General features: G+C 43.5%; 3 protein-coding genes across 7 annotated transcripts in view; 1 reads left to right on the forward strand and 2 right to left on the reverse strand.

Moving 5' to 3' along the window:
• Positions 1-157,885: 157,885 nt before the first annotated feature.
• TLK1 (tousled like kinase 1) lies at positions 157,886-652,061 on the forward strand. Of its 3 annotated transcripts, XM_082260299.1 has the most exons (23): positions 157,886-158,272; positions 331,716-331,804; positions 414,886-414,961; positions 502,229-502,347; positions 528,564-528,635; positions 553,887-553,962; positions 555,728-555,774; positions 560,405-560,500; positions 571,334-571,423; positions 576,250-576,342; positions 579,362-579,472; positions 598,438-598,574; positions 602,448-602,636; positions 605,860-605,926; positions 607,873-607,970; positions 613,451-613,532; positions 627,796-627,887; positions 627,966-628,055; positions 642,092-642,261; positions 643,523-643,658; positions 644,495-644,606; positions 644,690-644,797; positions 650,015-652,061. In XM_082260299.1, the coding sequence occupies exons 3-23, from the start codon at positions 414,904-414,906 to the stop codon at positions 650,189-650,191; spliced, it is 2,220 nt and encodes a 739-aa protein (XP_082116425.1). In that variant the 5' UTR covers positions 157,886-158,272; positions 331,716-331,804; positions 414,886-414,903; the 3' UTR covers positions 650,192-652,061. The 3 variants fall into 3 exon arrangements, with proteins under 3 accessions (XP_082116425.1, XP_082116426.1, XP_082116427.1); XM_082260300.1 differs by lacking the exons at positions 157,886-158,272; positions 331,716-331,804; positions 414,886-414,961 and adding an exon at positions 493,816-493,960; XM_082260301.1 differs by lacking the exons at positions 157,886-158,272; positions 331,716-331,804; positions 414,886-414,961 and adding an exon at positions 493,825-493,843.
• Positions 652,062-692,417: 40,356 nt separating this feature from the next.
• GORASP2 (golgi reassembly stacking protein 2) lies at positions 692,418-731,098 on the reverse strand. Its single transcript, XM_082260305.1, has 10 exons — positions 730,921-731,098; positions 717,105-717,185; positions 713,154-713,357; positions 712,041-712,127; positions 710,975-711,105; positions 709,672-709,807; positions 708,513-708,636; positions 705,058-705,141; positions 701,812-701,919; positions 692,418-693,164 (listed from the first exon to the last, which is right to left on the reverse strand). Exons 1-10 carry the CDS (start codon positions 730,981-730,983, stop codon positions 692,905-692,907), a joined length of 1,278 nt encoding a protein of 425 aa, XP_082116431.1. The 5' UTR covers positions 730,984-731,098; the 3' UTR covers positions 692,418-692,904.
• Positions 731,099-759,356: 28,258 nt separating this feature from the next.
• Positions 759,357-827,500, reverse strand: part of GAD1 (glutamate decarboxylase 1) — a 178,203-nt gene continuing 110,059 nt past the window's right edge. For all 3 annotated transcript variants that reach the window (XM_082261329.1, XM_082261327.1, XM_082261328.1), the window contains 13 exons: positions 825,661-825,903; positions 801,475-801,565; positions 793,157-793,269; positions 791,164-791,279; positions 786,616-786,695; positions 783,106-783,160; positions 779,518-779,634; positions 779,356-779,420; positions 774,415-774,493; positions 771,636-771,785; positions 766,021-766,128; positions 765,193-765,282; positions 759,357-761,572 (listed from right to left, as the gene is read on the reverse strand). In XM_082261329.1, coding sequence (XP_082117455.1) covers positions 761,399-761,572; positions 765,193-765,282; positions 766,021-766,128; positions 771,636-771,785; positions 774,415-774,493; positions 779,356-779,420; positions 779,518-779,634; positions 783,106-783,160; positions 786,616-786,695; positions 791,164-791,279; positions 793,157-793,269; positions 801,475-801,565; positions 825,661-825,903 — 1,481 coding nt within the window. In that variant the 3' untranslated portion in view covers positions 759,357-761,398. The remainder of the gene's footprint in view (positions 761,573-765,192; positions 765,283-766,020; positions 766,129-771,635; positions 771,786-774,414; positions 774,494-779,355; positions 779,421-779,517; positions 779,635-783,105; positions 783,161-786,615; positions 786,696-791,163; positions 791,280-793,156; positions 793,270-801,474; positions 801,566-825,660; positions 825,904-827,500) is intronic.

Raw genomic sequence — 827,500 nt, forward strand, 5'->3', positions numbered from 1 at the left:
GGAAATCCTACTACACATACAAAATATAATTAACTGCTAAGGCCTCATACACACAGACACTTACTATGAGACTCTCCAGGAATATGAAAGCACCAGGCATGTTATGCTTTAGCACAAAGGAGCTAGTAAATGTCCATGTGCATGAGACCTTTCACACAGGCGGACTGATCAGGTCCACCTGTCAGTTTTCTAGGACCCGATCGGACAATCCATTGCCCTCAATGGAGCATCAGATGTAAACAGACGTGTCTGTTTACTACCGCCGACATCTGATCCTGTCCACTAAAAACAGACGGATGGGGGATCCATTCACCATCTGTCTGGTGGATCGGATCGTATGACAGATGTAAATGGACAGATGGTCTGTTTACATCCGACCGCCCATAGAGGAGAGCGGCCTGCGTTCATGTCTGCTCTGCATAAGTGGAGCGGACACAGACTAGGGTTACCACCTCTTCTCTTTAACCGCCTTAGCGGTAAACCCGAGCGTGACTCGGGGTAGGAATTTTCTGCTATTAGCGGTATCCCCGAGTCACGCTCGGGGTCAATGGGCAGAGCGTGCAGACAGCGCAGCGGAGCTTCTCTTACCTTATCCTGGCGATCCAGCGATGAGCTCTCATTGCTGTGACCGCCAGTGAGATCTCCGCCGCTCGTCTGTCGGTATGAGGACTTCCTAGTTCCGTTCCCTGCAGCAGCAATGCTGCATGGGAGCGGAACTAGGGAGGGAAATTCAAAAAAAAAAAAAAAAAAACGTTGCACAAAACACATAACACATTTTATATTATATATATGCATATACAGTAAAACCTTGGATTGCGAGCATAATTCGTTCCGGAAACATGCTTGTAATCCAAAGCACTCTTATATCAAAGCAAATTTCCCCATAAGAAATAATGGAAACTCAGATGATTCGTTCCACAACCATTTATTCATAAATCCTTCAGTTTATAGTCCATATAAAAAGATTATAGCATTGTGATAGGTTATATAACCATAAAATGTCCATCCACAAATAGCCACTTCCACAAGGGGATTAGAAGCAAAATCCAGCAGGAGCTACAGAGTATCAAAGAGAAGAGAGGCGCCTCTAAGTGTAGCAATATGGTTACATTTAATGAAGGTACAACATTTAGCAACTCACATGGTTGATGAATAAAACAGGCACATCTAAGTATGCAGGCATCCGGGGTAAAGCGGTCCACATAGACTATCTTCTGCACCACCGGCTGCCAGTCTAATCCTGACCGGGAAGACCACCCTGCAGTAAAGCGATCTGAAAGCGAGGGGCAGCATGGAAGGGATGACGTAGATGGCGGTGAGGAGGACGGTCTATGTGGACAGCTTTAGCCTGGATGCCTGCATACTTAGATGTGCCTGTTCCAATCATTAACCATGTGAGTTGCTAAATGTTGTACCTTCATTAAATTTAACCATATTGCTACACTTAGAGGCGCCTCTCTTCTCTTTTATACTCAGCTGTGACTTGAGGCTACTTGTATATCAAGACATCGCTTGTATATCAAGTCAAAATTTATTTGAAAATGTTGCTTGTCTTGCAAAGCGCTCTTAAACCAAGTTACTCTCAAACCAAGGTTTTACTGTGTATATATATATATATATATATATATATATATATATATGCAAATATATATATATATATATACATATATATATATGTATATATATATATATATATATATATATATATATATATATATATATATATACCTATATACACACACACACACATATATATATATATATATATATATATATATAAAATTATATTATTGATTAGATTATAATTCATGCGTTATATATATATATACACACACACGTATATATATATATATATCTATATACACACATATATATATATATAATATATAGCGCATGAATTATAATCTAATCAATAATATAATTTTATTATATATATTATATATTAAATAATAAAATAATATTATTGATTCAATTATAATTCACTTGTTTGTGTTTCAAATTTATCACATCTGGGATGTCTACTAGACTCTTGTTTTGGTCAGGTTTAAGTCAGTAATTACTAAGAATTGTAGGCCTATAATACATAACGCCAAATTTCCATGAAAAGAATTGTACCGCTTTTGGAACAGAATTCCTGACAGAATCATACCGCCAGGGAGGTTAATCCAGGACACATAATTATTACACAGGTTCTGAGGCTAATGCTGGCCATACACTATACGAAAAATCGTTAGAACTCATTTTCGAAAAACGAACACTTGGCCGTGAGAGCAGACGATCGTGCCATCATGTAATGACCGAATTATGATCGATAAATCGTTCAATGGACATACATGAATCCGTTTTTCGTTCATTTTGTCACATATACCTAGTGCAAACAGTTCGGGCGTCTGTTTTCAGCGTCTGATTTGCCCCCTTAATGACCAGGCCACTTTTTTCAACTTGGCACTGTGTGACTTTAACTGACAACTGCGCAGTCTGTTTTCAGCGGATCTTGTCAGATCGGATGACAGGGAGGTGTCAGCGGACACATCTCTGCTGACATTCGCTTTGCCATAGAGGAGAATGGGTGGCCCGATCAAGTCCGCCTGAAAAATGGACAGCCGGACCTGATCGGTCCCATCGTGTGAAAGGGCCGGCCTTATATGTTTTGTTTTTTTTTTAGGCTCTGTTCTCATCACTGTGTTACTAATCTTTTCACAGCTGTATGCATTGTTCCATAGACAACAATGGACCTGTGTTCAGATCAGTAAAAAATGTGGCATTTTATTTATTTATTTTCTTACTCCCATATGCAAGAGGCCTAACTATGCTGCGTCATGGCTCTGCACCTGCCAGGAGAGGGCTCAAGCACTCTGTGACACTTTTTTATTTTTTCAGACATGTCTTCTATATGCCATCACTTGTGTATATATGGCCTAATACCAGAATGTTTGTGTGTCTATGCTCACTGCTTGCGAGGTTTGGAACTTTTCCCTTGCAGCATAATTCACAGGAGAATGAAGCGTGTATCTCTATGTGCCAGTGCAGTTAAAATAATATATCTGTCTGTGTACCTTCCTGGGAAAACATACGGCACTTTTATTGCAAATAGAAATTGCTGTGTGCTTGTAATATGGGAGGCTGTGCAGGGAGCCACAGGGAATTAGTGAGGGGCGCTGAGCTAGCACTGAATAACATCTACTTAGTCAAAATAAATAATGGTAATACATGTCTAGTGCAGACAAAGGATGCAAATAGAATCCAGAAGTAGCTGCTGCCCATTGTTCTGTCCACATCTTTCAAGGACATTTCCCGACTTCTCTCCTGCTTGAAATACAGATTCATGGCCGCTGTGTGTCTTCTGCAGCAGGCACTAAATAAAACCCATAAAATGACGAGAAGAATACAAAAAACATAAACAGTGCCCACAATTTCGGGCCTGATATTTAAATGGGAGTCACACAACAGCCCCTGTTGCTTCGTTAATTATTAGGAGTTTCATATTAGAATGTTTGCTGATGCCAAGTTAGTTAGGCTGAGTTATTACTTTGAAAACTGTTTATTTTTTATGGTTTTTGTTGCTCAATAAAAGACAAGAGCACCCATGTGTTTGTGTCATTCATTATTATTTGCTTTGACTTTTGTTTTTCTGAAGAGGTATTGTTTTCTGTTGGCAGGATTTGTATTACAGTTTACAGCATAGCTAAGCACGTTGTTGGTGCTTTTCTATTGCTGTCTATGATCTCATTTGTGAAAGTGAACCTTTAATAAAATGTAATGATCTAAAGGTACCTATGGACATTCAGACGTGCCCAGCTATGCAAGCATGATCCAACCACTGAATAACCTTTCTTATAACGTCTAAATAAAAAAAAAAAAAGAATTGTGAGCAGTCTCTTTAGACGGCCCTATAGAAGTCTTTAGGGTTGTAATGTACAGGTGCAGCCAGGAAAGGGAGTCTTTAACTGCTGAATGTAGACAACTGTAGAAATAGACAACAGAGGCCACAGCTGTCAGATATTGCTAAGGATAAATAATTAAAAATAAGAGTCACATGGATGATGAAAGAGGAGTAAACTGACCGCACTGGACAAAGCCTCTTGTCCGGGCAAAGAAATAAGTCCACCTGAAAGCCTGACTTATCTGTAGTAGATGCTTACCTTTGCAGTGCTCCCCTGACACTCTTTTTTCTAATCAGAGCCTTCTTTCTCACTGTCTTGTTTTTTTATTGCTGAGTTAAGTTTGGACAGGTATGGGGGGATAGCATAGGATACCCCAAAAGAACTGAAACAACTGAGGACATGTCTCTTCTCACTGTCCTGACAGAGACCTTCCACACTATTCACTACTTGCAGGGAAAATGCCCAGGACTTGCTTCTTTGTAGTACTGAGAACTGCACAGTCTCTGAGGCACAGGATTTAGTTCAGTACTCACAATGCAACATGATCATCAGTTGCCTTCTTCTGATATCTACAAGGCACTCTGCAGTGAGGGAGACTCTTCCCTTCAGTCTCCACTGGGTATCCTCTAATGAGCTTCTCCAGACAGGGATAAATCACTTACTTTAGAAAATAGCCCCCCCCCCCCCCAGTTTTACACAATAGCTGAAACTTAGATAACCTTCAAACACCATCTCCAGCAGACTGCTCAGAGGGGCATAATCCCTTAGACAGGGGACCCATCTGACAGGGCTGAATCCAAGTTCCAAAAACAACCGTCAGCTCCAAGCCTCAGCCTATTTATAGGTTCTCCAGCTACCTACTGGGCACACCTCCCCAGGGATTGGCTGGATCCCCATAAATATTCAAGCTGCCTCTTTATTCTTCATGCCACTATGTTTCTAGGATATTTTAGAAGGCAGAAGGAAGTAATCAGATCAGCAGCCTGTGAGACACTGAACAGACTAGAGCAATCAACCCCTGACTACAAACTAAATATACCTTGCAACCTACACTAACTAGTAGAGTGCTACTCCAGGCATAAACTGCAATGTGAATAATAATAATAATAGCATAGGCAATAGGTTAAGGTCTCTGTGTAGCAGCTGTAACGGTGCAGTCTTCAGCCCTTACTCTTCAGGCAGCTAATGTTGGGGCCAAGTTGTACCATTGGTGCACAGCACATAAAGTAATCCCAGTCAAGCCTGCATGCAGCAATAAAGCTACTGGATGGCTGTACAGTCAGTTCCCAAAGAGCTTAGTCTCTCTAGCAGCGGTTGGTAAATCCCCACAGCAGCAGCACAGCAGTGCCAGCGATATTGCAGCTCACTATTCAGTCATGCACAGTGATTAGCTCAGTCTCTGCTCTGCACCCAGGTGACTCTGGCTGTGGACACTCCTAAACTCAGGATCCAGCTCAGGCCGCTGACTTAGCAGTAATGGTGCATACTGAACAGCAATGTGCACTCCTTCATGACAAAAGGAAGCTGTGCCCTGTAAAACTTGAGAAGATGTAGCTCTTTCCTCTCCTCCTGCCAATCTCTCCCTGGGAAATGTTGTTCAAAAGCTTTTGATTACATAATAGAGCCTCTTCTTAGGAATGCAGTTCCCACAATGCATTGTTGCCTGACTCAGACTATTACCTTCCTGCTCAGATGCTCTCTCCTCTTGCTGATGTAACTGTTAAGCAGTTCAGCACCACAGGGCAGCAGCTGCAGCCAGTTTTTCTCTAACTCTCCATTCTTAGCCAAGCACCTGGCTACAGTAAGTTGTTCAAATTATTAAGAGTAGGCTAGAAATAACTGAAATAGAATGTGGAAATTAATATGTGATTTTACATTTTGACCTTAGATACAACTTATGTGATTATCACCCTTTTTATGGTGAATGTCAGGGCAAAAAAAAATGTAGTACACTTCTGCAATATATGCACTTTCACAATATTTTATCCATTTCGAGACCATGCAAGTAGAGAAAAAGACTTTAACAATGCTGATATGAATTCAGGTCCTATTTTTTGGTTTTAGGCTGACACAACATTTTTGTGGACTAAATAGTGTCTGTCCTTACAGGTTTTACTTTTGCAAAATTACTAAATCCCTCCCACTGTTCTCATCCCCACAATATAAAGTCTTTATTTTTCTGTAGTCCAAGATAAAAACTGGGAGGGCAAACCAACCTCCTTGAGAAATCATGTGAAGTGTGCAAAAAACAAAGGATAGTTTAGAATTTCTGAGATCAACGGGAATTTTTTTGCCTTTATCAAATATATAACAAAATATTTTTAGTGGTACATTTATTAGACCAAAAGGGTGCAAATAAGAGATGTTTTTTGTTATGGTTAACATACACTTTAAGTTCTGTTAATTTTTTAACTAATAAAAAACTGGAAAAGCAGAGAAGTTCCAGTATTAAAATATGCTTTCCTGACAGACTCCATGGCAGCATACGTTTGGGTAGCCCCGCCTCCACTCCTACCCCATAGGACCCCACTCCCATAAATCCTTGCTCCCTTTCAGCATCAGTGTTCTTTTTTTGTCCTCCTCCTGCACCGTTTTGGTGCTATATTCCCTACCTTTCTGAAGATCATTAATCGCAGGGATGGCGAGAGTCGGCAGGATATGATTCCCCGATAAGCCCTTGCTGCTGCAGGTTATGGGGCGGGCAAGTTGAAGAGGAGCCTATATGCCTGACTAAATGGCCGATGAGCCCAGCTTCTGCGGGTGGCCTCATTGTATTGCCCCATCGCTGGACTGTATTCCTGGTATGCTGGCTCTGCTGTTTCCCTGGTGATCTAGTGGTAAGCGTGGGGAGAGTAAAGTCTTTCTCCCTTATTAATGTCCCCTTACTTGCCTGGTGGTCTAGTGGTTATTATCATCTTTCCCTGGTGGTCTAGCGTGTTGTTCTGTGGCTCCTCGCCTCTCTGTTCTCCTTCCTGGTGGTCTGGGAGGATCCATGGATGCCGTGGAACGCTCTGCATTCCATCTCGGCGTACTTGGCCGCTCTGTGCATGCGCGCCGGCCGGCCGAGAACGAGGCTTGGTTCCCGCATGCGCAGTAGCAGCGGTTGTGACGTCACGGCCGGCGCCAAATTTAAACAGCTGTCAGTCCCACAGCCCGTTGGACTGACTGTAGAACACGGTGTTCACGGGACTAAGCACTGCAGTCATCAGGTAAGTGAGTCTGCTTTCTCTAAGGGGGTGTTGCTATGTAGGTTGATCTCCTATGTCTAACCCCTCATTGGTGCTTGTTATATTATTCCTCACAGTGTGCATTGTGCCATTATTATGGATCTGTCACTGCCACCCTGTGACCAGCCCTCTCTTAGGTAAGCATAGGGCTGGAATGGGGGGGGGGGGAGTGGGGATGCCGAGCGGTTCGATTACCTTTTGTCCCTCCATTTTTTTGCCTTTTCAGCGCCCCTTCCAGGTCTGAGCACCCTCAAGACACGCGGGAAGATCGCCATGCTAAATCGCAGCATCAACGCTCTTCCTCAAGACATGGCTCCTCAGTCCAGATACCGCAGTAGAGACCGGTCACCTCCTAGGTCTTCACGCCAATCCAGCGAGGCAAAATGCAGGGGCTGTGGTGTCTGAATGCTGGACGGAAAATCACTATGCGACTCCTGTTATTCCCGTACAGCGGGTGAAAGGGGAAATTCTGACCAACAACTTGAGTCTATGGTCAAACGCATAGTCAAGGACTCCCTGGCTGATCTTAACATGCGGCAGTCTCCAGCACTAGAGCCATCTGTCTCTCCTGTTGTCCTTGAGTCATCTGAGCCTAGCCATCCTTCGGTGTTCGAGTCTGAGAGCGATTCAGACCAAGATGAGCCCAGTTTGGGATTTTCTTTTAATCTACTGTAGTTCCACCCTTGGTGAAGGCTGTCAGAGAGACTTTAAACTGGGAAGACCCAGTGATCTCTGCTCCCAAACAGAGCAAATATTTCAAACAGCTAAACAGAGAGCGGCTGAATTTTCCATTCCTCCCAGAATTGGGAGAAGTCATTACGGATGAATGGAGCAAGGTGGAGAGGAAGAACTCCATGCTCTCAAAATTGGCTAAACTGTATCCATTTAAGGAAGAGGAAGTCAAACATCTGGAACCCCCTCCTTTGGGGGATGCGGCTGTTATGAGGCTGGTGAAACATGTAACTTTGCCTCTTGAAGATACTGTATGCCGAGCGGTTCGATTACCTTTTGTCCCTCCATTTTTTTGCCTTTTCAGCGCCCCTTCCAGGTCTGAGCACCCTCAAGACACGCGGGAAGATCGCCATGCTAAATCGCAGCATCACCGCTCTTCCTCAAGACATGGCTCCTCAGTCCAGATACCGCAGTAGAGACCGGTCACCTCCTAGGTCTTCACGCCAATCCAGCGAGGCAAAATGCTGGGGCTGTGGTGTCTGAATGCTGGACGGAAAATCACTATGCGACTCCTGTTATTCCCGTACAGCGGGTGAAAGGGGAAATTCTGACCAACAACTTGAGTCTATGGTCAAACGCATAGTCAAGGACTCCCTGGCTGATCTTAACATGCGGCAGTCTCCAGCACTAGAGCCATCTGTCTCTCCTGTTGTCCTTGAGTCATCTGAGCCTAGCCATCCTTCGGTGTTCGAGTCTGAGAGCGATTCAGACCAAGATGAGCCCAGTTTGGGATTTTCTTTTAATCTACTGTAGTTCCACCCTTGGTGAAGGCTGTCAGAGAGACTTTAAACTGGGAAGACCCAGTGATCTCTGCTCCCAAACAGAGCAAATATTTCAAACAGCTAAACAGAGAGCGGCTGAATTTTCCATTCCTCCCAGAATTGGGAGAAGTCATTACGGATGAATGGAGCAAGGTGGAGAGTAAGAACTCCATGCTCTCAAAATTGGCTAAACTGTATCCATTTAAGGAAGAGGAAGTCAAACATCTGGAACCCCCTCCTTTGGGGGATGCGGCTGTTATGAGGCTGGTGAAACATGTAACTTTGCCTCTTGAAGATACTGTATCCTTCAAAGATCCCCTTGATAGAAGAATCGACACGGATCTGAAGCGAGTCTATCTATCAGCAGGGGCTGCTTGCAAACCAGCACTAGCCCTGGCAACCCTGTCCAAAGCCATGGAAGTTTGGGTGGACAATGTGGACGACACCCTCAGAAGCTTTTCTGAAGAAGCAGCCAAGAATTCCCCTATTCAGGAAATGAAACTGGCTTCAGCCTTCCTGGGGGAGGTGTCTATTGATATTATCCGCCTATTGGCATGGGGGGATGCTGTCCTCTGTTACGGCAAAGCGTGCACTATGGTTGCGCCCTTGGTTGGCTGATCCTGCTTCTAAGCAGGTGTGGTGCCGCATTCCCTTTGAGGGTTCCTCCCTTTTCGGGTACAAGTTAGACAGCGCCATCTCCCGGGCTACTGTTGGTAAATCTGGCTTTCTCCCTCAGGACAGGCATCTTCTTGGTCAGAAGAGACTACCTCCTAGGAAGCAAAACACTGACCGTGCCAGGGAGGAACGTAGTTATAGGCCAGGAAGGGAGTTTGGAATAAACTGGAGGTCTAGACAGACTTCTTTCCGGAAAGGCCCCAAGAGCAATCCGTCTGGGGATAGAGACGCGACAAAGTCATTTTGAGATTGGGCTCGCTCAGTCAGGACGGGTGGGGGGTCGTCTCTTCCACTTTCGGCATGTCTGGGCGGCCTCAATCGGGGACTCTTGGGTCATCAGCACGGTCTCTGCAGGACATTCCTGGACCTTCACAAGTATTCCCGGAGACAGATTTGTTCCTACCTCCCTTCCTCGGTCAGGCGCAAAAAGAGAGATTCTGCTATCTTACGTCAACTCTCTAGTCACTCAAGGAGCAGCGGTTCCAGTGCCAGAGTCCGAAAGAAGGCTCGGAGTGTACTCACCTCTTTTCATGCTGTGCAAGAAGAGCGGCGCCTGGAGGCCAGTGATAGATCTGACGCATTTAAATCGCTTTATCAAAGGGGAGAAGTTCAAGATGGAAACCTTGTTCTCCATTCAGCAGGCTGTTCAATCGGGGCATTGGATGGTCTCCATAGACCTGAAGGACGCATACTTCCACGTGCCAGTGGCAGCGGAGTTCCACCAATTCCTAAGATTCTTGGTCGGCCAGATTCATCTGCAGTTTGTGAGTCTCCCCTTCAGGCTTTCCACATCGCCTCGTACCTTTTCGAAGGTCTTATTAGCGGTGGTAAGGTTGAGAGAGGTCCGTCTTTATCATTATCTGGACGACCTCCTTCTACTGGCCCAAGACAAGTCTGTCATCCTAGATCACCTGTCTCTGGTAATCTCGTCTCTGAAGAAGTTCGGGTGGGTCCTGAACAGGGAAAAGAGTCACCTAATCCCTACACAGTCCCTGATCTTTCTGGGTGCTCTGTTCAACACCAAGGACAGTACCATCTCTCTTCCAGAAGAAAAGATCCCGATAATTCAGAACAGAGTGTCTCTGGCCTTGTCGGCTTCCCATCTCACAGCCAAACAATGCCTGAGGATAATTGGCACGATGGTGTCAACAGGCCCTATGGTGAAGTGGGCTCTTTGGAAAATTAGACCTTTTCAGAGGGTTTTCTTCAACAGTGGAAGGGAACCAGCAATTCTCAGCGAATATTCATATCCGCAGCCATGAAGAGCTGGCTTCCTTGGTGGTTACAGCAGAAGAATTTGCGCAATTGTCACTCCATAGCCCCCATATCATGGGTGATAGTGACATCGAACGCCAGCAGCATCGGTTGGGGCGGTCACTGTGGAACAGAGATTGCACAAGGAAAATGGGATTTCCAGTCTCGGCAGGTAGTTTCCAACATCCTGGAGCTTCAGGCTGCCTTTCAAGTACTACTAGCCTTCAGTCACCTTATTCAAGACACCTCAGTTATGCTGAGGCTAGACAATATGACCGCAGTAGCCTATGTGAGGAGGCAAGGCGGACCTCGCAGTGCATCCCTGGAAAGTAGAGTAGAGCCAATAATGACCAGAGCTCAGAGAAACCTGGTCAATCTGTCGGCAGTGTACATACCAGGAGATCAGAGCACTGTAACGCTCCTGCGTTTTATGTATAATGTGGATTTACAGCTGCAGAAATATTCCACTTCAGTAGTCATGTAGAGAAACGCTGAGACACCAATCCCAACTCCCAAGACTCATCATGTGTGGATAGTCTCAATTCAGCAAGTAGATACACACACTCAATAAGATGTTCCTAGAGTGACTTATATGTATAGTAATATAGTGATGATAGGCTGAAGAGACAGGTTGGGTAGAGATGGTAGATGACAGACACTTGAAAGGAATGTTCTTGAAAGTAAGATAGTAGCAGATGGGATGCAGATAGGTTTAGCAATCATGTATGGTAGCAGATGATAGAGTAGCAGGTGAACATACAGGATAGACCAACCCAGTGCAAGAGCAGATGGTATTAGGCTCAAGAGCTAGCAATCTTAGTTAATGCAGATGTAGTAATAGTCCTTAGTATGCAGAGCTAGATAGTGTAAGCTTTAGTATGAAGGTTATAGAGGTTTCCCCTGTGGGGTACTTATCACTAGTAGCAATGTAGTAGAGGAGAGGTTCGGCAAGAGCGGATGATCCGGTAACGGGATACAGGGATCAGCAGCGTGGTTCCGATAGCGAGGTATGCTTGCAAGCATGAGAGCTTCAAGGCAGATTATGCGGCGTTGAACAAACATGTGAGTGAGACCGCCGGAGGTTGAAATAGCCGCTCCAGCGGCGCTCAGTGATGACAGCATCGGTCTTAAAGGTGTATGCGCACCTTACCAAAAGAGAATGGTGGGGCGCATACACTTAGGAAAAGTGGAATTAGGGTACCAAAGGTACCAGAACATTACAAGCACACAAGCGGATCCAGAACACAGCTCAACAACGAGGGGTCTCTCCACCAGGTGTTCAATTGGATCCTGTCCTTAGAGTTCATCCCAGAGGTAGATCTCTTTGCCTCCTTACACAACAGGAAATTGGAGAAGTACTATTCGAGGGACAGGGATCCCAGAGCTTTCAGGGTGGATGGCCTTACAGATCGCTGGAAATTCCGCAAGGCCTATGCCTTTCCCCCAGTACCAGTCATCTTCCAATTCCTGTGGAGAGTCAAGATGGAATCAGTGAAGGTGGTTGCAGTTATTCCCTTCTGGCCCCACAGACCGTGGTTTCCTCTGCAATTTCCGCTCAGCTATCGCGACCCAGTACCTCTTCCTCTCAGACCGGATCTGATGTCTCAGGGCTCCATACTTCACCCGTGTCCAGCCCGGCTGCACCTTCAGGTCTGGTTTTTAAAAGGGGAAGGCTGGAGGCGTTAGGTTGTCTGGAGGTTGCCATACCAACTCTCTTGAGTGCTAGGAGACAGAGCCTATGACAACCTATGAAAGAATTTGGTCTAGGTTTACTTCTTTCCTGGAAACAAATGGAAAGTCTTGGTCATCACCATCTGTGCAAGATATACTGTCTTTCCTACAGTCAGGATTGGAATTACCCCTTTCAGTGAGCGCCCTGCGAGTGCAGGTTTCAGCTATCTCCGCTTTCACCGGTGTTTCATGGGCTGTCCATCCTCTGATCCGGCAGTTCTTCAAAGGGGCAGTAAGGCTGAGGCCACAGAAGAAGTTGAGATTCCCCATTGGTCCTTGACTTCCTTTCCTTTTGCAAAAAATGGAGACTGGTGGGTGGAAGCATGAATTGTGTTATTGTAGGCAAACTCTGCACACGGGAGTAAGGATACCCATTTGTCTTGCGAAAATGTGGAAGAGCAGCGGAGATATTGCTCAAGGGTTTGGTTGGTTCTCTCTGTTTGACCATTACTTTGGGGGTGATATGCTGAAGATAAGCAGACTTCAATATTCAAGGCTTTACAGAGAGACCTCCAAAATCTGGAAGTAAATTGTACTCCACGGTCGGATACAATGCTGCCGGGTAGACCATGTAGCCTCACTATTTCCTTGACAAAGGTATGTGCCGTGTCCACGGCCGAAGGAGTGCCAACCATGGGAATAAAATGGGCCATTTTGGACAAGCGGTCTACTATCACCATAATTGTGGAGAATCCCTCTGAAGAAGGTAGGTCCACTATAAAATCCATGGACAACATCTCCCATGGTTGTCTTGGGACCGGAAGTGGTTTCAACAGACCCCAGGCTTGGACGTGACTGCCTTTACTCCGAAGGCAGGTGGTACAGGAACTCACATAGTCCTTACAGTCCTTTCTTAGGTTTGGCCACCAATAGGATCGCTGAATTAGCTCTAAGGTCTTTCGGACCCCAAAGTGACCAGCAAGTTGATGGTCATGAAGAGCTTTAAGGACCATGAGTCTGGCTTCCTGGGGTACAAAGAACTTGTCTTCATGCAAAAAAAATTTCCCTGTCTTTTGAGAGTAGCAGTCTCAGGAGCAGTACAGCGGGCAGAGGCCAGTTCAAGGGTGGTCCTAAGATCAGGCTGGAGTAAAAGAAAGTTTTGAGAGGACAGAATTGTACTGGGGGTGACATCCACAGGGGTTTCAGGGAACATCCGCGAGAGGGCATCTGCCTTCCCATTCTTAGAGCCTGGCCGGTATGTGAGATGGAAGTTAAACCTCGAAAAGAATAGTGCCCATCTGGCCTGCCGAGGTCTTAGGCGTTTGGCTGATCTGAGATATTCGAGGTTCTTGTGGTCCGTGAATATCATTATTGGGTGGGCTGCGCCCTCCAGCAAATATCACCATTCTTCTAATGCGGCCTTGATGGCCAATAGTTCTCGGTCCCCTACATCGTAGTTCTTCTCGGGCTGACTGAGTTTTCTAGAAAAAAACGCTACTGGGTGAAGCAATGCCTTGGGTCCCTGGCGTTGCGATAGGACTGCTCCCGTGGCCACTTCTGAAGCATCAACTTCAAGGACGTAGGGTAAGGCTGGGTCTGGGTGTTGTAGCACCGGAGCACTGGTGAATACAGCCTTGAGCTTGTCAAATGCACTTTGGGCCTCTGGGGACCATTGGAACCGAGTGTTTTGCCGAGTCATTTGCGTAATGGGGGCAATGATGCGGGAAAAGTCCTTAATAAACCTTCGGTAAAAGTTTGCGAAACCCACAAACCTTTGGATGCCCTTTTTGTCAGAGGGGGCAGGCCACTCCAGGATGGCAGACACTTTCTGAGGGTCCATTGCTATTCCATCAGTGGAGATAATCAGACCCAGAAATTGTATGGATGACTTCTCGAATTCACATTTTTCTGCTTTAGCATAAAGCCCGTGTTTTCTGAGAATGGCCAATACTTTTTGTACATGTATTCTGTGCAACTCCAGGGTAGTAGAAAAAATAAGGATGTCGTCTAAATAAACGATGAGGAAATTGTCCAGGAATTCTCGGAAAATATCATTTACAAGGTGCTGGAAAGTGGCGGGGGCATTACACAGCCCGAAGGGCATAACCAAGTATTCGAAATGCCCGAAACGGGTTCGAAAGGCAGTCTTCCACTCATCGCCCTCGCGGATCCGCACCAAATTATAGGCACCTCGTAAGTCTAATTTAGTAAAGACTTGAGCAGAACGAAACCTCTGGAAGAGTTCAGGAACGAGAGGGAGTGGGTACCGGTTCTTTATAGTTATTTTATTCAAGTCCCTGTAGTCCACACATGGCCTGAGAGTGTGGTCTTTTTTCTCCACGAAGAAGATTCCGGCTCCGGCCGGAGAGGAAGAAGGACGAATGAAGCCCTTGCTGAGGTTTTCATCGATGTATTGCCGTAGGGCTTCAAGTTCCGTCTCTGAAAGTGGGAAAATAAGGCCAAAAGGGATCTCAGCACCAGGCAACAATTATATTGGGCAATCATAGGGACGGTGAGGTGGTAGAGAGTCCGCCTTCTTCTTATCAAATACGTCCAGAAAACTATGATAGGCGGAAGGAACGTCTTGGCTGGCATTGGAAACAGGCTGAATGGCAAGACAGCTGGCAGGAGGAGGTATCTCAGGAGTCATACAATGTTGGAGGCAGTACACTGATTTGAAGGATACTTCCCCTTTGGACCAGTCTATCAACGGGTTATGGGCCCGTAGCCACGGAATTCCCAGAATTACAGGAAACATAGGTGAAGGAAGGACGTCAAAGTGAAGAAGTTCCTTATGGCCAGGGCCAGTAGTGGCAAGTATGGGTAAGGTCTCCTGAATGACGGGCCCGGACCTGGGAGTGGTGCCGTCTGCAAGGTGGATTTCCAGTTTATGGCGCTTGGTCTGGAGTGGAATGTGAAGGTTTCTTGCCACAGAGATATCCAGGAAACAGCTGCAGGCTCCGGAATCAATGATTGCTGGCAGCTTGATCTCTCCTTCTGCCACCTGTAATGAAACAAGGACTAGGTGAGCGGGAGAGGGTCCTGGAATTTGGAGATGCAGATGGTTGAAAGCAGCGGGCTTACTTGGTCTCACTGGGCAGTCACGGAGAAAGTGTCCATCTTCCCCACAGTAAAGACATAAGTTCAATTGCCTGCGACGAAGCCTTTCAGCAGGGGTTAAGGCTGAGCGGACCACTCCGATCTGCATAGGCTCTTCAGGAGACATTGGGCTGGTAGCAGTGGGTAGAGGAGCAGGAGATGGTGGCACCTTGGGTAACATCCAAGTAGGCTGATAAGACTGAGCTCGTTCAGACCTGCGTTCCCGCAAACGTCTGTCCAATTGGATGGCGAGTTGAATGAGCTCCTCTAATGAGGTGGGGGTCTCTACTCGTGCCAACTCATCTTTCAGGGTTTCAGACAGACCTAACCGATATTGGTATTTGGGGGCGGCCTCATTCCACCCTGTGTCTGCGGCCCACCTACGAAAGTCCACTGTGTAATCCTCTACAGGGCGTCGGCCTTGCTGTAGCTTATGGAGCGTAGCCTCGGCAGTGGCCATACGTTGTGGGTCATCGTACAGCTGTGCCATAGCCTCGAAGAAAACCTCAACGGAACTGGCAGCAGGATCCTTCTGTTCCAGTAACTGATGGGCCCAGGACTGGGGTTCATCAGACAACAGGGAAATAATAAACCCCACTTTAACTGTCTCTAAAGAAAAAGTTCTGGGTTGCAGGGCCAGGTATAACAGGCAGGCATTTTTGAATGACTTGCGGCGATCCCCCGAGAAGCGTTCAGGTATAGGTACTCTTGGTTCTGGAGGCGGAGCCATCATCGTAGGAGTTGGAGCTGACTGTCCTGAAGTTGCAGGAGCGGAGGTGGAGACTGCAGCGGGTGGATTTGGAGTCACTGCCAGAGATGGTGTAGTCAGGTACTGTAAGCGACCTTCCAGTTGGAAGTACCCATCCTGAAGATTCTTCACCGCCTGGGTTAATGCTGTCACTTGCTGGCACAGGGCTTCCAGCGGGGAGGCACCTCTCTCGGCTTCTGACATGGCTGGATGATACTGTCACGTACCTGATCCAAAGCCGGAGTGTAGAGAGGGCTCCCCTTGCGGCTAGGTGCAGAGTACCCCTGGAAGTGGGGCAGGGAGTGCTGTGCCCGAAGTAGCACGGGTTGCCGGTTGGGATGACCAGGATGGAAGCAGGAACCAACTTGTTGAGAAGTCCCAAGCAGGTCTGGAACACTTTGGCAAGCCAGGCAGTTACAAGGTGCAGACAGGAACAGACTGGGAGAAATACTGGAGCGAAGTCAGGAGCCAAGCTGAGGTCAAGTATTGGAGAAGACAACAGGAATCCGAGAGCAAGCCAAGGGGTCAGGAGCCAGGAGAAGCAAAGTCAGACAGTCCGGGTCGGCAACGAGAAGGCAAGATCAGCAGATAAACAAGGCACAGGGAACACGGGAGGCTGTTGATCATCCAGCAACTAGATGTTGTGGCTGCTGGCTTTAAATAGGCCGTTTGGCGCCAAGCGCCATTACGCATGGCGTACGCGCGTGCGCATTGGCGCACGCAAATTCCTAACTGCGTTTGCCCGTGTTTGGGCGCGCATGCGCATTCGCGCCAATGCGCGAATTCGCTGATTCGCCAGGATATTGGTAGTTCCCTGACAAGTGGGCTTATTGAGAGAAGGGCTTGGTTCCTCCTAAAGCGGTGACTGTGCATTCAACTCGTGGTGTCGCTACTTCATGGGCAGTTTCAAGACATGTCGCTCTGGAAGTGGTCTGCAGAGCAGCATCTTGGTCGTCCATTCACATGTTTATGTTGCATTATTGTGTTGAGCCAGCGGCTCTTTCCTCTATTAGTTTTGGTACTCAAGTGTTATCAGTTGCAGGTGTTAATTACATTTTTCAGCATCTGCCACCCTATTGTGTTTTAGCGAGTTATTTCCCAAACATATGCTGCCATGGAGTCTGTCAGGAAAATGGAAAATTGTTATTAAATACTTACCGCAATTTTCCTTTCCTGATGGACTCCATGGCAGCAGGAGTCCCCTCCCAGTTCCTGAGTAGGCTAGTTACAGAACACTGATACTGAAAGGGAGCAAGGATTTATGGGAGTGGGGTCCTATGGGGTAGGAGTGGAGGCGGGGCTACCCAAACGTATGCTGCCAAGGAGTCCATCAGGAAAGGAAAATTACGGTAAGTATTTGATAACAATTTTCCATTATTTATTTAGTACCTTATGGAGCCTACTTAGTGGTGTAGCTTTGGGAGTTATTTTGGTTGCAAAGATGATATAATACCAAAAGTGGACTACTGAAAAGTTTCAGACTGAGACTAAAATATGCACTATTGAAGGGAACTTAGTGGTTTTATTTAACATGTTTTTTTTTTTGTATTATTTTTTGTTGTTTATGAGCTCCAAAAATGTTGTTTCTGTATGTTTATGCTTGATACATTCCCAGATGTATTGGGATACCTAAAGGATGGGAAGGAGTCATCACTCTGACTTATTTACGTGTGTAAATATTATCTTGAGCTACTGAGATACAAGAAAATATGTAAAATGGACTCGAAAGGTCTACCTGCTGGCCCCATATTAGAATACATAATATTCATAAATAATATACTGTATTTGCTGGCGTATAAGATGACTTTTAACCATAAAAACATCCCCCAAAAATAGGAGAGGGGTCGTCTTATACGAGGAGTATAAAATGTGAAGACTACTTTACATGGCCCAAAACAAACGTCCCTATTAATCTCCAAGCAGGGTAAGTACACAAACAACCCTATTAATCTCCAAGGGTGTAATCTCTCAAAGTGCTGGCTGGATGTGAGGGAATACTTTACCGGTATGTACCGTAGCTTCGGCTACATACAGTATACCACACTGAGCCAATCAATTATTAAATACTAAGGATGCACCGAAATTTCGGCCACCAAAATTTTCGGCCGAAAATGGGCCTATCCCATTTCGGCCGAAAATGGGTTGAAAATGCCAAAATGAATGGCCGCCGTGAGGAAGGAGGAGGGCGCAGCGCAGGTTTGAAAAGTCCCGCCTCTTGCCGGCCGCCCGCCCGCCTCTCAATGATGTCCCTACTACGATCTGTGCATGCTTGAACTGACACGCTGGGCGGGAGGGCGGGCGAGCGGCCGCTAATAGCTATAACTATGTGAGCGCTTCACTTCCCTCTCATGCGGGTATCTCCTCTGTCAGGGAAGTGAAGCGCTCACATAGTTATAGCTATTAGCGGCCGCTCGTCCGCCCTCCCGCCCGGTGTGTTAGTTCATTCATACACAGATCGTAGTAGTAGTGACATCACAGGGAGGCGGGCCGCCGGCCAGAGGCACGTCTTTTGAAACTGGAAGGACACCGGAGGAGCAGAGAGAGTAAGGAGATTGCATCCTTGGGATGGGGAGGGACGCTGAGGCAGGGGGGGGGGAGGGTGTACTGCCGAGGGGGACGCTGAGGCAGTGTGGGGGGGGGGAAGCTGAGGCGAGCTTACCAATGGTATTAGTATTATGCTGCATGAGGGGGTTAATATATTGCCACTGCAGGTCACTGATGCATTAGTGACCGACCAGTGGCAGTTAATTAACCCCTTTGTGCTGCATTAGTGCAACCAGTGTTAATTAACACTGATACTGGTTGCACTAATGCAGCACAAAGGGGTTAATTAACTGCCACTGGTCGGTCACTAATGCATCAGTGACCAGCAGGGGCAATACATTAACCCCCTCATGCTGCATTATACAAATACCATTGGTAATTAAATTAACCTCTTGCCAACCCGTCACAGTACATATACTGTGACAGGGTGGCAGCGACAGGTGTATGTCGCTGCCTGTTTTTGGTGTATGCCCCTCTTCTATCTATTTTAAAATGATTTGGGGGAAAAAGTAATTTTCGGTTTCGGTTTTCGGCCAAGGGCATCCTGCATTTTCGGTTTCGCCCAGAATTTTCATTTCGATGCATCCCTATTAAATACAAAGCCAGCTCAGATTGGCTTAGTCAGAGAGAGTAACATTATCAACCTGCCTCTCTGACTCTGCCAATCCGAGTGGGCTTTGTATTCAATAACGGAATACATCGCTCACTGTGGTAGGCTCAGTGCGGTATACTGTATGTAGCTACGGTACATACCGGTACAGTATTCCAGCACATCGAGACAGCGCTTTGAGAGATTACACCCTCTGTACTTACCTTGGAAATTAATAGGGACATTTGTGTACTTACCCTGCTTGGAGATTAATAGGAAAGTTTGTGTACTTACCCTGCTTGGAGAATAACAGGGACGTTTTTGTACTTACCCTGCTTGGAGATTAATAGGGACGTTGACGTTTGTGTACTTACCCTGCTTGGAGATTAATAGGGACGTTTGTGTACTTACCCTGCTTGGAGATTAATAGGGACGTTTGTGTACTTACCCTGCTTGGAGAATAACAGGGACGTTTGTGTACTTACCCTGCTTGGAGATTAATAGGGACGTTTGTGTACTTACCCTGCTTGGAGAATAACAGGGACGTTTGTGTACTTACTCTGCTTGGAGATTAATAGGGACGGTTGTGTACTTACCCTGCTTGGAGATTAATAGGGACGTTTGTTTTGGGCCATGTAAAGTAGTCCTTACATTTTATACTCTGCTACGGTACAGAAGGGGGGTAGTTTTATACGGCGAGTATAGCCCAAAACCTATGTTTTAACTTGAAAAGTAGGGGGGGCCGTCTTATACGTCGGCAAATACGGTATTATACTTACCTGACTAGACAAAAATATATATATATAGATTTTTTTACATTTATTTATTGTAAAAAAAAAAAATGTATTACACATTAGAAAAAGGAGTCCAAAGTTTTTACTACAATCATACATCAAATATCAATCACAGTATGTTATATTTTACACCAATATTAAAAGAAAACAAAAAAAAAACCTGCTTTTTAATAATAAAGATTATCCTGATCCATTACTGACTCCTTCTCTCTCTAACCCTTCACCCAACAGACTCTATCCCCAAAATTCCTACATATTTCATTTGCCATTCATTTTCTTCTCACTGTCACAACTCTCTCCTAATAAATCAACATTTTTCATAGATTAAATGTTGATTAAATATAAAGTGTACGACTGCCAATCATATTCTAGTTTTGAGGCTTGAATACACCAAAATAGATGATAGTGTATCTTTTTCCTGTGCCGTTAAAGATTTCTCCATATTTAGTGCCCATCATCGATTCATTTTCTGCAAATATCGCTCCCTCCTTCACCTATTTTCATTGATTTTTTTTTTTAATTCTTCACCATAATAAATACATAAATGACATAGAAAACCACTATGCATTCTTTTTAAAAGCTTGGTAGATCTCTACTGAAAATGCTGCTGACAGCAACTAGCAGTCTATGTAATTATGTCCCGGTGTTAACTTGTTTACAAGTTGTTCCATCCTGTGGGGACTATCACTTTAAGGTGATGTGCAATCCTCTCGCTGGTTGCTTGGTCTCCTGTGGTTTATGTTATGCCAGCAGAAGCAACCCTCAATGTCATTTGCAGTTATTATTATGTACCAAGGAGGATATCGTTACTCTCTCTTATCTTTCATGCTAATGCAATTTCACTAATGATTTACACTGAATGAAACAGACTGTTTAATCAGCCGTTCTGTGCCTTCATTATGCATTAACTCAGTGTGTTCACAAATTCATAGGCCTGTATGCTCCTCCTTAATGTACATCTGTGGAAGGATTGTACCCACTTCACAAGCAGCCAACGAAGAACGTGTAGCCAGCATTTTAACTGCTATTTAAAGAACAGTAAACCCAAAACAGAAGCAGGTTTAAAGAAAGAGTACAGATATTTTATGCATTGAAAAAGCACAGTGGCTTGGATTGGATATCACTATAGCACAGGGGCCTGGGTTTACACTGAAGTTTCTACAACGTTGTCTTCGTTAAGTTTTTAATTTCCCTTTAACCCGCCCAAAAAATAAATAAGGAGGTCAGTTGGCTTCCAGCCGAAACTGACTTGGCCATTGTGTTTGATTGTAGGGCTAGGCATATATTCAGGAGTAGATATGAATCACTTACATACACTGAAGAGTCATAAAATATTATGAACCTAAGTAGGGACTCCATCAGCCAATATTTTGCCGAGGCAAAAACTTAATTAAGCTGCACTGGTAAAATTTGTCTGGAAAATAAACTGTGCTTTACTTACTAGAGGGTGTTTTTTCTTGGTGGTGGTGGTGGGAAGGGGGGATTATTTAAGGAAGTTCAGTTTGGTTCACTTTTTCCCACTTTTTGACTATTTGGTTGTCATTTTGTATTGTCATTTTATTTTTTTTGGTGTATTAGACTTATGCGCTAAACAGAGGTAAACGACACCAAGGAAACTGCAAACAGAAACCGAAATCAAACGTGGAACTCCTCCGAGCAAGCAGCTAATTTGATAGTGTCCCCACTTATCACAATAATAGTAAAAGCAAAAAAATCAGCGCTTAACTCTAAATGAGGTGGACCACTCTATGTGTCTTCAGTACTAACTACTCAAAAACCTTAAATGTCACATGAATCCAAAAATACATATAATTATGCAATTGAACTTCTAAAGGCGGATGTGAAGATGTGTAAAATCCCAGTAAACGTGATAATAAAAAACAATAAAAGAATATTTCTCAAAGTGATGTGTGCTAAATCCAAATGTATGTGATGTTTAAGAAACGGCTGACAGGTGGAAAATAAATAATACCTGACAGGTGAAGGGTAAAATACACAAAAAAATGTCTACTCAATATGGTGACAATGAGCAAAATAATTCATGTAAGAATAAATAAATAATATTGTTCAAATAACAGTAAAAGTGATCTCAATCCAAACAAAGGAAATATCGACCGCCGGACTGAATCTTTAAAAGTGCAACTGTGCTAAACATAAGGTGCATGTGTGTCCATACATAAGGCTTCAATCAGTCCAAGCCGGTCATTAAAGTGCAAGGTGCCTTGAAATAAAGTGATCAATACGAGTGCAAACAATGAGTGAAGTCCAAAACACAGCAAAGTGGATGTGACCCGGTGAGCTCGCAATCCAAACCCAGGTGCAGTGGCCGCTCACCTCCACAACACTCAACAAGAGCGTTTAAGTATTGTTATCCCAGCTTCTGATATTTTCCGGACACACGTTAATTTCCCTCCAGCTGTTTATGGATCTATGTCTCAGAATGGGTCCCCACGAATTTGTCTCAGTCCGTTTATCTAACTCTTAGACATGAGAGGCTCTCATGGTGTAGTATCTTTAGGTATATCTTTATTCAAACAAGTTTCAAACTACTTACATCAGTGCAGTTACAATCGTGCAGAAACAATCTCCAATACATCCGCCGATGCGGTGAGCTCCGAAGCTTCCGGTCTCGGCCGAAGACCGAAAGTGACGTCAAAGCGGCTTTGTCTCTGACGCGTTGCGCTACAAACACCCGTAGCTTTTTCAAAGGGGGGGCTTTTTTGAAAAGCTACGGGTGTTCGTAGCGCAACGCGTCAGGGACAAAGCTGCTTTGACGTCACTTCCGGTCTTCGGCCGAGACCGGAAGCTTCGGAGCTCACCGCATCGGCGGATGTATTGGAGATTGTTTCTGCACGATTGTAACTGCACTGATGTAAGTAGTTTGAAACTTGTTTGAATAAAGATATACCTAAAGATACTACACCATGAGAGCCTCTCTTGTCTAAGAGTTAGATAAACGGACTGAGACAAATTCGTGGGGACCCATTCTGAGACATAGATCCATAAACAGCTGGAGGGAAATTAACGTGTGTCCGGAAAATATCAGAAGCTGGGATAACAATACTTAAACGCTCTTGTTGAGTGTTGTGGAGGTGAGCGGCCACTGCACCTGGGTTTGGATTGCGAGCTCACCGGGTCACATCCACTTTGCTGTGTTTTGGACTTCACTCATTGTTTGCACTCGTATTGATCACTTTATTTCAAGGCACCTTGCACTTTAATGACCGGATTGGACTGATTGAAGCCTTATGTATGGACACACATGCACCTTATGTATAGCACAGTTGCACTTTTAAAGATTCAGTCAGGCGGTCGATATTTCCTTTGTTTGGATTGAGATCACTTTTAATGTTATTTGAACAATATTATTTATTTATTCTTACATGAATTATTTTGCTCATTGTCACCATATTGAGTAGACATTTTTTTGTGTATTTTACCCTTCACCTGTCAGGTATTATGTATTTTCCACCTGTCAGCCATTTCTTAAACATCACATACATTTGGATTTAGCACACATCACTTTGAGAAATATTCTTTTATTGTTTTTTATTATCACGTTTACTGGGATTTTACACATCTTCACATCCGCCTTTAGAAGTTCAATTGCATAATTATATGGTTTTTTGGATTCATGTGACATTTAAGGTTTTTGAGTAGTTAGTACTTAAGACACATAGAGTGGTCCACCTCATTTAGAGTAAAGCGCTGATTTTTTTGCTTTTACTATTAATTTTATTTTTTTTAACTTCTGCAGTCTGTTGTTTTTGTAAAAAAGTAAAATAATTAGGCTAATCAGGGGCCATTGTGGGGCATGAAAACATGTCTAGTATAGTTGAAAGCAGCTTTTGTGACCCTCGGGAGCTATTTAAAAGAGAGGGCAGGATATTAAAAATAAACATTCATACTTATCTAGGTGGATGCAGCGTCGGTCTGATGCTGCATCTGTCCCCCGCTGCCTCTACACTGAGAGCTGAGCAAACTAAGACCATTGATTGCTTAGTTTTCAGTCTTTAGTGAGCAGAAAGCTGGTGACTGTTAGTCACCAGCTCTTTGTTCTGCCCCTCCAGTGCTCACTAGAGAGCATGGCTGTGGGGGTGGCTGAGTTGCTGGCTCAGGCACATTAAAGTCGCGGTCTCTGAGGAGCTTTGACCATACGGCTGAAAAGGAGTCACAGGAGTGCAGAACAAAGTGACTCCTGTGATCCCCAAGAGAAGTAGGGCCAAAAGAGCTTTGGCCCTATTTCTCCTTTAAAGCCCACTGAAAACTTTAAGTTCTACTACAGGAGACTTCTCCCTTGCAGTGGGGCTGGTCCTGCGTTACAGCACTTTTGGGATTTCGGATTATTATGGACTCACTTATGAATTATATATACATATTGTACTTTTAGGGACCTTTTCAGTTTATGTGATTATCCTGCAATATTGGGATTTTGCATTTTTTCTTTTTTACATTACACATTGTGTTTCACATTTATTTGCACTGTTTAGAGTATACCTAGGAACAAGGGTTTGAATTTATGATATTGATATATGATCCACTTATATTTGTGTATTCACCAATACTATTTAGAAAGGACACTAAGGAGTAAGGTTTCAGACTTTGGTTACACTTGTTCTTGGTAATACTTTGGATTCAATTAAGAATTGCACGTACATGTTGCATTTTTAAGGATTTTTTTTGTTTTTGCAATTATATTGCGATATTGTGATTTAGTGATTACGCCATTCAGTTGCAATTTTTTTTTTCCGCAGTACATATTTGTGTTTCACATTTATAATCACTGTATTAGAGTTTACCTAGGAACCAGTGTTTGATTTTATGATATCGATATTTATATATGACCCTTTTACTATTTACCAAGTACACTAAGTAAGAAGATTTTAGACTTTGTTTGCACTTTACAACACAATTCGTTTACTGACACTACTAAGGGCATTTGGCGTAACAACACACACTCTCATTTATTTATTCACATTGTGGGAACACAATTAGGTTGTATGCAGCCACCCATCACAAGACAAGCGATATATTATTACCTGTAAGGTAGCGTGGGATATCCCACACTTTTTTTTCTGCTCCTGCACTGCAAGAGTTAACTGCTCATTTAGGTCTTGGAGAAATAGAAAAGAAAATTGACTTACCTACTGTATTCTCAGTTTCTCTGCACTGCTAGAATGGTATCCGCGGCATATTTTCTCTCATGATCCAGCCCTCTACGTTTTTGGCATAATTAAGACCTATGCAGACTCCATAGCCATTAAGACGTCAAGGGACAGTGTACCACCGGAAGATGGAGGAGTGCCACCTGATTGGGTAAGTAAAAGTTATTTTACTTGCCTCTAGACCTAAACAAGCAGGTAACTCTTGCAGTGTGGGCACAGTCTCACTGCAAGAGAAAGTTTTCAAGTTTCCTGGAGTAATAGAAAATACCTTCCAATGCTGGAGACGTGCTATAGACGTAGGCACTTTCTTCCACATTTGGTGGTCTTGCCCCTTACTTCAAAAAATCTGGCACCAAGTCCACGATGTAACGACACAAGTCACTATGTACCCATTGAAGTCCGCCCCAGCCCCTCTCCTTCTTCATCACTCCTCCAGGTCTGCTTACTCGTACCGTAAATCTCTAACTAAATCTCGAATTCATTTTCTAAATTCTGCTAAACTCTGTATCCCAATACATTGGGGGTCTCCCTCTCCCCTGAAGATCTCTGAATGGCTCTTACGTGTTAACAAAATTGCAGAAAATGGAGGAGCTAATTAGTATAGTGAATGACACCCCCACCAAATTCTCGCACACACATGGGCTTGTTGGACGCACTTTCAATCCATGGAGAGATAGAAATCAGAATCACATAACCCACCGCATTAACTTTGGCCTCTATTCGCACACCCCTCCATTCAAATTAATTTACTCACTTAATTACTGATGATGGTTCTCCCTCCCCTAAATAAAGCCTCGTACACATGTACCGATTGTCGGCCATAAATATTCGGCCGGCGACCGATCGGCCGATTGTAGGCTTGTTAGTATGATGCTTCCGACAGCTGACAGCGCATTTTCTGCCGAACAGAATCTGTCGTGCAGGCATTAAAATTTTTGTTGGCCAACACCAGAACGGCCGATTGTTCGCCAGTCAGTACAGATTTCGGCCGACAGACAGCCGATTAGCAAGACTGGGCATGCTCAGAAAAGAAAAAAGACAAGGAAAGTTAACCATCACATGACATCACTTCTGCAGTCGGCTGTTGTTGGCCGACAAAATTCGTGTGCAGTCTTTTGCAGTTTTCAACAGACACGACAGCCCTGAACAAAAGACGGCCGATCGTTCGGCCGACGATCGTTACGTGTGTACGAGGCTTAAGGGATGAAGTTGGGAGAGTTCCACATCAGAACAATGCGCACTCAAATAGGATCATACCCCCCCTTAAAAAAAGTAATTTAAGATCAGGACTACATTTCCCACATAAACAGGATGCTTATGTACGCAAACTCTCAACAAGCAGATGACAGCACATCTAAAGTGGAGACCAATGAGGTATGCACACAAATATGGACTCGTATCACTTCACTTCCCTTCCCCCTCCCCCTTTTTTTTTCTCTCTCCCTTTTCTTACACCCCCCCCCTTTCATTCCTGTTTAACCCCATATCTCCCCCTTTACACCCCACACCCCTCCCTGACCCAGTCCCTTATATAATTATGCAATGGACTCGTTTAGAGCTCCACTTCAAACTTACTTTATACTTCTTTAGTTCACACTAAATAAAACCCTAGTTACTAAATTCACATGAGAATATAGCTATTTGATGGCTATACCCGACCCCTTGGACATACTGAATCCATGAGATAGCGACCCCCAAGCATGGCTTTTCCACTTTGCTTTCTGAATGATGTTATCGGTAGTTTTTACCTTTCATGACAAAGCCAGAATTGTATTTGGAAATCGGGGTTGATGTTTCTACGTTTACCTACCTGGATGTTTTTATGTTTACTTACCAGGCAAGATACCTACTGGAAACTAGATAGGTATTCTTTCTTCTTCTTTCTACTTGTAACCCTAACATGATATAACAGTTAATTGTTTTGGACTAAAGTTGACATTTTGTATCGCTCTTTGTTATTTGGCAATAACATTTTTGTGGAATAAAAAAACAAAGAAAATACCAAAAACAGCCCTAATTTTGCCCTTTTCATATGACTCCAATGCAGTTCGCTAAAAGGATGACATTTTGTCTAAATTTCAAGGTTTTCATCAAAATTTTAAAACTCTTATCCCTAGTGCTAAATAACTGCATAAAATATATGATCAGCAGATTATCAGAAATTGAGGTAATGCTCCAACAATTCACTGTTCGCTCAACTAGGTGCTTCTTATCTAGTATACTTACTGAAAGATGAAGGAATCATACATCAGAATCAGAGCTGGATTTATCTTAAAGGCTAAGTTCATCTTTAAGAAAAAAAATAGTAAATGCACATGTTTTTGGAGGTAAAAAAAAAGTATATTTATAGTTTTTGACACAAAAGCCTGCAAAGTATTGTATCCGCGATCAGTAGATTGTAAGTGCAATGTCTGGCTCCTGCAGACACTTCTACAACTCTCTGCCCGTACCTCTGTATGGGTTTACAGTTACTTAGCTGCAGGAAGAGGCAGTGGACTATGAATGCCCAGATCAACACACTCGTAGTCTATTCAGAACTAAAACTTCATCTGCCACAGTGGCAGCAGAAATTTTTTACTTTATTCATTCATTCACAGATCTCTGTAAATGAATAATGTGACTGTGTGGGTAGTGCAGGATTACCAACAGAATAAAATAATATATCTGTTCTGAGATATTTACTTATACCTGAATAAAGCAGCCACCATGCAATTGTGATACCAATAGACTATAAACAAAGAATACTAAAAAGCAGTGCTAAATCTACAACTCAAATCCACAATTCTGTAGATCAATAAGTAGCAGAAATTAATAAATAAATAGCAAACTCAAAATACTGCAGCTGTGCAATTGTGCAAAAAGAAAAAAAAGCATATAAGTGTAGTGCAAATAATTACAATAAAAATTATTCAAATTGTCTTTGATCATTTATAGTAAACCACAACTTTTATAAATAATATAAGTGCAAAACTAAGCAAGGTGAAGAAAAAAGTCCAATAATAATCTGTAAGGCCCTGTTCACACCTGAGCGTATTTCAGCTCGTAAAACGCTCATCTCTGAAGTCTCAAAACGCCCAAAAAGCAAAATCCCTTTAATTTCAATAGCCCCTGTTCACATCTGAGCGTTTTATAACCTGAAGCAAAACGCCCGAAGCTCAAAAAAGTACTTGAGCTTCTTTTTTTGGCAGATTATCAGCGTTTTTGTTAGATGTCAATGCCTGCCTCCAAACACCTGCAAAAAACGCCTGAAAAAAGCCCAAATAAATGCCTGAAAATGATGCGCTCAGGTGTGAATGGAGCCTAATAGAGAACAGCTTATGTGTAGCAACTGTTATGTTGCTGGAAGTGTCCCCACACTCCTACTTCACGGTAAAGAATGCGTGCATCCATCCCTGAGCCTCTTACCGGACAGTGTGGACCATTAAGTTATAAATGATAAAATAGGATTAACATTCGTCCTCCATTCAGATCTCTCCACCACCACCATTAGATGTTCACTATTAGAAAAAAAATGGTACAATCCCATGGTGAAGTATGAAAAAGATTCTGCTTTATTAAATTACACCACTTGCACAAAACAATTCTGTAAAATACATGCAAATGAGCCAAAACTACTAGTAAAACTTTGCATATAGCAGATTAAAAAAGCCCCACATCCTAGATAAGAAGAATTGTTAATAAATCTTCCATTGTAGCAGGCTAAATCAAATGCATCGGGTTTCAAGCTTCGGTCGATGAGCGTGTGTAATGACATCATGATGTAGCCACGCCCTATGCGTTTTGTTGGCAAATGACATGTAACGGAACCTCCGACCCGCACTGTACTTGTGGTCTTCCGTCAGTATACAGCTTCCTTGCAGTTTGGATGTCCCAGACTGCAGTAAGCATCCCACCGCTTGCCACCAATGTAACGGAACCTCCAACCCACACTGTACTTGTGGTCTTCCGTCAGTATACGGCTTCCTTGCAGTCATGAACATATATATCCCAGATTTTCCCAGCCGTCCTCATACAAAGCTAGCCAACAACTTCGCAGTCCCATCCACTACCACAGGAACATTTGTATGTTGAGGGCAGAGGCCAGCCACACTCTTCTCTGTTGCCAGCTCTTCTGCTGGGTTGGTGTAATCATTCTGGGGCACCAACTGCTGCTGGGAAGGGGAGCCAAGCTGCTCCATCTTCCTTACCCTATTCTGGCAGTTGGAACAACCTTTCTCTGGTACTATCTCCCAGATGTACAGAAGATTCTGGCTGGGGAGGGAAGACAGTCACCAATTGTTGCAGGCAGAGGTCAGCAGAAATAGGCTTGGATGCCCGCTCTTCTGCTGTAGGCTCACTGGGACGTTCCTCCTCAGCAGAAAAATCTATTAAATCCCCAGTCTCTGGAATTGCTGAATGTCCGGGGCATGGGCTGGTGGCACTCTTGCCCAGTGCTAACACTTTGGCAGGTGACTTATCATCCATAACATCCTCTGATGAAAAGTCAATTAAATATGTGATCCGTGGTTGGGGAATGAAGATGGCTTCCTCTTCTCCCATACCTTTATCCAGTGGCTGGACAGATGTATTCCTCCATCCAAGATCGTCCTGTGCAGAAATAGGTTCGTCAAGGTGAGTCAGCACTTGCTGCATCCGCCATAAGACCTCTGCATCCAAGATCGTGGGTGCAGGTGAGCAAAGCACACTATTACTGTGCCATATTGTCGATACTTCAGCCTGAATTTCCAGACAGTCATCTGGTACTTCTGGATATTCCCAGGCAAGGGGAGCCCAGCCCTGGCGCAACCGTCTGTAGGTGATCTCCAGCTCCCATTCCTGAATGGCCAGAAACTCCATATTTTCCAGTGCCCAGAACACTTCCAAGATGTTCAGAATCCTTTCTCTGTAATCCATAATTTCCTCTAACCACCACTCCAAATCGCTCCCAAAGTTAGGGTCCCCTGACAGCTTATCGTACAACAGTACCCGGCCGCCATAGCCAAAGCCTTCCGTTGGGCTGTCATCCGCTATCCACGGGCATGTTTGGGATACATGCCACCGGAGGGCTCTATAGCTCTCTTCCAACCGCATCTCTGCCCAGACAAGCCTGCTTAACTCAGCTGTCTGCTCCTTGTGTGGTGTATCTCCCACAAACAAGTCCCGCAATCCATACTGCGACCAGTACCTTTTCTGGATGGAGGGGATGATTTTTCCCTGGTGGCACTGCCTATGAGCTAGCGTTTCCTTCCAGATATCCAAGCTCACAGAATCATGCCATCCTAGCAGGACCTGCTCTGACACTGGTCCCCTGTGCTGTATCCGCATCTCTCGCAACCTCCTTCCGAATTGCTCTTCCATGGTGGCTGATATCTATACCTCTCCTCTTCTGCTATCTGGACCTTGAATCCCAGTGGAGGTTTGGATGTCCCAGACTGTAGGAATCCCACCACTTGCCACCAATGTAACGGAACCTCCGACCCACACTGTACTTGTGGTCTTCCGTCAGTATACAGCTTCCTTGCAGTCATGAACATATATCCCAGATTTTCCCATCCGTCCTCATACAAAGCTAGCCAACAACTTAGCTCGTACAAGTTTTGGAACCTTCTCCTTTATTGAACAGTTTCACACTCAACACTGTTTAGTTTACACACAACTCATTTATGTGTATAAACACACATGAGCACATCCCCCTCCTGATCAAATTACCACACACAGGTCAGTGGTTGCCTGATTACATTATCCTATGCAGAGGAAATTGTATACAGAAACAGAATTAACCTGAACTGATTATCTGGTCATCTGGACAGAACAATGTGAGGTCATTAACATTTAACAATGGGACAGGCAGACTTAACACAATCCACATTCCATCTCTATAGATAGACAATAGTACAAGACTGCCAATGACAGTCTGTCCATCTAAATTGAAACACATGGAATACACATCTAGGTGTCACAGACTCCATGGCAACAGGCCACATGTCCCACAGTGCAAAGTGGGATCAAATCTCCTCATTTCTTGAGAGACACCGTTGACAAATATCACTCTCCCATCTGAAGCCCTCTAAACCATTCTCTCAGTATCCTCCAAGTATCTGTCCCTCACTCCCAGTGACGGTGAACACTGTCACATGATGTAGTTAGGGGACTGTGCTGGATTACCAGCGAGATAGAGTAGACACCAGCCTATGGCCCCACGACATTTAAGGGCCAAGGATCAAAATTACAATGATTTTATCTTGAAAAGAAAATTACATTAAATCTTTCTTAAATTATTTGCAAAAAATAGAAAAAAATCAACTCAAAGAAACGAAAACTTTACATTAAAGACTATAGAGAAAATATTGTATTAAAGGAGAAGTAGGGCCAAAACTCTTTTGGCCCAGGAGTGCACTTCCTTCTGCACTCCTGTGACCTGTTTTCAGCCTACTGCGGGCTAATGTTCGCTGTCAGCTGACGTTACTACAGTACAGTAGTAATGGTGATTGCCATCTAGCGGCTAACATGCTCACTACTTAATTCAGGCCTCGTGCACACTAGACGTTTCTCTATCTCTCATAGACGCCTTTCCTCCTGGCAGCAGCAATTTGGCAGAAAAATGCACTTGACACTTCTAGTTTGGGCGTTAATTAATTTCATTGGGCAGAATAATAATTTATTCTCATCATCGAAATGAATTAATGCTCAAGCGCAAAACGTGCCTAGCCTTAAAGCACATTTGGACACATTTACACGCATCAAGCATTTGTTCTGCTAAAACCCTGCTGCTCCTAAACTCCTCTAAAAGCCTATCTTTGGATGGACACATAGGCTAACATGCAGGGGCGTTTAGAAGTAGGAAAATCAAATGCCAGGCGCCCATAGGAGCAGCTGAAAAATCATCCAGTGTGCATGAGGGCTTCATGTTGTACCACTAGAGTGCATGCACAAGAAATCTCTAGAAACCTGTGAGGGTGGCCCCAAGGTTTTGCCTGCCTTGGGGCTTCCTCAAAGTTTACTGTGTGTGGGTAAAGCCTAACACAGCTGCGCTGCTTTTCAAAGTGACAGCAGTTTCAGGGGAGAGGAACCCTCGCCAGTTGTCATTGGGGGTCAGGGTACTTAGCAACATGCTGCATGTCACACCCTAAATTCAGGTGTAAAATATAACTTGGCAAAAAGTGGAGATAGCCTTTAGGTCACAGTAGGCTTGTGAGGTGTAGACTTGGCTTTTCCTAGTACTGTTTTTGATCACATAGTATTTCCAGTCAAAACCAAAAATTATTAGAAGTAGAATTTTGGGGCTCACACGGCAATGACGATCTGCCGCTACTTCGTACCTGGAAGCTGCCAGATTTAAACATCTGCCCAGATAGAATTGAGAGATTGTTGCATCTCTGCGGCCATTGGCACCTCAGCAGAGATCAGAACAGGAAATGGTACTGAAGGATGGCGGCCAAATACTGTGAAAAAGGGACACTCACCAGTGCTGGCATTAGCATGGTTATTGAGGGCAAATTCTGCCCAGGGTAAAAGATCTACCCAATCATCCTGATGGGCAGAAATGAAGGCACAAAGTTGCCGTTCCACATTTTGGTTAACCCTTTCCATTTGACTGCGGATGAAAAGCTGAGGAGAAGTCCAACTTGATTCCAAATGATGTGGCCAGGGCTCTCCAGAAGCGGGCTGTAAACTGAACTCCTCTATCAGAGACAATGTGTGAGGGCATACCATGGAGAAGAAAGATTTCCCTAATGAAGATGGAAGCCAAAGTGACAGCAGAGGGTAGCCCTGGAAGTGGAGTTAAGTGACAGATTTTAGAAAACCTGTCCACCACCCAGATAATGGTGGAGCTCACTGAGGGGGATAGTTTAGAGATAAAATCCATAGAGAAGCAGCGCCAAGGTACATCTGGAACAGAAAAAGGTAAAAGGAGACCTGCTGGAGTTGACATAGAGGACTTAGACTGCACACAAATGGAGCAAGCCTGGACATATTCTTCAACATCCTTCCCGAGTGAGGGCCACCAGTAGAAACGCTGCAGGAAGGCACAGGTGCGTAGCACACCAGGATGTCCAGAGAGTATAGAGTCATGTGCCCATTTGAGAAGCTTGGGGCGAAGGGAGGGCACCACAAAGGTCTTACCGGTAGGGATACATGGAGACTGAAGATGAGTGGAGGCCAGGAAACAATTGGCAGGAATAATAGGTTCAGGTTCAATATGACACTCTGAGTCAGCAACGTCAAATGATCTGGACAAGGCATCAGCACGATCATTCTTGGAGCCAGGCCGGAAGGTGATGTCACAATTGAACCTGGCAAAGAAGAGAGCCCATAGTGCTTGCCTGGGATTCAAACGTCGAGCGGACTGTAGATACTGGAGGTTCTTATGATCAGTATAGACCAGAATACGATGAGGAGACGCCGCCAGTAGATGTCGCCATTCTTGTGTCTACTTGATAGCCAGAAGCTCCTGATCCCTGATGGTGTAATTTTTTTCTGCATCAAAAAACTTCTTAGAGAAGAAGGCACAGGGGTGGGGCTTACTGTCATACATTTGGAGAAGGAGGGCCCCCACTCCCAAGGACAAAGCATTTACTTCCAAGAAGAAAGGCTGAAGAATGTCAGGACGTGTGAGAATAGATGCAGTCAGAAAGGCTGTCTTGAGCTTGTGGAAAGCCTCAACAGTTTCAGGAGGCCAGGTTCTGGCATTAGCGCCCTTCGGGGTCAAAGAGGTAATGGGCACCACCAGAGAGGAGTAATCAGGGATGAATTGGCGAACCCCAAGAACCGTTGCGTAGCCTTTAGACCAGAAGGCTGAGGCCAGTTAGAGATGGCCTGAAGTTTGGCAGGATCCATAAGCTGCCCTTTATCCGTGACTATGTAGCCTAGGAAAAATTTGGGTTTGCTCGAGGAGGCACTTCTCCAACTTTGCATACAAGCAGTGGTCCCGAAGACGTAGAAGCACCGTACAAGCATGCTGGCGATGAGTGTTCAAATCTGGAGAGAAGATGAGTATATCATCCAGATGCACAATGACACACATGTATAGGAGATCAGAAAAAATGGCATTAACAAAGTTCTGGAAGACAGCTGGGGCATAGTTACATAGTAGATGAGGTTGAATAAAGACAATAGTCCATCCAGTTCAACCTGTGTAGGTGTGTGTGGCTGTAATCATCTCACATAGCCCTGAATGTTCTGATCCTTGAGATGTACGTCTAAGAGTCTTTTGAAAGCCACCATACTTCCCGCAGAAACCACCTCTTGTGGTAGAGAATTCCACAATCTTGTAGCCCTCACAGTAAAGAACCCCGAACCCCCCACGTTGCCTGAGGTTAACCACTTACCGCATACTAACGTAGGTCTACGTCAGTAAACTTTGCGGTAGTGTACCGGGATGATGCCTCTAGCTAGAGGCATCATTCCGGTACCGTGGTTTGAAGCCGACGGTTGGCTTTCCGTCGGTACTGACCGATGCGGCTCGGGAGCCGCTCGATCGGTACCCGGGGGGGGCGGGAGGGGACGTCCCCCCCCCCTCCCGCCGCCTTCCGTGGCTTTGCTCGGGGCTCCCGTCCCACCGGGAGCCCCGAGCACCCAGCCGGCGCGTCCGCCGGCTGGATGGAGTCCCGATGAATGCCGGAAACAGCATCGATCGGGGCTCCGTTGACGTAACCCGGAGGCGGCGTCCATGACGTCACTTCCGGGTTACTGTGCCGCAAAAGGCGGCAAATTTGAAAATCGGCTGTATGCAAAAACGCCGTTTTTGGCATTTTGCATACAGGGAAGTGTAGTGGAGGGGTCTAGGGTCTTTTAGACCCTCGATCCCTCCATAAAGTGTACCTGTCACGACATATTGCTGTCACAAGGGATGTTTACATTGCTTGTGACAGCAATAAAAGTGATCAGATTTTTTTTTTTTTTTTAAAACTGTAATAAAGTTAAAAAAATAAATAAAATAAATGGGAAAAAAAAAAAAAAAAAAATTTAGCCGCCCCCGTCACCGTTAGCTCGCGCACAAAAAAAAACGTATACGCAAGTCGAGCCGCAAATGAAATCGCTGTTCAAACCACACATGTGAGGTATCGCCGCGATCGCCAGAGTGTGAGCAATAATTTAAAAAAAAGAGCTACACTCTACCTCTAAACTGGTAACCGTTAAATAAATTTAAAGCGTCGCAGATTGAGATCTCTATTGACCGTAGTTTGTCGACATCCCACGGGGGGGGCGCAATTTTAAACCGTAACATGTTGGGTATCTATTTACTCGGCGTGACATGTTCTTTCACAATATACAAAAAAAATGGGCTAACTTTACTGTTTAGTATTTTTTAAATGCAGTGAAATGTGATTTTTCAAAATTTTTCCAAAAAAATGGCGCTTTATAGACCGCTGCGCAAATACCGCGTGACAAAAATGATTGCAATGACCGACATTTTATTCTCCAGAGTCTTTTCTAAAATAATATATATAATGTTTGGGGGTTCTAAGTTGTTTTCTAGGAAAAAATACTGATTTTAACTTGTGAACAAAATGTGTCAAAAATAGGCTCGGTCCTTAAGTGGTTAAAACGCTTCTCCTCTAATCGCATTGTATGCCCTCGAGTCCTCGTGCAATCCCTTCGCTTGAACAGCTTTTTTTCTAAGCTGAGATCCCCATTGAGATATTTGTAAATTGCTATCATGTCCCCCCTCAGGCGTCTCTTCTCCAGGGAGAATAAATCAAGCGATTGCAGACGCTCTTCATAATTAAGGTCCTCCAATCAGTTTAGTTGCCATTCTCTGGACTCTCTCCAGCTCCAACACATCCCTCCTGAGGACTGGTGACCAGAACTGGACAGAATACTCCAGATGCGGTCGGACCAGAGTTTTATAAAGTGGAAGGATTATAGTCTTATCTGTGGAATACATCCCTTTCTTTATGCATGCTAATATTCTGCTGGCTTTGGCAGCTGCTGCTTGACATTGCATGCTATTGCCTAATCTATCATCAACCAAGACTACCAGATCTTTCTCCATTTTTGATTCCCCCAAGGGTTCCCCTCCTAACGTGTATTGTGATTTTATGTTTTTAGTCCCCAAGTGCAAAACCTTACACTTCTCAACATTAAACCTCATTTGCCATGTCGTTGCCCACTCCGTTATTTTGTCCAGGTCATTCTGTAGGATATCTGCTTCATGCTGTGAAGTTATTGCCCTGGCCAATTTTGTGTCATCTGCAAAAACTGATATCAAACTACTGACCCCGACCTCAATGCTGTTTATGAATAAATTGAACAAGGTTGGTCTCAGGACGGAGCCTTGGGAGACCCCGCTTACTACCTCAGACCAGTCTGAGTATGCGCTGTTTATTACCACCCTTTGGACACACCCTTTTAGCCAGTTCCGTATCCAAGAGCAAACCCTGCTGTCGATACCTGCCGACCTTATTTTATAAATTAAGCACTTGTGGGGAACTGTATCAAATGCCTTTGCGAAATCCAGGTACACCACATCCACTGGTCTGCCCCTATCTAGCTCACAGCTACCCTCCTCGTAGAATGTTAAGAGATTGGTTTGACAAGAACGCCCATTTGTAAACCCGTGCTGATTACTGCTGATGATGTTGTTGTCTTTAGCAAACTGTACGATATAGTCCCTTATCATCCCCTCCAGAAGTTTACATACTATTGATGTCAAACTGACAGGCCTATAATTTCCCGGGATATGCCTCTGCCCCTTTTTGAATATCGGAATCACGTTGGCTTTCCTCCAATCCCCTGGTACATCTCCTGTCCTAATACTGTCAGCAAAGATCAGGAACAGTGGTCTAGATATAACCTTACTGAGTTCCTTGAGTACTCTCGGATGTACGCCATCCGGGCCTGGTGATTTGTTTGTGTTAATTTTATCCAGCCTTTCCCTGATTACACCCTCTGTAAGCCATAGTGGCAAGTCCTGTGTATTACTACTAACCATATAGTCATGGTCAGTGTACCCCTCCTTTTCCTGTGTAAAGATTGACGAGAAAAAAGCATTCAGCACGGTTGCTTTTTCAGTGTCCTCTGTAACCATCCTCCCATCGTTAACTATGTGTGCAATATGCTCTGCCCTAGTTTTTTTGCTGTTGATATATTTAAAGAATTTCTTTGGGTTTTTTTTACTATCCTCTGCTATTTGTCTCTCAAAGTTGATTTTAGCCATCTTGATTTCGTGTTTACTTTTCTTATTTGCCTCTTTGTATTGTATGAAAGCCAATACTGTGCCCTCTGCTTTATATTTCTTGAAGCCAATTTTTTTCCCCTAATAAGTTTTTTAACACTACGGTTTAGCCAGCCAGGTTTGGCTTTGTCTCTTCTAAATTTCTTTCCCATAGGAATGCACTGCAAGATGCATTTGGTTAATGTGGTCCTAAAGCATTCCCATTTTTCCTCTGTGGTCAGGGATCCCAGGGTTTGGTCCCAGTTTACCCTTTCCATCAATGAGTACAATTTTGGAAAGTCTGCCCTTCTGAAGTTTAGGGTTCTTATGTTCCCCACTTGCCTTGTTATATTGTTATTTATACTAAATGCGATCATCCTGTGATCGCTAAAGCCCAGGTTGTCCTGGACTCCTACCTCCGAGATTAGGTCTGGATCATTAGTGATCAATAGATCCAGGATTGTTTTTTCTCTAGTCGGAGAATCCACCAACTGAGACATGTAATTATCCTGTAAGGTTTCCGTGAATAGACGGGCCTTCTGTGAGTGTGTAGTCCCCTCTTCCCAGTCAATGTCAGGATAATTGAAGTCCCCCAATATGATGACTGATCCCAGTTTTGCCACTTTACCCATTAGTGCTAAAAATTCCAGCTCTACCTCCTCCCCTTGTTTAGGTGGCCTATAGCAAACCCCCACAATTACTTTTCCCTTTTCTCCTTCCCTATGGAGTTCTACCCACACAGATTCTAACTCCATACTCATCCCTTCCGTAATGTCACTCCTCTCTATCACCTTTATATTGTTCTTGACATAGAGACATACCCCACCCCCTCTTTTTCCTACCCTGTCCTTCCGGTACACCGAATACCCTTGGATATTGGCCAGCCAGTCATGGCATTACACAAGCCAAAGGGCATTACGAGATATTCATAATGCCCCTCTCTGGTGTTAAAAGCGATTTTTCATTCATCTCATCTCCCTCTCGAATCCTAATCAAATTGTATGCTCCACAGGGATCTAACTTGGTGAAAATTCGAGCATCTCGTAGTATGTCAAAAAGTTCAGAAAACAAGGGTAAACGGTACTGATTCCCAATGATGATGGCATTGAGACCTCTATAATCAATGCAGGCGATGGAGTGTACCATCCTTTTTCTCCACAAAGAAGAAACCAGCCCCAGCGGGGGAATTGGATTTACGTATAAATCCTTAATGCAAGCTTTTCTTTGATGTACTTGGACATGGCTAGAGTCTCAGGGATGGAGAGGGTAGACTCGACCTCGGGGTGGTGAAGTCTCGGGTTGGAGGTCAATCGCACAGTCGTAGGTTCGATGAGAAGGCAAACTGTCAGCAGCTTTTTTGCAAAAAACGTCTTGGAAGGCCAGATAATGCAGAGGGAGCATTGGAGAGGTAGTGACCTCAGCCGCAGGTACACGGAGAGGTGGAGATACCTTAGGGAGACAAGTCTGATGGCATTGCGACCCCCAAGATAACACTTGGCCAGAGTTCCAATCCAGATAGAGTCCACATATGCAGAAACTTGATAAGAGTTCATGGCCCAATGAATAGAGACTGGTATGACAAATTGAGGGTAAGTGGCAGAGTTCAGATTCCAGTCTAGACGGCAGAGTTCAGATTCCAGTCTAGACCGCCTCCTTTTAAAGCGACCTAGACCTGAGAGGACAGGGCAGGATTTTATTTTATGACCACCAGCTCCGAAGTAAAGACACAGGCCGAGTCTCAGGCGAAGTGACCTCTCTTGTGGAGTAAGGCGTGATCTGGAGGCACGCTATGTTTCTGATCCTTCTGATTTTATATATCAATAGTGGAAACATGCTGAAAGATCATATGCCATAGCTCTGACCGACAAAATGCAAAAGAAATTATTGTACTCTGCTCAACACATATTCAAACAAGGAAAAAGCAATGGTAAATAGTTAGCTTTCCTGTCTAAACCGATACATAAACCTTTTACCATTCCTAGAGTGTTAGATTGTGGGGGGTGCCTGCAGGACACCACCGATCTTATCATGGATGCCTTTTCACACTTCTATACTGATTTATACACCTCCAGGGCACATTACACTACTGAGGATTTACAGGGATACCTGCATGCTATTACTCTTCCATCTATCTCTGTAGAACACAGGGCATATTTGGATGATCCAATAACATTGTAAGAGCTGGAACACACTTTGAATTATTTCTCCAAACATAAAACCACAGGCGCAGATGGTATACCCATTGAGTGGTATCTGGAACATAAAGAATTGGTACTCCCATGCCTTTTGTCTCTTTATAAATATGTCCTTGAAATGAAGGCCCTCCCCACCTCTATGAAGGAGGCCCTTTATGTCCTTATACCCAAACAGAATAAGGATCCTCACTACTGTGAATCCTTTCACCCGATTTCCCTGATTTACACGGACCTTAAGATTCTATCCAAACTTCTAGCGACCCGATTGAACTCCATTGTGCCCAAACTAATTCATGCAGACCAAACTGGGTTCATATCTGGTAGATCTACTTATATAAGTTTTTATGGCGCTGGATACACACAAGGCATTTGACTCAATTGAATGGCCCTATCTATTTCAGATTTTGGAGAAATTTGGCTTTGGTGATATATTTACAGTATCTTCTGGATTAAAATGATATATAGTGACCAACAGGCCCGCATAAGAGCCAACGCCTGTATATTTGACCCATTCTCTATTCTAAGGGGGAACAGGCAGGGATGCCCACTATCAGCCCTGCTGTTCGCTTTAGCAATTGAGCCATTAGCAGAAATTCCTAGGCGTTCCCCTCTTCCTGGGGGCATACTGAATGGTACCTTAGAGGAACGGGTATCTTTATACACAGGCGACATGTTATTATATCTATCTGATCCTGCTAACAGTGTCCCAGCAGCCATGGACATTATACAACAGTTTGGATCTTACTTTGGATTCAAAGTCAATTGGCTTAAATCCTGTATATTCCTACTAGATGCTGATTCACCTTTATGTTTACCCCCTTCATGCCCATTGCAGGTCACCCATAAATTTAAGTATCTGGGTATTGAGATACAACTCACTCTAACAACTTTTCTTGAAAATAACTTAATACCCTGTATATCCTCCCTCTGTACCAAAACGAATCAGTGGCTTAAACTATCCTTGCTGGGCAGGATTAATTTGTTTAAAATGGTGTTCCTTCCAAAATGTATTTACATTTTTGCAAATGCTCTGATTTATCTGCCAAAGCGACTTTTCAAGAAATGTACTCCCTTCTTTCTGTATTCCTTTGGTCCCGGAGGTACCTATACTCTCGATGGAGACCTTGCCACTCCCCACCAATAGAGGGAGTTTGGCCCTCCCTAACCTTCACCTCTATTACTATGCTGCCCAATTAGTGAATATCCACTGGTGGATGTTTCCGCTACTTAATAAAGCTGCTACCGCGGCAGAGGCAGCAGTGGCTCTATCCTATGAAATGCTGGTTAATCTAATATATAGACGTATATTTAATACATCTTCTGGCAACAGGTCACTAAGGGCCTATTTTTGAATTTATGACCATTGCTTGAATCTGCTGGCTGAGGCGGATCATATAAACTCGTCGGTGTAATGTGAATATATACCTATTTTGATCTTTGATAACCAAACATTTCATGGCCAAATGGGAATTATGGGTGATCAACAGTTCCTAGATTATGATGTGTTCACTATAGTTATGTATCCCATAAGTTTACGGATATACGGGTTGGTTTTGTTTATCTGTATTTCTTGTGTATCTTTAGCAATATACTACTGACTGGTACCAGATGGACTTGTAGACTGTCAATTCTGTGAAATGTATTCTGGTGTTATATGTCCATTTTATAATAAACAATATGAACATATAATAAATAAGAGTTTAAAAAAAAGAAGAAAGCGAGGGAAAGAAAACGAGAAAGGAAAGATTGAAAACTCACCCCAAAAAACACCAAGAGGATGGAACAAAAGGGGTAGTGGCCATGCAACATGAATCTCAGAGAGTAAGACAAGGCTTACAGGATTTAGGAGAGTGAAACTTGATGTTGGGAGGCTAGAAGGGACTGCTCTTTATAAAAATATTTCCAATATTTCTCACCCGGTTCTTTCATTATCAAGGTAAGTTCTTCCATCAAATTAATTTTCTGAATCCTGGCTAGCCAGTGAGATCTACTGAGAGGGTCAGTACTCTTCCACAATGCAGGAATACATGCTTCAGCAGCTGTGAGTACTGTAGGTGTTTCAGCAATGAGTTGTTATATTTTTAAATAGATATGGGGATGTCGTGTAACAGGTAAGTTAACGGACTTCTCTTCAGAACTGTAAGAACTTCAATGGTTTGTTCAACCATTTCCCAAAAGTCTTTCAGCCTTAGGCATTCCCAAAAGATGTGAAGGAAAGTACCCTCAGAATCCCGACAGCAGCAGTAAATCTTTGGTACTTGAGGGAACATACGGTATAGTACCACTGGTGTCCTATGCCATCTTTTTAGGAGTTTATAGTCGCCCTCCTGATGCTAGGGTAAGAATATTAACAAATAGTTTACCAAGGAATGTTCATTTTGTTGTACTCAATGTTTTAAGCTGAGGGGTTTAGACCAAAACAAGATAATAAAACATGGTTGCCATCCATCCCAGTTTGTCAAGGGCTGTCCCCATTTTCAAGCATCAGTCCCTGTCCAACAAATGCCCTCAGCAGTTTAGTCCTCTCCTACCTTGCACTGCTGGGTAGTATTGAACTGCAGTTGTCTCTCGGGCCAGATTTTCTACTCTGTGCAGCCATTTTTTCAGATGGCACCATATGCAAACACAAACTATCCCTATGGTCAGAAAGCTGCAGCCCCCCCCCCCCCCCCATGTCAAAGGGATGAGAAACAAGATTTCCATTGAATTAAAGAAATACCTGGGAAAGTTAGAGGGGCATGGACAAATATGTATAATAAATCATGCCAGGGAAGCTATCTTGCTTCAGTTTCTTGATGGTAATGACTTGACCGTACCCCAGTAACTAATAATTGTAATGTACTCTGCTTTACTGTACATTTCATTGTTTCTTGTTTGTATAAAAAAAAGGCTCTGCAATCAATTTTATTTGAATTGTTCTGCTCTCCCATATGCCAACATTCCTTGTGGAAAAGATAATTTATGCTCTCATGCAGATCTTGGTGCCTCTTATTTGAAATCTATTTATTTTTTCTTTATACTTTGAATGTCTGCCTCTTGTTCCAAAAGTCTGGGACCAATTGTTGCCATCAGTCTAATGGCCAGCATCATTCATCCCACTTTCTCTGAGCCCAGACTGTCCTGAACCTACCCTTGCCTGTGACTGGACAATGAAAGAAGAAGCAGCACAGTAAGGCATTCATCTCCCTGTCATTCTGCTTCCTCCTCTTCTCCTTGTTAAAGATTGGCCACTTCTGCTGATGATACACGGTGAAAATGTGCAGCGTTGGAGTTCGCAGAAACCTACATTTTTTTTCCCTTGCGAACATTTTAATGCAATTTCAAAAATACAGGCTTGTGGGGAGATTATTTTGAAGCTATAATCTTCTTTGCTTGTACACTATTTTTATGTTATTAGTGTCTTCTCAGAGCGGTGATGCTGAACATCTCCAGTAATCCAGTAGCATGGGAATATTCTCCGAACTTGGAGGAGACCTAAGGGGACCAAATTCAGAAATAGAAACATTTATTTTGCTTTTTTTAAGCCACGCTAGTAAAAATAAAGCATATGTGAAAAAAAAAAAAAAAATAAGCCAATTTATTTTAAATATCTTCTGTGGAGTATGAAAGAAAAAAGCATATTTTCAAATTACAGTTTGATAACTAAGGTGATTTGAGGAAATTGATGGAAACTCTGTGTTACCCTGAACAGCCAATAAAATTCCGACTGCCATTTTTTTGAGCATGATGGATAGTGAAAGCTGCACTCTTCCTGGCTGCTATAGGCAATGTTTCCTTTTGTACTTCTTTGAAAGAAAAACTAGAGTGGCTTTAGGTACATTTTACTTATTATTTATTATTATTTGCAAAATGTTTGTAAGTTTATAAATTATAAAAATAACCTCAGCAGCACTCCATCACGCAACATCACTAAATTGCATGGATGTGTACTGGTCATTGGAAGTTCAACATGGCACCTCATGGCAAAAAAACTCTCTAAGGATCTGAAAACGGGAATTGCTGCTCTACATAAAGATGGCCTAGACTAAGAAGATTGCCAAGACCCTGAGCTGCAGCAGGGTGGCCAAGACCATACAGTGGTTTAACAGGACAGGTTCCACTCAGAACAGGCCTTGCCATGATTGACCAAAGAGGTTGAGTGCACGTGCTCAGCGTCATATCCAGAGGTTGTCTTTGGGAAATAGATGTATGAGTACTGCCAGCATTGCTGCAGAGGTTGAAGAGGTGGGGGTCAGCCTGTCAGTGCTCAGACCATACGCCGCACACTGCATCAAATTGGTCTGCATGGCTGTCATCCCAGAAGGAAGCCTTTTCTAAAGATAATGCACAATAAAGCCCGCAAAAAGTTTGCTGAAGACAAGCAGACTAAGGACATGGATTACTGGAACCATGTTGTCAGAGAACTACCAGCATTGTGGCCAATCAACGGAATCGCGCATTGGCGCGAATGCGCATGCGTCCAATGCCGGGCAAACACAGTTGGGAAAGTGCGGGTGCCAGTGCAAGGGGGAGCCCTCTCTACACTCCGGCTTCGGATCAGGTACGTGACACATGTCCTGTGGTTTGACGAGACTAAGATAAACTTATTTGGTTCAGATGGTGTCAAGTGGGTGTGGCGGCATCCAGGTGAGGAGTACAAAGAGAAGTGTGTCTTGCCTACAATCAAGCATGGTGGTGGGAGTGTCGTGGTCTGTGGCTTCATGAGTGCTGCCAGCACTGGGGAGCTACAGTTCATTGAGGGAACCATGAATGCCAACATGTATTGTGACATACTGAAGCAGAGCATGATACCCTCCCTTCAGAGACTGGGCCGCAGGGCAGTATTCCAACATGATAACGACCCCCAAACACACCTCCAAGATGACCACTGCCTTGCTAAAGAAGGGTAAAGGTGATGGACTGGCCAAGCATGTCTCCAGGCTTAAACCCTATTGAGCATCTATGGGGCATCTTAAAATGGAAGGTGGAGGAGCGTAAGGTCTCTTACATCCACCAGCTCCGTGATGTCATCATGGAGGAGTGGAAGAGGACTCCAGTGGCAACCTGTGAAGCTCTGGTGAACTCCATGCCCAAGAGGGTTAGGGCAGTGCTAGAAAATATTGGTGGCCACAAAAAATATTGACACTTTGGGCCGAATTTGGACTTTTTCCCTCAGGGGTGCACTCACTTTTGTTGCCAGTGGTTTAGACATTAATGGCTGTGTGTTGATTTATTTTGAGGGGACAGCAAATTGACACAGTTATACAAGCTGTACACTCACTACTTTACATTGTAGCAAAGTGTCATTTGTTCAGTGTTGTTCTTTGACCAGTGGCATTCCATATATAGTGGAGGGTGTGGGTTTGGGGGCTCTGTGAAGGAACATAGCTGTTCAAAGTACAAAGTAGGAAACTGTTAAAACCCTGTCAATTATTTTCTTCTTCTTTTTTTTTTTTTTTTGCTGGCTGTGCCCCATTGAGGAAATTTTCCTTCACTTTCTGATATAAAAAACACAACTGAATGTGAGAAGAAATATTTCCAAAACTGAGGAAAAAACCTCCACTGACACAGTGTTCATTAGAACAGGTGTTTCCCTTGAAAGATTTCCTTCCTCCTTTTATTGCAGCGGCAACTATAAAAATTTGCATTTCACATCCTTTTTTAGTTCTAGTAACATTGGGCATTACAAATAGAGAGGTAATAAATATAGCTAATAAAAACTTGACAGGGGTTATAATTATTACCCATTTTAGTTGGCCTAAGGTCTAAAAGTAAACATGCATTGTTAAAGCTGGTTTCCGGGAAATAAAAAACATTACCCCTGCAGTGGGTGCCCCTTCGCACTCCAAGGGTTAGGTGCTCACTTTGCCTAGGGAATGACACTGTTGGTCCTACATTATATTAGAGGACCTCAGCATGCTGAGATGGTTGGGCAGCACAGGGAAGCTGCTTTGGGGGAGCTGATTGTACAGCACAGAAGAAGCCCGAAGAATATGGTAACCTTATTCATCATAGGCAAAATAATCAGTTAATTTTTGCAGTGCAGATGGGGACCCACTGTAAAGGCTCGTAAACACTAGAAGAAAATCGGGTGAACATTTTCGTCTGAGGAACTTTTGTACGATTTTGGTATAGTGTGTACACAACTTTCTACAGCCGATTCCGACCTTCTGATTGAAAATTTTAGAAGGGACTAGCTCTAAAAAATTTTCTCGTAAAGAAAAATCAGAAATGAAAGACTGCGCATGATCAGAAACAATAAACAACAACAAAAAAAAATATTTTTCGTACGAGAATTTTCGTACTAATTTTCTTTCATCGGTTCCAATTTGCTGTGAAACAACGAGGAAAATCGGACAATAGTTCGCCCGATTTTCTTCTAGTGTGTCAACCACTTTAGGGTAAAGTTTTCTTTTCCCTGGAGTTTAGTTCTGAGAGGAGAAAGCTTAATGACATCAATCTTTCATCATACATATGGAAGGCACCCTGTGATAAGGAAGTGTTTCTTTTGCACAGTTGATTTATTTTTAAAATATGTTTTGGTGCTAACTATGGGACCATGTTAAGTTTACTTTTTAAAGTGTTCTTTATGATGGTCTTTGACAAGGGGCAGAGGGGTCATGTACCTTATAGATTGGTATGGGGCCTTCATAGTGGCTGGAGCTGCTTCCTGGAAGGTTCCCTACAAGTTAATGAGGTCTCAGGGAATTCTCTGTAGGAGATAATTATCTTAGGAAAAGAAAACAATGCAGAAGATGCTGCTTTGCTACAGAGGTTAGTAAGAAGCTAAATAACGTGTTAATGTAAGTTAGTTTAGATGGGGTGGGTGGACTTGAGCAAAACTGGTCACAATGGCAGACATGAAATGTGTTGGCTTTTTGTCTGAATTATGTCTATGACCTATTTTTCTCTCTATGGTTTGTACCTTTATGTTTCATAAAAACAGTTGATTTAAAAATCAAAACTGTCCTTTAAGTGTTTTAAAGTGGCCCATGCTGTCTGCTTGGATGATCATATTAGCATCTTGGAATCCTCAAATCTCGGTATACCCTGTTATGTGCGTAAATGCAATCCAGTTTTAGTGGTTGGGCTCTGGGACACCTCCTCCTGCCCTCTTCCTATTTATCATGAGTAAGAACCTTTTTTGGCCAATAGAGGTCCCAAGTCAGGATGACACATGCCAGCAAACAACCATGCTATGGTTGATACCAAAGACAGTCAGTGCTTAGTCATATTCCTCTGCCAACTGATCTGCTACAAGACTGCTTAGGAAATGATCAGTACTTCCTAGTTCAGAGGAACACGTGACACTGAACCAATCTAATACTTAGGGATCTGTTTATAAAAAAAAAAGTTGGACAAATGTCACTAATTCCGACCAATTTGGCTTAATACAGTGATTTTCTATGAGTGTCTGCTTCATCTAGTAGCCATAATGTGTTATTTTCCTGACTGAAGTATTTCAGAAATAGTTTAGTGTTTAGGTGGCCTATTGCTATGCTTGTGCACTGTGAGGTGGGGGTGCACATCCCTTAGAAAACTTTGACTTGCTCAAAAAGACCAATATCACATCTGTGTTCTGTCACATCAGAGCAGCATAAAAACAGAAGGAAGGTAAGAACTGACTGGTTATTGTCCCTCCTGTAGGGCAGACCTGTAACTTTGGAAAACATGGATGAAGTACAGGTTCACTTTAATTTTGAAAAAATTGATTTATGCAAACTTCAAAATAAATTAAACATTCTGCGTAGATCAATTTCCATATATATTGAGCTTAGGCAGTTCCAATACTTCATCATGTCTTTAAAAAGATATGAAGTTATACAATTCTTGTTATTAATCCTTTTAAATTAAAAATACTGTATAATGTACAATGTAATATTACCATAATCAAGTCTAGTATTATGAAATGTATTTGTTAAGCCTCAATTATACTCTATGTTTTCCTTGGATTGAGAACTAAGAACTGATATGTTGCTTTCCGAGTGTTGGGTGATTAGAGAAAGTTGAGTGTAAAATTATACCTCCTTCTAGAAATCAGCTGTAAAGATCCACTACTATTATAGGCTAACTTTTTGCTAAAACTTTTTTTCTTGGTTTCAGATAGAGTGTGGAAGGGTTAGAACCTCTGACGAATTTTAAAGCAGAACTAAACTGTATCTGATCACCACAAACTGAAAATGTAATTTAATTGATTTTTAATATTCACAGCAAACTCACCCATCAATCCATGTGTCTGTGAACTCACTTAAAAAAAAAAAAGCCCTTAGAATTTCTAGCTGTGGCCATCTTGAGTAAGGGAAGATGATTCATGTAGCATTTACTTCCTACTGTGTTTCTCCAAAAATAAGACCTACCCTGAAAATAAGACCTACTGTGATTTTCAGGGAGGGCTGCAATATAAGACCTACCCCAAAAAATAAGCCCTAGTTTAAAGTGTTTGTAAAATCCTAGAATCCACTCTATTACTGTTTTATATAGTGCCCAATGTGTGTGTTTCTGTATTATAATTGTGTCAAATACCTTTGGTACAGCGCCGCTCGGCGCTCAGCTCTCCTCCTCTTCTCCCAGCGGAGGATCTCAGCCCCTCCCCTCTGCAGTGCTCAGAGCGGGGAAGAGAGCTCTGGCGGGTCACAGAAGCTCTGAGCGGCGTTGTAACAAATTTATTGGGAAAATTATAATACAGGAACACACACATTGGACATTATATAATACTAAGAGAATAGAGCTCCAGGGGGTCACGGAAGCGCCGAGTGGCGCTCTAAGGAAGGTGTTTGGCACAATTATAATACAGGAACACACACATTGGACATTATATAATACTAATAGTAGAGTGGATTCTAGGAGTTTACAAACACTTTTATTTGGTTCACACAGGGGATTCATGACAGGCAGGGAGAGAAGGGAGAGAAGATTCATGAGAGAGGGAGAGAAGACAGCACATTACACAATAAGACCTACCCTGAAAATAAGCCCTACTGTATCTTTTGGTGCCAAAATTAATATAGGACCCGGTCTTATTTTGGGGGAAACACGGTATAATCCATCTGCTCTTAGCTCAGGCATGCAGACAGGAAAGTGTGCTTATCTGAGAAAGCCCTTTCTCCCCACCTCCGAGTGAAAGATGAAATGCCCACAAAGACTCCTGGGATATATGAATTTTTTTTAGTCTATGCCAGTAACCAGGAAGCAACTGAAGAAATGTACAAAAAAAGTTAAAACTAGTAAATATATATATATATATATATATATATATATATATATATACCTTCTAGCAACTTTGATGAGAAATGTTGATTGAGAGAGTTTAGTTCCACTTTAAATGCTTTGAATTTATATATTGGAGGTGATGGATTTGACTTATCAGTAGTTTATAGTTGGAGAAAGTCAATTCACCTGGAGCACAGTAGCTTTGGTGAGGGTGCCCCTTTTATAGGAGACCCAAAGTTTAAGATCCACAAAACCAGTCCAAAATCTTATAATATTATTGCTTGCTCATAAAAAAAAAAAGAAAACATAAAACAGCCAATGCGTTTTGAAGGCACTGACACTCCCCCCCCCCCCCCATCAGTGTCTAAAATATTTTGTGAGTTTGAAAACAGAACTCGGTTTGGGTTTATTAATAAAAGAAGTAAGCAGAATAACACAGTGGTTTCAATCATGTTTCATCCAAATTATTTGTTTTGGGATTGAGTGCTTTGTTAAAGGGCACCTATCACAGTAGTAACAAAGTAGCTGTTGCCAACTTTAAAACCTGCAAGTTCCAGGCAATCAATGGTCCTCTGACTTCGTCACATAGCGTGTCCACTGGAACAGGTATGCTGACAGCTTAGGACTTCTTGCCTATATACTTGTTTCAAGTCAGTGACTCACTAAAAGGTGAAGCTTCAGTTAACGGATGACAGGAACTTGCAGCCTATTGAGAACTGGAAATAGCTGCTTGCAAATTTATATTATCATCATGTACAATATGGAGATAATTACATTTTAAAGCTGTATTAAACCTAAAATCAAAAATTTAATATATTGTACCTTACCAATCCTTAGATGTGGTGGCTGCATTAGATTTCTTTTTTTTTTAGTAGATTTTCTTCTTCCTGTTTTCACATGGTGATCTGGCCAGGAGAACATCTCCCGTATTAGAGTGCATCCATTTCTCTTTTAACATTCAATTTTGGTGTGAATGGACTTTCAATGAACAAAAATCACAATAGCTGTGGAGAAAAAAATTCTATCCTGCTCCTTCGAATTTTCTCTGCATCCACTGCATCTGAAAATGAACGTCAATTTGACCCCACTAACAATTAGAAAATCGAAACATTCTTAAACCTTAAAACTTTTCAGCAAAATTCTACTAGTGTATGACCATTTTTAGACTAGGGTCTAAAATTAAAGCGGTTCTAAAGTCTAAACATTTTTTCCTTAATGCACTCCCTTCTTTAAAGTAGAAAAAACATCCTAGTAGTTGTTGAGCTCCCCTGACTCCTCCACTGATCCAAAAATGTCCCGTCTGCAACACTGCTCCTCTCACTTTCTGGTCTCACTGGACATACTGAGATCAGTTGGAGCCATAGGTTCCTGCTGCTGCCAGTCAAATCCTGTAAATAGGAAGCAGTGGATGTGACTGATCCATGCTGTGTGTGTCTATAGACGCACACAGCCCGGCACAGGAGAGCGCCCACGCGAATGCCACCATAGTACAGGGCTGGCTATCAGGGGACAAGCAAGAAGGAGTGGACAGCACCAGTGCAGGACTCCAGAAGAAGTGCAGGACTCCAGAAGAGGATGTAGAGCAGGCATTTCTAACATCTTTTTTATTTGAATGAAATGAAAAATGAATAAATCTTTTACAATTACTTTAAATGTCTGGGGTGAAATATAAAGTAGTATACATAGAAGAACAAAAAAAAGCACACTGGCCTTGTGCATTAACCAAGACAGGGCTCTGATTTAGAGGGAGCACCCTCAAAACGCATTCGAGTCTGCAGAACTGTGGGACATTGTTTTGTTTCATCTGGAGGTTTTCTACCAGTTCTTGTTCATTTGATGGACATTTGGTTGGGCTTGATGCTCTACGTGTACTGTGAGTACCATACTTTTTATCTTTAAATAAAAGGCGTCTTGGTTAATGCATAAGACCAGCATGCCCTCTTTTTTTTTTGAATCAAAAACCGAGTTTATTAAACTGTGAAAAAGTACAACAAGTACCATAAAATAGGAGCATATAAAGGTACAAAACTACATGTACAGTAATAAACAGGCAAAGCCTCAAAATACAAGAAATAAACCCAGAGGGAAAAATAAACACATCCCACACCACCCTCCCTGACAAATAACAAAAATAAAAATAAAAATAAAAAACCCCCCAAAAAGGAGAGGATCCCCCAGAGTCCAAAAAGCATCAGTCCAACAGCACAGAGAACATAAAACAAAGAAAACGTACACATGCATAACCCATCAAGTGGAACACGTTAAGGACGACTGCAGCCACTTATCCCAGATCTTATGGTATCTAGCGGGACAGCCCCGGTTAACGTAAATAATCTTTTTATAAGGCAGAGTAGCATTCACCTCGGCAATCCAGGCATTTAGTGTAGGAGGCGAGGGTTGCATCCAGCTACGCGCCAATAGCTTCCGGGCACTGAACAGTGTTTCGTGCATAAATTTCAAAGTGCTCTTAGGTACCTCCAAATCAGGGAATAAACCCAATAAGCATTGCCGCGGATCCAGTGAGACCGGAGAGCCCATCTGATCGTGCAGAAACCGAACCACTTGCTGCCAGAAACAATTAACGCGGGGACACTGCCAGATCAGGTGCTCAAAGGTACCAGCGGATAGCGAACATTTGGGACAGTCCGGGCTGCGGGAGGGGTCAAACTTTGCCATACGGATAGGAGTAAGATACACTCTGTGTAAAATATAGGTTTGCGTCAGCCTGTCAGACATCTTAGGAGACACCAGCCTACCCACCTCCAGCACATCACTCCAGTCCTCGTCATCCAACTCCCCAGCCCATTCCTCCCAGGCAGGTTTCAGAGAATACACCAACTTCGTAGCCGACGGGGTAAGAAGCAAGTCGTAAAACAACGAGATCAATTGCTTAGGTTCGTCTCCCCGAAGGATCAGAACAACATCCAACGGTTGCAACTGGGGGTAAGTACCACCAAACTGCGCACGCAAAGCGTGACGCAGCTGGAGAAACCGGAAAAACATAGAGTTAGGCAGTTGGAATTCGGCCTTTAGTTGATCAAATTGTTTAAGGCGGCCACCGCGGAGAACATGGGAGAGCAGGTATATGCCGTGTCGTATCCAGACCTGCGGATCCGGAATCAGCAGAAGCTCCCTAAGGCTTCTATTAAACCACAAGGGAGTATCGTCGTGAAGGGGAGGGCAGCCCAGTTTCGCCGCCGCCAAGTCCCAGATCCGCTTAATGTGGAACGCATATGTGTGCCTTCCAGGGCTACCAAGCGCACCCGGAAGGCCTCGCAGGATATCACAAAAGGGATGAGGGAATTGGCCGGGGGAACCAGTGCTAACCAAGGACTCAAAGCGATGCCTATCTACCTTATCGAAATAAAAGAAATGGGACAACTGCGCCGCTATATAATACAGGCTAAGATCGGGGACCGCTAGGCCACCAAGCTTGGTAGGGCACTTCAGGGCTTACCAGGACAGCTTGTGCCTGGAGGAACCCCAAACAAAAGACTTCAAGATAGACTCCAGAACCCGGAAGAATTTCAACTGAATGTAAACTGGCGCATGCCAGAGGACGTATAGGATCTTAGGCAGCAAAATCATTTTAATCAAGCCGATGCGGCCCATGACGCCCAACGGTAGCCTAGACCAAACCTGTGTCTTACTCTTAGTCAGCGCTACGAGGGGCTCAACATTTAGGGGTACGTAGTCCGCCAAGTCCCGAGAGACCTGAATCCCCAGGTATCTAATGGAACTAACTCTCTGCAATGGCAAAGAGGCCTGGTCCAGCGGGGGGGGGGGGGAAGAGATCAATAGGGAGGATCTGAGATTTGTCCCAATTGATTTTCAATCCAGAGAAGACCCCAAAGCTCTCAATGAGGCGGAGGGCAGTAGCGAGGGAAGGCCCAGAGTCAGCAAGATACAGAACCATATCATCGGCATATAAGCCCACCTTTTCATCCAACGTTCCCGAAGACAAACCAGCAATACCGGGTGGTCTCGCAGCGCCATCGCCGAAGGCTCTACCGCCAAGGCGTATAGCAGGGGGGAAATGGGGCACCCCTGCCGCGTCCCCCTAGAGAGGGGGAAGGCGACGGAGGTCCACCCATTCGCCACGACCCGCGCTCTTGGGGAGGTATAGAGTATGGAAAGCCATTTGATAAAATTGGGGCCAAAGCCAAAGCAACGCAAGCATTGCCACAGATATGGCCATTCAACGGAATCAAATGCCTTGGCCGCATCTAAGGAAACCACCACCCTGGTACCAATCTGCGAGTGAGAAGCCTGGATATTCATATGCAACCGTCTGGTGTTGAACGCAGTGTTCTTAGCAGGCATAAATCCGGTCTGGTCCGCATGGACCAACGAGAGAATCACCTTGTTCAGACGCAGGGCTAAGATTTTAGCCAGGATTTTGACATCCGTTTGCAATAGAGATATAGGCCTATATGAACTCGGCTGACTCGGGTCCTAGCCCGGTTTAGGAATGAGCACAATAAGCGCCTCTCGCATAGAGTCCGGTAATGTATTAGCCTTAAAGGCCGCCTGGTATAATTCAAGAAGTCTGGGGACCAACGTCTCAGAAAACGATTGGTAGAACTCAATTGGAAGTCCGTCAGATCCAGGGGATTTAGAACGAGCAAATAGGGACAACGCAGTCACGATTTCGGTTTCCGTTATAGGGGCCTCCAGAGCCCGGAGCTGTGGGTCCGTCAGAGTAGGGAACGTGAACTGATCTAGAAACGAGGAGAGCTCCTGAGCAGAATAGTCCGCCCTAGTCGCATAAACCTCCCGGAAAAAGGCAACGAATTCGGCCGCTACAGCAGCCGGCTCCGTCACGTGCTCCCCCGAGGGGGAAAGCAAGGAGATAACAACCGGGGGCCTAGAGTCAAGGTGGGCCAAATATGCCAATAATCGACCAGGCCGTTCGCCCTGTTCAAATATTCGCTGTCTGGCAAAAAACATACGGCGTTTAGCCCTCTCAAAACAAAGTTGGTCAGTCACCCGGGATTGCAGTTTAAGATCGGCCAAGCCAGCAGGAGTGGGGGCCTCAGCATATCCAGCCTCCAACTCTTGCAGCCGGGCAAGAGCCTGAGTGTAGGACAAGTCAGAGTTGCGCTTGTGACGATTAATATGCTCGCTCAGCAAGCGACGACAGTGCTTCTTAAACACGTCCCAGACAATTAAGGGGGAGGCAGTGCCCGCGTTAGAACTGAAGTAGAATTGCCATTCGGCCGCTAGCTTAGCAAGATCCGTCAAAACAGTCAGCCAGAAGGGGTTCAGTTTCCAGGTCGGGGAAGGAGTCACCACCGTCCTACGTACAGTGATGCAGTATGGAGCATGATCAGACAAAATGCGAGGGCAGAAGCTTGCCCCCATCAATCTGGGAAGAAGATGCCGGGAAATCAGTATGAAGTCTATACGAGACATAGAGGAATGGGAGGAGGAGAAACACGAATAAGCTCTACAGGTGGGGTACAGATGTCTCCAAGTATCCACAAGGGCAAAGTCTGCCAGAAGGCGGGCAAAGCGAGTATCACGGGAGGGGTAGGCAAAGCCTCCGGACTGTCCCAACCTATCTAGAGCTGTATTCAATACGGTATTAAAATCCCCCAACCACATGGCCGGAAAGGTCGGGTGTCTAGACATGAAGGCAAAACCCTCTGCCAGGACACCCGAACAATAGGGGGGAGGCATATACCAGGCCAGTAGCAGTAGAGGGGAGTTATCAATAATAGCTTTAAGGAATACATACCGGCCCTGAGGGTCCAATTCGACCAAATGAACAGCAAAATTAACAGATTTAGCCACCAGAACCGACACGCCCCTGGAGGAAGTAGTGTGGGTAGAGTGAAACGCCCAGCCAACCCAAGGGCGTTTAAGCGCCCGCTGCAGAGAGCCAGCAGCATGGGTTTCAACCAGCACAGTAACATCGGCTCGACGGCGCTTCAAATAGGAGAACACTGCGGAGCGCTTCACTCTATCCCCAAGGCCACGGACATTCCACGTCAAAAAGGTCAGGGACGCCATATGGAGACAAAAAACATATAAAAAACAGCCGCCTCCGGTGGCAAACAGGGACCCCCAGAGCCGGCAGAGCATCCATGGGCAGTTGCGTAACATAAAACAAAGAAATGGTGGTGGACAAGTGCTGTAGAACCATATAGAAGACAAATAGACAGATAGAGGGGGGGGACCTCTCAATAAAAGATAAAAAACATCACATTGCAAACATAAAACCCATTCCCACCCGGCTCTGCACAAACCCCAACTCGTGCGAGCATAAACCCTAAACAGAGTAAAAAAAGAGCACAGGCATATAGCAGCACGTCCTCCAGCCCCACACCTGGGCCCCAAAAAGGGGGGAGCAGGCAAGGACTGGGGGACAATACTGAACACACCGCAAAAAAATAAAACAGTTATATGAGCAGAAAATATAAAGCAGAGCGGGAAAAACAGAAAAAAAGAAACAGTAGAATGCATCCGTGCAATCTGGGGGCGATCAACTCGCTGAGTAACGTGGAGAGAGAGCAAATCCCATTCCTTAGGAACAGGATCACCGCACAGTTCTAGGTAGACTACCCAGTATACAACAAGATCGTGCGACAGTCAGTAGTCCCAAATACCCCAAGAACAGCAAGCAGGAGAAAATAAAAAAAGAGTCAGAAAAACCTCCAGGCATAGCAGCTATAGGGCAGATGAAACATATAAGGACTCCGGACCGTAAGGGGAGGGGGGGAGGCCCTCTGCAGAAGACAGAAAAAACAGGGCTCACAGTCAGGATAGTAGGAAGCCCCCCCAAACCCCCCCCCCATAAAAAAAAAAAAAAAAAAGGGAAAAGGTAATGCCAAAAAAAGGAAAAAAAACCCCCCCTGAAGAAAATCAAACAGTCACCAAGGATAGCAAGGGACCTCAGGCAGGTGCAACATTGCGACGGTCGAGCCAGTCCATGGCCAGTGCAGGATCCTCAAAGAATTGGACGCGGTCATCCACCTCCACCCGAAGGCGAGCAGGGTACAGCATAGCATACTTTAGGTGTAATGCCCTCATGCGGCGTTTAACCTCCTGGAACCGGGCCCGTTGACGCTGAACTTCACTGGAGAAATCCGGAAAGATAGCCACATGTCCATTCTGATAGGGAATATTACCCTTTTCTCTGGAAAGGCGAAGGATTTTATCCCTGTCCCGGAAATTAAGGAATTTGGCAATAAATGTGCGGGCCGGGGCTCCAGATGGGGGAGGCCGCGCCGGAATACGATGGGCCCTCTCCACCGCAAACATAACAGAGAAGGAATCGCGGCCGTAGGTGGTAAGAAGTAGATCCTCAAGGAAGCCAGCCGGATCATTTCCCTCAGCTCTCTCAGGCAGGCCGATGAACCGGAGGTTGCATCTGCGGAGACGATTCTCCATGTCATCCTGTTTAGAATGAAGCTGCTGCACTTGGCGACGGAGCTCCTCGGCGGAGTGCTGCAGGGGATGCAGGATGTCCTCACTGGCACTGATGCGTGTCTCTGCCTCTGTGACCCGGTCCCTCAGCTGAGACATGTCTTGCCAAATTAGAGAAATGTCGACTTTGACTTCCTCTATTTTCGAGGTGAGGGTGCTCTGGCAGAGGGAGATGGCATCCAAGACCTTAGCGGTGTCTGCCGCGGGCTTCTCAGGGGTGGAGGAAGGGCCAGCGCCATCTTGGGCCTGTGGAGAAGGCTCCTGCCGGCGGAACTTGGCGAGCTGTGCACCGGCGTCCGTGCCGCGCTTCGGAGGAGACATGATGCCCGGAGGTTCAGCGGGACTCAGGGCACCCAAAGAGGTAAGTAAATAGCGGAGATATTGCCACAGGATAGCTAAACCGGAGATCGGGTAGACGGAGCTCTCACCACATGCGACCTATCCCATCACGCTCCAGGCCACGCCCCTCGCCCTCTTTTTTTTTACTATGTATAGTGCTCATGGATCCCCCAGCTAGAGGTGGTCAGTAAGGCCAAGTGGATGCTAGAAGACCATGACCTGGGTTGTGTGTTTGAAAAGCCTGGAATATACAGAGAGCCTCCCCATATGGATTGGTGTCCTACCTTGACACAGAAGTTTTTTGTTACATTTTTTTGCTTTTTAGCTAAGATTTAGGGAAGAACTGTGGGCAAACTATGAACATTCAAAAATGTAGATATTCTTAATGAGCAGTAAATATGGCCAATTGGCAGTGGTGCAGCAAGTATCTTGCATAAAACTGCAGGCAGGAGCCCAGGTCTGTGCAATGTTCAGAAGGAACTGATTACCTGAGCTAAGGGACAGAGGATCACAAGCTGCCTGGTTGTACAACCACTGGATCACTTTTTCATGTTACAGAGTTTATTCCACCCCCTTTACCAGTTCTTGGGCTCAAATAATGCCTTTGTGAAGCCTAGAATTTGCTGGAGGGTTCAGGATAGCTCATCGTCTTCAGGTTGCCAAGTGGTGGAGATCAAGGAACATGCTTCATCTACTCTGTTGAGAACAAACCTAGAAGACCTCACCTCTAGGTACTTCCAAGCAAAATGATTAGGGGCCCTAAGCAAGGTAACTGTTTTGACCCTCTCCCTCATCCCTGCTAATGACATTGTTAAGGATTGCAGTAGGCTGTCTGTATGTACAGTACTAGACTCATCAAGTACTAAATGCATCCTCCCTTGTGAAGTAAAAGGCAGTTTTACAGCTTTGACCCATTGTCACAGAATAATCAATTCAAATATAAAAAACAAAAATATTTTATTACAAACATAAAATTTGAAAAACATATAAATGACCATCATTATTTCACATAGTCTTATCCCAGTTAGCAGACAGTATTATAATCATGTGGCATTTCATAGATATACATGTTTAGCAATCACATTGCTTCCTGAGGATCTGCGCCAACGCCTGAATATGTGTCACAGGTGATACAGAAACAAATCAAAAGAATAAATACAAATTGGCCAAATAAGTATAAGATATACAACTAATAATTAAATAACTAACCAACCCCTGCATATTGGAAAAACTGCATGGGACCCCATCTAATCTTCAATAATTCACTATTTTTATTGTACTGTATATCTGTAGATTTTATGGCACTGCTGATGTTTTCTGTAATTTGCTGAGGGGACAGGGCTCAACTAATTTATTGGTAAGCTTATTTATAGGTGATATTATTTATATCTTGTGTAGTATTTTATTGATGGTTTTACTTATTCTATATGATCTATATAGTGCCTTGAAAAAGTATTCATACCCCTGGAGATTTTCCACATTTTGTCATTTTACAACCAAAAACATAAATGTATTTTATTGGGATTTTTGTGATAGACCAACACAAAGTGGCACATAATTGTGAAGTGGAAAGAAAATGATAAATGATTTTCAAAAAGTTTTACAAATAAATATCTGAAAAGTATGGCATGCATTTGTATTCAGCCCAATTTACTCTGATACCCCTAACTTGTGTGTAATTTATCCCCAGTATAAATACAGCTGTTCTGTGAAGCCCTCAGAGAGTTTGAGAACCTCAGTGAACAAACAGCACCATGAAGGCCAAGGAACACACCAGACAGGTCAGGAATGGAAAAGTTTAAAGCAGGGTTAGGTTATGAAAAAATATCCCAAGCTTAAAACATCTTACGGAGCACTATGCAACCCATCATACGAAAATGGAAAGAGTATTGCACAACTGCAAACCTACCAAGACATGACCGTCCACCTAAACTGACAGGCCGGGCAGGAGAGCATTAATCAGAGAAGCAGCCAAAAGGCCCATGGTAACTCTGGAGGAGCTGCAGAGATCCACAGGTCAGGTGGGAGAATCTGTCCACAGAACAACTATTAGTCGTGCACTCCACAAATCTGGCCTTTTATGGAAGAATGGCAAGACAAGAGCCATTGTTGAAAGAAAGCCATAAGAAGTCCGGTTTGCAGTTTGCAAGAAGCTACATGGGGACACAGAAAACATGTGGAAGAAGGTGCTCTGGTCAGATGAGACCAAAATTAAGCTTTTTGGCCTGAAAACAAAATGCAACTAACACTGCACATCACCCTAAATACACCATCCCCACCGTAAAACATGTTGGCGGTAGCATCATGTTGTAGGGATGCTTTTCTTTAGCAGGGACAGGGAAGCTGGTCAGACTTGATGAGAAGATAGATGGAGCCAAATACAGGGAAATCTTAGAGGAAAACCTGTTAGAAAGTTCACCTTCCAGCAGCACGACCCTAAACATACAGCCAGAGCTACAATGGAATAGCTTGGATCAAAGCATATTCATGTGTTAGAATGGCCCAGTCAAAGTCCAGACCGAAATCCAATTGAGAATATGTGGCAAGACTTGAAGATTGCTGTTCATAGACGCTCTCCATCAAGTCTGACAGAGCTTGAGCTATTTTTCAAAGAAGAATGGGCAAAAATGTCACTCTCAAGATGTGCAAAGCTGGTAGAGACATACCCAAAAAGACTTGCAGAAAATGGTGGTTCTACAATTATTGACTCGTAGGGACTGAATACAAATGCATGCAACACTTTTCACATATTTATTTGTAAAAAAATTAAAATAATTTATCATTTTCCTTCCACTTCACAATTATGTGCCACTTTGTGCTGGTCTATCGAAATATAATATACTTACGTTTTTGGTTGTAACATGGCAAAATGTGGATGATTTCAAGGGGTATGAATACTTTTTCAAAGCACTGTATGTTAGGGAAACTGAAACACGGATGACCACCCACCATAATATTTTGACCACCTACCTAATATTGAGTAGGTCCCCCTTTTGCCACCAAAGCAGCCCCATGCACTTCAGTAGACAAAGCATCACACTGCCTCCACTGGCTTGCTTTCTCCCATAGTGCACCTCTTCTCCAAATAAGTGACGCACTTGCACCCAGCCATCCACATGATGTAAAAGAAAAAGCGTTATTCAGACCAGGGAACCTTCTTCCATTGTACTGTCCAATCTATTGTCCAATTCTTATGGTAACATGACGATTGTAGGCACTTTTGGCTGTGGGCATTGGTCAGCATGGGCATTCTGACCAATCTGCGGCTACGCAGCCACAAATGCAACAAACTGTCATGAACTGTGTGCACCTTTCTGTCGGGACCAGCATTAACTTTTTCAGTTGCTTGCTCTACAGTAGCTTTATTTGATCAGACTGTCTAGCCTTTGCTCCCCATGTGCTTAAATTAGCCACATGACCCTATTGCTTTACTACCTTGGACCAGTTTTGATAGGTCCTGACTATTGCAGACTGGGAACATCAAACAAGAGCTAGAGTTTTGGAGTTGCTCTGACCCAGTTATCTAGCCATTACAATTTGTCCCTTGTCAAAATTGTTCAAATCCTTATGCTTGCCCATTTTTTCTGCTTTTAACACCACAAGTTCAGAGACAACATGTTTACTTGCTGCCTAATATATCCCAAACACTTTCAGGTATCATGGTCACAAGATAATCAGTGCTATTGGTCACAATGTTATGTCTGATCAGTGCATATGCAGAATATTTTTTAAAAATAAATGACTAAAAAAGGGCCCATATGTGCTACACAATCAGTGTGAAAATCATTTTAGTATGCCATGTACATAAAAAGTTGTTTGTTTAACAGATGCATACCTGAAATTTAAAAATTTGGTCTGGTCATGGAGGTTTAATTACCTTAGGACGTTAAGTTTTAACCAGTTACCAACCACCCACTGCAGTTTTACTGCGGGAAAGGTGGCTTTGCTGCGCGAACGGACATAACTGTACGTTGGTCCCGCGCAGGGCTAGGGGGCGAGCACTCCCGCCGTCCCCGGGATGTGCTGATTCGCTTCAGAACCAATCAGTCAACAGGTCCAGGCCAATGATTTTTGGCCAGGACCTGGTGATCGGTTCTGACCAACTGCAGAACGTCCTGTGCCTGTGTAATGTAAACACAGGCACATGAAATGATGCAACCTTCTCTCCCTTTTTGGTTCCGGCGTGAGAGAAGAGAACATCAACTGTGAGTACACAAGCACTACACCGACACCAGTACACATAGGCACATATTTAATCCCCTGATCACCCCCCCCCCCAGTTAACTCTTTCACTCCCTGTCACAGTGTCACTATATACAGTATACAGATAATTTACTGATCACTGTATTAGTGCCACTTGTGACTTCAGTTAGTGTGAAAGACAGTTAGTGGAAGTTAGTGTCTGTCCCAGATAGGTTTAGGGTACCCGCCGTACATCCCCGAATAAAGATTTAATACAATAATAAAATATGCCCTGATGCACCCCGTGACGCACTTCCATCCCTCAATAACATAGAAAGTTGCAAAGATTTGCCCTTGGGACTTTAAATGAGGTGCGACGCGCCCAATGATACAATGTAAAAAGCAAGTTTATTGGAACATACAATGTCAGCAAGTAAACACAGACAACAGGTACCATATTATGAAACAGATTTGTGATGTTATACATAGTATATTAATATTCATAGTCAAGTTCAGTATTCCATAGAGCAATCCATGGTAGGTATTGAAATGCATCCTGATAACCCGACATGTTTCATGAACAACCGTTCACTTTCTCAGGGGTTGATGCGATACACGGTTTATAAGAAATAAACAATTTGTAGCATGTAATAAAGATAGTAGATAACGTTATGCTGATGTGAAACACTAAGGGGTCACCAAGGGGCCCATACTTACAAATCTGTTAAAAGAAATCGCATGCTCATGATCCATTGGCTGCTGCTGGGAATGTCTATCCTGGGAGCTGAGGGCCTGGGATCCACGAGGGCCCGGCAGGACAAACAGGGCCAAACACAAGCACAGACCAACATGGTGTGGCATTAACTGGTAACACTGAGAGTGAGCCTGAGTTCAAAAAGTATGTATCTGATGCTCAGATTAAATTCTAAAAGTGAGCAATAAAGCAAAAGAGTATCAATGACGTGCGATTAAAGTTGAATGGAATGACAAAACAAGAAGTAAACCAAATATCCCCAGAGGCCTCAAAAAGGAAAGGATAGTGAATTGAAGTGACCTATCTTAGTGGGAATATGTAGCAACAATGTACTATATTGTGCAATCAAAGTGAAATGAACATGGCTCCCTAAGTGCATAGGATATCACATGTAATGTAAGGGTGAAGGAGAGTTGGAGAGAGAGTGAGGATGAAAATTAAATCCTAGTGCATGTGATAAGGAAGAAAGAAAAAGGAGGATACACAGCCATCAAATCCCCAGTCTGAAAGGCAAAAAAAGGTGATAAATGTGACCTACCATATTGAAGCAATACTCAGGCAAATGGTTGTATGCGTCATCACCGAACATTGTGGAGCCACTGAAGGCAAGTGCAGGGCTGGGCTCTCTTATCTGTACCTGTAACGAGCCCCCTTAGACTCCACTCAACGTCAGGTGGGTGCGGCTGGGTGGGGAAGAATGATCCCGAGCAATGGTCGCCAACATATGTGGAGGACAGCACAAAGTGCACATCCAACCACACCATGGTGCGACATGGCCGCACGGACTGGTGCGATGACAACACTCGATCTCACAATTTTGTTCAAAAGATATAGAATCCAGAACTCCAATTCACTGCACGGCTAATATTTTCTGAGAATTCTCCCGAGAGGCAGCCTGGAAGTGAGCAAGCCTGGCCTGGTTATAGAGGCCTTGTTGTTTGAAAAACTCCACCAGAGCCCGGTGCATCCTGCTCTGCAGTACCAAGAGGTCTACTTAGAGGTCTAAGGAATCAGGCAGGCAGATGTCCAGCATCTCAGGTGGCTCTGCAAGAAGAGATACTGCCAAACACAGCAGAGGTTGCAGGTTCAGATCTGGGTCCATACAATACCAGATCTCGGTACTGCAGAGCAGGATGCACTGGGCTCTGGTGCAGTTTTTCAAACAACGAGGCCTCTATAACCAGGCTGGGCTGGCTCACTTCCAGGCTGCATCTCAGGAGAATTCTCAGAAAATATTAGCTGTGCAGTAAATTGGAGTTCTGGATTCTACAATATATCTTTTGAACAACATTGTGAGATCGAGTGAAAATAACAGGAAGTAGAGGAGGTTTCAGCTTTTCTCTGGAAGTGTGTGTTGCAGTGCAGAGCAGATACCTGGCCTGTATTCTTAAAGGCGCAGTGTACAAAGTTCTTTTAGTGAGTGTGTATTACCTAAGGGGGATCAGGAAAGGTGTGGTGAAGGATAAGGACTGCACATTAAAAGAACCGTATAGAACTATTAATCCTTCAAAAGCCTCAGTGGTGAAGGCGCATGATGTGAATAACCAATACACGTGTGAAGGATAAGGACTACATATTAAAAGAATTGTATAGAACTGTTAACCCTTCAAAAATTTCTGTTTGAGACAATAAGGACAATTAATAGTGCTGCTAATGTGTTCTCTTCCAATGGTTTTTATTCCTTTATTTGGGCAGGGTAACACATGTGGTATTGAATATTAATTTTGAGTGTATAGCAGCAGCCTCTCCATAGGTAAATCATTATTATTATATTATTCTATTATAATATAGGAACAATTTCTTGGAGCGCTGGGTGAGTGTTTGGAAGTGTTAGCACATTCCTATCACTCCTTGTTTTGAATATTTAGTAATATATTTTAACCCTTTGATTGCCAGTGACACACACACACATTAAACACCTCCATTACTAGTATAGTCAAAAAGTGTAAAGATCTATCAGCGCAATAAATGTACAGAAAATAAATCTGTGATAAAGCTGCAAACACTAAATTGTGATCCCACAGCACAAAAAAGCAAACAAATCCAAGGTAAATGTGTTGCGCTAAATCATAAATAAATACATGTGATAATATGGTTCAACAATATAAAAAAATGTGAAAAAAGTCCATAAATTCCAAATAAGTGATGATAGTGCTAAATATCCCCTTAGGGTAAATATTATAAAGTCCACGTGTAAAAACAAATAGTAGTGCTGTGATCAATTCATTCCAAAAGACACCTCCGTGATTATAAGGATCCGCCACCAGATATACAAGCCTCTCACCTCAGTATCTGACCCAGGAGCCACCCAGGGTCAGAAACAGCAGTCCCCTGCAGGGGTGATATAAAGCCAGCAAAACGATATCTCAGGCGAGTCCAGGATCATGAAGCCCATAAATCCATAAAACTGGATGAATATGAGGACAGAAAACAAACACAATCTAGTGCTCTCTGTCTATAAATCAATCAGCAAACGTTTATTTGAAGAAAGGGGTACTCACAATACACTCAATGGAGTCAGGCAAGGCAAACAAACAAGTCTCCAAGCGAGAGAGGAAAGGGAGGGATGTCCGCAGCACGGCTCCGCCCCCCTCCACACGTTACATTGGCGCTAAGGGCTTTGACTTCTTCAGCAAGATGGGGGAGAGAGCCTGCTTGAAGTGTAATAAATTGCTTACAGTGAAGTGGAGGGACACACGGAATGTTTTCGTTCTGTCCTCCATTCACGCAGATACGTGAGCCCAAATTGCAACAGCGACTGGTGTTGTTAAGAAGCCCCTCTGTGTCCACAAGTACAACCTTAATGTGGGAGGGGTGGACTTCAATGACCAGATGATGGCACCGTACTTAATTGCCCGTAAGGCAAGACGCTGGTACAAAAAGTGTCTATATAATTATTCCACTTGGCTCTGCTGAATGCTTATGTGCTATACAAAGTGTCAGAAAGAAGTGGATCCTTCCTAAAATTCCAGGAAGAGATCATCACAGCCCTTCTGTATCCAGAAGGTGCTGTGGCCCAAATTCACAATCCAGAAGCAAGGAGATGGCTGCATGAGAGCCATTTTCCTGGATGTCCTACCTGGTACCTGTATCCAAACAGAACCTCAAAGAAGATGTGTCTGTAGAAAACGCGAATATAGTCATGACACCCACTTTTTTGTCCCTCCTGTCCTGGCCAACCCGGTCTCTGCATCAGGAACTGTTTCCGTTGCTACCACACACTAGTAGAGTATTAGTATGGGGTACAGCATGGCACATTCAAGGGCACACTTACACAGGGTCTCAAAAAATGTTAGATGGCTATCGTATTTTGAGAGACCCTAGCCTGGAACGTTTAAAGTTTCTGTAATTTTTTATTATTACTGTTTTTCATTGTTAACCATAGTTTTCTTTGCAGATACCACCATTCTACTGTACTGTACTTATAAAGGAATGTTTTATTGTTGCTGTGTTTTTCATGGTTAACCATAGTTTTCTTTTCAGATACCACAGTTCTACTGTTTTACTGCACTGTATACTATTATATTGTAATGATTTATTGTTACTGTGTTTTATTGTTAACCATTGTTTGCTTTGCAGGTACGCCCATCAGCTGCAGCACTGACTTGTTTAGTCTGACATCAACAGTGTTTGCCCTCAGCATATACGTAAATTAATGATTGCAGCGCTGTAGGAGGTGATTTCACCACCGCAGTTAAAAAAAAGAGCATATATAGCGAAGCCTAGGGGATGGGGTGGAAACAGAGGGCGGATCTCCCCTATGCTTCGCCATATATTTTTTTTAAACTTTTCTTGGCAGAGATTTCTTCATCCACATCGATAGATGCAAATGCAGGAATCTGCTATGTTCTTTTTTTTCCTTCAGCCCATAGGCTGAAGGAAAAAAAGAACATTGCATGTATGCCCATCATTGGAAGCAGGTGGATGCTGGGAGGTCTAATGGTGGGCATACCACACACTCTCTGGCAGAGATTTCTTCATCCACATCGATCAATGTGAATAGAGGCATCTATAAGGTTCTCTTTTTTCATTCAGCCCACAGGCTGCATGAAAAAAAAAGAACCTTACAATATATGCCCAACAAGGACCAGCAACGTACTGGTACGTCGCTGGACTTTGAGTGGTCATACCAGGATGATGCCTGCAGATTTAGGCATCATCTTGGTATCATTTTGTACAACCAGCATTTGGCTTTCATGTAAAAGCAATCCTAGCAGATAATTAGCTGCTAGACTGCTTTTACAAGCAGTGGGAGGTGACTCCCCCCCACCACCTTCCACAGTTTTCTCGGGCTCTCCTGTCCCAACGGGTAACTCAAGACTGCAGCCGGTGGTCCCATCAGCTCACCCTAGAGCTGATTGGAGACCAGAATGGCTCCAATCATTTCTATGGCCTAAGATATCGGAAGCTACAAGCATTTCATGACTTTGGTTTCGCCAGATATAAACAGTGCCATTGGGAAACTTGGAAAGCATCTTATCACACCAATCTTGGTGTGGTCAGATGCTTTAAGGGCAGAGGAGAGATCTAATAGAATAGAATCTAATAGACCCCAATTTTTTTTAAAAAAGAGTACCTGTCACTACCTATTGCTATCATAGGGGATATCTAAATTCCCTGTGATAACAAAAAAAAAAAAATTAAAGGAAAGGTGTCAAAATAAAATAAAAAAGCAAACTAAATAATACTAAAAAAAAGAAAAAAATCAAAAGCCCCTGTCTCCCCCGCCCCCCCCCCCCCCGTTTGCGTGCAAAGGCGAACGCAAGCATCAGTCTGGTGTCATATGTACAGTAACAGCAATTGCAGCATGCATGTGAGGTATCGCCGCAAATGTCAGATCGAGGGCAGTAATTCTTGCAGTAGACCTCCTCTGTAAATCTAAAGTTGTAACCTGTAAAGGCTTTTAAAGGCTTTTAAAAATGTACATAGTTTGTTGCCACTGCACAGGCATGCGCAATTTTAAAGCATGTCATGTTTGGTATCTATGTACTCAGCATAAGATCATCTTTTATATTTTACCAAACAATTTGGCAATTTATAGTGTATTTGTGCATTACATTTAAAAAAAATGTTTTTTTCCCAAAAATTGCGTTTAAAAAATCTCTGCGCAAATACTGTGGGCAAAATAAAAATTGCAACACCCATTTTGTTCTGTAGGGCCTCTACTTTAAAAAAAATATATATATATTTGAGGAATCAAAGTAATTTTATAGTAAAAAATAATAGTTTTTTTTTTCATGTAAACAAAAAGTGTCAGAAAAGGCTTGGTCTTCAAGTGGTTAGAAGAATGGGTGATGTGTGGCATAAGCTTCTAATATTGGGCATAAAATGCCAGGACAGTTCAAACACCCCCCAAATGATCCCTTTTGGGAAAGTATACAGCCCAAGCTATTTTCTGAGAGGCATGTTGAGTCCAAGGAATATTTTATATTTTGGCACAAGTTTCAGGAAATTTACAATTTATTTTTTTTACACAAAGTTGTCACTTGAATGATATATTGATCAAACATGCCATGGCTATATGTGAAATGACACCCCAAAATACATTCTGCTGCTTCTCCTGAGTACAGGCATACCACATGTGTGAGACTTTTTGGGAGCCTAGCGGTGTACTGGACCCCAAAAACCAATCACCACCTTCAGGTTTTCTAAGGGCGTGAATTGTTGATTTCACTCCTCACTACCTATCAAAATTTCAGAGGCCATGAAATGCCAAGAGAGCACAACCCCCCCTCCCTTTTTGGAAAGTAGACACCCCGCTAAGAGGCATGATAAGTATTTTGCAGCTCTCATTTCTTTGGAAAATGAAGACAGAAAAGAAAAAATGAATTTTTTTCTCTTTTTTAAATTTTTCAAAACTTTCAATGTGACAAAAAGCGAGATCTGAAAAATACTCAACATGCCTCTCAGCAAATAGCTTAGGGTGTCTACTTTCCGAACAGGGGTCATTTGAGCCGATTTGGTGCTGTCTTGGCATTTCATGGCCTCCAAAACTGTGATAATTAGTGAGGAGAGAAATCAACAATTTACGCCCTTAGAAAGCCTGAAGGCAGTGGTTGGATTTCAGGGTCCTGTACACGGCTAGACTGCCAAAAGTGTCACACATGTGGTATCTCCATACTCAGGAGAAGCAGCAGAATGTATTTTTGGGTGTCATTTCACATATAACCATGGCATGTGTGATCAATATATAATTTAAATGACAACTTTGTGTGAAAAAAAATTTAATTTTCCCAAAACTCGTGGCAAAATATAAATTATTCCATGGACTCAACATGCCTCTCAGAAAATAGCTTAGGGTGTCCACTTTCCGAAAAGGGGAAATTTGGGGGGTTTTGTGCTCTCTTGGCATTGAATGGCCTCCGAAACTGTGATAGGTAGTAAGGAGTGAAATCAACAATTTTCTCCCTTAGAAAGTCTGAAGGCAGTGATTGGTTTTCGGGGTCCAGTACGTGGTTAGACTGCCAAAAAGTCTCACACATGTGGTATCCCCATACTCAGGAGGAGCATCAGAATGTATTCTGGGGTGTAACTCCACATACACCCATGGCATCCGTGAGCAATATATCATTTCAACTTTTTTTTGTCATTTTTCAAACACCTGTGACAAAAAGATCAAATAATCAATGGGCTCAACATGCCTCTCAGGAAATTCCTTGGGGTGTCTACTTTCCAAAAAGGGTTAATGGGGGGGGGGGGTTGTACTGCCCTGCCATTGTAGCAGTTCAAGAAATGAGGTAGGCAGTCAGAAAGTAAAAGCTGTGTAAATTTCAGTATATACACTATAGTTCGTAGAGGCTATAACTTTTGCGCAAACCAATATATATATATATATATATATATATATATATATATACGCTTATTGAGATTTTTTTATCCAAGACATGTAGTTAAATACATTTTGTCATAAATGTAAGACAAAACTTGAGTGTATTGGATATTTTTTATAAGAAAAAGTAGAAAATTTAATTTTTTCTCAAAATTTTGTTATATTTTAGTTTATTTCGCAAAAAATTAAAACCACAGAGGTGATCAAATACCACCAAAAGAAAGCTCTATTTGTGGGTAAAAAAAAAAAAATACATTTTGTTTGGGTACAGCATTGTATGACTGCACAATTACCAGTTAAAGTCACGTAGTGCCAAATTGCAAGAAAAGGGCCTCGTCATTAAGGGGGTAAAATCTTACGGTCCAGAAGTGGTTAAAATAGACACACAGAAGGCCGTGAGGACTGGAAGGGTTAAGAAATAAATAAAGCTGGAATTAGGCTTTACATACCACTTTTTGTTAAAGCAGCAGACGGGCATGATGGGCAGAGAAGCTCAAAGTATATTTTTGCACAGGAAGGTGTCCGGTATATAACAAAGGAGTTACTTTGTTGTAAATGCAAAGTTGGCAGGTTTGCGTTAATTCCAAACCCTTAAGGCCCATTTCACACCTGTCCGCTCCGTCAGCGGACTCCATTTTTCTCAGCGGGGATCGATCTGCCAATCCCTGCTGAGCAGGCGGATGACAGCTCCGTCTACGCTCTGTGTGGAGAGATGGAGGTGTCAGATATCCCTGCTGTCCTCTATGGGGGGAATCGGATGAGAACAGACCGGCTGTCCGTTCTCATCCGATCTGCCAAACGGATGGAAAATAGGGTTTCCATCTGTCCGAATTTGACGGACAGGATCGGATCGGATGTCAGCGGACATGTCTCCGCTGACATCCGATGCCCCATAGATGCCCCCATGTCAGTTTTTCAGGCGGATCTGAACGGTCCGCATGTGTGAAAGGGGCCTTAACCTCCAAATATTGTCTCTTGCCTTATCCTTGTCTAGCATATGGTCATAATTAGGCTGGCCGTCACACTTAACCTTACTGAAGATATAATTTACCCAACCCCTACAATTAGCACCTAACCTAGCAGATAATCCTCAAAGACAAGCTCCAATTCGCTATAGAAAACAATTTAGTCCAGTTGTGCATTTATTAAAAATAAATATATGATTTTACATAAAACAAATTAATGACCCCTATGAGTGTAGTGCATCCTCTTCATTATTTAATCAGCTGGCTGGAGACATTGATCAAGCTGTTTTGGAAAAATAGTGTGGTCACAGACATGGTTATGCTGTATGGATCACAAAACTGGTTAAACAAAATTATAAATCCTTTAGCAGGCAAGACAGTTTAATTCTTGTATTTTAACTAATGCATTGTAACTGTGTATTTAGCTGTTTTTCCAAGAGCTAGCTTTATTTTTTACAGATATTTCATTTATACTATATACTATATACATTGCTATTATCATTGTGTTTCTTTTTTGTTTTGTTTTTTTTTTACAGTTGCTAATTTTATTTTATTTTTTAAATAATATATCTTAAATGATATATCTATTCTTAGTGACAATCAAATCAGACAGGCTATCAGGCCTGGTTTTACAATTCTATTAAGATTTTGTTTTTCTTTGTTACACGCTGAATCCAGGAGCACGGAAGACCATTGCGTTGATATGTATAATGTAGCCCATCTTATGTCAACCAGAGACTGAGATTTTCAAGGAAATCAGACAGTGAATTAAGCATTCCCAGTCTGCCTGTTCACAAACATAGAGCTCCCTTCGGCTGTCACCTCCCTACAGAGCTGCAGAAAAAAAATGCTTTGTATCTTCTGGCTCTAGACAAGGTATGTTGGAATATATTTATATGGATTCCTGCGGTATTCTTAAACAAAGTCTCGTATGAGTGTAACAGGAAATTATACAGCCAAAATTCTTTAAAAAAAAAAAAAGAGATTTTTTTCAAATAGGTTAAATATAATATTACAAGTATTTACATTTAAATGATAGCTTGAAAGTAGGTGAAATGTAAGAATAATGTTTTAATTGATAATCAGATCCTGTATGTAAAATTGTTCATGGTAAGTCTGTAGATATTTGTCTGTTAACATTATATTCACACATTTTGCACAGGTTTTCAGTTTGTCCCTGATTTCACCACATCACAATGTAAACTCATAAATATGTATTGCTGTACCCAGAATCCTTTGCACAACCTTTTCATTCAGCACAATGCTTTTACTTCGTAGAAAATATTCTCTGCCCTCTTTTTTTTTGTTTTTTTTTTACACTGTTCTTAGTGTTGATATTCAAGGAATTAAGTGTTCAAAAGATTATTTTGTATTGTAAAGGTTGTATTTTTAATTGTCTCTGTAGAACATTTTGCATGTAGTATAATTAATATTGTGTGGATAACAGATAATTTGCACATCAGTTATCACTAACTCTACATCTAATTGACACAAGCAATGATATACAGTTTTAAACGGCAGCGGTATTTAGATCTCTAAATATAACCTTTTACCAATTGTGCCTTATCTCCAAAAACTGAATAGGCAGCTGATATGCAAAATAACTGGTCATTTCAAGCAGCCTTTCTAATCCTTCTTAAACCTCACGGGGAACCCTTAAAAGAATTTTCAAGTGCCAGGAAGCTCAAAATGATTACATACACAGCTCATTAAAAAAATATTTTGATCAGTTAGTTGTAGCGAATAATAAGTAAAAGAAGAATGTGAATCGTACCTGTAAAATATGGCGTACCCAGCATATTTGACAACCTCTAAATATCATTTTTAACAGCCCATTCCCATGTATGACATAAATTTTTTTTCAGTTTTAACCATGAATTGAAACAAATCATTTTAATGCCTAGAAAAGAAATTGCAAATTATAATGCATTCACTACATTAACTACAATAATGTTCAGTGTATAAATGTCCCCTTTCAATGGTTAATACCACATTTTGTCTAGGGGTTAATAAAGGTGAAATGCCTACCTGATTTTCTCTGCTTTTTGATGTGCCTGGTATGTCGGCAGGCTCTCAACGTTCTCAATGTAAAGACGTCTGAGAACTACAACTGGGGAAGAGAACTGTCCAAAGCGTCTTCAGGGAACTGGTCGTATGGCATGGAGAAGGCCCATGGAAGCGAGAAATATGGTAAGTATTTCGCCAAATGTATTACTCCCTAGACAAAATGAATCAAGAGAAAACTGTAGGAAATATACTGCCGGGATAAGTACCACATCCCATACATACCTAAAACATGAAAAAATTCCCAAATACGGGAAAAGACAGGAACTTTACTGGTACCAAGGGAAGACACATTTAGTTTAAATACACGTAGCTTTATTTACAAAATAAAAATAAAAAAACACAATATTAAAATTGGGGAGGGGGGTCATGTGTTGCCCCATTATACAAGAACATCTTCCAAAGACAAAGGGGTATAACAAACTGTTTACACGTATCTTCATAACAAGCACATAGATAGGTTGATGTGTTTTGCAAAATTGCTTCCTCGAGAACCTTCACATGCTTTAAGGAAGAGCAACTTACCTGAGGAAACAAATATTAGATATAACATACCAAAATCTTTATACAATTATTAGGTCACAGTTGTCAATACACTCACATGCCCCCCGCAGACAGGGAAGACAACAGCCGGCTGCGATCCACAGGCCCAAGCAAGATTGGGTTACTGTACAATACAAATGATGTTTATCTAGGATCAGCAGTAGAAAGAGGCATAAAGACAGTCATGCCGATTCATAAAGTGACTTACTTATCACATTGTCAAGGTGCGGGAATATTCCAAAAGCACCTCTAATGAGGGGGACGTATCAGTTCTGAAATTACTAGACAACTGTCAATGCAATCATTAGGTCGCTAATATCTGGAAAACCATATACAGTATGTCAGCTTATAAGAGGTTAAGGAACCCAGACTAAGTAATAATATAGATGAGTTTACATTCAAGATAATGGGTGTCAAACCCATATCCCCATATGCAAAACTAATTTCATAGACTTAGTCCTACATCACATATTTAGCACAATATACTTTTGACTTAATTCTGCATAATTATATTTATAATATATAGTACAATATACTTGTGTAAAGTACAAGAAGCAATATCTATGTGCTTGTTCTGAAGATATGTGTAAATAGTTTGCAATTCTCCTTTTTTTTTTTTTTTTTGGAAGATGTAATTGTATAAAGGGGCAACACATGACACCCAATTTTAATATTGTGTTTTTTCGGGGGGTTTTTTGTAAATAAAGCTACTTATATTTTAACTAAATGTGTCTTCCCTAGGTATCAAGAAGTCCCTTTTTTCCCCATATTTGGGAATTTGTTTGTAGTTTAAAAATGAAACAAAAATGAATCTTTGGAATGTGGAGGAGTGGGGGTCCCACTGCAAGGTGGTCAAACCCCCTTTCATTGTCTGTTGGAGATGGACCTGCTTAGATTGGTGGTCAGTAGGAGAAGGGCCTCCTTTCAATGGTGAAAGGGTGCCCTTACACTAATGATCAGTGGAAATAATTTCCTGTACATTAAAGGTCAGTGGGAAAAACTACACTTACATTGGTGGTAAATGCAAATAGTGTTCGGTACAGATAGTTAAAAAATTATTTAAGTAATGATGAGAGTAGAGGTTCCACTGGCCCAATGTTCCTGGCTCTGCTAAGGGAACATTGGTGCCAGAAGTATACAGGCACTATTAGGCAGGAGATCAATTTGCCACTGATTTAGGAAACCATGGCAAATTATAAAGCAACCATTGTTGAGAAAGGCTATTAAAAACAGTACATTAAACAACTGGATTTTATACCTGTTCTGCTATCAGAATAAGTAGGACAGGTATAAAGGATAAGCACCTTTTTTATTTTTTTTTTTATTTCTTCAGTTGCTTTCTGTTTTCTGACCTAGGCCAAAATGATGTCATATATACCTCATGGGCATTTTTATTTCTTTCATCTGGAAGAGGGCCTTTCTCAGTTAAGCACATGTTTCCATCTGCATGCCTAACCTAAGTGCAGATTGATTCCAAGAAGTAAATGCTATGTGAATCACTGACCCTTTTCTTAAAATGGTCACAGCTAGAAATGCTGAGGGTGCTTTTCAAATTAATTTCTCAACAAAATTAAGCATGGCTGCTGCTGAAAAAAAAAATATATATGTAACTCTGTCCCTGTAGGGCTTTCTGTATGGACCTCCTATGATTACCAGCAGACAGTCACTTAGGGTACAGTTCATACATTCATCCTTACTCCCAATGGTTCGTTACTCAATAAACAGTCAAGGGGTGTTGGTTTTTAGTATTTATTGTGGAACTTAGATGGGAGAAGGGAATAATAGGATACTCCAACTGGAACTACGTATATACACTTGATAAGGATGACTCTCACTTGTCCTCACCAAGTTGCTTGTGGAATCAATCTCGTCCACTGACTCTCTAGCTACAGGGATGGCCCCCCTCAGGTCAGGCCCTTTGACACAGATCTGTACTAACTGTGCGCAGAATCAGATCCTTCCAGTGTCTCCCTCCTAGTCAGCTTTACAGGACCTCCGGGTTCAGCTCCTCTTTGACTCTCAGGCCCTCAGGTCAACTACCTGAGGCCGCATTGTAACTTCAACAGAGGAGAAGGCAGCCGCCCCTCCCCCAGGGTCTCCGCTCTCCAGCTGAAAGACCCCGAGCACATGTTTTCCTTGCATTTATACAGTATCCCAGCATCCACAGAGGCACTTTTCTCTTCCAATCACCAGGGCTGTACTAAATGCCTGTGCACTCATTTGTCAGGTTTCCTCCCACTATCCAATATGCCTACCTATTGGACATTGGATATATATATACATATATATACACACACACACACACACAGTATCTCACAAAAGTGAGTACACCCCTCACTTTTTCGTAAATATTTTTTTATATCTTTGTACGTGACAACACTGAAGAAATTACACTTTGCTACAATATAAAGTAGTGAGTGTACAGCTTGTATAACAGTGTAAATTTGCTGTCTTCTCAAAATAACTCAACATTCAGCCATTAATGTCTAAACCACTGGCAATACAAGTACAGAGTACACCCCTAAGCAAAAATGTAGAAATTGGGCCCAATTAGCCATTTTCCCTCCCCAGTGTCATGTGACTCAGTGTTACAAGGTCTCAGGTGTGAATAGGGAGTGGGTGTGTTTAATTTGGTGTTATCGCTCTCACTCTCTCATATTGGTCACTGGAAGTTTAATATGGCACCTCATGGCAAAGAACTCTCTGAGGATCTAAAACAAAAAAAAAAAAATTGTTGCTCTACATTAAGATGGCCTAGGCTATCAGAAGAGGGCCAGGACCCTGAAATTGAGCTGCAGCACGGTGGCCAAGACCATTCAGCGGTTTAAAAGGACAGGTTCCATTCAGAACAGGCCTCGGCATGGTCGACCAAATAAGTTGAGTGCACATGCTCAGCGTCATTTTCAGAGGTTGTCTTTGGGAAATAGACATATGAGTGCTGCCAGCATTGCTGCAGAGGTTGAGAGGGTAGGGGGTCAGCCTGTCAGTGTACAGACCATACGCTGCATACTGCATCCCATTGATCTACATGGCTGTCGTCCCAGAAGGAAGCCTCTTCTAAAGATGATGCACAAGAAAGCCCACAAACAGTTTGCTGAAGACAAGCAGACTAAGGACATGGATTACTGGAACCATGTCCTGTGGTCTGATGAGACCAAGATAAACTTATTTGGTTCAGATGGTGTCAAGCGTGTGTGGCGGCAACCAGGTGAGGAGTACAAAGACAAGTGTGTCTTGCCTACAGTCAAGCATGGTGGAGGGAGTGTCATGGTCTGGGGCTGCATGAGTGCTGCCATCACTGGGGAGCTACAGTTCATTGAGGGAACCATGAATGCCAACATGTACTGTGACATACTGAAGCAGAGCATGAGTATTTTAACATGATAACGACCCCAAACACACCTCCAAGACGACCACTGCCTTGCTAAACAAGCTGAGGGTAAAGGTGATGGACTGGCCAAGCATGTCTCTAGATCTAAACCCTATTGAGCATATGTGGAGCATCCTCAAACGGAAGGTGGAGTGCAAGGTCTCTAACATCCACCAGCTCTGTGATGTCGTCATGGAAGAGTAGAAGAGGACTCCAGTGGAATCCTGTGAAGCTCTGGTGAAGTCCATGCCCAAGAGGGTTAAGGCGGTGCTGGAAAATAATGGTGGCCACACAAAATATTGACACTTTGGGGCTAATTTAGACATTTCCACTTAGAGGTGTACTCACTTTTTTTTGCCAGTGGTTTAGACATTAATTGCTGTGTGTTGAATTATTTTGAAGGGACAGCAAATTTACACTGCTATACAAGCTGTACACTCACTACTTTACATTGTGGCAAAGTGTCATTTCTTCAGTGTTGTCACATGAAAAGATATAATAAAATATTTACAAAAATGGGAGGCGTTTACTCACTTTTGTGAGATACTGTATATATATATATACATACTGTACACACATATATATATATATATATATATATATATATATATATATATATATATATATACATATTATATATATATATATATATATATATATATATATATATATATATATATATATATATATATATATACAGTATAGTGAGTTTAGAAAAGAATCACCCCCCTGTAAAATAATCATATTTTGTTGCTTTGCAGCCTGAAATGAAGACAGACACAGTTTTTGTTTTATCCAGCTGCATTTACTAGTGTAACTTGTAACATTCAAGTAAAAGATATAACACCAACATGTCATAAAAAAATTCAAAAACACAATCACTTAGTTGAAAAAAGAATCAACCCACTTATGTAAGTGTTTTGTTGGACCGCAATCTGCTTTAATTACAGCCTTTAGTCTGTTGGGACATGTTTCTACTAACTTTGCACATCAAGAGTTAGCAATATTTGCCCGCTCTTCTTTGCAGTACTGCTTAATTTCAGTTAAATTTGATGTTGACCGTTTGTGGACTGCAGTCTTCAAGTCAAGTATATATACTGCTTCTATGTGATATATTTTACTATTGCTGTTTGATATACTGTATGCTTTTGATAGCCGATATACTATTGCTGGGTGATATATAGTAATATTGCAGTGTGATATCATCTATCGTTGTAAGGTAAACTCTGCATAAGCAGTGGTTCCTTCCATGAACCATGTGCCAAAATGATCAGTAGATCCAGAGATACTGGCATATGAATGTATATGAAAATATTGGCTTTTCTTTTAAAGGGTAACTCCACTTTCATGGGAAAAAATTAGAAAATGAAAAAAAAAAAAATATAGCGTATACAATTGCGACACAAGTCATATTGTAATAGAATGTTTTTAGAAATGACCTTTCCTTTTCAATCTGCAGCTCTGTAATTTTATGTAAAATGCAATCCAATATGGCAGCCTGGAGGTGTTCTGTACACAGAATGTGTACAGAACGTCCCTCAGAAACATAATTTCCTGCTTGTGTGATTGGCTAACTGATTTTCCCAGAAGTCTGCACTAAGATATAAGTCTGATATCAGGCATACCCTGCAACAAAAATTTCATTTTTTGGGAGATATTTCCATTAGGAAATTACCTCTAAAGGGATGCAGACCCTGCAATGTTCCTCATTAGAGCCCTGCAGGTGCAGCAGCTGATGATTGATAATTATGAAACCACTCCCATTAGATTCACTTACCACATGGATATAGACAAACACACAGGGATTTCTTCAGAATAACAAAAGGTAGGAATCTGCAACAAAGTTTGTTAAAATACTTGTAATAGATATAGATCACCCAGGGGGAATGATTTTTGCTCAACAAAAGTGGAGTTACTCTTTAACCACTTGCCGACCAGCCACTGTAGCTGTACTGCTGTAGGTCGGCTCTCCCAGGCAAAACCCCGTACATGTACAGAGCTTGCCTGGGAGGAGCTAGGGGGCGAGCGCGCGCTGCCAGCGGCACGCTCCCGCCCCCTCTCATCAGTGGGGAAGCCAGTGCGGGTGTCAGGCGGCTCCGATGGCCATCTGACACCGGTGATCTCCCGCTGCTGACAGAGAAGGACGGATGGCTGATGTAAACACAGCCATCCGTACTTCTCCCTGAAGTGATCACAGATGTCATGTGATCCTGCTATATAGGATCACATGTCTCTGTGATGACTTCACAAGCCACGCCTCCCACAGTTAAAATCACGCCCCTAGGGTCACATTTAACCCCTTGATCACCAATACTCTCAACCCCTTCCCTGCCAGTGTCATTATTACAGTAACTGCATATTTGTTAGCACTGATTACTGTAGTAATGTCACTAGTACCCCCAAAAGTGTAAAAAATGTCAGTTAGGGGTCCGATCTGTCCGCCGCAGTCCCGCAAAAAATCGCAGATCGCCACCATTACTAGTAAAAAAAAAAAAACAATAAAAATGGCATAAATGTTTCCCTTAGTTAGTAAACACAATAACTTTTGTGGAAACTGATCAAAATACACTTATTGCAATTTTTTTTTTTACCAAAAATATGTAGCAGAAAACAAATTGGCCTAAAATGTTAAAAAATTTAGATTTTTACATTTTATTTTTTGAGAATTTCATATAAAAGAATGTGAAAAATATTGTTTTTTTTTTTTCAAAATTGTCGCTCTTTTTTTGTTTATAGTGCAAAAAATAAAAATTGCACAGATGATTAAATACCACCAAAATAAAAAAAGGACATCAATTTCGTTTATGTACAGCGTCGCACGACTGCGCAATTGTCCATTAAAATCACGAAGTGCCAAATCGCAAAAAAGGGCCTGGTCATTAAGCAGCAAAATCTTCCAGTCTTAAAGTGGTTAAGGAGGAAGTGAAGCGATAAGGTTTCATTTTAGGAGTTAGGCTAAGTTTTCGGGTTTGGGTGAGGAAAAAGCTAAAGTGGAACTTTCATTTGCTTTACAAGCCTGCATGAATAGGTTCATTAAATGTCACAATATACAGTGCCTTAAAAAGTATTCATACCCCTTGAAATTTTCCATATTTTGTCATGTTAAAACCAAAAATGTAAATGTATTTTTTGGGGATTTTATATGATAGACCAACACAATGTGGCACATAATTGTGAAGTGGAAGTATAATGATAAATGGTTTTAAATATTCTTTATAACTAAATATCTGAAAAGTGTGGAGTGCATTTGTTTTCAGCCCCCCTAAGTCAATACTCCGAAGAACCACCTTTTGCTGCAATTACAGCTGCAAGTCTTTTTGGGGATGTCTCTACCAGCTTTGCACATCTAGAGAGTAACATTTTTGACCATTGTTCTTTGCAAAATAGCTCAAGCTCTGTCAGATAGGATGGAGAGCGTTTGTGAACAGCAAATTTCAAGTCTCGCCACATATTATCAATTGGATTTAGGTCTGGACTTTGACTGGTCCATTCTAACACATGAATATGCTTTGATCTAAACCATTCCATTGTAGCTCTGGCTGTATGTTTAGGATCGTTGTCCTGCTGGAAGGTGAACCTCCCCCTAGTCTCAAGTCTTTTGCAGACTCTAACAGGTTTTCTTCTATGAATGCCCTATATTTGGCTCCATCCATCTTACCAACAACTCTGACTAGCGTCCCTGTCCCTGCTGAAGAAAAGCATCCCCATAACATGATGTTGCCACCACCATGTTTCACGTTGTGGATGGTGTGTTTAGAGTGGTGTGCAGTGCTAGCACCTTCTTCCACATGTTTGCTGTGTCCCCCACATGGCTTCTCGCAAATTGCATACGGGACTTCTTATGGCTTTCTTTTAACAATGGCTTTCTTCTTGCCACGTTTCCATAAAGGCCAGATTTGTGGAGTGTACAACTAATAGTTATCCTGTGGACAGATTCTCCCACCTGAGCTGTGGATCTCTGCAGCTCCTCCAGAGTTACCATGGGCCTCTTGGCTGCTTCTCTGATTAATGCTCTCCTTGCCCGGCCTGTCAGGTTAGGTGGGCACACTGGGCAGCCATGTCTTGATAGGTTTGCAAGTGTGCCATACTCTTTCCATTTTTGGATGATGGATTGAATAGTGCTCCGTGAGATGATCAAAGCCTTGGATATTTTTTATAACCTAACCCTGCTTTAAACTTCTCCACAACTTTATCCCTGACCTGTCTGGTATGTTCCTTGGCCTTTATGATGCTGTTTGTTCACTAAGGTTCTCTAAAAAACCTCTGAAGGCTTCACAAAACAGCTGTATTTTTACTGAGAATAAATTACACACAGGTGGACTCTATTTACTAATTAGGTGACTTATGAAGGCAATTGGTTTCACTAGATTTTAGTTAGGGGTATCAGAGTAAAGGGGGGCTGAATACAAATGCACGCCACACTTTTCAGATATTTATTTGTAAAAAAATTTGAAAAGCATTTATCATTTTCTTTCCACTTCACAATTATGTGCCACTTTGTGTTGGCCTATCATATAAAGTCCCCCAAAAAATAAATTTACGTGTTTGGTTGTAACTTGACAAAATGTGGAAAATTTCAAGGGGTATGAATACTCTTTCAAGGCACTGCACATCAGCAATATAATATTTTTTTTTCCATTGACTAGGGTGATGAGATGATATAAGTCTGTTGCAGGCAGGAGGGAGCATTTCCTTAGTCTTCTTTCCCCCAGTAATCAAATTTCAATTTTAAAACTTTGTAGCAAATTACAATTTAAAAAGGCAACAGCATGGGCTGATCTGTATCAAACATTTTTAACACAGCCAAGAACTGTGCTGGAACCAGGATCTACATGATTGTCCTCAGCATAAGCAATCATCCCTTGAAGGGTGCACTAAGGAACACTGGGCAGTTCCTGTGCCTCAACCCTCTTTAGGGGCCTACAATACATTCACCTAGCAACACAAAAGGTTCACTACTGACATAGAAGTCTGCTTTAGGGTTGGTGAATATAAGAATTGTTATTACCCAAAAATGTGGGCGAAAATTGGGAGATATTGCAATTAAACACTTGTATTGTAAAAAAAAAATTGAGAGATATTGAGGAAATTTTGTGATTTAGCAAAAATCATTTGTGATGTCAAAATTACGATTTTAATTTTTTTTAGGATTCGGTCTTTTACCAATACATTGCTAGTCTTATTGTTTCACATTTTTTTATTAAAACAACAACAAAAAATGTTAAAAAAGTAAAAGAATTTAAAACAATAGTACACTAATAATAAGGCGCAGATGTGCAGTTGCCTGTTTGCCTGTGAATACCCATTCCCGAATGCACATGCGCATGCACAAATGTGTATGTTGGCGCCAATAGCACTATTAAAAACTGGAGAAGTTCTATTACCCAGTGCTGTCTGATCTACAGCTATTACCCGTGCTCCCGTATCTGTTCCTGTGCTGACTTCTGTTATTGACCTGGCTTGCCCTGACCTTGCATGAATGCTACCTGCTCTGACTCTGGCCTGTTTTTGGATTTCCTCTACCTTCTGCTCATCTGCCTAAACTCTACGTTGTTAACTTCTGCGTGTGTCCTGACCGTTCTCGGCCTGCCGTTTATGCCTGTATCTGGCCATCTGTTGCTGACCTGGCTTGTCTGACCTTGCATCCAGTTATCCACCCATCCAGCTCTCCGTGCTACCTGTTCCCTGCTGGTCTTGCACCTGCTTCCTGCTATTGCCCAACCTGGGGTCTGTTGTTTCTGCTGCCATCTGCAGTGGCATCACTAGGGGGATGCAGGCCGCACCCAAGTGACACCCACCAGAGGGGTGACACCTGTGGGCAGTGGCACCGCACCCCTACACTGATCGGCTTCTCTCGCTGGCTCACACAGCAGAGTGGACTGAAGCCGCCTCCCTCTCCTAGAAGTTTACACCTACATAGGATGAGGGACACCGTTGTGCATGTTCTGCGCAGATCTGAGGTATGTACATTGTAATGTAGATGGACAGAGGAGGGGGACAGTGACCAGGAAGGGGGGAAAGTAAAAAAAAAGATAGGGGAGTGATTGGGGGTGGGGGGGGGGAGTGTAGGAGGACATGTGCTGAGGGGCACTATGGGAGTGGAGGGGAAGGTCATATGCTAGAAATGGGGGTTGGATTTGACATCCAACCCTCCAAAAGAGCACAGGCCCTCTCCCCTCCTATAGTGCCCCTCCCCCCAGCACATATCCAAACCCTCACCTCCCTACTAGCACAAGTGGAGAGGGGGGGTCTGCACTGAGGGGGGTCTATACTGATGAAAGGGGGTCTGCACTGAGGGGAGGGGGGTCTGCATTGATGGAGAGGGGTCTATGCTGATGGAAGGGGGGTCTATACTGAGGGCCTACTGATGGAGTGGGGGCTGTAGAGAGGGGAGGGGGGGGTCTGCACTGAAGGGGGTCTGTACTGATGGAGGAGGGTGTATACTGATGGAAGGGTGTGTCTATACCAAGGGGGTCTTCACTGATGGAGGCGGTCTATACTGATGGAGAGGGGTCTATACTGATGGAAGGGGGGGTCTGCACTGATGGAGGGAAGTCTGCACTAACGGAGTAGGGTCTGTTCGGAGGGGGGTCTGCACTGATAGAGGGGGGTCTTTACTGAGGGGGGGGGGTCTGCGCTGATGGAGGGGGGTCTGTACTGATGGAAGGGGGGGTCTGCACTGATGGAGAGGGGTCTGTACTGATGGAAAGGGGTCTATACTGGGGGGGTCTGTACTGAGGGTGGGTCTATACTGATGGAGGGGGGTCTGTACTGAGAAGGGGGTCTATACTGATGGAGGGGGTCTATACTGTGGGAGGGGGTCTGTACTTAGTGGGGGAGTCTATACTGAGGGAGGTCTGTACTTAGTGGAGGGGGGTGTGTACTTAGTGGGGGAGGGGGGGTTTACACTGAGTGAGGAGGGTCTATACTGATGGAAGGGGGGGGGTCTGTACAGAGGTGGGGTCTGCACTAATGGGGAGGTCTGTACTTATGGAGGGGGGTCTGCACTGAGGGAGGAAGGTTTGCACTGAGGGCAGGGGGGGCTGTTCTGATCGAGAGGGGTCTATTCTGATTGAAGGGGGGAGGTGTGCTCTGATGGAGGGGGTTTGCACTGAGGGGGTCTTTACTGAGGGGAGGGGGGTCTGTACTGATAGTGAGGGGTCTGTACTGATGGAAAGGAGAGTCTATACTGAGGAAGGGTCTGCACTGATGGAGGGAGGTCTGCACTGAGGGGGGTCTGCACTGATGAAGGTCTGCACTGAGGGGGGGGTCTATACTGATGAAGTGGGATCTGCACTGATGGAGGGGGGTCTGCACTGATGAAGGGGGGTCTGTACTGATGGAGTGGGGTCTACACTGATGTAGAGGGGTCTGTACTGAGGGAGAGGGGTCTATAGTGCAGGAGGGGGGTCTGTACTTAGTGAGGTGGGTCTGTACCGAGGGAGGGGGACTATACTGTAGGAGGGGGGTCTGTACTTGGTAGGGGGGTCTATACTGAGGGAGGGGGGTCTGTACTGAGGGGGGGGTCTGCACTGAAGGAGGGAGGTCTGCACTGAGGGGGGTCTGCACTTAAGGAGGGGGGTCTGTACTGATGGAGAGAGGTCTATACTGATAGAAGGGGGGTCTGCACTTAGTGGGAGGGGGGTCTATACTGAGGGAGGGGGTCTGTACTTAGTGGAGGAGGGTCTGTACTGAGGGGAGACTATAGTTGGTGGAGGGGTGACACAATGTTTTTTCCGCACTGGGTGACACCAACCCTAGTGCCTTCTTCTACTACAGCAGGATTTAAAAAAAAAGTTTCAGGGGACGTGGCTATCAGCATTTTTACTGCTGAGTCAGAAGACCTGTCAATCAGCACTTGACCACACCTAGTTCAGCCCCCTGCTTTCTGGATTGACAGAACTGCCCCTGTTGCTGAAACCCTCCCACTGTGAGCTGCAATGTCTGGGAGGGGGGAACGCATGAGATGAATAAAAGATGATTTGGCTTAGCAATGTTTGAAAAAGGAAGTTCTTTGTTTAATTTATGGGGCTTGGCATCAAATAGGAACCAGATTTGGTACTTGTTTACACTGTCATACCGTAGCCTTTAGTTATATTTGTTTTTGTTTTGTTTTTTGGCTTATAACCCCCTCCCACCCCAAAATAACTGTTGCTGTGTACAAAATGTTAGCTAGAGTTGAAATTTATTTTGATGCTTGCTTATAGTCCACTTTACATGTCCATCTAAGGTTACCCTCTCCAGGGTGACACCACAGCAGTGACCTAACTGCAGAATGTGCCGCATTGTCACCTTTTAGAAAAAATTGAATAATCCCAAATCTACTGGCAGGATAAACAAGTATAACATTTTATTATGACTGCTGGCATAATGCCAGTGACAGACTGCAGCACATATGTAATTTTTAACCACTTGCGGACCCCACCATGCACATATACGGCGACAGTGTGGCCGCACTGTGCTGGATCACGTGCATGTACATGATTCGACATTTCCGGGGTAGGGGGCGCGCATCGTGGTGATGTCAGTTCCAGTCAGTTCCCAACCAGTGTCATTTAGTGTCAGTTTATCTGCCGCACTCATAGTCCCACTATAAGTCGCTGATTACTGCCATTACTAGTAAAATAAAAAAAAATAAAGTATATAATTTGTACCATCATTTGTAGACAATATAACTGTCATGCAAACCAATCAATATACACTTTTTGGCTAAGATCAAGTGTAGTATCTGTTCTTATCAGTGTTGGAATGGAACCTGAAGGTTAGTATCGGTGGTGGCCGAAGTTAACCGGGGCGCTCTGGGCGTAACTGGAGGACCGGAGTAGGCCAAACCAGAGAAAGCCGGATGGTTCCAATGCCTTCCTGATTTGAATGGGTCCGCCCCTACCAGTTTGAAGGGAGCGAGAAAACTGGATCTGCGGCCAGTTAGTACTGCTCCTGGATGTGATTGGTAAGGAACGGCGGATGGCGGTGGGAGGGCCTTTCCTCCTGGGTTGAATCTGGCCTTGCAAAAGGCTTGTCCCCAGTTGAAGGCAGGCTCACCCTAAGCTGTCTAAAGTTCTGATGCCTCCTGGTAGGTTAGGGCTACACTCGGTCTGGCCTCAGGGCCGGGGTAGAGAAAGCCCGTAGTGTATGTGCCCCTGGGGTGGCAGCCCAGGGGTGCCTTAATTCTCACTGGTGAGGGGCAGCTCGCCTTGAGTTTTTCGGCACCCTGGTCACTGCACCTACGCACACTTTTTTAAGCACCTGCCTCTTGGGCAAGGCCTTTTGGCTTCGACCAGAGGAATTCTTATTCCGGCCGGAAGGCCTGCCTTTGTATTTTCACAAAGGCACTAATTCACTTCCCCACTTCCCCTTCCCCACCTTTTTGTTTGTGTGTGCTTTTTCTTTGTAGTGTTTTGTCACTTCACTATCACCTTTTTCTTCCTCTGCACGACGAGTACGGTGTGGGTCTCTGGGCCTACCTTGAAAGTCTTGGGAGGGGGTGGACATGGCCTTTTGGCTTCGTTCGCCCTCTCTAAAGGGGTCTCCCTTCGGGGGAGCCCCACCCAGTACTTGGGGTGGGCTGTTTCGGCAGTCCCCCTGGAGAACGGGGTTTGCCAGGTTTCGGCCAGGCAAACCATAGGAAGTACCTCAGTCCCTGTCAGGAGTCTTGCGCCCCGCGGGATCAAGGTATAGGTCCAACCTCTTCGGAGGCCAGACCATTTTCGCACACCCTGTGCAGTTTTTGTGTGTTCACGTTTGCGTGTGTGCACTTTTTATGCACCGGGTGAAGTCTTTTGAGTGTGTTTCACACGCTACGGGAAAAAAAAAAAAAAAAAATCAATATACACTTTTTTTTTTAACCAAAGGCATTCAGCAGAGTACATTTTGCCCTAAATTTATGAAGATATTTCATTTTTTAGTTGGATATGTTTATAGCAAAAGGTAAAAAATAGTTGTTGTTTTTTTTTGTAATTTTCGGTCTTTTTACATTTATATAATAAAAACTAAAAATCCCAGTGGTGATCAAATACCACCAAAGGAAAAAGCTATATTTGTGTGACAAAAATTACATAAATTTAATTTGTGTACAGTGTTGCATGACCGCAGAATTTCCAGTTTAAAATAGCGCAGTGCCAAATAGCCATAAAAATGCCCTGGTCATGAAGAGGGTAAAATCTTCCAAGATGAAGTGGTTAAGGTCTATTTTACTTTTCCCCTAGTTTATGTTAATGTTTAGTTATCAGGGTAACTACACTAAAAATGTTGCCTTACTTATTGTTCACACATTTATTTCTGATCCCACTACAAAATACCAAAGCACACTGAATTAGGCGGTCTACTTGCCTCTCTACAGGCATCAAGAGAGAACTTTTTATATTAATGCAATGTAAACACTAATCAGATGATCAAAGTCAACTGACAGCAATCAATGGCAGGCAACCAGTATTCCTAATTCCTACCCTCTCTTTAGTGATTAAAACTGACAACCCAGTCACTTCAGAGTGAAGCATGAGAGTGCCGGCGGCCTTTTCTGAACAAGATGTACATAGAGTCGCTGTTATGAAAATGTACATCTCCCAGTCGGGGATATTTACATCTTTCTATGCCAAGGGGTTAAACACCTTTAACATCATTTCTATACAGTATTGCACAAGCTGATTATTCTTTCCGCATGCCTATGCTTGCCCATCTGTATTCCAGGCTGCTCTAACCTGGTCTTTCACTTGCCCCTATGCAATAAAATGACTTCTGTTGATTTCTATTTCATAACAGACAGAAGAACTGTAGAGATGATAGGGAATTTTGCAGAAGTCTCTAACACTGCCATGGAAACAGGTCTGACTAACACTCTTGGCCTAAATTTTAGACGTAAAAATACATAATAATGCACTCATGCTGCATATCTTGGTACTTGTAGAAAACTGTCTTTATTTTTCATAGTATGGCTAATAGAAGGTTTATGAATCCTCCCCTAGGCAGAACGCTGAGTAAGGATTTAAGAAGTAAATAATTTAAAATATACCTTAAGCTTATTTTATTTTTTTTGGCATAATATGTTATTGCTCAGCAATTTAGGGATTATTTCATAATAATGCATACAATGCTTAACACTTACCAGCGTGCGCTCAGATTTAAAGTGTTACTAAACTCTCTCAATTAATAGGAACTATTTTTAATCCTTATGCTGCTAGCTTTAGTAAATAGGCAGGAAAGTATATTATATTTACTTGTTTTAAACAATTTGTACTTTTCTTAGTTTGCTTCCTGGTTTCATAGTCTGATGGCTATGATTACGTTTTTTACCGAAACACATAAGCTGCTGAAACTTGCACACTGTACCATTTATCAATAAAGTACTTTTATCGGCAGAACAAGTTGCCGACTCTTCACTTTATACTCGCATGCTGTTTTAAAAGAGAAATATGGGGATTTTTTTGGGGGGAATCATGCCTACCTAGTTAGATGCAGGATAAGACTAAGGCCCCTTTCACACAGGCGGACCATTCAAATCCGCCTGTCCGTTTTTTTGGCGGATCTGAACGGTCCCCCCCCCCCCCGCATTCCTATGGGGCATCGGATGACAGCGGAGAAATGTCCGCTGACATCCGACCCAATCCGATCCGATCTGGACGGATGAAAACCCTATTTTCCATCCGTCCAGCGGAGCGGATCGGATGAGAATGGACCGACGGTCCGTTCCCATCCGATTTCCCCCATAGAGAGGCATGGGGAACTGACAGCTGTGTCTCCGCACACAGCGCGGAGACACAGCTGTCATCCTGCTGCTCAGCGGGGGACCGGCTGAGAAAAACGGAATCCGTCCGACGGACCGATAGTGTGAAAGGGGCCTAAGGTTCTCAGAGCACCCTGAGCAGAGAGCTGGTTACTGTCAATCAGCAGCTCTCTGCTCTGCCCCTCCCCCTTTAAGCACTCACTGGAGTGGTGGGCTGAGGAGGGGGCAGCAGTCTCATCAGCTCGCTGAGAGGCTAAACCAGGTGCCGGTCCAGGCATGTGGGTGGTTCCTGGCCATATGGTCACAATCTTTTCTAAGCCTGGATCGGCTCTGTGACATCAGCCAACAGCAGGCTTCAGCCCGCTGTCTGCTGAAAATGCACTCTTTGCTTTGGCTGTACTTCTCCTTTAAGTGCTAGGAAGACACGTTTGGAGCACTGTTGGTCTACCTCCAGGGGGGGAATAACCTAAGCGTATATATTTCTTTCTGGTTTCTGGCCTCGGCTAAAATGATGTCATGCATCCAAGGAGTCTTCATTGGAATTTTTTTTCTTTCATCTGGAGGAGAGGCTTTCTCAGCTAAGCACACCCCCCGTGCTTGCATGCCTAAGCTAAGGGCAGATGGATTCCAGGAAGTAAATACTACATGAATCATCTGCCATTACTGAAGTTTTTTTAATTGAAAGTTTAGGTGGGAGGGTGCAACAGGGACACCCATAAAGCAGTTTTCCGCTGGTTTATCAGGAACAGTCTGAAAATTCGCTCAGCGTATGGCCAGCTTAAAGCAGTATTAAACCCAAATGCAAACATGTATATTGCAGTTTAAAAATCCTTAGATGTGATTTTCTTTTTTAGGCATTATTTCCACCTAGTGATCCTGCCATTAAGTCTGTTTCTTTTTAAAAGAACAAGCTCTCTTGCAGATGTAGCAGTTAAAGGGATGAGACAAACCATTTAACATTGACAGGGGTACTTACAATGATCAGCTTTTATTAATTTATGCAAAAACCTTGATCCCAAAAGGAAAAATAAATGTTGCTGAAACAGCTTATAAAGTGTGAGCTGGAATTTGGCTTCAATTAGGTAGTGTAATCTGCTAGTACATCTAAAGCCTGGTACACACAGGGAGAATATCGGCCAGTATCGGCAGGTGCAATAGAAACCGGCCGACATTTGGTCTATGTACATTAGCTTGGCTGACAAAAGCCAGCTGAAAAGGCATGATGAAAAACCAGCATCCGATCAGCGCTGACCGATGCGTGTTCTGGCGGGGGGGATGGGGGGCTGTCCCACTGTCAGAACATAATCGTTTAACGGGGGGGGGGGGGGAGACTCGCTGTACCAACATTGCATAGTTAGTACAGCAAGCGCCTCAGTTTTTTTTTAGTAAAGAGCGTGTGATCTGAATCTACCATCAGAGTGGTGTACCTCCCCATATTAAGTACAATATAGCTAAATTTGCCCGGGGGACTTTGTGTGAGGCACAGCCCTCATAAATGACATAGTACAAATATATACCACATGAATAAAATAGTTTTATTGGACAAATGACAAAAAAATAATAATAAAATCCAGTGAAAGCATACTCGACTGATAAGTGATGACACATACATATAAAGTTCCAACATTGGCATACATATAAAACATAATTAAATCCTGCATCCTATGAACTCAACGTGTTTGTTCAGCCCGCTGGGTTCAATGAAAAAAAAAGCTTGAAGTGTGTACCAGCCTTAACACTCCTCTCCCCCTAGACTGACTGTTGCTGTTCAAAGGTGGCCCTGTGGTCCTTCATCCAGAGTGTAGGCACTCTAATACAGGAGGTGGGTTACTGGCCAGATCGCCAGGAGAAAACAGAGGGTTAAAAAAAGAAAACTAATGAAGCCACCACATCTAAGGATTGGCAAGCTGCAATACTGTATATTACATTTTGGTTTAAAGTGGAACTTTAGGCAAAAAATAAAAATGGAATTTTTAATGCAAAGAGACATGCTTTCCCTTTTCCGCACTAGGGTCCATGCACACTGGCTTAGAAAAACACTGCTTCTAGAAGACTTTAGCATTTTGCCTGTAGAAGCAACTAATGTTATCCTATGTGTCCATGCACATTAGGTCGTTTAGAGGCATATTTTATGCTTAGCGTTTAGAGGTAGAGAAAAAAATTCTTTGTTTTTCATTTTTGAGAGTGGTTTTCTGTCACAAAAAACTCTAAACGCTCCTAAATGCTTTTAACGCTGCTAAACTATCCTAAACGATAGTACAAAAAAGTCCCAAAATTAGCTTTTTTTTTTTTTTCTGCCAAGAGCACTGCTGTTTTTTTAAGCCAGTGTGCATTGACCGTTAAACTTACCTTTCTGTCTGCCCTTGTACAGTTAGCCATGCACAGGCAGCTTACAGTACAGATTCGGCAATGCTGAACTTGACTGAACTCCTATGCATGCACGGAGTGACATCGTTCCCCGTTAACCAATGAAAGCGGCCAGCGTTCGAGATTCAGAAGCCAGTCGCCCGAAGACGTCAGGGATAACTCCAGGACGCTGCATCTCTAGAGCCGAAGTGAGTATAGTTCCGCTTTAAGGTGCTCCAGCCAACTGTCACACTATGACATCATCACATACAATGCAGTCACACTATGACATCATCACATACAATGCTGTTACACTATGACATCATCACATACAATGCAGTCACACTATGACATCATCACATACAATGCTGTCACACTATGACATCATCACATACAATGCTGTCACACTATGACATCATCACATACAATGCTGTCATGCTATGACATCATCACATACAATGCTGTCAAAGTGAACCAGTTCTAAATGGCTGCTATATGCCCTTATTAAGCGCTGCTCAAACTGTTGCTGCTATATAAATCCTGTAAAATAATAATAATAATTATACCCAATTGCTCTTTGTTGTGTTGTGCAGCATTTATTTAAGCCACTCATTTGTGTAATTTTTACAGCTCAGCTGGTTGGGGCTTGACCTTCCTATAAATAAATTTGTTTGTAACTATAAAAAATGTTCATCTTGTACTAAAATGTTTTTCCAATCTCTTCTAAATGATAAAAAAAAAAAAGGAGTAGTGAGAAAAAAAGCAAATAAATCATTATTTGCTTATGAATTCATCATGGTCTCATGATCTGTGTTACTTTAGTTATTATGTTTAAGAAAGGGGCAAATACATATCTTTTATAAATAAGCCAGCACAGTTATATTATGTTTATATTACTATATAAATCCAGTTCTGTAATGAAAAAGAGAATCTCAATTAGGAAAAAGGTAGTAGTCTGCAATTCAATGCGGCAACTCATAAGGATTGACAGAGATTTAGGGGCACAAAAAAAGTAGACCCTGTAAATAATGAACATAAGTAGGCAGTTATACACAAAAATAAGTACCTGGCGATATGAAATATCTGCAGATAGAAAGAAAACTGTACCCAGAACAATACAGAGATTTCTATCAGTGACCTCCTGTTACTTTTTTTTTATTTGTGTGGTTGTCTCTGGCTTTAATATTTTCACAGTCACTGATTTGAAACTATCATGCAGTTAGTGAAGTTGGAGGAAAGTCAGAGCCCCTTATCTGCATATGGTATTCAGGTCAGTGAATGTATTGAAACCTTTAGAGAAGCGGTCCCCACCCATTTTGGCACCAGTTTCATGGCAGCCAATTTTTCCAGGGACCAGAAAGTGTGTGTGGGGGGGTGTGTTTGGGGGGTCAGTGGATGGGATATTCATGGAGTCTGTCCTCAGTTCCCCTTCACTTTACAGCCCCCCTACATTGTACATTACAGTGGTACCCCTTACAGTGCAACCCCCTGTACAGTGCATCCGGAAAGTATTCACAGTGCTTCACTTTTTCCACATTTTGTTATGTTACAACCTAATTCCAAAAAGGATTAAAATCATTTTTTTCCTCAAAATTCTACAAACAATGCCCCATAACGACAACGTGAAATAAGTTTGTTGTTAAAAATATAAAACAAACTGTGGAGGGATTACTTCCTCCCCATGTTCTACTGTTTGCATACAACCTTGTTTTTTTTTTTTTATCTTACGCTGACATATTGTTGACCATGTAGTCTGCTCTCAGGTCCTACGTTTGCTGGCCCACCGTAGTGGGACCCACGTTAGATGTTCTTCTCCTATCCAACAAATAACTCAGTTATGTGGTTGTTTGCCTAATGGTGTTGTATCTTCTACCATTTTGCCTAACTTTATGGAAAAACTGTCTACTATGGTTGTGCTATATGTACCATGTTGTTATTTCTTTCTTGTCTATTTCAATAAAATTTCATATTTGAAAAAAAAAAAAAATATATATATAAAACAAAAAGAAAATCACACGTACATTAATATTTCACAGCCTTTGCTCAATACTTTTTTGAAGCACCTTTGGCACCAATTACATCCTTAAGTTTTTTTGAGTATCATGCTACAAGCTTGGCAAACACATTTTTTTTTTGGGGCGGTTTCTCCCATTCTTTGCAGGACCTCTCAAGCTCCATCAGGTTGGATGGGGAGTGCCGATGGACAGCCATTTTCACATCCAGACATGACGCTTGTCCTTCAGGCCAAAGAGTTCAATCTTTGTTTCATTAGACTAGAGAATTTTGTTTCTCATGGTCTGAGAGTCCTTCAGGTGCCTTTTGGCAAACTCCAGGCAGGCTGTCATGTGCCTTTTACTGAGGAGTGGCTTCCCTCTGGCCACTCTACTAGCCTAGCTGGTGGAGTGCTGCAGAGATTATTGTTCTTCTGGAAGGTTCTCCTCTCTCCACAGAGAAATGCTGGAGCTCTGTCAGAGTGACCACCAGGTTCTTGGTCACCTCCCTGACTAAGGCCCTTGTCCCCCAATTGCTCAGTTTGGCCACTTTGGGTTACCACTGTGCTCATTGGGACTTTCAATGCTGCAGAAATATTTATGTACCCCTCTCCAGATCTGTGCCTCAAAGCAATCCTGTCTTGGAGGTTTACAGACAATTCCTTGGACTTCCTAGCTTGGTTTGCGCTCTGACATGTACTGTTAACTGTGGGACCTTATATACACAGGTGTGTGCCTTTCCAAAATCATGTCCAATCAACTGAATTCACCACAGGTGGACTCCAATCAGGTTGAAGAAACATCTCACGGATGATCAGTGAAAAAAGGATGCACCTGAGCTCAGTTTTGAGTGTCAGGTCAAAGGCTGTGAATACTTACAGTATGTACATGTGATTTTTTTATTTTTATTAGATTTGCAAAGATTTAAAAAAAACATCACGTTGTCATTATGGGGTATTGTTTGTAGAATGTTGAGGAAAATAATTAATTTAATCTGTTTTGGGATAAGGCTGTAACAGCAAAATGTGGAAAAAGTGAAGCGCTGTGAATACTTTCCTGGATGCACTGTACATCACAGTGCCCCTTTACATTCATGTAACAGGGACTGCTCTGTAAAGGGGCACTGTATTGTAAAGGGGAGCTGTGATGTAAAGAGGACTGCACTGTAAATGGGGGCATTGTAATGTAAAAGAGGGCTGTGATGTAAAGGGGGCACTGTAATGTAAAGGTGGCACTGTGATGTAAAGGGGCACTGTAGTGTAAATGGAAGCTGTGATGTAAAAGGTACTGCACTGTAAAGGGGGCACTGAGCTGTGAAAGGGACAGCTCTGTAAACGGGGGCACTGTAATGTAAAGGGGACTGCTCTGTAAAGGGGGGCACTGTATTGTAAAGGGGGACTTCAATGTAAAGGGGCACTGTAATGATTACAATGCACCCTTTATAGAGCAGTCCCGTTTATATTACAGTGCCCCCAGCAATCTGTAACGCTCCTGCGTTTCTTATATGGTGTGGATTTTCAGCTGCAGAAATAGTTCCACGTCAGTAGCCATGTAAGAGATATGCTGAGATACCATTCCCAACCTCAATGACTCATCATGTGTGGAAGGTCTTATTTCAGCCAGTAAATACACACAATTAGCAAGCTGGTTCCTAGAATGACTTTATGTATGTGGTAACACAATGATGAAGGTTGAGGGATAGGTTGAGTGGAGGTGATAGGTGATAGACACTTGAAGGTGAGACAGTAGCAGATGGATGCAGGAAGGTTTAGCAATGCTGTATGATAGCAGATGATAGAATAGCAGGTGGACATACAAAAGAGATCAACCCAGTGCAGAAAAGTAGCAGTAGTCTCAAGAGCTAGCAATCTAGTTTATGCAGATGTAATAAACAGCCTTTACTATGCAGAGCTAGATAGTGTAAGCTTAGTATAAGTTTATAGAGAATTCCCCTGCGGGGTACTTAGCACTATTAGCGATACAGCCGAAGGGTGGTTCAGGAGAGGCGGATGATCCAGTAGCGGGATAAAGGGATCAGCGCAGCGAGGTTCCGTCAGCGAAGTAAGCTTGCAAGCATGGAAGCTTCAAGCAAGGTTAGCATCCAGATAAGGGTGTTTGAACGAACACATGTGAGTGAGAACCGACGCCTTAAATAGCCATCTAGTCCGGCGCTGAGTGATGACAGCTCCAGTCTTAAAGGTGTATGCGCACCTTTCCAAAAGTAAATGGTAGGGCGCATACACTTGTGGAAAGTGTAATTTAGGGTACCAAAGGTACCGGAACATTACACAATCACAGCTTCCTCCATCACAGTGCCCCTGAAGTCTGCCCCCTCCTCCTTTTCCTTTCTAGCATCATACTTCCCCTTTCTAATCTCTGCCTTCCATGCACAAGACTCCCAACTTTTGCAGGGCAGTGGATGTGATCAGTCTTTGCATCCTCTCCCAGCTCCCCCGCCAGCCTGACAACGTCATTCTATCAGCAGTGCAGGGGGTGGGAGGAGCTCTCTATTCCGATCCGCAGCTCCTCCCACCCCTTTCCCTGCTGAGAGGATGACATCATTGGCTGGGCAGGTGGAGGACCCAGGAGAAGACACACAGGCATGACCAAACAGCAGGAGGTGTGCAGCAAATATGGCCTGTTACCTTGTGCGGACCGCGGTCACTGCTTATCTCCTGCTGTGTGGCCTGGTCATCAACAGCCCGTGGACCAGTGGTGTTTTCGGGTGCTTGGATTCGTATGCGTTCATGGACATATCCCCAGAATAAACATATAAGTGGTGTCCTTTTTATTCATCAATATACCAAAGGATGTATCATCCCTAAATATATAAAAAAAAAAAAAAAAAAAAAATTAGACATTAATAGTAAGTAATAACATCAATCTTTATTGTATGCAAAAATTTAAGACAATGATTGTTACACACAAGATATAAACACATTTCATTTAATTTATACAAGGTCAACAGATTACAATATCAACCTATCTCCAAAACATCCTGGTTGCAAAGCTTATATAGTTTGCAAGAAAGTGTCATCATGTTTTGTGGGAACCCCCGGTTCCTCAGGACCTCTCAGACCTCTTTTGTGTCCACATATGATAACAATTAGGGATAGACCGATATGTTTTTTTCAGGACCGATACCGATATTTTGGTCACAATGTATTGGTATCGGCTGATATTTTGTACATTTAAAGTTTTGAAAAATAAAGACAATTTTGAAACAAATCTGGTACTGAACATGTTAATTTTTGTTTAATGCTTAATGGCTGGCTTGCTGGCACCCTGTGGTGGGTGGCTGGCTGGCTGGCACCCTGTGGTGGGTGGCTGGCTGTCACAGGGGCTGTGGGTGGCTGGCTGGTACAGTGCCTGTGGCTGGCTGTTACAGGCCCTGTGGGTGGCTGGCTGTATGGCACCCTGTCTGTGGGTGGCTGGCTGTGTGGCACCCTGTGGTGGGTGGCTGGCTGTCTGGCACCCTATAGTGGGTGGGTGGGTGGCTGGCACAGGCCCTGTGGGTGGCTGGCTGGTACAGGGCCTGTGGGTGGCTGGCTGGTACAGGGCCTGCGGCTGACAGGTACAGGGCCTGTGGCTGGCTGGCTGGTACAGGGCCTGTGGGTGGCTGGCTGGTACAGGGCCTGCGGCTGGCAGGTACAGTGGCTGTGGCTGGCTGGCTGGTACAGGGCCTGTGGTTGTGGGTGACTGGCTGGCACCGGGCAGCTGTGGGTGGGTGTATGGCTGTGATACACTCCCACAAGACTAGTCCCGACTCTAGATGAGACTGTACAAGGCGAGGGATATCGGCAATATCGGCCAGTTCCGGGGCCTATATTGATATATTGGGGAAAGTGCATATCGGCCTTGCCGATAATCGGTCTATCCCTAATAACAATGTACAATTAAAAGCAAAAACTGAACAAATTATGGCCAGAACACAGAAATTCTGCTTTTGAGACATAAATTCCTGAAACCATATGGCTCTAAACTACCGGTATAGTGCCCAGCCCCTGCAAATTTCAGCCTGTTATTGGTTTTGACAGGGTGGTGGCAGCTGCATCTGTGCCTCTCGGGTATCTGAAATTGCCAGGATTATATTTAAAAGAGTTTTATTCTGTTTAATGAGTGCAAAAAAATACATGTTGATCCTGCCAGAAAACATATGTGCTGATAACATCCTGTGTTTTCTGACCGTAATCATTCAACATTGTTTTAATCTCACTCTTTGGAGTACAGAACCCCTCCCCCTTGCATTATGAAGAAGAGGAGAGGGGAGGTGTTCTGTAGTCCCGTACTAGGGTGACAATGCTGCTCCACTATAGATACAGTACATTGTATTAACATGGTTAGCTGGGGACAGGAAGCCACTGGCAGAAACATCAGTAATGAAAATAAAGGAAAAAAATAAATAAATGAAGAAATATGACGAATGCAGCCACATCATCTAATTACTATTAAACTACAATATATCAAATTTTAGGTCTTGGATTTAGATGCACTTTAATTTCTCCTTTGGTGACTATACCAGGGTATTTAAAGATATGCTTTGTCAACAACCCCCATAATGGACCCCATATTTAACTAGTACTGTGTCTATGGTGTCACGCCAACACTAATAGATCCACAAATCTCTAGAGAAGTTAAATATTTCTTATTTGAAAGAAACAGTAATTTTTTAAAGAGATGAGTTAAAAGCAGCACAAATTTTCAGCAGTGACAGCATAATCACACAGAGCAAGAACAGGTCACGCTTCCAATTGCTGGTGTCAAAATTAATAGATTCATAAAGCTTTTTGACAAGGTTAATTTCTTCAGAATGAGGTGTTTAACCCTTACTACTCCTACCATATCTCCCTATGATCCTGAGATTAAGAACCACAAATAATGACACAGGGGTGATTCGCTAAAAAGTATAATATTTTTCATTTAGCCATGTGAACCTGTGTTTGACTTGAATGCCCAATCATGTTCGGAGTAATTTAAAAAAAAAAAATTCAGATGTAAATCAAAGGAATTCTATGAGATTTTTTTGTCTCACATCCAACTTTTTCCAATTACAATATTATACTGTATGCACCTACATTGATAAAAAAAAGTACTTTTTTTTTTTTTTTTTTTTTACATAAAAGCCTGCAAAGTATTGCAACTGCAATCATGCTCCTGCAGACTATTCTTCCAGCGCAGGTCAATACCAAAGTATAGATCTTCAGTTAGGTTGGGGGGTGATAAAAACAGCCTGTTGAGCTGTCCTCCCAAAGCCTAAAAATACAGCCAGAGAGGGCTGTTTACACGCCAAGAGATCTTCCCTTAGCTTAGTAAAGCCCCGTACACACGCACCGATTGTTGGCTGTAAATTTTCGGCTAACGTCCGATCGGCCGATTGTCAGCTTGTTAGTATGATGCTTCCGACAACCGACTGCGACTTTTCGGCCGAACAAAATCTGGTGTGCATGCTATAAAATTTTTGTTGGCCGTCAACAGAACAGCCGATTGTTCCTCAGTCAGTACAGATTTCGGCAGACAAAAATCAGATGAGCAAGACTGGGCATGCTCAGAGAAGAAAAAACACACGGTAAGTAAACCAGAACATGACATCACTTCTGAAGTTGGTTGTTGTTGGCCGACAAAATTCATGTGCAGTCTAGAGCACATTTCAACCAACACAACAACACTGGACAAAAGACGGCCGATCGGTCGGCCAACAATCGGTGCGTGTGTACGGGGCTTTAATGAACTTTCTGTTGACTTTCATCGTCCAAGAAAAAATACAGCTTTTTAATTTATTGTTCTTGTGCATCATTAGGTATTTATTCACAAAACTAAGGGAAAATTCCCTTGCAAAGTGAACAGCCTATTTGCCTCTAGTAAATCAATCCCATAATGTTAAATGTAACAGAGCTACAGTATGTATTCTCCCAAGGCAATTCTATGTATAATACATGTCAATAAATGGCAGGAACATTAAAGTGTCCCTAGATATTCATTTAAAGGGAACCTGAGGTCAGATTTACTTTGAAAAAACACAGCTGTCATGCAACAGCAGGCTCCTCCAAGTGCCTGTGTGATTTTTCTATTGAGTGTCTCAAGAACACTAAATCTAGAGCTGCTCTTGCATGCAAATTTTGATCAGCTCTACAAGTCGATAACTAGCCCTTCCACTCTTCAAAATGTCACATTTAGACCATAACTATGGCAGCCAAATAAACTGTATTTTTTTAAAATAACAAACATGTTATTCATACCTGCTCTGTGCTATTATTTTACACAGGGCATCCTTGATCCTCCTCTTCTTGGGTCACCCACCGGTGCTCCTGGCCCCTCTTTCCCACGAGTGCTCTCATAGAATGTCATTTGCTATAGCGGCACTCGTGTGTGCTCACTCCTGAGCCCCATTCTGTATGTCCATAAGACACACAGAGCAGGGCTCGGCCCCACTTTCCTCCTCACAGGCTGTGATTGACAGCAGTGAGAGCCAATGGCTCCCGCTGCTGTCTCTGAGCCAATGAGCAAACAAGCCGCTAATGAGCCAACAAGCAGCTACTCTCATGCACATTGCTGGATTGAGATTGGGCTCAGGTAAGTATTGAGGGTCTGGGGGAGCTGCCTGCTAGAGGGGTTTTATATTCATGCAAAGAAAGCATGACCTGTAGCCTTCACAACCACTTTAAAGCTGGAAAGCAAGCACTGTTAAAATATATATGTTACTATTTAAGCTGCCTAAAAATATATATTTCTACCCAACCAGTAGATATACACAACTCTGCCAGACAGCACAGCCAGGATGGTGACCTGACTTTTATTCTAGTGCAGCAATAATATACAGCCTGGTCATTTCCCAACTAGCCTCCTCCCTCCTTCTAAAAGCATATCCTTCTCAGCTCATGTATACAGCATTACACTTGATTAGTTATTAGTGCTGTCACTTCCTCTGCCAGTCATGCATCAATTTAGACACCTATACAGTTACATAGGTTGAAAAAACACACAAAATCCATATACAGAAATCTATACCCATAGTTGATCCAGAGAAAGGCATCAAACCCCATTAAAACATGGTCCAATTGGCTTCAGTAGGGTAAAAATTCTTAAAGTGTTACTAAACCCACAACAGTAAAATCAGTCTGTATATGCAGCAAAGCATGCATGGTGCACTCATTGTGGAACCTAAGGGGATGATTCTGCGCATTGTGTAAAAAAAAAAGTCTGATCCTTCCCTTCTTCCACTGTCCCCAATTCATCTCCTGATAGTACAGAGCCTTGGGGGCACTCCGCACATGCTCAGTAGCCAGATAATTTTTTATTTTTTAGGGATGGTGCATGTGATCAGCACAGGGTCAATCAGCACTGTCCATGCAGCCTCATAGAACAGTCAGAAGAAAATGAAAACTTCTCCTACAAGATTTAACCAGCGCTCGGCCGAACACAGATAGAAGTCACAAGGCTGCTATATACTGCTGATAAGAAAAGGTATTTAATATTTACCTAAAAAATGCATTTCCATGTTCTGTGTACTATGGGAGACCAGATATAGTGAATGCAGAGTCCTGGGTTTAGGAACGCTTTAGTCCCGGTTCACACTAAGGCGACCTGTGAGGCGACCTGGTCGCCTCACAGGTCGCCGTAGGTCGCCTCCCATAGGGAAGCTGCGGACCCGTTCTAATAGGAGCGACACAAGTCGCTCCGACTTAGAAAAAGGGTCCGGAGCTTCTTTGGGGCGACCGCCATAGACTTCAATGTTATGAAGTCTGTGGCGGCCGCTCCGAGGTCGCGGCGCGCTGCTCGCACCGCGACCTCGGAGGTCGCCACCCGAAGTCGGATCGCCCCTATGTGAACGGGGCCTTACGCTAGCGGCATTTATTAATACATTTAATTAGTCATAAATAAATACATAATTGCATTAATTACTGTTGTTTTAAAGCTGCCTGAAGTTCAGCAAATTGCAACACATCTGCCAGCATATTTCTGGATTTTAGAAGGTAACCAGATCCTTGGAATATATGTAAAAACTCCATGCAGACATGGAGGGTCCTGAAGGAATTGAAACCTAGTATTCCAGATCTTAAAACTAATACTCCAGTTCTGAAATACATCAGTTTATCCTGGTGCAATTTCTGTGCGCTAATCAATATCATGTATTGAAACAAAAAAGTAAAAAAAATGTTCTGTTTTGTCAATTTTTCTGTGAGGCTGAAAACTCTAACAAAAATGTTACATTCCCTGTTGTCTATTAAACTGGGCAGGAAAATAATTCATCATTGCTTTGCTGTGTCTACAAAGTCATCTTCAGAACCCTCCAGTGGATTACGGGTTAACAATTCATAAATCTAAAATCCACCTTTGAAAAAAAAAAAAAAATTAAAACGCCACATGTACATCACTAGCAATGGCTGGCTTCTCTCCTGTAGCAAAATGGGGGAAGAAAAAGACAAAAATATTAAACACATAGATCAAATTGCAATAAGATTGGAGTATTGAGCTGTTTATTGTTTATAGGCAGAAAATGTATTTCTGTGAGACGGTGAATCGGTTTCTTCTGCCGCTGAATCTCCAGGTGAAATCTTTAGCAGAGTGGAAAATGAATCATAAGGTAGACATTTGGGTTAAGCTCTTGGGCTGTATTTTTCCTACAGAATGAATAACTGGCTAGCCCCACACATGATAAAGCAGACACAATGAGCTATTTAAAGGTCCTAACTGATATTTTGGTATTATTTATTGATAAATGTGTGGTTGCAGTCACATAAATTGGTAACAGAGCAGTAGAAAAAAAATGGCAGTAAAAGGGTTATATTGTAGCCATTAAAGGACAGGGAAGACAGCATAGGAGCTCATGCATATTGGGAGGAAAGATTCACATTTGTTTATTCTGTATTTTTTGCAGATTTCCATGAATTTTACTAAATCTGATAGATTTATGCAGTAGGCAAATGTGTCATAATCAAGACTCAATTAAAGAACACCTGTCGGCAATCAAAAGCTAGTTGACTAGATAGAGGAAACAATACAAGCACCAAATGTGCTAGCTAGGGTTGTCACCTCATCCCTTTAATCCAGGACAGTTCTTAATTACACAGGTTCTGAGACTGATATAATGCACATAAGGCACCAAGTGAGTTTAATTACCACTTTAATCAGCCACAGAACCTGTGTAATTAATGTGTGTCCTGGTTTAAAGGGATGAGGTGACAACCCTAGTGCCAGCACATTTCAAAGGTGCTCTTATATACAAATAGCAATACTTCTGGCTCCTCCCCTCCTGCATCTCCCTATTGGCCAGTCACTTGATGGACAGCCTTTTGGGTTAACTAGGGTTGCCACCTTATCCCTTTAAACCTGAACACATATTAATTACACAGATTGTGTGGCTGATTAGGGTAGTAATAATTAACCACTTTAAGACCGGAAGGATTTGCCCCCTTCCTGACCAGGCCAGATTTCGCGAAATCGGCACTGCATTATTTTAACGGACAATTGCGCGGGCGTGCGACGCTGTACCCAAATAAAATGGATGTCTTTTTTTCCCCACAAATAGAGCTTTCTTTTGGTGGTATTTGATCACCTGTGAGATTTTTATTTTTTGCACTATCAACAAAAATAGCCACAATTTTGAAAAAACAAAAACAATATTTTTTACATTCTGCTATATGACATTCTCAAAAAAAAAATAAAATGTAAAAATCTAAATTTTTTAACATTTTAGGCCAGTTTGTTTTCTGCTACATATTTTAGGTTAAAAAAAAATCGCAATAAGCGTATTTTGATTGGTTTGCACAAAAGTTATTGCGTCTACTAGCTACGGGAAAGATTTATGTAATTTCTATTGATTTGTACTAGTATGGTGGCGATCTGCGGTCTTATTGGTGGACTGCGACATTGCGGCGGACAGATCGAACCCCTAACTAACATTTTTGACACTTTTGGGAGTACCAGTGACATTACTGCAATAATCAGTGCTAAAAATATGCACTGTTACTGTAATAATGCCATTGGCAGGGAAGGGGTTAACCTTGTGGGTGATCAAGGAGTTAAATGTGAGCCTAGGGGAGGGATTCTAACTGTGGGGGGGGGGGCGTGGCTACTGAAATGACCATAGAGACCTGTGATCCTATATAGAAGGATCACAGGGGCTCTATGATCATTCCAGGGAGAAGAACGGTCAGCTGTGTTTACAACAGCTGCATATCATTCTCTCTCAGCGGGGAGCTGACAATAACAATTCCATAAAAATATCCCATAGTTTTTAGACGCTATAAATTTTGCACAAACCAATCAATATATGCTTATTGGGATTTTTTTTTTAACCAAAAATATGTAGCAGAATACATATTGGCCTAAAATGATGAAGAAATTAAATTTTTTACATTTTTTTTTTTGGATGTGTTTTATAGCAGAAATTAGGAAATATTGTTTATATTTTCAAAATTGTCTGTTTTTTTGTTTATAGCGCAAAAAAACAAAAAAACTGCAGAGGTGATCAAATACCACCAAAAGAAAGCTCTATTTGTGGGAAAAAAGGATATCAATTTTTTTGGGTACAGCGTCGCAGGACCACACAATTGTCAGTTAAAGTAACGCAGTGCCGTATCGCAAAAAATGGCCTGATCATGCAGGGGGTAAAACCTTCTGGGGCTGAAGTGGTTAAGTTAGCCCCAGAACCTGTGTAATTAAAGTGTGTTCAGGTTTAAAGGGATGAGGTGGCAACCCTAGGGTCAACAGAAGCAGACCAGCTATTGACACTACCAGGAAGTGTTGCTATTTGGTACATTGCCCGAGCATGCAGTGGTGTTCAAGAAGTTAAAGGGATATTAAAGTCTTGTTTTCTTTTTCTTTAAAATCACAAAAATGTTATACTTACCTGCTCCGTGCAATGGTTTTGCATAGAGTAGCCCGGATCCTCCTATTTTAGGGTCCCACGCTGGCCCTCCTGGCCCCTCCCTCCAGCCAGGTATCCCCACAGCAAGCAGCTTGCTGTGGGGGCACCCAAGCAGGCGTGCTCCTGACCCGCGGCTCTGAGTGTCCATTCATACACAGAGCCGCAACTTGGCCCCACCTCTCTGTCTCCTGATTGGCTCATTAGCCGTGATTGACAGCAGCTGAAGACAGTGGCTCCTGCTGCTGTCAAAAGCCAATCAGGAGTGCGAGTCCCTGATGAGACAAGGCTCTCGTTTGACGTCGCTGGATTGAGAGGTGGCTCAGGTAAATATTAGGGGAGCGGGGGGCTGCTGCACACATGAAGGTAAACTTCATGCATAAAATGCATGAAGGTAAAAAACCTTGTGCCTTTAGAACCACTTTAAAGTGTTACTAAATCCCAGACCCAGCATTCACTATCTCTGGTCTCCCACAGTACACAGAACATGGAAATGCAATTATTTTAGTAAATAAACTGCCAAATACCTTTTCTTGTCAGCAGTATATAGCAGTCTTGTGACTTCTATCAGTGTCTGGTTAAAACTTGTAGGATGAGCTTTCATTCTACACTGACTGTCCTATGAGACTGCAAGACCCCTGACACTCTGTCTGGACAGTGCTGATTGGCCCTGTACTGACTACATGCACCCTACCAAGAACAAAAAAACAAACTCTCCAGCAATACACATTAAACTGAGCATGTGCAGAGCCCCCCCAAGGCTCTGTCTTATCAGGAGATCGATTGGGGACAGTAGAAAAAGGGAAGGATCGGAGAAGACAGGATCAATCAGTCTTTTACACAATGTGGAGGATTAACCTCTTAGGTTCCACAATGAGTATAACAAGCAAGTACCACTTTAAAGGTTGCATACACACTGTTGTGCACATATATATGCGCATTCATTAAAGTGTCAGTAAATTTGATTTTTTTTACATCAATAGTTCTAAAACATTAAGTATACCATAGCTGTTTGTTTTTTTTTTTTGTTTTTTTTTTTAAGTCTCGCATTGTTTTTGGGCTACTTTTTGTCCTGTGCATGCTGTACATTCTACTTATATTTAAACATAAAGCATGTATTTTTTTTTTAATACAAAAAATGTGAGATTAGTGTGACTTTAACCCATGGTACAACAGCACATTTTTTGTTGTGGTGCATTGTTATTCATGCTCAATGCTACACCCCATAAAAGAAAAAAATGATGGAGGTATGATTTTGGGCAAAAAGCATGTGTCAACATGCATGTGAAATTGCACAAATAGTGCTGTTAGAAACCACGGGGCCCCATACAGCTTACCTGACAGCCGCCCACCCATCCCACCCCCCCACCTCCCCCCCCCGGCCTAAAGGGACTAAGAACATAGATTTTTCAGTCCCCCTCTCTGCAGCATCAGCTGCACAGATAAATGAAAAGGAAATACTCTGAGGCTTCCTGCTCATTCACAAACTGAAGCATAGTAAATACAGTTTACTGTGCTTCAGTGATAATTGGACACAGGAGTGTTTAGTTCCAATCACTCACTGTGTTCATTCAGGAAAAGAAGGGTCCAGTAAATTACATATTTACCGGCCCCTTACCCCACTCTCTATCCTGAAACATCCCCCTGTGTACCCGCAGCAGCTGCCAACAGGAGAGATGGAAGCCAGAAGCGCTGCAGGGGAAAGGGGCACAAAGAGGGGGCCGGACAGCAGACGGAAGGGGCGCATGTGCTAGGACCAATCCCCTTGCACTACAGCCAGAGGGCAAAATTATGAGGAGAAGCTGACAGCGCGGGGGGGGGGGGGGGCAGGAGAGGATCAGTGTCTGCTAAAAGACCGTACAGCCAGCTGCATTATCAGCGGCCCTGCTTATGAGCCCTAAAGGCATGTGCAGACTCTGTTGAAAGCTGGCTTCATTGTCCTGTAGCATGCTTAAAAATTTTGTTGCTGACCAGGAAACTTTGAAAATGTAAATTGTTTAAAATTTTATAGCTTTTCCAGCTAGGGAAACTGTATCTTGAGGAATACAATGGAAACAGAGGTTAGGCCAACACCTGCTTAGTGTAACAGAATAGCACTTTCTATTCCATCTGCTAATATTTGTATTCTGTGAGAAATAAAGCAGATGCTGTATCGGTTGTGGGATAAGCTTGTGTTAAAAGGAACCTGCTGAGAGAAACAGGTACAAATTTGTAGGCTGCCATTGATTAACTTCTTCTGGAAATTTTAAGTGACTGGCCATCTTACTGTTCCAGTGGCTTCAACAGTTTACGAGTTACTGACCTGAAACATTTAGAGAAGGATGTTCAGTTGCCCTTGCTTCATGCTTGTTCCCCCAACATATTTTACACAGGCTTCTTCAAACAAATTCAGACAAATTGTGAGCCCAAAAAAACAGGCATCATCTTTTACCCCTTGTAGGGGTAGGAAGGAAGGCACAAGACGCTTGGCCTTGGGGAATAGGACATAAATATTTGGCTGTGGACAGAGATGTGCTGTCCTCCTTAAAATGCTTATTGTCTGGCTGTTACACTGACCTACTGGCTTCAGTACTTAGAGACAATAACCTGGGAAAGGTATGCAGATCAGGAAAGATAGAAGTCCTATGCAAACTTGTTCTAGGTCACTGTCCCAAATTATTACAGCTACGTTAAATTGACACTTTACTATTTAGGGCCCTCAGGAGCTCTTACCATAATTTGCAGGTATGTACAGACTATTTATATTTTATGGCAAACTCAGGCCAGGCTCACACTGCTCTGACATGAAAGTCCCATGACTTTTGATCCAACTTTGCCCTGCAAAATCGGTTAGACTTTAATGAACAGGCTCCGACTTGAGATGGGTGCATGGATGGATATTTTTTTTTTCAATACATTATGCAGTGCTAACATTGACCTCTGAGCACAATTTGCATGTCACAAGTCGAATCAGTTAAGATGCTGATCCGACTTGGATACAACTTCAATGATATTCAATGGGATGTAATCAGACAAAAGTAGTGCAGGAACCTTTTCCAAAGTCAGACCAGTTAAGAAAGCTCTCATAGGGACTCATTGATTCATACATATCATGAGACTCGTGCTCTCAAATTTGGAGCGTATGTCGCACCAGTAGGAACCGGGTCTCACTGTGCCTCTCAAAGTGCTCTCTTCCAGAGATATTTTGTCCAGGCCACCCTTCCCATTCACTCCATCAGTACCACTGCCATCTTATTTTGGTGTTCTTCGGGGTCTGAAACCTACTTCTTTCTATATCGGCCAGTCAAGGATGATGTAACACATGGCATTTACTTCAGGCCTCTGTAAAATGCCTGGATTACATACTGAGCATGCGTGCATGGCTGTTGTGTAAAATTAGGATAACATTTTTAGCAAGCAGAGAAAAGCATTTATGGCAGAAGAGATTCTCTTCTAATATATTAAAAGCTTCTACTCAACCTGCTACCAACTCTTCAAATATAAAAGTAGAACTAGAAGCAAACCCCCCCCCCCCATTTTGGATAGAGTAAGGGAGGGTTATAACCCCTGTAAGGTTTAATTTCGTCATCTTTGTCCCATTGGGGAGAGATTTACCTTCACTTCCTTTTCCATAACCAAACAGGAAGTGAGTGGAGATTGCTGAAAATTAAGATCATCTCTTGGAGGTCCCCCAAGTCAACAGAACTAGTGTCCCCAGTGGAAGATTTTCTCTTTATTACTTTTCTGGGGACAACACAAAATGTGGGATATTTGTAAATTAAGTTGCGCTAAGTATGATAAATGGAGATGTAAAGTCCATAAAGTCCCAATAATAAATGATGATGACAAAATCCTAGATGTAATCCTGGACCAGACTCCCTTAAGGGTATAGGCTTACCAGATTCAGGTAAGAGAAAAGCAGATGCTCTATGAATCTTGTCACCTTGATAGAAGATCCAGGCCCACGTGAGCGGTAGACTCAATGGTCATTGGATCATGAAAGAAATGTAAAATACGCAATAGCGTAAAACCCAACAACTAGATAAATATCACCAATGTGACTTGAGGATATCGTGTGTATAAATTAGACCACCACCAAAGATCTCTATTAACAGTGGACAAGTGTAAATTAAAGAAATTAGTATGTGTTAAATACCCCTTACCAAATATAAATAAGGGTAGGTGTATATAAACCAATTGATAAATTCCAGCTGAAGTTGCCTCTTACCAGACGACAATAATATATGTGCCAAAGTGAAAAACAATGATGAAAGGTAGGTGTAGAACCATCACCAGCTAGATGAGCCTCTTACCATGTGAATGAAATCAAAGTGTGTAAAAATCAGATTCCAATGAGACACCAAGATTCAGTACCGAAAAGGAACCAGTAGGGGTCGCCTCTTACCAGATCTTTAGATCAACCACGCTTGTATGATAATAAATGGTTGGGGGTCCGACAATAGACTTGAGCAACTGATCCTCAGATGTTCCCAATGTTCACCATTCAAAAAGAGAGAGAGAGGCTCCCATAGCGTAAAACAGTAAAATTTATTCCAAAAATAAAAGCAAGAACACTCACAGAAACCAGGATGGAATGAGCAATTGTATGCAGCCGCCGGCCGAACGGCTTCGCTCGCCCGCACTCTCTGGTCGCGATCGGATGACGTCAGTACGCCGTGCCCTGACGACGTTTCGTCACAGATGACGTTTTCAAAGGTGCGGACGGCGTACTGACGCCATCTATTTATGCGGAGAGGTAAGCAGAGACCGGAAGCGAACGAGCACCGCTCCGCCATCTTGGATGGGGGAAACCAAGAACGGGACGGAAACTCATTCAATATCCAGAGATTGATACCTAAAAACTATGTATGAAAACAACATTGAAAGTTTCACATAGCCCGCAAATTAATTATACTGAACAAATGCTAGTTAACATAATCAAATGTCGAATGATATACATAAATAACCACATAAATGGATCGAGTGTGCCGCCATCTAGAGGTTATGGATAAGTATTACCAAATTAAACATCATAGTCACAATATAGTCACAATATCACAATATAGTCACAATAGGACAGCACCCTATTTAACCCTCACGATATTATAAAGTTATGGAGGGAAAAAATTTTTTTCGATATTGGTGAGATTTCATCTTAAGTCCATTTTTAAGTACAGTAAAACTCAAACATCTGTTGGTTAAAAAACCAAATCTGTATGACTATCAATTGGATAAACCAGAAATGTGTAGGGCAATCAAGATCCCTCAGATATTAACACTTACATGCTAATTACATAAATTTGGTAATGTTCTCTGACTGTAACAATAAAATAAATGAAATAAGGGGAAAAACTAATTAGTTAAGAAAAGAAAAAAAGAGAACCCTAATGGAAATGGATTGACTAAGCATTATTTATAAACGCGTTTACCTCAATATCGACATTGAGTCCAAACGGTACATAAGTTTTGACCCGGTGAATCCAGGTCATCTCTAGCTTTGAGATTCCTCTAACTAGAGGTTCACCTCTCCAATGGGGTACAAATTTATCTATCCCAAGGAATAAGGTGTTTCTGGGATTTTTATTGTGGACAAGGGCATAATGTTTGGACACTGAATGCTTAGGAAAACCTTTGAGTATATTTGATATATGTTCATTCAGTCTTACTTGTAGCGGTCTTTTGGTACGTCCTATGTATTGAAGCCCGCATGGGCACTGGAGTAGGTAAACAACGCCAGTGCTCATGCAGGAAATAAATGGCTTAATGGCATGAACTCTGCCTGTACTGGTAGATTTGAATTCTTTAACTGTTCTACATTTGTTGGAACTGAAAGAACAGACTCGGCATCTGTTGCATTTGTAGAATCCAGTTAGCTGGCTTAAAAAGGTGGGTTTGGGAGCAGGTGGTTCTAAAATATTAGGTGCCACTTTATCCCTCAAAGTAGGAGCCCCTTTAAATACCACACGTGGTTTGTCAGGCAGGGTACTGCCCAAAATTAGGTCATTGCCAAGAATATGCCAATGACGACCAACTATATTTTTGACACTCATATGTTGGGTTGAGAAAGGGGTAACAAAAGGTAAATCAAATGAGGGGTCTTTGTTATCAACTTTGGACACATTGTTCAATAGTTGCGTTCTATTCAATCTGCTAACCTCCAAAAGGGTTGCATCAAGAAACGTTTTACTATATCCCTTGTCCAGGAACCTTTTAGTGAGAACAAGAGCCTGAGATTGGAACTCTTGAAAATCGCTACAATTACGCCTAATACGTAGGTATTGGCCTTTGGGTATAGCCCTCAGCCATGGTGCGTAATGGCAACTATCGACAGGAATATATGAATTCCTGTCGGTTGTTTTAAAATATGTACATGTCGAGAATTGACCATCCTTGATGTTGATGGTGAGGTCAAGGAAATTGACAGAAGACTGGCTGCATTCATAATTTAACTGAATACCCCGATCATTAGAGTTTAAGTGTTCCAAAAAAGATATTAAGTCACTGTGGTGGCCATCCCAGAGGAGGAGCACATCATCTATATACCTAGCCCAAAGCAGTATCTGCGGCCTGCGATGGGAATAGATGACGTGCTCCTCCCACTGGGCCATAAATAAGTTGGCAAGTGACGGGGCATATTTAGCGCCCATGGCCACCCCAGTGACCTGTTGGTAAAATTGCCCATTGTACCAAAAGTAATTATGGTGAGTGGCGAACTCCAGTAGCTCCATAATAAAGGATATCTGAATTGTTGGTAAGTCAGAATCCCTATTCAGGTACATGTTGACTGCATTTAACCCCACATTGTGTGGAATAATTGTATAAAGAGAGGAGACATCGGCAGTGACCATCCAAAGATGGTCAGTGGGAGTCAAACCCATTAGGGGGCTAATGACGTGTCTCGTATCTTTAATATATGAAGGTGTAGTTTGCACCAATGGCTGCAAATAAGAGTCAATGTACTTCCCCACCCGGGACGTCACAGAGTCAATACCACTGACAATGGGACGACCTGGGGGGGAAGTCAGACTCTTATGCAATTTAGGTAAGTAATAAATAACCGGAGTGCGAGGGCACTTAGGGATCAAGAATGCTTTTTCTTTTTTGTTTATTATATTTTGATTATATCCTCTCTCCACAATGCCCTCCAAAGTCTTTTTATAAGAAATCTTGGGGTCCTTGGAGAGTGGAACATAAGTTTGATTATCACCCAAGATACGTTGCATTTCTCGGTTATAATCACTGCGATCAAGTACAACGATCCCACCCCCCTTGTCTGCTGGTCTGATGACCAAATCCTTATTTTCACACAAGGAATCTAATCCTGTTTGTAGACCAGCAGACAAAGAGGTATTGTGCGGTTTGATCTTATCAAGATCTCTTAGTACAACATCCCTAAAAACTTTTAATGCTGGAGCTAGGGATCCCGGAGGATTAAATAGTGAAGCATTTGAGAGCCCGGAGTGTTGAATTTCTGAGCTAGTCAAACGATTCTCTTTGATAGGGTTGCTTAATATATATCTTTTAATATTAAGCTTCCTCACAAACTTGTGGACATCCATGTAAGTGTGGAATTTGTCCAGGCGTTTCGGAGGAGCATATTTCAAACCCTTATCTAATAAAAGTTTTTCAGATTCTGTTAAGACTACCTTACTAAGGTTAAAAACCCCTGCCCCAGCTATGTTTTTACTTTTTTTAGATTGGATGCGCCTGCCTCCTCTACTTCCTCTTGAGGTTCGGCGGGGCGCTTGGTTCCTTGTGTGGCCCTGGGAAAACCCCAACCTGGCTAGCTTTGGCCAGTGGAACTGTGGGGGGTTATGTTATCTGAAACAATCTCCCTAGGGGGCTGAGGTGCACCCTGATTGGGGAGGGGTTGGTTATCATTGGGACCCTCATTATCTTTTAAAGGGTAAAATCTATTTTGCAGTGGGACATTATACTGATAACTGTCCTGTCTATTATCGGATCTGTTCTGCCAGTTAGACTCTCTAATTGGACCCCTGCCTCAACCTGCAGGTGGATCATACCAATGCACATCTGATCTGGAAGGGCTATGGTCATACCCGCCATAAGGAGGACGTTGATAACCATAATCCGAACCATGATCCCTATAATGATGAGGAGGTTCTGGGTAGTTATAAGGCCCCCTTCTCCACTGAGGAGTATTAGGGTAACCGGATGGATGGATATAATCTCCTTGATGGTAATTTGGAGTATTACATTGATTTCGCCCACCATGTTGCCAGTTGGTGTTATGACCTTGATTATTAAACATATTGGTAGGCTTAGGTTGATTGTGAGGTTGTTTACCCTTTTTGGGGTTCGGTCCCCTGTGGGGTGATTTGTAAGAAGGGCGTCTAGTATTCTGATGGGGACCCTTCTTTTGTGATTTTTTGTGTTATTTGCTGTTTGTAAGGGGATAGATATGGCTCTATTGGTTTGAGCCGTAGAAATCTCCATAACCTCTTCATCAGGATTTAGTTCCGCCATCAGCCATTTTTGCCATTCAAAAACGCTACTCGAGTGATAATCCTGGAGATCCCTATTGAACTTCTTGCGTTTTTTAATTTTCTGATCCCTTTCTTCTTTTTCAAGATTTTTCAAGAGATCAGCTGAGGAAGATTTGTACTCCTCACTTTCCTTATAGGGTGCTAATTTCTCTTTGACTAGTTTGATTTCGTCATCGAGTCTGGAAAGTTTGGCACTCTTTCTACCTGATAAAAAACGCAAGAAGTTCACCCCTGCCTCATTGAAGTATTTATACCAGTCCTCCAACTCGACCTCTCCAAGTTGGGGACTTACTTCCCACCTGAGGCTCCTGGGAACCATAGTCTTCTTGATATAAGTATCCAAGAAGGCTATGTCCCATTGAGTATGGATTTCTGTTACGAGTAAATTCTTAAGCCTCATGAAGAGCCCACTCACATCAGTTTCCTCAGTAGAGAGGACCTCGAAGACTCCATCTGTATTGAGTGACCTGGAGGCTCGGTATTCAAAAATATCCATTGTTATATGAATATAACTAAAAGCTGCAGTTAAAGGTCAAAAGAAAGAATAGTATATAGAGGGGGATTAACCGCGCTTAAAGAAAATAATTTTGAACAGCAGCAACTTCAAGTGTGACCACACCCTGTAGAATATTTGTAAATTAAGTTGCGCTAAGTATGATAAATGGAGATGCAAAGTCCATAAAGTCCCAATAATAAATGATGATGACAAAATCCTAGATGTAATCCTGGACCAGACTCCCTTAAGGGTATAGGCTTACCAGATTCAGGTAAGAGAAAAGCAGATGCTCTATGAATCTTGTCACCTTGATAGAAGATCCAGGCCCACGTGAGCGGTAGACTCAATGGTCATTGGATCATGAAAGAAATGTAAAATACGCAATAGCGTAAAACCCAACAACTAGATAAATATCACCAATGTGACTTGAGGATATCGTGTGTATAAATTAGACCACCACCAAAGATCTCTATTAACAGTGGACAAGTGTAAATTAAAGAAATTAGTATGTGTTAAATACCCCTTACCAAATATAAATAAGGGTAGGCCTGTATCTTCTATCAAGGTGACAAGATTCATAGAGCAGCCGCTTGGAAGCCGTTTGTGGGCTCTAGAGAGAGTCTGTGACCGGGGAGAGAGAGTGGTGAGAAGACTGACTTGTCTGGCAGCGTTCTAAAGAACATCGTGGGGGGTATACTCTACTCACCCTAAGGAATAGGAGACATACGGTGGCTTGTACAGAGGGAAGAAAGTGGGAACGATCCTATCCATCCATTGTGTTAAGGAAGCATCCTCATGCCCAAGATATTTAGAGGCTTGATTGTCTCTTACATCTGGTAAGAGGCTTGTATGTACTTATCACCCGGGTGACCGTGCACGTGTGCAGGTGGAATTAGGACACTGGCTTTATCCACATGTGAATTATTATTATTATCAGGCACTTACCTTCTTTCCGCCGGGTAAGGAGGCATTTCACCAGGTGGAGGGAACACCTTATCATCACTTTGATTTATATTTGGATTCTCTTTCACCATTCCCACAACTTTGGACCACATTATTTAATGGACTTTCATTTTAGTGGTTTATTTGTTGGAGTCACATTGAAAGTTTTTTAAGACTTCATTGATTGATTTAACACTTCATTCACTCAACACTGTGATATTTGGGTTTTCATCCTTTATATTTTTTATATATTGTTTAATATATGATTTTTTCACCAATTTAGAAAAGCGCACCATCACTTTTTAACATTTACACTATATATCATCTGGTTGCAGCCTTTCACTCAATCAGCGCACCCCTTTCTTTCAACAAGTTATATTCATATAACAATGGATATTTTTGAATACCGAGCCTCCAGGTCACTCAATACAGATGGAGTCTTCGAGGTCCTCTCTACTGAGGAAACTGATGTGAGTGGGCTCTTCATGAGGCTTAAGAATTTACTCGTAACAGAAATCCATACTCAATGGGACATAGCCTTCTTGGATACTTATATCAAGAAGACTATGGTTCCCAGGAGCCTCAGGTGGGAAGTAAGTCCCCAACTTGGAGAGGTCGAGTTGGAGGACTGGTATAAATACTTCAATGAGGCAGGGGTGAACTTCTTGCGTTTTTTATCAGGTAGAAAGAGTGCCAAACTTTCCAGACTCGATGACGAAATCAAACTAGTCAAAGAGAAATTAGCACCCTATAAGGAAAGTGAGGAGTACAAATCTTCCTCAGCTGATCTCTTGAAAAATCTTGAAAAAGAAGAAAGGGATCAGAAAATTAAAAAACGCAAGAAGTTCAATAGGGATCTCCAGGATTATCACTCGAGTAGCGTTTTTGAATGGCAAAAACGGCTGATGGCGGAACTAATCCTGATGAAGAGGTTATGGAGATTTCTACGGCTCAAACCAATAGAGCCATATCTATCCCCTTACAAACAGCAAATAACACAAAAAAATCACAAAAGAAGGGTCCCCATCAGAATACTAGACGCCCTTCTTACAAATCACCCAACAGGGGACCGAACCCCAAAAAGGGTAAACAACCTCACAATCAACCTAAGCCTACCAATATGTTTAATAATCAAGGTCATAACACCAACTGGCAACATGGTGGGCGAAATCAATGTAATACTCCAAATTACCATCAAGGAGATTATATCCATCCATCCGGTTACCCTAATACTCCTCAGTGGAGAAGGGGGCCTTATAACTACCCAGAACCTCCTCATCATTATAGGGATCATGGTTCGGATTATGGTTATCAACGTCCTCCTTATGGCGGGTATGACCATAGCCCTTCCAGATCAGATGTGTATTGGTATGATCCACCTGCAGGTCGAGGTAGGGGTCCAATTAGAGAGTCTAACTGGCAGAACAGATCCGATAATAGACAGGACAGTTATCAGTATAATGTCCCACTGCAAAATAGATTTTACCCTTTAAAAGATAATGAGGGTCCCAATGATAACCAACCCCTCCCCAATCAGGGTGCACCTCAGCCCCCTAGGGAGATTGTTTCAGATAACATAACCCCCCACAGTTCCACTGGCCAAAGCTATCCAGGTTGGGGTTTTCCCAGGGCCACACAAGGAACCAAGCGCCCCGCCGAACCTCAAGAGGAAGTAGAGGAGGCAGGCGCATCCAATCTAAAAAAAGTAAAAACATAGCTGGGGCAGGGGTTTTTAACCATAGTAAGGTAGTCTTAACAGAATCTGAAAAACTTTTATTAGATAAGGGTTTGAAATATGCTCCTCCGAAACGCCTGGACAAATTCCACACTTACATGGATGTCCACAAGTTTGTGAGGAAGCTTAATATTAAAAGATATATATTAAGCAACCCTATCAAAGAGAATCGTTTGACTAGCTCAGAAATTCAACACTCCGGGCTCTCAAATGCTTCACTATTTAATCCTCCGGGATCCCTAGCTCCAGCATTAAAAGTTTTTAGGGATGTTGTACTAAGAGATCTTGATAAGATCAAACCGCACAATACCTCTTTGTCTGCTGGTCTACAAACAGGATTAGATTCCTTGTGTGAAAATAAGGATTTGGTCATCAGACCAGCAGACAAGGGGGGTGGGATCGTTGTACTTGATCGCAGTGATTATAACCGAGAAATGCAACGTATCTTGGGTGATAATCAAACTTATGTTCCACTCTCCAAGGACCCCAAGATTTCTTATAAAAAGACTTTGGAGGGCATTGTGGAGAGAGGATATAATCAAAATATAATAAACAAAAAAGAAAAAGCATTCTTGATCCCTAAGTGCCCTCGCACTCCGGTTATTTATTACTTACCTAAATTGCATAAGAGTCTGACTTCCCCCCCGGGTCGTCCCATTGTCAGTGGTATTGACTCTGTGACGTCCCGGGTGGGGAAGTACATTGACTCTTATTTGCAGCCATTGGTGCAAACTACACCTTCATATATTAAAGATACGAGACACGTCATTAGCCTCCTAATGGGTTTGACTCCCACTGACCATCTTTGGATGGTCACTGCCGATGTCTCCTCTCTTTATACAATTATTCCACACAATGTGGGGTTAAATGCAGTCAACATGTACCTGAATAGGGATTCTGACTTACCAACAATTCAGATATCCTTTATTATGGAGCTACTGGAGTTCGCCACTCACCATAATTACTTTTGGTACAATGGGCAATTTTACCAACAGGTCACTGGGGTGGCCATGGGCGCTAAATATGCCCCGTCACTTGCCAACTTATTTATGGCCCAGTGGGAGGAGCACGTCATCTATTCCCATCGCAGGCCGCAGATACTGCTTTGGGCTAGGTATATAGATGATGTGCTCCTCCTCTGGGATGGCCACCACAGTGACTTAATATCTTTTTTGGAACACTTAAACTCTAATGATCGGGGTATTCAGTTAAATTATGAATGCAGCCAGTCTTCTGTCAATTTCCTTGACCTCACCATCAACATCAAGGATGGTCAATTCTCGACATGTACATATTTTAAAACAACCGACAGGAATTCATATATTCCTGTCGATAGTTGCCATTACGCACCATGGCTGAGGGCTATACCCAAAGGCCAATACCTACGTATTAGGCGTAATTGTAGCGATTTTCAAGAGTTCCAATCTCAGGCTCTTGTTCTCACTAAAAGGTTCCTGGACAAGGGATATAGTAAAACGTTTCTTGATGCAACCCTTTTGGAGGTTAGCAGATTGAATAGAACGCAACTATTGAACAATGTGTCCAAAGTTGATAACAAAGACCCCTCATTTGATTTACCTTTTGTTACCCCTTTCTCAACCCAACATATGAGTGTCAAAAATATAGTTGGTCGTCATTGGCATATTCTTGGCAATGACCCAATTTTGGGCAGTACCCTGCCTGACAAACCACGTGTGGTATTTAAAGGGGCTCCTACTTTGAGGGATAAAGTGGCACCTAATATTTTAGAACCACCTGCTCCCAAACCCACCTTTTTAAGCCAGCTAACTGGATTCTACAAATGCAACAGATGCCGAGTCTGTTCTTTCAGTTCCAACAAATGTAGAACAGTTAAAGAATTCAAATCTACCAGTACAGGCAGAGTTCATGCCATTAAGCCATTTATTTCCTGCATGAGCACTGGCATTGTTTACCTACTCCAGTGCCCATGCGGGCTTCAATACATAGGACGTACCAAAAGACCGCTACAAGTAAGACTGAATGAACATATATCAAATATACTCAAAGGTTTTCCTAAGCATTCAGTGTCCAAACATTATGCCCTTGTCCACAATAAAAATCCCAGAAACACCTTATTCCTTGGGATAGATAAATTTGTACCCCATTGGAGAGGTGAACCTCTAGTTAGAGGAATCTCAAAGCTAGAGATGACCTGGATTCACCGGGTCAAAACTTATGTACCGTTTGGACTCAATGTCGATATTGAGGTAAACGCGTTTATAAATAATGCTTAGTCAATCCATTTCCATTAGGGTTCTCTTTTTTTCTTTTCTTAACTAATTAGTTTTTCCCCTTATTTCATTTATTTTATTGTTACAGTCAGAGAACATTACCAAATTTATGTAATTAGCATGTAAGTGTTAATATCTGAGGGATCTTGATTGCCCTACACATTTCTGGTTTATCCAATTGATAGTCATACAGATTTGGTTTTTTAACCAACAGATGTTTGAGTTTTACTGTACTTAAAAATGGACTTAAGATGAAATCTCACCAATATCAAAAAAAAATTTTTCCCTCCATAACTTTATAATATCGTGAGGGTTAAATAGGGTGCTGTCCTATTGTGACTATATTGTGATATTGTGACTATATTGTGACTATGATGTTTAATTTGGTAATACTTATCCATAACCTCTAGATGGCGGCACACTCGATCCATTTATGTGGTTATTTATGTATATCATTCGACATTTGATTATGTTAACTAGCATTTGTTCAGTATAATTAATTTGCGGGCTATGTGAAACTTTCAATGTTGTTTTCATACATAGTTTTTAGGTATCAATCTCTGGATATTGAATGAGTTTCCGTCCCGTTCTTGGTTTCCCCCATCCAAGATGGCGGAGCGGTGCTCGTTCGCTTCCGGTCTCTGCTTACCTCTCCGCATAAATAGATGGCGTCAGTACGCCGTCCGCACCTTTGAAAACGTCATCTGTGACGAAACGTCGTCAGGGCACGGCGTACTGACGTCATCCGATCGCGACCAGAGAGTGCGGGCGAGCGAAGCCGTTCGGCCGGCGGCTGCATACAATTGCTCATTCCAACCTGGTTTCTGTGAGTGTTCTTGCTTTTATTTTTGGAATAAATTTTACTGTTTTACGCTATGGGAGCCTCTCTCTCTCTTTTTGAATGGTGAACATTGGGAACATCTGAGGATCAGTTGCTCAAGTCTATTGTCGGACCCCCAACCATTTATTATCATACAAGCGTGGTTGATCTAAAGATCTGGTAAGAGGCGACCCCTACTGGTTCCTTTTCGGTACTGAATCTTGGTGTCTCATTGGAATCTGATTTTTACACACTTTGATTTCATTCACATGGTAAGAGGCTCATCTAGCTGGTGATGGTTCTACACCTACCTTTCATCATTGTTTTTCACTTTGGCACATATATTATTGTCGTCTGGTAAGAGGCAACTTCAGCTGGAATTTATCAATTGGTTTATATACACCTACCCTTATTTATATTTGGTAAGGGGTATTTAACACATACTAATTTCTTTAATTTACACTTGTCCACTGTTAATAGAGATCTTTGGTGGTGGTCTAATTTATACACACGATATCCTCAAGTCACATTGGTGATATTTATCTAGTTGTTGGGTTTTACGCTATTGCGTATTTTACATTTCTTTCATGATCCAATGACCATTGAGTCTACCGCTCACGTGGGCCTGGATCTTCTATCAAGGTGACAAGATTCATAGAGCATCTGCTTTTCTCTTACCTGAATCTGGTAAGCCTATACCCTTAAGGGAGTCTGGTCCAGGATTACATCTAGGATTTTGTCATCATCATTTATTATTGGGACTTTATGGACTTTACATCTCCATTTATCATACTTAGCGCAACTTAATTTACAAATATTCTACAGGGTGTGGTCACACTTGAAGTTGCTGCTGTTCAAAATTATTTTCTTTAAGCGTGGTTAATCCCCCTCTATATACAAAATGTGGGATATTCTTTGATTTTCAATGAAAATTGTAAACAGGACAAATAGAGAGGATGAATCTCCCTAATGAGGACACAGACATCAATAAAAACTGGCAGGTGTTCTAACCCAGCTCCCCTCTATCCAAAACTAAAAAAAAAGTTTTGCCTTTAGTTATACTTTAAAGTGGTTGTAAAGCATCATGGTTTTTCACCTTAATGCATTTTATGCAATAAATGTATAAAACCTTCTGTGCTGTAGCTCCCCCCAGAGCCCCCTTTTCCTTACTTGAGCCTGATTCAATCCAGAGATGTGCAGGAGCCCAGCGGCTCCAGCCCCTGTCTCTCTCATCATTGGACAGACTGATAGCGACTGATAGCGAGCCCGCACATGTGCTCCCAGGGAAAGCGGCTTTCCATGGGGGCACCCAATAAAGAGGGGCATGGAGCACCAACAGGGCACCCCAAAAGAAGAAGACCAGGGTTGTTCTGTGCAAAACGATTGCACAGAGTATTTAAGTATTGGCAAATTTTTTCTATTTATTTTTTTGAATAATTAAAAGTCCTGCATCTAAAGCTCAACTGTAGAGGGTTAAACACTTGTGAACTCTATGGAATGAGGGATAAGATGTGAAATTTACCTTACTCCTAGCTCCAATGCTGTCCTTCACTTTAGGTTTGTAGGTGGTCACTCACTCTCCTCATGTACAATGCAGGGCCTTCAGCCATCATCATGAGACTGCCTTCCAAAAGGTCTAAGAGTTGAGGGTTCGGGGGATCAGTTGCACAAGTGTAAGGAGCCTGCTGGAGCAAGGAATAATGTAGATATTACATATTGTTTCTCTACCCGAGAGTTAAAGTATAACTAAAGGCATGAGAAGACATGGGAGGAGGTGGTTGGATCCCAACTTTCTGGAGTCATAGCGGCAGGAGACAAAGTGATACAATTTAACTACCTACACAGAATCTACTACACACCTCATAGACTATTTAAAATGGGAAAAGCCCAGTCCCCAGATTGCAAGAGATGTCACGTGGCTGTTGGGGACTTCTTCCATATGGTCCAGAATTGTCCTAAGATGTATGACTTTTGGAGGGAAGTGTGCACATTTATTGAAGAGAAATTAGTAGGGATGCACCGAAATGAAATTCTTGGCCGAAGCTGAAGCCGAATAATAATAAAATGTTTGGCCGAAGGCCGAATACCGAACGCGGTGTTTCACATTTTTTCCATTTATTTCGCCAATTTTTTGTCCTCTCTCTTGTCCTCTCGTGTCTCTCTCTCTCTCTCTCTTGTCCTCTCATGTCTCTCTCTCTTGTCCTCTCTCTCTCTCTCTTGTCCTCTCATGTCTCTCTCTCTCCCTAAATGTTACTGTAGGGAATGGGATTCAGTGCACACTGCAGCCTTGTACCATAGGGTTAATGTTAGTGACACTGTAGGGATTGGGAAGGATGCTGGGAATGGAAATCAGGAAGCATGCAGGCAGCCTTGTAAATTTTAATTGCAGATACAGGGCACTGGGCAGGTCAGGGTTAATGTGGTAACATCAATTACTCAGTGACAGTCAGTCAGTGTCAGTGTGGACTCGATCAGATTATACAGTCTCTCATAGTGGTGGTAGTAGGAGGCTGGAGGTGGACTAGTAGTAGCCTGGAAAGGAGCACAGCCGCATACATACATTACTCACTCGTGCACTGCAGCCCGCCCCACACATTCAGTGAATCTTACTCTCCTCCCTAGTTTTTTCAATGGCACATTCAGGAAGCCAATCACGCCGTGAGTAGCGGCACAGCGGAACCAATCAGGTGTGCAGGCGTAATGTAATGTATGCTCACCGCTGAAGTGTCCCGGCTTCACAGAAGTCTGTGAGTCCTCCTGTCCTCCTCCGAGTCCCTTCCCCCTGTAAATATCGTGACCTCGGCGATATGAATATCGCCTACGGCCACAGAACGATAGTCGATATCATATCGACTATCGTTCAGCCCTATTATTCGGCACAAAATTATTCGGCCTTTTGACTTATTCGGCCGAACACCGAAAGTGCTATTTTTTCTATTTTCGGCCGAATAATGTTCGGCCGCCGAACATTCGGTGCATCCCTAGAAATTAGCACTTCCTAACATTTGCACTGCCGATAGATGTTTATTAGCTAATTAGCTAGGACATAGTATGCTCCTTTTAGAGGTCTTCTTTGCCTGCAAGAATTTTATTGATATACTTTGTTATAAAGAGTTGAACGAATCACCAGTAGATCACTGTATGTCCTTAGTTTTGTTCACTTTTTTGGGGAAAAAAAAACAACATAATGAAGAAGTATAATCCTATCTTGAACCTGAACGAGTTGATGTACTACTGTACTGTGTTTATGAACTAAAATATGTTATGTCATACATGTTTCTCTGTATCTATTCCAACACATAAATAAACTTACCTTTAGGGTCCATTCACACTAGCGCGACTTGTCAGGCGACTGACAAGTCGCAGTGGGTCGCTCGCCATTGAATAGTACAGGACCCGTTCTAATAGGAGCGACACAAGTCGCTCCGACTTAGAAAAAGGGTCCTGTACTACTTTGGGGCGACCTGGAGGCGACTTGCATTGACTTCAATTATATGAAGTCCGTGCAAGTCGCGCCGAGGCCGCGGTGCACAGCGTCGCCCCACCAAGTCGTGTCGCCCCAGTCTGAATGGGGTCTTAAAGGAAAAAGAAGTATAAATAAAAAGGCACAAAACTTTTATTTTAATTTTGGATAGAGTGGAGAGGGATTAGAACCCATGTTAGGGAATTTCACCCTCTCTATTTATCCTGTTTACCATTTTAATTGAAAGTAAAAGAAAATCCCAAATGTTGGTTGTCCCCAGAAAAGTAATAGAGGGGAAATCTTCCAATGGAGGGCACTAGTTCTGGTGACCTGGGGGTCCCCAAAGAATTCCCTTAATTTGCAGGGATTTACTCTCACTTACTGTTTACCTCTGGGACAGGAAGTAAAGGTAAATCTCTGCAGTGGGAAACAGATGGCAAAAAACTGACAGGGGTTATAACCCTCCCTTAGTCTATCCAAAATGAAAAAAATAAAGTTTTGCCTATAGTTCTACTTTATTGCGCATCCAACCCTTGAATTGTAGAGTCTCCACTTCAAGGGTAGTTTTTTTTTTTTTTTTGTAATTCCCAGAGTTGATCTTCTGGGCAAACAGCTAAAATTCCTTTCAAAGATCGGTTATACAAAGTATTTGTATATCTAGTCTGGCGATTTACACAACTCCCTCATGGAGCACAGAAATACATTGGGGTCCTCTCCCAACCTTCTGACTGGATAGTGAAAAAACATCAGTAAATTGATGAGGTAATTCCACTGCTCACTTCTACTAACAGAATGTTCCTTATCAACACATTTGCATGCAGCACACCAGATTGTCCCTCAGTCCTGTCCCACCCTTTCCTAGTCTATCCGATGCTCTACAGGGGATTGGAAGAGCCGCAGGTGGAAGGAAAACTTTATTTTTCTTTTCCTGATGCATAAGCATGATAGCATACATGTATGGGTATAGGCTCTGCCCCTCGCCCAATCAGGACTGGTTATACTATATAATAAAGTCGCCTCCTCCAAGGCAGCATTTTCATAACTAGACTTAAATGCGAAGCCCCCAAGGGAGGGACCTGTATGCTGTCATGCTTATGCATCAGGTAAGTATAAAACTTTCTGTTTTCCTGACACAAGCATGACAGCTTACATGTATGTGATGTAGAACGCCAAAACAAAACAAAAAAGGGAGGGTATGCTGAAGTATTTTATTCATTGTTAACTCTGGTCAGTACAGAATGACCAAACTCTACAGTAGTTAAGGCTGCCAGATCTACTTTATAGTGAGTCAAAAATGTGCTATATGTAGACCATGTTGCAGCTCTACATATTTCTGGAGATACACCCTTAAATTCTGCCCAGGATGCCGCTAGGCTGCTCATTGAGTGAGCCCTCATAATCCCTTTGATGGTCTTGACCAGCCACAACGCCAGTGTTCTGGTAGATGCTGCTAGCCCTTTTCTTGTCCCACCTGGGATGATGAACAGGTTTTCTGTTCTTCTGAAAGATTGTGTTCTCTGTATGTATACTTCCAAGATAGACCTGACATCTAACTCGTGCGTCTGGTTAGATGTGTCTCTCCGCATTGTTGGCACAACAATGTCTTGTTTCTGATTAAATGGTTTGTTTTCCTTCGGCAGATGTTGTAGCAGAGTTCTTAACATCACTCTATCCAGTAAGTGGCAACAATAAGGAGGTTGGTATCCTAAGGCTTGAATATCCGATATTCTTCTCTAATGTAATGGCAGTGAGGAAAACTGCTTTCTGCGTTATATTCCACAACGAGGTTGCTTGATCACCTGAAAAAGGAGGTTGGAACAACATCTGTAATACCACCTGTAAGTCCCATGGAGGAACAAATTACCTTCTTTGAGGACGAACTCTACTGCAAGCCTTCAAGAATTGACGTACTAACTGCTGGGTAGCCCATCTTACCCCTAACAAGGCCAAAAGGGCTGAGACTTGGACTTTGAATGTGTTTGCCTGTAGGCCTACTTCAAAGCCTGTTTAAAGGAATTCTAGCACTTGTGATTCCCGTGGCACTAATGGATCAAATCCTCTGGACTCTACGAAGGTAGCAAACTTTTCCCATATCCTCGAGTAGGTACTGTTCGTCATTGCCGCTCTTGGTTTCAGCAAGGTTTTGATAACTGAGGCCGAGCAACCTGCTACCCCTAGCCTTCTCCTCTCAATCTCCATGCCGCAAGATGGAGTCTAGTAGGATTTGCGTGACTCAAATGACCTATTCTGTAGAGTAACCTGGGAATTATAGGTGTTGGTGGGAATATGTATGCTAGGGCACCCTTTCTCAACTAGTGTGCCACAAGAGGTCCTCAGGTTTGCCGCGGGATCATGGCAGAGAAGGGCTGTCAGATGAGCCTGATCTTTCTATCCCCTGCTCAACTGTATATCGGCACTGATACAGAGCTCGGTTAGCCTCAAAAGTAAAAGTATTTCTCATTGAAAATTTGGTATAATTGGACTAGTTATGCTGCCCTATAATAGCGCATAAAATGAGGAACTCCCAGCCCCCCTCTCCATATAGATCTATACAAAGTAGACCGGGCTACTGGACATCCACCCTTATTCCAAAAAAATTTATAGATGACAGATTGTAACTGTCAGAAAAAAGCGGGTGACACCGGAATCAGGAGAGATCTGAAGTAGTACAGAATACATGGAAGAACCGTCATCTTAACTGCTGCAATTCTACCCATCCAGGAAAGACCATAGGTCTGCGAGGTCTTCAGGTCACGTTCTGTAGAGTCATATAAAGGTGTGTAGTTTGCGCGGAACAGTTTGGCATTGTCGGATGTCAATCTAACGCCCAGAGATGTATAGTAACGAAGTAGAACTACTTAAGTACTGTACTTAAGTACCGAAATGCGGTATCTGTACTTTCCTAGAGTAGAATTTTTTTTCTCCTACTTCTACTTTTACTTCACTACATTTTTTCGATGATTTCGATACTTCTACTCCGATATTTTTTTTTGTGCTGCATCGTTACTCGTTACTTTTCTCTGCCTTTCCCTTTTTCTTTTTTGTTTGGTTTCCCTCCTTACTGCTCTCTCCTACTCTTTCAATTATCCTCCCTATTCTGCCTTCCCCCCTCCCCTCCCCTTTTCTATAGGAAGGCAAAGGTAAAGATACCCCCCTTTTTCATGGGTACCTGGTCTCTGGCCATTTGGGTAGCGTTGTTCCGCTCCAGGCTTCCGCTGGGCTGGCGTGGAGTGCTCCCACATGCGCCTCTCGGCGCTCTGACATGTGTGGCGGCCTTCGGCCACTCCGCTCCTCCCCTCCTTGTCTCCATTCGCTGACGTCTCAGCGCTGGGAGGCGGGGATTCTGGCGGCCGCGCAGTAGAGGCACGTGCGCATGCGCAGTGCGATCGAGGCACTGGCGGCCATCTTGGTTAAGGGAAACATGGAGGGGTCTCTGATGTAAGGGGGGGCTTTGTGTGGGCGGTCTCTGATGTAAGGGGGCTCTGTGTGGGGGGTCTCTGATGTAAGGGGGGGTCTCTGATGTAAGGGGGGCTCTGTGTGGGAGGGCTCTGATGTAAGGGGAGCTCTGTGTGGAGGGGCTCTGATGTAGGGGGAGCTCTGTGGGGGGCTCTATGGGGGGGCTCTGATGTAAGGGGGGCTCTGTGGGGATGGTCTCTGATGTAAGGGGGCTCTGTGTTGGGGTCTCTGGATGTAAGGGGGGCTTTGTGTGAGGGGTCTCTAAAGTAAGGGGGCTTTGTGTGGGGGGTCTCTGATGTAAGGGGGGCTCTGTGTGGGGGTCTCTAATGTAAAGGGGGCTTTGTGTGGGGGGTCTTTGATGTAAGGGGGCTCTGTGTGGGGGGTCTCTGATGTAAGGGGGCGCTGTGTGGGGGGTCTTTGATGTAAGGGGGCTCTGTGTGGGGGGTCTCTGGTGTAAGGGGGCTCTGTGTGGGGGGTCTCTGATGTAAGGGGGCTCTGTGTGGGGGTCTCTGATGTAAGGGGTCTCTGTGTGGGGGGTCTCTGATGTGTGGGGGTCTCTGATGTAAGGGGGCTCTGTGTGGGGGGGTCTCTGATGTAAGGGGGACTCTGTGTGGGAGGGCTCTGATGTGGGGGGCTCTGATGTAATAGGAGCTCTGTGTGGAGGGGCTCTGATGTAAGGGGAGCTCTGTGGGGGGCTCTATGGGGGGCTCTGATGTAAGGGGGGCTCTGTGGGGATGGTCTCTGATGTAAGGGGGCTCTGTGTTGGGGTCTCTGATGTAAGGGGGGCTTTGTGTGAGGGGTCTCTAAAGTAAGGGGGCTTTGTGTGGGGATGGTCTCTGATGTAAGGGGGCTCTGTGTTGGGGTCTCTGTAAGGGGGGCTTTGTGTGGGGGGCTCTGTGGGGGGGGTCTCTGATGTAAGGGGAGCTCTGTGTGGGGGGGTCTCTGATGTAAAAGGGGCTCTGTATGGGGGTCTCTGATGTAAGGGGGCTCTGTGTGGGGGTCTTTGATGTAAGGGGGGCTCTGTGTGGGGGGTCTCTGATGTAAAGAGGGCTCTTTGTGGGGGCTGGGGGGTCTCTGCTGTAAGGGTGCTCTGTGTGGGGGGTCTCTGATGTAAGTGGGGCCTCTGTGGGGGGTTTCTGTTGTAAGGAGGCTCCGTTGGGGGGTTTCTGTTGTAAGGGGGGCTCCGTTGGGGGGTCTCTGATGTAAGGGGGGTCTCTAATGTAAGGGGGGCTAAGTTTGTAGTGATCATAAAAAAGAAAAGTCAAATGAAGTGCAAAAAAAGTGCAAGAAAAAATGTGCAGGGCGCTGGTGGGGGCACCATAGGATCAGCTCGCACAGGGCACTTGAACACCTAAGGCCGGCCCTGGTTGGGAGGTTCTTTCCCATTAACAGCAGATATGAAATTATATTCATCTTGTTTTGTCACATATATATATTTGAAGATTCACAATATTTTGAACTTTTTATTGACTTAGATTTCATACACTCTTCCTTTATTTCATTATTGGAATATATTGTTGTATATCACATTGGTTTTTATATGATTTTGCGCACCAATAAGCTGTGGAGAAAAAAAAACATGCAGGGAAGAGGAGGGATGCTTTAAAAGGGGAAGGGAGAGACATACTTTATCTGTTTTTTGTTTACAAAAAGTTACAGCCTAAGGAATTGTGATTGTCCTTTAGGTTAATCATTTGAATAAATCATTTGAAATAAATTCAAACAATAAAAAACAATATGATGTTCAAACTTTTGACTTCTTTCTTTAATAACTACATAACACAGTACTTCTACTTCTACTTTCAGTACTTGAGTAGAATTTTTTTTTCAAAACTACTGGTACTTTTTACTTTTAGTACTTAAGTAGCAATTTTTTTGAAAAAACTACTTGCAATACTTAAGTAAAAAAAATGTTGAATACTTTAGTACTTCCACTTAATTAACTTTTTCTGCGAGCACTTCCACTTCTACTTAAGTCACTTTTTGATCGAGCACTTGTACTTTTACTCAAGTAGAAATTTTGAGTACTTTATACAAGTCTGCTTGTATATAAGTGTCTGCTTGCACCATCTAAAGAAAAAGGATGGCCGTATAGAATTTAGAATTATATCTGGAAGATTTACGTTTAACACCTCAGATTTAGGTTGATTAACCTTCAGCCCAGAAACCGCTCCGAAATTGGTCAATAAGGCAAATAAGTTGGGCAGGGTCGTAACAGGGTCCGCTATAAATAGCAGCATGTCATCGGCAAACAAGCCACTTTTATGGGTTCTGCCTTCACTTTCCACTCCGTGTATGTTGGGGTTAGAGCTAACAGCTAATCGCCAGCGTTTTGATAGCTATCACGAAGAGGAGCGGCGTGAGAGGACATCCCTGCCTAGTTCCTCTACAGATTTGCAGCGGATCCGAGATACGCCCATGTCCCACAATGTTAGCTGACGGGTTGGGTACAGAGCTTTTATAAGATTAAGAAATTTCGGTCCACCGTTCCACTTTCTCAGTATATGAAAAAGGAAAGGCCAGGATAGAGAATCAAAGGCCTTATGTAAGTCTAGTGATAAAAGCATACCCTGCCAAGCTTGGACTCTCGCCATCCCAGTTAGATAGTAACACAGTAATTAAATCTATTGCTCGCCTTATCTGATCTGCGGCCTGTCTCCCCAGGACAAATCTGACCCGATTTGTATGAATATATTGTGTCAGGAAGGTATTCAACCTGTTTGCATGATTTGGTTAGAAATTTCAAGTCATTATTGATCAGGGATAGTGGGTGATAATTGGCCACGTAGGTATGATCCTTATCCGATTTAGGTATTAAGCATATATTAGCTCTGTTAGAGTCTACATCAAGGGCCGCGCCGTCACATATCGCCCTAAAAAATTTCTCCAAAACCTCCCGATGAGAAGCCGAGAGAGAAGGGAGAGCGAGATCTTTAAGAAAGCCATCCATGGCCTTAGGTGGCGGGTCCCCTTGGGCGCCATGCAGGGAAGAATAATAGGCATGAAACAAATCCATGACCATCTGTGGATTTTGGGTCAGGGTACCATTCGCTTGTCTAATCTTGGGGAGTCCTGTTTGCCGAAAGTGAGGCATCAGTTTACTGGCCAGCATGGTACCTGGTTTATCCTTTAATGTGTAAAAGGAGGCTTTTGTCCATCCAAGACTCTTTTCCGCCCTGGTTGTAAGGCAAAGATTCAGTTCCAGCCGGACGAAATCAATCTTGTCTCTGAGGTCTAAATTTGTGTTTTGTTTATGTCGGGTCAGTAGGTAAGACAACTCCTTTTCTTTGTCGCGTATAAGAGAATTGGAGTTATTTTTGAGACGTGACGCTATTTGGGTCAAATAGCCTCTGATCGTGGCTTTGTGTGCCGCCCAGTAAGTCGCTGGGGAAGTGCCCTCTGGAACATTTGCAGTGAAATATTCCTTGTTGTTCTATATCAAAACAGATCAAGGGGTTGCTTAGAAGGGGTTCATTTAGTCTCCACGGGGTCAGACTTTTTTCACTGTTAAAGTATCGCACGATGTCCAGAGCAAGTAATGATCTGACCAAGCTACGTCTACTATTTTGCTCTCCCGAAAGAGGGGCATGATACTCGGGTCTGTCAGAAAATGATCAATCCTGGAATAGGGGTGGGGAACATGGGAAAAAAAATGTATAGTCCTTCCTGGAGGTAATAAGTTCTCGCCAAACGTCAATCAAGTTGTGATAGTGTAACATTTTAGCCAGTTTTGAACCAATTTTTGGATAATGTCTAGAGGAGGACAACGGCTTCCTGGTTTTGTCAAAAATAGAGTCCAGTGCCACGTTAGAGTCCCCCCCGAAGAGGACCACCCCCCTCAACTCACATGTCACCGTGTGCAGCATGGCTCCAAAAAAAGCAAGTTGGCCTGAGTCAGGAGCAAATTAAGAGAATAATGAGACCAAGGAGCCCTCCAGGTGTCCCACTAGAATCAAATAATGTCCCTTTGCGTCACAAACGAGAAGAATACTCATGTAGAAAAGAAAATCGCAACACCTTCTGTCTTTTCCGGCCCATTTGCCAAGTAAAAATTAGGATAATAACGATGCAAAAAGTTTGGATTGGAATTCGGTGGAAAGTGCGTCTCCTGTAGGAGAAGCATGTCCACATGTAGTGATTTGTAATGTTGGAAGGCCGTCCTCCTCTTCACCGGGGAGTTCAGGCCTTTCACATTGTGGGTAACAAATTTGAAGGGGAACCTAGTAGACCTGTCTGTCATGGTGCACTGAGGGATATAAAAGTAAACTCACCACCTTCCCCTGGAAAGACGATCACAGTTCCTGGTTCGCTAAAACGTTCAATGGACCTAAGCCCAGCACCAAGAGGATTTGAGGCAACTGAAGTGTAGAAGTAGAGAAAAAGAGGAAAGGAAGCTCACAGAAGAATCAGAGATTTAGAAAGTCATCAATAGGAGCACCAACCTACAAATAGAGAGTAAAAAAAGTTAGTCTCTACTAAAACAGTAGTTTAAACAGTAATTTGAGCAAAATTTGCAGTATTCCAAGGATCAAAACCCTGGTCAGCCCCAAATGGTACACTGGGTCTCCCTCACTAGGAGAGGGAAACAAAAACAAATTTCAATCTAAAGGGGAGGGCCCAGTAGTATTTGATATTTTTAGCTAAAAGTGTCTGTAACAGCACTTTCATAGCTCTGCATTTCTAGATGGTAGTCAGTGAAATGTCCACAAAGATCTGGATCTTGTGATCCCTTAGCTGCAAATCAGCTATTTCTCTGGCTCTGGACATAACTTGCTCCTTGACAGTATAGTAGTGGGGCTTTGCAATAATGTCTCTTGGGAGACCATCATCGCTGGAATCCATCAAGGCCCTGTGTGCTCTGTCCAGTTCCACTTTGTGAGAAGGTATGTCCAGGATGAGGTGTAGAATAAGTTCCTTTATGATAGCTGCAGAGTCAGTAAAAGACTCAGGTATGCCGCAAACTCTAAAATTGTATCGGCGAGACCTGTTTTCCAAGTCATCAATTTTGTTTTGCGCTTCAACCAGTCTCCTATGTAAATTCTCAATACATTCAGTATTCTGGTTGGTTCTGGCAATGGTAGTTTCCAGTGTATTTTCTATTGTTCCAATATGGGAACCTAGAGCCTGTAATTCAAAATAGCGGTTTCCAATTTGCTGCCAAACAAGGCTGTACCGTCAAAGGGGATACGGCATCAGTTGGATTTTGGCAACCTGTCAGCCGTCCATGGCTTGAGTAATAATGCTCTTCTCGCCAATACTGAGGATAGCATTACTCTGGCTGAACACCGCAGTGTGTCGATCGCCGCTTCACCTACAAAATCGCCCCCAGTTTGATTTCGCTCAGTATTTTCGGTACTGAGGCACTTCCTGCCTCTGTGGATAACTCTGCTTCTGAGCTCTCTGTCCATGTTGTTATTGCCTTGGCTACAGATGTCAGTGCCAATGAAGGCTTGCAGGCACTTCATGCAGATGCACATATTTTCTTTAGCTTTATATCTACCTTTCTGAAACATCCTTAAAGGAAACTGCATCATTCATAGGTAATGTAACATTACATCACTAGTGGGGGCACCTCCAGTGCATGGACCTCTTCTTTCTTGAAGGGATACATCTTCCCAAACCTGTTGGATCAGGACAATTTTCTGTCAGTCTTCTTTCATTCATCATAGATAATATCCTTCCTCTCCTCAATCAATGGAAATAATAGTACTGACCTTTTTAAATTGTGGATAATATTTTCTAGTTTTTGCAGGTTGTGTGGATTTCCCCCTGCCATTCAAGAGCTTTTCTTATAGCTCTTACTAGGGGTTGCACTAAGGCGAAGTTGAATCTGGCAAACAACTCCTCTTCTAAGGGGGGGAACTCATCTCCCGAGCCCAACACTGGTGATGGTTCCCTTAAGGGGCTTCTCTGAGCTAATGGGGGGCTGGTCCCTGCTGCCTCTGGTTGGCTGGTTTTGACCGCAATTTCTTGTAAGGAATCTTTAACTGTTTGTTTAATTAGGGAGATCATATCTGCCTTTTCAGCTTCCTTATCTGTTGCTGCTTCTAGCAGACAAGACCGACATAATATCTTCCTAGGTAATGCCTTTAGGCCACAGCCCAAACATTGATCCTCCGCCCCTTCCTCAGCCTGTGTCTCCACCATTGCTTGCCAGCCTTCTTGGCGAGCTTTTGAATGGCTTGCAGCCATTTAAGGGCTTCTGTCTGCGCGTCTTGAGGATTGGTGCTGGTGGTGGGGGCTAGAAAGATTTACATTTCATTAGCTATGTGCTCTTTTAATAAACTGAATACCTACTTACCTGACCCTCGCCTTATATTGTGTGGCTGGTCCCAGGGAGAGCTCATGGTATGCCTTTAAGAACCTGCAACAAAAGGTTGTACTAAGCATACTATCTCCACTCCTGCATGTAATCAATAGGAAATGTCTTCTCTCCACAGGAGCTCTGAAAATGAACGGCACAAAACAGGCACAATTGGTTCAAACAAGGAAGATTCTTACAAAGTGCATACCACACATTTCATACTACCCAGCAACCCTGGATCCTCTCCCCTTACCTGGCCTCTGCTGCTGCACTTTCTCCTGTCTTGTGCACCTGGTTTGTCTCGTACTCCTTGCTATAAGGAGGGGGAGAGGGGGGTCCTGCCCCCTCTCCAGGTGTCCCCCAATTGCTGCCTGAGTGTCTCCCAGAGCTTCCCGGCCACCAACAGCAAACCAGAATTCACCCGGCACTATTTTGGTGCACCTCCGCCCACCGGAAGTCTGCCGGGCGCAATTTTGGATAGGGTAGTCTGCAACACAGCCGCTGGAAGTCACTGGACGCCATCTTGAAACTGGTCAGCCGCCCTGTTTGTCGTCTCTCTGCTGTTTGCCCGGAATTTCACCCCAAAATAGCACATCCGTGATCCCAGCAGCCTGAGGGAACCTTGCAGCTATTGAGAGCCAGGACAAAGAGAGAAGCCCATGTCACTGGAGGAGTTACTTACCTGTCCCCAGAGACCAGTATCCTACCCCCAGTGCCTTCCCTCGTATAGGTGGTTTACACTCGAACGTTGGGAACTTCGACACAGGAGAGGCTGAACCTGTGCGGCTGGCCATATGAACCCAGCAAGGTAAGGGCAAAAAAAAAAAAATCTTCTTTCCATATTAATAACCGGTTGAGCATTTGAGGAACAAAAAGAATGCCGTCTTGGGGGGATGAGATTTATTTATATAGTATAAACAGTCCTGATTGGGTGAGGGGCGGAGCCTATACCCATACGTGTATACTGTCATGCTTGTGTCAGGAAAGAAAATTGCATGATTCCCTCATCAACACAGTCAGTGTTGATGGGAGAATCCCTCCAGCAGCACTATTGGTGGGAGCCTTCCCTGCCAGCAGAACACAACGATCCCTACTGGCAGCTATACCTACCGGCAGTAATTACATTAAATTTGCATTAACTAATCTCTCAAGATGTCATATTTCAGATCAACGCTAAATTCTTGATTCTCTGTTTGTACTTTGATACTAGACTGCTGTTTCTTCTTTGTAACTGCTGTTGCCTTATTGTATGCCTTCATGTTTCATTCAATAAAGAATTTATAAAAAAAAAAAAAATTTGCATGGATCGGCTTCAGTACAATCAGCTTGCCCATAGATGGATCAAATATCAGTTGGTCCCTGCTGATCCACCTACAGTATGGCCAGCTTTACACTAGATGCTTTTTAAAAAAAGATCGTTCACACCACAATGCACGCTATAAGGTATGCCCTAGCATGCATTACAACGCGTTATGTTGGTAAACATCAGCACTCCAACGCACATCTACTATGTGCTGCAATATATCTGCTCTACAGCACACTACAATACACAGATGAAAATGCTCTGACTGTGGTGATACACTGCTGTTTAAAGAGGAACTTCACCACTACATCAATCCCCTTTTCCCACCCCTCTTGCCCTCCGCCATTTTCAGAAATCAGGTGTACGTGAAGAGGAGTTGCAGAATGCCAGTCTCTGGCATTCTGCAGAGGAACAAAAAGAGAAAAATGTTGCTGAAATGGGTCAAGTTCTTCTTTAAAAAAATTAAGCAGGACCTAATTTTTGAGGATTATAAATAATTAACCTAATGCAATGCATCTACGAAAATGCATGCAGAAAACATTTTTTGTGGGTTGACACCCCATTAAAAAATAGATGGGCTCCCTAATGCATGAAATGCATAATTGCTGGAATTTGTGTTTTTTATATCTTCCTGGAGATCATCTGTTTCACGTGTAAACCTGAGAAAAAAAAAACAATTCTCGCAATAGAAAAGACTTCACTTCCCCTTTACATATCTGAAAAAAAAAAAATTAACTTACAGTCTATATATTGTATAAGTCGCGCTAAATTAAAAAATAAACAAATGAATGTCCAACTGTTTAGAGTCCCAAATAACATAAAGTGACTGGTGATGTATGAAATCTTGTGCTGCTTCCAAAAGATCCCGTAGGAATTGTGCTTACCAGAACGGCAATTTTAAATTGCAGAATTCATGTGATGAGATGAGTTCACGAGCCCAGGTGATCCAATGGAATTCTAGCGCAAGGAACTCCCAATATTGTGGTCGTGTATCATGTGAAGGAAAAATAATAATCCATAGCGTGATACCGTACAAAATTGTCAATAATATAACTGTGTAGGACTACAAATACTGTGAATCCTTCACCAATTGTGCAGCCGCTTACCAAAATGACTAGTGAAAAAGCATGTAATCAAATCAAAAGAAAGGACCGCCACCAGACGTAGAGCCTCTTACCAGATAGATCTTTATAGATGTGTTCTATCCAAGTATAGAAAAGGTGAACCACCACCAGACATAAGGCCTCTTACCAGATGGAAATGAAAAGCCAGCAGAATATTGAATCCACATGCACCAATATCAGCAAGCCACCCAAGAGCACTTAAAGCCTCTTACCAGACCACAAGAAAAATGCTCGATAACACTTGGTATATTTTCCCAATGGAGAGGTAACTTCAAGGTCCCAATGATAATCCGGGCAAATCACTGATAAGTACCACGATGTACCGCTTAATGTGCCTAGGTGGCCTCCCAGACCCCCTATGCCACAAGCTGAGCCACTGTGTTTCTCAGGGTTGCAACGCCAGACCAGCCGATAAAGGAAAGAGAAGGCGCCAATAGTGTAAAAAACTTCCAACAGATTTATTCACATAAGGTAGTGTACTTACAAACAAAGAAGAAAAATTAGCGAAGGATGTAGAGCCGCCGGCCGGACAAAGGTGTTTGATAACGTCTCCTCGGACGAAACGCCGTTAGGTCACGGCGTGCTGACGTCATCTCCGGAAGCTTATCGAGGGAACGGATGCGCCTTGCCGTCCGGCCGGCGGCTCTACATCCTTCGCTAATTTTTCTTCTTTGTTTGTAAGTACACTACCTTATGTGAATAAATCTGTTGGAAGTTTTTTACACTATTGGCGCCTTCTCTTTCCTTTATCGGCTGGTCTGGCGTTGCAACCCTGAGAAACACAGTGGCTCAGCTTGTGGCATAGGGGGTCTGGGAGGCCACCTAGGCACATTAAGCGGTACATCGTGGTACTTATCAGTGATTTGCCCGGATTATCATTGGGACCTTGAAGTTACCTCTCCATTGGGAAAATATACCAAGTGTTATCGAGCATTTTTCTTGTGGTCTGGTAAGAGGCTTTAAGTGCTCTTGGGTGGCTTGCTGATATTGGTGCATGTGGATTCAATATTCTGCTGGCTTTTCATTTCCATCTGGTAAGAGGCCTTATGTCTGGTGGTGGTTCACCTTTTCTATACTTGGATAGAACACATCTATAAAGATCTATCTAGTAAGAGGCTCTACGTCTGGTGGCGGTCCTTTCTTTTGATTTGATTACATGCTTTTTCACTAGTCATTTTGGTAAGCGGCTGCACAATTGGTGAAGGATTCACAGTATTTGTAGTCCTACACAGTTATATTATTGACAATTTTGTACGGTATCACGCTATGGATTATTATTTTTCCTTCACATGATACACGACCACAATATTGGGAGTTCCTTGCGCTAGAATTCCATTGGATCACCTGGGCTCGTGAACTCATCTCATCACATGAATTCTGCAATTTAAAATTGCCGTTCTGGTAAGCACAATTCCTACGGGATCTTTTGGAAGCAGCACAAGATTTCATACATCACCAGTCACTTTATGTTATTTGGGACTCTAAACAGTTGGACATTCATTTGTTTATTTTTTAATTTAGCGCGACTTATACAATATATAATTTTTAAGGGTGTGGTCACACTTGAAGTCGCAGCTCACTATTTGTTGCCTTTAGCGCGGTTATAACCTTCTTCTTTTTAACTTACAGTCTATGCATAAATAATAATGGATTTTGATTTGAGAAAACATCTAGCTTTTCTGACTTAAATTAAAAATACACATCCAGGAGATTAAACAGCAACAAGGTAATAGAGAGACAAGTCTTATTTGTTATAGTCAATGTGGAGCTCCTTCTCCTCCATCCTGTGCGCTGTCCTCCGAGACTTCACCTCCTCCAGTCAGATCAGAGAGCTGTAATAGCTACCCTGGGGAAATCACTTGTTCCTTGGGGTGATGGGATTGCAGGCCTGCACACAGACATCACAGTCTATAGATCAGAATGTTTACCAGGGAATTTGGCTTTGCTTTAGTGTGTTTGAATAGGGACTGTATTTGATGTGACATGTCCCACGCTGAGACACAGATCGTAATTAGGTCTTTATAATAATATTTTGCAAATAAAAGCGTAAGGCAATAGAAGGAATTGTTTATTTTAGAAATGGTTCCAGGACACTACATTGAGTATGTACTTTTGTATTTTTAATTTTTTTTAAATAATCACCAACCTTTCATCACATTTTTGCAAAATTATACCATAGAAATGCAAGCATAGGAGTGATGATGATGATGAAGTCCCATAACAATCAGAATTCAGATTCCTGGACACACATCGGAGGTGATCTTGGCTTGTTATCGGTTACTATATTGAGTGCTTCATCCATAATCCTTGTATGTAATAACATAAAGTAGTGCCTATTTATCCAAAAGAAGTCCTCGCAGTGGAATAATGATGATCCCACATTCACAGCCATGTATGGAAACATAAGACAAAAGAAGGATGTGCAGCTTTTGAAGTCAGTTTAAATTTGCAGAATTCCAATTTTTGCACAGTCAGACCAACGTAAGCATGCATGCGTCATATCTGGAAAATCCCCTTGTAAATCACTGTAGTAGGCTTCCAGGTCCATTGCCAAGCAGTTGCCCTGCTACATAGTAAACACAAGAGGTTGCCCACTTGGCACAGACGCCAATCAAAAAACATCTTGCATTTCCTCAATGTATGCAAAGTGCTCTCCTATTGGATGAAGTGGGATGGTGATGTCACTGCTTCTCACTTTTTAAAGGTCCAGCCATATTTCCACTCCTGTTCTCCTCACTCCTTTGATTGCGATACCTGTTGTGAAGTAAATACCTTAGGGATGGTCACGCTTGCCATATTTATTATAGCAATTATGGCACAATACTTGTGCCATCAATGATAAATTACCCCCATATTGTTCATACAGGGAGTCAAGCACCCACCTCCCTAGGTGACACCCTGCACTCACAGTGTAATGATGAAGATTTGAAGAGGACCCTATGTATCATAGGACTGGTCCAAAAAAAGAAAATAAAAAAAAAATCATAAAGCATAAAACAATATTGAAGGGACCTCTGAGGAGGTGGAGAGCCTGGAGCTGAGAGGGCTCAAGTGATTTCATGTGCAGCTTGCTGACATCTGTGCGACTTCATTTACACCGATGTCAATGCAAGTCGCACATGAAATCACACAGAAATAGTGCAGGAACATTTTTTAAAGTTGCTGTGATTTGAACTACTGTATTTCATTACGGCAAATGGGGTACAACTTGTCATGTGACTTTGAACTGTCAAGTCGCACTGGTGTGAACCAGTGCTAACTGAAGTAGAGGAAAGTTAGGTCAACAGTTCAGCTGTGAAAATCTCTGGACCAAATAAATGTAAAAGTAAATCAGTTTTCAGGGTATAACAGTTCCGATATTTTCGACTAATAGAAGTTAGACACATTAAACTGGACCTGTTCTGCACCACTGAAGATGTTTTGTAGTTTCTCCAAGCCACTTCTATAGTTCCGAGTTTCGGGACCATACTGTATACTGGTAAGCCATACCTTTATAACCAATGACATGTTAAGTAACATTGATTATCTTGTTACAATGGCATCTGAAGGTCAGTGAGATATATTAAGCAGTAGAGTTGGACGAGCAGTTTGAGCCGAGGAAAAAGTTTGGCCCGAACATCGCCTGTTGGGTGAACACCCGAATTTGCGGGGTAAACTTGCACTGTGCAGTGCTTGCCACAATGCACTGCACAGTGCAATCTAGGGCCCTAATTGGATGAAGTAATTTACCTGACTGCTGGTAAAGTGCAAGGCTTTGCCCAATCAGGGCACAGAACACTGAGTCATAATTGGACAAAGTCATGATGACTTTGCCCAATCATGGCTCAGTGCTCATCGTACTGTAAGATTCTGGTACCTCTGGTACCCTTATTTACCACTTTTCTTTCAAATATGCGTCCCACCTTTCTAATTAGGTGGTACGCATACACCTTTAAGACGGATGACGTCATCGCCGAGCGCCGCAGAGCGGCTATTTCAACCGCCGGCGTTCTCTCTCACATCGTTCGTTCAACCTGCCGTGTGTCCACATGCTTACAAGCTTGCCTTGCTACCGGAACCTCCAGCTATTCTCTTTTACTTGGAAACAGACCGGAACCTCGCTACCGATCCCTGTATCTCGCTACTGGATCACTCCCTTACTACTGGACCCTGCTACTACTAACTTTACTAGTGATAAGTACCCCACAGGGGAATCCCCTATAACCTTACTTACACTATCTACCTCTGCACATAAGGACTGTTACTATCTATGCATACTAATTCTATCATCTGCACTGTTACATAGATTGCTAGCTCTTGAGTCTACTACCATCTATCCTTGCACTGGGTTAGTCTATCCTGTATTTGTCATCTGCTGTCCTTACCACCTGTTACTCGATTACTAACCTATCTGCATTCTACCTAATACCATCTAATACTCTCCTGAACATTTCTATCAAGTGCTTGCCATCTCTGTCACTGTTCACACCTGTCCCTTCAGCACATCATCTTCATACTGTTATATACATCCTATCACTCCAGGAACATCTTATTGAGTGTGTATATCTGTATGCTGAAGCTGACAGGCCCACAGTGATGAGTCTGGAGAGTTGGATCTGGTTATTCATCACATCTCTACATGACTACTGAGTGGAGATTCTGCAGCTGCAAATCCAGCCTACTACAAAAACGCAGGAGCGTTACAGATTGAACAAACCTAAAAAATGGATTCAGCAGAATTACCCACTCAAGTGACACAATTAACACAACAAGTAAATGCATTAATGCTTGCTCTTACTGAAGTAAAAGAAGAAAATCAGACTCTGATACAGCAGGTAACCCGTCTTTCACGGCTCACTGCTGCTCAACCCCCTGAACCTAAAATAAACCCTCCTCTAGTGTTTACAGGTGATCGGAAAAAATTTAGTGAATTCAAAAACACATGTCAATTACTTTTTTTGTTAAAACCTCGTACATACCCTACTGATCAAATTAAAGTCTGTACCGTTATCTCATACTTAACGGGTGATCCACGGGCCTGGGCAGACTCTCTCTTTGAGAAAAATGATCAGCTTCTGAACTCCTATTCTTTATTCCTAGCGGAACTCGCTAGTTTATATGATGACCCCAACAGGCAGAGTACTGCTGATATTCAATTGAGGGCTTTAAAACAAGGAAGGAGACCTGTAGAAGACTTTGTAGCTGAGTTCAAAAGATGGACCCTTGATTCAGGGTGGAATGATACATCTCTGCGAACTCAATTCAGACTCGGGTTGTCAGAAGCTGTTAAAGACGAGCTCGCCCGAGCGGATTTACCTGGCACCTTGGATGCCTTAATACAACTCAGTATCAACATCGACAGGCGACTGCGTGAAAGAAGGGCTGAGAAAATGGGAATGCCATTGTCTAGTCCTTCTCAGATTTCGGCCGTTGACCCTACTCCCATGGAGGTAGGAACCATACGCCCACCTTTATCAACTACTGAACGAGCCAGAAGAAGATCCAGAAACCTCTGCATGTACTGCGCATCCCCGGATCATTTGATAAGCGTCTGTCCCCTTGTCCGCAAAAAAGAGGGTGAGTGTTCACATGTTTTGCTAGGAGGATTACCGACTTCCTTTTCTAATCCCTATCTCTTTGTTCATTTGACATTACAGTGGGACCAGACTAGGATTACCACCAAGGCTATGATCGACACCGGATCTTGTGGAAACTATATTGATACATGTTTTGTTACCTTAAATAAAATACCTATTATTTCAAAACCTAAACCTGTTTCTGTTAGTTTCATTAACGGTATCCCACTATCTTCTGGTCCAATCACCAACCAGACACAAGCACTCCTCATCACTACTAACGAGTCTCATATGGAGACCACCACTTTTGATATACTATATTCACCCCATTTTTCTATTATTTTGGGACTCCCCTGGTTACACACACATCAACCAATCATAGATTGGAAAAAACGGACTTTGTCTTTCCCTTCTCACTATTGTGAGATTACGTGTAACCTCCCATCTTATGGAAAGATCCTGTCTGTGGTGTCAGATGAGATTGCACCACTATGCTATCAGGATCCGTCCGAAGTATTCCTTGAAAAAAATGCTCAAATGTTGCCTCCCCATAGGGATTATGATTGCACTATCGATCTACTCCCTAACAGCAAATTGCCTTTCGGTCATGTTTATCCTCTTTCACAGGATGAACTTTCTCATCTCAAGGAATACTTGGATGGGAATTTGACAAAAGGGTTCATCAGACCCTCTACTTCTTCCACAGCTGCAGGACTTTTTTTTGTCCGCAATAAGGATTCAAGTCTTAGGCCTATTATCGATTATAGGCAATTAAATACGATTACAATAAAGGATCGATATCCTTTACCGCTCATCCCTGAACTCATTGAACAAGTGCGTGGGGCTACTTACTTCTCTACATTAGACCTGAAAGGGGCATACAACCTAATCCGAATCCGTGACGGAGATGAGTGGAAAACAGCATTCAGAACCAGATACGGATTATTCGAATATCTTGTGATGCCATTCGGGTTGTGTAATGCTCCCGCAGCCTTCCAAAGGTTCATAAACGACATCTTTAGAGACTTACTTGATGTCTGTGTTGTAGTATATCTGGACGATATACTTATCTATTCTCGATCTCTCTCTGAACATATAAAACATGTAAGACTTGTGTCATCCAGATTACTCGCACACAATCTATACGTGAAATTAAAAAAATGCCTATTTCATAAAGAAGAAATATTATTCCTGGGATACATCATATTCAAAACCGGAATTAAGATGGATATGAGCAAGATATCCTGTATTCTGGACTGGCCTATACCAACAACTCGTAAGGCATTACAGCGATTCCTTGGATTTTCAAACTTCTATAGGAAGTTCATCAAGAACTTTTCTGCCATTGTGAGACCTCTCACACAACTGACAAGTATAAAGAAACCATTCAAATGGTCAGAAGAAGCAAATCGAGCTTTCTGCTTGTTAAAATCAAGCTTTACTTCTGCTCCCATACTACGCCATCCAGACCCATCCCTCCAATATATTCTGGAGGTAGATGCGTCAAATATGGCAGTAGGAGCAGTTCTCTCCCAACGACCAACAAATACTTCACCACTCCTTCCAGTTGCTTTCTTTTCAAAATCATTAAGCAGCCCAGAGGTGAATTACCCAGTGGGTGAAAAGGAGTTGCTTGCCATAAAACTGGCACTGGAGAATTGGTGACATCTACTTGAGGGTACCCGGTTACCAATACTAATATATACAGATCACAAAAACCTTCAATACCTCCAGACTAACAAAACTCTCTCCCACCGGCAGGTACGATGGTCATTATTTTTCCTAAGATTCAACTTCTTAGTGACCTACACGCCTGCAGACAAAAATAAAAAAGCGGATGCGCTATCACGATTAACCGAAGATAACTGCGCTGAAATCCCTTCTATTCCTATAATACCCTATGAACGTATTATTGGGGTTGTTCGTTCCCTGAAGGAAGAGATTTTGCACAGTATAAGATTGGATTCACCTCCACCACAACTAAGTACTGATGCAGAAGGCTTCCTCTACTACAACGACAAACTCTACATACCCCCTACTATGCGTACCAAGATCTTGGAGTTATCACATGATGTACCCATGGCAGGACATATGGGTATGACGAAAACCCTTAATTTGCTTACTAGGCAGTTTTGGTGGCCTGATATGAAGACGTCTGTACAAAAATTTGTATCTTCATGTGACATCTGTGCAAGGTCCAAAATTGACACTACAAAACCATCTGGTCTACTCTGCAGTCTGCCAATACCCCAGGTTCCATGGGAGGTTGTATCCTTAGACTTTATAGTAGAACTACCACCTTCTAAAGGATTTAATACCATTCTAGTGTCAGTGGACCACCTGACAAAGATGGCACATTTCATCGCTATCCGTAGACTACCTTCATCCAAACAAACAGCGGAACTACTGATGAAACATGTGTTCAAGTTACACGGAATACCAAAGACTCTTTTATCCGACCGTGGTTCACAGTTCATCTCCAAATTTTGGCAAGCTCTTTGTCAAATATTACGGATTGAGCGAAAGCTCACTTCTCCCTACCACCCTCAGACCAACGGACAGACTGAAAGAGTCAACCAGTGTATAGAACAATATCTGCGTTGCTACACATCATATCTACAGGATGATTGGGTGGACCTTCTCCCTCTGGCGGAATTTGCTTATAACAACGCAACCCACAGTACTACTAAGCAAAGTCCGTTCTACTTGAACTATGGGTTTTTTTTTGGCTGCGTTTTTTGTTTTTGTCTTGTGCCTGCCCTATTTTTTTAAAATTATCAGCCACAGTTTTTCTGACTGCGAGGCTGTTGTTTCCCCTTTTTTATTTTTGTTATAATTTTTATTTTTCTGTCAGCAACAGTCCTCAGTTTAAAGTTCACCAAACACCACCATTTAATTGAATAAAGTGCATTCAATTACACATTTCTCAGTATCTATTAAATTTGGGTAATACCGCCCCCCCCATGATTTCTGGGAGGCCAACAAGGAGAGGCAGACTATCCCATGCGCAGTGTCTGCGTCCACAGGCAATGGTGGATCTGTTCTGTCCTCAGGCAGGGCACGTTTTTCTCAGTTTAATGATGTTGCCCATGCTATCCAGCCTTAGCATGCAGAGGAGATGGTGGACTGGCTTACTAAACCCTCCTCATCCTCTATCACCCAAGCTGAGACTAATGCACAGTCCACTGTAGTGCCAGAGTGGCCTATTCTGCCTCCTTGTCCAAGCTTCTCCTGCTATAACCCCAGCATCATGCATGGAAGAGTCAGCTGAACTATTTGAACACAGCGTCAGCCACTTGCTTCTTGATGATGCACAGGCATTACTTGATTCTGATGTTGGTTCTGAGGTTGAGGAAGGGAGTAACATAAGCCTACAGAGAGGGGAGAACAGATAGTGCAGAGTAGGAAAGTGAGAGGGAGGCACAACCCCAACGAGGCAGGATGTCCTCTGGAGGCAGCCATCGTGGAACAGTAGAAAACAGCCACCCTATTCCATCAGATTGTGGAGTGGTTCTCTCCCAGCCCCCTTCCCACAGCTCAGCTGTGTGGGCCTTTTTTTTAGCACATGTGCAGCTGATCGCACTGTTGCAATTTGCAACAAAAAACACCAGCCATTTGGGTACCACATGCTTGCAAAGGCCACACAAAAGGGACATGATTCCTCTCCTCCTCACCTTTCATGTCTACCCCACTATATCTCATGACTTCTCAACAGCCTCCACTGACAGGAATGATGGTATAGCAAAGGGTGTCACAGGTCCTTGCAACATGTCTGCCAGCAGCACACCACCATCTGTAGAGTATAGCATGCAAATTTCTCTGCCCCAGTTGCTGCATCAAAAAAAATAAATAAATAAATAATATTTACACTCCCTGACACCCACATGCTCAGGGTCTAAATTCCAGCTTGTCCAAATTGCTGGCTTTACAACTCCTACCTTTCCGTATGGTGAATTCTTTCTCCTTCCATGAATTTTCAGAATGTGCTGTACCACAATGGCAGGTTCCCAGTCGCTATTTCTTCGCATGTAAGGCCATTCCAGCTCTGTACCATCACATGGAAGTCTGTGTTTTGGCATTGTTGGGCAAGGCAGTCGCAGCAAGGTCCCCCTTTCTGTTAACACGTGGTCCAGAAAGCATGGTCAGGGATGATATATTTCATTCACACTGGGAATCCTAGGAAGGATGCAGGTCAGGGCTTAGTGTTGTAACTTCTTTTGCCGCCACGTCTCAATACTGCTGGTGGTGATGATGCTCCAACCCTTTCTCTGCTGAACTGTCCTATGAACCACCAGTACTCCCTAAGCATTCAAGGGGCTATTCAACCAGTCAGACTAAATGATGCCATGCAGTGCTTGAGCTGGTCTGTTTTGAGGACAGAAGCCACTCCAGAGCAGAAATTCTCTTTCAGTTCTTCAGGGGCAGGCCCAGAGGTGGTTCATGCCACAGAAGCTCAAACCAGGAATGGTGGTGTGCGATAATGACACTAACCTTCTATCTGCCCTTTGACAGGGAAAGTTGACACATGTGCCATACCTTTTAAACCGGTACCCAGGTTTCCAAGATCTTCTGAGGCAGGCCAAAATAATGCGTGTAGCTATTTGAGGCAGTTGTGTGGTTGGCTGTAATTCAACAGGAATTCCACCTGCCAAAAAAAAATCGCCTGATTTGTGACATGCCCACTAGGTGGAGCTCAACTTTGGCAATGCTGCAGCGGCTGCACATGCAGCAGAGGGCCATCAACAAGAACTTCTGTGATTATGGCACAAGGACTGCCTCAGGGGAGCTTGGCTTTTTTTACCTCCACGCCAATGGCTGCTAATAAAGGATGCATGTACTGTTCTGTCACCATTTGGAGACAGTATGTGATGGTGAGCCATGACAATGCATGCATCAGTGACAATCCCTGTTGTGTTCCTGCTGGAGCATACTCTATGTGGCATTATGGACAGGGCACTCGAGGCAGAGCAGCGGGAGGAAGAGAAGGAGGACTTCCTTTTCTCTCAAGGCCTGCTTTATGCAGACACCATTCTTAGAAGGAGGAAGGAGGAGGAGGATTCTTGACATCAACCTTAAGATTTGGTTTTCATTCCCCAGAAACTTTGGGAGTAATACATGGCTGGGATGAGGCAGTTCCAGATAGTGTAATCCTCAGTGACCCAGAGGACACTGCTTCTCATGCCTCCGCAAACTTGGGGTGCATGGGCTCTTTTATTCTTCAAAGCCTGCTGTCAGGGAAATGGCCATAGGAGAACTGGCAACATTGCCAGTAATAGCAATGGACGCTCCTGACACAACTGACGCAGCCCTCTGTTGGCCTGTCAGGAAAATGGCCTATAAAAGGTGGCCATAGGATCAGACTGGATTATCTCTCAGCTTCCTGTGCTTCCTGTTTGGATTTCCTGTTGTGACTTGGCTTGTTCCTGATTCCATTTGATCTCCTGCTCCTGGTTTGACCCTTGGCCTCTCCCACTGACCTTGCTTCCTTTACCTACCGTGTATGCCCCCTGTTGCTTCAAGACCTTGGCTATTCTGGTTGTCTCCTGTGCATGACCTCGGCTTGTACCACGGTTCCCGCAGCCTGCTCCAGTCCCAGACCTCCGCCAGTTCCTGTCTCCGCTACTAGAGACTATTCCTCAGCACAAGGTAGCCCGGCTGCTTCAGAGCCCTTGAAGACTCATACCCTGCTGTGATTCCAGCCTGTTCCAGTTCGCTCTCAGGTTGCTCCTGGTTCTACCTACCTGCCTGCAGCTGGTAACCTGTGCCACTTTGGGCGCCACACGCCCTCTGTACCATCTCCAGGGGTGTGTCGCACTGAGCCGCAAGGGGAGCCCTCTCAGCACCTTGGCCTCGGATCAGGTAACCTGGACCTAAGAGATCGTGGCATCAAGGAGAAGGATCATTATTGGTTGGCAAACCTCCTTGACCACCGTTAGAAGGGGAAAGTCTCAGAACTCATTTTGCCCTCACAGAAAGAGCATAGGACACCTTAAAGAGAAGTTTATGTAACACCTTTCCAGATTCTGGTAGGTTACAGTCTAATGGAAAAGATAGTTTTGAGGCTTCTGTTGGTCAAAAGGAGAATGGGGCCGTCTATGTGATTAATTTAAAACATTTTTTAGTCCTCAGCACCCAGGGCTGGCAGCTTCCACATCCCATGAGCAGCGTCTGCATCATATAGTGGAAGATTATCTAGGGGCGAAAACAGACATGGAGAGCTTTCCAGTAGACAATCTACTGGGTGAGAATAAAACTTGGCCAGTATGCAAGTGACCTGCTGGACTGCCCTGCATCCAGCGTGCTTTCCAAATGGGCATTCAGTGCTGCTGGAGGTGACAGATAAAGAGCGGGTCTGTCCACAGACTCCGTTGACTTGCTGACATTTGTAAAAATAAACAGTCCTGGATTAGCAGCAGCTATCAAGCCCCTGATGCTGATGAATAAATATTTTTTGGATCTGGAATCTCTGCAAGACTGTCTAGGCTGCCTAGCTTTGTGGGTGTTGATTTTACTTGGAAGTCATTTTTTGGTATAGGTTTAATGGAATTAATTAACACCCAGTTTTTCTGCACCTGTTTGACAGGTGCATATACAGTGCCTTGCGAAAGTGTTTGGCCCCTTGACCTTTTCGACCTTTTGCCACATTTCAGACTTCAAACATAAAGATATAAAACTGTAATTTTTTGTAAAGAATCAGAAACAAGTGGGACACAATCATGAAGTGGAACGAATCCATAGATTCTCGATTGGATTCAGGTCTGGACTTTGACTTGGCCATTCTAACACCTGGATATGTTTATTTGTGAACCATTCCATTGTAGATTTTGCTTTATGTTTTGGATCATTGTCTTGTTGGAAGACAAATCTCCGTCCCAGTCTCAGGTCTTTTGCAGACTCCATCAGGTTTACTTCCAGAATGGTCCTGTATTTGGCTCCATCCATCTTTCCATCAATTTTAACCATCTTCCCTGTCCCTAAAGAAGAAAAGCAGGCCCAAACCATGATGCTGCCACCACCATGTTTGACAGTGGGGATGGTGTGTTCAGGGTGATGAGCTGTGTTGCTTTTACGTTAAACATAACGTTTTGCATTGTTGCCAAAAAGTTTGAAGATGTTTAAAGCTTGGGAAATCTTTTTGTATCCAAATCTGGCTTTAAACTTCTCCACAACAGCATTTCGGACCTGCCTGGTGTGTTCCTTGTTCTTTATGATGCTCTCTGCGCTTTAAACAGACATCTGAGACTATCACAGTGCAGGTGCATTTATACGGAGACTTGATTACACACAGTTGGATTCTATTTATCTTCATTAGTCATTTAGGTCAACATTGGATCATTCAGAGATCCTCACTGAACTTCTGGAGAGAGTTTGCTGCACTGAAAGTAAAGGGGCTGAATAATTTTGCACGCCCAATTTTTCAGTTTTTTATTTGTTAACAAAGTTTGAAATATCCAATAAATTTCGTTCCACTTCATGATTGTGTCCCACTTGTTGATTCTTCACAAAAAAGTACAGTTTTATATCTATGTTTGAAGCCTGAAATGTAGCAAAAGGTCGCAAAGTTCAAGGGGGCCAAATACTTTCGCAACGCACTGTATTTTATATTTACATTTTTTACAGCAAGGTCAATTCTTGCTTTCATCAAATGTACCTCTATAGGGTTATGGTGTGAAGGCACCACCAACACTTAACCACTTAAGCCCCGGAGGATTTTCCTGCTAAACGACCAGGGGGTATTTTGCGATTCGGCACTGCGTGAATTTAACGGACAATTGCACGGTCATGCGACGCTGTACCTAAACGAATTTGACGTCCTTTTTTTCCCACAAACAGAGCTTTCTTTTGGTGGTATTTGATCACCCGTGCGATTTTTACTTTTTGCGCTATAAACAAAAAAAGAGCGTACATTTTGCAAAAATAACAATATTTTTCACATTTTTTTATATGAAATTCCCCAAAAAAAAATGTAAAAATCTAAATTTTTTTAAATTTTCAGCCAATTTGCTTTATGCTACCTATGTTTGGTAAAAAAAAATCGCAAAAAGCGTATTTTGATTGGTTTGTGCAAAAGTTATCGCGTTTACTAACAAAGGGAAAGATTTTTGTCATTTTTGTTGTTTTTTTTTATAACGTGTAATGGCGGCGATCTGCGATTTTTTTTGCGGTACTGCGACATTGGGGCGGACAGATCGGACCCTTGACTGACATTTTTGACACTTTTGGGGTTACCAGTGACATTTCTACAGTAATCAGTGCTATATATATGCACTGTTACTGTAAAAATACACTGGTAGTGAAGGGGTTAACTTTATTTGGGAGGGAGGGGCTGTGTGTGTCCCTAGGGGCGTGCTTTCTACTGTGATTGGCTGTGGCTTGAGCTGTAAGGACACTGATCAACGGATCTACATAGTAGATCCGTGTGATCAGTGTCTTTACACCGAGGAGAATGACAGGTGGCTTGTTTACACAAGCTGCCTGACATTCTCCCTCTCCCCCGCCGATCGCCGAGTGACCGGCGGACATCGGGTCCGCTGGTCACACGCGCGGGGGGTCCGTGACCGCGCGGGAGCGGGAGCGCGCCTCCGCGGGCGCGCGCTCGCTCCCCAGAGCCTCACAGGCGAGCGACGTAGACCTACATCACTCTGCCTGTGAGGGGCTGACTGCCGCAGTAAATATACTGTGAGCAGTCGGCAAGTGGTTAAAGCCAAATTTTTCCAAACCTGTTTGACAGGTGCATATTCATTAATTATATAAAGGCCATTTCTTGCTTTCATCAAGAGTACCTCTATCCATTTCCTGCTGTCTTCGGTGGTGTGTTCTCGGAGCATTCCGCTGGAAAAATTTTTCTTCCAGAATGAGTTTGCCAGTAAACCCAAACTCTTTTAGGCAGCATGTAAACCAATTGGGAATATACAGTCATTTTTAGCAATACCACTGGGTATACCATTATGCTAAACTGTTTTTGATGTCTTTTATATAAAGATATGAGCCTCATGGAGTTTTATTTTTTACTTTTTTAAATATTTAAATTTTTTTATGCAAATATGCTTTTTTGATTATATTGGTTGCCATGTTATAGTCCAACAAAGAGGTATACCGAAATGTATTTGTGAAAGCAGAAGAAATGGGCATCATGCTTTGTTGTGTATGGGGCTGTGTAGCCGCAGGCCAGGGTGCAAGGGGCATGTTAGCATCAGAACTGGACCGCAGAGAAATGGAAGATGGTGTCCTGGTCTGATGAATCATATTTTCTTTTACATCATGTAGATGGCCGGATGTGTATGCATTTCTTAGCTGGGAAGCAGTATGGAAAGAAGGCAAGTTGGCTGAGGCAGTGTAATGCTTTGGGCAAAATCCTGCTTGGAAACCTTGGGTCCTGCCATTCATGTGGATGTTACTTTGACACATAGAGTAAAGGCCCGTACACACGTACCGATCGTCGGCATACAAACGTCGGTGGACGAAGGATCTGCCGATTGTACGCGTGTTAGTATGGTGCCTCCGACAGATGTCTGCGCACAATCCGCGGACAAAAGTCTTTCGTGCAAACATGAAAATATTTGTATGCCGACACCAGAACGGACGATTGTTCGCCTGTCAGTACACAATTCGTCCGACAGACCGCAGATTTGCAAGACTGGGCATGCTCAGAAAATAGAAAACACAGGGAAAGTTAACCATTACATGACATCACTTCTGCAGTCGGCGGACAAAATTCTTGTGCTGTCCTTGTGCTGTCTTTGCACTTTTCAGCAGACACCGACATCCCGGGGAGAAAAGAGGAACATTTGTAAGCCGACCATCGGTACGTGTGTACGGGGCTTAAGTGATGAGTGGAGGAGCAGGATAAGGGAGGAATTATACACTCCTCAAAAAAATGAAAGGAACACTTTTTAATCAGAGTACAGCATCAAGTCAAATAAACTCCTGGGATATTGATCTTATCAGGTAGCAGAGGGGGTTGTTAATCAGTTTCAGCTGCTTTGGTGGTAATGAAATTAACAGGTTAAGTAGATGGGCAACAATGAGACAACCCCCAAAACAGGAATGGTTTTACAGGTGGAGGTCACTAAAATCCCCCCCCCTCCCATTCATTCATTTTTCTAATGTTCTTTCACTAGTTTTGCATTTGGCTAGGGTCAGGTGTCACTACTGGTAGCATAAGGCAATACTTGGGACCCTATAGAGGTTGCGCAGGCAGTCCAACTCTTCCAGGATGACACATCAATACGTGCCATTGCCAGAAGGTTTGCTGTGTCTCCCAGCAGTCTCAAGAGCATGGAGCAAATTCCAGGAGACAGGCAGTTACTCTAGGAGTGCTAACAGGGCCATAGAAGGTCCTTAATCCATCAGCAGGACGGGTATCTTCTCCTTTTGTGCAAGGAGGAACAGGATGAGCACTACCAGAGCCCTACAAAATGACCTCCAGCAGGCCACTGGTGTGAATGTCTCTGACCAAACAATCAAAAAGATTTCATGGAGGGTGGCCTGAAGTCCTCTAGTGGACCCTGTGCTCACTGTCTGGCACCGTAGATGAGAGCAGGTTCACCCTGAGCATATGTGACAGACATGAAAGGGTCTGGTGAAGCCGCGGAGAACCTTATGCTGCCTGTAAACATTGTTCAGCAAGACTGGTTTGGTGGTGGGTCAGTGATGGTCTGTGGAGGCATATTAATGGAGGGACACACAGACCTCTACAGGCTAGACAATGACACCCTAAATGCCTTTAGGAATCAGTATCAAACCCTGCACTGGTGCACAACAATGCCCAGCCTTATGCAGGGAGAGTATGCAGCCAATTCCAGGAGAATGGAGGAATTGATACCATTGTATGGCCCTCACTTTCGCCTGACCTAAATCCAATAGAACACCACTGGGACATTATGTTTCGGTCCATCCGATGCTGCCAGGTTGCAACTCAGTCTGTTTAGGAGCGCAGTGATGCCCTGGTCAAGATCTGGGAGGAAATACCCCAGAACACCATCCGTCGTCTTATTAGGAGCATGCCCCGACGTTGGCAGGCAGGCATGCATACAAGCATGTGGGGGCCATACAAACTACTGAGTACCATCGTGAGTTGCTGCAATTAAATTTCAGCGAAATGGACTAGCCTGCTGCATCATTATTTCACATTGATTTTGGGGGGGTCGTTGTCTTTAAATTCAGCCCTCTGTAGGTTGATAATTTTAATTTCTTTGAATGTGGCATCCTTTTATTCCTATTCAGCATGATATTTTTCCATATTGAGATCTGTTGTGTTTTCAAAGTGTTCCTTTAACCACTTCCCGCCCGCCCTATTACAGATTGACGGCGGGAATGTGGTTGTGTTATTCTGACCGGACGTCATATGACGGCGGCAGGATAACACAGCTCTGGGCGCCCCCCGGGGGCGCGCAGAGCGGCGATCGGTGATGCGAGGTGTCAGTCTGACACCCTGCATCTCCGATCTCGGTAAAGAGCCTCTGACGGAGGCTCTTTACCATGTGATCAGCCGTGTCCAATCACGGCTGGTCACATAGTAAAACAGGAACAGCCGTTGATCGGCTTTCCTTAGTTAGTGCCTGACAGGCACGAGCAAAGGAGCGCCGATCGGCGGCTCCCATGACAGGGGGGGGGGGGTCGGCACTGGTAATCAGATCATTAATTACCAGTGCAGACCCTCGGGGGGGGGGGGGGATGCCACTAGATCCACCAGGGATGCCCACTATGACCCAAGGGATGCCCACTATGACCCCAGGGATGCCCACTATGGCCACCAGGGATGGCAATCAGGGCTCAGGGAGCCCCCCATTGCCCTCTCCATCAGTGATGCCCACCAGTGTCCTCCCTATCAGTGCTGCCCACAAGTGCCCATCATTGCCATCCTTTAATGTCGCCCACCAGTGCCCATTATTGCCCACCAGTGCCGCCTATCAGTGCCCATTAGTGCCCGTCAGTGCCACCTATCAGTGCCCGTCAGTGCCACCTATCAGTGTTCATCAATGCCGCCTATCAGTGCCCAGCAGTGCTGCCTATCAGTGCCCACCAATGCTGCATATCTGTGCTACCTATCAGTGCCACATATCAGTGCCGCCTATCAGTGCCACCCCATCAGTGCCTCCTCATCAGTGCCTGTCAGTGCAGTCTCATCAGTGCAGGAAAAAACTTATTTATTTACAAAATTGTATAACATAAACAAAAAAACTTTTTTTTTTTTTCAAACTTTTCGGTCTTTTTTTATTTGTTTAGCAAAAAGTAAAAATCGCACAGGTGATCAAATACCACCAAAAGAAAGCTCTATTTGTGGGGGGAAAATGACATAAATTTGGTGTAGGTACAGTGTTGCATGACCGCGCAATTGTCATTCAAAATGCAACAGCACTAAAAGGGAAAAATTGGCCTGGGCAGGAAGGGAGGGAAGTGCCCTGTATTAAAGTGGTTAATTTCTTTGAGCAGTGTATATATTTTTTTTCTTGAGCTAAATTTACAGTGGTGAACTTATGTGTAAAAAAATGCAGCATGCAGTATTTTATTTAAGCATGCATGAAAGCACTGCAATGGTGTAAACTAGGCACACTCAAATGCATGTTTAAAATTCATTTGTCTGCACCTGTTGTAAAAGAGCCCTAGGACAGCTTAGTTGTTTCCCAAGTAGTAGTAGTAAAATTACACTACTTGTTCCCTCAGATTTCCCCCTCCTGTGCCATAAATGGAGCTGTTAATGGGTCAGTAAACTCACATCAGAAAAAATCTATCAATAAATGGCGTATTACATGCTGTTCATACTCACTCTGTCACTATCAGATTTGTTTTCTGTATTCTGCAAAAAAAAAAAAAACTGGTTGATCTTGCTATTCAATATCTCCACCTTCTGTCCATGTCCCCATTTCAGCTAGGGATTTTGCACCTATAGTGGCAACTCTGCACATGCTCACATTTTAGTGAGTTTCAATGCTAAGCATTTCCTCCTTATCACATCTGAGCAGCCCATGTGACTTCAGAGTCACACAAGTGGGCGTATACACAGTGGTAAATGACAGCCCTCTCCCTCCTTCATGCCCACTAACTAGCTAAACATAATGATGGTGGGATATTACATGTAGAATAATGGAGGCTTCACCTCCCTCTTATTCTAGGACAGGCTGGAGGGATGTGACTAGTAGAAATCTGTCCAGACCATGTTATTGCCAAAAAACAAAGATTTTTGATTTTTATTTTAAATATGTATTTATATAACCATTTAAAATAGTTTCTTGATATTATTTATTTTTAATTTGTATTCCAAAGGTTGTCAAATTTTGAACATAGGACCAGCAGCAGAGGACTAGAAGCTCCTTCTCCTTCCCTGCAGACAGGTCATGGGACAGCTGTATATCAATTAGGAAAAAAATACTTAGATGTATTTTTTTTACTTAACCACTAACCGAAAAGTGACGTAGGGGTACGTTGGGTAACTTTGCGGGGTTATACCGGGATGATGCTAGAGGCACCATCCCGGTACCGTGGTTTAGTGCCAACGGTCGGCTTTCCGTCGGTAACGACCGATGCGGCTCGGGAGCCGCTTGATCGTTACCTGGGTGAGCGGGAGGGGACACCCCCCCTCCCGCCGCCTTCCGTGACTTTTAATGGGCCTCCCGTCCCACCAGGAGACCCGAGCACCCAGCCGGCACTTCCGCCGGCTGGATGGAGTCCCGATCAAAGCCGGAAACGGTTTCGATCGGGTCTCCGATGACGTAACCCGGAGGCGGCGTCCATGACGTCACTTCCGAGTTACTGTGCTGCAAAAGGCGGCACATTTAAAAAACGGCTGTATGCAAAAACGCAGTTTTCTGCGTTTTGCATACATGAAAGTGTAGTGGAGGGGTCTAGGGTCTTTTAGACCCTCGATTCCTCCATAAAGAGTACCTGTCACTGCATATTGGTGTCACAAGGGATGTTTACATTGCTTGTAATAGCAATAAAAGTGATCAGAATTTTTTTTTTTTTAAAAAAACCTGTAATAAAGTTAAAAAAAATAAATAAATAGGAAAAAAAAAAATTTTAGCCGCCGCCGCCACCGTTAGCTCGCGCACAAAAAAAAACGTATACGGAAGTCGAGCCGCGAATGAAATCGCTGTTCAAACCACACATGTGAGGTATCGCCGCGATCGCCAGAGCGTGGGAAATAATTAAAAAAAAGAGCTACACTCTAACTCTAAACTGGTAACCGTTAAAAAAATTGAAAGCGTCACCTATTGAGATTTCTATTGACCGTAGTTTGTCGCCATTCCACGGGTGCGTGCAATTTTAAACTGTAACATGTTGGGTATCTATTTACTCGGCGTGACATCATCTTTCACAATATACAAAAAAAAGGGATAACTTTACTGTTTAGAATTTATTAAATGCAGTGAAATGTGATTTTTCAAAATTTTTCCAAAAAAATGGCGTTTTAAAGACCGCTGCGCAAATACCGCGTGACAAAAAATATTGCAATGACCGCCATTTGATTCTCCAGAGTCTTTGCTAAAATAATATATATAATGTTTGGGAGTTCTAAGTAGTACTGATTTTAACTTGTAAACAAAAAGTGTCCGAAATAGGGCTGGGGCTTAAGTGGTTAAAATAGTTATAGTGCCATCATCCAAATACAGAAATTGAAGGGACAATGTAAATGGAAGTGTGTGTTTAGTATCACTTTAAGATTGGATATGACCTCAGCATAGCAACAGTTCATGTTCTCACAAGTCCCAGCATTGGTGGAGCAGTTAGAAATCTCTTTACAAGTGACTTTTCCCACACTGGGATACTCCCTGACTGTACTTCATAGCACACAATCCTTACATGCTGTCCTGAGAATATCACCAGGAAGGTTAAAAAAAAAAAACAAAAACAAAAAAAAAGCATTAGTATGTGATAGAGTTGCTTCAGTTGGGGCATCTTTTGATGCACTATTAAAAATAGCTTTTTGTTTGAATCTGAACTATTTTTTTGAATCCATGGTAACAGTAGTCGGGGTTCCCACTTTCCTTCTTCTCCTGTAATCGGCCCACAGAGAGGTAGAAGTCTGGAGATTTCTGTAGAGACCACCTGATACTCTTATAGCATGGGGACAGGCTAAAAAAGAATAGCAGATTAGCATTACTGGGGTATCTTTATCTTCTGCTCTCCTATATAATCAATATGCTTCTGATCCTATAGATATTGTAGGGGGATCAGACTCAATGCAGAGACATGCTCACAATTTCTTTAGAAGAACTTCATATTTAATCCACAGGAAAATTCATAATAAAAGTAACAGGCTCCTTACCATGAAACAAACAAAAGTAAACTTTGTTCTGCTGAGCCTTAGTGCCGGTTCACATTTGTGCGATGCGGGAACGCTGCGAATATGCATTGTGATCCCGCATCGCATTCACACTGCCATATGCGATACGCAGGGGGTGTCAAATAAAAGTTAACGACACTCCCAGTTGCGATCGCATATCACAGTTCGATCTGACAGTTCGCACAGAATCGGATCGCACTAGTGTGAACCACTATGCAATCCGATTCTGCTGCGGATAAAAAAAGCCTCATGTGCGAGTTTAGTGCGGATGCGGTGCGAATTCAGCCATAGAAAGTGTATGGCTGAAATTTGCACAGCACATGAGATCGCATGTAATTTAGGAGCAGTGCGCTCCGAATTACATGCGATCTCTGTGATCGCACTAATGTGAACCGGGGCTTACTGTGTCCGTAGTCTGATAAAGTCCTTGTTCTTTGGTAAGTGCCCTTTACAGAGCAAACATTTGTATCCAAGTTTGAGGGATACACAGCCATGCTCCCATTTGCTTCCTCGCATGGAGTCATCCACACTCACATTGAGCTCTAGGACCAGCTGCCTTAATCAAGACCTAGACAGAGACCATAAAACTGTGGTCCACGGAATTGGGAATCTGTCCCATCCAGAGCACTATCAGACTTCCAGTAAAACCAGCCCCAGAAAAAACTTTACTAATAAAGGGTAAAGAACTATCTCTCTTTACCATTAAGTATTTGCTGGTATTACCTTAGATTGAAAATCTAGGGATCTGTGGAGGAACATATATCCCATCAATGACTTTTCCTTCCATTTTAACCTATCTCCTAGGCACCCCACTACAGTATAAACATTCATTTGCTTTTTCTTTCTTTTCATGATACACTTCATAATCTTCAGGTTGATTCTCGCTTATTGGCCATGGGTGCATGCGCACCCTTTTCTTGTCTTACTATAATTACTTGCCAGCTTAAGAGAGCTTTCTACAATATAGTAGGCCAATTGTTTAGTAGTAATTTGTGAAGAATTTGTGCGTAGTATTACCGAGCCTCAGTCCAATATAGTGCTATCACTGGCTTCCTTGAGAAGAAAAAAGACCCTGAGTCTCTCTCAGAGGAAGCCAATAACTTCTTGGGGGTCCAGCAGATAAGTCTGTGCCCAAGGAAGGTGGCTCTAAAAAAGATCCTCCTTAAAACGAAGGCCAAATTGATTTTCTATTTGGGATTGAGGGCCCCTCATGGTCTACCTACTTACCTTTTGTGTGTTCATGTAACTTTGGGATGTACAATATTTTAATAAGAGAAGAATTTGGAGAAAGTTGATTGTGGAGAGGAGGCACCATTAAAAGTTGTATCTACAGGCAGCTGATTTGTACATATAGACAAGATATAGACTATATTACCAAAAATATTTTAGTTTACACGCACATCACCTTTAATGGCATCCCAGTCTAATGCCTCGTACACACGCATCGTGAATTTTCGGCCAACGTCAGATCGGCCGATTTTCGGCTTGTTAGTATGATGCTTTTGACAACCGACTCCGACTTTTCGGCCGAACAAAATCTGGTGTGCAGGCTATAAAATTTTTGTTGGCCGTCAACAGAACGGCCGATTTTCCGTCAGTCAGTACAGATTTCGTCAGACAAAAATCTGATGAGCAAGACTGGGCATGCTCAGAGAAGAAAAAACACACGGAAAGTAAACCAGAACATGACATCACTTCTGAAGTTGGTTTTTGTTGGCCGAGAAAATTTGTGTGCAGTCTAGAGCACATTTCAACCAACACAACAACACTGGACAAAAGACGGCCCATAATCGTTGCGTGTGTACGAGGCATAAGACTGTAGGGTATAATATTGAGTTGGCCCACTCTTTGCAGCTATACCAGCTTCAACTCTCCTGGTAAGGCTGTCCACAAGGTTTAGGAGTGTGTCTATGGGAATGTTTGACCATTTTTATAGAAGCACATTTATGAGGTCAGGCACTGATGGTCAAACATTCCCATAGACACACTCCTAAACCTTGTGGACAGCCTTACCAGGAGAGTTGAAGCTGTTATAGATGCAAAGGGTGGGCCAACTTAATATTGAACCCTACAGACTGGGATGACATTACAGTTTGTGTGTGTTAAGCCCCGTACACACGTACCGATCGTCGGCATACAAACGTTCGTCTTTTCTCCCCGGGATGTCGGTGTCTGTTGAAAAGTGCAAAGACTGCCCAAGAATTTTGTCCGCCGACTACAGCCGACTGCAGAAGTGATGTCATGTAATGGTTAACTTTCCCTGTGTTTTTTCTTTCCTGAGCATGCCCAGTCTTGCAAATCTGCGGTCTGTCGGCAGAATTCTGTACTGACAGGCGAACAATCGTCCGTTCTGGTGTCGGCATACAAAAATTTAAATGCTTGCAAGAAAGACTCTTGTCCGCAGAATGTGCGCAGACAGCTGTCGGAGGCACCATACTAACAAGCGTACAATCGGCAGATCTTTCGTCCGCCGACGTTTGTATGCCGACGATCGGTACGGGTGTACGGGCCTTTAAGGCAGGCGTCCCAATACTTTTGGTAATATAGTGTATATACAAAAGGGAAATTCTCTCACAACATGAGGGCCCTTAGTGATATTCAGATGCATCTCATAAAATTAGATAATCATCAAAATGTTCATTTATTTATATTTTGTCAGAGTGATATATTTCAAGCATTTCTTTCAATTTTGATAATTATGGCTTACAGCTAGTAAAAACCCAAAATTCAGTATCTCAGAAAATGAGAATATTACACCAAAAAAAAAAAAAAAAAAGGATTTTTAATACAGAAATGTTGGCTTCTGTGGGCACTCAATCCTTGGTCGGGGCTCTTTTTGCATGAATTACTGCATCAATGCGACATGGCATGGAGGCGATCAGCCTGTGCACTACTGGGGTGTTCTGGAAGCCCAGGTTGCTTTGATAGCGGCTTTCAGCTGATCTGATACCATGATCATTAATGTCTGTTATCCCATACTGCTCGCCCGACCCCCTCCCTCCATCCATCCACCTGGCTGCATTCCCCCTCCTCCATCCACCTGGCTCTAGCCCCCCCCCTATCCTCTACCCACCTGGCTCAGTCTCCCGCCCCCCCATCCACCTGGCTCTGTCCCCCCCCCTCCATCCACCTCGCCCTGTCTCCCTCCCCCTCCATCCACCTGGCTCTGCCCCCCCCCCTACATCCACCTGGCTCTGTCCCCCCCCATCCACCTGGCTCTGTCCCCCCCCTCCATCCACACGGCTCAGTCTCCCCCCCCCCCTCCATCCACACGGCTCTGTCTCCCTCCCCTTCCATCCACCTGGCTCTGTCTTCCCCCCCTCCATCCACCTGGCTCTGTCCTCCCCCCTCCATCTACCTGGCTCTGCCCCCCCTCCATCCACCTGGCTCTGTCTCCCCCCCCCTCCATCCACCTGGCTCTGTCTCCCCCCCCTCCATCCACCTGGCTCTGTCTCCCCCCCCCTCCATCCACCTGGCTCTGTCCCCCCCCCATCCACCTGGCTCTGCCCCCCCTCCATCCACCTGGCAGTGGCTCTGTTCTCCCCCCTCCTCCTGGCCTCTGCCCCCCCCTCCTCCATACACCTGGCTGTCTCCACCCCCCCTCCTCCATCCACCTGGCCTCTGCCCCCCTCCTCCATCCACCTGGCTCTGTCTCCACCCCCCCTCCTCCATCCACCTGGCTCTGTCTCCACCCCCCTCCTCCATCCACCTGGCCTCTGCCCCCCCCTCCTCCATCCACCTGGCTCTGTCTCCACCCCCCCTCCTCCATCCACCTGGCTCTACCCCCCCTCCACCTGGCAGTGGCTCTGTTCTCCCCCCTCCTCCTGGCTCTGTCTCCACCCCCCCTCCTCCATCCACCTGGCTCTACCCCCCCCTCCACCTGGCAGTGGCTCTGTTCTCCCCCCTCCTCCTGGCCTCTGCCCCCCCTCCTCCATCCACCTGGCTCTGTCTCCACCCCCCCTCCTCCATCCCTCTGCCCCCCCCCTCCTCCATACACCTGGCTCTGTCCCCCCTTCCTCCATCCAACTGGCTCTACCCCTCCACCTGGCAGTGGCTCTGTTCTCCCCCCTCCTCCTGGCCTCTGCCCCCCCCTCCTCCATCCACCTGGCTCTGTCTCCACCCCCCCTCCTCCATCCACCTGGCCTCTGCCCCCCCCTCCATACACCTAGCTCTGTCTCCACCCCCCCCTCCTCCATCCCTCTGCCCCCCCCTCCTCCATACACCTGGCTCTGTCCCCCCCTCCATCCACCTGGCTCTACCCCTCCACCTGGCAGTGGCTCTGTTCTCCCCCCTCCTCCTGGCCTCTGCCCCCCCCTCCTCCATACACCTGGCTCTGTCTCCACCCCCCCTCCTCCATACACCTGGCCTCTGCCCCCCCCTCCTCCATACACCTGGCTCTGTTCTCCCATCCATCCACCTGGCTCTATCCCCCTGTTGCATTACATAGAGAATAGATGAAGCGCCCAGACTGGGTATCATACAATCCTGGTAGTGACAACCTTCCACTGACAGGACTGTAGGTAGTCTCCCTATGTGGGTGGTCACAGCGGGTCCCCTTGTCACCGCACACCCCGGCACACGTGCTGCCCCCTCCTCCCCCCGTACACCTGTACGATGAGGCTTCCATGCCAGTCACTGATGAGCTCAGTCTATATCGGCGTGCTCCTCTCCTGCCGTCAGAATAAAGGTCACATGACCGGGGAGTCAGGTCCTCCCAGAGCTGAGCGGAGGAGAAGAGTTGAAGTGCGGGGGACCATGTCACATCTTCCCGGAGAGCGCCACTGAGAGGAGCCCCGGCCGCCTCCCATTCCCACACAGCGCCCCCTAGAGGAGGCGGGCGCCTCTCCCCGGCACCCCGGACTGCTCCTCTCTGCACACCCGCGGTCAGGTGCGCCACCCGGGCAACACCAGCAGCCGGAGCAGCGTGCATGGAAGCCTGAGCTGGGCGGCGAGAGCGAGGCTGAGGGGCGGGGCCCAGACACTACACACAGTGAGTACTGTGCCTGACATTACCGGGGGAGGGGCAGGGGGCGCACAACTTTATATACACCGCATGAGGATGGAGGGCAGGCACCCCCTGTACTCTGAGACACTGGAGGGGGTCCCCACTGCTCAGAGACACTGAAGGGGGGATCCCCTGTACTCTGAGACACTAGAGGGGGGTCCCCTGTACTCAGAACCACTGGAGGGGGGTCCCCTGTACTCGGAACCACTGGAGGGGGGATCCCCTGTACTCAGAGACACTGAAGGGGGGGTCCCCTGTACTCAGAGACACTGGAGGGGGGATCCCCTGTACTCGGAACCACTGGAGGGGGTCCCCACTGATCAGAGACTTTGGAGGGGGGATCCCCTATTCTCTGAGACACTGAAGGGGGGTCCCCTGTACTCAGAGACACTGGAGGGGGGATCCTCTGTACTCAGAACCACTGGAGGGGGGATCCTCTGTATTTAGAACCACTGGAGGGGGGATCCCCTGTACTCTGAGACACTGGATGGGTCCCCACTGCTCAGAGACACTAGAAGGGGGTCCTCTGTACTTGGAGACTTTGGAGGGGTCCCCACTGATCAGAGACTTTAGAGGGGGGATCCCCTGTACTCTGAGACACTGGAGGGGGGATCCCCTGTACTCAGAGACACAGGAGGGGAGTTCCCTGTACTCGGAGACACTGGAGGGGTCCCCACTGCTTGGAGACACTAGAAGGGGGTTCCCTGTACTCGGAGACACTGGAGGGGGTTTCCGATGTACTTGGAGACACTGGAGGGGTCCCCTGTACTCAAAGCCACTGCTTTGGGTGTTCTTCCTTCTATACATTGTATCTGTAAATTATATTCTAAATGTATACATTGTATCTGTACATTCTGTATCCTTACAGGTGAACACAAAGCTATAGCAATTCCTAATAGTTGTCTCAGGACATTTTAAACGCAGTACTGACACAAAGAGTTGGAAGAACAATGAATGTTTTTCAATGTGCTTAGTTTATAATATTGCAATACTTTCATGTGTCTTAAAAAAAAAAAAAAAGAGCAAAACTTGCATTTTTTTCACACCGGAATGCACCTGCAAACATATAAATGCAACCCTGGAAAAAAAAAAGAGAATACAATGCCAAAAACGCACAAGACAAGCACTTGGCAACCGCTTACTTACTGGGATAATTCTAACATTTCTCAAATACATGTTAAAGTCAGCATTTATTTTTTTGCTAGAAAATGACTTAGAACCCCCAATCCTGATATTTTCTGAAACCAGAGTCCCTGGAGAATAAAATGGTGACTGTTGCAATTTTTTTATGTCACCGGATATTTCCACAGCCGTTTATCAAACATAAAGTTTCAGGAAACATACACTTAAAGGGGAACTCCAGATGACTTCCTCACCCCGCTTACCTGATGGTGGTATCTGGACATTTCAGATACTCACCTATCCAGTGGATCCAGCGTTGACCCGCTGAGATAATCTCATGCCCAGCCACTGCTCTGTCCCACGCCGCCATGTTTTCTCTGAGGTCATCGAGAGGCCCGCTGGCTCTTCCAGGTTTAGCGGGCGGGCCTCTTGATGATGCACCAATACGTCCACCCCTTTTTCCTGCTCTTGATTGAAAGGCTATGCCTCTTGGGATATGTGACAAACTTATCCTGGGAGGCACAGCAGGCAGTGTGCATGTCATTAGCCTAAGGTAAGTGACATGCATGGGGAGGCGAGGCAGACTTTACATTAAAAAAAAAAACCCGATGTCCTTTTACTGCAAAGGTGGGGTGGAGCTGCGGGATCGTCCTTGGGAGGTTGAAGATCCACTTTAAAGTGTAGCTAAAGGTAAAACTTTTTCTTGTTTGTTTTGGAGAGGGATTAGAACAGCTACGTTTTGCCTATAGTTTAAATGAATTGAAAACAAATATTTAACACTTTTTGTTGGCGCACAAACACAATAGAATACCCAATTTATGGTAAATAATAAAAGACGTGTTGAGTAAATAGATACCAAACATGTCAAGACTTAAAATTTCACACCCTTGTGAAATTGCGACAAACTGCTGTGCATAAAATTGCCCATGCTTATAAAAAGCCTTTATAGGTTATCACTTTAACCACTTAAAGCGTTCCACCCTAAATTTATACTTACCTCCATCTTCTCGCTCCGGGTCACCTGAAAAACAAATGGATAATCGCAATTTTTTTTTTTTTTCTTACCTCGTATAGAAGAAAATATACTTACCTTACTTCCTACTTCCTCCCCTCGGCGGCCACGGCGATTCGTCACTTCCTGGCTTTGCAATGATTCCCGGGAGCTGAACGTCATCGCTCCCAGGAATCAATGCTTCTGCCATGGCCCCGACGTCAGTTCCGGTGCACGCGCGTCATTCCCTTCTAAACAGCTTCTGGGCATGCCCAGAAGCTGTGGAGGGATGATGCGTGCGCACCGGAAGTGACGGCGGGGCCGGTGCAGTGCATCGTGGGACCGAAGAAGACGGAAGAGGACGCAGAAGAGGATCGCACTGGCTTCAAGCTGCCCACACCTGAGATGGCAGCGCTGGACAATACTTTTGCAAGGTAAGTATTTCTCCTAACAGGTAAGTGCAACCCGGGACAGATCAGAGGCTAGATATTGTGGAATGTACTAGCCCTGACTGTCCCGGGGGTATTTTTATTAAAAAAATAATGTCCCAGGGTGGAACTCTGACACTTGTTGCTTACTAAGTAAAATCAGTATTTTTTGCTAGAAAATTACTTAGAACGCCCAAACATTAAATTTTTTTTCAGCAGAGACCCTAGAGAATAAAATGGAGATCATTGCAATTCTTTGTCACACCGTATTTGCACAGCAGTCTTACAAACACAATTTTTTTAAATAAAAAAAAAAAATAAGAAAACAGTAAAGTTAGCCCAATTTTTTTTCTATAATGTGAAAGATAATGTTACGCCAAGTAAATAGATACCCAACATGTCATGCTTCAAATTGCGCACGCTCGTGGAATGGCGACAAACATTTAAACATCTCCATAGACGATGCTTTAGTAATTTCTACAGGTTACCAGTTTATAGTTACAGAGGACGTCTAGGGTGAGAATTATTGCTCTCACTCTTAACGATCGCGGCTATACCTCATATGTGTGGTTTGAACACTGTTTACGTTTGTGAGCATGACTTGCGTATGCATTCGCTTCTGCGCATAAGCTCGGAGGGACTGGGCGCTTTAAATTTTTTTATTTTACTTTTTTTCTACAATGTCCCTTTTTTAAAAAGAAAAATAAATGGCACTTTTATTCCTAATAAAAGGAATGTAAACATCAGGACAGGTCCTCTTTATTGTGAGATCTGGGGTCAAAAAGACCTCAGATCTCACATCTACACTTAAAAGCAAGTGTTTTTTTTTTTTTTTCAGCATGAAAAAAAATGGGCCCTTTAAGGCCATTAGGAGGAAGCAACGTATGACGTCGCTTCGGTCCTCCAAGGCCATAGAGTAGAGTGGGGGACAGCTTGCCCTCACTCGACTTCCTGACTAGGACCCGAAAGGACCAGATCGTTTTCCCCGCTACCGACGACTCCGGTAAGCGGGGAGGGGAGCACCTCTCCCACCACCCATAAGTGATCCAGAGGCAAATCTGCTACTGGGACCACTTTTATGTAAAAGAGGACCGCCCGCCCTGTAAGAAAATACCAGGGTTATGGCAGCTATCGGGAAAAAATCTCATGCTGGATATCTATACTCATATGGATGCGTAATGTGTTAGAAACAAAAGGATGCCACCTCTTTTGATGGAAATGAAAATTATCAACCTACAAATGGCTGAATTCAAAGACCCCCCAAAAATCAAAGTGAAAACATGATGCAGCAGAATAGACAGTTTTGCTGAAATTTTATTGCAGCAACTCAAAATGGTACTCAGTAGTTTGTATGCATGCCTGACAATGTCGGGGCATGCTCCTAATGAGATGACAGAAGGTGTCCGGTGTCCTGGGATATCTCCTCCCAGATCTGAATCGGGGCATCACTGAGCTACTAAACAGACGGAGGTGCAACCTGGTGGCGTCAGATGGACCGAAGCCTAATGTCCCAGAGGTGTTCTATTGGATTTTGGTCACATTAACGTGGGGAGCCATTCAATGGTATCAATTCCTTCATTCTTCCCCTACATGCTGGGCATTGTCATGCACCAGGAGGACCCACTGCATAATGGTAGGGTCAGACAATGGGTCCAAGGATTTCATCCCGATACCTAATGACAGTCAGGGTGCCATTGCCTAGCCTGTAGAGGTCTGTGTGTCTCTACATGGATAAGCCTCCCAAAACCGTCACTGACCCACCACCAAACCAGTCATGCTGAACGGTGTTACAGGCAACATAACGTTCTCCACTGCTTCTCCAGACCCTTTTACCTCTGTAACATGTGCTCAGGATGAACCTGCTCTAATCTGTGAAAAGCACAGGGTGCCAGAGACAGACCTGCCAATTCTGGTGTTCAATGACAAAGCCAATCCAGCTCCAGAACTTGATCCCCTCCCTCTGGAGACTGGGCCGCAGGGCAGTATTCCAACATAACGACCCCAAACACACCTCCAAGACAACCCTTGCCTTGCTAAAGAAGCTGAGGGTAAAGGTGATGGACTGGCCAAGCATGTCTCTAGACCTAAACCCTATTGAGCATCTTACATAGTTACATAGTAGTTGAGGTTGAATAAAGACAATAGTCCATCCAGTTCAACCTGTGTAGGTGTGTGTGGCCGTAATTATTTCTCATAACCCTTAATGTTCTGATCCTTGAGATGTATGTCCAAGAGTCTTTTGAAAATAGCCATACTTCCCGCAGAAACCACCTCTTGTGGTAGAGAATTCAACAATCTTGTAGACCTAACAGTAAAGAACCCCCTGCGTTGCCTGAGGTTAAAACGCTTCTCTTCTTATCGCTTGTATGTCCTCGCGTCCTCATGCAATCCTTGTGACTGAATCATTTTTTTTTTCTATGCTGAGATCACCATTAAGGGATTTGTAAATTGCTATCATGTCCCCTCTCAGGCGTCTCTTCTCCAGGGAGAATAAATCGAGCGATTGTAAACGATCTTTATAATTAGGGTCCTCCAATACCCTAATTAGTTTAGTTGCCCTTCTCTGGACTCTCTCCAGCTCCAACACATCCCGCCTGAGTACTGGCGACCAGAATTGGATAGAATACTCCAGATGTGGTCGGACCAGAGTTTTATAAAGTGGTAGGATTATAGTTTTATCTCTGGAATACATCACCTTTTTTATGCATGCTAATATTCTGCCGGCTTTGGCAGCTGCCGCTTGACATTGCATGCTATTGCCTAGTCTATCCTCTACTAAGACTCCCAGATCTTTCTCCATTTTTGATTCCCCCAAAGTTCCCCCCCCCCTAAAGTGTAGTGTGCTTTTATGTTTTTAGCCCCCAAGTGCAAAACCTTACACTTCTCCACATTTAACCTCATTTGCCATGTCGTTGCCCACTCTGTTATTTTGTTCAGGTCATTCTGTAAGATATCTGCCTCATGTTGTGAAGTTATTGCCCTGCCCAATTTTGTGTCATCTGCAAAAACTGATATCGAGCTACTGATCCCGTCCTCAATGCTGTTTTATGAATAAATTGAACAAGGTTGGTCCCAGGACTGAGCCTTGGGGGACCCCACTTGCCACCCCAGACCAGTCTGAGTATGCGCTATTTATTACCACCCTTTGGACATGCTCCTTTTAACCAGTTCCGTATCCAAGAGCAAACCTTGTGGTTGATGCCTGCAGACCTTATTTTATAAATTAAGCGCTTGTGGGGAACTGTATCAAACGCCTTCAAAATCCAGGTACACCACATCCACTGGTCTCCCCCTGTCTAGCTCACAGCTCACCTCCTTGTAGAATGTTAACAGATTGGTTTGACAAGAACACCCATTTGTAAACCCGTGCTAATTACTGCTGATGATGTTGTTGTGTTTAGCAAACTCTTGGATATAGTCCCTTCTCATCCCCTCCAGAAGTTTACATACTATTGACGTCAGGCTGACCGGCCTATAATTTCCCAGGACATGCCTCTGCCCTTTTTTGAATATCGGTATCACGTTCGCTTTCCTCCAATCACCTGGTACATTTCCTGTCATATTACTGTCAGCAAAGATCAGGAACAGTGGTCTAAATAGATATAGTTTTACTAAGTTCTTTGAGTACTCTCGGATGTACACCATCCGGGCCTGGAGATTTGTTTTAATTTTATCCAGCCTTTTCCTAAATTCACCCTCTGTTAGCCATAGCGGCAAGTCCAGTGAAGTACTGCTAACCATACAGTCATGGTCAGTGTACCCTCCTTTTCCTGTGTAAAGACTGAGGAGAAAAAAGCATTCAGCACGGTTGCCTTTTCAGTGTCCTCTGTAACCATCCTCCCATCATCATTAATTATGTGTGCAACATGCTCTGCCTTGGTTCTTTTGCTGTTGATGTATTTAAAGAATTTTGTAGGGTTCCCTTTACTATCCTCCGCTATTTGTCTCTTGAAGTTGATTTTAGCCATTTTGATTTTGTATTTACATTTCTTATTTGCTTCCTTGGATTGCTGGAAAGCCGATACTGTGCCCTCTGATTTATATTTCTTGAAGGCCATTTTTTTTCCCCTAATAAGTTTTTTAACATTACGGTCTAGCCAGCCAGGTTTGGCTTTGTCTCTTCTAAATTTATAGGAATGCACTGCGAGATGCATTTTGTTAAAAATGTTCCTAAAGCATTCCTATTTTTCCTCTGTCGTCAGTGATCATAGGGTTTGGTCCCAGTTCACCTTCTCCATCATTGAGCACAATTTGGGAAAGTTTGCCCTTCTTAAGTTTAGGGTTCTTATGTTCCCCTCTTGCCTTGTTATATTGTTATTTATGCTAAATGTGATCATCCTGTGATCGCTAGAGCGCAGGTTGTCCTGGACTCCTACCTCCGAGATTAGGTCTTGGTCATTAGTGATCAATAGATCCAGGACTGCGTTTTCTCTAGTAGAAGAATCCACCAACTGAGACATGAAGTTGTCCTGTAATGTTTCCATGAATAGATGGGCCTTCTGTGAGTGTGTAGTCCTCTCTTCCCAGTTAATGTTGGGATAATTGAAGTCCCCTAATATGAGGACTAAATCCAGCTTTGCCACTTTACCCAACAGTGATATAAATTCCTGCTCTACCTCCTCCCTTTGGTTGGGTGGCCTATAACAAACCCCCACAACTACTTTTACTTCTTCCCTATGGAATTCTACCCACACTGAACCCACACCTGTGGGGCATCCTCAAACGGAAGGTGGAGAAGTGCAAGGTCTCTAACATCCACCAGCTCTGTGATGTCATCCTGGAGGAGTGGAAGGGAATTTCAGTGGCAACCTGTAAAGCTCTGGTGAACTCCATGCCCAAGAGGGCTACGGCAGTTCTGGAAAATAATGGTGGCCACACAAAATATTGACACTTTGAGCCCAATGTGGACATTTTCACTTAGGGGTGTACTCACTTTTGTTGCCAGCGGTTTAGACATTAATGGCTATGTGTTGAGTTATTGTGAGGGGACAGCAAATTTATTCCATTATACAAGCTGCACACTCACTACTTTACATTGTAGCAAAGTGTCATTTCTTCAGTGAGATACTGTGTGTGTGTGTGTGTGTATATGTGTGTGTGATATATATATTCAGTGGGGATCGAAAGTTTGGGCACCCCAGGTAAAAATTTGTATTAATGTGCATAAAGAAGCCAAGGAAAGATGGAAAAATCTCCAAAAGGCATCAAATTACAGATTAGACATTCTTCTAATATGTCTACAAAAGTTAGATTTTATTTTTTATTTCCATCATTGACACTTTCAAAATTACAGAAAACAAAAAAATGGCGTCTGCAAAAGTTTGGGCACCCTGCAGAATTTATAGCATGCACTGCCCCCTTAGCAAGGCTGAGACCTGCCAGTGTCATGGATTGTTCTCAGTCATCGTCTGAGAAGACCAGGTGATGTCAATCTCAAAGGTTTTAAATGCCCAGACTCATCTGACCTTGCCCCAACAATCAGCACCATGGGATCTTCTAAGCAGTTGTCTAGAACAGGGCTTCCCAAACTTTTTTGGGCCGAGACCCACTTCTGAATACAGTTATTTTTCGGGACCCACTTGCAGCCATTTTCACATCATAGTGCTCCTTAACACATTGCAGAGTCCCATTACACTGTAGCCATTTTCACGTCATAGTGCCCCTTTACACTTCACAGTGTTATACTAGTGCGATATGACTTAACTGGTTCCCTAACGCCCGTCACAGTTTTTATTTGTAAATTACTTTACTACGGCTTTAGGCCTGGTTCACATGTATGCGGGCTGATGGCCCACATTTGCACAGGCATAGCAGCCCATTGATTTGAACGGGCTGCTATGCCCTCGTTTTCCGCAGAAAAAAGGAGCATGTAGCATTTCAAAAAATACAGTAGCTTTGAAATCCGTCCTGCTTTTGCACCATGCAACTTACCTGCAGTTCCTGCACTGGCAAGCTTTCTGCGTTTTTATATATACGTGGGCCCAGCATTTAAAAACACAGTTTGCGTGTGCAGGAACTGCAGGTAAGGCGCATGGTGCAAAAGCAGGATGGATTTCATGGCCACTGCATTTTTTTGTAATTCTGCATGCACCTTTTTTCAGCGGAAAATGCAGTCATAGCAGCCCAAACCCATTCGAATCAATGGGCTGCTATGCCTGTGCAAATGTGGGTCACCAACCGGGCCTAAAATAAGCCATCAAGCAGTGTCTGGCCTACCCGGTGACTGATCCGGTGACTGATCCTGGCACTCAGCTCCGATCCGATGCATTGCACTCTGATAACAGCTCCACTCAGTCCGACTCCTACCCTGAGGCGCCGCCTCCCTTACAGGACACAGCACGCACGGCAAGGGGTGGGGTCGGAGCGTCAGTGGAGTTCAAGGCCCCCTCCTGCTCGTAACACAGTGCGCTGCCGATGCCTGGGCAGCTCTCAGTAAAATCTGCCGGTGACCCACTCAAATGCCACAGTTTGGGAACTCCTGGTCTAGAAAACTGAAACTGAAAATAGTTGATGCTCCCAAAGCTGGAGAAGGCTATAAGAAGATAGCAAAGCGTTTTCAGATGTCAATATCCTCTGTTCGGAATGTAATTAAGAAATGGCAGTCATCAGGAACAGTGGAAGTTAAAGCAAGATCTGGAAGACCAAGAAAAATATCAGACAGAACAGCTTGCAGGATTGTGAGAAAAACAATTCAAAACCCACGTTTGACTGAACGATCCCTACAGAAAGATCTGGCAGACACCAGAGTTGTGGTACACTATTCCACTATAAAGAGATACTTGTACAAATATGGTCTTCATGGAAGAGTCATTAGAAGAAAACCTCTTCTACGTCCTCACCACAAAAATCAGCGTTTGAACTTTGCAAATAAACATATAGACAAGCCTGATGCATTTTGGAAACAAGTTCTGTGGACCGATGAGGTTAAAATTGAACTTTTTTGGCCGGAATGAGCAAAGGTACGTTTGGAGAAGAAGGGGCACAGAATTTAATGAAAAGAACCTCTGTCCAACTGTTAAGCATGGGGGTTGATCAATCATGCTTTGGGGTTGTATTGCAGCCAGTGGCACAGGGAACATCTCACGAGTAGAAGGTAAAATGGAATTAATAAAATTTCAGCAAATTTTGGATGGTAACTTGATGCCATCTGTGAAAAAGCTGAAGTTAAAGACAGGATGGCTTCTACAAATGGATAATGATCCTAAACACACCTCAAAATCCATGGGGGATTACATCAAGAGGCGTAAACTGAAGGTTTTGCCATGGCCTTCACAATCTCCAGACCTCAACATAATTGAAAATCTATGGATAGACCTTAAAAGAGCAGTGCATGACAGACAGCCCAGAAATCTCAAATAACTGGAAGACTTTTGTAAGGAAGAATGGGCAAAGATGCCTCAAACAAGAATTGAAAGACTCTTGGCTGCCTACAAAAAGCGTTTACAAGCTGTGATACTTGCCAAAGGGGGCAGTACAAGATATTAACTATGCAGGGTGCCCAAACTTTTGCAGACACCATTTTTTTGTTTTCTGTTATTTTGAAAGTGTAAATGATGTAAATAAAATCTAACTTTTGTTGACATATTATAAGAATGTCTAATCCGTAATTTGATGCCTTTTCTAGATTTTTCCATCTTTCCTTGGCTTCTTTATGCACATTAATACAAATTTTTACCTGGGGTGCCCAAACTTTCCATCCCCACTGTATATATAATTACATTATTGTTGTGTAAAGGAGTTCTAAAGCGGACCTCCAGCCTTCTCTTCAGTCTTTCCCCAGTTTGACAGGTTCCTGCCCTGTATTAAAATAGCTTACTCTGATTTCACTGCATACTGTAAGATTCTTATGGGCCATACACACTATAAGATTTTCTGAAGACTTTTTCCTTTAGACTTACCAAAACCATATAATATGAGGTCAAACCTAAACACTTTCAATTTGTGTGTAATCTGGCAGGCCCTTGCACTACATAGAAAAGGTAAATCTGAAGGAAATCTAACCACAAAAGTTGTATAGTGTGTATCCAGCTTTAGTGTGCATTAGAAGCAGCAGCAAGTCAGAGCCCATCTCATTTCCTGGCTGGAGGATGCCCAGCATCATCTAGCGCTTTCCTCACTGTCCTGTCCACCCTTTTCATTTATTGGATTTGAGTTCCTTTTTTGTGCATCACATGTGGTCATTACTGATTGTGGTCTTCATGCTAATACAGTCTTTCTTGGAATGTCCACTACTCCAGACTGACATCTATCCATCAAGGCATTTTGAAATATGCTTAACTCTTACCAAGAGCCAGCCCACTGCTTACATCACAGCTGAGAACTCCTTGAGATGAATACTGAGGCCAGGGTGCTGTAATGTATTCAGGAAGCTATATACAGAATGTTGCCGGTGCCTCTCAGAAGCCGCGATTTGCCTGCAGTTCATAGAGAAACCCAGTGATGATGTCACTGGATCTAAAATAAGGTATGTAATGAAAATGGGAAGTTTGTATTTCAATATGCTATTAGCATTTTGATAAGATGGGGCAGAAGGAGCCAAGGAAGGCAAAATATAAGCAGATTAAACTTCAGTGCGTGTGAATTTTCAAAGGATATGTGAATCCTGTTTGAACAATGTAAAATACTAACCTAAAGCAAACCTTTGTATTGAAAACCGCATGTAATTACCTTCTTTTTCCGGTCTTGTGATAGCAGCAGTCCAACCACAGGACTTCATGCAGCTTCCAGGCAGAAGGCAGGAACTGACCACACTAGGACGGATCTGCTTCCATGCCTAGCGTGGTCAGAGGGAAACAAGGTTTTAAGGACTCTTAAAGTGGAGTCCCCTTTAAAAATACTTTTACCAATGGAAACTATTTTTCTCTTACGTCCTCCGACAGTCGCCGCCATCTTCATATTCGTCACAATGGGTATTAGACTTTGCTCCGTAGGAGTAGCTAGGCAACAGAATATGTCAATATTAAAGCTTTTAACATATCCCCACCCCAGGGGGTGGTCCCCTCAGTCTATACCCTCCTGCTTCCTGTTTCCTGCTTCAGTTTCAAAGTCTAGCTTGTAAGGAGTAGCTGGATGTCTCTGCTGGGGCATTTTGTCTCAGCCTTCTCTCTTTTTTGATTTTATTTGCGTTTTTTCTCTCTTTCTTTATTTAGCTGTTATTTTTACCAGCAATAGTTAGATCTTCGGATGAAGAGGATAATGCGGGCTGCGTCTCGGGCTGACTCCCCTGGTCGCAGGTTGTGGGTCAGTGGCTTCTCAGCCCGCCATTGAGCGTTCAGTCAGGTACCGCTCCTGAGTTTTCTGAACGACCCATCCCTGTTCCGTGCAGGGAGGCTAGGGTGAGGTGGCTACCTCACTGGACGCTGTGCGGTTTCTCAACCCACCTTCTGCTGCGTCCTGGATGCGACTCTCCCTGTCTCATGTACAGCGGCTTGTTCGCCTGTGCGGGTCCCCCACGCCATGTAAGAGGTAAGTGTATTCATGTGGGGACCTGTCTGTCTGGGGGGTGTCAGTCTGGGACTGTGTTACCTTGCCCTGTGTTCACACTATTGATGTTTCCCTATCTCTCACACTGCATGCTGTGGGCTGCAAGGAGGGGGGGCTGTGCTGCACTTCTGTGTCAGTCTGAGTGTGTGAACGGCTGTGTGCTGTGGAACTTGATGCTATCATGTTTGGGGCACATTACAGCGCCGCTGCGGCGGTCCACCATGTTCTTTATAACTGTGTGGTGTATTTTTATTCCACCTTCATGAGGTGGGGGAGCGGCGGTTTCGGCGCCAAACGGCGCCATTTTGGCTGTACTCGCTCCGGCCGCATGGTACACATGCATGGCGGCCATTTTCTTGTAGCCTCCCATAGGCTTTAATGGAGCGCCCTGAATATCAGCAATCCCTTTTCTACAGGAGCACCGATCTGGCCAGCAGCAGCAGCGGTCTCTCCAGGTTTTTTCCCTCTATTCTCTGTATCCTTGCCTGAGTATAACTTCTCCCTGTGGGGGTCCCTGGTGTGGGTGTGCTTGTGTGGCGGTGGGCTACGTTCGCAGCGCCTTATTTAAAGGGGCGGTCACCCATTTTATTTTACTCATTTTGGGGCATGGATTCTCAGGAAAGCAAATTTCCTGTCACATTGGTGGGAAGCCAGGGGACTGCGGTTTTCCCCCCTGGGGGGGGGGGGATTTGGCTGCGATTGTGGCTAGCCTTGCGACTCAGGTGCAATTGCTGATGGCTGCTCAATCCTCAAAAAGGCCCAGAGTTTTCAATTTCCTCTGATTCAGAGGGTGTTGGTGATGTGGCTGCTGTTGCTGGGGTCTCCTTGTCGGGGTCCCGTTCCTCCCTGGACCTTGTAGGGTCAGAAATGGAGGCTGAGGTTGAGGGGGTTGATATTTCTCCCCCTGGCTCGTCTGAAGAGCTTGCACTCATGGATGAATTGGTTGCTTCTATCAAGCAAACACTGCGTTTACAGGATGAACCTTGTCCTCCTGCTGCCTTGGCGGCTTATGGGACGCAGAAAAGACGCAAAACATCGCAGGTATTTCCCTGCACTGATGATTTTCAATGCGCTGTAAAGGAACATTGGCGTAATATACGCAAGCCTTTTGCTATACCAAGTAGGTTTAAGCTGCGCTATCCTTCTACGCCCGCTACTGATGAGCGTTGGTGTGTCCCACCTCCGGTGGATCACGCGATAGCGGTTCTGAATGAGCCCACTGCGATTCCTGCTGAGGATATCCCGGTGTTCCGGGATGCCACGGACAAACGGACGTCCCTTGCCTGTCATGCCTATTCTATTATGGGTTCTATGCTGAAAGCTTTATTTGCTTCACTTATGGCGGCCCAGGCTGTCGCGAGCTGGACGCAGGTGCTTAATCGCGTCCTGGTGGCTGATTCTGCCCTCCAGGCGACTTTGAATATGGTGGATCAAATCCACCAGGGTGTCATGTATTTGTGTGATGCGGACCTGGATGTGGTTCCGTTGGCTGCACGTGTACATGGGGTGGCAGTATTGTCTCGCCGTTTTGGTTTGGTTGAAGTGTTGGTCGGTGGACCAATCTTCGCGTAAGACCTTGGCTAATCTGCCCTATGATGGTTCTCGCCTTTTTTGGTGAGTCCCTAGATACGTTAATTAGGGGGATCACGGGTGGTAAGAGCACGCTCTTACCCTAATCCCACAAGGCGAAGACGGCTCCTGGTAAGAAGCCGTGGACTGGTAAGCAAAAGTCCGGCCAGTCCGGTTCAGCGGCCCACAACAGTGCGGCCTGAAGGGGCGCCCTCACCCGACTCTGGGGTGGGGGGACGCTTGCTCGGTTTCCTTCAGCCATGGCTGTCCCGGGTTCGGGACAGGTGGGTTCAGGAAATCGTTCGATCTGGCTACGAGATCGAGTTTTCTCTATAGGCCGGAGCGCTGATTTTTTTCCCTCAAATCTTCTACTGTCCCCGGAGCGTTTGCGGGATCTGCATCTAGCGGTGCAGGACCTGAGGGCTCAGGGAGTGGTGGTCCCGGTGCCTCATCGGGACAGGTTTCGGGGGTTCTATTCCGATCTGTTCACCGTGCCCGGGAAGGAGGGCAAGGTACGTCCGATTCTGGACTTAAAGGCGCTGAACCGCTTTGTGCGGGTGCGCAAGTTCCGCATGGAATCTCTGCGGTCGGTGGTGGCTGCCCTGGTTCCGGGGGAGTTCATGGCTTCCATCGACTTGAAGCATGCGTATCTTCACATCCCGAATTTCGAGGGTCACCAGAGGTACCTTCGATTCGCCATAGCGGAGGATCACTACCAATTTGTGGCGTTGCCCTTTGGTCTCGCCTCGGCTCCACGGGTGTTCACCAAGGTGCGGTCACCGGTTTTGGCTTTGTTGAGAGCCCAGGGCGTCTCTGTCCTAGGGTATCTGGACGATATTCTGGTTCGGTCTGCGACCAGCCAGGGTCTGGAGAAGGCTCTGTCCGTTACGATGCAGTCTCTGCAGGAGTTTGGTTGGACGATAACTTTTCCAAAGTCAGCACTGTGCCCATCGGTTCGTCTCCCTTACCTGGGAATGGTTCTGGACTCTGTCCAGGCGAGGGTCTTCCTACCGGACGACAAACTCAGGACTCTTCAGGAAGGAAGTCAGGTCCCTCAGGGACGCTTCGTCCTCGTCCACTCGGACGTGCATGAGATGTCTGGGATTGATGGTCTCGGCTTTCGAGGCGATTCCCTTCGCCCAGTTTCACACGCGGGGTCTCCAAGCGGAGATCCTGTCCAGGTGGGACGGGTGACCGCGATCTCTGGATCCGGATTTCGTTGGGCCATCGCACCAGAAGGGTTCTTCTGTGGTGGCTCCTGTCCCCGCCGGTGTCAGGGGGCAAGTCTTTTCGTCCTCTCTCATGGACGGTGGTCACCACGGATGCCAGCCTATCGGGCTGGGGTGGTGTTCTGGGCGTTCTGTCCACCCAGGGAACTTGGTCGGAGGGGGAATCCTCCCTTCCGGTCAGCATTCTGGAATTGCGTGCGATGATTCTCTGCCTTCAACGTTGGCCGGACAGGCTGCAGGGCTGTCCATTCGGGTGCAGACGGACATTGCCACGGCGGTGGCTTACGTCATTCGCCAAGGGGACACCAAGAGGGCCCGGGTGGCTCGGGAAGTGGCCGACATTCTGTCTTGGGCCGAGACGCATGTCCCGGCGATATCGGCGGTTCACATTCCAGGGGTTGGAGAACTGGCGGGCGGATTATCTGATGCTGCCAGTCCCTGGACCAGGGGGAATGGCCCCTCTGTCCGGGTGTTCTCCAGATGTTGTGCGCGACGGGGGGTCTTCCGGAGGTGGACCTGTTCGCGTCTCGTCTGTACAGCAAGGTGTACAGGTTCGTGGCAAGGCCACGCGATCCTCGGGCAGACGCGTCAGACGCGTTGGTAGCTCCGTGGCATCAGTACCGACTGGTCCGGCGGCCTATAGGTGATTATGTCACTAGGTGATTCGCAAGGGCTGCCGGGATGTATCCGAGCAGCTCTTGCGAATCGCCTAGTGATGACATCTCGCATTATTACACCGGCACCAGCTGTACTCGGATGTATTGCATTGAGTTCGTGCTCCGCCCCCCCTCCTCTTGGTGAGTTTTACGGGATGCAATGCTTTCAGTCCGTGCTCACTGAGAGGAGGCGGGGCGGAGCGGAGCGCGGACTCAAAGCAATACATCCCGTAGAGCTCACTGAGAGGAGGCGGGGCGGAGCACGGACTCAATGCAATACATCCGAATACAGCTGGTGCCGGTGTAATAATGCGAGATTTCATCACTAGGCTATTCACAAGGGCTGCTGGGATACATCCCAGCAGCCCTTGCGAATCGCAGAGTGATGTAATCGCCTATAGGCGGCCGGACCCAGAAGTGTGGATGAATAAAGAAGAAAAAAAAGAAATTTCCTTGCAAAAAAATATAAAGGGGATTACCTACATCTAAATTTATTAAAATGGGTGGAACTCCACTTTAAGGATCACCCGGTAATGTAGTTTAAAGCTTCCTTTGAAAATCGACCTCGTTCACACAGGCACTGGGACTCCTACAACGTGATTGTAATGATTTTTTCCTCCGGCATCCTTAAACTCCAGGTGCTGTGCGCAGGCAGCCCATTGATGTCTATTAGGACAAAGTGGCTGCACAGTTACAGCCTTCCATCCTAATGTGACCGATGCGGGTGAGTGGCCCTGAATTGAATACCATAGTTGTTAGTGATTTTTCAAAGGTGTGCACAATTTTAATGCTTGACATGTTTGATATCTATGTGCTCGATACAACACCATCTTTTATATTTTACCAAAAAGTTAAATATAACATACCTCCCAACTTTTTTGCCAAAGGAATATGGGACACCTATTAGCAAAGTACGTATGCACCCTTAATGGAGAATTATATAAAAAAAAAAAATGAAACCCACAAGTGTTCTTTTAACCACTACTTTTCTTTTATGCTGACTTTTGAAATTTACCAATGCAGAATTTTAGAAACTGGATGAGAGGTTTAGCACTGGGAAACACTTTTTGTAAGATAAATAGTGCATTTTATATACAACTATATAGATCAGACCAAAATAAGGGACAAATGAGGAGGAAAGAGGGACAGAGAGACTTTGTTCCAAATCAGGGACAGTCCCTCCAAATCATGGACAGTTTTGATTGGATGAAGTGGCAAGGTGGGGCAGTGACATCACAATATCCACTTTGTCCAATCAGAAAATTTGTTTTCTTCTTGAGTTCTGTGTTATGTAAAAAGACCCTTATGTGGCAGTATTAAAAAATTAATTTTCCTGCATTCCACTGCCTGTCTTTCTCATTCAGGAAACTATGCTGTACACGCATGCATGGGTAAGCGTAGAAAAGCCATTGGAGTTTATATTATAATCCAAGTGTACAACTATTAACTTGTATTAGCAGCTGTATGTGGCGTTTGCAATTGCTTAGGAGTTAACGTTTGAGGGCATAAATGTCTGTGTGCATGAGGTCTTAAGCTGACCCTAGATGGATCGAATCTCAGCTGGTTCAGAAGGGACTGGCCGAGATTCGATCCATCTATGGGTAGGCTGGTTGATCCATCATCGACTTCAGTACAACCAGCCTGTCAGATTTTTTTGCATGCGATCACTGCTGCCAGCTATAGCCGGTAGCAATGATCATTGTGTTTTGTCGGCAGGGAAGGCTCCCTGCTGGCGGAACAAAATTGCGAAGCTGGAGAGATTCCCCCATCAACACTGACTGTTCTTAAGTGCCGGTTCACACTATTGCGATGCAGGAACTTTGCGTTCCCGCATGGCATCTGCAGCACAGGCAGTTCACACTGCCATATGCGATACGCTGGGGGTGTCAATTCAAAGTTAACGACACCCCCAGATCAGATCGCATATCGCAGTGCGATCTGACCGTTTGCACAGAAATCAGATCGCACTGGTGTGAGCCACCATGCAAACCGATTCTGCTGCGGACCAAAAAAAGGGTCCTGTGCGTGTTCACTGCAATTGCGGTGTGAATTCAGCCATACAAACTCTATGGCTGAACTCGCACCGCACAGACATCGCATGTGATTTTAGGAGCAGTGCGCTCCGAATCATATGCGATGTCTGTGATCGCATTAGTGTGAACCGGCACTTACTCTCTTCTTTAGAGGCAAGGTTTTTTGTAATTTTATCTGGTGACAGTAACTTTGAAACCATGTATCAATTCTTCTGCCTTGCTAATGAAGATCTGAATGTTTCCGTGCAGTTATAGAACAGCCTTATCCAGTATGTAAATATGAGTGTTAACATCCGGTATGCTGAATAGACATGCTAAAAATCTTCAGGTGATTTGACTTCATCTCTGCAGATTAAGTAGAGATAAGAGAGCGCTGTAAGTACTGATTAGTGGGGATCTTATGCAATAAGTTGCAAAATGCAATGCATAGAGCTGCAATCCCATAATGTCTATAAAGTTTTCTGGCATTTTCTAGTAGGAATCGATCATGCATGGTGACTTTGCCTACTTACTACTTTGTGCACAGCCATAGTGTTTTCAGTGGACCAGCACTGGAGAGCTTTGGAAGTGGAGTGGAGGCCCTACTGCATCCTTTGGTATAGGAGCCTGGTTATGACTTTACCCCACTACTGGGCACTTTTACCCCCTTCCTGCTCAGCTAATTTTCAGCTTTCCGCTCTGTCACACTTTGAATGACAATCGCGCGGTCATGCTACACTGTACCAACATTAAATGTTTATAATTTTTTTCACACAAATGTGCTTTCTTTTGGTGCATTTAATCACCACTGGGATAGTTTTTTCTAAACAAACAAAACCCCCCCCCAAAATTTTGAAAAAAATCCCCAGAAAATGCACCTATATTAAATAAATCTGCATTTATTTGTTTTTTTTGCATTTGAGCTTCAAGGCATTGCAGCTGCGATCAGTGGAGCACGGATGCTCTAAATTGGCTTCTGCAGACTATTCCTCCAGCCCCAGGTCCTATAGTTATGGCTCTAGTCTAGAGAAAGTATCAGTGGACTACGAGTGCATTGAGTTCACTACACTTGTGCTCCATAGAGAACTACTTTAATAACTTCCCTTGGGATTAATAAAGTATTCTGAATCTGAATATGAACTTCGATTCTCTTCAAAGTCTTCAAAGAGCTTCAAAATTCCTTTGGCATAGGTTTCCTTTAAAGTATAACTAAATGCAAAACTTTTTCTTTTTTTTTTTTTTAAGTTTTGCATAGATTGGAGATGGATTAAAACACTTCAGATTTTTTTTGCGGTCTTTTCCCCTATAAGGCTCTTTTCACATGGAGCAGATTCCGTTCCGATTAGCAGGGAATCCACTCACAGATCCCCCTGCTGACATTTACACCCATTTGTCCATAGGAATTCATGGACCTTGCGATCAGGTCCAACTAATTTTAAGCCCGTAGCGTGTGAAACACACTCAAAAGACTTCACCCGGTGCATAAAAAAGTGCACACACACAAACGTGAGGAACACAAAAAGTGCACAGGGTGTGCGAACAAAGTGGTCTTCCCTCCGAAGAGGTAGGACCCGAACCTCGATCCCCCGGGGCGCAAGACTCCTGACAGGGATTTGAGGTACTCATGGTCTGTCTGGCCAGGACCAGACTGACCCCGTTCTTCAGGGGGACTGCCGAAACAGCCCCCACCGAGTACTAAGTGGGGCTCCCCCGAAGGGAGACCCCATGAGAGAGGGCGGACCAAGCCAAAAGGCCATATCCACCCCCTCCCAAGACTCAAGGTAGGGCCCGAGGACCCACACCCTACAAGTCGTGCAAAGTGAAAAAAGGTGATAGAAAGGTGACAAACCACAAAGAAAAGGCACACACAAACAAAAAGGTGGGGGAGGGGAAGTGGAGAGGTGAATTAGTGCCCTTGTGAAAATACAAAGGCAGGCCTTCCGGCCGGAATAAAAATTCCTCTGGTCGAAGCCAAAAGGCCTTGCCCAAGAGGCAGGTGCTTAAAAAAGTGTGCGTAGGTGCAGTGACCATGGTGCCGAAAAACTCAAGGCGAGCTGCCCCTCACCAGTGAGAATTAAGGCACCCCTGGGCTGCCACCCCAGGGGCACATACACTACGGGCTTTTTCTACCCCGGCCCAATAGCCAGACCGAGTGTAGCCCTTACCTACCAGGAGGTTTGGAACGTGGACAGCTTAGGGTGAGCCTGCCTTCAACTGGGGACAAGCCTTTTGCAAGGCCAGATTCAACCCAGGAGGAAAGGCCCTCCCACCGCCATCCTAATTCCTCACCAATTACATCCAGGAGCAATACAGACCGGCCTCCATGACGAACCAGCCCTCTTGCTCCCTTCAAACTGGTAGGGGCGGACCCATTCAAATCAGAAGGCAACGGACCCATCCGGCTTTCTCTGACAGTGCCTACTTCCCGGTCCCCCAGTGACGTCTGGAGCGCCCCGGTTCATTTCAGCCCCTGCCGATACTAACCATCAGGGTCCATACCAACTGATAAGAACAGATACTACACTTGATCTTAGCCAAAAGGCCGAGAAGCCAAAACTGACAGGCGGACCTGATCGGATTTCCTGTGTGAAAGGGGTCTTAGGGAGATTCACCCTTGCACTTTGTCCTGTTTACCATAGTCATTGAGAGTGAAAGTAAAAGAAAAAACGCAACTTGTGAGTTGACATCAGAAAAGGAGCAGAGGTGAAAATTTCTAAAGGGGACACTAGTTTTGGTGACCCTGGTGCTTCCCTCACTTTGCAGGGATTTCATCTTGCTTCTTGTTTTGGCTATGGGACAGGAAGTGAGGGAAAGTCTCCCCAGTGGGACACAGATGGCAAAATAAACTGACAGGGATTTTAACTAGGGATCGACCGATTATCGACAAAGCCGATATATCGGGGGCCGTTATGCACTTTCCCCGATATATCAAAATCGGCCCCTGAGGTTACCAATATTGCTGATCTTCCAGGAAAGTGCTGTACCGGAGTGATGCCTGCAGATAGAGACATCACCCCGGTACCGGTGTCCATAGCCAACGGTCGGCTGTCTTATAATGACAACCGATGCGGCTGAGAAGCCGCTCAGCTGTCATTACAAGGAACGGGAGGGTACATTTCCCCCCCCCCCCTCCTGCCGCCTTCCGCGGCTCGTCTGGGTCTCCCGTCCCACCGGGAGACCCGGGCAGCCTACCTCCACAGCCGCCGAAGAGAAGACTCGATCAAAACCACCTAGAAGTGATGTCATGACATGGTATTCGGCGCCAGATTCAAAAAAATGACAGCATTCAAAACAGCCAAACTTAAGTGCAGAGAAGCGGTTTGGGGTCTTTTAGACCCAGAGATCCCTCCACAACAGTACCTGTGACAAAAAATAAAAATGTTTAAATGTCTGAAAATATCGGCCGGTACCGATATCCGATGACCAAAATATCGGTATCGGCACTTAAAAAATTATATCAGTCGATCACTAATTTTAACCCTCCTTTTACTCTTATCCAAAATGGAAAGAATAGGTTTGCCTTTAGTTACACTTAAATATTCTAATCCCACAACAGTAAAATCAGTCTGTATATGTAGTAAAGTATGCTTGTTCTACTCAAGGAGTTAATCCTCTGCATTGTGTGAAAAGGCTGTTCGATCCTGTATGCACAGATCCCCCCCCCCCCCTTCCACTGTCCCCAATCCATCTCCTGAAAGTATAGAGCCTTGGGGGCCCTCTGCACATGCTCAATTTGGTGTGTATTTTTTTTTATTTTCTTGGGAGAGTGCATGTGATCAGCACAGGACCAATCAGCACTGTCCAGACAGAGGGTTGGGGGGCCTACAGTCTTATAGGACAGTCAAAGTAGAATGACAATTCCTACAAGTTTTAACCAGACCCTCTTAGAAATCATAAAACTGCTATTTCCTGCTGTTGAGAAAAGGTATTTAGCAGTTTATATTTACTAAAATAATTGCATTTCCATGTTCTGTGTACTGTGGGAGACCAGATATAGTGAATGCAGGGTCCTGGGTTTAGTAACACTTTAATCTTTAATCATTCTGATCCAGAGATGTATAGTAACTAAGTAGAACTACTTCACTACTGTACTTAAGTAACGAAAGGCGGTATCTGTACTTTCCTGGAGTAGAATTTTTTTCTCCTACTTCCACTTTTACTTCACTACATTTTTTCGATGATTTCAATACTTCTACTCCGATATTTTTTTTTTTTTTTTGTGCTGCATAGTTACTCGTTACAATTATAAAAATTACCACTGCCAGAACAGTAGATGGCAGGTTTCATGAAGTTCAATAAAATTGGTATAATGTCACGTGTATTATCAGCGCATACGAAAATAAATGCTACTGTATGTATAACTAAAATGGTCTACATATCTGCTGTTAAGGGGAAAGAGAACCTCCCCCCAACCAAGGAGAGTCACAAGCGTACATAGACCTTTTTGCTGGTAAGAGGCTGATTTTGCTTTTTTCACTGGAAGTTGAGAGTACAGGTTTTGCAGTTTTTGTTTCACTGGAAGAGTCTATTTGGATATTATTTTGCACTTACCTTCATCCGCCGGGTAAGGGGGAAATCCACAAGGTGGAGGGAGTCTGCACCTATTATTTGGAATAGCACCTGTTTGATTCCTGCACCTTTGAAAATATATTCATCTTGTTTTGTCACATACATATGGTATTATGGCATGATATACTGTATATGCACTTTTTATTGACTTTGACTTCATACACTCTTCCTTTATTTCAATATTGGAATATATTGTTGTATATCACATTGGTTTATATATGATTTTGCGCACCAATAAGCTGTGGAGAAAAAAAAACCATGCAGGGAAGAGAAGGAGGGATGCTTTAAAGGGGGAAGGGAAAGACATTCTTTATCTGTTTTTGTTTACAAAAAGTTACAGCCAAAGGAATTGTGATTGTCATTTAGGTTAATCATTTGAAATAATAAAAAACAATATGATGTTCAAACTTTCTTTAATAACTACATAACACAGTACTTGTACTTTTACTTTCAGTACTTGAGTAGCAACATTTAAAAAAAAAATACTTGCAATACTTAAGTACAAAAATGTTGAATACTTTAGTACTTCTACTCAAGTCACTTTTTGATTGAGCACTTCCACTTCTACTCAAGTCACTTTTTGATAGAGCACTTCCACTTCTACTCAAGTATGGGTTTTGAGTACTTTATACAAGTGTGTTCTGATCCCTGGCTTGCTCCCTTTAAAGCCAAACTCCAGGTTTGATTAAGCTTTAAATAGTGGTTTGGACCAAGCTGGTCCAAATGAACTATTCCTTTTTTTTTTTTTTTTAAGTGCTGTTTAAACTGTGTGTATCCTTAACTGCATACAGTATACAGCTCTGTGTTCTGACAATGGGATAGGGGACTTCCTAGCCGTAACAGCAAAATTCAGTTGGACTGAGCACTGTTTAGCCCTTTTAGGAATCTTTGTATTTTCTGAATGAAAACAAGGCATCTTCTGATTGGCTGAGTTGAACAGGGGGCAGATGATATCATACTCCACCTCAACTAATCAAAAGGAGCCTTGTATTCATTCAGAAAAAAACAAAGCTTCCTCTGAATGGTTGAATAGTGCTCAGCCCAACTTGATTTTGTTCCAGGCGTGGGACAGGAAGTCCTGCTCGCTACACCATGAAAACACATGTAAGGGTTCAATGGTAACATACCTAAAACGCATGTCAAATGCACACACTGATATGAACCCAAAACAAGGGTTTTAGCCATTCCAGTAATAGGGGTAAATACCCATCAGGATCCTGGACAGAGTTAGTCTGCAGAACTCAACTCTGCCTGCCATTCCTAAAATAGAGAAATCATTTGTAGATGAAGCTGCTAGGGCTGCATGTCTGTTTCATCTAATTACATGTACATACAGAAATAAATGTGGTTTTTGTTTTCAGGCTGTGTGTATTCCTTCATCTTATTTCCTGTCTCTGTTTTTTATCTTATTGTTAAAAAATATATTTTGGTCTGAGCACTTTTTTCAACCTACATTGCTGAGCCAGTCTAGCTGTTTTGAAGTTTGTTTACTATGCCCAAGGGGTTTGCTACGCGGCGATTCTCTTGCTGTGTCACCGCTCCCCCATGACTGACTAGGGTCCTTTTTGATGGAGCAGTCAGTCTGATTTTCTACACAGGTCCATTGGAGAGGTGATTCCTGCGGATGATCACACAGCCCTGCAGCTGTCTGAAACTGACACTGAAAAGAGGGATGTATTTATTTTTGTATTATGTGAGAATCTCAGTGTGTAGTGAAATCAGGGTGAGTAATTTCAGTATCTGTACAATATGAGAGGGAGAAGCAGTACAAGGAGCCAATAAGTTCATGTGCTGACAAGAAGCACGCTGATAGGAAGTGAAAGCAGAGATATGAGCTTATTGCTGTGCTGCTTCTCCTTTGGGGCTCCGTTCACATATTGGCGCCCCGGATCCCAGACAGAATTGCCACAATTTTGCCCGTAATTCCGAATCACGGCAAATCGCAGGAGGCCTGCGATTTGGCACCCCAAAAGCGCCGTGATTTTGCCACAATTTTTGCCCAATGAATCGCAGTAAAATCACGCACACAGAATCGCGGGACGCCTGTCGGCCAAAAAAAGTACAAGAACTTCTTTTGAGCGACCGGCATCCTGCGATTTGTCGGGCGACAATCGTGGCAGAATCATGCCGTGTTTGGGGTGCCATTGGAAGTGACGTGAATCGCACGGACGTCCCGCGATTTGCTGTGATTCGGAATCGCGGGCAGAATCGCTGCGATTCTGCCTGCGAACCGGGATGCCAATAACATAGCCTTATTGTCCAGTCACAGGCTGTACCTGGGGGGGGGGGGGGGCAAATCTCTGGATTGAAGATAAATGTTAAGAAATTCTAGGGTGGTTTTTTTTTTTTTCATGGGCTATTCATTTTGTCTTGGTACTTTTGGCTGGAGTGTTTCTTTAAAATATTATTGTCACAATGTTTCCGGTAGTTCCTTCGTAGATTTTCTATGATCAGTGCATAATGTGCAATTAACAAAAACATTTTTTTTTTTTTTCAATAAATCTACCTTATTAACTCTGATAAACATATTTGTTCCCTTTTTGCTCTATGGCTATTATTGTTTCTCTGTCTTAATTACTGTTTTTTTTTATCATTCATATGTAAACTTCTTTTTTCTTTTTGTTCATTTTGTTTGTTCCTATTTGTAGCATTGCCTTAAAATAATCTTGATTTCATTTGTAAATGACAAAAGCTGGCCATACACTAGCCAAAAAATCGTTCAAACTCATTTTCGAAAAACGAAAAATCGGCCATGAGAGCAGACGATTGTGCCATCATTTAATGACCGTATTTTGAACAATAAATCGTTCAATGGACGTTTTTAGTTCAGTTTGTCACATATACCTAGTGCAAACAGTTTGGCCGAGAAACACATTAACCATGCAATTTATTGTCTGAATTTTCCAAACTGTTGCTTTGATTTTTTTTGGCTCTGAAAAGTTAAAAATGATTTTCTATTTGTGCCCATTAACTGGACGAAAAACGAACGATCGGACCAAATGACAGATATTCGAACTATTTTTCGGCTAGTGTATGGCCAGCATTAGTGATACCAAAGTGTTTTATTTTTTTTGTAATAAGAGGTTATACTTACCTGCTCCAAAAAAGAACTGTGACCAGGTGCCTAGCGTATCATGCCTCCCATCCCCATATATAACATACACACAACCAATATTCGTCCATGGGACTTTAAAGTAATTATAGTCTTTTTTTTTTTTTTTTTTTTAAATAACAAACATGTCATACTTGCCTCCTCTGTGCAGTTAGTTTTGCACAAGGCAGCCTGGATCCTCCTATTCTCGGGTCCCTCATTCCTGCTCCTGGCCCCTTCCTCCTATCGAGTGCCCCCATAGCAAGCAGCTTGCTATGGGGGCCCCCGAGCCAAGCTGCAGCTCTGTGTGTCCATCAGGGCCGATCCTAGGGTAACAGACGCCTGGGTGCAGAAATATTTATGGCGCCCCCTGTGTGGGCGTGGTCATCTTACTAACTCCTCCCCTTTCCTAATGGGACCTGGAGGGGGTCTCTCCAAGGAACACAGAGAGGGCCTCTGTTAGAAAGAGCCTCCACCAGGCCCCATTAGAGACTACAATGGGGTTGTATCATGGGACCTGGAGGGGGGTCTCTCGAACAGAGGTCATCTCTGTGTGCATTTTAAAGTCTATGTTAGAAAGACCCCCCACCAGGCCCCATTAGAGACTACAACGGAGTCTAATGGGACCTGGAGGGGGGTTTATCTTACAGAGGCCCTCTCTGTGCCTATTGGAGAGTCTCTGATAGAAAGAGTCCCCTCCATCCCCGATGAGAGACTACATTAGAGTGTCACCGAACAATAGAAAAATAAACAATATTATATTAATAAATAGCACTTTGATGCCCAGGCCCAAGACTAGAAGACTTCACTTACCTTAAATAATGGGTACTGGGGCTGGCTGCTGGTCCTGGGGCCTGGCTTCTGGGACTGGGTCCTGGCTTCTGGGGCTTTGCTGCTGGTCCTAAGGTCTGGCTGCTGGGGCTGGCCTGCTGGTCCTGGGGTCTGGCTGCTGGTCCTCCTGATTCCTGGCTGCTGGTCCTGGTTTTTGGGGCTAGACTGCTGGTCCTGTATTCCGGCTGCTGGTCCTGGGGTCTGGCTGCTGGGGCCTTGGGGCTGGCTTCTGGTCCTGATTCTTGGCTGCTGGTCCTGATTCTTGGCTGCCTGTCCTGATTCCTGGCTCCTCTGTGGTGTGCCGGTCTCTGTGGTATGCTGGGCCTTTGGTGCCAGTCTCTGTGGTATGCTGACTCTGTGGTGCCGGGCTCTGTGGTGTGCTGGGCTCTGTGGTGTGTTGGGCTCTGTGGTGTGCTGGGCTCTGTGGGCTCTGTGGTGTAAAGCTCTTGTGTGATATCTCAGCGGGGCTGCGGCTGTCACTGTGAGAACGGCGCCTCCATAGTCCCGGCTCACAGGCGAAGTGATATCAAATGCACTCCGCCTGTGAGAGGATGAGCCGTACAGAGAAAGCAGGCGGCTGCAGTAGAGAGCAAAGCCGCTGCTTCCTCTGTACGGCTCCTCCTCTCCAGGGCTGGTGCAAGGATTTTTGGCGCCCTAGGCAAAATAGAAATTGCCGCCCCCCACCCCCCCCCCCCATATGCTCGTGAATGTGCGGCACAATGCGCATTATTAGTACACATACACTTCCATAAGCCTAAAATATTTTACTATGCATTAAACTTCAGTCTAAGTTACAGTCAGAGCATGTAATGTACACTACACATACACTTCCATAATTGTAATGTGACATCACCATCATGTTTTGGAAGTGTATGTGTAGTGTACTACATAAGAGGCAACATAATGCCTCCTAAGTTACCTATAATAAGGGATATTACACTTTACTTATAACACCCCTACCCCTTAGCAGAGTCCTGTGAATTTGTGTGTTTGGGAAAAAGGGGGGCTAGGTCTGATTAGTGAACTATAAGCCCTTTACTGCCAACCTCTCCCTGAGAATGCTAGTTAGATGGCTTTATGCTGACCCACTATCTAATACATTCTGACCTCAAACATGTCATGTATGTCAGGAAAGTCTGCTAGAATTCACATACCACAATCTGTATACCTCCACTGAATCAGAACAATGCAGTCAGCATCCCAACCAAGCAACTAGCATTTTCAGAAAAAAAACAGCAATGACAGCCTCCCTGGTTCATGTTAGGTTTCCTATAACTTGCCTATTGTTAACTTGAATTGGTAATAAAAGAGCATTTTTTGTTGCACTGAAGAAGCTTTTTAGGAATAATGTATTTTTCCCTATCTCTGTGTAACACATAACTGACACCCTGTCCCTGCATTTCCACCCCCCCCCCCCTTCTAAAAATCCATGCTATCAGTCTGTATGAAGCAAGCTCTCCTCTGCTACAATACCATCACCCACATATCGGCTGTAGGACTCTGAAGCTGTTTCCTCCCACCTTTCAGTAATAGAGGGCAGTAGCTCAGCTTGGGTCCTCCATGCTGCTAGTCACTTCTAGGGATTCTGCCAGTCAGTTCTCAGCAGCTCTGTCCCTCCATAGGACACACATGGCTGACTGTAGAGGTTAGCAGGAGGCTGGCATGTGGGGAGGGGGCGGGGGAGCAGGGATTGCACACACTTTTTTTTTTCATCCTTTCATAGCCAATATACTGAATTTCTCTGCCCTTTGGAAACAAACTACAGGAGGCTCTGCCCTCACTCTGCAGTCTGCACACACTCACTTCTGTACTCATGAGCTGTTCTCTATGGCTGTCCTCCTCTCTTCCGCCCACAGGATGCTATCAGGGGAGGAGAGAGCATTCTCCTCCCTTGGGCAGAGCTGGGAACTCCGTAGCTGCTGGACAATAATGACATTTCTGTAAGGGAGGAAGCTTCAGAACAGAGCGGCTCCAGTGCGCCCCTCCCCCTTCATGTAATTCTCCGCCCACCACACCGGCCCTGCCTGTCTTCCTCCCCCACTGTCGCCCCTCCCTTCAGCTCACAACTACAAAAGATATAGCAGGCAGCTCCGAGACTGCAGTGAGAGACTTGCGGCCGGGAGAGGATAGTGCGCCCCCCATCAGGCGGCGCCTGGGCGCACTGCACCCTAAGCACCCGCCTCGGACCGGCCCTGGTGTCCATTCAGACACGGAGCTGCCGTTCGGCCCCGCCCCCTCTCTCTCCAGATTGGCTCACTGAGTTTGACATCCGCGGGAGCCAATGGCGGCGCGGCTTTATCTCAGCCAATCAGGAGGGAGAGTCCCAGGATGGCTTAGAGACTCGTTGACATCGCTGGACAGAGGGGGGGCACAGGTAAGTATTAGGGGGTGCTGGGGGGGTTGCTACACACAGAAGGCTTTTTATCTTAATGCATAGAATGCATTAAGATAAAAAACCTTCCTGACTTTACAACTCGTTTAAACGAGGCAGAATGGATGGTGACATGTAGCAATGGTGACACGGAGCAATGGATGGTGACATGTAAGGGTCGCAGTGGCGGAACTTCCTGGGTTGCAGCAGTCGCATTTTCAACGGGTGCTGGAATTCCGCCACTGTAGGGGGGGCCACGGCCACCCTGAAGATGGTACACTGGTCATTAACGTGCACTCTCACAGGCACACAGTCCCCACCTCGCCCATCCTCTCCGTCCACCCATTGAGTTCATTAGGTAGGGAGATGCCATGTTGGGAGACTGAAAGAGAAAATTAGCTGACCTAGGCCGGGCCAGTAGAGTGAAGAAAGAGGAGCTTTGGACCGTGCGTATGAGGAGACTCCATGTCGGGATAGGAGTTACTGGAGATACAGGAAGGAAGCCAAAGATTTACTGAGACCTAGCAAGGAGGGGGAACTGAGTGATCTGCAAGTGAGTGACACTGATCCCATTCCCTCAATATGGGCACTGCCACTGATTCCATCTCTCAATATGGGCACTGCCACTGATTCCATCCCTCAATATTGGCACTGCCACTGATTCCATCCCTCAATATCGGCACTGCCACTGATACAATCCCCCCCCCACATAGCATTTCCACTTCTGCCACTGATCCCACACCACCACCCCACACTACCACTGCTGCCGCTGTTCCCATCCCCCCCCTCACACCACCACCACTGCTGCCACCGATCCCACCCCTCCCCCCACCACCACCACTACCACTGCTGCCATTGACCCCATCCTCCACCATCACCACTGCCACTCATCCCAGGGTCATAACTACAGGGGTTGCAATTGAAATGGCCCATGTGTTGCCCCTGTACACCTGGATAGGGCCAGAGGCATAAATAGAAACAAATCCCCTCCATTTTTCTCCTGCAGCCACTAAAGGCCAGCTTCTCCTTCCCATAGGCATTCAGCAGGAGGGAACAGGGGGGGGGGGGGGGGGGATTTGTTCCTCTATATGCCGCTGCCCCTCCTATCCAGGTCCTGCTGCCCTCCAGCCCCAGGATCAGTGGGAAGGGCCCTGGCTAGGGGTCCTTCATGGTTTCTTGCACCAGGCCTCTGAAGGGTCATCTTTTTATAAAAAAAATATACACACACACACACACACACACACACACACACACACACACACACACACACCTATAAATTGATATTTTATGACACTTGTATTATGCCTCATTTTAAAGTCCCATTGAGGAATATTGGTTGTGTGCCACATATGGGTGCCTCTCGTAGCAAGTTGGGAGCTAAGGAGGTACCCATGCCTGTCCGCACGAATAGCCTGGGAGGTTTGTGTCCAAAGGCACACAGCACCAGTGAGCCACGTCCTTGCACCCTCTTCACAGGAATTTGGCTAAAGACAGCAGGAGTATAGGGCCCCTTTCACACAGGCTTTCCGATCAGGTCCGCCTGTCAGTTTTCAGGCGGACCTGATTGGACCCTCCATTCACCCCTATGGAGCAGCGGAAGCATGTCTTACACCCGCTGCGATCTGATCCGATCCTGTCCGTGAAATCCAGAAGGATGGTAACCCTATTTTCCATATATCTAGGGGATCTGATGGGATTGGATGAAAACACACAGGCAGTCCGTTTTCATCCGATCTCCCCATAGAGGAGAGCGGGACTCTGACAGACCTGCCATCCGCCTGTTCAGTGGAGGAGGGGGTTCACCATTCTCCGTTTCTCCTGTGAATACCAGGAAGTGAGGGGGGAGTGGTGCTGAAGCCAGAGGTAGCACTGGAGAGATGACATGGAGCCACATGTTGAGGGGGGGAGTGGTAGGTACAGACACTGGGGTGTTTTTTTTTTACCTTAATGCAGAGAATGCATTAAGTTGAAAAAAAAAAACAAAACAAATGCTTAGACTTTAGTACCACTGTAATTTTAGTTTTGTTCTAAATGGGATAAAAAAATAATTTTTTTTCTTTGCCGCGGTCATCTTTGTTTTGGAAAACTGACTATACATGTGATTTGCATTGCTTGTACAAACCTCTACCGATTTGTAAGTGCATCCAATTTTATTAAATATCGTCTTATCTATGGTTTTACGCTATGGAGGGTGGCTTTCTTCTTTTATGATATCTTGCCTGTGTGATGTGCATGTTGATTGGTGGGATACATCAAAGTGTAATGACCTGTCAAGACCCTTGAAGCATGTTGGAGGTTTTGTGGAGAAGTATAAGCTTTTGAGACCTCTCCTTAGTGAAGGTCATCAGAATCTGGTAAGCCTCCACTTTTTTGCACACTGTGGTGGTCTGCATGGTGGTTCCATTGCCGAAGAGCTTGGAGGACCTTTTGGGATTCACAATCTTCTATTCTTTCTACTATACACACTAAGGTCTTTTCAATCACTTTTGGTTTTTCAATGGGGCTTTTATTCTCAGTTTTTATATGCACACTTGTGTGATTATTTTTGGTTTCATATGGTGAATATTTATATGTTATGTTTTATGTGGTTTTTATATATGCGCTGCACTATACTTTCCAATTTTAGTTTAGTTCTAAATGAGATAAATAAAAAAAATTTACTTTTTTTGGTAACGCTGGATCTAAAAGTCTTACTGGCCAAACTATAAAAAATTTAATTTTTCGCTTTACATCTTTGTCTTTAAAATAAGTGATATTTGCAAGATAATATTGTCAATAGAAAGCCCTGTTTGTCTTGGGGGAAAAAAAAATTACAGTAATCCCCCGCTACATCGCGGTTCAGTTTTTGCGGTCCCGGTAATTTGCGTTTTTTTTTGTAATGTTATTTTACTATATAAATCATTAAAAATGAAATTTTTTTGTGTTTTTCATAGCTCTTGCTCTGTCTCTAAGTATCTTTTATGTGTTTAAATGAGTTTCTATTGTTTTAAAAGTGTGTTTAAAGACCTTGAAATGCTTCTACACGTACAGTGACAGTAAAAAAAATCATGCCTACAATGCATTTTAATAGGGTTTTTCTATTTCGCGGAATTTCACTTTTCGCGGATGGGTCCGGAACGTAACCCCCGCAATGGAGGGGGGTTTACTGTATATACTGTATATGTTGCTTTGGGCTCATAAATAATGACAAAATCATTGCCAAATCAATCATTGCCAAAGCCAAAATGTAAACATTTACTCTGGCCCAGGGGGTTATTTTGTAAGGGTTTACAAAATCATTGTGGTTGTGTTGATCATAGTGTTTTTCATTAGCAGATCAGAATGGGCTGCTATGTATTTTGTCTTCAATAGTTTTCATTATTATTAAAGCTTTCAATAATAACATGAGAATATAGTACAGCATAATGACCATTCATTGGTCCATCTCTGCATACAGTACCAATTACAGACAAAAAGGAAAAAGATTTAACCGTCCATGAACTATCAATCGTGGGTGTAACTGCCTTTTATTTATTCAGGAAGTTGAACCATGGATAACTTCTAATCTATACAGTATACAAGAATCCCATAAACTCTGTGAAAATATAAGACAGGACAATGTTTGTTCAACTTGTATTAAGTATAAATTGCATGAAAAACAATGTAAAAATTATTACGCTAATGTCCTAATAAAACACAGCTGCTAGCACTATAATCCAACAAAATACTGTGTAACAATCAAAAGAAATTTAAAAAGTACAGCGCTAAATATGAAGCATAATAGATCTGTAAACCAATATGCATGAATACAAATAATAACATATATCACAGAATAAAGTGCAATGTGCAATAAATAAAATATGTGCTCTATACATATATAGACGGTAATATTACCATGTGACAATGGAAAGTGCAATATGCAAATGATTGCAAAAAATTCAAGTACCATCTATGGCCCGGCCTTACTGTGTGTATTGAGCCATTGAGAAAGAACCTGATAAGCAAGTGAAGCGCAAGCATGGTTCCTGATGCCAATGTCTATAAGGCCTCTATGTTGTACATGAAGGCCTTCCATGGAAGAGAGAGAGTATTATTGGTTTTCAGTTTGTGGGAAAATCTTACTGTGGATTCTCTAGTAAAACTGCAAATTCAAGCTTGCTAAAAATACTTGTATTGCAGGAAACTGCCCACCCTAATCTTGTCACCAAAACATTCCCACAGCTTTATGAGGTTTCTTTGTCAGAAGATAGGTGTGTCTTCATTATTCCAGACAGCTATGAACAAGGATTTTTTTTATAGGAAATAAACACAAACATCATATATGAATATATTCTGCAACAATATAGAAGAGGCTAGATGTGTAATGAAATCTAGAGTGCTTATCTCACACATTTAGTAGAGGCAGTCATTCTGTTTACTGAATCAAAGTGCAGCCTATTAAGTTTCTAGGAAACTGGAACAGTATTGCGACTTGCGGTCCCAGAGATTCCTATATAATCTACTACTTCATCATATAGTGTGTTTGTATAGTAAAAAAAATATATATAATATAAATATATATTCGCACGAAAGTGAGCACACCCCTCAAACTTTTGTAAATACAAACCCAATTCCAAAAAATGAAAAAGAACAGAGATCTCACTGCATAATTACTTGGGACCAAAAGGTAACAGTGGATCTGACAATATTGGACTTTAATGGGTAATGGTCTAGCTTATTAGAGAGCACACATGGAATGTAAAACATTCAAAATGTTATTATAATTTTGGATAAAAGCATATCACAAACTGTCATATAAAATACATTGCGACTTGTACACATCAAAAGAGAGAAAGGAAAAAAGGACATTCTATGGTTCATATGGTTTGATGCGTTTCGCAGATAGATGAGAAGTAGCTTCCTCAGGAACCATTATGATTGATTAGTGTCCTTTGTAGTTTTTAGAATTTTTAGAAAATATATACATAGAAGGAAAAGAAAAAAAAACAAAAATAAGAATATTTCACATAACAGATTGAAAATACATATATTTATATATTTCATCAAATATTGGTTACACAGAAACTCCAGTGCTCACCCATTGAAATAGGCAATCTACCTTGATATGTGTTGCTCCAGTTAGACCATACAGCCTGCACAAAGAGACCTCCAAAATTACCCTCAGGTGGGTCAAAGGAGCCACGAGGGTGTTGCGGATCGGACCAAACCTCTGTTCTTTTTCGTCTTCTAAATTTATATGGATGTGGGTATGGCAGGGCTTTACAAATTTGTTTGGACTCTAGGAGCCAGCTAAAAAAGTTAGGAGCCAGCTTTTTTTTTTTTTTACAACAAAGCTTTATTTTCAATGACAAAAATTACCGATCCTAAATTTACACATTAAGTCCCCGTTCACACTGGGGCGACCTGTCAGGCGACCTGGTCGCCTGACAGGTCGCCTTCTATAGAGAAGCTGCGGACCCGTTCTAATAGGAGCGACACAAGTCGCTCCGACTTAGAAAAAGGGTCCGGAGCTTCTTTGGGGCGACCCAGAGCGACCTGCATAGACTTCAATGTTATGAAGTCAGTGCCGGCCGCTCCGAGGTCGCGGTGCGAGCAGCGCGTCGCGACCTATGAGGTCGCCCCGGCAAGTAGCGTCGCCCCAGTGTGAACGGGGCCAAAGACGACTAGAACCGAACATCATAGGCATTTACCTTGTGTAGATAATGAATATATTCTGATGTGACACACCAGGTGTTTAATGCAATGTCATTTTTTCTTCACTTGGCTTTTTGTGGCCATGAATATGCCTTGTACTTTTGCTTGTGATGGGCAGCGGTTCACTAGGGAAGGACAATGCAGCAAGGTGGGGGCTCGTGGGGTTGCTAGGAGATTCAATGACGAAGAGTAACATATGCCACCGTAGGCTCCTTTAACACAGCCACGTCCGCTCAGCAGATCTCTCTGCTGATCCCTGCTGAGTAGGCGGATCCTGTCCACTCTATGCAGACACAGCCCATTCTCCTCTATGGGGCAATCGGATGGAAACGGACCGCCTGACCGTTTCCATCCGATGCCATCCAATCCGATTCATTGGGCGGATGGAAAATAGAACCACCATCCATCTGTTTTTAACGAACCGGATCGGATGGCGGTAGGTTGCCACTCCATAGAGTAGACTGAAGGGTCTGATCAGGTCCGCCTGAAAAACTGACAGGAGGACCTGATCAGACAGCCTGTGTGAAAGGAGCCTTCGGTTGTGTGACTGTGGCAGGGCAAGGAGATGATGAAAAATAATGAATTATTTTTTTTTAAAATAATGTAAAAAAAAAAAAACACTCTCTTTCCACTTGCCTTTTAAGCAAAGGGTGCCAGATGAAGCCTGCAACAACTTCTGTCTCTTCTCCTCTTGGAAAGGAGATGGGCGGGGGGAAACAGTCTTGTTAGTGACTGCTTGTCATACTCCCGGCCACCACAAGAGGGTGCCAGTTCCCCATTGGAAGTGTCTCACTCAAGAAGGCCGAGAAGCCGCGGCCTTAATTATCGGACGGCGCAGTAGTCCGCGCACTCGCGCGGGGGGGGGCGCAAAGGGACAGTACACCTGCACTGCACCCCAGGCACCAGGTTGCTAATTCTAATCGCCAATGCGACCTGGTGCCCAGGGATTGTCGAGCCCTGGGGTATGGGACTTGCATTTGTTGGTTATCTGCAGTTCCTCATATCTTTAAATACCAATTCCAAAAAAGTTGGGACACTGTACAATTTGTGAGTAAGAAAGGAATGGACTAATTTACAAATCTCATAAACTTCTATTTTATTCACAATATAATATAGATAACATATCAAATGTTGAAAGTGAGACATTTTGAAATGTCATGCCAAATATTGGCTCATTTTGGATTTCATGAGAGCTACACATTTCAAAAAAGTTGGGACAGGTAGCAATAAGAGGCTGGAAAAGTTAAATGTACATATAAGGAACAGCTGGAGGACCAATTTGTAACTTATTAGGTCAATTGGCAACATGATTGCGTATAAAAGGAGCCTCTCAGAGTGGCAGTGTCTCTCAGAAGTCGATGGGCAGAGGATCACCAATTCCCCCATTGCTGCGGCGAAAAATAGTGGAGCAATATCGGAAAGGAGTTTCTCAGAGAAAAATTGCAAACAGTTTGAAGTTATCATCTTCTACAGTGCATAATATCATCCAAAGATTCATAGAATCAGGAACAATTTCTGTGCGTAAGGGTCAAGGCCGGAAAACCATACTCGATCTTTGGGCCCTTAGACGGCACTGCATCACTGTAATGGAAATCACAACATGGGCTCAGGAATACTTCCAGAAAACATTGTCGGTGAACACAATCCACTGTGCCATTCGCCGTTGCCGGCTAAAAAACTCTATAGGCCAAAAAAGAAGCCATATCTAAACATGATCCAGAAGCGCAGGCATTTTCTCTGGGCCAAGGCTCATTTAAAATGGACTGTGGCAAAATGGAAAACCTATTCTGTGGTCAGATGAATGATAATTTTTAGTTATTTTTTAAAAACTGGGACGCCATGTCACCCGGACTAAAGAGGACAAGGACAACCCAAGTTATCAGTGCTCTGTTCAGAAGCCTGCATCTCTGATGGTATGGGGTTGCATGAGTGCGTGTGGCATGGGCAGCTTACACATCTGGAAAGGCACCATCAATGCTGAAAGGTATATCCAAGTTCTAGAACAACATATGCTCCCATCCAGACTTCGTCTCTTTCAGGGAAGACCTTGCATTTTCCAACATGACAATGCCAGACCACATACTGCATCAATTACAACATCATGGCTGCGTAGAAGGAAGCGGGTACTGAAATGGCCAGCCTTGTCCCATCATTTTTGAGATGTGTTGATGCCATGAAATTTAAAATCATTCTCTATCGTTCATTGACGGACGCAGTCCTCTGATGCATATCAATAGGGTAATACCGCCTCCTACAGGAGTTGGACACTAGGCAGAAAGAATTTCTGGCTACGCCTATGGGCAGTCCCTGGGGGTATACCCTCTCTCTTCCTGCATAGGATGTCCGTTTTAATTTGCCTAGTCAGGAGTGAGGACCTAGTTCCTTGCTGGGATCTTTGGTCCTGAGATGGGAGTACTTTTTTTTTTTTAATGTAGATTTTTTTTTAGCTAGTCTTCTTTTTTTTTTTCGTTTTTCCTGTGAGATCTTCAAGCACTTATGCCGGGCTGGGCAACAGACTGAACCCCCCATATCCAGTGGTCACCCCAGTCTGGCCATCGAGCGCGTGCAGGCCTTAGCTCCGTGCTGGGTCGGCCGTGACATAGTCCAACTGGACGGGGACTGGCCCCACGAGTTAAATGTCTCACCAGGACGCAAATGACAGGGTCTAGGCTTATGTCGCAGCATTCCTATTTGGTCGACAGTCCCCCTACTCCGGTGGCATGGGGTCCTGTCATGAGATGGCACCCGCCTGTGTTCCCGGTAAGTTGAGCACACATCCCCCCCCCCCTTCCCTGGCGGATTTTGGGGTGGATGTGGGCCCTTTCTCTGGGATGGTCGGACCCTCAAACTCCTGGGTTTCCCTCTGTTCTGTTGTGACCCCCCCTCCTTACCCCCCCATCCCCGCGTGGGGGACTGTTCTGGGCCTATCTGTGGCCAGGGGGTGCGGCGCTCGGTTGCTGGTGCGGTGGGGGGGCCTCGGTCTGGCCCTCCAGGGCTGGACGAGGTAGTAGGGCTGGCTTGGGGTCTCCGTGGGGGGTCCATTTTGTTGTAGCCTTTGTCTTCAGTTGTCTGCCATTTAACTTGCAAGACCCGTGGGTGTGCCTGGAGGTGTTTTTTTGGGGGGAGGAGCCCCTCTCTTCAGCCCGGGAAGCTTCTGGCTCAGATTTCCTTTGCTGAGCAACCACTGACACGTGCAGAACTCCTGAAGATTGTTCCTTTCCAAGGACATTGAGTCGCTGGGGGCTTATTCTCTCTCTCTCTCTGCGGGGGTCCGTATCGCGGGCCTGACCTCCGGGTGGCGCTGTAGCGCTGTGGACACGTTCCCTTTTCATACAAAAAAAAAATTTTTTCTGTCATTTTTCTCAAAGTTTGCTGACGGGTCCTATTAGTGCAACATGGACCCCTCAGACCATGTCTCCCCACCTGATCCCCTCACAGAGGCCGCGGGGTTCTCCGGGTCGCAACTGTCCACTGATGCGATTTCAGCGGTCCTGGAAGTTTTTGTGTCCCGGGTGTGTCCCGGATGGAGACTCCCTCTCAGGGAGGATCTGCTCTCTCAGGGGCCAATCTTCCATCCTGCTTTAGTCGCTGGCTTTGACGGCTTGGCTGTTGAAAGCCAGGTGCTGAAGGACAGGGGTTTATCTGCTTCAGTGATTCCCACTCTGCTAAAAGCGAGGAAGGCGACTTCCAGGAAGAATTATCATCATACGTGGAAATCGTACATTGCGTGGTGTGAGTCCCTTGGGACCCACCCTCGCTCCTATTCGGTGGCTCTGATCTTGGCTTTCCTTCAACAGGGAGTTGATCAAAAATTGGCCTTGAGTACTATCAAGGGTCAGGTCTCAGCCTTGGCTATTTTCTTCCAGAGGCCATTGGCCGCCCATTCCCTGGTGCGTAGTTTCATTCAGGAGGTGCGACACTTGGTACCTCCGGTGCGACCTCCGCTACCGCCATGGGAACTTAATTTGGTGCTGTCGGTTCTCCAGAGGCCTCCCTTTGAGGGGAGGTACCCCTGCTTACCTTGTCTCAGAAGGTGGCCTTCTTGGTGGCTATCACTTCTGCACACAGGATGTCGGAACTGGCGGCGTTGTCCTGTCGTTCTCCCTATCTGGTAGTTTACAGGGACAAGGTGGTACTTTGGCCGGATCCGGCCTTCCTGCCAAAGGTGGTTTCCAGTTTTCACTTAAATGAGGACATCGTGTTACCTTCCTTATGTCCTAAGCCAAAACATCATAAGGAATTTGCCCTGCATACCTTGGATGTTGTTCAGGTGCTCAAGGTGTATTTGGCATCTACTGAGTCTTTTCACAAGTCTGACTCGCTCTTTGTGCTCACGGATGGCCCAAAAGAAAGGGCTGCCTGCGTCTGCTGCGACTATTTCCAGATGGATCAGACAGACAGTGGTGCAGGCTTATTCCATTAGAGGTCTGGTTCCGCCCTTCCCTGTCTTCCCTGTACTCGGGCGCTTAGTGCTTCTTGGGCTTTTCACCATCAAGAGTCTGTGCTTGAGGTGTGCAAGGCAGCGACTTGGTCGTCTGTTCACACCTTTACCAAATTTTATAAGGTGGATGTGATGGCTTCTGCGGATGCCTCCTTTGGCCAGAAGGTTTTGCAGGTTGCGGTTTAGGGGGCCTCTTGGCCTTCCTTGAGGGTGTTTTTTCTGTTTGTTTTCAGGTGGACCTCATCTGGTTGTTCTGAGGTGTTCTGTGTTGCCTGGTTGGCCTTGGGGGACTGTTTTCTCTTTGTTCTGGTTCCCACCCCTCATTTTGGTACTGCTTTGGGACATACCTACTGATATGCATCAGAGGACTTCTTCCGTCAATGAACGATAGAGAAAACCGGATTTTTGACTTACTGTAAAATCCTTTTCTCTTAGGTTCATTGATGGACAGAGTACCCGCCCCTCTAATTTTTGGAGTGGGTTGGTGTGGTTTTCTGACACTGCTTTAATACATTACCGACATCCTATGCAGGAAGAGAGAGGGTATACCCCCAGGGACTGCCCATAGGCGTAGCCAGAAATTCTTATTGTCTAGTGTCCTACTCCTATAGGGGGCGGTATTACCCTACTGATATGCATCAGAGGACTGCGTCTGTCAATGAACCTAAGAGAAAAGGATTTTACAGTAAGTCAAAAATCCAGTTATTTTTCCCTTAAAATCTATATTTCTCTTACGTCCTCCGACAGTCGCCGCCTCTTCATATTCGTCACATATGGGGAATTAGACTTTGCTCCGAAGGAGTAGCTAGGCAACAGAATATGTTAACATTAAAGCTTTTAACATATCCCACCCTCAAGGGGTGGTCCCCTCAGTCAATACCCTCCTACTTCCTGCAACCATATCTCAGTTTTAATGTCTAGCTTGTCAGGAGTGGCTGGCTTTTCCTGTGCTGCGGCTTTCTGCCCCAGACTCTTTCTTCTTTTTGAAATTTTGTTTGAGTTTTCTCTCTACCTTTACTTAGCTGTTATTTTTGTCAGCGTTAGTTCTTCTGATGAAGAGGATCATGCGGGCTGGGTCTCGGGCTGATCCCCCTGGTCGCAGGTCGTGGGTCAGTGGCTTCCCAGCCTGCCATCGAGCGTTCAGCCAGGTAACGCTCCTGGCACAGTGAACGACCCATCCCTGTTCGGTGCAGGGATGATTGGTGAGGTGGCTACCTCACTGGACGCTGTGCGGTTTCTTAACCCCCATTTTGTGCGTCTTGAATTGCGACTCTCCCTGCCTCATGTGCAGCGGCTTGTTCTCCTGTGCGGGTCCCCCACGCCATTGAGAGGTAAGTGTATCTATGTGGGGACCTGTCTGTCTGGGGGGGTGTCAGTCTGGGACTGTGTAACCTGCCTCTATTCACACTGCTTGTCTCCCTATCTCTCGGCTGCATGCTGTGGGCTGCAAAGGGGGGGGGAGCTGTGTGACACTGTGTGTGTCAGTCTGGTCAGTGTGAGAAGCTGTGTGCTGTGGGGCATGTTTTTTTGGCATGTTTGGGCATATACAGCGATCGCTGCGGCGATCTGACATGTATTCCTATACAGGGATGTCACGTGTGCATTACTGCACTGTGGAGCGGCGCTTTCGGCGCCAAACGGCGCCATTTTGCCTACACTCGCTCCGGCCGCATGTTTTACATGCATGGCGGCCATTTTCTTGTAGCCTCCATAGGCTTTCATAGAGCGCCCTGGCAGCATCACTTCCTCTTTCCAGGTACACCGATCGAGGCAGCAGCAGCGGCGAGGGTCTCCTCAGGTTTTATCCTTCTGTTCTTGCTATCCATTGCCTGTATTCAGTTTGCATATTCCCTGTGGGGGTCTCATTGTGCTTGAGTGTGGTGCGGTGGGCTGCGCTTGCCGCGCTTGCTTAAAGGGGCAGTTAACCCTTTATTGTCTGGCATTACAGGGGCAATGGATTCTCAGGAGGGCAAATTTCCTACCGCCTTGGTGGAAAGCCAGGGGACCGCTGTTTCACTATTGTGGCTGGCCTTGCTGCTCAGGTGCAGATGCTGGTGGCTGCTCAATCTACTAAAAGACCCAGAATTGCTCTTTCCTCTGATTCTGAGGGTGAAGGTGATGGGGTTGTTATGGCGGGGGCCTCCTTATTGGGGTCCCGCTCCTCCCTAGATCTAGTGGGGTCCGAGGTGGAGGCTGAAGTTGAGGGGGTTGATAATTCTCCCCCTGGCTCGCCTGAAGAGCTTGCAATCATGGATGAATTGATTGCTTCCATAAAGCAAACACTGCGTTTGCAGGATGAAGTGTGTCCCCCCGCTGCCTTGGCGGCCTATGGGACGCAGAGAAAACGCAGGACGCCGCAGGTTTTTCCCTGCAATGATGATTTTCAGCGCGCTGTTAAGGAACAATGGCGCAATCTGTGCAAACCTTTTGCTGTACCAAGTAGGTTCAAGCTGCGTTATCCTTTCTCGCCTTCCACTGATGAAAGGTGGTGTGTGCCTCCCCCAGTGGATCACGCAATTGCGGTTTTAAACAAGGCCACTGCGATTCCTGCAGAGGATTCCCCTGTGTTCCGTGATGCCACGGATAGGAGATTGGAGTCTCTTGCCCGTCATACTTATTCTGTTACGGGTTCTATGCTTAAAGCTCTGTTTGCTTCTCTCATGGCGGCCCAGGCGATCGCAAGTTGGACGCAGATGCTTAGGCGCGTCCTAGTGGCCGACTCGGCCTCGCCGGCGACCCTGGATATGGTGGATCAAATCCACCAGGGTGTCATGTATCTGTGTGATGTGGACCTGGACCTGGTTCCATTGGCTGCACGTGTGCACAGCGTGGCGGTGTTGTCTCGCCGCCTGGTTTGGTTAAAATGTTGGTCGGTGGACCAATCTTCACGTAAGACCTTAGCCAATCTGCCTTATGATGGGTCTCGCCTTTTTGGGGAGTCCTTGGATGTGTTGATTAAGGGGATCACCGGGGGTAAGAGCACTCTCTTGCCCCATTTCCCCAAGGCTAAGGGGGCTTCTGGGAAGAAGCATGCTAATTTTCGGCCCCCTCAGGGGTCCTTTCGTGCCTTTCGGCCGCACTACAAGGGCAAGCCGTTCAAAGGTCAAGGCTCTCAGAAGAAGCCCTGGTCTGGGAAACAGAAGTCCGGCCAATCCGGATCCATAACAGTTTGGCCTGAAGGGGCGCCCTCACCCAGTTTTGGGGTGAGGGGACGCTTGCTCGGTTTTCTTCAACCCTGGTTGGCCCGTGTGCGGGACAGATGGGTTCAGGAGATCGTTCGATCTGGTTACAAGATCGAGTTTCTCTCTCGGCCGGAGAGCAGATTTTTTCCCTCAAATCGTCCACTGTCTCCAGAGCGTTTGCGGGACCTGCACCTGGCGGTGCGGGACCTGAGGGCTCAGGGAGTGGTGGTTCCGGTGCCTCATCGGGACAGATTTCGGGGGTTTTATTCCACTCTGTTCACCGTGCCCAGAAAGGAGGGCAAGGTTCGTCCAATTCTGGACTTGAAGGCTCTGAACCGCTCTGTGCGGGTTCGCAAGTTCCGCATGGAATCCCTGCGGTCGGTGGTGGCTGCCCTGGTTCCGGGGGAATTCATGGCCTCCATCGATCTGAGGGATGCGTATCTTCACATCCCCATTTTCGAGGGTCACCAGAGGTTCCTTCGAATTGCCATTGCGGAGGATCACTACCAGTTCGTGGCGTTGCCTTTTGGTCTCGCCTCGGCTCCGCGGGTCTTCACCAAGGTGCTTGCACCGGTTCTGGCATTATTGAGGGCCCAGGGCATTTCTGTCCTGGGGTATCTGGACGACATTCTGGTTCGGTCTGCGACCAGCCAGGGTCTGGAGAAGGACCTGTCTGTCACGATGCAAACTCTGCAGGAGTTTGGTTGGACGATAAATTTTCCAAAGTCGACACTGAGTCCGTCGGTTCGTCTTCCCTACCTGGGAATGATTCTGGACTCGGTGCAGGCGAAGGTCTTCCTGCCGGAAGACAAACTCAGAACTCTTCAGGAGGAAGTCAGGTCCCTCAGGGACGTTCCGCACTCGTCTCTGCGGACGTGCATGAGATGTCTGGGATTGATGGTCTCGGCCTTCGAGGCGATTCCCTTCGCCCAGTTTCCCACGCGGGGTCTCCAAGCGGAGATCCTGTCCAGGTGGGACGGTTGACCTCAATCTCTGGATCTTCAAATCTCGTTGAGTCATCGCACCAGAAGAAACCTTCTGTGGTGGCTCCAGTCCCCGATGGTGTCCGGGGGCAAGTCGTTTCGTCCTGTCTCGTGGACGGTGATCACCACGGATGCCAGCCTGTCGGGCTGGGGTGGTGTTCTGGGCGTTCTATCCGCCCAGGGAACTTGGTCGGAGGGGGAGTCTTCCCTTCCGATCAACATTCTGGAATTGCGTGCGATAAGTCTCTGTCTTCATCGCTGGACGGACCGGCTGCAGGGCTGCCCGGTTCGGGTGCAGACGGACAATGCCACGGCGGTGGCCTACATCAACCACCAAGGGGGCACCAGGAGTGCCCGAGCAGCTCGAGAAGTGGCCGACATTCTGTCTTGGGCCGAGACTCATGTCCCGGCGATAACGGCGGTTCACATTCCGGGGGTGGAGAACTGGCAGGCGGACTATCTGAGTCGCCAGACCCTGGATCAGGGGGAAAATGTCTCTCCACCCGGCTGTCTTCCAGATGTTGTGCGCGAAGTGGGGTCTTCCAGATGTGGACCTGTTCGCGTCTCGTCTCAACAACAAGGTGAAAAGGTTCGTGGCAAGGACGCGCGACCCTCGGGCAGACGCGTCGGACGCGTTAGTGGCCCCGTGGCATCAGTACAGGCTGATGTACGCGTTTCCACCGATTCAGTTGCTGTCCAGGTTCCTTCGCAGGTTACACTCGGAACGCAGCACGGTGATTCTTGTGGCACTGGACTGGCCTCGCCGGTCCTGGTACGCAGACCTTGTGAATCTGGCGGTCGACGCTCCGTGGCGTCTGCCTATTCGAGACGATCTACTGTCTCAAGGACCGATATACCATCCTGCTTTACAGTCGCTGGCTTTGACGGCCTGGCTGTTGAGACCGAGGTCCTGAAGGAGAGGGGTCTCTCTCCAGAGGTCGTTCATACTTTGATCAACGCGAAGAAGTCTTCCTCGGGGAAGGTTTATTACCGTACTTGGAAGGCCTATTTTGCCTGGTGTGAGTCCAGGGGGTTTTCACCCCGCACGTACTCGGTTTCCCGTGTGCTGTCTTTCCTTCAAACGGGTGTTGATCAGCGTTTGGCGCTGGCTACGATAAAGGGTCAGGTGTCTGCTCTGGCTGTTCTGTTTCAACGTCCCGTGGCTTCCAACTCCTTGGTTGGCACTTTTGTTCAGGGTGTGCGGCATCTGGTTCCTCCTAGGAGGGATCCTTTGCCCCCTTGGGACTTGAATCTCGTTCTGTCTGTGTTGCAACGTGCTCCTTTTGAACAGATCAGGGAGATCTCGTTGTCTATGTTGTCCAAAAAGGTTGCCTTTTTGGTGGCGATCACTTCGGCTCGCAGAGTGTCGGAGCTGGCAGCTTTGTCCTGCAAGTCTCCGTACCTGGTTGTTCATTTGGATAAGGTGGTCTTGCGAACTAATCCTTCTTTTCTTCCGAAACGAGTTTCGGAATTCCATCTTAATGAGGATATTGTCTTACCTTCGCTGTGCGCGAAGCCTAAACATCCAAAGGAGGTGAGATTGCATTCTCTGGATGTTGTTCGGGCAATAAGGGTTTACCTTAAATCGACTGAGTCTTTTCGAAAGACGGACTCCTTGTTTGTTCTTCCAGAGGGTCCTCGGAAGGGCATGGCGGCTTCGGCCTCTACCATCGCCAAATGGATCAGGCAGACCATTGAACAGGCCTATGCTTTGCAGGGGAAGGTTCCCCCTGTGCCTGTGAAGGCGCACTATACTAGATCTTTGAGTACGTCTTGGGCCTGTCGTCATGGGGCTTCTGTAGCCCAGGTGTGTAAGGCGGCGACCTGGTCGACCGTACACACGTTCACAAGATTCTACAAAGTAGATGTTCAGGCATCGGCGGATGCTTCCTTTGGCCGCAAGGTTCTTAGTGCGGCAGTTCCCTAGGGTCCCTTGTTGGGGATCTCTGGCTTTTGTCTTTTCCTGGGTTGTTGCTCCTGTTGAGCACTTGTTTTTTTCTGTTGCCCAGCTGGTTTCCTTCCTTTGGTAAGGTTCCTTTCTTTGATGCGGAGACTGCGTTGCCTTTTAGGCGCTGATGCGTTTCCCACCCCTCATGTTTGCACTGCTTTGGGACGTCCCCATATGTGACGAATATGAAGAGGCGGCGACTGTCGGAGGACGTAAGAGAAAACGGAATTTTTGTAAAATCTTACCTGTAAAATTCCTTTCTCTGAGTCCTCCGACAGTCGCCGCCCCCGCCCCTCTTTTGGGGTTTGGTTGTATACTCTACTGCTATTCCACTAAAACTGAGATATGGTTGCAGGAAGTAGGAGGGTATTGACTGAGGGGACCACCCCTTGAGGGTGGAATATGTTAAAAGCTTTAATGTTAACATATTTTGTTGCTCCTTCGGAGCAAAGTCTAATACCCCATATGTGACGAATATGAAGAGGCGGCGACTGTCGGAGGACTCAGAGAAAGGAATTTTACAGGTAAGATTTTACAAAAATTCCGTTATTCTCTCAGCTTAAACATTTGATATGTCCTCCATGTTGTATTCTGAATAAAATATTGAAATCTGAAACTTCCACATCATTGCATTCTGTTTTCATTCACAATTTGTACAGTGTCCCAACTTTTTTGGAATCGGGTTTGTATTTTATTATATCTTTTCATGTGACAACACTGAAGAAATGACACTTTGCTACAATGTAAAGTAGTGAGAATACAGCTTGTATAACAGTGAAAATTTGCTGTCCCCTCAAAATAACTCAAAACACAGCCATTAATGTCTAAACCGCTGGCAACAAAAGTGGAAATGTCCAAAGTGTCAATATTTTGTGTGACCACCATTATTTTCTAGCACCGCCTTAACCCTCTTGAGCATGGAGTTCACCAGAGCTTCACAGGTTGCCACTGGAGTCCTCTTCCACTCCTCCATGACGACATCACAGGGCTGATGGGTGTTAGAAAGTTTGCGTTTCTCGACCTTCCATTTGAGGATGCCCCACAGATGCTCAATAAGGTTTAGGTCTGGAGAGATGCTTTGGCCAGTCCATCACCTTTACCCTCGGCTTCTTTAGCAAGGCAGCGGTCGTCTTGGAGGTGTGTTTCGGGTCGTTATGTTGGAATACTGCCCTGTGGCCCAGTCCCTGAAGGGAGGGGATCATGCTCTGCTTCAGTATGTCACAGTACATGTTGGTATTCATGGTTCCCTCAATGAACTGTAGCTCCCAGTGCCGGCAGCACTCATGCAGCCCCAGACCACGACACTCCCACCACCATGCTTGACTGTAGGCAAGACACACTTGTCTTTGTACTCCTCACCTGGTTGCCACCACACATTCTTGACACAATCTGAACCAAATAAATTTATCTTGGTCTCCTCAGACCACAGGACATAGTTCCAGTAATCCATGTCTTTGGTCTACTTGTCTTCAGTAAACTGAATGCAGGCTTTCTTGTGCATCATCTTTAGAATGAATCTTCCTTCTGGGATGACAGCCAATGCAGACCAATTTGATGTAGTGTGCGGTGTTTGGTCTTAGCACTGTCAGGGTGATCGCCCACCCCTTCAACCATTGCAGCAATGCTGGCAGCACTCATACGTCTATTTCCCAAAGACAACCTCTGGATATGACACTGAGCATGTGCACATAACTTCCTTGGTTGACCATGGCGAGGCCTGTTCTGAGTGGAACGAGGCCTGTTCTGAGTGGAACCTGTCCTGCTAAAGCGCTGTATGGTCTCGGCCACCATGCTGCAGCTCAGTTTCAGGGTCTTACCAATCTTCTTATAGTCTAGGCCATAGACAATTTTTTTTTTCAGATCCTCAGAGTTCTTTGCCATGAGGTGCCATGTTGAACTACCAGTATGAAAGAGTGAGAGCGATAACACCAAATTTAACACCCCTGCTCCCCATTCACACCTGAGACCTAGTAACACTAACGAGTTACATGACACTGGGGTGGTAAAATGGGCGAGAGCGAGAGACACCCCTCTACTGCAACTGTCTTCAGTTCCTACTTGTTCTTGGGGCATTTTCCCTTCAGCTTTGTCTTCAGCAAGTGAAATGCATGCTCAATCGGATTCAGGTCAGGTGATTGACTTGGCCAATGCATAACATTCCACTTCTTTCCCTTAAAACACTCTTTGGTTGCATTCGCAGTATGCTTCCGGTCATTGTCCATCTGCACTGTGAAGCGCCGTTCAATGAGTTCTGAAGCATTTGGCTGAATATGAGCAGATAATATTGCCCAAAATACTTCAAAATTCATCCTGCTGCTTTTGTCAGCAGTCACATCAATAAAGAGAACCAGTTCCATTGGCAGCCATACATGCCAACGCCATGACACTACCACCACCATGCTTCACTGATGAGGTGCTATGCTTTGGATCATGAGCAGTTCCTTTCCTTCTCCACACTCTTCTCTTCCCATCACTCTGGTACAAGTTCATCTTGGTCTCATCTGTCCATAGGATGTCGTTCCAGAACTGTGAAGGCTTTTTTAGATGTTGTTTGGCAAACTCTAATCTGGCTTTCCTGTTTTTGAGGCTCACTAATGGTTTAGATCTTGTGGTGAACCCTCTGTATTCACTCTGGGGAAGTCTTCTCTTGATTGTTGACTTTGACACACATACACCTACCTCCTGGGGAGTGTTCTTGATCTGGCCAACTGTTGTGAAGGGTGTTTTCTTCACCAGGGAAAGAATTCTTCGGTCATCCACCACAGTTGTTTTCCGTGGTCTTCTGCGTCTTTTGGTGTTGCTTAGCTCACCGGTGCATTCTTTCTTTTTTAAGGATGTTCCAAACAGTTGATTTGCCCACACCTAATGTTTTTGCTATCTCTCTGATGGGTTTGTTTTTGTTTTCAGCCTAATGATGGCTTGCTTCACTGATAGTAACAGCACTTTGGATCTCATATGGAGAGTTGACAGCAACAGATTCCAAATGCAAATGGCACACTTGAAATTAACTCTGGACCTTTTTATCTGCTCCTTGAATATGGGATAATGAGGGAATAACACACACCTGGCCATGGAACAACTGAGCAGCCAATTGTCCCATTACTTTTGGTCCCTTAAAAAGTGGGAGGCACATATACAAACTGTTGTAATTCCTACACCTTTCACCTGATTTGGATGTAAATACCCTCAAATTAAAGCTGAAACTCTGCAGTTAAAGCACACCTTGTTTGTTTCATTTCAAATCCATGGTGGTGGTGTATAGAGCCAAAAATATTAGAATTGTGTCAATGTTCCAATATTTATGGACCTGACTGTAAATAGTGTGTGTATGTAGATGTATGTATATATATATGTGTGTGTGTGTTTGTGTATATGTGTGTGTATGTATGTATGTATGTGTATATATATATATATATATATATATATATATATATATATATATATATATATATATATATATATATATATATATATATATATATAATTAGTGTGTATGTACACATAATGTATGTATGGGGGTTATTTGGATTCCCACCCAGGGCTTTTGGCTTTACACAGCAACAATGTAACGAAAAATACAGAACCACCTGGCTTTCTGGTCAGCACTCAGGCTTTGACCTCGGGCCTCCTGACCCCCCGTAACAGTGTCCCTGTTTGATACACACTCTGTACTTGCACTGCTGGCACTTTCTTTTACATGTTTCCTGCTGCTCCAGCACACAAGCTTGGACCCTCCATCTGCTCTGTCAGACTGTCCGCTTGCAGACACACACGCTTCCCCCCTGCACACCAGGACTACTCGGGAGGATGGAGCCCAGAACCTTGGTCCTGTCTCTACTAAGAGACCCACACATCTGAACAATCGGTGTGCTGGCTATCCCTAAATCCTGGTCCCAGGACTGAAGATTTCCTCCCACCCAGATCACAGTGATCACAGAGGAAACCGACAAAACAGATTGCTCCACATGGTGCGCAGTCATGTTGGAACAGGAAGGGGCCATCTCCAAACCGCTCCTACAAAGTTGGCAGCATTAGATTATACAAAATGTCTTGGTATGCTGATGCCTTAAGAGTTCCCTTCACTGGAACTAAAGGGCCAAGCCCAACTCCACACCATAATCACCCCCCTACATCAAGTGATTAACAAACAAACTGTGCAGTTAGGACCAAAGTTTATTAATGCCCTTGCTATAGGTACATACCTCCTGTAGGCTTATGCCTCGTACACACGTGCAGATTGTCGGCCGAAAAGATTTGGCCGACGACCGATCGGCTGATTTTCGGCTTGTTAGTATGATGCTTCCGACAGCGCACTTTCGGCCGAAAAGAATCTGTCGTGCAAGCATTAAAATTTTTGTATGCCGACACCAGAGCGGCCGATTGTTCGCCAGTCAATACAGAATTCGGCCGACAGACAGCAGATTTGCTAGACTGGGCATGCTCAGAAAAGAAAAAACACAGGGAAAGTTAACCATCACATGACATCACTTCTGTAGTGGGCGGACAAAATTCTTGTGCAGTCTTTTGCACTTTTCAACAGACACGACAGCCCGGGGACAAAAGACGGCCGATCGTTCGGCCGACGATCTGCACGTGTGTACGGGGCATAACTGGAAAACTTCTGGTAATTTGCTAAGGACATTGCTAAGAGAAACTTTGCTGCTACCATTCACCTTTACTGTTACAGAAGGGAGCTCTCAAAACTCTAAGCTCAGAACTACTGCATCAGCAGATAGAAAGCGCACGTGAGAGGGTTTGAATTGGAGAAAGAGCTTGCTCCTGTGATGGTGAAGTAAACCGTAACATCTAGGCTTCTCTTAGCAACATCTTAGAAGTGCTCCAGTGTCATGGTCTTACCTTCTTGCTGTTCTCCTTCGTTTGACATGTGCTGGCGGCCATCTTGGTTTCTGGGTTTCTTGTAGCCTCCCACCCTGCGGCTCCTCCTTCCCACTGGGAGGAGCTGGATGCCTAGCTCATATATATAGGAGGTCTGTGGCTTCAGTTCCCTGCTTGGTCCTCCTGTGTTCACATGCTTCTAAGACTGCTGCTGCTTCTGGTTCCTGTTCCTGGCTTCGTCTGACTACCCTGCTGGTTCCTGATCCTGGCTTCGTCTGACTACCCTGCTGGTTCCTGATCCTGGCTTCGTCTGACTACCCTGCTGGTTCCTGACCCCTGGCTTCGCAAAAGACTCTGCATCAGTTTCGCCATCCGTTTGGACTTTTGCTTTACAGCTTGTTTTTCAATAAAGCTTTCTTATTTTCACTTATCTGTTGTTGTACGTCTGGTTCATGGTTCCGTGACATTAGGACCAAGCCATGAATTCTGACGGTACAGGGCCATCCTCGCTACCCACGCTGGTTGCCAGACTTGATCAGCAGGATCACCTTTTGGGTCGGTTCGCCGTGGCGTCGCAAACCCTGCTTGAACGCACGGTACCACAGGCCATGAATTCTGACGGTACAGGGCCATCCTCACTACCCTCGCTGGTTGCCAGACTTGATCAGCAGGATCACCTGTTGGGTCAGTTCGCCGTGGCGTTGCAAACCCTGCTTGAACGCACGGCTCATTTCGCTCCCGTTGCCGATGGGTCGGTTGTCGCTCCTGGGCCCGCTCCTACTGCCGCTCCGGTTGTTGCGCCAGAGTCTACCCCGACACCTGTTGTTGCGCCTGCGGTGTTTCGGGGTATGTCCGGTTCTGCCCCCCTTCCACAGCGCTTTGGGGGAGAGCCAACTCAGTGCCGAGGTTTCCTTAACCAGGTGGGCATTTATTTCGAGTTGCTGCCACATGCCTTTCCTACTGAGAGATCAAAGGTGGGCTTCTTAATCTCGCTGCTCTCGGACAAGGCCTTGGCCTGGGCCAGCCCTTTATGGGAGAACAACAATCCGGTGGTTGCCGAGTTTTCCGGTTTTGTTGCTTCTCTTCGGGAGGTATTCGATGTGCCGGCTCGTGCTGCCTCTGCTGCGAAGCTCCTTATGTCCATCAGACAGGGTTCACGATCCGTAGCTGAATACGCCATTGAGTTTCGTACCCTGGCAGCAGAGGTGGGCTGGAATAATGAGGCTCTGGTCGCTGCTTTCTCTCATGGTCTCTCGGATGCCTTGAAGGATGAGGTTGCAGCTAAGGACCTACCAGTGGAGCTCGAGTCTCTTATTTCTTTCCTGATTTTGATTGACACCAGACTCAGGGAGAGACCTTCCTTTAAGGAGAGTCTGCGGAGGCCTCCTAACAGATTGGCGCCTACCTTTGTTGTCCCACCCGTGCCTCCCTCTCCTCCCACGCCTCCTGGGGATGACTTGTCTGGGGGTGAACCCATGCAGCTGGGGTTTGCTCGCCTGTCCGAGGGGGAGAGGGTACTCCGGAGACGCGAGGGCCGATGCATGTACTGTGGTCTTGGTGGGCATTTTCGGTTGGCATGTCCGAACCGTCCGGGAAACGCTCGCACCTGAGATCCTGTCGGGGGCAGATCTTGGGTGGAGTCTCCTCGTCCCCGGTTTCCCGTGTTGACAAACCACTGATCACTGTTGTCCTCTCCTGGGTCGGGGGCTCGGTGACGACCCAGGCGTTGGTGGACTCTGGTGCTGGTGGTTTGTTCATTGATAGTGTGTTCGCTGCCGCCAATTCCATTCCTCTGCAGGCTCGAGGTTCTCCTCTGGCTCTTGAGGCGATAGACGGCAGACGCCTTCTGCCGCCACACGTGACTCATGAGACCCTTCCAGTGGGGTTAGCCATTGGTGCCGTCCACAGAGAGTCGGTCTGCTTCCAGGTTATTTCGTCTCCACACTACTCGGTGGTCTTGGGGTACCCCTGGCTCCAGAAGCATAATCCGATTTTCGATTGGAGATCGGCCGAGATCCTCTCGTGGTCACCGCAGTGTGGGGCTAGTTGCATCCATGGGCCTGTCAAGTTGCTGTGTACTTCCTCGGACTCTCTGTTGCCCCCTGAATACGAGGAGTACCGGGATGTATTCGATAAGGTGCGCGCGGTTGCCCCACCTCCGCACCGCCCATACGATTGTGCCATCGAGTTACAATCTGGTGCCGTTCCTCCTCGTGGCAAAGTCTATCCACTGTCGGTAGCGGAGAATGAGGCCATGGAGGAGTACGTGAGGGAGGCGCTTTCACGCGGACACATTCGCAAATCCTCGTCCCCGGAAGGGGCTGGATTTTTCTTTGTGAAAAAGAAGGGCGGTGAGTTGAGGCCTTGCATCGATTACAGGGGTCTCAATCGCATCACGATCAAGAACGCTTACCCGATACCCTTGATTTCCGAGCTGTTCGATCGCCTTAAAGGGGCCACGGTCTTTACCAAACTCGACCTGAGGCCGGCATATAACCTCGTAAGGATCAAGGCGGGCGATGAGTGGAAGACCGCGTTTAACACCAGGACCGGTCATTATGAATCCTTGGTTATGCCCTTTGGGCTGTGCAATGCGCCCGCAGTCTTTCAGGAATTCATCAACGATGTTTTCCGTGACCTGTTGCAGCAGTGTGTGGTGGTCTATTTGGATGACATCTTGGTATATTCTGAGTCCATGGAGACCCACGTTCTGGATGTCAAACGAGTGTTGCAACGGTTACGAGAGAACAAGCTGTTCGGTAAGCTTGAGAAATGCGAATTTCACCGATCCCAGGTAACCTTCTTAGGTTACATCATTTCCGCTGAGGGGTTCTCCATGGATCCTGAGAAGGTTTCGGCTGTCTTACAGTGGCCCCAGCCCAGTGGTCTTCGCTCCCTGCAGCGCTTTTTGGGCTTCGCCAATTATTATCGGAAGTTCATCAGGGACTTTTCCATGCTAGCCAAGCCTCTCACGGATCTGACCAGGAAGGGCAGTAATTCCCAGGTCTGGCCGCCCGAGGCCATCCGAGCTTTTGAGGCTCTAAAGTCCGCCTTTGTGTCAGCTCCGATTCTGTCGCATCCCAACCCTGGGTTGCCCTTTGTCCTCGAGGTGGACGCGTCTGAGACGGGAGTAGGCGCCCTTCTGTCTCAGCGTAGAACACCAGAGGGTCCTCTGCTTCCTTGTGGGTTTTACTCCCGGAAACTGTCTTCCGCGGAGTGCAACTATCAGATTGGTGACAGGGAGTTATTGGCCATCGTGCAGGCCCTTAAAGAATGGAGGCACTTGCTCGAGGGTTCGGTGGTTTCCGGTCCTCATCCTGACGGACCACAAGAATCTGACCTACCTCTCTGAGGCCAAGAGATTGACACCACGTCAGGCCAGATGGGCTCTGTTCTTGTCACGTTTTAATTACGTGGTCTCCTACCTACCCGGTTCCAAGAACATCAGGGCGGATGCCTTATCACGGCAGTACTCCGACCTGTCCAGGGAGGAGTCGATTCCGACTTCGGTCATACCTCCGAATCAGATCCTGGCCGCCATTCGCACCAGCCTGACCTCTCCCCTGGGTGAGCAGATTTTGGCGGCTCAATCTGGTGCTCCCTCTGGGAGACCCAATGGCAGATGTTTTGTGCCTGAGGAGTTGCGCACTCGGTTGTTGCGAACCTACCATAACGCCAAGACCGCGGGGCATCCTGGAAAGAATCAGCTGTCCTGGGCTGTTTCATGTCTGTTCTGGTGGCCTTCCCTACGTTCCGACATCGCCGCATATGTAGCGGCATGCTCCGTTTGTGCCCAGAGTAAGTCTCCTCGGCACCTTCCGTTGGGCCTTCTGCAACCCTTAGCCACCGGGGAGCGCCCATGGTCACACCTGGGGATGGATTTCATTGTGGACCTCCCTGCATCCCGAGGCCATACGGTCATTCTCATGATTGTGGATCGGTTTTCCAAAATGTGCCACTGTGTTCCTCTCAAGAAGTTACCCTCTGCACGGGAGTTGGCCACGATTTTTGCCAGGGAGGTCTTCCGGTTGCACGGTTTGCCCAAGGAGATTGTGTCGGATCGGGGGAGTCAGTTTGTGTCCAGGTTCTGGCGCGCCTTTTGCTCCCAGTTGGGGATTCATCTCTCCTTCTCCTCGGCCTACCACCCTCAGTCCAATGGGGCCGCAGAACGATCCAATCAGGCCTTGGAGCAATTCCTTCGTTGCTATGTCTCCGATCACCAAGACAATTGGGTTGACCTCCTGCCTTGGGCTGAGTTTGCCAGGAACACGGCGGTGAACTCTTCCTCTGGGACGTCTCCCTTCATGGCCAACTATGGGTTCCAACCTGCCGTGTTACCGGAGGTATTCTCTCCCCAGGATATTCCGGCTGTGGAGGATCACCTTTCCGTCCTACGTGCTTCTTGGGTACAGATCCAGAGGTCCCTTGAGGTCTCTGCGCAGCGCCAGAGACTCCAGGCTGATCGCAGACGAGCGCCTGCTCCTTCCTATCAGGCCGGAGACCGTGTATGGTTGTCCACCCGCAACCTCAACCTTCGAGTGCCCACTCCCAAGCTGGCGCCTCGCTTTGGTCCCTTCCGAGTGCTTCGCAGGGTAAACCCGGTAGCCTATGCCCTTGCGCTTCCTCCTGGCATGCGGATCTCCAACGTGTTTCATGTCTCCCTGTTGAAGCCACTGGTGTGTAATCGTTTCACTTCCTCGGTTCCTCGGCCTCGTCCGGTCCGAGTGGGCAATCGTGAGGAGTATGAGGTGAGCAATATCCTGGACTCACGCCTGGTCCGCGGTCGGGTGCAGTTTTTGGTTCATTGGCGTGGTTATGGTCCAGAGGAGCGTTCCTGGGTTCCCTCCGCAGATGTCCATGCTCCTGCCTTGCTCCGAGCCTTCCACGCACGCTTCCCTCAGAAACCGTTCTTTACTCCGCGGAGGAGGGGCCCTTGAGGGGGAGGTACTGTCATGGTCTTACCTTCTTGCTGTTCTCCTTCGTTTGACATGTGCTGGCGGCCATCTTGGTTTCTGGGTTTCTTGTAGCCTCCCACCCTGCGGCTCCTCCTTCCCACTGGGAGGAGCTGGATGCCTAGCTCATATATATAGGAGGTCTGTGGCTTCAGTTCCCTGCTTGGTCCTCCTGTGTTCACATGCTTCTAAGACTGCTGCTGCTTCTGGTTCCTGATCCTGGCTTCGTCTGACTACCCTGCTGGTTCCTGATCCTGGCTTCGTCTGACTACCCTGCTGGTTCCTGATCCTGGCTTCATCTGACTACCCTGCTGGTTCCTGACCCCTGGCTTCGCAAAAGACTCTGCATCAGTTTCGCCATCCGTTTGGACTTTTGCTTTACAGCTTGTTTTTCAATAAAGCTTTCTTATTTTCACTTATCTGTTGTTGTACGTCTGGTTCATGGTTCCGTGACATCCAGTCAGGGGTCATAAGGTACTTTTAAATGGCCTGCACCTAGAGCAAGGGCATTATTCAACTTTGATCAAAGCTGAACAGTTTGTTTTTATCCACAGATGCTCCTTATCTGCATAAGCAGTTTTTTGGTAAATGTGAATTTAACCCTTTTAAGCATTACTAAAGCCACAACAGTAAAAATCAGTCTGTATATGCAGTAAAGCATGCTTTGTTATACTCACTGTGGAACCTAAGGGGTTAACCATTTGCTGATATTTACAGAGCCAGGGGATGGGCTGCACATGCTCAGCTTGGTGTGTATTGTTAGAGAGTTTTTTTTTTCTTGGGAGAGTGCATGTGATCAGCGCAGGGCCAATCAGCACTGTCCAGACATGTTCAGACAGAGGATCAGGGGAGAATGAAAACTCCTCCTACAAGCTTTATTAGGAACTGATACAAGTCACAAGGTTTCTATATATACTGCTGATGAGAAAATGTATTTATCTGCTTATATTTACTAATATGATTGCTTTTCTATGTTCTGTGTACTGTGGGAGACCATATATTGTAAATGCAGGTTCTAGGTTTAGTAGCACTTTAAGTTTAGAATTCCTGCAGTGACACATGTTGCAAAGTTAATGCATTGTTTAGTGCATGTCTAAGACTGTCCATAGAAAGACAGCCTTCCTTCATCCACACAACTGAGGTGGACAGAGGAATGCTGCCTTCTGAGACATTGCATTCTGAAAGTGGGAAAGCTCTCCTGTCTAAATATACTGATCAGCAGCTGCAACCTATTGGCTGCAGCCGCTGATCAAGAAGATTTCTCTAACAAGCCCAATAAGCAGAAGTTTATCGTTCGATCGACTTCTCTCAAGCAGAGCGGCCTCCCATGCATCGAAATTTGACTGGTCCCTGCTGAGGTGACCAGATTTTGATCTGTCTCTAGGTAGCTCAAGTTCTGAGGACTTCGGCAAAGAGAAGGAATTGCAGAAAGAAAATAGCATGTATTGACCTAGTGTGTGTTTTTTTTTTTTTCCATCTGTTGCTTAAGACAGATTTGTTTTAAAACCACTCCTAAGTGAAAATTCTGTTAAAGATGTCATGGACAGGAGTCTGTAAGCATGGAAAGAGCGATAATCAAGTTGATTGCCCGAGGTGCAGAGGCAACAGAGAGCATGGTGGAGCATAGCAAGCTGGACAACTGAAGGGTGTACCGGAGGCTGCTGGAAGAAACAGACACAGTACTGTTCATTGGCCACTTGAGACACAGAAGCACAGGGGAGGGGCACTGGAGATGGGCACCAAGGACTGAAGAAGGGGAATTGGCCTAGGTGTAGCAATGTGTTGCTTGAATGATGACAATGCGATACTTGCCTCTCAGGGATGCACCATTTAGGATAACTATCTCCTGATTGAATAACCAACTTTCTCTATTTCAGTAATTTGTCATATCTAATTTTGTTTCCTTGTTATTATCTAACAATTAATAAATTGGTATTGTATCACATCGGCTTATCAGCTGTTTGCCACTTGCCTCACTCAAAGTCCCAACCCTTTCTTGCTTATCTGAGCAATAGGGATAGAGATGCTGATCCGTTGTATCAGGTATCTCATTTAAATTCCCAGAACCCCCCCCCCTTTCCAAATACACAGTGGTTAAAAAAAGTATAGATGTGAACGTGTCACATAGGTACCAATATAAAATGAACTGCAAAAAAGCACCAAAAAACGCATAAATGTGAACCAGGCCTAAGACGTTATAGCAGCAGCTTGCTTTTTTTCTTGCAAAAAAGCACCAAAAAACGCATAAATGTGAACCAGGCTTAAGACGTTTAGTAGCAGCAGCGTGCTTTTTTTCTTGTATCACCTGTCAAAATGGGGTTAAAAAAATACTAAAATGAGCCCTTTATATTACAGAAAGAGCAGATAATTGCTACTATAAGGGGTTCATTTATACTGTTACAGAGTTAATGAGGTTGAAAAAAAGACACCAGTCCATCCAGTTCAACCTATATACTGTGAAACAGTTAAAGTAAAAAAAAAAAAATATATATATATATATAATTAGAATTAGGGATCGACCGATATTGTTTTCTTTTTTTTATTGCCGATACCGATATTTTGGTCATTGCGTATCGGTATGGGCCGATATTTTCGTACGTTTACATTTATTTTTTTTAATTTTGAAAGGTACTCTTGTAGAGGGATATGGGGGGTCTAAAACCCCAAACCCCGCCTCTGCACATAAAAGCATTCAAAACGCTAAGTTTGGCTGTTTTGGACGCTGTCATTTCTTTTAATCTGGCGCCAGTACCTGGAAGTGATGTCATGACATCACTTCCGGGTTTTTGCATGGAGACCCGATCAGAGCCGGATGCGGATTTGATCGGGTCTTCAGCGGCCGTGCAGGCTGGTTGCCCGGGTCTCCCAGTGGGAACATGGCGGGTGGGGGGTGACTTCCCCTCCTGCTTCTTGTAATGACAGCCGAGCGGCTTCTAAGCCGCATCGGTTGTCATTACAAGACAGCTGACCGTCGGATATGGACGTCGGTACTGGGGTGATGCCTCTAGCTGCAGGCATCACTCCGGTACAAGCACTTTCCCGAAATATCGGCAATATCGGTCACCTTTGTGGCCGATTCCCATATATCTGGGAAAGTGCATATCGGCCCTCGATATATCGATAATCGGTCAATGTCATATATATATATATATATATATATATATATATATATATATATAATGTGTATGTGTGTATGTATGTATGTATATATATATATATGTATGTATGTATGTATGTATGTATGTGTGTGTGTGTCTTCGCCTCTATAGATCTCAACATCCAAGAATGCCACCCGATCTCGATCTCGAGGTCATGGTAAAACGCAGATTAAATTAATTTATATTCATTCTTTCTATGCAATTATGCAGTAGATCTAAAGGTCCCTCCCAAAGCATGAACACGTCATCGATGTATCAGTACCACATGGTAATGTGGTCCGTGTACATCAATAGCGTTTCATCCGACTGAATGAATGAATGTTCCACTCCCCAGGTACAGGTTGGCATACAATGGGGCACAACATGTGCCCATCGCAACCCCCTGTACCTGGAGGTAGTGGGAACCGTTGAGCGTAAAGATGTGAGACAAAATAAAGTCCAAAAGGGAACTAATGAACTCCCCATATGCCCTGTCCTGAACACTTTGTTGGGAAATTATATGTTTTATAACTGCTACCCCCTTGTCCTGGGGAATCGAACTGTAGAGGGCCTCTACGTCGTTGTTACCTAACCGAGATTTGGCTGGAATAGCCACGTTCTCCATAATTTGTAGTAGATGTATCGTGTCCCGAATATTTGAGGGCATACACAAAACATGGTCTCAAATATTTGTTCACTAACCTGCTTGCGTTTTCGGTTAGAGCTCCCCTACCCGAGATTATGGGTCTGTCGGGGGGATTTTTTGCATTCTTATGGTTCTTGGGTAGAGAGTAAAAAGTTGGGGTATTGGGGAAGGTTGTACTATTGTATTCCCAGGTTTTTTTGGTAATAGTTCCATTTAGATATGCAAGATCGACTAATTCATAGAATTCTTTATTATATTTTTGTATTATATTCATAGTAATACGTCTGTACCAATGTTGGTTTTTTAGAATTTTATTGCACACTTCCACATACCTGGGACTGTCCATCAGGACAACATTCCTTCCCTTGTCTGCTGGCTTAATTACAATAGATTTATTTTCAGAGAGATGTTTTAAGGCTTGTTTATCTGTCTCCATAATGTTAGGGTGTGAAGAGGGATATATCTTTAAGGCCTCCAATTCTTTGCTAACTAATTTAACAAATTATGTGATGTTAGGGTTAACATTCGTACTGGGAAATTTGTCCGATTTTTTTTTTTTTTTGAGAAGTTGGAAATTTCCTGTAGTAGTGGGATTTTGATCTCTGTCAACTTCTGACAAAAGTCGAGAAAGATCAATTTGATCGATTATGTCCGTGGGGTCATTGTATTAAGTGTGGGATCAACTTTTTCGTAGCTAATCCTTTCATCCTGTTTGTGATAAATTGCTTTAAAGTTTAATTTACGGGCAAAAAGATGTAAATTCTTAATGAATTCAAACTTATCCAAATTTTCATTTGGATAAAAACTAAGTCCTTTAGATAGAATATGAATTTCATCTTCTGAGAGTGTATCAGACGATAAATTGATAATAGAAAAGTCTGTGTTGGACAAAGAAGAGGATGTGTTGGGTGTATTAGTGTAATCCTGTATAGTGTGAACAAGGTGCTGACTATGATCAAGTACATTTATGTGTCCCTGTGTGGAGTGAACATTGTGCTTGCTGGACTTGTAAGAAGTGAATCTAAAAAAATAGGGTCTGTTACATTTTCAGTGGAAAGAGAACTCACTGAACTCGGGTTTCCCTGTTCACTGATTGTTAAGTGAGAGGCAAGGGTTGTAGGGAGAGAGGGAGGATTACCTGACACCCTCTTGTGCTGACGAAGATGATCTTGTAGTGGAAGATCCTGATTTCAGGGCTTTATCCATACTTGTTTTTTTGGTGTTTTTGGCGTTCTCGCACATGCGCGGCTGGGTGGCGGCGAGCCTTTGCGTCTCAGGAAGCTTTCCAGAGCTCTGTTGTTATGCGTTATGTATCACACACCGCTGGCTTGATCAGCTGTGTGTGATTCACAATTCCACCTCTGGTATTCAAAGCGGCTTGTTAGTAAGTATTTTCACCTCGCCCTAGCTGGTGTCTGGTCATTCTCTGGGTCGTGGAACTTTTGTTGACAAAGGTAAAATCCTTTCTTTGCTTTTTTGTTATATTTGTTCTATTTGGCTCTTGAGAGCTGGCAATCTTAAGCTTGGATTTCTTGACTCAGGACACTTTTTGGACTTATAATTTCTGCCTCTATTGGATGGAGCATTTATCTAGAGTAAACCCCATTACTATATTGGGCCATTTACACATATACAAGGTTACTGCCTTTCATAATAATTTTTTGTCGTCTACACCTTTATTAAGTCGACTATTATATTCAGGACCGGTCATGTCCTATTTTTACCCATTTTACATTTTTATTTACATCTTACTACTCCATACCAAAGCACATGTAAAACCATCTATAAGAAAAGCATATTTTCTGGGAATCTCTCTTATATCTTAACAGGGCTCTACTGCTTTTGGGCTTCAGTCACCTCTGTATCTCAGGCTTTGGGATACAAGACACACTCTCATTGAAAGAATATATCAGCAATCACTAGATTGAATGTTTGATGCAGTCTGGAACGGCAATAGGACTTGAGACAGGTGTTTTTACTTTTTATGTGCAAACATAAACGTGTCACCAACACAGATGATGTAAGTTCTTGATGTATAAATATGCAAATCTTCTGATATCAAGATAATTCTGGATTATATATATTAATCATTGTATTGTTTTTGTTTTAGAGATTGAATGTAGTAAAATGTATACCCCTGAACTAATCGGCTGACCAACTAATCGATTATGAAATAGTTGACCACTATTTTCATAATCGATTAGTTGTCGATTAATCGATTAGTTGTTTCAGCCCTAATTTTATTGAGATTTTATGTGATAGACCAACACAATGTGGCACATAATTGTGAAGTGGAATGAAGATGATAAATGGTTTTAATATTTTTTACAAAGAAATATCTGAAAAGTGTGGCCTGCATTTGTATTCAGACCCCCTGAGCTAGTACTTTTGTAGAACCACCTTTCGTTGCAATTGCAGCTGCACATATTTTTGGGGATGTCTCTACTAGCTTTGCACATCTAGAGAGTGACACTTTTGCCCACTCTTTTTATTGCAAAATAGATCAAGCTCTGTCAGAATGGATGGAGAGCATCTGTAAACAGCAAATTTCAAGTCTTGCCACAAATTCTCAATTGGATTTATGTCTGGACTTTGACTGGGCCATTCTAACACATGAGTATGCTTTAATCTAAACCATTCCATTATAGCTCTGACTGTATGTTTAGGGTCTTTGTCCTACTGGGAGGTGAACCTCTGTCCCAGTCTCAAGTCTTTTTGCAGACTCTAACTGGTTTTCTTCCAAGATTTCCCTGTATTTGGCTCCATCCATCTTCCCATCAACTCTGACCAGCTTCCCTGTCCCTTCTGAAGAAAGGCATTCCCACAACATGATGATGCCACCACCATGTTTCATGGTGGGGATGGTGTGTTCAGGGTGATGTGCAGTGTTCATTTTCTGCCACACATAGTGTTTTGCTTTAACATCAAAAAGTTAAATGTTGGTCTCATCTGATCTGAGCACCTTCTTCCACGTGCGCTGTGTCCCCCACATGACTTCTCACAAACTGCAAACGGAACTTCTTATGGCTTTCTTTCAACAAAGGCTTTCTTCTTGTCACTCTTCCATAAAAGTCAGATTTATGGAGTGCACAGCTTATAGTATCCCACCTGAGCTGTGGATGCTCCCCTTGCCCGGTCTGTCAGTTTAGGTGTACGGCCATGTCTTGGTAGGTTTGCAGTTGTGCCATGCTCTTTCCATTTTCGGATGATGGTTTGAACAGTGCTTCGTGAGATGTTCGCAGCTTGGGATGTTTTTTTTTATAACCTAACCCTGCTTTAAACTTCGCCACAGCTTTATGCCTGACCTACCCTGACCTACCCTGACCTACCCGGTGTGTTCCTTGGCCTTCATGATGCTGTTTATTCACTAAGGTACTCTAACGAACCTTTGTGGGCTTCATAAAACAGCTGTATTTATTCTGAGATTAAATTACACACAGGTAAACTCTATTTACTAATTAGGTGACTTCTGAAGGCAATTGGTTTCATTAGATTTTAGTTATGGATATCAGAGTAAATGGGGCTGAATACAAATGCACGCCACACTTTTCTGATATTTGTTTGTTAAAAATTTCGAAAAACGTTTCATCATTTTCCTTACACTTCACAATTATGTGCCACTTTGTGTTGGTTTATAACATGAAATTCCAATACAATACATTTACGTTTTTGGTTGTAACATGACAAAATGTGGAAAATTTCAAGGGATGTGAATCCTTTTTCAAGGCGCTGTACTCGTCTACCCTTCTTGACATATTGAAGGGACTAAGGAGAGGGCAGCTGATGACCTCGGAGAGGTTAGGGAAAATACGCCTTTTAGAAAGTTTTTTTTTTTTTTTTTTCTCTTTTTTCTTTTCAATTAAAAGAATGGTAAAGTAGCAACTTAGACAGGGGCGAGTATTCAGCTATAACTTTTATAACTAGAAATATAACAGAATTAGAATATACACAAATTTCTATTGTGAAGCATAACTGTCAAAGAGATTACCATAAAAATATACATCATCCTGTAGTTTGGGGCCACAAATGCAATTCCACATTGTTTTTGGAGGTTCCCAGATTTTCTGGTATGCCTTTTTTTTTTTCTTGTTGAAAACGTAAATATGAAGGTTTCCAAAATATTTGTACTTTAAATCTATAAGCCGTGTCCTGTAAAGGTAAGCACCTATAATTAGTCTAATGGACCAGCAGGTTTGTGTACTTGCATGCTACATATCCATTTTTTATAGTGGTAGCCGTCTTTAAATTGTGGCTCATTGCAGCAATATAAGTCTGTTGATATGTTGAGTGTATATAAGTTGGTCTGTTCTTTTTTCTGCCGCATGCTATTTTCTGTGATAAATTACCCTGGTATAAATGTATTCCTAAAATGTCATCTTGTTCTACTGTGCTATATCTTGGATTCCCCACAGGAATATCTAGAGAATCTAGTTTGAGCCAAGTGACACTGCTGCCCAGCTTAAAGTAAACCTGTCACAAACCCGGACAATTTAAAATGAGTGTAGCAGGAAAAATACATAAGCTGGGTACCTTCAATAAAAATTGTATATCAAAGCAATCTGTATATTCGAAAATGGGCAACTGGAACCCTGTCCCTCCTGCCCTTCAACCTTTTGGAGATGGTTGTCATTCAAAGGTGCCTCCTACCTATATATTATATAGAAAGCATATCATTTGCTCTACCCAAGTTTGTGATGGTTTTACATATAATATATTATAATACCTACCTGACAAAAGTCTCGATGTTCCTTGAGGTTCTGCAATTCAACCCAGGGAAGGATTTGCCACAGATGGTATTCAACTAGGGAAATTTGGTCATGTAATGGGAGTGTTTTTTTTTTTTTTTGATATGCAGAAATACTGTTTAACCACTTTACAACCGGAGGATTTTGCTGTCTTCCGTCCAGGCCACTTTTTGCGATTCGGCGCTGTGCGACTTCAACTGACAATTGCGCGGTCGTGCGACGCCGTACCCAAACGAAATTTACGTCCTTTTTCTCCCACAAACAGAGCTTTCTTTTGGTGGTATTTGATCACCTGTGCGATTTTTACTTTTTGCGCTATAAACAAAAAAAGAGCGTTTATTTTGAAAAAATAACAATATTTTTCACATTTTTTTATATGAAATTCCCCCCAAAAAAGATGTAAAAACCAATTTTTTTAAAAGTTTTTGGCCAATTTGTTTTATGCTACATATGTTTGGTAAAAAAAATCGCAATAAGCGTATTTTGATTGGTTTGCGCAAAAGTTATTGCGTTTACTAACAAAGGGAAAGATTTCTGTCATTTTTGGTGTTTTTTTTTTTAACGCGTAATGGCGGCGATCTGCGATTTTTTTTGCGGGACTGCGACATTGCGGCGGACAGACCGGACCCCTGACTGACATTTTTGACACTTTTGGGGGTACCAGTGACATTACTGCAGTAATCAGTGCTATATATATGCACTGTTACTGTAAAAATGACACTGGCAGGGAAGGGGTTAATTTTATTGGAGAGGGAGGGGTTAATGTATGCCTGGTGCTTACTGACGTGTAGGGGGGGAGGTGACTATGTGATTCATGGACAGATCGGATGTCCAGCTATGCTGAACAGTCCGATCTGTCACTCCCTGTCACTATGGAGATCCGCCCGCTGTGTTTACACACAGCGGGCGGATCTCCAGACTCGATCCCCGACGATCGGGTAAGAGCAGCGGCGATCGCCGCTGCTCCTCCCCTGGCCCGACTCCCGCTGTGAATGAAAACAGCGGGAGCGAGCCTCCGGCGGCGCGCAAGCGCCGCCCAGAAGGGGAGGAGTCCAGTCACGTTAATACTACGTGACTGGACGGGAACGAGCCACTCTGCCGCAGTACTATTACCGTGAGCGGTAGTAGAGTGGTTAAAACTTGCCTCTCATCAAGCCTTAGGCTAGACATAAATTACATGATAATAGCTAGTGATTCTCCTGGGTTTTGAGCATTGCTTATGATAACTAAAGCCATTTTTGATTTTCAAGAATGCGTCAAAAAGCATTTCCAGCAGTTAGTTGCTTGTTATCACACATGGAGATTTCAGATTGTGTGTAGAAGCATAAAGGAAGAAAATAGCAAGTGTGCACCTCTGACGCCAATGCTGAGTACTCTAGTAGGTCCCAGTGCTCTGATGAGTCACTTATGGATGAACATATATCAAGACTATAAAGAAGGATTTTCTCATTCTACTTCCTTTTTTGGTTTACTGAGACAGAACCTGGGATATCAGTTTTTACTTTTAGGTTAATATTAACGGGCTTGTTTAATACAGTTCAAAGGCAAGGATAGAGTGCAAAGTGCAATAGCCTATTCAGATTCTATTTGCCTAATAAATTGTCCTACAGTGCTACAGGACTGGCTAAAATGTCATATTGAAAGTACATGGCTATTAAATATTGGTTCATTTTTAAGTAAACCGTGTAAGCGAGTTGAAAAATTAATGTTTTTAAAAAATTATTTGGACAAGAATAGCATTAGCCTTTGTTGTGCAAGTCTGATCATTATTATCCTTCTGCCTTTGCTACTTCAGCATGAGTGATGTATGTTCTACAGGCTAAAAATCCATACTCAAAGATCCTTTTCTATCTGTGTTTTCCACCTGAGTAGAATAGCCAGGAATTCAATTAGCCTAATGATTGTGCATCTTACAAAGATGGCCGTAGATATCAGCTTAAAATAATGACTTGCATCATTTAGCTCATGTGATGGAATTTGGGGAGGTTGCCAGGAAACCTAGCTAGACTCTCTAGCAAGATCCTGTTTCCATATTCAACCCCAAATGACATTCTGCAGAGTTTTGAATGTGTCAGTGAGAATTGAATGGGGTTCACAAAAAAATATGGACAGAATAGGCTATAGTAGGCAGCTCTTTGTGGTGTCTACTAGCTTTATAAATGGATGCCGGCTACTACCATAGACCATGTGATTGCTGCTAACATGCTTGAGGAAGGCAGCTCCCTTTTCCTATGGAAGACCAAATCAAAGTTTAAGCATGAAAGATTTTCACATATTTTAGAAATCTCTTCACCCAAGCTTTTGATTGGTCATTCATAGTATATTACACTAACACACAGCAAAGCATGTTACACCCTTACTGCATTATGATGTTGCACCATACATTTTAAAATGCACACTATCATGCACTGTTGTGCACTGTATTGGGGGGGGGGGGGGGGGAAGGTGCAGATTTTTGTCCATGCTGGTGCCTGGGCTGCGTTATCGCAACTCAAATCAATGTGCCACATTTTGCACCGGAATTAAAAAGTGTAATTGTGTTCTAAAGAATACCAATACGAAGGAGGTTTGTAGCCAGTAATTGCTGGAATACTAGTTCCCTGGCTGCCTGCCAGCATCTTCAGTACCTTCTCGGTCACTAACTCAGATCAAGTGTGCAGATCAGGAATTTTAAAAGAAAGGGATATTCCACCCTATGGACCAAATAGTGTGTGAGTCTAAAATACTAAATGTACTGGATATGATGTTTTATAATGGTTATAAGTGACAACTGTGGCATTTTTAAAATAACAAACCTGATGCTCTTCAAGTGAACTGAAAGTGAGCTGCAGCCCCCAAAAAAGGCTACTACATAAATAATGCCTGCTAAAAATTGTTTTCTTTTTATAAAATTGGGTTTGGCGCTGCTCCACATAAATTGATTAGTGCTGTATTGTGCAAATACTGCTCATATGTGCCTCTCAAGTAAAAATAATAAATGAATTATGATTGAGTTAATAAATATACCACATTCAATGCTGTGCAAAAAACATCAGTGCAATCGCCGCAAAAAAGTGCAAGTGCTAAATATTAAATAAATGAAACTAAAATGTACTCAATAGTAAGTATGAGTACCTCCCCTATCTTATCAATGTGGTTAATATTATTAAATGTCCTTCAAAAACACATGCACTGTCCTTTAACCACTTTACCACCGGAGGATTTTGCTGTCTTACGTCCAGGCCACTTTTTGCGATTCGGCACTGTGCGACTTTAACTGACAATTGCGCGGTCGTGCGACGCCGTACCCAAACGAAATTTATGTCCTTTTTTTCCCACCAACAGAGCTTTCTTTTGCTGGTATTTGATCACCTGTGCTATTTTTACTTTTTGCGCTATAAATAAAAAAAGAGCATAAATTTTGAAAAAATAACAACATTTTTCAAATTTTTTTATATGAAATTCCCCCCCAAAAAAAATGTAAAAATCAAAAATTTTTTAAATTTTTGGCCAATTTGTTTTCTGCTACCTATGTTTGGTAAAAAAAATCACAATAAGCATATTTTGATTGGTTTGCGCAAAAGTTATTGTGTTTACTAACTAAGGGAAAGATTTCTGTCATTTTTGGTGTTTTTTTTTAACCAGTTATGGCGGCGATCTGCGATTTTTTTTTTTTTTTTTTTTTTTTGCGGTATTGCGGCAGACAGATCGGACCCTTGACTGACATTTTGACACTTTTGGGGGTGCCAGTGACATTACTACAGTAATCAGTGCTATACATATTCACTGTTACTGTAAAAATGACACTGGCAGGGAAGGGGTTAATTTTATTGGAGAGGGAGGGGTTAATGTATGCCTGGTGCTTACTAACGTGTGTGGGGGGAGGTGACTGAGTGACACAGGGACAGATCGCAGGTTCAGCTATGCTGAACCCTGCAATCTGACCCTGTCTGTCACTTAGGCAAGTGATGAGGAGGAGATGATCATACAGAGGATATGAGGGGGAGGATAAGGGAAGACCTGGGAGAAAAGATAAAGGCGGTTACTCCAACTAAAGGTGGGAAGCCCTGTTGTAAGGGGTTAGTCATCTGGCGAGTGTACACCTTGCGGGGGACAGGAGAGGACCCAGGGCTCATTGCATGCTTGGACTTTAATTGTACTGGGGTAGCACCGATTCACAGATTCATTGAAGGCATCATAAGGACCAGCAAACTCACGGGAAGAATATTTAAAGGACAGTGCATGTGTTTTTGAGGGACATTTAATAGTATCTTATTATTAACAGGACAAAATACTCATGCTTAATATTGAGTACATTTGAGTTTAATTTGTTTACAATTTAGCAGTTGCACTTTTTTTGCGGTGATTGCACTGATGTTTTTTGCACAGCATTGAATAAGGTATATTTATTAACTCAATCATAATTTATTTATTATTTTTACTTGAGAGGCACATATGAGCAGTGTTTGCACAATCTAGCACTATCCAAGTTATGTGGAGCAGCACCAGATCAGGAATTTTGACTTCACTTTGAGGATGAATGCTGGTAAATGCAAATTATAATTTTAGGCCTATGTTGTGTGGTTGATGGTAAATAATCATTGAACAAATCATTCAGCTCCTTATACATATGCCCCTTAGATGACTGCACAAGATAGACTTGACTGCCTTACTTGGGAATATTGCATTATATATGGATGTCCTTCAGCTGCTGAGAGAAAAACAAAAAGTAGGCACACCAGCCCCATGCAGGATCCAGGATTGCAGGGGCAATTTAAAGCTGGATTGAGCCTATCAGTAGGTGCAGCCAGCTCATTAGTTCATTCCGTGGGTAGCGGCAGTTTTTTCTGCAGGACAGCACTATGGTGGAAGACCCTTCCAAAGTGGTAGTACCAGTCTCCTGGTAAGGTGGTGGTGTGCTGGGTGTGTGTTATCTAGTGTATCTGCTGTTGTTTTCTGGGTTCCCTGATTAATCTTGGTTTCCTGGGGAAATTAATGTTCCAAACGTATGAAAACGTTTGTGAATGAATAACATTAAATGGGTTGTAAAGTCAGGAGGTTTTTTTATCTTAATGCATTTTATTAGGATAAAAAGCCTTCTGCAGTTTGTTTCGTTTCAAATTCAATTTCGGACATATTTTCTGTTTTTGAAAATTCGGATGTATCCGAATTTTCGAATTACAATAGTACCGAATTTTAAACTAATCCGAAACAAAAAACAGAAAAAAAATTAGGACGAAATTCGAATAGATTTAAATCGTTTTCAAATCAAATTCGAATATTTTTTATATCGAATAGTTTTTGATTTTGTTTTCCAATTTACAAAGAGCATAAAATAGAATAGAAAGTAAAGAAATTGAATATAAAAAAGAATGGCATAAAATATGAATAGAATAGAAAGGAATAGATTAGAATAGAATAGACAATAACCGAATAGTATAGAAAAAAAAACTAGAATGGAATAGAATAGAACGAATATACTCATCTTCAGAAAATCTAATTTCGAATAGAAGTAATTGGAATTTGAATAGAATAGAAAAAAGAATAGAATAAATAGAAAAATTGATAGAATTAAAAAAAAAATATATACAATGGAAAGAATATTGCCATTTTCCAAAATTCAAATAGAATCAATTAAAATTGAAATATAAAGAAAATATTAGAATATTAAAATAGTTATATTCTTTCTATTCTGTTGTTTTTTTCTATGCTATACTGTTATTTTCTATTCTAATCTATTCTTTTCCATTCTATTCAAATTCATATTGATTCTATATACATTTTAGGAAATGGTTATTATCTTTCTATTTATTTTATTTTGTATTCCATTCTTTTCTATTAGAATTTCAGAAGATGGTTATATTGTTTCCATTTTATTTTATTCCTTTTTTTTTATTCTATTCTAGTCTACTCTTTTATTTTCTGGTATATTCTTTTCTATTCTATTCTATTTTTTTATATTCTTTTCCTTTATCTTCTTTTCTATTTTATTGTCTTTGGAAATTGGAAAACAAATTGAAATCTTTTTGAATTTGAAAATAAATGATTTCATTCTGCACATGTCTACCCCCTTACTACAATAAAGGATGTAGGTAGTACACGTTCTTTCTTGGATATTTCCAGTCCAGAGTCTTGATTGGGAGGAAGGAGAACAGCTATTTGCAGAAGAGGTGGAGTTGTTGGATGAGCTGAAAGGAGAGAGATAAGCTACTTGAGATGACGTATGCCGCAGAACAAATTCAGAAAGTCCCTTCCACTGCCTCTATTCAGGATCAGCTATAGGGAGGGCTGCCAGAAATGAAACGTACAGTAGGTCTTTCCATGTGCATCTTCCTGTCAAAGCAATAAGGAGTGGGAAGAACCTGATAACTAACTTTTTTTCCCCAAGATATTAAAAAGGCGTCTCCTTTTCAAGGGAGAAGCAGCAGGGGTTCAAGCTAAATGTCCTAAACTTGATGCTTCTTTGGCAAAAGTTTCCAAGGGATCAGGCTTATCCTTTGGAGTTGTCTCATATCCTCAAAGAGCCTATGGACAAAAAGATGGAGGCGGCCCTCGAAAAGCTTACAAACTGGGAGCCTCAGCCTTTAATATTCCTAACACTTGTGTAACCAGTAATTCACTATTCTGGCTGGAGTAACTTTAAAAGCACTTGGGTCAGATTCTGGGCACAGTGGATGCGTTTGAATCCATGTAGCTTATCTTATTGTCAAACCTGTGGCTTATATTGCAGATGCCTCGGCTGAAGCAATTACAATGTCAGCTTGTACTATGAGCCTGAATAATACAACCAATAGAGCTTTATGGCTCAAGACATGGCTAGGAGACGACACCTCTAAGATTACTATGCAGCATCCCCTTGGACATTACCCTCCTGTTCGGTCTTGAACTGAAGAAGAAGGTCCTGGAAATATCTGTGGACCAGAAAAAAGGTTTTCCAGCAAAGAAGACGAATTAGAAACCTTGAAGGTTTTTTCACTGCATTAGAGCAGACGTTTAGCAGGAGAACAAGAAGTCCCAAAACAAGTGTATGTGGTTCTTCAATAAGCCTTAACCCCTTGGAGTGTAAGCCTTTTTCTGAAATATGTTGCATACAAGTTAAAATCCGTATTTCTTGCTAGAAAATTACTTAGAACCCCCAAATATTATATATATACACACACACAGTATCTCACAAAAGTGAGTACACCCCTCACATTTATGCAACTATTTTATTATATCTTCGTGACAACACTGAAGAAATTACACTTTGCTACAATGTAATGTAGTGAGCGTACAGCTTGTATATCAGTGTAAATTTGCTGTCCCTTCAAAATAACTCAACACACAGCCATTAATGTCTAAACTGCTTGCAACAGAAATGAGTACATCCCTAAGTTAAAATGTCCAAATTGGGCCCAAGGTGTCAATATTTTGTGTGGCCACCATTATTTTCCAGCATTGCTTTAACCCTCTTGGGCATGGAGTTCACCAGAGCTTCACAAGTTGCCACTGAGTCCTCTTCCACTCTTCCATGACGACATCACGGAGCTGGTGGATGTTAGAGACCTTGCGCTGCTCCACCTTCCGTTTGAGGATGCTCCACAGATGCTCAATAGGGTTTACCCTCAGCTTCTTTAGCAAGGCAGTGGTCATCTTGGAGGTATGTTTTGGGTCTTTATCATGTTGGAATACTGCCCAGCGGCCCTGTCTCTGAAGAAAGGGGATCATGCTCTGCTTCAGTATGACAAAGTGCATGTTGGCATTCATGGTTCCCTCAATGAACTGTAGCTCCCCAGTGCCAGCAGCACTCATGCAGCCCCAGACCATGACACTCCCACCACCATGCTTGATGGTAGGCAGGACACAGTTGTCTTTGCACTCCTCACCTGGTTTCTGCCACACGCACTCGACACCATCTGAACCAAATAAATTTATCTTGGTCTCATAAGACCACAGGACATGGTTCCAATAATCCATGTCCTTAGTCTGCTTGTCTTCATCAAACTGTTTGCTGGTTTTCTTGTGCATCATCTTTAGAAGAGGCTTCCTTCTTGGATGACAGCCATGCAGACCAGTTTGAGGCAGTGTGTGGTGTTTGGTCTGAGCACTGACAGGCTGACCCCCCCACCCCTTCAACCTTTGCAGCAATGCTGGCAGCACTCATACGTCTATTTCCAAAAGACAACCTCTGAATATGACGCTGAACACGTGCACTCAACTTCTTTGGTCGACCATGGTGAGACCTGTTCTGAGTGAAACCTGTCCTGTTAAACTGCTGTAAGGTCTTGGCCACCGTGCTGCTGTTCAGTTTCAGCATCTTGGCAATCTTCTTATAGCCTAGGCCATCTTTATGTAGAGCAAAAATTATTTTTTTCAGATCCTCAGAGTTCTTTGCCATGAGGTGCCATGTTGAACTTCCAGTGACCAGTATGAGAGAGTGAGAGCGATAACACCAAATTTAACACACCTGCTCCCCATTCACACCTGAGACCTTGTAACCCTACGAGTCACATGGGCCCAATTTGGACATTTTCACTCAGGGGTGTACTCACTTTTGTTGCATTGAGTTATTTTGAGGGGACAGCAAATTTACACTGTTATACAAGCTGTACGCTCACTACTTTACATATTGTAGCAGTGTCAATTCTTCAGTGTTGTCACATGAAAATATATAATAATATATTTACAAAAATGTGAGGGTCGTACTTACATTTGTGAGATACCGTGTGTGTGTGTGTATGTATATGTATATATGTATGTATATATGTATGTATATGTATATATATATATATATATATATATATATATATATATATATAATGTGACAAGCCGGGTCAGGTAAACAGGAACAGCAGATATAACAGGCACAGGATACAGGAGAGCTGAAGACAACACAGAAATCACCTAGAGTGACAGCTGTGTTTTAAATAGGCCGTTTTGGCGCCAATTTGGTAGCCTCGAGCTACACTGAGGTAGCCTCGAACTTTGCCGAGGTAGCCTCGAACTTCCACCAAGGTAGCCTCGAACTTCCACCAAGGTAGCCTCGAACTCCGCCAAGGTAGCCTCGAACTCTCCCAAGGTAGCCTCAGCGCATGCGCATAGGCGTTCGCCGGTTAGCGACGCCAGTGCGCCTGCGCAGGGTATTGATTCCCTGACATGGAGTCTGTAGAACATCTCGAGTCGGTAAATCTTCTTCACAGATTGGATAGTGTATGGGACTCACACTACCGAACCTCATATCCTCAATGCGTGACCCCCCAACCGACCAGGCAGAGGACATTACTCATCCGGGCGACCGGGGATCAGCATCGGGGGGAAGGGGCAGGACAGAGGTTTCCAACAAAGTCCAGGATAATATATCTAGAGATATAGTGAAAAAGTAAGAGAATATGAAAATTTTCCATGTAATTTTTAAACGTTGTTAGGGGCCATGTCCTCCGCAAGAGTCTCTTCTTCTAATGGACCGGGACCCTCTCTCCAGGGATGTCTAAACCGTGACATGGGGGATCCCCATGAGGTCCGGCTCCACGGATTGCTGAGCCAGTTTCCATTTCGTGAAACAACCAAATGAAACGGGTGACCCCAATGATATGTAGCGCCCGACTTCGAATTTCAGCTAGCAATGGTTTTAATATGGCCCTCATCCGCAGAGTGCAGCGTGAGAGGTCTGCTAGGAGCCGTATTGGGACTCCTTTAAAGTCTATAGGACCTTGATTCCATGCACGTCGCATAATATCTTCCTTAAGGGAGTAGAAATGTATTCTGACCAATACATCACATGGATAGTCTTCTCCCACGCTGCGGGGTGCCTGTACTTTATGTACTCTGTCTATTTCGATCTCCTCTGTAGGAGGGCTCTCCAACAATTTGTTAAATATCCCCAAAGCTGCTGTCTTTAATTCGGGGCCCAGAACTGTTTATGGGACCCCCCGCAGCCTAATATTTCTCCCGCTGCGATTTTCACTGTCATCCTGTTGGAGTTGCAAAATGGTTAGTTGATTCTGTATATGGACCTGTGCGTTTTCTATCGCATTAACTCTGGTTTCCAATATAGATTGGGCCACCCCCACAGCCGCTACTTTGTTATCTATTTGTGTAAATTGCTGTTTTATGGCATTAATTTCAAGAGAAAGATTACTCACAATCGATGCTGCCATCTCATTTATATCCTGCTTTGTCGGTATTAGTAAGAGCAGTTCTCTGCATTCTGAAGGCTGAGGGTTTTCCAATTGACCAGGGGATGGATGATCATCCATTGTGTCTGCCCGTGGTTTGTCCATTATGGAGGTCGGCTGTGGGGAGCCTCGAGGGGAAGCAGAGGTATCCGTTGAATGGCCCTGTGCCGGTTTAGAAAGCTTTTTCAGTGAGGTATGGCTGGTGTTGAATGGACGCAGGACGCCGGAGGAAGTATGTCGCAATGTCCGGTCTCCAAGGGCCTCGCCAGGTTATCAGAGACTGATGCCCCATACACACGTGCAGATTATCTGCAGACTTTTGTCTGCAGACTTACCTTTTCTATGTAGTGCAAGGGCCTGCCGGATTGCATACGAATTGAAAATGTTTAGGTTTGACCTCATATTATATGGTTTTGGTAAGTCTGCAGACAAAAGTCTGCAGATAATCTGCATGTGTGTATGGGGCATTACATGTGCAGAGGTTCAAGGCAGGGTCAGGTTCGCTTGCTGCATGAGGCCGGAGCACTGCTGTGGATCACAGAGCTCCAGAGGAACACACCCTTACTGCATCATTACTGAGCCACACCCCACCTTCCCCGTTGGAAGGTATGCTTGATAAGAACTGGTACATTTTTGACTGCTAATCACGGAGTAGCAGAAAAATATTGGTGAGCATTTGATTCATACAGAATTAATTTCAATGAAGAATGAGATGTTGTTTATAAAGGGAAGAATAACAGTATGTATCAAGGAGTATTTTGCTGCATATGTAAATATGTGGAAAATACCACTACTTTTGAGATTTTTGATGGCACGGAAACCTATCCGATCTTATCTAAAGCGGGAGATGTGCTTAAGGTGTGATATTGGAATATCTAAATCTAAAAGGCCCATTACTCAGCACTTTAAAGAGTTTATTAACTTCAGCACCAAAGATTAGTTGGTAAAAGGGATTTATCATCAAAAAATGACAATTAGATTTGTTGACTTTGATGTAGAACTTCTCAAAAAAAAGAAACCATGCACATTTACAAATTGGGAACCTTATCTCTAGCAGAATACAGATTTGAATTTTCAGGTGTTTCTGAAATAACTTCCACCTTCCCTGCATGTGTTTATCGATTTGTCACTTTCTTTAACTGCAGCAACTAATATGTGCACATGTCCCTTTTTAGGACCATTCGATCAGTGCCCACAGAAGGACAGCAGGTAGTGTAAGTAACTTTTTATGTGACAGCTATGCTCCGCCCTGAGGAAGTCCACATACCGGCATAGGAAACATGTTAGTAGTTTAAACACATGACTTGGCCTATTGACTAAGGATTGCAGGTGGTGGCTGAAGGGGATAACACCCATATGTCAACACTTTGTTCACATTTCTGGGGCATGGAGATATAGAAGGATATCCTATCTAGTCTCCAATACCAATAGGGTTTTGGACTGTACCAAGAAATGTGAAGGGTGACCACTTGGATGAGTATGCCCATGTGTCTAACACCAACCATCCACATACATATGCCTACTGCTAGATCTTATGACAGGGATTCCCAACCTCAGCTCCCAGTAACTGCAGACAGATCATGCTTTCAGGATTTCCTTCACCCTGCACAGGTGCTTTAAAACAATTATCATGAAAAATTAGAAAATTCTCCAAGGTCCAAATGTATAGGGATGGTGTAGGAGGAGTCTCCGGAAATATATAAAATGCACACTCCCAATTAAAAAAAAAAAAATGATAAACTACCGAGTTTTCATTTGGAGCTTTAAATCCATGTTGGTGAACAATTCATGAAATATTGCCTGTTGTGGGTACTTGAGGAATCCGGTTGGGAAACACTGCATTATGGTAAGCAGCACACCTGAAGTAAGGACTATTTTACAGTTGATGGATAGTGACTGTTTTCCATTCATCAATGTCTGGACTGCCTCTCATACAGTAAGCCTAATAAAAAGGCAACTAAACAAATAATACACGTGCAATTCGCTGCCTTTGTGAAAGTTTTTGGTATCGACATTTTCTGTATGTGTATTTAAATTCATCCATCCATCTCCATATTTAAAGTCCTACATTTGAGTTTAGGAGCTTTTGGGTTTTTTTTTTTTTGCCAAAGCTCCTAAACTCAACTCCATAAAAGCCTGTGTGTCAATGTACAGAGTTTAAATGTAAATGTAAACAAAGCCGCCTGTCATTCTCCCTGATCTACCTGCAGAGATCATACGATCCTGCTATGTAGGATCGTATGTCTCTGTGGTTACATCACTAGCCACACCCCTTTACATTTAGGAGCACGCCCCTAGGGGCACACTTAACCCCTGCATCACCAATAAAGTTAACCCCTTCCCTGCCAGTGTCATTTTTACAGTAACAGTGCATATGTATAGCACTGATTACTGTAGTAATGTCACTGGTACCCCCAAAAATGTCAGTCAAGGGTCCGATCTGTCCACCGCAATGTCACAGTCCCGCAAAAAAAAAAATTGCAGATCACCGCCATTACTCGTTAAAAAAAAAAAAACAATAAAAATGACAAAAATCTTTCCCTTAGTTAGTAAACGCAATAACTTTTGCGCAAACCAATCAAAATACGCTTATTGCGATTTTTTTCTTTTTACCAAACATATGTAGCAGAAAACAAATTGGCCTAAAATGTTAAAAAATGTTGATTTTTAAATTTTTTGGGGAATTTCATATAAAAAAATTTGAAAAATATTGTTATTTTTTCAAAATTGTTGCTCTTTTTTTGTTTATAGCGCAAAAAGTAAAAATCGCACAGGTGATCAAATACCACCAAAAGAAAGCTCTGTGGTAAAAAAGGACGTCAATTTAATTTGGGTACAGCGTCGCACGACCGTGCAATTGTCCGTTAAAGTCACGCAGTGCCGAATCGCAAAATAGGGCCTGGTCAGGAAGGGGGTAAAATCTTCTGGGGCTTAAGTGGTTAAAAGTCAGCAGCTACAGTATTTGTAGCTGCTGACCTTTTTTAATACAGGCTGGAACTCCGCTTTAAAGGGGTTGTAAACCCTGAGATATACCAAGTGAAGTGAACAGTCTCTGATGATACACATAGATAAAACAAATCCTCCTACATAGGTTTTACTTGTTAATCTACAGTCTTCTTGTGTACACCCATTCAAAAGGACTAAAAAGTGTTAAAATCTTTCTTCATCTGTCAGGAACACAGTGGGGGCAAAGCATACACACAGGCACACCAGAAGAACTGTGTTCTAAATAGACAAGCTGTCCCCCAACACATTGTTCTCTTGTGTCAGGAAAACTCATGTTGATAACAGAGGAACAAAGCACTAAAGATAAATGACACTTAGAGCTTTGGTGAGAAATAAGTAAACACTACAGCTATATGTGGGAGGAAGGAAAACCAAACGGGGCCTTCTACATATTGGACACAAAGTGACTGGTACCACATCCTATTGAGAAGACTACACAAAAACAAATTCTAACCGCTAAATATGAGGACTTCAAGGGTACCACTCGATTGTAAAAAAAAAAAATATCAAAAGTTTTATTATACAAGTCTTAAAAAATATGTAAACCATAAAAAGGACACATTATTACAAACATTCACATATAGACAAGATATGCATTGTACTATGCGAGTTGCCTCATCGTACCTATTCAAAGTGGGTGATGGGTTGCTTGCTATTACTTCAACGCATTTCAAGGGTCAAAGCCTGCTTCATCAGGAAGAAGATTATTACAGGCAAGCTCTATAATGAAGAAATGCATATTAGTCAATTTAAATACTACATCTGTTTGGTAGAGCTTTATTTATCCCATGAAAAAAATTGCTCTACATACCTGTAGTGCTTATATAGATCTATACAGTAGATACACACAATAATGTTACAACCAGTAGTTACTAGTTCCTTTAGTAGATGGGATAGTTCAGCAGGCTACTGTCCACCAGCTCCTCAAATGTACAGGCGGCTCCAAAACATACCCTTGATATACCATGGTGGTGTGTCTAAAATGTGGATACCAGGCAGGAAAAATTATTAGATGTACGATCAGGTAAACTGTCTACTTTCCAAGAGAGAAGATGGGAAAAAGGGATGGGTGTCTGTTATTGAGGGGGCCCTGAGGTTTCCCAACTTCCTCCCCTACTCCCCACCATGATATATAGTTAGAGACCCCCAAAGGGATCTATTTTTCCTAAGTATATACAGCCCAATTGGTAAGTCATTTGCAAAATCAATCATAATGATAGCCTAAATATGTGAATAAGCCTGAACATGTAACTAGCCATGTTCACAGTAAACTAAACTTACCTTAGTAGCATCAAAGTGTGTGTAAGAGCAATAGGGTCTATGTGTCCCAGGGTCTGGTGACATCCAGCGGTTCAGGAGTAGAGAGCGAGGATGCGGCCACATCCCCTAAACAAACATCCAGTGTGTCTTTGTGTGACCTACCTCCATAAGGCCCTATAAATGGGAAGCAAGGGTGCTCGCTCCTACGACAGCTCCTTGTACTGCGCAGGCGCCTGTTGCGAGCAAAGGTCGGACTTGGCACCAAATTGCGGCTACTCAAACAGCCACGCATGCACCTACCGTGATGTCATCATGATGTGGCTATGTCACGGTGTTAAACTGACTGCATGCATACCCCATACGGCCAGTCACATGACCGCTATAACTGCAAATGTGCATCAATATTGGGGCCGGAAAAGATGCCCAGATCGCAGCACATCTGGCTCTATAGTGGCCCCAAAGGCCAACCTAGCACAAATGTGGTCAATCACCACTAAAAGCTCCTATACCGTGCCCTCCTGTGGACAAACAAAGGGGGGAAAAAAACACACTTGAACAAGTGGTTCATAGCAATTGTGTCGCTGAATAGTGCAACAACCTAGGGGCAGGGACATCAACTTAAAGAGGAAGTAAACTCAGTCCACAGAATCTACATTTATCATTGAATCAGTACTTGCAAACATTACAAAGCACACCATCAGGTCAATTCTCCTATTCATCTCAGGTTTTATGTAAATTTTTTTTACTTTCTTCATAACTGTCTCCCTGCTGCAGGCTGCGTCATGTCGGCTCCTGGTAGCCTGTTCCAGAGCGGAGTATATTTCCACCCTTCCTGCTGTAATCCCACGCATGTGCGGTACTTCTTATTTTGCTGGCCAGACGCAGTGTTTATGTAGCCTGCAAGTGCCGGAGCTCTCGCAGGAATAAAAGGGATGCCGCCGAGTGCTGATGGCGTCAGCACGGCACCTTTTGTAAAGGGCTTGGCAGCCCACTGAATGTGCTGTGAATTGGAGCAGAAAGGCGCATGCGCAAATGACGTCACTGCAGGGGACAGAGGTCGATTTCTCACAAACGGTGCAGCTGTGGGGAATAAAAAACGGAGCTACATGTGTAAGTTAAAGCAGTATGCTTTAAATGCAGTAAAGTAATATAGGAGAGTTTACAACTACTTTTAAGGGCCCTAAAAACCAACACATCCAAAGGATAGTAACCATTGGTCGTATTTCAATTCTAGCATGAACAAATATATCACTTTAGGGAAAAAAAAAATATATATATATATATATATATATATATATATATATATATATATAGCTCAAAAAACATAAATCTATATCTATCCAGCAACAAAAAAAAATCTATAACAATCCATTAAATACAAGAAGTGGGTATTCATATATTGATTACCCTTGTGTATACAATACTAGCCTCATTTATGTTAGTCACAGAAAACATTTATAACTGAGTCATTAAGGCCTGGTGCCTGTGTTGCCCCCAATTGGTGAACCCATCTGGCCTCTCTTTGCAGGATGAGACGATCCCAATCCCCTACCCTTATGTCATTGTGTAATCTGACAAGGGAAAAGAATCGAATACAGTGGGGATTCTTGTTGTGTTTCCAAGTCCCGTGGCTCCCAATGAGGGACATAATTGTCACTGTCTTTAATGGCAGACACATGGTCGTATATGCGTTGTCAGAAATGGCGCTTACCGTCTTATGTCTTACTGACATAGTAACTACCGCATATACATGTCATTAAATAGATAACACCCACTCATGGTTTGGCAGTTTACCAAGAGATTGGCCTGATGGACTTCAGCGTTCAGTAGCGTATGTCTAGCAGAGGGGGCCACAGGAATTGACAGTAAGAACAACCATCACATTTTTGTGTGCCTGGATATATACATTGGTAGTGTCTTCCTGTTTTATTGTATTGACTTTGAACTAGTTGGTCACGTACTGCAGTGTTTCTACAGTACACTATTACAGACCTATCTTTGATGCATCCTGTTACCTGTGGATCCGCCTTAAGAGGGTACCAATATTTGTCTAGGATGTCCCTAATCTGGTGGTGTTGTCTAGAATATTTTAATATCAGTTTTGTCAGAGTCACGGTTATGTTTGGTTTGTTGGGAGATTAAATCTTCTCTTTTGATTATTGTTGTCTCTTTGGTATGGGTTCTTGAGTGTTTTTTTTTTTCCGAGTATCCTCAAGCCAAAAGTCTATCTTTTAATTCATTGGCTTGTCTAAGAAGGTCCTTTTTGTGATGAGCAATTTGGCTTAATGCGCAGATATTGCCCATAGGGGACTGATTTAACAAGGCTTTTTGGATGTCCACTGTTTGCTCTTAAAATAGTGTTTCCTGCAGTAAGTTTGCAGAAAAGGGTCATACCCAAAGTCAGATTGAGCTTAACAAATATTTAAATCTCTAAAAAAAGAGATACGCTGTTGGTTACAGGTCATAGTGAATGACAAGTTGTATTCATTAATGTTGAGCAATTGTATGGAAGTATTTAGTGACTCCCTTGACCCATCCCAAAGTATGAGAATATCATCGATGTACCTGTGCCTTGATAAAATATGGCACAGGTACATCGAGAGAGACTCCTCACTCATATGATGCTCCCATCCCCCAAGGTACAGGTTGGCGTATGATGGGGCACAGGATGCCTCCATCGCCACCCTCTGCACCTGGAGGTGGTGGGAGCCATCAAACAGAAAAAAAATTGTGTAAGATAAATTCCAAAAGTGTCAAGACAAATTCATTGTATTGTTTTGTTTTTGGCTGGTGTTTCTTTCTTGCAGGAATGCATTAATTTATGGGTTCCACGTAAGTATAGAACACTAGATGAAAAAACTCCGGTATTAACCAGAAATGTTTTCTGGGTCTGGCACAGAATATATCCGTAAGCAAAAATGGAATATAACTCACCTATAATTTCTCTAACGGCACATTTTTTCCCCCAGGGAATAGGGCACTTTTTGGGGATTGGGTCAAGAACACAGTTAAAAGATTTTACAAAAGAAGGAAATCTATATTCATTATAAGCATTGAAACACAAGGGAGAATTGTTGAAATTAAATGAATGGAGATATCCAAAGTTAAAGCATTTTGTGTCAGCGCTACCACAACCAATTAGGTCAAAGGAAGACCTGAACCCACTCAAACAATTTTTCAATAGTCAGGAGCCCGCTAAACATTGTATAGCACAGATCTATAAAATACTTATGGGAATAGAGGAACCGAGAATACCTCCATTCATTGCAAAATCAGAAAGGGAATTGGGTACTCAGTTACCTGGGCAACAACTAAATAAAGTGCTGAGAGTTTCTCGAATAATATAAACAGCATAGAAATGAATTATAAATGTCTGGCAAGATGGTGTATAACCCTGGATAAGGCACATAGATGCCAATCAGGAAAATCCCCTCTGTCCTAGAGAGGATGTAATGCCATGGGCACTATGACCCACTTATGGTGGAAATGCCCAAAGATAAGGGATTATTGGAAGGAGGTGCGGCAATATATATAGGAGATCATGAGAACAGAGATACCCAATGATTCGTGGCTCTGTCTTTTCCATAGTAGAAATAAAACAAGAAAACAATATAAAAGCACAGTGGTGCCATTCCTAGTAAATGCAGCTAAAGCAGTAATACCAAAAAAATGGCTAGACCCAGAATGACCTATAATAAGGAAATGGTTTTAAATAATTGATATATATATATATATATAATATTTTTGAGTATTTGAAAAGAAGACTAAGTATAAAAGTTCTCTGGAATATGGGAAAAGTAGTTGGATTTAAAAAAAACAAATAAATATGTGGAAAATTATGTTGAGTCGTAGGACTTTAGGAAGACAGTGGGGGGATGGAACTCCCGGCAGAAGGGAAGTGGGGGGGTGAGGGTATGGGAATGGGAAAACTGTAGTTGATGATGAAATATGAATATTTTCTCTGTGCTTTAAAAGGTTACATCTTGAAATTAAAATTTAAATAAAAAGGAAATAAAAATAACTGAAATCCCCTTGCTGTGAAGTTTACTGCTGTAGAGTGCATCAGGCTTTAATGACTACCAAAAATGAGGCTAGTATTGTATACATAAGGGTAATCAATATATGCATAACAACTTCTGTGTGTTTTTTTTGCTGGATATGGATATATATATATATAATAGGTTTTTTGATATATACTTTTTTCTTAAGTTGAAATATTTGTTCATGCTTTCGTAATATGACCAGTGGTTGCTATCCTGTGGATGTGGTGGTTTTTAGGACCCTTAAGTTTGCCCCTGCCCCCTAGGTTGTTGCTCTGTTCAGCGACACAATTGCTATGAACCACTTGTTCAAGTGTGTGTCCCCCCCCCCTCCGTTTGTTCACAGGAGGGTACTGTTATAGGAGCATTTAGTGGTGATTGAGCACATGCTGGTTCTTGATGTGCCTTTAGGGCCACTATGGACCTGGATGTGTTACCATCTGGGCATCTTTTCCATCCCCGATATTGATGCACATGCACAGATAAGGCGTCATGTGACTGGCTGCATGGGGTATGTGCAAGGTCAGTTTAACACCGCGACGCGGCCGCATTGTGATGACGTCATGGCGGCCTTGACACCCTGGCTCCCTATTTTCAGGGCCTTTATGGAGGTGGGTTACACAGAGACACACTAGATGTTTGTTTGACAGAGGAAGCGGCCGCATCCATGCTCTCTACTCCTGGGCTGCTGCATATCACCAGACCCTGAGACACATAGACAATATTGCTCTTACACACACCTTGATGCTACTAAGATAAGTTTATTAGTGTAGTTTGCTGTGAACATGGTTAGTTACATGTTCGGGCTTAGTCACATATTTAGGCTATCATTATGATTTGATTTTACAAATGACTTTATTTAATAGCTTGTGTAACAATTAGGTAGTATAAACTTAAGAAAAATCGATCCCTTTGGGGGCTCTTAATAACTATATCTAAATGTGGGGAGTAGGGGGTGAATTTGGGAAATCTCAGGGCCCCCTCAATAACGTAGACGCCCATCCATTTTTCCATATTCTCTCTTGGCAAGTAGACCATTTACCTGCAAGTACATTTAAAAATATTTCCTGCCTGGTATCTACATTTTAGACACACAACACTATACGGTATATTAAGGGTATGCTTTGTAAGCTGTACGTTTTTGAGGAGCTGGTGGTAAGTAGCCTGCTATCTCATCCACTAAAGGAACTAGCAACTACTGGTCATAACATTATTGTGTGTATCCACTGTATATATCTATATATGCACTACATATATGTAGAGTTATTTTTTCATGGGATGAAAAAAGCTCTACCAAACATATGTAGCATTTATATTGACTAATATGTATTTCTCTGTCGCTCATTGACAGACGCAGACTTCTTGATTAATATCAGTAGGGATATACTGCCCCCTACAGGAGTAGGACACTAGGCAGGAAAAAAGTTCTGGCCACACCTTATGGGGAGTCCCAGGGGGTATATCTTCTCTCTCCCTGCTACAGGATGTCAGTTTTTTTCTGCCTAGTCAGGAGTAAGGACCTAAGTTCCTTGCTGGGCTTTCTGGTCCTGGCAAGCTTTTTTAGATAAATCTTTTTTAGTTAGCTTTTTTTTCTCCAGTTTGTTCCTGTGAGATCTTCAAGCAATTATGCTGGATCTGGGCAACGGGCTGGATGTTGAGATCCGGTGGTCACCCCAGCCGGCCTACGAGCGCGTGCAGGCCCTAGCTCTGCGCTGGGTCGGCCGCGACATAGTCCCACTGGACGGGGACTGGCCCCGCGAGTTAAACGTCTCGCCAGGTCGCCTACGACCAGTCAGAATCTGAGTCGCGGCGTCCGTATTGGCCGACAGCCCCCCCACCTCGGTGGAGAGGGTTTCTGTCAGGAGTTGGTGCCCGCCTGTTCCGGTATGGTGAGTAGAATGTTCCCCCTCTCCCCCTGACGGGTTTTGGGGTGGATGCGGGCCCCTCCCCGGGATGGTCGGACCCTCATGATTCCGGGTTCCCCTCTGTCCTATTACGCACCCCCACCTATCTGCCCCCCTCACTAGTGGGTACAGGCCACATATGGAGGCGGTGGGGGGGCACCGCCGGTGTTACCCTAAAAACGATCGGGGGGGCGTTAATACCTGTGCTTTCAGTCCCATCTATGATCGATCCGTAGGGTAGGCTCATGGGGGTCCCTTGTTGACACTGCGGACCGCACGAGGCTGCCATTTTCCCGCGGGCCGCCATTTTGTTGTAGCCTGCATGTCCTCAGCATGGTGGCGGCCATCTTGGTACACCCAGCTCGTCCTGCTTGAGAGTTGAGCAGCTGTAGTAATCACCAAGGGCGTGTAAGGGGGCGGAGCCCCTCCCTAGACCCGGGAAAATCACTCCACAAAGACTTCCTGTCAGATAGACAGCGCTGAGAGCAGTCCAGGTTTGAACTCTGGTGCATCAAGTGGTGAGCCTTTTGGGGGTCTCTCTTCTCTCTCTCCCTGCGGGGGTCTCGAGCACGTGACCACTGGGGGCGCTTTAGCGCTGGGGGATTCTTTTCCAAAAAAAAGTTTTTTGTTTTTTTTTTCATTTTGTCATTTTTTGCTGACAGGTTTCCCTGGCATTGCCATGGACCCTGCTGCACATGAGTCCCCATCTGATCCCCTCGAGGTGGCCGCAGGGCCCTCCGATTCTCCACTCACCATTGATTCGCTTTTAGTGGTCCTGGAGTCATTTGTGTCCCGGGTGGAGGTGGCCTGTCAGGGACGGGGGGCTAAAAAATGACCCCCGCCCACCCCTGTCTCGTCGACTCTAATCCTGAGCCGGTCGCTGCTGCCGCGGGGTCCTCCTTTAGGGTTGATGTCCTGCGTTCCTCTGACAGTGAGGATGATCTTCCTGCCTCTGCCATAGCGCAGGACAAAGCACTGGTGGACGCACTGATTATGTCAGTCCAGGAGACCCTAAAACTGGAGGTTGCACCAGTGGAGGCAGTTCAGACGGAAGTTGCCTTTGGCACTCGCAAGCCCTCCAAGGTGGAAAAGGTGTTTCCCTTTCCCAAATTCTTTGATGATATTATTAAAGACGAGTGGGCTCATCCAAAACGACCCCCTGGGATGCCTAAAAGGATTGCTAGGCGCTACCCGTTTGAAGAGTCCCTCCTTAAAAAATGGACGCTGCCACCTGTGGTGGATCCGCCGGTTTCCAGACTAAATAAAGCCACAGTTATCCCGGTGGAGGATTCCCCGTCCTTTCGGGATCCAGTTGACCGTAGGGCGGAATCTGTGTCCCGTTCCATATTCTCCCTGGCAGGATCGGCCCTAAGGCCAGTGTTTACCATTGCTCTGGTTTCACAGACATTGACGGAATGGGCCAAGCTATTACGCCATGACCTTGAGGGGAGAAGTCTCCCTACTGCCGTGCCGGATTTGCTGGAGCAAATAGTGCAGGGGCTACAATTTGTTTGTGACGTCGCACTGGACGCTGCCCCATTGCTGGGACGTGTGTCAACCTCGGCGGTGGTCCTCCGGCGCATGCTATGGTTAAAGTGCTGGTCGGCGGATCAGGCTTCCAAAAAAGCCTTGACTGATCTCCCTTTTCAGGGGGATCGCCTGTTTGGTGCTACCTTGGATGAGATTATTAAGGATCTCACTGGGGGCAAGAGCACCTTTCTACCACAGGCTAATAAGGGTAAGGAACCTCGTAGTAGACAGGGACCTTCCTTTACAGCTCACAAGAAGTTTTTTCGCTCCTCCGGGGCGGGCGATAAGGCAAAGTCCTCCAAAGCCCCCCCGGAGGGTTTCAAGAGACCCTGGTCTGGTAAGCAAAAATCCGGTCCTTCCAGACCTGAGGATAAGACCGCTTCAGCCTGAAGGTGCGCCCCCACCCAGATCAAGGGTGGGGGGGTGTCTTCGCCGGTTCCCGGACCCGTGGCTCTACAGTATTCAAGACAAATGGGTTCACGAGGTCATACGGTCGGAACACAAGATCGAGTTGCGATCGTTTCTACCGGTGCGGTCCTTCCCTTCCAATATGCGACTGTCCCCGAATCGCCTAATGGCTCTGTTGGGGGCAGTGCAGCACTGGATGTAAATGGCGCCCATAGAGGGTGCCTATCTTCACGTTCCCATCTATGCAGGACACCAGCGGTTTTTGCGCTTTGCGGTGGGAGCGGACCATTAGCAGTTTGTGGCGTTACCCTTTGGTCTCGACTCTGCTTTCCGGGTCTCCACCAAAATTTGGGTCCCAGTCCTGGCTTTGTTGCAGCAGCGGGGCATATCGTTCCTGGGCTACCTGAACGACCTCCTCTTTTGTGCGGAGTCTCCGCAGGCTCAGTGTCATACGTGGACTCTCCAAAAGAAGATTCTTCCCAAATAGAACTGGAATTCCGATTTCCTAGACAATCGGATCCGGCTGAGCGAGTGGACCAGGTAGTTTCTGGTTTGGGGGCCTCGGTCTCCGATGCTCAGTCAGGGGAAGCCCTTTTCTCCGAAAATATCCAGGTTATCGATAAATGTGTTGGTACTGAAAGCGATCAGGTTTTGCCTGGTTCACCGGACCAGGCATCTTCAGGGCTGCTTGGTTCGGATTCAGTCGGACAATGCCACGGCCGTGGCCTATGTCAACCATCAAGGGGACACCAAGAGTGTTCTAGCGGCCGTGGAAGTGGCCAGCATGTTTTGGGCAGAACAGTTCGTTCCGGCTCTGTCTGTAGTTCACGTTCTGGTATGGAAAATTGGCAGGCGGACTTTCTCAGCTGTCAGACCTTGGATCAAGGGGAATGGCCTCTTCAGGTCAGGCTGGTCGCAGACGCTCCTTGGCGACTTCCTCTCAGGGAAGAGCCGCTGTCTCAGGGACCGATCATCCATCCTGCTTTACGATCACTGGCTTTGACGGCTTGGCTGTTGAGAGCCAGGTGCTGAAGGACAGGGGTTTGTCTGCTTCAGTTATTCCTACTCTGATTAAAGCGAGGAAAGCGACTTCCAGAAAAGTCTATTATCGCACATGGAGGTCTTATATCGCGTGGTGTGAATCCCTTGGGTTTCCTCCACGTTCTTACTCGGTGGCTCGGATATTGGCCTTTCTGCAACGGGGTGTTGAGCAGAAGCTGGCCTTGAGCACTATCAAGGGTCAGGTCTCAGCATTGGCAATCTTCTTCCAGAAGCCACTGGCGACTCATTCCTTGGTACGGAATTTCATCCAGGGGGTGCGGCACCTGGCTCCTCCGGTGCACGCGCCCTTGCCGCCCTGGGATCTTAATTTAGTGTTCTCGGTTCTCCAGAAACCTCCCTTTGAAAATATTGGGGAGATTCCCTTGCTTACCTAACCCAGAAGGTGGCCTTTTTGGTGGCTATCACTTCTGTACGCAGGGTGTCGGAATTGGCCGCATTGTCCTGTCGTTCCCCATATCTGGTGGTTCATAGGGATAAGGTGGTTCTTCGTCCGAATCCATCATTCCTTCCTAAGGTGGTTTCAGAGTTTCATTTGAATGAGGATATTGTGTTACCTTCCCTGTGTCCTAAGCCCAGTCATCCTCGGGAGTTTGCGTTACACTCCTTGGATGTGATTCGAGCGATCAGGGTGTACTTGGCTACTACTGACTCTTTTTCGTAAGGCTGATTCACTTTTTGTGATCACGGATGGCCCTAGAAAGGGGTTGCCTGCGTCTACCGTGACTATCTCCAGATGGATCAGACATTCGGTGGTGCAGACTTATTCTATTAAGGGTCGGGTTCCTCCGTTCCCTGTTAAGGCACACTCTACTCGGGCTCTTAGTGCTTCCTGGGCCTTCCGCCATCAGGTGTCGGTGCTTCAGGTGTGCAAGGCGGCTACCTGGTTGTCGGGTCATACCTTTACAAAATTCTATAAAGTTGATGTGCTGGCATCGGCGGATGCCTCTTTTGGCCGCAAGGTTTTGCAGGCCGCTGTTTGAGGGGACCGTTGGTCTACCTCGGGGGTTTGGTTTTTTTCAGTTGGGTCTCATCCTTTTGTTCGATGAGTCCTTGATGCTTGTGGTTGGCTCCGGTTGGGCCTTCTGGATTGGATTTTTATTTCTGTTATCCCACCCCTCATTTGTGGCACTGCTTTGGGACGTCCCTACTGATATTAATCAAGAAGTCTAAGTCTGTCAATGAGCGACAGAGAAAATTGGATTTTTGACTTACCGTAAAATCCTTTTCTCTTAAGCTCATTGACAGACGCAGGACCCGCCCCTCTATTTTTGAGTTGGGTTGGGTTGAATTCTCTGACACTGCTTTGTTACATAACTGACATCCATTAGCAGGGAGAGAGAGGATATACCCCCTGGGACTGCCCATAAGGTGTGGCCAGAACTTTTTTCCTGCCTAGTGTCCTACTCCTGTAGGGGGCAGTATATCCCTACTGATATTAATCAAGAAGTCTGCGTCTGTCAATGAGCTTAAGAGAAAAGGATTTTACGGTAAGTCAAAAATCCAATTTTCTTCATTATAGAGCTTGCCTGTAATAATTTTCTTTCTGATGAAGTGGGCTTTGACCCGTGAAACGCATCGAAGTAACAGCAAGCAACCCACCACCCACTTTGAATAGGGATGATGGGGCAACTGTTATATAGTACAGCGCAAATCTTGCCTATATATGAATGTTTGTATTAATGTGTCCTTTTATAGTTTTTACATATTTTTTATGACTTGTATAATAAACTTGTGATATTTTTATACAATCGAGTGGTACCGGTAAAGTTCCCATATCTAGCGGTTAGGGTTTTATACAGATATATGTGCTTTGCTCAGATTCCATGACTGAGGTTTACAATCACTTTAACTACTTGCCGCCCGCCCACCGTCAAATGACAGCGGAGTGGTGCAGCTCTCGTCCTGGGAGGACGTCATATGACTGTGCCCCAAAATGGTCGCTCTCGTGCGCCTGCAGGGGCGGGCAGCGTGGCGATCGCGGCCGCGCCGTGTCCTAGGAATGGGATGTGGCTCCGATCTTGGTAAAGAGCCAATGATGTGGCTCTTTACCCATGTGATCGGCTGTGTCCAATCACAGCCAGTCACTTGTAAAGGCGGAAGTGCCATTTATTGGTGCTCCTCACCTCACACTGTCAGAGTGTGTGGCGGGGAGAGCGGATCAGCGGCTCCTTCTCAAATAGAAATGCAGGACAAGTAATCAGGGCACTGATCATCAGTGCCCTGATTACAGTAAAGCAAAAGTGCCCATCAGTGACCCTATTCAGTACCCACCAGTGACCTCATTCAGTTCCCATTAGTGATACCAGTCAGTGCCCATCAGTGCCTGCTCATCTGCGCTGCCCATAAGTGCCACCCATCAGTGCCGCCCACCAGTCCCACCTATTAGTGCCAATCAGTGCTGCATATTAGTGCCACCTAATCAGTTCCCTTCAGTGCCCATAAGTGCCACTTCATCATTGCCCATCAGTGCAGCCTATCAGTGCTGCCTCATCAGCGCACATCAGTGAAGGAGAAAAATTGCTTATTTTCAAAATGTACTCACAGAAACTAAAAAAAACTTTTTTTTATATTTTTTTATTTAATTATGTTTTTTTTTTTTTTTTTTAAATAAAAAACCCAGCGATGATTAAATACCACCAAAAGAAAGCTCTATTTGTGTGAAAATTTTATTTGGGTACAGCATTGCATGACCACGCAATTATCATTTAAAGTGTGACAGCGCTGAAAGCTGAAAATTGGCCTGGGCTGGAAGGGGGTGAAAGTGCCCTGTATTGAAGTGGTTAAGGCAAATTTTTCCAAATTATGCAGAGGTAGCAATATAACTTGAGGCTGACATTGGGTAAAGTTTACTGGGGACGGTGCTTGAGCCAATCAACATCCTGGTCTGCATTTTGGCAAACCAAGATTCCGTCCCATTTCCTAGGTGGAGTGTCAGGTGCAGAAGATGCCAGGAAGGGAAGGGAAGGAAAGGGCATAAAGAAAAGTTTCCCAGTATCTCACACAGCTACGTTGTCTTTGATTGAGTGGCGCTTGATGAATCCTTTTATGCCCAGTGTCTAGGGGAAGGGGGGGGCACTCTACTGGTGTGAGAAGCACTCCAGCTGCACTCTTTTCATTCTATGTGTACAAGGATTTGGGATTTGTACAAAAATAATTTATGGTTTGCTTTGTCACATTTTGTTCTAGATTTTAGTCTGCTTTGAAACAGTTAGCCATTGACCTGAGACCCGACTCCAACCATCATGTCTTTCATCCCTTAAAAATGTATGGGGAAAATTGCATCAGGATGAAGATTCTGTAACGTGGTACACACATATTTAATTTTGTTAAATTCAGGGGGTGTTTAAACTCGGATAGGCTGAGAGCTGTCAATCCACACTTCCGGAATGTGAGGCTTGATGCCTTTCTTTGACTATAGAGCATTGGCTTCATTCATCAGGGTGATGTATTGATGGTCTGGCCCATTGTTAGTTCCTTTTTTTTATGCACTTCATTTACAAGCTGAGCTCTCCAGGAGGAATACAAAGAGGAACAGAATGAGGGTTAGTTCTGGGATGTTCCTGAATCTAGTAAACACTTCAGCTAAGTGATCTAGAGGGACTAAAGTCTATTCTGCTGCTTCATCTGGAGGAATGTTTTTTTTATTTTTTTTATTTTATGAGTGTGGTATTTAGTTTGTCAGCCAGACTTTTGCCTTTGTTAAGACCTTTGTCCTCACTTTTATTGTTATTTGTCCTCTGGGAGAGCAATGGTTGCAAGACCCACTGTTTATTATTTAACTATTTCCCATAAAGTCCAATGTAAGCATATAGTATCCACCTATTTCCTGATTTTCAGTTTCAAAGCTTAACTCCAGCTTCAGCCAAATAAGTAAAAATAAAATTGCAAACCTCCTTTACTTGTGTCGTCTCCTGCTCTGTCCTTTAGCTGGGTCCCTCTCTTGGGTTTAATGACACCCTCAATTTCACCCACTTCCTGTGAGCCTAGGTCATCAGGGACACACCCATACACACAAACGTATATTAAAATATATTTTATTGACATGCAAAAAAATGTGGTATGAATTCCATAACTGACCAGTACTGTGCAAATGTTTTAGGTAGGTGTGGGAAAAGTGCTGTAAATAAGAATGCTTTCAGAAATAGAAATGTTAATAGTGTATTTTTATCAAATCACAAAATGTAATATTAATGAAGAGAAATCCAAATCGATATTTGGTGAGCACCCTTTTTTTTTTTTTTAGGTAAAGTTGAAGTTTTTTGAAGGAACTCAACAGGTAGTTTGTTTCATCTTGTGGAACTAACCACATATCCTCTGTGGATGTAGGCTGTCTTAGATCCTTCTGTCTCTTCATGTAATCCCAAGCAGACCTGATGATGAGAATAGGGCTCTGTGGGGGCCAGAACATCACTTCCAGAACTCCTTATTGTTGTTTACATTAAAGATAGTTCCTGTGACGAGAGTCACTTTGGTTGGGGGGCCCGTGGAACCTAGCTTACCTTTAGAGAGGTTGAGAAATCCCTCTCTCACCTCCCCAGGCCCCGCTTATATATAAGTCACCCTGTGTCTATTAGTGGCACAGGGTGACCGAAAAAACGATGGACAACTACTTAATGAACACGGAGTATATGGTTTTGATTACTTCAAATGGGAAAATAATATTTATTAGCTGCTGGCTTCCTATCAACCAATGACATCATCAGTTAAAAAGGAGGACATCAGGCCCAGGCGTCCTTGTTTGCTCCTCTCCTGCCCCTCTTCGTCAGCACTTGGGTCGCATTAGCTGAGTGGGGGAGAGAAGCTGAAGGAGGAGAGATACCCTAGCATACTAGTCAGTAACAGTATGCAAAGGTGAGTTTTGGTTTGTAGGAATAAATCACCTCAATTGTTGGTTGTCCAACGTGTGTGCATGTTGCTGCATTATGTAAAACTGTTAGTTTAGTTTTTTGCATTCTTAAAAGATTGGAAAACATTGGCTTACACCATAGGAAGCCATATGTTTCATATTGATTGCTAATCATTGTGATTAATCATTATATTTGAGCTTTTTTGAGAGTGATTGAGCTACTAAAATCATCTGTGAGGCATAGATGTGAATGACTCCTGATTGCTTGTACTTGTACTCTGGGGACCCGAAAGGGACACGTGCAAATGTATGGTGCAGCTGAATGTGTACAAATATGTACTGAACAAGAATATTTTTTGCTGTACAACTGAAAATAAGCCACAGTGTATTTTTGTTGCAGTTATACGTTCTGCTATACAGGCTTTTCATAGCCTATTGTGTTTAATACTTGATTGTTATATTATTCCTAAAATATGTTGGATGTTTTTCTATTTTTATGTATTTTCTTTTATTTATGGTGTGAATTTCAATAGTCAGTAAAGGTAAAACAATTAAGAGAGTAATACACTTCCTCCTATTTCCTGTATAATAAAAACACGAGGCATGCAGGTGAAAAAAACACACAAGTCATTAAAAAACAAGCAAGCAATAATTTAAGGTGCAACTAAAAGGCCATAAAAGGGAACAAAGTTCATACATACAACCTATACATTATTTAATGTCTATATGTCCAGTCCATAAATATTGGGACATCGACACAATTCTAATCTTTTTGGCTCTGTACACCACCACAAAGGATTGAAATTAAACAAACAAGATGTGCTTTAACTTTCAGCTTTAATTTGAGGGTATTTAATCCCAATCAAGGTGTAGGAATTACAACAGTTTGTATATGTGCCTCCTACTCTTTAAGTGACCAGAAGTAATGGGACAGATTAACAATCATAAATCAAACTTTCACTTTTTAATACTTGGTTGCAAATCCTTTGCAGTCAATTACAGCCTGAAGTCTGGAACGCATAGACATCACCAGACGCTGGGTTTCATCCCTGGTTTCATCCCTGGTGATGCTCTGCCAGGCCTTTACTGCAACTGTCTTCAGTTCCTGCTTGTTCTTGGGGCATTTTCCCTTCAGTTTTGTCTTCAGCAAGTAAAATGCAGGCTCAATCGGATTCAGGTCAGATGATTGACTTGGCCATTGCATAACATTCCACTTCTTTCCCTTAAAAAACTCTTTTGCTGCTTTTGCAGTATTCTTCGGTTCATTGTCCATCTGCACTGTGAAGCGCCGTCCAATGAGTTCTGAAGCATTTGGCTGAATATGAGCAGATAATATTGCCCGAAACACTTCAGAATTCATCCTGCTGCTTTTGTCAGCAGTCAAATCATCAATAAATACAAGAGAACCAGTTCCATTGGCAGCCATACATGCCCACGCCATGACACTACCACCACCATGCTTCACTGATGAGGTGGTATGCTTTGGATCATAAGGAGTTCCTTTCCTTCTCCATACTCTTCTCTTCCCATCACTCTGTTACAAGTTGATCTTGGTCTCATCTGTCCATAGGATGTTGTTTCAGAACTGTGAAGGCTTTTTTAGATGTTGTTTGGCAAACTCTAATCTGGCCTTCCTGTTTTTGAGACTCACCAATGGTTTACATCTTGTGGTGAACCCTCTGTATTCACTCTGGTGAAGTCTTCTCTTGATTATTGACTTTGACACACATACACCTACCTCCTGGAGAGTGTTCTTGACCTGGCCAACTGTTGTGAAGGGTGTTTTCTTCACCAGGGAAAGAATTCTTCGATCATTTACCACAGTTGTTTTCCGTGGTCTTCCGGGTCTTTTGGTGTTGCTGAGCTCACCGGAGCGTTCTTTCTTTTTAAGGATGTTCCAAACAGTTGATTTGGCCACACCTAATGTTTCTCTTACGTCCTCCGACAGTCGCCGCCTCTTCATATTCGTCACATATGGGGTATTAGACTTTGCTCCGAAGGAGTAGCTAGGCAACAGAATATGTTAATAAAGCTTTTAACATATCCAACATATCCCACCCTCAAGGGGTGGTCCCCTCAGTCAATACCCTCCTACTTCCTGCAACCATATCTCAGTTTTAATGTCTAGCTTGTCAGGAGTGGCTGGCTCTCTCTGTGCTGGGACTTTATGTCCCAGACTCTTTCTTCTTTTTAATATTTTGTTTGAGTTTTTCTCTCTACCTTTACTTAGCTGTTGTTTTTTCAGCGTTAGTTAGTTCTTCGGACGAAGAGGATCATGCGGACTGGGTCTCGGGCTGATCCCCCTGGTCGCAGGTTGTGGGTCAGTGGCTTCCCAGTCTGCCATCGAGCGTTCAGCCAGGTAACGCTCCTGGCATAGTGAACGACCCATCCCTGTTCGGTGCAGGGGTGCTTGGTGAGGTGGCTACCTCACTGGACGCTGTGCGGTTTCTTAACCCACGTTCGGAGCGTCTTGTATGCGACTCTCCCTGCCTCATGTGTAGCGGCTTGTTCGCCTGTGCGGGTCCCCCACACCGTGGTGAGGTAAGTGTATTTATGTGGGGACCTGTCTGTCTGGAGGGGTGTCAGTCTGGGACTGTGTAACCTGCCTCTATTCACACTGTTTGTCTCCCTATCTCTCGGCTGCATGCTGTGGGCTGCAAGGGAGGGGGGGAGTTGTGTGGCACTATGGGTGTCAGCATGATCAGTGTGGAAAGCTGTGTGCTGTGGGGCATGTTTTATGGCATGTTTGGGCACTTACAGCGATCGCTGCAGCGATCGGTTCTGTTTTTTTACATACAGACGTGTGCATTACTGCACTGTGGAGCGACGGTTTCGGCGCCAAAAGACGCCATTTTGCCTGCCCTCGCTCCGGCCGCATGTTTTACATGCATGGCGGCCATTTTCTTGTAGCCTCCATAGGTTTACATAGAGCGCCCTAGCAGCATCACTTCCTCTTCCCAGGAACACCGATCGAGGCAGCAGCAGCGGCGAGGGTCTCCTCAGGTTTTATCCTTCTGTTTCTTGCTATCCATTGCCTGTGTTCAGTTTACATATCCCTGTGGGGGTCTCATTGTGCTTAGTGTGACGCGGTGGGCTGCGCTTGCCGCGCTTGCTGAAAGGGGCAGTTAACCCTTGGTTGTCTGGCATTACAGGGGCAATGGATTCTCAGGAGGGAAAATTTCCTACAGTATTGGTGGAAAGCCAGGGGACCGCTGCTTCCCCCCCAGGGGGGGATTTAGCCACTATTGTGGCTGGCCTTGCTGCTCAGGTGCAAATGCTGGTGGCTGCTCAATCTACCAAAAGGCCCAGAGTTGTGCTCTCCTCTGATTCTGAGGGTGAAGGTGATGGGGCTGTTCTAGCAGGGGCTTCCCTATCGGGGTCCCGCTCCTCTCTTGATCTAGTGGGGTCTGAGGTGGAGGCTGAAGTTGAGGGGGTTGATAATTCTCCCCCTGGCTCGCCTGAAGAGCTTGCAATCATGGATGAGTTGATTGCTTCTATTAAGCAAACGCTGCGTTTGCAGGACGAAGTGTGTCCCCCCGCTGCCTTGGCGGCTTATGGGACGCAGAGGAAACGCAGGACGCCACAGGTTTTCCCCTGCAATGCTGATTTTCAGCGCGCGGTTAAGGATCAATGGCGCGATCTGCGCAAACCTTTTGCGGTACCAGGTAGATTCAAGCTGCGTTATCCTTTTTCACCTGCCACTGATGAAAGGTGGTGCGTGCCTCCACCAGTGGATCATGCGATTGCGGTTTTGAACAAGGCCACTGCGATTCCTGCAGAGGGTTCACCCATTTTCCGTGATGCCACAGATAGGAGACTGGAGTCTCTGGCCCGTCATACGTATTCTGTTACGGGTTCTATGCTTAAAGCTCTGTTTGCTTCTCTCATGGCGGCCCAGGCGATCGCAAGTTGGACGCAGATGCTTAGGCGCGTGTTGGTGGCCGACTCGGCCTCGCCGGCGACCCTGGATATGGTGGATCAGATCCACCAGGGTGTCATGTATCTGTGTGATGCGGACCTGGACCTGATTCCGTTGGCTGCACGGGTGCACAGTGTGGCGGTGTTGTCTCGCCGCCTGGTTTGGTTAAAATGTTGGTCGTGGACCAATCTTCGCGTAAGACCTTAGCCAATCTGCCTTATGATGGGTCTCGCCTTTTTGGGGAGTCCCTGGATGTGTTGATTAAGGGAATCACCGGGGGTAAGAGCACTCTCTTGCCCCATTTCCCCAAGGCTAAGGGGGCTTCTGGGAAGAAGCATGCTAATTTTCGGCCCCCTCAGGGGTCCTTTCGTGCCTTTCGGCCGCACTACAAGGGCAAGCCGTTCAAAGGTCAAGGCTCTCAGAAGAAGCCCTGGTCTGGTAAGCAGAAGTCCGGCCAATCCGGACCTGCAGCCCATAACAGTTCGGCCTGAAGGGGCGCCCTCACCCAGTTTTGGGGTGGGGGGACGCTTGCTCGGTTTTCTTCAGCCCTGGTTGGCCCGTGTGCGGGACAGATGGGTTCAGGAAATCGTTCGGTCTGGTTACAAGATCGAGTTTCTCTCTCGGCCGGAGAGCAGATTTTTTCCTTCAAATCTTCAACTGTCTCCGGAGCGCCTGCGGGACCTACACCTGGCGGTGCAGGACCTGAGGGCTCAGGGAGTGGTGGTTCCGGTGCCTCATCGGGACAGATTTCGGGGGTTTTATTCAAACCTGTTCACCGTGCCCAGGAAGGAGGGCAAGGTTCGTCCGATTCTGGACTTGAAGGCTCTGAACTGCTCTGTGCGGGTTCGCAAGTTCCGCATGGAATCCCTGCGGTCGGTGGTGGCTGCCCTGGTTCCGGGGGAATTCATGGCCTCCATCCATTTGAAGGATGCGTATCTTCACATCCCCATCTTCGAGGGTCACCAGAGGTACCTTCGATTTGCCATTGCGGAGGATCACTACCAGTTCGTGGCGTTGCCTTTTGGCCTTGCCTCGGCTCCGCGGGTCTTCACCAAGGTGCTTGCACCGGTTCTGGCATTATTGAGGGCCCAGGGCATTTCTGTCCTGGGGTATCTGGACGACATTCTGGTTCGGTCTGCGACCAGCCAGGGTCTGGAGCAGGACCTGTCTGTCACGATGCAAACTCTGCAGGAGTTTGGTTGGACGATAAATTTTCCAAAGTCGGCACTGAGTCCGTCTGTTCGTCTTCCCTACCTGGGAATGATTTTGGACTCGGTGCAGGCGAAGGTCTTCCTGCCGGAAGACAAACTCAGAACTCTTCAGGAGGAAGTCAGGTCCCTCCGGGATGTTCCGCAATCGTCTCTACGGACGTGCATGAGATGTCTGGGATTGATGGTCTCGGCCTTCGAGGCGATTCCCTTCGCCCAGTTTCACACGCGGGGTCTCCAAGCGGAGATCCTGTCCAAGTGGGACGGGCGACCTCAATCTCTGGATCTTCAGATCTCGTTGAGTCATCGCACCAGAAAAGACCTTCTGTGGTGGCTCCAGTCCCCGATGGTGTCCGGGGGCAAGTCGTTTCGTCCTATCTCGTGGACGGTAATCACCACGGATGCCAGCCTGTCGGGCTGGGGTGGTGTTCTGGGCGTTCTGTCCGCCCAGGGAACTTGGTCGGAGGGGGAGTCCTCCCTTCCGATCAACATTCTGGAATTGCGTGCGATAAGTCTCTGTCTTCGTCGCTGGACGGACCGGCTGCAGGGCTGCCCGGTTCGGGTGCAGACGGACAATGCCACGGCGGTGGCCTACATCAACCACCAAGGGGGCACCAGGAGTGCCCGAGCGGCTCGGGAAGTGGCCGACATTCTATCTTGGGCCGAGACTCATGTCCCGGCGATAACGGCGGTTCACATTCCGGGGGTGGAGAACTGGCAGGCGGACTATCTGAGTCGCCAGACCCTGGATCAGGGGGAATGGTCTCTCCACCCGGCTGTCTTCCAGATGTTGTGCGCGAAGTGGGGTCTTCCAGATGTGGACCTGTTCGCGTCTCGTCTCAACAACAAGGTGAGGAGGTTCGTGGCACGGACGCGCGACCCTCGGGCAGACGCGTCGGACGCGTTAGTGGCCCCGTGGCATCAGTACAGACTGATGTATGCGTTTCCACCGATCCAGTTGCTGTCCAGGTTCCTTCGCAGGTTTCAATCGGAACGCAACACGGTGATTCTTGTGGCACCGGACTGGCCTCGCCGGTCCTGGTACGCAGACCTCGTGAATCTGGCGGTCGACGCCCCGTGGCGTCTGCCTCTTCGAGACGATCTACTGTCTCAAGGACCGATATACCATCCTGCTTTACAGTCGCTGGCTTTGACGGCCTGGCTGTTGAAACCGAGGTCCTGAAGGAGAGGGGTCTCTCTCCGGAGGTCGTTCATACTTTAATCAACGCGAGGAAGTCTTCCTCTGGGAAGGTTTACTACCGTACTTGGAAGGCCTATTTTGCCTGGTGTGAGTCCAGGGGGTTTTCACCCCGCACGTACTCGGTGTCCCGTGTGCTGTCTTTCCTTCAAGCGGGTGTTGATCAGCGCTTGGCGCTGGCTACGATAAAAGGTCAGGTGTCTGCTCTGGCCGTTCTGTTTCAACGTCCCGTGGCATCCAACCTTTTGGTTGGCACCTTTATTCAGGGTGTGCGGCATCTGGTTCCTCCTAGGAGGGATCCTCTGCCCCCTTGGGACTTGAATCTCGTGCTATCTGTGTTACAACGTGCTCCTTTTGAACAGATCAGGGAGATCTCGTTGTCTATGTTATCCAAAAAGGTCGCCTTTTTGGTGGCGATCACTTCGGCTCGCAGAGTGTCGGAACTGGCGGCTTTGTCCTGCAAGTCTCCGTACTTGGTTATTCATTTGGATAAGGTGGTCTTGCGACCTAATCCTTCCTTTCTTCCGAAACGTGTTTCGGAATTCCATCTTAATGAGGACATTGTTTTGCCTTCGTTGTGCACGAAGCCTAACCATCCACAGGAGGTGAGATTGCACTCTTTGGATGTTGTTCGGGCGATCAGGGTTTACCTTCGATCGACTGAGTCTTTTCGTAAAACGGACTCCTTGTTTGTTCTTCCAGAGAGTCCTCGGAAGGGCATGGCGGCTTCGGCCTCTACCATCGCTAAATGGATCAGACAGACCATTGAACAGGCCTATGCCTTGCAGGAGAAGGTTCCCCCTGTGCCTGTGAAGGCGCACTCTACTAGATCTCTGAGTACGTCTTGGGCCTGTCGTCATGGGGCTTCTGTAGCCCAGGTGTGTAAGGCGGCGACTTGGTCGACCGTGCACACTTTCACAAAATTCTACAAAGTAGATGTTCGGGCATCGGCGGATGCTTCCTTTGGCCGCAAGGTTCTTAGTGCGGCTGTTCCCTAGGGTCCCTTGTTGGGGACTCCTGGCTGTTGGGATAAGTTTTGTATCCCCTGGTTTTTGCCTTTTCCTGGGTTGTTGCTCCTGTTGAGCACTTGTTTTTTGCTGTTGCCCAGCTGGTTTCCTTCCTTTGTTAAGTTTCTTTCTTGATGTGGAAACTGCGTTGCCTTTCGGCGCGGATGTGTTTCCCACCCCTCATGTTTGCACTGCTTTGGGACGTCCCCATATGTGACGAATATGAAGAGGCGGCGACTGTCGGAGGACGTAAGAGAAAACGGAATTTTTGTAAAATCTTACCTGTAAAATTCCTTTCTCTGAGTCCTCCGACAGTCGCCGCTCCCGCCCCTCTTTTGGGGTTTGGTTGTATACTCTACTGCTATTCCACTAAAACTGAGATATGGTTGCAGGAAGTAGGAGGGTATTGACTGAGGGGACCACCCCTTGAGGGTGGGATATGTTGGATATGTTAAAAGCTTTATTAACATATTCTGTTGCCTAGCTACTCCTTCGGAGCAAAGTCTAATACCCCATATGTGACGAATATGAAGAGGCGGCGACTGTCGGAGGACTCAGAGAAAGGAATTTTACAGGTAAGATTTTACAAAAATTCCGTTTTTTGCTATCTCTCTGATGGTTTTTTTTTTTTTTCAGCCTAATGATGGCTTGCTTCACTGATAGTGACAGCTCTTTGGATCTCATATTGAGAGTTGACAGCAACAGTTTCTAAATGCAAATAGCACACTTGAAATGAACTCTGGACCTTTTATCTGCTCCTTGTAAATGGGATAATGAGGGAATAACACATTCCTGGTTATGGAACAGCTGAGCAGCCAATTGTCCCATTACTTTTGGTCCCTTTTAAAAAGTGGGAGGCAGATATACAAACTGTTGTAATTCCTACACCTTTCACCTGATTTGGATGTTGAAAATCTGCAGTTAAAGCACATCTTGTTTGTTTCATTTCAAATCCATTGTGGTGGTGTATAGAGCCAAAAAGATTAGAATTGTCCATGTCCAATATTTATGGACCTGACTGTGTATATCTATATATATATATATATATATATATATATATATATATATATATATATATATATATATATATATATATATATATATAATAAAATCTCATTAGCTCTGTACATTTCAAGAAGCCAATGTTACTGAAAAGCTACAGCAGGTAGGATACTTTTTAGCTTTTCTTTGCTCCCTGTTATCTGTGATTTGGTAGGAACCTACTTTACTTACCTGTTACAATGAATTGGAGATATGATAGAGCACCATATGGTTGATGTGCTAAAAGCAAATAGACTGTGCACTTTGCATGTATAGGATTTGCTCCAGAGCCTAGTAAATAAGGTGAAGCGTTACTTTGCAAAGAATACCCAATCACATGCAAGAAAAATACACTGCTCAAAAAAATTAGGGGGACACTTTTTTTATATCAGACTAGAGCATCAAGTCAATTAAACTCCTGGGATATTTATCTGGTCAGTTAAGTGTGTGTGTGGTTGGTAATGAGTTTCAGCTGCTTTGATGTTAATGAAATTAACAGGTGCGCCAGATGGGCAACAATGTGACAACCTCCAAAACAGCAATGGTTTTACAGGTGGAGGCCACAGACATTTTTTTTTCCACTACTCCTCTTTTCTGATGGTTTTTCACTAGTTTTGCATTTGGCTAGGGTCAATATCACTACTGGTAGCATAAGGTGATGACTTGGACCGTATAGAGGTTGCACAGTCAGTCCAACTCCTCCAGGATTTGGCACATCAATACATGCCATTGCCAGAAGGTTTGCTGTGTCTCCCACCACAGTCTCAAGAGCAAGAAAAAGATTCCAGGAGAGAGGCAGTTAAACTATGAGAGCTGGACAGGGCTGTAGAAGGTCCTTAACCAATCAGCAGGACCGGTATCTGCTCCTTAGTGCAAGGAGATATACGCTAAGCACTGCTAGAGCAGACCACTGGTGTAAATGTCTCTGACCAAATAATCAGAAACAGACTTCATGAGGGTGGCCTGAGGGCCCAACGTCCTCTAGTGGGCCCTGTGCTCACTGCTCGGCACCATGAAGCTCTAATGGCATTTGCCACTGAACACCAGAATTGTCAGGTCCGCCGCTGGCACCCTGTGCTTTTCACAGATGAGCGCATGTTCACCCTGAACACATGTGACAGAAAGATTTTCAGGGTGTCTTTGAATTTGGCCCTCTGTCGGTTAATTTTCATTTCCATCAAACGATGTGGCATCCTTTAGTTTGTAACACATTACCCAGTCCATATAGATATAGATATCTAACATGATATATTTCCCTATTGAGAGCTGATGTGCTTTCAAAGTGTTCCTTTCATTTTTTTGAGCAGTGTATAAAAACTTCATTTTTGCTTGTAAATAATTGGATGATGGGAGTTCGCAAAGTTTCCTATCGTTCACTAAGCTCTAGAGCGAATTCCCTTGCACAGTCTATTAGTCTTTAGTAAATCAACCCTATTAACTCCATGCTTCCTGCTATCTCACACTTGTATAAATTCGAAAAGATCAGAATGTCAGCACTAAAAGGATACTCTGGGCTCAATTTATACCAGATGCATTGTGACTGCACAGCTCAGTCCCAACACAATACAAGCAAAAGGCTTTGTTCCCTATGAGGCCAGATCACACAGCCATGCTGCAATGGTGTGTGTGGTGCTGTGTCCACTACCTTGCACCATGCTGCCAACAATAAATAAGAATGAAATTTCACTTGTAATATTTCATTAAAGTTCTAACCAAAAAAATAAAATATGTAAATTGTGCGTTGGGCAGGGATTGGCACATCAGCACAGTTTCTGCCAAGCGCACCCCAGCAGCTGTGTGCTCAGTGCAGCTTGCTGGTGTGACCAAGCCTAGGAAATTTAAAATTTGTTGCTGATGCATCAAATACAGTAGAGATTCAGGAAGAAGATCCACCTGCCAGGCATGTGAAGGGAGCAGTGGAATCTGGCTGCAGTGGATTACATAGAGTGTGCATTAAAGTAAATGGGGTAATTATGTTAGAATATCTTTATTGTTTCCTGGAAATGATAAATAGTTCACTAAGTGGTTTCACTTGTTGCTTTGAATATTTTTGATTATTATTCTGAATGGGCATATGCTAGAAGATCCTTTGTTGGCTTTAAAACAGATGTGCTATTAATCTCCCCTCAGAATGGCAATGATTGCTGGTGCAATTAAATGATCATTGCAGATCCAACTTTAGCAGTTTTATCAAATATATGTTTTTAACTTGTCAAACTTGTTAAGGTTTTGGAATTTAAAGCAGAAGCTTAATCTACTTATATTTTGCCTTACCAGGTTTGTATATTTTGTCTTCCCTGATTTCCTCTTTCTCCTCTCATCAACAGGTTAACAGGCTAATTACCTTTTTAAATACATTTTCATGACACATCTTATTTTCAGTCCCGTGACATAACTGAGTTTTTATGCTTCTCTATGAAATGCAGGCAGATCATGGCTATTTGGATAGGCTAGTATGGTGCTGTATATATCTTCCTGAAAATATCACAGTGCCCTGCCTCCATAATCCTTTCAAGAGCCCTCAGCCCTAATGCAAGCAGTGGGCTGACCTTTGGGAGGAATTTTGCTGCTATTAAATTGTCCTAATGTATGAGCGTTAGTCTGAAGGAGTGGGTGTTGGTAGACAGACTGCATTTTTGTTCCGTAATGCCCAAACATGACGCTATGCCCCCATTATTGAAAGAACTGGAATCCGATGAATGAAAGGGGTGGGTCTTGGACAATCAGGTTGGGGAGGAAAGGGTTAGAGGATGCCGGATGTCCTTCACTCATGAAATGGGGAAGACTGTATCTGACAAATGGTTAAACCTCTAATGTACACTGTGAGACGTTTGCAGTTCAGTGAAATCAGAGTAAGCAATTTTAGCACCTGAGAGGAGCCTGTACAACTGTAAGTAAGCCTGGATTTTAGCTTTAAAGCAGACCATGCAGTTAAATAAGGGACCCCTAATAGCAGCTTTACTGCAAAGAAAAAAAAAAAAAAAAAAAATTCGGTAGATAACTACACATTTGCATTTCCCTAACCTTCGGCCTTTGCCTATGTCGCTTAGGCAAGAGTGATATTATCCTTGTGGTGAGATCTTGGGAAATGCTGAGTATATGATCCTGCACTGTGCTGGGATGTCTTGTGCAACTTGGAATACTCCACATTTTTGGGATCTCACCTGGAAGCAGTGTAAAATTTAAATGAAACCTACAAAAGGTAGTGTCATGGTCAGGGGCCAGGCTCAGAGACCAGTAGTTATAGCAGTAGAGCAGCTCCCACCAACAAGCTGGATAAGTACAGAAGCAGGTCACCCAGGTGGATGACGGGCTCGTCCGAGGCGCAGGGTCTAAGTACCAACCGGTATTCATTATAGCTCCTGATGGTAGCGATGGGATTTGCTGCATGTTAGTAGCAGGTCGTAGTCCTCAGAATCTCCAGCTGGGGTCCAGTAGCCGATTATAGTAGGTAGGGATCAAGCAGAAGTGCAGTCAGAAACAAGCCAAAGGTTGGTAACAAGTGGTTGCAGGTTAGGTTCAAGAAGAAGCGTAGTCGAGGAAAAAGCCAAAAGTCGGTAACAAGTGGTAGCGAAGATACGAACAGCTTCAGGAGCAACAAGAGTGACATATTGGCTGGAGAGAGCACAATATTCTGGCAAACAAAAAGTGCAAAGGCATTGCCTTAAATAGGAAGTTCATGGCAGGAGCAAAAGGTTCAAGGTTCAAAAGAAACAAAGTTCAAAGCAAGATTTTTCAAAGAATTACCCAGGGAGCTGTCCAGCATCACAGGTGGTTCAGCAAGAAGACCCTCTGCCAGACACAGCTGAGATTGCAGGTTAAGACCTGGGTCCCGACAGGTAGGAAAGCTGTAGCTTTAAATTAGAGCTAAAGGCAATGCCATTTTTGTTTCATTTGGATAGAGTAAGGGAGGGTTAGAATCCCTGTCACTTTTTTAGCCATCTGTGTCCTATTGATTAGATTTCCTTTCTTTTCCTGCCCCATATTGAAAGCAGGAAGTGCATAATTGCCTCAACACAAAGCGCCTAGTGTGATTTCTGTCTGCTCTCTCATTCCTCTGCATCAGTCTATGCCAGGGGTCTTCAAACTATGGCCCTCCAGTTGTTCAGGAACTACAATTCCCATCATGCCTAGTCATGTCTGTGAATGTCAGAGTTTTACAATGCCTCATGGAATGTGTAGTTCTGCAACAGCTGGAGGGATGTAGTTTGAGGATCCCTGGTCTATGCCGACACCAAGCAATCCCAGGAGATGGCTTTGCCTCTCCTCCAGCACACAGCGGGTGATTGACAGGCTTAACTGAGCATGTGTCCCTATGAGACTGTGTGTGCTGGGGGGGGGCGGCATGTCTCAGGTCTTAGAATACACTCAGCTCCCTGCTCTATGCTGTGCAGTATGTGACACCAGGCCCCCATCCCCTGCCTTCAGAAGCGTGTAAAATGTGTGCTTTAGGAGCTGTAGATGAGAGGATTGCAGATAAAAGGGTACAATTTATGTATGAGGATGTGTTTAATCTCTTTGTATCACCTGAAGCTAGTTACATCATTGGATATATGTAAGGGTTTACAACCACTTTAAGCTAAAAAATAAGCTATAAAAAAAAAACCGTTTTAAAAATTATTTTTGTGTGCATGTATATAGATAATCTTTTTATACACCATTCAGTTATTTTGAATTAGGTCATCATTGACGTATAATTTCTCCTTTGTGTTAGCTGAACAGTTCCCATTCTGAGCTTTTCTTTGTATCAGTTTTCTGAACTAAACTGTCAAAAGCATGACTCTATTGGTGTCATTGTGACAAAAACAAAAGATTTCTATTTCAGACAGAACAGGACTATTTAAAAATAGCTTAATGAGCAATAGACACCATTCTGGGATACTTGACTACAGGATGAGCTACATTAACCTACTAGTAATTGCGATTTGAACACATAACACTATGGTATTTGAGTTTACTATTGAGTATTTTTTGCTCATTAGAACAACAGTTATATAACCTAAGCTGAGCTAATAATGTGTGATATTTTATATGTGTTCATTTACATTTCCACATGTTTGATGCAAATGTGTTATTTTTTTTAATATACACCAATATTGTAGCCGAACAACTGTCAAATTGGGAACAGTGACTGTGTCTGTGCAACCGCTGCATCCCAATAGACCTGGATGGGACTGCCTGCTTGTGGCTACAAAGAACACCTGTGTATCCTGTAAAGCTGAAGAAGTCTGTTTGCATGGGTGTAAGCATTGGTACACCCGTGGGATTGAGGCATTAAAGCTGAACTCTGGGCAGACAGCTACCCATACAGTTGCAGTAGAGATACAGATATCCAAATTGCCTTAACTGCCAATTTAAAGTGACATCAAATTTCATTAAAAAAAATAAAAAATACCTGCTCTGTGCAGTGGTTTTGCACAGAGCAGCCCCATACCTCCTCTTTTTGGGTCTCACGACAGCGCTCCTGTCTTCTCTTTAGCCAGTGCCCCCAATAGCTAGCTGCTTGCTCAGGGGGCACTGGTGCGCCCTGCCCTTTACTCTGTCCTCATTGGCTCACTGGCTGTGATTGACAGCTGGAACCAATGGCTCCTGCTGCTGTCTCAGCCAAAGAGGAAGGAGAGACCCGGCAGAAGCTCAGCTATCGTGCACATTGCTGGATTGCGGGAGCTCAGGGGAGTATTGGGGGGGCTGGGAGGTCTGCTGCACACAGAAGGTTTTTTACCTTCATGCATAAAGCCTTTAAAAACCACTTTGATTCAGGGTAATTTCATCCACGTTTGTGGTTAATCCACCACTGCCTGTATTAGAGTTAAAGTATATTTAAAGGATAGGATCAACTATAAAAAAAAAAAAAAATAATAATAATAAATGCATATTTTTTACTAAAAAAAAAAAAATAAAAAAAATGTGCACTTATTTTTTCTTCTAAGCAGCCTGCAAAGCATTGCACCTGTGAGCAGCCTGCAGACAGTTACCTGAGATGAGGAAGATCAATGGACTAAGGGGACGCTTACCAGCACCATTACAGCTTATTAAAAATTACAAGCCTTCAGCCGCAAAGGCTGACGGGACTTGTAGGCATTCATGTACAGGAAACTGTAAAGAAATGAAGAGGCTGCGTGGGAGCGGAGCCCAACACGGCCGCGCTGTTTTCAAATAGTGACAGCGGGTGCGGGGAGAAGGTCCCTGGCCTGCTCTCACAGGGAGGGGGCCAGTGCAAGGAGAGCTGCAAATGCTGGAACATCTTACATGTTTTACCCTAAAAACGGGTGGAGCATGAAACCTGTTCCAAAATTTTACTTATCCTTTAAAGGCATTTTTTTTCATTTTGGATACATGGGGGGGGGGGGGGGATAAAACCACTTGCTCATTACAGAGATTTGCCTTTAAGTTTTGCCCTGTAGACTCAACAGGAAGTGAGAGGATATCTTTCCAATGTGACATCAGTTTCAGACACTTCTGAAATCAGCCAGATTTCATTAGCAGGTGCCTACCAGCTATGGTAGACCGCCTTCTGACATGCATTTTATCTGCTTCAAGCAGGTTTTGCATACCCATAGACTTGAATAAAACATCAAACCCGGCTTGAAAATAACAAAAGCCAACTGACAGAGGTGGCTCTAGGCTTTGTGAGGCCTTAGGGAAAACTAAGACATGAGGCTCCACTCACGCTCCCATAATGAGAAAAATAATTCAAGCGATAAAAATGAACTGTATGAGGTGAGTACACAGTATAGGGGCCGTAATGTATAATACAGATATGGTCTGCTCTCACCGATCTTATCTATTCTGGCAGGCTATCACTGGGCTAAATCCACAACTGGATTGCCCCCCCCCCTTTACCTACCCCTCCAAGAGTTTCTGGCTTTCTTAGGGAACTTTGCATGGGTTAAGGAAGAACCCAGAGGTGGAGCATCTTATTACTGCTGCTGCTTGTGTGGGTGGGATGTGCACTGCGCCAATCACATGGGATGAATCGTAGAGGAGGATCAGGAGGAATTGGCGCAGTATACATCCCACCCACACAAGCAGCAGCAGTAGTAAGATGTTCCGCCTCAGGGTTCTTCCTTAGCCTCTTAAAAAACTAGGTTGAAGGATAGGTCTGGGAACCATGGGGTAGGGGGGGCAGAGAGGGGGCAGTGGGTAGGAAATGGGGGATGGGTAGAGGAGAACTGGAGTGAAACTGGGGGATCCGGGTCTGTATAGGGATAAGGAAATAAAGCAAGCTAGAGAGAGAGAGAGGGATGGAGAGAAAGAGGGTGGGTGGACGGAGAAAGCAAGAGGGATGGAGGGAAAAAGCAAAAAAGATGGAGGGAGAGAGCGAGGGGTTGAGGAGAAAGTGGGATGGAGGAAGGAAGGAAGGGCCCCCCTTATGTCAGAATACTCACTGGCAGGCAGGAGAGAGAAGGGAGTGGATGGATGGATCAGGCTCCATCTTTCCTCTTCTGGCTGCTGTGTTTAAAACTTCCTGCCCACACATCCCCTTCTCTGAGGTTGAGTGTGGGTTGGGGCAGACATAGGAGCATGGGAGGTGGAGCAGAAGCCGCTCTTTCTCCTCTCCTGTCCATGTAGGAGATGGGGGGGGGGGGGACTATTAGCGCTGATTCTGCTGACTGATTGGCTCTATCTGGCTGGCTCTGATCCGGAGCTGTTAGTGAGCTCCCGAATCGGTTTTACAGACTGGTTGGGACTCGGCACTGTGCTGATGGTGGGGGGATTCCTGCTGCCAGCCTCAGAGATGGCTTTTTACCTAGGCAAAGTAGGCAGCCGTGAGGCCCATAGGAGTGCGAGGCCTTAGGCGACTGCCTAATTTGCCGACATAAAGAACCGTCTCTGCCCATAGAGAGTGTGAATCTCGCTAACAGTGACTGTAACCCCACACCACTTTACCTTTAGTTTTACTTTAAGGAATACGATGATGTCCTCACATTGCTCACAGCCTGATAACTAGAAGAATTGTAGCACTGACCCCATAGGGCTTGCTGTATGATGACTTCTTGGGCCTCCTCTGATTACCAGCATACAGTCACTTAGGGTACAGTTCACACAGTCATCCTTTCTCCCAGTGGCTTGCTGCTTAATAAACAGTCCAGGGGTATTTGGTTTTTAGTATTTATTGTGGAACTTGGTTGGGGGAAGGGAATAGTGGGATACTCCACCTGGAACTATGTACATTGGATAGGGACAAATCTCACTTGGCCTCACCAGGTTGCTTGTGGAAGCAGTCTCACTGCTTAAACCATACTGCCACATGTATTGAAAGGTTTGTCTCCTTGCTCTTTCTCCAGAAATAGACTTGGTGATCTACATTCTCTTCAGGATACTCACTACATCCCCTTTACTGACACCCGTCCACTGACTCTTCTAGCTGCAGGGGTGTCAGGATTACCACATACAGGCATCCAGCAAGGGTGATCAGATCAGTTGGCTGCACCAAGGAATCAGGACCCAGATGGATAAAGGTGTAAATAAGTTTATTAAGCAAAATGACACACTCCAATACCAACACCAGTAGACCATAAACAAGTTAACAAAATATAAATGATAACAGTACAAAACCCCAATAGAACCTAACAAACTATATACAAAAGGATGGAGCAAACAATAGCAGGACAGGGACAGGAGACAAGGAAAGCAGTTAGCCAGGTACAGGAAGCAGGGTACAGGGAACAGGACTCAGGATCAGAATACAGGTTTCAGGATGCAGGTTTCAGGATCAGGCTCAGACAGGGACACAGCTAGCAGAGAAAATACTGAAGCCCTGAGCCTCAGTGAAGGGCGGGCTTATATTACCTCAGCAGTCCTCCTCAGGTGTAGCTTAATTAAAAGTACAGTCCAGCTGCTGGGAGACACCCGCTGGTGGGCCCTGGAACTGCACCCCTCAGTTCCAGGAACAACAGTGCCACCAGCAGGTGATCCACGTAATGACACTGATCCTGACAAGGGGTGGCCCCCCTCAGGTCAGGCCCCTTGATCACAGAACTGTACTCTGTACTGCAGAATAAGATCCTTCCAGTGTCTGTCCTCCTAGTCAGCTTTACATGACCTCCAGATTTAGTTCTTCTCTAGTTCTTTGGGCCCTCAGGTCGACTACTTTAGGCATGTGCTCTTGGCATTTATACAGTATCCCAGCATGCAATTCACCAGGGCAGTACCAAATGCCTGTGCACTCATTTGTCAGGTTTCCTCCCACTGTCCAAAATGCCTCCCTATTGGACCAGTGTGAAACACTCTTCAGACAGACTGAGCTGCACCTGAGCACATTGAGCAGACCTCATTAGCAGATCTGGCTCTCTGGTAGGCAGAGAACAATAAAGATTTACCTGCAAACCAAAACTATACTCTCTCTAGCACCTACCTAGGAGGGTGCTACAGAATTAAAGGATATGTTCACCTTTTAACAAAAAATAATGAATGCACATTTTTTGCAGGTAAGAAAAAATGTGCATTAACTATTTTTTGTTTTAGGAGCCTGGAAAGCATTGCACCGCATGCCGACTGTCAGTGAAGGCTGTCTGCCTGAATATCGTACGAGCAGGCAGTTTCACACTGACAGGAAGAATCAATGAACTACGGTAGTACTTAACAGCACCATGGTAGTTCATTGAGAACTACAAACTGACAGCTGCAAAGCCTGTCCATAGTTGTAGTCCATCCATTCACAGAACACTGTGAATGAAGGACAGGACCAGCCTGAATATGGATATAACATGCAACATGTTACAAAAGGTAAACCTTCTCCTTTAGAGTATATGTGAACTCTCTCCTTGTAAAACTACCCATTCAGTTTAAAATCGAAATGAGCGAAATGAAAGGCAAAACATTTGTGTGTATGTATAAAAAAAATTCTAAGGGGCTAGGAGAAGTGGACACGGGGGGGGGGGGGTGTCTGCAGGAGGCGGAGAAACAGCACAACATTGATCGTCACAATGAAGAGTTGTGCAGGGGGGTGTGTCAGCACAACTCTGGTCTGACCATTGGAGTACAGGCAGGCTGTGCCTCTAGCACAGACAGAAAAGGATGGATGTGCTGCCATGCTTAGTGTGGTCAGTTTAAAACAGGAAATCAGGAGGACTGGTAGGATCACCAGGTATTTCACACCGGGAAAGCAAAACAAAGAGAACAGTATACAGGGAGTGCAGAATTATTAGGCAAATGAGTATTTTGACCACATCATCCTCTTTATGCATGTTGTCTTACTCCAAGCTGTATAGGCTCGAAAGCTTACTACCAATTAAGCATATTAGGTGATGTGCATCTCTGTAATGAGAAGGAGTGTGGTCTAATGACATCAACACCCTATATCAGGTGTGCATAATTATTAGGCAACTTCCTTTCCTTGGGCAAAATGGGTCAAAAGAAGGAATTGACAGGCTCAGAAAAGTCAAAAATAGTGAGATATCTTGCAGAGGGATGCAGCACTCTTAAAATTGCAAAGCTTCTGAAGTGTGATCATCGAACAATCAAGCATTTCATTCAAAATAGTCAACAGGGTCGCAAGAAGCGTGTGGAAAAACCAAGGCGCAAAATAACAGCCCATGAACTGAGAAAAGTCAAGCGTGCAGCTGCCAAGATGCCACTTGCCACCAGTTTGGCCATATTTCAGAGCTGCAACATCACTGGAGTGCCCAAAAGCACAAGGTGTGCAATACTCAGAGACATGGCCAAGGTAAGAAAGGCTGAAAGACGACCACCACTGAACAAGACACACAAGCTGAAACGTCAAGACTGGGCCAAGAAATATCTCAAGACTGATTTTTCAAAGGTTTTATGGACTGATGAAATGAGAGTGAGTCTTGATGGGCCAGATGGATGGGCCCGTGGCTGGATTGGTAAAGGGCAGAGAGCTCCAGTCCGACTCAGACGCCAGCAAGTTGGAGGTGGAGTACTGGTTTGGGCTGGTATCATCAAAGATGAGCTTGTGGGGCCTTTTCGGGTTGAGGATGGAGTCAAGCTCAACTCCCAGTCCTACTGCCAGTTTCTGGAAGACACCTTCTTCAAGCAGTGGTACAGGAAGAAGTCTGCATCCTTCAAGAAAAACATGATTTTCATGCAGGACAATGCTCCATCACACGCGTCCAAGTACTCCACAGCGTGGCTGGCAAGAAAGGGTATAAAAGAAGAAAAACTAATGACATGGCCTCCTTGTTCACCTGATCTGAACCCCATTGAGAACCTGTGGTCCATCATCAAATGTGAGATTTACAAGGAGGGAAAACAGTACACCTCTCTGAACAGTGTCTGGGAGGCTGTGGTTGCTGCTGCATGCAATGTTGATGGTGAACAGATCAAAACACTGACAGAATCCATGGATGGCAGGCTTTTGAGTGTCCTTGCAAAGAAAGGTGGCTATATTGGTCACTGATTTGTTTTTGTTTTGTTTTTGAATGTCAGAAATGTATATTTGTGAATGTTGAGATGTTATATTGGTTTCACTGGTAAAAATAAATAATTGAAATGGGTATACTGTATATTTGATTTTTGTTAAGTTGCCTAATAATTATGCACAGTAATAGTCACCTGCACACACAGATATCCCCCTAAAATAGCTAAAACTAAAAACAAACTAAAAACTACTTCCAAAAATAGTCAGCTTTGATATTAATGAGTTTTTTGGGTTCATTGAGAACATGGTTGTTGTTCAATTATAAAATTCATCCTCAAAAATACTAATTTGCCTAATAATTCTGCACTCCCTGTACTATTTAACACAAGAACATGGTGCAACAGGCCCATAAAAGAAATATAAAAATTTTAAGGCAACACGCTGATAAACTCAACAACTCTTCTGTCTATGCCTTACCTCCTGTCATAACATGTACATGAAGCAGAGGTTGATTCATTTTTTTCCCTTCCTATCTCAATCTGAGTACTTCTGAGCACCTGTGCTGTGGTATTACAGGAGAGTGATATTAAAATGATTAAAGTAATTAAAGTAGAGTTCCACACACCACCTAACTAATCTTAAAAATGCTCCCTCCCCTTCCTAACACCTATACTGACTAAGCTATGTAATAAAGATCTGTATACTTCCTTATTTTCGGGCTGCTCCAGTCTGATCACGTGATCTCTCCCATGTCAGCCAGTCAGACTACAGGGGAGAGGAGAGAACGCTGTGACAATAGTTAGCAAAAAAAGAGAGGGGATACACCTGCGCCAATGAGTGTTAAATATAAATAAATGAAAAAATATATAAAAATTATTAAATAGGGAATTAATACAGTACAATATAAATATAAATTATATGATGTATATATAAAGTGCAGCTGCAATAAACTCCTGCCCGTCAGAAGACGGGTAAGTGCATGTAAAAAGAAGGAGGTATAATATCCTCCCATGTTTAATGCGCTTGCAATATATCCATAACCTATATTAAAGTTCTTATAAATAGTAACACTTCAAAGAATGTTGTGCAAACAACCAGGTAAGTGCAACCATACAAACATATACAACAACCAACAAATAAAATTGGTCCAAATAAATTAGTAGATAAATATTAAATAATGTCCACAATAAATCAATCTGTGTGATATATGCACCATACATATAAAAAAATATATAAAATAAACTTGAGTCCAAGGTTCCCAATGTTATTATTCCAAGAAAGGACTAAGACAAAATAGGAAGCGGTGATAGAAATGCTCATATAGGGTCACCACAGTGCTCAAGGGGGGGTTTGCCAGAAGGCTCGCTGGACTTGGTGGATAAGCACTTTAATATAGGTTATGGATATATTGCAAGCACATTAAACGTGGGAGGATATTATACCTACCTTCTTCTTTTTACAAATAGTTAGTAAAGCCTGGAGCGGTGACGTCACCCGTAGGCTTCAGTAGCTAATCTGTTGTTGGCGTTCCCTCCTCTCCCCTGAAGCTGCACAGGCTGACAGAGGAACCAGATCACATGACCGGACAAGTTAGAAAGCATAAATGCTAGGGGGCAGCAGAAGGAAAGTTTTGGTGGTACTTGGAATTCAACTTTAAACAATTTGTAATAACAAAAAGCGTAACTATTTAAAAATAAATGCACCATTGCAATAAATAATTATGATATTTGTCTAGAGCTGTGCTTTTAATATTGCTATTATTTCTATCTCAGTGGTTGTTTTATCTGAAGAAGTACAAAACTACGTGAAGTGTATGCATAAGAAAGTGTATGCATTATCCATTTTTGGATGGATTCATACCTTTCTGAAGAAACTTCTGTTTTCCTTACCATGCCCTTTCTCTAGTTTAAAACAAAGACAGGCCTTCCTACTCGGAATTTAACTATCTGAGCAACCTCAGCGTTGTGATGTAGTGTCTACACATCTTTTGGTTGAAGATGAGCCCTAAGCTGGCTCTACACATAAACAGCATTGGTGGACAAATCCTCTGCGGTCAGTTATTGTATTCTGTTGACCTATACCCGAACACTGACTGCAGCTGGGTGTTCTGGTAGATCATAGACTTCATGATAGCATGCGATGCCAAGCTGCAGTTTCTAAAGCTAACAAAATACTTTCTTTTATTAAAGAGGTATAGACTCAATATAATTATTTTCCCCACTGTGTATATCTATATACATTATCTCACAAAAGTGAGTACACTCCTCACATTTTTGTAAATATTTTATTATATCTTTTCATGTGACAACACTGAAGAAATTACACTTTGCTACAGTGTAAAGTAGTGAGTGTACAGCTTGTAGAACAGTGTTACATAGTTACATAGTAGTTGAGGTTGAATAAAGACAATAGTCCATCCAGTTCAACCACCTGTGTAGGTGTGTGTGTGTGTAATCATCTCTCATACCCCTGAATGTTCTGATCATTGACATGTACGTCCAAGAGTCTTTTGAAAGCAACCATACTTTCCACAGAAACCACCTCTTGTGGTAGAGAATTCCACAATCCTGTAGCCCTAACAGTAAAGAACCCCCTGCGTTGCCTGAGGTTAAAACGCTTCTCCTCTAATCACATCGTATGCCCTCGAGTCCTCATGCAATCCTTTCGACTGAATAGCTTTTTTTCTATGCTGAGATCACTGTTGAGGTATTTATAAATTGCTATCATGTCCCCTCTCAGGCGTCTCTTCTCCAGGGAGAATAAATCGAGCGATTGCAGACGCTCTTCATAATTAAGGTCCTCCAATCCCCTAATTCGTTTGGTTGCCCTTCTCTGGACTCTCTCCAGCTCCAACAAATCCCTCCTGAGGACTGGCGACCAGAACTGGACAGAATACTCCAGATGCGGTCGGACCAGAGTTTTATAAAGTGGTAGGATTATAGTTTTATCTCTGGAATACATCCCTTTCTTTATGCATGCTAATATTCTGCCGGCTTTGGCAGCTGCCACTTGACATTGCATGCTATTGCTTAGTCTATCCTCTACCAAGACTCCCAGATCTTTCTCCATTTTTGATTCCCCCAAAGGTTCCCCCCTAAAGTGTATTGTGCTTTTATGTTTTTAGTCCCCAAGTGCAAAACCTTACACTTCTCCACATTAAACCTCATTTGCTATGTCGTTGCCCACTCTGTTATTTTGTCCAGGTCATTCTGTAGGATATCTGCTTCATGCCATGCAGTTATTGCCCTGCCCAATTTTGTGTCCTCTGCAAAAACTGATATAGAACTACTGATCCTGTCCTCAATGCGGTTTATGAATAAATTGAACAGGGTTGGTCCCAGGACTGAGCCTTGGGGGACCCCACTTACCACCTCAGACCAGTCTGAGTATGCACTATTTATCACCCTTTGGACACGCCCTTTTAGCCAGTTCCGTATCCAGGAGCAAACATTGCGGTCGATGCCTGCAGACCTTATTTTATAAATTAAGCACTTGTGGGGAACTGCATCAAACGCCTTGGCAAAATCCAGGTACACCACATCCACTGGTCTCTCCCTATCTAGCTCACAGCTCACCTCCTCGTAGAATGTTAAGAGATTGGTTTGACAAGAACGCCCATTTGTAAACCCGTGCTGATTACTGCTGATGATGTTGTCTTTAGCAAACTCTACGATATAGTCCCTTATCATCCCCTCCAGAAGTTTACATACTATCGATGTCAGACTGACAGGCCTATCATTTCTTGGGACATGCCTCTGCCCTTTTTTGAATATCGGTAACACGTTAGCTTTCCTCCAATCCCCTGGTACATTTCCTGTCATAATACTGTCAGTAAAGATCAGGAACAGTGGTCTAGATATAGTCTTACTAAGTTCTTTGAGTACTCTCGGATGTACGCTATCCGGGCCTGGTGATTTATTTGTGTTAATTTTATCCAGCCTTTCCCTGATTTCACCCTCTGTTAGCCATAGTGGCAATTCCTGTGTATTACTACTAACCATACAGTCATGGTCAGTGTACTCCTCCTTTTCCTGTGTAAAGACTGAGGAGAAAAAAGCGTTCAGCACGGTTGCTTTTTCAGTGTCCTCTGTAACCATCCTCCCATCATCATTAATTATGTGTGCAATATGCTCTTCCCTAGTTTTTTTGCTGTTGATATATTTAAAGAATTTCTTTGGGTACTTTTTACTATCCTCCGCGATTTGTGTCTCAAAGTTGATTTTAGCCATTTTTATTTCGTATTTACTTTTCTTATTTGCCTCCTTGTATTACTAGAAAGCCAATACTGTGCCCTCTGATTTATATTTCTTGAAGGCCATTTTTTTATCCCTAATAGGTTTTTTAACATTACAGTCTAGCCAGCTAGGTTTGGCTTTGTCTCTTCTAAATTTATTTCCCATAGGAATGCACTGCAAGATGCATTTGTTTAATATGTTCCTAAAGCATTCCCATTTTTCCTCTGTGGTCAGTGTTCCTAAGGTTTGGTCCCAGTTTACCCTTTCCATCATTGAGCACAATTTGGAAAATTTTCCCCTTCTAAAGTTTAGGGTTCTTATGTTCCCCTCTTGCCTTGTTATATTGTTATTTATGCTAAATGTGATCATCCTGTGATCACTAGAGCCCAGGTTGTCCTGGACTCCTACCTCCGAGATTAGGTCTGGGTCATTCGTGATCAATAGATCAATAGATCCAGCACTGCATTTTCTCTAGTAGGAGAATCCACCAACTGAAACATGTAGTTGTCCTGAGACATGTAGTTGTCCTGTAAGGTTTCCATGAAAAAAATTTAAATTTACTGTCCCCTCAAAATAACCCAACACACAGCCATGATTGTCTAAACTGCTGGCAACAAAAGTGAGTACACCCCTAAGTGAAATGGTCCAAATTGGGCCCAAAGTGTTCAATATTTTGTGTGGCCACCATTATTTTCCAGCACTGCCTTAACCCTCTTGGACAGGGAGTTCACTAGAGCTTCACAGGTTACCACTGGAGTCCTCTTCCACTCCTCCATGATGACATCACAGAGCTGGTGGATGTTAGAGACCTTGCACTTCTCAACCTTCCGTTTGAGGATGCCCCACAGATGTGGGTTCAGTGTGGGTAGAATTCCATAGGAAAGAAGTAAAGGTAAAAGTAATTGTGGGGGTTTGTTATATGCCACCCAACCAAAGGGAGGAGGTAGAGCAGGAATTTATATCACTGCTGGGTAAAGTGATAAAGCTGGAATCAGTCCTCATATTAGGGGATTCCAATTATGCCGACATGGCTGGGAAAGAGGGAAGAGGGGACTACACACTCACAGAAGGCCCGTCTCTTCATGGAAACCTTACAGGACAACTACATGTCTCAGTTGGTGGATTCTCCTACTAGAGAAAATGCAGTGCTGGGTCTATTTATCACTCACCTTCTGTTTGAGGATGCCCCACAGATGCTTAATGGACTGGCCAAGAATGTCTCCAGACCTAAAACCTATCACCTTTACCTTCAGCTTCTAAGCAAGGCATTGGTCGTCTTTGAGGTGTGTTTGAGGCTGTTATCATGTTGGAATACTGCCTTGCGGACCCGTCTCCGAAGGGAGGGGAATCATGCTCTGCTTCAGTATGTCACAGTACATGTTGGCATTCATGGTTCCCTCAATGAACTGTAGCTCCCCAGTGCCGGCGGCACTCATGGAGCCCCAGACCATGACACTCCTAACACCATGCTTGACTGTAGGCAAGACACACTTGTCTTTGTACTCCTCACCTGGTTGCCACCACACACACTTGACACCATCTGAACCAAATAAGTTTATCTTGGTCTCATCAGACGACAGGACATGGTTCCAGTAATCCATGTCCTTAGTCTGCTTGTCTTCAGCAAACTGTTTGCGGGCTTTCTTGTACATCATCTTTAGAAGAGACTTCCTTCTAGGATGACAGCCATGCAGACCAATTGGATGCAGTGTGCGGCGCATGGTCTAAACACTTGACAGGCTGCCCCCCTCCACCCCTTCAACCTCTGCAGCGATGCTGCCAGCATTCATACATCTATTTCCCAAAGAAAACCTCTGGACATGACACTGAGCACATGCACTCAACGTATTTGGTCGACCATGGCGAGGCCTGTGCTGAGTGGAACCTGTCCTATTAAACCTCTGTATGTTCTTGGCCACCGTGCTGCAGCTCAGCTTCAGTTGAATTGGTATGTCCCGAGCGGCTGACCTCCTTTGTTCAGAATGCAGCAGGGCAGCTGCTCAGCATGGGTTGGAGACTGCTGGAGCAGTGGTGTCTATTCCGGTGATTTCCAGCTTCCAGGGGCATTGGCCAGGTGTGTATGTATGGTCCAAGCTGGACCAATGTAACTGCTTATAAAATACCCATACCTGTCTTTTTTTCTTTTAATGTTCGTAGTCTGGGCTCAAGTGCACTTTAAAGTCCATTTAAAACGACGTGTTTATCTAAGAATTACCCACAGGGTGACCATGCGGCTGTGCGATTTGAGCTGCAGAATTGACTGCATTGTCACTCTGTTATAGAAAGTAGAACACTAACATAGTTCTTATTACCTGTTGATCCTGTCAAAATAAAACCTGCTGTTTTCCTAGTAGCACATCTACAAAGTAAGCATTTCTTACAATAAATATGGCATAGCAAGCATATCAAAATCTGAATATCCCATCATAAAATACCTTATGGTAAAAATATCAAAATTTGAGCTTGCTTAAAATCCACTATACTTGCTGCTTAGTAAACATTACATTTCTGTCTTCCCCTTTAAATAAATGTTTATTTCTCCACACTTCCTCTCCAGATCCTTCTGTCTAAGTGGTGTGAATATGAGCTGCCTTTGACAATTGAAATGACATGTGCAGGCCTTTTTATGCAGTGTGAGGCACAGCAGGTTTGAAAGGCAGCCCTGCATTAGGTGATTCGTATGAGGTAGCAAAATAACAATATGAGATTGGACAAATGTGGGATTTATTTGTCGTGATTCATGTTATGTGCATCATCATCTGTGCAGGCCACACTAGACCAGCTTTCATGCTTTTTACTAAAGGCTTGACAGTAGGGTGTAGGCAATGTTTCAACTACCCTTTTCTGACTTGTCAAAGTCACCTACTGTGTGGTCTTTTGACAGCTCTATGTAAACCTGTCCTGTGACAGATGAGTCACCATATAATCACAAGCATGGTGGCAGATTAATCATGAGTGTTACAATAACCCTTTAAGGTTACATGTTTTGACGTATCCATTCTTTTTGTCACCCCAAAAAAAAAAAAAAAAAGTGCTCATAAAGTTTATATTGCGTTTAAGGGCTGAAAACAGAAATTAAAAATAGGTGACAGAAGATGCCTGATTGTATCTTCATTCATTTGTATGACTATCCTGTGAGCTGATTAATCCAGGGAGATCAAAAGGATCTTTACCTTCCAGCTCCAAGTCGAAGCATAACCACACCTACCCATCACCAAATATCAGTTTAATGAAAGCTACATATTTAAAAATATTGAAATTGGGCTTTTGTCATGACTGGATCACTAGATAATCTTTTAAAGAAAGCTACATATTTAAAATAAAATTCAAATCAGTTTTTAAATTGTAACCTAAAGTGATTGCAAACAAATACTTTGTAACACAACCCATTCAGGTTAAAAAAAAAAAAACATTCAGGTTAAAATAGAAATGAAAGGCAAAACATTTTTGTATAGATATAAATTATAAATACCTTTTTCCCCTTCTTTTATAAGCGATCACATACCCTCTGTTTTCAGCTGCATAAGAAGCTAGGAGGAGGCAAAGCAGCAGCACACTGAGCATCCCTGTGAAAGGCTGTGCAGGGGAGATGTGTCAGGACAAGTCTGATCATTGGAGGAGAGTACACTGAGTTCCCAGAACAGCTAGAGAATAGTAATGGGCCAAACACCCCCCCGGTTCGGTTCGCACCAGAACTCCCAAACATGAAAAAAAATTTGACCAGAGCCGTGAACCATATTAAAGTCTATGGGAATCGAACTTGAAAAATCTAAAGTCTGCATTTTGAAAGATTATTTACAAGTTATTGGCCATAAAAAGGGTATGGGGACCTGGGTATTGCCCTGGGGGACATGTACACTATATTACCAAAGGTATTGGGATGCCTTCCTTTACATACAGATGATCTTTAACGGCATCCAAGTCTTTGTCTGTAGGGTTCAATATTGAGTTGGTCCACCCTTTGCGCAGCTTTAACAAATTTCACTCTTCAAGGAAGGCTGTCAACAAGGTTTAGGAGTGTGTCTATGGGAATGTTTGACCATTCTTCCAGAAGAGCATTTGTGAGGTCAGGCAGTTAAATGTGAAATTGTCCAAAATGTCTTGGTATGCTGATGCCTTAAGAGTTCCCTTCAGTGGAACTAAGGGGCCAAGCCCAACCACTGAAAAACAACCCCACGCCATAGTCCCCCCTCCACCTACTGATTTGGACCAGTGCACAAAGCAAGGTCCATAAAGCTGAAATTTTATTAGTTGCTATGGTGCTTGCACTTTGGCTTTAGTCTTCTCACAGATGTAATAAATTGGGTAGAAGGAGTTATTTTCCGGTTTCAATTATATTCATTTTTATTGTCAGAAGAAATTGTATGACAATACTATTATCCTAATTACAGATAATGAGACACGCCAGTCAAAGAAACAAAGCCTCTTTACAAGCAGTTGATATGGCCACAGCCTACCTATAAAATCTTTTCTTTTCCTGTACAACCAGTGTTACACCAGTTTCCACCATGTAGTATTGCTGTTTTTCTTTTCTTTTTTTTCTAGACCTCTATTTTGAAGTGATGACGTCTTCTTGTTAGGTGTGCTGATTGCCACTTGTCCGCACTGACGTTCTGTTTCTTAAAGAGAAGGTATGATGTATTTTTAGTTTGCAATGGCTGGGGGCCATTCTAAGCATTTGTGACGCTTTTCTGCCATTCTATACTACCAGCAGTTTCTGACATTCATAATAGTGATACGATATGATAAATTATCATCAGTGGTATGAAATTATTAGGGCTGAAACAACATATCGATTAATCAACAACTAAACGATTATGAAAATAGTTGTCAACTATTTTAATAATCTATTAGTTGGTCAGCCAATTAGTTGGCCTGCATACAGAATGCATTATTTGTTTACATATCAGGAAATACAGTGAAGCACACACACAGCTCAGTACACAATCCATACATGTCAGAAGACACAGAGCAGCCCATATACTGACATGTATGGATGGTGTACTGAGCTGTAAGTGCCTGAGAACCTGTGAATGTGTGAGAAGCAATGCCTCATGGGACATGTAGTCCTGGTTAGGAAGTGAGTGGTTCTAAAGGCAGAAGTTTTTTTTTTTTTTACCTTGCTATAGGGACACTCTATACTATACTTTGCAGCTTACTGTTGGGGCACTCTGAAGGCAGGAGGAGCCAGAAGCATCAGCACTTCAGAAACTGATCAAAAACAAACTGCATCGTGTGAATCGTGCCTTATGCTGGCCATACACGTATCGATTTTCGAACGAGAATATTCATACGAAAAATCTTTGAAAACCACTGTCTGAAAATTACTTTAACCAAGAAATTTTCTATTCTGCTCCTTCGCATTTTCCCATTACTGTGGTCAAAAATAAACATCGATTTGACCCCACTAACGATTAGAAAATCAAACGAATGTTTTTAAAATAAATTTTTTTTTTTTTTTGAAGGAAGACATTGTTTTTGTATGGCCAGCATAAGTGACAGCAGGCGCAGGTAGCTTTTATCAACTCACCTGGCTATGACAAGTGAGTCTGTCATACATAATATATTGCAGTTGTGCCTGAAAATCTCTTATTTTTTCTTTTTTCTTTGAATAAAATGTTTTATCTTTGAGTCTATTTACCAGATTCAACCTCTAATAGTATGTGCAGTATATCTCTTCTGTCTGTTATTCTCAGAGTGGATTAGAGATTTTGCTCCCTAACCATATAGTCTGATTATTTATATTTACTACTGCATATAGATATTTAAGAATAAATTGCCTTTTAAAAAAAAAAAAAAACTTTACATATTAATTAAATTATACACCACACTTTTTTTTAAAGTTCTTATCCGATTAATCCAAACAATAATCGGCCAACTAATCCATTATGAACATAATCGTTAGTTGCAGCCCTTGAAATTATTTACATAGTTAGACTAAACAGGGATCAAAAGTATGCTTATAACGAACTGTGATTCCATACCATACCGAACAAAGAAAGGGGGATCGTAAATAGTCAAACATTAACTCAGATGACTATAAAGGAATCCTAGCTGGCATTCCCAACATAGGGCTGTTGCCGGGAGATCACACCTGGAGTGTACCTACTGTGCATAAAAAAACTGCCAAAGTTTTTTTATTTATATGAGGAAGGAAGACAGAGATTGAGAAGAAAAGCTATGGAAATAAGAGGTAGGGAAGAGGAGAAAAAAAAAATGGTAATATTGGCGTGTCCCAGGGGGTGGCACAAACAGTCTACATCAACCAGCAGAATGCACATCAAAGGGAGCTTTGCCCTCCGCAGAGTAGACAAACATGGTCCACAAGGTCTAAATTTTCAAGTACACCTCTCATTTATGTTTTAAAGTCAGTACCAGATCTTCCATCAGGTTCAGTTCCTCAATATTCTTGAGCCATAGCTCAATGGAGGGTGGCTGTTTATTTTTCCAGGTAGGAGGAATGCATGATTTGTAGGCGTTGAGAAGATGACAAAGTACAGATTTCTTATAAACTTTGGTGGGTATATTGGAGACATGTAAGGTACATTTTTGGTAATCCTTCAAACATCTTTCCAGAAATCCATTAGTTTAGGGCAAGACCAAATGATATGTGACCATGTTCCCCGGCTCCTCCTGCTATCTTCAGCATCGATCAGTGGTATTCAGGAAGTGCTTTTGTAAAAGAGACTGGGTATGGTACCACCAGGTAAGAATCTTGAAGTTTGTTTCTTGCACTCTTGTACAAAATGAAGATTTTAGGGCAAACCGTACAACTTTAGTCAGCTGATTTATCTTAAATGTCCTAGCCTAGTCAGGTGGAAGTTGTTGGAAGGGGCAACCAGCAAGGAGTACATCTTCGAAAGTGTGTAAGAGAACGTTCCTTGGTCAGAACAATATTCTTCTAGTGTAGTCAAGTAGACCCCTTGCTGAAGAAGTCACAGCCCTTAGCGCCGACGTAACGCATACAGGGGGGGCGAAGCCGTGCTGTGGACATCACTCCCTTTCCTCTCTCGCTTGGAGACTTGTCTGTTTGCCTTGCCTGACTCCATTGAGTGTATTGAGAGTACCCCTTTCTTCAAATAAACGTTTGCTGATTGATTTATGGACAGAGAGCACTAGATTGTGTTTGTTTTCTGTCCTCATATTCATCCGGTTTTATGGATTTATGGGCTTCATGATCCTGGACTCGCCTGAGATATCGTTTTGCTGGCTTTTTATCACCCCTGCAGGGGACTGCTGTTTCTGACCCAGGGTGGCTCCTGGGTCAGATACTGAGATGGGAGGCTTGTATATCTGGTGGTGGATCCTTATAATCACGGAGGTGTCTTTTGGAATGAATTGATCACAGCACTATTATTTGTTTTTACACGTGGACTTTATAATATTTACCCCAAGGGGCTTATCTAGCACTATTATCACTTATTTGGAATTTATGGACTTTTTTCACATTTTTTTTTATTGTTGAACCCTATTATCACATGTATTTATTTATGATTTAGTGCTACACATTTACCTTGGATTTGTTTGCTTTTTTGTGTAGTGGGATCACAATTTAGTGTTTGCAGCTTTATCACAGATTTATTTTTGATATTGTACATTTATTACGCTGATATATCTTAACACTTTTAGGCTTCTAGAAGTCCCTTCTATGTGCTGCCAGAAATGGTTTTGTAATTATTTTTTTTTTTAGGTGTTTTGAAGAAAACACCATGCCATTATTCTCTTAATGAGATTTGTAAATGTACAAGTGCATCTCAAAAAATTAAATTATCATCGAAAATTTAATTTATTTTAGTAATTTAATTCAAAAAGTGAAACTCATATATTTTATATAGATGTGTTACACACAGAGTGATATCTTTCAAGAATTTCTTTCTTTTACTTTTAATGATTATGGCTTGGAGCTAGTGAAAACCCAAGATTCAGTATCTCAGAAAATTAGAATATTGCATAAGACCAAAAAAAAAAAAAAGAAAAAGGATTTTTAATACAGAAATGTTGGCTTACTTAAAAGTATGCCAATGTACAGTATAGCATGCACTCAATACTTGGTCAGGGCTACTTTTGCATGAATTACTGCATCAATGCAGAATGGCATGAAGGCAATAAACCTGTGGCACTGCTGAGGTGTTATGGAAGCCCAGGTTGCTTTGAAAGCGGCCTTCAACTCATCTGCATTGTTGGGTCTGGTGTCACTCATCTTCCTCTTGACAATACTCCACAGATTCTCTATGCAGTTTAGGTCAGTCGAGTTTGCTGGCCAATTAAGCACAGTGATACCATGATCATTAAACCAGGTATTGGTACTTTTGGCAGTGTGGGCAAGTGCCAAGTCCCTGGAAAATGAAATCAGCATCTCCATAAAGTTGGCCAGCAGAGGGAAGCATGAAGTGCTCCACAAATTCCTGGTAGAGAGCTGTGCTGACTTTGCACTTGATAAAACACAGTGGACCAACACCAGCAGATAACATGGCTGCCCAAATCATCACTGACTGTGAAAAATTCACACTGGACTAGTCGTTTTTTTTAACTTTATTGTCTCACAATTCAGCATAATGGGTTACATTCTTTTAATGTTTTACCTATTTTTGTATTATTTCTACCTCTCCACTGGAAGTTCCTCTCTGGCTAGTGATGTAGTGTGTATACGACTGCTAGCTGCTCTTACACGGAACAGACAGTGGTGAGTCCAAGGTAGGCCATGAGGAAACCTCAAGTTCCTATCAAGTTAATAGTGGATCCCCTAAATGTGCCTTTTGTCTACAGTTTCAGAAATGTACTGGAAAATATTTGTGGAGCATTTTTGGTGTACATAAACAGTTGTGAAGAACATTAAAAGTTGAAGCACCATTTACAGCAGTAAAATGCCAAGGCTTCCCTATGCTGAAGCTGGTGGCAAAGATTAGACCCTCACACCAGAGGATCGAATAAGAGGGAACCATTCAGTAAAACAGAGAGAAGCTCCTCTCCAGAAGGAATCTGTGATTTCTGCTGACTTTGAAAGACTAGCCTCTTCAACTTGGCATTGTAAAAGAGGAGCAACAAAGGATGCTAGAGAATGGCAAGCACCGATCTTTAACTTCATTACCCTTTATATGTTAAACTAATGAATAGATTTTAACACTGAACTGGGCTTCTTTACGGAAACCATTCATATACCTATATTTGATAAAGTAACCATCCCACCAGATACTAGGTACCATCAGGATAGCACCTTTTAGGGAAAGTATCCTTGTCTGCAGAAAAGCCCTGTTTCTGGTATACGGTGCGTTTAAGCACATGATAGCACTTAATACTGGAGCACCCAATCACCAGATGTAAGCATTATTATGGGAAAGGAGAGGGGGGGGATGGGCAATGCAGATATTTTTTAGAAACGGAGGAAACCATCCAGCGGGGTTGTGCAGAGGGGAATATTTCTTGTCCCTTATATTGCCTACTATTTAGGAAGGAGGTTAGTTTGTCAGATTTTATCACAGGGTCAGTATGACATACAGGGTTCTAGTGTTTCCAGGAAGAGATTAGCAATGGCAGACTCCGTATTTCTCTTGAGATGTGTTTCCTTGAATCACAGAGGGTTGTTTCACTTTCAGACAGACAGAATTAAATACCCTGATAGTGACTTCACAGCAGAGTTACTAGGAAAGAGGGGGGAACATATTTTTTTACTGTGTGTAGGAAACACAAACATTTTGGCTTCATCAAGAGAATGCCAGAAAGACATAACGAATTCTGTCCCTGTTTCGCTAGTGAATTTTCTAAGGGGGGGTTGGGAAACCTTCAGACAAATACTGTATTTTTAACCAGTTCTGGACCGGAAGGATTTGCCTCCTTAATGACCAGGCCATTTTTTGCGATTCAGCACTGCATTAATTTAACGGAAAATTGCGTGGTCAGGAGATGCTGTACTGAAAAAAAAATTGATGTTATTTTTTCCCAGAGATAGAGCTTACTTTTGGTGGTATTTGATCACCTATGCGATTTTTATTTTTTGCGCTATAAACTAAAAAAGAACGACAATTCTGAAAACAAAAAAAAATAATTTACACATTCTGCTACATAACATCCCCCCCCCCCCCAAAATGTAAAAATCTAATTTTTTCATCCTTTTAGGCCAACTTGTACTCTTCTACATATTTTTGGTAAAAAAAAAATCGCAATAAGCATATTTTGATTGGTTTGCGCAAAAGTTATCGTGTCTACAAACTAGGGGAAAGATTTATGTAATTTTTTTTTTTTTTTTACTAGTAATGGCGGCGATCTGTGATATTTAGCGGGACTGCGACATTGCAGTGGACAGATCGGACCCTTAACTGACCTTTTTGACACTTTTGGGGGGACCAGTGACGTTACTATAGTAAACAGTGTTAAAAATATGCACTGTTACTGTAATAATGACACTGGCAGGGAAGGGGTTAACTTAGTGGGTGATCAAAGGGTTAAATGTAAGCCTAGGGAGTGTTAACTATCTATGGGGGGAAGGGCTTGTGAAATGACCATAGAGACTTGTGATCCTATATACAAGGATCATAGGCGCTCTGTGACCATTTCCAACAACATTTCCAACAGCTGGCCGTTCTTCTCTCTCAGTGGGGAGTGATCGCAGGTGGCCAGCGGCAATCAGTGCCACCAGCCCTGTGCATCGGCATCCCCGCTGCCTAGTGGGGGGGTGGGAGCATGCCGCCGCCGCGCGCTCGCCCCCCAGCACTACACACGCGACCGACATAGTACTGCGTTGGTTCACACACCTGAGCCAGCCTCGGCAAGTGGTTAAGTAACATGCTTTATTTTCCAATAACTTTTTTCTATAATATTCTATGTCATCGAAAAATTGTGATTCTTTTGAACTATTACACTTTGTTTGGAAATAGATCTCAGACTTGCTTCTCAAAAGCCAGGTCTGTAAGCAGATACAAGGGAGGAGGTTTATTTAGCTATTTGGCTGTATTAATCTCTTAGATTGTAAGGGTTAACGAGCAGGGCCCTCTGATTCCTACTGTATTGAAGTGTATTGTATTTGTACTGTCTACCCTCAAGTTGTAAAGCGTTGCATAAACTGTTGGTGCTATATAAATCCTGTATAATAATAATTAAACAGAGACTTCAAACCAGAATCAATTGTAGATTGATTAGAGTCCAAAATAAAACATGGAGATGTGACCAGGGCTCGAGTCCTGCAGGAACGCATGGGAACGGCGTCCACGTACTTCTTTCACAGCAGGAACGCCGTTCCCATTGCCAGCCGCGTCCTGCAGGCAGGGCCGCTGTCAAGGGGGAACCACAATCCCCCGTTGTGCAGAAAAAAAATGTCTCCAGGCCCCTACGTTCCACGGGAGCGGTAAAGTCAGTGGACTATTTTATCAGTTTCGGGTAGGCGGATTAATCCGCCGCAGCGAGCTATTCAACTTCAGCTTGGTTGCCTGCCTTCAATGTGTATAGATGGTGACAGGCTGGGAACGCTGTGGCGGATTAATCCGCCTACCCGAAACTGATAAAATAGTCCACTGACTTTACCAGCTCCCATGGAACACAGGGGAGCCCGGCCGGCGCTGTGGGCAGTCCAGGGCAGTGGCGTACCAGCGGCAGGGGGGGGGGGGGCGGGTGTCAGGCCGGTGTCCTGCACGGCGCCGCCGGGCCGCCTCTCTGTGTGAAGGAAGCTGCAGTGCCACTGTAACAGCTCCTTCAGTCCGCGCTGCTCGTGGGGGGTGTGGCGGCGATGGCAGAAAGAAGGTAAGTGCCTGCTGTCATGCTGTGCAGCCTCATATGTGCTGGATAGGAGGGGGATGGGGCGGCAGCATATAGAGGAATTGATATTTCCATATTCCTCCTGCAGCCGCCGAATGCCTGATTCTCCTCTTCTCCCTCCTGCAGGCATTCGGCAGCTGCAGGAGGAATATGGAAATATCAATTCCTCTTTATGCAGCTGCCCCATCCCCCTCCTATACAACATTTTGCTGGCCCCCCCCAGTGCTCTCTAGCCCCTCCTCCCAGTGCACTCTTTAGACCCCCCGTGCTCTTAACCCCCTCCCCAGTGTCTTAGCCCCCCCATGCTCTTTAGCCCCCCCCCAGTGCTCTTAACTCCCCCATGCTCTTAACCCCACCAGTGCTCTTTAACCTCCCCATCCCTGTTAGCCCCCCCCCAGTGCTCTTTAGCCCCCCCCCAGTGCTTTTCATCTCCCTCCATGCTCTCTGGCTCCCCCCCCCCAGTGCTCTCCAGTTCGCCCACTCCCCCCATGCTCTCCTTCCCCCTGGTTTTCCCTGCCCGCCCCCCCAGTGCTCTCCACTCCCTGCACCTTCCAACCCCCCCGCAATGCTTTCCAAACCCCCCTTAATTCTCTCCAACCCCCCGTGCCCTTCAGTGCTCTCTGCTTTCCCTGGCCCCCCCTTGTGCTCCTCTATCTTCTATCATGTCTGCAGTCTCTGACCATCTTTTGTATCACGTCATCAGTCTCTGACATATCACATATATGCAATGACAGACCTCACATGTGATGTGCAGCGCACTGCTGTGCAAATCACATGTGATGTGTGTGCGATGCAAATTCAGCCATACAGATTGTATAGCTGAATTTGCATCGCATTGGGACACAACTCGCACAGGACCCTTTTTTGGGTCCGCACCAGGATCGGATCGCATGGGTGTTCACACCCATGCGATCCGATTCATGTTGGAACTGACAGTTCGCACTGTGATATGCCAACTGATCTGGGGATGTGGTTAACTTTGTATTGACAGCCCCAGCAATTTGTATATGGCAGTGTGAACTGCCTGCGAGTTGAATGCGATGCGGGACCCCGCAGTAGATTTGCAGGGTTTCCGCATCGCATATATGTTAACTGGGACTAATACCAAGCACATATGGAGTGACACATCTGAGGGGCATTGCTGTAAATTAGGGTACACTAGTGTTGCCCTCTGAAGAGTGAACCACAATGGATCACTTTTCAGAGGGTGTTTGCTAGGTGGCAAGGAAGAATTATGATGCCTCCTCACCATCTAATTTAATCCTTAAAAACCTGCACCACCTACGATATCCTCCTTATATCAGGACCCACCCCCCTTCCTTAGTGCATTCGCTCTGCGGAAGGGGGTCTCTGGTCACCAGAGTCCCCCCTACATCAGAGTTCCCGGTATTCCCCTTTATATCAGTCTGCAGGATTCCCCCTTACAGTGCAAGGGGGAACTCTGTGGACGCTGATGTGAAGGGGAGATCTGATTGTAAAGGGCAATGCTGCAGACCCTGATGTAAGTGGGAGCTCTGATGTAAAGGGGAATGCAGTGGACTCTGATATAAGGTGGTCTCTGGCCACCTTATATCAGAGTTCCCTTTTAGAGCATGATCTGCAGAATTCCTCTTTATGTCAGAGTTCCCTTGCATTGTAAGGGGGAATCCTGCAGACTCTGATGTTCTTTGTTGGCTGGGTTATATTAACCTGACCTTCTTGTAAATGGAGAAATATGGCTTTTGACTTTTGTTTAACTTAAACACATTGCTAATAGCACTATCTACATGTTTATAATTTAAAATATTGATATTTGCACTGTTTACCACAGAATACGGGCATTTTAGGTACTTTTTTTGCAATGTCGAGGGGGGATCATGGGTGAGTTCCCACACTTTTTTTTCCCAGGACTTGACCCCTGGGTGTGACTTTTCTTCCGTCACATGTAAATACCAGAAATTGGTCTACAAAATACTCATCCACTGCTATATGGTTCCCTTGTTGCTCTGGAAAATATACCTGGGCACCACAAATGTCTGCTGGCGATGTTGGGAGGAGAAGGGTACAATCCTTCATATTTTCTGGACTGGCGAAAAAGCTGGATCGCTTCTTGTCTCAGATGCTGGACCATATCAAAAAAGTACTGACTTTGACAGGGAACCGGCCAGGTACCTGCTTCTACTCTGCAATCTCCCTAGAAGAAAATTCAAACAATCTACAGTAATCCACCTGTTGAATGCCGCTAGGGCATGCATTCCAGTGCTCTGGATGCTGGAGTCAGCCCCCACACTTTTGCAATGGTTTGATAGAATAGCCAATATTCATTCCATGGAAAGCCTAAAACATTCAGACAGAAGTGGTTTTATTGGACACTCTTTACTGGCTCACAGGAAGGGTTCTTGCTGAGAGGGAGTGAGACTACCCCCCTCCCCCTATTTTTTTTTCTTTTGCTTTTTTTCTCTCCTATCCTCTTTTTTCCTTTATGTGGTAGCTCCTGTAGGAGCGTAATGTATGTTTTTCCAGCCTGTTTCTGTTCTAATAAGGTTTTCAACAGGATGTAGACTGGATATTTTGAATCTGATTGCATTTTTTGTTGTAATGATTTACATTGACACTGAATGTTTATGCTCTTCTATTGGACTTGTCTCAACCAGTCTGCATTCCTGTCTGCTTTTTAAAAAATACTAAAGAATGCAAACAAAAAACAAAAAAAAACCATGGAGTTGTGGAATGGGGAAACTACCAGAGTGGAAACTACAAGCTGGAGTGATCCTGTGACCTTGCCTATTGTCAAGGTAAAGTGGCAGGATCTCTTTTAAGCTCACCTACCAGCCCAGTTATACTTGCCATTACACGGCCCTGCAACTCCTTCCATTGTTGCATCCACCAAGACATAATTGTTGGTGTAAAGTACCAGTGATGTCAGTTCCCTATCCTGACACTGCTTCGTACTAGAAACTGGGTGCAAGGCTTGAGCACTGCATCATTGGAGGAGGCTAATGCTTCCATGAGGCAGGAAAAGCACAGTGAAAGTAAGTATATCTGGGTTGGGGGTGAGAGCTATATAGTCACTCTGTCGCTAAGAAAAAATAAAAGTGAAAAGCATGTCAAAAGAAGAGTGTTTATATACTCCTTGTTTGCCATCTAATCTTCAATCCTTAAAGTGTTTAAGAGCTACAGCCACCTATTCATAGTGGTTGATGTCTTTGTCCACTGCTGCTTGCTGTGGTTCCTTCTTCTAAACCCTGCATCACTGCTTTAGTGAAATACAGTAGGTTCTAGTGGAGGAACCACAGAAAGCTGTGGAGAACTAGCTGGGTTGTAACAAGGGGTGGGAAGGAGGGTGGCTGCCCTGGGCACTGTAGTATCATGTAAGGGGGGATTTGTGTTGGAAGGGGGTATTTGGGGGTTGGCAGGGGGTAAGAATTGTTCTAGGAGAGGAAACCTGGGTGTGTGTGCTAGGAGTGGTGATTTAGGGGGAACTGTGTTGAGAGGAGGGACGGTGGAAGAGGATTTGTGCTAGGAGGGGGGATTGAGGGGTTGTGGTGTGCTAGAAGAGGTGATATGGTAGAGGGTGGGGATGTAATTGTGCTAGAAGAGGACATTTTTTTTTGGGGGGGGGGGGAGGATTTATGCTAGAGATGATTGGGGGGGGGGGGTAATTGTGCTAGGAGGGAATATTTTTTGGGGGGATTTGTACTATGAGGGGGGATCGAGGGGGAAATTGTGCTGGGAGAAGGTTATTTGGAGTGAGGGAAAATTTAGAGGATTTGTGCTAGGTTTTTTTTTGGGGGGGGGGGAGAGCGGGCATTTGTGTTGGGGGGATTTGAGGGATGGGGGGGAGATTTGTAAGAGGGGAGGGGATTTTGGCAAGGGGTGGATTTGTACTGGGAGGAGGGGGAATTTATGCTTAGGGGGTAATCATGCAGATTAGTGCTCACCTTTGAGCACTTGGGGGATTTTTTGCTGAAAGAAAGAATACACCATAAGAAAGCTCTATTTGTTTGAAAAAAATGATACAAATTTCATATGGGTACAGTGTAGCATGACCGCGCAATTGTCATTCAAAATGTGACAGCGCTGAAAGCTGAAAATTGGCCTGGGCAGGAGGGGGGTGAAGTAGTTAAACTAAACTTGTTGCTTTCCTGTGAATGTGCAAGCCTTAGGGGGGGACCCTTTGTTTCTTTAAAAGTGTAAAATCTTACGATTCGGGGTATTATTTATCTAGTTCTTGAAGATTTGATAAAACTATCTTTGCTCAGGTGTCTTTTTTTTTTTTTTTTTAATTTAAATATTTTCAAAGAGCTAGAGTACATTCAGTTTATTTACTTTTTCTATAACTCTAAATGCTTTTATACTGCTTCCTGGGCAGTTATATAAAAAAAAAAAACAACAATTACTGTGACCATGCAAAAATTAATAAAGATTTTTTAACGTACTTAACAATAATTTCAGAATTTAAGAAAAATGTAATGCAATGTAATTTAATGTAGTGTAAGTACCTAAATTTGACTTTATATCCCCATTTTATTTCTTTCTGTATTAGAAATCGTACAGACTAAGATGTATTGCCTAATTGCAGTAGAGAAAGGCCGAGTCACCAACTTGGCTGTTTTGTCTTATAAGGTTCTGTAAATCTCAGGACTGATTAGACAGAAATGCAAATCCCTTAGCAGGGAAAACTCTCCTATATATTTATTGATCTGTGTATTCAACAGCTGGCCTGGAATTCAGCTTTAACCCATATTATTATATTCTATTGTTTTAATTCAGTTCAGTGATTTTCTTCTTCTTCCTTTTTTTTTTTTTTTTTTTTGACACAAATACATTTATTGACTGCTGCAGTTTTTACATTTTTTATTTGAGCATAATGATTAAATTAAAATTAAATTGAATCTTCAACATTACGTTAAACCCCTAAAAAATGTTCCTGCTTTGACAGAATTTCAATCAGAGGGACATTTTTCTTGCACTCTAGACAGCTCATTTTCAGTTGTATTTTTGATAGGGTTCAATAAAAAAGCACAGCAGGGAAGCTGTCCCACAGACAGAATTCAACATTTCTGTGCCAAGAATATGATTTCACTTGTATTTAGTTCTGTAAAGCTTGCCTGCTCTGTGACTGTGGAACGTTTGGGCATCACCTGTGTGTAATCCTACAGTGAACAAAGCAATTGTATTACTGATATGCTTTGTGTTGCTATGGAAACTTACCTGAATTTTTTATCATTATCCTACCACATTGCTACAGTATTTCCTAAAACGTATGTGATGTGGCAGTGATGATAAAAAGGGAAAAGCTAGGCACTATTAGGCGAATCTTAAAAAGTATTTAAAAAATGTGGAACTTCTAAAAAGCAATAACTATATTTATCAATGTAAACCAGTTGCATGCAGAACTTATAAAATTGGCAGGGACTAACAGTACTTGCAAATCCTTTATCTGGATATTTGTCTGTATCATTGTCGGTTGCCTGGTTCGTGGTCAGTAGGTTGGCTGTGGGCTGTCTTTGCTACCTTATCCTTCTGGGGGTTCTTTTTAGTGTTGGTGTCACTCACAAACCTGCACCCATGTTCCCTTTTTGCCCCTTGTTCTATTTTAAAGATGCACATCATAAAGTTTGTCAGCTTTGAAATTCAACTCTTGTTTTTTTTTTTGTTTGACTTTGATTTATGTTTCAATCATTTTTATTAATATTTTTAAAGAATAAAAGTAAAAGAAGCACTGTGCAGAGCTGCAAACAATCCTAGCATGCTCTGTTTAGACAATAAAAAATGGTACTTAAGTGGGGGGGAAACAGAACGACATAAAATCTTGGCTATTGGGTTAGGTCTTCTCTGAGAGCATATGGCCGCCAACGGCAGTGAAGAGGATTAACATGTTTTGTGTGATAACATGGATATAGAACAACAACATTATAAACACTGGTCGGATGTCATCCATACGATTTTCCCTTGAATCATTATATGCGACAGTAAAACCCAAGACTTTGAGGTTGAGACCATCCCAAAACAAAATCACCGGTAGTAGACCCACCAAGTTGGAAAGCCCACATCCAGTGAACATGGTTCACGAAGTTCTACTCATTACCAAATATTGTATCGGCCCCAAATAAGGCACTTGAGGCCCCCAGATGTAACATTGATAACTTCAATAAGGAGAAAGAAAGCTAATAGAGCATGATGCCAAGGCTGGCAGGAGTCAAGGAAACAATAAAAGAGATCAGAAAAGGGAAAAAGAAGAGGAAAGGCGATGGATCCGTCCGAGTATACTGCATCGGCTATGATTAGTACGATTAGATTTGTTCATCCTGGGGCCTGTAAGTAGGCAAGCAAAGAGACCATATTTTGACGAAAACTGACTGTTTATCTCATAGGACGCTCACAAAGTCTTTTTGTTTAACATGATCCATGTGAGTTTTCATTTTACTATCTCAATGTCTATGACAGGACTTTTCCACACTGTCGCAATAGCAATTTTGGCTGCTAGGAACATGAAGTAAATTAATGTCTAAGTATGTCTCTGAATATTTTCAACAGGCTTATTTAGTAGGGCAACACTTGCATCTTTGGTGATGTTGTTGACCATCTTGACTAAAAAAAAAAAAGAGTGAACTCTCATCCGAAAACGATGAAACTTGGGGCACGACCACCACACATGCAACGGTGTGCCTATCCTCCACCTCAGGGGCTATGGACAAATCCCTTTGCCACGCCACCTGGTAAGATAATCTAGCAGTAGAGTTGTTAAACAGCTTTGTATAGCATGGAGAGGGGGCCTCGCAGAGCAGCATCCTGCATGCATCTGTTTTCGGAACACTGTTCGAAGTTCTAAGTCAGAGCTTTCCTTCTTGCAAAGATTTGAGAAAGTGGTAAATTTGTTGCATGAGTGGGAGAGCGTAGGGCACAGTATAGCTTTACGAGTTCAATTGTGAATGGAGAGCTTGCCTGGGCCTCTATGGAAACCCAGTCTGGTCGATAGTGTTGACTATTAAGTTGGCATAATTGGGCAAGCGGTGCAGCCACATAGTATTTCCTAACATTAAGCATGCCTGGACCGCCTGAATCCTTAGAAACATGCATTGTGGCCCGAGCTATTCTGAAACCTTTGGTTCCCAAACATAGTGGGGGATTTTTGATTGAAACTATCGCGTGGCATGAATAGGGACCTGGATAGACAAAGTGCGAAAATAATAAAAACTATTGACTTTGATTTCTGACCCCCCCCTGTCTTGTCCTTGCTTGAATTCTCCTGTCTTGACCTTTATTTGGTGTTTGTTCACATTGTTTCTTGTTCTGGTTTCATTACTTAGTTTGGTTGGCCCTGAATAAGTCTCATAGGTATACTCCTGACTCCTCATCTGTTCCATACTTTTGTGCTACCTACACACAGCTGGTTTTAACACCTTCTAGTTTACTGATTTATCCACTGTCAAATCTGTGGATTAGTACAGGCCCCCATCCAATCTCTAAATTGCTGATCTACACACTAGCCATAGATTGCACCTGTGGGATTCTGGCAACCTGCCTAGGCTCCGTAATCTGTTGCATAGGTTGTTAGGGACACCTGATCACCAGTGTGTAGTTTGCATAGTACATCAGCTGTTATAGAGTTTGTTAAAGGCAGGGCTGGGATAAGGGGTGGGTAGAAAGGGTGGCTGCCTTGGGCACTGTGGTACCATGTGAGGTGGGGGGCAGCGCCACAAGGAGATGAAGTTTTTAGGGGGCGATTGGAAGGTGATTTAGGGGGATTTGTGCTGGGAGGGGGGGGGGAATTTGAGATGTTTGTGCTAGAAGAGGTCATATGGTAGAGGGGATTTGTCCTATGAGGAGGATTTATTTTGGGGTGGGGGGGGGGGCTATTTGTGCCACTAAGAATGATTGGGGGGTATTTGCACTAGGAGGGGAAATTTTTTTTGGGGGGCGGGGGGGATTTATGGTGGGAGGGGGGATTTGGAGTAGGGGGGAGAGGAAGTGTACTCGGGGTCGGGGGGTATTTGATGGGTAGGAGATTTGTGCTAGGAGGAGTGATTTTTCTTTTTCTGCGTGTGTGTGTGCTGTGTAGACTTGGGGATAGAGAGAATTTGAGCCAGGAGGGGGATTGGGGGGGTAAAGATTTGTGCTGGGAAGGGGGATTTCAGCAGGGGGACAGATTTGACCTGGGAGGAGGAGGAATTTATGCTTGGGGGGTGCACACTCAGATTATTGCTCAATTTTTTTCGGGGGGGGGGATTTTTGCTAACACATAATGCTCATACATCTTGGGGTGGTGCAGTTTGGCATGTTTGCCCTGGGCTCTAGGTGGCCTTGTCCCAGCACTGGTTATAGGCAACCCAAGGGTAATGAGGAGGTGGAGATATTTAGATCCTTGCACAGACAGAAAAGGCTGCAAGGATTGGTACAGTGATAATAATGGGCAATTTTAACTACCGTAAAATTGACAGATGTAATGGCACTGCTCGAACAGTGACAGGGCAGAAATGTATAAATCTACAATTTCTTGAAAACCGTTTATAGAAGCTTCAACTCCAAAATAATGCTCTGCTGGCCTGTTAATTTCAAACATTGTGGAGTTTATTACTAATGTTCTCTGACAAACCGCCCCTGTCAGTTGTAGATGGAGTGTATCTGCGACAAAGGTTCATAAAGTAAATGGGTGGCAGTGAGAGGTCTGTTGCAGGACACAAGGGGTTAAAGTAATTGTAAAGGTTAGTTTTTTTTTTTAAATAACAAACATGTCATACTTACCTGCTCTGTGCAAGGGTTTTGCACAGAGCAACCCTGATCCTCCTTTTCTGGGGTGCCCCAGTGGCACTCCTGGCTCCTCCTCTTCATTGGGTGCCCCCACGAGCCTCTTTCCATGGGAGCACCCATGCAGGCTTGCTCACGAGTCCCGCTGCTGCGTACATTGACACAGACAGCAGGACTCGGCCCCAACCCCCTGCTCCCATGTCACTGGATTTGATTGACAGTCGTGGGAGCCAATGGCTCGTGCTGCTATCAATCTATCCAATGAGAACCCGAGACAGTGGCTGGAGCTGCTGGTCTCGTGCTCATCGCTGGAACGATCGGGTTCAGGTAAGAATAATGGGGGGTCTGGGGGGCAGCTGCAACCAAGAAGGTTTTTCACTTTCATGCATAGAATGCATGAAGGGGAAAAACCTTCAGACTATTGAGACTTTACAACTCCTTTTAACCATTTGCCGCCCGTCCTATAGCGGATTGACCAGCAAAGTGGTTGTACTATCCTGACTGTCCTTCATATGATGTCCAATAGGATAGTCCGCTCTGCGCGCCCCCGGGATGGCAATCAGGGCTCAGGGACCCTTTCAGTGCCCTCCCCATCAGAGCTGCCCATGTTTGCCACCTATCAGTGCTGCCCACCAGTGCCCATCATTGCAATCTATCAGTGCTGCCCACCAGTGCCCATTATTGCCCACCAGTGCCACCTATTAGTGCCCATCAGTGCCGCCTATCAGTGCCCATCAGTTCCACCTATCAGTGCCGCCTATCAGTGCTCACCAATGCTGCATATCAGTGCCGCCTATCAGTGCCATCCCATCAGTGCCTCCTCATCAGTGCCTGTCAATGCGGCCTCATCAGTGCTCATCAGTGCAGGAAAAAACGTATCTATTTACAAAATTTTATAACATAGATAAAAAAACTGTATATAGCCAGCGGCACTGATCATTTGGGCAAAAAATTACAGGCTGGTTGTACACAAGTCGATTAATCGTGATTAATGATTCATATTTTTAGAAATATTATGTAGTTCAGGAGGAGGGTAAAAGTGCCTGGTACTGAGATGGTTAAGAACAACCACAATGTCTTTTTCAAGAGCAGCCTGTATTTCTCCTGAAGTTACCTGTGGGGTTTTTCTTTGTATCCTGAACAATTCCTCTGGCAGTTGTGGGTGTAAACTTTCTTGGTCTACCTGACCTTGGCTTGGTGACCAGAGATCACTAAATTGTCCACTTCTTAATAAGTGACTGAACAGTACTGACTGGTATTTTCAAAGCTTTGGATATCTCTTTATATCCTTTACTATCTTTATAAAGTTCCATTACCTTGTTATGCACGTCTTTTGACAGTTGTTTTCTGCTCCCCATGGCTCAGTATCTAGCCTGCTTAGTGCATCCAAGTGAAAGCTAACTAACTCATTGACAATTTATACACAAACACTAATTGCAATTTAAAAATCCACATATGTGAGAAATTAACCTTTAATTACCATTTTAACGTGAGTGTGTGTGTGTGTGTGTGTCATTTTGTGTGTCTCCACCAAGGCCAAACATTCCAGGGTATGTAGACTTTTGATCAGGGTCATTTGGGTGATTTCTGTTATTATGATTTGAAAAGGAGCTAAACAACTATGTAATAATATTTGGCTTCATATGATCACTATCCTTAAAGCCAGTTTTTGGCAAAATTTCATGATTTCTTCCAGGGTATGCAAACGTTTGAGCACAACTGTATGTGCAAAGAAAATAATACCAATTACATGTAACCACATAATTAAAAACAACAATTATATATACAGTATGTGTTATATATTAATGAAAGTTCAGTGTTGGGACCCTTACTTTGTAACATATTAATACATGATACAGCTTTTGGGGTTAAAAGTACAATTTTGGTGATTGCAGATGACACCAAGCTATGCAGTGGAATAATATCCCTACAGGATGTCTCCAACGTCAGTGCACTATTTTATTATGCATCTATGTGGCAAATTAGTTATTAACAACTATGTGGCGGCAAATGTTGATAAATGTAAAGTTATGCACTTGTGGGGCTAAAAACGTGCATGCATCATACGTTCCAGGAGGCGAACAGCTGGGGAGTCAATGGTTAAGAAGAATCTGGGTGCTCTGGTAGATCGTAAACTTAATAATAGGATGCAATCCTGCAGTTTTTAAAGCTAGCAAAATACTTTCTTGTATTAAGAGGTATAGACTCCAGAGAGAGAGGGACACATAATTTTGCCTCTGTACAAGTCATTAATAGGACCTCATGTGGTATATGCAGTTCAGTTTTGGGTTCACAAAAAGGCTATAGAAAAACTGGAGACTTCAGAGAAGGGCAACCAACCTAAAAAGTCATGAAGAATCTCAACTGTGAGAAAAGATTAGCTGAATTTAATTTATTCTGTCTTGAGAAGAGACGTATAAGGAGATATGTGATCACCATGTGGGCCATACAGTGAACTTGGTGTTGAATTATTCACTTTTAGGTCATTACAGGGGACAAGAAGGCACTCCTTATATCTGGAAGAAAAGAGATTTAACCTCCACATATAGAAAGGCTTCTTTAAAGTAAGAGCTGTGAAAATGTGGTATAGTCTCCCTCAAGAACTTATTATGGCCTACTCAGTAGACTATTTAAACAAAGACGTGGATGAATTCCTAAATTCATGATTAGTTGTCATGCACATCTGTTCCAGATTCCGGCTGCTCCAGCTTTAATGACCTATTGTATACTCAAGTGCTAACCTCAAGGCACAGCATAACTCTCACCATTCCCCTTTAAGTGCATATCTGGAAAAAAAAAAAATGTGTGTGTGTGTATATATATATATACACACGCACACACACATACAGTGTATATACACAGTACAATGCTTCAACATGTGCACAACATGTGCACATTTCCCTATGTTTTGTTTCCTAAATAATGAACAGAAAAAACCCTGTTGATCCTGCCAGAATTCCAGCGGGCTCCTAAATTTCAGTTGTGAGCTACCACTGCCACTGCTGTATGAATATCCCAAGCTTGAAATATTCAGGTATTTATTAATGGGTTATATTTTAGAGACCCAAACAGCACTGTCATTAGAAAATATAGAACATGTTCAGTTTGATTGTGATGGGTGAATATACAGGTATAGGACACTTGTTGTTTAACTGGATTGGAATAAAAAAGGGTTGCACGTTGCTTATAAAAATTTCTCTACTCGCCATTTAATTGCTGAAAACCACACTGCCATAATGTATTTCGTACTAATTCCCAAAGCAGTTGAGTGTTGGTTTAACCCTTCTGCGGATGGAGAAAAGAAGTGTTGCATTGAAATTGTAGACAAATACAGCAGTAGAAATTGATTATTAACATTTTAGTATCCTGCTAAATATCATAGTAGTGTGGATTTACAGAGACTAGAGCATAAAAAGTGGAGCAAACGGAAGTCTTGCATATACCAATGTAAAAAAAACACACAACAGCTCGCAAAACACCAGAAAGCAAATGGTAATGAAGCCTTTCTTAAAGAAAAAAGGGAGGCCAGGTTAATTAGGAACTATCAGTACCAGTTCCTTAACACCAAAAAAAAAACAAAAAAACAAAAAGGGGTACCAGAGGAAAAAGGTGGGAGAAAAGGAATGGAAAAAGGAGAGTGCGTAAAAGAAAAGGGGAATGTCCTAGGGGCGTCTCGATGATCCACTTGCCGACCGCCTAACTGTGAAATACGTTATTTCTTCCGGTCAAAGTAAACAAGGGCATATTTTGTTTTCTGTAAAGCATTAGATCAATGTTTTTTTTATCTGATGCTTTCCATCGTAGAGGAGAGGTGAGGGGTCTTATTGACCCCAGATCTCTCTGTAGCACCCTCCTAGGTAGGTGCTAGAAGACAGTATAGTTTTTGGGTCTTTCTGCTTACCAGAGAGATTGCCAGGTAAATTTGAATTACTTCCAGAGAGCAGGATCCATTGGTAGGGACCGCTCATGGGGCTCAGGTGCAGCTCAGCTTGTATGAATGTTTCACACTCCAATAGGGAGGCATAGTGGACAGTGGGAGGAAATCTGACAAATGAGGGCACAGGCATAGTTACAGCCCTGGGTATTGGCAAAGTGCTTTGGGGCATGCTGGGTGACTGTATAAATTACAAGGGCACATGTGCTTGGGGTCTTTCGACTGGAGAGCGGGGTCCCGTAGGGAGGGGGCGGCTGCCCCTCTTCTTCTGTAGAAGCTGCCATGTGGCCTTGGGTAGTTGACCTGAGGGCCTAAAAGTCAGATAGGAGATGAACCCAGATGTCCTGCAGAGCTGACTAGAAGGGAGCCACTGGAAAGGATCTGAGTCAGTGTCAGTGGACAGGTGTCAGTCAAGGGGATGTTGGAGAGTGTCCTGAAGATAAAGTACTTGCATCAAGTCTGCTGCTTTAATGAGAGCAAGAAGACTTTTCTTATTTCTTCCATACATAGTATGGTAAAAACAGTGTGTCTGCTTCCACAAATAATCTGGTGAGGGCAAGTGAGAGTTGTCCCTATCTACTGTAAATAGTTCAGTTGGAGTATCCCACTATTCCCTTCTCCCATCAAAGTTCCACAATACATATAAAACCAAATACCCTGGACTGTTTGAGTAACGAGCAAGCGGGAGAAACCCCCAGCAACTGTTTGCAGGTAATCAGAGGGAGGCCTAAGAAGTTCACACAGCAAGCTCTACGGGGACAGTGCTACATCTCTATAAAGCGGACCTGTCATGCTTTATTGTTGTCACAAGAGATGTTTACATTTCTTGTGACCGCAATAAAAGTCATCAAATAAATTTAAAGGGACAGTGTAAAAATGTAAAAAAAAAAAGTTTCAAAGCTCCTTATCCCCCCGTAGTGGCGAACACATATGCAGGTCATGCCCACATATTTAAATAGGGTTTGCACCACATATGTGAGGTACCGCCATGGGTGTTATAGCAAGAACATTATTTTTAGCACTAGACCTCCTCTGTAACTCTAAACTGGTAATCTGTAAACATGTTTAAAGCGTCACCTATGGAGATTTTTAAATATCGTAGTTTGACCCGATTCCACAAGCGTGCGCAATTTTAAAGCATAACATGTTAGAGAGAAAGTATATATATATATTTATTTATATATACAGTACACTGAACACAATTCTAAACGCAACACTTTTATTTTTGCCCCCATTTTTCATGAGCTGAACTCAAAGTTCTAAAACTTTTTCTAGTAGACAGACAAAAGGCCAATTTCTCTCAAATATCGTTCACAAATCTGGCTAAATCTGTTAGTGAGCACTTCTCCTTTGATTATTGCACAGGTGTGCCTTAGGCTGACCACAATAAAAGGTTACTCTAAAATGTGCAGTTTTACTGTATTGGGGGGGGGTCCTGGGGATTCGAAAACCAGTCAGTATCTAGTGTGTTCACCATTTGCCTCATGCAGTGCAACACATCTCCTTTGCATAGAGTTGATCAGGTTGTTGATTGTGGCCTGTGGAATTTTGGTACACTCCTCTTCATAGGCTGTGCAAAGTTGCTGAATATTTGCAGGACCTGGAACACACTGCCGTATATGCCGACCTAGAGCATCCCAAACATGCTTAATGGTTGAGATGTCTGGTGAGTATGCTGGCCCTGCAAGAACTGGGATGTTTTCAGCTTCCAGGAATTGTGTGGAGATCCTTGCAACATGGAGCCGTGCATTATCATGCTGCAACATGAAGTGATGGTCGTGGATGAATGATACAACAATGGGCCTCAGGATCTCGCCACGGTATCTCTGTGCATTCAAAATGCCATCAATAAAATGCACCTTTGTTCGTTGTCCATAATATACACCTGCCCATACCATAACCCTCAAACCACAACGTTGACATCAGCAAACTTCTCACCCACACAATGCCATACACGCTGTCTGCCATCTGCCCTGTATAGTGAAAACCAGGATTCATCTGTGAAGAAAACCCCTCTCTAAAGTGCCAGACGCCATCGAATGTGAGCATTTGCCCACTCAAGTCGGTTATGACGAACTGCAGTCAGGTTGAGACCCCGATGAGGAGGCTGAGCATGCAGATGAGCTTCCCTGAGATGGTTTGTACAGAAATTCTTGGGTTTTGCAAACTGATTGTTGCAGCAGCTGTCCTGGTGGCTGGTCTCAGACGATCTTGGAGGTAAGGATGCTGGATGTAGAGGTCCTGGGCTTGTGTGGTTACACGTGGTCTGCGGTTGTAAGGCTGGTTGGATGTACTGCCGAATTCTCTGAAACGCCTTTGGAGACAGCTTATGGTAGAGAAATGAACATTCAATTCACAGGCAACAGCTCTGGTGGACATTGCTGCAGTCAGCATGCCAATTGCAGGCTCCCTCAAAACTTGCGATATCTGTGGCATTGTGCTGTGTGATAAAACTGCAAATTTTAGAGTAGCCTTTTATTGTGGCCAGCCTAAGGCACACCTGTGCAATAATCAGCATCTTGGTATGCCACACCTGTGAGGTGGATGGATTATCTCGGCAAAGGAGAAGTGCTCACTAACACAGATTTAGACAGATTTGTGAACAATATTTGAGAGAAATAAGCCTTTTGTGTACATAGAAAAACGTGGGCAAAAACAAAAGTGTTGCGTTACATTTTGTTCAATGTGTGTGTGTGTGTGTGTGTGTGTGTGTGTATATGTATGTATGTATGTATATATATATATATATATATTTATATTTTTTTATTCATTAAAGTGTATTTCTTCAAAAACAACTTGCATTTGGAAACCCGCTGCGCAATTACAGCGTGACATAAAAAATGGCAACGTCCATCATTTTATTATTATTTTATTGTTCTTGTATGTATGTATATATATATATATATATATATATATATATATATATATGTATATGTTTGGGGGTTCTAAGTAATTTACTAGCAAGAAAATACAGATTACTTGTAAACAAAAAGTGTCAGAATAGGCCTGGTCCTTAAGTGGTTAAAAAATTAGATGGGTAAAAGAAGGTGGTCAAATCTGGATGGGTTTGCATGGTCAATCCATGGAAGGCAGATTTGGAGAAATTTTATCATGGGAATCCACCAAGATAGCTGTCAGCTTTTTATTGATCATGATATTCTTCATATAGTGTTTTAGTGCCTCGAAGCTAAGGGTAAGAGATTTATAAACCCTCACAATTGTTTGGTGCCAGAAAAAAGGTGCACAGCTTGTTGGTGGTCTGAGCGAAAGTATCTTATTTCAGTTGTGACACCTGATTGGCTGATATGGAAAACTGCTTCTCTTGCTTTAGTTTCCATTGTAGCAAATATCCCCATTGTATTACCTAATGTAATCCAATAAAAAAAAAAAAAAAAGGTTCTTGTTCCTTTAAAGCGGGGATCCTCAAACTACGGCCCTCCAACTGTTGCGGAACTACACATCCCATGAGACATTGTAAAACTCTGACATTCACAGATATGACTAGGCATGATGGGAATTGTAGTTCCTGAACAACTTGAGGGCCATAGTTTGAAGGCCCCTGCTTTAACCACATAACGACCGCCCACCGCATATATACTGCGGCAGGCAGCCGCTGCTGGGCAAAGTGATGTAGGGGTACGTCACTCGCCCACGAGCCCCTAGGGGGCGAGCACGCCGCCGGAGGCGCGCTCCCGCCCCCGCTCGTTCCCTGACATTCCCGTGCGAGTGACCGGCGGCTCTGATGTCCGCCGGCCAACTCCTGATCTCCCGCTGGAGAGGGAGAAAGGCACACGGCTGATGTAAACACAGCCGTCTGTCATTCTCCCTTATGTAACTGCAGAGACTATACGATCCTGCTATGTAGGATCGTATGTCTCTGTGGTTACATCACAAGCCACGCCCCCAGGGATACATTTAACCCACTGATTACCAATAAAGTTAACCCCTTCCCTGCCAGTGTCATTTTTACAGTAACAGTGCATATGTATAGCACTGATTACTGTAGTAATGTCACTGGTATGCCCAAAAGTGTCAAAAATGTCAGTCAAGGGTCCGATCTGTCCGCCGCAATGTCACAGTCACACAAAAAAAATTGCAGATCACCATTACTAGTTAAAAGAAAAAAAAACAACAGTAAAAATGACATAAATCTTTCCCGTAGTTCGTAAACGCAATAACTTTTGCGCAAACCAATCAAAATATGCTTATTGCAATTTTTTTTTTTTACCAAAAATATGTAGCAGAAAACAAATTGGCCTAAAATGTTAAAAAATTTAGATTTTTACATTTTTTGGGGGAATTTCATATAAAGAAATTTGAAAAATATTGTTATTTTTTTTAAATTGTTGCTTTTTTTTTGTTTATAGCGCAAAAAGTAAAAATCGCACAGGTGATCAAATACCACCAAAAGAAAGCTCTGTGGGAAAAAAAAGGATGTCAATTTCATTTGGGTACAGCGTCGCACGACCGCGCAATTGTCTGTTACAGTCACGCAGTGCCGAATCGCAAAATAGGCCCTGGTCTTTGAGCAGCCAAATCCTCCGGGGCTTAAGTGGTTAAAGCATGAATAACAGCACAGTACTTGTGCTGTGTCATTTGGCCCCTTGTATCATATAAAATACCTGGCAGATCCTGCCTGGTTCTGCCCTCCCCTCTGTTAACTGACCATAGTTTATCATGGCTGCTGAGCCCTGATACCAAGGTCAGTTTACGTGCCTCTGTCATCTGCTGTCTCTCCTCTGTCCGCCTCTCCCTCCCCTCCCTCCCCTCCCTCCCCTCTCTGCCTCTCCACTCCAATCGGCTCCCCAGCCCTCCCCTCCTACTGCTATCCTAACTGAGTCTTCTTGCTACAATCTCCTCTGTTACGTTAAATTATGTGTCCCAGTGTATGTGTTTTAAAAAAAAAAAACTTTTTATAGCTCCGCTCGGTGCTCACGTGACCGCCTGCCTCTCTCCTCCTCCTGGTTGTCAGACCCTCCCACTGTAGCTATCAGATCGAGAGAGGTGGGCAGTCACGTGAGTGCCAAGCGGCACTATAAAATAAGGTATACAGTGGATTTAAAAAAAAAAAAATGCTTACACTGGGCACATAATTTAATATGACAGAGGCGATTGTAGCAAGAAGACTCAGTGGCTTAACAACCACTTTAACCACTTGCCGACTGCCTAACGCCGATCTACCTCGGCAGTCAGCCCCTCACAGGCAAAGTGACGTAGGGCTACGTCACTAGCTTGTGAGGGTCTAGGGAGCGAGCGCGCGCCCCCGCTCCCGCGTGGTCACGGACCCCCCCGCGCGTGTGACCAGCGGACCCGATGTCCGCCGGTCACTCGGCGATCGGCGGGGGAGAGGGAGAATGTCAGGCAGCTTGTGTAAACAAGCTGCCTGTCATTCTCCTCGCTGTAAAGACACTGATAAAACGGATCTAGTATGTAGATCCGTTGATCAGTGTCCTTACAGCTCAAGCCACAGCCAATCACAGTAGAAAGCACGCCCCTAGGGATACACACAGCCCCTCCCTTCCAAATAAAGTTAACCCCTTCGCAACCAGTGTATTTTTACAGTAACCGTGCATATGTATAGCAGTGATTACTGTAGAAATGTCACTGGTAGCCCCAAAAGTGTCACAAATGTCAGTCAAGGGTCCGATCTGTCCGCCCCAATGTCGCAGTACCGCAAAAAAAAATCGCAGATCGCCGTCATTACGCGTTAAAAAAAAAAACAACAAAAATGACAAAAATCTTTCCCTTTGTTAGTAAACGCGATAACTTTTGCGCAAACCAATCAAAATACGCTTTTTGCGATTTTTTTTTTTACCAAACATATGTAGCATAAAACAAATTGGCCGAAAATTTTTAAAAATTTTGATTTTTACTTTTTTTTTTGGGGGAATTTCATATAAAAAAATGTGAAAAATATTGTTATTTTTGCAAAATTGACGCTCTTTTTTTGTTTATAGCGCGTGATCAAAAAATTGCACAGGTGATCAAATACCACCAAAAGAAAGCTCTGTTTGTGGGAAAAAAAGGACGTCAAATTCGTTTAGGTACAGCGTCGCACGACCGCGCAATTGTCCGTTAAAGTCACGCAGTGCCGAATCGCAAAATACCCCCTGGTCAGGAAGGGGGTAAAATCTTCCGGGGCTTAAGTGGTTAAGTGGTATTAAACCCAAAAGCAAACGTTTATTATGTTGCAGCTTACCAATTCTTAGATGTGTTGACTGTATTAAGCCCCGTACACACGTACCGATTGTCGGCCGTAAATATTCGGCCGCCGAACGATCGGCCGATTGTCAGCTTGTTAGTATGATGCTTCCGACAGCCGACAGCGCATTTTCGGCCGAACAGAATCTGTCCTGCAGGCATTAAAATTTTTGCACGCCGACAACAGAACGGCCGATTGTTCGCCAGTCAGTACAGAATTCGGCCGACAAACAGCCGATTAGCACGACTGGGCATGCTCAGAAAAGAAAAAAGACATGGAAAATTAACCATCACATGACATTACTTCTGCAGTGGGCTGTTGTTGGCCGACAAAATTCATGTGCAGTCTTTTGCAGTTTTCAGCCGACAGGACAGCACCGGACAAAAGACGGCCGATCGTTCGGCCGACAATCGGTACGTGTGTACGGGGCTTTAGTTTTATTTTTAAATTTCAATCTTATTTCTTACTGTTTTTTCAAGTAGTTGAGGATCAGCAATTCAAATGCAAACAAAATCATTATCAATGTCATCAGCAACAAATATAGTTGGCACAAGTGTCAAGAATAGTCACAGAACACCAATACAGCTACAAAAATGTTTGATACATTTTTACCAAGTAGTTTTCTTTTTTAGGCTTTTTTTCTTTTATTTTCACCTGGTGGTCCAGTCAGTAAAAAAATGAGACAAAGATAAATAATTTTAGAACTTTTTTCCACCTTTAAAGCGGTAGAATCCCGCTTTTTGACACTTTTACCTACAGGTAAGCCTATAATAAGGCTTACCTGTAGGTACAAATAATATCTCCTAAACCGGCACGGTTTAGGAGATATTTACAGTGCATGCAGCCGCTCGCGCGAGCGGCGCATGCGCTCTGAAGGTCCGGGGGACCTTCAATTAAGTTGCCGGGAGCTTGCCGGAAAAATCTCTCCCGCGCGCATGCGTCATCGCGGCTCCGGCCAATCATCGCGCCGGAGCCGTCTCTTCCGGCCAATCAGTGCGCCGGAGCCGCCGAACCCGGAAGAGACGACGAGGGACCATGGCAGCGCCCGCAGCGATGTCCGGGGGTCCGTGTCGGGGCTTTGTTTTAAGGTAAGTTACACATAATGGGCTAGTATGCGATGCATACTAGCTCATTATGCCTTTGTCTTGCAGGTTTTTTTTTTTTTTATTTTTTTTTTTATAGAGTTTACAACCGCTTTAATGTGACCTATTATCTGTACAACTCAATTAAAAAACAAACTTAAATCTTTTTTTTTTTTTGGGGGGGGGGGTGAAGTAAAAATAAAAAACTAAAATAATGTGGTGTCATAAGGGTGCACACCCTCTTATAACTAGGGGTGTAGCTGTGTTCAAAATTAAGCAATCACCTTCAAACTCATGTTAAATAGGAGTCAGTATACACTTGCCATCATTTAAAGTGCCTCTGATTAACCCCAAATAAAATCAAAAGGTGCTTCTACAAAGTATTAGTTTAAGGATGTGCACACTTATGCAATTATATTAATTTAGTTTTTTTATTTTTACTTCGCCCCCACCTAAAAGATTTCAGTTTGTTGTTCAACTGAAAATGTACAGTTTATAGGTCACATTAATGGTGGGAAAAGTTCTGAAATGACTCATCTTTGTCTCATTTCTTTACATCACAGAAACCTGACATTTTAGACTTTTTATATCCACCGTATATGTGTGTGTGTGTGTGTATGTATATGTATGTGTATACACAGTAATATATATATTATATACACACAGTATCTCACAAAAGTGAGTACAGCCCTCACATTTATGTAAATATTTTATTATTCCTTTCCACGCAACAACACTGAAGAAATGAAAGTTTGCTACAATGTTGTATAACATTGTAAATTTTCTGTCCCCACAAAATAACTCAACACACAGTCATTAATGTCTAAACCACTGGCAACAAAAGTGAGTACACCCCTAAGTGCACATGTCCAAATTGGACCCAAAGTTTCAATATTTTGTGTGGCCACCATTATTTTCCAGCACTGCCTTAACCCTCTTGGGCATGGAGTTCGTCAGAGCTTCACAGGTTGCCACTGGAGTCTTCTTCCACTCCTCCATGACGATATCATGGAGCTGGTGGATGTTAGAGACCTTGCGCTCCTCCACCTTCTGTTTGAGGATGCCCCACAGATGCTCAATAGGGTTTAAATCTAGAGAAATATGCTTGGTCAGTCCACTACCTTTACCCTCAGCTTCTTTGGTGGTCGTCTTGGAGATGTGTTTGAGGTTGTTATTATGTTGGAATACTGCCCTGCGGCCCAGACGCTGAGGGGTGGGGATCAGTGTTGCCAACCCCCCGGAGTGAAATTTACTGGCAGAACGTCCAAAATTTACGGACGGCTCCAATTTTTTACTGGCACTGCAAAAATGTACATAAAATAGCCGTTTTCAGCGCTAAACCGTGCAAATATGAATAATTAAACTATAAACATGTAGATAGTGTTATTAGCAATGAGTTTAAGTTAAACAAAAGTCAGTGCCCACTTACATTATTGTATTCTCTCCCCCTTACATCAGTGACCCCCCCCCATCAGACTGGTCTGGCGGCGCGGTCACTGACCTCCCCTCAGGTGCACTGTGCAGGGCTCAGTCAGACGGCTCTGGTCTCCACTCCGCAGGCCGGGGCCCAACACAACTAAATTCTCCCGTGACCCCTATCCCGGCGGCACTCTCACTCTTGACTGTGGACATTGAACAGGAGGTGGTCAGAGACTGCGGACATGGTACAGGAGGTGCTCAGAGACTGCGGACATGGAACAGGAGGTGGTCAGAGATTGCGGACATGGAACAGGGGGGTGGTCAGAGACTGCGGACATGAAACAGGAGGTGGTCAGAGACTGCGGACATAGTACAGGAGGTGGTCAGAGATTGCGGACATGGAACAGGAGGTGGTCAGAGATTGCGGACATGGAACAGGAGGTGGTCAGAGATTGCGGACATGGAACAGGAGGTGGTCAGAGATTGCGGACATGGAACAGGAGGTGGTCAGAGATTGCGGACATGGAACAGGAGGTGGTCAGAGACTGCGGACATGGAACAGGGGGGTGGTCAGAGACTGCGGACATGGAACAGGGGGGTGGTCAGAGACTGCGGACATGGAACAGGGGGGTGGTCAGAGACTGCGGACATGGAACAGGAGGTGGTCAGAGACTGCGGACATTGAACAGGAGGTGGTCAGAGACTGCGGACATGGAACAGGGGGGTGGTCAGAGACTGCGGACATGGAACAGGAGGTGGTCAGAGACTGCGGACATTGAACAGGAGGTGGTCAGACACTGCGGACATTGAACAGGAGGTGGGCAGAGACTGCGGACATGGTACAGGGGGTGGTCAGAGACTGCGGACATGGAAGTGCCATCCTCACCCCTCACAGTAGTTTCTTCCTCTGTCCCCCTTCATATTAGCACATCAGTGTCCTCCTCCTAAGTCCCTTTCACCTCTCCATAGCCATATCAGTGACATCACTGCAGAGTGAAGCTGTGACACTGCCTATGGATAGGTGAAGGGGGCACAGGAGCAGGACACTGATGTCCTCTGCCCCCTGACTCATCTCTCTACTCCAGTCTGCCCTGCTAGCTGTCAGAGGCTCTGAGCCCCACTCACCAGTCCTCTTCTTTTCTGTGTGCTCTGCGGGTGGCTGCCTCTTCTGTCAGTCTGCTGCTCTGTCCACTCCACCATCCGCATCCGTCCAGACTCCAGCTGCATTTTCTTGTACTCCACAGGGCCAGGCACAGTTTATCAGACTCCACACTGTCCCACTCCCTAGCCAGCGCCTGGCGGCCGGCCCGGCGGGAAAACTTAAATGACGGCGGGGGGGGAGGCGGGGGCGGGCGCAGGCGGGCCGTTGCACTAGTCTCGTCCGACGATCATCTGATCCGTCCATTGGGAATGTGTCTGTGTCAGTGTGCGCCTGTGCGGAGAGTCAGGACAGGGAGGCTGTGATTGGCAGAGATGCGCAGAAGCGCTGGGTGTGCGAAAGAGGGAGGGGGGAAGCTGCCGCTGACGTCACACGGTCTCCATCTGTGTCTCACCGTCTACTCGGCTCGCTTCGGGGATCTCCGAGTCCGGAACTGCGCGCCGCGCACGCGCAGTTCTAACCTTGCCGCCGCGCCGTAGATTTATTGGCACTTTTCTCCTGCTACGGGCATTTACGGGCAGGAGAAAAGTGCCCTGATTTTACGGGCTGTCCGTAAATCTACGGGCGGTTGGCAACACTGGTGGGGATCATGCTCTTCTTCAGTATGTCATAGCACATGTTGGCATTCATGGTTAATGAGCTGTAGCTCCCTAGAGCCTGCAGCACTCATGCAGCCCCAGACTGTGATGCTCCCACCACCATGCTTGACTGTAGGCAACACACGCTTGTCTTTGTACTCCTCACCTGGTTGCCGCCACTCACGCTTGACACCATCTGAACCAAATAAGTTTATCTTGCTCTCATCAGACCACAGGGCATGGTTCCAGTAATCCATGCCCTTAGTCTGCTTGTCTTCAGCAAACTGTTTGCGGGCTTTTTTTTGCATCATCTTTAGAAGAGGCTTCCTTCTGGGAAGACAGCCATGCAGATCAATTTGATGCAATGTGCAGCATATGGTCTGAGCACTGAGAGGCTGACCACCCACCCTTCAACCTCTGCAGCAATGCTGGCAGCACTCATATATCTATTTCCCAAGAACAATTTCTGGATATGACACTAAGTACATACACTCAACTCCTTTGGTCGACCATGGCGAGGCCTGTTCTGAGGGGAACCTGTCCTGTTAAACCACTGTATGGTCTTGGCCACCGTGCTGCAGGTCAGTTTCAGGGTCTTGGCAATTTTCTTAAAGCCTAGGCTATATTTATGTAGAGCAACAATTCTTTTTTTCAGATCCTCAGAGAGTTCTTTGCCATGAGGTGCCATGTTGAACTTCCAGTGACCAGTATAAAAGAGTGAGAGCGATAACCCCAAATTTTAAAGCACCTGCTCCCCATTCACACCTGAGACCTTGTAACACTAACAAGTCACATGACACTGGAGAGGGAAAATGGCTAATTGGACCCAATTTGGACATTGTCACTTGGGGCTGTGCTCACTTTTGTTGCCAGCGGGTTAGACATTATTGGCTGTGTGTTGAGTTATTTTGAGGGGACAGCAAATTTACACGGTTATACAAGCTGTACACTCACTACTTTACATTGTAACAATGTGTCATTTCTTCAGTGTTGTCACATGAAAAGATATAATAAAATATTTACAAAAATGTGACGGGTGTACACACTTTTGTCAGATACGGTGTATATATACAGTATATATATATATATATATATATGTGTTTGAGACAAATGAGGAAGTACTGTTGATATTATGGATTTTGATTATGGATACGTATTATCCAGTTGTGTTTTTTTATTCTGATATTCTTCTGGGTTGTCAGCAACTTCTGATCATGCGCGGTCTTTCATATCCGATTTTTCTTGGAAGTATTGAGTACACAATAAATGAAAATTGGTAGTGCTGTTGACAGATGATGAAAATTTTGGAGTTTGTCCCTCTGGTTTTTTTTTTTTGTTCAGAAGGTCAGAATCGGCTATCAAAAGTTGTGTACACGCTATCCGAAAATCGTACAATTGTTCCTAGGAGGAAAATTTTCAGCTAATTTTCTTATAATGTGTACCCCACTTTATTCTGTTTTTCATCAGCCAGCGGATGTAGCAGTTAGAGCACGGGTGGGCAAACATCAGCCCATCCATCTGTTGCAGACCTAGAAGTCCATTGAGGCATTACACGATTCTCACAGTTACAAGCAAGATGAAATCTATTCCCACCCCCATTCTAAGACTATTCTATCTATCTTGTAAGAGAAAAGATGCGTGTACTTGCCCATTCCCAAGTCGCTCCAGTCTAGTCACATGACCAGCTTCCAGTGCTGGCTTCAGTGTATAGGAGGGAAAGCTGACAACAGCTGCCCCATACTAAGCCTATGGGTGACATAATTGCACAGGCTCTTCAGCCATTGTAGTTGCCTCTCCTTTACACTGAAGCCGGTGAGACCCGATCATGTGACTGGACTATAGCGGCTTTGGAATAGGTAAGTATAGGCATCTTTTCTTTACAGGGTAGATGAAATAGTCTTAGAATGAGGCCACAAAGGATAGAAAGTGTGGTATTAGCAGGAGCATCCAGGTGAAAATAAAGGTACAAAAAAGTCTGAAATGAGAGAACCTATGGTGCAAACACATTCAAGGACTGTTAGCTGAAATTTAAAGAATGCTTGCTGAAATTTAAAGAATGCTTGTTTTTTGTTTTTAGATGCATTTGAGAGTCTGACTCAGTCCTTTCCTTTTGCCCGAACCTGATTGTAGCAGCTTGACATAAGTTTCTCTTAACATGTATGGCTTCTTTGTTTAGATCCAATGCAATCTCTCTTACTTGCTGCTAAAATTGTTTGCATCTGCCTCAATGTAGGGCTGGGGAAGATTCTAAGTGCTACAGACAAGATCCCTTTTGACTGATCTGACTATAACTGACCAACACCTGGTTGTAGAATGATGTGCTCAATTACTCCTCAGTGATCTTCAGTTTTTTTGCCCAACCCCACCTGGCAACCCAGTGACCATGGATCTGGACGTTGGCTGTTCTGTTTGAAAAAAGGGACCTGAATGGACATGGATGTAGATGGATGTAAACCGATGATTATCCATTTACATTCGCCCACCCATAGGCATGCATTGTGGTTCAGTCTGTATCTTTCTGAAAAATTGACAGAGGGCTCTAGAAAGAATGACTGTAAAAGGGGCCAAAATCAGTTTGCGCTTCAGTTTACATCAATTTATATCAGTTCAATTTATATCAGTCTACATCTGTTTTTGCATCCAGTTTTTCTTAGTTGGTCCCCTTTCACATGGGGCAGACTCAGACAGCTGATCCACCTGCTCAGCAGGAAATCTGTCCGCTGATCCCTGCTGAGCAGGCAGATTACAGGTCCAAAGCAGCGGATGCAGAGCGGACACAGCCTGCTGTTCTCTATAGGGTAATCCACCACACGGATGGTGACCTATTCCCCATCTGTCTTTTTTTGGTGGATTGGATGTCGGCGGGTGTGAATCCCCCACTCCATAGAGGGCACTAGAGGGTCAGATTGGGTCAACCTAAAGAACTGACAGGTGGACCCGATCAGTCCACCTGTGTGAAAGGGGCCTAGTTGCAGAGACCATTCAGAGGTGACAAAAGTATAAACAGAAAATGTTTCTGGTCTAAAAACAGAGATAACAGAATAGACATAAACAGATGGCATCAATTTACATTGTTCCATTTTAACGGATCTGGACAGAGCCTTGTCTGTTTAAAAAAAAAAACCACACCAACACACACAAACACACATTATTATCTGTTTACATCCGTTGGTCCATAGAAATACATTGCTGTCCAATCCTGTGAAAGGAGCCTAATAGTTAATGGATCAAATTGATTATTATTTTTGGCTGTAGTGATGAGGAAAATCCATGGCTAAGGATCAAAAATTCCACCAATGAGGTTTTCATTTGGGAAAAAAATTGTACCTATTATATTGTTAATGTACATCTCAAAATTCAAATGTTGAATACATGGGAATCAAACAACATTTTTCAGGGTTTTCATATAAAATTTTGTTCAAACTAAGTTCTATTGTAGGCAGGGGTGTCCTCTTTCCCCTGCCTTGTTTGCGCTGGCTATGGAACTGTTGGTGGAGGCATTAAGGGCATCCAGTGAGGTAGTTGGGATTCAGGTAGGTTTCATTGTAGACAAAGCGCTTTATGCAGACTTTTTTAATCTCTTTCTGCAGGACCCCGGCCTGTCATTTGCGGCAGCATTACGGATCCTATCGTTTTGCGACCCTTTTGGGTCTACATACCAATAGGGGTAAATCCCTCATCTTACTGATTGATCAGGAGGCTAAAAAGTCGGCTGATTCTAATTCCCCTTTACAATGTGCAACGACTACTATATATTTAGGGATTAATATTTCTTCCAACGCTAGGGATTTCAGACAACTTAATTCATCCCCAATTGTTCATTGGTGTAAACAGAGGCTGAAAGCCTGGTCACACCTCCCCTTATTCCTTATTGGGAGAATTAATCTAATTAAAATGAAAATCCTCCAATTTCTACTGTACAGCCTTAGGCACTCCCTATTCTGGCTACCTAAATCCTTCTTTAAACAATTAGATTCACTAATAGGCTCCTTCTTATGGCAATCCCGCCCAGCTAAATTTAGCAGGAAGGTTCTATGCAGACCTTGGACACAAGGGGGCTTGGCTTGCCCAGATTAGTATACCTACTATTTGGTAGCCATGCTCGCCCATAGGCTTATCTCTGATTACACAAATGCCTCAGTAGTATTGGAAGCGACTAGAGAATGGTCTGGTGCCATCTGTGACACACCTCTATCCCAATATAAACATAAAAAGAAGAAATTGGCCCCGGGACTTTACATGAGGTGAGCACATGTGGCCAGTGATAAAAAATGAATATAAATATATAAAAAAAGTATTTGCAACCTTTATTAAAATTTGTTATAGTGAGTAATAAATAACATCGTGCACCATAAAACACATGAAAATGCCAAACCGATTAGTAGTATTGCAATACACGATACTGATAATAAGTATCATTACATAAGTTACATAATACATAAATGTATACATAATAGTACAATGCATCTTGGTCTCAAAAACATAAAAATATAATGCATCTTGGTCTCGACGCATTTTGCAAGCTAACGCTCGCTTCTTCAAGAGTGGATGCATAGGAAGTATGTCTAAAGAAAAAAACATCAATATTGGAGTACAAACTAAAAATTATGGAAAAAAAATTCTGTAATTAATCGGGAACTCAATGGAGGACCCAATATTTACGAAACGTCTGGAATCAAAAGATAGGCTTCTATTAGGTGGTGGTGGGATAGGTTTGACCCAGGAGCTGAAGGGTCCAAGCGGACGAAAGCCAACACGGAGGCATATGTGATGGGTGTGTAGGATGAAAAAATGTACCTTCCACATCTGTCATAAAAAAATATATGAGTAATAGCAGTATAAATATAAATTGTATTGTCTAATGTGTCAGAGTAATAAGGTAATATGATAGATGAAGGAATGGCTTGTGAAGTAGTAGCGTGACAGTGCCATGGTTGGAAAAGGAAAAGAAAAAAGGGAGAAGTGAAATGAAACTGACACTAGATAAATAGCAAAGTCGCTGGTAAGAAGAATGTAGGCATAGGTGAAAAAGAAAAGTAAAACAGTGAAAAAAGTTCCAAACACCCAGATTTAACAGAGAATTGTGAGAATGAATAAGCAAGTACCTACCATAGAGATAAGAGCTGGTGACATAAAATAAGTGTACAAATGTTGAAAAAAGAGAAGAGTATCCCAACTATCATCCTTCCCAAAGATGCCCCAGGCAGGCATGGTCCGTGGGACCCTAACGTCATGTGGCAGGTGGCAAGTGAAGGGTCAAACAGAACAAAGGCATCTGTGACCTCGTGGGGGAGAAGGATGCCGGCTGCGGACTTCCCCCAGCAGCCTCAAGATGATGTGGCACTTATCGGCGTGATGATGTCATGTGCATGCGCTGACGTCACACAACGAGCATGCGACATGACGCCGATGTATAGGTTGACTCGCCCGTCTGAACAGGAAGGATGGGGGCAGCAAAGGATGAAAACCTCCTTCTTCATACATCCCAGCTCCTGGGACATAGAGACCCACCAAACAAAAAACCCATCAAAGGAACCAGAATCGAATGGACAACCAATGTAAGGATGTCACATTGGAAAAATAGAAATAAAAATAATAATTATAATAAAAAATAAAACCCCGGTCAGGATGATACCAGACCGTTTTGGGCACAAATAGGTGTCTTCCACCCAAAATTCAATAGCAACTAGAGAATGCCATCTGTGACACACCTCCATCCCAATATAAACCTAAAAAGAAGAAATTGGCCCCGGGACTTTACATGAGGTGAGCACATGTGGCTAGTGATAAAAACAGAATATAAATATATAGAAAAAGTATTTGCAACCTTTATTAAAATGTATTATAGTGAGTAATAAATAACATCATGCACCATAAAACACATGAAATTGCCAAACCGATTAGTGGTATTGCAATACACGATACTGATAATGAGTTACATAAATGTATAAAATAGTAGTGCAGCTCAGTCTAAAATCCTCTGATAGATATCCCACAGAGACAAAATCAACATAAAAATGCACAATGATATTGATATAAGTATTGCGAGAGACAGTCCATAGTTTGAAGATATGCAAGAAAGGAAAGGTAGTCCACTTGTGGTTCGGTGAAAAAACGCACAGTAAATGTGACTTCCGTGCTTGCAGCTTCCCTCCACCAAGCAATCTCTGCCTCTCACCTTAAGCCCCGTACACACGTACCGATTGTCGGACGTAAATATTCGGCCGACGACCGATCGGCCGATTGTAGGCTTGTTAGTATGATGCTTCCGGCAGCCGATAGCGCATTTTCGGCCGAACAGAATCTGTCGTGCAGGCATTAAAATTTTTGTTGGCCAACACCAGAACGGCCGATTGTTCGCCAGTCAGTACAGAATTCGGCCGACAGACAGCCGATTAGCAAGACTGGGCATGCTCAGAAAAGAAAAAAGACAAGGAAAGTTAACCATCACATGACATCACTTCTGCAGTCGGCTGTTGTTGGTCGACAAAATTCGTGTGCAGTCTTTTGCAGTTTTCAACAGACAGGACAGCCCTGGACAGAAGACGGCCGATCGTTCGGCTGACGATCGGTACGTGTGTACGGGGCTTTAATAACGCGACCCTACGGGGTCAAAACACATATATCTCTCAAAAGAATCAGGGAACACAGCTCCAAGGTCTGAAACATCAGATGCCGCAGAAGCAATCCTTTACCGCTGTATAATGTCAAGGATAAGCACCAATCCAGGATGCATCCCCCAAGTCATGAAATAAAAGAAAAGGGGATCTAGTGCTCTCTGTATGTAACATTTAATTAGCTCATAAGCAAAGGAATCGCACTTACATGATATCCGACATATAAAAGCGAGTAACAGTATGCAGAGCCTGCAGCGTGCTGGGACCGTGCTGTATTACTTCCTGGTTAAGGCCATGGATCAGATGGACCAATCCCTGAAAAATACATGTATACATGTATACATAATAGTACAATAGTACTTTTATTCTACAGGCTTTTATGGTTGAGCATAATGTTAGTATATTTTAATGTGGGAACCAATAAAAGTTTAAAACGGGCTTCACCATGTGGATTTTCTAATTTTTTGGAGCTGCCCAGGGCCAATACATTGCAATGGGTTGCTATTATAGAGAACTGCATGTTTACATCAATGAGAGGATCTGCTACATCGCTTGCTTTGACCTATCAAGGGTCTTACTAGTGAGACAGCTTGGAGGAGTTCCTTTTTTGGTGATAAGCTTCCTCTGACCCCAAACAGGGGTCCATCAGTTCTGGTGAGTAGGGTCTCAGAAGGGGATCAAGTCACCTGGCACCAGTGATTACTTTGGAGCACTTCAGCACTTTTCACAGAAGCACTAATATTTTTTAATATATTGCACTACAATTTAGCACTAATAGCACTTCACTAAAAGTTGCACTTATGGTTCTATTTTGCACATGATTTTTGGACTTTTCTAATTTTGGACTTTTATTATGAATCAGAAGTATTTGTGCACTATATAATTTATTTGCAAGCGCTGTTTTTTTATCAATTAATTTTTGTCTACGTTTTTACTTTGTGAACAGCAGCTGCATCATACTTTTATATTGATATTTGGTTTTGTATCCACTTAGCGCGGGTTTTAAAATCACATAAAAGGTCCCCATCACAGCTGATTTGGCTTAATCCCATGTTACCTGAATTCTATTCCCTACCGGACCCTAGGTTATGGGCTGCTGAAGGATTAGATACCTTTGAGATATTTTTTTCAATTTCCCTTAATCACTAGGATGTGGCACTTTGTTTATCACCACTGCGCCCAAACTTACTGCGGTTCGGTAGCGCAACATTTAACCTATTACCTTTTGAGATATTTGTGATGGGAGTGCACTCTATACATTTGACAGGTTGAGAAATAAATTTACACTGCTAACGTGTTCTTTTTCCGATTCCTGCAACCCTGATACGCCTATTCATCCCACTTTCAATCCTCTCCATTTAGATTGGAGCAGGATGATTTGGAAGTTCTCCTTTGGGATGAAGCTCTCAAAAAAACTCTGTGATCTATAAGTCACTCCTGCCCTCCGTTCACGAGGGTCTGGATACCCTGTTTACTGCGTGGCAGTCGGAGGAGCAGGACTCGGACAATGAAGACTGGGAAGAACTCTGGAGTGGACCATTTCAAGCGTTAATAATGACTAAGGACCGGTTGATCCAATTTAAAATAGTGCACAGAATTTATTTTACAGTACAGAGACTGCATTGTATCTATCCTAATTCCTCTTCTTGCTGTTGGAGGTGCCCTAGTGACCTAGCGTAATTTGCCCATATCTTTTGGGAATGCCCCCAGATTCGTAGCTATTGGCAGGATGTGACCCAGTTTATTGCTACTCTGACTACTATGCATGTCCCTGTAAAGGTTGGCGTTTGCCTCCTGGGATTAGTTGACTCTTTGGCAGTTAGTAGGGCAATGCGCACTCTACTGGGCCTTTTATTATTCTCTTCCAGGAAGGTGTTAGTGCTCAAGTTGAACTCAGCTGTAGCCCCCAATTTACTCTTCTGGAAGCGTCCAATCAATAGGGTTGTACCCCTATACAAAGTTACGCATTTGTCTCTGGTTGACCTAAAAAGTTTGAGAAGGACTGGCACTTGTGGACAGACTCAGAATACACAGCTGAAAATCAGAAGTCCATAGGCTGAATTAGGGCTGCAACTAACAATTATTTTTATTTATTGCTTTGATTAATCAGATAATAACTTTAAAAAAAGTGTGGTATATAATTTAGTTAATAGGTAAAGTTTACAAAAAAGGCTATTTATTCTTAAATTCCTATATGCAGTGCAGGGGCTGATCATGAAATCAGTGGGCCCGTGTTCAAGATAAAAAGTGGGCCCTTGGCAAAAAAAAAAAAAAGAACTGTAATGCGTTTCTGAAAAAAGCACCAAAATACACATAGGTGTGAACCAGGCCTAAGACGTTTAGTAGCAGCAGCATACTTTTTTTGTATCCCCTGTCATAATGGGGTTAAAAAAAATAAAATTGGCCGTTTCTAGTACAAAAAGAGCAGATAATCGCTACAATAGGGGGGTCATTTATACTGTGAAACAGTGAAACTAATAATATATATTACTTCTATCATATATATAATTAATACACCCAGAAGTAGGATATATGGGCATTTTAACTAGGAATCAGACATGAAGCTACAGTATATGAAGGGTGGAAGGGAGATATAAATCTTTTATATTAAAGTAGTACTAAAATCATGGATTTGATTATTTTAAATATAATGCACAATACTGGTAAAAGTTACTTTAAATGTAATTGCAATGTCTTATATTATCTCCAGTCTATCAGCCTCCACCTTTTCTGGGTTGAGATGCTGTTCTTCCCTCCACAGAGTCTTTAACTGTTTGCCGACCGCCGCACGACTATTTACTGCGGCGGTCAGCCCCTCACAGGCAGAGCGACGTAGTACTACATCGCTAGCCTGTGAGGGTCAAGGGAGCGACCCCCCCCGCGCGTGTGACCGGCGGACCCGATGTCCGCCGGTCACTCGGCGATCGTCGTTGCAGAGGGAGAAAGGCAGGCGGCTGATGTAAACAAGCCGCCTGTCATTCTCCCCTGTGTAGATACAGTGATCATACGGTTCTACTATGTAGGACCGTTGATCACTGTTCCTACACCTCAAGCCACAGCCAATCACAGTTAGAATCACGCCCCTAGGGACACACACCACCCCTCCCTCTCAAAAAAGTTAACCCCTTCACTGCCAGTGTAATTTTACAGTAACAGTGCATATGTATAGCACTGATTACTGTAGAAATGTCACTGGTAACCCCAAAAGTGTCAAAAATGTCAGTCAAGGGTCCGATCTGTCCGCCGCAATGTCGCAGTACCGCAAAAAAAAAACGCAGATCGCAGCCATTACGCGTTAAAAAAAAAAAAAAAACAACAAAAATCTTTCCCTTTGTTAGTAAACGCGATAACTTTTGCGCAAACCAGTCAAAATATGCTTTTTGCGATTTTTTTTTTTTTTTTTTTTTTACCAAACATATGTAGCAGAAAACAAATTGGCCAAAAATGTTAAAAAATTTAGATTTTTTCATTTTTTTGGGGGGGAATTTCATATAAAAAAATTTGAAAAATATTGTTATTTTTGCAAAATTGACGCTCTTTTTTTGTTTATAGCGCAAAAAGTAAAAATCGCACAGGTGATCAAATACCACCAAAAGAAAGCTCTGTTGTGGGAAAAAAAGGACGTCAAATTCGTTTAGGTACAGCGTCGCACGACCGCGCAATTGTCCGTTAAAGTCACGCAGTGCCGAATCCCAAAAAACCCCCTGGTCGGAATGGGGGTAAAATCTTCCGGGGCTTAAGTGGTTAAAGTGTTTTTTTTTGTTCTTTTAAAAACAAACATGTTATACTTATATTCTACACTGCCTGGCCAAAAAAAAAAAGTCGCCACCAAAAAAAAAGGTCACGCACGTTGGACCGGCTTTAGCTTTAGCTTTGATTACGGCACGCATTTTCCGTGGCATTGTTTTCGATAAGCTTCTTCAATGTCACAAGATTTATTTCCCTCCAGTGTTGCATTCATTTTCACCAAGATCTTGTATTGATGATGGGAGAGTCGGACCACTGTGTAAAGCCTTCTCCAGCACATCCCAAAGATTCTCAATGGGGTTAAGTTCTGGACTCTTTTGTGGCCAATCCATGTGTGAAAATGATGTCTCATGCTCCCTGAACCACTCTTTCACAATTTGAGCCCGATGAATCCTGGCATTGTCATCTTGGAATATGCCCATGCCACCAGGGAAGAATAACCTGGTCATTCAGTATATTCAGGTAGTCAGTTGACCTTATTCTTTGGACACATGTAGTACCTATCCAATAGGATAGGTACTGCATGCTTAGTTTAGTTAGTTGCTTAGTTAATTCCAGATAGCGACCTTTTTTTTGCCAGGCAGTATATGTGTAATGGTTTAGCACAGAGCAGCCCTGATTCTCCTCTTCTGGGATCCCCCAAGGACTCTTCTGGCTCCTCCTGCCTTCAGAGTGCCGCAATTGCAAGCTGCAAAGTATAGTATAGATTGCCCCTATAGCAAGGAAAAAAAAAACATCTGTCTTTAGAACCACTCACTTCCTGCCCAGGACTACATGTCCCATGAGGCATTGCTCCTCACACATACACATTCACATTCATAGGTTCTCAGGCACCTACCGACATGTATGGACGGTGTACTGAGCTGTATGTGTGTTGCACTGTATTTCCTGATATGAAAACAAATAATGCATTCTGTATGCAGGCCAACTAATCGGCTGACCAACTAGTTTACATAGTTTACAACTATTTTCATAATCGATTAGTTGTCACTTAATCAATTAGTTGTTTCGGTCCTAGACTGAATCCATTCGTTCCTAAAATGGTTTTAGCCCGAAGATATATATGGATTTATTAATTTGCAGTGACTCACGTTACATTTGTTCAGGTATGAATCCAAATATGAGTTCATGTTCTTCTGACACATTATCCTGATGGTTAAGAGGAAACAGGAATCTCCTTATAACCCATTAATTCTTGCATTGAATCAATCAAAGATCATCTGAGTGAAATGTATGGAATGTTGTGGTTATTTCCAGATAGGATATGACAGTTAGTAATGTTATGTTTAATGTGATTGTTAGACGGGGAATGGCCAAAGGCTATGTTTTGTACCTATACACTTGAATTCTTTAATAAAAAGAAATAAAAAAAAAAAATGAAATTCTACCGCCACTTTATGTTCCTCTCTTCCGATCTTCACCCCCTCTATATCTGTACTATTTTGTATAGTTGCTAACAATAGCTCCAACGACAGCACAAACAAGAGGGGGGAAAGCAGATGTCCCTGCCTTGTTCCATTATATATTTTGAATACTGGAGACAAGGTCCCATTTACTTTTACTGCAGCCATCGGTTGTTTATATAAGGTTTTGATTCACTTAATCATCTTATTTCCCATTACAATTACTTCTATCGTACTTATCATAAATCACCAGTCTACCCCGTCGAATGCCTTTTTGCCATCTATCGACAGGAGTAGCACTGGGGACTGTTCCCTTCTTGAGTTTTGCATTAGAAGCAGAGTCCTTATCCCATTATCTTTACCTTCTCTCTCTCTCTCTGGGATAAAACCGGTTTGGTCTGCTGCTTTGAAGCTGAACTTTCCAATCTTTGAGAAACTCAGGAGGCCATGTGAGGACTTAGAAAAGTGCTGGGCATCACCTCTTTAACATGTTGAGCGTTACTCAATCCTTTTGTTTATTTAAGGTAACTATATTGTACATGTCATTGAGCCACACTTTACCAGCTGAGATGTGTGGCTCCGTGACATATAAAGAATGGTTACCCTAAATGAACGCTTGGTGGCCCGATATGCATATAAAATAAAACAGTAGTAGCAGAGGAGTGAGAAAGCTAGAAATAAGAGAGGAAGAGAAAAGAAAAAAAAGAGTCCCGCGGGGTTTGCATCAGAAAAACACTTAATTGAAAGAAGTATGTGGTCAAATCTGGAAGGTTGGGTATGTGCAATCCACAGTTGCCAGACCCGAAGAAATTTTTCATGACTGTCTGAAAGTTTAGCTGTTAGTTTCTCATTTACCATAATATCATTCTTATGTTTCTTGCCTGCTTCAATGCTATGTGTAGGGGTTTTCCAAGCCTTTGCAATAGGTAATTTAGCTGCAGTAAACAGGTCTGCAATCGGTTTGCGAAGAAGAGCCTCGTAGGGGTCTCTTTTGAAATCAGTATGAAATAGGTTACGAAGAAGGATGTAGACCCTGACCCATAATCTGCACATCTTCGGACAAGACCACCAAATGTGTGCCATGGTGCCCACCTGTGAACATCCACGGAAGCTGAGCGGGGAATAGGTTGGAAGAAATTGAGCCCAGTGTATAATACCATCTATATAATATTTTGTAAGCATCCTCTAATATAAAAACATTTTTTGAGCTTTTGGAGAGTGTTCTAGTCATGATCTGCCAGTCCTCAGAGTCCAGCTGTCTCCCCAATTCACTCGCCCTTCATAGATGATAAAAAAAGGGGTTTTTTTGGGACTTTAAATAATGCACATGATGCCCTATGACTCTGTGCCTCCATCCCTAATTATGGTTAAAGAAGAAGAGGGGATTGGGACTTTAATGAGGTGTGTGACAGACAATTGGTAAATATGAAATACCTAAAAACATATTTGATCATTTATAATACAGAAAATAGATAGTAATGTTGAGGGCAAATTTTTCTTAAAGAGCCTCGTCAACAGAGTATAAAAAATTAATGATTGCAAAAAATGTATACATGTGGTAAAACTTTCATCCATAATACGATTGAATCATAGCACAGGATAATGTATGGATATAGGGTTAAGAGCTGATTGCATAGGAGATCTCAATAAACAATGCAATGCTGGTTCATGATTGGCAAAAATTCATATAAGAATTAGACCTATAAACCCATGAGAATTGGATCCTAAAAGGCTTGACACGTTTCATGGAATTCTCTCCACTTTCTCAGGAGCAGATGCAAGATGCGTATTAACTGTCATTGAATCTGGCTCTGGGGTAACCCAGCAGTATACTGGTCAGTGTAGGTCCAGGTACTGGAGGGCTGGCTTTCATGCTAAAATGGATATCTGATTCTCCTTGTGTCAACTCTACAGCAAAGGTAGCACTCTCAATTTCATCTCTGTGTGGAAACTTATCCAGGGTGTAATCTTGTTTGTCTGCTATTAATCTGTTACTCTCTTTTCCCAATTTCAAAAAATGCATCTGAGACCTGACTTCCTGTAACATCATGTGAGGGCACAAAGGCTTTAACGTTGGTCTTCTAAAGTAAATTATTGATGAGTAAATCAATTAAATTAAGCCCAGGGAATGGGATCAGGCTCTGCAAAGGTTCTCAAAAGGGGTTAACCTGTAAGGGGTAGACCAGGACCTTTAGGAACTTCGAAGTGTCAAAGTTGTAAGTAGCTATAGTGCTCTCGGAGAGGAATGTCGTAGGAAGATCAAAGGGCTTCAAATGTTATCATCCAAGTAGGGTTGAAAAGGGAGTGGATGTCGACAAATCCATTGTCAATCCACCAGGAAAATTGTTTTAGATTTGCACGTCCCGGAGGGAACATTGGGCAGTGAATGAGGCGAAGCAGAGCAGATGGAGAGAAATTAAGCCCACGGAAAATTTAACTGAATCCCACAAGCAGAGGGAGTGAGGTAGACACACAAGTGCTTTTTTCAACCACTACTATTCCTTTATACAGGCTTTTGAATTTTACAAATACAACAATTTAGAAATTGGATAAAAGGTTTAGCACTGGAAAACACTTTTTGAAAGATAAAAAGTGGATTTTATATACAACTGATAATCAGACCAAAATGAGGGGGAAAGAAGGACAGAGGGACTTTGTCCCAAATATGCATACTGACCCATGGGCCTGCTGCTTTGAAGCTGAACTTTACAATCTTCGAGGAACTCAGGAAGCCATGTGGGGACTTAGGAAAGTGCTGAGCATCACCTGAGCGTTACTCAATCCTTTTGTTTAATTAAAGTAACCATATTGTACATGTCATTGAGCCATACTTTACCAGCTGTAAGATGTGTGGCTCAGTGACATATAAAGAATGGTTACCTTAAATGAACACAGGATCTGCCATCCTGTGTTTGTTGGTCTTAATAAATTAAGCTGTCCGGAAACAGACCATGAATAGAGCTGTCGGTGCCAGAAATAGATCACCTTCTGACCCCTTACAAGCATCTGAAGACACACACAGCATCATATGTCTTCTCTCCGTACAACAGCATTCCTCAAGACATCTGGCTTACTATTGAGGGGACAAGACAGGTGCTAAACAGAGTCTACGAAATGTTTCTGGTTTAATTGGCTAGGCCATAAAATGTCTATGCAGCAGAAACTTTATTTCACTGATGAGATATAGAAAATTGGGCACAAAACATTTTTTTCCGAAAATATCCTTTAAATTTTTTAATACCCCTTGATTCACAATGCTAGGTATAAAGAGCCAGGATATGAGGATGTATTTTAGTCCTAATTCACAGGGACAATAGTTTCTTCCTAAAAAAAATATCCACATTGGACTTTGTGTGGTTGTGTAACACCACAAGTGATTGGGGCTAAAGCATCATATGTATGCAATTCTATTTTAGCAAAGCACAATGTAATAGAGTAAAGGGGATCGGGCCGAGCCATGCTCTTGTGTGTCAATAGATGCACACAGTGCAGTTTAGGATTGAGTCAAGCGGCTTGTTATGGGGGGCACTTAGAAGGCAGAAGGAGCCAAGAGCATCAGTGGGGGACCCAACCCCAGAGTAGGAGGATTGGGGCTGACCTGTTCAAAACCATTGCACAGAGCAGGTAAGTATAACATGTTTGTTATTTAAAAAAGACAAAAAACAAAAACCTTTACAATCCCTTTAATGCAGGTAATGCATTAAAGTGGTGTTCCACCCAAAAGCGAAAGTTCTGCTTTAAGCCCCTCCCCCTTCATAAAATGGCCTTTTTTTGGTGGGGGGGGGGGGGGGGGTTATGAGAACCAGGTTTTGACAGGTACCCACTTCAGAAAAAAAGAGAAGTTATTGCTCCTGCGCTTCAGAGATTGTAATGTGGCTGATGGAAAATGTGTATCCACTAATGCAACTGCCACGACGGCTGTACTGCCACTCTCGACAGGTCAAGGGAAACCCAAATAGAGCTCTAAAAAAAAACAAATACAGAGGGCGCACCAGCCGAGCACATTACCTTTGCAAAAATTGGTTTATTAAAAGTATATGCACATCATACTCAAAAATAGGACGACAAATCAAGCAAATATAAGTGTAAGTCCACCCAGATTTTCACTCCGCATAGCCTGCTGGTCAGTGACAGTCATGGAATGGATTAATGGATTTCTCCAAATAAACTGACGCATTTCGAGGGGTGTCCCCTCTTCCTTAGAGTTGGATTTGGAATATGGGCAGCTGGTCTTTAAATACTCAAACATTCATGTTGACCCTAAACATAAGCCCCCCCTACAATGGGCGGGCCTATAGTGTTGAGTCCCCCGATTGGATAGATGCAAAAATAGAAAATAATAAATACATGTAGATAATTATAAACAAATGGATCTCTGACAATTGACCTTCCAACATATAAGCACACCATTATACAAGAGAGATATTCTATCAAGAGGATATGTATACATATAAATAAAAAATGAATTATATAAAAAAAAAAACTCCTCGTAATGGGGAGCACAATACCAACAGATAAATGTTTATGAATCTCAAAATGAGCAAAGTGAATTACTGACCATCATTGGAAAATTGGTTACCATAGTTTATCATCTAAGCCACAGGTGTAAAACACAAGGCCCACGGGCCGAATGCGGCCCCCCAGGTCATTTCATGTGGCCCTCGCATCTCTCCTGCAGCTGTGGCACCCCGCTTGTCTCTGCCCCCACCTTGTCTCTGTAGTCGGCAGAAGAGAGGCCAGAACTCCTTTGCCAGATCCTTTGTAGCTGCAGAAAGGCTTGTCTTTGCCCTCCACCCCTCCCTGCTCAGCAGTCTGCAGCAGAGAGGAGGGCAGAACTCCTCCTACAGATCCTGCACCTCTCTGTGCAGCCGCAACACCACCTTGCCTCTGCCCCCCCTGGTCTTAGCATTTAGCAGACTCCAGCCCTCCTCTGGTTCTCCTCCAGACCCTGCACTTCTTCCCAGATCCACCCACATCTTCTTCCTTGCAGCAGCACAAGGAAAGAGTGTGCATTGTGATGTAAGGAAGGGTGGGTGACTCTTGACCTCTGATGATGGGGGGCTCTTGGCAGCTCATGTAAGGGTGTAAGGGGGAGTTGGGTTCTCTGGACATCCAATCTTACAGATATAACCGGCCCTTTGAGGGCAACCATAATGCTGATGCGGCCCACGATGAAATTGAGTTTGACAGCCCTGATCTAAGCATATCCCATGGTTAAGATGTTTGTGGAGCCCAGTTACAGTGACCTAATGCAAGGGAGTCCACACATGCTAAACATGTCAGTGGACATCTGACACATTAGTCCATGGAACGCACGCCGGCCAAAAACTACAAAAAAGGCCATGCTGTGCGTTCAGATGTTGGCCTGGACGCCCGATCACTTCATCACCACTCAGCGAAGAGGCAGAAAACGGGAAAAAAGTTAACTGCAGTGAACCGCAAACGGCACTTCCAGCCTTTCGCAATCCCCAGACGGCTCCGGAAACAACATGGATAGGTACCAACTTCCACTTAGATTGCCTAGGCAATCCAAGTGGAAGTTCTCCTCCCTCCTCGCAGTCTTTTGGGACATGTCACATGTCCCAGAAGACTGTGGGATCATTCACAACGAGTGGCTCGTGCATGTGCAGTGGGCACTTGGCTGTGAAGCCGCAAGCTCTAACACCTGGGTGCCCACAGTTGAGATGCCCAGAACAGAAGACTGGTGCTTTTAATGAGCGCAAATATGACTGGAGCTCTTTAGGGAAAAAAAACCTTTTGGCTTTAGAAGCACTTTAATTCATGAATAGAGACATAAAGGCATACAATAAATTTAGTTTTGAGAGCCTTGCTTTTTTTTTTTTTTCACTGTATGTGTGTGTGTCTTTTTTTTTTTTTAAAACATTTTATTGAAAAATTTTATAGGCATACAGGTAGGGTTACGTTGAATGCATATACAAAAAGTAGAGAAAACCGAAATACAGTTTAAACAAACCTCAGTAGTTGTAACAATAACACGTGACTAGCGGCACACAGTCAATAACAAAGAACCTAATGAAGCGTACAAGAGAGAAAAGGCACGTGAGCTAGTCCAGGAAGTTAAGGCAGTATGAGCCATAGAGAGGGCTTTTGAGTAACAAGAGGGACTCGGACTGAGGGGGGAATGCTTGCCCTAAAGGCAGAAGGCACTGTGGGATCCCTTGGCCGCATTAGAGAGAGATGCGGTCCATGCAATGGAAACTTAGAAGGCCCCCGTATACGAACGGGGGGGCAGACACCCCCAAGGGGAACACACTGTGTCCGTGACCCCTGAACGTGCTCCCGAGGTGGCTGCGAGAGGACCATATTCGTAGATAGAGGGAGCAAGGGGAGCAAGCAGAGGGAAATGAGGGAGGGGGCGGAAAAATGGTAGGTGCATGTGGACTACCAGGTCGTCCACAATATTTCAAGGGATGGGGGGAGAAATCAGGGGGTAGAACAAAAGGGATGGGAAAGTGACTTCAAGACAGGAACATGAGGGACAGACAAGGAGGAGAGGAAAAAGCGAGGAGAAGAAGAGAAAGAGAAAAAAAAAAAAAAGGGAGAGAGAGGGGGGAGGGGGGGAGGAAGGTATAAAAATGGAAGAACCCATCACATCTGTGACTGAAAGAAGGAGAACGCTACCGGTTAGCCTGCCGCGCCTAGTAGTTTGCTATATTCGGAAGAGAAGGAGAAATGCAGCCAAGTGGCCCACGTGGTGTAAAAATTGTCGGGGGAAACGTGGGCTTGATGGGTCAGGTCTTCCATTTCCGCTATCCTACCCACTCTGCCAGTCCGCAATCGTGGGAGGCAATCGTGGGAGGGTGGGACGACAACCAGCGTCAGGGGACGCACATTCTCGCTGCGTTAATGAGATGGAGAGTCAATGATTTCTTGTATGCTTTTTGTGGGATCGGCGCATGGTGGAGGAGGTACTGAGCCGGGAAAAAGGCAGGGGAGTAGGTGGTAATGTGTTTAATAAGAGAATGGACCTCCTTCCAGAACGGTGTCATAAGAGAGCAGTCCCACCAGATGTGAAGCAGAGTACCGGTGTGAGTGTTGCCTCCAGCACATAGGAGAAGTGTCCTATGCAAATTTGTGCAGAATATCAGGGGTCCTGTACCATTTAGAGAAGATTTTAAAACCACTTTCTTGCACATATACATTCCTGGAGCCCTTGTGCATGTGGGTGAAGATCCTATCTCAGTCATCTCCACTAAGTGAGATGGCGAGGTCTGCTTCCCAGCGAGCACCGAGTTGAGCGACCCTAGGGGGGGAGTCTCGGCGAGAGGATGGAGTACAAGGTGGAGATTAAGTGACGTTGGGGGGTCTTACGAGCGCATTGGTCCTCAAAGGGGGTGGCATCTCTATGCCATGCAGTGAGGTCATTGGTATGTAATAGGAAGTTCCTGATTTGCAGATAGTTAAAGAATGGGATCTTGCCTTTGGGAAAACTCTGTGAAAGGTCTGAGTAAGTGAGAAGGGAACCCTCCCTGAAGAAATGAGCTGCCCTGTGTGGGAAGTCAGTCAAGGGTACAAGTGGATTGAGGCGCACCAAACCGGGGAGGAAGTCCGGATTATGATATAGGGGGACCATGGGGCCCAGTTTGGAGGCTACGTCTAAGGTCTTACAGAGCTGGCGAAAGTCAAGTAGGGTGGGGTACGTGAGGGGGTGTTTCGCACAAGGCGCCGGAGTAGAATTGGGGCTAGACCATGGTAGAAAGCATATAGGGAAGGGGGACATGGCGTCCTCAAGAGTCACCCAATCCTTCGTGAGGCGACCACTGTGCCAATCAACAATCCTGGACAGGTGACAGGCCCAGTAATACCTCAGAAGGTGGGGTAAGCCCAGGCCCCCGAACGATTTTGACGCGGTTAGGAGATCCCAAGAGCGCAAGATAAAATCGGAGCATATTCGCTGATAAGATTGGAAGAATGCAGGGGGAATTTTGATGGGAACTGTTTGAAGGACATATAGCAGTCTAGGGAAGATGTTCATTTTTATGATGACCAATCCGCCAAACCACGAGAAAAACCCATGCTCCCATTTGCGCAAGTCCGACTTAACTGCCGTAAGAATGGGGGTAAAGTTTTTTGTGTAAAGGTCGGACAGCTTGGCCGGGATCTGAATACCCAGGTAAGTGATGGCCTGAAGTTCCCACCGAAAAGGGAAGTTGTGTTGGCAAAAGAATTAAAGGCTTGCTGGTAGGGAAACATTCAGTGCCTCGGACTTCGAGTATGTGTGTGTGTCTTAATCAGGGGAGCAAGATAGGCATTTCCCAGATTGGTCCACAAAATTAAGTTTTGAAAATGCATTAGTCATGTTTGCTCAAAGCTTAAAGTGGTAGCAATGTATCCTTTGCAAATTTAGCTACAGGTGAGCTTATAATAAAGCTTACCTGTAGGTTAAATGAAGATCTCCTAAATGTGCACTGTTTCAGTGAGCAGCAGATGGTGACGTAACCAGCGCATGCGCTCTGAAGCGACGGCATACTCATGCTGTCCCTTCAGAGCTCTGTGCTGCAGTCATGACTCCTGTGTACATGCACGGGAGTGACATCATTGCGGCTTGGCCATTCAAACGGCCAGGGCCCGTGAGCCAGAAGACTGGAACAGAAGAATGGGTGTAAAGGAATGGGCTCAGGCGTATTCGGGATCTCACCTGCCCGATCCCGCAGGGGAAATTGACACTATGGCTTAAACCTGCACCTGTTTGTTTGTTTGTTTGTTAGGTTTACATATGTTTTTAAAGTGTGTTTAAACCCTAATAAACTTATTTTACTCCCATTTTGGTCTGTTAAATATACAATTTAAATGTTTTTCTTCTACCTATTTAATAATTGGAAAAAAAAGTACTGGTTGATCCTGCGAGAAATTCTGTGTGCTGCTAACTTCTGTGCTACTACACTGAAATCCCACACAGTGTTATCCGCAATGCTGAGCTCTAAATTCATCTTTGTGGATTACAGAACCTTCCCACGTTACAGAGATGAAAAGAGAGGGAGGTGAGCTGTAATCCTAACACTTCCTCTGCTAGAATGACAATGCTGCTTCTCTATAGACACAGTACAGTGAGTGAATGTTTTCACCCTAATGCCGGAAGTATGTTACTCGCAGGATTACCGGGTCAAAATAAGGCTAGCCATACATCATATAATTTTCCTTAAGATTTTGCACTACATAGTTGAGGTTAAATCTAAGGAAAATTGAACAAGAAAAAGGTATAATGTATGGCCAGCTTTAAGGAAAAAGAAAGCCTAAAAAGAATGCAGCCGCCACGTCTAAGGCCCAGCTAAGGCCATACACCACCAAGAATCAGTATAATGTTCTTGCAGAGATCATAGGTGTTTGCAGTCAGAGGCCACCAGGAAGCCTGTACAAATCAATGACAGGCACTGTGTCTGTTGATGTTTAAATGGACTTTCAACCCTTGTTCACACTTTGAATTCGGACATCCCTGTGTGACTTCATCGTGGCTGGCATACGACTTCTTTAAAGTGGAGTTCCACCCAAACGTGGAACTTCTGCTTTAAGGCTTCCTGACCCCCTGACATGCCACATTTACCATGTCATTTTCTTTTGGGGGGGGGGGGGGGAGCAGGTACCTAGGTTTGACAGGTATCCGCTCCCACTTCCACTCGGGCCTCCTAGGCGGCTTGAGCGGAAGTTCTCCTCTCCCCCTCCCTCTCTGCAATCTTCTGGGACATGTCACAGGTCCCAAAAAATTGCCCGTCCACTCAAGACACAGCGCGACTCACGCATGCGCAGTGCACACCTGGCTGTGAAGCCACAAGCTGAGAAGAGGGAGAGAACCAAGGCTTCCACCGGCCGTATCGCTGGATAGTAGGACAGGTGAGTGTGTGTTTATTAAAAGTCAGCAGCTACACTTTTTGTAGCTGCTGACTTTTAATAAACACAAAAATGGGTGGAACTACACTTTAATATGCAAGTCAATGCAAAGTCATGTTGAAGTTGCACCAAAAGCACTGCAGGAATCTTATTCTAAGTCAGAGTGATTATTGGGGCGTGACTTGTCATGCGACTTTGAACTCTCAAATCGCATGACAAGTTGCGGCAGTGTGAACCGGAGGCTTATAAAGTTTATGTCTAGGCCACTCATCTGTCCCTAATTACCTCTTTCTAAAATGTAACACTACGGATGTCTGCTTACATGTGAATAGTCACAATGTCTGTCAGCCTGTCTAGGGCCACTGATAAGGCTGTACAGCCAGCCCTCCTGTACCGGGCCCAGGCCCCATCAGTTCAAAAAGGGGGCCCAGGCACCTGTCAAGCAGGAGTGCCATCTGTACTGCTTTGTGACTCTTGTGTCTCCCCCTGCAGCACTGCCAACTTTCTCCCTCCGGCTGCACTGCAGGGGGATCAGTTCTAGTATCTGCACCCCCTTTCACCTGCTGTTCACTTCCCCCCTGTTTCCTCCCATGCGGGTTTCCCTCCTCTCCTGCCAGCAGCTGCTGCGGGTACACCTGGGGTTGTTTCAGGATGGAGAGTGGGGGAAGGGGCTGTTAAATATGTCATATTTACCAGCTCTTCCTTTCCTGAATAAACACAGTGAGCTACTGGTAGCGATCGCTTCTGTGTCAATTCATCACTGAAGCATAGTGAACTGTTTATTATGCTTCATTTTGTAAATTAACAGGGAGACTTAGAGTGCTTCCTATTTATTCATCTGTGCAGCTGAGGCTGCAGGGAAAGGGGCTGATGAATCTGTGTCCTCAGTCCCTTTCTCTGTCATAAATCGGAGACATCAGGGGTCTGTTAAGACCTCTGATATTTTACGCATGCTCCCCAATAGGGCACTAGACTTTGAATGCCATTCCAGGCATGGAATTACTTTCCCAAGATCCACAGGAAGAGGGATGCAGGTCAAAACGTTCATCCAGAACGATAAATACATCAAATGAAGAAGACGCCGCTCTCCCAACTAGCCACTAGAACATGAGAATCCAGATCGACTTTAGCCTGCATGTCTCTGCCAAAAGGCCATGCCCTCTGATGAGTTTTGCCCTTGGGTGAAATGTGTTAGAGGCCATAGCCGTTTGGTGGAGACATGCAGGCTGAAACCAACCTTGATTCATATGTTATGGTGGCTAGTTGGGAGACACGGGTCTTCATCATTTGATGTATGTATCCCTAACAGTTAAAAAATGTAAAAATGCATTTAAAAAAATTCTAAAAAAAGTAAAACAATTTAAAATTCTAAGAAAAAATGAAGTGCTTGTTCACATTACTATTTGAAGAGCAGTCAGCATTTGGATCGCTCTTCAGAGAGCATATGGCAGGCGGTGAGAAGGCATAATACTATGCACATGCTTTCAGAGCATTTGCGGGGCATTTGCAGAGCAGCGCTATTTGCTTGAATAAGTCTTGTCCGACGAGGGTATCATTTCTGCCATGGCTGCAAAACATAGCGCCACGCCCGTGGCATTTTAGAGAAAATATAATTTAGTATTTTGGGGGGTGGGGGTCCTGTCAGGTAGGCTGTATGAGCCTGTCATTGAGCTGGACAGGATAACTGGATGCAGCTGATTGCAAATACCATTGATCACTGCTGAAGATTCATGCCGATTCATTCTTGGCATTGTACATCCTTCCTTGGTCATATAAATGAGGTTTGGACTGGTGATTTTTGCTCTTGGCTTTAGATACACTCTAACCATGCTATAGAGTAGGAGTCCTGAATTATGGCTGCAGCTGCTGCAACAAAGAAAGACTTGAGCAGCTGACCCCCATTCCTATATATCAACTCATTGCTTCCGTTCTGTCATCTTCCCCGCAGATTTCATTCGGTGACACATAGAAGCTACAAGTGACTTCAAGTTGAATGACTGACCACCCTGAAGGGAAGAGGAGAGTTGCAGTCCGGAGGTAAGTACAGGTGGCGTGTTCATGGCAGATGGAGCATTACGTGTGTACAAAAAGGCTCAATGTGTTCCCAAAATTTGCAACGTAAGATCTCTGGGCTGGAGGCGAAAGGAAATGGTAAAGTTATCTAGACACAGTCCTGGTTTTCCTTCACTGGAGCCAGTAGACACACAACCTTTGGCACCCAAAGCAACACTCCCTTCCACGGATCACCTCTTTTACAGAATATTGCATTTTAGAATATTATGGTGTTCTGTAAATAAGCCTACATGAGATTACTGTATTGGGATAATAGAAAACAAAACGTAAGGTTGATAAGAGGAAAAAGTCCAACACAGACAAGCTGCTCAGGTGAGAGTGTAGATCAGGTGCGAGTTGGATCCGCAATCCAGGCAACACTCCAAGTACAAAAATAGTGACCACACTCCGATGTAAATAGAAGCATTGAAGAATTTATTCCTCACCATAAATTCCATACATGACTTAACACAACACAGGACAGGTACATAGGTTGACGTGTTTCACGACACTATGATCGCTTCTCATAACCATATGGTGTCGTGAAACGCGTCAACCTATGTACCTGTCCTGTGTTGTGTTGAGTCATGTATGTAATTTGTGGTGAGGAATAAATACTTCAAAGCTTCTATTTACATCGGAGTGCAGTCACTATTTTTGTGCTTGGAGTGATAAGAGGAAAAGCCATGCCTTTGTGTCAGCTGCCTATAGGCACAGGCCTATTGTGTCAAATTATAATTCCTGGCCTGCATTGACACTAGATGTCTGTCACCGGATTAGGTCAATTTTGGCAGAATCATGTGACAAAGTATGCATACCTCCTAACAGTCCCTGATTTCAAGGGACTGTCCCTGATTTGGAACAAAGTCCCTCTGTCCCTCTTTCCTCCTCATTTGTCCCTCATTTTGGTCTGATCTATAAAGCTGTTTATAAAATCCACTTTTTACCTTTCAAAAAGTGTTTCCATTTGCTAAATCTTTCATCCAATTTCTAAATTGCTGCATTTGTAAATTCCAAAATCCAAAATAATGGAATAGTAGTGCTAAAAAAAGCACTTGTGGTTTAAATAATCATTCTATTTATTTTATGTCCTATGTCTACATACTTTTGCTAACAAGTGTTCCTCGTTCCCATCTCAAAACGTTGGGAGGTATGTATATGGGCAATAGCAAATGTTGCCAGACATCCCCAACCAAAAGGGGTCAATAGTCGTTAACCTTAGAAAAGCTGCCATTACAAGTGTGTGACAGCGGCTCCTTTTCCTCCTATGTAGTATAGGGAACCGTTTACATCAGGAGCATTGGGACTGTGCCAGGCAGCCTTGCCCATCACAGTCCAAATGCAATTTGCCCTGATCACAATAATCTCCGTTCATACCACCGCAATGCAGTAGAGTGCGCTGAAAAAAAGTACGGCTTGCCGCACCTTTTTTTTTTTCTAGTGCAGCATTATGTAGTGAAATCCACCACACCGCACTGTGGCTTATAAAACAGAATGAAAAGTCAATTTGCAACATTTCATTGAAGTTTTGAAAAAAGTTGTAGTTAGCTGTGCAATGGCACAGTAGCCTTCTCATGGCAAACCAGTGACTGTATTCTAACACAGCTGCTGGTGTGAATAGACCCAAAATGTGCATGCTCAGCCGAGCCAAGTATACATATTTATGGAACTTTAGGAATTCGCTGAGATCATGAGATTCTAGAATTATTACGAGCATGAACACTCCCCGTTTCATTGACAAAATGGAATAATCCTTCAACAGCCAATGAGATTTTTCATCATGTAGGAAAATGTATATAAGCATAGCAGTCTCAAGCACTGTTCACACACCTACACTTATTGTTAGAAAGAAGCCTTAGGGCCCGTACACATGATACGAAAGTCGGAAGTAACATTTCGCCCGGCAAACGATCTGCCGATTTTCGGATTGTTAGTATAGTGCTTTTGACAGCCAATTAAGAATTTTCGGACCACAAAAAGAGGATGTGCAGGCTATAAAATTTTTATCGTTCGTGAACACAATGTCTGATTTTCGTTAATTAGTCCAGTTTTTGTCCGAAAAAAAAATCATAAGAGCAAGACTAGGCATGCTCAGAAAAAAAAGAATACATACAAAACAATTCAACACATGACATCACTTCTGGAGTTGAATTCTGTCGTACGAGAATTGTCGTATGAAAGTAACCTCTTCGCTTTCCATATGAGACTAGCATGCAACAAAAAACGGACAAAAGATCGTCCGATAATCTGATCCTGTGTACGAGGCTTTAGGCAGCTCTTAAATGATTTGGGTTTCTTTCCTTCCACCACAGGTGGAAGGAAAGAAAAATGCTTGATTCCCCCATCGACACAGTAAGTGTTAATGGGGAAATGCCTCCCGCAGCAATAGCAGCACTATTTGTTCTGCTGGTGGAGGTCATGGGTAGCCTTCCCGGCCAGCAGAACACAATGATTACTGCAAGCGGCTATAACTGCCAGAAGTAATTTTGTGTAAAATATCCAACAGGCTGGTTTTACCCCGGTCGATGCATGAATCAAGAAATGGACAGAGGGCACACTGACCTAGTGCATTATCCTTGGTAAAAATATATTTTATTTTATATAAATAAGGTACTCACAAACACATGCTTGATACAGGCAGATAACATTGAAGTGGCTGTAGTGCCCATAGTATCACATCATAGATGAAAAAGTCCACAGAAACTGGCTGACGTGTTTCGAGGTCCTGCTTCTTCTTCAGAGCCAACCTTGGCTGGTCTCTATTGAACTGGCTGAATTTCAATCATTGTATGGCCAATTTTAGATTATCAAGTGAAGCTTATATCAGTAGTAGAACTCAAGAAAATCTGAGAATGCATGGCTAAACTTATGCTCATGTAGCACAGAAAAAACACTTTGCTCAAGCTAGCAAACCAAAATAATTACATTTGATTTATACAAACATTTAACAGACGCCACAGAAAGCTGCTTTTATAAATATTAATGTTTTAAATGTCAGGTTGTAAAGCCTTTGATATTAAAGTGACACAAAATAAAATTCTATTTTAAAGGATGCATTCTTAACTCAGAAAAGTACTTTCTATTGCTCTTGATCTCCCCTTATTTTATTTGACTGCTGTGTACTGTTCCTGTTAGAGGGTGGCTAGGTTTGTTCTCCATGGTCCCACTGTATGTAGGAAGGTAGCCACTTTATCTTGCTCACTGCCAAGATGTAGTTGGTACTAATATTATTATACAGGATTTATATAGCGCCAACAGTTTGCGCAGCGCTTTACAACGTTCGAGCAGACAGTACAGTTACAATACAATTCAATACAGCAGGAATCAGAGGGTCCTGCTCATTAGAGCTTACAATCTATTGGATTTGTAGTGAGCATAGTGCAGTGCACATAACTGCAACTAATGTGTACTGATGGTTCCAAGCAAACAGAAATAAGGGGGAAATCAAGAGGTTCGGAAGCTCACAGAGGACATTACAGCAAGGCTGAAAAACACACTAAGAAACTATTACTGGGCCGTTAAGTGTTGGAAGTGTGTTTATAACTTTTGAAGAATAAGAATATTGTTTAATGTCACTTTAACTAAACTACTCATTCTGTTCTCAACCATTTTCAGTTGCCTGCTGTAGTGGAGATGAAAGAGTTAAATGAACATAGCTCACTATTCAGATATGATTTCACATATCTAAGCTGTCTTGCCTTGCTTAGTGAATTATAATTTTTGTTCTCTGCAGTGCATTACAGTACAGTTTTCTCCGGTTGAACCATACAACTCCTATTAACTTCAGGAAACACCTGGCGCCCTTGTTACTTTAGCTTAAGTGGCTGGTGGATTTCCGTCAGGTCTATATTTAAAAAGAGCTACGTAACTTGTATGCCAGCGATAGGTTTTGACAGGTCATTGGACAACCCCTACTGTGATAGGACAAACCCCACCATCGATTGCTCCAGGTCCACACCCCATAGGCACAGTTGTTTCTATGATTGACAGGTAAGGTTGGAGGTAACTCTGTTAGTGCAGCTGGATGTGAGCTGGGTAAAGTTGAAGTGGATTTTAAAATGAATAAAAGCAGCAGCCAGTTTAATCACGTGTTATGTCTGCTAAACTGTTATGTGTTAGGGGTGCCAGACCTACATCTGGAGCCTGCCATTAATCATGTTTTATTAAGACTAATGAACAAACCTTCCTAATCTCTGGTGCATTTAGACAGACAAGGCACTCTCTGCATTCAAACACTACTGTAGTTTTATAGCAAATGATTTTCTGTGGTTTGCAGGAAATATATATATATATAGAAAGATTGGTGCTGTCTTTAAAGGGGAACTTCACCCACAAGGTGAAGTTCCGCTTGTTTGCACCCCCCTCCTCTTTAACAGTTGGCATTTTTTGGGTGATACGGGCATGTGCCACTCCCACTTCTGGTCAGATCGCCGCAGTGATCCAAGCAGATGTTTGGCCCCCCTCTCCTTCCCCTGCAGGCTTCCGGGACACATCACAGGTCCCAGAAGGCTGCAGGACCATTCACAAAGCACAGTGCAGCTCATGCAAGCACAATGTGAAGCTCCAAAAGAAAATTATGATGCTTGGCACCTTGCTCCTGCGCTCAGAACCTGGTTCTCAGACTACCTCTGTCACGGGACTCGCACTTGGCATCCCCAAATGGCTAGACCTTGCTGCCCTCTACGACCAGGGTGGTCGACATAACACTGTAAACATAAACACAAAAGAAAGGCACACCAGCCTAGTGCATTATCCTCAGTAGGCTTTTATTAATAAAATGTAAGAAAATGTCTACTCACAAACAAGTGATGTAAACCAGCATGTCAAATCCGACTAACAATGTCCATAGTATTGGAGTCCACTGTCTTAGTCAAGAATATGTGCTGACGCGCTTTGAGGCTGAGCCTCTTCCTCAGAGCCTAAGGACCATACCTGGACCCTTGGTATATATACCAAGGGTCCAGGTATGGTCCTTAGGCTCTGAGGAAGAGGCTCAGCCTTGAAATGCGTCAGCCGATATTCTCGACTAAGACAGTGGACTCCAATACTATGGACGTTGTTAGTCGGATTTGACATGCTGGTTTACATCACTTGCTTGTGAGTAGACATTTTTTAATATTTTATTAATAAAAGCCTACTGAGGGTAATGCGCTAGGCTGGTGCACCCTTCTTTTGTGTTTATGTTTACAATGTGAAGCTGCAAGGCTTGTTTTCCCTTAGCTAAGATGCCAGCGCCTGGACCCAAAGTCGATTGAAGAATCACCTCGGGTGAGGACAGCGCTGGATCCCTTGACAAGGTCAATTTTCTTTATAGAATCACTAAATACAATACTCAAGCTCTACTGCTGATGATGCTATCCAGGGCTAGAAAACTGTGCTTTTGGCTGGGATGTGCAATCCTTCAATACTTTTAATGTTGATTGATACAGTATAAGCCAGAGTTTTTGTATGTATAGGAGTATCTTCTCTTTGAAGGGGATTTTTAAGGCAATTATATGACAATATATGTATAAAATATATATTTTATTATTCACAAAAATTAAAAATTGTTAAGAACAATTCATGCACCATATTGTATATGCCAAGAACGACCTATGACATATCATAAATCATGAAATATTGCCTAAGAAGTGGTATTCCTCAGTTACTGCTTAGTACATTCCATGGTGGTTGTAACAACCAAGGATGGTTCCCAGCAGGTGGGGTATCCAAAGCGTTTCAAATTAAACATCAATACATTTTTCCTCAGGGATATTCTATTCACTTCTGCAGCATAGAACACGTTCGTTTTAGAAACAAGAATATCAAAAAATACATCCAAAAGGTAAAAAATATATGTACAGTATTTCACAAAAGTGAGTACACCCCTCACATTTTTGTAAATATTTTATTATATCTTTTCATGTGACAACACTGAAGAAATGACACTTTGCTACAATGTAAAGTAGTGAGTGTAGAGCTTGTATAACTGTGTAAATTTGCTGTCCCCTCAAAATAACTCAACACACATCCATTAATGTCTACACCGCTTGCAACAAAAGTGAGTACACCTCTAAATCACAATGCCCAAATTGGGCCCAATTAGTCATTTTTCCTTCCCAGTGTCATGTGACTCAGCGGCCCTACATTGTGTGGCTCTGGGGAGATAACGGGGTACTCCCTTGAAAACTTAGGGAGCATTGAAGTAAAGGTCAGCACATTGTATATACCTGTTCCTAATGGAAAGTGATTTTTATATACATATATTTTGTATCTTTGGATGTATTTTTTTATATACTTGTTTCTAAAACAAACTTGTTCTATGTTGCAGAAGTGGATATAATATCCCTGAGGAGGAATTTATTAATGTTTAATTCAAAACGCTTTGGATACCCCTACCTGTTAATCACCATGGAATGTACTAAGCAGTAGCTGGGGAAAACCATACATTTCATGATTTATGATTTGTCATTATAGGTGGTTCTGCTTGGCATATACAATATGGTGCATAAATTGTTTTTAACAATTTTTTATTTTTGTGAATAATAAAATATATATTTTATACATATATTGTCATATAATTGCCATAAAAATCTCATTCAAAGAGGAGATACTCCTATAAATACAAAAAGTCAAATAAGGAATTGCACCCTCAATCATCTGGGAAATTCTATTTGTATAAGCCGGTGTTTTGCCGAAAACTCCAACTCATCAAAATCTCCAACCATGTCACTTCCAATGAGTTTACAGCAGGAATAATTGGAGATTGACGAGTTTCTTTTTTCACAGACCCCTGGCAGCCTGTTTCTACGGTACACGACCAGTTGCCTCTTTTCACTGAAAACCTGGATAAGGAGGAACAAAGTTGTTGCCGCCTTGGAGGCGGCCACGTTGGTTAGTAGCGGGCGTTACGAACAATGCCCAGTCATTATAGCGTGTACAGTAGTGCACAGGCTGCCGGTGGTCTGTGAAAACTGCAACTCGTCAAAATCTTCAATTATTCATGCTGTACAGTCACCAGAAGTGACGTGTTTGGAGATTTTGGCAAGTTGGAGTTTCGTGAGAACAGTGGCACTCAAACCTTGAAAATCTTTATTGGCTACAAAAGTACAACCAATAAAACAACGCTAATGCGTTTCTGCCGCTGTGGCCTTACTCATAGCATAAATTGCTATGGGTAAGGCCACAGCAGCCGAAACGCATTAGCATTGTTTTACTGGATGTACATGTATAGCCAATAAAGATTTTGAACGTTTGAGTCCACCGAGTTGACAGCTTATATCTATCAAAATTAAAGGTAAATGTCCTTATAATAAAGTCAGCAGCTACAGTGTTTGTAGCTTCTGACTTTTATTTTCTGGGGGGGACTGGAGCTTCTCTTTGAAGTGCAAATTTAATATCTTATTTAAGTTTGGTTGGAATTGTGTCATTGTAAACAGTTTTCGTAAGGATCTTTATCCTTGTCTTAAAAGTTATATCAAAGGCACTGCTAGAAATGTTTAGTATTGGCAAACTACAAACAGATACTTAAAGATAATTGCAGAGTTTGTATTCCTTGTATACCATATATTTCTCCTTCCCCCCCTATTTTTCTTAAGCTGGCCATACATGTATCGCTGGTTCAACAGGGAGCATCTGAGATTTGATCCATCTATAGGCAGGCTGATTGTACCCAAGTCGATCGAGCGATCGACTTGGGTACAACCAGCCTATCAGGTTTTTTTAAATGTGTTTACTGACGGCTGCTATAGTCACGGGCAGTAATCACTATTCTTCTGTCCAGGAAGGCTCCAGGACTGACTCTGTTGATGAGGGAATCAAGCGATTTTCTTTCCTTCCATCAGTGTTGGAAGGAAAGAAAATCCAATCATCTATGGCAGGGGTGCTTAACCCATGACCTGTGGGCCACATGTTGCCCGTGGAGCCCTCTGGTGTGACCCACCATCCCGGAGCATCAGAGTGCATGAAGCTGGTGCCGGTAGCAGAAGGAGCAGTAACCGCGAAGAGAGCAGGGGCCGCATAAGCCGATGCTTCCTCTGTAGTGCCAGCTTCTGTCCTGGCTTGTTTCTAGCAGCCTGAAGAGCAATGCCAGCAGAAGCTGGAAGGAAAAGGGTTAGTTTATTAATCATCACATAGCTCTGCTATGGGCATATTAGCCCTTTAATAAAGGGTTAAGCTGCTTTCACACTGATTCGCAGGTGCAGCGCTGTGCACCTGCAGCTTTCCTGTGGGTTACCTGCACTGAGCCATAGACTTCTAATATATCCTGTGGGTGTACTGCACTTTCAGAAAGTGCACCACACCCACAAGATGTAAAATAAATCTATGGCTCAGTGCAGGTAACCCGTAAGAAAACTGCAGGTGCACAGCGCTGCACCCGTGGCGCAGGTAAAACCTGCAGCGCATCAGTGTGAAAGCAGCCTTATAGGGGGCTCAAAACAGTAAGGTTTGATTTACATTCGTGGTTTGGGGGGCAGTAAAACCCCATAGTTTAATGTGGCCTATTACTGTTTACCAAATCACTTGACACCCCTGATTTATGGCTTGCTTTACTGTGGCTATTTTCACTTAAGGCAGGAGAATCCATCTCCCTTTACTTTCTGGAACTCTGGGTCTGCCTCCTGGAATATATGACCGTGAAAACCATCCGATAAAAAAGGCACTGGTGATGTATTTTTCCCAGGAATACATCTTTGAGGTTTTGGTTACATCAACAGTGCCTAACTTAACCAGGAAAAGGAAACTCAGTAATTGCAAGTAAGGCTACATTTGCATGGGTATTTTGCCATGGTGCGAATGGTAGCGGCAGGAATATTTTGATTCTGGATAGCTGTGGCCACCAACCTGTACACTTCATTGACAGGTTGTCAGCAGCTGCAGCTGTTTGTTGCTGTTCACGTAGATGTTTGCCGAAGCTAGCTGCTAACACCTGTCAAAAACAGCAGCAGGAATCAGATTCCTGCCGCTTCCAATAACAACATGACAAAACGCCCAATGCGAATTTAGCCTTCACAAATGTTTTCTATGAACCTCCTTCACACTACAACACTGGTGTGATGCAGTTCGGATAAATGTTGCATGTCTGCATTTTTCTGCAGCGCGCTGGATGGCACTGCATGTCACCACAGAGCAGCACAATGCACCACGCTGCTGTGCAGAGACATGAATGAAGTCTTGCTATATGACACTTCAAATACATTTAAATAAATTAGAGGAAAAAAAAAAAACAGGTAAAGAGTATGCAAACCCTCACCTTGTAAAACAACTCATACAGTTTAAAATAGAAATGAAAGGTAAACATTTGTTTACACTGTATAAGAAAAAAATATTATAAATGCACCCTCCCCCCCCCCCCACTTTTTTAATAAGTTTTCATATTTTTTTTTGCTCTCAGCTGCATAAAGAGGTGAGGAAGGAAAAACAGCAGCACACTGATGTTCTCAGTGAATGGGCTGTGCATGGTGGGTGTGTCAACATAAGCCTGATCATTGGAGGAGAAGAGGCTGAGTTCCCAGCAGAGCTAAAGAACAAACCTCTCTGGGCTCTCATGCCTAGCGCTGTCAGTTTTTAAATAGGAAAGCAGTGGGGTGGGCAGAAACCAGGAATTCCACATAAAGGAAGCAATGCAAAGAGAAAAGAATGCTTTTTCATACAAGTACATAGTACAGCAGGCACATATCAGGAATATGAAATTATTACAATTATCAAGTGAACAAATAGCATGCAAACAACTGTTTTTATATGATTTTTTTTTTTTTTTATATATATAAATTTTGCTTTATAGTGTAGCATACAACTTTTAGACTTTAACTGCTCCATATGCTAAACAAAGATTTTTGTCTGCAGGAACGCTTTTCTAAAAAGTAGGTTATGCCCAATGTTGCCTGTCGACAAGCAATTCAAGTTAATTTCATGATGCTGTTTGTGTTCATGAAATATTCTTTAAATATTTAAAAACCTGTCAAATCTTCATCCGATATTTCAATATCAGTCTGTCTATGATATGCTGGGCATATGATTGAAGACACAGCCTCTCAAACTGCATTGCTTACAATGGAAGTAGTTATCAGACATCAGCTAGATAATCAAGCCAGGGGCAACTATGGGCAGATTAGCTTTTAGTGTATCTAACCCAATGAGGTAAATAATATACAAGACATAACATTTTTATGTCATTTTAGTTTTAAAGTTGTGTTCAGTTTATTTTAAATCTGTATCTTCTTTTAAAATAGAAGCAGGGAACTTGCTATTAAAGTGATTATAAAGCTTTATTTTTTAAAATTAATGTCATACCTGCTTTGTGCATTGGTTTTGCAAAGAGCAGTCCCGATCCCCTTCATCTAGGGTCCCTCACTGGCACTACTGGCCTCCTCTTTGGTGAGTGCCCACCATAGAAAGTAGCTGCCCTGTCTGCATCTATAGACACAGGCAGCGTAACTTGCCCCCACCCCCTGTTCTCTCGTCCCTGAATTTGATTTACAGCAGTGGGAGCCTCTGGCTCCTGCTGCTATCAGTATGCCTTGTGAGGAGGGAGAGAATGGAGAGAGCTGCTGCTCTGCGGCACAGCACTGGATCAAAATCAGGCTCAAATAAGTATAATGGGGGCAGGGGTGAGGAAGAGATCCTGTAGCACAGAAGTTTCTTGCATCTTAATGCATAGAATGCATTAAAACTATAGTAAACCGGCACTGTGGATAAAAATTAAGTGCCCCCCCCCTCCCCACAGGGTTAGGTCATATTATACTAGCACTTTGACAGACTTACCTGTAAAGCGGATCCCCGGCGCCGCCTTCTTTGCCCGGCCTTCCTTCATGGTTCCACGGGCTCTGGCTGTATGAATAGCCGGAGCAACAATGATGTCACTGCCGCACATGCGCGCAGAAGCCTTTGGCTCGGCACGGAACTCTGAAGGTATAACCCAGGTTAGCTTCAGAGCGCCTGCGCCAGTGATGTCACCGACCGCATCGCTTGTGAATATCTCCTAAACAGTGGAAATTTTATTATTATTATAGGTTTACCTGTAGGTACAAAGTTCAAAAATGGAGTGAACCTCCACTTTAAGGTAAAAAAAAAAAAAGTCTTAAGGCTTTAGAACCATTTAAAGTCCTGGTTTAAGCACTTTCTGTTATGGGGGTGACAATTTGTCTCCCAGGCAGCAGCTCCAATGCACGTTTTACAGGCCCCACCTTAGAGCCATCCAGAGCAATGATGTGCGGCAGATGTTAAAGCTAGGGCTTGGAGACAGGAACTGGCTAAAAGAGACTGGAGTGGATCAGCAGCAGTGAGAAAAATTTGGTTTAAAATCTTAGTTTTAAAAGTATAAATAGGAAATTGTTTTTGAGACACAGTGGGGTTAAATTACTAAAACTGGAGAGTGCAAAATCTGGTGCAACTGTACATGGTGGTCAACCAGCTTACATCTTCAGCTTGTTCTGGTGCAACTGTGCATGGTGGCCAATCAGCTTACATCTTCAGCTTGTTCAATTAAGCTTTGACAAAAAAAAAAAAAATGGAAGCTGATTAGTTTTATGCAGAGCTGCACCAAAGTTTGCACTTCCACTGCAATTTCTTTGGAACCTTGATAGTGGCATCTATGTACTCAGGTTCTCTACTCCACCCTCTTGTTTTATCATCTACAGTTAAAGTTCACACTTCCTGCTGGAAGTAATTTCCTTGCACTACAGAGAATACAGACAAAGCAGACAAATGAGTGGTTGCGGCAAACCACGGAGGAAGGGGGGACCTTGAACTTAGACAAGATATCCTTGCTGAAATAGCTCAGTGATGAAGGAAGCTGGTGGGTGAGACAACCCACACTGAAATAATTTTTGGGTGGGCTAAATGACAATTTTCGTTTAAGTGTGCAAATGTGTTCTATACTGTATGACAAGTTTCACATAAGAAAATAATTTCACCATAACAGATTTTCTGTACAATAATTGGTTCCAGCTGCTCAATGACACGGGCATTTCCAAATATCCAGTAAACTTTGCAACATATGCTGCTCTAAATTTTCTGTAATTTTGTCCAAAAATGTGATAAATGTCATTGCTTCTGCAATGCACACAGTACCCCCAGGTAAAGTCTGTTGTTTTAATGCTAAACTTTAGACCTATATAAAAACACCAATTAATGAGGTTATAATATAATTTAAAAAAACATGCAGAGGATCACCTAACTCCTCCCGATTTCCAGCACTTCTTGGTCACTCTTTGTGTGATCAAGTAAAGAAAGCCCTGGCTCCATGCCAACTTGTCTGAGCGGTTCTGTTCACTTGGGCAGCCCAAATGTGATTTTACAGCACCGTGACCGTGTGTACTAACATGGGCGTTGGCCATTGTAGCCCAGTGGCAGGGCTGTAAAAACATGAATCAACTGCCTGTTTTCACTACCTGTGTAAACAAGGCACTAATGTTCAAATTCTCTGTTTCATGATGTGGGAAGTTTGATGCATCATATTTACGTTCTTTTTTCTTTGTTTTATTGCTATATCAGCATTGCTCATTTTTTTCTTTTTTTCCTGAATGCTGGATGTTATCATTTGAAAAAAACTTTTCTTATCTTCGTATCTGATATTGATAACTCTCAATTATTCTGCATAAACCTACAACTCTAAAACAATTTGTTTAAACATTACCTTGGTAATGTGAAATTACTACTGCTGAATCTTCCCCAGCTATGGCCACGGAGAGGTTTTTAAATTCTGCTGTGCCAGCAAATATTCTTTTAAAGATCAACATCTAGTGTTATGTTCTCTGTTCCCCCTGCAGCAGAATTCACAGTGGGCACTGAGCCCAAACTAGCCTACAGAGTATTCTGTAATTTAGGTGAGCAGGAATCTGAGAAGTTTTACAGAGTGGACAGGCAAAAGACAAAGTAGACAAAAGCTCACGGGGCTGTCTATATACATATGGTTTGTTTCAATATATTACATGGCAGCAATAGCCAAACTACATGGTGTGGTTTTACCCCAATGTATGCTGCCACATGGTCTACTAATGAGAAACTATTATTGCAACATTTACCTTTTTAGTATTTTACTTTCAATCTTTTTTATTTTTAAAGACAGTAAAAAACATTGCAGTACCTTCCAGGTACCAAAAAAGCAAAAAGAAGTACAAATAGCCAATCACAATCTGGTAGAGCACAATATATGCAGTGTAGGGGACATGGCACATCAGCAACAGCTAAACTGTAAGCACCATTTTATATTTTATGTGCATACTGTCCAATGAGTCCCCTGTGCCTGATAGATCACAGGGAACAGGGGATGTCTTCGTTTGTAAGCTCTGACGAGCAGGGCCCTCTGATTCCTACTGTATTAAAGTGTATTGTAGTTGTACTGTCTACCATAAAGTTTTAAAGCGCTGCGTAAACTGTCCGCGCTATATAAATCCTGTATAATAATAATGTAAAAGAGCATGTTACTGCGCTCAGCATCAGAAATGTTCCTTTTAGATTTAGGGCCTTCTGCCACCACTTCACTGCTCACCATTGCAGGACTGTAGGTTCAATAACTCCAGCTACTTTGTTAATGTAGCAAGAAATCTTGAAGCCCTAAAAGATTTGAAAGTGGTGTTAGCAGAGGCAAGGAGTAGGAGAAGCTGATTTTTCATAAGGCTGATATTTATCACCCGCGGAATAATGTAAAAACATTAAAAAATGTTTTTACAGTATTCAGTAGCTTATAAATATATTTATGATTTTTCAGCTTTTTCTTTACATTCCAATATCTCTGCTGACAGCACTTTCTATTCTTTTAGGGTTCCAAGATTTCTTGCTGCAAGTACATTTGAATCCAGGGACTGCAGTGCGTATGATAGTTTGGATCACCCTACCTAGCATTGAGTATGACCACTTCTATGCGAAGACAGCTATATTCCCCGCTGGCTTTCATCCTAGGATGGAGTTTCCCAACCAGGCTTTCTCCAGAGGTTGCTAGGGGTTCCTTGTGCAGTAAGCAATTTCTACCTCTCAGATCCCACTGACACCATATATTATATTTAGCTATCTGTAAAGGGGTCATTCTTCCCAATGACCGTAACTGTAAGAAGAATTGTTCCTACTGACATCACACTAATGTATCATGAGTTGCAGATATAGTCATTTTTAGCGGGGGTTTCCTGAGACCAGAAAGTTATTTGAAGGGTTCCTCTGTGTTGAAAAGGTAGAGAAAGTTTGCCCTATATGGTCTTCCCCATATGGGATCTCAGCAACATCACAATTGTGAGTACATCGTTGCCTTTCCTTTGTTTATAAATTGTATTTAACTATCTTTAAAGTGGAAGTAAAACCTCCTATGGTTTTAAGCCAAGGAAACAGCCATCTTGGCCTCTGTTTAACCACTTCTCACGTCCTTGGGTTTCAGTGGTTATACCGGGATGATGCCTGCACCTACAGGCATCATCCTGGTACCATTATTTTCAGCCGGCGATTCTGGATAAGGCCGAAGTGATCGGAGTGGCTAATTAGCTACTTGATCACCTCTGCAGGTGGAAGAACTGGGTCCCACCCTCCTCCGGCCACCGCTGCCTCTCCCGGGCTCTCCGGTCCCATCATAGGCCTGGGATAGAGAGAGGAACTGACGTCGTTCCCCTCTCTCTGTAACCCTGGAAACTGGGAGTGACAAGTATTCGCGTATATATATATATATATATATATATATGTTGTTTTGGGATTCTAAGTAATTTTCTAGCAAAAATAAAGTAGATTTTTACATGTAGGTGCGAAGTGTCAGAATAAGCTTGGAAATGAGGTGGTTAATCCTTAACTATCGTGGTGTTGCACATGTGCTCAGTTATGACGCCAGCCTTTGGATGGTTTGACAGTTTGGTTGAGTGCACAACCAATGTGACAGTTACATTCTCAGCACGTGCCTGGGATGTAATGTTTTTTTAAATGTTAAATTGATGGGTTTACTTCCCCTTTAAACTACTACATCATAAGTATCTCTACCGTAACCTTCTATGTTTGTTTTTTTTCTTTTTCACCTCTCTCTATTTTCTTTGGGGAACCCTAACCACTTCACTTCAAGGTGGTGGCGCAGTAATCAGAAACTGTGGGGTATCAGAAACTGTGGGGTATCAGAAACTGTGGGGTATCAGAAACTGTGACTGTATACAGGATCCCTACACCACTGTCTTCCAGTTGAGTTCTTTGTATGACATGTATACACTCAGGAGCAGTCCAAGCAGGTTTGTCCCAGACTTCTATTCAGCAAGGCAGTAAAAAACAGCATCAGTGCAAAAGGGCTTTGTACAGAAAGTCCATAGCATAAAGCATAATAAAACCTCTGCTTGTCTGTTTTGCTTGCGTTTCTAGCAAGGGTTACTTTGCGGTTATCAGAATAGAGGTACTCACCGAGGCCGAGATGCCGAGAGCGGTTCGCTGTTGCGACTAAGCGCACTCCGCCCCTCTGGAGGTGATACAGAGGGTGGATGGCACAAAGAGGCACAAGCTACCAGCAGGCAGGTAGAGCTTGTGTGGAGGTCCTGTAGAACTGAAGCAGAGACTGATCAGGATCCAGCAGAAGATGTCCGGAGCAGGCTGAGCGTCAAACACAGGTAAGCAGACAATCCAGGACACAGGCTGAGGGTCAAGACACTGGAGATAGGAGACAAGACTAGGTCACAAGCAGAAGGTCAAGGCACAGGAGACTGAAGGTAAATCCGGGTCGCAGGCAGAGGGTCAAACACAGGTAAGCAAAAGCAAAGTCCGTAAAACAAGCCAAGGTCGGGTCCAGGAGAAGAGCAGAGGAGGTCAGGGTCAATCCGGGTCACAGCAGGTAAATGATCACACAGGAAACAGGAACTCAGATACAGGAAGCTGAAAGACAAACCAGCAATTCCTCTGAGCACTTGCTCAGCTTTTATAGGCAGCCAGGAAGTCATGTGGAAGTCATGTGGTGCTTGTCATGTGATGACCAGTCTGCAGCTGAAGGTTTCTCTGACAGTGGTACAACCAAGGAAACTTAGACCTTTGTGGTGTATAAATGTGCTTTTACTATGCAAAAAACAATCTGTACATACAAACTATTGCAATATTAGGAACATGTCACAAGACTGGCAGATATAACAATGCCTAACACATATAACTGCCTATGGTCTGTAAACAGCAGAAATACGCTTCTTAAACATACAACACTTGTCCCAAGAATATTGAATACTTAGCTCGGGTGCTGGGATTCCAATGGATGTCTGCAGCAACAAGACAAAGAAAGGTCCTCGCCGCATGTTTTCTCCAACTACAAACGAACAAACAAGCCAGGCTACAGCCTGGATGTTTAAGGGCCAAAAGGTGAGGTAGAAACAGAGCTTTTCTCATGCAAATTGACCCTTTTATAATCCTGTACACAGAAAAACCTCCCACAGTAAGTGGTCATATCTTTTGACCACATCCTAGGTCACTTTGAGTGAGGTCATCCACACCTGGCTGCACCTCCCCCCTAAAAGCACATGGTTCATTAAATATGCGGCAGCCATTTTAAAACTACCTGTTGGTGAGAGAAATTATTTTACACATGGATGGGAACATTTGTAAAAAATCCACAACTGATACATTGTCCGAGCCACCAACTAAACTCTAGCCCATTCTTGACTTACAGGGAACCCCATAATGGGTTCTTCAAAGAGGCAACTCTGGTACCTTTTAGTCCCTGTTCACACCTGTATGGTTTAAAGTTGTGTTGCCCTTCAGCCAACAATGCACAACACAAAGACTGAGCTGCCGTGTGTATTCCAAAAAAGTACTTTTTTTTTCGTGCAACAGCATGTGTTTTTTGGTCCCAAAGACTTTAATGGCAGTGCAACATATGAAAAACTTACTTTAAAAACATGCAAGAACACACTGGAAATGCAGATTCAATTGTGTGAACCGAGTGTTAGGTACTGTTCACAAGTATGCTATTTTCACAATTTCAGTGCCCTGTCAGCAGTGAGCTTTTCCACCAAGCAGTAGGCTCTCACAGCAGCAGGAGTGAAAGAGAGTCTCTAGCTTCAGTCAAATCAGATAAAAGGTATGTGGCCAACTGAAACTATTAAGTGAGAAAGGATGTGAATGTAGAACTAGAGGCAATTATTCCCCTCTGCCCACTCAATGCTCCACAAAGGCTCCAAGACCTAGTCTAGAACTGAGAAAACAATAGTTAGATTCCTCAATAACAGACAAACCCAGGAGCCTCTCACCGTGTGTGCAAAAACCTGTTAGCCAGTGCCTCACAATTTATGTCTGTGTGTATCTTCTATGTAAGAGCATTATTTATGTAATGTTAAAGTAGTGAGAAGGACATGATGGACAATTCACTTTTTTTGTGCAAGTCAGAATTCGCACATTGGCTGGACATTTCAATTTTCTTAAAAAAAAAATTTTTTTACCAACGTTTTATATCTTGTATTTAGTTATGTTTGGTGCTGCACTGTTTTATTTTTATTATTGGGTGACACATTGATGTTCAAGTGTAGAAGCTATGCATATCTTTTGTTACTTTAATTAATAGAGGATTAGTGAGTGTGTCATGTTGATGTAGCTGGTTTATTTAGGCCTGCATTCTGTATGTAATGAGAAAATGTGGCTAGCCCCACCCATACATATTTACAGACTATATACAGAAGTGAAGTTATAAATGTAACACTTATTCATACAATAAAAAGATATAATATAGAAAATATAAAAATACTGTATAATGTACATCTAGGCAAATTAAAAAGAAGCTACAGTTTTTTGTTTTGTTTTTGAGAAACCTTGTTGAGACTTTTTTCTTTTTTTAAAGCTCACCCTTGAATAAAAAAAAAAAAAAACTACAAGTGTAGGTATCATTGGGTGGTTGCATTAGGCTCCTTGAGAGCCCCCATGTAGATCGTAACTGAAGGAGAAAGCCAGGCCCAAGCCAGCAACACACCTTCCTATTGGATCTGTAAAGTGATAAACCAGAGGGAGGAAGTCTAGGCCAGATCTCAACTTTCTCTGCTGCAGTCAAGGTTTGATTTCTAGAACACCCAAGATTTAGAGGCTCCTGGGGCACTTGAGTTGCTCTATGTTTACACTTGCAGGCAACTATGGGAGTTTAATAGTTTTAAAGATTTAAAATGCTTACCTTCATAACATCACTGCCCACCAAGCAAAATAAGCCAGGGCCAGTATTGCATGGTAGGCACTGTATGGTGCCATGCCATACCTTTTAGTTTTACAGGTTAGAGTGCCGACAAAACACTTGATGTTTATATGCAAATAGTGACTTACTGAAATCAGTTTTTCTCTTTCGTTCATTGACGGACACAGCTCTCCATTAATCAGAACCCCAGGGTAATAAGTCCTCCTACAAGAGTAGGACACTAGGCAGAAAAAAAGACTTGGCTACGCCTATGGACAGTCCTAGATGGTATACATCCCCCTCTCTGCTATAGGCCTTCAGTTTTTTCTGCTTTCAGTTCTCCAGAAGCCTCCCTTTAAAAATATTTGTGAGATTCCCCTGCATAATCTGTCCCAGAAGGTTGCCTTTCTGGTGGCTATCACTAATGCTTGTAGGGTGTCAGAGCCGGTGGCGTTATCTTGTCGTACCCCCTATTTGGTGGCCCACAAAGATAAGGGGGTTCTTTGCCCATGTCAGTCGTTACTTCCTAAGGTAGTCTCTGATTTCCATTTGCATTAAGACATTGTGTTGCCTTCCCTGAGTTCCAGGCCCAAACATCCTAAGGAATTTGGCTGTAGTTTGGGCGATTTGGGTGTATTTGGCAGCCACTGAGTTATTTCGGAGGTCAGATTCACTTGTTGTGATCACGGACGAGCCAAGAAAAGGACTGTCTGCTTCTTCTGCGACCATTTCCTGATGGATCAGACAGATGGTGACTCAGGCCCATTCTATCAGTGGTCAGGCACCTCCTTTCCCTGTAATGGCACACTCTACTCGGGCGCTTAGTGCTTTTTGGGCCATGTGTCAGTGGCGCAGGTGTGCAAGGCGGCCACTTTGTCGTCGGTGCACACTTTCACTAAATTCTTCCTTTGGCTGCAAACTTTTGCAGGCTGCTGTTTATAAGGTCTGTTCCCTCTTTGGGGGAAGTTTAGATTGGGCTCCAGTTGTTTTTTGTTGAGCTCCTGTTTACCTGGTTGGCTATTGTTTTAGCCTTGGGATTTTTTTTGCCCCCCCCCCCCCCCCCGTCATGTTTGGCACTGCTTGGGGACATCCCTGTGGTTCTGATAAATGGAGAGCTGTGTCCGTCAATAAACGAAAGAGCAAATGTGATTTTTCTTTTTTGACTTACCTTAAAATCCATTTCTCTGAGGTCATTGACGGAGACAGCACCCACCCCTCTAGGGAGTTGTAATAGTTCTGACACTGCTTGGTACAAAACTGAAGGACTATAGCAGAGAGGGGAATGTATAACATCTAGGACTGCCCATAGGCGTAACCAAGGCTTTTTTTCTGCCTAGTTTACTACTTCTGTAGGGGGAAATGTAACCCAGTTGTTCTTACTAATGAAGAGCTGTGTCCGTCAATAAACTCTGAGAAATAGATTTTATGGTAAGTCAAAAATCCAATTTTTTCCTTGAGCCTAGGCTCCCTGCTTACATGGCATTGCTGGGACCTGATGTCACCTCAGTCAGGCACTGAGCACTGTATTGAGGGTTGGGGAAGGGAATGTGATTAATCGCCCTATAGTATGATGATACAGCTGATCCCCAGGATTCCAGACACTTTCAAAATGACAATGTTTGAAGGATGAAACAAGTTGGGGCATGGCATTACTGTAATCAGAGCAACTGCTGTGTGAGAAAGCAGAATCGCTCCTATTGGAGCGCCAGGAATGTAACGATAACTGTACTCCCTGCAATCAGTAAAAAGCACCTCATTGGACTTAAGCCATAGTAAGCCAGCAAGTTTTAGGAATGTTTTAAGTTCCTGGAGTTCCTGGAGTTCAGATTTAAGATTTTCCTGAGAGTGCTTTGGCAGCAGGCCTTGGAGGGGGCAGCTATCAGACTAAAGGAATGATGTGGCGTCTTATGGTGCCTACTGTTCAATGTCAGCAGTAGTTTATATTGCATAAAGAAAGTTACTTTTGAGTTATATGGATAATATAAAAAAAGAAGCAAGAGAAGAAAAACCATGAGAGATGTTAAAGTTCTCCTGTGCTTAGACATTTAAATATGTTAGGAGAATACCTGTAATGAGTGGAGACCAATGGTTGACAACGTCAGGCAAGCTTAGTTCTCAGGTCTGCGAGAGATCAGAAAGTCTGAATTACTAGACCAATATTCTGTGTTGGGGTCACAAGCCAAGTTCGGTGCAGGAGAGAGTTTCATAGTCGGAGTGACAAGCCAAGGTCGATGCAGGAGGAGAGTTTTGTATTCGGGGTTACAAGCTAAAGTCGTTTTCCAAACAGCAATAGAAGTAACTCAAGTAGTATGCAGGATCAGACCACAAAAATCGGGTGACAGGAAGTGCAGAGGCAAGGCTTATATAGGAAGTTCATGGGAGGAGCAAGGAGTTCAAGGTTCAATAAAAATCAAGACAAAAGGCAGGTTTGTCCAATAGATCAGGCAAGGAGCTGTCCAGCATTCCAGATAGCTCAGTGAAAAGAATCAATGCCCAGGTCCTCACAAACTATTTACATATTGTTAACCAGCAGTAAAAGAATTATAAAAAAAAAACTATCACTAGCTGCTTTTAGGGCTCGTGCACATGGGCAGTTTGGCCCATACAGTGTTAAAACCTAGCTTTTTTGGACACAAAGTTGGCACAGGTGCAGTGTACAGGCTGAAGCACCTAGCAGAAGAAGTCTGTAAGAAATACTAGGAGTATATTGCACTTTAGTTATATAATTTGCTTAATAACCTTTATTCAACATGTAGGAAAAGCTCCCTTTGCAATGTTGAATACCTCTGACCATTGGAGGAGCCTATTATTGCCTCCTGGAAGGTCAGAGGGGGGCAGAGAGAGCAAAGCAACCAAAATCTTGTTACTGTTTACTTGTGGGTTGGGAGAGTATATGGGATGGAGGCTATTTCAACTAATAATTGTGACACAGAAGTACCATCCCTACGTAGTACATGGAAGGAAAGAAAAGGAATGAATATGGGACTTTAAATATACTTTTGTCACCTCAAAATCTACAATACAAGTAATATTAAAAAGTATAACTTTTTTACTTAATACAGTAAAAAACAACAACATCAATTGGTAATTGCAAGATACATTACAGCACACAAGATAAGTATAGATTTCTATGTAAGGGTCAATGCGTTTTGCGGGTCATCCGCTTCTTCAGGATAGTCTTTGGGTAGAGTCTTTCAGTCTATTTCAGACGTTTGGTCCTGTAGAAGCGGATGACCCTTGAAACGCTTCGACCCTTACATAAAAAAATCTATGCTTACCTTGTGTGCTGTAATGTACCTTGCAATTCCCAATTGATGATGTTGTTTTTATACTGTATTAAATAAAATATTTATACCTTTTAATATTACTTGTATTGTAGATTTTGAAGTGACAAAAGAAATATATTTAAAGTCCCATATCCATTGCTCTTCTTTCCTTCCTTGTTACTGCTTATTATCATTACTCTTTACTCTGTTTGATGGGATAAGTAAATGTCTGTAATACACATCTGCCTGCATGTCAAAGGTACATTTGGCGCACATTTAGTGCAAAGATGTATTCAGCTGTGTGGCCGCTTTAAAATGAACACCAGCCACTTCATGTTACTGCAATGATGCTATAGCCCTGTTCACCTAGTTTTTACTTTGGGGGCTCAACTAATCTAGGAAGATTTTGAGTACAAGGTAGTACTATTTGAGTGCATACTAATACTTGGCACTCTTGTATATACACAGGCTCATTCTTGTGCAGTCTACTTTCATATTTAGAATATTTAGTCTTTGTACAAAAAGATCAGAGAGGCTGAGATGGATATGGAGGGACTATTCTACTTAAAGCTCTACAAAAACGAATATGCATCAAATATATGAACTCCAGCAAAGTAAGGCTTGCTGATTACTGCTTCCTATTTATAGAGCCAGTTATTTAGAGGACAGTGGGAGCTTCAATTTTATCACCATTGTGTTGAATGTGATTCATTGCTTTGAAAAGTTTCTTGTTTTCTCTGATTGGTGGATAAAAATATAATTTTAGTTTTTTTTTTATTTAATACCTGTTTGACTAAGGAAAGCCTATGGTGATTTCTTTAACCCAAGTTGGCTCTCATTCTCCAGACTTTGATGAGTCACATTCTGAAGCTGAGACCTTTGTACTTACAGAAATACTGAATGACTTGCTGACAACTTCAGTGTTTTACTTTGACCCCACACTAGATCTGGCAGATTAACTGTGTTTGTGAGTTGTAATGACATCATCTTACTGACTGTGATGGTATTACCTCTGGATTTTTGACATCATTTTTTATGACATTACCTTGATAGGTAAAGGTTTGGGTTACACATACAGAACCTTTTTTTCTGCCCCCAATCTAATCCAACCGCCTGCTCAGAAGCTTACTTTACCTAACAGGGGTGGCCTCCTTTGATCAGTATCCTCCTCTGGCCTGAAACATTCTCCAGGCTAGCTGTGCCACAGTAAATCCCTGTAAACTTTCATGGAGCTGTACTCTACACTAAAGATGCTGGGAATAGAGCCCTGGTCAAGTCTGTGGAAGCCAGGACCACAGATTAAAGTGTATATCAGGGTAAAATAAAAAACATATAAATGCACATTTTCCCCATGTTTTTTGATGGTACACAAATAATAATGACACGTGATACAACTAAAGAAAAAATACTGCTGATGTGCACATTTTATCAGCCCTGCCAACTTTATTCCTGATGCATTACAAAAATACAGACCTCTGCTTGTCTCCTCTTCCTAATTATTTCCATAACCACTTATAACCAAATCCTCTTAGGCAGAGAGCACAAAGTTATCAAATCACAAGATGTTAGGCAAAGTTAACAGGTATTTTTTGCACTTCTAAAACCGATATAATAACATTTCCAGAAGTATATTTAGCTAACTAAAAGGGAGCAAATAAAAGAAGTTCATTGTTAGGGTTTACATACACTTCACTACTCTACCTGGCCAATTTTGACATTTCTCCCCTTCATGTAAAAATCATCATTTCTTTTTTTTTTTTGCTAGAAAATCACTTAGAACTCCAAAATTTGTATTGCAGGAGCAGTGACAGATCCTCTTTACTGGGGTTTATTAGACCCCATAACTCCCTTCTGCTCTTAAAAGCATCTGATCCAACCAAGATCGGTTGGATCAGATGCTTTCACAAGCCAGTAATGGCTTGTTTACTTCCTGGCGTGACAAAATACTCATCGCTTCCAGTTTCTTGGACCATAGAGATGATCAGGGACGTTCCAGTCCTCGGTCATTTCTATGGTAAGCCGGCAAAACCACCGACTTCAGTACCAGACTTCGCGGTGGGATGGGAGAGTCCGTAAAGGTGTCAGGTTGGTTGGGTGCCTCCCCTCCCACGTATGTAAAAGCAATCCAGTTGCATACAGTGGTGATCGAGAGTTTGGGCACCCCAGGTAAAAAATTTGTATTAATGTGCATAAGGAAGCCAAGGAAAGATGGTAAAATCTCCAAAAGGCATCAAATTACAGATTAGACATTCTAATAATATGTCAACAAAAGTTAGATTTTATTTCCATCATTGACACTTTCAAGATTACAGAAAACAAAAAAATGGCGTCTGCAAAAGTTTGGGCACCCTGCATAATTTATAGCATGCACTGCCCCCTTTGCAAGGCTGAGACGTGCCAGTGTCATGGATTGTTCTCAATCATCATCTGGGAAGACCAGGTGATGTCAATCTCAAAGGTTTTAAATGCCCAGACTCATCTGACCTTGCCCCCACAATCAGCACCATGGGATCTTCTAAGCAGTTGCCTGGAAAACTGAAACTGAAAATAGTTGACGCTCACAAAGCTGGAGAAGGCTATAAGAAGATAGCAAAGCGTTTTCAGATGTCAATATCCTCTGTTTGGAATGTAATTAAGAAATGGCAGTCATCAGGAACAGTGGAAGTTAAAGCAAGATCTGGAAGACCAAGAAAAATATCAGACAGAACAGCTCGCAGGATTGTGAGAAAAACAATTCAAAACCCCCGTTTGACTGCACGATCCCTCCAGAAAGATCTGGCAGACACTGGAGTTGTGGTACACTATTCCACTATAAAGAGATACTTGTACAAATATGGTCTTCATGGAAGAGTCATCAGAAGAAAACCTTTTCTACATCCTCACCACAAAAGTCAGCGTTTGAACTTTGCAAATGAACATATAGACAAGCCTGATGCATTTTGGAAACAAGTTCTGTGGACCGATGAGGTTAAAATTGAACTTTTTGGCCGGAATGAGCAGAGGTACGTTTGGAGAAGAAAGGGCACAGAATTTAATGAAAAGAACCTCTGTCCAACTGTTAAGCATGGGGGTGGATCAATCATGCTTTGGGGTTGTATTGCAGCCAGTGGCACAGGGAACATCTCACGAGTAGAAGGAAAAATGGATTCAATAAAATTTCAGCAAATTTTGGATGGTAACTTGATGCCATCTGTGAAAAAGCTGAAGTTAGAGAGGATGGCTTCTACAAATGGATAATGATCCTAAATACACTTCGAAATCCACAGGGGATTACATCAAGAGGCGTAAACTGAAGGTTTTGCCATGGCCTTCACAATCTCCTGACCTCAATATAATTGAAAATCTATGGATAGACCTTAAAAGAGCAGTGCGTGACAGACAGCCCAGAAATCTCAAAGAACTGGAAGAATTTTGTAAGGAAGAATGGGCAAAGATACCTCAAACAAGAATTGAAAGACTCTTGGCTGGCTACAAAAAGCGTTTACAAGCTACGATACTTGCCAAAGGGGGCAGTACAAGATATTAACTCAGCAGGGTGCCCAAACTTTTGCAGACGCCATTTTTTTGTTTTCTGTTATTCTGAAAGTGTCAATGATGGAAATAAGATCTAACTTTTGTTGACATATTATAAGAATGTCTAATCTGTAATTTGATGCCTTTTGGAGATTTTTCCATCTTTCCTTGGCTTCTTTATGCACCACATTAATACAAATTTTTACCTGGGGCGCCCAAACTTCGATCACCACTGTATAGTTGCAATCCAGCAGCTATATAGCCCCTAGGATTGCTAATACATTAAAGAGCATGGCTGGGAGAAATGTCCTGAAAATCCAAGATGTTGTATGACGTCCTAGGGGCAGGAAGTGGTTTTAAGGATGGGTAAAACCCAACTCTAGTAAGAAAAAAAAAAAAAAGATATCCCTTGCAGTGTTGCTGTGTCTGCACTGCAATAGCTCATTTTATCTGGGGAAGTGGAGAAGCATTTTTATTTATTTGATCCTCTAAACCCCCCCCCCCCTGGATTGTCCCAAAACATCCTTATGTTCAGAGCAGGGCTGCTTTGATGATGTCTTGATGACGTCAGGACCCTAAACTGCTAAAGCACGGTCAAGCAGGAGCTGCGGGGACTCATCTATCTGCAGGGAGGAGCGAAGGATTGAGTATGTTTATCTCCTTTTATTGTTCCCCTAGACATAAATGAGCAATCAACTCTTGCAGTACAGGCACAACCCCACTGTAAAGCTTAGTATACTATTTTTATTCTGGTTTAACGAAAAAAAAACCTGACCACTCAGAGCTGCTGTACTAACAATCTGATGTTAGTACAGTAATCTCCCCTACTGAGCTATTGTGTTCTGACAGGGGGACCCCCCCCCCCCGCCAGAATACCAGAATACTCTGGTCAGTGCTCTCAGCCATTGGGAGCGCTGATTGGGAGCTGGTGGGCTGCTGGCTTCTGTTGGACCGGCTGCCACACACAGGGGCAGAATGCCGGCCAGTTGTTCCTGACCTGGCCGGTGTCGCCCTACATTTGGCCCGTGTGTATTCGGCTTTAGAGATACTTTTTTTTTTTTTATTTGCCTAGAGTTAGGATTTAAAGACCTAAAGACCTGAGCCAAAACTGTCAGGTATTAGCAAGTAAAGACCAGGGTGGGGGATATCTGGATTTCATTTAGCTCCACACATTCAGGAATGGGGCAGCTGTGGCCACAGCCTCAGAGAAAGTAAAGTGAAGCCCCCTGGCTCAGAGGCACACAACAAGGATCCCCCCAAAGTCCATCCGTCTTCAGGTGAGCCAGCGGACCTTCCCCACGCTCCTTCCAGCCCTACCAGATTCCCCTCACAGGCCTCTATGCAATCTCCAGGCTATGCCTCCTTTGCTCTGGATAAGGACATGGCAGACATCTTCCTCAGCCAAACTAGTGGACAGGACGCAGATGCTGATAGCCCTGAGGGGTCTCCAGCTCTTCTACCTGCACCACTACCATACTCCCCTGACACTATCCTTCTTGCCCGCTTTGTTGACATGCTGCAGAGGGAATTTGAGAAAGCTACCACTAAATTAACCTCCGATTTAAAACAAGATTTCCAGGCAGTGGGATGTCGCCTGGACCTCATTGAATATAAAGTTGATGATATTGTCCACAGAGTGTTACAAAATTCCTCTATAATCACCGAACTTCAAGATCGCCTAGAAGAAGCTAATGCTAAAATTGATGATCTTGAGAATCTTGACAGGCGATATAATTTCCGTATACGGGGACTGTCAGAAACGGTTAAAGATCTCACCTCTATCACTTACTCCTTGATGCAATCAGCTGTACCAGATATTGATGAAATTCATATGGAGATTGACCACATTCACAGGGCCTTAGTTCCCCTAGTATGCTAGGGAGCATCCCGATTTGGAAAATGAAGGCTAAATTATCCAGATTTTAGCAGACATCTCACAAGCTACTATTCAAAAAAGGAGGGCATTCAAACCCTAACTTTCATCACTGGTTCAGTGTGGCATTCGTTACCGATGGAACTATCTTTTCCTGCTAAAATTTACTTATAACAGCTGATCTTATTCCTTCTCTACTTTCGCTGATGGTGAAAAAATTCTGCTGAAGTTGGAATTCATCTCTCACAGTCCATCATCTCAGAATCAACCTAGATCCAGCGATCTCCCTCCTCCGCTTTCACCTCTTTGGTCCCCCCATCATCAAAGAAAGTTGCAACTCCACGCTAAGTTACCTGAGAATTCCCTGAACTATGCCAGCTGACTCTTTCTATGGTGGTGGCTTCTCAGTGGCTTTTTACAGGACATTAGCCCCTGCTGGCTAGCCCCTGCTGCCCCTGTTTGGTTATTCCTCTGTATCCTAAACCTGGTGTTTTATTCCCTAGGTGATCTTGGACCTTTTGGTTTGCAGATTTACATTTTTAGTTCTGCGCCATACACCTAATAATTGTTGTCACTGTTTTATTCTTTTTTTTTCTTAGGCTGCTTAAGGGCTCCTAAAAGGGGCTTTATTTTCTCCACTAGTTAACACCTGTGTCGGAAAGAGGCTATGCACTCTCCCAATTTGTCGTACTCTTCCCATTGGTTGACTTTGGCGAAGACTCTCATATTCCCAGAACTTGAGTTCTGGACTACGTAGTAATAATGCTCACTGTTTCAGTGAGTCAATTTAATCACTATGCTAAACCCTTTGATACTGGGCATCCTTAGGCCCATGTATCTTTTACCTTTTTTTCTTCTCGCTTATTTTTCTGGTACTAACCCTTTTCCTTTCTGAGGGTCAGTTGGAGTTTCTCCTGGATTCCTAAGAGTCATGAATACAAACATTAGTGGGTAAGTCTACTTGTCTACAGCTACCTTTATCCTTTTACCATGTCCAAGTTAAACAATTCCACTGGAACCATGCAACTGCTTTCCCATAATTGTCAGGTGCTGGGCTCACCTCTAAGCGCATTAAAGTATTTAATTACTATAGATCACTAGGTGCTGCTTTATAGCCCTTCAGGAAACACAGTTTACTACCTCTTTCACTCCCCGCTATATACATAAAGATTATCCAGTGTGTTACTTTGCTAATGCTATGGAGAAAAAGCAAGAAGTGGCGCTCTGTTTGTCATGACGGCTCTCCTTTACAGAAACTAAAATACTGAAAGATAAGGATGGGCGGTACTTATTGGTAGAGAACTTGGTAACCTTTTTGGTTTACTATTCCCCAAATACAAACCAGGTGGCCTTTCTCCATTCCCTACTTCAATCTTTAGCTCCAGAATTTGAGGGAAATGTTATTCCAGTGGGTAAATCTAACTTGGCGCTAGATCTAATTTTAGAAAAAAATTCACATCTACAATTAAAAACAAAAAACAAAAAGAGTATTTTTTTTTTCTTGCAGAAATAAATGGGTACTTTAAGGCCATTGGGAGGAAGCGGCATATGACATCGCTCCGGTCCTCCAAGGCCATAGAGTGGAGTGAGAGCCATCTTGCCCTCACTCAACTTCCTGCTTAGGACTCCATTAGACTGGATATTTTTCCCCACTACCGACGGCTCTGGTAAGTGGGGAAAATGGCCAGGAAGCAGCGGGCACCTCTCCCACCACCCATAAAAGTGATCACGTGGGGAATCCGCCACTGGGACTACTTTTATGTGAAAGCGGACCGCCCACCATTTTAAAAAAAAATACAGCGGTTATGGCAGCTATCTGCTGCCATAACCCTGGTATTTAATGTCAAAATACTGGCGTAAAACAGTGGCAGGTGGTCCATAAGTGGTTAAAATGACATTTCTACCCAGAATACTTGATTATTTTAGAACCCTACTGATTGCTGTCCCGAAAGGAGATCTGCAGCGTTTACAATCAGAAGTTCTTTGTTTTATTTGGGGCAATAAAAAACGCAGAATGAATAAACTGATGTTGTATGTCTTGAAACCGAGTGGTGGACTTGGCGTCCCAAATTTACAAGCTTATTATCAAGCTGCTCAAATAACTCAGCTGTCCTACACAACGGCCAAGGGATCCACACCTCTTTGGGTCTCTATCGAAGCTCTCTCATTCTACCCTTCTGCCATTGGTTCCCTAATGTGGCTTCCTGCCCGTCTATGCCCCCCTATTTTATCCCCTACCCTGTCCCATTCCCTAGCGGTTTGGGATGGAGTGACACATCGAAAACCCCTGTCATCTCCACATACCCCACTGGCCCCCCTATTTTGCATTCCTGAGTTCTCTCTTGGAACGACTCTGATGTCATATTTATGGTGGGCTTTTTAAAATAGGTGACTATCTCAATGGCGACCAACCACACTCTTTACAATACTTAAAGATATGTTACAAATGCCCATGAGTGAATTCTTCAGACACAATCCGCTTATTTCTTTTATATGATTTAAACTCAGCCTACTAAAGAGACCCTTTACACTTCCAAATTATGAATTATCTTGTCAAACGGAGAACATCCTACGGGGACGGTTATCTATTGTGTATGCCACAATTACTGATCCGACCACCAAACTCCCTTATATGTCTCAACAGGAATGGGATTTGAATACCACTTTTGAATTATCTGACTGGCAAGATATTACCTATGCATTATCCAAAATATCCATAGACACATTATTAATTGAAGCAAATTATAAAACGCTCCTACATTGGTATTTAGTCCCGACCAGAGTTTGCGAAGATGCATCCATCTGCATCCCCCATTTGATTTAAGCGTTGTGGCTAGATGGGTACAATGTATCATGTCTGGTGACAATGTCCGGTAGTCACTAGATTCTGGATTTGCATATTTAATCTGATACACTCAGTGACAGGGATTATTATCCATAGATCCCTGGAACCAGCGCGTTTTTTAAAAACTTCCAGAGGTGGTTCCCAAAAAATTGACAAAACTCATTAGCTATATATTTTTAGAAGCCAGAATAACTATTGCTAAATACTGGAAGCAGCCGATGGTTCCCCTTGAATACTTGAATAATAAATTGAACTGGATAATGGTTAATCATAGACTTACCTGTATTCTCTGCAATTCCACCCAAAAATTTGATGCGACATGGGATCCATGGATACAATATTGATCCATACCCTAATTAAATTTTGACTGACTTTTCCTTAATTTCTTTCATTTTCCCTGAGCTACTCCCCTTTTTCCTACCTTTTTTCTCTTTCTTAAAATGTTTTCCTCTCTTTGCTCATTTGATTTCTTTAATAATTACAAAATATTTTGATGGAACATATAGTTCTATATTGATGATACATATAGGAATGGGAATGTACATGGGGATTCCACTATACCTTTTTTTCTCTTTCTTTTCTTCTCCTACTCTAATACACTGTCTTGTTACCCTGACTGATAATTATATTGAGATTACTCAGTGCTGTGATTTCCCGGTTTACTGTTAGGAGATTCTATGTTTACGAATAATTAAAGGAAATACATTCCTGTACTTTGATTGACCTGTGATTTAATTTTTTTTATCTGTTTAGTTGATCTGAATCTTGCTTAGGAGTGTGTGTGCATTGTAGGATATCCCTCCTACATGTTTCTCTTTTATATGACTAGTGTAGTGAATACATTTAGTGATAGCAGGAAGGCGTGGAGTAGATAAAGGTTTGTAGGTAGGCCAGACAGGTCAGTCAGCTGCAAGTCAGTCCATCTTTTCTGTGCAAAGAGAGCTTTCTGTAAATTTATGTTTTCAGTGACATTACTGGACCAGCATGAATACTGTGAGATTTAAAATATATATAAGGCTCCGTTCACATATATGTGAATTGGATGCATTTTGAACTGCATCCGATTCACATGACATGTGAATCAAACTGGCTTTCTATGGGGCCAGTTCACATATATGCGGTGCAGCAGAAGTGTGAATTTGCTTGAAATTTAAAAAAAAAGTCCTGTTTGTTTTCTGAGCACTGCGGTGCAGTTTAGATGCGAATTACAGGCTCATGTCTTCTATGGGAACGCACCTGAGTCACACATCTGATCAGTTTTGAACACTAATTTGATCCAAAAAATAAACCGCCTGCCCCCCCCCCCCCCCAATACATACCAGGCCTTTTAGGGTCTGGTACAGATTTTAAGGAGAAACCACAACATATAAAAAAGATTTGTCTGGGGTTTCCCCTAAAATATATACCAGACCCTGATCAGATCATGCAGCCTGGCGGGCCAGGACAGAGGTGGTGAAGCAGCCCCCCCACCCCCTGAACCATACCAGGCCACATGCCCTCGACACAGTGCTTGGGAATATTGATGAGGACAAGGGCCTCTTCCCCACAACCCTGGCCGGTGTTTTTGGGGGTCTGCGGGGGAGGTGGCTTATTGGAATCTGAAAGCCCCCCCATCCTGCTCCTCCCTCCCGCCATGTGAATGAGTATGGGATAGATTGTACTTTATACTCATTCACCAAAAAAGTGTCAAAAAAATAAAAACACAGAGGCAGTTTTTGACTATTCCTTTATTAAAAAAATGAAAACAATGTCCCCCAATGTAGATCTATAGTCAATCACGATGCCTGCCGCCTCCGCCCACCTGAAAAAAAGAAAATAAAAAAGTTCTGCTGACGCTGAAGGCTCCTGCTGTCTGCCTGCTCCTCTGTCTGACATTTCTTAAATAGCTAAGGGACGCAGCCACCTAGCGACGTCACCTAGTGGCCCCACTCCCTTGTGATGTCACTGACCCAGCATGCTGAGCCCTTGCTCACCCCCCCCTCCCTTTACTGGCCTGCTAGGCTGCTTGCTTTGATTATGGTCTGGTATGGATTTTGGGGAGGACCCCACGGCATTTCTTTTTTTAAATTTTTGCATGAGGGTTACCTTAAAAAATCCATACCAGACCAGACCTGAGGGTCTAGTATGGATTGGGGGGAACCCCATGCCGTTTTTTTTTTTTAACATTTTGGTATGGGATTCCCTTGAAATCCATACTAGGCCCCAAAGGGCCTGGTAAGGATTGGGGGGGGCCCTCACGCCATTTGTTTCACAATTTTTTATTGCCGACAACGTTTTTTTTTTTACATCCAGCTGTCAGGCGGGAACCAGCTGATGATTCGTCCGTTGTAAAGGTAGCGGCAGCCGCTTCCCAGGCCTGCTCTTTAACAACCAGCTAATTTTTAAGACAACGGTGGCTGCTGGTTCCAAAATTTTGCAACTAAACTGCTGAACAGCTGCTTTGGAAATTCTCAGTACAAACTAAGGGAAATTCACACCGGACATATGTGAACCTAGCCTTAAGTGTTTTTTTTTTTTTTTTTCGCATGCATCTGAAAAAGGGGCTTTAAAAGATAGAGGCATTTTTTACATTCATTTAGCATTTCAGTTTAGTGAACTTTTGATTCTGTAGTATGCATTTCATCTGTGCAATAGAAAAATAGAAAGATTGCCTGACACATTTGAGGTCCAATATGTAGGCCAGCCCCAGGCAGTGAAAGAGTTAATATTGTACAGGCAGTAAATGGCATCTAATGTTTTTTCATCATGTAAGTCTCTTTGTTCACAAGGCACATTCGGTTGCCATAGGGGAACACTGTATCAGACCTTGTGCCTCATTAAGAATTGATTGCCAACCATCAAGATTTCCTACTCAAATGACCTTTTATACTAATGTTATTTCTTCTTCCACTATTATCTACATCATCAGCGTGGCTTTCTTTTGTACAATAGGGAGGTAAAAGAAGATAGATAACAGATATGTTTCCTATTGATAATAATAGAGTACATGGAGGCAGCACACATTTAATTAAGTGGATATAATTTGACATTTTCTAAACCAACGTTTCTGCCACCACATAATCCCATATTTTCCACTACCAGGTCTTCGTTCCTAAGTACAAGGGGATAGGTCCCAGCTTCACAAAGTATGTGACTATATGTGCACTAGCAGGCCTTAGCCTCTAAGGATACAGGGATAAGGCCAACCTTTACAAAGCATGTGCTTATGTGTGCATTGCAAGGCCTTAGTCTCTGAGGATATGGGGATAGGACCCAGCTGTACAAAGTATGTGAATATACGTGCCCTACCAGCCTTCTGCTGGCCATAAATGTTCAACTGTCTTGTACAATGTTTCTGTAGATTTATCAAAAACCATATAATATGAGGTCAAACAAACGAAACAGCAACAGGCCCTTGCACTACATAGTTTAAGATAAATATAAAGGAAAATTGTACAAGACATTTGAACATGTATGGCCAGCCTTAGTCTCTGAGGATACATTTATTGGGTTCAGGATTACAAGATATGTGACTTTACGTGTGTTACTAGGCATTATGCTGGCCATACACTTTACAAATAATCGGCCGAAATTCAGGCATTTGGACAGTTCTTTAGTTTTTCAGCCAGTTAATGGGCATGAATCAGTAATAGGTTGTGATGTTTTGAGCCAAAAAAATGAAGGACAAGTTTGGAAATCTTCTGCCGAACGAACAAAAAATTGAAAGGTTAATATGTTTCTCGTCCAAACTGTTTGCACTAGGTATATGTGAAAAAACGAACAAAAACTGATTTGTCCATTGAACGATTTATGGGTCATTACATGATGGCACTATTGTTTGCTTTCACGGCCGAGTGTTCATTTGTCGAAAATTAGTTTGAGAGATTTTTCGTATAGTGTATGGCCAGCATTAGCCTCTGAGGATAAGAGGGTGGGTTTAACCTTTACAGGGTATGTAACTTTATGTGAACTACCAAGCCTTGGTCTTTGAAGATAGGGGGATGGCACCTAGGTTTAAAGGTATGTAACTACATGTGGACAACCAGGTCTTAGTCCCTGAAGATAAACGATCTAAAGCTGGCTGTGCGCAGGCTAGATGAAAAAGAGTAGGATGGCAGAATCCCCCCCCCCCCCTTCTCCAATTTAAATGTATTCTGACACTGGCTCCCACTGCTGTCAGAATACACTTATCAGCAGCCGCTGATCAAGAAAAGTTTTTCAGCATGTCAAATGCTCAACTTCTGTCGAACGAAGATGGCCACACATTAATGACAATTTGGCTGGTTCAGCGAGGACTGGCCCAACTCCCATCAGTGTGTGGAATACACACATGCAATCTTTAATAAACTAAAACATATTGTGATTAAATTGTATTTTATAATCCTAAACCTAGTGAAGCAAAAAACACAGTACTTTCTGCACAGTGGCTAAGTGGTTAGCACCTCTGCATGGCAGCTCTAGGGTCATCCATTCAAATCCCAACACGGCACTGCCTGCCTGGAGTGTGCATGTTCTCCCTCTGCCTGCTTGGGTTTCTTCCAGTTCCAGAAATAATGTTTTCTATGTTCTTTAGCAAGTAACATACATTCCACTATAACAATTATACTATATTACACTTCAGACCACAACTGCTAATAAGATCAGTTGACGCGTTTCGGCCTATGAGGCCTTAGTCATAACTACATTTAGACACAAAACTTTGAAATATATAGTGGCTCTACGTATCACAGGCTCCACCCATTAATTGTCCTATTTGGTTGTAGACAATTGACAAGAGACAAAATCAATTGTAGTATGCGCTACGAAGACCCATGTATGTGCCAATAATGTTCACAAACTACACAATGATAGTATACATAGAGAAAAATCAAAAATGAATAAGAATAACGGTAATAAAAAAGGTATAAAGAGACCAGGAGAGGGAAGAGATAATGGAGAGAGACAATTAAATGTAGGTGCAGATCTAGATCCCATCTCAGGTTTAACCCCTGAGGTGATCTAGATTTGAGTCTGAAAATCCACCATGCCTCTCTTCCCAGTAACCTTCTCTCCCTGTCACCTCCTCTAGGTGAGTGAGACAGCCGTTCTATTCCTCTCAACCGAAATGAGGAAAGGTCACCCTGATGCCATTCCCTATAGTGACATGTTGCGTTGGAAATATTGTTAACATTTAAATTATTTGTGCCACAATAGTGTTACCCTATTCGGGTTCTCAAGGGACGTGTGGTGCAGCCCACATATTGTAAGAAGCATGATATACAAGTAATCAGATAAACTACAAAATTTGTGCCACAGTTGATATATTGTTGTATGGTAAACTCCTCACCTGTAGCCGTGGCAAGAGTACTTGTAGGTACTGTCATTTGTTGGTACTGTCAGTTGTAAAACTTTTGTTGCCATGGCTACGGGTGAGGAGTTTGTCATACAAGCACTGTTTGATTCGGTTTGCATTCTTTCATTTTATCTCTTGGTTATAAAGAAAAGTACATATACAGTAGTACCTTGGTAAGGGGTATAGGAATAATAAACAAGATACCACCTATCACAATGTTTATACAGAATTCATAGTTTAAAGCGTAACCCCACTTTTGGTGAGAAAAAACATTCCCCTCTAGGTGATCTATGTAAATTACAAGTATTTTAACAAATGTTGTTGCAGATTCCTTTTGTTATTCCTTTTGGTATTCTAAAGAAATCCCTGTGTGTTTGTCTGTGTCCAAGTGGTTTCATAATTATCAATCAACTGTGCACCTGTAAGTCTCTAATGAGGAAAGCTGCTGGGTCTGCATCCCTTTTAGACGTGATTTTCTATTGGAAGTATCTCACCAAAAATGCCAAAAATGAAATGTTTGTTGCAGGGGATGCCTGAAATATGACTTGTATCTTAGTGCAGACTTCTGGGAAAATTGGTGAGCCAATCACACAAGCAGGAAATGTTTCTGGGGGATACCTCCAGGTAGCCATATTGCATTGCATTTTCAGAAAATTATTGAGCTGCAGATTGAAAACGAAAGTACATTTTTAAAACCATTCAATTACAAAATTGTCGCAATTCTATACACTAAATTATTTTTTCTTTATCTGCTTTTTTTTTTTTTTTACCCCTTAAGGTTACATAAGGTACTGGTACTAAACTCTGAGAGAGATCCTAACTTAAGTCGGGTACACACGGGCCGAATATCAGGGGACAACAGCGGGCTCAAAAAAAAAAAAAACAGCTGACATTCGGCCCAGGTGTATGTTGGTCTGTCTGACAGAACCTGGCTGTTTGGCCGGCTTCTGTCGGGCATGCATGCTGGAAAACCAACATCCGATCAACTCCCGATCAGCGCTCTCAGGTAATGGTAGAGAGCTCTGATCAGAGTGTTCTTTGGGGGGGCGCCCCCCTGTCAGAACACAACAGCCGAACTAACCTCGCATGGTTAATACAGCGGCTCTGACCGAAGCTGACAGTTATTTTTCATTCAACCCACTAATAGTGTGTACCCAGCTTTAGAAAGAATGGATCAAGATATTTTACCCATTATAGCGGGGGTTAGACAAAGAAAACAAAAGAAGCATTCGCTAGAAGGAAAATGTGATAACATAGAGAGTAAGAACTGTAGGCCATTAACAATACTTGACTAATATCAGGTAGTTTTAGGAAGATTTATTACCTGAGATGCTACTCGTCAGTTTCTATATCTGGTTGGATAAGTATGTTATTTGAAGGAGAGAAAAAATAGGCGGTTACGATACTGTATGTCTGACAAGGCAATAGAGTTAGGCTGATGCATCTCCTAACATGGAGCCAAGGGTTTTATTACTGCCAAAAAGTTTTTATGGTCAGTTGTGCTCTAGCAAATGTATTCATATAAAGCATGCTTGTTGATTATCTGAATGGCTGTAGGGAGAGAGGTGCTTCCCCACTATTTCCTGAAAGATAATCTGGCTGCTATAAAAGTGTGAGTTGCAAAGGTTTGAAGATGCCAGGGATATTGATCAATTCCCATTCCCAATATAGCTATTTTGGAGTTGGGCACACAGGAACTATGGGTAACAGAGGTAATTAACCTAAGGACATTTTTCCAAAAGTTGAGGAGATGTGGACAATGCCACCAAACGTGTCAAGTTTCCTACGTGTCCACAATTTATCCAGCACAGAAAGGACTAATTTGGAAATAAAGCCACTAATCTGTGGGGAGTGTAATTCCATTTATGGAGTAGTTTTTTCTCTGATTCCAAATGACATATGCATTTTGAAGCTTTGAGAGGTTTCCTAATTATGATGTTCCCTTGTTCAATAGATGTAGAAAAGCTGAGTTTCTTTTTCCAGAATTTCATTGTGGGGAGTTTGCCTTGCTGAGTTGGTTTTTGTAATATATGCTAGAAAGCTGAGATTCGGTTGCTTTTGATCCATAGAGCTATCAAAGAGTTTTAGGAAATCCAAAACTGGATTGTTGTCATTCCATTGTAGCGATGAAAGCACATGTCTGATTCAGGGTTATTTGTAAACGTCTTTGTGACTTAAAGTGATACTAGGAATACTGGATAACCCTCTCCACGCTGCTATACCCTCTCTACCAAACTTTGCAATATAAAATAGGGATTTTTAGTTCACACATATTGCAATATATGTTTAAGCTGGCCAACTGTGTTACTTAACCAGTAGTCTGATTCAAGGTTATTTGTAAAGGTTTTTGTAACTTAAAGTAATATTAAACACTGAGGGGCTGATTTACTAAAACTAGAGAGTGCAAAATCCAGTGCAGCTGTGCATGGTAGCCAATCAGCGTTTTACTTCAGCTTGTTCAGTTAAGCTTTGACAATAAAACCTGGAAGCTCATTGGTTTTTATGCAGAGCTGCACCAGATTTTCCATTCTCCAGTTTAAGTAAATCAACCCTATACTGTTTAATTTACATTGACCCTACCATTTCTGTATGTGGCACTGTAATTAGGAGAAAGGTACTTAGATTTTTTTTTAATAATCAATGTACAGCTGTCACATGACCTAGATCTTTCCCAGCCTGTCTGCAGGAAAACATAAGCAGGAGCCTCTAGTCCTCTGCTGCTGGTCACATGTTCAAAAAAACAAAAAAAAGCCTTTGGAATACAAAGTAAAAATAACTAATATCAACAAACTGTTTTAAATTGGCATACAAATATATATTTGAAATAAAATTTTTATTATTTTGTGGAAATAACATTGCATTGGCAGGTGTCTGCCAGTCACAGGCTGTGTTATGCCCCTCCAGCCTGTGTGTTAGAATAAGAGAGAGGTGACATGATCAGATACCTGGGTGTGAATATCTCTCTTAGAGTGCAGGACTTTTGTGAGTTGAATTTACATCCCCTTCTGCAATTGTTTAAGGACAAGCTTAGGGCATGGGCGAACCTTCCATTGACCTTGATTGGCAGAATTAACCTCATCAAAATGAAATTATCACCCCCCCCCCCCTCCTGTATATATTGTGCCACTCTCCGTTGTGTATTCCAAAACGAGTATTTAAACAATTTAATTCCCATGTTACCACGTTCCTGTGGGGACCTCACCCTCCCCGTTTCAGACTGTCCCTGTTGCAGCAACTTTGGACTCGAGGGGGCCTGGCCTGCCCTGAGTTTTCCTGCACTACGTTGCTGGCCTTTTAATTCATGCCCACAACGGCTGATATCCGACACCTCCAACTCAGCAGTGGCCCTCGAAGCGGCCCTAATTGGGTCGTACGAGGCACTGCGTAAAGCTCTCTTGCGGGGACCGAGGGCCCCCCTATCCCCTTACCACTTCTATGAAGGAGGTCATAAGGGCTTGGTCCCTGGTGTCCCCCTACGCCAAATCTGGCCCCAACCGGTATTCTCCGAATTCTCCCTTGTGGCTGGATCCGGAGCTCCCTGAATTTCTCTCTATCCCAGACCCTTCTATCTGGGCCACTGGGGTATCCGGCAGCTGCCCCACATATGCCAGGGAGATGCACTCATGACTTTTGACCAGATAAAATTTAGGTTTTCCCTACCAAACTCCTACTTTTTCCGGTTCCTGCAGCTCCGCCACACCTTCCAGGTTCAATTTGGGGGCGCCTCTCCTGACTTCTCTCCAGCGGATTTGGAATTGCTCCTCTGTGACGAGGACCTTTGGAAACCGCTCTCCTCCATCTACGGCTCTTTGTTGCCTAGTGTGCACACTGGTCTGGAGGGGTTGCGGGAGTTCTGGGTGGCGGAGGTGTCCGAGCTGGATCAGAGGACTGGGAGGATGTCTAGGATTATCCCTTCAAACATCTGGTTTCTTCCAGGGACCGCTTAGTACAGTTCAAAATTCTCCATAGATTCCATCTCACGCCATTTAGGTTACACAGAGTGTTTCATGATGTTCCTAACTCCTGCTGGCATTGTCAATCAGATGCTCCTTCCTACACCCACATGATTTGGCACTGTCCGTCCTTACAGTTGTTCCTGCTTCACTCTCTGGGGAAAGAAAGGTTCACCCACTGGAACCTGGAGCCGTGTCGTAGGTCCAGGGTGGGTAGGAGACGGCGAGACCCCAACCAAGCTGCGGCGGTTCGTGGGGTCTGAGGTGGTTATTGTGTCTGGTGGAGTGAATGGAGCCCTCAGGGAGCACTAGGAGCATCCGTCAACGGAGGTACCCAGTCGAGGTGCCGGTTGATCTGTTACAACTGTGTGTGTTTAAATAAAAAAAAAAAAAAAATATATAGTATAAATATATATTATTTTTATGGAATCCATAGATAGCTTGAACTGTGTTTTTTTTTTGGCAACTAAAGTATTTACTGACACATTGTCCACAATGATGACATTATCTTATTTACATCAGTGATAGAGTATTAATAATATGTTGGTCATCATGTAATTAGTATGTGTGACAGGACAAGTGCCGAGGCAAGTTGTCATCATTACATGCATGCTACTGTAACATAGTGAACTCTCTACTGTTTGTGAGGAAACCATCAAATATTTTATCCTTAATCAAATTGTTGTGAACTAGAAAATCATGACTGACTGATAACCAAAAGAGTGAAGAACCCAGTACTACTAGCAGACAGTATTTTTTTTACGAACATGCTTAACCCTTTGCCTACCAGAGACATATTGCATATGTTTATAGGTGTTCCTTGTGTAGGTTACCAATAACCTGTAGGATATGTTAAAGAGTTGAATTGAGCTCATGGTCATGTTTACTGTCTGAACTGAACGGAATATTGCTGCCTCCCCCTTGTCAAGAAGTGGCTTGTCCTCCACATTTTCTAAGTTTCTAATCTCCTGAAGTTATTTTCAGGATAACAATGGCAATTGGTGTAAATAAACCAGGAGAGGTTAAGGTGGCCATACACTAGTGTATGCGTGCTCCACCTGTGACCCTCCAACTGTTGCTAATTTACAACTCACATGAGGCATTGCAAGCTGCTCACAGTTACAAATATGACTCCCAAAGGCATGATGGGTAGTCCTGCAACAGCTAAAGGGCCACAGCTTGAGCACTTATGCGACTAGTAACTAGTAGAGTTTTTTTTGAAAAATTAAATTTTCAGAATGTTTGTTTAGTTTTTTAATTCCTAGATTGACAATAATTTTTGACCGTAGTAATAAGAAAAATTCAAATCAGCAGGATGTATATTTTTCCGGAAACAGATTTCTAAAAATATATGTGATTTTCGTTCAGTAAATTCTATTGATACCAAAATCGAGTGTTAAAGACAAACAAAATTTTCAAGTACTTTTGAATGACATTCATCAAGTCTCTGTTGGCATTATTAAGTTTACTGATGAGATTTAATCCTTAAAGCGGAGTTCCGGCCCCAAATTTGAAAAAATCGACATTCTTCAAAAAGACATTCTTCAGATATATAAATGAAAAAAGGAAATTAAAACAAGGAATAACTAAATTAAAAACAAAGGACAGAAGGTATGTAGAAGAGAATAAAGGGCTAGCCGACTGCCTTAATGAATACTTCTGTTCAGTTTTTACAGAAGAAAAAGAAGGAGAAGGACCTCCACTTGAAAGGATGACTAATGAATCGTTTGATGCATGTGTCTTTACAGAGGAAGACGTTCTAAGATTGCTGTCTAAAGTGAAGACAAATAAGTCACAGGGTCCTGATGAGATACACCCAAAATTATTAAAAGAGCTTAGTGGTGAGCTGGCAAAACCATTAATAGATTTATTTAACCAATCATTAGTAACAGGAGTCGTCCCGGAAGATTGGAAATTGGCAAATGTCGTGCCCATTCACAAGAAAGGTAGTAGGGAGGAATCGAGCAACTATAGACCAGTGAGTCTGACATCAATAGTAGGCAAATTAATGGAAACCCTATTAAAGGATAGGATTGTGGAACATCTTAAATCCCATGGATTGCAAGATGAAAAACAACATGGGTTTACTTCAGGGAGATCATGTCAAACAAATCTTATAGATTTTTTTGACTGGGTGACTAAAATAATAGACGGTGGAGGTGCAGTAGACATTGCATATCTAGATTTTAGTAAGGCTTTTGACACTGTCCCACATAGAAGACTTATCAATAAACTGCAGTCATTGAGCATGGACTCCCATATTGTTGAGTGGATTAGGCAGTGGCTGAGTGACAGACAACAGAGGGTTGTAGTCAATGGAGAACATTCAGAACAAGGTCATGTTACCAGTGGGGTACCTCAGGGATCTGTACTGGGACCAATTTTGTTTAATATCTTCATAAGTGATATTGCAAAAGGCCTCGATGGTAAGGTTTGTCTTTTGCTGATGACACAAAGATATGTAACAGGGTTGATGTTCCTGGAGGGAAACGCCAAATGGAAAAGGATTTAGGAAAACTAGAAGAATGGTCAGAACTCTGGCAACTGAAATTTAATGTGGATAAGTGCAAGATAATGCACCTGGGCGTAAAAACCCAAGGGCAGAATATAGAATATTTGACACAGTCCTGACCTCAGTATCTGAGGAAAGGTATTTAGGAGTAATTATTTCAGAAGACTTAAAGGTGGGAAGACAATGTAATAGAGCAGCACGAAATGCCAGCAGAATGCTTGGATGTATAGGGAGAGGTATAAGCAGTAGAAAGAGAGAAGTGCTTATGCCGCTGTACAGAACACTGGTGAGACCTCACTTGGAGTATTGTGCACAGTACTGGAGGCCATATCTCCAGAAGGATATAGATACTCTAGAGAGAGTTCAGAGAAGAGCTACTAAACTAGTACATGGATTGCAGGAAAAAACTTACCAGGAAAGGTTAAAGGACCTTAACATGTATAGCTTGGAAGAAAGAAGAGACAGAGGGGATATGATAGAAACTTTTAAATACATAAAGGGAATCAACTCGGTAAAGGAGGAGAGCATAGTTCAGAGAAGAGCTACTAAACTAGTACATGGATTGCAGGAAAAAACTTACCAGGAAAGGTTAAAGGACCTTAACATGTATAGCTTGGAAGAAAGAAGAGACAGAGGGGATATGATAGAAACTTTTAAATACATAAAGGGAATCAACTCGGTAAAGGAGGAGAGCATATTTAAAAGAAGAAAAACTACCACAAGAGGACACAGTTTTAAATTAGAGGGGCAAAGGTTTAAAAGTAATATGAGGAAGTATTACTTTACTGAGAGAGTAGTGGATGCATGGAATAACCTTCCTGCAGAAGTGGTAGCTGCAAATACAGTGAAGGAGTTTAAGCATGCATGGGATAGGCATAAGGCTATCCTTCATATAAGATAGGGCCAGGGACTATTCATAGGATTCAGATATATTCTGCAGACTAGATAGGCCAAATGGTTCTTATCTGCCGACACATTCTATGTTTCTATCTATTTTGGGCCATCCGCTTGCTGAGGGTCACCTGAAAAAGAAATAGATGCTCCCTAATTTTTTTTTTGTTCACTTACCTTGTTTTTGAAGAATATATACTCACCTTCCTTCCACTTCCTCCCTCTGCAGCCGCGGCCCGCGCCGTCACTTCCGGCTTGCGATGACTCCTGGGAGCTGAACGACATCGCTCCCAGGAGTCAATGCGCCTGCACCGGCCCGCTGGTCACTTCCAGTTCAGACGCGGCATTCCCTGCTAAACAGCTTCTGGGCATGCCCAGAAGCTGTTCAGGGATGCCGCGCCTGAACCGGAAGTGACCAGCAGGGCCGCTGCAGGGCATTCTGGGACTCCGACATCACCGAAGAGGGCACGCTGGCTTCAGCTGCCCACACCTGAGATGGCAGCACTGGAGAAGAAATTTTAAAGGTAAGTATTTCTTCTAAAAGGTAAGTGCGACCCGGGACAGTACAGAGGCTATCCATTATGGAATGCACTAGCCCTGAGTGTCCCGGGGGTATTTTTATCTAAAATTCACCCCGAGGCCGGAACTCCGCTTTAACAGTTATGGATCCATACCTAGATCCCCGAAGGGCAGCCAGATGAGTAGGAGATGTTTTTTTTTTTTTTTTTCTGTCTGAGAGATTTTGCCCCACTGTCTATCCTGGTTTGAAATTGTCTCCAAACAGTTGGTGAGGGAAATCTCCCTAGTGCAAATGCAGACAACAAACCTTAAAAGATTTGAATGCTTCTGCACTCCAATACTAAAATTAAAAGTAGTTATTGTGCTATGCATTGCCTTTGGAAAACTTGCTCCTTCGATTTCTGCCTCATTGCCAGGTGTCTTTGCCTGGTCTGGCCACTGACAAAATATGACAAAAAGAAAACAGTGAATGCAGTTATGTAGTCATGAAAAAAAAATCTTTAACTGTATTTAAAAATGTACTTACCTGAAATTGAGTCATCAACCTGACTAATAAAATTGAGGGTTAACTAAAAATTTAACTAAAAATTATAGGATTAAAAAAGATTTGTGTTAACTAGAAATTTTATTCTGAGCTAGGTCCCTTTTTATAAAGGCACTAGTGTCCTATTTCTGGTACAAAGCATTTTTTTTATTTGGCTCTACAAAGAAGAACAAAAGCAAATTTTGAAAGTTTTACATATAAATTATAAAAAAAAGTAAAAACAATAAGAGAATGAAGGAGTCAAGAAAAATGAATTGGGAGCTAAAAATTTTTAAAATATTTATTTTTTTCGTTTAGATTTTTTATTTTTAAGTGGAACATCACCCAAAAGAAGAACTTTCCCTTGTTTTCATCCTCCCCCTCCCTCCATTGCCACATTTGGCACTTTTTTACCTGGTTTTGACAGGTACTTGCTCCCACTTCTGGTCAGATGTTCTGCGGCAATCTGAGCCAGTAGTTCTGCACCCATCCTTCTCCCGCAACCTTCTGGGACACATCAAAGGTCCCAGAAGACTGGGGGACCATTCACATTTCACGGGACCATGTGCAGTAGGAGACTGGTTGTAAAGCCGCAAGGCTTTTCGCTGCTGGTTTCCCTTATTAAGATGCTGTCAATGCCCCCAAAACTGATTGAAGAATCTGCTTGGGTGAAGACATCACTGGATCCCTGGACAGCTAAGTGTCCTTAGTTTAAAAGTCAGCAGCTACATTATTTATAGCTGCTGACTTTTAATTTCTTTGAGGGAGCCAGGAGCACCTCTTAAAATTAGAAAATGATTTCACATTAATTTATGAATGAAAATAAAGATTTTAGCTTAAATTCATAAATGAATGCAGAGCAGGACTTGAGCTGTCAAGCTGAGAGCTCAGTCCTGCAGATTACACAGGGAAAACAAGCTTCATCTTGTATAATCATCATTACCCAGTGATTGTCCGGTAGTTTTTTCAGGGGTGCACAGTAATCCTGACATAGAGTGGTTGACTGTCCTACTGGCATTGGAGTGACATGCCGCTGGTTACGTGGGGAGAGAAGTCAGTTTGATAGCTTAGTCCTGCATAGTGCAGGAGATAGCTGGGCAGTGCAGAAGCAGGATGCCAGGGTAGGTTCCTCCTATGCCTTGGTCCGGAGTGATCAGGGCCGGCGCTACCTATAGGCAAGGTAGGCGTCGGCCTAGAGCGCACATCAGTGGGGGGCGGCGCCGCCATCCCGACGCCCGTCCTCCCTCTCTGCCTTCCTCGCTCTCCTCTCTCCCCCTCTCTGCCTTCCGCACTTGTAGAGAAGGAGCAGCATACCTTGAATCCCAAGCCAGCAGAGTGGAGGTGGAGCTGGCTGTCAAATTGATGCTGTGATGTCGGAAAGGGCGGGGCCGATATGCGGGGCTCCACCCGTTTGTCCCCTGTATAGTCTAGAGTCGACAAAACAGCGGTGGGTGGTTGGTGGGCGGAGAAGAAGGTGGCCTGGAGCTGTCAAATGGACTCTCTGATGTCGGGAAGGGCGGGGCCGATATGTGGGGCTCCGCCCCTTTGTCCCCTGCATAGACAAAACAGTGGTTGGTGGGTGGAGAAGAAGGTGGAGGGGGCGGGACCAACTACTGCCTATGCATCTATAGCTGTGTATAATTTGCCGGTGAAGGGGCATGGTTTGTGAGTGAGCAGCATGCTGAAGAGAGAAGTCAGCGTATAGTCAGAGCAGCCACGTGACTTGTAGCCGAGTGTGTCACCTGCTCGACCCTCACCGCCAGGAGCCGACTACTGTCTACTACAACTTCACTGTATGCGGTAAGTACCATAGGGGAGCTCTCAGCATGGCCTTGCATTGGGTTTAAAGATACTTAGCTGGCAGACTGCAATGCACAGCATGCCCACTGTAGTGATCCTGAGGAACTGCAATGCTCAACATGCCCACTGTAGGGATCCTGAGAAACTGCAATGCCCAGGACAGTGATCCTGAGGAACTGCAATGCCCAGCATCATGCTGGGCATTGCAGTTCCTTAGGATCACTGTCATGGGCATGCTGGGCATTGCAGTTTCTCAGGATCCCTACAGCGGGCATGCTGGGCATTGCAGTTCCTCAGGATCACTACAGCGGGCATGCTGGGCATTGCAGTTCTTCAGGATCACTACAGTGGGCACGCTGGGCAGCATGCCCTCTGCAGTGAGGCAGATGGACTGCAATACTCAGCATGCCCACCGCAGTGATCCTAAGGTACTGCGATGCCCAGCATGCCCACCGCAGTGATCCTGAGGAACTGCAATGCCCAGCATGCCCTCTGCAGTGAGGCAGATGGACTGCAATGCCCAGCATGCCCTCTGCAGTGATCCTGAGGAACTGCAATGCCCAGCATGCCCACCGCAGTGATCCTGAGGAACTGCAATGCCCAGCATGCCCTCTGCAGTGAGGCAGATGGACTGCAATTCCCAGCATGCCCTCTGCAGTGATCCTGAGGAACTGCAATGCCCAGCATGCCCTCTGCAGTGATCCTGAGGAACTGCAATACTCAGCATGCCCTCTGCAGTGATCCTGAGGAACTGCAATGCCCAGCATGCCCTCTGCAGTGATCCTGAGGAACTGCAATGCCCAGCATGCCCTCTGCAGTGATCCTGAGGAACTGCAATACTCAGCATGCCCTCTGCAGTGATCCTGAGGAACTGCAATGCTCAGCATGCCCTCTGCAGTGATCCTGAGGAACTGCAATGCCCAGCATGCCCTCTGCAGTAAGGCAGATGGACTGCAATGCCCAGCATGCCCTGTGCAGTGAGGCAGAGGGACTGCAATGCCCAGCATGCCATCTGCAGTGGTTCTGAGGGGCTCCACATCCATCATGCTGTTGGGATGACGGGCTACAACTCCCAGCATGCACTCTGCAGCCTACACTCATTGAGAATCCTCTCCCCCTTTTCTCTCCCCCCCTTCCTCCCCCCCTTCCTCTCCATACACCTCCACCCCCTCCTCTCCACCCCCCCCTCCATTCCTCCTACTCTCCATCCCCCTCTCCTCCCCCCCTCCTCAGTACCTAACGCACACCCCTTAACCCCGCATGCAGTACGTAGCACACCCCTCAACCCTGCACTCAGTACCTAGCGCACCCAACAACCTTGCACTATCCAAAAAGCGCACCCGCAACCCTGCACTCAGTACCTAGCACACCTCTCAACCCTGCACGCAGTACCTAGTGCACCCCAAAACCCTGCACTCAAGACTTAGCGCAAACCCCTCAACCCTGCACTCAGTACCTAGCACACCTCTCAACCCTGCACACAGTACCTAGCGCACCTCTCAACTCTGTACGCAGTACCTAGCGCATCTCTCAACCCTGCACGCAGTACCTAGCACACCTCTCAACACTGCAATCAGTACGAAGAGCACCCTGCAACCCTGCACGCATTACGTAGTGCATCCCTCAACCCTGCACTCCCCTGCATTCTGTGCATTACACACTTCTGACCCCTGCAACCTACACGGTATACATGGGCAGGGGTAAGGGGGTGCAGTCAGGGGCAGAGCCGGGGGGGGGGGGGGGGGCAAAATTAGATTTCGCCTAGGGTGTCAAAAGTCCTTGCACCGGCCCTGGGAGTGATGGATAGAAATACAATTGTTTGGCAGGTAAAATGATTGCCATATACAAATATGCATTTCAGCTTATGTTTATGTAACATTCACCCTCTCTGTATCCCCACTCCAGTCTCAAAAGAAGTGCCAAAAATGGTTCAAGCCTGTACACTGTCAGTGGTACATGTACAGGGAAAATGGTGGTATAAGAGTACATACAAGTTAAGTACTATGCCTGCTATACAGAAAGCCTATTACTTTACTCTGAATGAGCAAAATCAGGGATGGATTGGATGGATCTTTATAGCCAAAATAGGCAGGAACCTAGGGCCCCAGAGCTGACTGGGCCAGCACCAAAGGACCAGCCTTTATTGTTGATGACCCTGCACTATATGTGCCGTTTCTTTTGTGGCACAGTATACTGTGTATCTCCATTCTGGACTTCTTACATCTTTTATTCTGAACGGATTGTTTTTTAGACTGTTTATGATGCTGGATGTGTCAGTAAAGTTCTAATTCTGGTAGTGTCATTTCAGTAATGTCATCATAGTTCTGTCAAATTAACCCCTTGAGTCCCCAAGTGTTTTTTTTTTCCCATTCTGTAGATATTCCGATTCCCCTTCCCCTTGGACAAAAATAAAGCTTTAACTTGGTAACATGTTAGGGTACAAATATATTTTATTTCCTTGTTTTATTTATTACACATAAGTGGTAACAGAATTAGAAAAAAATTAGTGCGACATTTATGGCATTTACGTACCCCTATATAATTACTGTAAAATAATGCCAACAAAATCTTATTAAAATGTCACATTAGTGTGACTTTTATGTAACGTAGTGGAATCGTAAAGCTCAAAGTGAACATATGTGCATTACTTTAGGAGCACTTCATTCCCTTTCAACGCAAAACTGCAACCCATGCAGAGAAATAAAATGATTAGCAGAAATTGTTAGGGTAACATTAAGGTATGATTAGGTCAGGTTGATGAAGGCACAACTTTCAGTGACTTTTCCACAGGCTTGTAATTGCTACAAATTTGAATGGCATTGCAGTCACTTAAAGAATGTGTACAATCAACATTTCATATATCCTGATATGTGCCTGCTGTACCATTTACTTTTATGAAAAAGTATCCTGTTCTCTTTATATTGCTTCCTTTGTGTGAAATCCCTGGTGTGCCTAATAAAAACTGACCACACTAGGCATGAGAGCACAGCATGGTCAGTTCTCTAGCTATGCTGGGAACTTAGCCTGCTCTCCTCCAATGATCAGACCTCTCCTGACCGGGAGGCTTTCACTGGAAAGATCAGTGTACTGCTGTCTCTCCTCACCCAGTTCTAATGCAGCTGAGAACAGAAGAAATGTGATCACTTATAAAAAGGGAAAAAAGGTATTTATAATGTTTTTTTATATCTATACACAAATGTTTACTCAGCAAATGTCATCCAGATCATCTGACGATATCGCTACGGCCTGCGGATTGATTTTAGGAGGAAATTATTTTTATCTATTTTTAGGTGACACACACAATGTATATCTATTTTTCTGTTTTTACAATTTTTTCCTTTACACTTGCAGAACCAGACCTCCCTCCAACATGCAGCTGTGCAGCAACAGATCACTTCTAATAGTGGTCTATTATTGGCTGCCATCAATCAGCAATAGGGATGGGCTCTGTGTGACTCAAACATCTGCTGTTCTTGTGTTCATTGAACACACGAACAAATGGGGTCCTCAGCGGGAAGTTCACCCACCGATGAGTGCCCCATAATGCACTGTGCTCTTGCGGTGCATTGATTACTGATGATTGGCCAAAGCATGCACCTGACCTGTATGCTTTGGCCAATCACAGCACAATGTACTGTAAGAGAAATGATTGGCCAAAGGCAGAATGCCTTTGGCCAATCATGTCTCAGGGGCTAAGTCTACGCCCCATACTATATAAGGTTGCTGCTTACATGGCAGCCGTGTACACTGTGTGACAATGGAGATTAAGCAGATAGTTAGTGGATAGTGAGTTCAGTCAGTTTAGTGCAGTCAGGGTAGTGTACAGGCATACCCCACTTTTAAAATGTATGGATATGTTGTAGTCCTGGGTCCCCTCTCAGTGCTCTCCAAGTTTGGTGTCCCTGTCACTTATGGTGTGGGAGCAGCGCCATAACAAGCTGACCAATATTTCCCATAGACGCCAATGTTAAAGACAGGGAGCAGTGTCATGTCAAGCTGACCAATATTTCCCATAGACACCAATGAGTACTGAAAGCTGAAAATTGGTCTGGGCAGGAAGGGGGAGAAAATGCCCTGTATTTAAGTGTTTAAGGGAAAATGTATGACAGAATTAAAAAAAAAATGGCATGGGGCCCCCCTCAAAATCCATACCAGGCCCTTTGGGTCTGCTATAGATTTTAAGGGGAACTGCACACCAAAATTTAAATAAAAAAAACCAGGGTGAGGTCCACCCAAAATCCATACTAGACATGTATCAGAGCAAGCAGCCTGGCAGGCCAGGAAAGGGGGGGATGAGCGAGCACCCCCCATCTCCTGAACCATACTAGGCCACTTGCCCAACGCAGCACATTGATGTGAACAGGTCCTTATAGAGCAAGGCTTTTTGCCTTGTCTTTGCGTTGGAACTGTTTTGGTCAACGCTGCCCAATGGAGCTGGTGCAATCAAGTCCTTGAAAAAGTGCTGGGACAAAAAGCTGATGCCACTGGGCCATTTTAAAACAACATCTTGGACTGAGAGGGTTAAAGTGGATGTAAACCCCATGCATGAAATTTGACCTAGGCACATATATATGTAGTGTTTACTTATCTCTCTCCAAAGCCCTACGTCCTGTGACTTTCTCTTGCTCCGTTCTTCTGTTATCAGCATGATAACTTCTGACAAGTTCTCTTTCAACAGAGATAAAACCAGGCTGAATTTTGTAACGGGGTGGGTGCTATAAATAGATTAGGTGCCTTTCCTCCAATCAGCTGTCTTACAGTGTACAGCAATAATCCACACCCTCAGGTGAATCAGGAAAAGAAAATTCTAGCAGGATGTGCACTTTCTAAATCGTAAAAAGGCTGACGACATTACATATACAGGTAAAACTTATGTAGGGAGATTTGTTTCACCTCTGTGTATCAACTGGGCCTGTTCACTTCACTGGCTGTATATGTGTGGGTTTACATCCACTTTAACCACTTTAAGACCGGAAGATTTTGCTGCTTAATGACCAGGCCCTATTTTGCGATTCGGCACTGCTTGACTTTAACGGACAATTGCGCGGTCGTGCGCCGCTGTACCCAAACGAAATTGACGTCCTTTTTTTCCCACAAATAGAGCTTTCTTTTGGTGGTATTTGATCACCTGTGCGATTGTTATTTTTTGCGCTATCAACAAAAAAGCGACAATTTTGAAAAAACACAATATTTTTCACATTTTGCTATATAACATTCCCCCCAAAAAATGTAAAAATCAAACGTTTTTAACATTTTAGGCCAATTTGTTTTCTGCTACATATTTTTGGTAAAAAAAATTGCAATAAGCGCATTTTGATTGGTTTGCGCAAAAGTTATTGCGTTTACTAACTATGGGAAAGATTTATGTCATTTTTATTGTTTTTTTTTTTTTACTAGAAATGGCGGTGATCTGCTATTTTTTGCCAGAATGCGGACAGATCGGACCCCTAACTGACATTTTTGACACTATTGGGGATACCAGTGACATTACTACAGTAATCAGTGCTAAAAATATGCACTGTTACTGTAATAATGCCATTGGCAGGGAAGGGGTTAATACTATGGGTGATCAAGGGGTTAAAATGTAAGCCTAGGGGAGTGATTCTAATTGTGGGGGGGGGGGGGGGGGTTGGGCTTGTGAGATGACCATAGAGACATGCAATCCTATATAGCAGGATTGCATGGACTCTGTGATCATGTCAGGGAGAAGGACAGACGGCTGTGTTTACATCAGCCATCTTTGTCAGTGGGGAGAGATCGCTGGTGTCAGGCGGCCATCGGAGCCGCCTGACACTCGCGCCAGCTTCTCCGCTGACGAGCAGTGTACAATCGCCCCCTGGCTCCTCCCAGACGAGCGCCGTACATGTATGAGGGTTTGCCTGGGAGAGCCAGCCTGCCGCAGTACATCTGCGGCAGCTGGACGTAAAGTGGTTAATAATACTATAATAATTATAAATGCACATAGACACATTTGCCCATACAGCATAAAAAAGGGGTATATTTCAGTACCTGAGTTCAGGTGGTGTGTACAGCCAGCTGCAAGCAGACTGTATCCATCACTTTTTACACTGTAAGGGGAAATGCATCCAGGTGCATGAGCCCTAATTATAATATCCATATGATATCAAGTCTCTTTATAGACACAAGATGGCTTTTTGAAGATCCATTCACCATGAAAGATTGTTTTTTAGAGCAATCACTGCATAAATATACCCAAAGGTTTCAGCTGAGCCTGCATATTTATGTAGTGAACAGACATCCCTGCAGCCAGCCTTAAAAATTGACGTAAGGAGAGTGCACAGACTGGTTAACCATGGAAGGGGTGGGGGTAGCATAAGACAGTTGACCTAGAGGGAAAAATAGTATATATAGCGCTGGGCAAAGAATGGGTTCACTTTAAAGCTGTAAGTAAGCTACCATTCATTTTCTATTTTGTCACTTTAAGTAAACTGTGGTAAGAAGAACCGATATTTTCACCCAAGCTATTTAATGCTTGGAGTTCACATAGTCTTGACCTATATCATCTGCAATGTATGAATTTACTTCCCTCTGCTGTATCTCTGCTAGCAGTTTGTGTGAATAATCCACTGAAATCCTCCAGCAGCTTTATGCAAGAATATTACAACACTCGGGAAGAGCTTATGTGAAAAGCTGTTGAATATATTTTGACGTGAAGACAAATTTTAGAAACTGTACAGAAGGTGTTACAGAGCTGTTTCCTTTCTGGCTTTCCAGAGACAAGTATGTTGTTTACATTGCAGCAAGGGTTGTCTTGCTATTTTGGCTGTCACTGCAACCCTCATTGTGCATGTGCATAGTAATTCTCTTTCCAACTCATCTGCCAATTGCAATGTATTGAAGCTTTTTAATGTCGCTGCAAATGGAGGTGAAGGTGCACAAGTGTGTGTCATACGTGTGGTATGTATACTGTAAATCAGATGATTACTGCACACAGTCTGTAGCTTCCAGACCTGACATTTCCTGGTGCATTATAGCCCTTATATTTCTTTTTAGCGTGAGTTGGTTTGATGACTCTGTTGGCTGGAATGATCAAGTGGGAACTCCAAAAGACTGCTACAACTATTTCTGTAGAAAAACATACATTTTATGAGGTTGCATACTTCGAACAGTCAGGGGTGGATTGTCTTTTTTTTTTTTTTTTACGAATTGTCCTGTTTTATTTTTTTTTTAAAGTGGAACTTTATTCTCTAAATCAACATAGACTATATTTAATCCTTCTGCTGCTAGCATTAGTAAATAGATAGGAAAGTAGATCCTATTTACTTTTTAAACTTTTCTTTTTTTTTTTACATTCCTTCAGTTATTTTCTGGTTTTGAAGGACAGCAAATAATGTCATGCATCCCAGGCGTCTTCAGGGGGAGGAGGGTTTTTCTCAGCTAAGCACACCCTCCTGCCTGCATGCCTGAGCTAAGGACAGACCAATTCCAAGAAGTAAATGCTACGTAAATTATCTGTTCTCAAACAGAATGGCTGGCCACTCGGCGTGAATAAAAGTACTTTATTGCTACAAGGTATAGGGTATATTCTGATGCGCTTAGGCTATAGAGCCTTCATCAAAGGCTGTGGTTGCTACGCATGTAAATATCTCCTAAGCGGTACACCTTTAGGAGATATTTACTGCCTTATTATAGGCTTACCTGTAGGTACAAAACAAACAAAGGGAGTTTACTCCCAATTTAAGCTGTAAGAGCTGTAAAACTTAGTATACCACATGAAGTTTTTTTTACCATTTATACCTTAATGAGTGCCTACCTGTTTTACAAACTTGGCAGAGGATATTCTATTAGATGTTTGTATTACTGTATGTGTATGTGTATGTGTAATAGGGATATGGGTGATGCCAAATTTTACAAAATCCAGGCTTCCATGTAATCTGCTACTGTTTGCTGAGCTGCAGTCTCATATAATAACACTTGAAAAGAGTGGCACAAGCGGTAAATTTGTCAGGATGTTCAAAATTAAAGCAGAACTAATGTTAAATATTAAAATTGGAAGCAGTAGAGTTTGATTACAGAGGAGACTGTATGTCCAGTCTGCCATAAATCTTCATTCCTACTACTTTTTTTTATCAGATGTACAATGACTGCCACACATGCGCAATGCAATGTACAACCTTGACATCTATAAGATGTAGAAAATGAGCTGGTTGTCTGAATTATGTAACACCTGTGCGCATACATGGGCGCTAACATCATTCATACCAAATAGTGTAGAGGACTATCTAAATATAGAAGACTCTGGACCCAAAAGAACACCAAGAAAACATAGCAACAACAATGTTGGAGCTAGAAGGGAGAGCATGGAGAAGGGCACTATGGGAGGTAAGTCAGCCATAATGTACCATATCTCACAAAAGTGAGTACACCCCTCATATTTTTGTACTATTTTATTATAACTTTTCATGTGACAACACTGAAGAAATGACGCTTTGCTACAATGTAAAGTAGTGAGTGTACAGCTGATATAACAGTGTACGTTTTCTGTCCCCTCAAAATAACTCAACACACAGCCATTAATGTCTAAACTGCTGGCAACAAAAGTGAGTACACCCCCGGGTTAAAATGTCCAAATTGGGCCCAAAGTGTCAATATTTTTTGTGGTCACCATTATTTTCCAGCACTGCCTTAACCCTCTTGGGCATGGAGTTCATCAGAGCTTTACAGGTTGCCACTGGAGCCCTCTTCCACCCCTGCACGACAACATCACGGAGTTGGTGGATGTTAGAGACCTTGAGCTCCTCCTCCTTCTGTTTTAGGAAGCCCCACAGATGCTCAATAGAGTGAGAGCGATAACACCAATTTTAACACATTTGCTCCCCATTCACACCTGAGACCTTGTAACACTAATGAATCACATGACCCCTGGGAGGGAAAATGGCTAATTGGGCCCAATTTGAACATTTTATGTTAGGGGTGTACTCACTTTTGTTTCCAGTGATTTAGACATTAATGGCTGAGTGTGTGGAGTTATTTTAAGTGGACAGCAAATTGACACTGTTATACAGGCATACCCCGTTTTACATACACTCACTTTACGTACACTCGCGAGTACGGACATACCCGAGAGTGCACGTAAAGTGCCTCGCAAGTACGGGCATTCCCGCACCGCGCAGCCGCAGTATAGCCTGGAAGAGGCGGAGCTGCCGCTCAGAATTGTGAGGCCGCTAGTGAAGTCTAAATATGGGCCTATCCCCCTGCTTAACTACACTATGGAGATTTATTTTTCAATTACATGCATACTATACACGGCAGGAATATCCATCACCTCCTTATATGCAATATCATTAGATGCCCATCTCTCTATTTGTTCTGGTGAGTGGGTTCACTATTGTTTGGAATACAGCACCAGCACTTTTCTATGAACTAATCCTTCAACACGGTTTTCCAGTTGAAATGTTAAGGACTATCATTTCACTCAGCACTTTATTTATTTGACGTGTTAAGTTGCTAATGCATTTATTCATTTCCATCAGCATTGTGTTGCACATTCTATAGATATTGGAGGGATACCTTTGTACCTATAGCCAGAGGATATATTTACCACTATATTTATAATCTTTTTTACTATGTTTATTTTAGTTATCAATGCATTATTTATATCAGTTGTGCATGTAAATGGACTACTGGAATGCAGTACATGCATTGAGTAGTGAAAAAAGGTATTGCTTCACTTTAAGTACATTTTCATTTTACATACATGCTCCAGTCCCATTGTGTACATAAATGTGGGGTATGCCTGTACAAGCTGTACACTCACTACTTTACATTGTAGCAAAATGTCATTTCTTTAGTGTTGTCACATGAAAAGATAGAATAAAATATTTACAAAAATGTGAGGGGTGTACTCACTTTTGTGAGATACTATACAAGTATGCTGTGTAGGTTTGCACATTATGCTAAGAGCCTTAGGGACCTGCAGTGGCACCATTCTGCCTTAATTTTGGGTTCACACCTACTGTATATGTTAATAACTCACACAGACACATGTTAAGTGGCCCATTGAAGTCAATGCAAGCACATCAAAGAGTGCGTACGCACTACAGTGAGAAAAAAAAGATATAAACCCAGCCTTAGGGAGTCTGCTTCTTTACTTTCAATAAACCCCCCAAAAGCCAGAAAACCAAAAATGACATAACTATATTCAATGACTTTACCATCTTTTTATTGCAGTTAATGTACAGCTTATCCTTTAGACAGGATTCTGTTTGCATTTCTTTTTTTAAAACTCTGATATATGTAATTTCCTGTAATCCTTGGTAAATTCCTATAATCTTCTGCATACCATCAGAAATAAAGATCAATTCTACAGGCAGAATCGGAATGAATGGCACAGCATCATATCTGTAGTCTTTCCTATTTTTTAGAGGGTGGAGAATGTCTTTAGGTAGGCTTACAGTTCACGACTAACTCATTACCAACTAGATCAGGAGGTGGAGTATAAATAATTGTGGCCTTAGAGCAAGTCTCGCACAAGCAACACAAGCAAAAACAAAGCAAGCAAATTATATTTAATATAAAGACTGCACCATGTAAAAGCTGCATTAAAAATAATTTTACTGGTTGACAGTGACAGTGTCCTTTATAAATGTTAAAAAAAGTAGTGATGTTTTTTTTTTTTTTTGATTGAAATTATTATTTAAAGAGAACCTGTAGCCTAAATTAAAGACCTTTTTTTTGGGGTCTAAACTAACTGATAGCCTAATTAGGTTTATTGGTGAAAAAAAGTTTTTGTTTGATCTTGCATTATGCTTGATGAAATGTTTTTTACTTTACTTCTCAAGTCATTGGGCTTGTTTAATATCATAGCATACAATGCATGTGTGGACCTCATCGTTTCTGGGCATAGCATCATGGAAAGGGATATGTATGTAGAATATATATATATATATATATATATCATTTTTATAGAGTATGTTACTCCAACATTACATAGTTTAATATACCTGATATGTGTCTGTTATACGTATTTATGTTCCTGTTCTCTTTGTATTTCTTCCTTTGTGTGAAAACCCTGGTGATACTGCCAGTCTGCTTTCCTTTTTCAAACTGACCACACTAGGAATAAGAGTACATCCATCCCAGTGTTATCATTTTTCTGGATGTGCTGCGAGCACAGCCTGCCTGTCATCAATTGGCCAAGACTTGTGCTGAAATGTCCCACCTCCCAGATCTTCATTGGGAAGATCAGTGTATTTCTCTTTTTCTGCTTCCTGCTAACACTCCCCACTGCAGTCTCCACCCCCACCTCCCAGCTTAAGTTTAGAAAAATTCCCCTTTGCCGTGGACACAACAGGTGACCCATCCCACCGCATGACACGTGTATAGCAATATGTAGCAAAAGGAGTTCCCTGAGGAAGTCACATGATTAGTGTCTCAATGCGTCGGAACGAGCAATATGTGTAAATAGACACTATTATTGTTATGTCAGCGCATTTCTGGCAATGAATTTAAATCTATTTAATCTCTTACTGTAAATGGTAACACTCTACGGGTTATCTTATTATGTTCCTTTAAACAATATTACCAGCTCACAGCAGAAGGGGAGCCCCTTAAAGGAACCTGTCTGAATAAGGATCTTTAATCGAGAACAGAGAAGGAAATCAAGTCCCCTTTGCAGGGGAACACCAAAGTGAATTTAGACCTTAGTTTTATGGTCTATTTCTTAAGGTGAGCAGTGAATTCACTTATAGGTGAAGCACTGTTGTTAGGTGGAAGATAAAGTGTGGCATTTATTTTTGATCTTGGCACTTCTATAAGAAGGTCCGTTGCTGCAAGTTTGGGCTTCCGCTGGGATTGTGGACTCAGTCACTAAAATTGATAATGCATGTTTTGATGTTATAAATATATATATATATATATATATATATATATATATATATATATATATATATTGTAACAGGAAGTCAGCTAAATCTGGGAATGTAGTCACAGGAAGGAGATACATTTCTACCTGATTTAGAAAGTCCATTAATTAATTTAGGGTGTTGGCTACAGAGCTAGCCAGCAGGAAGTTGAAAGGCCTTCACCTGTTCAGAATGAGGGAGTTAAGGCTCTATAATTTGTTCAGAGAAATTCCTATTGTTTGCTGCCTCCAGAAGCTGCATCCTGAAGCCATGTGGGCTGGGAGCAGGAGGACAGTCAGCGTGTGCCTCCCGACAGGATGTGTGGGCCTGGGAGAAGACCCCCCGGAGTGATGTGTGCCCGGGACGGTAACCAAGGGTGAATACGTCTCAAAGGTGAGAAGACGAACTGTTGATGTGAAAGAAACAAAGGACTGTGTTGCCCTGTGAAGCTATTATAAAAGGACTATTGAGTGTCCGCTGTAGGACAAGGAAGTCTGCCCGACGGTAGGTTGGAGACAGACACTTAGGCAGGTTCCAGTTGTGAGAAGGTAGCCGCCCACAGAGGCAAGGATTTATTTTTCTGTTTTATTTTATTTTGGATGTTTTGCTGCATACAGCCTGGTGAAGAAAACACCATTTAATAAACCACACTGTTTGTTTGCAAGCACTTGTCGGCTACCTCTCTGGGAAAACGCACCCCCCAAGGGGTCATCCACACCCGCCACCGAGCTAATCCCTCACAATATATATATATATAATACTTGTATATATTGCATACGAAGATATACATTTTGTAACACTGGTATTTTGGATTCAAATTCAATTTTTTTGTCATGCAATTTTTATGCTTTTTAGGATTACCATTGATTTATAGTAAGCAAATGATGGTTTAAATCATAATAATTATTATACAGTGCATTGCGAAAGTATTCAGCCCCCTTGAACTTTTCAACCTTTTGCTACATTTCAGGCTTCAAACATAAAGATATAAAACTGTAATTTTTTGTGAAGAATCAACAACAAGTGGGACACATTCATAAAGTGGAACGAAATTTATTGAATATTTCAAACTTTTTTAACAAATTAAAAACTGAAAAATTGGGCGTGCAAAATTATTCAGCCCCTTTACTTTCAGTGCAGCAAACTCTCTCCAGAAGTTCAGTGAGGATCTCTGAATGATCCAATGTTGACCTAAATGACTAATGATGATAAATAGAATCCACCTGTGTGTAATCAAGTCTCCGTATAAATGCACCTGCACTGTGATAGTCTCAGAGGTCTGTTTAAAGCACAGAGAGCATCATGAAGAACAAGGAACACACCAGGCAGGTCCGAGATACTGTTGTGGAGAAGTTCAAAGCCGAATTTGGATACAAAAAGATTTCCCAAGCTTTAAACATCCCAAGGAGCGCTGTGCAAGTGATTTTATTGAAATGGAAGGAGTATCAGACCACTGCAAATCTACGAAGACCTGGCCGTCCCTCTAAACTTTCAGCTCATACAAGGAGAAAACTGATCAGAGATGCAGCCAATTTTTCAGTTTTTTATTTGTTAAAAAAGTTTGAAATATCCAATAAATTTTGTTCCACTTCATGATTGTGTCCCACTTGTTGTTGATTCTTCACAAAAAATTACAGTTTTATATCTTTATGTTTGAAGCCTGAAATGTGGCAAAAAGGTCAAAAAGTTCAAGGGGGCCGAATACTTTTGCAATGCACTGTATATGGTAAATCAGCCAATGGAAAGAAAGGGGCCAGGGTCGGGCTGCAGCATCATGTCTGAATAGACACACGGAGCTGTAGCTTGACTCGGGTGCCCCTATAGCAAGCTGCTTGCTGTGGGGGCACTCACCAGGAGGTAGGGGCCAGGAGAGCAGAAGAGGAACCAGAGAAGAGAGAGGAGGATCTGGTCTACTCTGTGCAAAACCAATTGCACAGAGGAGATAAGTATGACATGTTTGTTATTTTTTTTTTTCAATTTGTTATTTTTTCCACACGTTAAGTGCAAAATCCTGTTGACACAGGGCAATGAACCTGTGAGTTATAGGCAATGTTGGCTTAGTAGAAAGAGCCATTAGTGCCAGCATAGACCAAAACAATTATTTACAAATATAGGACTTTAAAGGTGCCTAAAATGCAGTACATGTGCCATACTGTCAAAACCCCGTCGCATATTTGTAGGAAATTGTTTTGGCTACTGTTTACTTGAGGGATGATGGTGCCTATCCAAGCAACCCTGGCAATATACACATGTATAGTCCCGGCAAAGAACAGAATTAAAAGAGGTCAAAGAAAGAATGTGGGAAAATAAAAGGTAGAGAAGGGAAGAGTGATATAGAAAGGATGAAAAAAAATAAGGAAAGGTGGGGGGGGGGGGTGAAGGGAAATGGGTAAATGGGAAAGGAAAGAGGAGGAGAGCACAGGGTGGCATGAGTCTCTAAACACATGCTGCAACACTCTTTTAATGGTAAGCAGTGTTTGGTCAAGCTTTGGAGACCTCTAATGTGTTATTCAAGGCGTCCAGACTCTTTGAAATGTATGCATAGAATCAATTAGTATCAAAGAAAGAGTTTCTTGTTTATTAAGTTCCAAGACATCTTCTGCTTGACTTGTTGGACCATGAAGAGTCGCCACTTTTATTGTTTATGCTAAAGTATGCTTAGAAGCAATAAAGACAACATTTTAAATCGAGAGCAGGGACATCCCTCTGGTTTTAGGTTTTATAGAACCTCCCATGGATTCTCTCTCATTGTGTATATTGATTGGTAGACACCTATCCGGCAACGTCCAATCCAACGTGCCTGTCTTAGCATACCCTGTGTAGAGTGAGAAGAAGCCTTATGCCTCGTACACACACAACGATTTTCGGCCGACCGATCGTCCAATTTTTGTCCAGAGTGGTGTTCTGTTGGTTGGAATGTGCCTAGACTGCACACAAATTTTCTCGGCCAACAAAAATCGACTTCAGAAGTGATGTCATGTGCTGGTTTACTTTCCGTGTGTTTTTTCTTCTCTGAGCATGCCCAGTCTTGCTCATCAGATTTTTGTCTGCCGAAATCTGTACTGACTGACGGAAAATCGGCCGTTGTGTTGACGGCCAACAAAAATTTTATAGCCTGCACACCAGATTTTTTTGGGCCGAAAAGTCGGAGTCGGTTGTCGGAAGCATCATACTAACAAGCCAAAAATCGGCCGATCGGACGTTGGCCGAAAATTCACGGCCAATTATCGACGCGTGTGTACGGGGCTTTAGGTGCATGATTTCCCAGAGCATTAACACCTTATAATTGGCTTCAATGGCCATTGAGGTAATGGGACATATTATGGTAAGATCTCTTCCACATCAGATAAAGACATCGAGCATTGACCCTCCAGTAGTGACTGGTAAAAATATCAGAGCGAACGCTTGGGATTAATGTTGAAAGAGAATGAGCAATTGAGGAGAAGAGGAGTTAACATTAAAATATTTTTTTCATGTTTGTAGTCCTATACAGATTGAAATTACACATGAATATTTCATATTTTACATTTCTGTTTTCGAAATGTTTGCCAGGCTAACCTTTACTAGTTTGCTTTAAAAAATCCCATTTCCATATGTGAATAGTTGAAGTTCAAATTACATAGAGCTAAATGAGTCAGAGGAGTGATTCATTCCCCCTTACCTTGCTTTCCAGGGCTTTATATGACAGGTGTGCAGCCCATAATAAATGTTTGTAAAATAAAGATTTTGTGTAATAAGTATGATATAAAACATACATGTTGAAACTTGTAAGTTTAATTCTGCTAAACCATACATTGCAGCCCAAAAAGATTGATGAATAGAAAATGAATATTTAAAGAGAAGTATTTAAAAGAACCTTGATGCTACAATAAAAAGTAGAAGAATTTCAGTACAACTGTCTAAAACCGAAAAGGGATACTGAAAACTGAGAAAATATTTCTAAACCCAGCTATTCTTTTTAACCACTTCAGCCCTGGAAGGTTTTACCCCCTTAATGACCAGGCCATTTTTTGTGATACGACACTGTGTTATTTTAACTGACAATTGGGCGGTCGAGCGGCTCGGTACCCAAATAAAATTGATGTCCTTTTTTTCCCACAAATAGAGATTTATTTTGGTAGTGTTTGATACCTCTGCGTTTTTTTATTTTTGGGATATAAACAAAAAAAAAGATCTACAATTTTGAAAAAAAAAAAAAACAATCTTTTTTCCTTTCTGCTATACAAGATATCCAATATAAAAATGTAAAAAATCGAATTTCTTTCTGTATTCTGCTACATGTTTTTGGTAAAAAAAATCCCAATAAGTGTATATTGATTGGTTTGCACAAAAGTTATAACGTCTACAAACTATGGGATATTTTTATGGCATTTTTCTTTATTTAGATTTTTTTTACTAGTAATGGCGGCGATCAGCAGACAAATTGGACACCTACCTGACACTTTTTTGGGGACCAGTGACATTATTACACTGATAAAAATATGCACTGTTACTGTACTAATGACACTGGCAGGGAAGGGGTTAACAGGGGTGATCAAAGGGTTAAATGTGTCCCTAGGGGGTGCTTGCTAACTGTGTGGGGGACGGTCTGACTGGTTGAAGACAGAGATTGGTCTTCCTGTTTAGCAGGAACACAAGATCTCTATCTTCTGCCTGACCGAAAGGCAATCTGCCTTGTTTACATAGGCAGACTGCCGTTCTGTCTGCTTCAGGAACGAACGGCGGGTTTCAGCGGACATCAGGTCTGCCAGACCTGCTGCTTGGCTCCCGCTGTGTCCAATCATAGCGACAGCACATCGCCGGCAGTGCATGCTCCATACCAGGAAGAGGAAGCGTTTGGCACAGCCGGGCCGCCCTGCCGCAGTAAATGTGCGTTGAGTGGTCCGGAAGCAGTTAGGACCGATATGAGTTTTTGGATTGCACTGATGTGCTGTTAAAATGAACCTTTTTACTGCCTACTGGTTACCCGTGTGAATGAACCCTTAGAACCCCACCGAAATCCAACTTCAGAGTTTTTGTTGTGATCTGTGAGGAACTTCATATTACAAGCAGCTAGAGAGGTTAGGTCAGAGATAGATTGTTTTAAAACGTAGTTAATTCTTGAAGTTAAAACTTACATATTTTTAACAAACTATGATGTGCTGGCTTATAATGTGTTAATTGCCAACAATAGCGCTAAAGCTATATTTCCAACACTCTGATAGATAAGCAACTGCTATGTGACTGCCCACCCCCTCCTCTTGCCTGTCCATTCACAGAAGGCTTTGTATTTCATGAATGGGTTCACATGATAAAACGAAAGTTCCATTATTGAGTAAGAGGAGAGGCAGGGTGGGCAATGGACTCTGCTGCTCTATAGGAGACCCAAATGTGCATTGCTTGAGCGTCAGAAGTATAGTGGTCGCTTATGGTCTTGGTACTCAGTAAAATGGTGAATTGTAAATAACTGGTGGAAATACACAAGGTGCAAACTTGAAAATATTTCCATTTTAGCTCTTTAATTTATAATCAATAACTGAAGGTACTTTTTTGTATACTTCTGTTTATTTTCCCTTTTGTGTTACTATACAACTGTAAAGTATTTTTTTTTAGTTTTGCTTAGAGAGAGGGGAATGATTGGTACCACTGTCAAGTTTTTACAGCTATCTTGGGCTGTTTGCGATTTTCCCTCTGGTTTCCCTAGACAGGTATGTGCGGGAAAATGTTGCAAAAGGGACACCGAGATTAAAAGAGACTTCCACTACTTTACTGAAAAAGAAGCATTTTTTTGAATTTCTGTCTATTTTGCTGCTGGAGATTTTTTATGTTGCTTCCAGCCTGGTGAAACCTTTGCCATCACAAAATCTTTCTAAAGGGGTCCGATTATAGCAGTATAAACCTCACAGGGCTTCTAATCCTTTCCCGCTCTGCAAAAAATAAAAAATAGAAATACATTTCAGCTGGACAAGCACTCTAATTTTATGCTTTGTGAACTTTAACTGTCATTTATGAATGCAGTTAAATGATTAGCCCTGTTTTTTTTGCTCTCCTATTTGTTTTGAATAATTCTAATTAGTGACACCTATAACAGCTCATCGCGACAGACCTTCCATTCACTAACAATGTGCTGATGATTGCTGAGCAGTGACTGGAAGATTGCCATTGACAAGAGATTGCAGCTAAATAGATAAAGCCTTATGTGGCCAGGGAATGTTATGTTTCAGATGGTTAATTCAGTAATGAAGAGGCCGGGCTCTTAGCATCTCATAAGCGTGATCATAAGGACATTCGACCCATGTGCTTCAGAATATTTGAGAGGTGATTGGATTTCTCTTGTTGTATGTGAAGTACAGCGAGAGTCACTAAGGTCATTAACTAACGTGGAGCAAAGGTAGATGAGTAATGTAATCCATACTAACCAGTCTCAGATTGGTACAATAATCCAGTAATAACTGAAAATTAAAAGAAACCTGTACTCAACAGCAGACAGTAGTGATGACAGCGGTGTGCATGCATCAGCACAATATAATGGTCATGTTTGTCTTGTGCCGTCAAGGCCAGAATCCTGACTTTGCTATCAGTGAGCTGGAGACCAGCAAGGCCGCTATTATCAGAGATGTATAGTAACTAAGTAGAACTACTTCACTACTGTACTTAAGTACTGAAAGGCGGTATCTGTACTTTCCTAGAGTAGAATTTTTTTCTCCTACTTCCACTTTTACTTCACTACATTTTTTCGATGATTTCAATACTTCTACTCCGATATTTTTTTTTGTGCTGCATAGTTACTCGTTACAATTATAAAAATTACCACTGCCAGAACAGTAGATGGCAGGTTTCATGAAGCTCAAAACATGTGTATTAGCGCATATGAAAATAAATGCTACTGTATGTATAAATAAAAGCTGCATTTGAAATAATAAAAAACAATATGATGTTCAAACTTTTGACTTCTTTCTTTAATAACTACATAACACAGTACTTGTACTTTAACTTTCAGTACTTGAGTAGCAAAATTAAAAAAAAAAACTACTTGCAATACTTAAGTACAAAAAATGTTGAATACTTTAGTACTTCTACTCAAGTCACTTTTTGATCGAGCACTTCCACTTCTACTCAAGTCACTTTTTGATCGAGCACTTGTACTTTTCCTCAAGTATGGGTTTCGAGTACTTTATACAACTCTGGCTATTATACACGGAGAGCAGTGGCACTACTTTCCAGCACATGTGTTTTCTAGCAGAACTAATAGTTTTTTTTTTTATTACACTTTTTGAACAGAGAAAACATAAAATTAAACAGACTAAAAGTTATTCAGAGAAGTTCCATTACTTGGGTTTGCAAACACTTAAAGTGGAAACCACAGCGTAACCACAGTGTCATTTAAACAAAAAATCTTTTTGTATTATTACTTGTGCAGTCAACGTGCCAATACTTATTAGTAATCAAAAGTGCTTAAGTGCAATGATTATTAAACTTAGATCCACAATATGACATTACAATTGTAAATATAAAGTGTGTGAAAAACATGTAATTTCAATGTTTAGTCCAACATTACATGACAAGCAAGTAGCCAGTGAGCCCCGGTTCACACTATAGCTATGACAGACATTGCATGTGATTCGGAGCGCACTGCTCCTAAAATCACATGCAATGTCTGTGCGATGCAAATTCAGCCATATAGATTGTATGGCTGAATTTGCATCTGATTTGGACTGAACACGCACAGGACCCTTTTTGGGCCCGCAGCAGAATCGGATCGCATTTTGGTTCACACTAATGCAATCCGATTCATGTCCAAACTGTCAGTTCGCACTGCAATATACGAACTGATCTGTCGTTAAATTTGTATTGACACCCCCAGCGATTTGCATATGGCAGTGTGAACTGCCTGCGGTTTGAATGCGATTCGGGAACCCACAGTGGATTTGCAGGGTTCCCGCATCACATATTTGTGAACCGAGCCTAAAAGTCCATTAATTATTCAAATATAAAGGTGCTTCTGTGCCAAAGTTACATAGTTACATAGTTTGTGAGGTTGAAAAAAGACCTCAGTCCATCCAGTTCAACCTATGATGTGTGTGTTTGTTTGATGTTAACCATACATTGTATACCCCTGTATGTTGTGGTCTTTACCCACTTAAGCCCTGGAAGATTTTACTCCCTTCCTGACCCCACTTAAGCCCCGGAAGATTTTACCCCCTTCCTGACCAGGCCCTATTTTGCGATTCGGCACTACGTAACTTAAACGGACAATTGCGCGGTCGTGCAACGCTGTACCTAAACGAATTTGACGTCCTTTTTTTCCCACAAACAGAGCTTTCTTTTGGTGGTATTTGATCACCTGTGCGATTTTTTGATCATGCGCTATAAACAAAAAAAGAGCGTAAATTTTGAAAAAATAACAATATTTTTCACATTTTTTTATATGAAATTCCCCAAAAAAATGTAAAAATCAAAATTTTTTAACATTTTTGGCCAATTTGTTTTCTGCTACATATGTTTGGTAAAAAAAATCGCAATAAGCATATTTTGGTTGGTTTGCGCAAAAGTTATTGTGTTTACTAACTACGGGAAAGATTTTTGTCATTTTTGTTGTTTTTTTTTTTTTTTTAACGAGTAATGGCGGCGATCTGCGACATTGCGGCAGACAGATCGGACCCATGACTGACATTTTTGACACTTTTGGGGGTACCAGTGACATTACTACAGTAATCAGTGCTATACATATGCACTGTTACTGTAAAATGACACTGGCAGGGAAGGGGTTAACTTTATTAGAGAAGGAGGGGTTAAGTGTGTCCCTAGGGGCGTGTTTCTTACTGTGCAGGGATGTGGCTGTGTGTGTAACAGCAGAGATCTACGGTCCTACATAGCAGGACCGTATGATCTGTGCTGTTACACAGGGGAGAATGACAGGCGGCTGTGTTTACATCAGCCGCCTGCCTTTCTCCCTCTGTAACGGACGATCGCGAGTGACCGGCGGACATCAGGTCCGCCGGTCACTCGCGCGAAGGTGTCCGTGAACGAGCGGGGGCGGGAGCACGCCTCTGGCGGCGCGCGCTCGCCCCCTATTGGCTCACAGGCGAGTGACGTACCGGTAGGTCACTTTGCCTGCACGGGGCTGACCGCCACAGTATATATACTTGCGGTGGTCGGCAAGTGGTTAAGGTGACTGTCTAATAATTTTTTGAAATTATCGATGCTCCCCACTGATACCACTGCTTGTGGAAGAGAATTCCACATCCCCACTGCTCTGACAGTAAAGAACCCCCTACGTATTTTAAGGTTACACCGTTTTTCCTCTAGTTTTAGTGAGTGGCCACGTGTCTTATTGTATTCCCTTTCTCTGAAAAGTTTGTTCCTTATGCTAGGGTCACCAGTACAGTATTTGTACATTGATATCATATCCCCTCTCATGCGTCTATTCTCCAGAGAGAATAAGTTAAATGCTTGTAGTCTTTCTTCATAGCTGATGTCCTCCATTCCCCTAATTATTTTTGTTGCCCTTCTCTGGACTCTCTCCAGTTCCAGCACATCCTTCCTGAGGACCGGTTCTCAGAACTGGACAGCATACTCCAGATGTGGCCGGACCAGAGTCTTATAGAGTGGGAGAATAATCTCTTTATTTCTGGAGTGAATCCCCTTTTTATACATGCCAGTATTCTATTGGCTTTGCTTGAAGCGGCTTGGCATTGCATGACACTGCCAAGTCTGTTGTCCACTAGGACCCCCAGGTCCTTTTCCATCTTAGATTCTCCCAGAGGTTCCCCCCCTAGTGAGTAGCTTGTGTTCGTGTTTCTGATGCCCAAGTGCATTACCTAACATTTTTCAACATTAAACCTCATCTGCCATGTAGTTGCCCACCCCATTATTTTGTTCAGGTCTGCTTGTAAGGTTACCACATCCTGTATAGAAGTTATTGCCCTGCTTAGTTTAGTATCCTCTGCAAATACCGAGATTGTGCTAGATATCCCCTCCTCTAGATCATTTATGAATAAATTAAACAGGATTGGTCCCAGGACAGATCCTTGGGGGACCCCACTCTCCACACCCACCCAATCTGAGTACTCCCCATTTATCACCACCCTCTGGATTCTCCCCTGGAACCAGTTCTCTATCTAGGTACTCACCCTATGGTCCATACCTACGTACCTTAGTTTGTACAGTAAGCGTTTGTGGGGAACGGTGTCAAATGCCTTTACAAAGTCCAGATACACCACATCCACGGGCTTTTCTTTATCTAGATGGTAGCTCACTTCATCGTAGAAGGTTAATAGATTGGTCTGGCAAGAACGATTTTTCATGAATCCATGCTGATTTCTACTGATAGTACCATTTTCATTACTAAAGTCTAGTCCCTTAACATTCCCTCCAAAATCTTGCAGACTACTGATGTTAGGCTTACCGGCCTATAGTTACCCGGGATATATCTCGGCCCTTTTTTAAATATTGGTACCACATTGGCTTTTTTCTAATCAGCTGGCATCATTTCCATCTGTAGACTATCCGTAAAGATCAAAAATAAAGGTCTGGCTATCACCTGGCTGAGTTCTTCAAGAACCCTCGGGTGCAAGCCATCCGGTCCTGGTGATTCGTTTATTTATTTAAAGTGTTGAAGTGCTGAAAAATTTCAATATTTCCCCACATCGCAATAGTGTGAATCTAGCCTTAGGGTCCATGCACACTAGGAGCAGAAAAAAAAATGGCAGAAAAAGCGGCATAATAATGCTCATAATGTAATAATATTGTACAAGAGTTTAGGAGAGTTTATTGGCATTTGCATTTATAAGGGTTTTTTTCCATAACATTCCCCTCTGCTAATTTTTCACTATAATCAATGTACACTTGAGAATGCCAAACGCTCCAAAATTCTGTCTTTAGGTGAGTTTATCACGTTTGTGAGTGTGTTAACCTTTTTTTTACCTGAAAACTCCTCTCAAAAACACACTTTTGTTTTTGTTTGTTTTTTTATGCCTCTAAACTATTCTCTTGAAATCTCTCTCTAAACACCCTATGTGCATGACACATAGGATAACATTGAGCTTTTTCTACAAGCAAAAAATACAAAACTCCTGTAAAAGCAGCTTTTTTTAAGCCTAGTGTGCATGGACCCTTACAGCGAATCTATACCTAAAATATAAAGTTTGACTATCTAATACATTATTTATTTTTTTTGCTCTTTTACTTTTAAAGGTAAAGGAAAGATTTGGGGTCTTTTTGACCCAAGATCTCTCCATAAAGAGGATCTGTCATTCCGATTTCTATTACAAGGGATGTTTACATTCCCTGTAATAGAAATAAAAGTGATCAAAAACAAAAATTAAAAGGACAGTGTAAAAATATAAAATAAGAAAAAAAAATTTAAAGCGCCCCCATCCTCCATGCTCATGCGCAGAAGCGAACGCATACGTAGGTACATATGTAAACTGTGTTTGCACCACACATGAGGTATTACCATGAACGTTGGAGTGAGAACAATAATTCTAGCACTAGACCTCCTCTGTAACTCTAAACAGGTAACCTGTAAAAATGTTTAAATTGTCATCTATGGAGATTTTTAGGTACCGTAGTTTGTCGCCATTCCACGAGCATGTGCAATTTTAAAGCGTGACATGCTAGGTATCTATTTACTCAGCGTAACCTCATCTTTTATACTTTACAAGAAAATTGGGGTATATTGTGATTTTTTTTTTTTTTTATTCATTTTGTGTATTTTTACCAAAAAATTTGCAATTGAAAAATCACTGCGCAAATACTGTGTGACTGTAAAACTGTAAAAAATTGCAAAGATCGACAATTTTTTCCTTAGGGTCTCTGCTAAAAAATATATGTGTGTGTATATAGATGTATATATGTACAGTTGTGTTCAAAATTATTCAACCCCCACTGAAATTGATTGTTTTGGCCAGTTTGACATTGATTTTGATCATTCAGTCATCCTGCTTACAATTAAATCAAAGAGGCACGTGTAGGTCAGACAAATATAACATAACATTTATAATGAAATAACCACAAATGTCTTTTCTGTGCTCACATCATTATCAGTTTTATTCAACCCCCAAGTGACATTCAATCTTAGTACTTAGTACAACATCCTTTTACAGTTATAACGGCTTTTAAACGTGAAGCATAGCTTGACACAAGTGTCTTGCAGCGATCTACAGGTATCTTCGCCCATTCGTCATGGGCAAAAGCCTCCAGTTCAGTCACATTCTTAGGCTTGTGCACTGCAACTGCTTTCTTTAAGTCCCACCAGAGGTTCTCAATCGGATTTAAGTCTGGTGACTGTGATGGCCACTCCAAAATGTTCCAGCCTTTAATCTGCAACCATGCTCTAGTGGACTTGGAGGTATGCTTGGGATCATTGTCCTGTTGAAAGGTCCAACGTCTCCCAAGCCTCAGGTTTGTGACGGACTGCATCACATTGTCATCCAATATCTCCTGGTACTGAAGAGAATTCATGGTACCTTGCACTCGCTGAAGCTTCCCTGTACCTGCAGAAGCAAAACTGCCCCAAAGCATGATTGACCCCACGCCATGCTTCACAGTAGGCAAGGTGTTCTTTTCTTCATAGGCCTTGTTCTTCCTCCTCCAAACATAGCGTTGATCCATGGGCCCAAACAGTTCTAATTTTGTTTCATCAGTCCACAGAACACTATCCCAAAACTTCTGTGGTTTGTCCACATGTCTTTTGGCATACTGCAGTCGACTCTTTTTATTCTTTGGAGACAGCAAGGGGGTGCGCCTGGGAGTTCTGGCATGGAGGCCTTCATTACGCAGTGTGCGCCGTATTGTCTGAACAGAAACTTCAGTACCCACATCTGACAAATCTTTTCTCAGTTCCTCAGCAGTCACACGGGGACTTTTCTCCACTCTACGCTTCAGGTAGCGCACAGCAGTCAAAGTCAGCATCTTCTTTCTGCCACGACCAGGTAGCGTTTCAACAGTGCCCTTTGCCTTGAATTTGCGAATGATGCTTCCTATGGTGTCTCTTGGTATGTTTAACATCTTTGCAATCTTCTTATAGCCATTGCCCTTCCTGAGAAGAGTAATCACCTCTTCTCTTGTCTTCCTGGACCATTCTCTTGACTTCACCATGTTTGTAACCACACCAGTAAATGTCTAGAAGGAGCTGAGTATCAGTCATTTTAAAGCTGCCTAATTGGTGCTTATTAGGCTTTATTGCTGCTCCCTGACATCCACAGGTGTTTTCAATACCTGATTGAAAATACTTCAATGAACCTCTGTTCTTCAGAGTGGTAGTCTTTAAGGGGTTGAATAATTGTGTCAATGAAGAATTCACAAAAGAAACATTTACTACTGTATTACAAAACCAATTGATGTCATTTTAGTTGCATATGGTTCTTTAAGAAGTCCTTGTAGGATTTCATTCTGAATACAATTACAAATGTACACTAAATTCCCTAAACCTTTTACAGCATTGGGGGGTTGAATAATTTTGAACACAACTGTATATACAGGGCTTTTTTCCAGCTGGAACTTGATGGAACCTCTGGCTCAGGCCTTCTGCTCACCACTATCACTTGTAAACACAGAGGTCCAGCTTCTATGTTTTCAAGTGACAGTTCGTCTCACGACACCCACAGATCTGATCTCCTGAGCAGCTTCCACTGAATTCAGGAAGATGCAGGTGCCTAGGGTGTAGTGAGGGTGCCTACACTCCTATAGGATGATCTCCCTGCAAGTAAAAGAGGCAGGGCCACCTACGGTTTATGGGCATATACTAGTGCTGGCTGGGTGCTTAATAAAGAAACCAAAGAAAGACATGTGGAAGATGGTGGAGTTTTTATTTTATTTTTTTTGGGGGGGGGGGGATGAGATTATAAGGGTAGTGGAGCGGGCATTGCGTGCAGAGGTCAGAGCTAAAGAGGGGTGAAAATGCGACATGGATGGGGGATGCAGGGGTAAGCAGCTGTGGAAGAGGGCTGAACTCTGCCCTCTGTATGTAGTGCACCCTGAACTCTACACTATGTACATAGCACACCCCTGAACTCTGTGTTAACTCCCGCCGCTCCAACCTTAACTCTGCACTTGGTACCTAATGCACTGCTGGTATTTAGTGCCCATTTAAGATCCTCCCACTGTTAGTGAAATTCGACCACACACACTAATTGATGTGATTTAGAAGGTGTGTGTGTGTGGGTAAGGGGGTCGTGCTTGAGTTCCTGCACCTATTTTCTGAGAAAAAAAGCCCTGTATGTGTATGTATGTATATATATATATGTATATATATATATATATATATATATATATATATATATAATGTTTGGGGGTTATAAGTAATTTTCTAGCAAAAAAACTGATTTAAATTTGTAAACGAAAAGTACTAGAAAAGGCTTGGTCTTCAAGTAAAGCATTTTTAGTAGGTAAGTGCCGGTTCACTTGTGCGAATTCTGATGCGACTTGAGTTGCACAGAATTGCTTGACAGGAGAAATCACATTATTTCCAATGATTCCCGTCCACATCAATGCGACTCAAACCCAATGTTGCATCAAAGTTGCATTGAAAATCACATCAAAAGCGCATCGCAGTAGTGTGAACCGAGCCCTAAAGTAGTTCTAAACCATTAAAAAATGCACTGCTACTGGCAGGGAAAGAGCTACCTTGCCTGCGCTGCAGATAAAACATTGTTTGCTGAAGTTGCTTGTAGTAATCAGAGGATTTATTAACATAAACAAGCACAAGTACAACACGTCTTAATGAATGTCTTGGTGCGTTTCCCACCCAAAAGTGTTTAACCATAAACCTTAAATGAATGACTTTTTCTTTACTAAAGCACTGTAAAAAAACATTGCCATGTCAGTTTAATTGAATAAAATTTTGTTTTTACCTTACTCAGTTTTAGCCACCACCTGTCCACATGCACTCACTCCACCACTGACCACATATCAGTTGTTTGGACCAACTTCCTGATAACAGTAGGGGACCATGGCATGCAATGTGTATCAGCACCGCCACTTGTAATCTGCACCAAAGAGGGTATCTAACAGGGTGACAATGCTAGAGCACAACTGAGAGACCGCTGTCATGCCTTAATGAAACTTACCTAAATAAGGACCCTCCTGGCAGGATTACTAGTGATTATTTTAGTTAAAACTGCAAATTGACTACAACTTTTGTAATTTGTAGGACATGTTTAGGCTTGTAAAAGGGATTAGATCTAACTTCATGTTTATTTTTCTAGCCCACCTGAACTCATATTCTGAACAAAATTCGGTTTACAGAGCTCAACGGCTAAAGCTCAAAACAGCTGTCAGAGGAGTGACTCTTCCTTCTCTGCATGATTCCACATTTATTTGAAAGGAAAAGTTATTAATGTGTTCTTACTGACCGCAGTGTTAAGGGTGCACTAAATGTTTATTTGTAAAATGAAGATTGTATATAACTAGTAAAAAATGTATAAAACGTTAGTTGAGAATTAAAAAAAAAAAAAAGACATAAAATTGGCACTGGACAGTTCTGTTTTCCCTTTAGTTCTCAACTGCAAAACATAACAGAATAGAAACTGAAAATGACTGTATCAAGATGTGTGAGAGTTAAATACCCTTAATCACAGTCGCATTCTTTCCCTAACAAGGTATTATCCAGAGTTATAAACAAGAGTGGACATTCTTAGGATTCCATGAAATTATTATCTTTAATATTGCTGCAATGAAGATATTTCACTAGGCTGAAATTCAGTACTAGAACAAAAAGACATGGTAGGCACTTGGGTGTTGTTTAAAAGATGGAACACATGTTGAAACCGAGGGTGAGGTTCCACTGCTAGGCTGCTCTAAAATAAACACAAGTCATTCTAGGAATACATTTTTTTGCAATTACAAAGCATGGGTATTGAGTTCCAGACAATAAAATGTTTTAAATGGATTTGAGTATGTACAAAAAGCAGAATTCTCTAAAACTCCGATACTAACAAACAGGAATGGCCAATTTTATTAGAAGATACCTTGCTAGGGTCGAGGCAAAAAAAAAAAATAATTATATATATATATATATATACACACACACACACACACTATATTGTCAAAAGTATTGCATGCACATGAGCTAGCACATGATGGCTTTCCAGTCTTAGTCTATAGGCTTCAATATTTGTTTGGCCCACCATTTGCAGCTATAACCGCTTCAACTCTTTCTGGAAGGCTGTCCACAATTTATAGGAGTGTGTCTATGGGAATGTTTGACCATTCTTCCAGAAGCGCATTTGTGAGGTCAGGCACTGATGTTGGATGAGAAGGCCTTGCTCGCGGTCTCTGTTCTAATTCATCATGAAGGTATTCTATCGGGTTAAGGTCAGGCCTCTGTGTAGGCCAGTGAAGTTCCCCTACCCCGAACTAGCTCATCATGCGCAATCATGTTGAAACAGGAAGGGGTCATCCCCCAAACTGTTTCCACAAATTTGGGAGTATGAAATGTCCAAAACATCTTGGTATGCTGATACCTTAAGAGTTCCTTCACTGGAACTAAGGGGCCAAACACAACCCCCGAAAATCAACCCCACACCATAATCCCCCCTCCACCAAATGATTTGGTTTCCACAATTTTATATTTTCGTTGGAAGAATTGAGGGTGGGAGGAGTAGTAATTGATCATGTCTGAAACTGTGAAATTTTGCATTCAATTTGGAAATAAAGTTTGCAGATTCTGGAGGAAGAGTGGAGAGGCACAGACTCCAAGTTGCATGGGGTCCAGTGTGAAGTTTGGACAGTCACTGATGATTTGGGCAGCCATGTCATTTGGTGTTGGTCCACTGTGTTTTTAAGTCCAAAGTCACTGCAGCCCTCTACAAGGAAATTCTTAGAGCACTTCATGCTTCCAGCTTTATAGAGATGCTGATTTTTTTTCCCAGAACCTACCTACACTGCCAAAAGTACCATTACCTGGTTTAATGATCATGGTATCACTGTGCTTGATTGGCCAGCAAACTCGCCTGACCTAAACCCCATAGAGAATCTGTGAGGTATTGTCAAGAGGAACATGAGAGACACCAGACCCAACAATGCAGACGAGCTAAAGGCCACTATCAAAGCAACCTGGGCTTCCATAACACCTCAGCAGTGTCACAGGCTGATTGCCTCCATGCCACACCGCATTGATGCAGTCATTAATGCAAAAGGAGTCTCGACCAAGTATTGAGTGCATACTATACTGTACATGGACATACATTTTCAGTAAGCCAATATTGCAGTATTAAAAATCCTTTTTTTTGTTCTTATGTAATATTCTTATTTTCTGAAATACTGAATTTTGGGTTTTTACTAGCTGTAAACCATACTCATAAAAATTAAAAGAAGGCGTGTAATGCATCTAAATAAAATAAGAGTTTCATTTTTTGAAATGAAATAACTGGAATTAAGGCTTTTTACATAATTAGATATATAGGTTTAATGTATGAAAGCACAAAGGCTTCGCTATCTGATCAATATTCCTTTGCATACCTTACAGGATGTAAAATTCAGTGACTATCTCTGTCTAGTAATCCATTAACACCATAATTTTTCCAAGTCTGGTTCCAAACATCTAAATCTAAGAAATCTGTCCATATGCATGTATAAGCATGTCTCAACCCTATGACCGTACCGGGTCTTGCAGCCTGTTCAAAAAGTCCCTGTGTACCTTTATGAAGGTCATAGTAGTGTGAAGGAAAATGTGAAGAATAAAACATCATACTGGTGCATCTCATAAAATTGGAATATCCTCAAAAAGTTATTTTTTTCCCTTTATATTACTAGGTGGCCATAAATAGGATGATGTTATCAAGTGAATATCACACCACAGAAAGATTTTTTTTTTAGGGTTGGACTGAATAAGTGTCTGAAATGTCCAGTCATGAAGTTGTTCCTGATTTTCTATTTATCTCTGCTATTGTCACCTTGAATATCATAGATAAGTTGCCACTTCCAACTTCTGCTATCCAGGCAGTTAGAGAGTATTACTTGAAAAATTGTCGTGGATGTAAGGTGAAGGAAGGGTAAGGTTTGTTTTTGAACAAAGAGATCTTCTTCATGCCATTTCTTAGACACTCATACATGGGTGTGAATTATAGTACTATCTGAACAATTCCAACACAGTTGTGTGACAGTCTACCTAGCAATGTACATTTCAAGAAAAAGGATTGTTTGAAGGATCGATTGCTTCTTTGTGACCTCATGTATTTACTCAGGTAACTTTGCCAAAAACAAATTAAATACAATTTATACAAAATATAAAAAAATTAAACAAAAATAAATAGGGGTTTACATATAAATAAATTATTAACAAGCCTTCTTAGTTATAAATTAGGACTCAACATTCAGTCCAAATGGGACTGCTTATTTTTGGGTACCTGCACACCAGAAAGCATAGCCATACTATTTTCAGGTAAAGCATTTTTTAGGAGTACAACTCAGCTGCCATATTTTCCAAATCTGTTTGAAAAAGAAAGCTTGAATGGGTAATTGATAGCTGTTGGCAATGTAAACCATATACATTGATACTCAGGGACAGGGACAAGTATAATAAAGGCTCAAATATTACAAGCTGAAGGTTATGTAAGGCTATTACTGCAGACATTAAAAATATGATCACCCATCATCATATATTAGTTTGTATAAAATATTGATGGTTTCTTTAGGAGCGCAACTAAAGAGGAAATGCAGCGCAGGCCCAACCAGTGATTGATTGTTAGCCCAGTGTACTTCACATGGGGGCAGGGAGAGTCCTTAGTGCTGTGTAAGCTCTGGAGAAACCTTATACAGGGCTATTTTCACTCTTGGAGATTGGACAGGAGAGCAAAGAAAAAGCATACATGTGAAATTGACAAACTTCATGGACAAAATTAAGGTTAACTCTAAAGAAAGCAAGGATTCAGATGACCAACCAAAGACTAGATGCGTGGAGTAGCTGCTATTGTTTTCACCATGATAAATGCCATAAAAGGTAGTCACTGACATACATCAAATATAGACCTCAACAAACACTACCACCAGTTGCACACTTAGGGCTCTTTCACACGGGCGCTCCGTATGTCCGTATTTCATCCTATTTTGTTGCGGATGAAAAACGGACATAATGCATGTCAATGGGATTGCGGATATCAGCGGATGACCAATCCGCTGACATCCAATTTTCATCCTTTCAGTTCTGTTCCATTTTTTGGAACGGAACAGAACCCTATTTTTCTTCCTTTTAAAAAACAGAACGGATGCAAAATCGGATCTCAGCGGTGTCATCTGCTGACATCCGCAATCCCCATAGACATACATTATGTCCGTATATCATCCGCAAATGGATGGGATGATATGCAGACAAGTGTCATCCGTGTCCGTGAAGAAAAAAAAAAAAGTGCCGCAGCGGAATAAAAAATTGGAGCGGCCGTGTGAAAGAGCCCTTACTGTTGGTGAATGACTATGACTAAATAGCCAATCTAGAGGCTCATCATTCATTCTGGGCAACAAGCAATTTCAATGGCATCACAAGATTTTTCTGTCATGGCAAGTGCTCTTTAATATAGCAATTTGGCTAAATAAATATTACACATATACTGTAAATTTGAACATTACAGTTCTAGATGGTTATAAGGATAAATTGCTTACATAAAAATAAACGCATGCTTATCTTATATTTGCAGATTCAGCCAGGGCCATTCATGGCCGTCACATTTCCATTCTTCTCTGACTCAGCTCTTACAGAACGGCACATACAAGGTAAGCTGTGTTCCATTTTCTTATTTCAGTTCACTGAATTGTTCTGCAAAGCAGTTTCACTACTGTGTGGAGTTCTGAGGAGGTCTACCACGTAAATTCTCTTAACATTGTGGGGGCACCTATGAAAAATAACTGTACAGAAACCTTGCTGTCATCCCTATTAACTAGTAAGTTCTCAATTTCTTTCAAGCCCAATTCATATGAAATAAATGTAAAAGTGAATGATTAATAACATTACAAAGGCTATTTAAGACATTCTGTAAATATATTATATCATATAATAATCGTTTTTTTAAAAAAGGGCAATTATCACAAAAATAGGGTTTTCCTGTTATCTATTATAGGTAAAAATTATAATACCTATATGCTTTTATTTTGTTAACTGAATCTTTTTAATATTAAATGATCTTTCATAGTCATTTTACTTGTGATCCTTCCTCAGCTTCCAGTCGGGGGAAGATAAAGCATCTGCTACTTAAATAATTTGAGCAGTCACACTTGGCTTACTCATTAAAATGGACATAGAACCATGTATATTTATCTTAAACATACAGTACAGGATGCTTGCTAGATATTCATAGACCCTGGACTAAGGGCTGCTATGTTCAGATGACCGGACATTGGCAAAGCTTTTGGACATGCCCCTCCTTGTGCATACCCCTATCACCCTAACCAGCTTCATGTGACCTCAGTTTTTTGCCAGTGTCCTGTAGGGGATGGACCTTTTCTACCTTACGGAGACATTTCACTGCTTAGCTAGTTCTTATTTACCTAGAAAATCTTCAATTAATGCTTCAATCAATCAAAAAACTCAGTGGTAAGGGGTGATGAGATTGTGCCCAATTTATGGAAAGGTATCACAAAAAATATCTGACTGAACAGCAAACAGGAGAGGAACACAGAAAATTTGTGACTAGGACCATAGACTGGCCATGGGCTAGGACCAAGGTTATGGGTGTGCTGCGATTTGATAGAGATTTAAGCTCAGAAGGTCATGCCAGCTCATACAGTCCTAAATGGTGCTGATCACATTGCATATATCAAGAAGGTGGGGCTGTCCAAGCTTTTGTCTGTAGGTAATGCTTACAGTTTCCTTCCTCTTCACTAGAACACAGATAATGACAAATCATGTTAGAAGGGCATGAGTACTCCCCTGATGAGTAAATAAAATATTGATAAATGATTTAAAATGACCAATTCAAGTGCTTAAAAAACTCCTAATGGTCTGTAATAGAAAAGCGATTATACTTACCTCTATGGTGGTCGTGTCTCCTATATTCCCACTGTTTCACTGCTGCTGCCTTTATAAGACTCTTTGGCTTTCAACACATATGAAAGCATCAGCTTGCACTTGCTCACTCTATTCTCCAACATCTTCGCATTTGTCATGATCCACTGCCTGTCCCCTTTTAAGTGAAATGATGCCCGGTGTCATGGAATGCACTCCCTGTGATCTCAGAGTGTCAAGGACATGCCCCCAGGGTGCATGTCATCAAACTACCCTGGACTCCCAGGAAAATGCCATAGAGACTGGGGCCACATCATTTTGTAATGCCTTTCTCTACAGCAGGCGTGTCAAACTGGCAGCCCTCCAGCTGTTGCAGTACTACAAGTACTACAAGTCCCATCATGCCTCTGTCTGGGGAAGTCATGCTTATAACTGTCAGCCTTGCAATGCCTTGTGGGACTTGCAGTTTTGCAATAACTGGAGGGCCACCAGTTTGACAGCTGTGCTCTACAGCATTCAGGAGCCACTGAAGGATGGGCAGTGGCATTGCTACAGGGGGGAAATTGCCCCCCTAAGTTATTATTTTGCCTACCCGCTAAATTAGGCTGCTGGGTAGTCCTTCAATACATAGCCCAGTCAGTGTGTGGAGTTTGCACCTGTCACAGTCAAAATAAAGTCACTCATCTTATCTCCTCCGAATGTTTTTTTTTTTTATTCCTCTGTTGAATAGAGTTTTTTCCCAGGAACGTGTTCTCCGCCTCTGTCTCTCTGCTTCTCGGCAACACTCACAATTCAAACACTCTCCTCCTCAGAGCCTTCCCTCCCTCTGCTGACCCCTCCTGCCAATTCCTGTTTTTTATTTGCTGAGGTTGGAATGAGTTGAAGGCTGCCGGCTGCGGGCAGGAAGAGGCAGACATAGTGCCGCTCCTCAACTATTTGTGTCCATTCCCTGAGCCCCAGGGTGTCGTGCCAGCCCCCTAGCCATAGTCTATGTCAGCTAGGTCCTTGTCTCTCACCTTCCCCAGGCTCACAGTGTCGGGACTCCCCACAGCTCTCAGCGAGAGCCCCGAAAAACGCCTCCTGCTGCTAAAATCACACAGATTTTGTCCATTATGGCCCCCGTCTATTGGCTCCTGGGGGGGGGCCCTTGCCAGCGAAGATCTGGCAGTGTGAAGGTGCATCCGTGAGCCAGTGATGAGATCCATCAGAGGATGGATCTGTCCTCCCTGAGTCATACTGTGGTCAGTAAATGCTACCTCAACTAACACAGAGACGAGGGAACCCAGTGTGTCCATCAGGGATAGGTGGGAAGACCTGGAGAACAACCCCTTGGGGACACTCCAAACTCTGTCACAGCAGCATCCCTAAATCCCACTTCGGGGACAACTTCTGAGCACATCTGACAGCTTTTTACTGAACCCGTTTGCAGTTTTTAGGAGTGTTACAATGCAGCTAATCCTGTGCTGGGGGACAGGGGCTGGGAAATGCAGGGTGTACAGCCTGCACCGGGCTCCTGCTTTCCCCTGTCAGCCTGTGTGTAACCCCAGAATGTACAGCAGTGTACCCCAATCATGGAAAACACACAACCTGAATGGAGGACAGCCTGGAAGGTCCACTCTCTACCTTTATCAGGGCTAGGATCCGAACCAGCCCATTATATGGATATATTTCATCTTATAGATCTTTATTGGTGAGTCTGTGTCTTGACAAGTGAGCTCACCATCAAGGGAGCCTCATAGCACCTCAAATTGTGTTTAAAGGGAAATGTCCAAATGTATCCTGTTTGACCATTCTTCCAGAAGCGCATTTGTGAGGTCAGGCACTGATGTTGGATGAGAAGGCCTTGCTCGCGGTCTCTGTTCTAATTCATCATGAAGGTATTCTATCGGGTTAAGGTCAGGCCTCTGTGTAGGCCAGTGAAGTTCCCCTACCCCGAACTAGCTCATCATGCGCAATCATGTTGAAACAGGAAGGGGTCATCCCCCAAACTGTTTCCACAAATTTGGGAGTATGAAATGTCCAAAACATCTTGGTATGCTGATACCTTAAGAGTTCCTTCACTGGAACTAAGGGGCCAAACACAACCCCCGAAAATCAACCCCACACCATAATCCCCCCTCCACCAAATGATTTGGTTTCCACAATTTTATATTTTCGTTGGAAGAATTGAGGGTGGGAGGAGTAGTAATTGATCATGTCTGAAACTGTGAAATTTTGCATTCAATTTGGAAATAAAGTTTGCAGATTCTGGAGGAAGAGTGGAGAGGCACAGACTCCAAGTTGCATGGGGTCCAGTGTGAAGTTTGGACAGTCACTGATGATTTGGGCAGCCATGTCATTTGGTGTTGGTCCACTGTGTTTTTAAGTCCAAAGTCACTGCAGCCCTCTACAAGGAAATTCTTAGAGCACTTCATGCTTCCAGCTTTATAGAGATGCTGATTTTTTTTCCCAGAACCTACCTACACTGCCAAAAGTACCATTACCTGGTTTAATGATCATGGTATCACTGTGCTTGATTGGCCAGCAAACTCGCCTGACCTAAACCCCATAGAGAATCTGTGAGGTATTGTCAAGAGGAACATGAGAGACACCAGACCCAACAATGCAGACGAGCTAAAGGCCACTATCAAAGCAACCTGGGCTTCCATAACACCTCAGCAGTGTCACAGGCTGATTGCCTCCATGCCACACCGCATTGATGCAGTCATTAATGCAAAAGGAGTCTCGACCAAGTATTGAGTGCATACTATACTGTACATGGACATACATTTTCAGTAAGCCAATATTGCAGTATTAAAAATCCTTTTTTTTGTTCTTATGTAATATTCTTATTTTCTGAAATACTGAATTTTGGGTTTTTACTAGCTGTAAACCATACTCATAAAAATTAAAAGAAGGCGTGTAATGCATCTAAATAAAATAAGAGTTTCATTTTTTGAAATGAAATAACTGGAATTAAGGCTTTTTACATAATTAGATATATAGGTTTAATGTATGAAAGCACAAAGGCTTCGCTATCTGATCAATATTCCTTTGCATACCTTACAGGATGTAAAATTCAGTGACTATCTCTGTCTAGTAATCCATTAACACCATAATTTTTCCAAGTCTGGTTCCAAACATCTAAATCTAAGAAATCTGTCCATATGCATGTATAAGCATGTCTCAACCCTATGACCGTACCGGGTCTTGCAGCCTGTTCAAAAAGTCCCTGTGTACCTTTATGAAGGTCATAGTAGTGTGAAGGAAAATGTGAAGAATAAAACATCATACTGGTGCATCTCATAAAATTGGAATATCCTCAAAAAGTTATTTTTTTCCCTTTATATTACTAGGTGGCCATAAATAGGATGATGTTATCAAGTGAATATCACACCACAGAAAGATTTTTTTTTTAGGGTTGGACTGAATAAGTGTCTGAAATGTCCAGTCATGAAGTTGTTCCTGATTTTCTATTTATCTCTGCTATTGTCACCTTGAATATCATAGATAAGTTGCCACTTCCAACTTCTGCTATCCAGGCAGTTAGAGAGTATTACTTGAAAAATTGTCGTGGATGTAAGGTGAAGGAAGGGTAAGGTTTGTTTTTGAACAAAGAGATCTTCTTCATGCCATTTCTTAGACACTCATACATGGGTGTGAATTATAGTACTATCTGAACAATTCCAACACAGTTGTGTGACAGTCTACCTAGCAATGTACATTTCAAGAAAAAGGATTGTTTGAAGGATCGATTGCTTCTTTGTGACCTCATGTATTTACTCAGGTAACTTTGCCAAAAACAAATTAAATACAATTTATACAAAATATAAAAAAATTAAACAAAAATAAATAGGGGTTTACATATAAATAAATTATTAACAAGCCTTCTTAGTTATAAATTAGGACTCAACATTCAGTCCAAATGGGACTGCTTATTTTTGGGTACCTGCACACCAGAAAGCATAGCCATACTATTTTCAGGTAAAGCATTTTTTAGGAGTACAACTCAGCTGCCATATTTTCCAAATCTGTTTGAAAAAGAAAGCTTGAATGGGTAATTGATAGCTGTTGGCAATGTAAACCATATACATTGATACTCAGGGACAGGGACAAGTATAATAAAGGCTCAAATATTACAAGCTGAAGGTTATGTAAGGCTATTACTGCAGACATTAAAAATATGATCACCCATCATCATATATTAGTTTGTATAAAATATTGATGGTTTCTTTAGGAGCGCAACTAAAGAGGAAATGCAGCGCAGGCCCAACCAGTGATTGATTGTTAGCCCAGTGTACTTCACATGGGGGCAGGGAGAGTCCTTAGTGCTGTGTAAGCTCTGGAGAAACCTTATACAGGGCTATTTTCACTCTTGGAGATTGGACAGGAGAGCAAAGAAAAAGCATACATGTGAAATTGACAAACTTCATGGACAAAATTAAGGTTAACTCTAAAGAAAGCAAGGATTCAGATGACCAACCAAAGACTAGATGCGTGGAGTAGCTGCTATTGTTTTCACCATGATAAATGCCATAAAAGGTAGTCACTGACATACATCAAATATAGACCTCAACAAACACTACCACCAGTTGCACACTTAGGGCTCTTTCACACGGGCGCTCCGTATGTCCGTATTTCATCCTATTTTGTTGCGGATGAAAAACGGACATAATGCATGTCAATGGGATTGCGGATATCAGCGGATGACCAATCCGCTGACATCCAATTTTCATCCTTTCAGTTCTGTTCCATTTTTTGGAACGGAACAGAACCCTATTTTTCTTCCTTTTAAAAAACAGAACGGATGCAAAATCGGATCTCAGCGGTGTCATCTGCTGACATCCGCAATCCCCATAGACATACATTATGTCCGTATATCATCCGCAAATGGATGGGATGATATGCAGACAAGTGTCATCCGTGTCCGTGAAGAAAAAAAAAAAAGTGCCGCAGCGGAATAAAAAATTGGAGCGGCCGTGTGAAAGAGCCCTTACTGTTGGTGAATGACTATGACTAAATAGCCAATCTAGAGGCTCATCATTCATTCTGGGCAACAAGCAATTTCAATGGCATCACAAGATTTTTCTGTCATGGCAAGTGCTCTTTAATATAGCAATTTGGCTAAATAAATATTACACATATACTGTAAATTTGAACATTACAGTTCTAGATGGTTATAAGGATAAATTGCTTACATAAAAATAAACGCATGCTTATCTTATATTTGCAGATTCAGCCAGGGCCATTCATGGCCGTCACATTTCCATTCTTCTCTGACTCAGCTCTTACAGAACGGCACATACAAGGTAAGCTGTGTTCCATTTTCTTATTTCAGTTCACTGAATTGTTCTGCAAAGCAGTTTCACTACTGTGTGGAGTTCTGAGGAGGTCTACCACGTAAATTCTCTTAACATTGTGGGGGCACCTATGAAAAATAACTGTACAGAAACCTTGCTGTCATCCCTATTAACTAGTAAGTTCTCAATTTCTTTCAAGCCCAATTCATATGAAATAAATGTAAAAGTGAATGATTAATAACATTACAAAGGCTATTTAAGACATTCTGTAAATATATTATATCATATAATAATCGTTTTTTTAAAAAAGGGCAATTATCACAAAAATAGGGTTTTCCTGTTATCTATTATAGGTAAAAATTATAATACCTATATGCTTTTATTTTGTTAACTGAATCTTTTTAATATTAAATGATCTTTCATAGTCATTTTACTTGTGATCCTTCCTCAGCTTCCAGTCGGGGGAAGATAAAGCATCTGCTACTTAAATAATTTGAGCAGTCACACTTGGCTTACTCATTAAAATGGACATAGAACCATGTATATTTATCTTAAACATACAGTACAGGATGCTTGCTAGATATTCATAGACCCTGGACTAAGGGCTGCTATGTTCAGATGACCGGACATTGGCAAAGCTTTTGGACATGCCCCTCCTTGTGCATACCCCTATCACCCTAACCAGCTTCATGTGACCTCAGTTTTTTGCCAGTGTCCTGTAGGGGATGGACCTTTTCTACCTTACGGAGACATTTCACTGCTTAGCTAGTTCTTATTTACCTAGAAAATCTTCAATTAATGCTTCAATCAATCAAAAAACTCAGTGGTAAGGGGTGATGAGATTGTGCCCAATTTATGGAAAGGTATCACAAAAAATATCTGACTGAACAGCAAACAGGAGAGGAACACAGAAAATTTGTGACTAGGACCATAGACTGGCCATGGGCTAGGACCAAGGTTATGGGTGTGCTGCGATTTGATAGAGATTTAAGCTCAGAAGGTCATGCCAGCTCATACAGTCCTAAATGGTGCTGATCACATTGCATATATCAAGAAGGTGGGGCTGTCCAAGCTTTTGTCTGTAGGTAATGCTTACAGTTTCCTTCCTCTTCACTAGAACACAGATAATGACAAATCATGTTAGAAGGGCATGAGTACTCCCCTGATGAGTAAATAAAATATTGATAAATGATTTAAAATGACCAATTCAAGTGCTTAAAAAACTCCTAATGGTCTGTAATAGAAAAGCGATTATACTTACCTCTATGGTGGTCGTGTCTCCTATATTCCCACTGTTTCACTGCTGCTGCCTTTATAAGACTCTTTGGCTTTCAACACATATGAAAGCATCAGCTTGCACTTGCTCACTCTATTCTCCAACATCTTCGCATTTGTCATGATCCACTGCCTGTCCCCTTTTAAGTGAAATGATGCCCGGTGTCATGGAATGCACTCCCTGTGATCTCAGAGTGTCAAGGACATGCCCCCAGGGTGCATGTCATCAAACTACCCTGGACTCCCAGGAAAATGCCATAGAGACTGGGGCCACATCATTTTGTAATGCCTTTCTCTACAGCAGGCGTGTCAAACTGGCAGCCCTCCAGCTGTTGCAGTACTACAAGTACTACAAGTCCCATCATGCCTCTGTCTGGGGAAGTCATGCTTATAACTGTCAGCCTTGCAATGCCTTGTGGGACTTGCAGTTTTGCAATAACTGGAGGGCCACCAGTTTGACAGCTGTGCTCTACAGCATTCAGGAGCCACTGAAGGATGGGCAGTGGCATTGCTACAGGGGGGAAATTGCCCCCCTAAGTTATTATTTTGCCTACCCGCTAAATTAGGCTGCTGGGTAGTCCTTCAATACATAGCCCAGTCAGTGTGTGGAGTTTGCACCTGTCACAGTCAAAATAAAGTCACTCATCTTATCTCCTCCGAATGTTTTTTTTTTTTATTCCTCTGTTGAATAGAGTTTTTTCCCAGGAACGTGTTCTCCGCCTCTGTCTCTCTGCTTCTCGGCAACACTCACAATTCAAACACTCTCCTCCTCAGAGCCTTCCCTCCCTCTGCTGACCCCTCCTGCCAATTCCTGTTTTTTATTTGCTGAGGTTGGAATGAGTTGAAGGCTGCCGGCTGCGGGCAGGAAGAGGCAGACATAGTGCCGCTCCTCAACTATTTGTGTCCATTCCCTGAGCCCCAGGGTGTCGTGCCAGCCCCCTAGCCATAGTCTATGTCAGCTAGGTCCTTGTCTCTCACCTTCCCCAGGCTCACAGTGTCGGGACTCCCCACAGCTCTCAGCGAGAGCCCCGAAAAACGCCTCCTGCTGCTAAAATCACACAGATTTTGTCCATTATGGCCCCCGTCTATTGGCTCCTGGGGGGGGGCCCTTGCCAGCGAAGATCTGGCAGTGTGAAGGTGCATCCGTGAGCCAGTGATGAGATCCATCAGAGGATGGATCTGTCCTCCCTGAGTCATACTGTGGTCAGTAAATGCTACCTCAACTAACACAGAGACGAGGGAACCCAGTGTGTCCATCAGGGATAGGTGGGAAGACCTGGAGAACAACCCCTTGGGGACACTCCAAACTCTGTCACAGCAGCATCCCTAAATCCCACTTCGGGGACAACTTCTGAGCACATCTGACAGCTTTTTACTGAACCCGTTTGCAGTTTTTAGGAGTGTTACAATGCAGCTAATCCTGTGCTGGGGGACAGGGGCTGGGAAATGCAGGGTGTACAGCCTGCACCGGGCTCCTGCTTTCCCCTGTCAGCCTGTGTGTAACCCCAGAATGTACAGCAGTGTACCCCAATCATGGAAAACACACAACCTGAATGGAGGACAGCCTGGAAGGTCCACTCTCTACCTTTATCAGGGCTAGGATCCGAACCAGCCCATTATATGGATATATTTCATCTTATAGATCTTTATTGGTGAGTCTGTGTCTTGACAAGTGAGCTCACCATCAAGGGAGCCTCATAGCACCTCAAATTGTGTTTAAAGGGAAATGTCCAAATGTATCCTCTCTGAAGCCTGGACTGCTGGAATAGATGGGTCCCTATATGTTGTACATACAGAGGGGACTTTACTATGACTGGGGCAACTGTTCATAGCAACCAATAAGCTTCTAGCTTCCAGATGCAAAGCCTAACTCCACATGCTGAAAGTAGAAGCTGATTGGTTACTGTGCACAGCTGCTCCAGCTTCTGTCTGCTCCAATGTTGACAAAGTCTGCCCAGATACAGAGGAGACTTTACGTTGACTGTCGCAGCTTGTTCATGGCAGCCAATCAACTACAAGGGTTTGTTTTTAAAGGTAACTGAGCAAGCTGAAGGTAGAAACTGATTGGTTACTAGGCACAGCTGCTTCAGATTCTGTCTGATCCACTTTTAATTAGCAAGTTATCCCCACAAAGCTTAGAAGGGGTTTGAGGGTGTAATTTAAAAAAAAAGAAAAAAACCCTTTAAACCCTTTAGCATCCCACTCTCTTTATTTAGTAAATAAATGGCTAGTTAGGAAAGGTGCCAAGGTGTGTTATGATCCCACTTCTAGATGTGTGTGTATGAAGATGCCAGCATGTGTTATGATCCCTTAATTCCCTTTAATGATCCCTTAGTTCCTTTATCAAAGTTTGCAGGGTGTGGTATGGATTAATGGGCAGGGGGCTGGTTAAAATTGGCGTTGGATATCACAGTAGACCAGCCTTTTTCAACCAGGGTTCCTTTAGATGTCTCCAGGGGTGCTTTGGCAAAATACATAAAAATTGCCCTAAAACTGTGTACAAGTCAAGCCTGCCTTTTAGTTAAACAAAGCCACAAGTTAGGTGTCCTAATAGACAATTATGTCATCGGTTGATAAGGAGGATGTCGGGCACCTGCACAGCATCTTTGTTTGCCCCTCTCCTTCAGCACCAGGGTCACATTAGCTGAGTGAGGGAGAAAAACCGAGGTAGAAGAGAAAAATTGAAATACTGATCAGTTCCAGTGTGAAAAGGTGTATTTGCTTTGTAAGAATAAATCACCGCTAATGTTGGGTGTTCAACGCATGTGGATTTTGCTACATTATACGAAACTATTAGTTTAGATTTTTTTTTAATTTAGAATGGGGTGCCTCGAGATTTTGTGGACTTTTAAAGGGTGCCTTGACTGAAGAAAAAAAGTTGAGAAACACTGCAGTAGACAACAAGCATGAGGAGGAAGATTGGCCACATGCAAGAGCAAAGTTAAAACTTATCCAGGTCTCCTGACATTGATAGGAATGTGGGTCAACATTATAAGTAAATCTTTGTAGGTTTTGTACAATTTTAATATTTGCAGCCATTTCGATGCAGGCAATTCTAAGCGTGGTTATATCATTTATTTTCATACTTTAAAAACTCAGACATTTGAACTACATCACAAAAACTTTTTCAAATTGAAAACCATTTTTAAAGATTTAGATTTATTTCAATTTTATTTGCATTTTGAAGTTAGAGGGTTATAGTTTCTCTGAAATGCTTATTTATTTTTTAATGCATATAGTTGTATTTATAATGTATATAGCTATATAATTAAACTGTATTTTATTTTTATAAAGACCAGGTATTGCCTAGATTTTTAGCCTGTGTTAGTTATACAAATGTCTCCCAGACAACAAGCAGCAGTTGAGTGTTCCATTCTCTAGAAAGTGTTACAGTGCAGTATCTCGTATATCAGGTAAAGATTACTCAGCATCATACATTTTTCTTATTCCACTCTTGAACTGCTAGAGATGTGAGGAGCTCAGCAGCCATTTTGTGATCAGGCTGTCCTTCTTTCCATCTTAAAAATCCTCCAGCAGAATCTTTTATTGTCTTTTGATGCTCAGTCTCTACCAGATTCATTATTTCCTTTAGATAGTTCTGTATAAATATAGCAGCCGCCTGGCTTTTAATATTTTGAGAGAAAAGCTGAATAGAATGTTTTGGTCACTTATCAGTATTTTAATTTGTAGTGCAGAATGGCTGATACTCTTTAACCCCTTCAGAACCAAACCTAATGCCAGTTTCATTTGGAAGTCAATTGGTATAAATTTACTGCAGGTGATTCAGAGGAAGGTGGAACTATAATGCTTTGGAGTCAATTTGATTTATAGGTTTTTAAAACGTATTTAATTTTTTTTGTATTATATATTTAAATTGTTTTTTTTTACATATAAACATTTCTAAAATGTAGGAAATCTATTACAGATAGGGTTATTCTGTTGCCTACAGGAGGGTGGGACATTGACAAAAACAAATTAAAGTTGAAAGCCAGCCCCGTATAACCCCTCCTTCACCTAGCACAGTGATGGTGAACCTTGGCACCCCAGATGTTTTGAAACTACATTTCCCATGATGCTCAACTACACTGCAGAGTGCATGAGTATCATGGGAAATGTAGTTCCAAAACATCAGGGGTGCCAAGGTTTGCCATCACTGACCTAGCATGTCATAGATTCCTTCAGCTCTGCTAGAAAAAAAAAATTTTTTTCTGTTTTGCTAGCATTTTTTTTCCCCGGATGTTTTTATATTAATATCCTTGATACTTAACTGATCATTTTTTCGCCTGACTTCACTTAAGAATTCCACACTGCTGCTTGAGCTAGTCTCTATATTGCAGTTATCTGGATCAGTATATCCTCAGCAACAGCTTTGCAGGCCATACCCAGATCCCACTGGACCGAATATTGTGGGGCTAACTTGGATTGTGACCTTCAGACAGTAGGCTCTGCACTGTGGGGCTTTCCAGTCCTGTGTGTGTATTGTATTAGTTAGCCATAGAGCATTTCTGGGTCCAGAGCCTGTGTGGCACAGCCTCTTTTAGTGACCCAGTCAATAAAAACCCATGTAATGAGTTAGGTCGGCCAGGCTGATGCACTGGGAGCTATGTAGAATGATTACACCATTTTTAAAACTCCCATCACTGCCATTGATTATGGTTCTGGGACCCAAACACTGATGTAACCTGCTATGTGGATTTTTGTGTGCGTGTTGTTTCTCCCCCATTCAGCCTAGAGGAAGTGCCATCCTGCTGCTGCTCTTGAAGTACTATGGGGATGATCCAGTTTGTATCCACTACCTGCCTACAGTTACTTGGTGATCTCTGGTTGCCTACACAAGGCGTTGCCTCACTTTGGGCATAGTAGTTTTCCATTATGCTTTACAATATGTCTTTTTGAAGACACACATAGGTCAGTCCTGCTGCAACAGTCCATAATCTCCTACTGTTTCTGGGGGCATTTATTCAGTATCTAGGAACCAACGCCTATAATCTAGAATCAAATTCCCACGCATGTGCTGTCCTGAAGCCAGCTGATTCGAGAACTGCCGGTCTCCGTCTCGGATCGGGCAGTGGGGTGTGGCTAATATTTACACATCCCGCATGAGTTGAGACCAAGCTTTGAAGTTCACTAATCTGTTGGCTTTGGAACTGCACATACGCAGTTTAGAGTTGCCAACAAAGATTTTTTTTTTCCAAAGTGATTTCTCATGAATGGCAGATGGCTTGCAGCCAGGCCAGGAACGTATGTGTAAGGAAGAAATCTGGAGGAGGATGGGCACTAAGGGCACACAGGCACTCTGGAAGAGTATGTAAGAGGGCATTAACTTAGGGACCACTTTGGAGACAATAAGGGGCCACCCTGAAGGATGTAAGGGGGCACTTTGAAGGTACTAATCTAGTACCTCCAGAGTGCCCCCTAAATACAGTATTACTAAGGGGGCACTTTTGAGGATGTAAAGGGGCACTCTGGAAGTATGATGTTAGTACCTCCAGAGTGCCCCCTTACATCCTCCAGAGTGCCTGTTGCTGGTATTAATGAAGTTCTTCTTAAGAGTGGACTGAGAGCAAAAAATAAAAATGTTATTTTTCGTGTGCATAAAAACGTATGTGATGGAAACTTAATTTAGAAAAAAAAAGTGTGCCTTTTGTCCTGAGGTTTATTTGTGTCTGTGAGGCTATCAGTCGTGATGCAGTAGTTAGCATTTAGTGGGTACAAGGACTGTGGTATATAAGTGCAGTGTATAGAGAAAGCGTGGATCCTGTTCAATCCCTCTTTAAGACCCTCCTACTGGCCATGCTCATTGTTAACTGCTGCACACCGCAGAACTTGTTTTTTTGTTCTTCCCCAGGGTGCCCCATGTCTTTCATAATCTAAAGGCCCGTACACACGATAAGAAAATCTGTAGGGAAAATTAGTCCGACGACCGATCTGCCGATTTTCGGATTGTTAGTATGGTGCTTTCGACAGCCAAATCCGACTTTTCGGCTGACAAAATCCTGATGTGCAGGTTATAAAATTTTTGTCGTCCGTAATACAATGTCCGATTTTCATCTGATTAGTACAGATTTAGACGGAAAAAAATCTTAAGAGCAAGACTAGGCATGCTCAGAGACGAAAGAACACATACAAAGCAATCCAACACATGACATCACTTCTGAAGTAGAATTCTGTCATACGGGAAAATTTGTATGAAAATAACCTTTTCACTTTCCACATCAGACTAGCATGCCACAAAAAACGGACGACAGATCGTTCGATAATCTGATCGTGTGTACGGGGCTTTAGTCTTGTTCACATTTTGTCATGTTGTTTTGACTTTTTAATTGTAAAGCCTGACAGATTACTTACTGAGTATTGTTAATGTTTACATATTGTTTATACTGTTTAACCGCTTTACCACCGCCCACAGTAATATTACTGCGGCAGAGTGGCTCGTTATCGTCTGACGACGTAGTACTACGTCGTCAGACACTCCCCCTTCTGGGCGGCGCTTGCGCGCCGCCGGAGGCTCGCTCCCGCTGTTTTCATTCACAGCGGGAGTCGGGCCAGGGGAGGAGCAGCGGCGATCGCCGCTGCTCTGCCCCGATCGCTGGGGATCTAGTGTGGAGATCCGCCCGCCTGTGTAAACACAAGCGGGCGGATCTCCATAGTGACAGGGAGTGACAGATCGGACTGTTCAGCATAGCTGGACATCCGATCTGTCCATGACTCACTCAGTCACCTCCCCCCCTACACGTCAGTAAGCACCAGGCATACATTAACCCCTCCCTCTCCAATAAAATTAACCCCTTCCCTGCCAGTGTCATTTTTACAGTAACATAGCACTGATTACTGCAGTAATGTCAGTCAAGGGTCCGATCTGTCCGCCGCAATGTCGCAGTCCCGCAAAAAAAATCGCAGATCGCCGCCATTACGCGTTAAAAAAAAAACACCAAAAATGACAGAAATCTTTCCCTTTGTTAGTAAACGCAATAACTTTTGCGCAAACCAATCAAAATATGCTTATTGCGATTTTTTTTTACCAAACATAGGTAGCAGAAAACAAATTGGCCAAAAATTTTTAAAAAAATTGGTTTTTACATCTTTTTTGGGGGGAATTTCATATAAACAAATGTTAAAAATATTGTTATTTTTTCAAAATAAACGCTTTTTTTTTGTTTATAGCGCAAAAAGTAAAAATCGCACAGGTGATCAAATACCACCAAAAGAAAGCTCTGTTTGTGGGAAAAAAAGGACGTAAAATTTCGTTTTCGTTTTTGGGTACGGCGTCGCACGACCGCGCAATTGTCAGTTGAAGTCGCACAGCGCCGAATCGCAAAAAGTGGCCTGGACGGAAGACAGCAAAATCCTCCGGTGGTAAAGTGGTTAAAAGCTCTTTAAAAAAGTTTGCCTTTGGAAACATATTATATGTTAACACTCGTATTTAGAGTGTAACATATTACTAAGCACCCCAATCCTCACATCCTGATCATAGCACTCGTAGTCCTTCGACACTTCCTCTAGCTTTCTACCTGAAAAAACTAGAAAAAGAGCCTGATATTGTACCCGTGACCCACTGATCATGGGTATAATGCTTTGCAGGCTCCTGTGATAAAAAATAATAATTGCACATTTTTTTCCTGCAAAAATATGTGCTTTTATAGTTTTTTCCTTAGTAGAGAATTTAGCCTTTAAATATTAATTGTCTTAGTAGAAGTTTCTATCATATTTCAGGTTATTAGTCAAAAATGTGCTCTGTCAGTAAATTTTTCATGTTTTGTCAAGTCATTTGGGGATGTCAACACTGCAGTGGACACCCGGTAGCAGTCTGGGCCCCTCGAAAAAATATGGTGCAGCTTTTCCCCTTTGGAAGGAAATTTATTGCTAGGTGGTCTTTTCCCATCGTAGATGCTTCAGTAAACCATAATTAACATACTACAAAAGCAGTTTAATGGTTTTCTCACCTTTCAAGATTTCACTGACAGCCAGCTGGTTTCCCTTCTTAGACCCACGTTTGAATCAGTTGGAATTACTCAATGCCCTGTGTTGCTTGTGATTTTGATTTGTGAAACTGTCCCAACTTTCTGTACACAACAGTATAACCCTGACTGTAACAGAATTTCTAAATTCTTGTGTTCTTCAATGGGATCGAGAATTTTTTTTTTTTTTTACTAAAAATACAAAGAATGTTAGTTCCATACATGACAAAGCATTCCCAAAGCACTCCAGGTTAGCTTAAAAGACAGGGCAGCAAACCCAGCTTATGATGCTCCATTTGTCTAATTGAAACCTCATACTTAGCCAGGTGATAAGAACAGAGTCACTGCTGTGATGACTAGTTCTGGTTCTATAAAAAGCTGCCCTAAAAGCTATATATATATATATATATTTATATATTATAAAGCTATATACAGTTGTGTTCAAAATTATTCAACCCCCACTGAAATTGATTGTTTTGGCCAGTTTGACATTGATTTTGATCATTCAGTCATCCTGCTTACAATTAAATCAAAGAGGCACGTGTAGGTCAGACAAATATCACATAACATTTATAATGAAATAACCACAAATGTCTTTTCTGTGCTCACATCATTATCAGTTTTATTCAACCCCCAAGTGACATTCAATCTTAGTACTTAGTACAACATCCTTTTACAGTTATAACAGCTTTTAAACGTGAAGCATAGCTTGACACAAGTGTCTTGCAGCGATCTACGGGTATCTTCGGCCATTCGTCATGGGCAAAAGCCTCCAGTTCAGTCACATTCTTAGGCTTGTGCACTGCAACTGCTTTCTTTAAGTCCCACCAGAGGGTCTCAATCGGATTTAAGTTTGGTGGCTGTGATGGCCACTCCAAAATGTTCCAGCCTTTAATCTGCAACCATGCTCTAGTGGACCTGGAGGTATGCTTGGGATCATTGTCCTGTTGAAAGGTTCAACGTCTCCCACGCCCCAGGTTTGTGACGGACTGCATCACATTGTCATCCAATATCTCCTGGTACTGAACAGAATTCATGGTACCTTGCACACGCTGAAGCTTCCCTGTACCTGCAGAAGCAAAACAGCCCCAAAGCATGATTGACCCCCGCCATGCTTCACAGTAGGCAAGGTGTTCTTTTCTTCATAGGCCTTGTTCTTCCTTCTCCAAACATAGCGTTGATCCATGGGCCCAAACAGTTCTAATTTTGTTTCCTCACAGAACACTATCCCAAAACTTCTGTGGTTTGTCCACATGACTTTTGGCATACTGCAGTCGACTCTTCTTATTCTTTGGAGACAGCAAGGGGGTGCGCTTGGGAGTTCTGGCATGGAGGCCTTCATTAAGCAGTGTGAGCCGTATTGTCTGAGCAGAAACTTCAGTACCCACATCTGACAAATCTTTTCTCAGTTCCTCAGCAGTCACACGGGGACTTTTCTCGACTCTACGCTTCAGGTAGAGCACAGCAGTCGAAGTCAGCATCTTCTTTCTGCCACGACCAGGTAGCATTTCAACAGTGCCCTTTGCCTTGAATTTGCGAATGATGCTTCCTATGGTGTCTCTTGGTATGTTTAACATCTTTGCAATCTTCTTATAGCCATTGCCCTTCCTGTGAAGAGTAATCACCTCTTCTCTTGTCTTCCTGGACCATTCTCTTGACTATACCATGTTTGTAACCACACCAGTAAATGTCTAGAAGGAGCTGAGTATCACAGTCATTTTAAAGCTGCCTAATTGGTGCTTATTAGGCTTTATTGCTGCTCCCTGACATCCACAGGTGTTTTCAATACCTGAATGAAAACACTTCAATGAACCTCTGTTCTTCAGAGTGGTAGTCTTTAAGGGGTTGAATAATTGTGTCAATGAAGAATTCACAAAAGAAACATTTGCTACTGTATTACAAAACCAATTGATGTCATTTTAGTTGCATATGGTTCTTTAAGAAGTCCTTGTAGGATTTCATTCTGAATACAATTACAAATGTACACTAAATTCCCTAAAACCCTTTACAGCATTGGGGGTTGAATAATTTTGAACACAACTGTATATTATATTTTTAATACAACATACTCAGAAGATCACATTTTTAAGATTTGTATTTTTTTTCTTCCTTACCATAATAGATAAACAAGGAAAATATGTACAAAACCACTATGTATTCCCTAATACAAACTCTTACACATTCTTCAAAGGAACAGATACTAAAATGCAAGTTACATTCATGTAAAGAATGTAAATGATATCTTTCTATATAACAAATCCATACATACATAGCAATTTTAATCACTGTAATGCAATGTATTTGGCATTGTAATGTCTTCATGGAAGCTGTGTACATGTGGCTAGCACCCTCTCAATAAAAAAAAAAAAACCTCTCTAGCAATACACACCAAATTGAGCAAGTGCAGAGTGCCTCCTAGGGCTCTGTGCTATCAGCAGATTGACTGGGGACAGTAAAAGAAGGGGAGGGTCAGAGAAGACCAAATCAAACAGACTTTTTATAGAATGTGGAGGATTAACCCCTTAGGTTCTACAGTGAGTATAACAAGCATACTTTACTCCATATACAGACTGATTTTACTGTTTTTGGTTTGGTAACACATAGGTAGCAAACTGCACCAATTATTTTTATTGTTTTTTTTTAAACCCTACAAGGTAAAGGCATATAATGTACTAGTATGCATCGCATGCTAGCACATTATGAAATACTTACCTTAGAACGCAGCCCTCCAGCGGGCTTCCATCTTCACCCGGTCTTCCTTCCGGGTTTGTGTGCTCCGGCTGTCTGATTGACTGGGCTGCGATGACGTCACTCCCACGCATGTGTCCTTGGCACGGGGCTCTGAAGAGACCACACGGGTATGCTGGTCCTTCAGAGCGCATGCGCCGGTGACATCACCAGCTGCATGCAGTGTGAATATCTCCTAAACTGTGCAAATTTAGAAAAAAGAGTTTACTTCTACTTTAAACCGTGGACAGAAGCAAAAATTACCTATATAGGCAACTGTATCTGCCCAATTAGGTTCAAAATTATTTTTTACCTCTTCCTGTTTGATGTAATACTGCACTGTTGCTGTGGTAACAATTGTATATATCACTGAGGATTTCACTTTGCAAAGAATACCAAATCACATGCAAGAAAAAAAAAACATTTAAAAACATTTTTTTTTCTGCTTGCACAAGATTGTACAATGGAGTTTCACCTCATTTACTAAGCTCTGGGAAAAATTCCCTTGCAAAGTGCAACATCCCTTGCAAAGTAAACAGTCTATGTGCTTTTAGTGAATGAACATCTGTGTTTCTTCCAGTGCAATTTGCCAACCAGAATTCAAGTTATTACAACCACGCTAGTAATAGTACTGTGACTGTTTACTGAATAGGCTTTCCAGTATTCTTGTGATATCTGTGATTAATTAGGCTTTTTTTTCTGTTAATCACTTAGGTGTTAGCTTGATACATAAACACAATGCAATGAGCATGTATAAATGATAATGTGTAAAGTATCCATAGCAACCAATCAGATTTCTTCTTATGGTGTCAGGTCAACAAAAAAAAAAAATCATTCTGATTGGTTGCTGTGGTGATGAAGGTTGTGCATTGCTTATTGCATGTTAACCAGATCAATTTATATTATAAATAAAGTTGATTAAATGAAAAAAAATAATTTGCGCCAATGCAAAAGAGCTTCCATATAGTAAGTGAAATACTTTCATTCAGTTTTTATGGTGGCCACCTCTCTCTCTGCCTCAAGTGCCCTCTCATAATTTAGAACGCTGATATCCTAGAGAAAGCACTTCATTAAGTCAATACAAGGCACTTATGTATGAGTTGGTGCTTCATTGCTCAGATGCAGAGGAGTCAGACAGATGAATGTCAACTGTGTGTTTTTAGGACATTGGATTTTTTTTTTTTTTTTTTTTTTTTATATAAGAAAAGACTCAGACCTCTTACTCATATTGATAATATAATAAATAATTTTTAGTGATGTTCCAGTGTATGACTTAAATCCCTGCTTTTGGCAACGGTTTATCATGTTTAGGAGCTTATGACGTCCTATTCTGTGATTAAGCTAATATAAAGGTCCCCCCCAACCCGTAGTGTAAGCCACATGTCTAAGTACTTAGCCCTGCTTCAGAGATCCTAACTGTGCATGCCCTGCTTGGCACCGCTCAGACAAAAAAGTCCTATTCCTGCAGGTTGCTAGCACTCTTTATTCTTATGGCTGGAGATATATTCCTCTGGATTGGTTAAGGCTACCATGAGTATGGCTCATAGTAATAAATGTGGAATTCAAGCAGCATGCAATAGATTATTTTCGGAAGGCCCATAAATGGTCTATTATGGCTCGTTTCCACTGAGCTTTCTGGTATGGTTCGGTTCGGTACGGTATGCTATTTATGCCGTTTCCATTATGAATAGTACCCTAATTCCTAACCGTACCGTACCACTTTTTTGGTACCCTTTCGTTGGGGTACCAAGCACATTAGACCCGTACCAACAGGGTGGAGCTACACTCTGCAGAACTTTGATTGGTTGACAGAAAATCGTCTATCACAGCTTTCCTGCTACACCACGCCTATCATGAAAGGGTACTATTGGCAGTGGAAACGCAATGTGTACAGTGCCGTACTGAACCGAACCGTACAGTACCGTACCGTACCACTCAGTGGAAATGAGGCATAAAAGTGTTTTGTTTTTTTTTGTTGTTTTTTTTTCACAGTTGCCACCAGAACAAGAACTAAATTATTACAAAAGGCAAAACTTTCTTGGATAGAGTGGAGAGTGATTAGAACACCTGTCAGGTTTTTTTTATTGTTTTCTGTGTCCCCATTAGGGATATTCAGCCATTATATTTGTCCTGGTGACCATTATAACCAAATTTGTAAGAAAATCCCAAATTTTAAATAACTAAAACAGGAATTGGGGTGCTAGTTCTTGCGATCCTGCTGATTACCAGGCATTTCCCTCCCTTTGAATTATGTCCTGTTGTGGCTGTGAAACAGAAAGTGATGGGAAATCTCCTCAATGGGACACAGGTAGCAAAAAAAGTGTGTGTTAAAATTCTCCCTTACTCTATGGCCCCTTTCACGCGAACGATCCGATCAGATCTGCCTGTCAGTTTTTTAGGCGGACCTGATCGGATCCTCCATGCATCCCTATGGGGCAGCAGATGTCAGCGGAGACATGTCCGCTGACACCCGCTGCTATCTGATTCCGATCCTGTCCGTGAAATCCGGACGGATGGAAACCCTATTTTCCATCCGTCCAGGGGATCGGATGGGATCGGATGAGAATGGACAGGCGGTCCGTTCTCATCTGATTCCCCCATAGAGAGCATCGGGGATCTGACACCTCCCTCTCCGCACACAGAGTGGAGATGGAGCTGTCATCCGCCTGCTTAGTGGGGATCGGCGGATCGATCCCCCGCTAAACAGCAGCACGGAGTTCATCTGCGGAGGCGGACCGTGTGAAAGGACCCTATTTCTCCCTTACTCTATTAAAAATAAAAAAACAAGTTTTAACTTTTGTTCTGCTTTAATGGGAAATCTTCAAGTGGGGACACCTGTTCCACTTACTTTCTGTTTCTCTAGGACAACTCCCCCCCCCCCCCCCCAACACAGGTAGCAATAATTAAATAATAAAAAAACATATGGTGTAACCATTTTTTAATTTATACAAAAAAAGTTTTGGCTTTAGATAAACAGTGAATTGGACATCGGTGTTGCAAACAAAGTATACTTATACAGTGGGGATTGAAAGTTTGGGCACCCCAGGTAAAAATTTGTATTAATGTGCATAAAGAAGCAAAGAAAAAATGGAAAAATCTCCAAAAGGCATCAAATTGCAGATTAGACATTCTTATAATATGTCAACAAAAGTTAGATTTTATTTCCATCATTGACACTTTCAAAATGACAGAAAACAAAAAAATGGCGTCTGCAAAAGTTTGGGCACCCTGCAGAATTTATAGCATGCACTGCCCCCTTTGCAAGTCTGAGACCTGCCGGTGTCATGGATTGCTCTCAATCATCGTCTGGGAAGACCAGGTGATGTCAATCTCAAAGGTGTTAAATGCCCAGACTCATCTGACCTTGCCCCAACAATCAGCACCATGGGATCTTCTAAGCAGTTGTCTAGAAAACTGAAACTGAAAATAGTTGACGCTCACAAAGCTGGAGAAGGCTATAAGAAGATAGCAAAGCGTTTTCAGATGTCAATATCCTCTGTTCGGAATGTAATTAAGAAATGGCAGTCATCAGGAACAGTGGAAGTTAAAGCAAGATCTGGAAGACCAAGAAAAATATCAGACAGAACAGCTCGCAGGATTGTGAGAAAAACCATTCAAAACCCACGTTTGACTGCATGATCCCACCAGAAAGATCTGGCAGACACTGGAGTTGTGGTACACTATTCCACTATAAAGAGATACTTGTACAAATATGGTCTTCATGGAAGAGTCATCAGAAGAAAACCTCTTCTACGTCCTCACCACAAAAATTAGCGTTTGAACTTTGCAAATGAACATATAGACAAGCCTGATGCATTTTGGAAACAAGTTCTGTGGACCAATGAGGTTAAAATTGAACTTTTTGGCCGGAATGAGCAAAGGTACGTTTGGAGAAGAAGGGGCACAGAATTGAATGAAAAGAACCTCTGTCCAACTGTTAAGCATGGGGGTGGATCAATCATGCTTTGGGGTTGTATTGCAGCCAGTGGCACAGGGAACCTCTCACGAGTAGAAGAAAAAATGGATTCAATAAAATTTCAGCAAATTTTGGATGGTAACTTATGCCATCTGTGAAAAATCTGAAGTTAAAGAGAGGAAGCTTCTACAAATGGATATTGATCCTAAACACACCTCGAAATCCACGGGGGATTACATCAAGAGGCGTAAACTGAAGGTTTTGCCATGGCCTTCACAATCTCCTGACCTCAACATAATTGAAAATCTATGGATAGACCTTAAAAGAGCAGTGCGTGACAGACAGCCCAGAAATCTCAAAGAACTGGAAGACTTTTGTAAGGAAGAATGGGCAAAGATACCTCAAACAAGAATTGAAAGACTCTTGGCTGGCTACAAAAAGTGTTTACAAGCTGTAATACTTGCCAAAGGGGGCAGTACAAGATATTAACTCTGCAGGGTGCCCAAACTTTTGCAGACACAATTTTTTTGTTTTTTGTTATTTTGAAAGTGTAAAGGATGGCAATAAAATCTAACTTTTGTTGGCATATTATAAGAATGTCTAATCTGTAATTTGATGCCTTTTGGAGATTTTTCCATCTTTCCTTGGCTTCTTTATGCACATTAATACAAATTTTTACCTGGGGTGCCCAAACTTTCGATCCCCACTGTAGCTCAGCAGTCATGATGTCATTTTGCATGTTGGTTTAATTGGAAGAACTGTGAAAGGTTTCCATTGTCCATTCTGCTGTGCTGGCAACTGGAAAGGCATGTTTTGTACTGCAGGCTGCAATTTAAAACATGCAATTCATCAGAATTCCTCATAGTATTTCCCATAATTCCTGTGCCAGGAGAACGATACTATTTCCCATAATCCCCATGCCAGGAAAATGATAGTATTTCCTGTGCCAAGAAAATGATAATGTTTCCCATAATTCTCTGCCAGGAGACTGATAGTATCTCACATTAACAGGTGTGTCTTTCATGCCCAGGTAAGCTGTATATAGGAGGAAAGCTTGCACTCCTCCCAAGTTTATGCTTTTGTATGTTAAACTCCTCTACCTTAGAATATTTACATCATCTTTATATCTTTTGTATTGTATTATCACATATATTTTAAACCTATACTGCAGTCTTCTAATCTCAGAGCATGTGACAACACATGAGTCACTACAGGTTCAGAAATGCGGCTTGATGCACCAGTTCTGTTTGAGGTTAAGATAAAATCTTGCTGATTGTTTCCTAACCAGTTGCAGATGGAAAGAGGAAAAAAAGAAGTTAATGACGTGCTCCATTGAGCACTAATGGCTTATAAGAAAGATTTATTCCCTTGAATGAGAACCAAATCCCTTTTAGTATCGGTTGGGTGTTTTTAGGTGGACTGCCACCCCACACCGTAAAAGCATACAAGGCCATATTGTATATTTTTTATGTTAAAGTTCATGGAAAAGCCGAGGACAGCAAAATCGATGTTTACATTAAACTGATTACCCTGAGCTCTGCTTCTTCAGTAAAGCTTGCAAGTGATTTATGAACTCTGAATTCTGCCGACTGTTTTGTATTAGGAAGAGGGATGTAGGCAGTAGTCAGGTCCTTTATTGGTGTTTTAGATACAAAGGATAGCTGGACGCATTGTAGATTCATTTTTCTGTGATAATACAGTATGTCCGAATTTTCCCTTCAGCCTACATAAACCGATTTCTCCTTGGCACATTAATAAATTTAAAAAATCCTTGGTTGATTTCACATGTTTATACATATTATTTTGATGTATAGTACATTTTTTACATCTTATTCTATTTTTGAAATGCCTCATTTGATTTGTTTTCATCCTTTCAAGCCACCTCCATGAAGGTCAGTTTGGTTCTTTGGTACCCACCTCTGTGTAGGGGAGGTTTGGAGAGCACTTCCAAAAAGCTGCTAATTGCATACTTTAAAGAAAAACCCTAGGATATTCAGCTTTTAAAAATATGCTGGTTTGTAATAGGTTAACTTTAAAATCCTCAGGGCTCGCGCTTGGCCACAATTAGGAATACTGGACTACACAAATTATATAAAAATAATAATAATAGTGCGCTGTCTCAAAAAACAATTGTGAATGTAAAAATCACATCATAGCCATACATATCATTTAGTATGGAATAGCTACTACTGTGTGAACTTACATACTATATGGTGCAAATAATGTGCAGAAATTACATATTAAACATTTCATATAAAGTGCAAAAAATCCACGAATAAATAAATAATCCAATAATTCATACATGAAGAATCAAAGTCCAAATAATGTCCATCCAATTGCAAAGAAAAGTGCTCTGTACTGGAAGTTAATACAATAAAGAGCCTCTGTGTCACCACTGTGCTCGTTAGGGCAAACAGGCTACTTACCAGACCACAGGATCTCACAAAGGAGATCGTAAGTGCTTAGGAATGTTTCCCTCTGGAGAACCGCAATTTGTTCCTGAACAGTCACTAGTTGTCATGGTATATTCCACCACCCGACTTAGGCATGTCCATGCATTTAAACACAAGGAAGAGAGCTCTATACTGCTTATAAAAGTTTATTCAATAAAAAGTATTGCGCTTAAGGCCCGTACACACGTACCGATCGTCGGCATACAAACGTCGGTGGACGAAGGATCTGCCGATTGTACGCGTGTTAGTATGGTGCCTCCGACAGATGTCTGCGCACAATCCGCGGACAAAAGTCTTTCGTGCAAACATGAAAATATTTGTATGCCGACACCAGAACGGACGATTGTTCGCCTGTCAGTACACAATTCGGCCGACAGACCGCAGATTTGCAAGACTGGGCATGCTCAGAAAATAGAAAACACAGGGAAAGTTAACCATTACATGACATCACTTCTGCAGTCGGCGGACAAAATTCTTGTGCTGTCCTTGTGCTGTCTTTGCACTTTTCAGCAGACACCGACATCCCGGGGAGAAAAGAGGAACATTTGTAAGCCGACCATCGGTACGTGTGTACGGGGCTTTAGAGTAGATTTTGTATGCAGGCAAACCATTCCAAAGAGTGTGCATGCTCCTAAACGCGTCGCGAGCACAGCCGGCCGTCATTGCGCATCACTCTGCTTTCCATTCTGTGGTTCAACCCTTGATCCTGGCTTCTTTTCATCTTCCTATTTGCAAGCCAGCCGCACTACCAGGCAAACACAGCGATAGCTCCAGCATGAACCGCTGACGATACGCATACACACCGGAATTGAGTCCACATGATGTGCCCATTGTAACAACTAAAATGTGGGTGGTATTTTATTTTTGTTGTCATTAAATTACTTGCAGTCTACAATCTGTATTTTTTCTTTTTGCATGTTTTGGAGAACCTTCTTCTGTTGCCCCCAGAAGGCTGGCTCTGAACTTTGGACTTTTGTAACCCCTTCCTACCTGAATTTGTCCTGGATTATCCTACAGTCTGGAGCATTACTACTGCTATGGACTTTTTATATTATAAACTCATTTTATTATGAACATTTATATACAGGCTGCAACACAAGAGCTTTTGAATATTCTTGTTTTGCGCTAGCTCCATACATTTACATTTTTAAAAGAGCTTGCAGTTTCTGGAAAATCAGTTGTCTATATTTTCAAGAACAAAGGCAAGGCATTGGCAAACAGAAAGCATGGAGAGCTGGGTACTGGGGGGGGGGGGGGGGGGGGGGTTTGGAGACATACAGTGTATATGGTAATCATTGTTAACCTTTTATGCATCACACCACCTGAAGAAAGTAAATAAAATGAGTATCACTTGATGAGTGTACCTTTAAATGTGAGAAAAAATTACAATGCAAATAAAATGGAAATATTTCTGCAAACAAGAAATGTCTCATGTATTTGTTTCTATGGGTTAGTAAGTGTCACTTTCCATTTTTTTTTAAGCTGAATAGACAGCTTAGAGTCACTACGAAGAAGAAACCCCAGAGCAGCATGGCTTCTCTGCTTCTGCTGTAATCTTTCTTATATACCAAAACTTAGGGTCAGTTGGCTTTTGTTTCCATCAAATATAATCTTATTATTATTAATATTTACCACTTAAGCCCCGGAAGATTTTACTCCCTTCCTGACCAGACCCCTTTTTTCAACTTGCCACTTTGTGACTTTAACTGACAATTGCGCGGTCATGTAATGCTGTACCCAAACTAAATTTACGTCCTTTTTTTCCCACAAACAGAACTTTCTTATGGTGGTATTTGATCACTTCTGCGCTTTTTATTTTTTGCAATATTAATAAAAAAGGAGCGAAAATTTTGCGAAAAAATGAAATTTTCAACTTTGTCTTTTAAAAAATATCCAATATACTCAATTTATGTCATTTTTTTTTGGCCAAAATATATTTAGCTACATGTCTTTGACAAAAAAAAATTCAATGAGCGTATTTTTATTGGTTTGCGCAAAAGTTATAGCGTCTACAAACTATGGTGTAAATACTGAAATTTACGCAGCTTTTATTTCTGACTGCCTATCTCATTTCATGAAGTGATAAAATGGCAGGGCAGTACAACCCCCCCCCCCCCCCCAAACTACCACTTTTTGGAAAGTAGACATCCTAAGGAATGTTCTGAGAGGCATGTTGAGCTCATTGAATATTTCTTTTTTTTTTGTCACCGGTGTTTGAAAATGACTAAAAAAAAGTTGTCATTGAAATGATGTATTGCTCACACATGCCATGGGTATACAGGGAGTGCAGAATTATTAGGCAAATGAGTATTTTGACCACATCATCCTCTTTATGCATGTTGTCTTACTCCAAGCTGTATAGGCTCGAAAGCCTACTACCAATTAAGCATATTAGGTGATGTGCATCTCTGTAATGAGAAGGGGTGTGGTCTAATGACATCAACACCCTATATCAGGTGTGCATAATTATTAGGCAACTTCCTTTCCTTGGGCAAAATGGGTGAAAAGAAGGACTTGACAGGCTCAGAAAAGTCAAAAATAGTGAGATATCTTGCAGAGGGATGCAGCACTCTTAAAATTGCAAAGCTTCTGAAGCGTGATCATCGAACAATCAAGCATTTCATTCAAAATAGTCAACAGGGTCGCAAGAAGCGTGTGGAAAAACCAAGGTGCAAAATAACAGCCCATGAACTGAGAAAAGTCAAGCGTGCAGCTGCCAAGATGCCACTTGCCACCAGTTTGGCCATATTTCAGAGCTGCAACATCACTGGAGTGCCCAAAAGCACAAGGTGTGCAATACTCAGAGACATGGCCAAGGTAAGAAAGGCTGAAAGACGACCACCACTGAACAAGACACACAAGCTGAAACGTCAAGACTGGGCCAAGAAATATCTCAAGACTGATTTTTCAAAGGTTTTATGGACTGATGAAATGAGAGTGAGTCTTGATGGGCCAGATGGATGGGCCCGTGGCTGGATTGGTAAAGGGCAGAGAGCTCCAGTCCGACTCAGACGCCAGCAAGGTGGAGGTGGAGTACTGGTTTGGGCTGGTATCATCAAAGATGAGCTTGTGGGGCCTTTTCGGGTTGAGGATGGAGTCAAGCTCAACTCCCAGTCCTACTGCCAGTTTCTGGAAGACATGCAGGACAATGCTCCATCACACGCGTCCAAGTACTCCACAGCGTGGCTGGCAAGAAAGGGTATAAAAGAAGAAAAGCTAATGACATGGCCTCCTTGTTCACCTGATCTGAACCCCATTGAGAACCTGTGGTCCATCATCAAATGTGAGATTTACAAGGAGGGAAAACAGTACACCTCTCTGAACAGTGTCTGGGAGGCTGTGGTTGCTGCTGCACGCAATGTTGATGGTGAACAGATCAAAACACTGACAGAATCCATGGATGGCAGGCTTTTGAGTGTCCTTGCAAAGAAAGGTGGCTATATTGGTCACTGATTTGTTTTTGTTTTGTTTTTGAATGTCAGAAATGTATATTTGTGAATCTTGAGATGTTATATTGGTTTCACTGGTAAAAATAAATAATTGAAATGGGTATACTGTATATTTGATTTTTGTTAAGTTGCCTAATAATTATGCACAGTAATAGTCACCTGCACACACAGATATCCCCCTAAAATAGCTAAAACGAAAAACAAACTAAAAACTACTTCCAAAAATAGTCAGCTTTGATATTAATGAGTTTTTTGGGTTAATTGAGAACATGGTTGTTGTTCAATAATAAAATTAATCCTCAAAAATACTCATTTGCCTAATAATTCTGCACTCCCTGTATGTGTAATTACACCCCAAAATATATTCTGCTGCTTCTGAGTACAAGGATACCACATATGTGAGACTTTTTGAGAGCTTAGCAGTGTACGGGAGCCCGAAAACAAATCACCACCATCAGAATTTCAAAGGGCGCACATTTTTCGTTGCATTTTCTCACTACCTATAACGGTTTAGGAGGCCCTGAAATGTCAAGATACCACAAAATCCCCCCAAATGACCCCATTTTGGAAATTAGACACCCCAAGCTGTTTGCTGAGAGGCATGGTGAGTCCATGGAATATTTTATATTTTGCCACAAGTTTTGAGGAAAATTACAATTTATTTTTTTATTTATTTTTTTACACAACGTTGTCACTAAAAGATAAATTTCTCACACATGACATGGGTATATGTGGAATGACACCCCAAAATACATTCTGCCGCTTCTCCTGAGTATGGGGATGCCCCATGTGTGAGACTTTTTGGGAGCCTAGCTGTGTACAGGACCGCGAAAACCAATCAATACTCTCAGGTTTTCTAATGGCGTAAATTGTGCATGTCACCTCTGCACTACCTGTCACAGTTTCGGAGGCCCTAAAATTCCAAGATAGCACAAACCCCCCCCCCCCCCCCCAAATGACCCCATTTTGGAAAGTAGACACCCCAAGCTATTTGCTGAGAGGCATGGTGAGTCCATGGAATATTTTCATAGCAAGGCGGCCAGTAAATTAAATCAGGGACTCGTCAACGCAGACAACTTGTTCGGGGGTAAACAAGGCTGCAAACCGCTAATTGAAGTGGTCTATGAGGGGCCGAATTTTGTGGAGCCGATCATATTCAGGGTCTCCCCAAGGAAGACAGATTTGTCGCTGAAATGCATAAATCGCAGAATTTGCTGATATCTCGCCCTGGACATGGAGGCAGAGTACATGCGCATATGGTGAACTGGGCTAGTGGACCAATATAGCCGCAATTCACTCTGTTTAGTTATGCCCATGTGGAGGGAAAGGCCCAGAAAGATTTTAAAATCGGAAACCATTATAGGTTTCCAGCCAAATGGTCTGGCAAGGGGCGAATTTGGGTTGGCGGCGATGAATTGTTGTGCGTATAAATTTGATTGATCCACAATAGATCTGTAAAGATCTTCCGTGAAGAACAGCTCAAAAAAGTTTAGAGGCGTAAAACCAGCTGTCTCCACGTGGATTCCAGGTTAGGCAGTGAATGGGGGAAGTACTGGCGCTGTAGAATCAGTGGGTTGCCAATTGGGATATGCCAGCGCATCAGGGATGGCACTATGGGCTCTACGGGCCTGACTTCGAATACGCGGTGGCTGCGGGCCACTACTCGTGCTAGCCACCGCACCAGCTTCAACTGCACTTATGAGACTCGCCACATCACCAAGTGATACTGCAGTGCTGGTTGTACTAGGTCCAGGGTGTACTAGGCCGCTGGCGCTTGCCAGGTCGCCAGAAGGATGAGCGGCCCTAGTAACCACACTCTGCTCCATACGAGCACCCTGCGATTCCTGCATCTCAACAACTCCAGAATGGGGTCGGGTATGCCTGGGTCTAACAGGGACCCATCTGTCATCGGAGCTATCTGTTAGGGAGCCGCTGCTGTCATCTGGTTCGTATACTGACCCTGATTCTGCCAATGTAGCTTCCCCATCGCTATCATCTGACACAGCTAGCATACTATAAGCCTCTTCACCACTGTACCAACGTTTGGTCATTTTGGTAACTAAATTTACCGGTACAGTAGTGTGACTCACAGGTAATAAAAGCACCTTGTTGTCAAGGACTATTTCAAGCGCTACCAAAAAACTGCTAATGCTAGCAGGGATCAGGCCTGACTCTGCTAACACAGCGGTTTTGTGTGTTGTGTTTTTTCGGAAGTGACAGTAATCTATTGATTACTACACTTGCCTGGGTAAAAGGGTTAAATGCAGGCGCTGGCAGGAATCAGTGCTGACCGTGCAAACACCGCGTTTTGGGAACCCCAAACTATGGGGACGCTAGTATAGTTCTGATCAGATCAGATATTGATCTGTTCAAACACTATACTAGTAATGGAAGTGTATGTGTGCGTATGTGTGTGTGTTTGTGTGTGTGTGGTAATCAAGGGGTTATTCCTAACTATGAGCCGGGGATCTGCGCTTTTTTAGACTGACACTAACACTAGCTAATGTCACCTGTGTCACTAATAATAGTGATTAGAAAAAAACTGTACACTATAAAAGTGACACTGTGACAGGGCACGGAAGGGGTTAACTGGGGGGGATCAGGGGGTTAAATCTTTATTGGGGGGGTTGGCGGGGACCCTAAACCTCCATTGGGATAGAAACTAAGTCGCTAGCACAACCTCAAGTCACAATCGCACTAATACAAAATACAGTAAAAACAGTATATTACGTGTGTATTAGTGTGCAATGTGACAGGGGGGAAGGGGTTAACTGGATGTGATCAGGGGGGGATCAGGGGGTTAAATCTTTATTGGGAGGGGGTGGCGGGTATCCTAAGGATAAAAGGAACGGTGGCAAGCGCTAAACCTGGTCACAAGTCACACTTATATGGGTATATAGGAAAATGCTATATACTGTATACACTGTGTGTTGTGACAGGGGGTGTAGGGGTGATCAGGGGGTTAAATCTTTATTGGGGGGTGGCGGGGACCCTAAACCTCCTTTGGGAGAGAAACGAAGTCGCTAGCGCTAAGTCAAGTCACAATCGCACTAATACAAAATACAGTATATTACGTTTGTATTAGTGTTGAATGTGACAGGGGGGTAGGGGTTAACTGGGGGGGATCAGGAGGTTAAATCTTTATGGGGGGGTGGCGGGTATTTTAAGTGAAAAAGGGAGGGCCGCAAGCGCTACACTTGTTCACAAATCACACTTATACAGGTATATAGGAAAAAGCTATATACTGTATACAGTGTGTGTTGTGACAGGGGGTCTAGTGGTGATCAGGGGGGAATCAGGGAGGTTAAATCTTTATTGGGGGGGTGCCAGGACCCTAAACCTCCTTTGGGAGAGAAACGAAGTCGGTAGCGCTAAGTCAAGTCACAATCGCACTAATACAAAATACAAAAACACAGTATACTACGTTTGTATTAGTGTTGAATGTGACAGGGGGGTAGGGGTTAACTGGGGGTGATCAGGGGGAATCAGGGGGTTAAATCTTTATTGGGAGGGGGTGGCGGGTATTTTTAGTGAAAACACCTATTCACAAATCACACTTATACAGGTATATAGGAAAATGCTATATGCTGTATACAGTGTGTGTTGTGACAGGGGGTGTAGGGGTTAACTGGGGGGGGTGATCGGGGGTTAAATGTGCCTATCTAAATGTAGAAGTGTGTGCTTGATGCAGTACTTACAGTTAGATGTGCTCTCCTCTCACGCTGGATCCAAAAAGGATGATGGGAGGGGAGGGCACATCTTTTCTGAGCCTGTGTTTACATTTCACAGGCTCAGAGTGTTATCTGATTGGGCAGAACCGATCTACAGGTCCAGGCCAAAAATGATCGGCCTGGACCTGATGACTGATCGGTTCTGAACCCAATCGAGTCATCGGCGGGACCGCGGGAGCTCACGTGCATGTGCCAGAGCGGCGAAGGCTAGTGACGTACCGGTACGTCACTTTGCCTGGCCGGGGCTGACCGCCACAGTATATGTACTTGCGGCAGTCGGCAAGTGGTTAATATTGTGATACAGGCGTTATATAGTGCCAGCAGCACTTTAAAAAGTAAAGACAGACAGTACAGTTACAATACAAGGAGGCCCTGCTCCTAAGAGCTTATGACCTAAACGGGAGGGTCAAATGATGCAAAAGGTAATAACTGTGGGGGAAGAGCTGATGGAGTAAATAGAAAATGTAGATCCATTGAATTGTAGGATGTGCTGTAATACACCTTCTAGATATTGTATTCTCATATGCTGTGTATTATCTTGTCTTTAATGAAATGTATACTTTTTTAATTCATATTTTCTTTAACTGCTAGCCTTTGGGCACACTAAAATCCCCATTCTCCTTGTCCACAGGGCTCTACCTGTGAGACTTGGTTTACTTTTGACATATTATTTATAGGGGATTGTGCTGGTACTTTTTTTGGATAGATAATTACTCTCCAGAAAATATATTTGTTAGCTGATTGTGGGATGGGCTTCTCTAAAGAGATGGGTTTTCAGGGATCACCTTAAGGTGGACGAAGTAGGAGATAGTCGGACAGATTGGGGCAGGGAGTTCCAGAAGGTATCCATGTATCAGGGATCACCTTAAGGTGGATGAAGTAGGAAATAGTCCGACAGATTGGGCTAGGAAGTTCCAGAGGATATCCATGTATACCTACAGCCAAAATTAGATTTAATTTTTCAGTGTTTTAAAAAGGATTACTCTGGTAGCCACTCTGCAATAATCTTCAGGCTCAATTATGGAATCTCCATTCATGCCAATAGAGTGGTCATCCACTGTTGGGGCAAGTAATAAACTTAATGAAAAAAGAGAGCCTGACTGGGAGACTTCAGCAGTGGCGGGTATGCAGTTTCCATTGGGAAAGTACTATTATCCTTTAAAAAAAAAAAAAAATGAAAAGATGAAAGATGTGATTGTTGGCTATGGCCGTTTGTTCCACTTGTTCCCAAACATGTTTTACTAAATAGGATCTAAGAAAAGAAAACAGCATAGGAGTTTAAGACTTTGGGAGATTGTTGAAGAAGAGGCCATTTATAGGATAGCTGTTCTAAAAGTATAGGTATCCTTCAAGTGACACGGGATTTATTCCAATGTAAAAAAATGTAATTTGCACTCAGCCTTCTACAAATCTTCTTTTGTCCTGCTGCTGTGATCCAACGTGTTGTTAGGGGATGGCTACTTTTGTTTTTTATGGTCCCACTGCATGTGGAAACTAGGCTGCCCTTTCTTTCTCACTCTCGAGAGGAACTATAAACTGGTGTGGATGCACTCCATGGAGGCACATATACTCCACCTAATCAATGCCCACATATCTCATAACATCTCTCTCGTTGGCACATGTGCAGTAAGATAGGAAGGCACTGTGAACTATGAGATTTGTAGTGTGCATAGAGTAGTGTACGTGTTTTTCGGAAGCACGCAGAGAGCATTACAGATGGGGAGAAAGAGAAAGTAAGCAGTGATTTTTGTGAAAAAAAGATTACAGGCTGTTCTGTTCAGTAATTAATGGCATGGGTATGAATGAATTAATGAGAAAAGAGATATCATTTAGGTGTTGGCTAAAGTTGGGTTTTAACACTATAAGCCCTGGTTCACACTAGGGCAGCTTTGAAATTGCACTACTTCAGTGTGATTTCAAAGCCGCAGATCACTGCAATTTGCATCTCCAATTTCAGTGCGGCTTGTGACTTTGTTTACCAGAAGCCTATGCAAGTTGCAATGAAATTGGGAAAAAGTCGTGCAGGAACCTTTTTTAAACTCACTGCATCATTTTGAACAGTTCCATTGCTGGCAATAGGGTGCAACTTGTCATGCAATTTGAAATGGTCAAGTCGCATGACAAATTGCACCATTGAGGACTAAACCACCACTTCTACCACTGCCACCACCACCACTACCCTTCCTGGTTTGTGGGAGAACTGGCTTAGCTCCATTGCTCTTTGACTGGATTACCTCTTGGAAGAAAAGTTTTAAAAGAGTATAGAAGTGTTGTGTGAAAATCAGAGCAAGATGTCTGGGGCTGACTTTTGTGAACTGGTAAAGGGATAATTTGAAACCTTTTATTAGTTTTCTGCTGAAGAGGCTATCCAAGCATATTGGATTCAGGTCCAGAGGTTCCTACTTGTACACCTCGATTGTATTCCTCAGGTGTTCCCCACCCTTCACAATGCAATGATTTTTTCTATTCAGTTCCATATACCAGAATGACAATATGATTCTGTTGTGTTTCCAACTGCCCATACAGAAAGACGTGATAGCATTCCATTCTGTCTAAGAACAAATCAAATGGTACTGTCAGTTGATGCTTTGCACATATGGATGTAGACAGTAGCAAAATTCACCAGGGACAAATAAAAATTGGCACTGGCTAATGATTAGGGACAATTGACACCTTTTCTAGAGACATCTTGCCTGGCAGTTATTATTAATATACAGAATGATTATTTGCTTGTGATATTTTCAGCAGTTCTGCTGTGTACTGAGATGTTGAGATCTCATGGTACAGTCCCCAAGGCTGCTTTTCCTTTAGAAAAAAGATTCTTGCAGGTAAAAGCAAGACGAATAACCACAGACATCAGCTTTTTCCATAGGTGCTGCACGAATCTGCTTCATATAGAAGCATCCACCTTAATATTACTGGTTTCGAGTATTAGAAGCTTGGGTTTGTTGAAAGGATATAATCTTGTAAACTAAGTTTTTTTGGGGGGTTTGAGGCAGGTATCTTTTATAGGGACAAAGGTAAGATGATTTATCTTTTCTTTTCCTTTCATTTCTTCTTTGTTTGGCCCATAATATACTACTATATAGTATAGTAGTATGTATTGTACATCTAATAATTCGCATATAAAGTACATAGGTTGATTTATTAAAAACGATCAAGCATCTGAATATTTTTTTCACATTAAGTACATTCATAGTACATAAGTGTAACACTTTGAGATATATATATATATAGAGAGAGAGAGAGGTGTGTGTGTGTATGTATATATATATATATATATATATATAAATATATTTAATTTTTATAAAGATTATTGTACTATCGATAACAATATCTGCTATTCTATTCAGAAGGACGACACCTCCTTTGTTGCTCCGGCATCATCGAGACTTCGCATTCATGTCTGTCCTGAGATTCTGGCCTTGAAGATGACGCAATTGTGTAAATCTTGTGCAGGTTTTATGTAAATCTTGGTGCCTGAGCACATCTTGGTTGTGTTCATAATTGTTTGGCATAGATCAGCTACTTCTGCAGCCTCTTGTGACTTGCTTTACAAAGTTGCAGGCTGATCACTGGAGAAGAGGAGACTGAGGAAAAGTTTCCTCTTGTCTCTGACAAACTGATGGCATCATCTCATCCTAGGCAAAGTTACTTTATTGGAGCTCAAGGATTTGCTTGTGTTTTATTTGTTAAAGGTATAGCTGTCTTATTTTTGATTTTTGATTTCTGTTTAACCACTTTACCACTAGAGCATTTTGCTGTCTTACGTCTGGGCCACTTTTTGCGATTCGGCGCTGTGCGACTTTAACTGACAATTGCGCGGTCATGCAACGCCGTAACCAAACGAAATTTACGCCCTTTTTTTCCCACAAACAGAGCTTTCTTTTGGTGGTATTTGATCACCTGTGCGATTTTTACTTTTTGCGCTGTAAACAAAAAAATTGCGTTTATTTTGAAAAAATAACAATATTTTTAACATTTTTTTATATGAAATTCCCCCCAAAAAAGATGTAAAAACAATTTTTTTAAAAATTTTTGGCCAATTTGTTTTCTGCTACCCATGTTTGGTAAAAAAAATCGCAATAAGCGTATTTTGATTGGTTTGCGCAAAAGTTATTGCGTTTACTAACTAAGGGTAAGATTTCTGTCATTTTTGGTGTTTTTTTTTTAAATGCGTAATGGCGGCGATCTGCGATTTTTTTTTTGCGGGACTGCGACATTGCGGCGGACAGATCGGACGCTTGACTGACATTTTTTACACTTTTGGGGGTACCAGTGACATTACTGCAGTAATCAGTGCTATAAATATGCACTGTTCCTGTAAAAATGACACTGGCAGAGAAGGGGTTAATTTTATTGGAGAGGGAGGGGTTAATGTATGCCTGGTGCTTACTAACGTGTGGGGGGGGAGGTGACTGAGTGAGCCAGGGACAGATCGCATGTTCAGCTATGCTGAACACTCCGATCTGTCACTTAGGAGATCCGCCCGCTCTGTTTACACAGGCGGGCGGATCTCCAAACTGGATTCCCCGACGATCGGGGCAGAGCAGCGGCGATCTCCGCTGCTCCTGCCCTGGCCCGACTCCCGCTGTGAATGAAAACAGCGGGAGCGCGCCTCCGGCGGCGCGCGAGCGCCGCCTACAGGGGGAGTGTCTGACGACGTAGGTCTACGTCGTCAGACGATAACGAGCCACTTTGCCGCAGTAGTACTACGGTACTCAGCGGTAAAGTGGTTAATGACCATTTTAATGACAGGATCAGTGTAAAGCCCATTCCTGCCCAGTTATGGTAATCTTCACAGTGCTGCCCTGCAAGCTTTTTTCTTGGAATTCTGTAGAAATTGTTGCAGAGTGCATGCATGGGAGCAGCTAAAAAAGATTTTCAGAAAGTGATTGGGTAATCCAATAAATGTTATAATGCTGGATATTTGTATAATTGCGTATGTGACTGGAAGGGGGCTGGGGGAGGAGATGTCGTGATATAGAACCTTAATTCCAAAAAAGTTGGAATGCTGTGTAAAACCTACATAGAAACAGAATGCAATGATTTGTAAATTTCATAAACCCATATTTTATTCACAGTAGAAAACATATCAAATGTTTAATCTTTAAATTTACTGTTTGTAGAAAAAAAAAAACAGATAATCTTGAAATTGATGACAGCAAGTCTCAAAACAGTTGGGACATGTCCATGTTTATCACAGTTTAGCATCCCCTTCCCCCTCTTCCTTTTTTTTTTTTTAGCACTCTGTAAATGGGAACTGAGGAGCCTAGTTGCAGTTTTGGAAGAGGAATGTTTTCCCATTCTTGCCTGGTATAGGATTCTGACTGCTCAACAGTCCTGTGATTTATTTGTCATATTGTTTGTTTCAAGATGCCCAAAATATTTTCAATTGGTGAAAGGTCTGGACTGCTGGCAGGCCGGCAGGCAAGTTAAACACCCGGACCAGTATTGCAACCTCCCGCAGCATTTTTTACTGACAAAACATGGAAAATTTACAGACAGAGCCCATTTTTTACGGACAACTGGAAAAATGACAGAACTCTATTAAAAACTAACACAATCGTTATTTAAAAAGTATAAACACAATATGGAGACAATGACAATACCCATAACAAGTAGTTTGCCTGGTTTACACCTAAAAGTCAACACGGCATGGCAAATTATCCATACATTTACTAATGGTTGACAACCTTGACCCGAGCTCGGGCCCGCACCCTTCTACTATGAAGCAATGCTGTTGTCGTAGATGCAATATGTGGTTTAGCATTGTTCTGCTGAAATATGAAAGACCTTCCCTGAAAAATACAAGTGCCCATGGAAGTGCAGTCACTGTAGATCTGAGGAGAAGATCTGAAATAAGGGGAAGCTCTGCTGATCTTTATCATGCAATCATGTGCAAGAAAAAATGTTTTTTTATTTTACTTGCATGTCCCCCTCAGATCTACAGCAACTGCACTTCTAAGTGCACTTGCAGTGCTCTTCTAGTGCACAGTGGATTCGCCTCTAGTAAATAAATCTCGATGTCTAGATGGGAGCATATGCTGCTCTAAAACCTGAATATATCTTTCAGCATTGATGGTGTCTTTCAAGATGTGCATTCCATGTGCACGAATGCACCCCCATACCATCAGAGATGCAGGATTTTGAATTGAGCGTTGATAAGCTTGAAGATCCCTCTCCTCTTTAGTCCAGAGGAAGTGGCACTTATGGTTGCCAAATGTCAAATTTTGATTAGTCTAAGCAAAGAACAGCCTTCCACTTTGCAACAGACTAACAGGCTTTGGTCCAGAGAAGAGGGCATTATTTCTGAATCATGTTTAGATATGGTGTCTTCTTCGCATGATAGAGCTTTACCTTGCATTTTTGGCATGGCGAATTGTGACCACAGACATTGATTTTTGGAAGTATTCCTGAGCCCATGCAGTGATGTCCATCACAGAATCATGTCTGTTTTTGAAGCAGTGCCGTCTCAGGGCATGAAGATCAATATTGCGTTTCAGCCTTATCCCTTATGCACAGAGATTTCTCTGGATTTTCTGAATCTTTTGCTAATACTATGTGCTGTATATGATGATATATTTAAAGTATTTTCAATTTTATGTTGAACATTATTCTGAAATTGTTTGACAATTTTTAGATGCAGCTTTTCACAGATTGGTGAACCTCTGGCTATCTTTACTTCTGAGACACTGACTCCCTAAGATACTCTTTTATACCCAGTTATATTACTGACCTGTTGCAAATTAACCTAATTAGTTGCAAATTTCTTTTCCAGCTTATCTTTGTTAGTACCACTTACTTTGCCAGCTTTTTTGTTGTTTGCCAACTTTTATGAGACAAGTTGCTGCCATCAATTTCAAAATGACATTATTTTTTTTTTTTTAAATAGGTACATTTTCTCAGTTTAAAACATTTAATATGTTTTCTATTTATTGTGAATAAAATATGGGTTTATGACATTTGCAAATCTTTGCATTCTTTTTATATGTAGATTTCACACAGCCTCCCAACTTTTTTGGAAATAAGGTTGTAGGTGTAACTGCAGCAAAATGTGGTCCGATGCGGTGCATTTAACACATGTGCGTAAAGTGTGTTATTTTAAGGCAGCCCATTCATTAACTGAAGTCTATATATTGGTCATATATGTAATATATATGTTCTAAGCTCCAGACAGAAGCAGACCTAGGAAATATTCTTGCTCTTGTCTGAATTCACAGAGTTCTATAAAATGCATCAAATTTTTAGAGCTGACTCTTCCACCTATCTTAAAGCATAACTAAAGGCAAAACTTTTTTTCTTTTTTTCAGTTTTGGATAGAGTGCAAAGGGTTTGGAACGCTTGTCGGTTTTTATTGCTGTCTTTGCCCCCGTTAAGGAGATTTACCCTCTCTATTTGTCCCGTTTACCATTATCATTGAAAGTAGTAGAGGGAAATCTTCCAATGGGAAAACTAGTTGTGGTGACCTGGGGGTCCCCAAGGAATTCCCTTCATTAGCAGGGATTTCCTCTCACTTCCTGTTTGGCTATGGAGCAGGAAGTGAAGGAAAATCTCTGCAATGGGACGCAGATAGCGAAAAAATCAATCTTACAGGGATTATAACCCTACCTTGCTCTATCCAAAATGAAAAAAAAAAAAAAAAGTTTTGCCTATAGTTCTACTTTAAATTTAGTTTCTTTGGCAGAATGAAAAAATATTGGTCAATGTACTTTGTGGCTTTTAAGACTAAGATTGAGATTAGCCTGCCCTCCAGACTACAACAGCCACACTGTGCTTAATTAGAGAAATTTATGAGAACGTTAAGTGTACACATTTGACATTGGCCTCCTGTAATTAACCGCAGCACTGCACCTAGCAAGCAAGTAATATCTTGGCACAAGGTTTATTAGTAAAAAAAAGATTCATCCTATTTTCTCTTGGCATGGATTTCCGGTTCCTCTACAAACAATTTTCTTACCCAAGATCTACACAGGAGAATTGAATCTGTGAGGACAGAAAAAAGGAAGATGGCATGTGTGTTCTACGCCTGCCATCTTTATCCTGGCTCCACACCGACCTGAAACAAAAATGCAAGATAGGGGTTCAGTTTGCACCCTTTACTGGTCCAGTACTTCTTCTGTGTCAATAGGTAGCAAAACAAAGATTAGGATGGCAGTCCTGGAGCCTTCACCTTTTAAAAAAGCAACCTGTGATGGCAGTACTCAAATTTCCACTCTACAGATGCATTGATGTGCGTTGCCGTGCCTTTTCAAAATGTGCCTCAAAGCGTACGTTTTTGTTGCCACTAATGCGGTGCTATGTGTTTTTGAAACGCACAACAAAGTGCGTGTTTTCTGTGCTGGTTGCATTTAGAAACATGATATACAATGCTGCACATTTTCGAAACACCGCAAAGCATACATTTTCTATTTCGGGTTGCCATGCATTTGGAAAGAGGCAGATGGGAACGAACACAAACATGATTTTGTTTTTAAAACACACAGCAAAGTGTGCGTTTTCTTGCAGGTTATCAAAAGTTCAGAAATGTGTGGATGAGAATGTAGCCTAAATGGTATTGAAAGTGCATTGCTGCGTGATTTAGAAACGCACATCAAAGCATGTGTTTTCTGTACGGGTTGCCATGCATTCAGAAATACTCAGATGCAAACCCAGTCTAAATGACACTGAGTGTGGTGCATGTTTGGTGGAAGTAGCAATGCGTTTTCTGTGTGGGATGTGAGCATAAGTGCCCTCGGCAGTGGGCAAAAAGGAAAATCAGGGCTGCTCTCTGCAAAACTACTGCACAGAGCAGGGAAGCAGGACATGTTTGCCTTTAGAATCACTTTCTGACTAAAGTTCCACTTACTGCTCCTTCCCTGTTCACTGCACAAAAGAATGGAGTGTGGGTGGGGATAACACAATTCCATTCCTCCCCCAATCACCACCCACATGAAGGCCCAGAAACACCCACAGTAACGCTTAGACCCTTAAAAATATATGTGCCAGCGCTGCTCAAAATATATGTGTGTATATAAAGTGCAATACACTAAATGATATCTCATAATCCATATACGTGCTAAATCAATATATATATAATAATAAAGTGTTCACGTGCTTAAACAATTCTTTGTCTAACATAAAGTGCAATGTGATGTGCAAAATGAGCAAATAATTAGATCAACATAAAGTCTATATATAACAAGCAGTCTTTTCCAATTCAAAAAAAGTGCTCTGTGCTCCATGCTTATATAATGATTCATAAAGGTGCTCATGTGCTCAATGTATGAATCCTCTTCAAAAAGTGCCAAGTGTCTCCACACAGTGCTCCCCTCTTGGTCCCTCACTTACCAGACATATGAGGGAAACACGCCTATCTCAGCCCTCCACACTGAATGTTATGGCTTATATTCACTCCAGATAAAACAAGGTTGTGGCTTTGGAATCCTTAGGTGTTCTTTAGAAGGCTCCCCCAATGGTTATAAAAGAAAAATCTTCATAGTGAGGTACCTTCCAATAGTTTTTTATTAGTGAATTAAAAATTACACTTACACAAACAAAGAAAACAGGACGCCTTGTATATATTTCCTTGTAGTGGACACCGCTTTTGCGTTCTGTGCTCCAACCACCGGATGTGACGTCGTACGTACGGGCAACGGCTTGACGCGTTTTGCTCCTCCAATCAGAGCGTTCTCAAAAACTGGATGTTATTAGAACTTACTGTGAACAGGTATGTAAATTGTTGGTGATAGAGAACCTGCCAGGCCCATGTGGAACAAACCAAACCTTCACATCTAAAAGTCAAGAATGGTATTCATCAAAAAGCTCCTGGGTAGAATATATAGTTATTCTCTTGTGTCCCAGTGGTGAAAAAAAGGGGAAGAAGAGAACCGAAGGGAGGAAATATCAAAGCTCCAATTGGGGTCCACGGTGCTATATGTTGTAGCACGTTTCCCACATCAAGTCTAACATTAGCTCAAGATGGTAACTTTTTTTAAATATATTTGTGATATTTTTAATACAAATGTTATATTTTTATATATAACCAGTTTGTCTTTCTCTATAATATACCCAAGGAGGTACATCTAAAGTCCCATACAATATCTTGCATTTTGATATTTTCTCACCCAAGTGAACATGCACTTTGCCCTTGTAGGGCAATTTGTTGGCGGTCTCCAACAGCTACACATATTTATCTTCCTTTTACTCTCTCCCAGCCACTGGGAGCAAAGAGTGAGGTTCAAGTCATTACTTGGAGCATACAAAAGACTGAGGACTCTTTTTGCAGTCCCACATGTGACAGCTATAAGTGCCAAAGCAGTCAATTGCCAAACACCAGCATTGTCATGTGGAAGGAAGGGGGATTGGTCACATGCTACTCTGCTCACCAAACAAAACAAAATTGGAATTTTGCTTCTCCTGCTTTCCACAATGCAGTGCTCTGTGCCAGCCAAAAGAAAAAGTAAATAGCCACACACTGCTGACTCCATCCAATAAAAGTCCTTTATTCCTCCAAAATGAGACAAACAGCACAGGAACTGGTTATCATTAAGCACTTTTTTGTGTAAAACACGTTAATTGTTTGCCAAGTCCCTGTGCTGAATGTCCCATCTTGGAGGAATAAAGGACTTTTATTGGATTGAGTCAGCAGTGTGCGGCTATTTACTTTTTCTTTTGGTCTTACAAGGTGGCGAAGGAGGGCCTTCACCTATCTGTGATTTCTGTCAGTACACCCGAGTGGTCTATTACCTTCTATTGCCTTCTATTGCATTCAGCTCTGTGCCAGTCACTAGACATGAACAATATCATGAATGGATGAAAGAGGGCAGCATGCAAGTTTTTAAATTTTTTTGCAATCTCAAAAATTTTTTGGGGATAAAATTTGGAGAGGTTTGAAGCCCTGTCTGTTTTTTATTCTTCTAATTTCTTCTTTTTTTATCTGAGTAGGAGAAAGATCGAACCCCTGTGCAATTTTTAGCATATACCGAAGTCTGATATCGGCAACAAAAGTACCAGTGCTTCAATGCCTAGAATTTCTGTTTGTTTTTCATGATTATCCAGGGCCCCACTAGAGAGATTTCCCCTCACTTCCTGTCCTATTGGTTTTATTAGACAGGGAGTGAAAGAAAAAGTGCAACAGTGAGACACAGACAGCACAAAAATCAGAAAGTTCATCATACTATACCACACAGACTTCACAACACCAGTTTGTAAATGCAGATGAAAGTGTTGACTAAAGTCTCATATGAAGAAAACCACCATGTTTCCTGAGAGCTCTCGAACACAAAGGCCCTCTTTATCAAGGTGACAAGTAGAGATGACCTCTCACCTAGATAAAGTGGGCCCTTGATCTTGAAACGTTAGTGGTTTTCTTGCTAATTTAGGACTTCAATAAATGCTTTCATCTGGATTTACCATTTAGCGTGTGTTTTGATTGCGTCTAGTAAGATCACGTTGCATTAAAGTGTTATATAGGTTATGTATGGGCAATGGCGCTACTCAGTAGTATTATATGGAATGGTTATGCACTATACAATCAATATTTTAAAACCATAAATAAAAACTAAATATATAAAAATAAAATATATAAAGTGCTGGTGTCCACCCGTGATACCAATTATATATGTATAACAAATCAATGAAGTAACATGTGCATCAATAGATATGATATTAAAGTGACTCAGTGCAGTGAATTCAGGTAAGTAGTGAATCAAATAATATTAGTACATATGTGAAATTATTATATATATACACGTGATACAATATTCCAATAGAACCAATGGCAAAAATGTGCAAAAGTGCAGTGTGTAGTATACAAAATCAATAGTCTTTATATTGTGCCTTTTGAAGGAAAAAGCACTAAGGCAGTGCTGAATATAGAGGGATTTCCTCTATAACATGAATCCAGTCTATTAGATTGCACCTATGGAAGGTGCTGTGTGCAGATAAATAAACCGTGCGATTCAATACACCAAGTGTATTTTAAAAAAGCCTTTGGTGAAAGCAGAGGACGTATTAGTGCTGTAGTATACTTTGCCCTTAGCTGTGCTCAGTGCGGTATTCCGTGCCCCTATAGGAATTGCACTCACCGCAATGCCCTCCCCTTATAGAGGTATTATGCCTTGCACAGCAAGATGGATGGTCCTGCGGTTCCCTCTGGATCCGATAGGTCCTAGTAGGTATGGGTGAGCGTGTCTTCAATGTTCTAGGGTGGTCCCTCAATAAGCCCCAAACATGGAAGATAGACACTCCACAGTGTAGTAGGTTTAAACTTTTATTATAACAAAAAACAATATCCACTCACAGTTTAGAGTTCAATGCAGCGTTGGTAGTGTGGTGTCCCAGCCGGATGTCCGGGTACGGATGCCTTCCAAGATCTGTAACCACCTTAGCGGAAGTGACGGAGCGACGTGAAGTCCAGCTCTACCGGTTTCGTCAGAATTGACGTCATCAGGAGCATTAAAGCCAAGGTTGCATTAAAGCCAAGGAAGCTTAGCAATCTACTGTGTATTAATACTTTTGCTATGCAGAAAAGCTGTACATACAACTGCAGGATACACAATTCAAAAGATGCAAAGTATAACAAAACATGCCTACAATGCACATACTATCTGCCTAGCAAATAAGCATGTACAATATGTAAGCAATAAATATACTAAACAGCTACTTAACTTGGAGATGGAATCAAAATGGAATCTTCTTCATGGTTTTTTGCTAAGTCCAACTCAAAACTTCTGTTTCCCCTGAAGTCTTCCAACACACATTTTGCTCCTTTGTCTCCCAAAAAACAATTCTGTCCATTGTCTGACCACATGCCTGTTCAAAGTCCTCCCCTCCATCTAACTTCTTGTACATCATAGCCTGTAAAGAGCTCCCTCTGCTTAGCTCATAAATAATCTTACAGGTTCATTTGCATAGCAATAGGGGGAGCCTTAGCTTCTTAAAACAGCACATGGTCTTAAAATCTAACAATTAGCAATGTTAATAAAATCACCCAAAAATATCCATAGCAACACCATGTTGGCTTAAAAGTCCTTAGATGAGGAAGTGGGGGGTGGGGATATTGTTTTTTTTTTTTTTTTTTTTTTCTCAGGCTTTTTTCTTTTTCTTTTCACTTGGTGATCCTGCCAGTAACACTCTTCCTTTCCTAGGCGGGGGACAACTGACAATACTAGGGTGACAATACTACCCCTCCAAAGAAAGTACTGTTTCTTTGGAGGGGTAGTATTGTCACCCTAGGGCAGGAAGTGTGATAATGGTTACAGAACACATCCTCTTTTCCTAGACTCCTTTACATGGGGAGGTAGTCTGTTGTTAAAAGAAGTGCGCTAAGCAGGGCTGATTGTATTGTTTGAGATAAGACTGCATAATTCAGAGGACTCTGAACAGCACTAGATTGCTATCAGGATCACTAGGTATTCTTTGCACCTAATAAACAGATATAATAAAACACCTTTGAATGGTATATTTAACAAATCAAAATAGAAAAAAACAAAGTTAAGGTTTACATAAAGTTTAATGAAGATCTGCGGTTGGGGTCACGTGACCGTCCTTCAATCCTGCAGTCCCTCAAACAAGTCTGTGAGTAGTGACTAGTGATGCACAAGACTTAAGGCCCGTACACACGTACCGATCGTCGTCATACAAACGTTCGTCTTTTCTCCCCGGGATGTCGATGTCTGTTGAAAAGTGCAAAGACAGCTCAAGAATTTTGTCCGCCGACTTCAGCTGACTGCAGAAGTGATGTCATGTAATGGTTAACTTTCCCTGTGTTTTTTCTTTTCTGAGCATGCCCAGTCTTGCAAATCTGCGGTCTGTCGGCTGATTTCTGTACTGACTGGCGAACAATCGTCCGTTCTGGTGTCGGCATACAAAAATTTTTATGTTTGCAAGAAAGACTCTTGTCCGCAGAATGTGCGCAGACAGCTGTCGGAGGCACCATACTAACAAGCGTACAATCGGTAGATCTTTCGTCCGCCGACGTTTGTATGACGACGATCGGTACGTGTGTACGGGCCTTTACCTTTGTTTCTGTGTGTGCTTCTTAGGTACTGTGTTTCCCAGTAGGTATTACAACTACAGGACAGTGGGGTCATGTGTGGGTTTAGCAAGGGACAGAGTGTTAACAGGAGAAATACCACTTTTGCTTCCAAAGTCTATCATAAGTAAATTAGGATTTAATGTCTGGTTTGAGGTGCCATAACGTAGGTCAGCAACTTGTACTGCTCACTCAAAGGTGACGTCGGTGTTGTGATGTCACCCTTAATAGCCAGGCTGCAAAGAAAGAGGCTACACTGTGCATCACACAGTCAGAAGTGTGCTGCTGTCTATTCAAGTAGTGAAGACTTATGAACACTGCCATGATGGCAATAAGATGCATAGAGAGACATAAGGCATTGAAAAAAGATAGCATGGCTTTACAATATTATAAGCAAAATAAAATAAATTGAGTTCCACTTTAAATTGTAACCATGCCTTTGTGTAGTTTTTCAATGATATTTTAAAATAAATACAATTTTGTTTTTCCATTGCAACCATTTTTCTTTTCTACTGTCCTCTTTTTTTTCTCTAATAGATTTATCATTTTGCGCTGAGAAATATTCCTTTTCATTGAGCACTTTCATTTTTTTTTCCCTAATAAACTGCAGACACATTTTCCACCATCCTTTTTTCTTGAAGGTCAGCAATACATGCATTCATATCCTCTGACCCCTCTATCCCTTCTATATTATGACAAGGTTTGTCTGTGTTTGACTGATTGCAAACTTGCAAAACCTTGGTTCCATTTCCTTGCACTTTACCAGTGACAGCATGAGTCAGTTGTGATTCAGAAGCCGTCATAAGACTGTTTTGGCAGCCATTTTGTAACTCTTGTGAAAAGCTGATAATCATTACAGAACATTTCCAGTTGGCTTTGAGCCACAGTTTAACACTAAGCAATAGCTCGCTTTTATGAAGCTCTTGGAAAAATTTGATTTGGCTATTTAAATACAAGGATATTTTGTTGTAGTCATTACTGTATTGTATGAAAATTACCCTACTAACAATTTCTATACAACTGCAGTTAAATATGTTTGTTCACATAATTTCTCAGAATTCTCACCTATTATCTTATGTGCTTTTATATTGTCCCCAAGTACAATATTGCTATAGAATCCGGAGATAATATTTCAGTATCTTCAATATGTGTTCTCAGAGAAATGAGCACTAATTTTTCTAATATTTTGGTTTCAGACCTAACTGCATGGATGCCTGTTTATACCTCTTTGCCATACTGTACTGACAGCACATCTTGCTCCTGAGCAGTGGGATAGCAGCAGAGTATTTTACAACAATCCGACCCACTGTAGCTTACGGGTTGAACCCCTGTCTAGTTTTGTATGCTTTTTTCTGTTGGGGAGATTTCACTTCACTTCCTGTCCTGAAGATACAACAGAAAGTAAGAAAAAGTCTCTTCAAAGTGAGAAGAACCCCAACCATCTTGTTCTGTGTACCCTGACTTTTATTTGTATCGGAACTACTTTTCTCCCCATAAGGTATAATTGGAATGGTTGCCTGATGTAGCTTATGATTAGATCAATTGAAGGTCAGGGGGAGGTCAAATGCAGGTCCCCTGTGTTCGTGGTAAGCTGCTGAATACAAGCCATTAGGGCTAAAGTAAGGACTTAGTGCCCCTCTACCATTATCTCTTGAAAATACAGTGGAGAAAATAGTTATTTGATCCCCTTGTACATTTGCCCACTTACAAAGAAATGAATCCATAATTGTTATGATATGTGTATTTTGAATGCTAGAGACAGAGTATCAACCAAAAATCCAGGAAAAACACATGATACAAATGTTATAAATTGAGTTGCATTTCAGTGAGTAAAATAAGTATTCGATCCCCTGCCTACCAACAAAAATTCTAGCTCCTACAGACTGGCTATAGTATGTGCTCATGTGGTACACAAATTAGTCCTATCAATTTAAGAAGGTCCTCCTAACGACAACTCGTTATGTGTATAAAAGACACCTGTCTACAGAATCTTTCATCAATTAAAACCTCACTATCATGGGCAAGACCAAAGAGCTGTCAAAGCATGTCTGAGACAAGATTGTAGATTTGCACAAGGCTAGAATGGGCTACATGGCTTGGTGAGAAGGAGACAACTATTGGAGAAATTATTCATAAATGGAAGAAATACAAAAAAAACATCAATCACTCTCGGTCTGAAGCTCCATGCAAGATTTTCGCATCATGTGGTAAAGATGATCTTGAGAAAATTGAGGGATTTGCCCAGAACTACCCGGGATGAGCTTGTGAATGATCTCAAGGCAATTGGGACCACCGTCACCAAACAAACCATTCGTAACACAATACGCCGCCATGGATTGAAATCCTGCAGCGCCCACAAGGTCCCCTTCCTCAAGAAGGCACATGTACAGGCCCATCTGAAATTTGCCAATGAATATCTAAATGATTCAGAGAAGGATTAGGAGAAAGTGCTGTGGTCAGATGAAACCAAAATTGAACTCTTTGGCATTAACTCGACTCGCCGTGTTTTGGAGGAAGAAAAATGCTGACTTTGACCCTAAGAACACCATCCCTACATTCAAGCATGGAGGTGGAAACATTATGCTTTGGGGCTGTTTCTCTACTAAAGGTACAGGCTGACTTTGCTGCATTGAGGGGCCAATGGACAGGGCTATGTATTGTAGAAGAACCTTCTTCCCTCAGCCAGAACACTGAAGATGGGTCATGAATGGGTCTTCCAGCATAACAAAAACTCAAAACATACCGCCAAGGCAAAAGAAGGAGTGGCTCAAGAAGATGCACATTAAGGTCATGGAGTAACCTAGCCAGTTTCTGGACTTTTAAGCTATAGAAAATGTATGGAGGGAGCTCAAACTTTGAGTTACTAAGCAACAGCCAAGAAACCTTAAGGATTTAGAGAAGATCTGTAAAGAAGAGTGGACAAAAATCCCTCTTGAGATTTGTGTAAACCTGGTAACCAACTTCAAGAAACGTCTTACCTTTGTGCTTGCCAACAAGGGATTCTCCACCAAGTACTAAGTCATGTTTTTCTTGGGGAATCAAATACTTATTTTACTCAATGAATTGCAACTCGATTTATAAAATTACATTTGTATCATTTGTTTTTGCTGGATTTTTGGTTGATATTCTGTCTCTATCATTTAAAATACATATATAATAATGATAGACCCTTAATTTCTTTGTAAGTAGGCAAACTTACAAAATCTGCAGGGGATTAAATAATTATTTTGCCCACTGTATGCAGGCCAGAGGCACCTATGATGGAACTCGGGCCTCACAGACTGATTTATTTTTTTTATTTTGGAAAGAGTAAGGGAGGATTGTAACCCCTGCTCATTTGTGAGATTTGTCTTCACTTCTTGTCCCATAGCCAAAACAGGAAGTGAAAAGCAATCCCTCCACAAGGACAGGTGTTCTATCCCCTCTACATTCTGTCCAAAAAAAAAAGTTTTGATTTAATTATACTTTTAAGTGTGAGGACAAGACAATGAAAAGAAAAAAGGAGAGAAATAGGGGAGGGTTAATATAAGCTTTAGGTCTTCTATAACTACTAGTAAGCCTTTCACAATGACAAATGGTAATGCAAATAAAATGCTATACAGTGAACTGCCTTGATTTACAGGAACAAAATACCTTTTCTTATTTCCTAGGAAAGCACATATAAAAATGCTTGCAAAAAAGATTTTCAGTAGTACTAAAATATGTCACAATGCATGAAAACAAATTCTTAAAACTGCACACGTTTTAAGCACAGAAAAGTGTGCCTTTAGGTTTTTTACTCCATTTACTCTACTCTCGTTGCAAGCGAATTCTACTGCCTCAGTTAAATTGCTTCTTTTTTAAATAAATTGCTATTTCCAAATTATTAAATAAATTCTGAATTAAAGTCAAGATATAAAAAACAAGCAGATTTGTTTGGAACACATTGGCATTTATTGATGGTTCCATTACTTTTTTGCCCTTCTCGTAGTTGGTGTTTCAACCTATTTGCTCATACGTATTTATGGATAGACCTAGAAGTGCATTTTGATTATCGCATAACTTGTTTACTGATTAGTTGCCATCTGTTAAGATCTGATGCTCCACACAGGAATTAGAACATGTTTTGTTCAGCTTTGACTGCAGTCCAACTTTTTAGAGAGTGTGCGAAGTTTAAGTGATGCATGCATGTAATTTCATGAAAGATCATTTGCATTTCATCTGTGCCTAAAATATATTTTGTTTTCCGTGCTTGACAATTAGAAGACATTTGTCACCGAAACAATGTGCTCTATAGATAGAGTGTTTGCCTGATGATTGTTTATTCTATCATAGGATCACTGGAAACATGGATGTCCATTTTTGCAATGATTAGTGTATGACTCTTGATACTGCCGTATGCTCACGAGGCATTTGTGAGCTAATTGCTGAATGGGAATAGGGTCAGCACAACTTTTATGTTTGTGCTAAAGTTGAGTTTCAGTCAGAATATTTTTTTGTGGAAGGGAAGGTTTAAATGGCAGGTTTTCATTTCTTGTTCACATGAGAAATTTCCCTTAGTTTTTTGTCATGTCCTCAAAGAACCTAGAGAGGTGAGATGGGGAAACAGGACATCAATAAAAGCCTGGCAGAGGATTTCAAGTACAACTAAAGGCTCCTGTGTGACAGGTTAAACAAGTACCAAATTTAGTAACTGCATGATGCGCAAACCTCATAAAGTAAAAAAAAAAAAACTTCCTTTACCTTCCCTGACTGAGCCAAATCCTCCCTCGTTCTTTTGTGCAACACCTACCCTCCCAGGCACTGCAGCTCACAGTGGGAGGATTTTTTCAACAGAGTCTGTGCTGTCCATCTAGAAAGCAGTGGGAAGGATTAGATGTAGCCAGACGTTGAATGATAAGCTATCGAGTTGTGGATCATCAATGACAATGCTGATAGCCATGGACCAGTGGACCATGGATTCAGTAACAGTGCAGCATTGTTGCCACAGCTTCACAGGATGCTGCATCAGTTAGACTTTGCTGGCAAACTCTACAGTTGTTTGTGGAACTTTGCAGGTGGGCTAAGTGAAAACTGTAAGTGCCGCTTGACTAACTGAGTGCTGAAAAGCATCTTATTTTAATGGGAGACCATAGTTCTACTGTAAGATCAGTCATGGATGGGCAGATGTTAACCCAAAACTGGTATGTGGGGAGACATCTCCATTTGTACAATCAGGACCTGCCCTTCTTAAATAGCACATTTTGGTTTTCCTCAGTTCTTACTGCAGTGACACCTTGGCATTTCATGGGACTACCCTTCTAGTTGTTCACCTGGAAGTGATGGGTGACGTCACTTCCGGGTCCCTGTTCACAGTTTCCCTGGCCATCAAGACCGGGTAAGAATGTAATGCAGTGCGATGTGCATTGCATTACATTCACTAGAGCACAGGGGAGGCATGCAGGGTTTTCTTTTGTCACCAAAATAGTGTAAGCTCCCCCACCCCCACATATACGCACAAACAAACCTAAATACACACAGCGGGCGCCTATGCCTGAACACGTTGATTGCTATCATGTTACACAAACACGTTACATATTGCCTCACACGCCGGAATGAGAGCAATAATTCTAGCACCAGACCTCCTTCATAATGCTAAACTGATGACCTGTAGGGGGCTTTTAAAGTGTCACCTTTAGAAAATATATGGTACTGACATGTTTAAGGTTTGATATGTTCGGTATCTATTTACTTGGTGCAACCTCAGCTTTTATATTTTACCCAGATATTTGGAAATTTTATTGTAGCTACCTTTGCAGTAATATCTTGTGACATAAAAAAAAATGGAACTACCACTATTTTATTCTCTAGGGTGACTGCTTACAGAAAATATATATTATTTGGGGGTTTTATGTAATCTTCAGGTCTAAAATGATTTTTTTAAACTTGTGCAAAAAAATGCAAAAACGGTTCTGGCTGTGAAAGGGTTAAAGGATATATTCCACTTTGGGAACATGTTAAATGCTCTACCTGCAAGATTTGTTAATTTAAAAAAAACTAGCTCCTAACTTTTTTAGCTGACATCTAGATTCAAAGCAAATTTGTCAATCCCTGATCTAGGTCCATCACTCTTGACATTACCACATGAAGTGACTATCATAGTGAAAATTAAAGCCAAAATGCAGGGTTTTGAACAGTCCCTAATTTTGCTGTGTAAGCACTATTACATTAGGACTTTTAGCAACAACGGCCCTGTGTTCGGAGTGCTTTCAATGTGCATAGGCAGTCTTTGTATGTGCTTGTCTAACAGGCAGGCCAGCAGCCAGCTCCTGGATTGGTCTTCATGATCAGTCATTATGGTAGTTTAAAATTAACCAATCAGACATTTTACTCTTTTAAAAGTTTTGGCCACTGGATAGATGCCTGCTGTTTTCTTTTGTTAGCCGCAAAATAAATCCTTCTCAATTGTCCTGATGGAGATGATTCTGGTTTTGGTTCTAGGATCTGGCTGTCTGCAGGGTGTGCTCTTGGTTGGTCACTGAGATATGCTAGGTGGACAGTAACTTGTGATGACATTGCAGGACTTTCTGCAGCTTTTTTTGTGAGTGGGTTCCTGACAGGCTGGGCTCACTGAAAGTGGGTTGAATTTAGCCGTCATTTAATCCGTAAGAGGACTGGCACTGGATGGCAGAGCAGTAAGGTAGGGTAAGTATTGCAGCAAGAGCTTTCTTTTTTTTTTCTACACATGGTGTTGAGAAACAACATAGGAGTTCAGGTTTAAGCCTAATTTTTTTTACAATCGTGTATGATGTGTATTTGTGAACGTATGTTTTCCTTTTCCTAAAATGTTTCCCAACTATACCGAATGGTGTTTCTCTTTCTTTCCTTGTAGTAAGTAGGCAGCATCTGTAAATGGCATTAGACCATTCTTGTGAAAAGCAGAATACTCTAGGGCATAATTCTGCTGGTGTCTTGGAGGTGTGTTGCAATTATTAGTTATTTATAAAATTCTAACCATAACCTGCAGTTCAAAACACATGGGAATTTTATAGCGTTAAATAAATACTCAAACGTTCTTTGTACAAGCCAATTACAACTTTTTTGTGTACTTTAAGGTGGACTTAGGGAGCAAAATAACTACACTGAACAAAATTATAAACATAACACTTTTGTTTTTTACCCCCATTTTTCACGATCTGAACTCAAAGATGTAAGACTTTTTCTATGTACACAAAAGGCCTATTTCTCTCAAATATTGTTCACAAATCTGTCTAAATCTGTGTTAGTGAGCACTTCTCCTTTGCCGAGATAATCCATCCACCTCACAGGTGTAGCATATCAATATTCTGATTAGACAGCATGAATATTGCACAGGTGTGCCTTAGGCTGGCCACAATAAAGGCCACTCTAAAAATGTGCAGTTTTATTGGGGGGTCCGAAAACCATTCAGTATCTGGCGTGACCACCATTTGCCTCACGCAGTGCAACACATCTCCTTCGCATCGAGTTGATCAGGTTGTTGATTGTGGCCTGTGGAATATTGGTCTACTCCTCTTCATTGGCTGTGCGAAGTTGCTGGATATTGGCAGGACCTGGAACACGCTGTCGTATACGCATATCCAGAGCGTTCCAAACATGCTCAATATGTGACATGTCCGGTGAGTATGCTGGCCACAAGAACTGGGATGTTTTCAGCTTCCAGGAATTGTGTACAGATCCTTGCAACATGGGGCCATGCATTATCATACTGCAACATGAGGTGATGGTCGTGGATGAATGGCACAACAATGGGCCTCCAGGATCTCGTCACGGTATCTCTGTGCATTCAAAATGCCATCAATAAAATGCACCTGTGTTCGTTGTCCATAACATACACCTGCCCATACAATAACCCCACAGCCACCATGGGCCACTCCATCCACAACGTTGACATCAGCAAACCGCTCACTTACACAACACCATGCATGCTGTCTGCCATCTGCACTGTACAGTGAAAACCGGGATTCATTTATGAAGAGAACACCTTTTCAAAGTGCCAAGCGCCATCAAATGTGAGCATTTGCCCACTCAAGACGGTTACGATGACGAACTGCAGACAGGTTGAGACCCCGATGAGGATGACGAGCATGCAGATGAGCTTCCCTGAGATGGCTTCTGACAGTTGGTGCAGAAATTCTTTGGTTATGCAAACTGATTATTGCAGCAAAAAAGACCAACTGTAAAGTATCGTGGGACTTTTAGGGTGTGTTTTTTTTACTTCATTGAGATAATAACGATTGTCATGACACAAAATATAGTTTAAAAAGAAAATGTATTTCCCAAAAGTTTATTAAATAACTGTATTAAAATACATATGAAAAAACACACATAGAAAATACAAACTTCATGCCTTTCCAACCGGCATGATGTAGGTTTCTTGAAACGCTAAGTAATTTTGACCGGTTTCGCCAAAAGACAGGCTTCCTCAGAAAATTTAGCGCAGGACAATAATGGAAGGAAGGTGTGGTAAGTGGGCCTCAGGGTCTGAACACATAGATGTCCAGGAGCAAGGCAGGTGTGGCCACTAATGGTCTCCCGCAGAGGGAGGTATTCCAGAAGGAAGGAAGTGCATATAAGTTCAAAATAAAAAGATGAAGCTATAACCAGAGATTAATAGGCAATCTTGTATGCTCTTAAAGAAGTTTATGCATAATCCAAAGATGATCAAAGGAATCCCTCATTTCCAGGGGCACCCAATAGAGTCCAAGGGCTATATAAGATGTATTTTAATGTTATATGCCAATTAAATTTAAGAATAAAATGGAAAAAGCCTCAAATAATAACAGCCACCTCCCAAGTGGGAAGGGTAGTTATCCCAAAGGTCCCTGTCGATAAGCGGATGAAATAGCCAAAATGAGCCAAGTCCAGCTGTTTTCACAAGGGAGTAGAAGCAGGGGATTGCTCCATTCACAGAAGGATTATTGTCTTGCGCTAAATTTTCTGAGGAAGCCTGTCTTTTGGCGAAACTGGTCAAAATTACTTCGTGTTTCAAGAAACCTTATCCTACATCATGCCCGTTGGAAAGGCATGACGTTTGTATTTTCTATGTGTGTTTTTTCATATGTATTTTAATACAGTTATTTTTTTTTAAATCCAAGAAAAGTTTTATTAAGAAAATAACAAAAAAACAAAGGGTAACAAGTATAGGCATATATAAGAATGACAATCAGGTACATACAAAGATAAAGAGGACGTTGCACCCATCGCAGGGGTTACACTTCAGAGCAAAATGAGAATCACATAGGAATATAAGGCTATCATAGACAGCACTGACTGTGAGGTAATGCAATTGTCCGAACACCTTTCAGCCGAGATAATCATAATCAAATGCAGCAACGTACCATTATAAGCAGGGTTCGGCATATATACATGAGAGAGCCGTTCCACACCAACAGTGCAATCCTCATCACAAATTAAGCCTCAGGAGGAGAAAACAAGGAACAGAATGACTTCCTCCGGGAACACCATACCTGTCCATTCATTATATCCATTTCAAAATCAGGGAGAGAGAAGGAATCCAGGGACGAGTCCCGACCACTGCAAAGGTACGGCCGAGCCCAGTCCCAGGAGAATAGAGAAACAAGAAGGGAGGAAAGAAAAGAAGAAGGGAGTTAGGGACAGCAGGGATAAAGAAGGGAAAGAAGGGGGAAGGGGGAAAAAAGGAGAGGGGGAAAGGGAAGGTCAGGTAAGAGAAATCCCAAACACCATAAATTGCATACCAAAGAGTCTATATCTGCAGAATACGGTGCATAAGTAGCTGTGCTGGAGCTAACCCCGGACAGTCCAACCAATCTTGCCAAATCTTATGAAACTTCTTGACTGCATTACGATGGCGATACGCCAGCTGTTCCCGTAATAGGATGGTATTGACTCGTGTCACCCACTGCGCCAAAGTAGGGACCGTAGGGCCCATCCAAAAACTGGCAATTAGTTTCCTTGCCAAATACAATAGTCTGTGCACCATTATATATGTACCAGGTGTAAACGGTTCTGGATCTAGTATGCCCAACAGGCATACTAGAGGGTCAATCGGTATAGGTGCATGAACAACTTGTGAAATACACTGCGTGACCTGAGTCCAATACCTAACTAACTTCGGGCAGCGCCAAAGCAGATGTATAAAATCTCCTCTGTGGGAGTCACATTTAGGGCACAGAGGCATGTCTCTTCTGCCCCACTTATGCAGGAGAACTGGAGTACGGCATGTCCTATGGAGTATAAAGAGCTGGGAGAGTTTGTGGGAGGCCGTCAGGGACACCGAGGGAAGGACTTCCAGGGCTTGATCCCACTGGTTTTCATCGATGTCCCCCAAGTCCAATGCCCATGCTGCTCTACACTTCAAGGAGGCCGGGTCTTGTATACACGAGAGAGCTAATACAGTTATTTATTAAACTTTTGGGAAATAAGTTTTCCTTTTTAAACTATATTTTGTGTCATGACAATCGTTATTATCTCAATGAAGTAAAAAAATGCACCCTAAAAGTCCCACGATACTATACAGTTGGTCTTTTTTGTATATTATATAGGGATGTTGGTGCATTAATGGATTGATACCACAGTGGCTCTATCCTTTAAATAATTCTCCTGATTATTGCAGCAGCTGTCTGGGTGGCTGGTCTCAGATGATCTTGGAGGTGAAGATGCTGGATGTGGAGGTCCTGGGCTGGTGTGGTTACATGTGGTCTGTGGTTGCGATGGATGGAAGAATTCCCCCACAGAGACATTGTATTTTGGTAGGGAAACTCTTTGCTGTCCAAACACACAGATCACCGGCTGCAGCCTATGATGGATGAAAGTTTTCTAGCGAGATTGTTCAACAGAAATTTATTTAGCATTTGTCTTCTGTGGAACAAGGAGGGCCATACACATATTGAAATTCAGCTGGTCCCTGCTGAACCACCTACAGTGCCTTGAGAAAGTATTCATACCCCTCGAAATATTCCACATTTTGACATGTTACAACCAAAAACGTAAATGTGTTTTATTGGGATTTTATGTGATAAGCCAACACGAAGTGGCACATAATTGTGAAGTGGAAGAAAAAGGATAAATGGTTTTCATTTTTTTTTACAAATATCTGAAAAGGTTGGCGTGCATTTGTATTCAATGCTCTGTTAGCCCGGCCTCTCAGTTTAGGTGGACAGCCATGTCTTGGTAGGTTTGCAGTTGTGCCATACTCTTTCCATTTTCGGATGATGAATTGAACAGTGCTCCGTGAGATGTTCAAAGCTTAAGATATTTATTTATAACTTAACCCTGCTTTAAAGTTCTCCACAACTTTATCCCTGACCTCTCTGGTGTGTTCCTTGCAGTGGCGTAGCGTGGGTTGTCAGCACCCGGGGCAAGGCAAGTAATTTGCGCCCCCTAACCCGAGGGATTTTAGCACTCAAGTCTCTTCCACTAGATTAGTTAAAGAAACCCTTACCCCCTAAGCACATGTATTGTTTGTTATAAAAACAAACATTGCCCCCTTTCAATGTAGAGAGACCAGTGTGCCCCCTTTCAATGCAGAATGACCAGCATGCCCCCTTTCAATGCAGAATGACCAGCATGCCCCCTTTCAATGCAGAATGATCAGCCTACCCCTTTCAATACAGAATGACCAGCATGCCCCCTTTCAATGCAAAATGACCAGCGTGCCCCCTTTCAATGCAGAATGACCAGCGTGCCCCCTTTCAATGCAGAATGACCAGCGTGCCCCCTTTCAATGCAGAGAGACCAGCGTGCCCCCTTTCAATGCAGAATGACCAGCGTGCCCCCATTCAATGCACAGAGACCAGCGTGCCCCCTTTCAATGCAGAATGACCAGTGTGCTCCCTTTCAATGCAGAGAGACCAGCGTGCCCCCTTTCAATGCAGAATGACCAGCATGCCCCCTTTCAATGCAAAATGACCAGCATGCCCCCTTTCAATGCAAAATGACCAGCATGCCCCCTTTCAATGCAAAATGACCAGCGTGCCCCCTTTTTCAATGCAGAATGACCAGTGTGCCCCCTTTCAATGCAGAGAGACCAGCGTGCCCCCTTTCAATGCAGAATGACCAGCATGTCCCCTTTCAATGCAGAGAGACCAGCGTGCCCCCTTTCAATGCAGAATTACCAGCGTGCCCCCCTTCAATTTATAGAGAGATCATCGTGCCCCCTTTCAATGCAGACGGACCAGCGTGCCCCCTTCAATGCAGAGAGACTTACCTGCAGCGGCGGCTTTTCCTCAGTTCCCCGCGTCTCCGAGTCCTCCCGCCTCCTCCTCGGCCAATGGCATGCAATCGCCTTTCGGGCCAATCAGGAAGCAGGTCTTGGACCCGCTTCCTGATTGGCCAGGAGGAGGATCCGTGTGACAATATTTTCATTCGCTATTGTCACTATTGTCACACAGTGGGTCCACCCTTTTTTGAAGCCTATTAGAGCCTCTGGCTCTAATCAGGTGATTAAAAAAAAAAAACCCACTCTGTGACAGCGCCAGGCTGCTGACTCACTCGCTGCTTAACTGACTGAGCAGTGAAGAGAGGCGGCATAGGCGGGGCTTGGCTTGCAACGCCACCCCACCCTACACCAATGGACAGGTGAGGCACAGTCCAGCCCCGACCCGCCATTTTCAGCCATAGGGCGGCTGCACTGGACATCTCCCAGCCTAAAGATGGAGGCAGCCGCAGACAGTGTGTGAACTGTGTATGTCAGAGTCAGACAGACAGAGTGACACTGTGGATGCGCCCCCCCCAGATGTTGCGCCCGGTGCGGCTGGCCCCCCCTGCACCCCCCACACTACGCCACTGGTTCCTTGGTCTTTATGATGTTGTTTGTTCACTAAGGTTCTCTAACAAACCTCTGAGGGCTTCACAGAACAGCTGTATTAATACTGAGAATAAATTACACACAGGACGACTCTATTTACTAATTAGGTGACTTCTGAACGCAATTGGTTCCACCAGATTTTAGCTAGGGGTATCAGAGTAAAGAGGGCTGAATACAAATGCACGCCACACTTTTACGATATTTATTTGTAAAAAAATGTAGAAAACCATGTACAGTATCATTTTCCTTCCACTTCACAATTATGTGCCACCTTGTGTTGGTCTATCACGTACAATCCTAATAAAATACACTTACATTTTTGGTTGTAACATGACAAAATGTGGAAAATTTCAAGCAGTATAACACTTTCAAAGCACTGTGAATTTTGATCCATCTGTACCCAGCCAAAATTCAGTTATTTTCAGACAGATGGGATTATTTTTTATTTGTTTATTTTATGCACATCTTTGAAATGGTGTCAAGTTCCCGCAGGGAAGTTGATGAAACTAATCCACTGGGATGGGAGAAACTGAAGTAAAATTATTCTGGAAAATGCAGGTTTTAACAATATGCAAATTGATAGGGTGCACAACTGTTGGCCATAGAAGACCATACTGTAATCTAATGGGCCCAACGGTAGAAGAGGGTCAGGACTGTCTAGCTTCTTAAGATTTTTGCAAGCAGCAGTAGATGTTAGCAGTTAGTTATGAATAAAATAACTGTGTACTTTTACTACTGTAAGAGGTTTCCCTATCAGAAAGTATGGGAGCCATTACTGGCTGAAAATTTAGATTTTGCTTTAGTAAGGCTTGTTCCTTAGTATTGGGATTGCTATGAACAATCTCCTTATGTGTACTGCAGACACACAACAGTATACAGAATCGGGGGAACAATATGCAATAGTTAAATTATTTACTAAAGGTCAAAACTGAAAGCAAACGCATCAAACGCAAAAAACCTGAATCCAACTCCTCACCAACTCCTTGCTTTCAGCCTCATTTCCCACCACCCCATCCCCCACTGCTGCCTCCAAATTTTGCCAGTAATTACCAGCAATTATCAGTATTATTTGCCAGTCATTGGTACACCAGCCCCCGTCACCCACATGAGTGCTTAAAGTTGGCCATACATGGTTCATTTGAACTGAAAGCTGAACTGATTCCCCCATCCACAAATTTGAGGTGGATGAGGGAATCCTCCCCGCTGTGCTGTTGTATTCTGATAGTGGGGGAAACCCTCAGCTGTCAGAATACACAGATCAGCGTTGCAGAGGCTTTTTTTTCCAAGAAGGCGATTGAACAGAAGTTAATCAGTAGACCGGCTTCTGTTTAAGTACAGTGGCCAAACATGAATCAAAATTCATCCGGTCCCTGCTTAATTGGCTGAATTCCGATCCATCTATGGCCACCTTAAAAATGGAAATTGGCCTCCCAGGCCCTGCATTGTGCATAGACAAGGGGCATGTCATGCCCTTCGGGGCCTCAAGAAGTCAGCAGTGGTAGTCTACACATTTCTTTTATGACAAGTTTCCTTTAAAAGATTACAAATTCCAAGTTCACATTATAATAATTACTTACAAAGGATTGCCAGGCAAATATATACACCTTTTGTAAACTATCACAGCTTTGAGCCCGGAGTCTAAGACAAATGTGTCAGTGAAGTGGTGGCGGAAAGGTTTTTTTTTTTATTCTGGCATTTTATTTTACTATGGTAGATAGAACAATATGACCATATCATTTCAGGAGCCGCCTATTTTGGTGAGTGCATTTCCTACTTCTGGTAATGGTTGTGCACCTCTTCTGAATTAGGAGCAACAAGTAGTGCTGGAATATGTTTATATTGATTTATGAGTATTGTGCAATACAGACTTACACCCGCTAATGTATAAGAGTCTTGTTGGATTACATTCAAGTTCCATTTAGCACAATGGATTATATTTGTTTATATTCAGTGGACTGCTCGCAAGCAGTGGCCATTTTCCAGCATCATAGATTGCAAGGTTTGTTTTAGCATTGTTATATTTGTCTTCCAGAAAACACATTTCTGAAATTGTTTGTTACCCTTAGAATCAAAATTATTGTATGGCATATTGGATTATCCCTACATGTCCTATAAAACATCCTATGGCTAGCAGTAAAATAACATTTTTTTTATTTTTTTGTTATTGATTGTGTTTTGCATTGACAACAAAAATATTCTCTAATTATCCAAACCATTTCCTTTTTCTCATTTACCATTGTCAGCCTTCAGCAACAGCACATTTTGTTCCGCTCTGTAAAACTGAAAAATGGCTTTACATTTATTATCCTTTTAAAAGTAAAGAAGTGGTTTCAAAGCACTTAGATACTGAAATAGCTTTAAAAAAATGAGTGTAGGCAATTTGCACTGTTAAATGAATGTATTTTTCCCCCATTTTACAATGTTACTTAAAGCTAAACTCCAGGTGTAGGCCACCCCTTCCACTCCTATGACTTCTGTAGTGTTTTCTTAATTTTTTCAATCACTTGAATCCACTCTCACTTGACATTGGCCCCACCTCTTCCAGTAATGGAGACCAAAACTGGTCTTGTTGTTGCCCCTGGACTCTATTCCCAGCAAGCAGACAGTCTCCACGTGATCCGGGTATAACATCCTTCCACCGTGTAGTGCTGAATATCATATGACTGGGAGACCGCCTATTACTTGATCACAAATTAAGGGAATAAATTAGTTCCATCTGAAAGAAAAATATTTTTAAAGGCACAGTGCCTTGAAAAAGTATTCAACATTTTGTCATGTTACAACCAAAAAACATAAATTTATTATACTGGGATTTTATGTGATAGACCAACACAAAGTGGCACATCATTGTGAAGAGAAAGGAAAATGATAAATGGTTTTCAATATTTTTTTACAAATAAATATCTAAAAAGTGTGTCTGAAAAGTGTGGTGTGCATTTGTATTTAGCCCTCTTTTCTCTGATACCCCTAACTAAAGTCTAGTGGAACCAATTGCCTTCAGAAGTCACCTAATCAGTAAATAGAGTCCACCTGTGTGTAATTTAATCTCAGTATAAATACAGCTGTTCTGTGAAGCCCTCAGAGGTTTGTTAGAGAACCTTATTGAACAAACAGCATCATTAGGGCCGTGGAACACACCAGACAGGTCAGGGATAAAGTTGTGGAAACATTTAAAGCAGGGTTAGGTTATAAAAAAATATCCCAAGCTTTGAACATCTCAGAGAGCACTGTTCAATCCATCATCTGAAAATGGAAAGAGTATGACACAATATATACAATCCTATATCTGGCCACCCCCCCCCCGGGAACTCAGCGGTTAATGGCTGGTGTTAGCACTTCAATCATCCCGGCACCATGCTTGATATGGTGTCAGGATGACCAAATCACAACTTTATTTCTATTACTGCATTGTAATATATAATGAAATAGTTTAACACACCATAATGCAGAATCAGTAGGAACTCTGAGCTTGTTACTTGCCACCAGATGCAGCGTGCCACCGCTGCCTGCCGCCAGATGCAGCGTGCCACCACCGCCTGCCACCAGATGCAGCGTGCCACTGCTGGCTTCCACCAGATACAGCGTGCCACCACCGCCTGCCACCAGAAGCAGTGTTCCATCGCTGCCTGCCACCAGATCCAGCGTGCCACCGCCGCCTGCCACCAGAAGCAGAGTGCCACTGTCGCCTGCTACCAGATGCAGCTTGTTACTTGCCAACAGAGGCAGCTTGCCGACTGCCACCGGATGCAGTTTGTCATTAGGTGCTGGAAGCTAGAAGGTTGTAATGGTGCACAATTAAGACATGTGACTAAGTGTTACTAAAAGACAGCCTCATTTTTGGACATTTTGCCAAGGCACCCTGAAGAAACTTCAAGGCACACCAGGGTGACTGGGCACCCTGTTTGAAAAAGTCTGGGATAGACAAAAGAGTTAACAATATAATAAACAATGAATAAGAAGGCCCCTTTCACACCAGCAGGCCCGATCGGTCTGCCCGTTTTTAGGCGGGGTCGATCTGGCCACCTATTGTCCTCTATGGGGAGGTGGATGTCAGCGGACATGCGTCTGTTCTGCTGACATCCGATTTGATAAAATCCTCTGAAAACAGACAGATGGCGATATGTTTGCTATTGGAAACATACATGTGGAGAATGAGCCGCTGATCCGTGCTGAGCAGGTGGATAACATGTCTGTGTCCGCTCAGCTATGTAGAGCAGACACCGACTTGTCATCCGCCTGCTCAGCGGGGATCAGTGGAGAGATCCCCTGCTGGGCAGGTGGATTGCGCTCGGACACACTATCCCCACTGTGAAAAAATGGTAGTGGCAGCATCATGTTGTGCGGTTGCTTTTCTTCAGCACGGGAAGCTGTCAGGGAAGCGGACAGGGGGTATGAATAGTTTTTCAAGGCTCTGTAGAACTACTGAATCTTTAAGGGTGGGTGAAGTACAAAATTATATTAAGTACTGAAGTCATCTTTAAACTGTAACTGTAAGTCCTAAAAATAATAAAAAGGGTCAACAATATACATTGTTTGTATTTAGCAAAGTTCTTTTGGGCCTTTCACTCTGAAGGTGCTGCTATAGAATATACAGCCAAATCCCTATACTAGGCACCTCTGTTGGGGGAATGCTCCCAATTAGAAGAGTTTAAAGTCCATCCAAAGAATTGACTAGACACCAAGATAATCACAGTGATATTGTCACAGTCAGGGGTCAGGCATGGAGATCAGCAACTATAGCAATAGATTACCTAAAGTAAAATAAACAGAATTTGACTACCAACCCCAATAAAAATACAATTGAAGTACATGATGCATCCAGATAAGAAATACAAATCCTATGCTTTATTAATCAACACATTAAAAGCATGAACATGTTAAAATCTTCGCCAAGAATGCACAAACACTTGTTGGTGGCTGGTATCAAACCTGCCTCCCAATATAGTTTTCATCATACATATAATATAAGTGTGCAAAATTGTAGAAGAGACTGTTGAAAAGTCCACTGCTTAGTGCACAGTCCGTATCAATATCCAGATAATAAAGTCATTGTAAAAGCTTGCACAGATGTGGATATATGACCCAGCCTTCTAATATAAAAACTTGCCAAATCGATATGAACAAGGGCCCAGTCCATTTACTGATAATCTTCACAAACAAAAAAGACTCAGGCTATGTCGTTATGTCAGAAATCCTGCATGGAAGTAATCATATAAGGGTCTGAGGAGCATAGCACTAGAACTCCTAGCCACAACCACCAACTGATGCACCTTATGCGTTGAAGGTAACCATAAACATGTATATCAATGTATGGCCTATATAAACTCCAATCCAGCTGGCCAGTGGGTAACCTGGTGTATTTAGTTGCTCTTCATGCATCAAGGTACAGAAGGTAATCTTCAGGGTGAGTCATAAACCAGGTACAGCTCTGACAGTCCTGGGCATGGGTGTAAGGAAGCTCCACTCAGATGATGCAATGCAAATATACCCAAATCTTGTCATACAGTAGTTATAGCAGTGGAAAGACTCCCACCGAGCAGCAGGATAGGTATACAAGCAGGTCACCCTGGCGAATGACGCTGGCTCTAAGCAATACCTGGTAGTCTTCAAAGCTCCTGTTGGTAGAGAGGAGTTTTACTGCATGTTAGTTCCAGGTTGGGGCCCTCAGGATCTCCCCACCAGGAGGTGAGCAGATGCATATTCAAAAAACCAAACGCTGGTAACAAGTGGTTGCAGGTTGGGATCAACTGAAGCATAGTCGAAGAACAAATCAAAAGTGGGTAATGAGCAGTAGCGAATATACTGTATGGAGGGCAGCAGGAATAACAAGAGCAAGATGTTGGCTGGAGAGAGCACAATCATTTGGCAAGCAAAAAGTACAAAGGCATGACTTAAATAGGAAGTTTAAGGGAGAAGCCTAGGGTTCAAAGTTCAGAAGAAACAGGATACAAGGCAAGATTGTCTAAGGAATCAGACAGGCAGCTGTCCAGCATCTCAGGTGCTCAGCAAGAAGAGATAGAAATGTCTGGCATGATATATTTTTAACCCCAGGGGCTCAGGTTGCATTTACCTAATGTGGACCTATGCTTTGCACGGAGATGACATAGGAACAGGTTCACATAAATAGCCATCTTTTTATATCCGTATCTTTCCTTTAATGTTGTTCCATTCACCCATAAGAGTAAAAAGATAAAGCCCTTTGTAAGCAACAACTCTCTCTGGTCAGAGCTTGCACAAGCTAAGGACCCTCTCCCTTGCACCATTTAATAGTGCTTGGACCTAATGATTGATGGCTAAGGTGGGAAGGGAGAGAGTCACATGTTCCCCATACTCAGAACAACTGGGTATTTTCATTTCCTCCAAGCACAGAATGGAGATGCAGAGAGTGAAGGTAAGGTTAGTATGTGTGTGGGGACATTTACTGTAAGTAAATTGTCAGTGTGTCCTTGTACCTTTTGAACCTGGAATCCCTCAATTTCACTCTGAATTTGAGTTGCTGAAAAACCCTCCATCAACATTAGAAGCAAAAATTGCACACAGATTCCACAGTGCAACGGTGTACTGCTCTGTGAAAAGCAATAAACTGCTGATCACTTTTTAGAGGCTGCTGCAGGTGTAAAAACACATTGTATATCTTCAGTCCTGTGTCAGTAGTTCAATAAATTGTGAGTCATGAGGTGAGGCACTGCACTGCACATGATTAGGGCATGACCTCTGTCTGTAGTGTGAGTCACTTCCCATGAAGAAACTATATATCCCACAATCCCTGGGTCTCTCAGTCTAGTCAAGTGCTTGTGCAGGTGAGAGCTAGACAATAAAGGCTCATGTGCAAAAATTTAAGGGGTCCCCGTGAGCTCACGCACAAAAGAAAACGCATACGTACGTTGTGCCCGCAAATTAAAACGGTGTTCAGATCACACGTGTGAGGTATTGCTGCCATCATTAGAGCAAGAGCAATAATTCCAGGAAAAGACCCCTTCTGTAGCTCTAAACTGGTAACCGCTCAAAATTTTTAAAGCGTCGCCTATGAAGATTTTTAAGTACCGTGGTTTGTCACCATTGCATGGGTATGCGAAATTTTAAACTGTAACAGGTTAGGTATCTATTTACTCGGCGTGACATCATCTTTTACAATATACAAATGGGTTAATTTTACTGTTGTTTTTTTTTTTAATTCAGTGAAATTTATTTTTTACAAACAAATACACACATGCTCTGGTGGCTCCGTGGGGCCAGTCTCATCTGACCTACTCCTTCCCTCCTCTCAAGCTTCTGCTTCGGCTCTTGCGCAGAATCGAGGCCAAGGGGATTCCTGCCATTCTAGTGGCCCCAGACTGGCCTCGCCGGTCTTGGTATGCCAACCTGGTGCGGCTGGACACCAATGTCCTTTGGAGACTGCCTCTCAGGGAGGATCTCTTGTCCCAAGGGCCAATCTTACATCCTGCTTTACAGTCGCTGGCTTTGACGACCTGGCTGTTAAAAGCCAGGTGCTGGAGGATAGAGGTTTGCCTGGGTCAGTGATTCTGACACTGCTAAAGACTATGAAGTCTACCTCCTAGGAAGATCTTCCATCCTCTGTGGAAAGCGTACATTTTGTAGTGTGAGTCAATTGGTATTCACCCTCGTTCTAAATGGAGGCTTCGATTTTGACCTTCCTTCAATGGGGTGTTGAGCAGAAATTCGCTTTGAGTACCATCAAGTGCCAGGTGTTGGCCTTGGCTATCTTCTTTCAGCGGCCCCTGGCCACGCACTTTCTGGTGCGTACCTTTGTTCAAGGGATCCGACATCTAACTCCACCAGTGCGGTCTCCCTTACCGCTGTGGGATCTGAACTTGGTGCTTTCAGTTCTCCAGAAGCCTCCCTATGAGAATATTCGGGAGATTCCCCTGCTTTTGCTGTAACAGAAGGTAGCTTTTTTGGTAGCTATCATCTCTGCTCACAGGGTATCCAAACTGGTGGCATTATCTTGCCGTACCCCTTTCCTGGGTTGTCCCAGGCCCAAAGATCCTAAGGAATTTGTGTTGCATACTTTGGATATGGCTTGGGCGATTCGGGTGTATCTGGCAGCTACAGAGTCTTTTCGGAGGTCAGATGCACTGTTTGTGATCATGGATGGGCCAAAAAAGGGCTGGCTGCTTCTTCTGCAACTATTTCCAGATGGATAAGACAGACGGTAATTCAGGCCTATTCGGGTTCCTCTTTTCCCTGTCATGGCGCACTCTACTTGGGCGTTTAGTGCTTCTTGGGCCTTCCGCCATCAGACGTCAATGGCGCAGGTTTGCAAGGCGGCCACTTGGTTGTCGGTCACTAAATTATATAAAGTACATGTGTTGGCATCTGCAAATGCTTCCTTTGCCCGCAAAGTTTTTCAGGCTGCTGTTTAGAGGGTCTGTTCCCTCTTTGGAGGTGTATTGTTCAGGTTTGGCTCCAGTTGTTTTTTGTTGAGCTCTTGTTTACCTGGTTGGCTATTGGGTTAGCCTTGGGATTTTTTTGTTGTCCCACCCCTCATGTTTTGCACTGCTTGGGGATGCCCCTATGGTTCCAAATCCTGGAGAGCTGTGTCCGTCAATGAACGAAAGAGAAAATTTGATTTTTGGCTCACTGTAAAATCCATTTCTCTGAGTTCATGGATGGACAAAGCACCCACCGCTCTATGGAGTTGTATTACTTCTGACACTGCTTGTTACTAAACTGAAGATCTATAGTAGAGAGGGGGAGTATACCACCTAGGACTGCCAAAAGGCGTAGCCAAGTTCTTTTTTCTACCTAGTGACCTACTACTGTAAGGGGCAATAAACCATATGGTTCTTAATCTGGATGGCTGTGTCCGTCAATGAACTCAGAGAAATGGATTTCATCGACGGACACAGCACCCACCCCTCAAAGGATTTTTTGATACTTCTAATACTGCTTGCAACGAAACTGAATACCTAGAGCAGAGAGGGAGTTATATACCAGCTGAGGATGGCCCATGGGCATAGCCAAGTTTTATGTTCTGCATAGTCCTATTCCTGAAGGAGGTAATATAACCCAGTAGTTACGATTTATGGAACAATGTGTCCGTTGATGAACTCAGAGAAATAAATTTTACAGTCAGTAAAAAATGTCACTATTCTTGCCAATGAAATTCATAAATGCTCAAAACTCTTGACGCGCCTAACTATGCATAAACACATGTGCAATTAGTCGCATTTTTTAAGCTGCTTTTTTCTGCCAGGAGTAAGAAGCATTCAAAGGAAAAATTCAAAGGCCCAGTTTGAATGAATCCTAATTAGATCTGACACAAGCAGGCAGAGCATTTCACAGACAAAGATTACTCACTTATGCAGTGTTTCATCACTTTAGTACTTTCACATTTGTTATGCAACACATAGGGAATGGTGAGGCATGCATTGGATGCTGTGTGACCCAGAACAGGAAGCTGCCCTGTCCATTTGGCACATAGTGACAAGACAACCAGCTGAATCAACACATGGTCATAGTGGAGTCGATCGACCATGCCGCTTTAAACTGGAGCCACAGCATGTGAGCCCTTCCTTATAAGGTAAGGAAAACAAACAATACAGGGAATATAACTAGAACAGTACCTAGGTAAAACAAAGAAAACATTTGAAAGTGTAAAGTGTATAATGTAGGTTTTCTGCTGTTTACGGACTACATATCCCATGGTACCTAGCTGCCTACAAACAGTGATTCCAGTACCTACCCCGCCTCCTGAAACTCCTCCTCTCAGCACCTCTGTAGTTCAGAAGACAGGCTCTGTGAAATGCGTGACACATCAGTGCCTATTTACAGGGCATACGTAATACATGTCACATGTGTGGGGTTCTTCACAAAGTAAGCTTACAGACCTCAGGATCATTTATATTAATAAGAGTAGCCTAGAAAAAAATTTAAATACAATGTGGAAATGAATATTGGATTTACAATTTTGACCATAGATTGGCTTTATCGAAAAAATACCTTCTACTAGTTGGGACTATTATAGGCAAGAAATATGTGTGAGTGTCACAAGTTAGCCTGTAGTTTGTTTGTATCTCTTACCTCCTTGCTGCTATCTTCACATGTGGTGTTTGGCTGCTCTGTTCTCCTATGGGCGTCGCCTGCTCCACTGTGGGTTATATCCTGTTCCTGTCTATTACTTCCTGGGTCACCTCCCTGTGTGCTTCCCTATATATACACATTCTCAGTGCTCTGCTCCTTGCTTGAGCAACATCGCTGTTCTCTGAGCTCACATCCCTGTAACCTTGGCTATTGTATCTGATCTCCTGTGTACCGACCCGGCTTTGTTTCTCAGTCTATGTACGTCTGCTGCCTGTCCTGACCTCAGCTTGTCTCCTGGATATCCTTGTAGTCTCCTGTTTACACTGCACACGCCAGCGGTCTCCACATCTTCAGCTGGGTCTACCTGGGGGCCGCGACCTGGTTCCAGTCTGCTGCAAGTCCATCCCCACCACCAGGGGCCCTGGTGAAGAAGCAGGCTGGGACTTAGACTCCGCGCCCTGGGGAATCCTGAGCTGGGGATCTATAAGGGCTCACTACCACAGACCCGTTGACAGTGAGTTTATATATAAAAAAATATAACTTACTTTATTGATAGAAATAAAATAAATTTGAAAAATAAAAATAGATTGCAGTTACATGAGACATGTATGGATTACATAGTTGTGATTACAAACAGCAATTTTGACCACAATTTAATATATGCCTAGGCACTGATGCGTTTCAAGACAGGACTTTACAATTCTTCAGGGGTGCCCATACGTAGGTTCAAGGGTATTCTACAATATAGAAATATCATTGGATACAGTGAGGGAAAAAATTATTTGACCCCCTGCTGATTTTGTATGTTTGCCCACTGACAAAGAAATGATTAGTCTATAGTTTTAATAGTAGGTTTATTTTATTAGTGAGAGATAGAATAACAACCAAAATATTCAGAAGAACGCACTTAAAAAAAGTTATAAACTGATTTTCATTTTAAGGAGTGAAATAAGTATTTGATCCCCTATCAATCAGCAAGATTTCTGGCCCCCAAGTGTCTTCTATACAGGTAACGAGCTGAGATTAGGAGCACTCTTTTAAAGGCAGTGCTCCTAATCTCAGCTTGTTACGTGCATAAAAGACAACAGAAGCAATCAATCAATCAGATTCTAATCTCTCCACGATGGCCAAGACCAAAGAGCTGTCCAAGGATGTCATGGACAAGATTGTAGATCTAAACAAGGCTGGAATGTGCTACAAGGCCATCGCCATGCAGCTTGGCGAGAGGGTGACAACAGTTGATATGATTATTCGCAAATGGAAGAAACACAAAACAACTGTCAATGTCCCTTGGTCTGGGGCTCCATGCAAAATCTCACTTCGCGGAGTTGCAATGATCATGAGAACAGTGAGGAATCATCCCAGAACTACATGGGAGAATCTTGTCAATGATTCCAAGGCAGCTGGGACCATAATCACCAAGAAAACAATTGGTAACACACTACGCCGGAAAGCACTGAAATCCTGCCGCGCCCGCAAGGTTCCCCTGCTCAAGAAAGCACATGTACAGGCCCATCTGAAGGTTGCAAATGAGTGATTTAAAGGAGAACTGGGTGAAAGTGTTGTGGTTAGATGAGATCAATATCAATCTCTTTGGCATCAACTCAACTTGCCGTGTTTGGAGGAGGAGGAACGCTGCCTATACCCCCAAGAACACCATTCCCACCATAAAACATGGAGGTAAACATTATGCTTTGGGAGTGTTTTTCTGCTAAGGGGACAGGACAACTTCACTGCATCAAAAGGACGATGGAAGGGGCCATGTACCTTCAAATCGTGGGTGAGAACCTCCTTCCCTCAGCCAGGGCATTGAAAATGGGTCATGGATGGCTATTCCAGCATGACAATGACCCAAAACACATGGCCAAGGCAACAAAGAAGTGGCACATTAAGGTCCTGAAGTGGCCTAGCCAGTCTCCAAACCTTAATCCTATAGAAAATAGGTGGAAAGAGCCAAAGGTTCAAGTTACCAAATGTCAGCTTCTAAACCTTAAAGTGGTTGTATTGTTGTATTCTACCGCTTTATTGATTTGGAGAGGATCTGCAAAGAGGAGTGGGACAAAATCCCTCCTGAGATGTGTGCAAACCTGGTGGCCAACTACAAAAATTGTCTGACCTCTATGACTGCCAACAAGGGTTTTACTACCAAGTGCTAAGTCATGTTTTGCAAAGGGGTCAAAAACTTATTTCACTCATTAAAATACAAATGAATTCATAATTTCGAAATGCATTTTTCTGGATTTTTTTGTTGTTGTTCTGTCTCTTACTGTTAAAATTAACCTACCAATAAAATTCTAGACCGAAAATTTCTTTGTCAGTGGGCAAATGTACAAAATCTGCAGGGAATTAAATATTTCTTCCCTCACCGTATCAGTTCCATAATATAACAAAGAACATTTTGGATAGAACTTCAAAAGTGGATGTTTACTAACCCAGCTGTATGAGCCATTTAACTACCTCCCATCCGCGCTATACCCGAAGTACGGCTGCAGCGCGGACTCACATTTTCGGGAGGCCGTCTTTAAACGGCCTCCCAGACACAGGCTCCCTGCGCGCTCCCGCGAGCGCGAATCGGGGAAAATCTGTGTCGGCCGTGTCCCTTGGACACAGCCGATCACAGATCGTGGTGAATAGCCAATCACAGCGGCCATTCACCACGTGATCGGACCGTCCAATGAGAGATGATCTCATATGTAAACATATGAGATCATCTCTCATCGCCAGTGCTCCTTCCTCACACAGAGACTGCAGTGTGAGGAAAGAGAGAGCCGATCAGCCGTCGGGGACAAAGAAAAATGTAATCAGGGCACTAATCACCAGTGCCCTGATTACACAAGGTACACTAAACACACTAACTGCCCACCATCAATGCCCACAGTGCCCGCCATCAGTGTCCCCCATCAGTGCCCACAATCAGTGCCCATAGTGCTGCCAGTCAGTGCCCATCAGTGCCTGCTCATCTAGGCACTGATGAGCACTGACTGGAAGCACTATGGGCACTGAGTGTGGGCACTGATGGTGCTGCCCATCAGTGCTCATCAGTGCCGCCCATCAGTGCTCATCAGTGCCGCCTATCAGTGCTCATCAGTGCGGCATATTAGTACCTCCTCATCAGTGCCACCTCATCAGTGCCCATAAGTGCCACCTCATCAGTGCCCATAAGTGCCACCTCATCAGTGCCCATCAGTGCCGCCTCATCAGCGCACATCAGTGAAGGAGAAAAATTTATTTATTTTCAAAATTTACTCGCAGAAAATAAGAAAAACTTTTTTTTTCAAAATTTTCTGTCTTTTTTTCTTTTTTTTTTTGTAAAAAATAAAAAACCCAGAGATGATTAAATACCACCAAAAGAAAGCTCTATTTGTGTGAAAAAAATGATAAAAATGTCATATGGGTACAGTGTAGCATGACCGCGCAATTGTCATTCAAAGTGTGAGAGCACTGAAAGCTAAAAATTGGTCTGGATGGGAAGGGGGTTTAAGTGCACAGAAGGCAAGTGGTTAAAATACATAGCACTCTACCATATCCTTTGTTCATAGATTGGATTTAAGTTCTTTCTCAAATAAACAGCTTGATGTTTCTTAAAAATGCCTGCCTTGATGACTACACTTTCCCCTGATGGGGTTGGATGTCTACTTGGGTATTGCTGTGTCTCACTGATTTTCATCTAATCATGCTTTAAAGTAGTAGTTACCTATGCTTACTTTTTTATTTTGTTTGTTTTAAATGTGCTAATATGCAGCGCATATTATAGAAGACTTACCTGTCAAACACTGCCTTCCAGCGCTTTACCATCACGGATCAAAAAGGTCCCGGTGGCTTCCATCTTCGTCTTCCTTCTGAGTTTGTGCTCTTCAGCTGCTTGAATGGCCAGGCCGTGATGACGTCACTCCTGCATATGCGCATGGGAGTCACTTCATCGTGGCACATAGCGGAGCCGTAAATGTGACTACATTACTGCTGACAGGCTGGGAGATGCATTTATGACACAAGAGACCACTGGTGTCTGTTTTAAAAATCCTGCCTCTGCACGTTTTTTTTTTTGTTTTTCAGAAGAGAGTTTACTACCACCTTAATAACAGGCATCAGTTACTGGGCCATCAAAATTATTACTTTACTTTAATTTCTCTTTATTGGTGGAATTGCTCATACAGGTTCTCTTTAATTCCTCCCTACCCACCAGGATATAATTCCCTTTGAAGGCAAAAAGCTAAGGACACAATGCCATAATACCAAGCAATCAATAAGGACTCTTCTTTTTTTCTGATCTGACTGCAATATACAGTAATTAAAGTGGTATTAAACCCCAAACTAAAAATGTAATTTATGGCAGATTACCAATCATTTGATGTGATGGCTGCATTCATTTCCTTTTTTAGGATTTTTCCTTCTGTTTTCACCTGGTGATTTGGCCAGTAAGGCAGGCCATACATGGTGCAAAATTGGCACGATATCCCCCATCAACACACACAGTGCTGACAGAGCCATTATCTGCTCCATGAACAGAGCAGGTAAATATACCATGTTTTTTTCTTTTAGGGAAAAAAAATAACTTTATACCTGCTTTAAGTGATGTTATGTTAAAGTGCTTGTGAAGCCACTTTGTGTTCTTACTAGAATCCCCAATGCTAGATTAGGTTATGTGCCCCCGTGTGTATTTTCTTTTTAAAAAATATGCCGCTTTATACCTTATTTCAGAGCGCCACTCAATGCTCACGTGACCGCCCTCTGCTCTCCTCCCATTATCTTAGAACTTCAGCAGGAGGGGCTGAGAATCCTCCACTGATGTCAGCTGGAGGAGGAGAGCGGCGCTCTGAAAAAAGGTATTAAGCGGCCTTTTTTTTATAAAGAACATACACTGGAGGAAATCAAAGTTATTTTAGCATCAGGAGGGGCAGAGAGCAGATTGGCAGAGACTAGCTGACAGACAGTGTGACGGTGTTCACCGTCACTGGGAGTGAGGGACAGATACTTGGGGAACGCTGAGAGAATGGTTTGGATGGCTTCAGGTGGGAGAGTGATATTTGTCAACGGTGTCTCTCAAGAAATGTGAAGATTTGATCCCACTTTGCACTGTGAGACATGTGGCCTGTTGCCATGGAGTCTGTGACACCTAGATGTGTATTCCATGTGTTTCAATTTAGACGGACAGACTGTCATTGGCAGTCTTGTCCTATTGTCTATCTATTGAGCTGGGGTGTGGATTGTGTTAAATCTGCCTGTCCCATTGTTAAATGTTAATGACCTCACAATGTTCTGTCCAGATAATTAGTTCAGGTTAATTCTGTTTCTGTATACAATTTCATCTGCATAGGATAATGTAATCAAGCAACCCCTGACCTGTGTGTAGTAATTTGATCAGGAGGGGGATGTGCTCATGTGTGTATAAATTGAGTGTGAAACTGTTCAATAAAGGAGAAGGTTCCAAAACTGGTATGAGCTAAGTTGTTGGCTAGCTTTGTATGAGGGCGGCTGGGAAGACCACAAGTACAGTGTGGGACGGCGGTTCTGTTACAGACAGGAAGGGAGGGGGGAGAGGGGGAGATAGGAGAGCGAGCGGAGAGCAGTGGGATGACGGAGGCATGTAAACTGACCATGGTAATCCTGGATCAGCAGCCATGATAAATGTGATCAGTTTACAGTGGGGAGGGCAGCACCAGGCAGGATCAGCCAGGTATTTTTGATGATAAAAAGGGACAAATTACACAGTACAAACACTGTGCTGCTAATCATGTTTTAAAGCAAGGGTGGGGAACCTGCGGGCCGCATCCGGCCCGCACAATCGTTGCGTCCGCCGCCCCCGCCTGCACGCTGTGTCAGAAGGAGCCGATGGCTCCGTCCTGACACTGTGAGTCTCCGAAAAGTGTAGACCCGGGGCTCAGAGCAGTGCGCCCCGAGCCCGCCCCATTTGTGTGACAATAGCGAATGAAAATTACACAATACAATAGCTGTGTATACTCTGAAGTTGAGACTGTAAATTTATTGACACCAGTGGCTATCGTTTCTTCCCATAAATGGGAAATTGGCATTATATACCAAGTAGCATATGGTGCAAAATAAGGTGACTTTACATACCACATTTCTGTCTTAGGTTGGTTCTAGTGTAATGCTCAATAACTATTGGGCAAAAAGGGAAATATCAAATTTCCTTTTTTTTTTTCAAATATCACTTTATTAAGGTTTCAGAAACCAAACAAACATAAGAACATCATCTTACATTTCACAAAATGTGTTTCACCACAATACAAATTCTTAAACGTCAGAAATTCAAATATTAACCAGTACATTATTTAACTGAATTAAGAGAGTAGCCGAGACAGCAAGGGATACCGAAATCTCTACATCTCTCCTCTTTCTCTTCCTCTCCCTCCCTTATCAAATTTCCTTTTATGAAAAGGTTTTATGGAAGTTTTTGCAAATTAAACAATATATTTACAAAACTTAAAATGAATGTCGAGAAATTTTGTGTAGCAAATTTTGGATCTATACAGTATATAAAGCAAGAGTCAGAAAATAGTAAATCTAAACTTCAAGCTAGCTAAATAACTGCTAATGGCATTCGCAAATATGAGGGGGTGGTCCGAAAGTTTAATTATTTTTGTCTTTAGTATCTAGTTTCACTCACGTTTCTCATTTTAATAACTTGAGCCACAACTTGTTTTTATTCCCTTTGGTTGTCATAGAGACGAGAAAATGGAGGTGATTTTTATCCACAGCTTACTTTTTGAAAATAACAGAAACAAACATGCATATCATACATGTTTTGAAAAGAAAAGCATTTTATACACTGCCAAAAGTTTTTTTCCTTGTCTTTGGATCTAGCTCCTACACTCCAGAAAGACACAAATGATTTTTATTCTTTCAGCTAAGGCTCCATGTACACGGGACGTTGTTAAAAGTCCCTTTTGAATGCTGGAATTTTTAGGACGTTTGAAACGTCCGTTCGGTCGCGTTTGTACCCGCGTTTAGCGGCGTTTGCGGGCGTTTGCGTTTAGAAGCGTTCCTAGAGGTAAAAAAATTATTCCCCTTTAAAATGGAAAAACGCGAATGCTAAACGCGGGTCATCACGTTCGGACGCGTTCAGACGCGTTTGTGCGTTTGAAACGCCGGGAAACACACGTTCGAACGTAAATAATTGCGTTCTAAAAACAGTCCCTGAACGCAACTGCCTGCAAATGACTGTAAACGACCTGGTGTACATGGACAGATAAGATAAAATGTAGATGGGTTCAGGGGCTTCTGAAAAAAACGCCCAATTGCTCCTAAACGGCCATTTCCAGCGTCCCGTGTACATGGAGCCTAAGACATTTTATTGACAAACAAAAAACCAAGGGATGGAATTCTTTCACCCTTTCCATTAAAAAAACATCACTTTCAGAAATTGGTGATACTTCATTGCCATGCAAAATATATGTAGCACTATCTCTGAGGAGACTTTGGATTGATGGGTCCCCTGCTATAGAATAAAATGGTGTGCTTTGCAATTTTTTATGTCACATGGTATTTGCGCAGCGGTTTTTCAAACGCAATTTTTTTGAAAATTAAAAAAAAAAAAAACAGTAAAGTTAGCCTGATTTTATGGTATAATGTGAAAGATGATGTTACACCGCGTAAATAGATACCTAACATGTCACGCTTTAAAAATGTGTCTGCCTGTGGAATGGCGGCAAACTACAGTGCTTAAAATTCTCCATAGGTGACGCTTTAAAAGCCTTCACAGGTTATCAGTTTAGAGTGGCACAGGAGGTCTGGTGCTAGAATTATTAAAGGTGAACTTAGCCTTTATTGGCACCCCAAACACATCTTGCTAAGGCAGAGCATTTGTGGACACCAAATTGTTTGGTACTGTAGTTATTTAAAAGTGGGGTTTGCACTATTTTTTCCACATTCTAGTAAGCACCAAAAACGGACAGCAACACACAAGCTTTAGTGTGAACCGGCCAACAGAACTAAAGGTAAAACTGTTTTTTTTTTTTGGTAATTTGTGTCTCATTGGGGAGAAATGTCCCATGGCCAAAACAGCTGGAAGTGAGAGAAAATCCCTGAAGTCACCAAAACTAGTGTCCCTATTGGAAGATCTCCCTCTCTTCCTCTTCTGTTGACTACCTAACATTTAGGATCTTCGTTCATCTTGTCTTAGTGGTTACGGTAAACATGACAAATAGGCCTCATCCACACAGGTGTGTCTAAGCATACACCTGTGCTAAGAGCTGTGTTTGCCCACACGGAATGCACAGATGTTCCGTGCATCCCTGTGCATGCAGTCCCATTCATGTCTACTGATGTCTATTGTGATACAGTGGCTGCACAGGCACAGCTGCTGGTTCCATTTTGACAGCAGTGTGGGTGCTTGTCCCTGATCCACACTGTCTGGGTTCAAGGACATGCAACTGCACACCTATCAAATTGGGAGAAGTGGCTGCCTCCCAGTAGAAATTAATAGAACTGCCGGCATGCGAATGCACTAAACACCTGTGAATTCCGTATAGGCAACACACAGCCCTTTGCGTAGGCCTGCGAAAAAGGCCACGGAGAGGATAAATCTCCTTGAGGGCCAGTTCACACCCTTTTTCACATAGGAATGTGGACCGCCTTACTATGCGATTCCCGATTATTTGAATAGGCTGAAATCGGACAAAAAGTTGCGCATGCACTACCTTATAAAAATGCACTGCACCGATCTGCATTTTGGGGTGTCGTTAGGATTACATTAACACCTGCAGCAGATCACACACCAACTGCGTTTTGAATGCAGTGAGGGAAACATGTAGGCTGTTGCAGAACTATAAATCCCATCATGCCTCTGCCTGTGGGAGTCATGCTTATAATTGTCAGCCTTGCAATGCCTCATGGGACTTGTAGTTCCACAACAGCTGGAGGGCCGCCAGTTTGACACCTGTGGTTTAGTTAGTGGCTGGCCCAGGCTGGGGGGGAGTTGTGTGTGCTGCTGTTCCTGGGCTTTTTGGATCCAACCTACCCACCGGCGCATGCTATCTGAAGGGGCAGCATACCCATGCTGTCCCTTCAGAGCTCTGTGTAATGGTCCGTAACTTCCACGCACAAAAGAAAATGCATACGTAAGTGTTGTCCGCAAATGAAAATGGTGTTCAAATCACACATGTGAGGTATCGCTGCGATCGTCAGAACAATAGTAATAATTCTTGCAAAAAAAAACTCCTCTGTAACCCTAAACTAGTAACTGGTAAAAAATTTTAAAGCGCCGCCTATGGAGATTTTTAACCACTCTGCAACCGCTCACAGTAATACTACTGCGGCAGAGTGGTTCGTTATCGTCCAGCCACGTAGTATTAACCCCCCCTACACGTCAGTAAGCACCAGGCATACATTAACCCCTCCCTCTCCAATAAAATTAACCCCTTCCCTGCCAGTGTCATTTTTACAGTAACAGTGCATATATATAGCACTGATTACTGCAGTAATGTCACTGGTACCCCCAAAAGTGTCAAAAATGTCAGTCAGGGGTCCGGTCTGTCCGCCGCAATGTCGCAGTCCCGCAAAAAAAATCGCAGATCGCCGCCATTACGCGTTAAAAAAAAACACCAAAAATGACAGAAATCTTTCCCTTTGTTAGTAAACGCAATAACTTTTGCGCAAACCAATCAAAATACGCTTATTGCGATTTTTTTTACCAAACATATGTAGCATAAAACAAATTGGCCAAAAACTTTTAAAAAAATTGGTTTTTACATCTTTTTTGGGGGGAATTTCATATAAAAAAATGTGAAAAATATTGTTATTTTTTCAAAATAAACGCTCTTTTTTTGTTTATAGCGCAAAAAGTAAAAATCGCATAGGTGATCAAATACCACCAAAAGAAAGCTCTGTTTGTGGGAAAAAAAGGACGTAAATTTCGTTTGGGTACGGCGTCGCACGACCGCGCAATTGTCAGTTGAAGTCGCACAGCGCCGAATCGCAAAAAGTGGCCTGGACGGAAGACAGCAAAATCCTCCGGTTGTAAAGTGGTTAAGTACCGCAGTTTATCGCCATTCCAAGAGTGCGCACAATTTTAAACCGTAACATGTTAGGTATCTATTTACTCAGCGTGACATCATCTTTCACATTATACACAAAAATGGGCTAACTTAACTGTTTAGTTTTTTTTAATATTCAGTGAAGTGTATTTTTTCCAAATAAATAGCAATTAAAAGACTGCTGTGCAAATACCGTGGTACAAAAAAATATTGCAACGACTGGCATTTTATTCTCCTAGTCTAAAAAAAAAATATACAGTATATATAAATATATATATATATATATATATATATATATATATAATGTTTGGAGGTTCTAAGTAATTTTCTAGCAAAAAATACTGATTTTAACTTGTAAACAACATGTCAGAAATAGGTTTGGTCCTTAAGTGGTTAAGTAAAGTTGCATCAACTGTTCTGATCTGCCTGGTCTAAAGTTATTCAAGGGGTGCATGTTGGTTCTTGTACATCAAAGGAACTTGGGTCAGTAAAGCACAAATGGGGTGTAAATTAAAATTACTACAAAAGTCTACTCCACGGTTCCAACAAGAAGAGTAATGCAGTTGCTATGGGTAACCAAGAACTAGCGCAAGGGTCCTCCAGTAGCGAGGGGGTTGACGTTCTGCCTCTTTCCCCAGTGAACTGTCTCCAGTAGCAACCAAGACTTAACCTGTGTTACAGTGAACTGTCTCTAGTAGCAACCAAGACTTAACCTGTGTTACGGAGATCCTTAGCCTGGTAATGTGGTACGGGAAGGAATAAGTGCACCTCAGGTCTGTGCTAGGTGCAAGGCTGGACCCCATTCAGTTACTGGGAGTGAGGTAAGAGAGGTACGTTGGACTGGTGGAGAGGGTGTGGGCTTAGTGGTGTCCCTCCTAAATGCAACATACATCAGGCAACAGTGTGTAGTGACACGGGACAGGACTTTTCACAGGAACTCTTTTACGGCACATGGTGACTCTGCTCATCTCTTGGTCAGGGAACTGCCTAAGGCCCCTTCCATCCGTTTTTCATCCATCTGTTGAGAGATGAAAAACTGACATCAATGCATTTCTATGGAAAAACTGATGTAAATGGATGATCATCCATTTACATCCCTTTTCATCCTCTTCCGTTTTTATGAATGGATGAAAGCCCGATTTTTCATTCGTTGAAAAAACAGATTGGACGAAAAACGGATGAAAGATTGATGTTGACTGAAAAAAACGAAGGACAAAAAAACGTGACTGAACTGACAACTGATGTGTAAAAGGGGCATTAATATTTGATTCTCACATGACCGCAATCCCCGCCTGGTCCTGGGCATTTATGAGCGTGTTCACGGCGAAGGTTACTCCCATGTGCAGGGCCATTGGCCCTGCCCACAAATTAGCCCAAACATGGAATGAACAAGCCCTAAAAGTAGCTTCACATTTGTACGGGTCCTGCGCACTGCGTTTGCATGAGCATAGCAGCCTATTAACCACTTAAGGACCGCCCACTTACATATACTGCGGCAGGGCAGCCCTTAAGCACAAAATCTTGTACATGTATGTGATTTTGCTTTGAGGCTCTAGGGGGCGCGTGCCGCCAGAGCTGCAATCCCACTGTGATTAGACACAGTCCGCGGGACCGGTGGCCGTGATCGCTGTCGGCCTCCTGCAATTGTCAAGGGGACTGACAGAACGACCATCTGCCTATGTAAACAAGGTAGACACTGTTCTGTCAGACATGAAGGGAGAGATCGTATGTTCCTAGTAATCAGGAACACAGATCTCCCTCTTACTGGTCAGTCCACTCCCCACACAGTTAGAAAACATTCCTTAGGAGGACACTTAACCCCTTGATCGCCCCTGATGTTAACCCCTTCCCTGGCAGTGTACCTTATACAGTAACAGTGCATATTATTTAGCACTGATCACTGTATTGGTGTCACTGGTCCCCAAAAACTGTCACTTAGTGACAGATTTGTCCGCCGCAATTTCGCAGTCTAAAAATCGCTGATCGCCGCCATTACTAATAAATACAATAAAAAATTTTTAAAAAGTCCATAAATCCATCCCATAGTTTGTAAACACTATATCTTTTGCGCAAACCAACTAATACACGCTTTTTGGGATTTTTTTACCAAAAATATGTAGCAGAATACAAACTGACTTAAACTAATAAAGAAATGTGATTTTTAATTTTTTTTTATTGGGAATGTTTTATAGCAGAAAGTAAAAAGTATTGTTTTTTTTTTTTTTTTTTTCAAAATTTGTCGGTCTTTTTTTTTCTTTATAGCGCAAAAAAATAAAAACTGCAGAGGTGATCAGATACCACCAAAAGAAAGCTATATTTGTGAGAAAAAAAGGACATCAATTTTATTTGGGTGTAGCGTCGCATGACCGCGCAATTGTCAGTTAAAGCAACACAATTCCGTATTGCAAAAAAATGGCTTGGTCTTTAAGGGGGTTAATCCTTCCGTGGCTGAAGTGGTAAATCTCAATGGGCTGCTGTACCTGTGGAAATGGCATGGAAAAAGTCCTATTGGTAAACTCGGGACTAGCTGATCTTCCTCTATCGTTCTATAAAAGGGTCTTTGCCAACAGGCTGCCATGTTATAATAAAATTCCAGTGAGCGGCCGCTGTTTACCTGAGTTTACTAATAGGACGAGGAATCAGAAATGTTTTAGGTGTACCAACATGGCGGTATTCTATAATTTTACTCAACCTCCCCTGATCCAGTGAGCAGCTGCTGTTTACCCGAGTTTAAAGATAGGACAGGGAATTGGAAACGTTTTAGGTTTACCAACATGGCGGTGTGATCTGCGCATGTGCAGTGTGTGCTGATCGTGATTCTGCCTTACCGGAAGTTACATAGTTACATAGTAGGTGAGGTTGAATAAAGACAATAGTTCATCCAGTTCAACCTGTGTAGGTGTGTGTGGCTGTAATCATCTCACATAGCCCTGAATGTTCTGATCCTTGAGATGCACGTCTAAGACTCTTTTGAAAGCCACCATACTTCCCGCAGAAACCACATCTTGTGGTAGAGAATTCCACAATCTTGTAGCCCTAACAGTAAAGAACCCCCCACGTTGCCTGAGGTTAAAACACTTCTCCTCTAATCGCATTGTATGCCCTCGAGTCCTCATGCAATCCCTTCGACTGAATAGCTTTTTTTCTAAGCTAAGATCCCCATTGAGATATTTATAAATTGCTATCATGTCCCCCCTCAGGCGTCTCTTCTCCAGGGAGAATAAATCAAGCGATTGCAGACGCTCTTCGTAATTAAGGTCCTCCAATCCCCTAATTAGTTTAGTTGCCCTTCTCTGGACTCTCTACAGCTCCAACACATCCCTTCTGAGGACTGGCGACCAGAACTGGACAGAATACTCCAGATGCGGTCGGACCAGAGTTTTATAAAGTGGAAGGATTATAGTCTTATCTCTGGAATGCATCCCTTTCTTTATGCATGCTAATATTCTGCTGGCTTTGGCAGCTGCCGCTTGACATTGCATGCTATTGCCTAATCTATCATCAACCAAGACTCCCAGATCCTTCTCCATTTTTGATTCCCCCAAAGGTTCCCCCCCCCTAACGTGTATTGTGCTTTTATGTTTTTAGTCCCCAAGTGCAAAACCTTACACTTCTCCACATTAAACCTCATTTGCCATGTTGTTGCCCACTCCGTTATTTTGTCCAGGTCATTCTATAGGATATCTGCTTCATGCTGTGCAGTTATTGCCCTGCCCAATTTTGTGTCATCTGCAAAAACTGATATAGAACTACTGATCCTGTCCTCAATGCTGTTTATGAATAAATTGAACAAGGTTGGTCCCAGGACTGATCCTTGGGGGACCCCGTTTACCACCTCAGACCAGTCTGAGTATGCGCTGTTTATTACCACCCTTTGGACAAGCCCTTTTAGCCAGTTCCGTATCCAAGAGCAAACCCTGCTGTCAATACCTGCAGACCTTATTTTATAAATTAAGCGCTTATAGGGAACTGTATCAAACGCCTTAGCGAAATCCAAGTACACCACATCCACTGGTCTGCTCCTATCTAGCTCACAGCTCACCTCCTCGTAGAATGTTAGGAGAGTGGTTTGACTAGAACGCCCATTTGTAAACCCGTGCTGATTACTGCTGATGAAGTTGTTGTGACGTGCTTGGAGATTTTGACAGTTTGGAGTTTTTAAAAGAACACTGGCAATAGGCTAAAAATTGTCATGCGACAAATCCCTCCAATATGAACAAGAGGCTTAGTGTTTAGAAAAGTCTCTGACCCTTTTAAAAAAGCAGGGACACAAAAATGCATTAATGTGAACGTGTCCCATAGGAACCCATGTTAAAAAAAAATGTCCTGCGTTTTTTCTACAAAAAGCATTATAAAAAAATAGGTGTGAACCGAGCCTAAATCACCTATGACTTGCACAGAAATGCCAGCATGTTCCTGTGCAATTCACATAGGATTCAGTGCTGTGCGATTTGAGTCCTGGTTCACACTAGAATGTGGTTCGGGTAACCCGTATCCATGCGCGTTTCCCCACAACGCATTCAAAATGGACTGCCCTTAGGATCTGCAGCGGGAGTCAGTGCAATGGTAATGACACCCCAAACAGGTTGCAAACACAGTACAAAACTACCATGTGATCCTGTTGCAGTGTGTTTTCAAAAGTAGTGCATACACTTCTTTGGTGTGACGCAGTGCGATTTTAGCTTATTCAAAATGAATGGGCTCAAATCACACCTCAGTAACTTGCGTGCGATTTTGATTCATGGAGTGGCAATTGATAGTGTGAGCAGGCTGAATGGGCTCAAATCGCACCAAAGTAGTGTGTAAACGTACTGCATCCGAATCACGTGGTAGTTTTGTAATATGCGATCCGGCACAGGCAAAAGCACTGCGTTTGTGACTAGTGATCGACCGATATCGGTTTTTTGGTGCCGATACCAATACCAATATTTTGGCCAATGCACATCCGTATCGGCCGATATGCGCCAATATTTTTGTACATTTAAAAAAAATTTTTTTTTTTTTTCTTAACAGGTACTCTTGTGGAGGGGCCAAACCCCGCACTTTAAAGCATTAAAAACGCCAAGTTTGGCTGTTTTGAATGCTGTCATTTTTTTAAATCTGGCACCAGACAGTACCCGGAAGTGATGTCACTCATGACATCACTTCCAGGTTTTTGCATGGAGACCCGATCAGGGCCGAATGCGGCTTTGATCGGGTCTTCGGTGGCCGCGTAGGCTGGTTCCCTGGGTCTCCCGGTGGGACGGGACACCCGGGAGAGCCGCGGAAGGTGGCGGGACGGGACGTCCCCTCCCGTCCTTGTAATGACAGCCGAGCGGCTTCTTAGCCTCATCGATTGTCATTACAAGACAGCCAACCGTTGGCTATGGACGCCGGTATCAGGGTGATGCCTGTAGCTTCAGGCATCACTCCGGTACAGCACTTTCCCAGAAATATCGGCAATATCGGTAACCTCCGGGGCCAATTCCGATATATCGGGGAAAGTGCAGATCAGCCCTCGATAATCAGTTGATCCCTATTTGTGACGCCATTAATATTGCAGTGACACCCGCTGCAAGTCACAAGGGCAGTAGGTTTTGAATGTGGTGTGGGAAACGCGCATGAATTCCGTTCTTGTGTGAACTGGGGCTGACCTTGTTTTGAAAACGTGACCATATGGAACCGCACGGTGGCTTTGTGCACCCAAAAAATGCCATATAATAATGCATCTACTAACAAGCAGCACATTTTTCCTGCGGGTCCAGGAACGGGTGCAAATTATGCATGGGTGCCCCAGCTTCACCTAACTTACTGGGGTCACAGACAGAAATAAAAACCTGACAGGTGTTCTAATCCCTCCTCTATAAAAAACTAAAAAAAAAAAAGTATTTCCTTTACTGCTACTAAATAAAGCGGCGTCTACGGGTAGTGATGAAAATAGAAGTGTTTAAATAAAGTTTTTGTCCTGTATAAATAGGAGTGTTAAAATAAAGTTTTGTCCTGTATAAATAGGAGTGTTAAAGTTTTGTCCTGTATAAAAAGGAGTGTTAAATAAAGTTTTGTCCTGTATAAATAGGAGTGTTAAAGTTTTGTCCTGTATAAAAAGGAGTGTTAAATAAAGTTTTGTCCTGTATAAATAGGAGTGTTAAAGTTTTGTCCTGTATAAAAAGGAGTGTTAAATAAAGTTTTGCCCTGTATAAATAGGAGTGTTAAATAAAGTTTTGTCCTGTATAATTAGGAGTGTTAAATGTGTAGATGTGTGAAGTCAGCATCGTATAAATAAACTCCTAGTAGAGCTCTCGGTGTGTTGTGACTGATATAAGCATGTCTGGGCCACCCAGCACTATTCAGTAGCTGTCTGCAATACGACCAAGGGAGGAAAAAAAAAAGATGGAGAAGAGCGTGGCGCGCGCACTGTAATCAGCATCCCCGCGGCAGCGCGCACTGTCTACAGGAGATGCCAACAGTCTGGTGTGGAAACTTTGCGCATGCTCGGGAAAGTCTCGCGTCACCCGTAATTGGTGGCGACGCGAGACTTGCCGGCGCATGCGCGGTCCCGTATGGTGAGTCCCCGAGAGGTGCCGGTACTGAGTACCGTTGAGGACCGGCAGGGATAAAGCGCCGTGTGTATGTAGTGCTCGGTGCACCTATGCTCTTGTGGCTGGGCATCGATGTGAACGGTGGGTGCCGGGAGCTGAGCTCTCACTGACTATTGGGGGGGAGTCTGAAGTTTGCATTTGACACTTTTTTTTTTTTTTTTCTTGCAAGATGGCAATGCACTGTGCTGGTGTAGTGGGTGCAATGTTCCGGAGGCCGGGGCCCAGTGCTCGGGGTCAGCCCCCTGGGATGATCAGGACAATCTGTCACATTCACTGTGACCTGCACTGACTGGCAGGCTAGGCCATGCTTAAAGGGCTAGTACCCCTGATCACAGGTCTGCAGGTATGCCATACACCGCAGCCTCCTCCCACTGCGATTCGCTGCCCATTGGCTATCGAAGTGCGATGCTGCGAATGGCTGTGATGGCAGAGATGGGCGGTGTACACAGTTCAGGGGATGGCTCAGAAAATGTCAGTTAGTGCCCTGCACTGCACAACTGTCTGTTTATTATGGCAGTTGATGATCTGTTTAGAATTTTACGTTTTCTTCCACGTTTTGTTGAACTTCTAGGAACACGCGTGATCCTAACTGATCTGTCGTCTTGTTAATGTTTATGTTGCATTTTCTTATTAGCATTGAATGTATGATAAATATGTTACTGTAATGTTTCCGTTTCCATGGCTGGCCTGGTGTCACTGCAAGCGACTGGCTTGGGTGGACGTTTATCAAACAAAATCTGCTCAATTCACAAAGCTCTCACACAAGAACCAGGATCTTTATTCTCACTGTTTAACTGTCATTTATAAGTTGTATTGGACTGAAAAAATGTGCCCACTTTTTTTTTTTTTCCCCATAATTTTTATTATTTTTTAAATACATTTTAGAAATGAAAGGTTACAAGACCTGAGATAAAACAAAATTAGCATACCCAAATTCTCAGCAAATCTTACTGGAAACCATTCCAACAGTTCATAGCTTTTGAGATGAAAATGTTCTCTCTATATGTACAAAAGTTTCTGTTATTACTTTTTCCTTATTACTGATTTATTTTATTTTACTTCTTATTTATTTTTTTTTTAAATAAGTATGACATATCCTGGTGTGGCAGCTTTGTGAATCAAGTTGTAGGGTGCTTCCACGTGGTACAGAATCAGATTACTGGCAGAAATTTCCTGGGCAAGGGCTCATTGGCACCAAAAAGTAGTGCAGGAAACCCGCATTCCGTGTGCGTTTCCTGCGCCGTGTTCAAAATGCACTGTGTGTGCGATCTGCTGCAGGTGTCAAAATAATTCTAACGATTTTCTAAACACAGGTCTCAGATGCGGTGCGTTTGCCTGCACCAGATCACATGGTATCTTAGTATCATGCAATCCGGTGTAGTGCAGGCACTATTTTTGGTGTGGACCACGTTCCTCTGTGATTAAGGCTTTTTAAACGTAAGGAAAATGCGCATATTTTTGTGTACACACGTGTAAAAATTCTAGCTTTTTTGCGGTGTGGCATATGCATGTATAATGCTGACCGACAACACAGATTTTTTTTTTTTTTTTAAGTGATCTATAAGCAACACAAGTGTGTACAGGCCTTTAAAAAGGATGGTCTGCATTTAGATCAGTAAAAAAAAAAAGGGGGGCATTTTTAGGCACCTGTGTGCAAGAGGCCTAAGGCGCACTCCACACATTCCAATACATTTACAATTCCAATACAATCTGCTTTATGGTAGTCGTACGATCAAATTGAACATTAAACTAGTAAGACAAAATGGCATGAGTGACAGATGGGGACTGTTTTGCTCAACCCAAATCTGTCAGTTGTGGCAGAGAAAAAAAAAATATTGCACAGGGTTTATCGATGGTGTGTTTTGCGCACTTGTGAATCACGATCATTCTTCATGTAAGTGCACAACAAACGCCATCGATCGACCCTGTGCAATCATTTTTTCCCCCCACTATAACAGATCAACTTTGGTCAGTTGAAACCGTCTCTATATGTTACTCATGCCATTTTTGTCTTGCACAACCGACACCTGATTTGATAGTTTTGCTGAATCACACATCAGTTTTATTGCACGGTGTATGGCCACTATTCGGTCGATCAACAGCTATGTAGTGCAAGATAAAAATGGATTGGATAGATAAGGTAGCTCCTTATATTCCATAGTTTTGGTAAAACTACAGTCTGATTGTAACGTGTACGGTGGTCCTAAGAATGACACCTTTTTGATGCAGTGTCGACGTGAAAACACGGAGGGAATGATGTGCAGTAAATAGGAAATGAATCAAAATGTTGAATGACTTGTAAGTCTCTAGCCTGGTGACAGTGGATAAGCCTGTCATATTTTCCATATCATTAATTACTACTCTCTTTAGTGTCACAGCAGACCATCCCATGGGACTTCATTATGTACTGATGATGTGCAGTACTCCAGATCAACCAATCAAATGCCAGCTTCTATTACAGAATTCTGCAAGCTGATTATGGATTTGTTGTATTTTTATGACCTTAAAAGTATATCTACAGCCACAATTTTTTACATTTTGATTGGTGAAGTTAAAGAGGAAGTAAACCCTCCTCTGCAGGTTGTACCTATAGGTAAGCTTATGATAAGGCTTACCTATAGGTACTGTAAATATCTCCTAAACATGCACCGTTTAGGAGATATTTACCTTAAATGCAGCCAGTGACCTCACTGGCGCATGCGCTCTGAAGGAATGGCTGCTGGTGCCGTTCCTTCAGAGCCCCGTACCGTGACCGTCGGCTCCCGCACGCATGTGCATGAGTGACGCAATTGCGGGTCCAGCCAATCAGATGGCCGGTGCCGCGAGCCCGGAAGAAGGGTGACAGAACATGTCACCCATGGGAGAGGTGAGCGGTGCATACTAGCTCATTATGTGTTTGTCTTTCAGGTGTACTTAAAAAAAAAAAAAAAAAAAAAAATTCTGAGGTTTACAACCTCTTTAATAGTTAAGACCCATATCAGATGTTCTTTTCCATCTTTGTTTCATTGAAGAGCCGGCGCAACCACCCTAAAGGAAATGTACAGTTTGCGGGGCAAAGCTGAGCTCTTCGTGGAGTAAAGTGGTCTGCCGCTCATGCATAGACAGTTTAGTGAAGAATGACCAAACCGTTTCCTCTCAAAAAATGCTCCCTTCAGTGAGATGAGCTTTCCTCTAACTTTAGTTCCTTTAATACCCTTATTGACAAAACCAAGACTCCCACTCAAAGTCATGCCTCTGATAGGACTGTGGCTGGAGCTCCGCTGCAGGGTGCAGGTTGTGAGGATCCAAGAGAGGAGTCTGCGTCTCCCCATTCCTCACAGGAGCAATCTGGATCAGGGGAAGAGCCTAAGGATGGGGAATCCATCAGGGGCTTTAGGTACAAATTGTCACTAGAAGCTGCTGATGATTTGTTAAAGGCTGTCAATGTTACACTTGAAATTTAGAAGGAGAAAGTTCAATTATTAAAGCACTATCTTGTGTTTGAAGGAATGCAAGAAGAAGTCCAGGGTTTTTCCTGTGCACAGATCCCTTCTACATACAATTAGATTAGAATGGGAGAATCCTGAAAGGAAACAATTTTTTTTTCAGCAACCTGAAAAGGCTGTTTCCTTTCAATGATGACATGGCGCAGCCATGGAACAAGTATCCTAAGTTAGATGCACCTCTTTCAAAAATTTCCAGAAATATGGCTCTAGCCTTTGATGATATGGCTACGCTTAAAAAACCCATGGATAAGAGAGTGGATATCTTGTTGCGCAGGGCCTGGGAGGCATCCATTATTGGTTTAAAACTGGCCTTAGCGTCTACCTGTGTAGCCAGAAACCTTGAATTATGTTTTTTACAGATACAGACTCACCAGTCTGCCAGGACACCAAGAGATCAAATAATTGAATCTTTTCTACTTCTTTTCCAGGCGTTAGGTTTTTTTGGCTGATACCTCTGCTGAATCGTTGGGGATGGCAGCTAGGACCTCGGCTTGCGGCTAGAAGAGGTCTCTGGCTTAAAACGTGGTCAGGAGACTCTTCCAAGTTGCACTTGTGTAGTCTTCCTCTTACAGGTGACCATCTCTTTGGCTCCGTGTTAGATGAGCTCTGGAACATACGGCTGATGGAAAGAAGTAGTTCCAAGAAAAGGAAAAAGAACCAGACTCCCCAGAAGTTTTTTCGTGGCTAGGGGGGCAGACAGGGTCCGCGTGAGGAGGAGTCCAAACCCTGGAAACACTGGACGCAAAGGCGGGGGGGGGGGGTCTTGTTTAACCCTCCTCAACAACCAGCCAAATTACATGACGCCTGCTTCAAAGTGGGTGGAAGATTAAGGGCCTTCCTCCCACAGTGGAAGGGGATCGCTTCGAGCCCTTTTATTTTGGATTTAGTGACCAGGGGGTACAGACTGGAATCCAATTCCTTGCCACTGGAGAGATTGTTAGTCACCAGCCTGCCCAGAGATCAAGTAAAGGCTACAGCCTTGAGTCTCTAGATAGGAGACTTAGTAGATCAGAACATTTTGATCCCGGTTCCAAGGGCCGAGTAGGGCAGGGGTTTTTACTCCCACATCTTTATCTTTGTGATAAAGAAGCCCTCGGGGAATTACCGCCTGATGTTGAACCTTCATTCTTTAAATCACTCGATCAGATACAAGCACTTTCGCATAGAATCCACATTTTCCTCAAGGAATCTGCTTTACCCCGGGTGCTTTATATCAACGTTGGACTTAAAGGATGCCTACTTGCACATCTCTATTTACTCAGCATACCAACAGTTTCTATGACTAGCAGTAAAATTAGGATCAGAGATCCGACATTTTCAGTTCCAAGCGCTGCCCTTCGAGTTGTCATCAGCCCCACGCATCGTTACAAAGGTCCTGGAGAAGCGTTGGCAGTGTTAAGACAAAGTAATTCTGGTCATCCCCACCTGGACGACCTCCTAGTAGTGGCAGATTCGGGTTAGAGACTAGAGAGGGATCTCCAGAGGGTTCAGGAGTTCCTCAAGTCGCTAGGGTGGATAGTCAACTAAGAGAAGTCTTCTCTTAAGCCTTCCTAAAGGGTCACATATCTAAACAACTCAAACAATGGCATCCTTGCAAACCAACCAGTGGGTCTCGCTCAGAGATGTCTCAAATGCCATAGGCCTTATGAGCTTTTCCTTTCCGGCTGTGCCTTGGGCGCAGTTCCGCCAACGTCTTCTTCGGTTATTCCTTCTAAGGAACTGGGATGGGTCTCCAAGTTCTTTAGACTTCAAGGTATGAATTCCCTCCAAATTTAAGAGAACCCTGTGGTGGTGGAGACCACCACTTCACCTTACCAGAGGGCTGGAATAGGTAATTCCAATATCTCAGAGAATAACGATGGTTGCAAGCTCTTCTGAATGGGGAGCCCATCTTCAAAACGAGATAGCGCAGGGAGAATGATCCCTGGTGGAAGCAAGAGCATCATCAAATCAAAGAGAGCTTCTGGCAGTGTAGAGAGCCTTTAGAGATTTTTTTAGACAGAGGTCAGAGGATGCCATCTATAGATTCGATCCAACAAAATTGCAACAGTAGCGCACCTCAACAAACAGGTACAAGAAGTCGGACCTTGCAGTTCACAGCCCAACAGATTGTATCTTGGGCCGAGGCAAATCTAGCCTCCATTTCAGCACTTCCATCTGAAGTGGATTAAGAATTTTTTGGCAGATTACCTCAACCACTACCAGGTGTGTCGGGACAATTGGTCCCATAACCTGAAGATTTTTCCAGAAATTACCGACAGGTGGGGTCTCCCAGAGGTGGACCTTTTTGCAGCCCAAACAAACAGCAAAACAGAGAGATTCTTTTCTCCGAACCCAAGGGACCAGTCTCTGGGGATCAACGTCTTTGTGAATCCCTGGTCATTCAGCCTCTGCTACGCTTTCCTTCCTATCAGACTAATCCCGAAAGTCCTCCGGAAGTTTATTCTGGAAGACACCAATTAGATCCTAATAGCCCCCTCTTGGCCTAAAAGGCCATGGTTTTCACGCCTGCAGGCACTAGCCTTGAAACCTTCAGGGACTCTTCCCTATAAGACAGGACCTGTTGACTCAAGTTCCGGTATCTCATCCTCAGGTTGCATCCTTAAACTTGACAGCTTGGCATCTGAAGAGCAGATCCTAAGCTCCCAGGGGTTCTCAGACAATGTTGTGAAGACCCTAGTTAGTTCCCGGAAGGCTGTCACGCTATATATTACAAAATTTGGAAAAAATGTAACTCTTGGTTGTCTGAAAAAATCAAAGATTTTCTCCTGATATCCCAACTATTCTGGAATTTTTTCAGGAGGGTGCCGACCAAGGGTCGATCCCTTAGTACTTTAAAGGTGCAGGCTGCGGCCATAAGTGTTTTCCTCCAGTACTCCCTTTTGGAAAAGCCTGTTCTGGCAAGGTTTTCAAGGCTATCGCCGAGTCAAAACCAATGGTTGTCAGATCTTGTCCTACTTGGAACCTTTCTCTAGTCCTTCAGGCCAGAGTGACTGTTCCCTTTGAGCTCATGAAGGATTTGCCAGTAAAATTACTCACATGGAAAAATGTGTTCCTGATTGCAGTTAGGTCAGCTCACAGGGTAAACGCTTTGCAGGCTTTCTCAATTAGGGAGCCTTTTCTCACAAATTTTGATGATGGAGTGGTGTTAAAAACCGATCCGGGGTTTTTGCCAAAGGTAGCCACTTCCTATCATTGATCACAGGATCTTGTGCTACCAACCTTTTTGTTATTTTTCAAAAAATAAAAGAAAGGGATTCTAGTTTTTTGGATGTCAGAAGGGTTCTCGCATACCTAGACGTTACCAAGACCTTTAGGAAATCTGAGGCCTTATTTGTTCTTTTTTCTGGGACACACAAGGGTAATGGAGCCTGTAAGGCCGCCATAGCCAGGAGGATAAAGAAGATAATTGCTGAAGCCTATATAGTTAGGAATGTTTCTCCCCATTTGTCAACGCGCATTCAACAAGAGCCTTGTCCGTGTTCTGGGCTGAAAGGGCTGGCGCCTCACCAGAACAAATATATAAGGCAGCCACCTGGTCTAATTTTTTAGACTTTTGTTAGACATTATCACCTGGACCTCCTCTCTTCCCAGGAGCAGGCGTTAGATCGAAAGGTGCTCCAGGCAGTGGCCCCTCCATAGACTGCTAAATTCTGGCTCATCGTCTTATTAGCTGTCCTGGAAGACGTCTTGAGAAAAGCTGACTTAGACTTACCAGTAACTTCTTTTCTGAGAGTCTTCCAGTACAGCCGTTTTCCCACCCAGTGATGTCTTATATTATGCATATGTTTTACAGGAACATCCTACGGCTCTCAAATACTGAAGGGGGAGGACTAGAGGACCGCCTTTTATCTGGTAGAGTTAACTGGTTTCCTTTTCTGGTAGGAGGAGCCCTAGGTCTCATGGGCTTTCCTGGAAGACTCTCAGAAAAGGGGTTACTGGTAAGTCTAACTCAGCCTTTGTTTTGTTTTTTAGCAGGGACCCTAGAGAATAAAATGGCGATCGTTGCATTATTTTATGTCACACTGTATTTGCGCAGCGATCTTTCAAAAGCAATTTTTTGGGGAAAAAATATTCTTTAATGAATTTAAAAAAAAAAAAAACTAAATCGTAAAGTTGGCCCAATTTATTTTGTATAATGTAAATGTTACGCTGAGAATCATAAACTTTATTGTAAGCAAAACAATTGTGATTCTCATTTTATCTAGAATGGTGCAGCTCTATCTGTCAGATTATCTCCTCCTACTCTGTTTGCTTTTAGATAATCCCTGAAAACTCTTTTCTTCAGAGAAGCCTATTCTGCCCCAAACCAACAACTATACTTTGATCCCCTCTAGTTATTAGCTTTTGTATCAATTGACCCTCTCTACTAGATTGTAAGCTCTTAACGAGCAGGGTCCTCTGATTCCTCCTGTATTGTAACTGTATTGTCTGCCCTCATGTTGTAAAGCACTGTGCAGAATGTTGGCGCTATGTAAATCCTGTATAATAATAATATTCACTAGGGCGGACACAGAGGGTGACTGTATCAATTTACTTTTTTTTTCTAGTTATATTTGATGTAGAGTTGTTTGGGGAGTTCTATTTCTAGCCTTTGCACAGTTCTGCAATTGGCCACTGGAAATGTTTGGTAATGCATTTGCAAAGAATAGTTTGGGCCCCAAGTTCTGACACTTACATTTTTCTTATTAGTTTGTGAATGCCTAGGAAGGTCTACAATTTTACCTGCCATCTGATATATCTCATGTGATATTTGTTTCCTTAACATTTGTTTTAAATAAAAAAAAAAAAAAAAAAACTAAAGCTGCCTGACAGCACCACAATCTGACGTCTTTGTATTGTTTTTTTTTTTTTTTTATTTTAGGTGTCATGGATGAACTCCATAGCTTGGACCCCAGACGGCAGGAGTTGCTAGAAGCCAGATTTACAGGAGGTGTCAGTGGCAGTACTGGAAGCACCGGAAGTTGTAGCGTTGGAGCAAAAGTGAGTAAAAGTTTTTATGTGAATGGTATTGCCCTGGTGGGCTACTTATGAGTATTTAGTTGAAGTAACCAGATTGCTGCCTTTTCTGGCTGAAGGCAACAGGTGTACTGTAAGACTGACGGCTTGTTTTAGACAGCTGTGCCCCTACTGTTGACTTGACTTGCTGTGATGGACTGAAATGATGTTGATACAAAGGATACATGTGATAAGCGGAACCCCCCCCTCCCTCTTCCTACTTTACGGAGCTAAAAGCACACCTGTCCCTATACATAATGACAGCCATTTTGTGACCGACTATCCAGGCCTCCGCCTCCCTAGGGAGCAGTAATGACACTGCAGTATCATGTAATGGATTCTTCAGTGCCTGAACAAAAGGTTAATTTATCTGCAATGTTTATCTGTTGCACAAATTGAATGCATCTATTGCATATTGGGTGCCAATAACAGGGGCATTATTCTTAAAAAAAATAATCTAATTTTTGTTTTTTCCAGAAATTAAATGAGTAGTTCATGTTTAATTTACAATCCACTAGTTTTGTCCTCCTAGCCCCCTGATCTAACACGGTATTGTCTACCCAGATGCTTATTTACCTCTTCATGGTAGCAGTGACAGCCTTAGGTCTTCTCTAGCACTGGTTGTTTTTGTGTAGTAACCCCCCATAGACATAGAATGAATAGTCCCAACACTAGAAATGCTACATGTATGGCCCCGTCCAAGTTTATGGGGAGTTACTACATGGGTTTAGCCTGTGCCTGAAATGATTTTGGCTCTAGGATAAAGACTGGAGAATGCTGCTGCTATCATTAAGGCTAAGTTCACATGTAGGCGTTTTTCTGTTCTAGGATCAGCTCAAAAAACGCCCAACAAGACAAATCCTATTCATTTCAATGGCCCCTGTTCACTTCTGAGCGTTTTGACGTTTTAAGCAAAACGCCCAATGCTCAAAAAAGTCCATGAGCTTCTTTTTTCGGCAGATTAAAGGCATTTTTAGTTTTTCCCATTGGTCACTTGTCAACCTAAACATGCCTGAAAAAACGCCCATAAAAACGCCTGTAAATAGCAACGCCAAGATGTGAACGTAGCCTAAGAGGTACGTAGGTAAGCATATGGATGGGGAAGTTCTGGGTTAGATTAGGCTAGAAGGCTGGGGAGGGTTTATGGTTGATTGGAACATATCCCTCTTGATCCTACTACTAGTTAACTGAGTGAACTTTTTGGCTCTCAGATAAAAACATGAGCAAGTTGAAGCATGACAGACATACATACAGGATATACTAAAAACCTAAGTATATGCTCTCAAGGAACTCATACCTAAGGATATACTAATAACTGTGCTCCAGATATAACAGTGGCTGCAAGAAAAGTGAAGCCTTGCTACAGTAAATTGGTAAGGTTTTTCTCTTTACAGTGCCTTGAAAAAGTATGGGATTTTATGTTGTAGACCATGATAAATGGTTTTCAAAATTTTCTACAAATATCTGAAAAGTGTGGCGTGTATTTGTATTCAGAACCCCTGGGTCAATACTTTGTAGATCCACCTTCAACCTTTCACTGCAATTACAGCTGCAAGTCTGTTGGGTATGTCTCTACCAGCTTTTCACTTCTAGAGAGTGAAATTTGTGCCCATTCTTCTTTGCAAAATAGCCCCAGCTCTGTCAGATTGGATGGAGAGTGTCTGTGAACAGCAATTTTTAAGTATTGTCAGATTCTCAATTGGATTTTGGTCTGTACTTTGGGCTATTCTAACACATGAATATGCTTTGATCTAAAACTTTCTATTGTAGCTCTGACTGAACAGTTGTGCTCATAAGTTTACATACCCTTGCAGAATTTGATTTCTTGGCAATTTTTCCGAGAATATGAATGATAACACAAAAACTTTTCTTTCACTCCTGGTTAGTTTTTGGATGAAGCCATTTATTATCAATCAACTGTGTTTACTCTTTTTATATCCTAATGACAACAGAAACTACCCTTGCATCTTTCATCCAGTGCTGCACTGACGTTTCTGGATTCTGAGTTATGAGGAAAGCAAGGAATTGTCAAAGGATCTGCGGGAAAAGGTAGTTGAACTGTATAAATCAGGAAAGGGATATAAAAAAAATATAAAAATAAAATCCAGGCAATTGAGAATGCCAATCAGCAGTGTTCAAACTCTAATCAAGAAGTGAAAAATTAGGGTTTCTATTGATGAAAGGTACACCATTCCTACTATGAAACACGGAGGTAGATCACTGATGTTTTGGGGATGTGTGAGCTACAAAGGCACAGGAAATTTGGTCAGTATTAATGGCAAGATAAATGCAGTATATTATCAAAAAATACTGCAGGAAAATTTGCATTCATCATCCCGGAAGCTGCGCATGGGACATACTTGGACATTCCAACATGACAATGATCCTAAACACAAGGCCAAGTCGATCTGTCATTGGCTACAGCAAAATAAAATGAAGTTTCTGGAGTGGCCATCTTAGTCTCCTGACCTCAATATCATTGAGCCACTCTGGGGAGATCTCAAACATGCAGTTCGTGCAAGACAGCCCAAGAATTTACAGGAACTGGAGGCTTTTTGCCAGGAAAAATGGGCAGCTTTACCATCTGAGAAGATAAAGAGCCTCATCCACAAATACCACAAAATACTTCAAGCTGTCATTTATGTTAAAGGGGGCAATACACGGTATTAAGAACTGGGGTAGGTAAACCTTTAATCAGGGTAATTTGGGTAGTTTCTGTTGTCATTTATGATCATTTATGATCTAAAAAAAGTAAACATAGTTGATAAATAATAGATGGCTTCAGCCAAACACTAAGCCCCCGTTCACACTGGGGCGACCTGTCAGGTCGCCGTAGGTTGCCTGCCATACAGAAGCTATGGACCCGTTCTAATAGGAGTGACACAAGTCGCTCCGACTTAGAAAAAGGGTCCGGAGCTTCTTTGGGGCGACCTGCATAGACTTTAATGTTATGAAGTCCCTGCCGGCCGCTCCGAGGTCGCGGTGCGAGCAGCGCGCCGCGACAGGTGTGGTCGCCTGGGGAAGTCGGATCGCCCCAGTGTGAACGGGGCCTATTAATGAGTGAAAAAAGTTTTTGTGTTCATATTCTCTGAAAAATGGCCAAGAAATTATTCTGCCAGGGTATGTAAAGAGTGCCTTGTATTTGGCTCCATCCATCTTCCCAGCTTCCCTATCCCTGCTGAAGAAAAGCATCCCCACAACATGATGCTGTCATCACCACCACCATGTTTCACGGTGGGGATGGGTGGTTCAGGGTGATGTGCAGTGTTAGATTTCCGCCACACAAAGTGTTTTGCTTTTCGGTCAAAAAGTTAAATTTTGGTCTCCTCTGACCAGAGCAACTTCTTCCTTCCACGTGTTTGCTGTGTCCCTCACATGGCTTCTCGCAAACAGGACAGTTCTTATGGCTTTCTTTCAACAATGGTTTCTTCTTGCCACTCTTCCATACAGGCCAGATTTGTGGAATGCACAACTAATGGTGGTCCTGTGGATCTCTGCAGCTCCTCCAGAGTTACCATGGGCCTCTTGGCTGCTTCTCTGGTTAATGCTCTCCTTGTCCAGCCTGTTCCTTTAGGTGGATGGCAATGTCTTGGTAGCTTTGCAGTTGTGCCATACTCTTTCTATTTTCAAATGATGGGAGTGAATAGTGCTCCGTGAGATGTTCAAAGCTTGGTATATATTTATTTTCTTTATAACCTAACCTTTAAACTTCTCCACAACGTTATCCCTGACCAGTCTGGTGTGTTCCTTGGCCTTCATGATGCTGTTTGTTCACTAAGGATCTCTAACAAACCTCTGAGGGTTTCACAGAACAGCTGTATTTATACTGAGGTTAAATTACACTCAGGTGGACTCCATTTACTAATTAGGGGACTTCTGAAGGTAATTCCACTAGATTTTAGTTAGGGGTATCAGAGTAAAGGGGGCTGAATCCAAATGCACGCAACGCTTTTTTCAGATATTTATTTGTAAAAAAAATTGAAAACTATTCATTTTCCTTCCACTTCAGTTATGTGCCATTTTGTGTTGATCTATCACATAAAATCCCAAAATACATTTACATTTTTGATTGTAACATGACAAAATGTGGAAAATTTCAAGAGGCATGAATACTTTTTCAAGGCACTGTAAGTGGGACTACTAAAGTGGCTGTGCCTGATGTGAAGGGATGCCAGTTCTAAGGGCTCTTTCACACAATATGTCCGTCAAACGGACTCCGCTTTTCTCAGTGGGGGATCGATCCGCCGATCTCCCGCTGAGCAGGAGGATGACAGCTCTCTCTCCGCGCTGTGTGCGGAGACACAGCTGTCGGTTCCCCATGCATCTCTATGGGGGAAATCAGATGGGAACGGACCGTCGGTCCGTTCTCATCCGATCCCTTCCGATGCGCTGGACGGATGGAAAATAGGGTTTCCATCTGTCCAGATTTGACGGATCAGGTCGGATGTCAGCAGACATGTCTCCGCTGACATCGGATGCCCCATAGGAATGCATGGGGGGACCGTTCAGATCCGCCAAAAAAAACAAACAGGCGGATCTGAACGGTCTGCCTGTGTGAAAGGGGCCTAAGAGGTTTGTCACATCCAGCTTCCTTTTGTACCTTTGCTGTTCTATTCTGCAGCTGAGAGCAAACAACCATATCCAGTACTTCTGTGTATGGGAAAACATGACTCATTGCCCCATCCTCCCACATGACACCACTGGTGCTGTGCAGTTGCTGTCACATTGGGTGCGGGAAGCCTATCCTCAGCCCTGTGTATGTCTTCACATACAACTTGTACCTGTTTTTCTTTACTTGCAGAAGACAGAAACGAGGTAGGTATTTGCAGCTGGTGGTGCTAGATTAAAGTGAACCTGTTGCTTTGCACTGCATAGGTAAAAAGCACACATTCATTTTAAGCACAGTTCATTGGCTAATTGATTCCAATGGTTGCCTGAAATTTCCTATTAATTTATTATTTACTGAGTAATAAAGTTTAAATAACAGCACAGCATTTTTAGCTTACAATTGTACCACACATGGGGATATTTTTCAGCAAGATGAGCAGAGGATGGGACATCTGTCAATATTCATTCTCACTGACATGTACTGTCACAGCCTAAATCCATAAACCACCCATAGACAGGGAACGGAATATGTCCAGTATATGGCCAGATGTCTTGTGTATATGGGCTTTGCCCCAAACCACACGATATCTGCCCTCAATAGGGTAAGTCAGTTGGCCATTTCAGAAAAACCTGTCCTGATTGATTGGGCATGCCAGTCAAACCCTCTGTTTTTGCTTGGGTTGTTTTGTTTTTTTTTTTTTGACTGGGCCTACTAGACCTAGTGCCCTGGGATGACTGTACCCATCTTAACTTAGACTATAGGGAAATGGAAAACATTACTAAAGCTGGATATATACTAGTAGATTTTTAAACGAAAATTCATAAAAAAATAAAATATTTTCAGAACGTTCCAGTAATTGTTTTTGCTTTAAACATTCAATTTTGGAATGAATGGACTTTACCGAACAAAGACTACATACACTGATAGAAATTCTTTCATTCAAGAAAAAAATTCCATCCTGCTTACATTTTTTTTATGTCGCTGTGGTTGAGCCCAAATATCGATTTGACCCCACTAAAGATTAGAAAAGCAAATGACTGTTCTTACAACTAAAAATGTCAAATTAAATTCTGCAATTGTATACCCAGCTTAAAGGGATATTAAAGTATTGTTTTTTTTTTTTTTTCTTAAGTATAACATGATTGTTATTTTAATCTCCTGTGCAATGGTTTTTCACAGAGCAGCCTGGATCCCTTTTTTTTTTTTTTTAGTGTTCCATGCCGGTACTCCTGGCCCCTCCCTCCTGCTGGGTGCCTCCACAGCAAGCACCTTGCTGTAGGGGCATCCAAGCAGGCACGGTTCCAACCTGCGGCTCTGTGTCACCATTCACACATGGAGGCACAGCTCAGCCCCACCCTCTCTGATTGGCTCACTGGCTGTGATTGACAGCAGTCAAAAAGTCAATCAGGAGTGCGAGTCCCCGGAGGGACAAGGCTCTCATGGACATTGCTGGATGGAGAGGGGCGATCGGGTAAGTAATGGGGGGCTGCTGCACCCACAGGTCCTAGAAGCTTGCAGCGTTTTTGCAGAAAAAAATGCCTGATGCTTGTAAAAGTGTCTAAAGCTTTTAGGAGCTTTTACAGGTTTCAAGCTCTTGGGCATTAATTCATTTCATTGACCAGAATAAATCACTTATTCTGGCCATTGAAATAAATTAAAGCTCAAGTATAAGCGTTGAGGCTTTTTTAGCAGCTTTTACTAACATCCTGTGTTTTTTCTGCCTAAAGTCTGCTGCTCCTGGACGCATTGGGAGAGGTGTTTTTTTTTTTTTCCTGCCTCCAAAAGCTCCTGCCACTAAACGCTGATTAAAGCCTATGTGTGCATGGACACCTAGGCTAACATGGAGGCAGGAAAAAAAAATGTCAGACACCCCTAGGAGCAGCAGTAAAAAAGTCCAGTGTTAGGTGTTTGTGGGTCAAGGGTAAAGTGAGTATAAGTGGGTCGGGGATTGGGCTTTCAAGTGACTGACACTTTGCTCATTGGGTCTTTTTAGGTAAAAACATGAGCATGACTATATTAGAGCACACAAAGATACCAAATCCTGTTGGAATGTTCAACTTCTTCTCCTACAAACCTCTGCTACATTTGTTATTGGGAGGGTATTTTATAGACTTAAAGCAGAACTAAACTCCTCAAAACTTGCCTGTCCTTCAACAGATTGACATCCCTCTGCCCAACTTCTACCAAGTGCAAGGCTGCGGCCATCTTCATGGGCCTGCACAGGTTGACGTCTCTTCTGCGCATCCCCAGAGGTGCAGTAATCCTGGCATACATCAAGATACTGTGACCGAATGTAGACTGAGCTGCGCTTGTGCAGCATGGTTTACATTCCAAAAAAGACTGCAATCAGGCAGGTGGATTTCTTTCTTTGCATGCCTCTTCTGCAATAAGGAGCCTGTCTGCTTGCAGTTTGGGAAAGCTGGGCTTTGGTCATGCTTCAAAGTGTAAGAGTGGCCATACATGGATCAAAATTCGGCTGGTTCAGCAGGGACTTCTGTACAACTAGTCTGTCTGGTTTTTCCAAAAAGATCCTTGGCAGCCACTATAGCCAGCAGAAGTGATCAGTGTATTCTGACTGAGGGGAAGCCTCCCCTCTGTCAAAACAATAGCACAGCAGGAGTGATTTTTTTTTTTTTCCCCAGCATCGAAGATGGTTTTATTTCCCACACTGAAGGGTGGCAGACATGGCGGGGGGGGGGGGGGGCTGGGGAGTCTTTTTCTCAGGATCCGGCAGATTCCAGGTGATGGTCAATGGTTGGCAATAACCTCATCTATCTAGAGTGCCGCACCTTGCCATGCCAAAGCTGAAAATGTCATCGATGTACCATCTACCATTCTTCGCCTGCCAGTTCAGAGGACCTCCAGAATCAGTATTGCAGGCTTCCTGGCCATAGCTGCCAGCACAGAGTAGAGACGGAAGCAAGCAGGAGTGATTTTTTTTTTTTTTTTTTTTTCTCCCATCCACCTCGAATGTGTGGATGGGATAATGGGGTCTTTTTTTTTTTTTTTTTTTCTTTTTGTGTAACTTGCTGGTTAAATAAAAAAAAAAAAAAAAAGATTAATGTACGGCCAGCTTTACTCTGGATTCCCTCAGGAGGCATGTCTTTGACAGCTTGGGCTCAAGAAAAGTGGGTTGATTAGCGTTGGACATAATTCACCCCAGAAATTAAGCAGCAGCCAGGAGTGGTGAGGAGGTGATGAGTTTTGCAGGAATTCGCAACAGGTATTGGTCGATGTAACGTTTGGATTCAGCAGTTACACTGAAGTTCCACTGTGTTCATCTTTTATAGAAAAAATGTGAGCTAACCTGGGGCATTCTCCCCATTAACTGGTCTCTGCTGTACTTCTGGGTTGCTGACCTGTCCGCACCTCCACAGCTACTCTGGGTCTGGGAAATTGAACACATTGATGATGCTGACCAATCAGAATTCATCAGGTCCATTCTGGAAGCATGAAGGCAGGACGTCGCACTATATATCAGCAATATTAGCCAGTTCCTGGGCCGGGGAAAGTGCATATCGGCCTTGCCGATAATCGGTCTATCCCTAATCCCTACCCTATGCATGATCTGTGATGAAGAAACTCCCCACAATATCAAAGAGTTGAAATGAAACTGTTGCTTCTGAATCTTTTTTGTTTAATATCAGGTCTGATATATTCAAATTGTGTATTTGCTAGAAATTGGACTTCAGTAAGTTGGCCTGATAATACCTGGCAATTCTGCCATGAAAGCCTTTTTCAGACGCTGTTGGGGAACAACACCCAGTTGTTCATCTTCATTGCCTCCTTATCCTATGCTCCCTTGATAAAGATACAGATGGCCATGACCGCACATAACTGGGCAGTGATGGTCAGTGCAGAACGTTGATGTAGACCTAACACTGGAGCAAGTGCATGTAGAAAGGAAGTGGCTATGAAAAAAGATGTTGGAGGAGATCAGCAGTCATACAAGGAAGACCAAGGTGAAAACATTTTTTTTTTTTCTTTCCCGGAAAAACATGGCAAATATTTGTGATACACAGTGCTTTAGCAAACTAAACATCCATGTAGAGTTTAGATCTACAGTGGGACAATGGACTATGTTCCTACATACAGTGGGGCCATGGAGAACGAATGTAGTCCCCTTCTAATAAAAAAAAAAATGGAATTTGGAGGAGGCCGAAAGCAAAAAAAATGCACTTTTTGAGTTCGGAATGCATATGTAAAATGTTTTTTCATTCATGGACGGACGCGGCCCCTGATCTTCATAAACATTGGGTTATACTGCCCCCTACAGGAGTTGGACACTAGGCAGAAAAATAATCTGGCTAGGCCTATAGACAGTCCCAGGGGGTATACTCCCTCTCCCCTCTATAGGTAGTTTTTATCTGCCTAGTCAGGAGTAAGGACCTAGTTCCTTGCTGGGATCTCTGGCCCTGGAAATTTTTTTTATTTTTAGATAGGAATTTTTTTCTCCTGGATTTTTCCTGTGAGATCTACTATCAACTGCCAGTGAGCGTGCGCAGACCTCAGCTCCGCCGCGACATAGCCCCACTGGACGGTGGCTGGCCTGCGAGTTAAACTTTTGCTAGGTCGAATTTGATCAGGTTTTGGCCTGAGTCACAGCGTTCCTCCTGGCCAACAGCCCCCCCCATTTCGATGGAGTGTGGTTGTCTCTGGAGCGTTGCCCACCTGGTTCCTGGTATGGTGAGTAGCTGTCTCCCCCTGGAGGGTTTTGGGGTGGACGTGGACCCCTCCTTGGGACAGTCAAACCCCCTGGTTCCCCTGCTTCCTGTCAGGAACCCCCTTTTCATCTATCCCCCATCCTACCCCTCCTCCACTTATTCTGGGGCTGTTTGGGTGGTCTGGTCCACCTCCTGGGGTTGGGGCAGGGCACTATAGTGGTGATGAGGGCTGGTGGGGTGCGCCGGCGGCGACCGGATAATCTGCTGTGCAGGGCCCCCTGGTGAGGACTCCTGCCAGGGCCCTTTGTCCTACCTGGGTCTGTTCTTGAGGCCTAGGGATCCCTCCTGGGTTCCTAAAAGCCTTGTGGTGCCTCGCAGGGGCCGCCATTTTGTTGTAGTCTGTGTGTTTCTATGCACGGCGGCCATGTTTGCGTAGTCTGGCGACCATTTTTCAGTGGTTTGCCATTGAAAATAGCGGCGGCCATGACAGTGGAGCCCTGTGGGCAGCGATTTCAGCGATGGGAGCCCCTCCTCATCCCCTGGTCCTGACTCCAGGTGCCTGTTTCTGCTGGATTGTGACTCTAGTGGGGTTCTCTTCCTCTCTACTGAGGATCGCTTGGTGCTTTGGGCATAGCGTTAGGGTGGTGCTGTCAGCGTGGGGGAGAGGGGGGGGGGTTGTCCCTTGCAGTGTTTTACACCTTTTTTGTGGGGTCCCCTTGGTGACTCATGGAGTCTTTAGAGCACATCGCCCCACCGGATCCTCTCATTGAGGCTGCGGGGGCCATCGATGCACTGACGGCGGTCCTGGAGTCATTTGTGTCTCAGGTGGAAGTGGCTTTTTGGCGACGGGCTAGCAAAAAGTGCCCCCCCCTGCCTTCCCTTGCCTTCATTGGTCTCATCAGATCCTGACTCTAAATCGGCCGCTGTGGACTTTGATCACCCTGCTGGGTCTGCAACCATACCCCCGGTATCCTCTGATAGTGAGGATGATTCCTCCACATCTACAACTGCACACGAAAAGGCACTGGTGGATGCACTGATTGTATCTGTGCGTGAGACCTTGAAGATGGAGGACACAGCTGCGATGGAGTCGCAGGTTCCCTTTGGCACTCGCAAGCCATCCAGAGCGGCAAAGGTGTTTCCTTTCCCTGCCTATTTTGACAAAATTGTCGCTAAAGAGTGGGGACAACCAAAGCTTTGGATCCCTAAGCGATTTTCTAGGCGTCACCCCTATGAGGGATTGTTTATTGTTAGGGACTTCTTATTGGGAAGTAGACTGTTCCACCGGTGGTGGACCCTCCGGTTTCCAGCTTGAACAAGGCAACCATGATTCCGGTTGAAGAGTCCCCGGCCTTTAAGGATCCGGCTGACAGGAAGGCAGAGGCTGTGGCCCGCAATATGTACACTGTGGCTGTTTCGGCACTGAGGCCAGTATTCACCATTACCCTGGTGTCGCAAACTCTTACAGAGTGGGCTAAACTTTTACGCCGCAGCTTCCCCCTGCCTTTGCTGAGCTAGCGGACCAGCCTGCAGTTTATCTGTGATACCTCTTTTGGATGCGGCTCCCCTGGTGGCTCGGCTCTCCGTATCGGCCGTGGCCATGCCATTTGGCTCAAATGCTGGTCTGCGGACCAGACTTCTAATAAACGGACTTCACTTATCTACCCTTTCAAGGAGATCGCCTGTTTGGAGCTACCATGGATGACATCATTAAAGGTCTCACAGGGGGAGAAGAGTACCTTTCTTCCGCAGGCTACTAAGAGCAAGGATCCTCGTCATAGAGGTGGGCCTTCCTTTTCGCCTCATAGGATGTTTTGTCGTCCCTCAGGGTTGACTGACAAGGGCTTGGAGCCTTTCAGGACCTCCTCTGGCAGATCCAAATGAACCTGGCCTGGCAAGCCGAGAGCGGGCTTCTCCAGACTCGCGGACAAGGCTCCTTCAGTATGAAGGTGCGCCCTCACCTGTATCGGGGGTGGGGGGACGTCTTTGCTGGTTTCCTGACCCATGGACTTCCCTGGTACAAGACAAGTGGGTGCGCTAAGTCATTCAGTCTTAAAAGATTGAGTTTCGCCATGGCAAATCCTTCCTCCCCTTGTATTGGACAGTGGTCACCATAGATGCCAGCCTGTCTGGCTGGGGAAGTGTCCTCGGCAAACAGTCGCTTAAGGGGATCTGGACACTGGAAGAATCCAGTCTACCGATCAGTGTCTTGGAACTCTGAGCGATAAGACTGTGTTTGGACTATTGGACGTCTTAAGGGATTCCCAGTGTGCATTCAATCGGTCAGTGCCATGGCCGGGGCTTATAGCAATCACCAGGGGGGCACAAGAAGTGTCCTGGTGTCTCTGGGGGTAGCCAGCATTCTAAGGTGGGCAGAATGGTTCGTTGCAGCCCTTTCCACCATACACATTCCAGGGGTGGAAAATTGGCAGGCGGATTACCTCATTCGGCAGGCATTGGACCAACGGGAGTGGTCCCTTCATCCGAAGGTGTTTTATCAGTTGTGCCTGTGGGGCATCCCCGAGGTGGATCTGTTGGCGTCTCAGCTCAACAGAAAGGTGCAGAGGTTTGTGGCTCGGTCACGGAATTCTCTAGCAGATGCCACTGACACGCTGGTGGCCCCGTGGGATCAGTATCGTCTGATTTACACCTTCCCTCCTCTCAAGCTTCTGCCAAGTCTTCTATGCAAGATCGAGGCAGAAGGGATTATGGTCATCTTAGCTGCTCCGGACTGGCCTCGTCGGAATTGGTACGCCAATCCATTTTGGTGGCTATTACCTCTGCATGCAGGGTGTCGGAACTGGTGGCGTTATCCTGTCGTTCACTGTGATTCACAGAGATAAGGTGGTTCTTCTCCCTTGTCTGTCATTCCTTCTTCAGGTTGTCTCTGATTTTCATTTGAATGAAAACATTGTGTTGCCTTGCCTATGTCCCAGGCCTAAACATCCAAAGGAAATTGCCTTGCATGCCTTGGATGTGGTCCGAGCAATTGGGGTGTACCTGGCAGCTACGGAGTCCTTTAGGAAGTCAGACTCCCTCTTTGTGCTCATGGATGGGTAATACCTAAAATCTGGCCTGTTAGTGGGCCCTGAGGACCGGAGTTTAGAGGACCTGATCTTCTTCAAGAGTGTTTTTTTTTGGTGGTATCTGATCACCTCCTGTAGTTTTTTTTATTTTTTATTTTTTGCGTTTTATAAAAAAAAGAAGACAGTTTGAATTTTTTGAAGAAAAAAAAAAATTTTTTTAATTTCTGCTATAAAACATTCCCAATAAAAAATTTAAAAAATCTAATTTATCAGTTTAGACCAATTTGTATTCTGCTACATATTTTTGGTAAAAAAAATCCCAAAAAGCGTATATTGATTTGCGCAAAAGTTATAGCGTCTACAAACTATGGAATGGATTTATGGATTTTTTTTTTTTTTTTTTTTTTTTTTTTTTTAGTAATGGCAGTGATCAGCGATTTTTTTTTTTTTTTGTGGGACTGCAACATTGCGGTGGACAAATCTGACACTGAGTGACACTTTTTGGGGCCAGTGACACCAATACAGTGGTCAATGCTACAAATATATACACTTCATTTTATAAATTACACTGGCAGGAAAGGGGTTAACACCAGGGGCAATCAAAGGGTTAAGTGTGCCCCTAGGGAGTGCTTTCTAACTGTAATGGGGTTGGACTGACTGCAGGAAGCGAGATCAGTGTTCCTGATTAGTAGGAACACAAGATCTCTCTCTTCCTGTCTGACAGAACGTTGTTTACATAGGCAGACCGCCTTTCTGTCATTCTACTGAACGATCGTGGGTGACCGGTGGCTATCGCGGCCGCCGGACCCACTGGTTGGCTCCCGCTGTTTCTAATCACAGCGGGAGTGCGGCTCCGGCGGCCCATGCCTTCTAGAGCCTTTCTAGAAAATCACGTACAGGTACATGATTTTGCGCTTAAGTAAAGTCTGCCTGCTACAGTAAATATACGTGGGATGGTCCTCAAGTGGTTAAATTTGTATTAAGTATTGCAGGGATGGGGCTAACACTTTTTTTAACTATCTGTTTTTTTTTTTGTTTTTTTCCAACTGGCTGTGGTTGAGCTTCTCCATCGATATATTTTATTAGTGGGAAAAAATGCTTTCTACTAGTAAAGCAAAAACTAAAAAAGAATATAAAGCCCCAGTTTTTATCTTCAGGTGTCCCATAGCTGTGAATGTGCATTGTTATACATAGGTTAGTGGTTTGCAGGATTTTATTTCAGTATTTATCAGGCCTTGTGACTGCTTCGCCTCCAGAGAGGCCCCACTTGATTTATATCTCTAGGTTGGGATATGCCAAGCCAGTAGCACCAAACAAGGAGCACAATTTTGCAAAGGCAAATCTTAATCACTCAGCCAGACTTCACAGGTCTGTTACTAAGCTGCAAACAGTGACAAGAATGCTGTCATCTAGTGATATTTCTGATTTACTACTTGATCTCATTAACCTTGGGTTGGCAGTGAGGTCATTACAGCAGAGTCTGCAAGTTTGCATAAGCCTATTAAAGGGACTTTTTATTGTTCTTTCATTGAGTTCACATTTTGAGATAAAATTTATATCAAAGTAAATGTATGGATCGTATGTAGTGCTTGCACTCTGTTTACATTTTTTATGAGGTTATTCCCTACAAATTTGTAGAGTCCTACTCACGTTGCATCAGGCTTGTCCCAGTCTTAGTGGCATGACTAGAAGCAATAGACATTTGATCACTAGATACCATCTAAAGGGTCAGGGTTGAATTGGGCAGTTCTTCCTCTTCATCAAAGATCATGTGATCAAAAGCCTAAGTTTCTAATTGCCAAGATAAAACTAGCCATAGATGGGTTCTTTTTGGTTTTGTTCATCCAGCAGGTTGAACAAAAAAAAGATTCCTTCATCTACAAAAACAAGGTGGATGGAAGGATTGCCTCCCCTACTGGGACATTGTATTCTAATGGTGGGACCTAGGGCTATCAGAATACAGATCAGCGGCTGCGGTTGCCAATTGACATGTTTTCCTGCTTGTCCACTAACAGTTGGGCAAAAAAGTATTTAGTCAGCCACAAATTGTGCAAGTTCTCCCACTTAAAAAGATGAGAGGCCTGTAATTTTCATCATAGGTACACTTCAACTATGAGAGACAAAATGAGAAAAAAAATCCGGAAAATCACATTGTCTGTCTGATTTTTAAAGAATGTATTTGCAAATTATGGTGGAAAATAAGTATTTGGTCTATAACAAAAGTTCATCTCAATACTTTGTTATATACCCGTTGTTGGCAATGACAGAGGTCAAATGTTTTCTGTAAGTCTTCACAAGGTTTTCACAAACTGTTGCTGGTATTTTGGCCCATTCCTCCATGCAGATCTCCTCTAGAGCAGTGATGTTTTGGGTCTGTCACTGGGCAACACGGATTCTCAACTCCCTCCAAAGGTTTTCTATGGGGTTGAGATCCGGAGACTGGCTAGGCCACTCCAGGGCCTTGAAATGCTTCTTACGAAGCCACTCCTTCGTTGCCCGGGCGGTGTGTTTGGGATCATTGTCATGCTGAAAGACCCAGCCACGTTTCATCTTCAATGCCCTTGCTGATGGAAGGAGGTTTTCACTCAAAATCTCACGATACATGGCCCTATTCATTCTTTCCTTTGCACGGATCAGTCGTCCTGGTCCCTTTGCAGAAAAACAGCCCCAAAGCATGATGTTTCCACCCCCATGCTTCACAGTTGGTATGGTGTTCTTTGGATGCAACTCAGCATTCTTTTTCCTCCAAACACGATGAGTTACGTTTTTTCCAAAAAGTTCTACTTCGGTTTCATCTGACCATATGACATTCTCCCAATCCTCTTCTGGATCATCCAAATGCTCTCTAGCAAACTTCAGACGGGCCCGGACATGTACTGGTGGCTTAAGCAGGGGGAGATGTCTGGCACTGCAGGATTTGAGTCCCTGGCCTCGTAGTGTGTTACTGATGGTAGCCTTTGTTACTTTGGTCCCAGCTCTCTGCAGGTCATTCACTAGGTCCCCCTGTGTAGTTCTGGGATTTTTGCTCACTGTTCTTGTGATCATTTTGACCCCACGGGTTGAGATCTTGCGTGGAGCCCCAGATCGAGGGAGATTATCAGTGGTCTTGTGTGTCTTCCATTTTCTAATAATTGCTCCCATAGTTGATTTCTTCACACCAAGCTGCTTGCCTATTTTAGATTTAGTCTTCCCAGCCTGGTGCAGGTCTACAATTTTGTTTCTGGTGTCCTTCGACAGCTCTTTGGTCTTGGCCATAGTGGAGTTTGGAGTGTAACTGTTTGAGGTTGTGGACAGGTGTCTTTTATACTGATTCAAACAGGTGCCATTATTACAGGTAACGAGTGGAGGACAGAGGAGCCTCTTGAAGAAGTTACAGGTCTGTGAGAGACAGAAATCTTGCTTGTTTGTAGGTGACCAAATACTTATTTTACCAAGGAATTTACCAATTAATTCATTAGAAATCCTAAAATGTGATTTCCTGGATTCTTTCCACCCATTCAGTCTCTCATAGTTGAAGTTTACCTATGATGGAAATTACAGGCCTCTCTCATCTTTAAGTGGGAGAACTTGCACAATTGGTGGCTGACTAAATACTTTTTTTGCCCAACTGTATGTCACACAGGGAGGGCCATATACAGATTTGAAATTTGGCTGATCCCTGCTGAACCAGTTGAATTTCAATCGTCCATGGCCAGCTTAAAGTGTCACTAAATCCACATCGTAAACTATCAATAAATGCTGTATTACATGCTGTTCATGGTCCCTATGGGATTCATTTTCTGTGTTCTGCAAAAAACCTGGTTGATCCTGCCGAATCTCCACCTTCTGTCTCATTCAGGTAGGGATTTTGCAGCAGTGTTGGCAACTCTGCAAAGGCTCCGTTTTTCAGTGAGTTTCTATGCTGAGCAATTCCTCCCCATCACATGTGAGCAGCCCATGTGGCTATAGAGTCACACATGTGGGTGTATACACAGTGGTAAATGACCGCCCACTCCCCCCTCCTCCTCCATGCCCACTAACCAGCTAAACGCAATGGGCACGGGAAAATGCATGTAAAAAATAGTGTCTTCACCTCCCTCTTATTCTAAGACACAGGCTGGAAGGGTGTTACACAGCCTGTGACTGGCAGAAATCCACCCACGCCATGTTATTTCCACAAAATAATAAAGATTTGATTTCAAATATATAATTTTATGACAATTTAAACCAGTTTATTGATATTATTTATTTTTGCTCTGTGTTCCAAAGGCTGTCTTTTTTTTTTTTTTTTTGAACATGTGACCAACAGCAGAGATCTAGAAGCTGCTCCTGCTTATGTTTCCCTGCGGACAGGCTGGAAAAGATCTGGGTCATGTGATTGCTGTATATCGATTAGGAAAAAGATACATTGAGGGTTTTTTTTTTTTTTAATCAAAATAGTTCTAGTGCTGTCATCCAAATACAGAAGGGAGAATGTAAAATAAACAGTGTGTGTTTAGTATCACTTTAAGGAATTCGGAGCCCCATTTTCTACAGGAAAGTCAAATATTTTAAGCTTTATCTCAGCAAGTATTATAAGAAACTAGTGGGTGACTTGCCCACCAAACTCCACTTGCAAATGAAAATATGGTTTTAGGTTCATCTCTCTACTAATAGCACAGGTCATACTACACACTGCAGAGGATAGAATACCAAAATGTGGCCCAAGTATGAAAAACACTGTGTGAGAACCTAACTGAGCTTTCTCTACTTTTCTTGTTAGAAATGCAATGCTAATATGCCATGATGCTAGGCCTTGCATAAAAATTTTAAATTAGAGAAGGAAATCTTAAAGTGGCTCTAAAGACAATTTTTTTTTTTTTAACCAAATGCATTCTTTGCATTAAGGTATAAAAACCTCAATAGCCGCTCATACCCCCCCCCCCCCCTTCAAACAACCATCCATTCTCAGTCCATTTTCGGTCCAGTGCTGCGCCCACCTGCATCAGCTCTTCTCCTCTCCCATTTGGATCCTGCTGCTGTCAGTCAAAATCCTGAGAGCTTTGTGTGTATGTGTGTGTGTGTCTATCAATAGACACACACAGCCTACATGTCTGCCCTCAGCAAGTGGTTTGCTATAGGAAGAGGAGGAGCGAGCAGAGGCGACAGAGCAAGTTCAGGGCAGCTCTGTGCAAAACCATTGCACAGAGCAGGTAACTGACATGTTTGTAAAACTTTTTTCTTTTTTTTTTTTTTTTTTTTTTTAAATTTACTTCGAGGATTTTCAGGTCTCAGCGGGTTCTATCTGACAAATGCTGAACTTATGCTGAGTTCTTTGTAACAATCACTACCACTATTGCCAGATGGTAGAGGGCACTTCACAGGTAAATGGGTGTTCATTGTTTAAAGCCTGACTTCCCTTCTCTTTGCTTTCTGCATTGTTAGTCTCATTCATTCACTTCCACATAAGTTTTAATTCTAATTGGTAGTCTTTTTAAAATGTCTCCGGTTTTCTTTGTGTGAAAATTTTTCTTTCTATCCTCATTTCCACATTGTATATCAGTTTATTCCAGCCTACCCCTATTAATCTGAAAGATCTTGAAGATCCCCACACTTACTTTCTGGAATTCTGTGATGGGTATTTGTTAGGCCCTTAGATATTAAAGCTGATTACCTGTCAAAAACAGGTGCCCGTTTCCCCCTCCTCCCTGAAAGAGGCCAAATGTGGCACCGGAGGGGAAGATAAAGCAGATAAGCTGAGCTTCCACTTTAGCGTGGAACTCCGCTTTAAAAGTAAACTGCACAGGAGAAGCTGAAAAGCATGCTGGGAATCCAGGAAGTTGTGGAAAGAGATGGTCAATAGACAGGCAGCACTCACAACATGAAATGCGATTTTTCAAGTAACTATTTTTTGTAGTACAGTTACAATGATGATGTTAAAGTGATTGCAAAGCTTTATTTTTTTTCAACAAAATATGTCATACTTACCTGCTCTGTGCAGTTGGTTTTGCACAAAGTGGCCTGGATTCTCCTCTTCTCGGGTCTTACACCAGCATTGCTGGATCTTCCCTCCTGTCTGGTGCCCCCACAGCAAGCAGCTGGTTATGGGGACACCCGAACCAAGCCACTGCTCTGTGTTTCGATTCACACATGGAGCTGTGGTTTGGCCCTGCCCCCTCTGTCTCCTGATTGGCTCTCTGGCTGTGATTGACAGCAGCAGGGGCAAATTGCTACTGCCAATAGTTCATAACAATATGACCACTGACAGGTAAAGCGAATAACATTTTGTTACAATGGTATCTAAAAGTGGGTGGGATATATCAGACAGCAATTGAGCATGTTGTCCCTGAAGTTGATATGTTGAAAGCAGAAAAATGGGCAGGTGTTAAGATTTGAGCGACTTTGATAAGGGTCAAATTGTAATGGCTTGGCAATTTCGGTCAGAGTAACTCCAAACTGCAGTTCTTATGGGATGTCGCTGGCCTGCAGCAGCCAGGACCAAAAGTGGTTCAAAGAAGGAATACTGGTAACCAGTTCATGGGCGGCCAAGGCTCATTGATGCACATGGAGAGTGCAGACAGGCCCATGTAGTCCGATCCAATCGATTAGCTCAAATTGCTGAAAAGGTTATTGCTGGTTCCGATAGAAAGGTGTTCAAACAGTGTTTCACAGTTTGTTGTATATGGGGCTGCATAGTCTGTGTCGACAGCCAAAAGCGTCTGCAATGGGCACGTGAGCATCAGAACTGGACCACGATGCAATGGATTAAGGTGACCTGATCTGATGAATCACGTTTTGTATTGTATCATATGGCTATCTAAGGTGCGTGTGTGTGTGTCGTTCACCTGGGAAAGAGATCACACCAGGATGCACTATGGGGAAAAAGGCAAGCCGGTGGAGGCAGTGGTCTGCTACTGACGGCTTGTTGCCAGATACCACAAAATACCGTCTAGCTAGGTTCATGCCTCAACAGGTCAGGGCTGTTTTGGCGACATAATGGGGACCTACTTAATCTTGTTATGGCTGACCGGCTCTCCTTCTTTCTTCTTTTTTCTTCTTTCTTTCTATTTTCTTCTTTCTTCTTTCCTATATGAAGAAAAAAAATAATCTGTCCCCCTACTTTTTCTTATAAGACATATCAAATAAAATTCCAGGGCATTGCAAACATCCACAAAAACAAGCAAAAATTCTGTTATTGAGGGGCTAAAATGCGGAGCTTGATAATGACGTACTAGATACAGTGCACCATTATTGTACAGGACATACAGAGGGAGGAAGAGGTGAAAAAGTTAATGTAGAGGTCACATACAATGGGAGGATTGAGGGGGTTTATGTGCCGGATAATGCTAGCCATACTAAAGTCGAAAAGTCATTCAAAGTCATTTTTGAAATATGAGCATGAGCGGTCGTGAGCGCAAACGATATTGCCATCATGTTATAACAGATTTTCAAACATCAAATCGTTTTTATTATTTATTTATTATTTTGGTCTCCAATTTTTCTTTCATTTTTTCTGGGAACATTTACAGATCTATATCTATGTATATAAATATTGCCAATCTTGATGATTGTATATTTCCTGTGTGTACTATTGCTATGCTCTTTATTTTAGACTTGACCGTTCATTGAAATGAATGTTTATCTTCTAGCTTAAAGTTGTTTTTTTTTTTTTTTTTTCACACATGCACAGTACCAACAGTTCATTTTTTTTAAACCGATGAGAAACCCATTAACCTTTCAATTTATTGTCCTTTTGGCAGATGTTTCCAAACTTTTCATTTGATTATTTTGGCTCAAAAATAAGTTATCAATTTGTGCCCATTAACTGGACAAAAAACGAGCAAACTGTCCAAAATGGCACATTTTGGAACAATTTTTCGTCTAGTGTATAGGCACCATAAGGGAGGAGGGTGGTAGGATGTTAAAATAATAATCCCAGTAAACACACACACCTACACACACACACCTACACACCTACACACACCTACACACCTACACATACACACCAAACACATACACACCTACACATACACACCAAACACATACACACCAAACACACACATACACACCTACACATACACACCAAACACGTACACACCTACACATACACACCTACACATACACACCTACACATACACACCTACACATACACACCAAACACATACACACCAAACACATACACACCTACACATACACACCTACACATACACACCTACACATACACACCTACACATACACACCTACACATACACACCTACACATACACACCTACACATACACACCTACACATACACACCTACACATACACACCTACACATACACACCTACACATACACACCTACACATACACACCTACACATACACACCTACACATACACACCTACACATACACACCTACACATACACACCTACACATACACACCTACACATACACACCTACACATACACACCTACACATACACACCTACACATACACACCTACACATACACACCTACACATACACACCTACACATACACACCTACACATACACACCTACACACACACACCTACACACACACACCTACACACACACACCTACACACACACACCTACACACACACACACACCTACACACACACACCTACACACACACACCTACACAAACCTACACACACACACACCTACACCTACACACCTACACCTACACACACACACCTACACATACACACACACACCTACACACACACACCTACACATACACACACACACCTACACATACACACACACACACACACACACCTACACACACACACACCTACACAAACACACACCTACACAAACCTACACACATGTGCTGCATCTGCTGCTTCCTAGCTGGATATTTTGAGAATTCATTCATGGAATTCTTCTTCCATGACTCCATTGTAAAAGGAAAGGGATGGCCCACTAATGTTGACAGCAGTACTCCTTATATTTGTGATTGCTTTGATTGTCCATCGCACAGTTTTATAAAGCACAGAGCCACTCTGATTTGCTCTGTGCATTGTGCCTATGATCTGTGCTGTCTAATGACAATGGTGATCATAGGCATTGAGGGGTGGAGGATTTATTAGAACTGAAGCAGACTGAAACCTTGGCTTGTTTGAACACCTCTCAATGTTTTCTTGCTGCCTGTGCCCCCCCTCCCCCCTTAAGGAGTTTCACCCTCTTTTTTGTCCTGGTGACAGTTTCACTAAAAGTGAAATAAAATCCAAAATCTTGGGTTGTCACCAGAACAGGAATAGAGGGGAAATCTTTTTTAAGGGACATTAAGTTCTGGTGACAACTAGGGGCTTACTCACTTTGGAGGGATTTCCTCTTACTTTCTGTTTTGGCTATAGGACAGGAAGTGAAGGGAAATCTCCCTCATGAATGGCAAAATATTATCCTGAAAGGGGTTATTCTCCCTTAATCTTTCCAAAATTATAGAAAAGTTTTGCTAATTTTACGTTCGGCTTTGAAAATGAAAGCTAGAAGCTTGCACAGCATCTCCAGGTTTTTTCTGCTCCAGTTTTGAGAAATGTCCCTCATTGTGTGCACGCCGCACACACACCCGCATACACAATGTTAACTTCGTGCCACTTAAAACCAGCACTCCAGAACACTACAGCCACCGCTCTATTTAAGGATGTACAGCAGCTGGAAAAGGTTACATTTGACATGAATCTGCCTTTAGATTCTGCTGCCTCCATAGACTGAACTTCTGACTACAGAGTTCTGCATTTGGTGTGATAACCCCTGCTGTAGTCTTATAAGGGTGATGTGTGGCACAGTTGTGGAGCTGGTGATCCCTGACCTGTGTATACTAAATCAGTTAGAGCAGTGTAGAGGGCACCGACTGGTCAATTCCATTTGTCAGGCAATGCCGTACATGCACTCTTCCCTGGACCTATTGTAACTGTCTCCCAGTAATTTATATCTGATGACAGGGAAAGTCACAAGTGCTTCATTCAAGTCTCAAGCTCATGACACAAGTTTCCTGAGCAGTTTTAGGTTGTGGCATTCATTAACCCGTTCTTGTCAGACTGGCAGTAATGCAGTCCTTTTTGCTACCGTGTGTGTTTTTTTTTTTTTTTTTTTTGAGCTGTCCTCTCAATACTCTGGCTTGCACTCTGCAGTGCTGTAGCGGAAAAACCCAGAGCTACAAGATGGTTGAACTGGCTTTGTTATCTGAATGAGAACCATTCCTGCTGGAAGATGCTTTGAGTCCTCCTCCCTGAATTGTAAACATGGACTGTTGCCAGGTTTTAGGTGTCGCTAGAAGTTTCATGTTGTATGCACACAAACCAGAAGTGATTGTTCATGGCTAATTCCTGTGAAGATGGTATGGAAAAGGCACGTATCATTACACTCGCAGAGTGCCTGTGGTTTCCTAGTGAGTCGTTAGTGGATTGCACCAAGGCTTCTTAAAGGGAGCATGCACATTTTATTTTTAGTATTTTTTTTTTTTTTCCTAGGGGTTTTAAGTTATTTGTGCACAGCTATCTGTCAGCAGTCATTCTAAAATCTATTTTTGTTTACCTGTTAGCAGTCATTTCTAAAGTCTGTTACAGTGGACCATGCCATTGCATTAAAGTACATGTGAGCCTTGCGTAAAGTGGTTTAAGTATTTTGTGTATTGTTTTTTCACGTTTTTGTATATATGACTATTTATTGCAAAATGATTGTATGCACTGATATATATATATATATATATATATATATATATATATATATATATATATATATATATATATATATATATTTTTTTTTTTTTATGGTTATTGTAATATACTGTGACACACTATTTTTGATTTGGTGTTTCATCTATTTATATATTGGTATCCTTTGGGAATTGATTGTTTATAATAGGATAGCACCAAGCTGGTGTTTGGATTTAGGAGCTGAGAAATAGACTTTGATCTGTGCATTTTCAAGGACTGCAGAGAAGAGTGGGCTGCAAATAAACATATACAACCTATGTAGGAGGATTTATTTCACCTATGTATTACCAGAGGCTTGCAACTTCAGTGGGTATACAGTCAGGTCCATAAATATTGGGACATCGACACAATTCTAATCTTTTTGGCTCTATACACCACCAAAATGGATTTGAAATGAAACAAACACGATGTGCTTTAATCACATACATTCAGCTTTAATTTGATGGTATTTACATCCAAATCAGGTGAATGGTGTAGGAATTACAACAGTTTGTATATGTGCCTCACACTTTTTAAGGGACCAAAAGTAATGGGACAGATTAACAATCATAATTCAAACTTTCGCTTTTTAATACTTGGTTGCAAATCCTTTGCAGTCAATTACAGCCTGAAGTCTGGAACGCATAAACATCACCAGACGCTGGGTTTCATCCCTGGTGATGCTCTGCCAGGCGTCTACTGCAACTGTCTTCAGTTCCTGCTTGTTCTTGGGGCATTTTCCCTTCAGTTTTGTCTTCAGCAAGTGAAATGCATGCTCAATCGGATTCAGGTCATTGCATAACATTCCACTTCTTTCCCTTAAAAAACTCTTTGGTTGCTTTTGCAGTATGCTTCGGGTCATTGTCCATCTGCACTGTGAAGCGCCATCCAATGAGTTCTGAAGCATTTGGCTGAATATGAGCAGATAATATTGCCCAAAACATTTCAAAATTCATCCTGCTGCTTTAGTCAGCAGTCACATCATCGATAAATACAAGAGAACCAGTTCCATTGGCAGCCATACATGCCCTCGTCATGTCACTACCACCACCATGCTTCACTGATGAGGTGGTATGCTTTGGATCATGAGCAGTTCTTTTCCTTCTCTGTACTCTTCTCTTCCCATAACTCTGGTACAAGTTGATCTTGGTCTCATCTGTCCATAGGATGTTGTTCCAGAACTGTGAAGGCCTTTTTAGATGTTGATTGACAAACTCTAATCTGGCCTTCCTGTTTTTGAGGCTCACCAATGGTTTACATCTTGTGGTGAATCCTCTGTATTCACTCTGGTGAAGTCTTCTCTTGATTGGTGACTTTGACACACATACACCTACCTCCTGGAGAGTGTTCTTGATCTGGCCAACTGTTGTGAAGGGTGTTTTCTTCACCAGGGAAAGAATTCTTCGGTCATCCACCACAGTTTTCCATGGTCTTCCGGGTCTTTTGGTGTTGCTGAGCTCACCGGTGCGTTCTTTCTTTTTAAGGATGTTCCAAACAGTTGATTTGGCCACACCAAATGTTGTTTTTGCTATCTCTCTGATGGGTTTGTTTTGTTTTGTTTTTTTTTCAGCCTAATGATGGCTTGCTTCACTGATAGTGACAGCTCTTTGGATCTCATATTGAGAGTTGACAGCAACAGATTCCAAATGCAAATGGAACACTTGAAATTAACTCTGGACCTTTTTATATGCTCCTTGTAAATTGGATGATGAGGGAATAATACACACCTGGCCATAGAACAGTTGAGCAGCCAATTGTCCCTTTAAAAAGTGGGAGGCAGATATACACCTTTTCACTTCATTTGGATGTAAATACCCTCAAATTAAAGCTGAAAGTCTGCAGTTAAAGAACATTTTGTTTGTTTCATTTCAAATCCATTGTGGTGGTGTATAGAGCCAAAAATATTAGAATTGTGTCGATGTCCCAATATTTATGGACCTGACTGTATGTAAGGGTTTACCACCACTTTAACCTTGCAGTGCTAGGCAGCCCCACTGCGAGAGGCTCTTGCTTTTCACAGAGTTCAGCCTTAAAGTCATACTATAGGCAAAACTTTTTTTTTTTTCCTTTTTTTTTTTTTTCTCATTTTAGATAGGAAAGGGTTATAACCCGTCAAATATATATATTTTTTTTTTTTTTTGCCAACTGTGTCCCATTGCAGAGATTTTCTTTCGCTTCCTGTTCCATAGTCAAACAGGAAGTGAGAGGAAATCTCTGCAAATTAAGGTAACTCCCCCAGGTCACCAGAACTAGTGTCCCCATTGGAAGATTCATTTTCTGGGGACAACCCAGAATTTGGGATTTTCTTTTACTTTCACTTTCAATGATAATGGTAAACAGGACAAATAGGACAAATAGAGAGGGTGAATCTCCTTAACAAGGGCACATAAGGAAGTTATATGAATGCTTCTTACTTGTATTAGATAAAGCTCTTTTTCATTTGCAGCCGCTGCCAAACTGACTGCGGTCTTTCATGTTCAATACTGTTCTCACTTCCGCCCTTTTCTATGTCCCTTATCTCACACATGCGCAGTATTTATCCAGCCTTGTGGATCTCTCCTATCTCTCCTATGCAATACAGCTCTCTCGGGCTCTGTCCTGTATTGTGCTCGCCGCCTCTACAGCCCCTGTGATGTATCGAGTCACATGGGGTTAGGGCTCAGCTTGTAAATGGGAAAGAGACTAGCAGGATCTCAGATCTGACGACGGGCCTCAAGAAATTACATAGCCCCGGCATGTAAACCCCATTTTTCCAGCAAGAAAGCCCACTAAAAATGGGACGAAGTGCGCATGCACCGATTTACGTCATTGATCAGATTACACAGAAAGGGATAGGGTAGGAAGTGTTGTACGCAGACCAACCAGTTCACTAGGTAGGAAACCTCAATATGGTGGAAATAGAACAGGACAACTACTTTGTCGCTGTCCTGCAAAAAGTATGCAGATAAGGATTTGTTTTTTCTTTCATTTCACTTGCAGCATGCTTGATTTAATGTATTAAGCCGGAGGAAATCGGACAGCTTACTTTTATTAGTAGTCAATAGCGGCTCTTGAGTTTTTCTGTACAAGTTTCTTTTAGTGGAGAAGTATGAATGGAGCATTTTTTCTTTTCCAGGTTTTTTGTTCTGTAATAAATGGTTGATGATATTAGATGTATGACGAGATGCCTCTTCACTCTGTTTTCAACAGTTCTGTACCTAGCTCATGTTGGTTATTTTCTCCTACCTGTGTTTGTTTTACAGGCCTCTACAAACAATGAAAGCTCTAACCACAGCTTTGGGAGCCTGGGTTCTTTAAGCGACAAAGAGTCAGAGGTATGTTTACAGCGATCGTAGATCCTGACAGAATCTGCTTTCCTTATCTGACAAATATTTATTGTGGTCATTTTAAACTTCTTGCTGTGTATTCCGAGACAAAATACCTGTCGGTTAATGTAACAGACGTTTTTATAGTATTTATAGATTCTAATCACATTACACAACTGTTTGTAATAGCTGCCATTGATACAATCAGATTAAAGAACAAGCAGGCAGGTTAAAGAGCTGATGTGTCTAATAGTCACTAGTTATCAATATTACAAAACCATGGGGGAGATTTATTAAGGCCGGCCATACACGCTTCAAATTGAACTATTAATGGGCTGGCTGAATGTACCAAGTTGATCAATCAACTTGGGTACAACCAGCCTGCTGGATTATTTTATGATTATCACTAGAAGCTGCAATAATCACTGGCTTCTCCCTGTGGGAAAGCTTCCCCCACCTCCTGGGAGTCGGCAATGGCTTGGCAGGAGGGATTCCACTGTCAGCACTGTCTGTGTTAATGGAGGAATCGTGGTGATTGTTCTTGCAACCTATGGCTGCAGGAAAGAAATTCACTCCATGTATGGTCAGCCTTAAACTGGAGCAGCTGTGCATGGTAGCCAATCAGCTTCTAACTTTAGCTTGTTCAATTAGGCTTTGAAAATAAAACCTGGAAGCTGATTGGTTTCACCAGATTTTGTACTCTCCCAGATTTTTTAAAATCTCCCCCCTTGTCGTTTTCAGTTTACAGCTGTCAATATGAATTGAGATTAAAGGCCAATGTAAACAAAAATTATGGAAAATGACAGTTCCGTTCATGAATGAGATTTTCACCATTGCAGGGATTTATCAAAATGAAAGGTACTTCTTATGCAGGTGGCATATTTAGGGGTATGTTTTCTAGTGCATAGCTGACTTCCTGTAAGAGTAAACTTCCTTCGCTGATCTATAACCATAAGTTGGCCAGGTAATATTGGGATTTTTTGGCTCACTGTAAAAAACATTTCTCTGATGTTCTTTGACAGACACAGCTCCTTATCATCTTGACCACTGGGTTATACTGCCCCCTACAGGAGTAGGACACTAGGCAGGAAAACTTCACTACCCCTATGGGGCAGTCCCAGGGGCTATACTCCCACTCTCCGCTATAGGCATTCAGTATTGTTACAAGCAGTGTCATAAGAAAGCCAACTTCACAGAAGGGTGGGTTCTGTGTCCGTCAATGAACAGCAGAGAAAAGGATTTTACGGTAAGTCAAAAATCACATTTTCTCTTTCGTTCATTAACGGACACAGCTTCTTATCATCTTGACCGTCGGGACATCCCAAAGCATTGTCTAACATGAGGGGTGGGAACAGCAAGATTATTCCCAAGGCTAAACTGTAGCCAACCAGGTAACATGGAGGTCAACCATAAATAACTGGAGCTCACCTGAAAAAAAACAATACACCCTCCAAGAGGACCAGGTCCTCTAAACAGAAGCCTGCAAAACCTTGCAGCCAAAAGAAGCATCCGCAGATGCCAACACATCCACCTTATAAAACTTTGTGAAAGTGTGCACCGACGACCAGGGGGCCGCCTTGTAAACCCGCATCACTGACGCCTGATGAGGAGAAGTCCCAAGAGGCTCTTAGCACCCTAGTAGAGTGCTCCTTGACAGGGAAAGGAGGAACCTGACCCCTGATGCAATAGGCCTGAACCACCATCTGTCTGATCCATCTGGAAATGGTCGCAGAGGAAGCGGACAACCCTTTGTAAGGTCCCTCCATGAGCACAAATAGAGAGTCTGACTTCCTAAAAGATTCTGTAGCTGCCAGGTACACCCCGATTGCCCGAACCACATCCAGGGAATGCAAGGCAATCTCCTTAGAATGTTTAGGCCTGGCACATAGGGAAGGCATCATAATGTCTTCATTGAAATTAAAATCAGAGACGGCCTTCGGAAGGAACAGACAGGGACGAAGAACCACCTTATCTCTGAACCACCAGGTAAGGCGAACGACAAGACAACGCTCCCAGCTCCGACACCCTATGCTCAGAAGTAATAGCTACTAAAAAGGCCACCTTCTGGGACAACTTAAACAGGGGAACCTCCCGAAGATTTTCGAAAGGAGGTTTCTGAAAACTGACAGCATCAAATTGAGGTTCCGTGGCGGCAATGGAGACCGCACTGAAGGAGCCAAGTGCCAAACTCCCCTGTATAAACGTATGTACCAAGGAATGTGTGGCCAATGGGCGTTGAAAGAAAAAACGCTTAGGCCGAGACCTGGCCCTTGATGGTACTCAAGGCCATGCACTGCTCAACCCCCTGTTGGAGGAAAGCCAATATCTGAGCCACCGAAAGAGCGAGGATGAACCCCAAGAGACTCACACCACGCAATGTACGTCTTCCAAGTATGATGGTAGATCTTCATAGAGGTAGATTTTCTAGCCTTTAACTGCATAGGAATCACTGATTCAGTCAAACCTCTATCCTTCAACACCTGGCTTTTAACAGCCAAGCCATTAAAGCCAGCGGCTGTAAAGCAGGATGGAAGATTGGACCTTGGGACAGCAGATCTTCCCTGAAAAGAAGTCCCCAGATCGGCATTCCAAGACCAGCGAGACCAGTCTGGAGCCACTGAAATAACTAGAATCCCTTCTGACTCAATCCTGCACAGGAGTCTTGACAGAAGTTTGAGAGAAGAGAAGGCGTAAATCAGACAATGCTGACTCCAAAGAGCCACAAGTCCACCTCGGGAGTACCCCACTCACTGGAGACACAACTAATAAAACACCCCTGAATGAAGTGATCATTCATTCCCCCTGGTCCAAAGCCTGTCAAATGAGGTAATCCGCTTGCCAATTTTCCACCCCTGGGATGTGTACAGCAGAGAGGGCTTGAACAATCATTCTGCCCACTTTAGAATACCGGCTACTTCCCGAGCCGCCAGGGCACTTCTTGTGTCCCCTTGGTGATTGACATAGGCCACGGTGCGTACCTGACACCCCTGAAGACAAATTGTCCAATGATCCAGACAAAGTCTGATCGCTCAGAGTTTCAGTACATTGATCGGCAGTCTGGACTCTTCCAGAGTCCAGGCCCTGTGAGCACAATCTGTGCTGAGGATGCCTCCCCACCCGGACAGGCTGGCATCCGTGGTGACAACTGTCCAGTACAGGGGGAGAAAGGGTCTTCCCTGTGGAAGTGCCGGAGAACGAAGCCACCATATCAGGAACCCTCTTTGTACCCCAGCTTAACAGGATCAGATTGTCTAGAGACTGAGGATTCTTGTCCAATTTCACTAGGCTCTCTTTTTTTCAGAGGTTTAGTGTGGAAATTTGCAAATGGAACCGCTTTGAAGGTAGACACCATCAGGCCCAGCACCATCATGCAAGCCCAGAAGGATGACCATCTGCTGGACAGCAGAAGCTGTATTGCCTCCTGCAATTTCTGGAGTTTGTCTAGTGAAGAAAAACTCTGGCTAAAGCCGAGTCCAGAGTCAGACCCAGATAGTCGAGTCTTGTGGGCGGAGCCAGAGCAGACTTCTAAAGGGGCAGAATCCAATCGAACTCCCTCAGAGTTTGTGGAGTAATCTCCAAGTTGTCCATCAGAGCAGTCGGAGACTCCGCTCGCAGAAGATCGTCCAAATACTTAAGCACCACGATCCTCTGCCGACACAGAAATGCTAGTACTGGGGCCAACACGTTTGTGAAGAAGTGGGGCGGAGGCAAGACCAAAAGGTAACTCCACAAACTGATAATGCTCCTCGCCCACGCCAAACGCGGAGGAACCGCTGATGACGGGCATATATTTGAATGTGAAGGTAGGCATCCTTGATGTCGATAGAAGCGAGAAAATCCCCCAGATGGAGGGACGCCACTACTGTGCGAATGGACTCTATTCAAAACTTCTGTACCCGCACAAAGCAGTTAAGCGCCTTGAGGTTCACAATTGGAGTACCCTGCCTTCTTTCCTGGGAACTGTGAACAGGTTTGAGTAAAAACCCTGAATACTATCTGAAGTCGGAACCAGGACAATCGCCCCTTGAAGTAACAAGTCTTGCACTGCCCTAAAAAGACCCTGTAAGCGATCTGGGGACAAGCGCAGTTTGGAAGGGAAGAACCTTTTCAGAGGAAATGACTGAAACACGATCTTGTAACCTGACCGAATGACTTTGTGGACCCACTTGTCCATTACCAGGGAGGTCCACAGATCCAGAAACCAGCTAGAACAGGACTAATGATCAGGACATCATGGAGCTTTCATTCTTTAAACCCAGAACACTATTCAGCAGACTTCTAGAGGGAAACTCATATGCAAAGTGGTTCTAAACTCTAAAGGTTTTTTTTTTTTACCATAATGCATTCTCTGCATTAAGGTAAAACATATATTTCACTGCCTTGTCCACATCCACCCCCACCTCCTCAAAACCTGCCACTGTCAGATTACACGGACCAGTGGCTTTAAACCATTTAGCTACAGCCGCTGATTAGGGAATTTTTCAACACGTCTCTGACACAAGTCAATCAAAAGACACTGATCGAAATTTGGGTGGTCCTTTTATATCTGCCAAATTTCAATCAGTGTAAGAAGCAAGTAAGAGGAGGGGTGGGGGGGGGGGGGGGAGTCCTTATGTCAGGATTCAAACTTACATCAAAGTAGTCACTAATCTTGTGTCCTCGGCCTCCAATGTTCTTTCCTAGAAGGAAAAAAAGGAACAAAGTGAACAATAAAATTCCTAAAAATAATGAAACTAGTCTAAAATGTAGTAAAAAACGAAAAAAATGTATCGGAAAACCTAACCTGTTTTTCCATTTAGTTATTCTAGCAGGACAGGAACTTAGATTTGAAAGTCTTTGCTGGCCTCTAGGTCAGTGACTTACTAGGCAAGGACATTCGGATCAGGATAAGAGCCCTGAAGCCTGAATTTTTAAAAACAAGTCAGCAATAGCAGCTCTTAAATTTGTGTGCTCATGGTTTCTCTGTATAAATTGGCAGGCAGACGAAAGTAGTTTTCTGGGAGGCTGGTTAGTAAAACTATGGTTAAGAACTATCCCAGTATAGGATGACAACACCCAAGTCTGAACTTTAATGAACACGTCAGCTAGACACAAGGAAAACTGTACTGAGAAACGTACGTGTCCTACTATTGATTTGATTGATCCTTATGAAAAGGATGTAAACACAGGCAACGCCTCCCGCCTGCCTGCCCACCCTGTTATCTATATACTAATCCTACTTTCGAGTACTACTGGTATGAAGAGATGGCATCTTAAGGTGGTGGGTTTAAAACAGGAAGATCTCTTTCCCTCCCCTTCGAGACACTATGCAATGGATAAAAAAATTTGGCAAAAGAGCAGCCCCAACCCCTATCGCCAGCTCAACACCCCATACCAACCTAAAGGGTATGGCTACCCCATGGGAGGGGAGGGGGATGTGGGCAGATGGGGTGGGGGGGGGTTAGCAGTCCGCAGAGAACCTTGAGAATGGGGGGGGGGGGGCGCTGCATTAGGAGGAGGGGAACCCTGGGGGTCTGACCATCCCAAGGAGGAGCCTCTGTCCACCCCAAAAACCTCCAGGGTTAGAGGGGGGGGGACAGGTACTTGCCATACCAGGAACAGGATGGGCACCACCCCTGGCAGACTACAGCTCCATTGGAATAGGGGGAGCTATCGGCCAGGTGGAACACTGCGACTCAGGCCGAGGCCAGGTCATATGCGCCTTTGCGAGACGTTTCAACTCGCAGGCCTGCCCCTGTCCAGTGGGGTTATGACGTGGCCTACGTGCGCTCGCTGCCCAGATTAGGTGGGCCCTCTGGATCTAGTTTATCCAGTCTGTCGCCCAGTCCGGCAGTATATAGTAGATTCTCACTGAAACAAAATAACTAAGATGGAATTTTTTTTCTATCTAAAAAGAAATTGCCAGGACCAGAGATCCCAGCAAGGAACTTGGTTCTTGGTTCTTACTCCTATAGCTGAGAGTGGGAGTAAAACCCCTGGGACTGCCCCATAGGCCAAGTTTGTTTTTTTCCTGCCTAGTGTCCTACTTCCGTAGGGGGCAGTATAACCCAACGGTCAAGAAGATAAGGAGCTGTGTCCACCAATGAATAAAAGAGAAAGCTGCTTTAGTCTTACACTTTAGGTAATTTCTTTACAGATGATCAAATAGAATTTGGATGGACCCCTTATGATCACAGTCTGTGATTCTTCGAGGAATACTGCACTTTTTGCCTGGAATTGCCACCCATTTCTTTTAAAGCTTTCACAAATTAGCAGAATTTTTTAAAAACGATTTGAGAATGCACCTCTTTAGATAAAGCTATTATATTTTCTTCTCATCTGTTACCTTTGTAAATTCACATTCACAGCCACGGTAAACACTACTCCATCTGCACATTCATATCCTCCATTTCACTTATTTGTTGATTCTTCTTTACATATCCTTTTGTTTTCCTGTGGTTTTTAATTTAAAGTGGTATTGAACTTGAAACCAAAATGTAATGTATTGCATCTTATCAATCCATAGATGTAGTGGTTGCATCAGTTTTTTCTTTGCTTTTTTCCCCCTCTGCTGTCACCCAATTAGTAGCATACTTCCTGTAATAGAGTGCCTGCACTCTGAATGAGTTAGCACAGGGGGCACAGCAGACAGCAGCATTGTCAGTCTGGGGGGGAATGCAGTGTTTAATGTATTTGCAGATTTAGATACACTAGCGTTTTGAAGCCAAGCTCAAGCGCACACTTTATAGTCCGTTACAGCCAACTTTATTTTTCCTTTTGGGATAAAGGTTTTGCATGAATAAATAAAAGCTGATCATTTTAATCATGCCCTGTACCAGTGTTAAGTGGATTGTCACATCCATGGTAAACTGATGCATTTTGCTGGAGAGCTTGTGCTTTTGAAAAACAAGTCCAAATACCATATTCCCAAGGCACACATTCCTGAGAAATTACTGTGGATGTCAGTGGGTGCTGCAGTGATTACCAGCTGGAAACCGTGGACATTCAAAGCAGAAACTATGTCACCACTCCAGAAGGGGTCCAAAGCTTTTTTTCAGCAAACACATCATAGATGCAATGTTTTGGTTGTCAGCTTAATGTGACCCCAACCAGGGAGGTCACATGCCTAATGTAGGGGTCCTGCTTGACCCCCAAACGTTTCTTCTGGAAATATGATATGTGATTGTTAAATAAAGCTTTGAACCCGCTATGGAGATCTTTGGTGTGCTGGTGCATACTTTCTGCTTTGAAAAACAGGCTTGCTGGCTGGATATCTAGATGAAATGGAAGAAGAAAGCCTAAAAAAGGAAACGAATACAGCCATCACATCTAAGAATTAGTTATCTGCAATATATTGTTTTCTTTTGGGTTTAGTTCTGCACTCAGATTTGGACCAGCTACAAAGCATTTTTTTTCTCAGCTGATGAACACATAAAAGACTATCTCTATTCTATATGGCTGACCCTTCCAATTCATAATTTATTGTGATTTTGTGTTTTGCTGTTACCTGCAAGCTCTAACAAGCCTGGCCCTCATTATCTTTGTTTCGGGTTTTGTTTTGGACTTTTTACAGATTTGTATGTTAAACATCTAACACTGGTGTATTAAATTGACTTATGATGGAAACCAATATTATGACGCATTTTTGGTGCATTGATCTTGCACCCCTTTCAGCTGAGTTGAGTCCATAAGTGAACCTGGTGGTGTGTCCACCCAGAGCAAAGAAACCGGTTCTCTTGATAGGTCACCTACTTAGCTACTGAAATTAGTCATGCCTGTGCTCCTCTTACTGGCCTGTTTACCTTTGGAGACCTGAGCCTGTGTAAGCTCAGAGATGGAGAACCTCCTCCTGCCCCCATATGATAGTGCTCTGGCCTGTTGACTGCATGTGAGGAGAGGAAGAAGATTCATTGCCCCCCCCCAATACGAAAGTACCAGATATTTTGCAGGGCCCGGGCTGGCAGCAGAGCACTTGGGTCAGGCTGTAAATATGGTTGGAGACCAAGTCTTTTTGTACTTCAGGGCCTTTTCTGAGAGGACAGTGACTGGCATTGGACATTCAGGTTCAAAATATGATTTCTCTATCGCTCATTGACAGACGTAGTCTTCTTGATTCTCAAGAGCTGGGTTATGTTGTCTCCGCAGGAGTAGGACTAGGCAGAAAGACAAAACGTTCTGGCTCCACCTTAGGGGCAGTCCCTGAGGGTATATCCTCCCTCTCTCTGCTACAGGGAATCAGTTTTTTTCTGTCTAGTCAGGAGTAAGGACCTAAGTTCCTTGCTGGGATCTTTTGGTCCTGGCAAGACTTTTTTCTTTAAGAAAAAGACATTTTTTAGGTAGTTTTCTCCAGTGTTTTTTCCTGTGAGATCTTCAAGCAAAGATGCCGGACTGGGCGACACTTGTGGTCACCCCAGCCGGCCTACGAGCGCGCGCAGACCATGGCATTGCGCTTGGTCGGCCGCGACACATTCAAGTAAGTATGCGGGGCCGGGCGACGGGCTGGATGTTGAGATCCAGTGGTCACCCCGGTTTCTGCCTACGAGCGCGTGCAGACCAGAGCTCCGCGCTGGGTCGGCCGCGACGGAGTCCCAGTGGAGGGACTGACCTTGCGAGTTAAAAGTCTCGCTTGGACGCCAGGAACCAGAGAGTCGAGGCGTCCGGAGTGGTCCACAAACCCCCACCCCGGTGGAGAGGGTATTGTGAAGAGAGGGTGCCTGTCGGTTCGGTATGGTGAGTAAACGTTCCCTTTTTTTTCCTCGTTATGAGGCAGTATGTATTATGGGCCCCTCCATATATGGTCAGTATATATCTGATACTTACAAGTCCCCCTTGTAATACAGCATGTGTTTGTGGGAAGTGGACTTGGTTTAAGAGCTAACACTCTACCCAGCAGACTGTAACATTACAGCTGACATAGGAGGTATAATCCTACCTTATGTGTAGTATATCTTCTGTAGATCCATATATCGCCTCTTAGCAGAGATGCAGGTGGATGTGCTGGGAAAACGATTTCGGCGGTCCGCCGCCATTTTGCCGTAGACCAAATGCATGTATGTCCTCAGGTCACGCCGACCGCCATGTTTTTGGAGTCTTATGTCTCTTCTATGGGGGCGGCCATGTTTTGTGAGCCCAGCTACCTCGTGGAGAGCTGGGAACGCCGGAAGGCGTACACAGGGGGCGGAGCCACGTCCTTCTACCCGGGAAAAAGCAAACAGCTCCTTCCAGTCTGTGTAAGACAGACGCTGACTGCAGTTGGTTGGAAACTGCACTGCATCGGTTGGTGAGCCTTGGGGGTCCCTCTCTCTCTCTGTGGGATCGAGAAGCAGGTACTCTGAGGGGCGCTATTGCGCTAGGGGGAGACACACAAAAAAAAAAAAAAAAAAAGAAAAAGTTTTTTTGTTTTGCTGGCAAAGGTGTCCTGAATTAACATGGACCCTGCCACTCATGTATCTCCTCCGGATCCCCTCGAGGGGTCTGCGGGATCCTCCAGCACCCCATTGACAATTGAATCATTGTCAGCTATTATGGAAACTTTTGTGTCCCGGGTGGAAGTGGCTTGTCAGGGACAGGGCGCAAGAAAGCGACCCCCGCCTAACCCCATATTATCTGAAACCTCGGATTCAGACTCTGAGCCCATTTCTGCAGTTGCAGGTACTTCATCTGGGATTGGTGTCTCGGGTCCTGTCTCTTCAGACAGTGAGGAGGATGTTTCGGCATCCGCCATAGCCCGAGAGGAAGCGTTGGTAAACGCACTCATTGTATCTGTTCAAGAAACCTTAAGGTTACAGGGTACTCCATCGGAAATAGCTGAAACTGAAATCCCTTTTGGGACTAAAAAACGCATCAAAGTGGCGAAGGTTTTTCCATTGCCCAAATGTTTGGCAATCCAATCGAAGAAGAATGGCGTCTGCCAAAACGCACTTTTACTATTTCTAAACGCATTGACAGGCGTTATCCGTTTGAGGAAACCCTTATTAAGAAATGGACAGAACCACCTGTGGTGGATTCACCAATTGCTAGATTGAATAAAGCCACGGTTATTCCTTTAGAAGACGCTCCGTCTTTTAAAGATCCAGTGGATCGCAAGATAGAAGCTATGTCTCGCACCATGTTTTCCTTGATTGGATCAGCTTTCAGACCTATAATAGCTATTGGTCTGGTTTCGCAGGCTGTAACTGAATGGACCAAGTGGTTACGCCGGGACTTAGAAGAGGTCCCTCAGGCGGTATCAGATTTGTTGGAACAAATGATACAGGGGTTACAGTTTGTGTGTGATGCGGCGTTAGACGCCACTCCATTATTGGCGCGAGCATCAGTTTCAGCAGTGGTTCTCAGGCGTACACTGTGGCTAAAAGGTTGGTTAGCCGACCAAGGTTCCAAAAAAGCATTGGCTAATATCCCCTTTTCAGGAGAGCGTCTATTTGGAGCCAACTTAGATGAGATCATTAAAGATCTCACGGGTGGAAAGAGCACCTTTTTACCGCAAAATTTTAAAGGTAGAGGAACTCGTCAAAGACGAGGGCCTTCTTTTTCTGCTCACAAGAGGTTTTTTCGTCCCGCGGGTGAAAAAACTAAGTCCTCCAAAGCTCCTGCAGGAGGCGTCAGGGGTCGTTGGTCGGGCAAGCAAAAGCCCGCCCCCTCCAGACCTGAAGATAAACCATCCAAAGCCTGAAGGTGCGCCCCCACCCATAACTGGGGTGGGGGGACGTCTTCGCCGGTTCCCGGATCCATGGCTTTCCAGAATCCCGGACAAATGGGTTTGCGAAGTCATAAGGTCAGGGTACAAGATCGAGTTTCGATCTCTCCCACCGGCGCGATTCTTCCCTTCCAATATCCGACTATCCTCAGATCGTTTAGAAGATCTGCGGAGAGCAGTCACAGATTTACTACAACAAGGAGTGGTAGTCCACGTTCCTTGGACAGAACGGTTTCAAGGGTTTTATTCAAACCTATTTACAATACCCAGGAAAGAGGGCAAAGTGCGTCCAATTCTGGACTTAAGAGCACTCAATTCTTTTGTCAACATAAGAAGATTCAGAATGGAGTCCATTCGCACGGTAGCAGCCTTCCTGCATCCAGGGGATGTCCTAGCGTCCATAGACATCAAGGACGCCTATCTTCACATTCCCATTTTCGCAGGACATCAGCGGTTTCTACGCTTTTCCGTAGAAGAGAACCACTATCAGTTTGTGGCGTTACCTTTCGGTCTCGCCACGGCTCCGCGGGTCTTCACAAAGGTGTTGGCCCCAATGTTGGCACTTCTGCGCCAAAGAGGCATATCGATCCTTGGTTACCTAGACGATCTTCTGCTTCATGCAGAGTCTCCTCAGACCTTGCTACAAAACATGGAAATTACTATGATTTCTTTACAGGAATTCGGGTGGCTGGTGAACCAGCAAAAGTCATTTCTGGTTCCCACCCAGAGGCTCGAATATCTGGGTCTAATTCTAGACACAGTCAGGACAAGAGTTTTTCTTCCGGTAGGGAAACTCCGAAAGATTCAATCAGCAGTCCAGTTGTTACTGTCCAACAGCTGGTCTTCCCTTCGGACTTGCATGAGGGTTCTGGGGTTGATGGTGGCTTCGTTCGAAGCAGTCCCATTTGCCCAGTCCCATACCCGAATTCTTCAGCAAGAGATTCTTCTCAGATGGAATCGGAATCCGGAATCCCTGGACAATCCGATCCGATTGAGCAAACAGACCAGAGAGTCTCTGGTCTGGTGGCTTCGGTCTCCGATGCTCAGCCAGGGAAAGTCATTTCTGCCAATATATTGGACGATAGTGACCACGGATGCCAGTCTATCCGGATGGGGAGGAATTCTCGGTCAGTTATCTGTCCAGGGACTTTGGTCCCCGGAAGAATCCAGGTTACCGATAAATGTATTGGAACTGAGAGCGATCAGACTTTGTCTGATTCAATGGACCGAGCAGCTCCAGGGCAGCCCGGTTCGGATCCAGTCGGACAATGCCACGGCCGTGGCTTATGTCAATCACCAGGGGGGCACCAAGAGTGTCCGAGCGGCCAAAGAAGTGGCTTGCATTCTTCGCTGGGCGGAACGATTTGTTCCAGCAATCTCTGCAGTGTTCATTCCGGGGGTGGAGAATTGGCAGGCAGATTATCTCAGCCGTCAGACCCTGGATCAGGGGGAATGGTCCCTCCATCCAGACGTTTTCCACCAGTTGTGCCTACGGTGGGGCACCCCGGATGTGGATCTGTTGGCATCACGATTCAACAGGAAAGTTCAGAGATTCGTGGCTCGCTCCCGCGATCCTCTAGCAGAAACCGCAGACGCACTGATCGCCCCGTGGGGGCAATACCAGCTAATATATGCCTTCCCTCCTCTCGCGTTACTGCCAAGACTTCTTCGCAGGATAGAGGAGGAAGGAATTCCAGTAATCCTGGTAGCTCCGGACTGGCCTCGTCGAGCTTGGTACGCCGACATGGTCAGACTGGTGGCGGACGTCCCGTGGAGACTTCCTCTCAGGGAGGATCTACTGTCTCAGGGACCGATCTTCCATCCTGCTTTACGATCGCTGGCTTTAACGGCCTGGCTATTGAGACCCAGGTGCTGAAGGACAAAGGTTTGTCAGCTTCAGTTATTCCTACTCTAGTTGAAGCAAGGAAAGCGACTTCCAGAAAGATTTATCATCGCACATGGAAGTCCTACATTGCATGGTGTGAACCTTTGGGGTTCCGTCCTCGGTCTTATTCGATTAGTCGAATATTGGCTTTTCTGCAACAAGGGGTTGAGCAGAAACTGGCCTTGAGTACTATCAAGGGTCAGGTCTCAGCATTAGCCATCTTCTTTCAGAAGCCTTTGGCTACTCATTCCTTTGTGCGGAATTTCATCCAGGGGGTGCGACATCTGGCTCCGCCAGTGCACGCGCCGTTACCCCCCTGGGATCTTAATTTAGTGTTGTCGGTTCTTCAGAAACCTCCCTTTGAAGATATTAGGGAGATTCCTCTACCTACGTTGTCCCAGAAGGTGGCCTTCTTGGTGGCTATTACTTCTGCACGCAGGGTGTCAGAACTGGCCGCATTATCCTGTCGTTCCCCATATCTGGTGGTTCATAGAGATAAGGTGGTTCTTCGTCCGAATCCATCCTTCCTACCAAAAGTGGTTTCAGAATTTCATCTGAATGAAGAAATTGTATTACCTTCCCTGTGTCCTAAGCCCAGTCATCCTCGGGAGTTTGCTTTACACTCCCTGGATGTGGTCCGGGCGATCAGGGTATACTTGAAAACGACAGACTCGTTTCGCAAGACGGATTCACTTTTTGTGATCCCAGATGGACCCAAAAAGGGGTTGCCTGCATCTGCCGCGACCATTTCCAGATGGATCAGACAGACGGTAGTACAGGCTTATTCTATTAAGGGTCGGGAGCCCCCGTTCCCTGTTAAGGCGCACTAGCCTTTAACTGCATAGGAATCACTGATTCAGTCAAACCTCTATCCTTCAACACCTGGCTTTTAACAGCCAAGCCATTAAAGCCAGCGGCTGTAAAGCAGGATGGAAGATTGGACCTTGGGACAGCAGATCTTCCCTGAAAAGAAGTCCCCAGATCGGCATTCCAAGACCAGCGAGACCAGTCTGGAGCCACTGAAATAACTAGAATCCCTTCTGACTCAATCCTGCACAGGAGTCTTGACAGAAGTTTGAGAGAAGAGAAGGCGTAAATCAGACAATGCTGACTCCAAAGAGCCACAAGTCCACCTCGGGAGTACCCCACTCACTGGAGACACAACTAATAAAACACCCCTGAATGAAGTGATCATTCATTCCCCCTGGTCCAAAGCCTGTCAAATGAGGTAATCCGCTTGCCAATTTTCCACCCCTGGGATGTGTACAGCAGAGAGGGCTTGAACAATCATTCTGCCCACTTTAGAATACCGGCTACTTCCCGAGCCGCCAGGGCACTTCTTGTGTCCCCTTGGTGATTGACATAGGCCACGGTGCGTACCTGACACCCCTGAAGACAAATTGTCCAATGATCCAGACAAAGTCTGATCGCTCAGAGTTTCAGTACATTGATCGGCAGTCTGGACTCTTCCAGAGTCCAGGCCCTGTGAGCACAATCTGTGCTGAGGATGCCTCCCCACCCGGACAGGCTGGCATCCGTGGTGACAACTGTCCAGTACAGGGGGAGAAAGGGTCTTCCCTGTGGAAGTGCCGGAGAACGAAGCCACCATATCAGGAACCCTCTTTGTACCCCAGCTTAACAGGATCAGATTGTCTAGAGACTGAGGATTCTTGTCCAATTTCACTAGGCTCTCTTTTTTTCAGAGGTTTAGTGTGGAAATTTGCAAATGGAACCGCTTTGAAGGTAGACACCATCAGGCCCAGCACCATCATGCAAGCCCAGAAGGATGACCATCTGCTGGACAGCAGAAGCTGTATTGCCTCCTGCAATTTCTGGAGTTTGTCTAGTGAAGAAAAACTCTGGCTAAAGCCGAGTCCAGAGTCAGACCCAGATAGTCGAGTCTTGTGGGCGGAGCCAGAGCAGACTTCTAAAGGGGCAGAATCCAATCGAACTCCCTCAGAGTTTGTGGAGTAATCTCCAAGTTGTCCATCAGAGCAGTCGGAGACTCCGCTCGCAGAAGATCGTCCAAATACTTAAGCACCACGATCCTCTGCCGACACAGAAATGCTAGTACTGGGGCCAACACGTTTGTGAAGAAGTGGGGCGGAGGCAAGACCAAAAGGTAACTCCACAAACTGATAATGCTCCTCGCCCACGCCAAACGCGGAGGAACCGCTGATGACGGGCATATATTTGAATGTGAAGGTAGGCATCCTTGATGTCGATAGAAGCGAGAAAATCCCCCAGATGGAGGGACGCCACTACTGTGCGAATGGACTCTATTCAAAACTTCTGTACCCGCACAAAGCAGTTAAGCGCCTTGAGGTTCACAATTGGAGTACCCTGCCTTCTTTCCTGGGAACTGTGAACAGGTTTGAGTAAAAACCCTGAATACTATCTGAAGTCGGAACCAGGACAATCGCCCCTTGAAGTAACAAGTCTTGCACTGCCCTAAAAAGACCCTGTAAGCGATCTGGGGACAAGCGCAGTTTGGAAGGGAAGAACCTTTTCAGAGGAAATGACTGAAACACGATCTTGTAACCTGACCGAATGACTTTGTGGACCCACTTGTCCATTACCAGGGAGGTCCACAGATCCAGAAACCAGCTAGAACAGGACTAATGATCAGGACATCATGGAGCTTTCATTCTTTAAACCCAGAACACTATTCAGCAGACTTCTAGAGGGAAACTCATATGCAAAGTGGTTCTAAACTCTAAAGGTTTTTTTTTTTTACCATAATGCATTCTCTGCATTAAGGTAAAACATATATTTCACTGCCTTGTCCACATCCACCCCCACCTCCTCAAAACCTGCCACTGTCAGATTACACGGACCAGTGGCTTTAAACCATTTAGCTACAGCCGCTGATTAGGGAATTTTTCAACACGTCTCTGACACAAGTCAATCAAAAGACACTGATCGAAATTTGGGTGGTCCTTTTATATCTGCCAAATTTCAATCAGTGTAAGAAGCAAGTAAGAGGAGGGGTGGGGGGGGGGGGGGGAGTCCTTATGTCAGGATTCAAACTTACATCAAAGTAGTCACTAATCTTGTGTCCTCGGCCTCCAATGTTCTTTCCTAGAAGGAAAAAAAGGAACAAAGTGAACAATAAAATTCCTAAAAATAATGAAACTAGTCTAAAATGTAGTAAAAAACGAAAAAAATGTATCGGAAAACCTAACCTGTTTTTCCATTTAGTTATTCTAGCAGGACAGGAACTTAGATTTGAAAGTCTTTGCTGGCCTCTAGGTCAGTGACTTACTAGGCAAGGACATTCGGATCAGGATAAGAGCCCTGAAGCCTGAATTTTTAAAAACAAGTCAGCAATAGCAGCTCTTAAATTTGTGTGCTCATGGTTTCTCTGTATAAATTGGCAGGCAGACGAAAGTAGTTTTCTGGGAGGCTGGTTAGTAAAACTATGGTTAAGAACTATCCCAGTATAGGATGACAACACCCAAGTCTGAACTTTAATGAACACGTCAGCTAGACACAAGGAAAACTGTACTGAGAAACGTACGTGTCCTACTATTGATTTGATTGATCCTTATGAAAAGGATGTAAACACAGGCAACGCCTCCCGCCTGCCTGCCCACCCTGTTATCTATATACTAATCCTACTTTCGAGTACTACTGGTATGAAGAGATGGCATCTTAAGGTGGTGGGTTTAAAACAGGAAGATCTCTTTCCCTCCCCTTCGAGACACTATGCAATGGATAAAAAAATTTGGCAAAAGAGCAGCCCCAACCCCTATCGCCAGCTCAACACCCCATACCAACCTAAAGGGTATGGCTACCCCATGGGAGGGGAGGGGGATGTGGGCAGATGGGGTGGGGGGGGGTTAGCAGTCCGCAGAGAACCTTGAGAATGGGGGGGGGGGGCGCTGCATTAGGAGGAGGGGAACCCTGGGGGTCTGACCATCCCAAGGAGGAGCCTCTGTCCACCCCAAAAACCTCCAGGGTTAGAGGGGGGGGGACAGGTACTTGCCATACCAGGAACAGGATGGGCACCACCCCTGGCAGACTACAGCTCCATTGGAATAGGGGGAGCTATCGGCCAGGTGGAACACTGCGACTCAGGCCGAGGCCAGGTCATATGCGCCTTTGCGAGACGTTTCAACTCGCAGGCCTGCCCCTGTCCAGTGGGGTTATGACGTGGCCTACGTGCGCTCGCTGCCCAGATTAGGTGGGCCCTCTGGATCTAGTTTATCCAGTCTGTCGCCCAGTCCGGCAGTATATAGTAGATTCTCACTGAAACAAAATAACTAAGATGGAATTTTTTTTCTATCTAAAAAGAAATTGCCAGGACCAGAGATCCCAGCAAGGAACTTGGTTCTTGGTTCTTACTCCTATAGCTGAGAGTGGGAGTAAAACCCCTGGGACTGCCCCATAGGCCAAGTTTGTTTTTTTCCTGCCTAGTGTCCTACTTCCGTAGGGGGCAGTATAACCCAACGGTCAAGAAGATAAGGAGCTGTGTCCACCAATGAATAAAAGAGAAAGCTGCTTTAGTCTTACACTTTAGGTAATTTCTTTACAGATGATCAAATAGAATTTGGATGGACCCCTTATGATCACAGTCTGTGATTCTTCGAGGAATACTGCACTTTTTGCCTGGAATTGCCACCCATTTCTTTTAAAGCTTTCACAAATTAGCAGAATTTTTTAAAAACGATTTGAGAATGCACCTCTTTAGATAAAGCTATTATATTTTCTTCTCATCTGTTACCTTTGTAAATTCACATTCACAGCCACGGTAAACACTACTCCATCTGCACATTCATATCCTCCATTTCACTTATTTGTTGATTCTTCTTTACATATCCTTTTGTTTTCCTGTGGTTTTTAATTTAAAGTGGTATTGAACTTGAAACCAAAATGTAATGTATTGCATCTTATCAATCCATAGATGTAGTGGTTGCATCAGTTTTTTCTTTGCTTTTTTCCCCCTCTGCTGTCACCCAATTAGTAGCATACTTCCTGTAATAGAGTGCCTGCACTCTGAATGAGTTAGCACAGGGGGCACAGCAGACAGCAGCATTGTCAGTCTGGGGGGGAATGCAGTGTTTAATGTATTTGCAGATTTAGATACACTAGCGTTTTGAAGCCAAGCTCAAGCGCACACTTTATAGTCCGTTACAGCCAACTTTATTTTTCCTTTTGGGATAAAGGTTTTGCATGAATAAATAAAAGCTGATCATTTTAATCATGCCCTGTACCAGTGTTAAGTGGATTGTCACATCCATGGTAAACTGATGCATTTTGCTGGAGAGCTTGTGCTTTTGAAAAACAAGTCCAAATACCATATTCCCAAGGCACACATTCCTGAGAAATTACTGTGGATGTCAGTGGGTGCTGCAGTGATTACCAGCTGGAAACCGTGGACATTCAAAGCAGAAACTATGTCACCACTCCAGAAGGGGTCCAAAGCTTTTTTTCAGCAAACACATCATAGATGCAATGTTTTGGTTGTCAGCTTAATGTGACCCCAACCAGGGAGGTCACATGCCTAATGTAGGGGTCCTGCTTGACCCCCAAACGTTTCTTCTGGAAATATGATATGTGATTGTTAAATAAAGCTTTGAACCCGCTATGGAGATCTTTGGTGTGCTGGTGCATACTTTCTGCTTTGAAAAACAGGCTTGCTGGCTGGATATCTAGATGAAATGGAAGAAGAAAGCCTAAAAAAGGAAACGAATACAGCCATCACATCTAAGAATTAGTTATCTGCAATATATTGTTTTCTTTTGGGTTTAGTTCTGCACTCAGATTTGGACCAGCTACAAAGCATTTTTTTTCTCAGCTGATGAACACATAAAAGACTATCTCTATTCTATATGGCTGACCCTTCCAATTCATAATTTATTGTGATTTTGTGTTTTGCTGTTACCTGCAAGCTCTAACAAGCCTGGCCCTCATTATCTTTGTTTCGGGTTTTGTTTTGGACTTTTTACAGATTTGTATGTTAAACATCTAACACTGGTGTATTAAATTGACTTATGATGGAAACCAATATTATGACGCATTTTTGGTGCATTGATCTTGCACCCCTTTCAGCTGAGTTGAGTCCATAAGTGAACCTGGTGGTGTGTCCACCCAGAGCAAAGAAACCGGTTCTCTTGATAGGTCACCTACTTAGCTACTGAAATTAGTCATGCCTGTGCTCCTCTTACTGGCCTGTTTACCTTTGGAGACCTGAGCCTGTGTAAGCTCAGAGATGGAGAACCTCCTCCTGCCCCCATATGATAGTGCTCTGGCCTGTTGACTGCATGTGAGGAGAGGAAGAAGATTCATTGCCCCCCCCCAATACGAAAGTACCAGATATTTTGCAGGGCCCGGGCTGGCAGCAGAGCACTTGGGTCAGGCTGTAAATATGGTTGGAGACCAAGTCTTTTTGTACTTCAGGGCCTTTTCTGAGAGGACAGTGACTGGCATTGGACATTCAGGTTCAAAATATGATTTCTCTATCGCTCATTGACAGACGTAGTCTTCTTGATTCTCAAGAGCTGGGTTATGTTGTCTCCGCAGGAGTAGGACTAGGCAGAAAGACAAAACGTTCTGGCTCCACCTTAGGGGCAGTCCCTGAGGGTATATCCTCCCTCTCTCTGCTACAGGGAATCAGTTTTTTTCTGTCTAGTCAGGAGTAAGGACCTAAGTTCCTTGCTGGGATCTTTTGGTCCTGGCAAGACTTTTTTCTTTAAGAAAAAGACATTTTTTAGGTAGTTTTCTCCAGTGTTTTTTCCTGTGAGATCTTCAAGCAAAGATGCCGGACTGGGCGACACTTGTGGTCACCCCAGCCGGCCTACGAGCGCGCGCAGACCATGGCATTGCGCTTGGTCGGCCGCGACACATTCAAGTAAGTATGCGGGGCCGGGCGACGGGCTGGATGTTGAGATCCAGTGGTCACCCCGGTTTCTGCCTACGAGCGCGTGCAGACCAGAGCTCCGCGCTGGGTCGGCCGCGACGGAGTCCCAGTGGAGGGACTGACCTTGCGAGTTAAAAGTCTCGCTTGGACGCCAGGAACCAGAGAGTCGAGGCGTCCGGAGTGGTCCACAAACCCCCACCCCGGTGGAGAGGGTATTGTGAAGAGAGGGTGCCTGTCGGTTCGGTATGGTGAGTAAACGTTCCCTTTTTTTTCCTCGTTATGAGGCAGTATGTATTATGGGCCCCTCCATATATGGTCAGTATATATCTGATACTTACAAGTCCCCCTTGTAATACAGCATGTGTTTGTGGGAAGTGGACTTGGTTTAAGAGCTAACACTCTACCCAGCAGACTGTAACATTACAGCTGACATAGGAGGTATAATCCTACCTTATGTGTAGTATATCTTCTGTAGATCCATATATCGCCTCTTAGCAGAGATGCAGGTGGATGTGCTGGGAAAACGATTTCGGCGGTCCGCCGCCATTTTGCCGTAGACCAAATGCATGTATGTCCTCAGGTCACGCCGACCGCCATGTTTTTGGAGTCTTATGTCTCTTCTATGGGGGCGGCCATGTTTTGTGAGCCCAGCTACCTCGTGGAGAGCTGGGAACGCCGGAAGGCGTACACAGGGGGCGGAGCCACGTCCTTCTACCCGGGAAAAAGCAAACAGCTCCTTCCAGTCTGTGTAAGACAGACGCTGACTGCAGTTGGTTGGAAACTGCACTGCATCGGTTGGTGAGCCTTGGGGGTCCCTCTCTCTCTCTGTGGGATCGAGAAGCAGGTACTCTGAGGGGCGCTATTGCGCTAGGGGGAGACACACAAAAAAAAAAAAAAAAAAAGAAAAAGTTTTTTTGTTTTGCTGGCAAAGGTGTCCTGAATTAACATGGACCCTGCCACTCATGTATCTCCTCCGGATCCCCTCGAGGGGTCTGCGGGATCCTCCAGCACCCCATTGACAATTGAATCATTGTCAGCTATTATGGAAACTTTTGTGTCCCGGGTGGAAGTGGCTTGTCAGGGACAGGGCGCAAGAAAGCGACCCCCGCCTAACCCCATATTATCTGAAACCTCGGATTCAGACTCTGAGCCCATTTCTGCAGTTGCAGGTACTTCATCTGGGATTGGTGTCTCGGGTCCTGTCTCTTCAGACAGTGAGGAGGATGTTTCGGCATCCGCCATAGCCCGAGAGGAAGCGTTGGTAAACGCACTCATTGTATCTGTTCAAGAAACCTTAAGGTTACAGGGTACTCCATCGGAAATAGCTGAAACTGAAATCCCTTTTGGGACTAAAAAACGCATCAAAGTGGCGAAGGTTTTTCCATTGCCCAAATGTTTGGCAATCCAATCGAAGAAGAATGGCGTCTGCCAAAACGCACTTTTACTATTTCTAAACGCATTGACAGGCGTTATCCGTTTGAGGAAACCCTTATTAAGAAATGGACAGAACCACCTGTGGTGGATTCACCAATTGCTAGATTGAATAAAGCCACGGTTATTCCTTTAGAAGACGCTCCGTCTTTTAAAGATCCAGTGGATCGCAAGATAGAAGCTATGTCTCGCACCATGTTTTCCTTGATTGGATCAGCTTTCAGACCTATAATAGCTATTGGTCTGGTTTCGCAGGCTGTAACTGAATGGACCAAGTGGTTACGCCGGGACTTAGAAGAGGTCCCTCAGGCGGTATCAGATTTGTTGGAACAAATGATACAGGGGTTACAGTTTGTGTGTGATGCGGCGTTAGACGCCACTCCATTATTGGCGCGAGCATCAGTTTCAGCAGTGGTTCTCAGGCGTACACTGTGGCTAAAAGGTTGGTTAGCCGACCAAGGTTCCAAAAAAGCATTGGCTAATATCCCCTTTTCAGGAGAGCGTCTATTTGGAGCCAACTTAGATGAGATCATTAAAGATCTCACGGGTGGAAAGAGCACCTTTTTACCGCAAAATTTTAAAGGTAGAGGAACTCGTCAAAGACGAGGGCCTTCTTTTTCTGCTCACAAGAGGTTTTTTCGTCCCGCGGGTGAAAAAACTAAGTCCTCCAAAGCTCCTGCAGGAGGCGTCAGGGGTCGTTGGTCGGGCAAGCAAAAGCCCGCCCCCTCCAGACCTGAAGATAAACCATCCAAAGCCTGAAGGTGCGCCCCCACCCATAACTGGGGTGGGGGGACGTCTTCGCCGGTTCCCGGATCCATGGCTTTCCAGAATCCCGGACAAATGGGTTTGCGAAGTCATAAGGTCAGGGTACAAGATCGAGTTTCGATCTCTCCCACCGGCGCGATTCTTCCCTTCCAATATCCGACTATCCTCAGATCGTTTAGAAGATCTGCGGAGAGCAGTCACAGATTTACTACAACAAGGAGTGGTAGTCCACGTTCCTTGGACAGAACGGTTTCAAGGGTTTTATTCAAACCTATTTACAATACCCAGGAAAGAGGGCAAAGTGCGTCCAATTCTGGACTTAAGAGCACTCAATTCTTTTGTCAACATAAGAAGATTCAGAATGGAGTCCATTCGCACGGTAGCAGCCTTCCTGCATCCAGGGGATGTCCTAGCGTCCATAGACATCAAGGACGCCTATCTTCACATTCCCATTTTCGCAGGACATCAGCGGTTTCTACGCTTTTCCGTAGAAGAGAACCACTATCAGTTTGTGGCGTTACCTTTCGGTCTCGCCACGGCTCCGCGGGTCTTCACAAAGGTGTTGGCCCCAATGTTGGCACTTCTGCGCCAAAGAGGCATATCGATCCTTGGTTACCTAGACGATCTTCTGCTTCATGCAGAGTCTCCTCAGACCTTGCTACAAAACATAGAAATTACTATGATTTCTTTACAGGAATTCGGGTGGCTGGTGAACCAGCAAAAGTCATTTCTGGTTCCCACCCAGAGGCTCGAATATCTGGGTCTAATTCTAGACACAGTCAGGACAAGAGTTTTTCTTCCGGTAGGGAAACTCCGAAAGATTCAATCAGCAGTCCAGTTGTTACTGTCCAACAGTTGGTCTTCCCTTCGGACTTGCATGAGGGTTCTGGGGTTGATGGTGGCTTCGTTCGAAGCAGTCCCATTTGCCCAGTCCCATACCCGAATTCTTCAGCAAGAGATTCTTCTCAGATGGAATCGGAATCCGGAATCCCTGGACAATCCGATCCGATTGAGCAAACAGACCAGAGAGTCTCTGGTCTGGTGGCTTCGGTCTCCGATGCTCAGCCAGGGAAAGTCATTTCTGCCAATATATTGGACGATAGTGACCACGGATGCCAGTCTATCCGGATGGGGAGGAATTCTCGGTCAGTTATCTGTCCAGGGACTTTGGTCCCCGGAAGAATCCAGGTTACCGATAAATGTATTGGAACTGAGAGCGATCAGACTTTGTCTGATTCAATGGACCGAGCAGCTCCAGGGCAGCCCGGTTCGGATCCAGTCGGACAATGCCACGGCCGTGGCTTATGTCAATCACCAGGGGGGCACCAAGAGTGTCCGAGCGGCCAAAGAAGTGGCTTGCATTCTTCGCTGGGCGGAACGATTTGTTCCAGCAATCTCTGCAGTGTTCATTCCGGGGGTGGAGAATTGGCAGGCAGATTATCTCAGCCGTCAGACCCTGGATCAGGGGGAATGGTCCCTCCATCCAGACGTTTTCCACCAGTTGTGCCTACGGTGGGGCACCCCGGATGTGGATCTGTTGGCATCACGATTCAACAGGAAAGTTCAGAGATTCGTGGCTCGCTCCCGCGATCCTCTAGCAGAAACCGCAGACGCACTGATCGCCCCGTGGGGGCAATACCAGCTAATATATGCCTTCCCTCCTCTCGCGTTACTGCCAAGACTTCTTCGCAGGATAGAGGAGGAAGGAATTCCAGTAATCCTGGTAGCTCCGGACTGGCCTCGTCGAGCTTGGTACGCCGACATGGTCAGACTGGTGGCGGACGTCCCGTGGAGACTTCCTCTCAGGGAGGATCTACTGTCTCAGGGACCGATCTTCCATCCTGCTTTACGATCGCTGGCTTTAACGGCCTGGCTATTGAGACCCAGGTGCTGAAGGACAAAGGTTTGTCAGCTTCAGTTATTCCTACTCTAGTTGAAGCAAGGAAAGCGACTTCCAGAAAGATTTATCATCGCACATGGAAGTCCTACATTGCATGGTGTGAACCTTTGGGGTTCCGTCCTCGGTCTTATTCGATTAGTCGAATATTGGCTTTTCTGCAACAAGGGGTTGAGCAGAAACTGGCCTTGAGTACTATCAAGGGTCAGGTCTCAGCATTAGCCATCTTCTTTCAGAAGCCTTTGGCTACTCATTCCTTTGTGCGGAATTTCATCCAGGGGGTGCGACATCTGGCTCCGCCAGTGCACGCGCCGTTACCCCCCTGGGATCTTAATTTAGTGTTGTCGGTTCTTCAGAAACCTCCCTTTGAAGATATTAGGGAGATTCCTCTACCTACGTTGTCCCAGAAGGTGGCCTTCTTGGTGGCTATTACTTCTGCACGCAGGGTGTCAGAACTGGCCGCATTATCCTGTCGTTCCCCATATCTGGTGGTTCATAGAGATAAGGTGGTTCTTCGTCCGAATCCATCCTTCCTACCAAAAGTGGTTTCAGAATTTCATCTGAATGAAGAAATTGTATTACCTTCCCTGTGTCCTAAGCCCAGTCATCCTCGGGAGTTTGCTTTACACTCCCTGGATGTGGTCCGGGCGATCAGGGTATACTTGAAAACGACAGACTCGTTTCGCAAGACGGATTCACTTTTTGTGATCCCAGATGGACCCAAAAAGGGGTTGCCTGCATCTGCCGCGACCATTTCCAGATGGATCAGACAGACGGTAGTACAGGCTTATTCTATTAAGGGTCGGGAGCCCCCGTTCCCTGTTAAGGCGCACTCCACTCGGGCACTTAGTGCGTCATGGGCCTTTCGCCATCAGGCGTCAGTGGTCCAGGTGTGCAAGGCAGCTACCTGGTCGTCGGTGCATACCTTTACTAAACATTATAAAGTTGATGTAATGGCATCGTCTGATGCCTCGTTTGGCCGCAAGGTTTTGCAGGCCGCAATTTGAGGAGACCAGTGGTCTACCTCGAGGGTTTTTCCGTTGGAAAATTTTTTCTTTAGTCTCATTCTTTGTTTATAATGAGCCTTTAAAACTTCTAGTTTGGCACCGGTTGGGCCTTCTAGATTGGATTTGATTTGTCAATCCCACCCCTCATTTGTGGCACTGCTTCTGGATGTCCCAGCTCTTGAGAATCAAGAAGACTACGTCTGTCAATGAGCGATAGAGAAAAATGGATTTTTGTAAGATCTTACCGTAAAATCCTTTTCTCTTAAGCTCATTGACAGACGTAGTACCCGCCCCTCTATCATTGAGTTGGGTTGGGTTAAATTCTCTGTACTGCTTTAAAACAGAACTGATTCCCTGTAGCAGAGAGAGGGAGGATATACCCTCAGGGACTGCCCCTAAGGTGGAGCCAGAACGTTTTGTCTTTCTGCCTAGTCCTACTCCTGCGGAGACAACATAACCCAGCTCTTGAGAATCAAGAAGACTACGTCTGTCAATGAGCTTAAGAGAAAAGGATTTTACGGTAAGATCTTACAAAAATCCATTTTTCCCAAAAAAGCTGTACTAAAGGCTATAAGGATCATCAATACCGACATATAGTTTCACACACTCTTCTTGTGATGTATATGATTAATTCTGTTTGAAATTGCCTTGCAACAGTTACTTCTTTCAATTTAAAGTTTTAACTTTATTTTTTCTGATCAGAAAAATATCTGTCTTCTCTCCTCTCCTGTCCTCCAGACTCCAGAAAAGAAACAGCCAGACTCTTCACGGGGAAGGAAGAGGAAAGCAGAGAATCAGAGTGAAAGCAGTCAAGGTAATAAACTATTTATTTTTACTTTCATGCAACACATTTGAACGTGGGTACAAATTCCTCCATGGGACTGGGCGCCCCGCCTGCATATGGTATTAAATATTTCCTCTCTGCAGTGAAAAGGATCCACTAATTACATTGGACCCAGTAGGAGCTGTGCCAAATGCGTCATTGCTGCCTAGGATTTTCAAGTCACCAGTTTGTAGATGGGCACAATTTATCTACTTTTAAAATAGATCTCCTTCCAGTTCATTTCCCAATACTCTACTCCTTATTTAATGCAGCATCTTGCCATGCATCTGTTCCTGACAATGATGTAGGTGACATGTCTAATGATCCTATAGCTGCTGACGCTCTGACCTTTTTGATTCTCTGGTCAGCAAGAAGAAAATATGATATTGAAAACCAAATTTTTTATTGGCTGTAATCTCTGTTTTATCACAAGCTGCAGGAAAATTTGTATACTTTATAGGTATTAAGAATGCCGTTGTGTGTCTCCCTGCATGGATTGCTTACTTGTCAGCATGTTTTCATATTGATTGCTAACATATTGTGTTTTATGTCCTGAAAGCACACCTATCCTATTGTAATGTAAAGCAAAGGGTAGTTTCATATTGATAGTGTGCATCCATTAGCGGCTTACCCACCTGTCTGATAAGTTGCTCCAGGCCAGCCAAAGATCAGTTGCATTGGAAGATGAGAGGGAAATCATGCATGTTGGTCCAATACACAAACCTTGTGGGATATAGGGGTCTGTGGCTAATAAGAAGGGTGTGAGTGTGCTAAAAGTAATGTGATCCAAAGAATGTCCCTGCATATGCACCTACCCCACATTTTAATTCTAAATAAGTAAAATAGGGATCTCTTTGGAGAAAAACACATATAAAATGCATTATGTGTAGGCATGTTTGTGTACGTAATAATTCAAAAATACTGCTATTTATAGGGAAATACACTGGGAAACAATAGTCTCTTGTAAGTTTAATGTCAGCTTAATGTGAGATTCTGTTAGTCTCAGTGCTAATAATCTTTTTTTCCCCAGGTAGTTCCAATGCTGACCTATATTCAGTAGTGTATGTTGAAGTATCTATAGTAGGAATTCTAGGGCTGCTCTTTTGCCAAATTTTTTTATCCATTGCATAGTGTCTTGAAGGGGAGGGGAACGGATCTTCCGGTTTTAAACCCACCACCTTAAGATTTCATCTCTCCATACCAGTAGTACTCGGAAGTAGGATTAGTATATAGATAACAGGGTGGGCAGGCAGGCGGGAGTTGTTGCCTGTGTTTACATCCTTTTCATAAGGATCAATCAAATCATTAGTAGGTCACGTACGTTTCTCAGTACAGTTTTCCTTGTGTCTAGCTGACGTGTTCATTAAAACTCAGACTTGGGTGTTGTCATCCTATACTGGGATAGTTCTTAACCATAGTTTTACTAACCAGCCTCCCAGAAAACTACTTCTGTCTGCCTGCCAATTTATACAGAGAAACCATTAGCACACAAATTTAAGAGCTGCTATTGCTGACTTGTTTTTAAAAATTCAGGCTTCAGGGCTCTTATCCTGATCCGAATGTCCTTGCCTAGTAAGTCACTGACCTAGAGGCCAGCAAAGACTTTAAAATCTAAGTTCCTGTCCTGCTAGAATAACTAAATGGAAAAACATGTTAGGTTTTCCGATACATTTTTTTTGTTTTTACTACATTTTAGACTAGTTTCATTATTTTTAGGAATTTTATTGTTCACTTTGTTCCTTTTTATTCCTTCTAGGAAAGAACATTGGAGGCCGAGGACATAAGATTAGTGACTACTTTGATGTAAGTTTGAATCCTGACATAAGGACTCCCCCCTCCTCCCCCTCCTCTTACTTGATTCTAAACTTGCTTCTTACTTGCGGGCCATACACTAATTGAAATTTGGCAGATATAACGGACCACCCACATTTCGATCAGTGTGTTTTGATTGACTTGTGTCAGAGACGTGTTGAAAAATTCCTCAATCAGCGGCTGTAGCCAAATGGTTTTAAGCCACTGGTCCGGTGGATGTGGACAAGGCAGTGAAATATGTTTTACCTTAATGCAGAGAATGCATTATGGTAAAAAAAACCTTTCGAGTTTAGAACCACTTTGCATATGAGTTTCCCTCTAGAAGTCTGCTGAATAGTGTTCTGGGTTTAAAGAATGAAAGCTCCATGATGTCCTGATCATTAGTCCTGTTCTGTAGTGTTGTAGGCCAGCTTGTGTTTTAGATGGCGAAGTTAGAACAACACTATCCAATCTGAATTGTGTACCAAATTGCACGGCATTCTAGTGAAAGCAGAACTAAAGCCAAAAAATGTAAAATTGCAAACAGGCAGGCTCTTTATTGCAGAAGAGGCATGCAGTATCTCTTCTGCAATAAAATACTCTTACCTGCCTGTTTGCAATCCCCTGTATAATGTAAACTGCGCTGCGCATGCTGGAACGCTGCCTGTGTAGACTGCACTCATGTGCAGGAGTGATGCCATCCCACGCCAGCCAATCAACATGGCAGAAGACCAACAGCCGGAGGAAGATGCCAGTGTCGGCAAGGGAACTCCCGGGTGTCAGTCAGTTGGCGCATAGGTGAGTATTTGTGCCTTTAATTTCACCTAACTACTTAAGGTATCTTTTTCGAACCAAATTGATGGACATATTGTCTAACTGCATTCATATCTATGCAATTTTCAAAAAAATTCAGGGCCTGTGGGGTTCTGTGAATGAATGAAGTACAACTATCGACATCCTTTGCAGCAGACGACTTGTAGTTCTCAATTAACTACCGGGGCGCTGTAGAGCGCTCTAGGTAGTTCATTGATTCTTCCTGACATTGTTTTAACCTGCCTGCCTGTCTGTCTGTATGAGGTTCTAGTAGACAGACACATTGACAGTCTGCAGGAGCCCTGCATTGCACATGTGATCTGCTGATTGTTGGTGCAATGGTTTTCAGGCTCTTACAGAAAAAAAAAAAAATGCATCTTTTTTTTTTTTGTTTTTTTTTTTTTGAAAAGGTGAACTTATGCTTTTAAATGACCTCCCTTGCCACAGAGCATTGGTAGAGCAGATGTTGCATTTGGGTTTAAAGTGATACTCCACTTCAACTTTTTATGTCTTCCTTTTTGCTTTTGTATAGAGTTGGGAAGAGTTAGAAACTCTTTCAGAAATTATTTTAATATAAACCTCCCAAAGCTGCCTATGTATGCCTTCTTTTCACTCCCCTACTGCTCTGTTCTGCGGCCAGGACTGTAATCAAAGCCCTGCGTTAGATGCAAGTCTCTGGAGTCATAGCTCACCTTGTGCTATAGATTCTTCGGTAACCATTTTAATTAGTTCAACACTCTCACTTGGGTAATGCCTCGTACACATGCAACGATTATCGGCCGACCGATCGGCCGTTTTTTGTCCAGTGTTGTTGTGTTGGTTGAAATGTGCTCTAGACTGCACACAAATTTTCTCAGCCAACAAAGACCAACTTCAGAAGTGATGTCATGTGCTGGTTTACTTTCCGTGTGTTTTTTCTTCTCTGAGCATGCCCAGTCTTGCTCATCAGATTTTTGTCTGCCGAAATCTGTACTGACTGACTGAAAATCGGCCATTCTGTTGACGGCCGATCGGACGTTGGCCGAAAATTCACGGCCAACAATCGTTGCGTGTGCACGAGGCATAAGTTGCATGCCCCCACACCTGAAAGTACTGGGTATTTTCTATGCAGAGCGGCGGGCAGCAAAGGAATCAACGTATGCTAAAATTCTTCCTAAGCATTCAAAACTTTGAAAAGTTAAGACCAGAGCTCCACTTTAAACATTGCATAATTTTTCTTGACGGAGAGGGTTGTAATTGTAAGATTGGATGATATGTGGGAGATTTTTTATTTTTTTTTTTTTCCTTTTTTTTTTTGTGTTTGATTCAAGAAAAAAAAAAAGTAATGTTTTGACAAGGAGGAACTTGGCATATTCCTAATTTCTTAGTTCTTGGCAGGTATAAAATAATTTAAGATTATGCCTATGATGACAGCAAGAGGAAGGCTGTAATTTTGTCATTTTTTCATTCCACATTCCCGTATTCTTACTTATGCAGGATAAAATGTGATCATGCTGTGCTTTATCTGTGATAGCACATCTGCCATGGTACCATTTGCAATACCACTGGTGTATTCCAGTGTAGAGGGAGATCTCACTAGTATAGAAATGATGCAGAAGAAAATTAGAGAGCTGTTTTATTTGTCAGGTGGAATACCTGTGTGTAAATAATTGACCTGTTTGACTCAGTACATTGTTCTAGTATTTTACTTTCCTGTATAATTGAATCTTGGTCTTGGAGATCTTGAATCTTGGACTCTGGTGGCTCCCCACTATTATAATTGCAGGAGGCGGTTTACTATATGCTTTTATAGTCGCACAGTATTCATAAGTCTTTTAATTCTGGAAAACTTATGTTAATGGAAAGGGAAAACATGATTTGAATGGGCAGTCCACCAAGAATGGTTATCAGTTTTTGGTAGGTGCTAGAATAAAAACTGACAATTTTGGTTATCCATCAAGAACTCTGTTGTTGAGATCTCTTCCACTGTAAATGGTCCTGCACACCTATTGTGGCGATGATGCTTGAATCCTGTCTTCTGTATTTACATTTTTTTTATAATCTGGAGAATGCAGGATACGCTTGGTGGGTACACCCAGGTGTTCATGTAAGCTGGTCACCCACGGGTAGATTTTTATTAGAAAAAAGATTGTTGATTTTGGAATTTTTAATAGTTAATAGGGTTAAAATCGATAATCATTTTCAACCATAGTAACAAAATCCTAACAGTGAATTTGGTTTTCATTTGGAAAATTATGTTCATTTTAAAATAGTTGTTAAAAGCAAACTAAAGTTTGAAGTACTTTTTGACAACATTCCTCTGATGGCATTATTGAATGTGCTAATGATATTTTGTAAAAGCATTTGTACTTTGTGAAAAAATAAATAAATGCATAATTGCTTAGGTGGAGGATGCTGCATCTGTCCCCCGCTGACTCTGCAGTGCGAACTGAGCAATCCAACACCACCGATTGCTCATTCCCCCTTCCTCCTCCACTGTGAGCAGGGAGCAGTGACTGTCAGTCAGCAGCTGTCTGCTCTGCACACCCGCTCTCCCCCAGTGCTCACTGCTGGAGTGCTGAGCTGTGGAGGGGGCAGGAGGGGCTGGCTCATGCTCTCGGCAGAACACGGAGAAGCTAAGCCAAGTGCCAGTCCAGGCTGCTGGGTGTATTCCGACCATATGGTCGGGATATTTTCAGTGCCTGGATCGGCTGAGTGACCTCAGCCGACAGCGGACTATAGCTTGCTGTGGTCTGATAACGGGTCACAGGTGTGCACAACGAACGGCACTCCTGTGATCCAATGGAGAAGTACAGCCAAGAAAGCTTTGGCTTTACTTCTGATTAACAGAGCCAGGAATTATGGCAAGGTGGTTTTGCTATTAAAGTAAACAAGACTTAAGAAACAAGGGCTGAGTCAGCCTATATTCCACCTAGAACTATAATATGGCTTTTTGGGGAATTACCTATTAGTACACAAGTCCTTATGGGTGATGGGTTTGTAAAGGGTTTTGAATGTTTTCCCCTGTTGTCTTATTTATGGAATAAGATTAATTTGGGTGCTGTCGGATTAAGGGAAACCAGGCAATAGACCAAACTGCTTAGCTACTTCTACACTATTAAGGGTCTTTTTTGAAAGTAAGTTGGCCAAAAGCGATTACAACTTAACCTCAAGGGGATTGTAATCCATTTTTTTTTTTTTTTTTTTTGTAGAGAATGGAATAGTCAAAACTGCCAGATTTCCATTTTACCATCCATTTCCCATTGGGGCAATTTTCCTTTCACTTCCCGTTTTGAAGATGTTACAAGAAGTTAGAGGAATCACTCCAAATGGAAATTTCCCGCATAGACCATTATCACCAGAATAAAAAGTGTCCTCATCTGTTGACAGTGGTCCCCAAGGCGAGAGAGGGTGACAAATAGAGCTGGGATGCAGATAGTAATGGAAGCCAAACAAGGATTTCCACACTTTCCTACTCCACCCAAAATTAAAAATGGCTTTAGATGTGCATCAGTTTACTTTAAAAAATGTATTTAGTAGAATTTGTTGTAAATTGATTACAATTGATGCATTATGAAATGACTTCAGCCAATATTATGTATTACTTGCAGTAAATTGAAATGTAACCGAGGAGGGGGGCATGAAGAGTGAATGTACTTCTCCTGAACACAACTTTGTAACTTATTTTAAAGATCAGCTCCAGACAAAACTTTTTTGTTTGCTTTATAGAGGAAAGGAACGATAGAACCTCTGGTGTTTATTGTCTTTTCCCTGTTTTGGAGATTTCCCCTCAATTCCTCCACTGTCACTGTCTGCTTTGTATAATAACTTTTGCTGTGTTTCTTTTCAGTACCAAGGTGGGAATGGCTCCAGTCCTGTAAGAGGTCTACCTCCTTCAATACGGTCTCCACAGAACTCTCACTCACATTCCACCCCTTCATCTTCTGTGAGTCCTGGCTCAGTGATTTATGTCACATAAATGAAATTGCCTCATACATGAGGTTATAAGATTTTGAGTCCCTTCTGCATATGATGCTATAAGATTTTGACTCCCTTCTGCCATGTTAATGTGAACTGTGTTGCAGCTTCAAATACAAAGTGTAATCAAATTGTGGTTTGTGACCAGTTATATAAAAAAAAGCAGAACAGTTCGTTCCTTTTACATTTATTGATCAGTCCTAACAAAGTAAACAATGTATATTGGTGAAGTTAAAGCACTTGTAAAAGGGTATTTCTCTTACGTCCTCCGACAGTCGCCGCCTCTCCATATTCGTCACTATGGGGTTATTGACCTTTGCTCCGTAGGAGTAGCTAGGCAACAGAATATGTCAATATTAAAGCTTTTAGCATATCCCACCCCCAGGGGGTGGTCCCCTCAGTCAATACCCTCCTGCTTCCTGTATCCATACCTCAGTTTCATTGTCTAGCTTTCAGGGGTTAGCTGGCTGTTTCTGTGCTGGGGCATTTTGTCTCAGCCTTTATCTTCTTTTTGATTTTATTTGAGTTTTTTTCTCTCTCTTTACTTAGCTGTTACTTTTGTCAGCATTAGTTAGTTCTTCTGATGAAGAGGATCGTGCGGGCTGGGTCTCGGCTGGCCCGCCTGGTCGCAGGTTGTGGGCCAGTGGCTTCCCAGCCTGCCATCGAGCGTTCAGTCAGGTATTTTTCCTGGCATATGTGAACGACCCATCCCTGTTCGCTGCAGGGATGCTGTGGTGAGGTGGCTACCTCACTGGACGCCTTGCGGTTTCGCACCGCAGTTCTACTGCGTCCTGGCTGCGACTCTCCCTGTCCCATGTGCAGTGGCTTGATCGCTTGTGCGGGTTCCCCACGCCATTCAGAAGGTAAGTGTACTCTGTGTGGGGACCTGTCTGTTTAGTGGGTGTCAGTCTGGGACTGTGTAACCCTGCATGTCTGTTCACACTATTGGGCTCCCTGTCTGGATGCTGCTGTGGGCTGCAAGGAGGGGGGCTGTTATACACTGTTCTGTGTTACAAACTGTGTGATTCTCTGTGTGACATGCTGTATGTTGTAGGGCATGCTGTGGTACATGTTTTGTGCAACATGCGGCCGCTGCTGCGGTCCGCCATTTTATTAATAGCTGCAGGCATATGAGGGTTTTTTCTGTATGCTGGGAGCGGCGTTTTTGGCGCCAAGCGCCGCCATTTTGGCGGCGATCGCTCCGGCCTCATGTTAGCACTGCATTTACTTCCTCCCCCGGCGGCCATTTTTTTGTAGCCTTCCATAGGCTTTATAGGAGCGGCTTCTATTGCATCACTTCCTTTTCCCTGGGCACACCAATCGATACAGCAGCAGCAGCAGTGATCTCTCCAGGTTTTTACCCTCTTTATTCCTGTATTCCTTGCCTGAGTTTGTAATTTTCCCTGTGGGGGTCGGCTTGTGCTGGTGTCTGTGAGCGGTGGGCTGCGCTCGCCGCGCTTTTAAATGGGCAGTTACCCTTTTTTCTCCTGCACACTTCTGGGGGCATGGATTCTAAGGAAAGCTAATTTCCTCCCACTTTGCTGGGAGGCCAAGGGGCTGCTGCTGTTCCCCCTGAGGGGGGCGATTTGGCCACCATTGTGGCTAACCTGGCTGCTCAGGTACAGATGCTTGTGGCTGCTCAATCCACTAAACGGCCCAGAGTTTCAATCTCCTCTGATTCAGAGGGCGATGGTGATGGGGCTGCTATGGCTGGGGTCCCCTTATCGGGGTCCCGTTCGTCCCTGGACTTTGCAGGGTCGGAAGGGGAGGCAGAGGTTGAAGGGGTTGATGATTCTCCCCCTGGCTCGTCTGAAGAGCTTGCAATCATGGATGAATTGGTTGCTTCTATCAAACAAACGCTGCATTTGCAGGATGAACCATGTCCTCCTGCCGTCCTGGCCTCTTATGAAAAAGCTACGGGCTGTTGTAGCGCAACGCGTCAGGGACAAGCCGTGCCTACGTCACTTCCGGTCTTCGGCCGAGACCGGAAGCATCGGAACTCGCCGCATCGGCGGCTGCTGTACTTTGTTTGCTTCTCGCTGACATATCATCTACTTTTCTAGTAAGTGTTTAGTACTTATTTACCAATAAATTTATACCCTGAAATGCTACACTATGAGAGTTTCCATTCCTTGAGCACCTGACAGATGCATGGAGTGATTGGCAAGCCGGGATCATTTTATTGCCGTTTACAATACTGAATTTGTAATAGTGGAGATATATACCGAATTATATACTGAAGATTAAGAGGCTGGAGAGGAGTCTTAAGTAATACATCGTATAAACGCTCGCTCCGAGTGTGTTTGAGGTGAGCGGCCATTGCATTCGGTGTCGGATTGCATGCTCACCTGTGCACATTTACCTGGCCTGAATTGGAAGTCTGAATGCACATTTACCTACTATAATTTGAAGTCTGAATGCACCTTGATTATTCACTTGGATTTCTTCTTCTTGTTTTGAATTTCCTGAGCACTTTGCACTTTTCATCACAAAAACTTTTTTCTTAGAAGGAATGATGGACATTATGCACCTTATTTAGCACCATTGCACTTTGAATTCATCTTAATATTAATTGGTTAAACTTTATTGATTTTTTTGAATATTTATATTCTGATTTGCCCACTTATTTATGTTCCACAGGGTCATTGATCAATTTTTTTATTTTATTTAATATCAGTCAACTACCTTTACGCACTTTTTGACATCAACTTTTTCTCATTCACTTCACTCACTTAGTTTCACATTTGTTTTAAATATAATTTTATTGGGAATTTCGTCCCATTGTATCTGCAACACCTCCGTGCTTTGTGACTTATTAGAATAGAAGAATTATTTCATCTCTATTGTCTCCATTAGTGAGCTGGGTTTCAAGGATATTGATTTTAGATTCATTTACGTTGTTTATGCATCAGCAGTTTTTTTTGAGAATCTTCAGTTGTATTACCGTCATTTAAATAATTAGAGTGGCTCACTTTAAGAGGAGAGCGCTGATTTCTACTTTTTGAATAATACTTGGATATGTGGTGACACTGCCAAATCAGCAGCTTTCTCTGTGGTGTTCCACGATTGTCTTTGTGATTTAGGGTGTCATTTACCCCGTTTTAGCGCACAGGTCTTGTTTTTTACTTTTAGCAAAATGTTGCAGGTTTTCCCTTGCACTGAGGATTTTCAGCGCGCTGTTAGTGAACAATGGCGCAATCTAAAAAAGCCTTTTGCTGTGCCCAGTAGGTTTAAGCTGCGTTATCCTTTCACGCCTGCCACTGACGAACGCTAATGTGTACCACCTCCGGTGGATCACACGGTGGCGGTTTTGAATAAATCCACTGCGATTCCAGCAGAGGATACCCCGGTGTTCCGGGACCCTACGGACAGGAGGCTGGAGTCTCTTGCCCGCCATACTTACTCGGTTACCGGTTCCATGCTGAAAGTTATTTTTGCTTCCCTTATGGCAGCTCAGGCTGTCGCGGATTGGACGCAGGTGCTCAGGCGCGTCCTGGTGGCTGATTCTGCCCCGCCGACGACGTTGGCTATGGTGGATCAGATTCATCAGGGTGTTATGTATTTGTGTGATGCGGAATTAGATGTAATTCCTTTGGCTGCATGTGTGCACAGCGTGGCGGTGTTGACACGCCGTTTGATTTGGCTGAAATGTTGGTCTGTGGACCAATCTTCTCGCAAAACTTTATCTAATTTGCCATATACGGGATCTCGCCTTTTTGGCGACTCCCTGGATTCACTGATAAAGGGTATTTCTGGGGGTAAGAGCACGCTCTTGCCCCAGTCTCACAAGTCTGTTTGTTCGTGGTAAGAAGAATACCTCGTTTAGACCCTCTCAGGGGTCCTTTCGTGCCTTTCGGTCGCACTATAAGGGCAAGCCCTTCAAAGGACAAGGCTCCAAGAAAATGCTGTGGGCAGGTAAGCAGAAGTCCGGCCAGTCCGGGTCCGCTGCCCATAACAATGCGGCCTGAAGGGACGCCCTCACCCAGTTCTGGGGTGGGGGGACGTTTTCTCGGTTTTCTTCAACCCTGGCTAGCCCGCGTTCGGGACAGGTGGGTTCAGGAGATCGTTCGGTCCGGGTACAAGATCGAGTTCCTATCTCGGCTGGCGAACAGGTTTTTTCCCTCAAACCTTCAGCTGTCTCCGGAGCGTTTGCGGGATTTGCACCTGGCGGTGCAGGACCTGCGGGCTCAGGGAGTGGTGGTTCCGGTGCCTCATCGGGACAGATTTCGGGGGTTTTATTCAAATCTGTTCACTGTGCCCAGAAAGGAGGGCAAGGTACGTCCAATTCTGGACTTAAAAGCTCTGAACCGCTTTGTGCGGGTTCGCAAGTTCCGCATGGAATCCCTGCGCTCAGTGGTGGCTGCTCTAGTTCCGGGAGAATTCATGGCCTCCATCGACTTGAAGGATGCGTACCTACACATCCCCATTTTCGAGGGTCACCAGAGGTACCTTCGATTCGCCATTGCGGAGGATCATTACCAATTCGTGGCGTTACCCTTCGGTCTCGCTTCGGCTCCGCGGGTTTTCACCAAGGTGCTTGCACCGGTTCTGGCCTTACTGAGAGCCCAGGGTATCTCAATCCTGGGGTATCTGGACGACATTCTGGTTCGGTCTGCAACCAGTCAGGGTCTGGTGAAGGACCTGTCTGTCACGATGCAGACTCTGCAGGAGTTTGGTTGGACGATAAACTTCCCAAAATCGACGCTGTGCCCGTCGGTTCGTCTTCCCGATCTGGGAATGGTCCTGGACTCTGTTCAGGCGAAAGTTTTCCTACCGGAAGACAAGCTCAAGACACTTCAGGACGAAGTCGGGTCCCTTCGGGACGCTCCGTGTTCATCCCTCCGGACGGGCATGAGGTGTTTAGGTTTGATGGTCTCGGCCTTCGAGGCGATTCCCTTTGCCCAGTTTCACACGAGGGGTCTCCAGGCGGAGATCCTGTCCAGGTGGGACGGGCGACCACAATCTCTGGATCTTCAGATCTCGTTGAGGCCTCGCACCAGAAGGGATCTTCTGTGGTGGCTGCAGTCCCCGGCGGTGTCGGGGGGCAAGTCTTTTCGTCCGTTTTCATGGACGGTAATCACCACGGATGCCAGCCTGTCGGGCGGGGGTGGTGTTCTGGGCGTTCTGTCCGCCCAGGGTACTTGGTCGGAGGGGGAGTCCTCCCTTCCGATCAACATTCTGGAATTGCGGGCAATAAATCTCTGCCTTCGACGTTGGATGGACAAGCTTCAGGGTCGTCCGGTTCGGGTGCAGACGGACAATGCCACACCTACATCAACCACCAAGGGGGCACCAGGAGTGCCCGAGCGGCTCGGGAAGTAGCCGATATTCTGTCTTGGGCCGAGACGCACGTCCCGGCGATAAAGGCAGTTCACATTCCGGGGGTGGAGAACTGGCAGGCGGATTATCTGAGCCGCCAGACTCTGGACCAGGGGGAATGGTCGCTCCACCCGGATGTCTTCCAGATGTTGTGCGCGAAGTGGGGTCTTCCGGATGTGGACCTGTTCGTGTCTCGTCTGAACAACAAGGTGGGAAGGTTCGTGGCAAGGACGCGCGATCCTCGGGCAGACGCGTCAGACGCGTTAGTGGCTCCGTGGCATCAGTATCGACTGATGTATGCATTCCCACCAATTCAGTTGCTATCCCGGTTCCTTCACAGACTGTCCTCGAAACCAAAAACGGTGATCCTGGTGGCGCCGGACTGGCCCCGCCGGTCTTGGTACGCAGACCTCGTGAATCTGGCAGTCAACGCTCCGTGGCGTCTGCCTCTTCGAGAAGACCTTCTGTCTCAAGGACCGATATTCCATCCTGCTTTACAGTCGCTGGCTTTGACGGCCTGGCTGTTGAAACCGAGGTCCTGAAGGATAGGGGTCTCTCCCCGGAGGTCATTCATACTTTGATCAATGGTAGAAAGGCCTCTTCGGGGAAGATATACTACCGTACTTGGAAGGCCTATTTTGCCTGGTGTGAGTCCAGGGGGGTTTTCCCCTCGCTCATACTCGGTGTCTAGGGTGTTGTCTTTCCTTCAAGCGGGTGTGGACCAGCGTTTGGCGTTGGCCGCGATTAAGGGTCAGATTTCTGCGCTGGCCGTTCTTTTTCAACGCCCTGTGGCGTCTAATTCTCTGGTTGGCACCTTTGTTCAAGGGTGCGACACCTGGTCCCTCCTCGGAGGGAGCCTTTGCCTCCGTGGGACTTGAACCTCGTTCTGTCCGTGTTACAACATGCTCCTTTTGAAAAGATCAGGGAGATCTCGTTGCCTCTGTTGTCCAAGAAGGTCGCCTTTTTGGTGGCGATCACTTCGGCTCGCAGAGTATCGGAGCTGGCAGCTTTGTCCTGCAGGTCTCCGTATCTGGTGCTCCACTTGGATAAGGTGGTCTTGCGACCTAATCCTTCTTTTCTTCCGAAAAGGATCTCGGAGTTTCACCTCAATGAGGACATTGTCTTGCCTTCACTTTGCGCAAAGCCTAAGCATCCGAAGGAGGTGGCCTTACATTCCTTGGATGTTGTTCGGGCGATCAGGGTTTACCTGTCGGCGACTAAGTCTTTTCGCAAGACGGATTCCCTCTTTGTCCTTCCTGAGGGGCCTCGGAAGGGCTTGGCGGCGTCTGCTTCTACCATCGCCAAATGGATCAGACAGACCATTGAACAGGCATATGCTTTGAAGGGAAAAGTTCCCCCTATGCCTGTGAAGGCGCACTCTACAAGATCTCTGAGTACGTCTTGGGCCTGTCATCATCGGGCTTCTGTGGCCCAGGTGTGTAAGGCGGGGAATTGGTCGTCCGTTCACACCTTCTCAAAGTTCTACAAGTTCTTAGTGCGGCAGTACCTAGGGTCCCTTGTTTTTTTGGGCCCTTGGCTGTTTGGGATGTTTTTATCCCTAGGTTATTTGTTCTTCCTGGGTTGTTGCTCCTGTTGAGCAAAACTTTATTTTCATGTTGCCCAGTTGGTTTCCTTCCTTTGGTAAGGTTCCTTTCTCTGATGTGGGTCCTGCGTTGCCTTGGGCGCGGCTGCGTTTCCCACCCCTTATGTTTTGCACTGCTTTGGGACGTCCCCATAGTGACGAATATGGAGAGGCGGCGACTGTCGGAGGACGTAAGAGAAAACGGAATTTTTGTAAAATCTTACCTGTAAAATTCCTTTCTCTGAGTCCTCCGACAGTCGCCGCCCCGCCCCTCTTTTGGGGTTTGTTTATGTACTCTACTGCTATTCTACTGAAACTGAGGTATGAATACAGGAAGAAGGAGGGTATTGACTGAGGGGACCACCCCCTGGGGGTGGTATATGTTAAAAGCTTTAATATTGACATATTCTGTTGCCTAGCTACTCCTACGGAGCAAAGGTCAATAACCCCATAGTGACGACTATGGAGAGGCGGCGACTGTCGGAGGACTCAGAGAAAGGAATTTTACAGGTAAGATTTTACAAAAATTCAGTTTTTTCTTTTTAATTATTATTAAAATAATAAATAATGGTATACATGTAGAAAAGAAGGGGAACCTTCCTACAAAGCAACAACAAAAAAAAAAATCAAACTTTCATAACAGTGCTGGTGAGTTAATTGTCCATAAGTCCATGTAAAACCAAAAACCTTCTCCACATTGTTCACCTCTGTAGGTGCATGTGAAAGGAGAATTGTGCGTGCAACCACCACCACACTGATGGACCTACGCTCACCCTAAATGTTGGACCTTTGAATCATAAAGGTCTGTTTAAATCATCTAGGTCTACTACGTATAGTCCTGTTTAAGACCAGGACAACCTCTAACCAATAAATGTTCATAATTTTCTCTGTTTCAGTAAATATAACCACAAAACCTTTTTAGTAATGCACTCCCAATTAAATTTCCGAAAGTCCCGCTTTACATTGAATAAACCAAAGAGGAGGGACAGCTGACACTGCTTATCGCTGCACTGCCCGGGATCCAGTGTTTTCAGACTGGCGCCTGGTTCTGCTACTGCTCTCCCTCTCTACTTTGCAAACTGTAAGTGGCAGGTCTTGGCACTTCGCCCTACAAGTTACATCACTGACTTCTTCAGGGGACCCTGAAGAAGTTATAGAACTCCCACTGGCTGTCACAATGTGTGTGTGGGGGGGGGGGGGTTGTCATTTGCTGAGCATGTTACATGTTGCGCCCTAAATATGGGTCTAACCTGATCATAAAGGTGAACTTATCTTTTGAATATTTTTTTGCAATAACCACAAGGGATATAAATCCACTTTGTGTTCACTAAATACAAACCCAAATATTACCTGTGCTATACATAGCCTATGCAGAGAGCCGAGCTGTGGGAGGAGGTCCCATTACTGAAAGAGGTGGGGACCAGTCGCCTTGCACAATGAGAGAGAGCAGCAGTGAGCAGTGACCAATCTTTATTACAGGAATCTCTTACATAGAGGTAACGTTTCACACAGGATCTGCAAGAAATACACAAAGCCCATCAAAATGCACATGACCCTTGTAGTTACAAAATATTTCCTGTCCAGCTTTAACCAATTCCGGACCGCCCGCCGCAGTCCTACGTCGCTACTTTTGACGTTAAATACCGGGGTTGTGGCAGCAGATAGCTGCCATAACCACGAAAATTTTCTTAAAGGGCAGGCGATCCTCTTTCACATAAAAATGGTCCCAGCAGCGGATTCGCTGCAGGATCACTTTTTTGGGCGGTGGGAGAGGTGGCCCCCACCTGACTCTATGGTCTTGGAGGACCGGAGCGACGTCGTATGTCGCTTCCTCCCAACGGCCTTATAGGGCCCATGCTTTTAGCTGTAGATGTGAGATCTGAGGTCTTTTTGACCCCAGATCTCACATTAAAGAGGACCTGTCCCACTTATTTCTATTACAAGGGTATATAGAAAGGTACAAAGGTTTACATTCCTTGTAATAGGAATAAAAGTGATCAAATTTTTTTTTTTTTTTTAAAGGGACAGTGTAAAAAAAAAAAAATAATAAAAAAAAAAAAAGTTAAACCGCCCTGTCCCTCCAAGCTCGCGTGCAGAAGCGAACGCATACCCAAGTCGCACCCACATATGTGAATGGTGTTCAAACCACACATGTGAGGTATCTCTGCAATCGTTAGAGCGAGAGCAATAATTCTAGCCCTAGACCGCCTTTGTTACGCTAAACTGGTTACCTGTAGCAATTTTTAAAGCGTCGCCCATGGAGATTTTTAGGTACCAATGTTTGTCGCAATTCCATTAGAATGCGCAGTTTTGAAGCATGACATGTTGGTTATCTATTTACTTGGCATACCATTATCTTTCACATTCTAGAAACAATTTGGGCTAGCCTTACTGTTTTCTTATTTTTTAATTCAAAAAAGTGTATTTTATCCAAAACAATTGCATTTGTAAGACCGCTGCGCAAATGCAGTGTGACATAAAGTATTGCAATGATCTCCATTTTATTCTCTATGATCTCTGCTAAAAAAATATATATATATATATAAAATATTTTAAAAAATACTGATTTTAACTTGTAAACCACAAGTGTCAGAAATAGGCCTGGTCCTTAAGTGGTTAAGTATAGAATGGAAAAATACATACACATTGAAAAGTTCATGTCTATACCTATGGTGCATAGGCATTTTATCATGCATTCAGATTTAGATTTTTCCACTAAATTGAATTCAATAGCACAGAATGACTAGCAAGAGACCACAGTCATTGTTTGTCTCTTGCAGTATAAACTGCTGAAAAGCTTTTGTTTTAAACCACTATATCAGCAAGTAACCTGTCATGTAACTAATTTCAGGTTAGTTGTTGAATTGTAGATGCAAAATACAGTAAAACCTTGGATTGAGAGTAACTTGGTCTGAGAGTGTTTTGCAAGACAAACAAAATTTAGCTTAGAAGTGGCCTGCCAGAACACTCCGATCAGCGCTCTCAACCATCAGCCATTCTGTCAGACCGGCTGCAATACACACGGGCTGAATGTCAGCCGGTTTTTTGAACTGGCTGATGTTGGTTGGCATGTGTTTATAGAGCTTTACCTTCCTGCTTGTTGGATATGAGTAAGGCTAGGTTCCCACTATTTCAGCTTCTCTGCGACCGCATTTGTGTGAGCACAGCAGTCCATCCATTTGACTGGGCTGCTGTACCTATGGAAAACACAGGGAAAAGGTCCCTGCATCATCTCCAAAATCGCAGCCACAGGGAAACTGCATAGTGCTATGTGGTTCCTAGCATGGGGAAAAAAGTGCTACTGTTTTCTGTGCGTGGGGATGCCATTCAGAATTAATAGCACCCCATGTGCATCTGCTAAGGACAGTGCATTAAAGCATCATCACTTAAATGTATTGTTTGGAGAGCAGGCTTCTATGGGATTTAACTGTATATTTAGACATTACAGTAAACCCCCCTCCATCGCGGGGGTTTCGTTCCGGACCCACCTGCAAAAAGTGAAAATCCGCGAAATAGAAAGACCCTATTTAAATACACTCTAGGCATGTTTTTATAACTTTCACTGTACTTTTAAAAGTATTTTAAGGTCTTTAAACACACTTTTAAAACAATAGAAACTCATTCTAACACATAAAAGATACTGAGAGACAGAGCAAGAGCAATGGAAAACACAAAAATATTTAATTAACAATGATTTAATTAGTAAAATAATATTAATGGGTCTTACAGAAAAAAACGCAATATACCGGGACCGCAAAAACCGAACCGCGATACAACGGGGGTTTACTGTACACTGAAATTTAGCTCTAACTTTTACTTTGTAAATGTTTTTCAAGTTTGCAACATGTTAAAAACGCCATGTCTAGCAAATTAATCAAACTGACTTAACCTTTCTTTTAGGTTCGGCAGAATAGTCCTTCTCCTACTGCATTAGCATTTGCGGACCATCTTCTAACACCCACAAAACAATTATCATATAAACTTATACAAGTGAGTATTCAGATGTAATGTTTTCTTTACTTTTTTTTATGTCTGTAAGTTGTAACTTCACACACAAAAAACATGTCTATGTTTATACTCATTGGCTGTAACAAAATTGTGTGTGTGTGTATATATGTGTATGTGTGTATATATATATATATATATATATATATATATATATATATATATATATATATATATATATATATATATATATATATATATATATATATATGTACAGTGGGTACGGAAAGTATTCAGACCCCCTTAAATTTTTCACTCTTTGTTATATTGCAGCCATTTGCTAAAATCATTTAAGTTCATTCTTCTTCCTCATGAATGTACACACATCTCCCCATATTGACAGAAAAACACTGAATTGTTGACATTGTTGCAGATTTATTAAAAAAGAAAAACTGAAATATCACATGGTCCTAAGTATTCAGACCCTTTGCTCAGTATTTAGTAGAAGCCCCCTTTTGATCTAATACAGCCAGGAATCTTTTTGGGAAAGATGCAACAAGTCTTTCACACCTAGGTTTGGGGATCCTCTGCCATTCCTCCTTGCAGATCCTCTCCAGTTCTGTCAGGTTGGATGGTAAACGTTGGTGGACAGCCATTTTTAGGTCTCTCCAGAGATGCTCAATTGGGTTTAAGTCAGGGCTCTGGCTGGGCCATTCAAGAACAGTCACGGAGTTGTTGTGAAGCCACTCCTTCGTTATTTTAGCTGTGTGCTTAGGGTCATTGTCTTGTTGGAAGGTAAACCTTCGGCCCAGTCTGAGGTCCAGAGCACTCTGGAGAAGGTTTTTGTCCAGGATATCCCTGTACTTGGCCGCATTCATCTTTCCCTCGATTGCAACCAGTCGTCCTGTCCCTGCAGCTGAAAAACACCCCCACAGCATGATGCTGCCACCACCATGCTTCACTGTTGGGACTGTATTGGACAGGTGATGAGCAGTGCCTGGTTTTCTCCACACATACCGCTTAGAATTAAGGCCAAAAAGTTCTATTTTGGTCTCATCAGACCAGAGAATCTTATTTCTCACCATCTTGGAGTCCTTCAGGTGTTTTTTAGCAAACTCCATGTGGGCTTTCATGTGTCTTACACTGAGGAGAGGCTTCCGTCGGGCCACTCTGCCATAAAGCCCCGACTGGTGGAGGGCTGCAGTGATGGTTGACTTTCTACAACTTTCTCCCATCTCCTGACTGCATCTCTGGAGCTCAGCCACAGTGATCTTTGGGTTCTTCTTTACCTCTCTCACCAAGGCTCTTCTCCCCCGATAGCTCAGTTTGGCCGGACGGCCAGCTCTAGGAAGGGTTCTGGTCGTCCCAAACGTCTTCCATTTGAGGATTATGGAGGCCACTGTGCTCTTAGGAACCTTAAGTGCAGCAGAAATCTTTTTGTAACCTTGGCCAGATCTGTGCCTTGCCACAATTCTGTCTCTGAGTTCTTCAGGCAGTTCCTTTGACCTCATGATTCTCATTTGCTCTGACATGCATTGTGATCTGGAAGGTCTTATATAGACAGGTGTGTGGCTTTCCTAATCAAGTCCAATCAGTATAATCAAACACAGCTGGACTCAAATGAAGGTGTAGAACCATCTCAAGGATGATCAGAAGAAATGGAAAGCACCTGAGTTAAATATAGGAGTGTCACAGCAAAGGATCTGAATACTTAGGACCATGTGATATTTCAGTTTTTCTTTTTTAATAAATCTGCAACAATGTCAACAATTCTGTGTTTTTCTGTCAGTATGGGGTGCTATGTGTACATTCATGAGGAAGAAGAATGAACTTAAATGATTTTAGCAAATGGCTGCAATATAACAGAGTGAAAAATTTAAGGGGGTCTGAATACTTTCCGTACCCACTGTATATATGTTAGGGATCGACCGATATCGGTTTTTCGTTGCCAATACTGATATTTTGGCTATCGCATATCGGTATCAGCCAATATTTTTTACATCCTATGTCAGGGTCCGAGACTAGTCTTCTCCTCCTCCAACCATTAGGTGGTGATGCTCATGTAAGGGTAAAATGATGTCACATAGCATAATTCCGTTTACAAATGTTATTGAATATGCCACTCACATATGTACAAATTAAAGCGGAGTTCCACCCTGGATTTTTTTTTTTTTTTTTAATACCCCCGGGACAGTCAGGGCTAGTGCATTCCACAATGGCTAGCCTCTGATCTGTCCCGGGTTGCACTTACCTGTTAGGACAAATACTTACCTTGCAAACGTCTTGTCCAGCGCTGCCATCTCAGATGTGGGCAGCTTTAAGCCAGCGCGTCCTCTTCGGCGTCTTCTTCCGCCTTCTTTGGTCCCACGATGCTCTGCGCCGGCCCCGACGTCACTTCCGGGTCGCGCGCGTCATCCCTCCACAGCTTCTGGGCATGCCCAGAAGCTGTTTAGAAGGGGATGACGCGCGCGACCCGGAACTGACGTCGGGGCCGGTGCAGGCGCAATGATTCCTGGGAGCTATGACGTCCAGCTCCCAGGAATCATTGCAGAGCCAGGAAGTGACGACGGGCCGCGGCCGAGGAAGGAGGAAGAAGGAAGTAAGGTAAGTATATTTTCTTCGCTACGAGGTAAGTAAAAAAAAAAAAAAATATGCGATTATCCATTTCTTTTTCAGGTGACCCGGAGCGAGAAGATGGAGGTAAGTATAAAAATAGGGTGGAACTCCACTTTAAAGATATAAGCAATTCCACATTAGCAGATCTGCTGGCAGATCGGTATCTCTCACCCACTTCCCGTAAGTGATACCCGGGTAATACCGCTCCTTTCGGCATCCACTCAATACTGCTCTGTCTCTCACCCGCTCCATCTCCCACCCACCCGATCCGTCTCTCACCCACTTGCCCTAAGTGACACCCGGGTGATACCGCTCCGTCCGGCGTACGATCTCGGAGGTCACGTGCGTTGTCACGCCCGGCGTGACCATGTGACCTCCGAGATCGTCGTCCTATGCCGGACGGAGCGGTATCACACGGTCGATCCCTAGTATGTGTGTGTGTATATATGTGTGTGTATATATATATATATATATATATATATATATATATATATATATATATATGTGTGTGTGTGTGCATATGTATGTGTATAATATATATATATATATATAAAATGTGTGTGTGTGTGTGTATATATATATATATATATACACACACACACACACACACACTGCTCAAAAAAACAACTGGTGCACTAGATGGGCATCAATGAGACAACCCCCCCCCCAAAAGAGGAATGGTTTTACAGGTGGAGGCCACTGAAATTTTTTTCCGTACTCCTTTTTCTGCCATTTTTTCTTTAGTATTGCATTTGGCGCCAGGATCAGTGTCACTACTGATAGCATGAGGCGATACTTGGATCCTATAGAGGTTTCACAGGCAGTCCAACTCCTCCAGGATGGCACATCAATACGTGCCATTGCCAGAAGGTTTGTTGTGTCTCCCAGCACAGTCTCAAGACCATGAAGGAGATTCCAGGAGACAGGCAGTTATTCTAGGAGAGCTGGACAGGGCTGTAGAAGGTCCTTAACTCATTAGCAGGACCGGTGTCTGCTCCTTAGTGCAAGGAAGAACATGATGAGCGCTACCAGAGCCCTACAAAATTACCTCTAGCAGACCACTGGTGTGAATGTCACTGACTGAACAATCAAAAACAGACTTCATGAGGGTGGGTTGAGGGCCTGACGTCCTCTAGTGGGCCCTGTGCTCACTGCCGGACACCGTGGAGCTTGATTGGCATTTTCCATTGAACACCAGAATTGGCAGGTCCACCACTGGCGCCCTGTGCTTTTCACAGATGAGCAGGTTCATCCTGAGCACATGTGACAGATGTGAAAGGGTCTGGAGAAGCCATGGAGAATGTTATGCTGCCTGTAACATCGTTCAGCACGACTGGTTTGGTGGTGGGTCAGTGATGGTCTGGGGAGGCATATCCATGGACGGACGCACAGACCTCTACAGGCTAGACAATGGCACCCTGACTGCCATTCGGAATCGGGATGAAATCCTTGTAACCATTGCCAGACCGTACACTGGTTCATTGGGTCCTGGGTTCCTCCTGGTGCACAACAATGCCCAACCTTATGGGGCAAGAGTATGCAGCCAGTTCCTGGAGAATGAAGAAATTGATACCAGGAAGTGATACGATTGTATGGCCTCCATGCTTGCCTGACCTAAATCCAATAGAACACTTCTGGGACATTATGTTTCAGTCCATCCGACGCTGCCAGGTTGCACCTCATTCTCTTCAGGAGCTCAGTGATGTCCTGGTTTATATTTGGGAGAAAATACCCCAGGACACCATCTGTCGTCTAAGTAAGGGGCATGCCCCGACGTTGTCGGGTGCATACAAGCACGTTGGGGCCATACAAACTACGGAGTACTATTTTGAGTTGCTGCAATGAAATTTCAGCCAAATGCCACTTTGATTTTCGGGTGTCTTTGATTTCATCCCTCTGTAGGTTGTTGATGATTTTCATTTCCATCAAACAATATGGCATCCTTTTCGTTTCTAACACATTACCCAGTCCATATCAGTATACATATCCAGCATGATATTTTTCCCCATTGAGATCTAAAGTGTTTTCAAAGTGTTCCTTTAATGCTTTTGAGCTGTGTGTGTGTGTATGTGTGTATATATATATATATATATATATATATATATATATATATATATATATATATATATATATATATATATATATATATATATAGATGTGTGTATGTGTATGTGTGTATATATATATATATAATGTGTATGTATATATTCATTATATTTTTTTGTAACTGTTTTTGTGGGGTTTTGTTTTTTTAGACGGATCTTACAATGATTAAACTTGCTGCATTAGAAAGTAATAAAAATCAGGATCTGGAGAAAAAAGAGGGCAGGATAGATGATTTGCTCAGGGTAAGTAAAACATCCTAAAAGATTCTTGATTAAAATGTCATCCCAGTCAAGTGATATTTCAGTTCTAGGCGGAGGTAACTTATAATCAATACAGTGCTGTCACCTCCCCACTGCAAGCTGGTTTTCAAAAGGAGAGATCAGCAGTGACAGCCTATGTATTTCTGTCATAAAGCTTTTCTTACGGTTTATACATGGAGAGTATAGAGCCACGTGAAAAGAGTTATGGACACTTTAATTGAGTAATAGTGTATATAACCATGGGCAATAGTGTTAGTGTTTAGATTTCCAAAGCAACTCCACAGAAATATAAAGTATAGTTTGGGAGACTTCAGCAAAGCTTCCTAGGAAATAAATACAAAGAGCGTTTTTAAAAAAATAAACTGACCTTTTTATCTCCTTTTTTTATTTTACATTGCCCGTATTACCACTATTGTCTAACAAAAGTGTAGTTATTTCTACAAGCACTTTGCAACAATGCCTTGTCATTCCTGTGCTTGTATCAGCACTTGAGCATTGCCAGGGTTTATAATGCTTCACAGCGGAGTCCTTGTAATGCCCTTGACTGTTTCAGCCATGTTGTGATTAGAACACTCTCTCGTGGAGCTTTCACGCTGTATTGCTGCTGGTGGCTGCTTGGGCCTCTATACATCACTAACAAGAGGCACACTATAAATATCTTGAACTGCATCCTTCTATAAATAAGCAGTGCACAGATAAATAGGGGAGGATTGACAGTAAATGGTAGTAATATGGTTTTAGAAAGTGTCTTTAGGAGCTGGAGCAGGTAATTTTGTTGGAAGCTGCCGGTAGCACAATTATCTTGTGCAGATGAATAGTGATGTGAGCTGCCACACACAAAGGATCCATGCATTCAAGGCAAATCCCTTTTCCTCTCAATGAATTGACAAGTATTTTAGTTTCCTGCTTAGCCTTCAGCAGATGTTTTATTATTCAAAGCAACGAAACTGCGCACACACACTTTTTTTTTTTTTTTTTTTAATTTTCAACTGATTTTACAATTCTTATGATTTTCTAGCAGAACAGCGATATGCCACAAAAGGCACTAAAATTTTGTATTAAGACTAAAAGCTAAGCTCCAGACAGATAAAAAAGACTGTTTAAAAGCTGGTATACACAGACCACAAATCTGCTGGTTCAGCAGGAACTGGCTGAATCTCGCATTTTTCTCACTAAGGTTATGCTGGAAAACCAGCATTCGATGTTTATGCTCTACGGATCAAAAATCCTCTTTGGCAGTCAATTAGATTAAAAAAAAAAAAAAATATGCATTATTTTCAGTTCAAGCTTGGTAATAAAACAAACCATAGATTTGTATAGGTAGTAACACTTTAATATATGCAAACCTAATTTCAGTACTTTCTTATGACTTTTATTTCCATAATCACAGATGGGAAGCTGTTTTGATTTGTTTGGTCATTGGTGGTTTACACTAGGGATGCACCGATCCGATATTCGGATCGGATATCAGCGCCGATATGGCCATGATAGCTGGATCGGGGGATCGGTAAAATTAACAGATCCACGGGCCGATCCGGTTTTGCTCTTTACATAGCTGTGAGGGAGCAGAGAACAGCTGTCAAAAAAAAAAGAGCCTGCAAATGCCTGTAAGGGCCGGTTGACACTTTTGCGAGTGCGCCGATCGCATGTAATTCGGAGCGCACTGCTCCTTCATTACATGCGATCGAAGGTGCGGATGTGAATTCAGCCATACACTTTGTATGGCTGAATTCGCACTGTATCCGCCGCAAACACGCACATGACCCTTTTTTCCAGCCGCATCGGGATCGGATCGCACAGTGGTTCACACTTGTGCGATCCGATCCTGTGCTAACTGTCAGATCGCACTGCGATATGCGATCAAACTGGGGGTGTCGTTAACATTTCATTGACACCCCCTGCGTATCGCATATGGCAGTGTGAACTGTCAGGGGTGCGTTTTGCAATGCGGGAACAGGCTGCGAATTCGCAGCCTTCCCGCATCGCACAAGTGTGAACCGGGACTAAGGGCTCTTTCACACGGTCCGCCTCCATAGGCGGATCCGTGCTGCTCAGCAGGGATCGATCCGCCGGTCCCCACTGAGCTGGCGGATGACAACTCCGTCTCAGCTTGCAGTGCGGAGAGGGAGGTGTCACAGCCCCCGCTGCTCTCCGCCTGTCCGCTCTCATCCGATCCGATCCCTGGACGGATGGATAAATAGGGTTTCCATCCGTCCGGATTTCTTGGATACGGATGGCAGCGGGTGTCAGCGGAGGTGTCTCCGCTGACACCGGCTGCCCCATAGAGATGCATGGAGGATCCGATCAGATCCGCCTAAAAAACTGACTGGTATTCCGCTGACATCCGCAGTGCCATTCACTTACATTATGTCCGCAAATCATTGGCAAAAGAATAGGATGATTTGCGGACAAGCGAAGCGGCCGTGTGAAAGAGCCCGAAGTCTCCCAGTTAAGTAAACACAATGATTACAATGTATCTTTTCATTCCATCTGCCGGAGGAGGGAAGTTTAACCTCTTAAATGCACAATTGTTATAGGGTATACCGGTCCGGAAGTATTATTTTGTTATTGGCTCACAAAACAGTACTTCCGAATCGGACTCGGGATCGGCGATTTCACAAAGCAAAAGATCGGCTTTGGGATCGGCACCAAAAAAGTCGGATCTGTGCATCCCTAGTTTACACCACCCATCCAACCAAAAATGTATGCTTGTTAGTCCTGAATTCTGTCTAACCCAGTTAGGGAAGTGTGACACCATCATTTGAGGTTGTAACATACACAGAGTTGCAGCATTGGTTTTGGTTGGATATGTCCTTTAAACACTTGTGCTGCTAACAATCTGCTAAAGAAACAAAAATATACTCTCCATGTATTTTTCATTTCTTGTAATGAAAAGCCTGAATATCCAGAGTCTGCAGATATATAATAATAAAACATTGATAGTGTTTGTAATTGCCCTTAAATTACTATGTCATTTTTTGTTCATTCGTTTCACTTGCAGACGAACTGTGACCTTAGACGACAAATAGACGAACAGCAAAAAATCCTTGAAAAATACAAAGAGCGATTAAATAAATGTATTTCCATGAGCAAGAAACTTCTTATTGAAAAGGTAAGCATAGGTCAGAACCGGTCTTTAAGGCTTTTTTTTTAATAGGAAAAAGTGCATTAATCTATATAGGAAACAAAGCAGAACTCCAGAAAATAGTACAAACACTTTAACCTGGTTATGTATTTGTTAAAAACTCGTGACATATTATTTTCAAGTCAGATAGTGAATGTACCAAAATCTATATTAGCTTCCAGTAATAATATTATGCGTGATGGCACTAAGGCTGCACTCACACTTGAGCGTAGCGTTTTCGCGCGTTTTTTTACCGCGATTTTTAACCGCATTTTACCGCGATTTTCAGTCGCTTTTTTTCTCCAGGCGTTTTTGGAGGTAGGCATTGACATCTATCAAAAACGCTGGTAATCAGCCCAAAAAGAAGCTCATGAACTTTTTTCAGCTACAGGCGTTTTGCTTCAGGTGTTAAAACGCTCAGATCTGAACAGGGGCCATTTAAATGAATGGGGTTTTACTTATTGGGTGTTTTGGTACGTTTTTTTTTAGTGTTTTTGGAGCTGAAAAATGCTCAAAAATGCCCAGGTGTGAATGGAGCCTTAATATGGACGGGTCGCATTTGATCAAATTTAGATTTTGTTGCTTTGGATATTGCCGTTAGCCTTTGTGTCTAGGTCATTGGACTTTTGTTTTCATCAGAACTGCTTCTTTGCCCATACAATTCAACGGAAACGCAAAAGCAGCTCGAAGCATGTTCATTTAGCTTAGTAGGAGGTCAAATGCACCTGTAGGTAATGTAAATGAGCTCAGAAGTGCTTTAAAGTAGAGTTCAGGGATAACCCTAACTACTCTAAAAGCTGTCCCCTCCCCCCTTCTAACACCTGTGCTTACTAACCTGTGTAAGAAAGATCTATATACGTACCTATTTTCAGGCCGCTCTGGTTCGGTCACATGATCCCGCTTCCTTTTCTGAGCCAGCACCCCTGCAGGGGAGCAGGGGGAGAGTTGACAATGGAGGGGCCATTAAAGCCTAAGGGTGTCGTCACCACTCCAGGCTTTAATGGATGGGCCATTAAAGCCTATGGGTGTCGTCGCCACTCAAGGCTTTACTAACTGTTGTCGAGCACTCTCTCCTCTCCCCTGCAGCCGGCGTTGGCTGATGCAGGGGGATCACATGACCGATGCGGACTAAAAATAGGCAACTATACACATCTTTCTTACACAGGTTAGTAAGCATAGATATTAATATGGGGTAGGGGACCGTTTTAACAGTAGTTATCCCAGAATGCCACTCTAAACTGATGTTGGATACAGGCAGAATGTATCTAGAAGCAAGCTACATTTTCCCATCCACACAAGCCCTAAAGTACATGTCCCACAAGCTATTCTGCAGTAGTGATTTGTTACAGCTGAAGAATCTTTCCATGACATTTATTTTTTTCCTAGGAAAAAAAAAATATTAAATACGTGCGCACTGTGCTCTAGATTGTAAATTTTAGTGATTGTGCTGCTACTTAAGGTATATAATAATAAAAAAAAGTGAAAATATACATAACAATCTAAAGACATATGCTTCACAGTAGCACACAAAAGTACATCATCAACATGTGAGAGTACCCACAAAATATAAAAATAAAATGTCCATAAAAATAACTTGGTGTCTATAAAAAATGTGAATCTCCTCCAAAAAAAAAAACTAAGAAAAAAGGTCCTGTCAAACATGATAAAAAAGGTGTAACAAACTAGTAATATAACACCAACAATCCTCCACCACAGCGATGTGTGCCACTTCTGCTACCTTAAGAAACAAGCTCCCCAGATACTGTTGCCATTCACTCTTGTGTCTGACAAATATTACTTGTGTGTTGTATTTGAAGAACCGCTAATGCACGCCAAATACCACTTTAAATCTCCACATGTAGAGATAAAAGTGAAGACCACATCCAAAAGTCTAAAAACACCTTAAGGCAACCAATATATTAAAACTTATTGCATGTACATCAATTAGAAAGTAAACCAAGCCTTCATATATACGTTCAAATATGCCGGGTGACACAGTGCTGCGATCTCCCCATCCCTTCGTTTGCACACACCGAGTCGAGGTTCCAGCCTCCGAATACCGTTACCGTGTAGCCACGCCCCTGCTTGTTTCATCACTTCCGACTTCTTCGCCCTATGTGACGAAGTTGGAAGTGACGAAACGCATCAGAGTGTGGCTAAACGGCAACTGTATTCGGCCCCCGAAACATTGACTTGTGCGTGCAAACTAAGGGATAGTCCGATTGCAGCACTTGTCACCCAGCATGTTTTAACTTGTATATGAAGGCTTGTTTACTTTTTAATTGATGTACGTGCAATACTTTTTAATACATTGGTTAACTTAAGTGGTTTTTACACTATTGGAGGCTCTTTCTTCACTTTTATCCTTACATGTGGATATGGCACACATCACTGTGGTGGGTTGTTGGTGTTCTATTACTAGTTTGTTGCACCTTTTTCATCAGGACAGGACCTTTATTCTTAAGTACTCTCACATGTTGATGTACTTTAGTGCACTACTGTGAAATGTATGTTTTTTGGATTGCAATGTATATTTTCGCATTTTGTTTATTAGAAAAAAAAATAGCTGCATTCATTGTAAGGTCTGTGTGTTGTTTAACTTCCAAGAAATCTGTATCTCCATTGCTGATTGATTTGACCTTTTGCATTGTTTGGCGTTAGTGGCATAATTAACCTCTTCATTAAGCTACTTATGTGATCTAGTGCAGCTATAGATGATCATGGCATGCTAGCATTCCGCTACAGCAGTTAGACATCTACACATTGCCATAGAAAGTAAACAGGATATTATAGCTTTCATTGAAAAATAATTTCTCTTTGGTTCATCGACGGACAACAGCGCTCCATAAATCATAACTAGTGGGTTATATAGGACTAGGCAGAACAAAAAACACCTGGCAGTCCTTAGCTGGTATATAACACCCTCTCTGCTCTAGGTAATCAGATTTAATCTGTCTATTCAGGAGTAAGGACCTAGGCTCCCGGCTGGGATCTCTGGTCCCAGCAATTTTCTTCTTCCTTACATCTTTTTGTTTTTTCTCTCGGGAGATCTACAAACAACTGCCGGGCTGGGCGACGGGCTGAATAATCCAGTGGTCCACCCCAGCCAGCAAGCACGTGCAGACCGCAGCTATGTGCTAGGTTGGCCGCGGCATAGCCTCACGGACACAGGCTGGCCCACGAGTTAAACGTCTCGCAGGGTCGCATAAGACCAGGCTTGGGTCTGAGTTGCAGCTCCCCCACTTCGGTGGCGAGGAGTTCTGTCTGGAGCGTTACCCGCACCGTGGAAGGGTAAGTACAGTCCCCCCTCTCCCATTCTGGTGGTTTTCTTTGGGGTGGACGCGGGTAACCTTTGGGGACGGTCGGACTTGCAGGTTCCTTCCTCTCATCCTTAAATCCCTCACTGAGCTGGGCTTTCCCCTCCCCCATTGCCCCCTGTCTGGACCTAGAGTCTGGTGGATGTCCCAGGGAAGAGAATGCAACCTAGACCCCTGGGGTCTCCCCCGCTATCCCCACTTTGTAAGGGTCCTGGGATAGTGTGTGTCCCGCCCTGGTAGTCTGGAGGGGTCCCAATGTAGGAGACCCCTAGCTGCATCATCTGCTGTTTTGCAGTGTGGGTATAGTGCAGAGGGGTCCCAGTGTAGAGACCGGTGTAGAGTGTACACCAGAGTCTCCCCTAAACTTGTGTACTACCTTCGGGGGATCCTCTTGAAGAGAGTGCAGCATTGCAGAAGGTGCAGGAAAGATCCTGGCAGCATGCTTCAGTGTTTGTAGCGAATGGTGGCCATCTTCCATTAGTTTGGCAGGTCTCCGGTTGGCAGCCATGTTTGTGTAGCCAGATGATGTCACGGGGGTCATTTTCCCTTAGTCTAGGAGATGCTGCAGACTACTGAAGCCTCAAGGGGATGCCGAAGCTCCTCTTCTTCCTCTTCTTCTTCTTCTTCCTCCTCCTCTTCCTCTTCTTCCTCCTCCTCTTCCTCCTCCTCTTCCTCCTCTTCCTCTTCCTCTTCCTCTTCCTCCTCCTCCTCCTCCTCCTCCTCCTCCTCCTTCCTCTTCATCCTTCCTCTTCCTCTTCCTCCTCTTTCCTCTTCTTCCTCCTCCTCTTTCCTCTTCTTCCTCCTCCTCTTTCCTCTTCTTCCTCCTCCTCTTTCCTCTTCTTCCTCCTCTTCTTCCTCCTCTTCTTCCTCCTCTTCTTCCTCCTCTTCTTCCTCCTCTTTCCTCTTCCTCCTTAGTTTCCTTTTCCTGTGCCCGGGATATATTAACAGGGATAGCGTCTATGATCATGCTGGGTTCGAATTCTCTGTGCTTTTCTGGTCGGTAGGGTGAGTCTTTGGGGGTCCCTGTTATCTCCCTCTCTGCTGATGGGTGCCTTGAGGGGATCCTTTAGTGGTGCCAAAAGATCATTTTTATACTGCAAGGTCTTCCTTCCTTATGGAGCCTCAGGGTCACATCTCCCCCACTGACCCCCTCATGGAGGTGGCAGGTCCCTCGAAACCCCAGGTTCCCATGGTTGCACTGATGGCAGTTCTGCAGTATCCCTGGTGGAAGTGGCATGTGGGCAAAGGCCCCTGCTCAAGCTGTCTCGTCTGATTCTGAGCCTGGTGCCGCCCGTCCAGGGGGACTTAATGTCACACCCTCTGATCCATCTGCTAGTGAGGATGTTTCCTCCATGGTCGCAGCAGCAAGTGAAAAACCGCTGTTAGACACAATTATCACTGCAGTGGGTGAGAGTTTAAAGATGGCGAATGCCAACGTCTCCAAACGTTTTGCTGTATGTTACCCTTTTAAGTAATCACTTTTTTTTTTTAATCAAACGAGTCTTTATTGTACAAGTATCCGTAAATAACAGTAACAGAGGAATGCAGTGAATCACAGTCAATGAAGTGAGCAATTCAAGGTACATCTGAACATGAGTATCAAACAGGGCGTAATAAAATAAAAGAACAAAAACAAAACACAAACATGAACAGTGCAAAAAGTACGCCAAGGAGGCGTCTCCTGTGTGGAACCAAGTCCAAATATAAAACATGAAGACCGAGGCATACAATAGCTGGTCGACAGACCACCTGCACAGCACAACATAAGAGGGGAACCCAGACTAAACACACGTTTCCGGGGCCTGCGTCCATCTGTCCCATATCTTATTAAATTTTGTGGGGCAACCCCGATGCGTGTACAACAGCTTCTTGTAGGGCACAACAGTATTAACTTCCCTAAGCCAGTCATGAAATGTGGGGGGTCTATCACGCATCCATCGGCGCGCTATCAATTTCCGGGCGGAGAATAAAGTTTCGTGCAAGAATATAGTAGTAAATTTATTCATACTGGTATCAGGAAAAATTCCCAATAAGCACGGTTTGGGGAGCAGGGAGAGGGGGGAGCCCATAGTGTCATGAAGGAATTTAACTACCTGAGTCCAGTAACCCTGGATTTCGGGGCAGCTCCATATCAGATGATAAAAAGTACCCCGCTCTCGGCTACGCATAGGGCAGGCGTCCGTGGCGTCTCGTCGGTATTTGGCAGTCAGCAGGGGGGTAAGGTATGCCTTATGTAAGATGTAAGTCTGGGTGAGTCGGTCGGACAGTTTAGGGGAGACTAATTTACAGGCATCCAGAGCGTCACTCCACTCGTCATCCTCCAAGGGACCCACATCCTCCTCCCACTTAGTCTTAGATGCATACGCAAGGACCGTGGAGGCCGGCTCGTGTAGCATAGTGTACAATATCGAAATAAGATGACTAGGATTCGAGCAACTGACCACCTCAAGTACTGGGACCGGGGGCAGAACCGGCACCGGTTGAGGGAATTGCGCGTGGAACGCATGCCGCAGCTGAAAGTACCAGAAGAGCATAGTACGCGGGAGGTGAAATCGAGCGGCCAGGGACTCAAAGCTCCTAAGCGTCCCATTCGCAACGATATGGGTCAGAAAAATAATACCGTGTCGAACCCACACATGCACATCAGGGATAGTTCGGAATTCAGGGAGGGACACGTTGTTCCACAGCGGGGTATATTCATGGAGCCCAGGGAGAGCCAGTTTGCTGGAGACAACGTCCCACAACCTCCTGTATTGGTATAGCATTGATGCCCGACCATCCCTGTGATCCGCTCCCCGGATCCCTGATACAATAAGAGAAAGGGGGTCTGTGAGTGCATGGGTCCGAGTCGGTGCCAGAAGTGCCAGAAATCTATCCCTATCAGAGGAATTATAATGGAAAAAATGAGACAGCTGCGCTGCAATATAATATAGGTTAAAATTTAGGGAGAGCCAAACCACCCAAATTGGTAGCGTTCTTCAGCTTCCGCCAGGACAATTTGTGCCTGGAGGTTCCCCAGACAAACGGTTTGAGGAGAGACTCCAGCTGGAGAAAATAACGGAGCGGAAGATAAATTGGGGAATGCCACAGCACATAAAGCAATTTAGGAAGCAACACCATTTTTATCAGGTTAACTCGACCCATCACCCCCAGCGGTAGTCTAGTCCACGTCTGAGTCCTCGCTTTAATCATAGTAAGGAGGGGAAGCAAGTTGTCCGACACATAGTCTGTCGGCCTCACCGTGACCTGAACCCCCAGGTATTTAATGCGATCTACTCTGCACAAGGGGAACTCGGGATTAGAAGGGAAAGACGAAATATCGTCAATAGGTAAAATCTGGGACTTGTCCCAATTGATCTTCAGACCAGAAAACTGGCCATATCGACCAATCAGGGAGAGTGCAGTATTCAACGAGGGCCCCGGGTCAGCGAGAAACAGCAACGTATCGTCAGCGTACATACTGATTTTCTCCTCCAGGGGCCCAACGCGGAGACCTCTGATACCCGGGTGATCCCTAATAGCAATAGCCAAAGGTTCGGCGACCAGGGCATACAATAGTGGTGACAGAGGACAGCCCTGGCGTGTCCCTCTACTCAGAGGGAAACTATCAGACGTCCAGCCGTTGGCCAGCACCCTAGCCACCGGGGCCTGGTAAAGAACCTGCACCCAGCGGACAAACCGCGGGCCAAAGCCATAGCATTCCAGACATCTCCATAGAAATCTCCATTCCACAGAATCAAAGGCCTTGGCCGTGTCTAAGGACACAACTACCCTGGCTCCCACATTGTCATGAGTGGCCTGTAAATTCATGAATAGCCTTCGCAGGTTGAATGAAGTATTGCGGCCAGGCATAAAGCCCGATTGATCAGTGTGTATTAACGAGAGAATAATCTTGTTGACCCGAGTAGCCAATATTTTCGCCAGAATTTTAACGTCTACCTGGAGGAGAGATATCGGCCTGTAGGACTCAGGTCGTTGCGGATCCTTGCCAGGCTTGGGTATCAGGACCACCAGAGCCTCCCGCATGGACGGGGGTAGGGAAGATGTCTCAAATATATCCTCAAACAACGCTAGTAGGCGTGGGGCAAGGTCTTCAACATACATAGAATAGAATTCTATCGGGAGTCCATCCAGGCCGGGTGACTTAGCCCTTGAGAACTGTGCTATGGCCTCCGAGACCTCCTCCACCTTGAGCGGGGCCTCCAAGGACTCAACCCGCTCGGCAGTCAATTGAGGAAAGGTCACCGAGGCCAAAAAGGCGTCCATGATAGAATCATCCGCCGGGGCCGTGGAAGTATAGAGGTCCTGAAAAAATGCCCGGAAGGCGTCTGCCACCAGTTTTGGGTCAGCAATTAGGGTTCCCTGCGCGGAACACAAACGAATCACCACAGGGGGCCTATCCTCACAATGAACCAAATAAGCCAGGAGTTTACCCGCACGCTCCCCGTGTTCAAATAATTTCTGTTTCTGGAAAAACAGCTTCCTACGGGCCCTATCATACTCCAACTGTGTCACCACTCTAGTGGCTAGTTTATACTGTGCAGCTCCCTCCTGCGTAGGAGCCGCCTGAAAGGCCCGCTCCGCCGCGGACAGATTGCTCAGGGCCCTGTGATAGCTCTCCAAAGAGTCGGATTTGAGTTTGTTAATTGCAGCCGTCAAGTGGGACCGGACATGGATCTTGAACGTTTCCCAGACCACTAACGTGGACGCAGAGTGAATATTGTCTGTAAAAAACTGTCGCCAAACCGATGCTAGATCCGCCTCCACTGGGAGAAGCCCAAGCCAATGGGGGTTGAGCTTCCACGCTGGGAGGGGGCGGTTACTGCCAAAACCAATCTGCACCCAGTAGGGGCAGTGGTCCGACAGCCCACGAGCCGAAAACCCAGCATCCACCAAACGTGGGAGGAGGGAGGGGGAGACCAATATAAAGTCTATACGAGACATGGACTGACGAGCAGAGGAGTAACAGGAGTAGGCCCGTCTGTCGGGATACCTGGCTCTCCAGGAATCAAACAGGTTAAATTCCGTCAATAGTCTAGCAAATCTGGTCGTGGTAGGCAAAGGGGATGTCGGAGCTGTCGTGTGTAATCTGTCAAGGGAGGGGTTCAAGGTATTGTTGAAGTCGCCCAACCAGATCACCGGAACATGGGGGTTAGATAACATGAAGTCTAGGCCTTCAGTAAGGATAGTGGATGAGAAAGGGGGGGGCACATAAAACGCCATGAGCAGGAAGGGCTCTCCGCATAACAACACAGAAAGAAAAACGTATCTACCCTGAGGGTCTACTAGGGATCCCCGAAGCTCAAACTGCACCGATTTGGCCACTAAAATCGCCACTCCCCGGGAATGGGAAGTAAACATGGAGTGGAACGTCCAGCCGATCCACGGGCGTCGAAGCGCCATCTGAAGACGGCCCTCCAGATGGGTCTCCACCAGCACCACCACATCCGCTCGCTGGCCCTTAAGATAGGCAAACACTGCAGAGCGTTTAATTCTATCGCCCAATCCCCGGACGTTCCAGGTAAGAAATTTAAGTTGAGCCATCAAGTACTAGGAAAGATGAGTGGCATAGGAGCCTCGGGGGTCCCGTTCGACGCGACATAATAAAGGTCATAAAGTGCATTAAATGAGTAGCCTCGGTCAGGCAGGCATTTAACTGTTCCTGAGATAGTGCATCCACACGTAAAAAACAGATCAGAATATTCGATATACATTCCCATAGACATAAAACAAAAATGAACAATAAAGAAAACAACAACACCCCCCACCCCGCCCTGCACCAACCCAAACACGTGCGGGCATACCATTTCCCAGTCCAACCACAGTAAAGACCGGACCTGCAAAACATAGAAACATAATAACAGTACGAAAGTAAAGGAGACAAGCAGGTCCAGTATTTGGCCCAGAGGAACAACAATCTGAGCATAGGCCCCCACTGACCACACAGACAGTGGAGGGGTGGTTGGCGCGTAGCTCTGTCACTCACAGAGCTTGCGGGCGAAACTTCGCTGGGTAGCAAAGCACAAGTGTAGGAAAATACTAGAGAACCAGAAAAAAACACAGAGACAAAAAGAAAAGAGGAAGAGGGGGAAGGGGAGGAAGATATACAGCCTAAAGTCACATAGAGCCAGAAAACCAGCAGAGAGGAAAAAGGGGAAAGAAAGGGAGCCAGAAAGGGGAACATGTATGGTGAAAGAAGAGACGAGAGAGAAAAAAAAGGGGGGAAGAGAAAAAAAAGACCAGGGCTCGCCGGCCATAGTCATGGATAGCAGCATCCGGAAGGATAACTCGAGACATCAAGAGAAATGTAGAGAAGTCAGGGATAGTTCAGAAGGCAAGAGATGGCAAGGATCAGGGGGTAGGGACGGATGGAGAATGCAGGCATAGGAGGCAAACGAGTCACCATGGAGAACAGCAAGGTCCTCCTCCAGACTGAGTAAAAACCGGAGTAAAAACCGGAGAGATGACAGGTGGCCGGAGGGTGTATAAGTGAGGCATGTCCATTCAAGCCAGTGATTTCACAGCCACTCCGCAGACGGAGGTGCAGAGCCTCCCTCCATACTGTAGACCAACAGGCAGTAAAGGATATTGGGTAGAGAACAGTCACCAGCAGGCATCAGGGGTAAAAGTCGTGCTGGAAGGGAGGTCAGTTCCGAGTGTCCAGGTGTTCCAACCATGATATGACAGCCTCAGGATCATCAAAAAATTGCACCCTCCCCTCCCCCTCAACCCGCAGTCGGGCAGGGAATAGCATAGCATATTTGATATTCTTGACGCGAAGTCTGCGCTTGGCCTCCAGAAAGGTCTTGCGTTTCTTCTGTACCTCGGCCGAGAAATCGGGGAAGATTGCAATCCTCCCGTTCCCAATGGGGATATTGCCCTTTTCCCTGTTTAGGCGCAGAATGGTGTCTCTATCCCTGTAGTTAAGCATCTTAGCAATAAAGGTGCGGGCAGGCGCCCCTTGAGGAGGGGGCTTCCCGGACAAACGGTGGGCACGTTCCACAGTGAATGTGGGGGAGAAGGCCTCCCGGCCATAAGTATCGGTCAGTAGACGTTCCAAAAAGTCAGCCGGGTCCCTGCCCTCAGCCCCCTCAGGTAGCCCGATCAGTCTGATGTTACAGCGTCTCAGACGATTTTCCATGTCGTCTTGTTTGACTAATAGCTGGCTCACCTGAAGTTGGAGGCGATCAGAGACATGCTGCAGGGGGGGCAGGGAATCCTCCACTCCACTGATTCTGTGCTCAGCTTCGTCGACCCGTTCCCGCAGCTTCTGCTGGTCCTGGCGGAGCAGGGATATGTCCATTTTAACTTCCTCAATCTTCGCCGTAAGGGAGGCTTGGCATACCGAGATTGCATCTAAGACACGGGTAGTGTCTGCAGCCACCACGCTCCCCCCCGCTCCCGCCTCGGCGCCATCTTGGGCAGCACTGTCCTTCTCCTGACGGCGGAACTTATCGAGCTTCGCTACGGTGTCTGTAGGCTTCTTCGGCGGCGACATGATACCCGTGGCGTCAGGACACCAGCAGGAAGCTGTAGAGCCAGAAAGTAGGGTCCGAGATGCAGGATAAACGGGGTAATAGGATATTCAGCCGGCGGAGCTCCGTGCACTAGCTTCCTACTTCATGCCGCTCCAGGCCACGCCCCTTAAGTAATCACTTTTAAAAAAGTGGGCTTGTCTAGTGGTGATCCTGTTTCAGGGTTGAATAAAGGAACCCTGATCCCAGTAGAGGATTCCCTGTCCTTTAACCACTTGCTGACCGCCTGCTACAGATATACTGCGGCAGGCTGGCTTGGCTGTGTGTGGGTAAGTCTGTTCGCAGGAGCGCTCCTGGGGGCAAGCGCGTTGCCAGAGGCGTGCACCCGCCCCTTCTAGGCAGCGGGGATGCCGATCCTCAGGGCCAGCGGCAGCGATTGCTCCCTGCGGAGAGAGATTGACGGTCAGCTGAGCGTCTGTGATCCCCCCCATTTAGGATCACAGGTCTCTGTGTTCATTTCACAAGTTGATCCCCCATACAGTTGGAAAACACTCCCCTAGGCTCACACTTAACCCTTTGATCACCCCTGGGTTAACTCCTTCCCTACCAGTGTCATTATTACAGTAACAGTGCATATTTTTAGCATTGCTTACTGTAGTAATGTCACTGGTCCACCCCCCCCCCCCCCCCAAAGTGTCAAAAATGTCAGGGGTCTGATCTATCCACCGCAATGTCGCAGTCCCTCTAAAAATCGCAGATAGCCGCCATTACTAATAAAAAAAAAAAATGACATACATCTTTCCCACTTTTGCGCAAACCAATCAAAATACGCTTATTGGGATTTTTTTTTTACCAAAAATATGTAGCAGAATACAACTTGGCCTAAGAGGTTGAAAAAAATTAGATTTTTAAATTTTTGGGTTTTATTGGGAATGTTATATAGCAGAAAGGGAAAAATATAGTTCTTTTTTTTTTTTTTTTTGTTTATAGCGCAATAAATAAAAATCGCACAGGTGATCAAATACCACCAAAAGAAAGCTCTATTTGTGGGGAAAAAAGGCCTGGTCATTAAGGGGGCAAATCCTTTTGGTCCAGAAGTGGTTAAGGACCCGGCTGACAAGAAAGCGGAGGTTGTGGCACGCAGCCTGTTTACGATGGCTGGTTCGGCATTGCGGCCAGTCTTTGCCTCAACCCTGGTGTCTCAGACCCTATCTGAATGGGCCAAGCTTTTGCGCCAGGGCCTGGGGGTGAGCAGGTCCCCACTGCTTATGTTGATTTAGCGGAGCAGTTTGTCCATGGGCTGCAGTTTATTTGTGATGCAACTTTGGATACAGCTCCTACTTTAAAAGGAGGAGGCCAAGGAACACCTAGTGGGAAGTCAGGAACTCTTAGTTGCTGTCCTGAGAGACCAGGCTTCCTGCTCCACCATACCTACCCTTTTTCATTGGAGAGTCTATCTTCCTCCCAAACATCCCCACCTGGTGCTTTGGATGGCCTCCCTCTCTCTCTTTGGTGCTCAGGGAGAGCCTGTACTGCTCAGGTAAGCGCAGCCCCTTGGCGGTGGATTTCTCCATTTTTTTTCTTTCCTAGTCCCGCCTGCCGGTGTGTCTAAAGGCCACTGCCATCTTTTCGGTTGTGAGTACTGACTCGCCCGGCTGGAAGTGAGGTATCCGGCGAGGGGCGGCGCTCTTTAGCAGGCGCGTGGCGTCACTTTAGCTGGAAACGCAGGGGGAGAGGGGTGGAACTGAGCTGGTGCAGATTTCTGGTCCGGCGCTATCGGAGTCCGGAACCGGCATCCCTAAGCATCTGTGGACGCTGCAAAACCGCTATGGATGTGGTTGCCCCAGCAAGTGGAACAGGCACAGGCACCTGCCAGGCCCCAGGTAAGGGGCGGATTGTGCATCTTTCCCTTAATACTGTGGGGTCTCTCTTCTTCTGTCTTCCCCCCTGGTGGCTGGGGGCTTGTCTGCGCACATGGAGTTTTATGTATGCTTCCTGCGCACCTGGGTGACCCTGATGAGTAAAAGGTTGATTCACTGGGATGGTTTGTCTGTGTTGTTTTTGCTCGGTATGGCAGGCTAAGAGCTCTGACCTGACGGTTAAAAAGAAATGCCCTTCAAGCAAAGCTACCTGAAGGTTGGAAGAAAACACTGTTAGCCATGCGTTTACTCCCTGGTTAAAGAGGAAGCTTCTACGGCATGCAGCGATTTTAATCGCATCAGAAAGGAGCTGGATGCTACCATACAATCCTTTCGCTCTTCGCTAACAAATCCATCCTCAAGTCAGCCACCTACCTCAAAATCCTCTCAGGGCTCACAGTTAACCCCATGGTGGGGGTGGAGATAGGTCCTCTTACCCAAGAGGGACTTTCCCCTTCTCATTCCAAAGAAGATTCAGAGGAAGGGGTAGAAAATATACCCTCAAAATACAAGCTGTCTTTAGAGCAAGTTGATGGTTTTTTTAAGGCAGTTTGTTACTTTGGGCTTGGGAGAAGAGAAAAAAGAATTATCTCTGCGTGATAGGATGTATGCAGATCTGGGTGAGCCTAAAGGTCACACCTTTCCTGAAAATGTAATAATCTCTGAGGCCATTCAAAAGAAATGGGCAGAACCAGAGAGAACTTTTTTCCCAATGGCACATAAAAGGCGTTTTTTCTTTTAATGAAGACCCAGAGGCACTTTGGGAAAAAATACCCAAGCTTGATGCAGTCTTCTCCCAATTTTCCAGGTCAACTGACCTGGCATTTGAGGACATGGGAATACTAAAAGATCCCATGGACAAAAGAATGGATCAGAAACTTAAAAAAGCTTGGCAAATCCATCATGGGCAATCTCAAACCAGCTATGGCGACTACTTGTGTTTCTAGAAACCTGGAGTACTGGATTAATCAACTCAAAGGGCATATTATCGCAGATTCGCACAAACGAGATCCTTGATTCTTTTTCCACTCTGTCAACGGCCGTAGCCTACATTGTGGATGCATCAGCAGAATCCGTAAGGATGAAAGCAAGGTCTGCAGCTCTAGCTAACTTAGCCAGAAGAGCTCTGTGGTTGAAAACTTCGCCTGGTGATGCGACATCCAACAGCAAGCTTTCACCGTTTATTGGGGATCTACTGTTCGGTCCTGATTTAGACTCCGTTTTAGACAGGACAGCCGACAAAAAGAGATCATTCCCAAAAAGAGAAAGCAGCCAAACGTCTTTTTCTACCTCAAAGGGCTCAGGAGCAAGATAAGCCCCAGGAGAAAAGGAAGAATTGGTCGGCGCAAAGGTCTAGGGTAAAAGAAAGCGTCTTTTTCCATCCTCCTACATCAACCAGCAAGTCACAATGACGATTTGTTGCCTGTGGGAGGAAGACTGCAAAAAGTCCTCCCACACTGGGTAGCTATGACAGAAAATCAATATATTCTAGCCATACTGTCCAAGGGTTACCAAATAGAATTTTCGGATCCTATTCCAGAAAGATATATTTTTTCACAAACCTTCCAAAAGACACAACAAAAGCCCTGGCTATGAAAGACCTGCTGAAGGACTTGATGCGACAGAGGGTTGTGAGTGAAGTATCACCAGAAGAACGACATTAGGGATTCTATTCCCATATCTTTCTGGTAAGGAAGCCATCCGGGAGTTTTCGTCTTATTCTCAACCTAAAACCGTTGAACAGGTCATTTCGTATGGATTCAATCATCTTTGTCAGGAATCTGTTGACCAAAGGATGCTTGATAGAATTGATTGAATTAGGAGATGCTTATCAACATGTTCCCATAGCCCTTTAGTCCCAAAAGTTCCTGAGGTTGGCTGTAGATATGGGGAAGGAAGTACTGCATCTGAATCTCAAAGCCTTCCCTTTCGGTCTTTCATCTGCCCCTCGGATCTTTGCGAAGGTAATGGCAGAAGGCCTTGCTCCTCTCTGCCTTCAAGGAGTCTTAGTAAATCCCATATGTGGACGACCTCCTTTTCTTTAGGATAAAGAAAGGAAACCTGCGCTATGGAAATGTAGGGGAATGAAAGGGCTGCAGCCTCCCTAAAATATACCAATGCTATATCTAATTAATGGATTTATAAAGGGATAGGGAATTGGCGCTGCCCAAGGGAATATTTATGAAAAAAAGTTTATAGACTCCTAAATATATAAATATATATCTCTTCAGACCTTAAATTATTCATAGCCATATTATATATAAATATAAAGTGACTAGTGTTGAAAAGGTGATGTAGTGCTGTGTAGAATAAATTCAATAAATATGTCAATAAAACACATAAATTGATTCCTTTGGGGTGACACAATAAAAAATACAATTAAAATATTAAATATGAATCATATATGGCAAATTGGTATAAATATTAAAATAATTGAACAAGTGATCTGTGCATATAAGTAATAAAGTGTAAGGTGATTGGTGACTCTAAGTATGGACGTGATATATAGCTGGATGGAATTATCTCCCCCACTGGGGATTCGAGCACACTCTACTAGAGCTCTTGCCACTACATGGGCAGAAAAAGCTGGTGCCACCCCAGATCAAATTTGTAAGGAGGCTATGTGGTCAAGCTATCTAACGTTTGTACATCGTTACAGACTGGACCTTCTGTCAGAAGGGGACCAGGCTTTTGGCAGAAAGGTACTTGAGGCTGTTGTCCCTCCCTAATTAGTAAGTCTCGTTTATCCTCCCAAGGTGCTGTCCTGAAAGACGTTTAGGGAAAATTCAAGTTAGACTTACCGGCAACTTGTTTTCTGAGAGTTTTTCAGGACAGCAGCAACCCGCCCTTTCTGTTTAGCTGTTATTAACAAATAACAGAACTGGCAGGTGAAGAACTGGCAGGCAGATTACCTGAGTAATCAGGTGTTGGATCAGGGGGAGGGAGTGGTCCCTACACCCGGAGGTGTTTTCATCTCCTGTGTGTCTGGTGGGGGACACCCGACGTCGACCTGTTTGCTTCTCGACTCAACAAGAAGGTTCAGAGGGTCGTAGCTCAGGATCCTCTGGCCGACGCCATAGACACACTGGTGGCTCCTTGGAGTCAGTATCGGCTTATTTAGGCATTCCCTCCGCTAAAACCTCTGACGAGGCTTCATCGCAGGCTAGAAGTGGAAGGGGTTCTGGTCATTCTTGTGGCCCCAGACTGGCCTCGCCCGGTCTTGGTACGCAGACCTGATAAGGTTGGTCGCCGATGCTCCCTGGAGACTTCCTCTCAGGGAAGATCTGCAGTCTCTAGAACCGATCTTCCATCATGCTTTATAGTCGCTGGCGTTAACAGCATGGCGGTTAGAAGCCAGGTATTGAGGGATAGAGGTCTTTCTGATTCAGTGATTCCTATACTACTGAAGGCCAGGAAGTCTACTTCCAGAAAGATCTATCATCGTACGTGAAAATCGTACATTTTATGGTGTGAATCATTGAAGGTGCACCCTTGCTTGTTCTCGGTGGCTTGGGTTTTAACCTTTCTTCAAAAAGGTGTTGAACAGCGGTTGGCTTTGGTCACTATCAAAGGCCCAGTGTCAGCTCTGACTATGTTTTTCCAACGCCCTTTAGCTACGCATGCCTTGATTCGCACTTTTATTCAGGGGGCTCACCATATGGCTCCCCCGAGGCGATCCACGCTACCTCCGTGGGATCTGAATTTGGTATTGTGTTCTTCAAAAACCTTTTAAGAACATTGGGGAGATTCCTCTGCTTGCCTTGTCTCAGAAGGTTGCCTTTTTGGCGGTTATTACTTCTGCCCGCTGAGTATCTGAATTGGCGACGTAATGTCGTTCACCTTATCTGGTGGTCCACAGAGATAAAGTGGTACTCCGACCTAATCAATCGTTTCTTACTAAGGTGGTTTCTGATTTTAATTTGAATAAAGACATTGTGCGGCCTTCACTTTTTCCTAAGCCCAAGCATTCCAAGGAAATGGCATTCCATTCTTTGGCTGTGGTGCGGGCGATTGGGGTTTGCCTGGAGGCCACTGAGTCTTTTAGAAAATCAGATGCTCTTTTCATTCTTACTGAAGGACCTCGAAAAGGATTGACTGCGTCTGCTGCGACCATATCCAGATGGATCAGGCAGACGGTAGGTCAGGCTTATTCATTGAAGGGTCAGGTTCCTCCTTTCCCAGTGAAGGTGCATTCTACTAGAGTGCTGAGTGCCTTTTGGGCTTTTCGCCATCAGGCGTCTGTGCTGCAAGTTTGCAAGGTGGTAACTTGCTCATCTGTGCATACGTTCACAAAATTCTACAAAGTAGATGTGTTGGCATCTTCAGGAGCTTCCTTTGGCCGCAAGGTTTTGCATGTTGCTGTTTTAAAGAGAATCTTTGCTTGTTTCTCTTTTGAGAGGGTGTATGTTTTTTCAAGGTGAGCTCCAGTTGTTCCTGGTTGAGCTCCATGTTACCTGATTGGCTAGGTTTAACCTTTGGGGAATTGCGTCTTCTTGCATTGTCTTCCCACCCTTCATGATTATACTGCTTTGGGACATCCCACTGGTCTAAAGAATATGGAGCTGCATCTGTCGATGAATGATAGAGAAAACTGGATTTTTGTAAGAACTTACCGTAAAATCCTTTTCTCTGAAGCTCATCGACAGACGAAGCTCCCGCCCCTCTACTTCTGAGTGAATGGGTTTTTTTTTTTGTATTCTAAACGCTGCTTGCAACTAAACTGTTTGCTGATAGCAGAGTTGTGGGGTTATGCCTGCAGGGACAGCCCCATAGGCGTGGTTAAACTTTTTTCCTGCCTAGTGCCTATTCCTGATTGGAGGATCATAACCCGTTTGTCTAAAGAAGATGGAGCTGCGTCTGTTGACGAACGATAGAGAAAACTGGATTTTTTAAGAACTTACCGTAAAATCCAGTTTTTTTCAGATGGGTCTCCTGTGCCAGAGGAGCTCTTATGTTTAGCCTTGGGTTATTTTCCCCACCCCTCATTTTCCTTTTGGCACTGCTTTTGGACACCCCACTAGTTATGATTTATGGAGTCCGTCAATGAACGAAAGAGAAATTGGGATTTTTGTACTTGCCGTAAAATCTATTTCTCTGGGTTCGACTGACACACCATCCACCCCTCTATGGAGTTCTGATACTTCTAATAATGCTTGCTACTAAAATTATTACCTAGAGCAGAGAGGGGGTTATATACCAGTTGAGGACGGCCCATGGGCGTAGCCAGGTATTTTTTGTTCTGCCTATTCCTACTCCTTGAGGAGGCAATATAACCCACTAGTTATGATTTATGGAATGCTGTGTCCATATATGAACTCAGAGAAATAGATTTTACATACAAAAATCCAATTTTTCATGAGGAAAGGATACAGCCTGCCATTGCTCTGCCACTTTTATGCTGGATGCATGGTCATGTCTAGTATGTCTAGCCTTAATACATATGAGTTGCAGACCCCGCTCGGAATTTCTTATTTCTATGCCTGCTACAATCTGAGACTCTGAAAGCACTAAAGCCAAAGCATCATCAATACAGACAGAGAACAAAGATTCTCAAAAGAGAGGTCAGCAATGGTAGCCTTCATACTTGTTTAAAGTGACTGTCATGAGCAGACCTATGTTTTATTTCAAAATGGAGCCTATTTTACACTTGGTGCAGACTTCGAGGTTGCTGTGATATTGGGGTCTCCAACTGGCATGGAAACTGACACAGAGACATTGAGGTTTTCTGTAATATCTAAGCCTCTACAGGCATAGATGATGAGAGGCACTGAGGTTGTTGCTCTTTTGGAGGCCTTTAGCTTGCATAGAATACAGAACCACTGAAGTCCCTGTGATACCAGTGCCTACAGCTGGCATGGAGCCTGATAGTTGCCAAGGTTACAGTAATACCCAGGCCTTAGCTGACATTGAGGCTAATTCAGAGGCTCTGAAGTCTCTGCGATATAAGGACCTTTAACAAGCATATGGAGGCTGACATAGATGCTCTAAGGTTCTTGTGACATGGAAGCTGATACTGGAGACACTGAGGTTGCTGTGGTATTGGGCCTCCAGATGGCATGGAGGCTGATACAATGGGAACACATATCTGCAGCACTTCTGATCAGAAATGTTTATTCATGTACCCATCCTTGTTTCTCAGCAGTACTCTAAATATAGTCAAACTTTTATGATTCCACACACTTACGATTAAGGTTGTTTCTATGTGACCATCCAGGATGACTTCTTTCTTTCATTGTTTTCAGAGCACTCAGGAGAAATTGGCGAGTAGAGAGAAGAGCATGCAGGACAGATTGCGGCTAGGACACTTCACGACTGTCCGGCATGGGGCCTCCTTTACAGAACAGTGGACAGATGGATTCGCTTTTCAGAATCTTGTCAAGTTAGTCTTCTTGTTTTTAAGCTTTTAGAATAGTCACTCAGGAGCCAAGTGATGTCATTGTGTTCTGCTGGCAGATCAGCCAAGGAAAGTTTACGGGGCCTGTCTAGAGCTCTAAGCACAGACATAATCAACGTGGCATAATAATAATACAAAAGTTACAGAGCGCTTCAGCAATCCTGCATTTTTTACATTCATGGAAAACTCATCATATCTTTTGAGACGGTCATGTTCAAGTTATCTGGGTATTGTAAGGAGAATAGTCCAAGCAATTATTCTGTTTGCCACATTTGTTTTAATACTTTCTTTTAAATACCTTCTGTTTTACAGTTGCGTTTCCTTGATTGTGCCTGCATGCCTCAGGGAGCTGTTGGGTCTATGAAATCTGTTACTGTCCGATTCTCATGTTACAATGCAAAGATTGCTGTGTGAGTTGTGAGGCTTCTCCTGTTGCAGTGAGAGGAAAGCGGGTTATTGGCAAGGGTTGTAGAGCTAGGCAATCTGCCTGTAACCTCTTGATTCAACCCACCAGCATTCAGCCATACCCAGAGTGAGCAAGATTGGGTGGGCTTGACCCCGTTGACCTTAAAGTAGAATTATGACCTTTTAATAAAAAATATGTGCTGTGGTCCCTAATTATAAATTCATCAGCACCTAGATTTCTCTTACCACCTTTGGCAGCTTCATGGCGTGGAAACGATTTTGCGCTGCTTTTAAGGCCTCATGCCCACTGACACTGATGTTTAACTCCCCTAGAACCCAGCAGTATTGTGGCCAAAAAAAACGCCTGACACTTGTAAAAGTGTGTAACGTGTTTACATGCGTCAAGTGATTGGGCATTAATTGATTTCATTGGCCAGAATGAATAATTTATTCTGCCCATCGAAGTAGATTAACATTCGAGCGCTAAACGCGCCCAGCATTTAAGCAGGGCAAGCATTTTTTTTTTTTTAGCTAAAAGGCTGCTTCTTCAGGATACCCTGGCAGAGGGTTTTTTTCCATCCACAAAACACTGCTAAAAGCCTACGTGTGCATGGTCACATTGGATATTGCAGGGGAGTTTAGAGGCAGTTAAAAAAACAAAAACAAAAAAAACCGCCTGACATCCCTAGCAGTAGATTAAAAAATGCCCAGTTTGCATGAGGTCATTTTTGCAGGAAGTGTTGCTATCTGCATTTTCACTGCTGATTCACAAGCTTGTAGCACCTGGCCACACCTAGTCCTGCCCACTTCTTTAAAGCTTAAGGTTAGTCAAATTTTTATTTTTATTTTTTTAAATCCGCACAAGGGACATTACTTAAGATAATGAGAAGTGTCCTTATGCTGCTAGCTGTTTTAACTTAAATCTTCAGTACCCCCCCCCCCCCCCTGCAGCAGCAATCTTCTTGTGATACAGGGGTTAGTGCTAACCTTAAGGATCTGCCATATGCACTTGTCAAAAGTGCTGATTATGCCTGCCCTTTCCACCCACCTCCTAGATTCATAGAAGCTGTTGCTATTGCTTCAATAAATGCAACATTGTCTAAGAATAGAAGATGGGCGGATGAATGAAATGTCTGCCTCCTCCATTCGTAGATTGTGTTTTATTCATGGAAGCTATAGTACAGCTTCTTTAAATAGTTCCTCTATATCCTGGCCAGCTCGTGTGGAGGTTGCTACGGCCTGATGGTCCAGAGGGTACTGTACCAGGGCACTGCAAGGGCAGGGATGGCTTGTAATGTTGCAGGTCCTTTCTGCATTCTGCAGGCAGAGATCTTAAGTGTAAAGTGAGCTTACAGCAGGGTGCTGTACAGGTCCAGGACAGTGATCCCTATGGAGGGAAGCAAAGGCCCTGCAGGGTGCATCTGCTGTCATGGGCACACGTGCTGAAGATTGGGTCCTCTGGCTCTGCCGCTATAGACTGGTGAGTTCCTCTGATATTGATGGAGCATTTTGGCAGCCCTACCTTTTTTTCTGTGTGAGGGAGATTTAAGCAATTTTCTCTATGCAGAGCAACATATGGCAAGGGAGGGTACTCATATAAATTATATGGACCTAAAGACATGTGCATTCAGAGCTCCTAAAGTTCATATACTGGTCGCACCGCGCCACAAACAGCTCAACGATCCATTGGCATTCTGCCCTGCACAGCCTTTGCTGTGCGTTTCACAGACCTCCTTACTCTCAGCAAACCATGGCCTTACATAGGCAGAGAGGTTTGGGGGGGCGGGTCATGGGATGGGCTCCCAAATTCTTCAGTCAAGTAAGGAAGACCCTCTTCACAGTCGGTTCTGCAAGAATTCCCCTAACGTTCCGATTAGTTCTAAATCCCTGCCTTTATCTGGTATTTCAATCACTTCAGAGGTGCAATCCTCTACTATGCGTTAAGGGAGGAATTTTCTGCAGCCAAAACTGGGCTTGCATATTCAGATCTCTGGGTTTCTCACTGGCTTGGAGCACCTGGGACACAAACATGGGTGCACTGGTTGAGGACAGGACTCTATGCAAGCCAGTCAAGTTCCTCCACACCAAACTCGCTCATCCATGCCTTTATGGACCTAGCTTTGTACACTGGTCCGCATTCATGTTGGAATGGAAAGGGGCCATCCCCAAACTGTTCCTATAACGTTGGGAGCATGAAATTGTCCAAAATGTCTTGGTATGCTGATGCCTTAAGAGTTCCCTTCACTGAAACTAAGGGGCCAAGCCTAACCCAAGTCTTCCCAGAGGAGTTAAAGCTGTTATAGTTGAAAAGGGTGGGCCAACGCAATATTGAACCCTACGGAATACTTTTTGCCAACATTTTGTGTGGGTGGGTGTGATGTATGTATGTATAATTTTATTGATGTATTGGGGAATAATGACCTGCATCGGCGTGTGTCTTCTAAATCTCTGACTTCAATTGTTACGAAAACCTGCTTTGCCCATTTGTAGGAAAATAAGTATATTTGTTTTTAAAGGTCTACATTAAAGTAAATGTTGCTTTACCCTGCATGGGCAAAGTGCAATTTTACTTTAGTCTAGCCAAGGGGATTTTGCAAAGCATACACACCAACAATATGCCCTCCTGCACAAATGGCTATTGAATTCAAGCCTACATTTTTACTTGATATCAGCCTTCTTTAGCCCTCTGCCCAGATTCTGCATTTTGAGCCAGTTAGGGTACTGTAGCTCTGCACAGTTTACCCTCACCCTGAATACACTTGTTGGTGAGAGCCCAGACATGACCTTAATGTACTGCTGCTCCCTTGTTGCCCAATTGGAAGGCTGGTGGAAGAAAGGGTAGGGAAGCAGAGTTGCTCCTTGAAAAAAAATGCTAGTTGCTTGGCTTTTATGCAGTTTCAGTTGTTTAATTATTTTCGGAGGCGCTGATCTGACAGCAAGTACACAGCTCAGGTGTTCTAACATCTGACTTTAAAACTCCATGCCATTTCTAGGTCAGTTATTCAGAACATATTGTTAACCAGACCAGTGACAGCTTTGCAACTAGGATTCTTAGGAAGTCAGCAATGGCAGCTCCCTTCACTTTCCAATTATAGGTTTCCTTTAAGATAAGCTGGTATTGGAGATGTTTGGCTGCTCTCCCTCTCCTGCCATCAAAGCCTTTTGATCACAACTTGCATGCTTAGATGAACTGCCGCACTAAAAAATATATGAATGCCTACATTTAAAAAAAAAATAAGGAAATCTTTTACCTGTCAATTGAAGCCCACACATTTATTGGCGAAGTTTGTTGGATGGCTGAAATGCACACAGTGATTGACATGCCTGCAGAGAAATGAAAAAACAATGCTTGAGTTTGTTGCTTGGAAACCGTGTCTTCTGCATATTTATATTAAAACATTCTCAGCATATTATTTATTCAAGTATATGTGTCTGTCTGCGGCTGTTTTGCAGGCAGCAGGAATGGGTGAATCAGCAGAGAGAAGATATTGAACGACAAAGAAAATTACTGGCGAAGCGAAAACCTCCAACTACCAACAACGCTCAGACCCCGTCCGCCATCTCTGAACCAAAGCAGAGGAAAAATAAAGCTGTAAATGGGGCAGAGAATGACCCTTTTTTAAAACCTACTTTACCCCAATTGTAAGTTGCTTTCCCTTGTTACCTTTTACATGAAACCAGGGCTACTTAACGTTTTTATAATATACAGGCCCCCTGTGGGTTGTCTGCTGCGTCCTGACTGTCAGAAACATAGGTACCAGTATAACTTCCAAAGATGTCAAAAGCTTGGTTTTACTTTAGAGATGGATAGCTGAGAACAGAACAGCTAAAAGAATATTCTATTTCTTTAACGTGGTTGTAAACCCACTTTAAAGTCTTTTACCTATAGGTAAGCCTATATTAAGGCTTACCTATAGGTGCTATAAATATCTCCTAAACTTGCACCGTTTAGGAGATATTTACAGTGCATGCAGCCAATGACGTCATCGGCGCATGTGCTCTGAAGGAACGGCCACCCGTGCCGTTCCTTCAGAGCCTTGTGCCGTGGACGGCGGCTCCCGCGCGCATGCGCGGGAGTGATGTAATCGTGCCTCCGGCCAATCAGATGGTTGGAGGACGCGATCTAGGAAGCAGGACAGCCAAACATGTCGCTGTCCTGTCAGCACTGCGGGGGCTTAGTTTTTAGGTAAGTACTTCATAAAGAGCTAGTATGCAATGCATACTAGCTCATTATGCCTTTGTCTTTACAGGTTTTTTTTTTTTTTCACCTTTTTTTCCCAGAGGGTTTACTTCCTCTTTAAAAACACACAAACTAGCTACAAGTATTGAGACGTTAGCTGTTTTTGTACAATCAACACACATGGAATTAAGATACAATTAATAATAGTGTTATCTGACACCTCAAGTTGGTTTCTACACTTTAATTTCAGGTTCAGTAATGCAAAAAAATTTCAATTTTTATTTTTAATCATAGATGCAGTTCTATACTGCTGAAATTTGGTTCCCATACCACCAAAGGGTATAAGCGCACCTGGCTAAGAATCCCTGCAGAATGAGACTTAAGTATTGTCTCTTGTGTAAAATATCCATTTACAATGCATTAAAGATTTGAATATTTAAATTGCCACAAACACGGATACTTGTGGTAAATTATAATGTGATGTCCAAGATTTCCTTATTACACCTCTGGGATGAAAGATTAAGTACCATGCATTTTAATCTGCATAGGTTGAGGAAACTCAGAACTACAGAATGCCTTGAAGGGAAGGTTAAACTAACTTGACATTAAAAGGCTTTTTTTAAAGGTCACTTATCTAAAATTCTGTTCTAAATTGGAAGGTTACTTGCATGTTGGTCCACATTCTGGCATTCTGTATCTGCACAATTGCTGTGGTCATTGCAAAGCCAAATGATAGCATGCTACTTTAATAAATTCAATGTAATGTACAATAAACGAATACATGAGGAATGCAGATGCAGGAGTGTGACACTATGCTCTTATTGGTAAGGGTGGAGACGTATGAGGGAAGCAAAGTGAATTCGGTGTGTTGGAAATGTTCAGCCTCTCCAGCACTGTTTCTTACAGAGATATGCTCACTGCTTCATTTCACATGCTTTTTAGAACATGAACCTTACAGTATGGTCACATACAGACAGACTGGATTAAGGCCTTGTACATGCAAGCTACAGTATATATTAGTCCATTCTGTACAGCAAGCATTTAAAAAGCATTTGCACAGCTTTCAACAAGCTTAACTGCTTTGTTAAAGCCTCTTTAGGAAACTTCAGCTCCAGTTTACAGAGGTTAAATGCATATCTTTTAAGAAGAGTATTGGCTGTCACTTTAAACAAGCTACCAGCAATCTTCAGAAGGTATTTAAATAAGCTTTATGTAGTACTGAAGCCTGCTATTGGCTTGTTTAAAGCCAACACTCCAATTAGGAGATGTGTTTAAAGCCGCCCATAGATGGAGTGATTTTGGTTGCAGGAAAGAAAATTGCGTGATTTCCCCCATTAACACTCCCTTGGAGCCAATGTGTTCTCATAGCAGGAGGGGTGGGGGAAGTGATTATTGCTTGTGGTTATAATAGCTGCTATCAATAATTGTATGTAAAATTTGACAGGCTGGTTGTACCCACGTTGGTCAATCAATCAACTTGGGTATAATCAGCCTGCCCATATATGATTTAAATCTTGGCCGGTCCCTGCTGAACCTGCTAAGATTTGAATTGTCTATGGCTGGCTTAACTTCCCTAAACTGAAGCTGAGACTGCTTGAAGATGGCTGAAAACTTTGCAAATGCTTAGTAAAAGCCTGCCGTACACACACATCTTATGCAAGCCTAAATGCTAGTTCCCTGGCATTTATCTTTAATGTTGTCTGAGTCTTTGACATGGAATAAGTACAGAAATCAGTAGTTCTGACACTCATTCACAGCATGCTTGTTCTGTGATTGAATCCTGCTGAAGGCCTCCGCATATTTAAAATGACAGAGTCACAGGCCCGTGCATCGGACCTGCACCAGTCAGCCAAATCAAGAGGTTCTGCATAAACAAATCTGTATTTTGAGGGTGACGCAGAAAATGCAGTTACTCTAAAACATCCATGTGAATATATCTGGAGTTTGCTATATAGCATTAGACTTGTTGGAATGTGGGTGAAGGCTGCTTGGGCTCATGAGCCCAACTGTTGTAGGTAAATCCTTCTGTGGTATTACATGTAAGGCACTTGGTCATGGTTTTTTGTTTTTAAAAAAATTGAAACCCCATTAACCCCCTTAGGGCTCTTTCACACGGGCGTTACGCATGTCCGCAAATTATCCTATTTTTCTGCGGATGATATACGGACATAATGAATGTCTATGGGATTGCGGATGTCAGCGGATGACCATCCGCTGACATTCCGATTTGCGTCCTTTCAGTTCTGTTCCGTTTTTGGAACGGAACAGAACCCTATTTTTGTTGCGTTGAAAAAACGGAAAGGAAGCAAAATCGGATGTCAGCGGTGTCATCCACTGACATCCGCAATGCCCATAGACATACATTATGTCCGTATATCATCCGCAAACGGATGGGATGATATGCGGACATCTGTGAAAAAAAAAAAAAAGTGCCGGAGCGGAAAAAAAAAAACTGAACGGCTGTGTGAAATAGCCCTTAACCACTTTTCATCCTTCTTTAAGCTAGCAGTGGAAGTGCTGTCAAGGAAGGCATTTTATACCTTTCATAGATCTTTGTTTCCCAAATCTCTTTTAAAAATATTATATCATCTTTAAAGTATGCATGGAATGGTCATATTTCCTGTGCTTCATTACAATACAGTCTGCTGTATTTTCTTACTGTAATCTTGCTTTTTGCTTGCTCAGGTTAACGTTAGCTGAATACCACGAGCAGGAAGAGATTTTTAAACTCAGACTTGGGCATTTGAAAAAGGTATGTGTGTCACTAGGAATTTTCCATGTTCTCTAGCTCCTTTTTATTTTTTACTTCCATTTAAAAAAAAAAAAGACTTCTCCTGGTAGTAGAGTCTATTCTGTTCATCTAGGGAATTTGCTGCATTCATTGAGTAAACAAACACCAAAAATGGTATTCAGGTTGTTTCAGCTGCTCTCCACTGCAACATGGGGAACAATGGCTGCTGATTTAGCTTCCTGCTGCTGTCTGTAGCACATTGTCATCTCTGCTCCACTCGTATACATTTCAGTCAATGGCAGAATTGATTTGGGTACCTGAGGAAGCTGTGTTCCTTTTAGACAACAATAGAGCTGGTTAACTAATCTTTTGGGGAAATAAATGTTCCTTGCCAAGCTCCGTTTTCCATTCTAAAATGTGCACATTGGAAATCGGCACAGACTTCAGGGCTTGAACTATATAATGGATTCCCTGAACTCAACTGGATTAAAGTGAGCCAAGTTTAACACTGTGGATTCCAGATTGATATCACGTCTGTTAGGCCACATGCTCCTGAGTTTTGGCACTGTATTGAAATGGTTGCCTCTAGTAAGAATGTGTTATATAATTTAATACAAAATCAAAAAACAAGTGTGTAAAGTTGTGATACATTAAAAAAAAATTACTTTAGATGAAATACGGGAATATGAAATATGGGAATCATATATTCATAAAGCGGACCGCTTTAAGTACTCCCCCTTACCTGCCACATTTGGGGAGTGGGTACCTAGTTTTGAAATGTACCCGCTCACACTTCTGCTCGGAGCGCCACGCGCCCTGAGCGGAAGTTGTCGTCTTCCCCTCCCTCCCTGCAATCATTCGGGACAAGTCAAAGGTTCCAGAAGATTGCAGGTCCATCAAGACGTGCAGCACATCTCGCGCATGCGCGGTGTGCACCCGGCTGTGAAGCTGCAAGCTGTCACAGCCCGGTCAGCAGCTACACTTTTTGTAGCTGATGATTTTTAATAAACACAGAAAAGTTTGGAACAACACTTTAGCTCTAGGGGATGAGGATTAGGATGAAATACTTGCCTTGCTCTTCGCTCTGGCTCCTGGTCAGTCCCTTGCCTTCCTCATGTTCAGTGACTGACTGTTGGCTCTGCACTGTACATGGTGATGTCATTGTGTATCCATGGCCCAGAGCATCTCGTAGCAAATTCTCAGGGGACCAGGTACACAGTAATTAGTATTATCCCAATGCAAGGGTAGTTTTTTTTGTAATTCCTTATGGGCTTTAGGGAAATTTATACACCAAACTCAGTCTATGCACCTTGAAAATACAATATATCCCTTTTTACAGAGTTTAAATTAAATGTGCATAACCAGGAATGTTGGATGTATAGCACTGTATATTCATGTTTTTGCTTGCCTTAAACTTCATTGCATCCCCTTCTCTTTGATTTTCTGTTTTGGCCAACAGAAATGCTTTTCGTACTGAAGCATCCACAACTAAAAGCCTTAAGCCTCGTACACACGTCCCGAATGTCGGCCGAACGATCGGCCGTCTTTTGTCCGGTGCTGTCCTTTGGGCTGAAAACTGCAATAGACTGCACATGAATTTTGTCGGCCAACAACAACCGACTGCAGAAGTAATGTCATGTGATGGTTAACTTTCCGTGTGTTTTTTCTTTTCTGAGCATGCCCAGTCTTGCTAATCGGCTGTTTGTCGGCCGAATTCTGTACTGACTGGCGAACAATCGGCCGTTCTGGTGTTGGCCAACAAAAATTTTAATGCCTGTACAACAGATTCTGTTCGGCCGGAAAGTCTCTGTCGGAAGCATCATACCAACAAGCCTACAATCAGCCGATCGTTCGGCCGAATATTTACGGCCGACAATCGCTAGGTGTGTACGGGGCTTTAGTCTGATATCTGTCCTCAGTGATAAAATTTACTCATGTGTAACATATTATATTTACTCTCAATGCAGGAGGAAGCAGAGATCCAGGCAGAACTTGAACGTTTGGAAAGGGTTCGAAATCTCCACATACGAGAACTGAAACGAATTAACAATGAGGACAATTCACAGTAAGGGAAAATTTTAAGTTTTGTATAGTCGCCTCTCCTCATAACTAGGCATTTGTCATGTAGTATGAACAGCAAAGCTTTTAGTTTGGACTTCATCCGGGCACCCAGAACTTGCCACTATAATGACAGAACTCACTTGTGAACACTAAATAACACAAATGCTTTAAAAGAGCTCACCAACAGAAAACAGTTGTTTCCACATGTGGATGATATTGAATGGATTGTTTTGATGCTTATAATTAATCTGCATTGACAACCATAGCCTAGTGGGGTAAATTTTATTGCTTACTCACATTTGTTTTCCTCCACCATTATTCCTGTGCTAGCTCCTGCCTGCTGGATGTGCTCTTGATATTTCCCAACACAGTTCTCAAGGCCCACCAATATTTTATTTTTTTTATAGATATTCACATAGGTAGCTCAGTCATAATTTAGGCACAGACTAATGCCCCATACACACGTGCAGATTATCTGCAGACTTTTGTCTGCAGACTTACCAAAACCATATAATATGAGGTCAAACCTAAACACATTCAATTTGTATGCAATCCGGTAGGCCCTTGCACTACATAGAAAAGGTAAGTCTGCAGACAAAAGTCTGCAGATAATCTGCACGTGTGTATGGGGCATAAGAAAAGTGATAGTTTGGAAGTCATATGTGTGTGGCCAAACAAAGGGGGAGGGGAGATATTCTTGCCTTCAGGAGAATGGACTGTCTCAGTTTCTCCCTGATGTCCTAGGAAAACAGAGGCCGCCTTCTCTATGATTTGAGAGAAGCAATACTTTTACTTTTCTTAAGATTATTATTTTTTTCTTCAAGCAAGCTTACTGCGGAGCTACTGGGACTCATTGTTGTAGCTTCTAGATTTGTTAACCTTTGGCTTTGCACTGGGACTCTGCTGGTAGGAAGTTGGTCCAGCCTGCGTAATATGCCTCTTCAGCACTGGACTCTGCTCTCATTTAGACATCCATGATGCAACCTTCTGAATTACATAGCTACCTAGTCCGGTAAAGAAGAAAGTCCATCTCGTTCAACCAAAAGAAAAAAATAAATAGAAAACCTTCATATGTACAATCCTATACCCACATTTGTTCCACCCAGAGAATTCGCTTTAGAGTGCTCTATAGCAGAGTTTCTCAACTAGGGTGGTGCCTCAGGTCTTCAGGGGTGCTGTGGCACCTTGGTTGAAAAAGGCTGTCTGATCTGTCCGAACTCCCCTTTCACTGAACATCAGCACAGAAGGTCGGTCGGCACAGTGCAGTAAAGAGCAGTGAACGAGGGGAGACTCTCCGTCTCCCCCTGCAGGAGAGTACTTGGTGCAAGTTCAAGGCTATGTCTGTGAGTATGCTGTCAGTGAGTATGTTGAGGGGGGGGGCAGGAGGAGTATGTCCCCTATACTTCCTACTAAGTGCATACTAGTAGGTGCATTCAGAGCTGCAGCCAGCACTCCTTACTCTGTCAACACTGCCCACAGAGCTTTGTAAGTGTAAGAACGGTCCTGCCCTGAGGTTCTGCTGAGAGAAAAGTAGGGTGCAGAAAGGATCAAAAGGAAAGGTGGGGGTTATAGCAGAGAGTGGATTACAAAGGTGTGCAAACAGGGGATTTTGGGGTACAGAGGTGAGCAGGGAGGGGTGTTTGGGGTACTAGGTGAGCAGTGGGGGGGTTTGGTTGGGGTACACAGGTGAGCAAGAGGGGGTTTAGGGTGTGGAAGTTGGCAGAGAGGGGATTGTGTGATGTGATTTTGCAACCTATGGACTGCAAATCGCACTGGGATGCAGAAAAAAGTAGTAGCGCATGCACTACTTTAAAAAAAAAAAAAAAAACTCCGGACCGACCTGCATGGTGCTATGCAATTTGGTGCCTTGAAACGCACTGCATCTGCCTTTGGGGTGCTGTTAATGTATTGAAACCCGCATTCAGATTTTAAGGGCAGTGCAAACAGGAAACATGCATGGAGAGCGCGCCTTTTGCACGCCACGTTTTGGTGTGATCCAACCCTAGTCCCTGACACTTTTTTTTGTGAGCTAATGCATGGTGGTACCAGTAAGAATTAATGACACCCCTGTGCTTCTGCTGAAGAGCATTGCGTTTTTGTATTCGTTTCAGGAAGCCACACGATTTTGCATGCATTCCCGACACGCAATAATGTGAACCAAGGCTTAACTGGAGTGGTTTGAGACTGTAAATAATTTTCAAAGGTGCCCTGACTGGAAAAATGTTGAGAAACAGTGCTCTGCAGGTTAAGGCCCGTGGTTCACTCATCTGGGGTAACCCCTTCCCGTAAGATTCCTTTGGAAGTATGCCCATGTGCCAGGCAAAGACTGAACGTCTTCTGAATCCTGCTATCTACCTGGTGGGGACAGCAGGCTGTTGGAAGACCACTGCTGCAGTAAGTCAGGGCTTCTACCTTTTTTTTTTGGGAGCCTGGATATGCTGGCCTAAGTGTATAAATCTCAGGAACATCTGGAGAGTGTGCTGCAGCACAATTTTCCATTCCATTGTACCGGTTTCCTGCTCATGAGCCCCTGCTGTGCCGGCACAACCTCCTTCCAGTGTTAATTTTGGCAGCAAATTTCAATTTAGTTTTAGTCTTAGGACTAAAATGACATTTTAGTTTTAGTCCCATTTTAGTCTTCTGCAAGTGTTTTAGTTTTAGTCGTATTTAGTCGACTAAAACTCCAGTACATTTTAGTCGACTAAAACGTCCTACATTTTAGTCAACTAAAACTTATTTTAGTCCTCTATAATCGAATGGGTGTAGTTCAATTGTAATTTGTAATGCATTATTTAAGCATTTCTCTACAATTTCCAAACTCATTATATACTACTGCTGGTCCTGGAGTGAAAAATCTAATATGTTATTATTTATGATATTAAGCTTTGAGCATGCACCAGTGTCAATTTTGGCAGCAAATTTCAATTTAGTTTTAGTTATAGTCTTTTGACTAAAATGCCATTTTAGTTTTAGTCGTATTTTAGTCTTAAGACTAAAATGCCATTTTAGTTTTAGTCGTATTTTAGTCATCTGAATTGTTTTAGTTTCAGTCGTATTTTAGTCGACTAAAATTGTGTTAATTTAGTCGACGAAAACGTTTTAGTCTACGAAATTAACACTGCCTCCTTCTGGTTGTTGGTACTGCTCATTGGGCAAATCCATCTGCCCAATTTCACTCCAGACTGTTGCAACTTAACATTCTGGCTGCGCGTGATAGAGCGCAGTTTCTGGACTGTCGCATACTTCACGCCTGACCTTTAAAACCAGGCTTACCCCGGCATTGAGGGTCACAAGTCCAGAACTGGAGTCAATTCATCCTTTCCGTTGTTCTGGAAGATATGACGCATGCCAGCCAGTTCTACAGCTTATAGCAGCTTAGTTGTCCTTACAATTCTGGGCCTCTCGACTGCAAGGTCATCTGAGCCAGATTCAGTCAGACAGTGCCACAGCAGTAGCATTCATCAAGGAGGAACCAGAAATCTATTGGCTTAAATAGAAGCCAACCAACTTCTGGCTTGGACATGTTCTAGCTCTATCTCCAATGACCAATTGGCAAGTGGACTTCTGCAATCATCAGTGGACTCCAAAAAGTGGTCTGTTCACCCCAAGGTGTTTCAAGACCTTTCACGAGGGGGGTGGGGGGGTCTCCTGGTTTTCAGCAACGCGCTACCAAAGCTGGCCGTAGCTTAATTCTATCTCCAGGTCCCGGTCCTCTAGCCTATGCAGTGGATGCGCTGGTGGCTCTGTGGGATCAGTTCAACCTGATTTTTGCTTTACTTCCTCTAAAAACTATTTCTCATTTGCTCCGCAGGATCTGGATGACGGACATACCATTCATTCTTGTCATTGCCATCTGTTTTAGAATTAACAGTCTTTAAAGAATCATTTATTGTGGCACATAAGTAAAAGGTTATTCTAAGCCCCAAATCCTATTTCTTTTTCAAGATGATTTCTCCCTCTTTAATATGAACATTGTTATGCCTTCTCTGTGTTTTACTCCAAAACATCCTGTGGAGATTTGTCTCCTTTGTCTGGATGTGGTACTCCCTGTTTAAGTCTTTCTTTTGCCTAAAGCTACCAGTCTGACTCTTATTCCTAAAGCTTCCCTTTATCACTTCCTGTTGAGTCTACAGGTCAGGAAGCAAAAGGAAATCTCCCTAATGAGATGGCAAAAAAAGACAGCGGTTTTAACACTGCTATGCTATCTAAAATGGAAAACAAAAAGTTATGGCTTTAGATATATGTTTTAATGGTCGCTGACTATAGAGCGTGATTGGGCACATAATGCAACCTCTGAATAATGCATGTCTTATATCATCTTTCTATAGGCGTGCATTTGCAGGTCATGCCATCCTACTTATTTTATGAAGTAGATTGCAGCCTGACACGAATGCCAACCTGTCATGAGGGAAAACTTTACTGATTGAATGATAATATCTAATGTAGCAGATAACTGGTTTTCTCAAGATTGGCTTCGGGTGATTGGCCTATACTAGAATCTCTGAATTTAAAACACAGCGTCACATAAGTTTTTTTTTTTTTTTTTTCCCCTAATGTGCAGGGAGTGTTTTCTGTCATGTTTTATTATTGACTATGACTACACTGGGGAGATTTCCCTACAGTTTTTATCGCTGTGGCACTAAAACAAGTAATGAAGGTAATATGTGTCACCAGGATAGAAAGGGACAGAAAGCACCTTACGGAGATTGTAACTGTTTCCCCCACTGTGCTGCATGTAAATTTCTTTGCTCCTATTCCTGTTGGAGGAATTTCTAATCCCCAGGATAGGTAGTGGGAGGAATTATGCACAATGGAGGCAAAGACCACCACAAAAATAGAGGTTCTATTTGCTACTGCATTCAAAATTAAAAATTGAAAAAAAAAAAAGGTTGAGCTTCATCCCTAGGGGGTGTGAAGAACTGGCCAATCACATGACTGTCGGTCACATGGTAAGGAGAGCTCGTCCAACTAGCTCACGATCATTAGTAGAGACCCAAGAGATGTCTTTGACAGCGCAGTCACTGCACAGAAAGCTGTGTAACCCAAGAACACATATGTGGGCATTAAATTCCACCCTCTCTGCTGCCCCACATATATATTATGTGTGCAGCAAGAGGTTACATTCAAAGTGGCTGATGTGTAAAAATGTGACCGAGAAAAAAAGGTAACGGGTGAGTCATTGTTCCTGGCAATATTAATACTACTGGTTTTATTTACCTAGTGAGTGAACAATGACACAGGATTAGTGGCAGTAGGTAACTATTCTACTCTTCTCCAAATATGTTTGGTAGAATAGGATGCAGCAGAACTTGACTGTTTAAAGCTGGTGGTTGGGGAGCCATCTTGCTCTGGGTTTTCCTATAAGAGGGTCTGTAATAAGGGCTCATTTTGTAAATAAAGAAAATAGTCACTTTCTATGTCTTAAACATAAAAGACATTGCATGTTTAGAGTTAATTTGTATTTTCTCTTTTTTTTTTTTTTAGATTTAAAGATCACCCTACGTTGAACGAGAGATATTTATTACTTCATTTACTTGGTCGAGGTGGTTTTAGTGAAGTGTACAAGGTAACACTAATATACCTTATGTCTTGAAACATCGTCAATGAAGTTTACCTTCTACTTTGACACTAATGTTTACTACATTTACCTTACACTTTGAACCTTGTGTTTATGTTTGCTTTATACTTTTTTTAGTGATGTAAAATGTATTGCTACATATTTTCAGTGGGTTAATGCAGAGACTTCCCCAGTAATATTGTCAGCCTATGTAAGGGGCTCCATGTATTAACAGATCATCTGTAACATGTAGAACATTTAGAAAAATATTTAAGCGGGGTTAGACGAAACACATAACAATTAAGAGTATTTGATGTAAACCATTGGTAAAGTTGAATGCCAGGCAGATATAAAAATCACAAATTAACTTAGCTCTGGGATAATTACCTACGTTGTTAAATGTAGATATAATATAAGACGTGAATATCTGACTTGATGTAAGTCTTTTGCAGTCTACTCTCCAACAGGGCAGGGGGAGGAAAAAGAAGCCAATAATGTTTGTTCCATTGGAAGGCGCACGTTAATTGTAGGAGAAAGCAGAAAGATGAGCTGACTATTGTACGGTTTCCCTTTTTACCATCTAGTCATAGGCTGGGGAGGAGACCTGTAAATACAAGTGATATTGCAGCAGAGAAAGAGCCCCCAGAATTAAACAGAAATACAAATCCTGCAGCAGATAAAACAGCCTCCATATATGTATCTTGTCTGTGTTTGCCTGGAATTCAGAATAAAAAATGTTAATATGTAGCATGTTTTCATAAATACAAGTGCAAATATGCAAAGTGCCTTCAACAATGCCTACCATTTAAATGCAACTGTTTATCAGCCTGTGGAATAAAGTTACATATGGCCTACTTATAACGTTTTTAATTTCGTTTTCGTACATTGAGGAACACAGCTCCATATCTTCTTTGACCCTTGAGTTATGCTGCTCTCCATAGGAGTAGGACTAGGCGGAAACAAATTTGACTATGCCCCTAAGGCAGTCCTAGGGGGTATACTTCCTGCTATAGGACTTCAGTTTTTTCTGCCTAGTCAGGTTCCTTGCTGGGATCTCTGGTCCTGGCATTTTTTTCTTTTTTAAATGGATTTCTTTCCTCCTTTTTATTATTTTATGTTCCTGTGAGAACTACAATCAACTCCCGGACTTTGCAACAAACTGGATATCCTAGATTCTTGCGGTCTTCTCAGTCTGGCCAGCAAGCACGATCCAACTTTAGCTCCACGCTAGGTTGACTGCGACATAGCCCCACTGGACAGGGCTGGCCAGAGAGTGAAACACCTCGCGAGGACGCATAGCCCTGGTCACAATCTTGAGTCGCAGCGTATCTCTGGCCACAGCACCCCCATTCCAAGATGGTGCGGTGGACTGCCCGGTGTGGTGCCTGCTTGGTTCCCAAGTGTGGTGCCTGCTGTGTTTCCAAGTGTGGTGAGTGGTGTCCCCCCTCTCCACCGGGAACATTTTGGGGTGGAGCGCGGCCTTTTCCTCGGGTTGGTAGGCCCCCCCAGTGTCCTTCCTTCTTGCTTGGTTCCCCCCCATCCTCATTAGCAGGGTTCCCCTGCCCATGTCACCCTCACTTACCCCCTTTGTCCCCCCTCCCCGGGGTGGCCTGGCTACTTTTAGGCACAGGGTCATGCACTGTGGGACTGGGGAGGAGGGAGCGTGCTGCCGGTGGCTCACAGTAAAATTTTAGATGGCAGTGGGGGTCCCCCAAGTGGACTGCAAGTACTTGAGGGGCTATTGGGGGTCCCGAGTGCCGCGCCGTCTGCCACCACTTTTTTCTGCGGATGGCTGTTCTGAATCTTTGTATAATCCATGTTTGTGTAGTCCGGCGGCCATGTTTTTGGAGTTTCCCATTGAAATCAGTGCGGCGACCATTGTGGAGCAGTGCTGCGGCGCTTGTGGAGGCACTGATTGTATCAGTGCGGGGAACTTTAAAATTGGAGGACACCGCTAATGCTGCATCTGTGCAATTTGGTACCCGCAGACCATCCTAGGGGGGACTAAGGTGTTCCCCTTTCCTGCCTATTTTGACGAGATTATCGCAAGTCAGTGGGGATCCCCGAACGCATGGTTTGGATACCTAAGCATTTCGCTAGGAGGTATCCTTTTTGAAGAGCCCCTTTTGAAGAAACTGACTGTTCCACTGGGGTCGGATTCTCAGGTTTCCAGATTGAATAAAGCCACCCTTCTTCTGGTGGAGGATTCCCCGTCTTTTAACCACTTTACCACCGGAAGATTTTGCTGTCTTACGTCCAGGCCAGTTTTTGCGATTCGGCGCTGTGCGAATTTAACTGACAATTGCGCAGTCGTGCGACGCCGTACCCAAACGAAATTTACGTCCTTTTTTCTCTATCGCTCATTGACAGACGTAGTCTTCTTGATTCTCAAGAGCTGGGTTATGTTGTCTCCGCAGGAGTAGGACTAGGCAGAATGACAAAACGTTCTGGCTCCACCCTAGGGGGCAGTCCCTGAGGGTATATCCTCCCTCTCTCTGCTACAGGGAATCATTTTTTTTCTGTCTAGTCAGGAGTAAGGACCTAAGTTCCTTGCTGGGATCTTTTGGTCCTGGCAAGACTTTTTTTCTTTAAGAAAAAGACTTTTTTTAGGTAGTTTTCTCCAGTGTTTTTTTCCTGTGAGATCTTCAAGCAAAAATGCCGGACTGGGCGACACTTGTGGTCACCCCAGCCGGCCTACGAGCGCGTGCAGACCAGGCATTGCGCTTGGTCGGCCGCGACATATTCAAGTAAGTATGCGGGGCCGGGCGACGGGCTGGATGTGAGATCCAGTGGTCACCCCGGTTTCTGCCTAAAAGCGCGTGCAGACCAGTGCGCTGAGTCGGCCGCGACGGAGTCCCAGTAAAGGGACTGACTTTGCGAGTTAAAAGCTCGCTTGGACGCCAGGACCAGAGAGTCGAGGCGTCCACAAACCCCCACCTCGGTGGAGAGGGTATTATGAAGAGAGGGTGCCTGTCGGTTCGGTATGGTGAGTAAAACGTTCCCTTTTTTCCTCATTTATGAGGCAGTATATATTATGGGCCCCTCCATATATGGTCAGTATATATCTGACACTTACAAGTCCCCCTTGTTATACAGCATGTGTTTGTGGGAAGTGGACTTGGTTCAAGAGCTAACACTCTACCCAGCAGACTGTAACATTACAGCAAACATAGGAGGTATAATCCTACCTTATGTGCAGTGTATCTCTGTAGATCCATATGTCACCTCTCAGCAGAGTGCAGGTGGATGTGCTGGGAAGACGATATCGGTGGTCCGCCGCCATTTTGCCGTAGACCGAATGCATGTATGTCCTCAGGTCACGCCGGCCGCCATGTTTTTGGAGTCTTATGTCTCTTCTATGGGGGCGGCCATGTTTTGTGAGCCCAGCTTCCTCGTGGAGGGCTGGGAACGCCGGAAGGCGTACACAGGGGGCGGAGCCACGCCTTCTGCCCGGGAAAAAGCAAACAGCTCCTTCCAGTCTGTGTAAGACAGACGCTGGCTGCAGTTTGTTGGAAACTGCACTGCATCGGTTGGTGAGCCTTGGGGGTCCCTCTCTCTCTCTCTCTGGGATCGAGAAGCAGGTACTCTGAGGGGCGCTATTGCGCTAGGGGGAGACACACAAAAAAAAAAAAAAAAAGTTTTTTTGTTTATTGCTGGCAAAAGTGTCCTGTATTAACATGGACCCTGCCACTCATGTATCTCCTCCGGATCCCCTCGAGGGGTCTGCGGGATCCTCCAGCACCCCATTGACAATTGAATCTTTGTCAGCCATTATGGAAACTTTTGTGTCCCGGGTGGAAGTGGCTTGTCAGGGACAGGGCGCAAGAAAGCGACCCCCGCCTAACCCCTTATTATCTGAAACCTCGGATTCAGACTCTGAGCCTATTTCTGCAGTTGCAGGTACTTCATCTGGTATTGGTGTCTCGGGTCCTGTCTCTTCAGACAGTGAGGAGGATGTTTCGGCATCTGCCATAGCCTGAGAGGAAGCGTTGGTAAACGCACTCATTGTATCTGTTCAAGAGACTTTAAGGTTACAGGGTATTCCATCAGAAATAGCTGAAACTGAGATCCCTTTTGGGACTAAAAAGCGCATCAAAGTGGCAAAGGTTTTTCCATTGCCCAAATGTTTTGGCAATCCAATCGATGAAGAATGGCGTCTGCCAAAACGCACTTTTAATATTTCCAAACGCATTGACAGGCGTTATCCGTTTGAGGAAACCCTTATTAAGAAATGGACAGAACCACCTGTGGTGGATTCACCAATTGCTAGATTGAATAAAGCCACGGTTATTCCTTTAGAAGACGCTCCGTCTTTTAAAGATCCAGTGGATCGCAAGATAGAAGCTATGTCTCGCACCATGTTTTCCTTGATTGGATCAGCTTTCAGGCCAATAATTGCTATTGGTCTGGTTTCGCAGGCTGTAACTGAATGGACCAAGTGGTTACGCCGGGACTTAGAAGAAGTCCCTCAGGCGGTATCAGATTTGTTGGAACAAATGATACAGGGGTTACAGTTTGTATGTGATGCGGCGTTAGACGCCACTCCATTAATGGCGCGAGCATCAGTCTCAGCAGTGGTTCTCAGGCGTACACTGTGGCTAAAAGGTTGGATAGCCGACCAAGGTTCCAAAAAAGCATTGGCTAATATCCCCTTTTCAGGAGAGCGTCTATTTGGAGCCAACTTAGATGAGATCATTAAGGATCTCACCGGTGGAAGAAGCACCTTTTTACCGCAAAATTTTAAAGGTAGAGGAACTCGTCAAAGACGAGGGCCTTCTTTTTCTGCTCACAAGAGGTTTTTTCGTCCAGCGGGTGAAAAAACTAAGTCCTCCAAGCCTCCTGCAGGAGGGGTCGTTGGTCGGGCAAGCAAAAGCCCGCCCCCTCCAGACCTGAAGATAAACCATCCAAAGCCTGAAGGTGCGCCCCCACCCATAACTGGGGTGGGGGGACGTCTTCGCCGGTTCCCGGATCCATGGCTTTCCAGAATCCCGGACAAATGGGTTTGCGAAGTCATAAAGTCAGGGTACAAGATCGAGTTTCGATCTCTCCCACCGGCGCGATTCTTCCCTTCCAATATCCGACTATCTCCGGATCGTCTAGAAGATCTGCGGAGAGCAGTCACAGATCTACTACAACAAGGAGTGGTAGTCCACGTTCCTTGGACAGAACGGTTTCAAGGGTTTTATTCAAACCTGTTTACAATACCCAGGAAAGAGGGCAAAGTGCGTCCAATTCTGGACTTAAGAGCGCTCAATTCTTTCGTCAACATAAGAAGATTCAGAATGGAGTCCATTCGCACGGTAGCAGCCTTCCTGCATCCAGGGGATATCCTAGCGTCCATAGACATCAAGGACGCCTATCTTCACATTCCCATTTTCGCAGGACATCAGCGTTTTCTACGCTTTTCCGTAGAGGAGAACCACTATCAGTTTGTGGCGTTACCTTTCGGTCTCGCCACGGCTCCGCGGGTCTTCACAAAGGTGTTGGCCCCTATGTTGGCACTTCTGCGCCAAAGAGGTATATCGATTCTAGGTTACCTAGACGATCTTCTGCTTCATGCAGAATCTCCTCAGACCTTGCTACAAAACATAGAAATTACTATGATTTCTTTACAGGAATTCGGGTGGCTGGTGAACCAGCAAAAGTCATTTCTGGTTCCCACCCAGAGGCTCGAATATCTGGGTCTAATTCTAGACACAGTCAGGACGAGAGTTTTCCTTCCGGTAGGGAAACTTCGAAAGATTCTATCAGCAGTCCAGTTGTTACTGTCCAACAGCTGGTCTTCCCTTCGGACGTGCATGAGGGTTCTGGGGTTGATGGTGGCTTCATTCGAAGCAGTCCCATTTGCCCAGTCCCATACCCGAATTCTTCAGCAAGAGATTCTTCTCAGATGGAATCGGAATCCGGAATCCCTGGACAATCAGATACGATTGAGCAAACAGACCAGAGAGTCTCTGGTTTGGTGGCTTCGGTCTCCAATGCTCAGCCAGGGAAAGTCATTTCTGCCAATATATTGGACGATAGTGACCACGGATGCCAGTCTATCCGGATGGGGAGGAATTCTTGGTCAGTTATCTGTCCAGGGACTTTGGTCCCCGGAAGAATCCAGATTACCGATAAATGTATTGGAACTGAGAGCGATCAGACTTTGTCTGATTCACTGGACCGAGCAGCTTCAGGGCAGCCCGGTTCGGATCCAGTCGGACAATGCCACGGCCGTGGCTTATGTCAATCATCAGGGGGGCACCAAGAGTGTCCGAGCGGCCAAAGAAGTGGCTTGTATTCTTCGCTGGGCGGAACGATTTGTTCCAGCAATCTCTGCGGGGTTCATTCCGGGGGTGGAGAATTGGCAGGCAGATTATCTCAGCCGTCAGACCCTGGATCAGGGGGAATGGTCCCTCCATCCAGACGTTTTCCACCAGTTGTGCCTACGGTGGGGCACCCCGGATGTGGATCTGTTGGCATCACGATTCAACAGGAAAGTTCAGAGATTCGTGGCTCGCTCCCGCGATCCTCTAGCAGAAACCGCAGACGCACTGATCGCCCCGTGGGGGCAATACCAGCTAATATATGCCTTCCCTCCTCTCGCGTTACTGCCAAGACTTCTTCGCAGGGTAGAGGAGGAAGGAATCCCAGTAATCCTGGTAGCTCCGGACTGGCCTCGTCGAGCTTGGTACGCCGACATGGTCAGACTGGTGGCGGACGTCCCATGGAGACTTCCTCTCAGGGAGGATCTACTGTCTCAGGGACCGATCTTCCATCCTGCTTTACGATCGCTGGCTTTAACGGCCTGGCTATTGAGACCCAGGTGCTGAAGGACAAAGGTTTGTCAGCTTCAGTTATTCCTACTCTAGTTGAAGCAAGGAAAGCGACTTCCAGAAAGATTTATCATCGCACATGGAAGTCCTACATTGCATGGTGTGAACCTTTGGGGTTCCGACCTCGGTCTTATTCGATTAGTCGAATATTGGCTTTTCTGCAACAAGGGGTTGAGCAGAAACTGGCCTTGAGTACTATCAAGGGTCAGGTCTCAGCATTAGCCATCTTCTTTCAGAAGCCTTTGGCTACTCATTCCTTGGTGCGGAATTTCATCCAGGGGGTGCGACATCTGGCTCCGCCAGTGCACGCGCCGTTACCCCCCTGGGATCTTAATTTAGTGTTGTCGGTTCTTCAGAAACCTCCCTTTGAAGATATTAGGGAGATTCCTCTACCCACGTTGTCCCAGAAGGTGGCCTTCTTGGTGGCTATTACTTCTGCACGCAGGGTGTCAGAATTGGCCGCATTATCTTGTCGTTCACCATATCTGGTGGTTCATAGAGATAAGGTGGTTCTTCGTCCGAATCCATCCTTCCTACCAAAAGTAGTTTCAGAATTTCATCTGAATGAAGAAATTGTATTACCTTCCCTGTGTCCTAAGCCCAGTCATCCTCGGGAATTTGCTTTGCACTCCTTGGATGTGGTCCGGGCGATCAGGGTATACTTGAAAACGACAGACTCGTTTCGCAAGACGGATTCACTTTTTGTGATCCCAGATGGACCCAAAAAGGGGTTGCCTGCATCTGCCGCGACCATTTCCAGATGGATCAGACAGACGGTAGTACAGGCTTATTCTATTAAGGGTCGGGAGCCCCCGTTCCCTGTTAAGGCGCACTCCACTCGGGCACTTAGTGCGTCATGGGCCTTTCGCCATCAGGCGTCAGTGGTCCAGGTGTGCAAGGCGGCTACCTGGTCGTCGGTGCATACCTTCTCTAAACATTATAAAGTTGATGTAATGGCATCGTCTGATGCCTCGTTTGGCCGCAAGGTTTTGCAGGCCGCAATTTGAGGAGACCAGTGGTCTACCTCGAGGGTTTTTTTCCGTTGGAAAATTTTTCTTTAGTCTCATTCTTTGTTTATAATGAGCCTTTAAAACTTCTAGTTTGGCACCGGTTGGGCCTTCTAGATTGGATTTGATTTTGTCAATCCCACCCCTCATTTGTGGCACTGCTTCTGGATGTCCCAGCTCTTGAGAATCAAGAAGACTACGTCTGTCAATGAGCGATAGAGAAAAATGGATTTTTGTAAGAACTTACCGTAAAATCCTTTTCTCTTAAGCTCATTGACAGACGTAGTACCCGCCCCTCTATCATTGAGTTGGGTTGGGTTAATTTCTCTGTACTGCTTTAAACAGAACTGATTCCCTGTAGCAGAGAGAGGGAGGATATACCCTCAGGGACTGCCCCCTAGGGTGGAGCCAGAACGTTTTGTCATTCTGCCTAGTCCTACTCCTGCGGAGACAACATAACCCAGCTCTTGAGAATCAAGAAGACTACGTCTGTCAATGAGCTTAAGAGAAAAGGATTTTACGGTAAGTTCTTACAAAAATCCATTTTTCCCACAAATAGAGCTTTCTTTTGGTGATATTTGATCACCTGTGCGATTTTTACTTTTTGCGCTATAAACAAAAAAAGAGCATTTTATTTTGAAAAAATAACAATATTTTTAACATTTTTTTTATATGAAATTCCCCCCCAAAAAATGTAAAAATCAAATTTTTTTAAAATTTCTAGCCAATTTGTTTTCTGCTACATATGTTTGGTAAAAAAAATCACGATAAGCGTATTTTGATTGGTTTGCGCAAAAGTTATTGCGTTTACTAACTAAGGGAAAGATTTCTGTCATTTTTGGTGTTTTTTTTTTTTAACGAGTAATGGCGGCGATCTGCGATTTTTTTTTTTTTTTTTTTTTTTTTTTTTTTTTTTTTTGCGGGACTGCGACATTGCGGCGAACAGATCGGACCCTTGACTGACGTTTTTGACACTTTTGGGGGTACCAGAGACATTACTGCAGTAATCAGTGCTATATATATGCACTGTTACTGTAAAAATGACACTGGCAGCGAAGGGGTTAATTTTATTGGAGAGGGAGGGGTTAATGTATGCCTGTTGCTTACTGACGTGTGGGGGGGGGGAGGTGACTGAGTGACAGAAGGACAGATCGGATGTTCAGCTATGCTAAACACTCCGATCTGTCAGTCCCTGTCACTCAGGATCGATTCCCCGACGATCGGGGCAGAGCAGCGGCGATCGCCGCCGCTCCTCCCCTGGGCCGACTCCCGCTGTGAATGAAAACAGCGGGAGCGCGCCTCCGGCGGCGTGGGAGCGCCGCCTACAGGGGGAGGAGTCCAGCGACGTAGGTCTACGTCGCTGGACGGGAACGAGCCACTGTGCCGCACAGTGGCTGGGGGTAAAGTGGTTAAAGACCCTGTGGACAAGAGAGCTGAGGCTCTGGTCCGATACCTTTACACCATGGCAGGTTAAATTTTGAGGCCGGTGTTTGCCATCACCTTGGTCTCCCAGACCTTAATGGAATGGGCTAAGCTTCTGCTCCAGGATTTATAAGGGGGTCAACATTCTCCTGAGCTGGGGGATCAGTTGATACAGGGGTTACAGTATATCTGTGATTCCTCTCTGAATATGGCCCCTTTAGCCTGCAGAGTGTCTGTGACAGCTGTGACCCTTCGCCGCATGATTTGGCTGAAATACTGGTCTGCGGACCAGGCTTCCAAAAAGGTGTTGACTGATCTCCCTTTTGTAGGAGATCGCCTGTTCGCAGCTTCTATGAAAGAAATCATTAAAGGTCTTACAGGAGGTAAGAGTACTCTGCTTCCACAGTTTGCTAAGAGCAAAGAGCCTTGTCGTATGCAAGGACCTTTCTTGGCTCACAAATGGCTTTTTCGTCCTGCGGGCTCGCAGGACAAGGGACAAAAATCCACCCGTAACAACGTGGGAGGTTCCATGCGCCCCTGGGCTGGTAGTCAAGAGTACTGGTCCCGCAGACAAGCCCTCCTCTGCCTGAAGGGGCGCCCTCACCCGTACCCGGGGTGGGGGGATGTCTTCACATCTTTCCAGACCCATGGATCTCTTTCATTCAAGACAAATAGGTCCACGAGTTGATTTGGTCTGGTTACAAGATCGAGTTTCGGTCCTTGTCCCTGGCATGGTTCATCCTTTCCAACTTGTGCCTGTCCCCCAATCGGCTGCAGGGCCTTTACAGGGTGCTGCAGGATCTGCTATCACAGGGACTAATTGTGCCGGTTCCAGAGTTGGAACGTTTTTGGGGATTTTATTCAAATCTGTTTACTGTTCCCAGGAAGGAAGGCAAAGTCCATCCAATTTTGGACCTCAAGCCCCTGAATCGCTTTGTGCCGGTTCAGAAATTTCGGATGGAGTCCATTCGCATGGGGGTGGCATCTCTTCATCAAGGGGATTTTCTGGCCTCTATCGATACCAAGGACGCTTACCTTCAAATCCCAATATATGTCGGGCACCAGCGTTTTCTTCGGTTTGCCGTTGGGAGAGGAGAATTATCAATTTGTGGCCTTACCCTTTGGACCCGCCTCAGCTTCTCGGGTGTTCACAAAAGTGTTGGCCCTGGTGTTAGCCTTGCTCATGCAGAAGGGGATTGCAGTACTGGGGTACCTGGACAATCTCCTCCTGCGAGCAGAGTTCTTGTTTGTCGTAAAAGACAATCTGGACATCACTGTGCGAACTGTGCAACAGTTCGGCTGGACGCTGAATTTTCAGAATTTAGCTCTGACTCTGTCCAACAACCTGGACTTCCTGGGCCTGACTTTGGATTCAGCCTCAGCCAGGGTGTTTCTTCCAGAGGCGAAACTACTAAAGTTGCAGCATGCGATTCAGTTCAAATTGTCCAACAGTCGGTCGTCTCTCTGGACTTGCATGCAAGTGCTGGGCTTGATGGTCTCCACCTCGAGGAGGTTCCATTTGCTCAATTCCATACCAGGCATCTGCAAAAGGAGATTCTTGCCAAATGGGACAAGAATCCTCAATCTCTAGACAATCTAATCCTGTTGAGCCGGGGTGTGCAGGGATCCTTGATTTGGTGGCTCCGTTCCCCGGCGCTACAACAGGGGAAGTCCTTTCTCCCCCCTTTACTGGACATTGGTTTCAACGGACGCCAGTCTGTCCGGGTGGGGAGGTGTCTTGGGCACAGTTTCAGCTCAAGGGGTTTGAACTCTGGAGGAGTCCAGTCTGCCGATCGATATCCTGGAGATTCGAGCAATCTGGTTTTGCCTGTCCCTGTGGACGGATCGTCTGCAGGGGTGCCCGGTAAGGATGCAATCGGACAATGCCACGGCTGTGGCATATGTCAATCATCAAGGGAGCACCAGAAGTGCCCTATCGGCCAGAGAAGTAGCCGGCATTCTAAGGTGGGCAGAATGATATGTTCCAGCCCTATCTGCTGTGCACATTCCAGGGGTGAAACATTGGCAGGTGGACTAACTCAGTCAACAGGCATTGGAGCCGGGCGAATGGTCTCTTCACCCGCAAGTGTTTCTCGTCTCAACTGGAAGGTTCAGAGGTTTGTGGCAAGATCTCAGGATCCTTTGGCCGCCAACGCTCTGGTGGCCCCATGGGGTCAGTATCGTCTGATTTACGCTTTTCCTCCACTTCAGCTTCTGCCGAGACTTCTGTGCAGAATCGAGGCCGAAGGGATTCCAGTCATTCTGGTGGCTCCAGATTGGCCTTGCCGGTCTTGGTACGCAGGCCTCATAAAGCTGGTAGCCAATGTTTCTTGGAGAATCCCGCTCAGAGAAGATCTTTGGTCTCAAGGGCCGATCCTCCATCCTGTTTTACGGTCGCTCGCTTTAACGGCCTGGCTATTGAAAGCCAGGTACTGAAGGATAGGTTTCGGATTCAGTGATTCCTACTCTGTTAAAAGCTAGAAAATCTACTTCTAGGAAGATTTATCATCGAGTTTGGAGGGCATACATTTCTTGGTGTTAGTCTCCGGGGGGGTTTCTCCTTCCCGTTCCTTTTCGGTGTCCCGTTCGCTTGAGTTTTTACAACAGGGTGTAGACCAGCGTTTAGCTCTGGGCACCATCAAGGGCCAGATTTCCGCTTTGGCAATTTTTTTCCAATGGCCATTGGCTGCAAATTCCTTGGTTCACACTTTCGTCTAGGGGGTTCATCACTTGGCTACTCCGGTAAGGTCCCTGGTACCTCTGTGCAACCTTTTGAAAATATTTGTGAACTTCCTCTGCTTGCTCTGTCACAGAAGGTGGCCTCCCTGGTGGCTAATTACTTCTGCACACAGGGTGTCTGAGCTGGCTGCATTGTCCTGTCGGTAACCTTACCTGGTGGTTCACAGGGACAAAGTGGTGCTGCGTCCTTGTCAGCCGTTCCTTCCTAAGGTCATCTCGGGTTTCCACTTGAATGAAGACATTGTGTTGCTTTCTTTGTGTCCTAAGCCAAAACATCCTAAAGAAATTGCTTTACATTCCCTGGATGTTGTTTCGGGCAATCAGGGTGTACCTGGCAGCGACTGAGTCGATTCGGAAATTGGATTTCAGGTTTGTCCTTACGGATGGATCTCGTAAGGGGAAGGCCGCATCTGCTGCAACCTTTTCCAGATTGATCAAGCAGACGGTGGTGCAGGCCTATTCCATTACGGGTCATGATCCTCCTTTACCTGTTAAGGTGCATTTTACAAGGGCGCTTAGTGCCTCCTGGGTCTTCCGGCGTCAGTGGTCCAGGTGTGGCGGCCACATGGTTGTCTGTGCATACATTCATACAGCTTTACAAGGTGGATGAACTCGCATCTGCAGATGCTGCGTTTGGCCTCAAAGTTTTGCAGGCTGCTGTTGCAGAGGCTCCTGCCTCTTGAAGGTGTATTTTTTTCTGGTGGTGAGCTCCAGTTGTTCCTGGTTGAGCTTCTGGTTTATCTAGTTGGCTATGTTTAGCGCTTTTGGGAATTATGTGCATTGCTTTTGTTTTTTTCCCCACCCCTCATGTTGACACTGCTTCGGGACGTCCCAAGGGTCAAAGAAGATATGTAGCTGTGTCCGTCCACAAACGGAGAAAACTGGATTTTTGTCTTACTGTAAAATCCTTTTCTCTGATGTTCATTGACAGACACAGCACCCAACCCTCTGTGAAGTCGGGTTATGTATTCTTCTGACACTGCTTGTTACAAACTGAAGTCCTATAGCAGGACGTGCAAAGTACACCCCCTAGGACTGCCCTAGGGGCGTAGTTTAAATTTGTTTCCACCTAGTCCTACTCCTATGGAGAGCAGCATAACCCAAGTTTCAAAGAAGATATGGAGCCGTGTCTGTCAATGAACAACAGAGAAAAGGATTATACGGTAAAAACAAAAAAAAGGCAGTTTTTTGACCACACACTTTAGCCAAAAGAAAGGTGAATGAAAGTAATTTGAAAAATGAAGAACTTGTAAAAAAAAAATTACTTTCTTATCTAAGATTTCTAAACGTCATGCAGTTAGAAATTACAATTATTTTATAGAGCTATGATTTACAAAATTGAAGTTCGTGTTTTTTTTTGTTTTTTTTTTAATACAGCCGGTATGCATTTCTGATTCTTATCTAGTCTGCTGGTAGCACCCATGCTGAGTAATAACCTCATTCGTGTGTTTATACCATAATGGTACAGTCAACAGGTTGGGGGCAGGTTAGGGAGCAAACTCAAAGTGGAATTCTTGCCTAACCATAACTATTCATAACAATTTACCCTCCTTCCTCCCGCTGCTTATTTTGTCTACTCTATGTAAAAAAGATCTGTGTACTTACCTTTTTTCAGCCTGCTCCAGTCTTGTGATCTTACAGTTCCAGCTTTCCTGTGTCAATGAGTGGCCAGCTGCAGGGGTAAGGAGGGAAGGCAGACAGTAGCTAGGCTTTACGAGCCTATGGGTAATGTCACCTCTCCCGAAATTCCCTGCTGTTATCGAATACTCTGTCCTTTCCCCTGCAGCTGGACCCTTACTGACACGGGCTCACTGGACCGGAGTGGGCTGAAAAAAGGTAAGTACACATATCTTTTTTACATAAGGTACACAGGATGGGTAGTGGGGGGGCTTTTTTAAAGAAAAGTTATGGTTGCCCAGGAATTCCACTGTAATTGTATGAAGAAAAGGGGGAAGGTTGGGGGGGTCTGGATGAAAAGTCTGACTGAATTAGAGTTCCCTTTTGTAGGTATGACATTTGACACATAAAGCAGGTATGTATGTAGCTGTTTTCTCAGAGCCGAGTTTTACATACAGGTCCAGTCCCCATGTGTTGTCACTTTACATAGAGCTGCATAAATATTAATTGCAAGTTAATAAAACCTAGTTATAAGCCAATAGTGTTAAAGGACAGCCAGATAGCAGATATATTGACCACTTTCAGTCTAGGCTGCTTCCACTGAATTGATATGTTTGCTTTTCCAAAATAACTTTGTGCTTTAACTGTGCCATTACATGTTTATTTCAGGCTTTTGATCTTTATGAACAAAGATATGCTGCTGTGAAAATTCACCAACTTAACAAGAGCTGGAGAGACGAGAAGAAGGAAAATTACCACAAGTAAATAGTTTGTGTTCTTTCATAACAGAATCGGTGTCTCCACCCTTCAACCTTATTAACCAACCCATTTGTTTGTAGGCATGCCTGCAGAGAGTACAGAATACACAAAGAGCTTGATCATCCACGAATAGTGAAACTTTATGATTACTTTTCCTTGGATACAGACACGTAAGTAGGATTTAGTTTGTCCACATCATTTAAGCAGACAAATGGTGAGAAAACCCACTGTGCCAACACATGCAGAGCAAGCACCAAAAGATGCAACACTCCAACCCTCACAGAGCACTATTGGAGCCTACCACTGCAGTTTGATGTGCACATTGGCATCTCATTGTGTCTTCCCTTGGGTCGTTGCTTTTGAAAGTAAATTATGTGATTTTATGGTCAGGACTATAAAATGTGTGTGTGTATACATTTATGCACTGCTCAAAAAAAGTAAAAGCGTGAAATGAGAACATATCAGATTTCAAAAAGAAAAAAAAGTATGCTGGATATCTATACTGATATGGACTAGGTAATGTGTTAGGAACGAAAGGCTGCCACAGCATTTGATGAAAATGAAAATTATCAACATACAGAGGGCTGAATTCAAAGACACCCCAAAAATAAAAGTGAAAGTTAGATGCAGAGCAGGCTAGTCCATTTTGCTTAAATTTCATTGCAGCAACTCAAAATGGTACTCGGTAATTTGTATGGCCCCAACGTGCTTGTATGTATGTCTGACAACATCAAGGCATACTCCTAATGAGACGACAGATGGTGTCCTGGGGTATTTCCTCCCAGATCTGGATCAGGGCATCACTGAGCTCCTAAACCGACTGAGGTGCAACCTGGCGGCATCGGATGGACCGAAACGTAATATCCCAGAGGTGTTTTATTGGTCAGGTGACTGTGGGGACCATTTAATGGTATCAATTCCTTCATCCTCCAGGAACTGGCTGCATACTCTCGTCACATGAGGCTGGGCATTGTTGTGCACCAGCAGGAACCCAGGACCCACTGAATCAGTGTAGGATCTGACAACAGGTCCAAGGATTTCATCCCAATACCTAATGGCAGTCAGGGTGCCATTGTCTAGCCCAGGGATCTCCAAACTATGGCCCTCCAGTTGTTGAGGAACTACAATTCCCATCATGCCTTGTCAAGTCTGTGAATGTCAGAGTTTTACAATGCCTCATGGGACGAGCAGTTCCGCAAACAGCTGGAGGGCCGTAGTTTGGAGATCCCTGGTCTAGCCTGTAGAGGTCTGTGCATCCCTCCATGGTTATGCCTCCCCAGCCCATCCCTGGCCCACCACCAAACGGGTCATGCTGAATAATGTTACAGGCAGCATAACATTCTCCATAGCCTCTCTAGACCCTTTCACATCTGTCACGTGTGCTCTGGGTGAACCTGCTCTCATCTATGAAAAGCACAGGGTGCCAGTGGCGGCTCTGCCAATTCTGGAGTTCAATGGCAAATGCCAATCTAGCTCCGTGGTGCCGGGCAGTAACCACAGGGCCCACTAGAGGACATCGGGCCCTCAGGCCACCCTTATAAAGTCGGTTTCTGATTGTTTGGTCAGAGACTTTCACAACAGTGGCCTGCTGGAGGTCATTTTGTAGGGCTCTGGCAGTTCTCATCCTGTTCATCCTTGTACAAAGGAGCAGATACCGGTCTTGCTAATGGGTTAAAAGACTTTCTACGGCCCTGTCCAGCTCTCCAAGAGTAACTGCCTGTCTCCTGGAATCTCCTCCATGCTTTTGAGAGGGTGCTTGCTGGGAGATACAGCAAACCTTCTGGCAATGGCTGTAATTTGACACCACACAAGCCGATCAGCGGCTGCCAGTCAATAGATGTCCGCTGCCTGACAGGCGAGGAGAGAAGCAGAACAGAGCCCTGCCTATATAAACAAGGCACAGCTCCGTTCTGACAAGGGAGAAATTATGGATTTTGTGTCCCTATGAAGCAGGGAATAAGGCCAGGTTCACACAAATGCAGCCGTAGGTTCATGCCTGGGGTCCAGTGCGTCCCTGTTCACTGCTTCAGGTGTGAATCCGGTCCAAATTTTTCTTTCAAAAGCAACAAGCCAAGACACAATAGGATGCCAATGTATACCCCTTGTTTTAAAAGACTGCTATCTAGCTCGTCCCTAGAAAACTGCACAGGCATTTTGTCAGGCCCCAGGGGTGCTCTGTGGAGACGGGGCTTTAAAAGTGGAACGACGTACACTGCTCAAAAAAATGAAAGAAACACTTTTTAATCAGAGTATAGCATCAAGTCAATGAAACTCCTGGAATATTGATCTGGTCAGTTAAGTAGCAGAATGGGTTGTTAATCAGTTTTAGCTGCTTGGCGGTTATTGAAATTAAAAACAGGTGCACTAGATGGGCAACAATGAGACAACCTCCAAAACAGGAATGGTTTTACAGGTGAAGACCACTGACTTTTTTTTTTCCCCCTACTCCTCTTTTTTGACTGTTTTTTACTAGTTTTACATTTGGTTAGGGTCAGTGTTCCTACTGGTAACAAGAGGCGATACCTGGACCCTATGGAGGTTAAATGAGCAGTCCAACTCCTCCAGGATGGCACAACCATAGGTACCATTGCCAGAAGGTTTGCTGTGTCTCCCAGCACAGTCTCAAGAGCATGGAGGAGATTCCAGGAAACGGGCGGTTACTCTAGGAGAGCTGGATAGGGCCATAGAAGGTCCTTACCCGATCAGCATGACTGGTATCTGCTCCTTTGTGCAAGGAGGAATAGGATTAGCACTGCCAGACAAAACGACTTCCAGCAGGCCACTGATGTAAATATCTCTGACCAATCAGAAAACAGACCTCATTAGGGTGGCTTGAGGGCCCGACGTCCTCTAGTGGGCCCTGTGCTCACTGTCCAACACGTGGTGCTTGATTGGCATTTTCCATTGAACACCAGAATTGGCAGGTCCGCCACTGGCGCCTTGTGCTTTTCACAGATATGAGCAGGTTCACTCTGAGCACTGGTGACAGACGTGAAAGGATTTGGCGAAGCCGTGGAGAGCATTATGGTGCCTGTAACATCGTTCAGCATGACCGGTTTGGTTGTGGGTCATTGATGGTCTGGAGAGGCATATCCATGGAGGGATGCACAGACCTCTACAGATTAGAAAATAGCACCCTGACTGCCACTAGGGACCAGGATAAAATCCTTGGACCCATTGTCAGACCCTACGCTGGTGCAGTGGGTCATGGGTTCCTCCTGGTGCATGACAATGCTCGGCCTAATGTGGCGAGAGTATGCAGCCAGTTCCTGGAGGATGAAGGAATTGATACCATTGAATGGCCCCTACGCTCGCCTGACATAAATCCAATAAAACACCTCTGGGACATTATGTTTTGGTCCATCGGACGCTGCCAGGTTGCACCTCAGTCTGTTTAGCGACTCTGCGATGCCCTGGTCAAGATCTGAGAGGAAAATCCCCAGGACACCATCCATCGTCTCATTTGGAGTATGCCCTGACTTTGTTGGGCATGCATACAAGCACATGGGGGCCATACAAACTTCTGAGTACAATTTTGAGTTGCTGCAATGAAATTTCAGCAAAACGGTCTTGCCTGCTGCATAATTTTTTCACTTTGATTTCCGGGGGGTCTTTGAATTTAGCCCTCTGTAGGTTGATCGTTTTAATTTCCATCAAGCAATGTGACATCCTTTTGTTCCTAACACATTACCCGGTCCATATCACTATAGATATCCAACATGATATTTTTCCCCATGGAGATCTGATGTGTTTTTCAAAGTGTTCCTGTAATTTTTTTTAGCAGTGTAGTTGAATCTTAAGGTTTAAGACTATTGTTCTGTGGACTCAAAAAATGGAACTGGCTTAATTTTTTTTGAGCCAACAGATGAAGCTGTAGTCGCCCTTTCACACATTTAGCTATTTAAACTTTTTAGTAGAGTTAAAAGAAGTCCCTTGTTCAAGAACCCAACAGGCTCTTTTCACAAAGGATGAGCTATATTGTCTTTGTATTTTGTCTTCAACAAAATTTTCTTTGCATAAAAATTTGTTTTGATGTGTTGTGTGTTTTATTTCTCCATTGTCCATTGAAGGACACCACTGAGGATAGAACGTAGGTTAGTACCGCCGTACCTACAAGAGATGTGGACCTAGAGATGTGAGCAATTGATCTGTTTCAGACCTCCTTTTTTACTGGTCATCCGGTTTGAGTTCAGTGGGATATTGTCATAGCGGGGGCTTACATTAATCATCAGGGGAGCACCAGGGGATTTCCTCAGCAGACCGCATCCCAACTTGGAAGTTTTATTGAGACCTATATCTGTGATAGAGGGAGAAGGGTATGGATCTACTAGCCTCACATTAAAACAAGAAGCTGGATAGAAGTGTGAGAATGTAAGGGTTTCCTTGCGTGGCTTTTCGGTGGGCTTGCTCTTTCAGTTGGGAGTATAACTGCGTTTAGCCCTTGGCACCATCAAAAGTCTGATATCCATCTACCTTTTCTCTTCTTTTTCATCTTCTCTAGCTACCTAACTTGTGCTTTTATTCAAGGGATTGCTTTATCCTTCACTCCAGTCATGGTATTTAAGCCTAGTCCTATATACAGTGCCTTGCGAAAGTATTCGGCCCCCTTGAACTTTTCGACCTTTTGCCACATTTCAGGCTTCAAACGTAAAGACATAAAACTGTAATTTTTTGTGAATAATCAACAAGTGGGACACAATCATGAAGTGGAACGAAATTTATTTAAAACTTTTTTAACAAATAAAAAAACTGAAAAATTTGGCGTGCAAAATTATTCAGCCCCCTTAAGTTAATACTTTGTAGCGCCGCCTTTTGCTGCGATTACAGCTGTAAGTCGCTTGGGGTATGTCTCTATCAGTTTTGCACATCGAGAGACTGAAATTTTTGCCCATTCCTCCTTGCAAAACAGCTCAAGCTCAGTGAGGTTGGATGGAGAGCGTTTGTGAACAGCAGTTTTCAGTTCTTTCCACAGATTCTCGATTGGATCAGGTCTGGACTTTGACTTGGCCATTCTAACACCTGGATATGTTTATTTGTGAACCATTCCATTGTAGATTTTGCTTTATGTTTTGGATCATTGTCTTGTTGGAAGACAAATCTCCGTCCCAGTCTCAGGTCTTTTGCAGACACCATCAGGTTTTCTTCCAGAATGGTCTTGTATTTGGCTCCATCCATCTTCCCATTAATTTTAACCATCTTCCCTGTCCCTGCTGAAGAAAAGCAGGCCCAAACCATGATGCTGCCAGCACCATGTTTGACAGTGGGGATGGTGTGTTCAGGGTGATGAGCTGTGTTGCTTTTATGCCAAACATAACGTTTTGCATTGTTGCCAAAAAGTTTGATTTTGGTTTCATCTGACCAGAGCACCTTCTTCCACATGTTTGGTGTGTCTCCCAGGTGGCTTGTGGCAAACATTAAAAAACACTTTTTATGGATATCTTTAAGAAATGGCTTTCTTCTTGCCACTCTTCCATAAAGGCCAGATTTGTGCAGTATACGACTGATTGTTGTCCTATGGACAGAGTCTCCCATCCTCAGCTGTAGATCTCTGCAGTTCATCCAGAGTGATCATGGGCCTCTTGGCTGCATCTCTGATCAGTCTTCTCCTTGTATGAGCTGAAAGTTTAGAGGGACGGCCAGGTCTTCGTAGATTTGCAGTGGTCTGATACTCCTTCCATTTCAATATTATCGTTTGCACAGTGCTCCTTGGGATGTATAAAGCTTGGGAAATCTTTTTGTATCCAAATCCGGCTTTAAACTTCTCCACAACAGTATCTCGGACCTGCCTGGTGTGTTCCTTGTTCTTCATGATGCTCTCTGTCCCTTAAACAGACCTCCGAGACTATCACAGTGCAGGTGCATTTATACGGGGACTTGATTACACACAGGTAGGTTCTATTTATCATCATTAGTCATTTGGGTCAACATTGGATCATTGAGAGGTCCTCACTGAACTTCTGGAGAGAGTTTGCTGCACTGAAAGTAAAGGGGCTGAATAATTTTGCACGCCCAATTTTTCAGTTTTATATTTAACAAAGTTTGAAATATCCAATAAATTTCGTTCCACTTCATGATTGTGTCCCACTTGTTGTTGATTCTTCACAAAAAAATACAGTTTTATATCTTTATGTTTGAAGCCTGAAATGTGGCAAAAGGTCACAAAGTTCAAGGGGGCCGAATACTTTCTCTAGGCACTGTATGTTCCGAAAAACCTCAATTTAAATCTATTCAGGACATTTGTTTATTAAAGTGGTTTTTCTGTAAGGTAGCATTCCTTAAAGCCGTCATATCAGTTAGAAGGTTTACTGATTTATCTGCATTATCCTAGAAGGAGCCATATTTGATCTTTCACCAAGATAAAGTTGTTTTGAGAGGAGGAACCTCATTTTTGCCCAATGTAGATTCAGATTTTTTTCCTATTGAAGGTATTGTGTTGCCTTCTCTGTGTCTAACTCCAGTTTATTCCAATGAGGTTTCTTTTCATGGTTAGGCTGTTGTAAGGGCCTTCAGGGTTTACCTTTTGGCCACTGCTTCTTTTCAGCAAATTTAATCATTTTGTTGTTCTAGAAGGTCCCTAAAGACGTTCTCTGGTTTCGCTTTTACACTATTTCAAAGTTTCACTCTTTCTAGAAGATAGGATTTTTATACTCACTATAAAATCCCTTTCTGTTAAGGGCCACAGCTTCCTCCTCTAATTTACCATATTTCCTCTTTAGACTACTTGCTTTAGCTGGCAGGCATGAGGGGTTCTACCCTTAAAGCCAAACTTCACCAAAAAGAGGAGGTTCTGCTGTTCCTCCCCCCCCCCCCTTCTCCTCTGTATTATTTGGCACCAATTTGTTTGGGGGGAGGGGGGGGGGTGCAGGTTTTGATAGGTACCTGCTCTCTATCCGGTGAACAAACCAGCTCAGGTGAGGATGACGCTGGATCCCTGTACAGGTGAGTGGTTGTTTATTAAAAGCCAGCATCTACAATTTTTGTAGCTGCTGACTTTTAATTTTTACACAGGAGAACGAAGAACCGCTTTACAGGGGCAAGTCTTCAGCTTTCATGTGCTCACTGTCGATTTCTCCTGTAAGCATGGCGATATAACCCTACATTGCTTCAAAATCATCAGTGTCTCCCAATGGACTCTGAGGAAAGGATATTACGGTGAGTATAAAAATCCTATTTGTTTTTACAGGAGATGAACCTTTAGCACTTGGGGTTTACCCTTCACAACCTGAGGGTTTTTGAGTGTGTTTCCCTTTGCCTGACTTTGCTCAACATGCGAATACCCATTGTTTGTAATTGTGCCTGTTCGTGTTTCAATGCTTCGTCACTTGTACTCTTGACGCACTACACTCAAGAGTATGTGTTTTTTTTTTTTTTTTTTGTTTTTTAAACCTAATCCGGCCTTTTTGTCCACATGGATTTCAATTGGAGAACCTGTAAACGTGCAACACATGCTTTTTTTCTTGTGTTTCTTGTGCCTAAAGTACTCCCCTCTATAATTTCTGTCCTTCGCTTGTGCAGCCCAGAAAAGGAATGGCTGAAGTTTGATATGTATGCAATAATACTTGCACAAAACTTAAAAAAAAAAAACAGTTTATTAATTTTCAAAAACGTGTAAATGCACACTTAACTATTAAAAGCCCTGTTTTTTGTAACTTCACACAAAATGTTACTTCACCGCCATCTTGAATCTTCTTTTCCTGCTGTTCTTAAAAGGCACTTTCTGTAACTACGTCATCACCAGTCTAAGGGCTCATTCACACAAGCATATTTGTATTTTATGTCTAGAATGCAGGTCCGTACAGGCAAAGCTAGCAGAAGATCCTGCATAAAATACATGCCTGTTCTTCCTTCATTTCAGTGAATGACTACACATGTATGCCCTTCTTTGTGTGTTTGCGTATCCGTGTAAAATCTGGAACCTGGCCCCGGACCTGTCCTACTTGTTTTGTGCGTGGCTAAATGCAGCATACGTTTTTGCATATAAACACAGCTGTATGTATGGGCTTATTAATTACTATAGTGCTGAGTTTAGATGTTCACAATCCGATGTTAGTACAGCATTCTAAGGTTTGGTTCACGTTATTGCGTGTTGCAGAGCGCACAGAATAAAGCTCATTCCTAACACACAGACAAATGCCTGCATTTTAAAAAGTCACAGATGTGGGAAATGAAATTTCCATTTTAAAGTGGTTGTTAAGCCACTTATATAAAATCATACCATCCACTCTGTAATATAACAAGAAGTGTCCCTGTGCCATAGAAAAAAATATGCCGATCTGTACCTAAATCAGAGCGGCTCCCAGAAATCCGCTAACTCCTTGGCTCTCTTCTCTGCCTGGCTGACAGCTATAGCGAATGGGTCCAAGCACTGCTGCTGCTGACATCAGCCAGAGAGGAAGGGAAGATAAAGGAGAGCGAGCAGAATGGTCACATGATCGCCGGGAGCCGCTCTGATTTAGGTACAGATCGGCATATTTTTCTCTAACACAGACACGGACACTTATTGTTATATTACAGAGGGGATGGGATGAAGTTAGATTTGATATAAGAGCAGCAGGAGGTGGAAGGGCAGGTACTGACACGAACAGGCAGGGAGGGGAGGGGGGACTAGAGAGGACAGTACAGGGCTGTGGATGACAGAGGTACGTAAACTGACCACGGTGTCAGCGCTCAGCAGCCATGATATACCGTGGTCAGTTTACAGGGGGGAGGGTAGAAACTGGCAGGATCAGCCAGGTTGTTTTTTAGGTGTTACAGGGGGCCGAATGACATAGCACAAGCACTGTGCTGTATAACATGCTTTAGGGGACAGGATCTGTTTTTTTTTTTTTTTCCTTTTTTTGGGTAACAAATGCTTTAACCTGTGTGTGTGTGACACTTTCCAGGGTATGTAAACTTTTTTGATCAGGGCCATTTGGGTGATTTCGGTTGTTCTGCTTTAAGAAGGGGCCAAACAACTATGTGATAATGGATTCATATGATCACTATAAAACCGTTTTTCTCTTTTGTTCATTGACGGACACAGCTCCTTCTTTACTGACCCCTACTGGAGTAGGACACTAGGCAGAAAAAAAGTCTGGCTATGCCTATTGTCAGTCCCAGGGGGTATTCTCCCTCTCCCTGCTATAGGTACTCCTCCTGGCAATATTTTCTTTTTAGATTTTTTTTTTCTCCTGTTTTTTTCCCTGTGAGATGTACAATCATTTGCCGGACTGGACGAGGTGCTGGATTATCTAGATCCAGTGGTCACCCTAGTCTGGCCAGCGAGCGTGCGCAAACCTGAGCTCCACGCTAGGTCGGCCACGACATAGCCCTACCGGACAGGGGCTGGCCTGCGAGTTAAACCTCTCACGAGGTCGCATATGACCCGGTCTCAGCTCGAGTCACAGCATCCCTCCTGGCCAACAGCCTCCCCAGTTCGATGGAGAGGAGGTGCTGTCTAGGGCAGTGTCTGCCTGGTTCCTGGTATGGTAAATGACTGTTCCCCCTCTCCACCTGGAGGGTTTTGCAGTGGATGTGGGCCATTCCATGGGACGGTCAGACCCTTTGTTTCCCGCCATATTGCCCCCATCGGCCAATTCCCCTTTACTGGGGGGGGGGGGGGCGGCTGTACTTGGTGGTGGCACCTGCCAGGGGCCCCTCTTCCTGCCTGTCCCATTTTCTGAGGCCTAGGGATTTCTCGTGGGGCCACCATTTTGCTGTAGCCTGTGTGCTCAATGCACGGCAGCCATGTTTGTGTAGTCCGGTGGCCATTTTGTGGTGGTTTGCCACTGAAAATAGTGTTGGCCATGACAGTGGAGCCCTGTGGGCAGCGTTTTTGGCGGTGGGAGCCTCTCCTCATCCCCTGGTGCGGACTCCTGGACCTTTTCACTTCCTGAACGCCGTACGTGGAGTGCAGATTATCATGGTGGCTGCAGGTGCCTGTTTCTGCTGGGTGGTGAGTCTGGTGGGGTTCTCTCCCTCTCTGCTGAGGTTCGATTAGGTGCTTTGTTACTGGCGACAGAGTGGTGTTGACGGAGTGGTGGGTGTGTCCCTTAGCAGTGTTTTTACACCTTTTTCTTGTGGGGTTCCCCTATTGACGCATGGAGTCTTTGGAGCACATCTCCCCACCTGATCCCCTCTCTGAGGCTGTGAGGCCCTCCGGGTCCATCTGTGCACTGACGGCGGTCCTGGAGTCCTTTGTGTTCTGGGTAAAAGTTGCTTTTGGGCGAAGGGCTGGCCCTGCCTCATCGGTCTCATCAGATCCTGAATTTGATTCGGTCGCCGTGGACGTGGGTCACCCTGCTGGGTCTGCGACCACGCACCCTGAATCCTCAGATAGTGAGGAGGATTCCTCCACTCCTGCAACCGCGCATGAAAAGGCACTGGTGGACTCACTGATTGTATCTGTGCTTGAGACTTAAAGTTGGAGGACACAGCTGCGGCAGAGGTGCAGGTTCCCTTTGGCACTCACAAGCCATCCAGAGCGGCAAAGGTGTTCCTTTTCCCCTCATATTTGGACAGAGTTGTCACTGAAGAGTGGAGACGACCAAAGCGTCCCCTTGGGGTCCCTAAGCGAGTTGCTAGGCGACAACCCAATGAGGAGTCCCTTCTTAAAAAGTAGACTGTCCCACCAGTGTTGGACCCTACAGTCTCCACATTGAACAAAGCAACCATAATTCCAGTTGAAGAGTCCCCGGTCTTTAAGGACCCAGCTGGCAGGAAGGCGGAGGCTGTGGCCCGCAATATGTACACCCTGGCTGGTTCAGCACTGAGACCGATATTCACTTTTGCCCTGGTGTTGCAGACTCTGACTGAGTGGGCTAAGATTTTAACTGGAAGGGGAGCAGCTCAGTGAGGTTCAGCCAGCTGGTCCAGGGGCTGCAGTTTATCTGTGATGCCTCTTTGGATGCGGCTCCCCTAGTGGCTTGGCTCTCTGTTTTGGCAGTGGTCCTTTGGGGTGTCTTTTGTCTCAAATGCTGGTCTGTGGACTAGACTTCTAAAAAGGCCTTGACTGATCTTTCCTTTCAAGGAGAACGCCTGTAAATAAAGGTCTCACAGGGGGGAAGTGTACTTTTCTACCACAGACTACTAAGGGCAAGGACTTTCATTGTAGACGTGGGCACTCTTTGTCGGTTCCTCAGAAGTTCAGAATGGAGTCCGTTCGCATGGTGGTGGTATCACTGCATCAGGGGGATTTTCTTGCCTCCATCAACATAAAGGATGCTTACCTGCACATTCCAATATGTGTCAGTCTCCAACGCTTCCTCCTCTTTGCTGTGGGAGAGGAGCATTATCAGTTTGTGGCGTTACCCTTTGTTCTCACCTCTGCTCCTCGGGTGTTCACAAAAGTGTTGGCCCCGTTGCCAGCATTGTTATGCCAATGGGGGATCACGGTACTGAGCTACTTGGAAATCCTCTTTTTGCGAGCAGAGTCACCCACTGCTCTGGTGGAAAACCTTGAAATCACCATACGAGCTTGAGGGAGTTTGGCTGAATTCTAATTTTTCATTAGTCTTCTCTGGTTCCATCCACAATGCTGGACTATCTGGGTCTGCTCCTTCCTGTGGACAAAATCCAGAAATTACAGGCTGCAATTCATCTCCTGCTGTCCAGCAGATGTTCATCCCTCCGGACTTGCATGCGGATGCTGGGCCTGATGGTGTCTACCTTTTTGAGGCGGTTCCGTTTGCACAGTTTCATACGAGGTCCCTGCAAGAAGGATTCTGGCCAAATGGGACAAGAATCCGCAGTCTCTGGACAATCTGACCCGGCTGAAAAGGGGAGCGAAAGAATCCCTGATATGGTAGCTTTGACTGGGCAAATCCTTCCTCCCCTTGTAATGGACAGTGGTCACCACAGATGCCAGCCTGTCCGTCTGCGGTGATACCCTCTGCAAAAACTCTGCTCAGGGTATCTGGACACTGGAAGAGTCCAGACTACTAATCAGTGTCTTGGAACTCCGAGCGATCAGACTGTGCCTGAAACATTGGACGAATCGTCTTCAGGGATGTCCAGTGCAGATTCAATCAGATAATGCCACAGCCGTGGCTTATTTCAATCTCTGGCTCTGAAGTAAGCCAACATTCTAAGGTGGGCAGAACGGTTCGTTCCAGCCCTCTCCGCCATACACATTCCGGGGGGGGGGGGGGAAACTGGCAGGCGGATTACCTCAGTCGGCATGCGTTGGACCAAGGGGAGTGGTCCCTTCATGCGGAGGTGTTTCATCAGTTGTGTCTCCAGTGGAGCATCCCCAAGGTGGATTTGTAGGCATCCCGGCTCAACAGAAAGGTGCAGAGGATTGTGGCTCGGTCACGGGATCCTCTGGCGGATGCCACAGATGTGCTGTTGGCCCCGTGGGGTCAGTATCCTCTGATTTATTCCTTCCCTCCTCTTAAGCTTCTGGCAGGACTACTACGCAGGATCGAGGCAGAAGGAATTCCGGTCGTCTTAGTGGCCCCGGATTGGCCTTGCTAGGCTTGGTATGCCGATCTTGTGCAGCTGGTCACCGACGTTCCTTGGAAGCTTTCTCTAAGGGAGGATCTGCTGTCCCAACGACCAATCTTGCATCCTGCTTTACAGTCGCTGGCTTTGACGGCTTGGCTGTTGAACGCCAGGTGCTGATGGATAAAGGTTTGTCTGAGTCGGTGATGCCAACGTTGTTAAAAGCTAGGAAACCTACTTCTAGGAAGATCTACCATGGAAGATGTACATTGCATGGTGTGAGTCTCTTGAGGTTCATCCTCGCTCTTTCGGTAGCTCGGATCTTGACCTTCCTTTAACGGGTACTATCAAGGGTCAGGTGTCAGCCTTAGCAGTCTTCTTTCAATGGCACTTGGCCACGTACTCCCTGGGGTGTACTTTTCTTCAGGGAGTTAGCCACTTGACCCCTCCAGTGCGGTCTCTGTTGCCGCCTTGGGACCTCGGTTTGGTGCTCTGTCTTCCAGAAGCCTCCTTTTTAGAATTTTCAGGAGATTCCCTACTTAAGCTATCCCAGAAGGTGGCCTTTTTGGTGTCTTTCACCTCTGCTCGCAGGGTGTCTGAATTGGCGGTGTTATCCTGTCTTTCACCTTACCGGTGGTTCACAGTGATAAGGTGGTTCTTCACTCCTGTCCGTAATTCCTTCCAAGTTGTCTCTGATTTTCATTTGAATGAAGACATTGTGTTGCCTTCCATGTGTCCTAGGCCAACACAACCGAAGGAAATTGCTTTGCATGCCTTGGATATGGACCGGGCAATTAGGGTGTACCTGGCAGTATTTTAAGAAGTCAGACTCACTATTTGTGCTTACGGATGGACCTTGGAAAGTATTGCCCGTTTCCTCTGCGACCATTTCCAGATGGATCAGACAGACAGGCCTATTCCATCGGATCAGACAGGCCTATTCCATCAAGGGTCAGGTTCCTCCTTACTGTAAAATCCATTTCTCTGATGTTCATTGACGGAGTTGTAATTCTTCTGACACTGCTTGTAACTAAACTATAGTACCTATAGCAGAGAGAGGGAGTATACCCCCTGGGACTGCCCATAGGCGTAGCCAGACTTTTTTTCTGCCTAATGTCATACTCCTGTTGGGGGCAGTATAACCCAATAGTTAAGAAGATCAGGAGCTGTGTCCGTCAATGAACATCAGAAAAATGGGTTTTACGGTAAGTCAAAAATCCAATTTGTGGGCATGATCAGTCATATTTTCATTATCAATGCCAACATTTCTGGATTTCTGCCACAGGATGCAAACTTTTGAACACAACTGTATTTGCTTGTAGGCCCTGTTTGCATATATAGCGTGGTGAGCAGTGTTTTTACGCTCTGGAAAAACAGCTGAAATGGGCATTACACTGCTAGCTCACTGCCGCTATGATTTAGTGTCCGGCAGCTGTCTGTTGCTGTGTAAATGAGCCTTTAATGTTTTTAGAGCCACATGCTTATTTCCTGTTGTCCTTTGTGATGTGCAGCTTTTAAAGCAAACCTGTTTTGGGTTAAATAAAAGCAGGTCTGATAAATTGGTCTCTGGCTGTGTGTTATCTAGTCACCTAGATGATAGCTTTGTGAAGACCTGAAAATAAAATTCATAAACCTAGCAGAAAATGTACAGGGAATTTAAATACAATGTAGTTCTATTCTGTTCATCCATATACAGGCTGTATTACTGTGCTTTGGTATGTATTTGATTGGTACACTTTATTTCTTGACAGCATATGTTGAACCATTGGTGTCCTTGTATTTCCAGGTTCTGTACGGTCCTGGAATACTGTGAAGGAAATGATCTTGACTTTTATCTGAAACAACACAAATTGATGTCTGAAAAAGAAGCCAGGTCTATAGTAATGCAAATAGTCAATGCACTACGTTATCTCAATGAGATCAAGCCGCCCATCATCCATTATGATCTAAAGCCAGGTAAGCACAATATGGTTGGTGCGTGTAGATGTGTTGCAAATGCATTATTAAATCTTCTGTTCATCGCCAGTTGATCCGTAAACTTGCAAACTTTCAAAGTGAGCTTTCTTCACCTAATTTTTGTGTCTGTACAGACAAGGAGAACAAGAGATCCATGGGGGTGTGACTGGTGCTGCCAATCTCCTACACCCCCTAAATCATGAACCCCCTCCCTGCTATTTAGAGCCATTTACCAGTGTGTGTCTGCCTGTCACCAAGGACATGAAACCACTGCCTGATCAGATTCAGCTGGGCTGCATGACTGGCATTTTTCTTCTTTGGCTAGTTGTATTTTCCCCCTAAGCCTAGTACACGGGCTGAATGTCAGGCAGCATCAGCCAGTTCAGTAGAAACCTGCCGATATTCCACCGTGTGTACTGGAGTCAGTCCAACAGAAGCTGGCTGTTCAGCCGGCCTCCGTCGAAGGGGCATGACCAAAAAAGGTCTGCCGAATGGTTCCTGATCCGCGCTGAGAGTGCTGACCGGATTGTTCTGGCGGGGCGGACCATCCTCCTGTCAGAACACAATAGCACAGCAGGCGAGAACGCTGTACTAACAGCGGATTGTTTGTACAGTGGCTCCTCCTGAGTTGTCAGGTTTTTTTTTTTTTTTTTTGCTTAGCCCTGCTGGGTGGAACAAAAAAACTACTAGTGTGTACTAGGCGTTAGACCTTGAACAATGCTCACTTTTGGCTGATTTCTCAGTCATATGATTTTATGCAAATAATCCTTCCAAATGAACAGTACACGCACCTACAGTTATACCGGATAATATAGGTAATGCCTCCAGGTATGGAACATGACCATGTGTATTATTTGTAATGTAAGATTTAAAAACCCAATAAAAGCATTAAAATATTTTATATACAAATTAAAAAAAAAAAAGATGGAAAATTTTAGTTGGCATAATCAATTGCCCTGTGTTCTTAACGATTCCTTGCATTCATCTTTTTTTTTTTTTAAAAAAACCTTTGTCTGTAAAGATTAAAATTCCAGTCAGTTGAAAAGTAATTTCATCGGTTATTTCCCATTTCCACAAGTTGATTTTTCATTGACTTTCTCCTAAAACTATTCCACCCTTGTGAAGCTAAATCCATTGTAATTGTAAACTTTCATAGCTTTTTTTTTTTTTTTTTTTATCTCCACAAAACTGTTAGTAATTAAAAATCAGCCAATAAACTCAGAAAACAGTTCTCTTATACATGTAAAAAATTCTCTCCCAGGTAATATTCTTCTTGTCGATGGTACAGCATGTGGTGAGATTAAAATCACAGACTTTGGTTTGTCTAAAATAATGGATGATGACAGCTATGGTGTGGATGGAATGGACCTGACTTCACAAGGAGCTGGAACATACTGGTGAGTTTACTATTTTCTAGAACCAAATTTTTGTTCTCAAAAGCCCAATAAAGAGCAAGTAAACTGCTGCCTTTTTTTTCCCTACCTGCTAAGTAAAAGCATTATGTGAAACTTACCTGCAAACGAAGCCCTTGTTGTCACCGCAGACTCCGGCTGCGTGACTGGCTGAAGATGGGTGACGTCAATCCCAGGCATGCGCGTGGGAGCCGCCGGTCACGGCACAGGGCTCTGAAGAAATGGCACGGGTGGCCATTCCTTCAGAGCGCATGCGCCGATGAGGTAATCGGCTGTGTTTACAGTAAATCTCTCCTAAACTATGAATATTTAGGAGATATTTACAGTACCTATAGGCAAGCCTTAAATAGGATTACCTATAGTTACAATCGATGGAAGTTTACTTCCATTTCAAGCCTCAGTTCACAAAAGAATGCGGTACTGGAAACCCATGATCCATGCGCATTTCTTGCATCGTATTCTAATCGCACTGCTCTTGCAACCTGCAGTGGGTGTCAGTACAATCTTAACGATACCTCAAATGCCTTGCATTTGCCTGCACCAGATCACATGGTACAAAACTACCTGGTTGCAGTGTGTTCCCAAAATTGCTACATGCATGACTTTTATGTGGATGCGGTGCGATTTGAGTCTATTCAAAATAAATGGGCTCAGATTTCACCGCACTGAATGGCATGTGAATTGTACATGAATGCAGTGCAGTTCCTGCCAAATTCATATGCGATTCATAGTGTGAACCTAGGCTAAATATTCCTGAGTAGCATGCTTGATGCAGTTTTGTATTATGTTTATATTACTAATGTTGTTCTGTAATCTTACAGGTACCTTCCCCCAGAATGCTTTGTAGTAGGCAAAGAGCCACCAAAGATTTCCAATAAAGTGGATGTGTGGTCAGTAGGAGTCATCTTTTTTCAGTGTCTATATGGCAGGAAGGTAAAGACTGTTGGTCAGGCATATGTTTGCTAATATGTACACATGAAGTAAAATGCTTAAGTTCATTCCTTTTTGTTTTTCAGCCATTTGGCCACAATCAGTCACAACAAGACATATTACAAGAAAATACCATACTGAAAGCTACAGATGTCCAGTTTCCTGTGAAGCCTGTTGCAAGCAATGAAGCCAAGGTAAAACATATTAAATTAAGCCTTCTAGACAACTACTTATCCTTATCGTTCAGGACACAGAAAATTATTCATAGACCATGGTTTATATGCTGCTATCTTCAGGTGACTGGACAATGGCAAAGATTTGCCAAGAACGCCCCCTCGAATATTCATATAACCCCATTTTTTTTCCGCTGTCCTTAGGTGATATACTGATATACTATTCTGCTGTTGGAGATTTTTTTTTATACTAATCTTCGACTGACGCCTTTATTAAAATCTGACTGCTCTATTTCCTTATTACTTACTAGCAGCTTCCAGATCAGGTTACCCTCGATGTACGTCTTGGGAACCTTATCAATGCTTCAGGCACTGGATTCTACGTTCGGCACTTGCCTTGGTACTTGGTAACAAGTTAGTTAGCTGCAGGGTGCTATACAGTTCCAGGGCCTTGGTCCATTCCTGTGGTACCCATACTGTGAAGACCCCTTCTGGGTATGCCAACTGTGACAGACTAAGCCTGAACCCTGAACTTGACCAGTGATGTGGGCAAGGTTTCCGTGTACCTTTTTACAAATCCGTTCTGGTCTATACATGTTTTGTTAGATTTGTTGGTATACACTTAAGGGCAAAGGCAGCTCTGCAAGACACTTCGCAGTGCTAAGCAAACAAGCGGTTTGAGGGCATAGATTATGGGGTAATATACTCTTCCAGTGTCTCTTCCTTGGCTAATACGTTTTTGCTGTTTTCAGCTTATAGGTAACATTATTATGTCTGCCTAATCAAATTTGTGTTCTTTTCTTCCACCTCCTTACTGAAAGTTCCTCTCTGGGTAGTGATGTAGTGTTCATATGACTACTAAATGTGCACTTCTGGCAGGCATTTCTTTGCTAAACACGCGAGCCGAATGTTTGCTGTCGCACATGTTGCATGATACCTCAGAGATGTTGCCGGATACCTATACAGCCACAGGAGCTCGTTATTGCAATTCCATCATACTGGACATGCTGATCTCTCTGTCAGTGGTGATGTGCAGGCATGTAGGAGCGGGAGCACATGAAACAGAGTCGTGATTCTGACGCAGGCCCTGAGGAATATCTAAAATCTCCTTCAGTTGAAAGCAGTTAACACTTGTGGGGCAAGGTCATAAATTGACACCACACCATCCTCCTAATTTAAGCTCCCTAACAGACACGCAGCCTGTCTGACTCAAGCAGAATTTGAGTCCGCTAAGTGATCATGTCCAAATTGGGCGCAAAGTGTCAATATTTTGTGTGGCCACCGTTATTTTCCAGCACTGCCTTAACCCTCTTGGGCATGGAGTTCACCAGAGCTTCATAGGTTGCCACTAAAGTCCTCTTCCACTCCTCCATGATGACATCACGGAGTTGGTGGATGTTAGAGACCTTGCGCTCCTTCACCTTCCGTTTGAGGATGCCCCACAGATGCTCAATAGGGTTTAGGTCTGGAGACATGCTTGGCCAGTCCATCACCTTAACCATGAGCTTCTTTAGCAAGGCAGAGGTCATCTTGGAGGTGTATTTGGGGTCATTTTCATGTTGGAATACTGCCCTGCGGTCCAGGGGGGGGGGGGGGGGGGAGGATCATGCTCTGCTTCAATATGTCACAGTACATGTTGGCATTCATGGTTCCCTCAATGAACTGTAGCTCCAGACCATGAAACTCCCACCACCATGCTTGACTGTAGGAAAAGACACACTTGTCTTTGTACTCCTCACCTGGTTGCCACCACACATACTTGACACCATCTGAACCAATAAGTTTATCTTGGTCAGACCACAGGACATGGTTCCAGTAATCCATGTCCTTAGTCTGCTTGTCTTCAGCAAACTGTTTGCAGGCTTTCTTTTGCATAATTTTAGAAGAGGCTTTCTTCTGGGACGACAGCCATGCAAACCAATTTGATGCAGTGTGTGCCATATGGTGGGAGCTCTTTCAGGCTAAACCCCAACTGTCCATTTGGGTCTTTGGACCCTTCTTGTTTCCTATGGGCTTTTTGCGTCCTTTTTGGCTTTCACTACCCACCCCTCCATTTATTGCTTAGGAATGTCCCATAGTCTAAGAGTAAGTTTCTGTGTCCTGTACTATACTGATCAAGATCCTAGGAATTTGGACCTTTTAAATTCCCTATTGTGGAGAACTGTACAGTACACTATATTAATATCTGTGTAAATGGAGCCTTAAAGTGGTTCTAAAGGTAGAAGGTTTTTATCTTAATGCATTCTTTGCTTTAGATAAAAAAAACTTCTGTGTGCAGCAGCCTACCATATACTTAACTGAGCCCCATCTTGATCCAGCGATGTTGCATGAGAGACTCGGCTGTCGTGGACACTCCCTCATTGGCTGGGACAGTAGCGGGGCGCCATTGGCTTCCATTGCTGTCAATCAAACTCAGTCAGCCAATGAGGAGAGAGAGGGGGTGGGGCTGAGTCACAGCTCCGTGTCTGAATGGACACAAGGAGCTTCCGCTCGGAGGCCCCCATAGCAAGCTGCTTGCTGCGGGGGCACTCAGCAGGAGGGAGGGGCCAGGAGCACCAAAGAGGGAATGAGAGAAGGAGGATCCTGGGCTGCTCTTTGCAAATTCACTGCACAGAGCATTTAAGTATAACATGTTTGTTATTTTTAAATTAAAAAAAAAAAAACAAGACTTTAGTATCACTTTAAAAATTAAGTTCACGTGTCCTGTACTGTGCTCCAAGATATGTCATTTCTAGGCAACTCAAAATTCCTGCTTTTTTCAGGTAATACACACCTGTTTAGTAGTTTTCTAATGCTGTATATGAGGAACAGTGGGACAGGTGTCGTATCATGTTTAAGACCTGCCTTGGTCCTGTGTATGTCCTTGTTTGGCTGTTTTACCCCTTTATTATTGTCACCATGACAGTTAATGGTGAGATACCATAGTATTAAAGTCTAAGTTCACCTTTGGAACATGTCTCATATTTAGGGTGGAACATGTAATATGTTCTACCCCCTGATCCCCCCCCCCCCTCCCTGTGACAGTAGGCAGTGGATCTTCTCCCCACACCCGCTGTCACATTTTAGAAACAGCATGGCCGTACAGGGCTCCACCCAACCAGCTGCATCATTTATTCAACATTTACTGTTAATAAATACCTACAAGTACTTCTTCTCAATGAGCTGTGAGGGGAGCTTGATTTTTCCTGCCATTCAATACCTGTCTGCCCATACTGAGTGTTTGCAGGAACCTGGCATTGCGCCCACAATCGGCTGATCAAAATCAGACCAAATCAAGTATTTTGCTTTGCAGTGTCTAATATTCAGTTTCATGTAATATATCAGATTACTGATATTATCTTTGTGTATGGCCAATGGGAGAGGATATGCATAGTCAACCAATCTTGCAGTGCACAGTTTTGTAAAGCTACATTTTTAGGCATCTGGAGAAGGAGTTTAGTATCTTCTGTTGCAACAGTACATAGTGGTGTCAGCATCCTGACTGAGCTGTGTGGCAGGGGCGTGAGAATCACAAGAGTGGCTAAAAATATTACAATTTTTTTATTTTTTTTTTGCAGGTTAAACTGTGTTTGTGCGTATGTGTGTGTGTGTGTGTGTGTATATATATATATATATATATATATATATATATATATATATATATATATATATATATATATATATATGTATGTGTGTGTGTGTGTATATATACATTACAGACCAAAAGTTTGGACACACCTTCTCATTCAAAGAGTTTTCTTTATTTTCATGACTATGAAAATTGTAGATTCACACTGAAGGCATTAAAACTATGAATTAACACATGTGGAATTATATACATAACAAAAAAGTGTGAAACAACTGAAAATATGTCTCATTCTAGGTTCTTCAAAGTAGCCACATTTTGCTTTGATTACTGCTTTGCACACTCTTGGCATTCTCTTGATGAGCTTCAAGAGGTAGTCATCTGAAATGGTCTTCCAACAGTCTTGAAGGAGTTCCCAGAGATGCTTAGCACTTGTTGGCCCTTTTGCCTTCACTCTGCGGTCCAGCTCACCCCAAACCATCTCGATTGGGTTCAGGTCCGGTGACTGTGGAGGCCAGGTCATCTGGCACAGCACCCCATCACTCTACTTCTTGGTCAAATAGCCCTTACACAGCCTGGGGGTGTGTTTGGGGTCATTGTCCTGTTGAAAAATAAACAATGGTCCAACTAAACGCAAATCGGATGGAATAGCATGCCGCTGCAAGATGCTGTGGTAGCCATGCTGGTTCAGTATGCCTTCAATTTTGAATAAATCCCCAACAGTGTCACCAGCAAAGCACCCCCACACCATCACACCTCCTCCTCCATGCTTCACGGTGGGAACCAGGCATGTAGAGTCCATCCGTTCACCTTTTCTGCATCGCACAAAGACACGGTGGTTGGAACCAAAGATCTCAAATTTGGACTCATTAGACCAAAGCACAGATTTCCACTGGTCTAATGTCCATTCCTTGTGTTCTTTAGCCCAAACAAGTCTCTTCTGCTTGTTGCCTTTCTTTAGCAGTGGTTTCCTAGCAGATATTCTACCATGAAGGCCTGATTCACACAGTCTCCTCTTAACAGTTGTTCTAGAGATGCGTTTGCTGCTAGAACTCCGTGTGCCATTGACCTGGTCTCTAATCTGAGCTGCTGTTAACCTGCGATTTCTGAGGCTGGTGATTCGGATGAACTTATCCTCTGCAGCAGAGGTGACTCTTGGTCTTCCTTTCCTGGGGCGGTCCGCATGTGAGCCAGTTTCTTTGTAGCGCTTGATGGTTTTTATGACTGCACTTGGACACTTTCAAAGTTTTCCCAATTTTTTGGACTGACTGACCTTCATTTCTTAAAGTAATGATGGCCACTCGTTTTCCTGTACTTAGCTGCTTTTTTCTTGCCATAATACAAATTCTAAAAGTCTATTCAGTAGGACTATCAGCTGTGTATCCACCTGACTTTTGCACAACACAACTGATGGTCCCAACCCCATTTATAAGGCAAGAAATCCCACTTATTAAACCTGACAGGGCACACCTGTGAAGTGAAAACCATTTCAGGTGACTACCTCCTGAAGTGTGACTCTACAATTTTCATAGTCATGAAAATAAAGAAAACTCTTTGAATGAGAAGGTGTGTCCAAAATTTTGGTCTGTACTGTATATTTATATGTGTGTGTGTGTGTGTATTTCATCTCCCTGGAGTTCTGCTTTAAACATTGTGTTTTCCTTTCCTTGCAGGCATTTATTAGGAGGTGTTTAGCTTACCGCAAAGAGGACAGATTTGATGTTCACCAGCTGGCGAATGACGCCTATCTTCTCCCACATATGAGGAGATCCAACTCTTCAGGAAACCTGCACATGTCAGGGCTAGTGGCCTCTCCCATCACACCTACGTCAAGCATCATTTCATACTGATACTCAGATCTCGGCTGGCATGAATCCTCCTACACTAGCTTTCAGGTGCAAGTTTTAGTTTGAAGCCGAAGCAACGATTTGAGTATTTCTTTCCTTTTATTTTCCCCATGACAAAGGATGTGTTTTTGAAGACATTTGTGTGTTTTGGGGGATGTATCTTCTTAGTGTTATTTGTATGATGAGCGAAGACAAGACTGTGAAGACCTCTATCCTATGACTGTAATGTTTGACCTTGGCCTCGGTGTGCTATAAAGCCATTTTCAAGCTACTGGGAATAACCTGGACTCCTGTCTCCTGATCCCTTGTAATATTATAGGTTGGGGGCCTACGTCAAGATGCACGTGAGCTTGAGTTTGAAACCAGGTTTGATTGCTGTTCAACATGGAGATTTTTTTTTTTTCCGTTAGAGGGGACTTTGTAAATATTCTTTGTAATACTAAAACACAATTGGTTGATACTGGAGAGTTTAAGCAGGAAGGGTATTTTTCATTATTTACTGAAGCAAATTGAAATCGAAGATTAAAATAAGACTTGCATAAGGGAAGGCTTGCTGCCCAGTCTCGGACAACTGTCGTTGAAACCAAAGCTGAAAGAGAGGGGTAGTCACAATATTTCTTTTCTGTATCTTTTCTTTCCACTTTGGGCCACGTATATATATCGAGCTTCTGAAGGGAAATGTGAAGGTGTTTCTTATAGCTACGAAGTTCAATAGGATACTTGTTTCTAATAGAGGTTAGGAAAGGACAGGGAGAATCTGATTGGTTGCTAGAGATGACACCTCCACATTGCTTTCAGACACTACACACGAGGACCTGTCACTTTGTTTTATTTTCCGGTGTAAAGTTTTGAGTCGCACACTCGCTTTCAGAATTTTAGATCTCTATTAATCATTCCACCTAATTTCTTGTCCCTTTTTTTGTTTTTGAATTCTTGCACACATACCACATCCAGTAAGGTACCAAAAGCTCTCAAAACTATATGAAAAGTTTTCTATGCAGGATAATGAGAAATTCCCTTCTGTCGCTGGTGTATATTGTTGTACAGATGTCATTTTCAGTTATACATGTGTTTTCAGCAGCTTTTTTCCCCTTGTACAAATGTTTGAAAGTATCTTCCCCCCCCCCCCCCCCCTATTTTATTTTTTTGTCTCCTCAATGGCGCTATCATTTGCTGCTAAAATAACTTCTCATTTTGCAAATCGATAAACTGTTTCTATAAAAGGAGCAAATCAAACGGCTTAAGGTCCTGGACTCTTCATTAACAAGCATGTGTAACTCATCATAGACAGTACAGTGAGCCTGTTCCTGGTATCTTACATTGGCATGTTGATGACATAATACAGAGGTTTTTGTTCAGTCATTTTACCTGTTGGGGAGCTCCTCAATGCAGGAGGCTGTCAATGTAAAAATACTTTGAATTCCTTCTGCTGGCTTAAAATGGTGTTAGATCACAACCTACATGATTATTATTATTATTATTATTATTTTACTTTCTAATAATCTAGTATGTTAGAACTGATTTTCCAGACCGCTGTACTTCTTTACTGCACAACCATGAAGCAGCACTTAGCTGACAGAATCGAGCAGCTGTTTCGCCGTGTTGTAATAGCTCGACAACCTCTGCAGCATCCAATAGCATTTATAATGTTTTAAAGGCAATTGTGTAATTTTGTTCATGTTACAGAAAAAAAAGAGGCTGTATTAAGGCAGATAACCATTTAATATTGTACAGTTGACTGTGGCTCTCGTTTCCAATGTTGCAATTTCATTTTTCATTGTACATAAATATACATTAACTGTCTCTTTAAGATGCTGCTGAAATGTAGAGAATGTAGCCAAACAGTAATAAATAATGAAAATTTAAATTTAAAGTTGGTGTTTTTTTTTTTCTTCCCCTTTGTAACCAAAATTGAAAGTGGAACCATTGATACACAGACAAAGCACTTACTGCCTGTTCAGGGATTCAGTTTTTTTTATTTTTATCCTTGCACTGCTTTAGTGCATCGGTCTACCGGACTCATTATGTAGATCATCTCGGAAAACCTTTCCTCCTACATTAGGGTAAAAAAGTTCCCTGTGAATAGAGCTCCTACATTCTGCTCTCCATTCCAGCACTAAAACCTCGGTCAGTTCTTTCAGCATTCTTTACTTCCTGGAGTATTTGATCACTCTGCCCCCTTCCACTTGGCGGCTGAAGAGAAGGCAGGGGGCACAAGCTGTTTAAAGTGATTTGTAAATAATTACCTTGTGAAACAACCCCTTCAGTTTAAGGCTCCTTTCACACACTCCGTCCGTTGGACGGAGTCCGTTTTTCTCAGCGGGGGATCGAGCCGCCGATCCCCCGCTGAGCAGGAGGATGACAGCTGTGTCTCCGTGCTGTGTGCGGAGACACAGCTGTCAGTTCCCCATGCATCTCTATGGGGGAAATCGGATGGGAACGGACCGTCGGTCCATTCTCATCCGATGCCATCCGATCCGCTGGACGGATGGAAAATAGGTCCGCCTGTGTGAAAGGGGCCTAAAAGGCAAATGAAAGGTAAAATGTGTGTCTAGATATAAACAAAACATTTTAAATACTTTTTTTTTTTCCCTCTTTTTTTTTTTTTTATAAGTGTTCACACTCCCTCTGTTCTCAGCAGCATAAGAGATGGGGGGAAAGAGAAGCCACAACACACTGATTTTCCCAGTGAAAGGCTGTGCGGGGGGGGGGGGGGGGGAGTCAGGATAAGTTTAATCATTGGCGGAGAGCACACTGAGTTCCCAGCATAGCTAGAGAACTGACCACGGTATGTTCTGCTTTGTGTGGTCAGTTTTTAAAGTGATTGTAAAGTCTCATTTGTTTTTTTTTTCCTCCTAAAATAACAAACATGGTATACTTACCTCCTCCGTGCAGTTGGTTTTTGCACAGAGAGGCCTGGATCCTCCTCTTCTCAGGTCCCTCGTTGCTGTCCTGGCCCCTCCCTCCTGTTGAGTGCCCCCACAGCAAGCAGATTTTTATGGGGGCACCTGAGCCGAGCTATAGCTCTGTGTATCCATTCAGACACAGAGCTGCCGTTAAGCCCCGCCACCTCTCTCTCTCCTGATTGGCTAAGTGATTTGACAGCCGCTGGAGCCAATGGCACCGCGGCTGTGTCTCATCCAATCAGGAGGGAGAGCCTCCAATGAACGAGGGACTCCTGGACATTGCTGGACAAAGATGGCCTCAGGTAAGTATTAGGGGGACTAAGGAGCGGCTGCTACACACAAGGTTTTTGATTCCAATGCATAGAATGTATTAAGAAAAAAAACCTTCTGACTTTACAACTCCTTTAATAGGAAAGTAGAGGTACTGGCAGGCCCACCAGGGATTTCACACAAAGGAAGCAATACAAAGAGAACAGGATAGTTTCTCTTACATCCTCTGACAGTCGCAGCCCAGTCCAATCAGCCTTCACTATTGGGTAATGGCAACCTCCGCAGGTGTAGCTAGGCAGTGAAAAAGTTAATACAACCAGACTTTTACACTTGACACACCCCTAGGGGCTGTCCCACCCCTTGGGGCTGTCCCACATACATTACCCTGCTCACCTCATCTCATGCTCTCATTTTTTTGCTGCCTAGCTTCAGGAGTAGATCTAGGTTACTCAGCTGAGACCTACGTCTCAGTTTTTCTACATTTTTCTTTATAAGAAGTTTTATTTTATTTTCTTTCATTCACTCACTGTCGCCAGTTAGTCAGAGGGATCCCTGGAGCACTACAAGCGACAGCAGAGCTGGGCCTCACACTGGGTAATATAGACCCTTATGGTGTCCCAGCCTGCCACCGAACGTCGCAGGTCTGCGGTGCGTCCAGGCCTTGCCACGACTGTGCCCCTCTGGATGGGGACGAGCCTGCGAAGATTCTTCGCCGGGATGTCTCAACTTTGGTACGCCCTGGGTTGCTAGCGTCCCTTCCTGGCTGACGGCAGCCCCGCTTAGGGTGGGAGGTGTTTCCTGTCTTGAAGAGGAGCCAGCGAATCGTGGTATGGTAAATGATGCTACCCCCTTATCCTGGGACAGTCTGTGGGGGTGTTATTTGGGCCCACTCCTAGGGGATGACAGACATTAAGGTCTCTGTAATATCCCCATGCCCGACTGCTTTCTGAGCCGGCCCCGCTGGGGGCGATCTGCACGCTGATGGGAGAGTGTGGGGGCTTGCTTCATGCCTGGGGGGTCCCTGGCAGCTATCCCCGTGGTGGTCAGTGTGTTTGTGCGGTCAGAACTTGGCGCCGAACTTTCGGCCGCCATTTTGATGAAGGGCAGGCTTCTAGCCTCACTGTGTGGGCAGCGGCCATTTTTTCTGCCCTTTGGCACTGTTCGGGCACCATCTTGGATTTGGGCAGCTGCCGTGTGAGGGCAGCGGCCATCTTTATTCTCTGCTCTCCCTTACTGATAGGCAGACAGGGCTGGGGCGGCCTTAGTGCATTACATCACTTCCCTTTCTTCACTGCAGCAGCGCGTGGAGGTCTGGTACAGTACACTGAGGGCTGATTTTTGCTGTTTTTCCCTGGCATTTTCCCTGCAATACTTTCCTTTCTCTGCTCTAGTTAAGTTTACAGGGGGTCTCTATCAGCGGTGTGGATTTGCGGTGGGAACCGCGGATACTGCCGATTTAAAGGGCCAGTGTCCCAAAAAATTTTTTGTGTGCACATGGACTCACAGGACAGCAAATTCCCTCCAGACCTGGTTGGGGCTTCAGGGTCACCTGAATCTTCTTCCATGGCCTCTTTATCTGCTGCACTTGCGACTTTAACGTCTAAGGTGGATCTGCTGATGTCAGAATGCACTACTGAAAAACGGCCGATGCCCTCTCCGTCTTCTGACTCAGAGCCTGACTTGGTTGCCACGGACAGCGTCCCCCTGGAGGGGTCCCTGTCCTCGCACTCAGATGGGGAGGAGGAGTCTCCCTCCAATGCGACGCGGGAACGTGCTATGATGGATGCACTCATTTCTTCTGTCAGGGAGACCTTAAATATTGTAGAAGAACCCTCTGTCAGGTAAGCGGGTTTCTTTCGGGTCCCGCAAGGCCCAGAGGTCGGGTCAGGTTTTCCCCTGTCCCAAGGAGTTTCACGACACAGTGAACGAACAATGGCGTCGCATAAAACATTTGCTGACAGTACCTAAGCGCTTCCAGTACCGTTATCCCTTTGCGTCCCTAAAGTCATATAAGAATCATTGAAAAGACAGAATAGACTGGTCCCAGTATCCAATCAGTGTCTTGTAAAGTAATGGGACTTTATATGAGTGGATTCAATAGTAATGGAGGCAAGCAAAAAGAATAAAATCCAATAATTTATTACAGAAAATCATCATAAAAATCCAACATGGATACAGACAGTATTGTGTGTGTATATACATATATAATACAAAGCATGTAAAGGTGATCTCAAGGAAGCGCCCAATATTCGACGCGTTTCGCGGGCTGTTAGAGGGATGTACTCACTTTTGTGAGATACTGTAAATGCATAAATTACTCACGGACTATAAAATAAGAAGGGATTTAGGAGTGGGCGGATATTCATTTAAAATTAAAGAGCTGCGAGTGAATTGATCTAGAGATGAGGCATACATCCCAGAATCACAGAAAATTGGAAAAGGAATCCCCTAGATGGGACTTTACTGGCCTGTCTATGTTATAGCAACCAACGGAAAAAGTATGATATGAGCAGTATATAAAAAAATCATTTAATTTTATTTGACAATAGGTTAAAAAGAGGACATAAAATGTACATAGATTGTGGCTAATATGTAAAGCTTTAGAGAAACTTCCAATTCAGTAAGAACTAATATATATAGATCTGTATAAAACTCTATGGCAGCCATAATAGATGCACCATGACAGAAACACCCAACCCATTTCAGCAGTTATTTTTTTTCCTCAGGGGTGTAAATTGCTGTAATAACAGATCACTTCTGCTCCACAGTAAATTCAAGGTACGCAATAGACAAAAACCCTGCAAACACCTGGGAACCTTTCGCTTTGGGGATTGCAACTACTGCCAATTCATGTATATAGAGAAAAAGGTATGCCTACCCAAGGACACCATTTTCAAACATCAGCATTATGCCACCTGTAAAACAGCCAGTGTGGTCTATCTTCTGACCTGTGTGTGCAGCTGCTTTTATGTAGGAAAACCATCCAGGAATTCTGCAAACAAGCATATCGTCATATACTTAGCATGCGAACATGTAATCCAGATTTTCCTTGGGGTCGCCATGTCACAGCTGTCCACAATGGTAGATTCCTCCAGATTCCGTTTCTTATCCTGGATCGACTTCACCCCCTTGGAACACAAAATTGCTCCAATGTCAACTACATTGGATCTACCAATTGGCAGCCACCTCTCCTCCAGGCATGAGCGAAGCAACAAACTTTTCTCTATCGCTCATTGACAGACGTAGTCTTCTTGATTCTCAAGAGCTGGGTTATGTTGTCTCCGCAGGAGTAGGACTAGGCAGAAAGACAAAACGTTCTGGCTCCACCTTAGGGGCAGTCCCTGAGGGTATATCCTCCCTCTCTCTGCTACAGGGAATCAGTTTTTTTCTGTCTAGTCAGGAGTAAGGACCTAAGTTCCTTGCTGGGATCTTTTGGTACTGGCAAGACTTTTTTTCTTTAAGAAAAAGACATTTTTTAGGTAGTTTTCTCCAGTGTTTTTTCCTGTGAGATCTTCAAGCAAAAATGCCGGACTGGGCGACACTTGTGGTCACCCCAGCCGGCCTACGAGCGCGCGCAGACCATGGCATTGCGCTTGGTCGGCCGCGACACATTCAAGTAAGTATGCGGGGCCGGGCGACGGGCTGGATGTTGAGATCCAGTGGTCACCCCGGTTTCTGCCTACGAGCGCGTGCAGACCAGAGCTCCGCGCTGGGTCGGCCGCGACGGAGTCCCAGTGGAGGGACTGACCTTGCGAGTTAAAAGTCTCGCTTGGACGCCAGGAACCAGAGAGTCAAGGCGTCCGGAGTGGTCCACAAACCCCCACCCCGGTGGAGAGGGTATTGTGAAGAGAGGGTGCCTGTCGGTTCGGTATGGTGAGTAAACGTTCCCTTTTTTCCTCGTTATGAGGCAGTATGTATTATGGGCCCCTCCATATATGGTCAGTATATATCTGATACTTACAAGTCGACCCTTGTAATACAGCAAGCTATGTCTCGCACCATGTTTTCCTTGATTGGATCAGCTTTCAGACCTATAATAGCTATTGGTCTGGTTTCGCAGGCTGTAACTGAATGGACCAAGTGGTTACGCCGGGACTTAGAAGAGGTCCCTCAGGCGGTATCAGATTTGTTGGAACAAATGATACAGGGGTTACAGTTTGTGTGTGATGCGGCGTTAGACGCCACTCCATTATTGGCGCGAGCATCAGTCTCAGCAGTGGTTCTCAGGCGTACACTGTGGCTAAAAGGTTGGTTAGCCGACCAAGGTTCCAAAAAAGCATTGGCTAATATCCCCTTTTCAGGAGAGCGTCTATTTGGAGCCAACTTAGATGAGATCATTAAAGATCTCACGGGTGGAAAGAGCACCTTTTTACCGCAAAATTTTAAAGGTAGAGGAACTCTTCAAAGACGAGGGCCTTCTTTTTCTGCTCACAAGAGGTTTTTTCGTCCCGCGGGTGAAAAAACTAAGTCCTCCAAAGCTCCTGCAGGAGGCGTCAGGGGTCGTTGGTCGGGCAAGCAAAAGCCCGCCCCCTCCAGACCTGAAGATAAACCATCCAAAGCCTGAAGGTGCGCCCCCACCCATAACTGGGGTGGGGGGACGTCTTCGCCGGTTCCCGGATCCATGGCTTTCCAGAATCCCGGACAAATGGGTTTGCGAAGTCATAAGGTCAGGGTACAAGATCGAGTTTCGATCTCTCCCACCGGCGCCATTCTTCCCTTCCAATATCCGACTATCCTCAGATCGTTTAGAAGATCTGCGGAGAGCAGTCACAGATTTACTACAACAAGGAGTGGTAGTCCACGTTCCTTGGACAGAACGGTTTCAAGGGTTTTATTCAAACCTATTTACAATACCCAGGAAAGAGGGCAAAGTGCGTCCAATTCTGGACTTAAGAGCACTCAATTCTTTTGTCAACATAAGAAGATTCAGAATGGAATCCATTCGCACAGTAGCAGCCTTCCTGCATCCTGGGAAAGTCCTAGCGTCCATAGACATCAAGGACGCCTATCTTCACATTCCCATTTTCGCAGGACATCAGCGGTTTCTACGCTTTTCCGTAGAAGAGAACCACTATCAGTTTGTGGCGTTACCTTTCGGTCTCGCCACGGCTCCGCGGGTCTTCACAAAGGTGTTGGCCCCAATGTTGGCACTTCTGCGCCAAAGAGGCATATCGATCCTTGGTTACCTAGACGATCTTCTGCTTCATGCAGAGTCTCCTCAGACCTTGCTACAAAACATAGAAATTACTATGATTTCTTTACAGGAATTCGGGTGGCTGGTGAACCAGCAAAAGTCATTTCTGGTTCCCACCCAGAGGCTCGAATATCTGGGTCTAATTTTAGACACAGTCAAGACAAGAGTTTTTCTTCCGGTAGGGAAACTCCGAAAGATTCAATCAGCAGTCCAGTTGTTACTGTCCAACAGCTGGTCTTCCCTTCGGACTTGCATGAGGGTTCTGGGGTTGATGGTGGCTTAGTTCGAAGCAGTCCCATTTGCCCAGTCCCATACCCGATTTCTTCAGCAAGAGCTTCTTCTCAGATGGAATCGGAATCCGGAATCCCTGGACAATCAGATCCGATTGAGCAAACAGACCAGAGAGTCTCTGGTCTGGTGGCTTCGGTCTCCAATGCTCAGCCAGGGAAAGTCATTTCTGCCAATATATTGGACGATAGTGACCACGGATGCCAGTCTATCCGGATGGGGAGGAATTCTCGGTCAGTTATCTGTCCAGGGACTTTGGTCCCCGGAAGTATCCAGGTTACCGATAAATGTATTGGAACTGAGAGCGATCAGACTTTGTCTGATTCACTGGACCGAGCAGCTCCAGGGCAGCCCGGTTCGGATCCAGTCGGACAATGCCACGGCCGTGGCTTATGTCAATCACCAGGGGGGCACCAAGAGTGTCCGAGCGGCCAAAGAAGTGGCTTGCATTCTTCGCTGGGCGGAACGATTTGTTCCAGCAATCTCTGCGGTGTTCATTCCGGGGGTGGAGAATTGGCAGGCAGATTATCTCAGCCGTCAGACTCTGGATCAGGGGGAATGGTCCCTCCATCCAGACGTTTTCCACCAGTTGTGCCTACGGTGGGGCACCCCGGATGTGGATCTGTTGGCATCACGATTCAACAGGAAAGTTCAGAGATTCGTGGCTCGCTCCCGCGATCCTCTAGCAGAAACCGCAGACGCACTGATCGCCCCGTGGGGGCAATACCAGCTAATATATGCCTTTCCTCCTCTCGCGTTACTGCCAAGACTTCTTCGCAGGATAGAGGAGGAAGGAATTCCAGTAATTCTGGTAGCTCCGGACTGGCCTCGTCGAGCTTGGTACGCCGACGTGGTCAGACTGGTGGCGGATGTCCCGTGGAGACTTCCTCTCAGGGAGGATCTACTGTCTCAGGGACCGATCTTCCATCCTGCTTTACGATCGCTGGCTTTAACGGCCTGGCTATTGAGACCCAGGTGCTGAAGGACAAAGGTTTGTCAGCTTCAGTTATTCCTACTCTAGTTGAAGCAAGGAAAGCGACTTCCAGAAAGATTTATCATCGCACATGGAAGTCCTACATTGCATGGTGTGAACCGTTGGGGTTCTGTCCTCGGTCTTATTCGATTAGTCGAATATTAGCTTTTCTGCAACAAGGGGTTGAGCAGAAACTGGCCTTGAGTACTATCAAGGGTCAGGTCTCAGCGTTAGCTATCTTCTTTCAGAAGCCTTTGGCTACTCATTCCTTGGTGCGGAATTTCATCCAGGGGGTGCGACATCTGGCTCCGCCAGTGCAGGCGCCGTTACCCCCCTAGGATCTTAATTTAGTGTTGTCGGTTCTTCAGAAACCTCCCTTTGAAGATATTAGGGAGATTCCTCTACCTACGTTGTCCCAGAAGGTGGCCTTCTTGGTGGCTATTACTTCTGCACGCAGGGTGTCAGAACTGGCCGCATTATCTTGTCATTCACCATATCTGGTGGTTCATAGAGATAAGGTGGTTCTTCGTCCGAATCCATCCTTCCTACCAAAAGTGGTTTCAGAATTTCATCTGAATGAAGAAATTGTATTACCTTCCCTGTGTCCTAAGCCCAGTCATCCTCGGGAGTTTGCTTTACACTCCTTGGATGTGGTCCGGGCGATCAGGGTATACTTGAAAACGACAGACTCGTTTCGCAAGACGGATTCACTTTTTGTGATCCCAGATGGACCCAAAAAGGGGTTGCCTGCATCTGCCGCGACCATTTTCAGATGGATCAGACAGACGGTAGTACAGGCTTATTCTATTAAGGGTCGGGAGCCCCCGTTCCCTGTTAAGGCGCACTCCACTCGGGCACTTAGTGCGTCATGGGCCTTTCGCCATCAGGCGTCAGTGGTCCAGGTGTGCAAGGCGGCTACCTGGTCTTCGGTGCATACCTTTACTAAACATTATAAAGTTGATGTAATGGCATCGTCTGATGCCTCGTTTGGCCGCAAGGTTTTGCAGGCCGCAATTTGAGGAGACCAGTGGTCTACCTCGAGGGTTTTTTCCGTTGGAAAATTTTTCTTTAGTCTCATTCTTTGTTTATAATGAGCCTTTAAAACTTCTAGTTTGGCACCGGTTGGGCCTTCTAGATTGGATTTGATTTTGTCAATCCCACCCCTCATTTGTGGCACTGCTTCTGGATGTCCCAGCTCTTGAGAATCAAGAAGACTACGTCTGTCAATGAGCGATAGAGAAAAATGGATTTTTGTAAGATCTTACCGTAAAATCCTTTTCTCTTAAGCTCATTGACAGACGTAGTACCCGCCCCTCTATCATTGAGTTGGGTTGGGTTAAATTCTCTGTTCTGCTTTAAAACAGAACTGATTCCCTGTAGCAGAGAGAGGGAGGATATACCCTCAGGGACTGCCCCTAAGGTGGAGCCAGAACATTTTGTCTTTCTGCCTAGTCCTACTCCTGCGGAGACAACATAACCCAGCTCTTGAGAATCAAGAAGACTACGTCTGTCAATGAGCTTAAGAGAAAAGGATTTTACGGTAAGATCTTACAAAAATCCATTTTTAACCTTTTTTGGAGGGTTTTGTCTCGGGCAGCTGGGAAAAATAAATCTGACAGTAGTTATCAAAGACTTATGAACACAAACACAATACATTCAATGAATACACCTCTTTTTCTGCATTTTGTTTTTTACTTTGTCTGCCTTTATTCTCCCTTTAAATGTGCTAATATTTTTTTAAATCCATAATATATTTGCCTGATTTTTATTGCAATATATTTACTTCATTCATTTGATTTTGAGGAGCAATTTTGTGTCTATTGTGATGGTTTGATAGTTTCTGTATATGCTGTATATAGGTTTGTCCCTTTACTTTGTATCTCTAATATTGTGCAAAATTGTATATTGTAACCTTCAGTGGTATTCCTTTGGGCTGGAGTTTTCCTCAATGATTACATTAATCAATTTTGTTTGTTAATGTCCTTTTACTTTGTGAATTTCCACCCGCGCGCATAGGCCACTTGTACTAATTGCAACAAGGTTACCTGGGCAGTTCTCTTTTTCTTTGGTTGGCACGCTCCTCCCCATTGTGTTGTTTAGCAACCCGGGGTTCAGCTTTCCGGACGATATTCCCGCCCCCCCTGCGCGTCGGTGGGCGCCTGACGCAGCGGGAACACACGCAGGCCCGGCTAAGGCGGAAGTACTTTCCTCCCATGGCTTTTCCTGCGGGTAGGGGGTACATATAAGGGGGACACTTAGCTGCATCCCCCTATCCGCCTTCCAGATCCAGGAGAGCATTAGTGTGGCGCCTACATATATAGGCGGGACGCTTCTTCCTACTAATCATGGACCAGGTAAATAAATCCCCTTCCTTTTAAGAAATGGCTAACCGGTAATCTTTTGGGGGCTTACTCACTCTATGGTAATGCGGCTCTAGGTCACCATTACCTTCCTCTTTTTATGGGCATACAATACCTATGCTAATCTCTTGTCCACTACGTGAACACTGTACCATTGAATATGAGGGTCTATGCACTGACATGTTGAGGCCATCACATGGACTGACTATTGTGCTATTTGTATCTTTATATGAATTGTTTGTGTGTGGTGCTGCTCGCACCATTATATGGACCGCCTGTTGTGCTGCCTGCACCTAACGTTGAACTGGATGGACGGATGTCTTTTTTCAACCTCACTAACTATGTAACGTGCAATACAATACTATTTAACATGTCAGTGCTTTATCATTATAGGTAATGGTCCATGTACTCACTGGGCAATGTCCATGATCTTTGGCTTGTAATGATAAAAATGATGAGACTCCTTAGGCTCTAATTTATGTGCTTAAAAATAATTGATCAATAAGACTCCCTTAGTCTTAGCTAATAGCCTTTAATCTGTATTGTAACTGACCCTAGATTCATTGGACATATATGGTACCGCTAAACCTTAAACAACTATTTAGGCAGTTTATATCTTTTTTAGACCATCTTCAAACCCTTTTTTTATACATCTTCCCCAAAACTGTCTACGCTTGTCAATTCTTTGTCCCATTTGAATTTTATTTTTTTCGGGCCACTTAAGCATTCCCCTGCTTGCTTTGCCATCCGCCGGGTCTTGCTGGACTTCACAGGAGGCACGATTGAAATATTGAGGCACACTCATCTCCGGCCATTGTGAAGGATATCACTGTCTGCTTTTATCAATTTTGTGGCTATTCTATGTAAACTTCTCCCAACATGTAAGTGCAATGCTATATAAAACCGAATAATAATAATACAAACTATATACAGTGCCTTGCGAAGTATTCGGCCCCCTTGAACTTTGCGACCTTTTGCCAAATTTCAGGCTTCAAACCTAAAGATATAAAACTGTAATTTTTTGTGAAGAATCAACAAGTGGGACACAATCATGAAGTGGAATGAAATTTATTGGATATTTTAAACTTTTTTAACCAATAAAAAACTGAAAAATTGGGCGTGCAAAATTATTCAGCCCCCTTAAGTTAATACTTTGTAGCGCCACCTTTTGCTGCGATTACAGCTGTAAGTCACTTGGGGTATGTCTCTATCAGTTTTGCACATCGAGAGACTGAAATTTTTGCCCATTCCTCCTTGCAAAACAGCTCAAGCTCAGTGAGGTTGGATGGAGAGCATTTGTGAACAGCAGTTTTCAGTTCTTTCCACAGATTCTCGATTGGATTCAGGTCTGGACTTTGACTTGGCCATTCTAACACCTGGATATGTTTATTTGTGAACCATTCCATTGTAGATTTTGCTTTATGTTTTGGATCATTGTCTTGTTGGAAGACAAATCTCTGTCCCAGTCTCAGGTCTTTTGCAGACTCCATCAGGTTTTCTTCCAGAATGGTCCTGTATTTGGCTCCATCCATCTTCCCATCAATTTTAACCAACTTCCCTGTCCCTGCTGAAGAAAAGCAGGCCCAAAGCATGATGCTGCCACCACCATGTTTGACAGTGGGGATGGTGTGTTCAGGGTGATGAGCGGTGTTGCTTTTACGCCAAACATAACGTTTTGCATTGTTGCCAAAAAGTTTGATTTTGGTTTCATCTGACCAGAGCACCTTCTTCCACATGTTTGGTGTCTCCCAGGTGGCTTGTGGCAAACTTTAAACAACACTTTTTATGGATATCTTTAAGAAATGGCTTTCTTCTTGCCACTCTTCCATAAAGGCCAGATTTGTGCAGTATACGACTGATTGTTGTCCTATGGACAGAGTCTCCCACCTCAGCTGTAGATCTCTGCAGTTCATCCAGAGTGATCATGGGCCTCTTGGCTGCATCTCTGATCAGTCTTCTCCTTGTATGAGCTGAAAGTTTAGAGGGATGGCCAGGTCTTCATGGATTTGCCGTGGTCTGATACTCCCATTTCAATATTATCGCTTGCACAGTGCTCCTTGGGATGTTTAAAGCTTGGGAAATCTTTTTGTATCCAAATCCGGCTTTAAACTTCTCCACAACAGTATCTCGGACCTGCCTGGTGTGTTCCTTGTTCTTCATGATGCTCTCTGCGCTTTAAACGGACCTCTGAGACTATCACAGTGCAGGTGCATTTATACGGAGACTTGATTACACACAGGTGGATTCTATTTATCATCATTAGTCATTTAGGTCAACTTTGGATCATTCAGAGATCCTTACTGAACTTATGGCGAGAGTTTGCTGCACTGAAAGTAAAGGGGCTGAATAATTTTGCACGCCCAATTTTTCAGTTTTTTATTTAACAAAGTTTGAAATATCCAATAAATTTCATTCCACTTCATGATTGTGTCCCACTTGTTGTTGATTCTTCACAAAAAAATTAGTTTTATATCTTTATGTTTGAAGCCTGAAATGTGGCAAAAGGTCGCAAAGTTCAAGGGGGCCGAATACTTTCGCAAGGCACTGTATATGGATATTAGGTTTTTTTGCTCATACATTGTATTCTGCTTGCTTTGTGAAATTGATCTGTTATTACAGCAATATACAGCCCTGAGTAAAGAATGAACTTCTGAAATGCGTCAACTGTTCTTTTGTATTTCTGTCATGGTGCATCCAATATGGTTGCCATAGTGTTTTTTATATAGATCTTTATATATCAGTCCTTACTGTGTTGTAAGTTTCTCTGAAGCTTTACATATTATCCATGATATATGTACTTTTTAACCTATTGTCAAATAAAATTACGTGATTTTTTTTATATACTGCTAATATCATACTTTTTTCGTTGGATGCTACAACATAGGTCAGTAAAGTCCCATCTAGGGGGTTCCTTTTCCGATATTCATTTAAGAACGCGATCTGTGTGTTCTAGATGAGGGCTGCGGAGGGTCCTGGGAAAATGTCAGCTGGGAAAGGTGATGTGTAAACAAACATTTCATGGAATGGTTGTATGATGTCACTGACCTTCTCCCGGCTACACTGTGAAACATATTACATTTTATTTGAAATATAAAAGCCTGCTATTGCAATTGTGACCTGGGGCCAGATGACAGAATAAAAGTATGAACCTAATCTAGATTTGTGAACGTAATAAAATGGTTCATGTGTCACTAAAGCTAGCTTTATTCCGGGAACAGAATAAGTGCCGCTAGTCATTATTTCTGTGATCACCTTCAGGACAATAGAGGCCATCTCTCAGTGTCAGGGGATTTGCCAATTTGTAATTTTGTAAGAAAAAAACCTGTTTCCACTCAAGCCTTGTTCACATTGTTGGATGCAGACTATCATCCAGAGCAGTCTGTTGTAGGGAATGTGTTACGCCTTGATCCCTGTCCCACCAGAAGCAGACAGGAAAACATTGGGCAGCCGCAGCTTGAATGCTGCTTGTCATGTCTGGTCCATTCCAATAATGGCAGTGATGGGCTTTACAATTAAGTCACTGGAGTATGGACTGTGTGATGCTGGTCTGGACCACAGGTTGCAGAAAATAAATTTTCTTGACTTCCCCATCAACACAGAAAGTGTTTACATGGGAATCCCTCCTGCAGAGCTATTGTGTTCTCTGGGCAGGGGAAACTGTTACCGCCAGGAGAACACAGTGATTATTGCTAGCGGCCAAGTAGCATGTAAAATCCGGCAGGCTGGTTTTACCCAAGTTGATCAATCAACTTTGGTACAATCGGCCTACCCTTACATGGTTCGAATCTCTGACGATTCCTGCTGAACTGGCCAAGATTTGAACGGTCTATGGCTAGCTTAAGGTCCTGTGTTGACACGTTATTTGCTTTTAAGGGGTTTTGCATTCCCATACAATTCTATTGAAATGATAAAAACCCTCTTGAAGCAGGTCAGATGAAGGTGAACAGCATGTTAAATGTTGCTATCAATGAATTTCCTAATGATCTCAGCAGTATTTCAAACTAATGTAAAACTAATACCATCAATTCAAGCCCAAAGTGGGGCCCTTTAATGATTTTTCAGTTGTTCACTTTACAGGTGTTAAAGTGGAAATGTGGTCAAAACCTAAATAAGTTTAAACCCATTCCCACCTCCAGTTTTTCTCCTATGCTAACACTACTGTAAAGGAAAGATGTTTATACTTTCTTAATCTAAGGTTGCTTGATCTCTACAGTGGCCAGTTTCAGCCGATAACCGCTGCTGATCCTGGGCGGTGACGTCATCCATAAAACCTACTATGGGATGTCCTTTGTCCACTGCCGTTCCTCCACCCTGAAGTGGGTGATGTGACCAGAGAGGAGGACTGACAGGGATCCGAGTGCCAGAACAGGTAGCTCTGCCACAGCAGCCCTTCTGACCCCCCCAGTACAATGCCCTTCTGTGCTGTGCCCTCCAGTCCCCCTGTATTATGCCCTCCTGTGCCGTACCCTCCAGACCCCCTGCGCCGTGCCCTCTGGGAGCCCCCTATGCCCTACCCTCTAGACTCTGCGGTACCAGGCCCTCCTGAGCCCTCTGTACTGTGCCTTCCTGACCCCCCGCCCCCCCTTTACACTACAGGATTCGTACGGTCCTTGAAAACCTGGAAAAGTTATGAAATTTGGAGATGACACTTTCCAGGCCTGGAAAGGTCATGGAAAATTAGGATTCCACAAAGGTTTTGGAAAAGTCATGGAAATGTAACTGGGGAGGAGCGGGGAGCGGATGCTTAAAGACTTTAGTGTAATTTATTATTTTATTCAGTAATGTTTGTGCCACATACTATTTGTCTTCCTGGTCCACAGCAGCCGAGGAGATGATCGTGCACCAATCACTGGCAGCGGGGAGGGCCGGCCGCGGTTTGCCTGGACGTGACTGGCCAGCAGCAGCAAACCAATCACAGGCAGCGGAAGCGTCACTGGAGGACGGGCCAGCCGCATGAACGTGATGATGACGCGGAAGGGGGCGGTAACCGTTTCCGTTACCGCACCCCGCGTCATCGTGTTCATGCGGCCGGTCCATCCTCCAGTGACGCTTCCGCTGCCTGTGATTGGTTTGCTGCTGCTGGCCAGTCACGTCCAGGCAAACCGCGGCCGGCCCTCCCCGCTGCCAGTGATTGGTGTACGATCATCTCCTCGGCTGCTGCTGGCCAGTGACCGACAGTAGGGCAAACTGCTGACCCGGAAGGACACCTACTGTACCAGTCCTATACGGGAATGTTAAAAAATAAATGTAAAAAAATGTAAGCATCCAATCCTGAGTCACCTTTCTGTGAGAACTCTTTTCTGCCTGTTTGTGGGACTGTTAGGTCCGGCCTAAGAGTAGTAAGTGCCGCATTTTGTCCAGCTGCACCTTCATGACTGCCTGAACAGCTTTATTTCGGCAAGCAGGAGCACCACTGTTCTTCCTCCTAGAGTAAGTGCCGCATTTGTGCACCATCAGATCTGTGCCATCCATACCAGTCTGCCTGCACCTCATGACTGTGGCTTGGGCCTAAAAGATTACTGTGCTGCATTTTGTGCATCTCACTGTCTGACTGTGCCATCCATACCAGTCCGCCTGCACCTCATGACTGTGGCTTGGGCCTCTGACCACCTCCTGTATCATGTCTGCAGCAGTGGCGGCCCGTGCATAGGGGGCGCCAGGGCGCCGCCCCCCCCCTAAAAAAAAGAAAAAAAAAAAAGACAACACGAACAATAAAGTTTGGAAAAATAAAAAAAATCGGTTCGCCGGCCTATGTGGTTGCTAAAGGGGGGGTGGGGTTACGACCCAGAAGAGGCGCCGATTGGCTGCCTTCTGGGGGCGTAACCTGGGCGCAGGAAAGAGCGCTTGGCCACCCCAACCTTCGTGATATCCTGGCTGTGATTGGTTCAGTCTCCAGCCTGGACCAATCATCATCCAGGACATCGCTGACGCCGCTCAGAGAAGAGGAGAGGCCGCCCGCTGGTTCCCGCCGCAGAGGAGAGGCCGAGACGAGGGAGAAGGACCCACCGCAGAAGAGGACGAAGTATCGAGGAGGGAAGAAGCCGCCGCTGGGAGCCGAGCCGCCGCCAGGTAAGTTTGAAGGGAGCACGCACGCTGGTCTCTGCATTGATTGGGGGACAATGCTGTGGGCACTCTGCAATAATTGGGGTACAATGCTGTGGGCACTCTGCAATCATTGGGGTACAATGCTGTGGGCACTCTGCAATAATTGGGGTACAATGCTGTGGCACTCTGCAATCATTGGGGTACAATGCTGTGGCACTCTGCAATCATTGGGGTACAATGCTGTGGGCACTCTGCATTCATTGGGGGACAATGCTGTGGCGCTCTGCAATCATTGGGGGACAATGCTGTGGCAGTACAATGCTGTGGCACTCTGCAATCATTGGGGTACAATGCTGTGGCACTCTGCAATCATTGGGGGACAATGCTGTGGCGCTCTGCAATCATTGGGGTACAATGCTGTGGCGCTCTGCAATCATTGGGGTACAATGCTGGCACTCTGCAATAATTGGGATACAATGCTGTGGCGCTCTGCAATCATTGGGGTACAATGCTGGCACTCTGCAATAATTGGGGTACAATGCTGTGGCGCTCTGCAATCATTGGGGTACAATGCTGGCACTCTGCAATAATTGGGGTACAATGCTGTGGCGCTCTGCAATCATTGGGGTACAATGCTGGCACTCTGCAATAATTGGGGTACAATGCTGTGGCGCTCTGCAATCATTGGGGGACAATGCTGGCACTCTGCAATAATTGGGGTACAATGCTGTGGCGCTCAGCAATCATTGGGGTACAATGCTGTGGGCACTCTGCAATAATTGGGGTACAATGCTGTGGCACTCTGCAATCATTGGGGTACAATGCTGTGGCACTCTGCAATCATTGGGGTACAATGCTGTGGGCACTCTGCAATCATTGGGGGACAATGCTGTGGCGCTCTGCAATCATTGGGGGACAATGCTGTGGCAGTACAATGCTGTGGCACTCTGCAATCATTGGGGTACAATGCTGTGGCACTCTGCAATCATTGGGGTACAATGCTGTGGCACTCTGCAATCATTGGGGGACAATGCTGTGGCGCTCTGCAATCATTGGGGGACAATGCTGTGGCGCTCTGCAATAATTGGGGTACAATGCTGTGGCACTCTGCAATAATTGGGGTACAATGCTGTGGCGCTCTGCAATCATTGGGGGACAATGCTGTGGCGCTCTGCAATCATTGGGGGACAATGCTGTGGCGCTCTGCAATCATTGGGGGACAATGCTGTAGCGCTCTGCAATCATTGGGGGACAATGCTGTGGCACTCTGCAATCATTGGGGTACAATGCTGTGGGCACTCTGCAATCATTGGGGTACAATGCTGTGGCGCTCTGCAGTGATTGGGGACAATGCTGTGGCGCGCTGCAATCATTGGGGTACAATGCTGTGGCACTCTGCAATCATTGGGGTACAATGCTGTGGCGCTCTGCAATCATTGGGGTACAATGCTGTGGGCACTCTGCAATCATTGGGGTACAATGCTGTGGCGCTCTGCAATCATTGGGGGACAATGCTGTGGCACTCTGCAATCATTGGGGTACAATGCTGTGGCGCTCTGCAATCATTGGGGTACAATGCTGTGGGCACTCTGCAATAATTGGGGTACAATGCTGTGGCGCTCTGCAATCATTGGGGTACAATGCTGTGGGCACTCTGCAATAATTGGGGTACAATGCTGTGGCACTCTGCAATCATTGGGGTACAATGCTGTGGCACTCTGCAATCATTGGGGTACAATGCTGTGGGCACTCTGCAATCATTGGGGGACAATGCTGTGGCGCTCTGCAATCATTGGGGGACAATGCTGTGGCACTCTGCAATCATTGGGGTACAATGCTGTGGGCACTCTGCAATCATTGGGGTACAATGCTGTGGCGCTCTGCAGTGATTGGGGACAATGCTGTGGCGCGCTGCAATCATTGGGGTACAATGCTGTGGCGCGCTGCAATCATTGGGGTACAATGCTGTGGGCACTCTGCAATCATTGGGGTACAATGCTGTGGCGCTCTGCAATCATTGGGGTACAATGCTGTGGCGCTCTGCAATCATTGGGGGACAATGCTGTGGCACTCTGCAATCATTGGGGTACAATGCTGTGGGCACTCCGCAATCATTGGGGTACAATGCTGTGGGCACTCTGCAATCATTGGGGTACAATGCTGTGGGCACTCTGCAATCATTGGGGGACAATGCTGTGGCGCTCTGCAATCATTGGGGGACAATGCTGTGGCAGTACAATGCTGTGGCACTCTGCAATCATTGGGGTACAATGCTGTGGCACTCTGCAATCATTGGGGTACAATGCTGTGGCACTCTGCAATCATTGGGGTACAATGCTGTGGCGCTCTGCAATCATTGGGGGGACAATGCTGTGGCGCTCTGCAATCATTGGGGTACAATGCTGTGGCACTCTGCAATCATTGGGGTACAATGCTGTGGGCACTCTGCAATAATTGGGGTACAATGCTGTGGCGCTCTGCAATCATTGGGGGACAATGCTGTGGCGCTCTGCAATCATTGGGGGACAATGCTGTGGCACTCTGCAATCATTGGGGTACAATGCTGTGGGCGCTCTGCAATCATTGGGGGACAATGCTGTGGCGCTCTGCAATCATTGGGGGACAATGCTGTGGCACTCTGCAATCATTGGGGTACAATGCTGTGGGCACTCTGCAATCATTGGGGGACAATGCTGTGGCGCTTTGCAATCATTGGGGGACAATGCTGTGGCAGTACAATGCTGTGGCACTCTGCAATCATTGGGGTACAATGCTGTGGGCACTCTGCAATCATTGGGGGACAATGCTGTGGCGCTCTGCAATCATTGGGGGACAATGCTGTGGCAGTACAATGCTGTGGCACTCTGCAATCATTGGGGTACAATGCTGTGGCACTTTGCAATCATTGGGGGACAATGCTGTGGCGCTCTGCAATCATTGGGGGACAATGCTGTGGCGCTCTGCAATAATTGGGGTACAATGCTGTGGCACTCTGCAATCATTGGGGTACAATGCTGTGGGCACTCTGCAATAATTGGGGTACAATGCTGTGGTGCTCTGCAATCATTGGGGGACAATGCTGTGGCGCTCTGCAATCATTGGGGGACAATGCTGTAGTGCTCTGCAATCATTGGGGGACAATGCTGTGGCACTCTGCAATCATTGGGGTACAATGCTGTGGGCACTCTGCAATCATTGGGGTACAATGCTGTGGCGCTCTGCAGTGATTGGGGACAATGCTGTGGCGCGCTGCAATCATTGGGGTACAATGCTGTGGCGCGCTGCAATCATTGGGGTACAATGCTGTGGCACTCTGCAATCATTGGGGTACAATGCTGTGGCGCTCTGCAATCATTGGGGTACAATGCTGTGGGCACTCTGCAATCATTGGGGTACAATGCTGTGGCGCTCTGCAATCATTGGGGGACAATGCTGTGGCACTCTGCAATCATTGGGGGACAATGCTGTGGGCACTCTGCAATCATTGGGGTACAATGCTGTGGGCACTCTGCAATCATTGGGGTACAATGCTGTGGGCACTCTGCAATCATTGGGGTACAATGCTGTGGCACTCTGCAATCATTGGGGTACAATGCTGTGGCACTCTGCAATCATTGGGGTACAATGCTGTGGCACTCTGCAATCATTGGGGGACAATGCTGTGGCGCTCTGCAATCATTGGGGGACAATGCTGTGGCGCTCTGCAATAATTGGGGTACAATGCTGTGGCACTCTGCAATCATTGGGGTACAATGCTGTGGGCACTCTGCAATAATTGGGGTACAATGCTGTGGCGCTCTGCAATCATTGGGGGACAATGCTGTGGTGCTCTGCAATCATTGGGGGACAATGCTTTAGCACTCTGCAATCATTGGGGTACAATGCTGTGGGCACTCTGCAATCATTGGGGTACAATGCTGTGGCGCTCTGCAGTGATTGGGGACAATGCTGTGGCGCGCTGCAATCATTGGGGTACAATGCTGTGGCACTCTGCAATCATTGGGGTACAATGCTGTGGCGCTCTGCAATCATTGGTGTACAATGCTGTGGGCACTCTGCAATCATTGGGGTACAATGCTGTGGCGCTCTACAATCATGGGGGGACAATGCTGTGGCACTCTGCAATCATTGGGGTACAATGCTGTGGGCACTCTGCAATCATTGGGGTACAATTCTGTGGCGCTCTGCAGTGATTGGGGACAATGCTGTGGCGCGCTGCAATCATTGGGGTACAATGCTGTGGGCACTCTGCAATCATTGGGGGACAATGCTGTGGCGCTCTGCAATCATTGGGGGACAATGCTGTGGCAGTACAATGCTGTGGCACTCTGCAATCATTGGGGTACAATTCTGTGGCACTCTGCAATCATTGGGGGACAATGCTGTGGCGCTCTGCAATCATTGGGGGACAATGCTGTGGCGCTCTGCAATAATTGGGGTACAATGCTGTGGCACTCTGCAATAATTGGGGTACAATGCTGTGGCGCTCTGCAATCATTGGGGGACAATGCTGTGGCGCTCTGCAATCATTGGGGGACAATGCTGTGGCGCTCTGCAATCATTGGGGGACAATGCTGTAGCGCTCTGCAATCATTGGGGGACAATGCTGTGGCACTCTGCAATCATTGGGGTACAATGCTGTGGGCACTCTGCAATCATTGGGGTACAATGCTGTGGCGCTCTGCAGTGATTGGGGACAATGCTGTGGCGCGCTGCAATCATTGGGGTACAATGCTGTGGCACTCTGCAATCATTGGGGTACAATGCTGTGGGCACTCTGCAATCATTGGGGTACAATGCTGTGGCACTCTGCAATCATTGGGGGACAATGCTGTGGCGCTCAGCAATCATTGGGGTACAATGCTGTGGGCACTCTGCAATCATTGGGGTACAATGCTGTGGCGCTCTGCAGTGATTGGGGACAATGCTGTGGCGCGCTGCAATCATTGGGGTACAATGCTGTGGCGCTCTGCAATCATTGGGGTACAATGCTGTGGGCACTCTGCAATCATTGGGGTACAATGCTGTGGCGCTCTGCAATCATTGGGGGACAATGCTGTGGCACTCTGCAATCATTGGGGTACAATGCTGTGGGCACTCTGCAATCATTGGGGTACAATGCTGTGGGCACTCTCCAATAATTGGGGTACAATGCTGTGGCGCTCTGCAATCATTGGGGGACAATGCTGTGGCAGTACAATGCTGTGGCACTCTGCAATCATTGGGGTACAATGCTGTGGCACTCTGCAATCATTGGGGTACAATGCTGTGGCACTCTGCAATCATTGGGGGGACAATGCTGTGGCGCTCTGCAATCATTGGGGGACAATGCTGTGGCGCTCTGCAATAATTGGGGTACAATGCTGTGGCACTCTGCAATCATTGGGGTACAATGCTGTGGGCACTCTGCAATAATTGGGGTACAATGCTGTGGGCACTCTGCAATCATTGGGGTACAATGCTGTGGCACTCTGCAATCATTGGGGGACAATGCTGTGGCGCTCTGCAATCATTGGGGGACAATGCTGTGGCGCTCTGCAATAATTGGGGTACAATGCTGTGGCACTCTGCAATCATTGGGGTACAATGCTGTGGGCACTCTGCAATAATTGGGGTACAATGCTGTGGGCACTCTGCAATAATTGGGGTACAATGCTGTGGTGCTCTGCAATCATTGGGGGACAATGCTGTGGCGCTCTGCAATCATTGGGGGACAATGCTGTGGCGCTCTGCAATCATTGGGGGACAATGCTGTAGTGCTCTGCAATCATTGGGGGACAATGCTGTGGCACTCTGCAATCATTGGGGTACAATGCTGTGGGCACTCTGCAATCATTGGGGTACAATGCTGTGGCGCTCTGCAGTGATTGGGGACAATGCTGTGGCGCGCTGCAATCATTGGGGTACAATGCTGTGGCGCGCTGCAATCATTGGGGTACAATGCTGTGGCACTCTGCAATCATTGGGGTACAATGCTGTGGCGCTCTGCAATCATTGGGGTACAATGCTGTGGGCACTCTGCAATCATTGGGGGACAATGCTGTGGCACTCTGCAATCATTGGGGGACAATGCTGTGGGCACTCTGCAATCATTGGGGTACAATGCTGTGGGCACTCTGCAATAATTGGGGTACAATGCTGTGGGCACTCTGCAATAATTGGGGTACAATGCTGTGGCACTCTGCAATCATTGGGGTACAATGCTGTGGGCACTCTGCAATCATTGGGGGACAATGCTGTGGCGCTCTGAAATCATTGGGGGACAATGCTGTGGCAGTACAATGCTGTGGCACTCTGCAATCATTGGGGTACAATGCTGTGGCACTCTGCAATCATTGGGGTACAATGCTGTGGCACTCTGCAATCATTGGGGGACAATGCTGTGGCACTCTGCAATCATTGGGGGACAATGCTGTGGCGCTCTGCAATAATTGGGGTACAATGCTGTGGCACTCTGCAATCATTGGGGTACAATGCTGTGGGCACTCTGCAATAATTGGGGGACAATGCTGTGGTGCTCTGCAATCATTGGGGGACAATGCTTTAGCACTCTGCAATCATTGGGGTACAATGCTGTGGGCACTCTGCAATCATTGGGGTACAATGCTGTGGCGCTCTGCAGTGATTGGGGACAATGCTGTGGCGCGCTGCAATCATTGGGGTACAATGCTGTGGCACTCTGCAATCATTGGGGTACAATGCTGTGGCGCTCTGCAATCATTGGGGTACAATGCTGTGGGCACTCTGCAATCATTGGGGTACAATGCTGTGGCGCTCTGCAATCATGGGGGGACAATGCTGTGGCACTCTGCAATCATTGGGGTACAATGCTGTGGGCACTCTGCAATCATTGGGGTACAATTCTGTGGCGCTCTGCAGTGATTGGGGACAATGCTGTGGCGCGCTGCAATCATTGGGGTACAATGCTGTGGCACTCTGCAATCATTGGGGTACAATGCTGTGGCGCTCTGCAATCATTGGGGTACAATGCTGTGGGCACTCTGCAATCATTGGGGTACAATGCTGTGGCACTCTCCAATCATTGGGGTACAATGCTGTGGCACTCTGCAATCATTGGGGTACAATGCTGTGGCGCACTCTGCAATCATTGGGGACAATGCTGTGGCGCTCTGCAGTGATTGGGGACAATGCTGTGGCGCTCTGCATTGAAAGGGGCTCGCACGGTTAGCTCTGCATTGATGGGGGCACGCAACAGTGTTTATTGCATTGAAGGGGGCACAGCACAGTTGCATTGAAGGGGGCACGCACGCTGAACTCTGCATTGTGGGGGCACAGCACAGTGTTTATTGCATTGAAGGGGGCACAGCACAGTGTTTATTGCATTGAAGGGGGCACAGCACAGTGTTTATTGCATTGAAGGGGGCACAGCACATTGTTCATTGCATTGAAGGGGGCATGCACGCTGAACTCTGCATTGTGGGGGCACAGCACAGTGTTCATTGCATTGAAGGGGGCACAGCAAAGTGTTTATTGCATTGAAGGGGGCATAGCACAGTGTTCATTGCATTGAAGGGGGCACAGCACAATGTTCATTGCATTGAAGGGGGCAAGCACGCTGAACTCTGCATTAAAGGGGGCACGCACGCTGGTCTCTGCATTGAAAGGGGGCATGTACGCTGGTCTCTGCATTGAAAGGGGGCATGTACGCTGGTCTCTGCATTGAAAGGGGGCATATACCATCTCCTGTACCATGACCTGTGACATGCCTATACCATATCTGTGCCATGCCTATACCATATCTACCATCTCCTGTACCATCACCTATGCCATGCCTATACCATCACCTGTGCCATGCCTGTACCATGACTTCAAAGTCACGCAATTTTTTACTGCGTTTTTTGGCGCGAAGCAATACCTGTTACATTTTTCTTTTTGTGCCCCCCCCAAAAATTTTGAGCACCAGCCGCCACTGGTCTGCAGCCTCTGACCACCTCCTGTATCATGTCCGCAGCCTCTGACCACCTCCTGTATCCTGTCCGCAGCCTCTGACCACCTCCTGTATCATGTCCGCAGCCTCTGACCACCTCCTGTATCGTGTCTGCAGTCTCTGACCATCTCCTGTATCATGTCCGCAGCCTCTGACCACCTCCTGTATCGTGTCTGCAGTCTCTGACCATCTCCTGTATCATGTCCGCAGCCTCTGACCACCCCCTGTATCATGTCCACTAAATGTACAGTGTGTGTCGTAAAACGTTTGACATTTCGAACATGGGAGAGGCAGCGCTGTCTAGCCACGCTAAAGGTGCAAAGCACCAGTCTGCAGCTGCGTGCTTGACAGCTTCCAATCGGATCTCTGGCTTTTTCACCCGTGCGCCTGAAGTGACACCGGCTTCCAGCTGCGGCAGTGGTGCTTCCATCTCATCCACTGTAAAACAAGGGACCATTTTGAGTCACGCTGTATCCAGAAACGAAACCCAAACTGCAGAGGTACTGTACACTACAAAGATTGTCATTTATTTTAGTAAAAATATGCTGGGTGTGACATAGATTTTCTTCTTATTTAACATGTATACATAGACATTTCATGAAACATTAGGTCATGAATATATACGTGAAGTCATGGAAAAGTCATGGAATTTTATTGGTGAAAATGTGTATGAACCCTGACACTACCTTGCTGACCTCGTTCTTCGCCCTGTAGGCACCCTGCTCTCTGCCTTGCTAGTCTCTCTCCTGCTCACCTCTGTCATCTGGCCTATTAATCTCTGTACACTGCCCTACACCCTACTGACCTCTGTACACTGCAATATATACTACTGACCTCTAAAAACTGCCCTACCTACTACCAACCTCTGCACACTGATCTACCCACTACCGACCTCTGCGCGCTGTCCTACCCACTGCCGCCCTCTGCGCGCTGTCCTACCCACTGCCGGCCTCTGCGCGCTGTCCTACCCACTGCCGACCTCTGCGCGCTGTCCTACCCACGGCCGACCTCTGCGAGCTGTCCTACCCACGGCCGACCTCTGCGCGCTGTCCTACCCACGGCCGACCTCTGCGCGCTGTCCTACCCACGGCCGACTTCTGCGCGCTGTCCTACCCACGGCCGACCTGTGCGCGCTGTCCTACCCACGGCCGACCTGTGCGCGCTGTCCTACCCACGGCCGACCCGTGCGCGCTGTCCTACCCACCGCCGACCTGTGTGCGCTGCCCTTCCTACTATTGACATCTGTACACTGCTTTACATGCTACTGACTGACCTTTTGGGGGCTTGATAGTTATCTAAAAAAAAAAAAGGCAGCAGCACCCTTGTGATCTTTTATCTCTATGTGGTCATGGTAGATCGCCACCTCTCAAAGGTTGCCTACCCCTGGTCTAAAATAAATGAGCATAGACACTTCATCGAACAAGGGAAGGACGATCATAGAGTCCCTAGGCATTTTCTGGAAACCCATAAATGTTCCACCACTAGTCTTAATGGGTTGAGGAGGTCGTACCGGGTGCCCTCCTCTTTGCAGGAGCATTTTCTGATGCTCTGCGAGAAGGAAATGTTTTGGATTTACAAACTTACACAACACCCCCCTTCCCTTCATGGTCCTAATGGGTGCTTTGAGCTTCATACTATACTGTGAACAGAAATGTATCTTCACATTTGTAGATCTGTTTTCCTCCAGTTAGTTTTACCCCGTCCCCAACTGCTTTTTAACTTTACTTTCACTCGAGAGTTCATTATAATAGCTCATGTCGTGTATTTTTCTGGTTTATTTAATTATAATTCCCATCCATCCATCTGTCCACTCACATTTTGGTGATGTATCAGTATTTACTTCTCCTCTTTCCCTCTCTGTAGATTTTTATAAATTCGTTTTTAATTTTTTTTTTTTTTCCTTAGTCATTTCTTTATTTTACATTCTTATTTTCATTTTTATTCTGATCATTTTGATCACCTACTTATAATTATTTTCCATAATTATCATCATTAGTGCATTATCTATGTTGTAAACCAGTTTGTGCTTTTTACTTTTTCTGCTGTTTCTACTCATTGCTACTTTTGTTGCCATTATAATTGACTGACATTCCTCTCGTGTAAGAAGCTTTTGGTGCTCTTGCTCCCCCTGCTGGTCTCTTTTAAATAACACCTTCCTTTTCATTATATACTGTATATAGACTGTACTGTGTGTGTGTGTGTGTGTGTGTGTGTATATATATATATATATATATATATTATGTGTGTGTGTATGTATATATATATATATATATATATATATATATATATAAATAATAATAAAATACTTTTATTAACAATCACCCTTTATTTATTTTTTTGGCCTTTAAAGCGGAGTTCCGGGCACAAAAACGATATTTTTTTTTTGTGCCCGTCCGCTAGTTCAGCCTAACCTGAAAAGGAATTGGATAGTTAGATTTTTTTTTTTTTAAAAACTCACCTTGTAATTGACGATCATAAATACCTCAGGGTACTTCCTCCCTCGGAGCCGCGGCTCACCCCGTCACTTCCTGCGCTGCGATGATTCCTGGGAGCTAAACGTCATCGCTCCCAGGAATCAATGCGACGGCACCGGCCCCGCTCGTCACTTCCGGGCGACGCCCAGAAGCTGTTTAGGAATGCGGCGCCGCACCGGAAGTGACGAAAGGGGCCGGTGCGGCGCATTCTGGGAGAAGAAGACGCAGAAGAGGACCGCGCCGGCTTCAGCTGCCCACAAGAGAGATGGAAATGCTGTGGAAGAAATTTTATAAGTAAGTATTTCTTCTTGCAGGTAAGTGCGAACTGGGACAGATCAGAGGCTAGCCATTGTGGAATGTGCTAGCCCTGACGTTCCCGGGGGTATGTTCATTAAAAAATGACATCTGTGCCCGGAACTCCGCTTTAACATTATACTATTGTTTTTTGTTTTTTTAGTTCAATAATATTTTTTCCCATTTTCTTTTGGTGGCTGTTATCCCTGGCTCCTGCCAAATGCTTTTTATATTTTCTTCTCCAAAGTTCTCCAGACTTGATAAAGGGGCAAACTTGCCCAGAAACATATCTGTTCCCCCTGTGTCCCCTCTTATCACAGGCGGGTTTGCCGACTAGTACTGTGGAAGCGCTGGCTGCATTTGCCAGTCCATGCAGCTGCTCTGGCTTGCGCTCTGCCCTCCTTGCCCTGGTCCTTGCTGGTACAAGCCTCCAGCAGTGTGTGCATCCATTACTTTATTTCCCTGGTGCCACTGGGATTACCATGAGCTGATGTTCATTACCAAGCTGGACGTTCCTTATCTATTATGTAAGTGGATACTGTTTTTATTCAAATAAAGTGGAATTTGATACCAGCATCGCCCTATGCTATTTTGTTTTCCCTTAATTCAGGATGTCACTAGCAGTACCACACTTTTTGTAATGTAGTTTTATCCCCAGTTGATCCTGCTAATAGATCTGATCTTTTTTTCACTTATTTTGAAGGCCTTGTTCACACAGGCTTCAGCTGGTATAAGAGCAAGTTTTTGCAAAGTTTTCACAAGCTTTATGCGGGTTTGTTGAAGCTTTTAAAGCCATCTTTGGCTTCCTTTTGAGAAGTTTAATCACATGACCTCTGGAAGTTTTTACCCCCTTCATGACCAGACCATTTTTTTTCCTATTCAGCCCTGTGCTACTTTACCTGGCATTTGCGCTGTTGTGCAAAACTATATGCAAATGATACCATTTTTTCCACACAGCTTTCTTTTGGTAGTATTTGATCACCACTTGGTTTTTTATTTTTTGTTCTATAAACAAAAAAATGAAAGAACATTAAAAAAAAAGTCTCTATATTCTACTTTCTGGTATAAAACATATCCAATAAAAGCTAATGTCTTAATAAATTTAGGCAACAATAAAAATGCATTCTGCGATGTGACTTTTGTGAAAAAAAAAAAGATATCTCAATAAGTGCATATTAATGGGTTTGTGTGAAAGTTTTATAGCATCTACAACCCATGGTATATACAGTGGGTATAGAAAAGAATCCCCCCCCCCCCTTAAAATAATCACATTATGTTGCTTTGTAGCCTGAAATGAAGACACACAGTTTTTGCCTGATCCAGCTGTATTTACAAAGATATCACACCAGCATATAAAATAAAATCCAAAAACAGAATTCCTGAGTTGGAAAAGATCACCCCCTCCTTAAAACAATTACTTGTAAACACACTCAGGTGTAGCTAATCACCTGCACAATGGCACACAAACCAATTTGACTTTCAACTATGATAATTTTGATTAGCTCAGCATGAAAAGAGCTTTCCTGGAGCATTCCAGTCAGCGCTAGTGCAAAGCACTGTCAAAAGATCTCTGGGATAAAGTTGTGCACAGGCACAATTTCGGAGATGGATACAAAACAATTGTAAAGGCTTTATCAATGCCTAGAAGCACCGTAAAGTCTATTATTAAAGTGATCCTAAATCCACAACAGTAAACTAGTCTGTATGTGCTTGTTATACTCACTGTGGAACCTAAGGGGTTAATCCTCTGCATTGTGTAAAAAGGCTGTTTGATCCTGTATGCACAGATCCTACTCTTCTACCACTGACTCTAGAACCTGTCCGGATAAGACAGAGCATTAGGAGACAGGCTGCACATGCTCAGTTTGTTGTGTACTGTTAGAGAGTTTTTTTTTTTTTTCTTGGGAGAGTGCATGTGATTAGTACCGGGCCAATCAGTACTGTCCAGACAGAGGATCAGGGGTCTTGGATTCAGATAGGACAACTCTGTGCAGTATGCAAACTTCTCCTACAAGCGGTACCAGGAACTGATAGAAGTTACAAGACTGCTGATGAGAAAAGGTATTTAGCAGTTTATATTTACTAAAATAAATGCATTTCCATGTTCTGTGTACTGCAGGAGATCAGATTTAGTGAACGCCGGGTCCTGGGTTCAGTAACACTTTAACCACTTTACCACCGGAGGATTTTGCTGTCTTCCATCTGGGCCACTTTTTGCGATTCGGCACTGGGCAAATTTAACTGACAATTTGCACGGTCATGCAAGCCGTACCCAAACGACATTTACGTCCTTTTTTTTCCCACAAACAGAGCTTTCTTTTGGTGGTATTTGATCACCTGTGCGATTTTTACTTTTTGCGCTATAAACAAAAAAAGCGACAATTTTGAAAAAATATTAATATTTTTCACATTTTTTTTATATGAAATTCCCCCCCAAAAAAATGTAAAAATCTAATTTTTTTTATCATTTTAGGCCAATTTGTTTTCTGCTACATATTTTTGGTAAAAAAAAATCACAATAAGCGTATTTTGATTGGTTTGCGCAAAAATTATTGCGTTTACTCCCTAAGGGAAAGATTTCTGTCATTTTTGGTGTTTTTTTTAACGAGTAATGGCGGCGATCTGCGATTTTTTTTTTTGCGGGACTGCGACATTGCGGCGGACAGATCGGACCCTTGACTGACATTTTTGACACTTTTGGGGGTACCAGTGACATTACTACAGTAATCAGTGCTATACAGATCAGATGCACTGTTACTGTAAAAATGACACTGGCAGGGAAGGGGTTAATTTTTATTGGAGAGGGAGGGGTTAATGTATGCCTGGTGCTTACTAACGTGTGTGGGGGGAGGTGACAGTGACACAGGGACAGATCGCAGGTTCAGCTGTGCTGAACCCTGCAATATGACCCTGCCTGTCACTTAGGAGATCCGCCCGCTTTGTTTACACAAGCGGGTGGATCTCCACACTCGATTCCCCGACGATCGGGGAAGAGCGGCGGTGATCACCACCACTCCTCCCCTGGCCCGACTCCCGCTGAGACTGAATACAGTGGGAGCGAGCGCCGCCGAGAGAGGGGAATGTCTGGTGACGTAGGTCTACGTCTTCAGACGTTATCAAGCTACTTTGCCGCAGTAGAGGCTCAGTGAGCAGCGGTAAAGTGGTTAAGAAGTGTATTTGGTACAACATAGAGCTGGATCAGGACGTCGCACCAAATGTGATGAAAGCCAGGAGGAAAAAGGTCAGAGAGATTACCAAGAGTTCTACAGCAACTCTGAAGCAAATGCTGGAATTTATGACAGAGTGGTCAATGTGTGCATGTGACAATATCACAAATGTGGTTTGTATGGGAGGGTTGCAAAAAGAAAGCCACTTCTCAGGAAAGGCCACATGCAGTCATGACTGAGCTTTGACAAAATGCACCTTGAGGATCATGAGGGGACATGGAAAAAGGTGTTATCAGATCACACTAAAATGTTATTATTTGGCCCCAATACCAAACTATATGTCTGGCAGAAATCCAGTACAGCTCACCATCCAAATAACACCATTCCTACAGTAAAGCATGGAGGTGGTAATATCCTGTTATAGGGAAGCTTCTCTGCAGCAGGGACTGGAGCACTTGTCATGATAGAAGGAAAACTGGATAGGACAAAATACTGTCAAATTCTTGAGATTAATCTGCTGCCCTCTCACAGAAAGTTGTCAATGGAAAGAAGGTTTACCTTCCAACATGACAATCACCCAAAGCACACATCAAAAATGACCACACAGTGGTTGGAGGAGAAAAAGGTGAATGCTCCTGCGTGGCTTAGAGCCCAGATTTGATCATTGAAGTCGTTCCAGAGATTTTCAATGGGGTTTAAGACTGCAGTCCACAAATGTTCACTATCAAATTTAACTGAACTCGAGCAATTCTGCAAAGAAGAGTGGGCAAATATTGCAAAGTCTACAGCCTACAGCTGTGGTCAAAATTTTTGAGAATGACATGTTTATGATGGCAATTGGCATATACTCCAGAATGTTATGAAGAGTGATCAGATGAATTGCAAAGTCCCTCTTTGCCATGAAAATGAACTTAATCCCATAGAAAACATTTCCACTGCTTTCGTGAAGAAGGCTTCATGGTACCCAAGAAAGTCCAGCTAGCACCAGGACCGTCTCCTAAAGTTGATTCAGCTGCGGGATTGGGGCACCACCAGTGCAGAGCTTTTTCAGGAATGGCAGCAAACAGATGTGAGTACATCTGCATGCCACAAAAAGGGAAGGACTTTTGGAGGTCAAGAAGGGTAGCAAAGAAGCCACTTCTGTCCGGGAAAAACATCCATCAGGGACAGACTGATAGCAGTCCAATCCCTGTACCTTTTGCAGGATGAGGACTGGGGGGTAAAGTAATTTTTGCTGATAAATCCCCTTTCCAATTGTTTGGGGCATTAAGGAAAAAACCTTGTCCGGAGAAGAAAAGGTGAAAGCTACCATCAGTCCTGTCCTGTGCCATGCCAACAGTAAATCATCCTGGGACCATTCATGTGTGGGGTTGCTTCTCAGCCAGGGGAGTGGGCTCACTTACAATTTTACCTAAGAACACAGCCATGAAAAAAGAACGGTACAAACACATCCTCCGAGAGCAACTTCTCCCAAACGTCCAAGAACAGTTTGATGATGAACAATGCTTTTTCCAGCATGATGGGGCACCTTGCCATAAGGCAAAACTGATAACCAAGTGGCTTGGGGAACAAAACATCAAATATTTTGGGTCCATGACCAAACTCCCCATCCCATTGAGAACTTGTGGTCAATCCTCAAGAGGCAGGTGAACAAAAACCCCCACAAATTCTGACAAACTCCAAGCATTGTTTATGCAAGATTGGTCTGCCATCAGTCAGATTGTGGCCCAGATGTTGATGGACAGCATCCCAGGGCGAATTGCAGAGGTCTTGAAAAAGAAGGGTCATAGTTACATAGTAGGTGAGGTTGAATAAAGACAATAGTCCATCCAGTTCAACCTGTGTAGGTGTGTGTGACTAATCATCTAACATAGCCCTTTATCTCCTGATCCTTGAGATGTAAGTCTAAGAGTCTTTTGAAAGTCACCATACTACCCGCAGAAACCACCTCTTGTGGTAGACAATTCCACAATCTTGTAGCCCTAACAGTAAAGAACCCCCCACGTTGCCTGAGGTTAAAACGCTTCTCCTCTAATCGCATTGTATGCCCTCGAGTCCTCGTGCAATCCCTTCGCTTGAACAGCTTTTTTTCTAAGCTGAGATCCCCATTAAGATATTTATAAATTGCTATCATGTCCCCCTCTCAGACGTCTCTTCTCCAGGGAAAATAAATCGAGCGATTGCAGCCGCTCTTCATAGGTAAGGTCCTCCAATCCCCTAATTAGTTTAGTTGCCCTTCTCTGGACTCTCTCCAGCTCCAACACATCCCTCCTGAGGACTGGCGACCAGAACTGGACAGAATACTCCAGATGCGGTCGGACCAGAGTTTTATAAAGTGGAAGGATTATAGTCTTATCTCTGGAATACATCCCTTTCTTTATGCATGCTAATATTCTGTTGGCTTTGGAAGCTGCCGCTTGGCATTGCATGCTGTTGCCTAATCTATCATCAACCAAGACTCCCAGATCTTTCTCCATTTTTGAGTCCCCCAAGGGTTCCCCTCCTAACATGTATTGTGTTTTTATGTTTTTGGTCCCCAAGTGCAAAACCTTACACTTCTCCACATTAAACCTCATTTGCCATGTCGTTGCCCACTCCGTAATTTTGTCCAGGTCATTCTGTAGGATATCTGCTTCATGCTGTGCAGTTATTGCCCTGGCCAATTTTGTGTCATCTGCAAAAATTGATAACGAACTACTGATCCCGTCCTCAATGCTGTTTATGAATAAATTGAACAAGGTTGGTCCCAGGACTGAGCCCTGGGGCACCCCGCTTACTACCTCAGCCCAGTCTGAGTATGCGCTGTTTATTACCACCCTTTGGACACGGCCTTTTAGCCAGTTCCGTATCCAAGAGCAAACCCTGCTGTCGATACCTGCAGACCTTATTTTATAAATTAAGCGCTTGTGGGAAACTGTATCAAACGCCTTAGCGAAATCCAAGTACACCACATCCACTGGTCTGCCCCTATCTAGCTCACAGCTCACTTCCTCGTAGAATGCTAAGAGATTGGTTTGACAAGAACGCCCATTTGTAAACCCGTGTTGGGTCAACACTGTAAATATTGACTCTTTGCATAAACTTAATGTAATTGTCAAATAAAAGCCTTTGACACTTATAAAACGCTTGTAAAGTATATTTCAGTATACCATGGTAACATTTGACAAAAAGATCTAAAAACAAAGAAAGCATCAGACTTTGTGAAAATTAATATTTGTGTCATTCTCAAAACTTTTGGCCACGGCTGTAGATGAGCAAAGTTAGTAGAGACATATCCCAACAGACTAAAGGCTGTAATTAACCACTTCCCTCTCGCCCTATAGGGAATTGACGGCGGGAAGGTGGTTGTATTATCCTGACACGCCGTCAGAGCGGCGATCGGTGCTGCGGTGTGTCACTCTGATCTCTGTAAAGAGCCTACTGAAGGCTCTTTACCATGTGACCAGCTGTGTCCAATCACAGCTGGTCACATAGTAAATAGGAAGTACCGTTAATCGGCTTTCCTCAGTTCGTGCCTGACAGGCACGAGTAGAGGAGAGCCGATCTGTGGCTCTCCTGACGGGGGGGGGGGGGGGGGTCTTCACTGGTAATCAGATCATTGATTACCAGTGCAGACCCTTGGGGGGGGGGGGGGGTGCCACTAGAGCCACCAGGGATGGCAATCAGCGCTCAGGGAGCCTGCCAGTGCCGCCCAACAGTGCCCATCATTGCCGCCCAACAGTGCCTGTCAGTGAGGCCTCATCAGTGCAGGAAAAAAACATTTCTATTTACAAAATTTTATAACGAACAAAAAAACTTTTTTTTTTTCCAAACTTTTCAGTGCTTATTTGTTTAGCAAAAATGAAAAAACCTTGCGGTGATCAAATACCACCAAAAGAAAGCTCTATTTGTGGGGAAAAAAATGACAAATTTGGTTTCAGTACAGTGTTGCATGACCACGCAATTGTCATTCAAATTGCAACAAGCACTAAAAGCTATAAATTGGCCTGGACGGGAAGGGGGAAAAGTGCCCGGTATTGAAGAAGGTGGTTCAACAAAGTACTGACACAAGGGGTTGATCCTTTTTCCAACTCAGTAAATCTGTTTTTGATTTTTTCTTTTTTTACATGTTGGGGTTATATCTTTCACTTGGATGTTATAAGTTGCACTGAATAAATGCAGCTTGATAAAACAAAAACTGTGTCTGTCTTAATTTCAGGCTGTAAAGCAACAAAACTTGATTATTTGAAAGGGGGGGGAGATTATTTTCTATACCCACTGTACATACTTAAAAAAAAATTTATCAAACAATCCTGACGTAATGGTGGTCTATCTAATTTCTTAAGGCCCTTAAAATACCAGAACAGTAAACCCCCCCCCAAATGACGCCTTTGTTGGAACGTAGTCTGAGGTATTTAGTAAGAGGCATTGCAAATTTTTGTAAGATTTATTTTTTTGGAAAAAGCAATTACATTTTTCAAAATTATTTTTTTTTAACATGTCAGCACTGCAGTACAGTGTCATCATATGACTTGTGTGGCAGTGATCATAGATACTATCCCCATGACGGTATATTAAAATAAATAAAAAATTAATAATGAATAATTTCACCTTTTGGGGAAAAAAATAATAAATGCACATATTTTTGCAGGAAATCCCTGCAGACAAACCCTGCAGCTTTCAGCCTATACTTCCATAGGCACTGTTTACCAGCTGCAGGATTTGTGAATGAATTACGAGGCCACTCATCAGCAACCTCGCAGGCCGATGATAGTTATAGCTCATGTATTCACAGGGCGGACTCCTGCATGGCTGCATTATTTTCAAATAGTGACAGCGGGCACAGGGAGAAGATCCTATGCTCGCTGTCACATTAAGACCCGGTTCACACCGCCGCGACTTGGTCACCTGACAAGTTGTGCTCCATTCTGTGCAATGGAACCATTCTAATCAGAGCGACTCAAGTCGTTCCGACTTAGAAAAAGGTTCCTGCACTACTTCGGGGCGACATCGGAGCGGCTTGCATTGACTTCTATTATAGAAGTCGTTTGCAAACCGCGATGAAGTCGTGCTGCATGGGGCGGCTCAAAGTCGGGGAGACTGAGTCGCCCCAGTGTGAACCGACTCTAATGGCTCGTTTCCACTGAGCTTTCTTGTACGGTTCGGTACGGTACGCTATTTATGCCGTTTCTATTGTGAATGGTACTCTAATTCCAAACCGTACCACTTTTTTGGGACCCTTTCGTTGGGGTACCAAGCACATTAGTACCGTACCAACAGGGTGGAACTACACTCTGCAGAACTTTGATTGGTTGACAGAGAATCGTCTATCACAGCTTTCCTGTTACACCACGCCTATCATGAAAGGTTACTATTGGCAGTGGAAACGCAAAGTGTACCATACTGAACCGTACCGTACCACTCAGTGGAAACCTGGCGTAAGAGGCTGCAGCTGCTGGAAAATGTTACATGAACACCTAAATAAGGGTGTAACATGCTTAAAAAAAAAAAAAAAAAATATGAACGAAAAATTTAAACATTTTCTTTCTATACATACTTTATTTGAATAGTTCAATGTCACCATAGTGATTTGGGGGGGGGGGGGGGTTTACACTTTGCGGTTACAGCGATTACTGTGATTACTGATTGGCTCCCGCTGCGGTCTCGAAAGCCAGTGATGAGGGAGCAGGTGGCAGGACCGAGTCCTGCTGTCTGCGTCAATAGAGGCAGCAGCGGGGCTTGGGACCAAGCACGCAGAAGTGCCCCCCATGGGGAGAGGGTTTTTTTTCCCTTTACAATCACTATATAATCAATTATTGGCCAGGCCAATTTTCAGATTTCAGCACTGGTACACTTTGAATGACAATGTGAAGTTGCCATTTTAACAAGTTATTTCCCACACACAGTATAGGCATACTTAGAATTACACCCCAAAACACATTTTGCTATGCCTCCCATGTATGGGGATACCATTTGTGAACCTTTTTCACAGCCTAGATGCACAGAGGGGCCCAAAATCCAAAGAGTACCTTTTGGCCTTTAACCACTTCCATACCGCTGAACCTCATATGACGTCCTGAGCTTTCAGCTGGAGATATCTTGATGTCTGCAGCTACAGGCATCATTCATATAAACCTTTTTTTTCTGCCAGCGATTCCCTGCAATGTAAAAACAATCATAGGGTCAGTTCAGCCACTTGATTGATTTTACAGGCTGTAGAGGACATTCCCCCGCCGCTCTTCAGTGCTTCTACTAGCTCATCTGCGCGATCAGCGAGCCGGAGAAGGAATCTGTTGGCGGCATTTACTATACTGACCGAGGTCCAGATGGTCCCCGGGCATCTCTATGACTCCTGGAGGCCAGGCTGACGTTATGACGTCACGTCTGACCCGGCAGTTGTAAACACTGCCATGTGTTCAGCTGGAAAACCTGAGATTGCTTTTTTTTTTTTTTGATCCCTGGTTTTCCAGTATAGAGGAGAGATGTGGGGTCTTACTCATAGACCCCACATCTCTCCATAAAGAGGACCGGTCATGCCCTATTCCTATTACAAGGAATGTTTACATTCCTTGTAATAGGAATAAAAAAATAAATAAAATGAAAGCGCCCGTCCCCTCATGCTTGCACGCAGAAGCAAACGCATACGTAGGTCACGTCCGCATATGTAAACGATGTTCAAACCACACGTGACTTATCTCTGCAAAGGCTAGAGCAATAATTCTAGCACAAGACCTCCTATGTAACCTGTAAAAAAAAAAAAAATGTTAAGTGTTGCCTATGGAGATTTTTAAGTATATAAAAATTGGGCTAACTTTTTTTTTTTATTTAATTCATGAAAGTGTTTTTTTCTTTTCTTAAAAAAATTGCTGTGCAAATACCGTGTGACATAGAAAAATTGCAATGACCACCATTTTATTCCTCAGGGTCTCTGCTACAAAATAAAAATGTTTGGGGGTTCTGAATAATTTCTAGCAAAAAAAAAAAAAAGGTACATGTAGGAGAAGAATGCCAGAATTTGCCCGTTATGGTAGCGGTTGAGAATTAACTACACCTAAATTACGCATCTAATTCCCTGACTACCGAACACATTTTTGGAGGCCATAGAGCACCAGGACAGTGGAAACATCCACAAAATAACTCGAATTTTGGAAAGAAAACACTCCAAGGTATTTTCTGAATGGCAAATTGAGTCTTTTAAAAATGTCATTTTTCGCAACAAGTTTTTTTTTTTTTTCCACAAAATTGTCAATAGGATATTTCCAACACACATCATAGGCAAACCTGGAATTATACCCAAAAAAACATGCTGCACCTTTTGGCCTTTAAATAGAATAAATACACCTAAATTATGCATCTAATTTCCTGGCTACCCATCACATTTTTGGAGGCCCTGGAGCACCAGGACAGTAGAAACAACCATAAAATGACCACATTTTGGAGAGTAAACACCTCAAGGTATTTGTTGGAGGCATGGTTAGTCTTTTGAAGACGTTCTGTTATTGCCACAAAAGTTTTTTTTTTTCCTTCCTACAAAGCTGGCAATTTAATATTCATCAAACACAGCATAGACATACTTTGAATACCACCAAAAAATACATTCTGCTACTGTGAGATTTTTCACTGTCTGGACTGATTATGTTCTGGACATTGTATATTATGTAACGCACAAATCAACCAATTGCGTCAAAACGTGTACTGTAATGATCACCTCTATACGAGTGGTCAGGGAATAGTGGGAGGTCCCTCCCCCAAATCAAAAATTAGCCCACACTCTATTTAGCAATGTTCACTGGGCGATAGTACTACACTGGCGCACCCCGCACCATAGGTTCAAGTTCTAAAACAAATGGATACCATCCAGCTTATGGAAATAGTTCACCATACTATTATGGACACTATGCCAGTATTTTACAGAAAATAGGAATCTTGGTGCGCTTAGGGTTTTGTGAGCATATGAATACACAAGATACAACAGACTCGTAATGCCATACAGATACTCCTGGTACCCATGAGAATTTTATCCGTCCTTTTTTTTCTAATTTCTTGTTTTCTCTCCCTATGGTTTTTGGAGATATATATATATATATATATATATATATATATATATATATATATATATATATATATATATATATATGTGTATAAAAATGGCCTCTTTGTTACAAGGTTATATGATGGACTTTGTGTACCATATCCCAAAAGGGACGTTGGCCATAGTATTGTTCAGTTTCCATCTTGTAATGTCATTTTCTTTATAAATATTCAATAAAAATTGCTGATTAAAAAAAAAAAAAATATATATATTGTAGTGTAGCGTCACCTATAGCAGTCCCAGTTCCTATAAGCCAAGCAAGCCCTAGCCTAGTGGTACATGACTGCCCCCAGGAATGCCATATTTACTGGCCTATTGTTTTACAAGAACGTAGTCAGCAGGATGTGCAGATGGGTCAGTTCAGGCTGCAGGCAGAGACATAAGCAGCAAAAAGGCAAAGGATTGGTCCAGGCAGCAATGTGGACAATAAACAGGCCAGCATAAGTACAGGCAGTCGCAACAATGCACAGGTGTGGCGGTGATCAGGGACAATATGACTGGTGCGACAGTGATTAGGGACTGGCAGCACTGGTCTGGTGACATTGTACTGGTGTGGTGGTAATTAGAGATAATGGCTTGGCAGCACTGACACACAGTGATCATTGTGCATGATCAATTCACAATGAATTTTTTTCTTACACATTGTCACCATAGCAGTGCACTATAGTGACACTGCACTACTAGAGGGGTGTGGGTGATCAGGGATTTTTTTTTCTACATACTGATTGCTTATTAAAGTAATGATCACTGTTGTAGCACTGCCCCCTTAGATCTATATACTCAGCAGTTCCTATCTCGGGTCTCCCTCTGATTATCCTGTTGTCATATACCAGGTATTTTCACACACTGCCAGGTACACACACACTTTCCCTCGTTATGTTCAATGACCAGTCTAGGGTATTTGTTTTGTTGATTTAGTTGGAGAACTTGGATAGGAGAAGGATTAGCGGGATACTCCAAATTCAACTATGTACAGGTGAGGACAACTCCAACTTGGCCTCACTTCAGTGGAACTGAAGAGCAAATCTTCTGCTGAACCATACAGCACTTGCATGTAAGAATAAGTCCTTTGCTTGTGTTAGCAGCAGACTCAATGAACTCTGTATCTTCAGGACACTAGCCAGTGTCCCCTTTAGCTTACACCCAGCCTGCTGACATTCAGCATCTGACTATGGTCCTCAGGTCGACCACCTGAGGCCGCATGGCAGCCTACGCTGGGGAGAGGCAGAAGCCCCCTCCCCACCTGGACTCAGCTCTCCAGCCAAAAACCAGGAGCCACATGTACACCTCAGATATAAGTACAGTGACCCAGCATGCACCGGGACCCCTCCAGAGACTATTGGGCTGTCCAGGGCTGTACAGATATCCCCTGCTCTCATCTGCATGCTTTCTTCCCACTGTCCAAATAAACTGCACTACTATTGGATCAGTGTGAAACATCCAGGGTGAGCAGCATCAGAGCACACTAGGCAGGACCTATGAATAACAGCTCTTAGATTTACCTAGCTGTCTCCCTTCTAAGCAGAGAACCAAAAACTATATACACCTAGGAGGGTGCTTCACTGGATAAGCAAATCGGCAACACTGTTCAAAGGTTTCTTTCATGAAATCTTTGTTTACTACGGTGATTGGTCACAGCCATCACATGGTACAGGGCCACTGTGATTGGTCCTGGTACCATGTGATTGCAGTGACCAAATCACAGAGATTACACAGTAGTAAGCAAGACATCATGAATGGCAGTCTTGTTTACTGCTGTAAACTGATTGGTCACATGGTTCCAGGGCTGCTCACATAAGCCCGGTACCGCAATCGGTGGTCTGCCATGTCTGACCGGGCATGGCGATCTAAGATCGCACTGTTGCGCACCCTCCTAGGAGGACATATGGGTACATCCTTCAGGAACTCCTTCATCCTTCAGGAACATCCTTCATCCTTCAGGAACTAGAGAGCTATCAGGAACTTCAGGTAGTGCTGAAGCTCCCTAAAAGCCTGCTAGCATTTGACCAGGTCTGTGAGCTTGCCTAGTACCCTAGGTCCAACTTTGATTCCAGTTGATCTGCAAAGTAAATTTAAATACAGTGCAAAACTACTGGATATAGGCGATGAGACTGCGAAAGGAGGTTGTTAAATGCAAAGTCTATCTGACTGAATCTCCATTTAGTCAGATTATAGTGTAAGGAGAAAGTGTTAGGTATGCATCAAAATAATAAATCATTGCAAAGACAGCAAGTCAAAATAGTGTAAAATTCCAGTAATTTATTGCTGTATTTTTATCGCAGCTCTTGAACTCTTTAGTTTAAAATGGTAACATTTATAGATCGCTCTTCTCTTACATGTCATGTACAGATAACTCTCAGAGTAAAGCAGCTTCTCCATAGTACTGGCCTACAGCAATAGATAAGGATGTAGCAGTGAATCGCTGCCCTGCAGGGTGGGTGACACAGAGAAACCATACACAGATTTAGAGTGCACGTGCCGTAACCCTTTATTAAAGACGCCTTCTGGAAACTTGTTAACTCTAAAATAATTTACATCTGTGCCGAAGTTTGGCAATTCTCCCACCTGTAATTTTCACCTTCAGTCACCTTTTTTCTTCATACCTAAATTTCTCTTTATTTACAGATCTCCTAAATAGGTACAAACTAGTATGAAAGTAATGACTGTTTGCATCTGGAAACACATTGTGTGGCTGAATAAATACACTAAGCCAGCCTGGATCCTCGTTATGAAGACTCTGTAACTGCTGCTTCTGTGCTGCTGACAGTAACTTTCTCCGTTGGCGGAAGGTCTGCAATGCCCAGCTCTTCGGCCGTAGATGTGGCGTTTTCTGTGAGGGGTGCAGAGATGTGGTCCAGCAGTGATGGGGCTAGATCACCAGAGATAGGTGCCAGGGGAAACATTGGAAACTGAGGGTTTACAGAGAGGGGAGGCAGACCTGCCAGGTTCAGTGGCGGCATTGGGCCAAGGGGTGGCAAATTTGACACTGTAAAGAGAAAATACATTTCTTAAATTATGCACAGAAACATAACAGAGCATCCAAATCCCAATTTGGTAATTTTGCTCTAGGTACAGTCAGACTGAAGGATAGGTTAGATTGTTGAGCGCCCAGTGCCTTTTATTTTTCAGATATGTAAAAAAGGGTGAAAAGCTTTTGCTCACTTCAAGTGGGTTTGGCATTTCCCTACACCTCTATGGGAATGCAAAACCCACTTGAATCGGGTCAGAGGGTTGTTAACTGTAGGTCCTATGCACCACCTGTCAATGAATTCTAAATGATCTCAGAAGTGTCTCAAACTGATGTAGTAGTCACATGCTCTACATCCTATCAATGTGTGTTAAAGAAGAAGTATGGAAATTTAAAAGAAACTAGAAAAGCTTACACTCACCTCTATGCTGCAGCTGTCCCATATTGGCTCTAAGATTGAGAACTGATCAATCATATGACTGCTGATCGCTCAGTTCTCAGTCTGCTCTGAGTGGAGAGCAAGGACTGTCCATGGCGGCTTTGGCGCTCAGTTGTACATTAAGAGCCAGAATACGTCAGACAATATTAACAGGATCCATCCAAAGTCTGTGACATAAGCGGACAGTGGACTATAGTTCGCTATAAGCTGACTCTGGGTCACAGGAGCGCAAAAAGTTTCTTCACTCCTCGGACCCACAAGAAAAGTATGGCAAAAAAAGGTTTGCCCATACTTCTCTTTTAAAGCAACTTGATATGCCTGAATTCCCAGTAAAACTCAGGCCCTTCCTGGTGGTGTTGAAGCTTGCCCACCCCATCCTGCCATTTGCACACTCCAATTGGTCAGTGAGGCAGTCCACTGCAGTGATGAACCATTAGGAATGTGTGGGGACAGAAGCGAAAGCTCAATACTACTCAGATGTCAAAGCATTGCCAGGCAAAAGGACTCTGCTTTCTGGCATAAAAGCAGGGCCATGGAGGATGCCGTTAGGTATAGTGTCTAAAACTCTTGTTTATTTGTATCGTTTTAGGTCTACCTCCTTGTTCATATTACATATGTACACTAGAGCAGACATATGTGCATACAAGAGATAGAGAAAATACAACTAAAATTTAAATTCTGCCCACATGCCCAGAATCCAGTAAGAAAAAAAAAAAAAAAAAAAAAAAAAAGAAGAAGAACTTGGGACAAAAAGGCATCACTTCCAGGCACTTCACATTGCCACATTTTAATAGTACTGTCAGTTTAAAAACTTTATTAACCCCAACAGGTTCTTTTCAAAAGTGATTGTAAAGGCTCAAGGTTTTTCTCTTTTTCTTTTACCTTTATGCATGAAGGTCAAAAACCTGTGTGCAACAACCCTCCCCTAAATACTTACCTGCGCCCCATCTCGATCCAGCGATGTGCACGAGAGCAGCAGCTCTCCCAGGTCTCTTCCTTCTCGTTTGGCTGAGACAGAAGCGGGACGCCTAGAACCAGACAAGAGTATCTGAAAGATATGTACAAGTGACAGACCTTTGGATCCTTATGGTTACTCTTGTCCTGTGTTTTCTTGGAGGGTATACCCTATAAGGGGTGTCCCCTTTGCTGTGGCTCTTTGTGAAGCCTTGTTCTTACTACTTTTAATATGTATGAAATAAAATTTTATATATATATATATATATATATATATATATATATATATATATATATATATATATATATATATATATATATATATATATTAGGGCTGCGGAATATAATCGAAAGATCGATGCATCGCGATTCGACCCTTCGCGATTCTGCATCGATGCGGGCTGCCGGCATAATCGATTAGGAAATGACGTCATCAGCCGCGGCCACGCCCTATCGCGCAAGGGAGAAAAAAATCACAAGATCGGCAGCTGATTGGTGGGTTAGTGGCGGGAGCTTAATAAAAAGGCTCCGCCCCTCCCCTTCCGTCTCTTTGACCCGGGCCGAGGCGCAGCAAGACATCCCCCGCGTGTATCGGCGTCCCACCTGCGGCCTTGCAGCCAAGAAGCCAGCCAGCCAGCCAAGCCAGTCCACACTCCACACATAGGAGCCCCAAGTGCGTCCCCATCGCAGCCAGCCAGCGCCGCCAGCCTCACCTCACCGTAGCCGGCAGGCCCAGCCGCCACGCCACTGCCAGTGACGCCAGCCGCCCGCCACAGAGCCCAGAGAGCAGCACAGCACCTGTCCTCCTCTGCAATGCAGTGCACAACAACCCACACAGTAGGTATGTAGTCCGAACAAATAATTGTGTAATCATTCATGGGGGTCTCGTCTGTATCTCTGGGGGATGTCTGTGATGGGGGGGGGGGGCCTGGGACAGGGGACGGTCGGTCGGGGCCCGGGGGTACTGTTCTGCTGTGGCAGTCTGGCAGCCAGGGGGCTCTCTCTGAGTGTCAGTCAGTGTCAGCTGTGGGGGTCTGGGCAGGGGGGGGGGGACTCACAGTGTTTGTCAGTGCTGTGGGGGATTGGGGAAGGTGTGGGACATCCAGGTCTCTGTCAGTGTGTCCGGATGCAGTGTCAGCTCAGCTGTGGTGGGAGGGGGGTCTCTGTCAGTGTCACAGGCAGCTGTGGGGTAAGGGGGGGCCCCGGGGGTTTTGGCTCAGTGCATGCATAAGGGAGTCTGACAGACAGTCATATTTTATGAAAGATGTTGCTTGGTTGACTTGTTGCGGCTTAGTTTACAAAGTTTTTATTTTTTATTTTTTTTTAAACAAAAAAAAAAAGTTTGGCAACTTACGTCATCCGTCTCCGTCACATACGTGGTAGTATGGTGGTAAATATGGCAGAAGGAGAAAAAGATCGAGAGATAAAAAATGCACCTAGCGTTTTAAGAGCAAACATCTGGGCACATTTCGGATTTTACGAACACACAGGGAAGCGTGAGTTGGACAAGTTTACACGCCGTATGTAAAGCCTGTCACACAAAAATTAAATACCTAGGGAATACTACGAACTTGAGAAACCATGTTAGCCGTTTTCACTCTGAGTTAGTAACACCTGTCGCCACCAGCAGTGCCACCACTGCCAAGGAAAGACTGCTAGACCAAGATCAGCCAAGAATTGATGCCATACTGTCAACTTATCCGCCCAACTCAGAAAAAGGGAAGAAACTAACCAAAGCTGTGGCAGCTTTCATCGCCAAGGACCTACGGCCTTACTCAGTTGTGGACAACGCCGGGTTTCGCTACCTTGTGAAGACGCTAGAGCCACGTTATAAGATCCCATCACGCAGTCACTTTACAGAAAACGTTATACCTGCACTCTACCACGACACCAAAGCTCAGGTACTTGCGTCAATGAACCAAGCCAGTCGAGTCGCAATAACGTGTGATTCATGGACATCAGTCACAACGGAGTCCTATGTTACAATAACAGCACATTACGTTACTAAGGACTGGCAGGTCTTGTCACATGTGTTGCAAACAAGAGCCATTTATGAGTCTCACACAGGTGCTCATCTGGCAGAGCTACTGTCTCATGTCGTGGAAGAATGGCAGCTGTCTGATAAATCTGTAGTGCTTGTGACCGACAACGCGGCGAAAATGATAGTTGCAGCTCAAGTTGGTAAATTTCCTCATGTTAAATGTTTTGCCCATACACTCAATCTTGCATGTCAGCGGGCACTGAAAGGGGCCACGCTCTCCAGGCTTCTCGCCAGAGTGCGACGAATATCCACATTCTTCCATCGCAGCACTAGAGCAAGCCACTGTCTAAAAGAGAAACAGAAATGTCTGGGCCTGAAGAATCATAAGCTAATAACTGATGTGCCAACAAGATGGAACAGCGCATATGACATGGTCGAGAGGTTCTTAGAACAACAACCCGCAGTTTGTGCCACCTTGCTGTCTCCAGAAGTCAGAAAAGGAGAGTGATCTCTGCACTCTCAATGAAACAGATGTGTCAAATGCAGAGGACGCTGTGAGTGCATTAAAGCCAATGAAGGATGCAACCTTGCTGATGTCAGAAGAGCGCAACCCAACATTGTCTCTCATTGCCCCTCTAAATGCAAAACTGCTCCAGAGCATGACAGACACCATGGGAGACACAGCCATGACCCATGAGATCAAGAATGCCATCAAAACAGATCTCCTGAAGAGGTACAGCAGTGAGGCAGAGAAGAAGATCCTTCATACAGCCTCTGCACTGGATCCTCGCTTTAAAGGACTGCCTTTTATTCTCACAGAGGAGGAGAGATATACAGAGGAGTGACTGAGGAGGCTGCATCTTTGGAGGTAATTAGAATTTCATCATGTTTCCTGCCAGACAGCTAGAAGCTCAGCTACATTGTGTTGTGTAATAACATGCCCTGATTCACTGATGCGGTGTGGGAAGTGGAACTGTATGGTATGGATTACCGTGCAGTTTCCCACACCTCATCAATGAATCACACTCTTAGTCGGTTCAGCTCTTCTTACACTATTATCTTTTGTTCAAACACACAGATTACATCTAATAGAAGGACAAATGTGGATGAAGTGCCTAGGGAAAAGGCAACTGTGGAAGAAGAAACACCCATTGAGGACAGCCATTCTCCTCCCAAAAAAAAGGCCACAACATCGCTGCTCATGACTTTGCTGGGGCAGTCTTTCACTGATGGTGCAATAGAACCTAAGACCCCCTATGCCAAGGCAGAAGACGAAATGGAAAAATATTGTAAAGCCCCACCTCTGCCTCTCACTGAGGACCCTTTAAAATGGTGGCGTGAGCATGAGGTCATATATCCCCTCCTCTCTCAGCTGTCAAGCACTACTTGTGTATCCCAGGTACAAGTGTATCTGCAGAGCGGGTTTTCTCTACTGCAGGAGATGTTATAACAGCGAAAAGAAGCAGTCTTAAACCTGAGCATGTGGATCATCTAGTGTTCTTACAGAAAAACCTATATGTTCCCAAATGCTAAGCACTGAAATAATTACTAATTCATGTTTTTAATGAATTTGTAATTACTAATTCAGTCTGCCGCCAGTCACCAGTCAGTCACATCACCAGTCTTGTTTTATAGCACTGATGGTTTGTTTTTGAAGACTGTCCTGTCCAATGTGTCCATTTCCAATCCATAATCCGTTCCGTTGCTTCACACTAAAAGTGTCTAGGCAAGTAGGCAGGGGTTCATTTAACCCTCAACCTAATAAATAATATTAAAGTGTATATTCTTCTAGACAACTGACTGACACAAAGCCAGCCACGGTGCAGCATTATAGGAAGGAAAATCATTGAGAGAAATAACTTGTACATTTGAAGCTTAACCTCGAGTAAATCTTATCTTATTGGATCACAAATAAATACACCAATTGTGGATTCTTGTGTAATATACTATATTTGTGAGTTTGTGAATGTGCCCCCCATAGGATTTCCTCAAGGTTAAGCTTCAGTTTACAATTTATTCTCTCAAGGATTTTCCTTCCTCTAATGGTGGCTTGTTGGCTAGCTTGGCTTCAGTTACAGATGTAATCGACATGGTAGAGTGCTGCTCAGTGCAGGTAAAGTTTTCTTTCTGTAACGTGACTGACTGTCGTGACAACTCAAGAGCTTATAACGCAGCTCTAGCATTAACTCAACACAGTTGAGTTGATGCTGAGGCTGCGTATAAGCTTTTGAGTTGTCACGAGTCACGACACACACACACTGTGTTTAGTTGACTGGCAATGGCAGGGGCAAACACAATCGCAGTGAACCTGGAACATTTTATATTTTTTACAGCTTTTCTGGCACTGGAGAGATGGAAAATGGCTTGTTTTCAAAAATGGTCCATTCACATAAGTGAATTGATAATTATTTAAGCTTAAGCTTATATTTGTATAACTCCCCTCTAGCAGCCATCAACTCACTTCACTTGAGTTGACTGGCAGTTGCAGGGGGAAACAAACATCACGGTGAACATGGAAGTTATGCAGCAGTGCACTATTGCCAGGTTCACCTTTGATATTTGCTACTAGTCAGGAAGTGCTCTGTTTTGTAGAGGATAGGTTATGGCACACACCTGGAATTTATTGCAACGCATGTCTGTCTGCTGGTCTGTTGTACTCTGTAGCAATAGCAAGTGTAGGGGGTTGTCTAGGTAAAATTGTATCTAGACAACTGAAGGCAAGCCAGGCAGCCACGGTACAGGAAAGGACATCCTTGAAAGATTAAATCAATCATACATTGAAGCGTAAAACCTTGATTAAATCTTTACTGGATCACAAATACACACAAACCTGACCTAACCTATATGCCTTGAGTTGTACCAGTGTGCCAATGCCAAACCTTTCTTCAGTTCTCATGATTCTGATGCAGACAATCGTGTTGTGTGTTTTTTTGTGATCCCATGAAGATTTACTCAAGGTTTAAGCTTCAGTTGATGATTTACTCTGTCAAGGGTTTTCCTTCCTCTAATGGTGGCTTTGGCTTGGCTTCAGTTGGGTTTAATCGTGGTAGAGAGAGACTGTCTGCAGGACAGGTAACGTTTTTTGTAAAGTAAGTGACATAAGTGAATTGATAAGCTTAAAGCTTATATTTGTAACTCCCCTCTAGCAGCCAATCCATCAACTCACTTGAGTTGACTGGCAGTTGCAGAGGGAAACAAACATCACGGTGAACATGGAAGCTATGCAGCAGTGCACTATTGCCAGGTTCACCCTTGATGTTTGCTACTAGTCAGGAAGTGCTCTGTTTTGTAGAGGACAGGTTATGGCACACCTGGAATTTATTGCAATGCATATTCACATAAAAGGATTTATATATAATGTTTTGTGGGAATTTATGATGACCATTTTCACAAGAATATTAGCTTGGCTGGCTGGCTTATTCTATCTTGGCTTGCCTTTAAAGTACAACTATAGGCCAAACTTTATCCAAAATCCAAAAAGTTTTGCCTTTAGTTGTACTTTAAATGGTGGTAGGCCTGGCTTATATTAATATTTTCTTTTATGAAGCAGTAAACTGCACTACTACAGTTTTTTTACTAATTTTACTGTTACTTCTAGTAAAATACTAGTGTTGTTGTCTGTCTCTGCTATGCTGTTTGCATTTTCAGACCTTCCTATATGTTTGCAGTGCAAGTGCACTAAAGTATGCAGGGCTTGCAGGCCATGACAGGGTCCAGGAAAGTGTCCTTTGAAGCAAATGAAAATAAAAAGGATTCTTTTATTTGCGACTGCTTGATTGTTTGTTTTTTTTTTTTTATAAAGTTTTGAAAACCATTGGGCAGTGGGCTGGGCATGGGGCAGTAATCGTGATGCATCGCGGAATCGAATTGTATCGAATCGCGACCCTAATAATCGTAATCGCATCGAATCGTGAGGTAAGTGAAGATGCGCAGCCCTTTATATTTATATATATATATATATATATATATATATATATATATATATATATATATATATATATATACACACACACACACACACACACACACACACACAAGCCAGTGAACCAATAAAGGAGCGAGCGGGGCAGTGCTGAGCCACGCTCCATGTGTGAATGGGAACACAGAGCAGTGTCTTGGAGGAGAGTCTGCTTGGGTGCCTACATAGCAAGCTTCTTGCTATGGGGGCACTTGGCAGGAAGAAGGGACCAAGAGAGCCAGCGGGGGGACCCGAGGAGGATCAGGGCTGCTCTGTGCAAAACCACTGCACACAGCAGGTAAGTTTGACAGGTTTATTTAAAGTAAAATTAAAAAAGCCTTTCATAAAATCGCTTTAACTAAGAATCTCTAAACGCCAAATAAGCAAAACAGTAAAACTCAAGGCAAATGAAATGATAGCAACATTTCAAAATCATTTCAAATTATCCAGCTTTATGGCAGCTAAAACGGTTTTCTTTCAAAGAATGGTTAGTTGTAACAAAGTTTCACATGGATCTCATCTAACAGCAATGAAGGTTTCCAATGATATTCTGCCTCTGTCTTACTTTATATACACAGTAAACTCACCATTGCACATAATGCTAGTCCATTCATAATTCTGCACATATACTAGGATTCAGTTTGTAACCAGCTCGGGCAGGCACTGCAGCAGCTTAGACATATAGGCCAAACAATGAGTTTATGTAGCATGGTACTACACAGCAATATAAAAAAGGGGAATACCAGGATTCCAGGCTCCCCAAATGGTTTAGAATTCCTTCACATTTGTATATAGGTTCCCTCTGCAATTAGCTCCCTGAGCTAGTGGGCTCCGTGTCAGAATTTACTAACAGGGCTATTTAATCCTCGAGTTAGCTATGGGGCTGTATGATGGCCAATATTCCTGCTGGAATGGACTTTAGAATAGTAAGCAACACAAACAAAAATGGGGCAAGCATCCAGCTTTGTATGCAAGAGAGCTGCAGCATGTGAACACATCTGCAAGGCGTAGGGCCCAATCCAACCTTCTTTGAACGGAAGCATTTTGTTCTGTAGATGAGGCTTTCCAACTCCTGCAAAATTGTGCAGCGTCACATACAGAGTCCTGCCCTGTCCCAGAGATGTGCCTTAGCACAGCCAGAAAGCATAACATCCCTCATAACAGGAACCCTTTTTTTAAGCATATTGTGAGGCATTTGGGCGAAAGAGGAGAAAACAGACTTTTGCGACAAAAAAAAAAAAAAAAAAAAAAAAAAACACAACACACTATTTTATGTGCTGCTTACAGAAATCAGAAGATAAAAAAAAAAAAAGTTGAAAAGCAATGAACGTACTGTGTGTCAAGTCTGGAAGTCCCGGCCTTGGGATGAGGTGGGGAGCAGGCATGTTCAGACTGGGCAGATTCTGTAATGTGGGGAGTCCAGTGGATAATGGCATGAGACCTAGAGAAAAAAAAAAGACCCACCAGATCATTACAACACATTCTCACCCACAGTCTGGTCACACAATATGTGGGAATTTAGAATCTCCACTCAACAAACTGTGTAAATATTTACTTCCATTATCCAACTATGTGAAATCGAAATTCCTTTTAACTTATTTCATATTCACATGGGTGAGTATTCAAAGCGAACTAGAATGAATGGTGGCGTAGGAGAGGACTTCAGTACGTATACAAACTCCTTGCCTTGGACGGGGTAAAGTTCTTTCAAATACATGCAATAGCATCGGCAAACTACTGCCTAATGACTTCTGCTACATTCAAATCAACTATTATGTCCATAATTTCCTCCAATATCACGGGGGGCCTCCTAAACACCCATTTGAGAATCGCTGTTGCAAAGACCCCAACTTGAGAGGCCTAGTCTTAGACCTATACGCTTCTCTGATCAACATGAGTTTTTGGACCACCTCCTTACATGGCAAAATAGGTAGCTGACCTAAACAAAATCCCCAACTATGCCACATGGGCCAAAATCTGGCTTGCCTCCTCCAAATGCTCCCGAAACACTTTTGCCCCGGAAAAAAATTACAAACTGCTTTCCCGGTGGTATAGGACCCCTGATTGCGTGTTCAAGTTTCTCTCGACAGCGTCCCCCATTTGTTTCCAAGACTGCAGAGAACAGGGCACTCTATTTCACATTTGGTGGTCCTGTCCCAGGGCCATTCGGTTTGGGACACGGGTCTATACCATGATCAGATCAGTCTTTCACATCACTTTAGCCCACAACCTCTGAGAGGCCCTGGTGCATGAACGGATTCCATCACTAACTGTGAATCACGGAAAGCTGGTGGGGTTTGTGTTCCTGGCTGTTAAACAAATGCTGCATTAAAAGCTTACCTCTATTCATACTAGATTTCTTAAGGTTTGGGATCCCTGGATTGCATACAACTCTCGTGAGTTGTAGACAGGACTCCTATACGCTATTCTCTCACTCTTCTCCTCCCCAATTTTTCTGCTCTCTTTCCTCTCCCTCCAGATGCCTCCACAAACATTCACAGATTTTCTTTTACCCCCTTTTTCCCTCCTCTTCTCTACACCACAATAACAAAGAGCATTCTTCATTGACTATTGCACGGCAATACTCTCTTTGGTACTGACCTCCCTGTGCATAGCTAGGTAACAATTTCAACTCATCCTCGTTAATACATGTAACTGAGACACTGTAGTCCCTGATGAGATGCGCCTTTGTTAGCCACACTGTTTGAACTACCCTATGGTGTCTTTACTTGCTGCTAATTTATCCTTATTGCAAAATTTAGAAAAATCAATAAAACACTTTGTAAAAAAAAGTGAACACGAATTTTCTTTTTTATATCATTAGATAATACAGGTAAATATTCACACAATGTATTTTCCTTCATTAGCAAATTGACCGCAAGATGTCTTTATATTACAGTACAAAAGAAGCGGTGGATATTAACTGGTAAAAAGTTTGCTAAAATGAATGTCTATGCAAGTCGCTCCAGGTCGCCCCGAAGTAGTACAGGACCCTTTTTCTAAGTTGGAGCGACTTGTGTCGCTCCTATTAGAACCGTTCCTGTACTACATAGGGATGCACCGAAATGAAAATTTTGGACCGAAACCGAAAATGCAGGATGCCCTTGGCCGAAAACCGAAAATGACTTTTTCCCCCAAAAATTTTTTTAAAATGGATAGAACAGGGGCATACACCAAAAACAGGCAGCAATGTACACCTGTCGCTGCCACCCTGTCACAGTATATGTACTGTGATGGGTTGGCAATAGGTTAATTTAATTACCAATGGTATTTGTATTATGCAGCATGAGGGGGTTAATGTATTGTCACTGCTGGTCACTCATCTATTAGTGACCGACCAGTGGCAGGTAATTAACCCCTTTGTGCTGCATTAGTGCAACCAGTGTTAATTAACACTGATACTGGTTGCACTAATGCAGCACAAAGGGGTTAATTACCTGCCTGGTCGGTCACTAATAGATGAGTGACCTGCAGTGACAATACATTAACCCCCTCATGCTGCATAATACTAATATCATTGGTAAGCTGCCTCAGCTCCCCCCCATCTCCCCCCACTCCCACTGCCTCAGCGTCCTCCTCCTCGGGTGTCCTGCATTCAAAAGTCCCGCCTCTGGCCGGCGGCACCGCCTCTCAATGACGTCCCTACTACGATCTGTGCATTATGAATGGACATACCAGGTCGGGGGGCGGGGCGAGCGGCCGCTATAGAGAGAACTAATGTGATCCTTCCCTGTCAGCTCAGCACGTCTATGTGTGAATGAGAACAGAACTGAGCTGACACCGGGGGCGGGGGGGGGGGGGCGGAGCGGCCGCTATTAGCTGTAACTATGTGAGAGCTTCTCTTCCTTGTCAGCGGAGATACATGCCTGTCAGTGAAGAGAAGCTCTCACATAGTCACAGCTAATAGCGGCCGCTCCGCCCGCCCCCCCGCCCGGTGTCAGCTCAGTTCTGTTCTCATTCACACATAGACGTGCTGAGCTGACAGGAAGGATCACATTAGTTCTCTCTATAGCGGCCGCTCGCCCCGCCCCCCGACCTGGTATGTCCATTCATAATGCACAGATTGTAGTAGGTACGTCACTGAGAGGCGGACGGCCGGCCAGAGGCGGGACTTTTAAAACCTGCCCTGCGCTGCGCCCTCCTCCTTCCCCACGGCGGCCATATTTTATTTTCGGCACTGTTAACCCATTATCGGCCGAAATGAGAGAGGCTCATTTTCGGCCGATAATTTCGGTGGCCGAAATTTCGGTGCATCCCTAGTACTACACTATGGGACGCGACGGACCGTGACTTGTCAGGCTGACCAAGTCGCGGTCCAAGTCGGATCAGTGTGATAGGGCTGTCAATGTACACTATATTTTTTCCATGATTTTATCCAGACCTAAGAAAGCTTTAGCAGCAAGGTTTATATCAATTATAATTCACAGTAAAAATTGAATAATAAACACCATTAATATGTTACACCACATAAAAGGCATTAAAGTGTGCAGAATATATATCATGACAACATACAATATCACAAGAATCAACACACACACACTAATATCAAATGTTTCAAAGCAGCCCAATCTAAAATTACCTGGCAAAGAGACAGCTGGGTTTAGAGGAACAGAGGCGAGGGAATGATTTATTTGTGGGGTTAATACGGGAACTGTGGGTAAACCTAGGGAGGAGAGGAAAAAAAAAAAAAAAAAAAAAAACACGTCAGAGCTATACAATAAACATTTGGATGGAGACTATATGCTGAAATGCACATGATCCGGTCACAAAAAAAAATCAATAAAAAAAAACAACAACAACAGGTAGATATATGGATTAGGAGCAATTATAAAATATCTTTTATTTTATTTTTTTGCTGTTCAGAAAACTTTAAATGCGCTCAGTTAAAGGATTAGGTCATAAGTAGCCCACAATTTCATAGAATAATTGTTGAAGTATCTTCAAACACTGCTGAAGAATTCTAAAAAATTGCCAACTTCAGTAGTTTGTCATGACTATCATGCTGAATGGAATGATTAGGCAGAGATTTATAGTTTCAAAAGACATTTCATAGCTAGAAATAAATTGGATAAAATGGGAGAGATTTGCAGCTGCCATGTGACATATGAAGCTCCCTCTGTCATTTTAGGAATCAAGTTGTACATGAAGTCTTTTGTAGCATGATGGAAGTTTAAATTGCATGTTTGGGGGAGGGCTGAATGGCTAAAATCACATCTAGGCAATTTCTGTCAGAAATCAAGTTCGCTTCTAACTTTCTATAGTGAGCCGACAACACCCTGCATTGAAATCCCAAGCAGTGTCGTCAGTCCTTCCGAATTCTCCCCTGCTGGATTGCAGAACTCACCCCCTTCATTTCCATGACATGGAGAAAGTAACCAAGGCTGACAACCCTGATATGGGCCACTAAGAGTGAAAGGCTTACTCTGTGTAAAAACAATTTATTTATTTATTTTTTTTAAACACTTGTACAGAAAATTAAATATTTCACAAAAAAAAAAAGATGGTATTACAGTATGCACAAAATTACTAGACAGGACACTGGCTGCATATTTCAGAATATAATCAGTTTTGGTAATCTCCTGTACCGGTTACATAAATATTCATGGATATATTTACGACTTATGAATTTATAGCAGAAAAGCAAAATGATAGCAAATGAATAAAAAGCCTTGCTCTCGGACACACTGAGCATTACTGCAGTCAAAATAAGGTTGAACTGGAGAATGATTAATGAAAAGTTTGACAGTGAAAATTTTGGGTACAATAACTAAAAATTTAGGATGATATGGACACTGTGGATCTCCCGTTTATTGCCCAGACTTTGAGAAACGACCTCTGGAGCTCTGATAAACCTCATAGGCCATCACTACTTTGTTTTAGCATAATAGAACCCCTTGGCTTGAGACCCTGGTTAGTTTCTCTCATTCCTCTTCCTTTCCCCTTCCCTTTTTTCCTTTTCCACACTCTACCTTATTTACAATGTGACTTCTATTTTCTCATTTTTCCTTGTGCAATAAAACTGGATATGAAGGCTGTGGGACATATGTTTGTTCAAATATGAGACACCATATGAACATTGACAATGAAAGGGATATGCAGTCAGACAGCAGCAGTCTGAGCATATGGGAAAAAATACATAGTGCCACATCCCTAATTAACTAGAATATGGAAAGATTGGAAGGCAAGGACTTTAATGGCACAAAAGTATTAAAAAGTCAATTTTTATTGATAAATTCTAAAAAAAACAAAAAGGGTTTCTGTGTACAGTAAAATATAAATATTGGCCTTAAAAAAGGCACACATTGATTTCCTATAACAATATAGTTAGTAGGTGCTTAATACAGAATGTCCAACTATATACGAAAAAAAGACTCTTAAAGTACAGGTAAATACTTCACATCAAGGGGGATCTAACGAAGGGTGACAGAAGATGAGACTGCCGTCCAACAAGATCAATTGATGCTGTATTCAGTTATTTATATTGTTAATGTTCACATTGCTCGACGTGTTTCGCTAGAATTAGCTTCATCTGGAGCGTTATAGTAAGGTATTCTGTATAATGCTGTACAGGAAAAAAATGCAAATAGCGCCAAATGTAACTAACGAGGAGGGTGTCGTGGATCAAAACAGGAGTAGATGGAACATGTAGTAGAATGAAATCTTAGCCACCTAAGATATGGCATCCAAGATATGGCATCCAAAGGTTAATGGATATTTAGCTGACATCAGTCAGCCACAATAGAAATAGGTAATATGGCACAGATCCAGACTATAAATCCAGAAAGTGGGTACATATGTGCACTCCTGTATGGACAAGTGAAACATCCTCCCCGGATGGGGAACCGCCACCATCGTGCACATATGTACCCACTTTCTGGATTTATAGTCTGGATCTGTGCCATATTACCTATTTCTATTGTGGCTGACTGATGTCAGCTAATTATCCATTAACCTTTGGATGCCATATCTTAGGTGGCTAAGATTTCATTCTACTACATGTTCCATCTACTCCTGTTTTGATCTACGACACCCTCCTCGTTAGTTACATTTGGCGCTATTTGCGTTTTTTTTCCTGTACAGCATTATACAGAATACCTTACTATAACGCTCCAGATGAAGCTAATTGTAGCGAAACATGTCGAGCAATGTGAACATTAACAATATAAATAACTGAATACAGCATCAATTGATCTTGTTGGACGGCAGTCTCGTCTTCTGTCACCCTTCGTTAGATCCCCTTGATGTGAAGTATTTACCTGTACTTTATTATTAAGAGTCTTTTTTCGTATATAGTTGGACATTCTGTATTAAGCAACTACTAACTATTATTGTTATAGGAAATCAATGTGTGCCTTTTTTAAGGCCAATATTTATATTTTACTGTACACAGAAACCCCTTCTTGTTTTTATAAGAATTTATCAATAAAAATTGACTTAATACTTTTGTGCCATTAAAGTCCTTGCCTTCCAATCCTTCCATACACCATATGAACATTGATGCCTTCATACATGTTGTACATTCGCTAGTTTCTAATTAAAATTATTGAACAAGAAAACCTTTCCAACGAAAGCCTGTTATAGACTGTTTAAATCTCAGCTGGTTCAGCTGGGACTGTCCGTTATTTAAATCATGTATGGGCAGGCTGACTGTACCCAAGTTGATCCATTGATCGACTTGGGTACAACCAGCAAGCCAGATTTTGCATGAGATTGTTGCCAGCAGCTATAGCTGCTAGCAATAATCACTGTAATCTCCTGGCAGGGATGGCTCCGCGTGCCCCCTCGCTGGGAGAAGACAATAGCGCCACTGGAGAAATTCCTCAAACACTGACTGTTGGAACGATTTTCTGGTTGCAGAAAATAAATATCACACCATCTATGGCCTGCTTAACCAACTTTGAATTCACATTTAGTGATACTTAAATTTTATAAAGTCTAATAAAAGTTAGATATGAACGTGATCTACAACTATGAAGTGGCCTGCTGTCCCTAAATAGTAACAGCAGGAAAATCTGTATTTGGCACATTACATACCTGAGGTAAAAGCACTAGTGGCTGCAGGTGAATTGGAGGAAAGGGACAGTCCAGAAAGACTTGCTTCAATTCCCGGTGTCCCAACAGGTAGTGTAGGAGCAGAGTTCACAGAAGACAACTGGACCTAGAGCAAAACAAACAAATTAAAAAAAAAAAATACTAGGAGAGGTGTGCATGTACAGTAGATTCTGAAAGCCAAAATGCTAAAACCGAGAAAAAAAAAAAAAAAGGAAACAAGGGGTGTCACCGCTCATAGGGATTCCTTAGTCTAGTATAGACCAAGGTAAAACACCACATAGACACTGGCGGGTACTGTGCGCTCCAGAATTACCAGCACATGGCTTTAGAGTAATAACTAACATTCAATGAGCTTGTGGCCTATCTATGATAGTGACTTGCGAATTAATCAATGTCACAATACCATTACAAAGAATGTCATGTAAACTACATTAGGAGTAGAAAACTATCTAAAGCTGGCTATACTCAGTCTATACAACCTGATTGTAGACTTACCAAAACTTTGCAATATGAGGATAAACCTAAAAAAATCTATTCAATTTGTATCAAATCAGGCAGGAACTTGAAATCAGATTGCATTGTGTATGGACAACTTAGGACAGTCATACACTGTGTTCCGCAGCATTATGATCTCTAGGAAAACTGAAATACAAATATATGTATGTTTAAGCCCACTAAAGAATTAGTATTTCTCTTCTCAGTCTTGCTTGCCACGCGGCACAGCCAGGCGGTCGATACCATAAATTTTCCACTCAGCTTTACAGTGTACAGTGTCACCTCTCTGCTTATTGGACAATAAGTCATTAGTGACCCTCCTAGATTGTAAGCTCTAACGAGCAGGGCCCTCTGATTCCTACTGTATTGTACTGTCTGCCCTCATGTTGCAAACTACTGGCGCTATATAAATCTTGTAGAATAATAGTGTGATGCTAATTCACAGTCCTGTGAGCAGAAAGGTGACCCAAAAAAAAAAAAAATGCAACAGATCTCAAATCAGAAATCGTTTTTTCATCTGTCTAGCTACCCAAAATGCCAGAGCTGTGTGAAGATGAAAGATTTTGCCTGAAGTTCTACTTAAAAAAAAAAAAAAAAAAAATCAATCAAGATTTTTCTAGGACAAGAATAATCAAGAAATACACACCTCTGTAAAACCGTCCTTTAGAGGACTCACAGGAGCCCCCGGAGACTGCTGTGATGGCAAAGAGATTTTCTTTCCTTCCTCGAATGGTCGAGTGGGTATCCTATGAAGATAGCCATACCCGATGCCACAACCTAAGCTGTATAAAAAAAAAAAAAAAAAAAAAAAAAAAAAAAAAAAGGAATAACAGCCACCCGTAAATTTTATTAGCTGCATATGGACATACCTGTGGTCATTTGACAGAAGCAGCCAATACGTCGACCAATTCTATCATGGCTGAGAAAATAAATGCAAAACAAACTGAATCTACACTACCATTCAGAAGGGTTTGGCAGCAATGTATGGGTCTTCTGTATTCTCTATGGAAACCGAACACTTCTTCCATGCAAGCTACTTAGAACATACTGCAGTCACTAAATGAGCAAGACAGCCAGATAATTGACTGTTTAGGTAGCAGAAGGCCAAAGTATTAGCCTTCCATTGTATATCCAGGTATTACTCGCATTTATCTCAAAACCTCCCCCTCATCTCCAGATCATGTCCCAGAATTTTTTATATTTTATTTAATCTTGTCCAATTAGTAAGAAAAAAAAAAAAAAAACGTATTGCTCCCTGTGACAGCTTTACCAGGCTTCTAAAATCTTTCCAGGGGCATCTAAAGTAGGCATAACCCCCAGAAATATACCTCCCAAGAGCCTTTTCTGTGAACACAGTATGTAAACATGCTCTTGGGACTCAATTAAAAAAAAATAAAAAAATCAGTCTATGCATGTGGAGTGACACAGAAAGAGGTGGAGGATATGTGGCGTCTTCTAGTCCGACAGGAACATCGCTTGATACTTCAGTAAAGCAAAGCCACTGTCATCAGCCTAAAAAAGGAGCATGCTGGATTCCTGTAAGATTAGCGGGTACTTTCTGTACCTGCAGCTTTTTTTTTTAAAAAAAAAGGGAATTACATATTCTTTTACCTGCCCATCTCCCAACCAGCAAGATCAGCTGTGCAGCTCTTCAGCACCGCACAATAGCTTGTCAAAATTCTGCTGGCCAGGCCTGCATGTATGCTCTACACGGATTCCTATGTAGAGTTCATTTTCAGGCTCTTACACAAAGCCCAACCAGCAGGATTTTGACAAGCGGCTTTGCAACCGTAATGAGTTGCACAGCACATAACCTGCTGGTTTAGGGACAAGCGAGTATACTGAGTATAGGTACTAGATATACTAAGTATAGTAGCACTGAACACCGAGAGATAGATCTCTCTTCATAAAAGATCCTATTCATACAGCAGCTTTCTATGATCACTCACCTGCCTTCTCCACCCCATGCAGAGTTTGGAGTGATGACCACCTCCCTGCAGTTGTCTGTGTCTGTGTTGTACACATACAGCTTTAAAGGCTTTCCTTCATGAGTCTCAATAAGGGAAAACAGATCTTCTGACTGAAAAGTAATGAATGCATGGTTACAGCTTATTTGTTGTTGAGGTTAAAATTATTATAAAGAAAATAGTATCCAAGTCAAACAGACAAAGATGAATTAGAAGAAGAGAGACATGAATCCTCAGAACCTCGTTAGCTGCCTGTATTCACAATTCATCGACAACAAAAACGAATATTGTGTAAAACTCAAATTATGAAACCACATAATAGAAAACCCTCATGTGTGACAGGTAACAGGCATAAATTGATCGAACATCTTTTTAGGTCACATAAATGAGATAACATCCAATCTAATGCATGTAGGCAATAAAGTAATGAACACAGACAACATTTGATAACAATCAGTGCAGCTCCTCCATATGGTGGAGGATGCAGAAGGCTTGCACATCCAAATCAGGATTTGTAAGCGTTTGTGCTCCTTTAAAGGCCACCTAAAGCCTATAGTTTTTCCTCTCATTTTTAAAGAAAGTTGACATTTAAAATGAAAGTTACCTCTTTATAAGTGGTAACTTACTAGAAGGTTGCAGGAGAAATGTAGCTCCCCAGCTGTAATTCTCCTGCACCCTGTAAATAAATGCAGCAGGGGGTAGGGGGAACTGAGCAGGGTTTTTACATTATCTTTAGGAGGTTAGGAAAATAAAGTAAATGTGCAGTCAGTCAATCTAAAATGACTGTGGACAGAGCTAGGCATATTCACTGAAATTGCATACCAAAATATACCAGCAGCTACAGCACCAGCAAGGGTGACAATACTGCAATGATAGGGTTTTAATAGCAATGTCACCTATTTAAAGAAATGTCTATGGGTCTATGGATCTACTGACAGGACCAAACAGTTTACAGAAAGAAAGAAAAAAAAAAAAAAAAAAAAAAAAGGAGGGGATGATCTTACATATATAAGATTTGACCATAAAATAGATAGAACAAGCATATTACCTCATTCATGACCGTATCTGCTCCTATGATGTAGTCTGTATGGGGCCTCAAACCAGCTAATGCTGCAGGGGAGTTTGGTTCCACTTCCTTGAAAAAGCATTAAAAAAAAAAAAAAAAAAAAAAAAAAAAAAAATCAAAATCAAAGATTCTCACACTAACAGAACAAAAAAAAATCAAAGCCTAACTGAACCCTCAGTTTAAATCAGCTAAATACATTTCAGGTGCATCTAAAAAGGCGTGTGCAGCATCTTACAGTTTCTTTTTTAATTTTAAAAAAGCACTTGAGTTGAAAAGTCAGCAGCTGCAGAGTAGCACCCTTGGTCTGCGGAGAAGCAATGGTTTCATTGCAAAAGTCTTGCACATCCATGCACTACTGAGTCAGAGCCTAAAGCCGATTGTTGGCCATAAATTTTCGGCTAACGTCTGATCGACCGATTGTCGGCTTGTTAGTATGATGCTTCCGACAACCGACTTTTCAGCCGAACAAAATCTGGTGTGCAGGCTATAAAATATTTGTTGGCCATCAGCAGAACGGCCGATTGTTCCTCAGTCAGTACAGATTTCGGCCGACAAAAATCTGATGAGCAAGACTGGGCATGCTCAGAAAAGAAAAAACACACGAAAAGTAGACCAGAACATGACATCACTTCTGCAGTTGGTTGTTGTTGGCCGACAATATTCGTGTGCAGTCTAGAGCACATTTCAACCAACACAACAACACTGGAAAAAAGACGGCCGATCAGTCGGCCAACAATCGGTGCGTGTGTACGAGGCTTTAGCTCTCGAATCAGTAAAACTTCTGCTCCTTTGCCGATTGGACAGCTCTAACTCAGCAGAGGATGTGTCTGACCTCTGGCATGGTAGCCAACCAGTTTCTAACGCCAGCTTGTTCAATTAAGCTTTGACAGAGGGAAGAAAAAAAAAAAAAAAAAACACAACAAACCTGGAAGCTGATTGGTTTCTCTGCAGAGCTGCACCAGATTTTGCACTCTAGTTTTAGTAAATTAACCACAATTTGTTGAAGTCTTTGGAGTTTGGACCAGCATGTCATCTAGAATTTTCAAGGTACTGCTCAGTAATGGCAGCCTACAGATGGTCCTTAAAATTACTCACCAGCACGTGCCATACGTTCTCATTAGCCCCTTCAAAGCTGCAGAATCGTATGCTGACTCCCAGCAAGCCTTGTCCTCCCCACAAATTGCTGGGCGTCACCGTCGTCTCCCTCAGTTCCAGTGTCTTGCTGCTGTACACCACCATCTTCACAGGCTTCTCAACATTTGCTTTTAGCAGATCTTTCAATGTGTCATTGTCCTTATTCTATGGGAGAGACACCACCAATTTATATTATATAAATATAGTCAAATTAGTTATCAGACTTAAAGATAGAAGCAGGTTAGAAGAACTGTCAGTGTCACAGGGACAAGAAATAATCCACCCAATGGGGTATAGACTAAAATTTTCAAGTTGATAAAAAAAAAACAAAAGTGAGTTAGGCTTTTAACACCAGCATGGGAGATTATAAGAGCATCAAAATGTTTAGCAGCATAATGAGCATTTAGTGCCCATATGGAGTGTATGCCCATCCATCATAAAGGTAAGGGCCATTCTCAATGGTACTCTAGTACTTGGCATCTTATAGGCACAGCATATCTGATTATACAGCTACCTAGAAGATGCAACCAGTCCATCTATTGTAACATATAAATATCATTACTGATGTGCCTTAGACCCTTTTAGTAATATTTTAGGTGCACATCCACTACAGATCTGTACCTGTGGAGAACTGTACATGCAGCAAACAGGGAACCCTGGCAAAGACTAGCTGTGCAGATAAGTGGCAACCACCCCAATCTAGGCTAACTGGTAAGTGTGCTGGGAATTTTCAGCTGCATTGTGCATGGGGACACATTAAATGCATTAAGCTGTCTTTGTGCTTCTTGCTGGGCGTCCAATGTGTCCCTGCATCTTTAAAGAAGAGGAGTGGGCTCCCCCCAGGCAAACCTGCCCTAATTTATCCACCGCTATATGTCCTCTAACTTGGGGGACTGTGAAGACTATAGAGTTAGGACCACAGTATACAGAGAAGCCTTGGTGAGGCACTGTGGCTTTTACATATATTTGGAAATGTGTGCAACTAAACCCTCTGTCTTTGACATACACAGTGGAAAGTATTCACAGCGCTTCACTTTTTCCACATTGTTATACAGCCTTATTCCAAAATGGATTCAATTATTTTTCTCAAAATTCTACAAATAATACCCCATAATGACAATGTGTAAAGTTTGCAAAATGTATTATTAATAATTTAAAAAAAAAGAAATCACAAGTATTCAAAGCCTTTTCTATGACACTCAAAATTGAGCTCAGGTGCATCCTATTACCACGGATCATCTTTGAGATGTTTCTACAACCTAATTGGAGTCCACCTGTCGCAAATTCACCCTCGCCACTTTGGAGGGTGGGTGGAGAGTGGGTGCCAAAAGGAACCGGTGCCTCCAACCCGGCATCAACCGCAACCTCCATTTTTAACAGTTTCACGCACTGACACAAACAGTGCATCCACCAGCGCCTCTTTAAGCACAGCTAGAGGAGCAGAGGAATCATCCTCACTATCTGAACACTCAGGGTGCATGGACGCAGACCCAGTAGGGTCACTATATACTAAGCTCACGCCGAAAACATATCAGGGGAAGCCGTCGACTGCTATCCCACAATGGGACGCCGGCCAAGGGTCCACAAGTGGACCACCTATTGGACCCCACAAAAAAACTAGGGGGGGGGGGGTCGCCCTCCATAGAGGACATAGCCCCCTTAAAAAGAGGCCTCTCGCCGTGACGTGGACATGCAGGCAGGGTACCCTCGTTAAAACAAGGCAGGTGCCCCACACAATAATGGCGGCAAGACTCATTAAAATGAAGCGTCCCCACAGCGCCACCTGGTCCAAGGGATGTGCCAAGCTGACCATACAGGAGGCAGTGGATTCAGCCACGCTCACAGGGGCCGCCTCATGTACTTTCCGAGTCGTATGCCGCAAAGCAGCGGCCTAAATTTTCGGCTGGATTAGAAGGAGTGTGGCTCGTGGATGCTAAACTATCCGCTTCCCCAGCCCAACAACCACCGCAAGGAGCCCAGAGGACATCCCTGCCCTAGTCACCATGCCCTAGTCACCAACCCCAGGATGGCAGGGAACCCTGCTTAACCCCCTGTTGCGCACCAGGAAAACCCGGTCAGCATTAACTCCAACCAGTCCCCCTTAAGAGCCATGTGGCAACAGCAAGCTCATAACCTCACCCAGGGAGGAGGGGGGGGCCAAAAGACCCAAAGTGACCAAAAATGTAAAGGAGCTGGGGGGGAAGGGAGTAGTGGGGGGGGGGGGGGGCAGCTATTTACCAAACCAGGAACAGGGTGGGCATCTCTCCAGACAGGACACTGCTCCATCGTAATGTGGATGCTGCTGGCCAGGAGAAACGCTGCGACTCAGGCCAAAACCCATTCGTATGCGTCCTCGCAAGATGTTTACCTCGCGGGCCAGCCCCTGTCCAGTGGGGCTATGTTGCGGCTGGCATAGCGCGGAGCTGCAGTCTGTACGCACTCACTGGCCGGACCTTAAGGATCTATAATATTCAGTTCGTCACCGTGTCCAGCACTTGTAGCTCTCACAAGAACAAAATAAAAAAAAGGAAACAATTTACATTTAAAATAAACACTGCCAGGACCAGAAATCCCAGCAAGGAACTAGGTCCTTACTCCTGACTAGGCAGAAAAAAAAAAAAAACTGAGTGCCTATAGCGGAGAGTGAGTGTATACCCCCTGGGACTGCCCATAGGCGTAGTCAAGCTTTTTTCTGCCTAGTGTCCTACTCCTGTAGGGGGGCAGTATTACCTAATGGTTAAGAAGAATCAGGAGCTGTGTCTGTCAATGAACAAATAATAATAATCATAATTAAAAAAGAATTTAATCCATTTTGGAATAAGGCTGTAACATAAAATGTGTAGAAAGTGAAGCACTGGGAATACTTTCCGGATGCATTATACAATGTTGGACAGGGCTAATTTTTTATTCTTGCAGGTTAGCTGGTGTGTTGGGAAATTGTTGTTGTTTTGTAACCAGACAAAGAATGGACTAAACAGGAAAGCTCTTTAGTACAAGTCCTAAAACAAAGGTCCCTCCAAAAACATGAATCGTGAATCAAAGTGTGCCCCGCTTAAAGGTAATTCAGACCCCATGCTGATCCAGCTCAGAGGCTGGAGTTTTTTTTATCAAGGCACAGCTCTGGCTGAGAAATCTGAAGGTAACGGATTTCTAAGCCAGAAAGGAGTCTCCACACAACACCATTTTGTTCTGCACCTGACACTACAAGATCAACAGGTCTTTCCAGTCGTGCCACCCAGCAAGTTTGTATTAGGCCATAGGTGGATGGATTTTCCCCATCTTTCCTGAAGTTTGTCTGAACATAACTATGGTGATTGGAATAAAGTGTGAGCTGCTACTCCGTTTAAACAAGCACTTAAAGTGTTACTAAACCCACAACAGTAAAATCAGTCTGTATATCCAGTAAAGCATGTTTGGTATACTCAATGTGGAACCTAAGGGATTAATCCTTTGCATTGTGTATAAAGGCTGTTTGATCCTCCTGCTCTTTCACTGTCTCCAAAAAATAACCTGATATTTACACAGCCAGGGGGTGGGCAGCACATGCTCAGTTTGGTTTATATTGCTTGATAGTTTATGTCTTGGGAGAGTTCATGTGCTCAGCACAGGGCCAATCAGCACTGTCCAGACAGAAGATCAGAGGAGAATGAAAACACCTCCTGCAAGCTTTACTAGGAACTGATACAAGTCACAAGACTGCTATATACTGCTGATGAGAAAAGGTATTTATCAGTTTATATTTACATTTACATGTTTTGTGTCCTGTGGGAGACCAGATATAGTGAACGCAGGTTCTGGGTTTAGTAGGACATAGCAGCACAGGAGTTTTTTGGGGATTTTTTTGTGTGTCTGAAGTTGTAAGATATACATAGTGTAAACATAAAATACAGACTAGAACATTTTAAAACTTACCAGTCTAAGACCATTTATTGAAACAATGAAGTCAAAGAAAGGTTCAAGCCCAGCTCTGTGTCCAGGTGAGTTCTCTTGTACCTGTTAGGAGAGGCAGAGTCTGTTTAGTCATCGTTTCGATTCATCATCACAGTAACTGAACTGTACGGTAAGATGTAAGGGCTGTTGGTGCTTTGACTTGAAACCAACAACAGATATAAGGCTTATAGAGCGAATATAGTGGCTGCCACTGTCAATGATTCCTTCAAGGTTCCAAGTGCACTTATTGCCCAGCTGTAATGCGGATCCTCTGGCATCACAACTTTTTAAAGTTACTGACCCAAAACAAAAATGCACACTAGGAGTTATGATAAGGTCTCTTTCTGCAGGATTTTTCCAGGTCCATGACCAAGAAAGTATTGAAAGAAAGGGTAGGCAACTAGCAAATTTAGGAGGTCAGAAATGGCAATCCTCACATTTTTCAGTGTAGGTTTCTCTAAAAGGACAATCACGTGGCATCTGCTGAAATAAAGAATAAGCCAATCTGAACTCCGATCCTCCACTTTGGCTGTGATGGAGAGGTGTGATCAAGAAATAATAGAACATTTCTGTACTGGGGCCCATTCTGAGTGAATAGGCTACAGCAGAGGTCTCCAAACTCTGGCCCGGGGGCCGGATGCGGCCCTTTGCTTGCCTTTATCCGGCCCTTGGGGCACTTTTCCTTCAAACAAGAAACACAAAGAAAGGCGCATCAACCTAGCGCATTATCCTCAATATAGGCTTTATTGTTAAAACATAAAAATGGCTACTCACAAACAAGGTAAAAATCAATCACATCGGATTCAAGATCTTGAGTATCGAGAGTAGCGTATACGAATGTCCCTTGTCCTATTAGGATGACGGCTGACGCGTTTCAAGGCATATGCCTCTTCCTCAGTGGCTCTGAGGAAGAGGCGTATGCCTTGAAACGCGTCAGCCGTCATCCTAATAGGACAAGGGACATTCGTATGGACTACTCTCGATACTCAAGATCTTGAATCCGATGTGATTGATTTTTACCTTGTTTGTGAGTAGCCATTTTTATGTTTTAACAATAAAGCCTATATTGAGGATAATGCGCTAGGTCGACGCGCCTTTCTTTGTGTTTCTTGTTTGCAGTATTGTTGGACTGCCCCAGTCCTTTTAGGCAGCAGGATCCTAGCCATCCAAAACGCCATTTTGAAAGTCCCGTGGGCAGAGCAGTCAAGGAGTCGGCTTTTCTGAGCGCAGGAGATAGGTGGTTCATCCACCTTGTTTGTTTGGAGCAGGCACTTTTCCTTCCACTGACACCATGAATGGGGAACTATTGGTCAAACCAAACTGTCATCAATGATGGGGCACAATTTCTCCAACAATGAGGCACTATTGCTCAAACTGACACTGATGATAGGGCACTATTCTTCCCACTGACACCCCTAATACTGCTAATGCCAGGAGAATTTCTACTCCCAATGGCCACAGTCTGGCCCCCATAAAGTCTGGAGGACAGAAAACTGGCCCTTTGTTTAGAAAGTTCGCAGACCCCTGGGCTACAGGAATGCAGTGTGCTGTAAAGCACAATAAATCAATACATACATTTAATAATAATTTGCAAATATGTCAAAAGAATTTCTTTCCTAAAGCCACACTAAACCCAAATGTAAAAAACCCATAACCCATAAACCCATAACAACCGCTTGACTTTCAGCGGCCTGTTCTCAGTAAAGTTTGAAAAATGCTAGAATCTGCCTGGCTGCCAGAGACTACGTACTCCTCCCTCCAGCATATGTTCCACCATGCAAGCCTGATGTCTGACATGCTCACTCTTCTTCCTGGTCTTAGGTTAATTATTAATTTTACTGTAAATCCCTAAAAGCTTCTGTGGTTTCCTAAGCAAGGTTTGCATTGTCTAGTTTGCTGTGCTGCAACAAGGAAAATGCTGAGTACAACCAAAGACAAGCACAGCCTAATGGAGTCACTCCCAGGGCCACGTCGCATGCAAATTTCTGCTGCCGAGCCTACCTTCTGCCTGGTAATCTACAGTATACAAAATCCTGTACCTAGTTGTGTTGTATTAAAATGAGTAACATTATACAAGAATAAATACCATTTCTACAGATTATTAAACCGGATGAGAAGAGCGTGGACTACTTAAAGTGGTTTTAAAGGCAGATTTTCTACCTTAATGCATTCTATCCATTAAAGGTAAAACAAAAAAGCTTCCACTGTTTGTGCCTTACCCCCACAATCACTTACCTGACACCACTCCTCTCAATCCAGCACTGTCCCTGCTGGCAGCCACTCTGCTCTCTCTTCCTGCATTCACGGCTTGGCTGAGAACAGTGGGAGCCATTGGCTCCTGCTGCTGACAGTCAAATCCAGTGGGAAGGTAGCGGGGATAGGGCTGAGTGGTGCTGTGTATAATCAATGGATGCACACAGCCTGGCTGAGAAGAATTGAGCCTGCATCAATGCCCCCCTAGCAAGCAGCTTGCTATGGGGGCACTCGGAGAAGAGAAGGAGGAGTCTAGAGCACCGGTATGGGGCTCCAGAAGTAGAGGTTCCGGGCTGCTCTGTGCATTACTATCGCACAGAGCAGGCAAGTATAACATGATTACTTTAAATAATAAAAAAAGGGGGTGGGGCAGCTTCTTAAGTCCAAAGCCAGGTTACTTCTTTTATGTTTGGTTAAATGATGACCAGCATTGTACAACCAAAATTGTCCTGACCCCAGGCTGTCATGCCATTGATGTGTGATTAGATAGTGGCAGCATCCTGCCAGCCCCTCTGCCCAGCTATGATCTGCCATACAGAATCACAGAGACCTAGTGATGATGATGTCACGGAGTCTAAAATAAGGTATGTCATTAAAATGGAAAGGTGTGATCAGGGTGGAGAAGGAATCAGAAAAAAAAGGTAGAACATAAGCAGATTAAACTACAGCTTTTAAAGCCCAAATTCAGACATATTTCTTATTTTCTGACATAGAAGAAAAGGGTTAGAACTTCCCTTCCTGTCCTAGTGACCGGGCATTACAGGGGCCAGCAAGAGATGAAGGTTCTCTCCCCTGGGAGAGAGAGCATTTCTAGTCCTTGTGAGGGGACAACTCCCCTGCAAAGTCACTGTTATACTGAGCCCCCAAGATTAAAAGGGCAGAAAACTAGGGATGCACCTTAATTATCGGCCGAAAATGAGCCTCTCTCATTTCGGCCGATAATGGGTTAACAGTGCCGAAATTAATATGGCCGCCGTGAGGAAGGAGGAGGGCGCAGCGCAGGGCAGGTTTTAAAAGTCCCGCCTCTGGCCGGCCGCCCGCCTCTCAATGACGTCCCTACTACGATCTGTGCATTATGAATGGACATACCAGGCGGGAGGGCGGGGCGAGCGGCCGCTATAGATAGAACTGTGTGATCCTTCCTGTCAGCTCAGCGGGACTGTGACTGTGTGTGAATGAGATCTGATCTGACCTGACACCGGGCGGGGGGAGCGGCCGCTAATAGTTGTAACTATGTGAACCTTTCACTTCCTTGTCAGCGGAGATACATGCCTGACAAGGAAGTGAAAGGCTCACATAGTTACAGCTAATAGCGGCCGCTCCCCCCCGCCCGGTGTCAGGTCAGATCAGATCTCATTCACACATAGTCACAGTCCCGCTGAGCTGACAGGAAGGATCACATAGTACTATGTATTAGCGGCCGCTCGCCCCGCCCTCCCGCCCGGACTGTCAGGGAATTGGAGAAGTGAAGCTCACATACTGACAGCTATTAGTAGCCGCTCGCCCGCCCGGTGTGTCAGTTCATTCATGTACAGATCGTAGTAGTAGTGACATCACCGGGAGGCGGGCGGCCAGCCAGAGGCGGGACTTTTGAATAATGGACACAGTGACTGGAGGAGCTGAGTGAGTAGGAGAGGGACGCTGAGCCTAAGCTAAGGGGGGGGGGGGGGGTGATAGCTGAGGCAGCTTACCATTGGTATTTGTATTAATTATGCAGCATGAGGGGGTTAATGTATTGTCACTGCTGTATTAGTGACCGACCAGTGGTAATTAATTAACCCCTTTGTGCTGCATTAGTGCAACCAGTGTTAATTAACACTGATACTGGTTGCACTAATGCAGCACAAAGGGGTTAATTACCTGCCACTGGTCGGTCAATAATGCATCAGGGACCAGCAGTGGTAATACATTAACCCCCTCATGCTGCATAATACAAATACCATTGGTAATTACATTAACCTATTGCCAACCCATCACAGTACATATACTGTGACAGGGTGGCAGCGACAGGTGTACGTTGCTACCTGTTTTTTGGTGTATGCCCCTGTTCCATCTATTTTAAATTTTCTTGGGGGAAAAAGTCATTTTCGGTTTTCGGCCAAGGGCATCCTGCATTTTCGGTTTCGGTCCAAAATTTTCATTTCGGTGCATCCCTACAGAAAACCAATGAATAAAAGGGGTGAGCCAGGGAGTCAGGCTGGAGAGGAAAAGGTCAGAGGATACTGAAGGTCCTCCAGCCAGGAAATAAGGCAGGCCTCACCGTGTGCAGTGAAATCAGATTAAGCCATCTGAGTACAGAAGAGAAGCCTGCACAACCATGCAAGATAGAAAGTAAGGGCAGAGTTCAGCTTTAAAGTGCTGGATATAAACAAACTGACATTCATCTGAAAATGTCTGCTCTTCAGGATGGGGAAGGAGAATGTCATGTTCCTTTCCTAAGAACAGAAAGAACTGCACCATCAATACTGGCCTCTATACTCCGTGCAGTAAAATCCATTGCTCTGCCTGAGGATTGGAGTGTATATGCAGTCTAATACATACCTATAATCTGGGTATTATGGGAGATGAACAAGTACATGCACACCTGAAAGTGGACACGCTGGCAGGACAAGCTCATTGTTTTGTCAATCATTTATTAACTCTCTCCTCGCTGTGAAGACAATATACCTTCACTGAGGTTTTCACAAATGAAACCAATCCCTGCAATCTAATTTATTTTAATCCAATAAAACTGATCTTAACTTTTAGGGAAGTTTGCTTTATATGTAAATTCTTGGCTGGCCAGTTATTTATACATCATGGAAACTGCTTAAAGCGGAGTTCCAGCCTGAAAGAAAAAAAGAAATAATATAGTAAAAGTCAGCAGCTACAAATACTGTAGCTGCTGACTTTTACTATAAGGACACTTCCCTGTCTAGGGATCCCACAATGTTGGCACCCTTAGCTGATTCAAATCGGCTTTGGGTGCATGCGCCGGTGTTCTAAAATTTTGTCGGACCTAAAAATTTGGGGTCTCGGGGATGAAATGGTGTGGAGCAGTGACCCCGAGGCCTGGTTCTCGGGGTCACTGCCCCGCGCCCTTTCATCCCCGAGACCCCAAATTTTTATCAGCTGTAGGGAAGTGTCTTGGCTACCTGCGATACAATTTTGGGTTCTCCAGCACCTTTGGTTCGGCCGTGACAGCAATTTTCCCGTGGCGGTGTGTGCGTCCCAATTCAGCCCCTCCTCCTCTCAATCAGCTGTTCGCTAAGTCTTAGAATTTCATCGGACCTTGAAAATGTCTTGTGCGCATGCGCACCGGGGCTCTCACCAGCTGGAAGTGACGGGGTCTAGAATTTTCATAGGTCCGACAAAATTTTAGAACACCGGCATCTGCACTAAGGGAAACAGGAAGTGAAGCCTTGCAGAAAACGCCTCCTACAAGCTTTAACCAGTGATTAGCTGGTTACTGATGGAAGTCACAAGACTGCTCTAATTGCTGATGAGAAAAGGTATTTAGCAGTTTATATTTACTAAAATAATTGTATTTCCATGTTCTGTGTACTGCGGGAGACAAGACATAGCGAATTGCAGGGTCTTGGGTTTAATAACACTTTATCACGTTGCTATATACAGGGCTTGACAAATTTGCCTGAAATCTAGCCAGTTTTTTTTTTTTTTTAAACTAACAACCAAGCTTTATTTAATAACCCTATAGACCAGTGATGGCGAACCTTGGCACCCCAGATGTTTTAGAACTACATTTCCCATGATGCTCAACTACAGTGCAGAGTGAATGAGCATCATGGCAAACGTAGTTCCAAAACATCTGGGGTGCCAAGGTTTACCATCACTGCTATAGAGGTTGCACAGTCAGTCCAACTCCTCCAGGAAGGCACATCAGTATGTGTCATTGCCGGAAGGTTTGCTGTGTCACCCAGTACTGTCCAAGGGCATGGAGGAGATTCCAGGAGACAGGCAGTTACTTTAGGAGAGCTAGACAGGGCCGTAGAAGGTCCTTAACCCATCAGCAGGACCAGTATCTGCTCCGTTGTGCAAGGAGGAACAGGATGAGCACTGCCAGAGCCCTACAAAATGAGCTCCAGCAGGCCACTGGTGTGAATGTCTCTGACCAAACAATCAGAAACAGACTTCATGAGGGTGGCCTGAGGGCCCGATGTTCTTTTGTGGGCCCTGTGCTCACTGCCCGGCACTGTGGAGTTCGATTGACATTTGCCATTGAACACCAGAACTGCAATGTCCGCCACTGGTGCCCTGTGCTTTTCACAGATGAGAGCAGGTTCACCCTGAGTCCATGTGACAGACGTGAAAGGGTCTGGGGAAGCCACAGAGAACATTATGCTGCCTGTAACATCGTTCAACATGATGGGTTTGATGTTGGGTCAGTGATGGTATATCCATGGAGGGACGCACAGACCTCTACAGGCTAGACAATGGCACCCTGGTGCTATTAGGTATCGGGATGACCTCCTTGGACCCATTGTCAGACCCTAAGCTGATGCAGTGGGCCCTGGGTTCCTCCTAATGCATGACACTGCCCGGCCTCATGTGGCGAGAGTATGCAGCCAGTTTCCTGAGGACGAAGGAATGGCCATTGAATGGCCCCCACGCTCGCCTGACCTAAATCCAATATAACACCTCTGGGACATTATGTTTCGGTCCATCCGACACCACAAGGTTGCACCTCAGTCTGTCCAGAAGCTCAGTGATGCTCCGGTCCAGATCTGGGAGGAAATACCCCAGGACACCATCCGTTGTCTCATTAGGAGCATGCCCCGATTCTGTCAGGCATGCATAAAAGCAATACAAGCTACGGAGTACCATTTGGAGTTTCTGCAATGAAAATTTCAGCAAAATGGACTAGCCTGCTGAACCATTTTTTCACTTTGATTTTTAGGCTGTCTTTGAATTCAGACCTCTGTAGGGAGATAATTTTCATTTCTATCAAATTATGTGGCATCCTTTCGTAAATATTTTATTATATATTTTCATGTGACACTTTGTTACAATGTAAAGTAGCGAGTGTACAGCTTGTATAACAGTGTAAATTTGCTGTCCCCTCAAAATAACGCACAGCCATTAATGTCTAAACCACTGACAAAAGTGAGTACACCCCTAAGTGAAAATGTCCAATTGGGGCCCAGTTAGCCATTTTCCCTACCTAGTGTCATGTGACTCGTAGTGCTACAAGGTCTCAGGTAAGAATGGGGAGCAGGTGTGTTAAATTAGGTGTTATCGCTCTCGCTCTCTCATACTGGTCACTGGAAGTTCAACATGGCACCTCATGGCAAAGAACTGAGGATGTGAAAAAAAAGAATAGTTGTTCTATATAAAGATTGTCAAGACCCTGAAACTGAGCTGCAGCACGGTGGCTAAGACCATACAGCGGGTTAACAGGACAGGTTCCAAGTAGAACAGGCCTCGCCATGGACGACCAAAGAAGTTTCGTGCACGTGCTCAGCGTCATATCCAGAGGTTGTCTTTGGCAAATAGACATATGAGTGCTGCTAGCATTGCTGTAGAGGTTGAAGGGGTGGGGTGAGGGGGGGGGGGTCAGCCTGTCAGTGCTCAGACCATACGGCGCACACTGCATCAAATTGGTCTCCATGGCTGTTGTCCCAGAAGGAAGCCTCTTCAAAGGATGATGCACAAAAAAGCCAGCAAACAGCATGCTGAAGACACGCAGACTAAGGACATGGATTACTGGAACCATGTCCTGTGGTCTGATGAGACCAAGATAAACGTATTTGGTTCAGATGGTGTCAAGCGTGTGCGGAGGTAACCAGGTGAGGAGTACAATGACAAGTGTATCTTGTGTACAGTCAAGCATGGTAGTGGGAGTGTCATGGTCTGGGGCTGCATGAGTGCTGCTGCACTGGGGAGCTACAGTTCATTGGGGGAACCATGAATGCCAACATGTACTGTGACATACTGAAGCACAGCATGATCCCCTTCCTGCGGAGTCTGGGCCGCAGGGCAGTATTCCAACATGATTATGACCCCAAACACACCTCCAAGTCGACCACTGCCTTGCTAAAGGTGGACTGGCCAAGCATGTCTCCAGACCTAAACCCTATTGAGCATCTGTGGGGTATCCTCAAGAATGGAAGGTGAAGGAGCGCAAGGTCTCTAACATCCACAAGTTCCGTGATGTTGTCACAGAGGAGTGGACGAGGACTTCACTGGCAACCTGTGAAGTTCTGGTGAACTCCGTGCCCAAGGAGGCATGTGCTGGAAAATAATGGTGGCCACACAAAATATTGACACTTTGGGGTGTACTCACTTTTGTTGCCAGTGGTTTAGACATTAATGGCTGTGTGTTGAGGTATTTTGAGGAGACAGCAAATTTACACTGTAAGGGTCCTTTCACATGGGCTTTCCACCTGGCGGAGTCAGTTTTGCTCAGCGGGGATCGATCCACCGATCCCCGCTGAGCAGGCGGATGACAGGTCCGTCTCCGCTCACTGTGCAGAGACAGACCTCTCAGATGCCCGCTCTCCTCTATGGGATATCGGATGAAAACGGACCGCCTGTCTGTTTACATCCGATCCTCCAGACGGATGGAAAATAGGGATTCCATCCATCTGGATTTCACGGACAGGAACGGATAGCAGCGGAGAGGTCACCGCTGACATCCGCAACTCCATAGGGGTGCATGGAGCATCCAATCAGGTCCGCCTGAAAACTGACAGGCGGATCTGATCGGAAAGCCCATGTGAAAGGGGCCTAATACAAGCTCTACAGACACTACTTTACATTGTAGCAAAGTGTCATTTCTTTAGTGTTGTCACATGAAAAGATATAATAAAATATTTACAAAAATGAGGGATGTACTTACTTTTGTGAGATACTGTATATAATGTGATCTTGCTGGCAGTAATAGCTTACGTAATATCTTGTCCATACACAGTTTGCATGCAACGTCTGTGATAATGCTACACGCATTAGGTGCAAATGTACCCCATTTGCTAGGAAGCCCCACCACCTATCCTCCTCGACTGCTAAGAAGCAAGTAGCCCCCGCCACTTAGTATTTATGCAAGCTAGGACACAAGTTTCCTTGCAAGCCAAAATGGTAGGCGGCTATTCAGGGGCGATAGCATAGATTTACACTCAATACTGTATGCATGTAAATGTTAGTACAAAAGTTTACATGTGTACATCATTTAATATGGATCACAGGAGGACCGTGGATATGGATTTTTTTTTTAAATGCGGATAAGAAAGCTGTGTGCAGTGTGCACCATAGAATATCATACAGCTGCATTTATATCCATAAAAATGTACACATTACAGACTTGAGTGCAGTATATTGTGCACCTGCGCACATCGGCACGCTGCGGTATATTGTCCACCTGTGTTTCCTGATGCAGCCACAGCACTGCTTCTTAAAAGATAAGTTCACCTTTGGAAGATGATATCAGTTCCTCCTCTATATAGGGTGAACCATACAACATGTTCCTGTTCCTGCTGCCTCTCCCTAATTTGACAGTAGACAGTGGATCATCTCCCTACACCCACTGTCACAATATAAAAACATTGCGGCTGTACGGGGCTCCACTCCCACGACTGCATCATTCATTCAGTTCTGCGAATTAACAATTACCATCATCCACCACAGCGGATGGCTTGTAGTTCTCAATGAACTGAGAGGGCGCTGGTGAGCACTTTTGTAGTTCAGTAATCCCTGCCTGTACAGAGAGTCTGCAGGATTCTGGCATCACCATCTCATGATTGCGGGTGCAATGCTTTACAGGCTCCAGTGTATAAAACCAATAAATGCACATTTTTAACCAGCAAAAAGATGAGCATTTATAATATTAGAAAAGGTGAACTTATCCTTTAAATGAGCCGCTATAATGTTGTGTTATGGAGCGTGCTAGCACAGCCCATCATTATAAATAAGTGGCAGCACACCTCCCTGTATGCATTTAAAAAAAAAAAAAAAGGCATCTTCCTTTTATTAAAGAATTCCAGGTATGGATTTCTTTCAAAAAAAATGTACAGTTTTATTGGTCCAGCTTGGAGCGATAGAATCATGTATATACACCACACCGGCCGATCCCCCTGGAAGCCATAAATCACTGGAGTAAACACCTCTGCTTCAGTGGTGTCCAGGTCCTGTGCTAATTGGCTGCCCTGCTGTATATTAATACACAAGGTCGGCTGCTCAGCACAGGAGCCATTCAGAGAATACCCCTATTATTTTGTTCTCGCAAATCTAAAAGATTGTACAGTGAATGGCCACCGTAAGAGACCCCACTCCCAAAGACTGGACAGAATAATATTTGGTGGCCATTTTTTTCTTTTAAGGACAGCAACAAGGGGACAGGGGATGGAAGGGACAGCAACAAGGGGACAGGGGATGGAAGGGTCATGGTCTGTGCGGTTACAGAATACATGTGTGTGAAGCCTCTGATTGATGAGACATTATAAACTTCTCAGAATGCAAATAAGAAGAGTGAAAATGAGGGAGCTTCTGAGGTCAGCGATGAGGAGTCCGCTCCACAACCAATCCAAAGCCTGAACACAGGGCAACATCAGCTGGGGGGGGGGGGGGTCACAGAGATGACACACGGAAGAAGGAGGAGGGGGGGGGGACACAGAGATAACACACGGAAGAAGGAGGAGGGGGGGGGGGGACACAGAGATGACACACGGAAGAAGGAGGAGGGGGGGGGGGGACACAGAGATGACACACGGAAGAAGGAGGAGGGGGGGGGGGACACAGAGATGACACACGGAAGAAGGAGGAGGGGGGGGGGGACACAGAGATGACACACGGAAGAAGGAGGAGGGGGGGGGGGGACACAGAGATGACACACGGAAGAAGGAGGAGGGGGGGGGGGGACACAGAGATGACACACGGAAGGAGGAGGGGGGGGGACACAGATGACACACGGAAGAAGGAGGAGGGGGGGGGGGACACAGATGACACACGGAAGAAGGAGGAGGGGGGGGGGACACAGAGATGACACACGGAAGGAGGAGGGGGGGGGCAGAGATCACACACAGAAGAAGGGGGGGGCAGAGATCACACACAGAAGAAGGAGGGGGGGGCAGAGATCACACACAGAAGAAGGAGGGGGGGGCAGAGATCACACACAGAAGAAGGAGGGGGGGGGCAGAGATCACACACAGAAGAAGGAGGGGGGGGGGGGGCAGAGATCACACACAGAAGAAGGAGGGGGGGGGGGGCAGAGATCACACACAGAAGAAGGAGGGGGGGGGGACAGAGATCACACACAGAAGAAGGAGGGGGGGGGGGGCAGAGATCACACACAGAAGAAGGAGGGGGGGGGGGGACAGAGATCACACACAGAAGAAGGAGGGGGGGGGACAGAGATCACACACAGAAGAAGGAGGGGGGGGACAGAGATCACACACAGAAGGAGGAGGGGGGGGACAGAGATCACACACAGAAGAAGGAGGGGGGGGGGGACAGAGATCACACACAGAAGAAGGAGGGGGGGGGACAGAGATCACACACAGAAGGAGGAGGGGGGGGACAGAGATCACACACAGAAGGAGGAGGGGGGGGACAGAGATCACACACAGAAGGAGGAGGGGGGGGACAGAGATCACACACAGAAGGAGGAGGGGGGGGACAGAGATCACACACAGAAGGAGGAGGGGGGGGACAGAGATCACACACAGAAGAAGGAGGGGGGGGCAGAGATCACACACAGAAGAAGGAGGGGGGGGGGCAGAGATCCACACACAGAAGAAGGAGGGGGGGGGGCAGAGATCACACACAGAAGAAGGAGGGGGGGGGCAGAGATCACACACAGAAGAAGGAGGGGGGGGGCAGAGATCACACACAGAAGAAGGAGGGGGGGGACAGAGATCACACACAGAAGAAGGAGGGGGGGGGGACAGAGATCACACACAGAAGAAGGAGGGGGGGGGGACAGAGATCACACACAGAAGAAGGAGGGGGGGGGACAGAGATCACACACAGAAGAAGGAGGGGGGGCGCAGAGATCACACACAGAAGAAGGAGGGGGGGGGGCAGAGATCACACACAGAAGAAGGAGGGGGGGGCAGAGATCACACACAGAAGAAGGAGGGGGGGGGGACAGAGATCACACACAGAAGAAGGAGGGGGGGGACAGAGATCACACACAGAAGAAGGAGGGGGGGGACAGAGATCACACACAGAAGAAGGAGGGGGGGGGGACAGAGATCACACACAGAAGAAGGAGGGGGGGGCACAGAGATCACACACAGAAGAAGGAGGGGGGGGGCACAGAGATCACACACAGAAGAAGGAGGGGGGGGGCAGAGATCACACACAGAAGAAGGAGGGGGGGGCAGAGATCACACACAGAAGAAGGAGGGGGGCAGAGATCACACACAGAAGAAGGAGGGGGGGGCAGAGATCACACACAGAAGAAGGAGGGGGGGCAGAGATCACACACAGAAGAAGGAGGGGGGGACAGAGATCACACACAGAAGAAGGAGGGGGGGGACAGAGATCACACACAGAAGAAGGAGGGGGGGACAGAGATCACACACAGAAGAAGGAGGGGGGGGGACAGAGATCACACACAGAAGAAGGAGGGGGGGGGGACAGAGATCACACACAGAAGAAGGAGGGGGGGACACAGAGATCACACACAGAAGAAGGAGGGGGGGGGACACAGAGATCACACACAGAAGGAGGAGGGGGGGGGACACAGAGATCACACACAGAAGAAGGAGGGGGGGGGCACAGAGATCACACACAGAAGAAGGAGGGGGGGGGCACAGAGATCACACACAGAAGAAGGAGGGGGGGGGACAGAGATCACACACAGAAGAAGGAGGGGGGGGGACAGAGATCACACACAGAAGAAGGAGGGGGGGGGACAGAGATCACACACAGAAGAAGGAGGGGGGGCAGAGATCACACACAGAAGAAGGAGGGGGGGGCAGAGATCACACACAGAAGAAGGAGGGGGGGGCAGAGATCACACACAGAAGAAGGAGGGGGGGGCAGAGATCACACACAGAAGAAGGAGGGGGGGGCAGAGATCACACACAGAAGAAGGAGGGGGGGGGCAGAGATCACACACAGAAGGAGGGGGGGCAGAGATCACACACAGAAGGAGGGGGGGGGCAGAGATGACACCCCAGATGTTTTGGAACTACATTTCTCATGATGCTCAACGACAGTGCAGAGAACAGGAGCATCATGGGAAATGTAGTTCCAAAACATCTTGGGTGCCCAGATTTGCCATCACTGCACTATTAGATTGTAAGCTCTTATGATCAGGGCACTCCTGTATTGTACAGTAACTGTACTGTCTCCCTTTATATCATGCAGACTGTAGGCGGTATATAAATCCTGTATGATAATAACACACACAGGAGAGGGGGGGTTATAGAGATATCACACACATAGGGTCCTCCATCCCCCTTAGACACATAGGGGTCCTCCACCCCTCCACACACACATAGGGTCCTCCATCCCCCCCTTAGACACACACAGAGCACAGCCGGGTTACACATCACACAGGCCTCCCCGCACAGCCACTCCCCGGCCCTCACATTGCACCACCTACCCGTAGGACATGGTACCCCTCTGTTCCTCCTCCGGGGATCTCCACGCTCTGCGAGCCCCCCATGTCGCACCCCCCTTAGGCGGTGACCCCCTGTCTTGGACGCTCCCGGAGACACAACGCACTGCAGCGGCAGCTTCTTACGTGGCACACGCAGGCCAATCCGGGGAATGCTGGGAGCTCACTGTGCCGCCTCACACTCCACACACAGCGGCATCTGCTGGCCACCGCTGGGACTGCCAGGCAGTTCGGGGAGATCTCCGCACAGCGCCACCTGCCGGCCGGCTCTGTCTTAGCATAGGCCGAGCTGTGCAGTGTTGGCTTGTCATGAATTTACCGATCATTGGATGTATAAAATAAAGTTCTGATGAAGCACCGTACATTATAAGGTACAGGCTGATATTATTGGTCATCTAACATCACCATCAGGATTTTCCAGCTCATTTTATCATTTTTTTTCAGAAAAAAAGGTGAAAATCCAGGTCAACTTAACTTTTTAATGGAAACGGTAATGAATGAGCTCAGTGGCAGTGTTGTGTCGCCTGCACTTACAGTAAAGTTTTATATTAACAAATTACCACCATTAAAACAAAACCTGATTAATATGACAGCTGTAAGCCGTGTATGTAGAGTACACTATAATGGAAGTTCGGCTTTATGTCCCCTCCCCCTCCTCTAACACCTTTTTATTTTTGGGGGTAACAACAAGTACTTAGGAGGAGCTCCACCCAAAAGGAGAAGATCCGCTTCTTCGCACCCCCTACCTCCACTGCCACTTTTGGCACTTTCCAGTGGGGGGAGGTACCTGGTTTTTACAGGTACCTGCAGGGCTGCTGTTAGAAATCATCGGGCCCTGTAAAGCCTTCCTGACGGGGCCCCCCCCAACCCCAGGGCCCCCCCAACCCCGCATCCACCTTCCCAGAGGTGTAGCAGAAAAGTGGCACTATCTATCCGCCTATGCCCCAAAAATGAAAATAACAGTCCAACTCCTGGGCCCCTCTGTTGACATCATGACGGGGGCCCAAGGAAATGTAATTTAAGCCCTGGTAAGTAAGAGCGGGGGGTGTGGTCTAGTAAAATAAATGTATTCATTTAGGCAAATATGAACAACAAAGCCCCCTTGTTTAGCTGATGAGGCCTGGACCCAGTACAACAGGACCAGTTGTACTGCTTTATCAGCGGCCCTGGGTACCCACTCCCACTTCCTGGTAAGATTGTCACGGCGATCTCCGATTATTTCCAGCCCCTTCCCCCCACGGCCTTCTGGGACACACACAGATCCCAGAAGAGGGCAGGACTATTCAGAAAGCTCACGCGCTACTTGTGCAAGCATAGTAGGAAACCATACTTCCCAACTTTTTGCTATACAAAATATGAAAAGATGTACAATTTGAAAAGAGAAAATGAAACATTAAAAAATGCATGTGGCCATAAATCACATCACTAGAACATGGATTGGCTGAGAATTCCAATGAATGAGCTGAGGCGTTTCGGACTTTGGCCTTTTTCAGAGGTCAAATGGAGGTATAGCTCAGACTAAGGGTACAAAAAGATACACATCTTTAATATTTAGCTATAGATATATAGTATAATATGCTATACACAGAGTATTCATACATATAACAAAATATACAGAGTATCTGCTGTATTTAGGTATGCACCAATATAATACTTTGTGATGTAATAAAATCTGATAGTATATACGTACCACTGATGCCCATCCATTGGATGTATATAGCCACTATTTTAAAAGCAGACGAAAGGTGTTATGCATCCAAAAGGACTGCCATAACCTTGACAAGGCCAAATAGTATGGCTCAATCAAAAGAAAAAAGAATAAATTGCCACGATTAAATGGGAAGGAAGATGACAAACCGTCATTTCATGGCAAAGATAGCCACCCTCTACCAATGGTTCCCACGAGGATCCCTATGATCGGTCCCAAATGGGGCATCTGAAAGGGGGTGAAAAAATAAATGAGTATTTCCTTTGATTGAGCCATACTATTTGGCCTTGTCAAGGTTATGGCAGTCCTTTTGGATGCATAACACCTTTCGTCTGCTTTTAAAATAGTGGCTATATACATCCCATGGATGGGCATCAGTGTTACGTATATACCATCAGATTTTATTACAACACAAAGTATTATATTGGTGCATACCTAAATACAGCAGATACTCTGTATATTTTGTTATATGTATGAATACTCTGTGTATAGCATATTATACTATATATCTATAGCTAAATATTAAAGATGTGTATCTTTTTGTACCCTTAGTCTGAGCTATACCTCCATTTGACCTCTGAAAAAGGCCAAAGTCCGAAACGCGTCAGCTCATTCATTGGAATTCTCAGCCACTCCATGTTCTAGTGATGTAATTTATGGCCACATGCATTTTTAATGTTTCATTTTCTCTTTTCGAATTGTACATCTTTTCATATTTTGTATAGCATTATTAAAATTACTTATATGTTTTACGATAATTACTCAATGATTGGTTATTGCCTTAAAGCGGAGTTCCACCCTGGGAAAGTTTTTTTTAATAAAAATCCCCCCAGGACAGTCAGGGCTAGTGCATTCCACAATGGCTAGCCTCTGATCTGTCCCGGGTTGCACTTACCTTTTAGAAGAAATACTTACCTTGAAAAAGTATTGTCCAGCGCTGCCATCTCAGGTGTGGGCAGCTTGAAGCCAGCGCGATCCTCTTCTGTCTTCTTCGGTCCCACGATGCACTGCACCGGCGCCGCCGTCACTTCCGGTGCCTCAGCGTCATCCCTGCACAGCTTCTGGGCATGCCCAGAAGCTGTTTAGCAAGGTATGACGACGCCTGCACCGGAACTGACGTAGCGGCCGGTGCAGGCGCATTGATTCCTGGGAGCGATGACGTTCAGCTCCCCGGAATCATTGCCAGCCAGGAAGTGACGAATCGCTGTGGTCGCCGAGGGGAGGAAGAGGAAGTAAGGTAAGTATATTTTCTTCTAAACCAGGTAAGTAAAAAAAAAAATTGTCATTATCCATTTGTTTTTCAGGTGACCCCGGGCATGAAGATGGAGGTAAGTATAATTTTAGGGTGGAACTCCGCTTTAAAAGTCCCATACCCTAGGGGATTTTTCTTCAGTTCTTTTAGCAAATGTAAGTAAGTGTAGGACACACCCCTGTCACGCCCCCCCCCCCCCCTCAAAGGAGAAATGTACAAAAAAAAAATGATTAGTTAAACCTACAAGGGTTTTTTTTTTTTCTCTAACCACTACTATTCCTTTGTATTTTACCAATGCAGAAATTTTAAAAAATGAATGAAAGGTTTAGCAATGGGAAGCACCAGGTAACACCAAGTTTTGAAAGATAAAAAGTGCATTTTATATTCAACTATATATAAATCAGACCAAAATGAGGGACACATGTGGCGGAAAGAGGGACAGAGGGACTTTGTTCCAAATCAGGGACAGTCCCTCAAAATCAGGGACAGTTGGAAGCTATGGGAAACTAACTGTAAAGCCTGAAGGCTTCTCTGCCAGTTTCCCTTAGTGAAGATGCCGGCGGCTGCACCTGAAACTGACTGACAAATCGGCTCAGGGTGCCGAAGTCGCTAGATCCCTGGACAGGTGAGTGTCAGAATTTGTAGCTGCTGACTTTTTTTTTTTGCCCAGAATGGAGCTCCACTTTAGTTTTGGTAGAAACCTTCTCCCACTTCTGGTCAGACCGCCTACGCAATTCCACAATTCCACCGGAAGTTCTCCCCCCACCCACAGCCTTCTGGGACACATCACAGGACTCAGCAGGCTGCAGGACCATTCATACAATGCAGCGTGGCTTGCACATGTGCAGTGTGATGCCGCAAGGAACCACAGCCGGCTTCCCACACTAAACATGCTGGCACCAGGGACACGAAGGTCAGTGACGATTAGGCTAACATTTTTTTTTTATTTAAATTTTATTCATTTTTAATATACAAAAAATGATTAATACAAAACAATTCTCATCTTCTTTACATTAACATATTACCCATTGCCTCCCCCTCCCTCCTGTGCCAGGTGCTCCCCTCCCTCCTCTTTATCCCCTTGCCTTACTGATCTCTGCATATTTACTCGTTTTCTTAAAATCCTTCCACTTTTTCAACTTTTCAAAAAATCTTCTATCTTTACTTCTTCACTACTACTCAAATACCCCATATTGTATATGTAGTCTACCCTTGTAAACCATTCCCTTATTGTGGGTCTTTCTGAATCTAACCCTTTTTTTGAAATTACCCCTTTTGCTGCATTTAAGAAATACGGCAACACTGCACCCTTATACTGTTTTTTAGCTTTATTTGTGTTGTAGAATTAACAGGACCACGGGTCATCTGGAATCTTTATGCCCAGGCCATTATCTCATCTATGTGTTACTGCATCTTCTGCCAATACTCCCATATTTTTGGGCACTCCCACCATAAATGTGTCATAGTGCCCATTGTTTTGCAGCCTTTCCAACACAGTGGGGATTTCTCTGATTGATATTTCTTTAACAGGTGTTATATACCATCTTACAAGGCACTTATAGTTCATTTCTATTACATTTATATCTGCTGAGAAACTATATACAGCTCTCAGTATTTTATCTACTTGCTGCTCTGTTAAATTTGTTCCCAATTCCCTTTACCATTTTCTAATGAATGGAGGTATTTTTGGCTCCACCAGCCCCGCGTCAGTATCTTATATATCTGTGCTATACAATGTTTCACGTTCACTTGTGAGTTGCACAGCTGATCCAATGGATTTAAAGCCCCGTACACACGCACAGATTGTTGGCCGTAAATTGTCGGCCAACGTCCGATCGGCCGATTGTAGGCTTGTTAGTATGATGCTTCTGACAACCAACTGCGAATTTTTGGCTGAAAAAAATCTGGTGTGCTTGCTATAAAGCTTTTGTTGGCCAACAACAGAACGGTCGATTGTTCGTCAGTCAGTACAGATTTCGGCAGACAAAAATCAGATGAGCAAGACTGGGCATGCTCAGAGAAGAAAAAACACACGGAAAGTCAACCATCACATGACATCACTTCTGAAGTTGGTTTTTGTTGGCCAACAAAAGTCCAGTGCAAGTCTAGAGCACATTTCAACCAACAAACAACACTGGACAAAAGACGGCCGATCGGTCGGCCAACAATCGGTGCGTGTGTACGAGGCTCAAGTCTTTTTCTGATCTGATAGGCTGTGTTAGTGATGTCACAAAATGTTTTAACTGCAAATACCTCCATTCGTTCAATTTCCTTATTTCACCTCTATGTTTTCATTCCTAAAATTAACATAGCTTTCCACTCTTTTAGCTGTATGTTCCTAATCCAATCTCCAAATTGTGCCGTTTTACCTGGTAAAATAAATTTGTGTCCAATAATGAAATTAAAGGTGAATTCTATTCTCATTTTGCTTGCCTGTGTATTTTATCACATACCCTAAATACATTTCTAGTTAGTCCATGTGCATTTACACCTAACATGCTGTATTTATATGGAATCCAAATATTCCTATTTAAATGTGTCTCACTCAGTGTATTTTCAATCCCCACCCATCTTTTGTCACTTTTTTTCTTAGTCCATTCTACCATTCGTGCTAATATTATGGTATCATAATATCTTTTAATATCTATTGCTGCTAACCCCCAATGTGCTTTGTCTTTACTCAACACCGAGAGCTGTATTCTCAGTTTCTTGTTCTGGCATATGCACTTTGAACTCATTGTTTTTAGTGTTTTAAAGTATATATGGGGTAATTCTATTGGCAACATTTGGAATTTATATAGGATTTTTGGTAGTATTACCATATTTACTATATTTATCCATCCTATCCAGGAGATTGGTCTTATAGCTATTATTTGTAAATCCAAACCTATTCTTGTTTAATAGTGGAATATAATTTGTTTGGTACAACTTTCCTACAGAAGGTGTTACTTTTATCCCTAAATATTTTAGATCTGACTTTGCCCATGTAAAAGGGGATTCTCTCTGTAAAGCTTGCTCTTCTTTTTTACTCAAGCCTATATTTAAGATCTCAGACTTTTCTGGGTTGATTTTCAGGTTAGACAACTCTCCATATCTTTTTACCTCTTTTATAAAATTTGGTAATGTTGTTCTAGGATTTGTTATATAGAACAGGACATCATCGGCATATGCTGCTATTTTATGTTCCTCCTCTCTCATCCTCATCCCTCCTATATCTGGACTATTTTGTATAGTTGCCAATAATGGTTCCAGTGACAATAAAAATAAGAAGGAGGAGAGCGGGCACCCCCTGTCTTGTTCCATTGAACATTTCAAATATAGGCGATAAGCTCCCTTTAACTTTCACTGATGCCGTAGGATGATTGTAAAGTGTTTTAATCCACCTCATCATCCTGGTTCTAACTCCCATACTTTCTATTGTGCTCATCATAAATCCCCAGTCTACTCTGTCAAAGCTTTTTTTGGCATCTATCGACAGAAGTAGAGCTGGGGATCTGCCAGCTCTCAATTTATTCAATAAAGGTATTGTTCTTATTCCATTATTGTTTCCTTCCCTCCCTGGAATAAACCCTGTCTGATCTGTGTGGATCCAATCAGGCATCAGTTCTTTCAACCTGGTGGATAGTACTTTTGCATATAGTTTTGTATCAGTGTCTAATAATGCTATAGGTCTATAGCTTGAGCACAAGGTTGCATCTTTCCCTTCTTTGGGTATTATATGTAACATGTGCCTGCAGTGATTCCTTCCTCGTTTCTATGCCCTCTCCGTGTCTATACATAAAGATTCTAAATTTTGGCACTAATTGCTCTTTAAACTTGTTATAATAATAAATCTTGAGCCCTTCCGGTCCTGGGCTCTTACCTGTTGCTATAGTTTTAAGTGCTAAATTTATCTCCTGTTGGTATTGGCTCTTCTAAGATCTCCTTACTGACATTTTAGGTAGGTTTGCTTCCTTTAACCTCCCTGGCGGTATGATTCTTTCGGATTTTAGGTGCTGAAAGCGGTACCATTATTTTGCATGTAATTCTTAAGAATGAGCAGCCCAAACCAACTATTTACATATGATTTTTTTTTCTGTGCGCTCTTCTTTATAACATCTCGGGTATGATAAAGTTTGAAACACAAAATTATAAATTATAATATAATAAAAACTATAAATAAGTTAAAGTATGTATGTATGTATGCATACATATATATATATATATATATATACACGTGTATATATATATATATATATATATACATATACACGTATATATATATATATATATATATATATACATATATATACAGTATATACACATATATATATATATATATATATATATATATATATAAAAAGTACAGTAAAACTGCAGGAAAGGGCACTGGGGGGGGGGGGGGCAAACTAATGTGAATTTATTTTATTTTGAATTGTATCAGTGTGTTTGGTGTGTTTTACATTTGAATTTTCCGCCGGTTCCAACCCCCTGGGAACGTCACGTCGCAGGAGACGGAAGCCGGGGCACACAGAGGATCGGGAGGAAGCTCCGCCGCCACACACCGCCGGGATACAGCGATGGATCCAGGTGACAAGGTAAGTAACCCCTCTACCAGGATCCAGCGATCTTCCTAGCGGTACCCCGAGTGTGGCTCGGGTTACGGCTTTTGGCACTGAAATTTAACCCCGAGCCACACTCGGGAATACCGCTAGGAAGGTTAAATAATCTTGCATTCTTGTGTTCTTCTTAACTCCTCCTCTTGTACACTTTTTTTTCTCACTGCATATGGGCCCTATAGTAGCCTTGAAACACTTTAGCTATTTCAGTTGTATGTACTAACTCCCCTTTTCCATTTTTAATTTTCCCAATTAAATTTATCTATTTTCTATTTTTTAATATTCTTGCAAGGTATTTTCCTGGTTTATTTCCCCATTTATATCTATCTTTAATTACTCTGTTGAAAACCTTTCTTGTTTCTTGTTTGATTAGATCTTTTAACTCATCTCTTTTTAAATCTAGTATTCTTGCAAGGTATTTTCCTGGTTTATTTCCCCATTTATATCTATCTTTAATTACTCTGTTGAAAACCTTTCTTGTTTCTTGTTTGATTAGATCTTTTAACTCATCTCTTTTTAAATCTAGGGCATGCTGTGTTTCTATGTCCAACTTCTTTTTGTGTCGTTGTTCTGATTCATATTAATCTATTCATATCTCTTATAGGGATAGACCGAACAGCCCCCTGTTCGGTTTGTACCAGAACATCTCGAACAGGGAAAAAGTTCTAGCGAACTTGCGAACTCTATTAAAGTCTATGGGACACGAACATGAAAAATCAAAAGTCCTCATTTTAAAGGCTTATATGTAAGTTATTGCCATTACAAAATGTGGATAATGCCCTGGGGGACATGTATCAATGCAAAAAGTTTTTTTAAAACAATTGTTTTTAAAGGAGCAGTGATTTTAATGATGCTTAAAGAGAGACAATATAAATTTAACATTCCTTTAAATATAGTGCCTGGGGGGTCCCCTTAGTCTGCCTGTAAAGTGGCATGTATAGAGCCTGCTGCAGCAATTACTTCCAGTAATACAGATTATAAAAATTAAGAAAAAAAGCAGCGTAGGGTCCCCCCCTAAAGTCCTTCAGGTCTGGTATGGATTTTAAGGGGAACACCATGCCAAACTTAAAAAAGAAAACGGCATGAGGTCCCCCCCAGAATCCATACCAGACCCTTATCCGAGCATACAGCCTGGTAGGTCAGAAAAGATGAGGGGAAGAGCGAGTGCCCCCCTTGAACCATACCAGGCCACAGCCCCTCAACATGAGGAGGGAGTGCTCTGGGGCGGGGGGGGCTCTGCTCTGCTCATGATGATGGGGACAAGGGCCTCTTCCCAACAACCCTGGGCTATGGTTATCGGGGTCTGTGGGTGGGGGGCTAATCAGAATCTGGAAGCTCCCTTTAACAAATGGGCCCCCAGGTCCCGGCTCCCCCCTTCGTACCCCTACCCATTCACCAAAAAAGTGTACAAAAAAAATAAACACACAAGTTTTTGATAAGTCCTTTATTCAAAAATAAAAATATAAAAATAGTGTCCCTCTGATGTAAATCCATCATCAATCATGCTTCCCACCGCACCCACCGACCCGAAAAAAAAAAAGAAAAAAGCTCCGCTCTTGGTGAACATTTCCCATGGACTGCCTATTTGCGGTTTGACAGTTCTTATATAGAGAATGGGCGGGGCCACATCAGTGACTCCACCAGGTGCCCCCGCCCCCTCGTGACATCACAGACCGGTGCATGCTGGGTCGGTGATGTCATGAGGGGTGAGGCTGCCGGGTGACATCATTGGTGCGGGCCCGCCTATTCCCTATATAAAAACGGTCAAACCATGAATAAACAGTCTACGGGAAGCGTTCACCGAGAGCAAAGCTCTTTTCTTTTTCTTTTTTTCGGGTCAGCAGGTGGCGTGATTGACGATGGATTTATTTTTAAATAAAGGACTTGTCAAAAACTGTCTTTTGTGTGTTATTTTTTTGTACACTTTTTTGGTAAATGGGAAGGGGTATGATGTACCGGATACCCATTCACATAGGGGGCTGGAATCTGGGGGGCCCCTTGTTAAAGGGGGCTTTCAGATTCTAATAAGCCCCCCACACACAGACCCCCACAACCACAGCCCAGGGTTGTCAGGAAGAGGTCCTTGTCCTTATCAACATGGGTACTTGCCCCCATGTTGAGGGCAAGTGGCCTGGTATGGTTCAGGAGGGGTGGGCCCTCAGTTGTCCCCCCCTTTCCTGGCTTGCCAGGCTGCATGCTCAGATAAAGGACTGGTAAGGATTTTGGGGGGGATCCCACACCATTTTTTTTTTAATTTTGGCATGGAGTCCCCCTTAAAATCTATACCAGACCCAAAGTGCCTTGTATGGATTTTGGCGGGGACCCCATGCCTTTTTTTAAAAAAAACTTTGTCGTGGAGTTTCCCTTTGAATCTATACCAAACCCAAAGGGCCTAATGTAGGTTTTAGGGCGGATCCCACACAGCTTTTTTTCCTTATTCTGTCATGGGGTTCCGCTTAAAAGCCATACAAAACCCAAAGGGTCCCACCAAGCTGTTTTTACTCCAATTTTTTTTTTTTACATTTTCTTTTTACAATTTTTTTTGTTAAATTCAGCTCTCAGCAGGGAAGCCTTAACAACCTATTGTTGTTAAACGAACGTCCCACTAAGTGCCCAGAAAGTTCAGGTGTTAGGTGAGTGCCTGAATGGGCGATGTTTAGGCCAGACTTATGCTCGGCCCTAACTGTTCACCCATCCCTAGTGGTGTCTGAACACTGTAACCCCTCACACTTACTCTGGCTGGCCACAGGAACGGGCCCTGCTGTTAAAAATTATTTAAAGAAAATTAAAATTACATGCACCTGTCAAACAGGTGCAGAAAAATTGTGTGGGTAACCCCTAGCAGTAAGGCCTCATGCACACAGGGTGCTAGAAAAAAACGAGCTGCAGAGCTACTACCAACGCCAGGAAAAAGCAGCTATAAAAACGTGCTTTTAGTAACTTTTTCTATTGGTGTTAATGCATGTTTAGCCACGTTAGCTTCTAGCAGTGTTTTTTTGCCTCTATTCAAAATTAATGGTTCCATATAAGCCGTCTTTGATACGGCTTTAAGCTTATTGGTTTGAATAGAAGTCGCATTCAAGTCGGATCATGATGATTCGACTTGTGGTGCGACTTGCACTCTGAGGATCTTGAGGGAGAACTCCACGGCCCTCTACCCCCGCTTGCTCCAGCGTTTTTTTGTGGCTGTGGGGAAGATTTACAGCAGCCTCCGCTACTCGCCTTGTGTATCTGGGAAAGGATCCAAGATGGCAACTGGCTCCAGTTCCACACACACAGGGAAGGTGCCGCTGCAGTCACAACCACAGAGAAATAAAGTGAAGCCCCCTGGCCCAGGGGAACGCAGCATGGACTCCCCCAAAGCTACTTCCTCCTCAGGTGAGCTGGCTGACTTTTTCACTCAGGTGAGCTGGCTGAGTTTGGCCGCAATCTTGCCATCCCTAATCCACCCTGCCCAAGCTGGCTTCACTCAGGGGAGGTCGGCTACCTCAAATATTAGGAAGGTACTGACTGCCTTGGAATATGCCAAGGCCAATCCAGCCGCGGATGCTGCCATTGTCACAGTAGACGCTGAAAAAGCTTTCGATAATGTCAGTTTCCGCTGGCTGGATATGGTCCTTCTCAAAATGGGATTTGCAGGCCCTTTCCTTCATTTAATTCGGGAAATGTACCTATCACCCACTGCACAAGTGGTGGTGGCCGGCCTCACCTCAGCAGTATTTCAACTACACAAGGGCACCAGGCAGGGCTGCCCTCTCTCCCCTCTCCTGTTTAACGTAGCTATTGAACCGATCTCCAGAGTTTTATCTTTCCACCCTGACCTTAAGGGCATCCTGGTGGGTGACCAACAACTACGTAGGCGCTATTTGCTGACGACGTACTAATTTTCACGTCCGATCCCCCTCATGATTTGCCTTTAATCCAAACCCTCTTTGACACTTTCAGATCCTGCTCAGGGTTACGCATTAATTTCTCGAAAAGTGAAGTACTACCCTTGTATTCCTCTCACCGCCCACATTGGGCATCTTGCTCCACGTTCAGTATAGTTCACTCTCACATCAAATACCTTGGCATTAAAATTGGAAAACATCCTTCTTCCCTGTACTCCCTAAATTTCACTACGGTGGTGGATAAAATCATTGCCGAACTTCACAATTGGCAGAAACTGCCCCTCTCCTTCAGGGGCCGATGTCACCTTTTCAAGATGGCCAGCTTTCCGAAACTGCTTTACCCCATGCAAACGCTACCTCTCCTATTGAAACACAGTGACATCCAGCGCCTTAACAGAGCAGTTACACAATTCATTTGGCAAGGTAGGCGTCCTCGTATTGCTTTGCGCAGACTCTACCTTCCAAAGGACCGGGGGGGGGGGGTGAGCCTTCCTGATATACGATTGTATAACATAACCTGTCTTCTCCGCGGAGCCCTAGATTGGATCTCTAAACGCTCTAGTTACACTAACTATGGTCTAGAATCTCAAATGGTTCGACCCTATGACCTGGTGGCCCTGCTGCACTGTAGGAATAGAGACATCCCCCAAGACATCCGCCACAACCTCCTGTTCACAGACACAGTGATCGCTTGGAGGGAGGTTCGGAGAAAGTTGGGAATCCCTCACAGGATCTCCAGGTTCCTGCCCATTCAATGTCATCCTCTTTTCCCCCAGGGGCAGCAGGGCCAGATATTTACTCAATGGGCGGCATGGGGTGTAACAATGTTTTCTCACCTATATGATTGCGAAATGGTTCGGCCGTTGTCTTTTACAGACTTGGGCACCAAGTATGGAATACCACAGAGCCACTATTTGTATTTACAACAATGTGTCAGTTTTATATGTTCCATGGAAATACCGAGAGCTGCCCGTTTTAAGTACTCTGTCTTGGACTCATGGGTGGCGAGGGGAGCTCACAAAATATCGCACATCTACCCTTGCCAGGAACTATATGCCCCAATAGCGTCACAGGTAGCTACTATATGGAATTCTATCTTCTCTTCTCCCACAACCAATACCAGGATATTGCAAGGATACAATGATACCTGCCTATTCGTGCACAACAAATTTTGGAGGGAGCAGCAACTTAAAATTGTGCATGGTGCCTACATTCCATGCCTCCGATGGTCATCCGCTCCAGCTCATTCTACATGTACTTTTTGTGGTCAACAGCTGCCCTCCCTGATCCATAAGCTGTGGTCATGTGCGAAGGTATCAGCCTTTTGGGACGCGGTCCTATGCTACGTTTCTCAAATTGTGGATCTTACTCTGCCTAAAGATGTTTACTTCCTCCTACTTTGGGGACGTGCATGCTGCCATCTCCGCCTTGCCCCACCGCCAAAAATCACTGTTACGACAGCACACACCTTGGCTCTTGAGTGCTCTGATGATAGCCAGACAGGTGATACTCAAACATTGGATGGACACTAGTCCCCCTACTCTGCGGGAAGTCAAAGGGGAATTGCGCGTGCTCCTTAGGAGGGACTTGGTTGACTTCCACCAACTTAGATCCACCTCTCCAACAAAGTTCCTACGGAAATGGACTGCCTACCTGCGAAACGAGGGCACTTTCTCCACAATTTCACAGCTTATATGCCCCCGTGACGTTCCACAATCCTTAAGAGTGTTGGGCCCTTGAGGCCAGCCATTTACAACTTGTATAGAGCTAGTACTTACAGTGAAATGATGGGTTTCTAATATTGAATCGATCAAACATATGACTCACCAGGTTGACAATACGGGGATTCATTATCCCCTGTGATGTACCAGTTGTTTTTGGATAAGTTGATAATATGCTATCCCCCCCTCCTCCCCACACCCCCCCACCCTCTACCTCCTTTCCACCCTTTACCTTCTCCCCTCCTCCTCCCCTTCCCCCCTGTCCCCGCCTTCCCTCCCCCTGGTCCCCCTCTTTCCTCTATTATTACACCCTCTCCCTCTCCCGCCTCTCCCCATCTTCAGCCCTTTCCATGTCATTCCCTCCCCACTGTACAGTTTAAGGAAAAAATTTCTCCAGGTTTTCTGTATTGGAATGTTTTACCTTCTAGTGACCATGTACCTGGAGGGGTTGACACAAGTCTCTTGAGGTACAATCTTTGGGTTCCACCGACCCATATTTGTTGTTCTCTTTCACTTGTTATATGACCCTGCTCGAAAGTTTCTTGTATTATGGTTTGTCAATCTTCAATAAAATATTGTCAAAAAAAAAAAAAAACATTTCACCACAAAAATATAAATGGTGATGTATAACTGATAAGACAACAGATGCATCACATCTCTATCAAAAGTAGGTACCTAAAAAAAGTATATGCCCAAAGATGTTGGGGGGTAAGTTTCCCCTTTAACCACTTTACCACCGGAGGATTTTGCTGTCTTACGTCCAGGCCACTTTTTGCGATTCGGCACTGTGCGACTTTAACTGACAATTGCGCGGTCGTGCGACGCTGTACCCAAACAAAATTTATGTCCTTTTTTTCCCCACAAACAGAGCTTTCTTTTGGTGGTATTTGATCACCTGTGCGATTTTTACTTTTTGCGCTATAAACAAAAACAGAGCGTAAATTTTGAAAAAATAACAATATTTTTCACATTTTTTTATAAGAAATTCCCCCCCAAAAAAATTTAAAAATCTAAATGTTTTAAAATTTTTGGCCAATTTGTTTTCTGCTACCTATGTTTGGTAAAAAAAATCACAATAAGCGTATTTTGATTGGTTTGCACAAAAGTTATTGCGTTTACTAACTATGGGAAAGATTTCTGTCATTTTTGGTGTTTTTTTTTTTAACGAGTAATGGCGGTGATCTGCAATTTTTTTTTGCGGGACTGCGACATTGCGGCAGACAGATCGTACCCTTGACTGACATTTTTGACACTTTTGGTGGTACCAGTGACATTTCTACAGTAATCAGTGCTATAAATATGCACTGTTACTGTAAAAATGACACTGGCAGGGAAAGGGTTAATTTTATTGGAGAGGGAGGGGTTAATGTATGCCTGGTGCTTACCGACGTGTGTGGGGGGAGGTGACTGAGTGACACAGGGACAGATCGCATGTTCAGCTATGCTGAATCTGCAATCTGTCACTGTTTGTCACTTAGGAGATCCGCCCGCTGTGTTTACACAAGCGGGCGGATCTCCAGACTCGATTCCCCAACGATCGGTGAAGAGCGGAGGCGATCGCCGCTGTTCCTCCCCTGGCCCGACTCCCACTGTGACTGAAAACCGCGGGAGCGAGCCTCCGGCGGCGCGCAAGTGCCACCTACAAGGGGAGGAGTCCAGCGACGTAGGTCTACGTCGCTGGACGGAATCGAGCCACTTTGCCTCAGTACAGTCCCAGTGACTGGTCGGCAAGTGGTTAAATAACCTTACTCCCTAAGAGATTACTACTATATTTTCAATAATGAATGAATCAGTGTCCATCTGTAAATATGAAGAAGTCAAAGACCTCAATCACTTTCCTTACCTAGACATTGCTTCTCCACTGTTTGTCCCTCCTTGCTTTTTGAGGGAGCCTTCATTCTCCCCCTGTCCTCCGAGACAGAGCATTGCTCTTTCCTAAATCTCCCGCCTCCAGTCACACCAACTGCAGCAGGCACCGTCCCGGGCTCATGCATGATGTCACCAGTAAGTTCCGCCCACCCTCACTTCCTGTTTCTCCCCTCCAGGAATTAAGTGTTGCGAGTGCCTGTGTTCTGCCTGTCTCTCACCTTGTGACACCGCTGTTGGAGGGAGGAGAGAGTAAAACCTTCTCTCTAGCAGCTGGTGCATCTTCTGCCCTGTGCTCTGTTCTCCAGCTGCCTAATGCCTCGTACACACGCAACGATTATCATCCGACCGATCGTCCGACTTTTGTCCAAGTTGTGTTTTGTTGGTTGGAATGTGCCTAGACTGCCAACAAATTTTCTCAGCCAACAAAAATCTACTTCAGAAGTGATGTCATGTGCTGCTTTACTTTCCGTGTGTTTTTTCTTCTCTGAGCATGCCCAGTCTTGCTCATCAGATTTTTGTCTGCCAAATTTGTACTGACTGACAGAAAATCGGCCATTGTGTTGACGGCCAACAAAAATTTTAAAGCCTGCACACCAGATTTTTTTCGGCCGAAAAGTCTGAGTCGGTTTCGAAAGCATCATACTAACAAGCCGAAAATCAGCCGATCGGACGTTGGCCGAAAATTCCCGGCCAATTATCGATGCGTGTGTACGAGGCTTTAGACGGCAGCATGATTACTCCTCACATGCCGACGGAGAACGGAGCACTGACAAGCTGCCAGCGCCCCCTCCTCCACAAAACAACACAGCGCCCAGGGCAAGAGCTCCTCTCGCCCCTGCCTTGTACTGGCCCTGGCTGGAAGAATGGTACTTTCATCTATAAGTGAATGTCCGCTTTAATGTCTGGTATTATTATCAGTATTTCCAGTAATCTTCCAGGACAGCATTCCTATATCCCACTCATTGTTTTACTATTGGCATTAAATTAGTTTCTCTCCCTTACTTGGTGGTGGTTCCATCAATTGGGGAAAAACTGAAGGGTTAGAGGTTTGGAGGGTCTTTTACCTACTTGCCTGCTTGTGTTTTCAGTAGATTGAGGAACCAATCATTTTCCACGTGACTGTCCTTGAAGATTACTGGAAAGACCACTACAAGTACCTAGTGATAAAATTTTCTCTGAAAATAGGAACATCTCTGCTAATGCAGGGGAATTGCCAGGTATAATATCTGTCTTATGTAGTGATGTCGCAAACCTAAAATTCGCCGTTCGCGAACGGCGAACGCGAACATCGGCAAATGTTCGCGAACCGGGCGAACCGCCATAGACTTTAATAGGCAGGCGAATTTTAAAACCCACAGGGACTCTTTCTGGCCACAATAGTAATGGAAAAGTTGTTTCAAGGGGACAAACTACTGGACTGTGGCATGCCGGAGAGGGATCACACAAAAAAAAGTTCTTAAAAATTGTAATTTTTTGATAGAGAGCCAATTATTGGAAAAATTTAAAAAAAAATAAAAAATTTCTTTGGATTTAGCATCTGGGGGGGTCTAAAAAGTGTACCTGTGAAGTTTCAGCTCTGTAGCATGTCCAGAACCAGAAAAAAAAATAGAATTAGGGTTAGGGCTAGGGTTAGGGTTAGGGTTAGGGCTAGGGTTAGGTTTAGGGTTTGGGTTATTTTTATGGCTAGGCTTAGAGGGTTAGGGTTAAGGTTAGAGGGTTAGGGTTATGGTTAGAGGGTTAGGGTTAGGTTTAGTGTTAGGGGCTAGGGTTAGGGTTACGGTGAGATACTTAGGGTTAGAGTTAGTAGCCCTACCCCTCTAACTCTAACCCTAAGCACTAAAAATAACCCTAACCTTAGCCCTGACCCTAACCCTAGCCCTAACCTTAGCCCTGACCCTAACCCTAGCCCTAACCCTAACCCTAGCCCTAGCCCTAACCCTAATTCTATTTTTATTCTGGTTCTGGACATGCTACAGAGCTGAAACTTCACAGGTACACTTTTTAGACCCCCCAGACAATAAATCCAAAGAAATTTTTTTTTTTTAATTTTTTTTTTTTTTTTTCAATAATTGGCTCTCTATCAAAAATGACAATTTTTAAGAACTTTTTTTGTGTGAAGTTTCAGCACTGTAGCATGTCTAGAACCAGAAACAAAAGATAATTTTTCAGTAGAGCAGGGACACCTGGACTGTGGCATGCCGGAGGGGGATCCATGGCAAAACGCCCATGGAAAATTACGTAGTTGACGCAGAGTCGGGTTTTGATCCATAAAGGGCATAAATCACCTAACATTCCTAAATTGTTTGGAATAACGTGCTTTAAAACATCCAGTGTGTGAATAAGATCAGGTATGATGTTTTATCGGTCAAGTAGTGTAAGGGTTACGCCCGCTTCACAGTGACAGACCAAACTCTGACAGACCAAACTCCCCGTTTAACAACAGTCAGTCAGTCAGTCCATTTGCACAACCGCAAACTCCCCATTTGCACAAGGTTGGATACCAAGCTAGCCATGTCCCGTTCCTTGTCCTCACTGACATCATTGAAGGTCTCTTCCTCCACCCAGCCACGTACAACACCAAGGGTCCCCGAAAGGTGACAACAAGCCCCCTGGGACGCCTGCTGTGGCTGGTATTCCACCTCCTCAAAGCCACCTTCCTCCTCTGACTTCTCTTCTTCAGACTCCTCTCTCTGCGTTGCCACAGGTCCAGCAATTGACAACGACAAGGCTGCTTCTGGTGGTGATGGGGACCACAACTCTTCCTCTTCATGCTCATCTACAGCCTGATCCAGTACTCTTCGCAGGGCACGCTCCAGAAAAAACGCATATGGGATGAGGTCGATGATGTTGCCTTGGGTTCGACTGACCAGTGACCACCAGGGTTGTCACCTCCGCAAAAGGACGCATAAGCCTACAGCCATTGTTCATGAGCATTCAGTAACGCGGCCAAAAAATACCCAGCTCCGCAGAAAGAATGAAAGAAAATGAATGTTTTTTCTATGAAAAATTATCCTGCGGATCGCTTTTGGTCTGTACACAATGAAGCAACGACCTTATCATCTGGGGTGTGCCAACACAATCCTAGAGGTGATCGCTTCATTGTGATACGCAAGCCCCTTCACCACGACAAGGTAACGATCACGAAGGGGAATTGACACATGTATGTGCCTTTTTTTTTTGTTTTTTTGCAGCCACAGTGTAGCACCAGAGGCCAGAAAACTTAGGCATGTACACATGCATGAAAAAGCAGGTATTGTTGCAGCCGCTGCTGTAGCAGCGGCCTGAAAAATTGAGGTTTTAAGGCAGAAAGTGCACTAAAACATTGCGGCTTGAACCGTAGTTGGTGGCGGAGACGTCATGTAAGTCATCCGGCATGCAGAGAATGATTAAAGACAGCAGCGTGTGGACCATTTTTAGGCCAAGGCATCTCAGTCATCACCAGGCCTTTTTTAGTCAAATGCATCCCCCACTGTCAGTCCCTTCGGGATCCATGCCTCATTCATCTTAATAAACGTGAGGTAATCAAGACTTTTTTGACCTAGGCGACTTCTCTTCTCAGTGACAATACCTCCTGCTGCGCTGAAGGTCCTTTCTGACAGCACACTTGAAGCGGGGCAGGCCAGAAGTTCAATGGCAAATTGGGATAGCTCAGGCCACAGGTCAAGCCTGCACACCCAGTAGTCAAGGGGTTCATCGCTCCTCAGAGTGTCGATATCTGCAGTTAAGGTAAGGTAGTCTGCTACCTGTCGGTCGAGTCGTTCTCTGAGGGTGGACCCCGAAGGGCTGTGGCGATGCATAGGACTAAAAAAGCTCCGCATGTCCTCCATCAACAAGACGTCTGTAAAGTGTCCTGTCCTTGCCGGCGTGGTTGTGGTGGTAGGAGGAGGATTACTTTCACCTCTTCCCCTGTTGGATTCCCGTTGTGCTGTGACATCACCCTTACATGCTATGTAAAGCATACTTTTTAACTTATTTTGTAGCTGCTGCATCCTTTGCGACTGCCGGTAATTGGGTAACATATCACAGACTTTCTGCTTATACCGGGGGTCTAGTAGCGTGGCCACCCAGTACAGGTCGTTCTCCTTCAGCCTTTTTATACGAGGGTCCCTCAACAGGCATGACAGCATGAAAGACCCCATTTGCACAAGGTTGGATGCCGAGCTACTCATGTCCAATTCCTCGTCCTCACTGATGTCATTGAAGGTGTGTTCTTCCCCCCAGCCACGTACAACACCACAGGTACCAGATAGGTGACAACGAGCACCCTGGGATGCCTGCTGTGGTTGGTGTTCCTCCTCCTCAAAGCCACATTCCTCCTCTGACTCCTCTTCCTCACACTCCTCTTCCAGTGTTGCCGCAGGTCCAGCAATCGATGGTAAGGCTGTTTCTGGTGGTGGTGATGTTGACCACAACTCTTCCTCTTCACGCTCATCTACGGCCTGATCCAGCACTCTTCGCAGGGCACGCTCCAGGAAAAAAACATATGGGATGATGTCGCTGATGCCTTCGGTGCGACTCACTAGGTTTGTCACCTCCTCAAAAGGACGCATGAGCCTACAGGCATTGCGCATGAGCGTCCAGTAACGTGGCAAAAAAATACCCAGCTCCGCAGAGGCTGTCCTAGCACCCCTGTCATACAAATACTCGTTGACCACTTTTTCTTGTTGGAGCAGGCGGTCGAACATTAGCAGTGTTGAATTCCAACGTGTCGGGCTGTCGCAAATCAAGCGCCTCACTGGCATGTTGTTTCGCCGCTGAATATCTGCAAAGTGCGCCATGGCCGTGTAGGAACGCCTGAAATGGCCACACACCTTCCTGGCCTGCTTGAGGACGTCCTGTAAGCCTGGGTACTTCTGCACAAAACGTTGCACAATCAGATTCAACACATGTGCCATGCACGGCACATGTGTCAACTTGCCCAAATTCAATGCCGCCAACAAATTGCTGCCGTTGTCACACACCACTTTGCCGATCTCCAGTTGGTGCGGGGTCAGCCACTGATCCACCTGTGCGTTCAGGGCGGACAGTAGTGCTGGTCCGGTGTGACTCTCTGCTTTCAGACAAGTCAACCCCAAGACAGCGTGACACTGTCGTATCCGGCATGTGGAATAGCCCCTGGGGAGCTGGGGGGGTGCAGTTGGTGTGGAGCAAGACGCAACAGCAGAAGAGGACTCAGCCGAGGAGGTTAGCAAAGAGGATGGAGTAGGAGGAGTAGAGGAGGTGGCAGCATGCCTGCCTGCAAGTCGTAGCGGTGTCACCAACTCCTCTGCAGCAGAGCCACGCATTCCATGCTTGACAGCCGCCAGCAGGTTTACCCAATGCGCAGTGTAAGTTATATACCTGCCCTGACCGTGCTTTGCAGACCAGCTATCAGTGGTCAGATGGACCCTTGCCCTAACACTGTGTGCCAGACGGGACATGATTTCCTTTTCCACAATAGAGTACAGGTTGGGGATTGCCTTTTGTGAAAAATAATTTCGGCCGGGTACCTTCCACTGCGGTGTCCCAATAGCGACAAATTTTTTGAAGGCCTCAGACTCCACCAGCTTGTATGGTAAAAGCTGGCGGGCTAAGAGTTCCGACAAGCCAGCTGTCAGACGCCGGGCAAGGGGGTGACTCTGTGAGATTGGCTTCTTACGCTCAAACATTTCCTTGACAGACACCTGACTGTGGGCAGGTGAGCAGGAACTGCTGAAGGTGAGAGGCGGAGGGGCGGGTTGTTGATAGGGGGCATGGAGGACAGCAGTGGTTGACGTGGCTGAAGATGCTGGACCAGGAGGAGGATGGTGGCTTTCAGTTTGTGTGCTGCTTTTACTCATGTGTTGATCCCATAGGCGTTTGTGATGTGAGATCATGTGCCTTCGCAAAGCAGTTGTACCTAGGTGGGTGTTGGACTTCCCACGACTCAGTTTCTTTTGGCACAGGTTACAAATGGCATCGCTGATATCAGAGGCAGACACACAAAAAAAATGCCACACTGCTGAGCTTTGCAAGGACGGCATTCTGGTGGTGGCAACAGCTTGCGTTGATTGGCGTGCTGTCTGGCTGACCCCGGGTGGCGAATCTACATGCTGTCTGACTGCGCCACTAGCTCCTTGCGATGACCTCCTCCCCCTGCTTCCAACTCGTCTCCTCCTCCTCTCTGTCTCCCCATCTGAACTTTCCCCCTCTTCTTCTGCTCTTCGAGCAGGCACCCAGGTGACATCCACAGACACATCGTCATCATCAGCCGCTTCACTTGACAACTCAGCAAAGGCAGCAGCAGCAGGTACAACATCATCATCATCATCATCACAATGTACGTCCAAGTGTATAATGCTGCCTGACTGAGACATATCCCCGTTATCTACATCCTCTGGCACTAATAGTTGCGCATCACTTATTTCTTCCAACTCATGTGAAAATAACTCCTCTGACGGATCAAGTGAAGCAGCTGTGGTGCTAGTGTTGGTGGTGGTGCCGGCGGGCTGGCGAGTGGTAAATTGAGAGGTGCCCGAAGCTGAGCTGGAGGAGGATGGTGCATTAAGGTTCCGAGCGGAAGCTGTAGACGATTGGGTGTCCTGTGTAAGCCAGTCAACTATGGCCTCAGAATTTTTTGAGTTCAGGGTCTGTGGTGGCCTCTGAACACTGGGCATTATTCTAGGGCCTAAGGAAATCACAGCACCACGACCACGACGGCCCTTGCGGGGTGGCCTGCCTCTGCCTGTCATTTTTTTTTAATGTGTTGTTACTGTTGTACTATGAGTGCAAGCTGCTGTGCCACCTTATATATCAGTGGTGGGTGGGCAGTGGCACAGTACACTCTCTGTGGACCTGACAACAATCACTGGCACCCAGGCAACTGCAATTTAAAAAAAATATATATTTTTTTTTACTTTGCAAGCTGCTGTGCCACCTTATATATATCAGTGGTGGGTGGGCAGTGGCACAGTACACTCTCTGTGGACCTGACAGCAGTCACTGGCACCCAGGCAACTGCAATTTAAAAAATATATATATATTTTTTTACTTTGCAAGCTGCTGTGCCACCTTATATATCAGTGGTGGGTGGGCAGTGGCACAGTACACTCTCTGTGGACCTGACAGCAGTCACTGGCACCCAGGCAACTGCAATTTAAAAAAATATATATATTTTTTTTACTTTGCAAGCTGCTGTGCCACCTTATATATCAGTGGTGGGTGGGCAGTGGCACAGTACACTCTCTGTGGACCTGGCAGCAGTCACTGGCACCCAGGCAACTGCAATTTAAAAAAATATATATATTTTTTTACTTTGCAAGCTGCTGTGCCACCTTATATATCAGTGGTGGGTGGGCACACAGTGGCACTGCAGTGGGCACAGTACACTCTGTGGACCTGACAGTCACTGGCAGCCCAGGCAACTGCAATAATAAAAAATATTTTTTTTTTTCAATTTATTGCAACAAGATGCTGTGCCACCGTATATATATCAGTGGTGGGCAGTGCACTGCAGTGGGTACAGTGCACTCTGTGGACCTGACACAGCACTCACTGCAATTATGACAGAGGAAAAAAAAAAATATTTTTTAAAATGCCAGGTACTGTGCCTGTGCCACCCGAAATGAGTGTGGTGTGCACACAGTACAGTCTGTGGTAGGTCTGTGGCCTCTCACACACAGCGGGCAGGCAACTGCAGTCACAGTGTACAATATATATATATATATATATATATATATATATATATATATATATATATATATATATATATATATATATATAGAAAAAAATCTATTACCTTACCAGCCCTTAAAAGGGCTTTTGGGGACGCTAAATATATATATATGTATATATATAAATAAAAAAAAAAACCTCAATTACCAGCCCTTAAAAGGGCTTTTGGGGACACTAGATAGATAGATATATATATATATATATAAGAAGAAACAACTCAATTACCAGCCCTTAAAAGGGTTTTTGGGGACGCTAGATATATATATATATAAAAATTACACAAATACCAGCCCTTAGAAGGGCTTTTTGGGGTGCTGTCCTTACAGCAGTAGTGGACCAAGAACACTGCAAGACCAGGAACACTGACTAACTGTCCCTAGCTTAAAAGCAGCAGCAGCAGCAGCAGCAGCTCTCCCTACTCTCACTACACACACTGCTTCAGAATGATCTAAGATGGATGCTGCCCTTGCTTATTTATAGGAGGTGGGAGGGTGTGGGAGGGAGGTATGCTGATTGGCTGGAAATGTGTCTGCTGACTGTGAGGTTCAGGGTCAAAGTTTGCCTCAATGATGTATTATGGGGGGCGGACCGAACATCGCATATGTTCGCCCGCAGCGTCGAACGCGAACATGCGAAGTTCGCCGGGAACTGTTCGCCGGCGAACAGTTCTATACATCTCTAGTCTTATGTAGTAAGCAGTATAGATAGTAAATTCAATGTTTTTTTATCTCTAAATTATGAAATCAAAACGAAACAAATATTTTTGTGGGTTTTAACGTAGAATTTTATTGAAAAATTAAAACTGCATTGCATATTATTTTAATAGTTAAACATTTCTTTTTAAGTCACAGGATAGCAAGAGTTCATTGATCACACCACAACCATATCTCTCACTTACCACACATACTTTGCCCTGACAGAACCAAATATGGCAGTGTAACTATTGCTACGATCCCTGACGTTCCTCCTGAGACAACATGGACTTCTGTATGTTATCAGCCTGTAAGAGTGCCTTTGTCTACATGGATACTCTGCGTTTTCCAACACATTGGTTTAAATGCCAAAAAGGAGCAAGTTTGTTACCCTGACTAGTCATTAGTGGAAATTCTGGTATTTTTCTGTGGTTGTACCACAGTTATTGCCAAGCCCAACGTTTTCTTCTGTAAAGAGACACATACAACTTGTAAGGTTGAAATTAGGCAAGTTCTACGTTTCACAAAAAGTATTTTCCTCAGAAATTAGTATACAAATGGATCTAATACTTAACTTATTCGTAAAGGCAACGGTTTTCTTTTATTTACAGATAGAGTGGAGAGGGATTATAACACCTGATGGTTTTTATTGCTGTCTGTGACCCGTTAGGGAGATTTAGTGCCCATTCACACTACCGCGACTTGTCAGGCGTCTGGTCAGCCTGACAAGTCGCGGTCCATGCAGTGCTACAGGAACCGTTCTAATAGGAGCAACACAAGTCGCTCCGACTTAAAAAGTAGTTCCTGTACTACTTCGGGGGCGACATCAGAGCGACTTGCATTGATATTCATTATATGAAGTCCGTGTAAGTCGCGCCGAAGTCGCGGTGCACGCGACTTCACAGGTCGTCCCCGAAGTCGTGCCGCGGTAGTGTGAACCGGCACTTACACCCTCTTTTTGACCTGTTTACCGTTATCACCGAGAGAAATTGTGAAAGAAAACCCTAAATTCTGGGTTGTCACTAGAACAGTAATAGAGGGGAAATCTTCCAATAAGGACACTAGTTATGGTGACCTTGGGGACAACCAAGGACTCCCTTACTTTGGAGGGATTTCTTCTCACTTCCTATTTTGGCTATAGCACAAGAAGTTTATGGGAAATCTCCCTTATGGGATCTAGCTGGCAAAAGAAACCTGGTAGGGGTTATAACTGTCCCTTACTCTAACCTAAAAAAAAAAAAAAAAAAAAGATTTTGCCTTTAGTTCTACTTTAATATGTGCTCAAGAAACCAATAGACTCATTGTGTGTGAGTTAGGAAGTCAGCTTTATTTGTTTTAAGCCCATAGGTGTACAACAGCTAACAAGAGGGGGCATTATTAGGAACAAGAATGGTTTCTGGGCTATGCCGAGACATACAAGCATTCAGCTGAAAGCGGTATTAAACCCCAAACCAAAAATGTAATATATTGCAGCTTACCAATCATTAGATGCAGTGGCTGCATCAGTTTTTAGTAACACACCCTCTGTATAAGAGTGTCTCCACTCTGGATGAAGAGGCACAGGGGCACCTTTGAACAACAGAATTGTCAGTCTGGGGAGAGGGGAGTGTTAGATATACTAGCTGATTTAGATACACTAACAAATTGAAGCTAAACTCCAGCTCACACTGAAGTTACACAAGCTGTTACAGGAAACAGTTTTGTTTCTTTTTGGGTAAATGTTATACATGGATAAATAAAAGATGGTCATTGTAAGCACCCCTGCCAATGGTAAATGGTTTGTCTTAACACTCTTAACTCATACATTTGGCAGGAAAGCTTGTTCTGCAGAAAACCTACAGACTTACTGGCAGGATCACCAAGTGAAAAGAAAAGAAAGAAAACCTAAAAGAATAAACAAATGCAGCCATCACATCTAAGAATTAGTAAGCTGCAATATAATACATTTTTGCTTTTGGATTTAATACCAATTATAGGCTAAAGCCTTTTACTGTTTTATAAGAAAAATATTTAATAAATTATATATTAAAGGAAATGTGTACTGTAAGAAATATAGGGGCATCTTTTAAGCCTGTCTGAGTTTTATGAATGCACCATATATGACATGTTGGTCAGTATTTGTGTCATCTTGACATTAGCAACCAATCATTTTGGACGCAATGGTCAACAGAAGTTCTTCCTATAGGCAATGTGGGGCCAACATTTGTACATTTTTAATTGTTCAGTAGGAACCACTATGGTAATATTACAGGTTTAAATAGATATAAGCCCACAATGGCTGCTGCTTCTAGAGCTTGTAGATGATACATATACATAGAAAAGTATAAGCAGCCAGGATCTGGGCAGACTGTGGGGTTTTGGTGGATCTTTGATGATCTGTACAAATCTCCACACATTTCCATTTGGACTCATGGCCCTCAACTTGCCACCTCCCTTCGCCCCAACTACCCAAGGGTGTCCATAATTGAACCCTCTTCAAAACTGGGGGTCTGTAATACATTAAGGCAAAAATAATAGTGCAGTAAACCATAACAAGTAATCAAGGTTCAATATGATTACACTAAACTGAAATCTGAATGGCTTCTTTGGGTTACTGCACATTACACATCATTACAGCTCTTTAAACTGATTTATCGAATAAGCAAGCATATTTTAGCACCCCACCAATGATAACAACTTTCTAAAATACTTGTATATATTTTTTTTGATTTTGCTTCTTTATCATCAATTAAATAACTGTTACAGACTGATCAACCCACTTAAACAAAAAAAATCCTATTGTATTTCTTTTTTTCTACATTGGCACTTAATCTGTACAAGTTTTATAGTTTATATGTAAAGAACCACTGTGTGCTTTCATCTAACAGGAAAGTATTACTGAGCTCTGTATGAGTGAGAATGTAACAAATCATTTTGACAAGATACAAAACGACTGACACACGATTGTCACAACCAGTGAAACTTCAGGAGACATTTGACACTTGTAGATTTACAACACACAACGCAGTTTGATGTGAGGAAGGCTAGGTAATGGGAAAACCGGGTGATCGCGTATCGCTCCATTAATATTGTTTATAACCGGCTGATAAGAACAGTAGGAATGGCAATCAAAAGACTGTACCAAAATTTAGTTTGGATTTATACGTATTGCCCATTGAGAAAAAATTAATAAAAAGGGTGGCAAAAATGAATGTTACGATGAAAATGAAATTATTCTCCATTAGTCTTTATTAGAGTGGACACTGCCATTAGACATGGTAAATGTGGGCAAATGTAAAACCTATACATAGTTGTAAAGACATAGGAAAGTGGAAACGGTGGAGAAACAACAAAGTGCACTAAAATGACAAAAAAATGAAGGAACATTTATGAATATTAATCTGTTTATTGGTTTATAGACCAGTGTCTGCCTTTGCTTTCTGTACACATTTAATTTCAAATAACTAGTGCCAGTGGGCCTCATTTATCAATGTGTATTAAGGTGTTCAGTCAAATTACAGTCTAGTTGTACAACCTGTTCAAATGATTGATCCAACCAACTGTATCTAAGAAACTTTGACGCAAGCATAGTGTTCTCTGCACGCATTTATGGCATTTATAGATTGCTTTGTATTGCTTCTACAGTAAGTTTGGTTGAATCTAAAAACCAGCAATAAGGCAAGACATGAATTCTTTTTCTGAGGTTTAAAACTGTGCAACATATAAAACTTAATTTGTAATCATTATTATTTCTCATCATTTCATATAATTTCTTATAATTTCACATAATTAAACATTAGGTGAATTGAAAGGTGATTTTAAGTGACAACAGTTTCTTTTTCTTTTTCAATTACTTCTCAATTAAAATATATGAACATACTGGAGACAAACCGATGCATGCACAACTAGCAATAGGAAAGAATTGTGTGATATTCAGACTTGCCTACCAATCAGCTTCTCCATTTCCTTTTTAGTGCAGTTTTGTAGTGGAAAAATCCTATAAGGCAATATGCGTACAAAGGTCTCATTTACAATTCTTCCCTCAGACAGACTGATAAATGAGGCACATAGGGGTGGATTTACTAAAGGCTGTGCACTTTGCAAGTGCAGTTGCATTCATTTTCCCCCCAAACTTGATGAAGGTTTTTCTGATTTCCATTATCCAATCATGTGCAAGCAAACATTTTCCGTGCACCTGCTTGGGTATTCTTTAAAAAGTGAAATGTTACCACATTTACTAAGCTCTGGGGAAAATGAGTTAGTGTTTTTATTTTCAAATCTATCTTTCAGCTGGGGGCACCAGACTTTTTCAGTGCAAGATACCACTGTAGTGGTATCATGCAGTAAAAGGAACCAACATGGGAACCAAAAGGTGTGTACTAAAGGTGTCGGGCCTTCATTGATTGATCAAGACTTAGCGACTCTGGTAGATATATGGGGGAGTTTAACAAAGGCAGCCCAATAGCCAACTGAAAGAGTTCACCTGGCAGGCTGACAACGCTGCTGCTAATTGTGAGGCTCATCCGAGCGTTGTCAGTCTGAAACAGGAAGTGCTCTTATAAGGAACTCCAGATGAGAAACTTTGCAACAAATTTACAGAGAGGCACAACACCAAACATACTGGAAAATAGTTTTTTTAGTTTACATTGCAGAGAGGTCCCCAACTTAAATTCCTATGTCATTACAACCAAGCAACATCATTTGTTTTTACCCTGATAACCATTTTGGATGCAGAAAGTCTTAATAAAGCAAAAAAGGTGATATTTTAAGTGTGGAAATTCAGTATCAGTACATGACTTTGTTATTCAAAGGCAAACAAATAAAAATACATTCTAACTTATTAGTTTGAATTGAACCAGCTAGCTGGGGAAAAATGAATGTAATTTAATGCTGATGGTTTTAAAGTGCTAGGGGTAGGAAATATATAGATTTATGAGCCTACATACTAGATTTTTCAAAGGGGAGCATTATTTAAAAATTACTTACCCCCTTCATGCAAATGGGCATGAATACAAATAAATCTTTGATAAATCTAGGTATATATTTAATATTTCCAAACTACATTTCAGGGCACTAGATTATAGATACAGGATCAACTATATGGGTTTTTTTTTTTAGTTTTCTTTGGCTCACAAAGACACAAAATTACAATAAACATTATTTAGAACTTACCTCAATAATATATACTATATATATTTATATATATATAAATAGAATACAATACAAATGGAAGAAAATACAAGACACCTCTTTAACATGGTAAATCTCTGCATATAAATAAGCAAGAATCTTCATCATACCTATGTTCTAACAGTTAAATTGCTGTAAAACTATGACATTTATTCCCAGCTCACAAAATTGTCTGACAATAATGTACACAATCTACACAAAATAATTCCTAGAAATACAGCAAGAATATACCTTTTACAAGGACTGTGCTACCATGACCCCCAAAATAGTAAGACGGGGATACACAACTATCTACTGGTTAATGCCTTTTAGAATGGTTAGGCTATGGGGAAACAGATTTGAGGAGCTTAAATGCTGCAAGGCAGGATTTTATCCATTTAGACTGCTTTTTTTGAGTTTACTTGCATACAGACGGGTTAACCCAGAAAGGCAAGTGAAACTCATTAATGAGTAATGATAATGTGAAAGACAGTAGCATCCTACAACTACTGAGACTGCTCTTCGTGATATCTAGTTTACTGTACACAGGTTATTTAAAGATGGTTTCTGACTACTTGCCATGGGCAAGTTTAACTTGTATATCATCACTGATCTTTGTTGCAGCATTTCTGGATACAGCATGACTGATATACTGTATGTATGGACATACTTGTAAAAAACATTGCAGAAGAGTTAACCAAATCATTTGGACAACTCAATAGATACAAATATGCCATAAAGAGATACCACAATTCCCCCACCAGCCTTTCACTCAGATGTAAGTTCAAATATATTCTTACATACGTATGAGCTGTAGCACCTTATGTGTCGTGTGTCTGTGCTCTATAACAATACTAATACAGACATTTTGTACAATTATACCCATTGCTAGGGCTGCTCTTGGTTAGGTGACTTTTAGGTCTTACAAGTCCCAAAGCAGAATAGACCCAGTAACAGGCAAAATTTTCTTTCACCCTGTTCTAAAACAGCTGCCTGTGTTGTTACATTCTAACCAAAACTTAACCATAAAGCTATTTTAAGGGATGATTTGTAAAATTGTAATGGATGATAACATTTTCATTAACATTAGGCAATTTTGTTTCCAGGACAATTTGATAAGGATATTTATATCTCAATAATCTGATCCAGGAAACCTCATATTTAATAATCCTCCACGCCCCACTCAACTCCTCTTCCAGCCAATGCAGTGTATAATTTTATCATGGCTATAACTAATAATCTACTCTATGCTCCTTGGGTTTGTAAAAACATTATTTCTTCTTATCCTTCCCAGAATTCCAGGATCTCATATGAAGACAAATATCTTCTCTTTCTCCAATCCACCATTTTACACCTATATTTCTGTTGAGTCACATCCATTCTCCGTATGTCCTGCCTTTGAGGGGTTTGATAATTGAGATTGTCTCAGTAATATAGGAATGGTTGTAAGGAGTTTGACTGCCATTCAGCAATCTAGGAATCCTGCCCTGTCAGCATTTGCATGTATAAGGAATGGTCTATGTTACCTATGTCAAGGGCCGGCCCTGTACATACTGCAAATATATACACACAGACATACAAGTGGTTACAGATTACGACAGTTACAGTTACTGTGGTTTTTTATGCTTCTGACAACCTTAACAGATACATTTATATAAGGATTCACTGTACACAAGTTAGATATTATTATTTGTGTTTGAATGATGTACATATACTGTTCTGTATTCTACATTTGTTAAGGTGCCAGAGGAGAACCGCACTGAGGGGATCGTCTTAAGATTTCTGTTCTGTTTTCATTCACAAAAAAATATATATATAACTAGTAGTCAAACAACTGGGAGGTGGGATAGTTTTCTCCAGCACAGAGGGGGTTAACTGTACATGGCACAACTATTACAATTCTTGCCCAAGTCTCTCAATTTCATCCACCAAAAAGTCGATGTCAGATTTGGTGGCTGCTGGGTTTGAGATGACCATCCGGAAGAAGTTGGCTTTGTCCCCTTGTGGTTGATATCCGACCATTGTTGTTCCGGACTCCATCATGAAAGCTTTTATCTTTGGAGCAACCTTAAACAAATTACAATAAAAGTCACACACAGGTTTTAGGCATAAATAAAGGCAACACACTAAGAAAAAATATTTAGATGTTGCAGATCATTTGTATGAGGAACTTTCACACTAACGACTTTCAGTATTAAATAAGGCAATGGCTGACAGTTTAGGACAGACTAAACGTGACTGGACAGTTCACCTCTCTGACATCCCCATTAGCGCACCTTGGGGGCTTCCCTTGGTTTTTGCCAGGAGAGGATATTGATTTCTTCTGCTACTGGGTAGCAGATGAAGATACATCCTGTGCTAAATTTGTCCCTCAGGGTAAACTCTTACTGTTCACTGTTCTGCAATCTTCTTATGGGTCTTTTCCAGTACCGGACTGGACATATAGACAAATGAGGGATTTCTTTAGTAAGTTGGTACCTAAGTTGCATTTGCGGGATGCTCTTTCCCAATTTGAGTCTATGTGGGTTAAACTCCAATATTAGGCATCTCCTCTCCCATACGTACAAACTCGTCCTTCCTACATATTCAGGGCCTGTCCCATATTACATTAGGGAATGGGAAAGGGAACCTGGATTGTAATTTACCCCACCTCAAATTCAGAAAATAATAAAATTACTCATATATCCTCCATTTGTACTCAGATCCAAGAGAAATTCTATAAAATTCTGATGAGGTGGTACAAAACCTCCTCCCACTTGGCCCAGTTGTTTCCTAACGTCAACACCCACTGCTGGCAGGGCTGTGGCCAAAGGAGTGCATTCCTTCACTTATGGTGGTCATGCCTGATGATTAAACTCTTCTGGGAGACAATTACCCCATGGATTAAAAAAATGACCCTTAGACCCATCAACAGCACTCCCTTACAATTCTGGTTTCATGATGTCTCCTCCTCCATTAAATCATATAAGAAGAGTGCCACCCCCCATTTGTTAAAGGCAGCAAAATCCTTAATCCCCAGATTTTGGAAACATACAAGATGTCCTTCATTAACTGATTGGACAAGGGAAGTAATTGATCCAATGGCAGAACGTTGGATCCACACAGTTAAAAATGAACAGGATACATTCAGGGATGTATGGATGCGTTGGATGTACTACTCCAATGAGATACCTAATGCATAAATGTTTATTTCTTTGTCATGAAGCGTCCCCCACTCATTATGCACAGCTGGTTTAGCATCCCCCCCCTTTTCATTTTTCTTTTTGCCCTGATATGTTTTGCAACCGTAAGGTTTCTAGACAAGTTAAGTTTTAATGGCTGTTCCTTTATCCAATAGAGTTAGATGAAGATACTGGGCTGAGCAAAAGTTTGGCCCGAACATCGCCTGTTCACTTGTTCGGCGGCCAGCTGATTTTTTGTGCGCTGCACAGTACATTCAAGCTTTGCTCAATCAGGGCACAGTGAATAGCTAGTTGTTAAGGAGCAGGGCCGGGAAGCTGGCCACTGCATTCCTAACAATGAATAGGTCATCAGCTGTCAATGGGCTTTCCTGTTGACAGCTGAATGAAAATAAAACCATTGCCAGCAATTAAAAACAGTGAAAAAAAAACTGCATGCAGTCCCCTCCTAAAATCCATACCAGGCCCTACAGGGCTAGTGCAGATTTTAAGGGGAACCCCATGCCAAAATTTTAAATGCCCCCCCAAATCCATACCAGACCCTTATCCGAGCATGTAGCCTGATAGGCAAACAAAGGGGGGAGAGATGAGTGAGCCCCCCCTCCTGAACAATACCAGGCCACATGTCCTCAACATGGGGGTGCTTTGGGGAAGGGGTGGGCTCAACCCCCCACCCCAAAGCACCTTGTACCCATGTTGATGAGGACAAGGGTCTCTTCCCCACAACCCTGGCTGGTAGATTTGGGGGTCCGCGGGCAGAGAGCTAATCTGAATCTGGAAGCCCCCTTTAACAAGAGGGCCGCCAGATCCTGCCCCCTTATGTGAACGAGTAGGGGTACATTTTACCCCTACTCATTCATCAAAAAAATGTGTCAAAAATAAAGAAAAACTGTAAATGTTTTTTGACAAGTCCTAAATGTAAAAAATTTAAAAAATAATGTTTACCAGTGTAGATCCATTGCTAGTCAAAACGCCTGCCAAATTTGAAAAAAAAAAAAAAAAAAAAAAAAGCTCTGCCCGGGAGGACGGCTGACCTCCAAATGCCTGCTCCGCCGTTTGACAGTTCTTAAATATGTAAGAGGCCTGCCCACAAACCCCCGTAACACACCCCTGCGTTGCAGGAAGAGGCCCTTGTCCCCATCAACATGGGGACAAGGTGCTTTGGGGTGGGCAGGAAGACCCGAAGGGCCTGGTATGAATTAGGGGGACCCCCACACAGTTTTTTTGTAACCTTTTTGTATTGCCTGCAATGGTATTGTATTGCTGGCAATTTAAATGTCATTCCCCCAGGCACTATATTTAAAGGAATTTTTATTTTTATTGTTTCACTTTAAGCATCAATAAAATCATTGCTCCTTTAAAAATGATAGTTTTTAAAAGAATGTTTTGCATTAATACATGTCCCCCAGGGCAGTACCCAGGCTCAGTATACCCTTTTGATGGCCAATAACTTGCATATAAGATTTCAAAATGGGGGCTTTTGATTTTTCATGTTCAGGTCCTATAGACTTTAAAAGAGTTTGCAGTTTGGGGCCAGTTCGGACCATCTCTAGTATCCATGTGTGGTATTATGCATGACACCCTTTGATTGCTTTTGTATCTTGACCATCCGACTGTCCCCCCTTTTTTACAATCATATTTTGTCATTGTGCATGGGGGGGAACTACTCCTCCTGTTGGATGGCTCCATTGCTTTGGAATTTCGGTACCTTAGAAATATTGTGTCATGTTATGTAGTACCCATGTTTTTTTTTTTTCATTGTGATTGTAATTTTGTGTTCATACATTTATTTTCTGTTAATATACACTGTATATATATTTTGTCTTGTACTGTTAAAAATTCAAAAACAGATTATAAAGAAAAAGTCAATGGGGTTGATTTTCTTAAACTGGAGAGTGCAAAATTTGGTGCAGCTCTGCATAGAAACCAATCAGCTTCCAGTTTTTTTTTTTATAAAAGCTTTATTGAACAAGCTGACGTTAGAAACCATGTACAACTACTGTACACCAGATTGTGCACTCTTCAGTTTTTGCAAATGCACCCCAACATCTATTCATCCTGCCATGTCCCTGTATGCTGACAGCAACAGAATGTCCATGGGTGGAATTCCATTACTTAGCCTTTTTTTTCTCCACTTTAACTAGCTCCTGGAGTCCAGGTGGAAATTCAAGGACTCCACTTGGTTTATTTTAACTGGAGAGAGAAGGTAGAATCCATTTGTTGTTTTACTTCTTTCTATAGTAATGAAAATTTGCAAAACCCTTTGCAAAATTTGCAGATGTCACCAACAGAGATCCCCAAGAGATTTAGGAAATGGCCTGGTGGCTTACTTCCCCAGCATTCTCATGTGAGAATGTGAGTGGGCTTAACCATTTTTGTATTTAGTGACATTCTGTCAAATAATAATTCATATATTATTGGTTTAAGAACCACATCTACAGCCATAACATCTATGCAGTGGTGTGTAAACTGTTACAATACCTTATTGCAGATTTGATAATTTCTTACCTTGTGTAATTTCTCTTGCCTCTCATCACAATGAGGCATTCCCCGAAGACTTGGGGGGATATACCAGAAGCAAACATTTGTGTGCTCAGGCTGGAAAATATATAGAAATGTTATAGTTTCACACAACGTAACATGGATATATGGTGTATTAGGGCTTATGCACAAGGTTATATTTGCCCATGTAGCGTAAACAGACTGAAATATCTTGGTTTCTGGGAACTAATGGTGCTGCGTACATTACCCACGGGCATGAATGTGTGAAGGCGGCCATATGCAAGTATGAGGCCCTAATCTTGCATAAAGTGTCAAATGCGAGCAGATGTAACATACTAATTGCAGGTAGTGTGTGTTTGGGACATTGCGTTTGTGTACGCAAGTCATTTTACGCAAATAGTGGCGCATAACTACATTCAGCCGCCTTCACCCATTCATGCCTACGGTTGGCTCTACACAACACAAGGAGCCATCAAGCACTAAAATAAACACATTTGTCAACACTATATGGGCAAATGCGCCCATGTACATGAGCCCCAAACAAATTTCTTTGGAGCCAAAACTAAGCTTTTTTCAGTAGTCTTTGAATATAAATTTTAATGAACATTCCAAAGTGTTAAAAATTTGCTCATCCTGATATTTTATGTTGACTAAGTGTATTCTAGAATTAGGCAATTGGCCCTAATAGGACAGTCATTGAATTTTTAGTTCTTTGGGAAATTGTTAGATCTTTGGGGAAACACAGTTTTAGCAATATTGTTACATATTATTCATTCAGATATAACTTGTATGTGCCGTGATTGTTCCTATTTACTGGAATGTTGAGAAACTGACCTCTCCTTTGAAGACCATCTCAAAGTCTTCCCGATTGCTGACCTTTTGGTATAAATAGTCTGAGAGCTCCAAACATTTGTTGATCTGTTGTTCAAACCCTTCAGTGCCCTGTTTGAAAAAGAAAGAAAGATCAAATCAATAACCTGTTTTTAATTGTCCTTAATTAAACATGCAGGAGCTTGTGGTTATCTAGCATTACTATTGTCATTATTATTTTGATCATGTTGGACGTGTTTCACAGAGAAGATTATTGCCGTTAAATTTAATTGTATGCCTCATTCACACGTGCGTACCACAGTGTACACTCATGCAAGGGCCGTGTTTGCCCACATAGGGATTTAGGCTGCGTTTAGGGCTCTGCGGCTGTCAAGTTTGGAGCAGGGGCTGTGTCTGTGCATCCGCTGCATCTTAATTGACATGAATGAGACTGCCTACATGGGGATGCCTGTGCTCTGTGAGTGAGGCAAAACATGTCAAAGGGACATGGCTGGAGCTACACTGGCTGAGGCCCCATTCATCTACATACTAATGCGCTGGGTTAGTGAGTGGTGCCCATTCTTCTTTGTGATAATGCTCTTACACCTCTTAATGGTGCACTGATGCAGGCTCCCTTTACTGCAACTGGTAGGGAGATTTCTGTTTAAGCTTAGTGGCACTGCAAGTTTCATTTGGATAACTGAAACATGTGTTAATAATAATTTTATTATGTGCATTGATCAGCCATAGCTTTATGACCACCAACATAATATTGAGCATTTACCCCTATTTTTTCCAACACAGCTCTGATCTGTTAAGACATGGATTCCACTAGACCTCTTAGGGTATGCTGTTGTATCTGGCACCAAGCCGTAAGTAGCAAATCCTTTAAATCCTGTAAGTTGTGAGGTTGGGCCTTAATGAATCAAACTTGTTTTTCCAGCATATCCAGCAGATACTTGATTGAATTGAGATCTGGAGAATTCCGAGGCTGAAGCAACACTTCAACCTATTGTTGTGTTTCTCAAACCATTCTTGAACCATTTTTTGCATTATCCTGCTAAAAGAGGCCATTGCCTTAAGGAAATACTGTTCCCACGAAGGGGTGTACTTGATCAGCAACAATGTAAAGGTACATGGTACATGTCAAAGTACCCCAAGATTTCCTAGTAGAACATTGCTCAAAGCATCACGCTGCCTTCGCTGGCTTGTCTTCTTCCCATAGTGGATCCTGGTGCCATCTCTTCCCCAGGTAAATGCACTTGGCCATCCACATGAATGTAAAAGAAAATGTGAGATGTGGTCCAGATCTGATGCTTATGTGCCCATTTAAGGCACTTTTGGCTGTGGACATAGAGATTCCGACCCATACACAACAAACTGCGATGCACTATATGTTCTGACATCTTTCTTTCAGAACCAGCATTAACCTTTTCAACAATTTGAGTTACAGTAACTCTTCTATTGGATCGGACTACATGTGCCAGACTTCACTCCCTACATGCATCAATGAGCCTTGGCCGTCCATGGTCCTGTTGCTGGTTGGCCAGATTTCCTTTCTTGTAAAAGTCCTCTGCCCAGTGCCCGGGCAGTCTTATTTGATGCTTTGTACGGTATACAAATATTATTTTAGCTTTAACTACATTTCTATCCAGGTTTGAAGAACCAGAGGAAGTGAATGATTGCGTGAAACATGTTGACATGTATATAGGGCTCCAATCTCCATCTTGTTAGAGCATTTAATTGATTAAATTATGTTTCCTGGTATTGTAAGCTATGGCATTGATGGCTGTTATTTTTAAAACTGTTCTTAACTTTTGTAAAATAAAGATATTGGAAAAAAGTTAACTTTTTATACATTACCTTGTTGGTCACTGACTGTTTATGGCATATTTAAAGTCCCAGTTGTGTATTGTTTATAGTTTATGCTGCCTAATATATGTAACATGATAATCAATGTTATTCACTTTACCTGTCAATAGTCACAATGTTATGGCTGATCAGTGTAAATAATAAATAAATATATATATATATATTCACTATATTTCCAAAGATATTGGAACGACTGCCTTTACACGCACTTTAATGGCATCCCAGTCTTAGTCTGTAGGGTTCAATATTGAGTTGGCACACCCTTTGCAGCTATAACAGCTTAAACTCTTCTTGGAAGGCTGTCCACAAGGTTTAGGAGTGGGTCTTTGGGAATGTTTGACCATTCTTCCAGAAGAGCATTTGTGAGGTCAGGCACTGATGTTGGACAAGAGGGCCTGGCTCGCAGTCTCTGCTCTAATTCATCCCAAAGGTGTCCTATCGGGTTGAGGTCAGTCAAGTTCCATCACCCCAAACTCGCTAATCCATATCTTTATGGACCTTGTTTCTGCACTGGTGCACAGTCATATTGGAACAGGAACGGTCCATCCCCAAAATGTTCCCCCGAATTTGGGAACTATAAAACTGTCCAAAATCTCTTTGTATGCTGATGCCTTAAGAGTTCCCTTCACTGGAACTAAGGGGCCAAGCCCAACCCCTGAAAAACAACCACACACCATAATCCCCCCCCCCCTCGCCCTCAAATGATTTAGAGGGGTGGTCCAATACTTTTGGCAATATAGCGTGGATGAGCGAGTTTGGGGTGGAGGAACTTGACTTGACTTGACTCCCAACACCTTTGGGATGAATTAGAGAGGAGAATGTGAGCCAGCCCTTCTCTCTAACAACAGTGCCTGACCTCACAAATTTGCTTCTGGAAGAATGGTCAGACATTCCCATAGACACAATCCTAAACCTTGTAGACAGCCTTCCCAGAAGAGATAAAGCTTTTATAGCTGCAAAGAGAGGGACAACTCAATAGAAAAACCCTAAAGAATAAGACTGGGATGCCATTAAACTGGGATGCCATTGACTACTGCTGCTCACCTGAGTCTGGTTGTTCTGAGTCAAGATTTTTTCTTGTTCCTTTTTTATAAAGGTTTTTGTTAACATTTCTTACTAATTCTCCAATCTCTAATTGAACAAATGTAAATTATTTATTTCATCTCTGTTACACCTGACCCAGGTGACATCTTAATTCCCTATATGGATGCAGCACTCCATGCAGACACAGACTTCATAGGATAGCACAGTATTTAACCCCTTGTTCTATTATTATCAGAACAAGTGAAATAAATCCCCTTTCTGTTTTCTGTTCCCTGGTAATTTTTTCCTCCCTTTTGCCTGGCAGATCTCCCAGTGTTTGTGGGTTCCAGTTGTCCCCACTCAGCCTTTAGCTGATGGGCACACAGGCGCAAGAACGTGTCTTTATATTTCTTCCATTTCTTTGAATAAGGCACCCCAATGCAAGGATGAGAGCAATCCAGCTTCTTGGTTTTAATGTTACTGGCAGGCTCATATTCTAAAGTGTCATTCGGCAGATACTGTAAGTGTTTCATTACATCATGTTTAATCTAATATCAAACTTGTTTGAAATGTTCATGCAATACAACGTTTACTAAATTATTGCTCATGTTACAACATTTTTTTGTATATATGTAAACTTCTGATACACCTACCATCAATTAACAAATATGTGATTGATCACTTACAGACCGCTATCTAAAGGTTGCCCCTGAAGAAGGAATTCTGATTTGTGTCTCTGAAACGCGTCGGGCACTCACCTTCAATACAGCGATATCTGTTCTTGCCCCACGACATCATGAATTGTAGATAGCTTGCCATATGCTTTTAACACATAATTTTTGTACTTATGTTCTTTAATAAAACTATTTAATTGTATATTTTGTCTCAAGTTCTATATTATTTTTTGTGCCTTTAAAGTCCCACCCCAAGGGGAAAACTTTTTTCCGGGATGCCATTAAAGTTCATGTGCGTGTTAAGGCAGGCGTCTCAATACTTTTGGCAATATAGTATTATATATATATATTGTGCCAGTCAGGAGAGATATAACCTGAATGTCAGGTATATATCCCCTTATCTTTTTGGAAGTGGGTGCTTTAAAGCTGACCTCCAGGCACACAAACTTTCAGTTAAATATATTCCTCAGTAGCTACAAATGATGCAAGTTCATTTTGTGCTCATTAAGTTATTTTTCATTCTCAGATATTACCTTGTGAAAGTAGCAGTGACATAATGACTTAATGGACATAGCCTGGGCAGAGTGCAGAGCTGTGGTCAGAGCTCAGCCGGTTCCACCTGCTATATGCTGTTCGCAGAAAACTAGAGGAGGGGGCAGAGACAAGACCAGTCACCCTGCACAGGGAGAGGGAGCTGCAGTAACTGGTCTTTATTACAGGAAGCTCTTGCCAAAGAGGCAACGTTTAAAACTGATTATTGCACAGATCTGGAAGAAATACACAAAACACACCAAGATTCAAATAAGACTACACATGCCTCTTGTATTGATACAATATTTGTTTGGCCTGGAGTTCAGCCTTAACTTCCCTGGCAGTATGATTCTTTTGGATTTTAGGTGCTGAAAGCGGTACCATTATTTTGCTAGTAATTCTTAAGAATGAGCAGCCCAAACCAACTATTTACATATGATTTTTTTTTTTTACTGTGCGTTCTTCTTTATAACATCTCGGGTATGATAAAGTTTGAAACACAAAATTATAAATTATAATATAATAAAAAACTATAAATAAGTTAAAGTATGTATGTATGTAAAAAGTACAGTAAAACTGCAGGAAAGGGCACTGGGGTGCAAACTAATATGATTTTTTTTTTTATTTTGCATTGTATTAGTGTGTTTGGTATGTGTTACATTTGAATTTGCTGCCGGTTCCACCCCCCTGCGAACGTCACGTCGCAGGAGACGGAAGCCAGGGCACGGAGAGGATCGGGAGGAAGATCCGTCGCCAGACACCGCCGAGATACATCGCTGGATCCCGGTACAAGGTAAGTAACCCTGCTTTCAGGATCCAGCGATCTTCCTATCGGTACCCCGAGTGTGGCTCGGGGTTACCGCTTTTAGCTCTGAAATTTAACCCCGAGCCATGCTCGGGAATACCGCTAAGAAGGTTAAGAGCCAATGCAGGATTAATAAATTGGAGAGATGAAAAGGATTAAGGAAGAGGAGTAGAGAGTCTTGGGAGTGTGTGAATTGCTATAGGGTTTAACATACTATAGGGTTTTTTTACTTTTACTAAAAGCAATCAAACTTCGAACTTTGCACGTGAAGATGCACTCTACAAAGTGCAGTTGCACCAGAGTTTAGTAAATAAGAGGAAGCTCTGCGGACTTCCATCATGCAATCATGTGCAAGTAAAAATGCTGTTTTATTTTATTTGTCTTGCATGTGGTTGGGTATTCTTTGCACAGTAAAGCTTTGCCTCATTTACTAAGCTCTGGAGTAACTGCACTTTCCAAAGTGAATTTGCACTTGCAAAGTGCAAAGTCTATTTGCCTTTGGTATATTAACCTGTATGCATTTGGTCTTTTGTTTGCTGTATAAAGATTATGTGGCAAAAATAAGCCAGTGTTTGTGTGCAGGACTTTATGAGTTTGCCATTAGAAGCACTGTGCATGTTTTCTTCACGTGGCTGAAGACAAGTCTGCCAAAGTCACAATAAAAGTCCCTTTTTTTCAACAAACATTTTGGTGTCCTGTGTCCCAGATAAACCCCTAAAAAACACTTTATATACCTTTGCTTTCCACATGAGCCAGAATTTAAATATATCTACATGGCGACCACATTGTATCGCTTTATCTCCTGTGTCATATGATATGTCGTACTGCTTGTCTTGTTGGAAGAGATATCCTGCGCACATCTGATTGCATCCTTGAAGAATACCCTAGTGGATTAAAAAAAAAACACAAATAGGAAGGACAATTGTTAGTATTATTAATATGACTCATATTGTAACCAAGTAAGTTACTAACAGTGTAAATTTTGGCAGCAAATTTCAATTTAGTTTTAGTCTTAGTCTTAGGACTAAAATGGCATTTTAGTTTTAGTCCCATTTTAGTCTTCTGCAAGTGTTTTAGTTTTAGTCGTATTTAGTCGACTAAATCTCCAGTACATTTTAGTTGACTAAAACGTCCTATATTTTAGTCGACTAATACGTCCTATATTTTAGTCGACTAAAACGTCCTACATTTTAGTCATCTATAATCGAATGGGTGTAGTTCAATTGTAATTTGTAATGCATTATTTAAGCATTTCTCTACAATTTCCAAACTCATCATATTCTACTGCTGGTCCTGGAGTGAAAAATCAATTTAGTTTTAGTTATAGTCTTTTGACTAAAATGCCATTTTAGTTTTAGTCGTATTTTAGTCATCTGAATTGTTTTAGTTGTATTTTAGTCGACTAAAATTGTGTTAATTTAGTCGACGAAAACGGTTTAGCTGGTTTTAGTCGACGAAATTAACAATGGTTACTAATTATTTTCCGTTCACATTCCTGCGAGTACGCCGATCACATGTAATTCGGAGCGCACTGCTCCTTCATTACATGTGATCGGAGGTGCGGATGCGAATTCAGCCATACAGTTTGTATGGCTGAATTCGCACTGTATCCGCACCAAACACGCACAGGACCCTTTTTTCCAGCCGCATCAGGATCGGATCGCACAGTGGTTCACACTTGTTCGATCCGATCCTGTGCGAACTGTCAGATCGCACTGCGATATGTGATCAAACTGGGGGTGTCGTTAACATTTCATTGACACCCCCTGGGTATCGCATATGGCAGTGTGAACTGCCAGGGGTGCGTTTGCGATGCGGGAACAGGCTGCGAATTCGAAGCCTTCCCGCATCGCACAAGTGTGAACCGGGACTTGAAAACTGAAGTGTAGTCAACTTCCATAACTATTGGCCCCTCAAGGGGTAATGCCTGAGCCAGATCACGCACTTTAGAAATTGTTACCTTGGGGAGGTATGCACTGGGCAGCCTACTGTTAGAGAGTTAGAAAAAGACATTGCAGAATGTTTGTTATGCTGCTGGGCTGTACTAACAAGATGTTCAGTAAAGTCTGATCAATTGTTTCATGCCTGGTCTGAAGCTTTTACAAAAGGGGTGCACGGAGGTACACCGCGTATCTAAAGGAACAAGGCCTGTAAGTACCTACGGGGGTGAAGAAAAAGGAATAGAAGTCCATCAGGAAGCGTTAACTCAGCAGAGAAGTTGGCGGGAAGTGTGTAGTTGCTCACTTCTAAGCAAGGGTTCCACCTTAATGTTGAGTCAATATAAACGAGGCCCCACCTAGTCCTGGGCATTAGTGAGTGCATATACAAGAAGAGTTGCCCCCATGTGCAGGCAGGGCCGGATTAAGAGCATCATGGGCTTGGTGCTGAGGATTTTGAAGGGCCTTAAGGGCCGTGCCTTGGCATGCACCCAGAGGAGGAAGGGTGCAGCCATGCATGCCTAATTCAACATGGGATGCTGTCTCTGAAGCCCATAAACACATCCATGCATCGGCAACTATCCCTCCTTGTCCGGCCTTCATGCTGTGTGGGGAGGTTCTGAGGGAGCTGCCTGGGGAAGCGAGCATAGAAGCCAGACTTCTGTGTTTACAAGTGACAGAAGAGCTGTAACAGTGAATATGGCCAACCTGGGGCGTATATAAAGGTAGGGGCCTGGAGCTGCAGCTCCAATAGCCCCTACGTTAATCTGGCCCTGTGTGCAGGGCGAGTAGGCCCTGCCCACAAACAACCATAGCCAACAGACAGTCTGCTATTTCCTATGGAATCTGCCCACTGCCTGCTGTCAATCACAAGGGGAGAGTGGACCTGATAGAAAACTAGTCCCTCAGCTTCAACTTTAGGTTCTGCCTACTGTCAATGCCACTAACTGCTAAGAGACCGTTGGTATTAGAAAACATGCCAAATTGCTAGCACAATGCACTGTACAGAGATAAGCACTTTGTCTGTCTCTGTATGCCAAATTATAATTGGTCTTTATTGAATTTCCCCTCGCTGTCTCCCATTTTCTGAGTGTGAGGTATGTTTGACATCAGGTGACTCTGAAATGAATGTGTTAGGTTCAGATAGGGTAAGTTCAGCTGAATACAAGAGAAATACGTGGCTGCATAGTATCAAGTGTGACTGGTTACAGCTCCTAATTTTCCAGTAGCCCTCTTAATTTTTCTTTGCAGGCAGGTTTATGAGGCATTTTTTCTGTGCTTCTGGGTAGGACTGTAACCCATCAACACATTAAGCAACCTTCCAGGGCTCCAGTGTACAGGCTGAGGCTGCAGAGGGCTTGCAAACAGAGCAACAAATGAACCAATGAACATACTAATTTGCATTTTTGGTCACTTCAGATGCAAGACCTTCTAGAAAAATATGAGTACCAAGACAAAAAAATATAGAAACACTCTGCAGCATTTCTTGATTTAAGGACCTTTTTTTAATTTTCTGAAATTATTTTTATGAAATGTTTTGTACGTTTTAACTGTTTCATACCACTTAGCATTTTACCTTTTCCTTTATGAGAATTGCAGAACATTGAAGTAATACACCCATCATTTTGTGAGGGTTCCAGGTGACAGAGTTGGCTCTAGAGTACAGAAAAGACATAAGTATATGTTATAAGTACAAATGATGGGTCATTAATTTCACACCAATAAAGAAACAAAGGGTATACAGATGATTTATGATAAATAATTTAGGAAAAGAAAGCCACAAAAGAAAACAAATCAAACAAAGCAGCAAATTACAGAAAAACACCATAAACACCTATTTCTGAGGCATTTAGTTAACACAACAGGCACTGACCATACACAATGAGCTTGTTGCAAAAAGTAGAGGATAATACATCATATCTTAGGTAACAGTGGAAATTACGAATCACCAGGTTCTGGAGGTAAAGGTTAGGACAGAGGATACACATGGTTCCCATGGGAGGTCTTATTGAATTCAATGTAAGTGTCCCCTATGTCCATATGTTATTATTTACCAAGTGCATCCATTCCACAAGAGTAGGGGGTATGGTTATTAGAAAAATAGAATAGCCCCCAATGTCATTGATCCCCCAATCAAACCTTTTTTTTTTTTCAAGGTATTAAAGGTTTTTACCCTTGCCCCAAATGTGGGGTTTTTCCAACTCCTTAAATTTAAAGGCAGAGAAATGGTGTCCTTTCAATCTCAACAGTACTCTAGGGTTTATGATATACAGTCCTTTATAACATGGGATCGCATACTAGCACATTATGTGAAACTTACCCTAGAACAGGGATGGCGAATCCTGGCACCCCAGATGTTTTGGAACTACATTTCCCATGATGCTTAACTACACTGCAGAGTGCATGAGCATCATGGAAAATGTGGTTCCAAAACATCTGGGGTGCCAAGGTTCCCCATCACTGCCTTAGAACGAAGCCCTCCAGCGGTGCGCTGTCACCGCTGAAGGCGCTTCCATCTTCATCTGGTCTTTCTTCCGGGTTCGTGGACTCCAGCTGTGAGAGTGGCAGGAGCTGCAACGACCTCACTCCTGCACATGCGAGGAGGAACGGTCGCTTACGGCACAGGACTCTGAAGGAACAGCTCGGGTATGCCGTTCCTTCAGAGCGCATGTGCTGGCGATATCACCGGCTGCCTTTAAAGTAAATATTTCCTAAATGGTGCACATTTAGGAGATATTTACTGTACCTATAGGTAAGCCTTATTATAGGCCTAACTATAGGTAAAACTCATGCATGGGAGTTGACTCCCACTTAAAAAGAACACATTGCTTGTATATAATCTAAACTTTTAGCCATAGAGTACCCAAACATTATGCGAAATACCATAAAGACCATGCGTCAGGGAAAATGTTTATGGCCATAGATACATTCTCCCCATATTGGAGAGGGAGCTTTACTAAAAGGGACATTTCTTATCTTGAGACCTGATGGATATATAACCTAAAAATATTTGGCTTAAATGTTGAATAGGATGTGAATACGTTTATTTAACCACAATTAATAGAGGTTCTGGGGCCATCATAATGGAAATATGGATTAGCCAAAAGTGTGGGAATCAAGTTTTTGATTTTCTTGCATATATATTTCTTCCTACCAAGGTTTTTCATGTCTGTTTTATAAATATATTTTATATTTAATTTTGACTGTTAAGGTTCTCAATGTCTGCTGTACATATATTTTTATACTGTTTTAAGTTATTTCAGTTTTAACAAAATGTGTTCATTTCTGGCTCCTCTATTGGTTTTAACATTACTTGGATTTATAGTATATTTCCAAACAAACAGATCAGCAGTAATTGTTTAGAATTTGTATTTAGTTTATTTATTAGATGGCACTTCATATTGGTTTCTATGCAGTAGCATTTGTTTCCAGGAAGGCTGAGTTTTCCCAGATGTATATATATATAGTATGAGCATGATGGATGCGATCTAGTCAGTCCCCTGATGATCATTTATGGTATGACTTTATTATGCGCAGTTTCTGGCATTTTTAACTGGCTCTTGAGCATTTGCCTGGTTAGATTAAGTAAAGCGATGGTGTGGATTTTAAATGTGAGTGCACATTTTTCCCTTGACACAGATCTGTACTACAGAATCAGATCCTTTATAGTGCCTCCCTTCCAGTCAGCTCTGCAGGACCTCCGAGTTCAGTTCCTCTGTGACTCTTAAGGCCCTCAGGTCGACCACTGGAGACCACATGGCAACTTCTACAGAGGAGGAGGCAGCCGCCCCTCCCTCTGGGACTCCGCTCTTCAGATGAAAGACCCCAAGCACATGTGCTCTTGGCATTTATACAGTATCCCAGCATGCACATAGGCACTTTCCTCTGACAATCACTAGGGCTGTAATAAATGCCTGTGCACTAATTTGTCAGGTTTCCTCCCACTGTCCAATATGCCTCCCGATTGGTCCGGTGTGAAACACTTCAGACAAACTGAGCTGCACCTGAGCACCATGAGCAGACCTCACTAACAGATTCTGCTCTCTGATCTGCAGAGAACAATTTAGATTTACCTGGCAATCCTTCTGGCAAGCAGAAAAGATTCAAAAGTATACTCTCTCTAGCACTTACCTAGGAGGGTGCTACATAAGAAAAAATATTGTTTGGAATTTTTATGGTTCACATATTCTTTAGAAAAAATAAGCAACATATCCAGGAAGGTCACACCACTACTCACATCCTGCTGCATTAGTTTACACTTTTCTGTCTGCCTGCACAATACTCATTGTGATATGAATGAGCCTCATAATACAGGCAAGGTTTTCTCATTGTGATGTGAATGAGCCTCATAATACAGGCAAGGTTTTCTCATTGTGATATGAATGAGCCTCATAATACAGGCAAGGTTTTCTCATTGTGATGTGAATGAGCCTAATAATACAGGTGAGGTTTTCTCATTGTGATATGAATGAGCCTCATAATACAGGCGAGGTTTTCTCGTTGTGATGTGAATGAGCCTCATAATACAGGCGAGGTTTTCTCATTGTGATATGAATGAGCCTCATAATACAGGCGAGGTTTTCTCATTGTGATATGAATGAGCCTTATCATACATGCAAGGTTTTCTCTTCTCATTATGACATGAATGAGCCTCATCATATAGGCAAGGCTTCCTCTGTGTATGAATGACAATGCTATGCAATGCAAAACAAATGATTGGCTCACAGCGTTGGGAGCTCTCAGGTTGATATATGGCATACAAATGATTGCTGCACAGAATCCGAAATTCCTATAGCCTTAAAACTAGAAGTTTCTTTTGTCACATTAAAAATAAACTAGACCAACTATGTTTTTGTTTCCTTTTGGTATTTAGAAGTATGTTTCCTATGCACAGTCACGTTTTTATTTTCTGTGTAGCTTAAGGGCTCCTGTAGAATAAAATGATGATTTGTAAATGAATATACAATGTGTGTATCTTATATAACACAGCACAGCATGTTCTCTCTGTCCCTTGCCTGCAGGGCTCATGCTCTGCTACAATAGACCCCTTGATGGTTATAGCAATAGATGTTCTCTCATATATTTTATTTCAGCAGCCTTATTTTTACTGACGTTTTTGTCAAATTTCAGTGGGGCAAGTAAACAGGTCATGTCACAATGCCTTGCCCACAGGCAATGGAAAAAGGGCAAGGCAGGAACTTTGGTTCGTTGGCAACTGTCTGATCAATACATGCTAATGAGAAGAGTGTTATTACATGTGACGGTTTTCTCTCGTTATAGAGAAAGAGAGGCACCACAATGTCCTGCACTCTGACCATGTTAGCATATCTTTGCAAAACGTGACCTGTTTCACATCTTCCAGAGGAAATACTAAAGTGCTGGATCACTGATGATGGACAAGCAGGGAACAAAGATATGCCTATTTACTGTATGTGCTTCAGGGAAGCAGATGTACTTATGCATTCATTTCAATACCTATTAAATGTTACAGAAGATTCACATTATTTAATGCAGATAATGTATTTTCTTTGGCTGCCGGTAATAGGCAATTGGTTGAGTTATCTTTTGTTAACACTCATATTGAGCAAGGGTCTCCAAAATTTCTAAAGAAGGGATCAGTTTATTGTCCTTCAGACTTTGGGGGGGGGGGGCAAACTGTGACCAGGGGGAGTAGAAAATGTCACAGCATCAGTGGGAGTAACAATTCATCAGGCTTAGTGGTCACAGGGGAATAAAAAATTACATAGTGCCTGTGGTCAGTAGGAGGAGGTATATTACCCCATCATTTGTATTAATGGGAGGAATAGTGCCCCATCATTAGTGCCAGTGGGAGGAATAGTGCTCCATTGTTGGTGTCAGTTGGAGGAATATTGCTCCATCTTTGGTGTTAATAGTAGAAACAGTGCCCCATCATTGGTATCAATGGGAGCAATAGTGCCCCATTGTTGGTATCAAAGGGAAGAAGAGTGGTGTCATTGGGAGAAATTTGTCCCAGGAATAGTGACCCACTAATGAATAGTAGGAGTGGGAAGCCCCACTGTTGGTGTCAGTAGAAGGAATAATGCCTCGTTGTTGCATTAGTAGGAGGAATAGTGCCTCATATTAGTGGGAGGAATAGTGCCCCAAAGTCTGCATAAATGCAAACAAAGGCCTGCATCTGGCCCATGGGCTGCAGTTTGGAAACCACTGATACAGTATATGGAAATCTCATTGGTCTAAGGTAGAATGGACTATCTGCAATGCCAAATTTCACCAGCAGGTGGGACTGCAGGCACAGCCTAAAACTACATACAGCTTTCGCTTTGGGCTGAAGGGGGGTGTCTGTGTTACTCCAGCCTAGTCCTGCCTTACTGAGAGCAGGCACCACACAATGTCATACCCCTTGTCTTTTCTATCTGTATGCTGGCAAGGGGGCAAATAACGAGTGACTGATAGAAACAAGCTAAGTTGCTTTGTAAATCATAGAATTAGTGCTAAGACGAACACAGGTATCTTCATAATCTTTTTACTTGCTTACCTTTCTATTCCATTTAATTTATGGCGATGCTTCCTAGACATGAGCAGTCCACCTCCCCAGGCAGCCTGTATCAATAAAAAGAATACATGTCAAGTGACAGTGACTGACAAGAAAACTGGCTTCAGGACTGACAATTAAATAGAACGTGTGTCCTGTACTCACGTCTACATGAAGCCAAAGGTCATATTTCTCACATATGTCTGCAATTTCATCGATGGGGTCAAACGCTCCGTATACTGTTGTCCCAGCTGTAGCATTGACATAAAGTGGGACATGTCCCTGTAATATACACAGTGATGTAAGTATACATGTACTGTAATTGCTATATAAATCCTGTAAAATAATATATTTTAACAATATATATAAAACTATACTGAACTACATCCTGACCTAGATCTATGTACATAAAGTAAAAAAAGGAAGGACCCCTGCACAGATGTTGCAAACATCACTGAATGCATCTATAATACATACAAAGATTTTTATTGCAACAAATGTGTAGCAAATAAACAGCAAAAAAGTAATGACATTTAAAACTATATTACTTACATTTATACTAACATGTTGTGGTAATGTGCTTTATCATGTGTGTTTTTCAACCCGTGGTAAAGCACATAACAAGTTCATGTGTGTTTCCGCAACCCGTGGTAATGCACATACCATATATTACTGTGTCAAGGTGTCAATCATATTGAATAGCACCCTAGTGCACTTTGTGTTACAAAAGAAGTGTCAAGTCCGAGATTTGGCGTGTAAGGGTGCATTGGCAGCCCAATTTAAATGGGCTTCCATAATGTAACAAATGTTAACCACTTAAGCCCCGGAAGATTTTACCCCCTTCCTGACCAGGGTTTTTTTTTGCGATTCGGCACTGCGTGACTTTAACGGACAATTGCACGGCCGTGCGACGCTGTACCTAAACAAATTTGACGTCCCTTTTTTTACCACAAACAGAGATTTCTTTTGGTGGTATTTGATCACCTGTGCGATTTTTACTTTTTGCGCTATAAACAAAAAAAGAGCGTCAATTTTGCAGAAATAACAATATTTTTCAAATTTTTTTATATGAAATTCCCCAAAAAAAATGTAAAAATCAAATTTTTTTTTTTTCACAAATTTTTTTTAACATTTTAGGCCAATTTGTTTTATGCTACATATGTTTGGTAAAAAAAAATCGCAAAAAGCGTATTTTGATTGGTTTGCACAAAAGTTATTGCGTTTACTAACTAAGGGAAAGATTTCTGTGATTTTTGGTGTTTTTTTTTTAACGCGTAATGGCGGCGATCTGCGTTTTTTTTTGCGGTATTGCGACATTGCGGCGGACAGATCGGACCCTTGACTGACATTTTTGACACTTTTGGGGTTGCCAGTGACATTACTACAGTAATCAGTGCTATATATATGCACTGTTACTGCAAAATGACACTGGCAGGGAAGGGGTTAACTTTATTGGGGAAGGAGGGGTTAAGTGTGTCCCTAGGGGCGTGTTTCTAACTGTGATTGGACATGGCTACTGGTGTAGGAACAGTGATCAACCGCCCTACATAGTAGAACCGTATGATCACTATTCATACATAGGGGAGAATGACAGGCGGCTTTGTTTACATTAGCCGCCTGCCTTTCTCCCTTCATGGCGGACGATCGCGAGTGACCGGCGGACATCGGGTCCTCCGGTCACACGCACGGACTTCCCAGGGAACAAGCCGGGGCGGGCGTGTGCCTCCGCGGGTGCACACTCGCCCGCTATTGGCTCACAAGCAAACGACAGGCTAGTGACGTACCCATACGTCACTTTGCCTGGCCGGGGCTGACCGCCGCAGTATATGTACTTGCGGCGGTCGGCAACCAGTTAATGCACTGCAAAGTAGTTAATAGGTTCTAAGACAAAAACTGCAATACCGCCCTACAAGAGGAATAAACCCCCCCGCCCCCCCTAGGGGTTAACTCAGATCCGAAATACTGTAGATCTCACGCCTTACCACTTTTGGATCTCCATAAGCTTGGTTCACTTGACTGCGGATTTCTTTATGGTTCTCTCTTTTGTGGCTTTTCAGATTTTCTTACACTTTTGATTTTAAATTACCTTTTGGTGTTATAAGTTATTTGTTCTGGAATTCACATTTTAGGTATATCCCCCTGAACAGTTGCACCTGTTGTGATATTTTCTAATTGTTTAAAGTGATTCTAAACGTACATTTTTTGTTTTTTTAAATAATAGCCATGTCATACTTACCTGCATTGTGCAATGGTTGTACACAGAGCAGCCCCAATTCTCCTTTTCTTGGGTCCCCCGCCAATGCTCCTGGCTCTTCCCCATACTACGGTAGTGATGCATACTAAAACATTATGACTTTATCGTGTAGGTTTTTTTTTTCCAGCAGGTTTACAACCGCTTTGAGGTAAACAATCTTCTGCATTTAGAACTACTTTAAAGTATTTTGCCTAATGATGCACTGATTTGTTTTTTTTTAAGAGAGCTTACTGCCTACGTTTAGATACTATCACCACCTCTGAGGTCATGTAGGATTTAGAGAAGACAAATAAGTAAATAGAGCAGCCTTTCTCAACCTTTTCAACACAGAGGAACTCTTGAAATACATTTCTGGTCTTGGGGAACCCCTGGTAAAAATTATAAATCTACAACTCATGACACATTAGTGTGACAGTCAGTGGGACGAATGCTCCTTAAGGCCCGTACACACTTGACGGAAATCGGAAGAAATATCCTCTGATTTTTCTCTCTCATGCTCAGCGGTCATAACCGTTTTTAGTTGACAGTGCATAATGTTCACGAAATTTCTCCTCCGATTTTTTTTTTTTTTTGGGACATTTGTTCCTAGACTTCCGGGTTGTCAGCAACTTCAGATCATGCGCGGTTTTTCATATCCGATTTTTCGCGGATGTACTGCATACATATTAAACAATAATTGGTTGTCTGGGGACGGAGGATAAAAATTTTGGTGTTTGTCCCTCCGTTTTTTTCATTGAAAATGTCGGCATCGGCTGCTGAAAGTGGTGTACGCACTAGCCAAAAAACGTACGATTTTACCTCGGACGGGAATTTTCAGCAGATTTTCTACTAGCGTGTACCCCACTTTACTCTTGTCATCATTGGGAAGAATTACCCCCTTACAGATAGCTAAAAGGAACAATGGTTTCATTGGAAACTTATCTGAGAGGCAGAAATTGTCTACTTGCTCAAGGAACTTCTAGCATCCTCAGGAAGAACCCTAGGGTTCCGCGGAACCCTGGTTGAGAGACCCTGACCTAGAGGGAGGAACGGTCTGTCAGCTATGAATTGTCTTATTAGTTCAGCATTTCTGAATGCAAAGGAAAATAGAGTAGGTGCAGTTAGGTATTAGATACCAGAACATGAAATTGCTAATATGGTTGTACATTTCACTTTATTTCACATTACAAAGTGGGCAATCCACACTATTTAGGTATAATGTCATTTTTTATTCACTCTCTATTTAACCTATAAAGGGACTGCTTAATTAAAATTGGAAACAAGAAATTAACAGAAGAGTGAAAAATAAAATTTTTCGATATCAGCCAGTCAGAGTTCACCTTTTATTTTATGGAATTCTGAGTGATTACTGAGGCCAACTGTTTTTCTATGCTCATTTGTTTCTCCATTTTAAAAGGAGAAGCCCCAAATTGATTTTTTCCCCCCAACATACTCTACCTCTAATCGGTGTTTAAAGTCACTAATTGCAGTACAAGTAAGCTTTTACTAATTCCACAAACCTTTTGTTTAGCTTCAAGGATTTTGGCTTCCAAGTCAGCAGGAATGATCTTTCCTCTGTAATTATAGTAAAAATTGTCAGGTGTGAAATGAAACAGACACAGAGAACATCAGCTGCAGAAAATGCTATTTAATAGGGCTTTTTATACAGGCCATTAGTGATGTGACACATGGCAGTGTGATGTCCCTCTCTCACTACAATAAGAAATATTTTATCCCTTAAATACATTTAAAGAGCTAGATCATTTCAGAAAAAATACTAGAAGCTGTAGTCTTTAACCACTTCTGGACCAGAAGGTTTTACCCTCTTAATGACCAGGCCATTTTTTGCGATACGGCACTGTGTTAATTTAACTGACAATTGCACGGTCGTACGATGCTGTACCCAAATAAAGTTGATGCCCTTTTTTTTCCCAAAAATAGAGCTTTCTTTTGGTATTTAATCACCTCTGTGGTTTTTATTTTTTGTGCTATAATCAAAAATAGAGCGACAATTCTGGAGGAAAAAAAAAAAAAAACAACAACAATATTTTTTACTTTCTGCTATAAAACACAGCCAATAATAAAAAAAAATTAAAAAATCTAAATTTTTTCATGATTTTAGGCCAATATGTATTCTGCCACATATTTTTGGTAAAAAAAAAAAATCTCAATAGGTGTACATTGATTGGTTTGCACAAAAGTTATCGCGTCTACAAACTAGGGGATAGATTTATGGCATTTTTGGCAATGGCGATGATCAGTGACTTTTAGTGGAATTGCAACATTGCAGTGGACAGATCGGACACCTAATTGACACTTTTGAGGGGACCAGTAACATTACTACAGTAAAAATATGCACTGTTACTGTACTAATGACACTGGCAGGGAAAGGGTTAACACCAGGGGCGATCAAAGGGTTAAGTGTGTCCCTAGGGGGTGCTTTCTAACTGTGTGAGAGATGTACTCACTAGATGCACATAGAAATCTGTGTTCCTGAATAACAGGAACACAGGATCCCTGTGTTTATCTGTGACAGGACGGCAGTCTGCCTTGTTTACATAGGCAGACTGCTCTTCTGTCTTTATGGAGAACCATTGTGGGTGGCCGGCGGACATCGCGCGGCCCCACTGGCTAATGCACGAAACGGCGTACAGGTCCATCGATTCGCGCAATAGAGCTGACCTGCTGCAGTATATGTGCTGCAGCTGGTCAACAAGTGGTTAAAGTAAATGTGAACCTCACCTTGTAAAACAACCTAATTAGTTTTAAATAGAAAATAAAGGCAAAACATTTATGTATACCTATAAAAACCATTATAAATATGTTTTCCCCCATTTTTTTATAAGTAATCACATATCCTATGTTCTCAGGTGCATAAGAAGATCAAAGAGCTGGGGGAGGAGAACAGCAGTTCACATGTCTTCCTAGTAAAAGGCTGTGCAGGGCGGGGGCATGTCAGCACAAATTAGATCATTGGAGGAGAACAGGCAGAAATCTGACTACACTGTTGTGCTTTAATGCCTAGTGTGGTCAGCTTTTAATAAGAAAAAGAGGGACTGACAGGAACACCAGGTATGTCACACTAAGGATGCATTACAAGACCACAGGATACTTTTTCATTTAAGTACATGGTGCTGCAAGCACATATTAGGAATAGGAAATGTTGGGGTAACACATTCTTTAAACCTTTCCAATTATATAGAAAACATAGATTTTCTTTAAAACGGAAAAACATAAAAATGGAGATGCTGCCAAATGTTTGTTTATATTATCAAGGTGTTGGCAACTTGAAGGTGACTGGATGTGGTTGATGCCAACACCATATTCAAATTTACAGTTCCCTAAAATATAGAATATCGTATACAAATTTAGCATTGCCTTGAAATACGCATTACAGACCCCTAAAGTCTGTAATTTTATCAACTCCCATAAATAAAGGGACAATCCACATAAAATGTATATTTTAGTTATAGGTGGAAAATGGTAGGCTGAGTCAGCCCCTGGCTTCTTATATACTGAATACTCCAACAGTGAAATCTTTCTTCCATAATCCCCACTCTGTTATTTTCCCATTTAGTGTTTTTAGTGTTTTTAGCATCCCCTGCTGCATCCTGAGTAATTTAAAATAAAATATTTAGCAGGTTGAGAGGCCCATAATGGCCATAGAAGGCTGACAGACCAAGGAGCTCAAGCCCAGTTCCTAAGAATTATAAGAAACAGTATAACTTTAAAGTATATACTAAAAACTAAAATATCAGTTTTGTGAGAAAGGTGAGTTGCAGTCAGTGGCGGATGGCGATCAGTAATTCGGGGGGGGGGGGTGGGGTGCGGCGGGGGCAAACCAATGCGCACCCCCCGGTCCGTCCGTCTGTACCGTCAGTCAGTTGGCAGACGACAACGGCCTGCCTCCTTACCTCCTCCTTCTCCTTCAGCCGTGTCTCTTCTGCCTCTTCCTGGCCACTGACCAATATGATCGCTTCTCCTTTTGGCCAATCAGGAAAGGGGTCTCACAACCCTCTTCCTGATTGGCTGGGAGGAGAGTCAATATGACAATAGCAAATATTCATTGGCTATTGTCACACAACTGGGTGGGCTCAGGGTGCAGTGCTCTGGCCCCCGAGCCCACCCTTTTTTCGAAGCCTATTAAAGCATCTGGCTCTAAATAGGTGCTTCAAAAAAAAAAAATCCCCTTTGGAATCCATGCGTCCGGCGCCCCACATGTAGATTAGGGGGCCGGATGCATGGATAGGGGGGGCCGCGCCCCTGCGCCCCCAATGGACGAGCCGCCACTGGTTGCAGTGCTCAAAAATAATCATACAGACCGTTTTAGCATTGCACCACAAAGAATCATGGAGATATAAGGGGTGGCCTTGAAGGCTCCTACAACTGAATAAAATTGTATTGTATATAAAATTCATTTTGTTACCTGTAAATAACAAGATACACAATAACCTAAGATTAAATTCATTTTTTTTTTGTTTTTTTATTTAAAATGCAATACATTTACTTATTCTGTATGTTTCAAATATTGCACTGAAACATTTACCATCAAGACTGACTAGAGCATCCTCTGATAGGATAAATGGTCAGTCCATCATTTAGGCCAGATTCACACTGCTCTGTTTTTGGGCACAATATTGTAAATCTGGCCCTTATGCTATGCTTTAAAGCAGGGATCCTCAAACTAGGGCCCTCCAGCTGTTGCGGAACTACACGTCCCACGAGGCATTGTAAAACTCTGATATTCACAGACAGGACAAGGCATGATGGGAATTGTAGTTCCTGAACAACTGGAGGGTCATAGTTTGAAGACTCCTGCTTTAAAGAAAACTTGTCAGTAGAAAAAAATGAATGTTGCCACCGCTGACCTCTCTTCTCAAAAATGCAGTTTGGCTGACTATCATACTGGGGGAAGGTCAGAATAATAGCATTGTGATAGCATAATAGCATAAAAGCAGTGTTTTCAGAAGGAAACCAGTAATGGCAGTCTGTCTCTGGTTTACTGAGAAATAATTTTCAAAGTTGCTTACCTCTCATTGCATTTCACCTGGATGACATTGTCTGTCCCGAATCCTAGTGCAGCTCCAGCTTTCTTCATAGAGTAGTGACTCTGGGATAAGATGAATATTGTATATTGAGAAAGAGTGAAGCAGTTTAATTACCAAGAAAAGGTAGGAAATGGATGTTACTTCAGCAATGAAACCTAGAGGTAAAATTGTTACAATTTTAAGCTTACCTTATTCTTTGTGAAATTGCGATAACATGAAGGGTATGACATTTGTATACAATGGGCTGAAAACTGCCCTTTAGGCCTAGTACACATGGGCCAAATGTCAATAGAAACCAGCCAAAATGCGGCCTGTGTGTACTGCAGCCAGTCCGACAGAAGCTGCCCATTCCGCTGGCCTCTGTCGCTGGGGCATGACCGAAAAAGGTCTCCTGATCAGCCCCCGATCAGCACTCTCAGCCACTTGCTGAAAGTGCTGACCCGAATGTTCTTTTGGGGGGACTGTCCCCCTGTCAGAACACAAAAGAACAGCAGGGGAAATTGCTGTACTAACATCGGATAGTTAGTACAGCGGCTCCTCCTAAACTGTACGTTTTTTTTTCGTTCAGCCCTGCTGGGTTGAGTGGAAAAAAAACTACTAGTGTGTACTAGGCTTTAATGTGGTTCCCATGCAAGCTTGGGTCTTTTTTATTTTAAATGTAAACCTCCCAGTATTCAATCAGAAGCCTGCAATATGATTACAGAGATTTTGGATATATAGTTTACGGTTATTTCAAATATATTTAAACCCAAAAAAGTTCTCTTTTAGTTTTGCATAGAGTAGAAAGGGTTCAATTTTGATTCTGTCATTTGCGTCCCGTTGTAAATGTTTCCCTTCACTTTCTGTCTCAGAGGAGCACGGGAAAAAAATAAATGTCTCCAAAGTGAGGGAAATTAACAGATGCAACTGTCCCCATTGAAACACTTTATCCCTATTCTAGTTCAAACTTGTGGCTGTTCCCTAAAACCCCGTACACACGTACTGATCGTCGGCCGAACGATCGGCCGTCTTTTGTCCAGGGCTGTCGTGTCTGTTGAAAACTGCAAAAGACTGCACACGAATTTTGTCGGCCAACAACAGCCGCCTGCAGAAGTGATGTCATATGATGGTTAACTTTCCTTGTCTTTTTTCTTTTCTGAGCATGCCCAGTCTTGCTAATCTGCTGTCTGTCGGCCAAAATCTGTACTGACTGGCGAACAATCGGCCGTTCTGGTGTTGGCCAACAAAAATTTTAATGCCTGCACGACAGATTCTATTTCGGCCGAAAATGCGCTGTCGGCTGTCGAAAGCATCATACTAACAAGCCTACAATCGGCCGATCGGTCGTCGGCCGAATATTTACGTCCGACAATCGGTACGTGTGTACGGGGCTTTACTTTCCTTCCAGTCTTCCTACACAGATTGTGATAAAAACATAGCAGGGTTGTTTCTCCACTCAAAAAATACTATTTAATATGTTCAGGATTACATTTTTTTTTTTTACAAATATTTATTTATTTTTATTTTTTAATCTGTAAAAATGTAATATAGGTTATGGATCATTTAGATTACCATCATTAGGTTAAATTCTAGAATATTTTTTCCCATATTTACTTGTCTATTAATAGTTGCTAAATTAAAAAAAATAATTGGAATCCATGCGTCTGGCGCCCCACATATAGATTAGGGGGCCGGATGCATGGATAGGGGGGCGGTGCCCCTGCGCCCCCAATGGACGGGCCGCCACTGGTTGCAGTGCTCAAAAATAATCATACAGACCGTTTTAGCATTGCACCACAAAGAATCATGGAGATATAAGGGGTGGCCTTGAAGGCCCCTACAACTGAATAAAATTGTATTGTATATAAAATTCATTTTGTTACTTGTAAATAACAAGATACACAATAACCTAAGATTAAATTCGTTTTTTTTGTTTTTTTATTTAAAATGCAATACATTTACTTATTCTGTATGTTTCAAATATTGCACTAAAACATTTACCATCAAGACTGACTAGAGCATCCTCTGGTAGGATAAATGGTCAGTCCATCATTTAGGCCAGATTCACACTGCTCTGTTTTTGGGCACAATATTGTAAATCTGGCCCTTATGCTATGCTTTAAAGCATAGAATAAGGGCCATATTTACTTGCCTATTAATAGTTGCTAAATTAAAAAAAAATAATAATATTTCTATGGAGCGGAATAGTCCAAATACAAATTTACACACATAACTGAGTGACCCCTCTTTGTCCTGTCCAATTAGGAAGGCAAACAATTTCTGTTGTGCTCCCTTTTAAGGAAACCCGAACCACTCTGTAACATCTCTGTCATTTTTGCACCTTGTTTTTTTTAAAAACTCACCTAGGTTACTAAATGAACTGGCTTCCTCTCAAAAAGCCCAGATTGTGCAATTGTGAGTAAGTTCATTAGGGCATTGGCTAGTAATGGTTGATTACATTTAGCTGGACTTGTTTAGTTGGTAGGACTGGGAAAAACACCTCCAACTTTACAGAACAAGTCTAGCTGAGTGTAACTACTACTAGATATTCCATGACCTGAAACAAAAAGGAAAATCTTACACGCAGGGAAAGATATGCAATAAAAAAAAAAAGTACAGGTAGCAGAGGTGCCAAAATCACAGGAAAAAAGATATATCTCAGTGAGACATTAGCTTCATTAAAGAATAAACATTATTAAACACCATATAACATGTTTTGTGGCTAGTCATCACTTCTTCAGGCATGGGGTGAAAGCACAAGCTTAGTGTCAGGAAGACACTAGACATAGTACAGATGAATCCTCGAGACATACACAAGCAGATGGGCGGGTGCCCATTCCTCTATGCATAACCGTGTGCAGATGCGTATGCGCATGAGTGAACGTGCACGCACGCCTGTCGCTAATTTTGGCACCAATGGGACTATTTAAATTGCAGAAGTTCTATTAGCCAGTACTGTCTGATCTACAGTTTTTACCCATGTTCCTGTATCTGTTCCTGTGTTGACTTCTGTTAATGACCCAGCATGCCCTGACCTTGCTTGAACGCTACCTGCCCTGACCTTGGCCTGTCTTTGGATTTGCTCTGCTCCTGCTGATCAGCCTGATTCTACATTGTTGACTTCTGCTTTTATCCTGACTATTCTCTGCCTGCCATTTATGCCTGTATCTGACCAACTGTTGCTGGCCTTGCATCCAGTCACCCACCTGTCCTGCTCTGCATGCTACTTGGTCCCTGCTGGTCTCCCACCTGAGTGCTGCCAGTTCTTCTGCACCTGCTACCTGCCAGCTGCCTGTCAAGCACCTTCCACCCGCTGTCTGCCCAATTCAGGGTCTGCTGTCTCTGCTGACATCTGCTGTTACTAGCAGTCTGACCTGTCTCTGGTGACACACCTGCTACCCACTGCCATGGCTGAGGGAACACCTTACAGGTACTCATACCTCGCCATGCTCTCACGGGCCACTGTCGCAACATCAGTGATCTCAGAGCCAGGGCTGTACAAGATGCCTCCCTCTACACGTCAGGCTGTGCCATAAGGTAAGTGACACTAAAGCCTCGTACACACGCAATGATTATCGGACGACCGATCGTCTGACTTTTGTCCAAGTTGTGTTTTGTTGGTTGGAATGTGCCTAGACTGCACACGAATTTTCTCACCCAACAAAATTCTACTTCAGAAGTGATGTCATGTGTTGGTTTGCTTTCTTTGTGTTTTTTCTTCACTGAGCATGCCCAGACTTGCTCATCGGATTTTTCCCTGTCGAAATCTGTACTGACTGCACGAAAATCGGCCGTTGTGTTGACGGCCAACAAAAATTTTATAGTCTGCACACCAGATTTTTTTCGGCCGAAAAGTCGGAGTTGGTTGTCGGAAGCATCATGCTAACAAGCCGAAAATCGGCAGATCGGACGTTGGCCGAAAATTCTCTGCCAATTTTCGACGCGTGTGTACGGGGCTTTAGTCTAGCTGATCTGCAGCGTGCTCAGCAGTTAGATGAAGCATGGAAGCTCTGGCACTCCACCATTTTCAAGCTTTCACATAGCTAAACTGGATTTGGGTCTTACCCTTAGCATCTAAGTGCAACTACCAATCAAAGATTCAACCTCAAAGAGGTATTTGTCATCATTCTTGGTTGTCTCCAGCAACCCTTCCAGATACGTGTTATTACATTCTACTTTTCTTTATTCCACAACTATACTCTTTGTTTTGCACTGACAATACTACACCAGAAGTGCTGCTTTCTCATTCATTGTTTTCTCTATGAATATCTTACACTTTTTGAGAGACAAACAGATCCAAGCTAACAGTAGGGTTAGAGCATGAGCTTTTCAAGTAACTACAAAGCTCAGAAATAAAATAAATAAATAGCTCAAACCCAGCCCAGTCTTCCAATCACAGATATATTTACACAAATCTAACTAACTTTGCAGAATTTTTACTAATTTCAAGGCTTTAAACTTTGATTGTCCCATACAAGTCATGACATGTTGGAGTATGTTCTCTCTATACCTAATACTTTTGGGAAAACAATGCAGTTAGTTTGAACTCACATGCTCTGAGGTAAAGATAATCAGTCTGGGGACAGCAGCCATTCCTTTGGTTTTTACTTCTGGGAAGTATTTGTAGCGAGCGGCCATGATACTGTACATGTTGGATATTGCACCTCCTAGGAGAGGAACATAGCATATAAATCGATACACATTAGAAAGATAATCTATGCATATACTGTATATTATTATTTATATTTTTATAAAATACTGTCGTTATATAGCATACTTTTAGAAATAATCTATAAATATAATTACCAGGTATTTCCTACAGTAAAGACACACAGCTAGAATTGGTATGACCACCAGTGTAGTTGTATTAATGATGAGGAAAGTAAACATATTTAAACAATGCTTGGGATCCTGAGGGCACACATGCATTTATTTCATTCACTTGAATTTTTTTATAATGCTGTGTTATGTTTATTATGTATTTGATGTGGTTTCTTAGTGATTCTGCACCTGCCTTAGGCAAACACACTTTTATCACATAGAAATGCAAGATCAACTGTACTCAATTTCTATAGCCATTGATGTGTCTTGTGTATTGCACACAAAAGGTCTACTTGCTTTAGAAGGGCTGGCAAGAGTAAAACTAAATGTTTTGTAAACCACTAGGAAGAAAGCTAGGAGGGACCCAAGAGCTAAATAACAAATAACATAAAGATGTCAGTATAAGTTAAGTGGCCTATGGCATTGCTAACTACATGCTTATAGTAAGCTCCAACGAGCAGGGCCCTCTGATTCCTACTGTGTTAAACTCTATTGTAATTGTACTGTCTGCCATTATGTTGTAAAGCACTGTGTAAACTGTTGGCGCTGTATATATAAATACTGTATATTAATTATAAATAGTAACGCTGCATACTTATAGTACCACTGGACACTAATGCCAGTTAAAGTGTAAACTCTTTTTTACTCCCTTTTGGTCAGTTAAATATATCTCTGAAAGTGTTTTGTTATATCTGTTTTTTCCTTGTGTTAGACATTTAGAGTTGTCCTGGATCCTGTGCATACTACTTGTGTTATCTCAAGAAAACCTCCTAATTGTTATAAAGGACTGCACAACAATTTGTCTATATGCTATTGAGATGAGGAGAGCAAGAGGGATTCTGTAGTTTAACAAAAGACAACAGGACAAGACTGACACCGCTTCTTTTAATTTCAGTCCACAAGGAAAATAACGAAAATAAGAGCTGATTTTTTGTGTATTTCTGGCAGACCAACAGCTTTCTCTCTGTACTTGCATGGTTTTTAAATGGATAAAATATGGGGAAATGTGCAAATGCTTTTTTATTTTGCCCTGACACACTTTAAACAGCTAGCATAGGTGTCAAACTGTGGCCATCCAGCTTTTTCCAAACTACAAGTCCCATGATGCATTGTGCGGCTGACAGTTAAAAGCATGACTCCCACAGGCAGAGGCATGATTTCTCTGTGATTACTGTAGAAGGCCAGAAGATTGTTCTACGTTTACATTAGGAGAAAACGAAGTGAGCTGAGAAACTGACTAGAACCTCATTTCATTGCCTCTGTTGTGAATTTTGGGGATCAATTTTTCCATAATTTCTGCAGCTTCAGGTCAGTGAAGGCCTGCAGAGGTCCGTGAAGGCCTGTCTTAAAACTTTTTTTACTGCTTGTTAAGAGTATGTAAACAACTGGATGTCCATAGCCTGGCCAGAGGTTGACTTAAGAGCCTTTACTTGGTACCCCATGTCAAAAATTAAGACCTTAGCATGACCTATGCTGCAGTCAGTTTTCCATGTCACTCACATCTCTGAACCATAAATGATCAATTTTTACATCTCTCTAGATGTCAGTGTAAGTGTTTTTACATTATTTATATCAAAGCTTTTCAGTTCTTTTGAATTCATGCCTTCTAGCTTCCCTTTTATTACTCTTAGATTTTGTGCTTGAGAGCATTCCATGTGCAGTTCATATTGGAAATAAATTCCCCATTACTTTTCATGGCATTAAAGTCGTTCACGGCATTTACCTGGGGAAAAAATACCATCTCCATCCTTTCCAGACCAGCCAATTATTTCTCTCATTTTCCTTAGTGTTATTTGTTCCATCAGGACGAAAACTGGAGCAATTTCATAGGTAAACCTTCATTGAGAAAATACACAGAAAAGCCAGGTAAGATCTATATCATTTAATAGGAAAGTTCCTTATAAAGAATTAAAAAAAAAAAAAAGAAAGGTCTTTGCTGCTGCATGTAACAACACTAAAATGATAAAAAAACATTTCTGAATTTAAATTAAAAATGAATGATATTGTCATAGAAAATTCACAGCAATTTGAATTATCTTTATTCATCAGGGCACCTGCAAACTCCTGTGTTGTTTGCTACGTACATAGTTACGGTATTTAGTTACATAGTTAGTCAGGTTGAAAAAAAGACATAAGTCCACCTAGTTCAACCAACAGAAAAAATAAACAAATATAAAGCCTAAATATACGAAATCCAATACCAACAGTTGATCCAGAGGAAGCCAAATAAAAAACAATAAAGCTTGATCCAATTTGGTCTAAATTCCTTCCTGATCCCCTAGGAGGCAATTGGATATACCCCACAATAAACAATCCCTGGGGTTATTATCTATAAACGTTAACATCCTGTTATATTTTGTGCATTTGGCAATGCATCCAACTCTTTTTATAAAAAATCTACTGAGCTGGTCTGAATAAGTTCTTGAGGAAGGCTAATCCACATTTTCACAACTCTTATTGTGAAGAAGCTTTTCTGAATGTGGAGGTTAAATCTCTTTTCTGCCAGATGTAAGGAGTGCCCCCTTGTCCTCTGTAATGACCTGAATGTGAATAACTGTACATCAAGTTCACTATATGGACCTTAGTATTTATGCATAGTGATCATATATTCCCCTACTGCAATGATTTCAGCACAAATAGTAACCAGAAACCGGACATCAATGTTGGCTGTGGGAAGACTTTACATATCAGTCGTTACTTTTGTTATATAAGTAAGGCAAAGTAGTAAGGCGGAAACAAGTTACCTGCGGCCCTCCAGTTGCTCAGAGACTACAAGTTTCAACAATATAGTGAATTAATTATAGAACCAAAATGTGAAACCTATACTTTACCACACCTTTGTTCTGTCAAGTCATCAGCTTTCCTCATAGCAATGTCAGCACTAGATGAGCTTTAAAACAATTGCTAACCTTTGTAGTGGCAGGCACAGTGGAGCAATTCATCCTTAAATTTAAAACTAGAAGCAATGAAGAAGTGGGGTAAGCTGAGCTGCAAAGTGAATGACTTCAAATACTTCAAATGAATTACTCCACAGTGTCAGCATCTATTAAGGTCAGTGAGGGTTTGTTTGAAAAAGTATTTACTGCTTCTTAAGAATATGTAACTACTTTATTGTCCTCAGTCTGGCAAAGTTATACTTCAAACTACCTGTTTTTATATCTCTATTGGTTGAACTAGATGGACTTGTGTCTTTTTATATATATATATATATATCTCTCATTCCAGTTCTGAGCAGTTCTAAATTTGTTTTATACTATCAAGAATGTACCAGGGGAGCTTGAACACAGATTTGTGGCCAGGAAAACACAAAATTATTTGGCAAGAACATCCAAAACTCCTAGGCAGACAGGAACAGGGTTGGGAATTAATTAGGCGGGGATAATTTGTTGTAGACATATCCAAGACATAAGAATTCAGGACCTGGCTCAGTCATCAAGCTCCATCTATAGCTAAATATTTTTCACCAAATTGACCCTTTAAGACCTTTATAGTGCTATTAACATCTTTACTGTTACACCTGCAGCAGCCATGCCTCCAGTGCCTAGCATGCTGCTATTGCTGGGAATAGGGTAAGGAAGTGTTAAAGGGTAACTTAGTTACACATACTTTTGACTCTGGATAGAGGGCTAATTTAGTTTGACAGAGCCCATACCCAACAACAACAGGGGGGGGCTGAAAATGGGATACTGTGGAGTAGAATTGACATCACAAGGGTTAAGGTTTTACGTAATGAGTAGCCCAAATCTAATTAAAACTATTGAATGTAGTTTAAAAAAAACATCAAATGCAATTATTCATGTAGTGTCTGCCATCTACTAACCCCCAAGGACAACTTTGTTTTTACAGTTCGGTTCAGTCGATATCTGTCAGGAGTAATTATAGATGATGACTTTTTTTTAATTATCCGTGACAAAAACAAAAAGACATGTATCCAGCTTAAATGTCCATCTAATGAAGAGGAAAGACTTCATACATTGTAGGATTTTCTGTCATGTACTACTTTCACGGTGAGTGAGAGATGCCATAGATTTAATGGGATCAACCTGTACATTTGCAATCCATCTTTAAAAGTAAGGTAAAAGAATCAATATGGTTATTAATTAGTTTCATTTAGAAGTATAGTGCAGAGTTCTAATGACCAACAAGAATTCCGTGTTGTTTCCTATTAGGATGGCACTTTTGTCAAATGGATAGAGGAAAAGAGAAACAGACAATTAGCGAGATCATCTAAAATGTATACACTAATCTACTTTATAATTTTCTTTATGTGCATCGTTACATTCTGGAAACAATGCATGCCTAGACAAAAATCGTCAAGTTTAGTTAAAGAGATACCCCAGCCACAAAGGGAAAAAATGTTGTAAGTAGTCGTAATGGCCATTGCCTCTTAAGTATTTGTGCAAGGATTCATTGATTCTAGAACCTTATTTGCAATATTGCTGGTTTTCCCTAAAAGCTAAGACTTAACTTCTCTTAGGTTACAATTATTCTTCATTGTGTCCTAATTTTGCTACCTTTCATACCTATACATTTTGTTGGTATTATGCAGTTTAATATGCATTGTGTTAAGGCAGTCTATTCATTTAGAATGGGCAGCCAGTGCATGGTACAGAAGAAAGACCAGACCTGCACCTTTTTTGAAATACAGTGCACTATAATGCATTGCATGGGCAGTATGATGCCTCATATTGTGGTTTCATCAGGACCTATTGTACTTGTTCATTGGGATGCAATTCTAAATGAATGGCAATGCTTCAGTAATGTGTTTAACGCACGTTTTACCACGTGTTAACTCAATGCATAGAAGTGAAGAATACCTCTAGGCATTGGGCGACTGAAACGTAATATTCATTCAGAGGAGAACATGTGTTTTATTTTTAATCAGCTCATGATTATTTCTTATTTTTCAGCTCAAAATGGCGAATGCAACAGATTTAAGTACATTGACCTCAAGATGCCCATAGACATGACATAGTTATTCCCCCTGACTCAGCTGGTTTGGACTTTGTGTATGTCTAATGAAAGTTCTAATTTCTTTGTCTTAACAGAAAAGAAAACAATTGGCGCTAGTTAAAGTACAACTACAGGCAAAACTTTTTTTTTTTTCATTTTGAGAGAGTAAGGGAGGGTTATATCATTGGTCAGTTCTTTTTTGTCATCTCTATTCCATTGTGGAGATTTGTGTTCCCTAACAGTCCCATAGCCAAAACAGAGAGTGGGAGGAAATCCCTCTAAAGAGAAGGAATTCCAGGTTGTCCCAGGGGACATCAAAACTAGTGTCTCTATTTGAGGATTTCCCCTCTATTCCTGTTCTGGGGACAACCCAAAATTTGGGATTCTCTCACACTTTCACTCCTAATGGCAACAATAGACAGGACACCTAAGGAGGATGAACTTCCCTAATGGGGACACAGGCAAAAAAAAAAACTTGACAGGTGTTCAAATTCCTTTCCATTCTATCCAAAATGAAAAAAAAAAAAAAGCTTTGCGTTAATAATAATTTAAATAGAACTTTTCCAAAGTGCTGGAAAATATTTTTGTGGGATGACATGTGCATTCGTGCTTCTGAAGCGCTTGTGATTGCACCCTTGTTAAACTTACATGGTCCTATATTTACCAGATTATTGCCACCTAAGCTTGAATTGGTTGCCTTATTTACCAGTATTGTGAATAAGTGGAGCCTGGTGGGCTAGGGAACCATTCCCACCTTGCCGTCCTGGTGCATTGGAATATGCACATGCGTTAAGGTGCTTTTTTTTTTTTGCTCAAATAGGCTGGCAATGTTTTAAAATGTCCATAAACAGGACATGCACCATTTTTGGAAAGACAGCGCTCTCCTGCTACTGTGGTACTGTGTGTGGTGGTGAGCTACACGCATATGTGTTAGAGCTGCATTGCCTTATTGTGTTAGGTGCCATTCAAAGTGAATGGCACTACAACGGGCTAATGCATATAACATGCATTAAGCTAACATGCACATTGCGGCAACAAACCACAGCTAAAAAAAAAGTATTTTAATATATGCTCTGGATATTCCAACATCAAAGTCTCCTTGCCAACTCTGTTCATTTCCACTCGGGAGTTTTGTGTGTTCCTGTTCACCTTTATGTGGTTCAACGCTTAATGTTACATTCTTGATAACAATAAATAAATGAAGCATTCACAGGAAGGCCCCATGCACACTGGACGTTTAACGCTGATGTATAGGGCTTCGGTGTTTAGCAGTGGGCAGAGAGTACAGGTGTACCACCCAGCCCTGCTGCGGGCAGCCTATCAAATTTGAGAGTTGATGCAGCTGAACAGTTCAACACTACTTCCATTTATGTGCCAAGCAGTGGCGGTTGGTGCATATGGGGCGCAGGGGCCCCGCCCCTCCCCCATCAATACGTCCAGCATCTTAATCTACATGCGGGGCGCCGGACGCATGGATATCAATAGGGCTTTTTTTTTAACCATGTGACTAGAGCCAGAGGCTCTACCAGGCTAAAAAAAAGGGTGGGCTTGGGGCACAGAGCACTGCGCCCCGAGCCCACCCAGTTGTGTGACAATAGCGAATGAAAATTCGCTATTGTCACACGGATCCTCCTCCTGGCCAATCAGGAAGCGGGTCTTGAGACCCGTTTCCCAATTGGCCGAAAAAGAGAAGCCATGCCATTGGGCATGGAGGAGGAGGGAGGAGACGCAGAAGACAGGGGGAAGAAGCCGAAGCCGTCGCCGCCTGCTGCTGCAGATATCCAGGCAGGGTGAGTGAGCAGGGGGTCCTGTCCGGTTCTGTCCTGTCTCCTGTCTCGCTGTGATCCGGGGGGGGGGGGTATGGTGTGCGGCCTATGTAGCACCAGCCACGGCGCCACTGGTGCCAAGGGACACATGTCTGGAAAGCAAGAAACCTGTGTTCTTGACATTTATCCCTGAGTACATATATAATGCCCTAAACAGAATTAGCCAATGTTGCATTTCCCAGCCACGTCCAGCTCTAGCAGCTGTCAGCCAATCATTGGGCTGGACAGAGCACCTGTGACTCTTCTGGCTAGAGTCAGGAACCCAAGAACTAGGAAATCATTCCTGAGTGTTATAAAAAACAGGTATTTTAAGTCTCTAGCATTAACCAAAACTGAAAACATGAATTTTGGGTAGACTGAGCCATTATAAGATTAAACTGTGTCTCCTCGTTTAGTTAAAAGTGCAGCACACAGGAAAATATAATGTTAAATAAATGCGTTATATTTAGATTTTATTTGTTTTCTTTTCAGGCCATGCACAAATCAATATACAATTTCAAATCGCCACCAGCTGTTTTATTTGAATGACCACACAGGCTGTAAATGTACCCGAGAGTTACAATATACTTTTCTTTCATTTGCCACTTAGATTGCATTTGGCGATAAAACCATATGACTCAAATAGTTTTCGATATCAGATAAAAATATTGCATTATGATTAATGTAGCTATTCAGCTTTATTACTGAACCATTATTATTAGTATCCATTATTGCCAAGGGCTTTATAAAAGAAGCAAATGAAGCTAATAAATAAGGAAGAATAAAATGTGCTAAGTGCTGTAACCCAAAGCAACCACTGAGCCACCATGTTTCATTGTTCCAAAAAGAAAAACAACTCTCTCTGCGCTCAATTGTTCATACACATAAAATTATTAGATGTAGATTAAAAAACAAAGTACTTTACAAAATGCATTTTATATGTGCCCCTACACCCCCGTGGCTTGTCACTCTGCCCGAAGGAGAAACCGCTACCACCTCTGACTCTCTCGGCGGCTCCGGCAATCCATGCATGACAGCTGAGTTTGCCAGCCAGACGGCCACGCCGGCCACGGAAGCTTTCTCACCTGACACAGCCATCTGCTAACCTAGATGTAAGTTTTTTTATTATTGTTTAAAAAATTATTGTTTTAAATAAATGATTTATACTTCCATTGATGTTTGTGCTGGGGCTCCCCTTCTGTTTTTTTTTTTTAAGTTTCTAGCTGTTGCAAAGTGATTAATGTAAAATATAATTGCTGTTTTATGGGACACTGAACCTACTACTTACTACATCATAAAATAATGCATATTTTTTATTCCTATGAATTCAATTATTACACACAGCTTATATTACAATTGCATAATATGTGGCCCCCTCTGTCTAGGGAAAATGATTTGATTGGAATTTACTTTTGTTCAGGCTTAAAGAGACAAAGTGAAAGTGTTTTCTTAAGGGGCTCCCATGTCCCAATTACCATTACCAGCGATCCCATGCCCACGCTCCTTCCTTTGCTGCCAGCAGATAGAAAAGTTATTACTTCTGAGTATAGGGGTGCACAAGTCTAGCAGCCAATCCCTAGGCTCGAACACTGTTACATGGCGGTGGGTGTTACACCACTGCTCCCCATAAACTCAGACACAGGCATCTCAGTGGATCCCAGTACCAGCTGCAGCGCAGGCAGAAGCAGCCTGGGATCATTGGTAAGGTCAGGATAGTTGAGTTGGGAGTGCCTTTTAAATATATTGCCACATAACTCTTAATGAAAAAAAAGGGTCTCTTTGAACTTACTAAGGACACGATTATAGTTTAGTAAAGGTTTTAAGATTCTGTTTCTGTCAACCCCCTATAAGCCAACACTGACCCCATATGTAGAACCTGATCAGAACCACTGAAGCCCAGTCTGACTCTGACTGAGTTTTCATAGGAAGAAACAGTAGTTAGTTATAATAAAGGCAGAATAAGTGGTTTCTTGGGGACCCAGACTCCAGAGGACCCATGAGGATATTAAAAAAAGTTCTGCACGTCATTGCTGTTTATAGTAAATAATTTTAAGCATAGCAAGTCTTTTTAGAAGGTGATTAGCAATGGCTACCTTCTTATTCTTCTCAGTAAAGATTTTCTTTAAGGACAATTCCACTTTTGTTAAAAAATGCTACACAAGCCATTTTGAAATTTAATGATATTGAAAATTACTTTTCTATTTCAGTATACAGCCACTGTAATTTTCTGCAACTGTCTAAAAATGCAATGCAATATGCTATTCCCAGTGGTGTACAGAATGCCTTCAGGTTGCCATATTGAATATGGCAACCTGAAGGCATTCTGTACACCACTGGGGTACTGAATGCCCCCTCATATGTAAATTTTCTGCTTCTTTGATTTGCTGAATGTCTTTAGAAAGAAACATTTCAGGCATCCCCTGCAATAGGAATTACATTTTTGGTAAAATACTACCTAAGGCTTGTGTACTGAAAGGATTCAGATGTGCAGCTTTCCTCATTAGAACACACAATTTGCTCTTGTGGGTATAATGAAGGTTGACCCTTCTTATTCACGATAAGTCTGAGAAAGGATATAGTAGTGATGGCGAACTTTGGCACCCCAGATGTTTCGGAACCACATTTCCCATGATGCTCAACTACACTGCAGAGTGTATGAGCATCATGGGAAATGTAGTTCCAAAACATCTGGGGTGCCAAGGTTCGCCATCACTGGGATAAAGGGAAACAAACAGCTTCTCCCTAGGAATAGAAACAGGTAGGAGTCTGCAACAAAGTTAGTTAACACCCTTGCAATGACATAGATTCCCTAGAGGGGGTCGTGTTTATTGAAAAAGAGCAGAGTTACACTTTAAGAGACTTAAATGATAAACAATATATACCCAAATCCCCTGTATCTGGTAGTATTGTTTCAATATTGTAGTATACACTGTATTAAAAATCCAATTCAAACACTGCATTCCAAATCCTCTAGAAATGCTTCACAAAAGCATGTCCGAATAAAATTATAGATTTTTATATACACAGACCCTTATGCAAAGTTACATGATAAAATCCTGGGACTATGTAGATAACTATATTAATATCATTATTTGTATAATTTTGGGTGAACACTAGTCAAATTGGTCACTGGATTTTCAAAAAGTCTTGAAGATCATGAAAAAACTATCATTTCAAACCACTTCTTGCCTACCAGTTTTGAGCGATCCAGGGAGCCATGTTACAACTAAGTTCAGTAAAAGTATACATTTCCTTAAAATTTACTTAAAAATATAAAACTTACATGTTTGTATTTGCTGTCGAAGTCAACCATTCTCCAGCCAAACCAATAATGTCCAGTCCAGTTGAGAGCTGATTGAAAAAACGTGGATGACCTAAAAAAATATATATATATATATATTTTATTTCTTATACACGCCTTATTTTTATCCTTTGTATTTTACCACATGAAGAAATAACGTACAAACTCAGGTTTATATATTATAGTAGATCTACTGTCAAATAAGATACTCAGTAGCTCATTTGTCCATCCTGCTCCCTGAGGTTTAGAAATACTTATCTTCACTGCAGAAACCATTGTTTTGGGAATCCTTGGCAGTTAATGTCTAGGGTATTTGGTCCCATGATCTCTGTTAAAGAAGAGGATTAACCAATCTCAACTTTTGAACTGATGCGATCAAATGGAAATTTGGTCTCATGGCTAGACACGGTGGGTGCCCAGAGGGGCAGTTTCTTCAGTGGAAGTAATTATTTCAGTATTGGTTCTCTCACTATCAAGGAGTAGGATGGGCAAGGTAATGGATAGTGAGAGAACTAAAACTGAAACAATTACTTCCAATGAAGAAACTGTCCCTCTGGGCATCAGGTGGTGAAAAGAACACTGATGTTAAGTAAAATTTTGTCGCTCGACCATTTTAAAATTGTATGCTATGCGTCTACTTGCGTCTATGCAGTTATTTCTGGAATTGTGGAAGCCCAAACATAAAGGTTTAATCAAAATATATGATAAATCAGTAGGTTTGGTAACCATATTTTGAAAGTCTAGTTAGGGATGTTGTCTCCAGGTTTTGCACTTGTTCAATGACTGAGAGCAGCCAGTTAAATTTTACCTTTTGTCAGTTTAGTATTGTCAAAAAGACATTAAACAGAGTTAATGGGTTAGTTTAGAATAGTCACAATGATGAAAAGGGTTCATTGGGAACGATACTCCAAAACCTGTGCATGCTGGAATGCATTTATTCTGTCGGACGAGGGTCAGGCGCTGAGTGCCCCTGGCTCCTGAGAAGGAGTCCAGATGTGGCAGGGTCACTCGCGTGGGACACCTTCTTTTGCTCTATCCTTGGCCTTCCTCCCCCCCTTGTCCCCCCTCTTTCCTCTCTCTGCACCTAGCTGTTTTCTGTCTGCTCACTTCCCTCCCCTCTTGGTTTTCCATTTTTCCCCTCCCTTCAGAGAAAAGTGTTATCTCTATCTTCAAGTTTAGCATGTACTCGCAATGGTGTGACTTCCCTTTTTATTGCATCTCACTATCGTATGGTGCGGATACTACGTTTTTCTTATGATAATTGTCTGTTTTGATGATTTGCTCTAGCACTTCATTGACGGGGTTCTTTTTTCCTAGTTTTCTTTCTTTTTGTGCATTGCCATGCCTTCACTTTACTTTTTCATGCCATGCCTGCATTTTAATGTGTATGCTGTGTTATTATGTGTCACGCTACCTTTCTGTTTATGTTTGATCAATAAAGAATTTGAAAAAAAAAGAAAAAGGGTTCATTGGTTAGTTTAAGGTAGTCAAAACAACAACAAGTGTTCATTGGTTAGTTTACGGTAGTCCAGTTTATATACTTTTCACATTTACTAAATAACAACCTAAGAAGGAGTCACCAGTCAAGGAAAACTTTATTTGTGTTTTAGGGCTTATAAACAAGCCCAGTAATGGGATGAACAGCCTGACATCTGTGCCTATAAAATGAATTTGGCAACAGGAAAAAAAACACAACAAATGTGCGGGGCTGAGAGACAGAACCTATTTTAGCTGCATTCCGGTCCATAAATAAGATGACTGGGTAACACACAGCTCATGCAGTGTCAACAGTAACACAATCTGCTTTTGGTGACAAGTATTCTGTCAATAAACTATACTGCAAGGTGTAAAAATCGACAGGGTTTTTAATGCTAATAGTAAAACAGAACACTCAGCAAGGCACTTAATAGGGCTGTGTTAGCCAAAATTGAGCTGCTTTCATCAGCTGCAGAAGAATAGAGTGCTATTATCAAAGCATATTGACTAAAACAGTGCAACTTTGTAATCTTCATCAAACCAACATACAAAAAATAATGCTGAAAAAATAGCAATGTTCCATCTATTTCATTTCTAAATCTGTTTAAGTGCTGTTTATCCAGAAGAAGGCAAAGAGAAACCACAGTTGCTGGTCAATTATCCTGCCTGTGCAAAGGCGCTCAGATAAATTTGCTGGAAAACTCACTCCACTGATGAATCTTATTTATTAATTTAAATTCTCTATTAAGATAACATTTTTAATAAGAAAACCAATCTACATTTAAACTTTCATTTACTTACATGAAGTATATCAAAACTCAAAAACAAAAATGTAGTATACTGTAGTCTGCCAGCCCTTAGATGTAGTGGCTGCATTCGATTCTACTTTTCAGGCTAAGAGCCGGTTCACACTACCCCGACCAGAAAGTCGCCCAATGAAGGAGCGACTTTTTAGCAGAGACTTGTAAGAGACTTGGAAGAGACTTGGAAGAGACTTGGAAGATAGGCGACTTTGTCTGTGGGGAATGCCTGGGTAATCTTTTTCTTCTTCCTGGAAAGTCTGATCACAGTCGCTTGAAAATAGATAAGGATCTGACTTTTATCTCTATTGTATTATTTACTAGTCCTATAAATCCACCATAATGGAAATTAAAAAAGGCAGACGTGTTTAAAAAAAAGTCCAGCCTGTGTGACACTTATGGCTCCCTCCATACAATGAAGAAATGAGCGTAGCCACCCAAAGTTAAAAAGTATGTTATCTGCAGGATTACCAAGTGAAAATAAATAAATAAAAATAAAAGTAGGAATGGAATGCCGCAGCCACATCTGGAGATTCGTAAATTGCAATGTATTACATTTTGTATTTGGGTTTAGATCTACTTTAAATTTACATTCTTGACCACACCTCCTTTGGAGAAAATTGGTAGCATGGACTACAGCTAGGTGCTTAGCACTTCTTTGCAGCACTGGGCTCTTATTTCACCTCTCCCAAGGGCACTCTATAATGGAGTTTGTATGCTTTTCCTGTTTTTCATGGATATTCTCCAAAAGAAAAAAAGAAAATGTTTCAGGACAACTATCTTTAACCCAATTTGATGCTAGAGTTTATGTGTGTATGACAGTTAGATTAGATTGTTATTAATCACTTTTGGGAACAGAGAGTGGCGTGAATTATTTTATACTATTTATAAAGTACTGTCCTCTCTGTATACTGAGTGAAAAAAAAAAATCCCAATTCCACTTACAGAAGACCTTCAAGGGGTTCCTAACTAAGCCTGAACTTATATCAGCTGTTCCTTTACATCAAACATTACAAGGCCTTATATATAAAGACCAAGGTATAAGGGTCCATTCCCAGGACAGACAGTCAGATTCCATTTGTCACCTTTTCCATGTATAGACCATAAATACCGTAATGCCTAATGTATTTCTATTGGTAATTATACAAATGTTTCACTGTGCTAGGAGCCCTTTGCCTTCTTGAAAAAAAAAAGATATTCTTATATTATCTCTTTTAACATAAAAGTACAACGTTTTTTCTTACAGATGTTTTAAGCTTGTTAGTGCTCATCGTTGCTAGGTAGAAAAACTGTTTCTGTTGGATAAGGCTGGAGGAGCAGCAACACAGGTCAACCAAAGCCCTTTATTAAGAAAATACTATAAAAAAAAATGCGTTTTTGAATTTTTCTCCATTGTAAACCTAGAGAAACTGTTCTTAATATTAGCACACCTGCCAAGACAGATTGAGTTCACATGGGCACAAAGAATCCATTGTAGACATACACAATCATCTTTTATTCCACAGATCAAACATAGATCGTGCCATGTTTCTTTTATATATTATATGTATATCCTCAAACAATGGGAATGCCAGGCTGCACTTTGAAGTTTGTAACCTGGGTAGTAGCAAAAATAAAACATTCTTTATTTCAGTCGATGATTGATGAATCTGGGGGAAAAAAAAGTCAGAACATTGTTTCTGAAATGAATGGAGGAAAGGACAAAGACACTTCTACAAACCCTTGATGTGTATGTTTTAGTTGTTGCACCTGCCCAGAGAATTTCTGAATGGGCAGAATGGTTGATGACAGTAGACCTAAGAAAAAAATCAAGTGAGAGGGACCCACACAAACAACCCAATAATAGCAAGTGATGACCTTGACTTCAAGCATTGCTTGTATGACTTCAGCCAAGTCTAAACTTTCAAGGTGATATAATGAACACCTTGATTAGTAAAGAGAAGCTTAATATTACACAGAGATCGGTTATTTTTATATACAGGGGCCTGGTCATTGACTGTTCTCTTCCCTACCTTTTGCTTTAGATAAATGTGGTATCTGTCCAGATATCAGTCAATCTGTGACAGTCAAAGGTCATGTTATGAGGGGCATTCTCAATGTATATGACAACCTAATGTCCACCTAAACCCGATATGCTTGTAGGTGGGATGCTGCGGGGTGTGGTGCCAATAACACATACTATCCCAGTGCAGTGAAAGAACTTGTATAAAACAATGCAAAGACAGTTCACAAATACCCTGCTGGGAAAAGGCAGCCCAGCCAGGAACACTCTCAGGTCTAACAGCGTGTAGAAAGCAGGTTTCAGCCAGACTGGCAGTGCCTGTAGAAAAGGGCAGAATGCGGCCTGGCCATGGTACACTCAAGCAGTCAGGTGTCCAGAGAAGTAGTGAACCCTACACTTTCCCTATTCATCAGGAACCTTTCCCTGCCACTAGTTCTGTTCCTACATGATAGGGTACCTGTCCCTACTTTATCAACTCGCAAATGCGCACCAAACCTGGGAGCCAGGGCCATAAATGGGCACTGCCTGAGGCAAGATGGCTGCAGGCGTCACATGTGGCTGCCACATCCAATGGGATAGTTTCCCCAGTGACCCAGGAAACTACAGAGGAGCTGTGTCTTTTTGAGTTTCTCTCCCACTGCAGTGCCGCTGTGGATAAACGCCACCTGCAGTAGAGAAAGTAGACTGCACCTACCTAAATGCTCATGGATTCCTATTATTTACCTTGGTACACAAACAGCAAGGTGCACAGACATAAACCACTAGTGTAAAGCCACTTCTGTCTCATTGTAATTTAGACCACATGTTGGTCAGGAATTTCCCCTTTTGGAGAATTCCATACTAGTGATAGTAAGATTTTGAAGGGGGGGGGGTCCTCAAAATTCTTGGTAACTTTTTTTAATCACAAACAATAGACAGCAGGGATGCAACAGCTTGAACAAAATACATATTATTCTGTTGGACTTATCCATTAATGCTTATCTGAGATGCAGGAAAGAAGGGCCAGACTGGGAATGAAAAACAGCCAGTTCAGAAGTAGTAGGTGATAAAGAAATGAATCTGATTATCAAGCAAAGATACATAACTAAACTATAACTGCTGCTTTAAATATTATGGTTCAAACTTATGTCATGACCACCCTAGGATTTTTTAGGTAGCTAAGACAAGCAAGCTGAGAATGTTTTATGGCATGGCCATCTGGGAACATATGTCAAAGGTCTTCTGATCCTTGTTTGTTTTGCCTATCTATAATGTGACATGCCATACTTGATAATCTATTCCAAATTAGACATGGTGACAAGCTGCTAGTGTCTAACACTATTTCACACTATATATACAGCACTGATCTGTGGCATTATTATTTAAAAAGCAAACAGTGTATTCTGATCATATACAGTATCTCACATAAAGTGAGTACACCACTCACAATTTTGTAAATATTTTATTATATCTTTTCATGTGACAACACTGAAATAAATTTGCTGTCCCCTCAAAGTAACTCAACACACAGCCAATAATGTCTAAACCGCTGGCAACAAAAGTGTGTACACCCCTAAGTGAAAATGGGCCCAAAATAGGCGCAATTAGCCATTTTCCCTCCCCGGTGTCATGTGACTCGTTAGTGTTACAAGGTCTCAGGTGTGAATGGGGAGCAGGTGTGTTAAATTTGGTGTTATCGCTCTCACTCTCATGGCACCTCATGGCAAAGAACTCTCTAAGGATCTGAAATTTTTTTTTTTTGCACTACATAAAGATGGCCTAGGCTATATGAAGATTTCCAAGACCCTGAAACTGAGCTGCAGCACGTTGGCCAAGACTATACAGCAGTTTAACAGGACAGGTTCCGCTTAGAACAGGCCTTGTCATGGTCGACCAAAGAAGTTGAGTGCATGTGCTGAGCGTCATATCCAGAGATTGTCTTTGGTAAATAGACGTATGAGTGCTGCCAGCATTGCCGCAGAGGTTGAAGGGGTGGGGGGTCAGCCTGTCAGTGCTCAGGCCATACGTCGCACACAAACAGTCTGCATGGTTGTCATCCCAGAAGAAAGATGATTCTTCTTCTAAAGATGATGCACAAGAAAGCCCGCAAACAGTTTGCTACAGACAAGCAGACTAAGGACATGGATTACTGGAACCATGTCCTGTGGTCTGATGAGACCAAGATAAACTTATTTGGTTTAAATGGTGTCAAGCGTGTGCAGAGGTAACCAGGTGAGGAGTACAATGACAAGTGTGTCTTGCCTACAGTCAAGCGTGGTGGTGGGAGTGTCATGGTCTGGGGTTGCATGAGTACTGCTGGCACTGGGGAGCTACAGTTCATTGAGGGAACCATGAATGCCAACATGTACTGTGACATACTGAAGCAGAGCATGATCCCCTCCGTTTGGAGACTGGGCTGCAGGGCAGTATTCCAACATGATAACGACCCCAAACACGCCTTCAAGATGACCACTGCCATGCTAAAGAAGCTGAGGGTAAAGGTGATGGACTGGCCAAGCATGTCTCCAGACCTAAACCCTTAAATGGAAGGTGGAGGAGCGCAAGGTCTCTAACATCCAGCAGCTCCGTGATGTTGTCATGGAGGAGTGGAAGAATGCTCCAGTAGCAACCTGTGAAGCTCTGGTGAACTCCATGCCTAAGAGGGTTAAGGCAGTACTGGAAAATATTGGTGGCCACTCAAAATATTGACACTTTAGGCCCAATTTAGACATTTTAACTTAGTGGTGTACTCACTTTTGTGTTCAAGCGGTTTAAACATTAATGGCCGTGTGTTGAGTTATTTTGAGGGGACAGAACATTTACACTGTTATACAAGCTGTACACTCACTACTTTACATTGTGGCAAAGTGTCATTTTTTTCAGTGTTGTCACATGAAAAGATATAATAAAATATTTCTAAAAAAATGTGAGGGGTGTACTTACTTCTGTGAGATACTGTATATATATAAAAATAAATTTAAAAGGAATACACTGTTTGCTTTTCCAAATATTACTGCCACAGGTCAGCGCTGTATATATAGTGTGAAGGAGTATTAAATATTCCTTGGTTTAGGGATTGATATATAGCTGCTTTACCTGTAATGTATTCCTAGTGCTGGTATTATCCGCATTTCCATCGTTTAACACTGTTGACCAATCATGTACTGTATGTGCTTTCTACACTGTATAAATATCTTTGTCAAAGAGTAAGGATGATCGAACTTTTGAAAAGTTCGGTTCGACCAGAACACCCGAATTTTCCAAAAGTTCGGTTCGGATTTCAGAACCCCATTGAAATCAATGGGACCCGAACTTAGGTAATCAAAAAACACCATTTTGAAGCCCTAAAACCCAATAAATGCCCCTAAAAAGGGCCTTGGGTTCTGGGTCATGCCCCATTAACTATTAATCACACAAAAAAAAGTTCTTAAAAATTGTCATTTTTGATAAAAAAGCCAATTATTGAAAAAATTTTAAAAAAAGAGAGAGATTTTTTTATTTTTACTTTGGATTTAGTATCTGGGGGGTCTAAAAGGTGTGCATGTGAAGTTTCAGCTCTGTAGCATGTCCAGAACCATTAAAAAAAAAAAAGATAATTTTTCAGTAGAACAGGGATGTGTGTCGGGACCCTCCTTTAACTTTAACACCTATATGATCTTTTTTTCTGGTTCTGGACATGCTACAGAGCTGAAACTTCACAGGTACACCTTTTAGACCCCCCAGACACAAAATCACACAAAAAAAGTTCTTAAAAATTGTCATTTTTGATAAAAAAAGCCAATTATTGAAAAAAAAAAAAAGAGATTTTTTGATTTTTACTTTGGATTTCAGATCTGGGGGGTCTAAAAGGTGTGCATGTGAAGTTTCAGCTCTGTAGCATGTCCAGAACCAGAAAAAAAAAGATCGTTTGTATTAGAAAACTTTCTGACAGGGGGTTTGCTTCGCTCCTGTAACACCTTGCCGGTTTAATAGAAGGCATTTTTTTGGGATCTTTGCAGTCAGGAAAAACATCTGAACTTGTGTATAGTGGTACTGTGCACAAGTTCTGATGTTTTGCCTGCCTCCAAAAACCCCCAAAAAATGCCAGCAAAAACACACCTGGGCATTTTTTTTTGACGCTAGCGTTTTTTTTGGCATTTTTTGGGGTTCTTTTGAGGCAGGCAAAACATCTGAACTTGTGTATAGTGGTGTATATACACACATCCATATATTTATATACACACCTAGACATATATAGGTGTGATAGTAGCAGAAATATATGCTTGCGCTAATGAAATCATTTACAGTAATATATTTCTGCTACTATCACACCTATATATGTCTAGGTGTGTATATAAATATATGTATGTGTGTATATATACCACTATACACAAGTTCAGATGTTTTGCCTGCCTCAAAAGAACCCCAAAAAATGCCCAAAAAAACGCTAGCGTCAAAAAAAAAAATGCCCAGGTGTGTTTTTGCTGGCATTTTTTGGGGGTTTTCGGAGGCAGGCAAAACATCAGAACTTGTGCACAGTACCACTATACACAAGTTCAGATGTTTTTCCTGACTGCAAAGATCCCAAAAAAATGCCTTCTATTAAACCGGCATGGTGTTACAGGAGCGAAGCAAACCCCCTGTCAGAAAGGTTTCTAATACAAACGATCTTTTTTTTTTCTGGTTCTGGACATGCTACAGAGCTGAAACTTCACATGTACACTTTTTAGACCCCCCAGATACGAAATCCATAGTAAAAATCAAAAAATCTCTTTTTTTTTTAATTTTTTTAATAATTGGCTTTTTTTTATCAAAAATGACAATTTTTAAGAACTTTTTTTGTGTGATTTTGTGTCTGGGGGGTCTAAAAGGTGTACCTGTGAAGTTTCAGCTCTGTAGCATGTCCAGAACCAGAAAAAAAAAGGATTGTATTAGAACACTTTCAGCTCAGGGGGTTGGCTTCTCTTCTCGGTTTTCACACCTTGCCGGTTTAATAGCAGGCATTTTTTTGGGTTCTTTGCAGTCAGGAAAAACATCTGAACTTGTGTATAGTGGTACTGTGCACAAGTTCTGATGTTTTGCCTGCCTCCAAAAACTCCCAAAAAATGCCAGCAAAAACACACCTGGGCATTTTTTTTTGACGCTAGCGTTTTTTTGGCATTTTTTTGGGTTCTTTTGAGGCAGGCAAAACATCTGAACATGTGTATAGGGGGTATATATAGACATATATGTCTAAATATATACCCCTAGACATATATAGGTGTGATAGTAGCAGAAATATATTACTGTAAATGATTTAATTAGCGCAAGCATTTATTTCTGCTACTATCACACCTATATATGTCTAGGGGTATATATTCAGACATATATGTCTATATATACCCCCTATACACATGTTCAGATGTTTTGCCTGCCTCCAAAACCCCCCAAAAAATGCCAGCAAAAACACACCTGGGCATTTTTTTTTTTGACGCTAGCGGTTTTTTGGCATTTTTTTGGGTTCTTTTGAGGCAGGCAAAACATCTGAACACGTGTATAGGGGGTATATATACACATATATGTCTGAATATATACCCCTAGACATATATAGGTGTGATAGTAGCAGAAATATATTACTGTAAATGATTTCATTAGCGCAAGCATTTATTTCTGCTACTATCACACCTATATATGTCTAGGTGTGTATATAAATATATGTATATGTGTATATACACCACTATACACATGTTCAGATGTTTTGCCTGCCTCCAAAACCCCCCAAAAAATGCCAGCAAAAACACACCTGGGCATTTTTTTTTTGTTGACGCTAGCGTTTTTCTGGCATTTTTTGGGGTTCTTTTGAGGCAGGCAAAACATCTGAACATGTGTATAGGGGGTATATATACACATATATGTCTGAATATATACCCCTAGACATATATAGGTGTGATAGTAGCAGAAATATATTACTGTAAATTATTTCATTAGCGCAAGCATTTATTTCTGCTACTATCACACCTATATATGTCTAGGGGTATATATACAGACATATATGTCTATATATACCCCCTATACACATGTTAAGATGTCATGTCTGACATCAAACATGTCCTCAAAAAAGCACTGGCAGTGGCAGCCCCTGCAGCATAAAAAATGCTTGGCTGGTGAGAAGCCATATGGGTGTGCTGAAGCTATTCAGAAAAATTATCTTTTCTCTATAGCGGTCACCCTGCTATGGAAGGGTTTTGTCACCCTGTCATAGCAGTCACTGGCAGTTAACCCTACACTACACTACGGTCCCCTTACACTTAACACTTTCCCTACAGAAACTCAATTTTTGAAGCTAACTTAAGTGTAAAGGAGCACTCTAACTACACTAGATATCCCTTTCCTCACACTAAAAATAGCTAAATGACACTTTTAAAGTAAAATTAACAGAACTGCTTCCACTCTCTTCCATATCCAGTATAACAATGCTAGGAATATGGCGGGGGGCGATCTTATATACTGGGGGGCGTATTCACTAATGATTGGTCTAGGGACCCCCTAGTCACTCCAATCACATTCCTAGCATTCTCCTGCCCCCTCAATTGGCTTTTGCTAATGGTTCTGGTCCAATCACGGCTTTTAAAGCCCATTTCCTGAAGCATTGCATTTTGGGCGGTTCTGGTTGCCGAATTCCGAACTTTTTGGGCAAAAAGTTCTAAATTCGGCCGAACCTCAAACACCCAATGTTCGGGCCGAACCGATGGTGGACCCGAACCGTTCGATCATCCCTATCAAAGAGTAGTGGCCTCTCTATTGGAGAGCAAGGGGATCACAGTTGGTCACAATTGTTAATTGTTCAATGTCAGTGCTTGATTGGGAAAATGGCCCCAGGTTGGAATCATACGTGGGTGGCAACTCTTGGAAGTGCGTTGTGTCACTCCGGTCCACCTGTACCTGCGGTTTTGCCTGAATTTTCACAACGTCTGTCTTGTCTGACAGGATTGCTGAAGAGTAAATTGGTGAGGAGTATCAGGAGATAAAACTACTAGTGGGTCTCTAAGCCTGGTTACAGGACCAGTTTAGAAGATGTCCTCCTTTCAACGGCATTTGGCTGAACTTGATTAACTTCAAGTAGCAATTTCTGCTATCTTACTCTCTCAAGCAATTTTGTTGTCAGGGTTCCAAGCAGATAAAAGGGGGGTGGCCTCATAAATGACGTCTTAGACTGGGTGTATAGGTATCGAATGAAAATAAGCTGTTATGCCCAGTGTCGATCTAGCAGCGGAGTGAGAACAGAGTGGCCTTGTGACAAATACACAGCACACATACATGTGTTGCCCAAGTAGGGAAAAGTTGGCTGGGATCTCTCAGTGACGCCATGTTCTGCGTTTATGAAAGGCCCGATACGATTGTGTGCGCAAATTCAGAATACTTCCTTAACTCCCTCTCCGCTACAGATCCTCCTGCTGTGTGTCTTGCTGACTCTGATTGCACATGAATAAAAAATAGTTTGTTGTTGATAATATCTCTGATAATTGGGGGACCCCTGTGATCTGATCTGGCTGTTGAGGAGGAGGCACTGGTCAATTTTTTAGATCCTTAAAAGGGCAAAGAATTCATAGAGGTATCGCAACCCTGCAAATTGTTTTTTAGAATTCCTTTAAGATGAAACAGGCTGACAGAAGACTTGCACAATTGCGATCAAATGCATCTGCATCTGTGAGGAACACAGAGGAGGGGGTGGAGAGCTGCAGTTACAGCTCTTATACACTGTGTGAGAGCTGATTGGAGGAAAGGGACACACCCCCTCCACACACTACATAGGCACAAAGGTTATATAAGCTGTGTGCTGAGCTCTCCTCTCCATCACAAATGTATCTCATGTGTCAGGAAAACTTGTCAGAATTGATTAATGCTGATAACAGGGGAACGAAGCAACAGAGAGAAACAACACTTAGAGCTTTGGAGATAGACAAATAAACACTACAGACACACATACTTTGTTAAGATTTAATGACTGAGGTTTAAAACCACTCTGTTGTATGAACTTTTGCTCTATTTGTTTGTTATAAGTAGAGTAACCCTTAATCAGTGTTCATCTGAGTATAGCAGGACTGTACAGATGGTAAAATAAAAATAGTAATAATATTGTAAAACAATTGATATGATGAGAAAGAAGAAAGTTTAGGTCCTTCTTGTATTTATGCTATTGCATTCAGTGGAAGCCATTATAGCTTCAGCTTCAGGCTTCAGAGGGGAAATTCTGAGAGAAGGGGGGGAGGAGGGGTGTCAATGGTTTTAAATATCTATGTGTGACTTTTTGCTAGACCCCCAGACTGTAAAAATATCTCAGAATGTATCCTCAGATTTAAACTGAGTTGGCCAGCTGAGATTTGTAGTTCTGCAGAGAAAGGGAAAAGAGGTGCTGATTTAAAAGTTTGGATTAGCGTCATAGAATAATGGTGTGAAGGAGTACTAACAATTATGCAGCAATATAAAATACTATCATGTTTATTATTTTTACAGGAGGACATAGAATTTACAATGAGGCTCTAAGGTCTGACATGCTGGAAAAAACTAATAAGCTAATAAGTTCTGAGTAGTAGGCTAAAAATGAATGTTAGGAGATAATTGCATGCAGTCTGGTCACCTGTTAGTACCCTGAATGATTTAGGCTAATTCTGTGCTCAGATCAATGACAATATTGATACAGCTGACAGTGACAGGTGCTGTAAAAAAGACCCGTTTTGTGCTTGACAGATATTTTGGTCAGTTGAATATTGGGAAATTCTCAAAATCAGTCCAATTCAATGATAATTAGTGGTTGTTTGCAATAATAGTAAAGAACTGGTGTACAGACTGAGAATTTTGGCAAATTGTTTAATCTGTCAACGAGTACAATTTAGAGATGAGAGGACGAAACGGTTATGGAAGATAAATAGCCTATCCAGAGTTCGCTAATGCTGCTTTACATTCGAAGGTTTGATTCATTAAGATGGAGAAATGCTTATGACACCACAACTTACTTTACCTGATTACATTCACAAATGTAAATTTCACCGATGTGTATAATTTTTATTTTTCAATTTTTTTTTTTTTTCTTTTTTAGAGTTCAATTTTAGTTACCTTAACTTGTGATGTGTTAACTTTTTGCTTTATTGAAGCCAGTGTTATTTTTAAAGGGTGACAATCCTGTGTGCTCATCTTTAAGCTGGCAATACACTAGCCGAAAAATTGTTTGAAAATCTGTCATTTGGTCCGTTCGTTCGTTTTATTTGTCCAGTTAATGGGCAGAAATAGAAAATCAGTTTTAACTTTTCAGAGCCGAAAAATCGAAGGAACAGTTTGGAAAATTCTGCCAAATGAACGATAAATTGAAAGATGAATGTGTTTCTCGCCTGAACTGTTTGCACGAGGCATATGTGACAAATTGAACGAAAAACAGATTAATTTATGTCCATTGAGCGATTTATTGTTCAAGATGCGGTCATTACATGATGGCACGATCGTCTGTTCTCCTTCCTTTTTCGAAAATTAGTTTGAACGATTTTTCGCATAGTGTATGGCCAACATTACATTGATTCATGAGAGATAATGAAATAACACTGACAGTGATATAATAGTTCAAGTTTTATTTTACCAATGCTTAACAAATAGGCTTAAAGTGGTTGTAAATGCAGGATTGTTATCTTAATTCATTCTATGCATTAAGTTAAAAAGCCTTCTGTGTGTAGAAGCCCCCCTCAAGGTCAATCAAAGTCAGTTAGCCAAACCACAGCTCTGTGTCTGAATGGGCACAGGGAGCTGTGACTCGGCTCAGGTGCCCCCATATCAAGCTGCTTGCTGTGGGGTCACTCACTAGGAGCAGTGAATAGAGACCCGAGAAGAAGAAGGATCCGGGCTGCTCTGTGCAAATTCACTGCACAGGGCAGGTAAGTATAACATGTTTGTTATTTTATAAATTTTTTTTTTTTTTAAACAAGACTTTACAATTACAATAATAGAGCAAGTTATGTTTTTGTGAATTGAAATTTAAATGATATAAGGTATTAAGGAAATTGTTAGAAACCATATGATCATCAGCAAAAAGAAATTGCTTGATCATATGCGAAAGTATGAAAAACTGTACTGATTATAAAGGAAGCTGGTAAAAAGTTTAATCAGATACTGTAGGTATGGAGTAAAGTGTTCTTAGCATACTTTAAGTGGTGTTTAACCACTTGACCTCTGGAAGATTTACCCCCCTTCATGACCAGGCCATTTTTTGCCATACGGCAGTGCATTATTTTAACTGACTGTGCAGTCATATGATGCTGTACCCAAATAAAAATTTATATCCTTTTTTCCCCACAGATAGAGCTTTTTTTTGGTAATATTTGATCATGTCTGTGTTTTTTAATTTTTCCGCTATAAACAAAATAAGGCTAATAATTTTGAAACTAAAAAAAAAAAAAAAACAATATTTTTTACTTTCTGCTGTAAAATCTATCCAAAAAAAAAAAATTGAAAATAATAAAATTTCTTCGTAAAATGTAGGCCAATATTTATTCTGCTACATATTTTAGGTAAAATAGGCATATATAGATTGGTTTGTGCAAAATGTATAGTGTCTACAAACTATGGTATTTTTAACATTTTTTAAATGTATTTATTTTTATACTAGTAATGGCAGAGATCAGCGACTTATAGTGGGACTGCGACATTGCCGCAGACAAATCGGACACCTAACTGACACTTTTGACACTTTTTGGGGACCAGTGACACTAATACAGTGATCAGTGCTAAAAAATATGCGCTGTCACTGTACTGGCTGGGAAGGGGTTAACATCAGTGGCGATCAACGGGTTAACTGTGTGCCTGACCAGTGTTTTTCTAAACCGTGGCAGGTGCTTTTACTATGGGAAGACATGGATCCTAGTCATCTGCTTTGCAGAGACACAGGATTAATGTCTTCCCTCCTGTCAGAACAGCGATCTTCCTTGTTTACATAGGCAGACCGCTGTTCAGCCTCTCTGCTTGATGATTGGCGGGGGCAGGTGGACATCGAGTCCGCGGTACCCGCTGCTGAAGACCCGCTGTGTGTGATCACAGCAGGAGTAACCTACCGGGAAGAGCCGGATCACGTACTGTATACTATATATATTTGTGATCCAGCGCACAGGTGCCACCCTGTAGCAGTAAAACTGCTATGGGGCAGACCTTAAGTGGTTAAGAGGACAATGACAAATAGGGCACAAAGTTTGTATTCTTCTCTCCATCTTAATTACACTATTCAGTAAATTTATGGGTGAAAGTAGGGGAAGAAAATGGATTTCAAATACATATATGGGCCCTAATGAAGTGTTCAGCACTAGTTGTTGATACTTTGAACTTGCCATACTCAGCTGATCTTTGTATATTTCTCTGAGTAATTAAATGACCAAACCAGTTGTCTTTTGCAGAAATTGATCTGCTCTTTTGGTGATGCAACATGTACATACCGGGCTCCGCCCCCTCTCTCTCCTGATTGGCTGACTGACTTTGACAGCTGATCGCACAGCGCTACTGTCTTAGCCATTGAGAAGGGGAGTCTCAGGCAGCTGAGACACTCCTGCAACATTGCTGGATAAAGATGGGCTCAGGTAAGTATTAGGGGGGCTGAGGGGGGTTGCTGCACACAGACTTTTTTTTGTAGAATGCATTAAGATAAAAAAACCTTCTGTTTTTACAATACAATTTCTATCCACCCTGCAGGTAAGTACAACATGTTTGTTATTTTTAACAAAAAAAAAAAAAAAACCAGAACAGGCCTTAGTATAACTTGAAAGGAGTTTTTCACCTTAATGCATTCTATGCATTAAAGCGGAGTTCCACCCTTTTTCGTGTTTATTAAAAGCCAGCAGTTACAAAAAGTGTAGCTGGTGACTTTTAATAAACACACACTCACCTGTCCCATGATCCAGGGATGTGGCCGGGGGGAGCCTCGGCTCTCTCCCTCTTCTCCCCACGGCGCCGGCATCTCTAGTGTGGGCACCCGGCTGTGACAGCTTGCGGCCTCATAGCTGGGTGTGCACAGCATATGCGCAAGTCACGCTGCGCGTTCTGAGTGGATGGGCAATCGTCTGGGACCTGTGACGTGTCCCAGAAGATTGCAGGGAGGGGGGGGGGGGAGAGAACTTCTGCTTGTGCCACCTAGGTGGATTTTTACTAGATTTAACATGTACCCACTCCCCCCCTCCAAAAAAAAATGACATGTCAAATGTGGCTTGTCAGGGGGTCAGGAACTCCGCTTTAAGGTGAAAAACCTTTTCTGTTTCAGCTGCCCCCCTCAGCCCCTCTTTTTCTTACCTCAACCCGACCGTTCCAGCGACGAGCTCAAGCCCAGCGGCTCCAGCCACTGTCTTGGGTCCTCATTGAAAAGATTTATAGCAGCAGGAGCCATTGGCTTCCACTGCTGTCAAACAAATCCAGTGACACGGGAGCTGGGGGTGGGGCTGAGTCCTGCTGTCTGTGTCAATGCACGCAGCAGCGGGACTCATGACGCGCCCACATAGGTACCCCCATGGAAAGCATCTCTCCGTGGGGACACCCGATGAAGAGGAGGAGCCAGGAGTGACGCCGGGGGAACCCCGGAAGAGGAGGATCGGGGTTGCTCTGTGGAAAACCCTTGCACGGAGCAGGTAAGTATCACGTTTGTTATTTTCTTTTTTTTAAATGAACCTTTACAATCACTTTAGGAATTAGTAGCTGAGTGGGGGGTGTTCAGCAGTTCATTCTGACTGAATTCTGACTGACAGGCAGTCCTGTTATATAATGCTCACTATCCCATATTGTTTTGGGCTCCACAAACTTTTCCAAACCTGGCAGAAAAATAAAATATATCTACTAGCACCACTGACCACCACATACAACCAGACCATAAGCTTTGCTGCTTTCAGGCTTGTTGGGGCTAACACCAGACTACGATACCCTCAGACCCACCAGCTCTAAGTCCCGGTTCACACATATGTGATGTGGGAAACCTGTGAATCCACTGCGGGTTCCCGCATCGCATTCAACTCGGAGGCAGTTCACACTGCCATATGTGAATCGCTTGGGGTGTCAATACAAAGTTACCTGCTTGCGCCCCGCCCACCGTACATTTACTGCGGCACTCTGCCGCTGCTGGGCAAAGCAACGTAGCCCTACGTCGCTCGCTCAGGAGACTGTAGGGGGCGAGCTCCCGCCTCCACACCTTACCTGGGGAGCCAGTGCGTGTGACCCGCGGCTCCGATGGCCACCGGCCACTCGCGATCTCCCGCAGCTGTGAGAGAAGGACAGAAAGCTATTGTAAACACAGCCGTCTGTCATTCTCCCTGAAGTGATCACAGAGGCTATGTGATCCTGCTATATAGGCTCGCATGTCTCTGTGATTACTTCACAAGCCACGCCCATTGACAGTTAGAATCACGCCCCTAGGGACACATTTAACCCCTTGATCACCAGTACAATTAACCCCTTCCCTGCCAGTGTCATTTTTACAGTAACAGTGATTACTGTAGTAATGTCACTGGTACCCCCAAAAGTGTCTAAAATGGCAGTTAGGGGTCCGATCTGTCCGCTGCAATGCCGCAGTACCGCAAAAAAAATCGCAGATCGCCGCCATTACTAGTAAAAAAAAAAAAAAAACAATAATAATGACATAAATCTTTCCCGTAGTTAGTAAACGCAATAACTTTTGCGCAAACCAATCAAAATACGCTTATTGCGATTTTTTTTACCAAACATATGTAGCAGAAAACAAATTGGCCTAAAATGTTAAAAAAATTTAGATTTTTACTTTTTTTTGAGAATTTTTTTTTTTTTGTTTATAGCGCAAAAAATAAAAATCGCAGAGGTGATCAAATACCACCAAACGAAAGCTCTGTTTGTGGGAAAAAAAGGACATCAATTTTGTTTGGGTACAGCGTCGCACGACCGCGCAATTGTCTGTTAAATTCACGCAGTGCCGAATCGCAATATTGGGCCTGGTCATTGAGCAGCCAAATCCTCCAGGGCTAAAGTGGTTAACGACACCCCAGGATCAGTGGGCATATCGCAGTGCGAACTTTCAGTTCGGGACATGAATCGGATCACATTGGTGTGAACACCCATGCGATCCGATTCTGGTGCGGACCCAAAAAAGGGTCCTGTGCGAGTTTTGTCCGAATGCGATGCAAATTCAGCCATATGATCTGTATGGCTGAATTCGCATCACACAGACAAGGCATGTGCGCTCCGAATCACATGCAATGTCTGTCATCGCATACATGTGAACCGGCTCTACTCCAAATGTGACTGCCAGTCCTGGCCTGCAAAAAATGTGAAAACCTACCCCTTTAACAAAATTATCGCTAAAAACAAAAGACACTTTGATAAATGTATCTAGTTTGTAAACAAGATTTTACTAGCATTTGAGTCCCTTTAAGGGATGCTAAGCGTGGAATGATTTGTCATTTTGGACCTGGCATATTAAGGCTCTTCTCATTAGACTTAAACTACACATTATGTGCAAAGCTGCAGCTGATTATCCATAAAGAGGATAATGAAGAGCGCTGTGTCCCTCCAGCCTTGCTCACAATCAGTGTGCACGCTTCATGTCACACATAGGCTCTTCTATATATGCAGGCTCCTACTGTACAGGAATTGCTGTCTTTTCCAAATCGCTGCAGTTTAACTTAATGAAATGTTTCCCTTGTGATGCTTTAAGGTTTGGTGTTTTATGAGAATGGCAATCTTTTTAGGAAAGTGTTACCCCCGAGATTTCCACTATTCTGATCCTGTGTTGATATATATAATACCATTAAGTAAATGCTGCTTATTCTGCACATTTACAAAAAATAGGTAAAGGCAAAGACTGAGTGGGTTTATAGTGGCAGAATGCTAACTAAAGGACCTTTTTTGGCCTGATTAGGGAACATTCAAATATCTGGTGGGCAGCACTCAATAGCCCCATGCGAGCGTTGTTTTGGGAACAAAGTGATAGGGCAGTTTTAAGTAAAGAAAAACAAAAACTATTACAATTTCCCAAGAATCATATAGTGGTTTTGAACATTTTTCTTTCTTTTTTTTTTTTTTTTTTTTTAGAATTTTTGCACAGAATGTTTTTTTTTTTTTTTTTTTAAGTGGTAAATATGATTTAAAGAGATTGTAAAGGTAAAATGTTTTTTTTTTTTTTTTTTAAATAATAGAAATATCTATACTTACCTGCTCTGCGCAATAGAATTACACAGAGCGGCTGTGAACCTCCTCTTCTTGGGTCACCCACCGGCGATCCTGGCCCCACTTCTGCTGCAGCCATTGACACAGACAGCAGGACTTGGCTCCACCCCCCGTTCCCTCATCACTGGCTTTAATTGACAGCACTGGGATGCAGAAGTGCACATGATGGCTCAGGTAAGTGAAAAGGAGGGGGGGGGGGGGATCTGATGCCTAAACATTTTTTACCTTAAAGTGATTGTAAAGTCTTTTTTTTTTTAAATAACAAACATGTTATACTTACCTCCTCTGAGCAGTTGGTTTTGTGCAGAGCAGCCGAACGATCCTCCTCCTTCTCGGGTCCCTCGTCCGTGCTCCTGGCCCTTTCCTCCTATCAAGTGCCCCCACAGCAAGCAGCTTGCTATGGGGGCACCCAAACCGAGCTGCAGCTCCGCGTGTCCATTCAGAAACAGAGCTGCCATCTGGCCCCTCCCCCCTCTCTCTCCTGATTGGCTCACTGGCTTTGATTGACAGCTGCAGGAGCCAATGGTGCTGTGGCTGTATCTCAGCAGACAGCAATATTGTCAGTCTGGGGTGGGGGGTGGTGTTAAATGTGCTAGCAGATTTAGATACACTAACAAATTGAAGCCAAATTCCAGCTCACAGTTTATAACCAGTTACAGCAAACAGTTGTGTTCCTTTTGGGATAAATGTTTTACATAAATTAATAAAGGCTGACCATTGTAATCACCCCTGCCAGTGTTAAATAGTCTCATCCCTGTAACCTGATACATATAGAAGAGAGCTTGTTCTTTTGAAAAACAACAAACCTACTAGCTGGATCACTAGGTGAAAATAGAAGAACGAATGCTTAAAAATGAAAATGAATGCAGACATTACATCTAAGAATTAGTAAGCTGCAATATAAGAAATGTTTGTTTTTAGGTTTAATAGTGCTTTCACTTTTTCTTGAATATCCCCTGAAAATACCAGTGCTCTAAGTGTGCCTTAGGCCTCAAGCTGCATATCTGCTGTGGACGATCATCTAAATACAATGCCTCTGACTGCTCTGACAAGTCTCATGAGATTTGAAATTAGATTTGTTAATGTCACTCCTATGCTGCTCACTTTATTTCTTGCTGGAGAAAAAGCTGTACCTGAGAAGCTGTAGTGCAAGGATCTCCCTGCTCTTGCTATTTTTGTTATGTGAATCTGTGTTTTCTTCACCTCTCCTACTTCTGAAATATTAATCCCATCAGATATCAGATCAGCGGTCACCAAGATGGACACATAGAGACACGGGCATAGTACGCCAGTAATTGGGAAAAGATCAGCTTCAGGGAGACCACAGCCAATGCTGGTGACTAGTCCTCTGCCTCTGCTTGCCTTTTATGGGAACAATTTCCACAATGTAGGTCCTCTCTAACCTCATGGCCCTGCTTTCAGGACCGTCCATCATCATTATCCCCCTCCATGCATAACTTAAGCAGCAATTTTGTGGACAAAAACACTAGCTGCTAAAGCACCAATTTAACCAATGAATTCACTAAAACTTACTTTATGATGTATGTGCTATAACAACCACTGCTGTGTTACAATGAATAATGGAGACGTGGGTGCTTGCAGCTGGGGTGGGGGGTAAGGGCTTGTGTCAACAGGCTTCTAAGGACAAATGCAGTGCAGTGTGCTTTTGACACCAGATGTTTCTGAGGTCATTTAGAATTAATTGCAGATGCCATTGCCCAGCTTTAGCTGCTTTTGCCTTCCCATAGATTTGTATAAGGAGAGAAGCAGTTCTGAAGAAAAGAAAAGCCTGTTGACACAAACATAATTAAGGCCTACGTTTAGTTACATTTTTTTTAATCAGCACAACAAGGGACGGTACTTACATTTAATAGGAAAGTCTCTTGTGCTAATGGCTGCTGTCCTAGTTGAAATCTTCAGTACTCCCCCCCCCCCCCTTCATACCCCCAGTGCTACAGGGGTTAATATCTGCTAGACCTGTCATAGGCACTCATCAAAAGTGCTGACTATGCCCACCCTTTCTGCCCCCTCCTCCAGTCATAGAAGCTCTACTATAGCTCCCATCAATGAAAAGCAATCTATTGTTTTTTTGGTCTCTCTTGGCCTTTCACACCCCCCTTGTTTTTGTTTTGTTTTGTTTTGTTTTGTTTTGTTTTGTTTTTTTTTTGTTTTGTTTTGTTTTGTTTTGTTTTGTTTTGTTTTGTTCTGTTCTGATTTGTTTTTGTTTTGTTTTGTTTTGTTTTGTTTTGTTCTGTTCTGTTTTGATTTGTTTTTGTTTTGTTTGTCTTGTACTAATAAATGAGGGGCAAACACGGAATAGACATACAATCTGAGGGTTTATTTTACTGCCAATTATGACTATATGTTGTGGGAAGTTATAGAAATTTAATGTAACCCTCTTGTGGGAGTTTATGGAGGGGGTAGTGAAGATATAAATTACTTTTTAGGATGACCTGTTTTTTTTTATGATGGTCTGGCTGTTATGTATTCATTTTTTTTTTCCCGCTGTATGCCCTTTTGTGTTCTAAAAATAAAGTTATATTTGAAAAAAAGAAAAGCAATCTATGAATGGAGGACAGAATGACTAAAAGGTCCACCTGCTCCATTAATAGACTGCTTTTCATTGATTTAAATTTATAGTACAGCATCTCTAAATGGAGGAAGAGGGCAAAAAGGACAGGAGTAATTGTCACTTTTGACAACTGCCTATGAGAGGACCAGCGGCTGTAATAATGGTATATATTATATGATAATATTTTGGATAAGGGGGGCAGAGTACTGAAGATCTCAACTAAGAGAACAGGCACCAGTACAAGCTTCTTCAGTGTATTTACAGCCCCTTGGGTGGATTTGTATAAAAAAAAAAGCATTTCAACTTATTCTTTAATGATTTAAGCCTCGTACACACGATCAGATTATCGGCCGAATTTTCTTTAGTTTTTTGTTACATGCTAGTCTTATATGGAAAATGAAGAGGTTACTTTCATACGAAAATTCTCCTACGACAGAATTCAACTTCAGAAGTGATGTCATGTGATGTGTTGAATTGTTTTGTATGTATTCTTTAGTTTCTGAGCATGCCTAGTCTTGCTCTTATGATTTTTTTCGGATGAAAACTGTACTAATTAAACGGAAATCGGACGTTGTGTTGACGTACGATAAAAGTTTTATAGCCTGCACATCCAGTTTTTGTCGTACGAAAATCCGTAATCGGCAAAATCCGAAAATTGGCAGATCGTTCGTTGGACTAAATTTTACTTATCGTGTGTACAGGCCTTAAGCAGCACTGCAGTACCAGTACCACTGTGGTGTCTGAAACAAAGCCTTTTATTTGCAGAAGTGAGTAAAGCCTCGTACACAATTTCCGCTGACCGTCGTCCGTCTTTTGTCCAGAGTGGTGACTGTTGGTTGGAATGTGCTCTAGACTGCACACGAATTTTCCCGTACGACAAAATTCTACTTCAGAAGTGATGTCATGTGTTGGATTGCTTTGTATGCGTTCTTTCTTCACTGAGCATGCCTAGTCTTGCTCATAAGATTTTTCCCCATCTAAATCTGTACTAATGAGACGAAAATCGGATGTATTTTGACGGAGGACAAAAATTTTAATGCCTGCACACCAGGATTTTGTAAGCCGAAAAGTCGGAGTCGGCTGTCGAAAGCACCATACTAACAAGCCGAAAATCGGCAGATCGGTCGTCGGACAAAATTTCCCGGCCGAATTTCTTATCGTGTGTACAGGGCTTTAGTCCCAAAGGAATTTACATCCTAACCAACATGCAAATCCTCATCTAACACTACTTAAAATTTTGTGAATGTACAGGATATTGGCAATGTTTGCACATGCATGGCCAACATAAGACACCCATATACCATATATAAAGGCTCATCTAAAACTTACAAACAATCCATTGTGCGCCATAGCCTTGACGCCGCTAAGTTGTACATTCATCGTCAAATTAATCATTCTTGTATTAATATGGATCCTGCCTTTCTGGCTAAAATAAAATATTTAGAAAAAAGAATACAAGTTCAATCCAGAAAATTGGAATATTAAAGTGTTACTAAACCCAGGACCCTGCATTCACCATATCTGGTCTCCCATAGAACACAGACCATGGAAATCCAATTATTTTAGTAAACTGCTAAATACCTTTTCTCATCCACAGTACATAGCAATCTAATTATTTCTATCAGTATCTTTTTAAAGCTTGTAGGAGGAGGTTGCATTCTACTCTGACTGTCCTATGAGGCTGCAGGACTCCTGACCCTCTATCTGCACAGTGCTGATTGGCCCTGTGCCAATCACATGCACCCTCCCAAAACCCTCCCAAAAAAAAAAAAAACTCTCTAGCATTACACAGCAAACTGAGCATGTACCGAGTGCCCCCAAGTATTTCCATTGTGTACAAATCCAGCCCTCTTCCTTTAATGGCAGTACTAAAGTGTCTGTCTAAGTCACCAATAAGATTTTAACCTGTCCTTGAAATCTAAGTCGGATTGGGAATATAAGATATTAGACTGTACAGGCTTCAGGAAGAATACTCCTACTGTCCTTCCACCCTCTGAGGTGGTCTGTGACTACAGTGAGTTACATCAAATTCAGATTAAGGTACATTTGGTGGTCATTGTGATTTTTACAAACGTTCTGCATTCTGTAACACATTAGTTCCCTAATACCATGGTTTCGGTACAGCCTGGAACTGATATTTATTATTCATCACAGCTAATTAGATATATATATACCTGTTCGTACTCCATACTTTAGAGTGTCCCTGCAGTCCACCAGGATTTGCTCCAGGGACTCAGGGTTGTCTGACAGTTCCAGGTTAAAGCCTTCTATCCCTTCTAGTAGCTGATGAGGATGATGGAAGTCCAGGACTTTGGTGGATCTGTCGAAAGTTTTCCTCACGTAATTCAAGAGAATGTCAACCACCTCCAGGAGAAACTGCATGGTGGATTCCTCTCCATTTTTGGCAGGCAGTAAATCTGCAGAACAAACAAGCTATTAGAAGGCCAGCCTTTGAATGTAAGAGCAAAAGATGGATCACCAGGTGACGGGGTGTCTGCTAGTTGCTTGGATCTTTATATATGGCTTTCTCCAGGAGAATACAAATTGTCTGCACAAAATCCTAAGTGCATTATCAGACATCACCCTGACAGTCAGAGTAGTTGCTCATTTGGAGTCAGCCATATATTTCTTTGTCTAATCTCCGTCTCTCCCAGTCATCTCTGTTACTGTGATTAAGCACTTACACATTATACAGACATTCTGTGTTTATAAAATAGCAGCAATTATTTTACAGGCAGCAATGCAATCTGTTTTAGATTGGCTTGAAGGCGTATAGGATACATTACCACATGTACGAAAATGCACTTTTTTGTTAACATTTGACAACTTATTGCATTTAAAGATAATTCCAGCTTGTTTATATGTTGGTTGTTAAACAAAGCAAAGGTGCCCATAGGATAATTTTGCAAAGCATTTGCTGTTAAAGTGAACTTTGAACTTTTAGAAGTTACATAGTTACATAGTCTGTGAGGTTGAAAGAAGACACCAGTCCATCCAGTTCAACCCATGATGTGTGTGTGTGTGTTTGCTGTTAACCGTACATTGTATACCCCTGTATGTTGTGGTCTTTAAGGTGCCCATCTAATCGTTTTTTGAAACTTTCGATGCTCCCTGCTGATACGACTTCTTGTGGAAGCGAATTCCACATCCTTACTGCTCTGACAGTGAAGAACCCCTTACGTATTTAAGGTTACACCATTTTTCCTCTAGTTTTAGTGAGTGGCCACATGTCTTATTGTATTCCCTTTTTCTAAAAAAGTTTGTTCCTTGTGCTAGGGTCGCCACCCAGTACAGTATTTGTACATTGATATCATATCCCCCCTCAAGCGTCTCTTCTCCAGAGAGAATAGGTTCAGTGCTTGTAGTCTTTCCTCATAGCTGATGCCCTCCATTCCCCTAATTACTTTTGTTGCCCTTCTCTGGACTCTCTCCAGTTCCAGCACGTCCTTCCTGAGGACCGGTGCCCAGAGCTGGACAGCATACTCCAGATGTGGCCAGACTGGAGTCTTGTAGAGTGGGAAAATAATCTCTTTATTTCTGTGAATCCCCTTTTTTATACATGCCAGTATTCTGTCGGCTTTGCTTGCAGCGGCTTGGCATTGCATGCCAAGCCTGTTGTTCACCAGTACCCCCAGGTCCTTTTCCATCCTAGATTCACCCAGAGGTTTCCCCCCTAGTGAGTAGCTTGATTTCGTGTTTCTGACACCCAAGTGCATTACTTTACATTTTTCAACATTAAACCTCATCTGCCATGTAGTTGCCCACCCTATTATTTTGTTCAGATCCGCTTGTAAGGTTTGCACATCTAAGTCTAGGCAAGGTATGAGGTTCACTTTACAGAAAGGACTTTAAAGAGCTACTGTTACTTTGCCCTGGATGGCATACTGTCTCTTTATAGCCCATTCCCTCCAACAAGGCATATTTACCAATACATGCACTTTTGCCACCTTACTGCTCCATGAGAGCTCTCACTCCATTGCACAAGGTATTGGGGGGGGGGCATGTGACATTCAT

This window comes from Pelophylax lessonae, assembly GCF_965119305.1.
Source record: "Pelophylax lessonae genome assembly, chromosome: 6".
NCBI classification, from domain to species: Eukaryota; Metazoa; Chordata; class Amphibia; order Anura; family Ranidae; genus Pelophylax; species Pelophylax lessonae.

What these genes read in the sequence shown, in the direction of transcription:
- TLK1 (XM_082260299.1), top strand. Translation starts at nt 414,904, where the DNA reads ATGGCCGTCACATTTCCATTCTTCTCTGACTCAGCTCTTACAGAACGG. An exon ending in AGATTAGTGACTACTTTGAT is followed by an intron (nt 555,775 to 560,404) that starts GTAAGTTTGAAT and finishes GTTTCTTTTCAG; the next exon opens with TACCAAGGTGGGAATGGCTC. An exon ending in GGATAGATGATTTGCTCAGG is followed by an intron (nt 576,343 to 579,361) that starts GTAAGTAAAACA and finishes TTTCACTTGCAG; the next exon opens with ACGAACTGTGACCTTAGACG.
- GORASP2 (XM_082260305.1), bottom strand. Translation starts at nt 730,983, where the DNA reads ATGGGGGGCTCGCAGAGCGTGGAGATCCCCGGAGGAGGAACAGAGGGG. An exon ending in AGAACGTATGGCACGTGCTG is followed by an intron (nt 712,128 to 713,153) that starts GTGAGTAATTTT and finishes TGCTTTTTCAAG; the next exon opens with GAAGTGGAACCAAACTCCCC. An exon ending in CCCAGCTGTCTCTTTGCCAG is followed by an intron (nt 701,920 to 705,057) that starts GTAATTTTAGAT and finishes TTTTTTCTCTAG; the next exon opens with GTCTCATGCCATTATCCACT.